This window comes from Bufo bufo, chromosome 9 (assembly GCF_905171765.1).
Source record: "Bufo bufo chromosome 9, aBufBuf1.1, whole genome shotgun sequence".
NCBI classification, from domain to species: Eukaryota; Metazoa; Chordata; class Amphibia; order Anura; family Bufonidae; genus Bufo; species Bufo bufo.
The window spans coordinates 186,820,706-187,974,138 of record NC_053397.1 but is presented as its reverse complement, the minus strand read 5'-3'; the positions used below and the strand labels follow the sequence as shown (position 1 = coordinate 187,974,138).

Genomic DNA, 1,153,433 nt, shown 5'->3' with positions numbered 1-1,153,433 from the left:
TCCAAGCGCAGTGTCCAAATGTCCTTACCCCAGGCATTTGAACGCAAGCACAAATACCCAGCCACCTACCCACAGGTCATAGCACTAAATATGCAGCTTTCCAAATTACTGGCCCTGGAAATGTTTGCATTTAGGCTTGTGGACACTGAGCACTTCCGCAGCCTGATGTCGGCGGATGTTTTGCATCACGCAGTCCCCAGCCGCCACTATTTTTCAAGGTGTGCCGTGCCTGCCTTACACCATGTGTCCCGTAACATCACATGTGCCCTGACCAACACAGTTACTGGGAAGGTCCACTTAACCACCGATACATGGACAAGTGCATTCGGCCAAGGACGCTACATCTCCCTGACGGCACACTGGGTGAATCTTGTGGAGGCCGGGAGCGAGTCGTACCCTGGGATGGCATAGGTGTTACCAACGCCAATGATTGCGGGCCCTACGTAGATCAGGGTTCACGCCAGCACCTACATTAGTGGCTCCAACCCCCACTTCCACCTCAGAATTATCCGCGTGCAGCACCAGTCAGTCATCAGTCGGTAGCTGGAAGCAGTGTAGCACTGCAGTGGGGAAACGGCAACAGGCCGTGCTGAAGTTGATATGCTTAGGGGACAAACAGCACACCGCCGCAGAGCTGTGGCAGGGGATGAGAGACCAGACTGAGCTGTGGCTCTCGCCACTCAACCTACAACCAGGCATGGTTGTGTCTGATAATGGCCACAATTAGGTGACGGCTTCGGAGCTCGGCAAACTCACTCACATCCCATGCCTAGCCAACTTCTTAAACTTAGTGGTTCAGCAGTTTCTCAAAACCTACTCCAATTTGCCTGAGCTATTGGTGAAGGTGCGGCGCATGTGTGCCCATTTCTGCAAGTCATCGACAGCTTCAGCTGGTCTGTCAATGCTGCAACAGCGCTTGAAATTGCCAGCTCACCGGCTGTTGTGCGACGAGAGCACGCGCTGGAGCTCCACGTTCCACATGTTGGCCAGGCTTTGTGAGCAGAAAAGGGAAGTATTGGAATACCAGCTGCAACATGGTCGTCGCCTTTCCAGTCAGCTTCCGCTAGTCATAAGCGAGGAGTGGGCATGGATGTCTGACCTCTGTGAGGTTTTAAGAAACTTTGAGGAATCAACACAGATGTTGAACGGCGATAACGTTATTATCAGCATAACCATCTCACTTCTGTGTCTACTCAAACTCTCGCTGCTCACAATTACGAGTAACACTCAAGACTGGCTGATATGGCCCAGGCCTCGCAGTTGCACCTAAATGTAGCCTGTGGATGGAAAATAGGCACATTTAAATTGGAGTTTATACACCTCCAAGCATCTCTATATACAAATCAACTGAAAAAATGGTGTTGTGTTAAACAGGCAGGAAGTGCTCAAACCCATATGCAGTTCTGCATGTGAATACAGGGGAGCAAATCCTGCACTTGTAGCCCGTTGCTAATGGCGATCCCCAGCAAAAATGTTTACAGTGGAGGAGGCCCACAGCGGACCACAAGTACCACAATAGACATCCTACACAAGATAGCAATTTGTGGATGTGATAACCAATATAACAATATAATAACATTTGAAAAGACAGGTGCACTCTGTGGTCTTACTAAACCCTCATACTGATGTTAAAATTGAGAGATTAGTCAACATATCCTACTGTGGAGGACATGTCTGAGCCCGAGCACAGCGACAGGTTTCTCAAGTGTCTCGGGACCACGTTGGGCACCAACTGTGAAAGATGCCCCAATCAGGGCCGATCATGTTTGCTCTACTGCTCAAAATTAATAGTAAACCAAGGCTTTTACGTGTTTGGAAGAAGATAACTGTGACACACACACTGGGGTCAAAGCTAATTTTTGTTTCTTATAGGAAGTACAGCAGTTTATATAGACATCAGAGAGGCATTCCCCCTGAGGCATGTGGCATTGCTACATTGGCTGAAATATGAAAATAAGAAAAGAGATAACACTTAGCATCTGCCCATTTTGCTTTTTTTTTTACTAACTGTGGTATGTGAACTATGTAAATATCTAACTGTAGGCGCCATCTTGTAATGGAGTTTTCACTAACAGCAGAAAAAGCATATATGACAGAGTAAGTGGCATGTTCTCTTCAGTAGGATGAAACCTTTGTGCTCTGGAGAAGATAAGGTGTTGTCTGAAAGCTAAAGTATGTGTGAGCTTTCTTAGCTGAATCAAAGAATGTAGTCCACATCTCTATCAGTCCCTCCTTGGACATCATTCTTTCCCTAATGAAAGCCTAGCACATCTGTCCCCATGCTTCGAATCCTCTTCGCCAGCTTCCATGACAACCTAGCCTAGTGTATAGCCTCCCATGACACTGGACTTAGCATGGGAAAGTCAGATGTCAGTCCGTATAATCGATGATCTCTAGGTGGCATCCTAAGAAGAGGGGGGGACCAAAAGAACTAAGTGGACCTTGTCTCCCATTCTCACGGAGGTCTCCCATCCTTATGGAGGTCTCCCATGAGCATCTCCGTGGTAGCCTCAGCTACGACTTTGAACAAAAACCTCCTAATGCAGGGGATGACATATCAAACAATTAACACAAATAGCAGAATTAAAGATAAAATTCAGGAATAGGAAGTAAGCCCTTTTACAGCATTCATGACATTTATGACCTGGCCATTGATTATTGTGAACATAAAAACTATTAATATTGGGAGTCTTTGGGCTATACTATAAATGGGTCACTGGGCTAGAAGTATCGGACTGTAACAACTTTGTTCTTCCTTTTGCGCACCTCTTCCCCAGCCCAGAAACCTATTTTTACTATCTCAATAAGAATCCATATTCTTTTAGTCAGGATCAGCAGTCACACACGGGGGAACAAGAAACATCCTTTCATGTCTCCCGACTCAACACTTTCTTGAAATGACTCGAATTAGGCTTTCCTTCAAGCTTTATTGATGTGATTGTGGTCATCAACACTTGAAATGGACCATCAAACCAGGATTTGAGGACAGGACTTTTCTAACGTGTCTTTTTACCACCAGCCAATCTCTAGACACAAGTGGGTGGGTTCCTGGTACTTTTTCAATATCTGGAAGTTAAGCAAAAACTCGAGAGTGTATTTTAGTCAAATGCTTGTGCAAACTGATCACATAATCTGTCAGAAAACCATGTTGCATCTGGAGCCATTGTGGTAAATACAATCCTGTCCTAGGGCCTGACCCACAAAGGACCTAATAGTGACTAAGGCCTGTCTCACGGTTAGGCGTATACCTTACTGAAAAGACGGCTACCAGCAGGCACTCTGTTCATGGCTTGCCAGTCTCTGCCATGGCTTTTTTTTATCTTTACCTTTAGTGTCCCGTTCAGTTCCTTTTTTCCCTACTCTACCGCTGCTTTGTGGATGGTACGAAGCATGTAAGGCCTGTTTTACATCCAAAACCTTCATTATCTTCTGCATCACTTCACCTGTGAAGTGAACACCTGTGTCACTTTCAATGGTCTCAGGTACCCCATACCTGCATACAACTTTGGACATAATCTTCATTGCTGTGGTCTTAGCTACTGGGTATGCTTCTGGCCATCCTGAAAACAAGTCATCACACACCAATACATACTCATACATGCCCACCTTGGGTAGTTGAAGCTAGTCTGCAAGCGTTGAAACAGATACAAAGGGCAAGATGTGTGTTTCTGGGGTACCTTAACCACCTTGTCTCATGTTGTTCTGGGAAAAAAATCATACATCCTTGAGTATATCTAACTCCTACAGTGCTAAACCCTGGGGCTATGTACTAAATCAAATACAGCAGTTTCTGACTGGTGAGAAGAATATAAGTAGGGCGGCTCACTAAAGCCCAAAAAATGGAGTGAGGTGCTCAATTCGAACGGAGCGTACCCAACACTTGTAGTAGGGAATTGAGAGAAAAGTAGAGGGATGGCACTCTGGTCATAGGTAGTGCATGGAAAAGAGTATTTATTATAGGATGGCTGGTTATGCCAAATAACAACAATAAAAGTAGAAATAGATTTAAAATTGGGATACAAGTCTACGAATTTTCAAATCAATTAGAAATATTAAAAATAGTATACGATAATACAATGTGAATACAATGTAAAAATGATAGAAATGATGAGCCTTCAGTTACGTACTCCTAGGAAAATCAGGCATACATAATATTCTAACAGTGCATATAAGATACAAAATATAAAATACACGGATAAAAGATGGATAGAAAGCCGTAGGTGGTGGTGTTATAAGATTCTTATGGACCTACTGGAGGTAGGTGCAGGTATCCAGTCCAATAGTATCTCAAAGAAAACAGATTTAGGTGGGGAGTGGGGGCCTCCTTTAGGGAGTATAGTAATGTTCAAGAAGGAGCAGCACGCTCCGAAACGCGTATGTTTTTTTTTTTTGAGGTAGCCATACCCAAGCCAAGCTAGCTAAAACTAAAAGGATCCTAGAACTACAAGAGCTCCGGAGCATCTTAAATTATATTTCCTTGAAAGCCGCAGCCTCTTTTTCCCGCCATCGGCCACCACGTGTAACGCCGATGAGAACTGAGCGGGAGAGCCAGCGAGCGCAAGTGACGTCACCGGAAGTGACGAACAGCTACAGCAGCAAATAGGCAGAGCATACAGCCCACGTGGACGCCGCCCGCCCTTCAGGAGCCGCTCACCAGCCTACCTCTGATCCTCAGGAGGGTAACGTACCTGCTAAACTTAGCAATATTATACAATATTATTTATTATTACTGGACTATTGTTTAGGAAATTAAGCAGACATTAACCGGAGGTGAATATCTCATTTATTTGAGACAAGTGGGCAGAACCAGATCTAATTGAACATTACTATACTCCCTAAAGGAGGCCCCCACTCCCCACCTAAATCTGTTTTCTTTGAGATACCATTGGACTGGATACCTGCACCTACCTCCAGTAGGTCCATAAGACTCTTATAACACCACCACCTACGGCTTTCTATCCATCTTTTATCCGTGTATTTTATATTTTGTATCTTATATGCACTGTTAAAATATTATGTATGCCTGATTTTCCTAGGAGTACGTAACTGAAGGCTCATCATTTCTATCATTTTTACATTGTATTCACATTGTATTATCGTATACTATTTTTAATATTTCTAATTGATTTGAAAATTCGTAGACTTGTATCCCAATTTTAAATCTATTTCTACTTTTATTGTTGTTATTTGGCATAACCAGCCACCCTATAATAAATACTCTTTTCCATGCACTACCTATGACCAGAGTGCCATCCCTCTACTTTTCTCTCAGTTTCTGACTGGTGCCATCGTGGATTAGAGGGACCTGGGAAGGCAGAGTCTCCCTTGGAACTGTGTTAGGCCTTCCTCATTTGTAGTCCCCCTTTTCCACCCACCAGTTCCTTTCCTCCTTCCCCACCTGGTTCTGTAAGGTCTTAAGAACTTTCAGTGAGACAGGAGGAGTTATTTCAGGGACCTGAGCTGTGGCCACTTAAGGCAGGGGTCTGCCTAGGCAATTTGGCAGCCATTTTTGCCGCCTGATCTGCCTTGGCTTTTCCCTTTGCCTCCTCTGAGTCTGTTTTACAGTAACCTTTGTTTTTATCACCGCCACTCACGTTGGCGACATGAGGGCTTCTATAAGAGACCTCACTGCTTCCCCATTTTAATGGGTTTACCTGGAGCGGTCAGGAAGGCTCTGGCTTTCCAAATGGGCCCATAGTCATGGGCTGTACCTGAAATCAGCGTAAATGTTGGCTGTTTTTCTATCTGCATAAATGCAAGCCATCTCCAGAGCCCTTAGCTCTGCTTCTTGGGCAGACATGTGTGGTGGTAAAGACTCTGCTTTTTAGTGTCATGTTAAATCACCACTGCCCAGCCTGTGAAGTAACTGCAATCCTGGCCATACCTCGATCCATCCACAAAGAGCACATGATCTAGATTATCTAATAGCTGATTTACCAAATCCCGCTGTCCCTTGTGACATTTATCTGTAAACAGTCATGAGCCTCTTCACCTGGATCTGGAAGTCTGGAAGAAAAGTTTAAGTGCCCTAACTCTTACCTTCCCCTTGCTCTAGAGGCAACAGAGTGGCTGGATCCAAAATATCACATCTTTGAACATTTCAAACAATCATAAAGAGGCTACATCAAACTTGCTTATCCAAGGTTTTCAATAAGGAACAAGGCCCAAAAATGTCCTCAGTACATTCATGTTTCTGGGCAAACAGATGAGATGTTTCACCCCAGGAAGGTAGCAATAATGCAGAAAAACTGAAGTTTTATTTTTGACACCTTGCGGCCATGATCAGTTAAAAAAGGACAGGCGTGACATGGCTGCAGTATACATACTGGGCAAGTTCTGGGCTCATTGCGGTAGTACCACCCAGGTATCCTGTTTACCCTCATGTATGAAGGCAAACAACTACCAACTATTTGAATGTAGTGGTACTAAAAAGAAAACATTTGTCAAATCAAATCACAGCGGAGTGGGTAGGGGTAGTGGGAACCTGAGCCAACAAGGTGTGTATTGGGCACAATGGGGCTGCTACAAACTGTGGTTTCATTGACAGCACGTAGGTCACGTACCATCTGGTACTGGGTGGGTTTGCCCTTCTCCCTTTTCTTTTTCACAGGGTACAAAAGAGTGTTAGAAGGGGTTACAATCTCTTTGATAACCCCTTTTAATTTCAAAAAGTCTCGGCCTGTTTGAGATATGGCATCTGACTGTGCCATACTCAAAAGGTACTGCATCTTGGGAAGTAGGGCGCCAGCTTTTATCTCCACTTCCACAGGAGGGACTGGGAGCTTTCCAACATCCATGGGCTCAGTGCATTACCGCAAGCAGGGCTTCCTTCTCATCTTCTGGGAGTACTGACACAAACATAGACCAGGGAGTTTTATCAAGCAAGCAAACCGGTACTCAGGAGGAAACAGGGAACGTTACCACTGACCAGCAACTGGGCAAGCACTTCTTGGGAAAGGAAAAATCTAACACGGGTGGGTTCTGTTGAAAGGGAGTGTACTACTTTCCCATCCACTTCTACCCAAGGACAGGTGTTCTTGAAGATTAAGTCAGGGGAGGCCATATTTGCTGGACTGTTAAGTCCTGAGCACCTGTCTTTGCAAATGTTATTATATTGTTATATGGGTTATCACATCCACATAATTGCTATATTGTGTAGGATGTCTATTGTGGTACTTGTGGTCCGCTGTGGGCCTCCTCCACTGTATGCATTTTTGCTGGGGATCGCCATTAGCAATGGGCGGCAAGTGCAGGATTTGCTGAATATGGGTTTGAGCACTTCTTGCCTGTTTAACACCACACCATTTTTTATGTTGGTTCACTATAAATAAAGGCCAAAGCCCCCTCAAAAATCAACAAAAGGACACAAGAAATACAAATAGTAAAATCTTAAACTCGGCCACTAGGGTCCGATACTTGCGCTTATGTCGCATGCCCATATATAATTGGATTCTGAGCCTCGGGGGTTCCAGTGGCAAACAGGGGTCTCGCACTGTATATGATGGAAGCCCTCACTGTGCCCCAGGGGTGTAGCTATAGGGGGTGCAGAGGTAGCAGTCGCTACCGGGCCCAGGAGCCTGAGGGGCCCAAAGACCCTTGTGCCACATAAGACACTGGCATTATAGAAAGTGCATGCTGGTCAATTTACACCTCTGGCTCGAGGGAAGGGGTTAGGTCAAGAATTTGGCATGAGGGGGTGCCCTTTCAATGTTTGCCTCAGGCAGCAGGAAGGCTACGTTCTCCCCTGCCCCTTTCCAACAAGCACTGAGTGAAGGGGGGCCCAAGCTGAACTCTTGCACTAGGGCCCATGAGCTTTTAGCTACGCCCTTGCTGTGCCCCAAACACAATAGTTATGCCCACATTGTGCCCACACACAGTAGTTATCCCCATGTTAAACGCTCTCTCAGAAGTTAAGAGCTATCACGCGCTAGGGACAGTGGTGTTGCTACAAACAGTTAAACAAAGAATATTGGAAAGGGAGAGGGCAGGGACAGTGCAGGTAGATCGTAGGGAGAGTTTTTTGAAACTGCTATTCATAATTACACCATTCATAATTAATCTGTTTTGATACACATAGACTTACTGTGCATCAGACTCAGTCTCAACAGGCGGTCTAATATATCGCTGTGTTTATCTTGTTCACCGCCTGTGCCATTCATACTTAATCTTTTCTGTTGTACATAGACTTACTGTGCGTCAGACTTAGTCTTGACAGGTGGTCTAATATATTTCTGCGTTTATCTTGTTCACTTGCTGCGCCATTCGTACTTAATCTGTTACACTACTGATTCGAATACTGTACACTATGGCCAACAGACAGTTGCCTGGGCCCTCCAGAGGAATGAGCATTGGCAAAAGTATTGCTGTAGCAGACACAAGTAGCAGCAGAAGAAGGGTTGGTGGTAGCAGCAGCTGCAGCAACAGACCAGAGATGCCATTGTCATCCAGCGGTTGGGTTCTGATCAACAGTCCAGCTGTACTGGAATGGTTGACTCGCTCTTTAACAACATCTCAGGTGACAACAGATACACACAATCCGAGGAGAGAGGAAAAGAAAAAAGAAAATAAATATTCTTTCGGAGAGCAGTCTCTTTTTTGTTTGAACCTTGGCTAAGTGACAATAACCCACGTCACTATTTGCGGCTTGCAGCGCAGAGGAATTACCGTAAGACAACCAGAGACATTTCTCCTTTGTATTTTGAAGAGATACACACAGCCAGGAATCAGTGGGTTCCTCTGACACAACGCTTTGTTGGCATGGACCAGGAACTGCCTCTGAGTCCTCACCTGTCCTGAACCTGCCTCTTGCTTTTGCTGCTACTTCTGATTGCCAAGTAAAATATGCTGCTGGATCTGCTCTGCTTTACAGTGAGGATGAGCTTTGTGAGGACAGTCAGCAGTTACAAGCCAGCTCAGACTTGGAGGAGAGGTCCACTATGGACTCCTCTAGGCCTGCAACTACTGATTATAACAGTCGGATGGGAGCACATGTTGTAAGAGCTACAGCTGCATTGTCAGGATTCAGCAGAGGGATGTCACACCTTCCTATCCGGTGGGACACATTATAAAAAACGGGTAAAATAAAATAAAAATTTCAGTCACTGGCTGACTTATGCTACTGTATAGATATATGACCAGCCTGTTTATAGAAGCCAACAGTGATGAGTGGTGCACTTTAAAGGGCTTCTGTCACCCCACTAAACTCTTTTTTTTTTTTTTTGTGTACTTATAATCTAATTACCTTTCTACCAGCAAGTAGGGCGTCTACTTGCTGGAGGCAGCCGCAGAAAACCGCCCCCTCCTTCTGTTGATTGACAGGGCCAGCCGCGATCTCCTCCTCTGGCCGGCCCTGTCAGCATTTCAAAAATCGCACGCCTGTGTTGATTCGGCGCAGGCGCTCTGAGATAAGGAGGCTCGCCTCCTCAGCACTCCCTCATTGCGCCTGCGCCGATGGCGTCTTCTCTTTCGGTGATGTCATCGGCGCAGGCGCACTGAGGGAGTGCTGAGGAGGCGAGCCTCCTTATCTCAGAGCGCCTGCGCCGAATCAACACAGGCGCGCGATTTTTAAAATGCTGACAGGGCCGGCCAGAGGAGGAGATCGCGGCTGCCCCTGTCAATCAACAGAAGGAGGGGGCGGTTTTCTGCGGCTGCTACCAGCAAGTAGACGCCCTACTTGCTGGTAGAAAGGTAATTAGCATATCATAAAAGTAAGTTTTTTGCTAAATCTACTGAACGAAAATTATTAATAACATAATGTATGGCAATATGGCAGGATAGGGATTATAAGTACACACAAAAAAAAAAAATTTGTTTAGTGGGGTGACAGAAGCCCTTTAATACATGCCATTTACATTGCAATTTTTTTCTTTTCATGAGGCTTTTTTTTTTTTTTTTTACAGTTCAAATACTTGATGCTGCAAACTGTTTACTTGAAAAATCAATCACGGCTTGAGATCGCCAGCTTGAATCCTAGTAGAAGGTCTTTGGGCGCTGTAAGTTGCCTTGTTGCCATGGTTACACTTCTGTACTGGGAACATTAGGATTAGTCCCCTTTTCCTATGGCTTTATCATTTGAATTCTGTCAGAAAACGTAGAAACAAAATACGGCTCACATGCTGTCCTCATCGAGAGACGGAAGCTGCAGAACATAATAATCCGAATAAGGCTACTTTCACACTCGCGTTTTGTGCGGATCCATCATGGATCTGCAAAAACGCTTCTGTTCAGATAATACAACCGTCTGCATCCGTTCTGAATGGATCCGTTTGTATTATCTTTAACATAGCCAAGACGGATCCGTCCCCATTGACTTACATTGTGTGCCAGGACGGATCCGTTTGGCTCAGTTTCGTCAGACTGTCACAAAAACGCTGCAAGCAGCGTTTTGGTGTCCACCTCCGAAGCGGAATAGTGACTGAACGGAGGCAAACTGATTCTGAGCGGATCCTTTTCCATTCAGAATGCATTAGGGCAAAACTGATCCGTTTTGGACCGCGTGTGAGAGCCCTGAACAGATCTCAAACGGAAAGCCAAAACGCGAGTGTGAAAGTAGCCTAACCTGAATTGCAAAATAGGTATTTGCCTCTTTATTTCCTCCTTTTCCATTGTTGTCATGGATACAGATCAAACTGTTCCTTGTGCTCATCCAGAGACAATGAGGGAGATTTATCAAAATCACCAATTTTGATAAAACTTTCCCAATATTTCAGAACTCACACTGATGCTACAGCCAGTGTCCGTTTTAATTCAGGCATTTGGCATAGGCATAGTAATGCATAATGAAGGTGCCTTTGACTGGGAGGAAGGTAAGTAAGGGAAGGAGTTAACAGTGGTGAGCTTTCACTCGACACCCACTTATGCAGGACTACCTGGGTTACAGAGGAGTTGATTTAAAGGGGTTTCCCCATCTGGACATTTATGTCATACAATAGGCTATACCATAAACATAGTTGCCAACAGCCCCAAAATGCAGGGACAGTACTTGCAAATTTGAGTAATCCAGGGACAAAAAACATGTTCGACTTGTGTAAGTCCTGTCCATAAATGGGTGGTCCCATGCAGTTTGAGGACGTTCCCAGGGGCTGAGTTTGTTTGTCCCTAATTTATCAACTGTAATGTTGATAAGTATGCATACATATCCAACCAGTGTGGGTCCCGTCCCACCTCTGGACCCTTGTGTCACGCTTCGGTGTGGGAGGGAAACACCACACCGAGCATAGAAGAGAAGGGGGAAACAGGGAATCAGGCCTGAGAACTAGGAAAGGAAGATGGACACCTCCTAGTGAAAACCCTAACCAAAATCCTGACTGACTACCAGTATGAACAGACCCCAAAGGTAGGTCAGTTCATACGCAGGAATACTGTACCTAGAGTCCTATGTAGCCCTTTAGGACCCTGGTACTAATGGCAGGGACGAGACTACCTGTTCCTCCAAAAGGAAGGACAAACAGGAGTCTACTTCAGGCCTAATAAAAATAATAGGGAAATGCAAAACACAGAATAGAAAAATACAAAAGGTAAAGGAAAAGACTGAACTCCAAAGAGGCTATGGAAGCACTAGGAACTCAGCCAAGATCCAACCACAAACAATCCACAGGCACAGAAGCTATAAACCGCACAGCATAGTGGGAGAAGCAACTATGAATAAGGAAGGTTAAATGACCACATAAGCAACACCTGGAGGCAAGGGGTGTGGCCATTGCCAGAAACAACACAGACACCTATTGATCCACAGGGAAAACCTGTCAGATCAAACCATGTGTTGCCATTCTCACAGATCTCCTGCCACTTACTGTCGTCGGGACGTCCGTATGTCTTGGTACATCCGTGACAGTACTCCCCCCCCCCCCATTCTACGTGTGACCTCCGGCACCCAGGACCAACCTTATCCGGGTGAGACATGTGAAAAGTTTCACCAAACGACTGGCATTCACATCAGATGCCGGTACCCACATCCTCTCCTCTGGTCCATAACCCTTCCAGTGAACAAGATACTGAAGAGATCTACAAAGAACTCGAGAGTCAATTATCTCGGCGATCTGAATATCCAAACTACAGTCCACCATAACAGGAGCGGGTGGCAAGGAAGACGGCTCCAAAGGTTCAACATATCTCGTCAACAAAGATTTATAAAACACTTTATGAATTTTCAGGGCCTGAGGAAGTTCAAGACGAAAAGATACAGGATTAATAATGGCAGTGATTATATGGACCAATGAACCTTGGACCCAACTTTCAAGAAGGTACCTTCAACTTAACGTTTCTTGTGGACAGCCACACAGAATCACCCACTCTTAGGTCCGGGCCATTCATATGTTTCCTGTCAGCCACACGTTTATACTTGTTGCCCATATTCATCAAGTTATCTTGAATTTTCCGCCATATAGATGACAATGATGCCGAAAAACGTTCCTCCTCAGGGATACCTGAAGAATCTGAATCAGAAAATGTGCCAAACTGCGGGTGAAACCCATATGCCCCAGAAAACCGAGACTTCCCAGTGGACTCCTGTCTACGATTTTTTATGGCAAACTCTGCCAAAGACAAAAACAAAGACCACTCCTCCTGGTTCTCAGAGACAAAACATCTCCAGTAAGTCTCCAGACTCTGATTAGTGCGCTCTTTCTGTCCATTCGACTGACGAAAAGCCGAAGAAAAGGACAGTTGTACCCCCAGTCGAGTGCAGAACACCTTCCAGAATCTGGAAACAAACTGAGTCCCACGATCCGAGACCACGTCAGAGGGAGTTTCACAATGTTGTCAACAAACACTTGTGCAAGTGTTTTAGCATTAGTTATGCCCAGCAACGCTATAAAGTGCACCATTTTACTAAAGCGATCAACTACCACCAGAATAACTGTCTTTCCTGAAGAATTAGGTAGATCAGTGATAAAATCCATGGATAAGTGAGTCCATGGTCTGGACGGGATGGGCAACGGAAATAGAGATCCGGAAGGCCGAGTATGTGTCACCTTAGCACAGGTACTACAGGCTGACACATAGTCCTCAACACACTTACGCAACCCCGGCCACCAGATTCTATGAGAGATGAGGTCGGCTCGGATAAGTGAGTCCATGGTCTGGACGGGATGCGGACTGAAACAACGGTCGTGTGCATGAGGCCTAAGGAGAATAGCAGAAACTCCTAATGCTGGCCATACATGTAATGATTGTGGAGACCCTCAAATGCGAGGGCAGTACAAACACCCCACAAATGACCCCATTTTGGAAAGAAGACACCCCAAGGTATTCGCTGAGGGGCATATTGAGTCCATGAAAGATTGAACTTTTTGTCACAAGTTAGCGGAAAGGGAGACTTTGTGAGAAAAAACAAAAAAGAATCAATTTCCGCTAACTTGTGGCAAAAAAAAAAATCTTCTATGAACTCGCCATGCCCCTCACAGAATACCTTGGGGTGTCTCCTTTCCAAAATGAGGTCACATGTGGGGTATTTATACTGCCCTGGCATTTTAGGGGCCCTAAAGCGTGAGAAGAAGTCTGGAATCCAGTAAATTGACAACTTTGTATAAAAAAATTGGAAAAGTTGTCATTTACAGATATTTCTCTCACCCAGCATGGGTATATGTAAAAATACACCCTACACATTGCCCTACTTCTTCTGAATACGGCGATACCACATGTGTGACACTTTTTTGCAGCCTAGGTGCGCAAAGGGGCCCGAATTCCAATAAGTACTTTTAGGATTTCACAGGGCATTTTATTTACGCATTTGGATTCCAAACTACTTCTCACGCTTTAGGGCCCCTAAAATACCAGGGCAGTATAAATACCCCACAAGTGACCCCATTTTGGAAAGAAGAAACCCCAAGGTATTTTGTGAGGGGCATGGCGAGTTCATGTAAAAAAAAAAATTTTGGCACAAGTTAGTGGAATATGAGACTTTGTAAGAGAAAAAAAAAAAAAAAATAATAATAAAAATAAAAAAAACATTTTCCGCTAACTTGTGCCAAAAAAAAAAATCTTCAATGAATTTGCCATGCCCCTCACGGAATACCTTGGGGTGTCTTCTTTCCAAAATGGGGTCACATATGGGGTATTTATACTGCCCTGGCATTTTAGGGGCCCTAAAGCGTGAGAAGAAGTCTGGAATCCAAACGTCTAAAAATGCCCTCCTAAAAGGTACTCGTTGGACTTTCGGCCCCTTTGCGCATCTTGGCTGCAAAAAAGTGTCACACATGTGGTATCGCCGTACTCAGGAGAAGTAGGGCAATGTGTTTTGGGGTGTATTTTTACATATAACCATGCTGGGTGAGAGAAATATCTCAGTAAATTGACAACTTTGTATAAAAAAATTGGAGAAGTTGTCATTTACAGAGATATTTCTCTCACCCAGCATGGGTATATGTAAAAATACACCCCAAAACACATTGCCCTACTTCTCCTGAGTACGGCGATACCACATGTGTGACACTTTTTTGCAGCCTAGGTGCGCAAAGGGGCCCAAATTCCAATGAGTACTTTTAGGATTTCACAGGGCATTTTTTACGCATTTGGATTCCAAACTACTTCTCACGCTTTAGGGCCCCTAAAATACCAGGGCAGTATAAATACTCCACAAGTAACCCCATTTTGGAAAGAAGACACCCCAAAGTATTTCGTGAGGGGCATGGCGAGTTCATGTTAAATTTTATTTTTTGTCACAAGTTAGTGGAATATGAGACTTTGTAAGAGAAAAAAAAAATAATAATATCATTTTCCGCTAACTTGTGCCAAAAAAATATATTCTAGGAACTCGCCATGCCCCTCACGGAATACCTTGGAGTGTCTTCTTTCCAAAATGGGGTCACTTGTGGGGTATTTATACTGCCCTGGTATTTTAGGGGCCCTAAAGCGTGAGAAGTAGTTTGGAATCCAAACGCGTAAAAAATTCACTGTGAAATCCAAAACGTACTCATTGGAATTTGGGCCCCTTTGTGCACCTAGGCTGCAAAAAAGTGTCACACATGTGGTATCGCCGTACTGAGGAGAAGTAGGGCAATGTGTTTTGGGGTGTATTTTTACATATACCCATGCTGGGTGAGAGAAATATCTCTGTAAATTACTTCATGTATCCTTTCCCAGCAGTTTGTGATCAGTCTATGTCCCTTTATAAATAGATGGATGTATAGGTTGCGATAAAAAGGAAAAAAATGTTGTAAAGTCTTGTAAAATATAATCCTGCACAATATGGTCCCTTGTGGGACTTTAGCTTGTGGATATAAAGGTAGCACTAAAAGGAAAAATGAAAAAATGGATGAAAAAAATAGCACTATCCTGTACAATGTACGATGTGGAGCTTATGCTTGTGGAGAAAGGAACAACAACCTGTGGGGGAATTGGTGTTCTGGACCTCGGTACGGCGTCCCGTACTGTCTTAGGTTCAGAGATCACTTACCCACCACGCGGTGATGTCTTCCGTCGGTGCTCCAACCAGATGTTGCTTGCGGCTCTGTTCTCCGGCTGACGGCGTCCCACGTGGTATTCAGACGGGCCTGGACATGTGATGACTTGAGCAGTGGAACCTTCCGTGCAATGCATGATTTGAAACCATGACGGCGTAGTGTTCTACCGATAGTGACCTTTGAAACTGTGGTCCCAGCTCTCTTCATGTCATTGACCAGCTCATCCCTTTTAGTTCTGGGCTGATTCCTCACCTTTCTTATCATCAGTCATACCCCACAAAGTGAGATCTTGCATGGAGCCCCAGTCCGAGGGAGACTGACAATCGTCTTTAGCCTCTTCCATTTTCTAACAATTGCTCCAACAGTTGATCTATTTTCACCAAGCTGCTTGGCAATTGCCCCATAGCCCTTTCCAGCTTTGTGGAGGTCCACAATTTTGTCTCTGGTGTCTTTTGACAGCTCTTTAGTCTTGCCCATGGTAGTAGTTGGCGTCTGACTGACTGTGGGGTGGACAGGTGTCTTTAAAGAGCTTAAACAGGTGCTACTAAGTTATATTAATGAGTGGAGTAGAGGTGGACTTTTTAAAGGCACAGTAACAGGTCTTTGAGAGCCAGAATTCTTGCTGTTTCTCGGGTGTTCAAATACTTTTGTTCAGCAGTGCAAGACAAATAAATTCTTAAAAAATCATACAATGTGAATTCCTTAAAAAAAAAATTGTATTCTGTTTCTCAGAGTGGGAATGCACTTCTGTTCCTCACTGCATATATACTTCTGTTCCTCACTGCATATATATATATATATATATATATATATGTAAGAAAAATGGCGGCACTGGCTATAGACGGATAAAATTGGGTGCACGTTCCTAGGGAATCGACTTCTTACCCCACAAATAAATCCAGAAAATGGACGGCACCCCAGTCAGATGAAAAAAATGTGTGATTCCTTTATTCAACCATCCGGTGCAACGTTTCGGCTCTAAATGAGCCTTTTCCTGCTTGAAAAAGGCTCATTTAGAGCCGAAACGTTGCACCGGATGGTTGAATAAAGGAATCACACATTTTTTTCATCTGACTGGAGTGCCGTCCATTTTCTGGATTTATATATATATAAACTTTTTTTTTTTTGTGGATTCCCTAATAACCCCCTAATGAACTGCCCCCTCCTTTTTAATGTTAAATAGCCCCCAGTGCATATGGAGACAGATGCATATCTATCTCTGCAGGTAAATCCTTAATATCTGGAGTAGATGTATGTGCACGCGCCACTTGGCTCTTATATAGAGCGATACCATCGTGGGCATGCGGGGCTGAGCGAGTGATGTAATTTGATGCAGCTCAGCCCTCATCTATTAAGTTCAATAGGCGCTTACCAGGGGCGGGGCAGTGCACGCATGCATTGAAACGGCGCATGCGCACTGAATCCTGATAGACGCTAACAAGTATCAGAGACTGGGTATTTAAACCTACGGCGGGAATCTAGCGGCGCCGCAGACCAGTATCCATTGGCCTTCCATCATTCATGCTATTGTGCTTTTTTGCTACTGGTGCCCTGATGAACCAGATCATGTGACAGGGGAAACGCGGTGGGACCTATTGAAAGTTGGAGACCACATACCATATGGGACATTTTATAGCTTCACTGGCATCATCCACAATTGGGAACTACTGGAAGGTAGGGACTGCTTATATAAGGGTACAGCCACCGATAAGTGGGGCCTCCCCTTTCTGGGCAATTACTCCGCTTTTAGGCAGGGACAGTATAGTTGCTTAGGGAAAGATTCCCTGATGCCTAAAAGCGGTGTATTTGCATATTGATGACCCACTTCTTTGCACCTGGAAGATTCTGGACCATCAGCCTCTGTAAAAAGCATTCAAGTCCGTGTAGAGAATATCCAAGTGATCCTCATCCGGTGCCTGATGAATGCAACTTCTTTACCATAAGAAGGCCATCATATTGTCCCATGTGTTGATCTCCATTTAACATATATATATATATATATATATATATATATATATATATACAGTACAGACCAAAAGTTTGGACACACCTTCTCATTCAAAGAGTTTTCTTTATTTTCATGACTATGAAGGCATCAAAACTATGAATTAACACATGTGGAATTATATACATAACAAACAAGTGTGAAACAATTGAAAATATGTCATATTCTAGGTTCTTCAAAGAAGCTACCTTTTGCTTTGATGAGCTTCAAGAGGTAGCCCCCTGAAATGGTTTTCACTTCACAGGTTTGCCCTGTCAGGTTTAATAAGTGGGATTTCTTGCCTTATAAATGGGGTTGGGACCATCAGTTGCGTTGAGGAGAAGTCAGGTGGATACACAGCTGATAGTCCTACTGAATAGACTGTTAGAATTTGTATTATGGCAAGAAAAAAGCAGCTAAGTAAAGAAAAACGAGTGGCCATCATTACTTTAAGAAATGAAGGTCAGTCAGTCAGCCGAAAAATTGGGAAAACTTTGAAAGTAAGGGCTATTTGACCATGAAGGAGAGTGATGGGGTGCTGCGCCAGATGACCTGGCCTCCACAGTCACCGGACCTGAACCCAATCGAGATGGTTTGGGGTGAGCTGGACCGCAGAGTGAAGGCAAAATGGCCAACAAGTGCTAAGCATCTCTGGGAACTCCTTCAAGACTGTTGGAAGACCATTTCAGGGGACTACCTCTTGAAGCTCATCAAGAGAATGCCAAGAGTGTGCAAAGCAGTAATCAAAGCAAAAGGTGGCTACTTTGAAGAACCTAGAATATGACATATTTTCAGTTGTTTCACACTTGTTTGTTATGTATATAATTCCACATGTGTTAATTCATAGTTTTGATGCCTTCATAGTCATGAAAATAAAGAAAACTCTTTGAATAAGAAGGTGTGTCCAAACTTTTGGTCTGTAATGTATATATATTTTATTTTTTTCTTCCATTAGTTTTTTGGGGCAGGCGCAATGGGCCCTTTAGGTCTTAATGACAAGATTGACATGGGGATCTTCTTGTGAGTGCCCGTGCCCATTATGCAATATGTTGTATGTCTAACATGATGGTTTTGTGTTATATTTTTTAATGTAATTTATCTTTCACAGTGACACGATCCTCTCAAGTTCGCACAGATGAGCGCTAGTACAGCGCGACGCTTGGGCGGCGCAGAGAGAATCACGTCACAGTCTGGGTCTTTTAAAGAGCAGGTGAATTCCCTCACCTGATTATGGGCCAGACGAAGCACTGAGGTGCGAAACGGCCTTCGCCTAACCCAGCTGGTGCACGGTTGTATGTTGTCTGCTCCCTACCAAAAGTAATAAAGGAATAACTTCTGCAAGTACTGGTGAGTGCCGCCCTTTGTCTTTTTTATGCGTAATATATACACTCACCTAAAAAATTATTAGGAACAACTGTTCTATTTCTCATTAATGCAATTATCTAGTCAACCAATCACATGGCAGTTGCTTCAATGCATTTAGGGGTGTGGTCCTGGTCAAGACAATCTCCTGAACTCCGAACTGAATGTCAGAATGGGAAAGAAAGGTGATTTAAGCAATTTTGAGCGTGGCATGGTTGATGGTGCCAGACGGGCCGGTCTGAGTATTTCACAATCTGCTCAGTTACTGGGATTTTCACGCACAACCATTTCTAGGGTTTACAAAGAATGGTGTGAAAAGGGAAAAACATCCAGTATGCGGCAGTCCTGTGGGCGAAAATGTCTTGTGGATGCTAGAGGTCAGAGGAGAATGGGCCGACTGATTCAAGCTGATAGAAGAGCAACGTTGACTGAAATAACCACTTGTTACAACCGAGGTATGCAGCAAAGCATTTGTGAAGCCACAACACGCACAACCTTGAGGCGGATGGGCTACAACAGCAGAAGACCCTACCGGGTACCACTCATCTCCACTACAAATAGGAAAAAGAGGCTACAATTTGCACGAGCTCCCCAAAATTGGACTGTTGAAGACTGGAAAAATGTTGCCTGGTCTGATGAGTCTCGATTTCTGTTGAGACATTCAAATGGTAGAGTCCGAATTTGGCATAAACAGAATGAGAACATGTATCCATCATGCCTTGTTACCACTGTGCAGGCTGGTGGTGGTGGTGTAATGGTGTGGGGGATGTTTTCTGGGCAAACTTTAGGCCCCTTAGTGCCAATTGGGCATCGTTTAAATGCCACGGGCTACCTGAGCATTGTTTCCGACCATGTCCATCCCTTCATGACCACTATGTACCCATCCTCTGATGGCTACTTCCAGCAGGATAATGCACCATGTCACAAAGCTCGAATCATTTCAAATTGGTTTCTTGAACATGACAATGAGTTCACTGTAGTAAAATGGCCCCCACAGTCACCAGATCTCAACCCAATAGAGCATCTTTGGGATGTGGTGGAACGGGAGCTTCGTGCCCTAGATGTGCATCCCTCAAATCTCCATCAACTGCAAGATGCTATCCTATCAATATGGGCCAACATTTCTAAAGAATGCTATCAGCACCTTGTTGAATCAAAGCCACGTATAATTAAGGCAGTTCTGAAGGCAAAAGGGGGTCCAACACCGTATTAGTATGGTGTTCCTAATAATTCTTTAGGTGAGTGTATATATATATTTTATTTTTTATTTTATTTTTTCATTAGTTTTTTTGTGGGTATATAATCATATATATTTTTTTAAATATCATTAATAAATGCTTAATAAAGTTTTTGGGGTAATTTTTCTCAGTTAAGATTATATGCCCCCCTTAAGTCCAACTGGGAGAACACCTTGGCACAGAAGCTATAAACTCCACAGCATAGTGGGAGAAGCAACTATAAATAAGGAAGGTTAAGTGACCACATAGGCAACACCTGGAGGCAAGAGGTGTGGCCATTACCAGAAACAACACAGACACCTATTGCTCCACAAGAAAAACCTGTCAGATCAAACCACGTGTTGCCAGTCTCACAGATCTCCTGCCACTCACTGTCGCCGGGACATCCGTGTGTCTCGGTAAGTCCGTAACACCGTGATGCCTCTGGAGACTGAACTTTTTCTTTTCCAGTCGGAGGCAGTTCCTTCTTGTCTTTTGAGGATATTTTACATGGAACAGCTTTTCACCATATTTTTTATGGTCCATTTATATATTTGTATAGGTCAATCATTAGACATCTCTTCTCAAGACTAAATAAATTTAATTATTTTAATCTTTCCTCATGACTAAGACCCTCCATTCCCCTTATCAGTTTAGTTGCTCTCCTTTGTACTCCTTCCGGCTCCAGAGCATCCATTCTATGGATTGGTGGCCAGAACTGAACTGCATATTCCAGATGAGGCCGCACCAACGCTTTGTAAAGTGGTAATATTATATCCCTGCCCCCACGAGTCAATGCCTCGTTTAATTCATGATAATATCTTGCTAGCCTTAGAAGCAGCTGATTGACATTATATGCTGTTATTTAATCTACGTATAATCTACAAGGACACCCAAATCCTTCTCTACAAGTGATTCTCCCAGTGTTACATGTTATATGTTAGTATATTGCTAGATGGAGAATTTGGATAACGGTATGATAGCTCTATTGTTTTCTTGATAGTCCTAGATGAAGATGGCCACAGAAGAGCATTGACACTTAAGTGTCATGTGGTGATGCTCTAATTGAGTCACTCATCTCCTTCCCTCTATGGTCAGAGTGATGGTATGACTGAAAAAGTCAAGCGAGGCTGTCCACTAGTCCAAACAAAGGAGTATCTTAAGAACTCTGGACAGGAAATCATGTAGTAAGTTAAAATAATAATATTCAGAAAACAATCCAGCCCTTTGTGGAAAAATAAATAATGTAGAAAAATCTAAAACAGGTTGTTAACACGTGATAAAAAATTTGATAGAAGCTGTGGCCAACCCTTGCCCATAGAAAGTATACATTTGGAATGGTGTCTTTCTTTATCTTAATGGATGTTTTGGAGGGTCAAATAGTCTAGTCTAACAAGATGGGGTCTAGTCAGAGTGTGTGTGTCAATGCAGCTGCCTCTGAAGGAACCCGCTGTCAGCAAACCACGTCCTATATACAGGGAGTGCAGAATTATTAGGCAAGTTGTATTTTTGAGGATTAATTTTATTATTGAACAACAACCATGTTCTCAATGAACCTAAAAAACTCATTAATATCAAAGCTGAATATTTTTGGAAGTAGTTTTTAGTTTGTTTTTAGTTTTAGCTATTTTAGGGGGATATCTGTGTGTGCAGGTGACTATTACTGTGCATAATTATTAGGCAACTTAACAAAAAACAAATATATACCCATTTCAATTATTTATTTTTACCAGTGAAACCAATATAACATCTCAACATTCACAAATATACATTTCTGACATTCAAAAACAAAACAAAAACAAATCAGTGACCAATATAGCCACCTTTCTTTGCAAGGACACTCAAAAGCCTGCCATCCATGGATTCTGTCAGTGTTTTGATCTGTTCACCATCAACATTGCGTGCAGCAGCAACCACAGCCTCCCAGACACTGTTCAGAGAGGTGTACTGTTTTCCCTCCTTGTAAATCTCACATTTGATGATGGACCACAGGTTCTCAATGGGGTTCAGATCAGGTGAACAAGGAGGCCATGTCATTAGATTTTCTTCTTTTATACCCTTTCTTGCCAGCCACGCTGTGGAGTACTTGGACGCGTGTGATGGAGCATTGTCCTGCATGAAAATCATGTTTTTCTTGAAGGATGCAGACTTCTTCCTGTACCACTGCTTGAAGAAGGTGTCTTCCAGAAACTGGCAGTAGGACTGGGAGTTGAGCTTGACTCCATCCTCAACCCGAAAAGGCCCCACAAGCTCATCTTTGATGATACCAGCCCAAACCAGTACTCCACCTCCACCTTGCTGGCGTCTGAGTCGGACTGGAGCTCTCTGCCCTTTACCAATCCAGCCACGGGCCCATCCATCTGGCCCATCAAGACTCACTCTCATTTCATCAGTCCATAAAACCTTAGAAAAATCAGTCTTGAGATATTTCTTGGCCCAGTCTTGACATTTCAGCTTGTGTGTCTTGTTCAGTGGTGGTCGTCTTTCAGCCTTTCTTACCTTGGCCATGTCTCTGAGTATTGCACACCTTGTGCTTTTGGGCACTCCAGTGATGTTGCAGCTCTGAAATATGGCCAAACTGGTGGCAAGTGGCATCTTGGCAGCTGCACGCTTGACTTTTCTCAGTTCATGGGCAGTTATTTTGAGCCTTGGTTTTTCCACACGCTTCTTGCGACCCTGTTGACTATTTTGAATGAAACGCTTGATTGTTCGATGATCACGCTTCAGAAGCTTTGCAATTTTAAGAGTGCTGCATCCCTCTGCAAGATATCTCACTATTTTTGACTTTTCTGAGCCTGTCAAGTCCTTCTTTTGACCCATTTTGCCAAAGGAAAGGAAGTTGCCTAATAATTATGCACACCTAATATAGGGTGTTGATGTCATTAGACCACACCCCTTCTCATTACAGAGATGCACATCACCTAATATGCTTAATTGGTAGTAGGCTTTCGAGCCTATACAGCTTGGAGTAAGACAACATGCATAAAGAGGATGATGTGGTCAAAATACTCATTTGCCTAATAATTCTGCACGCAGTGTACTATAGATGAAACAAGTGCCAAATGCAGTGTCGAAAACTCCTCCAGAGCTGTTGGCAATGACGTGTGGAACAGCATCTTGGATTTCCTGTCTTCTGTATTCAAAAAGGTTCTCATTTATCAAAACTTTCTAAGGCTTCTTTCACGCGGCAGTGTGTGGTCTGTGAAACACGCTCAATGTGTTGGCGGAATTTGCCCAACCAACTTCTGTTTGTCTGAGTCAACCTCTCTGCATCATGGTCAACTATGATGATATGAACTCCAGTCCAACCACAGATCTACTGTCCTGTACTCAAAGCATCCTCTGGCTTTGGGACAATAAACCCATGGTTGAGGTCGAACTCACAGCACCATAGATGTTAGATGATGCAGTGAGTTTGGCTCAATCAAGACAAGGTTTATTACAGACTATGGACTTAAGCCAACTGTGTATTACATAAACAGCCCATCCTCTGAATTGTCACCATGTAATGCTACATTACACCTGCAGTGTTTTCTAAAGAGGAAATGCCTGGCTGTCCACAGTGAAATCCGTTGATTTCCATGGGTGTTTAGGGGCTAAATCTGTGGCAATCAGCTGATCGTCAAAGCGGTTACAATCTAAGAGGACAAACCTGCTCACTAACACATGTTATCAACTCTCCACAGGCAATAAGGAGCAAGGAAAAACATCTTTTGCGGGTCAATCACATGTTTATGCATCTCTAAATGACCCCTGCATGTCATAAGAGTTTTTTGTGGCTAAAACACAAAAAAATGAGGTCACTCTCACCCAGACACTTAAAACGGGTTTTCCAAGACCCCCAACATGGAGATAAAGCAGGAAGTGTTCTAAAATAACAAAATAAGCCTTACTCACCTGTCCAATTCCTCGCCATTCCAGCGATGTCCCTCTGGTGCTTAGTCCCTCTCTTTGCTTCCAGTGCTGCAGGAGTAAATCCAGGTGTTCACTGCTGTAGAAAAATCACTAGCCTCAGTGATCATGTGAGGTAGTTGGACACATCATTGCTATATAGAGACTGGTGCAATTAACACTTTCCAGATGCAGTAAAGTCTATTGCAATAAACAAGGCATTACATTACTGTCTCAGTTTAACACAGTGGTTCTCCAACATCTGTAAATGTCTGTTCTCTTTCTCTCAGGGGTAGTCTCTCAGTTCAGTTGGTTCTCTAGCAGCTTTTGATCTCAGAAATGACGGTTCCCTGGACTAGGCTTACTTATTAGCAGCTCACACATACATGTTCTCCCTCTATACGTGCTCAGCAAAGGCTCCTTAACCAGGAAGCAGGTTCATCCTGTTTCCCAGCAACTACACTAAGATTACTGGTGTTAACTTTTCACTCCCTATACACAACCATTTGGGACTCGCAGTGCACAATATTAACTCTTTAGCAGTGACCAACTGGGTCATGGCACTAGTGGTATAAATTGATGTTTTTCAGCTGGAGAACCAAGAATATATTCTCTGTGCCAGATCCATGTAGTATATAGTGACAACTGTAAACCATTAAACACATTGCAGGAATACATAAGAGGACTGCAATAGCATAGCCTACCTCCCACATTTTTGCTACAAAGCAGTAGAAAGGGAACTTTTTTTTGCCTACTGTGTATACGGTACATGCATATACAGCGGACTGTTGATCACCACACTAAAAGGTGGCGGGGGGCAGTGGGAGCACTCCCATTTTTGGTGCAGTTTCGGCTGCTAGGAGTACAGATCTATAGCAGTAATATACTGCCTTTACACAGCACATGAATCAGACAGATTTGCTGTAACTAAATATTTTTTCTTCTTAAAAATGTAACAGAAGAAAACCTACATGCAGGAAGCAGCAAGAAGGCTTTATCCGAAAATAACATGTTGTACATGTTGTAATCCTAATCGATTTGAGTGGGAAGAATATGTTCTATTTATGGTTAAATATAAATTTATGCTGGATTCATACATTTAATAAACAGAATTACTGCTATTACAGGTTGTTGGCTTCCAAAACCTGAGGTGAGTCCACAGCATAGCTATTGTAGAAGTGCTAACTTCCACACACTGGGGGGTAATTATTATGACCCCCTACGCCAGAAAATGGCGTAACAAAGTCATATGGCTGCAGTTTGGGATTTTTTGAATGCCACTGTGCCTTGATTTAGGAGCACATTGTGTTTCCACATTGCCTTCACCGCTTGGGAGTGGCGCTAGGAGGGTAGGGGCAGTGCTATCGGCCACAGGAACACTCATTTATGCCAGTTTCTTGGCATGATGATTAAACTCTACTATAGGTAAGGGTTGGAGTAGATTTCAATCTAGGAGTACAGACTGCTTGATGATGTGTCTAATTTATGATGAGGCCTACATCTCATGACTATCTCAACTAGTGGCATGTGCAGCACCGCAAAACAGGGTTACTGCAAAAGGGTAATTGTTGTAATGTATTGTTGAGTAAAATGTTTTGATTTACTGTATTTATATACTTAAATGTACTGTATGGACAGCTAAGGGTTACGTCCTTGGCTTATCTCCTTTGGACGCCAGGAGGTGGACCTGGGTTCGCCCCCTGGTTAGTTAGTGTGAGTTCTGTGAGTAGCTAAGAAAGAAAGAAAGAAAGAAAGAAAGAGGACCTGCATGTGTAAGTCCTCAGAGCTAGGCCGGAGCTCAGAGAACCTTCATCTCTGAGACAAACTACAGCCAAGGTAGCATCTGCTACACAAATGTGCTTCAGAGTAATCAAAATCAGAAGGAACAGAATCTACAAAGCCATGCATTCGAGTCAGTCAGCAAGGTATTGTGCAAGTTTATGGCAGACATACCTTACTGCTGTTAGAAGGAATATTGTTAGCGCACCCTTCCACACTTTGAGATGGTCCAGCCAACCGTATCTTAAATCTACACACCTCAGTCCAGGAATTTGAAGAAACATTTACAAAGAACCTCACTTCATGCCTAGAGTTCTGCAGAGAGACTTTAAACAGAGAAGGAGTACTATAACCTCCATGATTGCTGTCCAAATATTGCTATTGGGGAAGGATATGCACTGTGATCTACTTTGGAACTGTGTCTTGTCCTTGTCAGATGTACTACTACTCTTACACTGCACTTAATTAAATTATTATTATTATTATTATTATTATTATTATTAGAGACTTCTTTATTTACACCAACTGTTTACCGACTCTGCCATTCACCAGCGATTACACCTGCCCTGCACCCAAAAAACAATGTAGCTGGCCAGCTAAGAACTGTCCTAGGTTGCTAATATAGCTTATATGTTTATACAGCTAAACCTGCAAATAACCTTAATACAGTTTGTGTGTTAAAGACAAGATCAGAGTTATTTACAGTAACTTCATGTTTGGATGTCATATAACTGTTATATATATATATGGTGTTAACAGAAGCAGAATAGATAATATGCCTTTAAGATTCATTATATAATGTAAAGTAAGCTCAATGACACAGCAGAAACAACAGAAAGCATAGAGTTAAACTGTTGTTGCTGGGCAGGAGTCTTGACCAATCACAGCCAGCCGCACACACAGCAAGAGTTTTGACCAATCACAGCCAGACTCACACACAGCCTGTGTGGGAAATTCCCCTAGCAGGAGCTGCTAGAAATCATTATTCACCAGAGAGAGAAGCTGAACAGACATTCACTCCACTAAGAGCTGTGTTTTATGGAAGCAGAGAGGCCAAAATAGTTCCATCAAATTCAATTGCAAACTACAAATACCATACAAACAATTACAATCATTCAAATTCCATATTGCAATCCAAATTGCATACAACCATACCAGATCATACTCAACCAATCTGCAAATAGTTACTGCTAACTGCATATTCCAAATTCAGCAAGTGAACTATTAGTTAGACCTCAGATATACCTCTCAGAGAGATCATAAAGTGCTTAAATAACTTAAAGTGAGAGTACAGGTACTCAAGGGAGAAATAAATCCACCATTTTATGTTGAATGACAAGATTGAAGAGTTGAACCACCATCTTACGCATACTGCCATTTTGTGATACTTTATTAGACACGTGTTTTGTACATAGACTATCTGCTGTGGAGGTGACAGTGTTATATGAAGAAAAGTTGAAGTTACTAAAGAAGTTATTTCAAGCATTTGGTGTGCTCCTTAAACCTACTGTTTCCATAGAACGGTGCTAAAGGAATTACAGAGTAATAGACAGTCTGGTTAGACCAAAATTCAGTGATATCAAAATTCTTCTAATGCCACAGCGCAAAAGGCACTTCATAGTGCTGCGCCTGCCACAAACAACACTTAACACAAAGGGCACCCCATCCAGACAGGAGCTCTTACATCAGGATGTGCCTCAATGGAAGAAAGGGTGTGCCCTCCAGTCACTGTAGGGCATGAACACAGGGAGAACCAGAGGGGAGAATAGTGATCACAACAACCACTCTCCAGGCCACAACTATCATTTCCATCCTCTGTCGGCTGTCCTTTTATATTGATAACCTATCCTTTAAATTGTCCCAGCAAAGTGAAGGTTGCACCCTTGAAATCAGATATTAATGGTTTATCCAGAAGATACTGTATAAAAGGACTGTAAATGTGCTTTAATCAAATTTTTATTTTCTAATATACGAACTGCTAAAAAACAGCATTCGAGTTTTAGGACGAGACCAGACATTTCAGCTGCCCGCACGTGAGAAGTCACTGCCAATTTTCCACTGCTGTCATGGCGGGACCTTACAGAGTGAATGCAGAAGGAGCCAAGTAATCATGTCGCATGATTACATGTAGCACCTGGAGTAATACTGTGTGTAAGGGCTTAATTAGAAGGTCCTCAGGTATCATGAGTCAGGAGATCAGTGCACTAATGCAATGCAATTTACTAATATGGAACTGTATGGTTTGCTGCCATACAGGTTCTACCTAGTGCTGTGTGTGCAACTGCCCAATGGGTGAGGTGCGTGGGGAGAGGAGAATGGGAGTGGTACAGGAATCTGATGGTGTTATTACTCACAGTGGCAGGGATCCAGATTAAGCACTCCCCTGGGCTGTGCACAGTAAAGAAGGGATGCACCCTAGTAGGGGACCCCTGCCTGTTGGAAGGTGGGATGCTCTTGCTGTTGATATTTGTGGCCATCAACATTATAGCCCTAGAGCAGGCATGCTCAACCTGCGGCCCTCCAGCTGTTGCAAAACTACAACTCCCAGCATGCCCAAACAGCCTACAGCTATCACCCTACAGCAGGGCATTGTGGGAGTTGTAGTTTTACAACAGCTGGAGGGCCGCAGGTTGAGCATGCCTGCCCTAGAGAATACCTTTTTAAACCATCATGCCAGGAAAGGTGGCCTCTGTCGGAGAATTAGAACAAGTAATTATCAAGTTGGTTCCTTCACTCCTATTGGAACCTATTGGGCCGGTTCTATATGTTAAAAATGGAATGATAGACTCACCTGAGCTGGGAACCCATGTCTGCCAGAGCTGCTTGTATGGTACATATGTACTATTTTCTAAAGTGCACCCATCACAAGCTAGAGCAGCTATAATGGCAATTTTGGTTGGTAGGTCATTATTTTTCAAGAACTAAAGACAAACCTAAGTATGGTTTACCATGCTGTATGTATCAGTCCCACTAGAAGGTGAACCCTGTGCTCATATTTTATTTTAGTATGCATCAATTCTAAATGGAGCATTGTGTATCTTCTGCCGTATATAAAATCAAGGACAACTTTGTGCCCTCACTTATCTCAGTCTCACAAAACAGAAACCAGAACAAAAGCAACAGATTAATCTGGAACAAATAAAAGATTCTCAGCTTTCTTGGGTGAGGTTGTTCAGGAATTTAAAACTAAGAGCAAGAAATAGAGATGAACGAACCACCCGAGATTGGGATTTGTTTAGGTTCGCAGAATTTTTGAAAAAGTTCAGTTCGTACCTGAATCAGTTTTGACCAAACCAAAGTGGCTCCAAATGCCCTATAAATTGGTATATAACCCCTTCTAGTCTTTTAGAACATTGCAAGACCCATTGCTGATTATTTTACATTTGTTTAAATTAAGAGAGTAAGTAAATCACTCGCAGCAGGGCACCATTACCACGGTGACAAGTGGAGTGAGCCACTATAACTTACAATCCATTTACTATAATTACTGGGATGAGATTGTTAAAGGGGTTCTCCGGAAATTAAGAAAATGAAAATACTTAAATATTACTTTATTATAAAAAAAATTCCCAAATACCTTTCATTAGTTATAATGACTCGTTTTGTCTGTGGAGCAATCAGTGGAAACAAAAAGGCCGCTGTCTCATTAGTTCACACAAAACCTGTCCTGATCACACATGAGGACAAGTTACTTTACAACACTGAAGTAAAGAGCTGCCTCATCCTCCTCCTTCTCTCTACTTGTCAGGGATATATGATCCTGAATACAGATGATAAGAACTTTAGGGAAATTTAGTTTATGAGGAGACATGAAGTACAGAGAGGACGGACAGGACAGGCTGTGGTAATGGAGATTGTAAACAAGTGCTGCTGCTCATTAGCCACACCTCACCCTCCTCTCATGTCTCCTCATCATCTCCATTCCCACAGAGATTTGCCTGTATTCAGGATCATGATTCCTGAAAGGCAGAGCAGAGAGGAGGATGAGGCAGCACTATGGCTCATTGTGGTGAAATAACTCGTCCTCCTGTGTGATTAGGACAGGTTTTGTGTGTACTGATAGGACGACGGCCATTTTATTTCTCCTAATGATTGCTCCCTAGACAAAACAAGCTAATTCTAAGTAATGAAAGGTATTTGTGAATATATTTATTATAAAATAATATTTAAGTAATTTAATTTTTTTAATTCCTGGAGAACCCCTCAGAAGTTATACGTACTGTAAGTTACTATATAAAGGAGATGACTATCTTCTATTCATTTTGTCAGATATGGCTGCCTGTTTGTGTTTTTTTAGATGTGCTCCATTAGGGCAGCGCTATGATTTGTGACTAAAGCTTAGCTACGGTACCTGTTGGGAGTTTGAAGTAGTCTGAAACACACCTCCTGTCTCATCATTGGTTGAAGATGCTGCTTTCTCCTCCCACTCCAGCTCAGCCTCCTCACAAGTCTATCTTATGATCTCCGGAAAGTCAGTACACAGAGAGCTAGCGGAATGATTACAAAGTAAAGACTACTAAACCACAAGTGAGAAAAAAATTATCAGTTGGCTGCTACACATTATGTTAAGGAAAATAAGACTTAAAGGGGTTGTCCAGGATTTTGATATTGATGGCCTATCCTCAGGATAGATTATCAATATCAGATCAGTAAGGGCCCAACACCCTGCACCCCCTCATAATCAGCTGTCTCATTGTAGCTCTGGTACATCCATCATGTAGTGGATGACGCTGGTAACTGCAGCGCTGCTTCCTTTCACACTTGGATAACAAATCTGCTGATTAAAGAGGACCTTTCACCCCTCCTGACATTAGTCTCTTTTAATAGCTTCATGCATTTCCGTGTAATAATAATTCTAAAGCATCTATTCTTATGTCTCCATGATGAGCCATTTCTTTATTATTTCTAGTAGAAGTTATGAATGAATTGCTAGTAGTCTGCAATAAGGGTCAAGAGGGTGGTAACCAGTTGGGGGGGGGGGGGGGGTACATGCATAGTCGGAAAATGGCAGCACTGATTGGATAAAGTGAATCTGTGCAGGTACACCATTCCCCCCCAGCTGGTTACCACCCCTTGTACCCTTACTGCAGACTGCTAGCAATTCATTCATAACTTCTAGTAGAAATAATAAAGGAATAGTACAACATACAGACATAAGAATAGATGCTCCAGGATTGTTATTACATGGGGAATGCAGAAAGCTATTAAAACAGGCATGTCAGGAGAGGTAAAAGGTCCTCTTTAAGTCATAAGATTTTGGGAAAGCTATGTGAGATACTCCTGTGTCAGTTGCTTTGGCAGCCATATTAGTAAGAGGTGTACGTTTAGGCAATGCAGAGTAGCAGTTGAACCTGGACCTTGGTGTCTAAGTGGGCCCAAAGGCTCCTCTACTGCAGAAGAAAAATGGTGCATTGTGGGCTAGGGTCCAGGAGCTTCACGGTATGCCTTTGATATAAAAATAAGTCACCAAATGGAATTTTTAGCAACCTGACAGAGATTATTTTTGGGGGAGGAAATGCAATCAGAATGAAAAACTAGAAAAGAATGGTGGAGAAATCTTCTAGGTTTTAATCAGAAAACTGGTATATGATTAGCTGCTTCTAGAAATCTATCCATTTGTACACAGGTTTTGTAGACATTAGTGGATAGCATGAACCTATTGTTCCAAAACTGTAGCAGTGATTAGATGCATTGAACACAGCTGCTTATGATTAAAAAACCCATACATACCTCATACTTATTATGCTTATAATAAAGTGGATGTGGATCCACTGTGTCAATTAATACACATATTTGGCTTTGGACTACTCCCAGATTTTCACCCTTTAAACCCTATACAGGGATCTGGAGTTTGCAGCAGGGGAACCACCATGCTGCTACTGCAGTGAGTCCAAAAGGAGCCGGAGCAGAGAAGGGGAGTGGTAGTGGCCCTGATGAAATGTTGTGTTATGATGTACTCCCTGAGGCCGTTGCTACCTGAGGTTCAGTGTAGTGAATAATTGATGTGAATGAACCACACAGATATTAAGAACTAAGTGCAAAAAACAAATAGCAGCACATCCAGCAGCAGTTAGTACAAAGTGCAACCTCCCCTCCCAGATGATGAAGCATGGTAGTTGGCAATGTGGCAGAAGATGGCACTCAGAAGTTCGCTAGCTGACAATGTCTCTCTCCTGATTGCCTTCCCTATGGATGTACTCTGGCACCTGTGGCTCTAGATGCCCACTCTATGATGCAGGTTTCTTGCTATGCCTGTCCTGAACTGTGGTGATGGTGTCTGCTGACACAAATATGCTGCAGTTTACAGATCTCCTGTAGCCTGGCACCCTCCAGGCTCTCTGGAGAAGTTGTCCTCCTAGATAAGCCACTCTGTGCTCCTCATGGCCTGGAGGAGCGGTAGATGGATCACATGCTCCCTCACGCCTCTCTACAACTCCCCTCACTATCTCTGCCCCTCCCTTGGTAGGAAGTCAGACCAGTCCATTTCTACCAAGAGAGGAAGAATAGGATGGTAAGTTTCATTCCTCTTGCCAAACACTGCAAACCATAACCCATCTGCTGTCATTTCATTACATTACGTTTACATTACAAATCATTACAGTTACAATAGTAGTAACTCCAGGTTAGACAGCTGATCCATGGGTTTTAAGAGACATTGATGGAGAGCACCGAGGGATAAGACCATAGTGAGAGACAGGCCGACTATTTTCAATACAATAAGCAGTCTGAGGTAAGGGCAAACAACTCAGGGTCAGAAAGAATAACCGGCAGAGCTCTGGTCAGGCAGTGAAGGGTCATTTCCAGAAATCAGGCAGATGTTGGTACACGGAACAGGCAAACAAGTTAACATCACACCCTTGCAGGAAACTAATGGTCTAGAACCTTAAGTTCTCCAGGGTATCCGACCATTGGTTAAAGAAGATTAGGGTGCGTGCACTGAGCTGGAGAGAGAACGCCCTACATAAAGAGGCACTGCCGGCAAGAAACAGGTTTTGGCCTGCATGGGTGGACATCCCTTGAAGTTATGGACAGTGTAAGCAAGGTGGCGGCAGATACAAAAAAGAAGATGTACCATGGCACTCTCATGTCTTCAGCATTCCAACATTTATTCACCAAATCACAGCAATGTTTCGACCAGTGTGGTCTTTTTCAAGCAGTGTACATAATGAATAAGGTGCAACATTTATACCCTCCAATTCCAATCACATGATGCAGTTGAGCTTCTCCCCCAACATTAGTAAATATCATCATCTCTACTCATAGTGAACTCTCATAAAATCTTATATCCGATCTCCTCTGCACTCCCGCAGCGCTCCCTCTACAGACTGGCACCTGACACCGCTTGCACCACCACTGAAGGATCCAACTATGGTGCTGCTACTGTACATTTCCTTTTCTAGTTTGTCCCTACCAGCAGGAAAGAAACAGCAGTGGGCATGTACTTGTCTTCTTGCCGAAAATGTAGTGTGTTTTGGGCAGGCATGGATATGACTTGGTTATGGTTGTGGGAACAGAAGCTATGACACATAAGTAAATATAGCCCTGCATAATCTGGCAGAAAAAAAATGTGTAACTGATGCCAGATACAGCATTGATTACAGTACATACCATCATTTTTTAATTATAGTTTATAGAGGGCAGATTTTATAAAATGGCATTCCTTAAAATAGAACCTTATCCATTAAAATAATGGGCATTTTTGCACAGGATATGGAGAAATAGTTGGTTGCATTCATTACAAGAAGCTATATATTGCTGAGCTCCCGACGTCAAGGCATAAAATACTTCTCAGAGTACAAAGCAGACTGCAATCATTTCCTCTCCGGACAGCTCATGACTGTGCAGTGCTTTGGTTTTGCAAGACTGAGATTTGGAATTGGATTGCAAGACTGGACTTTATGGGGCAATTACTGTGTCAGGTCCCTAACTGATGACCCACTCCAGTGGTCCAGTCTAGCCTTGTGTATAAATGGGGAAAATAAGTTACCTACGCATGGACAAGTTCCCAGTATGGAATGTGCATTAAAGGCAGTTTTCCGAGATTTTTTAACTCTGGATAGGTCATCAGTATCTGATTGGTAGGAGTTTGACACCTGGGATCCCCATCGATCAGCTGTTTGAGAATGCACCGATGCTCGCAGTAGCGCCGCGGCCTTCTCGCAGATTTGCCTAGAGCATGTAACGTGCATCGGTCACATGGCCTAGGTGCAGCGAAGCCCCATTGGAGTGAATGGGGCTGAGCGTGATACCAAGCACAACCTCTATACAATGTACAGTGCTGTGCTTGGTGAGCTGAGAGAAGACTGTGGGCATCCGTGCCTTATCAAACAGCTGATTGGTGGGGGTCCCAGATTTCGGACCCCCACTGATCAGATACTGATGACCTCTCCAGAGGATGGGTCATCAGTTAAAAAATCTTGGAAAAGCCCTTTCAGGGCAGATTTATGAAATTGTCTAAATGAAAAGCTGTCTTTTGTTGCTCATAGCAACCCGTCACAGACCAGCTTTTATTTTTCAAGAGCAGAAATGTAAAATGAAAACTGCCCTCTTGTAAGATGCAGGTGGAGAAACAAACAGACTTGGACGGATTGCATTTAACTCTTAAATATTCTTTAATAATGACAAGTGCAGTGGGTTTTTCACACAACTTACATATGAAGCAGCCACTATATAACTAACTATAGTAGACTTAATAGTGGGCAACAGTCCCCATTATTATTCCAGAATACCATTGTGGGAGCCTCAAGAATAGTCCCCCACCCCCCTTGACGTTATCCTGTTTGTACACCAAGTCCTGTTTTCTGTGTGTATGGCTGTGCTGAGCTGACACTATTGCTCTCTATGGCACTGATTGCTACTCATGCAATCAGTATCCGGCCAACTCTGGTAATGGCTCCCTTATTCTGGACAGATTCTTGCAGCAAATCTTTACTGGGATGACAAAACTGTAATTTCTCCTCCAGTATCTCTGGCATACCTCTCCCCCTTGTCCCAGGCGAGACCGTCTCCAGATTTCCGCAGCTGACCCACAGTCCCAGTAGGGCTGCATCATGCCCCTTATTCAACTGTATTTGCATCCTGAAGACTTAGGCCTATTGCACACGACCGTATGGCTTTTTCAGTGTTTTGCGGTCCGTTTTTCACGGATCCGTTGTTCCGTTTTTTTGTTTCCGTTGTGTTTCCGTTTCTGTTCCGTTTTTCCGTTCCGTTTTTCCGTATGGCATATACAGTATACAGTAGTTACATAGATAAAATTGGGCTGGGCATAACATTTTCAATAGATGGTTCAGCAAAAAACAGAACGGAAACATTTCCGTATGTGTTCCTTTTTTTGGCGGACCGTTCTTTACCATTCAACCGCAGGCAGATGCAATGAAGTGACACCTGCTGAGCAGGAGAGAGCACAAGCTAGGGGGACAGGGCTAGGTGAGCATTACTTTTCTATTGTACATGGGCAACACTATTATTTTTTGGCTGGAGAAAATACCGCATCATGCCGCAGTTTTCTCTCCAGCCAAAAATCCTGAACACTTGCTGGAATGCCGGATCCGGCATTAGTTTCCATTGAAATTGCCAGATCCGTTCTTCCAGTCCGCGCATGCGCAGACCTTTAAATCAGTGAAAAAAATTAATACCGGACCAGTTTTTCCGGATGACACCGGAGAGACGGATCCGGTATTTCAATGCATTTGTCATACGGATCCGCATCCGGATACGTCTGACAAATGCATCCGTTTGCGTGTGGATTGCCGGATCCGGCCGGCAGTTCTGGCGACGGAACTGCCTGCCGGAATCCTCTGCCGCAAGTGTGAAAGTACCCTAAGGGAGCATTCTATTGTGTGGGGGCACTGAGGAGGCATACCTACTGTGTGGGGGCAACTAAGAGGGTATTCTACTCTGTGGGAGCACTAAGGAGGCAATTATTGTGTGGGGCACTAGCAGGGCATTCTTATTGTGAGGAGGCACTATGGCATAACTACTGTGTGGGGGTGCTAAATGAACATTCGATCGTGTGGGTGCACTGAGGGGGCATAAATCCTGTGTGGGGGCACTAGGGTAGCATTCTACTGTGAAGTTGGCACTAAGGAGGCATAAATACTGTGTGGCAGCACAACGGGAGGGATTGGGTGTAAATTTAGCAGAATTAAAGGTGCGATTTACTGTAAAAAAAAATTGCATCGATTCCTTGGACTTTTCAAATGTTGGGAGATATGGCTCTGACATTACCGCCTGGTAGCTCCGGTGACATATATGCTCTCATATGCGCTAACTTGCTGCGCTCTGCACAATGCTTTCTACTTGTGAACCGAAGCTCCTTCCCTGCGCCATGCAGCGCCCTCTGATGTCTATTACACTGTCACTGGTTGCTGTACGCAACGAGGACACTTTAGCTTAGACTGCTTTTAATCGAATTGTCACTTTGATATTGCGGACAAAATACGGCCGGCATGACCTCCTGGGGAGTCCTGATCTTACTCCGGGTTTCCATGTCACAGACAAGTGGTACCAGCACAGGGCAGTGCTTATGTCAGAGCGGGCACTGCCAAGGGAGAGCAGCTGGCCTGTGAGAAACAAGATCTTCTTGTTCCTAACTGCGGATTTAAAGGGAAGAAAAGAAAGCTGGAAATGAGAACAAATTCCAGTGAAGGGAAAAAAAGCTTGTTTATTGTCCTGTAAGAACTCCGTGTGAAGCGCAGGTCTGCGCCCTGATTGTCCTAATGCTTACTCTCCCCGAATCATTTTAATCTCTCCCTCTTTTAATCTCTTAGGATTTTTTTTGCAGCCTTATCTAGTTGTCTCAGTGTTTGTTCTTAGAAATGGTTGTGACCTTCTTTCTCTCTCCTTTTCTCATAATTTCTCTAATAATAATATTCCCAGGTGTGGTGTAATATAAACAACTGGGAGCAGTAGGGTTCCCGCGGTGCAGGCAATGGCCATAAAGAAAAGACACTTATACCATAGGGTAAATATTTAAAGATAAAACATCCAGAATGTGAAGGGGCTTAACTTTGTTTAACTTTGATATTTTCATTCCTGCCACATTTAAATGCCTTATAAATTACTCTGAGCTAGTGGCGTAGCTATAGGGGTCACAGAGGTCACAATTGACTGGGCCCCTAAGTCAGGAGGGCCTGCAGGGCCCCCCTTGCTAGTGGCGCACACCCAATTACTGTATTTTTCACTTTATGAGATGCAGTGCCTCTTGCAAAACGAATACTAGTCGGTGCTTCCAATATGGAAGCGCTCACTAGTATGCAGGAGGCGTGGTGAGTGGTGAGTGATGCGCTGTACTCACCCCTCCTGCCTGGTCTTCTCCTGGCCTGAACTGCACTGTCCTGACTGCGTACAGTGTCAGAATGTAGAACATGTCAAGTCACAGTGCAGCGCAATCCTGGAGAAGACCTTGGAGCAGTGACTGCAGGTGAGAACGCAGACCTAGAGAGTGGCTGCAGAGCAGGAGAGGCAAGTTCATTTATTTTGGGTCTGATCTGAGGTCTGATATGGGGGTCGGACATGGAGGTCTAAAGGGGTCTGATATGGGGGGTCTAATATGGAGGTCTGACAGTGGTGTGATCTGAGGTCTGATATTGGGGGTCTAACATGGAGGTCTGTTGGGGGTCTCATATGAGGTTCGATATGGGGTCAGAGCTGAAGTTTCATATTGGGGTCTGATCTGAGGTCTGATATGGGGATCTGATAAGGGGGTCTGACTTGAGGATCTGATATGGGGGTCTGGTGTGAGGTATGATATGGGGGTCTGATTTGAAGTCTGATGGGGATCTGAGCATCTGATATGGGGGTCTGATTTGAGCATCTGATATGGGGGTCTGATCTGAGAATCTGATATGGGGGTCTGATCTGAAGATCTGATATGGGGGTCTGATCTGAAGATCTGATATGGGGTTCTGATCTGAAATGGGGGTCTGATCTAAAGATCTGATATGGGGATCTTATCTGAAGATCTGATATGGGGTCGGATTTGAGGTCTGATATGGAGGTCTGATCTGAAGATCCTATATGGGGGTCTGATTTGGGGTCTGATATGGGGGTCTGATCTGAAAGGTAAGGGGGTATTTTTGTGCTGGCACACATTATAAGGAGGTATTTTTCTACTGACACGCATTATAAGGAGAATAATTTCTACTGGCGGACTATGGGGAACATAATTACTAGTATGGGCAAAATGGGGGCACTGTTAACACTGTGCACTCTGGCAGATGTAAGACTTTGGGTAGCACTATTACTGGGGGGGGCCAACCTAGCACAGTATCAGCTTAGCACAATTATTTTTGGGGGGACACTATGTGTACATTATTAGTGTCAAGGACACTGTTTTCTGGGTGCAGTTACTTTGTAGGGCACTGTGTGCCAATAATTATTGAAGGAGGCACTATCTGTGTAGCACTAGTATTTTCAGGGGGACTGTTTCTGCAGTATAGTATTGGGGAGCAGAGTAGACACAGTATTTGGGGTGGCAGGATGGGATGTTGAGAAGGTGGGTGGATGAATAAAAGTCTTGTCTGTGTAGGAGGAGCACACAGGCTGATTCCCAGACCTGCAGGCTCCTCCTATACAGCCCAGCAGTGTGATGTATGTGACTGCATCATGCCTGCTGGGGAGCGCTGGCACCTGAGTTGAATGGTGAAGCAGGGAGAGGACGGCTCCATGCTTCACTATTGCAATTACCTGTCACTGCTTTCTAAGGACGCAGAGTCAGTTGAGAGCGGGACATACTTTGGCCCTCCTGTGCCCACTGGACAGTTACCGAAATCAGGATCCCCTTAAAGCAAAATCGCATAGATGTACATGATCAGCATTAAGAAGATGAATGGAGCATGCTCACATGCTGAGCTCACTCTATATATGGTGGGTGTGACTGTATAACACAGTCAGCAACCAGCAATGACCAGCCGCAGGGCTCTGACCGCTTGCCTGGGATTTTGCCCGAGGCACAGCTCAGCAAGCAGTCTCTCAGAATCCCATAGACTGCAATAGTATTCTATAGAAGACTATGGGACAAGTGGTTAGAAGATTGAAAATAACTGTGTAAAAAAAAATATAAAAATTCAAATTACTCCTTTTCTATTATACAGTACAGACCAAAAGTTTGGACACACCTTCTCATTCAAAGAGTTTTCTTTATTTTCATGACTATGAATATTGTAGATTCACACTGAAGGCATCAAAACTATGAATTAACACATGTGGAATTATATACATAACAAACAAGTGTGAAACAACTGAAAATATGTCATATTCTAGGTTCTTCAAAGTAGCCACCTTTTGCTTTGATTACTGCTTTGCACACTCTTGGCATTCTCTTGATGAGCTTCAAGAGGTAGTCCCCTGAAATGGTTTTCACTTCACAGATGTGCCCTGTCAGGTTTAATAAGTGGGATTTCTTGCCTTATAAATGGGGTTGGGACCATCAGTTGCGTTGAGGAGAAGTCAGGTGGATACACAGCTGATAGTCCTACTGAATAGACTGTTAGAATTTGTATTATGGCAAGAAAAAGGCAGCTAAAATGAAAGGTCAGTCAGTCAGCCGAAAAATTGGGAAAACTTTGAAAGTAAGGGCTATTTGACCATGAAGGAGAGTGATGGGGTGCTGCGCCAGATGACCTGGCCTCCACAGTCACCGGACCTGAACCCAATCAAGATGGTTTGGGGTGAGCTGGACCGCAGAGTGAAGGCAAAAGGGCCAACAAGTGCTAAGCATCTCTGGGAACTCCTTCAAGACTGTTGGAAGACTATTTCAGGGGACTACCTCGTGAAGCTCTTCAAGAGAATGCCAAGAGTGTGCAAAGCAGTAATCAAAGCAAAAGGTGGCTACTTTGAAGAACCTAGAATATGACATATTTTCAGTTGTTTCACACTTGTTTGTTATGTATATAATTCCACATGTGTTAATTCATAGTTTTGATGCCTTCATAGTCATGAAAATAAAGAAAACTCTTTGAATGAGAAGGTGTGTCCAAACTTTTGGTCTGTACTGTATATATATAAAAACATTCTCTCTATTCTCTCTATTCTCTCAATATTATATAAAAAATGTTTTTTTTAAAAACCTAACAGGTATCACCGTGTCCCAAAATGCCTAAACTATTAAAATATAAAAATATTTTTTCTGTGTGGTTAACCATGCACATAATGGAAAATAAAGATCAACAATGCCATTTTTGGGTCACCTTGTCCCCCCCCCAAAAATTGAATAAAAAATTATTTAAAAAAAGTTGTTTGGACCCCAAAAGGGTATAAATAAAATCTACAGCTCGCCCTACAAAAAACAAGCCCTCACAAAGCTCTATAGACAGAAATATAAAAAAAAGTTAAGCGTGTCAGGAAATGGCAATGCAAAGAAAATGTATATTTTTAAAAGGTTTTTATTTTTTAAAAGTAGTAAAACAAAATAAAACTATAAAAATGTACTATTGCCATAATTGTGCTGACCTGCAGCATAAAGACCTTGTATCATTTTCAGTACACAGTGAACAGCGTAATGTAAAACCCAAAAAATTTTGTTTACTTTTTTTTCAGTTTTACTCCACAAAGATTAAAAAATACAACTTGTCTCACAAAAAATAAGCCCTCATATGTCTGTGTGAATGGAAAATGTAAAAAGTTATGGCTCTTGGAATGTGTGGAAGAAAAATTGAAAATGCAAAAACAAAACTGGTACTTAAAGGGATTGTCCACTTTTTATTATTGATCACCTATACTCAGGATAGATCACCAATATCAGATGGGTGGGGGTCCGGCTCCTGGCACCCCCGCCAATCAGCTGTTTGAAGAGAAAGCAGCGCTGCCTTCTCTACTCTGTTTACCTGCTCCCCACAGCAATTGCAGTGGTGAGAAGGTGTACAGTAACTACAAGTATGACGTCCCTGTTCACTTCTATAAGAAGGCTTCTTCCTATGCACTTCACCAGACAGAGCTGTCCAACAGCTGATTGGTGGGGATACCAGGTGTCTGACCCCCACCTGGCGGACGGCAGCAACTGGAGCGGAGGTCTGAAGACTGGAGACAGACTGGAGCTGAGCTGTTTGTGACTGTGTGAGTCTGTGACAGACAGTAACTCACACAGCCAGGCCCAGACCAGACGGACTTCCGACTGCCGGTGGCACTGGTAGGTGATCATGGAGCTTTGAGCGCAGAGCGGAGCACTTAATGTTTTTACTTACATAACATAACAGAAGGACATTAATGGGGGGGTCAGGGTGACAATGTGACATGAATGGAGGGGGGACAAGACAATTGGACAAATGTCTCTGAGCAGTCTGTCTGTGCGGCCCGCAGGGAGAAATGTGACATTCGGGGGTGTGGTGAAATGGACATGATGGATGGGGAGAAATGTAACATGGATGGAGGGGGAGAAATGTGACTGGGGGGTGTGGTGAAATCGACATGATGGAGGGGGAGAAATGTGACAACATGGATGGCTTGGAGGGGGAGAAATGTGACATGGGGGTGTGTGGTGAAATGGACATGATGGAGGGGGAGAAATGTAACATGGATGGATTGGAGGGGGAGAAATGTGACATGGGGGGTGAAATGGACATGATGGAGGGGGGAGAAATGTGACATGGATGGAGGGGGAGAAATGTAACATGGATGGAGGGGGAGAAATGTGACATGGAGGGGGGAAAATGTGACATGGGGGGAGAAATGTGACATGGGGGGAGAAATGTCACATTTCTCCCCCTCCATGTCACATTTCTCCCCTCCATGTCACATTTCTCCCCCTCCATGTCTCATTTCTCCCCCTCCATGTCACATCACTGCCCTATGTCACATTTCTCCCCCTCCATGTCACATCACCCCCTCCGTGTCACATTTCTCATCCCACCCCATGTCACATCTCTCCCCCTCCATGTCACATCACCCCCTTCATGTTACATCACCCCCTCCATTTCGCATCACCCCCACCGAGTTCTGGTGGGGTGGAGGTGCGGGCGCCAAACTGTAGCTTAGCTTGTGTTGACAAAAATCCTTGCATCGGCCCTGCCTATCCTGAGGATAGGTAATCAATCATAAAAAGCGGACAACCACCTTATGGGGTTAACAAAAACCACTGGCACTTGCATGTTAAATAGATAAATAATTAAATAAATAAAGTGTGTCTATTGGACAGAAATGCAAGCTAATGAAAGAAATATTGCAATAGAGCATGACGATTTAAAAAAATGTCATTGGCCCTAAAAATGCACTAAAAATACCGGTCTGCTGTGTTTAGTATTTTCCGCAGACTTCCATGTTATATCTGGAACTGACTTTTTTTGCTTAAAAAAATACAGGAAAACACACTTACTAAAAAGCACCAAAAACTGCAAACCCCCTCAAAAACTCCAAAGAGTAGATGTGTGGTACCAGTCAAGCCATTAACCCTATTGATTTCAGGGACTAGAAAACTAAGATTGAATTCAGTAACATTTTCCAAACATGATTTGTTTCAGTCCTCTACTTGTTGGCCCCACACATGTTACACCGTGAAACCTCAAGCATCCAGTGACGTAAGTTCTCTGTTGTCCTCTGACCCTTGCATTCAAAATGTTGGTTTTTCTCAGAACTTAATTCTTCCTAGTTCGTTAGGAACTGCCCTGTAATGCTGCATGTGGTATAGAAAACATTTCTTGTAAATCTCTTGGTGGCCGAAAGGGCTTCCCATGAAATGCAGAACTTGATGGATGCTCAGGGCTCAACTATTAATCATTCAGCTCAAAGTCTTCAAGGGAGGCAGACCCCTATTCAGGACAAGGCCATCCTAACCAGCATATACAAATAATTTCCAAGGATGGCTGGTGTAACACTTTCAGCTCCACTTTACTGGCTAATCACAGGCACATTACAATCCCAAATCAGGTCCTGTATTTTATATTGTTCTCTGGCACATAGTTATTTCTGCTAAGACTATCAGCACCAGCATCCAATGGCCGGTACCCACGTGATGTCACCTAATTTTATTGCCCTATTTTAAATTGATTAACTATTGACCCAAAAGCACAAAAATGATAGTTTTTGCCTGTACTATGACATCACGGTTTGCATTATCCTTGGCTTATAAAGCTGTGTTTCTTACCACTGTCCTGAGACATCTCTATCTTGTGATATCGTTGTGTTCATTACCTTTTTGACATTACTTTGAGCATTATTCCTCTTTTATGATGCTGGGTTAATTAGCCTGTTGCATGACATCACTGTGGTGCTTACTTAGCCATTAGTGTGACATCACTAGGCTTATTATCCCTGATCTGTCATACTATCCCTGTTCAGTGACATAACTGTGTGCAATATCCCTTTCCTAGGACTTCACAGTGCTTTTTAAATATGAATGTACAGACATTACTCTGTTTGGTGATTCCTTTTATGTGACATCACTTTGTGCATTGTTCCTGTGTTGTGATACACTGTGGCCATGACTATTGCAAGGTGACATCACTGTGTCTATTACTGTGTTTATTATTGAGGTACTGTGACATCACTGTGTGCATTGTCTATGAACCCTGACATCACTGTGTGCCTTATCCATCTACTGTGACATCACTGTGAATATCACTCTTGTTTGCCCAAAATTTGGGCTGAAAATGGCAGTGCATCTCATAAAGTGGATACTAACACACACTTTCATTATGAAAGCACTCATTAGCATGCAGGAGGCACCGAGAGCGGTGAGTGTAGTGCTGCTAATGCTGGCTGTACTCACTGCTCCCTGGTCTTCTTCCGGGCACTGTGCTACACTGTGTCATGACTATGTACAGCACTGGGAGAAGAGCAGGGAGCGTTGAGTGCATGAAGAGCACCCTGTATCTGCAGAGTGGCAGCGCCGTCCAGGGCAGGAGAGGTAAGTTGCTTTATTTATTACACTGTCTCATCTGAGGTCTGATGAACATTAGGGGTCTGATTAGGGTGTGTGATCTGAGGTCTGATAAAGATTGGGAGTCTGATGGGTGGGGTGTGATCTGAGGTCTGATAAAAATTGGGGGTCTTATAGGGGGTCTGATCTGAGGTGGGGGTCTGATTTGGGGATCTGATGAAGATTGGGGGGTCTGAACTGAGATCTAAAAAAGATTGGGGTTCTGATAAGGATTGGAGGTCTGATGAAAAATATTTATTTTCTTATTTTCCTCTTCTAAAACTTAGGGGCGTCTTATAAAGTAAAAAAAAAATACAGTATGTATTAGACACAATTAGTGTTAAGAAGTCCAAAATATATTGAGGAATAAATCTGGAGAATCTCGTGGTCTTTACCCTGCGGGAAGAAAATTTCTAGCAAAGTTTCTCGGTTGGAGTCTGGGCTCAGAGCCATGCACAAAGCTTGTTCAGCTAACTGTTTCATAAGTTTAGCTCTCTCTTCAATGTGCCAGTAATGAGTATTATAATAAGGACCATGCTTTGAAAGAACATTGCTTTTCTAAATACAATGTAGCAGCACATTAATTATTGCTGCTTCATGTACTCAAAATTCCCCCAAAAATAATGCAAGATTTTGCAATCAAATGTGAATGTATACATACAGCTGGTAATGTGTAGATGAGGCACTGATAATTTTGACCCCCTTGAATCAAGTTTGTGGTGTGAACTTATGTCGAGAGGGGGATGACTTTACCTACCCTCAGTTTCTGCCCATTTCACAACTGTTTCGCTCAGAAAGTGTAGTTACCTATTAGAGATCAGCAAATCGTTAAAAATTGGATTTGGGTTTAATTCGGTCGACCAATTCGAATCGAATATGAATCAATTCTACCCAAATCAAAAATGCTCCAACTGACCTGAAAATGTCTGTGTGACACTCTGAGGTCTCATAGGATTCCTATTTTTTCTCCCTGTTGTCTCTCACTTTAAAAAAAACCCGTTATTGCTTATTCTCTTTCTGTCTCCCCAAAATTTGTCTGAATCTAAATTTTTTTTTACTAAATGTGGGTCAGATTCGATTTGTTTACAATCGATTCACTCACCTCTGTATGCAGTAATTGGTTTTATTTGCTTTTTTAAAAAGGATGGTAAACTTGAAGAGGTTTTTAAGTGCAAAACCACACTCAAGAGTAGATGGAGCATGATAATTGCCTCTGGGTAATAAATTGGGTTCTACATCCGTTGCTCTGTTCCGTGGCCCTGCAAAAATTATAGATCATGTCCTATTCTTGTCCGTTTTGCGGACAAAAATAGGCATTTCTATAATGGGCCCGTTCCGTTCCATAAATTGCGGAAGTCACACTGGCAGCATCTGTGTTCTGCCATGGAGGAGGAGGAAGTTCTGCCACTTGAGGAGGAGGAAGAGGGATCGGAGTTGGAGGAGCAGGAGGAGCAAGAGGATGATGATGATGGTGACACCAGCCATAACACCCAATCATCTCAGTGGGGGACAGAGATGGAAAGAACTGGCTCTTTGGGCACGCTGGCCAGAATGGCGACCTGTAGCCTTGCTTGCTTATGCAGTGACAGGTGGTTCAATGACATCAAGCAGTCGGATGATTAATAGATAGCCATGCTTTTAGACCCTCGCTATCAAAGCAAAATGAGGGAATGTTTTAATTAATCATGGCCCATTAACTTTCAGATTTTGTGGGTAAACAGCAATGATGAAGTGTCATTAGATTGTTCAAGTGTCATCAGTTTTGCTATTTCTTTAACCACCTTGTTTATTGCCATACAATTATTTACCTAATTATTTAAAGGGCTGTCCTCTGAAGACAACCTGTACAACCACTGAAGAAGGCCAGCTCATCTTTGCGGGTTAACAGACGGATCAGCCTTGCTGAAGGTGCTGCAGAGGAAACAAACATATACAGTAACTAGGGCCGAGCAAACTAATTGGTAAATTATTTTTAATCGGGTCGGAATCACCCATAAGCAGAGTTGGCCACCGCGTAGAGCGCACTCTGGAGTCCGAATCCCAAGCAGTAGCACCCAGCCGCCGCCTGCACCCCACCCCCTACTTGTGATCCATCTGACATCATCTCCTTGACTCCTTCTGTTCCTGTACTTGCCGGCCAGATTCCCTGCGTGGGAATGAGTTTGTTCAGTCACTTTGAGTGGCACGCAGATGACACACAGCTACGAGACCCTGGTGTATTTAAATCTCATTTAGCCTGTCTTTCAGAAATGTTTCTCCTGAGATTCGAACTCACAACCTTTCACATCAGAGGCATGGCATTTACCCACACAGCTATGAGAACTGTATAGCCAGTTACTTAAAAAATAAAATAAAAAAAATAAGACTTCTACTGTAGGTAACTTTGATACCCATGATCCATACACATGACAGCTGCCCCAACACACCCAGCTCTGCTACATCCATACACAGTGTACTGGGGCAGCTGTCATGTGTATGGATGTACACTAGGTATCAAAGTTATCTACAATAGAAGTCTTATATTTATTTTTTTAAGTAACTGGCTATACAGGTCATGGGTTTGAATCCCAGCATAAACTTTTCTGAAAAACTAAGAACACGAGCACCAAATCTTGAACACAAGAGGCTGGTGGGAACACAGGAAGAGGAAGAGGCCTGCATCGCATCGCATTGCTGACATGGAGGTAAGTATAAAAGTGTTTTTTTTGTTTTTTTTAAAATACCGGACTGTTACTTTACTGCCACGGGGGAGGGGGGCTATTGGTGCCATGATACTGGCACATGGAGGGGGGAGGAGAGAGGCACTTGATACTGGCACATTAGGGGGCAGGGGGAGAGGATGGCACTATGATATTAGCACATGGGGGGGCAAGAAATGGACATGAATCATGAGGGCCAGAAATGTGAAATGATGGGGGGGGGGCACGCCAAAATGTAGATTCCTTGCACCGGCCCTGACTTCGGGCGCGTAATCCCGTGAGACCAGTGACCTCCAGAGGTCTCGCGGGATCACGCGCCGAAGACACATGATCTTGGCAAGAGCCAAGGCAATGTGGACCTGGAGCACAGCGAGGAGCAGAACCTGGTGAGCACCCCTGGCAGCCGCATTCTGACAACCTGCACTAGGGTGTCAGAGGCTGCAGGACAGTGACTGGCAGCAGGGTGGCACAGACTTGTGTACAGGGGTCAGGGCACACCTGCTGCTTGACTAGGGACCATAGATTCTGACTGGCACAGGGTGCCCAGCAGTGGCACATGGAGCCTAATAGGTGGCACAGACTGTCTAAAGGGCTATGAATGGTACAGGGTGCAGGACAGTGCCAGACTGGCAGAGGGCACAAGGCAGCATACTGTTTTATGTTGCCCTGGTGGCACAGGATTTCAGAGAGTGGCTGAATGGCGCCTGGCAGTGAGTAGGTGGCACTGCTCGTGTTTGGTGTGCCAACCTGCTGAACAGCGCAGAGTGATTGCCATCACTGGGATGGTACTAGGTGGCAGACAATGGCTGGATATTATATATACATGACCATAGTCAGACTGGCACAGGGTACATGGCCATAGACTGGCACAGGGTACACAACCATAGTTAAATGTTGCATGCAATAGGTGGCTGAAAAAGGGGCGGGTAAAAGGGTGTGGTCAATGGGCGGAGTCAAGGGGGCTGCAAAATTAGCTTTGCCTAGGGTGGCAAAAATCCTTGCACCAGATTTGATTCTACCCGAATCAAAATTGCCCCCAAATAATGCATGACACTTTGAGGTCTTCTAGGGCTCTTCTTTTCTTTTTCTTTTTTTTTTCTCATTTCATTTAAAATTTTCTCTCTGTGTGTCTCTCTCTGTGTTTGTGCCACCTCACCTCCCCAAAAAATTGAATAAAATGTGATCAAAAAGTCATATGTGCCCCAAAGTGATACAAATAAAAACTAAAGCCCACTCAGTGAAAAACAAGCCTTCACACAGTTAGGCCTCATGCACACAACCGTATGTATTTTGCGGTCCGCAAAAAAACGGATACGCAAAAAATATGGATGACGTCCGTGTGCATTCCGTATATTGCGGAACGGAGCAGCTGGCCCCTAATAGAACAGTACTATCCTTGTCTGTAATGCGGACAATGATAGGACATGTTCTATTTTTCTGCGGAACGGAAATACGGAAACGAAATGCACACGGATTACCTTCCGTTTATTTTGAGACCCATTGAAGTGAATGGTTCCGCATACGGTCCGCAAAAAAAATGGAACGGAAACGGAAATAAAATACATTTGTGTGCATGAGCCCTTACATTGGTGAAAAAATAAAAATGTTATGGATGTTAGTATATGGCAATGCAAAATACAAAATTGATTTTATGCTGAAAAAGTAGTAAAACATAAAAAACTATATAAATTTGGTATCACCATAACCGTATAAACCCACGGAATAAAATTATCACATCATATAAAATTATCACATCATTGAGGGACCCTATATAAAAAATAAAAAAAACACAGAGAATTGCAGTTTTTGCCTACCTCAACTCACAAAAAATGGAATAAAAAGTAATAAAAAAAACACAGAAGGACCCGTCTTCGCACGGGTATATTTCATCTATTTAATTTAATGTTTGTGTGTGTTGTTAAAATAGATCGACAGTATCCACTATAACAGTGACATCTACAGTACTGCGCCCTTTTAACAGTGACCTCCACAGCGGCCTTCCCCCTTAACAGTAACATCCACAGTGCCCTCCACTTTTAACAGTGACCTCCACAGCGGCCGCCCCCTTATTAGTGACCTCCACAGTACCCCGTCTCGTTAAGGCCTCTTTCACATGACCGTTTTTTTTTTCCGTTTACGGGCCATTTTTTGGGTTCTGTATACGGTCCGTATACGGAACCATTCATTTCAATGGTTCCGCAAAAAAAAACGGAATGTTCTCCGTATGCATTCCGTTTCCGTATTTCCATTTTTCCGTTCCGTTGAAAGATAGAACATGTCCTATTTTTGCCCCCAAATCACGTTCCGTGGCTCCATTCAATTCAATGGGTCCGCAAAAAAACTGAACACATACGAAAATGCATCTGTATGTCTTCCGTATCTGTTCAGTTTTTGCAGAACCATCTATTGAAAATGTTATGCCCAGCCCAATTTTTTCTATGTAATTACTGCATACTGTATATGCCATACGGAAAAAACGGAACGGAAAAACAGAACAGAAACACAACGGAAACAAAAAAACGGAACAACGGATCCGTAAAAAAATGGACCGCAAAACACTGAAAAAGCCATACGGTCGTGTGAAAGAGGCCTAACAGTGATTTCCACAATAACCTGTCCCTTTAACAGTAACATCTATAGAGCTCCGTTCCATTAAAATGTGACCTCCACAACACCCCGCCCCCTTAACAGTGACCTCTACAGCATCCTGCCCCTTAACATTGAACGCCATAGCAGACCGTCCCCTTAACTGTGATCTCCACCGTTTCCTGCCCCCTTAACAGAGACATCCACAGCGCCCACCCCTTTAACTAGGGTTGCCACCTGTACGGGATTGACCCGGACAGTCCGGGTTTGTAAACCTGTGCCCGGGTACAAGCTTTTCTTAGACCCGGGCACAGCATTCATTCAAACTGCAGTGTGGACGTCCGACCGAGACTCCGATTATCGGATCGCATAAGCTGTCCCTCCCTCCTCTACATACAGGGCCAGATTTATCATTACTCTGACAGCTCACTCCACTTTCACATATGGCTAAAGTCAGTTTTAGCCAAGTCAGATTTATGATCGGCCCTTTAAGACTGTAATAAATGTGGTTTGACGGTAGCAGTTTATCCGTCAGTAAGCAGTGTTAGGAGTTATACATGTTAACATGTTTACTGCCACCTGTAGGCTATATAGATATGACAGTTTATAACCTTTGTTATATTGCTTGTGTCTGAATAAAGTTTGTTGAATTACCTCACATCGCCTCAGGAAACATGGTGTCAGAAGTGGAGAGGGCTTTGGTGTTTTAGAAACCACTAAAGTCCTAATATCAGAACAAAAGATCAACAAGAATAGTTTCTCTGGTAATTTATTAATAAGATACACACCGTGTTACAGAAAATGGCTGCAAACGACTTCCCTGTGCCGTCTCCCATAGACTGTAAAGGGGACCTGGCAGTTAACTGGACATATTTCAAATCCCAGTGGGAAGATTATGAGGTGGCAATTGAACTTGATAAGAAAGACTCCAAGGTGAGGACAGCGACACTGCGCTCAGTGATGGGGAGAGACTGTCTGCGTATTCATCAGCACCTCTCACTCTCTGATGCCGACAAGCAGGACATAGAGAAAACTCTGGATGCATTACAGAGCCATTTTATGCCTTCACGTAACATCATTTATGAGAGGTACATATTCATTACCACAAACCAAGGCCCATTGGAAACTATAGATCAGTATGTGACTAGACTGAGGCAGCTATAGCCGCTACATGTGAGTTTGGAGTATTACATGATGAACTTATCAGAGAAAGAATAGTTCTGGGATCAAAAGACATTAATGCTAGAAAGAGAATGCTCAGAGTACCAGACCTGAACCTACAGAGAGCCATTGACATGTGGAGAAGCCATGAACTTACAGAAATGCAAATACAAGTAATGCAAGAAAGCAAAAGTGAAACTGAAGCTGTACATTATACTGCTAGAACATATAAAAAGCCCATGAAAGAAAGCAAAGTAAAAACAATCAGATGTAGATACTGTGGAAACAACCACCCCTGGGGGAGAGACCACTGTCCTGCATATGGAGAAACCTGTAGTAAATGCAAAAAGCAAAACCATTTTTCTAGAGTATGCAGGCAGAAAGCAAATGCCAGAATACATATGGCTGCACAGATCAAGAGCAGCAGCTCAGAAGAATCAGTATTCACTATTATTCATCAAATAGGAGCAGTAAGCAGTCCGGGGTCACAGTGGTTTGTACCACTAGAACTCAGCACTGACAGAGAAGCAGGGGAAAGGTTACACTGTCAGTTAGACTGTGGGGCCACCTGCAACCTTATGACATACAAAGACTATTGCAAAATTGTTAAAGAAGGAAAGCCAACATTACAGAAGAGTAATGTCAAATTAAAATGGTACAATGATACCTATATGATACCTATGGGCCAATGTAATCTAAATTGTACATATAAAGATAAAACATATACACTGCAATTCCAAGTTGTCCAAGGTAAACACAAACCACTTCTCTCAGCAGAAACATGTCAGAAAATGGGCCTCCTTACACTGAATGTAGAACATAATGTATTATTACATGATGACCAGCAAACAACTACAACTTCACCCTTTTCTTATGAAATGATCACAACTGAATATAGAGACATTTTCAAAGGACTAGGGTGTCTACCTGGAGAGTATCACCTAGAAATAGATGAAGCAATACCTCCTGTTCAACACCAACCACGTAGAGTGCCGGCTCCACTTAAAGCAGACTTAAAGGCGAAAATAGAGAGATTAGAGACACTGGGAGTGATAAAAAAGCTCATAGAACCTACGACATGGATAAGTAGTATGGTTGCTGTTAAGAAACCAGGCAAGCTGCGAATATGCATTGATCCCAAAGACTTAAATAAAGCACTAAAACGCTCACATTATCCAATGCCCACTATAGAGGAAATCCTGCCAAGTTTAACAAATGCAAAAGTATTTTCTGTCTTAGATGCTAAGAATGGCTTTTGGCAAGTAAAACTGGACACTAAAAGCAGTTATCTCACTAGATTCTGGACTCCCTTTGGGTGTTACCGATGGCTACGCATGCCTTTTGGGATTGCTACTGCACCAGAAGAATATCAACGTAGACAACATGAAGCAGTAGAAGACCTGCCCGGAGTGGAAGTTATTGCAGATGATATATTGGTGTATGGCTGTGGTGACACTACAGAGGAGGCCACAAAGGATCATGGCAAGAATTTGATTGGACTCTTAGAGAGAGCACGAAAGCTGAACCTAAAATTCAATAAAAAGAATCTGAGATTGAGGCTATCTTCGGTAGCATACATGGGACATTTACTCACAGCAGAAGGCCTGCGTCCTGATCCAGAAAAAGTCAGAGCAATTTTAGAGGTACCAAAGCCTGACAATGTACAAGCAGTTCAGAGACTGCTAGGGTTTGTAAACTACCTTTCAAAATTCTTACCACATCTTTCGGATGTATGTGAACCACTACGCAGACTGACAGACAAAGACAGCTTGTGGGCCTGGCAATCCAGCCATGATGAAGCCCTCAAGCAAATAAAAGATATTGTTACTAAACATCCAGTTTTGAGATACTACAATGTCAATGAAGAAGTAACAGTCCAATGTGATGCCAGTGAAAAAGGTCTTGGAGCAACACTTTTGCAAGGAGGTCAGCCAGTGACGTTTGCATCACGTACAATGTCTTCAACAGAACAAAGATATGCCCAGATTGAAAAGGAATGTCTTGCCATTGTATATGCATGCCAGAAGTTTAATCAGTACTTACATGGAAAAAATATTATTAACATTGAGACTGATCATAAGCCACTAGAGAGCATTTTTTAAAAACCTCTCCTAGTAGCACCAAAACGTCTACAGCGCATGATGCTACAGTTGCAAAAATACAACCTTAATGTGGTTTATAAAAAAGGATCAGAAATGTATATTGCAGACTTCTTATCAAGAGCAGCATTACCTCACAAAACAATGGACAAGGACACCCCAGATTATTAGATTTTCTTGATGCAATCAGAGGATGCATTTTCTAAGGAACTGGAAGAGATAAACTTTGCAGAATATCTAAGAGTGTCTGATTTGCGCCTACAACAAATACAGAAGTTCACAGAACAAGATGAAGTCTTGCAAGCATTAAAAACTACTGTTCTTACAGGATGGCCAGACCAGAAAGAAAAAATACCGATTTGTATCAGGGACTACTGGGGCTTTAGAGAGGAGATAAGCATACAAAATGGAATTCTGTATAAAGGACACAGAGTCATCATACCAAAAAACATGCGCCCAGAAATGATAGCGAGGACTCATTCTAGCCACTTAGGAATAGAAGCATGCCTTCGCAAGGCAAAGGATGTCATCTTTTGGCCACACATGGGCCCAGAGATTATAGATAGTGTTGATCTCGAATTGCGAATTTTAATCGCGAATATCGGCACTTCGAGAATTCGCGAATATTTAGAATATCCCAAAATACATTCGTAATCGTGAATATTAGAATTTTTTTCAAAATACCAGTTCATGCGAATTTTTATGCGAAAACTTTTATGCGAATTTTATGCGAATTTTCGCAATCAAGAAAATAATGCCTGGAGATCACGAATTCGCGAATTCTCGAATATATGGCGAATATTCGCCCAAATATTCGCAAAATATCGCGAATTTGAATATTGCCCCTGCCGCTCATCACTAATTATAGAGGCAATAAAGAACTGTAATACTTGCAATGAGTATATGCGTAAACAAACAAAAGAACCTCTGATGACTCACAAATTGCCCACTCTACCCTGGAGCAAACTAGGCATGGACTTATTTTCCTTAACAGGACAAGATTACTTAATAATTGTTGATTATTATTCAGATTTCTGGAAAATTGATTTAGTTTCTGATACCACCTCTAAAACAATTATAGATTGTTGCAAAGCACATTTTAGCAGACATGGAATCCCTGATTCTGTAATTACAGATAACGGACCACAGTTTGTCAGCTCAGAGTTTGCACGATTTTGTAGAGAGTGGGAAAACACTCATAAAGAAAGCTAAACGAGATGACAAGGATATCTGGAAAGCGGTTCTTGACTGGAGAAATACCCCATCAGAAGGCACCAGCAGTAGTCCTGTACAACGTCTAATGTCAAGAAGGACCAGGACTTTACTTCCGACTGCTCAGAAACTGCTGTTTCCAAAGGTTATAAAAGGAGTGGTCGAGAACCTAACTGAAAGACGCAAGAAAGAAAAGGCATATTATGATAAAAGGAGCCAAGGAACTTCCCGAACTAAGCATTGGTCAGCCAGTGCGAATACAACCATCGCCGTCGTCAACAGATGAAATTTGGCGACAAGGTATTTGTTTGGAGAAAGTTGCTCCACGATCTTATAAAGTGGAAGCAAATGGACAGTTGTACAGAAGGAATAGGAAGTTTCTGAGGACTGCAGATGACAAATCTGACATTGAAATAAGTGAAGTGATTACACCAGGTACATCTCCAGATGAGACAATTCCCAAAGAAACAGGGATGGATGATCATATGCAACAATGTGAAGCTCCTGCCACACCAAGACGTACTAGAACTAGGGTTATTAGAACACCAACAAGATATAAGGATTTTGTATGCTAGATACATTATAAAAAACATTGTCACCTTTGGAATGTATTGTGGTATCCAATCATCTTATGTTATATATTACTTGATTTCACAAGAAAGGGAGGATGTTAGGAGTTATACATGTTAACATGTTTACTGCCACCTGTAGGCTATATAGATATAACAGTTTATAACCTTTGTTATATTGTTTGTGTCTGAATAAAGTTTGTTGAATTACCTCAGATCGCCTCAGGAAACAGTTTATCTGTCAGTAAGCAGCTTTACAAAAGTCGCACGTCCTTACGAAAAAGTCGCATGTTCTATTAAAAAGTCTCATAAGATAAGCATGGTCCTCACTGGAGTGAAATTGCGCATTTTTTTGCAACTTTTTTGCGACTTTTTAAATAGTCCCAATAGTAAATCTGTCTAGAGATTAATTTACATAAGAAAACACGCCCACTTTCAGAAAACTGGCAAGCATAGTGCAGAGCAGAAAAAAGTCGCAAATTTGTGCGCAGTTTTAGCGTTTGCGCATTTTTTTGCAACTTTTTCACTCCATTATTCTGACTTGAGCTAATGATAAATCTGGCCCACAGTCTCTACAGTGATGCCAGGCAGCGCAGCCTCAGAGTCAGAGGAGAGCGCGCCGCTGTGTTCACTCACTCTTCAGTCTCCGGTCTCCCTCGCTCCTCCTCGCTCCTCCTCACTCCTCCTCGGTCCTCCCCTGCCTGCCTCCCTTCCTCCCAGTCCCTCCCTCCTTCTCTCTGATAAGGAAGTCAGGTCCACAGGAAGTGACATCAGAGAGAGAGAGAGAGAGAGGCAGGGAGCTCCGTGGGAGAAATCATTCTTCTTCTCCAGTCCAGCTCCAACAGCCTGCCCAAGTAGTGCCCAGCCCAGTGCCCACTGTGCCCTGCCTGCAGAGTGGTTTCTCAACCTGTGTGTGACCAAGACCGTCCTGACACCTGTCCTAGATAGGCACTTCTAAAAAGGTATATAAAACATTTGAAGTGTGTAAATGTAACAGTGTTTAAAGGGTTTCTACCACCAGAAATACTGTTATGTAGCTGACTGATATAGCGATGTGCTAATGTCAGCACTACATAACAGTATGTTTTTAACATTAGTCCCTGCAGCCGTTTTTGTTAAAAAAGCACTTTTATAATATGCTAATGAGCCTCTAGGTGCTATGTGGGCGTAAAATCAGCACCTAGAGGCTCCGTCCACTCACGCTTTATCCCGCCTAGGTCCCCTGTTCTGCCCGCCCAGCTCCTCTTGATTGATGCCACTGTTCCCTGCATCATTGACGAAATCCCGCGCCTGCGCCGTTCACTTCTGTCTTCGGCGCAGTGAGTGAAGGCCACTCTCCTGATGCCGGCTTCCTCACTGTGATGTGAGGAATCCGGCACCAGGAGCGCATCATTCACTCACTGCGCCTGCGCCGAAGACAGAAGTGAACGGCGCAGGCGCGGGATTTCGTCAATGATGCGGTGGACCGTGGCATCAATCAAGAGAGCTGGGCGGGCAGAACAGGGGACCTGGGAGGGATAATGGGTGAGTGGACGGAGCCTCTAGTTGCTGATTTTACGCCCACATAGCACCTAGAGGCTCATTAGCATATAATAAAAGTGCATTTTTTACAAAAACGGCTGCAGGGACTAATGTTAAAAACATTCTGTTATGTAGTACTGACATTAGTTTATCGCTCAAGTCAGTCAGCTACATAACAGTATTTCTGGTGGTAGAAACCCTTTAAACAGGTTTCTGAATCTGAAAAAACGTTAGGTTATGTAGCTGACTGACATTAGCGATGGGCTAACGTCAGCAGTACATAACAGTGTGTTTTATAACTCCCTGCCTGCCGCTGCCGCCATTCTCTTAAAATAAAGACTTATAATATGCTAATGAGCTTCTTCAGGGGCGTAACGATCGTGGTGCGACAGCAACCAGGGGTGGAGGCGGGACATGGGCGTGGCTGGAGGCGGGACATGGGTGGGGCCTGGAAGGGGGCCCTCCCTCCCTTCTGTTCGGGTTTGGCTTGAAGAAAAGGTGGCAACCCTACCTTTAACAGTGACTTCCACAGCTTCCCAAGTGACCTCTACAGCATCCCGCCCCTTTTAAAGTGACCTCCTCAGCGGCCACCCCTTTATTTGTGACCTTCATAGTACCCCATCTTCTTAACAGTGATTTCCACAACACCCCGTCCCCTTAACAGTGGCCTCTACAGCAATCTGCCTTTTAACACTGACCTCCATAGCGGACCGTCCCTTTAACTGTGACCTCCACAGCAGCCTGTCCCTAAGGTGGCCAGAGGTCCGCTTTTAGGCTGGACAGTCCGGCTTTCAGACTCCCTGTCCTCCGTCCGGCGCAGGCCTGGACGGACACAGGGATGTTCTTTTTGAACAACTTATTCTCAGACAGCAGCACTGTGCTGTCTGAGCGTGAGCTGCAGGGAGAAAGTCACCGTCCCTCCCACCCCTGCAGCTGACAGTTAATTTTTACCTTCATTTTTTGAATCTCCATCGGCTACGGAGTGGGAGGGGACATGGCCTAACCGGGTAGGGGACGTGGCTTAGCAGGACCTAGGGGCAGATTTTTAAGTCCCCCTTTTGAGACTGGCCTGAATGGCCACCCTACCTGCCCCTGAACTGTGACCTCCACAGCACTCCTCTCCCTTAACAGTGTTATCCACAGCGCCATGCCCTTTTAAAGCTGACCTATGCAGTGGCCAGGTTTGGGGTGGATCCCCCTGACACCGACGAGATGTCACCACGTGTTGCTGCTCTCTGAAAGGGATGGTGATCCAGGGTCTGTGGCAGCGTATCCCCATCTTAGCGTCTTTTTCTGGTCACTCATTAATCTGGCAGAGTCTCCTCCCTGGCAGAAGAAGGGTTTGATGCTGAAATGCCTGAGCTAGCTGTCCCTCTCTCACAGAAGACTGGCATCCTTGTCAAGGGCCCACGGTCTGTAGCTCAGTAATCCAGGTGGCTCCTTGGTCACAGGGCTAGTGACCCATGGTCTGTGGCTCAGAGTCCCCATCTCAGCATCTTCTGGTCACTCATGCAGGCTGGCATGAGTCTCCCCTCCAAGCACTGGTCCCTAACTGCAGCACACTAGGGGCTCTGACTGCTCTTCTTATATACAGTTTTTGCTAGACTAGAACCTTCTAGTGGGAGAGGTGGAGTGGAGAAACTCAGCACAAACAGATACATTGTTTCAGCTCCCAACTGGTATAGACTTACATTATAGCTTCAATGGTACTCAATGGCAATGACCCAGCAGGTTTTCCAGACAAAAACAAGTTTCCAGATATAACAACATAGCTAAAACCAGACATTTAAAAGGTCAGGCTGTTTGCTTTTTGGTGGTAAAAAAGCCTGGGTTTTTCCCTCCAAAACATCGTGGTAGACAAGTCTGGGATTTTTCCTCCAAAACATGGTCTTCTTAAAACCCTATGGCAGCTGTGTAAAATTACCAGCTTCTCAATCAAAGCCCTAACAGTCTCTCAGTATTCATTAACCCTTTCCACAGAGCCATGTAAATACTGTGATAATAAACAGGACATATATCACAACATTTACCCGTTTAGGTGAAATTAAGTAAGAAGTTTTAACTTTGCATAGGGGAAATTGGCAAATGTCAAAGTACTCCAGGGCACTACACCTACAGCAGTGAAGAAAATGGCTGGATTGTTATGGAAACCTGGTGTAAAACTGTGTGTATGTGGAGACTAGCGGCCTGCAAGCTTCTATTGGCTGATAAGAGTCATGTGACCAGGCTTCTATTGGCTAATGCATTTTTGGGGAACATCTCAGGAACGGTGTGTGCTAGAGAGCTGAGAGTCTAAAACCTTCCCGGACACCTGATGTACCTGAGTGCCAAATTTCTTAATTGTAAATGCGATGGTGTGGATTCCTTTAGTGAACATACATACATACACACACACATATGTATACTCAGCTTTATATTTTATATATATATACTGTATATATATATATATATATACACACACACACACCGTATTTTTCACCCTATAAGACACACCTGCCCATAAGACACACCTAGGTTTTAGAGGGTGAAAATAGGAAAAAATATATTTTGAACAACAGGTGTGTTAACATTTTTAATAAAAGAACAATATTTTAACACTGTAAACATTAACAGTAGCAACCAGCAGCATTAACAACAATCATTACTGACTTAAATGTCCACGTACACTACTCCTCTATTCATCAGGGAACCCCAAAAACTCCTCATCACTACTATCCAAGTTAATCACACTCTGTGGCTCAGTATCACTAGTATCATTGCCTTCAGATTCGTCGTACAGCATATTGTCCTCAGTACCATCCAAGGCATTGCTGATGCCACACTTTTGGAACGATCTGACGAGGATTTCATCGTTGACTGCCTGCCATGATGTTTTCACTCACACACAGACTTGGGTGATGGCGGGCCTCTTCATCCATCCAATGGGAGTCAGGTCATGTTCCCAGCTGCCATCCACTTGTTCCATTCCTCCCTCATGAACACTTTAAATGGCTTATTAATGGAAACGTTCAGAGGTTGTAGCTGGGCTGGTAAGCCCCCCAGGAATTACTGCTAGATGGGTGTTCACTTCCTTAAATCTTGTTTTCGTGGTTTCACTGATATGTGTCCTAATCTGGTCAAGCACTAGTAGGGCCGATTTCTTCAGAAGTCCTCCAGGGCGTTTCGACCACACATTTTCGATCCATACTTTCATGCCATTTTCGTCCATCCATCATTTGTCGTGAACATGGACAATCACTCCTCGTGGGATCACCTCTTTTGGCATGTTCTTCCTTTTGAAAATCAGCTTTGGTGGCAGCTTGGTACCATCTGCGCAGAAGGACAACACAACCGTGTAATGGGTTTTCTCATGTCCTGAGATTTTCACCCTTATGGTTTTTGAGACTCTCACATCAACGGTCCTGTTCGATAGAACATCAAAGGTTAACGGAACTTCATCCATGTTCCCAATCTGGCCTATTTCATAGCCATTTTTCTTTCTTGAATCCAGCACAAATTTATGAAATGAGAGAATCTTGAACTCTTATTCTTTGGGCATTTTTTGTGCAATTCTTGTTTTGGTGCGCATAGCAAGGCCACATCTCCTCATGAACCTGTAGCACCATGATGCCAATCCAGTGAAGTGATCAATGACGGAGGTGATCACCCCATATAGACTCCCTGATCACCCCCCTGTCATTGATCACCCCCCTGTAAGGCTGCATTCATATGTCCGTATGATTTTTACGGATCCACTGATAGATGGATCGGATCCGCAAAACACATACGGACGTCTGAATGGAGCCTTACAGGGGAGTGATCAATGACGGAGGTGATCACCCCATATAGACTCCCTGATCACCCCCCTGTCATTGATCACCCCCCTGTAAGGCTGCATTCAGATGTCCGTATGATTTTTACGGATCCACTGATAGATGGATCGGATCCGCAAAACACATACGGACGTCTGAATGGAGCCTTACAGGGGAGTGATCAATGACGGAGGTGATCACCCCATATAGACTCCCTGATCACCCCCCTGTCATTGATCACCCCCCTGTCATTGATCACCCCCCTGTAAGGCTGCATTCAGATGTCCGTATGTTTTTTACGGATCCACGGATACATGGATCGGATCCGCAAAACACATACGGACATCTGAATAGTGCCTTATAGGGGGGTGATCAATGACAGGGGGGTGATCACCCCATATAGACTCCCTGGTCACCCTCCTGTCATTGATCACCCCCCTGTAAGGCTGCATTCAGATGTCCGTATGTTTTTTACGGATCCACGGATACATGGATCGGATCCGCAAAACACATACGGACATCTGAATAGTGCCTTATAGGGGGGTGATCAATGACAGGTGGGTGATCACCCCATATAGACTCCCTGGTCACCCTCCTGTCATTGATCACCCCCCTGTAAGGCTGCATTCAGATGTCCGTATGTTTTTTACGGATACACGGATACATGGATCGGATCCGCAAAACACATACAGACATCTGAATGGAGCCTTATAGGGGGGTGATCACCCCATATAGACTCCCTGGTCTCCCCCCTGTCATCGATCACCCCCCTGTCATTGATCACCCCCCTGTAAGGCTCCATTTAGACATTTTTTTGGCCCAAGTTAGCGGAATTTTTTTTTTCTTTTCTTACAAAGTCTCATATTCCACTAACTTGTGTCAAAAAATAAAATCTCACATGAAGTCACCATACCCCTCACGGAATCCAAATGCGTAAAAATTTTTAGACATTTATATTCCAGACTTCTTCTCACACTTTAGGGCCCCTAGAATGCCAGGGCAGTATAAATACCCCACATGTGACCCCATTTCGGAAAGAAGACACCCCAAGGTATTCCGTGAGGGGCATATTGAGTCCATGAAAGATTGAAATTTTTGTCCCAAGTTAGCGGAAAGGAAGACTTTGTGGGAAAAAAAAAAAAAAATCAATTTCCGCTAACTTGTGCCAAAAAAATTAAAATTCTATGAACTCGCCATGTCCCTCATTGAATACCTTGGAGTGTCTTCTTTCCAAAATGGGGTCACATGTGGGGTATTTATACTGCCCTGGCATTTTAGGGGCCCTAAAGCGTGAGAAGAAGTCTGGGATCCAAATGTCTAAAAATGCCCGCATAAAAGGAATATGGGCCCCTTTGCGCATCTAGGCTGCAAAAAAGTGTCACACATCTGGTATCGCCGTACTCAGGAGAAGTTGGGCAATGTGTTTTGGGGTATCATTTTACATATACCCATGCTGGGTGAGATAAATATCTTGGTCAAATGCCAACTTTGTATAAAAAATGGGAAAAGTTGTCTTTTGCCGAGATATTTCTCTCACCCAGCATGAGTATATGTAAAAAGACACCCTAAAACACATTGCCCAACTTCTCCTAAATACGGCGATACCACATGTGTGACACTTTTTTGCAGCCTAGGTGGGCAAAGGGGCCCACATTCCAAAGAGCACCTTTAGGATTTCACAGGTCATTTACCTACTTACCACACATTAGGGCCCCTAGAATGCCAGGGCAGCATAACTACCCCACAAGTGACCCCATTTTGGAAAGAAGACACCCCAAGGTATTCCGTGAGGGGCATGGCGAGTTCCTAGATTTTTTTTTTTTGTCAAAAGTTAGCGGAAATCTTTATTTTATTTTTTTCTTACAAAGTCTCATATTCCACTAACTTGTGACAAAAAATAAAAACTTCCATGAACTCACTATGCCCATCACGAAATACCTTGGGGTGTCTTCTTTCCAAAATGGGGTCACTTGTGGGGTAGTTATACTGCCCTGGCATTTTAGGGGCCCGAATGCGTGAGAAGTGGTTTGAAATCAAAATCTGTAAAAAATGGCAGGTGAAATCCGAAAGGTGCTCTTTGGAATGTGGGCCCCTTTGCCCACCTAGGCTGCAAAAAAGTGTCACACATGTGGTATCGCCGTACTCACGAGAAGTTAGGCAATGTGTTTTGGGGTGTCATTTTACATATACCCATGCTGGGTGAGATAAATATCTTGGTCATATGCCAACTTTGTATAAAAAAATGGGAAAAATTGTCTTTTGCCAAGATATTTCTCTCACCCAGCATGGGTATATGTAAAATGACCCCCCAAAACACATTGCCCAACTTCTCCTGAGTACGGCAATACCAGATGTGTGACACTTTTTTGCAGCCTAGGTGGGCAAAGGGGCCCACATTCCAAAGAGCCACTTTCGGATTTCACCGGTCAATTTTTACAGATTTTGATTTCAAACTACTTCTCACGCATTCGGGCCCCTAAAATGCCAGGGCAGTATAACTACCCCACAAATTACCCCATTTTGGAAAGAAGACACGCCAAGGTATTTCGTGATGGGCATAGTGAGTTCATGGAAGTTTTTATTTTTTGTCACATGTTAGTGGAATATGAGACTTTGTAAGAAAAAAAAATCATAATTTTCCGCTAACTTGTGACAAAAATAAATAAATTCTAGGAACTCGCCATGCCCCTCACGGAATACCTTGGGGTGTCTTTTTTCCAAAATGGGGTCACTTGTGGGGTAGTTATACTGCCCTGGTATTCTAGGGGCCCTAATGTGTGGTAAGTAGTTTGAAATCAGAATCTGTAAAAAATGGCCGGTGAAATCCTAAAGGTGCTCTTTGGAATGTGGGCCCTTTGCCCACCTAGGCTGCAAAAAAGTGTCACACATGTGGTATCGCCGTACTCACGAGAAGTTAGGCAATGTGTTTTGGGGTGTCATTTTACATATACCCATGCTGGGTGAGATAAATATCTTGGTCAAATGCCAACTTTGTATAATAAAATGGGAAAAATTGTCTTTTGCCAAGATATTTCTCTCACCCGGCATGGGTATATGTAAAATGACACCCCAAAACACATTGCCCAACTTCTCCTGAGTACGGCAATACCAAATGTGTGACACTTTTTTGCAGCCTAGGTGGGCAAAGGGGCCCACATTCCAAAGAGCACCTTTCGGATTTCACCGGCTATTTTTTACAGATTTTGATTTCAAACTACTTCGCACGCATTTGGGCCCCTAAAATGCCAGGGAAGTATAACTACCCCACAAGTGACCCCATTTTGGAAAGAAGACACCCCAAGGTATTTCGTGATGGGCATAGTGAGTTCATGGAAGTTTTTATTTTTTGTCACAAGTTAGTGGAATATGAGACTTTGTAAGAAAAAAATAAAAAAAAAATCATCATTTTCCGCTAACTTGTGACAAAAAATAAAAAATTCTAGGAACTCACTATGCCCATCAGCGAATACCTTAGGGTGTCTACTTTCAGAAATGGGGTCATTTGTGGGGTGTTTGTACTGTCTGGCCATTGTAGAACCTCAGGAAACATGACAGGTGCTCAGAAAGTCAGAGCTGCTTCAAAAAGCGGAAATTCACATTTTTGTACCATAATTAGTAAACGCTATAACTTTTACCCAAACCATTTTTTTTTACCCAAACATTTTTTTTTATCAAAGACATGTAGAACAATAAATTTAGAGAAAAATTTATATATGGATGTCGTTTTTTTTGCAAAATTTTACAACTGAAAGTGAAAAATGTCATTTTTTTGCAAAAAAATCGTTAAATTTCGATTAATAACAAAAAAAGTAAAAATGTCAGCAGCAATGAAATACCACCAAATGAAAGCTCTATTAGTGAGAAGAAAAGGAGGTAAAATTCATTTGGGTGGTAAGTTGCATGACCGAGCAATAAACGGTCAAAGTAGTGTAGGTCAGAAGTGTAAAAAAGTGGCCTGGTCATTAAGGGTGTTTAAGCTAGGGGGGCTGAAGTGGTTAAAGCAGGCCCCCCTGTGGAGTTTGATTTCCTCTACCACTCCTGGAGCAAATGGCAGGAATGAAATCATACTCCATATTCCTCACAAACTTTATGGGGGTAATCTGCTGCTGACACAATGTTATGGGGGGGATCTGCTGCTGACACACTTAGGGCTCTTTCACACCTGCGTTGTTGTCTTCCGGCATAGAGTTCCGTCGTCGGGGCTCTATGCCGGAAGAATCCTGATCAGGATTATCCTAATGCATTCTGAATGGAGAGAAATCCGTTCAGGATGCATCAGGATGTCTTCAGTTCCGGAACGGAACGTTTTTTGGCCGGAGAAAATACCGCAGCATGCTGCGCTTTTTGCTCCGGCCAAAAATCCGGAACACTTGCCGCAAGGCCGGATCCGAAATTAATGCCCATTGAAAGGCATCAATCCGGATCCGGCCTTAAGCTAAACGTCGTTTCGGCGCATTGCCGCATCCGACATTTAGCTTTTTCAGAGTGGTTACCATGGCTGCCAAGACGCTAAAGTCCTGGCAGCCATGGTAAAGTGTAGTGGGGAGCGGGGAGCAGTGTACTTACCGTCCGTGCGGCTCCCCTGGCGCTCCAGAGTGACGTCAGGGCGCCCCAAGCGCATGGATCACGTGATCACATGGATCACGTCATCCATGCGCATGGGGCGCTCTGACGTCACTCTGGAGCGCCCCGGGAGCCGCACGGACTGTAAGTATACTGCTCCCCCGCTCCCCGCTCCTACTATGGCAACCAGGACTTTAATAGCGTCCTGGGTGCCATAGTAGCACTGAACGCATTTGGAAGACGGTTCCGTCTTCAAATGCTTTCAGTACACTTGCGTTTTTCCGGATCCGGAGTGTAATTCCGGCAAGTGGAGTACATGCCGGATCCGGACAACGCAAGTGTGAAAGAGGCCTTAATGGGGGGGATCTGTTGCTGACAAATTTATGGGGGGATCTGCCTCTGACACAAGTTTATGGGGGTAATCTGCTGCTGACACACTTAATGGGGGGGATCTCTTGCTGACAAACTTACAGGGGAATCTGCTGCTGACAGAAGTTTATGGGGGTAATCTGCTGCTGACAAACTTATGGGGGGATCTGCCTCTGACACAAGTTTATGGGGGTAATCTGCTGCTGACACAATGTTCTGGGAGTAATCTGCTGCTAATACACTTATGGGGGGGATCTGCTGCTGACACACTTATGGGGGGATTCTGCCGCTGACACAAGTTTATGGGGGTACCGTAATCTGCTGCAGACACAATGTTATGGGGGGGATCTGCTGCTGACATACTTATTGGAAAAGGGGGATCCAGTGACACTTTAATAAGGGGGTCACTTTATTAGGAGTGGGGTCACTTTATTAGGGGGGTCATTAGGGGTACCTTAGGGATGACTTCATGGCAGGGCACAGCTCCCAGGGCACAGCTCTCAATGCACTTAGCTAGGAGCAGGCACGTGTGAAGACTGAGAGGTAGAGCAGGCATGTGTGACAGGAAAGCCTGCTCCGTCCCTTGTCTGCCTGCTTCTGCGCTCCCATCAACTTCCCTCCTCCTCCTCACAGCACATCTTCCGGCGGCCGGTCCCTACCACACAGCACTTGCTGCGGTCGGCCGGTCCCTACCACAGAGCACCCGCAGGGGCGACCAGCCCCTGCATCCCACCATCTGCAGCGGCCGCCGGTCCCTGCCTCCCAGCACCCGCAGCACAGCCCGCCCTTTCATCCCAGCACTGCAGCAGCAGCCAGGTAACATCAGAGGCCGCAAGCAAAGCCCCATAAGATGCACTTTGGGGGGGAAAAGGTGCATCTTATGGGGTGAAAAATATGGTATATATATATATATATATATATATATATATATACACTGCTCAAAAAAATAAAGGGAACACAAAAATAACACATCCTACATCTGAGTTAATGAAATATTCTTCTGAAATACTTTGTTCTTTACATAGTTGAATGTGCTGACAACAAAATCACACAAAAATAAAAAAATGGAAATCAAATTTTTCAACCCATGGAGGTCTGGATTTGGAGTCACACTCAAAATTAAAGTGGAAAAACACACTACAGGCTGATCCAACTTTGATGTAATGTCCTTAAAACAAGTCAAAATGAGGCTCAGTAGTGTGTGTGGCCTCCACGTGCCTGTATGACCTCCCTACAACGCCTGTGCATGCTCCTAATGAGGTGGCGGACGGTCTCCTGAGGGATCTACTCCCAGACCTGGACTAAAGCATCTGCCAACTCCTGGACAGTCTGTGGTGCAACGTGACGTTGGTGGATAGAGCGAGACATGATGTCCCAGATGTGCTCAATTGGATTCAGGTCTGGGGAACGGGCAGGCCAGTCCATAGCATCAATGCCTTCATCTTGCAGGAACTGCTAACACACTCCAGCCACATGAGGTCTAGCATTGTCTTGCATTAGGAGGAACCCAGGGCCAACCGCACCAGCATATGGTCTCACAAGGGGTCTGAGGATCTCATCTCGGTACCTAATGGCAGTCAGGCTACCTCTGGCGAGCACATGGAGGGCTGTGCGGCCCTCCAAAGAAATGCCTCCCCACACCATTACTGACCCAATGCCAAACCGGTCATGCTGGAGGATGTTGCAGGCAGCAGAACGTTCTCCACGGCGTCTCCAGACTCTGTCACGTCTGTCACATGTGCTCAGTGTGAACCTGCTTTTATCTGTGAAGAGCACAGGGCAAATTTGCCAATCTTGGTGTTCTCTGGCAAATGCCAAACGTCCTGCACGGTGTTGGGCTGTAAGCCCAACCCCCACCTGCTGACGTCGGGCCCTCATATCACCCTCATGGAGTCTGTTTCTGACCGTTTGAGCAGACATATGCACATTTGTGGCCTGCTGGAGGTCATTTTGCAGGGCTCTGGCAGTGCTCCTCCTGTTCCTCCTTGCACAAAGGCGGAGGTAGCGGTCCTGCTGCTGGGTTGTTGCCCTCCTACGGCCTCCTCCACGTCTCCTGATGTACTGGCCTGTCTCCTGGTAGCGCCTCCATGCTCTGGACACTACGCTGACAGACACAGCAAACCTTCTTGCCACAGCTCGCATTGATGTGCCATCCTGGATAAGCTGCACTACCTGAGCCACTTGTGTGGGTTGTAGACTCCGTCTCATGCTACCACTAGAGTGAAAGCACCGCCAGCATTCAAAAGTGACCAAAACATCAGCCAGGAAGCATAGGAACTGAGAAGTGGTCTGTGGTCACCACCTGCAGAACCACTCCTTTATTGGGGGTGTCTTGCTAATTGCCTATAATTTCCACCTGTTGTCTATCCCATTTGCACAACAGCATGTGAAATTGATTGTCACTCACTGTTGCTTCCTAAGTGGACAGTTTGATTTCACAGAAGTGTGATTGACTTGGAGTTACATAGTGTTTTTTAAGTGTTCCCTTTATTTTTTTGAGCAGTGTATATATGTATATATATATATATATATATATATATATATACACTGCTCAAAAAAATAAAGGGAACACTTAAACAACACAATGTAACTCCAAGTCAATCACACTTCTGTGAAATCAAACTGTCCACTTAGAAAGCAACACTGAGTGACAATCAATTTCACATGCTGTTGTGAAAATGGGATAGACAACAGGTGGAAATTATAGGCAATTAGCAAGACACCCCCAATAAAGGAGTGGTTCTGCAGGTGGTAACCACAGACCACTTCTCAGTTCCTATTCTTCCTGGCTGATGTTTTGGTCACTTTTGAATGCTGGCGGTGCTTTCACTCTAGTGGTAGCATGAGACGGAGTCTACAACCCACACAAGTGGCTCAGGTAGTGCAGCTTATCCAGGATGGCACATCAATGCGAGCTGTGGCAAGAAGGTTTGCTGTGTCTGTCAGAGTAGTGTCCAGAGCATGGAGGCGCTACCAGGAGACAGGCCAGTACATCAGGAGACGTGGAGGAGGCCGTAGGAGGGCAACAACCCAGCAGCAGGACCGCTATCTCCTCCTTTGTGCAAGGAGGAACAGGAGGAGCACTGCCAGAGCCCTGCAAAATGACCTCCAGCAGGCCACAAATGTGCATATGTCTGCTCAAACGGTCAGAAACAGACCCCATGAGGGTGATATGAGGGCCCGACGTCCACAGGTGGGGGTTGTGCTTACAGCCCAACACCGTGCAGGACGTTTGGCATTTGCCAGAGAACACCAAGATTGGCAACGGCCACTGGCGCCCTGTGCTCTTCACAGATGAAAGCAGGTTCACACTGAGCACATGTGACAGAGTCTGGAGACGCCGTGAAGAACGTTCTGCTGCCTGCAACATCCTCCAGCATGACCGGTTTGGCATTGGGTCAGTAATGGTGTGGGGTGGCATTTCTTTGGAGGGCCGCACAGCCCTCCATGTGCTCGCCAGAGGTAGCCTGACTGCCATTAGGTACCGAGATGAGATCCTCAGACCCCTTGTGAGACCATATGCTGGTGCGGTTGGCCCTGGGTTCCTCCTAATGCAAGACAATGCTAGACCTTATGTGGCTGAAGTTTGTCAGCAGTTCCTGCAAGACGAAGGCATTGCTGCTATGGACTGGCCTGCCCATTCCCCAGACCTGAATCCAATTGAGCACATCTGGGACATCATGTCTCGCTCTATCCACCAACGTCACGTTGCACCACAGACTGTCCAGGAGTTGGCAGATGCTTTAGTCCAGGTCTGGGAGGAGATCCCTCAGGAGACCGTCTGCCACCTCATCAGGAGCATGCACAGGCGTTGTAGGGAGGTCCTACAGGCACGTGGAGGCCACACACACTACTGAGCCTCATTTTGACTTGTTTTAAGGACATTACATCAAAGTTGGATCAGCCTGTAGTGTGTTTTTCCACTTTAATTTTGAGTGTGACTCCAAATCCAGACCTCCATGGGTTAAAAAATTTGATTTCCATTTTTAATTTTTGTGTGATTTTGTTTTCAGCACATTCAACTATGTAAAGAACAAAGTATTTCAGAAGAATATTTAATTAATTCAGATCTAGGATGTGTTATTTTTGTGTTCCCTTTATTTTTTTGAGCAGTGTATATATATATATATATATATATATATATATATATATATCCCCAAATGATATCAATAAAAAATGCAGCCCATTCTTTAAAAAACAGGCTCTCACTCAGTTCACTCAAAAAAAAAATGTTATGGCTTCTAAAAACTATTTTAGCAAATTCCATTTTAGAAAATCCCAATGCCTCTCCCTCCCTTCTGATTGCTGCCATGCCCCCACACAGCAGTTTATGGCCACATATGGGGTGTTGCTCTATTCAGCAAAAATGCAGTTTTCATTTTCAAAGCCATTTGTTATTAAATTCTATGAAACGTTTGTTGGGTCAAAGCATTCACTTCACCCCTCAGGGTCTCTTCAAATGTGACATGGCACTCAAAAACCATTCCAGCAAAATCTTCCATTCTGCTTCCAAAATTCAAATTCTTCTAACATCCCCAAAAAATAAAATGGCATTACCAAAATGATGCCAATATAAAGTAGACATATGGGGAATGATTTTGTGAGGAATCACGATTTGTCTTAAAATCAGAGAAATTTTTCCAAATTTTCTTTAAATTTTTGATTTTTTTTTATACATAATGGGAAAACATATCAACTCAAATTCACCATTAACATGAAGTACAAAGTGTCATGAGAAATTTTTCTTAGAATCGCTTGGATCAGTAAAAGCTTTCCAGAGTTATTACCAGATAAACTGACACATGTCAGATTTGAAAAATGAAGCTTTGGCATTTGGTCCAAACTGGCTTTTTCTGGAATGGGTTAACTGAAGCAGGATAGGAAAAAGCAGTAGCTTGTATATATGGCAAAAAATAAATAAAAAATTGCAACAGATTTTTTGGAAAAAATACATACCCAATTAGATGCGACCAAACTAGACATTGCAATTGATGCATTAAAATACATTTAATTGAACACTTACATAAGGTAGAAAAATTGCTAATGTTTTTGGGAAAAAAATACATGCCTAATTAGATATTCCCTGGCTGCAACCAAACTATACAGTGCTATTGATACAATAAGATTATTTGCGCAATTATAAATGGCAGAAACATTGCAACCGTTTTTAGAAACAAATAGGTGCAATTGGTCAGAATATGCAGTGAAATATATGCTGCTGGTGGTTCTAGGAATGTGCCCATAAAACATTTATGAACTGTAGAAGCTTTGCTATTGGTTTTTAGACACAAGGCTGGCTCATACACAGAAAAAAATTACTGTCTCATTAAAGGCTTGGCTTGGTTGCAGTGGTCCCATGTCCCCCCATAAACTGGATGTTGATTTCAATGCAGCAAAGAGATCATGAGCTGTCTGTGGAGCAATGGAGACAGAACCCATTGGCAGAGTTCAGGTAAGTATGACCACCACCATGGGTTGGCCACTCTGTGAGGTCTTTTATAGTGTTCGATAGCCGCTTTAAATGATCTTTGTGCAGTGCAATACATGAAGTTATGAACAGCTCCAGCAGCTCTGGCTGTAAGACACACAATGAATAGCAGAAGGAGGCAAAGGGCAGATGAGGGGTGCTACTTTTTTAAAGTTTATTTTACCAGGTTCATCAGGACCCTACAAGGACACACGAGGCATGGCCCACTCTCTCTTCTGTAAGACAACCAGTACACTTACTGCCCCTATGGTGTCCCTAATGATAAAACCTGATGTCTTATCATATCAGTGGCTGAGCTCACAGTGGCATCTGTGCTTCACAGCTAACATAGAGCCTGATAGACCAGCCAATATCCTCCCTCCCTCCTGTTTGTCTTTCAGGCTGACTGCAAGGCATTGTAGACAAGCCCGCTGACCGGGGGCCCTGCCCAGCGTCATGCAATCCTTTCTCTTTATTTTCCCTACCCTGTTTCTCTCGCTAGTGTACTGAATTTTAAAAGTAACATGGTGAATTGCCAAAACTTCAGATTCATTTTTAAGAAGAATTTTTGTGCAATTTGTGATAAATCTGATTGATTTAGAATAGATTTTCTTATTTCTACATATAACCATTCACAAACATGTCTCACCATTTATTACATAAACAGACCAAGATCACCAAAGTGAACGTTGGCCACTTGCTAATAGATATTCTTATAAGATGTCCATATGCAGTAATAACACATAAGCATAGAACTATTCTGATGAACTATTCTAAGTATAAGCATCAGTGAGTGCTTCAGCCATGGTTCCCAAGAGATATCCTTTAAGGCCCACATTTACAAAACACGCATGGCAGTTTGTGGTGTGAAAAGTGACAACAAAATGTTGCAACTTGCAAATAATACATGCAACATTTTAGCAGTTAAATGTTCAACTGTTCAATTAGTAAAGTGATGAGAAAAGTGAGTATTAAGTAAAATAGTTTGAAATGGCACACATTTTGGTGCAAATCTGTTCCATTACCTTGACTGTGAGGAACATTCAAACTTGCATCAGTATTTTGCTTCAATATTTGTAGGTTAAACCAGGAGTGGAACCTAAAGAGAGAAACTGTAATAGAAAGTTTGCACCTTTTCTGTGTTTTGTGTTACAAACACTAATTCAAAATACTTTCCATAACATGTCCTTAAATGTTCACATTTAATATATGCTTTGAGGAGAAAAAAAGGTGCAAAGAGCATTGCACTTTTCCACCCTCCAAGTTCCTGAAAAATAAACATATATGTTAAACAGATATACTGTATATAATTTTTTTTACAATAGAATCCTATGGTGACAGACACAACTGTATGGCATCCTTCGGAGGTATCCATTTAACATATACGCCATGTGTATACGGTAAACGTTGGGGCAAAATTGTGATGTAAATGCAGTCTTAGACAGGTAGAAATGGCCCACATTTTTTAGAGGTGTGCATGTGTGTTATCTGCCCCCTGCTCTCCTCTTCTTCGCCCACCAGGGGAGCTCTGTCCCTCCATTTAGGCTGGAGTCCCCTTGCTGGCAAGTCCTCTCCTCCTATACCTGTAGGCACTTTTCCTTATAGAAGGATGCCGGAGGAATATATTTGTCTGTCTGGCAACCTGCTCATTTTCCACATGTGACCTTTCACTGCTTGTCTTGACCTCTGTCTGATCTCCGTTCTGACCCTGAGCTGCCCTCCCTGACCTTGGACTCTATATCGGATTGCACATACTCTGCCTGCCCTGACCTCAGCCTGCTCCTAACTATGGTTCTTGATTCCTTGGTGCTTTTCACAGATGTTCCTTGACCCCCAAGGGTCAGCTGTCAACCAAACAGAGACCACTCCAAGTGGTAGTGGCCTGGTGATTCCCTGCAGCGAAGTGCAGGCGACTACCAAGGGACTGTCAGGATAACTGCTTTAGGAGTAGCCCCAAGTCAATTGTGTTTGGTTGACACAGTAGTTCCACACTCACTGCATAACAATATGTTTATTAGCCAGGTTATCCAGAGGGGGTCAGATGAGGGATCAGATTACATCTTCCCATAGAAGTATGTCTGTGAAGGTTCTCATTTATCCAGGTCATGGTATATCTGTAAAGAATAAATCAAGGCAACTGGACTTACTGTAGATTTCTTGAAAACGTTTCACTCGTTCTTCCAACGAGCTTTCTCAATTCTGAGTGACTGTACAAGATTATTTATTCCCAGTGAATTCTTGTACAGTCACTCAGAATTGAGAAAGCTCGTTGGAAGAACGAGTGAAACTTTTTAAAGAAATCTACAGTAAGTACAGTTGCCTTGATTTATTCTTTACAGATTTCCCATAGAAGGCTAAGGAGTAGGGAGGGGAGGAGCAGCGAGCAGCACTATGAGAAATAGACTAACATAACCATGATTTAGCAACTAAATAGTAAGTGTTATATTTAGGGATGAGGAAACCTGAAATGCACAGTTTGGGTTCGTACCAAACTTTGCAAGTTCGGGTACCCGGACAACTCACCTCACCCACTTGATCGCGCTGCAGTAGCTTCTTCTATCTTCACTGAACAAGACCTGCCAAAGGTCCTGCGATGTGTGCTAGGACGTCACCACGCTCTCCTATGTGGTGATGTCATCACGCATATCGAGTTTTTTTATAACCCATAAATGGCCATATTGTATTGGATTCTGTCTTAAGAATGCTATTATTTTTACCTAACCATGGTATAACTGAAAATAATAAAGTAAAGTTCGGGTCCCCATTGACTTCAATGGGGTTCAGGGTCAAGTTCGGGTCCCAAACCTGAACTTTGACCTGAAGTTCGGCTGAACCCGGCGAACCCAAACTTCCACGTGTTAGCTCATCCCTAGTTATATCTTACCCCAAGTACTTTATTCACATCAGCAGTGCTCAGTACTTCTCTGTAATGTCTTATAAGGATTGTCTGGGTGATTCTAAGTGAATGAGAAAGAGGGACCGAAAAGTCATTTCTCCGTGTATAGTCTATGGCCATACACCATTACAACTAGTCTCTGATCACCAGTTTAAGAACATGTGAGAATTAGACATGCAGCAAACAAAGGAGAAAACTGCTAAAAATTGGCAGAGATAAGTCATCTCCAGATATGGTGCTTTGACTCATATGTACACACATCTTATATGGAAAGACATCTAAAATGACAGGTATGAGTAAATTTTATGAGAAGACACCCCAAGGTATTCCGTGAGGGGTATGTTGAGTTCATGTAAGATTTTATTTTTTGTCACAAGTTAGTGGAATATGAGACTTTGTAAGAAAAAAAACAAAACAAAAAAAAAAAATTTCTATGAACTCGCCATGCCCCTCACGGAATACCTTGGGGTGTCTTCTTTTCAAAATGGGGTCACTTGTGGGGTATTTATACTGCCCTGGCATTTTAGGGGCCCTAAAGCATGAGAAGTAGTTTGGAATTCAAATGTGTAATGGGGTATTCCTCTGAGACTACCCAGGAAAAAGAGCACACCTGCCTAGTAAAAAGGAGTGCTTGCGAAGTAAAGCTGCGATCGCTAATAAAGATCCAAAAAGCTCAAAAGTGATCTTTATAGCGCCGCAGCGATTTTACGGTGTTTTTGCAGTGATCAGAAGAAAAAAAATGCACTGCGGTGGGGCGGACTGAACGCAAGTGTGGGCACAAGATCAGGCCTGATCGGGCGAACACTGCGTTTTTTGTAGAGCCTAAGGTGACCCTAATGTACTGATATAGATCTGATTGCGATCAGTCTTGATCACTTACAGATACTATATAGTACTAGTGCGGTGCGGTGGGCTGGGCGCTAACTACCTAACAAGTAGCTAACTAACTGGCGGTGATAAGGGACCCTTACAGGGGGGTGATCAATGACAGGGGGGTGACAGGGGGGTGATCAGGGAGTCTATATGGGGTGATCAGGGGTTAATAAGGGGTTAATAAGTGACAGGGGGGGGGGGTGTAATGTGTGTGTGGTGCTTGGTGCTACTTACAGAGCTGCCTGTGTCCTCTGGTGGTCGATCCAAGCAAAGGGACCACCAAAGGAGCAGGTAGCAGGTATATCAGACGCTATTTACAAAATAACGTCTGATATACCTATTTGATTGGTTCTTTTAAAAATCTACAGCCTGCCAGCCAATGATCAGCGCTGGCAGGCTGTAGTTAAACTTGAATACTGCGCAATCCTGTGAACGCGCGCTCCTGTGAGAGCGCGTTCACAGGACATCTCAGGTCTCACGAGATGATGCCAATAGGCATCACTGAGACCTGAGAGCGCTGCCGTCCGGACGCCTATAGGCGTTACCGTGACGGCAGGTGGTTAATAGCCTTACAAATAAAGATGGAAGACAAGAAGTGTTAACTTTTGCCACAGGGCTGAATCAGTGTGAGTCCATTCACAGGTGTGAAAATTAAAATGTTCACGCCCTGTTCTGTGGAGTCTTGTTACAATATTCTCTTTCACTTGACATTATCGTTAACATAATACCCATGAATAAAACCATTAAGGACATTGTGATTTGTTTTTTCATCCACGCATTTCGAGAACCGTAACTTTTCATTTTCCTGCCAGTGTACTGATTTTATTCTTTGCGGGAGACCAATTATAGTAAATTTTACTACCAATACAACATATGCATAATTTTTTATATTTTTCTACGTTTGCACACAAACATTTTTTATTCATTTTATTCATTTTTTTACATTCCTAGACCCACATATTTTTAAAAGTATCTGCCAACGTACCCTCATGAGAGCTTGTTTTGTGTTGGATGATTTATATTTTTCAATGGCATGATTTTGGTGCTACTCATAACTTATTTATTAGCTTAATGTATTTGGGATGGGGGGCAATTGAAAAAAAGCAATCCGCTATTGCTTTTTGCGATTTTTTTTTTATGTTGTTCCCCTTGTATCCCCAGTATAATCAACATTGCAACTTCATTCTATGCATCACTATGATTGTGTCAATACCAAATATGTTAATATATTTTTTAATGATCTTGGAGATTTATAATAGGAAAAACATGGATTTTATATATTTTTTTTTACTTTAAACTTATTCTGATAACTCGTACAATATATACTCCCTTATGATAGTGTATTATTGCATTTCAGTAATTTGCTGACAGGGGGCACAGCATTATACAGTAATACAGTATATACTACCTCTACAGGAGGGCATTATAGAAACATAGAATGTGTCGGCAGATAAGAACCATTTGGCCCATCTAGTCTGCCCAATATACTAAATACTATGATTATACTACGGGGGGACTACAGGGGGGAGATCATTATATGTACTGCCACTATAGGGGGTATTATACTACAGGGGACTATGAGTAGATTGGCATTATATATACTACTGATCCCCTAAGGGACAAAGGGGGTAAAACGTAACATTTAGTAATTATGTTTAAAATGAATCACGCTGACCAGAGTGAAACCCTCAAAGACAAACCAAAAGACAGCCCGGATGGGCCTAAACAACCAAACACTGAAATGTAACAGTATAAGATGTCATATAAAAGGAACGCTCTCACCCATCAATGGCTGTTGAAGCTGATGGTCGAAACTCTTCCAATGTGGTGGGCTTCAAAACTATGGATTTCCCAATCTGGTGGAGATGAAAAATCCAGTGGACTGAGATGCCATTCGGAGAAAGTGCCAACAATAGACTTCGGTGTGGATAGGAGTCGGGAGCAAAGGTTCCTAGTAAGCCCTTATCAAGGGGCAGGGACTAATATCACCCTACCTATCTATACAAAGTTCTTGCCCCGCAAGGGGCGACCCCGTTTGGATAACTTTCCCTAATACCGGGCAGTATCCCTAGTACACCCTACTGGAGGTAAACTGGGGGGAGTATCTGTATGGCACATCTTCAAGAATGAAACACTAACCATTTTTTCACGGACGTAAGACGAACACGGATGTGTGGGTAAGGCCTTACTATTATGCCTTTTTTGGTGCGCATATTACACAGTGAACTATAAGTGGCGTAAGGAGTGAGCATGTGTCTCAATAATCCAGCAGAGACAATATATTGATACAGAAAGAAAGGAAATCGGGAATACTCGGATACGTTGAAAGCCGTCCCTCACTAGTGACGTAACTTTAGCTTCATCCGGTTTCCAGAGTAACCAGGTCACATGGGACGCCACGCAGAGGTTCAGCACACCACGTGGGACGCCGCTGGTGTGCGGCCGCCTGGAACCAGCGCTGCAGAGTCGCAGTGAAGAAGGGTAAGACCTGGCTCCGGAGTCTGTTTGATGTGCATACACTGAACACTGAGCACTGCTGCTGAGGCTCGCTTCGAGCTGCTACAAGGAACTGGACTAAGTTTGGCGTTTGAGCCTATACAGCGGGCTAGCCATTGATGGCAGTGGATATATTGTTGTAGGTTCCTCTATAGCGTAATAGCTATTTATATATAGTGCATTGGCACATGGGACTCACCATTAAGCTGTCATCAATTCTATGCTGGACGGTTTGAGGAGCATCTATACACTGGTGCATGAGACTGAACATTTGCTCCACAAGTGATATACAGCCAGTACAGGATATATAGAGGTCTTGGTTGTTAGGGCCTATTTTATTTTATTGTATTTTATGTATTGTCGCCATTTTATTGATATTTTATATGTGTATGTCTTAATAAATTGTACCTATTTGGCGGATTTAGTGCCCCCATTTGAGTCTGAGTGTGCCCCTATATATATTTTTTTCCATATACGTTCCTATCTGGGCCTGAGGGTGGGCCATTTAGGTGAGCACCTTATCCATCCAAGGTGAGAGGTTGAGCCGCTGGGAATTTCTATTCTCTACTATAAGTGGCCAAACAAGTTGTTGTCAGGTGATTACATGTGAGCAGCTCATTATCAACGTCTACAGTATGCATTCCTTAGAGAACCTGTTAGCCTAGGTATGTCCGGCCATTCTACAACACCTTGGTTGTCATTCTGACCTACAATGCGCACATTGCTTTTTATTCCCTTGCTGCATTCATGCACACAGATATAGTAGAGATCTGTATTGTACGGATTCATATTACGCTGCCCATAGCCTGCTTTAGACCCATACCTCCATATACCTCTGTTTTTGTACAGAGGCAAATGGAGACTTTTGTATCAGGAGTAAGAATCTTAAAAAAATATATAATGGCACATAGCATCACTTAAAGGGGATTTCCAAGAGTTTGATATCAATGACCTATCAACAGGATATGTCATAAATATTAGATCAAAGGGGGTCCTGCACTCTTTGAAGGATAACGTGGCAGCCTCCTCACAGCCTACCAAGCACAGCACCATAGATGATATACTGTGCTTGGTATCGCAGCTCAGGCTTATTCACTTGAATAGAACTGAGCTGTGCGTAAGCGATGTGACCGATGAACGTAACGTCAGTGGGCTGGGAAGAGGAACCATACCGCAGCACATGGGGTGTCTAAGGCTCTGTAAAACTGGACCAGACCGTCGGATGCTGTACATTGTCTGTGCACATGCCTTGGCCGAGTATGCAGACCCTTAACTCTTTTGTTGCCAGAGTTTTTTGCTAAATGTATACCACTGGTGGCTTTCACAGTTCTGACTTGGCATATTAAAAGAGGGATTACCTAATGAACAAGTCACATTCATATACCCAACAATGTGCGTTTATATTTTTGCATCATGAAGAACAGAAGTGCAGGGTGCAAGGAGCACAAACATACTGTCCACACAAAAGTCTAGTCAGCACAGGAACAAGTTGTTGGCAAACTCCGGGAACACAAAATATTGTTTGCAAAAGTAGAAAAAGGGATTAAGTTAATTATAGCATGGATAAAACCTGTCAGGGAAGAGATGTCACATCCATTGAGATATCCCATGACCATAACAGCCAGTCATGTCCAAATCCAAACCTCCCAGATCATGATTGACTTCAATGTGTACTGGTTATACTAGAATGGTAAGGGTACTTTCACACTAGCGTTTTTCTTTTCCGGCACTGAGTTCCGTCCTAGGGGCTCTATACTGGAAAAGAACTGATCAGTTTTATCCTCATGCATTCTGAATGGAGAGAAATCCGTTCAGGATGCATCAGGATGTCTTCAGTTCAGTCACTGAACAGCGTTTTGGACGAAGGAAATACCGCAGCATGCTACGGTATTATCTCCGTCCAAAATGCCGGATCAGTTGTCGGAATGCGGAAACTGGGATTCATTTACATAGAAATGTATTAGTGCCGAATCCGGCATTAAAAATACTGCAATGCCGGATCCGTCCTTCCGGTCTGAGCATGCACATACCGGTAAAAATGTGAAAAAAATATATAAGGGATCCGTTTCTCCTGGTGACATCCGGAGAGAAGGATCCGTTCTTGCAATGCATTTGTAAGACGGATCCGCATTCGGATCCGTCTACAAATGCTTTCAGTTTGCATGCAGATTGCCGGATTCGGCAAGCAGTTCCAGCGACGGAACTGCTTGCCGGATCACTCTGCCGCAAGTGTGAAAGTAGCCTAAGCAAAAACCTCACGCCTCCTCTGCTTGCTATCTGGTTGTTATGTCGGCGGCACATACCCTCTCAGTCCTGCTCCCCTCGATGGACATGGGCACCAGTCCACTTACCCTGCTACTGCCGTTGCTGTGCTGGTCCTCCTCAGTGGACCTGGTCGCCATAATCCCATGTTCTTCGTTTACCAGCTAGTCCTTCCCATTCTGTTCCCCGGCTGTTAAAGGGACAGCATGAGCACACCCTTATCTTTACCAGCCAATGCCTAGTAACCCTGGTGTACTAAAAAAGGAACCTGTCATCAACTTTATGCTGTCCTTACTGAAGGCAGCATAAAATAGTGACACAAATGCTGATCTAAGCGGTGTGTCACTCATGAGCTAAAAGTAAGTGGCTGCGGAGAACCAGCATCATAATCATTACAGCCCAGGCCTTGAAAAGAGTCAAATCTACCTGAGAAGAGTCCTGGTTATTCATAATCTCCTGCTCTCCAGCCCATCTGCTGATGATTGGCAGTTCTCTCCTAGAGAGAAAGGGAGAAAACTAGGTAGAAGACTGTCAGTCATCAGCAGGTGGGCAGGAGAGCAGGAATTCATGTATAACCATGACTCTTCTCAGGTGGCCATGACTCTTTTCCAGGCCCAGTCTGCAATGATTGTGAGGTTGGTTTTTGGCAACCACTTACTTTTAACTTTTAAATGAAAGACCGCTGAATTCAACTCACCTGTCTCTACGTTATGCTGCTCTTAGTATGGGCAGCATAAAGTTGATGACAGGTTCCCTTTAAAGGAAATGTGTCTTCAAAAATGTTATCTGCCAGTTAAAATCAGATAGAAACACATATCTTTTTTATCTAAGGCCTCTTTCACACTTGCGTTGTCCGGATCCGGCGTGTACTCCACTTGCCGGAATTACACGCCGGATCCGGAAAAACGCAAGTGTACTGAAAGCATTTGAAGACGGAACCGTCTTCCAAATGCGTTCAGTGTTACTATGGCACCCAGGACGCTATTAAAGTCCTGGTTGCCATAGTAGGAGCGGGGAGCGGGGGAGCAGCATACTTACCGTCCGTGCGGCTCCCCGGGCGCTCCAGAGTGACGTCAGAGCGCCCCATGCGCATGGATGACGTGATCCATGTGATCACATGATCCATGCACTTGGGGCGCCCTGACGTCACTCTGGAGCGCCCGGGGAGCCGCACGGACGGTAAGTATGCTGCTCCCCCGCTCCCCGCTACACTTTACCATGGCTGCCAGGACTTTAGCGTCCCGGCAGCCATGGTAACCACTCAGAAAAAGCTAAATGTCGGCTCCGGCAATGCGCCGAAACGACGTTTAGCTTAAGGCCGGATCCGGATCAATGCCTTTCAATGGGCATTAATTCCGGATCCGGCCTTGCGGCAAGTGTTCCGGATTTTTGGCCGGAGCAAAAAGCGCAGCATGCTGCGGTATTTTCTCCGGCCAAAAAACGTTCCGTTCCGGAACTGAAGACATCCTGATGCATCCTGAACGGATTTCTCTCCATTCAGAATGCATTAGGATAATCCTGATCAGGATTCTTCCGGCATAGAGCCCCGACGACGGAACTCTATGCCGGAAGACAAGAACGCAAGTGTGAAAGAGCCCTAATAAGTTTTTATTTACTGACTGCAGATTTTTTAAATTCTTTTTCCTGAACATGATTATGGGGCGGCCATCTTGTCTTAGCTGTTCTTAGCAGCATTTACAAAGCATAAAAAAATTGCTTTACGGCAGCCCCATGGTTCATAGACATGATGGTCAGCAGGGGAGAGTTTTCTAGGCATGACCTGTGACCTGTGTAGGAGGATCCTGTCTTATCTATACACAGACGTGATATCTCCTTATCCTTACAGGAGGGATTAGAATAATATATATCTGCAGTAAAGTGATCTGTACAGACCAAGAAGTGGTGTCTATTATTAGTCTTAGTGGCCAGTGCCAGTGTTTTTTGTTTAAATATAGATGTTGACATGGAAAATTACAGGTGTGTATTTCCGATCACCCTGGGACAATGCCGAGGGCCCCCCCCCCGTATCGGTGATCACTGCAAACCGCAGTGCTTTCAGAAGTTTCTGATCCGAGGGGATCAGAAACTTCAAAATGACCTACATTTTCATTTTTAACCCCCCCGCGATCATCCCGCCCGCGCCTCTCATTTCCAGGATGGCCGATCGGTTAGCAAGCAGAGTGTCAGCACATTGACACTCTGCTTGAAATGGCTGACATAGGGACCGCTGTATGGAAGGAGTTAACAGGGAGGGAGCTCCCTCCCTCTCCCATCAGGGGCTGCTGGGCCTTTTCAGCCCCCGATTCTTGACGGGATCACAGAGGGAGGGGGCCCCCCTCCCTCCCCATCACTCGCTGCTCTGTTGTGGCAGCGAGTGATGGTTACCATGTCAACCAGATGCCTTCACAGGCTTCCGGCTGTCCATGGTGATGATCAGCCTTCTGCTAAAGGCAGAAGTCTGATCAGACTTTGTAAAGTGAAAATACAGTACAGTACACTATATAGTGTACTGTACTGTATTATACAGACATCAGACTCACTGAATCTTCAAGAACCAAGTGGGTCTGGGTCAAAAAAATATAAAAGAAAAAGTGAAAAAAAGTAGAAATAAAAAAGCACATTTATCACTGATTAAAAAAAAAAAAATGCACTATACATATTAGGTATCGCTGCGTCTGTAATAACCTTCTCTATAAAAATATCACATGACCTAACCCCTCAGGTAAATACCGTAAAAAAATAAGAACGGTATAAAAAAAGCCATTTTTTGTCAACTTACATCACAAAAAGTGTAATAGCAAGTCATACGCACCCCAAAATAGTGCCAATCAAACTGCAAAAATCATTCCCTACCCAAGATAATTGCCCAAAAACTGAAAAAACTATGGCTCTCGGACTATGGAGACACTAAAACATGTTTTTTTTGTTTAAAAAATGAAATAATTGTGTAAAACTTACATAAATAAAAAAAAGACATATTAGGTATCGCCGCGTCCGTAATAACCTGCTCTATAAAAATATCACATGACCTAACCCCTCAGGTGAATACCATAAATAAATAAAATAAAAATGGTGTAAAAAAAGCCATTTTTTGTCACCTTACATCACAAAAAGTGTAATAGCAAGCGATCAAAAAGTCATACGCACCCCAAAATAGTGCCAATCAAACCGTCATCTCATCCCGCAAAAACCATACCCTACCCAAGATAATCATCCAAAAACTGAAAAAACTATGGCTCTCGGACTATGGAGACAGTAAAACATGATTTTTTTTTTTCAAAAATGAAATAATTGTGTAAAACGTACATAAATAAAAAAAAAGTTGACATATTTGGTATCTCCGCATCCGTGATAACCTGCTCTATAAAAATACCACATGATCTAACCTGTCAGATGCATTTTGTAAATAACAAAAAATTAAAACGGTGGCAAAACAGCTATTTCTTGTTATCTTGCCTCACAAAAAGTGTAATATAGAGCAACCAAAAATCATATGTACCCTAAAATAGTACCAACAAAACTGCCACCCTATCCCGTAGTTTCTAAAATGGGGTCAATTTTATGGAGTTTCTACCCTAGTGGTGCATCAGGGGGGCTTCAAATGGGACCTGGTGTCAAAAAACCAGTCTAGCAGTTTATGACCACATATGGGGTGTTTCTGTAAACTACAGAATCAGGGCCATAAATATTGAGTTTTGTTTGGCTGTTAACCCTTGCTTTATAACTGGAAAAAAAATATTAAAATGGAAATCTGCCAAAAAAGTTAAACTTTGAAATTTTATCTCTATTTTCCATTAATTCTTGTGGAACACCTAAAGGGTTACCAAAGTTTGTAAAATCAGTTTTGTATACCTTGATGGGTGTAGTTTCTAAAATGGGGTCACTTTTTTTGGAGTTTCTACTCTAGCGGTGCATCAGGGGGGCTTCAAATGGGACCTGATGTCAAAAAACCAGTCTAGCAAAATCTGCCTTTCAAAAAAAGTATGTCATTCCTTTCCTTCTGCGCCCTGCCGTGTGCCCGTACAGCAGTTTACGACCACATATGGGGTGTTTCTGTAAACTACAGAATCAGGGCCATAAGTATTGAGTTTTGTTTGGCTGTTAACCCTTGCTTTGTTACTGGAAAAAATGGATTAAAATGGAAAAATTTGCCAAAAAATCGAAATTCTGTAATTTTATCTCCGTATGCCATTATCTCTTATGGAAAACCTAAAGGGTTAAAGACGTTTGTAAAATCAGTTTTGAATACCTTGAGGGGTGTAGTTTCTAGAATGGGGTCATTTTTGGGTGGTTTATATTATGTACGCCTCACAAAGTGACTTCAGACCTGAACTGGTCCTTAAGAAGTGGGTTTTTGAAAATTTCTGAAAAATTTCAAGATTTGCTTCTAAACTTCTAAGCCTTGTAACATCCCCAAAAAATTAAACAGCATTCCCAAAATGATCCAAACATGAAGTGGATATACGGGGAATGTAAAGTAATAACTATTTTTGTAGGTATTACTATGTATTATAGAATTAGAGAAATTGAAACTTGGAAATTTGCTAATTTTTCTACATTTTTGGTAAATTTGGTATTTTTTTATAAATAAAAATATTTTTTTTTTACTCCATTTTACCAGTGTCATGAAGTACAATATGTGACGAAAAAACAATCTCAGAATGGCCTGGATAAGTAAAAGCGTTTTAAAGTTATTCACACACAAAGTGACACTGGTCAGATTTGCAAAAAATGGCCTGGTCCTTAAGGTGAAAATGAGGGGGTTAAGGCACTTTCCCATGTGAGAAAATGTCTGATCAATAGTCTTATCTAGCTTGCTAGTTCCTGCAAAGGTGTGCTGTTCTATTTGTCTGCCCATGTACTGACCTCTTCCCGATTTCTGACTCTGATTTTCCTCTGCCTAACCAGACCAGGGCTTGATTACCTTATTGACCCTTTGCTGCCTGCCCTGACCTTGGACTCTTTCATGGATCCACATATACTCTGCCTGCCATGACCTCACCTCTCCCTGACTAAATTGATGCCTGATTCCTTGGTACTCCACTCCGGTGTCTCTGATTCCTGTGGGTCAGCTGTCAACCACAATGGGATTACTCCAGGAAGTGGCGGTCTGGTGGTTACACTGCAGTGAAGTTCTGATGCCTGTATTGTGGTTAAAGGGGGAAAAACAGGGAACTGCCAGGATAGCATCACTAGGATTAGACCAAAGACAAACCTTTTGGTTCTACACCCACTGCCACAAGAGGTTAGTGGATGTGGGGTTTCCCAAAATTTGTGAATCTCAATATATTTAATGTTAAATATATTAAAGTTGTATTCCTGTGAGTTCTGTAGCTTTAGTGAATTTCCACTAAAGCTTTGAAAATATCAATATGACTGAGCGAGCAAAGTAAAAGCCTGTTCGCTGAAAGCCTCTTTTATGCCCCCCCCAAACACAAAACAATAGCGACCTACAGGCGTCAAAAATCATAATAATCAGACCATGTTTCACTTTGAAAGCAAAAGGAGTAGAAGCAGCATAAAATCTAGATCTAGAAATGTGCAACCAGTAAATCAATGCAGCTGCAGCTCGGTAACATCCAAGACTTTTCATCCATGGGCTGGCATTACCAGATATTTCTGCAGTAAAACTGTGTTCTTGAATTTTAGCAATTTTATGGGCATGTCACAAAGATTTTATTGTTGGCTTCGTTGATTTATCTCACAAGCAGCCGAATAGAAGCTTCATGTCAGGTTATGTACACAACTGTATAGTCAATAGCAATTTTTAATGTTAGTGAAGGGTGGATGTTGTCAGTTTTGGCTAAAACTTATATGAAGATGAAAGTTGGATTTTAAGCACCATATTAAGGTGGACAAAGACCAGCCAACACGGTAACGGTTCTTCTCAACTGAGAAGACAAGTCTCTTAAACGTTACTAATCCGCGGAACAAAGGGGTGATGGGGCTCAGTTCAGCCAGGAAATTTCTACAGTCTCTTGTGGCTGTAGCTTCTCCACTAGCAGTTTTACATCTTTCCCTGGGGTTCTTGAAGCTGCCATGCCTAAATCATGTTTTGACAGACACAGGTCTCACCTATAAGCAGTCCCGGGACTCCTCCCAGATGGCTCATCTAGCCACCAAAGACATGCCCATGCTAGTAAGCAGGTGCCATTCCCTTTCTTTCACTGCCTTTCCTCCAGGACTTTACTACCGCTGTAAACATAATAAAACAGACATACCTGTAAATAATTATGGCAAAATACATATATACCAAAATGGAAATAGAGGTTCAATGACCGTCTGAGGAGCCAGGGTACAGAATAGGAGCAGCAATCTTCCCAAATGATTATAGGTGTGTAGTTTCCCAAATTCATCTGCATGCTTAGTCTGCAGGGAGAAGTCCTAAATCGGATGGCCAGTCTGTGTCAGAAGTGTGGTGGGCGCCAGAAGCAATAAACCCTTACCACAGGCAGTAAAGTTCAAAACCATAAGGGTGTGTTACCTTTACTGTCACGGATGGTGTATGGCCGCATATCCACGTTCCTCGGCTATCTATTACCTGAAGACCCTACAATAGTGAAGGGACACGACCACCGGCTCCCTACACTAACACGGAGGGAGTCAGGGTCACCTGGATCCAGAAAAGACAAAAACATAAATACATAAACAGCACTTATCTGCAGACGACTGACGACTGAGGACTGGGAACTGGGAACTGGGAACAGCATGCACACACACTCCAGGAAGTTGTATCAGCCGCACACTACTGCATTATGGGGAGGAACTTAAAGGGTAGCGATCAGTCTGACTGCATAACAGCTGAGATAGACTAACGAGATGAGAAACTAAACCAAAACAAAGAAATTCAAGGAGGAGGATCTGAGAAGCTCCTGTGAGCGCTTCTCAGCTGTCTGGCTGTGACAGTACCCCTCCCTCTAGGAGTGGACTCCGGACACTCAGGGCCCACCTTCTCAGGATGGGACCTATGGAAAGCCCTGATGAGACGAGAGGCCTTAATGTCCGTCACTGGGACCCACATCCTCTCCTCAGGACCATAACCCTCCCAATGAACGAGGTACTGGAGGGAACCGCGGACAAGACGAGAATCCCACAATCCTAGAGACCTGAAATTCAAGATTTCCATCAACCATAATCGGAGGAGGAGGCAAAGGCGAGGGTACAATAGGTTGAACATAAGGTTTCAATAAGGACTTATGAAAAACATTATGGATCTTCCAAGTCTGAGGAAGATCAAGACGGTAGGCAACAGGATTGATGACAGACAGGATCTTGTAAGGCCCAATAAACCTAGGACCCAACTTCCAGGAGGGAACCTTCAATTTGATATTCTTGGTAGACAACCACACCAGATCACCAACATTCAGGTCCGGACCAGGCACACGTCTCTTATCCGCCACACGCTTATATCTCTCACTCATGCTCTTTAGATTATCCTGAATCTTTTGCCAAATAGATGACAAAGACGAGGAGAATCTGTCCTCATCAGGCAAACCAGAAGAGCCCTCTCCCGAGAAAGTCCCAAACTGCGGATGGAACCCATATGCACCAAAAAATGGTGACTTATCAGAGGACTCCTGACGACGGTTATTTAAAGCAAACTCAGCAAGGGACAAAAAAGAACACCAATCCTCCTGATTCTCCGCCACAAAACAGCGCAGATATGTCTCCAGATTCTGATTGACGCGCTCTGTCTGGCCATTCGACTGCGGATGGAAAGCAGAAGAGAATGACAACCGAACCCCCAAGCGAGAACAGAAAGCCTTCCAGAATATGGAAACAAACTGCGTGCCCCTATCAGAGACTATGTCTGAAGGAATCCCATGCAATTTGACAATGTGGTCAATAAATGCCTGCGCCAGCGTCTTAGCATTGGGCAAACCAGGGAAAGGGATAAAATGCACCATTTTGCTAAAACGGTCCACCACCACCAGAATCACAGACTTCCCCGAGGAACGAGGCAAGTCCGTTATGAAGTCCATGGACAGATGTGTCCAAGGACGGGAAGGAATGGGCAAAGGAAGGAGAGGACCTGATGGCCGTGAATGAGGGACCTTGGCACGAGCGCAAGTCTCGCAAGCTGCCACAAAACCCTCAACCGACTTACGAAGCGCAGGCCACCAGAATCTCCGAGCGATGAGATCCAGTGTGGCTCTTGCCCCCGGGTGCCCAGCAAGGACCGTGTCGTGGTGTTCTTTAAAAATCTTGTGTCTCAAAGCGAGAGGCACAAACAACCTCCCAGGAGGACAAAGATCAGGAGCTTCTGACTGGGCTGCCTGCACCTCTGCCTCCAATTCAGGAAAAAGAGCAGAGACCACCACACCTTCAGCCAAAATGGGACCCGGGTCTTCAAAATTCCCACCTCCTGGAAAACAAAGTGACAGGGCATCTGCCTTCACATTCTTAACCCCAGGGCGGAACGTAACAACAAAATTAAACCTTGAAAAGAACAAAGACCATCTGGCCTGTCTCGGGTTCAGACGCTTGGCTGACTCCAAATAGGCCAGATTTTTATGGTCAGTAAACACGGTAATAGGGTGTCTGGCTCCCTCTAGCCAATGGCGCCATTCCTCAAAAGCCAACTTGATGGCCAACAATTCCCTATCTCCCACATCATAATTTCTCTCTGCGGAGGAGAGTTTCTTTGAGAAAAAGGCACACGGTTGCCATTTGGCAGGAGAGGAACCCTGAGACAAGACCGCACCCACCCCTACCTCAGAAGCATCAACCTCAACTATGAAGGGTAACGAAATATCAGGTTGTACTAGGATGGGAGCGGAAGCAAAACTCTCCTTGACATTAGAAAAGGCCCTACGCGCCTCTACCGACCAGGAAGAAAAATCTACCCCCTTTCTGGTCATATCAGTGAGTGGTTTAACAACAGAGGAATAATTCAAAATAAATTTCCTGTAATAATTGGCAAAGCCCAAAAAACGCATCAGCGCCTTCTGGGTTCTCAGGAAGCTCCCACTCAAGCACAGCGCGGACCTTCTCGGGGTCCATGCGAAAACCAGAAGCGGAGACAAGAAACCCCAGAAATTGGATTTCTGGAACCGCAAACACACATTTTTCCAGTTTCGCATATAATTTATTCTCCCGCAGAATGAGCAAGACCTGACGTAAGTGTTCCTTATGAGTCTTGAAATCAGGAGAAAAAATCAAAATGTCATCCAAATACACTAATACAAATTTTCCCATTAAATGATAAAAAAATGCTGTTGACGAAATGCTGAAAAACGGCTGGGGGCATTCATCAAACCAAAAGGCATAACCAAATTCTCAAAATGGCCCTCAGGGGTATTGAAAGCCGTCTTCCATTCGTCTCCTTCTCTGACCCTGACCAGGTTGTATGCCCCTCTTAGGTCTAATTTGGAAAAGACTTTAGCCCCAACAACCTGGTTAAACAGGTCCGGGATCAGAGGAAGCGGATAAGGATCACGAATAGTGATACTGTTCAGCTCCCTGAAATCAGACAAGGTCTTAAAGAACCATCTTTTTCTTAACAAAGAAAAAAACCAGCGGCAACAGGTGACTTCGAGGGTCGTATGTGTCCTTTTCTCAGACTCTCAGAGATATAAGCCCGCATAGCGACCCTCTCAGGTTGGGAGAGATTGTATAAACGAGATTTAGGCAGCTTGGCGCCTGGGATGAGATTAATAGGCAATCATACTCCCTGTGCGGAGGCAAACCCTGAACTCCACTCTCAGAGAAGACATCCAAAAATTCAGAGAGGAAAGGTGGTACAGTCTTAGTAGAAACCTCAGAAACAGATGTTATGAGGCAATTCTCTCTGCAAAAGTTACTCCAACCATTTATTTGCCTCGCTTGCCAATCAATGGTGGGGTTATGTTTAGTGAGCCAGGGTAGCCCCAACACTAGAGGAGTAGGCAAACCGCTAAGGACGAAACATGACACATCCTCAACATGACCATCACTCACAATTAAACGGATATTGTGAACTATGCCCTTTAATGATTTCTGAGAAAGTGGAGCTGAATCAATAGCAAAAACAGGAATATCCCTTCCCAAAGTGCATACCTGGAAACCATGAGTTATTGCAAATTGATTATCAATGAGGTTGACAGCTGCTCCACTATCCACAAAAATCTCACAAAAAATGCTCTTGCTCTCTAGCGCCACCCTAGCAGGCAGGACAAAACGGGAACTACAAGCAAACGGAAAACCTTCAATTTCCGCCTCAACCCTGCCAATAGTAACAGACGGAACATTTTTAAAAGATTTTTTCCTTTTTGTTTCTTTATTACTCCCAGAAAACTGCCTGAATCTCCTTGATGGACAAACATTTGCCAAATGATTTATACCTCCACAACAAAAACAAACCCTCCCATGCGGGCTGAATCTTCTATTGTCAGAGGCAATCAACCCCAGCTGCATGGGCTCCTGCTCAGAAGGGGCTGGCAGCGACTGAGACTCCTGCGCACAGAATGAGACCGCTGCACTGTTCCGAGACTGAGTAGGACAGGAAGGAGAGATCTCTCGTCTCTCTCTAAGACGCCTGTCAATACGAACGGCCTGAGACATAGCAGAGTCCAAGGAGATAGGTCTCTCATGAAAGGAAAATGCATCTTTCAATCCCTCTGAAAGACCATGGCAAAATTGACTTCGGAGTGCAGCATCATTCCAACCAGTATCAGCTGCCCATCTCCGAAATTCGGAGCAGTATATCTCTGCGGATTGTTTACCCTGGCATAACAGACGTAGTCTAGACTCAGCCAGAGCAATACAATCTGGATCATCATATATCTGACCCAGGGCTAAAAAGAATTCATCCACTGAGCGGAGGGGCCGTGCCCCCTCCGGTAGCGAAAAGGCCCAAGACTGAGCGTTACCCCTGAGCAGCGATACAATGATCCCCACCCTCCGTTCTTCATCACCAGAAGAATGGGGAAGAAGGCGAAAATGGAGTTTGCAAGCCTCTTTAAAATGCACAAAATTCTCACTACCCCCAGAGAACGTATCCGGAGCGAGATCTTGGGCTCAGCACAACTCCATGAACGCAAGCTGAACCGGTCACTTGAAACTGAGAAAAAATCCTACGGAGATCAGCTACCTCCAATGAAAGACCCTGGAGGCGTTCAGCCAAAAGTGAAACCGGATCCATGCTTGAGACGGTTTTGGCGGCTGATAATGTCACGGATGGTGTACAGGAAACAAGACAATACCATATAAACAATGTCTCTCTGGATCCACAACTAAGGAACAAAGGGAGACCCCTGCAATAGAGCTGCCGCTCTCCCTCACTGCTCAGCCTATGCGAACACCCCAAAGGTGGATGGCCGCATATCCACGTTCCTCGGCTATCTATTACCTGAAGACCCTACAATAGTGAAGGGACACGACCACCGGCTCCCTACACTAACACGGAGGGAGTCAGGGTCACCTGGATCCAGAAAAGACAAAAAACATAAATACATAAACAGCACTTATCTGCAGACGACTGACGACTGAGGACTGGGAACTGGGAACTGGGAACAGCATGCACACACACTCCAGGAAGTTGTATCAGCCGCACACTACTGCATTATGGGAGGAACTTAAAGGGTAGCGATCAGTCTGACTGCATGACAGCTGAGATAGACTAACGAGATGAGAAACTAAACCAAAACAAAGAAATTCAAGGAGGAGGATCTGAGAAGCTCCTGTGAGCGCTTCTCAGCTGTCTGGCTGTGACATTTACTGACTGAGTCCAAGAACGTGCTGCATGGTCCTCAACCATCTGCAAACTATAAAATGCTGCTTTCTCTCAGAGGTAGTTCTAGCAAAATTCCTTTTTTTGGCAGCTTTCCACTCTCAGGAATGGTGTTTTCCTGGAGTAGTTTTCTTTCAGGGCCTATCTGGCAGAGCACACCTCTATTGTAGAGGGGCAGTAATCGAGCATCCCTACTATGAGAGGAGCACTAAGGGGGGCATTACTAAGTGGGGCATTAAGGGAGTATTCTATTGTGAAGGGGAAACTAAGGGGGATTAACTTGTGTGGGGGCTCAAAAGGAGCATTCTATTGTTTTTGACATAACTATTGTTTGGGGACACAAAGGAGCCTGGTGAGATTGGGTGTGTATAGATAGACATTTGTGGATAAAAAACTGCCGAGGCTCAATGATATTGGACTTCTCAAAAGTTGTATGCTGGTATAAATCTATATCAAACAGTAATTATTTATGAGAATGAGCATTGCCCCTACGTGTGAGTTAATAGACCCCCCTGTCTGCAGGGCCCCTGTGCAGCTACACAGGTTGTACATATGGGGTCTCTATTATTTATATGTGTATAGTGAGTAGTGAATATACCCTTTAGCTTCTAAAGGTGCCCGGGGGCGGCGTTTATGCGGCCGGTGCCCATGCTTCACGGCGCTGTTCAAATCAAACCCCTCCCCTTTCACCCCTCTGGCCCGCCCTAGGTTCTTCAGATTCCATCCTCCCGTCATTGACAAATCCGTTGCCTGCGACGTTCAACATAATCCTTGCGCCTGCGCACTCCATTACCCACTATGAGCAGAGGTAGCAGAGCGTTTAATGCGCACAACCCGATCTTGCGGTAGTTTACTTCCGCTGGCTAGATCGGGTTGTACGGGCCGGCGCATGTGCATTAAACGCTCTGCTGCCTCTGCTCATAGTGGGTAATGGAGTGCGCGGGCGCGAGGATTATGTTGAACGTTGCAGGCAACAGAAGCTAATTAGCATATGGAATAAAAGCGTTTTTAAGAGAAAATAGGCGATGGACAGCAATATGAAAGGTAAGATTATAATATGGGGAATGTAATGGATATCATGATGTTTGTGGTGTATAATGGTCATTTTAGGTGAAAGAACCCTATCACCTGCATATTGTCATTTACATCTTCTTGGCACCATTAACCAAAATGTTAACTTAACAATTAAGAGGAAGTATAGAATTTCTATTCAAGTAGTCAAATAGTGCACCCTCCCAAATTATTTCCAGCTATGCACTCAGGGTATATTGCCGATGATCATATAAAAAAACGCATTTTGAAAACCGCCTGTGATTTCACAATGTAGTTTTTGCAATGTTTTCTATAGGTGAATCATGTAAAATTAAGGTTTTTCACCTGTAAAAACGGTGTTGGCAATGACCGTATCACAAAACTGTAGCAAATACACTTTAAAATGCCTTTTTAAAAGCAGTAATTAAAGGGAATCTGTCATCAACGACCTCCCTGTCACATTGTTTGCATAGACACATAGCTGTGGTTCACCTGATAAAAACACTGCTTTTCTTTTGTTGATCTGAGGCTCCGTTCCCAAGTTCTGATAGTTTTTTTAAATATGCAAACAAGGCGTTTGGAGCAATGTGGGCGTCACCATTGCTCTTGGTGCACCCACACTCCACTCTTTTCTCTGACCCTCCCCTCCCTCACTGCTTTGATTGACAGAAAAATGCAGTGGGAAGGCAGTGAAGGAGGGGCTGGCCACAAAAATGAGTGGAGCTTGGAGGCAACAAGAGCAACAGTGACACCCTCATTGCACCAAAGTGCACAAATAGTCCCAAAACATGGACAGTGACATACCAGAGGGGGATCAATGGCAAAAATTCCCACAAAAAATATGTATTTTAATCAGGGGCCATTTTTATGCGTCTTAAAGGGAAACTGTCAAAAATGTGTCCTGCTGGAGCCTAGAGAAATTTTATTTTAGACCACGGGAGTACAGGCCCCAAACATTAGGCATTCACCTGACAGAAAACATCAAGTGATTATGTGGCTGGAGGTATATTAGACGGTCAATGGATATCAATTTTACTCCAGGCCAGTGGACTAGTGATGAGTGGCAGGGGCAATATTCAAATTTACGATATATCACAAATATTTTGTAGAATATTCGTGATTTATTTGTGAATTTGCATATTCGTTATATTCGACTTCCCGATTTTTATGCGAAAATCGGGAAAGTAATGATCGAGTGAGTACGCGAGCGCATGACGCAATTTACATAATTCGATAATTTAGAAAGTCTGCCCGATAGGAAGAAATGGTGCGCAACTACTTTGAGAAATCTGAGGAAGAAATAGTGATAACTGTAAGTAATATTATATTGCAGCACTTTTTTCTTACATATTGCATGCATGGCAGAACAATTTTATATGTAGATCGAGTCTTTCCAAATATTCGTTCATACGAATATTAGTGATATTGATACAAATTTATATTTTTTCGTAATACAAACAACACAGTGTTACAGGACGCTGGGGCTGCGCCACTTCTCCTCTGTGCCGCCCGAGGCGTCCTCGTCTCCAGAGCAACAGGGAGCAGGGAGGACCCAGCTGCGCACACCTCATGAGCGTGGCCGGCGTCCTCCGCTCCTATGGTGATGGCAATAAGTCTGAGCGCCGAGCTGGGCACTCGGCGCTCAGCTGTATGCAGAAGAGTGAGTCATGTGGCGCTGGCACGTCACATGACTCCTCTCCTCCACTATTTAAACAGGCAGCCTGCTGGCCACAGGTTGCCTGTGATTTAGATCAATTACTTGGAGTATCTTTCCTTAGACATTCCTGGTATTGGTATTGGACTCCCGGCTCGTTCCTCGTTTTCGTCTTCGCCTTTCCCTGGTCGTGTTTGCATCTCCTGGTATTGACCCCTGGTTCGTATTTTGACTCGTCTTCGCCTGCTCCCTGGTCGTGTTTGCATCTCCTGGTATTGACCCTTTGCTTGTATGGTTTGGCTTCCGCAACCCTCCTGGTACCGCGATTATCTCCTGATATGGTCATTGCTAGTTTGATATCTTTATTCTTATTTGTTTTGTGTGTTCCCCTCACACTTACTCAGGTCAGGGACTGCCACACAGTTGCGCTCCGTTACCTAGGACGGGTAGGCAGGGACAGAGGTGTGGGTGGAGTTAGTCATGCACCCTTCCCCACCCCTTTGTGTGACACACAGTTTATATGGTAAGAGTAGATATTACTGATTGGTGCACTAAGTATTCTTGTTACTTCACAGCACTATGTGTGTAGCATGTATGTATGGACAATAAATATCTCTCACATGCACATAGCACATCCATTTTCCTGCTACTCAATATATACCACACACTATATACCATACACTATATACCACACACTATATACCATACACTATATATCACACACTATATACCATACACTATATACCACACACTATATACCACACACTATATACCATACACTATATACCATACACACACACAAAATATATATATATAGATTATATTTTATGTCCGTGAGCTTTCTTTCTCTGACCGTATTTGCTGGTTCATTCAGCGTTATCCCAGGGTGCACCACGGGAAGGCAAACCAGCAGTACACCCCATACCGTACCGTCACTTCACTATACAGGTACATCTCTGCTTAGCTGGCCAATATTGCTCAGACCCCACACACATACAATCGCAATACAATCCGCAAACGGTAACATAAAATCGAATATTTTCCCTTAAAAGACTTAACTACTTTTTGCTGTTTTGTTGAGGACATTTTTTTGAAAATTGTATTTAAAAAAATTGAATTATATGCTTGCATCTTTATCCTGCAGCGAATGTTGGTGCGGGGCTATGAAAGGACACGGAAAAGAGAGGAGAAGCGGGCCATCATCCGGGCTCTCCGGTTTGAATTGTCCCAAAAATATGGAATCTGGCACAGAAAGGACGCCATCCAGAAAAAATGGTGTCACCTGAAGCGCTTCCACTATGATCGGGTCAAAGAGATGAGTAAAATATTATGCCCAGGTACAATACTTACATGACTTTTGTATCTCTCTCTACAACACTCTGTAATGTATACAGTATATTCAGTTATGCTGCTAATCCGTACAGATGTAGTAGGGTTAACACACAACCTCTTAACTCAAATTTCTTAACTCATCACATTATCTTGAAACAAAAGACATTTAACTCCTTAAGGACACAACCTTATTTACCTTAAGGGCTAGGCCATTTTTTGCAAATCTGACCAGTGTCACTTTAAGTGGTGATAACTTTAAAACGCTTTGACTTATCCAGGCCATTCTGAGATTGTTTTTTCGTCACATATTGTACTTCATGACACTGGTAAAATGAAGTAAAAAAAATCATTTTTATTTATAAAAAATACCAAATTTACCATAAATTTGTAAAAAATTGCAAATTTCCAAGTTTCAATTTCTCTACTTCTATAATACATAGTAATACCTCCAAAAATAGTTATTACTTTACATTCCCCATATGTCTACTTCATGTTTGGATCATTTTGGGAATGATATTTTATTTTTTGGGGATGTTACAAGGCTTAGAAATTTAGAAGCAAATCTTAAAATGTTTCAGAAATTTTCAAAAACCCAATTTGTAGGGACCAGTTCAGGTCTGAAGTCACTTTGCGAGGCTTACATAATAGAAACCACCCAAAAATGACCCTATTCTATAAACTACACCCCTCAAGGTATTCAAAACAGATTTTACAAACTTTGTTAACCCTTTAGGTGTTCCACAAGAATTAATGGAAAATAGAGATACAATTTCAAAATGTCACTTTTTTGGCAGATTTTTTTATTTATTTTTAAGTGGCAAAGCAAGGGTTAACAGCCAAACCAAACTCAATATTTATGGCTCTGATTCTGTAGTTTACATAAACACCCTATATGTGGTCGTAAACCACTGTACGGGCACACGGCAGGGCGCAGAAGGAAAGGAATGCCATACGGTTTTTGGAAGGCAGGTTTTGCTGGACTGGTTTTTTTGACACCATGTCCCATTTGAAGCCCCCCTGATGCACCCCTAGAGTAGAAACTCCATAAAAGTGACCCCATCTAAGAAACTACACCCCTCAAGGTATTCAAAACAGATTTTACAAACTTTGTTAACCCTTTATGTGTTCCACGAGAATTAATGGAAAATAGAGATACAATTTCAAAATTTCACTTTTTTGGCAGATCTTCCATTTTAATATTTTTTTAACTTTTACAAAGCAAGGGTTAACAGCCAAACAAAACTCAATATTTATGGCCCTGATTCTGTAGTTTACAGAAACACCCCATATGTAGTCGTAAACTACTGTACGGGCACACGGCAGGGCGCAGAAGGAAAGGAATGCCATACGATTTTTGGAAGGCAGATTTTGCTGGACTGTTTTTTTTTTACACCATGTCCCATTTGAAGCCCCCCTGATGCAACCCTAGAGTAGAAACTCCAAAAAAGTGACCCCATTTTAGAAACTAAGGGATAGGGTGGAAGTTTTGTTGGTACTAGTTTAGGGTACATATGATTTTTGGTTGCTCTATATTACACTTTTAGTGAGGCAAGATAGCAAGAAATAGCTGTTTTGGCACCGTTTTTATTTTTTGTTATTTACAACATTCATCTGACAGGTTAGATCATGTGGTATTTTTATAGACCAGGTTGTCACGGATGCGGCAATACCTAATATGTATACTTTTTTTTATTTATGTAAGTTTTACACAATGATTTCATTTTTGAAGCATAGTCTGAGAGCCATAATTTTTTCAATTTTTAGGCGATTACCTTGGGTAGAGTATCATTTTTGCGGGATGAGATGACGGTTTTATTGGCACTATTTTGGGGTGCGTGTGACTTTTTGATCGCTTGCTATTACACTTTTTGTGATGTAAGGTGACAAAAATGGTTTATTTAGCACAGTTTTTATTTAAAAAAATTTACGGTGTTCATCTGAGGGGTTAGGTCATGTGATATTTTTATAGAGCCGGTCAAGTTTTTTTTTTTTTTGCAGTACACAGGCGGACACTGATCCCTCCCTCCTAAATTGGTCATTATGGTTGATCTGTTGTTGTTTATCTTCATTGTGCAACTGTTGGGGGAGGGAGGCTTGTCCTTGCTCAGCCAATCACTGTCCACAGCAATAAACCGCTTTAGCCAGTGATTAGCTGAACCAGCATTTCCAGCCTTTTGCCGTGTTTCAAGCCAGCCCAGGACCATGACTGCAGAGCATTATGGAGCAGAAGAATATCAGTATGGCAGCGGAGAGGGGAACTATGAGGTGAGTAACACTTATATTTTTATTTTTAACTCATCCTGACTATTAAAAATTATGTATTTCCCCAGAACAACCGTTTTAATACTTCATCCTTTCTTCTTTCCACAATAATATAGATATATGCAGTCATACCGTATTTTTCGCCCTATAAGAGTTTTAGCTTGTGGGCGAATAGGTAGAATATAATATATTCTACCTATTCGTCCCACAAGCTAAAAGTAGGGATGGATCAGTGTCCAGCACTATATTACTATATATTCTTTTTTTTTGAATATTCGTAATATTCAAAAAAAAGAATATATACCAATATAGCGAATTTTCTAAAATAATGAATATAGAGCAATATAGCTAATATAGTGCTATTTTCTTTTTTTGAATAGTCGTATTTTTTTTTCAATCTGAACATGATTGATTCCTCCCAGCCTCTTGCTTGTGGGCCAATGAGTCATTGGCCAACAAGCAAGAAGCAGGGAGGAATCATGTTCATATGGAAAAAAATGACGAATATTCGTCATTACGAATATACAGCAGTATATTCTAAATATTCGCAAATTGTCGAAGTGCCGATATTCCAGATTAAAATTCGTAATTCGAACATTCTCACTCGACACTACAGTGGACTAGAGGCCCCAAAAATTATTCATTCACCGTACAGAAAAGAACAATTGATAATGTGGCTGGAGGTACATTAGGCGGTCACCGTATAACAATTTTACTGTTGGCCAGTTAGATTACAGGCCCCAAAAATTATGCATTCACCGTACAGAAAACATCAAGTGATTATGTGGCTGGAGGTATATTAGACGGTCAATGGATATCAATTTTACTGCAGACCAGAGGACTACAGGCCCCCAAAAATATTCATTCACCGGACAGAAAACATCAAGTGATTATGTGGCTGGAGGTATATTAGACGGTCATTGGATATCAATTTTACTTCAGGCCAGTGGAGTACAGGCCCCAAGCATTAGGCATTCACCGTACAGAAAACATCAAGTGATTATGTGGCTGGAAGTATATTAGACGATCATTGGATATCAATTTTACTGCAGGCCAGTACAAATACATGTCAAATACATATGTATAAAAGAACTAAAAATATTAAATTGGATTAAAAACATGGCTAACAAAATCCCCGTCTTGAAAAAACCCCAAATGATAATAGTTGAAATTCGATAACATCACAGGTGTTGAATTCCTCAGTGGCCCCAAACATTAGGCATTCACCGGACAGAAAAGGCCCTTTATGCCGCTGTATTTACATAAGACAGGGACCATTATTTTTTATTATTATATTATTTTATTTATTCTGTGTGGTGGAGGATATGTGTGTGCTGGCATGAGGAAATTCAATTAAATGTGTTTGTCACAGGTTTTGAATTCCTCCTAGATCCATGCCTCATTCATTTTTAGAAATGTGAGGTAGTCCACACTGTCGTGAGCTAGGCGAGTGCACTTATCGGTCATGATTCCCCACTGCTGTGGTAAACGGCCTTTCGGACAGGACACTCGACGAGGGGCAAGCCAAGAGTTCCATGGCAAATTGTGCCAGCTCTGGCCACAGGTAAAGCCTGCACACCCTGTAGTTAAGGGGTTCCTCGCTTCTCAGAGCGTCCACATCGGCAGTTAACCCGATGTAGTCGGACACCTGTCGGTCTAGGGGTTCCCTGAGACTGGATCCGGAGGGCGGCTGTAAATGGGTTGTCTGCAAGAATGATCTCATATCCAAAGTGACCAACACATCTTCAAACCGCCCTCTTCTTGCATGCGCTGTAGGATTGGTACCGGCAACTGTTTCTCTGTGGGTGGAAATTCCTCTGCCAGCGCCCGCAAAAGGAAAATGCAGCATCTCTTGAAGCAAGGCCTGGAAATGCTGCATTCCGACAGCCCTCTGTGATGCTGGTAACATGTCCACCATTTTATGTTTGTACCAGGGGTATAAGTACGTTGCCACCCAGTACTGGCCCTTGCCCTTTATAGGTTTTATACGGAGGTCCCTCTTCAAACACTGGAGCATGAAGGCCCCCATTTGCACTAAATTGGAAGCAGTGGAGCGGCCTGGCTCCTGCTCATCGCCCAGGAGAATGTCGTCCTCGGTCTCCTCCCCCCAGCCACGGAAAACAACAGGGATCCCAGAAAAGTTTAAAGCCTGCTCTTCTTGCTCCTCCTCCTCCTCCCCCCAGGCACCATCCTCCTCTGACAGATTTGGAGTGTTTTTGCAAAGAAGAGTGGGCACATTTTGGCAAGTAAAAATGTGCCATGCTGATAGACTCATACCCAAAAAGACTGAGTGCTGTAATAAAATCAAAAGGTGCTTCAACAAAGTATTAGTTTAAGGGTGTGCACACTTATGCAACCATATTATTTTATTTTTATATTTTTTTCTTCCCTCTACCTAAAAGATTTCAGTTTGTTTTTCAATTGAGTTGTACAGTTTATAGGTCACATTAAAGAGGACCTTTCATCTGTCAAAAAATTCTGAACTACAGTAAGTATCATGATCTGTACAGCGGCGCCCAGGGATCTCACTGCACTTACTATTATCCTAGGGCGCCGCTCCATTCTCCCGCTATGCCCTCCGGTATGTTCAGTCACTGGGTTATAGTAGGCGGAGACTTAGGGGACTTGGTTATAGTAGGAAGAGACTGCCCTTGTTCTCCTGGGCGTCTTCTTCTCCCAGGCTGTGAGCTCTGCACTGCGATTGGCCAGCGCTACAGCCTGGGAGGTTTTTTTCTCCCAGGCTGTGAGCTCTGTGCTGCGATTAGCCAGCGCTACAGCCTAGGAGAAGGAGACGCCCAGGAGAACAAGGGCAGTCTCCTCCTACTATAAGCAAGTGACCGAACATACCGGAGGGCATAGCAGGAGAATGGAGCGGTGCCCAGGGATAATAGTAAGCGCAGTGAGATCCCTGGGCGCCGCTGTATATATCACGATACTTAGTTCACAATTTTTTTGCCAGACGAAAGGTCCTCTTTAAAGGTGGAAAAATTTCTGAAATGATTTATCTTTTACAAACCTGACATTTTAACAGGGGTGTGTAGACTTTTTATATCCACTGTACAAGGTGGAGTTCCAGCACGTCGGGCTGTCACAAATCAGACATCTGACGGGCAAGTGGGGTCACCGCTGAACGTCAGCAAGGCGAGCCATGGCCGTGTAAGATCTTCTAAAATGGCCTGAGATTTTCCTGGCCTGCCGCGAGAAGTCTTGGACCCGGCGTAATTTGGCAACGAATCGCTGCACGACAAAGTTCAGGACGTGTGCCATGCACAGCATGTGTGTCATTTTGCCCTGTTACAGTGTGCTCAGCAGACGGGCACCCTTGCCACACACCACTTTACCAACTGTCAAATTGAGCGGGGTCGGCCTATGACTGCAGAGATGAAAGGAGTGCAGGACCGGTGTGGCTCTTGGCTTCCAGACACAACAGCCGCAGCACAGCATGGCAACGTCTCACCTGGCACGTTGAGTAGGTTCTGGGGAGCTGGGGTGGTGCAGCGGAAGAGGCGGTAGCAGTGGAAAAGGAGGAGTCAGCCGAGGAGGAGACGGAGGATGGAGTAGGAGGAGAAGAAGAGGAAGGCCTGCATGCAATCCGTGACGGTAACACCAAATCCACACGAGTGCCAAGGGTTGCATGCTTGACAGCTGTCAGAAGGTTCGCCCAGTGGGCAGTAAAAGTTATGTACCTTCCCTGCCCGTGTTTGCTAGACCACATGTCTGTGGTCAGATGTATCTTGGCACCAACACTGTGTGCCAGAGATACATTCACTTGCTGCTGAACATGTCCATTGCGGTGTGCCAATGGCCTCAAGTCCACCAGTTTATATGGCAGTAATTGGCAGGCTAGCAGTTTCCGACAATCCGGTGGTCAGCCATTGGGCAAGATGGTTATCCGGCGTCATCAACTTTTTACGTTCGAACATTTGGGACACGGAAGCCTGCCTTTTGCCAGATGAACGTGACGACGGCATGGTGGAAGGTGGAGTGGAGGACAAATGGGAGGAGAGAGGAGAAGAGGCAGGACATGGAGCGCCGGGAGTGTGGCTTTGTGGGTTTGGTGATGGGAAGCCAGGTGCCTTCTTAAGGAGGTTGTCCCTAGGTGAGTGTTGGGCTTACCGCGACTTATGCGTGGACAGCACAGGCTGCAGATGGCACAACTATTGTCAGCAGCTGACATGTTAAAAATAGTCCACACTGCAGAGCCATGTGCCGGCATCCTGGGAGCGCCAGATGTGACCGTGCATGGTGGATGGCTCGCTCCAGATACATTTGCAGTCTGCTTTTTGCCTCCTGTGCAGTGCGAGTTCTGCCCCCTTCTCCTCCTTATCTGCTGCTTCGTCTCTCCCTCTGAATTCCCCTCCTCTTCCTCTCTTGTGGGCACCCACGTGACGTCCATCGACACGTCATCATCGTCACCTTCACCACCACTGACATTAGAGATCTCAGAGTAGGCAGCAACAGCAGGGACCACCCTCTTTGGGCTGATCTGGGTACTGTTGTCAGACCGATGGGTGGCGGCCATTGCTACCGCCTCTTCCTCATCTGATGCCAAGAATGGCTGCGCATTGATAAGGTCTGGGAATGGATTGGAAAATAATTCCTCTAACTCAAGTGGAGCGGCTATGGTGGGGGTGGTGGTGGTGTCTTTGGGGGTGCACACAGCAGAGTGAGGAGGGTGCTGATACAGAGGATGAGGAGGGTGCAAAAGCAGAAGCCTGAGTGAGCCACTCAACCAACTCTGGTGCATCCTTTGACGTAATCGCACGGACCTTCTCCAACTTCCCACTTAGGCTCCGGCCTGGTGCACTAGCCCGACCCCTACCACCCCTGCGCAATGTCCTGCCTCTTCCTCTGCCTGTCATTTTCAAAATGACCCTGTGCCTAAGTCCCTATAGAAGAGCAGTATTTGTGGAAGCAGGTATATCGCACGCCTCAATCAATATTTTGTGGAAGCTGGAATATCAATCCCCTCTAACAGTATTTTGTGAAAACAGCTATATAGAACCCACTAATAAGTATTTGCTGGAAGCTGGTAAATCAAACCCCTTAATCAATATTTGGTGGAAGCTGGTGTATCGCAGTCCTCAATCAATATTTGGTGGAAGCCGGTATATCAATCCCTTCATTCAGTATTTTGTGGAAACAGGTATATAGAACCCAATAATGAGTATTTGCTGGAAGCTGGTATATCAAACCCCTTAATCAATATTTGGTGGAAGCCGGTGTATCGCAGGCCTTAATCAATATTTGGTGGAAGACGGTGTATCACCCCCCTCAATCAATATTTTGTGGAAGCCGGTGTATCACACCCCTCAATCAGTATTTTGTGGAAGCGGGTATATCGTACCCCTTAATCAGTTTTTTTGGGGGGGCAACAGGTATATCACAGCAGTTGCAATTAGTTATTCCAATAGCGTTTGTCCCTCTATTTAGCTGAAGTATCGCAGCAGAACCGCACACAACTGCTGCACAATACAAATGTGTGTTAGAAAGTATATTATAAGTATATTACACCCCTCAGTATGTCACACTTATCGATAGCACACCTATACCAGTCCTTAAAAGGACTTTTGTGGCCCTATTAACTAGCGTTTGGTGTCCCTGCTCCACACAGCAACCTCTCCCTACACTGGCAAAATACTGAATGTAAAATGGCTGCCAGATCGGGTTTATTTATAGGGTAGGGTCATGTGCTGAAACGTCTCAATTGGCTGTCCTGTCCCACCTGATGGATGTGTCATGGGTCAAAGTTCTGACCAATGCAAAGAATACGGCGCCGGCGGACATCGCCATACGTTCACCTGTTTGGCGAACCGCGAACGAGCAAAGTTTACCGCGAAACGATTGCCGGGCGATCCGCAAGGCCATCTCTACTCCTAATTAATAAAAGGAACATTTAGCAGATTGATAACTTGTGATACATGTCTAAACATATCAACATAAAAATGACAGCAAATAGTAAATTTAGGTATTGCATGTAATAAGATGAAATGTTGCCCAACTGTAAAGACACAGAGCAGGTTGGAAAACATGTTGTCAGCACCCTATCATTGTGCTGAAAGCTCTGCCCTCTGCTGCAGCCAGTGCCAGGTAACACAATGTGACTTATCCCAGTGCATACACAGAACACACAATACATCGGGTCACCTTTATCCTTGCAGATGCAGAAGGGAAAGAACTGGTTCACAAAGCTGCACTGCCGTCTTGCTAGACTTCATAACATTATTTCAGGTTAATAATATTAATTACTTTTTTTTTTTTTTTACTATTATTTTTTTATTTACCTTAATTTAACTTAAAGGGGTATTTCCATCTCAGACAATGGGGGCATATCGCTAGGTGGGACCCGCACCTACATCGAGAAAGGACCCCTGAAGATTGTAGAGGGCGCACTACGCATGCGCAGCCACCCTTCATTCATTTCTATGGGGCCGGCAAAAATTGCCAAGCCTGGCTCGGCTATTTCCATCTGCCCCATACAAATGAATGGGAGCGTTGGCCGCGCAAGCCCAGTGCGCTCCCATTCAATCCTATGGGGAGAGAGCTTGGTGGTGGCTGGACCCCGAAAGCCCAGGGTGTTCCGGCCACCACTCTCCCAGCTCCGTTCTCAATGTATGTGCGGGTCCAGGGGTGGGACCCGCACCTATCAGACAATAGGGGCATATCCTAGCACTATGCCCCCATTGTCTGAGATGGGAATACCCTTTTAAATTTAACTTATTAACTTTACATAATTCAAATGATGCCCTTCAGAGTGATGTCACAGTCGTTTCTAGAGTAGGTGCAGGCCCCAGACAACTGAGAGCTCCTTGGAAATAACCATGTGTGGCCCAACTTCCAACGTTTTACATTTAAAGGGGCTTTCCAAGTGTTTAGTACTAATGAACTATCCTCAGGATAGTTCACCAGTATCTGATTGGTGGGGTTCCAACACCCGATCAGCTATGGTGTGCACTGCTGCCTTCACCAGTGACATCACGTTTATCGGTCACATGACCTAGATGCAGCTCAATCCCATTCAAATGAAGAGAAAATTAGGTGGTGGCTGGAGGACTCCGATCGAGACACCACCAAGCCGGCTCACCATAGAAGTGAATGGGAGCGTACCGCGCATGCGCGGCCCCGCTCCCATTGATTTCTATGAGGCCGACTATTTTCACCTACTCCATAGAAAATGAATGGAGGGCTGATGCGCATGCACAGTGTGCCCTCCTTCACTTTCGGGGCTCCGTTCTCGATATAGGTGATCATATCCTAGCGATATGCCCCCATTGTCGATGATGAGACAACCCCTTTAAGTTCCAAGCCTGGGTATACCAGATTTACTGTGATTCGTGACAAATTAAATTTCTCGTTGAAGTACGTTGAATCGGCCTAATTAAATTTTTTAGAACTTCGCTCATCTCTAGTCATCAGTGTAAAAAAGTCAGAAAACCCCTTTAAAATATGATTGCAAAAATCAGAGATAATGGTCTGTTTATCACAACACCTAGGAATATTGTGCATACCTTAAATAAGTGCCAGCAATTCATTCAGTTACTTCTGTTGAGCAAATCAAGGGAGTGAACCATGTAATAGGGAAGAACAGCCGAGGGGGGAAAAACAAAGGTTCATTTAGTTATAATCGGCATCTCAAAAACAGTTGTGAAATGCAAGGCTTGAAATTGGACAGCCCAAATTGTTGGCTAAGGATGTTTAATTTAATGGCCTTTAATTACTGCATGTCGTAATTGATTGAACCTTCCCATTCCAGTAGTTAAATTCTTCCAAGTGGAACTTGAGAAATAAAAAAAATTAAATATAATCTATTTACATAATCAGCATCTCCAATTATGTGAATGTGTTTGAATGTATTATGTCATGACAAATCTGTTGTTCTGTGCTCTGATCACACATCTGGTATCTCCGTACTCAGGAGAAGTTGGGGAATGTGTTTTGCGGTGTCGATTTACATATACCCATGCTGGGTGAGAGAAATATCTTGGCAAAAGACAACTTTTCCCATTTTTTTATACAAAGTTGGCATTTGACCAAGATATTTCTCTCACCCAGCATGTATATATGTAAAATGACACCCCAAAACACATTCCCCAACTTCTCCTGAGTACGGCGATACCAGATGTGTGACACTTTTTTGCAGCCTAGATGCGCAAAGGCGCCCAAATTCCTTTTAGGAGGGCATTTTTAGACATTTGGATACCAGACTTCTTCTCATGCTTTGGGGCCCCTAGAATGCCAGGGCAGTATAAATACCCCACATGTGACCCCATTTTGGAAAGAAGACACCCCAAGGTATTCAATGAGGGGCATGGCGAGTTCATAGAAATTTTGTTTTTTGGCACAAGTTAGCGGAAATTGATATTTTTTATTTTTTTTCTCACAAAGTCTCCCTTTCCGCTAACTTGGGACAAAAATTTAAATCTTTCATGGACTCAATATGCCCCTCACGGAATACCTGGGGGTGTCTTCTTTCCGAAATGGGGTCACATGTGGGGTATTTATACTGCCCTGGCATTCTAGGGGCCCTAAAGCGTGAGAAGAAGTCTGGAATATAAATGTCTAAAAAATTTTACGCATTTGGATTCCGTGAGGGGTATGGTGAGTTCATGTGAGATTTTATTTTTTGACACAAGTTAGTGGAATATGAGACTTTGTAAGAAAAAAAAAAAAAATTCCGCTAACTTGGGCCAAAAAAATGTCTGAATGGAGCCTTACAGGGGGGTGATCAATGACAGGGGGGTGATCAATGACAGGGGGGTGATCAGGGAGTCTATATGGGGTGATCACCCCCCTGTCATTGATCACCCCCCTATAAGGCTCCATTCAGATGTCCGTATGTGTTTTGCGGATCCGATCCATGTATCCGTGGATCCGTAAAAATCATACAGACATCTGAATGCAGCCTGACAGGGGGGGTGATCAATGACAGGGGGGTGATCAGGGAGTCTATATGGGGTGATCACCCCCCCTGGAAGGCTCCAGGGAGACGCCTGTATGTGTTTTGTGGATCCGATCCATCTATTAGTGGATCCGTAAAAATCATGCGGACGTCTGAATGGAGCTTTACAGGGGGGTGATCAATGACAGGGGGGTAATCAATGACAGGGGGGTGATCAGGGAGTCTATATGGGGTGATCACCACAGTCATTGATCATGCCCCTGTAAGGCTCCATTCAGACGTCCGTATGCGTTTTGCGGATCCGATCCATCTATCAGTGGATCCGTAAAAATCATGCGGACGTCTGAATGGAGATTTACAGGGGGTTATCAATGACAGGGGGGTAATCAATGATAGGGGGGTGATCAGGGAGTCTATATGGGGTGATCACCACAGTCATTGATCACGCCCCTGTAAGGCTCCATTCAGACGTCCGTGGATCCGTAAAAATCATGCGGACGTCTGAATGGAGCTTTACAGGGGTGTGATCAATGACAGGGGGGTGATCAATGACAGGGGGGTGGTGATCAATGACAGGGGGGTGATCAGGGAGTCTATATGGGGTGATCACCACAGTCATTGATCATGCCCCTGTAAGGCTCCATTCAGATGTCCGTATGTGTTTTGCGGATCTGATCCATGTATCCGTGGATCTGTAAAAATCATACGGACATCTGAATGCAGCCTGACAGGGGGGGTGATCAATGACAGGGGGGTGATCAGGGAGTCTACAGGGAGTGCAGAATTATTAGGCAAGTTGTATTTTTGAGGATTAATTTTATTATTGAACAACAACCATGTTCTCAATGAACCAAAAAAAACTCATTAATATCAAAGCTGAATATTTTTGGAATTAGTTTTTAGTTTGTTTTTAGTTTTAGCTATTTTAGGGGGATATCTGTGTGTGCAGGTGACTATTACTGTGCATAATTATTAGGCAACTTAACAAAAAACAAATATATACCCATTTAAATCATTTATTTTTACCAGTGAAACCAATATAACATCTCAACATTCACAAATATACATTTCTGACATTCAAAAACAGAACAAAAACAAATCAGTGACCAATATAGCCACCTTTCTTTGCAAGGACACTCAAAAGACTGCCATCCATGGATTCTGTCAGTATTTTGATCTGTTCACCATCAACATTGCGTGCAGCAGCAACCACAGCCTCCCAGACACTGTTCAGAGAGGTGTACTGTTTTCCCTCCTTGTAAATCTCACATTTGATGATGGACCACAGGTTCTCAATGGGGTTCAGATCAGGTGAACAAGGAGGCCCTGTCATTAGATTTTCTTCTTTTATACCCTTTCTTGCCAGCCACGCTGTGGAGTACTTGGACGCGTGTGATGGAGCATTGTCCTGCATGAAAATCATGTTTTTCTTGAAGGATGCAGACTTCTTCCTGTACCACTGCTTGAAGAAGGTGTCTTCCAGAAACTGGCAGTAGGACTGGGAGTTGAGCTTGACTCCATCCTCAACCCGAAAAGGCCCCACAAGCTCATCTTTGATGATACCAGCCCAAACCAGTACTCCACCTCCACCTTGCTGGCGTCTGAGTCGGACTGGAGCTCTCTGCCCTTTACCAATCCAGCCACGGGCCCATCCATCTGGCCCATCAAGACTCACTCTCATTTCATCAGTCCATAAAACCTTAGAAAAATCAGTCTTGAGATATTTCTTGGCCCAGTCTTGACGTTTCAGCTTGTGTGTCTTGTTCAGTGGTGGTCGTCTTTCAGCCTTTCTTACCTTGGCCATGTCACTGAGTATTGAACACCTTGTGCTTTTGGGCACTCCAGTGATGTTGCAGCTCTGAAATATGGCCAAACTGGTGGCAAGTGGCATCTTGGCAGCTGCACGCTTGACTTTTCTCAGTTCATGGGCAGTTATTTTGCGCCTTGGTTTTTCCACACGCTTCTTGCGACCCTGTTGACTATTTTGAATGAAACGCTTGATTGTTCGATGATCACGCTTCAGAAGCTTTGCAATTTTAAGAGTGCTGCATCCCTCTGCAAGATATCTCACTATTTTTGACTTTTCTGAGCCTGTCAAGTCCTTCTTTTGACCCATTTTGCCAAAGGAAAGGAAGTTGCCTAATAATTATGCACACCTAATATAGGGTGTTGATGTCATTAGACCACACCCCTTCTCATTACAGAGATGCACATCCCCTAATATGCTTAATTGGTAGTAGGCTTTCGAGCCTATACAGCTTGGAGTAAGACAACATGCATAAAGAGGATGATGTGGTCAAAATACTCATTTGCCTAATAATTCTGCACGCAGTGTATATGGGGTGATCACCCCCCCTGGAAGGCTCCAGGGAGACGCATGTATGTGTTTTGCGGATCCGATCCATCTATCAGTGGATCCGTAAAAATCATGCGGACGTCTGAATGGAGCTTTACAGGGGTGTGATCAATGACAGGGGTGTAATCAATGACAGGAAGTGATCAGGGAGCCTATATGGGGTGATCACCACAGTCATTGATCACGCCCCTGTAAGGCTCCATTCAGACGTCCGTGTGCGTTTTGCGGATCCGATCCATCTATCAGTGGATCCGTAAAAATCATGCGGACATCTGAATGGAGCTTTACAGGGGTGTGATCAATGACAGGGGGGTAATCAATGACAGGGGAGTGATCAGGGAGTCTATATGGGGTGATCAGGGGTGATCAGGGGCTAATAAGGGGTTAATAAGTGACGGGGGGGTGTAGTGTAGTGTAGTGGTGCTTGGTGCTACTTTACTGAGCTACCTGTGTCCTCTGGTGGTCGATCCAAACAAAGGGGACCACCAGAGTACCAGGTAGCAGGTATATTAGACGCTGTTATCAAAACAGCGTCTAATATACCTGTTAGGGGTTAAAAAAAATCACATCTCCAGCCTGCCAGCAAACGATCGCCGCTGGCAGGCTGGAGATCAACTCTCTTGCCTTCCGTTCCTGTGAGCGCGCGCGCCTGTGTGCGCGCGTTCACAGGAAATCTTGGCTCACGCGAGATGACGCCAATCGGCGTTAGTGTGACCTGGGAGCGCCGCAGAAATGACGCCTTTCGGCGTTAGCGTGACGGTAAGTGGTTAAAAGTGATGGCCTATAAACAGGATAGGCCATTACTATCTGAAAGGTGTTGATCCAACATCCCGGACTGCTGTCGGTCAGCTGTTCTGCAGTAGTTCTGGTGCTGAAAGTCGGCGCTGGAACTATATAGCGCCATGGTGAACAGAGCTTGTAACTGTAGCACTGCTCCCATTTACTTCAATGGGAGCAGTGCTGCAGTAACCAGGTCTGTCTACAGCACTATGGACGGAGATGTGCAGTTCCATCGCCGACTTCCAGCACTGGAACTAATGCAGAACAGCTGACTGGTTGGGGTGGGAAGTGAACACTGTAAATACGGAAAGCTTGTAAAGTAGTGGACAACCCCTTCAAATCAAGTATGTGCCTACAAATTAGGCATTCATATTACAAGTAAAAGAGCTTGCATGTAAGAGTGAAAATGCCCTTCTTTTAAAATCTGTATTTCTGGTAATTTGTTGGGTGTGACTAGCCTCTCCAGTTCTCATCCATTTCTTTCCAGATAAAGTAGATTTCAATACAAGTAATATCATCAACAGAGCAGCAGAAAGGTGATATTATGTTTCACTCACTGTAATATACCATTTAATTATATTGTTACTTTTTGCACAACAGTGTGTTAATGTGTTAATTACAACTTAGGCCTCTTTCACACTTGCGTTGTCCGGATCCGTCGTGCACTCCATTTGCCGGAGGTGCCCGCCGGATCCGTAACAACGCAAGTGAACTGAAAGCATTTGAAGACGGATCCGTCTTCAAATGCTTTCAGTTCACTTGCGTTGTTACGGATCCGGCGGGCACCTCCGGCAAATGGAGTGCACGACGGATCCGGACAACGCAAGTGTGAAAGAGGCCTAAGTTGTAATTAACACATTAACACACTGTTGTGCAGTGTGGCCTGGATGTGAAGTGATTAAAGGATGGAACTGAGCACGTGTTTCCTCCTCAGGAGTGGAGGGATGGAAAGAGAAATAGTTAAGAAAAACAAACCGGTGGCGCTATACAGATGCATGTTATTGCTTAAAGGGAACCTGTCATGTGGATATTTGATTATAATCTAACTAATTATATACAATCATTAACTACTAAAAAGTACCTTAGATGTATTCACTTACTGGTGTGACAGATGGTTACCTCATAATATACACACAAAGATGCCACATGCTGCATGCTAATGAGCTGATTTGAGTCCAGCGTGATGTCAGTGAGTCCAGCGTATATTTAATTCAGAGCTATAGCCACTCCCCTGCCCACCTGCTGCTGGTTCATATGGAAACAAACTGTCATTCAGCAGCAGGTGGGCGGGGAGAGTCAGGAGCTCATGAATATTCATGACTCATTATCAGCTGGAGATTTTCAATACAAGATGTTGGCAGATTGACTGGGTCAATTAAAGAAAGTGACCCAGCATTTTGCTAAGAGAATCAGTCAAAATGCGTCTTCAAAATGCGTTCAGTGTTACTATGGCAGCCAGGACGCTATTAAAGTCCTGGTTGCCATAGTAGTAGTGGGGAGCGGGGGAGCGGTATACTTACCGTCCATGCGGCTCCCGGGGCCCTCCAGAATGACGTCAGAGCGCCCCATGCGCATGGATGACGTGTCCATGTGATCACGTCACACATGCGCGTGGGGCGCCCTGACGTCACTCTGAAGCGCCCCGGGAGCCGCACGGACGGTAAGTATACTGCTCCCCCGCTCCCCACTACACTTTACCATGGCTGCCAGGACTTTAGCGTCCTAGAAGCCATGGTAACCATTCAGAAAAAGCTAAACGTCGGATCCAGTAATGCGCCGAAACGACGTTTAGCTTAAGGCCGGATCCGGATTAATGCCTTTCAATGGGCATTATATCCGGATCCGGCCTTGCGGCAAGTGTTCAGGATTTTTGGCCGGAGCAAAAAGCGCAGCATGCTGCGGTGTTTTCTCCGGCCAAAAAAGTTCCGTTCCGGAACTGAAGACATCCTGATGCATCCTGAACGGATTTCTCTCCATTCAGAATGCATTAGGATAAAACTGATCAGGATTCTTCCGGCATAGAGCCCCGACGACGGAACTCTATGCCGGAACAAAACAACGCAAGTGTGAAAGAGCCCTTAGAAGAAGAGAAATTCCATTCCCCTATAATTAGTTTAAAGGAAGCCTGTCACAAAAAAAACCAAAACCATTAAACCAGGTACAGTACACAGCCTTGTAGAACTAGTTGAGCTGAATGTAATGCAACGGTGCACAGAATGGATTGGGCCCACCCTCAATGCACTCAAAGGTTATCCATAATTAATGTAAAAAAAAATTAGAACTAGAAACAATCTCTTTCTAACAAATGTAGAACCAGCCCTGTACCTCACATGGATCCAGAGGTCTCCCCATTATTTGCTCCAATTGTTCTGCAAGATTTATTTCAAACTGGCGGTTTAGGGGGCATGTCCTTTCTACTGGGGCTGGTGGCAGTTGCAGGTTGGAATTGAGCATGTGCTTTCATCTCAGCAAGCAAGACAGAGAAATTAGAAAAAGATCAAACAGCAGGTGGCGCTATACAGATAGATAATGGCTATACTAAACTTTTAATTGTCACCACTATGGCCAGAACCATCTTTCCTGCCCCACCAATAACCACCCCTCGACAGGACTTTCTTTTCCGTCCTGCATAATGGAAACCAGACGGATCCGTTATGCTTGCCCATATTCTGTTTTGATTTATGGATTCCATTATTTTCCATTATAACCATATTATAACGGAAAGCAATAACGGAATTCATAATGCTGATGTGAACCCGCCATTAGGCATATTTATGTTTAATAAATAACCCCCTATATTTTTTTTGGACAAATTTTGTGCCAACTTTTTGCCTAGTCCTATTTTATGTCTTGTTTAGTCGTGGTCTTGCATAGTTTTTGCTGCATGCTTTGACAAAAAAAAACTATACTATACAATTGTGATAATATAAAGCCCTAAAGCCTATTGTCGCCTCTTCCCTTCGCAACTTTCTACACCAATATCACAGATTTAGACACATTTACCAATCCAAACACCTACTGATCATACATTTAGCACTAACTAAGAACGGCACAGGCACAATGTTTTGGCGGAAAATAAACCTTAAAGGGATTGACCCACGAAAAATATTCTACATTTTTAAAACTAGTGCCAGGATCTGAATACTTTTGTAATTGCATATTCTTATAAATGTCATATAGCCTTGTAGTTAAAGGGAACCTGTCACCAGTTTTATGGTGTCCTAACTAAGGGCAACATAAATAAGTGACTGATTCTCTTAGCAAAATGCTGGGTCACTTTCTTTAATTGACCCAGTCAATCTGCCAACATCTTGTATTGAAAATCTCCAGCTGATAATGAGTCATGAATATTCATGAGCTCCTGACTCTCCCCGCCCACCTGCTGCTGAATGACAGTTTGTTTCCATATGAACCAGCAGCAGGTGGGCAGGGGAGTGGCTATAGCTCTGAATTAAATATACGCTGGACTCACTGACATCACGCTGGACTCAAATCAGCTCATTAGCATGCAGCATGTGGCATCTTTGTGTGTATATTATGAGGTAACCATCTGTCACACCAGTAAGTGAATACATCTAAGGTACTTTTTAGTAGTTAATGATTGTATATAATTAGTTAGATTATAATCAAATATCCACATGACAGGTTCCCTTTAAGCAATAACATGCATCTGTATAGCGCCACCGGTTTGTTTTTCTTAACTATTTCTCTTTCCATCCCTCCACTCCTGAGGAGGAAACACGTGCTCAGTTCCATCCTTTAATCACTTCACATCCAGGCCATTTACCCCCTTCCTGACCAGGCTTAATTTTGCAAATCTGACATGTGTCACTTTATGTGGTAATAACTTTGGAACGCTTTTACTTATTCAAGCCATTCTGAGATTGTTTTCTCGTGACAAATTGTACTTCATGACAGTGGTTAATTTGAGTCCATATATTTCAACTTTATTTATAAAATAATCCCAAATTTACCAAAAATTTAGAAAAATTCGCAATTTGCAAAATTTTTATTTCTCTGCTTTTAAAACAAAGTGATACCTCATAAAATATTTATTACTTAACATTCCCCATATGTCTACTTTATGTTGGCATCATTTTATAAATGTCATTATATTAGGGCGTTGGAAGGCTTAGAAGTTTAGAAGCAATTCTTAAAATTTTTAAGAAAATTTCCAAAACCCACTTTTTAAGGACCAGTTCAGGTCTGAAGTCACTTTGTGGGGCTTACATAGTGGAAACCCCCCCAAAAAAGACCCCATTGTAGAAACTACACCCCTCAAGTTACTCAAAACTGATTTTACAAACTTTGTTAACCCTTTAAGTGTTTCACAAGATCTAAAGGAAAACGGAGATGACATTTCTAAATTTCACTTTTTTGGCAGATTTTCCATTTTTTTCTTTAACACATCGAGGGTTAACAGCCAAACAAAACTCAATATTTATTACCTTGATTTTGCGGTTTACAAAAACACCCCACATGTGGTCATAAACTGACGTAAGGACACACGGCAGGACGCAGAAGAAAAGGAGTACCGTATGGTTTTTGGAAGGCAGATTTTGCTGAACTGGTTTTTAGATGCCATGTCCCATTTGAAGCCCCCCTGATGCACCCTTACAGTAGAAACTCCCAAAAAGTGACCCCATTTTGGAAACTAGGGAATAAGGGGTCAGTTTTATTAGTACTATTTTGGGGTACATATGATTTTTAATTGCTCTATATTACGTTTTTGTGAGGCAAGGTAACAAAAAAAGGCACTGTTTTTATTTTTAATTTTTTTACAACATTCATCTGACAGGGTAGATCATGTGCTATTTTTGTAGAGCAGGTTGTTACGGACGCAATTATATCAAATATGTCTACTTTTTTTGTTTGTTTGTTGAACATAATAAAGCATTTTTGAATGAAAAATTATGTTTTTGTGTCTCCATTTTCTGAACGCCATTTTTTTTATTTTTCTGGTGATCGTCTTGCGCAGGGGCTAGTTTTTTTGCAGGAAGAGTTGACATTTTTATTGGTACCATTTTTTGGTATATATGATTTTTTGATCATTCATTATTATTACACTTTATCGGGCAAGGTGACCAAAAAATTGGTTGTTTTAGCAGTTTTTATTTATTTATTTGTACAGCGTTCACCTGAGGGGTTAGATCATGTGACACTTTTATAGAGCAGATCGTTACGGGTGTGGCAATACCTAATATGTATACTTTTTCTTATTTATTAAAGTTTTACACAATAATAGCATTTTTTAAACCAAAAAAAAAAGATGTTTTAGTGTCTCCATAGTCTGAAAGCCATACCTTTTTAATTTTTTGACTGATTGTCTTAGTTAGGGTCTAATTTTTTGCAGTATGAGGTGACGGTTTGATTGGTACTATTTTGGGGGGCATACACCTTTTTGATCGCTTGGTGTTGCAATTTTTGTGATGTAAGGTGACAAAAAAATGTCTTTTATTGGCACAGTTTTTTTTTTTGTTTTTTTTTACGTTGTTCATCTGAGGGGTTAGGTCATGTGATATTTTTAAAGAGCTGGTTGTTATAGATGTTGCAATACCTAGTATGTATAGTTTTTTTATTTCACTTTAACACAATAGCATTTTTGAAACTAAAAAAATTATGTTTTAATGTCTCCATGTTCTTAGAGCTATAGTTTTATTGTTACCATTTTGTGGGACATACGCCTTTTTGATCACTTGGAGTTACACTTTTTGTGATGTTAGGTGACAAAAATGGCTTATTTTTTACACAATTTTTATTTTTATTTTTTATGGTGTTTATCAGACGGGATAGATCATGTGATATATTTATAGAGCCGGTCGTTACGGATGCAGCAATACCAAATATGTATTTTATATATTTTTTTCTATTTTTAACATTTATTTGAAATTACTTAATAGGGGAATTTGTGAAATTTTTTTAAAATATATTTTACACTTTGCATCCCCCATAAGGTCATACAAGACCTCTGGGGGACATTTAACTTCATATATATATATTTTTTCACTCATAGTAGACATAGTAGCCGCAGTTACAGTGGAAATACACCCCCCAGAGAGGCTGTACAGCCTCAGTGCAGGGCTTATCGAGGTCTGTGGAAGACCCGACAGCTCCTGCACTCTCCCAGTCCCGGCGGTCACATGATCACCGGGCTGGGACAGGAAGCGCATAGCTGAGCGCTGTGTGTACAGCGATCTAGAAGACAGGGACTCCTGGGAACTGTCCCTGCCTTCTCTCTGGGTTGCCCTGTTGTCACTGAGAGCGGGCCCCCTGCTTGGCAGCTGCGATCTCTGAATGGACGTTCAAGAATGTCCATTCAGAGATAAACATCCATCCATAGAACGTTTATATCCTATGGGCGGATGTAAAGTGGTTAACCGCCACCAGCCATATCTACTATTAGAAGATGTGTCAGTTACAGGGAGAGCTGCAGCAGAAAGGACGCACCTCATGTGACAGGACACACCCCTGAGCTGCTGCAGAAAAGACACACCCCTGAGCTCCCAGCCTGAAGAAAATCTAGCTGAGCAATTGGAACGATGAATGGGGAGACATATAGGGCTGGTTTTAGCTTTGTTCGAAAGAGATTAATTTCTCATGTACTTTGTGATATCTGATTTTCATTTTTTTTACATTAATCATGTGATAAATTCATATATCTGCCCCAATGTACTCTATTCAAGTGATTACATGGAACTAAAGGAAAGTTCACACGTAGCGGATACGAAAAGGCAAAACGGAGCAGTTGCTTGTAGTAACCAATTAGATTTCAGTTTTCATTTTTTAGAGGCTTTTCTTGGCAATGAAAAAAGCAACCTGATTGGCTGATATGATCAACCGCTGAACACGTTTGATTAATCTCTCCCAATAAGTATCAGTTACTAATATTATTACTTGTATTTGGATGTTCATGACCATTGTTGAGTGAATCGGGCTTCGATCCGAATTTCAGGATAAATGTGATTTGCCGAAAACCGAAATTTCCCTGTGCTTCGTGGTAGCAAATCGATTTAACCTGAAATAGTGCAAAAAACGAAAGAAAATCATATTTACCTGCTCCATTTGCTCGTGACGGGCCGGCTGCTGCCAACTTGCTTGAAGATCTCGCACAAAATCCCATGCACGGCGACGTGATTACGGACTGCTTGATGATGTCATCCCGGGCCGTGCAAGATTTCACACCAGATCTTCAAGCAAAATGACGGTGGTCGGCCTGTCGCAAGCAAATGAATCACGTAAGTATGATTTTTTTAAAATGTTTTGAACGCGGCATCTGAGGGGTACATTGACGGGGAGCTGCACAATCGCCACTCCCTGTCATTACACCCACTACTTACAAAGAAATGCGCTTCGTGACAAAGTAATTTGTCCCAAAGCAAATTTTTTGGGGAAGAATTTGGCGAATACTTCGCTCATCTCTATTGAGGACACTGAGAATAAATGTGGCAGTGCTGGATGAAGACATACGCTGTTATACTGTATCAGACTCCCCTTGAGGAACATGACTCAGCTATATGCAAACCACGCAATCTGCCCCTCCCTGTATTGCTAAAACGTGTTTGTAAGTTGTACGAACCAGCAAGGTAACACATTCTGTGGAATTAATTAGAGACACGTCGGTAGTATTCATACATACTCTGGCGGTTGGATGCTGCAGGGCCTACGATGCACTGTCAATGAGAGGGGTTAATGTGGAGGCCTACACGCCGAGCCACGTCTGTACGTATAGAGCAGGGGTGCACAACCTGCGGCCCGCGGGCCGCATGCGGCCCCCAGAGCCATGGTTTGTGGCCCCCGCCCTGCTGGGCATTAACACAGCAGAACTTGCAATCAGCTGTGTTTCTGCACAGAGCGCCGCACTGCAGATGGATCACAGGTTTTGCTCCTGCACTGTAGCAGGAGCGGAAAGGGTCCCCGGCTATTAGTGAGAGCGGGGAAGCCGAGGAGAAGACAGAAGCGCTTTATTAGCGCTTCTGCCTTCTCTTCTATGAGCGCTCTGCAGTGTAGATTGCTGGGTGTCTCGGGAACAGAGACAGGTAAAAAGCCTCCGCAGCAGGCTGGTTTTTCAAAAACTAAATAAAAATATAATAAAATATAAATAAAAGAGAAATAAAATATTATGTGGCACAAAAAAATAGAAAATTATTATTATTTTTTTTTAAATTAAATACAATAAAAAGGAAAAAGTGCTTAATAAAAGAGTGTTCACTGCCCCACAACAGTCTTTTTATGACCCCTTGGGGGACATATTATGTGGCAAAAATATATTTTAAAAAAATTATAGAAAAAATTCTAAAAATAAATAAATAAATTAATAAAATTATAAAAAATAATACAATAAAATATTAATAAAATTCAAATGGAAGTAAAAAATAAAAAGGAAAAAGTGCAAAATTTAAAAAAGTGACAGTGTCCCCCAAGGTCTTTTTATGACCTCTTGGGGGACATATGTAGCAGAAATATATTAAGTTAGAAAAAAATAATACATAAAAGAAAAAACATAGAAACATAGAATGTGTCGGCAGATAAGAACCATTTGGCCCATCGAGTCTGCCCAATATACTGAATACTAATAGCCCTTGGCCCTATCTTATATGAAGGATGGCCTTATGCCTATCCCATGCATGCTTAAACTCCTTCACTGTACTTGCAGCTACCACTTCTGCAGGAAGGCTATTCCATGCATCCACTACTCTCTCAGTAAAGTAATACTTCCTGATATTACTTTAAACCTTTGCCCCTCTAATTTAAAACTATGTCCTCTTGTAGCAGTTTTTCTTCTCTTAAATATTCTCTCCTCTTTTACCTTGTTGATTCCCTTTATGTATTTAAAAGTTTCTCTCATATCCCCTCTGTCTCGTCTTTCTTCCAAGCTATACATGTTAAGGTCCTTTAATCTTTCCTGGTAAGTTTTGTCCTGCAATCCATGTACTAGTTTAGTAGCTCTTCTCTGAACTCTCTCCAAAGTATCAATATCCTTCTGGAGATATGGTCTCCAGTACTGCGCACAATACTCCAAATGAGGTCTCAATAGTGCTCTGTAGAGCGGCATGAGCACCTCCCTCTTTCTACTGGTAATGCCTCTCCCTATGCACCCAAGCATTCTGCTAGCATTTCCTGCTGCTCTATGACATTGTCTGCCTACCTTTGAAGGGCTTCTGTCACCCCACTAAACTCATTTATTATTTTTGTGTACTTATAATCCCTATCCTGCGATATATCTATACATTTTGTTATTAATCATTTTCGTTCAGTAGATATGTCAAAAAACGTACTTTTATAATATGCTAATTACCTGTCTACCAGCAAGTAGGGCGTCTACTTGCTGGTAGCAGCCGCAAAAAACCGCCCCCTCCTCCTGTTGATTGACAGGGCCAGCCGCGATCTCCTCCTCCGGCCAGCCCTGTCAGCATTTCAAAAATCGTGCGCCTGTGTTGATTCGGCGCAGGCGCTCTGAGAGAAGGAGGCTCGCCTCCTCAGCACTCCCTCAGTGCACCTGTGCCGATGACGTCACCGAAAGAGAAGACGTCATCGGCGCAAGCGCACTGAGGGAGTGCTGAGGAGGCGAGCCTCCTTCTCTCAGAGCGCCTGCGCCGAATCAACACAGGCGCACGATTTTTGAAATGCTGACAGGGCCAGTCGGAGAAGGAGATCGCGGCTGGCCCTGTCAATCAACAGGAGGAGGGGGCGGTTTTTTTGCGGCTGCTACCAGCAAGTAGACGCCCTACTTGCTGGTAGACAGGTAATTAGCATATCATAAAAGTAAGTTTTTTGACATATCTACTGAACGAAAATGATTAATAACATAATGTATAGATATATCGCAGGATAGGGATTATAAGTACACAAAAAAAAATAATGAGTTTAGTGGGGTGACAGAAGCCCTTTAAGTCTTCTGAAATAATGACCCCTAAATCCCTTTCCTCAGATACTGAGGTTAGGACTGTATCACTGATTTTATATTCTGCAACCAACCATAACCGTCACCATTACTGCCCCATTCACGTGAAACTTTTCTTATTATATAACAAAACGGCCTACACAAAATAGGGAACTAATTATAATAATTTATTTTGGTGTCAGTTTGCATATTTAAAGAATAAGGAGCTATAGTTTGAAAAAAATATAATTTTTAAAAAAGTTTTGTACAGTTTCCCCCAAATGAAAAGTGGCCATGGTCACTTGCACGGCTCCAGGCAATGACTGGCTTCAGAAGTGACATGCTGCTTGTGGCCACATCACCGCCTAAGCCAGTCATTGGCTGGAGGGGTGTATGACGATGTCCATGCACTGCCAGGTGTAAACAGCAGGGTAGTGCGAAGAACCGGAGAGGCGGGGAGCAGGTAAGTATACCTCTTCGGTTTCAGGGGCTCTGCTGCAGCACAATATTTGGGACAATTACTGGGAACAAGTGTTCATAGGAGCGCTCATATCTTATATCTGGATGGTATAATCGTGCAGCTGATCAGTCAATAAACAAGGAATTGCTCATTTGTCGGCTGATTTGCATATTTTATGAGGATCAAAGATGTCCGATTATCGGCAGCACATCTCCCTGTGTAATCTAAATGAAGGCGGAATGACTGTGGCAGTGATCACTCCTCCCCAGTCACTTTGCACTGGCTTGTGTAATAGGCAGATGAGCGCCGATCAACATTTTTAAATTTATTTGCGGCCCCTTGAAATGGAGCGATGTGACAATGCGGCCCCCAGACCAAAAATGGTTGTGCACCCCTGGTATAGAGCATGCATTTCACTTTGTGAATACAGAATGAAAAATCGGGTGAAAGGTCATGTTCCCTTCCCTAATAAAAGGTGCAGAAAGCAGCAGGGCAGCAGCAGGGCATCATATCCGTACAAAAACAAGTCTCAGATGTTGCGAGTAACTAGAGAGAACCAGTCAGGACTGGCCCAACCCAAAATATCCCCCCCCCCTATTTTCCCAGAATCACACGGGATATTTTCCTCTGTTATCTGTGCTTTCTTCTTATAGCTCCTGCTGATTGAAACAGCTTCTCTTCCCCTCCTCCTTGCCTCCAATTCTATTATAGAAGCTTCATTCAGTAAAGATTTCTGTATAAATTGCTGTTAATCTGTTCCCTGAGCGATACTTCTGGATTGCTTTATCTTCTCAGTCTGGAATAGGCATATGTTTTAGCATGGGGATAATGATGTAGAAAAGGGGCCCCTTTGTTTTTTCCTTCCGAGATGAACCTACTGTAGGAGAGAATCTGACTACAGAGATCATGCAGGGAAGTTGTTATCTAGGTATCACCTGGACGCTCCGTTCTTTTCTGGTGAAATTCTAATCTTTTCACTTTTTTTACTTTAAATAGGTCATCAGTATCAAATCATTGGAGGTCCATCTCCTGGCACCACCGATGAGCAGATGTTGTGCAAATGCTCCATTGCTGGTACTCCACAGCTCCATCCATTGTGTAGTGGTCAGAGATGGTTACTGCAGCGTTGTTCCTGTTCACTGCTGAAGTAACCAGCTCCATCTACTAGTGAATAGAGCCGTGTTATTCTAGCACCTATTTCCAGCACCAGAACTATTACAAGACAGGAGTCGAACCACCACCGTTCTGACATTGATGGCCTGTCCTGAGGATACTGTAGGTCATCGATATAAAAATCCATAAATTGGTATCCATGTATCCATACAATAACAACCCATACAATAAAAACATTCACATGCAAAAATGTCAAAAAAACACAAACGTAACCAAAAGTTTGTATGGCACCAATAAATAAAAAAACAAAAACAACAACTCGTTCTACGATAAAAACAGGTCCACATACAGCTCCGTCAACAGAAAATTAAAGTTTCTATTGTACAGTAGAAGTAGTAGAAAAACTATAAACATTTGGAACTGCCCCCCTTAAAAATGCATAAATAACTATACAATTATTAGTTATATCTTTAAAATGTTGCAGCTTTAACCCCTTAAGGACCCTGGGATTTTCCATTTTTGCGTTTTCGTTTTTCACTCCCCGCCTTCCCATAGTACTAACTTTTTTATTTTTCCATTCCTATAGCCTTATGAGGGCTTATTTTTTGCGGGACAAGTTGTACTTTCTAATGGCACCATTTACGGATTCATACCATGTAGTAGGGAGCAGGAAAATAATTCCAAATGGGGTAGAATTGGGGAAAAAACGCAATTCTTACACTGTACACTATGCATTCAATTTGTCCTTTTATCTTCATTCTCCAGGTCAGTACAGTTCCAACGATACCACACTTGTATAATTATTCTTGCGTTATAATACTGAAAAAAAAATGAAACCTTTGAGGAAATTTTTTTTTTTCATAACCATATTCTGACCCCTATAACTTTTTGGTAGCTTTGTGTACGGGGCTGTGTGAGGGCTAATTTTTTACGGGACGATCTGTTCTTTTCAGTGATACCAATCTGAAGTGTGTGCAACTTTTTTTTATCACTTTTTATTAAAAAATTATTGGGTATTTGAAGTGGAAAAAAATGGCAAATTGGCTGTTTGAATTTTTTTTCCCACCACATAATTTGCCGTATGCCATACATATTGTTATATTTTAATAGTATGGGCATTTTCACACGCGGCGATGCCTATTATGTTTATCTTTTTTATTGGTTAAGTAGTTTTATTTTAAGGAAAGAGGGTGATTTGAACTTTTTTTTACTTTTTTTTTTACTTTTCTTAAGTCACCTTGGGTGACAATAACTGACAATCATTCGATTGCCCATAGTATTCAGTGATGGCTAAATAGCCATCATTGAAGACTTCATTTGCACTATATCAATACAAGGCTGCCACCTAGTGGCCTGTATTGATATATACATCTAATTGACTCTGAAGCCTGCTTGAGGCGCTTCGGTCAATTAGCTCAAGGTAACAGGTTCCCTGATCTCAGCCGGGGAACGCGGTTACTGGACCGGAAGCGCGCAACTTCCGGTTCTGGTCTGCGCAGATGCCGTGGTCACATTTGACCACGGCATCTAAAAAGGTAAGATGTATGCAATCAGCCTTATGGCTGATCGCATACATATGCCGCAGGTCTCTGCCAGTAGGACTCTCAGCATGCTCTATTCATTTCCATGGAGTTCTGAGAACAGCCTAACAAGTGTGCATCTTGGGAGTTGTAGTTTTACCACAGCTGGAGTGCCGGAGGTTAGCCATAACTGGCCTAGGTCATGTGATTGATGAATGTGAAGTTCCTTGACCTAGAAAAGGTGAGAGAATGCTGCGGCGCTGCTGCAAGTGCAGGTGCCTTCTCAAAGGCGGGGGTCTCGGGTGTCGGATCCCCACTGATAAAATACCGATGACCTATCCAGAGGTTTTTATCAGTAAACATCTCTTGGAAAACCCCTTTAAATTCACGAGGAAGTGAAACACACATTGAAAGAATTTCTTGGAACAAAATAATAGTGGAATACAATTAGTATTTACATATGACAATTAGTATTTACATGTAAAGTTGGCTTTGCTTTCCAGCCAACTTCTTTTGTAACACATGCTAAAGAGATGATCTCAATACTCCGCTAAACATTTGTGGTGTTTTAAAGTGAGTCTATCAGTTTAATATGCTGTCCTATGTAAGGGTGGCATATTACAGCTACAGTTCCATCCTAGCAGAAGCCAAAGGGGCACAAAAATGTTGTGCTGTTTGGCTACTAGGAAAGGTGGAAGGGTACACTGGACACACCGTTTATCAGTGCAGTGTACTCATGAAGAGAGTATTCTCCCACACCTCTCCCCGTTCCCCTCTGTAGTGACTGACAGACTGCTGTGTACACATGCATGCCCAGCAGTCTGTCAATCACTGCCCAGAAGGGCAGGTGAAGGCATGGGGAGTGTTCTCTTCATTACACTGGACTGATAAACGGTGTGTCCGGAGTATCCTTCCATCTTTCCTAGTAGTAGTAACAGCCAAGTGCCTTCTCAAACAGCTGATCGGCGGGGGTCTCGAGTGTCAGACTCTCACCGATCAGATACTAATGACCTATCCTGAGGATAGGTCATCAGTCGTAAAATCCGGGAAAACCACTTTAATAAAAACAAATTGCCTCCAGAGGTGTCCATAGCCTTCAAATGAGGCAGCATATTAAGCTGTGAGATTCAATTTAAAAGAACACTGTTATCAGTTTTATGCTGCCTGAACGGGAAGAATGAACAGGCTCCCTTATTACAAAGAGCTATGTTTTATGCTTAAATGCCACAGAGTTTTAATAAGAGCCAGGCATGAGGAAAAGGGTCAACTGGTTGGTTCTCCTCTCTGGTTTCTCCCTGCCCGGCTCGTACATTAAGCTTAACCTCCCAGGGAGAATCTAGTGGAGACTCCTCCCCATATCTGGTTCTTTTTAAAACGTATAGATATTTACTAAGCCTTAATAAATGACCCCCCAAAGTTTTTTAAATGACCACCACACAGTTAAAGTAAAAAGTACAGTTCACACATCTAGACAAACAGTTAACCCTTTGTGACAGAACGGCTCAATATTTTTAACAATGACAAACTGAAAAAATTATTTTTAGCCCCAAATGAGTAAAAATTTCCCCCAAAGGTGTAAATACCCTTTAACGGATTTTAAGGTGATACACATGGATTTTGCAGTAGATAGTGCTGCAGATTTACTATGGATTTGAAACGATAGGTTACAAATAGTGTTGGGCGAGCATGCTCGACCAAACACTTTTTTACTCTAGCATTGCAATGTTTGGCCGAACGCTGCGTGTGCTGGAGCGCGATGCTACGCAGCAAATAAACATGTGCGGAGGTACTGGCACTCACTGTAATGCCATAGCCTATATAGCACCCGATAACACGTGGTTCGGCCCAGTTTTAGTCAGAGAGAGCTGCAGCAGAAGGGACAGATGGTGTAGGGACAGTAATATATATATTTTTTTTAGGCAGGGTCCTTTTAAGAACTATTGTTTTATCTGGCTGCCATATTGTCACGGTCCCTCAGGTGACTGATGTCAGGAAATCAAGGAGATTGGCTGAGCGTGGAGGAATCTAACAGCCTCCTTGATTTCTCTTGATTCAGTGTTGATAGGGTTAATGACCACTTCCCTTTTCTCAGCTGTTGCTCAGTGGTCATCACTTCTACCCTTTATAGTCTGACCCCACCCTCTTGACTATGCAGTAGATAGCTTCATTTGAGTTTGGCTGAGCTGGTGTGAGTTTGTGTCTGGTGTTCCTGCTCACCCGTCTCTACAGTAGTTAAGTGTCGTGTTTGTGTTTGTTATATTCCCTGTTGTTTGTATCTGTGCCTGAGACAGAGACTTCCATTTGTCTATCTGATGAGAAATGGGTTGTCTCTGGTTCTAACCTTTTCCAGGCCATTATAGGGATATAAAGGCCTAGGTATCCTGCATATGAATATTCCTACCTTCAATTTCTATTCATATTGATAGTTAGGGCCCGGATTAGGGTTGTTTAGGAGGTGACTTGTTTCTTCCCTAGTTTCTAGGCCCAGTTACTATTTCCCATCCCTCCTGTACTACAAATAAATAATAGTGTGCAGGTTTCCAACCTCTCTCCCAGCTGCAGTCCTAAAGTCAGGAGTAAGTCTGTTCTGCTGTATAAATCAATATAAAAACACACAAATATGGGTCCACTCTAACAGCTCTCCGTCTTGGGGAATATTCACATGTGGTCCCTTTGCACAGGCAGTTTTTTCCTTTCCTTCATTACTATTTTTCACTGCTGGTGGCAACGACATTACCTGCGTTACATCTCCTATATAACGTTTGTCCATCCTAAATATCAGTGACATTCAGTTTAATTTATTTGCGCATACACTTACAAAACCTGCGCTACTGTACGTGTGAAATACTTGCAAGCATATATACCATTTAATTTGCTGAAGGCAAGCAGTAAGGGATGGGGAAGTGGCCGTGCTGCTGATGGTGCACGCAGAGGCCGTGGCCCTGTGCGTGGTGAACTGTGCCTGCTGCCAGAGCACAAGAAACACACTCATCCACGATGCCTAGCTTTATGTCCCATTTTGCAGGGGGGCGCAGGACACCACTCTCAATGTCACACCAGTGCGCCCAGGTGGTTAGTTGGATTGCAGCAGATAATGCTTCCAGTCTGTTAAGCACCACCATGTCTTCCAGAAAGTCCAGTCTCAGTAGCAAAGAGTCTGGTCAACCTAATCCTCACCCTGATCTTCCTTCCTCCCATCATGGAGGAAACAAGTGATCCCACACTCAGATATTCCGAGGAGCTCTTTTCATCGCCAATCCTTGATTTGGGCCTCTCGCCAAGCCCGCTTGAAGAAGGACATGAGGAGACCTTGTGGTCTGATTCCCAAACTCTTGAGCATCCACAGTCAGAAGAAGATGACGGTGGGGAACGACAATTCGTGTTTCACGAGGTGGATGATGATGATGAGACACAGTTGCCAATAAGTCAACGGCAATTAGTGTCTCTAGAGGTTGATGATGAGGATGAGAGACAGTTGTCAATAAGTGAGGTTCTTGTTAGGTCAACAAGTCAGGAGGATGACCAAAGTGAGGAAGTGGAGGTGGTGGACGATCAAATCACTGACCCAACCTGGGAAGGTGGCAAGCCGAGCAAGGACAGCAGTACAGAGTAGGAGGGATCCGCAGCACCGCAACAGGCTGGAAGAGGCAGTCGGGTGGCAAAATGGAGAAGGCGGGCCACACCAAACAGGCCCGCAACTGTTCCCCGGAGCACCCCTTTGTGGCAACCTCTCTTGCCATGGGGTAGGTGTTTCACAGTCTGGCGCTTTTTTCCCGGACGATAAAAGAATTGTCATTTGCAACCTGTGTTGTACCAAAATGAGCAGGGGCGTGAACACTAGCAACCTCACCACCACCAGCATGATCCGCCACATGGCATCAAAGCACCCTAATAGGTGGGCCGAATGCCTGGGTCCACAATCAGTGTCTGTGGGTCACACCACTGCCTCCTCTTACCCTGTGTTACGTACTGGCCAATGCCCTGTCCAAGATGGAAACCTCCGGCCCTGCACCTGGACCTTCGCAAGCATCGTCAGATAGCACTTCCACTTTGGTGTCCCAGCGCAGCATACAGATGTCCATACCCCAGGCCTTTGAACGAAAGAGCAAATACTGAGCCACCCACCCACAGGCCATAGCACTAAATGCGCTCCTTTCCAAATTGCTGGCCCTGGAAATGTTGCCATTTAGGCTTGTGGCACTGCAGTGGGGAAGCAGCAACAGGCCATGCTGAAACTAATTTGCTTAGGTGACAAACAGTACAACGCCGCAGAGCTGTGGCAGGGGATAAGGGACCAGACTGAGCTGTGGCTCTTGCCACTCAACCTACAACCAGGCATGGTTGTGTCTGATAATGGCCGTAACATGGTGGTGGCTTTGGAGCTCGGCAAGCTCACACACATACCATGCCTAGTCCACGTGTTCAACCTAGTGGTTCAGCGGTTTCACATCTACTGGTGAAGGTGCGCCGTGTGTGCCCATTTCCAAAAGTCATCTACAGCTGCTGCCGGTCTGGCAACGCTGCAGCAGCGCTTGCAATTGCCAGCTCACCAACTGTTGTGCGACATGAGCACGCGTTGGAACTCCACGTTCCACATGTTGGCCAGGCTTTGTGAGCAGCAGAGGGCAGTAGTGGAAAATCAGCTGCAACATGGTCGTCTCCTTTCCAGTCAGCTTCCGCTCTTCACAAGCGACGAGTGGGCATGAATGTCTGACCTCTGAGGTTTTACGCAACTTTGAGGAATCAACACAGATGGTGAGCGGCGATCTACTGAAAAGCTCGCTGCTCACAATGAAGGCGGACGCTTTGCATGTGGAAGAGGTGGAAATGGGAGAAGACAGTACACAGGGTGATAGCCAGACCACCCTCCGTTCATCTTCTCAGCACGAATTGGATGATGATGAGGAGAAGGAGCAGGAGACGGTTGACTCCACTACAGAGGGTAGTACCCATAGCAGGTTTATTCCATCTGTTCAGCGTGGATGGGCCGAAGAGGAAAAAGAGGATGAGGAGATTAAGAGTCATCCTCCTGATGAGGACAGCGAAGTCTTGTCTGTTGGGACTTTGGCACACATGGCAGGCACACATGGCTGACTTTAGGTTATGCTGCCTTTCACGTGACCCTTGCGTTATATGTATTTTGGCCAACACCAATTACTGGTTGTTCACCCTTCTCGACCCCCTCTACAAAGAGAACTTCTCATCTCTCATTCCTGTGGTGGAGAGGACTAGCAAAATGGTGCAATACCAGAAGGTCCTTGTGGAAAAATTGCTTCAAAAATTTCCACCTGACAAAGCTGGCAGCAGAGTGCGTAGTTCCTTGGGCATCCGAGGAGGGGATATGAGGGGAACACACAGCAGTTGCAACAGAGGCAGGGCAACACTCTCCAAGGCCTGGGATAGTTTCATGATGCCCCGCCAGCACCCTCATCCTGGTGCGCAGCCTACTGTCACAAGGAGGGAATAGTTTTGGAAGATGGTGAAGGAGTTCGTAGCAGACCGTGTCAGCGTCCTCAGCGATCCCTCTGTGCCTTACAACTATTGGGTGTCCAAGCTGGACACGTGGCACAAACTCTACGCTGCTGGCCTTCCCTCCCGCCAGAGTTTTGTCAGGGCGGGTATTTAGTGCTATTGGAGGCATAATAACTGATAAGCGCATCCGCCTGTCAACTGAAAATGCTGACAGGTTGACTTATCTAAATGAACAAGGCATGGATTGCCCCTGACTTCTTTACTCCACAAGAGGAAAGCGGCTGAACATAATGGCACTTTAAATGTGGCTTTAATGGTGTATTAAATACACTGTATTCCCATGCACCACTTCCACCACAAAAAAGGGTATATGGTTCAATTTTCCTTTTCTAGTCCTCCTCCATCATATTAGCATGCTTACTAGGCTGCCTTCGCTCCTACTGTTTTAGAGGGTCAGCTCAGCAGCAGACCCTCACCCCTAATGTTTTAGAGGGTCAGCTCAGCAGCAGACCCTCACCCCTAATTTTTTAAATGGTCAAATCAGAAGCAGGCCCTCCTCCCTAATGTTTTAGATGGTCAGCTCAGCAGCAGACCCTCAGCCCTAATGTTTTAGATGGTCAGATCAGCAGCAGACCCTCACCCCTATTGTTTTAGATGGTCAGATCAGCAGCAGACTCACCGATAATTTTTTAGATGGTCAGATCACTAGTAGGCCCTTACCCCAAATGTTTTAGATGGTCAGATCAGCAGCAGACCCTCAACCCTAATGTTTTAGATGGTCAGATCAGCAGCAGACCCTCACCCCTAATGTTTTAGGGTACTTTCACATTTGCGTTAGAGGAATCCGGCAGGCTGGATCCAGAAAAACGTGTGCAAACGGAAACCATTTGTTTCCGGATCCGGATGCGGATCCGTTTGACAAATGCATTGAAATACCGGATCCGTCTCTACGGTGTCATCCGTCAATGCGGCAATTTTAATGCCGGATCTGGCACTAATAAATTTCAATGGTAATTAATGCCGGATCCGGCATTCCGGCAAGTGTTCCGGAATTTTGGCCGGAGAAAATACCGCAGCATGCTGCAGTATTTTCTCCGGCCAACTACCGTAAAAGTGACTGAACTGAAGACATCCTGATGCATACTGAACGGAATGCTTTCCATTCAAAATGCATTAGGATAAAATTAAAGCGTTCTTTTCCGTTATTAAGCCCCTAAGATGGAACTCAATACTGGAAAACTTTAACGCTATTGTGAAAGTACCATTAGATGGTCAGATCAGCAGCAGACCCTCACCCCTAATTTTTTTGATGGTCAGCTCAGCAGCAGACCCCTCACTCTTAATTTTTTAAATGGTCAGATCAGCAGCAGGCCCTTGCCCCTAATGCTTTAGAGGGTCAGCTCAGCAGCAGACCCTCAGAGCTAATTTTTTAGATGGTCAGATCAGCAGCAGGCCCTCGCCCCAAATGTTTTAGATCGTCAGCTCAGCAGCAGACCCTCACCCCTAATGTTTTAGATGGTCATCAGCAGCAGACCCTCACTCCTAATTTTTTAGATGGTCAGATCAGCAGCAGGCCTTTGCCCCTAATGTTTAAGATGGTCAGCTCAGCAGCAGAACCTCACCTTTAATTTTTTAGAAGGTCAGATCAGCAGCAGGCCCTCGCCGCTAATGTTTTAGATGGTCAGATCAGCAGCAGACCTTCACCCCTAATGTTTTAGATGGTCATCAGCAGCAGACCCTCACCGATAATTTTTTAGATGGTCAGATCAGCAGCAGACCCTCACCACAAATTTTTTAGATGGTCGGATCAGCAGCAGGTCCTCACCTCTAATGTTTTAGAGGGTCAGCTCAGCAGCAGACCCTCCGCCCTAATTTTTTAGATGGTCAGCTCAGCAGCAGGCCCTCACCCCAAATGTTTTATATGTTCAGCTCAGCAGCAGACCCTTACCCCTAATGTTTTAGAAGTTCAGATCAGCAGCATACCCTCACCCCTAATGTTTTAGAGGGTCAGCTCAGCAGCAGACCCTCACCCCTAATTTTTTTTAGATGGTCAGATCAGCAGCAGACCCTCACCCCTAATTTTTTTTAGATGGTCAGATCAGCAGCAGGCACACGCCCCTAATGTTTTAGAGGGTCACCAGCAGGCCCTTGCTCCTAATGTTTTTGAGGGTCACCAGCAGGCCATCTATCATAATTTTTCAAGGGTGTGTATAATGCCTTCCTTTATGTGTAATAAAGGGTGTATTGGAGTGCCGGTTCCTTGTAATTTATGTCAGCCCTTTCACTTAGTGCATAGGCTTAATGAGTGTAGGAGTCCCACTACCTGAACAATTGTACCACAATGTGAATGAGGCCCTCCTTTATGTGATATACAGGTTGTATCGGAGTGCCTCTTCCTTGTAATTTTTGGCAGCACTTGCACTTTATATAGCACCTGCACCTAAATATACAGGAAATAATTTTTCCTAACAATTTTTCCTCTAAAATCGATTTTATCTTCGGTTTTGTGCATATTATTGTCAGTCTGTAAAAGTGGCGTAGTACTCGGACAACATCGTTCCCAGCAGCGACCTGGGAGTCCAAGATGCAACCAGACATCCTCCCCATGCTATTCCTGAACCATTTCAGTGATGTTTCTATCAATTTCTGACCTTTTCCTATGAACCAGACACCCTCCGCTCTTCAGAGCACTTTGGTGCTCGATCAACACTAGTTACAAAGGGTAAAATCTACAGTGAAAATCTTCAAGGTTCCAAATATGAAATATTTGAGGAGACGAATGCTGCCTGGCCCTGTCAATCAAGGACGGAAGCATAAGAATAGGCTAGTTAGGGTCTGCTGACATTAGCACATCGCTAATGTCAGCCAGTTTAATAGGGTTAATTCTGGGGACAGAAACCCTTTAAACACAGAACACAGTCAGGGGGAGCTTAGTGTCAGATTAGTTAGATTAAATTAATTGACAGACAGAAGAGATTTGCTAGGGACAGGACAGGGTCAGAGAAATGACTGTGGCATTGATTGCAGTGAGTGTTACACTGATATAGCAATATTTAAAGCTATAGTACTCATTTTTTTTTTATTAATGTGCATAATCCTGGCACTGTTACTGTACCACATGACATTTTTTACGGTGTCACTGTTGCTATGCATTAAACAATTTTTTTTAATGAGTGCAATGTTTCTTAAAACAATTAAGTAGATCACTGACTGGTGTACCTGATTTAATGGTCTGCATTACAATTCCTGTTTGCTGTTCTAGACTGTCCAATCATATGCTTCAAAAGAAATGTTGCAAAGTTTCTGAAAAATTCAGTTTATCACAGACTAGTGTACCTAACCTGACATATTGGTCTGCATCACAGTTGCCATTCATAGTATGTTGTTTGTTGAAATAACCCTTTTAATTTTAACTGTAGAGATGTTTCTCTTGAAATTAAATTCGCTAGCTTGGCAACTGTCAGGCAGAATCTCTCCTCCCCATATCTAGTTCTTTTTAAAACTTACGGACATTAACTAAATCTTAATAAATGACCCCCAAAGTTTTTCAAATGACACACAGTTAAAGTAAAAAAGTACGATTTACAGAGCTAGACAAACATTTAACCCTTTGTGACAGAATGGCTCAATATTTTTAATAAAGTGTAGCAACTGGCACGCAACCTTTGACACCATGCATTAGTATTCTGAGGATATAAATAATTTGATTTATTTGCAAAGTAAAAAATGTGAATAAATACTAGTAGTACATATATAATGTTTCATACAATAATTCCATGTATAAAATCGTATGAATAAAATCGCACACCAACATTGATTGTAGTCGTCCAAATTGCTAAGGCCTATAGATGAGGATTAAATGGACCTCTCACTCGATAGTCTCCTAAGTAGAGCAGACGAAATCCACAGTTCATTTGGCTTTGATAAACAGTACTGATTCAAATAAGCAGCTGTTCGAGTCAGTATAGGATACTTTGAAAAATTCCTTGCGTTGATATAATAGATGCTAAGGTGCTAGAAAGTAACTTGTTCGGATAATAAAAATCGATAGTAACTAATTGTCAGTCTGTACCTCCGCTACTACGTGGCTGTTACTGTAACGGCATACAAGGGAATTTTCCAAACTCCCGAACGGAACCTCACGAATAGCTGCTAGCAGACGAATAGGAAACGCACCAAAGCGGCTTACACTCCTAGCAATCAGTCTCTAACAGCATACAGTGAATCCCCCCCAAGAACGAGACGAGGCTCCGTGTTGAGGGTCAAGCAGTGGTCAGCCAGAGCTGTGTGTTTATTGTTCTTATATAACATTGTTACACATTAGTACCACCCACAGGGTTTTGTAAAAACAACCAATAAACATGTACAATACAGTAAAACACTCCCACACAAAATCCTCCCCTCTGCCTGTGATACAATTACCTTACACAATGGGTTGATGTAATTATCACAGGCAGGAGAATACACAATGTCTTCTGTCCTGGAGACAACCGAGGAGTAATTAAATTATCTCTCAGGACAAAGGGAAATCGCCAATACACACGTGGAGACAATAGGATAGACATCACTACTCAAATATACAATGTCCCACCCATTACAGTACACATAGACATTTAACATCTTCCCAGATAGCTTGGATCTGAGCGCTCAATATATCCAAACAGTGCTCAGATGCCACAAACACAGTCAAATCGCCATGGGGTTTAAGTTTAGCATGGGCTGATGAGAGGGCCCATAATCCTGGGGCAAGAGGCTGGCAACTAGGCATCTCCAGCACCCAGTGGCGAGGTTGGTTTCGCCACAGTGGCGTCCAACTGAACGGTCGTATCTGACTTGTGTTATTCATAAGATTTTACCAATGCGATTTTACATATGCGATTTTATACATGGCATTATTGTATTAAGCATTATATATGTACTACTAGTATTTATTCACATTTTTTACTTTGCAAATAAATCAAATTATTTATATCCTCAGAATACTAATGCATGGTGTCAAAGGTTGAGTGCCAGTTGCGACATTTTATATCCAATTTGCTTTCCCTTTTTTGACTTTTTTAATAAAGACCAATTGAAAAGTGATTTTTAGTCCCGAATGAGTAAAATGCAATCATAAAAAATTGACCCCAAAGGTATGTGTATATATATATATATATATATATATATATATATATAATTCGAAGAAAGCAGGACTGCACTCCAAGTAAAGTGAAAAATCAGTGGAGCTTTATTCACCCATAACTTAGTTGCCAAAGTTATGGGTGAATAAAGCTCCACTGATTTTTCACTTTACTTGGAGTGCAGTCCTGCTTTCTTCGAATCGTATTGTTGGGGCATTGCCGCTGCCTCTGTGGATTTTGCACCCGATTCCAAAAGGTGGTGCTCCCGCTGGATTTTCTTCAGTATATATATATATATATATATATATATATATATACCCTTTAACGATTTTCAAGGTGATACATATGGATTTTGCAGTAGATGCAGATTTACCATGGATTTCAAACGATAGGTTACAATAGGTAAAATCTACAGTGAAAATCATCAAGGTTCCAAATATGAACATGCTGCAAATTTGAAAATGCAGAGCAAAGTTTACTTTTATCTCTACAAGCTGATAGGGGCTTGAGAACCTCATCCACTACTGCGCATTTGTTGTGCAAAACCCACACTACAAATATGTTGCGATTCGATAATCAAGATCTAACTCTTTCAGCCTTAGAAAATGTTAAGTGTGAACTGATCTTTATTTCACTCTGAAGTCACTCATGCTAAGACCTTGTCCCGCTGCCGTAGGATTCCTGGTACGACGACGTTAACAAATGACTCAGTTCATATAACCTTACTTTGTTTAAAGAACAAGGAAAGAAAACATGTTTTGCTGGGAACTTGATCTTATTGTTCTCAGGACAGGGCAGCTCCTTGTTACTGGGCAGACTTGCCGAGTGTATATGGGACTAAAGCAATGAGCGAGGACTAATCTTTGCAGCAGGGGTTGTTTTGAAACATAAGGAACACAGCTGGGAAAAGTTTACACATCACTCTGATCCTCAGTTCTTAGAAATGACTGTACTTAGAAAGTTGGAAAACAGTCTAGATCAAGTAGAACACAACATTGGAGACGTTTATTGTCAGAGTGTTAGAGTTCTCCTAAGGGGACCATTAACCCCTTAGTGATCACCAATACGCCTTTTTACGGCAGTCACTAAGGGGCCTTAAGCTAGGCCACCACCTTTTTACAGCGGTCTAATCTAAGCTCTGCATGGGTCTCCCGTGCAGCGGAAAGAGAGGCTTAGCTCTAACATGAAAGCCAGGCTTTTGCTCTAACCCCTTAGATGCTGCAGTCAATAGCGACAGTGGCATCTAAGTGGTTCAGAGGGAGTAGGCTCCCTCTGTCTCCCATCAGCGTGCCACAAATGAGATTGCAGCAGCCTGTATTCGCATGGCAGCCTAGAGCCTGATCAGTATAGCAATGTCAGTACAGTGTATTATAGAAGCAATCAAAAGATCGCCTATTCAGTTTCTCTTGTGGGACTAGTGAGTGGTTAAAAAAAGTTAAATAAAGTTTTATTTAATAACAAAAAAAGTAGTTTTCCAATGAAAAAGGCTTTTCAATGGAAAGAAATTGCAAAAATAAAATCCCCACCACATATTTAGTATTGCTGCGTCCATAACAACCCACACTACACAATTATCATGTAATTTGTCCTGTGCTGGTGAACCTAATTTTTTTTTTAAATATGCCAGAATTGCTGTTTTTTGCTTATTTGGCAGCAAAAAAAATTAATAAAAAAACTATCAAAAAGTGTTATGTACCCCAAAATTCTAAACTACAAGTCATCCTGCAAAAATCAAGCCCTCACATAACTTCACGTAACATTTTCTTAAAAAAAAAAAATAATTTTATAGTGTAAACGTAGTAAAATGCAAGAAACACTAGGTATTTGCTATTGATGTAGTCATATTTATGCAGAGAATAAAGTTATCATGTTATTTATGCGGAAAAATTAACGCTGTAAAATTTATTATGTAAAAACTCAGTGGCAGTATTGCTGTTTTTTCTTATCCTCCCCCCAAAAAAAGAGTTAAAAAAAAGTAAAATCGGTAAGTTATGTGTACTTCAAACCATTAAAAACTACAACTTGTCCTGCAAAAAACGGAAAAATAAAAAAAAGCTATGGCTCTTGGAAGGAGATGAAAATAAAAAATAACAAATCCTTGGGCCAAAACAGGCTGGTCACTAAGGGGTTAATATTAGGTTACCAATTAATACATTGTATTATTAATTTACATGAAGTAGACTGTAACAAACTTCACTGATGGATTTTTATATTTAAAAAAAATGGTCTGAAAAATATCGTTTTTTTGGGCAGAAAATTCCTGCTGGTGTGTGCACATACTGTACACACACTGCCTGGGGTCATATGATACCCCTTATTTATCTTTCCTGTCTTCTGATCTGAAAAATGGTTGACACCATTTTGAGAAATTCCACCAAATTGCCAAAATTTCTGATTCAAATTTGGCGTGCATTTTTGGAAAATTCTATTTGAATTAAATTAGTTGAGGATTGATTTGTTTATCTCTAGCAGTCAACATGATCATTTCTGCTTGGTGAACAGTACCCTACAAGTGTGTGATCCTTCAGTCTGACACCTTAAATATTCAGACAGGCTGGGCTATGCTTGATATAAAATGTTGCTGCCTTTCTGGAAATATGAGGCTGCACAGGGACAGTTAAAAGTGGTTCTCTCATGCCCAGGGGTGGATTGGCAATAGAACCTACAGGGACATTTCCAGGTGGGCCAGTGCCCAGAGGGCCACTTAAGCCCTTTTGATGGTCACAGGCCAGGTACATAATGATTTGATACTATACCCAACAGCCACAGGTGTCCTCCTGAACTCAACTGTATTATTGTCCTTATGATGGTGATACAGTTGAATGCTGTGGTTGGGGCGGCAGTATTTTGTGTTGCCCTGTGGTATTTGGTTCTTCTAGGGTGGTATTCTGGGCTGCACCATGGTATTGCAGGCCCCAACTACTTCTGTTGTCCCTGCCTACTTAGATGACGCCAAGGTACATAAATGCAGGCGTCCTTGACTGCAGAGAGAATAGGTGGTGCATAAAGGGATAAAGATAGTATTGCAGCCCTGTTACAGTGGTACTGCCTGCAGGGGTGTTTCAGGAGCAGGCTGTTATGGAAGGATGCATTTTCCAGTATCTAACTTTCCCCACCCTCCCCTTGTTTCTGGTTGGCCAATAAATGTGGTAGAGCGCTTAGGTAGAAAAGAAGGGGAGAGGCTGTAGGACAGCCTCTTTCTCCGGCACCCAGTGAAAGCTCCTCAACCTACATTAGGTATGGCTGACGAAAGGGCCTTGATAGCTGCTATGGCAGCTTACTTTCAAAATGAAGGGTTTTCTCAATCACCTGCTGGCGGGATTACAAGCCCCTGCATCTTCCCAATTTTCTCCTTTTCCCTCTGCTCCTCCGGCCACGACTGTACCACCCCCCTCCGGCCCTCTTGTGTCCCCCCAGCCTCCAATGCCCCTTCTGCTCTCTCCGATGCCCCTTTGCGTGCAGCTGGCGGCAGGCGGCCTCCCAGGAACATCCGCTCACCCACTCGCCTCAGTCCCTCTCTCCTCGCATTACCTGTGCGATCCTTCAGGTGCAGCAAAACAAAAGCGAGTGCAGAGCTCAGTGCGCCGGCATGCGAACCCTCAGCGCTTCCGGCTTCGCCGAGTTTACCCTTCCCCCATCCCTGCAACAAGGGCAAGTGTTCTCTCTCCTGCCTGTATCCAGGCCGCACCAGTAACTGTCCCCTCTCTCTCCTTAGGTATGGGAAACCGCCCCTGCGCCTCTTCCGCTGCAGATGAGGCTCCCCCACATGTGGCTGCCCCTCTTCAAGGGCCACTAACTGGGCCAGCATCGGCCACCAATACAGTTACTCCACCCCCCCCCCCCTTCTGGATGCTCCAATGGCTTCCCTGCCGATAGTACCAACCTCCCTGCCATCCATTACAGGCCAGGTTGCGATGCAAATGGCTGACGTGGCACAACGCTAAACGCCTCATCACATTAGAACCCATGCCCGTTCACGTTCTCCTGCTGAAAGTTCCAACTTTAGGCGCAGGTCAGCATCACTGTAATCGCTGTACCTGTCATGCGTCCAGATCCTCAAGGCGAAGCCGTAGGTCGTTCGGTCAAGGTCTTCCAGATGGCGGTCGCCTTCTTCATCCGAGTTGAACTTATTCACGCAAGAGGCAGAAGCCTGGAAATGCGACTAGTAGGTTTTCCCGCGGGGCCGAATCAGCCCGCGCGGTTCCGGAAGAGGATCCTCCAGCCTTATCACGGGACCCTCCTGCAACATCTTCTACTGGTGAGATTAATTTTACAGGGGCGTGGGGTGCCCAGTCAGTAGCAAAAAGCCTGGTGCCTGCCCTTAAGGCCTCGACGTCACCAAGCATTTTATCATCTGCCAAGCCCTTAAGGGCTGGTGCATGGAATATGTCCATCGTGAGCATAGGCGCCCAGTATCTTATTCATTGTTAACTCGTTTATGTGCTGTTTTACCTACTGTTTGCACCTCACAGGTAGATGTTGTTCTGTTTCGTGCAGCTTTTTGCTTAGCATTTTCTGTTGCCCTTAGGATAGGGGAGCTAGTTTCGCAATCCAGTTTTCGGCCTGGGGGCTTACAGTTTGAGGACGTGCCCATCAGTGATTCTTCCCTCCGTATTTTTATCTGCCGCTCTAAAACAGACATTTTTGCCCGCGGAACTTGGCTTCCTTTATATAAAGTGGAAGGCCTAGCATGCCCATATTCGGCGGTATCAGAATTATTAGCTACCCGCCCTTCTTCACGCAGATGGCAATCCGCTCAACCGTTTTGAGTTTAAGTCAGTTTATACCCGTTGCCTCGAGGCCTTAGGTCTCCCTAGTTCGTAATTTAGTACTCGCTCCTTTCCCATTGGAGCAGCTACTGAGGCAGCTAGAGCGGGTTTCCCTGACTCAAAAGTGCAACCTATTGGCCGGTGGAGGTCGGACTGTTTCTCCTCATATGTGCACCCCCACTTATTAGTTTGAATTTATTTTCAGATCCTGTCCAACCGACCATCTGCTTCCTTGGACATTCGTACATTTTTTGGGCAGGTCAGCGTTCCGAATACCGCCCTGGCGGTCGCAGCCTCGGCTTCCAGAACATTCATGTCGCGTGGCATTCGGGGTCTATGATGGTGTCAATTCTTACCTGAAGTGGTAGAGCTAAGTAAAGCAGTCCATTCCCCTGCTATATTAGTCATTCACGCTGGGGGCAATGACCTCTGCCTGATAAAGTTGGCTGAGCTCATTACTCTCATCCGGGCGGACCTGGAACGACTCCCTTCCTTTTTTCAGGAAGTTATCATTGTTTGGTCGGAGATCGTCCCTAGAGTCTTGGCAGGGTGCCAGGGACGCTCAGGCCATAGAAAGAGCCAGACGGACGGTCAACACCCGGATCGCCCGCTTTGTGCGCTCCAGGGCAGGAATTGTGGTGCGCCATAGGCAGTTGGAAGGGGATAACATGCGCCTCATGAGGCCCGATGGTGTACATCTCAATGACATTGGCCTCGACATCTTCCTCTCTGGTTTACAAGATGGTGTGGAGCAAGCGTTCTTCTTGTTGAGTGGGGGTCGGAGCGCCGTGTAGGGGTACACGGGCTCCTCCATGGAGGTCGGTTGAGTCATTGAGAGGGAGAAGAAGGCAGAGTTGCCCACGGATTAATTCTGTGGGGCATACTGCTTCTACTCTGAGGCAAGCTGTGTGGTTTTATAAGAGTTTAATGGTTTGGAAATAACTAATAAAGCTGTGTCCGACCCTCACCCAACAATATGGTTATGTGTGGTTATTTATTATAGGCTGTAAGACGGCTAAGAGGTTGGAGGGGGTCAAGGGTATAAGTCTCGGCAGTCTGTTTTGGCCTGTCCTCTGTCAATTTGGACCCATCTACAACATAGGGCCACTTTTAGTTTTTTTTCCAAGCCCACTTTAAGTTTCCCTGCTCATGACAAATTTTTATTAACTATTCACAAGGTAGTGATACATGGGACACCCATAACACACAGATGGTAATGTAGCATCTTAACCTTTTGTGTTTGTATTTCAGAGCAGAGGACACTGTATACTTGGTTAGAATAGTCAGGGAAGGGCATTTGGCCCAAACCAAATGTCATAGCCAGACCCTTATTTCTGATATTTAAGGACTCTATACTGACAGGGAGTGTTCCCCAGGATTGTGCCATAGAAAATGTGGTGCCAATATCTAAAAAGGGTCCAAAAACAGAGCCTGGAAAATATAGGCCGGTAAGTTTAACATCTGTCGCGGGTAAACTGTTTGAAGGTTTTTTAGAGATGCTATCTTGGAGTGCCTCAATGAAAATAAGCAAATAACGCCATATCAGCATGGCTTCATGAGGGATCAGTCATGTCAAACTAATTTAATCCGTTTCTATGAGGCGGTAAGTTCTAGACTTGACAGCGGCGAATCAATGGATGTTGTATATCTGGACTTCTCCAAAGCATTTGACACTGTAGCGCATGAAAGGTTATGTCTGATTGGCTGCAGTGGTCATGTGATATATATGGTTCCATCATCACTGCAGTCATGAGAACAAAGTCTGGTGAGGAGGATCAGAGCAACAGTGGAAAGGTGTGTATACTTTTTTATTATTTTAATATCTTGCCATGCCTTTTGCAATTCATTCTTTTTAACTCAGATAACCCCTTTAATGCTCAATGCAACACAGCAATTACATTGTGAGGTGTCAGTAATGCAATCCGCAACTATGTTGAGTCATTTATAATACTGGTTTTCTCATGTTGGGCAGAAGGACTTTTTGGCCCCTCTCCAGCTTCAGGGCCCACATGACCTCTGCACTTCTTACAGTTATGCCCCTGTTCAGAACAGATTTGTTGATAATCCTTAAATAGGGGATGAATCTCTGCTACGGTAAAGAGGCTGTACAGAAATATTCCTGGCTGAGACATCACCCAGCAATAACCAGAGATCAAACCGCTCTCTCTACTAGAACATTCAAGCTGAAATTCACCCGTGACACTGAACTGTTGTATGTTTACTGTTCAGAGGTGAAACCAAATCTGTCTTGTTGCTTGCAGATGTTTGTACTTCTCTCTATGTAGAAGCACAGTCACTTCAAGAAAATAAGCACTACGAGGGAAATGTATTATTTGCATTTTTAGTCTGATTTTGCAAACTATACATAACAGAACAGTAATAATATATTTGGCGCAAGTGCAATATGGTGTACGCCTATGCCTGTAAAAGTACACCAGGGGGTTGCCTGGTGTGGAGACGTTGTCACGGGGTTCCGAAGGTGCACTCGGTCCCCCATTGCCCGCAGAACTGTTGCTTAGCTTTTGGAATGAGGTTCTGTGTTTGACCTCATTCCCAGGGCGGCTTTACTAGCTGGGTGGCTCCTTGCTCCTAAGTCTGCCTTGAGCGCCGAGCTGATCACTCGGTGCTCGACTGGTTGGTCTGTCGGTCATGTGACGCTGGCCACGTCACATGACCCTCACTCCCCACTATAAATACAGGCAGCCTGCTGGCTACAGGTTGCCTGTTAATTTCTAGGTTCCTGGCTATTTGTTGGACTGCTGAATACTTACCTGATCCTGTTCCTTGACCATCCTTTTGCCTGATCCTCCTGTACTGCGCATCCGTCCTGGTATTGTGACCTCGGCTCCCACCTGACTACTCTCTTAGGACTCCTCTTGTACTTCTCTGCTCTCCTGGTATTTATGACCCCGGCTTCTCCTGACAATTCTCTGCTTGCTCCATTTGTACTTTGCAGCTTTCCTGGTATTGACTCGGTCCGTTCACGTCCTGTTGTTTGTCTGTCTGTCATCCCTGCACTTACTCCAAGTTAGGGATTGCCGTCCAGTTGTCGCCTGTCATTAGAACTCGCGAGGCAAGTAGGCAGGGCCAGGGGTAAGGGTGGAGCGCAGTGGTCACTTCCCTCCCCCCTGTGTGTGTGTGTACGCGACCGTTACAGATTAACAGGCCCAATAACCACTGTATTATGAATCCTCTGGTGACCCTGACTGACTATGTCTCTAATCTGACGCAGATGGTGCAGGAGTTAGGGGAAAAACTCAGCTCTTTTGAGTTAGGGCAAGGCTCTTCCACTCCTCAGACCTCCAGTCCGCATTTTGAGCCCCAGATTAAGCTCCCAGAAACCTTTTCTGGAGACCGGAAGAAGTTTCTCTCATTTAAGGAGAGTTGTAAACTTTACTTCCGTTTGCGCCCCGTGTCCTCTGGCCCCGAGAGTCAACGCGTGGGCATTATCATTTCCCGATTACAGGGTGATCCCCAGGACTGGGCGTTCTCTTTACCTGCTGGCGCCAGTTGTTTATATTCTGTGGAGGGGTTCTTTCAGGCCCTAGGTACCCTCTATGATGAACCAGACAGGGCTCTAGTAGCCGAGACGGCTCTAAAGGCACTGGTTCAGGGCAATTTACCAGCGGAGGATTATTGCACACAATTCAGAAGGTGGTGTGTCCCCTCAGGATGGAATGAACCAGCCCTGAAGAGTCAGTTCAGGTCAGGTCTGTCTGATAAATTAAAGGATCTTCTGGTCAGTTATCAACTTCCAGAGACCTTAGAGGAGATGATGACCCTTGTTGTCCGACTTGACCGACGGGTTAGAGAGAGACGACAGGAACAACAGTTCTCTTCCCAGATGGTGGTCCAGCCAGAGGCCTATCCCAGAGACAATGCTGAGGTCTCCACCGAGGAACCCATGCAGGTTGGCATGACCCGAGGGAATCTTCGCCGCAGACATGGAGAATGCTTTTACTGTGGAGATTCTGACCATTGGATCAACCAGTGTCCTAAGAAGGTCCTCTCTGTCAAGTCTCCTAAGGCAAGGCAACCTAAAGACCAGGTACACCCTGAATTTTCTAAATGTAAGCTTTCGGTACCCATTACGATTTCTCTGGGAGTAGATAAATGGCCGGGTAAGGCCTTTATTGTTTCTGGCTCAGCGGCTAGGTTTATTGACTCTGAGTATGCTGTTAGATTGGGTATTCCTATGTTTGCCTTACCAACTCCTATCCATGTCATGGCTATTGATGCTACTCCTCTTATTGGTGGTACGGTGAGCTTATGTACCTCAGAGATTTCTCTAACCGTGGGTGTGTGCCACTCAGAGAGATGTTCGCTTCTAGTCCTGGAGAACCTACCTGCTGAGGTGCTACTAGGGTTGCCTTGGCTCCGACTACATAACCCCACTATAGATTGGTCCAATGGGGAGTTGGTGAGATGGGGGCCTAAGTGTGACTCGTGCCTGTCCGTGGTACAGGCTGGGGTCTCAGTAAAGTCTGATACTTTACCCTCTGTTGTTAGAGAATATTCTGATGTATTCTCATCACCAACCCCGGAGGTTCTACCCCCCCATAGACCTTATGATTGTACCATAGAGCTAGTAGAGGGGGCCAAGTTTCCTAAAGGACGAATTTATAATCTTTCTATGCCCGAACGCAAGGCCATGGAAGATTATATTAAGGAGAGCCTTGGTAAAGGGCATATTAGACCTTCTGTCTCTCCTATGGGGGCGGGATTTTTCTTCGCTAAGAAAAAAGATGGTGGTCTTAGGCCATGTATCGATTACCGGAGATTAAATAAAATCACTGTCCAGAATAGATACTCCCTCCCATTGATTCCGGATTTATTTAACCAGGTCCTGGGGGCAACCTGGTTTTCCAAAATTGACCTGAAAGGGGCATACAATCTAATCCGAATCAAGGAGGGAGACGAATGGAAGACGGCGTTCAATACTCCGGTAGGACACTTTGAATATCAGGTGATGCCTTTTGGACTCAGCAATGCCCCAGCTGTGTTCCAAAACTTCATGAATGACATTCTTTGGGAGTTCTTAGGTAAATTTGTTATTGTCTATCTTGACGACATTTTGATATTCTCTCCTGACTTCGAATCCCATGTGTCTCATGTTAGACAAGTATTAGAGGTGTTGAGGGAGAATCAGCTATCCGCTAAACAAGAGAAATGTGTCTTTGGTGTGCAGGAGATTCTGTTTCTAGGGCATGTTCTGACTCCTCACGCCTTCAAGATGGATCCTGGTAAGGTACTAGCAATTAAGGAATGGGTAAGACCTTCATCCTTAAAGGCCTTACAACGGTTCTTAGGTTTCGCCAATTACTATCGTAAATTTATTATGAATTTTTCCGTAATTGCTAAACCGTTGACCGACCTTACTAAGAAAGGGGCGGATTTGGAGAATTGGTCTACTGAGGCCATTTCTTCATTTGAAAAATTAAAAAAGGCATTCAGTAGCGCTCCCATTCTGATCCAGCCTGATCAGGAGAAACCTTTTATTGTGGAGGTGGATGCGTCCGAGGACGGCGCAGGAGCAGTCCTTTCACAAGGTCCTGCCAGCCTCACTAATCTGAGACCATGTGCCTTCTTCTCCAGGAAATTCTCTCCCACAGAGAGAAACTACGACATAGGGAATAGGGAGCTGCTGGCCATTAAATGGGCATTTGAGGAGTGGAGGCATTTTCTGGAGGGGGCAAGGCATTGTGTAACTGTTGTCACTGACCATAAAAACCTTATGTTTCTCGAGTCTGCTAAGAGGTTGAATCCCCGTCAAGCCAGATGGGCTCTGTTTTTTACTCGTTTTGATTTTTCAGGCCGGGAAGTAAAAATGTGAAGGCGGACGCATTATCTCGGAGCTTCCAGGCTTTTCAACCTACTGAGGTACCACCTGAATCCATCCTACCAGCAAAAATCTTCTTAGCAGCTCTTACCCAGGATATCTCGGCTCGTATTAGGTCGGAACAACATCTGGCACCGGTATCCACCCCAACAGATAAGTTGTTTGTTCCCGTACAATTTCGTCTCCAGCTGTTGGGTGAGTGTCACGATTCTGCCTTTTGTGGACATCCGGGTGTTGAGGGCACTAAGGATCTGGTTTCTAGATCTTATTGGTGGCCCACTCTAACTAGGGATGTCAAGTCCTATGTGTCAGCCTGTGAGGTTTGTGCCAGGTCCAAGACACCTAGGACTCGCCCTGCTGGTAACCTACGACCCCTACCCATTCCTAGTAGACCCTGGTCCCATATCTCGATGGACTTTATAACTGACCTACCGCTGGCGGAGGGTAAGACTGTAGTGTGGGTAGTGGTGGATAGGTTTAGCAAGATGGTCCATTTCATTCCCCTGTCTAAACTCCCGAATGCCAAAACCCTGGCGTCTATTTTTGTGAAAGAAATTGTTCGATTGCATGGTATCCCGGAAAATATTGTTTCGGACAGGGGTGTGCAGTTTGTGTCCAAATTCTGGAGGGCCTTCTGTCAAAGATGTAAAATTTCGTTGTCTTTTTCTTCTGCCTACCATCCTGAGAGTAATGGGCAGACTGAACGCCTTAATCAGTCTGTGGAACAATTCCTGAGGTTGTATGTTGCTGATGACCAGCAATTATGGGTCAAATTCCTTCCGTTGGCTGAATTTGCTCTGAATAACCGTGTCAATTCTTCTGCTGGGGTCTCCCCTTTCTTTTGTAACCATGGTTTTCATCCCCGTTTTCATTCTGGGTCGTCCGTCTCCTCCTCTAACCCTGAAGCTGATAAACTCTCCTCCGAACTGTGCACAGTTTGGGCCCGGGTTCAATTGAACCTAGAAAAGGCTCAATGTTCTCAAAAACTCAAGGCCGATAGGAGACGTTCAAGGGGGGTAAACTTTCAGGTTGGGGATAAAGTATGGTTGTCCTCCAAGAATCTATCTCTCAAGGTAACTTCTAAAAAATTTGCTCCTCGTTTTATTGGACCATATAAGATCACGGAAGTGATTAACCCGGTATCTTTTAGGTTGGAGCTGCCTGAGTCATTCCACATTCATAATGTGTTCCATAAATCTCTGCTTAAAAAATATTTTGAACCGGTAGTACCATCAAAAGCCTCGCCTCCGCCAGTTCTTGTTAATGATGCTGTCGAGTATGTGGTGTCTAAAATAGTGGATGTCAGGAAGGTGCGTAATTCCTTGCAGTACCTGATTCACTGGAAGGGGTATGGACCTGAAGAGAGATCTTGGGTACCTGCCAGGGAGGTTCATGCTCCTCGACTTGTTCGTAAATTTCATTTAGAACACCCTGAAAAGCCATCGCCTGAAGTCTTGGGTCCGGTGGCCCCTCGTAAAAGGGGGGGTACTGTCACGGGGTTCCGAAGGTGCACTCGGTCCCCCATTGCCCGCAGAACTGTTGCTTAGCTTTTGGAATGAGGTTCTGTGTTTGACCTCATTCCCAGGGCGGCTTTACTAGCTGGGTGGCTCCTTGCTCCTAAGTCTGCCTTGAGCGCCGAGCTGATCACTCGGTGCTCGACTGGTTGGTCTGTCGGTCATATGACGCTGGCCACGTCACATGACCCTCACTCCCCACTATAAATACAGGCAGCCTGCTGGCTACAGGTTGCCTGTTAATTTCTAGGTTCCTGGCTATTTGTTGGACTGCTGAATACTTACCTGATCCTGTTCCTTGACCATCCTTTTGCCTGATCCTCCTGTACTGCGCATCCGTCCTGGTATTGTGACCTCGGCTCCCACCTGACTACTCTCTGCTTGCTCCATTTGTACTTTGCAGCTTTCCTGGTATTGACTCGGTCCGTTCACGTCCTGTTGTTTGTCTGTCTGTCATCCCTGCACTTACTCCAAGTTAGGGATTGCCGTCCAGTTGTCCCCTGTCATTAGGACTCGCGAGGCAAGTAGGCAGGGCCAGGGGTAAGGGTGGAGCGCAGTGGTCACTTCCCTCCCCCCTGTGTGTGTGTGTGTACGCGACCGTTACAGACGTGACACTTTTTTGAGACTTTTTAAAAATTAGATTTATTGGTGTTCTACTCCAAAAAATTGACCAAATGTTGCAAAAATATGCAGCAAGTGTCACGCACAGGCATCACTTGCAACATTTTTACGCCATAAAACTGGAGCAGCAGACTTAATAAATGTTCCCCTATGACTGGTCAGTTTATAAATAGGTATTTATTGCAGTTAAAGGGGTAATTCTAAATCATTATAAATACATTTTTAAAAACCTTAAATTAGCAAAACATGCAAATTTCATCTAGGGGGTAGGTAAGGTAACCAGTACTAAATTAAAATGCCCTCCCCTATCCCCCATGTAGTCCTAGTTACTAGACAATTTGCCAAAGTTAGCCAAGAAATTTGATTCCTTACAAATTAATTTGTCACAAGTTGCTATAAATTAGGTATACCCAGGCCCCTCTGCCTTAGCGTCCTTGCTACGGATGGGTTGTGGCCATGTTGCGGTGAAGAACCGCGTGGCCAATTGACCCGCAGTTTCCTTTAATAATGAAGACCACACTGTATAGTCCTTCTTTGTTAATGGCCGTGCGGCCCCTTAAACAGGGGTTGTTGCTGTTATGGGGTTTAGCTGGTTCGGTGGGGGGACAATATGTCAAATTGCATCTTGCCTGCAATCTCCTGCAGGTTATTTGACAGTAAACACAGATTATTAATCAGCTCTGGCATACCCAACGCCAGCGCTCTCCTGCCCTACAGGTGGGAGCCCTTCTTCTGCCATCTGCTTTTCCTCCTTTTCCACATCATCTAATATCGATGAGAATATGTCATCAGGAACATCCAGCTCCTCCTCTCTGCATCTTCCTGACTTTTCTAGGACATGGAGACTTTTAAGGATGATTTGGAAGAAGTAAATCCAGCAAAAGATGAGGATGGTCATCATTAAGACCTGGGCCCCCCTAAGGGGTGCAGACTGGATGGTATTGGTTGGCACGCTGGCAGTGAAGTAGTAAAGGCTTCCATCTTATTGTTATCGAATTACATTTACGGTTGATGTAGGAATAAATAAATAAATAAAACTGATGCAGCATAATTCTCTCTGCACTCTCCCTGCAGTCTCCCTACACTCTTCCTGCAGTCTCCCTGCATTTTCCCTCTCCAATATTCTTCTATTAATCATTTTCAGCAACACTGCCCCAGCGCATGGAAACTTCCCACATCTCTCTCTATGCTCAGCTCACAGGACAATGATGGAGACCACGCAGGAAGAGGCTTTTATAGGGCTGTGACATCACAGGGGATGGCTATCTGTGGATTGGCTGGCTGCACGGCATTATGGGTGATCTCACGTTCCCGGTATTCTTACTTTCACTTTGTAACATGTGCAGCCATCATTTTAGGAAAAACTGATTTGTTACAACGAAGCGCAAGGAAATTCAGATTTGTTGCGAGTCGAAGTTGGAACGAATCCAGCTTCGAATGCTTCGCTTGACACTGCTAGTTACATTCATTTCAACTTATATTTTTTTAGAGCTCTTTTTGGAAATGAAAGATGAAATCTGATTGGTTGCCGTGGACAACGAAGTAAGTTTTCCTTTGCACCAGTTTTGATAAATCTCCCCCATATTTTTCTAATTAAAGATTTTTATAGATTTTAAAGAATTTATTTTGATTGACTTGTTTTATTTTATTTTTTTATTTAGCTAGTTCTTCCCTGAGAAGGTCTTTAACCACCTCAGCCCCTATGGCTTAAACACCCTGAAAGACCAGGCCACTTTTTACACTTCTGACCTACCCTACTTTCACCGTTTATTGCTCGGTCATGCAACTTACCACCCAAATGAATTTTACCTCCTTTTCTTCTCACTAATAGAGCTTTCATTTGGTGGTATTTCATTGCTGCTGACATTTTTACTTTTTTTGTTATTAATCGAAATTTAACGATTTTTTTGCAAACAAATGACATTTTTCACTTTCAGTTGTAAAATTTTGCAAAAAAAACGACATCCATATATAAATTTTGCTCTAAATTTATTGTTCTACATGTCTTTGATAAAAAAAAAATGTTTGGGTAAAAAAAAAATGGTTTGGGTAAAAGTTATAGCGTTTACAAACTATGGTACAAAAATGTGAATTTCCGCTTTTTGAAGCAGCTCTGACTTTCTGAGCACCTGTCATGTTTCCTGAGGTTCTACAATGGCCAGACAGTACAAACACCCCACAAATGACCCCATTTCGGAAAGTAGACACCCTAAGGTATTCGCTGATGGGCATAGTGAGTTCATAGAACTTTTTATTTTTTGTCACAAGTTAGTGGAAAATGATGATTTTTTCTTTTTTCTTTTTTTTTCTTACAAAGTCTTATATTCCACTAATTTGTGACAAAAAATAAAAACTTCTATGAACTCACTATGCCAATCAGCGAATACCTTGGGGTGTCTTCTTTCCAAAATGGGGTCACTTGTGGGGTAGTTATACTGCCCTGGCATTCTAGGGGCCCAAATGTGTGGTAAGTTGTTTGAAATCAAAATCTGTAAAAATTGACCGGTGAAATCCGAAAGGTGCTCTTTGGAATGTGGGCCCCTTTGCCCACCTAGGCTGCAAAAAAGTGCTACACATGTGGTATCGCCGTACTCAGGAGAAGTTGGGGAATGTGTTTTGGGGTCAGATAAATATCTTGGTCAAATGCCAACTTTGTATAAAAAAATGGGAAAAGTTGTCTTTTGCCAAGATATTTCTCTCACCCAGCATGGGTATATGTAAAATGACACCCCAAAACACATTCCCCAACTTCTCCTGAGTACGGAGATACCACATGTGTGACACTTTTTTTGCAGCCTAGGTGGGCAAAGGGGCCCATATTCCAAAGAGCACCTTTCGGATTTCACCGGTCATTTTTTACACATTTTGATTTCAAACTTCTTACCACACATTTGGGCCCCTAGAATGCCAGGGCAGTATAACTACCCCACAAGTGACCCCATTTTGGAAAGAAGACACCCCCAGGTATTTCGTGATGGGCATAGTGAGTTCATGGAAGTTTATATTTTTTGTCACAAGTTAGTGGAATGAGACTTTGTAAGGGAAAAAAATAAAATAAAAAAAATCATCATTTTCCGCTAACTTGTGACAAAAAATATAAAATTCTAGGAACTCGCCATGCCCCTCACGGAATACCTTGGGGTGTCTTCTTTCCAAAATGGGGTCACTTGTGGGGTAGTTATACTGCCCTGGCATTTTCCAGGGGCCCTAATGTGTGGTAAGTAGGTAAATGACCTGTGAAATCCTAAAGGTGCTCTTTGGAATGTGGGCCCCTTTGCCCACCTAGGCTGCAAAAAAGTGTCACACATGTGGTATCGCCGTATTCAGGAGAAGTTGGGCAATGTGTTTTGGGGTGTCTTTTTTTAGATATACTCATGCTGGGTGAGAGAAATATCTCGGCAAAAGACAACTTTTCCCATTTTTTTATACAAAGTTGGCATTTGACCAAGATATTTATCTCACCCAGCATGGGTATATGTAAAATGACACCCCAAAACACATTGCCCAACTTCTCCTGAGTACGGCAATACCAGATGTGTGACACTTTTTTGCAGCCTAGATGCGCAAAGGGGCCCACATTCCTTTTATTAAGGGCATTTTTAGACATTTGGATCCCAGACTTCTTCTCACGCTTTAGGGCCCCTAAAATGCCAGGGCAGTATAAATACCCCACATGTGACCCCATTTTGGAAAGAAGACACCCCAAGGTATTCAATGAGGGGCATGGCGAGTTCATAGAAATTTTATTTTTTTTGGCACAAGTTAGCGGAAATTGATTTTATTTCTTTTTTTCTCACAAAGTCTCCCTTTCCGCTAACTTGGGACAAAAGTTTCAATCTTTCATGGACTCAATATGTCCCTCACGGAATACCTGGGGGTGTCTTCTTTCTGAAATGGGGTCACATGTGGGGTATTTATACTGCCCTGGCATTCTAGGGGCCCTAAAGCGTGAGAAGAAGTCTGGAATATAAATGTCTAAAAATTTTTACGCATTTGGATTCCGTGAGGGGTATGGTGAGTTCATGTGAGATTTAAATTTTTGACACAAGTTAGTGGAATATGAGACTTTGTAAGAAAAAAATAATAATTACTGCTAACTTGGGCCAAAAAAATGTCTGAATGGAGCCTTACAGAGGGGTGATCAATGACAGGGGGGTGATCAATGACAGGGGGGTGATCAATGACAGGGGGGTGATCAGGGAGTCTATATGGGGTGATCACCCCCCTGTCATTGATCACCCCCCTATAAGGCTCCATTCAGATGTCCGTATGTGTTTTGCGGATCCGATCCATGTATCCGTGGATCCGTAAAAATCATACGGACATCTGAATGCAGCCTGACAGGGGGGGTAATCAATGACAGGGGGGGTGATCAATGACAGGGGGGTGATCAGGGAGTCTATATGGGCTGATCACCCCCCCGGAAGGCTCCAGGGAGACGCCTGTATGTGTTTTGCGGATCCGATCCATCTATCAGTGGATCCGTAAAAATCATGCAGACATCTGAATGGAGCTTTACAGGGGGGTGATCAATGACAGGGGGGTAATCAATGACAGGGGGGTGATCAGGGAGTCTATATGGGGTGATCACCACAGTCATTGATCACGCCCCTGTAAGGCTCCATTCAGACGTCCGTATGCGTTTTGCGGATCCGATCCATCTATCAGTGGATCCGTAAAAATCATGCGGACATCTGAATGGAGCTTTACAGTTGGGTGATCAATGACAGGGGGGTAATCAATGACAGGGGGGTGATCAGGGAGTCTATATGGGAAAAAAAGGAGACAATGCGGCAGCACTCTGCAAATCAGACAAAGTACAACAATGCTAACAAAAATTATGACGCTAATACTACGCTTAAAAAGCGAGATGCTTGGTCAATGCATTTTGTACAAAACCATCTAAGCCCGTATGCCAAACGTCAAGGCGATCTCTGTTACACGGGTCCTAACACTAAATACTACCTGTTATGCGCCATAATGACCGCCATAAAATTCAGGGAGTGTTGGACCCACATGCATGCTGGATCCACTCTGCCTTTTTGGATCCAGCATGCATGTGGGTCCAACACTCCCTGAATTTTATGGCGGTCATTATGGCGCATAACAGGTAGTATTTAGTGTTAGGACCCGTGTAACAGAGATCGCCTTGACGTTTGGCATACGGGCTTAGATGGTTTTGTACAAAATGCATTGACCAAGCATCTCGCTTTTTAAGCGTAGTATTAGCATCATAATTTTTGTTAGCATTGTTGTACTTTGTCTGATTTGCAGAGTGCTGCCGCATTGTCTCCTTTTTTTCCTCTAGGTCTTTGCCATGGCGGCGTGCACCTGCGCACTGGGAGGTGCTGACTAACCCTCTTTTTTTGGAGTCTATATGGGGTGATCAGGGGTGATCAAGGGTGATCAAGGGTGAATAAGGGGTTAATAAGTGACAGGGGGTGGTGTAGTGTAGTGGTGCTTGGTGCAACATATTACAGAGCTACCTGTGTCCTCTGGTGGTCGATCCAAACAAAGGGGACCACCAGAGGACCAGGTAGCAGGTATATTAGACGCTGTTATCAAAACAGCGTCTTATATACCTGTTAGGGGTTAAAAAAATCACATCTCCAGCCTGCCAGCGAACGATCGCCGCTGGCAGGCTGGAGATCCACTCTCTTACCTTCCGTTCCTGTGAGCGCGCGCGCCTGTGTGCGCGCGTTCACAGGAAATCTCGCGTCTCGCGAGATGACGCATATATGCGTGACTGCGCAGGGCTGCCACCTCCGGAACGCGATCCTGCGTTAGGCGGTCCGGAGGTGGTTAAAGAGGACCTGCTTCCTTTCCTGACATGTCAGTTTTAGTAGCTACTTGCATTCTCCATGTAATAACAATTATGGAGAATCTGTTCTCATGACTTTATTCTGTGCCATTCCTATATTATTCATGCAGGAAGTTATGAATGCATTGCTAGCAGTTTGTCATATGTGCTAGAATGTCACGTCACTGCTGATGTGCTTGCATAGAGGTTTCATTAAAAGGAAAAAAAACATTTTCTCATTTTTAACACAGTTAGACTTTCAATTATACCTGACAACCACTTTAGGGTCCATTCACATGTCCGCAAGTGATTCCCTGCCCGACTTTTGCGGACCACACATGGCTGGCCCTGTGATAGAAATTCTTATTTTTGTCCATTGCTACGGACAAGAATAGGACATGCTCTATCTCTTTTGTAGGCACAGAGGGCATTATTACTGTGAAGGGGCACAGAGGGCATTATTACTGTGAAGGGGCACAGAGGGCATTATTACTGTGAAGGGGGCACAGAGGGCATTATTACTAAGAAGGGAGAACAATGGGTATTACTACTGTGAAGGGGGCACAGAGGGTATTACTACTCTGAAGGGGGCACAGAGGGTATTACTACTGTGAAGGGGACATAGAGGGAATTACTCCTGTGAATGGGCATAACTGTTATGGGGCACAGAGCGGTAATTACTACTGTGAGGGGGCACAATGCGGATATTATTAGGGGGCACATATCTGGACATAACTACTTTGAAGGTTGTACAATGAGGACATTATTACTGTGAAGGGGCCCAATTTTTTTAAAGTATGGGGGTGGGAGGAATGCCAGAGAAAGGAACTGCCCCTGGTGCCAAACTCACACTCGCACCACTGTCAGAACATAACCAAAGACAGAGCTCCTGTATGTATGACCACACAAGAATCGCACGATACTACTTAAAGCACACTTGTCAATTCAATTGACTTTTCTGAATGTATGTACACAAAGACACAGAAATATCTGGCATTTTCATGAGTTTCCTCTTTTGTATGCTCCATTTCTAATTGTGAGCTTTTTAAAAGATAAGAAATTCTGGAAGCTCCCCCTGTCTTTCTACAGTGCCTTGAAAAAGTATTCATACCCCTTGAACCTTTCCACATTTTTTTTACTTTACCCCTACAAACATGAATGTATTTTAATCAGGATTTTATGTAATAGACCAACACAAAGTAGCAAGAATGTGTGAGGTGAAAAGAAAATGATACATATATCACTTTTCATATTTCATAGAGACGTATCAAAAGTTTTGATAGGTTGGTGTCTAAGTGTTGAGATCTCCACCGATCCCTAGAGCGAGGAGAGAGAAGCGCTCACATACTGTATCTCGATTTCTTCCTCGCTGCAGTTGACAAACTGAATGGAAAGTCTATGGGCCCATCATAATTTAATCAACCTCAAATACCTTGCTGCCTGATTGTTTACATTGCTTTTTAGGGAGGGTAATGCATATTATACAAAACACTTTCTCACAGTAATTAGATTATTATAAGGTTATCCGTTTACTTCTTAGGCTACTTTCACACTGGTGTTTTGGTTTCCGTTTGTGAAATCCGCTCAGAATGCATCAATTTGCCTCCGTTCCGTCTCCATCCCGCTTTGGAGGTGGACACCAAAACGCTACTTGCAGCGTTTTGCTGTCCGCTTGACGAAACTGAGCCAAACGGATCTGTTCTGACACACAATGTAAGTCAATGGGGACGGATCTGTTTTCTATGACACAATCTGGCACAATAGAAAACGGATCCGTCCCCCCTTGACTTTCAATGGTGTTCAAGACGGATCCGTCTTGGCTATGTTAAAGATAATACAAACGGATCAGTTCAGAAACGGATGCAGACGGTTGTATTATCTGAACAGATCCGTCTGTACAGATCCATGACGGATCCGCACCACACTCGAGTGTGAAAGTAGCCTTAGACATGCTTTATCACCCCAGACAATACACCAGTTCAATGAAAAGAAGACAGGTTAGAACAACAAATGCATTTTTTTGGAATGCCAGGGTGTGACACCTTACGCAACAAAATTGGCATCAGAGGTGCCCTGGACTCACCTGTATATTCTATCCTGCATTTTCTGGGTTGTATAACATAGGAACAAAGAAGTGTTTCATAACGAGCAGACAAGGTAGGAGGCGGGAGTCAGTGTCATTGTGAGGGTAAATCTAGAAGATCATTTTATCAGCGTTGCAAATTTTTTTTTTATAAATTACTGCGACTAGATCTAGCTTTAGGTGCCCTGTACAGTACCATCTGTCAGTGCCGCTCTTCTATGTTGTATATTCAGCTAAAAATTATCAGAGATTTGCAGGATGGTGCCTGCAACAGTGACATAGGTTGGCCACTGAAAATAATAGAGTATAGTGTCTAACCTTTTCTACCCCGGACCAGTTTTCACCGTCCTGCTCAGGCCATTTTTTGCAAATCCGACATGTGTCACTTTATGTGGTAATAACTTTGGAACACTTTTAACATTCTGAGACTGTTTTCTCGTGACACATTGTACTTTGCGACAATTTTCTCAATTTGAATTTCTCTACTTTTAAGACAGATAGTAATACCTCATAAAATAGTTTTCAGTCATCATTTCCCATATGTCTGCTTTAGGCCTCATTCACACGGCCGTCGTGCGGCCGTTCCGTGCATTGGAGACCACAATTGCGGTCCCCAATGCACGGGCAACATCCGTGCAGCGGGCCGGACCCATTCAACTTGAATGGGTCCGTGGTCAGTCCGCACCGCAAAAAAATATGACATGTCATATTTTTTTGCAGTGCGGAACAACGGAAAGAAACACCACGGAAGCACTCCGTTGTTCTTCCGGTGTTCCGTTCCGCGACTCCGTTCCGCATCTCCGGAATTGCAGACCCATTCAAGTGAATGGGTCCACATCCGTGATGCAGGGTTCACAAGGCCAGCGGCCGTGGATTGCCGAACTCCCGTTTGCACGCCGCAATACGGCCACGGCCGCCCATCGGCCGTGTGCATAGGCCTTATGTTGGCATAATTTTGTAAATGTCATTTTATTTTTTTAGGACGTTAGAAGGCTTATAAATGTAGAAGCCATTTTTCTAATTTTCAACAAAATTTCCCCAATTTTTTTTTAACCACCTCCGGACCGCCTAACGCAGATTCGCATTCCGGAGGTGGCAGCCCTGCGCTCAGTGACGCATATACGTGTCATCTCGCTTGAGCCGAGATTTCCTGTGAACGCGCGCACACTCACCATACCCCTTACGGAATCCACCATACCCACCATACCCCTTACGGAATCCAAATGCGTAAAAATTTTTAGACCTTTATATTCCAGACTTCTTCTCACGCTTTAGGGCCCCTAGAATGCCAGGGCAGTATAAATACCCCACATGTGACCCCATTTCGGAAAGAAGACACCCCAAGGTATTCGCTGAGGGGCATATTGAGTTCATGAAAGATTTAAATTTTTGTCCCAAGTTAGCGGAAAGGGAGACTTTGTGAGAAAAAAATATATATATCAATTTCCGCTAACTTGTGCCAAAAAAAAAAAAATTCTATGAACTCGCCATACCCCTCATTGAATACCTTGGGGTGTCTTCTTTCCAAAATGGGGTCACATGTGGGGTATTTATACTGCCCTGGCATTCTAGGGGCCCTAAAGCGTGAGAAGAAGTCTGGGATCCAAATGTCTAAAAATGCCCTCATAAAAGGAATGTGGGCCCCTTTGCGCATCTAGGCTGCAAAAAAGTGTCACACATCTGGTATCGCCGTACTCAGGAGAAGTTGGGCAATGTGTTTTGGGGTGTCATTTTACATATACCCATGCTGGGTGAGATAAATATCTTGGTCAAATGCCAACTTTGTATAAAAAATGGGAAAAGTTGTCTTTTGCCGAGATATTTCTCTCACCCAGCATGAGTATATGTAAAAAGACACCCCAAAACACATTGCCCAACTTCTCCTGAATACGGAGATACCACATGTGTGACACTTTTTTGCAGCCTAGGTGGGCAAAGGGGCCCACATTCCAAAAAGCACCTTTCGGATTTCACAGGTCATTTACCTACTTACCACACATTAGGGCCCCTAGAATGCCAGGGCAGTATAACTACCCCACAAGTGACCCCATTTTGGAAAGAAGACACCCCAAGGTATTCCGTGAGGGGCATGGCGAGTTCCTAGAATTTTTTATTTTTTGTCACAAGTTAGCGGAAAATTATGATTTTTTATTTATTTATTTTTTCCTTACAAAGTCTCATATTCCACTAACTTGTGACAAAAAAGAAAAACTTTCATGAACTCACTATGCCCATCACGAAATACCTTGGGGTGTCTTCTTTCCAAAATGGGGTCACTTGTGGGGTAGTTATACTGCCCTGGCATTTTAGGGGCCGAATGCGTGAGAAGTAGTTTGAAATCCAAATCTGTAAAAAATGGCCGGTGAAATCCGAAAGGTGCTCTTTGGAATGTGGGCCCCTTTGCCCACCTAGGCTGCAAAAAAGTGTCACACATCTGGTATCCCCGTACTCAGGAGAAGTTGGGCAATGTGTTTTGGGGTGTCTTATTACATATACCCATGCTGGGTTAGAGAAATATGTTGGCAAAAGACAACTTTTCCCATTTTTTTTATACAAAGTTGCCATTTGACCGAGATATTTATCTCACCCAGCATGGGTATATGTAAAATGACACCCCAAAACACATTGCCCAACTTCTCCTGAGTACGGGGATACCAGATGTGTGACACTTTTTTGCAGCCTAGGTGGGCAAAGGGGCCCACATTCCAAAGAGCACCTTTCGGATTTCACCGGCCATTTTTTACAGATTTTGATTTCAAACTACTTACCACACATTAGGCCCCCTAGAATCCCAGGGCAGTATAACTACCCCACAAGTGACCCCATTTTGGAAAGAAGACACCCCAAGGTATTCGCTGATGGGCATTGTGAGTTCATGGAAGTTTTTATTTTTTGTCACAAGTTAGTGGAATATGAGACTTTGTAAGAAAAAAATAAAATAAAAAAAAATCATCATTTTCCGCTAACTTGTGACAAAAAATAAAAAGTTCTATGAACTCACTATGCCCATCAGCGAATACCTTAGGGTGTCTACTTTCCGAAATGGGGTCATTTGTGGGGTGTTTGTACTGTCTGGCCATTGTAGAACCTCAGGAAACATGACAGGTGCTCCTAAAGTCAGAGCTGCTTCAAAAAGCGGAAATTCAAATTTTTTTTTATCAAAGACATGTAGAACAATAAATTTTGAGAAAAAGTTATATATGGATGTCGTTTTTTTGCAAAATTTTACAACTGAAAGTGAAAAATGTCATTTTTTTGCAAAAAAATTGTTAAATTTCGATTAATAACAAAAAAAGTAAAAATGTCAGCAGCAATGAAATACCACCAAATGAAAGCTCTATTAGTGAGAAGAAAAGGAGGTAAAATTCATTTGGGTGGTAAGTTGCATGACCGAGCAATAAACGGTGAAAGTAGGGTAGGTCAGAAGTGTAAAAAGTGGCCTGGTCATTAAGGGTGTTTAAGCTATAGGGGCTGAGGTGGTTAAGCACGAATTCAGTTATAAGTGATTTTGAGGGGCTTACATAATGGAACCACCCATAAATGACCCCATTTTATAAACTACACCCCTCAAATTATTCAAAACTGATGTTACAAACTTTGTTAACCCTTTAGGTGTTCCACAAGAATTGAAGTTAAATGGAGGCAAAATTTAAAAATGTCCTTTTTTATGCAGATTTTTCATGTTAATCCATTTTCTGCAATACAGCAAGGGTCAACAGCAAACTACCGTAAATCCTCAATATGCATCCTCAATATAATCCTCAATATGCATTACTCTGATTCTGCAGTTTAGGCCTCATGCACATGGCCGTTGTTTTGGTCCGCATCCGAGCCGCAGTTTTGGCGGCTCGGTTGAGCACCCATTCACTTCAATGGGGCCGCAAAAGATGCGGACAGCACTTTGTGTGCTGTCCGCATTTATTGCTCCATTACGTGGTCCGCAAAAAAAATATAACCTGTCCTATTCTTGTCCGCGTTTTGTGGACAAGAATAGGCAGTTATATTAATGGCTGTCCGTGGCTTGTCCGTGTTTTGCGGATCTGCGATTTGCGGACCGCAAAACACACCGGTCGTGTGCATGAGGCCTTACAGAAATACCCCATATGTGGTGGTAAACTGCTCTATGGGCACATGGCAGTGGTCAGAAGGAAATGAGCACCATATGAATTTTAGAGGCAGGTTTTGCTAGAATGTTTTTTGGGCACCATTTTGTATTTGAATAGACCCTGACGTACCCCTACAGTGGAAACCCTCAAAAAGTGACCCCATTTTGGAAACTACACCCTTCAAAGAATATATTAATGGGGGTACTGAGCACATTGACCCCCTAAGCGGTTGAAAACACTTGGCTGTGAAAATTAAAAGTTTAATTTCTTCCAATAAAATGTTGCTTTAGCCCCAAATTTTTCATTTTCACAAGGGGTAACAGGAGAAAAAGCACCCCATGATTTGTTACCCATTTTCTCCTGAATACGGCAACACCCCATATGTGGTAAACTGCTGGGGGAAGGCACATGGCAGGACTCAGAACGGAAGGAGCGCCATATGGCTTTTGCAGCACAGATTTTGATGGATTGGTTTATGGGTGCCATTGTTTTTGTTTTTTTGAGTGATTGTCTTAGGGGCTCATTTTTTGTGGGATGAGGTGGCGGTTTGATTAGTACCATTTTGGGGTACATAAGACTTTTTGATCGCTTGGTATTACACTTTTCGTGACGCAAGGTAATTATTATTATTTTTTTTTTACAGTATTCACCTGAGGGGGCATATAATGTGATATTTTTATAGAGTAGGTTGTTACGGACACAGCGATACTCAAAATATCTATTATTTTTGTTAGGTTTTACACAGTAAATGCATTTTTGAACAGAATGAAATCTTGTTTTTGTGTTGCCATTTTCTGACTGCCCAATTTTTTTTATTTTTTGGCCGATTGTCTTAGGTAGTGGCTTATTTTTTGTGAGATGAGATGACGGTTTTATTGGTACCATTTTGGGGTACATAAGACTTTTTGATCACTTGGTATTACACTTTTTGTGAGGCAAGTTGACTAGAAAATAGTTTTTTTGACACAGTTTTTATTTTTATTTTTTTACAGCGATCACCTGACCATGTGATATTTTTATATAGCCGGTCGATACGGACGCGGCGATACCTAATATGTCTTCTTTTCTTTTTTTCCCTATTTTTTTTTTAAAATTTAACTTTATTTTGGGAAAAGGATGTATTTTTTTTACGTGAAACTTTTATTATATATTTTTTTTTAACATTTGGGGGTCTGATCCCCTTTACAATTCATTTCAATACTTCTGCATTGTAATGCATTGGCTGTAAGTGTATTACAAGTGTAATACACTTACAGCCTTCCTGCCTGTGAGATCCAGGGGGCTGGATCTCACCGGCTTACATGGAAGGCAGCCACGATGCTTTAGGAAGGCATCAAGCTGCCTTCCCTGCCATCGGGTACCGGTCACAGCAGCATGGGGACCCGATGGGGAAGAGGAGGATGCTGCCTCTCTCCACACACCCTGCACATGCAGCGGTCAGTGCTGACTGCGGCATAGTGAGGGTTAATGCGCCGACATTGGTGTTTTCACTGATGCCGGCGCATACAGCAGGGGTCCGGCTAACGGGAACAGCCTGTCCCCTGCAGATGATCGGGCGGGCACAGATCCTCCACCCGCCCGATCAGCGCGGCATAATACTACGGACTGGTCGGGAAGTCACGTCCTGCAGCGCCGTACTATTACGGCGCTGGTCGGTAAGGGGCTAAGTAGCAGTGTCAAACAACACCTATATCAATACCCTCACATACTGCTCAAAATATACTCAAATCCAGTTAAAATAACCTCTATTAGTCTGAAACTGGTGCAATATAATGTCTAATAATGGTATGTTAAGGTAGTGAACCTCAAGTGCCAGGCAATCAATGACACCCCAATCAGCAGTGACAGCAGGTGCACCATAGGCAGGGCCGGTTTTAGACAAAACGTGGCCCTGAGCAAAATCAAAAGAGGGGGGCCCACATCTTGTAATAATGTGCTAAAAACAAAATCTGACGTCCGACACCCCCGCCAATCAGCTGTTTGAGGAGACGGCAATTGCTGTTCACTGCTACTGTCCCATAGACATACAACATCAGAGCAGGAAGAGAGGAGGGAGACGGCACGTGCGCACAGCGCACGCCGTCTCCTCAAACATCTGATCGCCGGGAATGCCGGGTGTCAGACCCCCGCCGATCTAATATTGATGACCTATCCTAAGGATAGGTCATCAATATGAAAAAACCGGGAGAACCTCTTGAAGCTACCTCCAATACTGTGCCTGTTGAGTGTTTTGGCCAGTTTGACATTGATTTTGATCATTTCAGTCATCTTGTTTACAATTAAATCAAAGAGGCACTTGTAAGTCAGACAAATATAACATAACATTTATAATGAAATAACCACAAATGTCTTTTCTGTGCTCACATCATTATCAGTTTTATTCAACCCCCAAGTGACATTTAATCTTAGTACCTAGTACAACATCCTTTTCCAGTTATAACAGCTTTTAAACGTGAAGCATAGCTTGACACAAGTGTCTTGCAGCGATCTACGGGTATCTTCGCCCATTCTTCATGGGCAAAAGCCTCCAGTTCAGTCACATTCTTAGGCTTGCGCACTGCAACTGCTTTCTTTAAGTCCCACCAGAAGTTCTCAATCGGATTTAAGTCTGGTGACTGCGATGGCCACTTCAAAATGTCCAGCCTTTAATCTGCAACCATGCTCTAGTGGACTTGGAGGTATGCTTGGGATCATTGTCCTGTTGAAAGGTCCAACGTCTCCCAAGCCTCAGGTTTGTGATGGACTGCATCACATTTTCATCCAATATCTCCTGGTACTGAAGAGAATTCATGGTACCTTGCACACGCTGAAGCTTCCCTGTACCTGTAGAAGCAAAACAGCCCCAAAGCATGATTGACCCCCCACCATGCTTCACAGTAGGCAAGGTGTTCTTTTCTTCATAGGCCTTGTTCTTCCTCCTTCAAACATAGCGTTGATCCATAGGCCCAAACAGTTCTAATTTTGTTTCATAAGTCCACAGAACACTATCCCAAAACTTTTGTGGTTTGTCCACATGACTTTTGGCATACTGCCGTCGACTCTTCTTATTCTTTGGAGACAGCAAGGGGGTGCGCCTGGGAGTTCTAGCATGGAGGCCTTCATTACGCAGTGTGCGCCTTATTGTCTGAGCTGAAACTTCAGTACCCACATCTGACAAATCTTTTTTCAGTTCCTCAGCAGTCACACGGGGGACTTTTCTCCACTTTGCGCTTCAGGTAGCGCACAGCAGTCGAAGTCAGCATCTTCTTTCTGCCACGACCAGGTAGCGTTTCAACAGTGCCCTTTGCCTTGAATTTGCGAATGATGCTTCCTATGGTGTCTCTTGGTATGTTTAACATCTTTGCAATCTTCTTATAGCCATTGCCCTTCCTGTGAAGAGAAATCACCTCTTCACTTGTCTTCCTGGACCATTCTCTTGATTTCACCATGTTTGTAAACACACCAGTAAATGTCTAGGAGGAGCTGAGTATCACAGTCCTTTTAAATATGCCTAATTGGTGCTTATTATGCTTGATTGCTGCTCCTTGATATCCACAGGTGTTTTCAATACCTGATCGAAAACACTTGAATGAACCTCTGTTCTTAAGAGTGGTAGTCTTCAAGGGGTTGAATAATTGTGTCAATGAAGAAATCACAACAAAAAAAACATTTAATACCTTATTACAAAAACAATTGATGTCATTTTAGTTGCATTTGGTTCTTTAAAAAGTCCTTGTAAGATTTCATTCCGAACACAATTACAAATGTACACTAAATTCCCTATAACCCTTTACAGCATTGGGGGTTGAATAATTTTGAACACAACTGTAGTTCCAATATATAATGCTTCCCCCATAGTGCCAATATATGGCACTATGGGGGGTTGGGACCATCAGTTGCATTAATGAGAAGTCAGGTGGATACACAGCTGATAGTCCTACTGAATAGACTGTTAGAATTTGTATTATGGCAAAAGCAGCTAAGTAAAGAAAAACAAGTGGCCATCATTACTTTAAGAAATGAAGGTCAGTCAGTCAGCCGAAAAATTGGGAAAACTTTGAAAGTAAGGGCTATTTGACCATGAAGGAGAGTGATGGGGTGCTGCGCCAGATGACCTGGCCTCCACAGTCACCGGACCTGAACCCAATCGAGATGGTTTGGGGTGAGCTGGACCGCAGAGTGAAGGCAAAAGGGCCAACAAGTGCTAAGCATCTCTGGTACTCCTTCAAGACTGTTGGAAGACCATTTCAGGGGACTACCTCTTGAAGCTCATCAAGAGAATGCCAAGAGTGTGCAAAGCAGTAATCAAAGCAAAAGGTGGCTACTTTGAAGAACCTAAAATATGACATATTTTCAGTTGTTTCACACTTGTTTGTTATGTATATAATTCCACATGTGTTAATTCATAGTTTTGATGCCTTAATAGTCATGAAAATAAAGAAAACTCTTTGAATGAGAAGGTGTGTCCAAACTTTTGGTCTGTACTGTATATATATATGTTTCACCGTTGTGCCAGTATGTATATAATGCTCCTCCATTCCTCCCCAGTAGTGCCAAGTATATATAATTATATCCTGCCCCCATCCCTAGGGTCCCTAGCAGTGTGGACATTTAGTATAAAAAACTAAACAAAAAAAAACCTGTTCCGGGTCTCACGTCATCATGCGAGACCCAGAGCAGGAGGTTGCAGTCATTGTGGCTTCTTGCTCTGTTCTAATGCCTCACAGGCTTGAGGCCTAGCGGCCTGAGGCTTGTGAAGTTGAACGGCCATGAGTGCGCCCCCCTTTATGGGTAGCGAAGTGGCGCCCTAGGCGGAAGACTACCCTCACCTATCCATCGTCCCGTCCCTAATTCAGATCACATTACCACAGGAGGTATAATAGGAGAGGACTATAACTCCCAGCATGTCCAAGCCGTTATTATGTAATATCAGAGTACATTATAAGAGGAGGTATACAACTCCCACCATATCCAGGGTGTTGTAATGTACCATGATATTATATAATAATGGTCTGGACATGCTGAGAGTTGTATTCCTCTACTGTTATACCTCCTCTTGTAATGTACTCTGATATTACATAACAAGCTGGACATGCAGGGGGTTGTAGTCCTCTCCTCATACTTCCTCTTGTAATGTACTCTGATATTACATAACAGGAGGTATAAGAGGGGAGGACTACAACTCCCAGCATTACCCTTGCACTTACATTGAATCCATACTCTTCACATGAATGGCTGGTCTTCTTCTTCATTACTTTACTGCACTGCTGAGCTCCGCCTCCTGTTCTGGTCACATGATGGTGAGGTAATTGCAGGTCCTTCATCCCCTCTTCTCTGCTGAGCTCCGCCTCCTGTGTCTGACATTTTGGCAGGTCCTGTCAGCACTAGGGTAATGATTTCTCTTATATGTGAGGGAGGGGACCGTACACTGCATTGTAAAGTGCAGCTGTTCAGCTGTCCGCCCGTTTGCTTCCTCGAGACGCTTAGATGAACAGCAGCACTAAAGCAGGGGGCCCCTTAGGCAATGGGGGTCCTGGGCAATTGCCCAGTTTCCCCCCCCCCCCGAACACCGGCCCTGACCATAGGTAACTGTACACCCCTACGACTGTGACTAGTTGAGATTCTACACATGTTCAGTGGTGACTCTTGAAACTTAAATGAGTTGTGCCAAGTTCTAAAGTTATGCCCTATACACAAGATAGGGAAAGCCATCTGTTTGGTGGGGGGTCCAACCCTAATCAATCATGAGAACAGGGGTCCTACTCCCCATATAAATGGCCCTGGAGTGTCATGACCGCTGTCCAAGCATTTATGGGAGTGCCAGAGGTCTCCACAGTTTCATCGAAAATGAATGGAGTGGCAGCAGACGTGCCCAACCTGCCACTCCATTAACTGAGTGGAACAGGACCACTATTCTTGTGACTAGTGAAGGTCCTAGCAATTTGACTCCAATTGATCAGATGGTTATCCCCTATCCTGTATAACTTGGCACTTCCCTTGAACTCATCACAAAGCGGTTTACTAAAGCGTTGAAGGATTTCCATTTAAGATTCTAGAGAAAAGGTTGTTAATGCTTTTCCTCACTAGAGTAGAATCTTGAATTGGTTCTTAACCCCTTAATGACCATTGATATATGTTTTTACAGCAGTCATTAATGAACGTTATTCTAGGCCACTGCCTTTTTATGATGGCCTAGTATAAGAAGTACATGGGTCTCTCATGCAGCGGAGAGTGGAGGCTTGGCTTACACATGAGAGCTGGGCTCCCGCTCCAAAGTCCAGGATCAGTAGCTGTTTAACCTCTTATATGCTGCTGTCAATACCAACTGCTGCTGCTAAGCAGTAACTCCCTCTGTCTCCCATTGGCACCACATGAAGGAGATTACAGGGGTCAATATTGGTGCACAGCAGGCTGGGACTTAATAAAGGCCCCAGCCCTGCCTGCAGTGTATCTTGGCAGACCATGCCTCTCTGGCGCAGCCTACTGGTGACTGTAAGAATAGCACTGACAGTATAATTCTCTGCAGTGCATAAGGAATACAAAGAATTATTGAAGTGATCAAAAGATCACCTATTAAAAGTTTTAATAAAAGAAAATTATGTTGTACCCTAAAATGTTCCCACAAAAAACATTTATCATATGGCTGCATTGATGGAAAAATAAAAAGTTTATAGCTCTTGGAAGGCAACGATCAAAAAATATAAAATTGCTTGGTCACTAACGCCCAAAATGCATGCAGGGAGAAGGGGGTTAATATCATTGACAATGGCCAAGTAATTATATATACAATGAACTTATGGTACTATTGGCATATCCAGGGTTGGACTGGCCCATCAGGGCATCAGAGGATCCTCCTGTGAAGCAGAAGGCAACCCCCATTTGGAGCAGGCTTTGCAGCCAATTATATCACAAAAGGGACTCTTTTTTATGAGTTGACTTACATTTTAGACCTGATTGATAATATGTCAAGTGTGTGTGCAATGATAATGTTCTCTATAGGTCTAGTAAAGGCCCTGAGAAATATTCCCTTAGCGGGCCCAAGCCCAATTCTGCTAATAAGTGATGAATCAGATCAGAACTTTATGTAACTCTTACATTTCTTGACCTATTGTAGGTAAACAGGAAGGCCTCTGAATTAATAGAAGATAGACATTTTGGAACAATAACACTGCGAGTCTTGCCTTTGGATATTGTTGCTTCATTAATGCTGCCAAAATAAACCTGTCTTCTCAGTAACACCTCCCTACATTGTGATGTATCTTGGTGAATTTCCTACAGGGCTCCGTCAAAATTGGTCCTGGTCCCTCTTGACAAACAGAAAATTGCTGCTCAGTCAGTGCTGAGAGGACCAGGAAGTAGAGACTAGCGGAGACCCGGGAAGTGTCAGAACAGGAGCAGTGGGGGATTGGGAAGGCAAAGATTATCCGGCTGAGCCAGATCCGGTGAATGTAGATGTGAACACAGAATTACAAATGTGGGTTTTGGTGCACATTCGGCATGGAAATGTATGAGGATCCACATTAAAATCTGGGTGAAAAATCTGCAGAAAGTACACTGCTGTGTTTAGTATGTGTTTGCCATTTAATATGTGTTCCATTATTGACAGCGCAGTCCAGTGCACATCTTGTCTAATGTATGCAGTCCTGGAACAGCCGTTTGAGGGTGCATATATTTGTCCAAAATGTGAGCAAGTTGCCCATTTGGAATCGCACATCAAGTATCTAACCGGGCGAGTTTCAACACTTTCAATTTGGTGCAAAGTTTGCTGCTCACTGAGCAGGCACTCTATGGGGTAGATGTGGAGGAAGGTGATAGTATGGAGGTAGCTAGCTGGGTAACAGTTAGAAAGCGGGGTAGAAGAAAGAGTGCCAGGGAGGCTAGCTCTGATCTGACACACCCCAAAAAGTTTGCAAGGTTGGTAGATGAGGGGGAAGTCAGTTCAAGGAGAGCACTGCTGCAGCCGGACACTTCCTCTGTCAGTCAGAGGAATGTCAGCTCCAGTAAGCAGGGGACCAGGAGAGCAGGGCAGGCCAGACAGTGTGTTGTCTTCCTGGCGCTCGAGTTCGACACATCACGGATCAGATTGACAGATTACTGAGAGGGGCTGGAGAAGATCCAGCAGTCATGGTCCATATCGGAACCAATGACACAGTTAGAGGTAGGTGGAGCATCCGTAAAAATGATTTTAGGGATTTAGGTCACAAGCAAGGACCTCAAAGGTAGTGTTTTCTGAAATACTACCTGTACCACGAGTCACACCAGAAAGGCAGCGGGAGATAAGGGAGGTTAACAAGTGGCTCAAGAACTGGTGTAGGAAGGAGGGGTTTGGGTTCCTAGAGAACTGGGCCGACTTCTATGTCGGCTACAGGCTCTATCGTAGGGATGGGCTGCACCTCAATGGGGAAGGGGCAGCTGTTTTGGGGGAGAAGATGGCTAGAAGGTTGGAGGAGTGTTTTAACTAGGGACTGGGGGGGTTAATTACATTATAGGAGGGGAAGATAGTGCAGATAGAGACCTGAGGCAAGGTAATGGAACTGGGGGAGGAATGGAAGGAGGGACTAGAACATTAAACTGGAATTAGTGATGTGTGAGGAGGATTATGAAATAGTGTGAATAACTGAGACATGGCTGGATGATAGCTATGACTGGGCAGTTAATGTACAAGGTTACAGACTGTTTAAAAAAGGATCGTCCAAACAGGAGAGGGGGAGAGGTATGCCTTTATGTAAAGTCCTGTCTAAAGCACTCTCTCTGGGAAGATGTAAGTGATGGACATGAATAGAATTGAGCGAACGCGAACTGTAAAGTTCGGGTTCGTACCAAACTTTAGGTTTTGCATAAGTGAGTGTCACATTTAGGCCAGAAATACGGCTTTTTGCTTACTGGGGTAAAAAAACTCTGATATACTGCACATCTGGGATTAGACGTGCATATGTGAGTGTCACATTTAGGCCAGAAATACGGCTTTCTCATACTTGGGCATACTGGGGTGAAAAAAACACATCTGTTTCATATAGTGCACATCTAGGATTAGACATGCATAAGTGACTGTGAAATTTAGGCCACAAATACGGCTTTTTGCTTACTGGGGTGAAAAAACCCTCTGATATACTGCACATCTGGGATTAGACGTGCATAAGTGAGTGTCACATTTAGGCCAGAAATACAGCTTTTTGCTTACTGGGTGAAAAAAAAGCCATCTGTTTCATATAGTGCACATCTGGGATTAGACGTGCATAAGCGAGTGTCACATTTAGGCCAGAAATATGGCTTTTTGCTTACTGGGGTGAAAAAAAACCATCTGTTTCATAAAGTGCACATCTGGGATTAGATATGCATAAGTGAGTGTCACATTTAGGCCATAAATACAGCTTTTTGCTTACTGGGGTGAAAAAAAAAACATCTGTTTCATATACTGCACATCTAGGATTAGACATGCATAAGTGAGTGTCACATTTAGGCCAGAAATACGGCTTTTTGCTTACTGGGGTAAAAAAAACTCTGATACACTGCACATCTGGAATTAGACATGCATAAGTGACTGTGAAATTTAGGCCACAAATACGGCTTTCTCATACTGGGGCATACTGGGGTGAAAAAAAACATCTGTTACATATAGTGCACATCTAGGATTAGACGTGCATAAGTGAGTGTCACATTTAGGCCAGAAATACAGCTCTTTGCTTACTGGGGTGAAAAAAAAACCATCTGTTTCATATACTGCACATCTAGGATTAGACATGCATAAGTGAGTGTCACATTTAGGCCAGAAATACGGCTTTTTGCTTACTGGGGTAAAAAAAAACTCTGATACACTGCACATCTGGAATTAGACATGCATAAGTGACTGTGAAATTTAGGCCACAAATACGGCTTTCTCATACTGGGGCATACTGGGGTGAAAAAAAAAACATCTGTTACATATAGTGCACATCTAGGATTAGACGTGCATAAGTGAGTGTCACATTTAGGCCAGAAATACAGCTCTTTGCTTACTGGGGTGAAAAAAACCCATCTGTTTCATATAGTGCACATCTAGGATTAGACGTGCATAAGTGAGTGTCACATTTAGGCCAGAAATACATCTTTTTGCTTAGTGGGGTGAAAAAAAAACATCTGTTTCATATAGTGCACATCTAGGATTAGACGTGCAAAAGTGAGTGTCACATTTAGGCCAGAAATGTGGCTTTTTGGTTACTGGGGTTATAAAAAACCCTCTGATATACTGCACATCTGGGATTAGACGTGCATAAGTGAGTGTCACATTTAGGCCAGAAATACGGCTTTTTGCTTACTGGGGTGAAAAAATCCTCTGAAATACTGCACATCTGGAATTAGACGTGCATAAGTGACTGTGAAATTTAGGCCACAAATACGGCTTTCTCATACTGGGGCATAATGGGGTGAAAAAAAACCATCTGTTACATATAGTGCACATCTGGGATTAGACGTGCATAAGTGAGTGTCACATTTAGGCCAGAAATACAGCTTTTTGCTTACTGAGGTGAAAAAAAACCATCTGTTTCATATAGTGCCCATCTAGGATTAGACGTGCATAAGTGGGTGTCACATTTAGGCCAGAAATACATCTTTTTGCTTACTGGGGTGAAAAAAACCTCTGATATACTGCACATCTGGAATTAGACGTGCATAAGTGACTGTAAAATTTAGGCCACAAATACTGCTTTTTGCTTACTGGGGTGAAAAAACCCTCTGATATACTGCACATCTGGGATTAGACGTGCATAAGTGAGTGTCACATTTAGGCCAGAAATACAGTTTTTTACTTACTGGGGTGAAAAAAAACATCTGTTTCATATAGTGCACATCTAGGATTAGACGTGCATAAGTGACTGTGAAATTTAGGCCACAAATACGGCTTTCTCATACTGGGGCATACTGGGGTGAAAAAAAAAACCTTCTGATTCATATAGTGCACATCTAGGATTAGACGTGCATAAGTGAGTGTCAAATTTAGGCCAGAAATACAGCTTTTTGCTTACTGGGGTGAAAAAAAACCCATCTGTTTCATATAGTGCACATCTGGGATTAGACGTGCATAAGTGAGTGTCACATTTAGGCCAGAAATACGGCTTTTTGCTTACTGGGGTCATAAAAACCCTCTGATATACTGCTCATCTGGGATTAGACGTGCATAGGTGAGTGTCACATTTATGCCAGAAATACGGCTTTTTGCTTACTGGGGTAAAAAACCCTCTGATATACTGCACATCTGGAATTAGATGTGCATAAGTGAGTGTCACATTTAGGCCAGAAATACGGCTTTTTGCTTACTGGGATTAAAAAAAACCTCTGATATACTGTAAATCTGGGATTAGACGTGCATAAATCTGTGAAATTTAGGCCACAAATACTGCTGTCATATAGAGTTTTAAAAATAAATTTGAGTGCAATTCCCTACATCAGGGTTTTTATTGGCGGTTAATTATTTTTAACAGACTTAACCACTTTTTACTTTGCTTGGTGAACGCTAACTATGAGGCAAATATCTAATAAGGGATGCGGTTATGGTCGTGGTGGTGGTGTTGGTGGAGCCTCTGGTGCAGGGAGAGGACGTGGCCGTTCTACCACAGCTACATGTCCTACTGGCGTAACTACCGGGGAAGCAGCTGCTTCGGGGCCCGGCGTCCCGGCAGCGTGTGTGACAGTTTATTTTCAAGTTCGTTAAATATCGATGTCTTACTGTTCAGGGCCCCTTCACAGCAGCTGACCAGGCCCCCTTGCTAATGTGATCTAATCTTACTGTCTCCTAAAGTCTTCTGATGTGTCTGGGATTCGAACCCACAACCTCTAATGTCTGAGTGTATCAGAGGCAAAGCATTTACCCTCACAACCATAAAGGCTGCATTACAACTGACTGAAAAAAATGAGACTTCTACTGTTATAGCTGGCTAAGTGTACATCTATACAAATGACAGCTGCCCCAACACACCCAGCACTGCTATATCTCTATATGACAGCTGTCCCAGCACACTCAGCTCTGCTATATCTCTATATATGAGCAGCTGTCATGTGTATAGATGTACACTTAGCCAGCTATAACGGTAGAAGTCTCATATTTTTTCAGTCAGCAGCAAGGCATCTCTTATGGTCTTGTGGTTAGATGCTTTGCCTCGGATACAGAAGGTCGTGGGTTCGAATCTCAGCAGAAACCTTTTCTGAAATACAAGCACTGACTCCATATATGGACATACAGGGCGGGACACAGGAAGAGGCTGACATGGAGGTAAGTATTTTTTTTTTTTTAATACCCGACTGTTACTGCCATGGGGGGAGCGGGGGGCACTTGATACTGGCACATGGGGGGGGGAAGACAGGCACCTGATACTGGCACATGGGGGGGGAGAGGGGTTGGCATCTGATACTGGCACCTGGGGGGGGGGAGAGGCACCTGATACTGGCACATGGGGGAGGCAACTGATACTGGCACATGGGGGGGGAGAGGGGTTGGCACCTGATACTGGCACCTGGGGGGGAGGGGGGGTTGGCACCTGATACTGGCACATGGGGGGGGGGGAGAGGGGTTGGCACCTGATACTGGCACCTGGGGGGGAGGGGGGGTTGGCACCTGATACTGGCAAATGGGGGGGAGAGAGGCACCTGATACTGGCACCTGGGGGGGAGGGGTTGGCACCTGATACAGGCACCTGGGGGGGAGGGGGGGTTGGCACCTGATACTGGCACATGGGGGGGGGAGAGAGGCACCTGATACTGGCACATGGGGGGAGGCACCTGATACTGGCACCTGGGGGAGGGAGAGAGGCACCTGATACTGGCACATGGGGGTGAGAGGGGTTGGCACCTGATACTGGCACCTGGGGGGAGGGGGGGGTTGGCACCTGATACTGGCACATGGGGGGGAGAGGCACCTGATACTGGCACATGGGGGGAGGCACCTGATACTGGCACCTGGGGGGGGAGGGGGGGTTGGCACCTGATACTGGCTCATGTGGGGGAGAGAGGCACCTGATACTGGCACATGGGGGGGGAGAGGGGTTGGCACCTGATACTGGCACCTGGGGGGGGGGGGTTTGGCACCTGATACTGGCACATGGGGGGGGAGAGGCACTTGATACTGGCACTTTTTTTGTGGGGGGGGGGGGAGATGGCACTATGATACTGGGACATGTGGGGGGGGGGGGAGAGAGGTACTTGATACTGGCACATGATGGGGGGGCATTATGGGGGACACTAGGCCGGCAGCCTATCAGAGGCCGGACACTGAGGAGCATCTACTGGGGCACTATATATGGGGCATTTTATACTGGTACATTATGGGGGGCACTAGCAGGAAGGGGGGAGAGGAGCACTATGGAGGCATTTACTGGGGGCACTATATAGGGGTATTTTATACTGGGACATTATGGGGGCACTATGGGGACATTAGCTTAACTGGGGGCATTACAAGGGGTATTTTTGCACTGTCACATTATAAGGAGAATTATTACTACTGGGGGGGGGCATTATGGTGGGCTTTATTACTCCCCCATGGTATGACCCCCTAGTAGCAGCACCAGCCTCTCCCTGCTCTGCTATCCCCCTGCCCCTTCTCCAAATCCTTATTATGAAATATTTCTCATTAGGATAAAGCACAACATCAGCTCCACCGAGCCCCCGGCCAAGTGTTGAAGTGGTGTCCGAGATCCCCAAGGGTCAAGTAACTGTAAGTTTTCATGTGAAATATGTTTATGTTATACACATATAGCCTACACTGTGCCCCACAATATACAGTATACCGCTACACTGTGCCAAAGGAGTGGGGTTTACACAGGAGGAGGGACGTGCGAAGCGCGCTGGGGGGGCCCTTACAAATATTTGCTGTGGGGCCCAGTCACTTCTAGTTACGCCCCTGTACTGAACCCACTACCTCAGGTCCCAGTAGCCACCAGAATCTACAGCGATATTTGGTCGGGCCTAATGCCGTTCTAAGGATGGTAAGGCCTGAGCAAGTACAGGCGCTAGTCAATTGGGTGTCCGACTATCTCCCACCCAGTCTTCTGCAGAAAGCACACAGGTGGCACCTGAAACCCATGCCCATCAGTCTGTCACATCACCCCCGTGCATATCGGGGAACCTGTTTGAGCCTCAAGTCATGCAGCAGTCTCTTATGCTGTTTGAAGACTCTGCTGGCAGGGTTTCCCAAGGGCATCGACCTAGCCCTTCCCCAGGGCTGGAAGACATAGAATGCACTAACGCACAACCACTTATGTTTCCTGATGAGGACATGGGAATACCACCTCAGCAGGTCTCTGATGATGACGAAACACAGGTGCCAACTGCTGCGTCTTTCTGCAGTGTGCAGACCGAAAAGGAGGTCAGGGAGGAAGACTGGGTGGAAGACGATGCAGGGGACGATGAGGTTCTAGACCCCACATGGAATGAAGGTCGTGCCACTGACTTTCAGAGTTCGGAGGAAGAGGCAGTGGTGAGACCGAGCCAACAGCGTAGCAAAAGAGGGAGCAGGGTGCAAAAGCAGAGCAGCCGTCGCCAAAACAGTTTGCCTGCTACTGGCCACCGTCACCAGGGACTGAGCACACCAAAGGCAGCTTCAAGGAGTTCCCTGGCATGGCACTTCTTCACACAATGTGCTGACGACAAGACCCGAGTGGTTTGCACGCTGTGCCATCAGAGCCTGAAGCGAGGCATTATCGTTCTGAACCTTAGCACAACCTGCATGACCAGGCATCTACATGCGAGACACAGGCTGCTGCAGTGGAGTAAGCACCTTCTAAACCAAGAAAGGGCTCAGGCCCCTCCTGCTCCCTCTTCTGCTGCTGCCTCGGCCTCTTCCTCCCCCTCTGGAGGAACATTGGCACATGCCGCCCAGCAAACAGAGGATGTGCCACCAACAACACCACCTCCGTCACCAAGCATCTCCACCATGTCACACGGAAGCGTTCAGCTCTCCATCTCAGAAACATTTGAGAGAAAGCGTAAATTCCCACCTAGCCACCCTCGATCCCTGGCCCTGAATGCCAGCATTTCTAAACTGCTGGCCTTTGAAATGCTGTCATTCAGGCTGGTGGAGACGGACAGCTTCAAACAGCTCATGTCGCTTGCTGTCCCACAGTACGTCGTTCCCAGCAGCCACTACTTCTCCAGGAGAGCCGTGCCCTCCCTGCACAACCAAGTATCTGATAAAATCAAGTGTGCACTGTGCAACGCCATCTGTGGCAAGGTCCACCTAACCACAGAAACGTGGACCAGTAATCACGGCCAGGGACGCTATATCTCCCTAACTGCACACTGGGTAAAAGTAGTGGCGGCTGGGCCCCAGGCGGAGAGCTGTTTGGCGCACGTCCTTCCGTCGCAAAGGATCACAGGGCATCATTCTTTGCCTCCTGTTGCCTCCTCTTCCTACTCGGCTTCCTCCTCCTCTTCTACCACCTCCTCATCCGGTCAGTGACAGACCTTCACCACCAACTTCAGCACAGCCAGGGGTAAACGTCAGCAGGCCGTTCTGAAACTGATGTGTTTGGGGGACAGGCCCCACACTGCGCAGGAGTTGTGGCGGGGTATAGAACAACAGACCGACGAGTGGTTGCTGCCAGTGAGCCTCAAGCCCAGCCTGGTGGTGTGCGATAATGGGTGAAATCTCGTTGCAGCTCTGGGACTAGCCAGTTTGACGCACATCCCTTGCCTGGCACATGTGCTGAATTTGGTGGTGCAGAAATTCATTCACAACTACCCTGACATGTCAGAGCTGCTGCATAAAGTGCAGGCCGTCTGTGCGCGCTTCCGGCGTTCTCATCCTGGCGCCGCTCGGCTGTCTGCTCTACAGCGTAACTTCGGCCTTCCCGCTCACCGCCTGATATGCGACGTGCTCACCAGGTGGAACTCCACCTTGCACATGCTGTAGAGACTGTGCGAGCAGCAGCAGGCCATAGTGGAGTTTCAGCTGCAGCACGCACGGGTGAGTCGCACTGCGGAACAGCACCACTTCACCACCAATGACTGGGCCTCCATGCGAGACCTGTGTGCCCTGTTGCGCTGTTTCGAGTACTCCACCAACATGGCCAGTGGCGATGACGACGTTATCAGCGTTACAATACCACTTCTATGTCTCCTTGAGAAAACACTTAGGGCGATGATGGAAGAGGATGTGGCCCAGGACGAGGAGGAGGAAGAGGGGTCATCTCTAACACTTTCAGGCCAGTCTTTTAGAAGTGGCTCAGAAAGAGGATTTTTGCAACAGCAGAGGCCAGGTACAAATTTGGCCAGCCAGGGCCCACTACTGGAGGACGAGGAGGAGGAGTATGAGGGGGGAGGATGGGGATGAAGCATGTTCACAGCGGGGTGGCATCCAACGCAGCTCGGGCCCATCACTGGTGCGTGGCTGGGGGGATACGGAGGACGCAGATGATACACCTCCCACAGAGGACAGCTTGTCCTTATCTCTGGGCAGCCTGGCACACATGAGCGACTACATGCTGCAGTGCCTGCACAACGACAGCAGAGTTGCCCACATTTTAACGTGTGCTGACTACTGGGTGACCACCCTGCTGGATCCCCGTTACAAAGACAATGTGCCGTCCTTAATTCCCTCACTGGAGCGTGATCGGAAAATGCGCCTGTACAGGCGCATTCTGGTAGACGCGCTCCTGAGAGCATTCCCGACTGACGCCGAGGGACAAAAATACCAAACTTCAAAAAAGCTAAATTTAGACAACTAAGAGAGGCCATAGTCCTAACTAACTGGGACAAAGTCCTCAAAAATAAAAATACAGCCACAAAATGGGATATTTTTAAAAGCATCCTAAAATCTAATTGTGAGAGGTACATACCTTATGGGAATAAAAGGTTAAGGAACAAAAAAAACACAATGTGGATTAATAGAGTTGTAAAGAAAGCAATAAATGACAAAAAGAAAGCATTTAAATCACTAAACCAGGAGGGATGTGAGGAAGCATTGAAAAACTATAAGGAAAAAATTGAATATATAAAAGACAAATAAAAGCAGCCAAACTAGAGACCGAGAGATTAATTGCCAAAGAAAGTAAAACTAACCCTAAAATGTTCTTCAATTATATTAATGGTAAAAAGTATAAATCTGAAGGTGTCGGGGGGAGTTGCAGAGAGTGATGAGGAGAAAGCAAAGCTATTAAATATTTTTTTTCTCCACTGTATTCACTGAAGAAAATAGACTGTCAGATGAAATGTAGAATGTAATAGTAAATTCCCCATTAAAAGTCCCCTTTCTGACCGAGGTACAGCAGCGTCTTAAAAAGATTGAAATAGACAAATCACCGGAACCAGATGGCATTCACCCCTGTATCCTAAGAGAATTAAGTAATGTCATAGCCAGACCCTTATTTCTGATATTTAAGGACTCTATAATGACAGGGAGTGTTCCACAGGATTGGTGCATAGCAAATGTGGTGCCAATATTCAGAAAGGGTCCAAAAACAGAGCCCGGAATCTATAGGCCGGTAAGTTTAACCACTTCACATCTGAGCCATTTACCCCCTTCCTGATAGAGCCTAATTTTGCAAATCTGAAATGTGTCCCTTTATGTGGTAATAACTTTGGAACACTTTTACTTATCCAAGCCATTCTGAGATTGTTTTCTCATGACACATTGTAATTCATGACAGTGGTAAATTTGAGTCTATATAGTTCACCTTTATTTATAAAATAATCCCAAATTTACCAAAAATTTTGAAAACTTAGCAATTTTTAAAATTTAAATTTCTCTGCTTTTAAAACAGAAAGTAATGCCTTATTAAATATTTATTACTTAACATTCCCCATATGTCTACTTTATTTTTGCTATTACAAGAAAGTTTAGACTGGCATATTCTTATTCATAATCATAGTCATGGGTGCACATCCATAAGGCAAACATAATAAATAAAAAAATAATGGCTGCACACACATATAAGCAGTAAAGCTGAGAAATGGGGATCATTCTAAATTCAAGTGGTACTATACCTACTATTGGATTCAATGGAAGCTCTTAGCGCACATTTTGATCAAACTTGTGTCGGGCCCATCCACCACGCGTCAAGGTGGCTTCCGCGGACGGGTCCCTATCACTAATATACCGCCTCTCTTGGACTTATCCAAGTCCACATTATCAGGGCAGTGAAGGAACCAGCTTCATTTGTACTTCATAAGTCCAAGAGAGGCGGTATATTATTTATAGGGACCCTTCCGCGGAAGTCACCTTGACGCGTGGTGGATCGGCCCGACACAAGTTTGATCAAAATGTGCACTAAGAGCTTCCATTGATTCCAATAGTAGGTATAGTACCACTTGAATTTAGAATGATCCCCATTTCTCAGCTTTACTGCTTATATGTGTGTGCAGCCATTATTTTTTTTATTACTTTATGTTGGCATCATTTTGTAAATGTCATTTTATTTTTTTAGGACGTTAGAAGGCTTTTTTTTAGAAACAATTCTTAAAAATTTTAAGAAAATTTCCAAACTCACTCTGAAATCACTTTGTGGGGCTTACATAGTGGAAACCCCCCATAAATGACCCAATTGTAGAAACTGCACCCCTCAAGTTACTCAAAACTGATTTTACAAACTTTGTTAACCCTTTAGGTGTTCCACAAAAATTTAAGAAAAATGGAGATCAAATTTTCTAAATTTCACTTTTTGGGCAGATTTTCCATTTTAATCCATTTTTTTCCTTAACACATCATGGGTTAACAGCCAAACAAAACTCAATATTTATTACCCTGATTCTGCGGTTTACAGAAACACCCCACATGTGGACATAAACTGATGTAAGGGCACACGGCAGGGCGCAGAAGCAAAGGAGCGCCGTATGGTTTTTGGAAGGCAGATTTTGCTGAACTGGTTTTTAGATGCCATGTCCCATTTTAAACCCCCCCCCCCCCCCGATGCACCCTTACAGTAGAAACTCCCAAAAAGTGACCCCATTTTGGAAACTAGGGAATAAGGGACCAGTCTTATTGGTACTATTTTAGGGTAGAAATGATTTTTAATTTCTCTATATTACATTTTATGTGAGGCAAGGTAACCAAAAAATGGCTGTTTTGGCCCTGTTTATTTTTTACTTTTTACAACATTTTGATAGGTTAGATCATGTGCTATTTTTATAGAGCAGGTTGTTACGTACGCAATTATATCAAATATGTCTACTTTCTTTGTTTGTTATAGTTTTACATAATAAAGCATTTTTGAAAAAAAAATTGTTTTTTGTGTCTCGATTTTCTGAATGCCATATTTTTTTTTCTTCTGCCGTTCGTCTTGTGAAGTGGCTCGTTTTTTGCAGGAAGAGTTGACGTTTTTATTGGTACCATTTTTGGGTACATATTTTTTTTGATCATTTATTATTACACTTTATGGTGCAAGGTGACCAAAAAATTGGTTGTTTTAGCACAGTTTTTATTTATTTATTTTTACGGCGTTCACCTGAGGGGTTAGGTCATGTGACATTTTTATAGAGAAGATCATTATGGACGTTGAAATACATAATATGTATACTTTTTCTTATTTATTTAAGTTTTACAGAATAATAGCATTTTTGAAACAAAAAAAATGTCTGAGGGCCATAGCTTTTTTATTTTTTGACAGATTGTCTGAGTTAGAGTCTCATTTTTTGCGGGATGAGGTGACTGTTTGATTGGTACTATTTTGGGGGCCATACGCCTTTTTGATTGCTTGGTGTTGCAATTTTTGTGATGTAAGTTGACAAAAAATGGCTTTTTTTGGCACTGTTTTTATTAACTTTTTTTTTTTTTACAGTGTTCACCTGAGGGGTTATGTCATGTGATATTTTTTTATAGAGCTGGTTGTTATGGACACGTCGATACCCAATATGTATACTTTTTTTTTTTTATTTCACTTTAACACAATAATAGCATTTTTGAAACAAAAAAAATGATGTTTGAATGTCTCCATGTTCTGAGAGCTATAGTTTTTTGTTTTTGTTTTTTTTGCGATTTTCTTATGCTGGGGCTCATTTTTTGCGGGATGAGGTGACAGTTTTATTGTTACCAAAATCCATATGAGAGCCGGCCCAGCACCGGAAACGAGAAAACCAAACACAAAGAAGCAAGGAAAACTTGCACAATAACCACCCCTACCGTAACCTCACACCAGTGAAGGTGCAACCCCACCCTTACTGACCAAACCAAACACCCGCAAACAGCGCACTGGACACATGATGCACCCAGATATCCCAAAGAGCACTACCTGGCACCCTCTACCTTCCCTGTCCGTTTTCGAACTACGAATAAGGAACTCTACTCTATCTGGAAACAGATTCACATCATCCCCTCTCAAACCACCAGCATGCCCAACCGATGGAGCCACCAACTCCCCCAACCGTAGCGCCCCGAAAAAGGCTAACGAGAAGGCCAATTGAAACAACCGCACCTCCCACTCCGAACTGCACACTTGCCCCAACTGCACCCCCAACTGCACCAACAACTTAAAAGAAACCGGACGTCTGCAATTGACCCCCACACGCAACCTACGCCCGCCTTTTAATGCCCGCGCCACAAAAAAAGATTTTGTGAAATCCTTCAAGTGCCTCAACCTAAATCCGAATGCCAACCCAGCCACATAACCATTGATTTTACTCACCGCCCAACCCTCCTCCTTGCAGTGGCCTAAGAACAAAAGAAGCAGAACTTCCAAGTCCTCATCCATCACGCCCAGTCTCACACACCAATCCTTCCAACACCTCCAAGCCTTCATGTACAACCCCCACGTACCGGGCGCCAAAGATGCTCGGATCAGCCCCGCCACTGCTCCTCCAGCAACTCCCACAGACAACTCGGGAAGACCAACCCCTCCTCCTCCGCCTTTGGAGCCAACCGCCGGAAACGGTCCAACTGCGAAAGAGAAAAAGCATCAGCAATGCAGTTGTCAACCCCGGGTACGTGCACCGCCACCACCCATGCATTGATGGACAAGCACTCCAAAACCAAATGATGAAGTAGCCGCACCACCAAAGGGGACGAAGCTGACAGCCCGTTAAGCGCATTAACCACTCCCATGTTATCGCAGTGAAACCTTACCTTTTTGTCCCGAAACACTTCGCCCCACAGCAATACTGCAACCACAATGGGGAAAAGCTCCAACAGAGCCATATTCTTCACCCAACCCCTCTCTACCCAAGCCGCGGGCCACTGCCCCGCACACCATTGCCCACCACAGTACACACCATAACCACCACCTCCAGCTGCATCCGAATAAAGCTCAAAATCGAACGACTCCACTGTGTCGCCTAAAAAATAACGAACGACCATTGTACTGATCCAGAAAGGAGCCCCAAACCCGCAAATACTCCCGTAAATTACCTCCCCAACCGTACAAAATGCATAGGCGAGACAATCCCAGCGGTTGCCCCGGCCAGCCTTCTACAGAAAACCCTCCCCATGGGCATAATCCTGCAAGCAAAGTTAAGCTTACCCAGGAGAGACTGGAGCTGACATAACCTAATCTTCCGCGACCTCTTAGCCCTCGCCACCTCCTCCTTCAAATCCGCCAACTTGTCTAACGGTAACCGACACTCCATCCGCACGGTATCTATCAAAATCCCCAGAAAGCTTAACTCCGTGGTCGGCCCCACAGTCTTTTCTGCTGCTAAAGGAATCCCAAACTCCCTGAAGATACACTCTAGCGTGTGCAGCAGCAAGGAACAACAGCGCGAATCTGGCGGTCAAATACACAAAAAATCATCCAGATAATGAATCAGAGACTCACATCCGGACGCGTCTTTCACCGCCCACTCCAGAAACGTACTAAATGCCTTGAAGTACGCACAGGATAGCGAGCAGCTCATCGGCAAACATCGATCGACGAAAAACCCACCCTCCCAAAAGCACCCCAACAAATGGAGGCTGTCCTGATGCACCGGCAGCAATCGAAATGCTGCCTCAATATCCATCTTTGCCAAAAACGCCCCCTTTCCGAACCGCTGTACCCATGTTACTGCCGCGTCAAATGAGGTATAAACCACCTAGCATAAAGTCGGATCTATACCGTCATTGACCGACGACCCTTTTGCGAAAGACAGATGATGAATAAGGCTAAATTCTTTTTTTTCCCTTTTTTGGAACCACCCCTATAGGCGACACGCGCAACTCCGCCACCGGTGGCTCTGAAAACGGACCAGCCATCCTCCCTAGCTTGACCTCTTTTAGAACTTATCAGTAACTATTTCCGGGTGTTCCCTGGCCGACTTCCAATTCTTTTTAACTAACACCGCCCCCAATGGAACAAACGGAATCTTAAAACCCAGCAAAAATCCATCCCTCAATAGCCGTGCCGCCCCCGCGTCAGGATACCTATTTAGAAAGGGCTCCATCCTTCCCAGCCGCACCGGTGTCTCCCCCTTTGCTATGGGGATCACTCCTTTGTCTACCTCACTTGAAGAACCGCAACGCTCCATGGGACCCCCCGCATTCGTGCTTGAACTTGCATTTAACTCGGAACTTGCACCCCCTTCATTGAAAAGAAAACACAATCCCTTTGCGTAAGCCCCCCCCGTATTTCCCCCGCAAGGGCTGACCCGATCTAGATGGCGCCGTCACCTTTAACCGCAAAGCAATATCCTTGTGGTCCCATCTAATGTTCGGACGCACCGCTTTTTGCTGCCTAAATTGCTCGTCATATCTCAACCAGGCGAGCCCCCCATACGTCCTGTAGGCCTCTGCAATCACATCCATATAACAGAAAAGCGCTGAACAATTGTCCGGCAACTTCTCCCCAATCACGCTCGCCAAAATCGCGAACGCCTGCAACCAATTGGCAAACGTCCGCGGTATTAAACAATGCCTCCTCTTCTCCTCCTCCTCCTTCTTCCCCTCATCCTTCCTAGCCCTATCCAAATTAAACCTTTCCAGGGGGAGCAGGGAAAAAATATCCACATACTCCCCCTTCCAAATCCGCTCCCTCACCTCCTGTTTTAAATGCGTCCCCAGAGGGGCTTCAAAATAGACATACACCTCCCTTTTTGCCTTATCATCTAACCGCTCCAAGTCCTCCGCCGTCGAACCCCCTGCCTGCGTTTGCACGGACACCATGTTACCACTCAAACTCAAATGGGCCCCCCCTGAACCCCCAGGCCCGCCAGAACCGCCTGCTACCCCCCATGCTGGCAAAGGTGACAAACCGCCCATGCCCCAACTCGACAACAAACCCCCCAACCCCCTCAGTAACTGCCCCAAACCTCTACCTAAATCCACGGAAGGGCCCCCGCCCCCCATTTTCAAAACCTGCCACCACCTGCGCTAATGTTCCCCAATGAGCCTCATCTGGCTGCCTAGGTGCTGTGAACCCATCAGCCGCTGATCCGGATTCCTGCCGTCCAGTCCTCTGCGCCGACCCTGCAGAAATGGCTCCCAGAAGCTGTCCCCTGGCCGTGCTGCAGCCAGGGACGGTCTCCCTGCTGTCTTCACTGGAGACTTCAAGGGGGGCATGGCCTGCCATCTCCTCCTGAAGTGCTGCTGAGGGCCTGCTGCCTCCCGCCTAGCATCCTGCAGCAGCCCCGTGCCTGGCGCCATCTTGGACACGCTGAGAGGCCCTCTCACAATCAGGACTCCCTGGTGAGTGGATCCCGAGGATGTGGGGACCGGGCGTGGCCCCCACGCGAGCTCCGCCTACGGATAGGATTCCTCCCACTCCTAGGCATGCAGGCAGGAGTGCGCCCCGCCCCCTGCAGGAGCGGAGGGTCCCCGGAGGAGCTCCTCATGCGGCGCTGAGCCCTGGGGAGAGACTGGTCCGGGCTGAAGCGCGCCGGAGGCCTGGTCCGCCGCGGCCGGTGCGTAGATGGCTCGGGAGTTACAGGTGCCCCAGCCGCCCCCCCGCAGCAGCTCTTGAACCAGCTACTATTTGCATGGCACAGTTATTTTATCTGTGTGGTTTTAGTATTTTCAGGTTGGCTGTTTCTGCAGTATATTATTGGGGACCACAGCAGGCACAGTATTGTGGGTGGCAGGATTGGGTGTTCACAAGGCGGGAGGATGATGGAAAAGTAGGAAAACAAGATGTCTGTCTGAAGTAATAATGGTGATTTGGTGTGAAGGGAGAAGATGAGGAAAGAGAACATCTACATCAAAGGAGACGTCACTGGATGTAAGAGGTAAGTGACACTGTATTACTCTGAATGTTTTGTAGTGTGGTTTCAATTTTTGCCTCAGGCAGCAGAAAGACTAGGTGCACCCCTGGTCCTGTACATGCTATCTACAGTAGTAAACAGTAGCAAAATGGTTTAAGGATGGAAGGGTCTGCTTACTTTCTGGTCCCCTTTGCACCTGAACAGACTGCATATCTGCAGGATCTCAGAGCAGGTGAAAACTTGTAAATTGTTTTGTTAATTTATGTTATGCCATTTTATGCTTTCTATCCCTAGTATGGTAATGTATGGGAGTGATACGAGTTTATACATTATGACATGGCCCCTAGGGAAACTGAGGTGTGAACTGTTAGACAAAAACTCACTGAAAAAAGTGGCCTAAACGGGTGGAAATGCTCCAAACCCAGACACTGTAGCGCGTCTATAACCGGGTGAGCAATTCCTCCGCATGCGGTCCGCAGACAACAGCAATCCCCAGTAAAAAATGCGTACAATGGAGGATCTTACATAAAATGATACATTGTGCATATGAAAAAATATATATACACACAAATCACTGCAGAAAATGCACCAAAATGATACGCAACTGACAATACTAGCTAATTCCTCAGGCCGATGTTAAAAGCTGAGAAATTTGCTAATATCTTCCAGTCAGGAACATATCGGAGCCCCTCATGCACCACGTCACTGTGTCTCAGCACGCATGTGGTCCTACCACTCAACTACCCGTGGTGTGTGAACAGGGTCTGAACAATGCTAGAAATTACCTCACAGCCAGACTCTCACAGGCCTCCATAGTGGTATCACCAATGCACTGTGAGGTAGAATAAAGCTGTGAGCCGCACCCACAACAGACCATGTGACACAGAAGCTACCAGGTGCAAAAGAATGTCAAAATCCATATGCTCAACTCCTCAGTACTAGGCCTCAAGCTACAGAGACTAACCATCTCTGCATGATCTACCAAGACAGAACCATGTTTACATTGAAATACTCCTGGAGAGTGCTGTCAAAAGCTATAGACATTACGTCTGTGAGTGGAGTACTGCCAAGACACCATCCAAACTTAGACACAACCTGGTCGGTCGTTTTTCTGAATCTGTACTTCAAGTATTACCGCTATCTTACCAACAGTATTATTGTTAGCCTCAGATACTGCAGAGGAAGAGTGAAGGAGAACACTGAATCTAAACCTGATCTATACCTATACAAGACTTGCACTTGAAATTTTTGGAACCGTGTTCTGAGTCTGTCAGAAATACTACAACCATAATTTTGGACAACAGTAAAGAGAGACATTTATTCTGTTAAATCTGGCCTGGTTATTGACTCCTAAGTCATAGGCCTTGGCTTGCACCCTTACAAACTACCCTCAGGCATAGTAGTTTGGGGGTGCCCTTGATGTTGGTGGTTGTATAGGTGTCTGACAGGAGGTGTAGTAGAGCAATGACCAGTGTATGGTGTGATAGAAGTCAGGAAACCCAGACAAAGGTGGAGCAACAAATGTTTCTTTTTTCTTTTTCATTCTTTTGAGTGGAAAATAAAAGTTGTAGTACATCCAACAATAATCTGTACATAGATACAAATACAAATCATTTTCCCAGATGGCGAGGTATGGAGACCAGCAAAGTGGCAAATAATGGTGCTCTTAGTATGCTGTCTTGCTAAACTCTCTCACTAGAATTTCTGGCTGGTAACTGTAATATGACATTTATGGCTGTAGTGTCCACTGTGGGATACAGGTCTTTATATGCATTTCTGGCCAGGACAAAGTTAAATGTGAAGGGTGTATTAACCGTCCGTAGTCTCTCATAAGCAGCAAAGTCTGTATAGCTGTAGTCGCAGGTTACCTTGCTGACTCCTATGCTTGGCCATGCAGATTCTAAGTTCTTGTCTTTCCTCCTCTCTCTCTATTGCTGTAGTACAAGCGGTAAATCTCATGGAAATCTGATAGTCTCTGGATTCTGAGGCCTGAGGAGTAGAAGCACATGGACTTTCTTCATTCCTCCTCTCACTAGTCTACTCTCCCTCCTTTAGAAAAGAAGTCAGACCAGTCCACTGCTGCCAAGAGGGAAGGAACAGGGTGGTTAACCTTTCCCCGCCAACAATACCAGGTCATGTTGGGTGTACATAACATTACATTGCATAACATTACATTAAAAACCATTTGCAGATACTCCCTGTTGGAGTACTCACTGGGTACTGCATGTGAGCAATATTTCACCTGCAACTTCAGGACAACACAATACAAATGTCTAACAAATTAGCAAATGCATGACTGATAATGATATATTACAGAGATGTGTGTAGCTGATGACACTTTCTGTGAATCTTTCTGCAGCATCCCACTAGCTTACGTGGGCACTGCAAAAGCTTGTTTCTTGTCATCTGTAATATCAAGCTGTATTGTATTATTATGTGAAATCCCTGTTACCAGGCTGTCAGGTGCATTACATACATTCCACCACTAGATGGGGGTAGCACCACAGTATATATAGGACAGTTCAGGCCTAGTAAGGGGAGTTGGGAAGATGTAGTGGACGAGTTCAGAGTGTGGAGGAGGAAGGAGAGGTCTCCTCTCCTCTCAGCTCTCTCTTGGGCTCCACGGCCCAGAGGAGCCATCGTAGATCTCAGTATTAAGCCAGGAAGATAGGCAGAGGGAAAATCTATATTCTACCAATCACTCTTCTGGAGCAGCTAGTGAATTTTGGTCAAGTTTATTGTTGGTCACACATAGGGTTATTGGTGGGGATTTTGTGCAGCAAAATTGTGTATGGAAAATCTGCAGTATTTACAGTAGCAGCGAAGAGGATGACATTTTTTTAAAAGTGTCCACAATGAAATTCACACATTACTTGACATGCAGTGTGGATTTTAAATCTGCAGCATGCCAACTTATGTTGTGAGCACGTACCACAGATTTCACTTTTTGCAATGCAGAAAATGAAATCTGCAGCCAATCCGCAACATTTTTGCACCAAAATCTACAGCAAAAGCTGCTGTTTGTGGAAATACCCTTAGAGGGATTTTCCAGTCCTTTTAAAATGATGGTCTGTCCTGAGAATAGGCCATCAGGATCTGATCAGAGAGGGTCCGTCCTGAGAATAGGTCATCAACATCTGATTGGCGGGGGTCCATCCTGAGAATAAACGATTTTTATATGACTCAGATAAATGAAAGGTTTCGGATTCACCTAATTTTCAAAAAGCCAAATGGCCAAAAATACCCAATTAAAGGGTTTGTCTGGATTTACCCAGGCAGGCACTCTGATATGAGCATCGGAGCATTTCATGCTGCAGTGTTCTCGCCTGTCCTGCGCTGTAACGTGCAGGGCAAGGGCTGTTTGTTAATATTTTTTCACTGCTAGACTGAGGCTTCTGCCTAGCAGCTGTTTTCGGTGACGTCACCAGCACTGATAGGAAGGTTTTAGCGCTGCCCTAGCCATTTTACAGCTGCCCTAGTCTCCTCGTAGCATTCCCATGGAGAGCCTGGTACATCACAGGTAGAGTTGAGCGGACACCTGGATGTTCGGGTTTGGCAGGTTCGGCCGTACTTGAAAAAAAGTTTGGGTTCGGGACCCGAACTTGACCCGAACTTGACCCCGAACCCGAACCCCATTGAAGTCAATGGGGACCCGAACTTTTGGGCACTAGAATGGCTCTAAAATAGTCCTGGAAAGGGCTAGAGGGCTGCAAAAGGTAGGAGGTTGAGGAGGCGGTGGATGTGGCGGTGTAGGTTGACGTGGCGGTGTAGGTGGAAGCGGCTGTGAAGGAGGAATAGGTAGCCATCACAGATTTGTGTTATTTTTTATTTTTAAATTGGGGTATCCCCCAAAATATTAGGACATATAACAAAATAAAACAAAGAATAAGTGTAGGGGATTCAATCAGCACAACCCTATATGTAGGTGCACATTGCTATGGCGAAATACATATACAAAGAAAAAGACACAAATGCAATGGCACTCTGCAACCAGCATTCTGCCCTGCCTCTATGCTGGATGAGGCATTGGTGTACATTTTGGCCAAAGCGTAATAAGCCACTCACCACGTCAAGGTCGCCTCTATGGAGTGGTCCCTAACACTAGTTCCTACCTGTTTGTGGGCCATGACAGCCACACAAACTCCAGGGAATGCAGGTGCAGCATGCACGCCAAGCACACTCTGCTTTTAACCCCGTCCGGTGCCATTACAGCTTTCATCGGATCCAGGGATGCAAGTACCAACATGCATGCTGAGCCCACTATATGCACACCTGACCAGTCAATCTGTCCTGGAGGCTGGTTTTAAAGTCAGTATAAAACTGAGTCTGCTTATATAGCACCTATGTATTTCGCCATTGCAATGTGCACCTACATATAGGATTTAACTGATTGAATCCCCCACATCTTTTCTTTGTAGTATATATTGGAGGTGTGGCGATCTCCATGCAGTCATGCACACCTGATCAGTCAATCTGTCCTGGAGGCTGGTTTTAAAGTCAGTATAAAACTGAGTCTGCATATATAGCACCTACCAGTAGCCATTTGGCTCCAGGAGAAGTATATAGTGGGCTCAGCAAGCATGTTGGTACTTGCATCCCTGGATATGATGAAAGCTGTAATGGCACTGGACGGGGTTAAAAGCAGAGTGTGCTTGGCGTGCATGCTGCACCTGCATTCCCTGGAGTTTGTGTGGCTGTCATGGCCCACAAACAGGTAGGAACTAGTGTTAGGGACCACTCCATAGAGGCGACCTTGACGTGGTGAGTGGCTTATTACGCTTTGGCCAAAATGTACTGTACACCAATGCCTCATCCAGCATAGAGGCAGGGCAGAATGCTGGTTGCAGAGTGCCATTGCATTTGTGTCTTTTTCTTTGTATATGTATTTCGCCATTGCAATGTGCACCTACATATAGGATTGTACTGATTGAATCCCCCACATCTTTTCTTTGTAGTATATATTGGAGGTGTGGCGATCTCCATGCAGTCATGCACACCTGATCAGTCAATCTGTCCTGGAGGCTGGTTTTAAAGTCAGTATAAAACTGAGTCTGCATATATAGCACCTACCAGTAGCCATTTGGCTCCAGGAGAAGTATATAGTGGGCTCAGCATGCATGTTGGTACTTGCATCCCTGGATCCGATGAAAGCTGTAATGGCACCGGACGGGGTTAAAAGCAGAGTGTGCTTGGCGTGCATGCTGCACCTGCATTCCCTGGACTTTGTGTGGCTGTCATGGCCCACAAACAGGTAGGAACTAGTGTTAGGGACCACTCCATAGAGGCGACCTTGACGTGGTGAGTGGCTTATTACGCTTTGGCCAAAATGTACACCAATGCCTCATCCACTATAGAGGCAGGGCAGAATGCTGGTTGCAGAGTGCCATTGCATTTGTGTCTTTTTCAAAGAATAAGTGCACTTGAGTACAGGAATGGATGGTTGAGGCTGGTATAAATGTCTATTCTGCACAAGGTACGGACAAGTCCTGTGGGATCCATGACTGGTTCATTTTAATAAACGTAAGCTTGTCCACATTGGCTGCGGCCTATGATAATGCTCTCTGCCATTCTAAACACACATTCACACTATACACTGGCTGCAGGGCAGGTCAGCGCCTCCAAGGCTGACAAAGCTTTTCCACATTTTGGCCATGTTAACCCTGCCTTCTCAGGTGCTGGCGGTGCCCCAGCTGCGTTGGCGACCTCTTCCTCCTCCTCTGCCTTCGCCTTGTGCTTCCACTGTGCCCCCGCTGTCAGGTGGGAATGCCATCAGCAGCGTGCGCTTGTAGTCGCGCATCTTCCGATCAGTTACAGATGTTTTCACTAAATTTAGTTCCCTGTCAGCAATGCAGAGCAGGGGTTCATTCACGGCAAAAGGGGGTTCATGTCACCCAGCAATAGAACAGACGATTTTGAGAGATTTAGGCCCCTGTCACCCAGGCACAGCAGGGGTTCATTCACGGCAAAAGGGGGTTCATGTCACCCAGCAATAGAAAAGAGGTTTTGAGAGATTTAGGCCCCTGTCACCCAGGCACAGCAGGGGTTCATTCACGGCAAAAGGGGGTTCATGTCACCCAGCAATACAACAGAGGATTTTGAGAGATTTAGGCCCCTGTCACCCAGGCACAGCAGGGGTTCATTCACGGCAAAAGGGGGTTCTTGTCACCCAGCAATACAACAGAGGATTTTGAGAGATTTAGGCCCCTGTCACCCAGGCACAGCAGGGGTTCATTCACGACAAAGGGGGTTCATGTCACCCAGCAATACAACTGAGGATTTTGAGAGATTTAGGCCCCTGTCACCCAGGCACAGCAGGGGTTTGTCGACAATTGAAAATAAGAATTTTTTCAATTTAGGGCACTAAAATCGGCGCTTTTTTTTTTATTAAAATGGCTCTAAAATAGTCCTTGAAAAGGCTAGAGGGATGTAAAAGGCAGTAAAATATGCTTAAGAGCATGGCAACTGCTCTGCAAACAAATGTGGATAGGGAAATTACTTAAAATGAAATAAAATAACAAAAAATTACAAATTATTAACCTGCAACTCAGAGAAGGAGGTGGATATGGAGTCGGAGGTTGAGGAGGCGGTGAATGTGGTGTTGTAGGTGGAGGCAGCAGTGGAGGAGGAGGAGTTAGCCAACAATGTTTTTTTTTATTTTTTATTGGGCTAGGTAGCCCCCAAAATATTGGGACAAATAAAAAAAAAGAAAACAAAGAATCATTGCACTTGACTTGAGTACAAGAATGTATGTTTGATGGTGGCATAAATGTCTATTCTGCACAATGTACAGACAAGTCTTGTGGGATCCAAGCCTGGTTCATTTTAATGAACATGAGCTTGTCCACGTTGGCTGTGGACAGGCGGCTGCGTCTGTCTGTAATGACGCCTCCTGCTGTGCTAAATACACGTTCAGAGAGTACACTGGCTGCAGGGCTGGCCAGCACCTCCAAGGCATACAGGGCAAGCTCTGGCCATGTGGACAATTTGGAGACCCAGAAATTGAATGGGGCAGAACCATCAGTCAGTACGTGTAGTCGTGTGCACAGGTACTGTTCCACCATGTTGTTCAAATTGTAATGACCGGCGTCACGCAAAGGGAGGGAAATGGGAAGGCCCTGTCCAAGGGAGAGGGAAAGTTGGTGACCCCTGACTCACCTTGCGGCTGGCACCTGACTGCCCTGACGTCCCTAGACGGGTTCCTCACCCGTACGCCGATCACGTGCCTAAACCCTGGCTTTCCCTAAGATGAGCCCTATGTAGTGAACGGGGCGGTGGGATCACTAGTCCGCACCACTGATACTAAAAGGAAAACACCAAGGAGAGGACAGACAATACAGACAAACATATAATCCCAGGTGGGCGACAACAGCAGACCACCAAGGCCCAACAGGGATCCGGAGGGTAACGTTCTGGAACAACAACCAGGGAACACAGCTACACAGCTCCAGTGGGTCAGTATAGAAGTCCAGGCAGGAAGCTCTATATCTGGCAACCAGAGAAGTGAGAGATGGGAATATAAGGAGGTTGGGATTGCTGGACAAGAAACAGCTGAGGAGGAGAAGCTACGGATCCCTGAGTGAGCCAAAAAGGATTGCAAGGCAAACCCAGAAAGCTACCATTAATAAACAGTACTGTCTTTAGACATAGAGCACGCAGCCACCCGCTGCGACTTCCTGACCCCGGGTATAACGGAGTCAGGCGTGGCTCTTGACACCCTCGTGACACAAATGCTGCTTCCTGCTAACACGCTCCATATCAGCAGTTGGGGCCGGTTGTTGCGGCGAGGTGACAAAGCTTTTCCACATGTCGGTCATGCTAACCCTGCCTTCTGAGGTGCTGGCGCTGACACAGCTACATTGGCGACCTCTTCCTCCTCCCCTGCCTTCTCCTTGTGCTTCCACTTGTCCCCCGGCGTCGGTCGGGAATGCTCTCAGGAGCGCGTCTACCAGCGTGTGCCTGTAGTCACGCATCTTCCGATCACGCTCCAGTGAGGGAATTAAGGACGGCACAATGTCTTTGTAACGGGGATCCAGCAGGGTGGCCACCCAGTAGTCCGCACACGTTAAAATGTGGGCAACTCTGCAGTCATTGCGCAGGCACTGCAGCATGTAATCGCTCATGTGTGCAGGCTGCCCAGAGGTAAGGACAAGCTGTCCTCTGTGGGAGGCGTATCGTCTGCGTCCTCCGTATCCCCCCAGCCACGCACCAGTTATGGGCCCGAGCTGCGTTGGATGCCACCCCGCTGTGAACATGCTTCATCCCCATCCTCCTCCTCCTCCTCATCCTCCTCCTCCTCGTCCTCCAGTAGTGGGCCCTGGCTGGCCAAATTTGTACCTGGCCTCTGCTGTTGCAAAAATCCTCTTTCTGAGCCACTTCTAAAAGACTGGCCTGAAAGTGTTAGAGATGACCCCTCTTCCTCCTCCCCGTCCTGGGCCACATCCTCTTCCATCATCGCCCTAAGTGTTTTCTCAAGGAGACATAGAAGTGGTATTGTAACGCTGATAACAGCGTCATCGCCACTGGCCATGTTGGTGGAGTACTCGAAACAGCGCAACAGGGCACACAGGTCTCGCATGGAGGCCCAGTCATTGGTGGTGAAGTAGTGCTGTTCCGCAGTGCGACTCACCTGTGCGTGCTGCAGCTGAAACTCCACTATGGCCTGCTGCTGCTCGCACAGTCTCTCCAGCATGTGCAAGGTGGAGTTCCACCTGGTGGGCACGTCGCATATGAGGCGGTGAGCGGGAAGGCCGAAGTTACGCTGTAGAGCAGACAGCCGAGCGACGGCAGGATGAGAACGCCGGAAGCGCACACAGAAGGCCCGCACTTTATGCAGCAGCTCAGACATGTCGGGGTAGTTGTAAATGAATTTCTGCACCACCAAATTCAGCACATGCGCCAGGCAAGGGATGTGCGTCAAACTGGCTAGTCCCAGAGCTGCAACGAGATTTCGCCCATTATCGCACACCACCAGGCCGTGCTTGAGGCGCACTGGCAGCAACCACTCATCGGTCTGTTGTTCTATACCCCGCCACAACTCCTGCGCGGTGTGGGGCCTGTCCACCAAACACATTATTTTCAGAACGGCCTGCTGACGTTTACCCCTGGCTGTGCTGAAGTTGGTGGTGAAGGTCTGTCGCTGACCCGATGAGGTTCGCTCAACTCTAATCACAGGATCTCCAGAAAAAGCCTTTGCCTTGCGCGGTGTTCCGATGCTCATGTCCGAGGGACTGCCTGGGTGAAAACAGTGATTTGTCAGGGTTCGGCTCTGAACTCGGACAACCCCTTTAACATTTTTCTATTCTGATATACCCCCCAAAACCTGGGACATTTACCCAGTGTGCAGTTAGGGAGATATAGCGTCCCTGGCCGTGCTTACTTGTCCACGTATCTGTGATTAGGTGGACCTTCACACAGATGGCGTTGCGCAGTGCACACTTGATTTTATCCGATACTTGGTTGTGCAGGGAGGGCACGGCTCTCCTGGAGAAGTAGTGGCGGCTGGGAGCGACGTACTGTGGGACAGCAAGCGACATGAGCTGTTTGAAGCTGTCCGTCTCCACCAGCCTGAATGACAGAATTTCAAAGGACAGCAGTTTAGAGATGCTGGCATTCAGGGCCAGAGATCGAGGGTGGCTAGGTGGGAATTTACTCTTTCTCTCAAAGGTTTGTGAGATGGAGAGCTGAACGCTTCCGTGTGACATGGTGGAGATGCTTGGTGACAGAGGTGGTGTTGTTGGTGGCACATCCTCTGTTTGCTGGGCAGCAGGTGCCAACATTCCTCCAGAGGCGGAGGAAGAGGCCGAGGCAGCAGCAGAAGAGGGAGCAGGAGGGGCCTGAGCCCTTTCTTGGTTTTGAAGGTGCTTACTCTACTGCAGCATGTGTCTCGCATGTAGATGCCTGGTCATGCAGGTTGTGCTAAGGTTCAGAACGTTAATGCCTCGCTTCAGGCTCTGATGGCACAGCGTGCAAACCACTCAGGTCTTGTCGTCAGCACGTTGTGTGAAGAAGTGCCATGCCAGGGAACTCCTTGAAGCTGCCTTTGGTGTGCTCGGTCCCTGGTGACGGTGGCCAGTAGCAGGCGAACTGTTTTGGCGACGGCTTCTCTGCTTTTGCACCCTGCTCCCGCTTTTGCTACGCTGTTGGCTCGGTCTCACCACTGCCTCTTCCTCCGAACTCTGAAAGTCAGTGGCATGACCATCATTCCATGTGGGGTCTAGGACCTCATCGTCCCCTGCATCGTCTTCCACCCAGTCTTCCTCCCTGACCTCCTTTTCGGTCTGCACACTGCAGAAAGACGCAGCAGTTGGCACCTGTGTTTCGTCATCATCAGAGACCTGCTGAGGTGGTATTCTCATGTCCTCATCAGGAAACATAAGTGGTTGTGCATCAGTGCATTCTATGTCTTCCATCCCTGGGGAAGGGCTAGGTGGATGCCCTTGGGAAACCCTGCCAGCAGAGTCTTCAAACAGCATAAGAGACTGCTGCATGACTTGAGGCTCAGACAGGTTCCCCGATATGCACAGGGGGTGATGTGACAGACTGATGAGCATGGGTTTCAGGCGCCACCTGTGCTCTTTCTGCAGAAGACTGGGCAGGAGATAATGTGAACGTGCTGGATCCACTGTCGGCCACCCAATTGACTAGCGCCTGTACTTGCTCAGGCCTTACCATCCTTAGAACGGCATTAGGCCCAACCAAATATCGCTGTAGATTCTGGCGGCTACTGGGACCTGAGGTAGTAGGTGCAGTAGGACGTGTAGCTGTGGCCGAACGGCCATGTCCTCTCCCTGCACCAGAGGCTCCACGAACACCACAACCTCGACCATGACCACGTCCTTATTAGATGTTTGCCTCATAGTAAGCATTTACAAAGCAAAGTAAACAGTGGTTAAGTCTGTTAAAAATAAGTAACCGCCAATAAAAACCCTGATGTAGGGTATTGCACTCAATCATTTTTTTTGAAAACTCTATATGACAGCGGTATTTGTGGCCTAAATGTGACACTCACTTATGCACGTTTTATCCCAGATGTGCAGTATATCAGAGGCTTTTTTCACCCCAGTAAGCAAAAGCCGTATTCATGGCCTAAATGTGACACTCACTTATGCACGTGTAATCCCAGATGTGCAATATATTAGAGGCTTTTTTCACCCTAACCAAAAAGCTGTATTTCTGTCCTAAATGAGACAGTCACTTTTGCTTGTCTAATCCCAGATGTGCAGTATATTAGAGGGTTTTTTCACCCTAACCAAAAAGCTGTATTTCTGTCCTAAATGTGACAGTCACTTATGCTTGTCTAATCCCAGATGTGCAGTATATCAGAGGCTTTTTTCACCCCAGTATGCCAAAGCTGTATTTCAGGACTTGCAGATAGCCTGTGCTGGTGCACTATCGTTGCATAAAATGGCTGCCGATCATGTATTGATATTGACTAACTGAAGAAAAAAAAGTTTGTTTTCAGCAGCAGTTGGCTCAGTGCAGGCTTAAAAAAATTGTGCACTGCACCCACAAAACACTTTTGCTGTAGATCGCTGAGTACAAAAACAGTTCTACAAGATTAGGCAGAGAGAGGCCAAGCAAGTTATAAGAACTTCTAAAGCGCAGGCAGAAGAAAAACTAGCTCAGTATATGAAAAAAGGGGATAAGACATTCTTCAGATATATAAATGAAAAAAGGAAATTAAAACAAGGAATAACTAAATTAAAAACAAAGGACGGAAGGTATGTAGAAGAGAATAAAGGGCTAGCCGACTGCCTTAATGAATACTTCTGTTCAGTTTTTACAAAAGAAAAAGGAGAAGGACCTCCACTAGAAAGAATGACTATTAAATCGTTTGATGCATGTATCTTTACAGAGGAAGATGTTCTAAGTTTGCTGTCTAAGGTGAAGACAGATAAGTCACAGGGGCCTGATGAGATACACCCAAAATTATTAAAAGAGCTTAGTGGTGAGCTGGCAAAACCGTTAACAGATTTATTTAACCAATCATTAGTAACAGGAGTCGTCCCGGAAGATTGGAAATTGGCAAATGTCGTGCCCATTCACAAGAAAGGTAGTAGGGAGGAATCGAGCAACTATAGACCAGTGAGTCTGACATCAATAGTAGGCAAATTAATGGAAACCCTATTAAAGGATAAGATTGTGGAACATCTAAAATCCCATGGATTGCAAGATGAAAAACAACATGGGTTTACTTCAGGGAGATCATGTCAAACAAATCTTATAGATTTTTTTGACTGGGTGAATAAAATAATAGACGGTGGAGGTGCAGTAGACATCGCATATCTAGATTTTAGTAAGGCTTTTGACACTGTCCCACATAGAAGACTTATCAATAAACTGCAGTCATTGAGCATGGACTCCCATATTGTTGAGTGGATTAGGCAGTGGCTGAGTGACAGACAACAGAGGGTTGTAGTCAATGGAGAACATTCAAAACAAGGTAATGTTACCAGTGGGGTTCCACAGGGATCTGTACTGGGACCGATTTTGTTTAATATCTTCATAAGTGATATTGCAAAAGGCCTCGCTGGTAAGGTTTGTCTTTTTGCTGATGACACAAAGATATGTAACAGGGTTGATGTTCCTGGAGGGAAACGCCAAATGGAAAAGGATTTAGGAAAACTAGAAGAATGGTCAGAACTCTGGAAACTGAAATTTAATGTGGATAAGTGCAAGATAATGCACCTGGGGCGTAAAAACCCAAGGGCAGAATATAGAATATTTGACACAGTCCTGACCTCAGTATCTGAGGAAAGGGATTTAGGAGTAATTATTTCAGAAGACTTAAAGGTGGGAAGACAATGTAATAGAGCAGCACGAAATGCCAGCAGAATGCTTGGATGTATAGGGAGAGGTATAAGCAGTAGAAAGAGTGAAGTGCTTATGCCGCTGTACAGAACACTGGTGAGACCTCACTTGGAGTATTGTGCGCAGTACTGGAGGCCATATCTCCAGAAGGATATAGATACTCTAGAGAGAGTTCAGAGAAGAGCTACTAAACTAGTACATGGATTGCAGGATAAAACTTACCAGGAAAGGTTAAAGGACCTTAATATGTATAGCTTGGAAGAAAGAAGAGACAGAGGGGATATGATAGAAACTTTTAAATACATAAAGGGAATCAACTCGGTAAAGGAAGAGAGCATATTTAAAAGAAGAAAAACTACCACAAGAGGACACAGTTTTAAATTAGAGGGGCAAAGGTTTAAAAGTAATATAAGGAAGTATTACTTTACTGAGAGAGTAGTGGATGCATGGAATAGCCTTCCTGCAGAAGTGGTAGCTGCAAATACAGTGAAGGGGTTTAAGCATGCATGGGATAGGCATAAGGCCATCCTTCATATAAGATAGGGCCGGGGGCTATCCATAGTATTCAGTATATTGGGCAGACTAGATGGGCCAATGGTTCTTATCTGCCGACACATTCTATGTTTCTATGTTTCTATGTTTCTATGTTTCTTGATAAGATTTCTCCCTGATCTCTCCCTCACAGCAGCTGCAGCCTCTCCCTACACTAATCCGAGCAGAGTGACAGGCGGCGCTACGTGACTCCAGCTTAAATAGAGGCTGGGTTACATGCTGCAGTTGGCCTATCACAGCCATGCCAATAGTAGGCATGGCTGTGATGGCCTTTTGGGGCAAGTAGTATGACGCTTGTTGATTGGCTGCTGTGCAGCCTTTCAAAAAGCGCCATAAAAATCGCCGGACACCGAACCCGAACTTTTACGTAAATGTTCGGGTTCAGGTCCGGGTGCAGAAAACTCTAAAGTTCGGTATGAACCCGAACTTTACAGTTCGGGTTCGCTCAACTCTAATCACAGGATCTCCAGAAAAAGCCTTTGCCTTGCGCGGTGCTCCAATGCTCATGTCCGAGGGACTGCCTGGGTGAAAACAGTGATTTGTCAGGGTTCGGCTCTGAACTCGGACAACCCCTTTAACATTTTTCTATTCTGATATACCCCCCGAAACCTAAATCCTTTATTTGTATTGTACTAAAATCTATGTTCTCCTCAATATTGTGCTGCAGCTGCCTATGGCTAGTATTGTGCTAAATCCCACATCATGAGGATTGACCATCAATATCGGACCTTCAGTGTTTCAATGCTCTGCACCTCCATCAATTAGCTGTGCGGCAGTAGCTCCATCCATTGTGCAGTGGACAGAACTGGTTGCTGCCCCCATTTCATTTCAGTGTGAGCAGCTCTGTCCACTACACACAATGGACGAAACTGTGTAGTTCCGGCTTACGGTGCCAGAGCTACTGCAGAACAGCTGATTACTCGGAGTGTGAGGTATTGGACCCCCGACAATCAGATATTGATGGGCTATCCTGAGGATAGGTCATCAATATAAAGGGACTAGAAAAACCCTTTATTTTTACAGTATATTATTATATGTGTATGCCATTACTAAAGTTACCGAGTGACCTATGGATGACAGTTTTTGATGCATGTGTAAGCAACGTCAAATTCCACTGGATTTTATGGTTGACAAATTTAGCTGCAAAAAATAGAGAGAAACCGCAGCACTCCCAGGTCTTCCAAGCAAGTTATATTTTTATTCACCAAAATGTGTGACGTTTCGACCTTACATGGTCTTTCTCAAGCATAAGACCATATAAGGTCGAAACGTCGCACATTTTGGTGAATAAAAATATAACTTGCTTGGAAGACCTGGGAGTGCTGTGGTTTCTCTCTATTTTCTGGATATCAGGGCAGGGAACTACAGACTGGTACCCATCACCGCTGGCACCACCACCATTCTGATTGATTAATCTGACCCGTAAGTGCAGCTACAAATCATTTTAGCTGCAAATGCACTGCAAATCTGCAACAAAATCTACATGTTACCTGCATTCCGAATGTTGAAATCTTTGGCAAAACTCTGCAACAAAATCACGTAACATAGGGCTTGCAGATTTGAAGTGTTATAGCAAGCCCCATATAATACGCACTGTTTTTCCCCCCATATTTTTATTTTTATTTTATTACAGTTTGTCAGGCAATATTTTACCCACTTCATGGTTAGGAGTAACGTGGGAAGCAAAGTGGTTGAGGTAATATAAATGAATAGGGAATGTGAAAATGTCTTATGTGCCCTCCTTCTTATGGCATAACCACCGGTATTCTGAATTGCATCCAGAGGATTAGCATAATTTGGAGCTCTTTAAATTACGCTTACGTCAAGAATGTTCCTTCATGAGACAAGGAGGTTTCAACATGTTAAGTGTGAAACTATTAGCAGTGCGAGTGTCAGTGCTAGCACTGTGCGCAGTCAACTCATTTAGCAAGCTAAACATAGCCATAGGCCCTCATTTACCCAGCTGAGGCTAATAGATTGCTCTTTTGGCCCTTGTCGGGTTGCTGTGCACCAGCATACTATTTTTTACTGATTTGGAAAGTGCAGCATAATGTGTTTTTCTCTGCAGTGAGCTGTGCAGTATTGTGTGCAGTACTGCATATATATTTTGCACTGTTGCAAATTGTTTTACCGCAGCATATGGCCTCATGCACACGACCGTTCCGTTTTTTGCCGTCCGCAAACCGCGGATCCGCAAAAAACGGAAGCCTTCTGCAACTTGCGGAACGGGCGGCCCATTGTAGAAATGCCTATTCTTGTCCGCAAAACGGACAAGAATAGGACATGTTCTATTTTTTTTTTGCGGGGCACAGAACGGAGCAACGGATGCGGACAGCACACGGAGTGCTGTCTGCATCTTTTGCGGCCCCATTGAAGTGAATGGGTCCGCATCCGAGCCGCAAAAACGGCGGCTCGGATGCGGACCCAAACAACGGCCGTGTTCATGAGGCCTATGTTAGAGGTATAGGTTGTAGAATGCTCCCTATATAGAGCTCTTTGGGGTTGGGTAATCAATGGAAGCTATGCTTACTTAGACAAAGGTGGGAGGACCCTTGGGACTAGTGATGAGCGAAGTTCTGAAAAATTTGATTCGGCTGCTTTGCCGAATTTCACAAAGAAATTTGATTTGTGACGAATTGCTTCATCAGGAAGCGCATTACTTTGTATGTAGTGGGAGCAATGACGAGGGACGGCGATCGCGCCAATCCCCGTCTTTAAACCCCACAGATGCCGCATTCATCGTTGATCACAGTACCTGATGCTACAATTGTGGGATTTTGGGGGTTAATTCGGTAAAAAAAAATACATACTCCCCTTATAAATTTGCTCACGGAGAGGCCGCTGCTGCCATCTTGATTGCTGGCATGGTGACGTCACACATCACTCCGCGCGTGATATCTTCAATCAAGATGGCCGTGACAGCATTTCCGTAAGCAAATGAATAAGGCGAGTATGTTGTTGTTGTTTTTTATTTTCCTTTTGCTGCCATTTCAGGGAAAATAGATTCATTACCACAAAGCGCAAGGACATTCAGCTTCACGGCTTATCAAATTTGCCCTGAAATTCGGATCGACGTCAATTCATTTGGCTTTGAGTCTCTCAAAACTAATTGTGACCTTGTCACCCAAGGGTCTGCATAGATCTGGATATAGCGTTGTAAGTGTTGCAATAATTTTCTATTAGTCTGTAGTTTAGATGGGCCATTTATTAGCTACCATAAAGAATTATACTGAAGCTAATGAAGAAGTGTGCATACTGCAGGGTAATAGGAGGAGGGGGTGAATGCATCACACGTGAAAGTGGAACTGCCTTCTATTTTTCGTCATTCAGCTTTGTTTTTGGAACCAATGGGTGTCCATTTTCACAAACTCAAATTTTAACTGATGCTTCTCCATAAGGCCTCATGCACACGGCCGTTGTCCGGCCGTGGCCATATTGCGGCCCGCAAACAGCGGGTCTGCAATATGCGGGCACCGGCCGTGTGCTTCCGTGGTGTTTCTGTCCGTATCTCCGCACCGCAAAAAAATAGAACATGTTCTATTTTTTATGGTGCGGACGGATCACAAACCCATTCAAGTTGCATGGGTCTCGATCCGTCCAGGCCGCCGCATGGACGTTGCCCGTGCATTGGGGACCGCAAATTGCAATCCCGAATGCACAGAACGGCCGCACAACTGCCGTGTGCATAAGGCCTAAGAAAGGCTTTTTTGTCAGTGATCAACAGTCATTCAACCTGGTTTCTATAGCACAACCACGTTGTTTTATATATCGTAATATAATCAGGCCACTTTCCCACATTCAGTATTTGGTCATTATTTTTCATCAGTATATGGCCTCATGCACACGACCGTTCCGTTTTTTGCGGTCCGCAAAAAATGGAAGCTGCCCATGTGCCTTCCGTAATTTGCGGAACGGAACGGCCGGCCCATTGTAGAAATGCCTATTCTTGTCCGCAAAAACGGACAAGAATAGGACAGGTTATATTTTTTTTGTGGGGCCACGGAACGGAGCAACGGATGCGGACAGCACACGGAGTGCTGTCCGCATCTTTTGCGGCCCCATTGAAGTGAATGGGTCCGCACCCGAGCCGCAAAAACTGCGGCTCGGATGCGGACCCGAACAACGGTCGTGTGCATGAGGCCTACGTAGGTCAAAACCAGTAGTGGCTCCAAAACTCAGAAGAGGCTCAAATCTTTTCTCTCTAAGTTCCATTCTTGGTTTTGACTTAATGCACTATTTCCCAGGCCAACGATCGGGAAGGAGTATTCCCAATAATTGCCATATGTAAAAGGTGCCGACAATCACCTTATAAATGAGCAAAAAAATAGTTCATGAGCAAAAGCATAGCTGATGGGGTCACCTAAATCATCATTTCTGGGCAGCAGATTGTGCTGTCTAATAAAAATTTATGTGCATGGGGACAAGCGATCACTCGTCCATCGTCCACATACAGCTGAGGTGATGCATGTAAATGCAGCTTCACCTTCTGTTACGAGCAGGCAGTTAGGCTACTTTCACACTGGCGTTTTGGCTTTCCGTTTGTGAGATCCGTTCAGGGCTCTCACAAGCTGTGCAAAACGGATCAGTTTTGCCCTAATGCATTCTGAAAGGAAAAGAATGCCTCAGTTTGCCTCCGTTCAGACTCCATTCCACTTTGGAGGCGGACACCAAAACGCTACTTGCAGCGTTTTGGTGTCCGTCTGACGAAACTGAGCCAAACTGATCCGTTCTGACACACGATGTAAGTCAATAGTGATGAATCCGTTTTCTATGACACAATCTGGCACAATAAAAAACGGATTCGTCCTCCATTGACTTTCAATGGTGTTCAAGACGGATCCATCTTGGCTATGTTAAAGATAATACAAACGGATCCATTCTGAACGGATGCAGACGTTTGTATTATCTGAACGGATCTGTCTGTGCAGATCCATGACGGATCCGCACCAAACGCGAGTGTGAAAGTAGGCTTATCGAGAAAGAACAATTCGTTCCTGATAATTGCCTGCTGTGTCAGCCGAAACCTTTGCAAATACTGATGCAACCTAACTGACCAAATGTTGACCATGTGAACGTGGCTTAAGGGTATAAATGGAACAGAATAAAAAAAGCAAAAACAAAGCAGCAGCAACTGAAAGGGTGAAAGGGAGTATTTCTTTGCAGTAGGCCCTGAAATTTTGTGAAAGTACAATTAACATAATATACAGAGAAAACCTGCTGCAGTTTGCAAGAGAATTACGACTTAAGCAAATCAAAGTCCAGACAAATGGGCATATTATGGCTGTGTCCTACTTCTAGTTAGTACAGAACGAGTTAAGTACCCACAGCAGCCTTAAGGGGCCTACTGAACCTTTGTATGCCACCAATCTCAAACAAGTTTTAGCACATTCAGCATAAATCTGTAAGAAATAAATGCTCCAGTAGATCCCCATAAGGAGGTAACGCAAAGCAGCAGCACATGGAGTACATATGGCTTTATAATGCGGAGGCATAGGTACTCAAATTCTGTCAAACAGGCTCCATGAACACAGCTCTGTCATATGTATGTACGAGGCATAATCCAGTAAACCAGTTGAGACAGAACTTGAAAATAGCTGCTGTCAATAAGGGTCGCCAAGGAATCCGCTTCAAAATATTACTTTTGTATCACTATTATATCAGGTTAAGGCCGAGTTCACACGAATAGCGGGCCGCAATAGCGGGCCGCAATGCACGATCGCCGGCCGTAGGTCAGCCGCATCGGATCGCGGACCCATTCACTTTAATGGGTCTGCGATCCGCCCGTTACGCTAAAAGATAGGACATGTTCTATCTTTTAGCGGAACGGAAGTAGTGCTTCCGAGGGGTCCCGTCCCGTGCGGCCGTTCCGCGATTCCGGATTTGCGGACCCATTGAAGTGAATGGGTCCGCATCCGTGATGCGGAATGCACACGGAACTATGGCCGTGTATTGCGGCCCGCGATTTGCGGGCCGCAATACGGCCACGGATCACACACGTTCGTGTGAACTTAGCCTAACATTGAAGGGGTTGTTTGGTCATGCAGCTAACAACCCCTACACCACCCGACGCTGCTCCATTCTGGGTTGCTTCATGTCCCCTCCATCGTTGAAACTGATGTGACCACTGAGCCCTGTGATTGGCTGGAACGGTCCTGGTTCTGCATGGACCAGAAGTGGCTGCTAATGGGGCAACGGCAGGACCGTTGAAAGGTGACTAATGGTTTGCATGTTATGGGGCACAGGTTAGAACCTCAAGGGTTGTCAATTCCAAAGCCAGAATTTTATTGGCACTGTACATACCGTATTTTTCACCCTATAAGACGCACTTTTCACCCCCAAAACTAGGGGGAAAATGTCAGCGCATCTTATGGGACAAATACTAATGAGCGCTTCCATTATGGAAGCTCTCATTAGTACAGCAGGACCGGGGAGCAGTGAATGCAGCACTCCCTGTGCTGGCTCTGTACTTACGGCTCCCTGGTCTTTACCAGGGGCCACGCTGTGCTGTGATCTGCGCACGGCATGAGGACGTAGGCACGGTCTGTGACCTCACACTGTGCAACATCAGATCACAGCATAGGGGAGGCAGTAAGAGCACTGGATCTCAGGAGCCGCAGCATCCAAAACAGGAGAGGTGAATTTATTGCTTTTTGCGTGATTAACATTTAGGGGTTTCATCTGAGGTTTGTTTGGGGGTCTGATTAACATGGGGTCTGATCTGAGGTCTGATTAATATTAGGGGTCTGATCTAAGGTCTGATAAAATATTTTTTCCTTATTTTCCTCCTCTAAAACTTTGGGCAGGTCTTATAGGGCAAAAAATACTGTAAATCTGAAATACATTTTGCAATTTTATTGCATGTACAGTATGCGTAAGCTTTTTTGTTATTTTGCTTTACTATTAAAATTATGCTGTTAAAATGTATCATATTAAAGCATGGGAAGACATAGAAGTTTGGATAATCCACCAACAATAATGACCAGTAAGAAGTTTGCCCATTCCTGGGCACACTTGGTGATATCATGTCAGAAGCAGAGAATTCCTTCCAAGTTAAAGGGGTTTTCTGGGACTTAAATACTGATGACCTATCATTTGAATAGGTCATCAGTATCTGATCACTCTTAGCTTTCCCTAAGCCAAGTGATGACACGTTCATCAGTTGCATGGCCGAGGTGCAGCTCACCCCCCATAGAAGTGAACGGGGCTGAGCTGTGATACCAAGCACAGCCGCTATACAATGGACGGCGCTGTGCTTGGTGAGCAGGGAGAAGGTCACAATGCTCACAGGAACGCCGGTGGATATCTGGAGGATAGGTCATCAGTATTTAAGTCTCTGAAAATCCTTTTAATTCTGAGAAAAGATGGTTCGGGTTCTTGTAAGCATGTCCTTTTCCAAATATCAAAGTCCTTATTGATCTCCAAATTCAAGCTGAATCTTGATTAACTGTTAGATCCCTTTTAGATTGAAGCCAACCAAATCACTGATCGGCATGAGCCCAGTTTCTCTCACCCCTGGTCATTGGTTATTGCTGAGGAAAATTCCATGGAGCCACCTACCCTGCTTATGTAGTGTTTTTATGGCGCCTATCAAGTAGAAGCTACTGTTTTCAGTGGGTCTCTGCTCGGGCTATAGAGAGGGTCTCCAGTGGCACTCAACATCCTGGCCTTGGTTGGGTATATGGAAGGAAGCTGTACAGATGCAACAAACCCTCTATGAAACTGGTATGAAATTAAACTGCAAGCGTGCATTTTGTTGTCCTTCTATTCATTTGACTGTATTCATATGGGTTGCGTCTTATCATAGCTCGAAACACATGCTCCCAATCTTTTCCTAAATCATAGTCCATAAGCGGTGGGTTTCCCGTTAAGGCAACATAGGTCGGGCAGATAAGTGAGAGATGTGATTCTGAGCCTGGTAGACTACTTGACTGACAACTTATAGAAAATAAAGTAGAGCAGGCATTATTATGAAGCATGGGAGAACCAGATTACACAAGGTCACTTATATCTGGCAATTGCCTGTGCAGAACAATCAGAGTGGGACGCAATGCTTGAGGTTTGGAGAAGGAACAATCAGATTAAGTGCACTAAATTATATACTGTATAATATAATAGCAGTTGGGTTCTGATTACTTGGGCGGAAGGGTAATGCGTGAAGACCCATGGCCAACAGAACTCAAATGAGATTCAATATGTTTTAAAGGCATTTTCAGTTCAATGGATTTAAGTCCATCCACAAGTAATATCCCTTGATATTCATATAATGAATGAACTATAGTGGATGCGACTTTAAATAGTAGATGTCTACACTTACACTGCTCCCGATGTTAGTAGGGGTCAGTAGGATTATTACCCACCGCTGTTTTGTGGCATCCCACGTGTTTGGCTGGGTACATAGAAATGTTTTACCTCTCTCCTGAAGAGTCAAGGGTAGGTAGAAACTTATCCTCCGACTGCGCCGCTCCTCACTCTTCACATCCGGCGTCCCACATGGTTCGATGGTTCAGAGTTCAAACTATCACGTGTGCCGACACTGAGCTTGCGGTCCTGCCTTCAATGGGATATCGGGAGGAAAATTGTAGATTTTCAAATCTGTATTTGTATATACATTTGCCAAAGTTTTGTCTCTATTAAGTATCCATGGATATTAAATGGGAGTGATCCACATTTGCAGGTATATGGGCACCAAACGTGTTTCGGGTGTAAACTTACTCCTTCCTCAGTGAACTGCCTAAGTGCAGCATCGAGTTAATGACATTTTCCCTTTAAAAAGAAATTCAAGGGTTATTAGACACAGGCATAGATCTGAACAATAATTTACACTAGTTTGTGGTGTAATATATAATATACACACATACACAAAAAGTTAGGGATATTTGGCTTGTGGGTGAAATTTCAGGATTAACCTAAAATGCCCTCTAACCTTTACAGGTGAACTTAATGTGACCTTCTCTAAACTTTTGAATGCACATGTCCAACTGCTCAAAGTTTCAGTACTTTTTGCACACATGCTTTTCTCTAACAAGGAGCTTAATGGCAAAATTCACAACCGGTATTTGATCCATGAATCGCCCAATAAATTTTCTGGTTCAATTAGAATTGGTATTTAACCCCTTAAGGACTTATGACGTACCAGTACGGCATGTTTCCCGAGTCCTTAAGAACCCAGTGCCTGCTCAAAACCCAATGCCTGTCGGAACCCGGTGCCTGTTGGCTAAATGCGCGGGGGAGTCCTGTGACCCCCCCCCGTATCATATCAATTCAGACCTGCGGTTTGCGGCTTTACCTGCGGTTTGCACCGGCGTGTGAAGGTGCCATCGGGTCCCCATGCGGCTGTAGGGGGGTCCCGATGGCATGGAAGGCAGCGCGATGCCTAAGGAAGGCATAAAATGGTACAAAAAATAAAGTGAAAATAAAGTTGAAAAAATAAAGTTTTCCCCCCCAAAAATTCTAAGTTTCAAGTAAAAATAAACAAAAACTTCATTTTCAACAAATAAAGTAAAAAAAAAAAATTGGTAAAAAATAGGGGGGGGCGGGAGTATACATATTAGGTATCGCCGTGTCCGTATCGACTGCCTCTATAAACATATCACATGACCTAACCTCTCAGATGAACACCATAAAAAATAAAAACTGTGCTAAATAAAATAAAAATTGTCACCTTACATCACAAAAAGTACAACAGCAAGCGATCAAAAAGGCGTTTGCCCACCAAAATATTTCCAATCTAACGGTCACCTCATCCCGAAAAAAAAATGAGCCTCTACCTGAGACATTCGCCCAAAAAAAAAAAAAATTATGGCTCAGAATATGGAGACACTAAAACATCATTTTTTGGGTTTTAAAAAAGCTGTTATTGTGTAAAACATATTTGGTATCACCGCATTCGTATCGACCGGCTATATAAAAATATCACATGAACTAACCCCTCAGATGAACACCGTAAAAAAAAAAAACTGTGCTAAATAAACCATTTTTTGTCACCTTATATCACAAAGTGTAATAGCAAGCTTTAAAAAAAAGTCACACGCACCCCAAAATAGTGCCAATAAAACAGTCATCTCATCCCGCAAAAATCATACCCTACCCAAGGTAATCGCTTAAAAACTGAAAAAATTATGGCTCTCACACTATGGAAATACTAAAACATGATTTTTTGGGCTTCAAAAAAGAAATCATTGTGTAAAACTTACATAAAAAAAATAAGTATACATATTAGGTATCACCGCATCTGTGACAACCTGGTCTATAAAAATATCACATGATCTTACCTGTCAGATGAATTTTGTGAATAACAAAAAAATAAAAACAGTGCCAAAACAGCTATTTCTTGTTATCTTGCCTCACAAAAAGTGTCATATAGAGCAACCAAAAATCATATGTACCCTAAACTAGTACCAACAATACTGCCACCCTATCCCGTAGTTTCTAAAATGGGGCCACTTTTTTGAAAATTTCTACTCTAGGAGTGCATCAGGGGGGCTTCAAATGGGACATGGTGTCAAAAAATCCAGTCCAGCAAAATCTGCCTTCCAAAAACCGTATGGCATTCCTTTCCTTCTGCGCCCTGCCGTGTGCCCGTACAGCTGTTTACGACCACATATGGGGTGTTTCTGTAAACTACAGAATCAGGGCCATAAATATAGAGTTTTGTTTGGCTGTTAACCCTTGCTTTGTTACTGGGACAAATGGATTAAAATGGAAAATTTGCCCAAAAATTTAAATTCAGAAATTTCATCTCCATTTGCCAATAACTCTTGTGGAACACCTAAAGGGTTAACGACGTTTGTAAAATCAGTTTTAAATACCTTGAGGGGTGTAGTTTCTTAGATGGGGTCACTTTAATGGAGTTTCTACTCTAGGGGTGCATCAGGGGGGCTTCAAATGGGACATGGTGTCAAAAAAAACAGTCCAGCAAAACCTGCCTTCCAAAAACCGTATGTCATTCCTTTCCTTCTGCGCCCTGCCGTGTGCCCGTACAGCGGTTTATGACCACATATGGGCTGTTTCTGTAAACTACAAAATCAGGGCCATAAATATTGAGTTTGGTTTGGCTGTTAACCCTTGCTTTGTAACTGGAAAAAAAATTATTAAAATGGAAAATCTGCAAAAAGGTGACATTTTGAAATTGTATCTCTATTTTCCATTAATTCTTGTGGAACACCTAAAGGGTTAACAAAGTTTGTAAAATCAGTTTTGTATACCTTGAGGGGTGTAGTTTATAGAATAGGGTCATTTTTGGGTGGTTTCTATTATGTAAGCCTCGCAAAGTGACCTCAGACCTGAACTGGTCCCTAAAAATTGGGTTTTTGAAAATTTCAGAAAAATTTCAAGATTTGCTTCTAAACTTCTAAGCCTTGTAACATCCCCAAAAAATAAAATATCATTCCCAAAATGATCCAAACATGAAGTAGACATATGGGGAATGTAAAGTAATAACTATATTTGGAGGTATTACTATGTATTATAGAAGTAGAAATATGGAAATTTGCAATTTTTTACAAATTTTTGGTAAATTTGGTATTTTTATATTACCAATGTCATGAAGTACAATATGTGTCGAAAAAACTATCTCAGAATGGCCTGGATAAGTCAAAGCGTTTTAAAGTTATCACCACTTAAAGTGACACTGGTCAGATTTGCAAAAAATGGCCGGGTCTTTAAGGTGAAATAACGCTGAGTCCTTAAGGGGTTAAACAGTCCTCCTCATCATGCTGTTCACAATTTTGACATCATGAGACCAAGCAGACACCTAACAATTGAATTACATTACCTCACCATTGTGAGGCTTCAAGCACAATGTTCTTAGACGGAAGTGGCCACTGAGCTTAGATTGTCACAGAGTGTCATCAGCAGGTTGCAACAGAGATTGAGAGAGGCATAGAAGTGGACGTCCTTTAGCCACATCCCACACTGTTGACTGCTTCATTGTGAACAATGCCCTGCGGAACTGGATGATGAATGCCACACAACTCCAGGCACATTTAAGGGAGGTGAGGCACCCAAGTGTCACGTCAGACCATTCAAAACCGGTTACATCAGCGCAGTCTGCATGCTAGACGACCTGCAAGGGTACCTGACCACACCACCAGGCACAGGCGTCATTGTCTTGCATGGGCCTGGGAGCATCTACGCTAGATGAGGGACCAGTGGGCCTCAGTGCTGTTTACTGATGAAAGTCAATTCACGCTGATCAGAAATGATGGCCATCAACGATGTTGGAGACGTCAAGGAGATCGCTAACTGCTGTTACCAGTCGAGCCTTTGGTGGTGGTGGTGTTGCAATGTGGACAGGTGTGTCTAATCAATATACACTCACCTAAAGAATTATTAGGAACACCATACTAATACGGTGTTGGACCCCCTTTTGCCTTCAGAACTGCCTTAATTCTACGTGGCATTGATTCAACAAGGTGCTGATAGCATTCTTTATAAATGTTGGCCCATATTGATAGGATAGCATCTTGCAGTTGATGGAGATTTGAGGGATGCACATCCAGGGCACGAAGCTCCCGTTCCACCACATCCCAAAGATGCTCTATTGGGTTGAGATCTGGTGACTGTGGGGGCCATTTTAGTACAGTGAACTCATTGTCATGTTCAAGAAACCAATTTGAAATGATTCGAGCTTTGTGACATGGTGCATTATCCTGCTGGAAGTAGCCATCAGAGGATGGATACATGTTCTCATTCTGTTTACGCCAAATTCGGACTCTACCATTTGAATGTCTCAACAGAAATCGAGACTCATCAGACCAGGCAACATTTTTCCAGTCTTCAACAGTCCAATTTTGGTGAGCTTGTGCAAATTGTAGCCTCTTTTTCCTATTTGTAGTGGAGATGAGTGGTACCCGGTGGGGTCTTCTGCTGTTGTAGCCCATCCTCCTCAAGGTTGTGCGTGTTGTGGCTTCACAAATGCTTTGCTGCATACCTCGGTTGTAACGAGTCGTTATTTCAGTCAACGTTGCTCTTCTATCAACTTGAATCAGTCGGCCCATTCTCCTCTGACCTCTAGCATCCACAAGGCATTTTCGCCCACAGGACTGCCACATACTGGATGTTTTTCCCTTTTCACACCATTCTTTGTAAACCCTAGAAATGGTTGTGCGTGAAAATCCCAGTAACTGAGCAGATTGTGAAATACTCAGACCGGCCCGTCTGGCACCAACAACCATGCCACGCTCAAAATTGCTTAAATCACCTTTCTTTCCCATTCTGACATTCAGTTTGGAGTTCAGGAGATTGTCTTGACCAGGACCACACCCCTAAATGCATTGAATCAACTGCCATGTGATTGGTTAACTAGATAATTGCATTAATGAGAAATAGAACAGGTGTTCCTAATAATTCTTTAGGTGAGTGTAGAACTGCCATACACTTTGTGAAAAGCCCATATTACTTGAATAACATAATTAATCCTGGTATTGTGCCTCTGCATGAACAACACAGGCCTAACTTCATCTTCATGGTTGACAATGCAGCAGCTCATTGAGGTTGCATCATTATTGAACGGCTGCTGGAGACTGGGGTACCTCAAATTAAGTGGCCTGCACTTTCTCCAGAATGAGATCCTCGCTGGCTAAGAGCAGTGCACTCTGTTTGGATACGCTCATAGCCAGGGAGAAGAGAACTGCCCCCAGCGAAACTGCGAGTCTCCTCCTATTATACCAGAGTCGGATCATAATAATATAAGGCGCCGAGAAATCAACTGGGCCAACAGCGGACGAACAGGGGGATGGGGGGAGGGATGGTATTTGGGGGAAAAAAATGTGCCATGGCATCAGTGGGGGCCGCCCTCTAAGGTAAGACCATAATTAGACTAGGGCTAAACTGATGAAAGGTCCTCTTTAAGACATTGACATTTTTTGTGGGGTTATACCCACCGCTGGTGTTGGTTTTTGGTTTCAATAAATTGTTTGAGATGAGGAAATCACCATTGCTGCTTCTACTGAAATGCTCGACTTTCATAATATAATATCACTGTAGCGTGAACATTTTATGGTTTCAATAAATTTCACCTGAAAGCCAAATATCCCTAACTTTTTAGTAGTATATATATGCAGCGTCCCACTCGTGTACGTGGGCACTGCAAAGTTATCATATTGTATTTTGTGTCATATTTCATATTATGTCATGCTGTATTTCACTTCATGTAAGATCCCTGTTAACAGGCTGTTAGGTGCAGTACATACATTTCACCACTAGATGGGGATAGCACCACAGTATATATACCTCAGTTCAGGCCTAGTTGGGAGGTGTGTGTTGAGGAGATGGAGTAGCTGGGTTGAGAAGCAGGGGTAAAGAAAGGACCCCCTCCTCTCGGCTCTCTCTCTGTGGCCCCACGGTCCAAAGGAGCCAAGTGATCTTTTCCCAAGTTTTAGGCCAAGAAGCAAGGCTAAGGTGAGACCTCCTTCTGCAGTCTATCCCTCCGGGGGGGACAAGTGGAGAATTGTGTTTTGACTACAGAAAGGACAAAGGAAGATAACAGCCATCTTATCAGGCTTATGGGCTCCTTTGAATTCGGTGTAGGACAATCTAGCTACAGGCAGCCTCACCGGTATATAGAAGACAGAAAGGCCAATCTGGTATGTCACTTATGTGGAAGGAAGGATCAGAAACCAGCCAGTTGGATTTCCAGTAACGTGACTGAACTTTAATCTGAAGTTTTTATCTACTAGAAGCCTGTTACCTGGGATTACAATTTGTTACCTCTGCATACAAGAGAGACTGTGTTATCTGTGAATGTCATTGCTACTGAGAACCAGCAAAACAGTAAAAGTTGTGAGTTGGATTCAACTGTTGTCTTACTCCTTAATTCAACTACTACTCTCACCATTGTTGTACTACAACGGTACTGGCGTTGCGACTAACGGGACCTAGCCATAAGCTCACAAAGCCAAGTTACTACCAACGGCACCTCAGCCACCATCTGGCCTGTGTCCCTCATATCAGAGTGTGCCCCGGAGAATCCAGTGCTGTTCTCCCCTTCACTGCACTGCTGGCCCAGGGGGGCATCTGCTAACCGTAAGTACCCGATGAACTGTTGTACCCTTCGGCCCACGTGTTCTCCCCTGCGGATCGGCACGTTGCTTATCAAAATTGGCGTCGCTGCGAACAGGATATATTCCTCTGCGCCTAATTAATAACTGGATTTGTGCATCGCTGCATTTGTTTGCCGCCTTAATAAATTGGCGCTGTGAACAGGACTCAGTAACAAAATTGTGCGCCATAGTGAACTGCCTGATGTGAATGAGCCCCATCTGTTTTGCTGTTTTATTGGGCCAAGGAATTGTTTTGAAACGTTTCCCAAGTGCCTGACTGTCCTGCGCTGATTGTGTGCTATAAAAACGCAGCTCTAAAATTAAGAAACTGTGGATTTTTCTCGTGTCAATAGCACTGCTTGCTTTAATTGAATGAACATTCTGTGCACCCAAAATGGCCACCGGTGCCTTCTTGTTTAAAACTACTGCACCATCATTGTGGAATCGGAGGGAAAAATTGGGTGTCACCCCTTTTGCAAGTGCGGAAAAAGTGCTTTTGCTGCGTCACCATTGCCTTAACATGGATTATAATATGGGCGCCACCTCCCCTGTGCTGCCGAACCTAGGGGGCGTGCCAGTGGAAAGGTGGAGTCTATGCAATCAGTGGACGACTCTGCTAGAGATGTTCCTGCCTCCAGACATGCAAGGAGATGATGTGCCTGCTGATAGGGCAGGACAGCCGAGCGGGATGGGTGCCCCGCCTGCATACCAAACAGGTGCAGGACTGCCAGCCCCAGAGTGAGAGATATCAATAAGCCCCGCAACGGCTAACGGGGCGGAGCCGTGGAGCTGCTGCAGAAGATTCAGGACGCATAGCCGAGCCCAGAGGGAACCTGGCTGAAGCTGCTGCTGGAGTTTTAAATTTAGAATTCAGGTGAACTTCAGGTAACAGACCAAGACCAGTTACATGTAGTGTGTTACATGGGGGCCTGCCGCCTGGGGCTATCTACAGTACACCAAAATACCAAAATAAAGGCTCAAAGGAGCCAATAATTGAATAGAGGACAATTACCATGTGTTGCTCTTGCTCAGCAGCACACATGCCTTTAAAACACAATATAAATTCCTATAATAAAATACCAGAACGCATGAAATCAATTATACAGTTTATTGGCAAAAATTCATAAGAGGAAATCTTCCTCTTATGAATTTTTTGCCAATAAAGTATAATATTGATTATTTTCTTATAGGAGTTTATGTTTTAGGCCTCATGCACACGGCCGTTGTGTGCCCATGGCTGTATTGCGGCCCGCATACGGCAGGTCCGCAACGCAATACACGGGCACCGGCCCATGTGCACTCCACATCACAGATGCGGACCCATTCACTTGAATGGGTCCGCAATCACAGAGATGCAGAACAAACGCATGGATCGGAACCCCATCAAAGCACTATAGAGTGCTTCCATAGTGTTTCTGGCCGTGCCTCCGCACCCCAATAAAATAGAACTTATTAAATTTTTTTGCGGGGGCGGACGGTTAACGGACCCATTCAAGTTGAATGGGTCCAGATCCGTCCCGGCCGCTGCACGGACATTGCCCGTGCATTGGGGACCGCAACGGATGCACAACGGCTGTGTGCATGAGGCCTAAGGGCTCTTTCATACGAGCGGATGCCGTGCGAGTAATCCGCTGTGTGAAAGACAGCCAAGCCTCGCTACGGACAGCAGAGACACGGAGCAGTAACATGATTGTTAATGCTCCGTGCCTCTCTGTGACATTTTTACTACAAAATCACAGTGAGATACAGTTGTCACCATGATTTTGTAGTAAAAAGATCACAGAGAGGCAAAGAGTATTATCAATCATGCTAATGGTCCGTGTCTCTGCTGTCCGGGACGGGGCTTGGCACTCTTTCACGCAGCGGATTACCCGCACGGCATCCGCTCGTATGAAAGAGCCCTTAGGCCCTTTGCAGACTAGCGTTCCTCCCGCAGTGAGTCCACATCGCAGCACCCGGCCTGACCTCCCAGCGCTGCCGGAGGTCACATAGCATTATATTGATTTATGATCTAACCCTTAAAGTTCTGGAATGTATTGGATAACACTGGCATAATGCTGTTAGCGTCATCTAATACATTCTAGGACTGTAAGGGTTACATAGCATCATAAATCAATATAATGCTATGTGAATCACGTCAGTGCTGGGAGGTCAGGTCTGGTGCTGCGATGCGGACTCGCTGCGGGAGGAAATCTCATCTGCAAGGGGCCTTAGCACAGGGGGGCCCACTGAGGCTTTATCGCCCAAGGGCCCACATGAACCTGGAGCCGGCTCTGCTGGTATGTCACTTATGTGGAAGGAAGGATCAGAAACCACCATTACTGGGATTAGAATAAGGAAAGGAGCTAGATACCAGCCAGTTGGATTTCCACTAACGTAACTGAACTTTAATCTGAAGTTTTTATCTACAAGAAGCCTGTTACCTGGGATTACAATTTGTTACCTCTGCATACAAGAGAGTGTTATCTGTGAATGTCATTGCTACTGAGAACCAGCAAAACAGTAAAAGTTGTGAGTTGGATTCAACTGTTGTCTTACTCCATATTTCGACTACTACCACAACGGTACTGGCGTGACGACTAAAGGGACCTAGCCATAAGCACACAAAGCCAAGTTACTACCAGGAATAGGATGTTTCCATGCATGCAGAGGAGAATATTCCTGGTATCTGTTAGGCTATTGCTGGAATTATGGGCTTTAGTTTATTACTGGCACACAGTGCCCCTAGTGGTCCATCCTGATATATTCTCCAAAACCTGGCTGAAGGTTTGAAAGCACAGCTTGACACGTGTGTTGCTCAAGGCAAAAATAAGTGTATGCAAATTCATGCAGTCATGCGTCGACACAGGAAGCAAAGCCCAAGCAATCCTGACTGAGTCAGACTGAAATGAGACATTCAGTCTGACATTTTGAGCAGCCCAGCCCCTATCTACATACATAGGTGTATTTTTCTTCTCCCTCGCAGTCACCTTGGAAACAGGACAGCAGACCCTGCATGCTTGAAATGCAGTTTCCATATTAAAATATTGCAATGGTTACACATCATTTAACCCTTTGGCCAACCTGGTGTGTAATGCACAGAGCGAGTCTTCTGAAAACGGGTAAAAGTTCAATGTGCAGTTGGCACGGAAACCAGAAAAAGACGATGGAGGATCTAAGAGGAGCTGTAAGCTTCTCTCTTGCTTCTTGCTAATGAGAGACTATTAAGGGTTGGCATGGCCCCATGCTCCCAGCAACGTGCAAATCAGCACATTACATCCCTTTCTGGGTTTCACAGGATATCCAGTGTGGGAAAATCTGGAGTGTTTGAGCTGCATCTCTCCTAATTCTCCTCCTTTGTACCATCAAACCTTTTCTTCAATGAGAGCCAAGTCAGAACAGAGGCTCCTCAGATCCCGGTGTCTTTCTCACAGCCTCTGCCACTCTGACATTGTGTTGTTGTCAAGTCCTTTTCCAGGGAGGTGTGGGTTGCAGGAACTTGCTGGGGTCACCACAACAGGACCATGTGGCGTTGGACTAATTCACAATAGAATATAGACTAGTGGACAAGGTTCACTCACAGAGCACTTTTGTTAAATGCTTATCCTTCAGGACAGGGGAGGACTGGGAATTTAAAGTGGCCCGGGGAAAAAAACTAAAAGTGACCCCATGTCGTAGGTGGCCAAATTGAAGGGAGGCGAGGCCAACAACACAAGTAATCATGGACAACTCAAGGAGGCAGGGTCAGTAATACCATAGTGCAGCATACAATACCACCCCAGCAGTGCCAAATACCACAGTGCAGCACAAAACACCACCCAAAGAAAACCATATACCACAGTACAGCACAAAATACCACCCCAGCAGTGCCAAATACCACAGTACAGCAAAAAATACCACCTCAGTAGCCCCAAATACCACAGCGCAGCACAAAACACCACCCAAACAAAACCAAATACCACAGTGCAGCACAAAATACCACCCCAGTAGCCCCAAATACCACAGTACAGCACAAAATACCACCTCAGTAGCCCCAAATACCACAGTGCAGCACAAAATACCACCCCAGCAGTGCCAAATACCACAGTGCAGCACAAAATACCACCCCAGCAGTGCCAAATACCACAGTGCAGCACAAAACACCACCCAAAGAAAACCAAATACCACAGTGCAGCACAAAATACCACCCCAGTAGCCCCAAATACCACAGTACAGCACAAAATACCACCTCAGTAGCCCCAAATACCACAGTGCAGCACAAAATACCACCCCAGCAGTGCCAAATACCACAGCGCAGCACAAAACACCACCCAAACAAAACCAAATACCACAGTACAGCACAAAATACCACCCCAGCAGTGCCAAATACCACAGTGCAGCACAAAATACCACCCCAGCAGTGCCAAATACCACAGTGCAGCACAAAACACCACCCCAGTAGACCCAAATACCACAGTGCAGCACAAAATACCACCCGAGTAGAACCACATACCACAGTGCAACACAAAATACCACCCCAGTAGACCCAAATACCACAGTGCAGCACAAAATACCACCCGAGTAGAACCACATACCACAGTGCAACACAAAATACCATCCCAGTAGACCCAAATACCACAGTGCAGCATAAAACACCACCCAAACAAAACCAAATACCACAGCGCAGCGCAAAACACCACCACAGCAGTGCCAAATACCACAGTGCAACACAAAACACCACCCCAAAAGAACCAAATACCACAGTGCAGCACAAAATACCATCCCAGTAGAAATAAATACCATAGTGCAGCACAAAATACCACCCCAGTAGACCCAAATACCACAGTGCAGCACAAAATACCATCCCAGTAGAACTAAATACCATAGTGCAGCACAAAATACCACCCCAGTAGAACCACATACCACAGCGCAGCACAAAATACCACCCCAGTAGAACCAAATACCACAGTGCAACACAAAACACCAACCCAACTGAATCAAATACCACAGTGCAGCACAAAACATCACCCAAAGAAAACCAAATATCACAGTGCAGCACAAAATACCATCCCAGTAGAACTAAATACCATAGTGCAGCACAAAATACCACCCCAGTAGAACCACATACCACAGTGCAACACAAAATACCACCCCAGTAGACCCAAATACCACAGTGCAGCACAAAATACCATCCCAGTAGAACTAAATACCATAGTGCAGCACAAAATACCACCCCAGTAGAACCACATACCACAGCGCAGCACAAAATACCATCCCAGTAGAACCAAATACCACAGTGCAGCACAAAATACCATCCCAGTAGAACTAAATACCATAGTGCAGCACAAAATACCACCCCAGTAGAACCACATACCACAGCGCAGCACAAAATACCATCCCAGTAGAACCAAATACCACAGTGCAGCACAAAATACCATCCCAGTAGAACTAAATACCACAGTGCAGCACAAAATACCACCCCAGTAGACCCAAATACCACAGCGCAGCACAAAACAACACCCCAAAAGAACCAAATACCACAGTGCAGCACAAAATACCACCCCAGTAGAACCAAATACCACAGCGCAGCACAAAACACCAACCCAGCAATGCCAAATACCACAGTGCAACACAAAACACCACCCCAACAAAACCAAATATCACAGTGCAGCACAAAACACCAACCCAACTGAATCAAATACCACAGTGCAGCACAAAATACTGCAGCGTCCCACATATGTGTGTAAATGGGACACTTCAAACATCTGAATATATATGTATTGAATTGGAATGTATGGTATTCTTTATTATCTGGCTGGCAAGTTCATGTACATCCATTTGCCCCTAGGTGGTGCTGTGCTGGCACCACATAATATATATATAGGGGGGGGGGGGGGGGGTGTCTAGCTGAGAGCAGAATAGAATGTAGTCAGAGTAAGGCTACTTTCACACTAGCGGCGTGGACCTCCAGCAGGCTGTTCCTTTAGGGGTAAACAGCCTGTCGGATCCGTCCTGCCACTAGTGACCGTGTGCCCCCGGACTGCCGCTCTGTCCCTATTGACTATAATGGGGGCGGGGGCGGAGTTCCGGCAGAGGCACGGCGAGAGGCTGCCGGAATAAAACTACGACATGTCCGACATTTATTCCGGCAGCCTCTCGCCGTGCGCTGCCGTGCCTCCGCCGGAACTCCGCACCACCCCCATTATAGTTAATGGGGAGGGAGCGGCAGTCCGGGGGCACACAGTCACTAGCGGCAGGACGGATCCGACAGGCTGTTCACCCGATGGAACAGCCTGCTGGAGGTCCGTGCCGCTAATGTGAAAGTAGCCTTAGGAGAAGCAAGTTCATGGAGGAGAGAGACAGGCTAAAGTCACCATGAAGCTATGTTCCTTTCCTCTGGGCCCTGATCAAGCCTGGAGAAGATAACTACAGAAGCACCAGACAGTAATCCTATACACCAAGATGCAGAGAGCCTAGCGAGTATAGCTTATGGACCTCATTAGCACAAGTGACCAGGAGTAGCTTTCCAAGTACCTGGACACAAATGGACAGTTGATGCGCAAAATTGTCTTTATCACTAACTAAACCTTCCGGGTAGTAGTGAGAACCAAAAACCTTTCTAAAAGAGTTTCCTGCCAAAGAATGAAGCAGATGTGTTTGCCTGCCGTGAGGGGAACGTCCTTAAAGGATAACTCCTAAATAAATAGTTAATAGCATCTTTAGTGCCAGAGTGCTACAGAGTGAATTTAGGATTATCACTAGGATCCTTGCCTGTAAAGTATCAGCATTAGAAGAATCCCTCCATTGACAACTGCCATTGCCTGATAATAGGACTACAAGTCAACTAATTATTACTTATGCTAGTAATGTTCAATTGGTTTGCAACAAGCGACTCCTCATTCCTACTAGTACTACTCTCAACATTTGCACCTAATGGTGCTGGTATCACGATCACAGGGGCCCAGCCGCAAAAGCACCTTACACCAATTACCATCAAGGGCACCTCAAACAACATCTGGCTGGTGTTCCCTGCAACCGAGAGTGCCCCGGAGGATTTCGTGCTGTCTTCCCATCCACTGTATGCCAGCCCAGGGAGGCATCTGCTAACCGTGAGTACATGAACTATTGCACCCATCGGCCCACCGTGAGCCTCACGTGTTTTCCCCTGTGGTTTGGTAGCATTACAATACCTCCCCAACAGAACCAAATACCACAATGCAGCAAAAAATAGCTCCCTAGAAACAGCCCCTTTGTGGAGGGGCAGGAAACCTCCTGAGGACACCTGCGAAGGTTGGCCGAGTACATAAATTTCCTTATGTTCCCAACATTAATGCTAGGAGCACCAGGTTGTTATGTACCCAGTTGGCTTGGAGGAGGGCTTGGGTTGGCTCCTTGGACAATGGCCCACCAAGCGGTTTTCCTGTAGAGTCTTTGGCCAGTCCTCTCCTGCTTCAAGATAACTAGCACATTTCTACTAATACAGTTTAGTGGAAAAATAATCCACTTGAATGTGTTCCTTGTGGGATGCAGGATTGACTCTTTGAGCTGCCTAAAGCTAACAGAACTTGTCAGCTGCCACCACTGCTGTCACTTCTTATACATTGTTGCAACAATGAATCTTCATTTTATATAATAGTCCAATTTTAGGCCTCATTCATGTGCCACAGCCATGCAATCCTTCTAGAGGAGAATAGCCTTGTTAGTGCTCTTTCACACTTGCGTTGTCCGGATCCGTCGTGTACTCCATTTGCCGGAAGTGCCCGCCGGATCCGTAACACCGCAAGTGAACTGAAAGCATTTGAAGACTGATCCGTCTTCAAAATGCGTTCAGTGTTACTATGGCAGCCAGGACGCTATTAAAGACCTGGCTGCCATAGTAGTAGTGGGGAGCAGTATACTTACCATCCGTGCGGCTCCCGGGGCGCTCCAGAATGACGTCAGAGCGCCCCATGCGCATGGATGACGTGATCCATGCAATCACGTCATCCATGCGCGTGGGGTGCCCTGACGTCACTCTGGAGCGCCCCGGGAGCCGCACGGACGGTAAGTATACTGCTCCCCCGCTCCCCACTACACTTTACCATGGCAAACAGGACTTTAGCGTCCTGGCAGCCATGGTTACCATTCAGAAAAAGCTAAACGTCGGATGCCTTTCAATGGGCATTAATTCCGGATCCGGCCTTGCGGCAAGTGTTCAGGATTTTTGGCCGGAGCAAAAAGCGCAGCATGCTGCAGTATTTTCTCCGGCCAAAAAACGTTCCGGTCCTGAACTGAAAAAATCCTGATGCATCCTAAACGGATTTCTCTCCATTCAGAATGCATTGGGATAATCCTGATCAGGATTTTTCCGGCATAGAGCCCCGACGTCGGAACTCTATGCCGGAAAAGAACAACGCAAGTGTGAAAGAGCCCTTATTACGGCATTCAATGGAGTTTGCCAAAGCTTTGTTTCTGTTGAATTCTGCATGACTTCCCCTGCACAGCAGTACTCCGGGTCCCCCGCTATGCAGGGAGCTGCAACACAGGTTTATTTTATTTATTTTTCAGTGTTATCTGCAATACTACATAAGTTATACAGCAAATAAAGACTCCAGATTGGATATTTTTTTTATTTTCAAACGACTATTTTCTTCTACTGTGAGTGCTCAAAATCTGCACTGAAAAAGACATTCTCGACTGCTGAGCTCAAGCATAGAATGGCAAGGACTCTTCAGCGCGGACCCTAAGTTTTGAGCGTTGACAGCATAGGATTGGGGGGCTGTTTGAGAATAAAAAATATTCCCATCTGGAGTCCTTATTAGAGTTGAGCGAACACCTGGATGTTGGGGTTCGAGAAGTTCGGCCGAACTTCCCGGAAATGTTCGGGATCGGGATCCGAACCCGACCCGAACTTCGTCCCGAACCCCATTGAAGTCAATGGGGACCCGAACTTTTCGGCACTAAAAAGGCTGTAAAACAGCCCAGGAAAGAGCTAGAGGGCTGCAAAAGGCAGCAACATGTAGGTAAATCCCCTGCAAACAAATGTGGATAGGGGAATGAATTAAAATAAAAATAAAATAAATAAAAATTAACCAATATCAATTGGAGAGAGGTCCCATAGCAGAGAATCTGGCTTCACGTCAGCAGAGAATCAGTCTCTTCATGCCATAGCAGGGAATCAGGCTTCACGTCACCCACCACTGTAACAGTCCATTGTCATATATTTAGGCCCCGGCACCCAGGCAGAGGAGAGAGGTCCCATAGCAGAGAATCTGGCTTCACGTCAGCAGAGAATCAGTCTGCATGCCATAGCAGAGAATCTGGCTTCACATCACCCACCACTGTAACAGTCCATTGTCATATATTTAGGCCCCGGCACCCAGGCAGAGGAGAGAGGTCCCGTAACAGAGAATCTGGCTTCATGTCAGCAGAGAATCAGTCTGCATGTCTTAGTAGAGAATCATGCTTTACGTCACCCAACACTGGAACAGTCCATTGTCAGATATTTAGGCCCAGGCACCCAGGCAGAGGAGAGAGGTCCCGTAACAGAGAATCTGGCTTCATGTCAGCAAAGAATCAGTCTTCATGTCATAGCAGAGAATCAGGCTTCACGTCACCCACCACTGGAACAGGTCACTGTCAGATATTTTTAGGCCCCGGCACCCAGACAGAGGAGAGAGGTCCCATAACAGAGATTCAGGCTTCATGTCAGCAGAGAATCAGTCTGCATGTCATAGCAGAGAATCATGCTTTACGTCACCCAACACTGAAACAGTCCATTGTCAGATATTTAGGCCCAGGCACCCAGGCAGAGGAGAGAGGTCCCGTAACAGAGAATCTGGCTTCATGTCAGCAGAGAATCAGTCTTCATGTCATAGCAGAGAATCAGGCTTCACGTCACCCACCACTGGAACAGTCCATTGTCACATATTTAGGCCCAGGCACCCAGGCAGAGGAGAGAGGTCCCATAACAGAGATTCAGGCTTCATGTCAGCAGAGAATCAGTCTTCATGTCATAGCAGAGAATCAGGCTTCACGTCACCCAGCACTGGAACAGGCCACTGTCACATATTTAGGCCCTGGCACCCAGGCAGAGGAGAGAGGTCCCATAACAGAGATTCAGGCTTCATGTCATAGCAGAGAATCAGGCTTCACGTCACCCACCACTGGAACAGGCCACTGTCATATATTTTTAGGCCCCGGCACCCAGACAGAGGAGAGGTTCATTCAACTTTGGGTTGCCCCGCAATATAATGGAAAAATGAAAATAAAAATAGGATTGAATGAGGAAGTGCCCTGGAGTACAATAATATATTGTTAAGGGGAGGTAGTTAATGTCTAATCTCCACAAGGGATGGACAGGTCCTGTGGGATCCATGCCTGGTTCATTTTTATGAACGTCAGCTTGTCCACATTGGCTGTAGACAGGCGGCTGCGTTTGTCTGTAATGACGCCCCCTGCCGTGCTGAATACACGTTCAGACAAAACGCTGGCCGCCGGGTAGGCCAGCACCTCCAAGGCATAAAAGGCTAGCTCTGGCCACGTGGACAATTTGGAGACCCAGAAGTTGAATGGGGCCGAACCATCAGTCAGTACGTGAAGGGGTGTGCACAGGTACTGTTCCACCATGTTAGTGAAATGTTGCCTCCTGCTAACACGTTCCGTATCAGGTGGTGGTGCAGTTAGGTGTGGCGTGGTGACAAAACTTTTCCACATCTCTGCCATGCTAACCCTGCCCTCAGAGGAGCTGGCCGTGACACAGCTGCGTTGGCGACCTCTTGCTCCTCCTCTGCCTTCGCCTTGGGCTTCCACTGGTTCCCCTGTGACATTTGGGAATGCTCTCAGTAGCGCGTCTACCAATGTGCGCTTGTACTCGTGCATCTTACTATCACGCTCCAGTGCATGAAGTAAAGTGGGCACATTGTCTTTGTACCGGGGATCCAGCAGGGTGGCAACCCAGTAGTCTGCACACGTTAAAATGTGGGCAACTCTGCTGTCGTTGCGCAGGCACTGCAGCATGTAGTCGCTCATGTGTGCCAGGCTGCCCAGAGGTAAGGACAAGCTGTCCTCTGTGGGAGGCGTATCGTCATCGTCCTGCGTTTCCCCCCAGCCACGCACCAGTGATGGGCCCGAGCTGCGTTGGGTGCCAGCCCGCTGTGAACCTGCTTCATCCTCCTCATCCTCGTCCTCCAGTAGTGGGCCCTGTCTGGCCACATTTGTACCTGGCCTCTGCTGTTGCAAAAAACCTCCCTCTGAGTCACTTCGAAGAGACTGGCCTGAAAGTGCTAAAAATGACCCCTCTTCCTCCTCCTCCTCCTGGGCCACCTCCTCTTCCATCATCGCCCTTAGTGTTTTCTCAAGGAGACATTGAAGTGGTATTGTAACGCTGATAAAGGCGTCATCGCCACTGGCCATGTTGGTGGAGTACTTGAAACAGCGCAACAGGGCACACAGGTCTCGCATGGAGGCCCAGTCATTGGTGGTGAAGTGGTGCTGTTCCGCAGTGCGACTGACTCGTGCGTGCTGCAGCTTAAACTCCACTATGGCCTGCTGCTGCTCGCACAGTCTGTCCAGCATGTGCAAGGTGGAGTTCCACCTGGTGGGCACGTCGCATATGAGGCGGTGAGAAGGAAGGCCGAAGTTACGCTGTAGCGCAGACAGGCGAGCAGCGGCAGGATGTGAACGCCGGAAGCGCGAACAGACGGCCCGCACTTTATGCAGCAGCTCTGACATGTCGGGGTAGTTGTGAATGAACTTCTGCACCACCAAATTCAGCACATGCGCCAGGCAAGGGATGTGCGTCAAACCGGCTAGTCCCAGAGCTGCAACGAGATTTCGCCCATTATCGCAGACCACCAGGCCGGGCTTGAGGCTCACCGGCAGCAACCACTCGTCGGTCTGTTGTTCTATACCCCCCCCACAACTCCTGTGTGGTGTGGAGCCTGTCCCCCAAACATATGAGTTTCAGAATGGCCTGCTGACGTTTACCCCGGGCTGTGCTGAAGTTGGTGGTGAAGGTGTGTGGCTGACTGGATGAGCAGGTGGAAGAAGAGGAGGAAGAAGCTGAGTAGGAGGAGGAGGAGGAGACAGGAGGCAAAGAATGTTGCCCTGCGATCCTTGGCGGCGGAAGGACGTGCGCCAAACAGCTCTCCGCCTGGGGCCCAGCCGCCACTACATTTACCCAGTGTGCAGTTAGGGAGATATAGCGTCCCTGGCCGTGCTTACTGGTCCACGTATCTGTGGTTAGGTGGACCTTGCCACAGATGGCGTTGCGCAGTGCACACTTGATTTTATTGGATACTTGGTTGTGCAGGGAAGGCACGGCTCTCTTGGAGAAGTAGTGCCGGCTGGGAACAACATACTGTGGGACAGCAAGCGACATGAGCTGTTTGAAGCTGTCTGTGTCCACCAGCCTAAATGACAGCATTTCTTAGGCCAGTAGTTTAGAAATGCTGGCATTCAGGGCCAGGGATCGAGGGTGGCTAGGTGGGAATTTACGCTTTCTCTCAAATGTTTGTGAGATGGAGAGCTGAACGCTGCCGTGTGACATGGTTGAGATGCTTGGTGACGCAGGTGGTGGTGTTGGTGGTACATCCCATGTTTGCTGGGCGGCAGGTGCCAACGTTCCTCCAGAGGCGGAGGAAGAGGCCGAGGCGGCGGCAGCAGCAGAAGAGGCCGAGGCGGCAGCAGCAGAAGAGGTAGCAGGGGGAGCCTGAGTGACTTCCTTGTTTTTAAGGTGTTTACTCCACTGCAGTTCATGCTTTGCATGCAGGTGCCTGGTCATGCAGGTTGTGCTAAGGTTCAGAAAGGTAATGCCTCGCTTCAGGCTCTGATGGCACAGCGTGCAAACCACTCGGGTCTTGTCGTCAGCACATTGTTTGAAGAAGTGCCATGCCAGGGAACTCCTTGAAGCTGCCTTTGGGGTGCTCGGTCCCAGATGGCGGCGGTCAGTAGCAGGCGGAGTCTCTTGGCGGCGGGTGTTCTGCTTTTGCCCACTGCTCCCTCTTTGTCTTTTGCTACGCTGTTGGCTCGGTCTCACCACTGCCTCTTCCTCCGAACTGTGAAAGTCAGTGGCACGACCTTCATTCCATGTGGGGTCTAGGACCTCATCGTCCCCTGAATCGTCTTCCACCCAGTCTTGATCCCTGACCTTCTGTTCAGTCTGCACACTGCAGAAAGACGCAGCAGTTGGCACCTGTGTTTCGTCATCATCAGAGACGTGCTGAGGTGGTATTCCCATGTCCTCATCATCAGGAAACATAAGTGGTTGTGCGTTAGTGCATTCTTTCTCTTCCACCCCTGGGGAAGGGCTAGGTGGATGCCCTTGGGAAACCCTGCCAGCAGAGTCTTCAAACATTATAAGAGACTGCTGCATAACTTGAGGCTCAGACAGTTTCCCTGATATGCATGGGGGTGATGTGACAGACTGATGGGCTTGGTTTTCATGCGCCATCTGTGCGCTTTCTGCAGAAGACTGAGTGGGAGATAATGTGAACGTGCTGGATGCACTGTCGGCCACCCAATTGACTAATGCCTGTAACTGCTCAAGCCTTACCATCCTTAGAACGGCATTGGGCCCCACCAAATATGGCTGTAAATTCTGGCGGCTACTGGGACCTGAGGTAGTTGGTACACTAGGACGTGTGGCTGTGGCAGAACGGCCACATCCTCTCCCAGCACCAGAGGGTCCACTAACACCACCACGACCATGTCCGCGTCCGCGTCCCTTACTAGATGTTTTCCTCATTGTTACCGTTCACCACAATAAGAAAAATATTATTCGGGCCAATGTATTGAATTCAAATTCAGGCCTTTTTTTACAGACACCTTTCACTATCTGGCTATCTATTTAGGTACCGTATTGCACTAATACAGGCACACCAGTAATGACAGATTTAGCTGAATATAAATTTGAGGCCTATTATTTAGGCGCTGGGTGACAGGTATACGTTTACGGACAGAATTTGACTTGGATCTGCACTGTAGCGTGTGTGTGAAGTTCTTGAGAATTTCCCTATCAGCACCTTGAATCTAATATACCCTTTTAGGGATAGATTTAAAGTAGGCCTGATACAGCAGAAACCACTAATTTTGAGAATTGCAAATTTGGGAATTGTTTTTCAACCCAGAACAAAAACTGTGCTTTGACGGACACTAAATAACTTGACCAGCTAAAGCAGTAATGACAGATTTGGATTAATATGTGAGGCCTATTTTTTAGGCGCTGGGTGACACAGGCTCAGCTTGCCCCTGATGTAGTATATGGCCAAAAAATAACCACACTATTGATGGTTAAATGTACTTGGTGGCAGCTTGTGCTGGCGCACCACAAGCCACAAAATGGCCGCCGATCACCCCAGAAAAAAGTGACTGAAAAACGCTCTGGGCACCCTAAAAACACTGAGCAATTGAATAGCAGCAGTTCAATGATCCACAGCTGTAGATCGATCACTGAATGAAGTCTTTTGGAGGAGTTAATCTGCCTAATCTCGCCCTAACGTCGCAGCTGCAACCTCTCCCTACACTTGTATCAGCAGAGTGACGTGCAGCGCTACGTGACCCAAGCTTATACAGAGGCTTGGTCACATGCTGCACTGGCCAATCACAGCCATGCCAATAGTAGGCATGGCTGTGATGGCCTCTTGGGGCAAGTAGTATGATGCTTGTTGATTGGCTGCTTTGCAGCCTTTTAAAAAGCGCCAAGAAAGCGCCGACCACCGAACTCGAACCCAGACTTTTATGAAAATGTTCGGGTTCGGGTCCGTGTCATGGACACCCCAAAATTCGGTACGAACCCGAACTATACAGTTCGGGTTCGCTCATCCCTAGTCCTTATCTGCAATACTACTCATGATGACAATTTCCTTTTAAAGTGGCACACCATCTTTTGTAGGGGACATGCACAGTAATGCCAAGCCAACTAACTAGCAATATTCTAGCAGTGCAATTCTTTTCACCCCAGCTTGGATACATCCATACATTTTTAAGCCTATCATTATGGGCAGCTGTGTCATGTGATCCCCAGTCATACAATCAGAGTATTCTCTCCTGTTTAACCCCTTCAGGACACAGCCTTATTTCACCTTAAGGACCAGGCCATTTTTTGCAAATCTGACCAGTGTCACTTTAAGTGCTGATAACTTTAAAACGCTTTGACTTATCCAGGCCATTCTGAGATTGTTTTTTCGTCACATATTAAACTTCATGACACTGGTAAAATGAAGTAAAAAAAATCATTTTTATTTATAAAAAAATACCATATTTACCAAAAATTTGTAAAAAAATTGCAAATTTCCATAGTAATACCTCCAAAAATAGTTATTACTTTACATTCCCCATATGTCTACTTCATGGTTGGATCATTTTGGAAATGATATTTTATTTTTTTGGGATGTTACAAGGCTTAGAAGTTTAGAAGCAAATCTTGAAATTTTTCTGAAATTTAAAAAAAAACCATTTTTAGGGACCAGTTCAGCTCTGAAGTCACTTTGCGAGGCTTACATAATAGAAACCACCCAAAAATTACCATATTCTATAAACTACTCTTAATTTTTTTAAATTGACCTGTTAACACATGTTGAGACACGGCAATATGATTATTTCCAGTTGGTCACTGGGACCAGAAGTTGTCTCTAGGTTTACATGTGTTAGTTTTATCTATGTATAAAATGTAACGTTTATTTCTTTATCACTAAAAATTCCTACCTAAACTGACATTTTAAAATTATCAGCTGTGTCTGCAGATTTCCGCTTGTTGTTGCCCTGTCTTTTTGCAGTGGGGCTACCTAGGGCTCTCATGGGTCTTATCGCTCCCTATTGCTCATTCAGGCTGCATATCAATTGCTTTTGTAGTCATTTGCTGTTTAAAACTACATTCACACTCTGCCCCCGACATGTTTCGCCAAACACTTGGCGTCCTCAGGGGTTTTGGGCAGTCTGCTCGTGAAGGGGGCGGAACCAAGCTTTTAAAACCTCCCTACCAACGACGTCACGGTATCGCTGGCTACTGTGTATCTCTTTTGTTACTATGTTTCTTTCTCAGTGATAACTTCTTAGGGTTGCTGCCTTAAAAGATTTTCCATTTTAATAATTTTTTTCCAGTTACAAAGCAAGGGTTAACAGCCAAACCAAACTCAATATTTATGGCCCTGATTCTGTAGTTTACAGAAACACCCCATATGTGGTCGTAAACTGCTGTGCGGGCACACGGCAGGGCGCAGAAGGAAAGGAATGCCATATGGTTTTTGGAAGGCAGATTTTGCTGGACTGTTTTTTTTGACACCATGTCCCATTTGAAGCCCCCCTGATGCAACCCTAGAGTAGAAACTCCATAAAGTTGACCCCATCTAAGAAACTACACCCCTCAAGGTATTCAAAACTGATTTTACAAACGTCGTTAACCCTTTAGGTGTTCCACAAGAGTTATTGGCAAATGGAAATGAAATTTCACAATTTAAATTTTTTGGCAAATTTTCCATTTTAATCCATTTGTCCCAGTAACAAAGCAAGGGTTAACAGCCAAACAAAACTCAATATTTATGGCCCTGATTCTGTAGTTTACAGAAACACCCCATATGTGATTGTAAACTGCTGTACGGGCACACGGCAGGGCGCAGAAGGAAAGGAATGCCATACGGTTTTTGGAAGGCAGATTTTGCTGGACCATGTCCAATTTGAAGCCCCCCTGATGTACCCCTAGAGTAGAAACTCCCAAAAAGTGACCCCATTTTAGAAACTACGGGATAGGGTGGCAGTATTGTTGGTACTAGTTTAGGGTACATATGATTTTTGGTTGCTCTATATTACACTTTTTGTGAGGCAAGGTAACAAGAAATAGCTGTTTTGGCACCGTTTTTATTTTTTTATTTACAACATTCATCTGACAGGTTAGATCATGTGATATTTTTATAGACTAGTTTGTCACGGATGCGGCGATACCTAATATGTATACTTTTTTTTATTTATGTAAGTTTTACACAATGATTTCTTTTTTGAAACAAAAAAATCATGTTTTAGTGTTTCCATAGTCTGAGAGCCATAATTTTTTCAGTTTTTGGGCGATTACCTTGGGTAGGGTATGATTTTTGCGGGATGAGATGACGGTTTTATTGGCACTATTTTGGGGTGCGTGTGACTTTTTAATTGCTTGCTATTACACTTTCTGTGATGTAAGGTGACAAAAAATGGCTTTTTTTACACTGTTTTTATTTTTATTTTTAAGGGGTTAGGTCATGTGATATTTTTATAGAGCAAGTTATTACGGATGCGGCGATACCTAATATGTATACTTTTTTTTATTTATGTTGTTTTACACAATGATTTCTTTTTTTAAACAAAAAAAATCATGTTTTAGTGTTTCCATAGTCTGAGAGCCATAATTTTTTCAGTTTTTGGGCGATTACCTTGGCTAGGGTATTATTTTTGCGGGATGAGATGATGGTTTTATTGGCACTATTTTGGGGTGCGTGTTACTTTTTGATCGCTTGCTATTAGGCCTGCACAATATATCACCAAAGCAATCGCAATCGCAATTAATCGCCATATCACAATCGCCAATTGGCCGACCCAAAAATGCTGCAATTGTATTACCATATTTTTCGCTTTATAAGACAAACATTGCGTCTTATAAACTTTGCGTCTTATAAAGCGATGGTTGACTTTTTACGTGGCTGACACGGATGTATCGCCGGCCGCTATGTTGCACAGCGCGGCCGGCGATACATCAGTTACAGTGCGGGGAGGGAGGAGGGGCTGGAGGCAAGTCGTTATTTTAATAAACAAATGTTCTTCTATTTATTCTGTTTATCTGTTCTGTGCAGTGCAGTGCTATTAAGAAAATGGCAAGTTTTTGATTTTGTACTTTTGCAGTAATGCAAATATGTTATTTAATTTAGTAAAAGATGTTTTATTTTAAAAAACACTGTGCATTTCAGTTCTTGAGTTAAGAATAACTACATTTCAGCATTAGCAGTAATTTCTGTGTGCTTTTGCCTTGAAAATCCAAGCAAATCTAGCACAATTCCCTTAAAATATCACATCGCATATCGTTATCGCAATTTTTAGTGCCCTAATCGCAATCGCACAAAATTCCCATATCGTGCAGCCCTACTGCCTTCCCAGATCCATAACTATTTTATTTTTTTATTCATGTAGCTATATGAGGTCTTGTTTTTTGTGGGAAAAGTTGTACTTTCTAATAGCACCATTTAATATTGCATACAATGCAGTGGGAAGCTTAAAAAAATAAAAAATTGAGTAGAAAAATTACAATTTCACCACAGTTTTATGGGATTTGTTTTTATGGCATTCCCTGTGCAGTAACACTGACCTGTTCCTTTCATTCCCTGGGTCAGTACTATGTCAGTAATATCGCATTTGTATAGTTTCTCTTCTGTTTTTATACTGAAAAAATAAAAACTTCCGAAAGGATCACCAAATTATGACCCTTAATAGTGATGGACGAACATTGGCAGGGACGGTTTGCGAAGGCGAATGCGCGTTCGTGCTCAAATGTTCGCGAACTGTGTGTTCGCAGCAGACCCCATAGAGCTGAATGGCAGACGAACCTTAAAAACCTTCAGGTCATATTTGCAGCCACCAAATAATTACTAGAAGTGCACAATAGTCCCACAACATGGACAGTGACATACCAGATGTATTATTCGAATTTGCAATCCCCATTCATCATTTTTTTCAATGCGAAATATCGGCAATGTAATTTTCGCGTATGCACATGCGCAAAATAGGCGCCTGTCATTTTTAACATGACCCTGTGACGAAAGTCCCTATAGAAGAGCAGTATTTGTGGAAGAAGGTATATCACACCCCTGTCTCAATCAGTTTTTTTGGGGGGCAACTGGTAGATCACACCAGTAGAAATTATTGGTTGCAATAGCGTTTGTCACTCTATGTAGATGCGGTAACGCATCAGAACCGCAAACAAATGCTGCACTACCTAAATGCACTATACTGTATAGAAAGTATATTATTGGTATATAACACCCCTGCTTCAATCACTTTTTTGGGGGGGCAACTGGTTAATCACACCAGTAGAAATTATTTGTTCCAATAGGGTTTGTCACTTTGTGTAGATGCGGTAACGCAGCAAAACCACAGACAAAAGCTGCACTGCCTAAATGCACTATATAGAAAGTATATTATTAGTATATAACACCCATGCCTCAATCAGTTTTTTTTTTTTGGGGGGGGGGGGCAACTGGTAAATCACATCAGTAGAAATGGCACTTTGTGTGGCTGCAGTATCGCAGCAGAACCGCACACAACTGCTGCACAATACATTTGCACTATATACTTTCTATGTTAGAGAGTATATTATAAGTATATTGCACCCTTCAGTAAGTCACACCTATCGATAGCATACCTATACTAGTGCTTAAAAGGACTTTTGTGGCCCTATTGGCTAGCGTTTGGTGTCCCTAACAGTCTGTCCCTGCTCCACACAGCAACCTCTCCCTACACTGGCAAAAGACTGAATGTAAAATGTCTGTCAGCTCAGTTTTTTTTTTTTAGAGAGTTGGGGTATGTCCATGGGCTGAAACGTCTCAATTGGCTGTCCTGTACCACCTGATGGATGTGTCATGGGTCAAAGTTCTTCACAATGTAATATAATATTTGCGGGCGTGACTATCACCATATGTTCGCGTGTTCGGCGAATCGTGAACGCGCAAAGTTCGCAGCGAAACGACCACTGGGCGAACTGCAAGGCCATCTCTAACCCTTAATATTTTGTTATATTTATGTCTACAGTGCTGTGTGAGGGCTCATTTTTGCAGGCAGATCTGTAGTTTTCAGTGATTTTTGCCTTTTTGATCACGTTTCATTAATTTCTTTTGGGGTTGTGGTGTGAGAGATAGGTTTTATTTCTCTATATATATGTACTATATTACTCTTTTCTGTCCACAAGATGGCAGCAAACCAGATGTGTGAACCTCATGTAAATTTCTTTGTCTTAAGGTCACTGGGGGAGGGGGAGTAAGGTTGCCATTTTTGAATGTGCCAATGAAACTCAGAGTTAAAGTTGTTGAAACCACTCCTATTAAGTTAGGGAGACAATAGTCTTTTTCTTAGGGAACGCCCCTTTTGTAATGTCACATCTGCTATTTAAGTGAATGTAACTTGAAAAAAGGGCTCTTGCTAAGGGAGATCAATAATAGTGCTAATACTTATACTAATACTTATACTTCTAATTGATTTGGCACCCCACAAAGAAGAGAATCGCATGAATTGCGATAACAGTGGCAAAGTGACGAAAAAGTTTGAATTTCATTTTCATTTTGTTATGATGTTCACTGTACGAGATAAATATGTTTATATTTTAATATGTTGGTTGTTCTGGGACATGGCAGTGCAAATAATCTTTACTTTTTATTGTTTACTTATTTATATTATGAGGAAAGGGGGGTGATTTAAATTTTAAGAATTACCATTGCAGCCTATGGATCATTCAATACGTTCCTCGGGAGCTCTGCCACAGGCAGGGCTCCATAGGAGCTAATGCTTTGTTAGCCTTAGGTCCTTTAGAGGGACCAAGGCTACCATAGTGAATGAACAGCTTCCCCGATCTCAGAGCGGAGAAGTGGCTTGGGCCTGGGGGGCACAGCCCTCTTGGGGAAAAGCCTCCTAGTTGCTGTGGTCACAATTGACCACGACATCTTGGGGGTTTAATGTCTATGATCCACATTAACAGACATTATCTCCAGGTGTCTGATGTTGAAAATAGCAGAAATCCAGCACTCTGGAGCATGCGCCATCTTTAAAGGCCCGATATCGGCTGTACATGTATGACAGATCTTGTAAAGGGGTTGATAATAGCCTATGCTGCACTATATTGGCATACATAATTTTCACCAGTACATCTTTAAGTAAATGGGGCAGTGTTGTAGGCTTGTAGCTTCATGCAACAACTGATATGGAAGTGGATATAAGGATGCCATAGCTACTAACAGTTGGGGACCCACATGCAGTGGGATGAGAAGTCACATATTGCATCCAAGCTACCATTTCAGCAATATTGCCTTGAAGTCAGTGGTGTACTTACCATGGAGGCACACCATACCACTGCTATGGAGTGATGATGGAGGGCCACATGAAACCACAGCATTTTTCTGTGGCTGGCACTAGGGGGAGCTCAGTGCATATAGATTTGAAATATTCCATTGCGATCAATGGTATCTGCAGGCTCGGACTGGCCCCCAGGGGTACAAGTGAATCCCCCGTGGGCCCCTGAGCAAGGTGGGCCCCTAGTCTCCCACCCCCTGCACAAGTGGCACATAACACAGTAGACTTACTGCACAACATACATATATATTCAATGTACAGCACCTCAACCAGCCTATGTTCATATAAAAAAACTTGATAGGTTATTTTAAAAAAAACTACCCAGTTTATTATTATAGACCCGATCGGAGCTGAGATGACTTCTAGGTATAGAGCTGCCAGTGTCCTCTTCTCCCCAGGACCTACCATCTCAAAGTCGCTGCAAGGACCCCCATATTCAATCATCTAGTAGCATCTTGCTGCTGTGTGAGCAGGTAATATTTGAATGTATCCGTATGGTGGGCCACCAAAATAAATTTTACTGGTGTGCCCTAAGCATCCCAGTCTGACACTGAGTATCTGTAGAAATTCCAATGCACCAAGCTCTGCCTAGTGGTGGCTGCAAGCAGCCAATTTTATAATACTGAATTTAATAAGAGTTCAAAGGGGCTAATCTACATTTGGAAACCCGGTGCAGTTTTAACCCTTTCACGCCCGGTGGCATACATGTACGTCATCGGGCGTGTGTTTAAACATGGCGCCCGCTCCGGGCGCCATAGCCGCAGGTGGCCATCTGCTTCTTTTAGCAGACACCCACGGCTCATGTCCGCAACCGGCAGTAAACGCATGAAAAACTATACATATAAGGTATCACCGGATTCGGACTGACCTGTAGAATAAAAGTAACTGGTCAGTTTTATCGTACACCGAACGTCGTAAAATAAAAATCCAGAAAACTGTTGTGGAATAGCTTTTTTTTGCAATTCCACATTTGGAATTTTTCCCCCGCTTCCCACTACATCAATATTAAATGGTGGCGTTGCAAAGTACAACTTGTCCCACAAAAAACAAGCCCTCATATGGCTATGTGAACAGAAAAATAAAAAAAGTTATGGCTCTGGGAAGGCAGGGAGCGCAAAACGAAAATATATATAAAAAAAAACCTATCAAGTTCAATCAAAGGATGGGGGAAATGTAAATTTAGCAAAGAGGAGTGCGCTCCTGGCTTCTACGAATTTATGTTATTTAATTTTAAGAATTTATCTAAACCTTTGTTTTTTTTAAACCATCCACTCTTCCTGCTTTGAGCACCTCCAGAGGTACATGTAGACTATTTCACAGATTCACAGTTCTTATGGTGAAGAAGCCTTGTCGCCTCTGAGACTGAACTTCTTCTCCAGTCGGAGGCAGTAGCCCTTTGTCTTTTAAAGGATTTTACATGGAACAGCTTTCAACCAGATTTTTTGTGCGCACCATTTATATATTTGTATAGGTTAATCATGTTCCCCCTTAGACGCCTCTTCTCAAGGCTAAATAAATCCAATTCTTTTAATCTATTCGTATAGATTAGACCCTCCATGCCCCTGATCAGTTTAGTTGCTCTTCTTTGTATGTTTTCCAGCTCCAGGGCATCCTAACTATGGACTGGTGCCCAGAACTGAACTAAATATTTCAAACAAGGTGGCACCGAAGCTTATTAAAGTGGCCGTATAAAATACTTGTCCGGTGAGTGGATTCCTCTTTTAATACATGACAATATCCTGCTAGCCTTAGAAGCAGCTGATTGACACTGCATCCGGTTATTTAGTCTGTGATGATCTACAAGGACACCCAAATCTTTCTCTACAAGGAGCTTTCCCAGTGTCACTCCCCCCTAGAACATATGATACTATGTACATTATTAATATCCAGATGCATAACTTAACATTTCTCCGCATTGAATCTTATTAGTGGAAGCCGAAACACTGATAGAGTCCAAGTAAGCTTGTGGTTCATGGACATCTGCCATGCTACACCACTCTTAAAGATTATAATGCAGCAAGGGTATTTCATGTTTATGCGTTCTGATGATCAGAAGTTTAACATCTGGGAGATTTAGAACACCCCCCCCCCCCCCCCCCCATTGTAGCCTAGATAACATGAGGATCTAAACTTGACACACTTCATTAAAGTCTGCTCTGTGAGTTAGAATAGATTACGTCTGGCATGGTTCACAGAATAAAAGCTGGTTTTAAAGGACATTCATGGACCCGACATTACAACCCTTGTCGCCATAGTGTTAAAAACATAGCGCTAATCACGGCAGATTAACACCCAAAGGGATCTCATTAGTGTCATGGTCTTACCTTCTTGCTGTTCTCCTTCGTTTGACATGTGCTGGCGGCCATCTTGGTTTCTGGGTTTCTTGTAGCCTCCCACCCTGCGGCTCCTCCTTCCCACTGGGAGGAGCTGGATGCCCAGCTCATATATATAGGAGGTCTGTGGCTTCAGTTCCTTGCTTGGTCCTCCTGTGTTCACATGCTTCTAGACTGCTGCTGCTTCTGGTTCCTGATCCTGGTTTCGTCCGACTACCCTGCTGGTTCCTGTTCCTGGTTTCGTCCGACTACCCTGCTGGTTCCTGATCCTGGCTTCGTCTGACTATCCTGCTGGTTCCTGATCCTGGCTTCGTCTGACTACCCTTCTGGTTCCTGACCTCTGGCTTCGCAAAGACTCTGCTTCGGTTTCGCCATCCGTTTGGACTTTTGCTTTACAGCTTTATTTTCAATAAAGCCTTCTTATTTTCACTTATCCCTTGTTGTACGTCTGGTTCATGGTTCCGTGACATTAGGACCAAGCCATGAATTCTGACGGTACAGGGCCATCCTCGCTACCCACGCTGGTTGCCAGACTTGATCAGCAGGATCACCTGTTGGGTCGGTTCGCTGTGGCGTTGCAAACCCTGCTTGAACGCACGGCTCATTTCGCTCCCGTTGCCGATGGGTCGGTTGTCGCTCCTGGGCCCGCTCCTACTGCCGCTCCGGTTGTTGCGCCAGAGTCTACCCCGACACCTGTTGTTGCACCTGCGGTGTTTCGGGGTATGACCGGTTCTGCCCCTCTTCCACAGCGCTTTGGGGGAGAGCCAACTCAGTGCCGAGGTTTCCTTAACCAGGTGAGCATTTATTTTGAGTTGCTGCCACATGCCTTTCCCACTGAGAGATCAAAGGTGGGCTTCTTGATCTCGCTGCTCTCGGACAAGGCCTTGGCCTGGGCCAGCCCTTTATGGGAGAACAACAATCCGGTGGTTGCCGAGTTTTCCGGTTTTGTTGCTTCTCTTCGGAAGGTATTCGATGTGCCGGCTCGTGCTGCCTCTGCTGCGAAGCTCCTTATGTCCATCAGACAGGGTTTACGATCCGTAGCTGAATACGCCATTGAGTTTCGTACCCTGGCAGCAGAGGTGGGCTGGAATAATGAGGCTCTGGTCGCTGCTTTCTCTCATGGTCTCTCGGATGCCTTGAAGGATGAGGTTGCAGCTAAGGACCTACCAGTGGAGCTCGAGTCTCTTATTTCTTTCCTGATTTTGATTGACACCAGACTCAGGGAGAGACCTTCCTTTAAGGAGAGCCTGCGGAGGTTTTCTAACAGATTGGCGCCTACGTTTGCTGTCCCACCCGTGCCTCCCTCTCCTCCCACGCCTCCTGGGGATGACTTGTCTGGGGGTGAACCCATGCAGCTGGGGTTTGCTCGCCTGTCCGAGGGGGAGAGGGTACTCCGGAGACGCGAGGGCCGATGCATGTACTGTGGTCTCGGTGGGCATTTTCGGTTGGCATGTCCGAACCGTCCGGGAAACGCTCGCACCTGAGATCCTGTCGGGGGCAGATCTTGGGTGGAGTCTCCTCGTCCCCGGTTTCCCGTGTTGACAAACCACTGATCACTGTTGTCCTCTCCTGGGTCGGGGGCTCGGTGACGACCCAGGCGTTGGTGGACTCTGGTGCTGGTGGTTTGTTCATTGATAATGTGTTCGCTGCCGCCAATTCCATTCCTCTGCAGGCTCGAGGTTCCCCACTGGCTCTTGAGGCGATAGACGGCAGACCCCTTCTGCCGCCACACGTGACTCATGAGACCCTTCCAGTGGGGATAGCCATTGGTGCCGTTCACAGAGAGTCGGTCTGCCTCCAGGTTATTTCGTCTCCACACTACTCGGTGGTCTTGGGGTACCCCTGGCTCCGGAAGCATAATCCGACTTTCGATTGGAGATCGGCCGAGATCCTCTCGTGGTCACCGCAGTGTGGGGCTAGTTGCATCCATGGGTCTGTCAAGTTGCTGTGTACTTCCTCGGACTCTCTGTTGCCTCCTGAATACAAGGAGTACCGGGATGTATTCGATAAGGTGCGCGCGGTTGCCCTACCTCCGCACCGCCCATACGATTGTGCCATAGAGTTACAATCTGGTGCCGTTCCTCCTCGTGGCAAAGTCTATCCACTGTCGGTAGCGGAGAATGAGGCCATGGAGGAGTACGTGAGGGAGGCGCTTTCACGCGGACACATTCGCAAATCCTCGTCCCCGGCAGGGGCTGGATTTTTCTTTGTGAAAAAGAAGGGCGGTGAGTTGAGGCCTTGCATCGATTACAGGGGTCTCAATCGCATCACGATCAAGAACGCTTACCCGATACCCTTGATTTCCGAGCTGTTCGATCGCCTTAAAGGGGCCACGGTCTTTACCAAACTCGACCTGAGGGCGGCATATAACCTGGTAAGGATCAAGGCGGGCGATGAGTGGAAGACCGCGTTTAACACCAGGACCGGTCATTATGAATCCTTGGTTATGCCCTTTGGGTTGTGCAATGCGCCCGCAGTCTTTCAGGAATTCATCAACGATGTTTTCCGTGACCTGTTGCAGCAGTGTGTGGTGGTCTATTTGGATGACATCTTGGTATATTCTGAATCCATGGAGGCCCACATTCTGGATGTCAGACGAGTGTTGCAACGGTTACGAGAGAACAAGCTGTTCGGTAAGCTTGAGAAATGCGAATTTCACCGATCCCAGGTAACCTTCTTAGGTTACATCATTTCCGCTGAGGGGTTCTCCATGGATCCTGAGAAGGTTTCGGCTGTCTTACAGTGGCCCCAGCCCAGTGGTCTTCGTTCCCTACAGCGCTTTTTGGGCTTCGCCAATTATTATCGGAAGTTCATCAGGGACTTTTCCATGCTAGCCAAGCCTCTCACGGATCTGACCAGGAAGGGCAGTAATTCCCAGGTCTGGCCGCTCGAGGCCATCCGAGCTTTTGAGGCTCTAAAGTCCGCCTTTGTGTCGGCTCCGATTCTGTCGCATCCCAACCCTGGGTTGCCCTTTGTCCTCGAGGTGGACGCGTCTGAGACGGGAGTAGGCGCCCTTCTGTCTCAGTGTAGAACACCAGAGGGTCCTCTGCTTCCTTGTGGGTTTTACTCCCGGAAACTGTCTTCCGCCGAGTGCAACTATCAGATTGGTGACAGGGAGTTATTGGCCATCGTGCAGGCCCTTAAAGAATGGAGGCACTTGCTCGAGGGTTCGGTGGTTCCGGTCCTCATCCTGACGGACCACAAGAATCTGACCTACCTTTCTGAGGCCAAGAGATTGACACCACGTCAGGCCAGATGGGCTCTGTTCTTGTCACGTTTTAATTACGTGGTCTCCTACCTACCCGGTTCCAAGAACATCAGGGCGGATGCCTTATCACGGCAGTACTCCGAGCTGTCCAGGGAGGAGTCGATTCCGACTTCGGTCATACCTCCGAATCAGATCTTGGCCGCCATTCGCACCAGTCTGACCTCTCCCCTGGGTGAGCAGATTTTGGCGGCTCAATCTGGTGCTCCCTCTGGGAGACCCAACGGCAGATGTTTTGTGCCTGAGGAGTTGCGCACTCGGTTGTTGCGAACCTACCATAACTCCAAGACCGCGGGGCATCCTGGAAAGAATCAGCTGTCCTGGGCTGTTTCACGTCTGTTCTGGTGGCCTTCCCTACGTTCCGACATCGCCGCATATGTAGCGGCATGCTCCGTTTGTGCCCAGAGTAAGTCCCCTCGGCACCTTCCGTTGGGCCTTCTGCAACCCATAGCCACCGGGGAGCGCCCATGGTCACACCTGGGGATGGATTTCATTGTGGACCTCCCTGCATCCCGAGGCCATACGGTCATTCTCATGATTGTGGATCGGTTTTCCAAAATGTGCCACTGTGTTCCTCTCAAGAAGTTACCCTCTGCACAAGAGTTGGCCACGATTTTTGCCAGGGAGGTCTTCCGGTTGCACGGTTTGCCCAAGGAGATTGTGTCGGATCGGGGGAGTCAGTTTGTGTCCAGGTTCTGGCGCGCCTTTTGCTCCCAGTTGGGGATTCATCTCTCCTTCTCCTCGGCCTACCACCCTCAGTCCAATGGGGCCGCAGAACGATCCAATCAGGCCTTGGAGCAATTCCTTCATTGCTATGTCTCCGATCACCAAGACAATTGGGTTGACCTCCTGCCTTGGGCTGAGTTTGCCAGGAACACGGCGGTGAACTCTTCCTCTGGGACGTCTCCCTTCATGGCCAATTATGGGTTCCAACCTGCCGTGTTACCGGAGGTATTCTCTCCCCAGGATATTCCGGCTGTGGAGGATCACCTTTCCGTCCTACGTGCTTCTTGGGTACTGATCCAGAAGTCCCTTGAGGTCTCTGCGCAGCGCCAGAGACTCCAGGCTGATCGCAGACGAGCGCCTGCTCCTTCCTACCAGGTCGGAGACCGTGTATGGTTGTCCACCCGCAACCTCAACCTTCGAGTGCCCACTCCCAAGCTGGCGCCTCGCTTTGTTGGTCCCTTCCGAGTGCTTCGCAGGGTAAACCCGGTAGCCTATGCCCTTGCGCTTCCTCCTGGCATGCGGATCTCCAACGTGTTTCATGTCTCCCTGTTGAAGCCACTGGTGTGTAATCGTTTCACTTCCTCGGTTCCTCGGCCTCGTCCGGTCCAAGTGGGTAATCGTGAGGAGTATGAGGTGAGCAATATCCTGGACTCACGCCTGGTCCGCGGTCGGGTGCAGTTTTTGGTCCATTGGCGTGGTTATGGTCCAGAGGAGCGTTCCTGGGTTCCCTCCGCAGATGTCCATGCTCCTGCCTTGCTCCGAGCCTTCCACGCACGCTTCCCTCAGAAACCGTTCTTTACTCCGCGGAGGAGGGGCCCTTGAGGGGGAGGTACTGTCATGGTCTTACCTTCTTGCTGTTCTCCTTCGTTTGACATGTGCTGGCGGCCATCTTGGTTTCTGGGTTTCTTGTAGCCTCCCACCCTGCGGCTCCTCCTTCCCACTGGGAGGAGCTGGATGCCCAGCTCATATATATAGGAGGTCTGTGGCTTCAGTTCCTTGCTTGGTCCTCCTGTGTTCACATGCTTCTAGACTGCTGCTGCTTCTGGTTCCTGATCCTGGTTTCGTCCGACTACCCTGCTGGTTCCTGTTCCTGGTTTCGTCCGACTACCCTGCTGGTTCCTGATCCTGGCTTCGTCTGACTACCCTGCTGGTTCCTGATCCTGGCTTCGTCTGACTACCCTTCTGGTTCCTGACCTCTGGCTTCGCAAAGACTCTGCTTCGGTTTCGCCATCCGTTTGGACTTTTGCTTTACAGCTTTATTTTCAATAAAGCCTTCTTATTTTCACTTATCCCTTGTTGTACGTCTGGTTCATGGTTCCGTGACAATTAGGAGGCTTAATTTCTACAATGTGATTGCATAGAGCAGGTATCAAGGAGGAAAACAATTACCGGTGTCACAGGACATTAGGCATGGGTTTCTACACTGTGTTAGTGCATACATTGCTCAGTTATTGTTTTTGTTGTAATGGGTGTAGCAAAAATTTCGGGTATACACCTGCTTAAGCCATTTGATGTCACAATCCTCGGTCATGTGGCCTAGGCGCAGATTAGCCCCATCAAAGTGAATGTGGCTGAGCTGCCATACCAAGTACAGCCACTATACAATCTATGGCGCTGTGCTTGGTAAGCTGTGAGGAGAGCGTGGTGCTACTGTGAGTAGCAGTGCCTTCTCAAACAACTGATCAGTGGGGGTCTCGGGTGTGAGACCCCACCATCAGATACTGATGACCTATCCTGGAAAATAAAATGAAAAGCCCCTTTAACTGACAGTGGGCAACAACTTGGGAACCATTAGGGTAAATTTTAATTTCTACAAATTGTATTTTGCAGCAAAACTGTGGTTAATCTGCAAGAAATCAGCTGTACAATATGAACATGCATGAAATGCGTTGGATGAAATATGTGTTGCATCCTCGAACTAATAAGAATACTGCAGATTTTCCTGTTTATAATCTAGTGAGCAACATGAAGTACCACAGATGCAGAAGCTCCTTAGACAGAAATCAGGACACAACACTTCACATTACTAGAGAGGGAGGGGGTAGATTTTGTTAGAAAATAATCAAGTCATGCATAAAGAGGAGCTGTCACCTCTCCTGACATGTCCGTTTTCGTAACTACTTTTATTTCCTGTGTAATAACAATTCTGATGCATATATTCTCATGACTTTATGTTCTGCCATTATTTTTTTATTCCTGCTAGAAGTTTACAAATGAATCACCAGTAGTCTCCAATAAAGGTCCTTCTGGGTGTTACCAGTCGGGGAGGTGTCCCTGCAGTCTGGCAGCACTGATTGGATAGTATCAGACTGTGAAGGGACAAACCCCAACTAGTAACATCCATCTGGACCTTTATTGCAGACTGTTAGCAATTGATTCATAACTTATAGTAGGAACAATAAAGGAATAACATAACACAGAGTCATATGAGTAGATGCTCCAGAATTTAGTTATTACATGGAGGGGGGCGGGCGAGCAAGTAGTTGCTAAAACAGAGATGGTTGATAAAAAAAATAATGGCTGCACCACACATATAAGCAGTAAAGCTGAGAAATGGGGATCATTCTAAATTCAAGTGGTATTATACCTACTATAAATGGATCAATGGAAGTTCTTAGCGCACATTTTGATCAAACTTGTGTCGGGCCCATCCACCACGCGTCAAGGTGGCTTCCGCGGACGGGTCCCTATCACTAATATACCGCCTCTCTTGGACTTATTTTCTCGTAGTGCTAAAACAGACATGTCAGGAGAGGTGAGAGGACCTCTTTAAAGAGGACCTTTCACCGATTATGACAATGTGAACTAAGTATACAGACATGGAGAGCGGCGCCCGGGGATCTCACTGCACTTACTATTATCCCTGGGCGCCGCTCCGTTCTCCTGTTATTCCCTCCGGTATCTTCGCTCACTAAGTTATGGTAGGCGGAGTCTGCCCTTGTTCTGCTGTAATATAGCAGGCTAGTTTTTTAAAATCTGTAACAAAACAGATGGGCGCACCATAGGGTAATTCTGTGAGTGTATAGTAATATACGGAGAAAGATGGTAAGGCTCACCTTGTGTGGTTGTGCAAATGTAGGCACAACACTATTGCAGGTATTTTCAAACAAGCCTGGACGTCTGGATATGGCGGTCTGCAGCCACGGGACCACAAGAGATCTTCAAAAGGAGAAGCCTGGAGCCCCCAAGAAGATGATGATGCAAAAGAACAAACTACGTCCCACGGCGCAAATTACCGTCAGCCAGTCACCAGGATCAAGAAGGAATCTTTTATTGCAGCGATACAACGCGTTTCGGGGAATCACTCCCCTTCATCAGGTACAAAAAAAGCTGCAGCTTTTTTTGTACCTGATGAAGGGGAGTGATTCCCCGAAACGCGTTGTATCGCTGCAATAAAAGATTCCTTCTTGATCCTGGTGACTGGCTGACGGTAATTTGCGCCGTGGGACGTAGTTTGTTCTTGTTCTGCTGTAGCGCTGGCCAATCGCAGCGCAGAGCTCACAGCCTGGGAGGTTCTTTTCTCCCAGGCTGTGAGCTCTGCAATGCGATTGGCCAGCGCTACAGCGGAACAAGGGCAGACTCCGCCTACCATAACTTAGTTACCGCCTACCATAACTTACTGACCGAAGATACCGGAGGGCATAGCGGGAGAACGGAGCGGCGTCCAGGGATAATAGTAAGTGCAGTGAGATCCCCGGGCGCCGCTCTCCATGTCTGTATACTTAGTTCACAATGTCATAATCGGTGAAAGGTCCTCTTTAAGATACTTTCTAGAATGAAGCATTGACATCCAGGGTGGCCAAGAACATAGCACATTACAAGGAGTTTATACACTGTAGCATACAATTGAATTACTTAGAGTGGTTATTCCGAAGATTATTGAGCTTGTCCAGCTAAAAAATAGATGATGTACAAATTACTCATGTTTTTCAACAAAGATGTCCTGATCAGTGATGGTCAGTTCGCAGTGTTCGCCAGCGAACACTCGCGGGCTGCCATCTTTAGTAAGGTAGACTCACCCGTCCGGCGAAGCACAGGTAAGCCCTTACCTGTGCCTGTGCCGGGAGTCGGTCTGAAATCAAATGCAGTCACCGGGAGCAGGCAGTTCCGAGAACAGCCGCTGGGGGCCTTCATCGGGCTGTTCTCAGAACTGACTGCTCCCGGTGACTGCATTTGATTTCAGACCGGCTCCCGGCACAGGTAAGGGCCTAAGATATGCAAGGTAACAGCGGCTCACCCCAAGCACTCTCAAAGGACAAGGTGCTCACTCCACGGATCCACCCAAATCCAGAAGGGAAATATGTAAACAGTTGGAGGGCACTCAATTATCTGGGAACACCAATATGAGGTATCAATAACCACATTTAATATATAACTGATATAAAAACTCACATAAAAACTATACATACATAAAATTATGCATATACACCCAATTGGGCATAAAAGCCTAACGGAACAAACAGACAATATAATGACCGCAAGTGGTGGTACAAACACTATCTCGTGTACAAAATGTGGACTTAATGCCAGGTGGGCAATCAGAGTCCAGCTGCAATACCCAAAGGGGTATAGAATGATGTTGGTCTGTGAATTAGACCGCACTCAGTTGCCGTGCATAATATTATAGTAATGTGTAGGTGAGTAAAGCCCCATGGGGCAGAGTACGTTACCCCTCTTCTTGTATTGGATAGAGGTAGAGAGATATCCTTGCTTCGCCGCTCGGACTCACATCGGCGTCCCATGTGGTCTCTAGGTCTGGTACGCGGCGTCCCACGTGACCCGGCGGCACACCACGTGATCCACGCGGCTCGTTGGGGAACAGATTAGCTGATGGTGTGTTGGGTCCTAGAGTCCGGACCGCGCAGTATCAATAACACACAAATCCAATCAGCGAAGATCCAGGGGGCTGCCTTTAGGTGTCGGCACCTCAGGGACTTGGACGAAAAATTTTGCTGTCTTAAACCGGACGCATTTCAGGGATCAAACCCCTTCCTCAGCATCTAAATTAAGTTCCCCTTTTATACCCTCCATTCATCCAGCGAGGGATTCTGGGACCTCAATCAAATTGAAATCTCGGTGTGGAACACTTGTTGAGACAATGTTTTTGTACTCACAACCGCATATGCGATATTGATACATTTTATGTACCATTGTATCCATTCTTGCAAATACATATCTGATATAAACGCACTTGTTGCGCCCTTGCTAAAATAAAAATAACATCAAACAATTTAAAACAACATAGCATGATAAGCCTCAGATATGGAATACTTGTTAAAGTCATACAACTGCACCCCAAACGCACATGCGGCATGGGCGCGTCCCTTGTGGTCAAAAAACGCACATGCAGTATAGGTGCGTTTCCTGCGGTGCGGGTGCGTTTATTGGGGCCATCATGCTGAGACATAGAATATTACTAAAAATGACCTAAGAAACAAAAAACTTTAAAAAACATATAAGAATGTTGCTGGGGAGGTGAATACCGAGATGAAAGGGCTTACCTGTGCATCGCCGGACGGGTGAGTCTACCTTACTAAAGATGGTAGCCTGCATGTGTTCGCTGGCGAACACTGCGAACTGACTATCACTGGTCCTGATCTCCCGCTGTCAGATTCAGTTCTGGGCCCCGCAGCTTCACTTTAGACTTGTACTTAAAGGGGTCACTTCAGAAAATAGTATTTATTATGTAGAGAATGTTAATGCAAGCCACTTACTAATGTATTGTTATTATCCATATTGCTTCCTTTGCTGGCTTGATTCATTTTTCCATCATATTATACACTGTTAGTTTCCATGGTTTCTATGTTATAGAGCAGGAGAAGCTGAGCAGATCGATATAAAGTTTTATGGGAAAAGATTTTGTATAACTTGTATTTCATTCATTTATATCCATGCACATTTTCCTGGAAAGTGGATTGGTCATCGTGGGCCAGTTGAATGGCCCCCAAGGTCTCCCGATCTGCCCCCTTAGACTTTTATCTTTGGGGTCATCTGAAGGCAATTGTCTATGCTGTGAAGATACGAGATGTGCAGCACCTGAAACTACGGATACTGGAAGCCTGTGCTAGCATTTCTCCTGCGGTGTTGCTATCAGTGTGTGAAGAGTGGGAGAAGAGGGTTGCATTGACAATCCAACACAATAGGCAGCACATTGAACACATTTTATAAGTGGTCAGAAACTTGTAAATAACTCATGAAAGAATAAAGTTACGTTAAAACCAAGCACACTATTGTTTTCGTGTGAAATTTCCAATAAGTTTGATGTGTCATATGACCATCTTCCTATTGAAAAAACAAAAGTTGGATTCAAAATGGCAGACTTCAAAATGGCCGCCATGGTCACCACCCATCTTGAAAAGTTTCCCCCCTCACATATACTAATGTGCCACAAACAGGAAGTTAATATCACCAACCATTCCCATTTTATTAAGGTGTATCCATATAAATGGCCCACCCTGCATAATAATATAATCTAAGGTATAATGTCTATATTTATAATGTTATAAACATGTCTATAATCTGTTCTGTGAGCTCTGGAGATGAAAACGAACATAGTGGGAAGTAAGGGAAAGGACATCACAGCAGTACAGTGCTGGCAGATTTCACAGAAGGGATATGCACCATGCTTCTGAGTGAAATGCATCTAGTTGTGCAGCTTAAGAGAAGAACTAATTAGGCTGAAAATGCATTAGAGAAGCCCAAACAAGACCTGCTCCTTTACAGTTATGATTGTATGAAGAAGCACAGCCATTATGCCAACTTTTGTTGAAAACTCAGATACAATTTAAACAACTCTTCTATGTTTAGTTACTGCATACTGCAAAATTCTTCCTAATAAGTTACAGTCTATGCTTCAGAGTTAGTGCACGGTGGCCCAATACTATGTACTATTTTACCTAGAATTGTAGAACAATGTTCTGTTTTGCCATGGAATGAGATTTATAAATAAGGTACATATGTGATAGAAATGGACATATGCGCAGTCATTGCTGTATGTGCGTCCCTGAAAGCTTTGTGAATGTCAAATATGTGTTGTAAGCCAACATACCAAGAACATACCTCCTCATTCTAATTGTAAATGGATGTCTATTTTTTTCGGCATGCTGCTACCTGTCCCAGGCAGAAGACAGCATCTGTGAGGAAATATTTTGTAGGATGTGGAGTGATATCCCCTGTAAGCGGACCATCTGCAGTTACTTTGCCCGTTGTCTATTCAGCACAGAACAGCCTCCATATGGCATGAGACCAAGACTTCAAGTACCGCTTATGAAACTGTAGTTAAAAAAAAAAGAAAAGATTTATTTATGGTAAACCTAGTTCTCAGATTAATGTTCGTCGTCAGACACGACACTCTCAGCCGCTGTTTAGTTTACTGCATTTTCTTCCGATTTGTGCTCTAGTATAATATTCCCTCTGTGCCTTTCAGTGTATAACCCAGTGATGTAAATCTCAGTGTCCTCTAAAATAACATCATAATTGGAAAATAAAATCTACAATAATCATCATCATGATAATAATACCTTTTATTACAATATATAAAAAATTGATGTAGACCTATGCTGGCACAGTATAATAGGGAGTAACATACCAGTATATAGGAATATAAGGAATCAACTAAAGGGCATCTGTCATAGTTACCTATGAAACTAGCTGACCTGTTATATGTGCGCTTGGCAGCTGAAGGCATTTGTATAGGTCCCATGTTCATATGTGCCCACATTATTGAGAAAAATGAAGCTTTAATATATGCAAATGAACCTCAGGGAGCCACGGGGGCTTTTTTTCTCAGTAATGCGGACACATATGAACATGGGACCAACACAGATGCCTTCAGCTGCCAAGTGCACATGTAACAGGTCAGCCAGTGTCATAGGTACAATCTGCTGACAGTTGCCCTTTAATGGAAAAATGCACAAGTGGAAATTTGCATTTACTTGTCCTTGTTCTTCTCAACATTTCTGCTACTGCTCTGCTCAGTTATTGGAATGACCATTGTACGCTATTCACCGCGCATCCAAACGCAGCCACATCAGCTGTCTTGGAGCTTCAAGTCTGAATGCTCTACTTGTAGACCCAGCATTCATTTTTTATATAATCACCAATCATGATGCCCCTGGCTTTGACTTTACCACCAGTTCTCTGGCTTTCAAGAGGACATATCTATTAGGTCATCATCACCCCTGTAATCTTACAGAGTGCACTAGTACCCAAGATTGGATCCACTGTCACCGCCAGTTCTGTGAGAAGATCTGGAAGACGTTCTTCTCTACCTCTTGTATGATGTTCTTTGTTTTGGTTTCACTTTCTCATCTCCTTTCCTTCTGCCAGGTGTCACTTATTTCGACTAATCGTCTTCCTTTATAATCCCTCCCATACTGCCTCACTTTGCGGTTTATACTACTTCCTGGATGAGGTGTTCACTGCAGGAGGCTGCGTCTGCTGTTTGTTCAGATAAGTCATTTACTTTATTGTGTTTCCTTGCTGGCTTGATTCTAGGTGACCCTGACTCCGTCCGTATTAAGTGCAGGGAGCCGGTGGTCGTGTCCCCTCACTATTATAGGGTTTTCAGGTGTCACACAGTATTAGGTACGCGGGCATGCAATCGTTTACCATACAGAACCTTGCATGTGCATAGCAGTCAGGGAGAGCTCTTAGGGTTTTATAGGGCTCACCTATAAGCTCCTTAGTTTGGGATCAAGCCAGTCACTCGTTTATTTATATGTTCCAGCTATCTGCTAACTTCATCCGTGACACCACCAGCTCACATCCTTGACCGTCTTACCAATGACATCATTAGGCTACTTTCACACTTGCGTTGTTCTTTTCCGGTATAGAGTTCCGTCACAGGGGCTCTATACCGGAAAAGAACTGATCAGGTATGTCCCCATGCATTCTGAATGGAGAGTAATCCGTTCAGTTTGCATCAGGATGTCTTCAGTTCAGTCGTTTTGACTGATCAGGCAAAAGAGAAAACCGTAGCATGCTACGGTTTTATCTCCAGCTAAAAAAACTGAAGACTTGCCTGAATGCCGGATCAGGCATTTTTTCCCATAGGAATGTATTAGTGCCGGATCCGGCATTCAGAATACCGGAATGCCGGATCCGTCCTTCCGGTATGCGCATGCGCAGACTGAAAAAAAGGTGAAAAAATAAATGCCGGATCCGTTTTTGCCGGATGACACCGGAAAGACGGATCCGGCATTTCAATGCATTTTTTCGACTGATCAGGCATTTTTAAGACTGATCAGGATCCTGATCAGTTTTACTAATGCCATCAGTTAGCATACATTTTGCCTGATCCGGCAGGCAGTTCCGGCGACGGAACTGCTTGCCGGATCTCTCTGCCGCAAGTGTGAAATTAGCCTTAGCAGAGCGCCTTTTATGTCATACTCACAGTGCCTTCATCTGCCATAGAGTCTACCCCTATTGTGTCATGACTGTGTCATCACTCACTATGCATGCTTAATGATATGCATCAAGCGTCTGGCATAAGCTGCAAATGTTGCTAATACTATTTAAGAGAGGGACCAAGTGAGAGGCGGTGGCAGTAGTGTGACATGCAGAGCTATGGCTGGTGAGTACTGCTGATACCCTGCAATGGTGGCCCTTACCAGGGAGCCTGGTATAGTGTAGACACAGGCTCAAAACCATGCAAATCCAAATTGATACTTGCCCCTGTGTTTGAGCATATCTATACAGGCCAAGAACCAGTGACTGAGTATGTAACCAGTTTCATGAAAGATGTATGTTTCAGGTGCAAACCTACAAAGTCTGCGGTGCAGCCAATTGTCTGTAGGGCATGGATTCTGCTACTCAGGATTCTTCTAAAAATGCGTAGAAGCACTCTTCCCAATGACTTGCAAATTTACTTAATCACAAAAACATTATAATACATTCTATGTGTATCAGCAACCAATGAAAGGAGGAGCACATACACCTATATGTGTAGTGTACGGGGACTGTAATGCCCGTCACTACAGGAGGGTCACTTGTGTGCTGTCGTCCCCCTTATTCATGGGGAAGTTGGTATAAGTTATCTTTATAAAATGTAATGTAAAGTAATGCTATGTATTTCCCTGTTACTGTGAAACTTGCATGTACAGGCCTGCTAGGGGTGTCATTTCAGCTCTTAGTCACTAGAGGGAGCTAGGGAGCCCTAGTTTATATAAGGCCCAGTCAGGGAAAGGAAGGTCAGTCTAGTCTAAAGCCAGTCTACAGCAGTTGGAGTTTTAGACTATGTCAGAGTCAAGTCCAGGCCGGAAGCCTGCAGACCAGGAGAGGGTATTGCAGTCCCTGTAATCGGGTTCCAGATTCAAAGAGAAGGTTCCCCTCCTGAGTTCATCTATGCAGAAGCAGGAACACCTAGAGTTCAGAAGCTTCCAGAGTCAGTCAGAAGTTTCTAGAGTGTGCTGAAGTTTCTAGAGGCTGAGGAAGCTGAGAGGGACAGAGGCAAGCTCAGAAAAGCAAGAGGTACTCAAGACAACAGAGGAGGTACTTGATAAAGATAAAACCAAGGATATACGCCAGAGCTAGGGCATTGGGCCTTGGAGAAGAGTTTATATGTTCCAGGATCAGTCAGGAATAGAGTGCAAGCTTCCTGTACTGCAAGTCCTGTGTTTAACACTCTGAAGTCACCTTGCTATACATATATTGCCTGCATCAACTGTATTGAAAATCAACTGTCTGCAAAGGAACTGCGTTTCCGTTAATGTCCCTATATGATGACTACTAAAGTTTGAGTTCTGCTTTAACATCACGTGGTTCCTCAGTTATTTCTGCTATCAGCAAACGGCGTGCCACCGTTTAATTGGCACTGGCGTCACGAACATTTCTCATCATCACCTGCCCTTGCAGAGAGTCAGCCGTCTCAGGTTAGTGTCATGATTGCACTACAACACCCAGGAACACTATTAACCCTAACTTGAGTACGCTGCATATGTACCACCTTAATCAAGGTCGCCTCTTAGATAGGTGGGGCAAAAGTGCACATGAATGCTACTTCCAGAGTAGGAGAGCATTCACATTTATAAAGTCACAGAAAATAATGCACTATAGTAATAGATGCAAGCATTACATATGGACTAAGCCCTCACTCTAATGATAAAATTTGAATGCTCTCCTACTTTGGGAGTAGTATTCATGTGCACTTTTGCCCCACCTATCTAAGAGGCGACCTTGATTCAGGTGGTACATATAGGTGTGTGTGCTCCTCCTTTCATTGGTTGCTGATGCACATAGAGGTGACTAGAAGCAACACACTATATGTGCGGGGTCTGCGCTCCTGAAGATAATTGCATAATTAGGTAGGTTTAGCGTAGGACATGCCTGAACTGAGACCACCTTGGCGCTGGGTAGGTGGGCACAGATGTGTTTTGTTCAAAATGTATTGGCTAAGAGTCTCAGATTTTATCATTAGAGTGAGGGATTAGTCCATATGTAATGCTTGCATCTATTACTATAGTGCATCATTTTCTGTGACTTTAAGACTGTCAGTCATCAGCAGGGAGAGCAGGAATTCATGAATAACCATGACTCTTCTCAGGTGGCCATGACTCTTTTCCAGGCCCAGTCTGCAATGACTGTGATTGGGGTTCTCGGCAACCACTTACTTTTAGCTCATGAGTGACACACCGCTGAAATCAGCATTTCTGTCACTACTTTATACTGCCCTTAGTACGGTCAGCATAAAGTTGATGACAGGTTCCCTTTAAAGAGGACCTTTCACCTATTCTTACCCTATGAACTAAGTATACAGCCATGTGGAGCGGCGCCCGGGGATCTCACTGCACTTACTATTATCCCCAGGCGCCGCTCCGTTCTGCCGCTATGCCCTCCGGTATCTCCGTTCCCTAAGTTATAGTAGGCGGAGATACCAGTCCCTAAGTTATGGTAGGCGGAGTCTGCCCTAGCGCTGGCCAATCGCAGCGCAGAGCTCACAGCCTGTGAGGTTATTTTCTCCCAGGCTGTGAGCTCTGCAATGCGATTGGCCAGCGCTAGGGCAGACTCCGCCTACCATAACTTAGGGAACGGAGATACCGGAGGGCATAGCAGGAGAACGGAGCGGCGCCTGGGGATAATAGTAAGTGCAGAGAGATCCCCGGGCGCCGCTCCACATGGCTGTATACTTAGTTCATAGAGTAAGAATAGGTGAAAGGTCCTCTTTAAGTAGCATGCTACCGTTCAGATTTTTTCACTGCATGAGAGCAGGGTTGCATAAACCCATGTGGGAGGCGGATTGCGCATGGATCTGATACAGATTTGTGAGTAGATTCCACACAGATATCTGTGCAAATCTGCACAAAGAAAAGTCCAGCTCAACCCAATTATCCAAACACCTGCGTGCACGGAAAAAGGCTGGTGAGCCTGTATATCTTTAATATGAAGCACAATTTGCTGGAATTTCATTGTGCTTCATATTAAATCTGTGCAAATCCTCAGGGTGTGAACTTAGCCTAAGACTACAAGTAAGGGTAGATTCACTTATCAGAAGAACACAAAACAAAAACTTTATTTTGAGCATCTATTATGCTCATTTGCATCTGTTTGAGCTTTTTCCACCTGAGGTCCGTTATTGTAGATGTGAGAAAAAGTCCTCCATAAAGGATATTTTCTTTTGTCTAAAATAACAGATCTCAGAGGGAAAAGGCAAAAAACGGTTGCAAAATGAGCATAATGGATGCTCAAAATAAAGGATATTTTTCTTCTAACTGATCAGAAGAACGGAAAGTGAAAAGGTGATGTGATCCTGGCCTAAGTGTTAAAGTGTACCTAATCCTTCACATAAGCTTTATTAAAACCTATTCAAAATGTGATTGAAACTGCCCATAATTTTATATAAGTACTACCCTGTACCATCGTAAATTATACACCTTTTCCTAGTCAACAACAACTCTTGAGGTGTCTATTAGGGAAGGTGTGTCAACAAACATATGCAGACCCATGTTCTGGTCTGTTCTGTTTTTTCATGTTCTTGTTTACCTCTTTACATGTCTCTTTGATACATGATACTCAAAAGGATACCGAGCCATAATCCTTCTGCAAGAATAATTACACTCCAAGAATAAGATGTCCTCTTATTAACCACACTTGATTGTTACACAAGTCATAGCTGCATTACTGTAGTCCACAACCTGTTAATGTTTGCTTACGTAAACCCTGTCGTTAACTTGTATGTGGAATTGTTAATCTTGCATAGTCAACCGACAGAAGTATCGTATGGTTAAGGCTACTTTCACACTTGCGTTTAGAGAGGATCCGTCTGGTGTCTGCACAGACGGATCCGCTCCTATAATGCAGACGTTTGGATCCGTTCAGAACGGATCCGTCTGCATTATAGTTTAGAAAAAAAATTTAAGTCTGAAAGTTAGTCAGACGGATCCGTCCAGACTTTACATTGAAAGTCAATGGGGACGGATCCGTTTGAAAATTGAGCCATATTGTGTTATCTTCAAACGGATCCGTCCCCATTGACTTACATTGTAAGTCTGGACGGATCCGTTTGCCTCCGCACGGCCAGGCGGACACCCGAAAGCTGCAAGCAGCGTTCGGGTGTTCGCTTGCTGAGCGGAACGGAGGCTGAGCGCTGCCAGACTGATGCATTCTGAGCGGATCCGCCTCCACTGAGAATGCATTGGGGCTGGACGGATGCGTTCGGGGCCACTTGTGAGAGCCTTCAAACGGAGCTCACAAGCGGAGCCCCGAACGCTAGTGTGAAAGTAGCCTAACTATGTGATGCTGTACATGTACTTGTTCAATCGATCATTCATGTGATTAAGACATTATGTATCATTGTACTTTTAATTTTGAAAATTCTCCTAAAATAAAGAATTTACAAAAAATGTGATTGAAAGAATTCTTGCAATATAGTTTGATATATATATGTTTTTTTTTTTACGTTTCCATGCAACATAAGCACCTAAAGTTCAGGTAGCTATTGAGCTTTGCAATCTGTACTCCCTTACAGCGCTGACATGTTGCTGCTGCTGCCTGTACCTGCCCCACTCTCCTTAAACCTGGCACACGTGGGCTATTTAAGATGTTAGCAGAGCGGGCACAGGCAGGATAAGTAATGTGCTAAGCCAGCTCCTGTCCTGCGCTCACTCCTCTCTGCTCAAATCCTGCATACCACATCAGTGGAGCTGAGCGAGCACTTATCATGCCTGTGTCCGCTCTGCTAAAGCCTGAAATAGACCATGTATGCCAGTTTTTAGGAGAGTGTGGCAGGTATGGCCCCAGTGGAATCTGTACTCTCTTACACCACTGACATTTCAGCAGTGTAAGGAAGTACAGATTGCTCAGCACAATAGGCACCTCAACTTTAGGTGCCTATTTCTCATGGAAAAGTAAAAAAAAAAAAGTAAAAATTCTTTCTATTTTTTTAATAATTTTTTAATAATTTGGCAGGTGGTACAACGCGTTTCGGGGCAGAAGACACCCCTTCATCAGGTACAAACTGAGCAGTTTGTCCCTGATGAAGGGGAGTCTTCTGCCCCGAAACACGTTGTACCACCTGCCAAATTATTAAATCAAGTTTATATCGTCACCAAAGACTGTTTTTTGCGCCGTGGGAGTTTCTTCTCTTTACTTGGATCTATCATTTCGGAAAGTGTTTAGGATTTTTGGCCGGAGAGAAAACTGCAGCATGCTGCAGTATTTTCTCCGGCCAAAAAACGGAAGAGGGACTGAACTCATGCATCCTGATGCATACTGAACGGAATGCTCTCTATTCAGAATGCATTAGGAAAAAAATGATCAGTTTTTTTCCGGTATTGAGCTCCTGTGACGGAATTCAACACCGGAAAAGAAAAACGCTAGTGTGAAAGTACCCTTAGGCTGTGCTTCTACAGCTTCCCCCCTTTCACTAGAAGGTTCTGGATCAGTTAGAAACTATATAAAAATAGAGCAGTCAGAACCTGTAGTTGTCTGCAGATAGAGACCAGTGTTTCGTAGGAGAGACACTGTGAGACTGCATGAGTGATCAGAAGACGACGAGACAAGGATACTTTGCTGGATGATTGAACCACAGACCCTGGCGGATAGTCCTTTGGTCAGTCTTCTGGGAGAGAAATGGGGAGCTAGTTCAGGTCTTTCCTCAACTCAGGACCTTCTTCTGCCAGGGAGGAGACTCAGCTCAATGCCTTGCTTGTATTATTTTGCACTTGCGTTCATCCAGTAAAGAAGCACCCTGGTTTACTGCAAACCCTAACTCTCCAATTGTGGTGTATCACTAATGCAGGAGGTCAAGAGACTGCATGGTCTTACAGTCATCTGTGAAGAAACCATAGAATGCTGCCTTTTTAGGCGAGTCTTTGATACAATAGATAACAGACAGGTCCAATGGACGAATATCCCTTTAAAAAGGAAAACAACAAAAGGGAAACGAACAAGATGAAAAATGAATTAAAAAAAAGAAAAGAAAAAGAGATGAGCTAACAGTTAAAGGTGCTTTTCAGCTTTTTTAAGTTTTTAAATTCACCCCTCACTTCCTCCTTCCCGGATTTGTAGAGTCAAGCATTCTTACTAGAGATGGCCTTGCGGTTTGCCCGGCGGTCGTTTCGATGTGAACTTTGCGTGTTCGCGATTCGCCGAACATGCGAACATATGGCGATATGATTGAGGCCTGCGATATACCAGCTTACACAAAATACTGATTGAGGGATACGATATACCTGCTTCCACAAAATACTGATTATGGTGTTCGATATACCTGTTCCCACCAAATATTGATTGAAGCCTGCGATATACCTGCTTCCACAAAATACTGATTAAGGGGTTTGATATACCTGCTTCCACAAAATACTGATTCAGACCTGCGATATACCTGCTTCCACACAATACTGATTAAGGAGTTCGATATACCTGTTTCCACCAAATATTGATTGAGGCCTGCGATACACCTGCTTCCACAAATACTGCTCTTCTGTAGGGACTTAGGCACAGGGTCATTTTCAAAAATGACAGGCAGAGGAAGAGGCAGGTCGTTCCGCAGGGGTGGTAGAGGTCGGGCAGGTGCACCAGGCCGGAGCCTAAGTGTGAAGTTGGAGAATGCGCATGCAATTACTTCAAAGGGCGCACCAGAGTTGGTTCAGTGGCTCACTCACCCTTCTGCTTCTGCACCCTCCTCATCCTCTGTATATGCTCCCTCCTTACTCTCTGCTGTGTGCACCCCCAAATACACCACCACCACCACCATAGCCGCTCCACTCGAGTCAGAGGAATTATATTCCCATCCATTCCCAGACCTTACCGATGCACAGCCATTCTTTACATCGGATGAGGAAGAGGAGGTAGCAACGGCCGCCACCCATCGGTCTGACAACAGTACCCAGATCAGCCCAAGGAGGTCCCCGCTGTTTCTGCCTACACCGAGATCTCAAGTGACAGTGGTGGTGAAGGTGACGATGATGACGTGTCGATGGATGTCACGTGGGTGCCCACAAGAGAGGAAGAAGAGAGGAGTTTTAGAGGGAGAGACGGAGCAGCAGAGAGGGAGGAGAAGCAGGCAGAGCTCGCAGGGCACAGGAGCAAAAAGCAGATTGCAAATGTATCTCAAGCGAGCCATCCGCCATGCACGGTCACTTCTGGTGCTCCCAGGACGATGGCACATTGCTCCGAAGTGGGGGCTTTTTTTAACGTGTCAGCTGCTGACAATAGTGTTGCCATCTGCAGCCTGTGCTGTCAATGCATAAGTCGCGGTAAACCAAACACTCACCTAGAGATGACCACGTTAAGAAGGCATCTGGCCTCCCATCACCGAGCCCAGTGGGAGTAACGCCGTCAGAACCCACAAAACCACACTCCCGGCGCTCCACGTCCTGCCTCTTCTCCTTCTCCTCTCTCCTCCCATTTGTCTTCCACCGTGCCGTCGTCGTGTTCATCTGGCAGAAGGCAGGCTTCCGTGGCCCAAATGTTTGAGCGTAAAAAGTTGATGACGCCGGATAACCGTCTTGCCCAACGGCTGACCGCTGGTTTGTCAAAACTGCTAGCCCGCCAACTACTGCCATATAAACTGGTGGACTCGGGGGCCTTTAGAAAATTTGTGGCTATTGTCACACCGCAATGGAAGGTCCCCGGAAGCAAATATTTCTCCCAGAAGGGCATCCCAGAGCTATATGGCCACGTTCAGCGGCAAGTGAATATATCTCTGGCACACAGTGTGCCAAGATACATCTGACCACAGACACGTGGTCTAGAAAACACAGGCAGGGAAGGTACATAACTTTTACTGTCCACTGGGTGAACCTTCTGATAGCCGTCAAGCATGTAACCCGTGGCTCCCGTGTGGATTTGGTGTTACCGCCAAGGATTGCATGCAGGCCTGCGTCTTCTTCTCCTCCTCCTACTCCATCCTCCGTCTCCTCCTCCTCCTCGGCTGACTCCTCCTTTTCCACTGCTACCGCCTCTTCCGCTGCACCCCCCCAGCTCCCCAGAACCTATTCGACGTGCCAAGTGAGACGTTGCCATTATGTGCTGCGGCTGTTGTGCCTGGAAGCCAAGAGCCACACCGGTCCTGCACGGATTTCAGCTCTGCGGTGACAGGCCGATCAGTGGCTAACCAATTTGACAGTTGGTAAAGCGGTGTGCGACAACAGTGCCAATCTGCTGAGCGCGCTGAAACAGGGCAAAATGACACACGTGCCGTCCTGAACTTAGTCGTGCAGTGATTCGTTGCCAAATACCCCGGGGTCCAGGACGTCTTCCGGCAGGCCAGGAAAATCTCAGAAGATCTTACACGGCAGTGGCGACACCACTTGCCCATTAGATGTCTGATTTTTGACAGCCCGATGCGCTGGAACTCCACCTTGTATATGCTTAATAGGCTGCTCCAGCAGCAACATGCCGTTAACGACTACATGTACGAACTCTGCATCAGGACAGGTTCTGGGGAACTTGGTTTCTTTTCACAGTGCCAGCGGCTGCTCATGCGCGACGCAGCCAGGGCGCCATCAGTGACATCGTACCTTATGCCTTCTTATTGGAGCGTGCATTGCGTCATGTCATTGATCAAGCCGTCAAGGAGCAGGAGCTGGAAGATGAGGAAGTCACAATGCTGAATGAATACCCAGGGGGGCTACTCCATCCGAGACAAGTCGGCAGGAGTCTAAAGAGGAATCAGAGGAGGATGGTGGCTGGGGGGAGGAGGAGGAGCAAGAAGAGCAGGCTTTGAGGGGGACTTAAAATTTTCGGGGATCCCTGGTGTTGTCCGTGGCTAGGGGGAGGAGACCGAGGACAGTACTGGGTGGCAACGTACTCAGACCCCCGGTACAAACACAAAATGGCAGACATGTTACTAGCATCACAGAGGGCTGGCCAGATTCAGAATTTCCAGGCCTTGCTGCAAGAGATGCTGCATTCTGCTGTTGCGGGCGCTAGCAGAGGAATTTCCACCCACAGCGAAATAGGTGCTGGTACCAATCCCACAGCGCCTGCAATAAGAGGGCGGTTTGAAGATATGTTGATCACTTCGGATATGAGATCAATCTTGCAAACAACCCATCGAGAGCCTCCCTCCGGATCCAGCCTCAGGGAACGCCTAGACCGACAGGTGTCCAACCACATCGGGTTAACAGACGATGTGGATGCTTTAAGAAGCAAGGAACCCCTGGACTACTGGGTGTGCAGGCTTGACCTGTGGCCAGAGCGACAGTGCGGACTACCTCACATTTCTAAAAATTAATGAGGCATAGATCTCGGAGGAATTCAACACCTGTGATGACCACGTGCAATTGAATTTCCCAATGCCAGCCCACACATATCCACCACCACCCAGAACAAAGAATGCTCCTTGTATTATGTATACAGTTGCAAGAAAAAGTATGTGAACCCTTTGGAATGATATGGATTTCTGCACAAATTGGTCATAAAATGTGATCTGATCTTCATCTAAGTCACAATAGACAATCACAGTCTGCTTAAACTAATAACACACAAAGTATTAAATGGTACCATGTTTTTATTGAACACACCATGTAGAAATTCATAGTGCAGGTGGAAAAAGTATGTGAACCCCTAGACTAATGACATCTCCAAGAGCTAATTGGAGTGAGGTGTCAGCCAACTGGAGTCCAATCAATGAGATGAGATTGGAGGTGTTGGTTACAGCTGCCCTGCCCTGTAAAAAACACACACCAGTTCTGGGTTTGCCTTTCACAAGAAGCATTGCCTGATGTGAATGATGCCTCGCACAAAAGAGCTCTCAGAAGACCTACAATTAAGAATTGTTGACTTGCATAAAGCTGGAAAGGGTTATAAAAGTATCTCCAAAAGCCTTGCTGTTCATCAGTCCACGGTAAGACAAATTGTCTATAAATGGAGAAAGTTCAGCACTGCTGCTACTCTCCCTAGGAGTGGCCGTCCTGTAAAGATGACTGCAAGAGCACAGCGCAGACTGCTCAATGAGGTGAATAAGAATCCTAGAGTGTCAGCTAAAGACTTACAAAAGTCTCTGGCATATGCTAACATCCCTGTTAGCGAATCTACGATACATAAAACACTAAACAAGAATGGATTATTTATGGGAGGATACCACAGAGAAAGCCACTGCTGTCCAAAAAAAACATTGCTGCACGTTTACAGTTTGCACAGCAGTACTGGTAAAATATTCTATGGACAGATGAAACCAAAGTTGAGTTTCTTGTAAGAAACACACAACACTATGTGTGGAGAAAAATAGGCTCAGCACACCAACATCAAAACCTCATCCCAACTGTGAAGTATGGTGGTGGAGCATCATGGTTTGGGGCTGCTTTGCTGCGTCAGGGCCTGGACGGATTGCTATCATCGAAGGAAAAATGAATTCCCAAGTTTATCAAGACATTTTGCAGGAGAACTTAAGGCCATCTGTCCACCAGCTGAAGCTCAACAGAAAATGGGTGTTGCAACAGGACAACGACCCAAAGCATAGAAGTAAATCAACAACAGAATGGCTTAAACAGAAGGAAATACGCCTTCTGGAGTGACCCAGTCAGAGTCCTGACCTCAACCCAATTGAGATGCTGTGGCATGACCTCAAGAAAGCGATTCACAGCAGACATCCCAAGAATATTGCTGAGCTGAAACAGTTCTGTAAAGAGGAATGGTCAAGAATTACTCCTGACCGTTGTGCACGTCTGATCTGCAACTACAGGAAATGTTTGGTTGAAGTTATTACTGCCAAAGGAGGTTCAACCAGTTATTAAATCCAAGGGTTCACATACTTTTTCCACCTGCACTGTGAATGTTTACATGGTGTGTTCAATAAAAACATGGTAACATTAAATTCTTTGTGTGTTATTAGTTTAAGCAGACTGTGATTGTCTATTGTTGTGACTTAGATGAAGATCAGATCACATTTTATGACCAATTTGTGCAGAAATCCATATAATTCCAAAGGGTTCACATACTTTTTCTTGCAACTGTATATGTTAACGTATGCATTTTTTTACTGGACTCTGCAAGATACAAAAACGTGGAGTGTTGCACATTTGTATACATCAAACCGATAGGAAAAACATGATGTAAACCCACTGGGGGGGGGGGGGCGAGGGGCATACTAAAATCTTCTGTGGAGCCTAGTCAGTTCTAGCTACATCACTCCACAGCTCCTTCTCTCCTCCAGGCCCGACCCAGCAGTGACGTCATGATGTGTGTCTCACTGCTGCAGCGGGCCTGAGGAGAGAAGGAGCGCAGGGAGCTGCGGTTAGTGAATGACAGGACCGCCGGCTCCCCTGCGCTCCAGCAATAATAGGTATGTGAGGGGGCCACTGGGGTGGTCATTACACTGTGAGGGCACCTTATACAGTATAATGACCCCCAGTGCCCCCCATTTAGTATATTGATCCCCAATAACCCTCTATTCAGTATGATGACCACCAGAGCCCCCATTCAATATAATGACCCCCAGTGTCCCCTCCATACAGTATAACCTCAAGTGTGGGGGCCACTGGGGGTCATTATTCGGAATGGGGGGTGACTGGGGGTTATTCTGAATGGAGGGCCACTGTGGGGACATTATACTGTGTGTGGGGCCACTGGGGGTAATTATACTGTGTTTGGTGGCATTGGGGGGGGTCATTATACTGTGTAAAGGGCCACTAAGGGTAATTATACTGTATAAGGGCCACTGATGGTCATTATACCGTGTGGGAGCCACAGAAGGACATGTAAATGTACAAAAATGCCTCAAGTGGGCCACATGAACCTGGAGCCGGCCCTGCCTCCAGCCACATAATCACAAGTTCTTTTGTGTCAGGTGAATGCCTAATTTTTGGGGCCTGTACTCCCGTGGCCTAAATTAAAAAATTTCTAGGCTAGCAGGGCACATTTTTCCCTTTAAGATGCATAAAAATGGCATCTGATTAAAATACATATTCTTTGTGGGAATTTATGCCAATGACCCCCTATGGTATGTCACTGTCCATGTTGTGGGACTATTTGTGCACTTCTAGTAAGTATTTGGTGGCTGCAAATATGACCTGAAGGTTTTTCAGGTTCACCTGCCATTAAAGTCAATGGGGCCGCCGCGAACGCGCGTTTGCGAACCGTCCCAGCTGATGTTTGTCCATCACTAATTCTTACCTGTTCCCCAATGCTTGGTTCTAGCTCCTTTGGTCAACCTCCTTTTTACCATGCTCCAGTTCGCATATGTAAACTTCTGTAACAGACAGTGATCACATGCTCTGATGCGCCCGGCTGCTGCAGCGGTGATGTGTCTCCCATGTGACACATCACTGGGTCACATGCCACTTGAGGGAGCCTATACGGCAGTAGAATGCAGCAGAAGGTCACAATGACATCATCACAACCTCTTACAATGGGTCAGCGCGCAGTGCGATGACTTGGTAATGAACGCCACCATCCTGACCCAGAGCTGGAGGTCACAGTGATGTAATCTCGACTGCCTGCGCCAGGAAATGGCAACTCAGACACCCATGCAGGAGGAGACCTGTGGCCGAGAATGGGACACAGCTGAGTATTTTTTTTTAAATACATACAGTCAGGTCCATAAATATTGGGACATTGATAAAATTCTAACAATTTGGGCTCTATACACCACCACAATGGATTTGAACAAGACGTGCTTTAACTGCAGACTGTCAGCTTTAATTTGAGGGTATTTACATCCAAATCAGGTGAACGGTGTAGGAATTACAACAGTTTGCATATGTGCTCCCACTTGTTAACGGACCAAAGGTAATGGGACAATTGGTTTCTGTCACGGCTGTATGTGAGCAACAAGAGTATACACAGTAAAAAGAGATACTGACCGGACCCAAACTAGGGAGGATAAAGGGTGACCCCTGTCAGACCCTCAAAGCTCTCCCTATGCTGCTAAAGCACATGCCCGGATCCAAATGGCGGAACGAGGCATGCCCACGTACCTAAGACTGATGACCACTGTAACCCCTACAATAGTGGAAGGGGCACGGCCACCGGTGCCCTGCTCAGTATATGGAGGGAACCGTGGCCACCTCAGATCCAGTCAGAAAATAACCAGGTACACAACAATGTCTGCACACTTAGCTGAAGGTGCTGCAGCCGCAGAGAAGACGGATCCAAGGACAGCTGGCAATATCCGGAGTGCTTGCTGCAGCAGAACACAGGTCCAGTGAACTGATAGCTACAAGTGAAGATACTCAAGCAAGAGCTACAACTAAAATGAGAAATATAATCCACGCCCTACAATAGGAGGAGGGGTGATTTAAAGGCAGGGAAATCAACCGCAGGAGGAACAGCTGGGAGGAAGGAAACAGAAAGTAAAGACTTCATCACAGGGGCGGAGAAACAGAGCAGTGAGAACTCCTCCAAACTCTAGTAGTGACATCATCACAGGGGTGGAGAAACAGAGCTGTGAGAACGTCCCAAAGCTCTGGTAGTGACAGTACCCCCCCCTCTACGGGTGGACTCAGGACACCCAGGACCCACCTTCTCAGGATGAGCCCTATGAAATGCCCTGATGAGGCGAGTGGCTTTAATGTCCGACACCAGAACCCACATCCTCTCCTCAGGACCATAACCCTTCCAATGAACGAGGTACTGAAGAGAACCGCGGACAATGCGAGAGTCCACAATTCTGGAAACCTCAAACTCCAGATTGCCATCAACCAAAATCGGAGGAGGAGGCAAAGAGGAGGGTACCGTGGGCTGGACATATGGTTTTAAGAGAGATCTGTGAAATACATTATGTATCTTCCAAACCCGTGGAAGATCAAGACGGAAGGCAACAGGATTGATGACTGACAAGATTTTATAAGGCCCAATAAATTTGGGACCCAATTTCCAGGAGGGAACCTTCAGTTTAATATTTCTTGTAGACAACCACACCAGATCACCCACATTCAAGTCCGGACCAGGCACACGTCTCTTATCAGCCACACGCTTATACTTCTCACTCATCTTTCTAAGATTACTCTGAATCTTTTGCCAAATGGTAGACAAAGACGAGGAAAATCTCTCCTCCTCAGGTAAACCAGAAAGAGCCCCTCCCGAGAATGTCCCAAACTGCGGATGGAACCCATATGCACCAAAGAATGGTGACTTAACAGAAGATTCCTGACGACGGTTGTTCAGAGCAAACTCAGCAAGAGGGAGAAATGAACACCAATCCTCCTGGTTCTCTGCCACAAAACAGCGCAAATATGTCTCCAGATTCTGATTGAGGCGCTCAGTCTGACCATTCGACTGCGGGTGAAAAGCAGAAGAGAAGGACAGCCGAACCCCCAGGCGAGAACAGAAAGCCTTCCAGAACCTGGACACAAACTGCGTGCCTCTATCGGAAACAATATCAGAGGGAATGCCGTGCAATTTAACAATATGGTCGACAAAAGCTTGCGCCAACGTTTTAGCATTGGGTAAACCAGGGAAAGGTACGAAATGAGCCATCTTGCTAAAACGGTCCACCACCACCAGGATCACCGACTTCCCCGAGGAACGAGGAAGATCCGTGATAAAGTCCATGGACAGGTGTGTCCAAGGACGGGAAGGTATGGGTAACGGGAGAAGGGAACCTGAAGGCCTTGAACGAGGGACCTTAGCGCGAGCGCACGTCTCACAAGCAGCCACAAAACTCTCCACCGACTTACGAAGAGCCGGCCACCAAAATCTCCGAGCAATGAGATCTACCGTGGCTCTACTCCTGGGGTGACCAGCAAGAACCGTGTCATGATGCTCCTTGAAGAGTTTGTGACGTAGCTCAGGAGGCACGAACAACTTCCCAGAAGGACAACGGGCAGGTGCCTCAGTCTGGGCAGCCTGGACCTCGGCCTCCAAATCGGAATATAGAGCAGAAACAACTACCCCCTCCGCCAAAATGGGACCCGGGTCCTCGGAGTTTCCTCCTCCCGGAAAACAGCGAAAGAGAGCATCAGCCTTCACATTTTTGATCCCAGGTCGGAATGTAACGACAAAATTGAATCTGGAGAAGAACAGAGACCATCTGGCCTGTCTCGGATTCATACGCCTGGCCGACTCCAAGTATACCAGATTCTTATGGTCGGTAAAAACGGTGATAGGGTGCCTGGCCCCCTCCAACCAATGGTGCCATTCCTCGAAAGCCAACTTGATGGCCAACAACTCCCTATCTCCCACATCATAGTTTCTCTCTGCCGGGGAGAGTTTTTTAGAGAAAAAGGCACAGGGTCGCCATTTGGCAGGAGAAGGGCCCTGGGACAAAACTGCACCCACACCCACCTCGGAAGCATCCACCTCAACAATAAAAGGTAAGGAAACATCGGGATGCACCAAGACGGGAGCAGACGCAAAACTCTCTTTAATCTTAGAAAAGGCTGCAAGCGCCTCCTCCGACCAAGAGGAAAAATCCGCCCCCTTTTTTGTCATGTCAGTAAGGGGTTTGACAACAGAGGAATAATTCAAAATGAACTTTCTGTAATAGTTCGCAAAACCCAGAAAGCGCATCAATGCCTTCTGATTCTCAGGAAGCTCCCACTCAAGTACAGCACGGACCTTCTCCGGATCCATGCGAAAACCAGAAGCAGAGAGGAGAAAACCCAGAAATTGAATCTCCGATACCATAAAAAGACATTTCTCCAGCTTGGCGTACAATTTATTTTCCCGCAGAATCTGCAGAACCTGAAAAAGATGATCCTGATGGGTCTGAACATCAGGGGAAAAAATCTAAATATCATCAAGATACACCAATACAAATTTCCCCATTAAATGGTAGAAAATACTATTAACAAAATGCTGAAAGACGGCCGGAGCATTCATCAGGCCGAAAGGCATAACGAGATTCTCGAAATGCCCGTTAGGGGTATTAAAGGCCGTTTTCCATTCATCCTCCTCTCTGACCCTGACCAGGTTGTACGCGCCTCTCAAATCCAATTTGGAAAACACCTTGGCCCCAACGATTTGGTTGAAGAGGTCCGGGATCAGAGGAAGGGGATAGGGATCGCGAATCGTGATACGGTTCAGCTCCCTAAAATCTAGGCAAGGTCTCAGAGAGCCATCTTTTTTTTTTAACAAAATAAAAACCCGCGGCCACAGGTGACTTTGAGGGACGAATATGCCCCTTATCGAGACTCTCGGAGATATAAGTTCGCATTGCGATTCTTTCCGGTTGTGAGAGATTGTAGAGGCGTGCTTTTGGCAGCTTGGCGCCGGGAATGAGGTTAATGGGACAGTCAAACTCCCGATGAGGAGGTAGCTCCTGAACACCGCTCTCGGAAAACACGTCCGAGAAATCAGAGAGAAATGATGGCACAGTTTTAGTAGACACCTCTGCAAAACTCGCTGTGAGACAATTCTCTCTACAAAAGTCACTCCACTCATTTATTTGCCTTCCTTGCCAATCAATAGTGGGGTTATGTCTAGTGAGCCAGGGTAACCCCAAAACTAGAGGAGAAGGCAATCCGTTAAGGACAAAACAAGATATATCCTCCACATGAGTGTCACCTACAGCTAGCCGGATATTGTGAACAATGCCCTTCAGAGATCTGTGAGAGTGGAGCAGAGTCAATAGCAAAAACAGGTATATCCTTTTCTAATGTGCAAACCTGAAAACCATGCATGGCTACAAATTGAGTGTCAATAAGATTGACGGCCGCTCCACTATCGACAAAAATCTCACAGGAAAATGACTTTGCTCTCTAGCGCCACCCTGGCAGACAGGAGAAAAACGGGAACTGCAGGTCAGAGGAAAAGCATCAATTCCTACATCAACTTTGCCCAAAGTAGCAGATGTAGCAGAATTTGATGATTTACCTTTTGAGGTTTTTCTCTTATTATCGCTCTTAGTACAGTTCAAGAATCTCCTAGACGGACAAACATTTGCCAAATGACCTATGCCCCCACAACAAAAACACACCATACTCTGAGGACTAAATCCTCTTTAATCAGGGGCAAGTCGACCTAGCTGCATGGGCTCCTCCTCAGAGGGGAGTGAGACAGGATGAGGCCCCTGCACACTGAATGAGTCCGCACCATTGCCCCTAGACTGACAATGGCTGGACAGAGAGGTCTTGTTTCTTTCTCTCAATGACATGGCAGACTCTAAGGACGTTGGTCTCTCATGGAAAGCAAACGCATCTTTCAATCTCTCTGAGAGACCATGGCAGAACTGACTCCGGAGTGCAGCATCATTCCAACCTGAATCAGCTGCCCATCTCCGAAATTCAGAACAATAAAGCTCCGCAGACAGTTTGTTCTGGCATAAAACATGTAAGTTAGATTCGGCCAGAGCAACACGATCCGGGTCATCATATATCTGCCCCAGGGCCACGAAAAATCTTTCCACGGATCGAAGGGAGGGATCCCCTGATGGCAGCGAAAAAGCCCAAGTCTGAGCATTACCCCTGAGCAGGGAGATGACAATCCTCACCCTCTGCTCCTCCTTACCAGAGGAGTGGGGACACAAGCAAAAATGGAGTTTGCATGCCTCTCTGAAGTAAACAAAATTCTCACTGCCCCCGGAGAACGTTTCCGGAAGTGAGACCTTTGGCTCACAACAGACTCCATGAGCCGGAGGAGAGCCCAATGCTTGAAGCTGAGTCATAGATTGACGGAGATCCGCTACTTCCAAAGAAAGACCCTGCATGCGGTCAACCAGGCCAGAAAGCGGATCCATGTCAAAAAAGGACGGTTTTGGTGGATTATAATGTCACGGCTGTATGTGAGCAACAAGAGTATACACAGTAAAAAGAGCTACTGACCGGACCCAAACTAGGGAGGATAAAGGGTGACCCCTGTCAGACCCTCAAAGCTCTCCCTATGCTGCTAAAGCACATGCCCGGATCCAAATGGCGGAACGAGGCATGCCCACGTACCTAAGACTGATGACCACTGTAACCCCTACAATAGTGGAAAGGGCACGGCCACCGGTGCCCTGCTCAGTATATGGAGGGAACCGTGGCCACCTCAGATCCAGTCAGAAAATAACCAGGTACACAACAATGTCTGCACACTTAGCTGAAGGTGCTGCAGCCGCAGAGAAGACGGATCCAAGGACAGCTGGCAATATCCGGAGTGCTTGCTGCAGCAGAACACAGGTCCAGTGAACTGATAGCTACAAGTGAAGATACTCAAGCAAGAGCTACAACTGAAATGAGAAATATAATCCACGCCCTACAATAGGAGGAGGGGTGATTTAAAGGCAGGGAAATCAACCGCAGGAGGAACAGCTGGGAGGAAGGAAACAGAAAGTAAAGACTTCATCACAGGGGCGGAGAAACAGAGCAGTGAGAACTCCTCCAAACTCTAGCAGTGACATCATCACAGGGGTGGAGAAACAGAGCTGTGAGAACGTCCCAAAGCTCTGGTAGTGACAGTTTCTCAGCCGTTCTATGGCCAGGTGTGTGTTATTCCCTCATTATTCCAATTACAATGAGCAGATAAAAGGTCCAGAGTTCATTTCAAGTGTGCTATTTGCATTTGGAATCTGTTCCAAACTCTCAAGATGAGATCCAAAGAGCTGTCACTATCAGTGAAGCAAACCATCATTAGGCTGAAAAAACAAAACAAACCCATCAGAGAGATAGCAAAAACATTAGGCCTGCCCAAAACAACTGTTTGGAACATTCTTAAAAAGAACGAACGCAACTGTGAGCTCAGCAACACCAAAAGACCCGGAAGACCGCGGAAAACAACTGTGGTGGATGACCAAAGAATTCTTTCCCTGGTGAAGAAAACACCCTTCACAACAGTTGGCCAGATCAAGAACACTCTCCAGGAGGTAGGTGTATGTGTGTCAAAGTCAACAATGAAGAGAAGACTTCACCAGAGTGAATACAGAGGGTTCACCACAAGATGTAAACCATTGGTGAGCCTCAAAAACAGGAAGGCCAGATTAGAGTTTGCCAAACGACATCTAAAAAAGCCTTCACAGTTCTGGAACAACATCCTATGGACAGATGAGACCAAGATCAACTTGTACCAGAGTGATGGGAAGAGAAGAGTATGGAGAAGGAAAGGAACTACTCATGATCCTAAGCATACCACCTCATCAGTAAAGCATGGTGGTGGTAGTGTCATGGCGTGGGCATGTGTAGCTGCCAATGGAACTGGTTCTCTTGTATTTATTGATGGTGACTGCTGACAAAAGCAGCAGGATGAATCCTGAAGTGTTTCGGGCATTATTATCTGCTCATATTCAGCCAAATGCTTCAGAACTCATTTGACAGTGCTTCACAGTGCAGATGGACAATGACCAAAAGCATACTGCAAAAGCAACCAAAGAGGTTTTTTTAAGGGAAAGAAGTGGAATGTTATGCAATGGCCAAGTCAATCACCTGACCTGAATCCGATTGAGCATGCATTTCACTTGCTGAAGACAAAACTGAAGGGAAAATTCCCCAAGAACAAGCAGGAACTGAAGACAATTGCAGTAGAGGCCTTGCAGAGCATCACCAGGGATGAAACCCAGCATCTGGTGATGTCTATGCATTCCAGACTTCAGGCTGTAATTGACTGCAAAGGATTTGCAAGCAAGTATTAAAAAGTGAAAGTTTGATTTATGATTATTATTCTGTCCCATTACTTTTGGTTCCTCAACAAGTGGGAGGCACATATAAAAACTGTTGTAATTCCTACACCGTTCACCTGATTTGGATGTAAATACCCTCAAATTAAAGCTAACAGTCTGCAGGTAAAGCACATCTTGTTTGTTTCATTTCAAATCCATTGTGGTGGTGTATAGAGCCAAAAATGTTAGAATTGTGTTGATGTCCCAATATTTATGGACTTGACTGTATATTGGCTCTACTGGGGGTGGAGAGATTTATATATACAGGGGCATTATGTTAGGGGGGAGAGAAATATATATAGGGCATTATACTACCTGACTGGGGTACCTAGGGCCCACCAGTAAAATTTATTTTTGGGACCCACCGTACGGATACATTCCAATATAATAAATAATCTAACAAGTTTTTTATATGAATATAGGCTGGTTGAGGTGCTGTACACTGAATATATACAGTGGATATAAAAAGTCTACACACCCCTGTTAAAATGTCAGGTTTCTGTGCTGTAAAAAAAAATGAGACAAAGATAAATAATTTCAGAACTTCTTCCACCTTTTAATGTGACCTATAAACTGTACAACTCAATTGAAAAACAAACTGAAATCTTTTAGGTGGAGGGAAGAAAACAAAGCAAAAAGAAAAAAAAATGTGGTTGCATAAGTGTGCACACCCTCTTATAACTGGGGATGTAGCTGTGTTCAGAATTAAGCAATCACATTCAAAATCACGCTAAGTAGGAGTCAGCATACACCTGACATCATTTAAAGTGCCTCTGATTAACCCCAAATAAATTTCAGGAGAAGGGTACAAAAGAATTTCCAAGGCATTAGATATACCATGGAACAAAGTAAAGACATCATCAAGTGGGGAAAATATGGCACAACAGTGACATTACCAAGAACTGGACGTCCCTCCAAAATTGATGAAAAGACAAGAAGAAAACTGGTCTGGGAGGCTACCAAGAGGCCTACAGCAACATTAAAGGAGCTGCAGGAATATCTGGCAAGTACTGGCTGTGTGGTACATGTGACAACAATCTCCCATATTCTTCATATGTCTGGGCTATGGGGTAAAGTGGCAAGACGAAAGCCTTTTCTTATGAAGAAAAACATCCAAGCCAGGCTACATTTTGCAAAAACACATCTGAAGTCTCCCAAAAGCATGTGGGAAAAGGTGTTATGGTCTGATGAAACTAAGGTTGAACTTTTTGGTTATAATTCCAAAAGATATGTTTGCCGCAAAAACAACACTGCACATCACCAAGAGAACACCATAACCACAATACCCACAGTGAAGCATGGTGGTGGCAGCATCATGCTTTGGGGCTGTTTTTCTTTAGCTGGAACTGGGGCCTTAGTTAAGCTAGAGGGAATTATGAACAGTTCCAAATACCAGTCAATATTGGCACAAAACCTTCAGGCTTCTGCTAGAAAGCTGAACATGAAGAGGAACTTCATCTTTCAGCATGACAACGACCCAAAGCATACATCCAAATCAACAAAAGAATGGCTTCACCAGAAGAAGATTAAAGTTTTGAAATGGCCCAGCCAGAGCCCAGACTTGAATCTGTGGGGTGATCTGAAGAGGGCTGTGCACAGGAGATGCCCTCGCAATCTGATAGATTTGGAGTGTTTTTGCAAAGAAGAGTGGGCAAATCTTGCCAAGTCAAAATGTGCCATGCTGTTGACTCATACCCAAAAAGACTGAGTGCTGTACTAAAATCAAAAGGTGCTTGAACAAAGTATTAGTTTAATGGTGTGCACACTTATGCAACCATATTATTTAATTTTTATATTTTTTCTTCCCTCCACCTAAACGATTTCAGTTTGCTTTTCAATTGAGTTGTACAGTTTATAGGTCACATTAAAGGTGGAAAAAGTTCTGAAATGATTTATCTTTGTCTCATTTTTTTTATATCACAGAAACCTGACATTTTAACAGGGGTGTGTAGACTTTTTATATCTACTGTATGTAGTGCAGTAAATCTAATGTGTTATGTGCCACTTGTGCAGGGGGTGGGAGACTAGGGGCCCACCTTGCTCAGGGAGAGCATGATATATACGGGGGCATTATAATACAGGGTGGGGGAGCATTATATATATGAAGGTATTATGCTACAGGAGGGAGAGCATTATATATACACGGGCATTATACAACAGGGTTTCTTCAGGGAGAAAGAGCATTATATGGGGACATTATACTTCAGGGTGGAGAGCATTAGATATAATATGGGGGCCACTAGAGGGTGGCATTATACTATAGGGGGAGACTACTACATGGGCACTACAAGGGTGGGGGCTTTATATATACTGCTGCTACAGGGCAGCATTATACTGTGAAGGGGAGAGCATTATACATATCAGCACTACAGGGCGTATTATTCTACAGGGGGCATTATGGGGCATTATAATACAGGAGGAACTACAGAGAATTATACATACTAGCACTACAGGGGAGCATTATACTATAGGGGGCATTACAGAGGGGATTATAATACAGGGAACACTACAGGGGGAGAGAGCATTATACATACTAGCAATCCAGGGGGGCATTTTACTACAGGGAGACTATGAGGGGTGAAAGTATTATACATATTAGAACTACAGAGTAGCATTATACTACAGGGGGCACTATGAGGGCATTATAATACAGGACAGGCCACTACAGGGGCATTATAATAAAGGGGGAATTATAATACAGGAGGCACTACATGAGGGCATTATGATGCAGGACAAAGCACTACACAGGGTATTATAGTACAGGGAGCATTATGCTTATGGTCACTTCAGGGGGGTGTACTATACGTACTGGCACTACAAGGGTCATAATAATACAGGGTGCACTACCAGGGGTCATTATAACTACAGGGGGCACTGCATCGGAGCTTTATAAATACTGGGGCCACTATAGGGGGCATTTTAACTACTGGAGACACTATGGAGTCTTAATTACTACTGTTGGCTGTATATGGGTGTCTTATAGATCGGCCTTATTACTACTGGAGGTTCTATAAAGGTGCCTTATAGAGGGGCCTTGTTAGTGCTCAGGGCACTATAGGGGGCCTTATTTCAACTAGGGGCTCTATGGGGACATTATTAATATTGTGGGTACTTATTGGGCACATAATGAAGGGCATTACTACTAATGGGGTTGTTATTGGGGGTACTGTAGGTTCCACTATTACTATTGTTTGTGAGCATATTACTGCGGAGGAAATAATTTGTAAGTGCAACGGGTGCCTCACCCCAGGGCCTCTATATCGTGTCCCAGGTGTAGTAGGAATGCCGAGTGGGGTAGTGTGGACTAAATGTCTCTTTATGTGTCACTGTGCTCCTACCTAGATACTGCTGGACCCCAGGCTTTGGCTCTGAAACAAATAATAGGGAGAATAATTGAAGAATTGGAAAGAAAAACTTGAGTCCAGACATTGAGATGAAGTTCAATGGCAGCTTTACTTTGAATAAACGTTTCTTCAATTTCTTCAAACAGTTTACAGTCTTTGTCTTGGTTCAAGCATTAAACTGGCAGGCAAACTCAACTCTGCTATATCTTTCTCTCACTCTGCTTTACTGACAAGCTGACTGGATAACTTGGCTTCTTCTTTACGCTGAACTTCACTTTTAAGTCGGACTTCAGCCAAGGAATAGGTTAGAATCCTGGCAGCTCCAACATGGAGTCCCAACCAGCACAAACCAGAACTGCCCCACCTAATTCTGGTAGCAACGAGGATTGGCCCACTTCTGACCAAAGGGGGGGGAGAATGGAATGGTGAGTTCCATTCTATCTAACTAAAGCTCTGCCGTGTTAGCTGCCACCTTCTGGTGAACCAGGCACATTACATATGAACAATTGCCTAACAAGATTAGGAATGCACATTGTGGAGGACCTGGACAAAAATACATAAGATGACACTGTGTTAGCCCATTAAAGACAGTATCAGGGTGCAGGAGCGGTAACACCACTCTGGGGTGTTACATAAGGCACTATTATTTCTACAGTATAGTGTTTGTGGGCATTGGGGAGCACAGAGGGCACAGTATTGGGGGTAGAAGCAGGATGAAAATGTTGGGGAACCAGAACGGGGTGAATGATGAAAAAGTGAGGAACCTAAGATGTCTGTGTACAAAATCCTGCAGAGATGAGAGACAGCTGAAGGATGTCATCATGACGGTCTGCTTCCAATGGAAAAGATGAGAAAAGAGAATGTCTACATCAGAGACATCACTGGATTTAATAGGTATGTGGTACTGTATTCTCCTAAATATGCAATAACGTTGTATGTAATGTTCATCCATATATGCCTTTAAAAGTAGGGCTGGGAGGAGGGGTTAGTTTGAAAATTTGGCAGGGGGGAAGAGGGGAGGTTGTGCGCCCTTTCAGTTTTTGCCTCAGGCATCAGAAAGGCTAGAATAGTACCTGACAGTACTATATTTGCTACCAAAAATACATACAAATTTACGAGAGCCTCCTAGGAGGCCAATTCTTGTTGCTATTGTTATTGCCACTGGTCATCTATATTTATAATTATTTACAGAAAGAAGTCCAGAAATTGCCCCATTGCTTAAAGAATAGGAAACCTCCTTGAAAGGACCAAATTGGTTACTGTCACATTCTTGTGTATGTTTGATGTACAGTGTTTGTACACTATCATTCCTAATACAGAAGGGATGATGGCTGTTACAAAAAAAGGTTTCTTTCTTACATCTACTGGATATGATATTGGCAAAAAATATTTTACATTTGCATCTGATTTCTACTTACATCTGCATGGGACTACAATGGGCTCCCGTTTAGCTCACCTATATTTATGTCAGAGATCGAACAGCATTACAGTATGTTGAAGGAAGTAGATATGCTAAAGACATAGTCCTATGGCTACACTATGTGGATGATGTTTTTGTGGAAAAATACTGAGGAGAGATTAATTGATTTTGAAAGGTATTTGAACAGTCAGCATGAAGTGTTGAGATTTTCACTGGAGAAGATTAAGTGTGATTTGTATTCCCTTTCTTGAGGTAGACGTTATTTAAACCAGTGGCAGGCTTGTGTCACTATGCTATATTCAAAACCGGGTGATAAAAATAATTTTATGATGCTTGATCACTTTCACTGTCAACAGACCTTCCGTGGGATTTCAAGAAGCCAGTTCACATGGATACGGGGGATATGCCGTCAGAATGAGGATTAGGATGTGCAGTGCATGGTTGGGAAATTTGCTGCACGAAGTTATTCTAAAAATGAAGTCAAGAAAGTAGGGGAGGAAGAAAAGACAATATCTAGAGAAGAGATTGGACAACTAAGAGACAAAGTGCAGAGTGAGAGGGCAATGTTTTTTACATTTTATCATGGCCATATTATCTAACTGGAAACTGCTAATATGTGATCCTTAATTTGGCAAATTATTTAAAAGATTCCTCAAAATTTGCATACCTTCATCCATTAAGTGGTGCCACCTCTTCCATGATGTAACACCCCTAGAACATCCTCACATGCACTGGATCCCATTAGCAAACCTGAGGGTCCAATAGTATACCCAGCTAAACCTACATTTTAGCTGTCATTTTTACAGGTCTGTCTTCAAGCCAAAGAACAATTGGTAGCTGGAGATTTACTTACTTGTAATTCAACCAAAAGAATTAAAAAAAAAAGATGGTAAAAAGAAACTTTCAAATACGGAAGGGAAGATTTCCTATTTTGATCACTGCTCGGAAAACATCCCGATACACACAGATTGTTTTTGGCTGCACCCCGTGCATTTATCTAAACACACAGCGGGGTACTGTGCACACAGACACACTGATAAATACACATGAAGGTTTCTGCTGACTTAGATGTTCTGGCAGCGGAGTTCTTACGCTGACTGCCCTAACCTTAGCATGAGTTGAAGCTCTGCCAGCATGCTTACTTCTCTCAGTTCCATGTGCTCGGCCAGCTGGGGCCCTCCACAAAGGGACCATCATTGCTGACAATGAAAAACAGCACACTTATTTATTAGATTTTTTTTTGTTTTACTTATAAATATATGCATCCCAACTAGCAATATATTGCACAATACATGAAAGATAAAGCCGTTATCCCTTTAACCCAACCCCTTTAACCCAAGAGAATTGCAGTCTTTGTGCTTGGACTCCCATATTGTTGAATAGATAAGGCAGTGGCTGAGGGACAGACAACAGAGGGTTGTAGTCAATGGAATATATTCAGACCATGGTCTTGTTACCAGTGGGGTACCTCAGGGATCTGTTCTGGGACCCATATTGTTTAATATCTTTATCAGCGAAATTGCAGAAGGCCTCGATGGTAAGGTGTGTTTTTTTGCTGATGACACAAAGATTTGTAACAGGGTTGATGTTCCTGGAGGGATACACCAAATGGAAAAGGATTTAGGAAAACTAGAGGAATGGTCAAAAATCTGGCAACTAAAATTTAATGTTGATAAGTGCAAGATAATGCACCTGGGGCGTAAAAACCCAAGAGCAGAATATAAAATCAGTGATACAGTCCTAACCTCAGTATCTGAGGAAAGGGATTTAGGGGTCATTATTTCAGAAGACTTAAAGGTAGGCAGACAATGTCATAGAGCAGCAGGAAATGCTAGCAGAATGCTTGGGTGTATAGGGAGAGGCATTACCAGTAGAAAGAGGGAGGTGCTCATGCCTCTCTACAGAGCACTAGTGAGACCTCATTTGGAGTATTGTGCTCAGTACTGGAGACCATATCTCCAGAAGGATATTGATACTTTGGAGAGAGTTCAGAGAAGAGCTACTAAACTGGTACATGGATTGCAGGATAAAACTTACCAGGAAAGATTAAAGGACCTTAACATGTATAGCTTGGAAGAAAGACGAGACAGAGGGGATATGATAGAAACTTTTAAATACATAAAGGGAATCAACAAGGTAAAAGAGGAGAGAATATTTAAAAGAAGAAAAACTGCTACAAGAGGACATAGTTTTAAATTAGAGGGGCAAAGGTTTAAAAGTAATATCAGGAAGTATTACTTTACTGAGAGAGTAGTGGATGCATGGAATAGCCTTCCTGCAGAAGTGGTAGCTGCAAATACAGTGAAGGGGTTTAAGCATGCATGGGATAGGCATAAGGCCATCCTTCATATAAGATAGGGCCAGGGGCTATCCCTAGTATTCAGTATATTGGGCAGACTAGATGGGCCAAATGGTTCTTATCTGCCGACACATTCTATGTTTCTATGTTAGATAGAGATGGTCATGTACTATATGATGTCAGATTATTTTTTTTTACATTAATCATGGGATGCCCCCTGTAAAGTATAATGGATATAAAAGAAATATAAGCACTCCACACGCTGTTATATAGTGTTATTGTATAGCATCGTATTATAGAGGTTTTCTCCTCTAGAAGCTCTATAATAAAACATCCAATGGAACATGTCATGATTTTATTCCTTGGTATTAAAGTGGAGTCAAATGAAGACTTCTACTGGTATATGGAGCCATAACACAGCTGCGTGTATAAGCCCTAAGTCTGTGATGGCTAACCTCTGGCACTCCAGCTGTGGCAAAACTACAACTCCCAAGATGCACACTTGCTTGGCTGTTTTCAGTACTCCATAGAAATAAATGCAGCATGCTGGGAGTTGTAGTTTCAAGACAGCTGGAGTGCGGAGGTTAGCCATCACTGCCCTAAGGCTTACATGGAGATGACTGGGTTAATGGAACACTGCTATAAATCTATGGGAAGATCCACGCAACAAAAAGTATTGGCTATTATCGTGAACTGTGTTGATTGCCTCTCCAAAAATATATATTTTTTGCTTTATATAATAGAATAAAGCATTCATATATTATAAGTGGAGGCTGTGCAGTCAGCTTAATCACTGGGATCCATAGAAGCCAATATGAAACTGGGGTAAGGCTAACAGATTCCAGCCTAGTAAACACAGGCTTGGTCTCTATTATTTTCAACCTGGGCCCTACAATTATGAAGCACCAGCAGGAACGGACTGGCCATAGACCCCACAGGGCAATTTCTCAGTGGGCTGATGCCCATGGGTCCTCCCAGTCCCTCCTCATTGTTGCTGGCAAAGTAAATAGTAATCTCACGCTCTCAGCGGTAATTAACAGTGGGAACACTGGGTACTTGTGTACCTGGCCGGCGGCCACAGATGCCCTCCTGAATTCAATTATATGGCTGTCCTCGGTACAGTTATACAGTTGAATACCGAGGTAGGATATGGAAGCCCAAGGCTTTCTTTCGTCTTTCCTTGCCCCAACAGTATGCTCCTCAAGTGGGCACTATAGGGGTCATTACTAGGGGAAGTCCAAGCAGCATGCTGCAGGTAGGGGTAGCTTGGTGCTGTGGCTCATATCTCACCTGCTAAGCCCCCTGCTCCATATCTTAATTAGAAACTATTGGAGGAGGAGGAGAGCAGAACATGGCAGCTATTGATGGCCACCACAGAGGGCCAGCTTCTGGGGCAGTATACTATGCTGCACTGTAGTACTTGGTTCTACTGATGTGGTATTTTTCAGTATGGTACTGCTGACCCGGCCTATTTGTGTTGGCCGCATCTACTTATATTGGCCCTGACTACTCGTGTTTCAACTTGGACCCACCTACAACATGGGTCCACTTTTTGATTTTTTTTCCAGGGCCACTATAAGTTCACAGTCTGTCCCTGAGCACCAGCACTTTGCAGTATGAGGCCAATAAAGGTACAGCAACAGGGGAGTAATACATCTAGTGTTAGGTTTAAAGATTTGCAAAACAACGTGGGACATTTGGTAAATTTGATGAAGAGCACGCCAACACAGACTCAAGCAAAACTAAGTTCAAGTACTACCCTCATGATAAATTCTCCCCTCCCCCCAGGTAGACTGGAAAAAGAACTTTAATGATTGCTGGAGCAGCAGTAGACGTAAGAGAAGTGATTAAAGTGCACTCTATATCTGGGTAAGATATAAAATGCAATATAAAGTAAAACAATATAAATTACAATACATCAATGCAGAACAGCAGGAGCTTTGTACGATCAAAAAAGAAGGAAGCTGCACAAGGATATATATACACAAATATGCACTGCCAATTGTGTGCGCCACAGTAAAACATTATTAGACTAGCAAGAGCCTAGAAGATTACCGGTCGGTTGCTGCAAATCAGGTAGAGCCACCTTGTTAACTTTCTGGTAAATATTTAATTATGCATGGGTGCAACATATCACTGACAGCAACATCGAAGGGCGGACATTGTAGGAACCTGTACAATTTAATGAGGTTTATTTCAAAATGTTCGACAACTGGGACTTTACAAGGCACAGAAAATGCAACCGATAAAATAGGCAATGTATAAAACTGGCGGCCCCTCATGTTCAGTCAGCAGAAGTCACACTATTACCCCAGGGATCCTTAGCACCTGTACCCTTGCAATGATCGCACATGTGCCTGCTCCATAATTACATTGTAATAGTATAGGCAATGGAAGTCTATGGGATCTCATGATATCACATGTGTGTATACAACCTAATTTGTCTTCAGTTTTGCACTGCACTCTTACATGAGATCACATCATAATACACTATTTGCAGGCATACCATCTACATAAGTTGACATAAAGTATGAGGATGATGATGATGATGGAGCTGGAAATAGGCTACAGAATTCTGCCCCTTATGTAGTAGATGGGGAGGGTTACTGCAGCACCGCTCCCATCTACTTCAAGGGGGGCAGTACTGCAGTAACCATTTTCTGTTGGGGCTTCTCCTAAACAGCTGATTAACAAGGGTAAGGGGTGTTGGACCTCCACAACCTGATATTGATGACCTAATCTAGGGCTAGATCATCAATTGTTATATTCTGAAGATATGGCTATGTGTATGTGGGTGAGTGTGGAGCATCATGCCAAGTTTACATATGTCCCCCATATGTTCAAAATGGGAACTTTGAGAGCCCACATATACAATAATTCCATTATCCAGCTGATTAGGGGTGTAAGCAGATCAGGCTTCTTTATGGCTAACACATGCCAGGGGCAGACTGGCCATAGACCCTACAGGGAATTTTCCCCGTGGGCCGATGCCAAGTCCTCCTCACTGCCGGTGGCAGGGTACATACTACTGGGGGAGCTATAGGGATCATTATTAGAGGAAGTCCAGGCAGCATGCTGAAGGTAGGGCTGGCTTGGTGTTGTGGCCAACATCTCACCTCCTAGACCCCTTGCTCCATGTCTATATTAGAGGCCATTGGAGGAGGAGGGCAGAACATGACAGCTATCAATGGCCACCACAGAGAGACAGCTTCTGTGGAGGTATTTTGTGCTGCACAGTAGTAATTGACTCTGTGGGGTTGTATTCTGTGCTGCACAATGCTATCTTGGAGTACCTCAATGAAAATAAGCAAATAACGCCATATCAGCATGGCTTCATGAGGGATCGGTCATGTTAAAATTTCATCAGTTTCTATGAGGAGGTAAGTTCTGGACTTGACCGTGGCGAATCAATGGATGTCGCATATCTGGACTTCTCCAAAGCATTTGACACTGTACCACATAAAAGGTTAGTATATAAAATGAGAATGCTCGGACTGGGAGAAAACGTCTGTAAGTGGGTAAGTAACTAGCTCAGTGATAGAAAGCAGAGGGTGGTTATTAACGGTACACACTCAGATTGGGTCACTGTCACTAGTGGGGTACCTCAGGGGTCAGTATTGGGCCCTATCTCTTTAAAATATTTATTAATGATCCTGTAGAAGGCTTGCATAGTAAAATATTAATTTTTGCAGATGACACTAAACTGTGTAAAGTAATTGACACGGAAGAGGACAGTATACTACTACAGAGGGATCTGGATAGATTGGAGGCTTGGGCAGAGAAGTGGCAGATGAGGTTTAACACTGACAAATGTAAGGTTATGCACATGGGAAGGAATAATGCAAGTCACCCGTACATACTAAATTGTAAAACACTGGGTAACACTGACATGGAAAAGGACCTAGGAATTTTAGTGGACAGCAAACTAAGCTGTAAAAACCAGTGTCAGGCAGCTGCTGCCAAGGCCAATAAGATAATGGGTTGCATCAAAAGGGGCATAGATGGAGCAGTAAGCAGTAAGAGCAGTGAGACTATGGAACTCTCTGCCTGAGGAGGTGGTGATGGTGAGTACAATAAAGGAATTCAAGAGGGGCCTGGATGTATTTCTGGAGGGTAATAATATTACAGGCTATGGCTACTAGAGAGGGGTCGCTGATCCAGGGAGTTATTCTGATTGCCTGATTGGAGTCGGGAAGGAATTTTATTTTCCTCTACCTTACAGTTTATTTTTTCTGCCTTCCTCTGGATCAACTGGATAACAGACCAAACTGGATGGACAGATGTCTTTTTTCAGCCTTACAAACTATGTTGATGTGGTATTACAGACTGGCCCAATCTACTTGTATTGCCCCACCTTCTGTCAATTTGAAGCCATCTACAACATTGGGGCCACTTTAAGTTCCCAGTCCACCGCTGGTGCATGCCCACATAGAACTGGCAAAGTGGATGAATACCTGAGAACAGAGCATATCAGCTTGGACTGCACCACCCATTTCCCTAATTTAAAGGGTTTTGGTGATTTTTTTTTAAGGGCTTACAATAAATAATAATATGATAATAATCATTACTCGCTTCCACTGACCCTCGCCGCTGCTGTTCTGACACTGCTCCGGGCCTCACTGCTCTTTACTTCCTGGTTCAGCTCAACACACAGGAAGTGACAGGATCAGCTCATCACAACTACTGAATTTGGCCTCATGCACACGGCCGTTGATCAACTTGAATGGGTTCGTGATCCGTCTGCACCGCAAAAAAGTAGTGCATGTGGTGCGGAGGAGATAAACCCCGCAGAAGCACGCCGGGCAACAGCCGTGTGCATGAAGCCTTACAAATTGTATGTGCCCAGAATATTATTTGCAGAGCGGAGTATCTCTTTACACTGACCATAGAGGCAACTACTTGTATATTTTTTTTGTTTTTTACATTCATAACGTTTATGGGTGGAAGAATAGCACAAGAGATATACTAATCCTGTGTACAGTGTTGACAGGTAGCCATTAGTGTTGATCGAGCACCATAGTGCTCGGGTGCTCGCGGGCTCGGGCCGAACACCTCGGGATGCTCGGGTGCACCTGAGCACAATGGAAATCAATGGGAGAACCCGAGCATTATACCAGGCACCCCCTGCTCTGATGAGGGGAGGGTGTCTGGTTCATAGTAAAAGGTCAGAAATTGATGGAAACACCACTGAAATGGTTCGGGAACAGCATGAGGAGGATGTCTGGATGCATCTTGAACTCCCAGGTCGCTGCTGGGAACCATGTTGTCCGAGTAGTACACCACTTTTACAGACTGACAATAATGCGCACAAAACCGAAGATAATCTAAATCGATTTTAGACGGAGGAAAAATTGCTAGGAAACATTCTTTCCTACATATTTACTTGTATATAAAGAGCAAGTGCTGCCAAAAATTACAAGGTAGAGGCACTCCGATACAACGTGTATATCACATAAAGAAGGGCCTCATTCACATTGTGGTACAATTGTTCAGGTAGTGGGACTTCTACACTCATAAAGCCAATGCACTAAGTGACACACCTATGCACTAAGAAACATTCTTTCCTACATATTTACTTGTATTATAAAGTGCAAGTGTTGCCAAAAATTACAAGGAACCAGCGCTCCAATACACCCTTTATTACACATAAAGGAGGGCATCATAAACCCTTGAAAAATTATGATTGATGGCCTGCTGGTGAGCTGACCCTCTAAAAAATTATATGCAAGGGCCTGCAGCTGAGCTGACCCTGTAAAAGATTGTAGGTGAAGGCCTGCTGGTGAGCTGACCCTCTAAAATAAACTATATGTAAGGGCCTGCAGCTGAGCTGACCTTCTAAAAAATTATATGTGAGGGACTGCAGGTGACCCTGTAAAACATTATATGCGAAGGGCATATATGCGAGGGCATTATATGCAACGAATAAGCATGTTGATATGATGGAAGAGGAGGATGAAAAAAGGAAGATTCAACCATATACCCTTCTTTGTGGTGGAAGGGGTGCATGGTAATACAGTGTATTCAGTACATTATAAATAACATTTAAAGTGCCTTTATGTTCAGCCACTTTCCTCTGGTGGAGTCGAGAAGTCATGGTCAATCCAGGCCTTGTTTATTTTTATAAGAGTCAACCTGTCAGCATTGAGTTGACAGGCGGATACGCTTATCTGTTATAATGCCACCAGCAGCACTAAATACCCGCTTAAACATAACGTTGGCAGCAGGGCAGGCCAGCACCTCCAAGGTGTAGAGCGCCAGTTCGTGCCACATGTCCAGCTTGGACACCCAGTAAGGCACTGAGGGATCATTGAGAACGCTGACACGGTCTGCTACATACTCCTTCACCATCTTCCAACATTTTTCCCTCCTTGTCACAGTAGGCCGCGCATCAGGGTGAGGGTGCTGGCGGGGTGTCATGAAACTGTCCTAGGCTTTGGAGGGTGTTGCCCTGCCTCTGTTTGTACTGCTATGTGTTCCCCTTGTTTCCCCTTCTTGGTTGCCCAAGTAACTACGGACTCTGCCGCCAGCGTTGTCAGATGGAAATTTTTGGAGCAATGTTTTAACAAGGACCTTCTGGTATTCCACTGTTTTGCTCATCTTCTCCACAGGAGGAATGATAGATGAGAAGTTCTCTTTGTAGCGGGGGTCCAGAAGGGTGAACAACCAGTAATCCGTGATGTCTAAAATGCGTATAACGCGCGGGTAGCTGGAAAGGCAGCCTAACATGAAGTCAGCCATGTGTGCCAGAGTACCAACAGCAAGACTTCACTGTTGTCATCAGAAGGATGATTCTCAATCTCCTCATCCTCTTCCTCCTCTTATGCCCACCCATGAAGAACAGATGGAATTAAACTTCCATGGGTACTACCCTCTGTAGTAGAGCCAGGTGCAGGGCGGGAGGCATCCAAGCCTGCGCTTTCAACAGGGCACGTAACAGGGGAAGAGGAGGCAGTGGTGTGACCCGCAGACACAGACTGTGGACCCAGGCGTTCGGCCCACTTATTACGGTGCTTAGATGCAATGTGGCGGATCATGCTGGTGGTGGTGAGGTTGCTAGTGTTCACGCCCCGGCTCATTTTGGTACGGCACAGGTTGCAAACTACTATTCTTTTGTCGTCCGCACTTTCCTCAAAACAGCACCATACTGCGGAACACCTATCCCTTGGCAAGAGTGATTTCTGCAAGGGGTTGCTCCGTGGAACAGTTGCGGGCCTGTTTGGTGTGGCCCACCTTCTCCCCTTTGCCACCCCACTGCCTCTTCCAGCCTGTTGCGGTGCAGCAGATCCCTCCCCCTCTGTACTGCTGTACTCGCTCGGCTTTTCACCTTCCCAGGTTGGGTCAGTGACTTTATCGTCCACCACCTCCTCTTCCACTTCCTCACTCTGCTCCTCCTCCTGACTTGTTGACCTAACCACAACCTCAGTGATTGACAACTGTGTCTCATTCTCATCATCAACCTCTTGAGACACTAATTGCCGTTGACTTATTGGCAACTGTCTCATCATCATTACACTCAGTAAACAACAATTGCCGTTCCCCATCGTCATCTTATTGTGACTGGGGATGCTCAAGAGCTTGGGAATCAGGGCACAAGATCTGTCCCTCTTCAAGTTTGCTTGGCGAGAGGGCCAAATCAAGGAATGGCGCAGAAAATAGCTCTTCGGAATATACGAGTGTGGGATCACTTGTTTGCCCAGACTCTCCATGGTGGGAGGAAGGAGGATCAGGGTGAGGATTGTGTTGAGAAAACTCTTGGCTACTGTGACTGGACTTGGTGGAAGACAGAGTGGTGCTTAAGCGACTGGAAGCATCATCTGCTGCAATCCAACCGACCACCTGGTCGCACTGGTCTGACTTTGAGTGGTGTCCTGCGTCGCCCTGCAAATTAGGACATGAAGCTAGGTATTGTGGATGATTGTTTTTCTTGTGCTCTGGCAGCAGGCACAGTTTCACCGCGCCCAGGGCCACGGCCTCTGCGGGAACCATCAGCATCACGGCCACTTCCCCGTCCCTTACTGCTCGCGCTTCTTCATATTAAATGGTATATATGCTTGAAAGTATGTCACACGTACAGTAGTGTAGGATTTGGAAGTGTATGCGTAAAAAAATGTAAAAAGGTATTTGGGATGTGGAAACGTCACACAGGAGATATACCGCAGATAATGTCAATGCTGTCACCAGTGGCTAATAAAAAATTACAGGGAATGTCACAGGCATTTGGGATGAGGAAACGTTATACAGGAGAGGTTCCACTGGTAATGTCACTGTCCAAAGTGTCTACGTAAAAAGTACACTGTATGTCAGATACATTTTTTAAGCGCACACGCTACACTGGAGATGTGGCACTGGTAATGTCACTGTCTGCAGCGGACACCATCTATTGAAAAAATAAACTGGATGCCACAGATATTTTTTGGATGTGCACACTTTACACTAGAGATGTGGCACAACTAATGTCACTGTCCGCAGCGGACACCGTCTATGGAAAAGTAGAATGGATGTCACAGATATGTTTTGGATGCGCACACTTTACACTGGAGATGTGGCGCAGCTAATGTCACTGTCCGCAGTGGACACCGTCTATGGAAAAAGTAAACTGGATGTCACAGATATTTTTTGGATGAGTACACTTTACACTGGAGAATCAGATGTGGCGCAGCTAATGTCACTGTCCGCAGCGGACACCATCTATGGAAAAAGAACACTGGATGTCACAGATATTTTTGGATGCGCACACTTTACACTGGAGATGTGGTGCAGCTAATGTCACTGTCCGCAGCGGACACCGTCTATGAAAAAAGTAAACTGGATGTCACAGATATTTTTGGATGCGCACACTTTACACTGGAGATGTGGTGCAGCTAATGTCACTGTCCGCAGCGGACACCGTCTATGAAAAAAGTAAACTGGATGTCACAGATATTTTTGGATGCGCACACTTTACACTGGAGATGTGGCGCAGATAATGTCGCTGTCTGCAGCGGCCTAACTATTGTACGCTAGGATGCACTAAAAATAGATATTGCTGTCACACACAATAGTCCTTAAAAGGACTTTTGGGACTCTGAAAAGTTTTGGTGGTAAAAATATTGTTAAATCACTCCCTACACTGTCTGTCCCTTCTTCAGCTCAGCTCTCCCTGACTAAGAATGAGCCGAACATGCGTCGAGTGCTATATAGCACCCGATGACGCGATCCGGCAAGCCAATCACTGTAATGCCAGCAGTCAACATGGCTACGACATTACAGTCAGGGCAGCACTTACCTGCACGTTTATTGGCTGCGTAGCTGCCATGAAACGTGCGGGGCGGAGACTCGAGTTCAGCCGATCATCACTAGTAGCCATCACAGTGCTTCACTCTATGTAATAAATGTGGTTGGCTGAATTTGCGCCAACATTGCTCCTGTTGTAATGGAGCTGCAGGTCCAGCATGTCACTCCATTCATCTCTATGGGACTGGCGGAGATAACGGGCACTGAACTTGGCTTTTTCTGGTAGTGCCATTGACTTTGCATAGAGTGGTGGTGCGCATGCTAGTCACCACTCATGATCAGTAGGCTCCCACTGGTCGGAGCTACATTAATCTAAGAGATGTCCCCATCCAGGAATGCTGATAATATGTGGTAAAAAAAAGCAACAAAAACAGTATCATAAAAGCGTTTGGCGTTTACCATGATTTGCCAACGTTTTTAAAAGTGAATAACATTTATTTAATATATTTCACCTGTAAAAAATAATACGCCCGAGTGATTAACGCATCACAAAACTGCAACAGCTGCTGTAAAAAAAAAAAAAAACACACATTTTTGTGATGTCGTTTTTTGCTGCAATTTTTTTTACCGGGACTTATCTGCAGCGTGTACGCCCAGTTACATTCCTGTTGTGATTTGTAATAACGGTAGTATTGGTCACATAGCGTAATGGAAATTGTTTTCCTGTTTAATGGGTTTTTCCACTTTGGACAGTCTATATTAGAAGGGTCAATCAGCGACCACAAAGCATTGCTGAGACCCGAGTTAACCACTTAAGGACCACAGGTTTATACCCCCCTAAAGACCAGGCCCTTTTTTACAAATCGGCACTACACTACTTTCACCGTTTATTGCTCGGTCATGCAACTTACCACCCAAATGAATTTTACCTCCTTTTCTTCTCACTAATAGAGCTTTCATTTGGTGGTATTTCATTGCTGCTGACATTTTTACTTTTTTTGTTATTAATCGAAATTTAACGATTTTTTTGCAAAAAAATGACATTTTTCACTTTCAGTTGTAAAATTTTGCAAAAAAAACGAGATCCATATAGAAATTTTGCTCTAAATTTATAGTTCTACATGTCTTTGATAAAAAAAAAATGTTTGGGTAAAAAAAAAATGGTTTGGGTAAAAGTTATAGCGTTTACAAACTATGGTACAAAAATGTGAATTTCCGCTTTTTGAAGCAGCTCTGACTTTCTGAGCACCTGTCATGTTTCCTGAGGTTCTACAATGCCCAGACAGTACAAACACCCCACAAATGACCCCATTTCGGAAAGTACACACCCTAAGGTATTCGCTGATGGGCATAGTGAGTTCATAGAAGTTTTTATTTTTTGTCACAAGTTAGCGGAAAATGATGATTTTTTTTTATTTTATTTTTTTTCCTACAAAGTCTCATATTCCACTAACTTGTGACAAAAAATAAAAACTTCTATGAACTCACTATGCCCATCACGAAATACCTTGGGGTCTCTTCTTTCCAAAATGGGGTCACTTGTGGGGTAGTTATACTGCCCTGGCATTCTAGGGGCCCAAATGTGTGGTAAGGAGTTTGAAATCAAATTCTGTAAAAAATGACCAGTGAAATCCGAAAGGTGCTTTTGGAATGTGGGCCCCTTTGCCCACCTAGGCTGCAAAAAAGTGTCACACATCTGGTATCTACGTACTCAGGAGAAGTTGAGGAATGTGTTTTGGGGTGTCATTTTACATATACCCATGCTGGGTGAGATAAATATCTTGGTCAAATGCCAACTTTGTATAAAAAAATGGGAAAAGTTGTCTTTTGCCAAGATATTTCTCTCACCCAGCATGGGTATATGTAAAATGACACCCCAAAACACATTCCCCACCTTCTCCTGAGTACGGCAATACCAGATGTGTGACACTTTTTTGCAGCCTAGGTGGGCAAAGGGGCCCATATTCCAAAGAGCACCTTTCGGATTTCACAGGTCATTTTTTACAGAATTTGATTTCAAACTCCTTACCACACATTCGGGCCCCTAGAATGCCAGGGCAGTATAACTACCCCACAAGTGACCCCATTTTGGAAAGAAGACACCCCAAGGTATTCCGTGAGGGGCATGGCAAGTTCCTAGAATTTTTTATTTTTTGTCACAAGTTAGTGGAAAATGATGATTTTTTTTTCTTTTTTTTTTTCATACAAAGTCTCATATTCCACTAACTTGTGACAAAAAATAAAAACTTCCATGAACTCACTATGCCCATCAGCGAATACCTTGGGGTCTCTTCTTTCCAAAATGGGGTCACTTGTGGGGTAGTTATACTGCCCTGGCATTCTAGGGGCCCGAATGTGTGGTAAGGAGTTTGAAATCAAATTCTGTAAAAAATGACCTGTGAAATCCGAAAGGTGCTCTTTGGAATATGGGCCCCTTTGCCCACCTAGGCTGCAAAAAAGTGTCACACATCTGGTATCTCTGTATTCAGGAGAAGTTGAGGAATGTGTTTTGGGGTGTCTTTTTACATATACCCATGCTGGGTGAGATAAATATCTTGGTCAAATGCCAACTTTGTATAAAAAAATGGGAAAAGTTTTCTTTTGCCAAGATATTTCTCTCACCCAGCAGGGGTATATGTAAAATGACACCCCAAAACACATTCCCCACCTTCTCCTGAGTACGGGGATACCAGATGTGTGACACTTTTTTGCAGCCTAGGTGGGCAAAGGGGCCCATATTCCAAAGAGCACCTTTCGGATTTCACAGGTCATTTTTTACAGAATTTGATTTCAAACTCCTTACCACACATTTGGGCCCCTAGAATGCCAGGGCAGTATAACTACCCCACAAGTGACCCCATTTTGGAAAGAAGAGACCCCAAGGTATTCGCTGATGGGCATAGTGAGTTCATGGAAGTTTTTATTTTTTGTCACAAGTTAGTGGAATATGAGACTTTGTATGAAAAAAAAAAAAAAAAAAATCAGCATTTTCCACTAACTTGTGACAAAAAATAAAAAAATTCTAGGAACTTGCCATGCCCCTCACGGAATACCTTGGGGTGTCTTCTTTCCAAAATGGGGTCACTTGTGGGGTAGTTATACTGCCCTGGCATTTTCCAGGGGCCCTAATGTGTGGTAAGTAGGTAAATGACCTGTGAAATCCTAAAGGTGCTCTTTGGAATATGGGCCCCTTTGCCCACCTAGGCTGCAAAAAAGTGTCACACATGTGGTATCGCCGTATTCAGGAGAAGTTGGGGAATGTGTTTTGGGGTGTCATTTTACATATACCCTTGCTGGGTGAGAGAAATATCTTGGCAAAAGACAACTTTTACCATTTTTTTATACAAAGTTGGCATTTGACCAAGATATTTCTCTCACCCAGCATGGGTATATGTAAAATTACACCCCAAAACACATTCCCCAACTTCTCCTGAGTACGGCGATACCAGATGTGTGACACTTTATTGCAGCCTAGATGCGCAAAGGTGCCCAAATTCCTTTTAGGAGGGCATTTTTAGACATTTGGATACCAGACTTCTTCTCACGCTTTGGGGCCCCTAGAATGCCAGGGCAGTATAAATACCCCACATGTGACCCCATTTTGGAAAGAAGACACCCCAAGGTATTCAATGAGGGGCATGGCGAGTTCATAGAATTTTATTTTTTTTGGCACAAGTTAGCGGAAATTGATATTTTTAATTTTTTTCTCACAAAGTCTCCCGTTCCGCTAACTTGGGACAAAAATTTCAATCTTTCATGGACTCAATATGCCCCTCACGGAATACCTGGGGGTGTCTTCTTTCCGAAATGGGGTCACATGTGGGGTATTTATACTGCCCTGGCATTCTAGGGGCCCTAAAGCGTGAGAAGAAGTCTGGAATATAAATGTCTAAAAAAATTTACGCATTTGGATTCCGTGAGGGGTATGGTGAGTTCATGTGAGATTTTATTTTTTGACACAAGTTAGTGGAATATGAGACTTTGTAAGAAAAAAAAAATAATAATTCCGCTAACTTGGGCCAAAAAAATGTCTGAATGGAGCCTTACAGAGGGGTGATCAATGACAGGGGGGGTGATCAATGACAGGGGGGGTGATCAATGACAGGGGGGTGATCAGGGAGTCTATATGGGGTGATAACCACAGTCATTGATCACGCCCGTGTAAGGCTTCATTCAGACGTCCGTATGCGTTTTGCGGATCCGATCCATCTATCAGTGCATCCGTAAAAATCATGCGGACATCTGAATGGAGCTTTACAGGGGGGTAATCAATGACAGGGGGGTGATCAGGGAGTCTATAAGGGGTGATCACCACAGTCATTGATCATGCCCCTGTAAGGCTTCATTCAGACGTCCGGATGCGTTTTGCGGATCCGATCCATCTATCAGTGGATCCGTAAAAATCATGCGGACGTCTGAATGGAGCTTTACAGGGGGGTAATCAATGACAGGGGGGTAATCAATGACAGGGGGGTGATCAGGGAGTCTATATGGGGTGATCACCACAGTCATTGATCACGCCCCTGTAAGGCTTCATTCAGACGTCCGGATGCGTTTTGCGGATCCGATCCATCTATCAGTGGATCCGTAAAAATCATGCGGACATCTGAATGGAGCTTTACAGGGGGGTGATCAATGACAGGGGTGTAATCAATGACAGGGGGGTGATCAGGGAGTCTATATGGGGTGATAACCACAGTCATTGATCATGCCCCTGTAAGGCTTCATTCAGACGTCCGGATGCGTTTTGCGGATCCGATCCATCTATCAGTGCATCCGTAAAAATCATGCGGACATCTGAATGGAGCTTTACAGGGGGGTAATCAATGACAGGGGGGTGATCACCACAGTCATTGATCATGCCCCTGTAAGGCTTCATTCAGACGTCCGGATGCGTTTTGCGGATCCGATCCATCTATCAGTGCATCCGTAAAAATCATGCGGACATCTGAATGGAGCTTTACAGGGGGGTAATCAATGACAGGGGGGTGATCACCACAGTCATTGATCATGCCCCTGTAAGGCTTCATTCAGACGTCCGTATGCGTTTTGCGGATCCGATCCATCTATCAGTGCATCCGTAAAAATCATGCGGACATCTGAATGGAGCTTTACAGGGGGGTGATCAATGACAGGGGGGTGATCAGGGAGTCTATATGGGGTGATCACCACAATCATTGATCATGCCCCTGTAAGGCTTCATTCAGACGTCCGGATGCGTTTTGCGGATCCGATCCATCTATCAGTGCATCCGTAAAAATCATGCGGACATCTGAATGGAGCTTTACAGGGGGGTGATCAGGGAGTCTATATGGGGTGATCACCACAGTCATTGATCATGCCCCTGTAAGGCTTCATTCAGACGTCCGGATGCGTTTTGCGGATCCGATCCATCTATCAGTGGATCCGTAAAAATCATGCGGACGTCTGAATGGAGCTTTACAGGGGGGTGATCAATGACAGGGGGGTGATCAATGACAGGGGGGTGATCAATGACAGGGGGGTGATCAATGACAGGGGGGTGATCAATGACAGGGGGGTGATCAGGGAGTCTATATGGGGTGATAACCACAGTCATTGATCACGCCCCTGTAAGGCTTCATTCAGACGTCCGGATGCGTTTTGCGGATCCGATCCATCTATCAGTGGATCCGTAAAAATCATGCGGACGTCTGAATGGAGCTTTACAGGGGGGTGATCAATGACAGGGGGGTGATCAATGACAGGGGGGTGATCAGGGAGTCTATATGGGGTGATCAGGGGTGATCAGGGGCTAATAAGGGGTTAATAAGTGACGGGGGGGGGTGTAGTGTAGTGTAGTGGTGCTTGGTGCTACTTTACTGAGCTACCTGTGTCCTCTGGTGGTCGATCCAAACAAAGGGGACCACCAGAGGACCAGGTAGCAGGTATATTAGTGCTGTTATCAAAACAGCGTCTAATATACCTGTTAGGGGTTAAAAAAAACACATCTCCAGCCTGCCAGCGAACGATCGCCGCTGGCAGGCTGGAGATCAACTCTCTTACCTTCCGTTCCTGTGAGCGCGCGCGCCTGTGTGCGCGCGTTCACAGGAAATCTCGGCTCACGCGAGATGACGCCTATTGGCGTTAGCGTAGCCTGGGGGAGCCGCCGCAATGACGCCTTTCGGCGTTACAGTTGCGGGAAGTGGTTAAAGGGGCCTTCTGGTTATATAAAGCTATTTCCCCAGCCACCGGATAGGGGATGAGTACTAGATCAATGGGGGTCCTACTGCTGCGATGCCCACCAACCACAAAAAACAGGGGCCCTATACCCCCTGGAGCCCCCAGAAATAAATGGAGTGGCTAGTTGGGCATGCACGCGGCACCTCTTCGATGTCATCCACTAGTCATAGAGGCGCCCTTATTTTTCCATGGCAGCCAATAATCAATCCTAATTTATTTCTCTGTGTGTCAATGCAGAACTTCAAATCTTGGGATCCTCTGACCTCATCTAGTTCTTCACTGCTTCTGAAATCCAAGAAATCTCAACCATTGTCACCAGAGAACGCCATATTATGTTCACATAGTGCCACCTGGTGGTCTTCATTGTAAAAGCAGCACCTTACAATGTGAACCAGAGCCATTAGAACCTCTGATGGTAGAGGTCCAGTCAGAGGATTTTGGGTGCGGGTTTCCAGGCGAATTCAGTGCCGAAAAACTTTGATGCTGCAGCCATGCATTTTCAAGACCTTGCCAAGAATGAACAGGCCTTGACGCAGTTACTGCTCAGACCCCTCATAAAGTCACAGCCTGCTTGTGGTTTCAATAGCGTTAAACCTAGAGTGGGTCCACATGAAAATCCTCAGTGTGAACCTACCCTAAGGCCTCATGTACACGACTGTATGTATTTTGTGGTCCCCAAAAAACGGATCGGCAAAAAATACGGATGACGTCCGTGTGCATTCCGTATTTTGTGGAAGGGAACGGCTGGCCCTTCATAGAATAGTACTGTCCTTGTCCGTAATGCGGACAATAATAGGACATGTTCTATTTTTTTGCATAACGGAAATATGGTCATACAGAAACAGAATGCACATGGAGTAACTTCCATATTTTTTTGCAGACCCATTGAAATGAATGGTTCCACATACAGTCCGGAAAAAAAAAAACGGAACGGACATGGAAAGAAAATACGTTTGTGTGCATGAGCCCTAAGGCTGTGCAGCTCTGTACTAAAGAGACATATAGTTTCCACTCACTGCAGTACAGGCTCCATGCGCGTCTCTGCAGTCTGCACAAGCCCTTATCCTTAGGCCCCTTTCACACGGGCGAGTATTCCGCGTGGATGCGATGCGCGAGTTGAACGCATTGCACCCGCACTGAATCCTGACCCATTCTTTTCTATGGGCCTGTGCACACGAGCGGTGATTTTCACGCATCACTTGTGCGTTGCGTGAAAATCGCAGCATGCTCCTCTTAGTGCGTTTTTCACGTAACGCAGGCCCCATAGAAATGAATGGGGTTGCGTGAAAGTAAGTGCGGATGCGGTGCGATTTTCACGCACGGTTGCTAGGTGACGATCGGGATGGGGACCCGATCATTATTATTTTCCCTTATAACATGGTTATAAGGGAAAATTATAGCATTCTGAATACAGAATGCATAGTACAATAGGGCTGGAGGGGTTAAAAAATAAATAAAAAATAATTAAACTCACCTTAATCCACTTGCTCGCGCAGCCGGCATCTCCATCTGTCTTCTTTTTTTGCTGTGTGCAGGAAAAGGACCTGTGGTGACGTCACTCCGGTCATCACATGGTCCGTCACATGATCTTTTACCATAGTGATGGATCATGTGATGGACCATGTGATGACCGGAGTGACGTCACCACAGGTCCTTTTCCTGCACACAGCAAAAAAAGAAGACAGAAGAGATGCCGGGCTGCGCGAGCAAGTGGATTAAGGCGAGTTTAATTATATATATTTTTTTTAACCCCTCCAGCCCTATTGTACTATGCATTCTGTATTCAGAATGCTATTATTTTCCCTTTTAACCATGTTATAAGGTAAAATAATACAATCTACAGAACACCGATCCCAAGCCCGAACTTCTGTGAAGAAATTCGGGTTTGGGTACCAAACATGCCGATTTTTCTCACGCGAGTGCAAAACGCATTACAATGTTTTGCACTCGGGCGAAAAAATCGCGCATGTTCCCGCAACGCACCCGCACATTTCCCGCAACGCCCGTGTGAAAGAGGCCTTAGAGAACACTGGAAGCTGCCACTCGTTTCAGATAATTTAATAAACAGTACTGCTATAGATTGTGTTTATGCATTTTAGCCTAAAAACTGCTGGACATTGTTCATATTTACTAAGCTGACCCAAAACCTGATGCCAGACTGACAAAAAAATCCACCAATAGCTACTTTATAGGCCGTGTCCAAAACCTAGAGTGCAGTTTATTACATAAGGGATGATCTCTTAGACCACCTGCACACGAGTGGTGAACGCACATAAGATCCGGACCAATTTCCTTGCAGATTTATGTGCTTTCCTGCAGCATATCCGCACGAAAATCCGCAATGTCTAATTGCGGATTTGATGCGGTTTTGCCGCAGATCTCACCCCTTCCATTGAAAAAGGTGAAATCCGCAGCTAAAACCCCAAACCTAATTGACATACTATTTATTTTGAAGTCCGCACAGCAGGTCAATTTCCGTACAAAAAAAATCTGCAAAGTGTCCATGAGATTGGTGTAATCTAATAAGCTTTGCTGATACTGTAATACGCTGCGTTTTTTTCCGCACGGGAATCGGTGCAAAAAAGCCGCACGTATTCTGCAACGTGTGCAGGTGGCCTAACAGTTGTGTAGACCGTGATCTCTTACAGGGCTGTAGACAGATATCATAGGAGGGCATAGAAAATTTTTATCCAGTGATAAATCTCCCCCTTACTGCTCTATACATTCCTGCTTACAATACACAATAAAACTAGTTCCCTGAATCCACCACTAGGGGGAGCACAGTGTATAGGTATGTATATAGTTTCCACTGTCAATGACAGCTATAAAATCTCTTTGCACTGAGCTCCCCTTAGTGATGGGTGCAGGAAAATACCATAAGGCTACATGCACACGACCGTGCCGTTTTTTTGCGGTCCGCAAACCGCGGATCCGCAAAAAACGGAAGCCGCCTGTGTGCCTTCCGCAATTTGCGGAAGGGTACGGGCGGCCCATTTTAGACATGCCTATTCTTATCCGCAAAACGGACAAGAATAGGACATGCTATATTTTTTTTGCGGGGCCTCAGAACGGAGCAACGGATGCGGACATCACACGGAGTTGCTGTCCGCATCTTTTGCGGCCCCTTTGAAGTGAATGGGTCCGCATCCGAGCTGCAAAAACTGCAGCTCGGATGCAGACCATAACTACGGTCGTGTGCATGAGGCCTAAAGGTATGTCAGGAAACTGGAGAAATTCAGAGCTATGCCTCAAGCCCCATAGTAGTTGCATGGACTATCTCCATGTAAGTACGCCACCAATATCTTATTTGTCGTGCAGATAGTATGGTTTTCAAAAGCAATTTCGTTTTTATATGATATTGCCCAAAATCTGCATTTAACATGTCTAAAACCATTGGTGTTGAAATTTTAATGAGATTGTGCACTTGTTATCCCATTTTATTGCGGATGGTCTCTTTGCTTGCCTCCTTTCACCTAAGGTCAGGTTCACATATGTGTTGTATATTCCATTATACCGTTCCGCTATATCAGGGTTATAACGGAATATAAGGATGGAATGCAAAATGGAACCCTTTAGAGACATTCCGTTTTGATCTGTCCTAATAGAGTTCTATGGGCACAAATAACGGTTCCGTCTTGTTCTTATTATACAGTATGTGCCCATAGAACAGATCAAAATGGAACTCCTCTAAAGGGTTCCATTTTGCATTCCGTCCTTATATTCCGTTATAACCCTGTTATAACGGAAAAGTATAATGGAATATACAACGCATATGTAAACCCACCCTAACACTGTCCTACTAATACTGAGCAATGATATCATTAAGAGTATATGCCAATGCTTAAGATTTGTTTTCTGGTTTTTCTAACATACTTAGTTAAGGTTTTGGTGCCATCTGGTGGATATCATTGGTATTAAAATCATTTTGAAGTTTAACCAGTCCTGTAGTATTAAGTGCCTTGAGTCCGACACCTTCTCTGAAGTGCAGTGTAAGGCCTCTTTCACACGGGCGTTGCGGGAAAATGTGCGGGTGCGTTGCGGGAACACACACGATTTTTCCACGCGAGTGCAAAACATTGTAATGCGTTTTGCCCTCGCGTGAGAAAAATCACGCATGTTTGGTACCCAAACCCTTCACAGAAGTTCGGGCTTGGGATCGGTGTTCTGTAGATTTTATTATTTTCCCTTATAACATGGTTATAAGGGAAAATAATAGCATTCTGAATACAGAATGCTAAGTAGGTGATCAATTCAGGGTTAAAAAAAATAAAAAAATTATCTCACCTTCTCTTGTTCGCGTAGTTCCCGGTCTCTTCTTTACTTCTTTAATGATGAGCTGTGGGCTAAAGGGCCTTTGGTGACGTCAGATCACATGCTCCAATCACATGGTCCATCACCGTGGTGATGGACCATGTGATTGGAGCATGTGATCTGACGTCACCACAGGTCCTAGCCGGTAGTTAATCTTTTGAGAAGTAAAGAAGAGACCGGGAACTACGCGAACAAGAGGAGAAGGTGAGTTTATTTTTTTATTTTTTTTTAACCCTCAATTGATCACCTACTAAACATTCTGTTTTCAGAATGCTATTATTTTCCCTTATAACCATGTTATAAGGGAAAATAATACAGTTTATAGACTGTCACCTAGCAACCATGCGTGAAAATCGCACCGCATCCGCACTTGCTTGCGGATGCTTGCGATTTTCACGCAACCCCATTCACTTCTATGGGGCCTGCGTTGCGTGAAAAACGCAGAATATAGAGCATGCTGCGATTTTCACGCAACGCACAAGTGATGCGTGAAAATCACCGCTCATGTGAACAGCCCCATAGAAATGAATGGGTCGGTATTCAGTGCGGGTGCAATGCGTTCACCTCACGCATCGCATCCGCGCGAAATACTCGCCCGTGTGAAAGGGGCCTAAGTGTTCATGCACACAAACGTATTTTTTCCTGTGTCTGTTCTGTTTTGGGGGGTTTTTCAGCCCGTATGCGGAACCATTCTCTTCAATGGGGCCATAAAAACAACAGAAAATACAATATAAGAGGGAAAAAAATATGATCAACACTAAAAAAAAATTTTGGGAATGTGAGAGGTCTTGGGGAGAAATTTATTTTTTTTGCAGTATTTCATATCATTGGGAGATATCTTCTAGCGGCGGTTTGTCTAGTGGAGACTCATATGGTTAAAGACAAATTAAACTTGTTTAAAAGAAAATGGATAGCTCATCAATTCCACTCTGTATTCAACGGGTATAGTAGAGGGGTTAGCATTGTTATTCATAAGGACATTATGTGTTCTATAATCTCGAAGAACATTGATGTGGAGGGACGGTATATATTTCTAGATGTTCTTTTTTGAAAATGTAAAATGTGTCTTAGCTGGGGTATGCATCCCTCCACCTTATAGACACGAGGTGCTCTTAAAACTATAGGAGTTCTTGCTAGACAAAAGTGACGCTTTATTCATATTAATGGGTGATTTCAACTGCACAATGAATAATGACTTAGATAGAGTAACAAAAAATGAGAACCCCAAAAAAATAATAAATACTCCGCTGAAAAAACTAACTCAAGAACTTGGCTGGTGGGATATATTGGAGGATTCAGAACCCAGAAGTAAAACAGTACTCGTGTTATAGTAAAAGATACGACTCCCTGTTCAAGAATAGACTTGATATTTGGTAATCAGTTAACACTACAAAAAAAATATAGAGGTTTTGTACGAACCGAGATGTATTTCAGATCATTCCCCAGTATTGGTAAAGGTGGGTCTGAAAGTCGAGTATCTGAAAGTGAAACGTAAAAACGGCATGATGAATCCCATATGGCTCAATCTAATAGGTAGAGAAGATCAAATAATAAAAGATCTGACAGGGTTAAAGGCAAGATAAGCAATGTGATACTTATTGTAATGTATTGGATAGGTCAAGTATTCCCATGTAGAGAGTATTTAAATGGAGGCCCTACCACCCCTAATGTTTTAATTACTCTCAATCCTCTCTGGCTGATGCTTGATGTTTTTATTATGTAAGTGTAAAATGTATTGCTATTTTTTCGTTTTCTGGTTTTTCTAACATACTTAGTTAAGGTTTTGGTGCCATCTGGTGGATATCATTGGTATTGAAATCATTTTGAAATTTAACCAGTCCTGTAGTATTAAGTGCCTTGAGTCCGACACCTTCTCTGAAGTGCAGTGTAAGGGTTCATGCACACAAACATATTTTTTCCTGTGTCTGTTCTGTTTTGGGGGTTTTTTCGGCCCATATGCGGAACCATTCTCTTCAATGGGGCCATAAAAACAACGGAAATTACTCATTGTGCATTCCTTGTCCGTATATCCGCATGGGCATTCCGCAAAAAAACAGAACATGTCCTATTATTGTCAGAATTACTGACAAGGAAAGGACTGTTCTATTAGGGGCCAACCCTTCTGTTCCGCAAACGACGTCGTGAACACGGTCAGTATCCGTGTTTTGTGGATCCCCAATTAGTGGACTGCAAAACAGCCAACAGTCGTGTGCATGAGCCCTAATGACAAGTACTTGCTCATTTCACTTGAATGGAGAGAGTACTTGTAATTACACTACGCCGAGATAACGTGTAGTGCAATGACAATGAAGCCGATGCTTGCATGGAGTGCCTCCACCTCGTCAAACAGCTGATCATGGGGATGCCGGGTGTCGGACCCTCATCGATCAGATATTGATGACCTATCTTGAGCATAGGTCATCAATATATATGGCTAGAAACCCCTTTAAGCAACCTATTTTTTTTTATTGTTACTCTTTGAGAAAACAGACATTGCAAGCTATATATTCTGGACCAATAAAAAAAAAAAATCTTAGGCATGGCTTGCAAAGGGTTAAAAAATAAAGGAGCTGTGTACAGTTCTGTGTACAGTTCTGGGCTCCTGTGAACAAGGCAGACATAGCAGAGCTCGAGAGGGTCCAGAGGAGGGCAACTAAAGTAATAACTGGAATGGAGCGACTACAGTACCCTGAAAGATTATCAAAATTAGGGTTATTCACTTTAGAAAAAAGACGACTGAGGGGATATCTAATTACTATGTATAAATATATCAGGGGTCAGTACAGAGATCTATCCCATCATCTATTTATCCCCAGGACTGTGACGAGGGGACATCCTCTGCGTTTGGAGGAAAGAAGGTTTGTACACAAACATAGAAGAGGATTCTTTACGGTAAGAGCAGTGAGACTATGGAGCTCTCTGCCTGAGGAGGTGGTGATGGTGAGTATAATAAAGGAATTCAAGAGGGGCCTGGATGTATTTCTGGAGCGTAATAATATTACAGGCTATAGCTACTAGAGAGGGGTCGTTGATCCAGGGAGTTATTCTGATTGCCTGATTGGAGTCGGGAAGGAATTTTTTATTCCCCTAAAGTGGGGAAAATTGGCTTCTACCTCACAGGTTTTTTTTTTGCCTTCCTCTGGATCAACTTGCAGGATAACAGGCCGAACTGGGTGGACAAATGTCTTTTTTTGTATTTATAGTGGGGAGTGAGGGTCATGTGACGTGGCCAGCGTCACATGACCGACAGACCAACCAGTCGAGCACCGAGTGATCAGCTCGGCGCTCAAGGCAGACTTAGGAGCAAGGAGCCACCCAGCTAGTAAAGCCGCCCTGGGAATGAGGTCAAACACAGAACCTCATTCCAAAAGCTAAGCAACAGTTCTGCGGGCAATGGGGGACCGAGTGCACCTTCGGAACCCCGTGACAGTACCCCCCCTTTTACGAGGGGCCACCGGACCAAAGACTTCAGGCGATGGCTTTTCAGGGTGTTCTAAATGAAATTTACGAACAAGTCTAGGAGCATGAACCTCCCTGGCAGGTACCCAAGATCTCTCTTCAGGTCCATACCCCTTCCAGTGAATCAGGTACTGCAAGGAATTACGCACCTTCCTGACATCCACTATTTTAGACACCACATACTCGACAGCATCATTAACAAAAACTGGCGGAGGCGAGGCTTTTGATGGTACTACCGGTTCAAAATATTTTTTAAGCAGAGATTTATGGAACACATTATGAATGTGGAATGACTCAGGCAGCTCCAACCTAAAAGATACCGGGTTAATCACTTCCGTGATCTTATATGGTCCAATAAAACGAGGAGCAAATTTTTTAGAAGTTACCTTGAGAGATAGATTCTTGGAGGACAACCATACTTTATCCCCAACCTGAAAGTTTACCCCCCTTGAACGTCTCCTATCGGCCTTGAGTTTTCGAGAACATTGAGCCTTTTCTAGGTTCGATTGAACCCGGGCCCAAACTGTGCACAGTTCGGAGGAGAGTTTATCAGCTTCAGGGTTAGAGGAGGAGACGGACGACCCAGAATGAAAACGGGGATGAAAACCATGGTTACAAAAGAAAGGGGAGACCCCAGCAGAGAAGAATTGAGACGGTTATTCAGAGCAAATTCAGCCAACGGAAGGAATTTGACCCATAATTGCTGGTCATCAGCAACATACAACCTCAGGAATTGTTCCACAGACTGATTAAGGCGTTCAGTCTGCCCATTACTCTCAGGATGGTAGGCGGAAGAAAAAGACAACGAAATTTTACATCTTTGACAGAAGGCTCTCCAGAATTTGGACACAAACTGCACACCCCTGTCCGAAACAATATTTTCCGGGATACCATGCAATCGAACAATTTCTTTCACAAAAATAGACGCCAGGGTTTTGGCATTCGGGAGTTTAGACAGGGGAATGAAATGGACCATCTTGCTAAACCTATCCACCACTACCCACACTACAGTCTTACCCTCCGCCAGCGGTAGGTCAGTTATAAAGTCCATCGAGATATGGGACCAGGGTCTACTGGGAATGGGTAGGGGTCGTAGGTTACCAGCAGGGCGAGTCCTAGGTGTCTTGGACCTGGCACAAACCTCACAGGCTGACACATAGTTAGAGTGGGCCACCAATAAGATCTAGAAACCAGATCCTTAGTGCCCTTAACACCCGGATGTCCACAAAAGGCAGAATCGTGACACTCACCCAACAGCTGGAGACGAAATTGTACGGGAACAAACAACTTATCTGTTGGGGTGGATACCGGTGCCAGATGTTGTTCCGACCTAATGCGAGCCGAGATATCCTGGGTAAGAGCTGCTAAGAAGATTTTTGCTGGTAGGATGGATTCAGGTGGTACCTCAGTAGGTTGAAAAGCCTGGAAGCTCCGAGATAATGCGTCCGCCTTCACATTTTTACTTCCCGGCCTGAACGTGATGGAAAAATCAAAACGAGTAAAAAACAGAGCCCATCTGGCTTGACAGGGATTCAACCTCTTAGCAGACTCGAGAAACATAAGGTTTTTATGGTCAGTGACAACAGTTACACAATGCCTTGCCCCCTCCAGAAAATGCCTCCACTCCTCAAATGCCCATTTAATGGCCAGCAGCTCCCTATTCCCTATGTCGTAGTTTCTCTCCGTGGGAGAGAATTTCCTGGAGAAGAAGGCACATGGTCTCAGATTAGTGAGGCTGGCAGGACCTTGTGAAAGGACTGCTCCTGCGCCGTCCTCGGACGCATCCACCTCCACAATAAAAGGTTTCTCCTGATCAGGCTGGATCAGAATGGGAGCGCTACTGAATGCCTTTTTTAATTTTTCAAATGAAGAAATGGCCTCAGTAGACCAATTCTCCAAATCCGCCCCTTTCTTAGTAAGGTCGGTCAACGGTTTAGCAATTACGGAAAAATTCATAATAAATTTACGATAGTAATTGGCGAAACCTAAGAACCGTTGTAAGGCCTTTAAGGATGAAGGTCTTACCCATTCCTTAATTGCTAGTACCTTACCAGGATCCATCTTGAAGGCGTGAGGAGTCAGAACATGCCCTAGAAACAGAATCTCCTGCACACCAAAGACACATTTCTCTTGTTTAGCGGATAGCTGATTCTCCCTCAACACCTCTAATACTTGTCTAACATGAGACACATGGGATTCGAAGTCAGGAGAGAATATCAAAATGTCGTCAAGATAGACAATAACAAATTTACCTAAGAATTCCCTAAGAATGTCATTCATGAAGTTTTGGAACACAGCTGGGGCATTGCTGAGTCCAAAAGGCATCACCTGATATTCAAAGTGTCCTACCGGAGTATTGAACGCCGTCTTCCATTCGTCTCCCTCCTTGATTCGGATTAGATTGTATGCCCCTTTCAGGTCAATTTTGGAAAACCAGGTTGCCCACAGGACCTGGTTAAATAAATCCGGAATCAATGGGAGGGAGTATCTATTCTGGACAGTGATTTTATTTAATCTCCGGTAATCGATACATGGCCTAAGACCACCATCTTTTTTCTTAACGAAGAAAAACCCCGCCCCCATAGGAGAGACAGAAGGTCTAATATGCCCTTTACCAAGGCTCTCCTTAATATAATCTTCCATGGCCTTGCGTTCGGGCATAGAAAGATTATAAATTCGTCCTTTAGGAAACTTGGCCCCCTCTACTAGCTCTATGGTACAATCATAAGGTCTATGGGGGGGTAGAACCTCTGGGGGTCAAAATGCGGACTGGAGGCCTGAGGAGTGGAAGAGCCTTGCCCTAACTCAAAAGAGCTGAGTTTTTCCCCTAACTCCTGCACCATCTGCGTCAGATTAGAGACATAGTCAGTCAGGGTCACCAGAGGATTCATAATACAGTGGTTATTGGGCCTGTTAATCTGTAACGGTCGCGTACACACACACACAGGGGGAAGGGAAGTGACCACTGCGCTCCACCCTTACCCCTGGCCCTGCCTACTTGCCTCACGAGTCCTAATGACAGGGGACAACTGGACGGCAATCCCTAACTTGGAGTAAGTGCAGGGATGACAGACAGACAAACAAACAACAGGACGTGAACGGACCGAGTCAATACCAGGAAAGCTGCAAAGTACAAATGGAGCAAGCAGAGAATTGTCAGGAGAAGCCGGGGTCATAAATACCAGGAGAGCAGAGAAGTACAAGAGGAGTCCTAAGAGAGTAGTCAGGTGGGAGCCGAGGTCACAATACCAGGACGGATGCGCAGTACAGGAGGATCAGGCAAAAGGATGGTCAAGGAACAGGATCAGGTAAGTATTCAGCAGTCCAACAAATACCAGGAACCTAGAAATTAACAGGCAACCTGTAGCCAGCAGGCTGCCTGTATTTATAGTGGGGAGTGAGGGTCATGTGACGTGGCCAGCGTCACATGACCGACAGACCAACCAGTCGAGCACCGAGTGATCAGCTCGGCGCTCAAGGCAGACTTAGGAGCAAGGAGCCACCCAGCTAGTAAAGCCACCCTGGGAATGAGGTCAAACACAGAACCTCATTCCAAAAGCTAAGCAACAGTTCTGCGGGCAATGGGGGACCGAGTGCACCTTCGGAACCCCGTGACAGTATGTTAAACTCACAGTCAGGGCCGTCTGTAATATTAATTGGACCCTGGGCAAGAATTTACTTGGGCCCCCTGGATCCCACCTTCCCACACCCTAGCATGCAATTACGCCCTCCACACACACACACAATAAATAAAAAATCCACACCCCTCGGAGAGTAGTAAACCTTAATAATGATGAGTGGCCACTAGATGTGTTCCTTGGCAGTAATGTAAATACTGCTTTTTTTCTGAAAAGGCAGTGTTTACATTAAAAAGCTTGCAGAGACATGCTATAGACACCAGAACTACTACGTTTAGCTGTTGTTGTTCTGGTGACTATAGTGTCCCTTAATATAGAGGGGAAAAAAAGAATCAGCACAAAAGTATCAAATCAAATGGCTGTATCATTATTCTAAAAATTAAAAAAGCACAACTTCTGACAGAAATATATAGTATTTTGCAGATTACTTATATTTTTTTTACAATGTGCAGATGGTACTGTACTACTAACCCCTCCATCCACCCCTACATCCAGGGTAATACAGCCCCACATACCTCTTAAATCCAGTGACGTCTCCTTTGATGTAGATGTTCTCTTTCCTCATCTTCTCCTTTCAGACCTTCAGACCAGACCACCATTTTTCAGCCATTTCTCGTCTCTGCAGTTTGACAAACAAAATCTTAGTTTACTACTTTTCCATCATCCTCCCATCTTCTGGACAAATCCTACCACCCTTAATACTGTGCCACTGTGCTCCCCAATACTATACTGCAGAAACAGATAAACCCCCTGATAATAGTAGTACCATTCAGATACTGCCCTTCAATAATTATTGGCACACAGTGCCCTAAAAGATTTGCGCCCAGCAAATAGTGCCCCTGACACTAATGATGTAAACATAACGTCCCCCAAAAATTATTGTGGTAAGTATACGGATACTGTGCCAAGGTGCAACCACAGTAATAGTGCTCCCAAATGTCCCACCAATAAGAATAATTCTCTGCTAGAGCACACATGGTAGTAATAGTTCTCCCACAGTGCCCTCAACACGTCCCCACTGTGCCCCTGAAGTAATAATGCTCTAAGTGCCCATACTAGTAATCATGTTCCCGATAGACCCCCCCATAGTAGTAATAAAGCCCATCATAATGCCTCCCAGTAGTAATAATTCTCCTTTTAATGTCCCCATAGTGCCCCCATAATGTGCCAGTATAAAATACCCCTATATAGTGCCCCCAGTAAATGCCCCATAGTGCTCCTCTCCCCCCTTCTTTCTACTGCCCCCATAATGTACCAGTATAAAATTCCCCATATATAGTGCCCCAGTAGATGCCCTCAGTGTGTCACGGAACCATGAACCAGACGTACAACAAGAGATAAGTGAAAATAAGAAGGCTTTATTGAAAATAAAGCTGTAAAGCAAAAGTCCAAACGAATGGTGAAACCGTAGCAGAGTCTTTGAGAGGCCAGAGATCAGGAACCAGAAGGGTAGTCAGACGAAGCCAGGATCAGGAACCAGCAGGGTAGTCAGACGAAGCCAGGATCAGGAACCAGCAGGGTAGTCAGACGAAGCCAGGATCAGGAACCAGCAGGGTAGTCAGACGAAGCCAGGATCAGGAACCAGAAGCAGCAGCAGCAGTCTTAGAAGCACGTGAACACAGGAGGACCAAGCAAGGAACTGAAGCCACAGACCTCCTATATATATGAGCTAGGCATCCAGCTCCTCCCAGTGGGAAGGAGGAGCCGCAGGGTGGAAGGCTACAAGAAACCCAGAAACCAAGATGGCCGCCAGCACATGTCAAACGAAGGAGAACAGCAAGAAGGTAAGATCATGACACAGTGTCCCTCATAATTTGCAAGTATAAAATACCCCTTCTTAGTGCCCCCCATAGATGAGCCCATAGTACTCCTCTCTCCCCTTCCCCATAGTACTAACCATAGCGTGCCCCAGTATAAAATTTCCCTATACAGAGCCCCCCATATAAAATACCCCTTCTTTGTGGCCTCAGTAGATGCCCCCAATAATGTGCCAGTAAGGAGTGCCCCCATAAAAAAATAAACACTTATACTTACCTCCATCAGGCTGTCAGCGATGCGATGCAGGCCTCTTCCGGCCTGTGTCCCGCACTGTACTGCTCAGGCGGCATGATGACGTCATTGCGCCGCCTGCACCGGCCTCTGATAGGCTGCAGGCACTAGGTCGCTCCCCAGGGTTAGGCTCCGAAGCAATAAACAGGAGAGTAATGGTGGAGAATCCAGACTTTATAAAGTTCAACAGCTTTACTTGAATCAACTTGCATCCATACAAGAAGTGGTGTTTCTCTTGGCTCCAGCAGGTTTTGCCATAAACTGGCAGGCAAACTTGAATATTCTGCTTTCTCTCTCTGCTGTGCTAAACTCGGCTTTAGTCTGGTCACTGGACTTTAGTACTGTTCTGGTACCTTTAGAGTGGGGTGCCTTTGGCTGTTGACCCCCTCGAGACACTCTGTCAGTTAATCTGTATGGAGTCAGGGTGATTCTCCTCTCCTTCCAACTCTAGACTAGACTAAGACTGACTGAAAACTTCCTGCAGCCCTCCCTTGGTAGGAAAGGCGACTGGCCCACTTATGCCCAAAAGGGGGAAAATGGAATGGTTACATAGCAGAACAATTAATGCACAGTGTAAGAGGACCTGGAATAAATACACAGATGACATGATGGTTGGCCCATTAGAGACAGTAGCAGGGTTTAGGAATGGTAATACCACTCTGGGGTATTACACAACCTCTTTAACCCCTTCCTGAAATGGCGATTTTCCATTTTTGCTTTTCTGTTTTTTACTACCTGCCTACCCAGAGCCATAACTTTTTTATTTTTCCGTTTACATAGCTTTATGGGAGCTTGTTTTTTGTGGGACAAGTTGTGTTTTCTGATACCATCATTTATTATTGAGAAAAGAAAAAGAGCCAGCAGCACTCCAAGTAGTTGAAGAAAACGTGTGGTTTATTGACCCAAAAAAATGAAGCGACGTTTCAACAGCTCAATGCTGTCTTTATCAAGCCTAATTAGGCTTGATAAAGACAGCATTGAGCTGTTGAAACGTCGCTTCATTTTTTTGGGTCAATAAACCACACGTTTTCTTCAACTACTTGGAGTGCTGCTGGCTCTTTTTCTTTTCTACATTACCGGACCTAGGTGCTGGTCCTTACTGGCTGGTCTTGCACCCATTGCATCTACAGTGTGCTGCTTCCTCATTTTCCAAAGATCATTTATTATTGCATATGATGTAGTGGGAAGGTGGGAATTTTTTTTCCAAATGAGGTCGAATTATGGGTTCTGTTTTTATGGCATTCACTATCCATTAAAACTAACCTCTTACATTCTTTCTCTGGGTCATTTCGATTACAGTGAAACCAGATTTATATATTTTTTCTTGTGTATTTCTTGTGCTTTAATATTAAAAAAAGAAAACTTTGGGAAAAAATATATTTTTCTTTTCATCACCATATTCTGAAACCAATAACTTTTTTTTTAGGCCTCTTTCACACGGGCGTTGTGGGAAAAAGTGCGGGTACGTTGCGGGAACATGCACGATTTTTCCGCGCGAGTGCAAAACATTGTAATGCGTTTTGCACTCGCGTGAGAAAAATCGGGCATGTTTGGTACCCAAACCCGAACTTCTTCACAGAAGTTCGGGCTTGGGATCGGTGTTCTGTAGATTGTATTATTTTCCCTTATAACATGGTTATAAGGGAAAATAATAGCATTCTGAATACAGAATGCATAGTAAAATAGTGATGGAGGGGTTAAAAAAATTAAATAAAAATTCAACTCACCTTAGTCCACTTGATCGCGCAGCCCGGCTTCTCTTCTGTCTCCTTCTTTGCTGATTGCAGGAAAAGGACCTGTGGTGACGTCACTCCGGTCATCACATGGTCCATCACATGATCCATCACCATGGTAAAAGATCATGTGATGGATCATGTGATGGCCGCAGTGACATCACCACAGGTCCTTTTCCTGGAGTTAGCAAAGAAGGAGACGGAAGAGATGCCGGCTGCGCGATCAAGTGGACTAAGATGAGTTTAATTATTATATTTTTTTTTAACCCCTCCATCACTATTTTACTATGCATTCTGTATTCAGAATGCTATTATTTTCCCTTATAACCATGTTATAAGGGAAAATAATAATGATCGGGTCTCCTAGCAACCGTGCGTGAAAATCGCACCGCATCCGCACTTGCTTGCGGATGCTTGCGATTTTCACGCAACCCCATTCATTTCTATGGGGCCTGCGTTACGTGAAAAACGCACAAAGAGGAGCATGCTGCGATTTTCACGCAATGCACAAGTAATGCGTGAAAATCACCGCTCGTGTGCACAGCCCCATAGAAATGAATGGGTCATGATTCAGTGCGGGTGCAATGCGTTCAACTCATGCATCGCATCCGCGCGGAATACTCGCCCGTGTGAAAGGGGCCTTATAGTTATGTCTATGGAGCTGTTTGAGACTTTGTAGTTTTTATTACCATTTTGGCGTGTGTATGACTTTTTATAAAAAAAATTCTGGGAGATTAAGTGATGAAAAATGGCTAATTGGTAGTGTTGATCGAGCACCAAAGTGCTCGGGTGTTCGGGTGCTCGGGTCAAACACCTCGGGATCCTCTTGTGCTCTACAGAGCACCCGAGCACAATGGAAGTCAATGGGAGAACCCGAGCATTAAACCTGGCACCCCCTGCTCTGAAGAGGGGAGGGTGTCTGGTTCATAGGAAAAGGTCAGAAATTGATAAAAAAAAAAACGAAATGGGTCGGAAACAGCGTGTGTAGGATGTCTGGATGCATCTTGGACTCCCAGGTTGCTGCTGGGAACGATGTTGTCCGAGTAGTACGCCACTTTTACAGACTGACAATAATACTCACAAAACCAAAGATAAAATTGATTTTAGAGAAAAAATTGTTAGGAAACATTCTTTCCTGTATATTTACTTGTATATAAAGTGCAAGTGCTGCCAAAAATTACAAGGAAGATGCACTCCGATACAACTTGTATATCACATAATGGAGGGCCTCATTCACATTGTGGTATATTTGTTCAGGTAGTGGGACTCCTACACTCATAAAGCCTATGCACTAAGTGAAAGGGCTTCCAAAAATTACAAGGAACCGGCACTCCAATACACCCTTTATTACACATAAAGGAGGGCATCATACACCCTTGAAAAATTATGATTGCTGGCCTGCTGGTGACCCTCAAAAACATTAGGAGCAAGAGCCTGCTGCTGAGCTGACCATCTAAAACATTAGGGGTGAGGGTCTGCTGCAGAGCTGACTCTCTAAAACATTAGGGGCCAGTGCCTGCTGCTGATCTGACCATTGAAAAAATTATGGGCGAGTGCCTGGTGCTTAGCTAACCATTGAAAAAAATATGGGCGAGGGCCTGCTGGTGAGCTGACCCTATAAAACATTATATGCGAGGGCCTGCTAGTGAGCTCATCCTCTAAAAGATTGTAGGTGAGGGCCTGCTGTTAAGCTGACCCTGTAAATCATTATGGTTGAGGGCCTGCTGGTGAGCTGACCCTCAAAAACATTATATGCGAAGGCCTGCAGGTGAGCTGACCCTCTAAAAGATTGTAGGTGAGGGCCTGCTGGTGAGCTGACCCTGTAAAACATTATAGTTAAGGGCCTGCTGGTGAGCTGACCCTATAAAACATTATATGCGAGGGCCTGCTAGTGAGCTCACCCTCTAAAAGATTGTAGATGAGGGCCTGCTGTTAAGCTGACCCTCAAAAACATTATATGCGAGGGCCTGCACGTGAGCTGACCCTCTAAAAGATTTTAGGTGAGGGCCTGCTGGTGAGCTGACCCTGTAAAACATTATAGTTAAGGGCCTGCTGTTAAGCTGACCCTCAAAAACATTATATGCGAGGGCCTGCAGGTGAGCTGACCCTCTAAAAGATTGTAGGTGAGGGTCAGCTGGTGAGCTGACCCTCTAAAACATTACATGCGAGGGCCTGCAGGTGAGCTGGCCTTCTAAAAGATTGTAGGTGAGGGCCTGGTGGTTAGCTGGCCCTCTAAAACATTATATGCGAGGGCCTGCAGGTAAGCTGACCCTCTACAACATTAGGATCGAGGGCAGACTAATTAGCATGTTGATATGATGGAAGAGGAGGAGGAGGAGGACGAGAAAAGGAAGATTGAACCATATATCCTTTTTTGTGGTGGAAGGGGTGCATGAGAATACAGTGTATTCAGTACATTATAAAAAACACATTTAGAGTGCCTTTATGCTCAGCCGCTTTCCTCTGGTGGAGTCGAGAAGTCAGGGGCAATCCAGGCCTTGTTCATTTTTATAAGAGTCAACCTGTCAGCATTTTCAGTTGACAGGCGGGTGAGCTTATCAGTTATTATGCCCCCAGCAGCACTAAATACCCGCTCTGACAAAACGCTGGTGGCAGGGCAGGCCAGCACCCCCAAGGAGTATAGCGCCAGTTCGTGCCACATGTCCAGCTTAGACACCCGGTAGTTGTAAGGCACAGAGGGATCATTGAGGATGCTGACACGGTCTGCTACGTACTCCTTCACCATCTTCCAAAATGTTTCCCTCCTTGTGACACTAGGCCGCGCATCGGGGTGAGGGTGCTGGCAGGATGCATGAAACTGTCCCAGGCTTTGGAGAGTATTGCCCTGCCACTGTTGGAACTGCTGTGTGTTCCCCTCGTCTCCCCTCCTCGGTTGCCAAATGAACTACGTACTCTGCCGCCAGCGTTGTCAGCTGGAAATTTTTGGAGCAAGGATCTTCTGGTATTGCACCATTTTTCTCGTCCTCTCCACCACAGGAATGATAGATGAGAAGTTCTCTTTGTAGCGGGGGTCGAGAAGGGTGAACAACCAGTAATCGGTGTTGTCCAAAATGCGTAAAAGTGTGCCAGAGTCCCAACAGGCAAGACTTCGCTGTCGTCATCAGGAGGATGACTCTCAATCTCCTCATCCTCTTCCTCCTCTTCTGCCCACCCACGCTGAACAGATGGAATTAAACTTCCATGGGTACTACCGTCTCCTGCTCCCCCTCCTCCTTCCCATCATCATCCAATTTGCGCTGAGAAGACAAACTGAGGGTGGTCTGGCTATCACCCTGTATAATGTCTTCCCCGATTTCCACCTCTTCCACATGCAAAGCTTTGGCCTTAATTGTGAGCAGCGAGCGTTTGATTAGACACAAAAGTGGGATGGTGACGCTGATAATAGCGTTATCGCCGCTTACCATCTGTATTGATTCCTCAAAGTTTCTTAAAACCTCACAGAGGTCAGACATCCATGTCCACTCCCTACTTGTGAGGAGGGGAAGTTGACTGGAAAGGCGAACACCATGTTTCGGCTGGTATTCCACTACTGCCCTCTGCTGCTCACAAAGCCTGGCCAACATGTGGAAGGTCGAGTTCCAGCGCATGCTCACGTCGCACAACAGTCAGTGAGCTGGTAACGGTAAGTGCTGCTGCAAGCTGTCAATGACTTGCGGAAATGGGCACACATGCGGCGCACCTTCACCAGTAGCTCAGGCAAATTGGGGTAGGTTTTGAGAAACCCCTGAACCACTAAGTTAAACACGTGGGCTAGGCATGGGATGTGTGTTAGCTTGCCGAGCTCCAAAGCCGCCACCAAGTTACAGCCATTATCAGACACATCCATGCCTGGTTCTAGGTTGAGTGGCAAGAGCCACAGCTCAGTCTGGTCTCTTATCCCCTGCCACAGCTCTGCGGTGGTGTGCTGTTTGTCATTGTCACCTAAGCAGTTCAGCTTAAGCACGGCCTGTTGACGCTTCCCCACTGCAGTGCTACACTGCTTCCAGCTACCGACTGATGGCTGACTGGTACTGCAAGAGGATAATTCTGAGGTGGAAGTGGAGGAGGAGGCAGAGGAGGGGAAGTGGGGGTTGGAGCCACTAATGTAGGTGGTGGCGGAAACCTTGATTAAATTCGGGCCCGCAATCCTTGGCGTCGGTAGCACCTGATGATTGTTTTTCTTGTGCTCTGACAGCAGGCACATTGTTACCGCGCCCAGGGCCACGGCCTCTGCATGCACAATCAGCATCACGGCCACTTCCCTATCCCTTACTGCTCGCCTTCTTCATATTAAATGTTATATATGCTTAAAAGTATTTCACACGTACAGTATCGTAGGATTTGTAAGTGTATGTGCAAAAAAATGAAAAAAGGTATTTGGGATGTGAAAACGTCACACAGGAGATATACCGCAGATAATGTCACTGATGTCAGCAGCGGCTAATAAAAAATTACAGGGAATGTCACAGGTATTTGGGATGTGGAAACGTTACATAAGAGAAATACCACAGATAATGTCGCTGATGTCAGCAGCGGCTAATATAAAATTACAGGGAATGTCACAGGTATTTGGGATGTGGAAACGTTATACAGGAGAAATACCGCAGATAATGTCGCTGATGTCACCAGCGGCTAATAAAAAATTACAGGGAATGTCACAGGTATTTGCGATGTGGAAAGGTTACACAGGCGAAATAACGCAGATAATGTCGCTGATGTCAGCAGCGGCTAATATAAAATTACAGGGAATGTCACAGGTATTTGGGATGTGGAAACGTTACACATGCAATGTACCCCAGGTAATGTCACTGTCCGCAGCGGACACCGTCTGCGGAAAATGTACACTCGATGTCATTTATATTTTTGGGATGTGCAGTGCGCATGTTACACAGAAGATGTAGCGCAGCTAATGTCACTGTCCGCAGTGGACACCGTCTATGGAGAAAGTACACTGGATGTCTCAGATATTTTTGGGATGTGCACACGTTACACAGGAGATGTAGCGCAGATAATGTCGCTGTCTGCAGTGGCCTAACTATTGCACGCTATTTAGCGCAGGATGTGCTAAAAATTTATATTGCTGCCACACACATTAGTCCTTAAAAGGACTTTTGGGTCTCTGACAAGTTTATCAACTTAAAAAAAAATAATTCACTCCCTACACTATCTTTTCCTTCTTCAGCACAGCTCTCCCTGAATAACACTGAGCCGAACACGGCCAGCTAATCACTGTAATGCCAGTAACCAACATGGCTACGGCATTACAATGAAGGGCAGTACTTACCTGTACTTACAATGCGGGGAGGAGACTCGAACATTGCGCTCGAGCACATGCGGTATTCGGCCGAATACCACCATGTGCCGAGCATCGAGATGCTCGAGCCGAACTGGTGTTCGGCCGTGCATGCTCGATCAACACAATTTTTTAAAATGTTTTTACCCCTTAGTGAACACCCATATGCCTTTTTACGGTAGTCACTAAGGGGCCTTAGGCTGGGCTGCCGACTTTTCACGGAGGCCCAGTCTAAGCGCTGCATGGGTCCTCCGTGCAGCGGAGAACGGGGGCTCGGCTCTCACATTAGAGCTGCGATCCTGCTGTAACAGCCCGGAGTGGCAGGAGTGCCTATCCAGGCAGTTCAAAGGGGTTGTTGGGGCTCCCAATATTGATGACCTATCCTGGCCTGCGTCTCACCTCCTCTGCCCCCTCCTTCATATCTAAATTAGAGTCAACTAGAAGTGGAATGCTGGACATGGCAGCTGGAGCCAGCACAGAGGGGCAGCTTCTGGGGAGGTAATTTGTGCTTCTGGGTCAGTATTTTGTACTGCACTGTGGTATTTGGTATATAGCATTACTAGCCCCACCACTACGTGGTGTTGACCACTCTTTCTGTCAGTTTGGATCTGCCTACAACCTGGGGCCACTTTTAGTATTTTTTCCAGGGCCACTTTAAGTTCCCAGTCTGCCCATGTACAGCCGTTACCTGCTGCGTATAGCAGGGGCTCACTGCAGCAGCCCGCTCCATACATTCCCTCAGCCACTGTGACATACTGGTACGTCACAGTGGCTGAAGGGCTTAAACATATATTAGGGGTCATTTACAAACAGATATACGCTACTTTTTGGAGTATATCTGTCGCAGATTAACCTTATACTCTGCAACTTTTCCCCGCTCATGCCAGATCTAAAAAAAAGGGGGGTGGGGAAAGGGACAGGCTGACAGGCCCATCTCATTCATCATTTTCTATGCCTGTCTTAGGTTTTCGTTTTCCTGTTAGACACTTTTGATAAATGAGGCCCAGCCTGTCCGGGAAGACTGTTACTAAGCTTGCTAGACATTTACCCCTGGTACGGACGCGACGATACCTAATATGTATACTTTTTATTTTATTTATGTAAGTTTTACACAATAATATCATTTTTGAAAGAAAAAAAATCATGTTTTAGTGTCTCCATATTCTGAGAGCCATAGTTTTTTCAGTTTTTGGTTTAATATCTTAGGTAGGGTCTAATTTTTTGCGGGATGAGATGACGGTTTAATTGGCACTATTTTGGGGTGCATATGACTTTTTGATCGCTTGCTATTACACTTTTTGTGATGTAAGGTGACAAAAAATGGTTCATTTAGCACAGTTTATTTTTATTTTTTTTACGGTGTTTATCTGAGGGGTTAGGTCATGTGATATTTTTATACAGCCGGTCGATACGGACGCGGCTACACCTAATATGTATAATTTTTATTTTATTTATGTAAGTTTTGCACAATAACAGCTTTTTTAAAACAAAAAAAATTATGTTTTAGTGTCTCCATATTCTGAGCCATAGTTTTTTTATTTTTTGGGCGATTGTCTCAGGTAGGGGCTCATTTTTTGCAGGATGAGGTGGCGGTTATATTGGTACTATTTTGGTGGGCATATGCTTTTTTGATCGCTTGCTGTTTTACTTTTTGTGATGTAAGGTGACAAAAAATGGTTTATTTAGCTCATTTTTTTTTTTTTTTTTTTAACGGTGTTCATCTGAGGGGTTAGGTCATGTGATATGTTTATAGAGCGGGTCGATACGGACGTGTCAATACCTAACATGTCAACTTTTTTTTCCCCCCTATTTTTTACAATTTTTTTTAACTTTATTTGGGGAAAATGAAGTTTTTGTTTATTTTTACTTGAAACTTTTAATTTTTTGGGGGGACTTCAACTTTTGGGGGTAGAATCCTTTACAATGCATTCCAATACTTCTGTATTGGAATGCATTTGCTGTATGAGTAATACAGTGAGTATTACTCATACAGCTTCCGGCCTGTGAGATCCAGGGGGCTGGATCTGACAGGCTCGTCACCGGAAGGCAGCGCAATGCCTTCCTTGGGCATCGTGCTGCCTTCCATGCCATCGGGTCCCCCCTACAGCCCCACGGGGACCCGATGGCACCGCCGCCGCAACATAAAAAGCCGCAAACCGCAGGTCTAAATTGACATGCGGTTTGCGGCGATCGCCGACACGGGGGGTCACAGGACCCCCCTGTGCATTGAGCCAAGGTGCCTGTTCAATCATTTGAGCAGGCACCTTGTCCCGGCGGTGATCGGAAATGCACATGACGTACCGGTACGTCATGTGCCCTTAATCTGGATCTGGAACTTGTACATCCAAGGCAAGATCTGCAGGTAATCTTTCTTGACGGCCGAACATAAGGTAATATGGAGTGTATCCAGTAGAACAATGGATGGTGTTGTAAATATACATCAATTGAGGTAGTAGAGTTGGCCAATCAGTTATTTTAGCAGGTTGTTCAGCTGTCAACATCTCAATCAAGGTTTGGTTCATTTTCTCGCAAAGTTCGTTACCTTGAGGATGGTACGCTGTTCTCATCTTCTGACAATTGTGAAGTGAAAGTAGTTCATGGAAGAGTTGGGATTCAAAGGCAGATCCTTGATCTGTGAGAATCTTTTCAGGACATCCATGGGGCAACAGGAAATTCTTCCAGAAAACATTTGCAGCGGGTTGACGGCTGTCAAGTTTTTAACAGGTACAGCTACTACAAATTTGGTGAAGTGATCAATTATTGTCATGGTGTAGGTATATCATGAGCGACTTGGTTCTAGCTTTACATGATCAATGGCCACTATCTCTAGAGGCGTTTTGCTTACAATGGGATGTAATGGTGCTCTTTGATCATGTCTCTCACTTCTTCCAATGGCACAAATGGAACATTGTTGACACCAATTTTCAATATCTTCTCTCATTCCAACCCAATAAAAATTTTGGGCGTTTGGTAGCTTCTGTTTTTTGTACACCAAAGTGTCCTGACCTATTGTGGTTCATTTCAAGGACAATTCTGGTATCTCGGCGTGGTACGATAATTTGATGCAGCCGATCATTGGTAATGGGATCCAGTGTTCTTCTAAACATTAGACCCTTTTGCATAAACAGTTGCTTTCTGTGTCTCCATAGCTTGAGCAGCTCTGGATCTGCATTCTTTCTAGATTTCTCTGCTGTTGGAAGTTGAGGACTTCTTTACCTTGGCCTTTGATGGTGATAACATCTTGTTGAGCAAAATGTGTATAGAAAGCCAGCATCTCTACTTCTTCCCATATGTCTTCCTTTTCAGTAAAGTCTTCTCTGATAGGCAGATGGGATAAGGTGAAGGATGGCACTCAAAACATTTGTGTTGTATGGATGAATATATTTATTAAGGGGTGGCTAAATATGCCTGATGTAGTAAAAACTGGTATGATAATCAGAAAATTGTATCAAAATTACAAAAATACATATATGTAATATCAATGTAAAAAAGCAAATTATAATAGCAGCATATCAATTGCATAAAATCCTGTTGGAAAAAGGAGAATAAAAGTCCTAAAAATCTGTAAAAGAACCTGTTTAAAAAAGGATCTGTTGGAAAAATTCAGTCTCAGGTTGTGATGTCTGGTGGAAAAAGTTGATAACGTATCCTAGTATACAATGGCCTAGTATACCTTAGTATACCTTATAATTATCTCCACGTGGCAAGCCGACATTGAATTGAGCGGGTGATTTTTCACACGCACGTGACGTCACCGGAAGTGACGACAACAGCAGCAACCAACGGCCGGATCATACAGCGGGCGCGGGCAGCACACGTGGACGCCGACTTGCAGGCAGGAGCCGCTCCCCGATTCACTGACGGCCACCAGGAGGGTAATGTACCTGCTTTCACAGCAGCAGTCGATTATTCCATAGCGCATCAATAACTCCATATACTAAATCGGATGCGATTATTTTCAGTAGTAAGGAGATACCTATTCTATATTACTTCTCAAAGGAAGTTTTATTTTCAGCTCATATCAGGAAACTATACTGCAATATATTTCCGGATACCATAGTATGAGACTGGACTTGCTCCCTACAGGTTTACAAGACATTCCTTCCTTTTTCTCCCTTTTTTTCAGCAGGATTTCTTCACAAGTTGATATTTTATTATATTTATGATATATCAGGATAATTGACATTAATTTCATGGTATACTGGGCCATTGTATACTAGGATACGTTATCAACTTTTTCCACCAGACATCACAACCTGAGACTGAATTTTTCTAACAGATCCTTTTTTAAACAGGTTCTTTTACAGATTTTTAGGACTTTTATTCCCCTTCTTTTTCCAACAGGATTTTATGCAATTGTTATGCTGTTATTATAATTAGCTTTTTTACATTGATATTACATATATGTATTTTTGTAATTTTGATACAATTTTCTGATTATCATACCAGTTTTTACTACATCAGGCATATTTAGCCACCCCTTAATAAATATATTCATCCATACAACACAAATGTTTTGAGTGCCATCCCTCTACTTTCTTTCACTTTATCCCTACCACAAGTGTTGGGTACGCTTTGTCTGGATTGAGCACCTTACTCCATCTTTTTGGGTTATAGAGAGCCGCCTTATTCTTATACTAGATGGGATAAGGCATCTGTGTTTTCATCTAACTTGCCTATTCTGTACTAGACCACGAAGTTGGCAAGACGTGAGGCCCATCTTTGTTCTAAGGCTCCTAACTTGGCTGTGTTGAGGTGCGCCAGTGGGTTGTTATCAGTATAGGCCACAAATGGTGTTGCGAGGTAGTCTTTACATTTTTCAGTGACAGCCCACAAAAGTGCGAGGAATTCCAGCTTGAAGGAACTGTAGTTCTAGTCCCTTCTCTCGGCACCTCTAAGAGATCTGCCAGCATAAGCAATTACTCTCTCTTTACCTTCTTGCAGTTGAGACAGGACAGCTCCCAGGCCTTTATTACTGGCATCAGTGTAGAGATGGAATGTCTGTGGCCTAAACAGCATTCCATTAATCTTTGGAAAGTTCCAGGTGCATTTAAAAGTTCAAACAGCATATAGTTAAATTTGAATAGTCCCATAGGGGTAATAAATGCAGTTTTTTCATGATCTTCAAGAGCCATGGGTACCTGCCAGTACCCACTGGTTAAATCCAGAGTATAAAAGTAAGCTGAGGATCCTAATGCTGTTAAGGACTCCTCGATTCTTGGTAAAGGATAGGCACCCTTGTGGGTAATTTGATAACTCTTTTTGTAGTCCACACAAAACCGAATGTTACCATCTTTCTTTTGGACAAGGACTAGAGGTGCAGCCCATGGACTATGGCTGTCTTTGATGATCTTTGAATCCTTCATCTTCTGGATCATCTTTTTCACAGATTGGTACATCGTTGGTGGTATAGGCCGGTACCTTTCTTTAATTGGAGGGTGTGAACTGGTAGGGAGGTGTGCTTGATTGCACTGACCTCTCCATAATCTGAAGAATGTTTACTGAAAGCTTGTTGATGTTCCTTTACGACTTTTAATACTCCTTCAATTTGTTCCTCAGGTGTAGAATTGAGTTCTGTCCACCATGATGTATTTGGAGTATGATCTTGAATATTCAGCTTCTGAGTAGACTGTGCAGTCGCAGTTGCAGGTACACTGATAACATCTTGAAAAGTGACTTGTAACAACTGCCAACAGGGTAGTTCTTGGTCAAAGTTATACTGCTACTACTTAAGTTCTAGAGACGAATTGGCACTTTACCTTGACAAACGGTCACTAGGCTTCTTGCAGCCCAGACAAGAGGATGGTCCTCTAGGTTGATAGGTTCTACTAGGGCTTGGTAGTCTTGACCTTGAATTCCAAGAGCAGCTCGGCACCCTATGGAGTGTTTCAGTATTGGGTTTCAGTATCACTGGTTGGTTACCTTTGATGCGTTCACAGCAAATCTCTCCTTTCTCATTAGCAAATTTCTGTTGTGCACTTCACATGGATGGCCTGTTGTATCACCTTTTTGGAGGCAGGTGAAGCGGTAGGCATGGACTTGTGTAAAGCTTCAAGCATTTCAGTATAACAATTCCTAAGGACGTTCATTCCTAAGACTACTGGAAGGTTGTTATCTTCCCTAACTTGCATAACAATGATACCTTGTTGGGGTAGTGTGGTTCCTCCCACTTGAAGAGTTGGCTCTTAGTACCTATGCACTGGCACAGGCTTGCCGTTGCTGGCTGTAATGCTCAGCCAGGATTCTGGTGGCTGTGTCAGCTGGTTGTGGTCCCAGTATTTCTCAAATGTAGTCTGTTGGATAGTTGTGACTTGAGACCCGGTATCCAATAAGGCAACAAAGGGAACACCATTGATTCAGAGAACCACTTCTGGACGAGATCCTACATATCTGGGCATCCAGCTAGGATCTTCTGGAACTACTGCTCTACCTCCCGAGGAGCGGTCCTTGGCCTCGGGGGTCGACCTTTTAACTGCCAGCATATCATTTCTGTATGACCTGGCTTGTGACAGTATCTACAAATGGGTCGCATCGGCTCGTTAAAGCGGTCCGTGGGGCGTCTACCAGAGTTTCTTGCATAAGTCTCTTTATAATCAGGAGGAAAATGTTTTCTTGTTGACGGTGTCTCATCCTCCAGCAATAAGGGTTTCTCCCACTTTTCCTCGTTTTTGGCATACTTTCTCCAGACTTTTGGATAGGAGGTTAACCTGTTCTGTCAAGGCAGCAACTGCATCAGGAACCGGAGCTTGGGCTTCCTGACTGGCTATAGGGTGACATTTTGGAGATTTAGCTGACTTATTCACAGACATTACTGCAGGCCTAGTAGGCTCTGGCTGCAAGTCTTTCCCCAGAATACCGATAGCTAGCTTTTTGAAGTCTAGGAAGGTAGAACTTGGGTGCTGTGCAGCTAACATCTTTAACTGGATCTTTAAGGTTTCTGTCCAAACACCTTCGACAAATTTTTATCTCAGTGTTTTATCTTGATCCTCTGCTTCACGGGGGTCTACCTGTATAACAGCTCGCAGGGCCTCCTGTAAGGTTAATGCAAAGTCTCTAAGTGAGTCACAAGGCTGCTGTCTCTTACTGAAGAATCTCATCTTGACCTCGGACACAGTCCTGGGTTCAAAAGTGGTGTAGAGTTGTTCAAATATCTGCTCCAGTGTTTGGCCAGGATTTCACTTCTCTGAGGGCAGCTCCTTCCAGTTGTGCAATGAGGATTTCCATTTGCTGTTCTGCTGACACAGGGTTCAATCTGAATATAGCCAAAAAAAAATCTTTAAATTCCCTTAAAGTATGAGCTTCCCCTGCATATCGTGGTGTTAAAGGAAATATTAGTTATTGATATTTATTCAAATCTCAATAATTAATATTCATAAATAGGCGTGAGTTGTCTAGTGATGACTCCGCCTATTTATGCCTAAATCATATATATATATACCTAGCTATGTACTAGCTAACTACCTCTGTTACCTATACACTCCACTGAACTACCTGCGGCTATTGCTACGGCGCCTTACTACTACAAAAGACTACACACTGTGCTTAAATAAAAGGTATTTATTAACACACTATACGTCACAGTCTAATATTTGCTTATAATTATATATATCTATATCAATGGAATAGATATATGTATTTATAGCAGCACACAGCAATATAAGTAAACAAACACACTAATATGGTCCTAACTACCCTAACACAGTCCCAAGTCCTCCCCAGGATCTAACTACAATTACAATAATACAAGTCTAATTATACGCTATATCTATATATATTTATAGATCAATGGTTATAAATATATATACATATAGACGCACACACCACAGTACAGCAATAACACTACAGTAAAACACAATACAAACCTAACTACACTAGACAGTACACAATTCCTAATTCCACCCCACACACTAGCTATACAATACACTTACATACATTCATTAGCAGCAACCCACCCGCCTGGCTACTCACTGTCCGTACGGGGTAGACAAAGGGTTAACACACACTCAGCTGCTGCTGGGGTAAGCAGTCAGCAGTGAAGGGGTAAAGGATAACAGGGCAGCTACAGGGGTAACTGGGGCTGCCTCAAGGGTACAGGGCTGAGGGTAATGCTGCAGGAGGTCAGCAGCCAGGGTTAGGGGATGGTTGGTGGAGCAAGGGTAATGCAGGGGTTATGCAGTGCTGGAGGGAAAAGGTTACTCAGCCATCTCCAGGGGCATGTGGCCTCTCTTCCTTCAGGGAGCTGTTCCCATGTGTCTCTGTTTGTAGTCCAGTTCCAAGAGACCGCGCCTTTGTCCTGGCTTGGGCTAATATAGCCCAAAAGCAGCCCCCTCCCCCTTCAACAAGAGGGTGATGACATCATCGTGGGCGTGTGACGGAATGCTTGAACTGAATCAAAGGACTTCCTGCCCAAGGTGTAAATAAGAGCATCCCCCCCAGACGTCACACACTCCCACGTCATAACAGAACTAGGCTGACCAATATATATATAGATATATATACATATAACCAAAAAACAGAACAGCACCTCCTGAGACAAATCGCAGGTGCAAGCTACCCGGCAATAATACAGCAAACAAAAAAAGTAGCAGCACACCACTATATGCACTAAGACTGAGTGAACAGGTGAATGTGTGAACAGGGTCAAATACATGACGCCAATACTATAGATATATATATATATATTACACAACCTGGGGATCATATCAGTATATACATATACCCACCCAACCTGGGGGCACTTAGGTATACATGTATATACATACACACAACCTGGACAGATCCATATGCCGGGCCCACATTTAGGTATATACATCCATATATATGTTTGTGGCACATCTACATGCATGTATATATACACACAATATAATTCTGGGGCATAAATGGGCAGTAATAAGCCCACCTGCATATGGATATATTATACATAGAGATGTATGCTGACAAGGGGGCATACATACATCTCCATGTATACACTGTGATACCAATGCTGGATTGGTAGTGGAAGGGAGGTATATTTCCCCAAGATTCCTCTCCTATGTAAGTAGCAGATGAAAGACTCTCACCTGTGAGGTAATTGATGAAGCAGCACTGAGGGTGGGGATATAACAGAGTCAGGAGGTCAGTCAGTCTCTCTGCCTGGGGACACAGAAAGCATGTCTGTGTGAGTGAGCAAACTGTGAGTACTAGGTTGCTGAAGCCTTGTTTTGTGAGCTGGCTGGGAGAAGCCCTCCAGCAGATAGATAGGAACCGTTAATGTTTAGTAAGTGCCGGACAGGCAAGACTTTTCTTTTTGTTGTTTTATTTTATTTATGCAACCTGCTCAATAAACCTGGCTCCAGGCCAGCTGAAAACTTATACCTTGGTGGCTGGTCGGAATTGTGTGAAACAGACAAGTGTCCTTTGACCCCAGCAAAGGCGATCCCGAGCTTATCCCCCCACAAGTGGTGGCTTGGAGCGGGCAACACGTTTAAAGTCTGAAAATGGATGAGGTGGTAAAGGCCCTGATACAGTCCGCAGCAGCCCAGCAGGAGGCAACCAGAGAACAACAGCGTACCAATGCAGCCCAGCAAGAAGCAAACCGCTTACTGTCTGCACAGCTAACCACCCTGATAGAGGCCGCAAATAAAGACTGCCAAATCTTGCTGGAAGTGGTGCAGCGTGTGGCAAGTCTTCCAGTGGTACAGCCAGGAAAAGAGCAGACAACTTTCCATGTGGGTCATTTTTTGCAAAAGATGACAGCAGAGGATGATGTGGAAGCTTACCTGGCTACATTTGAGAGGACAGCAGTGCGGGAAACGTGGCCAAAGCCACGGTGGGCAGGACTGCTAGCCCCGTTTTTTGCAGGTGAAGCGCAAAAAGCTTATTTTGACCTGGAACCTGAGGCTGCCCAGGACTATATGATAAACTTAAATCGGAGATCCTGGCTCGGCTAGGTGTTACCCTAGCAGTTAGAGCACAACGAGTACATCAGTGGACATATAAAATGGATAAACCTCCACGCTCGCAGATGTTCGATCTCATCCATTTGGCCCGAAAATAGCTACAACCCGAGATGCTATCAGCACCTGACGTCGTGCAGTGGGTGGTCCTCGACAAGTTCCTGAGGTCGCTACCCCCAGCCCTAAGGAAGTGGGTGAGCCACGGGGACCCTAATACAGCAGACCAGCTTATTGACCTGGTGGAGCGATACTCTGCGGCTGAGGATCTTCTAAACAACTCTCAGCTCTCAACCCCACTGAGTCCAAGGGTTCCGGGTAAGACTGTTCCAGGGTTTAAGGGAACTGGGAGAAATGTAAAGACTTTAAGTGAAGAAGATAATGAGACTGTGGGCTCAGGAAAGCCCAAAGGTTATAATGTTGGACTAAACAAAGGTCCCATAAGATGTTTTCGGTGTAATGGGTTGGGACACATTGCAGTGAACTGTCCTATGACTACTGAACCTATGCAATGTGATGTTGCCTTTATGAAAAAAGGCATGTCTATGTTTGCGCAAGTGGTGTGTATTGCGGCAGGTTCAGACAGTGCGGACAAACATTTGTGTGAATTAAAAGTGGATAATAAGAGTGTGACTGCGCTGCTAGACTCAGGGAGTGTATTAACTCTGGTGAAAGCAGGCCTTATAGCCCCCTCTGACAGTCCATCAGACACGTTCACTGTGACTTGTGTGCATGGGGATACATGTGAATACCAGACTACTCTTGCTTATATTACCACCCCCTATGGGTCTGTGTGTCATAAAGTTGGAGTAGTCCCAGCACTTGTATGAGGTTGTTCTTGGGAGAGATTTTCCACATTTTTGGAAATTATGGGAATCCAAGTTGGAAGCAAAAAAAAGTACACCGCAGATATTGACAGCATCTGAGATAGGCCCAGAACTATTAGAGGATTCTCCACTAGGGGATGTAGTTGAGCTATCAGCAGATAGCTCCACCCCTTTTCCATTCTCTGTTATGGCAGGGGACCTAGAGGAGTCCACATCAGAGACTGAGACTGAAGGGGTAACACTTCAGGGTATGCCTGACCTAGACGTTAGGAAAGACGACTTTCAAAGTGAGCAAATGAAGGACCCCACCCTTACACAAGCCAGAGAGAATATAAAAGTGATAAATGGGAATCCTGTGGAGTCCGGTGCTAGACTGGCTTTTCCCTACATGGCTTTAGAGAATAATTTGTTTTATCAGATAGACAAGAAGGGAGAGGAGGTGGTACAGCAGTTAGTGGTCCCAAAGCCCTACCGGAGAACTGTTCTGGATCTGGCACATGGACACATTATGGGTGGCCATTTGGGGATCCATAAAACTACTGAAAGGATTTTAGAGAGGTTTTTCTGGCCTGGAATGCATGGGGACATTAAAGCATATTGTGAATCCTGCCCTCAGTGTCAGATTACAGCCCCTATGCCCCATTTCCGTAGCCCTTTGGTGCCCCTGCCGATTATTGAAATACCCTTTGAGCGCATCGGGATGGATTTGGTGGGTCCCCTAGTAAAGTCAGCTCGGGATCACCAGCATATCTTAGTCATAATGGACTATGCTACCCGTTACCCCGAGGCCATACCTTTACGCAATACCTCGTCAAAGACCATCGCAAAAGAACTGGTCCAGGTGTTTAGTCGGGTTGGTATTCCAAAAGAAATAGTCACAGACCAAGGGACGCCCTTTATGTCTTATGTCATGAAGGAACTTTTCAGGCTTTTTAAAGTTACCCAGCTACGTACGTCAGTCTATCACCCCCAAACTGACAGGTTGGTGGAAAGATTTAATAAAACCCTAAAACAAATGCTGAAAAAGGTGGTAGATAAAGATGGCAAAAATTGGGACTTTTTGCTCCCATATCTGCTGTTTGCTATAAGGGAGGTACCACAGTCATCCACAGGGTTTTCACCTTTCAAGCTTGTATATGGTAGACATCCACGTGGTTTATTAGATGTGGCTAAAGAAACGTGGGAAGGACAAGTCACACCGTACAAAAGTGTAATAGAGCATGTGTCCCAGATGCAGGACAGGATTTCATCAGTCATGCCAATTGTTAAGGAACATATGGAACGGGCTCAAGGAGTACAGAAAATGATTTATGATAGAGGGGCCAAGATTCGAACATTTGCGCCAGGGGATCGAGTACTAGTTCTTGTCCCCACCGTGGAGAGTAAATTCATGGCTAAATGGCAAGGTCCGTTTCAAATAATTGAAAGAGTAGGTGAGGTGAACTACAAAGTATACCAACCAGGTAAAAGGAAGCCAGAACAGAGCACTTGCTCCACCCATTAATAATGGGGCAGCAATACCTGCTGTCAGAATAGCCGAAACTCTGTCCGATGTCCAAAAGAAGGAAGCTAGACAGTTGGTCACTCAGAACAGAGAATTTTTTTCAGAGAAGCCGGGGCAAACATCAATCATAAAACATGACATCATAACTGAACCTGGGGTTAAGGTCCATGTAAAACCTTATAGGATTCCTGAGGCCAGACGAGAAGCAGTCTCAAAAGAGGTAAAAGATATGCTGGAGTTGGGAGTAATTGAGGAGTCTCATAGTGAATGGTCAAGCCGATTGTGTTAATTCCAAAGCCTGATGGTACCATAAGGTTCTGTAATGATTTTAGGAGGTTAAATACTGTGTCCAAATTCGATGCATACCCTATGCCACGAGTGGACGAACTTATAGACCGACTTGGTACAGCCCATTACATTACGACCTTAGACCTGACAAAGGGTTATTGGCAAATACCCCTGACGGACGCTGCCAAAGAGAAGACAGCATTTTCCACACCTGACGGCCTATTCCAATATGTAACTATGCCTTTTGGACTACATGGGGGTCCTGCAACATTTCAGCGGCTAATGGACAGAGTGTTGAGACCACATAGACAGTACGTGTCTGCTTATCTTGATGATATAGTGATACACAGTGCAGACTGGGAAACACACCTACTCAAAGTACAGGCAATGATTGATGATTTGAGGAGAGCAGGGTTGACTGCAAACCCCAAGAAATGTAGCATTGGCCTAGAAGAAGCCAAATACTTGGGTTACATTATTGGTAGAGGGGTAGTCAAGCCCCAAGTTGACAAGATTGAAGCTATACAGAACTGGCCCCGGCCTGTAAATAAAAAACAAGTGAAGGCATTTCTGGGGATTACTGGCTATTATAGGCGGTTCATACCCAATTTTGCAGCTATAGCAGTTCCCTTAACCGATCTCACCAAGGGAAATGGGTCGGTGATGGTAAAATGGAATTATGAGGCAGAAGAAGCGTTTCAGACTCTAAAACAGGCTCTTTGTTCCCAACCAGTATTGATGACCCCTGACTTTAGAAATGAATTTGTGGTACAGACAGATGCTTCCAGCTCAGGAATAGGGGCAGTTTTGTCACAGACTGTTAATGGAGAGGAGCATCCTGTGCTTTACTTGAGTCGCAAACTAAATAAGCATGAGAAGAACTATGCAGTTGTAGAGAAAGAGTGTTTGGCCATCAAGTGGGCCTTAGAATCCCTCAAATACTACTTGCTGGGTCGGAAGTTTCGCCTGGTCACTGATCATGCCCCTCTGAAGTGGATGAACCTGAACAGAGAGAAAAATAGCAGAGTGACAAGATGGTTTTTGGCCCTGCAGGCTTACAGTTTTACAGTAGAGCACAGGCCAGGAAAGTGGCAAGGAAATGCGGATGCGTTGTCACGTGTGCATTGTCTGCTGGTTTCAGTTGCTCAGACCCACTTGCACGTCACGCTCCCTTCTCATGCGCGGCCCTCCCCCTAGGTCAGTTTGCAAGGCAGGAGGGGCGGCGCTGATTTGCAAGTGTTAGCAGCAGTGTTAGTATAGGCACAATGGTAATAAGTTATTTTGCATAAGAGGATTGGCTTCTCTTTTCCCGCTTTATACGGGGCGCGGCCTCAAAGCAATGGCGCAGCACAACTAATAAAGAGACTTCAGGTGGCCATTTTAGGTGCTATACAAAAGTCCATTCACTGACAGCAGTCAGCGGCACAAAAATATGCCATTTCCCCTTTTTTTTTTAACGATGAGATTCAACAGCAGGGGTCCTATACAGTATCCCTGTGCAATTCTGCAGCCTAATAAAGGCGTTTGTATTTAAGCACATATAAAGTCTCTCAACTAGGCAATGGATATGGTCAATACACGATGTACAGTTCATTTAAAGGCACAGAGGCGTTTTTTTATATCCTGTTCGTGAATGCCAATTCAGATGCAATGACCGGACACCCTAGGAGTGATGTGCGTGAGCGTACTAGTGATAAGGTGCCGAGGATAGTAGTACTTACAGTTAAGTTGTCCCTTGGGGCCTGCGTGCAGTGGATGGGAAGACAGCACAAAATCTTCCGGGGCACTCTCGGTTGCGGGGAACATCAGCCAGATGGAAGTTGAGGTGCCCTTGATGGTGGTGGTGTTTAGAGTGCTTGTGGTGGCTGGACCCCTGGTTCGTGCCTCCAGCCCCGTTAGGTGCAAATGTTGAGTGTAGTAGTAATGATGATATATAATAAGGAGACTAAGGCTTTTAACAAACTCCTAGTACTTTACTGAAGCTGATCCACAGGTTATCAAGGTATGCAACAGTCATTTACATCAAGGCAGCTTTTACAGTGATTCACATTAGTTCCCAGAAGTTGCATAAGGAATCGTCCTCTATGACAATTAGTCTTTCTCTCTCTTATTTCTCCAGGTTGGAGGGATGAACTATCTCTGCTGTACAGTATAATCCTATACTTCTGTATTCTCTTCTAGGAATACTATACTACGACAAATGGCCCTTTTGTATTTAATTATGGTGGGTAGCTGGTAGCTGAGAATCTCTCCACCTGATGCAAAGGAGGCGGGAGTCGATAAACGACAGTTACCTTCCTTTGTCAATAGTGTCATTCCCTCTCTGAGTTGCCTGGTTCTTCTGTAATCTTTCCCTTCTATAGGCTGGTACATTGAACTAAGTATGGAGTCTGGATAACTCTCCAAAATGGCTGCTGAGGTGCAGCTTGTCCTCAGACATCACACACAGAGTCTGGTCAACGGAATCCTCACCCTGATCCTCCTTTCTCCCACCATGGAGAGTCTTGCCAATCAAGTGATCCCACACTCGGATATTCTGAGGAGCTCTTTTCATCGCCATTCCTTGATTTTGGCCTCTCGCCAAGCCTGCTTGAAGAGGGACATGAGCAGATCGTGTGCACTGATGCCCAAACTCTTGAGCATCCACAGTCACAAGATGACGATGGGGAACGGTAATTAGTGTTTCACGAGGTGGATAATGATGATGAGACACAGTTGCCAATAATTCAAAGGCACTTAGTGTCTCGAGAGGTTGATGATGAGGATGAGACACAGTTGTCAATAAGTGAAGTTGTTGTTAGGTCAACAAGTCAGAAGAATGACCAGAGTGGTCAGAAGTGGAAGAGGAAGTGGTGGACGATGAAATCACTGACCCAACCTGGGAAAGTGGCAAGCCGAGCAAGGACAGCAATACAGAGGAGGAGGGATCCCCAGCACTGCAACAGGCTGGAAGAGGCAGTGGGGGGCAAAAGGGAGAAAGCGGGCCACACCAAACAGGCCCGCAACTGTTCCCTGGAGCACTCTCTTGTGTCAATCTCCCTTGCCAAGGGGTAGGTGTTCTGCAGTCTGGCGCTTTATTGAGGAAAGTGCGAACGATAAAAGAATTGTCATTTGCAACCTATGCCGTACCAAAATGAGCAGGGGTATGAACACTAGCAACCTCACCACCACCAGCATGATCCGGCACATGGCATCAAAGCACCCTAATAGGTTGGCCGAGTGCCTGGGTGCACGATCAGTGTCTGTAGATCACACCACTGCCTCCTCTTTCCCTGTGTTACGTGCTGGCCAATCCACTGTCCAAAACGAAGGCCCGGATGCCTCCCGCCCTGCACCTGGACCTTCGCAAGCACCATCAGCTAGCACATCCACTTCTGTGTCCCAGCGCAGCATATAGATGTCCATACCCCAGGCCTTTAAATGAAAGCGCAAATACCCAGCCACCCACCCACAGGCCATAGCACTAAATGCGCACCTTTCCAAATTGCTGGCCCTGGAAAGTTGCCATTTAGGCTTATGGACATTGAGGCTTTCAGCAGCCTGATGGCGGTGGCCGTCCCTCATTACTCATTCCCCAGCAGCCACTATTTTTCCTGGTGTGCCGTCCCCGCCTTACACCAACATGTGTCCCGTAACATCACCCGTGCCCTGACCAACGCAGTTATAGGGAAGGTCCACTTAACGACTGACACATGGACAAGTGCTTGTGGCCAGGGATGCTACATTTTCCTGACGGCACACTGGGTGAATGTTGTGGAGGCCGTGAGTGAGTAGTACCCTTGGATGGCACAGGTGCTACCACCGCCAAGGATTGCGGGCCCTACTTCCATCAGTATTTCTGCCACCACCTACATTAGTGGCTGCCACCCGCTTTTCTTCTCCTCCACCTCCTTCACTTCCACCTCTTAATTATCATCTTGCAGCACCAGTCAGGCATCAGTCAGTAGCTGGAAGCAGTGTAGCACTGCAGTGGGGAAGTGGCAACAGGCCTGCTGAAACTAATAAGTTGACCCTTTGACGAAGGCACGCCGAAATGCGCGTCGGGGTAGCGCCATCCTGGGTTGTCAGTTCACACAAGGTCCACTTTAGGTAAGTTTAAGGTCACAGTCTTGCTCCCACGGCTCAGTGTTGCCTGTGTTGAGACTCCACACCTGGCTTTTTCATTTTAGTTGCTGGCCACTCATCATTCTTTATTTTCCTGTTCAGCATACTATGTATTACAGCCGTGGTTGTTTTTCTCATTGACCTTTCCTTACCCTATATAATTTTACATCTTCTTTTCACATTTGGTCTATGGGCTGATTATTGTATCTAGTATTTTCCCATGACCATTACTCATTTGTTCTATGTACTTTGTGACCTGTGTGTTCTCCCAGGGTGGCGCCTGTTCTCTCCTCTTCTCTGCTCCCACCACCTTGTTCATGGCATCACCTGTATGTATTTTTAACTATGTTTTGATATAATAAAATAAAATATTTATTAATTATTTATTCATTCATTTATTCTTTTTGGTACCTTGAGCTTCTTTTCTCCTTCTTTGACTATTGCACTCGGAGCTTGTACCGAGTTACCTCTTTACGGGTGCCCCATCGCGTTTACATTGGGTAGGCACTGTCCTCCATCCGTTTTTGGGACACCCGGGGTCTCCCCCTTTTTTCTTTCTCACCACCTACATTAGTGGCTGCCACCCCCTTTTCTCCTCTTCCACCTCTTAATTATCATCTTGCAGCACCAGTCAGCCATCAGTCAGTAGCTGGAAGCAGTGTAGCACTGCAGTGGGGAAGTGGCAACAGGCCTGATGAAACTAATAAGTTTAGGTGACAAACAGCACACCGCTGCAGAGCTGTGGCAGTGTATAAGGGACCAGACTGAGCTGTGGCTCTTGCCACTCAACCTAGAACCAGGCATGGTTGTGTCTGATAATGGCCGTAACTTGGTGGTGGCTTTGGAGACCGGCAATCTCACACACATACCATGCCTAGCCCACGTGTTCAACTTAGTGGTTCAGCGGTTTCTCAAAACCTAACTCAATTTGCCTGAGCTACTGATAAAGGTGAGCCACGTGTGTGCCCATTTCAGAAAGTCATCTACAGCTGCCGCCGGTCTGGCAACGCTGCAGCAGCACTTGCAATTGCCAGCTCACCGACTGTTGTGCGATGTGAGCATGCGCTGGAACTCCACATTCCACATGTTGGCCAGGTTTTGTGAGCAGCAGAGGGCATCAGGCCTGGCGCTACCATAAGGCAGATGCAGAGAAGGGGTGGGAGGAAAATAAATCAATTCACTTGCGTGCGAGTAGTTCTTGCGCCATGCCGTTGCGTGCCGTGCGTGCAGCCCCGGTGGCAGCTTTTTACTCACAGAGCAGCACGTGAGTGAGCACAGCCGGTCACGGGGTCAGGGGGTGTGACTGGCGTGGATAGTGGCGCCGCGGCCCCCTGCGGCGAGCAGCAGCAGGGACTGGAGGGAGCTGGTGGTGAGTCATGCTGTGAGTCTGTGAGTCACACACAGCCAGACTGGCGACTGGAGTGGTAGGTGAGCGCACGCAGAGCAGAGTGCATAATGTTTATTAACTTACTTTACTTACACAACATTAATGGGGGGAGAATTGTCTGTAGTCTGTGTCAGTGGCAGTGCCATGGAGGGGGACAAATGTGCCATGGGGGGGAGTAATGTGCCATGGGGGGATGATTTGCCATGGGGGTGGGGGAAAAGAAATGTGACACAATAGGGGGTCATGGGGGTGATTTAAAAAGGAGGGGGTGATGTGCCATGGAGGGGGAGAAATGGGATATTGAGGCCTTGAGGGGGAGAAATGTGACATGGAGGGGGGAGAAATGTGACATGGAGGGGGGAGAAATGTGACATGGAGGGGGAGAAATGTGACATGGAGGGGGAGAAATGTGACATGGAGGGGGAGAAATGTGACATGGAGGGGGAGAAATGTGACATGGAGGGGGAGAAATGTGACATGGGGGGGGGGAGAAATGTAACATAGAGGGCTGATGTGACATAGGTGGTTGATTTGACATGGAGGGGGAGAAATATGACATGGGGGCATGATGACTGACATGGGGGCATGATGGCCGACATGGGGGGCCTGATGGCTGACATGGGGGGCCTGATGGCTGACATGGGGGGCCTGATGGCTGACATGGGGGGCCTGATGGCTGACATGGGGGGCCTGATGGCTGACATGGGGGGCTGATGGATGGGGGCTGATGGCTGACATGGGGGTCTTATGGCTGACATGGGGGGGCTATCTGAGGCAATAGGGGTCTGATCTGAGGTCTGCTTAACATTGGGGGTCTAATTGGGGCTGTGAGCTGAGGTCTGATTAACATTGGGGGTCTGATTGCTGGTCTGACCTGAGGTGTAATGGAAACTATTTTTTTCTTATTATCCTCCTCTAAAACCTAGGTATGTCTTATGGGCCGGTGCATCTTATAGGGCGAAAAATACGGTCCTCAAAGCAGCAATTGTCTGAAGCAGAGCGAAGATACCAGGACCACACAGAGGAGAAGCCAGCTGCTGCAGACGGGACCAGGGCCAGGTGAGCTGCGAGTGGGCTGCCAAAATGTAGCTTTGCTTGTGTTGACAAAAATCCTTGCACTGACCCTGGAGGGCAGTAATGGAATACCAGCTGCAACATGGTCATTGCCTTTCCAGTCAGCTTCCGCTCTTCACAAGCGACGAGTGGGCATGGATGTCTGACCTCTGTGAGGTTTTACGCAACTTTGAGGAATTAACACAGATGGTGAGCTGCGATGCCGCTATTATCAGCGTAACCATCCCACTTCTGTGTCTACTGAAACGCTCGCTGCTCACAATGAAGGAGGACGCTTTGCATGTGGAAATGGGGAAGACGGTACACAGGGTGATAGCCAGACCACCCTCCGTTCGTCTTCTCAGCGCAAATTGGATGATGAGGAGGAGGAGGAGCAGGAGATGGTACGCTACAGAGGGTAGTACCCGCAGCAGGTTTATTCAATCTGTTCAGAGTGGATGGGCCGAAGAGGAGGAAGAGGATGAGGAGATTGAGAGTCATCCTCCTGATGAGGACAGCAGTCTTGTCTGTTGGGACTCTGGCAAACATGGCTGACTTTATGTTATGCTGCCTTTCCCGTGACCCTCGCGTTATACGGATTTTGGCCAACACCGATTACTGGTTGTTTACCCTTCTCAACACCCGCTACAAAGAGAACTTCTCATCTCTCGTTCCAATAAAGACAAGGCAACACTCTCCAAGGCCTGGGACAGTTTCATGACACCCCGCCAGCAACCTCACCCTGATGTGAGGCCTAGTGTCACAAGGAGAGAAATGTTTTGGAAGATGGTGAAGGAGTACGTAGCAGACTGTGTCAGCATCCTCAATTATCCCTCTGTGCCTTACAACTATTGGGTATCCAAGCTGGACACGTGGCACGAACTGGCGCTCTACACCTTGGAGTTGCTGGCCTGCCCTGCCGCCAGCTTTTTGTCAGAGCGGGTATTTAGTGCTGCTGGCGGCATAATAACTGATAAGTGCATCCGACTGTCAACTGAAAATGCTGACAGGTTGATTGCCCCTGACGTATTTTCCACCACAAAAAAGGGTATATGGTTTAATCTTCCTTTTCTCGTCCTCCTCCTCCATCATATCAACATGCTTATTAGGCTGCCCTCGCTACTAATGTTTTAGAGGGTCAGCTCAGCAGCAGACCTTCACCCCTAATGTTTTAGATGGTCAGATCAGCAGCAGACCCTCACCCAAAAATTTTTAGAAGGTCAGATCAGCAGCAGGCCCTCGCCCCTAATTTTTTAGATGGTCAGCTCAGCAGAAGACCCTCACCCTGTCATGCCCTACTCAGACTATGTACGGAGGTCTGCCAGATTAGCAGCACGTGTCTAGTCATTTGTTTTGGAGTCGTGCTAGATCCGCCTCCCTTCAGGTGCTCTGGGTGGGGTCGTTGGTTTAAATTACTCTCACTCCCAGGGTTCCGTGCGGGTTATAGCTTCTGTCAGGCTGTGGAAGTAAGGAATGAAGAATTGGCTGTTCCTGCTCTGATAAGATAAGTTAGTTTCTGATTTCTTTGGTTTGCTGTCTAGGCTGTTTGAGTGACGTCTGTCCCCTCCAGGTTCTGAGGGAGCAGGCTGCCCCTTTTCCCATTTCACCATCTCAGGGATTCCAGGGTATTTTCAGCCCAGGCACGAGGGCACATTATTCCCACCTTCAGGGTCTGAATGTGGGCTTAGCAGTATAGGGAGAGCTGTTAGGGATTTGCTAAGAGGTGACCTTATCCCCAGCTTCTCGCCTAGAAACTTGTTTTGTTTAGTTATATCTCAGATCCTGTCCACCGTGACACACCCCTTATTTTTTAGATGGTCAGATCAGCAGCAGGCCCTCGTCCCTAATGTTTTAGAGGGTCACCAGCAGCAGGACAGCAATCATAATTTTTCTAGGGTGTATATGATGCCCTCTTTTATGTGCCATAAAGGGTGTATTGGAGTGCCGATTCCTTGTAATTTTTTGCAGCCCTTTCACTTACTGCATAGGCTTTATGAGTGTAGCAGTCCAACTACCTGAACAATTGTACCACAATGTAAATGAGGCCCTCCTTTATGTGATATACAGGTTGTATTGAAGTGCCTCTTCCTTGCACTTGCACTTTATATACATGTAAATATACAGGAAAGAAGATTTCCTAACGATTTTTCCTATAAAATAAATTTTATCATCGGTTTGGAGCATATTATTGTCTGTCTGTAAAAGTGGCGTACTGCTCGGACAACATCGTTCCCAGCAGCGACCTGGGAGTCCAAGATGCATCCACACATCCTCCCCATGCTGTTTCCGAACCATTTCAGTGGTGTTTCCATCAATTTCTGACCTTTTCCTATGAACCAGACACCGTCCCCTCTTCAGAGCAGGGGGTGCCTGGTTTAATGCTCGGGTTCTCCCATTGACTTCCATTGTGCTAGGGTGCTCTGCCGAGTACCCGAGCATCCCAAAGTGCTCTACTCGAGCACCCGAGCACTTTGGTGCTCGACCAACACTACCAGAGAATGCTACCTACCAGAATGCATAGTGTCTACTGTAAAACATGTCGGAAAAAGGATAATGGTATGGAACTGTTAAAGATTTGGCAAAGGTCTCATATTTCCATTGAAAAGTAATGTTCTTTAATGTTAAAGAATACAAAGACATTTTAGACAATTTTATGCTTCCAAATGTGTGACAGTTTTGAGAAAGACTTTCTATTCCAGCATGACTGTGCTCCAGGGCACAAAGCCAGGTACATGAAGACATGAGTTGATGAGTTTGATGATTGGTTGTGTTGGAAGAACCTGAGTGTGCTGCACAGAACTCAGACCTTCAACCCATCAAATACCTTTAGAAACAAGTTGCAAGCCACATCGGTGCTGATCTCACAAATGTTCTGTTGGCTGAATGAGCACAAATTCCCATACTCCAAAATCTTGTGAAAAGCTTCCCTAAAGAGTGGCTCAATACCACATTAACAACCATAGTTTTGAAATTGGATGCCTAACAAGCTCAAATAGGTGTGATGGTCAAATGTCCATGTGCTTTTGGGTATACAGTAGTGTTGAGCGAATTGAAGTTTACAAAGTGGACTTCGATTGAATTTCAGGACAAATTTGATTGACTACGTAGCCAAATTTCCTCATGCTTCTTGGTAACAAATCGATTTTCCCTGAAATGGCGGTAAAAAAAAATCATACTAACCTTATCCATTTGAGCACGAGGTGTCCGTCGTCTCCATCTTGCTTGTATGTCCCACACAAAATCTTGTATGCGGTGATGGATGATGTCACCACGCCGGCCCACGTGATGACATCATGCACTGAGCGAGATTTCACACAGGATCTTCAAGCAAGATGGCCTCTTCACGCTCAAATGGATGAGGTAAGTACAATTATTATTATTATTATTTTTAAATAATTATGAGCAACCCCTAAAATGCTTTAATATTGACCTTAGATGCCGCAATCTGCGATGAACACGGCAACTGAGGGGTTCAATGATGGAGGTGGCGCACTATAGGAAAAGGCTTGTCATTGCACCCGATACTTACAAAGAAATGCATTTTGAGACTAAGTAATTCGGCACAAAGCTAACTTTTTGGGTAAAATTGCCAAATCAAATTTTTAAGAACTTTACTCATCTCTGATATACAGTGTAGTAGTGCCTTAGGGGTGGCTGCTTAAATGGCCATACACATTATTTCTAAAGTTGATCAAAATGCATGATTTCAACCAAAACATTCATTTGTCAGATGAAATTTGACAATTAACGATGGCTTGAGTGACTGATGATAGACCATCATCTGAAGAAGAAGTTTAACATTTTTGTCCGATAGAGGAACAAAAGATCTTACATTCCAAAAAGATAATTTGTGGACGAAAGATGCTTCTTTAAAATAATATTCCCAGAAAGATTGTTCGTCCATCGCTTGTCATCGCTGGAACGGCCAATATGGACAAAAATATGTATGTCCGTGTCTGCAAAATTACTGTTTACCAGATGATTGTTTAACTGTGTTCAACCATCAACCAACTTCTATCTAATGTGTATGGCCAACTTTAGACTTCAATATTGTGTGACTGCAGGTAAATCAGTTGTTTAGTAAGTGGAATTGCAATGTTAGATTGACCCACACCTGAGTAATAACTAAATAGTCACTTCTTGCCCAGGGTTTCGCTTTGAATACAGGAGTTTGATCGTTCATTTTAACTGTAATATCCGTCAATATATACAATTTGTTTTGTGTAGCAGGAGAATGAGAAAAGGACTTTCTCCGTTGAACAGCATGTTCAGAGGTCAACAAAGGTCACTGAATCTCAGACAGTCAGCATGGTGGCCAAAAATCAAAATACTCACAATATGAAAATCACCGTTCTTGCCTTGAACTTCCAGAAATGTGATTTCTCCACAAATACCTGTTGTGAAAATAAAAAGATTAACACTAGTTATCCAAAAAACTACTTTTCCCCTGTTCAAAGAGGCCTGGCATGGGAGTTGAATCAATAAGCGTTATCGGGCATGATTCAGCTCATTAGACAGAGAACATTCTGTTACCACTCTATTTCAAAGGATGAGTAGCCTCCACAATGAATCATTTAGAAGCCAATGAAATGTTTTTCTTTTTTAGATTTCTGTTTGTATTAGGGATTCACAACTGCAGTTATTAAGGCCAATGAACATTGTGTTTATGTAATTATTAATACAAGTAAAATTAAAGGGACTTTTGAAGACAATCCCTGTCCATCTACCCTATTAGAGGATATGGACGTCAGATAGGAGATCACTGTTTGGGACTCTTTCGACAAGTCCAAATTAGAAGCTGTTGTATAAAACTGATTGCTCTTCTGACAGACTCAAGCTGTCATTGTATGGACATCCATTCATCTGTCCATCATGTAATACTGCATGATTAGGTTATTGGTTATTTTCTCAGGACCCTCCATAATCCCCTTGACTTCACCATGTTCCCACCTCACCCGAAAGAAAACACACACAGAGCCACTAGTCGGATTAAATCGGACACAGCAGCCATTTTATTAATAATAATAAATACAAAACATAAATAACAATAAATTAACCCTGACGAGGGAGGTCCTAGAAGCCCCAAAAGTTAGCATCCATGAAAAACCAACATGGCTATTCCATCTTGCCTCCAGCCGTAGAACGCCAGCTCGGAGACATCAACTGATGGACGCCTCTTCGAACCAACCAATTTCCCAACTATGAGAGTCCATCCCCACCATTGAGGCCCTCCTATTCTCCAGTACCATCACAAACCACCAGCTTCGAGGACCTCCCACCGCCAACAACACGCAGCTTGAACCCTACTACCCTCAAGCTTGCGTGTTCCTCCACAACCTTAACGCCCTCTCAATACCTCCCTGCAGACCCAGGGACCACAGGTCGATACCCACTGCGTTGAGGTGCACTCCATCAGCTCTCCAAAATCCACCACTACCTGACTCCAGCTCGGAATGCCTTACCGCCACAGCCCTGTTCCTGGCCATGAACCTCCCAATTGCCCTGTTTACCTTTATCCTCGACTTATTAATGCTCTCCACCGAGCGCGCCTCCCGCCAACTCTTGCGAGGCACTATATCCGACCACACTGGAACTGCATTTCGCTTGTTGACCTGCACACCAAACCCACCTGAAAACAAATCCGTAACAGCAGTGCAAATGACACAGGCCTCCTTCTATCCTCCACCCGCTTCCCCCTTCTCCAACCCCTCAATATTTGCCGAACCAGGAAGGTTTTAGTAACATCCGGCAAACCCGTAATTTAAAACCAAAAGCAAAACCTGCCATACAACTATTCAGCTGCGCCACCGACCAACCTTGTTGTCTAGCATTCCCCAAAAATAATAACAACGGGACTTTCCCTTCATCCACCCTCACTCCCAATTCCTCACATCACTGTTCCCAATTGCGCCAGGCCTTAACATAAGCTGCCCATGTACGCGCACTCAACGATTCCCGCAAAAGACCCTCTACTGTACCTCCAAGAGCTCCCACAGGGACTCTGGACACACCAAACCTTCTGTATCCGCTTTTGGGGCCAGCTGCCTAAACCGCTCCCACTCGAACGAGAAAGTGCATCCGCAACGCTATTAGAAACCCCAGGCACATGATCCACCACAATCCAAGTATTAACTGATAAACAACGTATAACCAAATATTGTCATAACCTAACCACTGGAGGTGATGAAGCGGTCAAACCATTGATCGCTTGCACCACCCCCAGATTGCCGCAATGAAAACGAATCTTCCAATTTCCAAATTTCTCACCCCATAGCTCGACTTCCAAGACTATTGGAAAAAGCTCTAGACCCCTTAATTCCGCATCCAACCCCTTAAAACCCAAGACTCCGGCCATCTCCCTGCACACCACTGCCAGTGACAATACACCCCGAAACCAACCCCCCCCCCACTGCATCCGAAAATAACTCAAAATCAAAACTGCCAATGGTATCCCCCATAACAAATGCCCTGCCATTAAATTGCCTCAAAACCCCCTCCCACACTGCTAAGTCGCCCTTCATTCCTGACCTAACCTAATAAAATGATGTGGAGCAACCACCCCCGCCAAAGCAGACGCTAACCTCTGATAAAAAATCAGACCCATCGGGATAATCCGACAAGCAAAATTCAACTTCCCCAACAGGGATTGTAAATCCCTCAATCGTATTTTTGGTGACCCCAACGCTTTCTCCACCACGTCCCTCAAATCCCTCACCTTGTCCTCCGGCAGCCGGCACTCCATTTTCACTGTATCTATGACTATACCTAAAAAACTCAACTCAGTCGTCAGACCTACCGTCTTTCCTTCCACTAGCGGCACCCCAAAGGACTCAAAAACTGACTGTAACGTCGACAACAATAACGAACAAACCCGTGAACCCGCCGGACCTAAACAGAGAAAATCGTCTAGGTAATGTATAATTGAAGAACACCCTGACACATCCACCACCCCCCATTCCAGGAAGGAACTAAACACTTCGAAATATGCGCACAACACCGAGCAGCTCATCGGCAAACACCTATCAACAAAATACGCGCCATCCCAAAAACAACCCAACAAATGCAAACTATCTGGGTTAACGGGTAAAAGACAAAAAAACGCCTCAATGTCCGTTTTTTTCAATAAGGTCCCCGGACCCAATTTTTGCACCCAAGCCACAGCCGCGTCAAAGGAAGTATAGACCACCGAATAAAGCTCAGGATCTATACCCTCATTGACCGACGCCCCTTTTGGAAACAATAAATGGTGAATGAGCCGAAATTTATTCAGCTCCTTCTTGGGCACTACCCCCAATGGGGAAACCTGTAAGTTACCCAACGGTGGATCCGAAAAAGGCCCATCCATTCGGCCCAATGCAACTTGCTTAGCCAATTTATCGGATACCACCGAACAGCAACTACCGGCAACGGGGTCGATGGGATGAGCGCCATGACGCAAGACGGCAGCGGTGGGTACGGTTTCTAGTGGAGGACTGACAAAAATTGTCCTGGTACCAAGAAGATGGTGTATTCAATGTGAAGAAGATGTGTAATATGCTTAAAGGAAACTATACCTAGAAGGAAAACTTTGGTGAGAATCATAGCTTCATGTTGTTGTATGCCACTGCTGTCTCTTATTACTTCCTGAAAAGTAAAATAACTGGCATAGTTACCATGTAGATGGTAAGCCCTCATGGGCAGGGCCCTCTCTCTTTCTGTACCAGTTTGTAACTCGTCTTGTTAATGCTTAGTGCAATTGTCTGTATTATTTGTGTATACCCCTTTTCATATGTACAGCGCTATGGAATGAATGGTGTAACGGACCGTTTCAGCAGACAAGGGGTTAAAATCCATTTAGGCGATATACCCCTTTCTGAGAGACAGGCACAGCTACTGCAGAACACCAAACTCCCGAACTGGATACAAAATAGCACTCCAAACTGGAACCTCACGAATAGCTGCTAGCAGACGAACAGGAATCAGCTTACACTCCTGGCAATCAGTCTCTAACAGCATACAGTGGATCCCCCCAATAACGAGACAAGGCTCCGTGTTGAGGGTCAAGCAGTGGTCTGACTGTACTTCAAGTACAGCCTCTTTTATTCATAAACCACAAACATAGCACTGCCCACAGGGTTTTGAAATACAACCAATCAGTAATTTACAACACATACAATGTAAGTACAGCAACCAATCGTTCACGCTCCCAGAGAACCAGAAGGGAGACTGCGACACAGGACAGATACAACATATCCCCACAATGCATCATGGTTTCCTCCTCTCTGTCCCGGAGACAACCGAGGAGCAATCCAATTATCTCTCAGGACAAAGGGAAATCGCCAATACACATGTGGATACAACAGGACAGACATCACCATTTAAAGAGGACCTTTCACCGATTATGACAATGTGAACTAAGTATACAGACATGGAGAGTGGCACCCGGGGATCTCACTGCACTTACTATTATCCCTGGGCGCCGCTCCGTTCTCCCGCTATGCCCTCCGGTATCTTCGGTCACAAAGTTATGGTAGGCGGAGTCTGCCCTTGTTCTGCTGTAGCGCTGGCCAATCGCATTGCAGAGCTCACAGCCTGGGAGAAAAGAACCTCCCAGGCTGTGAGCTCTGCGCTGCGATTGGCCAGCGCTACAGCAGAACAAGGACTGGCTCCGCCTACCATAACTTAGAGACTGAAATCTCCGCCTACCATAACTTTGTGACCGAAGATACCGGAGGGCATAACGGGAGAACGGAGCGGCGCCCAGGGATAATAGTAAGTGCAGTGAGATCCCCGGGCGCCGCTCTCCATGTCTGTATACTTAGTTCACATTGTCATAATCGGTGAAAGGTCCTCTTTAAACACACAATGGGACAATGGCACAATAGAAACACACCCAGCATATTCCTCCCAAGCTGACAAGTTACACTTATTATAAATTGTTACAACTTTGTGAGTTTACATTGTCCATACATATAACTTAAATCAATTTAAACAGTATAACTTGGGGACAAACCTATCCAAAATTCACTTGAATAGGTTCAGGGGTTTAAAAGTTAGTATGGGCCATAATCCTGAGGCAAGAGGCTTTTAAACAGGCCTCTCCAAAACCCAGTGGCGAGGTTGGTTTCGCCACAAATGGCACTATAATAAATATTAATAATAATAGTGTGCCTTAGCCAAGGCATGGCAACAATCTCCAAATGCACGGACAACTTCAAATGTTTTTGGCCCTTTATATTCTGCTTTTGTCACTAAATCTCCTCCAGGCAGCAACCTCCAGCTGTTAAGAAACTACAACTCCCAGAATCCACCTTTCACTTCTATGGGAATTACATAAGCAGCCTAGTAAATTTGCAGCTGGAGTGCCGAAGGTTGCTGGTCCCTGCTCTATATGATAGATATAAGGTTATTGAGAGTCTGTGATATCTGCCCCTCCCTTCAGTGGGTTTGTTTTGCACCCTGCATGTGACATGCATGCTGCTGCATGAGTCACAGTCAGCTGCCTCTCCTGTGCTTTAGACCTGTATTTGTGGCAGTTGTGGAATCATCTTTACAACAAAAATGCGTGATAAATGTGCTTTGTGATCCCTGTGTTATACCTGGGTAAAACTCTGTGCACCTGGAACCTATACCAAGATACAATCAAAAGAGACCAGGTACCCCAAATCTGACTGCAGTCCAAGTGATGAACTAAAAAATTGCAAATTGCAATAGATAACTCAATTAGAAACCACACTTTGTGAGCCCAAAGCCACATCTTCCTTAAATTATTAATGAACAATCCTCTTTGAATATTACCCATTTGTGAACACTGACCTCATCACCGTAGTGATATTTGAAAAATAGCCAAAAATCATGGATGTGATAAAAATGAGACGACGGAGAACTCTGGCAGTCCCAAATGAAAGCTTTTCTCACCTGCCTGATAAGTGGCAGTTTTATATGCAACCTCAAAATGAAAACAGGAAAATCATAGACTAAGTGCTGATAGGGTAAAAGGGTGGGAAGCTGCAGTGAAGGAAGCTGGAAAGAGGTGGGCAAAAGGTTCCTCACTATTAGAGATGAGCAAATTTTTCAAAAATTCAGTTTGCAGTTTCGCCGAATTTTTGGGGAAAACTTTGGTTAGATCCAAATAAATTGGCGGCGAATTACGTTAAAAACCGGGATCTCCCTCCCTATAACGGTGTCATCCACAGATCTCCCTCCCTATAACAGTGTCATCCACAGATCTCCCTCCCCGCCTCTCACAGGAGTGTACATATATAAAATAAACATATTTCACATGAACACTTACAGTTACTTGGCTTGGCCCTTGGGGATCTCGGATGCCACTTCAACACTTGGTCGGGGGCTCGGCGGAGCTGATGTTGTGTTTTATCCTAATGAGAAAGATTTCATAATAAGGATTTGGAGAAGGGGCAGAGGGGTCACAGAGCAGGGAGAGGCTGGTGCTGCTACTAGGGGGTCATACCATGGGGGAGTAATAAAACCCACCATAATGCCCCCCAGTAGTAATAATTCTCTTTATAATGTGCAAAACATACCCCCTTATGCCCCCAGTTGAGCTAATGTCCCCCATAATGTGCCAGTATAAAATACCCCAATATAGTGCCCCAGTAAATGCCTCCATAGTGCTCCTCTCCCCCCTTCCTGCTAGTGCCCCCCATAATGTACCAGTATAAAATGCCCCATATATCGTGCCCCAGTAGATGCCCTCAGTGTCCCCCATAATTTGCAAGTATTAAATACCCCTTCTTAGTGCCCCCCGTAGATGACTCCATAGTACTCCTGTCTCCCCTTCTCCATAGTACCCACCATAATGTGTCCCAGTATAAAATGCTACTGTACAGAGCCCCCATTTAAAACACCCCTTCTTTGTGGCCTCAGTAGAGGCCCCTATAGTGCCCACCAATATTGTGCCAGTAATAAGTGCCCTCAATAAAGTGCCACTGCCAGTAACAAGAGCCCCCCAATGTGCCAGTAATAAGCCCCCATCACGTGCCAGTATCAAGAGCCCGCATCACGTGCCAGTAATTAGCCCCCATCACGTGCCAGTAATAAGCCCCCATCACGTGCCAGTAATAAGCCCCCCATCACGTGCCAGTAATAAGCCCCCAATGTGCCAGTAATAAGCCCCCCATCACGTGCCAGTAATAAGCCCCCCCATTACGTGCTAGTAATAAACCCCCCATTACGTGCCAGTAATAAGCCCCCATTACGTGCTAGTAATAAGCCCCCATCACATGCCAGTAATAAGCCCCCCCCATTACGTGCTAGTAATAAGCCTCCCCATTACGTGCTAGTAATAAGCCCCCCCCATTACGTGCCAGTAATAAGCCCCCCATTACGTGCTAGTAATAAGCCCCCATTACGTGCCAGTAATAAGCCCCCCCATTACGTGCTAGTAATAAGCCCCCCCATTACGTGCCAGTAATAAGCCTCCCCATTACGTGCTAGTAATAAGCCCCCATTACGTGCCAGTAATAAGCCCCCCCATTACGTGCTAGTAATAAGCCCCCCCATTACGTGCTAGTAATAAGCCCCCCATTACGTGCCAGTATTAAGCCCCCATCACTTGCCATTAAGCCCCCCCATCATGTGCCAGTATTAAGTCCCCCCCATCATGTGCCAGTATTAAGTCCCCCCCATCATGTGCCAGTATTAAGTCCCCCCCATCATGTGCCAGTATTAAGTCCCCCCCATCATGTGCCAGTATTAAGTCCCCCCATCATCATGTGCCAGTATTAAGTCCCCCCATCATCATGTGCCAGTATTAAGTCCCCCCATCATGTGCCAGTATTAAGTCCCCCCATCATGTGCCAGTATTAAGTCCCCCATCATCATGTGCCAGTATTAAGCCCCCCCATTGTAATAAGCCCCCCCCATTGTAATAAGCCCCCCATTGTAATAAGCCCCCCCATTGTAATAAGCCCCCTCATTGTAATAAGCCCCCCCATTGTAATAAGCCCCCCCATTGTAATAAGCCCCCCCATTGTAATAAGCCCCCCCATTGTAATAAGCCCCCCTCATTGTAATAAGCCCCCCATTGTAATAAGCCCCCCATTGTAATAAGCCCCCCCATTGTAATAAGCCCCCCCCCATTGTAATAAGCCCCCCTCATTGTAATAAGCCCCCCCATTGTAATAAGCCCCCACAATGTGCCAGTAACACTATTGTAAAAAAAAAAAAAAAAAACACTTATTATACTTACCTCAGTGTCAGCGATGCGATGCAGACTCTTCCTGTGTCCCGCGCTGTAAGGCTCAGGCGGCGCGATGACGTCATCGCCCCGCCTGCGCCGGCATCTGATAGGCTGCCGGCCTAGTGCCTGCAGCCTATCAGAGGAAGGGGAAGGGACACGCCTCTCCCTCCCCTGCACCTCCGCTGGCACAGGCAGATTACTAAGGAGATGAGCGCAATGGAAGCGCTCATCTCCCTGTGCCCGGCGGCAGCGGCGGTGGCTCACTTAGGGGGGGGGGCATTTTAGTTGTGGGGGGCACATGGGGGGGCACAGCATGATGTAGGGGGTGCCATGGCCCCCTCTGCCCCCCCCCCCCCCTGGCGACGCCACTGACATAGATGTCTACAGACGCTGATCTATTAAATGCTTATACAAGTAGAGCACCCTGACAGAGTGGAGAGGGTGTCAGCAGTAAGTTTGAGTTGACGTCACTGACTATTTTGCCCTTCCTCTGATCCTTTAGAACAATAACCCCCAAAAAACGGATCCTATCTGTGGAGCATCTATCTTCACTCGGTCAGCATTTGGTCAGTAATCCATCAGTATTGCTAATGCCAAAAAAACAGGAGTGGATCAAAAACAGAGATGACACGTGAACGGAATAGTTGCATGTCTTCTGTGTTTGGCTACCAAATCACAAGCCAATTCTGATAGGACCATACAGGCCTTACAGCTGTTACACAAACAGGATCCATTGAGTGTCTCATTTTATCTTCCTTCTGACAGATCAGAAGAAAGGTCAAATAAATGATGATGTCAGCCAGGCCAAAAGGCAAAAGAGTGGCCCAGTCATGAAGTGGGGAGGGTGGGAACAGCATGAGAAGTCCAAAGTGGCCCTATGACATAGTGGTGAGGTCGAAGCAGAATGAGAAGGCCAAGGAGTGGCACAATGACAGTGTGGATGTGGCGGCAGCAGCAGCATCAGGAGGAGGCCCCAGAGTGGCATAATGACAGAGTCTGGAGGTGACGGCAGCTTGAGGAGGCCGCAGAGTGGCCCAATGACAGAGTCTGGAGGTGGCGGCAGCATTAGGAGGCCGCAGAGTTGCCCAATGACAGAGTCTGGAGGTGGCAGCAGCATGAGGAGAACACAGAGTAGCACAATGACAGAGTCTGGAGGAGGCGGCAGCCTCAGATAGCCATAGAGTGGCTCAATGACAGAGTGTGGAAGTGGCAGCAGCTGCATCAAGAGGCCAAAGAGTGGCAAGGTGACAGAGTGGAGGTAAGAGCAGCATCAGTAGACCACAGAGTGGCAAGGTGACATAGTGCGAAGGTGGGTGGCAACGCCAGTACCCGCTGAAGATGGTGGGTGAAATAATGAGCACTTGGCATCAGATGTGTGGCATCAGGCGGGTGGCAGCATCAGAATAGTAGCTGAGGCAGGTAGCCAGAAGAAAACGGTCTCTTTTGTCAGTGTGTTGGTGCGGCACCATGGATGATCTAGTCTGATGCATCAGGAATTGGTGGGTGGAAATCCTGGCTGATCCACGCCTGATTCATCCTGACAAGTGGAGTCTCTCCACATTTTGGGTGGACAGGCGTGTTCTCCTTGGGGTAACTATGGCCCCGCTGCACTAAATACCCACTCTGATGCCACACTACTGGCCGGGCAGGAGAGCTTTTCCAGGGCAAACTCAGCCAGTTGCGGCCACAAATCAAGTTTGGCTGCCCAGTAGTCCAGCGGATCTTCAATGATGGCTGGAAGGGTGTACTCCAAGTATGCCACCACCTGCTGGTTCAGGTTCTGCTCCAGGTCTAGATGCTGCTGCTGGTGAGTAGTTTCTTCACTAGGCAGGTGAAGAAAGCTGCTCATCAGTGACTCAGGCTGCTGCTGATGGAGCTGGTACTTCTCCTGCTACCCCAACCCTCCCCAGCAGCCAAGGCAGTGGAACGTGAGCGCAGCAGGCCCCCCCCCCCCCCGGTCAGACCTGCGAGAGGATGGACGATGGCGCAGATAGGCAGCGGCCATCTGACTTCATAGAATGTCTCTATAGTAGTTCAGTTTGTCCTCCCTCTCAGCGGGTGTAAAAAAGACCCCCATTTTGGAACGGTAGCGAGGGTTCAACAAGGTGGAGAGCCAGAAGTCATCCCTCTGCCAAACGGTGACAATTCGGCTGTCACTCACTACCCAAGCAAGTGAGCATGCAGCGGGCATTTGCGCAAGTGACTCCCTGCCTCCATCTCCACTGCATAATGCCACAGTGTGTCTGGGTCCTCTGCCTCATCTTCCTCATCGCCCTGTAGCTCCTCCGGCTGCTCCTGCTCCTCCTCTCCTGTCACCTGTGTAGCAAAACCACCCATTTTGATACACATTGCTTGTGCTCCAATGTCCTCCTTCTCCAGTTCAGCCCCCACAGGGCTCATGTGGCCATGAGATCTAGGCGCTATGTCTCCAGTCCCCTGATTAGCCAGATTTACCAGCATCTGTTCCAGGACATGAAGCAGTGAAATGACGTTGTTCATCCCATAGTCCTGGCAACTGACAAATAACGTGGCCTCCTCAAAGCGCCTGAGCAAACAGCAGGTGTCACGCATGAGCTGCCACTGGCTGACATCGAAGTTGCAGGGAGTACGCCTGTCCGCTTGGATTATCAAGAAATCGTTTATAGCCTTTCGATGTTTGCATAGTAGGTCCAACATATGGAGGGTGGAATTCAAACTGGTGGAAACATCGCATATCAGCCTATGTTGGGGGATGCCGTTCTGCCGCTCAAGGAAGGTGTGCTTAGCAGTGTACGAGTGGCTGAAGTGCATGCAAAGTTTCCTGTCCATTTTTAGGATGTCTTGCAGATGAGTGGAAGACTTCAGGAACCGTTTGACAACCAGATTGAACACGTGTGCCATGCAGGGTGCATGGCTCATCCCTCCTTGACACAGCGCCGACATAATGTTCTTCCCGTCGTTGGTCACCATGGTTCCGATTTTCAGTTGTCGTGTAGAAAGCCAGGATTCGATTTCTTGCTGAAGGACATGGAGCAGTTCCTCCCCTGTGTGACTCAGTTCGCCCATGCAAACGAGGTGCAGAACAGCGTGACACCACCGTGCCCTGCACATGTGGTATGCTGGAGGGGCACTGTGCATTATCCCTGCAGTGGAGGCTGAGGACACGGTGGAGGATGAGGAGGCAGAAGCGGACATTGTCGTTGGAACAATGGAGAGGCAACGTGGAGGCGGAAGCGACGTAACCTGGCCAAGTTGCTGGTGTTGCTGTGCAGGAACCACATTCACCCAGTGGGCCGTAAAGGACATGTACTGTCCCTTACCGTAGTTACAGCTGCACATGTCGGCGCTGCCATGCACTTTGGCAGACACCGACAGGCTCAAGGATTGACCCACCTTCTGTTCTACATATTTGTGAAGGGCTGGTACTACCTTTTTGGCAAAGAAATGATGGCTTACGACTCTCCACCTTGGCTCAGCACAAGCCATCAGTTCTCTGAAATGTGCAGAATCCACCACTTGGAAAGCGACGGACTGCAGCACCAGCAACTTGGCCAGGAGCATGTTCAACTTCTGCGCCGTTGGATGAGTGCACGCATACTGTTGTCTCTTGGCAATCGCTTTGGTGATCGATTGCTGACGAAATGCGTGACGAGGAGGAGGAGAAGCAGGAGCATCAGGACCGGCAGATGATGGGAAGGACAGACCGCTCCCTTCGGCTGAGGTGGTGGAGCCTTGACTGCCAGAAACCGGGTGCGTGCCAGTGGGTGATGCAGCGGCTGCTGCGGCAGGCTGGACCACCACATCGGAGCCACGGTTCTCCAAGGCCACTTTATGGTGACGCTGCATATGTTGAAGCAGGGCCGTAGTGGCAACATTGGCACCCTGGCCACGCTTCACCCTCTTCCCACAGATTCTACATATGGCCACATTCACCTCCTCTGGCGACTTAAAAAAAATGCCACACCGCCGAGTAGGTGATTTTACCCCCAACACTATGCACTGACTGACTGCTACCGCTATTGTCTCCTTGAGCCCCTGCACCGCTACTTCCCGGGCAGGTAGGCTCCCGTGAAGCGGGTGGTCTACCCTGGGCGCGTTTGGCTACCGACCTCCCACTCCTGCCCCCCTGCTGACTCCCGCCACGCTAGCGACTTGCTGGATCCGCCACTGTTTCATGGGCAAGCTGCCACCCTCTTCTCCTGATGATGATGAAACCCCCTTTTCACCGGGCTCCCTAGTGCGATCAGCTACATCATCATCATCCAGTACTGTCTGCACGTCACTGATGTCCTCCTCAACCGACTGTAGGTCAGTAGCCAGACCACTCTCAACACCAGCTCCCACACCTCTCTCCTCATCACTACTTGCCCGCCTAGCGGAGGAAGTGGCAGATGTCTCCTCCACATCTTGGCTGGGCAGTAGCTGCTGACTGTCCTCTAGTAGCTCTTCCTTGCTGAAAAGTGGAGCTGAGCCTTCAGCATATAATACTTCTCGCGGTGATGGAACAGAAAAGGACAGAGGCAGGTTGAGGACAGGTGAGGGCAGAGGGCCTGCTTCCGGGCCATGCCAACTAAGGGTTGTGTCTGACGAACCCACTGACTCTTGGCTGGGGGTGTCTGATGTAAGTTGCGACGAAGTCGAAGATCGAGTCAACCATTTTAAGAACCGCTGGGTTGCTGGTCACGACACGTCCGCTGGCTGACACTGGGAGTTCAGGCCTCTCGAAGTGACCCCTGCTGCCACGGCCCCTTACTCTGCTGCGACTTCTGCCTGCGTCAGAAACATTTAGGCCTCTGCCACTCCCCTGTGCAGGGCCTGGCACTTCTCTGCCTGACATACTGTTAGATCAAATAATCAAATGTTAGATCAAATATTTTTTATTTTGCCAGTAATACACGGCAAACTGGGCTGTAAAGTATCTCACTGCACCTTTGAACGGCAATTAGGCCCTATTTTTTTTCTATTTTACACAAAAGGCTTTTCAACAGATAAGTACAACAATGAAAAGCAAATATATTTGTATTTCGATAGTAATACACGGCAAACTGGGCTGTAAAATAGCTCACTGCACCATTGAACTGCAATTAGGCCCTAATTTTTTTAAATTTTTACACAAAAAGCTTTTCTACAGATAAGTGCAACGATGAATGGCGAATATATTTGTATTTCGCCACTAATACATGACAAAAAGGGCTGTAATTTTCACACTTAACCACACAACGGCTAATAAGCCCTTTTTTCTACTAATACAAGCTAAAAAATGCTTTAAAACATATAACTGCACCGTTGTATTAACCCCTGTTAATGCCTGTAGCAAACAGCACTTGCACCCTAATAAGAACGGTTTGCTGGAATTACAGATCTGTATAATGGCAATTTGGATCCCCAGTCAGTGCAGCAAGGTGTAATAGGATTGTTCCTGATACCCAGGCTGTAACCTCCCCGACTGAACCCTGTTCAGCAGAAATGCTGTGGAATGATTCCTCTCTATCTTTTCCCTGCACCTTGAATAATCTTTCCCTGCACTTGTAAATCATTTTTTCTTAGCACAATGACGTTTTTTCTATCACTGTCCCTAGCGCCTGCAGACACGTCTCTCCCTGCACTAAGTACGCTGGTGAATGGCAGAATCTAAGATGGCTGACGCTATTTATAGGGCTGTGACTTCACAGGGCTGGCTGCTGATTGGCTGCATGCATGTCAATATGGGTGATCCCGCCTTCCCAGAGTTCCTTGCTCCATGTCCACACACGTGCAGCAGCCATTTTAGGAAAAATGCGATTCGTTACCATGAAGCGCGAGGAAATTCACACTCGGTGCGAATCAATTTTTTCCTGAAAATCATAACGAATTCCATTTGTAAGCTTCGATTCGTTCATCTCTACTGACTATGTATGGGGGATGATCAATTGCAGAAGAAGCATAATGAAGATAAGGGAGTGGGCGGGGCCATCAGCCTGAACGAAGACGTTCAGAGGCGGTTTTATCTTTTTGGCAGCAACATGGCTATTTAAATGGGTACTACTCAAACATAACAGGGGTAGGATGCTGCTAGGTTGTGGAACCTAACATGGAAGGGGGCTACAAAGAGAGCATGCCACTAGTGATGAGTGAATCGCTGAAAATTAAATTTGTGTTCGATTCAGCCAAATCAGTTGACTGATTCGATTGGGGTTCAAATTGATTCTATTCTAAATGAAAATGGTCTAATGGGCCTAAAACTTTGTATATGACACTCTGAGGTCATCTATGATTTTTTTCTCCAGAGTCTATATTTTTTGTTTATTCCCCCCCCCCCCCCACCCCTTCTCTCTCTTGCCTAAATTTGCCCAAATCGAATCACAAAAAAAATCATATCTGGCTTTATCTCGAATTTTGAAAAATATGTGTCTGGAATTTGCTCATCCATACATGCCACTTATAGTCCGTAAAACCTTCCCTAGGTGACGCTCTTTCAGACACCTCTGTTCTGTTGATGTAGAATTGCCTTGTCTGCATGAGAAGCAAAATAAACCTGAGGCCGGTTTGTATGAGAATCCTTTTCATTGCAGTGAACTTCTTGCTTTCGTGGACCCATCTGGCCCATGAGACGGGGATCCGATGAGCTATTTCCTCTACTAAATGTTTATAGTGGATTTCCATGCACACTCCAAAAATATTCTTATAGCTTAATTGGTCTCCTGAGAAATTTTCTTTAACCCCTTAGGGACCCATGACGTACCGGTACGGCATGGTTCCCAAGTCCTTAAGGACCTATGACGTACCGGTACGTCATGGGTTTAAAACGCGATTGCGGCGGGAGTTAATCGGAACAGGATGTCCGCTGAAATCATTCAGCGGGCATTCTGTCACAACGCCAGGGGGGCATCCTGTCACCCCCCACCCCCCCCCCGTATCGGCGATCGCAGCAAACCGCAGGTCAGTTCAGCCTGCGGTTTGCTGCGTTTCCGGTCCATTCGGGTCTCCGGTGACCCGACTACAATTTTAGCAGTGTCGTGAAGTACAATATGTGACGAAAAAACAATCTCAGAACGGCCTGGGTAAGTCAAAGCGTTTTAAAGTTATCAGCACTTAAAGTGACACTGGTCAGATTTGCAAAAAATGGGCAAGTCCTTAAGGTGAAATAGGGCTGAGTCCTTAAGGGGTTAATGACTACAAGTGAACATTCTGCCACATTTATGACTCATATGCACCTTTTCCATTTACCATTGGGTGGCACTGCAAGACTGTTTCTTGTCAGCAGTGCTACTCCGAAGCAAAGCCTGTGCCATTGCCAGGCCAGGGTACTGTAAATGTCCGGCCCTGTCAATCTTGCGGCAGGTGGGCACTTCTTCACCTGAGGGGACAACCCCTCACAGGTGAAGAAGACCTGCTGATGAGACAAATCATTTGCTCATCTCTAAACTAAACCAATTTCGTAGGGAGCCACAGCCCTGGTGCTGTTACAGTACAGTTTAATGAATGTATCTTTTAAATATTTCATACAATTAATGCATTGCATCTGACATTTAAAATAAGGCTACTTTCACACTAGCGTTTTTTGCGGATCCATCATGGATCTGCAAAAAAGCTTCCGTTACAATAATACAACCGCATGGATCCGTCATGAACGGATCCGGTTGTATTATGTCTTCTATAGCCATGACGGATCCGTCTTGAAAACCATTGAAAGTCAATGGAGGACGGATCAGTTTTCTATTGTGCCAGATTGTGTCAGAGAAAACGGATCCGTCCCCATTGACTTACATTGTGTGCCAGGACGGATCTGTTTTGCTCCGTTTCGTCAGGCGGACAGCAAAACGCTGCAGGCATCGTTTTTATGTCCGCCTCCAGAGCGGAATGGAGACTGAACGGAGGCAAACTGATGCATTCTGAGCGGATCCTTTTCCATTCAGAATGCACTAGGGCAAAACTGATCCGTTTTGGACCGCTTTTGAGAGCCCTGAACGGATCTCACAAACGGAAAGCCAAAACGCTAGTGTGAAAGTAGCCTAAATTGTGCACCACAACAACATCATAGGTTGGACTTGATGGACTTTTGTCTTTTTCCAACCTTAACAACTATGTAACAAAATGCGAAGACAGTAAATTTACAAAAATACAACAGGCAATTCAAAGGAGTTTTCCGAGGGTGTAATATTGAAGAGCCATCCTCAGGATAGGTCATCAGTATGTGATCAGTGATAATCTGACTCCTGGCTCTCCCGTGGAACAGTTGTTTGAAAAGACCATTTTGCTCTTGTGAGCACAGCAGCCTCTTCCTAGGTCAGTAACGTCTGAATGAGGCTGAGCTGCAATACCAAGCATAGCCGCTATACAATGTATGGGCCTGCAAGGAGTGGTTGCATTTAACTCATTCTTGCCTACTCTTTCAGATTTTGTCTAAAAGTCTCCCGAAATAAGAGAGATTTCCTGGACGCATGGCAGAACTGGTGAGTCTACTGCAAAGACTCCTACCAACCTCCACTTGGGGGATTTATATTGATCTCATTGACCTGTAAACATTCATGCAGTGAGCTCCCTCTTGAGGTGGCTGCAGGTAGGCAAAATAGTAATGCAGTCATACAAATGTTAATGGATGCACTTTTGAAGAGTACAAAAAAAGAGAGTAAATCTGCCCCTCAAAGCTAGCAGCTTCCACACAGAGTGTAAGTCATCTATTGAGAGATTTGTCATCTTGTGAGACTTGAGTTAACCTTAAATAGGTATTCCCATCTCTGACTTTGATGGCATATTTATAGGATATGGCCTCAAAGTCCAATAGATATGGGTTCTGCCTTTGGAATCTCGATCTATCTAAAAAAATGGGGCCCGTCTGCAGGCTGTAGTGTATGGGTGGCTGCATATGTGTTGCTCTCTCGGTTCACTTTTTGGGAGTTCTGAGGACATCCAAGTAACATCACTGAGATGATTAAGAAGAGAAACACTATATATACAACCTGTGCAGCTGCATAGGGGACCAGAAGTTACAATGGGTCCACTGCAATCTTAAAAACAGCCTTCTTCTATTAGAGTACATGTGAGTGGCTGAACTAATGAGTTTTATGGTGCTGGTGAAATGCTAAAGAGACATAAGGGGGCAGCTCTATGATGATCCATTGGAGAGCAAAGAGCCCATATAAAGCTCTTGCCCGGGGGCCATCTGCTGTCTGTGTCCACCACTGTCAGCTCACTGTGATATCCTAATATAGGGTCTATGGACAGGGGTTGCTTTCAGACAAGTAGAAGGGAGTTAGTTTAGTCAGAGAGTAGTGTAAGGACCTACATGTGCAGGGTCCCTAGAGCCAGGGCCGAGCTTAGAGAACCTTCATCTCTGAAACTTCTACAGCCAGGGAAGCTACTCTATCGTCAAAAGTGCTTTGGAGAGGAAAAAAGTCAGAAGATCCAGAATCTACAATGCTGTGCATTGAAGTCAGTCAGCAAGGTATTGTGCATGTTTATGGCAGAGAGACCCTACTGCTAACAGAGGGGGCATTGCAAACACACACTTCCACAGTTTAAGATCATTTGGCTAACCCTATCTTAAATCTGTACCCCACAGCCCGGGAATTTGCAGAAACATTTAAGAAGTATCTCATTGCATGCCTAAGGTTCTGCAGAGAGACTTTAGAGAGAGACAGAGATAAGGAGTATTACAACTTCCATCATTGCTGATGTCCATATGTTGCATTTGGGAGGCATTGCACTGAACTAATTCTGGAACTGTGTCTTCTTACTACTACTTCTATTTTGCACTTTAGTAAAGAAAAACTTACTTATCTACACTATCTGGCCTGGTTGCTGACTGCACCATTCTCCGGCCACTGCACTTGCTCTCCTGCCTTGCATCCAGACCAACATTTAGCATCAAGGGCACCCCAGCTACCAACGAGGTAGGAGCCTCAACACCAAGTATGCCCTGAGGGATGGAAAAAGGGTGCGTCCTCCAGTCTCTGCACAAGCCCAGGGAAAGCCAGAAAGAAAAACCAAAAAGTTTTGCACAGCTCACCCTTAATTTGCGTAATCCAGATACTCCCATTATGTGAGGAAAAAGGCAGCACAGATGAATCCCCTGGATGTGCCACCATGATCTGTGAGTACAACTACCACTGCTAGAGCCACTACTACTCCCATCCACTTCCCTGAGCCACTGCAGGTTCAAAAAAATGTACAGTGGTGTGCAGATGTAGTCAATACTTGGAGTTTTCGAAGTTGGGAGGTATGCAAAAGGAAACATGGCTTTGTAGGAAGGAGGCTTGACTTGACTTTTCAAATGATCCATATAATTTTATTTTCAAAACCGAAAAATGAAAGAAAAAACTTTTGTTTTTAAGATCCAGGTCAGGCACTGATGCCATATCCTTTCCAGTCTGAATTCTTTTATCAGAAAACCCATTTATTACGTGACATATACAGTATGACCATACTTACCAATGTTTAGGTTGGTAAAATTAAGGCATCCAAAACCCCTAGGAATGCCCTAAAGTTTCAGCTCTGGACAGCCCGAATTTGTTGAGACTGTCTCTGAAAATCAGGGACAGTCCCTGCAGTTGACAACTAGTGATGAGCGGCAGGGGTCATATTCGAATTTGCGATATTTCACAAATATTTTGTAGAATTTTCGTCGAATATTCGTAGAATATTCGTTATATTCTACATTCTTTCTTTTTAACTCAAAAATCGGCAAGGTAATGATCACATAATATATTATGCGATCAATACACGCGTGGGTTTAATATAGTGCTATATATTTGATTTTTAGAATATTCGTAATTTGTTTCCATCTAAAGTCATGATTCCTCCCTGCTTAAGTTGCTTGACAAGCAACTTAAGCAGGGAGGAATCATAACTTCAGATGGAAAAAATGCTGAATATTCGAAAAGCGAATATATCGCACTATATTCGAAATATTCACAAATTCTCGAAGTTGCGATATTCGCGATAAATATTCGTAATTCGAATATTCGCGCTCAACACCATTGACAACTACGTGGACTGTGGCACTGGACTTACGCCTGTAATCATAGGCCTTGAATCTACCTTATTATGGCAGGTTACGTTCTACTAAACGTGTGCAACTGTACCAGAAAGCTCTCACATGCCATAATAGATTTTAAGAAAATGCAGTGATTTAATAATTTTTCAATTTGCTTAGGAACGGTAAATTAATCTCCAAACTAAGACTGCTGGTTGCTATGGAGACAGTGGATAACTCCCTCTGAGCAGAGGGCCTGTCGCCAGGAGACTCAGCCTCCTAAATTCTGTTTTTGAAGCAATGAATAAGAAATGTAAAGTTTTATATAAAATATTCTCTACTTGCTCATCGTGTATGACAAATTCAGTAGTCTAGAGCAGCAGTCTCCAGCCTATGGCTCTTGAACTGTTGTAAGACTGCAACTCCCAGCATACCCTGACAGCCTGTATCTGCATGGGCCAGCCAAGTCTACATAGTTGTCAACCGATCCGAATTTGCAGGGACTGTCACTGGTTTTCAGAGATAGTCCTGGCAAATTTGGACTGTCCCAGGATGAAGATGGGTGGTCTAACCATAAATGGGCATTTCCAGTGGGAGTTGGGAGTTCCCAGGGGTGGGGTTTTCAATGTCCAGATTTTTGCCAACCCAAACGTTGGTAATAGTGTTAGGCAAAGCAAAGCATCCAAAGTGGAATTCGGTTCGAATTTTAGGAAAAATCCAATTCTAAATGAATCTGACTTTCCTTGCGCTTCATGGTAACCAATCAGTTTTCCTAAAATAGCAACTGCACATGTTAGAAAGTGAAAGAGATCACCTATAATGCCATGCAACAAGCCGATCAGCAGGTAGCCATCCCCCTGTGAGGTCACAGTTAGGCAGATCTCGGATCCCGCGGGGTTGCTGCCATCTTCCAGTGAGCTGAAGATAGGAGAGACGTGACAAGACGCTCATGCACTAGGAATAGTGTTGCTACAGAGAATGTAGGACAATATTGGAGAGGAAGGGTGCAGGGAGACCGCAGGGAGAGTGGAGGGAGAGCGTAGGCGACTGCTGAACGTACGAGACTGCTAGAATTTATCGCCATGTACATAACTGTGCAGTGCACCAATATTCATAGTTAATCCATTCTGTTTGTTGTAGAGTTACTGTGCGTCAGTATTACAGGCCACCGTTACTTTTAGGTACGTTGGCCTGGGTATACCTGATTTATAGCGATTCGTGATGAATTAATTTGTAACAAATTAAATTTTTTGTCGAACTTCGGCGAAGCTGACGAATCAAGCGTGCTTCAAAACTTCGCTCATCTCTATGAGTCTAGGGTTGAAAACTTTTCCAACAAAAAATACCAGCCATGTTTACATGGGTAGCAAGAGAGTATGGTTTTGAGGGTGTGACTTAACACCCTCAAAAGGGGGTGTTAACTGACACCAATAGTTTCTTCATATTTTATGTCATTTTATACACAGTATCTTGCCCAATTATGTATCACACACATAGCTACTTATTTTTCTCCCACGCAGCAAAATGCCCTTTTTTGTGCCCCAACACAGTATAATGCCTACTTCTGTACCCCCTCACAGTATCATGCCTCCCAACACTAATGTGTCTCCCACACAGTGTGATGCCTCTTAAAGGGCATCTGTCAGCAGTTTTGTACCTATGACACTGGCTGACCTGTTACATGTGCGCTTGGCAGCTGAAGCCATCCGTGTTCGTCCCATGTTCATATGTGTCCGCATTGCTGAGAAAAATGATGTTTTAATGTATGGGAATGAGCCTCTAATATTGACACTAAACTTTTACGGGCCTTTGGATTTAAATACCAGCTGGGGTGTCATGCACAGATTTTCACGTAGATTGAAGCACTTTAGATTCCGGTGTCCGAATCAAATCTCACACCTGATTTGGACAAATCGGGCCCGAAACAAATTTTAAGAAATTTGCTCATCGCACGTCCAGTGTATTCATTCATGAGGTTTTCTAGTCATTTATATAGTGCTAATATATTCCATAAGGACTACATAAAAAAGTAAGATTAGTCGAGAGTGGGAGTCCATTAACCACTTGCTTACCGCTGCACGACTTTTTACTTGGCAGTAAGCTATTATCTGTAACCAGACGTATAGAAGCGTCACGTTACATTGAGATCTGCTGGCGGCAGTCACAGTAAGTATGTCTGAAACCAGCCAAAGCGGTCTCATTGTATGGCATCGTAGCAGGGTGCTACAACAATGCATTGAAGTGTAAAGTGAAATAGCTGTCGGGGAGTGCTCTTCTTGATGTGAGAACTGGCTGTAAAATTTATTGTGAGCCCGCAGTGAATTAACCCCTTCCTACCCTGACTGTGGCAGGAAAGGGTTAATTCACTTTTTTCATAAAAAATAAATAAAATGTAAAAAAAATCTATAAAAAAAATATTAAAAAGTGAAATAAAAGAAAAAAGTTATAGCTATAGTTACTAGTATTAGGAATAGTAAAGCAGACTATGTACACACACACTTTTTCCCCCTTTTCCGTTCATAAAAAATTTAAATATATATGGTATTTATTCATTTTTTTTAACAGAGTATAGCGGACTTTGTGTGTATAAAATATAGAAACGTACACACTTTAATTTTTAGCCTTATTAAAAATTGTTTTAAATACAGGTATTCGTTTTAGCTATATTTTGTATAGCAGGGTTTTTTCTGCATAAACTATACAAACGGACGCGTTTTTTTTTCCTTTTAAAAACAAACAAACAAAAGGTTCACATGTCCAGATTTCCCCAAGATGAATACCTTAAAGGGAGTATTCCCATGACAGACAATGGGGCATATCGGAGCAGGGAGAGTGGCTGCTTGGAGGATCGGGGGTTTCCCGGGGTCCGGCCACCGTCAAGCACTCTCCCCATATAAGTGAATAGGAGCGCACCACGCTTGCGCGGCCACCGTTCCCATTCATTTTTATAAGGCCGACGGAAATAGCCGAGCCAGCACTCGGCTATTTTCGGCGGCTCCATTGATCTGAATGTAGGGCGGCTGCGCAACACAGCGTAGCTTGCACAACACAGATATGGTATTGCACAGTACCGTAACCCCATGGGGTGTATGTGGACTTTGCTTTCTCCTCAGTCTTTCAGGTACTGCAACTCCAGCCCAGCCTCTTATCCCACACAGCACTCCACTGTCAGAGAAAGGGAACTACACCCACCTCACCTGACACTGCTATTTTATAGGCCAGTCAAAACCCGGCCTGGAATGTGAGGAGTAGTCACCCACCCAACACTATAACTACTCCCAGGAAGAGCTGTCCCGGATCATCTATTCACAGCTATACTAAATGAACAAAATGTCAACCACTTACTGCCGCTGACATACCTGCAATACGCTTTAGTCCTTTGAAGTCTTGAGGTGGGCCCAGCCAATAGACAAATTACACAAATAATGTCCATTTTCGCAGTACAAACACACAGTAATAGTCTTTTTCCTTTAAATCTTTTGTAATAGAAAAATAAAATTTATAAGAAAGATAACATATTGCAAATATGAACTCACTGTTCATCCTGTTTATATTGCTTATTGAAAACTTAAAAGTGGTTGTCTTACTTCAGCATACTGCATTTATCATGTAGAGAAAGTTACTACAAGGCACTTACTAATGTATTGTGATTGTCCATATTACTTCCTTTGCTGGGTGGATTCATTTTTTCATCATATTATACACTGCTCGTATCCATGGTTACAACCTCTCTGTAATCCAGCAGCGGTGGTCATGCTTGTCTAAAAAACAAAAAAAATCATACTTACCTGATCCATTTGCTTGTGACAGGGCTGGCTGCCCCCATCTTGCTTGAAGATCTCAGACGAAATCCCGTGCGTGGTGACGTATGGCAGCGGCTGGACTGCCAAGAGCAAATGGATCAGGTAAGTATGATTTTTTTTTAAATTATTTTAAATTTTACACTCTATATCAGATGCCGCAGTCATATATGAACGCGGCATCTGAGGGATACAATGATGGGGAGCGGCGCAATCTCCACTCCCTGTCATTGCACCCACTACTTACAAACAAATGCGATTCATCACAAAGCAAATTTTTTTGTAAAATTTGTCGAAGTAGCTTGAATAATTCGCTCACCACTAATAATTAGCTTAAAGGGAGGAGGAATCCAGACAATCTTCGGAATCTTCCTGCAATAAAAAATTGGTTTGTCAGATCTCCTAACTGGGCTTTATTTACCTGGCTGCAGAGGTGTCATCACGTCAACAACATGTGACCGCTGCAGCCAATCACTGGCCTTTTTGGATGCAGTAGTGATTGGCTGCAGTGATTGGCTGCAGTAGTCATGTGTTTTCAACGTGATGTTATCGCTGCAGCTGGGTAACTAGAGCCCAGCGTGGAGAATAGGAGCAGCGGCGCAGGATCTGTCAGGTAAGCATTTACCACTTTCTTATTGCAGGTGGATCCTGAGGGTTGTCCGGTTTCTTCCTGGAACCAGGCAACTACATTAACTGCTTTCCTTCTGAATTGTTCAGCTCACAATAAACATTATTTCCATTGGTATTTATCTAGTCCTCACCTCTACTGAGATTCGGTCCCTCTCTGCCAGCTGGTCCCATACACCACTGAATCTTCTATTAGCATTGTGTAATTCCTGAGACTGGGTCCATTGTTTAGCATCGTTTTTTATAGCTGTTTAATGTGTTCTGGCATGAGTCACCCTCTATCTCAAAGGAAATCACAGCATCAACTAACATGAAGATGACACTGAGCATCACAAAGACTGATTGCTCCAGGACATTAGGCTGCTCAATCTTCAAGGACTACATGCAGTATAATATAACATCTGTAACAGAGCGGTAACACAGTCCTCGTGGGGACTGTACGCAATTGCTGCTTTGTGGTTTACTTTGAAAAAAAAGGCCTTTCATGGTGCAAACATTGCTAACTTGCATAGTTAAAGGTCTTTCCCGGGAGTTCAATATTGATAGCCTATCCTCGGCAAGATGATCAATACCTGATCATTGGTGGTCCAGCTCCACCCAGCCCCTGATCATCTGAATCAAGAGGACACGGCTCTTCAGTGAGCACCGCTGCCTCTTTCTAGAACAGCGAAGCCACATTCATCAGCCACATGGCCTATTTGCAGCTCAGTCCCATTCAACTGAGCTGCAATACCAAGCATGGCCACTCTACAGTGTATGGGGCTGTGCTTGGTAAGCTGTGAGGAGGACGTAGTGCTTACCAGAGGCGTCTGGCCACCCTTCAGATATTGATGGCCTATCCGGAGAATAGTCATCAATATAGAACTACCGGAAAATGACTTTAATATACTGTAAGGGCTCATGCACATGATGGCTGTTGCCTGGCCGTGCCCGTATTGTGCAGGAACTAGTCAACTCCGATAGGCTGTTCCTCTGCCAGATTTCTGATCGGAGATGTGAACGTGACTTAAGAGTCTCTCTGTAGAATCATTTGTTGATCCTTTTTGGTGGAAGATGCTTTCTGCTCCGTCTTCTGATCTGTAAATTAGTGACCCCCATTCTGTGCAATTTATGCAGGATGAATCGCAAAAAAATTGGATGTATTGGAAACCGAAGTTTTTGGGATATTCATATTGAATTTTACTTGTTTAGAATCAACATGCTCATCTCTAGTCCAAACCCTTTCAGTCAACCAGCAAGATTTTCTTAAATATTAGATACAATCTTATGTTGATTTTTTGTGTGTGTATATATGGATATAGTACATGTGTGAATGACATTGGGTACAGCTTCTCTTCCCTTTTCATTGACTTTCATGGACTACCCCTTTTATATGCCAGATTAGAACATAGTGGGTCATTTAAGGTTGTTTTTGTGTCAGTTTTAAGTCCTGTCACCAATGGGGCTCATAATCTAAGTTCCCTATCAGTATGTCTTTGGAGTGTGGGAGGAAACCGGAGAACCTGGAGGAAAACCAGGGAGAACATGGGGAGAACATACAAACTCCATGCAGATGTTGTCCTTGGTCCAATTCCCAGCGCTGTAAGGCACCAGTGCTGCCCACGTGAGTGTAATGTGGTTTACACATTTAGCTATAAAAGTAGACCAGGGGGTTGCCTGTACTGGGTTGGGACTTTTTTCCACTTTTGCAAAAGTCTCACGTAGTTGATGAGCCATAATCCAGGTCTAATCTCACTTTTAGCTCTTAAACAATAGACCACTATGAAAAGTGGCAAGGATCACGAAATGTCGCAAAAATGTTGCAGTTGCCATGGAAATGTTGCAGTTGCTATGACTTGCAACTTTTTTATGCCACAAAACTGACATATCTGATTTCATAAATGACCCCCATAGTTTATATCGCCCAAATATACTGACGCATGTTACAGTGCTGGAACTAAACAAATAGCAACTCATTGGGGGAGATTTAACAAAACTGGTGTAAAGGAAAACTGGCTTAGTTTCCCATAGCAACCAAATCTGATTGGTTGCTATGGGCAACTAAGCCAGTTTTCCTTTACACCAGTTTTGATAAATCTCCCCCAATAACTTTTTCCTATATTATTACTGTGTCTATAGATGTTTAACGCCATCCACCAGGCACATGAATATCTACAATAGTGTTGAGCAAAGTTCTTGAAAATTGGATTCGGCTGCTTCGCCAGATTTTACGAAAAAATTAGCTTTGTGACGAATTACTTCATCGCGTAGTGGGTACGATGACAGTGACGATTGCACTACTCCCCGTCACAGTGTTCATCGCTGACCCTGGCATCTGACATTAATATTAAGGTCTATAATAATATAATAAAACCATATTTGCCTCCTCCATTTGATCGTGAAGAGCCTACCACCGTCATCTTGATTGAAGATCCAGCACGAAATCTTGCGCGGCACGTGATGATCTTCAATCAAGATGGCGGCGCCGGGCACTTGGTGCTCAAATGGTATGAGGTATGATTTATTTATTTTTTTACCCCATTTCAGGGAAAATTGATTCGTTACCACGAAACATGAGGAAATTTGGCTTTGCAGCGAATCCAATTTTCCCTGAAATTCGGATCAAAGTCTACTTCCATCCCTTCGATTCACTCAACACTAGTCTACAACCTAAGTACAGGAGATGTTTTTAGTATTGCTGCTGGCATACAACGCATGCAGGGTTTTGCAGGTGATTGAATACAGTACAAGAATGATGAAATTCAAGGTGACAGCAATTTGATGCCGTTCTTTAGCTCAAACACCCGAAGCTTAACCCAGATGGGATCTGTAGATGAAGAAATCTGCCACTTACATACATGAGTGGTTGGATTTAGGATGGACATTTTAAGTATGGGAGTATTCAGTGGAACAATATATTTTATTAGAGTTTGAGCAAATGTCATTTTTCAAGGAGATACCTGTAACCATCTACCTTTTCAAGGAGATACCTGTAACCATCTACCTTTTTATAGCTCTGAAGAACAATATAAGGTTACAGTCACACATGTCAGCAATTAGAAATCAGTTCCACACATCTGAATTGGATTTTTTTCTGCAGTACAGTATGGGCATGGATTTCTGCAAATCCCATTCGGATCAGTGGGACAGTGACAGAAATGTCTTGCCTTACATTACTTGTTCGTTTGTTCGAGCTTAGCGGAGGTACTGGCTTTACTTAAGGAGACCCGCTGTGTAATGAGATTTCGTGGCAATACCCCATTGGAAAATAATATGCAAAGAGGTATCTCCCGGAGAAAGAGATAAATGGCTCTTCTATTTTGCTTTAAATTGTAATTCAATATGTTTGTATTCTGGACAAACTTCAATAAATATTGCTTTTAATGAATGCCAAATGCGTGCACGTGTATGGAAATGCATGATAAGTAGGGATGAGCGAACTTCATGTCTTCGGGTTCGGGTTTATCCTGAATACCGTTATGGATTCTGTTACCACGGAACATAACGGAATTCTATGATGGAATGCACCACGGAAGCCTTTAAGATTCTATGGGCAGCATAACGGATCCCGCCTGTTTCTGTTATGCAGGAGTCCTGTTCTGCATAACGGAAACCGTCCGGATCTGTTATGCTGCCCATAGACCTCTATTATGACGGAATGCAAAACGGAATGCCTCTTAAAGGCTTCCGTGGTGCATTCCGTCCTAGACTTCCGTTATGTTCCGTGGTAACAGAATCCATAACGGAATTCCGGCTAAACCCGAACGCCAAACCCAAAGACATGAAGTTCGCTCTTCCCTAATGATAAGTTGAACATTGACTCATAGGGAGCCAATTCCAAAATGTGGCACAAGTGAGACGTCTCTCTTTCTCTGGGAGATACTTCTTTGCATGTTACTGCTTTAAGACTTATATCCACTCCTTTGTTCCATATTAGTAATTTATATCGGCTGGTGTTAGACCCTTCGCCAACCAGCTATTCCTAAGTTCCACGTTTCTCCTTTATCAGCTCTTACATTTACCAGATCTTCCATGCGCCAGGCCACTCTGTCTTTAGTTGTACATCTTACAGTTGCAAGAAAAAGTAAGTAAACCTTTGGAATTACCCGGATTTCTTCATTGATTAATAATTAAATGTAGTCTGTTATCCAAAGCATAATTATGGACAAACACTATTTGAATAAAAGTAAGCGAACCTTTGTGTTAATGACTTCTCCAAGAGCTAATTGCCAAAAGATGTTTTAATTAAGCCGAAGAGATTGGAAGTGTGGGTTTCATGCAAATTATCTACAAATTGAGAATTTCCAGGATTGCTGTTACTTTCCCTAGCAGTGGGCATCTTGTTAAGATCAGATCAAGGGCCCAATAGGCAATTTTGAAAGAATTGAGAAAAAACAACAAAAACCTATAGGAGTCTCTACAAACTTCACAAAGTAAATGAACCCATGAATTTAATAACCTTTTGATTGCCTTTAGTAGCAATGACTCCCGCCAAATGTTTCCTCTAGGAGCAAAAAGGTTTTGCACAATGTTGCAAAATAATTCTTCACCATTCCTACCTGCAAATTTGTTTCAGTTCATCAATACTTCTGAGAAGCATTGATGCATCTTGATAGGGTTAAAGGGGTTTTCTCGCTTCAGCAAGTGGCATTTATCACATAGACAAAGTTACAAGGCACTTACTAATGTATTGTGATTGTCCATATTGCTTCCTTGGCTGGCTTGATTGATTTTTCCATGACAGTCTACACTGCTCGTTTCCATGGTTATAATAACCACCCTGCATTCCAGCAGCGGTAGTCGTGATTGCACACTAAAGTCTCTTCAATTTTAAGTCATGAACTGCTGCCCTTACTTTCTCCTGTCTAATGTTTTAATCAACCTTAGAATCCATCGTTCCCTCAATGATCACTAGGTGTCCAGGCCCAGGGCAGCCAAGCAGCCCGTAATCAAATTGTTCTCTTCACCATGTCTCATAGTTGGGAAGAGGGTTTGGTGTAGGTGTCCAAACATAACACTGTGCATTTGTACTAAAAACTTCCACTTTTCTTTTGTCTGTTTATATAACATTTTCCGCCAAACATTGTGGGGCATTCAGATGGTGCCAGCCAAACTTGAGACAGGCAAAAATGTTTTTTTTTTTTGTTTTTTTTTGTGGGGGGCAGCAGTAGGTTTCTTCATGGTGTCCTTCCATGAACACCATAATTAAGTTTTTTGTGTTTTTACAATAGTAGAAGCATTAACATAGGTTTGTGCTGTTATCCTTTCTCAGGATTGACCCTTGTGCTCTAGCAGTGATCTTATCAGAATGCTCACTCAGAGAGTGGCAACAGTCCTGAGCTTTCTCCATTTATAGATAATTTGTCTAGTTGTGATCTTTATCAATGTTTTTTGTAATCTCTTCCAACTTGATGCATCCCCATAACACGTTTTCTGATGTTCTCTGAAAGTTTTTTTGCCTCAAGGTATGGTTCATACTAATCAATCTAATATTTTTTTTAGAACACATTTGTCAGTAACCAAGAACACCAGTGAAATCCACGCTTCCAATCACTCCTCCTTAATTGAAACAACTTTTGCCAATTAGCTATTGGAGAATTCATTAACAAAGAGGTTTACTTACATTTTCCCCCAACACTGTGGATATCTACTCAATGTGCTCAGTAAGGCTTCATGCACACGACTATCTTTTTTGCCGTTCTGCGCGTCTCTCCCTATGTTAAAAATGGCTATTCTTGTATGAAAAAAAGGACAAAAAGAGGACATGTTCTATCTTCTTTATTGGAGAGCGGAATGGACATATGGATGTGGACAGCACATGCTGTACTGTACTTATTTTTGGGGCCCCATTGAAATGAATCCAATCCATGGACCAAAAATACAGTAGTGTGCATGGAGCCTAAAAGATATGAACAGTATAACTTTTTATGTGTTGATAGTTTAGATAGTCTTTGTCTACAATTTTGACTTAACAGTCACACCTAATTTTATTAGCAATCAAGGAAACAATTCTGGTAATTCCAAAGAGTCAAGTTACCATTTCTTGCAACTGTATATTATTCTGTTTCTAGCTCAACATGTGATTTGCAATATACTTTTCCTAGAAACCAAGAGCAGAGTCGCCAGGCATATTTTTTGGTCTCCCTAATGATAAAGAGCACCCCAAAGAGAACCCCACAAGGCAAGTCAACTAAGTAACACAAGTTACTCTTAAAGGGAACCTGTCACCAGGATTTTGTGTATAGAGCTGAGGACATGGGTTGCTAGATGGCCGCTAGCACATCCGCAATACCCAGTCCCCATAGCTCTGTGTGCTTTTATTATGTAAAAAAAAATGATTTGATACATATGCAAATTAACCTGAGATGAGTCCTGTACGTGACTCATCTCAGGGACAGGAAGCATCTCAGGTTAATTTGCATATGTATCAAATCGTTTTTTTTACACAATAAAAGCACACAGAGCTATGGGGACTGGATATTGCAGATGTGCTAGCGGCCATCTAGCAACCCATGTCCTCAGCTCTATACCCAAAATCCCGGTGACAGGTTCCCTTTAAGGCATTCTGGTTTTCTTGTCCTTCTAGGAAGAGAACTAACTTGCATGTTTTATGAAGAGATGTATACGTTTTGTGGGATGTTGTTATTATTGAATGTTACTTTGAAGGTCTCTCTGGTTCATATGATGCTGAAACAAAATGATTAAATAAAATTTGTAAAGGTGTTGCCTGTTTTTGCTATACAGCAAGTAGGTAAACAGTAAAAAGAACACAGCAGCAATAGGAGTGCTGCATTGTTTTCACACAGCAAATTGGCAGAGATGCCTTCCTGCCTTTTAAACATGCAGCAGTTTTCTTCCAGGCTGACTCTCAGTATATTTGCCGTAATGAGGCTGGATCTCCACTGGTCACCGTTATAGTCAATGGGGCCAGACGGAGCCTTACAAACCTCTGGCAATGCCGGAGTGCCCAGAGGCCCGGCAGGCTGTTCCATGCCGAACAGCCTTCCAGATCTCTAACACTAGTCTGCAAATAGCCTAACGCGAGTAACAGATTTATTCTTCCTAAACCCAAAAAACTCTTAAAAAAACACCCACCAAAAACGTAAGAACTATATTGGACATAATATTTTAATGGCTGTCTGAAGACTGACTTCAACCATGCGAAGAACGAACAGTGGCCCAAGCAGTGCTATACTGATGATTTAACAACAGCACAAGACATTTTCATTTATCAAGTTTTATTTCTGGACTGAAAAAGTCAAAAAGGACAAGAAATATTGAGAATTATTTACAATGTGTTTAATATATATAATTTTTTTTATTTCTTTTTCACAAAAAAATTCCCATAAAATCCCAAGACATATTTTTCATTTGTATTTATTTTTTAAATATATATATCGGGCAAAGCTGGATAGTTTACTTATAATACAATCACCACCTCCTGACACCTGATTAAATCATGAGTTCTCCTCTGCTTTGCACAGACAGAAGTATTTTCATGTACATAGCACTTGAAAGTGTCCATCTTTGTAGAAGAACTAAATGTACAAAGGCCTGTTCCTTAGAAGATATATATTAGATCTTCTGAGTATGGATACGGATCTTGGTGAACTGCCTGCTGTGGTTTGATGCTTGTCCACGTTTTTATGTAGCTTTAGTACAGTCAACCACCCAGAGAGGTACTGGGTATTTACTACTAATTTTGAAAAATCATTCCAGTTGCAACACAATACATATTTCACATAAACAGTACAACAGCCAATACCATTTTCCCCGTTTTATCTAAACTTTAGCAGAATTTTAGAGACTAAAGGACACAGTTAACTGCTTTACTGACTAGGAAAACTATTACTATGGACCCTTCTGTCCTATTTCAGATACACATTTTTTGCATGGATCCTCAGATATGATATTCTGCCATTTTGCCCTATAAAAATAGTATGGGTAATCTAACCAGTGTGAATCTAATTGCATTTTCTCTTTAATAATACTTCACAATGTTTATAATTAGCTTTTATCTATGTGCCATGAGCTGGGCAGTAAAATATATTCTTGATGTAAAGACTTTGAATGTGAAGAACAAAATCCCGGGTGCTCGTCAATCTGCTGAAAATAGAGTGTAAAATAGCAAAGTATTGAAAGTGCAAATTATTCCATAAACCACTAGAGTATGCACTCTAAAGATGGAAGATGATTTTTTTGAGGGACTATATTATTACAATTAATTCACTGAAGGTAAACATACATTGACCACCAGGTTCCCCAACTACTAGCTAGGGGAACCTACCAAGGAAAAGGTGTTCTCCTGGTGTGGGGCTTATGAATACTGGCATAACAGTAATATGTCTATATTTATGAGTAAAGGAATATAATGGTACACATGCCTATAGTTTCTTCTTTTCTACTGTTTGGTTACTTTAATTCCAAGACACAGCTTGGTATCCAAGACATGAAGACTACAAGTCTTACATAAAAAATGGCTCTGTGTCATTTCTTATTAAAAAAAAATTATAGATCATGTCATATAATGTGACCCTTTAGAATGATAGGCCAGAAGTTACATATCATGGAAACTGGTATTGCTTAATACTGCTCTGTCTATACCATCACCTATGTCTTAGGTAATGAATACAATACATATAGTCTGGTCCATCAGAGCCACTGGTACAATTATGACCTTAAAGGGGTTCTCCGGTAATTTAGAAAATGAAAATACTTAAATAATACTTATAAATATATTCCCAAATACCTTTCATTAGTTATAATGGCTCATTTTGTCTAGGGAGCAATCATTAGGAGAAACAAAATGGCCACTGTCCTATTAGTGCACACAAAACCTGTCCTAATCACACAGCAGGACAAGTTACTTTACAGCACTGAGGTAAAGAGCTGCCTCATCCTCCTCTCTGATCTACTTGCCAGGGTTTATGATCCTGAATACAGATGATAAGATCTTCGGCTGAATCTCTGTAGGAATGGAGTTCATGAGGAGACATGAAGTATAGAGAGTATGGTGGAGATGTGAATAATGAGCAGCAGCACTTGTATGCAGTCTCCATTACCACAGTCTGTCCTGTCCCTCCTCTCTGTACTTCATGTCTCCTAATGAGCTCCTTTACTTCAGAGATTCAGCTAACTATCTTATCAGCTGTATTCCGGATCGTAATCCCTGACAAGCAGAGCAGTAAGGAGGATGACAGTGTTGTGAAGTAACTTGTCCTCCTGTGCGACTAGGACAGGTTTTGTGTGTACTAATAGGACGTGGCCATTTTATTTCTCCTAATCATTGCTCCCCAGACAAAACTAACCAATATAGCTAATGAAAGGTATTTGGGAATATATTTATAATAAAGCAATATTTAGGAATTTTAATTTTCTTTATTCCCAGAGAACCCCTTCAGTAAAAGCTGAGAAGCGACTGAGAGTGGGGTTTAGTGTAGTTTGGTAAAGGAAGGGATAGAGTTTTATTGTTGGCTGTCAATTGCTGAATATAGGAACATATATTCTTATACGGTATTAAACAGTATTCTAGTGGGCGTATGTTAATGGAGTGGAACAGATAGGGCAATGGATCGAGAATTATGGAAGTCTATCAAAATTACTGTAAATTAAAAAATATATATATGGCAGGTTTGTAAATCTAATAATGTGTTGAGCATTTATACAATATTCTTTTAAAGGGGCTGTCCAAGATAATTAAAAATCTCAGGCAAGCCCTAAAATGGCTTAAAGTGCGTCTATCAGCAGATTTGTACCTATGAAACTGGTTGACCTGTTACATGTGCGCTTGGCAGCTAAAGGCATCTGTGTTGCTCCCATGTTCATATGTGTCCGCATTGCTAAAAAACATGATGTTTTAATATATACAAATGAGCCTCTAGAAGCAACGGGGGAGTTGCCATTACACCTAGAGGCTCTCCTCTCTCTGTAACTGCCATGCCCTCTGCACTTTGATTAACAAGGCCAGGCAGTGAAAATATCATCACGCTTGGCCCTGTCAATCAAAATAGAGATGGTGCGGCTGTTGCAGAATAAGTGGAGACTATAGATGTAACGGCAACGCCCCCATTGCTCCTAGAAGCTCATTTGCATATATTAACACATAATTTTTCTCAGCAATGCAGGCAGATAGGAAGATGGGACCAACACAGATGCCTTCTGCTGCCAAGTGCACATGTAACAGGTCAGCCAGTGTCATAGGGACAAATCTGCTGACAGATGCCCTTTAAACAAAAAAAAAATAATCATCTTATATCCGGCTTTTTATGCAGCAATGTTCTGTTTGGTGCTGGTCTGGTTCTCTTGTTGCCTTTTGTTTACAAACAGCAGTGACGGGATACGACACGTGACCGTTGTAGGCTGCTGAGGACACTGCTTGGCTGCAGTAGTGATTTTCCATATACGTGTTGTAAAATAATAGGAGAACCGGATCAGCGCTGCAGAAAATGGCATTGGAGGGTTTGTCCAATTCATTTTCTATGGGGCTGGTGTTCTCGATATAGGTGCGGGTCACAGTGGTTGGACCCACACCTATAAGATAATGGGGGCATATCCTAGAAATATGACCCCATTGTCCATGATGAGACAACCCTTTTAAAAGGAATGTCCAAGATTTTAATATTGAGTTCTTTTTCTCAGGATAAGCCATTAATATTGGATCAGCAAGGGTCCAACAGCCCTACCCCAGTGGATAAGCTGTTTTGAAGTAACTCTGGTGCCAGATGTCAGTGCCGGAACAACATAGCTCTACCCATAGCTCTAACTTCAAGGTTACCAGCAACATCCATTATACAATGGACAGAGCTATGTAGTTGCTGCTATTTCTAAACAGCTTATCAGTGAGGGTGGAGGATGTCGGACTTTTGCTGATCTAATCTCTTAATGATAGGCCATCAATATTAATATCCTGGAATACCCCTTAATATGTTCCAATGGAAGTGGAAAAAAAACTCCTAGAATATGCATGTATGTGTAAATGTACATTTTTGATCTATAATATAATTTTTTTTGAACTCTATGCTGTTTATCTTTGTTTACCTGCAGGATTCACACTCATTCATTTCAATATAGGACAGAGTTGACATAGACTTGAATTACTGCAGCCCTTTACTTCCTCCCTGCTGAAATATAGGTAGATAGATATAATAGCAGGGATCTCATGGTAAGATGTCAAACTAGATGACATCTACAGTATATGACCTGAGTATTAGCAAAGTTTTCCTGAAGAGTGTATTAAAGGGGTTTTCTGGCTTTATGTATATAAAGCTTAAAGGGAATCAGTCACCGGCGACCTTCATATTAAACTGTTTGCATAAACACTGATGCTGTTTTTATTTTGTTGATCCGAAGGTCCATTCATGAGTTATGATACTTGTTCTTAATATGCAAATTAGGTATTTGGTGCAATGAGGGTGTCACCATTGCTCTTGTTGCACCCAAGCTCAACTAATTTCTGTGGCTAACCCCTCCCTCACTGCTTTGATTGATAGGTCAAGGTAGTGGTAAAGCAGACAGGGAGGGATAGGCCACAGAAAGAAGCGGAGCATGGTTGCAACAAGAGCAAAGGCAATCCTCTTGTTGCACCAAAGGCCTAACTGGCATATTATGAAACAGTATAACTGGGGATCAAAGCCTTGGATCAACAGAAGATAAACAATGTTTTAATCAGGTGAGCTACAGCAATGTGTCTATGCAACCAGTTGTATAGGGAAGTTACTGGTGACAGATTACCTTTAAAGGTATATTCTGGTCTTCAGTGAATAACTCTCATTCATTGTATAATGAGAGATCTCTTGTCTGCTCAGATAAAGTACTAGTATTAGTATTAAAAAGTGTAGACAGGTGACAGAAGACAGTGATAGTGAAGAATTATCTGGGGAGCATTGGTGAGTGGTAGACTCCATTGACTGATCAGTAAAGTTTTCCCTCTAGTGCTGTGAAGAGTTGGCAGAAAATGGCACCCTTAATAACTGCCTCCTGGTATAATGAAAAAGTAATAATAATTTAAAATAAAGTTTTAAAGAAAAAAATTGAAAAAATATCAAGAATAAAATAGTATTATGCAATACTTTAGACTGATTTACACGGGAAAATGAACAAAAATATAATAAAATAATGCTCTTTTGAAGATGTTAAATTAAAGAAGACCTCAATAAATAATTCTGTTCCCCAAAATGTAGCGGTTTTGAAGAATATTTTCTTAGAACTCTGTGTTGTCCCATCTCTCTGTTATTCCTACTAGAATATTATAAATAAATAGACAACAGGGTGTTACCAGTTGGGTAGGTCTCGCCACACTCAAACACTCTCTAAATCGGTCATGCAGGTGACTGTGGGGGGGCACACTCCATTGAGAAGGGACATGGTAACAGTTGTAAATGTATATAATATTTACATTTTTAGCAGGGACAGAGGATCGGGGCAGTGCATAGTTATAAGAAGAGATGATCCATAATTATTATTTTAAGGGGAATACAAGTATTTACTAAAACATACATGGCAGGAAAGATGACCAGTCTTATTCAAAGCGGTTGTGCAGTGGTATGATATTGATCACTTACCCTCAGGATAGGTCATCAATATCACATCAGTGGGGGTCTGACTCCGAGCACCCCCACTGAATTGAAGGGGTTGTTTCCCCTCCCCTCTGCTGAAATTCCACATCCATACACCTCTGCCTGCTACTTCAGATTCTCATTACTTGAAATGTCACGCAATTATGTTGTCTGTGGAGCGGCGCATGTGTTGTACATGCAGTAAGTCCAATGCCCACTGTAGTTAAAAGGGTTTTCCAAGATCTTTATACTGATGACCTATACTCTAGATAGGTCATCAGTATCTGATCAGTGGAGGTCCGACACCAGGGACCCCCACCAATCAGCCGTTTGAGAAGACACTGATGCTTGCCTTAGCACCATCCATTAAATAGCTGCTGTGCTTCGTATCGCAGCTCAGACCCATTCACTTCAAAGGGGCTGAGCTGTGCCTAGGCCATGTGACCGATGAACGTGACATCACATGGCCTAGATAAAGCTGTGAGAAGGCCGGGGTTCTACTGCTAATGCCGGCGCCTTCTCAAACAGCTCATTAGCTGAGGTCCTGGGTGTTGGACCCCCACCAATAAGATACTGATGACCTATCATGAGGATAGGTAATCAGTAAAAAGATCTTGTAAAGCCAGTGCGCAAATGCTAGAAGATTACTGATTGTCATTGCACGAGATTTCAAGTACAGAGAAGTTGACATAGTGGGCGGAGGGGAGTGGATGTTGTGAGGTTGCAGCAGAGGGGAAAGAATTATAATCACAAGGGGAGGTACCAGCACAAAGTGAGAAGGCAGTTTGGGGCTCTTGTGAGGGATGGGCTTGGGCTCTTGGAGGAGGTGATCTTGTGCACTTTGAGCAAGTGTTGGCACCCTCCTGGGCACTTTGAGACTCATTTGCATATCGATAAAAGCAAATTTTCTGGGGTTGAGAAACAAAGATAAAGATAACAAAGGTATGGTTGGAATGATGTTTGAGAATACTACAGTGCATTGGCATGTGTTACAAATGGTAAAAATAGGTGACAGATTCCCTTTTAACTGAAGCAAACACATTTTGCTCACACTTCTACAAACAGTAGTTTCCATATCCATGTGGTTGCCAACTATAATAACCTCAAAATATCTAAACTTAGGATGAGTAGAGGATTTTGAAATAAAAAAAATTTAGATCTTCACTGGTTCGTACAATGGCAAGAGTTGATGGGCTCAGAGAATCCTCTCCATCTACCATCTTTGCATATACTTTTTTTTATAAACTTCACATAACTGCATAAGAAATCCTCCAGTCAAATGGTTTGTCCATTAATAAACACAACTCACTGTAATGGCTGTCCGTTCGATAAACTTACCAGTCCCAGTTTTAGAAAGTACTTTTACCATATGGTACTTTGATTAAAGATTGATCACTTTGGCAGATGATCAATTGTAATTTTTTGAAAACTTAAGTTCTAATATTTGCAAATAACAAAGTATCAATCACTAGTGAACTCAAGATAGGCAGTGATCTCTACCACCTGACATATTCTAGACTGCTCGCTTCTACCTTTCTAGTATGGGCATATGCCTCCACTTCTCCCCTTTAAGCTCTTGCATGTCTTCACGACAGTTTAATTCTATTTTGGCACAAGATATTAAGATCCAGGCTTCAACCATTTTGATGGCATTGCCTGTACTTGTGGTTTAGGTAAGGGGATTGGCAGTGAGTGCTGTGGGGCTCCCTCGAAGAAGCTCAGAGATGCGATGGAAGGGCCAATGAAATTCTATCTGCTGTGGCACCTCAGACATTCCCCGCCTTTATTTAACAACGATCATCCTCTTCTGTGTCACTTAATTCACGAGAAGCTATCACAGATGGTAATCCACCCTTTCTTCTGCGACGATAGTGACCATTGGGCATCTGCCACCCTTGACGTAAAGGAGCAGCGGCAATGGTGTTAGAACGACCTAGACTGGTAGCGACAGCAACCTCAAAGGTGAGTGTGTCCTCAGTTGCGCAGTCTGAGCTTTGCATCTCCTCATGTAGGGCCAAATATGGCTCTGAGATATAGTGCTGAGGAGTTGACTGTGAGCTGTGACGCCCCTGGAGGGAGCAGGAAGACTCGCTCAGGCCTGGTTCACTAGGAAGTGGCGGTGTATTGTCGCTCCCATTCAGGGGAGGTGAGCTGTGTTTCTGTCGGCGGATTAAAGAAGAAAAGGAAATAAGAGGTCTTGGGGTTGCAGGCACAGAAGGAAGTTGACGTCTTCCACGTCTTGGGGTGCTGGTGTCAGAAGGAATGCAACTTTCATTCAATGAGTCAAGCATCTATTAGGAAAAACAAGCAAATATTCGTAAACCCAACTTAAAGCAGTTTGAGAAATCTTTAAGAACAAGATACTACAATGACAACGACATATCTAAAAGCTACAACAATGGCAATACGAAATTTAGAATTAAAGAGCAATGTTAAAGAGTATCTGCTTTTTTCCAGTACCAAAGCCACTCTTTTTCTTGGGTTGATACTACAGTTTTGTACTATCTTTTAATCCTGGAAAACCCTTTAATTACTTTAAGGGGTTTTCCCATCTCAACATTAGTGACCTAACACTAGGATATGCCGCCCACAAATGTCATATAGGTGCTGGTCACCACCTCTGCTACCTGCTCCTATCTCAAAAGGGGGGTAAAAGGAGGTGCTCATGCTTGGTGTTCTCTCCATTCACTGCTCTTAGACTCCTAGATATAGCCAAGTACATGCTTTTGGCAATTTTCAGATGTTCATAATAGTGAATGCAGAGCAAGATGCGCAAGCCCGGCCACCTGTCTGTTCACCGCTATCGGAAATAGTCGAGCCAGTGCTCAGCTATTGCAGAACTCCCACAGTGGAAAAATCGAGGGTGGGCGAGGATGCACATCTGCTCTCCCTTAAATTTGTAGGTTCCAGAGGTGGGATCTGCACCTATCTGACATTTGTGGCATATCCTAACAATAAGTCACAAATCTTGAGATGGGACTGCAGGCCAGCCAATGTCTTTAAAGGAATTGTCTGGCTTAGAAGCCGACAACCTCGCGGGTCATATCTAGTGTTGAGTGAAGCAAAGCATTTGATTTGATTTGCAATAAATCCAAATTTTATCGCGATTCATTTTAACAAATAATTTTTCCTAAAATGGCAGCTGCACATGTAACAAAGCAAAATTAACTGTGGAGGAGACAAGCCCGGGAACACATGTTTACCCATAATGCCGTGCAGTCAGCCATCCCCTTTTATGTCACAGCCCTATAAAACCCTCATCCTGATTACATATTCTTATAGATATTAGATGATGTGAAAAAGGAGGAAAAGCAGATGGCAGAAGGGCTCCCACCTGTAGAGCTAGAGAGCACTGGGGTTGGAGAAGTGGGTACAGCTACTATTCAAAGGAGCATTAAAGATAATGACCGTTCTTCATTATTAAATAAAAGGCAGCTGTGGGTTAATTGGCCAAGTGGTTCTTCACTGCAGCATGGCCGCAACCAGCCCGCAGAATGGCCGCTCTGTGTGACCGTACCCTAAGGCAGAGTGGCCTGAGTATACCTGATTTATGGTGATTCTTGACTAATTAATTCATAATCAATTGAATTTCTTGTTGAAATTGCCAAATCAAATTTTTCAAAAACTTTGATCATCTCTAATCATAACCTGTGGCCAATGAAGAACAATTCTACTCTCTTGGCGGTCATAGGACCAAGCCACTTCCAGCGGGAAATGGTAAGACAGGTGAATTGCTTTATTTTTTTATTGGCCACAGGTTTTATGACCATTGGGCTGTCATCATCTAGGCCGGACAACCCCTTTAACATAAACAAGACATTTACATGGGCTCTGTACAGTGCCATCTTGAATAAATAAATGAATGCAAGGATTCATAGTGTAACCCTGATGGTTAATCATGGTTTCAAAGCTGCAGAACTCACACAGATCATATGTATGTCTGAATTTATGACCAGTCTAACTCACATATGATCTACAATCCCTTCAAAGAGTACAATGTACACATTACCATGATATTTACAGATATTCTTCTAAATGCTTGGTATATCCAGTGCTCTTGTTCTTACCTGCACACTGCTATGGGTATGATCAGGTGATAGCTGGTGATCCCTATGCTCACACGCCATTTGTGGATTTCTCTCCTCTGAATTGCAGCGTGAGAGATCAGGGGATAAAAGGTGCTTCCTTTCCTTAGAACGACCCCTCTCTCTTCCTCCTGAACGGTGGGAGTCTAGCCGATGACCTGAAAATAGGTGGCATGCTTTAGAGTATCTACCGTACGTTGAAAGATATTGAGTGGTCAGGGAATTAACAATTGCTGATGAGTTGTTTTTGCTGCTGCCTCTTCCCTTGTTTTTGTCGATGCCTGTATTTTTTTTTTCTGGCCTTGGCCACATGCATAATTAATTGCTAATAATAATTAAACTATAAACTATGGAAGCCAGCTTATTGCACACTATTGGTATCTGAATATATTATCCTTATGAATGTGGCACTTTTATATTATAATAGAGATCTATAATAAAGTATAAGACGAAGAAAGGATGTCTTAACAGCTTGCTTGCTTCATAGGTTTATAAAAAAAATTAAAAATTCTGGAGGTCGAGCCTCTAGGGATAGGGGTCGTATTTTTCCACGAGAAAATATATTTTTTTATTATTGTGATGCTCAGAAGGATGTGAAGTCGAAATTATCTAGTTTATACGCTAAACTTCGAACTGCACTGGCAACTGTAACGCCTTTTAAAAGCCCTATCAAGTGGGAGCAAGAGCTGAATTGCCCCCCACTACAGTGGCCTACTATCTATAGGAACGAGAAAAAGGCGACAGTTTCCAGTGCCCACAGGCTAATCCAATTTAAGATTCTTCATAGAGTATATTATACGCCCAAAACCCAAGGGAAATTTCTCCAAAATAAGGACCGGGATTGTTCCTGTCCTAAGTGTGGATATGTAAATGCGAACTATGTCCATTTGCTTTGGAGCTGTAATAAAATAAGAAAATATTGGGATGAGGTTTTTTTTGCCCTACAAAAGGAATCTTCAATGAACTATAACCCAGGGATCTTGATAGTGATCTTTGGAGATTATGGCTCAGAGACGGAAGTTCGCCGCAGGTTAGACGGATATGGATGAGAGGATTGATGGTAGCGAAAGCTATATTGGTCAAGTATTGGGGCTCTGTCTCCCTGCCCTCGTCAAGGGAGTGGGGTTTATATTTACAACAAATTAAAATGTATGAGGAAATTGAAAGGGAACGGAGAGTTGCACGCAGAGCTGTGTAGCTATACATTATTTAATTTTGTTATTATGACACATTTAACTGAACGGAGGGGACGACAGCCAATGGGTGGGGGGGGGTATAATGATGTTATATGATTGTTATATTATATATACCATTGTGACAGATATTGGTTTATGTATTAATTGTCTGGTTCATAAAAGAAAAATAAAGATAATTTTAAAGCAAAAAAAAAAATTCTGGAGTAATGCACACCATTATTTTAAGTATATCAATCCAAAAATGCTGCACTCCAGTGTAATTTTCATCCTTTTAAGCTTCATCTGCAGTTCTTGTCTCTTCCCTTTTTGTGGGTGGGAAGCAGCTTGCCACATGTGAGCATCAAGCATCTACAGTGGTCCTTCAAGTTACAATAATAATTGGTTCCAGCAAAACTATTGTATGTTGAAACCATTGTAAGTTGAGTAATCGGTTCCAAACCCCAAAATGTCATTCAAGATAAGAGAAAATGAATTCTTTAAGAAAAATAAGCAGATAACTAAGACAGATTAAACAAGTCCTTACATAAAACAGTCAGGAACAGCTGCTAACTAGCAACTAATACAACTATTTTACCATAGAAATGGCCTTGATTGGTTGGATATGAATCTGAGGCATTGTATGTTGAGTCTAGTTTCAACTTACGATGGGTCAGAAAAGACCACTGTATGCTGAAAATATTGTATCCAGTGGTCATTGTATCTTGAGGGACCACTATATCTCCTAGGAGTACACTGCAGTTAGTTCTAGCTAACCACTTCCACTCCTGGCAGGAGAAAATAGTCTCTCACGCGTTGCCTCAGTAATTCCACCAATAAGTATCACTATAGTGTTCTCGCCCCCCAAAAAAATATGTTTTTCCTCAGCCTAGAGAGATATATAGCTATATAATGGGGTGAATAAATGAAAAGCATTTAAATTGTTTCACTTTGAGATTACAACGCCAGCAATGAGAGGAGAAGGGGAGCAAGAAAACCATGGAGCATGTCAGTCTACCATCGAATGCAGAAGCCAGGAGAAACTGCAGTGGGTGCCACCAGAGGGGAAAATGTAATGTACATACAGCCTAACAATATTTTCATTCCATTCATATTACCATAATACGTCATGCCCTATCCATTGCATTAGTAACACTTTTTGTGGGATGACCCCTTTAAAGATTCTGGACTACTGGAACTATTAGTCAGGAACTTAATTGGACCTCACTGGAGAATTAAGTTTAGTTGATATGTCTACAGTTGAGGTGTCCTACAACTATTGGCCAAGGATTTTTACATTTAGGGCAAAGAAAATGTTGAGCTACCTGGCCAAATCATTTATGTCTACACATAATTTCCATATCATTCTGACCAACCTGTATCTGTATTTATTCGATGAGTGGATAGCCTTAAAGAGGCATGATAGCTGCGACGCTGCTGCTTGTAGCCACTATCCAGACCGCTTCTATCTAAAGAGAAGTCTTCTAGCCAGGAGCTACGTACACGCTTGTCAGCTGTGGTGGAGAAGGAACGCCGCATGGAGCTGACATCAGACAGGACCTGCAAGGTCAAAGTGAGCAAAAAAAAAGGAACAAAATATCTGCACACACATAACTTTTCACCTAGAAATCCTAGTAGATATTTTTATGAGCTCATAGCACTACTAGTGACACTAGTGTTGGGATCCTTTGTTGTATTAAAGTATAAGTTCCTAAACTATTGGATAGGACTTGAACGATTATACTTATTGCTACATATTGTATGGTCTAGCTCAGTGATGGCTAACCTCCGGCACTCCAGCTGTGGTGAAACTACAACTCCCAGCATGCTAAATTCATTTCTATGGAGTTATGAGAACAGCCAAGCAAGTGTACATCTTGGGAGTCATAGTTTTACCACAGCTGGAGTGCCGGAGGCTAGCCATCACAGGTCTAGCTCATCAGAAAACGAAAACTTAAAATTTACAGTCCACCCCCAATTTCAATGGGATGGAGCTACACTGAACATCTGATTGGCATGGGTGCAGGCAGTGTATCAGACTCTTGCCAATCAGCCAGTGATTGCCTATCCTACGGATAGACCATTGCTTATTAAAGGCTGGACAACTCCTTTAATAAAACTTGCAATGGAATATTCTCCAAATGTTTTCCCACAGATGCTTTATAAATCCATAAGAAAAAAATATGTGCATTATATCAAGGGCATATGGAGTTACAATATGCGCCCACAGATTACTATGGGTTTGCTTATGGATCCATACAATATGAATCTGTGATAAGATCATGTGTAGGAGACCTAAGAAGGCAAATAAAGGGATAACTGTCTGTCCATTTATGAAATATGAAATAAAATAAATTATACAATTATTTTCATAATACCCAGTTGATTAAAATGATCATTAATGGGGAACTACTAAACAAATTTAGTTACATGCAAAAATATAATGAGTAATTTTAAAAAAAGGAAAAAAATCTTTCATACGGATTGAATACGTTTCATCGACTTTTTGGTGATGGTAGTTCCCCACTAATTATAAAGTGTAAAATAAATGAAATGGTCGTGCGACCAGAAAACAGAACATTTTCTTTAAAAATGGAGAAAACAAACTCAGAGAAACAAACAGAAGTACAAAACAACAAAAACAAGCAAAGCAAACCCCTTGAAAACAAATGAAATGATAGTCAATTCAACAAAAGAGCAGATGGACAAACAGGAAAGGCAACAGACCATATGGGTTATAGCTCGACCTCGCCTGGTGGAAAGTTTTTGTGATACATTGTTGGTTTACTGTCTAATAATATGTTACATATTGTGACTTGTGATAGTGCAACTTGCCAATTCGTAGATTAACAGTTGTGTTTGAGAATAGAGGGATTGTGTTGCTGTATTTACCTGGGGGTTTTCTGCCAGACGTGGCATGGAAGAAGCTCTCACGGACGCTGGACGTTCCAGCATCTCCACTGGGATGTAGCTGTCTTGGCTAGGGAGCTGCTCCCTGCTAAACTTTCTAACCTCTGGCTCCTAGAAATAAAGATACAGCCAGCTCGTGGGACCAGCTTTCCATTTCACATATTGTTCCGTCACCTGGTAGCACAATGATTTTCCCTTCTAGTAGACAGCCACCCACTCCAGGGTCAGTGCCAGATATTCCATTAGAGAAGTCACTAGCTAATATAGCCTGCGGCACATCGTTACTGTTTGCACCAAGAGCATTAAAGACGCAGGAACAATGTGTACACTTAGGGTTTAATTCTAATTGTCCACTGCAGTGAGCTGGAGAAAGCTCAGAACTGTTGTCCACCTTCATGGTATAACTGGAAATGGAGGTCCAACATAAGACTAGCAATGAATCCATTTACTATTTTTGAAATGTAGGAATCTGTTTTTATATGGGGACCATTTTATATGACAATTTAACACTTTTTACATGAAATACATATTTTCCTCCTGTTGGTTTCTGACATGTATATCATCATTATCATGTATACAATTTTTATGTTCACAGTGACGTAGGCGTTTTAGGACAGATCACTGGCGGAAATGATTTTAGTTGTGATTTTTGAAGTTCCTATTTTTAAAGTGTAGTTCCACACTTGGGAGCAATCTTAAAAATTCTGAAATGATTTATTTCGTACTAATCCTTGGTTATAGTTTGCATTATTCTAGTGCACAGCTGCAATTTTGCAGGACTGAGACCTGAAATCTCTTTGGTTCAGTGTCTGTTCGGAGCCACTCTCATGATTTGTATGTTGGGAAACGTAATCTTTGCATCAGTTGTCCTGCTGCCTGATTTAGCACAGATAAGCTGTTCGAGGTGTCTGGTAACGCAATAAGTAATGCAGTGCATTTACAAGTTACTCAACTTTTTATATAGATTATATCAGTATATATTATATTCACAGGCTTGTGTTGTGGAACTAGGAATTCTTGAGGAAGGTTCCTCCAAACTATGGTATGTGTGGAACTAAACAAGATAGCTGCTCCATGGACCATAGACCCTACAGGGAAATTTCCCGGTGGGCCAATGCCTAGGAGGGCCGCCCAAGCCGTCCTCACGGCCATCAGCCAGGTCCATAATGATTTGATTCTCTTCTACTCACCTGGCCAGCAGCCATCCTGAATTCAAGTGTATGGACGTCCTCAGGACAGCGATACAGTTGAATACTGTGACGCAGGTGGCAGTATTTTGTGCTGCACTGTGGTATTTGGGGAGGTATATTGTTTGCCTTAGGTATTGCTGGCCCGGCCTACTTCTGTTGTCCCTGCCTACATATGTTGACCCAGCCTAATCATTTTGCCCGCTTTCTGTCTATTTAGACCTGTCTGCAACATGGGGCCACTTTAAACTTTTTTTCCAGGGCAACTTTTAGTTCCCAGTCCGCCCCTTCCATGGGCCATAGCAGTTATTCAGTTATACTTCCTCAAAGACATTAGAGGCGGCCATACACAGCCAACAGCTGTCAGCCAAAAGATTGTTCATTTGACGGATATCTCTCCCAACTCCCCCATTCACATTTTGTTCGGCCAAGCATGTATGTGTTGTCAATGGGAACAGAAAGACAATTCTGAAAAAATTCAATTTGATCCTTCTCTCCCCGACATCAACCCCCATACACATTAGATTGCTCTCCAACCCTGGCGTTCTCGATGGTTTGGCTGACAATACACTAACATCACATATTTTAATCAATACATTTACGAAGTGCATCATTTTATATATTTATTGTTTATCATGTTTTCATAATGTTTATACTAATGAATAGATTTGAAGTTAATTTATGAAGACAATCAGGAAATATAAGGGATGGGCACAAATACTTGCACCACTGTCTATTCGCGAAATTGTGGATTGCTTAATGTGTCACTGAGCTTTCCCAAAAAATTTTAATATGTCATAATGACATATCAAAGGTTCTTATTGGTAGGGGGATCGGTGGGGGTCTGAGTGCTGAAACACCACCGATAGCTAGAACAAGGTGAGAGAAGCGGTCACACGTGCTCTCTCCTCGCTGCAGAAGATGGTATCAAGAAGGACTCATAGCCTTTCTACTGAGCATGTCGCCTGCAGCGAGGACAGAGAGCGTGCTATGTGAGAGCTTCTCTCTCCTCGTTCTAGTGATTGGTTGGGGTCTCAGCACTCAGGTCCCCACCACCAATCAAAACCTTTCAAATGTCGCAATGACATATCAAATGCTTTTTAAAGCTCAGTGATACTTCTCTAATGCTCTGCTTTTAAACAGCTTTTCCAAGATTTTTTTTTTAATCAGCTGGGAGCAGGGATATATATATATATATATATATATATATACATACACTCACCTAAAGAATTATTAGGAACACCTGTTCTATTTCTCATTAATGCAATTATCTAGTCAACCAATCACATGGCAGTTGCTTCAATGCATTTAGGGGGGTGGTCCTGGTCAAGACAATCTCCTGAACTCCAAACTGAATGTCAGAATGGGAAAGAAAGGTGATTTAAGCAATTTTGAGCGTGGCATGGTTGTTGGTGCCAGATTGGCCGGTCTGAGTATTTCCCAATTTGCTCAGTTACTGGGATTTTCACGCACAACCATTTCTAGGGTTTACAAAGAATGGTGTGAAAAGGGAAAAACATCCAGTATGCGGCAGTCCTGTGGGCAAAAATGCCTTGTGGATGCTAGAGGTCAGAGGAGAATGGGTCGACTGATTCAAGCTGATAGAAGAGCAACGTTGACTGAAATAACCACTCGTTACAACCAAGGTATGCAGCAAAGCATTTGTGAAGCCACAACACGCACAACCTTGAGGCGGATGGGCTACAACAGCAGAAGACCCCACCGGGTACCACTCATCTCCACTACAAATAGGAAAAAGAGACTAAAATTTGCACGAGCTCACCAAAATTGGACTGTTGAAGACTGGAAAAATGTTGCCTGGTCTGGTGAGTCTCGATTTCTGTTGAGACATTCAAATGGTAGAGTCCGAATTTGGCGTAAACAGAATGAGAACATGTATCCATCCTCTGATGGCTACTTCCAGCAGGATAATGCACCATGTCACAAAGCTCGAATCATTTCAAATTGGTTTCTTGAACATGACAATGAGTTCACTGTACTAAAATGGCCCCCACAGTCACCAGATCTCAACCCAATAGAGCATCTTTGGGATGTGGTGGAACGGGAACTTCGTGCCCTGGATGTGCATCCCTCAAATCTCCATCAACTGCAAGATGCTATCCTATCAATATGGGCCAACATTTCTAAAGAATGCTATCAGCACCTTGTTGAATCAATGCCACGTAGAATTAAGGCAGTTCTGAAGGCAAAAGGGGGTCCAACACCGTATTAGTATGGTGTTCCTAATAATTCTTTAGGTGAGTGTGTGTATATATATATATATATATATATATTATTTTATTTTTTTATTTTTTAAACGTACTCCCTGCTAGACCTGCAGTGGGCATGTGCTGCTCACATGACCGCTGCAGCCAAAACAGTTACCGTTTAAAAAAAGTATACTTTTTTTAATGCACTCTGCAAGATATAAAAATGTGGTGTGCTGCAGTTTAGCATTATTTTTTTTCTAACTTATACATCAAACGGAGGCATAAAATGTGATGTGAACCCACCCTTAAAAGTGCTTGTTCCAGTGCAGGAGGCTGAAGGGAACAGCTGATCGTTAGGGGTGCCGGGTGTCAGACTCCAACCAAACTGATATTGCTAACCTGTCCTGAGGATAGATCATCAATATCAGAAGCACGCAAAGCCCCTTTAATACACTGCGGATATAATAAGAATTTTACTAAACTATCCTTATCATATTGATTCTGCACCATTTCACCATTCCTGATTCTTCTAGTTTATATACTGTAGGTAATTACATCCATGTGACAATCACTGCTGTGTGACATCAACTCAGGAGCAACGTCATCTTCACAGCGTGTAAGCCAGAAGGGCTTGGAGGAATGGCATGGGAGCAGCTCTACATCCATATGGTAAGTGGATTACAATTTTCTTCTTGTTTTTCCATATTAAACTTCATTTTTTTGTATCACAGAAAACCCCATTATCTGTATACAAGACTGAAAGTCTAAAAAGTGTCATTGTTATTAAAGACACCCTATTGTGATCATTCGTGCTGTCAACCAACAACATCGATAGGTGTTATTGTGTCAGACCCATGGCATTGCTACTTTTTATTTTTATGATCTTACCTGAGAGGAAACCCGAGTGTTAGAAGCTTATCGGGCAATTGCCACATCTGCATCAGAGACTCCATAAAGAGCCTCCATTGAAAAATCAGCCACATGTGATGGAAATATTATCCCTGCATGCTTCTCTAAATTTGATGACGGACACCTTGACTTAACCGTCAGACCTAGTGAGAGTCAATGCATCACTGGTGTCCATCAAGTGACCGAACCATATCAGGTTGCTAACCAAAAAAGTTTCCTAACAGATCCAGTAGTTTGGAGTTGGATGTTAGAGCAACACTATAGTTGTAGAAGAAATGTTACTAAAAGATACCTGGATGAAATCTTGGTGAAATGTTTGTACATGGTTTTGCTTTAAAATTCCTTAAGCAGTCCAATATGGCCAATCCCTGTTTGTTAGAAGGGTCCCTGACCACAAGCTCTTCACAGGGTTTCTCGCCTCCATTAACTGTAATCTTTGGTGGAACCAAACAGCAAGTGTTTAGTTCCCCAGTGGGGCCACCACATAGGTAATACAGTAAAGCATTATACTGTTTCCACTGAAACCAATGTGGTATTTGTCTAAGACCTCTTGCACACAAACGTTGTGCATCCGTTCCGTGCATTGAGGTCCACAATGCACGGGCAACGTCCGTGCGGCGGCCGGGACGGATCGAGACCCATTCAACCTGAATGGGTCCGTAATCCTTCCGTACCATAAAAAAAATATCTCCGTGATTGCAGATTCATTCAAGTGAAAGGGGCCGCATCCGTGATGCGGAGTGCACACAGGCCGCAATATGGCCACAGGCACACAATGTTCGTGTGCAAGAGGCCTACGAATGTGTTAGGTGATGATCCTCTATAGGGTGTTGCTTTCTCCTTTGGCTAACCTATGGTAGTCTTGAACTAGTGAGCCAAAAGGTGAGCCATTAGGTAAATCTTTCACTTAGTGGATGTAATGAATTTGGTTACTGGGTTATGTTTGATATCCAGGGAAGCACCAAATGGTCATTGTGCACTGTAGGTAGAACCGTTCTGCGCATGTATGGAGGCACTCAACAAAATGCTAGAGACTTGAAGACACACAGTGCAATGACACTGCAACAGGGACACGGTTTAGCGCTACTATCCTCAGGTGTGGACAAAGCTGTACACTGCAGTGACCAGGCAGAATCAATGAGCTGACAACATGTTTCACATTGAGAGACTTAGTATACTTCCATTCTTGTTGCAGACAGGATGACATCTATGCACCAGGTGATAACATGCTAGTAACAAAACATCTGGCACCAATACACATTACTGAATGAGTACATCTTGTGATATTTCAATGTGGCAAAGTCTGGCATCATCTCATCAAACATTCAAGATGTCATTCATGCAAGATACAAAACAAGACTTCTTACATATAAACAATGTACCTGCAATTGTTAATGAGATGCTGTCAATTATAAGGTTAAAGAGATTCTAGACATTGAATAAGAACAGACTGATACAAACAAGTTTACAACCATTTTATTGCTCCAGTGCAGCTAAAATGCAAAAAGGAGCAACCTGGCAAATAGCCTTGTTTAAAATAAAATAAAAAACTACTGTGCTTAGTCTACAGCTCGTATAAAAAATCTGTGTGTCTCCATGGTTACAGACTACAAACAAATCCTGTGTAGTCTGATCCTGCAGTCCCACTCCTACACATAAGTCCTCTATTTCTTGGCAACATACATTCTAGAGCAGGGGTCAGCAATCTCCGGCACTCCAGCTGTTGTGAAACTACAACTCCCAGCATGCTCTATTCCTTTCTTTGGGAGATTTGAGAGCAGCCAAGCAAGTGTGCATGCTGGGAGTTGTACTTTTACCACAGCTGCAGTGCTGAAGGTTGCTGATCCCTGTTCTAGAGCCTAGTAAGAACTAGAAGACAAAATAAAGCGAATATAATGTTAGAATCTGTCTACAGACCAGGTCTGTTTGTAGTCTGTTACCATGGAGATACATAAGTTTTTTTTATTCAAGGCTATTTGCAGAGTGGCTTTGTATTTTATTTTAGATTAGTTGAAATGGTGAACATTTTAATCAATCATCATTGTTCCCAGGAACCTTGGCTGACAGATTTGAATATAAAAAAGGTATCTGAAAGGAATCCCTGTTTACTTATGTCTCAGCCAGGTGCTTGTGATATGTGAACAGGGATTTAGGCACACTAAGGGCTCATTCAGAAGACCACGCAAATTGCGGATTCGCAAAACACGGATGCTGCCCCAGTGTGTTCTGCAATTTGCAAAACGGACAAGAATAGGACATGTTCTAGTTTTTTTTTTTTTTTTTTGCGGGGCCGTGAAACGGAGCAGCGGATGCAGACAGCACATAGAGTGCTGTCTGCATCTTTTGTGGCCCCATTGAAATGAATGGGTCCGCACCTGTTCCGCAAAATTGCAGAACGAATGCAGACGCATTCATACGGTTGTGTGAATGAGCCCTAAAGGAGATTTATTCAAAGTTGGTGTAAAGGAAAACTGGTTTAGTTGCCCATAGGAACCAGTCAGGTTCTACCTTTCATTTTCCAAAGGAGCTCTGAAAAATTAAAAGTGGAATAAAATAGGCCCTGCAAACCCTTAGAATTCTTCATCCATGCAGGGGATTAGGAGCTTTGCATGAGTGCTCCAACTACTATGAAGATATATTAAAAATGTTGCTCGTTTTAGAGTAAAAAACAAAACGGTTCTTTAGGTTGGACGGTCAGGAATAGAAGCAACACCAACTTTCGTGTGCACAAAGCTTAATCAATCCACATTGACAAGGTCAGCACCCAATCCATACAAGTCAAGATATTCCTGAAACGTGTCACATTATCCTTAATGCACCAAATGACAGTGCTAAGTTAATGGGCTATGTCAGCTCTCCTAAAAGCTATGTTTACCAGAGACAGCTGCTCTTCAAAGTCTTCATCATCATTGTCCAGACATGGTGCTTGAAATATTTCTTCAGGGGATAAAGGACTGAGTGACGGGAAGGCATCCCTAAAACGACAGGCCACACATCTCAGAGCAGCTTAGAAGAACTCATCCTTTGTAGCTATGTCCAGCATTACTATACGATACACTACTACACAGCTAACTCACAGGCCTGACAGAGTATCCTGCTGGAGGTATGGTAAGGCTTTGGCATTGGATAGTATCTCCTCCGGTAAGGATGACGCTTCCATCCTCTGAAACATTGGAGCATTTTTCTGTTTAAAAGAGTAAATATCCAGATATTAGTCAAAGATAAATGAATCCATTGAGACCCGATATAGAAGGAAATAAAGCGAACAATGTCCAGAAAGTAATGCATCATCTTTTAATAAGGACACACCAAATCCGTGACTCAGTACCATACTTATCAACGTTTCTGTTGGTAACTTTGGGGCATTTAAGCTCCGTTCCCTGGCACCAGGGGTGGACAGGCCATAGACCCTACAGAATAATTTCCCGATGGGCCAATGACCAGTGGGCCGCCCAAGCCCTCCTCATGGACGCTGTCCAGGTACATAACAATCTGATGTTCTCAGGATTAATTAATGCTAGGAGCATCAGGTACTTATGCACTTGGCCAGCAGCTACAGATGTCCTCCTGAATTCAACTTTATCACTGTCCTCAGTATGGTGAAGTTGCAATATGGTATTTGATTTTGCGGGGGAGGTATTTTTTGCTGCACTACGGTTTTGCTGGCCCCATCTACTTCTGTTGTCCTTGCCTACTTGTGGCTTGTGTTGACCCCGCCTACTTGTGTTGCCACGCCTTCTTTCAATTTGGACCCGCCCACAACATGGGGCTACTTTTAGTTTTTTTTCCAGGGCCACTTTAAAGTTGAACTGTCATTCTTTTTTTTTTTTCCTTGTAATGTGTAGGGGCAGTCATACTAACCATTTTGGCAATACACTTTAATTACTGAAATTGTACATTTCTATCAGAAAAATAGCTCTAAAGTGGCCCATTTTGAGCCTTAGCAACACTTTCCTGTCTTCTGTTTAAATAACTGTGGAGACTTGCTCAACACTGACCGTGCTATGTAAACAGAAGACTGACAGTTACACTTTAAGTTCCCAGTCCGCCCCTGCCTGGCACACCCAAAATCCAGTCTTGGGGTTCACATATTCCTCACTCATTTTCAGACTGGGGCAAGCCAAATTTGCCAGGATTGTCTATGAACAATCACAGCAAATTTGGGACTGTTGACAACTATAAAGTACTTGTTACCACAAACCCTGAGATGCAGCTGTCCCGTGATTTATAATAAACCTCCAGTTTTAAAGGGGCTGTCTCAGTAATATAATGTCTGCACATATGGCACATTAGATGCTAAAAAAATAGCAATATTTTCATAGCCATGTAATTACCTTAAAGGCTATGAACTCCTCTGTTTTTTTTTTTTTAATTATTAATATTGATTTACATGAATTTGTGGCTAAAAGCAGTGTTATAATAGGTTTGTATTTTTAAAAAAAAATCTGCAGTTTATTTTCTGCAGCGTCTATGTTTTACGCTACATAGCAGCTGCGCAATGCCATTTTGTGATAAATCCCTCTGACTGCTCATTCTTCAGCTCCTCTCTGATTTTTCCTGAATGAATTTCTAAGCTGATTTATATCCAAATCGAAGTTCAATCAAAACTTACTACAAATTTTTTTTTAGCTCAAAGTACAAGTCAATCATTCGAAAGTTTACAAATGTGTCCACAGACTTTAATATACTGTATATCAAACTTTATACTCCTTTTTTTTTTTTTCTATAATGCATTGAATAATAGCCCATCATTGTATACTGTCTTCAACCAAATAATGTCTTTTGAATGGATTATATTTAGATTCTAAAAGGCAAAAGATCCATACGTCAATTAGCACAGATATAATTACTCATTTTGTTCTTTCTCATGCAGAAGACATGCAGGTTATCCACAGGCCTTGCCAGGTTGTGATCATTTCTCACCTGTTCCTCCAGCTGTTGTCTTTGTTTCTTTGCTTTACTCTGCTTATAGTAGTCCATGATCATCATGGCAGCATAAATCTTGCCCACAGTTAAGTCAGTGGCTGGAGAAAAATAGTTCAAAAGTTGTCATTGACAGATGCCATTCATAATCACTATCCTTGTAATGAACCTCCATGTGTAGTGGGTTATGTAGTACAAGATGTAGACCTTTTATAATGTCATAGAAGCTCTTGAAATAAATTACAATTAAAGGGGCGCTATAGCTAGAGTATTATCTATTTGTTTTAGAGATGAATGCAATGTTATTGTGCAAGAATGGTAGGAGATGGGGGGGGGGGGGGGTGGCAAACCAGTATAATTGGCCGGGCCTTTAAAGGAAGATTACCTGTTTCCCGGCCCCGGGCGGTCTGCTCCTTCACCTTTAGGCTTGTGATTCCTCGCTGGACTCCTTCGATGTCAACCTTCAGTTTGACTCTGCTGCAGCCAATCACTGGCCACTGCAGAGACTGGATCCCCTTGCGCAATGTGACCATTTGTCATGACACTGGGGGAGTCGGTCACCGCCATAGCCAGTGATTGGCTCTGGTGATATCAAACTGGATGTTGACATTTTGGGAGCCCAGCGGAGCATTGCATGCCTGGAGGAGAAGAAGTGGACGGCTAGTGCTGGGAAGCAGGAAGGAATCTTCCCTTTGCAGGTCAGGCCAAATAAAGGGGTTTTCCAACTCCCCACCCCCACCCTATTCTTTCACAACCACTTTCAGAATGGAGGGCAGCTCATTTTAGGGAAGAAGGCAAACAATGGCTGAACCTCGTGATACTTTTTATCAGATATTTTCAGTTCTGAAAACTTCTTAAACTTTGACTTAAAATGCAATAGACTAGTTGTCTCCATAGTAAAGCCTCATTCACACGTCAGTGTTTTGGTCAGTGATTTCCATCAGTGATTATGAGCCAAAACCAGGATTGAAGCCTCCACCAACATAAGGGATAAGGGAAAAATCACCTGGTTTTGGCTCAAAATCACTGATGGAAATCACTGACCAAAACAGTGATGTGTGAAGGAGGCTTCACTGTGGAGACAACAAGCAGCTGAAGACACAGAACAGTAAGGTATTTTCTATTAAAGGGGTCGTCTCACTTCAGTAAGTTGCATTTATCATGTAGAGAAAGTTAATACAAGCCACTTACTAATGTATTGTGATTGTCCGTATTGCCTCCTTTGCTGGCTGGATTCATTTTTCTATCACATGATACACTGCTCGTTTCCATGGTTACAGACCACCCTGCAACACATCAGTGTTGGCCGTGCTTGCACAATATAGGAAAAAGCACCAGCCTCTCTGACGGCCGGGACCATTGGAGCTCACATAGGCTGGTGCTTTTTCCTATATTGTGCAAGCACGACCACCACTGATGGATTGCAGGGTGGTCTGTAACCATGGAAACGAGCAGTGGATCATGTGACAGAAAAATTATTCCAGACAGCAAAGGAAGCAATATGGACAATCACAATATATTAGTAAGTGGCTTGTATTAACTTTCTCTACATGATAAATTCAACTTACTGAAGTGAGACACCCCTTTAAGACAAATATGCAGTAAAGGTGGACATTGACTCTAAATTCAGTATATACAGCATGCCTGTAAGGAGCCATTTCAGGCTGACAGAAGTCTGTAGTGTTCTTCAATGGGATGATAGAGAGAAAGGCCAAAAAATGTCTTCCACCCCAGGACCACTCTCATATTGCAGGATCGATTGTCCCTAGGAATGATTGTGACTACCTTTTACAGGCTTTATTTCTGCATCATTTTTACTTTAGGGTTACTGCTCCTTTAAGGCTTAAAATAGATAAATTAAGACACTGGTTCTATTAGATTCTTGGGTTGTTCTTTTTCCATCAAAAGCTCAATGGCTTTTGTTTGCAAATTGGTACTTTATTTCCCATTGAACCCAGGGTTCTACATAAATTAGATTCCTTTATAAATTGTTATTTCAATGACTTATTATAAAGGCGACATTCTGGCACGAACAGCAAACTTATCAGGTTCTATGCTTCCTAAGTGATTTTTCACATATCTTGCTGTCAGTCTGACACAGCTTGCAAACAAGTGAAGGTGCAGAGAGCCTCAACTAATATCACACTGAATTAAGACCCGCTGTGCCTCAAATCACAGTGCATAGAATTAGACACAGGCGGAGAAGCTGATAAAGCTTGCAATTCCATTTTCACCGCCACTGAAGAGGCTTTTACTCTAATGTCAAATATATTTTCATCCACTTTACAGTTCAGATGAGTAGGAGCCGCTTTACACCTACTCTTAAAGGGGGTCTCCAGGTTTTTGGACATGCCCTATCTCCTATGAAATCAGGTCCTAGTGTATGATGTGCGTTAGGGGGGTTGGGTGGAAGGGCTTGCAGTTTTGTTCGGCGATTTATCTGTACTTCCATGTAAGGATGGAGAAGGAGGCAGCATGAATAGCCTAAGGGTACGGCCAGGGGTATACTGGTCATAGACCCTACAGGGAAATTTCCCAGTGGGCTGATGCCCAGGAGCCCAGCCAAGTCCTCCTCAAGGATGTCAGCCAGCTACATAATGATCTGATGCTTCCAGCATTAATTAATGCTGGAAGCATCAGGTATTTATGCAGGTGCCATCACAGATACAGTTGAATATTGTTACGAGGGGGGCAGTATTTAGTGATATTCGGTTCTGCTGGGGCGGTATTTTGTGCTGCACGGTGTTATTGCAGGCCCCACCTACTTCTGTCCTCTCTTCTATCAGTTTGGACCCGCCTACAAAATGGGGCCACTTTTAGGAAAGTATAAAGGACAGATACGAATTCTCTTCTTTTTATAATTCAATCCCAGTTTTGGCTTCTAAAACTGCATGCAGAAACCTGACAGTGCGGTCTTACCCTAAGAAACACATGACTCTTTATACATCAGCAAAACTCAAATAATAGGAACACACATTGTCTAGCAAGGTAGAGTTTTCTTCTGCTGACTAGCTAGCCTATAACGGCAAAAGCCAAAACCAATAAAGGGCTTGTCTCACTTCAGTAAATGGCATTAATGTATTGTGATTGACCATATTGCCTCCTTTGCTGGCTGGATTCATTTTTCCATCACATTATATACTGCTCATTTCCATGGTTACGATCAGCCTGCAATCCATCAGCGGTGGCCATGCTTGCACACTATAGGAAAGTGGTGCCTCTATGGTGGCCAGGACCTTGAGAGTGGGCATAGACTGGTGCTTTTTCCTATAGTGTGTAAGCACGGCCACCACTGTTGGATTACAAGGTGGTCGTAACCATGGAAATGAGCAGTGTGTAATGTAATGGAAAAATGAATCCAGCCAGCAAAAAAAAAGCAATAGGACAATCACAATATGTTAGAAAGTGGATTGTATTAACTTTTTCTACATAATAAATATAATTTGCTGAAGTGAGACAACCCCCTTTAACTATGAGTTAAATGATTCTGGTCCAAAATGTATAGGTTAGTCTGAAGGCCCAGTTTAAAATGCTTTAAAAAATCTGGAGAACCATTTGGCTCTTTGCAGACCAGCGTTCCTCCCGCAGCGAGTCCGCAACGCAGCTCCCGGACTGACCTTCCAGCGTTGCCGGGGGTCACATAGCATTATATTGATTTATGATGTTATGTAACCCTTACAATTCTGGAATGTATTGGATAACACTGGCATAATGCTGCCAGTGTTATCCAATACATTCCGGAACTGTAAGGGTTACATAGCATCATAAATCAATATAATGCTATGTAAATCCCTTCAGTGCTGGGAGGTAAGGCCAGTTGCTGCGATGCCGACTCGCTGCGGGAGGAACGCTCGTCTGCAAGGGGCCTTTCACTGATGAGTTTCAGCTACTGCAAGCTCAGTGTAGAACATCATCTCAATACATGTGACAAGTCATGGTCGTTTTTTTCCCATGATCCACTCTACTTCATTGTTTTGCGACCCTTCTTCAAAAGCATGTCTGGCACTTCCATTGGTTGCCTCGAACCGCAATGTGAAGCAGCAAATAAGAACGATCTTAGCCCCCCATTGGCGTCCACCATCTGTATGCATACATCCTGTCAATGCACTGTGCAGTTAAGACGTATTTATACACGTCCACCATTTGAATGGTGTATCTCACTCCACAGCACTTTGCCATTAAAGAAATTGGGTGTTCTACTGAAGATATGGAGAGTTAAAATAGTAAGCTCTCTGAGAAAAAACTGAGACCTTTGTTCTCAGTATTGATGAGACAATTTCTTCAATTTCGATTCAGAGTCAATTCAGCTGAATTGGGCAGGCAATTTGATTTGGGTCCGAAAAAAATTCAACGCTAATCAAAAATGATCCAATTGCCCTGAAAAGGCGTGACATTAACAACTGTCTTTAACGCCAAGACAGAATTAGTAACCTTAAAGTGACAGCAAGATTTATGGCCATGGGTCAATGCATGGCTGCTGGTGGCAATATACAGCCTTTTAAAAAAAAGAAACCGCACTGTAGGATTTCTTTATGTTTAAAAATAATTACAAAAATCTTTTTCCTTTTCATGGATTCCTGTTTTAAAATGGTTTTAAAGTTGAGAAATCAAATCCCCAAGTTATTCACCGAAGTCCAGAGACTTCGATGATAACTAATTTCCCTCACTGGAGCTCATACATTTGAATGCTGTACGGAAACTAATCTCTGTACAGCAATAAAATGAAGTTTTAAGCAAATTGACTTTAGATCTTGGATCCGAAAGTCGATTCGCTCAACACTACCTGACACCATTTTGAGAAATTTACCTGAATCAAATTGCCGAAAATTCCAGCTTGACTAAAATTTTTGGAAAATTCAGATCAAATTTGATTAGTTTAGAAATGATTTGCAAATATCTGTTCACAAGATATTAGAGAGATGATGTAGAGTAAACAAAGTAAACAATATTAGCTATTGTTATACAAGATGTATTTTTTTATACATGTGTTTGGTTATATTTATTACATTGAATTTCAAATGGAAAAAATTAAACCATTTTAATATTATACTAATTTATTTTATTTATTTTCTCTTTATATGATTATACACAAGATTATTTATACAGAGAAAGACATACAAATTTACAGTGATGTAACTGTAATTGATGTCATACTGTCTTGATATTGATTTTTCTTTTGCTTAATTAAATTCTGTGTTATTTTCCTCTCTTCGAAAATCAATAAAAATATTATCACAAAAAAAGATCATCATTAGAAATTAGGGTTGAGCGAACCCAAACTGTAAAGTTCGGGTTCGCACCGAACTTGGTTTTTTGGACCCCGGACACGAACCCGAACATTTCTGTAAAAGTTCGGGTTCGGTGTTCGGTGATTTCTTAGCGCTTTTTTAAAGGCTGCAGAGCAGCCAATCAACAAGCGTTTAACTGTGTGACCTTAGAAGCCATCACAGCCATGCCTACTAATGGCATGGCTGTGATTGGCCAGTGCAGCATGTGACCCAGCCTCTATATAAGCTGGAGTCACGTAGCGCTGCACGTCACTCTACTGTGCTTAGTGTAGGGATAGGATGCTGCTGTTGTGAGGGAGAGAAGTGCACAATCTTTTTACCCTGCCCTTAGCCCAGTGACAGAGAAAAATAACTTTTATCTGTCTGTTAGTTAGGTGGGCGGCGGTGGCCATTTTATGCAAGCTCAGTGCACCAGCACTGCATCTGTGCTTTTGTAACATTCAAATCCAAGCTTGAAATACTGCTATAATAATCTGGTTTTAAAAAAACACCCTTTTTTGGCAATATCCTACATCTGGTGCCTTTGCAGCATTAGTCAGTGTGCAATTTAAGCTACAAATATAGCTATAATTTTCTGGGTTTTTAAAAGCACCCTTTTTGGACAAAATACACAATTTTACAGCCCTTGCTGCATCTGCACATGTGAAATTCAAGCGTTATATACAGCTGTCATATTCTGTTAGTAAAAAAAAACACCCTTTTTGGGCAAAATACTTAATATTGCAGCCCTTGCTGCATCTGTGATTGTTAAAAACAAGTTTGAAATAATTCAATAATTTGCTGGCTTTGAAAAAATACCCATCTTTGGCAATAACCTTCATCTTGGGCCTCTGCCGCATTAGTCAGTGTGCAATTTAAGCTAGAAATACAGCTATAATTTTGCCCTTTTTGGGCCAAATACACAATTTTGCAGCCCTTGCTGCATCTGCACGTGTGAAATTCAAGCGTTATATACTGCTGTCATATTCTGTTAGTAAAAAAAACACCCTTTTTGGGCAAAATACTTAATATTGCAGCCTTTGCTGCATCTGTCATTGTGAGATACACCCTTTAGATGCTGTGGTTCTATTCTGCTATTGAAAAAACATCCATTTTGGGCAAAAATCTTTAATTGCGGCCTAGTCTGCATATGTCATTGTGAGATACACCCTTTAGATACTGTGGTTCTATTCTGCTATTAATAAAACACCCATTTTGGGCAAAAATCTTAAATTGCGGCCTAGTCTGCATCTGTACATGTGAGATACACCCTTTAGATACTGTGGTTCTATTCTGCTATCAGAAAAACACCCATTTAGGGCGAAAAAATTAATTTTGCAGCCTTTGCTGCATATGTCATTGTGAGATACACCCTTTAGATACTGTGGTTCTATTCTGCTATTAGAAAAACACCCATTTAGGGCAAAAAAAAATTTTTTGCAGCCTTTGCTGCATATGTCATTGTGATATACACCCTTTAGATACCTTGACGTGGTGAGTGGCTTATTACGCTTTGGCCAAAATGTACACCAATGCCTCATTCAACATCCAGCATAGAGGCAGGGCAGAGTGCTGGTAGCAGAGTGCTATTGCATTTGTATTTTGCGTTTGTATATGTATTTCGCCATAGTTATGTGCACCTGCATACAGGGTTGTGCTGACTGAATCCCCCACATTTTACCCTTTAGATACTGTTGTTCTATTCTGCTATTAATAAAACACCCATTTTGGGCAAAAATCTTTAATTGCGGCCTAGTCTGCATCTGTACGTGTCAGATACACCTTTTAGACACTGTGGTTCTATTCTGCTATCAGAAAAACACCCATTTAGGGCAAAAAAAAAATGTTTGCAGCCTTTGCTGCATATGTCATTGTGAGATACACCCTTTAGATACTGTGGTTCTATTCTGCTATTAGAAAAACACCCATTTAGGGCAAAAAAAATAATTTTGCAGCCTTTGCTGCATATGTCATTGTGATATACACCCTTTAGATACCTTGACGTGGTGAGTGGCTTATTACGCTTTGGCCAAAGTGTACACCAATGCCTCATTCAACATCCAGCATAGAGGCAGGGCAGAGTGCTGGTAGCAGAGTGCTATTGCATTTGTATTTTGCGTTTGTATATGTATTTCGCCATAGCTATGTGCACCTGCATACAGGGTTGTGCTGACTGAATCCCCCACATTTTACCCTTTAGATACTGTTGTTCTATTCTGCTATTAATAAAACAACCATTTAGGGCAAAAATCTTTAATTGCGGCCTAGTCTGCATCTGTACGTGTCAGATACACCTTTTAGACACTGTGGTTCTATTCTGCTATAAAAAAAACCACCCATTTTGGGCAAAAATCTTAAATTGCGGCCTAGTCTGCATCTGTACATGTGAGATACACCCTTTAGATACTGTGGTTCTATTCTGCTATCAGAAAAACACCCATTTAGGGCAAAAAAAAAAATGTTTGCAGCCTTTGCTGCATATGTCATTGTGAGATACACCCTTTAGATACTGTGGTTCTATTCTGCTATTAGAAAAACACCCATTTAGGGCAAAAAAAATAATTTTGCAGCCTTTGCTGCATATGTCATTGTGATATACACCCTTTAGATACCTTGACGTGGTGAGTGGCTTATTACGCTTTGGCCAAAGTGTACACCAATGCCTCATTCAACATCCAGCATAGAGGCAGGGCAGAGTGCTGGTAGCAGAGTGCTATTGCATTTGTATTTTGCGTTTGTATATGTATTTCGCCATAGCTATGTGCACCTGCATACAGGGTTGTGCTGACTGAATCCCCCACATTTTACCCTTTAGATACTGTTGTTCTATTCTGCTATTAATAAAACAACCATTTAGGGCAAAAATCTTTAATTGCGGCCTAGTCTGCATCTGTACGTGTGAGATACACCTTTCAGATACTGTGGTTCTATTCTGCTATTAAAAAAAATCACCCATTTTGGGCAAAAATCTTAAATTGTGGCCTAGTCTGCATCTGTACGTGTGAGATACACCCTTAAGATACTGTGGTTCTATTCTGCTATTAGAAAAACACCCATTTAGGGCAAAAAAATTAATTTTGCAGCCTTTGCTGCATATGTTATTGTGAGATACACCCTTTAGATACTGTTGTTCTATTCTGCAATAAAAAAAACACCTATTTTGGGCCAGTTCCTAAATTTGAGAAATATGCGGAGAGCGTCAAATAAGAGACGTGGCCCCGGTCGTGGTGCTGCTGGTGGAGCTCCTGTTGCAGGGAGAGGACGAGGTCGATCTGTGCCAGCTACACGCACAAGTGAAACACCTTCCTCAGGTGCAAGTAGGCGACAGAACCTGCAGCGGTATTTGGTCGGGCCTAATGCGGCTCTACAAATGATGAGGCCAGAACAAGTACAGGCGATAGTAGATTGGGTTGCTGACAGTGCCTCCAGTTTCTTCACATTGTCTCCCACCCAGTCTCCTGCTGAAAGATCAGAGCTGGCACCTGCAGCCGATGTCCATCAGGCTTTCACCTCCCCCCCTTGCAAATTAGCCAAGCAGTCTGAGCCCCAAGTCATGCAGCAGTCTCTTCTGCTTTTTAATGACTCTGTTAGCAGGGTTTCCCAGGGCCATCCACCTAGCCCTGCCCCAGAAGTGGAAGAGATTGAGTGCACCGATGCCCAACCACTTATGTTTCAAGATGAGTACATGGGAGGAGCATCGCAGCACGTCTCGGATGATGACGAAACACAGGTACCAACTGCTGGGGCTTTCGAAAGTGTGCAGACCGACAAGGAGGGCAGGGGTAAAGACTGGGTGGAAGATGATGTGGAGGACGATGAGGTCCTCGACCCCACAGCAGAAGAGGGAGCAGGGTGCAAAAGAGGAGCGGCCGTCCTCTAGACAGTACGCCTGCTACTGCCCACCGCAGCAAGGGACTGAGCACACCAAAGCCAGCTCCAAGGAGTTCCCTGGCGTGGCAGTTCTTCAGACAATGTGCTGACGACAAGACACGAGTGGTTTTCACGCTGTGCAATCAGAGCCTGAAAGTGAGGCATAAACGTTCTCAACCTGAGCACAACCTGCATGACCAGGCATCTACATGTAAGTGCAAAGCACGAGCTGCAGTGGAGCAGACACCTCAAAAACCAAGAAAGGTCTCTGGCTCCTCCTGCTTCCTCTTCTGCTGCAGTCCCGGCCTCTTCATCCACCTCTGGAGTGACAGTGCCACCAGCCACCCCGCAAACAGAGGATCTGCCAGCAACACCACCATCTGAGTCACCAAGCATCTCCACAATGTCCCACGGAAGCGTTCAGCTCTCCATCTCCCAAACACTGGAGCGGAAGAGGAAGTACCCCCCTACCCACCCGCGATCCCTGGACCTGAATACCAGCATTTAAAAATTACTGGCCTTTGAAATGCTGTCATTCCGTCTGGTGCAGACGGAGAGTTTTAAAAGCCTTATGGCGGTGGCTGTCCCACAGTACGTCGTGCCCAGCCGCCACTATTTTTCCAGGCGTGCCATCCCTTCCCTGCACAACCAAGTGGGGGACAAAATCAGGTGTGCACTGCGCAAATCCATCTGTGGCAAGGTGCACCTCACTATGGATACGTGGACCAGTAAGCACGGTCAGGGACATTATATCTCCATAACAGCACGCTGGGTAAATGCAGTGGCGGCTGGGCCTGAGGCGGATAGCAGTTTGCCAGATGTCCTTCGACCACCGAGGATTGCAGGGAGCTTCAGTTTGCCTCCTGTTGCTTCCTCCTCCTACTCCGCTTCCTCATCCTCTACCGGCTCCTCATCCGGTCAGCGTAACACCTTCACCACCAACTTCAGCACAGCCAGGGGTAAACGACAACAGGCAGACTTATCTGTTTGGGGGACAAACCCCACACCGCGCAGGAGCTGTGGACGGGCCTTGAACAACAGACCGATGAGTGGTTGGTGCCAGTGAGCCTCAAGCCCGGCCTGGTGGTGTGCGATAATGGGCGAAATCTCGTAGCAGCTCTGGGACTAGCCAGTTTGACGCACATCCCTTGCCTGGCGCATGTGCTGAATTTGGTGGTGCAGAGATTTCTTAAAAATTACCCCGATATGTCAGAGCTGCTGCATAAAGTGCAGGTCATCTGTGCGCGCTTTCGACGTTCTCACCCTGCTGCTGCTCGCCTGTCAGCGCTGCAGCGTAACTTAGGCCTTCCCGCTCACCGCCTCATATGCAACGTGCCCACAAGGTTGAACTCCACCTTGCACATGCTGGCCAGACCGTGCGAGCAGCAGCAGGTGATAGTGGAGTTTCAGCTGCAGCACGCACGGGTGAGTCGCTCTGCGGAACAGCACCACTTCACCACCAATGACTGGGCCTCCATGCGAGACCTGTGTTCCTTGTTGCGCTGTTTCGAGTACTCCACCAACATGTCAAGTGCCCATAACTCCGTTCTCAGCGTTACTATCCCACTTCTATGCCGCTGCTGGCGATGATGAAAGAGGATGTGGCACAAGAGGAGGAGGAGGAAGAGGGATCATTTCATAGGGTTTCCGGCCAGTCATTCACAAGTGGCTCCGAGGGTGGGTTCCTGCACCCACAAACGGCAGGTACACAATTGTCCAGCCAGGGCACAGTTCTGGAGGATGACGAGGTGGAGGATGAGTAAGAGGAGATGGAGGAGGAGGAACCATGTTCACAGCAGGGTGGCACCCAGACCAGCTCATGGCCATCACTGGTGCGTGGCTGGGGGGATACAGAGGACACAGACGATACACCTCCCACAGAGGACAGCTTTTCGTTGCCTCTGGGCAGCTTGGCACACATGAGCGATTACATGCTGCAGTGTCTCCGCAATGACTGCCGAGTTGCCCACATTCTAACTTGTGCTGATTACTGGGTGGCCACGCTGCTGGATCCCCATTACAAGGACAACGTACCTTCCTTAATTCCCTCACTGGAGCGTGATCATAAGATGCAAGTACAAGCGCACGCTGGTAGATGCGCTGCTGGTGGCATTCCCACCTGACAGCAGGGGCACAGTGGAAGCACAAGGCGAAGGCAGAGGAAGAGGATGCCAACACAGCTGGGGCACCGCCAGCACCTCAGAAGGCAGGGTTAGCATGGCCGAAATGTGGAAAAGCTTTGTCAGCACGCCACAACAACCAGCACCACCAGCTGATATGGAACGTCTTAGCAGGAGGCAGCATTTCACCAACATGGTGGAGCAGTATGTGTGCACACGCCTACATGTACTGAATGACGGGTTTGCCCCCTTCAACTTCTGGGTCTCCAAATTGGGCACATGGCCTGAGCTTGCCCTTTACGCCTTGGAGGTGCTGGCCTGCCCTGCAGCCAGTGTATTGTCTGAACGTGTGTTTAGCACGACTGGAGGGGGTTATCACAGGTTATATTTCCCAATGTTTTGGGGTGTACCCTTATTTAAAAAATAAAAAATAAATTTAAAACCAAAAAGCAGTGTAGGCTACCTCCTCCACCGCCGCTTCCACCTACACGGCCACATCCACCGCCTCCTCAACTTCCTACTCCATATGGACCTCGTCCTCCAAGATCAAGATTATTATTTTTTATTTTTATGTATTTTATGTTATTTAAAGTCATTTCCCTATCCACATTTGTTTGCAGAGCACTTGCCATGCTCTTGACCACATTTTGATGCCATTTGCAGCCCTCTAGCCCTTTCCGTTACATTTTTACAGCCATTTTAGTGCTCAAAAGTTCAGGTCCTCATTGACTTGGGGTTCGGGGTCAAGTTCGGGTCCCGAACTCGAACTTTTTTGGGAAGTTTGTCCGAACCCGTCGAACCCGAACATCCAGGTGTCCGCTCAACTCTATTAGAAATGCATTGTTTTGAAACCAAAGGCTTTGGTCTCAAAAACTTTAATAAAGTAACCTGACCTAGGACTGCCAAAGCCGCTGTTCCAACAACACCTCCTACTTGCAAGATGGCAAAGGAACAGAGACCTAACTGTGAGATCTTTGTTCCCAAAGCAAAATCTGTAACAGTGCCTATTATGTGCCAGCTCACACATACACTGGCAGTCTTTGAATTCTGTATAGGCACGCTACCTTTACTTTAGTTATGATCTCAAACTCATTATCAAGTACCGTAGGTGATCTATCTAGATCATCTAGTAAAATATTTCACATTAGCATGAATTTCACACGCATTATCACATCAATCCTTTTTATCATCAGAAAATTCTTTAAAACCCTCACATCTCGGCATGGGCACAAGTAGGTCCAACATTTTTTGAGACAGATTTGGCCAAATTGCCAGTATTTCGTTCTGCAGCTCGGAGTCCAGTTGTTGCCTGTCAGCTCCACCTGCAAGAAAAAAAAAATGAATGTCAATTTAAATGGGACTTATAACTGGAATAATTGCTAAGCACACACAGTCTGATATCTACTTTCAAAAACTCTGCAGACTGGAAGCAGCAGGTCCCTAGCAAACTGCTTGTCTCAAATAAAAAACCTCTATGTAAGCCTCTAATAATCTCATATTGATCAGATTTTCCTAAATATACAATTAGGTAGTGTACCTAACATGAAAAATATGCAACTTTAAAGCAGTCTTTATTTAAATTAATCTACTGTTTTGTGTCTAAGGTTTCTATGCAAACTTGCATGTTTTCTATAGTGACAGGTCCTGTGTGTAGTTTGATCCTGTAGTCAGGATCCAGCTTCCAGGTTCAGGTTTAGTTGCTTTTGGAAGTTATCAAGAAGTAGGGGACAGATCAAAACAAGTATAATCAGACTGCAGATGGGTTTGTTTAGAAGTTTCTTTCAGGGAAAGAAAAGCATCTCACTTCAGCCACTTTTTGGAAGTGGCTCCCCATGAATTAAAGTTCGACTTTTTAATAAGCTTTTGGACAAGACAAGAGAAAATAGACAGGCTAAAGCTAAATAACCTAATCATATTGGTTTGGCTATTTTCCTTTGTCTTAAAGGGTGCCACCTCCAAATATTTTTCGCTCCATAAGACACACACCCAAAAGTGAGGGGAAAATGGCAGTGTGTCTTATGGAGAGAATACGAGTGCGCGCTTTCATTATGGAAGTGCTCACTAGTAACCAGTAGGACCAGGGATCAAATAATACAGTGATCCTGGTGCTGGCTGTACTCACCACTCCCTAGTCTTCTCTGTGTGCTGCACTGTCCTGACTGCATACAGCCTCAAGATGTAGTGCTCACACTATGACCTGATGTTGTGTGATGTCAGGTCACAGTGCAGTGAGGCACCCATAAAAGACCAGGGATAGGTGAGTGCAGGAAGAGCCACTGAACCTGCAGAGTGGTGGTGCCATCCAGAGCAGGAAAGATAAGTTCATTTATTTATTTTATGTTTAATGGGGTCTGATCTGAGGTCTAATGAGGAATTGGGGTTTGATCTAAGGTCTAATAAGAAATGGGGCTCTAATCTGAGGTCGGATGGGGGTCTGATCTGAGGTCTGATGAGGATTGGGGGTCTGATTTGGGGGTTAGATGAAGATAGGGCTTTTGATCAATAATCTTTTTATAAATAGTTTTTCATATTTTCTTTCTCTAAATTCTAGGTGCATCTTATGGAGAGAAAAATATGGTACCCTTTGCATAATATTTTCCCATGGAGAATTAAGGAGAGCCAGTACCGCTCTAAAATTCTGTCACACAAAAACCATATTGCCACTTTTTTAAACTTACCTTTGGCTATTTTAATATCCAGTGCCGTCCGGATTAGAGCCATGAGCGTAGATGTGAAGTGTACGGTCATATCCTCTGTTACTGGCATATTCATCAGGACCAATCTCTGTACAAAAACACCGGGCGCCCAAGATGTGGGATATCGACAGGGGAACCCAAAGCAGACAAGCACACATAGGCACATAATCACTACACAATACACAATACAAGGATGAAGACATCACTCTCCAAACTTCCCTCCATATCCCCAGCTCCACCCTACTCCTGTGTAACTAAATAACAAAAGAAGCATGCATATTCTAACCTGATGATAAGTCATACCCAGCTACTTGTAGGAAAAGGGTGTTGGCATTGCTGGACAGCACACAAACAAGGCAAAGGGTTAACTGTCCAGAACCAGCTATTTCCCTGGTGATGTAATTATGGGCTTGCAGACGTCACCTCTGCAAAGTAGCATTTAAGTAGCAACTATGATAACATCGAAAATATGCTTAAAAGGTAGAATATAATAGATAATGATGACCTACCCCGTCAGGATAGGTCATCATATAACATCGGCAGGGTTCCTGGGTGTCAGACCCCTGCAGATCTGATATTGATGACCTTTCCTGAGGATAGGTCATCAATATCTTTTTCTGGATAACTCCTTTAACCTTAGAGATTAAGGCTCCATGCACACGTCCGTGGTGTGTTGCGGACCCGCATATTGCGGATCCGCAACACACCCGCCCGGCACCCCTATAGAAATGCCTATTCTTGTCCGCATGCTGCGGACAAGAATAGGACATGTTTTATCTTTTGCGGAGCTGCGGACCTGAAGATCAGGACCGCGCTCCGCAAATGCGGATGCTGACAGCACACTGTGTGCTGTCCGCATCCATTCCGTCCCCATAGAAAATGAATGGGTCCGCACCGATTCCGCAAAATTGCGGAACGGATGCGGACCCATTTGTGGACCTGTGAATGGAGCCTAACCATCAATTTTTTTTATGAAAGTGGTTAGGTTTCCCAAAAGAAGAAGGTTCTCATAAAAATGGAAATGACCTTGGCTTTGGTGGGTCACAGTAGAGTTAAGGTGGGTTGTCCTATCAAAAATATTCTACATTTTTCAAATCAGCTCATGAATCTGAATACTTTTGTAATTGAATGCAATTAAAATGTAGTATAGCCACTGAGCTATTAAAAAATAGATCTGTATAGTGCCACTTTTTGTTTGTTCTTTTCTTTATTTCTCTGTCCACCTTAGTATCATTGCTGAGGTGGACACACATGCTAGATGCTGTATCTTAAGAGCTCACTGAATACTGTGTTATCACTGAGCTCAAATACAGTGGAGGAGGTTAAGCATGCATGGGATAGGCATAAGGCCATCCTTCATATAAGATAGGGCCAGGGGCTATCCATAGTACTCAGTATATTGGGCAGACTAGATGGGCCAAATGGTTCTTATCTACCGACACATTCTATGTTTCTATGTTTCTATAATGTACAAGCAGTACTCAATAAGCTACTACACTCCCTCTAGTGGTGGCTGCAAGCATCGTGGAAATTCACTTTAAACTTAGTATTCTTTTATTTGCTATCATGTTTGATAAGAGAACTAAACATGGACATTTATGTTGCTCCGCTACACTCTAATTCTCTGGCAGTAAAATCTTGCAGCTTTCTATGAACCAAAGCTAACAAGTCCCAATGGTTGTTATTTTTAGTTTTATTTTTGCAATCAGAAGGGGGTATGTGGACGTTCAGCATAAAATCCAATTTACTAATTTTATGTAGTTTGTCTTCTTGGTGAGATAAGATATTAATGGTGATAAGGAACTCATTAAACCAAGGCCTTATTTACACGTCAGTGATTATCAGATGTGTGCTGTCTGTGTTCTCCACGGACAGCACATGTACCCATTCATTTTAATGTGTGTATTCACACATCCATGTTTTAGCATGGTCGGTTGGTGCATGGTTTTAGCGCGGAAGCATGCTCTATGCTCACACGCCATCTGTGTTTTATCCATGTTTTACGGACCATTTATAGGAGATGCTCTGAAAGGTCATTTTCAGCGTTAGTGGAGCATGGATGAGACACAGAGAACAAAAAACAGACACGTGAACCAAACACGGATTGTTCACGGAAATCATCATGGATGAATCTCTGACCATCCTATCATGGATTTCATCATGGACACACATGTGTGAATAAGGCCTAAGTACTGTAGTAATTAAAGCAATCTGAACCCAGGATTATCTGATCATTTAAAACTTTTTAATGTGTAGGAATAGTGATGTTAACATCTTTTGTAATATACTTTATTAAGGAAATGCATGTAATTTTTTTTTTATAAAAAAAAAAAAATATGCCTCAAAAGTGTCCCCTTAACAACACTGAGCATTGTTAGGGAGATTCCATCTTCCGTGTTCTACTTCCCAGTTTACCTCTTCTCTCTCTCACCAGCCACTGCATTCCTTTGTGTAACTAGCCTATTTTATTCAGGGCTTTACTAAGGGTACTTTCACACTAGCGTTTTTTCTTTTCCGACGCTGAGTTCCGTCCTAGGGGCTCAAATCCGGAAAAGAACTGATCAGTTTTATCCCCATGCATTCTGAATGGAAAATAATCCATGGATGCATCAGGATGTCTTCAGTTCAGTTTTTTTTTACTGATCAGGCTTTTCAGAAAACCATAGCATGTTGTATTTTTACCTCCGGCCAAAAATCCGGAACACTTTGACTGAACTTCGGATCCGGCCTTTTTCCCATTGACTTGCATTAACGCCGGATCCGGCGCCGTGTGTTCCGTCAAACCGGATACAGCTTTTGCATGTTAAACCCGAAAAATGTGAAAAAAAAAAGTTAAAGTCCATAAATGGCGGATCCGTTTTTTCTAATGCATTTTTTCATTGTGATCAAATCCACTTGATCGCGCAGCCCGGCTTCTCTTCTGTCTTCTTCTCTGCTGTGTGCAGGAAAAGGACCTGTGGTGACATCACTCTGGTCATCACATGGTCCGTCACATGATCTTTTACCATGGTGATGGATCATGTGATGACCGGAGTGACGTGACCACAGGTCCTTTTCCTGCACACAGCAAAGAAGAAGACAGAAAAGAAGCCGGGCTGCGCGAACATGTGGATTAAGGTGAGTTAATTTTTTTTATATTTTTTTTAACCCCTCCAGCCCTTTTGTACTATGCATTCTGTATTCAGAATGCTATTATTTTCCCTTATAACCATGTTATAAGGGGAAATAATAATGATCGGGTCCCCCTCCCGATCCTCACCTAGCAACCGTGCGTGAAAATCGCACCGCATCCGCACTTGCTTGCAGATGCTTGCGATTTTCACGCAACCCCATTCATTTCTATGGGGCCTGCGTTACGTGAAAAACGCACAAAGAGGAGCATGCTGCGATTTTCACGCAACGCACAAGTGATGCATGAAAATCACCGCTCGTGTGCACAGCCCCATAGAAATAAATGGGTCAGGATTCAGTGCGGGTGCAATGCGTTCAACTCAAGCATCGCATCCGCGCGGAATACCCGCCCGTGTGAAAGGGGCCTTACTGTCAGGGCTGATCACTGCAGCCATGATCCTATCAATTTTGAGTTTTTGGTTAGTGCTGGGAAGATAGGGAGAGGATGGGAGCTGCAGTGATCAGTGCTGACAGCAGATGGTATAGTCAGGGAGTATTAGTTATAATCACAGTAAACTCCTCATTGAAATAGGTTAGTTACACACAAGGAGGCAGTGACTTGGGCAGTGAGAGCAGAGGCAGCCTAAGAAGCCTACCTACGTGTCTTATAGTAAGCCATACACAGTGTTCAGTTTCTATAAACAGAGTTACAATTTTTATATAGATAAAATACTTTTTATAGAATTTATAAACGTCCAGGGGCCCATATACTTTTTGTGGAATTTATTTTTATAGGGTTCTCACTGCAAATGAAGGCCAGGGCCTCCGATTTGAGTGAGAAAAAAGGACTGCAATAGAATACAACGCAGAAAATCCAGGGGAACATTCACAACGGGTGACTTCTACCTTATAAGCCACTTTATTGGGACATCTCTTCCCAAGGCCCAATGGTGGTGACATGAGAGTCAGCATCTCATACATCTCTGTATAATGGATACGGCCGCTGGTTATGGACAGGAGGAGCCCGAGAAGGAGAAAGGGAGTGAAGTGAGAACGATGGATCAAGCAATGAAAACCGCAGCAAACCCAGAGAGGCAAAAACCCAACCAACAAGAAAAAAACAAACAAACAGGAAACAGAAAAGAAAGAGGGAAACAGAAGAGAAGACGGAGGAGTTATTAAATGCCTTCCACCCAGGAGCAGATTCAGGCGGGGTTATACCGCACTTTTAGACCTTTTTACCCACACCCAATTCATCTCTTCTGTTTTTTTTTTTTAGGATTACTACTTCTCTATTGCAATGAGATTGCAAGCATGTCGAACACTGGTCTCCAGGCTCAGCCCTCAGAAAACATCATGTGCCACCGCCAGCCATATCCACAATATTTACAGCCAGCTGCTGCCACTGAGCTGAGAATATTGGGGGAGCCGTGTATCCCAGCTGGGCATCATCTAACTTGACCAGAGGGTACAGCTGTGATAATAGATCGTAAAGTAAGGAACCCGCAGTTGCTTCCTCCTGGCTGTGTGATGTGGCTCCTGGCATGCACCAGTGCAAAGCACGCTCTAGGATGCATATAAGGAAAGACATGCGTTCTTTCTGAAAGTTCCTTCTGCTCATGCTAATTTGCAGATTTCAGAGTCAATCAGCTGCCCCCCAACACCAGTAACCCTGGACCTCTATGTACTGTGAATATATGAGACTATTAATATTGACAGACCCTACTAATCACCAGTTTATTGTATACATGTCGATTTAGGTTTATTGAATAGTTTTAACTTTACACTGTTGCCTATACTATATCTAGGGTTGACTCTTCTGGTGTCACCACTTGTTCTTATCACATCAAACTTATGATCTCAAAGGGGTTGTCAGAGATTTTCATATTGATGGCCTATCCTCAGGATAGGTCTTCAATATCAGATTTTCGGGGGTTCTTATTTCCAGCACACCCATCGATCAGCTGTTTGAAGAGGTTTGAGGGCCTCCAAAGAGTGCTGTGGTCTCTTCCTAAGTCTGTGTGACGTCACGTTTATTGGTCATCATTGTAGCGCTGTGGCCTCCTCAGACAGCTGATTGGCGAGGGTGCCAGAATTTGGACCCCCCCACTGATCTGATAGGATCTATCCTGAGGATAGGTCATCAACATAAAAAAAAACTGGACAACCTCTTTAAAACCTCCAAAGATCTTTAATAAGATGTTCTTGAGTCCCAGGGACTAGCTTGGGTGCAGCTGCTGATTTTGTGGGAGTGTTAGGGAGTGAATATCACTATTTAAACCTGGAGGCAGCAGCCCGAGGTCCCTTGCATGGTGCAGTAGTGGAGCGGTGGAGGGGAAGGGACAGTTAGGTGAGGGGAAAGGTGGGAAGGTAGAGGTAAGCTATGCCCTTGCTGAGTGGAAAGGGCTGAGAGTCTGGGCACCAAACCTTGCATGCCAGCCTGTAGGGGCAGTTCTCTCCTAGGCCGAGCGGAGGCGAGATGACTCGGACTAATTTGTACATATCCTTATAGGGTATTCTGCCACTGGAAGAGAAGCACAGGCATATTAATAAGAGCACAGCTCAAAACCATGAAGCTGGAGATGCCTCCATGGTCAGAGGCAACCCCCCCACAACTTCAGTCACTGCACCATGAGAGCTCCTGGGGCAGCAAAATGTCATGCCCAGATACTGCAACAAGGCTGCAGGTCATTCTGGCACATGGGCAAGGGCATGGGAAAGGAATGGAAACAAATACAAAGTAACCAAAATTCAGAAAACGGTTTATAAAATTACGACTAGTATAATAAAGACCTGCATAGCAGACTTTTTGGAATCTATACTATACCATATAAGTGAAACTTTGGAAGATTTATACAAGAGTAATTTTAAGAAAATAAGATAGTTTACCATGCTGCTCTATCATATTCAGCCCAGATTCGAACAAACTCATCCAGATGATGTGGACCCAAAATCGAAGAGTCTCTTGTCAAGTATTCAAAGTTGTCCATTATGACGGCGACAAACAGATTTAACATCTATGGATTACATAGAAACAATACGTACAGTGTTAATATTACAATGTCGCAGTACACTACCTCGAAAAATAAAAAAATCTAAATAAAAACTACACTACCTGCCATATGTGAAATTCAAAACTAATAATAAAAATCGTGCAACACTAAACTGTCGATCACATGTAATTGCTTAGAAGATTTGGCCAATCAGCATGAGCATTTCACTGGTAAAATACTGGTAAACCAGCACAGCAGACCATCTGTCTATGTGTCTACAGCATGTACTGTACTGCTATATACCTGCAGTACATACTGTACTTATTTATCCCTGTGCTATAAGTAGTCATGCTATCTACCCGTACTACATGCTCTGTACTGCTATCTACCTGTACTGCATACAGTATAATGCATTGCTCTCTACCTGTACTGCATGTACTATACTGCTCTGCACCTGTAAGATATGCACTTTACTGCCATCCACCTATAATACATGCACTATAGAGCTCTCTACCTATAATACATGCACTATAGAGCTCTCTACCTATAATACAAGCACTGTATTGCTCTACCTGTAATACATGTACTATACTGCTCCGTACCTGTACTGCATGTACTATACTGCTCTGCACCTGTAATTCATGCTCTATACTGCTCTGCACCTGTACTGCATGCACTATACTGCTCCGTACCTGTACTGCATGTACTATACTGCTCTGCACCTGTAATACATGCACTATACTGCTCTGTACCTGTACTGCATGTACTATACTGCTCTGCACCTGTAATACATGCACTATACTGCTCTGTATCTGTAAGATATGCACTTTACTGCCATCCACCTATAATACATGCACTATACTGCCCCCTATGTATAATACATGCACTATACTGCTCCGTACCTGTAACACATGCACTATACTGCCCCCTATGTATAATACATGCACTATACTGCTCCCTACCTGTAATACATGCACTATACTGCTCCGTACCTGTAATACATGCATTATACTGCTCCGTACCTGTAATACATGCACTATACTGCTCCGTACCTGTAATACATGCACTATACTGCTCCCTACATGTAATACATGCACTATACTGCTCCGTACCTGTAATACATGAACTATACTGCTCCATACCTGTAATACATGCACTATACTGCTCCGTACCTGTAATACATGCACTATACTGCTCCGTACCTGTAATACATGAACTATACTGCTCCGTACCTGTAATACATGCACTATACTGCTCCGTACCTGTAATACATGCACTATACTGCTCTGTACCTGTAATACATGCACTATACTGCTCCCTACATGTAATACATGCACTATACTGCTCCGTACCTGTAATACATGCACTATACTGCTCCGTACCTGTAATACATGCACTATACTGCTCCGTACCTGTAATACATGAACTATACTGCTCCGTACCTGTAATACATGCACTATACTGCTCTGTACCTGTAATACATGCACTATACTGCTCCCTACATGTAATACATGCACTATACTGCTCCGTACCTGTAATACATGCACTATACTGCTCCCTATGTATAATACATGCACTATACTGCTCCGTACCTGTAATACATGCACTATACTGCTCCGTACCTGTAATACATGCACTATACTGCCCCCTATGTATAATACATGCACTATACTGCTCCCTACCTGTAAGACATCCACTATACTGCTCCGTACCTGTAATACATGCACTATACTGCTCCGTACCTGTAATACATGAACTATACTGCTCCGTACCTGTAATACATGCACTATACTGCTCCGTACCTGTAATACATGAACTATACTGCTCCGTACCTGTAATACATGCACTATACTGCTCCGTACCTGTAATACATGCACTATACTGCTCCGTACCTGTAATACATGAACTATACTGCTCCGTACCTGTAATACATGCACTATACTGCTCCGTACCTGTAATACATGAACTATACTGCTCCGTACCTGTAATACATGCACTATACTGCTCCGTACCTGTAATACATGCACTATACTGCTCCGTACCTGTAATACATGAACTATACTGCTCCGTACCTGTAATACATGCACTATACTGCTCCGTACCTGTAATACATGCACTATACTGCTCCGTACCTGTAAGACATGAACTATACTGCTCCGTACCTGTAATACATTAACTATACTGCTCCGTACCTGTAATACATGCACTATACTGCTCCGTACCTGTAATACATGCACTATACTGCTCCGTACCTGTAATACATGAACTATACTGCTCCGTACCTGTAATACATGCACTATACTGCTCCGTACCTGTAATACATGCACTATACTGCTCCCTACATGTAACACATGCACTATACTGCTCCCTACATGTAATACATGCACTATACTGCTCCCTACCTGGAATACATGAACTATACTGCTCCGTACCTGTAATACATGCACTATACTGCTCCGTACCTGTAATACATGAACTATACTGCTCCGTACCTGTAATACATGCACTATACTGCTCCGTACCTGTAAGGCATGCACTATACTGCTCCCTACCTGTAATTAGAGATGGCCTTGCGGTTCGCCCGGCGGTCGTTTCGCGGCGAACTTTGCGTGTTCGCAATTCGCCGAACATGCAAACATATGAAGATATTCACGCCCGCCATATTCTTTTACATTATGAAGAACTTTGACACATCCATCAGGTGGTACAGGACAGCCAATTGAGACATTTCAGCACATGGACATACTCCCTACCTTATGAATAAACCTGATCTGGCCGCCATTTTACATTCAGTCTTTTGCCAGTGTAGGGAGAGGTTACTGTGTGGAGCATGGACAGGCTGTTAGGGACACCAAAGTATTTTTAAGGACTGGTATAGGTGTGCTATCGATAGGTGTGATACACTGAGGGGTGCAATATACTTATAATATACTTTTATAATGAGTCAAAAACACATAGATCTACCGTATATAGTGATCACCTGGAAGTCAGGGGGCTAGGGGCTTACTAGGGCTATTTTTATATAGGGTAAGGTTCCGGACGGGGTCGCTCTTATCAGGGCGGGTGGTTTGTGGTTAGGCTATCAGGGCCAGTATAGCACCCCCTGTAGGGCAATATCAGGGACAGTTCTTTGCCCACCCTGTCCTTCAATACCACATCATCATCTAGCCCAGGGATGGATGTTTTTTGCTTTCCCTCCGGGATTCATGGATGTGCACGGGAACCCCCCGGATTGTGGTAGGACATATGGTTTCTGATTTGGTGCCGCCGAGCACCTGATTTTGTGCCGCCGAGCACTTGTTATTGCCGACCACATCTATGCTTTTTGCTTAACTTTAATAATTTTATTTATTTTCATTTAGAGGGATATCTTTTCCATTCACACGTCCGCAAAATGGGTCCGCATTCGTTCCTCAATTTTGCGGAACAGGTGCAGACCCATTTATTTTCAATGGGGCCGGAATGTGCTGTCCGCATCCACATCCGCATTTGCGTATCCGCACTTCCGCATCCGTGCTTCCGTTTCCGCAAAAAAAAGAACATGTCCTATTCTAGTCCGCAATTGCAGACAAGATTAAGCATTTTCTATTATAGTGCCGGCGATGTGCGGTCCGCAAATTGCGGAATGCACATTGCCAGTGTCCGTGTTTTGCAGATCCGCAAAACACTTACGGACGTGTGAGGGGGCCCTCGTATTAACATTATTAAAGGTTACGTTTTATCTTTATGTATATTCTAATGGATTGCCTTCCTTGTACAATGTTATAATATACTTTCTATGTTAGAGAGTATATTATAGTGCATTTGTATTGTGCGGCGGCAGTTGTGTGCGGTTCTGCTGCGATACTGCAGGTATATAGAGGGACGAGCGTTATTGGAACAAATAATTTCTACTGGTGTGATATACCAGTCGTCCCCCAAAAAAACTGATTGAAGCGGGGTGCTATATACCAATATACTTTCTTTATAGTGCATTTGCGCATGCGCGTACGGAAAAATTATATTGCCGATATTTCGAATTGGAAAAAATAATGAATGGAGATCGCAAATTCGAATAATACATCTGGTATGTCACTGTCCATGTTGTGGGACTATTTGTGCACTTCTAGAAATAATTATTTCTAGGCTGCAAAAACCGTCCCGGCAGATGTTCGCCCATCACTACTTGTAATACGTGCACTATACTGGTCTCTACCTGTAATACATGCACTGTATTGCTCCCTACCTGTAATACATGCACTATACTGGTCTCTACCTGTAATACATGCATTATACTGCTCCCTACCTGGAATACATGCACTATACTGGTCTCTACCTGTAATACATGCACTATACTGGTCCCTACCTGTAATACATGCACTATACTGGCCTCTACCTGTAATACATGCACTATACTGGTCCCTACCTGTAATACATGCACTATACTGGCCTCTACCTGTAATACATGCACTATACTGGCCTCTACCTGTAATACATGCACTATACTGGCCTCTACCTGTAATACATGCACTATACTGGTCCCTACCTGTAATACATGCACTATACTGGCCTCTACCTGTAATACATGCACTATACTGGTCTCTACCTGTAATACATGCACTATACTGGCCTCTACCTGTAATACATGCACTGTATAGCTCCCTACCTGTAATACATGCACTATACTGGTCTCTACCTGTAATACATGCAGTGTATTGCTCTTTACCTGTACTAATACATGTACCAGAGCTATCGCTCAGTGTTTATTGATTACATTCTCGATCTGCAGCACAACAGCTGTAATAACTGAATCTTATCTTTTCAACAATAGTCAACATGTAATATTTATTGCCTGCAAAAATCCATATTTAATGAAGCTCCGGCTGTAATTATTCCACTGATGGGAGCTTCCTTAATCCCTCATTACATAATTGAACATGTCAATGTTTTCTCCAAATGTTTTTTAACTGGGATAAAAGTTTCCAGGCAGCTGTCTGTCACCCCCAATGTAATAAAGTAAGGTAACTACGGATCACTTAGCAAAAACTGCAAGCACCGACCTTAGAGGCCTAATCGGTACCAAACAGGAAGAGGTTTCACACACATATTACCCTAATTTATGTAATTCTTAGCATTTCCCTCAGCTTTATTTGTATGACAAGAACACCAAAGAGAGAATCCCTGTGCCATGAGGCTCTGCACAGAAGTGCACCCTGCATCACGGTGCGGACTAGAGATGAGCGAAGTTTTGTAAAATTTGATTCGGCTGCTTTGCCGAATTTTACAAAAAATCTGCTTTGTAACTAATTACTTTGTCACGAAGCGCATTTCTTTGTAAGTAGTGGGTGCAATGACAGGGAACGGCGATTGAGCCACCCTCCGTCATTGTACCCTTCAGATGCCGCGTTCATAAATGATCGAGGCAACTGATATACATAATAAAATAGTGTAAAATGTAAAAAAAAAAAAAAAAACTTTTCTGATCCATTTGCTCGCTAAGTGCCTGCCCTTGCGAAATCTCATGCGACCCAAGATTACGTCATCACGCTGTCCGGCGACGCTTACGGGATTTCGGAATACATTCTAACATAATATATCAGTTTTGCCTGAATTGGTATGTGTCATGCCGCCGACGTTCTGTTCCTTTCCGGCAGCTGCAGGAGGTGCCCTCCGCGCAGAGCGGGGAGCCGCTCGGTGTCTCCGCTGCCATGGCAACGGAGGACGGAGCGCGCCCGTCCGCACGCTCCTTCTATGTGCGGCCGGCATCCTCTGTTGCCAGGAAACCTGTGTGGGCTGTGCGCCGAGCTGGACACTCGGCACTCAGCTATCAGTCCTGGGACAGGTCATGTGGCGCTGGCCACGTCACATGACCTTAGCCCTTCAGTATATAAGCAGGCAACCTGCTGGCCACAGGTTGCCTGTGATATTGTTTATATAGGCTCCTGATACTCTGCTCCATTACTCTTGAATTTGACCAACGGCTAGTTATTTGACCACGCTCCTGCTTCTCCCTTGTACTCTGACGCGACCTCCAGGTTTTTACCTCCGGCTTGTTATTGGTATTGTCTTTGCATCTCCCTCGTAGTTTGACGTGACCTCTCGTTGTGACCTTTGCTAGTTTATTGACCCTTCTCTACTGCTGAACGCTCCTGTCGCCGCACGCCGCCTGTTGCTTGTCTCTGCTTTTCTCTGTCCCTCCCGCACTTACTCAAGTTAGGGATCGCCGCCCAGTTGCGCTCCGTCGCCTAGGACGGGTAAGTGCAAGTAGGCAGGGAAAGGGGCGTGGATGCCAGACTAGTGGGTGCACGCTCTCCCTCTCTCCTTCAAGGGCGGCGTGACGGTATGTTTTCCAAAATCCGTTTTTTTCTTTCTTACTCCTTGACCTTCATAGTCTGTCTGTGTATATATCCATTATCTATCTATCTATCTAGACCTATGGTGCCCCTCAGCTCTTCGATTTTCCAGTGTTGGCCACACCCATTAGTGATATGTGGTCAAATCTGAGATGTAAAAATCCCCCCACCCCTCATTCAGATCCGGGAAGACATTCTTTAGTAGTAATAGGCCTAAAGGTGGCCATACACATACGATTAAAGTAGGCCAGAATGGCAGATTACGGCCATTCCAGCAGACTGTCGTTTAAAAAAACAGTGTGAACAAGCATCCGTGATCGCAGATTCTTGTCTGCCGAAAATGTAATCTGCAATGCTGCAAAAGTTTGGCCGTTCATCAGCCAAAACCGCATGTTGATGGCATGATCAGCTAAATTCAGCCAATAAATTGCCATTGTGCTCAAGCACATTATCCCAAATGTATGGCCAGCTTAAGCCTTTACAAGGCTTCCAGGCCTATTACTGCTACAGATGTAGCCGCGCTAAACTTGATGGTTAACGCATGAAGTAAACAATGGCAAGAAAATGTTAATTTACTTTTCAATGGATTTCAATGGCTTTTGTCTCAAGATAACACTGTGACATGTTATCAGAGTCAATTTTAGCTTGGCTACAGCTGTATATTCCAATGCAGGTCTGCAGATGGCAGCACTGTATTGGAATATACAGAGTTTTCTATACCGTAATGGAATAAATTCTATTACTGAATAGAAATGGCAGTCTGATGTTATTAGGCCTAAGAAAAGGAGCAAAAAGTAAAAAAAAAAATTGCAAATATAAAAAAAATAAAATAAAAATAAGCATTTTAATAGGCGCTTTTCCCCAAAATAAAAATAAAAGTAAATAAACATTAAAAAATAAACAGGCATCATCACATGTAAAAACGCCTGTATTATTAAAATATTAAAACATGTTTCTTATCTCCTATTAGGCCTCAAAAAGGGGGGAAAAGGTTAAAAAAAAGTTTGTATTAAGCAAATATATTGCTGCATTTGTGGGAGGGGAGGCTGATTACAAGGCTATTTATACGTACCTGTGGGCCCAGGCTGGCTGATTACTAGGCTATTTATAGGCACCTGTGGATCCAGGCGGACGCCTATTCAGCTGATTTCACCCACCACACACACACACCATTTCACATTAGGGTGGCCCCCTTTTTAAGCTGCCCTACCACAGCAGTTATGGCATCACTCCACTGCTTGTTGTAGATAGGGTTAGATAGGTTAGGTTCACCTTTCTGATAGCCGATCCGACCACAAGTACAAATTTTAAAACATTTTTAAAAATATATAAGCGTTTAAATCACCCCCCTTTTCCCAAAATTAAAATAAATAAGTAATAAAAAATAAACATCATAGGCATTGTCACATGTGAAAACGCCTGTACTATTAAAATATTAAAACATGTTTCTGAAGGTGGATTTAGACGCACAAATAATCATCCAGATGATTGAGAATGACCGTTACCGATCATATGACCGTCTAAATGTGCCACCAATCACCCAATGAATGAGCAAAATGCTTGTTCATCAGGTGATCCTGTCGTTCATGCAGGCACCACCGATCATGGCTTCTGGGCGGCAAATCGTGCAGTCTAAACAGCGATCTTCTGCTCAGAAACCATGATTGTGTATGAGGACGAGGGATCGCTACAGTGATCCCCCGTCCTCATACAGTGAAGGAGATCGCTCTCATACTCTATCCCTGCTGGGGCCTGGGCTGGGTCGTGACACAGTGCTGTGCTGCTGCCTGCGCTGCTCCTGGTCTCCAGAGGGCGCACATGTGACCTGACTGGGTACAGCGCGTCAGGTCAAAGTGCGCGCTGTACGCAGCCAGTCAGGCAAGCGACTGAGCAGAGACCAGAGCAGCGGAGCGGCCGAGCCAGGAGGCGGAGCGGGGAGGGAGCACGTAAGTCAGTGCCAAGTGCTCACTACTCCCTCCGTCCTCCAGCGCGGCCGGCAGCCCGGCAGGCGCAGCAGCAGCAGCGACGTGGTCAGTGGCCTGCCTGCCGCCCAGAGGCTGGGGAGCTGGCCTGTGCCCTGAGGCTGGAGCCTCCCCAGCCTCTGTGTCGGCCCGGCCCTGGCTGCATGTAAATGCGTGGTCTCCTTCACTGAACGAGCAGCCGACTGTCGGGAAGGAACGCTTCCTTCCTGACTATCGGCTGCTCAGTCGGCCATCTAAATCCACCTTAAATTTGTACAAACAGATAAGGTTCATTCTAGTGCTAATCCACCGCTTTTCGAATGCATGTTCTTTACAGTATGTATAGTCATCAAAAGGCAAACACAAAGAGCTGTAATATTGTATGTATTCTCAGTATGGAGTAGGTTCCACATTATAATATGTGTATTCAACTTTTAAGAGGCACAAGTTCTTGGATAACGTGTTTACGTCTGACAAAAAAGTAAGTACATATTATGTGAAAGAAGCAATAGACGCGTGAATAACCTCAGTAAGAGCCGCTGTACTTTCCTTTAGTGCCAAACAAAATAGGCCTGTAATTTGACTGTCGAACACTTTTAAAGATAGCTGAAGAGCAATTATTATTATCAGACATTTTCAAATGTCATCGGTTGTGAACTATGGGCCTAACCCTGAACATCATTTCCGATAAACATGCAACTGAGCGGAAAGAATTTAGGAAATTGTAACTGTCGCTAAAGCCCCCCTATCTGGAGGTATTGTTTTCTCTACCAAAGCGTGCATAATATAGAGCAAATGTAATTATATGGAGCTTATTTCAGGAGGAGTTTGTTTTCCACGTCACTGAGGCATTAGCTGGGTTAACTATTGGTTACCTGGGCTAAAAAACACAGATATATGATAGTTATACCATACTGTACATTTGTTTTTGCAACTTTGTGCATATAATAGGAGAAGAATGCATTCTGGACAGGATTATAGGGAAGCTACCATGGACCTCCACCACCTTGGGCATCTAGGTTGCACCCAACTCTACAGCCCAGGCTGTTTCTTTTGATTTGGATGTTCAGAAAAGCAGGGTATTGAGATGGTGCAAGGGAGCTGCTTATATGGATAGTGCATACACCGCTTATTTTAGTGACTTGGATGTCTCTAACTCCCATAGGTTTTAGAGGAGAGGACAACATGCACACATGATCATGACAACATGCACATATGACCACCTTTCCTACATGTGGTTCTGATAGGATGTTTTGTGGGGTCTGGGTCCCCGAGGTGGGAGAGGGGCCTCCACCCAATAATATTACAGTTCAGTCTAAACCAAACCAAAAATAAAAAAAAATTGACAATAACAGAAAATGTATGTAATGAACAATATAAGCAACACCAGAGGAGACTTACCAGAAATGAGCAAAAGAAGATGAAGGAAACAAAATAGACATAGGCCAGGTCAGTCCCACAACGTTCATTCTCGTTTTGCCCAGAGGGTGCAGTGGTGTCTGGCTCACAACCCTTATCACCGAGACATGATAACATGATCTCCTGCCAGGCTTCACCTGTGGCGCTCCTGCCATCAAAATATTAGTTAGTGAGGTTAATTACATTTTTATAACATCAGTGCCCGCAATTAATATCAACTTACAATTTTTAATTTACCATTGTCACAAATTTACCTGTCCGGGCTCCATCTGGCTTCGGCGCGTCCCCCTGTGACGTGGTCGTGTCCCTAGCAACAAAGCGCAATGCTCTGTTTCTCCCTGCAACGTGCGTATGCTGGGGGAAATGGGAAAGATGGGGGGTGGGCTGAGTTACAGCGCAGCTGCCAGTTACTGTGAAACTTGCAAATTGTCCTATGGAGCTCCAAGTTCATGAACCTTTCAGGTTCTGATCCAGGGACTTTGCCAGTGAAAGTCCTTGACTCCCTAGCTGTGCTCCCAGCTCCAGTTCTGTGTGTGCTTTTGGATTGTTTGTATATTTGACCTCAGCCTGCTTTTGACCACTCTCTACCTCATGATTTGGTACTTTATTTCCTGTCTGGTTTTGATCTCTGCTTGTCTATTTGACTACCCCCGTCCAGGGGCAGATTTGGTCATAGACCTTACATGAAAATTTGCCGGTAGGCCAATGCCCAGGGGGCCTTCTGGGCCCTCCTCACAGCAAGCCATTGGAAGTTTTTGGGGATGTATTTTGTGCTGCTGGCAGTATGTTATGATGAACTGTGGTATTTGGCTCTGTTGGAGTTATATAATGTGCCACAATATGGTATTGCTGGCTCTGCCTTCCATCAATTTGGACACAAATACAAAATGGGGCCACTTTTAGTATTTTTTCCAAGGCCACTTTAAGTTTCCAGTCCGCCCCTGCCTCCGTCTCATGGTTTGGTACTGTATCATCCACCTGGTTCCAACCCATTTCTGTGCGACTCTGCTTTTGTGTTGTTTGTCGCTGTGTAGAGTAAGGAACGTCGGCCAGTTGCGGACTTACTACCTAGGTATTGAACTGCAAGTAGGCAGGGAAAGCGAACGGGGTTCCAGTAAGGGCTCACTGTCTGTGTTTCTACCAACTGCCGTTACAACCATCTTCCATACAACCCTAATAAACCAGGCATTCAAAGTTGCGGTATTTACATAAATAAAAACAGCAATGAAAGAGGAGCATGCCATGCATGCATGGAGTGCTTTCCATCACTTCGGGGTCCCATTCTGGAGATAGGTGGTGGAACGAGCACCTATCTGATATTGATGGCATATCCTAGCAAAAGCATTGCAATAATACATACTTCCAACATTTTTTGTGCTGGTGTTAACAAAAACATAAGAAAAGTAACAACAATCGTAATTGGACAATGTGAAAATCTAGGAATACCAACCTGAAGAGGAGCATAAGGGAACTGGAGAAACTCCTGAAGTTATTGTGTCTGTTAATATGGCTTTCCTCTTCTAGACGGATGTTTCCAAACACCTAAACACACAAGACACATAAGTCAATACTTACTTGCAGGTTTGGTTAAGCTGCAAATGTAGTGGTCACTTGTGGTCAGATATACTCTATTACAAGGTTGCAGCCCATCAATATTGTAAGTTGTTCTAAATGAACCATAGGCAGTGTGGTTTTTACAACCTATAAAAGAGCAGATTCTTTCTTCTTCCCATAACCCTTAGAACTGTGGGCAGATGCATTTCATACATAATCTAAAGACTTGTTCAAACATGTATTTCCTAAGCACACAATCATTAGATACAATGAATAGGATATTAATGTTATAGCAAGTATATCGTAATTGCGCAACCACCAAATTGTTGTAATGGCATCTCCCCCGTTGCTTCTAGAGGCTCATTTGCATGTATTAAAACATAATTTTTCTCAGTAATGCGGACAAATATGAACATGGGACCAACACAGATGTCTTCAGCTGCCAAGTGCACATGTAACAGGTCAGCCAGTGTCATAGGGACAGAACTGCTGACAGATGCCCTTTAACAGTTTCTCTGTTTGCCGCTCTTTACATACAGACAACATGTTCTATAGCAGGAGGAGCTGGGCAGACTGATATAGTTTTGTGGGAAAAGATTCAGTATAACTTGTACTTTACTGATTGAAATCCCTGCTGTATCTGTGCAAAGAAGTCCAATGGGTGGTCCAAATGAATGACTGACATCCATGATCATTCAATCCCTAGTAGGAATGCCCATAGGACCCCTAAGCACAGAAAGAGTGGGAAATTCAATTTGATACATCTTATTTTGAATCTTTTCTCACAAAACTATATATCAATCTACTCTGCAAATCTTGCACTATAAAATGATGCCAGTAGATTGGACAGCGTTTCAAGGTGAAAAAAAGACACATGACTGGATAATAGACTCACCTGCATACCAATAATGGCATAGATGAAGAACAGCATTGCAATCAAGAGACAGACGTACGGCAGAGCCTAAAAGGAAATACATACATTTATTTTATGAATATTATGAAAAACCATGACAAATTAGAGACATAACTTGGGCCTCGGTGCAAAACCTTGTACAAATGACCCATATTGGGGTCAAAAAATAACTCATGATCATGTACCTGTAGAGAATGTCAACATAAGAATGGCAGCGACAAACAACATAGTGTTAGGAGATAAAGGATAGCATAAAGGGTGTCAGATCAGATTTTTGGCCCACAAGTGATATAACATTGAACATAAGCTTTTACAGGTCTTGTGTGTGGCAACAAGCTTGATGGCTAGAACAGTCTTACAAGGAGGCAATCCGGCTTAATGGTGACTATCTCAGGTGGGGCAACAAGTTCACGGTTATGAGTTAAGAGTCTGAGTGCAAAGCAGATCTGACCCACTCCACTGAGACCCTTGGCTATTTCTTTAGCCCTATCTAGAACTCAAGGTGGGACACCCTTTTGACTAGTTCTAATCACCACCACTTGCTTGCTGTCTAGCAGGCAGGAGTATTGCTGGCACCTTTTGCAGCTTCAGCATTCTTCCAGCGCACACTTTCTGTGCTGCCTCCATGCTACTCACTGCAACATTTTACATCATACACTTAAGTGCAGGGAGATATAATAGCATATAAAAAGCATAGTAATGCAAAGCTGTCATGTCCTCAACTGCAACAGTTCAACAAAGGTATTATTACGACTGAAATAGGGCCAACTAACCCAGGGGAAAATGCATAACTGAGAAGGATACATGGTTTTCTTGCAAGATTGTTCGTAAAGGGTTTCTGTCACCTGAAAAATGGGTATTAAGCTGGCTGACATTAGCGATGTGCTAATGTCAGCTGAACATAACTATATTAGTGCCATCTCACTGCCTGCTGCCGTTATTGAGAAAAACGAACTTTTATAATATGCTTATTAGCCTTTAGGAGCAGGGGGAGGGGGGGGGGCATTGCCCCTGTTCCTAGAGGCTCTGTTCTCCCACCTCTGGCCACGCCCTGCTACACTAGATTGACAGGGCCAGGCATCGTTGGTCTCCTACCTTCGGCCCTGTCTGCAGTGTAAATACCGCGCTGTTCAGTATTCGGCGCAGGCGCAGTGAGGAAGCTGGCAGCCCGCGAGCGCCCTTCACTTACTGCGCCTCTGCCGAATACTGAACGGCGCGAGATTTACACTGCAGACAGGACCGGAGGTAGGAGACCAACAATGCCTGCCCCTGTCAAACTAGTGTAGCAGGGCGTGGCCAGAGGTGGGAGAATGGAGCCTCTAGGAGCAGGGGCAAGGCCCCCCCTGTTCCTAGAGGCTAATTGGAATATTATAAAAGCGGCGGCAGGCAGTGAGATGGCACTAATATAGTTATGTTCAGCTGACATTAGCACATCGCTAATGTCAGCCAGCTTAATACCCATTTTTCAGGTGACAGAAACCCTTTAATAAAATCTTTTACAAGATTAAAGATTTCTGAGATCTAGAAAGTAACTTCAAAGAAACTTCCCATAAATACAGGGTTCTTGTCAGATTCACAAAGGAACTAAAATATTTTACATGCTCATTTTATAGCTTTTGCTGTCATCCCGCCTTATATTACATAAGTCAATAGTGTATGTTCAGTTTCTTTACCAATCTTCAAAAAGGCAGTGTCATACTGTTGGTTATAAGTGGTCAATGATGTCTAGACCTCCATAGTCTATTTACCGGAAGACTATTTATTTTGGATGTATTTTGAGTGGAACTGCTGAACACATGTTATGCGTTGAGGAACTGTAAGGAAAAGCGGAAGGTGCTGAGTATCAGCCAAGTGGGCGAATACCTCCTATGGAGATTATGCTCATGGCATTGAAGAACTTGAAGGCCAAGATAAGAAGACATTCTGGAGAAACTGTATGAATATGGTGTGCAAATTGACATGAACATGTATATAATAATAGTCATATGACTGAATCTTGTATGATGATGCTGTGGGTTAGATAATCAGTACTAATCTCATAATGTATCACACATGTAAAAATGTAAAAAATATTAATATTAACCTTGAAAGACTGCACAAAAGTCCATAATAAAATCCGGATTGTGTAACCCTGCCGAAGAAGCTTAATAAGTCGCGCAGCTCGGAAAAGCTTCAGGAAACTCATATTGAAGCTGCTTGTGTTCACCAACTACATGGGTCAAAAACAAATATGTTAATCTTATGCACAGGAAGATCTGCTTATTAAAAACAGTGTACAGTAGATGTGTCCACTATTAAACGGGTATTACCATCTTGGAAATTTATGGAATATCTTGTGGATTTGCCATAAATGTCCAAGGTGGGATTACCCCCTTTAAAGGCAATCTGTCACAATTGTGGAGTATTATCTGCAGTAATAAATATTAGTGCTGATAAGGAGTCCAAAATTACTATTTTCTATTAACTTACTGCCTCCCATTCCTTCATTGTCAACATTTAAAACAAATGTGTCACCAAAAATGTTATCTGTCAGTTGAAACCAGATAGCGACACATATCCTTTTTTCTAATCTCTTTATTGCAGATTTATTTATTCTATTTCCTGAACATGATTAGGAGGCGGCCATGTTGCCCGAGCTGTTTTAGCAGCATTTAGAAAGCATTAGGAAAATTGCTTTACGGCAGCCCCATGGTCCATAGACACAATGGTCAGGAGGGGACCTAATTCACTTATGTAGGAGAGTTTTCTAGGCTGTGCAGAGGTCATTGTACAAGGAATGAATAGATAAGCTTTGGCAATCACTTATAGAGAATGCTGGATCCTGTCTTATCTGTACACAGAGGTGATATCATTACAGGCAGGATTAAAATTACAGATAAGCAGGTAACTGCAGTAAAGTTATCTGATTATGAGGCATAGTGGCCAGTATGAAAACTGCAGGATTTTATGGGTTTTGCTTGAATATAGATATTGACATGGAAAATTTTAAATTATAATTTTGATGTTATGAGATTAAACATAAAAATGTGATGTAAACAATTGGTCATTGTCTGACACATTCCCTTTAAAGCTACACTGAAATATTTTGCTGGGACTGCTGTGCATGTGCACAGGAGTCCTTTCCATTATGTTAGAACAGCACAACAGTCCTGACAGTGTATTTTAGTGTAGTTTTGTGTGCTGACAATGGGGGAACGGGGAGCAGTAAGGAAATTTAAAAAAAATTGGATGTGGACTCCTTATTGTCACTCCTGTCACAGGTGTTAGAAGGTCTGAAAGACTGACTGCACATGAGTGATCTGACAGCCTCTTTTGGTTTCACTTTGTCTGTGTGTTGCTGGTATGTCCACACCTCCTGTTCTGTTCAGGTGTGGATCATGTGACCCTTACCTCTCCCTATTTAGTCTGACTTTACCCATCACTCCTTGCTCTGGATAGCTTTATTTGGTTTTGGAAGAGCTGGAGTGTGGTTCTTGTTGAAGTCCTGTTCATCCATCATCCTCAGAAGTTAAGTGTTCCGCTTGTGGTCTTTTGGTGTTCTCCCCTACTACATCCGTGACACTTATATGTACTACCACTCCTGTATTACTGCAGATAATAGTCCAGAATGGTGGTAACAGGTTCCCTTTAACTATTTTTTTTATACAGTATCAATCATTCTCTAATAACATCAGGCTGTGGAGTAATGATGGATCTCTATATGAACCTGGGTTCCCACATTGTGTTTTTGTTGCAGAAATTTGGTTGGAAACAGGTGAAAAATTAAAATTCCAATTACAGAAAAAGATGAAACATACTGACCAAAACATGGATTTGTAGTGCTTTGATATGCATGATGTCTAAATAATAAGACATATTCATAATGAAAACCTCAAGCAGAGTTGATCTTTTAATTTTTGATTGAAATGCTGTTTTACCAACTAAGTGACGCCGAGCATGCACTTGAAGGTATTTATAAGAGTGGCTATTAATTATAACACTGGTTATTAATCAGCTCCTAGGGATGACAAATTAAAATTACACCATTAAGATCCAACATCTGCATGACTCTGATGTACCTTTTCCACAAGAATGCTCTATAAGAGGATTAATTATTAGCACTTAATGAAAAAAAATAAGTGACATTTAAATTCATCAGTAGGAGTCAGAGATACAGGACATTGTAATTTTTAGCAACCATATAACATAAAGAGATAGGTGACCTGCATATCACAAGATAGACTTGCATTCAACTTCCATTGAGGAACATAATACAAACAAGAGTAAGGAAAAACGTCACAGAGTTGTCAATATCAGTCTGTGAGAGTCCACATCTCATTTTCCAAGGGCAAATTGGTAGCCATGGACTATTATTCAACTTGGCTCTTGTACTCATTTTCATCAGTTTCCTCCATTATGTGAACAATTCTAAGGGAATGATGTCTCTACTGAAGGTTCTACATTGCACACAGCCATAACACGGCTAATTGTTGAAATTCAAAGGGGTATTTCCATCAGCGTGGCCGCCGCTCTATTAACTTCTATGGAGCTTACGGAAATAGCCAAGCATGCCGCTCAGCTATTTTCTGCTATCCCATAGAAATAAATCTATAGCAGCTATACATGGGCACTTTGCGGGCTCTGTTCTAAGTATCAGACACCTATCAGACATTGGGGGCATATCCTAGTGATATGCCCAAAATGTCCAAGATAGGAAAACTCCTTTAAGGGACAAGAGTACACCTCTCAGATGGGAGCATACAGTCACTTGCCAGTCACCCAACATTGCAGATTAATGTTCACCTTAATATAATATATTATTAAAGTGTAACTGTCATTCTTTATTTTATTTTTTTATATACTTTAATTACTGAAATCATATATTTCATACAGTCAGTGTTGAGCAAGTCTCCACAGTTATGTATACAGAAGACAGAGGAGCGTTGCTAAGGCTCAAAATGGGCCACTTTAGAGCTATTTCTCTAATAGAAATGTATGATTTCAGTAATTCAAGTATATTACAAAAATGGTCAGTATTACTGCCCCTATACGGTACAAAAATGACAGTTACATGTTAAAGGGAGTCTTTCACGCAGATTCACCCTATTAACCTAATAAGTGTCATGTCCACGGCATCCCTCCTATTAAAACTGTGCTTACCGTTTGTTCCTTGCTATCATCGTTCTGCAGAAAAACACTTTTAATCCACAATGCAAATGAGGCTGTGAAGGTGCCCAGGGGCAGCGTTACAATGGCCGATGCCCAGGCACGGTAAACTGTGATGCCCCGGCCCGACTGTGCTCATTCAATACGCACGCGCCGATATCGCGTTCATCGGCGCATGCGCAGGATTACGGACGGGAGGAGGGAGGTTAGAGCAGAGACTAAGGGCGGGCCGACGCAGCAGAGGGGGAGTGGCTTCGTATGAAAATGACCCAGGGGCCTGGGCACCGGCCGTTGTAACGCTGCCCCTTGGGCACCTTCACAGCCTCATTTGCATGTGGATTAAAAGTGTTTTTCTGCAGAACGATGATGGCAAGGAACAAACGGTAAGCACAGTTTTAATAGGGGGGATGCCGTGGACATAACACTGTTATTAGGTTAATAGGGTGAATCTGCGTGAAAGACTCCCTTTAAGGTAAGTATTCCTATGCAATGAATAGGGAATTTGAAATGAAGTATTATTGCATGTATATTCAATGAAAATACTATAAGTGTTCTATGTACATTACATTTTCCTCTCTGGTAGTGCCCCTATTCTTCTGGTTCACCTTTTTCCTGGATTCAGTTGTGGACAAACATGCTCAGTGGCTTCCCTGACCCCTTCCACTCCCCTCAGAACTGGCATAGGTGGAGTGGTCCAGACACCTTTCATTCAGTCACCGCTACTTCTAAATTCATAGAAATTTATATCTAAACCTCTCTCTATGAAGAGAGAAAATCTGCAGCAAAGTGCTAAATTTTCTCACTTCATGTATACAGGGATCCGGAACCAGGATCCAACACTGTGTGCACAAGATATCCTGGATAATTATCAGATACCCAGTTACTGGGAGTCAGTTCTACCCAATTACGGGGTTTGGAGTTCTGCTTTTCTTCAATACTTTTTATATCTCTCTTTAGACAGTAGAAAGGAGAATTGTGGGGCCATTACATAACATATATCTCTGGACTATATGTGAGGGACTATATTGTATGCAGGGGAGAAAGGGGGTGTGGAGAACTAATTTCAATGCTTACTGTGAAGTTAAGCAAGCTGAAGATGAAATGATCTCCAAAAGCAAAAAGTTGAAGAGGACCTTTCACCACTCCTGACTTGCCTGTTTTAATAGCTTCCTGCATTCTCCATGTAATAACAATTCTGGAGCATCTATTCTTATTGCTCTATGTTGTTTCATTCCTTTAACCACCTCCGGACCGCCTAACGCAGATTCGCGTTCCGGAGGTGGCAGCGCTGCGCACAGTCACGCATATACGCGTCATCTCGCGAGACGCGAGATTTCGCTCCAAGCCGGCCCGCGCATGCGCATCGCGGGCCGGCAAAAGTTAAAGAACAAGTTAGTCACCAGCCTGCCAGCAACGATCATTGGCTGGCAGGCTGGCGATTTTTAAAAAATCCAATCACAAGCCATATAACAGATCATATTAGTAAATATGATCTGTTATATGGCTTGTCTGCTCCTGTGCTGGTCCTTTTCGTCGGTTGGATCCAGCACAGGAGCAGACTTCACAGTGAGTAGCACCAACACTACACCTTAGCCCCAGATCACCCCCCTGCACCCCAATTAACCCTTTGATCACCCCTTTGATCGCCCCTGTCAATCACCAGTGAAAGGAAAAAAAGTGATCAGTGTAAACTGTCACTTTTTTTTTTTCACTAGTATTGGCTGTTAGGTTTTAGGGATAGTTTAGGCCCCTTGGTTAGGTAGTTAGCGTCAGTTAGCGCCCACCCCACCGCACCGCAGTCACTTTTATTCGCTGAATAGCGTATCGCTAATCAGCATTTGTACTTTTATAGTATCTGTAAGTGATCAAAACTGATCACGGTCAGATCTATAATAGTATTAGTGTCACTTTAGTTCGCCCTCCACCCAAAACGCAGTGTTTGCCCGATCAGGCCTGATCGGTCGCCCACACGTGCGTTCACCCACGCCCGCCCCACCGCAGTGACAAAAAATATATATTTTTTGATCACTGCACATTCATTTTACACGCACTGCGGCGATAAAAAAATCAGTTTTGATATTTTTTATCAACCGCAGCGGCCTCCGGTACTTCGCTAGCCTCCCCTTTGTAAGACAGGTTTGCTTTTTTTCTTGGGTAGTCTCAGGGAATACCCCTAAATTTAGTAGTCCAAAATGTCAAACAGGGGGTATTCTTCTGAAGAGGCCTACAGGATTCTGACCCAGTCGGATGAGGAGTGGGAACCCTCATCTGATGAATCTAGCGGGTCAGAATATGAACCTGTGGAAAGCAGTGGCTCTCTGACCCAAAGTTCGGACGAGGAGGTGGAGGTCCCTGGCAGCACCAGGCGTACCCGGCCCCATGTCGCTAGACCACAGGTTATGCAGGATCCGCTTCAAGAGCAGCAGAGTGGGGCTGTCGCTGCCGGATCACGTGGTGAGGCATACACCAGCAGCGCAGCCCTCCCTGGACCTAGTACCAGCACTGCCGTACAACATGGTGACGTGGCGAGCACCAGAAGGGCAGTTGAAGCTGGTACGGTGGCACGTGCACTAGTTACCCCGTCGCAGCCACCGCAAAGACAGGCCCGTAGAGCCCCTAGAATCCCTGAGGTGCTGGCAAACCCTGATTGGCAGTCACCAACTTCAGCCGCACCTGTAGTTCCCCCTTTCACCGCCCAGTCTGGAGTTCGGGTTGAGACGGCTCAAATCGGTTCGGCCCTGGGATTTTTTGAGCTGTTCTTGACTGCGGAGCTCTTGGACTTAGTCGTGGCAGAGACCAACCAGTATGCCACACAATTTATATCCGCCAACCCGGGAAGCTTTTATGCCCAGCCTTTCCGGTGGAAACCAGTCCAAGTTTCCGAAATTAAAATTTTTTTGGGCCTTCTCCTCAACATGGGCCTGACAAAAAAGCATGAATTGCGGTCATATTGGTCAACGCACCCGATTCATCACATGCCCATGTTCTCTGCTGCTATGTCCAGGGCACGATTTGAGGCCATCCTCCGTTTCCTGCATTTTAGCGACAACACCACCTCCCGTCCCAGAGGCCACCCAGCTTTTGACCGGCTCCACAAAATTCGGCCCCTCATAGACCATTTCAACCAGAAATTTGCAGATTTGTATACCCCCGAGCAAAACATCTGCGTAGACGAGTCCCTAATACATTTTACCGGGCGCCTTGGCTTCAAACAGTACATCCCAAGCAAGCGTGCCCGGTATGGGGTCAAATTGTATAAGCTCTGTGAAAGGGCCACAGGCTATACCCACAAATTTCGTGTCTATGAGGGAAAAGATCAGACCCTGGAGCCGGTCGGTTGCCCTGACTACCTGGGGAGCAGTGGGAAGACAGTCTGGGACTTGGTGTCACCCTTATTCGGCAAGGGGTACCATCTTTATGTGGACAATTTTTACACAAGTGTGGCCCTCTTTAGGCATTTGTTTCTAGAACGGATTTGCGCCTGTGGCACCGCGCGAACTAGTCGCGTGGGCTTCCCCCAACGGCTTGTAACCACCCGTCTTGCAAGGGGGCAGAGGGCTGCCTTGTGTAACGAAGAACTGCTCGCGGTGAAATGGAGAGACAAGCGTGACGTTTACATGCTCTCCTCCATTCACGCAGACACGACAATCCAAATTGAGCGAGCAACCCGTGTCATTGAAAAGCCCCTCTGTGTCCACGACTATAATGCGCTCATGGGAGGGGTGGACTTCAATGACCAGATGTTGTCTCCGTATTTAGTTTCCCGCAGAACCAGACGCTGGTATAAGAAGGTGTCTGTATATTTAATTCAATTGGCGCTGTACAATAGTTTTGTTCTCTACAGTAAGGCTGGGAGAACACGATCTTTCCTCAAATTCCAGGAAGAGATCATCGAGAACCTCCTTTACCCAGGAGGTTCCGTGGCCCCATCCCCCAGTGTAGTTAGCCGTCTACACGAGCGACATTTCCCCAGTGTCGTTCCTGGTACCTCAACCCAACCGTCACCCCGAAAAAGATGTCGTGTCTGTAGCAGGAGTGGAATAAGGCGTGACACCCGCTATTTCTGTCCTGACTGTGCTGACCACCCTGCCCTATGCTATGGAGAGTGTTTCCGGAAGTACCACACACAGGTACACCTAGCATAGGGATTGCATCTCACAGGACAGGCACACAGGGCTATTAGGGCCCTTTTACTCTCAGCTGCTGCAAACCTCTCCTTTCACCTGGGATAAAGTGCATAACGTACTTCGCCACATCTTTGGGCGATTTGCGCTTTGCACATTGTCCCATGGGGAAGGAGAGGTTTGTTCTATAAAGGTAAAAAAAACTAAACAAAAAAAAAATTACCGGTAAGTAAAAAAGTTAAAAAAGTTTAAAAAAGTTAATATGTTCTGTTCTAAAGTTAATAAAGTTATTGCTTTGCGGCCTGGTTTTTTCTTTTTTGTTTTGTTTTTTTTACCTTCCAGGTGGACCAACCGATCGACCAGCTGCAGCACTGATGTGCATTCGGACAGAAGCATTGTGCTGCTGTCAGATTACACGCAAGTCGGTGTATGCGGCGCTGCAAGACGAGATTTCTCCTCTGCAGTAAAAGATATGTTTGCCGAGGCATATGAGCTGAGGAGGTGGCGGTGTTCATATACTTTGGCAAACACTTTGTATATATAAAAAAAAAAATCCCGGCAATGATTTATTCATCCACATCGATTGATGTGAATGGAGAAATCTGGTTTGCCAGGGCATACGAGCTGAAGTGGGTATGGATGTTGGGCGGAGCTCCTATGTCCTGGCAGACGCCTTTCCCCTCCTTTTTCTTTTTTTGGCAGAGATTTTTTCATCCACATTGATCGATGCGAATGAAGAAATCTGTGCCGTTCATTTTTTTCTTTCAGCCCAGAGGCTGAACGGAAAAAAAAAATCTCATTACCCGTATGCTCAATATAAGGAGAATAGCAGAAACTCCTAATGCTGGGCATACATGTAATGATTGCGGAGACCCTCAAATGCCAGGGCAGTACAAACACCCCACAAATAACACCATTTTGGAAAGAAGACACCCCAAGGTATTTGCTGAGGGGCATATTGAGTCCATGAAAGATTGAAATTTTTGTCCCAAGTTAGCGGAAAGGGAGACTTTGTGAGAACAAAATCCAAAAAATCAATTTCCGCTAACTTGTGCCAAAATTTTTTTTTTTCAATGAACTCGCCATGCCCCTCATTGAATACCTTGGGGTGTCTTCTTTCCAAAATGGGGTCACATGTGGGGTATTTATACTGCCCTGGCATTTTAGGGGCCCCAAAGCGTGAGAAGAAGTCTGGTATCCAAATGTCTAAAAATGCCCTCCTTAAAGGAATTTGGGCCCCTTTGCCCACCTAGGCTGCAAAAAAGTGTCACACATGTGGTATCTCCGTATTCAGCAGAAGTTGGGGAATATGTTTTGGGGTGTCATTTTACATATACCCATGCTGGGTGAGATAAATATCTTGGTCAAATGCCAACTTTGTATAAAAAAATGGGAAAAGTTGTCTTTTGCCAAGATATTTCTCTCACCCAGCATGGGTATATGTAAAATGACACCCCAAAACACATTCCTTACCTTCTTCTGAGTACGGAGATACCAGATGTGTGACACTTTTTTGCAGCCTAGCTGGGCAAAGGGGCCCACATTCCAAAGAGCACCTTTCAGATTTCACAGGTCATTTACCTACTTACCAGACATTAGGGCCCCTGGAAAATGCCAGGGCAGTATAACTGCCCCACAAGTGACCCCATTTTGGAAAGAAGACACCCTAAGGTATTCGCTGATGGGCATAGTGAGTTCATAGAACTTTTTATTTTTTGTCACAAGTTAGCGGAAAATGATGATTTTTTTTTTTTTTTTTTTTTTTCTTACAAAGTCTCATATTCCACTAACTTGTGACAAAAAATAAAAAGTTCTATGAACTCACTATGCCCATCAGCGAATACCTTGGGGTCTCTTCTTTCCAAAATGGGGTCACTTGTGGGGTAGTTATACTGCCCTGGCATTCTAGGGGCCCAAATGTGTGGTAAGGAGTTTGAAATCAAATTCAGTAAAAAATGACCTGTGAAATCCAAAAGGTGCTCTTTGGAATATGGGCCCCTTTGCCCACCTAGGCTGCAAAAAAGTGTCACACATCTGGTATCTCCGTACTCAGGAGAAGGTGGGGAATGTGTTTTGGGGTGTCATTTTATATATACCCATGCTGGGTGAGAGAAATATCTTGGCAAAAGACAACTTTTCCCATTTTTTTATACAAAGTTGTCATTTGACCAAGATATTTATCTCACCCAGCATGGGTATATGTAAAAAGACACCCCAAAACACATTCCTCAACTTCTCCTGAGTACGGCAATACCACATGTGTGACACTTTTTTGCAGCCTAGGTGGGCAAAGGGGCCCATATTCCAAAGAGCACCTTTCGGATTTTACTCGTCATTTTTTACAGAATTTGATTTCAAACTCCTTACCACACATTTGGGCCCCTAGAATGCCAGGGCAGTATAACTACCCCACAAGTGACCCCATTTTGGAAAGAAGAGACCCCAAGGTATTCGCTGATGGGCATAGTGAGTTCATGGAAGTTTTTATTTTTTGTCACAAGTTAGTGGAATATGAGACTTTGTATGAAAAAAAAAAAAAAAAAAAAAAATCATCATTTTCCACTAACTTGTGACAAAAAATAAAAAATTCTAGGAACTCGCCATGCCCCTCACGGAATAGCTTGGGGTGTCTTCTTTCCAAAATGGGGTCACTTGTGGGGTAGTTATACTGCCCTGGCATTCTAGGGGCCCAAATGTGTGGTAAGGAGTTAGAAATCAAATTCTGTAAAAAATGATGAGTGAAATCCGAAAGGTGCTCTTTGGAATATGGGCCCCTTTGCCCACCTAGGCTGCAAAAAAGTGTCACACATCTGGTATCTCCGTACTCAGGAGAAGGTGGGGAATGTGTTTTGGGGTGTCATTTTATATATACCCATGCTGGGTGAGAGAAATATCTTGGCAAAAGACAACTTTTCCCATTTTTTTATACAAAGTTGTCATTTGACCAAGATATTTATCTCACCCAGCATGGGTATATGTAAAAAGACACCCCAAAACACATTCCTCAACTTCTCCTGAGTACGGGGATACCAGATGTGTGACACTTTTTTGCAGCCTAGGTGGGCAAAGGGGCCCATATTCCAAAGAGCACCTTTCGGATTTCACTCGTCATTTTTTACTGAATTTGATTTCAAACTCTTTACCACACATTTGGGCCCCTAGAATGCCAGGGCAGTATAACTACCCCACAAGTGACCCCATTTTGGAAAGAAGAGACCCCAAGGTATTCGCTGATGGGCATAGTGAGTTCATGGAAGTTTTTATTTTTTGTCACAAGTTAGTGGAATATGAGACTTTGTATGAAAAAAAAAAAAAAAAAAAAAATCATCATTTTCCACTAACTTGTGACAAAAAATAAAAAATTCTAGGAACTCGCCATGCCCCTCACGGAATAGCTTGGGGTGTCTTCTTTCCAAAATGGGGTCACTTGTGGGGTAGTTATACTGCCCTGGCATTCTAGGGGCCCAAATGTGTGGTAAGGAGTTAGAAATCAAATTCTGTAAAAAATGATGAGTGAAATCCGAAAGGTGCTCTTTGGAATATGGGCCCCTTTGCCCACCTAGGCTGCAAAAAAGTGTCACACATCTGGTATCTCCGTACTCAGGAGAAGGTGGGGAATGTGTTTTGGGGTGTCATTTTATATATACCCATGCTGGGTGAGAGAAATATCTTGGCAAAAGACAACTTTTCCCATTTTTTTATACAAAGTTGTCATTTGACCAAGATATTTATCTCACCCAGCATGGGTATATGTAAAAAGACACCCCAAAACACATTCCTCAACTTCTCCTGAGTACGGGGATACCAGATGTGTGACACTTTTTTGCAGCCTAGGTGGGCAAAGGGGCCCATATTCCAAAGAGCACCTTTCGGATTTCACTCGTCATTTTTTACTGAATTTGATTTCAAACTCTTTACCACACATTTGGGCCCCTAGAATGCCAGGGCAGTATAACTACCCCACAAGTGACCCCATTTTGGAAAGAAGAGACCCCAAGGTATTCGCTGATGGGCATAGTGAGTTCATAGAACTTTTTATTTTTTGTCACAAGTTAGTGGAATATGAGACTTTGTAAGAAAAAAAAAAAAAAAAATCATCATTTTCCGCTAACTTGTGACAAAAAATAAAAAGTTCTATGAACTCACTATGCCCATCAGCGAATACCTTAGGGTGTGTACTTTCAGAAATGGGGTCATTTGTGGGGTGTTTGTACTGTCTGGGCATTGTAGAACCTCAGGAAACATGACAGGTGCTCAGAAAGTCAGAGCTGCTTCAAAAAGCGGAAATTCACATTTTTGTACCATAGTTTGTAAACGCTATAACTTTTACCCAAACCATTTTTTTTTTACCCAAACATTTTTTTTTTATCAAAGACATGTAGAACTATAAATTTAGAGCAAAATTTCTATATGGATGTCGTTTTTTTTGCAAAATTTTACAACTGAAAGTGAAAAATGTCATTTTTTTGCAAAAAAATCGTTAAATTTCGATTAATAACAAAAAAAGTAAAAATGTCAGCAGCAATGAAATACCACCAAATGAAAGCTCTATTAGTGAGAAGAAAAGGAGGTAAAATTCATTTGGGTGGTAAGTTGCATGACCGAGCAATAAACGGTGAAAGTAGTGTAGGTCAGAAGTGTAAAAAGTGGCCTGGTCTTTCAGGGTGTTTAAGCACTGGGGGCTGAGGTGGTTAATATTTCTAATAGAAGTTATGAATGAATTGCTAGCAGGCTGCAGTAAGGGTACAGAGGGGTGGTAACCAGTTGAGGGTGTGTACCTGCACAGACTCACTCTATCCAATCAGTGCTGCCATTTTAAGACTGTGCAGGTACACACCTCCAACTGGTTACCACCCCTCTGTACCCTTACTGCAGCCTGCTAGCAAATTCATTCATAACTTCTAGTTTAAATAATACAGGAATGATACAACATTGAGTCATAAGAATAGATGCTCCATAATTGTTATTACATGGGGAATGCATGAAGCTATTAAAACAGGAATGTCAGGAGTGGTGAAAGGTCCTCTTCAACTTTATGCTTTTTGGAGATCATTTCATCTTCAACTTGCTTAACTTCACAGTAAGCATTGAAAATAGTTCTCCACAACCCCTTTCTCCCCTGCATACAATATAGTCCCTCACATATAGTCCAGAGATATATGTTATGTAATGGCCTTACAATTTCCCTTTCTACTGTCTAGAGAGAGATATAAAAAGTATTGAAGAAAAGCAGAACTCCAAACCCTTAATTGGGTAGAACTGACTCCTAGTAAAGAGGTGAAAGGTTCTCTTTAAAGATGACACATTTCCTTTGCATTTTAAACAAAAACAACTTTTTATTTTCAAAATAACTAAAAAGGAAAAGGTCTGCGTGGTTAGTAAAAATAGTAGCACCCCCCTTGGCAAGTATCACAGCTGGTTAATGCTTTTTGTAACCAGCCAATAGTCTTTCAATCCTTGTAAAAGTCTTCCAGTTCTGTGAGATTCTTGAGCTGTTTTACATGCACTTTTTTGAGGTATATCCACAGATTTTCAATGATGTTCAGATCAGGGAATTGTGAGGGCCATGGTAAAGCCTTCAGCTTGCTCCTTTTGAGGTAGCTTATTGTGGATTTTGAGGTGTGTTTAGGATCAGCTTTTTTACAGTTGGTGTTATGTCTGCTCCATTGAATCTATTATGCTCTCTACCCACAAAATGTTCCCCATGCCATTGGCTGCAATACAACCCCAAAACATGATTGACCCGCCCACTTGGTGAAGAGGTGTTCTTTTCATGAAATTCTGTGCCTAGTTCTATTTCAACCTCATTGGTCCACAGGACTTGTTTCCAAAATGCATGAAGCTTGTTTAGATGTTCTTTTGCAAGCTTCTGATGCTGAATTTTGTGGTGAGAATGCAGGAGAGGTTTTATTCTGCTGACTCTTACATGAGGGCTATATTTGTTCAGTTGTCACTGAACAGTAGAAAAATGTGCCACAACTCCAGAGTCTGCTAAATCTTCCTGAAGGTCTTTTGCAATCAAGTGGGGTTATGATTTGCCTTTCTAGCAATCCTATGAGTAGCTGTCTGCCACTGTAATTACATCTTGGATTCTTCCAATTTAACAACTAAGGTACAAGTCCATACTCTGCCCTATAAGACTGAGCAAATATTGCTGCATTTTGTATCAGTACATTATATGAGCACAGTTAATGTTTTTACTGTTTCTCCCCACTAGTCTTGCCATTCCTTGCAAATAAGATGTTTAGATTGTTTTTCATGGTAATTTTTATGTTTGGGCACATTTATTTCTTTGCATTTTAACTGTGCTATTTACCCTGCAATATATTTATGCAGACATGTCAAACCAACATTGTGATTGCCTCTGAGACCTGCAAGTTTTGTGCAGTTTATTGGTTTTGCTTCTCCCTATTCCTGCGACTTTCAGGAAAATCAATAAAGCGAAATTTGAGTAAACCCTATAGATTAGACTAGAAGAAAAGTTATTTGTTGCTTCTCACCTTACTGTCTGTAAGAATAATCTCTGTGATGCTGCCAATTACTGTAATAAAGTCAAAAATATTCCAAGTGTCCCTGAAATAGTTCTGTAAGAAAGAAGAAGGCATTTCGTATTACATGAAATGACTCAATCCATCTAAAATTCAACTCTCAGCTGGTACAACAAGCCTTGCATCTACCAGAACACAATTTAAGAGACAATAGATAAGTAATGGTTACATACCAGGAATCCAAACGCAATGATTTTCAGGATGCACTCCAGAGAAAATAGCATAGTAAAGGCAATGTTTAAATATTTTAACGCAAGTTCATAAGTGTATGGAGCTGAGTAATACTGAAAGAAACGGAGAAAATGCATTTTAAAAGACATGATTTACTGATGAATTCACTATATGTGTGGATTTCTAAATTTATGCCGCCAATGTGATTTGCTCATGCATATCCTACAGCACAATATACTCTTTTTCTAAACGGTCTTTAACTCAACAGGGTGTCACCAGGAAATTCACTGTTATACACCAGGCACAATGTCTTGTAGGACTAGCTCAGCTGAATGTAATGATATGATACCTTTCACTGAGTGATCCATTGTTTCCTTCTGGATAAAATTTACTTGTAAATCCAAATGCGCAGTTAAGTGCACAGAGTGTGAGCCCAAGCGAGTGTGAGCCCAAGCTAGAATATGCCATCAACGTCTGAGAGGTGTGAGTCCCAAGTCTAGGACCCCCACCTATCTCTAGAACGGAAGCCACAAAATTGAATCCATCCATATGCCATCAATCTGTGACATAGGTCATTATGTGCATATTGGTCAATTTGATGCATCCCATGATTTTATTTGTCTTAGCAACAGCTCCCTGGCATTGGTTATTAAAGCTGGGTTTTCATCACTACCTTCAAGCCCATTTCAGCATTGGTTTTCCAAGTGTTTAACCATGTAAGGTTTTGTTTTCAAAATGGTTCTCTCATCCAAAGTGCATAATCTTACATTAAACTGCATTTGACATATCTCGACCTCAACTGAAAACGGTGACCTGCTCACAAGTATTGTGAATGAACATTGGTGCTTGGATTTTGCTCCAAGAATCAGATTACTTCGATATACAGATTCTATCTGCTGGACACCTTTAAACTTGCAATTTGGTTGAAGGGGGAGGTAACAGGGAGTAAGATTAAGTTTGCACCAATTTCAGATATTTTTTTCAATATACATACATCAGAAAACGTGTTTCCCCTGGGCTCAAGGGATTGAGAGTAGAATTATGAACAATATTGAAAAAATAATCAGAAATGAGAGAAAAACGTTAATCTAAATAAATGAAAATAAAAACAATCACTTTTTGAATCCATCTCCTTTCTTTTTTCTCAAAAAGCCATATTTTGTATGTTTTTCATTAGTGATATCGCAGCTGTTATTACATGGAAACATGATTACAGTACATGCCTAATTTAACATGTGGCATGACAGTCCTCCTATTTCTTGTTAAGTAACCTTGTCTCTCTCTGCCTTTAAATGCATTTTATTCACAATGCACATAAGCCCAAGACCCAACCCAAGTTTTAATAGAAAAGTTTTACTGAACATCTCCAGAATTTGATGGTCTATCCTTACACGGGGCCATCCATGAATAAAGAACACACCACCTAACCTTAGAATAAAAGGAGCCCTCCCTCGACATGAACACCTTCAGCAGAACAAGATTTTTTTTCCTCCTTTGGGTCTCTCCCAGTTATCTACATTTATTTTTCATAAGACTAGCAAATGAAAAATAAATTTTTTATAAATCTGCATAAGAATCAACTTTTTTGGATATTGAAACGGTTGAAACTTTTAAGGCAATATTAGGCTAGTTTCACACTAGCGGCAAGGAACTCCGGCAGGCTGTTCCGGCAGGTGAACAGCCTGTCGGATCCGTGCTGCCGCTAGCGCATGCGTGCCCCCGGACTACCGCTCCGGCCCCATTGCACTAGTGGCAGCACGGATCCGACAGGCTGTTCACCTGCCGGAACAGCCTGCCGGAGTTCCTTGCCGCTAGTGTGAAAGTACCCTTAGTCTTATCTATGTGAATTATCCAGTGATGGAAATCGATATGCCAATATAGAAGCTGAGCACGTTCGAAGCTAAAGTAAACATGATACTTCTTCTTTTACTGCAATGTCATGGCTTACTGGTGTCAGACGTACAGAGACATACGGACGTCCCCGCGACAGCGAGTGGCAGGAGATATTTGAGACTCGCAACATGTGGTTTGATTTGACATGTTTACCTTGTGGATCAATAGGCGTCTGTGTTGTTTCTGGTACTGGCCACACCCTTAACCTCCAGGTGTTGCTATTGTAGTCATTTAACTTTCCCTATTTATAGTTGTTTCTCCCACTATGCTGTGCGGTTTATAGCTTCAGTTGGACCTGTGGATAGCTGGTGTTTGGATCTCGGCTGAGTTCCTGGTGTTGCCATAGCTTCTTGGAAGTTAAGTGTTACCTTTTCCTTTTGTATTTTGGCTTTTCTGTTTGTTAAATTTCCTTGTCGTTTTGTATTAGGCCTTAGGGAGCCTCCTGTTCATCCTTCTTTTTGAAGGAACAGGTTGTCTCATTCCTGTCATTAGTGCCAGGGTCCTTTAGGGTTAGATAGGACTTTAGGTATTCCTGTGTATGAACTCACCTACGTCTGGTGTCTGTTTATACTGGTAGTCAGTCAGGGCTTTGGTTAGGGTTTTCACTAGGAGGTGTCCATCTTCCTTCCCTAGTTCCCAGGCCTTATTTCCTTTCCCCTTTCCCTCCCACACTAAAGCTTGACAACTGGACATTTCATCAAAAGTATGAAGTACCAAAATAACCATAATTATATTCTTACCTTCATCATAAGTATAACAGTGTTTAGGGCAATCATAGCCATAATGGTGTATTCAAATGATGGAGAGACTACAAAATGCCACACACGGTACTGGAAGGTATGGCGATTCTGTGGCATGTAGCGGGTGAGAGGCTTGGCACTTATAGCAAAGTCTATGCAGGCTCTCTACGAAACAAGGTTAAACATTTCTCAGTATACAGAATATAATTTACTTGCTCATCTGATCGTATTGAAGTCCTTTCAGCAGCCATAGTTTTATGTGCATCATTACAATTTGACTTACATACTGTACTGTACCATCTGTTATATCTTCAACAAACTCAAATGCATCTCCTAATTCATTTGAAGTTCGACAATTTTTTTTTAAAGTTCAGGTCAGGTAAGAATCAATTTGTCACAAACCAGAAAGAGTGAAAGCCTTGTATATGAATGTGTGTTTCTCGACAATACTGAATATATGCCTTGTCTAAGGAGTAGTCTTTCTCATTATGGAAAGCCAATAGTATGCCAAGTACATGTGTGCAGTATTGTAGGCCAGATGATGCCTCTCTGGGTTTCTGGGAAATATATTAGCTTTCCTAAACCCATCTGATGCCAGTAGATTAGTAGTGAGTGAAGTTATGAAAAATTCGATTCGGCTGCTTTGCTGAATTTCATAAAGAACCTCGATTCATGACAAATTACTTCATCACTAAGCGCATTCCTTTGTATGTAATGGGCACAATGATGGGGAACGACGATGGCCCCCCATCATTGAACCCCTCAGATGCCGTGTTCATCATAGCATCTGATGCTACAATTGTGGGCTTTCAGGTGTTAATCCAGTAAAAAAATATAAAAAATGAATACATACTCACCTTACCCATTTGCTTGCGGAGAGACTATCGTGGCCACCTTGATTGAAGACACCGTACAAAATCTCATGCGGTGTGTGATGACATCATCATGCTGGCCTGGCACGGTGACGTCACTGCACCCGGCCAGCAAGCTGGTGTGGTGACATCACCCCATGCAAGATTTTGTGCGGTGTCTTCAATCAAGAAGGCCACGATGGCCTCTTTGCAAGCAAGTGGGGGAGGCGAGTATGTTTTTTTTCTGCAAATTCAGGAAAAATAGATTTGTTACCACAAAGTGTGAGGAAATTCAGATCAAAGTCAATTCATTTGGCTACGATTCGCTCAACACTACAGCAGATGTTTGACAATTTTAATTCACCATTTCGGATCAACTTCAGATGAACCATAGAGATCTCCAAACTATTGCCTGGCCCAGTGGCCTAGAATACTGTGCGCACATACGCGGCCTACTACGGGCTCTCCATAATAAGAGTACCTCTTAGATAATGCATATATATTGGCAAGAAACAGACATTTGTATACTAGTCAGTCTCTGTCTCACCTGAAATGAACCACAAATAAATTTTGTTTTGTGTGAATCTGAATTGGACTGAATCAAGAATCGGTAAAACCAGTTTGCTCATCCTTAGATCCATTATAAATGGATCAACATCGAAGTCTAATAGATCCCGATAAATTTATCGGATTTCCCATATTTTTCTAATAAGTTGAATATTGGTGGAAAGCAATGTAACTGATGTCCACTCATGGAATAATAAATCTCGTTGAAGTCAAAGACAGTCCCTTTCTGATATGAGTCACTGCTGATATCAGCCAGGGGAAATTGTAGGTCAACAGGTATTTCCCAATCAGGAGAAATGCAATATGACATAGCGGCATATGCCAGTCCATATAATGCTTGAGTATTTCAAGTCCAACAAAATGGCCCCTTTTTATGGCATCCTAATGCCTTTAAGTGTCTCTGTACTTTGGGGAGAAATTTGATATGTCATAGCGATTGATTAGATTTTTTGTAGACATAAAGAAACTTTTTGAGCTCAACGTCTAAGTGTGAAAAACTACCTATTTTATATTTTAAAGTGTCCGAATTGATTCATGAAAAAGATGAAGGATTACTATTCTAGTCACTGAACTCTACTGTATTTATGGTAATATAATAATTTCAAGAAACAAAATGTAACCATATTGTATCAGACAGCAATAAAGCATTAAAAAACCCTAATATAAGCCTCACCTCATTCTTTTCGAGCCGGCATTCCTCCATCATTTTATCTCCTTGTTCTTGAAAGGTAATGATAATAAGAGCCACAAATATATTGACGAAAAAAAAGGGGAAGACTACAAAATAGACGACATAAAAAATGGACATCTCCATGCGGTTGCTCCGACTTGGGCCCCTATCTTCTTCAGTCACATCCACTGAATGCTGAAGAACTCTAAAAAACAAAATATGCCCCCCACAGAAATGTAATTCCTCATCAGTGTGCAATATTCAGAATTATGTTTGTGTGAAAAATACTCACTGAGGCCAACCCTCCCCAGTAGACACTGTGAAGAGCGTAAGCAGCGCCCATATGATATTGTCATAGTGGAAATCATGTCTCTTCCACTCTCTCCTTTTTACTTCCATCTTGTTTTTCTCATGGTCTATATAACTTCCTCTAAAGGATAAAAGAGACAAGCTGTTTACATGCATTCCCAATCTTGAGAGTTGGCCTTTGGAGTCTCACAACAGTTCTGAAAATCTTTTTAAAGTTTATATCTTTTCTACTGTCTATGTACCACGATTGTCTTGACCTACAAATGTCTGGAGTCATTTCACCTTCTACCAGTGAAAATAATCACTTCCTGCATGTCAAGCTGGGGCCAGGAAGTGGAGAGCAGTGGGGACCAAAACAGCATCAGATCAGTAGCAGCTGGGAATCGATGAGGTTGAATATGGCTTCTATTATTTTTAACTCACTGTGAGCCATATATAAAAAATAATACTACTCGACAACACTTCTGAAGTTCTGATAGCCCACTAGCCACCACTTTATAGTTATCTGTTTATTATAATTATATATTAATATGACCTTACAGTATTCAAGTTTAAAGTGGATTTGTTTTACCATGCTGCCCTATGTAAGGACCACATATTACATCTACAGGTTTGTGCTACTAGTAGCCAAAATGGCACAGAAAATGTGTTGTTTGGCTACTAGGACCACCTAAAGAATACAATGGGCGCATAGCTTATGAGTCCAGGGTATTCATGAAGAGAGTACTCCCCCTCTCATGCAGGTTAATGTGTATATGTGCATACACAGCAGGTTGTCAATCATCTCCCTGGATGGAGAATGTTTCTCATGAAAACTCTGGACTGATAAGCTATGAATCTGGTGAATTTGTTCAAAGTCTTCGTAGCTGAACAGTGCAACATTGTTTTTGTGCTGTTTAGGCTAACTGAAGCATGGGCTTGTAGCTGTGATATGATGCATTTACAAAGGGCAGCATGTTACTCCATCATACAGCAAAGAAATTAGAGAAGAGAATACAAATACGCACCTTAGTGCCTGTTCTTTTTGAAATTGGAAAGTGTTTGGCTCTTCAGCTGTAACCCTCCGCCCCCCAATCCTCCCCTCTGCTGCCGACTTACATGGCTAGGAGTGTACACTGGGGTACCAGCTCTTGTGCTGTGTCTTTCTCTTCTTGGGACAAAGGCTTCACTGATGTAACGCCCCATGGATCCCTCTAAGCTGCTTTACATTCAAGTCTAATACCAGTCTGGAAATTATGCATGTGCACTACATCAATGGAACCCGCAACAGGAAGGTATTACTACTGTAACAGTTCCCCAGTGCACACTTTCAGCCAAATCAATCAACAGCAGAAGAGAGGGGTTAGGAAGGATTTACAGTTGAAAAGTTAGGACACCTTCCAGTTTCAGGAATGCCCAGCATGCACTTTGTTCATTTGCATGTGTTGCATGAGTTATCAAAACTTTAACTTCTCTGTTTTCCATGGGATATGATTGATGACTTTGGAATTATTTAAACTTAATTCCACAGGATCTATGTAGTGGTGTTAGAAGTTGGTGGACTCATGCTGACACATTCCCTTTAAACATCAGTTTTATATTTTATTAATTTACATTTCTATTTTTTTTGCATAAATAGCAGTGAAATTTGCATAACTAATACTAAAATATGTTTCTTTTAAGCCTCATGTATACAACTGTAATAGATCCATGCATGTGGCAAGGTTTATTCTAGTGGTTCTCTCCCTTTAATTCCTTGTAATGTAGTTGGTTATTGGTACCAGGTAAGTGTAGGCTGTATCAGCTATGTAACAGAGCCCAGGACCTGACCACCGCAGCAGCGCCTAGGTGCTGCCCAAGTTAACAACCACTGAAAAGAGGCTCTGAAACGTGTACTTAAGGTTATAATTACACCTATAATCGCCTCATACATCAACATGGAGGAAAAAGGAGTAAGAGACTGTCCTAGACAAAGTTACAAAGACTGCTTTTTTTTTTTAGCAAGAGCGGCTGAAAACCAGAAAAGTTCACAATAAATGGAGAATTGACTAATTGGGGAACCCTTTAATTAGATGGGCATCAACTGCTGACGCCATTGCCTTTAATGAAAAGACGACGTCGACGAGAGTAGAATTTCAAAGAGAAGATCAAGAGATGATCCTTATGAAAGAACCTCTTGTTAGTTCAACATACAGTACATAGAGTTGTTTATTTGTTTTTTTGAGAAGCCCAGTGGCGCCAAGCTGGTTTCCTGTTAAACAATGAGGGGTAGTATTCTTTAATTAAAGGGTTTCTATCACTTCGTTTCACCTATTTAGCTTTCAGACACTAGCGATCCGCTAGTGTCTGCTTTATCTAACCATCCTAATATAAGAGCTTATTGTCCTGCCGTTTAGCTAAAAAAATAACTTATATAGATATGCAAATGAGCCTCTAGGTGCTATGGGGGCGTGATTAGCACCTAGAGGCTCCGTCTACCTTAACAAACTGCCGCCGCCCAGCGCGTCCCTCCAGCCCGCCCATCTCCAGCTGAAGCGATCCTCTCCGTGCGCGTCTCTGTTCTGCGCATGCGCAGTGAATGTCTGATCGCTTCCCTGCTCAGACATCTCCACTGCGCCTGTTCCTCGGAGCACTATGACGTCATCGGCGCAGGCGCAGTGGAGATGTCTGAGCAGGGAAGCGATCAGACATTCACTGCGCATGCGCCGAATACGAGGAGCATCGCATTCCGGAGGAGATGGGCGGGCTGGAGGGACGCGCTGGGCGGCGGCAGTTTGTTAAGGTAGACGGAGCCTCTAGGTGCTAATCACGCCCCCATAGCACCTAGAGGCTCATTTGCATATCTATATAAGTTATTTTTTTAGCTAAACGGCAGGACAATAAGCTCTTATATTAGGATGGTTAGATAAAGCAGACACTAGCGGATCGCTAGTGTCTGAAAGCTAAATAGGTGAAACGAAGTGATAGAAACCCTTTAACAAGGTTTATAGGTTATGTAGAATAAGTTATTTTGTAAATACCAGGTACCAGGCCATGTTTCTGAGGTCTGAAGTAAATGTACACACATACTGCATACTGAAGACCTTTAGGAGGGGCTTTATAAAACATCTAGGCATGTAACCAAGACCTTCAGCTCCATTGAGGACATCAGGGTAAGATGTGTCTTGCTATCAACGCATCTATTTGTATCACATGGGCATTGGCCAGATGCCATATTGGGAGCTGGTCGATTGGGAGCTTGTTCATTTGTTCAGGGCTTTAGGTAACCGTTACGTGCTTTTCTCTTCATGTTATCTCTTGTATATCTGTATTCTATCATAGTTTAGTAAACGTTTTATGTACCTAAGCTATGTCAATAATATATAACCAGAAAGTCCTATTCTATATTCATCCATCATCATAACTAGAACAGCTCAAATATCAACCATATAAGCAGAAAGAATACCAAGAGCTTTTCATGTTTCCCATTAAAAACATGATTTTATTAATTAAATTTTAAAATTACCAACAGTTATTACATGGATCTAATAAATATGCCGGCGAAACTAGCAGGGCTGTACATACATAAGTAACATCTATATGTAAAAGTGATCTTCATCAGGATTGCCACATATTCACATTGTTTTGTGTATTATCACATATGTATGTGTATGTACAGCCTTGCGGGGTTCGCCATCATATTTATTGGATCCCTGTAATAACTGTTGGTATTTTCTAAATTCAATTAATAAAATCATGTTTTTAATGGGGAAAATGAAATGCTCTTGGTATTTTATCTAAGCCTTGTCTAGCCTATTTTGTTTCCGAATCTGAGAATTCATAATAATACACATAATAAGGTGCTCATAGCTGTGTATCTCTTTGTGCCTCATATTTTATCAGTTTTGCTATATTACACTGCATTCATTACATAGAAAGTGCCTCAAGAAGGAGCCATGTGATGGCACATGAGTCCGTGTATGTGGCCTTCCCACAGGTATGAGAAGAATATGTATACAGTATGTTGCAAATTAAATTCACACCATAGGTTCATCAATAGATTTACCTACCGCATGCAGTTTCTATATGAAGTTGCCTATTGGCAGGCATACAACATATGAAGTCTGCTACTGAGTTACTTAACGAGGACCTGTCACCTGACATGTCTGTTTTAGTTACTATTTACACCCCCACTTGTAATAAACATTTTGGAGCATCTATCTTTATGACTCTATGATGTGCCATTCCTATATTATTCCTATTAGAATTTATGAATGAATTGTTAGCAGTTTGCAATGAAGGTCCAGATGAGTGTTACTAGTTGGGAGTGGGTCCCTGCACAGTCTGATACTATCCAATCAGTGCTGCCAGTGTCAGACTGTGCACAGACACCCCCACAACTGGTAATACCCATTTGATTGTAAACTGCCAGCAATTCATTCTTAACTTAAAGAGTGACTAGCCTTCCAACAAACTCTGCATTAATTAATATTACAGTGTGTGTGTATGAGGAATAACATGTATGGTATGGTGAATGTCTAGTTTGCAGTTCTCCTACGTCTTGTGAGTGGACACCAGCTGCCATCTACTACACACAGAAAGTAGAGGAGAATCTTCTTCCTAACTGTCTACTGATTTATAACAAGCCCTAGGAAGCCCCAAAACATAGATGAGATTAAACAAGGTACTGAATATAGCACTTTCCTATGTAGCTTGCAGTTCCTTTAGTTTGTCTCCATGAGTCACCTGTCTCTCATGCTCCTGCTCACTGTTTCCCCTCCCCTCTCATAGACTTGTATTTACATGTCTAATATGATCCCTCTGTGACTCGAGACAGATTCAATGCATATTTCAAACGCAACAAGTAAGGGGGGGAGAGATAAACAGTTGATAACAAGAGAACTAAACATTTCTCTCTGATAAGACATATTACAAACTTTTCTGTGGTCATTTGCACTATTGATTTATGTAAAGTTGTATGAAAAGTTAGTGACATTTAAGAATTAAGAGGCACATTTATTAAGACCAGCATCTAAAACAACTAAGCTGGCAGTGGTTCCGCCGAAGTTACGAAGAGGCGCCGGCCTCTTTATAACTTCGGCGGATCCTCTGCCAGTTCTAAATGTCATTTAAAACTTTTTCTATGCCTGAAACAGGCAATCATCCCCTTCCCTGCCCACTATTTTAGACCTGGCATGAGCGGGGAGAAGTCGCAGATTGCGCCGCAATCTACACCTGAAATATAGGTGTATTTCAGCTTAATAATCGACCCCCTAATAGTCATAAAAATAAATGTTCCAGAATTGTTAATACAAGCGGAATGCATGTAGTTACCTAAACAAACATGTCAGGAGAGGTTGCAGGTCCTTTTTAAGACTATAAAAATTGTGACCTGGAGCCTCACTCTTGTGTTTTACTTTGAAACATGAATGATGTCTATGGTCTGCCCTTGTCATGATGTACAGTAGACAGGCAGTAATAGAATGATCCATTGATGTAAGAATTATGCATATGATTTTCCTTGTGCATTTCTGGCTGCATTGTGAGCGAGGAACATATCCCCAGAGACACATTAATTCTCAAGACGTACATGCATTCTTTCTCTGTATCCTTTGAGCTGTCTGTGCAGTAGAAGAACTTGCCCTTGAAAAGTTGAACAGCAATGACGGCGAATATAAACATGAAGAGTTTGTACACGATGAGGATATTAAAGACATTCTTCAAAGAGTTAACCACACAATCAAACACTGCCTGGGGAGAAGATCACAAAGTCAGTTTTCGCATGCAATAGTAAAAGACTAAAGTGACGATATTGTTACCAGCCTTTTACATACAACTGTATACTTATATACACACGAAATACAGAATATAAGGGTTGAGTTGTCACTTCGCTGTCAACTTTTAAATGCTCTGTTAAAGGTGGGGTCCGTAGACTGATGCGACAGGTGGTCGAAATGCCACCTACCATGCGGTGAGCAACAGTCGTACGATTTTACTGCAAAATCTCATGGTCATTGGCTTCACTGGTGGATGTAGCCAATGTGGTGGATGTGTTGTCTGGATGTGGCCTCAACCTTAGCCTTTTATTTATTTGGGAAAGCTGTGTGAAAATCAACTATTTGAATTTCAACATGCGTGATCCTTTCGTTTTCATGATACAAAAGCCACTATCGCTCACCTCATTCAGAACACATGTCTGAACTAAGCGTGTGCATGTATGGGGCTTTGAGAAAGATACCTGCTGACTGACAGCCACCTAGAGCGTATTGGCAGCCCTAAAGGGGTTATCAAACTTTTATAATGACCCCCCCCCACCAATGCCCGAGCACCTCATATAGGTTATAGTTACTCCGCTCCCCGACACCCGCATTGCTCTTGATCACCACACGGCCACAGCTGCTGAAGTTTTGATCCACGCAACGGGAGGTTCGGCCAATAGCAGGCCGCAACGGGGACGAGCCTCCTTAGCATCGCAGGTTACGCTAGGGAGGCTTGTCCCTGTCATGGCCTGCTATTGGCTGACCCCTGTTGCCGAGACAGGGAGATGCAGCGGCAGCCGTGCGGGGATCAGGAGCGATGCGGGAGCAGGGTAAGTATAACCTATATGAGGTGCCCGGGCATTGGAGGGGGGGGTTATTAAAGATGCTCTGTCAAAAAAGAAAATAAATTGTTTAAAGAGGATCTTTCACTAGAATAAAAAATCTAAACTAACTATACAGACATGGAGAGTGGCGCCCAGGGATCCCCCTGCACTTACTGTTATCCCTGGGCGCCGCTCCGTTCTCCCGGTATAGCCTCCGGTATCTTCACCTGCCAGCGTCTCCTTCTCCCATGCTGTAGCGCTGGCCAATCACAGCGCTCAGCTCATAGCCTGAGAGGCTTTTTTTTCTCGCTATGAGCTGAGCGCTGCGATTGGCCAGCGCTACAGCATGGGTGAATGAGACGCCGTCAGGTTCCCCTGGGTGGAGCCTAACTATGAAGATACCGGAGCCTATAACGGGAGAACGGAGCGGCGCCTGGGGATAACAGTAAGTGCAGGGAGATCCCTGGGCGCCGCTCTCCATGTCTGTATACTTAGTTTAGATGTTTTATTCTAGTGAAAGGTCCTCTTTAAATTACATTGTTAAAAGTTGGTCTTTTAAATTTTCCATGTCATTTTACTTGAACAAAAAATGAAATACTAGAAGCTGACACTTTTTGTTCTGTATAGATCACTTTGCAGCCTGTGTGGGGCCAGGCTCGGCAGTCATCTCATTACCATCACAGACAAGATTACAATGATAGCTAACACATTTATTGCAAAGTTGGAGGCAAATAAAACAGGACCACGCCACTGAAAATAGGTAATGTGGATAGCTCACTGCTCCTCCCCCTCACTGCACAGTGACCTTTGCATGTCACAGAGCATGACCACAATAATTTCCCATAGAGGTCATTTTCTGATTTTTGCAGTAGCTCAGGCAAGATCCCCACCACTAGTAATTTTCCTGGACCTTCCCACCCTTTAAAGACGACTTGGAGACAAAATATTACATGAAACTAGAGAAAATAGGTACCAATTTTAGGCTTAGGATCCATTTAAATAGCATTTTCCATTGTGGATCTATGTTTACCGGGACAAATCCAATTCTCACAGCAAAACCTTTGAATTTAGCATATCCTATACTGTGCATTAGTCACCATAAAGAAGGGTCACCGCCACCAGTCCTGATAATAGCCTCCTACGGTCACTGGGATTCAAGTATCCCAGTTTACAGTTCAAGCACAGCTACAATGGCACACTTACTACTGGAAAAGCTTCCCATTTAAAATAATCTATCTTAGGACACCCGCTCTGGACTGGCTTTGAAGCTGCAAGGCTTTGATAAGTAATTCCTCGAATCCTTTTGTTGATACACTCGTTTTCTTGTTACCTTCAGCTTTGGGAGACGTTTGATGGTTTTGAGCGGACGCAGCACTCGAAGAACACGCAAAGATTTAATTGTCTTGATGTCCCGGCCTTTGTTAGTCCTAGGAGATGCACCGCAAGTACATTATAAACAATGGAAAGGAAAGAATGATAAATCCAGGCATAATGACTTCCAGAAATATCTACATCAGACACAATGCAATGACATAGTCTGCAATCCCCCTGCTACACAGAAAGGACCTGCAGCATGAAATGTACTATTGTGTGGGTAGAAATGTAAGAAAATCAGGCTTTGTTCTGCTTTAAACCATTGCATAATTTCTGACAAAGTGGGAATATGTTTTTCCTAGGGTTACAATGACATGACGGAAGCATATCACCAGACAATGTTCATCTATAATGTTGTATGTGGACATAAATGGGTTAATTCTTCACAATACAAGCATATATTTACCCCAAGACATTCCTGAGTGTTCCAAGAAAGGAGGAAAGATGGCAGACAGAAAGTGAGAGAAAGTACTCCATGAGAATTGCTCATAATGCCATATAAACTCTATAATAACCAGACATTATGGTGGGTTGAAGTACTTACGCCAAGGCGAAAGCCACTAGGGCCCCCACTACTACCACAAAATCCAAGATATTCCAGAGGTCACGGAAATATGAGCCGTCATGTAGAATTAAACCTTGATCTATCATCTGCAGAGAAGGCAAATGTATAAGAATTAGGTAAAGGTTAAAGAAGCACTACCACAAAAAATGTTATTCTCTGATGTAAACTGTAGTGATGATCATTTTCTTACCCAGTGACTGTAATTCTCAATTATAACCTCCCATCTGATCCTCAGCTGTGGCATCTTATATGTGGACAGGAAGCCAGTTTCTCTATGTATTCCTATATGAGCCTCATTTTTTTCCCTTATAGGAATGAAAAGAGAAGTAGCCGACTTCCTGGCCTGTGTCAGTTGGAGAGGCAGAGTGTTGGTCACATGACACAGCTAAGGATCAGAAGGGAGGTTATAACTCACAAATACAGTCACCGGTACAATTTACATCATGGATCTTTCTAACAGGTCAGAGAATAAACATTTTTGTGGGAGTGCTCCTTTAATAATGTAAACCATGGCATTTTACCTATGGAGCTACTGCAAATGGGAATCACCATTAGTAATTGCACATTTACTTTCACAGTAGCGTTTTCGCTGGATCCAGCAGGGTTAGGCAAAAACGCTTCCGTTACTGATAATACAAACATCTGCATCCGTTATGAACGGATCCGGTTGTGTTATCTTTACCATAGCCAAGACTGATCCGTCATGACCCATAATGCAAGTCAATGGGGGATGGATCCGTTTTCTATTGTGTCTGATTGTGTCAGAAAAAAATTGATCCATCCCCATTGACTTGCATTATGGGTCATGACGGATCCGTCTTGCTCCGCATCCCAGGACGGAAAGCAAACTGCAGCATGCTGCAGTTTGCTCTCCGGTATGAGAATGGAACGGAATGCATTTTGGAGCATTCTGTTCTGTTTAATTACGTTTTGTCCCCATTGACAATGAATGGGGACAAAACGTAAGCGTTTTTTTCTGGTATTGAGACCCCATGACGGATCTCCATACCGGAAAATATTAAACATAGTGTGAAAGTAGTTAACAGGACTATTTTTTCCCATCATGTATAACTGAACCAAATGGAACCGTTATTTGTTTCCACAGACATGTATTAGGACGGAGCAAAACTGAATGCCTTTAAAGACTTCCATTTTGCATTCAATCCTAAAATTCCATTACATTCCGATTATAACTCTGTAATAACGGAACTTATAACTAGTGTTGAGCACGAATATTGGAAAAGCTAATTTATTTTTGCGAATCTTGTTTTTTTTTTGTTTTTTTTTAACACAGTAAAATATCAGGTGATCATCCCTCCCTTCCTCTAGCTTGTGGGCCAATGAGAAGGCTTTGTCACAGCTTAGCAACATCCCTAGCAACCAATAGAAAAGTTGCCTACCCCACGCCGGTTTACACGAATAATACATTGACGATTTTCGTAATCAAGAATATAATCTCAAATTCACGAATACAGTGGGTTGCGAAAGTTTGGGCAACCTTGTTAATCGTCATGATTTTCCTGTATAAATCATTGGTTGTTACGATAAAAAATGTCAGTTAAATATATCATATAGGAGACACACACAGTGATATTTGAGAAGTGAAATGAAGTTTATTGGATTTACAGAAAGTGTGCTATAATTGTTTAAACAAAATTAGGCAGGTGCATAAATTTGGGCACTGTTGTCATTTTATTGATTCCAGAACCTTTAGAACTAATTATTGGAACTCAAATTGACCTCTGACCTACATACACAGGTGAATCCAATTATGAGAAAGAGTATTTATGGGGGTCAATTGTAAGTTTCCCTCCTCTTTTAATTTTTTCTGAAGAGTAGCAACATGGGGGTCTCAAAACAACTCTCAAATGACCTGAAGACAAAGATTGTTCACCATCATGGTTTAGGGGAAGGATACAGAAAGCTGTCTCAGAGATTTCAGCCGTCTGTTTCCACAGTTAGGAACATATTGAGGAAATGGAAGACCACAGGCTCAGTTCAAGTTAAGGCTCGAAGTGGCAGACCAAGAAAAATCTCGGATAGACAGAAGCGACGAATGGTGAGAACAGTCAGAGTCAACCCACAGACCAGCACCAAAGACCTACAACATCATCTTGCTGCAGATGGAGTCACTGTGCATCGTTCAACCATTCGGCGCACTTTACACAAGGAGATGCTGTATGCGAGAGTGATGCAGAGGAAGCCTTTTCTCCGCCCACAGCACAAAAAGTGCCGCTTGAGGTGGGCTAAAGCACATTTGGACAAGCCAGCTTCATTTTGGAATAAGGTGCTGTGGACTGATGAAACTAAAACTGAGTTATTTGGCCATAACAAGGGGCGTTATGCATGGAGGAAAAAGAACACAGCATTCCAAGAAAAACACCTGCTACCTACAGTAAAATATGGTGGTGGTTCCATCATGCTGTGGGGCTGTGGGGCCAGTGCAGGGACTGGGAATCTTGTCAAAGTTGAGGGACGCATGGATTCCACTCAGTATCAGCAGATTCTGGAGACCAATGTCCAGGAACCAGTGACAAAGCTGAAGCTGCGCCGGGGCTGGATCTTTCAACAAGACAACGACCCTAAACACTGCTCAAAATCCACTAAGGCATTTATGCAGAGGAACAAGTACAACGTTCTGGAATGGCCATCTCAGTCCCCAGACCAGAATATAATTGAAAATCTGTGGTGTGACTTAAAGAGAGCTGTCCATGCTCGGAAGCCATCAAACCTGAATGAACTAAAGATGTTTTGTAAAGAGGAATGGTCCAAAATACCTTCAACCAGAATCCAGACTCTCATTGGAACCTACAGGAAGCATTTAGAGGCTGTAATTTCTGCAAAAGGAGGATCTACTAAATATTGATTTCATTTCTTTTTTTGTGGTGCCCAAATGTATGCACCTGCCTAATTTTGTTTAAACAATTATAGCACACTTTCTGTAAATCCAATAAACTTCATTTGACTTCTCAAATATCACTGTGTGTGTCTCCTATATGATATATTTAACTGACATTTTTTATCGTAACAACCAACGATTTATACAGAAAAATCATGACGATTAACAAGGTTGCCCAAACTTTCGCATCCCACTGTATATGATGAATATTTTACAAAATATTCACGAAATATTTAGCAAATTCAAATATTGCCTCTGCAGCTCGTCACTACTTATAACAGAATTCCATAACGCAAATGCGAACCCGACCTGTCACCTCTCATGACCTGTCTCCTCTCGTGACCTGTCTGTTTTAGTTACTACTTATATCCCTTTTAAAAAAAACTATTCTGAACCATCTACAGTATTTATGTGACTCTATGTGAGCAGAGTGCTAACCACAGTGATAACTACTGATTTTAGAAAGTTCTTGGATTCCCTTTGCAATAACAAATCTTGGGGATCTATTCTTATGACTTTATGTTGTGACATCCCTTGTGCTAGGAGTTATGAATGAATTGCTAGCAGTTTGCAATGAAAGTCCAGATGGGTGTTACCAGTTGGGTGTGTGTCCCTGCACAGTCTCATTTTATCATATTATCCAATCAGTGTTACTAGTGTCAGACTTGTCAGACTGTGCAGGGACAACCTCCCCCCCCCCCCCCCCCCAGCCCGCCCGCCCAATTAAAAAAAAAAAAGTGGTATAAAAGCTTAATAATAGGAATGTTTGAACTATTCTCCCCATCCTCTACCAAAAGCTGCCAGCAATTTAGCATTGTCAAAACTGCTGCCAGATTCCCTTATTGTTTGTAGCCCATTATATGTTGGATTACACTAAACATTTAGGGGCACATTTATTAAGACCTGCCCTAAGCTGGCAGTGGATCCGCTGAAGTTATATGAAGAGGCGCCGGTCTCTCATCCAGTGCCAACTTAAATGTAAGCCAGCTTCCTTGCTGTATTACATTTAGACCATTTTCTAAAATAGGCGTAGAAAATGATGAATGAGATGGGCCTGCCGGCACGTCCCCTTCCTCGCCCAGAATTTTAGACCTGGCGTGAGCGGGGCGAAGTTGCAGATAGCGGCTCAACTAACCGTTGCGCAGCCTAAGATAGGCATATTTCAGCATTCCTAATATAGGCGTATTTCAGTATAATAAATGACCCCCTTAGAACTGTGACACATCAGGGCAATATTTAGCAAATATTTGATCCGTTTCTAACAGTGAAAGTCTTTGGTATGTGCCGTCGATAATTAATAGATTGAGTTGCACTGGAATTTTGAAAAGTTAGTGGCGATTTATGTGAAAAGCTCTTGCGAGTTTCTTACTTTAATAACCATCTCAAAAGTGAAGACTCCAGTAAAGACATAATCGAAATAACGGAGAACCTGTATGAAAATAATAGAGAACATGAGCAAAGCCAAACGATTTAGAGCCATACAGATATGTAATTAATGCACAACCACTTACCTTGTTGTGATCAGAGTTGGTCAGCACAGGGTCTTCTGCTGCTAAAGCTATACTGCTAGCGGCGATCACAAGTAAGATGCACATTTCAAAATAACGTAGGTTCACAATATAATGACATACTTTCCTTATCCTAAAGATAAAAATAGAGGTTTGGAAATTGAAAGATTGAATTGCACTTGTTGAAGTATCTGTCAATAAACACATTATCCCCGAATAGGCCAGCAAACTTGAGACTAAGGCTACTTTTATACTTGGGTTGTTAATTCTGTTATTGGGATCCAGCAGTGGATCTCAATACCGGAATTAAACGGTTCCGTTTTTATTTTTCACATCAGGATGCATCCGTTCCGTTAGAATACAGTTGTGTGAAATCAAAACAGAAAAAAAAGGATCCATCACTGAATACATTGAACATTAATGGATGAAGGATCCATTTTTTAGGCTCCTAATAAAACAGATTTTTTTTCCGTTTTTATGACCGGACACAAAACTGCAGCTTGCATCGGTTTTGTGTCCGGTTACAAAACAGAATGCTGACGGAACGGAAGACATGCTGAACGGATCTCTTTCCATTCAGAATGCATGAGGACTAAACGGAAACGTTTTTTTCCAGTACTGAGATCCTCTGCCATATCTCAATACCGGAAAACAACAACTCAAGTGTGAAAGTAGCCTCAAGCTGGCCATACACTTTACATAGCTTTGGTGAATAACTTATATGACAGACAGCTATTCCTCACAATCTCCCCCATACTAATGTACATTTGGCTAAGCCCTGTGTGCAATTTTGTTTAATAGGGAGATAATCTGGTGCTAGACACCTCTGGCTCATCACTCCTGTGAACAAAATGCTTGGACACTTTGAAATTCAATAAACAAATCTTTCTCTTTCCTGATACTGCATACATATTAGATGGTCAGCCACTCTCAATGAAATTAATAGGTTAAGTTGACATTATTTAAAAGAGTCATTGTACTTTCAGACTGTTTCATTATATTTAATAAAGAATGATGTAACTATGTAAAATTTCTAAATCACTTCATTTAAAAAATCTGCCTGCATCCCCTTGAAAAAAGCTGTAAAGTTATTGCCACTAGGGGTCTCACTTCCACCTAACGTGCAGTCCGCTGCCTGTTGTCAAGTCCCTGGTAACAGAGACTCTGAACTCCTGAGCCTGATAGAAGCACTGCCTATACACTGCTTCTGAAGAGCAGAGAAGCTCCTGTATGTCTGTAAGCCTGATCTCTCCCTACTTGTCAGCTTTCTGAGCTCCCTAGATGAAAACAAACATGTGCCATGTAAAGGAAGTGAGGTCACTGCATACAATGCTGGCAGATTTCACAGAAGGGAGACACCCACTGCTTTTGAGTGAAATGCATCTAGCTGTGCAGTTTAAACAGGGAATAATATGGTTGAAAGAGACTTTAGGGAAACAACAGTTCCTTCACAGTTATGGTTGTACAAAGAAGCACAGCCATTATGCAAGCTGTTTTTGAAAACTCAGGTACGCTTTAATGTGTATGGCCACCTCTATATTTAGAAGACATTGAGTAATTTTACCAAGTAGTAGTATGCTCAAGTTTATTAAAGGAAGCCTGTCAGCAGTTTTGACCCCTCAAAGGTGATAGGAGGAGCAATGTAAGCATACCTGGGGTGATGGTCATAGAGGGCTCATGATGGAGAAATCCAACTTTTAATCTTCACTCTGCATCATGATCACAAGTGCCATGGAGGAGTTGTCAGTGCCCTTCGGGTCTCTGCACTAAACTGTTCTCAACTCCCTCCCTTCTGAATGAAGGCTCTAGCAGTCTCCAAATCAGATGCTACAACTGTCACTCAGAGCAGAGGGAAGTGACTGGGGAAGTATTCAGTAGAGAGAGCTAAGGGCATTGAACATGAAATGACCACCTTCATGGCAGTTGCAGTTACGGCATCGGAGGGATTAAAAGTTGGTCAAGATTTCTTGGTCATAAAACCTGTATGCACTTCTATACAGCGCCATGAGCAGTTTTGAGGAGTTAAAACTGCTGATAGACTTCACTTTGGGGAATGCCAAAGGTATGATAAAGACGTACGGATTGGTAGAGCTGAAGATAAGCATTGAACTGTATGGTACAATGGCTTTGGGGGACTCTAATAGTTTTTCTTTTCTTTTCACTGTCCTCTCTTCTACATCCTCAGGTTCCTCTTCATCCTCCTTTTCTTGTTCCTGACATACAAGAGCAACCTCTCCATCCTTTCCTTCATTCACTATAGCAAAAAACAAAACAAAACATCAATGTTGACTGTCTGGGAGACCATGGTGAATTCAGACAGATCAGCAGAGAGCATATTTATTGGTTAAAGCAGTAGAAATGTAATAGGACAACACAGACAGCTAGACGAGTCCTCACTCTGTACCACGGTGCAGTCGGAATGCATCCCAACATCTGGTATGGTGATCACTGTGCTCTCTGTGATCCTCTCAGTGCTGCTAGACACGTCAGCCAAACTACAGCTGGTGGGATTTGGACTTTCCTCTTGACTTCGCAGACTGCCCAGTAAGGCCTGCTCACTGCAATCCATGTCTGGGGGGCTGCCATTCCTCCCATGGCTCATTTCCTGCAAAGGAGCAGTGTTGGGACCAGTGCTCTCACATCCCACTGTCCTGTCATTTCTTCCACACCAAAAAATGGTGTGACATAACAAAAAGAGAAAATAATGGTGAGAATACTGATGGGTGAAAGAAGTTGATGTGATGGAAAGACACAATAATGCAAAAATGTATCTGGGTAAAGCAAGTTGTTCTGGTAAACAATAAAGGGGATTCGACACTTGCTTGAGCATTACAGCCCCTTTAATCAGCCAATATGCCAAAAGTCAATAAATGAACAATTTACTAGGCCATAATGTAAGACTAATGTGAACATGATTAACAGTAGTGCCAATCTTAGGAAAGAGTAACACTCTTAAATAAAAGAATTTATGAGATCCATAAACGTTTAGAATTCAGCATTGGTTTGTGCCATTTTCATAGTCCTGCCCCAGTCTGTCTTCGACAGTTCTTGGCAAAACTGATTGTAGAAGAGATGTTTAAAGGGTTGTCCGGGATTATAATATTGATGGTCTACCCTTGATGGAAAGACCATCAATATTTGATCGGCAGAGATCCAACACCCTGCCCATGAGATGTTTTACAGTAACGCCGGCACCTGAAGTCGGCATCGGGACTACAGAGTTCTGTTTAGTGTGTACTGGACAGAGGTGATACCTACAGTGCTGCTCCCATTTACTTCTTTGGGAGCAGCTTTGCAGTTGTCTGCTCTGTCCACTATACAGTAGCAATGGATGGAGCTATATAGTTCCACTGCTGGAGTCACTCTGAAAAAGCTTATCAGCAGGAGTGCAGGGTGTTAGACCCCTGTTGATCAGATATTGATGGACTATTTATTTAAAATGGACTCACAAATATATATAATATATATATATATATATATATATATGCAAGTGCCAGCTGCACCCACCCCCTAGGCAGCTCTGCAAGTGGAGAGATCCACAGATAGAAAACTACCTCTATTTCACAGTACTTCAGAAAAAGAGAGAGAAAGACCAAGAAGGTCCAGAATCTGCATGGATGAACATTGGAGTGTGTAGTGAGCGATATTGTTAAAACACCCTTCACACTTGGACACCATATGGCCCACCATATCTTTATCCTTTACCCCTCAGCTGGGGATTACTGCCACCATTGCAAGAATAATATTGCCAGCCTTAGATTCAGCATAGAGAGACTTTGCAGAGATAGATGAAAGGAGTACTACACTACCCAGCCTGGCCTACATTGACACATTGTTATCTGGGAGGATTTCCAATGTCATTTGTTTGGAACTGTGTTTTGATAGTGTTGGATGAACTACAACTCCCATTCTTCACTTAAGTAAAGAAAGACTTGTTTATTTCTGCAACTGTTCTGGTTACTGACTCCAGCACCATACGTCAGCCACAGCACCTACATCATCTGCCGTGCACCCGTATAACACTAATAACACCAAGGGTACGCCAACTACCTTTAGGGTGCACCTGAGGGAAGAAACTTATCACTTTCCTGGCCTTAACATCGGTGCGTGGATTGTTACTGTGAATAATTATTGCAGCTAGAGCCATTTCTAATTGCATCCTCTACTCTCACTCCTCCAGGCTTGCAGCAAAATCTGGCATCACAAACAGGATACAAATTATCTGTGCCCTACCAAGCAAGTGGCCTTACTACTGGGTTAGAAGACCTATAGACTTTATTGTGCTGCCAGGGCATGTTTTTTGTAGCGCTAACGGCCACACTGCTGCAGAGACTCATTGTGGTGTTATCACTCATCCCAGCATGCTGTCAAGTCATAGAGTAGCATTATTGGCTGTGCGCTGGCACACAAGAGGTTAGTCAGCAGTACCATCTAGGCTTCGCTCCGTCTATCCATGTACAGGAATCGGTGAGAATACGCCCTGCTGGTAGCAGAAAAATCAACAGTTCAATTACCCTGGAAAAACTACAGTCTCGCAAGCGGAACCAAAGTGTCTATAACAAGTTCCTGGGGGCACAGAAAAAGGAACCATTCCTTTCCAGACCTTTGAGGCATCTTGGAAATAGACACTAATGCATTAATCCTACTATATGGGACCCAAGATTGAAGTGCCAGGTAAACTGCACACCTTTGCTACATCCACTGTGCCGCAGTTGCAACCCTTAAAGGAGCCACGTAACATGTATGCTGCCATTGCCCATTTCAACATACCTCAAAAGTGTACAATAGCCTCCCACAGACCTAAGCATCTGAAAGAGCACATCATTAACCATGTCTAACAGTGAGAACAATATTTAGCTGCAGCAACCCTGTAACTACTGCTGCAACTCCATGCTTAATGTCTCCTACTATGCTGTACTATTTTGCAGTACCATGGCTCTCATGCCACATGGGAGAGCTCCATACTCTAAGAGACTTCAAAGATGTTACCTACCTTCAAGTTGTACCCTGTAACCGCAGACTAGAAAATAGAAATTCTAATTGGTCGACTAGAAGGAGCTTCACTTCATGAAGTCTGGTCAGAGAAAAGCATCCTTGACTAATTTAGAACAACCTTTGAGAATAGAACTGCTTGAAAACTGAAAATACCATTCTTTGGCAAAAGACAACAGCCCAAGGAGTCACCTAGAGATTATTATTTGTCTTTGCAAGAATCCCTGAGGGCTGTCATCCACATAGACCCTCGTGAGGCCGAGCAACCAAAACCAAATCTTAAGGAAAAAGTTAATAGAAGATACTGCTATAGAGACTCTAGCAAAATGTTGTCTGCTCAACACCCAGACACCCCTTTCCTAGACTTCAAGGTAACTAGAAACTTCAAATATGCCAAGGTGGGCAGAACATTATATAGGAGACCTGATTACTTCAGCAGAACAAATTAAAGGCGTATTCAGGATGGTGAAGCAATATCATCAAGCTTTCAGCAACAAGCCTACATCCACTGGACTTTGGCAAAGACAGGCTCATACTATTCAAACTGGCTCATAGCCTCCAATTAAAGAGACAAATAACCCTATACCACCTGCCATGTACCAGTTAGTCGAGAAAATGATCCAATAAATGAAAAAGGCAAACATCATCCAAGACAGACACACCCCATGGGCTGCCCCCTTAGTCCTGGTCAAAGAGAAAGATGAATGCATTTGATTCTGTGTGAGCTATCAAAAAATTAACAGTATAAAGCACAAAGATGCATACCCCTTGCCATTCATTGAAGTATCTTTGACAGCTCTTGCATCTGCTGCCTACTTCTCTACACTGGACCAGTTGCTACTGGCAAGTACCCATGGCACCCAAGGACAGAGAGAAGACTGCCTTCACTAATCCCATTGGCTCGTTCATGTTCAATTATATTCCATTTGGACTCTGCAATGCATCAGGAATTTTCAAGAGATTAATGGCACAACATCTTGGTCACAAAAACTTTGAGACCGTTTTGTTGTACCTAGACAATGTGATTGTCTATTCCAAGTTATATGAAGAGCATCTACAGCACCTGGCAGAATTAGTGCAAACCCTCATTAAACATGGGTTAAAAATCAAACCGTCCAAGTGTCACCTGTTCAAGCCTGAAGTCAAATATCTGGGACACAATGTCAGTGCAGAAGGTGTGAAACCAGATCCATAAAAGGTAGCCGTAGTCCAAAGCTGGCCAAATCCAATACTGTCAAGGAAATAAGAAATTTTCTTGGCTTCGCAAGCTACTACAAAAGATTCATACCACACTTTGCAGATTGCTGAGCCTCTTCAAAAACCATGAAGTGCCATCCTAAGGCTTATCAGAATACCAAGATCCCTGTTGAGTGCAGTGCAGAATGTGAGATTGCTTTCCAACTTCCCTAGAAGAAGCTAACGGAACCACCAATTCTTGGTTATCCTGACTACAACCATCTGTTGCGTCTGTATACAAACGCAAGCAAAAAAGACGTGGGAGCTGTGATATCTCAAGTTCAAGCTGTGAAAGAAAGAGTCATTACCCATGCTAGCTGATTCTTGAGAGACAAAAATAATGGCCTAAATTACAGCTCTTTCAAGTTAGAATTCCTTGCTTTAGTATAGGATGCAACAGAAAAATTCAAGGACTACCTAGCGGACACACTTTTCATCATTTACACAGACAAAAATCCCCTTGTTCATCTAAACATCGTTCGACTAGAAGACCTAAAGCAAAAGTGGGCTTCCAAGCTTGCTAATTTGACTTCATGATCAAATACTGCAATCTTGTCCAGATTGCCCACAAAAGGAAGCCCTACTTATTCAGATGACGACTGGGAAGACATAGAAATGTCATCTTTTTATTCTAGCAAAATATCAGCCAAGCTAAGACCAAAACTCCAAGAGCTGACAGCTCTCAGCAACAGTCTCATCCTGAACCACCATTGGAAAAAGGATCCAGCTCCAGATTTGGAGAACTGCAAGATTATTTGACAAGTGGAAGTGATGCCAAAGAGGATTTAAAGAGGAAAAGCTGATCCTGTACTAATTCACTTATGGCGGATATACCACATACAGATATATAACACAAAAGATAAGGACAGTTTGGCACTCAGAAAACTGAAGCTACCATCATACACCATTTCTGCTGGATAGGGATGAGACAAGACATTGAAACCTGGTGCCGTAAGTAGCGGAGGAGAACGTTAAAAAGCCCCTCTCCATCCAATTGTCAACAAGAGACCACTTGGAATCCTGGCCTAAGTCAAAAAGTTGGACTGGGTACACGTACGCAATTAGCATAATTGACCACTATACTAAATTTGTTGTTGTCATACTTATCAGAGACTTGACAGCAAAGGCCACTGCTGCAGCCTTATGGAAAAGTTTCTTGATGGGTGCCCAGGCAAAAGTCAGTCAGTAAGTATTTGCTGTTTAAGGCCTCATGCACACGACCATTCAATTTTTTGCGGTCTGCAAACCGCGGATCTGCAAAAAAAGGAAGCAGCCAGTGTGCCTTTCGCAATTTGCGCAACGGAACGGACGGCCCATTGTAGAAATTCCTATTCTTGGCCGCAAAACAGACAAGAATAGGACATGTTATATTTTTTTTGTGGGGCTACAGAACAGAGCAACGGATCCGGAGAGCACACGGAGCGCTGTCCGCATCTTTTGCGGCCCCATTGAAGTGAATGGGTCCGCACCTGAGCCGCAGTCATGTGCATGAGGCCTAAGGCTGTTATCAGAGTTATTAGAGTCAATTTTAGCTCGGCTACATCTGTATATCCAGACATTGCTATTTGGGAAGATTTGCACTGTCAATTGTTTGGAACTGTGTTTTGATACAGCAGGATTCACTGCAACTCCCATTCTTCACTTTAGTAAAGAAAGACTTTTTTATTTTCTACAACTGCCCTGATTACTGACTCCAGCACCATATGCCGGCCACAGCATCTACATCTACTGCCTTGTACCCATACAACACTAATAACACCAAGGGCACCCTAATTACCATCATACAGGGCCCTTATATCAGGGTGTGCCCTCCTGTCACTTCCTTGGCCCTAATGAGCATCGGTGTGAGGATTGATCCTGCTCACATTCTAGGATGCTGGTGGCCATTTTAAATAATTCCCAGAGAACCCCTTTAAGTGACAAGACTATGCTGCATTTTCACATCCGCAGAAGTAGACATTAGCACCCATTACATAGATGTACTCATTTAAAGGGTCACTGTCACAGATCCCATTTCATGACTTCCCACCCAACATTCACACTATAAGAATTGGTGAAGACAGTAAAGATGATATCTACATTCATAAATCTAAAAATTTGGCCTACAAAAAACAATACTATTTTCTACCTATGTTAAGTAATTATTCAGTCAAGCCTATTAAAGTGGTATTCCCAACCAATATTATATGGCTTGTCACTGTGACTTGCCATAAAATTCTGATCATGATGGTTTGCCCATTGGTTTACTTGCATTAGGTTGTTTTGTAGTTCCCTGCACATGGGTTGGCCAGGAACATTGCGAGAGAAAATCTGTGAAGAATCGGGGTGTTTAAGTAGAGCTCCATTACTGTAATAAGGTAACTTACTGATACTTCATCACTTATTATTGTGGAAAAACCTCTTTAAGCAATTACATCTAAATGTAAGTTAAAGGCTACTGTATGTAGACCTTTGAAGGCAATTTTTTTGATCATTCATGAATTGTATTCATTTTTTTCAATTGGTCTTTTGAGACCCTTTCTCTGTTCAGCCTTGGGATTCTCTAGTTGCAGGCTCTGTATTTTTACTATTTCTCATCAGGCAGCTCAGCTGACTGCTCCTTATCTCTAACCTCCTAAAAAACATTTAGTAATTTAAAGATATGGGTTATTAGACGACCGGCACAAAATGAAAGTGAAAGTATGATGACAAAACGGCTGAACATATTTAATAAGACCAATTGAAAAAACTATTTTTAGCCCCAAATGAGTAAAAAGCGTTCATAACAAAAAAATTGCCCCAGAAGGTGTATGTAGCCTTTAAGTTTAAGGCCCATCCAATGAATATCAAACCCATGTATTTTATTGGACTGCTGTGAATGCAATTTCCTAAAATTTATGACTGAAATCCCTCCACTGCCCAACAACTATCCATCATCAAACTGAAATTTAATGTCAAGTTGCAAGTGTACCTCTCTTCACAGTGTCTTGTACAGCTCTTGGGTGGGTCCTCTTCAGATCCTTTCACTTCTTTTGCTTCCCCGTTGCTTTTTTCCTCAGTAAGTATTTTTGCATCCCCTGTATTTTCTTTGTCAAGGCCACCATCCTGGCTAGTCGTCGTGCTGTTAGCTGTGCTGGATGTTTCTCGACCCTCAGTTCTAACTTTTTTGTGACGGCTCCGTCTCTGGCTCTGCCTCCTCTTTATAGTGTCTTCAGGGGTAGTACCATTCTGTTCTGCAGTTTCAGCATTGCCATGCTTAGATTTCTGTCTCCAGTTTTCCCTGAGATTTCTGTGAGAAGGGCTTTCTTCGCCATTAATGTGACTCTCACTGGCATTGACATCCGTTTTCTCCTCTTGTTTATCTACATTTTCATCTATTGCAGCTTCTAATGCTTTAGTCTTGCGATATATACTAGAATGAGGGTTCAGAGCTGCCAGTTCTTCATTCTGGAGAGCTTCTTGACTGGACATCTGTATATGCCTCCTTAGCTGGCTTGTGCGTTGCTCCCAAATAGACATTGTATGCCGCTTTCTGCGTTCCTTCCTAGTCAGAGAGAATTAGGAAACCATTCACTAGGGTTAGTAGAAAATGGCATTGTATTATAGCTTAAAAATGCCAACAAATTCAAAATCAATTTACACATAATATATTTAGTCAATTCCAAATCAAATTAAACAGTTTATGTTACATGATGACTCCATGACACAGTATACATTAAAGGGCGTCTGTCAGAAATAGAGCTGAGTGAATCGATTCGTACCAATCGAGTCATCTCATTACGCAGAAGGCTCTACACCTGTGACGGAGTGTCCCTGAAGCTGAGGATCCTCTCCCTGTAGCTTTATTGACAGGGCCTGACATCTTCAAGGAGCAGCGCAAACACAGAGGATCTGCTTCGGCTTCTGGAGCAGCGATTGTTCACGTTCTGCTACCCGGAATTGTAGCGGCACATGCACAGTCGCTGCTCCAGAAACCAGATCCTCTGTGCTTGTTCTGCTAGTAGGAGCAGCAGCATAGGTGCAAGATTGTCAGGGCCGGCCAAGATGTCCAGCCCTGCCAATCAAGTGGTGGGAGAGCATTTCAGCTTACAATACACCACATCGCAGTTGTAGAACTCTACTTGAAGAGACGAATTGGTATGAATCGATTCGCTCATCTGTAATCAGGTCACTATTACAGCAAGCCAAGCATAATACCTCCCATTTGTTGCTGCATTCCAAAGAAAAAGGCCTTTTGATTCCATATGTAAGTGAACTCTTGAAGGGAATGTGTCATCACAAAACAAAGTATTGTTTAAACCATGTTTTTATGTTAAGCATGTTTCTTTAGAATTTTTGGTGATTAAAAAAAATCATAAAATCATGTTGTTTTCACACTGGCCACTAGACCTAAAATATGTTAACTGTAAATCTTGTATAGGACCGTGCTGCCGAATTTCTCTCATCCGATTCCTCTTTACATCATAGGGCTCATTTCTGGTAACCCGGACATAGGAACTAGGTCTTGAATCCACCAAGGGGTTCGCAAGATAGTGAAGCACTGCCTCGTCCGTTTTAGATAAAATGGTTTATTATACTCAATAAATATCCACTTGTAACAGGCATATCACAAAGATAAAAGATAAAAGATCTCCACACTGCTCAGCGTGGAGATCTTTTATCTTTGTGATATGCCTTTTACAAGAATAACAAGAAGAATCGGATGAGAGAAATTCGGCAGCGTAGTCCTATACAAGATTTATATTGAATTACATGGTGACTTTGCCCCATGTCACTTCTTAGGATCAGCAGCGCCAAGATTCCAGGCAACGTATCAGAGACTTCTGTTTTGTTACTTTTACTAAAATACGTATGTTAAGACTTCCTGTCTTTTGAGAGCAGCACTATGGGCCATAGACACAATGGGCAGGAGAGGACCCTATTGACTTCTATACGAGAGTTTTCTAGGCATGCTTTGTGACCTACTGTATGCAGAGGTCAAGAAGGAGCAGATAATCAGTAATATCTCCAACTGTAAACGGTGGATCCTGTGTTATCTATATAGAGATGCTATTTGTTGTTGTAATTCTGCCTATGATGATAACAAGTACTGAAAAGTTTCCAGTTTCCTATTATTAGGCCTAGTGGCTAGCGCACAAATTGCAGGATTATACATAATATGTTTTATATAAAATAAAACATTAAAAACTCTTAAAAATATATATTTTAAAGCATAGGTCATTTTCTGATGACCCATTCCATTTAAATGCGCGGATGGCTGGCCGTAGCCCCTCGGTGCACTTTACCCCCGCCGCTATTCTGTTGAAGCCCCTCATTCCATTAGTTGATTGACAGGAAAAGGTTTTGAATCCTCCTCTCACTTTGCTCAGTAATATTGCACCTGCTGTATAGAATCGGCACATGTACAGTACAACACATTCTGGTGAACTGTACTGTGCATGCGCTGATTACATATGGAAAGCGACCACTTCCACCTCCACATATTAGCCAGCAGCAGTGACATGCGTGTAGATAACACGCCACACTCCCAGTACAGCAGAGACTGGAAGCAGAAAGGGAATGGAGCTTGGCACTGGAACCACAGCAATGGTGACAGGTGAATCATTTCTTTTTTTTATTAAACCCTGCACCCTGCCTGTCCATATGACAAGGGGTTCACAGTTTTGTAGCACCCCTTTAACTGTGTTATGAAAGGAGGAGGAGGTTCACTTTAGGCTACACTGGTTTGTTTTAGTGAATATTTAGACATAATGTTATAATCGACTCGGCTAATACATTAGGTGGGTAATTTTAGCTTTTAATTTCAGGGTTTCCCATGTTTCCAATTACCAGTTAATTAAGGTTGAAACCAAACATTATGTTATTCTCTTAATGTTTAGGTAATACATGCTGTCAAACTGGTAATTACTAATGCTACTGATAAGGCGCTATGTCATTATATGACTCATCATGACTGAACCATTCCATGAGGTTCCTGCACTCATCAACCAGGCACTGTATTCAGGAAAGCCCATGCATGGATTCCTCACTAAGTCCACATACCGCGTTACATAGTTTATTTTGCTATGACCAGAGTGTAGCTAATCTGTAATTCTTAGAATCTACTGGAGCAATTTTCCATAATTTTCCAAGATGTAAATTGAAGCTCCTGAGCCCCAATAAAATACCTGTAAAAGGGCCCCACCTACAGTACCATCTCCCACTAATACTGGAGACTTTTTATGTGACCTCCTCAGGCACTAGGGCTTGGTCGCAACTGTTGCCCGTGCACCACCTATGGCTACCCCTCTGGAATATCAAGACCTCATGTACATGGCAGAGCCATAGGGACTCTGAGTGCCACCATAGTCTTCTCAGGCTCCACATTTTAGAGATACTTTTCCACACGGCATACAGTATGAAGGAATAAGACTGATAAAACTATTTATGTTTGTATATAAAATGGCAGGTATATGGAAGTGCCATAATGCCTCATGTTGACTGCTTTGGTCAACATATTACAGTTCTTTGGGGGACTCGACAGCAAGTGTTTCAATTGCTGCAGCACCACCACAGGGAAAGATGAAACATTACACAGTGGTTTCAGAAGAGCGTTGCCTATCCTATAAGACTCCTCACTCCTTTTAAGGCGCTCTCCATAAGGAGATATTATATTCCCCTAGCTGATCTCTGCTCTGGCTAGTTTATGGAAGTTCTGAATGAACCTCCTCTATTAAATGGTTTCCCAGTAATATTGATAGACAAATCTCAGGCTAGACCATCAATGGTGAGGAGTCTGACACCCGGTTGGTCAGCGGTTCTGCAGCAGCTGCAATAGCTCCGGTACCAGAAATTGGCACCAGAACTACACTGCTCTGATCATTTTATAATGGACAGAGGTGGTTACTGCAGCGCTGCTCCCATTAAAGGGAATGGGAGCAGTTCCCAAACAGCTGATTGGCAGGGGTGTGGGGTGTCGGACCCTCACCGATCAGATATTGGTGGCCTGTCCTGAGAATAAGACATCAATATTAAAGCACCATAAAATCCCATTAATGGGCTAAAGGACATCTGAATCCGAGTTTGCCATGCCAGACAACTTCTCTAGTGTTCAAGCATATTCAGCAGAAACTGGCTCTAAAACTAATCTTCCTAACACGTGTTTTATGCTGCACACTACACCTTTTCAAGGTGCATGGTAGAATGCATTGGTAGTTACCCCCTTTATCTTATCTGAACATTATAATAAAGATTTGTTATTTTGTTTTAGTGTCCTTCTCATACATATATTTTGCATGGTAGAACTCTGGAAAAAGTGTGTTATGCCGCTTAATTAGAAAACTTGAGACCTTTGAGAGCTTTTGCTAAAAATCTACTGAAGAGGCTTTCACATTAAGTTAATGGATCTATATCATTGGATGTGTGCCATGGTTACGTTTCTTAGTGCTGAAGTGCATCTTTGTGTCAGCCAGTTTTTCACATTAAGGGTACTGCCACACAGTCAAGTTTCCTGATGCTGTGAAAGCCAAAATCAGGAGTGGATCACACAAGGAGAGAAAGGATAAAGGACGGATACAACTTCTCTTTTTTTAATTCACTCTTGGTTTAGGCTTCAAAAACTGCATCAGGAAACCTGACTGTGGGAACTTACCCTTAGACATAGTGCTGAAAATATAGCTATTCTAATCATTCTACTGATGGCAGCCTTCCAAAAATTGTAAGTAATCAGACCATGAACATCTTATAAAGCTGCATACAAACTGTCCATATGAGTTGCAGCAGCATAGCCAGAGGGGATGCCAAGGCAGTATTTGACCCAGGCCTTAGTGTCTGAAGGGCCCTAAGTTCCTTTTGCCGCTAAAGCATCAGACAACAATTTTAGGAACATTTTTTTACACAAGGACACATTTACCACTGGGGCACAGGAGTTATAAGTTATGCCTCTGGTGGGGTGAATGGATGTTCTCTGTGGACACAAGTTAAAATATGGTATGGAGGATTTAAGTGACCACAAGGATAATTGTATATTTTTTTTAAAAAAAGTATGGAATTCAGGGGAATTATTATGTACAGCATTAAAAGACAACATGAAAAACAACATATGCAGTTTGTAACTAACTCACTCAACAGATGATGCATTAGGTGCAGACATAGGGCTGACCTCCTTGGCTTTTTGAAGAGCATGTTTCTGGTTAAATGCCTCCTCTTCTTCCTGCTCATCCTATGGAAATCAGGTCATAAAGAATTGGTTACTCATCCAGTCCTATAGCACATTTACTTAACACTTAAAGGGGTTGGCCCATCTCAGACTTACAGTCACATAGGTGTGGGTCCCTAAAGTGAATTCCAGTTCCTGTCTCTAAAAAGCAAAGAACACATCACACATGCACAGGAGCTCTTCATTTACTGCTATGGAAGTTCCGAAAATAGACAAATGGGCATACTTGGTTATTTTCAGAAGTCCCATAGTGATGAATGGATGGTGCACCATGCATGCCTCCTCTCCATTCACTGCTATGGGACTATGGAAATAGCCAAGCCAGCACTCGGGTATTTTCGGAACTCCCATAGAGTTCAATGGACAGTGGCTTTGCATGCACGGTATGCACTCCTTCACTTTGAGAGGCCTGTTTGGGAGATAGGAGTTGGACCCGTCCCTATCTGACCTTGATGGCAGTTCCTAGAGATATGCCATTAATGTCTGAGATGGAAAACCCCCTTTAAATGTCTTAGTTTTAATCCATCTTACAGTTTTTGTAGTGTGTTTTGGTATGGTTTTTGATGCAGTTTTTTTTTTGTGAAAGACAGAAGGTAGAAGAAATATAAGTCCTTATGTTATATTTTTGCTTTTCGAATCCACTCAAGGCTTTTGGCTCAAAAAAATATATCTGCACCAAAACAGCACTAAAAATGGCCATGAAAACTGCTTGTGTAATTTCAGCCATACAGAGCATTCCAGATTTTATGTAAGAATAATACATGTCTACCATACAAGCACCACTCTATTCAGTTATTCACCCTCGATGCAAAGGATGTGAGTGGGTATACTTGAAAGCCGTAAAGGGGTTCTCCAGACCATAACATTTTTAAGTCAACTGGATATGTGTTAACATGAGAAAGAAATTGTACTTAACCTTTCAAATTTCCACTCCAATGCCAACAGTTCTGTTGTTATTACTGGTCTTTGAATACATCACACCATTTATAAAATGTAATTTTGAAATGTCTACAGCAGCCAATCACTGGTCGCCTAATTGGCGTCAATGGCAATTGTCACCACCAGACTGAAGTGAATGGTGATGTCAAGGTAGCGCACCACCAGTGAGGCAGGGTAAATGCAGAAAGTAGGAGTGGCAAGGGATTTAAAAGATGATTTTATTTTGTTATGGTGCTAGAAAATACCTTTAAGAAGAAAACAAGGGGGGGGGGGCAGCTATGGCTATGAGTGAGCACTTACCTTGGTCAGCTCCTGTGCATTGGCCAAATTATCCACAGCAATGGCAAGAAATACATTGAGAAGTGTATCTGGTAGAGTTAAGGTTCAGGTGCTTTAAATATGAATATAATAATCAACAGATGAATTCTTTTGAAATTGTAGAAAAGAGAACATCATTGAGAACATTAGGCATGTGGCTCAAAATCTTGACAGATTGTTGAATAGCAAGAAGCAGAACAGCCTCAACTGTCTTCAATATTGCTAATATCTGAGGGATATATTCTTATGAAAAAATAGAGAAAGGGCCTACATGTATTGTGTCTGATACCAGATTCAGTATATAAACTAATTTACATCCATTTTTGGTGGTAGGAGGATCACATAAATAGGGCAGATGAAAGCGCTAACAATTCAACATTGCGCAATTAGGAACAGGTGAGTAGTGATGAGCGGCAGGGGCAATATTCAAATTTGCGATATTTCGCGAATATTTTGTAGAATATTCGTCATATATTCGCGAATTCGAGAATTCAAGAATATATTCTTGATAGCGAAAATCGGTAATGTAATATTCACGTAATGCGCGCAAAATACAGGCGTGGGTCACTTATGCTACATTTTTCAAACTGGTATAAGTTTCCTGAGACTGGAGAAAATGGTTGGCATGGCAGAACATTAGAATAGCTTTATATGAAGATAGAGTGCTCCAATATGTTCGCACTTGCGACTTTTAGGCAATATCTGCTACACTATAGATCAATCTAACCTCCACTGACTATCTCCCCCTAACTATCTGAATTATATATATAAGTTAACTGTCTAATGTAATACAACAAAGCACAGAGCACAGCAAGGACACTGCTGTCTCTTTCATAACTGCAATAAACTTTCGAAAATAGCTGCTGGGGAGGTTCTTATATACTAAGGGGTAGGCAACTTTTCTATTGGTTGCTAGGGATGTTGCTAAGCTGTGACAAAGCCTTCTCATTGGGCCACAAGATAGAAGAAGGGAGGGATGATCACCTGATGTGTACTGTGTTAAAAAACAAACAAAAAAAGAATATTCGTCATTATGAATATATAGCACTATATTCTAAATATTCGCGAATTCTCGAATATTCGTGCTTAACACTACAGGTGAGATGGAGTTCCTTGTGGTCCACAGTATACAAGTAAGAATAAAATAGTCACTGGGATTACAGATGCTCAAATAAGTATATTCAGGGCATATAACAGTGTATAGTTTGGTTGCACTCAGGAGATGTCCAATTGGACTTTTTTCTGTTTCCCAAAAACCTGTTGAAATTTTTCTACTGTTCATAAGTGAGCATTGTATTTTAGGCTGCATCGATTCAGACCCAAATAGAATTTTTTTGGACCGACTTGCATTCAGAAATAAAGGTGTGTCCTTCCTTACCTTTCATCCTGACTCAAGATATCCCAAGAAGAACCGGCTTTGAAAATGATAGCTATTTGTTTACTCGACCATGTGTCGTGTTTTTTTTTTTTTTCAAAGGTCATCTTCTACCACTCATCTTGAGTCAAGAAGAAATGTATGGGAGAAGACATCTGGAAGAATTAGTCTCATCAAGACAAACCCTTCTCAAATTGAAACAGAATTCTTTGGTAATGAGCTGTCATTACAAATGTAGTCATACAAATGTAGCATAATATGCCATTCAGATAATTAGCTATCTATGAAGCACCTGGATGGGTCACATCCATCAGATAAAAGCCGCTTATAATCAGAACTCTTTTCTGGTAAACAGAAGGGTGCCCAGAACCATCCTCTATGATGTCTATATGCCCTAACAGAGCATATGGAAAGAGGATGTCTTCAAGAAACAACCTCTTTCAAAAATATAACATAATATGACAAAATTTTGTTAACAGGTTGTTATGTACTAACATTTTGGGTCACATCACATTTTTGTTTCAGAAACTGTGTATTTTAAATACTAAAATATAATAATCTAAATAAAATAAATCTAATTTACACAGAATAGACCTGGACAGAAGCTCCTTTTCTCCCTCATCATTACCACATGGCTTTATAATGGGATTTTATATAATTATTATGTTATATGTCAAATTGTTTTATGATTTACCTGTGTGTGCTGACTGTGAGGGCACTAGAGAAGAAGCTGAACTAGCTCTTGATTCTAACTCATTCTACTGAAATGATGTACCTTACTTATTTGCTAAAGTTACCAATACGTCTGTGGATATCTTTTATTGAGAAAGGAAAAATGAATATAAGATCTTTGCAATCCATTAATCTAAATGACAGGTGCAAGCCCACACATTATATTGACAAAAGGTAAAATTAAGACTTTATCTCCTTTGTCACTAAGTACTCCCAAGATTTCCTTTTGCAACTGGGACCTTAGATTTTTTTGCTTCTCAGTTCACACAATTTTCAGTTTACCAAGTGCTAAATTATGCGAAAAGCTTGGGAAAAGTGTTTTTAAATTATTTACTGATGGTGATAATTAAAGAAAACCACAAATGAATAAAATAATGAATATGTATGTTTGTTAATTTATCATTTTTTTTCCATGCTCAATGAATGTGACAGATGTGAATAGCAAGTAAATATTAAATAAAATAACAGCAATTGAAATGGACAATAATTTTGGGAATTTAGCATGAGGGTAACATTTAGGCCTCTTGCACACGAACGTGTGCTGCCCGTGCTGCAGACCGCAAATTGTGGTCCGCAAAGCACGGGCACCGACTGTGGGCCAGCCGCATGCGGATTGCGACCCCATTCACTTGAATGGGGTCCGCGATCCGTCCGTTCCGCAAAAAGATAGGACAAGTTCTCTCTTTTTGCGGAATGGAAGCATGGAGCAGAACCCCACGAAAGCACTCTGTAGTCCTTCCGTTCCGTTCCGCACCTCCTGATTTGTGGACACATTCAAGTGAATGGGTCCGCATCCGTGATGCGGAATGCACACAGCCGATGTCCCGTGTATTGCGGACCCGCCGTATGCAGGCTGCAATACGGCCACGGGGGACACACGGTCATGTGCAAGAGGCCTTATAGTCAGTTTTGCTTGAGCCTGTGTTGAAGTACTTTATGCCACATTTATCAAATGTCACATGCTGTTTGATAAATGTGTCTAATCTTTAAACCTAACGCATTTGTCTAGGAAAGCTACTACAATTTTCCTACTACTCTCTCCTACTGGAGTCATATTGCAACTTTTTTGCGACTTTTTAAAAAAGTCTTAGCAATAAATTTGGAGTGAAACTCCATTAACATAGCTGACCAGGCTCACTTTCCCACCCATCTTTCAAAACTCGAGATTGCAGCATAAGAATGCAAAAAATTGCAAATTTTGGTGCAACTAAGTCGAAAAAGTCACAAAGCCGCTATTTTGCTAATTTTTTAAACCAGAATTCTGGAGTGGAGGCATGATAAATTCCCTATGTTTTTCATAAACAGTGAGTCTCCTCAGTATAGCTAATCTTCTAAACTATAATATTCAGCTTTGTTTTAAAACTAGTACCCCCACAGGAACAAACAAAATTAACATTCTCCAGTTTCCTTTGGAATCACCTTTAAGGTCCCTTTAGGTAGGACTACAGAGCAGCAGATTGTCGGGAGGGAAGAGTTCCTTCCCTGCAATCGCCTGCTCGTCTGCGGAGAAGACTGCCGCATTTACATGCAGCGATCTCCTCCACTAATGCCATCGCTCGTCCCCATACTGACTCATTGTTTGCCGGCATCTATACCCTGTAACACTCTTCTCACTAAATCAAGCACTAACATTGACTCTTTGGTATTTCTCCAACCTAAGAGTACTTAGCTCACTTAATAAGGACCAAACATTGGATTTCTATGTAGAGATAGAAAATATATTTACTCTAAAATTTGGATATTCAACCTGATTTTATTTTATTTTTTATCTGATTGTATTGAACCTGCATTTAGTGTGATTCAATTCTGGAGAATCTGGTGAGGGATAGAGAAATACAGATAGACAGAGAGAGAGGTTTTTCTGCCATGCAATTTGGCACTTTCAATCTGGGTTGAGTTTAACGGGTCAATTGGCCAATTTGGTCGAATTGGACCCGAATCGAATTTCAAGAAGTGTGATAATTTCTAGAGATGAGCGAATCGAATCCAATGAAGTGGAATTCGATCCGAATTTCAGGATAAATTTGATTCGCCTCGAAGTCGCATTTTCTCGAATCGATATAACCAGAGATAGTGTAAAAAAAATAATAATAATCATACTTACCTCCTCCATTTGCTCGCGAGGGGCCGGGTGCCGCCATCTTGATTGAAGATCTCAGCCAAAATCCTGTGCGTGTTGACATACGACGTCAATACGCCGGCCGGCCTGACAACGTCATCTCGGAATGATGAGGAAACAGATGTTTGATTTTAAACCGACATGTGAGTAAAATGGATCTCTATTTTGCTTCGATTCTTTTAAATACAAGGTATTTTCAATGTCGTATTTCTCAAAGTCTGCCTCCTATACAGAATACATTCATCCATACAGCAATTCACACGTAAAAGTAATAATTAGGATACAGTTGCCAAATAGCGTGAGAACGATGAAATAAATGGAAGACCACATTCCAGAACTGACTCCACCCTGTGACCGGATACCATTGTACATCACCTCATTCCAGTCTTCTCCAGTTAAAATCTGATAATGACAAACAGCAATACACGTTTTCTCTTCGAGTAAGAACTTACAGTCTATGGGGTATCAGTATTATCAGCTTATGACTAATGCATCTGTTTGGGCATATCAGTACCTGAAACACGGTCATGATGGCTGCAGGAAATGTATCGAAATTTGCGGAAGGAGTGCCGTCATTAAAATTAAATCTGCAAGCAAATAAGACATAGTGAACATCAGGACAAAATACATAAAATCGGTAAAAGCATTGACACTTAAAATACAAAAATTACAATTAAATGTAATTTTTGAAGCTTTCATCTTTTTAAAATACCTATGTGAAAACCAATGTGGCCATCAATTAAGCCAAATACATTTGCGTTCAGCAGTTTGGAAAGGTTGTGTGACAACTTCTGTTAAGCTACCATCTTAGTATTCATAAAGACTGCTTCAAGGCTTACAATATAAGGGAGCCTATGGACTATGCCACCCAAATGTTGATGTGACATTGGGGAAGATATTACTGTCTTAAATTTAGACAGCTATAAACTAGACCAGAAAGGCAAAAGCTGTGCCAACTTTATAATAGTGGCTAGAGATTAGCAAATTTCTTAAAAGTTCAATTCGGCTGATTCATCGAATTTCACCCAAAAATTTGCTTTGTGGCGAATTACTTTGTCACAAAGCGCATTGTTTTGTAAGTAGCGGGTGCAATGACAGGGAGCTGCGATAACGCCGCCCCCGTCATTGTACCCCTCAGATGCCGCGTTCATTTTTATGAAACTTACCTCCTCCATTTGCTCACGACGGGCTGGCCGCCGCTATCTTGCTTGAAGATCTCGGCCACAAAGATGGAGATTGGCGGCCCATCGCAAGCGAATAGAGGAGGTTGTTTTTTTATACTATTTCAGGTTAAATCGATTCGCTGACACAATGCACGAGGAAATTAGGCTTCTAAGCGAATCGAATTTATCTTGAAATTCGGATCGAAATCCACTTTGTGGGATTCGATTCGCTCATCTATAAAAGCGGCCCATGCTTTCATTTTGTGCATCTTGCTAGACATGGTAGGGTAGACACTTCTCCGCACTGCACCTTATGGTTATCTCATGTTGGACTGAAATTTTGGCGCGGTTTAAGACATCTCTAAGTCATGCCCTATTGGGCATTTTTCATAAGTGTGTAGTGAGACTCAACATGTGTCATAAACATGTAAATCTGAACATAATGTATGTACACCATTTGAGCCTGAATTGCGGCACTTTTTTTTAGTAACTGTTTATTTTCTGACTCTCTCATCTTATCTCTTTCTAACAAAGCTCGATCCAGTCCCGTACTTCACATAGATCCAGAGCTCCATTCATTGCTTCCATTGCTCTGTACAATTTTTTTCAAGCTGAGCACTCAGGGTGTTTGTCCTTTCCTAGGGCTATGCCCTTTCTCAGGGGATGTGTCCTCTCTGTTGCAATGCTTTGTCTATAATGTCACAGCTTCTAACAATAGATCTGGTGGTGGCAATTGAAGGATAAAACTGAGCATGTGTGTCCACCTCAGCAATGTTATTGAGGTGACCAGAAAATAAGGAGAAAAAACTAACACAATTTTATTGAATAACAAAGTTGCTATGCTAAGTTATTAATTACATGCAATTACAACAGTATTGTGATTAGGGCTAAGAAGTAAAATGGAGAAAATGTCCTTTGCGACTGTAAAATCTCTCCTTTGTATAGGGGACTCTTTTGGGAGGTGGTTACCTCTATGACATTTTAATGTCAACTTTATAGGTGGCTGCTAGACTAGGAGGCTATCAGGCTAAAGGGACTGTTCAGGATTAGAAAAAAGGCTGCTTTCCTCTAGAAAGAGCACCATACTTGCCCATACTGTCATGAAAGGTAGAGAACAGTGCAGCCCTGTACTGCACCTGCACTACTGTCTGTGCCTACTTGCATGATCTGCCCTAACTTGGCGATGGTTCCTGACTTAGGCTACTTTCACACTATCGTTCGGAGCGGGTCCGTCTGATGTTTAATCAGACGGATCCGCTCCTATAATGCAGACGTTTGCACCCGTTCAGAACGGATCCGTCTGCATTATAACTTAGAAAAATTGTGTGAAAGTAGCCTGAGCGGATCCGTCCAGACTTTACATTGAAAGTCAATGGGGGTGGATCCGTTTGAAGATTGAGCCATATAGTGTCATCTTCAAACGGACCCGTCCCCATTGACTTACATTGTAAGTCTGGACGGATCCGCTTGCCTCCGCACGGCCAGGCGGACACCCGAACGCTGCAAGCAGCATTCAGGTGTCCGCTCACTGAGCGGAGCGGAGGCTGAACGCCGCCAGACTGATGCTTTCTGAGCGGATCCGCCTCCACTGAGAATGCATTAGGGCCAGACGGCTGCGTTCGGGACCGCTTGTGAGCCCCTTCAAACGGAGCTCATGAGCGGACACCCGAACGCAGGTGTGAAAGTAGCCTTAATTAAGTGCAGAAGCCTAAACCTAAATGTGTAAAAGAGTAGTCAGATAGAAAGAAGTTAAAACCAGACAGGCTAGACCAGGATCAGATCGGAAACTAAAAGCTAAGTCAAATACACAGCAGAGTGAAACCAGGAGATAACATCCGAGGCAATCTTAGCAGGCGAAGGCACAGACTAGCAGAGTCTAATACCAGAGTCCAAAATCAAGCAAGGTCAAATAACAAGTAAAGTCAATTGACAGGAGTTCACGTCAGAGGCAAAATCAGTATCCAGAGGCAAAGTCAGAAAAACAGGCAAAAGGTTAGTGATTCAGAGTAACAAAAACAAAATTAAGGTAGCTAATGAGGCAGGAATACCAATCACAGGAAACTGTGGCCAGCAGCGGCCTGTTTACATAGCCCTCCGTCAGAAAGCATGTGACACTGGCGCTGAGCCTGATTGATTCGGCATCCCTGCTCCCTGGTAGGTTGACCACCCCACTGTCAGCAGGGCTGGTTTCTGTAGCAACTGAAAGACTCTGGTGGCATTACCATCAGACTCACCACGGGATGGAAACCGGTAATTATGTAATGCATACCTTGTATTGATAAGGCAGCTCAGCTCCATGAACTTAATAGGGCTAAGCTGCATTACTACACACAAACTGTGCTCAGGTGTGGAGGCACATTTACATTTAGGCACATTCATTGGCTATACAATATCCATGGAATTTTAAGCCTGAAATGGGGATTTAAGTGTGTCCTCGGTGTGGCCACTAGCTTGACTTTACCTGTGGCTTCCTGGCTGGGGGCAGTTGTACTCCAGCCTTGTTTGGTGTTGGGGCTCTGCTCCTTTCCTGGATGATTCTGCCCAGTCCTGCCACCTTGTTGGACATAAATTTTTCCGTGCTACTAGAGACTCCTGTTCTTCCGTGTCTTGGATGAACAGGACGTCTCTCCCCTGCTCCCCTGCTCCTATGTGAGAAATTATCAGGGCAACTCAGGGTCCCAGGTTTCCAGGGTATGAGCCGTCCTACCATCGGGGTCCGCTCATACAGTGAAGAGTTAGGGAGAGGATTAGGGACGCTATAGGAGGTGACCTGCTTCCCTTTTCCTGGATTCTTGGCCTTGCAGCTATCCTCTATCTTCTTACATTATACGGTGGGGGGTTTTCCCCACTCCCCACCGTGACACTGTGTCCCTCTTCTCCTACTCAGTCGGCCCAGTTTTCACAGTAGTGCTGCTTCCTCCAATGCACGCAAGCTGAGGTCTGCTTCTTGGTCTGCCCATAGGATTTATGCACACTATCTCTGACTCTTAAAGGGCCAGTGTGTGCATCCTAATCCTTCCCAGCTGGCTGCCCTGGGGTACCTTCTCCTGTGGGAGTGTGCCTGAGCAATTGGTTCTCGTTCTCTAGTTTCCTGCAAAGGTACACTCTTGTTTTGCTCTCCCGTAAACTTCTACCTGACTTCGGACTTGACCCTTTGCTGCCTGACCTGATCTCCACCTGATCACCATACCTACCCTGAACTGTCTGCCCTTCAGACTGACTTTGGATTGTACAATCTCTGCCTGCCCTGCTCTGGCTTGGTATGGACTATGGTTTTGCCTCGGTTTTTCGCATCAGTGTCTCTTGACCACTGTGGGTCAGCAGTCTACTGAATAGAGACTGCTTCAGGAGGCAGTGGCCTGGCAGTTCCCCTGCAGCAGAGTCCAAATCCCTAAGCAGTGGTTACTGGGGAGCCAGTTAGATAATACCCTTAGGAGTAGCCTCAAGTGAATTCTGTTCATCAGATCCACATCCACTTTGTAACACACGGCACAAAACTGTTTACCTGTGATTAGTGAAAAGAAGATAAACCTTGAAGGATGGAAATGATAATGTATTAGTTTCTACAGATGTCTTATAACTGGGTACAATCATTATTTATATTCTATGTTATACTCTCATTCAGTAGATATAGGTAACATTAATCATCTGCATGGAAATCAGATGTAAAATATATTTGCTTTTCATAGGACCATGAAATGGTAAAGTCGAATAAACTGCTAATGGAAATAATGTAGACATTTTGCTTTGATTATTAGCAAAACGGTGCTGAAGCTTCTCTTCTGGAAGCATTCTCTATCAAGCTATGTACCATAAAGCCTAATGGTGTTCTCTGCTTTCCCACATTGCCTGTTCCCTATGTGTTTATATTATTATTTTCCTGCCTCCTTAGATTAAGGCACTTTATCATCTCCTTTGTGGTGGTAAGCAGTGCTTACAGTGTTCTAGCACTTGCCGCAATAGACGTGATCAATATTACAGTTATTCATCAGTATAATTGGAGCTGGTCTCAATCAGCGTGACAGTGAACTATACGAGGCTCCGCTGGGATACTTGCTGCAATGTTACTGTGATCTTGTCCTTTATCTACCTTCAATACAGTATTCATGTCATTATTTCTTAGAGGCACATGAAAAATGGAGGACATCTTTTTTGGTGCAAAACCATGCCAGACTATATATATATATATATATATATATATATATATATATATATATATACTGCTCACAAAAAGTTATGGATATTTGGCTTGTGGGTGAAATTTCAGGATGAACCTAAAATGCACTGTAACCTTTACAGGTGAACTTAAAGGGAACCTGTCACCGGGATTTTGTGTATAGAGCTGAGGACATGGGTTGCTAGATGGCCGCTAGCACATCCGCAATACCCAGTCCCCATAGCTCTGTGTGCTTTTATTGCGTAAAAAAAATCTGATTTAATACATATGCACATTAACCTGAGATGAGTCCTGTCCCTGGCTCATCTCACGTACAGGACACATCTCAGGTTAATTTGCATATGTATCAAATCGGTTTTTTTACACAATAAAAGCACACAGAGCTATGGGGACGGTATTGAGGATGTGCTAGCGGCCATCTAGCAGCCACGTCCTCAGCTCTATACACAAAATCCCGGTGACAGGTTCCCTTTAATGTGACCTTATCTAAACTTTTGAATGCACATGTCCAACTGTCCAATGTTTCAGTACTTTTTGCACAAGGAGCTTAACAGCAAAATTCATAACAGGTGTTTGATCCATGAATCACCCAATAAATTTCCTGGTTCAATTAGAATTGGTATTTAAAAAGTCCTCCTCATCATGCTGTTCACATTTTGACATCATGAGGCCAAGACAACACCTAAGAATTGATCAACTGTACCTCGCCATTGCGAGGCTTCAAGCAGGATGTTCCCAGACAGAAGTGGCTACTGAGCTTAGAGCGTCACAGAATGTCATCATCAGGTTGCATTAGAGATACAGAGAGACTGGAAGAGTCACAGAAAGGCAAAAAAGTGGATGTCCTTTGGCCATATCCCACAATGATGACCACTTCATTGTGAACAATGGCCTGCTGGACCAGATGATAAATTTCACACAACTCCAGGCACATTTAAGGGAGGTGAGAGGCACCCAAGTGTCACATCAGATCATTCAAAACTGTTTACATCAGTGTGGTTTGCGTGCTAGACGACCAGCAAGAGTACCTGACCACAGGCGTCATTGTCTTGCATGTCCCAGGGAGCATCTACACTTAACGAGGGACCAGTGGGCCGCAGTGCTGTTTACTGATAAAAGTCAATTCGCTTAGCAGAAATGATGGCCGCCAACAATGTTGAAGACGTCAAGGACAGTGCTATGCATCAGCCACTGTTTGCCTTTGGTGGTGGTGGTGTTACAGTGTGGACAGGTGTGTCTAGTCAATACAGAACTGCCCTACACTTTGTGAATAGTACAGTAACAAACCCATACTACTTGAATAACATCATGACTCCAATCATTGTGCCTAATTTCATCTTCATGGACGATGAATCATCAAGGTTGCATCATTAGGGAACGGCTGCTGGAAATTGGGGTACCTCAACTGGAGTGGTCTGCACTTTCTCCAGACCTGAAACCCTTTGAAAACCTATGGGATCAGCTGAGTCGCGATGTAGAGGCTTGTAACTTTGCACCCCAGAACCTCAATGACCTGAGGGCCACCCTTCAAGAAGAGTGGGATGCCATGCCTCACCCGACAGTAAGTCAACTTGTGAACAGCATGAGACTTTGTTGTCAAGTTAAAATTGATTTTCGAGGCCACATGACAAGGTAAATTTTTTTAACTACTGCTGTTGACTTTTGTTTCAATACATTGTTTATGATGAGGAAATAACCATTGCATGCTTCTACTTAAATGCCCTACTTTTATGATATAATATCACTGTAGTGTGAACGTTTTATGTTTTCCATAAATTCCACCCAAAAGTAGTTTATATATATATATATATATATATATATATATACACAGCCTTTGGTATGTAAGGTGGACCAGATATTTCCTAGCTATGAGCCACTCACTAGGGCAGGGGTGGCCAACTTGCAGCTCTCCAGCTGTTGCAAAACTACAACTCCCAGCATGCAAAGACTGCCTACAGCTACCAGCCTACAGCAGGGCATGGTGGGAATAGTAGTTTTACAACAGCTGGAGAACCGCAAGTTGGCCATCCATGCACTAGGGCAGTGATAGCGAACCTTTTAGAAACCGAGTGCCCAAACTGCAACCCAAAACCCACTTATTTATCGCAAAGTGCCAACACGGCAATTTAACCTGAATACTACAGTCCAGTATAGTATATTTTCCATGTACTTTACTTTTAGCTATAATAGCCTGCCTACATTCAGTGCACTGCTTGTGCCGATGAATGGCAGGAAAACACTTAGGGTACTTTCACACTAGCGTTATTCTTTTCCGGTATTGCGTTCCGTCCTAGGGGCTCAATACTGGAAAATAACTGATAAGTTTCATCCTAATGCATTCTGAATGGAGAGCATCCGTTCAGTATGCATCAGGATGTCTTTAGTTCAGTCAATCTAACGGTATTTGGCCAGAGAAAATACCGCAGCATGCTACAGTATTTTCTCCGTCCAAAATTCCGGAACACTTGCAGGAATGCCGGATCCAGCATTATTTTCCATTGAAATGCATTAATGTCGGATCCGGCACCAAGTGTTCCAGCAAAATGGATCCAGATTTCCGGTCTGTGCATGCGCAGACCTTTACAAATGCAAAAAAATAAATACTGGATCTGTTTTTCCGGATGACACCGGAGAGACGGATCCGGTGTTTCAATGCATTTGTTAGATGGATGCATCCGCATCCGGATCCATCTACAAATGCTATCCGTTTGCACACAGATTTCCGCATCCGGCAGGCAGTTCCGGCGACTGAACTGCCTACCGGATCTTCACAACGCAAGTGTGAAAGTATCCTAAAGCATATTGGACCCCATAGACTTTTTCCAGGGCGTGGGTGCCAACAGAGAGGGCTCTGAGTGCCGCCTTTGGCACCCGTGCCATAGGTTCGCCACCACTGCACTAGGGGGTTGGGGCTAGTAGTTTTATAGCAATGGATTTATAGTACTATATATGGAATAAATCAGCATAGCTATTAAGATTTATAATATAAGAGCAATTTAAATATATACATATATAAAAAATGATGACCTTTTAAGAAATGTAACAAATACTTTGAAGAAATATGCACAGAGAAATCATTAAATATGCTATATAAAATGTATATACTGTATAACATTAATACAATTAATAGGCACATTTGTCATGCTAGAAATCATATTAAAGGGGTTCTCCAGGAATTAAGAAAATGAAAATACTTAAATATAACTTTATTATAAATATATTAATACCTTTCATTAGTTATAATGGCTCGTTTTGTCAGGGGAGCTATTAGAAAAAATAAAATGGCCGCCATTCTACTAGTCCACACAAAACCTGTCCTAATTACACAGGAAGACAAGTTAAAGAGCTGTGTCATCTTCCTCTCTTACTTGTCAGGGATTATGATCCTAAATACAGTTTAATATGATCTTCAGATGAATCTCTGTAAGAATGGAGTTCATTAGAAGACATGAAGTACAGAGAGGATACTGGGGATGAAGATAATGAGCAGCATCACTTGTATGCAGTCTCCATTACCACAGTCTGTCCTGTCCGTCCTCTCTGTACTTCATGTCTCCTCATGAACTCCATTCCTACAGAGATTCATCTGAAGATCTCATCATCTATATTCAGGATCATAATCCCTGACAAGCAGAGCAGAGAGGTGGATGAGGCAGCTCTTTAGCTCAGTGTTGTGAAGTAACTTGTCCTGTGTGATTAGGACAGGTTTCGGGTGTACTAATAGGACGGCGCCATTTTATTTCTCCTAATGATTGCTCCCTAGACAAAATGAACCATTATAGCTAATGAAATGTATTTGGGAATATATTTATAATAAAGTAATATTTAAGTATTTAATTTTTTTTAATTCCCGGAGAACCTCTTAAAAACAAATAAAAGAAATGACCTCTACTGCTTCGGACAGTCCTGCCACTTGAGACATCCAGCTTACTCTTCCTGCAGCTCGGCACTGTGACCTGATGTCACTCTAGGCAGTCAGTTGCGTAGTGGTGGAGCTCTGCACACTAAATTAGCTGGTGTCAGCAAGGACTTGGTAGTCGTACTTGTAGAAGAGAAGATTGCGGCACACAGAAATATATTTGCAATTGTGTATCATTTATTGATTAAGCATCATAATTTTTGACTCATGATCCAGGTACTTCATGCATTATTATAGACACTTTTAGTAAACATATCGACCGGATGTTTCGATCCTAGTTGGACCTTCTTCAGTGGTCTAGTTATCTGGTATCCGTGGCTGGAGGTATGGTATGCTGGATCCAGTACCCAAATACTGGAGGGCACAAACACATTGATATATGTGGAAGAGCAACTGAGGACGGATTTGATGAACCGCTCTCCATTTATATTACTGCTGAAATGTTTCGCCCGTGACCAAACAATTTGGCAGTATTTGTATTGCCGATGGTCACATTTGTAACTTCCACATAGGTCCGTAAACAAAATTGGCACTCCTCAAAATGACTCATATATACACTAATGAAACCTGGTGCCTTTCATCTGCGTGTTTAGTTTTCCTCCAAAAGTGAACACGTTATGGCTTAAAATAATTTGGATGCACCAACCAGTATATCTGATTCATATGCATAAGACTAGTGTTGTGCCTGATTTTGCACAGCATAACAAGGTGAGCAAAATTTGTCCCATTGGGGATTTTTAGACCAAACTATTTTACCCTATGAGCACCTGTTTTTTTGTTTGTCATTGCTATTATTTCTTAAAAGGGACGTATAGTGGACCACAGGACCTGCATTTTCATGAGGGGTCCTAGTTGTCACACCTCTGCTGATCAGATACTTGTCACCTATGTTGTGACTAGGTAATAAGTCATCATTCTGGGACCTCTTTATATGGTGCCCTAGAAGCAATACCTCAAGTATGCTCATAATACTACATGTAATTGGAGGCATATGGAGGTACAGAAGAGCCTCATACAAGTCTATTGGTGGCATATTTTGGCAGTGAGCTTTTACTTAGTGGTACAGTATCAAGTAGTAATCTGGTCATCATGAGCCCTAACTGGTTCTTCTTAGCACATGACGAGTTAACCCATATTACCAAGTGCAACAATTTCTACTTAAACTGCATTTGTCCTACACATAGCAAGCATTGTGTAAATCTAAAATGACTTACATCTCCATTGATGTCTGGTAAAATTCAATCTATATTATTTATCATCAAATATTTGTATAAATAAGGTTACGAAATTTAGGTTCACAAAAATTATAATTATCCATGGTAGAAGATAACCTACCTGCCACCATACAATTGCATTCCCAATAGTGCAAACACAACAATGAAGAGAAAAAGGAGGAAGAGCAGGCTGATAATCGACTTCATGGAATTCATCAAAGACACCACCAAGTTCCTCAAAGAGGCCCAGTATCTGGATAAATGCACAAGGTATACAAGTAAATACATTGAAAATACTCATTGAGACATCCGAATAACAAAACATAACAAAAAATACCAAATACTAATTGCACTTACTTGGTTATTTTAAAGATCCTTAAAAGACGCAGAGCTCTTAAGACACTGATTCCGAAAGATGTACCAGGTCTAAATATGGCCCAAAGGACTTCAAATGTACTTCCTATTGTGACCTGAATGGGATAGTTATATGCAATAGGTTCACTGAAATTTAAACTGTAAATATAGATGTATTCTTTTCCTACCTTACCACTTGGCTCAAGATATCCTGACATATCAAAGCTGGTCCTCTCATATATATAAATATGGTTTAAAAACAGTGAAGATGCAACAAGACAAAACTAATTTACAGGATCGTTTGCCTAAACGCACCATCCACAGTATCCATAATCTATTAACAATAAATCTTTTTGATGTGATGTTTTCTATTCGTTAGTTTTCAAGGGGTTGTCATTTTGAACTATCTGATAAAGACATTCTGAGTTTATAGAGGAGGCCACCACTCATAACCTCAAACAATGAGCAAAACAGAGAGCATTAAAGGGGAATGCCTCTCGTTCTAGGGGAACATGATACAATCATATGTTGCATGGACAGCGTGTAGATTCAAATGAAATATGCCTTATTTCCACTATGGTGGCTGCAGGGGAATTGGACAACTGCTTCTGATTTCCTACAGAAAGGGTAGATGATTGGTGTGGGTCCAAACATACTCTATGATCAGTTAATTGTCAAGAACTTTACAAGTAAAAAAGGAATGTTCAAAGCTGTGCAGTATCAGGAAATTAGTGACCTATCATCTGGATAGGTCATTAATATTAGATCTGTGGGGGTCCGACTCTCAGCACCCCTGCGAATCAGCTTGCTGAAGAGTGCTGCATCTACTTCAATGTTTACCTGCACGCCATCTATCTAGCCAGTATCGGCAATTCAGTGTAATTACAGCTTTCTCCTTCATTCACTTCAATGGAATAAACAGCTGTGAACTAAACAGCCTGTAGGTAAACATTGAAGAGGATGCAGCCCTCGCACAAGCTCTGCAGCTTCTTTAACCTGCTAAGCTTGGGGGTGCTGTACTTTGGACCCCCACTGAACTGATATTGGTGACTTATCCTGAGGATAGTTCATGAATATCATGACACTGCACAACCTCTTTCATAAAGTTGTCCCACCAGAATAAGTTATCTTCTAACTACAGGAAATTGAATGAGTATCTGGTCGGTGGGAGGTCTGACTGCTGGGACCCCCACCAATTACAAGAATGAGGTACCACAATCATACATGCTCTATTAAACTGTATGGGACTGCCGGAGAAAGTCGAGCATGGTACTTGACTTCTCTTTGGCAGTCCAATGGAGTTGAATAGACCTGCATAACTGCCGCTTCATTCACTCCGGGAACTCTGCCACACCTGTGATTGGTAGGGTCCTTAGTGGTTAGACCCTACTAATTAGATACATCCAATAGACTGTGGATAGGGGATAGGTTATTATGGTAGGACAAACCCTTTAATCATGGGCGTCATCTGTTTCTCTTCTCTTGCAATATTGTCAGTTCTGTGGCAGTAAATGGGTAAATATATTGGAATCTACATAGATACTGCCACATTGTGATGTATTGTCCTGTACTTCAAATACTGCTTCATTTTTGTGTTTCCTTGGAAATGTAATCCGTATATAGTTTCTCACCCCACAGTCGAAACAATTAAATGATGAGTGGAAGTAGAGGCGGGGGCCCATTCCATACATCTTGAGAGACATCTCCATCATAAATAACCCAAGAAACAGAAATTCTGCATAGTCTGCAAAATAAACAAATTCCAAAATAAAAGATTTGGCTGAATGTTCAGAACATAGTCTAAATGTCTACCAAGAATACAATTTGAAGGAGCTGAAAAGTAACGAGCATTATGACCATTTGGGCCCTTTCGTAGAGGTTGTCACTTTTATTACCTCAAAGAAGCAATGTTATAATGGAAGACAATTTACCCAAACTAGGAGATGTTCGAATGGTACTGTCTACCTTGCCACAAAGCAAAATGGTTATGGATATTAAAGACCATGAGAAAGTATTTAAGGGGTTTCCAGCATTATACCCCATTTTAAATTTGGCCAGGACAGTGTTGTACCTAAAGAAAAAAAAAACTCAATTGCTCCTTGGAGCTGGGAGCCTGATTTGTGCCCCTTACAGTCCCTGGCTTGTAAACTTACAGACAGGTTCACATACACTACTTGAGCCATTTACTGACCTTAGTGTTGATGTGTTCCCACGCAAAATATGACCAGCAATGGAACGGAGTGAAGGGGAGCAGGTGAGTGTGTTTTCTTTAGGTACAGCACTATCCTGACCAAATTTAAAATGGGGTATAAATCTGGAAAACCCCTTTAAGGACCCCTTTACTGCTTAAGCACATGACCATATTATGAGTCTTTACTGTAAGGTTCTGTAAATAAAAATGTATGGGCCATACTATGTCTCAGTGTGCCTAAAAGTGTGGCCTGTTCTATAACATGCTATCATCCTATTAGAATTTCTAATACAGAAGAAAGATTTGGTAGCATGCAGAATATGACTCTATAACAGGGAGCCATAGGCGCTCTATGAACACGACTTGGCTCTGCATGTAACCATTATACTACATTTACTTGATCACAGGGTTTTATGATGGCTCTTTAAAGAGCAGCTATGAATTTGTGGAGACTCCTGATGAAGGTTGCATTCTGATTAGTTACAGTTCTCCAAGTAATAAAAAATTTAACTTAGTCACACATGCAGCTCATATTTTCTTCTAAGTGACCATGGTGAATCTGTAATATAATATACGGTGAGTAAAAAAGATAAAGACTTACAGAGAATATTGGAGAGCCATGTTGCCTGGTTATGGTGCACGATGGCCACACAGGCTGTGTTGAGAGCTACAAATCCTAGGACCATCCAATAGAAAACTTGTGATTTGATCATATGGCGTATAGATATACGTAGAAGTCGTTCTTTGTGACGAAAATAAGATGCACCGTCCATTTTGTTACTTTTAATACTAGCTCTTGCAAGAGGAGTGCCTGTAACGGGGGACATATTGAGGCTGATGTTATAACATATACAGTCGAGTATAGAGAAAACACATTATATTACATCAATTGAAGTCTACACCCACCGACAGAAGATATGTCAACACAATGATCCTCATTTGTTTCCCGATTCATGGCTTCTGTTCTACTCCGTTTTATTGTTGCCCTCCTCAGAACTGTGGAAAAAAACATTGAGAAAACCTCACATTCCCCTGTCCAGAAAAAAACTATACAGTATTATTCTTCTTATAGTGCATTTTGTTGATTTTAATGAGTGTCAAAAATATACTATGTGGAGAAGATCAATGAGAAGCAAAGACTATGGAGGTCTTGAAGGTCTGAGAAAATGAATGATCTTACCTTCTAAAGCAGAGGTCCCAGAATTTTTATTTTCTTCAGCTAACATAACTTCCTCTGAATAAAGACAGATATGCAGATTATGTGACAACTTCTTGAGACAAAATTATAACAATAATGCAAGAAATGTCAGGAGTGAATATGTTTACCATGAACACTAGTTGAAGGCTCATTAGGACAGTAAGGTATGGTTCACACACTTTGATTCTAAAGTCCGTGCTCCAGACAGATTTAGTGACCTAAACTCACAGTATCATAGATCCCTATGATGCTATGAGTTTGTGTCAATAATCCCATGGTCGGACCAGGAAACATGGCTGGAATCAGGACACGTACATCCAGCCTAAAGTACAGTCAACATCATCTGGAATAATATCTCAAGTTTGTTCTTCAAGCAAGAACATTGGGCACACGTGGTACATATGGTGTACATATATGTTGAAAATGGGACTAGCATGTGTTCATATTTATAAAGCAGCTGCCATCCATTTAATGCATATTTTCCAATATTCAGTTTGGGGAGTGGTTTAATATTTTACACATATGAATCAAATTTATAAAGTGTGTGTAACATATCAACCCTAGCAGCAGCAGTCTGATCAGTTGGTCATAGATCTCCCTCGACATAGAAATACAATTGCTACTGCTCATCAAAAAACCTTTACTATAAATTGAGACCCCAAAAGACCATTAGAAAAGTAGGCTTGGACATATGAGTTTTGACTTATTTCACTCACCAGCTTTATCTATCCAAGCCCGATACCCATTCAGTTCCCTCTCAATCTGCTGCTGCCTGCGCAACTTCATGAAAGCCCGTCGGTTCTCCACACGCTCTCTCTCTTTGGCAAATTCACTGTAGTAAGATGAGACATAATTGATATATAGGTGTGAAAGAATCCCAACAATGACATAAATGCAGCATTAACCAGCAGTATTGAGAATCTAGTGGCAGTGTCGGACTGGCCCACCAAAGTACCAGAGGATCCTCTGGTATACCCAGGCTCTGATACCATAATTAACCAGCAGTATTGAGAATCTAGTGGCAGTGTCGGACTGGCCCACCAAAGTACCAGAGGATCCTCTGGTATACCCAGGCTCTGATACCATAATGGAGAAAAAGACCCATTTGGCTGCCTTTGCATCCACTGACCTGCCAATAGGGTAAATTTCTTTGATTAAAAATCTATCAAACTTTATTGATAATATGGGTGTTGGGCCTTCAGAATTATTTCCTCTGCTGTGCCAGGAACCCCAATCTGATGAAAGCTAGTGGCTAACAAAAAAAGGATATCAACTCCTTTGCAGTATGTGGAGAGAGGACCAAAACTCTGGTTAGCCTCATCTACCCTGCCAACTACATGGAACCCCAGAGCTCCTATTCTCAACCGCACTTGTGTTGGCAATCAAGATAATGGGGCTTATGTGAAGAGTAACAGCCAATGATTACACCAGAAAAGTGAGGAGACACAATGAAGCACCAGTCCTTTAATTTCTTGAATAAGAGCTATGGTGGTGTAAATCAGAAATTTTACTGTGATAGGCTTTTTCTTTGTAGCTGTCCTTCATTATGAGCTGATTAAATTAAAGATGCTTATTCTGAGATTTCTGTAATTTTAAAAGATATGCTCATGGAGTTTCTTACTTCATGTACATATTCCTCATGCTTTTTTTGAATTTGGACTCTCCTGACCTATTTCACAGTGTAAACCAATCCCTATGTAACACTTCCTGTTGTTTTATCCAACCGATCCCATGATGCACTTCTCCTTCCTCTGCCACAGCTCTAGCACTGCCTCTAACAACGCCCAGTTACTTTATAGCCCCTCCCACCCAGCAAGTCGCACAGATACTCCCCTAACACTGCCCCACCCATGGAGATAACATCACAGGAAATAAGAAAGAGCTGCATGGACAGAGTCATGTGACCACAGCCCGGAATGGAAGACAGGAGCAATTAAGGTAAATAAGGTAAAGGTGTCATGCCCTGCTCTGACTATGTGCGGAGGTCGGCCAGATTAGCAGCACGTGTTTAGTTTTTTGTTTTGTTTTGGAGTCGTGCTAGATCTGCCTCCCTTCAGGTGCACTGGGTGGGGTCATTGGTTTAAATTACACTTACTCCCAGTGTTCCATGAGGGTTATAGAAATCAGTCTGGCCTTGGAAGCAAGGAAGGAAGGATTGTCTGTTCCGGCTCGGATAAGATAAGTTTGGTTTCTGTTTTTGTTGTTTGCTGTCTAGGCTGTTTGTATGACGTCTGTCCCCTCCAGGTTCTGAGGGAGCAGGCTGCCCCTATTCCCCTTTCACCATCTCAGGGATTCTAGGGTATTTTCAGCCCAGGCACGAGGACACATTATTCCCACCTTAAGGGTCTGAATGTGGGCTTATCAGTGTAGGGAGAGCTGTCAGGGATTTGCTAGGAGGTGACCTTATCCCCAGCTTCTCGCCTAGAAACTTGTTGGTTGGTTTTTCTGTGTATCTGAGATCCTGTCCGCCGTGACAAAAGGTAAATCAAGGTAAAATAAATACAGCTACCTTCATAAATTTATATTTTAAAGGATGTTAATGTAAACTGGAAAACCCCTTTAAGTAACTTACATCAGGCAATTATTGACATACATTTTATTTTGTGTGGTGCAAACTTTTTTTAAATGTAGGGTTAGTTGCATATAAGATTTTATTTTATTAATTTTTTTGTTACATTCTGTGACACAGGATTTCTCTTGACCATGACAATCTCTTGACGTCTGTATGGAGGGGTGTCGTCTGTTTGAAGAAACCATTCATCGAGTTGCTGATGGAACAGCCTAAACTAGACAGGTAAGTAGGCAGAAGCCCATAAAGCCCTGCATTGTTGGGTCCAAAAATAATATTTTGGGTGATGGTGGAAAATCAACCTATCTCCAGAAAGATACATAGTAGTGAATTAAAGTCCATGAATTCGATCAGAATTTCAGGAGAAATTTGATTCGCCGCAAAGCCGAATATCATGGTGCTTTAACCTAAAATAGTGTAAAAATAACAACAAAAAAATCATACTTCTCTGATCCATCTGCTCGTGATGGGCCAGCCGCCGCCATCTTGCTTTAAGATCTCAGCCGAAATCCCGAGCACGGTGACGTATGACATCATCACAGGCCACGTGAGATTTTGTGCCCGATCTTGAAGTGAGATGGCGGCGGCTGGCTCATCGCAAGCAAATTGATCAGGTAAGTATGATTTTTTGTTATTTTTTACATTTTACACTCTTTTTTTATATCAGACTAGTAGAAGGACCTGGCTTTTCACGGGTATATTTCGCCTATTTTATTTAATGTTTCTGTTTGTTGTTAAAAATATATCGACAGTATCCCCCATAACAGTGACCTCCACAGTGCCCGCCCCTTTAACAGTGACCCCCACATTGTCCGCCCTCTTAACAGTGACCTCCACAGTGCCTGCCCTTTTAACACTGACGTCCACAGTGCCCACACCCTTAACAATGACCTCTACAGTGAGCTTCCCTTAACAGTGACCTCCAGAGTGTCCACCCCCTTAACCACTTCAGCCCCCAGTGCTTAAACACCCTGAAAGACCAGGCCACTTTTTACACTTCTGACCTACACTACTTTCACCGTTTATTGCTCGGTCATGCAACTTACCACCCAAATGAATTTTACCTCCTTTTCTTCTCACTAATAGAGCTTTCATTTGGTGGTATTTCATTGCTGCTGACATTTTTACTTTTTTTGTTATTAATCGAAATTTAACGATTTTTTTGCAAAAAAATGACATTTTTCACTTTCAGTTGTAAAACTTTGCAAAAAAAACGAGATCCATATAGAAATTTTGCTCTAAATTTATTGTTCTACATGTCTTTGATAAAAAAAAAATGTTTGGGTAAAAAAAAAATGGTTTGGGTAAAAGTTATAGCGTTTACAAACTATGGTACAAAAATGTGAATTTCCGCTTTTTGAAGCAGCTCTGACTTTCTGAGCACCTGTCATGTTTCCTGAGGTTCTACAATAGCCAGACAGTACAAACACCCCACAAATGACCCCATTTCGGAAAGTACACACCCTAAGGTATTCGCTGATGGGCATAGTGAGTTCATAGAACTTTTTATTTTTTGTCACAAGTTAGCGGAAAATGATGATTTTTTTTTTTTTTTTCTTACAAAGTCTCATATTCCACTAACTTGTGACAAAAAATAAAAACTTCTATGAACTCACTATGCCCATCACGAAATACCTTGGGGTCTCTTCTTTCCAAAATGGGGTCACTTGTGGGATAGTTATACTGCCCTGGCATTCTAGGGGCCCAAATGTGTGGTAAGGAGTTTGAAATCAAATTCTGTAAAAAATGACCTGTGAAATCCGAAAGGTGCTCTTTGGAATATGGGCCCCTTTGCCCACCTAGGCTGCAAAAAAGTGTCACACATCTGGTATTGCCGTACTCAGGAGAAGGTGGGGAATGTGTTTTGGGGTGTCTTTTTACATATACCCATGCTGGGTGAGATAAATATCTTGGTCAAATGCCAACTTTGTATAAAAAAATGGGAAAAGTTGTCTTTTGCCAAGATATTTCTCTCACCCAGCATGGGTATATGTAAAATGACACCCCAAAACACATTCCCCACCTTCTCCTGAGTACGGAGATACCAGATGTGTGACACTTTCTTGCAGCCTAGGTGGGCAAAGGGGCCCATATTCCAAAGAGCACCTTTCGGATTTCACAGGTCATTTTTTACAGAATTTGATTTCAAACTCCTTACCACACATTTGGGCCCCTAGAATGCCAGGGCAGTATAACTACCCCACAAGTGACCCCATTTTGGAAAGAAGAGACCCCAAGGTATTCGCTGATGGGCATAGTGAGTTCATGGAAGTTTTTATTTTTTGTCACAAGTTAGTGGAATATGAGACTTTGTATGAAAAAAAAAAAAAAAAAAAAAATCATCATTTTCCACTAACTTGTGACAAAAAATAAAAAATTCTAGGAACTCGCCATGCCCCTCACGGAATACCTTGGGGTGTCTCCTTTCCAAAATGGGGTCACTTGTGGGGTAGTTATACTGCCCTGGCATTTTCCAGGGGCCCTAATGTGTGGTAAGTAGGTAAATGACCTGTGAAATCCTAAAGGTGCTCTTTGGAATATGGGCCCCTTTGCCCACCTAGGCTGCAAAAAAGTGTCACACATGTGGTATCGCCGTATTCAGGAGAAGTTGGGGAATGTGTTTTGGGGTGTCATTTTACATATACCCTTGCTGGGTGAGAGAAATATCTTGGCAAAAGACAACTTTTCCCATTTTTTTATACAAAGTTGGCATTTGACCAAGATATTTCTCTCACCCAGCATGGGTATATGTAAAATGACACCCCAAAACACATTCCCCAACTTCTCCTGAGTACGGCGATACCAGATGTGTGACACTTTTTTGCAGCCTAGATGCGCAAAGGTGCCCAAATTCCTTTTAGGAGGGCATTTTTAGACATTTGGATACCAGACTTCTTCTCACGCTTTGGGGCCCCTAGAATGCCAGGGCAGTATAAATACCCCACATGTGACCCCATTTTGGAAAGAAGACACCCCAAGGTATTCAATGAGGGGCATGGCGAGTTCATAGAAATTTTTTTTTTTTGGCACAAGTTAGCGGAAATTGATATTTTTAATTTTTTTCTCACGAAGTCTCCCGTTCCGCTAACTTGGGACAAAAATTTCAATCTTTCATGGACTCAATATGGCCCTCACGGAATACCTGGGGGTGTCTTCTTTCCGAAATGGGGTCACATGTGGGGTATTTATACTGCCCTGACATTCTAGGGGCCCTAAAGCGTGAGAAGAAGTCTGGAATATAAATGTCTAAAAAATTTTACGCATTTGGTTTCCGTGAGGGGTATGGTGAGTTCATGTGAGATTTTATTTTTTGACACAAGTTAGTGGAATATGAGACTTTGTAAGAAAAAAAAATAAAAATTCCGCTAACTTGGGCCAAAAAAATGTCTGAATGGAGCCTTACAAGGGGGTGATCAATGACAGAGGGGTGATCAATGACAGGGGGGTGATCAATGACAGGGGGGTGATCAATGACAGGGGGAGTGATCAATGACAGGGGTGGTGATCAATGACAGGGGTGGTGATCAGGGAGTCTATATGGGGTGATCACCACAGTCATTGATCATGCCCCTGTAAGGCTTCATTCAGACGTCCGGATGCGTTTTGCGGATCGGATCCATCTATCAGTGCATCCGTAAAAATCATGCGGACATCTGAATGGAGCTTTACAGGGGGTTGATCAATGACAGGGGTGTAATCAATGACAGGTGGGTGATCAGGGAGTCTATATGGGGTGATAACCACAGTCATTGATCAAGCCCCTGTAAGGCTTCATTCAGACGTCCGGATGCGTTTTGCGGATCAGATCCATCTATCAGTGCATCCGTAAAAATCATGCGGACATCTGAATGGAGCTTTACAGGGGGGTGATCAGGGAGTCTATATGGGGTGATCACCACAGTCATTGATCACGCCCCTGTAAGGCTTCATTCAGACGTCCGGATGCGTTTTGCGGATCGGATCCATCTATCAGTGCATCCGTAAAAATCATGCGGACATCTGAATGGAGCTTTACAGGGGGTTGATCAATGACAGGGGTGTAATCAATGACAGGGGGGTGATCAGGGAGTCTATATGGGGTGATCACCACAGTCATTGATCATGCCCCTGTAAGGCTTCATTCAGACGTCCGGATGCGTTTTGCGGATCGGATCCATCTATCAGTGCATCCGTAAAAATCATGCGGACATCTGAATGGAGCTTTACAGGGGGGTGATCAGGGAGTCTATATGGGGTGATCACCACAGTCATTGATCATGCCCCTGTAAGGCTTCATTCAGACGTCCGGATGCGTTTTGCGGATCCGATCCATCTATCAGTGCATCCGTAAAAATCATGCGGACATCTGAATGGAGCTTTACAGGGGGGTAATCAATGACAGGGGGGTGATCAGGGAGTCTATATGGGGTGATCACCACAGTCATTGATCATGCCCCTGTAAGGCTTCATTCAGACGTCCGGATGCGTTTTGCGGATCCGATCCATCTATCAGTGCATCCGTAAAAATCATGCGGACATCTGAATGGAGCTTTACAGGGGGGTAATCAATGACAGGGGGGTAATCAATGACAGGGGGGTGATCAGGGAGTCTATATGGGGTGATCACCACAGTCATTGATCACGCCCCTGTAAGGCTTCATTCAGACGTTCGGATGCGTTTTGCGGATCCGATCCATCTATCAGTGGATCCGTAAAAATCATGCGGACATCTGAATGGAGCTTTACAGGGGGTTGATCAATGACAGGGGGGTAATCAATGACAGGGGGGTGATCAGGGAGTCTATATGGGGTGATCAGGGGCTAATAAGGGGTTAATAAGTGACGGGGGGGGGTGTAGTGTAGTGGTGCTTGGTGCTACTTTACTGAGCTACCTGTGTCCTCTGGTGGTCGATCCAAACAAAGGGGACCACCAGAGGACCAGGTAGCAGGTATATTAGACGCTGTTATCAAAACAGCGTCTAATATACCTGTTAGGGGTTAAAAAAAACACATCTCCAGCCTGCCAGCGAACGATCGCCGCTGGCAGGCTGGAGATCAACTCTCTTACCTTCCGTTCCTGTGAGTGCGCGCGCCCGTGTGCGCGCGTTCACAGGAAATCTCGGCCATCGCGAGATGACGCATATATGCGTGACTCTGCGCAGGGCTGCCACCTCCGGAACGCGATCCTGCGTTAGGCGGTCCGGAGGTGGTTAACAGTGACCTACACAGTGCCCGACCTTTTAACACTGACCTCCAGTGCCCACCCCTTTAACAGTGACCTCCACAGTACCCACCCTCTTAACAGTGACCTACACAGTGCCTGCCCCTTAACAGTGACTTCCACAGTGCATGCCCCCTTAAAAGTGACCTTCACAGTGCCCGCCCCCTTAACAGTGACCTCCACAGTGCATGCCCCTTTAACAGTGACCTCCATAATGCCTGCCCCTTTAACAGTGACCTCCATAGTGCCCGCCCCCTAAACAGTAACCTCCACAGTACCCGCCCCCTTAACAGTGACCTACACAGTGCCCTCCCCATTAACAGTGACCTCCACAGTGCTCGCCCCATTAACAGTGACCTCCACGGTGCATGCCCCCTTAAAAAAGACCTTCACAGTGCCTGCCCCGTTAACAGTGACCTCCACAATGCCTGTCCCTTTAACAGTGACCTCCATAGTGCCCACTCCCTTAACAGTGACCTCCACAGTGACTGCCCTTTTAACACTGACATCCACAGTGCCCACCCCCTTAACATTGACCTCTACAGTGAGCTACCCTTAACAGTGACCTCCATAGTGCCCACTCCCTTAACAGTGACCTCCACAGTGCCCGCCCCTTTAACAGTGACCTCCACAGTGCCCACCCCTTTAACAGTGACCTCCACAGTGCCCACCCCTTTAACAGTGACCTTCACAGCGGCCTGCCCCTTAACAGTGACCTCCACAGGGCTCGCCCCCTTAACAGTGACCTCCACAGTGCCTGCCCCTTTAAAAATGACATCCACAGTACCCGACCCCTTAACAGTGACCTCCACAGTGCCCGCCCCTTAACAGTAACCTCCACAGTGCCCACCCCCTTAACAGTGACCTCCACAGTGCCTGCACCTTAACAGTGACCTCCGCAGTGCCTGCCCCTTAACAGTGACCTCCACAGTGCCTGCCCCTTAACAGTGACATCCACAGTGCCCGCCCCCTTAACAGAAACCTCCACAGTGCCCACCCCCTTAACAGTAACCTCCACAGTGCCCGCCCCTTAACAGTGACCTCCACAGTGCCTGCCACTTAACAGTTACATCCACAGCAACCGCCCCCTTAACAATGACCTCCACAGTTAACGCCCCTTTAACAGTGAGCTCCACAGTGCCCGTCCCTTTAACAGTGACGTCCACAGTGCCCGCTCCTTTAACAGTGACCTCCACAGCGGCCTGAATGCCCCTGTAACAGTGACCTCCACAGTGCTTGCCCCTTTAACAGTGACCTCCACAGTGCTCACCCCTTTAACAGTGACCTTCACAGCATTTGCCCCTTCAATAGTGGCCCCTGCCACCTTAACAGTGAACTCCACAGTGCCCGCTCCTTTAACAGTGACCTCCACAGTGGACTGCCCCTTTAATAGTGGCCCCTGCCCCATTAACAGTGACCTCCACAGTGCCCTGCCCCTTTAAGTCTAGGGCTACATGACGACATGTGTCGCGCGACATTTTGTCATACCAATGTCGCGCAACTATTTTTAGAATGACAGGCTATGGTGTCGCACTGCGACATGACTGTCGCAAAAAATCCATCCAAGATGGATGCATGTAGGAGCGTAGTTCTGCCCTATGTGTCATGCAGCCCTAGCCTAAAGCTGACCTATAGCAGTGAAAAAAAAAGGTTGGGTTGTTATGGAAACCTGGAGTAAAACTGTGTGTATGTGTAGACTAAGGGCCTGCGAGCTTCTATTGGCTGATAAGGGACATGTGACCGTGTGTATGGCAGTTTGGATATGAACTGAAAGACTTGCAGGCTTGTATTGGCTAATGCAGGTCATTTTTGGGGAATTTCTCAGGAACGGTACGTCCTAGAGAGCTGAGACCCCCACAAGATTTCTTTCCAGGTAGCAAGGGACGTGTATACCAAGTTTCGTTGAAATCGATGGTTGCGTTTTTGAGTGATCGCGGAACATACACATATATATACATACATACATATATATGTCCTTCTTTATATATATAGATTTAGATCAGATCATACATGATTGCGGCATCTCATGGGTACAATGAGGGGGAGCGGCCCACCCAATACTTACAAAGAAATGAGTAATTCAGCCAAGCCACCGAATCGAACTTTTGAATAATTCGCTCATCACTAGTACGTACGGTAGGTAGCCTTCAGTTTTTTTCAAAGAGATTTATTTAAAAGAAATAAGTATACATCACACTGACTAAATGTATGTTTGATGGCTGTACAACATGTATGCTTGATGGCTGTACATCTACATATTCAATGGCATAAAGAAAAACTGCTTTTTCAAAATCTGCATTTACACAAAGCTTTTTAATGCATCGCTGGCTGCTAAGCCAGGAACAGAGCTACAATCAGACTGGAATATTCCAAATATTGTGGCCAAAACACGACTAAGCAAAATGTTGATATTCTACTGTATTCTCTATGGGCACTGCAGATATTCAAGGGTGCCAACCAATGTCTAGTTAGTACTAACCCATTAAACATGAGTCCTCCTCCCCCATCCAAACCTGATAATGCAGCACGAACAATAAGCTGTTTACATATTCTGGAACTTTTGGTGTTGCCATGGAAACCAAGCGAAATGCAGAAAACTGGGATAAGCAAATTCTAGATACAAGGGCTCCGCTCAGTATACCACCAGGCACATGTACGAGATAATAGGGCTGCATCACAACAACAGACAGATAGCGTGCAAAAATTAGAGTACGACCCATAAACACCGGAAAAGGAGGCCTCCGGTTAGAAAGACCTTCACCTTATTTTTTTAATACTGCTAAACCTCGTAATATCAGTAACTATAATGGGAAACAGTGCATTCAATTTTTACATACGGTAAGAGGGGGTCACTATCTTTTAGCTCATTTATCCCCTTGTCTGGTAAACTTATTACCAACATTTTATTTTTTATTTTTAGAAATATTGGTTTTGTTAGGCTACATGCACATGACAGCGAAAAACGGACATGTGATGTATATTTTTTTACACATCCATTTTAACCACTTCCCATCTGGGCCCTTTGCCCCCTTCCTGACCAGGCCAAATTTTGCAAAACTGACATATCTCACTTTATGTGGTAATAACTTTGGAACGCCTTTATTTATCCAAGTCATTCAGAGATTGTTTTCTCGTGACACATTGTACTTCATGATAGTCATAAATTTGAGTCAAAATATTTCACCTTTATTTATGAAAAAATCCCAAATTTACCCCAAAATTTGAAAAATTCGCAATTTACTAAATTTCAATTTCTCTGCTTTTAAAACAGAAAGTGATACCTCATAAAATATTTATTATTTAACATTCCCCATATGTCTACTTTATGTTGGCATCATTTTGGAAATGTCATTTTATTTTTTTAGGACGTTAGAAGGCTTAGAAGTTTAGAAGCAATTCTTCAAATTTTTAAGAAAATTGCCAAAACCTACTTTATAAGGACCAGTTCAGGTCTGAAGTCACTTTGTGGGGCCTACATAGTGGATACCCCCATAAATGACCCCATTGTAGAAACTACACCCCTCAAGGTATTCAAAACCGATTTTACAAACTTTGTTAACCCTTTAGGCGTTCCACAAGAATTAAAGGAAAATGGAGATCAAATTTTTAAATTTCACTTTTTTGGCAGATTTTCCATTTTAATCAATTTTTTTCTTTAACACATCGATGGTTAACAGCCAAACAAAACTCAATATTTATTACCCAGATTCTGCGGTTTACAGAAACACCCCACATGTGATCGTAAACTGCTGTATGGGCACACGGCAGGGCGCAGAAGATAAGGAACTCCACATGGTTTTAGATGCCATGTCCCATTTGAAGCCCCCTGATGCACCCTTACAGTAGAAACTCCCAAGAAGTGACCCCATTTTGGAAACTAGGGGATAAGGTGCCAGTTTTATTAGTACTATTTTTGGTACATATGATTTTTTGATCATTCATTATAACACTTTATGGGGCAAGGTGACCAAAAAATTGGTTGTTTTAGCACAGTTTCTATTTATTTATTTTTACAGCGTTCACCTGAGGGGTTCAGTCAAGTGACATTTTTATAGAGCAGATTGTTACGGACGTGGCGATACCTAATATGTATACTTTTTCTCATTTATTAAAGTTTTACACAATAATAGCATTTTTGAAACCAAAAAATTATGTTTTAATGTGTCCATGTTCTGAGAGCTATAGTTTTTTTATTTTTTGAGAGATTTTCTTATGTTGGGGCTCATTTTTTGCGGGATGAGGTGACGGTTTTATTGGTACTATTTTGTGGGACATACGCGTTTTTGATCACTTGGTGTTGCACCTTTTGTGATGCAAGGTGACAAAAATTGCTTGTTTTGACACAGTTTTTTTTTTTTTTTTTTTTACGGTGTTCACCCGAGGGGTTAGGTCATGTGATATTTTTATAGAGCTGGTTTTTACGGACGCGGCAATACTAAATATGTCTATTTTATTTTTTCTATTTTTAATTTTTTTTTTTATTCCTTACTTGGGATTTTTTTTTTTTTTTACATGTGAAACTTTTTTTTATTTTATTTTTTCAACCCTTTATTTTATTTTTATTTTATTTTACACTTTTCGTCCCCCATAAGGTCATACAAGACCTCTGGGGGACATTTACTTCACTTTTTATTTTTTTTTCACTGTTGATTTCTCCTGTAACTGGGGCTGACATAGTAGCCCCAGTTACAGGACAAATGCACCCCTATAGAGGCTGTACAGCAGCAATCCTGCGCTGTACAGCCTCACAGCAGGGCTGATCGAGGTCTCTGAGAGACCTCACACAGACCTCACACAGCTCCTGCACACTCCAGTCCCGGCGGTCACATGACCGCCGGGCCGGAACAGGAAGCGCACAGCGCTTCCTTCTCTGCAGACACAGCGCTCAGTGAGCGCTGTGTCTGCAGCGATCTAGAAGGCAGAGACACCTGGGCACTGTCCCTGCCTTGTCTTAGGGTTGCCCTGCTGTCACTGACAGCGGGCAACCCGATCAGCAGCTGCACGATTAGCGTGCAGCTGCTATTTCTGACAGGACGTTTTAAAACGTGCTGTCAGAAATAGACGTCCACCCATAGGACGTTTATATCCTATGGGCGGACATGAGGCGTTAGGTTAAGACCAATAATAGTCTATGTTGTTATTCACACGGCAGTTTTTTTGGCTGTCATTAAAAAACGGACGTAAAAAAATAGAACATGCTCTATCTTGTCCGTTTTTCACCGACAGACTGAACATACATACATTTGAACGGGTCCATTTTTAACATCCGTTTCTTAGAAAGGCATCAGTGAAAAAACGTCCGTTAAAAATGTCTCTTATTTACGGACATTTTTTCTCTGTTGTGTGCATGTAGCCTTAGACAATTCCTTTTCTTTTAATGGGTCTGTCGATGACTAACCGAGTATGGCGTTCACCATTGATCACATATTGGTAAGGTAACCTGACGCTGAATGCTATTCTGTCCTGTAGCACTAGCATCATGAAGCAGGCCATTGAAGCAAACACACCTTCCTTTCACCAAAATTGGTCAACGTGGAATATTGGAGTTCCATAGCTCCTGATATACAGATTTAAAGGGCCTCTGTCAGCAGATTTGTTCCTATGACACTGGCTGACCTGTTACATGTGCACTTGGCAGCTGAAAGCATCTGTGCTGGCCCCATGTCCATACTGTATGTGCCCGCATTACTGAGAAAAATGAAATTTTAAAGAAAATGTGTCATCCAAAAATTTTTCTGCCAGTCAAAACCAAATAGTAGCACATATGCTTTTTTTTCTAATCTGTTTGCAGATTTTTTTTAAATTTGTTTCCTGAACATTATGGGGGCGGCCATCTTGTCTGAGCTACTCTTAACAGCATTTGGAAAGCGTTAAGAAAATTGCTTTACGCCAGCCCCATGGTCCATAGACACAATGGTCAGGAGGGGACCTCATTGACTTCTATGGGAGAGTTTTCTAGGCATGATCAGTGACCTGTGCCGAGGTCATTGTACTGTACAAGGAAAGAATAGATAAGCTTTGACAATCACCTATTATAAATGGTAGCTCCTGTCTTATCAGTTATTCTAATCCTGCCTGTAATGATATCACCTCTGTGTATAGATACGCAGATTACTGTACAGACCAAGAAATGGCGCCTATTATTAGTCTTAGTGGCCAGTGCGAGAACTGCAGGATTTTATGGGTTTTGTTTGAATACAGATATTGACTTATAACATCACCAAATATTCTTAAAAAATATATTAAACATAAATAAAATCATTTAAACAATAGGTCATTTTCTGATGACAAATTCCCTTTAATATGCAAATGAGCCTCTAGATGCAACGAGAGGCTCTGCTCTCTCTACAGCTGCCGCACCCTCTGCACTTTAATTGATAGGACCAGGCAGCGAAAACATCATCACTCCTGGCCCTGTCAATCAAAGTGCAGATGGCGCAGCAGTTGTAAAGAGAGCTGAGCCTCTAAGTGCAACGACATTTTTCTCAGCAATGCAGGCTACAAATCTGCTCATTGAGTTTTCAAAAAAATACCAATTTCTGATGGAAGTGTCCCTTAAAAAGACATAAACCCTTCCACCTTTGTTCTAAGCCACTCCCTTTTTGGCTTAATATCCAGGAACTTCTGAGGAGAGACATTAATGTACAGGGTGGGCCATTTATATGGATACACCTTAATAAAATGGGAATGGTTGGTGATATTAACTTCCTGTTTGTGGCACATTAGTATATGTGAGGGGGGAAACTTTTCAAGATGGGTGGTGACCATGGTGGCCATTTTGAAGTCAGCCATTTTGAATCCAACTTTTGTTTTTTTCAATAGGAAGAGGGTCATGTGACACATCAAACTTATTGGGAATTTCACAAGAAAAACAATGGTGTGCTTGGTTTTAGCATAACTTTATTCTTTCATGAGTTATTTACAAGTTTCTGACCACTTATAAAATGTGTTCAATGTGCTGCCCATTGTGTTGGATTGTCAATGCAACCCTCTTCTCCCACTCTTCACACACTGATAGCAACACCGCAGGAGAAATGCTAGCACAGGCTTCCAGTATCCGTAGTTTCAGGTGCTGTACATCTCGTATCTTCACAGCATAGACGATTGCCTTCAGATGATACGAGATGTGCAGCACCTGAAACTACGGATACTGGAAGCCTGTGCTAGCATTTCTCCTGCGGTGTTGCTATCAGTGTGTGAAGAGTGGGAGAAAAGGGTTGCATTGACAATCCAACACAATGGGCAGCACATTGAACACATTTTGTAAGTGGTCAGAAACTTGTAAATAACTCATGAAAGAATAAAGTTACGTTAAAACCAAGCACACCATTGTTTTTCTTGTGAAATTCCCAATAAGTTTGATGTGTCAAATGACCCTCTTCCTATTGAAAAAACAAAAGTTGGATTCAAAATGGCCGACTTCAAAATGGCCACCATGGTCACCACCCATCTTGAAAAGTTTCCCCCCTCACATATACTAATGTGCCACAAACAGGAAGTTAATATCACCAACCATTCCCATTTTATTAAGGTGTATCCATATAAATGGCCCACCCTGTATAATAACAAGTTGTTTTGCACATTTATATATAACATCAGATGACCACCTATGACTCCTAGGCCACCAAACCAGGAAATATCCTATGGGTAGTGTTGATCGAGCATGCTCGGCCGAACACCAGTTCTGTTTGAGCATCTCGATGCTTGGCACATAGCGTTATTCGGCCGAATACCGCATGTGCTCGAGCGCAATGCTTGAGTCTTCTCCCCACGCATTTGTTGGCAGCTACGCAGCCAATAAACATACAGGTAAGTACTGTCCTCACTGTAATGTCTTTGCCATGTTGGTTACAGGCATTACAGTGATTAGCTGGCCGGAACGCGTCATCGGGTGCTATATAGCAGCCGATGACATGTGTTCGGCTCAGTGTTAGTCAGGGAGAGCTATGCTGAAGAAGGGAAAGATATGTCAGAGAACCAAAAGTCCTTTTAAGGACTATTGTTGTGTGTGGCAGCAGCAATATATATATATTTAGCGCAGCCTGCGCTAAATTGCTAAAACTTTACAGACCCAAAAGTCCTTTTAAGGACTATTGTGTGTGGCAGCAATATCTATTTTTAGCGCATCCTGCGCTAAATAGAGTGCAATAGTTAGACCGCGACATTATTTGCACTACATCTCCTGTGTAACGAATGCGCATCCAAAAAATATCTAAGACATCCAGTGTACTTTTTCTGTAGATGGTGTCCACTGCGGACAGTGACATAACCTGGGGTACATCTCCTGTGTAACGCTTCCACATCCCCAATACCTGTGACATTCCCTGTAATTTTTTATTAGCCGCTGGTGACATCAGCAACATTATCTGCGGTAATTTCTCCTGTGTAACGTTTCCACATCCCAAATACCTGTGACATTCCCTATAATTTTATATAAGCCGCTGCTGACATCAGTGACATTATCTGCGGTATATCTCGACATCCCAATACCTTTTTTTATTTTTTTGCGCATACACTTACAAATCCTACGCTACTGTGCGTGTGACATACTTTAAAGCATATACAACATTTAATATGAATAAGGCAAGCAGTAAGGGACAGGGAAGTGGCCGTGATGTTGATGGTGCACGCAGAGGTCGTGGCCCTGGGCGCATTGAAACTGTGCCTGCTGCCAGAGCACAAGAAAAACAATTATCCACGATACCTAACTTCATGTCCTAGTTTGCAGGGACAACGCTCTCGAAGTTAGACCAGTGCGACTAGGTAGTCAGTTGGATTGCAGCAGATAATGCTTCCAATCAGTTAAGCACCACCCTGTCTTCCACAAAGTCCAGTCTCAGTAGCCAAGAGTCTGGTCAACACAATCCTCGCCCTGATCCTCCTTCCTCCCACCATGGAGAGTCTTGCCAAACAAGTGATCGGATATTCCGAGGAGCTCTTTTCAGCACCATTCCTTCATTTGGGCCTCTTGACAAGCCCACTTGAAGAGGGACATGAGATCTTGTGCCCTGATTCCCAAACTCTTGAGCATCCACAGTCACAAGAAGATGACGGTGGGGAACGGCAATTAGTGTTTCACGAGGTTTATGATGAGGATGAGACACAGTTGTCAATAACTGAGGTTGTTGTTAGGTCAACAAGTCAGGAGGATGACCAGAGTGAGAAAGTGGGAGAGGAGATGCTGGACGATGAAATCACTGACCCAACCTGGGAAGGTGGCAAGCCGAGCGAGGACAACAGTACAGAACGGGAGGGATCCGCAGCACCGCAACAGGCTGGAAGAGGCAGTGGGTGGCAAAAGGGAGAAGGTGGGCCACACCAAATAAGCCCTCAACTGTTTCCCGGAGCACACCCTTGCGGAAATCTCCCTTGCCAAGGGGTAGGTGTTCCGCAGTCTGGCGCTTTTTTGAGGAAAGTGCGGACGACAAAAGAATTGTAATTTGCAACCTGTGCCATACAAAAATGAGCAGGGGGCGTGAACATTAGCAACCTCACCACCACCAGCATGATCCGCCACATGGCATCAAAGCACCGTATTAGGTGGGCCGAACGCCTGGGTCCACAATCTGTGTCTGCGGGTCACACCACTGCCTCCTCTTCCCCTGTGTTACGAGCTGGCCAATCCCCTTTCGAAGGCTCAGGGCCGGATGCCTCCCACCCTGCACCTGGACCTTCTCAAGCACCATCAGCAACCACATCCACTTCCGTGTCCCAGCGCAGCGTACAAATGTCCTTACTCAGGCATTTGAACGCAAGCGCAAATACCTAGCCACCCACAATACAGGCCATAGCGCTAAATGCCCAACTTTCCAAATTACTGGCCCTGGAAATGTTGCCATCTAGGCTTGTGGACACTGAGGCTTTCCGCAGCCTGATGTCAGCGGCCGTCCCTTGTTGCGCAGTCCCCAGCCGCCACTATTTTTCATGGTGTGCCGTGCCCACCTTACACAGTATGTGTCCCGTAACATCACCCGTGCCCTGACCAATGCAGTTACTGGGAAGGTCCACTTAACCACTGACGCATGGACAAGTGCTTTCAGCCAGGGATACTACATTTCCCTGACTGCACGCTGGGTGAACGTTGTGGAGGCCGGGAGCAAGTCGTACCCTGGGATAGCACAGGTGCTACTGACGCCAAAGATTGCGGGCCCTAATTCCATCAGAGTTTCCACCACCACCTACGTTAGTGGCTCCAACCCCCACTTCTCCTCCTCCGCCTCCTCCTCCACTTCCACCTCAGAATTATCCTCTTGCAGTACCAGTCAGCCATCAGTCGGTAGCTGGAAGCAGTAAAGCACTGCAGTGGAGAAGCGTCAACAGGCCGTGTTTAAGCTGATCTGCTTAGGTGACAAACAGCACACCGCCGCAGAGCTGTGGCAGGGGATAAGAGACCAGACTGAGCTGTGGCTCTCGCCACTCAACCTACAACCAGGCATGGTTGTATCTGATAATGGCCGTAACTTGGTGGCGGCTTTGGAGCTTGGCAAGCTCACACACATCCGATGCCTAGCCCACGTGTTCAACTTAGTGTTTCAGCGGTTTCTCATAACCTACCCAAATTTGCCTGAGCTAATGGTGAAGGTGCGTCACGTGTGTGTCCATTTCCGCAAGTCATCGACAGCTTTTGCCGGTCTGTCAACACTGCAGTAGCGCTTACAATTGCCAGCTCACCGACTGTTGTGCGACGAGAGCACGCGCTGGAACTTAACGTTCCACATGTTGGCCAGGCTTTGTGAGCAGCAGAGGGCAGTAGTGGAATACCAGCTGCAACATGGTCGTCGCCTTTCCAGTCAGCTTCTGCTCTTCACAAGCGAGGAGTGGGCATGGATGTCTGACCTCTGTGAGGTTTTAAGAAACTTTGAGGAATCAACACAGGTGCTGAGCGGCGATAACGCTATTATCAGCGTCACCATCCCAGTTCTGTGACTATTGAAACGACATTACATACGGTGATAGCCAGACCACCCTTAGTTCGTCTTCTCAGCGCAAATTGGATGATGAGGAGGAGGAGGAGGAGCAGGAGACAATTGCCTCCGCTACAGAGGGTAGTACGATCCATTCCATATGTTCAGTGTTGATGGGCAGAAGAGGAGGAAGAGGATGAGGAGATGAAGTCTTGCCTGTTGGGACTCTGGCACACATGGCTGACTTTATGTTAGGCTGCCTTTCCCGTGAATCATGCGTTTTACCGATTACTGGTTGTTCACCCTTCTCGACCCCCGCTACAAAGAGAACTTCTCATCTCTCATTCCTCTGGTCGAGAGGAGCAAAGTGGTGCAATATCAGAAGGTCCTTGTGGAAAAATTGCTCCAAAAATTTTCATCTGACAACGCTGGTGGCAGAGTACGTAGTTCCTTGGGCAACCGAGGAGGGGAGAATAGGGGAACACACAGCAGTTCTTAAAGAGTCAGGGCAACACTCTCCAAAGTCTAGGACAGTTTCATGACACCCCGCCAGCACCCTCACCCTGATGCACGGCCTAGTGTCACAAGGAGGGAAACATTTTGGAAGATGGTGAAGAAGTATGTAGCAGTCGGTGTCAGCATCCTCAATGATCCCTCTGTGCCTTAGAACTACTGGGTGTCCAAGCTGGACACGTGGCACAAACTGGCGCTCTACGCCTTGGAGGTGCTGGCCTGCCCTGCCACCAGCATTTTGTCAGAGCGGGTATTTAGTGCTGCTGGGGGCATAATAACTGATAAGCGCTTCCGCCTGTCAACTAAAAATGCTGACAGGTTGACTCTTATAAAAATGAACAAGGCCTGGATTGCCACTGACTTCTCTACTCCACCAGACAAAAGCGGCTGAACATACAGTTAAAGGCACTTTAAATGTGTTTTTATAATGTACTGAATACACTGTATTCCCATGCACCTCTTCCACCACAAAAAGGTATATGGTTCAATCTTCCTATTCTCCTCCTCCTCCTCCTCCTCCTCCTCGCTCCTAATGTTGTAGAGGGTCATCTCACCTGCAGGCCCTCGCATATAATGTTTTAGAGGGTCAGCTCACCAGCAGGCCCTCACCTACAATCTTTTAGAGGGTCAGCTCACCTGCAGGCCCTCGCATTATATGTTCTAGAGGGTCAGCTCACCAGCAGGCCCTCACCTACAATCTTTTAGAGGGTCAGCTCACCTGCAGGCCCTCGCATTATATGTTCTAGAGGGTCAGCTCACCAGCAGGCCCTCACCTACAATCTTTTAGTGAGTCAGCTCACCCGCAGGCCCTCACATATAATGTTTTAGAGGGTCATCTCACCAGCAGGCCCTCACCTACAATTTTTTAGAGGGTCAGCCCAGCTCACCAGCAGGCCCTCGTCTAAAATCTTTTAGAGGGTCAGCTCACCAGTGGGCCCTCGTATAAAATGTTTTAGAGGGTCAGCTCACCAGCAGCCTCTCACTTACAATCTTTTAGAGGGTCAGCTCACCTGCAGGCTCTCACATGTAATGTTTTTGAAGGTCAGCTCACCGGTAGGCCCTCAACCATAAGGTTTTACAGGGTCAGCTCACTTGCAGGCCCTCGCATATAATGTTTTTGAGGGTCAGCTCACCAGTAGGCCCTCAACCATAATGTTTTACAGGGTCGGCTCATCTGCAGGCCCTCACCTACAATATTTTAGAGGGTCAGCTCACCAGCAGGCCCTCGCATATAATGTTTTTGAGGGTCAGCTCCCCAGCAGGCCCCTTCAACCATAATGTTTTACAGGGTCAGCTCACCAGCAGGCCCTCGCCCATAATTTTTTCAATGGTTAGCTAAGCAGCAGGCACTCATCCATAATTTTTTTTAATGGTCAGCTCAGCAGCAGGCACTAGCCCATAATTTTTTCGATGCTTAGATCAGCAGCAGGTACTCGCCCCTAATGTTTTAGAGAGTCAGCTATGCAGCAGACCCTCACCCCTAATGTTTTAGATGGTTAGCTCAGCAGCAGGCCCTCGCCCGTAATGTTTTAGACAGTCATCAGCAGGCCCTTGCTCCTAATGTTTTTGAGGGTCACCAGTAGGCTATCAATCATAATTTTTCAAGGGTGTATGATGCACTACTTTATGTGTAATAAAGGGTGTATTGGAGTGCCAGTTCCTTGTAATTTTTGGAAGCCCTTTCACTTAGTGCATAGGCTTTATGAGTGTAGCAGTCCCACTACCTGAACAAATATACCACAATGTGAATGAGGCCCTCCATTATGTGATATACAGGTTGTATCAGAGTGCCTCTTCCTTGTAATTTTTGGCAGCACTTGCACTTTATATACAAGTAACTATACAGGAAAGAATGTTTCCTAGCAATTTTTCCTCTAAAATCGATTTTATCTTCGGTTTTGTGCGTATTATTGTCAGTCTGTAAAAGTGGCGTACTACTCGGACAATATCGTTCCCAGTAGCGACCAAGATATATCCAGACATCCTCCCCATGCTGTTCCCAAACTATTTCGGTGGTGTTTCCATAAATTTCTGACTTTTTCCTATGAACTAGACACCCTCCCCTCTTCAGAGCAGGGGGTGCCTGGTTTAATGCTCGGGGTCTCCCATTGACTTCCATTGTGCTCGGGTGCTTGGTAGAGCACCCAAGCATCCCGAGTTGTTCGACCCGAACAGCCGAGTACTATGGTGCTTGATCAACACTACCTATGGGCCATTCTAAAGACAATTCTCCTGAGGTTTGCAAATCTCACTTATCAGCAGCACATCAGTCTGTGAGATACTTTGCTATATTTTTCAGTTATGTAAAATATAAAAGCAGGACAATTTTTAAAATCTCCACATGAGATGGGAATTCAAACATTTTCCATGACAACTGTATTTAGATATTGGTAGCCGTGCATATTGGGAGTATCCAAGGTCTAATTCTGTATAGAAATGTCTCAGAGACAATAATAATACTGACTGGATATTAGGACATGCCAAATCGTGCCAAATGTTTTTTTTTTGCATGGAATTATGTATTTAAAGTATATGGCAGAGCAAGGTTTTAATTTCATTTTTTTCTTTTTTTTTTTATAAATAAATCTTTATTACAACTTTCCAATTCGTACAAAGTTTTCCACAAATCTTATTCTTACATAGTTACATGGTAATTGCATTATAGGTATTTCCCCACCTCCCCACCTATTATATGTCGGTTGCCACCAAAGGAAAAAAAAAAATAACACTAAACTAATATTGCCGTCCTCCCTCCATTGTCCCCTCTCCCCCACCAACCCTCAGTTTTCATTTATTTAGCCACCTCCGCCACATCCTGGCAAATCTGTGTTTTTTCTTCAACCCGGTCAAGCAAAACTCCTCACTGGCTAGCGACATCCTTGTGCGGTTCTCCCATTCTTTAACTGTAGGGGCCTCATTTCCCCCCCCCCCCCCCCCCAAGTGCCCAACTATACATTTCCTAGCTTGGAACAATAATTTGGTTGCAATTTCCCTATGTTGAGAACCTTCCACCCCATCCAGCACCCCTAAGATGCATTCCTCAAAATGTCTGGGCATTGTAAACTGATGGTATTCCTCAATTTTTTCAATTATCTTTGCCCAGTCATTTTGGATTTTTATACATGTCCATAATATATGTATATCGTCTGCCCCTATCTCTCTGCCCTTTTGGCAAGTAAAGACTTTAGTACTATAGTACTTCATTAGCTTTTTAGGAGAGTAATAGAGACGATATATTAAATTGGATTATTCTATGAGAGAAATTCCTTGAAACCTTAGTCTTTGCCTGTATAGCTGAATCCCAAAAGTCTTCCCGCACAGGTTCCAAAGTGCCCTGCCATTTATGGATCAGGTTATCAACTGCTCTACTATCGTTCTTCTTTTGGTGCGATAACCATTGGTATATTCTTGAGATCAGTTTCTTGCCAGGTCTTAACTCAGTAATATTCTCCAGGGGCTGTGGCAAGTGGCTATTTGTGTGCCTTTCCCTATAGTTTTATACAATGCATGTTGTAGTTGTAAGTAGTAAAACCTCAACCCTACATTATTCAGTTGGTACTTCCTTTCCAGCTCTCCATAGGGTACCACGTCCCCCTCCTCCCATACCTGTCCCAGTTTGTATATTCCATATTTCCACCAGATCTTCTGATCAAGTGACTCTAATTCTGTGAGGCTAATATTGTCCCATAGTATGGTGGCTGCATAAAGCCCAGTTTGGGACCATAGTTCTTTTACCATCTCCCAACTCTTGGCCATTAACAGGATCAGAGATCTATATTTTCCTCCCTGTTGGGCCAGAACACCCGTTTCCATAACTTGAAAGATGTTACATTTCTCCAGTCTTTTATTTGTCCCTGCTATTAAATTTTTGTAGCTTTGCACATTACTCCATATTATCATATTTTTTATAATCCCTGCCCTAAAATAGAGTTCCAAATCTGGTACTAACAGTCCGCCCTCCCTCTCCTGAATATTCAGTATCTGTGCCTTTATCCTCGTTTTTTTTCCTCGCCATATTAAATCAGTCAATAAGCTAACTATTATTTTAAAGTGTTTTTTGGGGATTATCACTGGTGTATTCCACAAGATATAGTTCAAGGCGGGTAGTACGCACATCTTAACCAGTGCAATACGACCTCTATTTTCTTCTTAATTTACTGGATTTTCGGAGTAACATTTAATCTGACATAGTCATTGGGGTCCGGGGTGATCTGAATTCCCAAATATTTAACGGGTTCGTTCATCGTCCTAATTTCCAACTGCCCCGGTCAAAAAGTGTTCAGAGGGTCAATCGGGATACATGCCGATTTAAACCAGTTTATACTGAGTCCCGCATGTTTACCGAATTGCTCAAATACCTGAAATATCCAAGTTAGAGACCCATGTGAACCCACAAATAACTTGACATCGTCCGCATACAAGGCAATTTTTTCCTCGTGGGTAAGTTATCTGAACCCCTCAATTCCCGGATCCTGTCTGATCATGTCTGCAAGGGGTTCAATAGCTATAGCAAAAGAGCAGAGGGGAGAGGGGGCATCCCTGTCTAACTCCTCTGCCAATTGGTATGCCATCTGAGTGTTCTCCATTTACTATCAGCCTTGCAGAAATTTCCGTATACAGTAGTTTTACCCATGTAACAAAGCAATCCCCAAATCCCATTTTCTTCATTGTGTTAAACAGGAAGGGCCATTCTATCGTGTCGAAAGCCTTTGAGGCGTCTATAGTTACAATCAACCGTTCCCCGCAATTTGTGGGTTCAAACTGGGTATTCACAAAATATCTCATGATATTCTCCGTTGTGGTTTTACCCAACATGAATCCCGACTGATCCTCATGAACAAGCACCAGGATGACTCTCCTAAGTCTACTTGCCAAAGTCTTAGCTAATATTTTATTATCTGTGGTAATCAGTGAGATAGGGCGATACGAATCCAACAGGGCAGGGTCCTTACCTGGCTTTAGGATAAGTGTGATCAAGGCTTCCCGCTAGAGTCTGGCAGTTTTCCCACCTGCTTCGCTGACTCACAAACTGTAAGCAGTTTCAGGATTAGTATTTCTTTGTATTGCACGTACACCTCAAACGGGATGCCATCCATGCCTGGAGCCTTGTTCTTTGTTCTCCCATTTAGCATCTCATACACTTCTAACAGGGTCAAGGGAGCTTCCAGGGACTTGGATTGATCTATTGTTAACCTCGAAATAGTGATTTCATTTAAAAACTGTTGTATTTGCTCTGAATTTTTGTTTATCTTACTTCTATATATATCGGCAAAATATTTTTGGAGTAGCTCTATTTTGGCTGTTTGCTCAGTATTTTTGTGTCCCGTTTCATCCATTATACAATGGATATACTTATTCTTTTTTGTTTGGGTCGCTACCAAGGCCGCTAATTTTTTACCAGGGATATGTGCATGGATATAATTATCCCTTACGTAATTTTCTTTTTGTTGTTCTGCCAGTAGGAACAATTCATCCTTTAGTTCCGAGGCCTTCTCTATCCAGGAAGTATATTTTGATCTATGGGATTTGCAATATAATTTTTTTCATTTTTTTCTGCCTCGCCTTCTAGTGTTGTTATTTTCTCCCTTATTCCTTTCTTATAACTGTGCTATAACTGTATACTTTGTAATAATCCCTCTAATAAAGGCCTTGGCAGCCTCCCATATTATATTAACTGTCGTTGATCCATCATTCATCTAAAAAACTCTCTTATCTCTCGCAAGATCTTATCGTGTGTATCCATCATATTTATCCATCCTATACTTATGTTCATCCCTCTTTTTTTTATTTTTTGTGTTTTAATATTTATATTAATTGGATTGTGGTCCGAAACTCCCCATTGCCCATATTTCACCCCTACAATTTCCAGTGAGCTTTTCTCATTTGTGAAAACTAAATCTATTCGTGATAGAGTCTTGTGAGTCTTTGAAAAACACGAATATTTCCGTGAATTAGGGTGCATAACCCTCCAAATGTCAATCCATCCCATCTCTTTAGTGATATTTTCTCATTTGGATCCCATACAGGGATCTTGATTATTCCCCAATTTACATCTATCTATTCTTGCATCCATAACATTATTGAAATCTCTAACCACCAACAGTAATTTATCCCCTGCCTTAAGTATTATATCATACATTTTTAATAGGACGTCAATTTTAAAGGGTGGGGGTATATACACACTTACTATTAACCACACCCTACCTTCCAGTATACAGTCCAACAGGACGTAACAGCCTTCCCTATCTGTAGTTACTTTCACTATTTTTATATCTATGTCCCGATATATTAATATGCTTACTCCTCTCGCGTATGCTGAATACACTGAGTGAAAAGCATATCCCATCCCTGGTCTCCTTCGTCAGGTGTGTTTCCTGCAGACAAACTATTGCGGGGAGAGATCTATGTATTATATCAAAAACCGCAACTCTCTTGGAGCCCCTACTCAGCCCCCTAATATTCCATGAGATGATTCTCATGTTTTTTTGTTGATAGTCCTATCCATTCCCGGAGTATGGAGGACCCCCAATATTGTAAAAGGGTCAGGAATACTGAGACAGGAGAGGGAGGAGGATGGCATCATGGGGATAGAGGGAGGGGACAACGGAATTCGAAAGAGAGGAGGATAAAAAAAAAAAAGGGGGGGCAACCGACAAACCTCACCCATCCCTCACAAATGATCCAGGAAACCTTGGTCCTGGTTCTCTAAACTAGCATCCCCCTTACGGCACCCCGTACAACCCAGCCCGCCGCTCAGCCTTTTATCATTTCCTTAATCCATTCTCCCGCCGCCTCTGCTGTCTCAAAAAAACACGATTTACTTTCCCATTCAATTCTCAGCTTAGCCGGGAATATCATTGAGTATTTAACGTTCTTTGACCGCAGTATTTTTTTCACATCCATAAACCGGCTTCTTTCATTTACCGTTTCTTTTGCATAATCAGGAAATATCATAACTGTTGAACCCGCATAGTCCAGCCTCTCTTTCCTTCTCGCGCTGCGCAATATCTCCTCCCTGTCCGTGACCGAAAGCAGATTCAAAATCATTACCCTCGGTCTAGTACCTGGGTGAGGCACCTTTGCCGGCACTCTATGAGCGCTCTCCACAAAGTTTTTATATTCAGACATCCTGACCCAATTGTTCCCTCAACCATACTACGAGGGTCTTGCCCCTCTGCTCCCTCTGGGATCCCCAGGCATCTCAAAGTTGACCTCCTGGCCCTATTATCCAGCTGTATTAATTTGTATTTTATTTCCTTATTTTCTACCATTAACATGTTTTTCTCTTTAACCACTGTCTGCACTATGTCCTCCACTTCTGATGTTCTTTTTTCTACTTCTATCAGTCTATCCTTATAATTTTGTAGATCCGCCCTGAGGAGTCCAACCGATTCCCTTATATTTCCGGTCTGGAGAGAGATGTCCCGTATCGCATTTTTTTATCTCCTGAAATACAAACCGGATTCCAAAAAAGTTGGGACACTATACAAATCGTGAATAAAAACTGAATGCAATGATGTAAAGGTGCCAACTCCGAATATTTTATTCAGAATAGAACATAAATCACGGAACAAAAGTTTAAACTGAGAAAATGTACCATTTTAAGGGAAAAATATGTTGAATCAGAATTTCATGGTGTCAACAAATCCCAAAAAAGTTGGGACAAGGCCATTTTCACCACTGTGTGGCATCTCTCCTTCTTCTTACAACACTCAACAGACGTCTGGGGACCAAGGAGACCAGTTTCTCAAGTTTAGAAATAGAAATGCTCTCCCATTCTTGTCTAATACAGGCCTCTAACTGTTCAATCGTCTTGGGCCTTCTTTGTTGCACCTTCCTCTTTATGATGCGCCAAATGTTCTCTATAGGTGAAAGATCTGGACTGCAGACTGGCCATTTCAGTACCCGGATCCTTCTTCTACGCAGCCATGATGTTGTGATTGATGCAGAATGTGGTCTGGCATTATCTTGTTGAAAAATGCAGGGTCTTCCCTGAAAGAGATGACGTCTGGATGGGAGCATATGTTGTTCTAGAACCTGAATATATTTTTCTGCATTGATGGTGCCTTTCCAGACATGCAAGCTGCCCATGCCACACGCACTCATGCAACCCCATACAATCAGAGATGCAGGCTTCTGAACTGAGCGTTGATAACAACTTGGGTTGTCCTTGTCCTCTTTGGTCCGGATGACATGGCGTCCCAGATTTCCAAAAAGAACTTCGAATCGTGACTCGTCTGACCACAGAACAGTCTTCCATTTTGCCACACTCCATTTTAAATGATCCCGGGCCCAGTGAAAACGCCTGAGCTTGTGGATCTTGCTTAGAAATGGCTTCTTCTTTGCACTGTAGAGTTTCAGCTGGCAACGGCGGATGGCACGGTGGATTGTGTTCACTGATAATGGTTTCTGGAAGTATTCCTGAGCCCATTCTGTGATTTCCTTTACAGTAGCATTCCTGTTTGTGGTGCAGTGTCGTTTAAGGGCCCGGAGATCACGGGCATCCAGTATGGTTTTACGGCCTTGACCCTTACGCACAGAGATTGTTCCAGATTCTCTGAATCTTCGGATGATGTTATGCACAGTTGATGATGATAGATGCAAAGTCTTTGCAATTTTTCGCTGGGTAACACCTTTCTGATATTGCTCCACTATCTTTCTGCGCAACATTGTGGGAATTGGTGATCTTCTACCCATCTTGGCTTCTGAGAGACACTGCCACTCTGAGAAGCTCTTTTTATACCCAATCATGTTGCCAATTGACCTAATTAGTGTTAATTGGTCTTCCAGCTCTTCGTTATGCTCAAATTTACTTTTTCCAGCCTCTTATTGCTATTTGTCCCAACTTTTTTGGGATTTGTTGACACCGTGAAATTTTGAATCAACGTATTTTTCCTTTGAAATGATACATTTACTCGGATTAAACGTTTGATCTGTTATCTACGTTCTATTACAAATAAAATATTGACATTTGCCATCTCCACATCATTGCATTCAGTTTTTATTCACAATTTGTTTAGTGTCCCAACTTTTTTGGAATCCGGTTTGTATATCTTGCAGGCTAGGGGCCTGTTCCAAAACGGCTCTTTTTCTTTCGGCCTCATCAGACTCACCACCACCTCTCTCCCCAGATCGGGAACTGTCCCCTCCCAGCACCGACTCAGAGTTCCCCTCCAAGATTGATTCCCCCTCCTGGTCCAATCGCCCGTCCTCTTTTTTTTTCTTTGCAGGGCTATGTCCGCACATGCTAGTCAGGAGCAACTGTTTGGATTCCTCGTTTCTTTTAGGCACTGGGGAAACCGTAGTATTCAACTCCAGTTGGCCCTTTGCCTTTTTCCCTGTACCCTGTCTCGCCATTATCCCACTGCGCCCCTAACCACCTTTTCCTCCTCCCCAGACTAGCCCAAATAGTCTATCAGTATAGAACCACAGGGGGGGACAGTTCACATAAGACAGTATATCTATCACATACGCATGAAACAACAATTTTCTTATATTCACAATTAGTTGTAAAGTAGCAGTCTGTCTTTACTATTAGTAGTGCAGTAGCGGTTAGTTAGAAGGTCTATGGGTAGTTTCGTCGACGGTTAGAAAAGCAATAACACAGTCGCCTATGCTAAAATTAGCAATTTTTCTTATATCCACAAACAATTATGCATTAGCTGTCTAACTGGCTATCTATGGTTGTTAGAAAAAACAATACAGTTAATTGACCAGGAGTTCAGTAATTAGTAACAACAGCAATTTTAAGTTGTTAGTTCATAGATATTAGAAACAGTCTCTTGATTATTTGTGTTATTAGAATTAGTTTCTGTTTACTCACAGTCACTAGTCGTCATATTTCCTTATGTGAGTGAATTACCCGAAAGGTGCTTGCATGCTATACTGATCTCGGATTCCACACCATCTCCGCCATGGACAATTAGATCTCGGGGGCAAACTAGCAATATCTCCTTTATAGCAACCGGCTAGTGAAATTGGAATTCAAGCCACTCCGGCATTTTTAATGCCTGCAGATAAGAACTTTTCTACTAGGAGTGCTGTTGATGGTACAAACAATCCCTGTTCCAATCCATCATTGTGTTCTTCCCAGCCAGACGGCCTCTGGACCCGCTGCCCGCCCTCTATTAATCTTCATGGCCCAATTCTTGGCCTCCGTCGTGGTCTAGCACCCGGATGCTGGCTTGAGTTTGGGGGGGCGCACAGATTCCACCAGTATTGTTATTGGTTAGAGCCTGTTGTTCTCACCCCCTATGTCCCTCCAACCCACACTCCCCACTCCCTAGCTTTTTTGAGTCCAGTTTAGGTTTACACAATTCCAATGCGGATATGTCGGGGTGACCAGGTCGCACCACCCTGCCCAGAGTTCCAGGGGGGAGAAGGGGATGACCCTCCAACCAACCCCCCACTTTCACAACGGCATCCTATACATTTACCAGGATGGACCAGTGGGGTGTTAGCCTTCCGGCAGCAGGAGCTCAGCATAGAGCAATTGATAGACGGCCAGCAGGAAGAGAACTGGGCAGCGGGGCAAGCGGTATCCAGGCGACTTCAGGCGCCATCAGCTGACTTCATAGCCGACGCCATTGCAGGAGCGGGTGTAGAGCAGATTCCAGGAGCCAGAGTGGAGCAGAGTGGAGAGCAGAGTGGAGCAGGAGCAAGGAGCTAGGGTAAAGCCGGTTCCCAACGGCATTCCTGGCAGCCTCAAGGCAGAAATCGCGGCGGCATCTGAGCTTCAATCAGAGCGGGATCGCATCGGGCAGGGAGCACGGACGCCGAAGGGGCGTGCGCACTTCATCAGCGTGCGTCCGCACGCATGCTCCTCCCAGCCGTGATCAGCATCAAGTAATTTAATTTTTTTCTACATTCATTGTGCATATTATTTGCTCACCTGTTATATTGGTGAGTATATTTTGGTGCCATTGCTAATCACAGGAGTATAGTGTGACCCCTGCGTTTACATAACATACAATGATAACATTGTGCTAACTTCAGCCACCACTTGATGGAGCTCCGGAGTATACTGCATACAGTTTGTACATTGAACTCAGGTCTAAAACAGTATACAGTAAATCCATAAATTCCACCTAGTGGTGGCAGTTGGCAGCTATAATTATATCATGTAATGCCATGACTATCCAAGAGGTTTGAAGAGTAATGGTACTGTAGGAAATTATGTGGTTTGAAACACAGTCAGGCATTTAGTTGGCCGCTATGGTTAACAGAAACTAGGGAAGCACAGGTATTCACTCTAAACCTCACTAGGAGGGTTGGATTTGGATGCTGCAAAGCTGCAGGTTATGTTTATAGAGTAGACAATGACTGGTGGAGCTAACCAGTGTCAATGGAAACAGACAATCCACAGGTAAATGCTGGATAATCAGAGAGGAACATCAGAGCCAGGGGTGATCCAAAACTTAAGTTAGGGTCAAAGCCAGGTCTAATAACCAGGAAGGGCTTCAAGCATTAGAGTGGAAAGCAAATAGCAAGTCAGACGCTTCAGGGAAAAATCCAGGTCAAAATGGCAGAGAGTAATTCACAGGAATAGTGGAAGATGAACCAACAATCAAGCAGACCAGAAAGAAGAGTCAATAGTGGCCACTGGCTGAACAGTAGAGCAGAACAAAGCTCTCCGATGCACCCACCCGATTGTTGATTGTAATGTCTTCCCTCAGGCTGTTTTATCAAGCCTCCTGAGAATTGATCACCCAGTCATACTGTCAGTGCCACCACAATGTCCGAAGCAGTGGGTGGAGATGGACATAAATCTCTGTATCCGAAAAATTGAGACATGACTGGTATATTACAAAAAGAATCAGTATAGAATGTTGGACCTACAGTGAAAACCACATAGTATTAAAGTGTGCATTTATGTTGCTTATCAATCAAATAAGTTGGCCCCTTAAATCAGGTTCCCCTAGGACAATCAGTTCTTTTACTGCACTAGCAAGGCTTAAAGGGGTGAACCCGGACATATCCCCATTATCACCCAGACAGCCCCCCTAACTTGAGCATCAAAGCAGTTCATGCTCCGATGCTCTCCTTTGCCCTGCGTTGAATTGCGCAGGACAAAGGCATTTTCTGGAGTTCAGGTGACATACCAGGCTCTCCTTAGGGCTGCCAGGCGGAGGCTTCCGCCCAGCAGTGAGCCCGGTGACGTCACTGGCACTGATAGGCATGCTTTAGCGCTGCCCTAGCCTTTAAAATGGCTAGGGCAGCGCTAAAGCCTGCCCATCAGAGCTGGTGACGTCACCCGAAACACTGCTAGGCAGTGTGTTATTGTAAATAAAATAGCCCTTGCCCTGCGCTATCCAGTATGTCCTGGTTCAGCTCTGAACCCAGACAACCCCTTTAATACATTAAAGAACTGCAGGAAATTTTGTAAAAACCAAGAACACGATGGATGGACATTGATTTCTCAAGACTCACCCACAATTAGCTTCTACAGGGAAAACTCAGTTCTAGGAGTACTCGAAGGGTTAGACCCTTATTAAAGTAAATACTGAAGATCTTGCAATTTCTTAACATATTTGTCAATTACTATCCTAATTTCAGCATTTGCCTATGCTTCTTACCAGCCGCGCTCCTTGTCCTATTAAAGCATAGCATGCTGCTCTTGAGAAGCTGACGCAGTTAGCTCCAGACACACACTGTGATAAGGGGCTAACACATGTATAAACCTACTCCACAACCTACACGCACACAATGAACTGTCTAGGCTTGCATCTCAACACAACAGGATCTCAAACAATACAAAATATATCACACCAGAAATAATGTATTTGCGCTATTCTTTCTGTGCTTGATTGCTGAGATGAATATATATTTATTTACAAATGTAAGCTTTCTCTTTACCTCAAATGATGGAGTTCCATTATTTAAAAATACCTGGCTATTATGTAACACTGAAAAACCAAAGTAAGGGTGGGTTCACACTAGCATTAGGGATTCCGTTATGGCTTTCCATTATAACATGGTTATAACGGAAAATAACGGAATGCCCAGACAGAATGCAAAACGGAAGCCTTTAAAAAGCATTCCATTTGCTTTCCGTCCTAATAGAAGTCTATGGGAAAGCACAACGGATCCGTCCGGGTCCCGTCATGCAAGACGGAAAACAAAGTTGTATCGACAGGGCTTTGTTTTCCATCTTGCATAACAGGACCCATAAAGGCTTCCGTTTTGCATTCCGTCATAATAGAAGTCTATGGGCAGCATAACGGATCCGTCCTTCCGTCTTATAGATTCCATTATTTTCCGTTATAAAAAGCCATAACGGAATCCCTAACGCTAAGGGCTCGTTCACACGACCGTATGTCTTTTTCAGTGTTTTGCGGGCCTTTTTCCCAGATCCGTTTTTCTGGTTTTATTTCAGTAGTGTTTCCGGTTCCGTTCCGTTTTTCCATTCCGTCTTTCCGTATGGTATATACAGTATACAGTAATTACATAGAAAAAATTGGGCTGGGCATAACATTTTCAATAGATGGTTCAGCAAAAACTGAACGGATACGGAAGACATATAAAGTATATTCCGTATGTGGTCTGTTTTTTTTTGCGGACCCATTGACTTGAGGGTATGCTTCAACTTATTCAAAAATACTCTACAAAAGATGGCCATTTAATGCTTTGTCTGCCCTTACATTGGTTGCCACTGATCATTCTGGGATAAGTGCAGCACACATTTTTATAAATCTGGCCCACTATTATATATTATAAAGGGCTATAGGGGAAGCGAATAGAAGGGTGTATCGTTTATGAAATGTGGTTCAACAGGTGCATGGTAGTAGCATGACGCAACCTCTCCTATTCACATTCTAGTATCGATTGTTGGAGGCTATATTAAAGGGATTGTCCAAGATTTTGATATTTATTGGGATAGGTCATCAATATCAGATCGTGGGGATCCGACTTACGGCACTTCCAATCAGCTGTTTGAAGATGCTGCAGTGTTCCAGTGTGCGCTGCGGCCAATTCCAAGGTCAATGACGTCACATTTATCAGTCACATGACCTAGGCTCAGCTCAATCCCATGAAAGTGAATGGGGCTCAGCCGCAACACCAAGCACCCCCACTATCCATTGGACAGCACTGTGCTTGGTAAGATGTAAGGAGGCCAAATCAAACAGCTGATCTGCAGGGGTGCCAGGTGTTGGAACCCCATTGATCTGATGATAGGTTATCAATAGCAAAATTTTGGAAACACCCCACCTTTTTTTTTTAAAGAAAAATTAATTTCACAAAACAGTAAGACCATACATCATCCAAAGGACAAAAGGGTAAAAACATACAAAAGGCACATGGTCAATGGACACACACATAACCTTGAAACGTTACAAAATAGCAAATGTAAAAGCGCCGACTAAAAGGTGTAAACCTGCAACTTAAGGTCACTTCAACATAGCGTCCCTCCATCGAATAGTCTCACGCATTTTTAACATCAAAAGAAGTAAAGAACTTGAAAAAGGGACCTTAATTTGGAGAAAGAAAATAGACAAGGGAAGGAGGAAGGTTACATAAGGGAAGGAAAAAACAAGGCGTCCACCAGGAAGAATAAAAGAGAAAGAAAAGAAGAAAAATAAAAACATTCCAAAGAACACCTGAGAGGACAAGAACCCGAAATTAGTGGCAGGACTAACTGACCATGGGCCCCAAACTTTATCAAACGTGTCAGGGCATCCACATGACAAATGGGTAAGGCCAAGTTCACACTTGATTTATTTGGTCAGTTATTTCTATCAGTTATTATAATCCAAAACCAGGTGTGGGTCCAAAACACAGAACAGGTGCTGGTTTAAAAAACGTCAAATTTTTTTTTTAATGCCACAACCCCTTTGAAATGTTCAATAACCCTGTGAATATCTGCTTACAATGATTTTCCTGTAGTATCGTTTTAAACGTGTTTAGACTTACCCAGATAGAACACCAAGGACTAGATTGAGGACAAAGAAAGACCCAATAATAATTAGAGGAATAAAGTACAGCCAGTTCCAGGTGGGTCCTAAGGCATCATTGGTCTACAAAGGAAGAAGAGATGATAAAATGAGTCAATATCAGCAAACAGCTTGGGGGACGAGTTGGTCGATTGAATCTATAGGTTGTACTTGAAAATGACACCACCTGTATTTTTAATACCTCCCATTACTATTCATTCAAAAAGTCTTCAGACCCTTTCACATTTTGTTATATTGCAGCCTTGTGTTAAATACAAAAAAAAATAAAAAATGTTTTCCCCGATCATTCTGCATTCAGTGCCGCATAATACAACTCTATGAATGTCCTTGAGTGGCCGAGCCAAAGCCCTAACTTAAACCGAATTGACAATCTCTGGAGAGACCTGAAAATGACTGTCCACTGATGGTCCCCATCCAACCTGACAGAGCATGAGAGAATCTGCAGAAAATAATGGCAAAAAAATGCAAAGTACGGTAAATTTGTGGCATCATATCGAAGATGTCAATGCAAGATTAAGGTTTTTCCTGTACCATAAATTAGAAAAGTTTTCTAACATTTTGCTATTACGTTCTCATTATGTGCTTTTGACTGTAAAATGATGGCCGCAACATAAAATGTGAAAAAAGTGAAAGGATCTGAAGACTTTCCGAATGCATTGTATACAGTATATCCAAAATGTATTGTTAAAAAATGGCAAAATTAACATGTCAAAATAGCATTATTGCTAAAAATAAAAAAATAATAACACGTTCATAACATCACAAGTTCATTCCTTAGTGTTAGGCCTCATGCAGATAACGTCTATGGCCCTATACTGTACCACTGTATGCTTCTAATTTTATATAGAGGCATATATAGTTTTTTTTTTTATGGATATACTGTACATGGCTACATTACAAAAATTTGTGTTACCCATCACAGTGTCAAGGAGCCACTCTTCCCTAGAATCATTATTTATTGGAAAAAAGACGGCACCTCGACTGATCCACCATATCTGTACAAAGATTAGTAATAGACCTGTAGACATTGCATGTGTCACAGTATAGGTTCTATAAATATAGTTTTGCTGTTTAAGGTTTCTGGTGTCCATGTTTTTTGCTCTCAGAGATGAAAAGCCAGAGGTATATGGTAGGAGCTTTCTACCTTCTCCCAATTAAGAACACTAAAATGCTCGACCAAGTGTGAATGTGTATTGGGTGGAGGTGGTCAGGTACAAGAGCTGTGGTCCAAATGAGCATTTACCCGATGACTAAAGTGTAAGGTCAGCTTTCATTTCACAATATATTAGATTCTAGTTTAGAAAAAGTTGACCGCTTCCTTGCTTTTTAAAGTTTCAAGAGTCCTCTTTGGGTGCCTGCTTGGGTCATTTAAAGGAGTTGTCTGAGATTTTGCAATTGATGATATATCTTCAGGATGATTTTCGACTCCTGGTACTCCTGTGGATTACCTTGTTGAGCACTGTGGTTTCTTCCTAGGCCAGTTGTCCTTAAAGTGTCATGTCTCTTGGGCGCAGTTCAGTCTCACTCAAGTGAATAGGGCTGACCTGCAATACCAGGCACAGCTGCTATTCTATGGATGGCATTGTGCTTTGTAAGCTACAAGGCATGCCGCGGCCTCCTCAAACAGCTGATCAACAGGGGTGACCAGTGTCAGAGCCCCACTGATCTGATATAGATGACCTATCTAGAGGATAGGTCATCAATATCAGAATCTCAGAAAACCCCTTTAACACACCAGGGTCTCACTTCCTTAACTCTGGTCCTATAATCCTCATGTCACGGCCACGGTTTTGGCCGTGACTCCTTGGGAGCCGCATACTGTTGCTCGCGGTTTTGGGTTGTAGTGTCAACCGCAGCTTGAGGCATAAGGTTGTTAGCCTCAAGTGCGGTTGCCGCGGACAACAGCTATGTGTGCGGTTCCCTCAGAGTTGTGTGCGCGTTTGTAAGCACTTTTGTATGTCTGTGTGCACTTTGTTTATGTTTGGTGTGCACTGACATTTTCCCTGCACTGTGGCTGTCCGTGGCAACGTTTGGTGGTATGATGTACATGTGGTGGCAGTGTCCCGGCCTTCGGGCTGACTCCCAGGACACGCTTGCCACCCATGTCGTTGCCTGCGGCAACAGCCACAGTGTGATTGTTGTTTGGACACTTCCCCTTTAAGTTATGTTTTCCCTTCTGTGGTTTTGGAAGGGTTAACTCCCTTTCAGTGTGTGTGAGTCACGGGGTGTGTCTGATTGTTGGGTGTGGCCTCTTGGCCCTATAAAGCCTCAGCCATGCTGGCTGTAGACATCCTCCTGGTTACTTACCAACTGCCAGTGGGGGCCAACCTTCTGGTCATAAGCAAATATATATGTCCTTTGGTGTCTGGAAGATGTGTTTGGTTTTATGTTTCTTTATTGCACCTGTAGTCCTGGGTTCCCGTGTGTTGTGTGTTTGTGTGCTGAGTCCTGAGTCCTGCTGTCTGTGGGCAGTACATCCACATGGGTTCCAGGCTTGGTTGTCTGTGGTAGGTCTCTGCTATGTTTGTGGGTACCTGCCATTGCCATAGGTTGCATTTGTTCCCCCTTGCTTGCAGCTTGGCCAGTGAGACTCCTGTTCCTGCGTATCCAGAAGGAACAGGATATCTTACCCTGACTCCTAGCCCAGGGACCGGTCGGAGGGTAAGTCAGGGCTCCGAGGTTCCTGCGCATGGGTCCTCCTACCTTAAAGGTCGGCCCATGCAGGTAGAAGTTAGGGTCAGGTTAGGGACGCTGTAGGAGGTGACCCGCTCCCTAACTCTGTCGTCCTGGTCAAGCAGCGACCATCTTCCTTCGGCACACGGCTGAGGGTTTCCCCCATCCTCAGCCGTGACACCTCATTGCCCATTTGAAATTTGAATTTGTTGGACCAGAGTGAAAGAATTATAGGCCCTGATATGGTGCATGTACCTAGAAGGTTCAATTGGCTTATTATCAAAGGTTTGTCATCTTAGGAGAGACCAACTGTGTACTGTATGAAGATTTAGTGACAATGCTCCATGGGAAAATATTTGGCAAAGAGGTATATCCTAGAGAAAGAGAACCATCTCGCTAGTGCCACCTATTGAACACCTTTGCATAATATATTCTCAATGCCACTAAGTCTCTGCACACAGCTGGTCTCCGTCAAAGTCAGATTCTGAAACCTATCTCCAAAATGGGCCCTGAAAGTGAAGGAGCAAGCACCATGCATGCGTGATGTGCTCTTTATTCATTTCTATGGGAGTTCCAAAAATAGCTGAGCGAGTGCACTCAGCTATTTTTGGCAGTCCCATAGAGATGAATGGAGGGCGCTTCAACAGCATGGCCACTGCTCCATTCACTTGTATGGGAATGCCAGAGATAGCCCAGCCAGCGCTTGGCTATTTTCAGCAGTCCCATAGTCATTAATGGAGGGCAGTCGCCATCATATGTACGGCTGCTCTCTGCTCACTTTGGGGGTCCAGTTCTGGAGATAGGTCTAATATTGGTGTCATATCCTAGCAATAAGGGCTCGTTCACATGAACTTTTTTTGCGTTCCGTATATATGGGCCGTTTTTTGCATTCCGTATACGGAACTTTTCATTTCAATGGTTCTGCAAAAAAAACTGAATGCACTCCGTATGCATTCTGTTTCTGTATTTCCGTTTTTCCGTTCAAAGATAGAACATGTCCTATTATTGCCCGCAAATCAAGTTCCGTGGCTCCATTCAAGTCAATGGGTCCGCAAAAAAAACGGAACACATACAGAATGTACTCTGTATGTCTTCAGTATTCGTTCCGTTTTTGCGGAACCAACTATTGAAAATCTTGTGCCCAGTCCAATTTTTTCAATGTAATATATATATATATATATATATATATATATACACACTGTATACGAATGGAACCGGAAACACTACTGAAACAAAAAACGGAAAAACAGATCTGTTAAAAACGGCCTGCAAAACACTGCTACATCCAAAGCATCTCACTCAGCCTGACACAATCCTACTCCATGGTCATGAGGGGCAAGCAATGAAACAACTGTCTACAGATGGATATAAGGCCTGGCTATTTTCTCTTGTCATGTTCCAAGGCTTGTTGACTCATCCAATATGGAGCACTAGCAAGATGGCTCTCTCTCTCTTTGCATGTAAAGTTATGTGATATTGGTACAAGTTCTTCAGTTGCGTTACATTTGGATTATAACTCTATTTTTTCCACTTATGATTAAGATGATTATAAAAAAAAAATCTACCAAAATTATTCAATTACATTGTACGGCAGATGTCAATAACAAACATTACAGATGACTAAAAGCCCAGAAATAGGCTGACACAGCGACAAAGCCCACATTATACTAAATACTATTCTAAACAATGTTTGCGATAACATAAAGTTTACATCAACTATTAAAGATAAAAAAAACACAGGCCAAGTCATTGCAGCCATACAATATGAATGCAGCGAGATGATCACATTGACTGGGCACCATGCCCTCACACTCCTCCTCTTCTCCTCTAAGTGCTGACATAGAACGCACAGCCTCCTAATGATGAGCAGCATGGGAGCGCAGCTGCTCGCGGCTTACTGACACTCAGGAGTCTTTGCCAGCACACATTTACAGGCCAATTACATTAATTAACATGGGGAGAAAAAGGGGAGTGGAGATATGGGTGGGTTTGGGAAATAATATGCAATGAATAAGGACATCCAGGAAATAAAAAGTCTGTTCTATGACTCAGGTTCATGTTGGGTGATATGGCACCGGCAGAAGAGACTAAAGTTCTAAACTTGTGATGAGATCATGTAATGTATTAAAGGGGATTTCCAGGATTTTACTTGTGATGGTCTATCCTGGGGATAGGCCATCAGTATCCAACTAGCAGGGGTCCGATACCCCACAGCCCAGCCGATCAGCTGTTTCCGGGTTGTTATGGTGCCAGGAGGCGCCACCAGGACTGATGTGTGTTGTCAATGGAACTGAAGTGAATTGAAGCAGCTCTGCAGTAACTAGCTCCATCCACTAGACGATGGATGGAGCTGTGCAGTTCCACACTAGACGATGGATGGAGCTGTGCAGTTCCACACTAAACGATGGATGGAGCTGTGCAGTTCCACACTAAACGATGGATGGAGCTGTGCAGTTCCACACTAGACGATGGATGGAGCTGTGCAGTTCCACACTAGACGATGGATGGAGCTGTGCAGTTCCACACTAGACGATGGATGGAGCTGTGCAGTTCCACACTAGACGATGGATGGAGCTGTGCAGTTCCACACTAGATGATGGATGGAACTGTGCAGTTCCACACTAGACGATGGATGGAGCTGTGCAGTTCCACACTAGATGATGGATGGAACTGTGTAGTTACAGACTAGACGATGGATGGAGCTGTGCAGTTCCACACTAGACGATGGATGGAACTGTGCAGTTCCACACTAGACGATGGATGGAGCTGTGTAGTTCCACACTAGATGATGGATGGAGCTGTGTAGTTCCACACTAGATGATGGATGGAACTGTGTAGTTACAGACTAGACGATGGATGGAGCTGTGCAGTTCCACACTAGACGATGGATGGAACTGTGCAGTTCCACACTAGACAATGGATGGAGCTGTGTAGCTCTGACACTAGACAATGGATGGAGCTGTATAGCTCTGGCACTAGACAATGGGTGGAACTGTGCAGTTCCACACTAGACAATGGATGGAGCTGTGTAGTTACAGACTAGACAATGGATAGAGCTGTGTAGTTACACACTAGACGATGGATGGAGCTGTGCAGTTACACACTAGACGATGGATGGAGCTGTGCAGTTCCACACTAGACAATGGATGGAGCTGTGCAGTTCCACACTAGACGATGGATGGAACTGTGTAGTTACAAAATAGACAATGGATGGAGCTGTGTAGCTCTGGCACTAGACAATGGATGGAGCTGTTTAGCTCTGGCACTAGACAATGGATGGAGCTGTGTAGCTCTGGCACTAGACAATTGATGGAGCTGTATAGCTCTGGCACTAGACAATGGGTGGAGCTGTGTAGTTACAGACTAGACAATGGATGGAGCTGTGTAGCTCTGGCACTAGACAATTGATGGAGCTGTATAGCTCTGGCACTAGACAATGGGTGGAGCTGTGTAGTTCCACACTAGACGATGGATGGAACTGTGCAGTTCCACACTAGACAATGGATGGAACTGTGTAGTTACAGACTAGACAATAGATGGAGCTGTGTAGTTCCACACTAGACAATGGATGGAGCTGTGTAGTTCCACACTAGACGATGGATGGAGCTGTGCAGTTCCACACTAGACGATGGATGGAGCTGTGTAGCTCTGGCACTAGACAATGGATGGAACTGTGTAGTTACAGACTAGACAATGGATGGAGCTGTGTAGTTACAAAATAGACAATGGATGGAGCTGTGTAGCTCTGGCACTAGACAATGGATGGAGCTGTGTAGCTCTGGCACTAGACAATGGATGGAGCTGTATAGCTCTGGCACTAGACAATGGGTGGAGCTGTGTAGTTACAGAATAGACAATGGATGGAGCTGTGTAGTTACAGACTAGACAATGGATGGAGCTGTGTAGCTCTGGCACTAGACAATTGATGGAGCTGTGTAGTTCCACACTAGACAATGGATGGAGCTGTGTAGTTCCACACTAGACAATGGATGGAGCTGTGTAGTTCCACACTAGACAATGGATGGAGCTGTGTAGCTCTGGCACTAGACAATGGGTGGAGCTGTGTAGTTACAGACTAGACAATGGATAGAGCTGTGTAGTTACAAAATAGACAATGGATGGAGCTGTGTAGTTACATACTAGACAATGGATAGAGCTGTGTAGTTACATACTTGACAATGGATAGAGCTGTGTAGTTACAAAATAGACAATAGATGGAGCTGTGTAGCTCTGGCACTAGACAATGGATGGAGCTGTGTAGTTCCACACTAGACAATGGATGGAGATGTGTAGTTCCACACTAGACAATGGATGGAGATGTGTAGTTCCACACTAGACGATGGATGGAACTGTGTAGTTACAAAATAGACAATGGATGACTAGACAATGGATGGAGCTATGTAGTTGCACACTAGACAATGGATGGAGATGTGTAGTTCCACACTAGACAATGGATGGAGCTGTGCAGTTCCACACTAGACAATGGATGGAGCTGTGTAGTTACAGACTAGACAATGGATAGAGCTGTGTAGTTACACACTAGACGATGGATGGAGCTGTGCAGTTACACACTAGACGATGGATGGAACTGTGTAGTTACAAAATAGACTATGGATGGAGCTGTGTAGCTCTGGCACTAGACAATGGATGGAGCTGTGTAGCTCTGGCACTAGACAATTGATGGAGCTGTATAGCTCTGGCACTAGACAATGGGTGGAGCTGTGTAGTTCCACACTAGACGATGGATGGAACTGTGCAGTTCCACACTAGACAATGGATGGAGCTGTGCAGTTCCACACTAGACAATGGATGGAACTGTGTAGTTACAGACTAGACAATAGATGGAGCTGTGTAGTTCCACACTAGACAATGGATGGAGCTGTGTAGTTCCACACTAGACGATGGATGGAGCTGTGCAGTTCCACACTAGACGATGGATGGAGCTGTGTAGCTCTGGCACTAGACAATGGATGGAACTGTGTAGTTACAGACTAGACAATGGATGGAGCTGTGTAGTTACAAAATAGACAATGGATGGAGCTGTGTAGCTCTGGCACTAGACAATGGATGGAGCTGTGCAGCTCTGGCACTAGACAATGGATGGAGCTGTATAGCTCTGGCACTAGACAATGGGTGGAGCTGTGTAGTTACAGAATAGACAATGGATGGAGCTGTGTAGTTACAGACTAGACAATGGATGGAGCTGTGTAGCTCTGGCACTAGACAATGGATGGAGCTGTGTAGTTCCACACTAGACAATGGATGGAGCTGTGTAGTTCCACACTAGACAATGGATGGAGCTGTGTAGCTCTGGCACTAGACAATGGGTGGAGCTGTGTAGTTACAGACTAGACAATGGATAGAGCTGTGTAGTTACACACTAGACGATGGATGGAGCTGTGCAGTTACACACTAGACGATGGATGGAACTGTGTAGTTACAAAATAGACTATGGATGGAGCTGTGTAGCTCTGGCACTAGACAATGGATGGAGCTGTGTAGCTCTGGCACTAGACAATTGATGGAGCTGTATAGCTCTCGCACTAGACAATGGGTGGAGCTGTGTAGTTCCACACTAGACGATGGATGGAACTGTGCAGTTCCACACTAGACAATGGATGGAGCTGTGCAGTTCCACACTAGACAATGGATGGAACTGTGTAGTTACAGACTAGACAATAGATGGAGCTGTGTAGTTCCACACTAGACAATGGATGGAGCTGTGTAGTTCCACACTAGACGATGGATGGAGCTGTGCAGTTCCACACTAGACGATGGATGGAGCTGTGTAGCTCTGGCACTAGACAATGGATGGAACTGTGTAGTTACAGACTAGACAATGGATGGAGCTGTGTAGTTACAAAATAGACAATGGATGGAGCTGTGTAGCTCTGGCACTAGACAATGGATGGAGCTGTGCAGCTCTGGCACTAGACAATTGATGGAGCTGTATAGCTCTGGCACTAGACAATGGGTGGAGCTGTGTAGTTACAGAATAGACAATGGATGGAGCTGTGTAGTTACAGACTAGACAATGGATGGAGCTGTGTAGCTCTGGCACTAGACAATTGATGGAGCTGTGTAGTTCCACACTAGACAATGGATGGAGCTGTGTAGTTCCACACTAGACAATGGATGGAGCTGTGTAGCTCTGGCACTAGACAATGGGTGGAGCTGTGTAGTTCCACACTAGACAATGGATGGAGATGTGTAGTTACAAAATAGACAATAGATGGAGCTGTGTAGCTCTGGCACTAGACAATGGATGGAGCTGTGTAGTTCCACACTAGACAATGGATGGAGATGTGTAGTTCCACACTAGACAATGGATGGAGATGTGTAGTTACACACTAGACGATGGATGGAGATGTGTAGTTCCACACTAGACAATGGATGGAGCTGTGTAGCTCTGGCACTAGACAATGGATGGAGCTGTGTAGCTCTGGCACTAGACAATGGATGGAGCTATGTAGTCACAGACGACCAGCAGTCGCTTGCTGAATTATCCAGCTGTAAGGAAGCAAGGGACTTCCAATGCCGAATATTAGGCTTGAGCGAATAAAGCTTTGGATAATAGATCAGAAGTCAATTTGTTAAAAAACGTTGTTTTTAATGCTGATTACGTACAGCATTAAAATGTATGGGGTCCGTGTAGTAAAACTTAGTCTCAGCTGAATTTGCACGAGACTTTAGTAAATTACTACTGTATTCATATCTGCGTATTTAAAAACTTTTTAAAATAGTATTCCGAAGTCGGCTTTGTTACCAAGGTACCAGCCAGTACCAAAGCCGACTTTGGATTCCTATTTTAAATGTTTTTAAATACATGGATAGGAATACCGAAGTCATTTACCGAAGTCTCGCGCAACTTCGGTAGAGACTAAATATTGCTACATGGAGCCCATACATTGCAATGCTGTACGGAAACAGCCTTAGAAACAAAGATTTTTTATGAATCGACTTGAGATCTATGATCCGAAGTTCGATTCGCTCAAACCTACCAAGCATGATTGTCCTGGCATCACTGCCCACTGATAGGCTGACAAGCCTGCAGGGCTGGCTGCCATAGCAATGGCGCACCACCAGTGGAGCCACCATAGAGAGACTGGGTTTACCGCAGGAGCGCAGATAGTTAGGCACATAATAATATCTTAGCAAGAAAATATGGACAGCTCTTTGCAATACTGGATTACATGGTGGTTATTTGCTTGTAACTCCCAAGACACATTGGTCTATATAGGAGCTGTAGGCACAAACCCATCAAGATGAGTTGAAACTTTGAAGATGCCAAAAGTAATTGTAGAGCCTTAGAAAAAACTGAATTTCTATTTTTATGTTGTGTTGGTCATGCATGAGGATGACATAGTAATCAGCTCTATAGGAGTTAATGCTGTATTAGACTGGCAGATTTTCTGCCAAATCATCGCTAATGAGCATTCGTAGTAATGCTCGTCAGTCATGATCTGGCAGTGTAATACTGCCGCCGATTACCCGATGAATGATCAAACGCTCATTCATTGGGCAACCCAGATTTTTAAACTGGCTTAAAAAAAAATCATTGTTTGCCAGAGGCAGATCATGGTTCAGTGTGGGGACAAGCAATGACATTAGTGTTCCCGCTTCCCAATACTGTGAAGGAGATTGCTGCATGTAATAGCAGTGATCTCTTCCACTAAAGAGCAGGTAATTGCCAGGAAGGAACGCTTCCCTCTTGACAATCGCCTGCAAAATCTGCCTGTCTAATACAGCCTTTAGACATGATCAGTACCATTCTTCAAAGTATTGCAGTCTATAGTAGAAATGCTTTGACAAAGTGAGAGCTTCTCAGAAAACCATTGGGAATTTTCTTAGTCAAGCATGTTGTTTCCCTTATAGCAGGTTCCAGCGTGAAGAGAATCTGAATCAGACAGCTGCCTACACTGGGATCAGAGGGCAAAGGATGTACGGTACTCCTTGATAAGAAATGCAAAAATCAGACATAAAAGTACTTGGGAGCTCAATGTGGAGCAGATAGATGTATATCTATGAAACTTTAAGGATAAATATGTCTGGACGGTTGGGCACCAGCTTTGAAACAAAAGATCTAATATGTAGTCATGCTGGTGCCTTGAGAAGCTGCCATAAAATAAGCACTATATGTAGTTGCTTTTTTTAATAGGAACCTAGTGTGGTACATAACTGAAAAGTATAGGGTGGCTCATGAAAAAGTAGCCCGCCTCCAGCGATAGTATGACAGATGAACAAGCAAATGGATTGGGTTTTTTTTTATTACCCACAAGTCACAAAAGATGCTGAAAGCGGTCCCCGTTCAGGTCTCTGCATCTTTGGGCATGCCTCTTTCTGTTTTAAATTTCCCCACAGATAAAAATCACATGTGGACAAGTCTGGGGAACGTGGTGGCCATAACCCCTTGCTCATAGTTCGCTCCTTCGTAAACAGTTCATGAACCCATCCAGTGAGCTCCGTCAGGTGCGGCATGTTGCCCCATTTTGTTGGAAAAAGCAGGACATTTTTTTCTTCTGGTGTTAGTTGGTTGTAAAACTGTTCAGAGATGTCCAGGTAAATTGCGGTATTCACAGTTGATTTGAAGAAAACTGGGCCCACTCCTGACACTGCGCCCCAAACACCAATTTTCTGGTCATGAAGTGGTGTTTTGTGAGTCAAAAGGGAATTTTCAGCGGACCAGTACCTTGTATTCTGGGAATTTATGTGACCTGATAAATAAAACTAAGCTTTGTCCATCATGAAGTAGAGCAATGGGTCCAAATATCTGTCAGCAATCATAGTCAGCAACTAAGTCCAGTAATTTACACGTTTAGCTTTGTCAGACTCTTTCAGTTCCCACACACGCGTTATTTGGTACGGTTTCAGATTCAGAGATTTCAGCACTCGCTGACACATCGTTCGTGATACACCAACTTGCTGAGACAGTCTTCTAGTTGATTTTTGGGGGCTACTTGCAATCCACTGCTGAATTTCATGCACAACTTCAGCTGTCCTGATCGATGGAGGCCTCGGTTCCTTCATTTTTGCAACAGAGATATTGAAGGTGGGCTACTTTTTCATGGGCCACACTGTATGTTGTGCTTAAAGGAGTTGTGTCAGCCTGTTTATATGGATGACCTATCTTCATCAATATCTGATCTGTGGGGGTTCAACACCTGGCACCCCGCCGAACAGCTGTTTGAAGAGGAAGCAGCGCACCATGCATGTGCTACTTCTTCTTCATTACCCTACGCGTTGTCTCCTGTGAAGAGGCGACATAGTGTAATTACAAGTACTGAGATCAGAGATCCTCTTACTATGGAGGACTCAGCCTGGCCATGTATTACCATTTAATTCCATGTGCTCCATGTAATACCCCATTTCTCCTACAGTGGTAGAAACAGTAAAAATGTGTAGCTCTCTGAAGCTTCAGTTTTGCCTACTTGACCGAAACTTGTTGCTCGTTTAGAGACAGGGCTGGTGCAAGGATTTTTGCCACCCTAGGCAAAAGCTAATTTTGCCGCCCCTTGACTCCGCCCATTGACCACACCCTTTTACCCGCCCCTTTTTCAGCCACCTATTGCATGCAACATTTAACTATGGTCGTGTACCCTGTGCCAGTCTATGGTCATGTACCCTGTGCCAGTCTGACTATGGTCGCGTACCCTGTGCCAGACTGACTATGGTCATGTATATATAATATCCAGCCATTGTCTGCCACCTAGTACCATCTCAGTGATGCCAATCACTCTGCGCTGTTCAGCAGGTTGGCACATCAAACACGAGCAGTGCCACCTAATCACTTCCAGGCACCATTCAGCCACTGTCTGAAATCCTGTGCCACCAGGGCAACATAAACCAGTATGCTGTCTTGTGCCCTCTGCCAGTCTGGCACTGTCCTGCACCCTGTACCATTCATAGCCCTTTAGACAGTCTGTGCCACCTATTAGGCTCCATGTGCCACTGCTGGGCACCCTGTGCCAGTCAGAATCTATGGCCCCTAGTCAAGCAGCAGGTGTGCCGTGACCCCTGTACACAAGTGTGTGCCACCCTGCTGCCAGTCACTGTCCTGCAGCCTCTGACACCCTAGTGCAGGTTGTCAGAGTGCGGTTGCCAGGGGTGCTCACCAGGTTCTGCTCCTCGCTGTGCTCCAGGTCCACATTGCCTTGGCTCTTGCCAAGATCATTTGTCTTCGGTGCGTGATCCCGCGAGACCCACCTCTGGAGGTCACTGGTCTCGAGGGATTGCGCGCGCGAAGTCAGGACCGGTGCAAGGATTTTTGTCAACACAAGCCCCCCCCCCCCCATCATTTCACATTTCTGCCCCTAATGATTCATGTCCATTTCTTGCCCCCCCATGTGCTAATATCATAGTGCCATCCTCTCCCCCTGCCCCCTAATGTGCCAGTATCAAGTGCCTCTCTCCTGCCCCCTCCATGTGCCAGTATTATGGCGCCAATAGCCCCCCTCCCCCGTGGCAGTAAAGTAACAGTCCGGTATTTAAAAAAAAAAAACACTTTCAGAAAAGTTTGTCCTATGATTCGAACTCACAAGGCATTTACCCACACAGCTATGAGAGCAGTATAAAAAAAAAGTAAAGTAACAGTTCAGTATTTAAAAAAAACAAAAAACACTTTCACAAAAGTTTCTCTTGGGATTCGAACTCACAACCTTTCACATCAGAGGTAAGGCATTTATCCACACAGCTATAAGTGCTGTATAGTCAGTTACTTAAAAAAAAAATATATAAGACTTCTACTGTAGATAACTTTGGTAGTGTACATCTATACACATGACAGCTGCCTCAGTACACTGTGTATGGATGTAGCAGAGCTGGGTGTGTTGGGGCAGCTGTCATGTGTATGGATGTATACTAGGTATCAAAGTCTCTCCATACTTTATATATTTTATAATAAATGATATTTTGATACATTACTTCCACTTGTTTGTTTTAGTCTATTCCGGATGTTGTACAAGTGGTAATTGTAGCTGTCTAGGTTGACAGAGCTGCCTTTGTGTAGGTTAACAATAGGTATCAAAGTTACCTACAGTTTTTTTATTTTTTTTATTTTTTTCTTAAGTAATACAGCTTTCATAGCTGTGTGGGTAAATGCCTTGCCTTTGATGTGAAAGGTCGTGAGTTCGAATCCCAGGAGAAACTTTTCTGAAAGACAGCCTAAATGAGATTTAAATACACCAGTCTTGTAGCTGTGTGTCAGCTGATTGCTCTGCCCGAAGTGACTGAACAAACTCATACTTGCAGCGCATCCGGCCAGCAAGTACAGGAAGAGAAGGAGATGATGTCAGATGGGGGCGGCGGCCGGGTGCTACTGCTTGGAATTTGGACTCCAGAGTGACGGCGCCATACTGCTTATGGGTGGCGCCGGCCCTGTTTAGAGAAGGGGTTTTGTCACGGTCATGATCGTGACTCCTTGTGACGCATGCAGTTGCCCGCGGTCTGGTATTGTGACAGGTTTTCCAGACATGACAAGCCATATAACTGAATTATCATCATGATTTAAAGGGGTTGTCTGGGATTTTGATATTGCTGATCTATGTTCAAAGAGGCTGTGGCGCTCCATGAGTGCTTAGGCCTCTTCCTAGGCCAGTGACATCACTGTACATCGGTTACATGGCCTAGGCACAGCTCAGTCTGTCACGGACGTACCGAGACATATGGACATCCCGGCGACAGTGAGTGGCAGGCGATCTGTGAGACTGGCAACACGTGGTTTGATCTGACAGATTTTTCTTGTGGAATAATAGGTGTCTGTGTTGTTTCTGGTACCCTCCAGGTGTTGCTAATGTGGTCATTTAACCTTCTTTATTTATAGTTGCTTCTCCCACAATGCTGTGCGGTTTATAGCTTCTGTGCCTGTGGATAGTTTATGGTTGGATCTCGGCGGAGTTCCTGGTGCTTCCATAGCCCCTTTGAAGTTAAGTCTTTCCTTTCCCTTTTGTATTTTGTTTGGGTTCTGTGTGTTGCATTTCCCTATTGTTTGTATTAGGCCTGTAGAAGACTCCTGTTCGTCCTTCCTTTTGGAGGAACAGGTAGTCTCGTCCCTGCCATTTATACCAGGGTCCTATAGGGCTAGATAGGACTTTAGGTATTCCTGCGTATGAACTCACCTACCTTTGGGGTCTGTTCATACTGGTAGTCAGTAAGGATTTTGGTTAGGGTTTTCACTAGGAGGTGTCCATCTTCCTTCCCTAGTTCTCAGGCCTCATTCCCTGTTCCCCCCTTCCCTCTTATGCTCGGTTTGGTGTTTCCCTACCACACCAAAGCGTGACACAGTCCCTTTCAAGTGAATGAGCCTGAGCTGCAATGAAAATCTCAGTTGCTATCCAACGGACAGTGTTGAGCTTGATAAATTGTGACGAGGCCACAGCATTAACCAGAGCTTTGGTGAGCGCAGTGGCCGCTTCAAACAGCTGATTGGCAGGGACGCCCGGAGTCGAACCCCCATTAATCTGATATAGATGATCTATCTTGGGCCATAAATATCTAAATCCCGGGCCACCTCTTTAAAGAAAAATTAAAAGGACAAATTAACTTATGCTCTGTGTAACTATATCCAAGGACAAAGCATCAAGTTAAGAATCGATGTTAGCTCTATATTTCTGTGAAGGTTCTCACTCATCCAGGTCATAGCAACTGGACTTTTAGTTTCTCTTGAAGACATTTCTCTAGTCATCTAGTCATTGATTAGAAGAAAGGCAGTTGGTAGACTACCGAAACGTCTTCAGGAGAAAATACAGCAAGTCCAGTTGCTCTGAGTTATTAATACTGACATTAGCTCTATGTACTGTAGACACATAAGAAGTAGATCCCTCAAAATATCTGAAAGTCATATTTCTGATATTAGATATTAAATTTGGCACATCATTTCCATTTGGTTATCAAACCATTAAAAAAATTTCTTTAAAAAGACAGGAAGGTTTGACTCTCATATTCCTCACATGATGGGAGAAGTGGGTAAAATGATCAGGTGCCCACCTGTGCCTCATTTCTTATCAAGTGTTTACATAAAGTAGTTCAAATGATTAGCGGACATGCCACATCATGGTAGGAACAAGCATAACAAAACTGGAGAGTCATAATATACATGCAATTCTATATGGTCTTTCTGTACTAATTGCGAGCGTGCACCTGTCTACCTTAGTACAGCTGGGGCACAGTAGTCACCACGAGGGATTATATGATGATATGAAGCTGCAGCCTCCTACAAATTATAATTCATAATACTGATGAGGTAAATTACAGGGGAGTTGGGTTTCCTCTGTGCTCAGCTTCTAATCTGCAGCGATTATACAGCTCACTCTCCAAGAAGTTCTCGTAGTTGCTTCATGCTCAGCCTAGACTTTTTATCAATAACACAAATGTTATAATATTAGAAACGACCACCCAAAACTCCATTGAAAAGTGGTGTTCTAGGGGTGGTCTTCTCAAAAAAGATGGCCTTCTCAAAGAAGATGGTCTTCTCAAAAAAGAAGCATGCATAGTATGTGATGGAACTGGAAAAAACAGTGTGCTGCAAAGGAAAATAAAATGTAGTTATTTTATTTTTTTAATATTTAGTTTTTTGCCATTATTTTAGAGGGAATGTGTCATCAGAAAATGACCTATTGTTCAAATCACATTTTTAGGTTAAGCAAATTTTTGGGAATTTTTTGGTCAGTTTTTGCTTAATTTTTCCATGTCACTATATGTATACATATACTGTATAATCCTGCAATTTGCACACTCGCCACTAGGTCTAATAATAGGTCATGATTTCCTGTTCTGTACTGGTAACTTTTCAGTAACGGTTTTCATTATCACTACATGCAGCATTACAATGACAAGTAACACCTCAATATAGATAACACAGATATCCACCATTCACAATAGATTATATCAAAGCTTATCGGCACCATCCTGACCTTTGCACAGGTCACAGAGCATGCCTAGAAAACTCTCCCATGGAGGTCAATGTCATTGTCTCTATGGCTCATGTGGCTGCTCTCAAAAGACAGGAAGTCTTAACATATTTTAGGCCTACTGGCCAGTGTGAAAATTGCAGGATTCAACACACTGTTTATTTCCAGAACCATAACTGCCGATAGATAGATTAACACTATATTAGTAAGGAGTATAATATACAGTATAAGTTGTTCCCCATGCAGTACACTCAATCTGTAATCCATTGCCATAAAGCATAGGTTATGTTTTGAGGGATCATATTATCTTTTTATTTTAGCAGAAAGATGGTCAAGCAACCAGTAGTAGTCTTCCCAATGCTGTCAGTGGAGAAATTACTTCATATGCATGAGTATCACCATATCTATAGTAGGGATAGGAGGGCAAGAACCCCGCAGGAGCAAATAGAAGGATCCACACCCCAAATATGTCCATTTATCTGACGAAGGGCAGTGATTCCTCAAAACACATACATGTGGATTCAATAAAGTACTTTCTGGATCATCCCTGTGTTTCCTTCTATTTGTTCCTGGGGTATTCTTGCCCTCCTATCACTGCCAGAAATTTGATGGCCATCTCTCTCTGCCATCTCTCTCTTTTTTGGGACCTTGTAACCTGAACATCCAGCAAGATCCGTTGCAAGCTCATGCACAAGAGCGTGTGCCAGCCAGGCCCATACTGTGGACCGCAATTTGACTGTGGGGCTGCCGCATGCGGATCGCGGACCCATTCACTTGAATGGGGTCAGATATCCACATCCAATGGTCCGCACCACAAAACAGTAGTCCATGCACTCATTTTTTGCGGTCCGGAGGCACAGACAGAAAACCCACGGAAGCACTCCGTAGTGTTTCTGTGGGGCTCCGTGAATCCATTCCGCACCGACCTTCCGGATTGCGGACTCATTCAAGTGAATAGGTCCACATCCGTGATGCGGTGTCCGAATGTCCCAGATCCCACACCCCACTGGTCTGTCCAATTATGACCTATTGATTGTTGGAATCCAATTGTTGGGACGCTACCATTTCTTGTATCTGTAAGTTCCATTCATTTCAGTGGGTAGAGACTCCACATGCACGTCTTGCTTATCCCCTGAAAATGCAACTAAAACTTCTATAGAATTATTGCTACAAGAGACTGATTATTGCAGTACTTACATTGTACAGCACTGTGGTCCAGCCCTCCATGGTTATACACTGGAAGACGGTCAGGACCGCAAATAGGATGTTGTCAAACTGAGTGATTCCATCATTAGGTCCAATCCATTCCTTACAGTCATATCCATCTGGACATCCAGGTACTCCACAGGGGTGAGGAGGATCCAATGCTTCCCATGCTACAATTGTACAATTACAATCAAACAAAACAAACAAATGTGAATAATTTTGCAATTTGCAAACAATTGGAAGCTGCTATATTATGTAGAAAACGTCAGCATTTTTTTTGCTACTAGATGCCACAAGCTACTCCATGGGATTGCCATTGAAGCTCATGCTCAGGGGGCATAGCTAGGGCGTTGTAGAGGCAGCAGTTCCATCCAAACCCCCCTGCTTCATAGGAAGACACCAGTAGGATAACTGGTTTTGTGTATGTCAATAGGACGGCAGCCATTTTATTTCTCCTATTGATTTGCTCCCCAGACAAAATGAGGCATTATAACTAATGAAAGGTATTTGGGAATATATTTATAAATGATAATAAAGTAATATTTAAGTATTTTCATTTTCTTAATTCCCGGAGAACCCCTTTAAAGAGAATGTGTCACCAGGAAATGACCTATTTTTTAAATCAAGTTTTTTTTATGTTAAAGTGGCACTCCTACGATTTTTTTTATTCTGTGACCTTAGAAAGGTGCATCTGTAGTGAAGGTAATCTTCTCACCAGTGACTGTATTTGTGAGTGATAACCTCCCTTCTGATCCTCAGCTGTGTCATGTGACCAACTCTCAGGACCATTTTAAAACTTGGATCCGAACTCGGCTTCGGTTCTGAGGTACCAGTCGGAACCAAAGCCGAGTTCACATCCAAGTTTTTCATTTTAATATATATTTTTTTAAGTTTAGAAAATCAACTACCAAAGTTACTGTCACGAAGTCTCTCAAGACTTTGAGAATAACTCAATTCGCCTCATTGGAGGCCGTACATTTTAATGTTGTATGGAGACGGATCTCCGTACGCATTAAACCGAAGTTTTGAGGGAAGCGACTTTGGACCTAAGATCTGAAGCTCACTTCGCTCATCAGTAAATACCGTAAGCTGTGATATTACCTATTGTGAATGGTGGATCCAGTGTTATCTATATAGATATGATATCTGTCATTCTAATCCGACCTGCGATGACAATGTGATAGATCCTGAAAAGTTACCTGGACAGAACAGGGAGTATTGACATATTATTAAGCATTGTGGCCAGTGCAAAAATTGCATGATTTTAGGATTATTATTTTTTTTAAATGTAGATTGTGACACGGTAAAAAATAAAAAAACACCAAAAAGTCAAATTGTTTAATATAAAATGTGATTAAAACAATGTCATTTTGGGTGACACATTCCCCTGAAGGCTGTGAGTCTACGGCACATTGTCATTAGTAATTTGCAGTAAAATTGCAGGATCAGCATGGCTGTCCAGTGACTGTTTGCTCATGGGAAAAGAGTACCAGGGAGGCAGTGATGTCTCATCTTATTTGCCAAAATCCCCCAGTCTTAGGCCTCTTTCACACGACAGTTTTTATTTTCCGGTTTTTCGGGCCGTTTTTTGCGTTCCGCATACGGTCCGTATACAGAACCATTCATTTCAATGGTTCCACAAAAAAAACAACTGAATGTACTCTGTATGAATTCCATTTTTCTGTTTCGCTTTAAGATAGAACATGTCCTATTATTGCCCGCAAATCACGTTCCGTGGCTCCATTCAAGTCAATGAGTCCGCAAAAAAAAAAAGGAACACATACGGAAATGCATCCGTATGTCTTCCGTATCCGTTCCATTTTTTGCAGAACCATCTATTGAAAATGTTATGCCCAGCCCAATTTTTTCTATGTAATTACTGTATACTGTATATGCCATACGGAAAAACGGAACAGAAACGGAAACACAACGGATCCGTGAAAAATGGACCGCAAAACACTGAAAAAGCCATACGGTCATGTGAAAGAGGCCTAAGGGTCTATTCACATGTCCATAAGTGCTTTGCGGATCCGCAAAACACGGACACCGGCAATGTGCATTCCGCAATTTGCGGACCGCACATTGCCGGCACTATAATAGAAAATGCTTAATCTTGTCCGCAATTGCGGACAAGAATAGGACATGTTCTATTTTTTTTTTTCGGAAACGGAAGCACGGATGCGGACCCATTTTGCAGACGTGTGAAAGGACCCTTACTGTGACTCCCTGGTAGCACGCTGTGGCTGTAGAGCGCCCCCTGTACGTTTCATGAAGACTTAGGTAGCCACTTAATTTGATGAAGTATGCAGCATATTATTCTATCTATACAGCATTTAGGGCTCGTGCACACAAAGACATTTTTTGTCCGCATCCGATCTGCATTTTTTGTGTGTGGGATGCAGACCCATTCACTTCAACGGGGCCGCAAAAGATGCAGACAGCACCCCATGTGCTGTCCACATCCGTATGTCTGTCCGTGGCACCCGCAAAAAAAAAAAATAGAACACATCCTATTCTAGACAAGGATAGGACTGCTCCATAGAGGGCAGGACGTTCCATTCCACAAAATGAGGAATGCACATGGCTGGTATCCGTGTTTCACGGATCCGCAATTTGCAGACTGCAAAACAGACTACGGTCGTGTGCATGAGCCCTTATACACTGCACAGACGCATCAGAGCAATATAGCGTGTACATACCTGACTGGTTCCGGTAACAGGCTTTGTGCAGTTTGCCGCTGTAAAACTCAAGTCCAATAATTGCAAACATAAGAATGGCAAAAAAAAGCAGCAACCCAATCTGAAGTAGAGGGACCATCGCCTTCATTATGGATTTCAAGACGATTTGTAAACCTGTGAGGAACAAAACACCTTCATAAGAAAGCAGCTTGGACTTAAAGGGTTTGTTTCATCTGAGACATTGGTGGCACATCTGGGCCCCGCAACTATCTCTAGAACGGGGCCCGAGTGATAGCGAACCTCGCAAGCACAGCCACCCTCATATAGTTACATAGTTAATACGGTTGACAAAAGACCATCGCGTTCGACCAACGGATGGGTGGGGATGCAAATCCCAGAACGGAGTTCTGAAAATGGCTGAGCACTGGTTCAGTTATTTCCAACAGTCCCATAGAGGTGGATGGAGAGCTGCGCTTTACATTGACTTTTATGGGACATACAGGCATGTTTTATTTTTCCGTCTATGTAGCTGTACGGGGGCTTGTTTTTTGCAGGAAAAGTTGTCGTTTTTAATGCCGCCATTTTGGGGTACACATAACTTTCTGATTCAATTTTATTAACTCTTTCTGGGAGGGAGATGGGAAAAACAGCATTTCTGCCACTGCGCTTTTGCGTTATAAATCTTACGGCATTGGTTTTTCAGTATAAATAACATAATATCTTTTATTCGCTGGAGAAAATAAACTCCAGTGACATAAGTAGGTATTCTTGCTTTGTGAATTTTATTAGTTATGCGGCTTAGGCGTGACGTTTCGGCCTACAAGGCCTTTTTCAAACTGGTGCCGCTCTGTAGGAAGGTAAGGAGGTGTTGTGTGAAGGCGATGGCACGACAGGAGGATGCCATCTTTATTATCTGGGTCAGTACGATTACAGTGATACCAAATACATATAGTTTTTTTTACGTTTTACTACTTTTTTGCAATAAAACACAATTTTTTAAAAGGAAAAAAATGTTTTTGCATCACCGCTTCCCAAAACCCATAACTTTTTTATTTTTCTTTCTATGGAGTTGTGTGAAGGCTTGATTCTTGCGGGACGACTTCCCGTTCTTTCATTGGTATCATTTTGGAGTAAATGAAGCTTTTTGATTGCTTGTTATTACGTTTTTTTTGGTGGCAACTAAGAATAAATTAGCAATTCTGTATTTATTTATTTTTTACATTTTTTCTTGCCGTTCACTGTAGGGGATAATTTCGTGAAATTTATGTAGTCTAGGTCATTACGGACGCGGCAATAGCAAACATATGGGGGAGATTTTTTTTTTGCAATTTTTTTCATTGAAAGGAGTATTTTCAATTGAAAAAAGCGTATTTTTTAATGGAATTTTTTATGTAATAAACTTAATAGTCTCACAAGGGGACTATAACAGGCAGCATTTTGATTGCTTTTAAAATGCAATGCACTATCCCTATAGTGCATTGCATTTTAATGGCAATGCTATTCTGACATTGAAATTACTCAAGGCTGGTCTAAGGCCTACATGAGACTCCAACCAGCCTTCACACACATCGGCACCCTGCGATTGCATTTGCGGGGTGCCGATGGGAAACAGATGGAGTCCGCTCCCTCTGTCAGCACTTTACATGCGGCAGGCGCCATTGGCTGACCTGTTACATGTGCGCTTGGCAGCTGAAGGCATTTGTGTTGGTCCCATGTTCATATGTGTCCGCATTGCTGAGAAACATGATGTTTTTATATATGCAAATGAGCCTCTAGGAGCAACAGGGGCGTTACCATTACACCTAGAGGCTCTGTTTTTTTTTGCAAATGCTGTGCCCTCTCCACTTTGATTGACAGGGCCAGCCATGATCACATTTTTACTGCCTGGCCCTGTCAATCAAAGTGCAGAGGGTGTGGCAGTTGCACAGAAAATGAAGCCTCTAGGTGTAATGGTAACGCCCCCGTTGCTCCTAGAGGCTCATTTGCATATATAAAAACATCATTTTTCTCAGCAATGCGGGCACATATGAACATGAGACCAACACAGATGCCTTCAGCTGCCAAGCGCACATGTAACAGGCCAGCCAGTGTCATAGGTACAAATCTATTGGCAGATGTCCTTTCAATGGTTGGCTAGTTATAATGAAAGTGCTCGGTCCAGAAAACATTAATCTATTGTATATGGCCACCTGTAAGATGATGCCCCCATTTTGTGCCACTTAAAGTTAGTTAGGCCTGTATTCTTTGATTGCAGTCTTTTTTTTTTTGGGGGGGGGTGACTGTCATTAAGATTCCCCCGAATATAAATTTTTCCCCCGAATAGAAAAAGTTTTTGCAGGGCCGCATCATGACTTTTCATAATGTACAGATCAAGGTAATAAAAAAGACTCGTCAGCAATCCCTATGATATAAATAATTCTGGATATTTTTTTTTTCCTACAACTCTGTGTTCTGTGTATTGTTCTTCCATTAATACAATTACACTGGAAATTATTAAATTGACAACTAGGCTTTACCATTTCCCTTGTCAATAAAGAGTGCCCCTGCAGAGTCCAACACTATCAGCAGTGAAGAGAGAGTATGTCCCCCATTAACAAGGAGAATGGGAACACACCGCACGCAATATACAGTAGTAATCAATATCAGATCGGCACTCCCGCCGTTTAGCTGTATAAGGAGAAGGCAAGCTCCATGCCCACGTGCCGTCTCATGTCTCTCTTCCTATTTGCCATAGACATAGCAGCAGCGAGCAGGTAGTGAGACGGGAGACGGCGTTCGCGCGCACAGCCGATCGGTGGGGGTGTCGGGTGTCGGACTCTCGTCGATCTGATATTGATGACCTATCCTGAGGATAGGTCATCAATATTAAAAGCCCGGATAACCCCTTTATATAAAGATGCTCCATAGTTGTTAATTCAGGTGAAATGTAAGAATTTAGTAAAAATCGATATGTGTGAGCAGTGATGTTCAGTTTGCAGTGTTCGCCGACGAACACATGCGATCTGCCATCTTCACTCCCAAGTCCGGCGATGCAGAGGTAAGTCCTAACCTGTGCCTGCGCCGCGAGCCGCTCTGAAACAGATGCGGTCACCGGGAGCAGGCAGTTCCGAGAACAGCCCGATGAAGGCCCCCGGTGGCTGTTCTCGGAACTGCCTGCTCCCAGTGACCGCATCTGTTTCAGAGCGGCTCGCGGCGCAGGCACAGGTTAGGACTTACCTCTGCATCACCGGACTTGGGAGTGAAGATGGCAGATCGCATGTGTTCGTCGGCGAACACTGCAAACTGAACATCACTGCTCTCACATATCGATTTTTACTAAATTCTTACATTTCACCTGAATTAACAACTATGGAGCATAGGGGTTGTGCCCAGTGTTCAAGTTATGCTCTATCCGCGTCCGTTCCATTTTTTTTGCGAACCGTATGCGGAACCATTCATTTCAATGGGTCCGCAAAAAAACAGAAGTTACTCCGTGTGCATTCCGTTTTCGTATATCCGTTCTGCAAAAAAATAGAACATGTCCTATTATTGTCCGCATTACGGACAAGGATAGGACTGTTCTATTAGGGGTCAGCTGTTCCGTTCCGCAAAATACAGAATGCACACAGACGTCATCCGTATTTTTTTGCGGATCAGTTTTCTCAGCAGATCGAGCATGTGCCCTGCTCCTCCAATAACTCTCTATGGGATTGCTAGAAGCAGCCAAGCTCTGTACTCTTTGGCAGTCCCATGTACGGCCTGCGGTTAATTCAGGACGGGGTAATAAGTCCCCGTTCTCAGGATTCCTCCCCCCTCCCCCGATTAATTAGTTACCCCCTCCTGTAGATAGTAGATAACTTGAAAACTTGGCACAACCTTTTAATCTACTTAAAGATTGTGGAAAATGATAAAACAGCTTCTTGAAAAAAACTAAAACTTACTTGGGATTCCAGAGACCAGTTTCAGTGGCCTGAGTACACGCACTGCCCGCAAGGTGCGTAGGTCTATATGAGTATTAAAGTGAGTACCGGCCGTGGCCAAAATGCTGCAATAGAAACATAAAAGTATGAGTAACACATTATGCCAAACATCGCAAAACCACCTCTATAGCCTTGGTCGCATTAACATTCTGGAGTATTGTCCAGAACAACTTTAACATAATAGGACTAGGCTTAGGTTGGTCGGTGTCATGTGCAGTGCGGTTTATGCCCCCTAAGGCCAGCCTTGACAATCACTCAATGACCACTCAAAGCTGAAGTAATGGGCACAACACTATCTTTTAAATGACCCCCAGAGCACCAATAAGGATGAAAACTGAGGGAAGAATCACTATCCAGCTCTAGATATCGCATTGAAATCTATAAGGGCTCATGCACACAAACATATTTTCTTTCCGCTTCCCTTCCCTTTTTTTTTGCAAACCGTATGAGGAACCATTCACTTCAATGGGTCCGCAAAAACAACGGAAGGTACTCTGTGTGCATTCCGTTTCCGCATTTCCTAAAAAATAGTGCATGTCCTATTATTGTTCGCACATCACGGTCCGAGGCCCCATTCAAGTCAATGGGTCCGCGAAAAATACGGAACGTACACGGAACACATCCGCATGTCAACCGTATTTTGCGGATCCATACTGTAGAAATGCTATGCCCAGCCCATATTGCTCATGTGTTTGGTTAATAATCAGTTACTGTTTCCGATCCGCAAAAAACGGATCAAATACCGAAACCGTACGGATATGTTTTGTGGAATAATGGAACGGAAGAGGGCTTAAATCAGAAAAAAAAAAAACTCAGATACGAAACAACGGATCTGTAAAAAACGGACCGCAAAACAACAACGGTCGTGTGCATGAGCCCTAAAACAGACTTTTTTTTTTTTGCCAAGATGTTTTTCACCCTTGAGGAGTGTTTTTTAGGTTAATCAATGGCAGTTTTTAGAATCTGCAGCATGCTCTGGCTCTAGCATTTTTCCCCCATTGCCTGGCATTTTTATTCCATAGACCTCCAGTGGTTTATTTTGCAGCTTTAAAAAATGCATACGCAATGTGTGTTGGCGTTTTTAATTATGTTTTTTTTTCGCCATGTATTATTCCCATACAGCTCTACAAAAAATGCACAACACACAATCACTGAGGGAATTCACTGATTAAACACTGACCAAACATTGACTCTGGCCTCATTCACATTCTGTTTTTTACTGACGTGACCTGTCCACATTTTCCACGGACAGCACACGTTTCCATTGAGTGTTTGTTCACACATCAGTATTTTTTACTGACTGTGGGTCAGCAAAAAAAATCACAGGAACATGAACTACTTTGGTCTGTAATGTGCACCAAACACACCGACTTAATGCCTCATGCAGACGTCCGTGTCAGTTTTGGATCAGTGGTAACACGGACCGTGTTCAATCCGTGTTTTCTCCCGTGACAGATCCATGTTGGGTCCGTGGGTCCGTTTTTTGCTGTCCGTGTTGCATGCGTGTTTCACTAACACTCAACAGCTGAATTTTTTTTTTAAAAGAATCTCTTGTTAATGATCCGTGAAACACGGATGCAACACGGATGGCATCCATGGTTTTCACGGACCCATAGACTATAATGGACGTGATGGATCCGTGAACACTGACAAAATAGAGCGTACATCCGTGGTAAAAAAAACAGACCCACGGACTGTGCTGAAACACACATTAAAATTAAATGGGGACGTGTGCTGTCCGTGGAGAACACGTACAGCACACGTCCGTGAAACACTGACGTCTGCATGAGCATAACATAGATGACATCTGTGTTTGGTCCGTTTTTCACTGACCACTGATAGGAGTTGCTCTGAAATTAATACAGATGGACCAAACATGGATTCTTTATGGATGGAATACAGACAGATTTTTTTTACTGGACATTTTCAAACGGACATGGAAATGTGAATGTGGCCTAAGGGCCCCGGCCATTTGTGCACTGCATCCCAAATGCGGACCCATTCACCTGAATGAGTCCGCAATCTGGAAGGTGCCGTGCGGAATGGAGCCACGGAAACCCCACGGAAGAACTACGGAGCGTTTCCATGGGGTTTCTCTCCGTGCCTCCGCACCGCAAAGAAATAGAACATGTTCTATTTTTTGCGGTACGTACAGATCACGGACCCATTCAACTTGAATGGGTCTGGATGTTGCCCGCGCATTGAGGACCGCAGATTGTGGTCCCAAATGCACGGAGTGGCCGGACAACGGCTGTGTGCATGAGCCCTAAGGGTGAGTTGACGTAGGTTTTTTCTGCCGTTTTTCTGCACTCTTGCACTTTTAGTAGTGTTTTTTGCACCTGCAGTTTTTGTTGTGTTTTGGTAGTGAAAGCCATAGGTCCAGATGTTGGCTGAAGGTTATAGGAAATATGAAATGTAGGACATAACAAGTTATTTTTTTTGCTTCTTGCCGTTTTTTTTCCATTACATGGCTTTTTTTTGTCTTTCTGGCATCTTCTCAAAAATGCAGCGTGCCGGAGCTCGTGTTGTTTAGTCAGGAGTTTGGTTAACTTTGTTAAAGCAGAAACATTTTCTACTTGTTACCGTTTCTACTTTAGGTGAGAAATTCTATATTGCATTGCAGTTCTATATTGGAAACACGAGCTGGACTATCAGACTTTCTGGATTACCAGATGCCAGTTTCATACATCCCGCTGAACATAAGTATTGAAATATATATTTAACAGAAAAACCATTGCAATACCTGACAGACATTAAGACTGAGCAATAAAAATATACTGGCAATTTAGAAAATACTAAATTGGGCCATTGTTCAACTAATTTCTTTAATTATAGACCAGAGTTTCCCTCCCTACTGTGATTCCAACAAACTCTGTAATTAGCAATCTAAAATGTTGTTCTCCAGCCAGCCCCTTCCAACCAATCCATCTACTTGACAATGGCCATTAGTAAACTTGTTTAGCGTAGCAACGGCTTACCTACTAATCTACAGAGCGCGTAGTGTGACAATTGTATTGACATTAAAAAAATACAAAAAATCACTGTTTAATGTGAAAAACCTAAAAATGGAAAAATATATATATATATATAATGAAATAAATAAATCAATATTTAAGATATATACTTTCAAAAGAAAAAACAAATAAAAAAATATATAAAATAAATAAAATGGCGCCAAAAGAAATTTACAATCCTATTTGCAGTAATTCATTTACGAAATTAGAAAAATTTCCTTACATTGCTAAAGTAAAAATAATGAAGACAATGTATGTCATGTATTGAATGTGAAAAGATTTATTTGGTTTTAATGGGGTTTGCTGAGACTGGGAATCCATGGTCAGGCGCCAGGCAGGGTGAAAATATATAAAAAAATAAAAAAAAGACTCTAGATCCAGCGTTCTGGTCTGGACTGCCTACATCCACTAGCCAATCAGTGGCCTCATTGGTGACCTGTGCTGCTAAGCAGTCAAGTGAGGCCGGACTGTAGGCGTAGCCTTGGGGGGAGGCTGGCATGATGGGGGGTGGATCAGGAAAGCAGGAATGGGGATTGGGCAGTTTAAGTTGCTGGGGGTGGGGGTTAGCAAAATTGTTGTGGCTTTAAAAGGGGGCTTTCGGGGAAGAAAGGACGCCATTTTATATAGGGAAAAGCAATGAACCGCTGCCCACCCGCCCTTGTTTTGGTGGTTTTATGTTGTTGATCCTGTTTGTGTAAGGTGAAAACAAGTTGGGGGGATGTTTGCGGGATTGGTGTTGTCACAGCAGCTGTGGCAGTGGGAGGTCCTCGAAGTTACCAGGTTGCTGATGAGGGGAGGGCCCTACGGTTGGGGCTGGACTCCCTTGGTTGGTGGTTGGTGGAGGATTTAAGGGATCTATCGGTTGGTGCCTCCGAGCTGGTGTTTAACGGCTGCAGGCAAAGTGGAGTTCCCCGTATGGGATTTCATTATTTTAGGCTTCAATTTGCGGGTCCGCAACACACCACGGACGTGTGAATGTAGCCTATTATAGCACATCTTTGCCAGGCTTTATATAGCAGAGCAGAACTGGCAAAGGCAGGAGCGGCGATGTGTGCTCCTGCCTGGAATCTGTACACTCGTACACCGCAGACATGTCAGCAGTGTATGAGTGTGTGGATTCAGCTATAGGTACCTGAACTTCAGGAAAATGGAAAATAAATGAAGTACAGTACAAAAATCATTATATGATTATATATCATTTAGAATAGTTTTTAATGAAGTGTTTTAAAAGTTTAGGTACACTGTAATAACAGTAACTTAGAAGGTAAAATGTTACTTGTGGTCATGGCTACGGCCAAGAGGTATCCGAAGAACCCTAGGGAGAGAAACAACGGGAACAACCTAACCCAGCTAGACGTGTCTTAGCTGACCTGACTAAATGGCTTGTTGTGTGCCCTAAGCCATGATCGTGGGTAGGCCTATAAGTGGGCATACCCTGTGGAAATGAGAAGATAAGGGAGGGAGGGTGGGGCACCTGAGAACCCACGCCTGGAAGTGAGCGTGTGGCTCGTATATGAAGAGCCTCTGCCCCTCCCACAAATGCAGGCTGACTAATCAGCCTTACCAACTTGTGGATGTCCTCAGCCCAAAGCCTATTTGAGAAATTAGAGCCTACACATAGTTACTGTACCAACACTCCTGATTCTCAACAGGCATCCTGACAACTAGACAAAAGTTGTAATTAACCTCCAAATGATGGACGGTATTTCTTGAGCTTTTAAGAGGTGTTTCTGGTTGGAACAGGGCCCAAAAAGTCTATCAATGTAGTATTCAAAAGGCTTATTAATGAAAAATGAAAATCAGAAGTTGTTTAGGACATGACAATATGTTTCTACGGCCTCATGCACATGACCGTTCCGTTTTTTGCGGTCCGCAAACCGTGGATCCCAAAAAAACAGAAGCCGCCCGTGTACCTTCCGCAATTTGCGGAACAGAACGGGCGGCCCATTGTAGAAATGCCTATTCTTGTCCGCCAAACGGATAAGAATAGGACATGTTCTATTTTTTTTGCGGGGCCACGGAACGGAGCACCATTTGATGCAGATTCACCGCACAGTGCAAATACCTGCGGATTTTAGTGCGGATTCTCCGCACATGAATCCTGAACGTGTGTGTGCATGTACCATAAGGCCCCTTTCAAACGGGCATTGCGGGAGAAGATGCGGGTACGTTGCGGGAACATGCGCGATTTTTCCGCAGAGTGCAAAACATTGTAATGCGTTTTGCACTCGCGTGAGAAAAATCGCGCATATTTGGTACCCAAACCTGAACTTCTTCACAGAAGTTCGGACTTGGAATCGGTGTTCTGTAGATTGTATTATTTTCCCTTATAACATGGTTATAAGGGAAAATAATAGCATTCTGAATACAGAATGCATAGTAAAATAGCACTGGAGGGGTTAAAAAAAAATAAAAAAATTTTTAACTCACCTTAATCCACTTGCTCGCGCAGCCGGCATCTCCTTCTGTCTTCATCTTAGCTGTGTGGAGGAACAGGACCTGTGGTGACGTCACTCCGGTCATCACATGATCCATCACATGATCTTTTACCATGGTGATGGATCATGTGATGGACCATGTGATGACCGGAGTGACGTCACCACAGGTCCTGTTCCTCCACACAGCTAAGATAAAGACAGAAGGAGATGCCGGCTCCGCGAGCAAGTGGATTAAGGTGAGTTAAATTTTATTTTATTTTTTTAACCCCTCCAGTGCTATTTTACTATGCATTCTGTAATCAGAATGCTATTATTTTCCCTTATAACCATGTTATAAGGGAAAATAATAATGATCGGGTCTCCATCCCGATCGTCTCCTAGCAACCGTGCGTGAAAATCGCACCGCATCCGCACTTGCTTGCGATTTACACGCAACCCCATTCACTTCTATGGGGCCTGCGTTGCGTGAAAAATGCAGAATATAGAGCATGCTGCGATTTTCACGCAACGCACAAGTGATGCGTGAAAATCACCGCTCATGTGAACAGCCCCATAGAAATGAATGGGTCGGTATTCAGTGCGGGTGCAATGCGTTCAACTCACGCATCGCATCCACGCGGAATACTCGCCCGTGTGAAAGGGGCCTAACAAAACTAAAACCAGCCCTGTTCCCAGGGGTGCACCACCAATGAGGCAAGGTGAGGCAATCGCTTTAGGCAGTGCCAGGTAGGGGCAAGAGGGGGGCAGCAGAAAGGCCTTGGACACACGTTATAAGGGGGCATTTTTTGTACTTAGCACACATTGTAAGGGAGCATTTTTGTATTTAACGCACATTCTAAGGTGGCCACTATGGGGACATTTCTTCTACATGGGGCACTAAATTTTTTTTTTTTTGTACTGGTGCACATCATAAAGGAACATCGTTTTGTATTGGCACACATAAGAGGGTATTTTTGCACTGCTACACATTATAAAGGGGACATTTTTGTACTGGCACACATTGCAAGGGGGTATTATTTTACTGGCAAACATTATAAGAGTTCATTTTTTTTGTAGTGGCACTCATTATAGGGGGAATTATTACTACTGGGGGCAAAATGATGGACATTATTTCTATTGCTTGTACCTCACATGGCTCCAGAGATTTCCCCATTCATTGCTCCAATTGTTCTACTAGATTTATTTCAAGTTGGCAGCTCATGGAGCGTGTTGTTTCTGCTGCAGCTCTCTTCCTGTCACAGCTCAGGGGGGGGGTGTCATTTCTTCTTGTAACACTTTTAAAGAGTAGATACAGCTGGTAGCAGTTGAAGGGTGGAACTGAGCATGTGCGACCACCTCTTGATTGACGTTTTAGTGGTCTATGTTTTTTAATAATAAACTAATCGGAGATACATGTTTTATGTTGTCATAGCCAATGCAGCCTAAGGCCTCATGCACGCAACCGTGTGCTGGCCTTGCCTGTGTCCTGCGGACCGCAAATTGCACTCCATAATGCATGGGCACCGACTGTGTGGCCGCCGTCTTCAGATCTGCATCCCACGCATTTTTGTGGTGCGGAGGCACGGACAGAAAACCTACGGAAGCACTACGGAGTTTCGTTCCGCACTGCACCGCACCTTCCAGATTGCAGACCCATTCAAGTGAATGGGTCCACATCTGTAATGCGGTGCACAAATGGCCAGCACCCGTATATTGCGGACCCGCTGTTTGCGTGCCGCAATAGAGGCACCAGCCAACAACGTCCATGTGCATGAGGCCTAAAAAGGACAATCAGCTCATCATCCTGTGGTCTCCGGCATTCCCAGGGTTCATTTCCTCGCCTTAGCATGCTATTGAGTCAGTAGTTAACAACAATTAGTGTGCATGCCTCTGGTAACTCCATGTACATTTCTGAATTGTTCTAGATCATTCATAATCCAGATGGATTTGACTAGATAGGAATTATAAGGCAATAATTAGCTTATCAATAAAGTACACTGCAGTTACAAGTCAACAACCATTATTTTAATAGAGGCTTCATACTACAGTGAATCACTGGCTCCAAAAAGATGCTTGCCCAGCTGTAGCACCAGACGTTTGGTCCCAGAACAACATTTGGTATTCATTAAATCCCCAAAATTAACTCCTTCATGCCCCAATGGGAAACTCTAAAATTGGCGAAATAACACAAGTCCTGGCATAAACCACTGTCTCGTGAACATGGGCTTGCAATAGGGTGGCTTGTCATATTTCATTTTAACAACTGAGTCCAGGTTGTGAACATGCTAATTATTTTCTTGGCTCCATCACAGATCTTGCATCTCACACTTTTTAGTGTAACATTTGTACCCGAATCTAATCAAGTCATTAAAATAATAAGAAAAAAGAAAGTGATAGTTGGAGAAGAAGGGAGTTCAAATTTCTTTTTGTTTTTAAAGACTCGTAAAAAGTTAGACTGTGTTCACACTTTCATCGGAGGCTCCACCTGGTGCCTGTGTCACAGATAATGTAAAGAATTCTGGGGAAAAAAAGTGATTCTGCAACGACCCCTGAGAAGCTGGTGCAGATGATAGGAGTGGTAGTGGCCCTGATGAAATATTTTGTTGTGGTGTACTCCCTCAGGCCATTACTCCCTTGGGATCGGTGTAATGGAATTATGGAACTGATGAAGAAGGCCAGAGTTAAATGTAACAAAGTGTTTTTTTGTTTAGTTTTTTTTAAAATAAATTCAATGTAGAACTTTATATCCATTCAATAGCAGCAATTTCCAAGTGCAATTCTCTCTGGCACCAGCAAGGAATCTGGAGGCAGGTTGGATGGCTGCAGTTAAGCACTTAGGTGGTACTGGCCTTGTAACGTTCTGAGGGGATGGGTGTCTTAGTCGTTGTCCCTCACCTGACAGCAGTGTCTGTAGATGCTAGTTATAACTGTTCACTCTGCTGTTCAGCTTTCTAAGACTTTAGTTGAGGGAAATTGTTGATTGCTCTCTCTGGAGAATCTCTCTAGAAACAGGAGCTTTGCAGGTTGCTTCTTCTCCTCTCTGAGGTTATTTAGGAACTACCCCCTCTTGCCAGGTAGCAGGAACAGGATGGTATCCCTCTTACAATTTAGAGTACCGCCAGGTCTGGGCTGCTACACATCATTTTGTTCTATTTTGTCTGGTAAAAAGCTGAGCTGCAAGAAAGAAACCCAATGGATCCCATTATAATCAATGGGGTCTGCTGGGCACCATTCAACCAGCGCATGCTGTATTTTTGCTGCTCTACTCCTATAACAGAGGCACATCTTAATCATACTTTTTGCACAGAGATTATTTAACATTATCAAAAGAAAACACATATTAGGACATATTATGAACGAGTAGCCTTCGTCTACTTTAATATATCATCCATAAATGTCTATAGGTGTCATACTGCACCTCTGCATGTCTTCAATGTCACACTAAGGCATGCAAAAAGTGCAGCATGCTCCACTGAATGCTAGAATATAATATAATAGTTTATAGGTGAGAATATATCTCTGTAATATGGTGCCGTATGGAGGACTCAGCAGCACGTGGAGTGCCTACAGTTTCATAGCATGGAATCATAAAGAATTGATGTGCCGTCTCATAACCTCCTGCATGGGACCTAACAGTTATCAAATGCAAATGGATGAATCCATTGATATTCCCTGATAAAACACATTACTCTATCTTTGGGTGAGGATTTCACATTGCTCTGTTCCACCTGTAGTACTTCTAAATTCCTATCCTTTGCATGTCCCAAGTATTTACTGCACTTACTGTAAGAGCCTACAGTAAGAAACATACACTGATCTATGATCACATCCCATTTTATCTAGAGATGTTCATGTAGTACCCCAGAGTGGACACTACCATTCCGTCACCCTTCTACTGTCTCTAATGGCTAACAAATAATGTCATATCTGTATTTCATTCCAGGTCCTTTGATACTGTGTCTTAATAACATGGCTTTGGGACGTCTATATTGTTATTACATGCACAGTGCCTAATTATTCAGCAGATGGCAATGTGTCTGGCAGAGAGAGATCTTTAGATAGAATGGAACTTACCATTCCATTCTCCTCCTTTTGGTCAGAAATGGGCTAGTCCTGGTTCCTACCAAGGGAAAGGTTTCAGAAAGCTATAATGAGTCGATAGAAGAATAGGAAAGAGATAAGACATGGCACAGTGAGGGGAGCGCCCCCCTCCTGAAACAAGAATCTTCCAGGGGAAGCAGCTCATAGAGCACCACGACTCCTTGCAGTTTATAGACTGAGTATTACGAGGGGGTCAACAGCAAAAGCACCCTACTCAAAGGTTCCAGAACTGCTAGAAAGTCCAGTAACCAGACTAAGGCCAGAGTTTAGTACAGCAGAGAAAGAGAAAGCAAGATATCCGAGTTTTCCTGCCAGTTTACCCCAAAACCTGCCAGAAAAAGAACAATATTGTCAAAGTAAAGCCGTTGAACTTTATAAAGTCTGGACTCTTACTCCACCAACTATCACTCTCCCATTTATTGCTACGGAGCTAAAACTAATATGGCCGCATTACAACTTGTCATTCCTAAAAACCTAGGACACGATCGCCCCTGGGGAGCAGCACGCTTCATTCATATACCTCCATGCCTTTCGCTCAAGCAAGACAGAGAGGACTCCTTTCCGCACTGGGTGACAAAACCTGACACCCTAGTAGTGGTAATGGTGGTGATGAGAGGGACTTCTATGTACAGTAGACCATGGCATTTTAGGACAACACAATCTCCATTATACTCTTTGTTGTTTGCTATGTGATGTTACATCACAGATAAGTGCTATCTCAAATTCTTTATGAGCATCAGATCTTAGAAGACTATGGGGGTCATTTATCAAACTAGTCTAAAGTAGAACTGGCTTATTGCCCATAGCAACCAATCAGATTCATCCTTTAATTTTCCAAAGGAGCTGTACAAAACGAAAGGTGGAATCTGATTGGTTGCTGTGGGAATCTAAGCCTGTTCTACTTTACAACTTTACATTAGTTTGATAAATGAATCCCTATTGTCCTAAATTAGTACTGGGATGGAAAAGTCTGATTATTCTTCAACCGTTACAGCAGGTCCATATTTTACTTAATGTCTTTTCCTTTTCTTTAAAAAGTGTGATTCTCTAAAGATAATAGAACAGATAAGTAAGTGCTTAAATATTCTAATTATCCATGTTAATCAGTGGGCACAATGCCATCTGATTATGCAGGCCATGACGAGGACTTGTGGGGACATTTATCAACCCCTGGACACATGCTTGCAAAAGATTTTGCAACTTTTTAGGGGTTTAAAGTAGCGCTCGCCACTTTTTATAAAAGGTATCAACTTGCAGGATGACAGGCCGAACTGGATGGACAAATGTCTTTTTTCGGCCTTATGTACTATTATGTACTTCGGCCTTATGTACTATTATGTACTATGTATACAGAGCAAAATTGGAGTGGGCTTTGCAGGGGCAGCCATAGTTGGCCCAGCACATTTATTATAATCTACACCGGGTAACTGGTGCAGATTATACCAGAAAGTTACACCAGTTCCCTTGCTGCATATATTTCCGTTTCTGTGCATGGATCTGCACAGATGTGCCACAATCATTGAGGTGTGTTTCTGCTAGCAATCGTGGCATATCTGATGCCAGTGGGAGATTTATGGCTTGCCTTATGGATGACTATTTCAAGGTACTTAAGGCACCTTACCCTGTGGGAGGGTGTCTGAGCAATAGTTTTCCAAGCTTGTTAGTATCCTGTGAAGGTGTGCTATTTCTGTGTACCGATTTTCTGATGTTTCCTAGACTATGACCTTCTGCTGCCTGACCTGACTTGTGCCTGACTTCTGTATTGATCCTTTGCTTCCCACCCTTATGACTTTGGACCATTTACCATGCTGCATGTACTCTGCTTTCCTGACCTTGGCTTGTCTCTGACTATGGTTTTGCCTGACCTCTCAGTACTCTACACTGGTGTCACTGACCCCCATGGATCAGATGTCAGTCATACAGCAACTACTCCAGGAGGATGTAGCCTAGTGTTTTCCCTGTAATAATGTCCAGATTCCTGTACAGGGACTAAAGAGTACATACCAGGGACCTACCAGTATAACACCCTTAGGAGTTGCCCAGCGACAAATCTGTTGGTTGACACAGTGGTTCCACACTCACTGATGTAACAAGAGTCATGTGCATAGAGCCCTACAGTTCCATAAAGCAGAACTGAGTAAGCCCTGCTATAGCTGTAATCCTATGAATGGATTGTCATGCATAAATAAAACTGACAGAAGGGATGTGAGCGATGACAAAAATATCATAAGACAAAGACCAGGGCCGGTTTTAGACAGTGTGGCCCTGAGCAAAATTGAAAGTGGGGCCCTAAATCCTGAAATATTGGACCACAAGTCTGACAGGACTTTGTAGGAACGGACAGCAGTTGCAACCACAGCAGCTGATTGCAGAATGCCACATTATCTCTCTTTAGCCTTCCCACTGTAAACTGCTGATCCTGCAGCCTCTTTGGGTATGTTCACACAGAGTATTTTCTGTGCTTAAAAAAAACCTAATGCAGAATCTGCATCAGGTTTTTTCGGATGTGTTTTTTTCTTATAATGCCCATTTTCAAAGGGAATTCTGAACATGGAACCCGCATGAAGAATGGCCATGTCACTTAATTTTTTTTCATGGTGCAGTTTATAAGCAGAAAAAAAGGGGTTGTCCCATCCGGGCCCCTGAAGTGAAGGGAGAGTATAATGTGCATGCATGGTCATCCTCAATTATGCTAATAGTATTCTGAAAATAGCTGATCACTGGCAATTCCATAACATTGAATGGAGATGTTGCTGCGAATGCACACTGTTATGGAGGATCTGTGGATGACACACTGTTCTGGGGGATCTGTGGATGACACTGTTATGGAGAAATCTGTGGATGACACTGTTATGGGGGATCTGTGGATGACACTGTTATGGGGGATCTGTGGAGGACACACTGTTATGGGGGATCTGTGGATGACAAACTGTTATGGAGGATCTGTGGATGACACTGTTATGGGGGATCTGTGGATGACACTGTTATGGAGGTTCTGTGGATGACACTCTGTTATGGGGGGGGTCTGTGGATGACACTCTGTTATGGGGGGGGGGTCTGTGGATGACACTCTGTTATGGGGGGGGTCTGTGGATGACACACTGTTATGGGGGGGTCTGTGGAGGACACACTGTTATGGGGGATCTGTGGAGGACACACTGTTATGGGGGATCTGTGGAGGACACACTGTTATAGGAACGGAATTGCGGACCTATTCATTTCTATTGGGCAGCACGATGTGCTGCCCGGACACGGGATTGCGGACCCGCACTTCCGGGGCCGCAATTCCGTTCCCGAAAAAAATAGAACATGTCCTATTCTTGTCCGCAATTGCGGCCAAGAATAGGCATATTCTATTAGTGCCGGCAATGTGCGGTCCGCAAAATGCGAAACGCACATTGCCGCTGTCTGATGTTTGGGCCTTGCAGCCTGGAGCAAGTGCAGGCAATGGATGGGGTGTTAGCTCCGTCCACACAGAACATCCGATGTGTGTGGCAGCAGGATTCTAATGCTGTGCAGTGGTGGACAGCAGCGGACTGCTGCAGCATGTTAGAGTGCCAGTCACAGGGAGCATGTGGAGGAAAAAAAACTCCCACCATCGGCCCATTTAACTTTTAAACAGCAGGGGGCACCTTTTAAAAAGGGGGCCCTGGGCAATTGCTGATTGCAGGAAAAGGACCTGTGGTGACGTCACTGTGGTGACGTCACTCCGGTCATCACATGGTCCATCACATGATCTTTTACCATGGTGATGGATCATGTGATGGATCATGTGATGACCGGAGTGACGTCACCACAGGTCCTTTTCCTGCAATCAGCAAAGAAGGAGACAGAAGAGAAGCCGGGCTGCGCGAGCAAGTGGATTAAGGTGAGTTAAATTTTTATTTTATTTTTTTAACCCCTCCAACACTATTGTACTATGCATTCTGTATTCAGAATGCTTTTATTTTCCCTTATAACCATGTTATAAGGGAAAATAATAAAATGATCGGGTCCCCATCCCGATCGTCTCCTAGCAACCGTGCGTGAAAATCGCACCGCATCCGCACTTGCTTGCGGATGCTTGCGATTTTAACGCAGCCCCATTCACTTCTATGGGGCCTGCGTTGCGTGGAAATCGCACAATATAGAGCATGCTGCGATTTACACGCAACGCAGAAGTGATGCGTGAAAATCAACGCTCATGTGCACAGCCCCATAGAAATGAATGGGTCCGGATTCAGTGCGGGTGCAATGCGTTCACCTCACGCATTGCACCCGTGCGGAATACTCGCCCGTGTGAAAGGGGCCTTAGTGTATTACACTGGTAATACACTTACAGCCAATGCATCACAATAAAGAAGTATTGTGATGCATTGTAATGGGGATCAGACCCCAAAAAGTAGAAGTCCCAGAGTGGTGAAAAAAAAAAGTGAAAAATAAAAGTGAAAAAAATAACTTTTACAAAAAAATGTAAAGTTTCAAGTAAAAAAAAAAGTGTCCTTTTCCCAAAATAATGTAAAAATGTTTAAAAATAAATAGGGAAAAAAAAGAACAGTAGACATATTAGGTAGTGCCGCATCCGTAATAACCTGCTCTATAAAAATACCACATGACCTAACCCCTCAGGCGAACACCGTAAATAATATTAAATAAAAACGGTGTCAAAAGTCATTTTTTGTCACCTTACATCACAAAAAGTGTAATAGCAAGCGATCAAAAAGTCATATACATCCCAATATAGTGCCAATTAAACCGTCATCTCATTCCGCAAAAATTATACCCTACCTAAGACAATCGCCCAAAAAATAAAAAAAATTATGGCTCTCAGAATATGGAGACACTGAAACATGATTTTTTTAATAAAAAAATGCTGTTATTGTGTAAAACATAAATAAATGAAAACAACTATACATATTAGGTATCACCGCATCCGTAAGAATCTGCTGAATAAAAATATCACATGAACTAACCCCTCAGGTGAACACCTTAAAAAAAATAATAATAATAAGATTGTCAAAAAAGCCATTTTTTGTCATCTTACATCACAAAAAGTGTAATACCAAGTGACAAAAATGACATATGCACCCTAAAATAGTACCAATCAAACCGTCATCTCATACCGAAAAAAATTAGCCCCTACATAAGGCAGTCGCCCAAAAAAAAAAAAAAAATGGCTTTCAGAATATGGAGACACTAAAAAATAATATTTTTCAAAAATGCTTTATTATGCAAAACTGAAACAAACAACCCCAAAAAGTTGTCATATTTGGTATTGTCGTATCCGTAACATCCTGCTCTATAAAAATACCACATGATCTAACCTGTCAGATGAACATTGTAAATAACAAAAAATAAAAAAAACGGTGCCAAAACAGCTTTTTTTTGTTACCTTGCTACACAAAAAGTGTAATATAGACCAAGCAAAAATCATATGTACCCTAAAATAGTACCAACAAGACTGCCACCTTATCCCGTACTTTCCAAAATGGGGGTCATTTTTGTGGAGTTTCTACTCTAGGGGTGCATCAGGGGGTCTTCAAATGTGACATGGCAGCTTAAAATTATCCCAGTGAAATCTGCTTTACAAAAACCATTTGGCATTCCTTTCCTTCTGCTCAATACCGTGTGCCAGAACAGCAGTTTACGACCACATATGGGGTGTTTCTGTCAACTATAAAATCAGGGCAATAATTGTTGAGTTTTGTTTGTCTGTTAACCCTTGCTTTGTTAGTGGAAAAAAATGGATTAAAATTAAAAATCTGCCAAAAAAGTGAAATTCTGAAATTTCATGTCCATTTTCCATTAACTCTTGTGAAACACCTAAAGGGTTAACAGAGTTTGTAAAATCAGTTTTGAATACCTTGAGGGGTGTAGTTTCTAAAATTGGGTTTCTATTTAGTGTTGAGCGAACTTCTGTTTTAAGTTCGGCGTCTAAAGTTCGGCTTCCGGTTAGCGGAGAATCCCGATATGGATTCCGAATTCCGTTGTGGTCCGTGGTAGCAGAATCAATAATCGGCCATTATTGATTCCGCTACCACGGACCACAACGGAATTCGGAATCCATATCGGGATTCTCCGCTAACCGGAAGCCGAACTTTAGACGCCGAACTTAAAACAGAAGTTCGCTCAACACTATTTCTATTATGTAAGCATCACAAAGTGACTTCAGACCTGAACTGGTCCTTAACCCCTTAAGGACTCAGCCCTATTTCACCTTAAGGACTTGGCCATTTTTTGCAAATCTGACCAGTGTCACTTTAAGTGCTGATAACTTTAAACGCTTTGACTTATCCAGGCCATTCTGAGACTGTTTTTTGTCACATATTGTACTTCAGGAAACTGGTAAAATGAAGTAAAAAAAAATTAATTTTTATTTATAAAAAAATACCAAATTTACCAAATTTTTTTTAAATATTGCACATTTCCAAGTTTCAATTTCTCTACTTCTATAATACATAGTAATACCTCTTAAAATAGTTATTACTTTACATTCCCCATATGTCTACTTCATGTTTGGATCATTTTGGGAATGATATTTTATTTTTTGGGGATGTTACAAGGCTTAGAAGTTTAGAAGCAAATCTTGAAATTTTTCACAAATTTTCAAAAACCCCATTTTTAGGGACCAGTTCAGGTCTGAAGTCACTTTGCGAGGCTTACATAATAGAAACCACCCAAAAATGACCCCATTCTATAAACTACACCCCTCAAGGTATTCAAAACTGATTTTACAAACTTTGTTAACCCTTTAGGTGTTCCACAAGAATTAATGGAAAATAGAGATACAATTTCAAAATGTCACTTTTTTGGCAGATTTTCCATTTTAATAATTTTTTTCCAGTTACAAAGCAAGGGTTAACAGCCAAACCAAACTCAATATTTATGGCCCTGATTCTGTAGTTTACAGAAACACCCCATATGTGGTCGTAAACTGCTGTACGGGCACGCGGCAGGGCGCAGAAGGAAAGGAATGCCATACTTTTTTGGAAGGCAGGTTTTGCTGGACTGTTTTTTTTGACACCATGTCCCATTTGAAGCCCCCCTGATGCAACCCTAGAGTAGAAACTCTGTAAAAGTGACCCCATCTAAGAAACTACACCCCTCAAGGTATTCAAAACAGATTTTACAAACGTCGTTAACCCTTTAGGTGTTCCACAAGAGTTATTGGCAAATGAAGATGAAATTTCAGAATTTCAATTTTTTGGCAAATTTTCCATTTCAATCCATTTTTCACAGTAACAAAGCAAGGGTTAACAGCCAAAAAAAACTCAATATTTATGGCCCTAATTCTGTAGATTACGGAAACACCCCATACGCAGTCGTAAACTGCTGTACGGGCACACGGCAGGGCGCAGAAGGAAAGGAATGCCATACGGTTTTTGGAAAGCAGATTTTGCTGGGCTGTTTTTTTTTTTGGACACCATGTCCCATTTGAAGCCCCCCTGATGCGCCCCTAGAGTAGAAACTTCAAAAAAGTGACCCCATTTTAGAAACTACGGGATAGGTTGGCAGTATTGTTGGTACTAGTTTAGGGTACATATAATTTTTGGCTGCTCTATATTACACTTTTTGTGAGGCAAGGTAACAAGAAATAGCTGTTTTGGCACCGTTTTTATTTTTGTTATTTACAACATTCATCTGACAGGTTAGATCATGTGATATTTTTATAGACCAGGTTGTCACGGATGCGGCGATACCTAATATGTATAGTTTTTTTTATTTATCTAAGTTTTACACAATGATTTCTTTTTTTAAACAAAAAAAATCATGTTTTAGTGTTTCCATAGTCTGAGAGCCATAATTTTTTCAGTTTTTGGGCGATTACCTTGGTTAGGGTATGATTTTTGCAGGATGAGATGACGGTTTTATTGGCACTATTTTGGGATGCGTGTGACTTTTTGATCGCTTGCTATTACACTTTTTGTGATGTAAGGTGACAAAAAATTTCTTTTTTTACACCGTTGTTATTTTTTATTTTTTTACGGTATTCACATGAGGGGTTAGGTCTTGTGATATTTTTATAGAGCAAGTTATTTTGGACTCTGCGATACCTAATATGTATATTTTTTTTATTTATCTAAGTTTTACGCAATGATTTCATTTTTCAAGCAAAAAAAATCATGTTTTAGTGTTTCCATAGTCCTAGAGCCATAATTTTTTCAGTTTTTGGGCGATTACCTTAGTTAGGGTATGATTTTTGCGGGATGAGATGACGGTTTTATTGGCACTATTTTGGGTGCGTGTGACTTTTTGATCGCTTTCTATTACACTTTTTGTGATGTAAGGTGACAAAAATGGTTTATTTAGCACAGTTTTTATTTTAATTTTTTTACGGTGTTCATCTGAGGGGTTAGGTCATGTGATATTTTTATAGAGCCGGTCAATACGGACGCGGCAATACTTAATATGTATACTTTTTTTTATTTATGTAAGTCTTACACAATAATATCATTTTTGAAACAAAAAAGAAATCATGTTTTAGTGTCTCCATATCCTGACAGCCATAGTTTTTTCAGTTTTTGGGCGATTATCTTAGGTAGGGTCTCATTTTTTGCGGGGTGAGGTGATGGCGATTGGTACTATTTTGGTGGGCAAACGCCTTTTTGATCGCTTGCTGCTGTACTTTTTGTGATGTAAGGTGACAAAAAAAATGGTTTATTTAGCACAGTTTTTATTTTTTATTTTTTACGGTGTTCATCTAAGGGGTTTGGTCATGTGATATGTTTATATAGCCGGTAGATACGGACACAGCGATACCTAATATGTCAACTTTTTTTTTTCCCCATCTTTTCCCAATTTTTTTTTTACTTTATTTGGGGTAAATGACGTTTTTGTTTATTTTTACTTGAAACTTTTAATTTTTGGGGGGAAAACTTTATTTTTTCAACTTTTTTTTTACTTTATTTTTTGTCCCACTTTGGGACTTCAACTTTTGGGGGTCTAATCCCTTTTACAATGCATTTCAATACTTCTGTATTGGAATGCATTGGCTGTATGAGTAACACTGTGTGTATTACTCATACAGCTTCCGGCCTGTGAGATCCACAGGCTCGTCACCGGAAGGCAGCGCAGATGCCTAAGGAAGGCATCGCGCTACCTTCCATGCCATCGGGTCCCCCTTCAGCCGCATGGGGACCCGATGGCACCGCCCCTCGCCGCCCGCCGGATAAGGTAAAACCGCAGGTCTGAATTGACCTGCGGTTTCCGGCGATCGCCGATGCGGGGGGTCACATGACCCCCCCGGCGTTGTGACAGGATGCCCGCTGAATGATTTCAGCGGACATCCTGTTCTGATTAACCTCCGCCGCGCAGCAATGTAATTTTAAAGTTAGGACGTACCGGTACGCCCTGGGTCCTTAAGGACTCGGCAAACATGGCGTACCAGTACGTCCTGAGTCCTTAAGGGGTTAAAAAGTGGGTTTTGGAAATTTTCTGAAAAATTTCAAGATTTGCTTCTAAACTTCTAAGCCTTGTAACATCCCCAAAAAATTGAATGTCATTCAAAAAATGATCCAAACATGAAGTAGACATATGGGGAATGTAAAGTAATGACTATTTTGGGAGTTATTACTATCTATTATAAAAGTAGAGAAATTGAAATTTGAAAATTTGCAAATTTTTTCAAATTTTTGGTAAATTTAGCCCGGGGTTGAAAGGGTTAATGATTCTATGTAGGCATAATAATAACAATAATAATAGTAATATGTAAGGAAATAAGTAAGTGGCAAGGGAGGGGATGACTAATTTAGGCTGCTTTCACACCTAGGTTTTTTGTAGCCTTTTTCTGCTTTTTTTTGCAGTACAAGCACCAACACCCGATGTTAGTTGAAGTCGTTTGGTAAATATAAAAAGCAGGACCCACAAGTGTTTTTTTTGTTTGTTTGTTTTTTTGTTTTTTTTCTACTGGTCTTTTTGAGTATTAGGTGTTTTTTTTTTTTTTGTCCTTTAGCCTTAAAACACAGCATGCTAGAGCTCTGGTATTTTTTTTACAGGCATTTTTACATCTCTTTCACTATAGGGAAAACATGCAGTTCACGCACCCACTTACATATTAAAATATATATATATATATTTAAAATATATATAAAAAATGCCTAAAACACATAACAATATTATGGTGCTTTTTTCACTGGCCAAAATTCATGCGTTTAAGGAGACTAAAAATGCAGAAACTTATTGTGAATCTTCCAAAGCTGCAATATGCTCAATTATGTTATTTTAAGGCTGAATGAAGCCATTTTCCTGTTAATCTAAATTGTTTGGCAGTAAAATAATCAGCTCTAATGGATGTTCATGGCTGATGTATTTTGTCTGCAATCATTTCAGATCTCCCAAGCCCATTATCCATCACTTGGTTGAATAATTGCCTGAAAACTACTGGTACATTTGCTACGAGCCCTTACATCACTGTAACAGATCTGAGGTTGGGGAGAAGGGGTTAATACCGATAATCATCATAAGAACACTTCTCTTCCCTTGTATCCTTTAGGTGACTTTAACACATTCATCCTGTACTACTGGCATATGGCACATGATAAATCATTAACAAAGAATACTAATGAATTATTCATTTAAACCAAAGACTAAACACTTTGCTAATTGTCCTGAAAAGGGGCGAAATGTATGTGTTTTATGTGGGGGAGGAGGGGGTCCGAACGTGAAACGCACTGTTTAATTACATGAGTGCTGGCTCCAGCTCCAATCAAGGCTTCCTATAATCACAATATATCAGGAGTCTCGTCTCTAAAATGGCATTAGGAAAATCATCCACCCTCAGATGAATATAATTGATTGGATTGTGCAATCTGTCCTATAATGGTTGCTAACAGCTCTTCAGTACGACGCGTTTGGAGTCCACATATGGTCTAAGTTATGTGTTAACAACATAATGAGTGCAATTCAGTTTTCAAAAATTTTAATTCTATGGAATCAGACGTTTAGGGGAGATGAGAAAAAGAGAGAGAGAGACCAGATTGCCATTCACACCTTTTCAGAGCAACTAAAGCACTTTTGATTCGGGTAGATTCAATTAGGCTCTGAATTGGACCTGAACCAAATTTACAGAAATTTGCTAATTTATAAGGAGGAGGAGCACAACTTTTCCCCATGGCTATGTCCGATTTTGAATTTCAGCCACATTTATATTAAAGGGAATGTTAGCAGATTGGTACCTATGACCTGTTACATGTGCACTTGGCAGCTGAAGGCATCTGTGTTGGTCCCATGTTCATATGTGCTGAGAAAAATGAAGTTTTAATATGCGCAAATGAGCCTCTAAGAGCAACGGGGGCATTGCCATTACACCTAGAGGCTCTTCTCTCTCTGCACCTGCCTACCCTCTGCACTTTGACAGGGTGAAAACATCATCACTCCTGGACCTGTCAATGGCAACGCGCCCATTCCTAGAGGCTCATTTGCAGATATATGAAAATTAATTGGCATGCTGGCACTGGAATGATAAAGGCTTCCATCTTATTGGTATTGAATTACATTTACTGCTGATGTTGGAATAAGTAAATGTAGGAAATAATAAATAAAACTGATGCAGAATAAGTCTCCCTGCACTCTCCCTGCAGTCTCCTTGCACTGTCCCTGCAGTCTCCTTGCACTGTCCCTGCAGTCTCCTTGCACTCTCCCTGCAGTCTCCTTGCACTCTCCCTGCACTCTCCTTGCACTCTCCCTGCACTCTCCCTGCAGTCTCCTTGCACTCTCCCTGCAGTCTCCTTGCACTCTCCCTGCAGTCTCCTTGCACTCTCCCTGCAGTCTCCTTGCACTGTCCCTGCACTCTCCCTGCAGTCTCCTTGCAGTCTCCCTGCACTCTCCCTGCACTCTCCCTGCAGTCTCCTTGCACTCTCCCTGCACTCTCCCTGCAGTCTCCTTGCACTCTCCCTGCAGTCTCCTTGCACTCTCCCTGCACTCTCCCTGCACTCTCCCTGCAGTCTCCTTGCACTCTCCCTGCAGTCTCCTTGCACTCTCCCTGCAGTCTCCTCGCACTCTCCCTGCAGTCTCCTTGCACTCTCCCTGCAGACTCCCTCTCCAATAATTTTCTATTTATCATTTTCAGAAACACTGTCCCTAGCGCATGAGCGCTTGCCACGTCTCTCCCTATGCTCAGCTCACAGGACGATGTCGGAGGGCTTTATAGGGCTGTGACATTACAGGGGATGGCTATCTGCAGATTGGCTGGCTGCACAACATTATGGGTGTTGATCCGAATGATAGAAAATTTGATTCACCGTGAAGCCGAATTTCCTTGTGCTTCGTGGTAATGAATCAATTTCCTTGAAATGGCGGTAACAATAAAAAAAAAAATCAAGCTCACCTCCTCCATTTGATCGTGAAAAGGCCACCGCGGTCATCTTGCTTGAAGATCCTGCGCAAAATCTCGTGCCCGGTGTCGTAGGACATCACCACGCCAGCCAGCGTTATGATGTCATCACGCACCGTGCGAGATTTCACACTGGATCTTCAAGCAAGATGACCGCGATGGCCTTTTCAAGCTCAAATGAATAAGATAAGTAAAAAAAAATTTTTGGGATCAACCCCTAAAAAGCCTTAATATTCATCTCGGATGCCGCAATCAGCGATGAACGCAGCATCTGAGGAGTTCAATGATGGGGAGGCATAATCGCCATTCCCCGTCACTGCATCCACTACTTACAAAGAAATTTGCTTCGGGACGTAGTAATTCGCCACAAAGCGATTTATTTATTTTTTATTCGGCAAAGCAGCCGAATCAAGTTTTTAAGAACTTCGCTCATCTCTAGTGATCTTGTATTCCTGTGCTTCTTACTTGCACTTTGTAACACGTGCAGCCGCCATTTTAGGAAAAACTGATTCTTTACCATGAAGCCCGAGGGAATTCAGATTCATTGCGAATCAAAGTTTTCCTAAACGTCAGACCGAATTCCGCTTCGAATGCTTCATTTCGCTCAACACTAAGAAGGACACAAATGGAGCTGTGGCGCCCACGCTAAACAAAACTGTTCTAATTTATAGTATATGCCAAGGAAGAGAACCAATCTCACTAGCGCCACCTCTTGGAAGTGGCTCCCTATGAGTCAAAATCCGACTTTCAAACAAGACTTGGGATTTGTCAGGGGCTAAGCCAGATATAGTATAAATGCTCAATGCTCTGTCCAGGGTGCTGAAAAGTTAGTCATGAGACTGAAGATATATATCTGATGAGAATGAGTTCATTTCAGAGCTATATACAGTACTGTATGCACCAGTGAGAGAAATGGAGGGAGTGAAGCTAATGTTAGCTGTAGAACAGACAGGGCCACCTTTGCTTTGGGAGGCATATTATGCCCTGTGCCTCTGCACAGGTCACACACCCCTAATCACACTGATTTCAATTTAGTGATTGATTTTTGAAAGAGTACCCCAATTTCTTCCTTTCATCCAAAGGAAGAGGCTTTTGGTGAAAGCATGCTCAACACTGAAACTCCTTCTCCTGCTTCCTGATGTAGAGTTAGGGGCCTTTCCAGCAGCCACCACTAGGGGGAAGCTTAGTGAACAGAGATTTTTGCAGCTTCCGTTGAATTCAGGCGTAGGTGTATAAATTCCTCTCTCTAGGAAATAGGATAAAAAATATATGGTGTTCAGAGTATGCACCATATTTATAAAGTGTGTGTGAGGCTTCAGTGTGGTACACAGCACTACTTGTTTAGTTAAAAAAAAATCCCCCACTTTTCTACTTAGAAAAGTGCTAGAAAAACCCTTAGTCTAAGCCAGACTTGCCAACAGGGCATGCACCCCGCTGATAAATTTATTTTATGTTACGCAGGGCAAAGTTACTGGATGACGTTTAACTTGGAGTGTTCCTTAAAAGGGTTGTCCCACGAAAAATATTCTACAGTTTTCAAACCAGCACCTGGATCTGAATACTTTTGTAATTGCATGTCATGAAAAATTTCCCATAGCCGCTGAGTTATTCAATAAAATGTATCTGTATAGCGCCACCTGCTGTTTGGCTTTTTCTTATTTCTTTGTCAGTCTCACTGAGATGGTCGCACATGCTCAGTTTCATCCTTCAACTGCCTCCTGAGTTGTGGTAGGGAGAGAGCTGGAGCAAAAAGGATATGCCTCATGAGCTGCAGTAGAAAGGACACTCCCCTCAAGCTCTCAGCTTGATAAAAAAAACTAGTTTAGCAATAGGGAGATTTCTGGATCCACTTGGTACATGGCTGGTTCTAGCTTTATTAGAAAGAGATTGTCATATTCTATATGATGTCTGATTTTCATTTTTTACATTAATCATGGGCTAACCCCTTTAAATGAATGCTCATAGACATACTGTAACTGTGATCTATAGCTAGAACATCATATAACAAATACTAAGTTGCTTCCAATTATTATCTTCATTTTATGTAACATGGGAAGAATGTATAGACTGTTATAGAATATAGATATAAAACATAAAAGGAAATAAATACACAACACAATTAAAATCTAATAAAGTCCATGTTCTACCGTGCATGCAAGATATCATGATCAGAATAATGAACGTTCATCTCATTTGAGTGACTGGACTACAGAATATCTTTCTCTATAACCTATTAGGGCATTTTGTGGCATGCAAAGAGACACAGTGCTGCCCATAATTATTCATAACCTGGCAAATTTTGACTTAAAGGGAACCTGTCACCGGGATTTTGTGTATAGAGCTGAGGACATGGGTTGCTAGATGGCTGCTAGCACATCCGCAATACCCAGTCCCCATAGCTCTGTGTGCTTTTATTGTGTATAAAAAACGATTTGATACATATGCAAATTAACATAAAAGAGTCATATCTTACTTGTGTGACCAGAGAAGAGTCATATTTTCAAGCTCTGACTCATCTCAGGTTAATTTGCAATGTTTTTTTACACAATAAAAGCACACAGAGCTATGGGGACTGGGTATTGCGGATGTGCTAGCGGCCATCTAGCAACCCATGTCCTCAGCTCTATACCCAAAATCCAGGTGACAGGTTCCCTTTAAAGTTACTTTTATTCAACCAGCAAGTCATGTTTTGATGGGAAATGACATAGGTGTCTCCCAAAAGACAATAAGACAATGTACAAGAGGCATTATTGTGGGGGGAAAAAATTCTCAGCTTTTATTTAAATTTTTTGCAAAAAGTGTCCAGTCCAAAATTATTCATACCCTTCACAAACAGTCACAGTCTGTGGGAAAATCCAAAGTTCTATACCATTCCAAATAGTCCAAGCTGTTCTAAAGCATCCTAATTGCCCTGATTAATTGGGAACAGCTGTTTAGATCAACTCAACAGGTGAAAAACAGCAGCTCTCTGCAGTTGGTTTGTGGACAATCATGGCTAAGACAAAGGATCTCAGTGAGGAACTGCGGCTCCGCATTGTACCTGCTCACAAGTCAGGAAAGGGCTACAAGGCCATTTCTAAATGTTTTCAAGTTCCAGTGGCTACAGTGCAAAGTATTATTAAAAAATACAAGATGTTCCACACTGTGGAAAATCTCAGAGGACGTGGTCGGAAGCCAAAAGTGACACCTGTGCTGGCCAGGAGGATAGTTAGAAAGGTGAAAAAGAATCCAAGGATCACCACCAAGGCCATCCTGGTGAATCTGGGCTCTGTGGTGGCAATGTCTCAAGGCAGACAATCCAACGGACACTGCACACTGCTGGGTTCACGGATGCAGACCAAGGAGGACGCCACTTCTCCAGATAAGGCACACAAAAGCTTGCTTGTCCTTTGCAAAAGCTCATCTGGAAAAAGAAGAAGACTTCTGGTCTTCTGTGTTATGGTCAGATAAAACAAAAATTTAATTGTTTGGTCACAATAATGTTTCCTTCATTTGGCATAAAAAAGGAGAAGCCTTCAACCCAAATAACACCATCCCCACTGTCAAACAGGGTGGTGGGAACCTAATGCTTTGGGGGTGTTTTTCCACCAATGGACCATGGAACCTAATCACAGTAAACGGCACCATGAAAAAAGAGCAATACATGAGGATTCTAAACGACAACATCAGGCAGTCTGCAGAGAAACTTGGCCTTGGGCACCAGTGGACATTTCAGCATGACAATGTCACGGATGTAGTAGGGGAGAACACCAAAAGACAATCAAGAAGGAATGGGAAAGACACTAAGCCTCACCGCTAGGGAAGGAAAAGGGTCATCACCTATAAAACCCTGCTCCTGGCCCTAACTCCTATCCGTATGGGCACCTCTCGATGGTAGAGATACCCATACACGGGAACCTAGAAAACTCTGGTGACCCTCAGATGCCCTAAAGATAATGACAGGGCAGAGACCACCTGTTCCTTCCCTGATGAAGGAACTAGCGTCTCACTGAGGCCTAGTAAACAACCGGGGGGGGGGGGGGGGGATACAAAACACGACAAGCGGAACACTTCACTTCAGAAGATGATGGATGAACAGGACTTCAACACGAACCATACTCTAGCTCTTCTAAGACCAAATGAAGCTATCCCAAGCAAGGAGTGATGGGAAAAGTCAGACTAAATAGCGTGAGTTAAAGGTCACAGGGTCCACACCTGAACAGGAGGTGTGGACATACCAGCAACACACAGACAAAGTGAAACCGAAAGAGGCTGTCAGATCACTAATGGGTAGATAATCTTTTAGACCTTCTGGGACCTGTCCCAGATGTGACAGACAATGACCCAAAACACACAGCAAAAGTGGTGAAGAAATGGTTAGCAGACAACAACATTAACGTTTTGGAGAGGCACTGCCAGAGTCCAGACTTGAATCCAATTGAGAATCTGTGAAGGGAGCTAAAGATCAGGGTGATGGCAAGAAGACCCTCCAACCTGAAATATTTGGAGCTCATTGCTAAAGATGAATGAGCAAAAATACCTGTGGAGACATGCAAAAAGCTGGTCTGCAATTATAGGAAGCATTTGATTGCTTTAATAGCCAATAAAGGCTTTTCTATTGATTATTGAGAAGGGTATGAATAATTTTGGACTGGACACTTTTTGCTCAAATGTAAATAAAAGCTGAGAAAGTTTTTTTTTTCCCACAATAATGCCTCTTGTACATCGTCTTATTATCTTTTGGGAGACACCTATGTCATTTCCCATCAAAAAATTACTTGCTGGTTGAATAAAATTAACTTTAAGTCAAAATTTGCCAGGGGTATGAATAATTATGGGCAGCACTGTAGGGAAAGAGAACCATCTCCTTAGTACAACCAGTGCTTGAAGTGGGCCGGAACGCGGCGGTACTCAGTACCGCCACTTCCAAAAATTGCCCTGGAGAGTACCAGCACCTCTCCGTGCGCCCAGTACGTGGGTTTCCGGTACCGGAGCGCAGGGCCGGCCTTTGGGGTGTGCGGGCTGTGCGGCCGCACAGGGCGCCATAGTAACAGGGGCGCTGGGCGGCCGACAGCTCGCAATGTAATATGCGGCAGGCGAGGCTGTACTTGTGTTCTCCCCCGAGCGCCCCCTCCATCGCCCCCTCCCCTGTCTGACCTGCCTGCTGCCCCCGCCGCTGCCAATAAGAAGAGAGACGGGAGGAGGAGGGGAGGGGCTGTGGCCACTGCGCCACCAATGAAGATAACTGACCTGAATACAAAAACAGGAGGCGGGTGCCGGAATCAAATAGCCGACAGCCAACCTCTGTGACAGGGAGCTGCGATCAGCTGCAGTTGAGTTAACCCTTCAGGTGCGGTACTGGAGGGGTTAATTGTAGCTGATCGCAGCTCCCTGTCACAGAGGTCGGGTGCCGGCTATTTGATTCCAGCACCCGCCTCCTGTTTTTGTATAAGAAACGTTTGTGGCACAGTGCGCCCCCCCCCCCCCCCCCCCAGTATAAGAAACGTTGGTAGGCAGTGCGCCCCCACCCCCCCCTCAGTATAAGAAACGTTTGTGGCACAGTGCGCCCCCCCCCCCCCCCCAACACCCCAGTATAAGAAACGTTGGTAGGCAGTGCGCTTTCCCCCCCAAACACCCCAGTATAAGAAACATTGGTGGCTCAGTGGGAAGTGCCAGTGAGGGTTAAAAAATAATAAAAATTTTTTAACTCACCTCCTCCAGATGATCGCGTAGCTGCCGTTCTCCTGTTTTCTTCAAGACCTGTGGTGACGTCACTGAGCTCATCACATGACCCATTACCATGGTGATGGATCATGTGATGCTAACAGTGATGTCACCACAGGTCCTTTGACAGGTCATGAAGAAAGAACAGAAGACGATCAATTGGAGGAGGTGAGTTAATTATTATTTTTATTTTTTAACCCTCATTGGCACTGCCCACTGCGCCACCAATGATTATTATATTGAGGGGGGGCGCACTGCGCCACCAATGTTTATTATATTGAGGGGGGGCCCACTGCGCCACCAATGTTTATTATATTGAGGGGGGGCGCACTGCGCCACCAATGTTTATTATACTGGGGTGATGGGGGGGCGCACTGCGCCACCAATGTTTATTATACTGGGGTGTTGGGGGGGCGCACTGCGCCACCAATGTTTATTATACTGGGGTGATGGGGGGGCGCACTGCGCCACCAATGTTTATTATACTGGGGTGTTCGGGGGGCGCACTGCGACACCAATGTTTATTATATTGGGGGGGCGCACTGCGCCAATGTTTATTATATTGGGGGGGGCGCACTGCGCCACCAATGTTTATTATACTGGGGTGATGGGGGGGCGCACTGCGCCACCAATGTTTATTATACTGGGGTGTTGGGGGGGCGCACTGCGCCACCAATGTTTATTATATTGGGGGGGCGCACTGCGCCAATGTTTATTATATTGGGGGGGGCGCACTGCGCCACCAATGTTTATTATACTGGGGTGTTGGGGGGGCGCACTGCGCCACCAATGTTTATTATACTGGAGTGTTGGGAGGGGCGCACTGCGCCACCAATGTTTATTATATTGGGGGGGCGCACTGCGCACAATGACGGGTTAGGGAAATTTCACAGCAGAGTGCGCATGCGCTGGGAGCCTCGCCGGCGGTTAGGGTAGGGAAAAATTATGGGCCAGTGCACAGGTGCGGTGATCGGATGGATGTTCTCAGCAGGACACCGGCCGACACTGCGCATGCGCTGGGAGCCTCACCAGCGGTTAGGGTAGGGAAAAAGCACTGACCCGTACATAATTTTTCCCTTCCCTAACCGCTGGTGAGGCTCCCGGTGCATGCGCAGTGTCGGCCGGTGTCCAGCTGAGAACATCCATCCGATCACTGCGCCTGCGCACTGGCCCATAGTTTTTCCCTACCCTAACCGCCGGCGAGACTCCTGGCGCATGCGCACTCTGCTGTGAAACTTCCCTAACCTGTCATTGTGCGCCTGCGCGGCGCTGCACACCTCCTCACGTCATGTCCGGTGCGACCGGAAGTGACGAAGGTAGGGAAATCTCACGAAGTAGGGAAGTATAACATTACACCGGCCTTTGGGGTGTGCGGGCTGGTAACTACTTGGTTGGATAGTCAGCCAGCCTATGCCATGATGCCAGCAACAAGCAGTGTTTTTTTGTTTTTTTTTGGGGGGGGGGGGCGCCACAAGGTTAGCTCGCACAGGGCGCCTGGACACCTAAGGCCGGCCCTGCCGGAGCGCAGCGGAGAGCTGGCAGTATCTCCTCCCTAATGTCGTTGGCTGGGCAGCTAGTGGAGGGGGGCGGGTCGTTGCAGAGTACGGCTCAGGCTGGCGCAGGCAGGGAGTTGACCTCACGTTAGGTGACGTCAACTCCTTCCCGCGCGCCTGTGACTGAGGAGCGATCAGTGCGGCGACCAGTGACTGGTCCTCCTTGGAGTCAGGAGTCGGACGGTGCAGCAAAGAACATCGACTTTGCTTTGGAATCCAACTTCTGAAGAGTACTGGTGAGTGACAGGCACCCCCCCTCCCCCCACACACATTAGTTCCTCTCTGTACCAGTACCCCCCCCCCCCCCTGGCAGGGGGGTACTGGTACAGAGAGGAATTAATGGGTGTGATGAGGGGGGGGGGGGGGGTCTGATGTGCAGGGGGGTACTGGTACAGAGAGGAACGAATGTGCGATGGTGGGGGGGGGGGGGTACTGGTACATAGAGGAACTAATATATATGTGTCTGATGGGTGGGTCTGATGTGTAGGGGGCCCCTGCACATCAGACCCCCCCATCACACACACATATATATTAGTTCCTCTATGTACCAGGACCCACCCCCCCCCACCACCGCACATTCGTTCCTCTCTGTACCAGTACCCCCCTGCACATCAGACCCCCCCCCCCTCATCACACACATTAGTTCCTCTCTTTACCAGAACCCCCCCCCCCCCCACCACCGCACATTCGTTCCTCTCTGAACCAGTACCCCCCTGCACATCAGACCCCCCCCTCATCACACACACACACACATTAATTCCTCTCTGTACCAGTACCCCCCTGGCAGGGGGGTACTGGTACAGAGAGGAATTAATGTGTGTGTGTGTGTGATGAGGGGGGGGTCTGATGTGCAGGGGGGTACTGGTTCAGAGAGGAACGAATGTGCGGTGGTGGGGGGGGGGGGGGGGTACTGGTACATAGAGGAACTAATATATATGTGTGTGATGGGGGGTCTGATGTGCAGAGGGGTACTGGTACAGAGAGGCACTAATGTGTGGTGGGGGGGGGGGGGTACTGGTAAAGAGAGGAACTAATGTGTGTGATGAGGGGGGGGGGGGTCTGATGTGCAGGGGGGTACTGGTACAGAGAGGAACGAATGTGCGGTGGTGGGGGGGGGTACTGTACTGGTACATAGAGGAACTAATATATATGTGTGTGATGGGGGGGGTCTGATGTGCAGGGGGGGGGAGCACCGGCGCCTAATAGAGTACCGGCACCTCTTTTGGCCCACTTAAAGCACTGAGTACAACCTTTTGGATGTTGAGTCAAAGTTTGACTTTTTAACAAGCTTTGGGAAATCACAAGGCACAATAAGCAAGCCAAATAGCCATCGACTAATAAGATGGTTCTCTTTACCTGGGAGATACCTCTTTGCATATTATCTTCACATGGTGCATGCGTTGTGTTCATACACATCTGGTCTCTATAAAGAGAGCCAGTAACCCACCTAAAAAGTATTTTGTGGCAAAAGAAGGTGTCTCAACATTCCCTCTAAGATTCCTATAAAGGTGAGGGGACATTATAACAAGCATTAAAATCAAGACCCTTTCTGGTGCTGGTTAACACTACTATACTGCTAAACACGTGGTACTTGTTTGTCCAAACATCTTTTTCATGATCCTTTGGTTAATTCTCTCCACCCTTGATTGTAGGACCTGTAGAGAAAAGATCTTTGCACAGAATTTCACCACCCTCAAAATGGATCCACAAACCTAGTCTAGGCCTCCTATATTGAGTGGTCCTATGGCAGTGGCATGGCTCACCTCTATAGTATATTCACCCTAAAAACCTGGTCTGGGCCTCCTATATCGAGTGGTTCTATGGCAGTGGCATGGCTCACCTCTATAGTATATTCACACTAAAAACCTGGTCTGGGCCCCCTCTATCCAGTGGTCCTATGGCAGTTCCATGGCTCACCTCTATAGTTTATTCACCCTGGACCAAAATCATATTGCCAGATAATATCATGGATGACAATTGCCTCTATTGACACATGTTGACCAATGGCAGTTTTCACAGATCAACATGAAATCATCCAGACATCTGACAGGATTATTTGTGACTTTATTCGGAGACAGGTGACCTGTAGTACTTATGATGCATCACTGAACGCCCTGATCTCTCCTTCAGTGACATTCTCCAGTAGTATTTGGATCATTATTTGCACTGGTGCATACAAATAGCCCACTGCATTTGCTTCCGTGGCATGGTCCTGATTTATGACTTGACAACCTTGTTACTATTCAGCGAGGCAGCCAACCTGTCTTCCAGCTTGTTTATAGCAAATACCCTTAAATGAGTTTTATGGCAGGTTATAACATTTCTAAAATACTTTCCCTCTGTACCTGTCTGTCTTGCTTATTCTTCATTTACATATGACTTTCCAGTATCTATGCTCTTTCTAATGCTGTTATGAGGAACTGCCTCTCGTTCTGTGAATGACATTCTCGTACTGCTAATTGCTTCTTCTACTGCTCAGTTCTGATGAACTGACATCTTCCTTGCTTCCCTGTCAACTCCACTGAATTGAGCTGCGCACCTCACGTTTAGCCACGTGCATTTCTACAGGCTCTGGGAGCCATTTTGTTCTATGTTGAGTAAAGGTAGGGACTTTTTGGGCAATGGTTACAGAGTAATGTATGCCAATTATGTCATCAATATGTCCTCGTAACAGCACTGGCTAGGTACCCAGGCTTACCTGGGTACTAAGGCTACTTTTACACTAGCATTTTTTCTGGATCCGGCAGGGTTCAGCAAAAACGCTTCTGTTACTGATAATACAACCGTCTGCATCCGTTATGAACGGATCCGTTTGTATTAGCTTTAACATTGCCAAGACAGATCCGTCATGAACTCCATTGAAAGTTAATGGGGGACAGATCAGTTTTCTATTGTGTCTGATTGTGTCAGAGAAAATGGATCCGTCCCCATTGACTTGCATTGTGGGTCATGCCGGATCCGTCTTGCTCCGCATCCCAGGACGGATGCTCTTCGGTATCAGAACAGAACAGAATGCATTTTGGAGCATTCCGTTTCGTTCAGTTACGTTTTGTCCCCATTGACAATGAACAAAACGGAAGCATTTTAATGCTAGTGTGAAAGTAGCCTAACAGTGTTTTACCCAAAGGACTTATATTCTGGCTGAATTGTGGAACAACTACAGTAGATAGTTGTAAGAGCAATAATATGGTTAAAACGGTTTTTATTAAGAAATGTTAGGATAACTCCAACATTTAGCTTAGATAAAAGCTGAAAGTAGAGAGTCAAGTCATATAAGAAAACGTACAAATAATAAAGCTATGCTATAACTCAAGCACAGTATCGTACAAATAAATAAGGTAAGTGCACCATTCTAACAATTATCCACAAAAGACCGACAAGGACTGGAAAAAAAATAGGTATAGTGAGGGGGAGGGAGGGAGAGTCTGTGATCTTCTTAGGCTTCAGGAGTAGGGTGAGTACCCCTCTCGAGCCAATTATGAAACGCTGAGGAAATTTCTAAACTGAGACCAGGGGACCAGGATTGAAGGAAGGCTGTATTTGAGTTATGATCTTCCATCAACAATCATGTGAAGCAGGTATCATCACTAATAGGCAACAAGAATGCCCAAAACATTGGAATAGATGAGACCAATAGATGATGGGAGTCATATGGTGGTGGTTAGTGTTGAGCAAATCGAAGTATATGAAGTGGACTTCGATCCGAATTTCAGAAAAAAAATTGATTCGCTGCAAAGCAAAACTTCCTTGTGCTTCAGGGTAATGAATAAATTTTTCCTGAAATGGCAGTAAAAAAAAAAAATGTTATACTCACCTCATCCATTTGAGCATGAAGAGGCTAATGCAGCCATCTTGCTTGAAGATCCCATGCGAAATCTCGTGCGTGGTGACGTATGGCATCACCATGTCGGCCAGAATGATGATGTAATCACGCACCGCGTGAGATTTTGGCTGGATCTTCAAGCAAGATGGCCGTGATGGCCTCTTCATGCTCAAATGGATAAGGTAAGTACAATTTTTTTTAAATGATTAACCTCTGAAAGGCTTTAATATTAATAGCAGATGCCACGATCAGCAACAAATGCGGCATCTTAGGGGTTCTATGAAGGGGGGATGGCACAATCACCATTCCCTGCCATTGCGCCCACTACTTCCACAGAAAATCTGCTACTAAACGAGATAGACGAGGCGGCAAATCATAATGAGGTGGTTATTATGGGGGACTTCAACTACCCAGATATAGACTGGGAAACTGAAACTTGTATATCTCATAAAGGAAACAGGTTCTTGGCAATAACCAAAGACCTCACCCAACTGGTTCAGGACCCAACTAGAGGGACGGCCACACTGGACTTAGTATTAACCAATAGACCTGACAGAACAACAGATATGCAGGTCGAGGGACACTTGGGAAATAGTGACCATAAAATAATAACCTTCCAATTATCATTCAAAAGAGCGTTTCTACAGGGAGGAACAAAAATACCAAACTTCAAAAAAGCTATATTTAGCCAACTAAGAGAGGCCATAGGTCTGACTAACTGGGACAAAGTCCTCAAAAATAAAAATACAGTCGCAAAATTGGAAATTTTTAATAGCATCCTAAAATCTAATTGTGAGAGGTACATACCTTATGGGAATAAAAGGTTAACCCCTTAGGGACGCATGACGTACCAGTACGGCATGTTTCCCGAGTCCTTAAGGACCCATGACGTACCGGTACGTCATGGGTTTAAACCGCGATTGCGGCGCGGCGGGGGTTAATCGGAATAGGATGCCCGCTGAAATCATTCAGCGGGCATCCTGTCACAACGCCGGGGGGGAAGTCATGTGACCCCCCCGTATCGGCGATCGCCGCAAACCGCAGGTCAATTCAGACCTGCGGTTTGCGGCTTTTACCTGCGGTTGCGGCTGTGGTCGGCGGTGCCATCGGGTCCCCATGCGGCTGTGGGGGGGACCCGATGGCATGGAAGGCAGCGCGATGTCTAAGGAAGGCATCACGCTGCCTTCCGGTGAAGAGCCTGTGAGATCCAGCCCCCTGGATCTCACAGGCTGGAAGCTGTATGAGTAATACACACTGTATTACTCATACAGCCAATGCATTCCAATACAGAAGTATTAGAATGCATTGTAAAGGAATATACCCCCCAAAGTTGAAGTCGTAAAGTGGGACAAAAAAGAAAGTGAAAAAAAATTTGAAAAAATTTAGTTTTCCCCCTAAAGAAATTTAAGTTTCAAGTAAAAATAAATAAAAACGTCATTTTCCACAAATAAAGTAAAAAAAAATTGGTAAAAAATAGGGGGGAAAAAAGTATACATATTAGTTATCGCCGCATCCATATCGAACGGCTATATAAAAATATCACATGACCTAACCCCTCAGATAAAAACCGTAAAAAATAAAAAATAAAAACTGTGCTAAATAAACAATTTTTTTGTCACCTTACATCACTAAAAGTACAACAGCAAGCGATCAAAAAGGTGTTTGCCCACCAAAATAGTACCAATCTAACCGTCACCTCATCCCGCAAAAAATGAGCCCCTACCTGAGACAATCGCCCAAAAAATAAAAAAACTAGGGGTCAGAATATGGAGACACTAAAACATAATTTTTTTTGTTTAAAAAAAGCTGTTATTATGTAAAACTTACATAAATAATAAAAAAGTATACATATGTAGTATCACCGCGTTCGTATCGACCGGCTCTATAAAAATATCACATTACCTAACCTCTCAGATGAACACCTTAAAAAATAAAAAATAAAAACTGTGCTAAATTAACTATTTTTTGTCACCTTACATCACAAAAAGTGTAATAGCAAGCGATCAAAAAGTCACATGCACCACAATAAAACCGTCATCTCATCCTGCAAAAAATGAGACCCTACCTAAGATAATCGCCAAAAAACTGAAAAAACTATGGCTCTCAGAATATGGAGACACTAAAACATGATATTTTTTTTGTTTCAAAAATTATATTATTGTGTAAAACTTACATAAATAAAAAAAAAAGTATACATATTTGATATCGCCGCGTCTGTATCGACCGGCTCTATAAAAATATTGCATGACCTAACCCCTCAGATGAACACCGTAAAAAATTTAAAATAAAAACTGTGCTAAATAAACCATTTTTTGTCACCTTACATCACAAACAGTGTAATAGCAAACGATCAAAAAGTCACACGCACCTCAAAATAGTGCCAATAAAACCGTCATCTCATCCCGCAAAAAATCATACCCTACCCAAGGTAATCGCCCAAAAACTGAAAAAATTATGGCTCTCAGACTATCGAAACACTAAAACATGATTTTTTTTGCTTCAAAAATGAAATCATTGTGTAAAACTTACATAAATAAAAAAAAAGTATGCATATTAGGTATCGCCGCATCCGTGACAACCTGGTCTATAAAAATATCACATGATCTAACCTGTCAGATAAATGTTGTAAATAACAAAAAATAAAAACGGTGCTAAAACAGTTATTTCTTGTTATCTTGCCTCACAAAAAGTGTAATATAGAGCAACCAAAAATCATATGTACCCTAAACTAGTACCAACAATACTGCCACTCTATCCCGTAGTTTCTAAAATGGGGCCACTTTTTTGGAGTTTCTACTCTAGGGGTGCATCAGGAGGGCTTCAAATGGGACATGGTGTCAAAAAAACCAGTCCAGCAAAATCTGCCTTCCAAAAACCGTATGGCATTCCTTTCCTTCTGCGCCCTGCCGTGTGCCCGAACAGCTGTTTACGACCACATATGGGGTGTTTCTGTAAACTACAGAATCAGAGCCATAAATATTGAGTTTTGTTTGGCTGTTAACCCTTGCTTTGTTACTGGGAAAAATGGACTAAAATGAAAAATTTTCCCCAAAAATTTAAATTCAGAAATTTCATCTCCATTTGCCAATAACTTTTGTGGAACACCTAAAGGGTTAACGACGTTTGTAAAATCTGTTTTGAATACCTTGAGGGGTGTAGTTTTTTAAATGGGGTCCCTTTTAATGGAGTTTCTACTCTAGGGGTGCATCAGGGGGACTTCAAATGGGACATGGTGTAAAAAAAAAACAGTCCAGCAAAAACCTGCCTTATAAAAGCCGTATGGCATTCCTTTCCTTCTGCGCCCTACCGTGTACCCGTACAGCGGTTTACGACCACATATGGGGTGTTTCTGTAAACTACAGAATCAGGGCCATAAATATTGAGTTTGGTTTGGCTGTTAACCCTTGCTTTGTAACTCGAAAAAAATTATTAAAATGGAAAATCTGCCAAAAATGTGAAATTTTGAAATTGTATCTCTATTTTCCATTAATACTTGTGGAACACCTAAAGGGTTAACGACGTTTGTAAAATCAGTTTTGAATACCTTGAGGGGTGTAGTTTCTTAGATGGGGTCACTTTTATGGAGTTTCTACTCTAGGGGTGCATCAGGAGGGCTTCAAATGGGACATGGTGTCAAAAAAACCAGTCCAGCAAAACCTGCCTTCCAAAAGCCGTATGGCATTCCTTTCCTTCTTCGCCCTGCCGTGTGCCCGTACAGCGGTTTACGACCACATATGGGGTGTTTCTGTAAACTACAGAATCAGGGCCATAAAAATTGAGTTTGGTTTGGCTGTTAACCCTTGCTTTGTAACTGGAAAAAAATTATTAAAATGGAAAATTTGCCAAAAATGTGAAATTTTGAAATTGTATCTCTATTTTCCATTAATTCTTGTGGAACACCTAAAGGCTTAACGACGTTTGTAAAATCAGTTTTGAATACCTTGGGGGTGTAGTTTCTTAGATGGGGTCACTTTTATGGAATTTCTACTCTAGTGGTGCATCAGGGGGACTTCAAATGGGACATGGTGTCAAAAAAACCAGTCCAGCAAAACCTGCCTTCCAAAAACCGTATGGAATTCCTTTCCTTCTAAGGGTTAACAAAGTTTGTAAAAACAGTTTTGAATACCTTGAGGGGTGTAGTTTATAGAATGGGGTCATTTTTGGGTGGTTTCTATTATGTAAGCCTCGTAAACTGACTTCAGACCTGAACTGGTCCCTAAAAATTGGGTTTTTAAAAAATTTCAGAAAAATTTCAAGATTTGCTTCTAAACTTCTAAGCCTTGTAACATCCCCCAAAAATAAAATATCATTCCCAAAATGATCCAAACATGAAGTAGACATATGAGGAATGTAAAGTAATAACTAATTTTGGAGGTATTACTATGTATTATAGAAGTAGAGAAATTGAAACTTGGAAATTTGCAATTTTTAAAAAATCTTTGGTTAATTTGGTATTTTTTTATAAATAAAAATGATTTTTTTTTACTTCATTTTACCAGTGTCATGGAGTACAATATGTGACGAAAAAACAATCTCAGAATGGCCTGGATAATGGGTTGCTTCAAAAGGGGCATAGATGCCCGTGATGAGATCATAGTCCTACCACTTTACAAATTGCTAGTCAAAACACACATGGAGTACTGTGTACAGTTCTGGGCTCCTGTGAACAAGGCAGACATAGCAGAGCTGGAGAGGGTCCAGAGGAGGGCAACTAAAGTAATAACTGGAATGGGGAGACTACAGTACCCTGAAAGATTATCAACATTAGGGTTATTCACTTTAGAAAAAAGACGACTGAGGGGAGATCTAATTACTATGTATAAATATATCAGGGGTCAGTACAGAGATCTCTCCCATCATCTATTTATCCCCAGGACTGTAACTGTGACAAGGGAACATCCTCTGCGTCTGGAGGAAAGAAGGTTTGTACACAAACATAGAAGAGGATTATTTACAGTAAGAGCAGTGGAACTCTCTGCCTGAGGAGATGGTGATGGTGAGTTCACTAAAAGAGTTCAAGAGGGGCCTGGATGTATTTCTGGAGTGTAATTATATTACAGGCTATAGCTACTAGAGATGGGTCGTTGATCCAGGGAGTTATTCTGATTGCCTGACTGGAGTCGGGAAGGAATTTATTTCCCCTTAAGTGGGGAAAATTGGCTTCTACCTCACAGTTTTTTTTTTGCCTTCCTCTGGATCAAATTGCAGGATAACAGGCCGAACTGGATGGACAAATGTCTTTTTTAGGCCTTATATACTATGTTACTTACAAAGAAATGCACTGTGAAAAATTATCATAAAGCAAATCTTCTTGTAAAATTCGGCAAAGCAGCCGCTTGTAAAATTCGGCAAAGCAGCCGAATCAAATTTTTAAGAACTTCACTCATCTCTAATGGTGGTAATGGATGATGACCTAAATGGATGATGGTGATGACAGATAAGTAATGGAACAGGCAGATCTTGATAACTAGAGACAAAACAGACAAGTGACCATAACTAATTAACTCTCAGTGAATCCTTCTTCAGGGCTCATGCACATGACCATATTTATTTTGTGGTCTGCAAAAATTACGGATGACGTCCGCGTGCATTCCGTATTTTGCGGAACGGAACAGCTGGCCCCTAATAGAACAGTACTATCCTTGTCCGTAATGCGGACAATAATAGGACATGTTCTATGTTTTTGTGGAACGGAAATACGGACATACGGAAACGGAATGAACACGGAGTAACTTCCATTTTTTTTGCAGACCCATTGAAATGAATGGTTCCGTATACGTCCACATTTGCATGAGCCCTTATATCTATCCCTTACCACTAGCCGTGACATCTTCACTTTCCCCAAAGATATCCCTATTGGAAACCCTAATCTGCAAAGATGACCCTAACACAACAACAAAATGATTCTAGGAACCAGAGACAAGAAATCCAAACTGAGCATAACTGAACTAGAATCAAGGCAAGACAGATTCAAACAGGGAGAAAACTAAACAGAAGCTCAGAAACAAAAGACTCAAAAAGAAGAAGTGAACTATAATAGTCACAGGAACAAAACTTCACTGACAAGAGGCAAACCGGACGAAAAACAAGATGATAAATATATACACTAAATTAATATACACAGAGTATATGCTCTAACCAGCAACCCACTGCCGAAGCCAGAAATATTTCAAAGGAGACTAACCAATCAGGAACTCCTCTTCCAAACGACTCTGGGCTGCTGCAGAGAGGTCAGATGATCGATCGTAAGGGATTAGCTGTGAGAGAACTACATCAACCACCCCAAACAAACTAGACAGACAGATAGATATGCCGGCTTTAGGCTGGACAAAAAAAATACTACACACATCATTTTCTGTCCATCCGAAAGCCGAGATATATGCCGGAAAGTGACCAGATACCTGCCTGATCCCATTATAGTGAAAGACGATCCGGCGGTGCACAGTAGTATCTAGGTATGACGCCTCCGGAACAGGCTGCCCGAGTTCCCAGTGCAGATGTGAACGTAACCGTAACTGCATGCAGGATTCTCAACCTATCACATAGTATCTGAGATACCTCAAGGATGTGATCTGAATGGTCTGCATACAGATGGCTGCCGAGAGTATATGCCATTGAGCCTATATATATATATATATATATATATATATATATATAAAATCATACTTCTGATATATACAGTACAGACCAAAAGTTTGGACACACCTTCTCATTTAAAGAGTTTTCTTTATTTTCATGACTATGAAGGCATCAAAACTATGAATTAACACATGTGGAATTATATACATAACAAACAAGTGTGAAACAACTGAAAATATGTCATATTCTAGGTTCTTCAAAGTAGCCACCTTTTCCTTTGATTACTGCTTTGCACACTCTTGGCATTCTCTTGATGAGCTTCAAGAGGTAGTCCCCTGAAATGGTCTTCCAACAGTCTTGAAGGAGTTCCCAGAGATGCTTAGCACTTGTTGGCCCTTTTGCCTTCACTCTGCGGTCCAGCTCACCCCAAAACATCTCGATTGGGTTCAGGTCCGGTGACTGTGGAGGCCAGGTCATCTGGCGCAGCACCCCATCACTCTCCTTCATGGTCAAATAGCCCTTACTTTCAAAGTTTTCCCAATTTTTCGCCTGACTGACTGATCTTCATTTCCTAAAGTAATGATGGCCACTCGTTTTTCTTTACTTAGCTGCTTTTTTCTTGCCATAATACAAATTCTAACAGTCTATTCAGTAGGACTATCAGCTGTGTATCCACCTGACTTCTCCTCAACGCAACTGATGGTCCCAACCCCATTTATAAGGCAAGAAATCACACTTATTAAACCTGAGAGGGCACACCTGTGAAGTGAAAACCATTTCAGGGGACTACCTCTTGAAGCTCATCAAGAGAATGCCAAGAGTGTGCAAAGCAGCAATCAAAGCAAAAGGTGGCTACTTTGAAGAACCTAGAATATGACATATTTTCAGTTGTTTCACACTTGTTTGTTATGTATATAATTCCACATGTGTTAATTCATAGTTTTGATGCCTTCAGAGTGAATCTACAATTTTCATAGTCATGAAAATAAAGAAAACTCTTTGAATGAGAAGGTGTGTCCAAACTTTTGGTCTGTACTGTATATGAATGCATAATATGTGGGAAACTACTACTGATGTTTTAACCATAATATATTTTCATATATTATAATATATTATATATTCTAAATATATAATAATATATGTAAATATATTATGGCTAAAAACTTATATATATGTTTAAATTTAATTTCGCCTCTTTTTCTGAAAAGTTTCTGATGGGATTCAAACTCGCAACCTTCTACATTACAGCCCAGAATTTTAACCACTTCACTATCGAGCTGCATGGCCAGTAACTTAAAAAAAAAAAAAAATTAATTAATATGAGACTTCTCCTGTATAGGAATACTTACTACTTGTAAGTATTCCTATACAGCAGAAGTCTCATATTTTTATTTTTTTAAGTAACTGGCCATGCAGCTCTATAGTGCAGTGGTTAAGATTCTTGGCTGTAATGTAGAAGGTTGTGAGTTTGAATCGCGCCAGAAACTTTTCTGAAATAGAGGCTAAATTTGATTTAAATACACTGGGTGTCCCCAAGCACTGACTCCATATATGGACATAGCTATATATGGAGTCAGAGCAGAGACTCCTAAGCCGAACTAGAGTCCCGACACCCTCCCCTCTTCAGAGCAGGAGGTGCCTGGTTTAATGCTCGGGTTCTCCCATTGACTTCCATTGAGCATCAGGAAGTGTTCTACTCGAGCACCAGAGCACACGAGCACTTTGGTGCTCGACCAACACTAGTGCAAATATCATTAGATACAATCTGTTACGCAGTATATCTATACAAAGTAGATTATGTACATGGTTACAGAATTGTAAATCTGGAAACATTGTTCTAATGGAATTCATTCTGATTACAAAATGTATCCCTAAATGTGGACATGTCACTTGCATATTTTATTGGACTACAGCTCCTAAGAACATATTAATATCCAGCATTTCCAAAGAAGTCCATTGAGATTTATTGATTGGTCTGTTTTAAGATATCTTGCAGATTCTTGTACTACAGCATGTTCTATTCTCCACAAATTATGTGTAGTTAAGCAGTAAAAACAAATACTTATAGCAAGGTATACAGGCCCCTGATGTACAGCCACATGTCACACAAAGTATTAGAATTACAGCGTTTCTAATTAAAAGTGCTAACGCCATTCTTGGAAACACACACTGAGGGAATGAAAAGCGTGGGCATAAAAACGCTTCTGACGGAAGCATTGCAGTCATGAATTTACCAACATCAATATATTACAGCACTTCATCCTGCAATTTGGAGATGTAAACCAGGAATAGGAAATATACATTTAACTATGTGCTTCCTAAAGGGAACATGTTATGTGCATTATCTTAGTTTCACTAAATAGATTGTAATAGGCACTGCACTTTCAAAACCTTGCATAAGAAAATATAAAAAAAATCTGTATTATATAGTATTCGAAAAAAGAGCTTCTTTCTCCACTTCTTCTCCTCTCTCTATTCCCTGCATGGATCGTTTACCCTTAATTCACATCTAAAATCCAGATTCAGAAACTGATTATCAGCGTACTGAGGGATCATGTCACATGCTGCAAATAAAAGTTTATGAAGTAGAGAGGGGGAAGGAGGAAGAGTGAGCTTCTGGAGGGAGACAGAGGCAATGACACACAGAGATACTGGATTCATAGCTATACTGCTCGGCACTGTTGTTTAAAAGTATTAATACTCTCCGTGCTGCATATGCTTCTGAGAGGGTGCTACAAAGAGATAAGGGAGCAAGATCTTCTACTCTCTATAAGTGCTGTGTATGGGAGACATTATGGCAGTTAGTCTTTACCCACTAGCTTAGGGAAAGCTGACAATTAAAGATGGAGCTGGCAGAATGCAGAATAAAACTTACTGGAAACAGCAGGTGCACATTAAAGAAATTGTCTAGGAATACCTAATTTTTAACTGATTTTCACAAACTGCCTCAACTGTTGAAAGTACGTACGTATCTGCCTCCCACCTCTCTGGCCCTGTGTGCTTGCATGCACGTGTCCATCTTTCGGTCCTCGGCTTGCTTCCTTCCCCACGGGCATGGTCACCTGCTCCACTGCAGCCACCAACTGACGTGTCTCTTGTCACTGCTGAAGTCAGCGGAGACAGGACTTCAGTTAAAAGTTAGCTATTCCCAAACAACTATAAAATTATATAGATGATGAAATGATGTAGTTTTTTTTAAAAGTGTAACTGTTATGTTTTCATAAAAAAAATATCAAATGTAGCATGTTACTGCTGCTGCAGCATTATATGTAAAGCAATATTTAGTTTCTTCACATACCACTGTTTTCCTTGAGTTTTTTTCGTTATTTACGGCTGCTTTAACCTCTACAATATGAGGATCGCCTCAAGATGGTTCCTCTGCCAGGACAAAACTGCTTTCCCTCACTTCACATTCACACTTGCTATAGCCAGTAGCTTCCTGCCAGCCAATCAGATTGGATTACTGAGACACACCTCCTCACTCTGAAGCCTAATGCAGGCATGCAGTGTGAAGGACCGCCCCCCCGTCTTCTGTTTACGATTAGCCGGAGACAGACAAGCCTTAGCAACTATTTTTTAAGGGAGCAGTGGAAAGGGACAGGGGACATTAATGAAAGCTGATATTATAAGGTAATTACAGATCTTTTGGCAATCATTGACAGACTAACTCGGGTATACATACATAGCTCTAATAAACTAGCAAATAAAATAAAAATAATATGACCGTTATACTTTAATGGTGTCCTGTAGCTATTCATTTTTTATTTATAAAACCATCCGTAGAGTCGCCATAATGGAAACACTCAATTTGTTTTTCCTGTAGTCAGTGCATTAGGGCACCCTATAGCCTCCTTACGATGGCCATACAAATTCAATAGCTGTTGGTAAGAGACGGGGGTTTGACCAACAATACAGTAATGTGTATGGGGGCCTTTGCAGTCTCTAGGAATTGACAGTGCACAGACCCCTGTCCAGAGAGACCAGGTGAGATGCATTCAGAGCCTTATCTGTGTGTACAGTGTATACCATTGATAGTGTTATATCTACACAGTGAAATATGGCTGTCATTACCTTGTCCATAAGCAACAAAAAACTGGAAATATCAGCTTATGGTGACTGCTTTAGTATGAAATCTCTAATACATTAGTTTAAGATTTTTTTTTTATGTGGATAGTCAAATAAAAATTTCTCTAAAATTTGTAAAAAATACTGTGCATGTTCATTATAAAAACCTGATTTATATAATGTCATTTTGTGACAACAATTTCTCTTTAATAGGGTTATCTGATATAAGATAAGATGTTATACCTAAGAATCTGTCACCTCTCCTGACATGTCTATTTTAGTAAATATGTGCATTCTCCATAATAGAACAACTCTGGAGCGCCTGTGCTCTGTGCAAGACAGGAGAGCTGTCTAAATCTATAACGACCTACTAAATCTATAACGACCATTATGGGATGTTTAAATTTTTTTAAAAATTTGAATGAACTGGGGTACAGTATGTGCAGTTCACAGATTGCTACATTGTTACCTATTACTGTCAAATGTTGTATTATCACAATCTGGAGAGTTTACTTTTATAGAAGAAAGCTGAGACGTCATCTCTTGCTTTGTTTCCATTTAATATTTCCATGTAGATAATACAATAAAGCAAATACAATGTGTCTCCATTGTGTCTGTGGGATAGAATGGCAACAATCTATACTGAATGCATTTTACCAAGTGGGTGGTATGATCTATCATCTATCCTATCTATCTATCTCTCTATCTATCTATCTATCTATCTATCTATCTATCTATCTTACATATCTCATATCTATTTATCTGTTTCATATTTATCTATTATATATCTATCTACAAACAAGAACTACTAGTATCAACACAATGCCATGCGCAAAGACGCATGCATACACGGGAAATATGAATCAAAGTAAACTGCATTACTGCTATACTTAAAAAAGTTAAAACATGAACTATATGAAAATTAGAAGCTCTTTGCTGACATTTTTTTTAATCAAAAAGCAGCCTAAAGCTGTTCTGCTTTATGGGCCTGTGTGGTCCAATTAAAAAAAACGTGAGCAAATTGTATAAAACAGGCAGTAGTAAAATATAACTTTTAATCTAATTTCTAAAATTGAAAGCCCACAGTTGTGTTCATAGACATCACTACCATTGGGCAAGATGACACTTGCCCAATGGTAGTGATGTCTATGAACAGAACTGTGGGCTTTCAATTTTAGAAATTAGATTAAAAGTTATATTTTACTACTGCCCGTTTTATACAATTTGCTCACTTTTTTTTTAATCACAATTATGTTGGACTCATGTACCAGATGCAAGGACTTACATTAGGGTGATATAAGCTATCTATCTATCTATCTATTTGTCTATGCTCTATTCACTATATATTCATTATCTATGTCTATCTATCTATCTATCTAATTATCTATCTATCTATCTATCTATCTATCTATCTATCTAATTATCTATCTATATATCTATTATCTATCTATCTCATATCTATCTATCTATCTATCTATCTATCTATCTAATTATCTATCTATATATCTATTATCTATCTATATATCTATTATCTATCTATCTAATCTAACAAGAACTATTAGTAGCAACAAAATACCATGCGCAAAGACATTTGCAAACATTGGAAACATGAATTAAATTGCATAACTGCTATATAGTCTATATGAAAATTAGAAGCTCTTTGCTCAATTTTTCTCACAATTTTGGACTCATCTACCAGAGACAAGGTCTGTCTACCCTCAGCCTGTATGAAGCAGGCTGCAGCCTGTGGGGAGAGGCGGGCTACTCTGGCGGCTTGACCTGCTGCTAAGTCGGGAGAGTCACCAGCGGGTTGGAGCCACAGAGAAGCAGGGAGCAGTGCAGTGGCGGGCACAGGCTGCCGCTATAACAGCTGGGGTATGACATTTTTAATTGTGAACTACCCCAATGTCTAATTGTAACTGTACAGTAGACATTGTATCATTAAAATAATGACGCAAAATACTCTAGTACATAATAGATAAAAAGCAATCAGGTTGCACTGCCACTGCAAGGCACCCACGTTCACAGCGGAACTAATTTTATTTGTACCAATTCTCTGGAAATACGTTCGGGCAGAACGTGCCTCCAGCCCTTGTAATGAGTGGGCACTGCAGACTGGCTGCTCATGGTCATCACATAACTTACGGAACTTATAGTCTAATGAATAATCACTAGACTGTATCACAACCGTGATTGGCACCTCTGATTTCAGAGATTCCGTGCTGAGTCTCCAGTACAGATGTTTCAGAGACATATTCCCCTAATCAAATGAATATAATGAATATTTAATACAAAGGCAAAACTACTGAGCACATTTAACCTAAAATATCAAAATAGAACATGTATCAGACCCTTAGCAAAGTTGCCATTATTTATAGAGCATTGTTTATGCAGTTTTTGCCCTATTTGAGCTTGCTATAAATAGGAACAGAATCAGTTCATGCAGTATTCACCTTGTGATCATTACTCACGTGTCACACAGACTGATACAGCAGACTTTGATTGAGCCAAATATGGAGGACAGCCACACGGATGCATTTCTTGGAAGAAAACTACTGAACACTAATAACAGTATGTGTTTCCACTGAGTACCGTATATGCAGTATCCAAGACCTGCGGTATCTGCAATTGTACATAGTTCTGTATTGTTATGACCAGGCATTCCAGCAGAGGAGGATTGGATGGCAAAGGTTGGCAGGAATAGGGCTAACCACCCTGTTCCTCCAGTCTTCGGGTCCATTCACACATCCGTAGAATGGGTCCGGATCCGTTCCGCAACGTTGTGGAATGAATCCGGACCCATTCATTCTCTATGGGGCCGGAAGAGATGCGGATCCGCAATAAACTACGGACGTGTGAATGGACCCTTAGAAGGAGTGGTCTGGTCCTGCTTCCTGCCGGGAGGGAGGTTACAGAGTAGTGATAGAGAGGAGAGGAAGGTCATGGCAGAGCTCCTCCTATACCTGGGAACAAGATTCTTCTGCTGTGAGACCAGCACTCCAGAAAGACCTACAACATTCAGCTTCAAGAAAGCACCTGAGAGACAAGACAGCAGAGTGATCAGCAAAATACAGTCTTACAGACACTGATGCAAGGTGAGGGACTATGGCGCAGAGACCCATCACTAGACTTGGGCAAATCGAGCTTCGGATCATAGATCCGAAGTCGATTCATTCAAAACCTTTGGTGATAATGCTGTTTCCGTACAGCATTAAAATGTATTGGCTCTGTGCAGCCAAACTGAAGTCGCGTGAGACTTTAGTGAATTACTACGGTATTCCTAATTGCGCCTTTAAAAATATTTTAACATAAGAATCCAAAGTAGGTAACGAAGTACCATCCAGTACCGAAGCTCACTTTAGATTCCTATTTTAAAATGTTTTTAAAGACACAGATAGGAATACCGTAGTCATTCACCAAAGTCTTGCGTGACTTCACGGAATACGTACTTTGCCTACACAGAGTCAATACATTCTAATAATGTACTTAAACAACGTTTTTGAACTAATCGACTTCGGATCTATGATCCCAAGCTCAATTCGCTCAAGCCTACCCATTATCTATACTACCACTAGGCCAGATACAATTCAAATCTGAACCTTACAGTGGACACCTATACCCACAAGTGCCAATATACAGTTATCCAACCTGCCACCATAACTGGTGCCAGAAACTGAACTTTTAAGTTGGTGCTACTGGATATAACACAAGTTGCATTTTGTACTTAGGTAAAAAGAGACTGTAATATGTTTAATTCTGGCCGCATGCTTCAAACTACATTTCCAGTGCACCGATCCCAAGGGAGCAATGGCCTGAGGGTGTACAGCATGACACAACCTCCTATCAGGGTTACTAACGCTCCCATGTTCTACACCGGCTCCTCAGGGGCTCGCTGCATATATATATATATATATATATAGCACCTACGCCTCCTTTCTGTAAACCAGTATCACCCAAACAGTGGCTCAGAAGTTTCCTGTGGCTCCCTAACCTTTGATAGCATGAAAGTATTGTGAAGACAATCAGATGGTGAGGAATATATTAGGTTCTAGGTTGTTTTTCTGTTCTCAGGTAAAGGCCGCATGCACACGACCGTGGTGTGTTTTGCGGTCCGCAAATCGCGGATCCGCAAAACACGAATGGCATCCGTGCACATTCCGCAATTTGTGGAATGGCACAGACAGCCTTTACATATAACTGCCTATTCTTGTCCGCAAAGCTCACAAGAATAGGACATGTTATATTCTTTTTGCGGGCCCACGGAACGGAGCAACGGATGCGGACAGCACACGGAGTGCTGTCCGCATCTTTTGCGGCCCCATTGAAGAGAATGGGTCCGCATCTAAGCCTCCAAAACGGCGGCTTGGATGCGGACCAAAACAACGGCCGTGTGCATGAGGCCTAAGGTTGGTGCCATTCATTAGCAGCCACTGCACAACACCTCCAAGTCAAACTGATTAAAGTCATATTGCCTTGATGAGCCTTCGAATATCAATGTCTACTTTCTTTGCAGAGGATCAGGTTTTGCCACATTAGGCTTCTTCAAGCAATTCACTCACTGTTTGCTGCTGTTTTGATAAGATAGCTGCATGAAGCATATTATCTGTACAGTGATAGAGAGGACTAAATGGTGGAGACCATTAGAACTGGCCTTCCAAGGGATCTTACGGTGGGCTAAGATTTTGCTTCAATAATAGGCGCAAAAGATCCAGAAAAAGATAAACCTATTCAGAGACTAATCTCAGGCCAAACACTTGCCACAATTTCTTATGGGTAATTCACAAATACATTATTTAGATATGCCTTATGTGTGTGAAAATATAAGATTACAAAGCATTTTAAAGTAGATATGAAGACGTTCTGCATAGATGAGGATGGACCACCTGAACCACTTTCTTTGGTGGACCCAAGGACCCTAAATCCAACACCAAAAATGCCTCCTCCATGTTACTTTTTAACTACAGTAAAGATGTATCTCAAGTTCATAATGTCTGATAGAAGAAAATCCACCACTGTAATAGTCAGAAATATCAAGTTAAATGAAAAAGTCAATGTTATTACATGCAGCAAACACCATACCATACCACCCCTTGGGAATGTAAACAAGGTCTTATCTATGAGGACAAAAGCTGCCCTATAAGTTAACGTCTGGCCTTTTAAACAGGCCTTAGAACAATGACTTGGATATAAACAAAAAAAAAAAAAGATACTCGTCCACAGACTGTTTTGGGGTTGCCCATTATCGGTGGAGAGCAAGGTGCTGGTTTGTCTAGGTGAGGGTCAGAGAAAATTAATTTACTCTTTGTGGAGACCGCCAAGTTGGCATAGGGAATCGTATAAGCCAGGAAAGGCTCCCTAAGAAAAAAGGAATGTAGATAAACTCCTAGCCTGTACTCTGCTATGCACTGATGAGGGGAAAAACTAAGCTGTTTTAGTTTCCCCCCTCATCAGTGCCCAATAGAGTAGAGGCTAAGAGTTTATCTACATTCTTTTTTTTCCAGGGAGCATGGGCTGTGTCTGGGGGCTTTTTTTCTTATGCTAAATATTCTGGTTGTGGCCGATCTTGAAGTCATGGTTCCAAGGCCAGTTTAAAAAGGCTAGACACTAACTTATAGGGTAGCCATCCATTAGGTGGCACTAGATAGTCCCTTTTGCTTTCATGGCTAAGAACTTTTTTACATTTCTTTTTTTCCAGGAAGTATTGTCTGGCCTATAAGATACCAAAATATTAGCACCCCCAAGGAGAAACCTAATTTCCTCAGACTCACAGGGAATTATTTTTGTCCATACAAACCAGTACCCTGCCCCTGCACTGACAATGTGAAAAACATTGCGCTGCACTGACAATGTGGTTTGGGCAGATGATCTTGTTATTGTTCCAAGGTCTGTTGGAAAAGCCTTGCACTGACATTAGGATATCCTCCATTAGGTGACAACGAGCTTTTGGTCACGTGGCTAAGAAATTATTTACATTCCCATTTACTCCAGAAAGCGCTGCCTGGTCTATAAGACTCCCTAAGCTAGCTTGATGGTCTCCACAAGGAGAAACTTCATTTCATTAGTTATGAAACTGGAAGCTTTCACTGCATTGATGAGGAGCAAAAAAGTTGCCTGTCTTGGTTTTATGAAAAAGGTCTCATTTTGGCTTACCTCCAAGTCATTGTTCCAAGGCCTGTTGAGAAGGCCAGGCATTGACCCATGGGATAACCATTCAACAGGTTGCCTAGAGAGTCAGCCTTTCACCTCATGGATAATAGCTTTATATACAGTCCCTTTTTCTAAGAGAACTCCCTGGACTCCCTACACTATTTTCATGGTAGCCACATGGAGAAACTTAAAGGGAGTTTGTCAGCACATTTTCACTAATAGAAGCACTCCTCCCTAGGATTCCTCCCCTCTGCCTGGCATCATGGAGATGGTTCTACAACTCTTGCGGAGACACTCTGTGTTGCTCTCCCCGTATCTGCACAGTATGTTCCCTTCTGTGGGCACTGTTTTGCACAGGCCAGTAGCGCAACAGATGGTGTAGAGTTGTAGAAGCATCCACATGAAATGAAGTAAGGGAGAGGGTAGGAAGCCTGGGGAGCCTTGGCACCTAGATACTTTGAAAATTAAAGCCAGTCTAGGTGGGCACTTGCCACCCATTTTCAATAATATTAATACACATTTGTTTTGTGCAGTTCTACAAATATCACGAGCGACATACAGGTATGTTTGCAATGCTGTTAACATGTATTGTTGGGCATTGTTGGTACTTCTATTAGTGAAAACATGCTGACAGACTCCCTTTAACTTCCACAGACTCCTCTGAAATTTTATTCCATTCATGTTTTATACCAAGATGTCACAAAAGGCCATATAACAGGACAGAACAAATTCTAACTACTTTTTACCCTCTCTTGTGTTAGGTCTTCTGTTAAGCAATGTACTATGCTTAGTTTACATGACCTTCTTGTAACGGGGTTCCAAAGGTGCACTCGGTCCCCCATTACCCGCAGACCTGTTGCTTAGCTTTGGGAATGAGGATCTGTGTTTGACCTCATTCCCAGGGCGGCGTTACTAGCTGGGTGGCTCCCTGCTCCTAGTCTGCCTTTAGCGCCAAGCTGATCACTCGATCTTCGACTGGTTGGTCTGTCGGTCATGTGACGCTGGCCACGTCACATGACCCTCACTCCCCACTATAAATACAGGCAGCCTGCTGGTCACAGGTTGCCTGTTAATTTAGGTTCCACCTGTGATTTGGTCTTTCCTGGCGTACTTACCTCCTGCTGAATTCCTGACGATCTTCTGCCTGCTCCTTGTGTACTTTGCTGCTCTCCTGGTATTTATGACCCCGGCTTCTCCTGACAATTCTCTGCTTGCTCCCTTTGTACTTTGTAGCTTTCCTGGTATTGACTCGGTCCGTTAACGTCCTGTTTGTCTGTCTGTCATCCCTGCACTTATTCCAAGTTAGGGATTGCCGTCCAGTTGTCCCCTGTCATTAGGACTCGCGAGGCAAGTAGGCAGGGCCAGGGGTAAGGGTGGAGCGCAGTGGTCACTTCCCTTCCCCCTGAGTGTGTGTGTACGCGACCGTTACACTTCTAAAAGGACTGTGAAACCCCCTACTTAGTGCAAAATCTGCAAATCCTGCATGCTGTGCACAACAATATAGCCTGAAACAAGTAGGAGAGATTTTATCTGTGCAGAATTGCACCTTCATTTATAACCTTTCTTAAATAAGCATTCTAGCCTCTTTATGATTTACATTACTGCTGAACCCCGAAAAACAAATGAATGGATGACAGGTTTTGCATGCACAGTAGACTTGCAGTGAGTTCCCTTCCGTGACATTCTATTATTTCTGCATGGATTTCACTTGTAAAATACATTTAAGATGGATATGTATAACTTGTGACTTACCATTCTCAAAATAATAACAGTAGGATTTAAATGATTCGGAATGACATATTGTGGAACTCATTATTTCTACAAAACCCAAACCCTACATCTATAAAACTCAGTGCAATAAGCAATATGTGCACTTAGTATTATATTTAAATACATTTCAACAGATTTAGCACCCCCGAGTCCCAGAGAATTTTTCGTTCTTCCCTTTTCATTTTTAACTGCCTGCCTTTCCGGAGCAATAATTTTATTATTTTTCCGTTCACAGTGCCTTATGAGGGCTTGTTTTTTGAAAGACAAGTTGTACTTTTTAATGACACCATATAAATATTGTGTGCAATGTAGTGAGAAACTGGAAAATAATTCTAAATGGGGTGGAATTGGAAAAAAAAAAAATTTTGCCATAGTTTTACAGTTGTTGTTTTTTTTACAGCATTTCCTATGCGCCCTTCAGAAAAATTACAACAATACCACACTTATATAGTTTTACTTGTGCTTTAATACTGAAAAAAATAAAAACTTTAAAAACATATATTTTTCTTTTAATTGTCATATTCTGGCCCCCATAACTTTTTAAATAATTTTATTAACTTTTAAATATTTTACTAACTTTAGTAATGTCTACCAAGCTGGGTGAGGGCTCATTTTTTTGCAGAGCAATCTGTAGTTTTTATTGATATCATTTTGGAGTATCTATGACATTTTGACAACTTATTCACTGTTTTGGGGAAATGAAGCAATGGAAAATATGACGAATTGTCCATTAAAGTGTTCATGATACAGGATAAATACATTTATATTTTAATAGTTCTTGTACCATGGGATGCAGTGATGCCTATGATGTTTATGTTTTTTGTTTAGTTTTAGTTTATTACTGGCGAAAGGGGGATGGTTTAAATTTTATATTTTTTTATATGTTTAAGAACATTTTTTACTTTTTTTTTTAAACTTTTTAAAGCCCCTCTTGGAGGTTAGAATATGTGATCTTCAGATCCTCATTAGCACTGCATTGCAATCCCTAGTTGCTGTTATCCTATGGAGCCCAACCACAGGCCTATATAGGAACTACAGCTCTAATGCACTGGGATTCTTCAGAGACACCCAATTCATCAGAGCTAACAATTGGCTTCCCTAACCACCACCTGGGGTAGACATTCCCAGCCCGGAAGTGCAGCACTTCCAAGTTTTCGGCCTACAGATACCATGGTCACATTCCATCATGGCATCACAGTTGATCGGCGTTATTGCCTGCGATCGGCGTTATTGCCAAGAGCAGATATTAGCCCTGGGCCTCTGCTATTTGAAACAGCAAAAACGCGGCAGCAGTAGCTCCTTGAGAGCCATATTATTACTTCCAGGAATCCTTTACACTGAGAATAGTTCTTAATAGTTCTTAATGACATTGACTATATGTTTGTGGTCGTAATCCTGCTGTAGAATAAATGTGGAGCCAGAACTCTCTCTGATGGTATCGCATAATGGATCTTCAAGTATCTGCCTGTATTTCTCAGCATCGAGAACACCATTAAAGGGGTTCTTCAGTATTTTCATATTGATGGCCTATCCTCAGGATAGGTCATCAATATTTGATCGGCAAGAGTCCGGCTGCCAGCACCTCCACCAATCAGCTATATAAAGCTCTGTGAGCACTCTGGCCTCTTCCTAGGCCATGTGACATAACATTCATTGGTCTCATGGCCTACTCGCAGCTCAGTCCCATTCAATGCCTGAGAAAGAAGGCTTGCCCCTGAAACGTTGCAAGTGAAGTGCACCAAGGCTTGTCCATCTCTGTGGTAAACCAAGTGGCTATGTATATCCTACTGCTGCTATAAATGGACTAATAGGATTTTATGCAACATCTAATGGATTGGTATGAATATACTGTCTCATGAACTTTTGTATGTGGAAATATTTGATAAAGAAAAGAAGTTTTGCAATACACTATAAGCATCCCTTGATGTTTGTTGGTTGCAATTCATGTAAAGTATTGCCCGGTCCTGAGTGCAAGGAGCTAAATCAACTAGCGGTTGGGAGATGTATGGATAGTATTGTATGTTTACTGCAAAACCAAAAACAGTCGCTATCCTGTGGACGGCACTGTGCTTAGTAAGCATTGAGGAGGCCACAGCACTCACAGGAGCTCCTTCAAACAGCTCCTGGGCCAGGAGTTGGACCCTTGCTGATCTAATATTGATAACCTATCCTTAGGATAAGCCATCAAATTTGAAAATCCCTTTAAAGGCCATCTGTCAGCAGATTTGGACCTATGACACTGACTGACCTGTTGCATGTGCGTTTGGCAGCTGAAGGCATCTGTGTTGGTCCCATTTTCATATGTGTCTGCATTGCTGAGAATAATGATGTTTAATTATATGCAAATGAGCCTCTTGGAGCAACAGGGGCGTTGCCATTACACCTAGAGGCTCTGCTCTCTCTGCAACTGCCACGCCCACTGCACTTAGATAGACAGGGCCAGGTAGTACAAACATTATAATGCCTGGTCCGGTCAAAGTGGACGGAGCGTGGGAGTTGCTGAGAGGGCAGAGCTTCTTGGTGTAGAAGTCAGGGCTAGGTGTGATCACATTTACACTGCCTGGTCCTGTCTATGAAAGTGCAGGTCAGCCAGTTTCATAGGTAAAAAATATGTTGACAGATGCCCTTTAATCTTGACAAATCCCCAACTCCATTTTCTGAAATGCAGCCTGAAACTTGAAAGGAACGTCAAATATGCTCCACCGTTGCCTGCAGACAAAAACTGCCCCTCAGCAAATAAACTACCTTCTGTTACAGCCAAATATTTTAAATTTTGACTCATCAGTCCAGAGCACCTACTACTATTTTTCTGCACTCTAGTTGCTATGCTTTTGTGCATAGTTGAGTCGCTTGGCCATTTTTCCATGTCGAAGGGCCACAATTCTTCTATGGAGACCTTTTCTATCCAGACTTTTCTGGGTTTGCAGTGTCCCACTACTACCGTGATGGTACACTGCAAATAGGTTAAAATATGCTTTCATGTGATATATGCATTTCATGTATTTTGATGCACAAGAAGTTATGGAGGTCTTAGTTACCATCACTAGGTTGTCACCCTCCACATGGAAATAAGGATTTAGGTCAGGGCAGACAGACTTGCACTGTATATTTACAATGGTTGTAACCTGGTTAATAGTTCATTGGTTTTGGTATTTTTGACTGCAATCATTTTTGTCTTCAGTCGCTGCACAATCGTCTAGGCACAACAGCATTTTGCAATAATACAGCAAATGTTTGATGTCTCCGTGGACAACAAATAAGCACAAATAACCTAATTACATTATTTCTTGCCTAAATATCAAAGAAGGATTCAAGCAATAAAAAAGATGAATGGAAGAATGTAAATATGACTAAAGCCATAATTAACTCTAGAAATAGATTTCGTACGTTGGGAAGAAAGATAAGGTTAGACTGTAAAGAGGCTTACTGGAAGCCATGCAAATTCAATAATTAATCCAATCTTGTTAGGAGGATTATGCTGGAGATACATTAAACTAGGATTTCAGTTCTCTATATTCTCTAATACCTTTACAATGTCTTACGACAAAGCCGTGCACTTCTACGGGCCATCACGGGCAGCTAAGCAAGGCTCTGTTCACGTTTGCCGTTCTCCCAGGGATTATGGAATTTTTATGTCTAATGCACCGATTTGTTGTTCACCCCTAAAGGATGTGACCTATTTGGACCATAGGATGCAACAAGTTTGTTTTTTATTAAAGCCGTAACTTTTCATCAACATAGACAAATGATGGAATGTTTCTAAGGTATAGTATGAGTTTTTTATATATTTTTTTTTTACACCATTGTGTGGTACATAAATGTAGTATAATGTAATTTTTTGAGTGAACACATAATATTGACATAATGACATCATGTTTTAGCGCTCAGCAGATCTTTTCACCTGAGGGATACATTTGAATAGCGAAAAAAACAAAAATAGTGGATCCGTTCAGTGGATCCATTTGCTTTAATGAGGCAAGCAGAGTCCAAAGGATGAAACCTTAGACTCATGATGAGCTGCTTTACAAATTTTTTGCAAGACTCAATATAGCGTAATCTACCTCTGTATAGTGTGCATGTGCGCTTGGCAGCTGAAGATATTAGGTTTTATTATATGCAAGGGGGAATTTGGGGAGTTGCCATTACACCTAGAGGCTCTACTCTCTCTGCAATTGCCATGCCCAGTGCACTTTGCTGAGATCTCAAAGTGCAGAGGGTGCAGCAGTTGCCGTTACACCTAGAGGCTCAGCTCTTTCTGCAACGCCCCCGTTGCTCCTAGAGGCTCATTTGCATATATTAAAACATCATTTTTCGCAGCAATGCGGACACATATGAACATGGGACCAACACAGATGCGTTCAGCTGCCAAGTGCACATGTAACAGGTCAGCCAGTGTCATAGGGACAGAACTGCTGACAGATCCTCTTTAAAATAGCAATAGTATCCACAGGATTTGCTGGGATCCATACAAAATGAATTTGCGGCCATGACTTTGTTATGAATGAAAGCCATAATGCTATTGTGAATAGAGCCTAATTTGATGACTAACCAATTAATTGGCATATAAATGTGGCTGAAGTGTACAAGTCAGTTTGATAGATGTAAAAAGCTGCTTCTGTTAAATACTCCAAATAGAATAAAACATCAGAATTCTCCCACTCTTGTAACCTGACATGACTGTGTCCAGTTAAAGGTTTTTATGGTCAATTTAATACCTGGCATCCGGCCCAGACACTGAGACAAAACCACTGTCTGAAACCACTGTCATGGCACCTAGCATAAACCATTTTAATTCAGACTTCAAGTTTTTCTATAAAAATTTAAAGAGATGATTGAAGCTTACAAGGGGAGAAGAATGTATGAGTTAAACCAGACATAAAGACTATAGGATTCATTTTGACCAAATTGCCATGACCATCGCGCTATCACAATCTAGTACATGACAACTTCTTTCTAACAAAGCTAGAACCAGCCCTGTACCTCACATGGATCCAGAGATCTCATTCATTGCTCCAATTGTTTTACTAGATTTATATCAAGCTTTCAGCTTGGGGGCATGTTCTTTCACAGGGATGTGTACTTTCTACTACAACTGGTGGCAGTTGAAGGATGGAACTGAGCATGTGCTTCCATCTCAGTAAGCAGGACAGAGAAATTAGAAAAAGAGCAAACAGCAGATGGCGCTATACAGATAGATTACATTTAATAACTCAGTAGCTATAATTTTTTTTTAATTACATGCAATTACAAAAGTATTCAGATCAGGTGCTGGTTTGAAAACTGTAGAATATTTTTGTGGGATAATTTTTCCTTATAAGGAAAAAGTTGACAACAATCAGAACAATTCCACCACGGACAGAAATCTCATTACAACTTGAAAGTTGAAGAAACCCATCATTTAATCCACATGATCAAGCTGTCATGAGAAACCCCTTGATAGACAGGCCTGAGTGCACTGGTCAGCATCATCCAGCACCATAAGGAAAGCCCTTCTACACTAACATTATTCATATTATATTATATTACAACATTGGAATTTCCCTATTTTTAGGGATTGATAAGGTTTATCATATTAAGTAAATGGTCAACTTGACGTAAAGTAGTTTCCAAGACTTAAATATTCTTGTACTATTCTTAGAATAGGTAATCAGTGTCAGAATGATGAGGGTCCAACTCCTGGCACCACTACGATTAGCTGAAAGTAGGAACCACAGCGCATCAGAACAAGGACACTTCCATATAATGTGTTGTGGTCGGAAAATGTACTGCAAGCTCAGTCTTATTCAAGGTTCCTTGAATGAGACTAATCAGTGGGACTGCCAGGAGTCAGTCCCCGATGATCTGATATTGTTAGCTCTCCAAAGCACACATCGTGAACATTTAAATCCTGGAAACCCCTTTAATAGGTGCAGTCAGAATATGTTTACTGAGGTTATGCGCCATCTACTAAATAATTGTTGTATTGCTGTTAGATAATATGTTGTGTGGATGCACAAAGACTGTTTGATCATGTGGCTTAATTTATTCAGGTCATTTATGTCTAATGAGATCACATATCTGGGAGATGACAAATATCGATGGTCTGCAGACCTTATGTCAGCAGCAGGGAGGTTGATTAAAGAGTTGGGAAGCTGCTGATAGAAAGAAAACCAGTGTTGTTAGCTAGCAAGTGGAGGTGATTGGTACTATTCATAAAGTAAGACCACCTTAAGGGATAGATATGGTTACAGGGCAGCTGAGCATCACAGAAGATTAGAGGCGGGAGCTTAAGGGTAAAATGAAACTACCTAGCCAGTGCATCCTAGAAGTAGCCTGTGCCCACCTTGACATATATAATCTCTAAACGTGTTGCCTGTCAAAGAATCTTGTAACTAGTGATGATGAGCACCATAAGCAATATTCATTTTCGCGATATTTCGAGAATTTTTGGCCTGATATTCACCATAAATTTGCAAATTCTAGAATTCGTGATCTCCAGTCATTATTTTCTTGATTGCGAAAATCGGCAATGTAATATGCGCGTATTGCGTGCGCAATACAGGCGTGGCTCACTTTTGCTACATTTTTCAGCACTGTAATCCCTATCACAGCACAGAAAAACAGACAGCAAATGACTTTTTTTTCCCAAAGATGAAAGACAAAGACACTAATCCTTATCGCAGCACCATAATTCCTATCACACTACCTAACACCCTGCATTGGAACCTATCAGCTACACTATATCACTATCTAACCTACACTGACTATCTCCCACTAACTATCTGTATAATATATATGAGCTAACTAGCTATCTAATGTAATTGAATAAGGATCCAGATGACTCTGATCTCTCTCTCTCTCTCTCTCTCTCTCTCACTCTCTCAGAACTGCAAAAAACAGCAGAAAATTGCTGCTGGGGCGTTTCCTATATAGTAAGGGGTAGGCAACTTTCCTATTGGTTGCCAGGGATGTTGCTAAGCTCAGACAAAGATATTGCAGCCTTCTCATTGGCCCACAAGCAAGAAGCAGTGAGGGTACTGATGAAAAAAATTCTAGAATATTCGCGATTATGAAGATATAGCACTTTATTCTACATCTTCATGAATTTTTGAAGTGCCGATATTTGCGATTAAAATTCACAATTAAAATATTTGCAACACTACTTGTAACCTCCAATCTTGATGCCCCATGACAGATCAATAAAAACTACCTTGTCTAACTCCCTACTGTTTCTGTCTAATTCCTCCTGTCATCCTTGAGTCCGTAGCCACACACGCCACTCCTGGACAATCCTGGACAAGATCCTTTGTGTAAGATCTGACCTTTTACAAGCTCATTTAAATGGGTACTCAAGGAATGATTTAAAATAGACCCATTAACCTGTCCTACTATATAATTAGGACTGGTTGCCTTCACTTGAAGAGCTGCTTAGAGGGGGTGGAGTCAAAAAACACACTACGCTCTGGCAGTTGGATATACTACATATTAGTGAGTGTTCCTGTCAGGCTGCTCAGCCATGGTGACATATCATAGTCAGAATAACATCATTAGCATCTACTACAGAGCAGTGCAGTGTGTTTTGATGCCCTGTCCTCTTATACCCCCCCCCCCCCCCTTCCCCAGGCAGCTCTGTAAGTGGTTGCAACCAGTTCTCATCACATTGTAGGACAAATTGCTGGCGGTCATTTGAAGTCATTCTCGGAGAACGTCTTTAATGTCTGTCAATTGTATTCTATGTGTTTCTGCATACTTTAACTGAATAAGCAGGCACTATATAATCTCGGGTTGTACTTTACTGAAATGTGATCCCAAGCAGCTGATTAATTCCTGTTCTATGTTCTGAGTACAAAGTCAAAATGACAAACAAATATGTTAATTATTACTCTACTAAAATCCAAGTAAAATTTTAGGTACATTTTTAAAACAAATATTGGGCACCCTGTGGTGCATAGAAGCAGGATAGATATGGTTTAGTAAGGGTCTAAATTATTTCCACATCGTAAGTGCCAGGCTCTAGTGCAGCTAAGCAAGGTAAGTGATGTTTTAAGGCTTATGCGCTAGACATAGTAATTTTTAAAGGTATAATACTTAGAAAAGGGGTAAATATACATGCTTTATTTATGTATGAAGGATCTTACATGCCAAATAAGCAGCTTATCAAGAAAATGCATAAATACAAGGCTACTTAGAAAAACGCAGCAGAGACGTTAACTTGAAACTCCTTATTCCATAGCAAAATCTGTAAAAAGGACATTCAACAATGATGCATCATTTATAGCACTGGTTTCATCATAGGTGGCAGAGGGATGCTTTGGTCCCTTCAGACCCCAGGTCTCAGGTATGACTGCTGCTCTGCACCCATAATAGTATCCAACTCCACTATATTAATAGATGTCGGGCTTTGGTATTTAATGGAAACTTCATTAGCTGTATAATCATAATTCATCAATTATACTGATGGACAGCTCTGGAGTTCCATCAAAGGACCATGCAGCTAACAAATGTCTGGTTCTTTAGATTCACCCATCAAGAAGGACACTCCAGCAGTTATTCATGGCTTTAAAATATATGTCAGCCATTAATAAATGAAATAGGACTTTGAGGCATAACACCCAGTTCCCTGCTAAGCCTTCCTTTTGACCTCCCTGGGTGACCTCCTATCAGTGCACACAACTCAGTGTATTACTATAAATTTTGTAAGTAAAATCTCATTTTGGCAGACACCGTTACCCCAGGACTGGCTATAGTAACAGGCTAGCTAGGGTTGCTTTATGAGAGACAAGCTGCCAGTGGACTTTTGAGACACAAGATGAAATTTCAGTGTGCAAAATTAAGTTGTTCCATATATCTGAGTTCCTTTGGGCTGACAACCCACAAGGTTGTAGCCTGTGCTAAATGACACTACATGAGGGAAACTGGTTGCCCGGGAAAAAATATTTGGGAGGCGTAGGAAGTGTGCAGAGTCTGATGTAAGGCGCAATCCTGTGTGCTGTGTGTCTCAAGCAGGAGGCAGAGTAGAGTGCGGTGCAGAGCTACATGTGGGTTTCACCACCCATAGTTCAGTTGGGTCACTAAAGTGGATCAGAGAGCCAGAGAATGCAGGAAGTGTCCATTCAGTGTGAGAAGCAGTAAAGCTATTCGCAACATGTGTCTGCAGAGGAGTTCAGCAAAAAGCAGAAGGCATCTGGTATACCAATGGTTTGATTAACTAAGTCATCAGAGACTGGATGGTTACAATTGATTACAGAAGCTGTGTTGTGTGAAGAACTAGAAGAGACTGTTAGAACTACACAAATGAGCACATCGGGGCATACCTAAGAGAGACACGTATGTGCTAAACCTGTTCCAGATCTGTATGTTATACCGCTGCTCACTGTGTCACTGTATTGTTCAGTTTTAACTTGTTAAAGAGTTGTGCAGTGATAAATAATTTATTGTTTTTTTTGCAAGTTAGGTGTCTGCAGCATTTTTTACGATATCATCAGCCAGTCCCTCCACATAACAAGGCCACAGTAATGTAGTAAACTACTCTAGGCACCGTTTGTGTTACAGCATGTTAATGCTTTGCGCAGGGGAGTAACTACCATAGCTGCAGACCATGCGACTTCTATATTGCCCAGGGCAAGAGGGGGCCCAGTTGGGATTATCCCCTCTTCTACTGGAGGCGAAAACTTGGTCAGGACTCTACCATCTAAAGGAACAACTTTTAGTAAATGAGGTAGTGGAAAAATGGCCCAAGGGTCATTGAAAAAGATTTAGGCATAAACCCTTCAGTCGTGTGTGGGGGGCCTGGTTTGATCCTTGCTATGGGGCCCTTACTTCTCTATGTACGTCACTGGCTTTGTGAGTCATTGTGAAATAGTAGAGATGTGCAAATAGATTCTAGACAAACCAAGTTTATTATGATTTCCCCAAGAATTATACTTCTAAATGAAGCTGAAGTTTTGGTGACTCGATTCAGACGCCCGACATTTTAAATTTCATATTCAGTACACTAATGAGGGAAACAGGACAGAGAAGATGAATATAGAGTATGACTCGACCCTGGCCCGGGTTTAGCCCTGGTCGACAGGCTTGTCCACACACTGAGCACTTAGCCTCCTAGCTAATTGGGAGGGACAATGTTGACGATTCGGCTCTGTGTAAGGTTCCAAGCAGAGATGCCATTCTCAGCTCAGCCACTGATGTGGTAGAACAGCAATCAGACACACAAGACAGACAGTTTAAGGTCCTACAGGGATAGTGTTAGGAATTAGTTACTTAGGTAGATTAAATTACTTGATAGAAACACAGGTTTTAGCGTTAGGGACAGGATAGGCTGAGATAATTTATTGTATGTTACAGGGCTTGAGCTATTCACATATATAGACAGTGCTGCAACTACACTCCAGTTTTTTAAATGGCAGTACTCTACTTTTATGTGTAGGAACCAGCCTTTTTTCCCAAAAACTTGATGCAAAGCTTCTACAGTTAATAAAAGTAAAATAAGCGTATTCTCCAGCATCATGAGGAATGTATATTTTGCCACCAACATTGCATAGTTGCACTTTTTTTCCAAACATCTGTTGTAAAGCTTTTGCACTTAATAAATATAGAATGAGTATTTTATTGTGTCACTGGCAGCATATATTTTTGCCACAAAAAAGCTGCTGCAAAGCTTTTATAGTTAATGGGTGTACAATAAATATATTTTAATGCATCACAAGCAGTATATAGTTTTACCACACAGATTGTGCAATTGCACCATTTTTTTTTTTTTTAAATGAGTTGCAAAGCTTCTCTATTCAATAAGATAACCAAGATTTCCAGCATCACCTGCAACATATATTTTGTCTAGCGTGTGTATAAACATGGGCAGGCATCTACGCCTCGTTAAAGGGATTGTCTCTTTAAAAAGAATAAAAAAATATTTAAAAAAGGGGTTGTCTCATTTCAGCAAATAACATTTATCGTGTAGACAAAGTTAATACAAGCCGCTTACTAATGTACTGTATTGTGATTGTTCATATTGCCTCTTTTGCTGGCTTTATTAATTTTTCCATTGTGTTATAAACTGCTTGTATCCAGGGGTTACAACCACCCTTCAATCCAGCAGCGGTGGTCATGGTTGCACAGTATAAGGCCTAGTTCACACGAACGTTTTTTTTGCGAGTGTACGGGCCGTTTTTTTGTGTTCCGTATACGGTCCGTATACGGATCCATTCATTTCAATGGTTCCGCAAAAAAAACGGAATGTGTTCCGTATGCATTCCGTTTCCGTATTTCCGTTTTTCCGTTCCGTTGAAAGATAGAGCTTGTCCTATATTTGGCCGCAAATCACGGGTCGTGGCTCCATTCAAGTCAATGGGTCCGCAAAAAAAACGGAACACATACGGAAATGCATCCGTATGTCTTCCGTTTCCGTTCCGTTTTTTCTGAACCATCCATTGAAAATGTTATGGCCAGCCCAATTTTTTCTATGTAATTACTGTATACTGTACATGGCATACGGAAAAAAGGAACGGAAAAACGGAAAGGAAACGGAAACACAACGGAACTCAAAAACGGAACAACGGATCCGTGAAAAACGGACCGCAAAAAACAATAAAAGCCATACGGTCGTGTGAACTTGGCCTAAGAAAAAGCACTGGCCTATGCACACTCCCACTGTCCCAGTCACCAGAGAGCCTGGCGCCTTTTCCTATAGTGTGCAAGCATGGTCACTGCTGCTGAATTGCAGGGTGGTCATAACCATGGACATGAGAAGTGAATAACGAGATGGAAAAATGTATCAAGCCAGCAAAGAATGCAATATGGACAATCACAATACATTAATAAGTGCCTTGTATTAACTTTCTCTACATGATAATGCCATTTGCTGAAGTGAGACAACCCTTTTAAGGCATAATTTGTGGAATGCTTGTTCAGAACAAGCAACTGCTTTTTATGATACTACTGTATAGTATGAAATAAACACTGGTAGTTATCCGCGCCTATTAAGGCCCACTGCTTTTTTTAGAACAATACCTTCAACCACATGTTTTCCCATAGCTATGTCACTGTTACTCTGACATTACTAATGCTGTCTATCTTTGTGTTAAAGACCTTGAAAGGACAGAGACAGAGAGAGAGAGTGAGAGAGAGATGCTTCTAAAACAAAATGAGTGTCATACACAACTTTTTAGGGCAATCTGAGCACTTTTGATTTGGAAATTACCCAAATAGAATCTTCCAACTGATTCATTAGAATGAGTTATGAATTTCAAGAAATTCGCTCATCTCTAGAAATGAGTGTTAACTAATAAGAAGCAGCAAACATGAAAGTTGTGGTGATAATTAGGAACATTCTGGAGATCCACAACTATGCTGGATGATTTCAACAATTACACTTCTATTTGCAAGATCTCCTCTATCTCCAATAGTTTGTATTATCAGGTTTTTATTTGCTCTCTTGTGTTTTGCCTCCATTTTAGTGTTCTATTCATGTAAGCTGTAAAAGGAAATATTTAAAAGGATAAAAGTTCATAAATCTATACTTAATGTGACAGCTGACTTTTTCCTCCACAACAGGATGTCCACAGGATGTCTGTTCCTTACATCAAAGAGCAGAACTCCACAGAGTGGGTAGATAAATGGATACTTAGATTGTAAAATGTATCATAAAAATACATATTCTAAGACTTCAGGCAACACATTTTACAATATCTGCAGTGTTGCCAGTGACTAATAATAACTTCTCATACTTTTTAGTCCCTTTTGGATGTTGTTCTTTTGGGTCCTAAAAGGGTTTTCTGGGAATTTGATATTGATGACCTCTCTTCAAGATATGGTAGATCATCAAGATCAGATTGGTAGAGGTCAAACTTCTGGGAACCCAATTGATGAGCTGGTTGAAAGCTCATCAATTGGGCCAAAGTGGTTACAAAGAGCGTCTCTTGCTCTGGAGGACCCTGCATTACACAGACAACACATTGATTCAAATGGGAACTGTATAATGCTCCATTTACTGTCAGGTTTCCCCATAGATTATTACTAATACTTCAGGGACCTAGCAAAATGACACATTATGCAGGGGCATAGCTATAGGGGTCTCAGTTGTGGCAATTGTGACTGGGCTCCTCTTGGCTCAACTCCAATTATGTATTTCCATTCTCAGGATGATAATACAGTTAGATGCTGTGGCGGGGCATGGGAGTGATATGTCCTAGCCCCACATCATCATCATTGAGCTGCCTGAGCCAGGCAGCATACAATGCCTGGCTCAGGCCAGAAGAGACCTGCACCGAGGGGAGTAACTGCCATAGAGGCAGACCATGTGATGGAGGTTATGGGCTATGGGGCCCAGTTGGAATAATCTCTAGTGTTGATCAAGCATGCTCGGCCGAACACCAGTTCGGCTCAAGCATTGCTTTGCTCGGCACATTGCAGAGTTTGGCCAAACACCGTGTGTGCTCGAGCACAATGCTCAAGTCAGTGTATTTAAATGTAATTTAGCATCTATTTCTGAAAAGTTTCTGCCAGGATTCAAACTCCCAACCTTGTACATAGTAATGTTAACCACTACACTATAGAGCTACATGTTAACCTGCACAGAAATATAAAATAAGTCTTCTGCTAAATAGGAATACTCACTACATCAGAAACTTCTATGAGGTTTTTCTGACACAGGTTAGCATTCAGCTTTATTGCTGAGTGGATAAGGTCCTCACCTCTAATGTACAAGATTCTGAGTTTTAATCCTAGCAGTAACATTTGAGAAATAGAGATTAAATTTATATATTTTATATAATTGTAAAAAATGGATGGCACAAAATAAATGTGTAATTACAATATATATATACAGTATATATATATATATAAAATCATATTTCTGATATATATGAATGCATAATATGTGGGAAACTACAACTGATTTTTTTAGCCATAATATATTTACATACAGTATATTATAATATATTATATATTCTAAATATATAATATCATATGCAAATATATAATGGCTAAAAACGTGTATATATATATATATATATATATATATATATATATATATATAAATGTTTCTGCCGGTATTCAAACTCCCAACCTTGTACATTAGAGACAAGGACATTAAGCATTCACTACACTATACAGCTACATGTTAGCCTGCACAGAAATATAAAATAAGTCTGCTGGAATACTCAGGAATACTCACTACATCAGAAACTTCTATGAGGTTTTTCTGTTTAGCACAGTTTAGCACAGTTTAGCAATCAGCTTTATAGCTGAGTGGATAAGGTCATTACCTCCAATGTACAACGTTGGGAGTTCAAATCCCAGCAGAAACTTTTCAGAAATTAAATTTAAATACGCTGGGGTGTCCCGAAGCATTGACTCCATAAATGGATATAGCTATATGTGGAGTCAGAGCAGGGACTCCTAAGCCCAACTAGAGTCCCGAGACCCTCCCCTCTTCAGAGCAGGGGTCCCTGGGGTTATTCCATTGTGCTCAGGTGCTCGGTAGAAAACCCGAGCATCGCGGAGTGTTCTCCTCGAGCACACAAGCACTTTGGTGCTCCTCTTCTACTGGAGGTGAAAACTTGTTCATGACTAGTGTTGGGCGCAAATATTAAAGATTTTTTTTTCATCTGAACCCATGATCCCTCCCTGCTTCTTGTTTGTGGGCCAATAAGAAGGCTGCAATGTCTTTGTCTGAGCTTAGCAACATCCCTAGCAACCAATAGGAAAGTTGCCTACCCCTTTACTATATAAGAACCTCCCAAGCAACCATTTTCTGCCGTTTTTTGCAGTTCTGAGAGAGACAGCAGTGTCATTGCTGTGCTCTGTGCTTTGCTGTGTCATTACATTAGATAGTTAGTTAGTTAGCTTATATATCTAATACAGATACAGTAGTTAGTGGGAGATAGTCAGTGTAGGTTAGATAGTGCAGGGTGTTAGGTAGTGTGATAGGAATTACTGTTTCTCTGCTGTCCATACATACATGCACAGACATACAGATGCTACAGACATAGTGCTATGATGTCACAGCAATACTTAGTGCACCAATCAGTAATATGTAGTCAGACCTGCTAAAATGTTAAGTTGCACGTATTGCGCCAAAATTTGCGCATCATTGATTGCCGATTTGTGGATTTGCGGAATCACAAATATATTGGATCACTCTATCTGCATATAAAGCTATTGTAATGTTCTGTCGTGCCAACCATTTTCTCCAGTCTCAGGAAACTTCTAGCAGCTTGAAAAATGTAACAAAAGTGACCCACACCTGTATTGCGTGCGCAATACGCGCATATTACATTGCCGATTTCCGCAATCAAGAGAATAATGGTGAATTCTCAAATTCGCTAATTTCTGACGAATATTCACCAAAATATTCGCAAAATATCGCGAATTCGAATATTGCCCCTGCCGCTCCTCACTATTCAGGACTCTACCCTCGAAAGGAACTACTTTTAGCAAATGAGGCAGTGGAAAAAATGGCCCTTCTGTTCTTTGTGGGGGGCCCGGTTTGATCCTTGCTATGGGTCCCTTACTTCTCTATGTATGCCACTGCCTGCACCACATCGCTGACAGCCGCATGGAGTCAAGTATTTGAGTTTTTTTATTTTTTATTATTTGGTACCATGCTGTTGGGCCACTATGGAGGCAATTAATAGGGACATTTTGTACTGGCACACAAGGGAGCATGTTTCTGTACTGGCACTGCTTGTGGGGGAGCACTATGGGGAAAATGTCTCTACTGGGGCACTAAGAAGGGACATTTTTGTAGTGGCACACAGAGGGGGAATTTTTTTTCACTGATACATACAGTATTATAAGGGAGTATTTTTTGTGCTAGGGCACATTATAAGGGGTTATTTTTTGTACTAGCGCACATTTTAAAGGAGTATTTTTTGTATTGGAGCACATTACAAGGTGCATTTTTCTACTGGCACACATTGTAGGGAGTATTTTTTACACTGGGGCGCATTATAAGGGGGTATTTTTTGCACTGGTGCACATTATAAGGGGGATTTTTTTCTATTGGCACACATTATAAGGGGATATTTTTGTACGGGCGCACATTATAAGGGGTGATTTTTTTTTACTGGCACACATTATAAGTAGAATTTTTACTAGTGGTGGACTATGGGAGGGGGACCTGATTGCTTGTATGGGCACAATGGGAGAAATATTGCTATTGGGGGCACTGTTAAACTGATACTGTGCCAGGGCACCCCACACAATGATAATGGTCCCCAAAGTCCCACCAATAGAAAGGACTGTCCAAAGCAGACAGCCTCTTAGTCTCTTTAGTATTAAGTGCATTATTTTTTGGATAGATATATACTCTGTATTAAAAAAATAAAAATAAAAACCTATATTTTTCAGGGGTTCTCATACGCACGAGCTGCCGGCTGGAGCCGCACACTGCTGAGGGCCGGAGATGAAGATCTCGCTGGATTCCACTCCATTTGGCAACCCCCCCTTCTTTTTTTTTTAAACTAAAGCGGGATTTAAATCATACCATCAATGGCAACTACTAGACTATCTTGATTCTTTATGTCATTGTCAGCGCGGGTACGTTTTATTTGATATTCTTATACTTCCAGTATTTATTACTAAGGGTAGTGGCAGTAACTCTTTATACGAACCCAGCAGTGACCAACATTAGTTACATGTAATATTTTAATTAGATGGTACATCTGATTCATTGAAGCGGCAGTGCAGGTATCAACTCTTTATTTTTATTACAGTCTTCTGGGATAAAGTCGGATGAATATTTTATTCACACTCTGTAGGTTTAGTAAAATGGCCGGCTTTACACTGTGCTGGTTTGGATCATAATAAGCGTCAATAAACAATATTTTATAATTCTTTGGATATACAATAATTACATTAATAAAAGTTAATTGGTTTAACTCCAATTTAGGGCAGGTTAATTACATAGTTTTAATGCAAAGAAAGTCTTAATCTTAAAAACACATATGTGATGCATCTTTCTGGGTCCTAATATGAATTGCTAATGCATATTATTCACAGCCCTGTGTTGACAATTATCATGCAATAGCTGTTTTCAACCTGTTTTAAAATTCACATAAGCATAAATTCCGAAGCACATATGGTAAAAACAATATATATTCACTACTATGGAAACCCTTTGCTATGGCAGCTATAAAAGGAACAAAACTTCCTTTTTTCATTTCAGTTTAAAGGGACACTACTATCAAAAATTTTTATCACATGGTAAAACTTATATGCGAACATTCTATGTAATTATATTGTTTATTTATTTTTGCAAAAAAAAATTAAAAATGATGGATTGTGCAGGTGATTGTCGTGAATAGGGTTGAGCGAAACAAGCTTCGGACAAAACTTTGTTTGAATGCTGTATGGAGACCTGCCTCTATGTTTTGGCTCCGGCAAGGTGAAATTCGTTATGTCCGAAGTTGCGCGAGACTTCGTTGAATTACTTTGGCCATCGATTTTTAAACTTGAAAACAATTTTAAAACGTAATTCCGAAGTCGGCTTCAGTACCGGCTGGTACCTTGGTTTCGAAGCCGACTTCAGATTCAAGTTTTAAAATGGTTTTCAAGCTTAAAAATCTAAGTCCAAAATTATTCAGCGAAGTCTCGAGCGACTTTGGAGATAACGAATTTCACCTCGCCGGAGCCCATACATTTAAATGCTGTGTGGAGACAGATCTGCGTACAGCATTCAAACAAAGTTTTGACCGAAGCAACTTCGGATCTATGATCAAAAGCTCGCTTCCCTCAACACTAGTTGTGAAGGAAGCATTTTTAGTTGCGGCTAGTATTTTTTACGCCACCTTTGACCGGCTTCCGAAAAAAAGGTGTGACGAGGGCAGGGTCATCAGCCCCGGCACATTTATCATTATTTAATGACTGAAATAATTAAATAGTGACTGAAATCTATGCAAGCACTAGTGTAGATTTCAGTCAGGCGCATGGACCGCCAGAGGAGGCGTTTCATTTATGGTAAAGCCTGCACCTTGTCACTGATGGAATGCCACCTCTGACAGCACAGGGCCCATTAAGACCATCATAGCAACCACCAGTCTTGATGAATCAGGGCTGAAGTGTTCTCTTTTGAATATACATATTAAATGTCTTTTACAGTGATCATATTTTTACTGCATGAGTTCAGGTAATTTCTGTGATATTTCCTACAGTACCAATGGATTATCTATAAGACATCACACCTGACATTTCCGCTTCATCTTGTCTTGTTTGCTTTGTCTACAATATCTTACCTGTTTTTATTTATGGCATTTCAGCAGATAATGAAGCATAAATTGTCATACGTGGATGACATTTGCAAATATGGACTGATGACATGGCTAAATCTATATTAAACAAGGCTTCATTTATTCTCTATTGTGGTGATTATAAGACACAGTTTGAGGCGGATACTCACCAACTCCACAAATGGACCAAGAATAAGACTAGAAGACACTCACCCACTGAGTACTACAATAAAGTCCATAACGTTCCAGCCATTCCGGAGGTAAGAACCTTTGTGGAACACAAATCCCAGAGCCACAATTTTAATTCCGGCTTCAAAGCAAAATATCCCTATAAAATAGGGTTCTGTCTTCTCCTGCAAATATAAAAAGAGATCTGTAAAACACTGGCACTTTTACTAAGATAGCACCAACACGTTTAGCAACAATTTACCTTGAAGGCAAGTAGCAAAAACAAGATTGAGATGACCCTGCCAAAATCAAAAAGGGATAGAGCCAAGAGACACAAGGCACGTGTGTTGATATCAAAAACTCTGCCAGCCTCATGTAATTGAAGAGTCTATGCTTTAAACAAAATTTTTCTTATTTTTGTGGCCCGTCAATTATGAGTGATAGGTGGTGGTCCAGCCTCTGGGCCACTCACCATTGTTTACATGGTCTCAAACATTTCTACCAAGAACAACTGTGGAAGCACAACTGGATAGAAGCAGAGTCTCAGGTCATGATTGGGTTCCCAGATGTCAGACTCAAACCTATCATATACTTTTATGAAAAAATATATGGTTGATGTGGTACACTCATTTTTAAAGGGGTTGTGCCTAGTTTTGAAGATATCCGTTATCCACAGGATAGAGAATAACTAACTGATCGGCGGGGGTCTGACTGTTGGGTTGGGGGTCTCGATTCTGGAAAGTGGAAAGTGGGTTCCTCATCCTGATGAAGAAACAGGCCGCAAGTGCGTCCTGACGCTCCATTCATTCTCTATGGGACTGCCTGAGATAGTTGAGAACAGCATGCACCCAGCCGCTCCATCATAATAGGGGATCGGCACCCCCGTTCTCGAAAGCAGTGATGTCCAAACAGTCGGACTCCAACTGATCAGCTAGGTGTCTTCTATCCTGTGGATAGGGGATAACTCAAACCTCTTTAAGCATCACGAACTCTACAAATAAATTATAACAGTAATATGGCAGAGGGGGGAGGCATCTGCTGCAAAGAGTTGTCTTACATCCAGACATAGGCTTGCAAGATGGAAAAGGTGGTACATGCTGATCTCCTTAGACACAAAGAGAAGATTTCTTCATATATTTCTCAGTTTTGAGTGAAACATCATGTAGGATTTGAATTTTTATATTTATGTTCGGCTGCCTAAAGTACATGGTTTTGAACTGGTTTCAAGTATTTTTGTAGATACATATATACAGTCCATATACTGAAGTTAAACTGATGTAATGTCCCAACCTTCACTTACTGGTAGTTCCTAAGTGTTGAGAAAAAAAAGAGTCAATACTTACCCCTATTCTCCCCAGCTTTTTCCAGCGCTGTGCTCCGGTCCTCTCTGCTGCTGATGTCATCTTCCCAGCTGAAGCAGTGACATTCCATGCATACAGGTCACCGCTGCAGCCAATCACTGGCCTCCGCAGTGACACCCTGATTACTCCTGAGGCCACTGATAGGCTGCATGGTGACATGTGTACACGAGAGGTCACCACTGCTGCCAGGGAGATGACATCAGCAGTAGGAAGGATTGGAGTGTAGCCTTAACAGCATGTGAGAAAAGGGCTAAGTTTTGCTTCTTTTTTTTATTTAATCACATGTACAGAGGATGCTTAAGTTTTTATTTAACCCCTTTCTAATGTGGCGTTGGATCTACACTATGTGAATACATTTTATACATTATTGATTTGGAATCTCATCCCTGCAGTTTGAGTGGGCCCATAAATATCCTGAGACAAGTACCCATTTCCAGCACAGAAGCGTTCAAGAATAGTACCCTCGAAAAGTACTCTACATCAAACTGAAGTGGAAGTCCAGAAACAGTGGACAAAAAAGTCTGAGTAATTACGTGACCTTTTTTCCCAATACTGTTTGATGCCTATTGGTACAGGTGATACAGTATTTTGTAAGAAAAATGTTGCTCTTTTTTTTATGTCTGTATTATGAATGAGTGAATCAGTTTGTCTCATTAGCAAGAGTTCTTCACCTGTTGATTGAGATGACTGGACATCTCTCCTCGGCCCTGGCACTCTGGACCCTGCGATGCTAATCCGAGGAGTGGCACAGGCACCAAAACTCAAATTTGGCATTCCTACCCAGAAATGTCCGGCCCTGTCAGTCAACAGGCAGGTGGGTGCTTCTTTACCTGTCGGGACAGTTCCTTACAGGTGAAGAACTCTTTCTTAAGAGACAAATTGTTGGGTTAAAATTGATTCGCTCATCCCTAGGCTGTACATATGAAAACTACATTGAATAGTTCCTACATGTGAATAGGGATAAACTATTACATAATTAACCAGAAAAAGTGCATCATTAGTTACCATCCCCTTTTTATCAGTGCTGCAAATGGAAGTGAAATTGATGGAAGGAAACCAGGATACTATCATGTAATGATATGAGAGTTGAGCCATTCAGGTCACAAGAAGGCTGATTGGGAACAAACCTTCAAACTTTCTCAAATACGTAGCAAAAATGTATTCAGAATGTCACCGTTTATAACTGACAGGCACAGTGAAGGCCTAGAATCCTTGAGATATAGGTCGCCAAATCATATGATGGAATAAATCCAGCCCTGAGACTATAATACTGTGTACAGTCGTGGCCAAAAGTTTTGAGAATGACACAAATATTAGTTTTCACAAAGTTTGCTGCTAAACTGCTTTTAGATCTTTGTTTCAGTTGTTTCTGTGATGTAGTGAAATATAATTACACGCACTTCATACGTTTCAAAGGCTTTTATCGACAATTACATGACATTTATGCAAAGAGTCAGTATTTGCAGTGTTGGCCCTTCTTTTTCAGGACCTCTGCAATTCGACTGGGCATGCTCTCATTCTTCCATAATCACTTCTTGGAGTTTGTCAGAATTAGTGGGTTTTTGTTTGTCCACCCGCCTCTTGAGGATTGACCACAAGTTCTCAATGGGATTAAGATCTGGGGAGTTTCCAGGCCATGGACCCAAAATGTCAATGTTTTGGTCCCTGAGCCACTTAGTTATCACTTTTGCCTTATGGCACGGTGCTCCATCGTGCTGGAAAATGCATTGTTCTTCACCAAACTGTTGTTGGATTGTTGGAAGAAGTTGCTGTTGGAGGGTGTTTTGGTACCATTCTTTATTCATGGCTGTGTTTTTGGGCAAAATTGTGAGTGAGCCCACTCCCTTGGATGAGAAGCAACCCCACACATGAATGGTCTCAGGATGCTTTACTGTTGGCATGACACAGGACTGATGGTAGCGCTCACCATTTCTTCTCCGGACAAGCCTTTTTCCAGATGCCCCAAACAATCGGAAAGAGGCTTCATCGGAGAATATGACTTTGCCCCAGTCCTCAGCAGTCCATTCACCATACTTTCTGCAGAAGGGTTATTCATGAATTCATCTGTCCCTGATGTTTTTTCTGGAGAGAAGTGGCTTCTTTGCTGCCCTTCTTGACACCAGGCCATCTTCCAAAAGTCTTCGCCTCACTGTGCATGCAGATGCGCTCACACCTGCCTGCTGCCATTCCTGAGCAAGCTCTGCACTGGTGGCACTCCGATTCCGCAGGTGAATCCTCTTTAGGAGACGATCCTGGCGCTTGCTGGACTTTCTTGGACGCCCTGAAGGCTTCTTAACAAGAATTGAACCTCTTTCCTTGAAGTTCTTGATGATCCTATAAATTGTTGATTGAGGTGCAATCTTAGTAGCCACAATATCCTTGCCTGTGAAGCCATTTTTATGCAACGCAATGATGGCTGCACGCGTTTTTTTGCAGGTCACCATGGTTAACAATGGAAGAACAATGATTTCAAGTATCAACCTCCTTTTAACATGTCAAGTCTGCCATTTTAACCCAATCAGCCTGACATAATGATCTCCAGCCTTGTGCTCGTCAACATTCCCACCTGAGTTAACAAGACGATTACTGAAATGATCTCAGCAGGTCCTTTAAGGACAGCAATGAAATGCAGTGGAAAGGTTTTTTTGGGATTAAGTTAATTTTCATGGCAAAGAAGGACTGTGCAATTCATCTGATCACTCTTCATAACATTCTGGAGTATATGCAAATTGCTATTATAAAAACTTAAGCAGCAACTTTTCCAATTTCCAATATTTATGTAATTCTCAAAACTTTTGGCCACGACTGTATATATTGGCATAAGGCAGCTAAGCCATGAAGAGGACCTGTCACCACATCAGACATGTTTTCTTCATGATTACTTGCATTCCCCATAAAATATACAGCTCTGGGGCTTTGTGTAGGTCTTCTATTATTCCTCCTTTAAATGCATGAATACATTGACAACTACTGTATGTGTTACCATTCCCTTTGTCAAAGAGGTGTATTCCTACACAGTTTGATACTGGGGCACTGACAGCATCAGACTGTGGGGACACACCTTCTTGACTAGTCAGATCCTTGTCAACCTACACTAAGCTGCACTCATTGTGATGGCAGTCAGTACCTTTAGGCCCCTTTCACACGAGCGAGTTTTCCGTGCGGGTGCAATGCGTGACGTGAACGCATAGCACCCGCACTGAATCCTGACCCATTCATTTCAATGGGTCTGTGTACATGAGCGTTGTTTTTCTCGCATCAGTTCTGCGTTGCGTGAAAATCGCAGCATGTTCTATATTCTGCGTTTTTCACGCAGTCCTTTCCCCATAGAAGTGAATGGGGCTGCGTGAAAAACGCATTGCATCCGCAAGCAAGTGCGGGTGCGATGCGTTTTTCACTGATGGTTGCTAAGAGATGTTGTTTGTAAACATGCAGTTTTTTATCACACGCGTGAAAAACGCATCAAAACGCATTGCACCCGCGCGGAAAAAACTGAACAACTAAACGCAACCGCAGACAAAACTGACTGAACTTGCTTGCAAAATAGTACGAGTTTCACTGAACGCACCCTGAACGCATCCGGCCCCAATCCGCAACGCCTGTGTGAAACCAGCCTTAGGCCTCTTTCACACGAGCTTGACGGATTAGGTCCGGATGCGTTCAGGGTGCGTTCAGTGAAACTCGCACCAGTTTGCAAGCAAGTTCAGTCAGTTTTGTCTGCAATTGCGTTAAGTTTTTTCTGCGCGGGTGCAATGCGTTTTGATGCGTTTTTCACATGCGTGATAAAAAACTGAAGTTTACAAACAACATCTCCTAGCAACCATCAGTGAAAAACGCATTGCATCCGCACTTGCTTCTGTATGCAATGCATTTTTCACTGAAGCCCCATTCACTTCTATGGGGCCTGGGCTGCGTGAAAAACACAGAATATAGAACATGCTGCGTTTTTCACGCAATGCAGAACTGATGCGTGAGAAAAAAACACTCATGTACACAGACACATTAAAATGAATGGGTCAGGATTCAGTGCGGGTGCTATGCGTTCACGTCACGCATTGCACCCAAAACTCGTGTGAAAGGGGCCTTACAGTACTGACATGCGAATCCCAAAGCATGTACAAGCGCTCAGAGGGAAATGAGTCTTGTTGAGGCTCACTGCCCCTGCGCTGCTCCACCTGTCTTGCATAGGAGGACAGGTGGCTGCAAGCCTCATCGGACTCACCTCCCTTGCGGAGCTCTACAAGGTTCAGCAGGTCAGTGCCCTTTAAATGAATGAGGTTTTCCTTACAGAACTATTGGTCATTTGTATGCCTGGATTTTGGAGCTGCCATTCCCTTTTCATTCCATTTGATGTAGGCTGCTCTTCTGAGCAAGATGTTGGGTCATTGGTGATAGGTAAGTCTGAAATTATACACTTCAATGGATACTGGGGGAATCTGTAGTGAATTTAAAAGTATTAACATGCAGACCAAGGGTTTAGATGGGAATCGTAAAGCCCCATAGTAAAACTATAGTAAGACTCGTAACTCACCCAAATCCCCCCAAATATCTCTGCCAAATGTAATATGCTTTTCTTTATGTTAATGATCATTATTCTTTTATGAGGTCCACAACTGTACAGCGTGTAGTTTTATAATATACTGTGTATGTATAGAGGAGCAATCTTTTTTTCCTTGGTAGATGATATACAGTCAGGTCCATAAATATTGGGACATCGACACAATTCTAACATTTTTGGCTCTATACACCACCACAATGGATTTGAAATGAAACGAACGAGATGTGCTTTACCTGCAGACTGTTAGCTTTAATTTGAGGATATTTACATCCAAATCAGGTGAACAGTGCAGGAATTACAACAGTTTGCAAATGTGCCTCCCACTTGTTAAGGAACCAAAAGTAATAGGACAGAATAATAATCATAAATCAAACTTTCACTTTTTAATACTTGGTTGCAAATCCTTTGCAGTCAATTACAGCCTGAAGTCTGGAATGCATAGGCATCACCAGACGCTGGGTTTCATCCCTGGCGATGCTCTGCCAGGCCTCTACTGCAACTGTCTTCAGTTTCTGCTTCTTCTTGGGGCATTTTCCCTTCAGTTTTGTCTTCAGCAAGTGAAATGCTCAATTGGATTCAGGTCAGGTGATTGACTAGGCCATTGCAGAACATTCCACTTCTTTCCCTTAAAAAACTCTTTGGTTGCTTTTGCAGTATGCTTTGGGTCATTGTCCATCTGCACTGTGAAGCGCCGTCCAAGGAGTTCTGAAGCATTTGGCTGAATATGAGCAGATAATATTGCCCGAAACACTTCAGAATTCATCCTGCTACTTTTGTCAGCAGTCACATCATCAATAAATACAAGAGAAGCAGTTCCATTGGCAGCCATACATGCCCACGCCATGACACTACCACCACCATGCTTTACTGATGAGGTGTTATGCTTAGGATCATGAGCAGTTCCTTTCCTTCTCCATACACTTCTCTTCCCTTCACTCTGGTACAAGTTGATCTTGGTCTCATCTGTCTATAGGATGTTGTTCCAGAACTGTGAAGGCTTTTTTAGATGCCGTTTGGCAAACTCTAATATGGCCTTCCTGTTTTTGAGGCTCCCCAATGGTTTACATCTTGTGGTGAACCCTCTGTATTGACTCTGGTGAAGTCTTCCCTTGATTGTTGACTTTGACACACATACACCTACCTCCTGGAGAGTGTTCTTGATCTGGCCAACTGTTGTGAAGGGTGTTTTCTTCACCAGGGAAATAATTCTTCGGTCATTCAAGATAGTTGTTTTCTGTGGTCTTCCGGGTCTTTTGGTGTGGCTGAGCTCACCGGTGCGTTCCTTCTTTTTAAGAATGTTCCAAACAGTTGTTTTGGCCACGCCTAATGTTTTTGCTATCTCTCTGATGGGTTTGTTTTGTTTTTTCAGCCTAATGATGGCTTGCTTCACTGATAGTGACAGCTCTTTGGATCTCATCTTGAGAGTTGACAACAAAAGATTCCAATTGCAAATAGCAGACTTGAAATTAACTCTGGACCTTTTATCTGCTCATTGTAATTGGGATAATGAGGGAATAACACACACCTGGCCATGGAACAGCTGAGAAGACAATTGTCCCATTACTTTTGGCCCCTTAACAAGTCGGAGGCACATATGCAAACTGTTGTAATTCCTACATTGTTTACCTGATTTGGATGTAAATACCCTCAAATTAAAGCTGACAGTCTGCAGTTAAAGCACATCTTGTTTGTTTCATTTCAAATCCATTGTGGTGGTGTATAGAGCCAAAAATGTTAGAATTGTGTTGATGTCCCAATATTTATGGACCTGACTGTAATTCTTGCTGCATGCTTCCACCACTAGATGGAGCTCATTACACACACATTTATGCAATTAGTATTGAATTTTATTGTATGAATCTATCCGCAGTGTGCTGCCTACTTGTGTTGGCTGCAAATGTTCTCAATGGCAGTGTCTCTGCAGAATTTATTGCCAGGCTCCTGATCGCCGGTACCAAAAGGGTTGTGTACCCTGTCTCTATGTTCTGTCCTCTGTATGTGAATGGGTTTTTGAAGGGGTTATCCCATCTGTATACCTATGGTATATTGATTGGATATGCCATAAATGTCAGATAGGTACGGAACCAGCTCCTATCTTAAAAACTGGGCACACATGCCTCTTTCTTCATTCACTGTTATGGGACGTCCAAAAATATCTAAGCTCTAGCTCAGCTATTTTCAGCAGTCCCATAAAAGTGAATAGAGAACTGGCCAAGAATGCGCAATGTCCATTTTATTCGCTGCTATGGGGCTTCCAAAAATAGCCGAGCACACTTTATTCACACTAAGGCCCCAGTTCTTGAGATAGAAGCAAGTCCCAGGTCAGAACCACACCTATTGAACATTTAGGACATGTCCTATTGATATGCCATAAATGTCCATGTGGAGCAACCTCTTTAAAAAACACATTGAGGATGTAGATTTTCTGCTTGTCTTAGTGGACAGGAGAAACATCAGGACATAGCACTGGATAGCAGTCGGTGTTCCAGAATAGACTGTTTGGCTCATTGAAAATCTAGACCATACAGTTTCCTACCCCAGCAGCCAAGTCATATGGGAAGACAGATGGAATGATTCATCGAAATCTAATACTGGTGAACGTGGCTGTTCTCGATGTACTTTTGGTAAGTAACTGGAAACAGTCTTAAGTTCATTGATAAACACTGCGTTCCTCGTGATGGTTGTTTGAGAAACTAAGGTATTTTTTAATCCAGTTAAGGGGAAATAAAGTCACATGGAGAAATATAGTGTTCTGCAGTCAAATGCAACTCAATGCGACTTTCAGTTTTCCAATAGCTAAAGTATACCTCCAGTTAGGTTTTCAAAAATGAATAGTAAAGGTGAATATACAAAACTTTGCAATATATCTTATTACAGAATTATGCTTCCTCCTGGGCTTCTCAGAATACTTTCCTCCTCTTTCCCTTCACTCAGCCTCTTATCTCTAGAAGCCCCACATACAACAGTCTATGAAGAGAGGAGGAGGGATGAGGAGGCTTTTGCCAGCGAGTAAGTGATGTATTGCTTTACTCTAAATAATGGTAGAGCCTTATCCTACTAGATATAGTAAAGTGCTAAGTGATGAAGATCTAAGAAACTGTAGTTTGTGCCTGTCATCCAGTAGCCTCCTCCTCTCTCCATAGACTTCACTGTTAAAACAAGGAAAGAGCAAAGCAGCATGATAAAAGCACACCAAAGCATTTCTCATTAACTATACAGTATATATCTTACAAAGTTTCTTATAGTCACCTTTGCTATTCATTTATACTTTGTAGAAAAGTGTCGTACAACTGGACGCACGCTTCAAAGATAACTAAGGGCCTGTTCACACTATTGTTATATCCTGTATGCTTTTCTTTTTGTATTTTTTGAGTAACTGTTTCAAGCTGAACTGAAAAATTGAAAAATGAAATGTTATTCAGAGCATCAGTCTTTCAATCCATATTTGGTTCTGGTTCTACAGTATCTTTCCCCTGCTTGGTGCCACTTTGCTACTGATTCATGAGCATGCACAGCCTCCTGGTCTCTTAAAGGGCCAGTGCATGCTAAAGTGCTGTTGTCTCCAGACAACCCTGTCAGTAGATTTGTCCCTGTGACACTGGCTGACCTGTTACGTGTGCACTTGGCAGCTGAAGGCATCTGTGTTGGTCCCATGTTTATATGTGCCCGCATTGCTGAGAAAAATGCAAATGAGGCTCTAGGTGCAAATTGGGTGCTGGCATTACACCTAGAGGCTCAGCTTTCTCTGTAACTGTTGCACCCTCTGTAATTTGATTGACAGGGCCAGGTGTGATGACATTTTCACTGCCTGGCCCTATCAATCAAAGTGCAGAAGGCGCGGCAGTTGCAGAAAGCGCAGAGCCTCTAGGTGTAACAGCAACTCCCCCATTGCTCCTAGAGGCTCATTAGCATATATGAAAACATAATTTTTCTCAGCAATGCGGGCACATATGAACATGGGACCAACACAGATGCCTTCGCACATGTAACAGGTCAACCAGTCTCATAGTTACAATCTGCCGACAGATGCCCTTTAAGCCTCTTTAGGGTCCACCCATACAACTCTGGGACTGAACCAAAAGGTCCATTTGGTTCCACTCTGTTTTGATGTGCATTTTTGCTTCTCCTTCTACTTATTTTCCTGACGAGCTCTCTTGTCTGCTGCCTGCCCTGATCACTGCCTGACTTATGCTTATGACTGAACTCTGCCAGACTTGCAGGAACTTACCTCTGTACAACCTCTGTGCAAATGGCTCTGCCTGCTTAAAAGGAACGTGTCACCTGCAAAACGCATATTAAACTGACCACACTACCTTACAGTATCCCCCAGTGTGTTGCTAATCATATTTTTCTTTGCTCTTTGCGTTTCTTCATACTTGTTAAAAACGTTGTTTTAATGTCGGTTGGCGTTGTCTCCGAGTCAGGCTTGAAGTCAAGGGGGCAGCGGCCTCCTTGCTTCAAGTAAAGCTAAGTCCGCCCCTTACCCCTCCTCTACATTTAGATGGACATGCTGCCGGGATCGCGCTCTTCTAGTGCATGCGCGGTACGCTGCCTGATACAGCGCGATCCTCACTCACCCGCCTACATTTTGCTGACTGCGGATGCTCCGGACAGTTTGATTGCGCGCGCGCCCGGCCGTCACGCTGTAACAGGCATGCGCTAGAAGAGCGTGATCCCGGCAGCATGTCAATCTAATTGTAGAGGAGGGGTAAGGGGCGGGCTTAGCTTTACTTGAAGCAAGGAGGCCGCTGCCCCCTTGACTTCAAGTCTGATTTGGAGACAGAGCCAACCGAGTATGAAGTATGAAGAAACGCAAAGAGCAAAGAAAAATATGATTAGCAACACACTGGGGGATACTGTAGGGTACTGTGGTCGGTTTAATATGTGTTTTGCAGGTGACAGGTTCCCTTTAATCCCCATAGAAATTAATTGAAACTGTCGATAGTTACACTTTTTTATTTTTATTTTTTTTGCAAAATCCAGGGTCAATCAAACTGATCTTATTTGTCCACTATTTTGTATAACATTTATGGATTTATTCCAGAACATAGGGGAAAACCCTAATTAAGAAGGATGTAGATGCCTACGGTATATATTCATGCATGTTGCCTGCAGCCTTATCAAATGTATACATTTATAGGTTGAAATGACATTTTTCATGTTAATATTTTGAATAACCCCAACATGATGTTTCAACTTATTAGAATATTCTTTGCTTAAAGATTACATTTTTATATTTTTTTTTATTTTTCTGTACTGTAAATAGTCATTCTTCGGCATAAGAATATGCAACAAAACTAGAGAAAAAAAAAGAAGGATCCTGCAATACTGACAAGGGTAATATCAGAAACAATTTATGGGACAATTCATCAGCCAATTATATGGATAACCAACATTAAATATGATTGAATGGAAGACAGGCAATCAATGACTTTTTTTGAAGACACCTCATTATAATGCACATGGCCTGAGCCAAATGTTTCATGGTCAATGGTTCAATAAGATAAAAGTGCTTGTCCATATTGATCTGCTGTACAGTACATCCTTGTTTGTGCCTTTTAAAAGTAATCTCAGCCTTACTTGTAGAAGCCATATATATTTTGTATACAGTACTATTGCTGATGTTTTTAGCTTTTAGAAATGATAGCTTCTAACATTACATTTAAAGCCTTATTTCAGTTCCAGCAAAAAAAGTTCATCCACTGTACAATGGAAGGTTATGGAGATTTCTAATATTCCTTGTGTATAAATTCATTATTGGTTTCAACATCTCATTATTGTGCAGGAACCTTGAACGTTCACTAACAGAGGATGAAATTCTGCCCCGCTCATATGATAATCACGTGGTGGATGCATTTTTGTTTTCTTGAGCTTCCTCTTCCTATTGTAAAAAGCCCTGCACCTTTGTAGCAATCATATCACCTGGAAAAAGGTCCTCGTTCAACGATTGCAAGCAACGATTTTGAAACCAAGCTTACTTAGCTCTAGTCATAACTGCCACAGACTTAAATAAAGGAAGCTAGACACATGAAATCTCTATGCTTCGCTCCATTCATCTCTATGGGAGTTCCGGAGACAGCCAAGTACAGTGCTCGGCTATTTCCGAAACTCTCATAGGGATGAATAGAGTAGCAGTGCTTATGTCTGACCTGCCAATCTGTTCATTTTGGGAGGCCCTTATGGGTACAGGGTCCCCATTTTAATGGTTAGTGGTAGTCCAGTGGAAGGATTATAATGTTGTTCCCTATCCCTTACCACAAAAGGAATACCCATTTAACTTTCTCTCTGTCTGGACCTTTAGAACAGCAGAAAGTCTCATTTAACACTATCGGTCAGACCATCAGTCAAACTAGAGAGGAGTGAGGGGTGGTGACTCAGTAAGAGCACCACATTTCCCTGTGCTGTCCCCAGTAATGTGGTTGGTCAGGGCTTCTCACAGCCTATTAAGAGAGCAAATGTGCTTTCATTCTTAGTCATTCCAATTCTCCACCTACTATTCTGATGAGGATTACCTTCCCTGTTCTGATAGGATTACCTTCCTTGTAAGTCACAAATTGAAATTACATTTCTCACCAATTAAGAACTTTTATCTCTCCGACTACTTGTCACGGGGTTCCGAAGGTGCACTCGGTCCCCCATTGCCCGCAGAACTGTTGCTTAGCTTTTGGAATGAGGTTCTGTGTTTGACCTCATTCCCAGGGCGGCTTTACTAGCTGGGTGGCTCCTTGCTCCTAAGTCTGCCTTGAGCGCCGAGCTGATCACTCGGTGCTCGACTGGTTGGTCTGTCGGTCATGTGACGCTGGCCACGTCACATGACCCTCACTCCCCACTATAAATACAGGCAGCCTGCTGGCTACAGGTTGCCTGTTAATTTCTAGGTTCCTGGTATTTGTTGGACTGCTGAATACTTACCTGATACTGTTCCTTGACCATCCTTTTGCCTGATCCTCCTGTACTGCGCATCCGTCCTGGTATTGTGACCTCGGCTCCCACCTGACTACTCTCTTAGGACTCCTCTTGTACTTCTCTGCTCTCCTGGTATTTATGACCCCGGCTTCTCCTGACAATTCTCTGCTTGCTCCATTTGTACTTTGCAGCTTTCCTGGTATTGACTCGGTCCATTCACGTCCTGTTGTTTGTCTGTCTGTCATACCTGCACTTACTCCAAGTTAGGGATTGCCGTCCAGTTGTCCCCTGTCATTAGGACTCGCGAGGCAAGTAGGCAGGGCCAGGGGTAAGGGTGGAGCGCAGTGGTCACTTCCCTCCCCCTGTGTGTGTGTGTACGCGACCGTTACAGATTAACAGGCCCAATAACCACTGTATTATGAATCCTCTGGTGACCCTGACTGACTATGTCTCTAATCTGACGCAGATGGTGCAGGAGTTAGGGGAAAAACTCAGCTCTTTTGAGTTAGGGCAAGGCTCTTCCACTCCTCAGGCCTCCAGTCCGCATTTTGAGCCCCAGATTAAGCTCCCAGAAACCTTTTCTGGAGACCGGAAGAAGTTTCTCTCTTTTAAGGAGAGTTGTAAACTTTACTTCCGTTTGCACCCCGTGTCCTCTGGCCCCGAGAGTCAACGCGTGGGCATTATCATTTCCCGATTACAGGGTGATCCCCAGGACTGGGCGTTCTCTTTACCTGCTGGCGCCAGTTGTTTATATTCTGTGGAGGGGTTCTTTCAGGCCCTAGGTACCCTCTATGATGAACCAGACAGGGCTCTAGTAGCCGAGACGGCTCTAAAGGCACTGGTTCAGGGCAATTTACCAGTGGAGGATTATTGCACCCAATTCAGAAGGTGGTGTGTCCCCTCAGGATGGAACGAACCAGCCCTGAAGAGTCAGTTCAGGTCAGGTCTGTCTGATAAATTAAAGGATCTTCTGGTCAGTTATCAACTTCCAGAGACCTTAGAGGAGATGATGACCCTTGTTGTCCGACTTGACCGATGGGTTAGAGAGAGACGACAGGAACAACAGTTCTCTTCCCCGATGGTGCTCCAGCCAGAGGCCTATCCCAGAGACAATGCTGAGGTCTCCACCGAGGAACCCATGCAGGTTGGCATGACCCGAGGGAATCTTCGCCGCAGACGTGGAGAATGCTTTTACTGTGGAGATTCTGACCATTGGATCAACCAGTGTCCTAAGAAGGTCCTCTCTGTCAAGTCTCCTAAGGCAAGGCAACCTAAAGACCAGGTACACCCTGAATTTTCTAAATGTAAGCTTTCGGTACCCATTACGATTTCTCTGGGAGTAGATAAATGGGCGGGTAAGGCCTTTATTGATTCTGGCTCAGCGGCTAGCTTTATTGACTCTGAGTATGCTGTTAGATTGGGTATTCCTATGTTTGCCTTACCAACTCCTATCCATGTCATGGCTATTGATGCTACTCCTCTTATTGGTGGTACGGTGAGCTTATGTACCTCGGAGATTTCTCTAACCGTGGGTGTGTGCCACTCAGAGAGATGTTCGCTTCTAGTCCTGGAGAACCTACCTGCTGAGGTGGTACTAGGGTTGCCTTGGCTCCGACTACATAACCCCACTATAGATTGGTCCAATGGGGAGTTGGTGAGATGGGGGCCTAAGTGTGACTCGTGCCTGTCCGTGGTACAGGCTGGGGTCTCAGTAAAGTCTGATACTTTACCCTCTGTTGTTAGAGAATATTCTGATGTATTCTCATCACCAACCCCAGAGGTTCTACCCCCCCATAGACCTTATGATTGTACCATAGAGCTAGTAGAGGGGGCCAAGTTTCCTAAAGGACGAATTTATAATCTTTCTATGCCCGAACGCAAGGCCATGGAAGATTATATTAAGGAGAGCCTTGGTAAAGGGCATATTAGACCTTCTATCTCTCCTATGGGGGCGGGGTTTTTCTTCGTTAAGAAAAAAGATGGTGGTCTTAGGCCATGTATCGATTACCGGAGATTAAATAAAATCACTGTCCAGAATAGATACTCCCTCCCATTGATTCCGGATTTATTTAACCAGGTCCTGGGGGCAACCTGGTTTTCCAAAATTGACCTGAAAGGGGCATACAATCTAATCCGAATCAAGGAGGGAGACGAATGGAACACGGCGTTCAATACTCCGGTAGGACACTTTGAATATCAGGTGATGCCTTTTGGACTCAGCAATGCCCCAGCTGTGTTCCAAAACTTCATGAATGACATTCTTAGGGAATTCTTAGGTAAATTTGTTATTGTCTATCTTGACGACATTTTGATATTCTCTCCTGACTTCGAATCCCATGTGTCTCATGTTAGACAAGTATTAGAGGTGTTGAGGGAGAATCAGCTATCCGCTAAACAAGAGAAATGTGTCTTTGGTGTGCAGGAGATTCTGTTTCTAAGGGCATGTTCTGACTCCTCACGCCTTCAAGATGGATCCTGGTAAGGTACTAGCAATTAAGGAATGGGTAAGACCTTCATCCTTAAAGGCCTTACAACGGTTCTTAGGTTTCGCCAATTACTATCGTAAATTTATTATGAATTTTTCCGTAATTGCTAAACCGTTGACCGACCTTACTAAGAAAGGGTCGGATTTGGAGAATTAGTCTACTGAGGCCATTTCTTCATTTGAAAAATTAAATAAGGCATTCAGTAGCGCTCCCATTCTGATCCAGCCTGATCAGGAGAAACCTTTTATTGTGGAGGTGGATGCGTCCGAGGACGGCGCAGGAGCAGTCCTTTCACAAGGTCCTGCCAGCCTCACTAATCTGAGACCATGTGCCTTCTTCTCCAGGAAATTCTCTCCCACGGAGAGAAACTACGACATAGGGAATAGGGAGCTGCTGGCCATTAAATGGGCATTTGAGGAGTGGAGGCATTTTCTGGAGGGGGCAAGGCATTGTGTAACTGTTGTCACTGACCATAAAAACCTTATGTTTCTCGAGTCTGCTAAGAGGTTGAATCCCCGTCAAGCCAGATGGGCTCTGTTTTTTACTCGTTTTGATTTTTCCATCACGTTCAGGCCGGGAAGTAAAAATGTGAAGGTGGACGCATTATCTCGGAGCTTCCAGGCTTTTCAACCTACTGAGGTACCACCTGAATCCATCCTACCAGCAAAAGTCTTCTTAGCAGCTCTTACCCAGGATATCTTGGCTCGCATTAGGTCGGAACAACATATGGCACCGGTATCCACCCCAACAGATAAGTTGTTTGTTCCCGTACAATTTCGTCTCCAGTTGTTGGGTGAGTGTCACGATTCTGCCTTTTGTGGACATCCGGGTGTTGAGGGCACTAAGGATCTGGTTTCTAGATCTTATTGGTGGCCCACTCTAACTAGGGATGTCAAGTCCTATGTGTCAGCCTGTGAGGTTTGTGCCAGGTCCAAGACACCTAGGACTCGCCCTGCTGGTAACCTACGACCCCTACCCATTCCCAGTAGACCCTGGTCCCATATCTCGATGGACTTTATAACTGACCTACCGCTGGCGGAGGGTAAGACTGTAGTGTGGGTAGTGGTGGATAGGTTTAGCAAGATGGTCCATTTCATTCCCCTGTCTAAACTCCCGAATGCCAAAACCCTGGCGTCTATTTTTGTGAAAGAAATTGTTCGATTGCATGGTATCCCGGAAAATATTGTTTCGGACAGGGGTGTGCAGTTTGTGTCCAAATTCTGGAGGGCCTTCTGTCAAAGATGTAAAATTTCGTTGTCTTTTTCTTCCGCCTACCATCCTGAGAGTAATGGGCAGACTGAACGCCTTAATCAGTCTGTGGAACAATTCCTGAGGTTGTATGTTGCTGATGACCAGCAATTATGGGTCAAATTCCTTCCGTTGGCTGAATTTGCTCTGAATAACCGTGTCAATTCTTTTGCTGGGGTCTCCCCTTTCTTTTGTAACCATGGTTTTCATCCCCGTTTTCATTCTGGGTCGTCCGTCTCCTCCTCTAACCCTGAAGCTGATAAACTCTCCTCCGAACTGTGCACAGTTTGGGCCCGGGTTCAATCGAACCTAGAAAAGGCTCAATGTTCTCAAGGCCGATAGGAGACGTTCAAGGGGGGTAAACTTTCAGGTTGGGGATAAAGTATGGTTGTCCTCCAAGAATCTATCTCTCAAGGTAACTTCTAAAAAATTTGCTCCTCGTTTTATTGGACCATATAAGATCACGGAAGTAATTAACCCGGTATCTTTTAGGTTGGAGCTGCCTGAGTCATTCCACATTCATAATGTGTTCCATAAATCTCTGCTTAAAAAATATTTTGAACCGGTAGTACCATCAAAAGCCTCGCCTCCGCCAGTTCTTGTTAATGATGCTGTCGAGTATGTGGTGTCTAAAATAGTGGATGTCAGGAAGGTGCGTAATTCCTTGCAGTACCTGATTCACTGGAAGGGGTATGGACCTGAAGAGAGATCTTGGGTACCTGCCAGGGAGGTTCATGCTCCTAGACTTGTTCGTAAATTTCATTTAGTACACCCTGAAAAGCCATCGCCTGAAGTCTTGGGTCCGGTGGCCCCTCGTAAAAGGGGGGGTACTGTCACGGGGTTCCGAAGGTGCACTCGGTCCCCCATTGCCCGCAGAACTGTTGCTTAGCTTTTGGAATGAGGTTCTGTGTTTGACCTCATTCCCAGGGCGGCTTTACTAGCTGGGTGGCTCCTTGCTCCTAAGTCTGCCTTGAGCGCCGAGCTGATCACTCGGTGCTCGACTGGTTGGTCTGTCGGTCATGTGACGCTGGCCACGTCACATGACCCTCACTCCCCACTATAAATACAGGCAGCCTGCTGGCTACAGGTTGCCTGTTAATTTCTAGGTTCCTGGTATTTGTTGGACTGCTGAATACTTACCTGATACTGTTCCTTGACCATCCTTTTGCCTGATCCTCCTGTACTGCGCATCCGTCCTGGTATTGTGACCTCGGCTCCCACCTGACTACTCTCTTAGGACTCCTCTTGTACTTCTCTGCTCTCCTGGTATTTATGACCCCGGCTTCTCCTGACAATTCTCTGCTTGCTCCATTTGTACTTTGCAGCTTTCCTGGTATTGACTCGGTCCGTTCACGTCCTGTTGTTTGTCTGTCTGTCATCCCTGCACTTACTCCAAGTTAGGGATTGCCGTCCAGTTGTCCCCTGTCATTAGGACTCGCGAGGCAAGTAGGCAGGGCCAGGGGTAAGGGTGGAGCGCAGTGGTCACTTCCCTCCCCCCTGTGTGTGTGTGTACGCGACCGTTACACTTCTGCTACAGAAGGACAATATTTAATTTTGTCCTTAATTTTCAGTAGCATACTGTAGTACTGCCAAACCATAACAGTATAAGTATACAGTTATTCGGGAAAAATAGATCTTTCTATGAAAACTGAGTTTAAAAAAATTCCTTCTTTCTGTTGTGTCACATGATGGTAAAGTGAAAGAGGATAACTTATGAAAAGTCTTTAGTAACTAGAACTATGAATATATCCCAGGCACCAGGATTTACCGGTCCTAGGGTACTCTCCTTTAACTTTTGGATTCTGCAACATTAAGCATCAGTTTTACATTAGAATTAGCAAAACAGAGGATCAGACAGAAAAACAAGAACATAAAGGGTTAATGATTTACTGTAAACGACTTACCAATCTACGAGCCATAGGCGTCTTGTCATCTCCTGGAAGATGCTGCTCCAGAGCAAGGACGATGCAGTTTGCGATGATTGTGGCAAGGATCATGTATTCAAAAGGAGTAGAACAACAGTTAAGGAAAATAGACCATTCCGGGGAAAAACACAGATACATGTACAGATGTTGTGGAATACAATTAAAGGAAATGTGTACCTTTAAATATCTGTGACTTGAGACCAATCACAAAAATGAATCGACTGGGAGTCCTAGGGTTGTAATACCCAACCAGCCTCAAGACAATATCATAACAAGCAACATCCATTTCATTCTAGTAATTTATGGGGTAGAACAAGCTTTTTTAGTGCCAAAGAGGTTTGAGAATATGTCCCACCAATGTAGGTCCTTGAAGTTCAGCATTATATCTGTCAGAAGGACAATCAGATGAAAAAAGATTGAGATTCCTCAGTGGTTAATAATGGCTAACTGAAAAGACGATGACACAATTGCAAGCTTTCGAGGCTACTTGGGCCTCTTCTTCAGGCGTCTCTTAAGACAGTGTCTGAAGATTCACAAATTTATACACCAAAGTACATCGGAGTAATGAGGTAGATAAGACAAGTGATGTAAAGCAGATCAGTATGAGCGGAGGAAGAAAAGAGGGACAGTCATTCATTTAACTATCCCTCAATACCCCACCAATCATTTTTTTCAATGGCTCCAAAGGCCTAGCCCTCATCCTGGCTCCGGGTTGAAGGTGTAAAGGGGTATAGCAATCTCAATATCCTTTGAATAAACTTTGAATATACTAATTCCCATATGTGAATTGTTCAATATATAATCATGGAGATCTACAGTATTACTGATCAAGTTTACAAAGATCAAGTATCGATCATGTTTATGGGAATTTTAATTTTTAAAATGAACTTTTGGGACATTTTCATCTATTATATTTATTTTCTCATCTGATATATGTATATATATATTATATATTATATATTCATTCAAAACGCAACCAAAACGCAACCAAAACATAACGGATCTCATATCCTTTCACCAAAACACAGTATAAAGGATTTGATACTCTTTTCAAATATGAATTATTGCTTGGAGGATTATATTTCATGGACTGTTTAATCATGTGGAACAATGGATAATGAATAACAATGAATCACTAACTACATTTTTATTTTTATTTTTTTATTATTATTATTATTATTATTATTTTTCATTGCAATATACAATTGGTGATACAATATTTTTTATTCTTTTGACGTTAATAATTTTTTTATCCTACATACATACTAGAAGGAGGAGTGCCTATCTTATTTACATATTTATTATTGGAAGATTGGGATTAGGTGGCCCAAACCGATAGTGAACCCTCCAATATCCAATACGCAGTAGTGTGAGCCCCCCTATTTATTAATTATTCTGCAATCTCAGGATATGTTATCAATGTCAAATATGTGCAAGTCCCACCTTTAGGACTCGCTCCTATCTCCAGAAAAGGGCCCTCAAAGTGAAGGAGAGCAGACCTCGCATGTGTGGCATGCTCTACAATCACTGCTATGGGAGTCCCATAAATAGCCAAGCACACAATTTTCGGAAGTCCCATAATGATGAATGATGCGCACACCACGCATGCACAGTCACCCTTCCATCCGCTGCTTTTGGACTAACAAAAATAGCCAAGCCAGTGCTCAGCTATTTTTGGAACTCCCATAGCGGTGGACAGAGGGTGGCCACGTATGCAAGGCTGCTTTCCCTTCACTTCGGGGGCCCCGATCTGGATATAGGAGTGGATCTCGGAGGTGGAACTCGCACCTATCTGACACTGATGTCATTTCCCAGCGATATGCCATCAATGTCTGAGATGGAAATTCTCTTTTAAGCTCTTGGACCCTTTCCTTATTCTCCTCTCAAACCCCCTTCCCCCATGAAATATTTTTATTTAACAAATCAGATTTTTTAGTAAGCATATGATATAAAACAAAACATGTTTATAACTTTTTATAGGCTGATATCTTAGGAGCCATTTTTATTATAAGTTTTGTTAAAAATGTTGCACTGTTCAGCTTCTGCAGCTTCTAGGCTTCACAGTATATAGCAGCTGTAGAATGCCATTTATAGTGGAATACTGTCTATCCTTTTTTGAACAATTTTCTAAACTGACTTAGTCTGACATCAGGATTTACCACAAGATTTACCACAAAATTTACCACAGGATGGCATTCTGCAGCTGCTATGTACTGTAAAACACAAACTGCAAAAACTAAAGTTACATTTTTTATTTTAAAAAAACTATTACATAACCTTTTTTTTGCCCAAAATGCATGTAAATCAACAAAACAGCCTTTAAACTCGCTTTCTGGATATTTAGAATAAACCATACACTTGTGAGTAACAACGTTCTCAGTACTTAGTTTCTTTTAATTAACTACTTTATGATTATTTTTTGAATGATTTATTGTTTAACAAAGACCCGCCAGTGTAGCGTTTCTATCCAAGGATTTGCGGTTTTGAGGAAGCCTGTGAAATGGTAGGTTAGTGAGGTGTTCCTGCCGTTCTATTTTAGTTAAATAGCGTTACAGTGTATCGAGGTGTATAAAGAAGTCCTGATGTGTCTCTGCGGGCCGCCTCCTTCAATGTAAACCTTAACTGAAGCTGACAAAATGTCACCAACATCCAAACAGAAAGGTAACATGAGGCAGCTTCATAGAATTAGGAGAAGACCCAAAAAAAGCTCTATGACTGAAAGCAGTAGTAATTATCAATTTGCTTTTGTCAAAGTTTTCACAGTATTTAAACATTCCTCATCAAAGACTGTAATAAAGTGGTCTCCAACATAGGTCTGTCTAGTTCTAATCTGCAGCTTGACACTTCTACTATAAAGAATAGTCAACTAAGGTTGGCATTATTACTATAAAGAATAGTGAATACATTTAGGCTAAACTATAAGAAACATTAATAGGGTTTTTATTACTCACATCTTGATGACCTATTCTCAGATCGGTCGGGGTCCGACACCCAGCACCCTCCCCGATTAGCTGTTTGTGGAAGACACCAACACTGGACGAAGCCAGAGGCAGAAGGTTAATCCAGAAACTACCCATAGTTGGAATGCCAATAGAATTAGTAGAAGCCAATTCAGCAGATGACGAGTTAATCCAGAAAACAAGACATGGTTGTTACACACTATAGGAAAAAGTGCTGGCCTCTCTGGTGACTGGGACAGTGACAGCTCAGGGTACTTTCACACTTGCGTTTTTCTTTTCCGGCATAGAGTTCCGTCACAGGGGCTCTATACCGGAAAAGAACTGATCAGGTATGTCCCCATGCATTCTGAATGGAGAGTAATCCGTTCAGTTTGCATCAGGATGTCTTCAGTTCAGTCGTTTTGACTGATCAGGCAAAAGAGAATACCGCAGCATGCTACGGTTTTATCTCCGGCTAAAAAAACTGAAGACTTGCCTGAATGCCGGATCAGGCATTTTTCCCATAGGAATGTATTAGTGCCGGATCCGGCATTCAGAATACCGGAATGCCGGATCCGTCCTTCCGGTATGCGCATGCGCAGACTGAAAAAAAGGTGAAAAAATAAATGCCGGATCCGTTTTTGCCGGATGACACCGGAAAGACGGATCTGGCATTTCAATGCATTTTTTCGACTGATCAGGCATTTTGCCTGATCCGGCAGGCAGTTCCGGCGACGGAACTGCTTGCCGGATCTCTCTGCCGCAAGTGTGAAAGTAGCCTCACATAGGCTGGTGCTTTTTCTTATAGTGTGCAAGCACGGCCACTACTAATGGATTGCAGGGTGGTCATAACCATGGAAAAGAGCTGTGTATATTGTGATTCAAAAATGAATCCAGCCAGCGAAGGATGCAATACGGATAATAACAATACATTAGTAAGTGCCTTGTATTAACTTTCTCTACATAATAAATGGTATTTGCTAAAGTGAGACAACCCCTTTAAGTTCAAGTATAAAGCACAGAGGTGAAAACAGAGCCAGGACACTTTATGCAATCACGGGGAGAGATGGCCTTGCGGTTCGCCTGGCGGTCGTTTCGCAGCGAACTTTGCGTGTTCGTGACGCCATATTCTTTTGCATTGCGCCGAACTTTGACCCATGACACATCCATCAGGTAGGACAGGACAGCCAATTGAGACGTTTCAGCACATGGACACACGCCCAACCCTATAACAGTACCAGATCTGGCAGCAATTTTACATTCTGTGTTTTGCCAATGTAGGGAGAGGTTGCTTTGTGGAGAAGGGACAGGCTGTTAGGAACACCCAACGCTAGCTAATAGGGCCACAAAAGTCCTTTTAAGGACTGGTATAGGTGTGCTATCGATAGGTGTGATGTGCTGAGGGGTGTGATATGCTTATAATATACTTTCTAACATAGAAAGTATATAGTGCATTTGTATTGTGCAGCAGTTATATGCGGTTCTGCTGCAATACCGCAGCTATATAGAGAGACGAGCGCAATTGGAACAACTAATTGCAAGGGGTGTGATATACCTGTTGCCCCCAAAAAAACTGTTTGAGGGATGTGATATACCTTCTTTCACAAAATACTGATTGAGGGCTGCAATATACCTGTTGCCCCAGATAAACAGGGTGGTTTGATATAACTGTTGTGGCAAAAAAGATAATTGAGGGGTGTGATATACCTGCTTCCGCAAAATACTGATTAAGGGGTTTGATATACCTGCTTCCACCAAATATTGATTGAGGCCTGCAATATACCTGTTTCGACAAAATAGTGATTAAGGGGATTGATATACCTGCTTCCACAAAATACTGATTAAGGGGATTAATATCTGCTTCCACCAAATACTGATTAAGGGGTTCTATATACCTGCTTCCACCAAATATTGATTGAGCACTGCGATACACCTGCTTCCACAAAATACTGAGTAAGGTGTTTGATATACCTGCTTCCACCAAATACTGATGGAGTCCTGCGATATACCTGCTTCCACAAAATAATGATTAAGGGGTTTGATATACCTGTTTCCACCAAATATTGAATGAGGGCTGCGATATACCTGCTTCCACAAAATAATGATTAAGGGGTTTGATATACCTGTTTCCACCAAATATTGATTGAGGCCTGCGATATACCTGCTTTCACAAAATACTAATTAAGGGGTTTGATATACCTGTTTCCGCCAAATATTGATTGAGGCTTGCGATATACGGTACCTGCTTACACAAAATACTGATTGAGGGGTTTAATCTACCTTTTTCCACAAAATATTGATTATGGCCTGCGAGATACCTGCTTCCACAAATTACTGATTAAGGGGTTTGATCTACCTTTTTCCACAAAATATTGATGAGGCCTGCGATATACCTGTTTCAACAAAACACTGATTAAGGGGATTGATATGCCTGCATAAACAAAATATTGATTGAGGCCTGCGAGATACCTGCTTTCACAAAATACTGATTAAGGGGATTAATATCTGCTTCCATCAAATATTTATTGAGGCCTGCGATATACCTGCTACTACAAAATACTGATTAAGGGGATTGATATACCTGCTTCCACAAAATACTGATTGAGGTCTGCGATATACCTGCTTCCACAAAATAATGATTAAGGGGATTGATATACCTGCTTCCACAAAATACTGATTGAGGGCTACGATATACCTTCTTCCACAAAATACTGATTAAGGTGTTTGATATACCTGCTTTCAGAAAATACTGATTAAAGGGATTGATATACCTGCTTCCACAAAATACTGATTAAGGGGATTTGATATACCTGTTTCCACCAAATATTGCTATGGTGTGATATAATTGTTGTGGCAAAGAAAATAATTGAGGGGTGTGATATACCTGCTTCCACAAAATACTGATTAAGAAGATTTATATACCTGCTTCCACCAAATATTGATTGAGGCCTGCGATATACCCGCTTCCACAAAATACTGATAAAGGGGATTGATATACCTGCTTCCACCAAATACTGATGGAGTCCTACGATATACTTGCTTCCACAAAATACTGAGTAAGGTGTTTGATATACCTGCTTCCACCAAATAATGATTAAGGGGCTTGATATACCTGCTTTCTCCAAATACTGATTAAGGGGTTCTATATACCTGCTTCCACCAAATATTGATTGAGCACTGCGATACACCTGCTTCCACAAAATACTGAGTAAGGTGTTTGATATACCTGCTTCTACCAAATACTGATGGAGTCCTGTGATATACTTGCTTCCACAAAATACTGATTAAGTGTCATGCCCTGCTCAGGCTATGTGCGGAGGTCTGCCAGATTAGCAGCACGTGTGTAGCCTTTTGTTTTGGAGTTGAGCTAGATCCGCCTCCCTTCAGGTGCACTGGGTGGGGTCATTGGTTTGAGCTTAAATGTCAGCTTCTGTCACCAGATTTAACCCTATTAAGCTAGCTGACATTAGCGACGTGCTAATGTCAGCTAAACCTAACTAGCCTATTCCTACTTTTATCTATGCCCCCGTTACGCCAGAAATCTAACTTTAAAAATATGCTAATTAGACTCTAGGAGCAGGGGGGGTCATTTTTCCTGCTCCTAGAGGCTCCGTTCTCCCACATTTGTCGCCTCCCTCCAAGTCCTGATTGACAGGGCCAGCAGGCACTTGCATCTGTCTGCCAGCCCTGTGCTCTGGTGAATTCTGGTGAGAGAAAGACGCTCGCAGGCTGCCAGCTTCCTCACTGCGCCTGCGCAGAATACTGAACGGTGCGAAATGTAAAAGTAGGAATAGGCTAGTTAGGTTTAGCTGACATTAGCACATCGCTAATGTCAGCTATTTTAATAGGGTTAATTCTGGTGACAGAAACCCTTTAGGGGATTGATATACCTGCTTCCACAAAATATTGATTGAGGCCTGCGAGATACCTGCTTCCATAAAATACTGATTAAGTGGTTTGATATGCCTGCTTCTACCAAATGCTGAATAAGGGGTTTGCTATACCTGCTTCCACCAAATATTGATTAAAGCCTGCGATACACCTGTTTCTACAAAATACTGATTAAGGGGTTTGATATACCTGCTTCCACCAAATATTGATTGAGGCCTGCGATACACCTGCTACCACAAAATACTGATTAAGGGGATTGATATACCTGCTTCCACCAAATATTTATTGAGGCCTGCGATACACCTGCTTCCATAAAATACTGAGTAAGGGGTTTGATATTCCTGCTTCCACCAAAAACTGATTAAGGGGTTTGATATTGCTGCTTCCACCAAATGATTAAGGGGTTTGTTACACCTGCTTCCACCAAATATTGATTGAGGCCTGCGATACACCTGCTTCCAAAAACACTGATTAAGGGGATTGATATACCTGCTTCCACCAAATGCTGATTGAGGTCTGCGATACACCTGCTTCCAAAAACACTGATTAAGGGGATTGATATACCTGCTTCCGCCAAATATTGATTGAGGCCTGGGATATACCTGCTTCCACAACATAGTGATTAAGGGGATTGATTTACCTTATTCCACTAAATATTGATTGAGGCCTGCGATACACCTGCTTCCACAAAATACTGATTAAGGAGCTGGAAGATGAGGAAGTCGCAATGCTGAATGAATTCCCAGGGGGGCTACTCCATCTGAGACAAGTCAGCGGAGGATGGTGGCTGGGGGGAGGAGGAGCAAGAAGAGCAAGCTTTGAGGGGGACTTTAAACTTTTTGGGGATATCTGGTGTTGTCCGTGGCTGGGGGGAGGAGACCGAGGACGACATTCTCCTGGGCGATGAGCAGGAGCCAGAGTGCTCCACCGCTTCCAATTTAGTGCAAATGGGGGCTTCATTCTCCAGTGTTTGAAGAGGGACCCCCGTATAAAAAGCATAAAGGGCAAGGACCAGTACTAGGTGGCAACGTACTTAGACCCCCGATACAAACACAAAATGGCGGACATGTTACCAGCATCACAGAGGGCTGGCAGAATGCAGCATTTCCAGGCCTTGCTGCAAGAGATGCTGCATTCTTCTGTTGCGGGCACTTGCAGAGGAATTTCCACCAATTCTACCGTGCCTGCAAGAAGAGAATGGTTTGAAGATGTGTTGGTCACTTTGGTTATGAGATCATTCTTTCAGCCAACCCATCAACAGCCACCCTCCGGATCCAGACTCAGGGAACGCCTAGACCGACCGCTGTCCGACTACATCGGGTTAACAGCCGATGTGGACGCTCTGAGAAGCGAGGAACCCCTGGACTACTGGGTGTGCAGGCTTGACCTGTGACCAGAGCTGGCACAATTTGCCATGGAACTCTTGGCTTGCCCCTCGTCGAGTGTCCTGTTAGAAAGGACGTTTAGCGCAGCAGGGGGGATCGTGACCGATAAGTGCACTCGCCTAGCTCACGACAGCGTGGACTACCTCACATTTCTAAAAATGAATGAGGCAGGGATCTTGGAGGAATTTAACACCTGTGATAACCACGTGTAATTGAATTTCCTCATGCCAACCCACACATATCCGCCACCACCCAGAACAAAGAATAGTCCTTGTCTTATGTATATACAGCGGCATAAAAGACCTTTTCTTTCAGGTGAATTCCTAATCTTTGGGGCCTGTACTGGCCGACAGTAAAATTTGTATCCAGTTACCGCCTAATGTACATACCTCTAGCCACATCATCACAAGTTATTTTCTGTCAGGTGAATGCCTAATTTTTGGGGCCTGTACTCCTGTGGCCTAAAAAATAATTTTTATAGGCTCCAGCAGGGCACATTTTTGAGAGTTTCCCTTTAAGACGCATAAAAATGGCCCTTGATTAAAATAAAAAAATTTGTGGGAATTTTTGCCAATGATTCCCCTCTGGTATGTCACTGTCCATGTTGTGGTACTATTTGCGCACTTCTAGTAAGTATTTGGTTGCTGACAATATTACCTGAAGGTTTTTCAGGTTCGCCTGCCATTAAAGTCAATGGGGCCCACCGCAAACCGTCCCGGCCGATGTTCGTCTATCACTAATCATGGGCAATTATAATCACTTAGTAGCAGTCTTAAATCCCCCACAAAGATTTGGGATTGGATGTTGAGCCAAGAACCATATTAGATCGGTTTCCAGCCTCACTGAAATGCCTGCCAGCCGGGGATTGAATGGTTAGTCTTCCAACCCTCCCAGCACATCCACTGCCAGTATCTTGGCTGGGTAAACTCCTGACATAAATTATGGCCATCAGTTCTTCAGCCAACTCTATCTACTCAAAGTAATAAGGCAAGTAACTGACATAAGATAAACTAAATCATAAACAAATAGTTAAACAATCATTGAAAGTGCAGTATTCATAAAACATTAAAAACTCTCAGGTGACTCATAACAGCAAAGCATTAATACTGAAGGTTAGCTATCTTTGGAAGGAGTAGGATATGAAAGCGATAATATTGAAAAACGTTCACAGAATGTCCGTCCTTTAAAAAACGTAAGGGAAATGCCAAGAGAATGTGTTAGTGGTATTCCAATGTGTGCAAATGAGGACAACTACTCCTGTACTAAAAATGGAGTGTAATGAGCTATGAAGTATATCCATACTCCCTCCTGTAGCTTCTATAGACTTAAAGGGGTCATCAAAAGAGCCGTATATAAATGCAAATGTATGATCACTGAGGGTTCTGGCTGCTAGGACCACCACCAATCATGAGTTCCTTACGTGAATGTAACAATGGTGCACGTGTGAGGACCACTTCCCTAACTTATTTGTGGCTGAAAAAAATAACTGAGCTTCAGTCCTAGAGAATTTAATGAGCAGTGGTTGCACATTACCAGTCAACTGGAGACTGTGACTGGTAGGAGTCCCATTGGTTGGACATCACCTAACCCAGTGTTTAGGTCGTACATTTTGTTCATAGGTCCAGCTCTTTAAACTTGAAAGACATCCTTTAAAAAAAACTACATCCCAAATTTTCTGATTGTACAAGTAAAAACAATGGTGGATTGCCATAAATTTTTGAAAGTCAGCAATCCACCATGGAACTGAACAAAAGATTATTTTTTCTAATTACAAGAAAAAAAGGTACATGAGGTTCTCAGCAGGTAATCGTCCCAATATCTACCTATATAAGCATTAATATGAAGCATGGTGGCTCAGTTAGCACTGGTGCCTTGCAGTGCTTGGATTCTAGGTTCAAATCTGACCAAGGACAACATCTTCACAGAGTTTGTATGTTCTCCCTGTGTTTGTGTGGGATTCCTCTGGGTACTCCGGTTTCCTCCCACACTCCAAAGACATACTGATAGGGAACTTAGATTGTGAGCCCCATTTGAAACAGCTTGGTGCTAATGTCTGTAAAGCACTGCAGACTATAGCGTAAAATTTTATAAATTTCAAAAAATGAACATATAGGCAAGCCACAGCCTGGATCATAATGGTGGAAGATATTATCTAACGTGTATTGGCAGCTCAAGGACAGGTCAATAAAGCAACATATCATGAGTTCTATAGTAACTCAGGGGTGGAAACAGACAGAAGAGGACCCCTGTGCATGAACAGTATATGAGCCCCTTGTACCCCAAAAGCTTATGCACCTTCTATAAATCTCTCCACCAATCCACAAGTAACAGCAAATCATGAAGTTCACTAGCTCAGTCCCTTATATGCAATCCAATAAAAAGCAGGACGCTCTGCCTTGCTTCTAGAAACACATTTTAGTGGGTCCTCGTTAAAACACATATTTTGAGCCATCAGCACATATTTGAAGTTACAGTACAGTTTTTCTCTACAAACCAAGTAAAACAATGCCAAACATAGAATTATGCCAAGATGATGATCTACAGAAAGGAATAAAGGGAGAAAAAGACCAAAAGGTTAAGAAATCTGCATGACTAAGCACTGGAGTGGGCAAGGTATTATGCTACCTAAGCTATTTAGAATTTACTGCAGTGAAGAGAATACTGTTAAGACACCCTTCACACTTGGACACAACTTGGCCAGACGTATCTTTACAAAAACCTGTATGCTTCAGTTGCAAAAGTGAGATTTCCAGCTATATACATGTATTCTGCAGGAATAGACCTGAGAAAGATAGAGGGGAAAGAGTATGACGATTTCTATCCTTGCTCAAACCCTTGCAAATCCATCTTGGGAGATTCACACTGTGCATTGTGGGAACTGTGTTTTTGTTATCGTTGGAAGTACTACAAATCCCATTTTGCAATACAATAAAGAGAAACATTTATTCTGTCAAATCTGGCCTGGTTACTGACTCCTACGCCATATGCCAGCCGTTGCACTCTACACGCCCTGCACTGCACTGATACAAACACAACATTATGGGCACCATCAGGCAGGAGCCCCAGAACCAGGGTGTGCCCCGGGAGAGGAAAGGGTGCGTGTTCCTTTCACTGAACAGTGGGAGCAACAGTGTGATGAAAGCCATTGTGATTGACAGTAAAAGCCAGAGCCACTACAACTCCCATCCTCCAATCCAGCTCTACCTGGGCTTGTCACACTTGTTATTCATAATCATTATCTGTAGGTAGTTTGTAGAATTCGCTGCTCTGTCTTAATCATATTGGATAACACAGTAACCTTACGGTCTGATACAATTTAGTGCGTCTGGTTTTGCCAGGTGTACTCTTACATATAAAGTACCTGGAATGAGAAATTGTATATTCTGTATCTGTATGTCTTCTTATCTTGATTCAGCAGAATGGGCATTAAGTGTGTTTCTTGAAGAGAATTTTCCCCAAAATGAACATGAAAAAATTGACCTGGTTTTCTGGTGACCCGGTTTCTGAAGAAAATAACATTACCGAATAACCGTGCTAATAACAGATCTGCAGGGAAATCTCACATCAAGTGAATGTGTATGTATCTTGAAATGCTAAATGGATGTCATGTATAAGCCCAAGGACATATGTAATATAGAAGAAGCCCATGCATAAATGCATCGCTTACAGGCAAGAGGAACTGGCCTAAAGACTCTTCTGTACTAGGTGGCAAAACCTGACACCATAATGGGGGGGATGGAGTCAGTTTGATTTTCGCTATGAATCTTTTTTGCAATAATCCAATTGTATAATAAATAAGGATTTCAATGAGACTGGAAAAACATGGCTGCTATCAGCACCATTGTTGTCCATAGTGTTAGTCTGGGATTTTAGCTCAGCCATGTGGGACCCAACAACAATGGGAACTCTGTGGAAGATCAATATATGGGTTCAGGTTTTCCATCTCCTAATCTGATGGTACGTATGTCCATCCCTGAGTTCACCTGACTGCAACACACTTGTGATGTCCCAGCAGGTTAGGTGTCTTCCTGCCTGGCACTGTGATCCTGAGAATTTGCCAGTGAATGCAGAATCAGCGCATGTGCAGTTCAGATCTCAGCAGGCTATCCCCAGTGCTGAGATCGAAACTGTCAATCATTCAACATTCACTGGTGCATGTGTGAAATTACGGGGCCAAGCAGGAAGACAATCAGGATGCCTGAAATGGTCGACCCTTTGATGCTCCTAGAACCTCCTTAGCATATGCAATAAATTGCAGGTTGTCTCAAGGACACCAATTTCAAATACAGAGGAATCATTTAACTCAGCATGACCAACCATAACAGGCAGAAGGCCTGGTTTAGCTGGGTGGATCAGTCAGATGGATGCTCTTTAAAGGGGTTATACTTAGGATAGGTCATCAATATCAGATTGGTAGGGATCCAACTCCCGCTGATCAGCTGTTAGAAGAGGCCTCAATGCTCCTTGAGCGCTTAGGCCTCTTCATGGGCCAGTGACGTCACCGTACATTGGTCACATGGCCTAGGAGCAGCTCAGTCCCATTCAAGGGAATGAAGCTTAGCTGTCATACCAAGCACAGCCACTATACAGTGTATGACATTGAGCGTGGTATGCTGTTAGGAGTCACTGAAGCACCAGTGAGTGAAGTGGCCTCTTCTAACAGCTGATCGATTGGGCTGCGGGGAGTCAGACCCCTACTGATCTGATATTGATGACCTACAGTATCCTGAGAATAGGTTATCAATAACAAATTCCTAGATAAGCCCTTTAAACTCTTGGACTACATTAAAAACAAGGAATATTTCCTAAATTTCTCTTTACATTCCTTCCTTTTGAAACTGATCTTGGTTTACTAAGTAAATAATGAATAAGCTATACAGTTCAAACCACACCATAACCTATCATAGCCTCTAAAAGGATAAAATATGTATGTTCCAAGTATCTATCAATGCATATATGTAAGTGACCACCCATTCACCCTAACCAGAAGAGTGTTTTGGCATTTCTAGTTATGCTTGGAGTTGGATTGATATTTGTTAAGCAGATGAAAGAGAATAAACTTTGAAAACATAATTGATAGATTGAATAGATAAAATATCAAAGGCCACACCATCCAAATGCTAATCCAGACTCCTTGTGAAACACAGCACTTTCTCTGGCTAAGAAATACTGACTCACCAGGTGGTGTCAGGGGCTGACATTTCTCATGCTAATTAGAAGCTGCACAGATCCATTTTATAATTAAGTGATAAGCAGCAATGGGGACAAGTGATATAGTGTAATTGTGAAATATGTGGCTCAGAGATGCAGGACTACGACCTAAATGAGAGGTAACAGATGCACGCTGAGTAATTTTAGGTTAAAGAAAGTGATATTTTTGCAGTTAACTGAAAAGAAGAGATACAAGAGCCGATTAACTTCTGACAAAGGTGCAGACAGATGGCCAGGGTTCTGTGCTTCTCCAGATGAAACTAGAACTTCCAGTATGCCCCAATAGTCCTAGATTATACTTTGTACTAACGCCGATTTAAGTGGTCCAATGAAGCACGGCAAGTGTTCCTTCCCAACAAATGGCTGCTCATCAGTGGAGGTGAAGAGCTGATCCTCTCCACTGTATGGGGATGAGCGATGGTTACTGCTATCACTCATCCTTCGACAGATTTATTGTTTCTGGATAGCAGATCGTTGTTTAGACAGCACGATCGGCAGCCCAGAAGCAATGATTGAGGTGTTCACATGAATGATTGTTTCATCCAATGAACGAGCATTTATCTGGTGATCGGCGACACCTGTACACGGGCAGATTATCGGGAAAGAGCATTCACACAAATGCTCATCTCTAGTCATCTGCCTCACAGTCGGGCAGTTTAAAGCCACCTTTAGAATAACTTTTTACACTGTGAAGGTTAGTTGAAGGCTCTCCCAAAAGCTGGAGAGCCAAAGGCTGCAGAGCAGTTGGAGGTCATTTTGCTGACCAGCAGGTGTCAGCAGGTTCACCATTTTCCTTCCTTGGATAACTTGTGATAGGAACTCACCACTGAAGACTTATAAGTCTTATAAGATCTGCAATAGGACGGCCCTTGTTAAAGTCATTCAGATCGATTTCAAGAAATGAAACATCAATTTCAAGAAATAAGGCAGGGTTTTCACCATCGGTCAAGTCACGTGCAGATTCTGGTGCAGATTTCACCCTGAATTTTGTAAAAGGGAGCCTGACAAGAAGAAATTTAGTTACACTGACGAGCAAAAGGGTAACAATGTTTTGAACTTTTGACTTTCAGGCTATCCACTCCACTATCCACTACAGCTTCGAACGTGAGACTACCATAATTTTATAGACAATCATCGTGGCTATCTCATACATAAATTGGACTTGCAACTATTAGCATATGATTAGTTATGCAGATTCTTGTCATGTAACTGCATTGTTATTGTTTTGCTCCAGCAACCTGTTCTCACATTCCCTAATAGCTCAGCGTTATTAGGTTGATACCCTAGTGAAAGGTAACTGGTTCGAATCGTGGAGCAGCCATGAAGAAGATTTCCCAAGAAAACAGAAACTCAATCATCCAGCTCATCAATAGTGGTATCTTAGCCAAGAAAATTGCCAAACTGCATCATGTGAGCGCCATGACAGATGGAAGAATACGAAATGAAGTCCGTCCATCCATTCCAAAGCCAAGGGGTGGACGTCCATGCAAAATATTGGACTCAACAAGGTCTATCAGTTCTGGTGCAACAAACACGGCAGTGGAAGTGGCTTGTGTGCTTCGTAATAGTGAGATCACAGACGTCCATGCAAGCACTGTGCGACACTCATTACAGAAGTCTGGAATGTTGTCTGAAAAAAGGTGAAGAAGCCTCAACTTCAATATTGTCCTAGGAAGCATCGGCTCAAGTTTGCTAAAATGTATGAACATTTCATTTCACTTAGTGATCTGTTACTTCATACTGGAGAAAAAGTACTTTTAATTTATTTGCAAATGAGCATTTAAGTGCATCGAGGTTTGGCCCGAGCCACTCTCTGCTCCATTGGCCCTCTTGCTTCCTCTGCCAGCCCCTCCCTTTCCTTCTTGATTGCCAGGGCCAAGTTCCTGCATACTCATCTTGTCTGGCCTTGTCAATTAAGGAGAAGCACTGATTTCAATGGAGCTCCAGTCAACATAACTCTGTGATTAGGAAATCTGCGAGGAACCATAGAAATTGCAAGGTCCATTCTTCTAGCTATTTCGAGCAGTGACCCCACCAATACCATCTTTTGGTTTGTCTCAAAGACACATCAGAAGGTATGTAAGGGTATGGCCATGTGAAATTGTGAAACAGCTCTTATTGCATAAACACTGTTATTTTGCTGTTTGGCCACAAGAGGCCGCTGTTTTCCAACACAGCTAAACAGACTGCTCAAATTTTAATATGCATAGGAGGTAGAGCTGTGTGTCTAGGGGAAGGAAGCTGGCGTCCATCTTAGTTGCAGACTGGAAAAGTGTGTGAGAGAAGGAATCCATTAATATCCAAGCGTGGAATCACCCTTTTGCGACCGGGACTGCAGCCAAGTGAAGCTGATCGTGTCAAGAACCCGGATCCTGTCCAGGAGAAGGAGTACAGCTGCGGTACCGCACGTGTGTTGGATCAGCCTTTGTTCCGTTCGCAGTCACCAGCTGAGGCAGAACAGACCCGGGTTGGTAAGACAGAGCGTGCACGCACCTCAATATAAGATTGGCGCCTAAATACTAGAGACTGAGATCAAACCTGCCGGTAGTTAGTGTTGCTGACTGGCAGGCTACGAAGAATTGCTGCTTGTTTATCACAAGGACTTAGGCTACTTTCACACTTGCGTTAGGAGCGGATCCGTCTGGTGTCTGTACAGACGGATCCGCTCCTATAATGCAAACGCTTGCATCCGTTCAGAACGGATCCGTCTGCATAACCAGATCTGATTTTTCACTTTGTGAAAACTCAGATCCGCCAGTATATTCTAACACAGAGGCGTTCCCATGGTGATGGGGACGCTTCAAGTTAGAATATACTAAAAGAACTGTGTACATGACTGCCCCCTGCTGCCTGGCAGATGCTTCCAGGCAGCAGGGGGAAGACCCCCCCCTATATTTAACTCATTGGTGGCCAGTGCGGCTGGCCCCCCCCCCCTGTTTTTAACTCATTGGTGGCCCAGCGATTAAACTGGGACTCCGATCGGAACTCTCCGCTGCCACCAATGATGGGGGGTCGGTCATGTTAATTAGGGGGGAGGGGGGGCCGGCCGCACTGGCCACCAATGAGTTTAAAACAGGGGAGGGAGGGCCGCACTAGCCACCAATGAGTTAAAAACAGGGGGGGAGGGGGGGCCGGCCGCACTGGCCACCAATGAGTTAAAAACAGGAGGGGGAGGGAGGGAGGGGTGGCCGCACTGGCCACCAATGAGTTAAAAACAGGGGGGGAGGGAGGGGGGGCCGGCCGCACTGGCCACCAATGAGTTAAAAACAGGGGGGGGGAGGGCCGGCCGCACTGGCCACCAATGAGTTAAAAACAGGGGGGGAGGGCCAGCCGCACTGGCCACCAATGAGTTAAAAACAGGGGGGAGGGAGGGGGGGCCGGCCGCACTGGCCACCAATGAGTTAAAAAAAGGGGAGGGAGGGGGGCCGCACTGGCCACCAATGAGTTAAAAACCGGGGGGGAGGGATGGGGGGCCGGCCGCACTGGCCACCAATGAGTTAAAAACAGGGGGGGCGAGGGAGGGCCGGCTGCACTGGCCACCAATGAGTTAAAAACAGGGGGGGGGGGGCGGCCGCACTGGCCACCAGTGAGTTAAATATAGGGGGGGGTCTGCCCCCTGCTGCCTGGAAGCACCTTCCAGGCAGCAGGGGGCAGTCATGTACACAGTAGGGGGCAGTCATGTACACAGTTATTTTAGTATATTCTAACTTGAAGCGTCCCCATCACCATGGGAACGCCTCTGTGTTAGAATATACTGTCGGATCTGAGTTTCACGATCTAACTCAAATCCAATGGTATATTCTAACATAGAGGCGTTCCCATGGTGATGGGGACACTTCAAGTTAAAATATACCATCAAATTGGAGAAAACTCCGATCCGATGGTATATTAATAGGGACTCCTGACTTTACATTGAAAGTCAATGGGGGACGGATCCGTTTGCAATTGCACCATATTGTGTCAACGTCAAACAGATCCGTCCCCATTGACTTGCATTGTAAGTCTGGACGGATCCGTTTGGCTCCGCACGGCCAGGCGGACACGAAAATGCTGCAAGCTGCGTTCGGGTGTCCGCCTGCTGAGCGGAACGGAGGCCAAACGGTGCCAAACTGATGCATCCTGAGCGGATCCGCATCCACTCAGAATGCATTGGGGCAGTACGGATCCATTCGGGGCCGCTTGTGAGAGCCTTCAAACGTAGCTCACAAGCGGAACCCCGAACGCAAGTGTGAAAGTAGCCTTATCCGTTAAAGTTTTGGTTCACTCCGGAGAACAGAGAGGACTTCACCATAACCTCCAGTTACCCCAGCGTGTTTATCGGGAGTAATATATATTGGGCACGTGCCATATTACGGATTGGGAAAAGGGAGGGGGATAGTACTGTATTTGTAAGCTGCTGTGTCGCACCGCGGGCTAGCCTGTATCTCACACACACACGATTGTTCCTGTTCTTCAGGGTAATAACAGGTATGGTGAGACAGAGTTAGCTTTGCTCGCAGTAGGTAAATTGCGCAAGTGTATCTATCCAAGGGCGCCATTCTGTGCGACACAGGGGTCTCAGCTTCCGGGTTGAGTGTATGTAATCTGATTTTATGTTCACTGCATTTGGGAGTGTGTTTGATATCCCGTAACAGTAAAACAAAGTCTGTTCTACAAGAGCTGGTATCAGAGTCGTTTTCCTTGTTTGTGACTTCGCTGTATCCTGGGGAGCCCACCCCGGTACACGGCTTACAGCCACACAGCCAGGTTTCTGACTGCAGTTTTGGAGTGAATTCATAAAAGAAGAGACGTTGTATCTGTCCTTTATACTTTCTCTCCTTTTATGATCCACTCCTGATTTTTGCTTCCAAAACTGCATGCAGAAACATGATTGCATGGCCATACCCTAAAAGTGGAGTTATGTTTCTATATGTTTATCCAAGTTCTGTCATCTCAATGAGGTGACCTGCAATGGTGTCTCTCTATCCAGAGCCTCATAAAATGATGAGGAAGTTTTAATACATTCCCTATAGAGGGATGAATATAACATTTGAGAGCATATCCAAGGGACAGAATATTGTTTCCCTACAATGCGAGGGTAGAAATGTCTGGAAGTGTGAATCTTCTACTTTTGGCTAATTGACTTTTGGTTATCTTTAATCTTATAGATAAACTATATCTGGTCATTTTGTGCCCATGTAGAAAAACAATGATATGAAAATTACTATATCTTCACCCTGTGATTTCTGCCTTTCATGTAGTTTCATAGCTGCCAGGATACACTGAAGACTATTTCCGATTCCATGTCACTCAGCAGCACAGAAAAACATAACTTCATTACTCCCCAGAAGCAAGGACAATGTCCCTTGACAGATGTGGAAATGTAGGCAGACTTAGAAAAAATAAAAGGCTTTGATGAATTTAAAAGAGACATGAACAAGCATAAAGGAAAGAACTAACAGAAAAGCGCAAATGGATGTATCTATTGTGGGGTTTCGCACTGGTAGACAGGTTTAGCGGACGCAGTATAGAGGCAACAACAAGTTCTTTGGATATAACAGTTCAGTGTTTTATTCACACATTAGGCAAGTGACAAAACAAGCAGTGATAATCAGTTTACACCATGCGGCAATTCTGTCTCAAAGAGTCATTGACCATAGCAGCACCAACCTGTTTTCACGCCAAACACGTAGCAAGCTTTCATCCAGACACAAGGCCCCCCGATCCCAACACAGAGAGCTGACTTCTGAGAAAAAACACTTTATCCAGCTGACTTCTGAGCCCAGCTGCCTATTTAAGGACAGCCAGGTGCTGCCAAAATCCGGACCAGCACTTAAAATCCGGTCCGGTATTTGACCTCACCTGGCTGTAAATCAGCCCAGCAGCACATGCTGGGAGGAAAATACCTGTTTTCCCAGACAAAACCTCTCACTGTGTCACACCATATACCAGCCATTCTTCATCCTATTCTACCATATACAACTACAGATGGAGCAGGGTTAGCACTCCAGCTCTTAACTCAAATTTCTTAACTCATCGCGTTATCTTGAGACAAAAGCCATTGAAAAGCAATTGAAGGTGTTTGCTTAGATTAGATAACACAACTCAGAAATCTCAGAAAACAGGAGTGTTAACTCGACTCCATCCATACTGGTCATACTCTGTAGGCGGTACAGGTACCAGTAATACAGGTCACCTCAGCACTGGCAACTGTAAAAACATAATGATATAACTTAGGCTACTTTCACACTTGCGTTGCTGTTTTCCGGTATTGAGATCCGGCAGAGGATCTGTTTAGTCCTCATGCTTTTTAGTCCTCATGCTTTTTGAATGGAAAGAGATCCATTCAGGATGCATCAGGATGTCTTCCGTTTCGTCAGCATTCCGTTTCATGACCGGACATAAAAATTGAAAGAAACAGATCTGTCTCTGAAAACAATGTAAGTCAATGGTGACGGATCTTTTTCTTAGATTTTTTTTTAGGAGGTTAAAAAACGGATCTGTCACCCATTGATTTTCAATGTATTTAGTGACTATCCGTTTTTTGTTTTTTTTTTCGTTTTGATTTTACACAATCGCATCCTAACGAAACGGATGCATCCTGATGTGCAAAATCTAAACTGATCCGTGTAATTCTGGTATTGAGATCTTCTCCTGGATCTCAATACCGGAGTTAACAACGCAAGTGTGAAAGTAGCCTTACCAAAGGCGGCCTTAGGGTATGGCCACATTCGCAAAATCTGTAGCTGATCGAGCTGACATACGTAACCGCAAAAACTACCTGAAACAGCTGACTTTTGTGGAGCCATTGCTGCCAAGATTAGGCCTCATTCACATGTCCGTGATGACATCGGTGACAAGACGGTCATTGGTTCATCCGTGAAGATGTCCGTGATGGATCTATGTTTGGTCCATGTGTCAAGTTTCATCTATATTTCACGGACACTGCTTAGCTGAAAATTAATTTCAAGAGCATTTCTTAGCAATGATCCATGAAACACGGATCAAACATGGATCCCATCTGTGCTGTGTATGTATTTATTCACTGACCCATAGAATATAATGAGCAAGGGGAATCCACGAACATGGACAAAAGTAGGCATGCTTCCGTAAATTAACCACGACCCCATGGACCGTGGAAATTCATGGATGTGTGAATACACACATTAAAATCAATGGATACGCGTGCTGTCTGTGGAGAACAGCACTGACATGAATAAGGCCTTATAGTGCGTCTTCTCTGCTTGCAACCCGCAGCATAAATTGACATGTTGCGGATTGGAAACGTGCAAGCCAATTTAGGATGCGGGTTTTCTCTGCGGCGCGTGGATAACATTTCTAAAATCTCATCCACTTGGCTACTACTGTAAATGCCACAGATTTTCTGCCCACTGTTCGGCTATGAATATTCTGCAGCATTTATGAACCCGACAGGAGCTTCCTGCTGCTGGAACCACCTATAGCATGAAATCCTGACAGGCTCCCTTGTTTTCAGAGAAATCATAGCTTAAAAAAATGACCCAGGAATTGAGAGAATAGTCACCTGCATGGCTCCCCACCGGCTTCTCACTGCCTGGCTTGGCTTCATGGACAGGTCTAGCCCTTTATAGACCTGTCCATCTGAGCTGAGGGACGAAATGTCAGCAGAGCTGCCCCCATATCTCTTCTTCCAATTCCCGGCTTGTTTTAAAACTATGGGGCACATTTATTAAGACCGGCGTTTTAGACGGCGATCTTTATAAACCCCAAAACTGGCGGTGGATCTGTCGACGTTATGAAGAGGCGCAGGTCTCTTAATAACTTTGGCGGATTCTCTACTAATTCTAAATATGAGACAGCACTGAAGCCCTAATTTCCATGAAGAATAAAAAAGTTTTTTTAATTTTTTCTCAGAACCGCCGCAAACTTATCATTTTGGTCACCAGGATCAACCCCACCAGACAGTATGCCAGGTTTAATTGAGTTTATCCTGCTGAAAGGTGCTCTTTAAAGCTCCTAGGCCCCAGTGCAAAATCTGTAACTGGACCATCTCACCTACCATGCGCTACTTGTATAATACTGGTGTCTTTATGTAATTTAGGAGACTTTTGGCTCCCTTCTGGCAGCAGGGCTTAGATACAACTGGTCCCTCTGCACTGCCATAAAGCTATGCCACAAAAAATGCAATAAACATGCTTGAAACTCAAAGTATTTTTTACAAGAGGGCATTATAAAGGGTACTGAGGGCATTATAAAGTACTGACAGAAATGCTAATGTCAGCGGTTGTGTCACACATCAGCTAAAAGTAAGTGGTTGCCGAGAACCAGCATCATAATCATTGCAGAGTCAAATCTACCTGAGAAGAGTCCTGGTTATTCATGATCTCCTGCTCTCCTGCCCACCTGCTAATGACTGACAGTCTTCTACCTAGTTTTCTCTCTTTCTCTCTAGGAGAGAACTGCCAATCATCAGCAGATGGGCTGGAGAGCAGGAGATTATGAATAACCAGGACTCTTCTCAAGTAGATTTGACTCTTTTCAAGGCCTGGGCTGTAATGATTGTGATGCTGGTTCTCAGCAACCACTTACTTTTAGCTGATAAATGACACACCGCTGAAATCAGCATTTCTGTCACTACTTTATACTTCCCTCAGTACCGTCAGCATAAAGTTGATAAAAGGTTCCCTTTAAGAAAGCCAACATTGCACTGATCAGGCAAGAAACAAACCTTGATTTGATGAAAGTAGCGTGCTCATCACTGCAGTTAGTAGCAAAGAGAGGAAGACTCGAAGAATTGAAATGACATCACCTGAAGTTGTCCATCAAGTACTGGGGTTAGAACTGAAAGCTTTATCTTCAGCTGACAGGATGACAAGTTATCAAGATAAGTGAAGCATTATGGCCCTACAAGACAATACTGCATTACAATGCCACTGTGAGCTAATACGGTGCCGCACACAACCTAACAGGAGAGAATACTGGAAATGCAGGTTGAAATATTATATCACTTATCAGTGCTAATAAAACGCATTCATATGTAGGTGCAGCACCCCCCAGAACAGCGTCACTGCCAAAAGTATGATTGTTCACTTCTAATGTTGAATTTTCAAGTGAAATGTTGGGATTTATTTTATTTGTGTACACAACAGCATTGTATGGATAAGTCAGAGTTAACCACCTTGACTCAGCCCCTTTGAGGTTGCTAGGAAATGGATCTGGGTCCTTGCTAGTTAGTGGGGAGTCCGCGATTAACTGAGGAAGAGAAAGGCCCTACAAATGCTTACTCCTCAGGGCTAGGCCTTAGTCCCAGAGAACCATCATCTCTGAGACAGATACTGCATAAAGCTACTTCATGTACCCCTCAGCCTGGGAATTACAGAAATATATACTAAGAACCTCAATACATGCCTAGGGTTCTGCAGAGAGGCTTTAGAAAGGCAGAGAGAAGATGTACCACAGCCCCCATCATTGCTGCTATCTATCCTTGCATTGCTATCGGGAAAGAATTGCACTGTGAACAGCTGTTGGAGTCTTGATACTGTTTAATGTAGTCAGGGGTGCTGCCTGAGGCGAAAACTGAAATGGGTCTCATTGGTGGTGCACCCCTGGATGTACTACTACTCCTACTATTCACTTTAGTAAAGAAAGACCTATTTACAGGTGAAACTCGAAAAATTAGAATATCGTGCAAAAGTCCATTTATTTCAGTAATGCAACTTTCAGGGAATTGCATTAATACAGCTTAAAATTAGAAAAAAGTTTCTAAATCACTGGCCTGGGCGCAGCTAAGCTCCATTCAAGTGAACAGAGCTGAGCCCCGCCCAGGCCATTGATACTAGTCGTGACGTCACTGGGCCTGCAGTAAACGGCGAGAAGGCCGCGGAGCTACTGCCAGCGCCGCTGCCTTCCCGGGTGTCGGACCCCCGCCAATCAGATGCTGATGATCTATCCAGAGGATAGATCATCAGTTTAAAAAGACTGCAGAACCCCTTTAACATCAAGGGCACCCTAACTATCACCATGCAGGAGCTTCAATGCCAGGGTCTGCACCAAGGAAAGAATCAGCGTCCTATCACTACATGGCCCCAGGGAGCATTGGTGAGAGGTTTGCTACTGTGTTTTATTGGCATAACTAGAGCCACTACCACTCCAATCCTCTGCTTGTTCCTCCTGGGCTTGCTGCCTTTTATTATCCCACTGTGCCATTAATGTATAGGGAGTGATGAAGTTCATAATGCAGGACAACCTGTATTGCCTCTATATTGTATCTATGTATATAACCCATGCAGTGGCGTACACAAAGAAATAAGGGCCCCATAGCAAGGTTCAAACCAAGCCCACCACACAGGACAGAAGGGTTTCTGCCTAAACCCTTTTCAATGACCCTTGGGCCATTTTTCCACTGCCTCATTTGCTAAAAGTTGTTCCTTTAGAGGGTAGAGTCCTGACCAAGTTTTCACCTCCAGTAGAAGAGAAGATAATCCCAACTAAGACTGGGCCCCCTCTTGCCCTGGTCCCCATAGCAGTAAAATTGACCATATATACATAACATAAAATTCAGCCAAAATGACCAATTTTGACCTTTTTTAACAAACCATAGTCGGGCTTCCATCCATTGAAAGATGTTAGTTGCCATGTTGGCCACCTTTTGACTGTTAGTCACACCACTCCACTTCAAAAGATGAAAAGTGAAAATAAGAACTTGTTCTTCTTTATTCAAGATGGAGGAATTCTGTGGCATTGACCAGCATTAAAGGGGTTGTCTATGTTTGTGATACTAATTTACCTCGGGATTTCAATAGCTGATCGGCAGGGGTCCGACTCCAGGCACTCTCAACGATCAGCTGTTTAATTGTATCTCTAGCGTCGGAAATCAGTGCCAGAACTAAACAGCTCCATCCTTAGGGTAGTAGACAGAGCTGGTAACTGCAGCGCAGCTCTCATACACTTCAAAGGGAGCAACATTGCAGTTACAAGCTCCATCCACAACGTGATGGACAAAGCTTTGTAGTTCCGCCGACGACTTCCAACACCAGAGGTAAAAGGTACCATCTGATTAGTGGGAGTGCAGGGAATTGGACCTCCACCTAATTGATATTGATGGCCAATCTTGAGGATAGGACATCAATATTAAAATGATGGACAATTCCGCGGTGGAAATCCGAAGCATAAACTGACATGCTGCAGATTGAAGAGACTCACTATGTGCAGATTTGATTGCTGAAACTTTCTGCAGCATGTGAATGAGGTTTTCAAATCAGGCACCCACTGTAGACACTATGGATTTCCAGCATGCATTTCTGCTGTGGAAAATGCATGCTGTTGACGCCACGTGTGGCCATACCTTTAAAGTGATAACAACCTTCTTTCCACGAAAAGATGGCGAGGGCAAACAAAACCTGGGACGGAAAGGTGGTGTGGCATGACCAGGAGTAGGTGACCATTTGGATTTCTGCCATAGGGCCCCTCCTCCTACTGGTTTTCTGTTTAATCAGTGACTGGACTATATTGGCTTGGTTTGTGCCCCTAATAATACATATATTATGACTAAACTTTTAAGCGATGAAGCCAAAATTCACATAATCCTTTTTACACCATAAAGTCATATTTTTCATGATTATCCTTTGCTTGTAGGACACAGGTCACATAATAATATCTGGAAGGTCAGCATTTATGAAACACTGGAGAAAACAGGGCAATTGCCTCAGTATAATAAGAATTTCTTTCACTTCAATGTTAAATTGATGGTACTTCAAAGCCTGACAGACCTCAGAGGGGACGTGATGAAGAGGAGCTTTCATTGAAGAGGAAAACGCAGAAGATGTGCTGCTTTCCATTTCTGTGCTGTCATACTGCTGATGTTACTCTCCAAGAAAGACATCTTCAATAATAGAACAGCGAAGGAACACTTGACGGCTTGTTTGATCATTAAGCCACCATTCTGCACATCTGGCTCCTTTGCATGTAAACCTATATCTGGAAAGCAAGTTGTCTTTACATAATACCAAATGAGCAATAATCCTAAATAGCCTCTCAATGAAAAAGATGCATTGGGACCACATTTGCTGGGGTTTGAGTCCTCTTTCCCATGGGAGATGTCTATTGCTTAAGTAAGTTTTTGGAAGCAGACATGGCTTCTTCCAAAATGTCCATCAGAAAAGATCATCTAAAGCAGAGTTCCTCAACTCCAGTCCTCAGGGCCCACCTGCCCAGGGGTGGCCTAGGAGCTGGAAATAAACCTAAAAGTGTAAAAGTGGCTGCATGTTGTAGGCAGGTCCAAATTTACAGAAGTCAGGGTAACATAAATTTGTAGGGACAACAGCAGCAAGCGGGACCAGCAGTAACATAGTGTAGCACAAAATACTGCTGCCCCCACTGCAGTATTCAACTGCCTTACTGTCCCGAGGGACGGCATTAAATTCAGGAGGACACCTGTGTCCACCGGCCAGGTGCGTAAGAACCTGATGTCCCTAGTATTAATTAACGCAGAGAGCATCAGTTCATTATGTACCCAGCTGATGGCCGTAAGGAGGTCTCTGGTGGGCAATGGCCCGCCGAAAAATTTCCCTGTAGTGTCTATGGCCAGTCTGCACCTGCCGGTCATGTTTTGAGAATATCCCACAGAATGAATACCTGTGGTAAGTCCTGATGCATTGACACTAATTATATCACCCACTCAATACTAAGGAAATCCAGAAAACATGACCGACAGGTGGGCCCTGAGGACCGGAGGTGAGGAAAAATGAAACATTTGTAAGCTCAGACCCTGCCTATATCTATAATACATGGGCACATCATTGATGTTTTCCCTCCTGGGGGGTCTACTCCTTGTATTAGCTATGGCTTTAGTTACCGGTCTCCATAGCAACACGAGCCTGCAGTATTTTCTCTGAACGGCACCTGCGTGCATCTTTCTTTTTTCGCTTTTCTTTCACATTCAATTGGTTAGTGGTGAAAGATGAGGCTTTGAAGTGAGGGGATCTCTGCTATCGACGCCTTTCATGACCCATATACTACAGGAAGTCAGATGCATGGATATATTCTCCGGCCTGCTTCCGTGCACCCTTGTTTACCCAGTGATGAAAGCTGTTCACCTGCTGGGAGAAGGTGCACTACTTACACGTGGTGGTAGGTTAAAGCCGACACATACAGTAGATGTCAGGTCTAAAAAGTGCTTTTTCTTTTAGACAGACCTTGGCCTTAAAGGGGTTTTCTGGGATTATTTATTTCTCTCACTTATATCGCACTGTATAGCACTGACATATTCTGCAGCGTATAACAGACATTATCATGACTTGCTGTCCCCAATGGAGCTCACAATGTGAGTCTCCTATCGGTATGTGAGAGAAATGCAGAGTGCCTAGAGTGAACCCATGCGAATACAGAGAGAACATACAAACTCCATGCAAATGTCCTTGCTCACACTCATGTAGTTGCTTACCTCATCTACATCTCCCCATGCTTTTTTCTTCATTTTGGACTCTCCTGACCTGTTTTCACCATGTACATAAATCCCTCTGGCTTGTTTCCATCCTGTATGTAGCCCTTCCTGTGGCTGTATCCAACCAAATGCAGCGTCCCACTCAGGACACGTGGGAACTGCAAAATTACTGTAAAACTGCATTACTGTGTTGCATGTCATTCTGCATTACATTACCTGTTGTATCCCTGTTCATAGGCTGGTCAAGTGTGCTTTATACATCCCACCACTAGATGGGGATAGCACCACTCTGGGATAACTAGCCCAGCTCAGGTCTAATCTGTGATCAGTCTATCAGTCTTCTGGACTTAAAACCAAAGGATAATAGCCACTACCCAGGCATCAAAGACCTTTGGGAATCCAGGTGAAGGATTCTTTAGCCACGGGCAACCTCACCAAACTACACTGGTTGAAAAGGGACCTGAAGCAAGTCACCTACCAGTAAGACCTATACAGAACCACAGCCTGAGTCAGGACCTTGCCAAACCTATTAACAGTGGATCAACAGAATTCCTCTAAATACCAAGAGACTGTATTCTGTCTGGATGCTGCAACTAAAACCAGCTACAGTAAAAGTTGTGAGTTGTATCCTACCACTGTCTGCCTCATTCTTCAATACTACCACTACAACTGGTTGTACCACCATAAACGGTACTGGCATCACGACAAATACCATCAAGGGACCCAGCCGCCACAAGCACCCTAAACACCGCCGTCATCAAGGGCACCTCAACCTCAATCTAGGCTGGTGCTCCCCTACCACAGAGTGTGCCCCGGAAGGTTTCGTGATGTCTTCCTCATCACTGTGCTGCCGGCCCAGGGAGGCTTTCTGCTAACCGTGAGTAAACCGATGAACTGTATTACTGCTCCCCCTCATCGGCCCACCGTGCACCTCACGTGTCGCCCCTGCGGTTCTGGCATACCACACAAACCCATGATGCACTTCTCCTTCCACTGCCACAGCTCAAGCACCGCCCATAACATCACCAGCTAGTTTATAGCTCCTCCCACTCAGCTAGTTACATAGACACTCCCCTATCACTGCCCCTAATAACGCCCAGCTAGTTTATAGCTCCTCCCACTCGGTTAGTTACATAGACACTCCCCTTTCATTGCCCCGTAACTGCTTTGACATGCCTATGGACACGACATCACAGGAAATAAGAGCTGAATGGACATGGTCATGTGACCATGGCCCAGAACAGAAGATGGAAGGAAGGCCACGGCCTTCTGTCAGCTCACCAAGCACAGCATTGTAGACTGTATAGCGGCTATGCTCAGTTTCACAACTCAGCCCTATTCACTTCAATGGGGCTTACCTGCATCTAGGGCCATATGACCAATGAACATAACGTCGCATGGCCTAGGGGAAAGCTGTGAGGATGCCTTCTTAAACACCTGATTGGTTGATAGGTCATCTGTTAAAAATGCTTGGAAAACCCCTTTAAGCAGTAAAAAAATGAAAAGGGTGGCCATTTAATACTACATTGCCTCTGTGGTGGCCACCGCTTTCCCTGGCAAAATTAGCTGTTTACTTAGGGGTACTGGGCTGGTTGCCCTCGGAGTAAAGCTGTTTGAGGGGATGTCTCTGATGAGAAAACCCCTGCTGGGGTACCTTGTACCAGGATGTGTGATTCAATGAAAAGAACCATTGGGGTCCCATCATAAGGTTTTATATGGGGTCTTCACTGCTCTATGTATGTGAATGAACATATATAGTGACTACTCAATCTGATTTATAATTTGGACACCAATTTGATATCAGCAAGGTGTTTTCTTGGATAATCACTTAAGGTATACTGTAGAATATGTTCGGTATTTTAATATAATCACATGTGATAAAAAAACTTTAAATGATCCCTATTGCGGCGGTGTTATTGTGAAGAGCTAGCGTTTATAGAGCTCTTAGATCTCAATTTCAAAACCCATAATTTATTGAACTTGTCGCCTAATTAGCCGACTTGTAATTAAGTTCCCTCTTCAATGCACAAGATTAAAGTATAAATCATATAGCAATCTCCTTTCTCCCTGACAGCATGTAAGAGAAAATTACTTTTGTTTTCAATACATTTTTAATACGGCTGCTCATAAACCGTAAGCCCCCCCATAACCAGAGACATGCTGCGTCCTCCACAAGTCCAACATTCGAATAGTGTTTGTTGGCTCCATGGATGTAGAATGGGCATTGATGGCATCCTATAACCGTGCCAGGTTTAGAGTGAATTCTTCAGTACGGTCCATACTACCCCCAATGTTTGATTATGGAGATTACATGACTGTGTGCTTGATTCTATGTACAGTACTTGTTTGCCATACGTGTTGCTAAAACAGTTGAACTCAATAATAATAAGGAGCAGTATCCACATACTTATGGCTAACTTGAAAGGCAAAGTATAGAACAGAATGTAATCCACAAATTTTGATATATACTGTACATTACGACACTAGGCCTACGGCTCAGCGGCATAGCCAGATTTTTTCCGCCTGGGGCAATGATTAATGTTTTCATTCAAAGAACATCAATAACATTCATAGAACATCTATAACATTCATATACCATCTATACGGCCCATAGACTGCTTATAACATTCATGGAATATCCATAACACTCATAGAACATCTATAATGTCCACAAACTGCCTATAACATTCATAGAACATCCATAACTGTCATAGAACATCTGTAACATACTTAGAACATCTGTAACAGTCATAGAACATCTATAATGTACATAGACTGACTATAAAATTCATAGAACATCTATAACTTTCATAGAACATCTGTAACATTCATAGAACATTTATAATGTCCATAGACTGCCTATAACATTCATAAAATATCCATAACATTCATAGAACATCTATGTATAACATCTATAGCACATCCATAACAATCATAGAACATCCATAACATTCATAGAACTTCTATAACCTTAATAGAATATCCATAACATTCATAGAACTTCTATAACCTTCATAGAATATCCATAACATTCATAGAACTTCTATTACCTTCATAGAATATCCATAACATTCATAGAACTTCTATAACCTTCATAGAACATCCATAACATTCATAGGACAACCATAACATTCATAGAATATCCATAACATTCATAGGACAACCATAACATTCATAGAACTTCTATAACTTTCATAGAACATCCATAGCATTCATAGAACATCTATAACATTCATAGTCCACCTGTAACATTCAAAGAACATGTATAATGCCCATAGACTGTCTATAACATTCATAGAACATCTATAACATCTATGTTATGCCAGCTTCCTAGCTGTCTTACATTTAACCTTTTTCAACGTCTAAGGGCTCATGCTCATGATCGTAAGGGCTCCGTGCCCGTGCTGCGGTCCGCACTACTTTTTGCAGTGCGGAGGCACGTACAGTAAACCCACGGAAGCACTCCGTAGTGCTTCTGCGGGCTTCCGATTCGTGCCTCTGTTCCGCATCTCACGGATTGCAGACCCATTCAAGTGAATGGGTCCGTGATCCGTGATGCACATGGCCGATGCTCGTGTATTGCTGACCAACCGAATGCGGGCCACAATACGGCCACGGCCAGGCAACGGTCGTGTGCATGAGCCCTAAAACAGGCGTAGAAAATGGTAAATGAGACGTGCCAACCGCCCACACCATGCCCATGATTTTAGACCTGGCGTAAGCAAGGAGCAGTCGCAGATTGCGGCGCAACTAGCTGCACCTGAAATACGCCTAATATAGGCATAGTTCAGCTTAATAAATGACCCACTTAGAGGCTTATAGAATACTTCATTTTAGATTTTATGTTTAACAAACATTTTATATTTTTTGTATAACAAACATTCCCGGAAAACCTATTTCCAATGAGAGATCATTCTGCCATTTTCTTCTAGCTAAATGATCCATATAAATGTTTTTACAATTAAGTCAAAAAAAAAAAGTGTGCACTATGTAATAAAAATAAGAGAAAATATATGTCTAAAAATGTATTGTGTACAGCCACAATAGAGCAATTTACCAAATATTTATATGTACTTTACAACAACGATGGCCATATGAACAAATGTTAATATAATTTATATATATTATATATATTATTTACAGTCAGGTCCATAAATATTGGGACATCGACACAATTCTAACATTTTTGCCTCTATACACCAAAATGGATTTGAAATGAAACAAACAAGATGTGCTTTAACTGCAGACCGTCAGCTTTAATTTGAGGGTATTTACATCCAAATCAGGTGAAGGGTGTAGGAATTACAACAGTTTGCATATGTGCCTCCCACTCATTAATGGACCAAATGTAATGGGACAGAATAATAATCATAAATCAAACTTTCACTTTTTAATACTTGGTTGCAAATACTTTGCAGTCGATTACAGTCTGAAGTCTGGAACACATAGACATCACCAGACGCTGGGTTTCATCCCTGGTGATGCTCTGCCAGGCCTCTACTGCAACTGTCTTCAGTTCCTGCTTGTTCTTGGGGCATTTTCCCTTTAGTTTTGTCTTCAACAAGTAAAAATGCAGCTCAATCGGACTCAGGTCAGGTGATTGACTTGGCCATTGCATAGCATTCCACTTCTTTCCCTTACAAAAATCTTTGGTTGCTTTTGCAGTATGCTTTGGGTCATTGTCGATCTGCACTGTGAAGTGCCGTCCAATGAGTTCTGAAGCATTTGGCTGAATATGAGCAGATATTATTGCGCGAAACACTTCAGAATTCATCCTGCTGCTTTTGTCAGCAGTCACATCATCAATAAATACAAGAGAAGCAGTTCCATTGGCAGCCATACATGCCCACGCCATGACACTACCACCACGCTTCACTGATGAGGTGGTATGCTTAGGATCATGAGCAGTTCCTTTCCTTCTCCATACTCTTCTCTTCCCATCACTCTGGTACCAGTTGATCTTGGTCTCATCTGTCCATAGGATGTTGTTCCAGAACTGTGAAGGCTTTTTAAGATGTCGTTTGCAAACTCTAATCTGGCCTTCCTGTTTTTGAGGCTCCCCAATGGTTTACATCTTGTGGTGAACCCTCTGTATTCACTCTGGTGAAGTCTTCTCTTGATTGTTGACTTTGACACACATACACCTACCTCCTGGAGAGTGTTCTTGATCTGGCCAACTGTTGTGAAGGGTGTTTTCTTCACCAGGGAAAGAATTCTTCGGTCATCCACCACAGTTGTTTTCTGTGGTCTTCCGGGTCTTTTGGTGTTGCTGAGCTCACTGGTGCGTTCCTTCTTTTTAAGAATGTTCCAAACAGTTGTTTTGGCCGCGCCAAATGTTTTTGCTATCTCTCTGATGGGTTTGTTTTGTTTTTTCTGCCTAATGATGGCTTGCTTCACTGATAGTGACAGCTCTTTGGATCTCATCTTGAGAGTTGACAGCAACAGATTCCAAATGCAAATAGCACACTTGAAATGAACTCTGGACCTTTTATCTGCTCAATGTAATTGGGATAATGAGGGAATAACACACACCTGGCCATGGAACAGCTGAGAAGCCAAATGTTCCATTACTTTTGGTTCCTTAACAAGTGGGAGGCACATATGCAAACTGTTGTAATTCCTACACCGTTCACCTGATTTGTATGTAAATACCCTCAAATTAAAGCTCACAGTCTGCAGTTAAAGCACATCTTGTCCGTTTCATTTCAAATCCATTGTGGTGGTGTATAGAGCCAAAAATGTTAGAATTGTGTTGATTACCTAATATTTATGGACCTGACTGTATATACTATAAATATTAATATAACACAGCCAGAATATAATCCACACAATATGATATATACTTTACATTACAACAATCACTCAGCAGCATAGCCAGGTTTTTTCCGCTTGGGGCAATTATTAATGTTTTCTGCCCTTTTCCCTGAATATTAATACCCTGGGGAAGGCAGATTCACTTGTTGATTTATAGGGTACAAGGCAGGAAGAACACATAGACACAATCAAATAATTAAACTGTAGAGAATTGGTCACTTGCAGAGGAATCAGAGCTGAACTGGCAAAAGTGCTTGAAATTGAGTTTCAGTGTGTTCTATGGTCATTTATATAGACTGATTAAACAGTGTTAATGAGGCTGCTTGTTCAATTGGATCTTTAAAGATAATTGGCACATAACAATTAAAGGTATATGTTCTTTTATAGCAGAAAGGAAAAAAAAAACACTAATTCGACTGAGAGTATGAAACCTTTTCTTTTGAGCAGATTAATGATTATATGTAAAAGTATCTATAAGTATATAATGAATATAGGTGCTGGGTAACTTCATGGGCTGCTGGGTCTTTCCAGATCCTGATCAGCTCTTTAGTGTAAAACAAAACATGCAATGCAACAGCTCTCGGCAAACCAAATAATGTACAAAATTGCATAATAATTGCAAGTGCTATACTAATAAGTTAGAGATGCTTGGCAAATCATTTTGTACAAAATTATTTGAGCCCGTCTGCCGCACGTGTGTTAGGAACCCGTCTTACAAAGATCGCCTTGACGTGCGGCAGACGGGCTCAAATAATTTTGTACAAAATGATTTGCCAAGCATCTCTAACTTATTAGTATAGCACTTGCAATTATTATGCAATTTTGTACTTTATTTGGTTTGCAGAGAGCTGTTGCATTGCATGTTTTGTTTTACAGTGTTGTTCTCAGCCATAGCAACGTGCCCCTGCGCTTTGGGATGTGCTGACTGACCCCCTTTTTCTTTGCAGCTCTTTAGTGTACAGATGAAACTCGAAAAATTTGAATATCGTGCAAAGTTCATTTATTTCAGTAATGCTTAAAGTCTCAATTTTGTGGTCCCCTTTGCTCAGGGGGTATGGATTAATTAGCTGACTAGAGTGTGACACTTTGAGCCTAGAATATTGAACCTTTTCACAAAATTCTAATTTTAAGTTGCATTAATGCAATTCTTTTTAATTTGCATTAGTGAAATAAATGGACTTTTGCACGATATTCAAATTTTTCGAGTTTCACCTGTATGTCAGGAGGCTGTATGTCCTCTTTAGCAGGGACTAATATGTCAATTGTCACCATCTGGAAGTATTTGGAGGATCAGTTTTTCCCTGGATGCAAGGGCAGTACTGATTGCCCTGATCGTTTGACCATCCAACCGTGGACTGCTTATGTGTGGAGCATTTCTCTGTCTAGTTAATTTTATGTTTACAACGTGCCTGTCATGCTTATATGTTTATTGTGGTGGCATACTCTCCTGAAGAACCCTTCAACCGGGGAAACGCATTGAGACACCTGGAGGGGGAACTTTCCTCTCTTGCAATTCTTTTCTGGGACCTAACTGGGACCTTTTTTTTTATAAATCTGCACCTTACGTTGGGATTATAGGTTATATTTATGCCCTGTTTTTGCGTATGTTCATGAATCAGTAAAAGCACCTTTTTGATACTACCATTGTGCTTGTGGACGATATTTATTGTGGGTGACCTTCACCCCTTGCCCATTATTGATTATCTTCGGGACTATTGTATTTATCCATGGTCTAAATCAGGCATGCTCAACCTGCGGCCCTCCAGCTATTGTAAAACTACAACTCCCAGCATGCCTGAACAGCCTACAGCTATCAGCCTACAGCAGGGCATTGTGGGAGTTGTAGTTTTACAACAGCTGGAGGGCCGCAGGTTGAGCATGCCTGGTCTAGTCTGACATTTCCAGTGACTTCTTTTTTAAAGATAAAGACAGGAGCCCCCCGTGAACCATCCAGCCTCCTTTCTGTCCATAGACTGCATCAAATAACATTAGCAAAGAAGTAGATTTATCCAAGTGGATTTACTTGTCTCATGGTTTACCAAGGAGGCTGGCAACACAAACCTTTCATTTAAGTAATGAAACTCTATCTATACTTCAAATGTACCTGGGAATTATTCCAATTTTCATCCAAGGTGCCAGAAAGATTTTTTCTTTTTTTTTGCTGAATTGCAATTGAGAAATCTGTCTCTCGTAATAAATTTAATAATCATAAAAAGAACTGTTTCTATCTTCAATTGTTGACAACACTATAAAATAGCTATATTCTGCATAAAACATGGTCAGAAGCTGCTTATATTCCACTTTTACACTATAAAAGCTGGTAGTGGAGATGAGGAAATCTTTTAAAAATTCTATTCTCTGCTGATTCTCCAAAATGCAAATTACTGTGATTTGCGGCAAATCTAAAACCCGAGGAATCAACACTATTATCTGTAGCTGCAAGCAGGACTGTAATCTCAGTAAACTAAGTGTGGATATATTGGGTTGCCTATAGTAGTCAAATAGTCGAAGGGCATCTGTCAGCAGTTCTGTACCTATGACACTGGCTGACCTGTTACATGTGCGCTTGGCAGCTGAAGACATCTGTGTTGGTCCCATGTTCATATCTAAGAGAAATGATATTTTAATATATGCAAATGTGCCTCTAGCAGCAACACATCAGCCAGTTTCATAGGTGCAAACCTACTGACAGATGACCTTTAATAATGCTAATACCAGTAGTAGCAGATAACCTATGTTTAATAAACCAATTCAATATTGGACAATGGCCACATCCAAGGGGTGTCCAGGACTTTGATATTAATGGTCAGTCTATCCGAGGGATTAGCAACCTCCGATGCTCTAACTTTGATGAAACTACAAGTCCCAGCATGCACACTTATTTAGCTTTTCTCACAACAACTATAGAAGTGAATGCGGCACGCTGAGGGTTGTAATTTCACCATAGCTGGAGTGCCAGCGGTTGTTACTCCTGGTCTATCCTCAGTATAGGCAATCAATATCAGATCGGCGGGTGTCTGACCCCCCGCACCCCCACCGAAATCAGCACCGGGACTGCACAGATCTGTCCATCGTGTATTGAATGCAGCTGGTAACTGCAGCACTGTTCCCAGTCACTGCAATGGGATCAGCACTGCAGTTAACACCTCCATAGCCATCACAATTACCAGTGCAGGAGCTGAAGTTGCAAAGTAACAGCTGATTGGTAGGAATATGGGGTGTCGGACCCCCACCAGTCTGACACTGATGGACTATGCTGAGGATGGGCCATCGATATTAAAATCCTGGAAACCCCTTTAAGTATTGAGATCAGTGATCAGCATCACATGCCTGCCTCTATCCTGCAGAACCCCATCTTCTCCTGTGTAGACCCCCATCTACAAGGTTGGATTGGATCATCAGAGGATCCTCCAGTGGACCCAGGATCTGATACCATAGTAGGCCCCAAAAGGTCCAGGAGGAAAAAAAAACACACTAGGGTCTATTTGTTTGATTCACAACCTATTAGACTGCATCGATGATATAGGAGTTGGGCCTTTGGTGGGCTCAAGAAACCCAAGTCCGACAGTGCCCACCTACTACTTAAAACCTTAGCAAACCATATCATTAGTCGTACACTGTAGGTAAGTCCGCAGATAAAACACAATATTAATTCAATATGTACATTTTATGTTGATTCTCTAAAATCTAAACTTTGATTCATTGTGAATCTCAATGAATTTAATCTAACATGTCTAGTAATAACAGTGAAGATCCTGACATGTTTTAGTGAGTAATTGCACGACCGACAGCTGTGTTTTACCAGTTTGGGGGGGAGGGGGGGCTCTCTGTACACTCTATCAATCAGTACTGCCAATATCAGATTGTGTAGGGACACACACCTATCCCTTTGGCAAGGGTGGCCGTAACATCCAGCTGTCAATGTATTCATATATTTCCTGGAGCAACAACAGAGGAATGGTGAAATGCCCCGGTGCAGTATGTGAGGAATACAAGTAGTTCCACAACAGAAGTGTCAGCAGAGCAGACAGACCGTCTTCAGGGACCAGGCCTGACCCATACATAAGCGTAATTCCCTGGCGGCGTAAATTGCAAAAAGTAACAGCCTGTAAAGTGAGTTGGCGAGTCACGTTGGTGACAACATGTACCATTTGATCCTTGGTACAAGAGTATTAGGAGACCCAAAGTGCATGGGGTGACTTTTGTGTGATTCGATTAATGCATACAATTCTCTTTCATATCATAGGACTCAAGGAAAAGATGGCACTACCGTCCTGTAATTATGTCAGTATCCATTACATTTTATGGAAAGTGAAGGCTGAAATCTGCAGTTAATAGAAAAATTTCCCTGTAATTGGCACATTACAAATACATGTGTTCAGAAAGACCTGAAATACTGTAAGGAGGTAGAGAAAAATGGTAAAACCAGGTTCCTTCTCAACCCCCTCCATGTATCAGATTCCATCCTGTTTGGGAAACTATTGATACAATGTATATCTCAAATTCTAAACAACTTTCTTAGCATATATTGTCTTTGTCATCTGTGATTTGGTGACGGTCCCGGACTCCCAGGTATTATTTATCATTTGTCACATACTGCACATATATGTTAAAGCAGATTGATGGCATTAAGGGAAAAGCATACAATAGCCTCTTGTGACTTGCACCATCTGCACTGCCGGCTGGTGAAGAAATATCCAGCATTCCCAGCCTTTATTAGGTTTCCGCTTTAATACGCTGCACTTCTTATTGAAAAAATCCAAGGGTGATTCTGAATACAGGTAAAGCCTGCACCTAAATCAATGAACCTCAAGTGGGAAAACAGGGACAATAATTATCTTGCAAGAACTTACTTATTATTTTTTCTCACTTCAGTAAGTGGCATTTATCATGTAGAGAAGGTTAATACAAACCATTTACTAATGTTTTGTTATTATCCATATTGCCTCCTTTGCTGGCTGGATTCATTTTTCCATCACATTATCCACTGCTCGTTTCCATGGTTAGGACCACCCCACAATCCAACAGTGGTGGTCGTGCCTGCAAACTATAGGAAAAAGTGCTGGCATCGCTGGTTGAGCAGGACCGTGGGAGCTCACATAGGCTGGTGCTTTTTCCCATAGTGTGCAAGCTCGACCACCGCTGCTGGATTGTAGGGTGGTCGTAACCACAGTGTCTAATGTGATGGGAAAATGAATCCAGCCAGCAAAGGAAGCAATATGGCGATAACAATACATTAGTAAGTGCCTTGTATTGACTTTCTCTACATGATAAATGCCATTTGCTGAAGTGAGGCACCCCTATAAGATGCTAAATAAGCAAAGCTGAAAAAATATGGTGCAAGCCAGTGGTATATCTATAGGGGACATAGTAATGTACATTGCATGTGGGGCGATGTTACAGATTTTGCAGGGGCAGAGGAGCAGTGGCAGCATAACTAAAGACGGCCCGGTTTACATTGCGTTTTTGCCATCTGTCACGGTATCTGTATACATTAATGGGTGCCTGAGACTGATGCCATAAAGTGGCACCTGTTCACCATAGTTTTATTGTACAAAAAAAAGTACTGTATACGTTAACGTATATGTTATTTTACCGGACTCTGCAGGATAGAAAAGTGTGGTGTGCTACACATTTGTATCCTTTTCTTCCCACTAACGTATACGTTAAACGGATGGCAAAAAATGTGATGTGAACCCACCCTTACATAGTTGTTTAGAATTTGAGATACACATTGTATCAATAGTTTACTAAACTGGATGGACTCTGATACATGGATGGATTAGCAGCAACCTGGTTTCAAGCAGAAGACTAGTGACATCACTGGACCAGCGGAGTGATATCAGCTACTGTGATATGGCCGGTCGAATGATCACTCTATTAGCGCACCTCCGAATTTTTCATTTGGCCAAAAGGTACCCCCCTGTTTATTTTCTCACAGCACATGCATGGTTTTAGCTATGAATTAGGACCATGAGGTTGGTCTGAAGTGTCCTGTGTCAATAGATATGGGGCCAGATTTATCATTAGCTCAGGTCAGAATAATGGAGTGAAAAAGTCCCAAAAAAAGTCCCAAACGCTAAAACTGCGCACAAATTTGCGACTTTTTTCTGCTTTGCACTATGCTCGCCAGTTTTCTGAAAGTGGGCGTGTTTACTTATGTAAATGAATCTCTAGACAGATTTACTATTGGGATTATTTAAAAAGTCGCAAAAAAGTCGCAAAAAAGTCGCAATTTCACTCCAGTGAGGACAATGCTTATCTTATGAGACTTTTTAATAGAACATGCGACTTTTTCATAAAAACGTGCGACTTTTTCATAAAAACGTGCGACTTTTGTAAAGCTGCTTACTGACGGATAAACTGCTACCGTCAGACCACATTTATTACAGTCTTAAAGGGCCGATCATAAATCTGACTTGGCTAAAACTGACTTTAGCCATATGTTAAAGTGGAGTGAGCTGTCAGAGTCATGATAAATCTGGCCCATGATGTTTTTAACGTCTTCACAATAAAGCTTAATGGGGTCTCCAAGATCTATAATGCCCCTCATATGCCCAAGCCCCTTACAGAGGTTGTACTTACCTCACTCCCCAGCACCCACGTCACTTCTGATGCCGGCCCGGCCACAGCTGCATCTCCCTGTTGTGCGGTTGAAAACATCCGACGTGTGACGAGGACGAGCCTTCCTAGCATCGTGTTTTCATCCGTGCGACGGGGAGATGCAGCAGCGGCCTTGCCGGCTTCAGAAGCGACGCAGGTGCTGGGGAGCGAGGTAAGTACAACCTGTGTGAGGGGCCCGGGCATATGGGGGGCATTATAGATCTTGGATAACACCTTTATGGGGATTTCCAAGATTTTGATATTGATGACCTATCTCCAGGACAGGCCATCAATATCTGATCAGCGGGGGTCTGACAATCCGCACCCCGACCGATCAGCTGTTCTGCGACAGGTCCGGTAACGGAAGGAGGCGAAAGAACTACACAGCACCGTCCATTGTGCAAAGGATGGAGATGGCAACTGCAGTGATGCTCCTGTTCACTTCAGGGGGAGCAGTGCTGCAGTTATCAGCTCCGTCCACTACACAATGGACAGAGCTGTGCAGTGCCGGCGGCAGAGCTACAAGGTAGCAGCAGATTGAGGTGCAGGGAGTAGGAGCTTTGCCGTTCTGATATTGATGGTCTATCCTCGACAACCCCTTTAAGGTTTTATGAAGAAGACACAAGTGTCGGAGAAAACCCTCAGGTTCTGCAGGAATACTCAGCATAATGCAGTACGAGACGTGCAGATGTTCACATGAGCTGCTCCTGTGATCAGATATCACACTCTGCAGTCTTCCTAATATGAAGCTTCTATATTCCAAGTGGGGATAATGGGACTTACAGCTGTCCCTTTACTTCCAGAGACGATGTTGACATTGAAGTTGACATGAATGATGTCAGCTCTGTGTACATTTACAAGAGCGACAATAGGGGCATCTGTGTTTTTTTTTTTACAAAATGGGACAGGTGTGTATTCTGTTAATAGGCCGGGCAGACTGCAGACAGGTCCAGATGTCAGTCATTTATCAGCGACTTCAAGAAAAAACATCATAAAAAATTCATCTTTTCAAGGCAAATCTATGGAAGGGGAGTAACAAATTTACAGCATAATACACCTATGCATGATAATCTTGCTCATTTTGGAAGTGGTCCTGATCCACCGGATGTTACTCTTCTGTTCTACAGACCCTTACCATAAATTATCATAAGGGCTCATGCACACGGCCGTTCCGTGCATCGGGGACCGCAACTTGAATGGGTCTGTGATCTGTCCGCACCGCAAGAAAGTAGTGGTTCCGTGGGGTTCCGTGCCTTCTTTCTTCACCGGACCTTCCGGATTGCGGACCCATTCAAGTGAATGCGGGGTGCACACGACCGGTGCCAGCATATTGCAGACCCGCTGTTTGCTGGCCACAATACGGACCCGGCCGGGCTACAACTGTGTGCATGAGCCCTAAGTATCCAACTAATCCACCATAGAGCCTCAGGACGAAGGTTGTACTTTTGCTTCTAACTCCCAGTTATGCCACAGGGCACCATTATCTCTAAAGTGGTTCTCCGCTTTCGATAATCCCTACTTGTTAAATCCCTTGACTATAAACTGATCACACAAATTATATTATATTATTTGAATGTATTCATATGGTGGGCCCCCCCATTTTTTTTTACTGGTGGGCCCTAGGTACCCCAGTCCAACACTGTTGATGGCATATCCTAGCGATACGCCATCAATGTCTGAGATGGGAATACCCCTTTAATCACAGAATGAAGTACCGCACACCGCTGTCGCTGGTGCTCGCAAAAGACTTGTTAGTCGTAATCCGTAGTAGAAAAAATTGCTGCACACAGCTGGTTCAATTTGTCATTAATCAGTAAAGTTTATTATTCACAACTTATTTCATGTTGCATACATGATCCAGTGGATGCCCATATATCAGAGTCACATTATATACAGTACAGACCAAAAGTTTGGACACACCTTCTCATTCAAAGAGTTTTCTTTATTTTTATGACTATGAAAATTGTAGATTCACACTGAAGGCATCGAAACTATGAATTAACACATGTGGAATTATATACATAACAAACAAGTGTGAAACAACTGAAAATATGTCATATTCTAGGTTCTTCAAAGTAGCCACCTTTTGCTTTGATTACCGCTTTGCACACTCTTGGCATTCTCTTGATGAGCTTTAAGAGGTAGTCCCCTGAAATGGTCTTCACTTCACAGGTGTGCCCTGTCAGGTTTAATAAGTGGGATTTCTTGCCTTATAAATGGGGTTGGGACCATCAGTTGCGTTGAGGAGAAGTCAGGTGGATACACAGCTGATAGTCCTACTGAATAGACTGTTAGAATTTGTATTATAGCAAGAAAAAAGCAGCTAAGTAAAGAAAAACGAGTGGCCATCATTACTTTAAGAAATGAAGGTCAGTCAGTCAGCCGAAAAATTGGGAAAACTTTGAAAGTAAGAGATATTTGACCATGAAGGAGAGTGATGGGGTGCTGCGCCAGATGACCTGGCCTCCACAGTCACCGGACCTGAACCCAATCGAGATGGTTTGGGGTGAGCTGGACCGCAGAGTGAAGGCAAAAGGGCCAACAAGTGCTAAGCATCTCTGGGAACTCCTTCAAGACTGTTGGAAGACCATTTCAGGGGACTACCTCTTGAAGCTCATCAAGAGAATTCCAAGAGTGTGCAAAGCAGTTATCAAAGCAAAAGGTGGCTACTTTGAAGAACCTAGAATATGACATATTTTCAGTTGTTTCACACTTGTTTGTTATGTATATAATTCCACATGTGTTAATTCATAGTTTTGATGCCTTCATAGTCATGAAAATAAAGAAAACTCTTTGAATGAGAAGGTGTGTCCAAACTTTTGGTCTGTACTGTAAGTACCGAACGTTTCGGCCTATATCGGCCTTTCTCAGCAGTATATGATCTGTGATAACATAAACATCTTGTAAGTGACAAGAATCATGGACTGGATGCTCAAAACTGCAAACATATACTACAGAAAAATTGATATTAATCATGGAAAAAATATGTCAAACAATTAAAAGAAAAATTCTTAGTTAAACTACATAAACACACTAGAAGGGGGTACTATATACTTTTAAAGGTCATTATTCTACCTTAACGGGAATATTATGAGAAGGACACAATAATCAAGAAGATGTGCCAGAGGCATAGAAGGTGAGTCTATAATGTTCAATGGTTTCACAATAATATGCTTCTCAATATACCAAGGTAAAGGAGTAAGTGCAGGAGGATAAGGCATAAGATAGCAGACGCAGAAGATATAAACCTGGTTATTTTAACCTTAAAAATGTTACCTGGCAGTGACGGCGGGCGGGAGCGCTGGACCACAGGTAAATGTCCTGTGCGCGCATTCACTGCGCGCGCTGGCCACAGAAAGGAGCAGAGCTTATGTGCAACAAGAGCAATGGTGATGCCCTCATTGCACCAAAAGTCTAATTTGCATATCAGGAAAAAGTATCATAACTCAAGAACGGAGCCTCAGATCAAAAAACAAACAAACTGAGTTTTGATCAGATGAACCCCAGCTATATGTCTATGAAAATAGATGGAAAGGGAGGTCGCTGGTCACGGATTCCCTTTAAAGGAGCAGAACATTGTAATATACCATGCCAAATTTTGAACCACATACAGTATAACCCCCAGGACGATATTTCAGATATGAAATCTTTACACCCCAGTGCTCCAACACAGAAATACTTAAAACTGTATCCCAAACTCACCTTGCAGTATTATATGCCTGTCCTAGAAATACCGTATCACTAGCTTAACTTTGACATGGCAGAAGAAGCAGATTTACATGCAATAACACCTTAGTTGTAAAAAGTGAATTTGTTAATAAGTGTATCCAGCAATGCATTCACACTCCGCCTCGACATTAAACCATTCTTCGTGAATCCCAACGTGTGAAAAAAAAATTGACAACCTTATTTAGTGCTGAGGTTTATAGCACTGCATTCTGATAATCCTGGGATGCAGATAAAAGCTAAGAAACACCCCTAAAGACACCTAAAATGTAGATTTACCTGTGTTGACCCTGCACTAGTATATATGAGCAAATGTTATAATCAGTGATTAACTAATTCAACTTGTGGCCTTCTTTACCAGCGCCCTTGTTCCATCCATACAAACTCCCTACCGTGCAAAATCTTCATAACAGTGCAGGCTGCAGATTAGGAGCGGCCAAAGAACCTACAGAGAAACATCCTGGTAGGCCAACACCTAGGTGGCCACCTAAGCCCTCCTCGTGGCAGCTAGCAAGGTAAGGGCTCATGCACACGACTGTATGTATGACATCCCTGTGACGTCCGTGTTGCATCCGTTTTTTTGCAGATCCATTGTAACAATGCCTGTCCTTGTTCGCAAAATAAACAATAATAGGACATGTTCTATTTTTTTTTGCGGAATAGACATACAGACACGGAATGCACACGGAGTCATTTCCGTTTTTTTTCAAGCCCCATTGAAGTGAATGGTTCCGCATACAGACCTGTGAAAAAAACGGAATGGAAACGGAAAAAAAATATGTCCATGCGCATGAGCCCTAAGTGATAATCTGATGCTCCCCTCTTGACTCTTGAATTCAACTGTATTACAATGCTAAGGCAAATGGAATAGGAGGACAGAACGTGGCAGCTGGCACTAGCCACTATAGAAAGGCAGTTACTGGGGTGGTATTTTGTGTTGCTGGGACATTATATTGTGATGCACTGGGTTATTTGGTTCTGCTGGGGAGGTGTGCCACAATATGATAATGCTACCCCCGCCTACTTGTGTTGACCCTGCCTTCTGTCAATTTGGACCTGCCTTCAACATAGGGTCCTTTTTAGTTGTTTTTTTCCAAGGCCACTCCGCCTTGTATTCTTTCTATCAGGGGCAGACTGGGAGCTTAAAGTGGCTCTGGAAAAAAATAATCTAAAAGAGCCCCCTTATTGCAGGCAGATCCAAATTTACAGAAGGCGGGCAACACAAGTAGGCAGGGACAACACAAGAAGGCAGGGTCAACACAAGTAGGCAGGGACAACACAAGTAGGCAGGGACAACACAAGTAGGCAGGGACAACACAAGTAGGCAGGGACAACACAAGTAGGCAGGGACAACACAAGTAGGCAGGGACAACACAAGAAGGCAGGGACAACACAAGTAGGCAGGGACAACACAAGTAGGCAGGGTCAGCGATACCATAGTGCAGCACAAGAAATTGCCCCAGCAAAACCAAATACCACAGTGCAGCACAAAATATTGCTGCCCCGCTGAAGTATTCCACTGTAACATCACACTGAGGATGGTCATACAGTTGAATTCAGGGAGAGGACCTTCAGCCCCCAGCCAGGTGCATACGTACTCCTGACAATTAATGCTGTGACCTTTAGATTGTTATGTACCAAACTGGTGGCCATGAGGAGGGCTCAAGTGTCCCCCTGGGCATCGGCCCACCAGGAAATCTCCCTGTAGGGTCTATGACCAGTCTGCACCCTTCTTTCAATAGAGTATCAGACTGCTGGAGGTCCCCCTGGTCTTCACCCTTTACCCTCTTTTTATTTATTTTACTCACTTACATAGGGCTGACATGCAGTATCTCACAGCACATGTGCCCAATGGAGCTCATAATCTAAGTTACCTATCAGTATGTCTTTGGAGTGTAGGAGGAAACCTAGACAAACACAGGGGAGAATACCAACTCCATGCAAATGTTGTGCTTGGTTGGATCCAAACCTAGGACCCCAGCGCTGCAAGGAACCAGTGCTAACCACTGAGCCACCGTGCTGCCCCCTTATCAGGGATCTGGACTCCGCTGCAGGGAAAGCCTTAGGCAGGGGCATAACTATAATTCATAGGGCTCAATAGCAAAATAAGATGGGGCTCCACCATCTAGTTTAAGAAAACTGAAACAACAGTATAAGTAGCAAAAATTATAGTTATGTATAGTAGCGCAACATATCAGAAAATCCACATTTTGTTACTGCCCACAAAAATTTACAATGCTTTTGCACCCGATTGGGCTCCCGTAACCTCTGCACCCCATAGCAAGTGTAGCAGGAGATTAAGAAAAAGGTCTGTGCACTGCTCTTCTTATGAATATTCTTTACTGATATGGATAAGATAACGCGGTTTGGACCTGTACCAGCTAGTTCAACAGATCAAATCTGTAATGATGAAGGAGCTAGTACAGGTCCGAAACATGATATCTTATCATCCATATCAATAAAGAATATTCATAAGAAGAGCAGTGCACTGACTTTTATATTACTCTCCCGCTACACTGCATCTAAAGATTGGCCAAACACTGGGGACGTGCTGCAGACTCTAAAACCCATGCCTTTCCAAGTGTTGTGCCTCTCATTGAACAAAAGATAGAGGTAAGCCTTTCTCCACCTTCTCCTTACCACCACTACCAGCAAGTCCTTCTCAGGAGCAAGTCTCTCTCTTTCTTTGCACCCCATAGCAAGTGCTATGACTGTGGTTACGCCCATGCCACCATGGACCACTGGCGTTACACCTGACAGATGACCTCGGAGGTATACGTCAGGAGGATCTTTCAACGTATACTTCAGACATATTTCTACAATGGATGGCGACATTCATCCTCTATATGTTCCTATGGTAAAGGGTTTTCATGAAACTTCTATACTGATAGCCTATCCTCTGGATAGGTCATCAGTATCTAGTTGCTGGGGGTATGAAACCTGGGAATCCCACCGATCAGCTGTTTGAAAAGGCACCAGTGCTCACAGTAGCACCGCAACCTTCTTGCAGCTTAGCCTAGGCCACTGATGGCGAACCTTTTAGAGACCGAGTGCCCAAACTACAACACAAAACCCACTTATTTATCGCAAAGTGCCAATATGGTAAGGTAACCTGAATACCAATATACAGTAGTATATCTTCCATGTACTTTATCATGTAGCTATAATAGCCTGCCTACATTCAGTGCTCTGCCTGTGCCATTCATAGTGTGCCCTACGCTGATGAATGGCAGGAAAAGCACACCAGGTACACCATAGACTTTTTCCAGAGTGCGGGTGCCCACAGATTGGGCTCTGAGTGCCGCCTCTGTCACCCGTGCCATAGGTTCGCCACCACTGGCCTAGGCCATGTGATGTCATGTTCATCTGTCAGAGTCACTTATAGCTGTGCCGGTTATAAAAGATTTCCCCATTAAGCTCTGAAAAGAAAGAATATTCGATGTCCTGATTATATTAGTTGCACAAGATTTCTAAATTCTATCAAATACAATGATGTCATTATGCCACTCCGTCTATTTAAAAGCATACAAAGGAAACATTCAGTGTCGTGGGGTTTGCACTCAGTAATATTGTGCCATATTTTAATTGTATGCGTTAAAGTACTTGCAAAGCAATCTACAAGAATTAACCCTTTACAGTTTACATTCATATTTAAGGTATTGGACTTTTTTTTTTTATGTGCATGATGAAGGGTTTATGGGGTCAAATGTCTAATCGTCCATTCACCTATATGGCCAAGAATCAAGCATACAATTATAGGAAATCTGAAGCCTATAATATTACTTGCAGAGGGAAGCAAACCTTCTGCCGAGCACCGGAGCACAATGGAAGTCAATGGGAGAGCCAGAGCATTAAACCAGGCACCCCCTGCTCTGAAGAAGGGAGGGTGTCTGGTTCACATGAAAAGGTCAGAAATGGATGGAAACACCACTGAAATGGTTCGGGGACAGCATGGGGAGGATGTATGGATGCATCTTGGACTCCCAGGGAAAGTGAATAAAATTCGTTGGTTTGGCGAAGTATCTCAGGGTTTCTGATAATACCCAGGGAGCGCCACATCAAACCCAATATTTTCATTAGAATTTTGTTGCATATCTGTATTGGATTAACAGAATGTCGCACTTACTTCCCCGGGGAGGAGGGTATAGGATAAAGGTCAAGACACCTATACCTTTACCTCCTCTGCCGAGATCGCTTCACAAGATGTAACAGTGGCTTCCTGGTCCCCAAAAGGATGACACCGGGGCTCCGACGTAATGAATAAAGTCTTTTATTGGTTCAGCTCGACGCGTTTCGGGAATTAATCCCTTTCTCAAGAGCTGCTGAAGCCCCGGTGTCATCCTTTTGGGGACCAGGAAGCCACTGTTACATCTTGCGAGGCGATCTCGGCGGGGGAGGTAAAGGTATAGGTGTCTTGTTTCTTCGCACTAAGGGAAAGGGCTGCCAAAAATTACAAGGAACTGGCACTCCAATACACCATTTATTACACATAAAGGAGGGCATCATACACAGCCTTGAAAAATTATGATTGATGGCCTGCTGGTGACCCTCAAAAACATTTGGCGCAAGGGCCTGCTGGTGACCCTCTAAAACATTAGCGGCGAGGGCCTGCTGCTGATCTGACCATCTAAAACATTAGGGGTGAGGGTCTGCTGCTGAGCTGACCATCTAAAAAATTAGGGGTGATGGCCTGCTGCCGAGCTGACCATCTAAAAAATTGTGTGGGCGAGGGCCTGCTGCCGAGCTGACCATCTAAGAATTTTTGTGGGCGAAGGCATGCTGCCGAGCTGACCATCTAAGAATTTTTGTGGGCGAAGGCATGCTGCCGAGCTGACCATCTAAAAATTTAGGGGAAAGTGTCTGCTGTTGAGCTGACCCTCTAAAACATTATGGTTGAGGGCCTCCTGGTGACACTAAAACATTTTGGGTGAGGGCCTGCTGCTGAGCTGACCCTCTAAAACATTAGGAGCGAGGGCAGCCTAATTAGCATGTTGATATGATGGAGGAGGAGGAGGACGAGAAAAGGAAGATTGAACCATATACCCTTTTTTGTGGTGGAAGGGGTGCATGGGAATACAGTGTATTCAATACACCATAAAAGCCACATTTAAAGTGTCTTTATGTACAGCCGCTTTCCTCTGGTGAAGTAGAGAAGGCAGGGGCAATCCAGGCCTTGTTCATTTTTAGAAGAGTCAACCGGTCAGTTGACAGGCGGATGCGCTTATCAGTTATTATGCCCCCAGCAGCACTAAATACACGCTCTGACAAAACGCTAGCGGCAGGGCAGGCCAGCACCTCCAAGGCGTAGAGCGCCATTTTGTGCCACGTGTCCAGCTTGGACACCTAATAGTTGTAAGGCACAAAAATTTGGGGCATTGCACTTTGCATTCTGCATTGTCTGAGAGTGATTGATGCATGTGTACTCTGAAATTGGGCGGGCAGTGGGGCCCATACTAAGTTTTGCTATGGAGCTCTATGAAATCTGTGTACACCTCTGATCTGATCAGCACACAATATATGTGTGCCAACCAGCCCCACAGGAGCAGAGCGGAGGATGGGAGTTGAAGTGGCTCTGACTGCAAAAAGTCTATCACAGTGGCTCTCCTCACACTGTTGCTCCCTGGAGCCAGGGCAGTGAAAGGAGGGTGCACCTCTTCTTCCCTTGCACATAATGTGATGGTATTTGGGGTGCCCTTTGCGTTGCGGTTTTTGGTGTGGGTGCAAGGCAGGAGATTTTGGCGCTGTGGCCGACATCCTGCCCTCAAGTGTTACCTGAAAGCTGCCAGCTCCGTGCTGCTGCCCAGTGCTCCAGTCTGTATCCTTAGAATGTGCACAAGTTTACCTCTATCCTCTTAAACGCTCAGTGTGCTTGCTTGCTAATCTTTCACCAGCCAATGGCTAGGGGTCCCTGGGTATTTAAGCCATCCTCTTCATCCATGCCTGAGCTTCAAGGTTCCTTGGTACCCAGCAAAGGTGTAAGTCTAGTGTTTCAGCACTTTGCCTGCAATTTGCCTGTTTAATCTCCTGCCTTAGTATCCAGTGTGTCTCCAGTCCTGACCTGCCCTGCATGTGTGATCCTGAATTTTTTGTGTTGTTTGTATTTTGAGTGAACCTAATTTGTCAGCCCTTGTCTGTATTTCTGCAAACACCCAGCCTGTCCTGCCTGTGTCTGCACTATCGCCCTGCGTGTCAGTCTATCCTGTGTCTCCGTTCATCTACACTTCCAGTGTGCTTCCTGGACCTCAAAACCAGCAATCAAGTCTAAGTGACTGGTTTAGACTATACTTGCTGTTTTTGTGCGTTTCTTGTTATCCTGAGCTCCTGGTGCTTGCACCAGGGTCCATGAGCCCAGTGGGCCAGCTGCCAACTATACGTGAACTATCCCTGGACTATCCCCGGAAGCAGCAGTCTGTTTGTCCCCCTGCAGAGAAGTCCAGATCCTTGTACAGGGGTTAAAGGGTGAATACCAGGGAAGCGCCGGAATAAAACCCTTAGGGTTTAGCTGAAAGCCAAACCAGTTAGTTGGCACAGTGGTTCCCCACTCACTGATGTCCTAGCAGTATTCCCCTCACAGCAGTAAAGTCTATAAGTTTTTAGGCAGCAATGTAGCTTACTGACAACGTTTGCTAGGCCGTTACAGATCCTGGAACTTCCTCTCTCTCACTGGAGTAGTATAGAAATGGTGAGCTCTTTCTCTCGGAGAAGGTGATCCTCTGAAATTTAGGTTCCAGTGTGGAGGGAGCACAAGGCACAACTCTGCCTTCCTCTGCAAACTGAAGACATTCACTCACTGAGCTGAGCTAAGGGGGAAGTCAAACAGTCCACACCTCAACCCCTCCTAAATGGGGTTGCATCACGGTTCGTTAACCCCGTAAGACCTATACAAGAACCATACTGGGTATACATGGCATTAAAGAACAAAACAATTTGCAAGTACCCGGCTCTGGGTTACCGTATTTGTTCTATGTATCTCCCAATGTTTGGGAAAACTGTACAGCCAGCTTCAAGCGATATTCAATATTCCTTATTAATTACAGTAAATCTATTCAGTTAAATCTGCACTGAAGGCGATAAATTGGACTCCCACATTTATTCTGTGCCTCTCCTGAAGAAGGTCAACAACAACTCATAGGCATTTTTTTTATTAATGGTTATTATTAAGCTTTACTAAAAATCTCTTACTTTGCAAATCCAAATGTATGTAAGATTATCTGTACGCCCGCTGACATAAGCCACTGCTCAGCGCATTTCTAAGTCAATAATGAATGGAGATTATTACAGTCTGAATGATACTCTGATTTATTACTGGAAACAGAGGAAGAAAAACCTGGATGATTGGAAAGAAGTGGTTTCTAGCCGGGCTCAGGAGGATCTGTAAATGCAGCAACAATTTGCAAAGCTTACATCATGCTGCTGTCATATCCCAGATAAAGTGAGGTAAATCAGGGAGAAGGTCCCGCCAGGACTGCAGGGTAATAACCCAATGCCGTCACACTTCCTCCGCTGCGGCTTCTGCTGATGCTCCTCTCAATGACAGGAACGAGACGACATTAGCTGCCACTGTTTATCAAGAGCAGACGTATTCCTGACAGCAGGGCAGAGATGGAGAAAACGAGAGAGAGGATGAGCCGCCTTCATCCTATCTATTAATCGTACTATCACAATGAAAGGGTCAATAAACCTGAGGGTCTGTAGTCTGTCCAATTTCGTATATGACCCTTGACCCCATCACGGGACCCTTCTGGCGCTGTAAGGTTATGTTCACACAGCGGAAAATACACATCACTAAACTCCAGCATGTTTTTGCAGCAGAAATCCAAGGCTTAAATCTACAAATGTGAATACTATGAATCCAAACGCGGATTAGCCTCATTCAATGTGTAGACAATGCGAAGCAGAATACACATGGTTTTCCCACATGGAAAATCCACCATGTTAACATATCCTTAAAAGGCAGACATGAACTTAAAGGCGTTTCCCAAATGTTTTTCTTAACGTCATCAGTACATGATCGGTAGGGGTCCGACACCTGTGATCCCTGCCGACCAGCTGTATGAGAAGGCACCGGTACTCACAGTAGCGCCGCGGCCTTCTCTCAGCTTTTCATAGGCCACGAGACGTCACGTTCATCGGTCACATGGCTTGAGCACAGCTCAGCCCCATTGAAGTGAATGGGGTTGAGCTGCCATACCAAGAACGGCCGCTATACAATGTACGGCGCTGTGCTTGGTGAGCGGAGAGAAGGTAGTGGCGCTACTGCGAGTACCGGTGCCTTCTCAAACAGCTGATCGGCGGGGGTCCCGGGTGTTGCACTCCCAGTGGATAGGTCACCAGTAAAAAAAACTTTAAATTCATGTTTGCCTTTTTAGAACATGTAACATGGCAGATTTTCCATGTGAGAAAAGCACATGTATTCTGCTTCGCATTGTTTCAGAGGCAGGGAAGCACATACCCTTTTTACTGTCTGAGGCAAAAATTGAAACAGCAAACCCCCCTTCCCATGCCAAATTTTTTACCTAACCCCTTCCCTCCAGCCAGAGGTGCAACTTGACCAGCATGCACTTTCTATTATCCCAGTCTTTTCCTATGTGGCACAAGGGTCTTTGGGCCCCCTCAGGCTCCTGGGCCTGGTAGTGACTGCTACCTCTGCACCCAGTGGTGTACATAGATAAGTAAGGGCCCTATAGCAAGGATCATACCAGGCCCCCCATACAGGACAGAAGGGTTTCCGCCTAAACCCCTTTCAATGACCCTTGGGCCATTTTTCCCACTCTCTCATTTTCTAAAAGTTGTTCCTTTAGAAGGTAGAGTCCTGACCAAGTCTTCACCCCCAGTAGAAGAGGAGATGATCCCCCTCTTGCCCTGGCCCTATAGCAGTCGCATGGTCTGACGCTATTGTAGTTACGCCCCTGCTTGCACCCCTTATAGCTACGCCCCTGAGTGTACAGTTAAAAGTGAATATACAATTGTAACATGGCCTGGTAAACTCTACTGAGCAAACCAACTTTTTTTGTCAGAGCTGTCTGGGAGATAACGGTTTGCACACCACTATAATAATATATTTTAAATAGATACAGCCCTTTTTGCCATTCAGACCCCTTTTAACACATGCCCACCTCCTTTACGCTGCCCCTTACTATATGTTGGCTGTGACTGATTGGGCACCAGACACAGCTATTGTCTCATTTCTGGAAAATGCCGGGAGGCTACCACCAGGGTCGGACTGAAGTCCATTGGGCCCACCAGAGGAAATGATTATGAGGGCCACCCTCTGGGCATACAGAACCTTAAGGGCCCTGTTTTAGTAGGGATCCATTATTGTCAGAGCTGGGGCCCCCCAGAGGATCCTCTGGTATTCTGGTGGGCCAGTCTGACCCTGGCTACCACAGTACATAGGAGATTTAGCAGTCTGGAAGGTCTCCCCTTTTTTCTGGGAGACTCCTGGACATTCCAGGAGAGTCATAAAGCATGGCAATACCAGGCCAGTCCAGACACATCTTTGTAAGGTTTAGGACTGCAGTTGGTTTATCTCAACCTCTTACAAGCTTCTAATAGTGCAGGTCTAGACCAAGGCATAGCCAGGGAGAATGCTAAGGGGGTTTCAACAAGTCGCACCACCTTATTCACGGGATAGCTACAGGGCTAAGGCCAAAATAAATTTGTACCCTGTGTAACATAAACCCTAGGTACGACTCGATGTGATTGTGGGGGCCGGGGTTTGCAGTATCCGACTATGTGCTATATGTGGGCACTTTAAACTTTTGCTGCTGTCATATTTAATGTATTATATTTACTAATATCAGGCTGGCATTGTCATTACATCTATTCTCCCATAGGTGGTGCTGGCACTACATACTATATATAGCTTGGGGTTTGTCAATAAAGTTAGTTGAGTTCAGTGTGTAGAAAGGAAACAGAGAGGAGAAGCAAGTGCATGGAGGAGCAGAGCAGGCTCAGTCCAAGATGTAGTAGCTGCCTTTCTTCCCTCTAGGCCCTGATCAAGCCTGGAGAGGACAGACCAAGTAGTCACAGTAGCCCAGCACAGATAAGTGAGTCTATGTACGAATATAAAGCAAGTCTAGTGAAGATTAAAGCTGAGTCTAGCCAAGGGACTTCACAAGCACCAGTGACCAGGAGGAACTTAAAGGTACCTGGACACAACTCGATGATTAGTGCGCAGAATTATCCTTTTTCACTAAATGCCTTCTGGGACATAGTCAACCTGAATATTTCAGGAGAGCATCCTGCATCAAATAATGTAGCAGAGAATTTGCCTGCCATTATATTCAGTACCTGAGTGCTAGAGATTGGACTTAGGCTGGGTTCACACCTGAGCGTATTCGATAAGCGCTTTTTACAGGCGTTTTTATCGGGCGTTTTTTATTGGGCGTTTTTAATGGGCGGAAACAAGCAAACGCCCATTTAGGCGTGTTCCCGCTGAAGTCTATGGGCGGGAACGCGCGACAATACGCCCCAAAGAAGCTCCTGTACCTCTTGGGGCATAGGGCGTTTTACAGCGCGTTCGTACGCGCTGTAAAACGCTCAGGTGAGAACCATGCCTTAGTGTAAAACTATTTAAGCAAGAATTGTCATTCTGCCTGTTAAAGCTAAAGTCTTGCCGCGGGTGGCCGCCTGCTTCTTATAGCAAACACTCGTGGCTCATGTCTGCAACCGGCAGTAATGCAGATCGTGGACATTTAACCCCTCAGATGCCGTGGTGAACCCTGACCACGGCATCTGAGTGCACTGAAAACCGAAAGCGCGCTCTTCCAGTGGTGCTCCGGCTGGTGCTCCGGCTCCCCCGTGCAGCGATCGGAGGAGCCGGAGCTTTTGTGCAGCAGCCCATGTCTTTGTGAATGACAGGAGGCTACTGCATAGTATTTCCTATGGAGCCCTTTCCTGTAATAGGGCTCCATAGGAAACAAGCAATTTTCTCAGACTCCATTGGAGTCTATGAGAATAGCAATCTAATGATTGCATGTTATAGTTCCCTATGAGAACTATAAAAAAGTGTAAAAAAATAACTAAATCACCCCCCTCTCCCCAAAATAAAAATAAAAGAACTAAAAATATAAAAAAATACACATCATGGGTGTCACGATGTGCAAAAACTCCCATAGTATAAAAAATATATTCCCCATATGGCAAACAGCAAAACAGAAAAAAGTGTCCAAATGGCTGATTCGCCGTTTTTGGTCGCTTCATTTTCTACAAAAAATTAAATAAAAAGTAAACAAAAGGTCATACACACCCCAGGATGGTATAAATGAAAAGTTAAGATCGCCCCGCAAAAAAATGAGCCCCCATACACATAATTACAAAAAAGTTACAAAATATGGCGACAAAAAAATAAAACATTTTTTTTACCACTTTTAATTTTTTTTATCACTATCAAAGCGTAAGAAAAACTATACATATAAGGCATCGCCAGATTCGTACTGACCTGTATAATAAAAGTAACTGGTCAGTTTTATCGTACATCGAATGTCGTAAAAACCCGTAAAACTGTGGTGGAATTGCATTTTTTTTTGCAATTTCACCCCATTTTGAATTTTTTATCCGCTTCCCAGTACATCATATGCAATATTAAATGGTGGCGTTGTAAAGTACAACTTGTCCTGCAGAACAGACAAATAAAAAAATTATGGCTCTGGGAAGGCAGGGAGCGCAAAACAAAAAAAAAACAAACAAAAAAAAACTCTGGGGGTGAAAGGGTTAACCTAGCATGACATCAAAGTGAGATTATTTGTGCTTTTTTCACAAGACTACACAAAAGCAGGTATTATCTTTGCAGCCCATAACAGTCCAATGACAAATCCAGCTCTGCTGCATTGGTACATTTATAAGAAATAACACTGCACACAGAGCCTAGATCTGTTTTTCACGACAGTATAATATTCTTAATTTACAGTTTCTGGTAAGAAAAACAAAACAGAATAAGATTGTGCAGTTTTTCGATACATTTAGTATTTTTTAACTTTGGTCTCCATAGCAGCGCGATGCAACACGTAGTTGCCATGACAACATGACCTGACTGTTTAAATTCAGCACCTGACTGCTAAGACGCTGTGCAGCCGTCAAGAATGTGAACAAGGATGAGAATGCCCTCCAGTCAAAATGCAAAGATACACCATGAGGTGGGGGGGAAACAGACAATGTGAAGATAGAGATGAATCCTGATGAGCGTCCAGCATGATGGGGACCGGCGGATCACAAAGCGCTCGGCGTAATTATTGCTTTTTGATGCATAGTCTTCAAATGTCGACAACAATAAATGACAGACGGCTCGCTTAACTTTTAAAAACCCTTTTAAAAATCTGCTGCATCATTAATAATTAAAAATGAGAAATCTTCAGATACAATATTCATTATGGGGAGGAAGCAGAGACCTGAGCTGCATCCACATCTGTTCCAACACAAAGTAAAATTCAACACGTAAAAGCACAAAATATGATAATGTAGCATAAAACCAGAAGCATTTAAACATTCACACATTTTACTATTACGTATTTAAAGGGGAATGATAAATAAAGCAGCTGGTATCAGTAAAGGTCTATGAACTTGGACTACCATCCACACCTACCAAAGGACCTTCTTCTGGTAAGACCTGGTTCTAACACAATAATAGGCTCCAAAGGTTCTGCAGAAGACAACCCCATTCGTAGCTGTCAAGTGGAAGACCCAAAAGAATTTCATCAGCACTGAGCCGGAGGATCCAATTGGCTGTCCGTCAAGACACTGGACAATCCTCGACCCAAATTAAGGCCCTTACTGGTGCTGACTGCAGCCCCATAACCATCAGATGGCATCTGAGACTGAAGGGCTTCAAAAACAAAAAACTTCTTCAAAGACCTCGTCTCCTTGAACACCACAGAACTGCTCTTTTGGACTTTGCAAGAGAGCACCAAACATGGGACATTCAAAGGTGGAAGAAAGTTTTATTCTCTGATGAGAAAAAATGTAACCTTGATGGTCCTGATGGTTTCCAACGTTACTGGCATGACAAGCAGATCCCACCTGAGATGTTTCCTACGTGCCACAGTGGAGGGGGCGCCATAATGGTCTGGGGTGCTTTTCCCTTCAGTGGAACCATGGAGCTTCAGGAAGTGCAGGGGCATCAAACGGCCGCTGGCTATGTCCAGATGTTGCAGAGAGCATTTCTCATGACTAAGGGCCCTCGTCTGTGTGGTAACGACTGGGTTTTTCAACAGGACAACGCTACAGTACACAATGCCCGCAGGACAAGGGACTTCTTCCAGGAGAATAACATCACTCTTTTGGCCCATCCTGCGTGTTCCCCTGATCTAAATCCAATTGAGAACCTTTGGGGATGGATGGCAAGGGAAGTTTACAAAAATGGACAACAGTTCCAGACAGTAGATGGCCTTCGTGCGGCCGTCTTCACCACTTGGAGAAATGTTCCCACTCACCTCATGGAAACGCTTCCATCAAGCATGCCGAAACAAATTTTTGAAGTGATAAACAATAACGGCGGAGCTACTCATTACTGAGTTCATGTTTGGAAGTTGGATTTCTGTTTTGGGGGGGTTTAGTTTTTTTTTGGAGGTGTAGTCCTAAACTTTTGATCAGCTGAAAAACAGCCTGTTTCAGTTTATTCGTTGTTTTCATTAAATTGAATGCTCAAATATTTTTTTTCTCACTCCCATTTCTTCTTGTTGCATGTTGAAGCTCTACTTGGAACCTTGTTAAGATCCAGCCATGCTAAATATGATTTTTTGCCATTTTTAAAGTGGTCTTAAACTTTTGATCAGGACTGTATTCCCAAAAGAAGATCTCTTTTGGTTGCTATGGTCTACAAAAACAGTTTTTCATTTAGGCAGTTTTATGAATCTCCCCATTCACTTATTACATATTGTATTAGTGGATATATATATATATATATATATATATATATATACAGTCAGGTCTATAAATATTGGGACATCAACACAATTCTAACATTTTTGACTCTATACATCACCACAATGGATTTGAACTAAAACGAACAAGATGTGCTTTACCTGCAGACTGTCCGCTTTAATTTGAGGGGATTTACATCCAAATCAGGTGAACGGTGTAGGAATTACAACAGTTTGCATATGTGCCTCCCACTTGTTAAGGGACCAAAAGTAATGGGACAATTGGCTTCTCAGCTGTTCCATGGCCAGGTGTGTGTTATTCCCTCATTATCCCAATTACAATGAGCAGATAAAAGGTCCAGAGTTCATTTCAAGTGTGCTATTTGTATTTGGAATCTGTTGCTGTCAACTCTCAAGATGAGATCCAAAGAGCTGTCACTATCATTGAAGCAAGCCATCATTAGGCTGAAAAAACACAACCAACCCATCACAGAGATAGCAAAAACATTAGGCGTGGCCAAAACAACTGTTTGGAACATTCTTAAAAAGGAATGCATCGGTGAGCTCAGCAACACCAAAAGACCCGGAAGACCACGAAAAACAACTGTGGTGGATAACTGAAGAATTCTTTCCCTGTGGAAGAAAACACCCTTCACAACAGTTGGCCAGATCAAGAACACTCTCCAGGAGGTAGGTGTATGTGTCAACAATCAACAATCAAGAGAAGACTTCACCAGAGTGAATACAGAGGGTTCACCACAAGACGTAAACCATTGGTGAGCCTCAAAAACAGGAAGGCCAGATTAGAGTTTGCCAAACGACATCTAAAAAAGGCCTTCACAGTTCTGGAACAACATCCTATGGACAGATGAGACCAAGATCAACTTGTATCAGAGTGATGGGAAGAGAAGAGTATGGAGAAGGAAAGGAACTGCTCATGATCCTAAGCATACCACCTCATCAGTGAAGCATGGTGGTGGTAGTGTCATGGCATGGGCATGTATGTCTGCCAATGGAACTGGTTCTCTTGTATTTATTGATGAGGTGACTGCTGACAAAAGCAGCAGGATGAATTCTGAAGTGTTTCGGCAATATTATCTGCTCATATTCAGCCAAATGCTTCAGAACTTCTTGGATGGCGCTTCACAGTGCAGATGGACAATGACCCAAAGCATACTGCAAAAGCAAAGTGTTTTTTAAGAGAAAGAAGTGGAATGTTATGCAATGGCCAAGTCAATCACCTGACCTGAATCCGATTGAGCATGCATTTCACTTGCTGAAGACAAAACTGAAGGAAAAATGCCCCAAGAACAAGCAGGAACTGAAGACAGTTGCAGTAGAGGCCTGGCAGAGTATCACCAGGGATGAAACCCAGCGTCGTCTGATGATGTCTATGCGTTCCAGACTTCAGGCTGTAATTGACTGCAAAGGATTTAAAAGTGAAAGTTTGATTTATGATTATTCTTCGGTCCCATTACTTTGGTCCCTTAACAAGTGGGAGGCACATATGCAAACTATTATAATTCCTACACCGTTCACCTGATTTGGATGTGAATAACCTCAAATTAAAGCTGACAGTCTGCAATTAAAGCACATCTTGTTCATTTCATTTCCAATCCATTGTGGTGGTGTATAGAGCCAAAAATGTTAGAATTGTGTCGATGTCCCAATATTTATGGACCTGGCTGTACTTTCTATGTTATAAAGTATATTATAAGTATATTACACCCCTATCGATAGCACACCTATATTAGTCCTTAAAAGGACTTTTGTGTCCCTATTAGCTAGCGATTTGTGTCCCTAACAGTCTGTCCCTGCTCCATATACCTGACTGCATATTAAGGGATCGCTCTCTCACAGGGAGTCGCAATCACAGACCTCCTCTGACAATGGGTATCAAGTCCAAAAAGTGCTTTATTTTGGCACTTCAGCACCAGCACAAACATAAACATCAAAAATAAACACCTGCCCGCCTGGGCTCTACCTAATACACGTGTTGTCTCTACCTCACCTATAGAGCGCCGTTCACTAACAGGATTAGATCCGGCTTCCTCAGCCATACACGGTCCAGCAGCCTCCACGCTGTGACCACACCAGCACCCTCCCGACTCTGACCATGCGACCCTCTTTCCGTAGGCGTCGCTGGGCCCCCCAAACTTCAGGCTTTACAAGACCTCGTGGCCCCTCAGGCCTCCTGGCTGTGACCACACAGATCCTCTCAGGCTCCCCTCTCTCTCAGGCTTCCTCAGGCTCTCTTCCTCCCTCTGGGTGGGATATACACTCCTCCCCGCACTTTTACTGTACACATCACAACAATATATATATATATATATATATATATATATATATATATTCTGTATAAATAGAAGGTGGGTCCTCAGAATTATTTCTTCTTGTGAGCATTAAAGGGATTCTGTCATTAGGTCTGGGGCTGTAGAGATACGGACATGCATGGCTAGATCGCCGCTAGCATGTCCGCAATATATGTGTCCTATAGGGCTGTGTGGTTTTAATTTCTTTAAAAAAGGATTTTTTAGATATACAAATGAGCGTTGAATGTGTCCAAGGGGCTGCACTAACCTTACTTGTGCCCAGCCACACCCGCCTGTGAAGGAGCCCAGCACCGCCTATGTCGCCTCCTTTTATCAACGATACATGCGCAGTGTCGGTATAGTGTTCCTTCCCTGTGCCGGCATCAGCCTCAGGGAAAGAACTGCGCATGCGCGAGCTCGCGCATCGCGAGATTACGGCTATCTATCGTTGATGAAAGGAGGAGACATAGGTGGTGCTGGGCTCCTTCACAGGCGGGCGTGGCTGGGCGTGGCTGGGCACAAGTAAGGTTAGTGCAACCCCTTGGACAAATTCAACACTCATTTGCATATCTATAAAATCCTTTTTTAAAGAAATTAAAACCACCCAGCCCTATAGCCGTGCATGTCCGTATCTCTATAACCCCAAACCTGATGACAGAATCCCTTTAAGAGCCCCAAACCAAGACTGCCCATTCCTGTTTCACTATATATTTATTACATGATCTTCATGCCCTTCATGCATCATCTATCTCAAATCAGTGGTGATTCATAGTGTTGAGCGTGAATATTCCAATTGCAAATTTTAATCGCGAATATCGCCACTTCGAGAATTCGCGAATATTTAGAATATAGTGCTATATATTCGTATTTTCGAATAGTGTTGAATATTCTAATCGCGAATTTATCGTGAATATATTACGTTGCCGATTTTTGCAATCAAGTAAAGAATGACTGGAGATCACGAATTCTCGAATTTGTGAACTTATGGCCAATATTAGGTCAAAAATTTGCGAAATATCACAAATTCAAATATTGCCTATGCTCGTCATCACTAGTGATTCATAAATAGAAGAGGCCATGTGATAGCACAAAATCCCATATTGTAACCCCTTATGCACACAGCCTAGTTAGGTACTTAAAGGGGTTGTCTTTTCTAAAGTACACTGCTTTTTAACAGATATGCTGATGTAGTTGCTTACCTTATATACATCTTTTTCAAATTGGACACTCGTGACCCATTTTCACCATGTAAACCGATCACTCTGGTTTGTGTCCATCCTGTATGGAGCACTTCTTATTGCTGTATCCAACCAAGCCCATGATGCACTTCTCCTTCCTTTACCACAGCTCGAGCACCGTCCCTAACAATGCCCAGCGAGTTTATAGCTCCTCCTACCCAGCTAGTTACATAGACCCTCCTCTATCACTGCCCCTAACACCACCCAGCTAGCTTATAGCTCCTCATACCCAGCTAGTTACATAGACACTCCCCTATCACCATCCCACCCATGGACATAACATAACAGGAAATAGGAAAGAGCTACATGGACATGGTCATGTGACCACAGCCCAGAACAGGAGATAGGAGCAATAAAGGTAAAAGAATGGGGGTGTTGTCATACCGCCTAGAAGCTCAGCTCTCTCTCTCTGCAACTACCACACCCTCTGCACTTTGATTGACAGGGGCAGATGTTATAATGTTTTACTGACTGGCCCTGTCAATCAAAGTGCAGAGGGTGCAGCAGTTGCAGAGAGAGCAGAGCCGCTAGGTGTAATGGTAACGCCCCCATTGCTCCTAGAAGCTAATTTACATATATTAAAACATCATTTGTCTCAGCAATGCGGGCACATATGAGCATTGGAGAAACACAGATGCCTTCGACGTACATGTAACAGGCCAGCCAATTTCATAGGTACAGATGACCTTTAATTAACTTCTAGAGCATGTTCTAGACCAACACCAGTCTAAGCCCCGTCACCACACCGAGCTAATGGTCATGACTGATAACTAATAAGCTTTAATGAAATGTTACAGTCCCTTCTACTCTTAATTAGTGCCAAATCTAAATTAGTATTTTGTTTGCATGACAATATTTCACCACCCACAAGAACACGACGTTTGGAAACCACGATGTGTGGCATTGTTAGGATTATGAGAAGACCTGTTCCTGTGGTCAGCCATAATCATCTCCGAGAGTGGGATACATAATCGTGTAATCGTTTTAGCCTCACGTCAGCAGTGAATGCACCAGGCGTCTTGTAGGGCAGTAAACTCTTCATCTCCATTTCCAATCTGATAACATTGCAACTGTTTTGTTAAGGGGACGCGGTATCACATGGCGTAGACATTTTAAGTATTTCCTGACAACTACGAGACAGATGTTGGATGTGATTCTGGATGCTGCTGATAACGATCTTAAGGAGCGTTCTCCTCAAAGTCTTTGTGCCTTCATGCATATAATTGAAATTATACATTACGTATATTCGAGCTGTGCATGCTTTGGAGCATGGTGGGGGGTTTGTTGGTCATGAACTGCCTATCATTTTCTCATTACAATGCTATAGGTGACACGGTTCCACATTTAGATCCTATTATTTGCACAAGACTACTCCACGGGATGGGACCATTAAATGCTTATTAACTGCATACCTACCAAATTACATCCATACTTCATACTGGTAGTCCACATATTACAGAAATCCATAGCAAATCAAGAGTTCCGGAAATAAAGTGTGCAGGCGCATTTTTTTCCCTAATGATAGGCGTGACTCAAGCCTTTCTCATTGCTAAGGCAGAAGGTGAAATGGAGATGGAGAAAGGTATGGCTCATGCAGGGCGCAGTATTGGGCTTAGTACTTGAATGGATGGATAAAAATAATAGAATTCAGGGGTAAGCGGAATCCTGACTGACTCCGTAGGAAGGGTGCTGATCGGTGGGTGCAAGGGAGCCTTTGGTTTACTCCCTTATAAGTAGGGGCTTTTAGTATGGGGCAGGCAATGTCAGGGGTGCACCACCAATGAGGCCAGGTGAGGCGATCGCCTCAAGCAGCACCAGGTAGGGGGGCAGCAGAAGGGCCATGGGCAATGAGCGCTTTCATTGTGGCAAAGGGGTTAGGGTATGAAACTGGCATGGGGGGGAGGTGCCGTTTTAGTTTTCATCTCAGGCAGCAGAAAGGCTAGGTGCACCCATGGGCAGTGCGAATACGTCATTGTACCATCTGCAATTCTGCACTGTTCGGCAGAAGCCAGGCTAGAACAGGCCAGAACTGCACCACTGAATAACAGTGGGGGATTTGGGACAAGTGAGCATTGTTATACAGGGGGCACTGTATATAAATTACTTAACCCATGGGGTACTGTATGTCAATTACTCAACCCAGGAGGATATATCTATAAACTATTTAAGAACCCTTTACATGGGCCAAGAATCCGCCAAATAATCGCTAATGAGTGTTCATAGGAACGCTCATTAGCGGTTATCTGGCAGTGTAAATATGCTGCCCAAGATCTAAAATATCAGTTGTAGTACATTTGTGGGCAGTAGGCCAAACACATTCCTTAAATAGGTTGTCCCATCTCACCATTTCCATGGCGGAATGGGGCTAAGTGCTGGCCCTAGGTGGGCAGGCTTATAGGAACAGCAGAGTGGACTGGTGCGCCGCTGTTTCCTTAAGGGTCCATTCACACGTCCGCGAGTGCTTTGCGGATCTGCAAAACACGGACACCGGACATGTGCGTTCTGCATTTTGGGACCGCACATGGCCGGCACTATGATAGAAATGCCTATTCTTGTCCATGGCTGCGGTCCGGACAAGAATAGGACACGCTCTATCTTTCTTGCTGGGCCGCGGAACGGAAGTGCGGATGCGGACAGCACACGGTGTGCTGTCCGCATCTTTTGCCCCCCCATTGAAATGTATGGGTCCGCATCCGTTGGATGTCGGATGTGTGAATGGACCCTAACTCTGATTGTACTGACTGGGAGCTAGCTTGTTCTACCATGCTGCTTCTATAGGTCCAGCGGAAACGTCAAGATGGGAGAATATCTTTTCTATGGGATAACCCCAATTCTACACCTACTATTAATGACAAGGATTACCCTTCAGATAATACATTCCCCTCACAGCAGCAGTAAACTAACAATAGATTATCTATCTATATTGTTTTATCTCTGCATTGCTACAACATTTTAGATTACATTTTCAATGCTGTTGAAATAAAAAAGTAAAACAGCCAACATTCTTTAAAAATTAGTTTTCTATGAATATTTTTTTTTAACAAATATAACCCTTTGTGTCCCTTAAAAGTCCTGGGAAGCCCCTTTAAAAGAATGCATCAATGGGAGCTAAACCTAATGCCATATTAAGTCGCTGCCCCAAACATCTGAAACAATTGCAGAGTCTACACCAAGAATTCATTAGGAGGATGCTGATCATGTTTGCAGAAGCTGCTTATTCATTACGCAGAATTTGTTAATCATGAAGACATTACTTAGATTTGATAAAAATGAAAGGATGAATCATTCACTGTCATAGGGAGATCACCTGAAAAAAGGTCACGAGAATCTCAATAGAAGTAGCTGCTGCTGTCTACAGTTTGCTAATGATATCTGGGTCAATAAATGTCTTCGAGAAGTGTGTCAGAGCCGGTGAGAGCGCTGTAAGGCTCAGACACTAATTCCAGACTATATTCTGGAGCAGACTGAGCACGAACACGAAGGCTCCTCTGTTATGTAGGTTTTCTCTAGTATCGACTGGAGAGTGCATACGTGAGTTCTGTGTATATAGGTGGAGGTGTACTAAGGCTGGCTTTTCATACATCTGTTTTAACTCAACATTAGCTAGAGTGAGATGCAGCAAATTTATTATGAGGCGCATGGAGTAATAAAGTTGGTGCATATGGGGTCGTCTGGATCCAAGGGGTGGACTGGGAACTTAAAGGCTATGTACACCTTTTGGGGCAATTTTTTTTAACCCCTTAAGGACATAGCCTTATTTCACTTTAAGGACCAGGCCATTTTTTGCAAATCTGACCAGTGTCACTTTATGTGGTGATAACTTTAAAACACTTTTACTTATCCAGGCCATTCTGAGATTGTTTTTTCGTCACATATTGTACTTCATAACACTGGTAAAATGGAGTAAAAAAAAACACATTTTTATTTATAAAAAAATACCAAATTTACCCAAATTTTGGAAACATTTGCAAATTTCCAAGTTTCAATTTCTCTACTTCTATAATACATAGTAATACCTCCAAAAATAGTTATTAGTATACATTCGCCATATGTCTACTTCATGTTTGGATCATTTTGGGAATGCCATTTTATTTTTTGGGGACGTTACAAGGCTTAGAAGTTTAGATGCAAATCTTGAAAATTTTCAGAAATTTTCAAAAACCCACTTTTTAGGGACCAGTTCAGGTCTGAAGTCACTTTGTGAGGCTTACATAATAGAAACCACCCAAAAGTGACCCCATTCTAGAAACTACACCCCTCAAGGTATTCAAAACGGATTTTACAAACATCATTAACCCTTTAGGTGTTCCCCAAGAGTTGATGGCAAATGGAGATGAAATTTCAGAATTTCAATTTTTTGTCAAATTTTCAATTTTAATCCATTTTTTCCACTAACAAAGCAAGGGTTAACAGCAAAACAAAACTCTACATTTATTGCCCTGACTCTGCGGTTTACAGGAACACCCGATATGTGGTTGTACACCACTGTACGGCCCCACATCAGTGCGTAGAGGGAAAGGAGCGCTGTGTGGTTTTTGGAAGGCAGATTTCGCTGGACTGGTTTATTTACACCATGTCCCATTTGAAGCCCCCTGATGCACCCCTAGAGTAGAAACTCTGAAAAAGTGACCCCATTTTAGAAACTATGGGATAAGGTGGCAGATTTTTTGGTACTATTTTAGGGTACATATGATTTTTGGTTGCTCTATATTACACTTTTTGTGAAGCAAAGCAAAAAATAGAAATTCTGAAATTTCATCTCCATTTGCCATTGACTCTTTCACGCGAGTTTTCCCGGATTCAGTGCGAGTGCAATGCGTTCAACTCACGCATTGCACCCGCACTGAATCCGGACCCATTCATTTCTATGGGGCTGTGCACATGAGCGGTGATTTTCACGCATCACTTGTGCGTTGTGTGAAAATCGCAGCAAGCTCTATTTTGTGCGTTTTTCACGCAACGCAGGCCCCATAGAAGTGATTGGGGCTGCGTGAAAATCGCAAGCATCCGCAAGCAAGTGCAGATGCGGTGCGATTTTCACGCACGGTTGCTAGGGGATGATCGGGATGGGGACCCGATCTTTATTATTTTCCCTTATAACATGGTTATAAGGGAAAATAATAGCATTCTGAAAACAGAATGCATAGTACAATAGGGCTGGAGGGGTTAAAAAAAATAAAATAAATAATTTAACTCACCTTAATCCACTTGTTCGCGCAGCCGGCATCTCTTCTGTCTTGTTCTGTGAGGAAAAGGACCTTTGATGACGTCACTACGTTCATCACATGGTCCATCACATGATCTTTTACCATGGTGATGGATCATGTGACGGACCATATGATGAGCGTAGTGACGTCATCAAAGGTCCTATTCCTCACAGAACAAGACAGAAGAGATGCCGGCTGCGCGAACAAGTGGATTAAGGTGAGTTAAATTTTTATTTTTATTTTTTTTAACCCCTCCAGCCCTATTGTACTATGCATTCTGTATTCAGAATGCTATTATTTTCCCTTATAACCATGTTATAAGGGAAAATGATACAATCTACACAACCTTGAACCCAAACCTGAACTTCTGTGAAGAAGTTCGGGTCTGGGTACCACATTCAGTTTTTTATCACGCGCGTGCAAAACGCATTGCACACGCTCGATAAAAACTGAACAACGGAACGCAATCGCAGTCAAAACTGACTGCAATTGCGTACCTACTCGCGTGGGTTTTCCATAACGCATCCGGACAAGCTCGTGTGAAAGAGGCCTTAAAGGGTTGTAAAATCAGTTTTGAATACCTTGAGGGGTGTAGTTTCTTAAATGGGGTCACTTTTATGGAGTTTCTACTCTAGGGGTGCATCAGGGGGGCTTCAAATGGGACATGGTGTCAAAAAACAAGTCCAGCAAAAACTGCCTTCCAAAATCCATATGGCATTCCTTTCCTTCTGCGCCCTGCCGTGTGTCCATACAGCAGTTTACGACCACATATGGGGTGTTTCTGTAAACTAAAGAATCAGGGCAATAAATATTGAGTTTTTCTTGGGCTGATAACCCTTGCTTTGTTACGGGGAAAAATGGATTAAAATGGAAAATTATCCAAAAAATACCTGTTTTGGCACCGTTTTTACTTTTTATTATTTACAACGTTCATCTGACAGATTAGATCATGTGCTATTTTTATAGAGCAGGTTGTTATGGACTCAGGGATACATAATATGTTTACTTTTATAAATGTATTCTTTTACACAATCTGTAAGTTTTACACAATATAATTTTTGAAACAAAAAAATCATTTTAGTGTCTCCATAGTCTGAGAGCCATAATTTTTTTATTTTTTGGGCGATTGTCTTAGTTTGGGTCTCATTTTTTGCAGGATGAGATGACTGTTTTAATGGTATGATTTTGGTGTGCGTATACCTCTTTGATCACTTGCTATTACACTTTTTGTGATGTAAGGTGACAAAATGATGGCTTTTTTTACACCATTTTTATTTTTTATTTTTACGTTGTTCGCCTGAGGGGTTAGATCATGTGATATTTTTATAGAGCAGGTTCTTATGGACACGGCAATACCTAATATGTATACCCTTTTTTATTTATTAAGGTTTTACACAATAATATCATTTTTGAAACCAAAAAAACTTGTTTTAGTGTCTCCATAGTCTGAGAGCCATAGTTTTTTTATTTTTTGGGCCATTGTTTTATTATTATTTTTTTTAATCAGGGATACATGTGTTTTTTTTTTTTTTTTTACTTTTTTTTCACTTTTTTCACAAGATGCTTGTGCCAAAAATTGTGACTTTTTAATGCTGATATTCTGGCACAAATGGAATGGTAAATTCCTCCCATTGTTGTTTAACCCCTTCAGGACCTTGTGATTATACGTTTTTGTTTTTTACTCCCTGCCTACCCGAAACCATAACATTTTAATGTAAAACAACATTTATATCGTTTGTGAAAAAAAAGATTCTTTTTTCTTTGCATCATCATATTCTGACCCTATAACTTTTTTATAGTTATGTCTATGGACACATTCAGGACTCGTTTTTTTTGCTGTGGCGATCTGTAGTTTGTTATTGATACCATTTTGGTGTGTGTATGTCTTTTTTAACACTTTTTTTATTCATTTTTTTGTGGAGGGGAAGCGTCAAACGGCAAATCTTTTTTTAAGGCTCGAGGCTATCACAAGGAATGAACAGCTTCACTGATTTCAATCTGGGGAAGCCGCTCAGGCCCCGGGTGACTGCTATATTAAGCAGCAGGCACCCAGAGGCTATGGCTCCTACTCAGCTTTTGAGCGGGTGCCATGTTTAAATACTGGACTTCTGCATACATATATAGCATAGGTCTGGAAGGGGTTAAGGTTCCTGTCTTGTGCCCTCATTAACACATTCATTTGCGTGGTGCCCACCCACTACTGTTTAAAAAAACACTGTGATCAAAAATATATATAGAAAAACAGTCGGCACTGCCCAGTGTGCTCTTAGTATACAGCAGAATTCACATTCATAGGGATCGTCATGCGATAGAATCAATGGTGCTCTGCCCAATAAATGTCCGTAGCAATAACACAATTGAAAAAGAAAAAAATGGCGGCACTCACCGAAAAATCGTCATGCGATAGAATCGATGGTGCTCTGCCCAATAAATGTCCGTAGCTATAACACAAATGAAGAAAAAAAGAATGGCGGCACTCACCGTTCGGTGAGTGCCGCCATTCTTTTTTTCTTCAATTGTGTAAACACTGTGATCAACAACACCAGAAAGAAAGGGTGTTCCCCTTATTCCAGAAGAAAGGAGTGTTCCCATTATTTTGTGCATAGACACAGTGCCACAAGATAAGTACATGTATATATTAAACTTAAAGAGATTTTCCAGGACTTTAATACTGTTGTCTTATCCTTAGGATAGGTCAATATCTGATTTATGGGGGGTCCAAATGGTGGCACTCCCTACTGATCAGCTGTTTGAAGAGGCTGTGGCTGTCTGATGAGTGATTTGACATTGTTCTAGTCCAGTAACATCATATTCATCCATCACATGGCCTATGTGCAGCTCAGTCCCATTGAAGTGAATAGGTCTTTGCTGCAGTACCAAGAACAACCAGTCTACAACACACAACGCTGTGTTTGATATGCTGTAAGGAGGCCTTAGGACTCATCACATCAAACAGCTAATTGGCGGGGATGATAGGACTCAGACCTCACTGATCACATATTATACTGAGAATAGGTCATCATTAGTGATGATCGAGCATGCTCGGCCGAACACCAGTCCGGCTCGAGCATCGCGATGCTTGGCACATCACGATGTTCGGCCGAATACCGCGTGTGCTCAAGCGCCATGCTCGAGTCTCCTCCCCGCACTCAATGTAATGCCGTAGCATGTTGGTTACTGGCATTACAGTGATTGGATCGCCGGAACGCGTCATCGGGTGCTATAAAGTAACCAATGACACGTGGTTCGGCCAGTCTTAGTCAGGGAGAGCTGTGGTGTAGAAGGGACAGACAGTGTAGGGAATTTAATTTTATTTTTTGGTTAGGCAGGGTTGGTATTAGAGACCTAAAAGTCCTTTTAAGGACTATTGTTGTGTCTGGCAGCAATATATATTTTTAGCGCAACCTGCACTAAATTGCATGCAACTAGAGACCCAAAAGTCATTTTAAGGACTATTGTTGTACTTGGCAGCAATATGTATTATTAGCGCAACCTACGCTAAATTGCGTGCAATTGTTAGAGAAACAAAAGTCCTTTTAAGGACTATTGTTGTATCTGGCAGCAATATATATTTTTAGCACAAAGCTTGCAATTGTTTGGCCGCTGGAGACAGCGATATTATCTGCGCTACATCTCCTGTGTAATGTGTGCGCACCCTAAAAATATCTGTGACATCCAGTGTACTTCTTCCGTAGACGCTGCGGACAGTGATATTACCTGCACTATGTCTCCTGTATAACGTGTGCGCATACTAAAAATATCTGTCACATCCAGTGTACTTTTTCCGTAGATGCTGCGGACAGCAACATTATCTGCGCTACATCTCTTGTTTAACGTGTGCGCATACTAAAAATATCTGTGACATCTAGTGTACTTTTTACGTAGACGGTGTCCACTGCGGACAGTTACATTACCTGGGGTACATCTCCTGTATAACGTTTGCACATCCTAAATATCAGTGATATTCAGTTAAATTTATTTGCACATACACTTATAAAACCTGCGCTACTGTATGTGTCACATACTTGCAAGCATATATACCATTTAATATGCAGAAGACGAGCAGTAAGGGACGGGGAAGTGCCCGGGCTGCTGATGGTGCATACAGAGGCCGTGGCCCTGGGCACAGTGAAACTGTGCCTGCTGCCAGAGCACAAGAAACACACTCATCCACGATACCTAACTTCATGTCCCAGTTTTCACGGCAGCGCAGGACACCACTCTTGAAGTCAGACCAGTGCGACCAGGTGTTTGGCTGGCCAGTCGGTTAAGCACCACACTGTCTTCCACAAAGTCCAGTCTCAGTAGCCAAGAGTCTGGTCAACAGAATCCTCACCCTGATCCTTCTTCCTCCCACCATGGAGAGTCTTGGCAAACAAGTGATCCCACAATCGGATATTCCGAGGAGCTCTTTTCATCGCCATTCCTTGATTTGGGCCTCTCGCCAAGCCCGCTTGAAGAGGGACATGAGGGGATCATATGCACTGATGCCCAAACTCTTGAGCATCCACAGTCACAAGAAGATGACGGTGGGGAACGGCAATTAGTGTTTCACGAGGTGGATGATGATGATGATGAGACACAGTTGCCAATAAGTCAACAGCAATTAGTGTCTCAAGAGGTTGATGATGAGGATGAGACACAGTTGTCAATAAGTGAGGTTGTTGTTAGGTCAACAAGTCAGGAGGATGAGCAGAGTGAGGAAGTAGAAGAGGAGGTGGTGGACGATTAAATCACTGACCCAACCTCGGAAGATGGCAAGCCGAGCCAGGACAGCAGTACAGAGGGAGAGGGATCCGTAAAACGCTGGAAGAGGCAGTGGGGTGGCAAAAGGGAGAAGGCGGGCCACACCAAACAGGCCCGCAACTGTTCCCTGGAGCACCCCCTTGCGGCAATCTCCCTTGCCAAGGGCTAGGTGTTCCGCAGTCTGGCGCTTTTTTGAGGAAAGTGCGGACAATAAAAGAATTGTCATTTGCTGTACCAAAATGAGCAGGGGCATGAACACTAACAACCTCACCACCACCAGCATGATCTGCCACATGGCATCAAAGCACCCTAATAGGTGAGCCGAACGCCTTGGTCCACAATCAGTGTCTGCGGTTCACACTACTGACTCGTCTTCCCCTGTTTTACGTGCTGGCCAATCCCCTGTCCAAGACACAGGCCCGGATGCTTCCTGCCCTGCACCTGGACCTGGACCTTCGCAAGCACCATCAGCTAGCACATCTACTTTTGTGTCCCAGTGCAGCGTACAGATGTCCATACCCCAGGCCTTTGAACGAAAGCGCAAATACCCAGCCACCCACCCACAGGCCATAGCACTAAATGCGCACCTTTCCAAATTTCTGGCCCTGGAAATGTTGCCATTTAGGACTCAGTCCCCAGCCGCCACAATATTTCCCGGTGTGCTGTCCCCGCCTTACATCGGCATGTGTCCCGTAACATCACCCATGCCCTGACCAACGCAGTTATTGGGAAGGTCCACTTAATGACTGACACATAGAAAAGTGCTTGTGGCCAGGGACGCTACATTTCCCTGACGGCACACTGGGTGAACGTTGTGGAGGCTGGGAGCAAGTCGTACCCTGGGATGGCACAGGTGCTACCAACGCCAAGGATTGTGGGCCCTACTTTCATCAGGATTTCCGCCAACACCTACATTAGTGGCTGCAACCCCCGCCCCCTTCTTCTCCTCCACTTCCACCTCTGAATTATCATCTTGCAGCACCAGTCAGCTATCAGTCAGTAGCTGGAAGCAGTGTAGCACTGCAGTGGGGAAGCGGCAACAGACCTGCTTAAACTATGTTTAGGTGACAAACAGCACACTGCCGCAGAGCTGTGGCAGGGTATAAGGGACCAGACTTAGCTGTGGCTCTCGCCACTCAACCTACAACCAGGCATTGTTGTGTCTGATAATGGCCGTAACTTGATGGCGGCTTTGGAGCTCAGCAAGCTCACACACATTCCATGCCTAGCCCACATGTTCAACTTAGTGGTTCAGTGGTTTCTCAAAACCTACCCCAATTTGCCTGACCTACTGGTGAAGGTGTGCCACATGTGTGCCCATTTCCGAAAGTCATCTACAGCTGCCGCAGGTCTGGCAACGCTGCAGTAGCACTTGCAATTGCCAGCTCACTGACTGGAACTCCACGTTCCACATGTTGGCCAGGCTTTGTGAGCAGCAGAAGGCAGTAGTGGAATACCAGCTGCAACATGGTTGTCGCCTTTCCAGTTAGCTTCCGCTCTTCACAAGTGATGAATGAGCATGGATGTTTTGTAACCAAGTATTAAAAAGTGAAAATTTGATTTATAATTATTATTCTCTCCTATTACTTTTGGTTCCTTAACAAGTGGGAGGCACATATGCAAACTGTTGTAATTCCTACACCGTTCACCTGATTTCGATGTAAATACCCTCAAATTAAAGCTGACAGTCTGCAGATAAAGCACATCTTGTTTGTTTCATTTCAAATCCATTGTGGTGGTGTATGGAGCAAAAAATCTTACAATTGTGTTGATGTCCCAATATTTATGGGCCTGGCTGTATATTATAGTGTAATTGTATTGTGCAGCAGTTGTGTGCGGTTCTGCTGCGATACAGCAGCCACACAAAGTGCCAAACGCTATTGGAACAAATAATTTCTACTGGTTTGATTTACCAGTTGCCCCCCAAAAAAACTGATTGAGGCAGGTGTGTAATATACCAATAATATACTTTCTATATAGTGCATTTAGGTAAGGAAGCTTTTGTCTGCGATTTTGCCGCGTTACCGCATCTACACAGAGTGAAAAACACTATTTGAAGAAATAATTTCTACTGGCGTGATTTACCAGTTGCCCCCCCAAAAAAACTGATTGAAGCTGGGGTGTTATATACCAATAATATACTTTCTATATAGTGCATTTAGGTAGTGCAGCTTTTGTCTGCGGTTTTGCTGCGTTACCGCATCTACATAGAGTAACAAATACTATTGGAACCAATAATTTCTACTGGTGTGATTAACCAGTTGCCCCCCAAAAAAACTGATTGAAGCAGGCTAATTTTTGGGGCCTGTACTGGCCGACAGTTACATATTTATCCTGTGACTGCCTAATGTACCTCCAGCCACAGAATCCAAAGTTCTTTTCTGTCAGGTGATGCCTATTGGCTAATTTTTTTTTATCTCTAGCTACATAATCACACCCCTGTCTCACTCCTCTGCCTCTCATTATGGTGGCGTATGAACCGCATTCACCATAAGGACCTTCTAATGTCACAGGGTCATGTGACTGTGCCCCCCACCCTGTACTGTGCCCCTCACCCCATACTGTGCCCCCTTATACCCTGCATTGTGCCCTCTTACCACACCCTGTGCAGTGCCTCTAGTCATTCCCTGTACTGTGCCCTCTTATACCCTTTTATTCGGTCACGGTATGGCGGTGTTATCCGGTCACTGTGCAGAGGTGTTATCTGGTCAATGTATGGCGGTGATATCCAATATCTGGATGGCTATAACTGTATCCCTTTCCCTGCCCACGCCATCCTTTTTTAGACCTGGCATGAGCGGGGAAAAAAATATGCAGATTGCAGTGCTAAGGACCTTGGCGCCACAATCTGTGTCAGAGATACGCCTAACATAGATGTATTTCTATATAATAAATGACCACCTAATTGTATTATTATTCGGGGGCAGGGCTAATATCTTTATATTATATAGATTCTAGTGTATTATACTGTGCCCTGTATTTCCCAGTAGAAAATTAAGCACAGTCCTCATCCCTGACCACCAGGACCAGTTAGCGCTCTTTCAGTACATGGCGGCCTCCCCTCTCCGCCACGCTGCTCCGCTGTGTACTGGTGCTTATTCTGACAGTAGGGCTGGGTTCACATCCTATTTTTGCCATCCATTTAATGCATACCAAAAATGTATGCGTTAACAGATGCCTCAGACTGATGCCGTACAGTGGCGTCCGTTCACCATACAGTTCCATGGTAGAAAAAAAAATTACGTTAACGTATGCATTTTTTAAATAGACTCTGCAAGATACAAAAACGTAGAGTGCAGCACATTTGTATATATCAAACCAATAGGAAATAAAAAATTTCTAGGCTCCAGCAAGGCACATTTTTGAGAGTTTCCCTTTAAGACGCATAAAAATGGCCCCTGATTAAAATACATATTTTTGGTGGGAATTTTTGCCAATGATCCCCCTCTGGTATATCACTGTCCATGATGTGGGACTATTTGTGTAGTTCTAGTAAGTGTTTGCTGGCTGCAAATATGACCTGAAGGTTTTTAAGGTTCGCATGCCATTAAAGTGAATGGGGCCCTCAGCGAACTTGCGGTTCACGAACATTTGATTGCGTTCGCAAACCGTCCCGGCCGATGTTCGTCCATCACTAATGAGGAGATTGAGAGTCATCCTCCTGATGAGGACAGCGAAGTCTTGTCTGTTGGGACTCTGGCACATATGGCTGACTTTATGTTATGCTGCCTTTCCCGTGACCCTCGCGTTGTACGCATTTTGGCCAACACCAATTACTGGTTGTTCACCCTTCTCGACCCCCGCTACAAAGAGAACTTCTCATCTCTCATTCCTGTGGTGGAGAGGACTAGCAAAATGGTGCAATACCAGAAGGTCCTTGTAGAAAAATTGCTCCACAAATTTCCAGCTGACAACGCTGGCGGCAGAGTACGTAGTTTCTTGGGCAACTGAGGAGAGGAGATGAGGGTAACACACAGCAGTTCCAACGGAGGCAGGGCAACACTCTCCAAGGCCTAGGACAGTTTCATGACACCCTGCCAGCACCCTCACCCTGATGTGCGGCCTAGTGTCATAAGGAGAGAAAAGTTATGGAAGATGGTGAAGGAGTACGTAGCAGACCGTGTCAGTGTCCTCAATGATCCCTTTGTGCCTTACAACTATTGGGTGTACAAGCTGGACACGTGGCACGAACTGGGGGTGCTGGCCTGCCCTGCCGCCAGCGTTTTGTCAGTGCGGGTATTTAGTGCTGCTGGGGGCATAATAGCTGATAAGCGCATCCGACTGTCAATTGAAAATACTGACAGGTTGACTCTTGTCAAAATGAACAAGGCCTGGATTGCCCCTGACTTCTCTACTCCACCAGCGGAAAGCGATGGTCAACTCAGCAGCAGGCCCTCACCCCTAGTTTTTTAGATGGTCAGATCAGCAGCAGGCCCTCGCCCCTAATGTTTTAGAGGGTCACCAGCAGGGCCTTGATCCTAATGTTTTTGAGGGTCACCAGTAGGCCATCAATCATCATTTTTCAAGGCTGTGTATGATGCCTCCTTTATGTGTAATAAAGGGTGTATTGGAGTGCCGTTTCCTTGTAATTTTTGGCAGCCCTTTCACTTAGTGCATAGGCTTTATGAGTGTAGGAGTCCCACTACCTGAACAATTGTACCACAATGTGAATGAGGCCCTCCTTTATGTGATATACAGGTTGTATCGGAGTGCCTCTTCCTTGTAATTTTTGGCAGCACTTGTACTTTATATACAAGTAAATATACAGGAAAGAATATTTCCTAGCAATTTTTCCTCTAAAATCTATTTTATCTTCGGTTTTGTGCGTATTATTGTCAGTCTGTAAAATTGGCATAATACTCGGACAACATTGTTCCTAGCAGTGACCTGGGAGTCCAAGATGCATCCAGACATCCTCCCCATGCTGTTCCCGAACCATTTCAGTGGTGTTTCCATCAATTTCTGACCTTTTCATGTGAACCAGACACCCTCCGCTCTTCAGAGCAGGGGGTGCCTGGTTTAATGCTCGGGTTCTCCCATTGACTTCCATTGTGCTCGGGTGCTCTGCCGAGTACCCGAGCATCCCAAAGTTTTCTACTCAAGCACAATATTATAGTCCTGGAAAAATCACTTTAAAATATCAGTCTAGTTTTCAGATCATGACTATGACTGTGCCATATATATATATATATACGATGAAGGCAAATAAATGTCCTCAATTTTAAATAAAACATCCAAAAAATGTCAGTCAAACAAAATCATCAATATGTCTTATTATCTGGATGATGTCAGTGAAATGCTGTCTATGTGGCTAAGAGGAGCTCTGATCCAAACTGGCCTATAATTTTTTTTTGATTATCAGCCACAAGATTAAACAATTAAAAATGACAAATTCAGATACCCCATTAACATGTAGATTTGGGTAATGGAGGAAGCTAGCAGCTGCCAAATCTTGGAGGAAACAATTGAATCAGACATAAGTTCCGATCTGTTAAATATATTTACCCCCAATGAACAGTTAAAAAAATAAGAAGACAAGCACTACTAGTTAGAAGATGGACATAAAAATGAATTGATATTATCCTCTATTCCCTATTACATATTTAGCAGACAAAACCATACACGGACAGCACGCTAATATATGCTTAGTTGCCATAAAACACAAATTGAATTGCTTTCCAGTAAATAATTGTGTTTCCAAAGGACATTAGCCATCTTCTACAAAAATAAGGAAAAATTAATTTTAAATGTGAAATGTTCGGCATGACTCTCATACCCTCTATTAATAGTCATCTGTAATAGAGAATAACTGGAAATAGTTTGCACAGCGGGGGCAAAGGGCTCAGTGTGACAGGGAACTGCAGGGGAGGAAAAACACTGAATGCACTAGGTCTGGAGTACAAGATGTGTCAGCACACTGGGATGTATAGAACATTTGCCAGTGATCAATGAAGGCTATGGATACCTTGGGGTGGGGGGTACATTTTAAACTGAAAATCATGAGTTTTTGGATATTTTGTGCTCTAGTTGTCTTCTTCCGCTTCTGTATATTCTTATACATTGCAAGCTGCTTGGTCTCATTCAGTGGAAAATCAATCAGATCAGCTCCTGAACTAGTTCAGCCTATAGCTTCCTAACGCAAATCTAAGCTAACATTTTTGCAACCAGGTAAAATAAACTTAAATTAAAATGGGTGTCAGCTTTATGAGCGTTCAGGAGAGCAGAAATAAGGGCAACAGACAGAGCTGTCCTAAAGCATGGAACTGAGTAGCCTGCAACGTGTGAAACTACATTCAGGCTGCAGAAGAAAAACCGTGCCAATATTTTATAAACCCAATTGCAAAAAAAAGATTTTTAGCCCATAATACATATATTTCAGTAAAATAAATAAAAACATAAGGTATCCATAGCCAAGAAATTGCAGACTCGTTGGACTGGGTTAATGCACACTGAAAATAGAAATACTTGATAGGTGTCAATGGACAAAATATTCAGCAGCTCTGACAATTATCTGACCGACTTCAAAGTTTTCATGTTGAATTACCATACTCATTATGATAGTAATATGTTAATGATGGAAGGCAAAACAGGAAAATGGCTCACAAACATCCATGGAAAAGACCAGGCCAGATAAATGCCCTCAAGATGGTCAACTAAACCAACCAATGGAATTAGATTTACTGATTGTTGTACAGTGTTCTGTGGAAGGAGCTATATAACATGATATGGCCCTGACATTTCTAAATCAGTGCAGACAGAGGCATAGCAATTGGAGGTACCGATGCTGCAGTTGTAATTGGAGCCTGTGGAGACCAGAAAATATTTGCCCCTTATTAATAATAAATGAAGCATGCATTTTGCATTGGTGCCAGGAATTGCTCTGAAATAAATTACTGTACATCAAATCACCCCATGGCCATAATTATACACTAGCTGTATAAGTATGAAGACAATTTGCGTACCACCTAGAGACATTGTAGACACCCCCTTAGATACATATGCCACTGGTTGAGAATCTAGGCTTAGTGTTAATGCCTGTAAGCTTTCCTAAGCCAAACAATTATTACAGTCCTGAGGACAGCGATATACCGTAGTTGAATTCAGGAGGGCACCTACGGCCATCAGCCACGTGCATAAGTACCCGATGCTCTTAGCATTAATTAATGCTGCAAGCACTATATCCTTATTTACGCAGCTGCCGGGGGCGAAAAGGGCTCAGGTGATCCCCGTGGCATCGGCCCACTGTGAAATTATCCTGTAAGGTCTATGGCCTGTCCACCCCTGGGGTCATCAGACAATCATGTTCTAGTTTCTTAGAGGAATGCTAGAGTGAAGAGTGTAGAGTATGACAGAGATGAGAACTTATTAGGTTCTTCAGAGTTGGCAAGTATAAATACAGGTGTAATATACTGCATGACTGCTTGAAATGTTTAATGGGTTGACTTGACAAAAACTCCTCAAAAACTATCTATCTATCTATCTATCTATCTAACTATGTCATATCTATCTATCTCTCTAGATATCAAAATTTTGGTTATTCAGTTTGGAAAAAAGACTGCATGGGAAGATCTAATTACAGTATAGTGATCTTTATGTTGATCTTTTTAGACTCAGACCTGTTACCAAAACTAGAGGGAAGAAGGCATCACCATCACCATAGACAATGATTATTTACTTTCTTCCTATTCTGCTTTCTTCTTTACTCTCTTCTTCTTCTTCATTATTCTTTTACTGTAAGAACTGTAAGATTGTGGAGCTCTTTCCACAAGAGGTTGTCATGGTTGAAAAAGTTTAAGAAGGGCCTTGAATACAAGTAGAGATCAGCAAATCTATTCTGAAATTCAAAAGTTTGACCCAGGAGAATGGAAGATAGGGAAGAGAGAGAGAGAGAGAGAGAGGGAGAGAGGATGGAAAGGAGTAGGAGAGAGGGAAAGTGACTTCTCCAGGCAATCAGAGCACTTTTATTTTGGTTAGAGTTTTTTGGGACCAGAATTGAATTGGCTGGTGATTTGACTGAATCAGACCAGAATGAAATTTTAAGAAATGTTCTCATCTTTTAATCACAGTTTAAATGTACTCGGTTCTTTAGATGGAACGTTGATTCAAGGATTTATTATGATTGGCATCTTTGTAGTTGTGAAGTAATTTTTCCCATAATATAAGGCAATTGTTGACCACCTCTTTGGGATTTTTGCCTTCCTCAGGATGAACACACTAAGATTATAGGTTGGATTTTATAGACCTGTTTTTCTTTAACTCTATTTATCAATCTATCAATGTATCTAATATTTATCTACCTATTGTAAGGGACACGAGCTGCAACAAGATGTGAGATGTAAAAAAGAGTAAAGGACAATACACTGACAAAACCTGTCAAACCTCTCGTGTAACTAGGTATTGCTCGAGAACACCCCTTCCTGTTACAGGAATGCTTAGAAGATGCTCATGTTAATGGATTGTCTCTTAGGCTTTGTCTGGCCCTGTTCAGCTGCTGCCAAGAGAACAATTTGCCATTTGGAGCTAGCAGTGCAGCCAGCCTACTGGAAATGACAATGTTTAAGTCTCCCGAGGTTCCTGCTCCAGCCTCACATCTGTAAATCAGTCATTGCAGGACATGAATATTCACTTCTTTCCTGGCAAACACAACTCTCATTGCTTTGCCTAGGGATTAAAGCACTGTATAAACTTTATTATAACAATGCATGGAAATATACATTCTATGAATACCAATGAAGATGAGATACATATGGTTATTAATCTATCAAAGCTAATTTTAAATAATTATTTGAAATACTCATTTTCTTCTTGTCTCTTCAGTTACATAAATGATTAAACACTAATGGAAATTCTCATCTAGTATTAGCACATAGCATATGACTGGATTAGGAGTTGCTGTGAAATGGTATAACAGAGATTATTTTGGGAATTGCAGTCTCTAATATAGTATAAAAGTGATGGTTTAAGGGCAGAGCCAGACGTAGCGGGCAGTGGGCGGTCGGGACTCAGTTGTTGTTGGGCCAAAAACTGTGCAACCATTAACAAAGTACAAGCAACTGACAATTTTTTTTTCTGAATGACAGAAAACAATGGTTTTCGGCCACATAGCAGCTGCATCTCTACTCCTGATTGTGATGAGTGGTCCTACCCTAATGCCTGGCCTAACTCCCACCCGTTAGCAAGTGTAATACACTGCTGATATCTGAGGGTGGTTTCAAACTATGCTTTTTTTAATCAGAAATGCTGTATTTTTTGGCAGTTTAATTTATTTATTTTTTTTAGCACAAATGCTGCAGCTAGATGTTACACACTGGTCAATAGGACATGTGTTTTGACCAATAGGAAATGCATTTTACATTGGGACTTTTTAAGATAGTGTCCTACAATTTTATTTGTTCCTTGTTTTTTTTTTTTCGAAATACCAACATGCTTTAAGTGTGAGTGTTAGCTTTTCAAACAAAAGTCTGAATAAAATGCAAGTAAAAAACTCCACCCTCAAAAATGCTGCCTGTGCCAAGTATTCAACAAGTGACAATGGCAAAGAAATGAGGCCTGTATAAAGACTGACACAGATCACGTGAGAAACACATCAACAAAAAATGTAAAACTGACTCCCAGGACTTTAAGTATCTCAAAGACGACCTCCTTAGGATCCCTTAAGAATAAGGATCCAGTTGAGATTACAACTTCTGCAACCATTGGAGCTACTTACTTATCAGTATAACCTATGTGCAGGGCTGGTTTTAGGCAAAATGTGGCCCTGGGCAAAATCAAAAGTAGGGCCCCAAATCTTGTAATAATGTACTAACAACACAGTCACATTTAGTTGATTCACTTGAATAAAAAGTGCTCAAGTTATACACACCCCAAAATAGTATTGTCAAAAACGACAATCGTCACGCAAAAAATGAGCCCCCATATATCTCCATAGACATAACTATAAAAAAGTTATGAGGATCAGAATATCGCGATGAAAAGAAAAAAACTATTTTTTATGAAGTGAGTCCTGTGTATTTAAGTTTTAAAATGTTTCTGTGGGGATTCAAACTCACAACCATCTACATTAAAGGCAAGAATCTTAACCACTGGGCTATAGAGTTCAATGCTAATTCATTGTTGAAAAACCTCATATACGTTTCTCTTGTATTAAAAACCTCATATAAGTTTCTCTTGTATTAAAAACCTCATAGAAGTTTCTCTTGTGTGATACAAGAAAAACTTCTATGAGATTTTGCAGCCATGACTTAGCACTGAGCTCTACAGCCCAGTGGTTAAGGTTCTTGTCTTTAATATAGATGGTTGTGAGTTTGAATCCCCACAGAAATATTTCAGAAATAGAGTCTAAATTAGACTTGTATACACAGAGTATCCCAAGCATACCCCTTTCACATTTATAACACTGACTACATATATGGACACATCCATATATGGAGTCAGAGCAGGGACTCCTAAGCCGGAAAATCCCCCACTCTGTAGTCCTGACTGTACAACGATCTGCCAGACTGAAGCAGGGGGCCCTTTAGAGGATCGGGGTTCTGGGCAATTGTCCAGTTTGCCGGCCCTAGGCATGTGACTATGTTCTCTTCTATTATTTCTTGGTTGCAGCTATTTTGGGGTAAGCTAGGTGACAAGTAATATGTTTGGTGGGCATTGCTCATATTTCCATTGGCATCCAGTTCCATGGAGCACTAAATGGAAAATCTCTCTAGTTAGCTGGTATTAGCAGGCAAAGTAGGAGGCCACAACTAAACTTATAGTATGTATGTATGTATGTATGTATGACTGAATAGTCTGAAAAAGCTAGGAGTAATAGCAAATATAATGATTGCTACCTAAATTTTTCAATTTTTTTTTAAAATTGGTACTATTTCAGTGTACCTATGATTTTTATCGCAATTTTGGAAGGGAGGGTGGCCAAGCTATTGTAATTCTGCGTCTTTTTTTTGAGATTTGCTATGTCATTCATTGTACAGTGACATGTAAATTTTATTAATTACTTAGGTTGATGAGACCCATAACATGGTTATTTTGCCTTTGAGGAAGTTGCACGAGGGCTTGTTGCAGAATAGCTTTAGTTTTTACTGCTATCATATTGGGCAATTTTTATATCTTTAAAGAAGCACTCCCACAAACATTTTACTTAATGTAAACTGTAGTGAAGGTAATTTTTTTTACCAGTGACTTTATTTGTAAGTTATAACCTATCTTCTGATCCTCAGCTGTGTCATGTGACCAGCACTCAGACATTCCAAATAACACAGCATCTTATTTGTGGACAGGAAACCAGTTTCTCTATGTATTCCTATGGAGGCCTCAATGTCAGTCTCATAGGAATAAATAGACAAGTCACTGTGTCAGTTGGAGATCAGAGTGTTAGTCACCTGACACAGCTAAGGATCTGAAGGGAGGTTATAACTCACAAATACAGTCACCGGTAAGAAGATTATCTTCACTACAGATTATATCACACAGCATTGTAACAGGTGATAGAATAAACATTTTTGTGGCTGTGCTTCTTTAATTGTAAAAATCAGTACAATATCACTGTAACTACAACATTACATTGGTAGAACCAGCTATACATTGGAAGCAGTCCAACTGGTACCATGTGGCATATTAGAACCCTCCTCATATTTGTGTGCTCTGCCTTCCCTCTGTAGAATAATTTGCAGCATGCAGGCATATATTACTAATACATATCTGCATATTTTATGTTTATGATGTAAGATAAAACCCCCATTCCATCAACCATCTTAATATCACTGTCGTTATTTGCCAGCTTTCTTTGTGCATCCATGCTCTGCCTTTAAATTCGTAAGAAATTGCTTAAAAAAAACAAAAGTGCAAAAGCACAAGTTAGTATTATGTGTCCGTTGACATAATTGCCAGCACCTCCAGATCACTGGCTAATGCTCTGTGTCTCCATAGTTACTGCTTGAAACAAGACTGTGTCCATGGAAACCAAACCTGCGCTATCTGTGGCTTTTCAATTTACATACAATTCTTAATGTCTCGGTGGAAATCCTTAAAGAGAAAAGAAATGGGATAGTGAAAAAAAATATCTAAAGGGGATGTGAACGCAACAATTTACCCTTCAGAAAAACAAAGGCAATGAAATATTGCCCTTTGCACGCAGAACTACAGTATTTCTTCATGTGTCATTTCACAATGTATGATATCTGTGTCCAGCCTGTAAATGAAGCAGCTCTGCTCTCCCTTTCCACAGCAGGAAGGCACAGCATAATCTCAAGGACCATTCAGCAGTTTAATTACCTCCATCCAATCTGATCAATCAACCAAAACCCTTGTCTTGCTTCTCGCAGTAAACAAGTACAAATTCATTAGGCCATTAACGGTAGAGCTTACAGTCATCCAGACAATTTTTTTTTTACAGTAAACCAAAAATTAACGTTTATATGTACTACTAATGTAACATACTGTCAGATTGCTATTTACAACCAGTTTAAAAATACCAGGTCATGGCAGTCGACAGTTTAGCAGGCACCTAACTGGGTAAAAAAGCAGGGGCAGAATAAGTGCATCATAGGCTGTCTACCCAACTCGAGCACCTCCCGCCATTTTCCCCTGACATCCTCCCTTCCATGTGCTGCCCAATAATAATTTTTTTCTGTATGAAGAGGCAGCAGCGCTTTGGCCATAGGACTGCAGGTGATATCTATTACATTATCTGTACTCAATGAGTTATCACTGTGTTATCTGTTATCTGTGGTGTTACATAGGACTGCAGGTCATATCTACTACATCATCTGTACTCAGAGTCTGAGTACAAATGATGTAGTAGATGCCACCTGCAGTCCTATGTAACACCCCATATAACACAGTGAAAACTCTGAGTATAGATAGATGTCACCTGCAGTCCTATGTAACATCACAGATTACACGGATAATGTACCAGATGTTAGCTGCAGTCTGGCGCTGCCTCCTCCTTTCTGATGCACTGCTCTTCTGACCTCCTCCTTTTCCGACTAGGACGCAGCAGCGGTGGCAAGAGGGAGGAAACGGAGACTGTCAGCAGCTGAGAGCGGGCATTCAATGGAAGCTGTGCAGCCGCACAGCATAGAGGGACATTGAGCTGACGAGATTTTGGGGCAACGTTGGGCCCCACAGAAATCCACCATTGTAAAGAAGGCACCATGAACTGCAAAGAAGGACAGTTAAAGAGGCGAAATGAAAGAGGTGTGTACAGGTCAGAAACAACAGTTCTACAGCTTATCATGAGGAATGTTGATAAGAACCTCAGGGGTGGGCCAAGGAAAGACACACTAAGTCACATGATCCCTAACTTAGCAGCTTGGACCAACAGCCTTAGATTGTATCTGTTTCTTGGATATCAATACATACTGATAATTCTAAAGGTGTTACACAATGCATTGACCAAATTTCCAAAACCAAGATCAACTGACTAAAATATTTAACCGCCAGATTCTGTTTAGGCTAAAAAATGTACATTACAGCAAAATTACTATTCCTACCATGATTGGACGTGGACATTGTTCTACATAATTTCATAGCTACAGTAAGTGCATAAGGCAAGCTAGACAAATTTTAGATACAAACCTTCTGGCAAGTGACCTACGACATATAAGATGCGAAGTATATCTCACCAATTAAAATTAAAGGGGAACTCCAAGGTGTGTAAAAAGCATATTTTTCCATAATAAAAGTCCCGTTGGAGGGGATTATCTGGGTTGTTTACAGTGCGGTGACAAGAGTTCTCAGTTTCTCTATAGGAATGCTTTGAAGCACTGGTCACGTGTACTCTTTTTGACTGCCTGGCAAATGAAGATGGTGTCCAGGAACACAGGAGTGTGAATAAAGAGATGATTTTACATTTTTATTTTTATCTACTAGTGTTGCACTGGATTGTTCAAGGGACAGGTGCAAAATCAGCACCATAGTACTGAAATTTAAAGACTGAGCTTCTGTACAGCCTCAGAGCACATACAGCTCTGCCATGGCCGTAGCTATAGGGGAAGCAGGGGAAGCTCTTGCTTTGAGGTCCAAACTAAGAAGGGGCCCATCCAGGAGGAGTACTAAAATATTTTATTGTCAGGGCCCCCTTAAAAGTATTATAAAATTACATTATGTACAGACACTGTAGGAAAAGAACAGATCGGCTGCCGGGCCTGGTCTGAGAGAGTGATCTTGACTAGCCACAGGAGTGGGGGTTGCACAGGAGGAAGGGGTTGCGAAGAATTTGCTGGGGGGGAGGCCAGTTAAAAAATTTGATGTGGGGCACAATAATTTCTAAGTACGCCATTGACTCTTGTCACTTGTAGCTACTGTATTTTGCTTGAGCCATTGTTAATAGCATCTAGACATATACTTTTACAGTGGCCAAATGAACCATAGTCTGGATAGATGTTCATTGACATTTATTTTATAGTCATGCTCTGTGAGCTGGTCATTGTGCAGGGAGGGGGATGACTGCTCAGAAGTGATCTCTAAAGAACAGGAAGCATCAGACTGTTGTTTGACTCAGTGGTCAGTATGAAAATTATAAAAACTGCAAGATTTCATGATTTTTTTATATAGATAATGACATGGAAAAAGTTTATTTTTAAAATGTGTTTAACATAAAAGTTAAATAGGTTGTCTGATCTCAGGCATTGAAGCCATATTTTATCTCTAGGATATGCCATCAGATAGGTGCTGGTCCCATCTCTCCAGAACAGGCCCCTCAAAATGAAGGAGAGCACATCGCACATGCACAGCCACTCTCCATTCACTGCTATGGGAGGGGTTTAGTTGACAGCTGGCTGTCCCATAGAGATGAATGGGGTGGTGTCCACGCATGCACAGTGCGCTCTCTATTCACTGGTATAGGTCTTCTGAAATTAGCTGATTGTGCTCACTCTGCAATTTTAGGACCTCCCATAGTAGTAAATAGAGAGCACCCACGTAAGTGCTGTGTGCTCTCCTTCACCTTGGCGGGCCCGTTCTGGAGATAGGCGCATGTCCCAAAGGCATATCACTAGGGCATGCCCTTTAATTTAAATGGTAGGCAATTTTGTAATGATGTATTCCCTTCAGGGCCGGACTGGCCCACCAGAGGATCCTCCGGTGGGCCCAAGCTCTGACAATAATGGATCCCTAGTAAAAAAAAAAGGGCTCTTAAGTCCCTTTCAGATGAGCCGGTGTCACGCTCTGGACTCGGAGCACAGCACCCGTCCTGAACTTCCAGCACTGCTGGGATCGCATAGCATTATATTGATTTATGATGCTATGTAACCCTTACAGTTCTGGAATGTATTGGATAACACTGACAGAATTATTATGTCAGTGTTATCCAGTACATTCCAGACATCTAAGGGTTACATAGCATCATAAACCCATATAATGCTATGCGACCCCGGCAGTGCTGGAAGTTCAGGATGGGAGCTGCGCTGCGAGTCTAGAGCGTGATACTCGTTCATCTGAAAGGGGCCTTAAGGTTCTATATACACAGAGGGAGGGCGCTCAGAACCATTTCTTCTGGTGGCCCCAAGGGACTTTAGTCCGACGTTAATTGCCTTTAACATTTCTTGCCTTCAGTCTATTCTTTTGCCATCTTAATCTAAAAAAAAACATGTGAAACAGAAGCTCTAATTGATTCAGCAGTAAACAACTTAATAAAACTATCAATCCATATCCCCCTTTGCAATCAAGCAAGGTTAAAAGCAACGGACAGCCCAGAGGTGTCGGGAGGAATACTTCTGAGCAGTTTGAAGACTATGTGCATAATAGGAGAAATGTGTCTAATGAGTTTATGATATATATTTCTAACTTAAGCCTCCTCCACAGTGAGCTCAGGGAACAGCACTCAGCTCACAATCTGCTCCAGATGAACAGGCGGCTGATGTCGCGTCACTCAGCGCGGCATATGGGCTTTGAGAGCAGGTGAAATCATTCAGAAAGAGCATAGATGTATCTCACACCTACAGTACAGCTCGACCAAGTTCCCAAAATCCTCATCAAACACAGTTTTAGATATGCGCCCATCAATCTGTCAGAGTTTCTCAGCTTTATTGGTGCAGACAACATATCACCAGCTGTTTGTCAATTGCAGTTCTGCCGTTTTTTTTTCTTTATAACCTAATTCAATCTCATATTATTTCTATGAAACACGAGGGGGATTTATCCACATTTTCAAAAGATGAATCGTTTTGCAAGATGGAGAAAATTTCTGTAAATTTATTGAAATGGTGGACTTTTGTGCCAAAAAAGACACACAATGTTAATTCATTTTAGCATATTTTATGGCTCCCGTTAGCCGTGTCCTTTTTGCTACTTTCAAAACTGTCAAGCTAAGTGCAAAAGGTGTATAACAATAACGGGCCCATAGGTTCTCAGCACGAAGCATCCAATTCTCACCTGAACGCAGTCGTTCCAAGAGAGAGTATCCGCCTAACATGATGTGCAGTGGAACATCGAATATTGTTTTTCTTCTTGATTCGGCCTAAATGAGACAAAATCTGCACGTTCCTTTGTGAAAAGGTCTCTCCCTATGTGCACATAAATAAGGGAGAGTTCACATCTCCGTTTCATTTTCTGTTCTTCTGATCCGTCAGAAGAACAGACCAAAAAAATAAAAGAGGATCCTGTTGCACATTTGGCATCCGTTTGAGTCATTTCCATTAGAGACCCGTTAATTTAGATAGAAAAAAAAGTCTTGCATGCAGGACTTTTTTTCTGTCTAAAAAAAAACCCATATCTCCGATGGAAATGGCTGAAACGGATGTCAAATATGCAACAGGATCTTTTTTTTTTTTCTTTTTTTTTACAGGATCCGGTTTATAATCTTTTCTGTGCTTCTGATGAGTCGGAAGAAAGGAAAAAGAAACAAAGATGTGAAATCTCACTTATTTACGTGCACATAGGGAGAGACCTTTTCACAAAGGAACTTGCAGATTTTGTCTCATTTAGATGGAATCCAGAAGAAAAACAATATTCGATGTTCCACTGCACGTTGCGTTAGGCAGATACACTCTCTTGGAACGACTGGGTTCAGGGGAGAATTGGATGCTTCGTGCTGAGAACCTATGGGTCCGTTATTATTATACACCTTTTGCACTTAGCTTGACAGTTTTGAAAGTAGCAAAAAGGACACGGCTAACGGGAGCCCTAAAATACACCAAATGAATTAACAATGTGTGTCTTTTTTGGCACAAAAGTTGTTGTTTCAGCCAATGATTGGCAGAGCACAATTCCTACCCATGTGAAAAACATGAGCAGAAAGTCATGCACGGTGGGAACCCGTCCACCGAGACGATCACTGAGGTAACCTAAAATGGTTTATTTTTTACAACCATTTTAAAGCCACAGGGCAGGATCTGTAACGTGCTGGAATTCCTCTTTAACACCACTGTATAAACTGGAAAGCATAGAGCTCCCTTTTGGTCTTTTGTAAGTCTTAGGTTAAGACTAAATGAATTATCTCTCTGAGAGGACACGTCTGTTCAAGGATGTTTAATATGAGCTGGATTTTCATTATCATTCACCCACAAACCAGAGATTCAAAAAGAAATTAAGCAACTTGAAAGTCAGGTGGTTTTGGTGAATACAAAAATCCTAATTTAAAACATCTCTTGGGTGGTTCGTGGGTACATTTCTATACCCTGCTTATTAGAAAGTTTTCAACTCTAGGGAACCCCTTAAAAATGGTAATCTTCACTCAAAAGGTACAAAGATTCTGCACAAAAATATGGAAGCAGAGTTGAGTAAACAGATAAATCTAACCCCTTGATATTATTTTCTAGGTTCCAGACTGATACTGATCAAGGACTATGATTCATTTTGAGTAAACTACTGCTAGTCAGGACTGGACTTCCACCCAGCTACAGTTGCAAGTTCACTTCCACAGTAACTATCAATCGAAGATGTCACCTAGCTGTATCTAATATGCTATAGCCAAAAAATGTCTTTTGATATGGCGGTCTTTCCTCACCGTTTCCACACATGCTCCAGTGCATGCTTTATTATTCTCCCTTTCGAAGCATTGCTCATCATCTCATCACTTGGATCTATAATATAGTCTCATAGGCAATCTGTGCCACCATGCGCATGCTGCATAGCAACAGACTGAGCTTCCTTTGGCTGAACAGAAAAAAAAAAACACTTTTGATCTTAAACTTACCATTCCACACATAAATCATGAGTAAGGTCGCATAGGTTATTTGTAAATTAACCCAAAAGAAAAAGACCCTACAAGCAAGTACCTGGTTCCAAACTCTGCACTACATGGGACTGTCTTCAGCTGGACATTTAAAGTCCATTGTTATGTCAGAGCCTAGTAATTCTCTAGCACTCTGCTGGGCCAGTCCTATCCTGAGCATAGTCTATACCTACTCATGTTGACGACAGTTCTGGCTTACAGATGACTTTCCAGAATAAGCTGTCATGTGTCTGTATACATAAGTAATAACACTGGCCACTAGACTTGAATTCTGCATTTTTCACTAGTTTTCCCCTATACAGGCTCCATCTCTTATTGTCAGTTTTCCCTTAACTTATCGCCAGAGCGGGTGGAGCCTAGTGGCTATGATGTTTTCCATACACAGCACACGTAGAGGACATCCCACTCCCCTACCTCTTTGTAGTATGCTTTCAGAAGCAGCAGCAGAATAGGAGCATTATACAACAGTATTGAGCAGTGTTACTGTGAACCCAGAACTGGGATGAAATTAAAAGAGTACTAGAGCTTTCAGCAGCATCTCTGTGTTTGTCTGTCTACCTCTCTGTAGCTGCTTACTCCTCCTCTTTCCCTCTCCATAGACTTATATGGACAACATGTAACCTGATCCCTCAATGAGCTGATGGTCGTCTCTTTAGACAGATTTTAGCCATGAATAGAGATAGATCACTATGGGAGGCAAGGGAAGAGAAGAAGTGGCTCATAAGTGGAAAAAGAGGCATTTTTCTCTAATAAGATGTTTTATAAGGTTTCTTATTTTCCCTTGTACTACTGATTTACGCAAAGTTTGCTGAAAGAATCGTACTCAAGTCTAAATCTCCATATAAAAAACATAAAACAAAACAATAGCTGATCTTAGGGAGACAAGCTACAGAAAACACTGTGGAGCCTCATTTAAGAGTCTCGATAACTGGGGCTCCACGGTTATTTTGCATATAAAAAACATGCTTCATTTCACGAACTAGATCACAAATGATAAACCTTCTTACATTTATGCACAGAATCTGGTCTTGACTTTCCTCCCTTCTGTTCTGTTTCCTATAATGAGAATAAATATGCCTGTCTTGTAATTAACAACCTTGTTTTGCTAATCCTTATGTGCATGACGATAGCTGCAATTAAATAAAAATATGTGGATGATGGTAAAGAAAAGGAATAAACAACATCTTCATATCCTCACTCTCACAGTTTATAAAAGACCCCCCCAACATGCAGCCTCAATGCTATACCACCTCTGAATGTCATCCACCAATATCATTTTGTTTGTAATTGTATTTTCAAGCTTTAAATAGTAGAAAATATGATATTGTGGCCGTATGGGGACTTTGACATTAGAAAGCAAAAAAGTGATGGCCTAGGGAACAAAGAAAGGGCAGCACAATGAAAAGTCTATTCAGCGGGGTCATACTGTTTTCCAGCCATGATAGTCAATATTGGAATGGCAGGGGGCTTAAGGTGAAGTCACAATTCACAGAAATAGAGATACAGGAATCACATAAGCGGTAAATGGTTAGGCATAGTGGGTAGGCAATCATTCTTCACTTTCCCTGGAGAAATATGTTCTTATGAGGCAATACACACTAAAATGAATATGAATACATGTCAAACCAGTGTAAAGACGGAGGGAAGCAAAGCAACAATCATGGTCCAAGACAAGTAAAAATACTCTCAAAGGAACCGTGACTACCAATGAGCGCAATTGTAGATCATAATGGCCCGCACATAGCAAAAACAGAGTAAACAGGCTGCAAAGACAAGGACTTATCTGAAATTCATCATACAGAAAGGCTCATTTTCTCACTTTACACCCACACACATTCATATATTCACAGGCCAATTATCCTTCATTGCAGGAAAAAGAAGACGGATAACTGGTTTATATACCTACTGAATCCTGAGCATAGTGAGGCAGTGGCAAGGAAATAGCGCGGCCCTGCCAATAAGGAAGCAGGAAACCTATGAACAGGGAACTCACTCTTTGCCTCTCTGAGCACTAAATCTGGCTCAATGGTACTAGACAGATGGTAAGCTATTCCATGATGGCTTGGCTCCTTGGTCTGTTTTTCATGTGCTTACCTTGGTGTATCTGATAGAGCGTGCTAGATAACCATTTTAAAGCTCACATAAAACGTAAGGTGCTTGAAAAGAACATTACAAAGGTTTTAGACACACAGATCAGAAGTCAGTCCCCAATACTTTGTTAATATGGGATTCTTATCGGATCAATACAAATCTACAACTACAAGAATATTTATTTTATCGAGATATCAAAGATTGGGTCGGTTTGATAAAAGATAGTCTAAGGTAGTCAAGTCAGGCTGGGAGTAGTAAATTTGCAAGAGCTGGAGAGAAGGGGAAATTAAATATCTGAATACCCCATCAAGTAATGAGTGAGGGTGCCTATCTTCTAGGCTATGTCCGTAACATGGCCGCAATCTTAAAAACCATCATATTGGATCAAGGGCAAATTTTCCAATAGGAGGCGGTCATGTAGCACACAAAGAAGAACAGACATCGATTGCCGCAATCGGATTTGCAATATCTTTTGTGGTTCAAAAGTTATCAACACACAAAGTTCAAAACTTCAAAGTTCTTTGTTCAGCACCAGGACTAACCCATGTCATTGAACATGTCAAATAGCTGTGCATCACAGGGAATGTTCCCAGTTGTTCTTGCAACTTTCTGTGTTGATAACTTTTGAACCACAAGAGATATTGCAAATCTAATTGTGGCAATCAATTTCTAGGAAAATTCATGTCTTCTTTGATATGCTACATGACCTCCTTCCCATTGGAAAAATTTGCCCTTTATCCAATATCACAGCTTTCATTATGGTAGCCATGTTCCGGACATAGCCTAAAAGATAGGCTCTCTCCCTCAAATAAAAGGATGTCCTGAGACTTTTGACTACCCCTGTAGATTGGTCCAGTGAATTAAGAGTGATCAGTGCAGAAGGTGAGGTGAGGAGGAGTAGAGTCTTATAAGCGGAGAAAGAAGCTTTTTTCTGTAAGTAATATATATTGCACAGTTTCACTGATTTTACTTTTGATTTATAAGGACAAAAAATGTGTTTGTAGAACAACTTCCAAAAAACTTACCACCATTTCCGTACTACATGTAGACAGGGACCAAAAAGGAGAAAGTTCATGATTTCAAAAAGTGCCTGTATTTAGTAGTATTTTTTTAAGTCATAGCTCTCAACCTTTCATTGCAGATAATCAACCTAAATGTGACTTTCCTACACAATGTGTTGACTGAAATCCCATGTCCTGCTGCTTCTGAAGCTTTAAAATCTCCGTAGAGTAGTAGATATAATATGGATATTCAATTTTCTAATAGCCTCAGCAAAGCACATTATTAATCTCTTTAATGTATTATTGAAGAGGATAAACTATTTAGCGTATTAGAAAATGTGTATTTAAAAAAAAAAAGCCAATATCCACCTATGAACACAAATGGGTATCTATGTGTTCTCTGATCTTCTCTTATCTGCCAATCCCCCCCATTGGGATTAATTTAGTGTAGGCTGGTGTGATTTCACAACTTTATACAATTCACAACATTCCTGAACTAAAAACTCTTTGCTTGAGAAGAAAGACTGCTAACCTCCAAAGAACATAGTGTATGTCTCATAACAGCAAAAAAAAAGACTGCATCTGTCATTATGTCAATCAGCAAATTCCATACACATTATATCATCGATCTACACATATTTTCAGTATACGACACTGTTCCCAAGACTGTGGGTTTTAGGATTTAGCTAATCCCAAAACTAACAAAGTAGAAATAATTCTTAGAATAAATGAGTTGGACCAGGGGCAAACTAAATAGAGAAAACAGCCAGCTATGGTCATGGGACAAAAACACAGTCATAGTTTCCCACTGGTTGGGCAACACAGCACTTCTTTATGACTTGTAGGTACTTGCCTCCCATCATGGGTCCATGCATATGTTCAGAAATATGCAAAAAAAGGGGGGTTAGTCAGCACCTCCCAGTGCGCAGGTGCACGCTGCCATGGCAAAGACCTAGAGGAAAAAAAGAGACAATGCAGCAGCACCCTGCAAATCAGATAAAGTACAGCAATGCCATAGTCACAAAAATAATGATTACATGTTGGTACCTGCATCCCTTGTAATGGAGGCCATTATGGCACAAAAAATGGAAAAAGGCAGAGTGGATCCAACATGCATGTGGATCCAACACTCCCTGAATTTTATGGCGGTCATTATGGCGCATAACAGGTAGTATTTAGTGTTAGGACCCGTCTAACAGAGTTCGCCTTGACGTTCGGCAGACGGGCTCAGATGGTTTTGTACAAAATGCATTGGCCAAGCATCTCACTTTATAAATAAGTGTAGCATTAGCACCATAATTTTTGTAATCATTATTTTTGTGACTATGGCATTGTTGTACTTTATCTGATTTGCAGGGTGCTGCTGCATTGTCTCTTTTTTTCCTCTAGGTCTTTGCCATGGCGGCGTGCACCTGCGCACTGGGGAGGTGCTGACTAACCCCCTTTTTTTGCAGATTTACAATGCTGGAGATGTGGCACTCCAGCGAGTCGTGCACTCCTGATTAGCCTGTCTGCCCCATAGGCTGATTTTAATTACTTTCAGTATAAAGCTGTAGCCTGCTCTCACTACATTCATTGGAAGCTGTCTAGCACCAGGAAAGGTATAGAGTGGGCTCGGCATGCATGTTGGTACCTGCATCCCTTGTAATGGAGGCCATTATGGCCCAAAAAATGGAAAAAGGCAGAGTGGATCCAACATGCATGTGGATCCAACACTCCCTGAATTTTATGGCGGTCATTATGGCCTATAACAGGTAGTATTTAGTGTTAGGACCCGTCTAACAGAGATCGCCTTGACGTTCGGCAGATGGGCTCAGATGGTTTTGTACAAGATGCATTGGCCAAGCATCTCACTTTATAAATACGTGTAGCATTAGCACCATAATTTTTGTAATCATTATTTTTGTGACTATGGCACAATGTACTTTATCTGACTATGTACTTTATCTGATTTGCAGGGTGCTGCTGCATTGTCTCTTTTTTTCCTCTATGTTCAGAAATAGTTATCCAGTCTAGGTCTGGCAGATTGAGTTGGAGGACAGACTAATAGCATGGACTGATTCTAAAATCAAGAGCAAATTGGGTTACTGAAAAGATGGTTGCCAAAGGTCTGGCAAGCCTAGTAAGAGAAGAAAAGGTGGAAATATGACCAAGAAAAATTCCAGTGAATTCAAAAAGCCTCAAAAATGATAGAAATGGGAATTAAGTACAATGACTGGAGCAAGTGCCATGAAGTGGTTAAATAGAGACTGGATTCTGATTTACCAGGCAGGTAGAATGAATGGTGCACATACCCTCTGGCATCCCTGTTAGCCCTACTTTATGACCATCAAGTACAGAGCCGTGTCAATGGCTGCTAGCATATGATGTGGTATGCAGGTAAGTTTTTCTAACCAGTCGGAAGCCTATTCAATAAAAACCATGAATATTGAACACTGAAATGTATCCATGGTCTGATTTGTTAATGGGTAGATTTAGACAAGCCTGTAGGAACACATTGAAAGATAATGCTTTCTACTAGTTTGCCAAAAATATGATTTATACTGAGCAGCTTAAGTTAGGTAGTATTGTATCACGGTGTCCTGCTCATTGAACAAGCTTTGACATGTTCTATGGGTAAAGATGTTGGTACTGGATAGATGGGGCTTAACACATAATGCTATCTCCTCGGTTACAGACTACAGACAAGCCCTATGTAGTCAGATCCCACAGTTGTATTATTTTCCTGTACCCTACTTCTAATTAACATTTGGTTGGTTAGCAAGATTAGCAAGAAGTAGAGGATAGATGACAAGGAGTATCACTGCAGGATAAGACCACATAAAGTTTATTTGTAGTTTTTAACCATGGATACACTTAGGTCTGCATAGGAACTGTAGACTGTAGGAGATGTTTAATCAAAGCTACCTCATTTGGAGTATTGTGCTCAGTACTGGAGACATAGAAACATAGAAACATAGAAACATAGAATGTGTCGGCAGATAAGAACCATTTGGCCCATCCAGTCTGCCCAATATACTAAATACTATGGATAGCCCCTGGCCCTATCTTATATGAAGGATGGCCTTATGCCTATCCCATGCATGCTTAAACTCCTCCACTGTATTTGCAGCTACCACTTCTGCAGGAAGGCTATTCCATGCATCCACTACTCTCTCCGTAAAGTAATACTTCCTGATATTACTTTTAAACCTTTGCCCCTCTAATTTAAAACTATGTCCTCTTGTAGCAGTTTTTCTTCTTTTAAATATTATCTCCTCTTTTACCTTGTTGATTCCCTTTATGTATTTAAAAGTTTCTATCATATCCCCTCTGTCTCGTCTTTCTTCCAAGCTATACATGTTAAGGTCCTTTAAGAAGGATATTGATACTTTGTAGAGAGTTCAGAGAAGAGCTACTAAACTGGTACATGGATTGCAGGATAAAACTTACCAGGAAAGATTAAAGGACCTTAACATGTACAGCTTGGAAGAAAGACGAGACAGAGGGGATATGAGAGAAACTTTTAAATACATAAAGGGAATCAACAAGGTAAAAGAGGAGAGAATATTTAAAAGAAGAAAAACTGCTACAAGAGGACATAGTTTTAAATTAGAGGGGCAAAGGTTTAAAAGTAATATCAGGAAGTATTACTTTACTGAGAGAGTAGTGGATGCATGGAATAGCCTTCCTGCAGAAGTGGTAGCTGCAAATACAGTGAAGGAGTTTAAGCATGCATGGGATAGGCATAAGGCCATCCTTCATATAAGATAGGGCCAGGGGCTATCCCTAGTATTCAGTATATTGGGCAGACTAGATGGGCCGAATGGTTCTTATCTGCTGACACATTCTATGTTTCTATGTTTCTACATGCAAAGATGTACATAACTATTAAGACTTACTTAAAATGAAAGTAGTTCTCCAGCTTCTTCTAAGTGATGACCTATCCTCAGGATAAACTATAACTAGCTGATTGGAGGGAGTCCAACACCCCGAACCCTGAAGATCAGCTGTTTGGGTGTAGCTCCAGCACCTGCTACACAGCTCTGTCCACTGTGCAGTGGACAAAGTTTGTTACTACAGGTCTGCTCCTATAGAAGTCAATGGGAGCAGCTCTGCAGTCATGAGCTTCAACCACTACATAGCGGATACATCCATATGGGTTGACTTCTGGCGCCGACTATTGGTGCCAGAGCTACACCTGAACAACTGATCAGCAGGGGTGCAGGATGCCGAACCCTCGCCAATTAGCTAGTGATGGTCTCTCCTGAGGATAGGCTATCATTTAGTAAATGCTTAACACCCCATTTAATGTAATGCACAGCAGTCTGCAGATCTGGAATCCATTCACAGAATCCCTAGCATACGGCAACCATGCAAAATCCAAAAGTAACTGAAATACTTGATGTTATTGAAGGTTTCTTTGTGCCATCAAATGTTTTCTTTCCCTGCAAGTCCAGTAAAATATCTGCCTCAGTTCCCCTTGATCGCTACTTCTTCTCACATATCTCCATTTCTAAGAACCTACTGTAACCATTACAAATGTGTGAATGCTATTATCAGATCTTTTTATCATCTGGGCTTTTATACGATTACTGTAGGTTTTGTGCTCCTTTAATACACGTGATCAAATCATCACAATTTAAAGATGTGATGGAACAAGTGATGCTATACTAAATGACAAAACAATTGATTCATTTGTGGAATAGCATTTCAATATGAGATGAGTGCAGATGAAAGAAAATAGGAACAGATGGTGCATTTTTGTAAGATTTTAAGCTAAAGCAGTAGATGAAATGTTAACATAAAATCTTTTTAACTACTTTAGAACTTTTCCATAGTTTATTGTTCTTGGAAGCAAGCACTTAATACGGTGAACACCCTATAGTACTAATGAAAGAGAAGAAAACCCTAGATCAAGCAGCCTTTTGTGTTTTATAAAGGAAGTTTATGGGTATGGGATCTTTCTAAAGAGGTTGGACATCCCCCTGAAAATATGCAAAGAGACATATGGACATCATAGAGAGGCGTTTCCTATCCCTATCTTGTATTAGCCACGGGGAAGATGTGAATCAAAGAGCCCGACCTATGCCTCCATGCAGAGAGTGCCTGAGCCTTATGGTTCTTGGAGACCAGCAAAAGTGTTGACGTCTAGTGCTTCTGTGATTCTCCTGTTTTTTTGCCTGCATTTATCTTGTGTTTGTTCCAGTCTGTGCTCCAGTCCTGTAACCGCTCTGCCTGTGTATTCCTATACTGCCAGTTTCATTTCTGTTCTTGTTTAAGTTTAACCCTGTCCCTCTGTTTTGTTCGTGTTCCTGTCAAGTACCCAGCGTGTCTGTCCTGCCTGTGTCTTCACTACCACCCAGCCTTCCAGTTTATTTTGTGTCACCTTTCATTTACTCTACCAGTGTGCAATCTTGATATAGTAACCTGAATTTACACCTTAGTGACTGTTCAGATTGCTCCTGAAGTTTTGGTGTATTTTCTGTATCCTGAGCTTCCAGCACCTCCCCCGGAGTCTCTGACCGCTATGGGTCAGCTGCCAGATACAACAGGAAAATCTTAAGAGTTAGTGGTTCACTGCAGCAAAGGCCAGATCCCTGTATAGGGTTTAAATGGTGACTACCATGGGAGCAAACCTGTTAGTTGTCACAGTGGGTCCACACTCACTGATTCGTAACACCAATAGCAGCTTTCCTTATGTTTAGCTATTCTACCTGATCCACTGACTGCATGAAATGCAAACAATATACATTTTATTTTATGGTATCATCATTTGCATGCAGCTTTCTGCTCCAAGCAACAATATCTACTGGACAATTCCTATTTGTTAGACTAGTTCCTTGCAAATAAGCAAATCACTGGGACTCCCAACAATCAGCTGTAGTCTGTGGGAAAATCTGGCAATATATGTTCAGTTTCCTTGCAGCGTCACCACTGGGGAAACTAAGCATTACATAGTGTCTACTTAAATCAGTGGGATATCTGTGTAATGTAGGACAGGTAAAGTCCTTCAGAGTGAGAGGTGCTCTTTGAAACTGCTTTCTACTGGCAAAGAGAGTAGGATCTAGTGTTGGGCGTGAATATTTGAATAGCGAAAGTTAATCGCAAATATCGGCACTTCGAGAATTTGCGATTATTTAGATTCTAGTGATATATATTCTTAATTTCGAATATTCTAGATTTTTTTTCCATCAGTAATCTCCCTTCTTGCTTGTGAGCCAATGAGAAGGCTGCAATGTCTTGCATTGTCTGGCATTTGTCTGAGCTTAGCAACATCCCTAGCAACCAATAGGAAAGTTGCCTACTCCTTACTATATAAGAACCTCCCCAGCAGCCCTTGTATGCAGTATTTTGCAGTTCTGAGAGAGAGAGAGAGAGCAGTGTCACTGCTGTGCTCTGTGCTTTCATGTGTCATTACATTAGATAATTAGTTAGTTAGCTTATATATATAATATAGATAGTTAGTGGGAGATAGTCAGTGTAGGGTAGATATTGATATAGTTTAGCTGTTAGGTTCTGCTGTCCATACATACTGTAAATGCTACATACATAGTGCTATATGTATGTATGCATGTATGCTAGATACATACCCGTACATACATACACTCACCTAAAGAATTATTAGGAACACCTGTTCTATTTCTCATTAATGCAATTATCTAGTCAACCAATCACATGGCAGTTGCTTCAATGCATTTAGGGGGGTGGTCCTGGTCAAGACAATCTCCTGAACTCCAAACTGAATGTCAGAATGGGAAAGAAAGGTGATTTAAGCAATTTTGAGCGTGGCATGGTTGTTGGTGTCAGACGGGCCGGTCTGAGTATTTCACAATCTGCTCAGTTACTGGGATTTTCACGCACAACCATTTCTAGGGTTTACAAAGAATGGTGTGAAAAGGGAAAAACATCCAGTATGCGGCAGTCCTGTGGGCAAAAATGCCTTGTGGATGCAAGAGGTCAGAGGAGAATGGGCCGACTGATTCAAGCTGATAGAAGAGCAACGTTGACTGAAATAACCACTCGTTACAACCGAGGTATGCAGCAAAGCATTTGTGAAGCCACAACACGCACAACCTTGAGGAGGATGGGCTACAACAGCAGAAGACCCCACCGGGTACCACTCATCTCCACTACAAATAGGAAAAAGGGGCTACAATTTGCACGAGCTCACCAAAATTGGACTGTTGAAGCCTGGAAAAATGTTGCCTGGTCTGATGAGTCTGGATTTCTGTTGAGACATTCAAATGGTAGAGTCCGAATTTGGCGTAAACAGAATGAGAACATGTGTCTATTCTCTGATGGCTACTTCCAGCAGGATAATGCACCATGTCACAAAGCTCGAATAATTTCAAATTGAACATGACAATGAGTTCACTGTACTAAAATGGCCCCCACAGTCACCAGATCTCAACCCAATTAGAGCATCTTTGGGATGTGGTGGAACGGGAGCTTCGTGCCCTGGATGTGCATCCCTCAAATCTCCATCAACTGCAAGATACTATCCTATCAATATGGGCCAACATTTCTAAAGAATGCTATCAGCACCTTGTTGAATCAATGCCACGTAGAATTAAGGCAGTTCTGAAGGCAAAAGGGGGTCCAACACCGTATTAGTATGGTGTTCCTAATAATTCTTTAGGTGATTGTATATAGTGCTGTGATGTCACAAGTTCACAACAATACTTAGTGCACCAATCACTAATAAGTAGTTCAATCCTGTTAAAATGTGAAGTTGCACGTATTGCGCTAAAATATTCGCATCATTAGTGACGATTTTGCAATCGCGAACATATTGGAGCACTCTAACTGCATATAAAGCTATTCTAATGTTCTGCCGTGCCAACCATTTTCTCCAGTCTCAGAAAACTTCTAGCAGCTTGAAAAATGTAGCTATAGTGACCCACGCCTGTATTTCGCGTGCATTACGTGAATATTACATTTCCGATTTTTTACGATCAAGAAAATATTCTCGAATTCACAAATATATGAGGAATATTCTAACAAGTATTCGCGAAATATCGCAAATTCAAATATTGCCCCTGCCGCTCATCACTAGGATCATCTATGAACTATAATTCTCTAATAAGATATATGAAAATGAGATTTCCTAATTGGACAACCCCTTTAAAGTCTATGAGAAATAGAGAAATAGCCCAGGGTGGCTCAGTGGTTAGCTCTAGTGCCTTGCAGTGCTGTGGACCTAGCCTAGGTCCAAATCCAACCAAGTACAACATCAGCATGGAGTTTGTATGTTCTCCCTGTGCTTGTATGGGTTTCCTCCCAAAAACATACTGGGAACTTAGACTGTGAGGTCCACTGGGAACAGCAAGTAATGATAATGTCTGTAATAAGGTATGGAATAATGTTGATGCTATATAAGTGAGTGTATCTGCTTGTTTCTCTATGCCCAATAAGACTTTTATGGTACCTCTAGTGGATTCTCCACACTCTGATCTGGTGAGATGATTTTACTATGTACATAGAGGATGAGGCGCTCCGCAGCAAAGATAATAACGGGGCCACTTCTTGTACTAATTGACACTATCACACCTCTAAAACGGCAGCACCTGTGGAGACCAAATCCCTGTGTGAGTTCACACCTCCGATTAGGCTGCATCTACATGATGACATTGGTCATGACACAACACATGAGCAAATATCACAGTATAATGCAGTTGACATCGCAAGTCAAGTAATTGCAACCAACATAAGCTAATAGGGTCATGTTGCGAGCCACAAGATGGGCAAGCCAGCTCGATTTCTTGCGGCAGTCGTGTCCCAGCAACTTGCTACACCATGATCTTTGGCCATACAGTGTGTCAAAGCCAAAGTTGCCATTTAGCCCAAGTCTAACCTGAGGAAAAGATGAACCTAAGACCTTACAGCAGCATGAGATGCCTTCATGGTCGATATCACCCTCCAACTACAATCATCGCCTGTCTCGATCCTTAGTTCCAAATATCCTGGGAAGTGACATAAGAGGTTAATATACAGATAAGTATGCAGATCGCTCAAGTAGTGACATAAACTCACACTTACTGTAACAATCTAAAGACGAGATAAAATAGCAGCAACCATATGCAATGCATGACCTATCACTCTTTCTCTTCCGAGAAGTGAACTCTGTTTTCCTGGCATCAGAAATCACACCATTTCCAGAAAAAGATAAAAATATACTGCAGGACTGCTGATCTGATATCACTTGCAGCTCTTCCTAAGTAAACCAGAAATTGGACTGTTAATTGCAGCGTGAACCCCGTATAAAAATAGAGTGCATGATCTGAATTGTAACCTCTCCACCGAGTCACTGTCTGCTCACAAGTATCTCCTGAATAGCACACGTTGCTGTCCGGAGTAAAACTAGCCTTTCCTGATCCATAATGACAAAGTTGAGGTTTATATTATATACAGTATGTGGGACACTACCAAGAGCATAACAATAAAGCCATTCATAAATAGGTATTAAAGGATGTTTTATGAAAACAATCCCTTAGGACATAGGGACATCATCATCGAGAGGGAAGTCTACCACTCTGAAGCCTGCTGTATGAGTCAACATGGAGAACCACTAAAGGCCCCTTTGTACAGGCTGAGAATCCACCAGAAAATTATCTGGCAGTGTAAAGGTGCCGCCAATTACCTGATGGACTATCAAAACGCTTGTTCATCAGTTAATTGGATAATTTCTGCAGGCACCTTAATTGTTGTTTGCCGGCAGCAGATCGTGCCGTCTAAGCATGCTCTGCTACTGACAAACAAGTAAGTATGGGGACCAGCGATGGCATTAGCGATTGCTTCTCCCCATACTGCGGAGGAGATCGCTGCATGTAAATGCAGTGGTCTCCTCCACTGAAGATCAGGCGACTGCCGGGAAGAAACACTTCCTTCCCCACAATCGCTTGTTGAATTGTCCTGTCTAAAGGGTCCTTAAGTAAGAACATTTCTCACTCTGGTAGACCTAGCCCCTCCACGTGCTTCCTGTGGTCAACTGTACAATTGATGTACAAAATCTCCTGAAATATATGAGCCGACACAATTTAGGGAATCTGGGCACCTGTCTTTAGAAAATGAGTTGTATTCATAAGACAACTTCTTTAAATGGGTTGTCCGGGACATAAAGGGTCACTAAACTTTCACAAAATGTTTGATTTGTCATCATAGCGACATATCAAAGGTTTTGATTGGTGGGTTCCTAGTGCTAAGAATCCCATCAATGGCTAGAGCGATCAGAGAGAAGCACTTACATAGCATGCTCTCTTTCCTACTGCAGGGACAGAATCGAGACTGAATCATAAACGTTCCATTGACCCTGTCTCTTGTTTCCAAGCATGGCCGCGATACAATGCATGCAGCTGGGCTTGGTATACCAAAAAGAGGCCATGGGGCTCATCTGGCTCCTTCAAACAGCTGATGGACAGGGGTACCTGGACCTCCACTGAGGATAGATCAATGTTTGAGTTCTAGACAGCCTCTTTAAGCTTGGAGCTACATGGTTAATTTCAAGCAGTAAAATTTAAATCTTGTTGCAAGCAACTGTGTGACCTTCAAACAATTATTTACAACTTTTTTTTCCCTCATAGAAAATAACTGTAGGCATTATCCATCACATGTGTTAATGAAAGTCACTGCATAGTCCCAGCCTAAACCTTGAGATATGATATAGGTAGCAGATAAATGAGCTGGGCCTGCTGGACCTCCTATTTCCCTGCCCACATTACGCCTCCTTTTCCCGCCATTTCGTAAAAGTGATGAGAGAGGGGAAAAGTTGCAGATTTTGCTGCAAAAAAGGACTTATATCACTTAATAAATGTCCCCTAAAGTGCTTAAAGGGGTCCTCTGGAAATTAAGAAAATGAAAATACTTAAATATTACTTTATTATAAATATATTCTCAAATACCTTTCATTATTCATAATGGCTCGTTTTGTCTGGGGAGCAATCATTAGGGGAAACAAAATGGCCGCTGTCCCATTAGTTCACACAAAACCTGTCCTGATCACACATGAGGGCAAGTTACTTTACAACACTGAGGTAAAGAGATGTCTTCTCCTCCTCTCTACTTGTCAGGGATTATGATCCTGAATACAGAAGATAAGAACTTTAGCTGAATCTCTGGGGAATTTAGTTCATGAGGAGACAAGAAGTACAGAGAGGATAGACAGGACAGGCTGTGGTAATGGAAAGGAGACTGTAAACAAGTGCTGCTGCTCATTAGCCACACCTCACCCTCCTCTCATGTCTCCTAATCATCTCCATTCCCACAGAGATTCTCACCTGTATTCAGAATCATGATTCCTGACAAGCAGAGCAGAGAGGAGGATGAGGCAGCACTATGGCTTATTGTGGTGAAGTAACTTGTCCTCCTGTGTGATTAGAACAGGTTTTGTGTGTACTGATAGGACGGCGACCATTTTATTTCTCGTAATGAATGCCCGTAGACAAAACAAGCCTTTTTAAGTAATGAAAGGTATTTGTGAATATATTTATTATAAAATAATATTTAAAGGGAGTCTGTCACCACTATATGACCATATACAGCACTTACATGGCGCTGTAGCACACCTATACATGATTCTAATGGTACCTTTGTTATTTTCTTTAGACATCCAGAAGCAGGAAAAGCTATGTTTATTTCATATGCAAATGAGCACTCGCAAGTGCCCAGGGGCGGTGTTCCGTGTGTAGGTGCCCAGGCTGCTCTGCCTTTTTAACCGTTACTCCTCCCCCAGCCTCTTCCTTTGCCCGCGCTCCTTTTGGGTACGGCATCAATTCAACTAGTGCGCATGCGCCAGCCGGCGAAGCAGTGCGCAGGCGCGGGATCTCGGCCGGACCTAGGGATGATGCAAGGGAATAGGAGGGCGGGCAAAGGAAGAGGCTGGGGGAGGAGTAACAGTTAAAAAGACAGAGCAGCCTGGGCACCTACACACGGAACACCGCCCCTGGGCACTTGCGAGTGCTCATTTGCATATGAAAAAAACCTGCTTCTGGATGTCTAAAGAAAATAACAAAGATACCATTAGAATCATGTATAGGTGTGCTACAGCGCCATGTAAGTGCTGTATATGGTCATATAGTGGTGACAGACTCCCTTTAAGTATTTTAATTTTTTTAATTCCTGGAGAACCCCTTTAAGGCAAATAGTCTTGTTCAATGACTTTCAACCTGCCTCCTTCTTCAGGCACAAAACTGATGCTCGGTTTGTTTGAGCCTGGTGGAGGAGCGTGCCGTAGCCCAAGAACTTCCTACAGAGATGTGTCCCAGAGATGTGTGTGAGTTAGCACATCTACCTACGGTAAGCACAAAACTATACATGGCCTGCCTTATTTCCTGAGGTCCTTCACATAGGAGCACCCCTTTGTGTCTTTCTAAACCTAGAGATAGGCCTTAAAGGTTTTATCCAACCCCTATAGAGCCCCCCACAATGACCAGGTCCCTTATACTGGTCACACTTACCTGCTTCCCAGCACCTGCGTTGCTTCTGATACCCTAATGGCCACCGGTGCATCTCACCGTCATGTGGATCAAAACATCCGGCAACGAGAGGTGCATCCAATAGCAGCGATGCTAGAGAGGCTCGTTCCTGTTGCAGCCTGCTATTGGCTGGCCCCTCCATCGCTGGATGTTTTGATCCACGCAACGGTGAGATGCAGAGGTGGCCGTGCGGGCATCAGAAGCAACGCAGGTGTAAGGGAGCGGGGTAAGTATGACCAGTATGAGGGGCCGGGGCATTTTGAGGGGCATTATAGGGGTTGGATAATCCCTTTAATGAAGGATTATCTGTCTTTCTACATAACTTAGAACAGAATGGCCGCAAAGAATATAGAAAAAGCCTTCACAGTCACTAGTTCACATCCCAACCACTGAGTTGCCATAGATAAAAACATAAAGCATACACATCTCCCGGCAGAGTAACACAAGATCATTTTTTTTTTTCGAAAGCTGGATATCTTGCAGCACTTATCTCAGAATACGTGGAGTCAAGTGGAAATATAAGGAAGGACACATCTGTACTGCATGGTATATTATTGCCAGTGTAGTTTATAGACTATACTACTACAAAGCTTTAATAAAATGTAAATGGTATCAGCGGTATAGTTTATAATGAACTGAAACTGGGTATTAAAGGGTGTCACAAATACAAAAGTCCACAATATCGTTTTGTTAGAATTTTTTGAAGTAGGACAAATGACAGAACATTATACTGATAAAAAAGGAACATTTTACTTTTGATTATTATCTGTTTTAGCCTCTTTTTTTTCTTAAACTCGTCCATGGTCATGTCCGGCAGAAGATGAGCCGCAATGCCATACACAGCCTATACACTATCAAAAAATAAAAAAAGTTTATTTTTTTTTCTCTCTCTCATTTTATAAAACTTCTTCCCTGCAAACATGGAGGAAAGTAATAAAATGAGATCATGTGAATAAAAAAAATAATTTGTTGATTATTCTGGGATTTTCAGAGCATTTTTTGTTCGTTGCCTAAGCAGCGCCATAACACTTCTTCCTTGTGAAGTTGCAGATTTTTACACTTGCGAAAAATAATAGTTAGCAGTTTTACTTTTTATATTGGTTAATGACATGGCTTTGCGTGCTCATCAGAATCTTTTTTTATATGTATATATCGTCAGTTTGGTGATTGCATTATTTTATGTTGCATTTTCATCTCTGCCGTGACCTGGATTCTGATCTTCTTGTTTCACCTGGAGGAGGAGGAATCTATTCAATTCTCTTGCATGGGCGTATGACGGGTGGGCGACAGCATTGGGATGATAAATGACTCTCTTCGGTGTTACAGAGGATTGCAGTAAAGTAGCGTACACATCAATGAATTCAGGCCTCTGGGTATCAAGTCTAGGAATAAGAATCCTTTATTTCGCTTAATGTCTGCTTTTGATTTATATATCTTTCCAAAAACCAATTCCTAGCAGAGTCATTATACTAAGACGCCTAGAAAAACATGGATTTTTAATATACTCAGTTAAGACTCTACAGCTTAAAGATTACAACCATTGTGGAAATACTTTATGCTTAAAGGGGTTGTCCATCTTTGGGGGACTTTTGGCCAAATGCTCTCACGTGGCAGGACCTCTGGGCAGGGGGTAGCTAAAGGCTCATGGGCCCTGGTACTAGAGTTCAGCTTGGGCCCCCCTTCCCTCAGTGCTTTGTGGCAGGGGGCAGGGAAGCACATAGCTTTCAAGTTATTAAAATGGCACCTCCCCCATTCCAAATTCTTGACCTAACCCTTTCCCTCAAGCCTGAGGTGTAACTTGACCATCATGCACTTTCTATAATACCGGTGTCTTCTTATGTGGCACAAGGGTCTTTGGGCCACATCAGGCTCCTGGACATGGTAGCTACTGCTACCTCTGCACCCCCTATAGCTACGCCCCTGCCCCTATAGCTCCTCGCTGCAGGGTTCCAGCTCCTTCGCTTCCCCGCTGCTGTGCTCTGGTCCCGCTCGTCAATATTCGGTTTGATGGGGTCACATGTGCCACTGCAGCATGAGGGGTCACGGCAGTGACGTGTCTCCCATACATCACAAGATCCATTCACGTGACGCATACCGCATGTCAACACCTCAGCCACTCATTGGCTGAAGCAGCACACATAACCCCTGTCAAACCGGCGAGACCAAATCACGGCAGTGGAGGAACGAAAGTCTCAGAGAGAGTCGGAACCATGTAGCAAGACCAGATTAGTATGCTTCCCTCCGCAGTTCTGGTGATGTGAGGCAGTCTAGCCAAAAACACCTCCCTAGGTGGACAACCCTTTAAGAAATGCATAAACAGCTATTCCCTAGTATAGCGTTAGAAGGAGAACTATTCTGGCACAAAGCGTTAGTATGCAATTAGAAGCAGAAACAGCGCCACCATTATTTAGGTGCCGGAACTGCAGCTTAGCTCCGTTAAAGTGGTTGTCCTGTGAAAAACACTCATCCCATATACACAAGTATAAGTGTGCATCCATAGTTCCCACAGATCGTGAGAACAGGGGTCCTGTGTCCCTGTATGAAAGAATCAGCGGTCACCCAGTGACTTTCGTTCTCTGTGGGACTGTTGGATATAGCCAAGTGCTGTACTCGGCAATCTCAGCAGTCCCACAGAATTGAATGGAGTGGCAGTGACATGCGCGACAACCGTTCCATTCAAACGGTTGAACATGTGACCCCAGTTTTTGTGAATGGCAGGGACCCCTAGAGTCATACCAGCCAGATACATCCCCTAACCTTTGAATGGGGGTTAAGTCTTTATCATGGGATAATCCCTTTAAAATGAGTGTGCCTACGCTGCTATACCAGATACAGTCTATGGACATCAGTGAATTGTCAGGCCTGGAATATAGCAAGGATTTCCTTAATGTACCTGAAGTGAATATCTACCTTCTAGCACCAAGTCATTTTTAAGTCCTAAAATCTGTGCGGATTAATCTTTTTGGTTGGAGCACTGACTTTCTGTTACAGAACCTAAATTCTTTTTAAATTGATATGATAAGATTCTAACTGTATGCAGCCACCACTAGAGGGAGCTGTATAAAGATACATTCACCCTAGGCTTCCTTGTTAAAAATACATCGACTGTCGACCACAAATTTATTTTTTGCATTATGCCTCTTCTGGAAGGAATACCCTAGCCCACAATGCTATTCTGTGCGGCAAGAAAACAAAAAGCATACCAATGTATACAAGCCCTCCTTTGGCCTCTATAGGATGAATGTGGGCCTATAGATAACATGGGCCTATGGATAAGGGCTCATGCACATGAGCCTGTGTGCCCCGTGTTGCAGACCGAAAATAGCAGTCCGCAATGCACTGGTATCGGTCGAGTGCATGTCATTTGCGGATGTGACCCCATTCACTTGAATGGTTCCGCGATCCACAAGATATGATCCACACCTCAAAAAGATAAAAAGTGCTATTTTTTGGGGGCACAGACAAAAATCCCACGGAAGCGCTTCCGTGAGCTTCTGATCCATGCCTACACACCGCTCTGTGTCGGATTGCAGACCCAACCAAGTCAACAGGTGCACACTGTTTGTTCCCGTATATCGCGGACCCGCAGTTTTCAGTCCACAATCTGGGCACGGGCCACACACGTGTGCATGAGCCCTAAAAAGTGGCACAATTTGGAGGATCTAGGGTTTCTACAGTTTTTTTCTGACATGCCCTAAAAAGAGGTGGGACTTAGTGGAAAGTGGGTGGAGCTTCACAGGAAAGGTGCAGACGCAGTTCTGCGCCTCTACAGCAGATAATCTGGTGCAGGTCTAGATCTCATATAGTACAGTCCTGATCAAAAGTTTAAGACCACTTGAAAAATGGCAAAAAATCATATTTAGCATGGCTGGATCTTAACAAGGTTCCAAGTACAGCTTCAACATGCAACAAGAAGAAATGGGAGTGAGACTAAACATTTTTTGAGCATTTAATTTAATGAAAACAACGAATAAACTGAAACCGGCTGTTTTTCAGCTGATCAAAAGTTTAGGACCACATGCCTTTAAAAGGCCAAATCTGTGCTAAGATGTGGATTCATTGTCATTTTCTGTCAGGTAGTCACACGTTGTGATGGCAAAGGCAAAAAAACTCTCCCTTTTTGAACGTTCAACGGTTGTTGAACTGAATAAGCAGGGTCTCTCACAGCGCGCCATCGCTGCTGAGGTGGGACGCAGTAAGACAGTCATTTGGAATTTCTTAAATTCTTAAATGATCCTGAGGGTTATGGAACAAAAAAGTCAAGTAGAAGACCCAAAACAATTTCATCAGCACTGAGCCGGAGGATCCAATTGGCTGTCCGTCAAGACACTGGACGATCCTCGACCCAAATTAAGACCCTTACTGGTGCTGACTGCAGCCCCATAACCATCAGACGGCATCTGAGACTGAAGGGCTTCAAAAACAAAAAACGTCTTCAAAGACCTCGTCTCCTTGAACGCCACAGAACTGCTCTTTTGGACTTTGCAAGAGAGCACCAAACATGGGACATTCAAAGGTGGAAGAAAGTTTTATTCTCGGATGAGAAAAAATGTAACCTTGATGGTCCTGATGGTTTCCAACGTTACTGGCATGACAAGCAGATCCCACCTGAGATGTTTTCTACGCGCCACAGTGGAGGGGGCGCCATAATGGTCTGGGGTGCTTTTTCCTTCAGTGGAACAATGGAGCTTCAGGAAGTGCAGGGGCGTCAAATGGCCGCTGGCTATGTCCAGATATTGCAGAGAGCATTCCTCATGACTGAGGGCCCTCGTCTGTGTGGTAACGACTGGGTTTTTCAACAGGACAACGCTACAGTACACAATGCCCGCAGGACAAGGGACTTCTTCCAGGAGAATAACATTACTCTTTTGGCCCCGGTGCGTGTTTCCCTGATCTAAATCCAATTGAGAACCTTTGGGGATGGATGGCAAGGGAAGTTTAAAAAAATGGACAACAGTTCCAGACAGTAGATGGCCTTCGTGCAGCCGTCTTCACCACTTGGAGAAATGTTCCCACTCACCTCATGGAAACGCTTGCATCAAGCATGCCAAAACGAATTTTGATAAACAATAACGGCAGAGCTACTCATTACTGAGTTCATGTTTGGAAGTTGGATTTCTGTTTTGGGGGGTTTAGATTTTTTTTGGAGGTGTGGTCCTAAACTTTTGATCCGCTGAAAAACAGCCTGTTTCAGTTTATTCATTGTTTTCATTAAATTGAATGCTCAAAAAATGTTTTGTCTCACTCCCATTTCTTCTTGTTGCATGTTGAAGCTCTACTTGGAACCTTGTTAAGATCCAGCCATGCTAAATCAGATTTTTTGCCATTTTTCAAGTGGTCTTAAACTTTTGATCAGGACTGTATCTATCTATCTTATCTATCATCATAAATCAGAACATCGGGCCTAGGTAAATTAAAAAAAGTTTACTTTCTAGATAATTAATACATTTTTGCTCAGAAAGCTCTGAAATCTGAGCAGATTTTGTCACCATTCACTTGCATTATACTATATATTTTACAGATTTTTTTTGTATGGAATTTGGTGTAAATATACACATTTCGGTGTCACATTATCATGATCATTTTTCATAAAATTATGCTAATAAACATAATGGAAATGTAAGGAGAATGTGCAGAACCGCGGTTTATATGTGCTTGAGAAGCAGCGGCTGGAAGCAATCTGTTAAACCCCACCTAACATGCTGTAATAAAATCTGCAATCACGCAACAATGTCATTTCAGCAGAAGGTTAAGAATTTGTAAGCAGGAACAGAACGATGGGAGTCATATTGAAAGTGTCCAGTGCGTGCAGCATTAGATGTCTATTCAGTATTCTTCTGTAGTCGCACTTCTCTGTACGGGAAATTCTAGAGTTTATACAACAGAAATGTAATGAGAGACTCCAGAAATGAGCGATTTAAAGGGGTTTTCTGAGATTTAAAGTGTGGACCTTGCACCAGGCAGACTACATAACCTGGAAACTTGGATTGCTCTATCTGGGGGGGCTATTTGCAGATTGGATACGGACCGATACACACCGATTGTCAGTATCTACAACAAAATCCTGAAATCCAGTAGTCTTTACTTTTGGCCACACACTTCCTGATATATACAGTATCTAATATATAAAGCTGAGTGCATGTATGTATGTACAGGGAGTGCAGAATTATTAGGCAAGTTGTATTTTTGAGGATTAATTTTATTATTGAACAACAACCATGTTCTCAATGAACCCAAAAAACTCATTAATATCAAAGCTGAATATTTTTGGAAGTAGTTTTTAGTTTGTTTTTAGTTTTAGCTATTTTAGGGGGATATCTGTGTGTGCAGGTGACTATTACTGTGCATAATTATTAGGCAACTTAACAAAAAACAAATATATACCCATTTCAATTATTTATTTTTACCAGTGAAACCAATATAACATCTCAACATTCACAAATATACATTTCTGACATTCAAAAACAAAACAAAAACAAATCAGTGACCAATATAGCCACCTTTCTTTGCAAGGACACTCAAAAGCCTGCCATCCATGGATTCTGTCAGTGTTTTGATCTGTTCACCATCAACATTGCGTGCAGCAGCAACCACAGCCTCCCAGACACTGTTCAGAGAGGTGTACTGTTTTCCCTCCTTGTAAATCTCACATTTGATGATGGACCACAGGTTCTCAATGGGGTTCAGATCAGGTGAACAAGGAGGCCATGTCATTAGATTTTCTTCTTTTATACCCTTTCTTGTCAGCCACGCTGTGGAGTACTTGGACGCGTGTGATGGAGCATTGTCCTGCATGAAAATCATGTTTTTCTTGAAGGATGCAGACTTCTTCCTGTACCACTGCTTGAAGAAGGTGTCTTCCAGAAACTGGCAGTAGGACTGGGAGTTGAGCTTGACTCCATCCTCAACCCGAAAAGGCCCCACAAGCTCATCTTTGATGATACCAGCCCAAACCAGTACTCCACCTCCACCTTGCTGGCGTCTGAGTCGGACTGGAGCTCTCTGCCCTTTACCAATCCAGCCACGGGCCCATCCACCTGGCCCATCAAGACTCACTCTCATTTCATCAGTCCATAAAACCTTAGAAAAATCAGTCTTGAGATATTTCTTGGCCCAGTCTTGACGTTTCAGCTTGTGTGTCTTGTTCAGTGGTGGTCGTCTTTCAGCCTTTCTTACCTTGGTCATGTCTCTGAGTATTGCACACCTTGTGCTTTTGGGCACTCCAGTGATGTTGCAGCTCTAAAATATGGCCAAACTGGTGGCAAGTGGCATCTTGGCAGCTGCACGCTTGACTTTTCTCAGTTCATGGGCAGTTATTTTGCACCTTGGTTTTTCCACACGCTTCTTGCGACCCTGTTGACTATTTTGAATGAAACGCTTGATTGTTCGATGATCACGCTTCAGAAGCTTTGCAATTTTAGGAGTGCTGCATCCCTCTGCAAGATATCTCACTATTTTTGACTTTTCTGAGCCTGTCAAGTCCTTCTTTTGACCCATTTTGCCAAAGGAAAGGAAGTTGCCTAATAATTATGCACACCTAATATAGGGTGTTGATGTCATTAGACCACACCCCTTCTCATTACAGAGATGCACATCACCTAATATGCTTAATTGGTAGTAGGCTTTCGAGCCTATACAGCTTGGAGTAAGAAAACATGCATAAAGAGGATGATGTGGTCAAAATACTCATTTGCCTAATAATTCTGCACGCAGTGTATGTGTGTAAGTATGTCCTCTAAAGGAATCCGCACCGTAGCATTTACAATCACGAAATTTTGCACAGCCGCCTCCTGTGACTCAGGGAATGTCATAGACTATGTTTTGAGTGGAAATTTTCACCCCACGCTTTCCAATTATTAGCCAAAAAATATTATTAGTAACCTAACCGCCAAACTCCAGGAGCCATTGCCTGTTGTGACAGTTAGCCTGGATATTCATCAGGTTGCATATAGCAACCAATCACAGCTCAGCTTCTATTTTTCTACAGGTCATTAATATGAGCTCTGATTGTTTTCTATAGGCAACGAAGGACATTCTCACTGAGATGGCCGCACATGCTCAGTTTCATCCTTCAACTGCCTCCTGAGCTGTGATAGGGAGAGCATGGACACGCCTCCTGAGCTGTGATAGGGAGAGCTGAGACACGCCCTCTTAGCTGTAGCAGAAAAGACACTCCCCTTTAGCTTTCAGCTTGATATAAATCTAGCAGAGCAATGAATGGAGAGATCTCTGGATCCATGTGAGGTACAGGGCTGGTTCTAACTTTGTTAGAAAGGTATTGTCATGTACTATGTAATGTATGATTTTCCTTTTTTCACATCAGTCATGGGATAACCCCTTTAAGTAAAATCCATAAGAAAAAAGTAAGATGAAGATGATTGTGGCTTAGCCGTGCTGTCAGGCTGCTCAGGACCTCATGAGGCTGCTTATCAGTCAAGAAGCATAGGAATAGATTTGCATGATAATTATATTTAAGAACTGTCATGTGTACTTCAAATCACATTTTAATTACGTCTGTGAAACGTGTTCAAATATTTGCACACATCTTCAAGGGAATTCTTACAAAGAGTACAGTGGCTGCAGACAACGCACGTGCAATATTAAAAGGATGGATAATTAACAAGAGGTTTTCAATTCTGATATGTTTTGACTAGATCCATAATTAAAATATTTGTCCCTTCCTACAAAAAATGAAGGCAGACATTTCTATAGTGACCCAATCAGAAGCAACCAGTGATGTCACTAGATCCTGGAAAGACATTTCAATAATATTTGTTCAGCTTAGAATTGTATTTGTCGTCAATACTTAATACTCCTTTGGGACTTTTACATTAATCCTTTCCTGACATGGCAATTTTACATTTTTGTGTTTTCATTTTTTACTTCCTTCTTTCCCGGAGCCATAACTTTTTTATTTTTCCATTCACATAGCCATATGAGGACTTGTTTTTTTGCCCTTTCTAATGCCACCATTTAATATTGCATAGGATGTAGTGAGAAGCTGGAATTTTTTTTTCCAAATAGGGTGGAATTGTGGGGAAAAAAGCTATTTTGTTTTCACAGTATTCCCCATAGAACTGACCTGTTACAGTACCTTGATTTTCGGGGGTCAGTAGTGTCAGGTTTGTTTTATTTGTTCATACCTTAAGGATTAGGCTGTCCAGATCCTGTAAGAGGTCAGCTGATTTCCATACTTTTGAATCTTTACAGTCACCCCTTTGCTTGTAGTTGCAAGGGCATACCTATAGGGAGAGCAAAGGCATCAGTCACACCTAGTGCCTGACACGACCTAAAGGCTCCTCTGCTACATAAGAAGACACCAGCATTATAAATGGAACATGGAAGGTGGCGGCCCTATTGTAACTTTGGTATTGGCTTTAAGCATCAAAATCTTTACAGCCACAAGCCAGGATTAATTTGTAATTACTCTACAATATGATTCCATCCTTGAGCCGCTGGTCTTTGAAAGCCACCATTAGTAGTAAAGTTTTGCCATGCAATATGCTACAAAATGTGGTTTGTCCCAGTAATACCCCTATCCATATGCTGTATTAGAGCCCATGGATATAATAGAAAGGTTTCGTCTAGGGATTCTCTATTGACTAGAGTGGAGAGCTGCTGCAAAAAGCAGCTCTCACTCTGGAGGACTTGATGTGACCATGTATTATTTGGTCATTCTCCAAGTTTAGAGAGAAACCTTGTAACAATACAGTTCAAGGTCAGAGGACATGCTGCCATTTCTCACTGGTGGTAAAAGCTAACCGCTAGATGTTCCAGCAGCTGTTACCCAGTGATCAGCTAATAGTCGGGGTGTGTTCTTTTAGCTGCAGCTCTTTCCCTATCACAGGTCAGGGACATGTTCTTTCCTGCTACAGATCTCTCCCAATGACACTTCATGGGGACGTGTCCTTTCTGATGCAGCTCTCGCTCTATCTCAACTCAGGAAGTGTGTCCTTTCTGTGGCTGCTCTCTCCCCGTAAATGCCACAGATTCTAACAGAAGATGGAGCTTTTGGCGGTTGAAGGATGGAACGGAGCATGTGCGACCACCTCAGCAAAGTGGACAGAAAAACTAGGAAAAGTATAAAAACAGCAGGTGGCACTATACAGATATTAAGTTGATGGCTCTACAATTTTTTTTATTAAATGCAATTACAAAAGTATTCGGACCCAGGTGCTGGTTTGAAAAGTGCTGAATATTGTATGGGACAATCTTTAAAAACTTTTAAAATTGTGTTTGTACCATTAAAAACCATGTAATAATATGTTAGAAGAACATACTAGGCCGCCTCACTGCACATAACACCAATATGAGGATAAACACATCCGGAATTATTTGCGGTGCTATGACTTTTCACGGATTACACTACCTGCTCTATGAAACAATTTAGCTGAAACATTAACAGATGGAAAACTCCCAACAGCATATGGCAAAGAAAGGCTCAAAATTCTGCAAAGATGTCACTCAGGAAACTGCACAAAAGTGTAAATAAATAACATTAACGCCCATTGAGCACAAACAGCCGTAATTAATACCAAAATTAATGAATCTCGTTACTCATAGTTAATATTATTATACACTATTCTCCCTAAGCATATGTGGTCAGAATGACTGGATTTACTAAGAGTGCATTCACACGACCATACAGCAAATTGCGGATCCGCAAAACACGGATACCGACTGTGTGCATTCTGCATTTTGTGGAACACAAAGGACCGACGCTATATAGAAAATGCCTATTCTTGTCCGCAATTGAGGACAAGAATAGGACTTGCTCTATATTTTTTTTGCAGGGCTGCGGAACAGAACTACGGATGCGGAGAGCACATGGCAGCATTGAAATGAATGTCCAAAAAGTTACACTTCCAGCTCACCTTATTCACAAATACTCTGCGTGCTCGGAATGAACAGGTAGTCCTTGAAACATTAGAAAGAAAAGTTTCCGTCACTGTAGTGTTTTTCAATTAGCTCTTCCTCTTTATTTAACGTAACGTAATCCATGTACAGACAAATCCTTACACCATGCGGAAGTTTACGCGTTTCGGACGCAATGTCCTTAATCGTAACTCAAATTGATGTTGGAATGGGGAAATGTAAGCTCCCACCAATAACCCCAACCCTCACAGGAAATGGGGGGTGGAGAGGTAAGATCAAAATCATCCCTCCTCCATCAGGCCACCTGTTATAAAAATCACATGCGAGTCTTAAAAGCTGGGGTCAGTGCAATATGGCCATAAAGCAAAACATATGTTCACATTAGTCACCTAAACCGCACCCACACTCCCGCAGCTCATTGCTCTAGATGGAGCAACATACAGTTGCAAGAAAAAGTATGTGAACCCTTTGGAATGATATGGATTTCTGCACAAATTGGTCATAAAATGTGATCTGATCTTTATCTAAGTCACAAAAATAGACAATCACAGTCTGCTTAAACTAATAACACACAAAGAATTAAATGTTACCATGTTTTTATTGAACACACCATGTAAACATTCACAGTGCAGGTGGAAAAAGTATGTGAACCCCTAGACTAATGACATCTCCAAGAGCTAATTGGAGTGAGGTGTCAGCCTACTGGAGTCCAATCAATGAGATGAGATTGGAGGTGTTGGTTACAGCTGCCCTGCCCTATAAAAAACACACACCAGTTCTGGGTTTGCTTTTCACAAAAAGCATTGCCTGATGTGAATGATGCCTCGCACAAAAGAACTCTCAGAAGACTACGATTAAGAATTGTTGACTTGCATAAAGCTGGAAAGGGTTATAAAAGTATCTCCAAAAGCCTTGCTGTTCATCAGTCCACGGTAAGACAAATTGTCTATTAATGGAGAAAGTTCAGCACTGCTGCTACTCTCCCTAGGAGTGGCCATCCTGTAAAGATGACTGCAAGAGAACAGCACAGACTGCTCAATGAGGTGAAGAAGAATCCTAGAGTGTCAGCTAAAGACTTACAAACGTCTCTGGCATATGCTAACATCCCTGTTATCGAATCTACGATACGTAAAACACTAAACAAGAATGGATTTCATGGGAGGATACCACAGAGGAAGCCACTGCTGTCCAAAAAAAACCATTGCTGCACATTTAAAGTTTGCACAAGAGCACCTGGATGTTCCACAGCAGTACTGGCAAAATATTCTGTGGACAGATGAAACCAAAGTTGAGTTGTTTGGAAGAAACACACAACACTATGTGTGGAGAAAAAGAGGCACAGCACACCAACATCAAAACCTCATCCCAACTGTGAAATATGGTGGTGGGGGCATCATGGATTGGGGCTGCTTTGCTGCGTCAGGGCCTGGACGGATTGCTATCATCGAAGGAAAAATTAATTCCCAAGTTTATCAAGACATTTTGCAGGAGAACTTTAGGCCATCTGTCCACCAGCTGAAGCTCAACAGAAGATGGGTGTTGCAACAGGACAACGAACCAAAGCATAGAAGTAAATCAACAACAGAATGGCTTAAACAGAAGAAAATACGCCTTCTGGAGTGGCCCAGTCAGAGTCCTGACCTCAACTCGATTGAGATGCTGTGGCATGACCTCAAGAAAGTGATTCACACCAGACATCCCAAGAATATTGCTGAACAGAACCAGTTCTGTAAAGAGGAATGGTCAAGAATTACTCCTGACCGTTGTGCACATCTGATCTGCAACTACAGGAAAAGTTATTGCTGCCAAAGAAGGTTTAACCAGTTGTTAAATCCAAGGGTTCACATACTTTTTGCACCTGCACTGTGAATGTTTACATGGTGTGTTCAATAAAAACATGGTAACATTTAATTCTTTATGTGTTATTAGTTTAAGCAGACTGTGATTGTCTATTGTTGTGACTTAGATGAAGATCAGATCACATTTTATGACCAATTTGTGCAGAAATCCATATCATTCCAAAGGGTTCACATACTTTTTCTTGCAACTGTATATTTAAAACAAAAGAAGGAAAAACGCACAATGTGAATAAAAACAAACACCATATTTACAAAATCAAAATTGAAGCAAATACAGCTCAGTCCACAAATATACAATGGCGTTGAATTTGGCTGTAATTGATCACTATTCACTAATTATCTTTAATTCGGTCACTGGTAGAAGTACATACGCTCTTTCCTTTGGTTCAAACCTGTAGGCATTCTAAAGATCCAGTAGGCTTCTCTTGATAAAATAACTTTTTTATGGTCACCTCCTCTAGAAGGATCGGTGACTTTCTCAATGGCAAAAGCACGTAATGAATTGACCTTGCGATTATGTATGTGGATGAAATGATTAGCTGCGGGGTGTGGGTGCGGTTTGGTGACTAATGTGAACATATGTTTTGCTTTATGGCCACCAGCTTTTAAGACACACATGTGATTTTTATAACAGGTGGCCTGATGGAGGAGGGATGATTTTGATCTTACCTCTCCACCCCCCATTTCCTGTGGGGGTTGGGGTTATTGGTGGGAGCCTAAATTTCCCCATTCCAACATCAATTTGAGTTATGATTAAGGACATTGCGTCCGAAACGCGTAAACTTCTGCATGGTGTAAGGATTTGTCTGTACATGGATTTATGTTACGTTAAATAAAGAGGAAGATCTAACTGAACAACACTACAGTGCCGGAAACTTTTCTTTCTGATTGAAATGAATGTGTCTGCACCCGTTCCGCGAAATTGCGTAATGGATGTGGACCCATTCATACGGTCGTGTGAATGCACCCTAAAGCTGGTCATCCATATTCAACCAAAGTAAGCCAGACCAGCCAATTATGGCGCAACCAGCCGACCTTCTAATGTGTATTGGATGTTTTGCTAACGTTTATATCGGGGAAGAAGCAAGGATCATGGCATGTTAAGTTATAAATTACAACTTGTTCATCCATTGTTCTCAAGGAAGATAAGCCATGGCCAGAGGAGTTTTACAGTGGCTTACTTCCCCCTCTCCTTTCAATACACATGCATGCTTGGCGAGACTGAGTGTGCATATGCATAGAGAGGTTGCGAAGAATAACTGTTGGCCGAACAAGCATTTGCTATTGAATGTGTAAGGCCAATTTAAAGAGGGTTTTCCGGGGGTTTTATACTGATGACCAGGGGCGTAGCTATAGGGGGTGCAGAGGTAGAATTTGGCATGGGGGGTTGGGGGGGGTCTACTGTTTACATTTTTTGCAGCAGGCAGCATGAAGGCTATGTGCTTCCCTAGCCACAAAACACTGAGGGAAGGGGGGGCCCAAGCTGAACCCTTGGACCAGGGCCCATGAGCCTTTACCTACGCCCCTGCTGATGACCAGTCCTCAGGATAGGCCATCAGTATTTAGTCGGTGGGGGTCTGACTCCTAGAAAACCCACCAATCAGTTGCTTGAAAGGGCCGCAACACTCACTGAAGCTTATAGCTTACCCTAGGCCAGCGAAGTCAAGTTCATTGGTATTGTGGCCTAGGTGCAGCTCAGTCCCATTCAAGTACGCTGCGATACCAAGCACAGCCACTATCCAATAGATGGCTCTGTGCATGGTACGCTGCAAGGAGGCCGCAGTGCTCACTGATCTCAAACAGCTGATCGGTGGGGGTACCAGGAGTCGGACTCCCACCAATAAAATATTGATGACCTATCCCAAGGATAGGTCATCAATATAAAGCACTTGGAAAAACCCTTTAAGAAAATCAGAAAATTCAACATGGCTCCTTAAAGTAGTGGTATCACTTCAGCAAGTGGCATTCATCATGTAGAGAAAGTTAATACTAGGCACTTACTATAATGTATTGTGATTGTCCCTATTGCCTCCTTTGCTGGCTGGATTCATTTTTCCATCACATTATACACTGCTCGTTTTCATGGTTACGACCACTCTGCAATCCATCAGCGGTGGTCGTGTTTGCACCCTACAAGAAAAAGCACTGGCCTCTCTGGTGGCTGGGAAAATGGAAGTGCACACAGGCTGGTGCTTTTTTCTATTGTGTGCAACCACGGCCACCGCTGATGGATTGCAGGGTGGTTGTAACCATGGAAACGAGCAGTGCATAATGTGATGGGGAAATTAATCCAGCCAGCAAAGGAAGCAATATGGACAATCACAATACATAAGTAAGTGCCTTGTATTAACTTTATCTACATAATAAATGCTATTTGCTGAAGTGAAACAACCCCTTTAACTCTCTTCATTAAGCATCACATAGTTAATGTATCCCAACAAAAATGGCGATATGTATGAGCGACTTAAAGGGGTTGTTCAACAAATAAAATTCTAAGGCTTTCAAACCAGCTCCTGGATCTGAATACTTTTGTAATTGCATGAAATTAAAAATTTTGTATAGCCAGTGAGTTATTCACTAAAATCTATCTGTATAGCGCCACCTGCTGTTTGCTCTTTTTCTAATTTCTGTTTCCTGTTTACTGAGATGGAAGCACATGATCAGTTCCATCCTTCAACTGCCACCAGCTGCAGTAGAAAGGACATGCCCGCTGAGAAAGTACATGGCTCCTAAGCTGCCAGCTTGAAATAAATCTAGCAGAGCAATCAGGGCAATTGTATTAAAAATAGACTGTCATGTACTATATGATATCAGATTTTTATTTTTTACATATAAGTTAGAGATGAGCGAATTGAATTTCAAGTGGAATTCAATCCGAATTTCAGGATAAAGCCGAATTTCCTCGTGCCTCGTGTCAGCGAATCGATTTAACCTGAAATAGTGTAAAAAACAAAAAAAACATACTTTCCTCCTCTATTTGCTCGCAACGGGCCACCAGCCTCCATCTTGATTAAAGATCTTGGCCGAAATCCCGTGCGTGTGGTGACGTATGACATCAGGACGCAGGCTGGCGTGATGACGTATTCTCCCGCCCGCACGAGATTTCGATCCAGATCTTCAAGCAAGATGTCAGCGGCTGGCCCGTCGTGAGCAAATCGAGGCGGTAAGTTTGATTAAAAAATAAATATTATGTTAATTTCACACAGATTTTACACTCAGATGCCGCGATCATGTATGAACGCGGCATCTGAGGGGTATAATGACGGGGGGGGGGGGGGGGGGGGGGCGGCACTATCGCTGTTCCCTGTCATTGCACCCACTACTTACAAGAAAAATGCACTTCGTGACGAAATTATTCATCACAAAGCGAATTTTTTGTTTCAAATTTGGCGAATCAGCCAAATCTAACTTTTCATAAATTCGTTCCTCTCTAATTAAAGTAGACACACAAAAAATTGTTATTCTTTGACCTGTTAGAAAGGTAGATAATGTAAACTGTAGTGAAGGTAATCTTTTTACCAGTGCCTGTATTTGTGAGTTATAACCTCCCTTCTGATCATCAGCTGTGTCATGTGACCAGCACTCTGACTCGCCAAATAACACAGCATCTTATGTGAGGACAGGAAGCCAGTTTTTCTATGTATTCCTAAGGGAGCCTAAATGTCAGTCTCATAGGAATAAATAGAGAAGTAACTGACCTTCTGTCCTGTGTCAGTTGGAGAGGCAGAGTGTTGGTCACATGACACAGATGAGGATCAGAAGGGAGGTTATAACTCACAAATACAGTCACTGGTAAGAAGATTACATCTACATCTGCATCTAATAATACTTGTATTATTAGGTCAGAGAATACATTTTTGTGGGAGTTCTACATACTTTCATCATAGGATAACCCCTTTAAAGGGGGAATTCACCTAGAAAATGTCTTTTTTATTCACTCGAAAATATACTACTTGTCTGGCAATAAATTATTGAGTCCCACCACAGGGTAACTGAAGAATGACATGGTACACCATGAAATAAATGGTATGTCCAAGTAATGCGTGAACAGGTCATGTCTTCACATGAAAGAGAGAAACGCTCGTTGCAATAGCTCTTTGATCTGGTTGATCACTGGACGCCTTATAATGAGGGATTCGTCTCTAGTAACTCGGAATGCTCTGATATTAGAAAATAAAGTTTCCAAATCGGACACTTTATCAGATGTCCATGTTATAGACGACCAGATGTGAGAAGTAGGTGTACACTTGTGTCCCCGTGATGATACTTCCTGCCACACGCTCTAACAAATCATAGCAAGCGGATATGCTTTCATTATTTTTACATGAGTTGCTCTTATGAGGCTGAGATTTCTAATAGTTTTTTTCTCTGAGGTGTTATGGACGCTGCTCTGTATCCGATAATAAAGCCTGATTAGCCAGGCCTAATGAACGAATGCTAACAGAAATGAAGGCTGCCTGGTGAACGTCATACAATTACATAGCAGAAGTGTTGTACGATGCAGGGCTATAATTTATTATTATTGCATACTAACATATTATACAGTGCTGGAAATGTAATTCATTAATTCCTTCTGGTCCTTGCCTCAGAGAAGCAATCTAATTTTTCTGGTACAGATACATACAAGAAGGCCATATTTATAGAAACCAAATATGTCACTGGTATATTGTATAATTAAGAGAACAGAGGGTCGAAGGTAGACTTAAAGGGCATCTGTCAGCAGATTTGTAACGAGTCTGTAGGAGCAATGGAGGTGTTGCCATTACACCTAGAGGCTATGCTCTCTCTGCAACTGTTGCACCCTCTGTAATTTGATTGACAGGGTCAGGAGTAATGACATTTTCACTGTCTGGCCCTATTAATTAAAGTGCAGAGGGCGCAGCAGTTGCAGAAAGAGCGCGCCTCTAGGAGTAACGGTAACACCCCCATTGCTCCTAGAGGCTCATTTGCATATATTACAACTTCATTTTTCTCAGCAATGCACATATGAACATGGGACCAACACAGATGCCTTCAGCTGCCAAGTGCACATGTAATAGGGACAAATCTGCTGACAGATGGCCTTTAAGGGTTCTTTGACATGATGGCGATTGGTGATAAAAAGTCATTCGGTGGTCATTTAAACGACCTTTACATGGCTGGATGGAAGTTGCATGGTAGAGGTGAGCGAATCGAATTCAACAAAGTGGAATTCGATCTGAATTTCAGGATAAATTTGATTCGCCTAGAAGCCGAATTTCCTCTTGCTTCGTGTCAGCGAATCGATTTAACCTGAAATAGTATAAAAAACTAAAAAATTCTAACTTACCGCCTCCATTTGCTCACGACAGGTCGCCAGCCTCCATCTTGCTTGAAGATCTCGGTCAAAATCCCATGTAGCACGAGATTACATCATCACTGATGACATCATATGTCACCATGCCAGCCGGCGTGATGACGTAATCTCACGCCGCACAGGATTTTGGCCGAGATCTTCAAGCAAGATGGCTGCGGCCGGCCCATCGTTGGCAAATGGAGGCGGTAAGTTTTATTTCATTTTTTTATTGTTAATGTTACACTCAGATGCCACGATCATGCATCTGAGGCATACAATGACGGGGGCGGCGCTATCGCAGCTCTCTGTCATTGCACCCGCTACTTACAAAAAAATGCGCTTCATGACTAAATTGTCACAAAGCAAATTTTTTTTTTTAGTTCGGCGAATCAGCCAAATTGAACTTTTAAGAAATTCGCTCATCTCTATTGCATGGGACGGAAGTGATCATTACTATGACATTATATCGGCAATAAATCCCTTGTTTACACTGCCGATCCGTCAGGTTACACTCAACCAATAAGTAAATGTTTACTATGTTGGTTGACTGATGGGGTGTTTAGATGAATTGATGATAACATTGGTAGTATCACACAGATTTCTTGAATATTAAAAGGGTTGTCCGAGTTTTTTTACGATTTTGCCAAAGTGATGGGAGGCCTGGTAAAATAATTAGAAAATATACCTTCTAGTGTTGGGCGAGCATGCTCGGCCGAACACAAATTTTACTCGAGCATTGCGATGCTCGGCACATCGCGGTGTTTGGCCGAATACCGCGTGTGCTCGAGCACGATGCTCGAGACTTCTCCCCGCACCTTTTTTGCCAGCTACGCAGCCAATAAACGTTCAGGTGAGTACTGTCATTCACTGTAATGCCGTAGCCATGTTGGCTACTGGCATTACAGTGATTGGCTGGCCGGAACGCGTCATCGGGTGCTATATAGGACCCGATGACACGTGTTCGGCTCAGTATTAGTCAGGGAGAGCTGGAGAGCAGAAGGGAGAGATAGTGTAGGGAGTGAAATAGCAATATTTTAGCTTTTATACTTGTTATAGACCCAAAAGTCCTTTTAAGGACTATTGTTGTGTGTGGCAGCAATATATATTTTTAGCGCAACCTGCGCTAATTTGCTAAAACTTGTTAGAGACCCAAAAGTCCTTTTAAGGACTAAAGCTGTATCTGGCAGCAATATATATTTTTAGCGCAACCTGCGCTAAATAGCTTGCAATTGTTTGGCCGCTGCAGACAGCGACATTATCTGCGCTACATCTCCTGTATAACGTGTGCGCAGTCTAAAAAAATCTGTGACAACCAAGTGTACTTTTTCCGTAGACGGTGTCCGCTGCGGACAGTTACATTGCCTGCGCTTCATCTCCTGTATTACGTTTGCGTATCTGAAATATCATTGACATTCAGTCAAATGTTTTTGCTGCTGCTGGCAGCGATATTACCTGCGCTACATCTCCAGTATAACGTTAGCGCATCCGAAATATCAGTGACATTCCGTGTCATTTTTTTTGCCGCTAGTGACAGCGACATTACCTGCGCTACATCTTCTGTGTAACGTGTGCGCAGCCTAAAAATATCAGTGACATCCAGTGTACTTTTTCTGTAGACGGTGTCCGCTGTTGACAGTTACATTACCTGCGCTACATCTCTTGTATAACATTTGCGTATCCAAAATATTAGTGACATTCAGTTTAATTTTTTTGCTGCTGGTGGCAGCGACATTACCTGCGCTACATCTCCTGTATAACGTTTGCCCATCCTGAATATCAGTGATATTAATTCAGTGTAATTTTTTTTTAGCTGCTGGTAAGGCTACTTTCACACTAGCGTTCGGAGCGGATCCGTCTGATGTTTCATCAGACGGATCCGCTCCGATAATGCAGACGTTCGCATCCGTTCAGAACGGATGCGTCTGCATTAAAACTTAGAAAATTTTCTAAGTGTGAAAGTTGTCTGAGCGGATCCGTTCAGACTTTCCATTGAAAGTCAATGGGGAACGGATCCGCTTGAAGATTGAGCCATATTGTGTCATCTTCAAGCGGATCCGTCCCCATTGACTTCCATTATAAGTCTGGACGGATCCGCTCGCCTCCGCACGGCCAGGCGGACACCCGAACGCTGCAAGCAGCGTTCAGGTGTCCGCTCACTGAGCGGAGCGGAGGCTGAACGCTGGCAGGCGGATGCATTCTCAGTGGATCCGCCTCCACTGAGAATGCATTGGGGCCAGACGGATGCGTTCGGGGCCGCTCGTGAGCCCCTTCAAACGGTGCGCACGAGCGGACACCCGAACGCTAGTGTGAAAGTAGCCTAACAGAGACATTACTTGCGCTATACCTCCTGTATAAAGTGTGCATCCTAAATATCAGTGACATTAATTCAGTGTTATTTTTTATTAGGCGGTGGTGACAGCGACATTACTTGCACTATACCTCCCATTTAACGTGTGAGCATCCTAAAAATATCTGTGACATTCTGTGTACTTTATTTGCGCATACACTTACAAAACCTGCGCTACTGTACGTGTGACATACTTGCAAGCATATATACCATTTAATATGTGCAAGGCGAGCAGTAAGGGACGGGGAAGTGGCCGTGCTACTAATGGTGCACGCAGAGGCCGTGGCCCTGGGCACGGTGAAACTGTGCCTGCTGCTAGAGCACAAGAAACACACTCATCCACAATACCTAGCTTCATGTCCCAGTTTGCAGGGCAGCGTAGGACACCACTCTCGAAGTCAGACCAGTGCGACCAGGTGGTCGGATGGATTGCAGCAGATAATGCTTCCAGTCGGTTGAGCACCACCCTGTCTTCCACAAAGTCCAGTATCAGTAGCCAAGAGTCTGGTCAACAGAATCCTCACCTTGATACTCCTTCCACCCACCATGGAGAGTCTTGGCAAACAAGTGATCCCACACTCGGATATTCCAAGGAGCTGTTTTCATTGCCATTCCTTAATTTGGGCCTCTCGCCAAGCCCACTTGAAGAGGGATATGAGGAGATCTTGTGCCCTGATTCCCAAACTCTGGAGCATCCACAGTCAGAAGAAGATGAAGGTGGGGAACGGCAATTAGTGTTTCACGAGGTGGATGATGATAACGAGACACAGTTGCCAATAAGTCAACCGCAATTAGTGTCTCAAGAGTTTAATGATGAGGTTGAGACACAGTTGTCAATAACTGAGGTTGTTGTTAGGTCAACAAGTCAGAAGGATGACCAGAGTGAGGAAGTGGAAGAGGAGTTGCTGGACGATGAAGTCACTGACACAGCCTGGGAAGGTGGCAAGCCGAGCGAGGACAGCAGGACAGGACAAAGGGGGAGGGATCCTCAGCCCCCTAACAGGCTGGAAGAGGCAGTGGGGTGGCAAAAAGGAGAAGGCGGGCCACACCAAACAGGCCCGCAACTGTTCTAGGTGTTCCGCAGTCTGGCGCTTTTTTGAGGAAAGTGCAGACGAAAAAAGAATTGTCATTTGCAACCTGTGCCGTACCAAAATGAGCAGGGGCGTGAAAACTAGCAACCTCACCACCACCAGCATGATCCGCCACATGGCATCATAGCACCTTAATAGGTGGACTGAATGCCTGGGTTCATAACCAGTGTCTGCGGGTCACACTACTGTCTCCTCTTCCCCTCCGTTACGTGCTGGCCAATTCCCTGTCCAAGACGCAGGCCCGGATGCTTTCCGCCATGCATCTGGACCTTCGCAAGCACCATCAGCTAGCACATCCACTTCTGTGTCCCAACACAGTGTACAGATGTCCATACCCCAGGCCTTTGAACGAAAGCGCAAATACCCAACCACCCACCCACAGACCATAGCACTAAATGCGCACCTTACCTAATTGCTGGCCCTGGAATTGTTGCCATTTAGGCTTGTGGACACTGAGGCTTTCCACAGCCTGATGGCAGCGGCTGTCCCGAGGTACTCTGTCCCCAGCCGCCAATATTTTTCACGGTGTGAAGTCCCAGCCTTACACCAGCATGTGTCCTGTAACATCACCCCTGCCCTGACCAATGCAGTTATTGGGAAGTTCCACTTAACGACTGACACATGGGCAAGTGCTTTTGGCTAGGGACGTGACATTTCCCTGACGGCACACTGGGTGAACGTTGTGGAGGCTGGGAGCGAGTCATACCCTGGGATGGCACAGGTGCTACCGACACCAAGGATTGCGGGCCCTACTTCCATCAGGGTTTCCGCCGCCACCTACGTTAGTGGCTGCAACCCCCACTTCTCCTCCTCCGCCTCCTCCTCCACTTCCACCTCTGAATTATCCTCTTGCAGCACTGGTCAGCCATCAGTCAGTAGCTGGAAGCAGTATAGCACTGCAGTGGGGAAGCGGCAACAGGCCGTGCTTAAACTGATCTGCTTAGGTGACAAACAGCACACCGCCGCAGAGCTGTGGCAGGGGATAAGGGACCAGACTTAGCTGTGGTTCTCGCCACTCAACCTACAACCAGGCATTGTTGTGTCTGATATTGGCCGTAACTTGGTGGCGGCTTTGGAGCTCGGCAAGCTCACACACATACCATGCCTAGCCCACGTCTTCAACCTAGTGGTTCAGCGGTTTCTCAAAGCCTACTCCAATTTGCCTTAGCTACTGGTGAAGGTGCGCCACGTGTGTGCCCATTTCCACAAGTTATCGACAGCTTTCGCTGGTCTGGCAACGCTGCAGCAGCGCTTGCAATTGCCAGCTCACCAACTTTTGTGCAAAGTGAGCACGCGCTGGAACTCGACCTTCCACATGTTGGCCAGGCTTTGTGAGCAGCAGAGGACAGTAGTGGAATACCAGCTGCAACATGGTCGTCGCCTTTCCAGTCAGCTTCCGCTCTTCACAAGCGACGAGTGAGCATTGATGTCTGACCTCTGTGAGGTTTTACGCAACTTTGAGGAATCAACACAGATGGTGAGCCGCAGTAACGCTATTATCAGCGTAACCATCCCACTTCTGTGTCTACTCAAACGCTCGCTGCTCACAATTAAGGCAGACGCTTTGCATGTGGAAGAGGTGGAAATGGGGGAAGAATGTACACAGGGTGATAGCCAGAACACCCTCAGTTGGTCTTATCAGTGCAAATTGGATGATGATGATGAGGAGGAGTAGGAGCAGGAGACGGTTGCCTCCGCTACAGAGGGCAGTACCCATGGATGTTTTATTCCATCTGTTCCGCGTGGATGGTTAGAAAAGGATGAAGAGGATGAGGAGGTTGAGAGTCACCCTCCTGATGAGGACAGCAAAGTCTTGTCTGTTGGGACTTTATGTTAGGCTGCCATGACCCTCGCGTTGTACGCATTTTAGCCAACATCGATTACTGGTTGTTCACCATTCTCGACCCCCTCTACAAAGAGAACTCATCTCTCATTCCTGTGGTGGAGAGAACGAGCAAAATGGTGCAATACCAAAAGGTCCTTGTGGAAAAGTTGCTCAAAAAATTTCCAGCTGACAACGCTGAGTGCAGAATACGTAGTTCATTGGCCACCCGAGGAGGGGAGACGAGGGGAACACACAGCAGTTCCAACAGACGCAGGGCAACACTCTACAAGGCCTGGGACAGTTTTATGACAACCCGCCAGCACCTTCAACCTGATGCGTGTCACAAGGAGGGAAAATTTTTGGGGGATCCCTGTGTGCCTTTCAACTATTGAGTGTAAAAGCTGGACACGTGTCACGAACTGGCACTCTACGCTTTGGAGGCCAGCGTTTTGTCAGAGCTTGTATTTAGTGCTGCTGTGGGCATAATAACTGATAAGCGCATCCGCCTGTCAACTGAAAATGCTGACAGGTTGACTCTTATGAAAAGGAACAAGGCCTGGATTGCCCCTAGCGGCTGAATATAAAGGCACTCTAAATGTGGATTTTATGGTGTATTGAATACACTGTATTCCCATGCACCCCTTCCACCACAAATAATGGTATATGGTTCAATCTCCCTTTTCTCGTCCTCCTCCTCCATCATATCAATATGCTTATTAGGCTGCCCTCACTCCTAATGTCTTAGAGGGTCAGCTCAGCAGCAGGCCCTCACCCATAATGTTTTAGAGGGTCACCAGCAGGCCCTCAACCATAATGTTTTAGAGGGTCAGCTCAGCAGCAGACCCTCACCCCTAAATTTTTTGATGGTCAGCTTGGCAGCAGGCTGTCACCGTATAATTAGAGCTGTTACTAAGCCCGAAAACAGGGATAGGGAGAAGGTCACCTCCTACAGCCGCCCTAATCCTGACCCTGATCTCCTGACCGTATGAGTGCCCCCTAAAGGTGGGAGGGCTCTTACACTCGAACCTAGATCCTACTGACCCTAACGGTCCCTAGCATAGAGGTCAGGAATAGGAGACAACCGGTTCCTAAAGGAAACAGACAAACTGGAGTCTCCAGCGGCCTAGTAACAGAAGGGAACGTCAGGTAAGCAACTGAACGTCAGGTAAGCACCTGGAGAAACAACCGCACACCAGAACATCAAACACTTACCTGCCTCTGCAAAGATGGAAAAACACCACCAAAACAACCTGGACCCCCATGCGGACACCGATGCAAGGTGGCTCCAGGCAAGGCTGCTAATATCTTTTAGGTTCACCCCTCCGGGAAACCAATGGGACCCCCTTTCGGAGGTAACAACAGACAGGAGAAAATATCAATCATCCATGCAGATCACAACACCAAACCAACCAGACATGAAACACCAGACATGACATAAACAACTAAACCCCAACATAAACCATACCAAACAACATAACAGGTGAGGAGGGGAAAGGAGACTAGGGGAGACAAACGATGTACAACTAGGATGCCCTCACAGAGGAAAGATGACACATCCAGAAAGGAGCAGAGCTCCTACACATATACAGGCAAATAACCATCTGACCTTCAGGTTCACAACACTGCATAAGAAGAGCCAGAGGCCACACCCAGCTCCACCAAGCACACATCTTAACCCCGAACACACCAGGATGGGAAGGGACACACAACTTAAATCAAAACATACAAAACAACATGTTGCCACCAGCAACAAGCATGCACGGCAAAAGTGTCATGGTCCACTAAACCAGACCATGACACAGCCGTGACACAGGCCCTCGCCCACAAAATTTTAAAGATGGTCAGCTCGGCAACAGGCCCTTGCCCACAAAATGTTTTAGATGGTCAGCTCAGCAGCATGCCCTCGTCCACAAAATTTTTTAGATGGTCAGCTCGGCAGCAGGCCCTAGCCCACAAAATTTTTTAGATTGTCAGCTCGGCAGCAGGCCCTAGCCCACAAAATTTTAGATATGGTCAGCTCGGCAGCAGGCCCTTGCCCACAAAATTTTTTAGATGGTCAGCTCGGCAGCAGGTCCTCGCCCACAAATTTTTTTAGATGGTCAGCTCGGCAGCAGGCCCTCACCCCAATGCTTTAGAGGGTCATTAGCAGGCCCTTGCTCCTATTGTTTTTGAGGGTCACCAGCAGGCCATCAATCATAATTATTCAAGGGTGTGTATAATGCCCTCCTTTAAGTGTAATAAAGGGTGTATTGGAGTGCCTGTTCCTTTTAATTTTTGGCAGCCCTTTCTCTTAGTGCATATGAGTGTAGGAGTCCCACTACCTGAACAATTGTACCACAATGTGAATGAGGCCCTCCTTTATGTGATATACAGGTTGTATCGGAGTGCCTCTTCCTTGTAATTTTTGGCAGCACTTGCACTTTATATACAAGTAAATATACAGGAAAGAATGTTTCCTAACAATTTTTCCTCTAAAACCGATTTTATCTTTGGTTTAGTGCGTATTATCGTCAGTCTGTAAAAGTGGCGTACTACTCGGACAACATTGTTCCCAGCAGGGACCTTGGAGTCCAAGATGCATCCAAACATCCTCCCCATGCTGTTCTCGAACCATTTCAGTGGTCTTTTCATCAATTTCTGACCTTTTACTATGAACCAGACACCGTCCCCTCTTCAGAGCAGGGGGTGCCTGGTTTAATGCTCGGGTTCTCCCATTGACTTCCATTGACTTCCCGAGGTGTTCTACTTGAGCACCTGAGCACTTTGGTGCTCGAACAACACTATTACCTTCCTTTCTTGCAGCAACTCCCAGACTGCAGCAGGTGACAAAGTATGGCTATAGTGATCTAAGTAAGATCACCGCAACTGAACTAAACTGGTGCAAGAATGCTGAGGCCAGTGATTGATTGGCTGTAGTATTTTATGGAACATCACTGCTGCAACTAAACAATGTAGCATGAAGGGAAGGGCAGATTTTTTTGTACTATTTTAACCACCCCCACCATATTTGGTAATTCTCGGACAGGCCTTTAAACTCTAATCATAAGCCAATGACATTTCTAAAGATAGCCATATGCATTAGATAACAGTTGGTCAACCAATTTTGGCAGCATGATCGTGTCATGGTCAGGGTAAAGAAGAGTGTCTGGCTGATGGTTACCTAATGTGCCATATCTAGACTGGTTTAACATACACAAATTTTCTGACCAATCTGGTCCAAAAAAAAAAAAAAATATGAGAAGGTTTTCCTTTAGAGGAGCTTTACAGGAGTGCGTTCCTGTATTGTATGGTTGCCTAGGCAACTGGCGCAGTTGCACTTACTCTTAAAATCTGTTCATTCCTGACAATATATATCTGTATGTAAACACAGCCATCAATGTAAACCTCTGTCTGGTTCTGTTACAAAGAACAGCCAGCCTGTTTTACATCAAGCTTTTGCAACATTTCCAAGGAGCCTTCAAAGATTTTAGTCACAGATACATAATTACTTACTGATAAATTTTCATTTAACCACTTATTCAGGGTTCTTGGCTGGGATTGATATTTTAGATATTGGGGATTTACTAATCAAAATGTGCCAGAATTCGGCACAATTTTCACCAAAATTGCATAAATGAATAGTACAAGTGAGTATAAGAAACTTTACAATATATCTTATCAGAGAAAAATGCAGCTGAGAATTAGGGATGCAGTCTACAAAGGAGAAAACTGCTAAAGATGCTTAATACAAGTCATATAATGGTTAGATATAGTGTTATAACTCACATATACTCATATGGCAGCTTATTCTAAAAGTAATCGGAAAGTTTAGGTATGCTTTAAACCCTTTCCCTGCCAATGAGCTCATATATCCTTGCAGGGTGGTACTTAAGTAACCAAGGACGTATCTCATAGATCCTTGCTATTGATGACAGATGACCGGTTACCAGGCTGTATGGCAGATAGAGATACCAGAGATGGCTTCTTTAAGCTTTAAAAGAAGAGTAGGATTGCAGCACTGGCCCGATACATCACCGATCCCAGTCAAACTGGTCCCAGTCCGGTCTGCATATACATGCATTGCTGACTACCGACCCAATTTCTAAGGGCTAGAGGAGCTAGTGATGCAATCATGGTCTTATTTCAAAGACTGACACCTTTTAAACAAGACCAGGCTTACATCTGTAGCTGCTACACAGCCCAAGATATTCCTTAATAAAGCAGCCCTCTTCCACTTTCAGAAGGCTAAGATGTCAGCCAACCTGGAAAAGTAGAGGAGGGCCAGTGGGGGAGTGCTGACAGTCTGAAGCTGGTTAGAACAGAAAAAGAGCGTTCTCTGTCCCTGTCTAACTGTACATGTTCCCAGGAGAAGGATAACATGGATTTCTGTTCATGTTATCAAGTCCCCCTTCCCCCATCAATCAGAGAGCACACTTGCTGTCCGATTGTCACATATGGAGGATCTTTTTTCCATAAAAGGAGTGAGAAGATGAATGCTTGCTCATTAAATTACCCCTAACGAGGCCATGCCTAATTTATTGATGCTGCAGCTCAGACGTTTACCAGCATCCAGATCACGGTGCCAAATAGGTTGCAGCAACCACACCACAAACACACAAACATCAATAAAGTTTTAACTGTCCCTGTCATGCCCATAACCATAACCAAGTAAGGGTGGGTTGGTATTTGCGTTATGGAATTTTGTTATAGGCTTCCGTTATAACAGAGTTAAAACGGAATGTAATGGAATGTTAGGATTAAATGCAAAACGAAAGCCTTTAAAGGGAACCTGTCACCAGTTGTATGGTGTCCTAACTAAGGGCAACATAAATAAGTGACTGATTCTCTTAGCAAAATGTTGGGTCACTTTCTTTAATTGACCCAGTCAATCTGCCAGCATCTTGTATTGAAAAGCTCCAGCTCATAATGATGAGTCCTGAATATTCATGAGCTCCTGACTCTTCCCGCCTACCTGCTGCTGATTGACAGTTTTTTTCCATATGAATCAGCAGCAGGTGGGCAGGGGAGTGGCTATAGCTCTGAATTTAAAAAAACGCTGGACTCACTGACATCACACTGGACTCAAATCAGCTCATTAGCATGCGGCATGTGGCATCTTTGTGTGTACATTATGAGGTAACCATCTGTCACACCACTAAGTGAATACATGTAAGGCACTTTTTAGTAGTTAATGATTGTATATAATTAGTTAGATTATAATCAAATATCCACATGACAGGTTCCCTTTAATAGGCATTCCGTTCGATTCATCCTAATACATGTCTATGTGGACAAATAAGAATTTTATTTGGTTCCATTATCCATGACGGAAAAATAGTCCTGTCGAAAGGACCCCTGTAATGGAATTCCATAACGCAAATGTGAACCCACCCTAAATTTGCTGCAGAAGTCTGGTGCAAAGTAAGCCACCTTACAGATGGTAAACTTAGATCTAAACATCCACCAGATCTATCCACTGTCAGCCACTGTGTTAGGCCTAGTTCACACGAACATATGGCTTTTATAGTTTTTTGCCGTCCGTTTTTCACGGATCCGTTGTTCCGTTTTCGAGTTCCGTTGTGTTTCCGTTTCCGTTCTGTTTTTCCGTATGGCATATACAGTATACAGTAATTACATAGAAAAAATTGGGCTGGGCATAACATTTTCAATAGATGGTTCCGCAAAAACGGAACGGATACGGAAGACATACGGATGCATTTCTGCATGTGTTCCATTTTTTTTGCAGACCCATTGACTTGAATGGAGCCACGGAATGTCATTTTCGGGCAATAATAGGACATGTTCTATCTTTCAACGGAAATACGGAAACGGAATGCTTACGGAACACATTCCATTTTTAATGCGGAACCATTGAAATGAATGGTTCCGTATACGGACCGTATACGGAACGCAAAAAAACGGCCCGTACACTCGCAAAAAAAAAAACGATCGTGTGAACTAGGCCTTAATCTGATGAATTTTATCTAAATCATAGACGTTCCTGGTAAATCTGCCCCAGAGTCTTGAAAGAGAAACCCTGACCCTTATTTTTATTTTTCATGTCCGCTGCCAAGATGTCTGGCATGGAGTCTAATAAATAAGCGCATGAATTGTGAGCACTTACACCAGTCAATATATCTTCTACAGCCAAGTCATGAGGAGCCCAGACAGTCTGGTGACCTCTGCTCTGGGAAATATCTCAGCAACACAACATAAGCCTATAGCTAGACCTGCTATGTAGCGCAGGAAAGACATCACTTACAGCTCCGTGCCAAATTTTTAGACGAAGGAAAGCTCCAGGAGTTGATTAACCATGCATTTCCTATAACCAGCATCCATTGTGTTCGTAAGCACTTTAAGAATGGCGGGCTGGAATTAGGCAGTGATTACAGTTCTTTGTTTTAGATGGAGACTGAAAGCAATTCCACACGATTTTTTTTATTACTTTTTTTTTTGCCTTAATTTAGCTTGTTGTTGTTGTTAACTGTACTTGAGGACATAAAGATCCCCAGTGTGTGGAGCGCAATTAGTTATGTTCAGTATTGGTGCCTTAAAACTCAAGCGGAAAGTAAAGGCATTTAGTAAACAGCGCATCTATAAATGGCTAAGTAAAATATTTCTCGCACTTCTTCCACCTACGGCAAAATATTTGCATCTTCAGCCTGTTCAATGTTAATGCGCGATGATCTGGTTTTGCTTATTTCCCTTGTTAAAATGCCTAAATTGATATATATATATATATAAAAAAAAGGGCTTCTCAGCTAAAAGAGCGACACAAGAAATAGCTGCCTGCAGTAATGTTCCCTCTATGTTTCTTCATGCGAAATATCATAAAGATAGAAGTATTAAAGAATGTTCTGGTATTATTATATCTAGCAACAGATTTTACAGGATCTGTCACAGATAAACACGTATAAGAAATAACCGCATTTGTGCATCTATGACATGGGATCAGTAGCTCCTGTTGCATATTCCGCCCTTTTATTTGATATATGGTAGCTATGACACCACTATATGGGGGTTGATTATGTTTTTGCCACTTCACGGATGCGGACCCATTCACTTGAGGCACGTAATCCCCTGGAAGCACTACGTAGGGTTTCTCGCTGTGCCTCCGCACCGCAAAAAAAAATAGAACATGATTACGGATCTATTCAAGTTGAATGGGTCTGGATCCATAGCGGCAGCCGCACGGATACTGCCCATGCATTGGGGACCGCAAATTGCGGTCCCCAATGTATGGAACTGCCGAGCAACAGCCGTGTGCATGAGGCCTTAAACCTATAAAAAATATTCAAAGCTCATTACTCTCGACCAGGGCTGGCAGGCTCAGCGGAGGCAGGACCTCACTGGTCAAAGTCATATTAATGTTAGTATTATTTAAAGGGAACCTGTCACATTAAACATGGTGCCTGATCTGCAGGTAGCATGCTATAGAGCAGGAGGAGCTGAGCAGACTGATACATAGGTTTATGAGAAAGGATTCAGTAGAACTCATTTTATTCATGTGGGCAGCATGGTGGTTCAATGGCAAGTACTGGTGCCTAGCAGGGTTGGGGTCCTAGGTTCGAATCTGACCAAGGGCAATATCTGCATGGAGTTTGTATGAAGTTTCAAAAGAAAAAGTTCATAAGGCTGGGACCCGAGGCTGTGGACAGGGTGGAGCGGGGTTATGGCACACTATTTAATAAGCAAGCAGCAGGCACAATTCAAGGGGGTGGGGGAGGGGGATATAGCACACACAGTTCATGGAAGTGTCTGTGGATGGAGAATATGGCACACCTCATAATAAACAAGCAGCAGGCACAGTTTATGGGGGTCTGGGTTACAACACACTGCTATATGCCCAGTTCATGGGGGGTATGGTACAGTATATAATAGATAACAGGCACAGTTCATAGAGGGTATGCCACACTATATAATACAGAGCATGGACAGTTCAGGGGGGTATGAGACAAAATATAAAAACCAGTGGGCACATTTCATGGGGAGATATATGCAGCAGCAGGCACAGTTCATGGGGGTGTGGGTTACGACACACTATATATTCCATAGCAGGCGCAGGTCATGGGGGTATGGTACAGTATATAATACATAACAGGCACAGTTTATAGAGGGTATGACACGCTATATAATATGAAGCAGCAAGGACAGTTTAGGGGGTATGCCACACAATACAATAAGCAGCAGGCACAGTTCATGGGGACGTATGACAAACTATATAATATTGCAGCAGCGGGCACAGTTCATGGGTCCAGAAGTGGATAGTGGGAGGAACCACAGGGATAGGTAGTGGGAGGCATCAGGGATGGGGCCCCAATTCAAATTCTAGCTATAGGGCCCAATATATATGTGCACAGCTAAGCTCCTATTGCTCTATAACAGTGATGGTGAACCTTTTAGAGACCGAGTGCCCAAACTGCAACCAAATACCCACTTATTTATCGCAAAGTGCCAACACGGCAATTTAACCTGAATACCAATATAGTATATCTTCCATGTAATTTATCATTTAGCTATAATAGCTTAATAGCCTACATTCAGTGCCCTGCCTGTGCTGTTCATAGTGCGTCCTGTGCTGATGAATGGCAGGAAAAGTCTAAAGCATATTGGTACGCCATAGACTTTTTCCAAGGCGCGGGTGCCCACAGAGAGGGCTCTGAGTGCCGCCTCTGGCACCCGTGCCATAGGTTCGCCATCACTGCTCTATAACATGCTGCCTGCCGTTTAGACACTATGCTTGATGTGACAGGTTCCCAAAGTTTAGATTTTTCCGATATACTTTTCGTATCAATTCATTACAGCTTTTAGGGTCCCTACTTGCAGTCATAGGATGAAAGTCACTCCTGGTCATGTGATGAACAACAGAAAAGATCTGACACTAAAAAGCTTGACACTTTACTCTTGTTTCATTGTTATGACATTTTGCATTGTAATAAGTATTCATACTTTTCTCAATTTAAGAAATGTACCTTGCAAAAAGCTTTAATAAACAAATAATTTACTCAAGAATAAACTTCTGACCTTCATTCCCTTATGGACCTTTTTTTAACCAGCTGACTTGCCATCTTGAAAAACGTAGGGTATGAGCATTCTGTGGATGCAGCAGCTGCTGCTATTGTGTGACGCTGCTCATGTGATGGACTCGCAGGTGCTCTGCAGGTCTGTGTGATTATCACATGGCCAAGACAGAATCTCACCCTCTGACAGTATACAATGAAATATTCTATTGGATGACTGCAATCAGAGATATTAAGTATTGCAAGAAATTATATCAAATATTTCCATAACCTTAGGCCTCCTGCACACGACCGTATGGCTTTTTTCAGTGTTTTGCGGTCCGTTTTTCACGGATCCGTTGTTCCGTTTTTTGTTTCCGTTCTGTTCTCGTTTCTGTTCCGTTTTTCCGTATGGCATATACAGTATGCAGTAATTACATGGATAAAATTGGGCTGGGCATAACATTTTCAATAGATGGGTCCGCAAAAAATGGAACGGAAACGGAAGACATACGGATGCATTTCCGTATGTGTTCAGTTTTTTTGCGGACCCATTGACTTGAATGGAGCCACGGAACGTGATTTGCGGGCAATAATAGGACATGTTCTATCTTTAAACGGAACGGAAAAACGGAAATACGGAAACGGAATGCATACGGAGTACATTCCGTTTTTTTTGCGGAACCATTGAAATGAAACGCAAGAAACGTCCAGTAAACGGGGAAAAAAAACTGTCGCGTGCGGGAGGCCTTATATAAATAAGAAAGCAGATGGCTTTTCCTCAATTATTCTTAGCCTGGGGGTCATTTACTAAAGACCAGCATTTTACATACAAGTCTTATTAAACACCCTGCTGGTGGAAGACCCGCCCAATTTATTAAAGGGGTTCTCTCACTTCAGTAAGTGTCATTTATCATGTAGAGAAAGTTAATACAAGCCACTTACTAATATATTGTTATTATCCATATTGCTTCCTTTGCTGGCTTGATTCATTTTTCTATCACATTATCCACTGCTCGTTTCCATGGTTACAGACCTCCCTGCAATCCATCAGCGGTGGCCCTGCTTGTACAATATAGGAAAAAGCACTAGCCTATGTGCACTCCCACGGTCCCGGCCACCAGAGAGGCTGGTGCTTTTTCATATAATGTGCAAGCACAACCACCACTGATGGATTGCAGGGTGGTCTGTAACCATGGAAACGAGCAGTTTGTAATGTGATAGAAAAATGAATCCAGCCAGCAAAGGAAGCAATATGGATAACAATACATTAGTAAGTGCCTTGTATTAACTTTCTCTACATGATAAATGCAACTTACTGAAGTGACGCAACCCCTTTAAGAAGTGCATGCCTCTTCATTGCTGTCCATACGCCAGACCTGATATCTAGGGAGCTGGAGTAGATTTCTGGTGTAATGTAATTTTCAGGTGTACATGTTGTTAAAGTGCATCTGTCAGCAGTTCTGTCCCTATGACACTGGCTGACCTGTTACATGTGCACTTGGCAGCTGAAGGCATCTGTGTTGGTCCCATGTTCATATGTGCCCGCATTACTGAGAACAATGATGTTTCAATACATGCAAATCTAGGAGCAACAGGGGCGTTGTCATTACACCTAGAGGTACTTTGATTGACAGGACCAGGCAGTGTAAATGTGATCACACCTGACCTGTCCTTGTCAATCAAAGTGGAGAGGACGCAGCAGTTGCAGAGAGAGCAGAGCCTCTAGGTGTAATGGTAACGCCCCCGTTGCTCCTAGAGGCTCGTTTGCATATAATAAAACTTCATTTTTGTCAGCAATGCGGACACATATGAACATGGGACCAACACAGATGTCTTCAGCTGCCAAGCGCACATGTAACAGGTCAGCCAGTGTCATAGGGACAAATCTGCTTTAAAGGGAGCCTGTCACCACAACAAGCCCTAGGAAGCACAGCACTACATAAAGAGTACTGCTGACCCCGACTGCAGATCCCTAAATCACAAGTACACACTTATCCACGTTCTTTCATTGTGCAATTGCAAACTGGCACTGGCCTACAGTAGGAGGACTCACGAGTATGCACATATAATGCAGAGGACTTCAGGATGAGTCCTCTCAATGTGTCCTAGTGCTGGGGTTTGTGAACACAGAGTTTGGGAAAGGGGATGAGTCAGGGGCAGCTGCACTATTCATGTAGTACTGCACCTTACAGGGTTCAGGGGAGATGACAGATTCCTTTTAAATAAGTCAAACCACAGAGGTCGCACCCAAGTCCTGCCCACTTTTTGAAAAAGAGATGAGGGTCTAAAAAAAAAAAAAAAAAAAAATCGCAAATTTTGTCACAAACTGTCGGAGCTGAAATAAATGACCACCAACATTTGCCATTTATATGTAATAGTTCTATTTCCCATCACTACATGTGTATAGCAGGATCTTGATTAAATATACCTACTATAAGGTACATATCTAGGGCTGAAGGTTTCTGCATAGATAAGGCACATCTGTGCAATATTAAAGGGGGTTTCTGGTTAAAAAAAACCACACCAGTATTGACTCTAACTGCATTATATAAATCAGATGAACTTCTAAGTGCATTTTGACTCCTGCAGTGTATTTGTGATCTGTGACCCGCACCCTACGTTTACACCCCACTGCAGGACTCACGGGGCAGTGGCAACAGGTCTCTGCTTCTCAGGCTACTTTCACACTAGCGTTCGGGTGTCCGCTCGTGCGCACCGTTTGAAGGGGCTCACGAGCGGCCCCGAACGCATCCGTCTGGCCCCAATGCATTCTCAGTGGAGGCGGATCCACTGAGAATGCATCTGCCTGCCAGCGTTCAGCCTCCGCTCCGCTCAGTGAGCGGACACCTGAACGCTGCTTGCAGCGTTCGGGTGTCCGCCTGGCCGTGCGGAGGTGAGCGGATCCGTCCAGACTCATAATGGAAGTCAATGGGGACGGATCCGCTTGAAGATGACACCATATGGCTCAATCTTCAAGCGGATCCGTTCCCCATTGACTTTCAATGTAAAGTCTGAACGGATCCGCTCAGACAACTTTCACACTTAGAAAATTTTCTAAGTTTTAATGCAGATGCATCCGTTCTGAACGGATGCGAACGCCTGCATTATCGGAGCGGATCCGTCTGATGAAACATCAGACGGATCCGCTCCTACCGCTAGTTTGAAAGTAGCCTCAGTCTGTTCCCAGCTGGAACATTGCAGATCCAAACAGGGTTGGCAGCCGCATTAGGCCTAGTTCACACGACCGTATGGCTTTTATTGTTTTTTGCGGTCCATTTTTCACGGATCCGTTGTTCCGTTTTTGAGTTCCGTTGTGTTTCCGTTTCCTTTCCGTTTTTCCGTTCCATTTTTCCGTATGCCATGTACAGTATACAGTAATTACATAGAAAAAATTGGGCTGGCCATAACATTTTCAATAGTTGGTTCAGAAAAAACGGAACGGAAACGGAAGACATACGGATGCACTTCCGTATGTGTTCAGTTTTTTTTGCGGACCCATTGACTTGAATGGAGCCATGACCCGTGATTTACGGCCAAATATAGGACAAGCTCTATCTTTCAACGGAACGGAAAAAAGGAAATACGGAAACAAAATGCATACGGAACACATTCAGTTTTTTTTGCGGAACCATTGAAATGAATGGATCCGTATACGGACCGTATACGGAACACAAAAAAACGGCCCGTACACTCGCACAAAAAACGTTCGTGTGAACTAGGCCTTAGTATTTACTTCAGTGCAGTGAATACTAATGAAACTGTGCTGGATATGAGGGGCCCTCTAAAGAAATGTATTTAGCAGGTCTTTGTCAGGATTTGAACCCCAAACCATCTGTATGGCAGGCAGAAGTTACCATTACACTACAGACCTGCTCCATTGGGAAGGTGGACATTTCTGTGCTTAAAAAGCTATTTTCTGCACAGGCATAACACTAAATAAGCAGTACGGTATATTACTGAGATAAAAGAGGGAAAAATTTGCCATTTACCAATCACCGTAAATCATATGTTCACTATATTGTACAGTTTATTATGATTAGAGGGATACCAAATACTGTTTTGTGATATTTCATACTAAGTATGTTACAAAACCTTTAATAGTTTTTGCTATTTTTTTTGTAACTGCAGAAAATTTTAACTTTTACCCAAAAAGCTCAATGTTAACTTTTACTATAAAAATCATAGAAAAGATCTATAGAAAAGCTGAGCTGTAAAGATCGGATTTCTTAAGCGTTATAGTATTACAGTTTTTTTTTTTTATTATAATTATTTGGCTTTTCTGACTTTTTAATCTCAGTATAGGTTAGCTGTTGGAGGAGACCGCGGTGCTCTCTGGTACTGCGCCATACATTGTATAGTGGCTGTGCATGGTATTACTTGAATGGGGCTGAGATAAACGAAGGCCACGTGACCAATTACCGTGATGTCACTGGCCTCACAGGAGCACCATAGCCTTCTCAAACAGCTGATCAGATCAGATGATAGGTTATCAGTAAAAAAAAAAGTTGGAAAACCCCATTAACAATAACAAAACAGTATTTGGTATCCCTGTAATCATAATAACCCGTACAATATAGCGAACATACACGGTCAAGTCACATTATTATGACCCCTTCCTACTTTCGACATCGGCAGCCAGTAGCTCCTAAAGGAAGTCATATGTTGTGAGCTGACTTGGTAGGTATATAAGGTGTGCGATAGGCTGTCTGCACACATATCCCTCGTTGCTGCCATGGGTAAAAGAGGCATTGCAAAAAGGGATATTGGCTTTCAGGCCAAGGGTGGCAGTATTTCTGTAAATACTCAGTTTGTGAACCGAGGGAAAAGTGCATCATGAGTGAATAAATGGTATCACTGCGAATAAGCAATGTGGAAACTGTGGAGCACCATTTGCCATTGATGTGAGAGGTGAACATTGGCTACGAAGGTGTGTGAGAATGGACCAACGCGCTATAGTGGAGCAGCTCGCTGCCAAAATGAAACCGGTGGGCTACCAGACATCTTTCTAAAACAACAATTCAGCAAAACCTACTGCGTATAGGGCTCCGCATCAGACGGGTGGTCACTGCACCTCTGCTACTGAAGTTGCATTGGCAGAAAAAGCTTCACTATCAGAATTGGACCTTTGCTGACGGACAAAGGGTGACCTTCAACAATGAGTCATGTTTTTGGATTCATCAAACAGATAGACACTAGCATTTCAGAATATCAGAGAATATCAGAGAACATAAACCCTGCAACCATTGCTGAAAGAATACAAGTTCGTGGTGGCAGCGATATGGTCTGGGGAATGTTTTCATTGCATTCTCTGGCATGTGAAAGGCAATCTCAACTGATTTGGGTATGAATCCATCCCTGCAGATCACATACACCCATACACAAACGTGCTGATTGTCTTCCCTGGGGTGGGTGGGATCTCCCAGGAGGAAAATGCGACAAGTCACATGGCTAGAAATATCTGACATTGGTTGGAAGAGCATGACCAAGACTTCCAAGTACTACCCTGGCCTTCTTATTCCCCAGACTTGAACCCAATTGAGCATCTGTGAGACCACCTCAATGATCGTGTTCTCTCTATGGATGCTCCGCCAGGCACCCTCCAGCAGCTGTAGGATGCTTTGCAGTCGGCATAGCTCCAGATATCTGTGACAACCTACCAGGATCTTACTGAGTCACTCCAAGCCCATAAGACTGTCTAGCTGCTGTTTGTGCTGCACATGGCTTTTACTCTGGATATTAGCTGCTGGTCATAATAATGTGACTCGACTGTGTATTATTTATGGTGATGAGTAAACAGTCTAAATAAAAATGGGGGTGGGGCACAAGGGTTGCCTATATGGTGCCCTGAAATTCCCAACGGCAGCCCTGGATTCAAGCCTGCTTGAAGCCCTGCTGAAAAAAACCAGGCCCTAAGACACAGCATCATTGCTGACATCACATCTACAGGGCAGGGTCCAGGAGAAGATGCAGAACACCGCCCTGTAAGGAAAGTTCATTGATGATGTGTCTACAGGGCAGAACTTTACAAGCCTTGTTATGCCTCAGATGTAGATGTGATGTCATCTGGATAGGGAACCAACACAGTGGAAAATGTCACATGACCATAGTGGAGTGCAGGAAAATGGAGCAATACAGATACACTATTAGTAAGTGATAGTGTTTCCTGTCAATTGATGCTGAAAATGGCAAAACCAGAATATCCCTTTAAGTAGACAATTACTAGTTATGGCAAAAGTCATCACCAGTGGGAGAGGGATCTGGTAATGGAAATAATCACTAGTTTTTCCTTAGGTGTCGCTGATCTGTAGGATAGTCATAGAGGAGAAGCCTCTGAAGAAAGGGTGACAAATATTTCACATATAACACTAGTTTAAAACCCCACAAGACATACATTTCCACATGACAAGCATTATTCTAAGGTCTCTTCTGCATTGCTCATTTCCATGTTATGGACAACCATTGCTCTACTGGACAAAATGACATCTAAAATGATATTTCCCATCTTTCTTATCCTTAAACACATATAAGCTTATTGATAAGCAAATCAAGTCATTGACTACATCACTCCAGGTGGCACAGAATTCAGATGTTTGTCACTTTCTTCCAATTGTCCATTGTCTTACAGATTAGTCCTACAATTGCCTATGAACCAGCATGGAGCCATTGGTTAAGTTACTGGTACACACACAGTTCTAGGTTCACCATCAGAACCCCTAAGGAGAGTGTTTTTGGATTTCTGACCTGCAATGTAACCCTTCCCCTCCACATACAGCATGATCCCCCTAACCCTGTCCATGGTGCTGAAGTCTGCCAGTGCTGCTTGAAGAATAAAGACACCCTTCTGAGCGCACAGCAGGTCTACTTTATATCTCTCTTTCCATTTACACCTGTTGGTGTAAGCAACAGGAACATTAGGAAAATATTGCAGACATTTTATGGATTATCTATTAAACTCAAACAGTTTGGAATATATGTGGTTAACTGATGATTCCAGAATGATCATTTACTGGCCATATTGGTTGTAGATTGTCTGTAGATTCTTTTTGCCTTGCTATGATTAATCCCTTCATTTATGGGACATCCAGGTGCCACAGAAATCAGGTTTTGGACCCTTCTCAGTTCACCACCAGAACCCCTATGGACAGTATTTCTGGACCTATGACCTGCAATGCAACCCTTCTCCTCCATAGGTACCTCTAACCCTGTCCATGGTCAGGCTGAAGTCGGCCGGTGCTGCTTGAAGCACAGGACACCACTCTGAGCGCACAGCGGGACAACTTAATGTTCCTCTTTCAATTTACACCTGTTGGCAAGCAAGGTTTCATCTGCATAGAGGACGATTTATAAAGCAGTTATTGCATTGGTATCACAGTGTTGATTTAGAGAAAGATCTCTGTGAACATTAATAATTAATCATTGCGATGAAAAGTGGGGGCTGGTAAAAAAAAAAAACGCACATCACCTCCTCCTCCTCAACTGCTACAGGAAAGCTAAGGGGCAGGTGAACTTCTACTCTACAACACTGAGGGGGAGGGGTGCCTGACTTTCCCAATTCATTGTCTGGCCAATAATACCATTCAACTGGACATTGCATATCTACCAAACCATGCCCTAAAAATGCATCAGACTGATCCACAAGGGCTCAATGCCAGGCTGTCCATATCCATGCACATATATTTTTCTTACCTGTAATGAATGCCTGCCAGCAAATATGAACTGGACATTAACTCGTACCTTCCCAGAGCATACAAATTCCACATTTCCATAGCATAGAGTAAAGGATATGGCCAGTCGATGAGCTTCTTAGCATATTTCCTTAAGATGTTGTCTTCTCCAAAGATGAACAACGACCTGTTCACTGTGAAGCAATTCTGCCGGACAGGAATGGGGTTATATAAAGCCATAGTCCTTGCTCTTTGGGCTTTGGATTGCTTGAAAGCTGCCTGGGTCCCCACTGGAGCAGCTGGGGAGCCTTGGAGAGTCTTGCTCCTTTCTGATCCTCCATCTCCGGACCCCAACCTCCCAGCCACAGCCTCTCCAAAACGAGCCATCCTGGAAGTTAAAAGAAAGAGAGCAGATGAAGCAGCATGATCCTTCCAGAGCAAGAGAAGGAGATCTGATCATGAAGGTGATGGTGATGATCAACAACCCATACAATACTCACTGCGTATGTGAGATGTGTCTATCTGTGAAGCCCCAGCCTTAGAAATCCAAGAAAATGTGTCCTACAGTCCACCACTGCTGGTACTACAGAGGAGAGTGGAGATCTAGTAACCCAACCAGCTCATCAATTAAGGAATAATCAGCAGCTAGAACCTATACATCACATACTGTACCAGCACTGCGCACACATCAAGAGCTGTGATTAGCATTTAGTTGGGAAGCAACACGACTCTATTCACATAAGGACACGTCCCAAAGCCCAGGGGGCAGGCAATGCTGGAGAAACAGATCTCATCATCAGTCACTTGTAGCTAAAACCAAATACACAAGTGCACCCCCACCAAAACCTCTTCAGGTACCCCAATCTACAAAGAGCATGTGGGGAAGGGGGGGTAGACAAGGTAGCACTGCAGAAGCCCAGAGGTCTGCTGCCAGAGATGTGAACTTCCTGACAATGAGCCTGTATTGCATTGTCAGTCACATGCAGGAAACAGAACACACCACAACCCCTGAGATGGAAGAGGAACCTTACATCAAATGCAGCCTTGGGTGGAGAAATCAGATGCAATGAGAACACTTTCAGATGGCCAAGGAAGCAAATCATGGAAGAAATGAAAAGCATAAAAAAGCATCAGTCAACCCAGGTGAACCTGTAAGGAGAACCACTGCAAAAAAGTGTCATGCACAAACCATGCGTACACTGTGGAGATGCTGTCTGGTTCCCTCTCTGTTGAGCTGAAGGTGGGTTGCTGGAAGAATTAAGATGTAGATGCTCTGGGAGCACACACAGCATTGTAAACACACACACACTTTCTCATGGAGACAGCACAGCACTTGCACATATACCCCACCCCTTTCCTTTTCATCTAGTGCTTCTTGCAGAATGTATCATGTAGTATTTTTACTCTTTCTCCCTCCCCTACTTATTTCACCTCTCTGCACTGTACATTATTGCTAGTAATTGTTAATCATTAGTGGATTCAAGATTCTGGAGAGAAAGGAATCAACAGTATAAATAGGAAGTGGCTCCTTGGGGCGCAGGACTGAAAGTTTAGAAAGTAAAAGTGACAATAAACACATGGGGAACTTTTCTCTAAGGAGTAATTGGTTGCACAAAGCCTAATGAATCACCTAGATCTTTGAATGCCTATACACCCCAGCACCAACTGTTTCACAAATAATTTCTAATCTTGGTATGATATGAAATCATTTGCCTTATACTGTAACAAGTCTCAGTGCAGGTTAATTAGATCTCAGATAATGGGCGACTATGCATCATAAATGTGTCAAACTAAATAAACGACTTAATTAAGATCCCTTACATTGTCATTCACATTCATACTGTAAGTATAGACATACTGATACTGGCAATCTGGACATTTCCACTTTTAGTTCATAAGATGTTATATAGAAATGTTATGTTTATTTTGTTTTTAGATTTATTTACTAATGTAATATGAATGTATCACCTACTGTATCTTTCCCACATTCCTTTGTGGATTGTAAACAGTGATGGCCAGTTCGCAGTGTTCGCCAGCGAACACATGCGGGCTGCCATCTTACCTCACAAGTCCGGCGATGCACAGGTAAGCCCTTGCCTGTGCCGCGAGCTGGTCTGAAACAAATGCGGTCACCGGAAGCAGGCAGTTCCGAGAAAAGCCGTCGGGGGCCTTCATCGGGCTGTTCTCGGAACTGCCTGCTCCCGGTGACCGCATTTGTTTCAGACCGGCTCCCGGCACAGGCACAGGTAAGGGCTTACCTGTGCATCGCCGGACTTGTGAGTTAATATGGCAGCCCACGTGTGTTCGCTGGTGAACAATGCGAACTGGCCATCACTGACTGTAAACCTTCTCGGGCAGGGTTCTCTCTACTTCTGCACCAGTTTGTAACTTATCTGATACATTCTTACTGCAATTGTTTCATATTATCTATGTATACCCCTTTTCTTATGTACATTGCCATGGAATGAATAGTGCTTTAAAGGGGTTTTGCCATCACATACAATGGGGGCATATCGCAGGGAAATTTCCCGGTGGGCCGACGCCCAGGGGGCCTCCTGAGCCCTCCTCATGGCCATCCAGTGGAAGTTGTTGGGGATGTATTTTGTGCTGCTGGCAGTATTTTTTTATGGACCATGGTATTTGGCTGGTGGGGTGGTATAATGTGCCACAATATGGTATTGGTGGCCCTACCTTCCATGAATTTGGACCCGACTACAAAATGGGGCCACTTTTAGTATTTATTCCAGGGCCTCTTTAACCACTTCCCGACCACCCATAGGATATAAACGTCCTATGGGCGGTTGTTTATCTCTAAATGGACGTTCAGAGATGGCAGCTGCACGCTAATCGTGCAGCTGCCGAGCGGGGGACCCGCTGTCAGTGACAGCAGGGCACCCCAGAGAGAAGGCAGGGACCGTTCCCAGGTGTCCCTGCCTTCTAGATCGTTGTATACACATCGCTCAATGAGCACTGTGTATACAGATCAGGAAGCACTGTGCCGGGAGAGTGCAGGAGCTGTCGGGTCTTCCTCGATCAGCCCTGCACTGAGGCTGTACAGCGCTGTATTCTGCTGTACAAGCCTCTCTGGGGGGTGTATATCCCCTGTAACTGGGGCTACTATGTCAGCCCCAGTTACAGCAGAAATCAATAGTGAAAAAAAAAAGTGAAGTTAAAGGGGTATTCCCATCATAATGATCACTGTTAAATCTGTGAATGATTTGACAGTGATCATTTTTGTAAATATATTTGATTAACCAATTCCCACCATTTAGGAGAAAATTCATCTCCTGGTTACGGCCACCGCACTTCTCTGGAATACTGGTGGCTACGCGTGCGCAAATGACTCCTTCTTTTCTCCTGGCCGGGCCGCTCGCTGTCCTGAACGCGCATGCCGCCGCACATGCGCCATGGTGACTTCTTCCTGGCCAGAATAGTACAGAGCCGCCAACGCGCACACCGCGCATTCAGTCCAGCGAGCGGCCCGGCCGGGAGAGGACTTCAATCAAGATGAAGCCCGCCCCCAGCCAGAATCCGGAAGTGAACGGAGCGCTGGCAGCAGGTAAGTTTGAAAATGCTAAGTGGGATAACCCCTTTAAATGTCCCCCGGAGGTCTTGTGGGGGACGCAAAGTGTAAAATAAAAAATACAAAAATGAAGTGTCTTATAAAAAAAAATTGAAAAAAAGTTTTATATGTAAAATAAAAAAAACCCAATTAAGTAATTAAATTTTTTTTTTTTAAAATATATAAAAAAATAAAAATAGACATATTTGGTATTGCCGCGTCCGTGACAGCTGGCTCTATAAATATATCACATGATCCACCCCGTCCAATAAACACCATAAAAAAAATTCAATAAAAACTGTGTCAAAAAAAGCCATTTTTGTCACCTTATATCACAAAAAGTGCAACACCAAGTGATCCAAAAGGTGTATGTCCCACCAAATGGTACCAATAAAACCGTCACCTAATCCTACAAATAATGAGCCCCTACATAAGAAAATCGCTCAAAAAATATATATATAGCTCTCAGAACATGGAGACATTAAAACATCATTTTTTGTTTCAAAAATGCTATTATTGTGTTAAAGTGAAATAAATAAAAAAGTATACATATTATGTATCACCGTGTCCAGAACAACCAGCTCTATAAAAATATCACCTAATATTATACCAACCCCTCATATCACCTAATATTATATCACCTAATTATTATAATATTATACCTAACCCCTCATGTGAACACCATAATAAAAATAAAATACAAACAGTGCCAAAACAGCCATTTTTTGTCACCTAACATCACATAAAGTGCAACACCAAGCGATCAAAAAGGTGTATGCCCTCCAAAATAGTATTGATCAAACCATCACCTCATCACGCAAAAAATGAGAACCTAACTAAGACAATCGGTCAAAAAATTAAAAAAAGGCTCTCCGACTATAGAGACACTAAAACATAATTTTTTGGGTTTCAAAAATGCTATTATTGTGTAAAACTTAAATAAATAAGAAAAAGGTATTTTCACGTCCGTAACGATCTGCTCTATAAAAATGTCACGTGACTTAACCCCTCAGTTGAGAATAAATAATTAAAAACTGTGCTAAAACAACCAATTTTTTGATCACTTTGCCCCATAAAGTGTAATAATTAATGATCAAAAAATCATATGTACCCAAAAATGGTATCAATAAAAACATTAACTCTTTCTGCTAAAAACGAGCCCGTGCACAAGACGATTGGCATAAAAAAAAGGCGTTCTGAAAATGGAGACACAAAAACATAATTTTTTTTCAAAAATGTTTTATTATGTAAAACTGAAACAAACAAAGAAAGTAGACATATTTTATATCATTGCATCCGTAACAACCTGCTCTATAAAAATAGCACATGATTTACCCTGTCAGATGAATGTTGTAAAAAATATTTAAATACAAATAGTGCCAAAACAGCCATTTCTTGGTTACCTTGCCTCACAAAAAACGTATAGAGCAATTAAAAATCATATTTACCCCAAAATAGTACCAATAAAACTGGCACCTTATCCCCTAGTTTTCAAAATGTGGTAAATTTTTGGGAGTTTCTACTCTAGGGGTGCATAAGGGGGCTTCAAATGGGACATGGCATCTAAAAACCAGTTCAGCAAAATCTGCCTTCCAAAAACCATATGGCGTTCCTTTTCTTCTGCGCCCTGCCGTGTGCCCTTACATCAGTTTATGACCATATGTGGGGTGTTTATGTAAACCCTCGATTTGTTAAAGAAAAAAATGGATTAAAATGTAAAATCTGCCTCATCTCCATTTATCATTAATTCATGTGGAACACCTAAAGGGTTAACAAAGTTAGTAAAATTAGTTTTGAGTAACTTAAGGGATGCAGTTTCTACAATGGGCTCATTTATGGAGGGGCTTCTACTATGTAAGCTCCACAAAGTGACTTCAGACCTGAACTGGTCCTTAACCACCTCCGGACCGCCTAACGCAGGATCGCGTTCCGGAGGTGGCAGCCCTGCGCACAGTCACGCATATATGCGTCATCTCGCGAGACGCGAGAATTCCTGTGAACGCGCGCACACAGGCGCGCGCGCTCACAGGAACGGAAGGTAAGAGAGTGGATCTCCAGCCTGCCAGCGGCGATCGTTCGCTGGCAGGCTGGAGATGTGTTTTTTTTTAACCCCTATCAGGTATATTAGAAGCTGTTTTAATAACAGCGTCTAATATACCTGCTACCTGGTCCTCTGGTGGTCCCCTTTGTTTGGATCGACCACCAGAGGACACAGGTAGCTCAGTAAAGTAGCACCAAGCACCACTACACTACACTACACCCCCCCCCCCCCGTCACTTATTAACCCCTTATTAGCCCCTGATCACCCCTGATCACCCCATATAGACTCCCTGATCACCCCACTGTCATTGATTACCCCCCTGTCATTGATCAACCCCCTGTAAAGCTCCATTCAGACGTCCGCATGATTTTTACGGATCCACTGATAGATGGATCGGATCCGCAAAACGCATCCGGACGTCTGAATGAAGCCTTACAGGGGCATGATCAATGACTGTGGTTATCACCCCATATAGACTCCCTGATCACCCCCCTGTCATTGATTACCCCCCTGTAAAGCTCCATTCAGATGTCCGCATGATTTTTACGGATGCACTGATAGATGGATCGGATCCGCAAAACGCATCCGGACGTCTGAATGAAGCCTTACAGGGGCATGATCAATGACTGTGGTTATCACCCCATATAGACTCCCTGATCACCCCCCTGTCATTGATTACACCCCTGTCATTGATTACCCCCCTGTAAAGCTCCATTCAGACGTCCGCATGATTTTTACGGATCCACTGATAGATGGATCGGATCCGCAAAACGCATCCGGACGTCTGAATGAAGCCTTACAGGGGCGTGATCAATGACTGTGGTTATCACCCCATATAGACTCCCTGATCACCCCCCTGTCATTGATTACCCCCCTGTCATTGATTACCCCCCTGTAAAGCTCCATTCAGATGTCCGCATGATTTTTACGGATGCACTGATAGATGGATCGGATCCGCAAAACGCATCCGGACGTCTGAATGAAGCCTTACAGGGACATGATCAATGACTGTGGTTATCACCCCATATAGACTCCCTGATCACCCCCCTGTCATTGATTACACCCCTGTCATTGATCAACCCCCTGTAAAGCTCCATTCAGATGTCCGCATGATTTTTACGGATCCACTAATAGATGGATCGGATCCGCAAAACGCATCCGGACGTCTGAATGAAGCCTTACAGGGGCATGATCAATGACTGTGGTTATCACCCCATATAGACTCCCTGATCACCCCCCTGTCATTGATTACCCCCCTGTAAAGCTCCATTCAGATGTCCGCATGATTTTTACGGATCCACTGATAGATGGATCGGATCCGCAAAACGCATACGGACGTCTGAATGAAGCCTTACAGGGGCGTGATCAATGACTGTGGTTATCACCCCATATAGACTCCCTGATCACCCCCCTGTCATTGATCACCCCCCCTGTCATTGATCACCCCCCCTGTCATTGATCACCCCCCCCTGTAAGGCTCCATTCAGACATTTTTTTGGCCCAAGTTAGCGGAATTATTATTTTTTTTTCTTACAAAGTCTCATATTCCACTAACTTGTGTCAAAAAATAAAATCTCACATGAACTCACCATACCCCTCACGGAATCCAAATGCGTAAAATTTTTTAGACATTTATATTCCAGACTTCTTCTCACGCTTTAGGGCCCCTAGAATGCCAGGGCAGTATAAATACCCCACATGTGACCCCATTTCGGAAAGAAGACACCCCCAGGTATTCCGTGAGGGGCACATTGAGTCCATGAAAGATTGAAATTTTTGTCCCAAGTTAGCGGAACGGGAGACTTTGTGAGAAAAAAATAAAAAATATCAATTTCCGCTAACTTGTGCCAAAAAAAAAAAATTTCTATGAACTCGCCATGCCCCTCATTGAATACCTTGGGGTGTCTTCTTTCCAAAATGGGGTCACATGTGGGGTATTTATACTGCCCTGGCATTCTAGGGGCCCCAAAGCGTGAGAAGAAGTCTGGTATCCAAATGTCTAAAAATGCCCTCCTAAAAGGACTTTGGGCACCTTTGCGCATCTAGGCTGCAAAAAAGTGTCACACATCTGGTATCGCCGTACTCAGGAGAAGTTGGGGAATGTGTTTTGGGGTGTCATTTTACATATACCCATGCTGGGTGAGATAAATATCTTGGTCAAATGCCAACTTTGTATAAAAAAATGGGAAAAGTTGTCTTTTGCCAAGATATTTCTCTCACCCAGCAAGGGTATATGTAAAATGACACCCCAAAACACATTCCCCAACTTCTCCTGAATACGGCGATACCACATGTGTGACACTTTTTTGCAGCCTAGGTGGGCAAAGGGGCCCATATTCCAAAGAGCACCTTTAGGATTTCACAGGTCATTTACCTACTTACCACACATTAGGGCCCCTGGAAAATGCCAGGGCAGTATAACTACCCCACAAGTGACCCCATTTTGGAAAGAAGACACCCCAAGGTATTCCGTGAGGGGCATGGCGAGTTCCTAGAATTTTTTATTTTTTGTCACAAGTTAGTGGAAAATGCAGCTTTTTTTTTTTTTTTCATACAAAGTCTCATATTCCACTAACTTGTGACAAAAAATAAAAACTTCCATGAACTCACTATGCCCATCAGCGAATACCTTGGGGTCTCTTCTTTCCAAAATGGGGTCACTTGTGGGGTAGTTATACTGCCCTGGCATTCTAGGGGCCCAAATGTGTGGTAAGGAGTTTGAAATCAAATTCTGTAAAAAATGACCAGTGAAATCCGAAAGGTGCTCTTTGGAATATGGGCCCCTTTGCCCACCTAGGCTGCAAAAAAGTGTCACACATCTGGTATCTCCGTACTCAGGAGAAGTTGGGGAATGTGTTTTGGGGTGTCATTTTACATATACCCATGCTGGGTGAGAAAAATATCTTGGCAAAAGACAACTTTTCCCATTTTTTTATACAAAGTTGGCATTTGACCAAGATATTTATCTCACCCAGCATGGGTATATGTAAAAAGACACCCCAAAACACATTCCTCAACTTCTCCTGAATACAGAGATACCAGATGTGTGACACTTTTTTGCAGCCTAGGTGGGCAAAGGGGCCCATATTCCAAAGAGCACCTTTCGGATTTCACAGGTCATTTTTTACAGAATTTGATTTCAAACTCCTTACCACACATTTGGGCCCCTAGAATGCCAGGGCAGTATAACTACCCCACAAGTGACCCCATTTTGGAAAGAAGAGACCCCAAGGTATTTCGTGATGGGCATAGTGAGTTCATAGAAGTTTTTATTTTTTGTCACAAGTTAGTGGAATATGAGACTTTGTAAGAAAAAAAAAAAAAAAATCATCATTTTCCGCTAACTTGTGACAAAAAAAAAAAAGTTCTATGAACTCACTATGCCCATCAGCGAATACCTTAGGGTGTGTACTTTCCGAAATGGGGTCATTTGTGGGGTGTTTGTACTGTCTGGCCATTGTAGAACCTCAGGAAACATGACAGGTGCTCAGAAAGTCAGAGCTGCTTCAAAAAGCGGAAATTCACATTTTTGTACCATAGTTTGTAAACGCTATAACTTTTACCCAAAGCATTTTTTTTTTTACCCAAACATTTTTTTTTATCAAAGACATGTAGAACAATAAATTTAGAGCAAAATTTATATATGGATCTCGTTTTTTTTGCAAAATTTTACAACTGAAAGTGAAAAATTTCATTTTTTTGCAAAAAAATCGTTAAATTTCAATTAATAACAAAAAAAGTAAAAATGTCAGCAGCAATTAAATACCACCAAATGAAAGCTCTATTAGTGAGAAGAAAAGGAGGTAAAATTCATTTGGGTGGTAAGTTGCATGACCGAGCAATAAACGGTGAAAGTAGTGTAGGTCAGAAGTGTAAAAAGTGGCCTGGTCTTTCAGGGTGTTTAAGCACTGGGGGCTGAGGTGGTTAAAAAATGGGTTTTGGAAATTTTCTTAAAAATTTTAAGAATTGCTTCTAAAATTCTAAGCCTTCTAACGTCTTAAAAAAATAAAATGACATTTACAAAATGATGCCAACATAAAGTAGACATATGGGGAATGTTAAGTAATAAATATTTTATGAGGTATCACTTTCTGTTTTAAAAGCAGAGAGATTCAAATTTAGAATTTTTTCTAATTTTCGTTAACTTTTGGATTTTTTAAATAAATAAAGGTAAAACATATTGACTCAAATTTACCATTAACATAAAGCACAATGTGTCACAAGAAAACAATCTCTGAATGGCTTGGATAAGTAAAAGTGTTCCAAAGTTTTTACAACATAAAGTGACACATGTCAGATTTAGGCATGGTAAGGAAGGGGGTAAATGGCCCAGTCTGGAAGTGGTTAAGTTCCCAGTCCGCCCCTGGTTGCGAGTACGACCTCTGGCACCTGCACCTACAATGAGAACAGAGCGTGAAAATTAATGGAGGGAGCACTGTGCATGCGCACTAGCTCGGCTATTTCCGTCTGCCCCATAGAAATGAATGGGAGCAGTGGGGAGCAGCGGTTGGTGGTGGATGGACCCCGGGAAACCCAGGGTCCTCCAGCCACAGCTCTCCCAGCTCCGTTCTCCTTGTAGGTGTGGGTCCCAGAGGTGGGAACCACACCTATAAGACAATGGGGGCATATCCTGGCGATATGCCCCCATTGTATCTGATGGGAATACCCCTTTAATAATAAATAATGATAATTATGTGTTAGGAAACTAGCACTGGTATTTTGATTATATTTTATTGTCGGTGCAGAATTAGAGATATTTGTAGTTAAATGGGTATTGGGCATTGATGATATATTCCTAGAATATGCCATCAATGTCAGATAGGAGCAAGTCCCAACTCTGAGATTGGCTCCTATCTCCAGAAGAGGGACCCCGAAGTGGGTAACCCACAGAGAGGGAACCAGACAGCATGTGCGGCATGCCCTCCCTTCACTGCTTTGGGATTTCCACATGCGTTTCCTCCCATTGTTATCATGGCTACATGCTGGAGGTAACTGGTGAGTTGTCTGTGAGTCGGACCTTACGCTTCTGTAATTCGTCCACTGGCTCCTGGTATTGCCCATACTTCACAGGTAGGTGAGTGCTAGGACCCGAGCTACTTGAGAAATCTTGGAGCGGTGCTCAGGCTCAGACATGTCCTTCATAGTAGGATATGTTGGCTAATCTCTCAATTTTAACGTCAGTTCTCTCCCTTCACTTTGGGTGCCCGTTCTGCAGATAGGAGTGTTTACCAGAGCTGGGACCTGCACCTGTCTGACACTGATGGCATTTCCTAGCAATATGCCATCATTCTCTGAGATGGGAATGCCTTCTTTAAAATGTAATTGTCATTTTTTTTTATTTTTATATGTAGACAGTGAGTGTAAGTGCTTTTATAATACATTTTATTGGAGAAATATTAATTACAAAATGTATGTAAAGTCTCTCTTAGCAATGCTGTAACTGAGAGTTGCTAAGGAAAATACGGTCTATTGAAGACGCTAAATAATTGTATGATGCAGAGGCCTTCTCAGCTTGTCTCTGGTCTCCCTGTCCCTGCCCACCATACTCCAGTTATAACTCACAAAATGTGTAATAGAGCTTACTAAAAATGAGGTAAAATACTTCTCTGCATTTTATCTGCTGCCAGCACTGATCACTGGCAGCAACGCTTCACTTTACCTTCCCAGCGTGTCTCTGGGAAGATACAGACAGGAGTGGGACTGCAAAATGAAATGCGCTGGAAAGTTAGAGTGGATTGCTGCTGCTAGAGATCGGCGGCGGTAGCGCATAAACTGGCTGCAAGAAAACACTGCACATCATTTTTAGTAAGTTCTGTTACATGATTTGGGAAGCAGTGCTGGGGGAAGATGATAGAGGTTGAGGAAGAGAGAGCAGAGGCAGGTTGAGAAGCCTCTGCATCAAACAGTTATTTAGCATCTTTAGCATTCAGTCACATACTGAAGACAGATTCCACTTAGCAATGCTCAAATTAATATATTTCCCTAACAAAGTGTATTACAAAAAATATTACACTCATTGTCTCTACACATTAAAGAAATGCTATGCCAGTTACACGTTGAAGGAGAAAATTCATACTTACCTGCTCCACTATGATCCGGATCGCTGTGCTGTCTTTGCTCTGTTCATCTTTCAGTCCTGACACTGTTATTTGGCTGGCTATGGGCATGATCATATGCACTGCTCCAGCCAATGATTGACTATCTATCTATCTATCTATCTATCTATCTAATCTATCTAATAAACAGCAAAATGAAAAATGACGGGCAGCACAGCAGTAGATGAGTAAAACGGAGTGCCAGCGGCTGTAGAGGTGATCCACCAACCAAACAATATACACGAAATAAACTCCACGGCACCTCCAAAAATAAGCTTGCGTTTATTCACCAAATGACAGCGACGTTTTGGTCCACTCAATGGAACCTTTCTCAAGGTTGTCACTGCTTGAGAAAGGTTCCATTGAGTGTACCGAAACGTCGCTGTCATTTGGTGAATAAACACACGCTTATTTTTGGAGGTACCGTGGAGTTCATTTCGTGTGTATCTATCTATCTATCCATCCAGGCATCTGTCTTTTATCTGTCTCTTTACCTATTTTTTACTTCTTTCTTTCTATTCATCCATTACTTACCCGGTATCTATCTATCTACTATCCATCCATGCATGTAGCAATGAAATCTATCTATCCATCCATCCAAAATGCTTGTACCTTATGAAGTTGTTGCCTTGCTCTGGGTCAACTTTGCAGGATAATAGTCTGCACTTGATAGATGTATGTGTTTTTATGGCCTTACAAACGATGTTAACATTTTACTATCATACCTATGCTCTAGCACAGAGGTACTCAACTGGCGGACTGGGGTCCGAATCTGGACCGTGGTTACCAGCTGTCCGGACCCCTGCATGCACCCGGGTGCCAGCTCTCAGGGGGTGCCACAGTCCAGAAGCAATGAGCACTTCCATCAATACAGATGGAAGCGCTCATTGCTGGAGCGCAGGGAGTTGCGGTCCTGTCACTCACCGCTCTTCTCCCCGTGCTCCTCCCCTCCTTCAGGCCGGCGGTGCTGTGAATGGTGAAACAGAAAGACTTCTTCCTGCTCCCCCATTCAGCCTGCAGGCACAGATCGCGCGGCCTGCTTGTGTGGGCAAAGCCTGCAGTCTGGGAATCTGCATAAGCTCCACCCACACAATGCTTCAGAGTGATCTGTGTCTGCAGGGGAGAGAGGACTGTGAGCTTCAGGAACAGGACAAGGTGAATAGGTACTGTGTTTTTTTTGTTTTTCTTTTTAACACAGAGAGGGAAAAATGGGCATTTCTACTCTGGAGGGGGCACAATTAGCATTGCTAATGTAAAGAAGGCATAATGGGCATTTCTACTCTGGAGGGGGCACAATGGGCATTTCTACTCTGGAGGGGGCACAATGGGCATTTCTACTCTGGAGGGGGCACAATGGGCATTGCTAATGTGAAGGGGCCACAATGGGCATTTCTACTATTGAACGGGCACAGTGCACAGAGGGCATTACTACTATGAAGGGGGCACAGAGGGCATTATTACTGTGAAGGGGCACAATGGGCATTACTAGTACAGAGGGTATTACTTGTGCTGTTCCTTTCATATTGAATTTCTGCACTGTATTATTTCTTGTTTTACCTATGTTGTTTAAGTCTATTGTTCTCTGCTGCCATCTGCTGGCCGGAATTTGTATGCTGCACGCTTCGTTCGTTGTCTATAAAGTTTTCTCTGGGCGTGGTTTTAGCAGCCTTGGGCCTGGTCACTTCCTGTAGCCTTTTTCAGTGCTGCATCCTTTGTGACTGGAGACACACACCTCGGCTTGTGAAGGCATCAGTTTTTGACCAGCAGTTGCCTCAGCAGTTGCCTCAGCAGTTAGCCTCAGAAAAGACATCCACATGACAGCATCTACTGTATTCCATCACCGTATGTCACTGCTCTGGATCAAATAAACCCACGTTTGATTGCATCCTCATGTCTACGTCTGGATCCATCTAACCTGAGCATCGGCCGGTCCGGTCTGCTCCACTGCTTGGATACGAAGGTAGGACAGTCACAAAGTCATTATCATTTACACCTTCATTCGCCTTCATGTGGGGACAGAACAGTCAAAAACTGCCTTAAAGCCTTGTACCCCAGTCAATACCCGTCTGAATGTCCAATGCCCGGCTGCAGGTTCCCTCAGAGCCCAGTGCCACACTCAGGAACCTCCCCTGCAACAGGCCCACTCCCAGCAAATCTGCCCAGCAACAGTGCTCGTCCCATAAGCCCAAGGGGAAGCACGGCGTGTCCGCAGTAGATATACTCTCGCCTGGTAGTCCTCCACTACTCGCCAAGCCACTTTCTACATCCTATATTAACCCTTGCTCGCATGATATAAGGACTGTTCACACACGCGGGGCCTCCCTCAAACCAAAACCCCGCTATTCACTTAAAACACTTTGGGAAACTCATCGGGGTGCCTCATCTGAGCCGCACTGCAATTTTCAGCCCCCAATTCAAAAGTTCATTTTCTTAAAGAGACAGCGCACCTTAAATCAAAATGTCCGAAAAGGACCTTGTACAGTTCCCCAGTGATGAAACAAAGCAAATGCAACCTGATACTGATCATTATGAAGAGCTGGAGGTAGAACCCACACTTCCAGCAGACCAAGTCACGCGACCAAGGCGCTCTCTCAAACCAACTATAAAGATCACGGAAAATTATCACACCAGGAAAGATGAGCTATGTGACAACCTGGAAGAGCTATGGGAACGAGTTTCCTCCCTCATATCAGGACTTAAGTCCTCCTCAGGCGATGCCACCAGCTTACAAGTTGCCGTCGGGCGGCTGAACGCAGCCCATGAAAGATACAAGAGACTGTCCACAAGGTATATAACCTTTCTAAAAGACTCTAATATTGAAGAAGCCCCGTCAGAATTGTGCAAGGCAGAATCAATAGACAGACAAAGAGACGCCATGGTGCTGGATGCTAAAGATAAAGTGGAACTCCGCATCTCTCATTTGCAAGAAACTAGATCACACAGATCGCATTCATCCAAACATTCCTCACGGTCCTACAGATCATCATGCTCTAGAAGCTCCGCCCTGAGCGACAGATTACTAGAGGCCCGCATAAATGCAGAGCAATCCAAAGTGAGGCGTTCCTTCACCGAAAAAGAAGTCCTTGCGAGGGCAGAAGCACAGACGGCGGCCAAGAGGGCAGAAGCGGAAGCCAAGAGGGCTGAAGCGGAGGCAGAAGCCAAGAGGGCAGAAGCAGAGGCTCGAATAAAGATCCTTCAATCAGAGAGGGAAGAGGAAATTGCATTAGCAAAAGTAAGACTACTTGAGCAAGCATTGAGCCAAGGCCTTGATTCAGTCTGCTTACCACCAGAGGAGATAGACGATCCAGTTGATCGCACCAGCGACTACGTACTGAAACAGTTATCTGCACCACCCCCAGTGTGCAGTACTGTCCAAGCCAACAACACTGAAACCTCCAAGTCGGCTCTACCTGCAGTGGCAGCGATACCCACAGCACCCGAGCAATCCAATAACAGTCGCCCAGATGCGCCCTCTCAAGGGCAGTTATTACAGCAAGATGGCTACCAGGTGTTTCCTGGCCTACCTCCACAGCTCAAGCAGCAGTCATCAGAATCTACAGAGGCTAGACCACAGCTCAACCCTGCAGCAACATCATTCTACCCGGAAGCATCTCACCCTTTCACGACACGCAGCCTATACGCCCCAGGGGCATCACAAGTTGTCATGTCAACAAGCAGTGAGAAATCAGATATGTCTGAGTTTGCCAGGTTTATGGTGAGCAGAGAGCTAATTAACACCAGTCTCTCAAAATTTGATGACCGTGCGGAGAGCTACAGAGCCTGGAAGGCAACCTTCAAAGCCGCCATCGCCAACATCAACCTAACCGCAGAGCAGGAGCTCGACCTCTTGATCAAATGGCTGGGCCCAGGCTCCACAAATCGCATCAAGAGCCTTAGAACTGTCTATGTGGGACAAGCAGAAGCAGGTCTCGCTGCAGCCTGGCAGAGACTCGAACGCACCTTTGGCAGTGCAGAAGCAATAGAGAAGGCACTATTCAGGAGACTGCAGAACGTCCCCAAGATCAGTCTCAAGGATGTCCATAAGCTTCAGGATTTAAGTGATTTGCTCATGGAACTGGAGCTTGCCAAAAGAGACCCCCGTCTGTCCGGGCTGTGCTACCTGGATACAGCCCATGGGGTGAACCCAATTGTCGTGAAGCTACCATACAGCCTGCAAGAGAAGTGGGCGGCATCAGTCTCAAGGTACAAAAGAGTGCATGACGTCACCTTTCCCCCATTTATTCATTTCTGTAGATTCATCGATGAACAGTCCCAGATGAGGAATGACCCCAGCCTCGACTTCCTGGAGTTCAATACTACAGCCTCAGTGACACCATCATCAAGGTATGAAAGTATTGTACATAAACACAGAGACTTTAAGAGCAGCGTGAATGTTAGAAAGACTAACCTACCATCATCCGCAGTACCCACTGGTAGACAGTACACTACCTCATCAGGAGACAAGGCCTTCAATCGTGAATGTCCCATTCATAAAAAACCACACTCACTGAACAAATGCAGAGGATTTAGATCCAAAACAATGCAGGAGCGCAGGAAAGTCCTGACCGAGCTTGGGGTATGTTTCAAGTGCTGCGCTTCATTGGAGCACATGGCTAAGGACTGCAAATCCATTATCAAGTGTGAGGAGTGTCATAGTGATAGACATGCCTCAGCTATGCACCCAACTCCACTCACAAGGGATTCACCTGCTGCCGTCACCACCAGTCCTGCTCCAAGTCATGGCGGGGAGCCCCAGAACCACGCTAACACAGCCACTGCTGTTTCCTGCTCATGCTTGGACGTATGTGGGGAGGGCCAGAGTGAGAAATGTTGTGCCCGCATATGCCTAATCAAGGTCTACCCGGAGGGGCTACCAGAAAAGGCAGTAAAAATGTATGCCATCATTGACGACCAAAGCAACCGCTCCCTAGCAGGACCTAAATTCTTTGAAGCCTTTGGAATAAAGGGACCGTCAGAACCCTACATCTTAAACACCTGCTCGGGTCGCATAGAGACTAGCGGCAGGAGGGCACAAGGATTCATCTCTTGTTCCGTCAGTGGAAATACAGAAATACCTCTACCGACGCTGATCGAATGCGATCAAATACCCAACCATAGGGATGAAATTCCTACCCCGGAAGCTGCATTTCACCATCCACACCTAAGGCACCTAGCCAACGTTATCCCACCTATGGACAACAACGCCGAGATTCTACTCCTGCTTGGCAGAGACAATCTAAGGGTACACAAGGTGCGTCAACAGTGTAATGGTCCCGACTATGCACCATACGCCCAGAGACTGGACTTGGGATGGGTAGTCATAGGAAATGTATGCTTGGATCAACCAAAAATCCGCTCATTCAAAACGTACGTGCGTGGAGATGGACGCACAACTTGCATTAAGCCTTGCCCTCATCACTATGAGGTGAAAGAGAAGCCTCCAGACCTCATACAACCACCTGACGACATTCCGCCCTTTGCTGACAACTTGGGAAGATTAGTCTTTCACACAAGCAAGGACGATGATAAAGTAGCTTTGTCAGTAGAGGACAGAGAATTTATCAAGATAATGGACAATGAGTTCCTTAAAGACGAAACCAATCACTGGGTTTCTCCACTACCCTTCCGAGCTGCCAGGGTGAGACTCCCGAACAATAGGGAACAAGCTCTGTCTAGATTTAACTCTCTTCAGCGTACCATGAACAGTAAGCCTGAGATGAGAGAACACATCGTTGCCTTTATCGACAAAATATTCCGCAACAACCATGCAGAACTAGCTCCATCCTTAGGGAAGAATGACGAGTGCTGGTACTTGCCTTCATTTGGAGTGTATCACCCACGGAAACCTAATCAAATTAGGGTTGTTTTCGACTCAAGTGCCAAACATCAAGGTGTATCTCTTAATGATGTCCTCCTCACAGGTCCTAATCTGACGAATAACCTAGTTGGAGTGCTGATGAGGTTCAGAAAAGAGCTCGTTGCCATCACCGCCGACATTGAACAGATGTTCCACTGTTTCGTAGTCAGAGAGGACCACCGGAATTTCCTCAGGTTTCTGTGGTACAAGAATAACGACACCAACGCAGAGATGGCAGAATATCGAATGAGGGTACACGTATTTGGAAACAGCCCTTCACCTGCCGTGGCAACTTACGGCCTTCGGCGAACTGCATTAGAGGGAGAATCCGAGTACGGTAAAGACGCCAGAGACTTTGTAGAAAAGGACTTCTACGTAGACGATGGACTCAAATCACTACCGACTGAAGAAGCGGCTATCGATCTGCTCAAAAGGACTCAAAGTATGTTGTACCAAGCTAAACTTAGACTACACAAAATTGCTTCAAACAGCCTGGCCGTTATGAGGGCCTTCGAATCAGGCGATCATGCACCAGGATTCAAGGACATTAACTTGGGACTGGACAGTCCACCTGTGCAGAGGAGCTTGGGCCTCAGATGGGATCTCTCGGCTGACTCCTTCGGTTTTCAGATAAGTTGTGCAGACAAGCCATTCACAAAGCGAGGAGTCCTATCAGTAGTAAACAGCCTATTCGATCCGCTGGGATTTGTAGCGCCCATTACCATACAAGGTAAATCTCTACTGAGACAGTTTTCTGAAACAGTCAAGGATTGGGATACCCCACTTCCCTCCGAGAAAGAGCAAAAATGGGAAGCCTGGAAGCGATCTTTGTGTGCCTTGGATGAGATCCACATCCCGAGATGCTATATTAAAACTTCACTTTCCTCTAGCATAAGGAAAGAACTCCATGTGTTCTCGGACGCCTCCACGGAGGCCATCGCAGCGGTGGCCTATCTGAAAGTCACAGAACCCAACAACCAAAATCACGTTGGATTCGTCTTTGGTAAGGCTAAGTTAGCCCCCAAGCCCGATCATACTATTCCCAGACTGGAACTTTGTGGGACTGTGTTGGCAGTTGAGATTGCGGATTTCATACAACAAGAACTGGGTGTCGACATAGCTGAAGTCCAGTATTACACCGACAGTAAGGTCGTTTTAGGTTACATCCACAATCGGACCAAGCGATTCTATGTGTACGTTAGTAACCGCATAGAGAGAATCAGGAGGTCCTCCAAACCTGAACAATGGCACTACGTACCATCCGAACTTAATCCAGCAGATCACGCCACTAGGCCTATGTCTATAGGTTCCTTTATTAACTCTACTTGGCTTACAGGTCCAGAGTTTCTGCTTGAAGAGGCGGACGAATGTGTACAGGAAGTTTTCAGCATCCAGGATCCGGATAATGATCCAGAAATCCGCGCTGAAGTTAGTGCATTAGTCACTGGAACAAAGCAAACCGCCAGCTTCGGTTGTCAGCGCTTTGAACGTTTCTCCAGCTGGATGAGACTCGTCAGAACTATTGCAAGGTTAGTGCACATTGCAAGATGTTATCATAATACTCACCAAGATAAAGATTGTCATGGTTGGCATGCCTGTCATAAACCCTTCTCTGCTGAGGACATCTCTCATAGTGAGTACCTCATATTACGTCACGTCCAGCAGGAAAATTTCAACATAGAATGGAAGTGCTTGTACAACAAACAGCAGATTCCTTTAAAAAGCCCTCTTGCCAACTTAAATCCAGTTATCGACAGTTTTGGCTTGCTAAGAGTTGGTGGTCGTTTGAATCAAGCCCACCTGGGAATTGCAGCACAAAATCCTCTCATCATTCCCAGCAAACATCATATCACCGTCTTGCTAATCCGACACTACCACGAAAGGGCCGAACACCAAGGCAGGCAAATTACTGAGGGCAAAATACGGTCTGCTGGCCTTTGGATTATAGGTATGAAAAAACGCGTGGCCCAAGTATTGCATGAATGTGTGCACTGTCGTAAAGCAAGAGGAAAACAACTACACCAACAAATGGCCGATTTGCCTGCGGACAGACTATGTACAGAGCCGCCTTTCACCTATGTTGGCCTAGATGTCTTTGGGCCATGGATGGTATCCGCACGCAGGACTCGCGGCGGTCACGCAAACAGTAAGCGTTGGGCTGTACTATTTACTTGCATGAGCGTGCGAGCAGTTCACATAGAGGTGATAGAATCTATGGACACATCCAGCCTTATCAATGCCTTAAGACGGTTCTTCGCAATCAGAGGACCAGTAAAACAATTGAGGTCTGACCAGGGAAGCAACTTCATCGGAGCTTGTAGAGAACTTAACATCGACACCAAGTCCATTCAAGATCAGTTGGCGGAAAAAGGTTGCACCTGGATTTTCAATCCTCCTCATAGTTCCCACATGGGGGGCTCCTGGGAGAGAATGATCGGCATCTCACGCAACATCTTAAATTCTATGCTGATGGATGTAAACTCGTCAAGACTCACACATGAGACTCTAGTCACCCTTCTTGCCGAAGTTTCGGCTATTATCAACTCAAGACCCCTTGTGCCAGTGTCTATGGATCCTGAAACACCTGCCATACTGACTCCGGCTATTCTACTTACCCAAAAGACTGAGAGTACGCTAACACCTAGTGGAGAATTTACTCATGCTAACATCTACCAAAAACACTGGAAACGTGTACAATATCTAGCAGATTACTTCTGGAACAGGTGGCGAAAGGAGTACCTCAGTATTCTTCAAGGAAGAAGAAAATGGCAACACAACAAACCAAACTTGAAGGAAGGAGACCTTGTATTGATGAAAGAGCAACAAACCGAAAGGATTGACTGGCCTATCGGACTAATTTCAAAGGTTTTCCCTAGCAAGGATGGCAAGGTCCGGAAGGTGGAGTTGAAGATCTTCAGGAAAGGCGAGCTTAAAACGTTCTCAAGACCAATCAACGAACTCATTTTAATATTACCCATCGAGAACGTCCCTGCTGGGTGAACAGGACCGTATTTAGCTTCGCAGATCTTCTCCATTCCAAGTTGGAAAACAGGACTAAACTATGTTTGCATTCTAACATGTTTTTCTTTTACAGGTTGTTTATATTTTATGGACATTCGTCATAGTGAAATCCCCAAAGTGAATTTCAGACGGGGAGTGTGCTGTTCCTTTCATATTGAATTTCTGCACTGTATTATTTCTTGTTTTACCTATGTTGTTTAAGTCTATTGTTCTCTGCTGCCATCTGCTGGCCGGAATTTGTATGCTGCACGCTTCGTTCGTTGTCTATAAAGTTTTCTCTGGGCGTGGTTTTAGCAGCCTTGGGCCTGGTCACTTCCTGTAGCCTTTTTCAGTGCTGCATCCTTTGTGACTGGAGACACACACCTCGGCTTGTGAAGGCATCAGTTTTTGACCAGCAGTTGCCTCAGCAGTTGCCTCAGCAGTTAGCCTCAGAAAAGACATCCACATGACAGCATCTACTGTATTCCATCACCGTATGTCACTGCTCTGGATCAAATAAACCCACGTTTGATTGCATCCTCATGTCTACGTCTGGATCCATCTAACCTGAGCATCGGCCGGTCCGGTCTGCTCCACTGCTTGGATACGAAGGTAGGACAGTCACAAAGTCATTATCATTTACACCTTCATTCGCCTTCATGTGGGGACAGAACATTACTACTATTAAGGGGGCACATTGGGGATTTCTACTATGGAGGGGGCACAGAGGGAATTATTACTGTGAAGGGGCAAAATGGGCATTATAACTGTGAAGGGGGCACAGTGGGCATTACTACTATTAAGGGGGCACTCTGGGCATTATTACTTTGAAGGGGGTACAATGAGCATTACTAGCACCGAGGGCATTACTACTATTAAGGGGACACAATGGGGATTTCTACTATGGAGGGGGCACAGAGGGCATTATTACTTTGAAGGGGCACAATGGGCATTATTACTGTGAAGGAGGCACAATGGGCATTATTACTGTGAAGGGGCACAGTGGGCATTACTACTATTAAGGGGCACAATGGGCATTATTACTATTAAGGGGGCACAATGGGCATTACTACTATTAAGGGACATTATTACTGTGAAGGAGGCACAATGGGGATAATTACTATGAAGGGGGCACAAAGAGTGCATTACAACTGTGAAGGGGCACAGATAGGGTATTACTACTGTGAAAGGGGCAAAGAGAGGGCATTACTACTATGAAGGGGCACCTAGGGTATTTATACTCTGTGGGGAGGAACTAAGGAGGCATCGCAATGTGTCAGGGGCACTAAGGAGCATCATAATGTGCGGGGGCACCAAGGGATCACCCTGCTGTAAGGGTGCACTTAGGGGTATCACACTCTGTGGAGCACTAAAGGGATATCATACTGTCTAAGGGGCATTAAAGGGGCATCATTATTGTTAGTGGGCACTGAAAGGACATTCTTACTGTTTGGTCGGCTGAAAGGAGATTAGGTGGGCTGTGGATTATTGAAAAAATAATAATAATGCAGCGCTACACACCAATGGTGTTGTCCCTCCTTAGATATTTTTTTGTTTTGCAGCTCAGACCTTCATCCTACGGCAGACTCGGGTATGTGGACCTTTACAAAAAGTACTTGAGTACCCCTGCTCTAGCAGGTAAAAATATATTGATTGAATTTATCAATATCCATGGCCTAAATACAGCTTGTAGGCAGCAGAATGGAACCACCACATCTGTACACTCCTGTCACTCAGAACAAGGACTGGTCAAGCATATTGATATGTGCCACTGCCATCAAAATGCAGATGAAGAAGAAGGATAAACCCTGCATCCCAGAACTCAAGGCAAGGATTGCTGCTAAGTATTATTTTTTTTATTTGCATAAATGGAGAAGATGGAGAAGAAAAACTATTCTTGTTGGAGATGTACGCTGTCCTGCATTGTATACTGTCCTGCTATCTTGCAGAAAATCTTATGCAAGGCTTAACAGTGAAATTCTCTTTTGTGTCATTGAAAGAGATCTGTGCAGGAGAAGAAGACGTTAATGTGATCAGCCTCTAATAAGATGATTACATTTAGCTTCCTGTTAGTAGGAACAGACCTGCTATAAGCCAGCAGGTTCTTAGAGATACACGACAACAGTGGAGCATATAGGAGAGTGTGTATACTCTGGACAATAGGGATTAAAACATGGAGACTAGATGTCAAGAGAATAGGCTCTAATGTCATTTATCAGGGGACATGGTGGGGCTATGTCAGTTACTGTAGTTCGGCCATCCTGGAGTGAGTGCAAAATATAGCTATTTATACGTAATGAAAAAAACATAATATACACCCAGATATTGTTTAGGCTAATGGGTAAAATGTACTTCATTGGTATGCCAAGTAACTCAGTGTGGTTTGAACATACAGTCGCAAATGAATACATATTAAAGTGGTTGCCCACAAAAATATTCTAAGGCCTCTTGCACACGACCGTATGTATTTTCCGGTCCGCATAAAAAGGATCCGCAAAAAATACGGATGACGTCCGTGTGCATTCCATATTTTGCGGAAAGTAACAGCTGGCCCCTAATAGAACAGTACTGTCCTTGCCCGTTATGCGAACAATAATAGGACAAGTTCTATCTTTTAGCGGAACGGATATATGGAAATATGGAAACAGAATGCACACGGAGTACCTTTCGTTTTTTTGCGGACCCATTGAAATGAATGGTTCCACAAAAACAAAAACGGTCCGGACACGGAAAGAAAATACGTTGGTGTGCAAGAGGCCTAAAGGTTTCAAATTAGGATCTAAATCTGAATACTTTTGTAATTGCGTGTAATTAAAAATGTATCATAATTAGAGATGAGCGAAGTTTTGGAACATTCAGTTTGGCAGCTTCGTCAAATTTTACAAAAAAATTTGCTTCGTGAGGAATAACTTTGTCACAAAGTGCATTTCTTTGTAAGTAGTGGGTGCAAAGACAGGGAGCTGCGATGGTGCCGCTCCTAATCATTGTACCCCCTCAGATGCCGCGTTCATACACTAGCGCGGCATCTGATAGCAATAATACAGTGTAAAATTACCAGAAAAAAAAGAAACAAAATCATACTTACCGCCTCTATTTGCTCGTAATGGGCCAGCCGCTGCCATCTTGCATGTGCGAAATCTCACATGGCCCGAGATGACGTTGGCACGCCGGCCGGCGTGGAGACATCATACGTCACCACACACAGGATTTTGACTGAGATCTTCAATCAAGATGGCGGCTCCCGGCCCGTCGCAAGCAAATGGAGGAGGTAAGTATGATTTTATTTTTTTACACTATTTCAGGTTAAATCGATTCACTATCAGGAAACACAAGGAAATTTGGATTTGCGGCGAATCAAATTTATCTGAAATTCGGATCGAATTCTACATCATTGGATTGATTCACTCATCTCGAATTACAATTTATAGCTACTGAAGTGCAGAGAGGCAACTAATTTATTAAGAGGTAAGCCTCTTAAAGGTGCTGACCCATCTGGGACATATCGCATATCGCATATCGTTAGGATATGCCATCAATGCCAGAGAAGTACGGATCCCACGTTCAGGACCCTCTTCATCTCCAGAACGGGACTCCCCAATCAAACAAGACCACAAGACTCTCCATTCATCGCTATGGGAGTACCGAAAACAGCTAAACGTTCAGGCCCGGCTGTTTTTGGAAGTCCCATTGTGGTAAATGGTGAGGGCTCTGTGCATGCATAGCCACCTATTCATTCATCATTATGTAACTGCCGGAAATAGCTGAGCCAGTGCTTGCCTATTTTCGGAACTGCTATAGCGATCAATGGAGGATGGCCACCCATGTGCTCTCTGTTCACGTTGGGGGCCCTGTTCTGGAGATAGGAGCGAGTCCCAGAAGTTGGACCCGCACTTATCTGACATTGATAGCATATACTAACGGTATGTTATCAATGTCCAGAATGGACCAACCCCTTTAATAAATTTGGGCCATCTCACTTCAGTGCACAAGGATCATTCCCGGTAACTGCTTCATTACTGCTTACAGAAGAGGTGAAAACAGCCTTTAAATGCAGCAGTCATCCATTCTGCATGCTGGCAAGTGATAGCTACTCCCAGTACCTAATCATTCTATCTGGGCAGCAGATGTGCTGCACATAAACTATAATTGCAGGTGCCACATCAACAGTGAATGAGGCTTTGCTTGTTTATCGGTTGATCGGTGGCACCTTTACAAAATGGGGGGCATTGCCGTTACACCAAGAGGCTCTGCTCTCTCTGCAGGTGCTGCGCCCTATGCACTTTTGATTGACAGGGCCAGGCGTGATCACATTTACACTGTCTGGCCCTGTCAATTAAAGTGCAGGGTGCACTGCAGAGCCTCTAGGTGTAATGGTAACGCCCCCGTTGCTCCTAGAGGCTCATTTGCATGCATTAAAACATCATTTTTTTCAGCAATGCGGACACATATGAACATGGGACTAACACAGATGCCTTGAGCTGCCAAGCGCACATGTGACAGGTCATCCAGTTTCATAGGTACAAAACTGCGGACAGATGCCCTTTAAGTGTTTGCTAAACACACTAAATGGAATTTACTCCTCAATCAACAAGGGGTGCAGCTTTACAGGAAAGAGGTGTGGTTTTGTTGTAAGGGGGTGTGGCCTAATTGCACCTCCGGGCACCAAAATCTTGGTGCACTTTTTGATTAAAACTGCAGCAATTTATAGGCGGTGTAAACTTAGACTAGACAATTTTTTTAGTGCACGGATAAAATTTTGGCACATGGATGGAATTCTGGTGTAAATCTGGTGCTGGATTAACAATCCTCCAGATTTTTAGGTCTATAAACCAGATTAATAAATTTGTCCAATATTAAGACTGCGATTTATATTCTTAGACAGCGTAAAGTGTAACCCTATTAGTAAATCTGTCCCAGAAGGGGAGACAGCAACTTCTGCAACGTAACTAAAATAAGTTATCGCCCTACCGTTTGTGTAAGACTTCTCTGGATAGGGATTTTATTTCTTCTTTTATCAGTATATGAATGCTCTGAGCAGCTTTTCCATAAGAAAACACAGACAGCAAATGCAAGAATACCACAGTGAGAAATCAATAAGACAATACACTTTCCATACATAAAAGCTTAGACTACACATGGAAAATTGCTGAGTGTATAGCAAAAGAAAATGCATCTCAAAAAGCACAAAGATATTAAAGGGGTTGTCTCAGCTCATCATTAGGATATGACCCCATTGTCTTATAGATGCGGTATATCAGGAACGGAGGCCCGCAAAGTGGTGGCTGGAGGATTCTGGTCCGAACACCACCAAACGCTCTCCCCATAGAAGTGAATGGGAGCACACCGCGCATAACCAGCCACCGCTCCCATTCACTTCTATGGGCCCGACGGAAATAGCCGAGCCAATGCTCGGCTATTTTTGGCGGCCCCATAGAAAATGGATGGAGTATGGCTGCGCATGTGCCGTCCACCACTTTCGGGGCTCTGTTCTTGATATAGGTAAGGGTCCCAGGTCCCTCATATGTACTCCTGACATATGCCACTTTAAGTCCATACAGTTTTCTACGTAGACCATTGACCGCAATGTAGTAGAATATGCTTTCTGCACAGGTTACCTTTTTTGCAGTGGCCCACTGTATAGGAAAGCTATAGCTGTGCTCTCCTATACAATACATGAAAAGGTATACTGCTGCATACAACCTCGGTGGAAGCTAACAGGATACTCTTTTGGTGTCCATTGGCCAAATCACCTATGGCAAACATGCTCACCAAACATAAAGTGAACACAGACGTGTAACATGTCAAATCAGAGGAAAAAGTTTAAATAGTATAAAACATATATAGACACTGTCAAGAAAGTCATGCTAATGCCACCATGGGCACACACACCATAGAGGCAGATCATGCAGCTGGTATACTGTCCTTGGAATGGGTGGGTCTAGGTCTGGTTGTTCTCATCCCCATTTATTCAGGACTTTCCTCTCCAGATGAGCTTTGAACATTGTTAACAAACACATTGGTGGGGTAACTATTGTGTCTCCTCTCATCTATGTACTGAATGCTAGTGTTGATGACGAATATTCGAATTTCGAATTTTTATCGCGAATATAGGTACTTCGAAAATTCGCGAATATTTCGAATATAGTTATATATTAGTAATTTCGAATATTCGAAAAAAAAATCTCATTTTTTTTCCGAATTTCTTTATTATTTTTTTATCAGTACACATGATCCCTCACTGCTTCTAGCTTGTGGGCCAATAAGAAGGCTGCAATATAGTTGACTTTAGGAGTAGTAGTGTTTGCGAATTTTGCTCTATATTCGTTTTTTTGAATATTCGCTATATTGCTATATATTCTTGTTTTAGAATATTACGAATATTCGAAAAAACTAAGTAATAGCAATATAGAGAATATTCGAAAAAAATCTAATATAGAGCAATTTAGCTAATATAGTGCTATAATCTTCTTTGTCTAATAGTTGTAAGTTTAAAAATTCTCAATAAAAAATTCGAATCAGAAAATTCGAATTCCGAAAATTCGCATATTACACAATCATTACCTTTCCGATTTTTAGAGTAAAAAAAAAATTGCGAATTTTCGACTTTGCGAATATTCGACGAATATTCTACAAAATATTTGCGAAATATCGCGAATTCGAATATGACCCCTGCCGCTCATCACTACTGAATGCCAGTGATTATCACCAAATATTAAAGCCGATATGTGATCAATACAAGCTGCATACATTCTTAAATGCATTTCTTAAGCTGGGTTTACATTGACTAAGGAGCTTGCCTGCACAAATGACTGCTTCACCCGAAGTACAAAAATTTTGCCTGTTCATTAGGTGATCAGCTGCACCTTTAGACGGGCAGATTATCGGGAATGAGCATTCGTAGGAACATTTATCCCCGATAATCTGCCTGACAATTGGGCCATGTAAACCGAGCATTAGACCGGATGAGGCTGGTGCACTTACTTTGAAAATCCATGTCAGAAGGGCTGTAAATTCCTTTGTGAATGTTTTTCGTGACCGATATCAAAAGGAATCTGGACTCATTGAATGTTCACTTAATACCAAGTGGTGAAACTTTCAGAAAAGATATACATTATACAGCGATTCTGACATGGATTTTCAAAGTAAGTACACCACACTCATCAAGTCTAAAACATCTAGTTTTAAACAAATAGTTTATGTAGCTTGTATAGTGAATTTAGTGACAGATTTAAGTTATTTCATAGTAGGTTTTACATAGAAAAAAAAATATTGTTCTCTATTTAAAAAGTAACACAAAATGTTAATTTTCTATTTCTTCCATGGGAAATGATGGAGTAGACTTTGTTAATTTAAGTTCGTTGTTGTAGTTTTAAAAAACAATAGGTTATAATTGTGAAAAAGTTAGGATCCAACATGTTTACATCAAAGAAGTACCACTAACCCCAGCTATAAAGAATAAGAATACGTATTAGGTGTTACTAACGGAGCCCTTGGAGCAACTCTAAAACAATCTTCAAATTTACTTTCCAAGTACAATTGCCTGGGATGAATCACAGTCCTTTTCTTAATTTCATAGGCGCCTTTAAGAAAATCTACCCTTGGATTTCTGTCACTATCTATAAGGCAATTATGTATCCTCTGAAGGTCTATGATCTCAATAGTAAAGCCTCTCTAATGGCAGCAGTCACTAGGAGACACTATTGAGCCACCACCTCTCTAATACATTGAGACACAAAGTCTAGTACTGCCCTCCGTAAAATGTCAACCATTGCTCAAGGCTTGTGAAGAAGAGCTTCAGACCTATACAGAAAAGGGAAGAAAGGGGATACCTCTGTAGCTGTCCATGGTTAACAGGATTCATTTGACCTCTTGTTTGGACAATTTAATATCCATGTGCTGAGCAGATTTCTATTGCAGAAGTAAAAGATTAATTATCAGAGACAGCTAAATAATTGTAGACGTCTAATCCTCCCCTTCCTCTCCATGATACATTCTGTAAATTGTCTACTCATAGACAGAAATCCCACAAAGCTTCATCAGTTCTGAATCTGATCTATAATTACCAGGGATAACTGACACTATGTCCCCTTCTGAACTGTGACCCCAATTATATGACAGCAAAATAGCAGCACCCACCTCTACAGAAAGGTTTCCTTTGTTAGCAAGTGTTGTAATACAGAGAGTGCAGTGCTATTTTAACACATTGATTACTAGAATAGCAGCACTTTCACCCATAGAGTGCTGCAGTATCATCTATGTTTTCCAGAATATGGTGCCATCTGCTGAATAAATTAACATCCTTGAAGTTGGTAGCCTCAGCTGTACCAGATGGAGGACACAAAATATAAATTAAATTTACAGGTTGTACATGAAACATTTGCTAACTGTCACGATCAGTGGGTGTGGAACCACTGTGTCACACATTATTATTGAGGACAAAGAGGGTGACATTATGGAGTAGATGGCAGGATGATGTGCTTGTCACCTCCGAGTCTGACACCTAGCCTTGGAGCCAGGGGTCACAGCATTCCTCCTGCTCTTCCTATTTGCAACTGCAGAGAAGCCTTTCAGTTGCATCAACTGTGTCTTCTCTGCCCTCTCTTAGTGGGGCGCCTTCTTTTTTCTTAAGCAAAACCCCATGTTCTATGGAAGATACTCAAGAGAGTTTTCTTGTTAATGAGTTGTGTGAGAACAGTCAGCGTTTGGACTGCCGTGAGGAGAAGGTTCAGGGGGTGGGGAAGGACCACATGCATTGCTGTATTGGTAGCAGCTATGGTGGCACTTGTAGCTATGTTGGGGGCAGTAGGTAAAGTGGTAGCAACAGTGGCACAGTGACACTGGGAGCAAATTCAAACGAGGGAATTGGGAGAGGGTCCAAGAAGCCCAAAATGATATATCACAGTCTACTAAAAATGGCAGGACTGTTCAGGACTATGACAATGATTGTGGTTTGGAAAGGACATGGGAGACAGATCGGGGTGCTGAGGATGAGGATGGTGGCCACTGCAACAGCAATAAAGAGCAGAAGTAACGTATGGCCAAAACCTTCCAGAAAACTGGATGGCCAGATCTGCTTCTATTGTGGTCAGCTTAGAAATTGGTGTTCCAGCTAATATGGTGGGAGCAGGTTCAAAATGTGCCAGAGCTAAGCCAAGCTCGACTGACGCTATCTATGTGCAAGTACCTCCCGTCTGTTAGTTTTTCTCCACTTGTGCCGAACCATGCAGACACAAGTCTGCAAATGGAGATGTGCCGTCTGGATAACTAGGGACAGTCCTACCTGAACTCTGACTTTTCTGCAGTACATACTATGTTCCCATACCCCATTGACTTCTGGGCAGGCAGACTGGAACACTGACCAGAACTGAACCAGTTTGATCTCTCTGTTCTGTCTTCTCCAGCACCCACAATCCTTTCCGAGAGGGTTTTTCAGTGTGGTGGTGCTTTGTCACACAAAACAGACATAGTTGTCCTCTACCTGTGTACAAAACATCACTTTTGTGTAATTGAATGACGCATGTATCCATGAGAATTTTCACACACCTTTGGTTGCAACAGGAAGTGCTAGATCTGCCATTGATGACAGTGGCCATTAACTGCCAACCCCACCATGCCACTGCCGCACTTTGCCTGCCTATCATCATGTTTTGTACAGTATGGCTGATGCTGTTGCCCCCACCGCCACATCTGCTACTCCCCACTGCTAATCTTCCTGCTGTAACATTTATTGCCATTACTGCCCCTATCATTACCCTTACACAGCCGCCACTACTACTACTACTACCCGAACACAGCCGCACACACATCAACTGCTTTGTCTGTCCCATGCTGTGCTACTACTGCTGGCACTACTATTGCTGGCTCTATTAGGCCTACACACCTTACCCTTTCCACATCCACAATGTACTGCTGCTGCTCCCAAACAAAAGTGAAAATTGTTCCAGGCTTGTTCAACAAGCCACTGTTTCTTCTTACAATTAATACTGTGCTAGATACAGGATGGAAACAAACCAGAGGGATTTGTCTACATGGTGAAAATGGGTCACGAGAGGCCAAATCGTTTTTTCCAATTTGGAAAAACTGGCATACAAAATGATGAATGAGACAGGCCTGCTGGCCTGCCCTCTTCCCCACCCACGCCATGGCCTCTTTTTTTTAGACCTGTTGGGAAAGTGTTTTGAACAGGGGGAAGTGGCAGATTTTTCAACAAAATCTGCAACCAATGTACACCACAAAAGTGGCGCATATCAGTTGATAAATGGGCCCCTAACTCTGGAGTGAAGCTCATTAACATAACTAGCCATGCCCACTTGCCCACCAAAAACTGAAGTGAGTCGTGTAAAAATCAAAAAAGTTGCAACATTATTGCGTGTGCCCAAAAAGTTGCAAAAGACCCATTACGCAACTTTTTGAAGCCAGAATTCTGGAGCTGAAGGCGTGATGAATCAGAGCCTATGTGTCATTACAGTCTCAATGTTTGCTGACGTAAATACCCAATGGGGAGACGATTCATCGATTTCTTTGTGACATTTCCAGACATCATCAGTCGACACAGGATCAAAGAGCGCCAGATTCTTCGACAAGTATTATCACAAGTGAAAGTTTCTAAATAGGGAGATGGTTCCATAGGGAAATAGTCAAGCTTTAAAATCAATTGTGTCATGTACTGTAGGTCGAATTCTTTTAATTGCTCTTCCCAAGAGCCATTAACAGCTGCGGGCCTATAAATAGCTGGTAGAATTGGCCATTTTGTTAATACACGCATCCAAGTAAGTCTTGCAGTTACATTACATCTTTCTTTAAAAAAAAATACATATATATAATAAGAATAATAACTTTTATTTAACACTGATGACAGTAATAGGAATAATAACAACAGCTGATGAAGATTCTAAACCAATCTGATTAGTTACAAATTTCAAAAAAAGTTCTGATTCAAGCAAATCTGAAACTTTTGCCATTTTATTTTTTATTTTATTTTTTGCGCTTACCCATAGCTATATATGTCTCTGTCACTTTGACAGTACTAAAGAATTTTTTTTCGCCCCATAAGACGCATTTTCAAAAGTGTGGGGAAAATGTCACTATGTCTTATAGGGGGAATACTAATGAACACTTCCATTATGGAAGTGCTCATTAGTACCGGAGGACCGGGAAGCATAGGCTTGCGCACGGGGTGTGCCTGGGCACACCCTAATCAAGCCTGCTGGCCGGCGAATACTAATGAAGCGCTTCCAATTTGGAAGCGCTCATCAGTACCGGAGGACCAGAAAGCGGTGAGCATTATGTACTTACCGTTTACTGGTCCTTGGCTGTCGGCTGTGCAGGGCTATGCACAGCGTGAGGCGCTTTGTGACGTCACGCTGTGCGCGCCAGTTCAGAGCACAGCTGACAGTAGGTGGAAGAGGATCACGGGCAGCGAGGAGCGGCAGCATCCAGGAGCAGAGAGGTAAGTGGTTTTTTATTTTATAAAAAATTAGGCTGCTGGGGGCATAATGAAGGCTAATGAGAGGCATAATGGGGGCTAATGAGGCATAATGGGGGCTAATGAGAGGCATAATGGAGGCTAATGAGAGGCATAATGGGGACTAATGAGGCATAAGGGCTGATAATGGGGGCTAATGAGGCATAAGGGCTGATGATGGGGGCTAATGAGGCATAAGAGCTTGTGATGGGGGCTAATGAGACATAATGGGGGCTAATGAGAAGCATAATGGGGACTAATGAGGCATAAGGGCTGATGATGGGGGCTAATGAGGCATAATGGGGGCTAATGAGAGGCATAATGGGGGCTAATGAGGCATAAGGGCTGATAATGGGGGTTAATGGCATGAAGGCTATATATATACACATACATACACACGTGTGTGTGTTTGTGCTTTAGGGTGCACACCCCAATGCAATAGGCTGCACACGCCTATGCCGGTAAGCAGTGAATGCATCACTCCACAGGCTCTGTACTCACCACTTTCTGGTCCTCTGCCGTTAGCTGTGCTGTGGCTGCATACAGTGTGAGGACAGTCCTTAACCTCACACTGTGCACTTCGTGTCACAGCACAGCCAACGGCAGGAGGTAGAGAGAGAGCTGGATCCTGGGAGCCTGAGGCACCGGAGCAGGAGAGGCAAGTTAATCTTTTTTAGGCTGGGGGCTGATCTAAGGCATGGAGTCTGATCTGAGGCATGGGCCTGATCTAAGGCATGGGAGCTGATCTGAGGCAATGGGGGTCTGATCTGAGGCATGGGAGTTTCATTTATTTGAGGTCTGATTGGGGGTCATTCACATTGGGGTGTGAGCTGAGGTGTGATTGTGAGTCTCATCTGAGGTCTTATTGGGGTCTTATTAACAATGGGGTCTTATTAACATTGGGGGTCTGATTGGGGCTGTGAGCTGAGGTATGATTAACATTGGGGATCTGATTGCTGGTCTGATCTGAGGTCTAATAAACATATGTTTTTCTTATTGTCCTTCTCTAAAACCTAGGTGCCTCTTATGGGTAGGTGTATCTTATAGGGTGAAAAATACGGTAATTCTGTCTTGGTGTTAAAGAGCTTGAAAGGGGTTGGATACAATCCTAGGAGACCACAGTATCATACATGACTTTTTAGGGCAAGTGGGGTGCTTTCAATTCAATTTGAATTAATTTGAACCTAAATCGAGTCTGAATTGTGAAAATCGGACTCACAATTTCGAGAAACAACAATAATAATAATAATAATAATCATAACAGTGCCATCTATTTACAGTACTGACATATTCTACAGCACAATTAGAGGATCCTGACCATAACACCTTACAATAAGAGGACACAATAAATGCTATGGCCACATTAGTTAGAAAAATGTGCACCATTTTTAAATGGTCTTCTCAGACTTAAACTGAGAAGAAGCAATGGTCAATAGATATATTAGAGCGATCAAACAACGGGAGAAAACTTCACCAGAGGAACTTTTTTGTGGACCTTTATTTCTTCCCTAGGCTGAGCTCCAGGACAGAAGGCAGAACCAGACACTATAAAAAAACATAGCCCTAGTCCAGTTGTCTACAACCTGTGGATCACCAATTATAGCCTGACAGCTGCAAGTTGGGTATTGTAATTTCATCACAGCTGGAGAGCTACAGGTTGTAGACCTATTTTTTGTTCCGGAAGAATTTACTCATGGAATAAAAGTGAACCAAACAAGTATACAATGCAGATCATAAATGGTTGATCTATTCCTTGCATTCATCATTAATATTCAATGATGGCATGTATGAATAGTTCCCTGTTATAATCTACAAATTACTTCTGTGCATCCAGTCTGAAATGAATGAACTGTCACCTGGTGATCAGATGTGGTAATGCAGTTAATTAATTGTTCTTTAGGGGTTCTAAAAGGGCAATATCACAGTGAAAGCCATAGGAAGTGCACACCATGCAGTATTATCTGCTCTGCAGTTTCTTTTCCTTCAGGACAGATTGCTCAGTATCAGGTCCAGAGGCTAAAAAGAGCTCCTGGTTGGAAGAAGACCTGCCAAGTGAATTATAATAATAAATCAAAAACACATTCAGATAGATGTTTGTCTTGCTCCTTTTGCTGCTTTTAAAGGGGTTCTCCTGGAGCTTTACATTGATAGCCCATCCTCATGATTAGAGATGAGCGAATTTTTCATAAAAGGCTATTTCCTGGCTGCAGAGAGCCTTTATAGTGGTGTAGAACACTGTGCCTTGCAGTAGCACGGATAGGGAGTCTGCTTTGGCAGTGAAATAATACTGTGAGTCCGTATGACATTCAGATGACAGGCGTCGCTCTTAGAATCACTGCACACTTTACTTATTTGGGCAGTCACGGGGCCAAAACTGACCAAATAAGTATGAACTCAGCCTTAGGCCCCTTTCACGCGGGCGAGTATTCCGCGTGGATGCGATGCTTGAGGTGAACGCATTGCGCCCGCACTGAATCCGACCCATTCATTTCTATGGGGCTGTTCACATGAGCGGTGATTTTCACGCATCACTTATGCGTTGCGTAAAAATCGCAGCATGCGCTATATTCTGCGTTTTTCACGCAACGCAGGCCCCATAGAAGTGAATGGGGTTGCGTGAAAATCTCAAGCATCCGCAAGCAAGTGCGGATGCGGTGCGATTTTCACGCACGGTTGCTAGGTGACAGTCTATTCACTGTATTATTTTCCCTTATAACATGGTTATAAGGGAAAATAATAGCGTTCTGAATACAGAATGCTTAGTAGGTGATCAATTGAGGGTTAAAAAAAATAAATAAAATTAACTCACCTTCTCCTCTTGTTCGCGTAGGTCCCGGTCTCTTCTTTACTTCTCAAAAGATGAACTATCGGCTAGGACCTGTGGTGACGTCAGATCACATGCTCCAATCACATGGTCCATCACCACGGTGATGTACCATGTGATTGGAGCATGTGATCTGACGTCACCAAAGGTCTTTTAGCCCACAGCTCATCATTAAAGAAGTAAAGGAGACCGGGACCTACGCGAACAAGAGGAGAAGGTGAGTTAATTTTTTTTATTTTTTTTAACCCTCAATTCATCACCTACTAAGCATTCTGTATTCAGAATGCTATTATTTTCCCTTATAACCATGTTATAAGGGAAAATAATAAAATCTACAGAACACCGTCCTAACCCAAGCCCGAACTTCTGTGAAGAAGTTCGGGTTTGGGTACCAAACATGTGTGATTTTTCTCACGCGAGTGCAAAACGCATTACAATGTTTTGCACTCGCGCTGAAAAATCGCGGGTTTTCCCGCAACGCACCCGCACATTTTCCCGCAACGCCCGTGTGAAAGAGGCCTTACAGGTCAATGTTAGCGACAAGAAGAAGCGCACTCCTTTTACACCGTTGTCAGCTGATTCCACATAGATGTCTACAACACCTGTTCTATTAAACGCTTATACAAGTAGAGCCCCCTGACATAGTGGAGAGGGTTCCTTCCTCTGATCCGTCAGAACAATAACCGCCAAAAAACAGATCCTGTCTGTTGAGCATCCCCCTTCACTCGGTCAGCATTTGGTCAGTAATTCATCAGTATTGCTAAAGCCAAAAAAACAGGAGTGAATCCAAAACAGAGATGACACTTGAATGGAATATTTGCATTTCTTCTGTGTTTTGTACCCAATCCTGCTTTTGGCTACCAAATCATAAGCCAATTCTGATTGGACCATACAGGCCTTACAGCTGCTACACAGAGAGGATCCGTTGTGCCTCTCATTTTTCCTTCCTTCTGACAGATCAGAAAAAGGGTCAAATAAATGATGATGTCAGCCAAGCCAAAAAGGCTAAATAGTAGCCCAGTCATGAGGTGGGGAGGGTGGGAACAGCATGAGAAGTCCACAGAGTGGCACTATGACATAGTAGTGAGGTGGAAGCAGCATGAGGAGACCACAGAGTGGCCTAATGAGAGAGCGTGGAGGTGGCGGCAGCATCAGGAGGCCACAGAGTGGCACAATGACAGAGTGTGGAGGTGGCAGCAGCATGAGGAGAATGATTTGAAATATACATTTAGCTATTAATTCTTTTTTGTGAGTTTATATATAGTGAGTATACCCAAGGGTCTCCGGTTTGTCAGGATTTAGTCTTATATTCTGTACCACTTTAGATGTAATTTGGTCTGTTTAGATATTAGAGGTAATTATTCCTCCTCAAAAAAGGTATATTGCATGACAACAGCTTGCGTCACTAGGTTACAGTGACGTGTTGGATTCCAAGTGGATAATTTTTCCAGCCCCTTTCAGGTTTCCTTAGTAACAGCTTACATCACATGAATGTTGAATTTTGAATGGCTGACTGCTCCGATCATGTGACTACACTATATTCACATGATGGCCGACGCATGCACAATTGCATCAACAGTACGCCGAACCGGGGCGCCTTTACAATCATGGTAGGAGCACGCCGGGCGAGCCCTGTATTGATAAAGACTTATTATAAACGTTGCAATGAATAGGCCACAGAGTGGCAAGGTGAAATAGTGTTGAGGTAGCAGCAGCATCAGGACACCACAGAGTGGCAAGGTGACATAGTGTGAAGGTGGCAGCAGCTTCAGGAGGCCACAGAGTGGCAAGGTGACATAGTGTGGAGGTGGAAGCAGCATCAGGAGGCCACAGATTAGCAAGGTGACATAGTGTGGAGGTGGCAGTAACATCAGGAGGCCACAGAGTGGCAAGGTGACATAGTGTGGAGGTGCGTGGCAATACCAGTACCAGCTGAAGATGGTGGGTAAAAGAAGGAGCACTTGGCATCAGATGTGTGGCATCAGGTGGGTGGCAGCATCAGAATTGTTGGTGTGGCACCATGGATGATCTAGTCTGATGCATCAGGCATTGGTGGGTGGAAATCCTGGCTGATCCATGCCTGATTCATCTTGACAAAGGTCAGTCTCTCCACATTTAGAGTTGACAGGCGAGTTCTCCATGGGGTAACTATGGTCCCCGCCGCACTAAACACCTGCTCTTATGCCACACTACAGGCTGGGCAGGACAGCTTTTCCAGGGCAAACTCTGCCAGTTGCGTCCACAAATGCAGTTTGGCTGTCCAGTAGTCCAGCAGATCTTCAATGACGGCTGGCAGGGTGCACTCCATGTATCCCACCACCTGCTGGTTCCAGTTCTGCTCGATTTTCAGTTGTCGCGGAGAAAGCCAGGATTCAATTTCTTGCTGAAGGACACGGAGCAGTTCCTTCCCTGTGTGACTCCGTTCATCCTGGAAAACTAGGTGCAGAACAGCGTGAGAGTGATGAGAGGGGTCGCACATGGCTTGCATACACTACATGCCTCCAGCATAATTCTTGGATCTCTACATGAAAATAATGTATTTGCTGTAAATCGCTAGAGGGACATATCTGGAGACATTGAATTCACAAGAGATACAGAGCAGCGGAGTTCAGACACCTCTATTTGCTTCCCGCTGTTTACTGCTCCTGAATTAAAATTGGGGCAACCAGCTTTAGCTTCATCTGATGTGTATGCCTACGGAGTCCTTTTGTTATGGCTTTGCACAGGGAGCAAGATTGTTACACACAATTCTGATGGAACCCCTGATCTTAAGAAACTGGACTTGGACTCCAAAGCAGAGGCTCTCCTGTCATGTCTTGTGTGCTGTGGAGATCGAATGCAGACGGAGCTGATAAAAACACATGAATATTTTCAACTTACTGAAGCTGCTTGATTTAATTGTGAATAGATGGTAAGGGCAAAGTCTGCTGGTGTGTTGTCATCAGCATCTTTATTATGTTGACTGCAGGACCCACTACAAAGTAATTCAGTTCATACTGCAAAAGTAGGTGTACAATCACCCATAAATTTTCCCCAAAAAACCCTGTGTCACATAAAAAATTTCACCAATAAGTAATTCGGTCCATACCGCAAAAGGAGGTGTACAATCCCCATAAATTTTCTGAAAAAAAGCCAGTGTCACATAAAGAATTTCACCACTAAGTAATTCGGTCCATACAGCAAAAGGAGGTGTACAATCACCCATCAATTTTCCCGAACAAAGCCTGTGTCACATAAAGAATTTCACCACTAAGTAATTCGGTCCATACAGCAAAAGGATGTGTACAATCACCCATAAATTTTCCTAAACAAGACTGTCACATAAAGAATTTCACCACTAAGTAATTCGGTCCATACTGCAAAAGGAGGTGTACAATCACCCATAAATTTTCCTCAAAAAAAGCCAGTGTCACATAAAAAATCTCACCAGTAAGTAATTCGGTCCATACCGCAAAAAGAGGTGTACAATCACCGATACATTTTCCCAAACAAAGCCTGTGTCACATAAAGAATTTCACCACTAAGTAATTCTGTCCATACAGCAAAAGCCAGTGTCACATAAAGAATTTCACCGCCAGGTAATTCAGTCCATACTGCAAAAGGAGGTGTACAATCACCCATAAATTTTCCCAAAAAAAGCCTGTGTGACATAAAAAAGTTGACCACTAAGTAATTCGGTCCATACCGCAAAAGGAGGTGTACAATCACCCATAAATTTTCCCAAACAAAGCCTGTGTCACATAAAGAATTTCACCACTAAGTAATTCGGTCCATATCGCAAAAAGAGGTGTACAATTACCCATACATTTTCCCAAACAAAGCCTGTGTCACATAAAGAATTTCACCAGTAAGTAATTCTGTCCATACAGCAAAAGGAGGTGTATAATCCCTTATACATTTTCCCCAAAAAAGCCAGTGTCACATAAAGAATTTCACCGCCAGGTAATTCATTCCATACCGCAAAAGGAGGTGTACAATCACCCATAAATTTTCCCCTAAAAAGCCTGTGTCACATAAAAAATTTCACCACTAAGTAATTCAGTCCATACCGCAAAAGGAGGTGTACAATCACCCATAAATTTTCCCGAAAAAAGCCTGTGTCACATAAAAAATGTCACCGCAAAAAGGGCATTACCAAATATAACTGCGCCGCTGAACAGCAAATAGGCCCATATACACTACAGAAGGCTTTTCAACATATAAGTGCAACGCTGAACGACGAATATATTTTTATTTGGCCTACGGAGTCCTTTTGTTATGGCTTTGCACAGGGAGCAAGAATGTTGCGCACAATTCTGATGAAACTCCTGATCGTAAGAAACTAGACTTGAACTCCAAAGCAGAGGCTCTCCTGTCATGTCTTGTGTGCTGCGGAGATCGAATGCATACGGAGCTGATAAAAACACATGAATATTTTCAACTTACTGAAGCTGCTTGATTTAATTGTGAATAGATGGTAAAGGCAAATTCTCCTGGTGTGTTGTCATCAGCGTCTTCATTATGTTTACTGCAGGACCCACGACAAAGTAATTCGGTCCATACAGCAAAAGGAGGTCTACAATCACCCATCAATTTTCCCCCAAAAAGCTTGTTTCACATAAAAAATTTCACCATTACGTAATTCGGTCTATACAGCAAAAGGAGGTCACAATCACCCATCAATTATCCTGACAAAAACATGTTTGAAATAAAAAAAATTACCAATGAAAGGATAATGGAATTCTGTTCATACAGAACAAAGTCTACAAGCACCCATCAATTTTCCCAAAAAAAGCCTGTTTCACATAAAAAATTTCACCACTAGGTAATTCGGTCCATACAGCAAAAAGGGCTTCACCACATAACTGCACATATATAGGCCCTTATTTTTTTCCACTTTTAGACTACACAAGCCTTTTCAACATATAAGTGCAACGCTGAACGGCGAATATATTTTTCTTTTGCCACTAATACACGGCAGACAGGGCATTAGCATATATATAACTGCACCACTGAACGGCAATTAGGCCCTAATTATTTTCTACTTTTACACAACACAAAAGGCTTTTCAACAGATAAGTGTAGCGCTGAACGGCGAATATATTTTTATTTTGCCACTAAGACACGGCAAACAGGGCTTTAGAATATATCACTGCACCGCTGAACGGCAATTAGGCCCTAATTTTTTTCTACTTTTACACAACACAAAAGGCTTTTCAAAAGATAAGTGCAACGCTGAACATATTTTTATTTTGCCACTAATACACGGCAAACCGGGCTTTAGAATATATCACTGCACCGCACAAGGGCAAATATATTTTTCTTTTGCCACTGATACACGGCAAAAAGGGCTTGACAACATATAACTGCACCGCACAAGGGTAAATATGACGTACTATAGAAATATTTCCTTGTAATAAACCCTGTTAATGGCTGTATCATACAGCACTTGCACCCCAATAAAAAGAACGGTTTGCTGGAATTACAGAGCTGTATAATGGCAATTTGGATCCCCAGTCAGTGCACAAAGGTGTAATAGGAATGTTCCCATTACCCAGTCTGTAACCTCCCCTACTGAACCCTGTTCTACACAAATGCTGTGGAACGATTCCTCCCTATCCTTTCCCTGCACCTATAAATCGTTTGTTCACCACAATTAAGTATTTCCTATCACTGTCTCTTGCGCCTGCAGATGTCTCTCCTTGCACTAAGTATGCTGGTAAATGGCAGATTATAAAATGGCTGCCGCTATTTATAGGGCTGTGACATCACAGGGCTGTCCGGCTGCTGATTGGCTGCATTCATGGCATTATGGGTGATCCCGTGTTCCCAGAGTTCCTTGCTCCATGTAAGGAGAAAGAAGGTCCCGGAGACAAATAGAGTTCCTCTATCAGCTTTCCTTTAATATTCACATGAAGTTGACAGACGTCACCACCCTCCACATGACATAATATTGACGCGTTTCGGGTAAGCACCCTTAGTCGTAACACCATGCCAAGTGTGGCCCTTCTATTTAAAGGGAGTCAGAGATTCCTCCACCCACCACGGGGAAGGAGTCAGTCACTCTATAGGTTGCCACACACATTGACACACCCTTTCGTTTCTTACATCAATTACTGGTATAATTGGCAACACACTGTGTGAACATTGACCCGAGCGCGTTAACCCCGGCAGTACCGAGGCACTCACTCAGCATCAAAAGCCGCACAGTGTGACCATACCATCATGTTTTAAAACCGCATAATATACATGTTCAATCCCAATACATAAAGTGAAACAAAAAATGAAAAATGACCCCCAGCATCACGACACATTACTGCCCATCATATTTTAGCAAATAGTATTGAAATTACACAATGATTAACAACAATGATTATAATCTACAATTTGTATGTACAGCTCATGCTTCCCAAGCCAATTTCCTCGATCTAACGCTCCGCGGGAATCCTGGTGAGGTGGTGCACACCGTCACCTATAGGAAAGAAGTGGCAGGCAATTCTATTTTGAACGCCAAAAGCCACCACCCCATCCACACCATCAGAGCAATCCCCGTGGGTGAATTCACACGTACAGTTAGGAACTGCAGCGATACAGCTAAATTGGAGGAAGAGTTTAGTAGGGTGGAAAAAAGATTAAAGGATAGAAACTACCCAACGTGGATGATAAAAAGGGGGAGAGAGATAGCCTCCAATAAAAAGAGAGGAGACATGTTATTTGGAACCCCAAAAAAGAAGTCTAGTAATAAATCAGCTGCGGGCCGGACCGGGGTGAATGGAGACAGTGACCAGGACAGAGTTCCCACGCTATCTTTAATCTATAGTAGCGAATTTAATGCAATTAGTACTGTAATACAAAAATGTTTGCCTATACTATATGATGACCATATTCTATACCAAGCTCTCAAATCAGGGTGTAGAGTTGTGTCTAGAAGGGCTACGACTCTGTCCTGCTCCCTGTCTCCATCCCTGTATACTGCCTGCAACAAGGGGGCAGATTTCAAGCAAAACTGGCTTATCTACAAAGGATTTACTAAATGCGGAGGAAATCCCTGCAAAACTTGCGGTTATGTGCTGCCTACAAAAACATTTGAAAATTCGGACCACACGTGCAAATACCCTATCCGTAGTTATATAAATTGTAACACGGAGGGTGTTATCTATATAATTAAATGCACGCACTGTGACCTGATGTATATAGGCAGCACATCCCGCAGGCTCAAAAACCGCATCTTAGAACATCTAAACTATATTAACAATCCCAACATTCTAAACATCTCGAATATAGCTAGGCACTTTATAAAAATACATGCACGCCAAGTGTCATATTTTCAGAGTTTTGGCCCCTAAAAGGGGCGGGGATTACCGAAAGAAAATCCTTCTTAGGGAAGCCTACTGGATTTTCAGACTTGAGACCAGAATTCCAGCGGGCCTGAATTTGAGAAAAGAACTGACCTATATTTATCAGTGATCTACCAAATTGCTAAAATAAATGGCAAATGTTCATTGCTGACAAACGGGCCATATAATGAAACATGTAAATATTAAGGGAACATCCATGAACTTCCACAACATGCTTTTCTTTATTATTATTATTTTTATTTTTACTTTCATATTTATTTTCAGTTTTGTTCTATTTTATTACATTATTCTTTGCACACAACTCTGTTCATCCGCATATCAAGCTCTAGAACTGCGGTCAGACGGAGCGATTTTCTCCGTGAAGCAACTCAGTAATTAGAGAATTTTAATAGTATTGCAGCAATCATTTTCTATTGCAAACCATTTATTTAACAATGTTACATGTATATTTATCATGATTGCTACTGATGCTGATTAACATTGGGAACTGCCGGCCGCAATGGATAGTCTTTGGCTATATTTCCATTTTTGCAAACACATTGTTAATCATTGTGTAATTTCAATACTATTTGCTAAAATATGATGGGCAGTAATGTGTCGTGATGCTGGGGGTCATTTTTCATTTTTTGTTTCACTTTATGTATTGGGATTGAACATGTATATTATGCGGTTTTAAAACATGATGGTATGGTCACACTGTGCGGCTTTTGACGCTGAGTGAGTGTCTCGGTACTGCCGGGGTTAACGCGCTCGGGTCAATGTTCACACAGTGTGTTGCCAATTATACCAGTAATTGATGTAAGAAACGAAAGGGTGTGTCAAGGTGTGTGGCAACCTATAGAGTGACTGACTCCTTCCCCGTGGTGGGTGGAGGAATCTCTGACTCCCTTTAAATAGAAGGGCCACACTTGGCATGGTGTTACGACTAAGGGTGCTTACCCGAAACGCGTCAATATTATGTCATGTGGAGGGTGGTGACGTCTGTCAACTTCATGTGAATATTAAAGGAAAGCTGATAGAGGAACTCTATTTGTCTCCGGGACCTTCTTTCTCCTTACCTGCAGCCGGCCACGGGAACACTCCCCTAGGGCCTCTGGAGCCGGGACCATATACTCTACTACGGAGGTGAGCTGGATCATATGTTTATTCCTTGCTCCATGTCCTCACATGTGCAGCAGCCATTTTAGGTAAAAATGTAATTCGTTATCATGAAGCGTGAGGAAATTCGGATTTGGTGCGAATCAAATTTTTCCTGAAATTTGGATTGAATTCCACTTCGTCAACTTCGATTCGCTCATCTCTACTCATGATAGGTTATGAAAATAAGATCGTCGGGGGTCTATGATTGCTACAGCTTTTTCCTAGGGCAGTGACCAGCCAGGGTAAAATCTGCATAGACATCGTGTTTTCTTTTCCACGATTCTGTTGATTTCTTTTGGGGTCCTCAATGCAAAAATATAGTAAATTGAATTCCTATGAAAGCATGTAGGTGTTTTTGATTAGGAGACTTGATTGTGATCCTCAGTGCGGGCGAAGACTGCTGTGAATGATTACAATCTGCGTACTCTGCTTCAGAATATGTTGGAGCTATATACATTCTGCAGTGCGGGACCACTAGTAGTGCATGGTCATAAATGTAAATGGCTGAAGAACCTTATGACTTGTCTCTTCTGAAATCTATTATTGAACAGTTAAGAACAAATACCCAGAAACTCAGGATGTAATTAATCCGCGGAAATTTCTTTTGCTGCTCCGTCTCGATTTTTTTCACACTGCTCTAATGACTATGAACATCTACTGTAAAGCAACAGCTATACTTTACCTCTTTATTACATTGTATGCTACAGAACAGTTGGGAGTTCGAGGACATGAAACCAATGACAACCCCGGTATCATGATGTGCTTGCTCTTTTATGAGCCGCTTTTAGAAATTGCACAGAGGCTATGATACGGCAAATGTGTAATCGTATCCTTCACTGTTCTTATTGTCATCAAACTCATGTTAAAGGGGCTTGGCTCATCTCACACTTTGATGGCAAATCACCATCATTGTCAAATAGGAGCAGGTCCCAACTCTGGGACTAGCTCCTATCTCCAGAACAAGGCCCCCAAACTTAAGGAGAGCACTATGCTCCCACCATACTTTCCATTCATCGCTATGGGAGTTCCAAAAATAGCTGTTTTAGGATTTCCCATAGCAGTGAATGGGGCATGCACCGTGCAACCGCGGCCGTAGCTCCATTCGTCGCAATGGGACTGCTGGAATAGCCGAGCCGACACAGCTATTTTAGAAATTCCCATAGCAGTAAACAGAGGCTGCCTGCACATGAGTGGCTGCACTCCATTCATTTCGGGGGATGGCAGCTGGTTCCAGAGGTTGGGCTCGCACCTATCTTATATTAGTCAATGTCTAAGATGAGAATACCACTTTAATGTTTTTTGTGTGTTTGTAATACCCCAGAGTGGCATTACCTCTTTTGTACCCCCACTATCTTGGAGATCTTCTGCCACACTGCCAGCCACTATACCCCGTTAACTGGGAGGAGAAATTGCCGTTTCTATGAACTGCTGCTGGATGTGCTGCTATTTGTCTTTGCACATTCTCTGTTCTATAATCTCTTGCCTGGTTCCTTCACATCACTTATTCAATGCACCGAACCTCAGGGAATGACAGAGGGAAGGTGATACAACATTTCATCAGGGCAACTACCAATCCCATCTTCTGCATTGTCTCCTCTTACAGCACCCATATGACAGACATCAAATCAGACCCCCATCAGACCTCATATCAAACCAGTTGCATGCTGTCAGGCCACAGCACATCATGCGGCATCGGCAGAAAAGGACCACGGAGCGGTGAGTTCAGCCAGCACAAGGAGCGCTGTATTCACCGCTCACCAGTTCTACTGTGTACAAGTTAGTGCTTCCATAATGCATGTGCTCATTAGTATTCACTTCATAACACACTGCCATTTTCCCCCTACTTTTGGTGCATCTTATGGAGCAAAAAATACGGCACATGCAGATACAAAAATATTCATCTCTAGCTCCTGGATTAAAATATTTTAATAGGACCACACCTTTAACTGTTTAATTTCTATCTGATGTTACAGGAGTAGCTTTATTGAGTTGGGACACTAGTATAGAGACTAATCAGTAATGATGGCGTTCCTAAATTACTTAATGAAGCCATAACAATCAGGCTGACAACGCAGCTAAATTTACACCGCCCTTCACATGCATAACAAGTATATTAAAATTGTTATGACTGGAGGAAAGATGAGCAATGTCCTTCAATATTACTGTCACTCGGAAGCTTCCAGGACTCTTAACTGAGTTGTCATGAAAAAAATGAGCCTATTTTTTCACAATGCATTTTCTGTTGTGATATATTTTCAGATCATGAGGAATTTATAAGAGATTTTACTTTTTAGACCATATTTTCAATCATTTTGCAAGTGCCCTCATCTCTCTGCGCACTCAAGCAGTGCCATCTGCTGGGGACTGAAAAACCTGTTCTCAAACTGCCGATTATTTTTCAAGTTATTTTTTTGTTCTTCACGTATAATGATTGATAACTGATATGAACGATGAATAGATATTTCTACTCCTTTGTATAGCGCCAACATATTCCAAGTGCAGAGTCTGTCATCACTAACACTGGCCCCTGTCCTAACTGGAGCTCGTGTCCCAAATGAATCTATCAGTAGATTTTTTGGGGGGTGTAGGAGGAAACCCACACAAACACAGGAGGAACGGACAAACTCCACCAACATATTGTCCACTCATTTATCTTTTATATCTATCTTTCTCGAGTCTATTTATCTATTCTATCTTTCCTATTTTTACTTACGGTTTTGTACTCTCTAATTGGATTTCAGTATGAAGGAAGTAACATTGGGTTCTCTGTTTCTCTTACAATGCTCCTCAATCTATCCATCCATCTATCTATCTATCTATCTATCTATCTATCTATCTATCTATCTATCTAGCAAGTGTTCAGCAACTGTGAACGGCACAACACTAATCTGTGATGGCGGGTGCCCGCTGCTGATGAAGCGATCCAGGCTTCAAAAAGCGATATAAATCCAGGAAATCCACGGAACTTCCTTCAGTAAAAAAGTGTTTATTCACCAGAAATACAACGTTTTTAAACGTTGTATTTCTGGTGAATAAACACTTTTTTTTACTGAAGGAAGTGCCGTGGATTTCCTGGATTTCTATCTATCTATCTATCTATCTATCTATCTATCTATCTATCTATATATCTATCCATCGATCTATCTAATATATATCATCTAATATCTATCTATCTATATATCTAATCTATTATCTATCTATTATCTATATATATATCGAATACATATCATCTAATATCTATCTATTATCTATCTATCTATCTATTATTTATCTTACTTATAGAGCGCTGACATGTTACACAGCACTTTACAGACATTATCCTCACTCACTGTCCCCATTGGGGCTCACAGTCTCGATTCCCTATTGCAGCAAGCCCAGGAGGGCCCAGGAAAGAGGAGAGAATAGGAGTGATAGTAGCAAAAATTGTGTTTTTTTGTTTCTTATTGAAAGCCTGAGGTATGTGCTTTCTAAACTTGTGCAACAAAATCGCATGAAGCAGCCAACCCGACGCGCGTTTCGCCTCGCTTCTTCAGGGGGAGTGTCCCCTGAAGAAGCGAGGCGAAACGCGCTTCGGGTTGGTGCCATCATCCTCTCTCCTCTCCTGGTCAGAATTGGCTGCTTCATGTCCTCTTTTTCACCCATTGCCCCTTGCATTTTGGTTAAATTTATGTCAGTACACTGTTGATGTATTGGGATTTCTTGTATAGACCCCATACTGACTTTCATGCAGCAGCACTGCAATGGACAGGATGAAATGATGACATGAGGTCAGGTATTGAATTGCTTATCACCTGTGTCGTTATACATGTATTATACAATAATATCGCTGTATTGTAGGTGTGCAATTTTCTTGACAGCGCTTAACTTACCATAGGAGTTGATATTATTAGGAGGGATGGTGGTCTTTATACTTGTCGCAGTATACTTCTGCACTGCCACTACTATATGAAATTGTATTTTGCTGTATTATGTACTTATTTATTCTCTTTTAATGAATAAAGATCGAGTTATACTATATGTGTGCTATTTAATGGGTTTACTGTCAGTTCAACACAAATATTTTTCCATTGACATCTATTTATTGGTTGTTTAGTTATGGTATGGTAGTAACGGATTTTCAGGCCCATAAACATACATATTATACACCAATATATAATATGATATACCCTTAAAAGGTTATTTAACCCTGTGTACAGACCCTCTTTCTGTCTGAAATAGCTAATGTAGGTGAATGTACATGCAGTGGCTTAGTAGTTTTCCCTACAGTCACTAAGTATTTAGATGTATTGTACAATATTTAATAAAAATTTTAATAATTTTAAAAGGATTTGAGTTGTACTCTTAGTTTTTTGTTGATTATAATCATGTCATCTGTGTATTTGTTTCAGGTCCAAACACTGTGCATTTCCTATTTTGCAGCTGTCATGTTAAAATGTAATTTACCTGGTTCACTAGTAAGTGGCAGCAAGCATGGCACAGTTACAGAGAATGGAAACCTTCTTTCCATTCTAACTCTAAGGAGGGGAGGGGACTAATCAGTTATAAGTCAGTTTAGCTTACCCCCTGCTAGGGCAGAGTCTAGCTTACCCCCTGCTAGCGGAAGGAAGCAAGGGCTGGGCACATCGCCGTTGGACGTGCCCCAGCTAAGTGAAGCAAGCCAGCTAGAGCACCTTCAGCCCTGCTGGATATGGAGGCCACAGCCTGAAGCCTCAGAAGCCAGGAAGTAGAGTTCCCTGGTACTACTTAAGAGACAGACTACCGAGAGAAGTTGCAGCATCCAGAGGAAGCTAAGTTATAAAGCTACCCTGTTAGTACAGCAGACTCAGAAGAGAAACAGATGTAGCAGAGATGAGTTTGCCTGCCACAATTAATGCTAAAGTCTGTTGGAACCAAGACAAAATCTGTAACCCGTTTGGAGAAACGTTTATGCCAAGTAAAGCTGTTATTTAACTTCATCACAAGGTCTGGATTCAAGTTATTTCCTTTATCCCCTTTATCCCCCCCAATTCAACTACCCTTTATTTTCTGCTTCGGAAGACAACGCCTGGGGTCCAGAGTATCCAGGTAGGAGCACTGTGACACATACAAAACAGTAAGGGACATTGTAGGCCACCCTATACCACTTGGCCATTCCTACACCTGGGGACCACCAACTACAAACACCATTTCTTAAAGGGACTCTGTCCCGTTGTTGCTTCACTGCAACTGGCATCATGAATATTTTGCCACCTTTACACCAGGACAGAAGGTAGGCAAAGAGAGGTGAGTGCGCTCAAAATGTGAGAAAGGGAAAATGGTGCCAAAGACCCCTACCCAGCAAAATGGATTACAGGATACCTCATGCTCATAAGAAACAGTAACTGAAGCTGATAGGAACCATACTGAAGCCAGAGAATAGCACAAAGAGAGAGAGAGAGAAAGCCAAGTATTCAAGTTTACCTGCCAGTTTACCCTTAGCATGCTGGAGCCAAGAGAAAGAACAAACATTGTTTGGATGACACCTGTTTATTGCAAGTTTATTCAAGTTAAACCGTTAAACTTCACCAAGTCTGGACTCTACTTACTCCACCAACTACAACTCCTGTGTTGCTGCGGAACCTAAACCCGGGGAGAGACAGTATCCAGGTAGGAGCACCATGACACAGAACCTTCAAACCAACATCACCACTCTGCATTTCTAAACACTGGGACTCGATCGCCCTGGGGGTCTGCCTGTTGCACCTAAAGCACTGGAGATGGCAATGATGAGGAAGTTTTAGCAGTAGAACAGTTCTTTATTTGCAGTAAGATTCAAATACAGCATTCACAGTTCAGACTTTGCATGGACAGGCAGATCTTCCCCATTTTTGCAGTTTCACAGGTCTTACAGTTCTAAGGGCTGCAAAAGTAGTTCATAGGTCAAGATATTTCATGAAAGCAATTTTCCTCACATTGCACTTCTCTGCCCTACACGTAAGCATTCGGAAATAGGGCTGCAACACTTCTCTTTCACTGTGAACCACAGGGAGGCCCCCAATGTCATCCTAAGTTCTGCACATTTTTTACAGGTTGCTGCACTACAAGTTTTCATAGCGGGATATAGTTTTGTGGGCATATACAGATTCCTACTTTTTAAGTCTGTCCAGGCACCAAAAGGCTTAAAGGGGTTTCCAGGCTTTTAATATTGATGACCTATCCTCAGGATGGATCATCAATATCAGATCGGCCGACACCTGGCACCCCCGCCAATCTGATATTGATGACCTATCCCAAGGATAGGTCATCAATATTAAAAGCCTGGAAATCCCCTTTAAATCTCATGAATAGGTTAGCCATGGAGCCTATAAGCTTCTTTTTAAGCAGTTTATTTCCACAGAGCCTATACAACCTCTTCTTTTTGATACTGGTATGCTCCTCAATTACATTTTTTGATCTTGATATTTTGATCTTCTCTCCACTTTACCTGGTTTTGTTTCAGGGTTGTGTTCTGCTGTCTCTGCTCACTTCACTGCTTAGACATCCACTACTTCTACATGGAATATTCACATTTTATTTTATGCACTAGTATTTTCCTCAGCGCTTTACATACATTAGCATCAAGCTTTCCCTAATGGGGCTTACAATCTAAGTATCTGAACTACTCATCTACAGTATATGGGGAGAGGGACACAGTTCCACCTACCAACTGGTTACTAAGGCCTATAAACTCCCTTGTAGCATGAATTTATGCACATACAATAAACCACATTTTAAACCCCTTTTGCCGTTTACCACTGGCTTAGCAGTGGGAAGCTTCACTATCAGTATGTCTTTTGGTATGCAGGAGAAAACCCACCTAAACACAGGGAGAACATAAAAACTCTATCATAAAATAGAAAAATTCCATCGCCAGATTTGTCTCAAAAGTAATGTTCTTTAATCACCAACGCAACGTTTTTGATTCTATGGTTTATAGAAACACCCCACATGTGATCGTAAACTGATGTAAGGGCACACGGCAGGGCGCAGAAGAAAAAGAGCACCATATGGTTTTTGGAAGGCAGATTTTGCTGAACTGGTTTTTAGATGCCATGTCCCATTTGACGCCCCCCTGATGCACCCTTACAGTAGAAACTCCCAAAAATTGACCCCATTTTGTAAACTAGGAGATAAGGTGACCAGTTTTATTGGTACTATTTTGGGGTACATATGATTTTTAATTGCTCTATTACGTTTTTTGTGAGACAAGGTAACCAAAAAATTACTGTTTTGTCACAGTTTTTTTTTTTTACAACATTCATCTGACAGGGTAGATCATGTGCTATTTTATAGAACAGGTTGTTATGGACGCAATGATATCAAATATGTCTACTTTCTTTGTTTGTTTCAGTTTTATATAATAAAGCATATTTAAAAAAAAATATGTTTTTGTGTCTCTATTTTCTGAATGTCATATTTGTTTTATTTTTCTGCCAATCGTCTTGTACAGGAGCTCTACATTGGTACTATTTTGGGGGCATTGACCTTTTTGATTGCTTGGTGTTGCAATTTTTGTGATGTGATGTGAAAAAAAAGGCTTTTTGGCACAGCTTTTTTTTTTTACGGTGTTCACCTGGGGGGTTAGGTCATGTGATATTTTTGTAGAGCTGGCTGTTACGGACGCGGCGATACCTAAAATGTATACATTTTTTTATGTATTTTTCTTTTTAACATATTTTTTAAATTACTTAATTGGGTATTTTTTTTTGTTTACATGTGACCTTTTTGTCCAAAAAATTGAAAACACTATTTTTATTTTTTTTTATTTTTTTTACACTTTGCGTCCCCCATAAGGTCATACAAGACCTCTGGGGGACTTTTAACTTCTCCTAAAAAATTTTTTTCCACTATTGATTTCTCCTGTAACTGGGGCTGACTTAGTAGCCCCAGTTACAGGGGAAATACAGCCACAAGTGAGGCTGTACAGCAGCATACATCGCTGTACAGCCTCAGTGCAGGGTTGATCGAGGTCTGTGGAAGACCCGACAGCTCCTGCACTCTCCCGGCTCCGGTGGTCACACAACCACCGGGCCGGGACATAGCGCTTCCTGATCTGTATACACAGCACTCGCTGAGCGCTGTGCATGCAGCGATTTAGAAGGCAGGGACACCTGGGCACTGTCCCTGCCTTCTCTCTGGGTTGCCCTGCGATCACTGACAGCGGGCCACTCGCTCAGCAGCTGCACGATTAGCGTGCAGCTGCTATCTCTGAATAGACGTTCCAGAACGTCCATTCAGAGATAAACATCCACCTATAGGACGTTTATAAGGTAATTACAGATCTTTTGACAATCATTGACAGACTAACTCAGGTATACATGCCTAGCTCTAATAAACTAGCAAATAAATAAAAGAAAATGACATTTACCCTTTAACAATAATGTGAAACTCAATGCAGCTGTGTATACCCAGGTGTATACGGTATTTTAAAACAATTAATTAAAAAACAACAGTATAAGCACTAACCAACATGGACCCCAGTAGTTTAGTGTGCTAATGGCGTGCTAGTGGCGTGGTAGGGTTGCGCAGGGTTTGTACCCACTTCCTACAAGTGGAACGCACAGCACATCTGACTCAATCACGTGACCGCATCTTATATGGAGCGCATATTGAGATGCGGTCACGTGATTGAGCCACATGTGCGTTCCACTTGTAGGAAGTAGGTGCAAACCCTGCGCATGCGCAGTGGGTGATGTACAACGCCGCTAGCACCACATTAGCATGCATTAGGCGCATCCTCGAGCAGCGCAGGGACTACAGCGTAAAACACTGATCTTTGATAAATGGCTCCCATAAATTACAGTAGAAAAATGTTTTGGCATCGAAAGCCTTAAAATAAAACTGTTGCTCATTCCGACATTATTCATCTCAGCATTTATTTTCTTCACTTACTAAGTAGTCTTGCCCTCCCTCAAGTGTTTCTTTCCCTCTTCTAAAATATGCAAAAAGTTGGTGAAATGAGCAGTGATAAGCATCTGCTATACTGTAGCAATAGGTGTGGGCTGACATAAGGCTCATTTTTACCTTTTTTCCCAGAAATATTAGCATTTGCCAGTATGTATAAATATAGGGCAGAGAAGAAAAAAACATCTGTTCCCGTATTGTACAAAAGCAGCTGTAGTAAATTGCCAACGTTAAGCAAAAATACATTACAGATGATGCAGAGCTGTGAATGTGCATTATATAAAAATTTACTAAGGAAACTGCAGAAAGTTACTGATAAGCCCTTTTTTGTATTGGCGACGATATCAGAATGTGTCCAAAACATATAAAGGCACATTTATTAAGACCGGCGTTTAAAGCCCCTTAGCTGGCAGGGGATCTGCCGAAGTTATGAAGAGGCGCCAGCCTCTCCATAAATTCGGGGCATCCAGCGCAGAGTTCTAAATGTAAGACAGCTTCCGAGCTGTCTTACATTTAGACCTTTTTCTACGCCTGAAACAGGCATAGAAAATGGTAAATGAGACAAGCCTGCTGGCCTGTCCCCTTCCCCGCCCAGGTCACGCGCACTTTTTTTAGACCTGGCGTGAGCATGGAGAAGTCGCAGATAGCCATCTGCGCTTGAAATACGCCTAATTTAGGTGTATTTCCGTATAGTAAAGGGCCTCCATAGTTATTAGTTTGCATGTCATTATATTATGTCAATATCCAGAATTGCTTTTTTGTTGATGCTACATGATAAAACATGCTGACTTTCTCACTCAGAGCATTCCCAGTGGTCTGACTGGGTGCCCCACCTGTAGTGACTTCATTAGAGCATCAAACACTACATTTATAAGTGCAATCTTTATCTAACCCTATCAGAAGATCAAATGAACTGTTCTCCCAATTCTACTAATCTACTATTGTGCTAGCGAATAACATCTTCCCTCACAGCAGCAGTTAACTGACAAAAGGATTACATCTATATAGGAGCTTTATCTCTCTGTGCTAACTGCTACAGAAAGTCAATATTTTGCATTTCATTTTCAACACAGCTGCCAAAATAAAAAAAAAACACTGGGAAATTCTAAAAAAGTTTTATGTGAAAATGGATTTAAAAAAATACCCTTTCTGACAGATGGGTCAAGCAATTCTTCATTCTCCATTCTGCACCTCATTCCGGCATCTAAGGTAGTTTATTGAGACTGACTTAACAGCTAACCCTCTCCATTCAGTCTTCACTTGGATGCAGTGACCACCAGCTGCCACACCTAGCAAAATGAAGGTCACATGATCCCTGTCACAGCCACTATCTCTGGCTGTGACCTTCCGTCCTTGCTCGTTCGGCGCTCCTTGCTGAAGTTTCGTTTCTGTGTGTTATTTGTGGTTCTGTATGGGTTAACTCCCCTGTGTGCCTAGTTCACGCTCCAGAGTGGACCCTGGCAACTTCCTGCTGCAAAGTCTAACCCTACCATCTGGATCCCTAGTGAATACCAGGAATTGCTTAGTCACGCCCCTCTGGAATATTACTAGACAGTGGCGCAGTGGGGGTTTGCTCCCACTGTGCTGACGGTACATAGAGCTTATGTTTTTTCTGTGCTGCCTTCCCTGATTTTTGTTTGTGCAATAAACTCTTGTGTGTCTGTATCTGATTTCCGTTTGTTTATTGCTTGACAACGCGGTGGTCTCTCCTGGGACCTCCAACTCATGACAATCCCAAACCTCCTGATAGGTGAGGTTCTTAGAGGTAGGATTTTAACCTATCAAAGGCACATCTTTTAAAAATCCATATATTAATGCGCTAGATTTTAGCTGATTGACACATAGAGGGAGAGCTATCAAACTGGGGTAAAGTAGAACTGGTTTAGTTGCCCATAGCAACCAATCAGATTCCACGTTTCATTTTCCAAAGTAGCTTCAAAAAAGGAAAGTTGGAACCTGATTGGTTGCTATGGGCAACTAAGCCAGTTCTACTTTACACCAGTTTGATAAATCTCCCCCATAGTTCCCAGATAAATAATGCACACAGTGCCCAGATAAATGATGCACATAGTGCCCACATAAATAATGTACATAGTGCCCAGATAAAAAATGCACTTAGGGGGTCATTTACTAAGCTGAAATACTCCTAAATTAGGCAAATTTCAGGCACAGTTATTTGCAACGCTATCTGCAACTGGCGGGAAAGGGGATGGGCAGGCAGGCCTGTCTTATTTACCATTTTCTACGCCTGTTTTAGGCGTAGAAAATGGTCTAAATCTAAGAAAGTAAGGAAGCTGTCTTACATTTAGAACTGACACTGGATGCACCAAAGTTATGAAGAGGCCGGCGCCTCTTCATAACCTCGGCCGAACCACCGCCAGATTAGGGGTTTATTAAGGCCGGTGTCTAAAATGCCAGTCTTAATAAATGTGCCCCGTAGTGTCCACATAAATAATGCACTCAGCAATATGCCACCAATGTTTGATATGACACAACCCCCAAAGTCACTACCTACACCAGACAACCCCCTGGTGTACTTTTACATACATAGGTGTAAACTACATTGCACTCACGCCAAATACATTAATCAATTTGGTGCAGACACACAAAGCAAAGACAGGCTTAAAACTAACACAAAAACAACTGCAAAGGATAAAAGTACCTCATAATGGTCAGATAAATAATGCACATAGTGCACAGTGTCCAGTTCAACAATGCACACAGTCCCAGATAAATAATGCACATAGGGTCCAGATAAACAATGCACATAATGCCCAGATACAAAGTGCACACAGTGCCTAGATAAACAATGCACATAGTACCCAGATAAAAAAAATATCCTCAGTGCCCAGATAAATAGTGCACACAGTGCCCAGTTAAACAATGCACACAGTGCCCAGATAAATAATGCACATAGTGCCCAGATAAACAATGCACAAAATGACCAGATACAAAGTGCACACAGTGCCTAGATAAACAATGCACGCAGTACCCAGATAAATAATGTACTCAGTGCCCAGATAAATAGTGCACACTGTGCCCAGATAAACAATGCACACAGTGCCCAGATAAATAATGTACTCAGTGCCCAGATAAATAGTGCACACAGTGCCCAGATAAACAATGCACACGGTGCCCAGATAAACATTACACACAGTACACAGATAAACAATGTACTCAGTGCCCAGATAAATAGTGCACACAGTGCCCAGATAAACAATGCACTCAGTGCCCAGATAAATAATGTACTCAGTGCCCAGATAAATAATGTACTCAGTGCCCAGATAAATAGTGCACTCAGTGCCCAGATAAACAATGCACACAGTGCCCAGATAAATAATGTATTCAGTGCCCAGATAAATAGTGCACACAGTGCCCAGATAAACAATGCATGTAGTGCCCAGATAAATAGCGCACACAGTGCCCAGATAAAAATAAAAACTGGAACTGTACAGTTTAGTGGACAGTAATCAGCACACAGATATTTTTAGAGAATTGAGACATTTACATTGACTACATTTTTAGGGAATAATCAAACTTTAGGGAATGGTCAAAATATTCCTGGGTATTGGAAACAGATTAAAAGAAATACCGTAACAATTATAAACTCAATAATGTGCCGGCCATTACTGAGCAACAGCAAAAATATTCATGATGATGTACTTAATGCCTAGTATACAGAAATTTATGATAGAGTCTAAGAGATATCCTAACAAGTCATTAAAATAGGAGACAGTATGGTAAATGACATATTAATATGTATTCTGTTGCATGTTGGCTATGAAATGTATTGCTCACATTAAAATATAAGTACCTACATGCCAAGGTTTTACACAGCTGCATGACTCAAACCGGAAACAAGTGCTGCTTTAGAATTACAGCCCCCGGCTTTGTAGATGGAATTAATCTGCAGTGCTCTAGAAATGCATCTGGGTGAATGTGAGATGTGTATCTACGAATGGCTTTGTGCTTGAATGAAAGTGACATCACTGAATCTGCATGTCTGCAAATTGTTGAAACAAGATGTTGCTTCCAATTTTCTGAATCAATGCACAGCACAGACAAAATGGATGAACATTTAGACCACCTAAAACCACGATGTATGTTCGTTATCATATACCGATGCATGTTCTCATAAAACTCACATCAAAATTCTGGATAATAGTGTGACGGACTGAGCCGTCACTGGGGCTGCTGGAGAAGCCTGAGGGCCAGCCTCCTTCATATCGACTATGGACCTAAGATTTTGGAGACCCCCCTTGTTTGGTTGAACTGGGTATCTGGGGCACATAGACGGCTGTTGCGGTGGAGCCTGGCCCTACAGCTCAGGACAATGACATTTTGGCCAGGCTCCTGCTAGGCCTGTCTGGAGCTATTTTAGCAGGTGGACCCCTGTGGTGTGGTGCAGACAGAATGTCTGGGGAGGGGAAGGGGGATGTGATGGGATTACAGTTTCATCTGATCCCTTTCTGTATATAAGTTTGTGCAGTTGCTCAATAAAGCAGGCTTTATTTCACCTACACTGAGTCTCGACCAGTGACTGGAGAAACTGGGAGCTACAGATTAGCGGTTTGCAATATCTTAAGGAAGAATACAGAGGCGGACATACTCTTACTAAGTACTGGGGGTCCATCACATTGGTGGCAGCTGTGGGATGCTCTTCCTTGCCTGAGGAGACATTCAAACCACCACCGGGACCAAATTTTCTGCTGAAATAGGAGAAGAGCCACAGTTGCCTACGGCCATGAAAGCGCTGGCCCAGCTCCAGAATCCTGGTTCTGCCCAGGACATGCTGAGAAGGAGAGACGCTTTGCACGAGGAGATATGGAGGGAGACTCTTTAATTGCAGCAGCACTATTGTGGCAAGGTCCACCCTACATCTGAGGAACGATACTGGCAACAATGGGACTTACGTGTTCCTTTTCTGGGAGAGCTCGAATTGAGGACTGATTTGGACTTTTCAGTTACACAGGAATGGGAGCTGGAACAGGCATACCAAAAACTGTTCGACATTGCTCAACAGCATGCCCCAGCAACCACAGATGTCATGGAACTACTAGTCCCAGCTGAAGAGCAGGCATCAGGGCAGGGCACTACTGACCTCTGCCCAGCACCAAATGCACCTCTGAAACTCCAGGGAGCCAGTTCAGACAGCCCCTCTCCCTGACCGCAGGCCGATGCAGAGGAACTACTAGCCCCAGCTGAAGAGTTGTCATCAGGGCAAAGCTCCACAGGCCTCTGCTTACAACAATCAGTGACCCTGGAGACTCTCTGCAAGGCCACCAAACTGGCAGTTTACTTCCCAGCAGAAGAGCTAGCAACAGGGCAGGGCACTACTGACCGCTGCCCAGCACCAAATGCACCTCTGAAACTCCAGGGAGCCAGTTCAGACAGCCCCTCTCCCTGACCGCAGGCCGATGCAGAGGAACTACTAGCCCCAGCTGAAGAGTTGTCATCAGGGCAAAGCTCCACAGGCCTCTGCTTACAACAATCAGTGACCCTGGAGACTCTCTGCAAGGCCACCAAACTGGCAGTTTACTTCCCAGCAGAAGAGCTAGCAACAGGGCAGAGTGCTGTTAGCCTCTGCCCCACACCCTTAGCCCCCCTGAAGCTTCTGGGAGAGATAGCGGCCAACCCCATTTCCTCATTACCAGCTACTGAGGTAGGGGACCTGATAGACGGGTGCTGGGGGAACTCCATATGTCAGGTAAAGATGGGACCGAGGTCTCTCTACCAGCCATACAGGGATGTTGGGCGGTCGGCCCAGATCCCCAACGGCAGCCAGAGGTTCAGGGAGTAGGGACAGTCGGTCCTGCTCCCTAGTGGCAGTATGTTTTGCAGGGAGAGGAGACAACCGGTCTCTCTCCCCAGCGGCAGAGGGCTTTCCAGGGACAAGAGGTAGCCGACCTCTCTCCCCAGCGGCAGATGGAGACCCAGGGAGAAGAGGTAGCCGACCTCTCTCCCCAGCGGCAGATGGAGGCCCAGTGAGAAGAGGTAGCCGACCTCTCTCCCCAGCGGCAGATGGAGACCCAGGGAGAAGAGGTAGCCGACCTCTCTCCCCAGCGGCAGAAGACGTTCCAGGGAGAAGAGGTAGCCAACCTCTCTCCCCAGCGGTAGATGGAGACCCAGGGAAAAGAGGTAGCCGACCTCTCTCCCCAGCGGCAGATGGAGACCCAGGGAAAAGAGGTAGCCGACCTCTCTCCCCAGCGGCAGAGGACGTTCCAGGGAGAAGAGGTAGCCAACCTCTCTCCCCAGCGGTAGATGGAGACCCAGGGGGAAGAGGTAGCTGACCTCTCTCCCCAGTGGCAGAGGGCGTTCCAGGGAGAAGAGGTAGCCGACCTCTCTCCCCAGCGGCAGATAGAGACCCAGGGAGAAGAGGTAGCTGACCTCTCTCCCCAGCGGCAGTGTGTTTACCCAGGAGATGATCTTGTCCTACTAACACAGGTCCAGACCAGTTGGGGGTCTGGTACCTGGTTAGTCTACTGTTGGGAGGGGAGAAATGTGACGACGGACTGAACCATCACTGGGGCTGCTGGAGAAGCCTGTAAGCCAGCCTACTTCCTAGCGACTACGGACCTAGGATTTTGGAGACCCCCCTTGTTTGGTTGAACCGGGTGTCCGGGGCACATAGATAGCTGTTGCGGTGGAGCCTGGCCCTACAGCCGTTAAATTTCATAATCCAATACTGGCGTGGAAAACACAATGCGAATATGCTAATGGACTATCTCGTCAAAAAGAACTGGAAGGGTAACTAACATGGACATCCCCAAGTGGACCCGTAGAGGGTCTCACCGGGTCTGCCATTCTTAAACTTGGGGGAGCTATGTGACGACATGGAAAAGAGTTATATGTGTATTGGTGTTGGGTGTAATTATGTTATGTTGTGTGACCTCGTTATAAAAAGACTGTCAGCACCCCTGACCCCCCCCCCCCCTTCGTTATCTCCCATTGTACTTTGAAAGAGCTCAGGACAATGACATTTTGGCAAGGATCCTGCCAGGGCTATCTGGAGCTATTTTAGCAGGTGGACCCCTGTGGTGTGGTGTGGTGTGGTGCGGTCAGAATGTCTGGGGAGGGGAAGGGGGATGTGATGGGATTACAGTTTCATCTAATCACTTTCTGTATATAAGTTTGTGCAGTTGCTCAATAAAGCAGACTTTATTTCACCTACACTGAGTCTCGACCAGTAACTGGGGAAACTGGGAGCTACAGATCAGCAGTTTGCAATATCTCCTGAGTAAGGAAGAATACAGAGGCGGACATACTCTTCCTGAGTAATGGGGTCCGTCACAAATAGCACGAGTGTTATGCCATCCAGAGCAGTAATTCTCAAACTGTGAAGCGTGGGGATGGTGAACTTTGTGCTTATCTAAAAGCGGTTGTCTAACTTCCCCCCAACACACACCCAGTGCGACCTGTTGAGCGAACTTACTTAATTGCTCCTCGATGCTCGGTTCTGGTTTTGTGGGTCTACCAGTGTCGATAGTGCCTGCATGTAAATTTCCAGCAGGGGTGGATTGGCCATAGACCTTACAGGGAAATTTCCTGGTGGGCCGATGCCCAGAGGGGCTCCCAAGCCCTCATCATTGCTTCAGGCCAGGTACATAACGATCTGAAGCTCTAAGCATTAATTAATGCCATGAGCATCAGGTACTTATGCCAACTTCTCAGGACGGTGATACAGTTACTTTTACTTTTTTTCCAGGGTCTCTTTAAGTTCCAAGTCTGCCCATGATTCCTTGCATGAACGGGGTCACATGTGCCTCTACCGTAAATGACTATCCACAGCATTGACATGTCCACAAGCTCCATGTGACCCACCAGTGACGTGCCACATGAGGACATGTTACTGCTGCAGCCAGTCATTGGCTGTAGAGGTGCAAGTGACCGCGTCCATACAAGTTTACAGGCGGGGCTGAAGTGCAGTGTAGATAGCAGAGCTGGAATCAAGCATCGGGAAGCAGGTAATTATGCTTTCTTCCACAGGTCCCATTGGGTGGTGGAGGGGATTTTAAAAAAACTACATGAAGTTGGACAAACCCTTTGTGCTGGGTTCAGAAGGCAAATTTTATGATAAATTCAGGCCATTTGTAAAAAAAAAAAAAAATCATGGACCATGACCAATGATGAAGCCCAGGTGTCCCATATTCTGTCTGGCTATAAGGAAAAGATTAAGAAACTTCAGTTGAGTCTATTCATTATTAGTGATGAGCGGCATAGGCAATATTTGTTTTCACAATATTTCATGAATTTTTCACATAATATTCGCAATAATTTAGCAAATTCTAGAATTCGCTATCTCCGGTCATTATTTTCGCGATTGCACAAATCGGTACTAATGATGCGCATTTTTTTGTGCAATACATGCAACTTCACATTTTATCAGGTCTCAGTAGATATTACTGATTGGTGCACTAAGTATTGTCGTGACATCACAGCACTGTGTCTAACAGAGACACTAATCCCTATCACAGCACAGTAATTCCTATCCCACTACCTAACACCCTGCACTGGAACCTATCAGCTACACTATATCACTATCTAACCTACACTGACTATCTCCCACTATCTGTATTATATATATGAGCTAACTAACAATCTAATGTAATTAAATAAAGATCCAGATGAGTCTGCAAAGTACAGAGCACAGCAATGACACTGCTCTCTCTCTCTCTCTCTCTCAGAACAGCAAAAAAACTGCAGAAAATGGTTGCTGGGGAGTTTCTATTATAGTAAAGGGGGTAGGTAACTTTCCTATTGGTTGCTACGGATGTTGCTAAGCTCTGACAAAGATATTGCAGCCTTCTTATTGGCTCGCGATTACGAATATATAGCACTATATTCTAGATTTTCTCGAATTCTCGAAGTGCCGATATTCGCGATAAAAATTCGCAATTAGAATATTCGCGATCAAAACTATTCATTATTCTCTATACAGTGAGTGGCCTCCATTCCATAGAGACTTTGTGCTTTGCCATCGATACAGAACCCATTATGGAGAATTGACTGGACTCATTAATGAAGCACATGTCCTACAGAGGTTAGGCATGAGCACATGGTAGGAGCACTGATGGACGTGTATAGTTCTTTTTAGAATCTTTTTTGTTCCATTTCTTTTTTTCTTTTTTTTTTTTTTAGGTGACTGTTGCAAAAGCATCCTTATCGTTAATTTAATAAAATTACTTCAACCTTTGCAAAGCTATCCTATGGAGTGATAGGGTCAGCAGTAGGCCGGCAGCAGACTCTTCACAATCAAATGGATAAAGTGAGTCCTCAATCAGCGATGAACGCAGCATCTGAGGGGTTCAATGAAGGGGGCGGTGCAATCGCCATTCCCGTCATTGAGTCCACTACATACAAAGAAATGTGCTTTATGACAAAGTAATTAGTCACAAAGCTAATTTTTTTGTTTAAATTCTGCGAAGCAGCCGAATCGAATTTTTGAGAACTTCGCTCATCTCTATTTGTATGGTTTGTAAGACGGTCAGTTTTTTTTCTTCACCGCTCAGCATGGATCCTGTATCACCGCTCACATGGAGTTCCCACAGGCCCATATAACAGACATACTCAATGTGGTGCCATATGATGCATCCACGAGTCACTGCATTGTCCTATAGAAAGATGTTTCTATTTTACTCAGAGCATGCCATAGTTTTCCTGTATTCCAAATGAATAAAATAAATTCTAGGAACAAAGAGAAACAGCAGATTACAGCCTCTAGCAGATTCTAGGTCAATTACCATTTGCACAAACCCTTCATCTGTCTCTTCTTTAGTTTATGAGAAGTAGGTAGGTTTGGCCTTAATGCTTAGATTTGCCACAAAGGCCAGTAGGTACCACTCAACCAGTTAGGCATTAAAATTTTAGTAACTAGATGCATACCCCATGTAATAATAATTCTGGGACATCTATTGTTATGATTCTACGATGTGCCGTTCCTTTAATATTCCTGCTAGACGTTATGAATTAAATACTATCAGCTTGTAATGAAGGTCCAGATGGATGTTACCAGTTTGGGAGGGGGCGGGTCCCTGCACAGTCTGACACTATTCAATCAGCGCTGGAAATATCAGACTGTGCAGGGACAACCCCCCAACTGGTAACGTCCATCTGGACCATAATTGCAGACTGCTGGCAATTCATTTAAAACTTCTAGCAGAATTTGGAAAGGAAGGTTACAGCATACAGTCATAAGAATAGATTCTCCAGAAATGTTACATGGGGAATGAAAGCAGTTATTAAAGCAGACACGTCAGGAGAGGTGACAACTCCTCTTTAGGGCTCATGAACACAACCATATTTATTTTCCATGTCCGTCCCATTTTTTATTTTGTTTTTGCGGCCCTTGTGTGGAACTATTCACTTCAATGGGGCCACACAAAAACCGGAAATAAATCCAGGTGCATTCAGTTTCCGTATGTCCATGCCACATAGGACTGTTATATTAGGGGCCAGCTGTTCCGCAAAATACGGAATGCACGTGGCAGGTGTCCGTGTTTGGCGGATACGCAATTTATGGATATGCAAAACATCCAACGGTTGTGTGCATGAGCCCATAACCTAAATTGGTTGCCTTCTTAGTGGCTTTCTCGTTAGGGTAGAAAAGGGAAAACATCGAGAGTTATCGCTCTGCGCAATTTAGTTTTTTGCAATTGTTTTGTCATGTTCCATTCCCTTCTGTATCTGCCCCCAAAAACCTAACATTGTGCCCCTGATTAAAGGTGTGTGCCTCAAACAAAACCAGTCAATAATGGAGCGAGGGAGGGGGTTCAACCTTAAACCCATACATTACAAAAGATAATACCCTGCAAATAAATACGAACCGTAGCGCGGCGGCTCTAAATCCTTTGTCACAACGTGAAAAGCATCTGTAAGTGCAGAGGAAGACAGGAAGCAATTTTGGCGGTAACTGGTTATTTTTATTAGGATTCTAGCAAATGTCATTGGCACATATGCCATTATTACATATGAATACCTCTCCCACATGCACAACACATCACAATGGGGAAATCAGCCACAATAGAAACATTAGCAAAGGATCAGAGCAATTTGCGTTCACTAAAATTACCCAGACACCCATTAACCCCACCGATCACCATGAGGGCTCCTTTAAGGGACCTCTTTAGGCTTTAGTTAACTAACAAAGACTCGCCGCCGTGGAGCAGTCACCGAGGGTGAATCTTGTGCGCACCAAGCATAATCATTAAGATGCCTGGCATGCTGCATTCTCTGACTTGGATACCTTGTAAATGTGCAATTTCTTTCAAATAGGAATCTACCATGAAGAAAATAACAGTTTGTGTCATTGTGTGGGCCGTGACAGCTCCATTGTTCTCACTCATTCTCTTTATTAATAGATAACCGCATGGATATATACCTTACTTAACAATAATGACAGCATTTGGTAATTATTTAAAATATAAGGGGAGTTTTCGAAGCCCATGTGCAATTTTCCAGACTTTTGTACAATAAAGGCTTTAAAAAAAATAAAAATCTATGTTTGTTAATCCTGTTCTGTAAAAAATAAATACATCTATGTTTTACAAAATGACAATAAGCCATAGTGATCTGTGGAGGTGCACTCAATAGAATGGAGGGGGTTGATCCTTTTCTGCACTTAAGAACATAAAGTACAACCTTCTTATCTTCTTTGTAACGCCGCAAATTAGGCTCGGTAATCCCTGGCTTGCAATTGTGAGATCAGACGTTCTGCACTAAATCCAAGACATCTTTATACTTCAACCACGTCAATGTGTTACTAGATGTTATAAGGAGATCTTTGTCAGTGTGGCAAAAGATGAAAAAAACAAAACCAGACAATAAGGAAACTTAAAGGGGCATTCCCATTCTCAGATATTGATGCCATCAATGTCAGAAAGGTGCAGGTCCCACCTCTAGGAACCTGCTCCTAACTCCAGAACGGGGTCCCAGTAGTGATGGAGAGCACAACGTGCATGTGCGGCCACCTTTTCATTCATCACTATGGTTCGGCCGGAAAAAAAACGAGCCAGCGCTCAGCTATTTTCAGAACTCCCATAGCGGTGAACATAGAGTAGCCGCGTGTACACAGCTGCTTTCCCTTCACTTCAGGAGGGCCCGAAGGAAAGATCAGTACTGTAAAAATCGGGGTACTAGGGTACACCTCTAAGAGGGTCAGTTCTCAAGACTAAGAGGGCCCCGACTCAAGACCCCACTCAAGGTTTGACAAAGAGCTAAACACTGTAGAGTTAATCTCAATCAAACTTTAATGAAATGGGGGGGGGGGGTATAAGACTTAATGGTTACATACACGGGCATTTGGCTTGGTGGTTGCAGTGAAAGATACAGAGGTACAGAGCTTGACAATACAATCAATGGCACACAGCTTGGTGATAAGTCTTTGAAGGACACAGACCTTAGCAGATTTACTTCTCTGGGGGGTACACAGCTTAGTGGTTACAGTTCTTTGGTAGGCAGCCATGCTACCATAATTGAGAGGACTCCTGTAGGCAGCAGTCCTGACAATGTATGTAAGCGCAACTGTAATTACTGACATTTGGGAGATGGGGGTCAGTAGGAAAAAGAATAATAGTGATCCGGGCTCCTTATCTGGTGTATTACAGCAGATAATAGTCCAAGATCCTGGTGACAGATTCCCTTTAAAGCAAGAAATAAACAGACTTGGCTTTGACAGGATCCACATGGTTTGTAAAAAGCCAGTGTTCCAAATTCAAGTCCTTTCTGGCAGCTCCATTTATGCCCTGTGTAATATCACTTCCCTTTAAATGTATAAAGATGACATCAGTCTCTGTAAAGACTAAAAATCCAGGTTGCAGAGAAAGCTTTCCAGCAGCTCAGTATTACTGCTTGAAACTCGGCAGGCCTTGGTTTTAACACAGTGATGTTAGGCTGGTGCTCAATATAAAGAGCTGAATTTTCAACAGATGTATATTAACAAATTAGTCAGGTGATGTCTAGCAAAATATCCAGCATTTTTCTGCTACTAAGGTCTCATGCAAACAGCCATTCACAGGACCCATTCGCCATTCACCGGAAGGTGCAGAACGGGGGCACGGAACCCCACAGAAGCACTACTGAGTGTCTCTCCATGCCTCCGCAACGCAAAAAAATAGAACATGTTCTATTTTTTTTCCTGCTGCGGACAGATCATGGACCTTTTCAAGTTGAATGGGTCTGGATCCATCTGCGGAATCCGCATGGATGTTGCCCGTGCATTGGGGACGGCAAATTGCAGTCCCCAATGCACGGAACGGCCGACCAGTGGCTGTGTGGGCCCTAAAAGGAGGTAACATATAACCCAACTTGCTTTTGCAGTTTTATTTTGAACAAGTTCCTAAAACCTGCAAATCAAATCCAGAAAGCCTAAAAGGGCATCTGTCAGCAGTTTTGTACCTATGAAACTGTATGACCTGTTGCATGGGAACTTGGTAGCTGAAGACATCTCTGTTGGTCCCATGTTCATATGTGCAAACATTGCTGAGAAAAATTATGTTTTAATATATGCAAATGAGCCTCTAGGAGCAACGGGGATGTTGTTATTACACCTAGAGGCTCTGCTCTTTCTGCAACTCCCACGTCCTCTGCACTTTGATTGGCAGGACCAAGAGTGATCATGTTTACACTGCCTGGCCCTGTCAATCAAAGTGCAGAGGGCGTGTCAGGTGCTGCAGAGAGAGCAGAGCCTCTAGAAGTAACGGCAATGCCCCCGTTGCTCCTAGAGGCTAATTTGCATATATTAAAACTTCATTTTTCTCAGCAATGCAGGCAGATATGAACATGGGACCAACACAGATGCCTTTAGTTGCCAAGTGCACATGTGACATGTCAGCCAGTTGTCACGGTGCGGTGTGGGGAATACAGTCCACACCGCACACAGAAGGGAAGGGAAAAGGTACTAGGCCTGGAAACTAGGGATGGAGCATGGTCACCACCTAGAGAGTCCCTACACCAAGCCCTGACTTCTATTAGTATGAACAGACCATAATGGTAGGAATGTTCATACACAGGAACCTAAGCCCTATCTCACCCTAACAGGGCCCTGCAGATAGTGTCAGGACACAGATGGCCTATTCCTTCCAAGATGAAGGAATAGGAGACCCCCTCAGGCCTAATACCAAATGGTAGGGGAAAACAACAAACAAAGAAGGAAAGACACTTAACTTCCAAAAGTATGCGGACGAGCAGGAACTCCGAGGGGTACCAACACCAGAACTTCCACAAACAAGGAGCTATTAATTGCATAGCATTATGGGTGAGACCAGACTAAATAGAGGAGAAGGAATGACCATTTAAGCTACACCTGAGACAAGAGGTGTGGTCATCCTCAGCAACAACACAGAAAAGTGAAACCAAAGAGGCTGTCAATCACATGCAGCCAGTCTCCTGTGACAGTACCCAGGACCGTCTTTATCCGGATGAGCCCTGTGAAATGCTTTCACAAGACAATTAGCATTAACCTCGGCTGCTGGATCCAACATCCTCTCCTCTGGTCCGTAACCCTTCCAGTTAACGAGATCTACAGAGAATTTGGGAGTCCACTATCATGGCTATTTCAGATTCTAGATTACTGTCCACCATGACAGGCGCAGGAGGCAAGGAGGACGGTTCAACAGGTTCGACATATCTCTTCAACAACGACTTATAGAACACATTATAAATCTTCAAAGCCTGAGGGAATTCAAGACGAAAAGCAACCAGGTTAGCAATGGCAGTGATTTTATATGGACCAATAAACCTTGGACCCAACTTCCAAGAGAATAGTTTCAACTTAATGTTTCTTGTGGACAGCCACACAGAATCCCCCAGGTCCGGACCATTCATACGTCTCTTGTCAGCCATACGTTTATACTTATTGCCCATTTTTTTTTGATTATTTTGAATCTTCCGCCAAATAGATGACAAAGAAGAGGAAAATCGTTCCTCTTCTGGTATACCAGAAGTTTGCGTACCAGAAAATGTGCCAAATTGCGGGTGGAACCCACATGCCCCAAAAAACGGCGATTTATCAGTGGACTCCTGTCTACGGTTTTTTATGGCAAATTCGGCTAAAGACAAAAATGAAGACCACTCCTCCTGGTTCTGGTTAGTGCGTTCAGTCTGTCCGTTCAACTGAGGATGAAAGGCTAAAGAGAATGACAATTGTACCCCCAGACGAGTACAGAACGCCTTCCAGATTTTGGAAGCAAACTGAGTCCCCCTATCAGACCCCACATCAGAAGGAATACCATGTAATTCCACAATGTTATCGACAAACACTTGTGCAAGAGTTTTAGCATTAGGTAGACCTGGCAATACTATAAAGTGCGCCATCTTACTAAAGCACTCAACAACCACCAAAATCATAGTTTTTCCTGAGTAATTAGGCAAATCTGTGATAAAAATCCATAAACAAATGAGTCCAAGGTCTGGACGGGATGGGCAACGGTAGTAAAGATCCGGAAGGCCGAGTATGTGTCACCTTAGCGCGTGCACAAGTACTACAAGCAGACACGTAGTCCTCAATACTCTTACGCAACCTGGGCCACCAGAATCTACGTGAGATGAGATCGACAGTGGATATGCTCCCAGGGTGTCCTGTGAGAATTGTACAGTGATGTTCTTCGAACACCTTGTGACGTAATTTAGAAGGAACAAACAACTTCCCCGGAGGACAAGAATCCGGTGCATCTCCCTGGGCCTCCCACACATCTGCCTCAAGGTCAGGATATAGGGCAGATATAACTACCCTTCAGATAATATCGGACCAGAATCTTCCGAATCACCCCCCCCAGGAAAGCTATGCGACAAAGCATCAGCCTTGCCATTTTTAACCCCAGGGCTATAGGTGACGATGAAATTAAATCTGGTGAAAAACAACGACCATCTGGCCTGCCTTGGGTTCAGTCGTTTAGCCAACTCCAGATTAGCCAGATTTTTGTGGTCAATAAGCACAGTAATAGGATAAATAGCTCCTTCCAACCAATGACGCAACTCGTCGAAAGCTAAATGAATGGCCAGCAACTCTCTATTACCCACGTCATAATTCCTTTCTGCAGCCGAGAGTTTCTTAGAGAAGAAAGCACATGGGCGCTATTTACTAGGTGAAGGACCCTGCGACAAAACTGCTCCTACCCCTACCTCGGATGCGTCAACTTCCACAATGAATGGTGGTGACACATCAGGTTGCACCAGTATAGGAGCAGAAGCAAAACACTCCTTCACCACAGAAAAGGCTTGTAATGCTGCATCAGACGAGACTGAGACATCTGAACCTTTCTTAGTCATGTCGGTCAAAGGTTTGACCACAGTCGAGTAGATCAAAATAAATTTATGGTAGTAGTTGGTGAATCCCAAAAACCGCATAAGCGCTTTCAGATTTTCGGGTCGATCCCAGTTCAACACAGCACGAACCTTCTCTGGATCCATACGAAAACCTGAAGATGAGAGTAGGTAACCCAGGAATTGCACTTCCTGGACTGCAAATACACACTTCTCCATCTTAGCATACAATTTATTCTCTCTTAGGATCTGCAACACCTGTCTCACGTTATCCTGATGCGTCTCCATATCTGGAGAATAAATGAGTAAGTCATCCAGATATACAACCACAAACCTCCCCACCAGAAGATGAAAGATATCATTAACAAAATGCTGAAAAACCATGGGAGCATTAGTTAATCCATACGGCATGACCAGACTCTCAAAATGACCCTCTGGGGTATTAAACGCCGTCTTCCATTCATCCCCTTCCTTGATCCTGACCAGATTATATGCCCCTCTAAGGTCCAATTTGGAGAACACTTTGGCACCAACAATCTGATTAAACAAGTCAGGAATCAAAGGAAGGGGGTACAGATCACGGACCGTAATATGATTGAGCTCACGGAAGTCCAGGCATGGCCTAAGGGTTCCATCTTTCTTCTTTACAAATAAAAACCCTGCCGCCACTGGGGAATTGGAAGGTCTAATATGTCCCTTAGCCAAACTCTCAGCAATATACCCTTGCATAGCCGCTCTTTCGGGTTTAGAGAGGTTATATAACCTAGATTTGGGCAACTTCACTCCGGGAATAAGATTGATAGGACAATCATATTCCCAATGTGGGGGGGGGGGGGGGGGGAACCCCTGGCAACCACTCCCAGAAAATACATCATAAAAATCAGAAATGGAAGAGGGAACAGCATTAGTGGTCAAGACAGTTGTCCATGCAATAATCACTCCAATCGAGAATCTGTCTCGCTTGCCAGTCAATGGTAGGATTATGTTTGCTCAACCATGGTAAACCTAGAACCAATGGAGAAGGCAGACTCCAACACAAAACACGAAATGGATTCCTGATGAAAATCACCCACTCTTAAACGGATGTCCTGCACCATCTGTGACAAACATTTCTGAGTAAGGGGTACAGAGTCTATTGCGAACACCGAAATATTTTTCTCTAATGCACTTGTTGTCAACCCATGCATACGGACGAACTGACCATCAACTAGGTTAACCACTGCCCCACTGTCAATAAACACCAAAATTTTCGTGAAAGGCCAAGGCGTCCTTTAGCCTCTCAGACAATCCCTGACAGAATTGACTACGGAGAGCTGGATCATTCCACTCTGTATCCGTAGCCCATCTCCTAAATTCAGAGCAATATATCTCCGCAGAGCACTCTCCCTGCCGTAAACCACGTAACTTGGTGTTAGCCAGGGATATCCGATCTGGGTCATTGTAGATAAGACCTAGAGCTCTGAAAAATTAATCTACAGACCAAAGGGACTATGATCTGGTTGGCAGAGAAAAAGCCCAACACTGAGAGTCCCCTTTAAGCAACAAAATAATAATACCAACTCTTTGACTTTCATTCTCAGATGAGAGCGGGCGTAACTTAAAGTACAACTTACACGACTCTCTGAACCAAATGAAGTTGGCACTTTTTCCCGAAAAGCTGTCCGGAAGTGCAACCTTAGGTTCAGGACAGGTCTGGTAAGTACTACTGACACCAGCAGTCTGTGATCTCTGGATCTGCGTGCAGAGGTCAGCTACCTCCAAAGACAGACCTTGCAATTGTCCAGCCAGTGCAGCAATAGGATCCATAACCTCACTGACAGACAAAAATGACGGTTTGCGGCGGTTGATGATGTCACGGCGCGGTGTGGGGATTACACGCCACACCGAACACAGAAGGGAAGGGAAAAGGTACTAGGCCTGCAAACTAGGGATGGGAGATGGTCACCACCTAGAGAGTCCCTACGCCAAGCCCTGACTGCTATCAGTATGAACAGACTTTGATGGTAGGAATGTTCATACGCAGGAACCTAAGCCCTATCTCACCCTAACGGGGCCATGCAGATAGTTTGATAAAGGAATAGGAGACCCCCTCAGGCCTAATACCAGATGGTAGGGGAAAACAACAAACAAAGAAGGAAAGACACTTAACTTCCGAAAGTATGCGGACGAGCAGGAACTCCGAGGAGAACCAACACCAGAACTTCCACAAACAAGTAGCTATCAACCGCATAGCATGATTGGTGAGACCAGACTAAATAGAGGAGAAGGAATGACCACTTAAGCTACACCTGAGACAAGAGGTGTGGTCATCCCCAGCAACAACACAGCAAAGGGAAACCAAAGAGGTTGTTAATCACGTGCAGCCAGTCTCCTCGATTTTATGGTCCTTGTCACAGGTACAAATCTGCTGACACATGCCCCGTAAAGGGAATCTATCATAAGCTACATCGCTATGCAACTAAGCATAGTGCCAGATAGGCTTAGTTCACCTGATTCTAACAGTGCCATTCTTTTATTGATCTATGGCTCCCTTGCAGAGAAATTAGACTTTAGTGCCTTTATCATGCCTTTAGTGCTCTCATTGCAAAGAAACTCTGCTTTATTCACTGCCCAGTCCCATCCTTGGACCATTGATTGACAGTAGGGATGTAATGTTGCTTGGTCCCATCAATCCAGAAGATGCTGGGCAGAGAAAGCAGCGGAGCATCTGTGCAATGAGCGCAATGGCGCCGCCCTCACTTTTGAAAAAGATGAATTTACAGTATCTGCAAGGAAGCCATGGATCACTATAAGAATGGTGCAGTTGGAAACAGGTGAGCCTGATTCTGTTACTATGCTTGGTTGCATAGCAATGTAGCTGATGACAAACTCCTTTTAAGGTGGCCATACAGCTTAGTTAGCTGGTGCATGTTCAGCCAACATCTATTTCTCCAGACCCACCTATGCACATGCACACTCAGCTGATGCTGTGCATGTGTTTTCAATAGGGAGACGAGAATAAGCTTCTGTCAGCCCCCTCTGGTGGTGGCTTTAGGCCTCTTTCACACTTGCGTTGTCCGGATCCGGCGTGTACTCCACTTGCCGGAATTACACTCCGGATCCGGAAAAACGCAAGTGTACTGAAAGCATTTGAAGACGGAACCGTCTTCCAAATGCGTTCAGTGTTACTATGGCACCCAGGACGCTATTAAAGTCCTGGTTGCCATAGTAGTAGTGGGGAGCGGGGGAGCGGTATACTTACAGTCCGTGCGGCTCCCCGGGCGCTCCAGAATGACGTCAGAGCGCCCCATGCGCATGGATGACGTGATCCATGTGATCACATGATCCATGCGCTTGGGGCGCCCTGACGTCACTCTGGAGCGCCCGGGGAGCCGCACGGACGGTAAGTACGCTGCTCCCCGCTCCCCACTACACTTTACCATGGCTGCCAGGACTTTAGCGTCCCGGCAGCCATGGTAACCACTCTGAAAAAGCTAAATGTCGGATGCGGCAATGCGCCGAAACGACGTTTAGCTTAAGGCCGGATCCGAATCAATGCCTTTCAATGGGCATTAATTCCGGATCCGGCCTTGCGGCAAGTGTTCCGGATTTTTGGCCGGAGCAAAAAGCGCAGCATGCTGCGGTATTTTCTCCGGCCAAAAAACGTTCCGTTCCGGAACTGAAGACATCCTGATGCATCCTGAACGGATTTCTCTCCATTCAGAATGCATTAGGATAATCCTGATCAGGATTCTTCCGGCATAGAGCCCCGACGACGGAACTCTATGCCGGAACACAACAACGCAGGTGTGAAAGAGCCCTTACTGGCTTATTGCTCTTGAAAACAAAGTATTGGGCATGTTGAAATCCAGTTTTTATCGGTACCATTTAGAGGTACATATGACTTTCTGATAACTTTTTACTCATTTTTTTGGGGGGTGGAGGTAACATGACCACAAAACTGAAAATTATAATTTTTTATTTTTTTTGTTATGATGTTCACTGCACACAATAAATATTGTTAAACAGTACATTAGTTGTTCGTAAATTTTTGGATGCAACTATATCTATTAGATTTATTTTTCGGTAGCTTGTTTTTATATGTCAACTTGGGAAAGTGGGTATTTTGAACTTTTAACATTGGTGTGTTTATTATTTTCTAAAAAAAACTTTCTGCAACATTTTTTATGTGCTTTTTAGTCCCCTTAGGGGACTTGGACATGTGATCTTCTGATCGCTTGTCCTATAAACTGTAATAGAATACTATTGCAGTCTACTGGAGTTTTTTTACAGTCTGCCTGTCAGGCCGTGTCTCAGGCTTAGCAGGCAGCTCGCTATGATAGCACTGATAGTCTTCACAAGACCCCAGCTGTCATAGCAACCGATACAGCAGGGCCTCTGATCGGAAGGCAGAGGGAGACCCCTCCCTCTGTCTAACCCCACATATGTCACAGTCAATATTGACTGCGGCATCTGAGTGAATCTGTCACTGCCAGCTGCCTGCTATGTTATATAGCCGGCACCTGCCGCACATGGAGTGAGTTCAGGGCATGAGTCCGCTACATACTGCCTCTTAACTCTTTATGTTGGGTTTAGGGGTTAATGATGCATATGTAGTCAGTAGTGGACTTCACCCCCATGCAAACCAAGTAAATGCTTGGAGTCCCAGAGATCAGAGGGATCCCTGGTGACCATAAGCGGCTTGTTGAAAAAGCAAATAAAGGGATGAACCAGGTGCACAGAGTCCCAGGAGGGCCTTCCAAGTTGTAAAGCAATAGCAGACGTGCCAAGACTGGCCTGCTATGAGGGCTGATGTGGCAAAGCTTAGGGGTGTGATAGGGTGGAGTTTAGCACTTCAACAGGGTGGAGCTTAGTGGTGTGACGGGAGGACCTTGTGTGGGACAAGGGTCCCAGACATAACTTTGCTTAGGGCCCCAGAAACACCATGCTTGTAGTATTTATTTGCTAATTATCTAAAAAAATATATTACAATTCAGTATACTCAGTATACTCCAAATTAAGTAATTAAATGTATTTTTAACAATTATAATCCCTTTTACAGTTTTAAGTAATATGCATGCACATAATGTATTAACTAAAACTGAAGAAAGCACAAAAATGCAATGAAGCAAAATAAATGCCGAAAATGAGACATTGATTTCTGAAATCTCTGAGATGGGTTTTTAATAATCAGTTCACATTATTTATTGCCATAACTCCAAAAGCTTTTAAACAGCCCATTGACATAATCGGAAAATGCGAAGTCAGACTGGCAGCCTGGCATGTTTTATCTGTTCTCAATGTACAGTGAAATTACATTGACAATAATTAAAGGTTTGCTCAGTCACAGTTTCCCAAATGTGCCAGTCCTTTCTCATTTATTTCCATTAGTCCCATCCCGGAGAACTAATTTGACAGAAAGCTATTTAGTCGGTTACGTTATAGAAAGACATTGAAGGTGACAGGTCGTGTATCAAAAAGGAGACGGGTTCCAGTGACCTGGCTGGTAAAACGCCCAGGAAATGCATCAGGAGTCAGGACCATAGGGTAGCAGTCAAAAGACTTCACTATACTTCCAACTACAATTTGTAAATTGCACATTATGTTTTGTTGTTGTTTTTGTTTTTTTGCACTCTTTTAGTCTTCTTGATCCTTGGGTGGACAGAGGTACCAAACTGTAGAAGATCAACCATGCACAACTCACACAGACCTTCAAGATCATTGCATGATATGTCCCCTGTTGACACACTGCTTTGGGCAATGTTACTTTTTAGAATCTTTTTAGCACCTTGCAATACATTTTCTTAGTTCAGTTACTGTTTGCAAGATCTACAACCATTTACTGTACAATGTAGAGCAGTGGTCTCCAACCTGTGCTTCCTAATCCTTAGTTGTTATAAAACTACTACTCCCAGCAGGCCCTGACTGCCATAGTTTCACAACACCAAAAAAGTGGACATCAGTGGTGTAGAACAATATCTTTTATATATACAGGGGTTCCTCAAGATACAATGGCCACAGGATAAAATATGTGCAACGTACAATGGTCTTTTCTGGGCCATCGTATGTTGAAACTAGACAACATACAGTACTCACACTCAGATCCAGCCAGTCAACATGGCCATTTCACTGATAAAACACTGTTATTGGTTGTCTAGTAGATCCTCTGCAGTACTAAATGTCCTCTACTACCTTCTGTCAGTGCCAGGAAGAGCTATTATTTTGGATACCAGTTGAGTGGCAACTCTATTTTATTTTTCTGGTACCTCTATGTACTATGCAAGGGACTGAAGAAGTTCCTGCCCTCATCATAGAAAGTCATTTACAGCCTCCAGCAAGCATCTATTTCTGTCTGTTTTACTTAAGGATTTGTTTTATGACTCTTGGTTATCTGTTTATTTTTCATAAAACTTCACTTTTTTATTATTCTGGGGTGAAGTTTTTGGGCTTTAGAACCAATTACTGGTTTTGTATAGAGTTATGGTCTCAGGTTAAAATGGTTTCAATATACAATGGTCGTCCCGATACCAATTAATATTGTAACTTGAGGGACCACTGTATAATGTAATACAAAAATAATTAGATATAGCAAAAGGTAGAGGAGTTTATCCATTAGAGATGAGGAGTTGCCCTTGAAGATAAAGTCTACATAATACAAGACTCTGGAATTATTACTTAGGATTAAAGGGTTAGTCCCATCTTATAAAATCATGTCATATCACTAGAATATGCTATGAACTTTTGTTGGGAGTCCTAACAAAGCAGCACTCCCCGACAGTTGGCCATGCAGAAGACTACAGCCTGCCCTTTCCATTTGAATCGAGATACATCAGCAATCAGGATCAAATTCGAGGACCACACTCTTTAAAAAGTGATGGCTTTAACAACACCATACTGTAATAAATTTACCTGTACCTCACCACACTTCAGAGTTGTCTCTCCCTGCCAGTTGACATCATGGCAGGGCTGGTAGGGATGCTGGATGAGATGTGCTCAGAATGCTCAGCCGTTAGTTAGAAGAACCAGCTGGCCAGATATTCGGTGATCCCAGCCTACAAATCAGAAAACCCAACTGTACGGCCAGTTTGTGACTAAACTTTAGCTTCTGTACCAATTAATACTTTACCTAACCTGGTGCCCCTTTGGATTGCTGCTTTATGGATTTTAATTTATTGACCCAGCTTGTTTTTGACCATTCTTCTCGGTTCCCTTCAATTCACTTCCTGCCTTTTCTGAATCTTGGATTGTCTGACTTCCCACTTTCCAGTCATTCTTGTACTGGTGGTACTGCACCTGGCTGAACTTCTGTTCTGCCCCTGACCACACTTCTGGTTCATCATCTGGTTTGACTTATTGTCCTGACTGTCTTATAGATAAACCTAGGCTTTGGTTATGACTATACTTCATCTTCACCTGCTGACTCTTCTCCTGGAGGGGACTATTCTAATAGGGATGTATAGAATGGGCACCATTTATTCACAGTGCTTTCCATGGCACAAAATACATTTTGTATAGACAAAATGTATTTTGTAGAATTATATGTCACAAAATGACATTCTGTGCGACAAAATAAAAATTCTGTGTGATAAAATGACATTCTGTGTCACAAAACACCATTCTGTGTAACAAAATGAATGTTGTACCAAAAAATTTCTTTTGCAACACAAAATCTGTGTCACAAAATTCAATTCAGTAAATTTTGTGACACGGAATGTCATTTGTCATATTCTACAAAATGAATGTATCTATACAAAATGCATTGTGTCACAAAATGCACCGTGAACAAATGACGACCCACAGCCCCATAGTTACACGGAATTTGTTTTGTGGCACAGAATTCATTTTGTGTCACACAATTGTATTTTGTCACACAGAATGTGATTTTGTCACACAGTATGTCATTTTGTCACATAGAATAGAATTTGTCGCAAAAAATGTAATTTTGTCGCACAGAATGTCATTTTGCGACATTGATTTCTGCAAAATGAATTTGGTCTATTTGGTCTAATGCATTTTGTGTCAAAAAATGCACTGTGAACAAATGGCGCCCCATAGTATAGGGATTAAAAGGTGAAAACCTGGGAATCCCTCAGCCACATGCGGGTTAATTGTCCATTCAGTAATTCTTGATCCAATGGCTTTTATTGTGTTACAGGGGTTGTCCAAGTAAAAAAAAAAAAGAATGTAAAAATGCAAGGAAGGTGTTAAAACAATAAAAAAAAAGTTATAATCACTAGTTCAAACCCACTCTACTCCACTGACACTACTAATATACCCCCACTACAGCAGCTATTATGTCATGCTAGTGGCTGCAGAGGTGATGTGCCCTTATGTAGCAGTGAGCTGCTACTGCAAATCAGTGTCCTCGGTAGTGTACGGAATGAGACTGCAGAAGCTAGTGACTGACTGCAGAGGTCACAAAGCAGAGGGAAAGGACTGTGAAGCAGATTAATTCTAAGAGCACGTCACAGCAAGGTTTCACCTCCTGCCCACTTGCAGAAGCAAAACCTGGTAAAACAAAGTTTCATATTCACACTAAGGCTCCATTCACACGTCCGCAAATGGGTCCGCATCCGTTCCGCAATTTTGCGGACCCATTCATTTTCTATGGGGACGGAATGGATGCGGACAGCACACAGTGTGCTGTCCGCATCCGCATTTGCGGAGCGCGGCCCCGATCTTCGGGGCCATAGCTCCGCAAAAGATAGAACATGTCTTATTCTTGTCCAGAGCTGCGGACAAGAATAGGCATTTCTATAGGGGTGCCGGGCGGGTGTGTTGCGGATCCGCAATTTGCGTGTCCGCAACACACCACGGACGTGTGAATGGAGCCTAATCCTGATAATAAAAGCTTCACAAAACCTCTATCTACCTAGACTATCAGCAGTTTAACTTGGTCAAAACTGCTGACAGACTCCCTTTAAATGGGTTATGTCATGATAAATGTAAAAAATTAAAATCTTTTATCATATAGTAAATGACAATCTCTTTCTAACAAATCTAGAACCAGCCCTGTACCACACATGGATCCAGAGATCTCCCCATGCATTGCTTCATTACTGCAGCTCTCTCCCTATCACAGCTCAGGGTTATATCCTTTCTGCTGCAGTTCTCTCTACCTATCACAGCTCAAGGGACATGTCCTTTCTGCTGCCTATTGACAGTTGAAGATTTAAACCAAGTTCATATGACCACCTCGAAGGCTGGACAGAGAAATAAGGAAAAGAGCAAACAGCAGGTGGCGCTATACAGATAGATTGTATTGAATAACTCACTGACCATCCTATATTTTTAATTACATGCAATCAATAAAGTATTCAGATCAAGGGGCTGGTTTGAAAAAATGTAGAATATTTTTTCGTGGGACAACCCCTTTAAGCATCAAGTTCAAGAATATCCTAGGATATACTCCACATGTAGTGCCAAAATAAGACTTTATACTTTCTATTCTTTGCACCAGATACAAGAGAAGAGTCTAGCCTTTGTACATTCAGTTATTCCCTCTGTTATAACCATCCTTTGTGACAGGACGCAAGCAAGATTACTTGCTGTAATGATCTCCTTTCCTACAGTGATGATGAAATCCATTTTGTCTATAGACAACACTACTTTCCCATACTCTCATTCAATCGATACTGTTTGGAGCCTAGAGTGGCAATGATCTGAGATTGCTTGGTCTACAATACCAGTGGCATCTTGAATTATACACAGTTTAGGTGGATTCATTTCCAGATGTCGGTATGTACTTTGATGTGGAATTCAGTCGAGTACGCGTCTCAAGAAAGACACACAGAAATAATGAAATCGCATATTTATTGCTCACGTTCACAATCATTTCATATCAGAAATAACCAGGGCTAAATTGATCTGTATGACTGCAAATTACATAGAGACAAATGAGTCATAGTAATAAAGAGTAATGGATTTGGATAAGTCTCTCTAATATTATGTATCAAAGGAATACCATGATCAAACAGTGACAATCAATTATTTACTTGAGTGTATTAAATAACTCGGAGCACTTTGCTGAAATAATGTATGCATTCAAGTGAAGAAATTATATGTAATTACGTTATTTACAAAAGTAACCAATTGGAAAATTGTTCTTGCTGTGCCCTCATAGTTTCCCTATATACTAGTTTTAATTCCTATATGAGTGACCAAGGGAATGTAGTCTGGGGGTAAAAAGTTTTTTTTATGCAATATGACTCGCAATTTCTTATTTTTAATATATATTTTATTGAGTGCTTTATACTGAAGGGAATTAAGCTGTTAACATTTTTGGAAAAAAAGAAAAATATTATATACTGAGCAGGTTACCCTCAGAGATTGGGTTGGCCTTACCATCAGGCAGATGCGAGCCTATGCCAGTGCCTTCCAGGCTAGGAGGTTCCAAGGCTATCTGCATATGCATTGACCAGGCTTGCGAAGCCATGGATGGGGCAGACAGGAGGTCCACTGTGTCACCCAAGGGCTCACTGTCATGCCCTGCCCTGTGAGAGGCCTGAGAAGATCTGTCAGACTTGCTACACATGAGTCTATCTGACAGATTGTTATTTTTCCCTTTGTTGTGGTTTTGGGCAGGATCCCACCTCCCCACAGGTTCTGCTCATTAGCTATTTAGTGGTGCTATTTATACCCGCCTCTCACTATAGCCATTGCGGTTTATATTTGCTTCTGGAGTTCTCAGTTGGTGTTTGGTGGATCTCCTGCTCCCCGTCCATCTTAAGCTAAGTCCTACTCCTTCCCTTTTGTTGTGTGTTCTGGCTAGGCTTCAGGAAGACACTGGTTCCTGCAACTTGCGCTAGGAACCGGTTGTCTTATTTCCAGCTCCCTAGCTGAGGGTTTGTTACAGTTTCAGCTAGGCTTAGGTTTCAGCGCATGAGCACTTCCACCTTAAGGATTTGCTCATGTTGTCAGCAGTCAGGGAAAGGCTCAGGGATTGTCAGGTGGTGACCTTTCCCTGTTCCCTAGCTTTGGGGCCTAGCCTGGTGTTTTGTTGCTTTTGTTGTATTTGGTTTGCTTCCCTTCCCTCACCTACCGTGACACTCACATACACATTAAGGGGGTTGTCCACTCCTTTACAAATGACGGCCTACCTTCAGGATAGACCATCTTTATCTGATCATCCGGAATCTGACTCTCCTAACCTCCACCGATCAACTGTTCTGTGGTAGCACCAGCTCTGGAAGTTGGCACTGGGAGAACACAGCTTCGTTCTGCAGTAGACAGAGCTGCTTAATGTAGCGCTGCTCCCACTGATGTCAATGAGTTGCCCACTTCTTTAGAAGTGATGGCCAATCCTCAGGATAGACCATCACTACCTGATCATTGGGGATCTGACACTCCTCACCTCTACTGATCAACAGTTTTGCAGTAATTCCAGCTCTGGAAGTTGGCACTGGAACGACTCCGTTCTGCATTGACGTCAAGGAGTTCAGCACTTCCTTTCAAGTGATGGCCAATCCTCAGGATGGACCATACACCTAAGTTTATGCTGTCTAGCTATTAAATCAGGATTAGTAAATCTGCCCCAAAATTTGCTAAAGAAGCCACACATTTAGCATTTGTTGAAGTCACTTCCAAGTCCAGTATATTTGGTTTAGTTACAATCCTTGAGATGTATACTCATGGTACACCAAATATGTGGTGTGAGCATGGTCTAAAACCAACCAATTGAGGGAATAATTTAGCCAAAACACACATATGAACAATTCTATTGACATGTTCAAAGAGGTTTTTGGGAGTTTAATATTGGTGGCTTAGATTCAGGATAGGTCATTAATATCTGGTGGGATTTGAACACCCAGCACCCCTCACCGATCAGCTCTTTGAAGAGGCTGTGGTGCTCCGTTGAGCATTGCTCCCTCTTCACAACATACAGAGCACAGTGCCATAGATTGTATAGTGGCTGTGCTTGGTATTGTAGACCAGACCCATTAATTTGAATTGGACTGAGCTGCACCTAGGCAATGTGACCCAAGAATGTGATGTCATTGGTCTAAGAAGAGGCTGCAGCTCTCACTGGAGCACTGCTGCCTCTTTAATCTGGTTATTGGCAGGGGTGCTGCAGAGATTTGGAACCCCACCAATTAGATATTGACCTATTGTGAGGATAGGCCATCAATATTGAACTTTAACCCCTTAAGGACCAGGCCATTTTTCACCTTAAGGACCAGGCTATTTTTTTTGCAAATCTGACATGTGTCACTTTATGTGGTGATAACTTTAAATCGCTTTTACTTATCCAGGCCATTCTGAGATTTTTTTCCCCGTCACATATTGTACTTCATGACAGTGGTAAAATGGAGTAAAAAAAATACCAAATTTACCAACAATTTTGAAAAATTTCCAAATTTCCAAATTTCAATTTCTCTACTTATATAATAGATAGTAATACCTCCAAAAATAGTTATTACTTTACATTCCCCATATGTCTACTTCATGTTTGGATCATTTTGTGAATGCCATTTTTTTGGGGGGGGACATTACAAGGCTTAGAAATTTAGAAACAAATCTTGAAATTTTTCCGAAAATTTCGAAAACCCACTTTTTCAGGACCAGTTCAGGTCTGAAGTCACTTTGTGAGGCTTACATAATAGAAACCACCCAAAAATGACCCCATTTTACAAACTACACCCCTCAAGGTTTATAAACTTTGTTAACCCTTTAGGTGTTCCACAAGAATTAATAGAAAATAGAGATAAAATTTCAAAATTTCACTTTTTTGGCAGATTTTCCATTTGAATCAATTTTTTCGAGTTACAAAGCAAGGGTTAAAAGCCAAACAAAACTCAATATTTATGGCCCTGATTCTGTAGTTTACAAAAACACACCATATGTGGTTGTAAACTGCTGTACGGGCATACGGCAGGGCGCAGAAGGAAAGGAACGCCAAACGGTTTTTGGAAGGCAGATTTTGCTGGACTGGTTTTTTGACACCATGTCCCATTTGAAGCCCCCCTGATGCACCCCTAGAGTAGAAACTCCAAAAAAGTGACCCCATTTTGGAAACTACGGGATAAGGTGGCAGTTTTCTTGGTACTATTTTAGGGTACATATGATTTTTGGTTGCTCTATATTACACTTTTTGTGAGGCAAGGTAACAAGAAATGTTTTGGCACTGTTTTTATTTTTTACTATTTACAACATTCATCTGACAGGTTAGATTATGTGGTATTGTTATAGAGCAGGTTGTTACAGAAGCGACAATACCAAATATGACTACTTTTTTTGGTTGTTTGTTTCAGTATTACATAATAAAGCATTTAAAAAAATATATATATATTTTTTAGTGTCTCCACATTCTGAAAGCCGTAGTTTTATTTAATTTTTTGGGCGACTGTCTTGTGTAGGGGCTAATTTTTTTCAGGATAAGATGACGGTTTGATTGGTACTATTTTGTGGTGTGTATGACTTTTTGATCGCTTGCTATTACACACAAAAAATGCCTTTTCTTACACCGTTTTTATTTTAAAAAAATTACGGTATTCACCTGAGGGGTTAGGTTATTTGATATTTTTATAGAGCAGGTTATTATGGATGCAACGATACCTAATATGTCTACTTTATTTTATTTATGTAAGTTTTACACAATGATTTAATTTTAGAAACAAAAAAAATCATGTTTTAGTGTCTCCATAGTCTGACGCGGCGGTGATCGGAAATACACAGGGCGTACAGGTACGCCCTGTGTCCTTAAGTACCAGGACATCAGGGCGTACCTGTTAAAGGGAACCTGTCACCTCTACTATTCTACCCTCACTGAGCGTTTCTAAATGGTCATTGTGTTACCCTAAACATATAAATTACACTTTTAATTTCATTTGCAGACTAATTCAATAAGTATTATGCATTTTTGTACTTCCCGCCTTTTATGCAAATTAACATAAAAGAGTCATATCTTACTTGTGTGACCAGAGAAGAGTCATATTTTCAAGCTCTGACTCATCTCAGGTTAATTTGCAAATGTATCAAATCGTTTTTTTACACAATAAAAGCACACAGAACTATGGGGACTGGGTATTGTGGATGTGCTAGTGGCCATCTAGCAACCCATGTCCTCAGCTCTATACCCAAAATCCAGGTGACAGGTTCCCTTTAAGTAGCAAAATAAATCGAATGGCCTACTATAGTGAGGAAAACCTACAGTAGGAAAGGTAATAGTAACAAGTGATTATCACACACACCAGAGGGATTTATAAAACATGCCAAAAAATTCTCCATCCGCACATCAAATCAGACTGTAAAAGACATAAATAGGGTGGGTTCACATCAGCGTTACGAATTCCGTTATGGTTATCACAGAAAATGACAGAATTTGTAAGACGGAATTCTGATTGTTGAACAAATTGACTTTCTTTTCTGTCCTGGATAACGGAATCTAGACGGATCCGTTATGCTTGCCCATAGACCTCTATTAGGATGGATCAAAACGGAATTCCTCTGAAGGTTTCAGTTTTGAATTCCGTCTTACGAATTCCGTTATTTTCCATTATAACCATGTTATAACGGAAAGCAATAATGGAATTCATAATGCTGACTTGAAGCTGCCCATAGAAGAGTTGCTGATGTTGCTTTATGCTGTCGCAGTTTATTTTAGTTTGCAACAAACTTTTTAGAACTATCATGAATTATATTGTAGCACAATAAAAATTGAAGTAAAATGTGCTTACTAAGAGACATGGGACTGACCACATGAAAAATACTGCAATGTGATAATAAAAAGGAATTGATCTGCTTGATGTCTTCTGCCGTACAGTGAAGAAAAGGGAGAATGAAAAGTTAACTACAACATTTTTTACCTAAATTTATAGCTGGTTAGACGAATAAAATCAAATAAAACATGAGATTGAGATGAGCATGTCTGGGATGTGACAGTGAACTGATGGAAGGGTGGAATTTATAAACTGTACCTAAAATCCATAGAAATATGCTTATTCCCTTAGATGTTTCTGTGATTTCTATGCTAATTTATACACTGATGGAAAACAAAAAAACACTATAAAGTTGTATAGAATTATAAACTCAATCATGTTGAGCTTGACGAAGTGGGAGGAAGAGAAGACAGCTAATAAACAGACTTTGAATGATAAGGGAGGATGGTGTTACCAGAGAGAGATCGATATTGAAAACCAAAAGAGGTAATAAACTGGTTAAGTGTGTAGGTAGAGATAAGAGGAGGAATCCGAGGACAGACCCATGAGGTATATCAACAAAAAGTTGGCAGTAGGTTGAAGTTTTGTGCTAGTGAGGCACACTAAAGGAAATAGGTGTGAGTAGGGGCATACACAGATCTCACAGGGGCCTATAGCAAAGCTTAGTATGGGCCCCTCTGCACCTAGTTTCCCAGTGTACGTGCATCAATCACTCCCAGAACTATGCAGAACATGTACAACGCCACAGACTTCTTACATATTTTTTTTTTTTTTTCAAGTGGAAGACATTTTAATTAAATGTAAATTGCAATTAAAGAAAAAGTTGTCTTTGGTCTCGCCCACTTTATCCAACTTTTATGTTGTAAAAAGTGGAACAGGTGCTTCAAAAATATGGCGCTCATTCTGAACACAATATTTCTCACTGTATTTTTAAACAGAAAACTGGGTAAATGTATCGACAAATCTCCTGTTTCCTATTCTTTTACAAAGATAGCTGGAGCTCAGTGAATAGGAGTTATTACAACTACCATGGAAGCTGTAATTATCTATTTCCTGGCAGTGTTTTCACGCAGGTTAGGCCAAATTCACACTTTCAGTTATTTGATTACGGTAGTTATTTCGATCAGTTATTGGAAGCCAAAATCAGGTCTAAGTCAAAAGCACAGGATCCATTAACCTGATCTCTTAGTAGGCTTCACTACTGGTTTTGGCTCACAATAACTGATGAAAATAACTAACCAAATAACTAAAGTGTGAACTTGGCCTAAGAGAAGAAAAAACTCTGAGCCAGGCATCCTCTCTTCCTAGGCACCATAGCAGACGGGTGAGCTGTCTCTATTGTAGGACCGCCACTGGATGCCATCGCTGCTCAAGAAGTCTGGTGAAGGAATCGATTGGCTCAAGATACTTGAGAGTTGAGATAAGAGAGCATGATGTGCAAGTAGCTTGGATGAGAATAGGGGAGAGATGAGGTAGTGTAATAGCTGGAGACAGCAGTAAGATACAAAGACGATTTCTTGAGTGCAGTGGTTAGGGACAGGAAAACACCATCTAAAAGTGATACATTAAAAAGATGGAGAATGGATTACAAAAGAATTGGATCAAGATTCAAATGAATAGTTAAATAGGATTTTGAAATAGAGCATGAGAGCTATGAAGAATGAAGGGTCCATATGCTTCCATGACCAAAATGATACTGAGGTACTGTGCAACTCTTTCCAGGATGGTTCACCAGTCATTGCCTCACATTAGAAATTCACGTAATTGAAATTTTTGGCCCCAATACAAAATGTGTAAATTGGCCTCCAACTACCATGTGCCATTTATCCTAATGGTAGCTTATTTTGCTGGAGAGAAGCCTTTAGCCACCTCAGGAACCAGGGCTAACTCAACTCCTTCAACTACACTTTTAAAAAGGTATTTTAAACCTCAAAATATATAACCAGGATTAGACAGATATAATCTACACCAACATAGTCCTTGTCATGGAGTCCTTATATATTTAATGGAACTTCCTGGGTCTGTGGATCTTTCGGATAGGCCATCAATCTTTGGTTTGTGTGGGTCTGACCCTTCAAGTTATTGAATATTGGAATATGGCTATGTATGACAACCAGAGAGTTTAATGTATTTTCCATGATTTTTACCAGAATTTCAGTTATGAGTGGATGGTACGCGATTCTAGGCAGTCGAAAATGTAAAAGCAACGTTGAGCGCAATTATCTCTGCAGTTTACACACATCGACCTTCCGGCCCAGAGAACCTGCGGAGAATATTACGCTGTCAGGTAAATATTATGACACACGTTCCGCTGGAACTGTAACCTGATTCCTTGTGTTCTAAATATATCAAACCAAACTGTGAAAATCAACAGCAAACACATCCCTGACAAGCAGTCGTAAAATCAAATTTGGTTTCTCACCCTATATAATCCCGTTAGTTGACCGGGCTTATATCAAACGAGGAACTGGTGGCGGGCTGAGAAAGCTCTGTTTCACTGGGGCAGTAAAAAGGCTCTCTCAGCTCCCCGCAGGAACCTAATAACGGCGCCATGTTGGTCTCCCCCTGTAGCCGGATGCCAGGAGGACCCGTTGGTCCTAAAACCATCTCCCTATGACCTTTCGATCTGGAGCTATGGACCCTAATGGGTTTTGTGGATCTTTGGCTACCAGGACAGGAAGGAAGAGTGGACCTCTGCCAGAAGCAGGGAGGGGAGTGGCTGACTACAGGTGAAATAGCGCATGCAGGGCAGAGGCCAGCGTCTTTTCTCTAAAGGAGGTCACATCGAGTACTGTGTTTGGAGGGACCGTGGATAAACTGCTGACATCACTGCTCCCATGTGACTACAGCCCAAGCATTACAGCACCCCAGAACTCATCGTACCCCAAAGGACTACTCTTCCATCAAGTAACTGACCCTTGTTCAGTTTAATTCTATTGTATCATACCACCTGTATTTGCACATCCGACCACTGTATATATTCTCTGTGTATATCGTGTATTGTCTAGTGCGCCCTTAAGGCAATTAAATATATAATTTAATCTTGTGCTGTCCTTGTATCTCGATCACGAATCCCCACGTCCGTGTTTCGGCATACTGTAGTTATACGCTATTGCAGGTTGGTTTCTCACCTTATATAATCCTGTTAGCGGACCGGGCTTATATCAAACGAGGAACTGGTGGCAGTATACCCGGGCTGAGAAAGCGCTGTTTCACTGGGGCCGTAAAAAGGCTCTCTCAGCTTGTCAGGGTTGTGAGCGAGTGTGGAGTTACGCCGAAGGCCGCGCAAAACACAGTCGCTCACCCTCCTGCCTCTCTGTGTCCGTGTGGACAGGAGGTGTCTTTGTAAACTGTATCAAACTGACCTAACGTGCTCCCAGGCAGGGAGTAATGTCACGTCTTGGAAACCAGTGACTAAACCGTATCTCGTGAGTTCGACGTAGTTGACGTCAGGCAGGGCCGCGAGGGGCGGTATTCGTCACATATTGGTGGCAGCAGTGGGATTGAGATAGTAGTGTGTGTGAGTGTGGGACCCTTACTCCCAGACACTAAAGACTACCAGCAGTAGATTTTGCCACTGGAGTCTTAAGAGCAGCTCGACACTAGACAGTCTGAGTGCAAATACCATAAGGTGTGTGTGTGCATTAGGTTGCAGTCTGTGTCAGTGACTAGTGTTGGGCGCGAATATTCGTATCACAAATTTTAATCGCGAATATAGCCACCGAGAATTCAAGAAGATTTAGAATATAGTGCTATATATTAGTATTTGTGAATATTCTAGATTCTTTTTCATCAGTAACCTCCCTTCTTGCTTGTGAGCCAATGAGAAGGCTGCAATTTCTTTGTCTGAGCTTAGCAACATCCCTAGCAACCAATAGGAAAGTTGCCTACCCCTTACTATATAAGAACCTGCTGTGCTCTGTGATTTACTGTGTCATTACATTAGATAGTTAGATAGTTAGTTAGCTTATATATATATATATATATATATATATATATATAACTAGCTGAAGGACCTGGCTTCACTCGGGTATATTTAATCTACAGTATTTCATTTAATGTTTGTGTGTGTCGTTAAAAGATATCAACACTATCCACTATAACAGTGACATCTACAGCACCCCACCCCCATAACAGTGACCTTCACAGCCCCCCACCCCTTAACACTGACCCCCCACAGTGCCCCGTCCCTTAAAATTGTACCTCCACAGCAACCCACCCCCTTAACTTTGACCTTTACAGCAGCCTTACCCTTTAACAGTGACTTTCCCAGCATACCACCCTCTTAACAGTGACCTCCACAGGGGCCCGCCCCCTTAACAGTGGCCTTTATTGGATTGGGGGCATGTCCTTTTGAACAGCTCACTCTAAGACAGCAGCACTGTACTGTCTGAGTGTGATCTGCAAGGAGAAAGTCACCCTCCCTCCCACCTCTGCAGCTGACAGAAGTTGATTTTTGCCTTCATTTTTTCAATCCCTGTCGGCTGAGGAGTGGGAGGGGGCATGGCCTAACTGGATCGGGGCGTGTCCTTTTGAACAGCTCACTCTAAAGGTCCATTCACACGTCCGTAGAATGGGTCCGCATCAGCTCCGCAATTATGCAGAACAGGTGCGGACCCATTCGTTTACTCCCTCTGCAGGAATGTGCTGCCCCCTAAAGGGGGGAGGTGTGAGGAATGTGGAATTATGATCTAATGCCAGCCATGATCTAATTCCAGCCATTTGCTGTCAGATAGCAGAGGGAGTAAACTCTGCAGGGGTCCTGGCTTCAAGCAGGCCACATGTGTAAAAATTCATACCTCACACAGCCAGCACCGAGGCCAACTCATCCTACAGGAAAAAAAACCTGTAGGGGGTCTCAGCCATTACCCAGAATCAATCAAATTCATCATAACACCGGGGATTCATAAGGAATTATGAATGGCCTGTCCATCACAGGCATAAACCAGTTATATATCTGCGACGCTGGGGCCAAGACGGACATGCCCCTGGTCATAGTTTGGGGGTTGGGTGTCGGGAAGGGGAGATACAGATATCTCCCCGCAGGAACCTAATAATGGCGCCATGTTTGGTCCCCACCTGTAGCCGGAACCCAGGCGGACCCATTGGTCCCAAAACCATCTCCCTGTGACCTTTCGATCTGGAGCTATGGGCCCTAATGGATTTTGTGGGTCTTTGGCTACCAGGACCAGGAAGGAGGAGTGGACTCCTGCCAGAGGCAGGGAGGGGAGTGGCTGACTACAGGTGAAAAGGTGCATGCAGGGCAGAGGCCAGCATCTTTTCTCTAAAGGAGGTCACATCAAGTACTGTGTTTGGGAGGGACCGTGGATAAACTGCTGACATCACTGCCCCCATGTGACTATAGCCCAAGCATTATAGCACCCCAGAACTCATCGTACACAAAGGACTACTCTTCTATCAAGTAACTGACCCATGCTCTGTTTAATTCTATTGTATAATACCACCTGTATTTTCACATCCGACCACTGCATATATTCTCTGTGTATTTCATGTATTGTCTAGTGCGCCCTTAAGGCAATTAAATATATAATTTAATCTTGTGCTGTCCTTGTATCTCGATCATGAATCCCCACGTACGTGTTTCGGCATAGTTATACTCCACTGCAGGTTTGTTTCTCACCTTATATAATCCCGTTAGCGGACCGGGCTTATATCAAACGAGAAACTGGTGGCAGTCTACCTGGCTGAGAAAGCTCTGTTTCACTGGGGCAGTGAAAAGGCTCTCTCAGCTTGTCAGGGTTGTGAGCGAGTTTGGAGTTTAGCCGAAGGCCGCGCGGAACACCGTCACTCACCCCCCTGCCTCTCTGTGCCCGTGTGGACAGGAGGTGTCTGTGAAAACTGTATCAAGCTGACCTTACATGCTCCCAGGGAGGGCGTAACGTGATGTCTTGGAAACTAGTGACTAAACTGTATCTCGTGAGCTCGACATAGTTGACGTCAGGCGGGGCCGCGAGGTGCGGTATTCGTCACAGATGACAATACATGGGGGCCATGAGACCCTTAAACCTGATTGTTGCACACTGTAAAATTCTCATCTCTAAGGCCCCATTCACACAACCGTATAGCCCTCTGCCTGTGTTGTGGATCGCAAACAGCGGGTCTGCAAAACACGGGCGCCAGCCATGTGAACTCCGTATTGCGGTGCGGACCCATTGACTTAATTGAGTTTGTAATCCTTAACACACGGCCAAAGATAGGTAATGTCCTATTTTTTAAGGTGCGTAGGCATGGATCGGAGGCCCACGAAAGCCCTTCTGTGGGCTTCCGGATCTGTGCCTCTGCTTTGAAATAGATAGAACGTGTCCTATCTTTTGCCATATGTTGCAGATCACGGACCCATTCAAGTCAATGAGTCCACACTGAAATACAGAGTTCACACGGGCGGTGCTTTGGGGACCCACTGTTTGTGGTCCACACTACGGGCATGGCAGCCCCATAGTCGTGTGAATGAGCCTAAAAACGATTTCACCTAAACTCACCTTCAACCACATAATATGGGTATGACCATCAAAGAACAATACCATTGAAAAAGTAAGGAAAAAAGGTGACAGACTCCCACCAGAGAAACTGTCTGACAATAGGTCAACATGCCATCCAACCATATTAATTGGGCCAAACACAATCACAGCTAAGTAAAAATAGTTGCCATTTTGGCATCCCCTAACACATTTCTGCAATCACACAGGAACATCTATATGAGTGCTTTGATGGAAAAGAATAATTGATTGAACAAGCTTTCGGAATAATACTTTTGTGCATTCAGAAGCGTTAGTTAGTCCATTCACCTTTATGGGACCAATATAAACAATGCTCAGTCAGTCCTACAGACGTGAATGGAGTAGTAGATTGACATGTGCCTCACTGCTCCATTCAGAGAAGGAACTTTGGGGACACCCCACTTTCAGGGTTACTGGGGGTCCCTGTGGTCAGACCTGGCGATACAACATTTATCACCTATTCTGTCCATGGCTGATATATACTTTTTGTGGGAAGCGAAGAAAACCTCTTTAGTTTTATCCGTGGTGCCTCTGCAGGGAAACTGAGAACTTGCTGCTGAGGTTCCCCAAAGATTATAACGGATCACTCGGGGGTCCCAGCATTGAGACAACCCATGATCAGTTCTCATCTGAAAAAAATGTCTGATAAAACAAGATTGTCCAAAAAATTCCACATCCTTCCTGCTTGCAGTTCTTGTGCACCATATATAGAAACATTTGCACAGCTAAAGGAATTTAAAGGAGTTATCCCATAATTGATGTAAAAATAAAAAATCTGACATCATATAGTACATGACAATCCCTTCCTAACAAAGCTAGAACCAGCCCTGTACCTCACATGGATCCAGAGATCTCCCCATTCATTTCCCTAATTACTCTGCTATAGTTATTTCACGTTGGCAGGTCAGGAGGTGTGTCCTTTCTCAGATGGTGTGTCCTTTCTAAGGTGGCATGTCCTTTCTGGGGGGTGTCCTTTCTCAGAGGTTGTGCCCTTTCTCAGAGGGCATGTCCTTTAGCAGGGGGATGACCTTTCTGCAGCAGCTCCCTCACTGTAACTGTCAAAGCTTCAGACAGAAGATATGGCTGATGGTCCCAATTAAAGGATGGAACTGAGCATGTGCGACCACCTCAGCGATGTTACTGAGGTGGACAGAAGGAAAGAACAAACTGCAAGTGGTTCTACACAGATTAATTTATTGAATCACTCAGTGGCTATACTGTGCTGGTTTGAAAAGTGTTGAAAATGTTTAGTGGGACAACCCCTTTAGGAATTAAAGGGGTTGTCTCACTTCAGCAAATGGCATTAATCCTGTAGACAAAGTTAATCCAAGGCACTTACTAATGTATTGTAATTATCCATATTGCCTCCTTTCCTGGCTTGATTCAGTTTTCCATCACATTATACACTGTTCACTTCCAGGAGTTACAACCACCCTGCAATCCAGCAGCGGTGGTCATGCTTGTACACTATGGGATAAAACGCTGGCCTTTCTGGTGGCCGGGACCGTGGATGCACTCATAGGCGCGCGTTTAAAGCAGCTCCTGTCCCGGCCACCTCATATCTGTGCTTCAGCAGTGGCCGTAACCCATGGAATTCAGCAGTGAATAGGGTGATGGAAAGATGAATCCAGCCAGCAAAGGAAGCAAAATGGACAATCACAATACATTAGTAAGTGCCTTGTATTAACTTTCTCTACAGGATAAATGCTATTTGCTGAAGTGAGACAACCCCTTTAAGGACTTTTCAGTCTTTGTAATGTAATTCCAAAGAGTAAATCTCTGAAACAGTGGGTACAGGCAATAGCGCTATTTGTTTGCTTACATGCTCATATTTTGTGGCAGTTTGAGCCAAAGCCAGCAGTGGGTTAGATGAAAATGAGAATTCTAAGGGAATGACTTTTAGTTGTTCTTCTTCCTGCTGGATCCACTTCTGGCTTTGGCTTAAAAAAAAACTGCATCAAAAACTGCCACAAAATGCTGTGTGAGACAATAACCCTCATAGTAATGTATAGGGAAGCAGTATTTCCACTGATATCAATGTATGCATGGGGTCCATCAACTCTGTCACAAATGTAGGTGAATAAATACCGTCCCACCTCCTCTATAGCCACAGTATTCAAGATTTATGGTTAGAGGTCGGATTCTGTGCAATAGTTTACAAAGTTGGGACACAAACCAATGCTCAGAGCCCTATATGTAAAAACAACTGTATACTATATACAATTATAATAAAATACAAGCTATGCAGCAAGACGTGACAATTCTAATAATATATCACTAAATAACACAATGCAGTCCCAGAGTTCAGGTAAAAAAAATGGTCCTTATGAGTGCAAACTAGAAACAGTCACGATGAAATGAAATAAAATACAAAAGTATCTAAAGATGGCATTAGATGAAAAAGGCTATACATTAAATTCTCATTTAATTTACAGTAACACAATACAATATAAAGTATACTCTAGTCCCATAAGAAGAGTTAAAGAACAACTAGTGTGCCCTCTTCTGCTGCATTACATCTCTTATACAAATCATATAAGATGAGGGTATACATCCAGGGGGTGAAGTAAATGAGACCTCCAGCAATTCCCTCATCCATACACAGCCTATAGATTATTATCTATTACTTACATGATCTATCCAGCCGCTTGCAGGTTGTGGATCATGCAGGAATCACACACTTAGATGTATGGTAAGTTGAAATAACACATGGACACTGATGAGAATGCGCCTCCCTGAGCTTCTTCTGCCACTACAAGGAGCACGGAGACACATTGCCAATAGTGTTTATGCAAGAATGAAGACTAATTGCCCATAACAGTGAAACAGACCATAGTTACGAACACAGTGGCACAAGCTGTGACCATTTATTTCAATCCGGGAATACACTAAATGTCCATGCAAAGGATTTATGGAGCTGTTATATTAATTCTACTGTATTCAGGTTGTAGGATGGGATGGTTCCTTTCCAGTGGAAAGAGCTGCTTGAACCCATAAAGAACTAGACGTGTTATAGTACATTTGACAGTATGGCTGGTTCCCTATAAAAATTTACAGTAAGTTAAAATCTTAGGAAAAACAAGTGGAGGGAACCAACAAATGTTTTAAAGAGGATACTGTTATGTGGGGTACAGGGCTGCTCTATGCCCTACCTACTTGCAAAATCCACCCTAAATGGTGGCCACAACTTGGTGACGGTCCCTCACTTGACTAAGTGCATGGGCCTAAGCTTAAAAGGGTAAAAAGAGTAGTATGAAATAAAGAGTTCAAAACCGGAGAGGAAAAACCTGGAGCAGATCAGAATTCAAAAGCTAAGTCAAATACACTGCAGAGTGAAACCAGGAGATAATGTCAGAGACAAAGTCAGGGCCTAAACCTAAGTGGGTAAAAGAGTAGTAAAACATAAAAAGGTCAAAACCTGGACCAGATCAGTCCATAAAGAATTGGATTTGGCATAGTGTTACATGTTGTAATTGTACATTTGACGGTATGGTTGGTTCCCTATAAAAATTTACAGTAAATAAAAGTCTTAGGAAAAACAAGTGGCGACAACCAACAAATGTTTTTTGCGGGTAGAGTACAGGGCTGCACTGTGCCTTTCCTACTTGCACAATCCACCCTAAATGATGGCCACAACTTGGTGACGGTTCCTAAGTGCAGAGGCGTAAACTTAAATGGGTAAAAGAGTAGTAAGAAATAAAGAGGTTAAAACCGGAAAGGCAAAACCTGGACCGGATCAGAATCCAAAAGCTACGTCAAATACACAGCAGAGTGAAACCAGGAGTTAATGTCAGAGACAAAGTCAGTAGGCAAAGGCGAAGTCACAAACTAGCACCAAACACAGTCCAAAATTAAGCAAGATTAAATAACAAGAAAAGTCAAATACCAGGAGGTCATGTAAGAGGCAAAAATCTGGATTCAGAGGCAATGTCGGAGAAACAGGCAAAAAGGTTAGTGATACAGTGTAACAAACACAAAATTAGCAAGTGAGACAGGAATACCAATCACAGGAAACTGTGGCTAGCACTTGCCTGTTTAAATAGGCCTCCCTCAGGAAGCATGTGACATCGGCGCTGAGCCTGATTGGTTTGGCATCCCTGCTCCCTGACAAATCGATCAGCCCCATGGTCAGTGGGGCTGGTTGCCATAGCAACAGAGCAACACAGGTGGAGCCACCATACTGTAGCTGTACTTGCCGCGGGAGGGCAGACAAGTAAGTATGTGACAGGGATTTTTCACCCTTGGTGTGTGTCTTTTAGGTCAGTGGTATATGTTTCAAATCATCAATGGCATTTTATTCCCATAGATGTCTACTGTTTTTTTTTTTCAGTTTTTTTTTTCGTTTTTTTACTTGTATCCAAAAAACCAAATGTGCAATGTGTGTTGGTGTTTTTTATGGTGTTATTGCTTAACATTTTTTATTTTTTTTATCAATAATTTTTTTCCAGTACAGCTCGACAGAGGAAGGGACATCACAGGTAGGCACATACTTTCCCCAAAAAAGTTAGGCATTCCATTAAAACACACCAGGTTTTTTTTTCCATCTCTCCAGGAGGTTAGGGTTGGGTTAAGATTGATTGTAATTTTTTCTTTTTTTACATATATATACTGATGAAACCGTAAAATCTGAAATATGTAATTAAATTTTTTTTAAAAACACCAGGAGGAGCAAAAACACATTATACGGGTAACAGCTATATAAAATAGGGCACAAACCCCTTAGGTCTTTTAATATGAATGTCATGGACCCACTTGGGGTTTAGCCCCATTGAATGGACACCTGCCACAGTTTCCAGTGGTGTCACCAAGACATGTCCTTTCTTGAAGCAGTCATGGCTATAAACTGCAATCGCAAAAATTATAGTGGGGCCTTCCATTGAAAACAATGGGCAAAACCAATGATGAGACAGGGGGTGTGATTCGGATGACCCCAGACTTCCTGTATGCACTGTAGCTAAATTTTAGTGACAGATCACAGTTCTGCCCTAATAGAGCTAAGGGAGTGAGAAAAAGGGAGTGAGTGGAGAAAAATCTGGAGCGCGCACAAAATCTGATCCGTACTCTGCGGATTTGTGTTTTGGGGACCGCAATATGGATACGGTCGTGTGCATGAGGCCTCATAATGATATTTTTACAGGCAGTGTCTCTGCACCTGTTACTGGCATACCATCATAGGAAAAAATACATTGCAGAACTGCCTCATTAACAAGAAAGAGCGGCACATACTTCTCCAACAGGTTATTATAAACATTTCCTTATTAAGTGTGGCAAAGTATTTCCATCCACGTGGTTACAAAGTGAGAAACAATAGTCATACTATGGCAGGGGAATGTTATCCAGACCTGTTTAGTAGTTAGCATCAGTGTGTTTTTTTAAGGCTGTCGTGTGGAATAGCAGATGAGAGGTTTTTTTTACTATCACAGGTTACAAAATTCATCAATTACAGTTGGAATGTGATATCTTCCTTGTAGGCCTCATGCACATGTCTGTATGTATTTGGCCAAGCTATCCATGAACACTTTTTTTCTCGCTTTTTTTCTTGCTTTTATTTCCAGCCCTCCACCAGATTTTCTCTGTGGAAGCTGTGACCACCAAGTGCTGATCAGCATTTTTTTTGCACAGGAGCTTTTTTTTTCCTAATCTGTGCTTATTTTTGGCATGTGCAACTGATGGATGTCGTAGGACAACTGCTGAGGAAGCCCCCCCAAATAGATCCCATATGGACCCCACTGCCTAATAATTCTCAGCCTCAAATTCTGGAGTTTGTGGGCAGCTCGGGAATCAAGGTTGACACAGGGGGCTTATTTTTATTTTCAAAAAATTTTTCTCTGAAGACTTTTGTAAATTTAATGGTGGCCCAAACAAATTTATATGCCCAGCAATTTATTGCCCAGAACCCCAAATCGACTTTTGATTGACCCTTGGGTTGGACCCCAGCAAATGTGGTAGAGATTACATTTTGGGGGGCTTGTGATACAGATGGGCCTTGTTAAAAAGCCTCAAATTAGACAGTTCAGTCCAGATGTTTTGTACCACACTCCATGGTCCAGAATCAATTTAAATAAATTCTGAAATTTTTACATTACAATGACAACACACAGTGCCCGCCCCAGAATGACCCAAGATTTGAACGTCTATTCAGAATTAGGACAGTCCTCGACCACTTTAATAACAAGTTGACTGAGGTTTACACCCCTGAAAAACATTTACGTAGTTGAGTCCCTTATAAACTTTAAAGGAAGGGTAAAATTCCACCAGTACCTGCCAGGTTCCTGGTTTATGAAAAGAGGGACCCCAGATTGAATCCCCAGAAAGTCCCCGTCCTAGGAGTTAGTGGGAAAATAGTGTGGGACTTGGTGCACCCACTGCCAGATCAGGGTTAACACATCTATGTGGATAATTATTACACAAGTATTCCACCATTTAAGTCTCTATGTTCCAGAGGTACTGTAGCTTGCGGCACAATATGCAAAAATCAGAGAGGCCTCCCTACGTCTCAAAGGTTCATGCAACCACTCAGAAAGGATGACAGCAGGGCTCTCCTAAATGAGAACATGGTGGTTAAGTACAAGGACAAGAGGGATGTCCTTACACTGACCACTGTTTCTGGGAACACCAGCTCCCCTGCCCCTGTGCGTGATACCACTACCCCCAAGCCAGACTCTATCCTGAACTAAAATACCAAAATGGGAGGAGTTGATCTTTCAGACCAAGTTCTGAAGCCATACAATGCCATGCAGAAAATGAAGGTGTGGTACAAAAATCTGTCCGGACACATTGTACGTACAGAGAGCACTCTATAGTGTTATTTAGATCTGCAGACCAGAAGTGAACTTTCCTTCAGTTTCCTTCAGAGGCAGTGATCAAGGCCCTACATTTTTCAAAAACAAGAAGGGGGGAGGGGGCATTACTTCTGGAAGTTATGGTGCCCATGTTAAACCAAGGCAACATTTCTCTGGTGAAGTCCTCCAAATAGCAAGGAGGGAAGGGACTCCAAAAAGATGTATAGTGTGTTCTAAAAGGGAATACGAAAATACATAATTTATCACTGAAAAAAATATTGAAAGCCCTGCCTGTGCATAAAGACTTGCTTCAAAGTGCACCAAATGTTATCCTTTATGCACCCTGTAATGTTACCACCTTATCAAACTCTGATATATTTAGTACAGCTTACATATTCCGTTTGCAAAAACCACCACACATTTATTTCTGGAAAATACCTCTGGGGTCAGAATGCTCACTACACCCCTTGAAAAATTCCTTGAGGGGTGTAGTAAGCACTTTAAGGACAAATGTGGGGTGTTTCTACAATGAGGAAACAATAATTAGAGTGCTGACTTTTCAGAGTGGCACTAATTGGGCACAACATATTGGGCACAGAAATGGCATATCTGTGCAAAAATGGCAATTTTTATTTTTTACCACCCACTACACATTCCTTTCCCAAAAAGTTATTGAGGAGTATACTTTCCAAAATGTGTTCACTTTTGGGGGATTTCCATTAGAGGGGGACCAGAGGGGTACGTCACGGTCTCTTGAAATGTGACATAGTGCCCAAAAAATCTAAAATCTGCCCTCTAAAAGATATATATATATATATATATATATATATATATATATATAGCTCCTAGATGGGACAAGCCCAGGCACTCAGCATATACTCTCTAAAATCCATATACAGCTACTTCCCTCCTGCTTCCTGCGGTGTACCTATACAGCCGTTTATGAATACATATGGGGTGCCTTATTCGGGAGAAAATAGGTAAGAAATTGTGGGGTGCACTTTTTCTGTTACCCCTTGTGAAAATGAAAAATAGTCTAGAGCAGGATTTTTATAAAAAAAATAATAATAATTCATTTTTACGGCCAAATGTTTCTAAATTCTGTGAAACACCCATTGGGTCAAAGTGCATACTACACCCTTTGAAAAATTTCCTTATGGGTGTTCTTTCCAAAATGGGGTCACTTTTTGGAGTTTCCCACTGTAAGGGTGCCTCAGTGTCTCTTCAAATGCAACATGCAACCATGCCAATTAAATCTGTTTTCCAAAAGCCATTTGGTGCTCCTTTCCTTCTGAGCCCTGCAGTGTGCCCATACAGCAGTGTACAACCATATATGGGGTGTTTCTGTAAACTGCAGAACAAGAGCAATAAATATTAAGGTTTTTGTTGTGCTGTTACCTCAGAGCTGAACCTGGATATATCCCCGTTTTCACCCAGGCAGCTCTTCTGACTTGAGCATCAGAGCATTTCATGCTCCAATGCTCTCTCTTGCCCTGCGCTGAATTGCGCAGGGCAAGGGCCTTTTCTGGAGATCCGTTGATGTACTGGGCTCTACATAGTGTAAACTAGGTGGAGGCTTCCGCCTAGCAGTGAGCCCGGTGATGTCACTGGCACTAATAGGAAGGCTTTAGTGATGCCCTAGCCTGTAGAATGGCTAGGGCAGCGCTAAAGCCCGCACAGTGACGTCACCGAGAAAACTGTAAACAAAAAAAGCCCTTGCCGTGCGGGATCCAACGCAGGGCAATGGAGAGCATCGGAGTATGAAGTGGTCCGATGCTCATGTCAGAGGGGCTGCCTGGGTGAAAAAGGGTATATGCCTGGGTTCAGCTCTGAACTTGGACAACCCCTTTAACCCTTGCTATTGTTGCGAATAAATGGACTGAAATTGAAAATCTGCAAAAAAGTTAAATTTTTTAATTTCACCTCCATTTTGCTTTAATTCTTCTGGAGCATCTAAAGGTTTAGCAATATATTTTAATAATATAATTCGGTTTTAAATAATTTGAGGGGTAAAGTTTCTAAAATGGGGACATTTATGGGTGCTTTCCATTATGCTCGCTCTCAAAGTCTAATAACTGAACTGGCCCTTTAAAAAGTCGGTTTTGGAAATTAAAAAACAATTCTATCGTCCTTAAAAAAAAACACATTGATAAAATGTTGCCAACGTAATGTAGACATATGTTGAATGTTAATTAATAGCCATTTTATGAGGTTTTATTATCTGTCTTAAAGCAGAGAAATTATTTCTGTAAATTTAGATTTTTTCATAAATAAAGGTAAAACATATCAACTCAAATTTACCGTTAACATGAAGTACAATGTCTCATGAGAAAACGGTTGGATAAGTAAAGCATTCCAAAGTTATTACCACAACATGTCAGATTTGAAAAATTTGGTTTGGTCCGTAAGGTGAAAACTGTTAATACAAGGCACTCAGGCTACTTTCACATCAGTGATTTTGCTGGATCTGGCAGGGATCTGGCAGGGATCTGGCAGGGCTCAGCAAAAACGCTTCTGTTATAATAATACAACCGGCTGCATCTGTTCTGAATGGATCCGGTTGTATTTTCTCTAAAACGACAAAGACGGATCTGGCACTAAATCCATTGTAAGTCAATGGGCGCCGGATCTGTTTTCTTTAGTGTCTGAGAAAAGAGATCCAGCACTATTGACTTAAATTGTTTTTCATGCGGTCTTGATCAGTATCCCATGACGCACACAAAAACACTGCTTGCAGCGGTTTTGTGTCCGACATGGGAACACAACCAAACGGAATGGAATGCATCCTGGAGCACTCCACTCCATTCAGTTCAGTTTTGTCCCTATTGACGATGAATAGGGACAAAACTGAAGCGTTTCCCTCCGGTTTTGAGATCTTATGATGGTTCTCAATACCGGAAAGGAAAACGTAGATGTGAAAGTAGCCTTACTAATGTATTGTGATTGTCCCTATCGCCTACTTTGCTGGCTTGATTAATTTTTCCATTGCATTATACACTGCTCGTTTCCAGGCCATATGACCACCCTGTAATCCAGCAACGGTGGCCGTTCTTGCACCCTATAGGAAAAAGCACCGGCCTTTCTGATGGTCAGGACAGTGGGAGTTCGCACAAGCATGCATGCTCAGCATCTCCCATATCTGTTTTGCAGCGGTGGTTGTAACCCCTGGAAATGAGCAGTGTATAATGTGATGGAAAAATGAATCAAGCCGGCAAAGGAGGCAATATGGACAATCACAATACATTAGTAAGTGCCTTGCATTAACTTTGTCCACATGATAAATGCCATTTGCTCAGTTTAAAAAGCACAGTGGAATATTTTTCTATTTCATCCTTGTGAAGTTTATTACTTTACCTAGCACATTGTCAGTTGCAGCCTTACATTCAATTCTCTATAAATGCCCCCACATAATTAAAGTCTAGGTGTAGGCAGAATAAAGAAAAGAACAAAAGTTTTCAAATATGACACAGAACTTGAGTCTTTCAACAATAAATTTCAATGGAATAACCCTTTTTTTCAAGTTTCTCTTGAATACTTTTTGCCTTTACTTCACTAATTGTGTGATTATTTCTTTTCTTTGTGGCACTTTTATATCATAACGCTGTATCAAACTGGTAATGGCCTCAAGACCAGAATTTTAGTATTTATTTTATTATGAAACGTATTTCATGTGTGGCCAGTGAGCTACCGTATATACTCGAGTATAAGACGAGTTTTTTGGCACATATTTTTGTGCTCAAAAAGCCTCCTCGTCTTATACTCGAGTCTAGTCTAGCTCCGGTAATACAGGCAGTGCGGGGGGCGGCGCTCACTCACTGACGTCACGCGCCTGCGCCGCCTAGTGGGAGGAGGCGCGTGACGTCAGTGAGTGAGTGCCGCTCCCCGCACTGCCTGTATTACCGGAGCAAAGACAAAGTAAGCATACTGCTGTGAGCGTCGGGGAGGGGGATCTGTGGATGGCACTGTAGGGGGATCTGTGGATGGCACTGTAGGGGGATCTGTGGATGGCACTGTAGGGAGATCTGTGGATGGCACTGTAGGGGGATCTGTGGATGGCACTGTAGGGAGATCTGTGGATGGCACTGTAGGGAGATCTGTGGATGGCACTGTAGGGGGATCTGTGGATGGCACTGTAGGGGGATCTGTGGATGGCACTGTAGGGGGATCTGTGGATGGCAGTGCCAGCCACAGATCCCCCTACAGTGCCATCCACAGATACCCCCTCCCCTAAACAGTGCCATCATGGCACTGTTTAGGGGAGGGGGGATCTGTGGATGGCACTGTTTAGGGGGGAGATCTGTGGATGGCTCCCTGTATTTAATGCAGAGTGTGTGTGTATATAATGCACACACTCTGCATTAAATACAGGGAGTCACCCTCTTGCAGATGTGTGTATATAATGTAGAGTGTGTGCATTATATACACATACACTCTGAATTATAGCTGCATTTCCCACCCTAGTCTTATACTCGAGTCAATAATTTTTCCCATTTTTTTGGGGTAAAATTAGGGGCTCGGCTTATACTCGGGTCGGCTTATACTCGAGTATATACGGTATTTCCATAAAATTTTTCCAAGTCTGTATTTCAATTTAAATTAGAGGGGTTGGCTCATCTCAGACATTGGTGGTACGGTATATCGCTAGTATATTCCAGAAATGTCAGATAGGAACAGGTGCAAGAGGTGGTACCCACACCTATCTTCAGAATGAGGTGAACAGAAAGCAGCTGCGTATGGGCAGCCACGCTCCGTTGGGAGTCCCGGAATTAGCCGAGTGCTCTGAATAGTGATGGAGAGCATGTCTTGCGTGGCTTTATGTATTAGGACTTGTTGGATCTAGGTAATATTTATAATGTTATATGTACTGTAAGAGGCTTTCTATAATATAACATTGATGAACTATCCTTAAAGGGAACCTGTCATGTGGATATTTGATTATAATATAACTAATTATATACAATCATTAACTACTAAAAAGTACCTTAGATGTATTCATTTACTGGTGTGACAGATGGTTATCTCATAATATACACACAAAGATGCCGCATGCCGCATGCTAATGAGCTGATTTGAGTCCAGCGTGATGTCAGTGAGTCCAGCGTATATTTAATTCAGAGCTATAGCCACTCCCCTGCCCACCTGCTGCTGATTCATATGGAAAAGAACTGTCAATCAGCAGCAGGTGGGCGGGGAGAGTCAGGAGCTCATGAATATTCAGGACTCATCATTATCAGCTGGAGCTTTTCAATACAAGATGTTGGCAGATTGACTGGGTCAATTAAAGAAAGTGACACAACATTTTGCTAAGAGAATCAGTCACTTATTTATGTTGCCCTTAGTTAGGACACCATAAAACTGGTGACAGGTTCCCTTTAAAGGAGGTTTCCACAATTTACATTTATCACCTATCTGCTGGACAGATGATAAATGTTAGATTGTTGGGGGCTTGACCCCCAAACCATTAAAGATGAGAAGTTTAGAAAAATTTGATTCAGCAGCTTTGCCAAAGTTCGACAAGATATTCAAATAGTTAAGAATTAATTTGTCACAAATCGCTATAAATCAGGTATACCTAAAAGTAACAGTGGCCTGTAATACTGACGCACAGTAACTCTACAGCTAACAGAACGGATTAACTATGAATATTGGTGCACTGCACACTTATGTACACTGCGATAAATTAGACCTGCCTGTGATTCTGAGGGCACAGTAACGCTACAGCTAACAGAATGGATTAGCTATGACTCTTGGTGCACTGCACAGTTATGTACATGCTGATAGATTGTAGCAGAGTCTGTAGTTCAGCAGTCTCCTATGCTTTCCCTATGCTCTCCCTGCAGTATCCCTCTCCAATATTGTCCTACACTAACAGTTTGCAGCAACACTGTCCCTAGTGCATGAGTGTGTTGTCACATCTGTCCCTATGCTCAGTTCACAGGAAAATCCCGGTCTTATAGGGTCTGTCACATCACAGGGGGGTGGCTACCTTCAGATTGTCTGGCTGCACAGTATTATGGGTGATCTCGTATTCCCGGACTTGTCTCCTCTACACTTGCTTTCACTTTCTAAGATGTGCAGCCACCATTTTAGGAAAACTGATTAGTTACCATGAAGCGCGAGGAAATTCAGATTAATTTAGAAGTGACGTTTTCCTAAACTCCAGACCGAATTCTGCTTTGGATGCTTTGCTTTACTCAACACTACCAATGATCATAGGAACAGGGGTTCTGAGCTACCTCTACCTCCTTCCTGTACAAGCATAGTTTAGAGGAGCTTGAACAAAGTGGTGGCCGATCATATGCAGTGCCTCTCCATTCCAAGTCAATGGAAATGATGGAGCCAAGTAAAGCAGGGAGCTGTTTCCATCAGCCACAGCTTCATTCAAACTCATCCTCATTACTTTTCATATATTGAAATGGAACATGGGGCTTTGAACCCCATAATAGTGATCATGGGGGGTGATGTGTTTTTGCTGGACATCTGACCCATGGTACCTGGATTCATCATAACAAAGAAGAAGGGGTGCCTTCACTGCAGTGCCCAATACAGAACTATTGGTACCCAGTCAGCTGAATGGACATAGACAGCACTGTGATGATTGCTGCAGTAAAACAGCCCTGATCCATTTTTCTTCCTCTGGGCCTCTTCCTTAGTTTGAACCCAATGGAAGCCAATTTTCCCTGCTTTGATAGTAGCTACGCCCCTGGCCTTAGTGCTACAGTAAGTGATGCAGCCTCTTTGTTGGACCAACGCTGATCAGTCACAGTGGTGAACCAGTGGTGAACCTTCAATAAAGGCAGACCACGTGGCTACCATGGGACCTAGGGGGACCTAATACAGTATAAACTCCTATGCACTGAGCTCTACCTAGTGGTTGTATGTGCGCTTGGCAGCAAAAGGCATCTGTGTTGGTCCCATGTTCATATTTGCAAGCATCACTGAGAAAAATGAAGTTTTAATATATGCAAATGAGCCTCTAGGAGTAAAGGTGGCGTTGCCATTACACCTAGAGGCTTTTCTCTCTCTGCAACTGCAACACCCTCAGCACTTTGATTGAAAGGACCAGGTAGTGAAAATGTGACCACGCCTGGCCCTTACTTCCCCTAAGGTCAAGTCAATGAAAAATCAGAGGGTGCGGCAATCGCAGAGAGCAGAGACTCTAAATGTAATGGTAACGACCCCGATGCTCCTAGAGGCTCATTTGCATATATTAAAACATCATTTTTCTCAGTAATGCGGGCACATATGAACATGGGACCAACACAGATGCCTTCAGCTTCCAAGTGCACATGTAACAGGTCAGCCAGTGTCATAGCTACCTGGGAGTACTACAATTTGTATATAGTTGTTTTTTTACTGTTTGTTTCCTAGGCGTAACTACCAGCAAGGAAGGCTGGCAAAGGTTGGCAGGAACAGGAGTAACCACCCTGTTCCTCCCCTCTTTGTAGGAGTGGGCTGTTCCTGCTTCCGATAAGGAGGGCAATTTCCTATGTAGCTACAGAGTGGAGAGGAAGCACGCTGCAATGCTCCTGCTCCTGTTACCTAATCTCCAGAGAGAACAATTCAAACTTTGCCCTCAAGTAAAGGTTTGAGTGATCTGCCACACATGCAACTACAGACACTGCTGTGAAGTGAGGGAATACAGCCAAGCCATCCACCACTAAACAACCACTAGGCCAGCATCACCTAAGTGCTGAATTACCGCCAACCAACCTGCCGCCATATACTTGCTGCTGCCAGAGAAGAATTGCACTAAAGAGTGTATGATGCTTGATTTTCATTTTTTTTACATCAATCATGGCCCAACCTCTTTAAACTGTAACAGTCATATTTTTTATTTTTTTTTACTTATGTGTAGGGACAGGGAACATTTTTTGAATATACTTTATTTAGGGAAAACCTTTATTTATAGTAGAAAACTAGGGCTCCTTTTCAGAGCCACTGCTAAGGGACATCCGTCTTCCTAACAGCGCAGTGCTGCATTGACTAGGAAGATAGGAAGACGGGATGGGAGCTGACGGGCGGCTGCCCTAACCGCTCCTCATATAGTGGGGCCAATAGTTATAATATAACTATAGATGATAATATCTTAATAAATAAGTACACTTCCTTCCTGCTCACTGATCAGCATGGCCAGCGCTGTCATTGAGCTCTTCTGTACTCCTGGCATGCTAAGTAATGAACCAGCCGCCGAGTACTGCTACTGGATGTATTTCAAGCTCCCACATATGTGTGTAAATGGGACACTTTAAACATCTGTATTTGCAATGTATGGTATTTCCTATTATCTGGCTGGCAAAGTCATTACATCCATTCACCCCACAGTGCAAACTTAAAAACACTTTATTGGGCTGCAGAACTGTTTAACCCCTTAGGGACGCATGACGTACCGGTACGGCATGATTCCCGAGTCCTTAAGGACCCATGACGTACCGGTACCTCATGTGTTGTTTCCGATTACCGCCGCCCGGCGGGCGGTGATCGGAACATGGTGCCTGCTCAAATCATTGAGCAGGCACCATGGCTAAATGCGCGCAGGGGTCCTGTGACCCCCCATGTCGGCGATCGCTGCAAACCGCAGGTCAATTCAGACCTGCGGTCTGCGGCTTTTTATTGTGCGGGCAGCGGTAGTCGGCGGTGCCATCGGGTCCCCATGGGGCTGCGGGGGGGACCCGATGGCATAGAAGGCAGCGCGATGTCTAAGGAAGGCATTGCGCTGCCTTCCGATGAAGAGCCTGTGAGATCGAGCCCCCTGGATTTCACAGGCCGGAAGCTGTATGAGTAATACACAGTATTACTCATACAGCCAATGCATTCCAATACAGAAGTATTGGAATGCATTGTATAGGATTAGACCCCCAAAATTTCAAGTCCCAAAGTGGGCTAAAAAATAAAGTGAAAAAAAAAGTTTAAAAAATAAAGTTTTCCCACCAAAAAATTATTAGTTTGAAGTAAAAATAAACAAAAACGGCATTTTCCCCAAATAAAGTAAAAAAAAATTGGTAAAATATAGGGGGAAAAAAAAAGTATACATATTAGGTATCGCCGCGTCCGTATCAACCGGCTCTATAAACATATCACATGACCTAACCCCTCAGATGAACACAGTAAAAAATAAAAACTGTGCTAAATAAACCCTTTTTTTGTCACCTTACATCACAAAAAGTACAACAGCAAGCGATCAAAAAGGCGTTAGCCCACCAAAATAGTACCAATCTAACCGTCACCTCATCCCGCAAAAAATGAGCCCCTACCTGAGACAATCGCCCAAAAAATAAAAAAACTATGGCTCAGAATATGGAGACACTAAAACATCATTTTTTTTGTTTTAAAAAAGCTGTTATTGTGTAAAACTTACATAAATTAAAAAAAGTATACATATTTAGTATCGCCGCGTTCGTATCGACCGGCTCTATAAAAATATCACATGACAAAACCCCTCAGATGAACACCGTAAAAAATAAAAAATAAAAACTGTGCTAAATAAACCATTTTTTGTCACCTTACATCACAAAAAGTGTAATAGCAAGCGATCAAAAAGTCACACGCACCCCAAAATAGTGCCAATAAAACCGTCATCTCATCCCGCAAAAATCATACCCTACCCAAGGTAATCTCCCAAAAACTGAAAAAAATATGGCTCTCAGACTATGGAAACACTAAAACGTTTTTTTTGCTTCAAAAAAGAAATCATTGTGTAAAACTTACATAAATAAAAAAAAGTATACATATTAGGTATCGCCGCATCCGTGACAACCTGATCTATAAAAATATCACATGATCTAACCTGTCAAATGAATTTTGTAAATAGCAAAAAATAAAAACGGTGCCAAAACAGCTATTTCTTGTTATCTTGCCTCACAAAAAGTGTAATATAGAGCAACCAAAAATCATATGTACCCTAAACTAGTACCAACAATACTGCCACCCTATCCCGTAGTTTCTAAAATGGGGAAATTTTTTGGGAGTTTATACTCTAGGGGTGCATCAGGGGGGCTTCAATTGGGACATGTGTCAAAAAAAACAGTCCAGCAAAATCTGCCTTCCAAAAAACGTATGGCATTCCTTTCCTTCTGCGCCCTGCCGTGTGCCCGTACAGTAGTTTACGACCACATATGGGGTGTTTCTGTAAACTACAGAGTCAGGGCCATACATATTGAGTTTGGTTTGGCTGTTAACCCTTGCTTTATAACTGGAAAAAAATTATTAAAATGGAAAATCTGCCAAAAAAGTGAAATTTTTAAATTGTATCTCTATTTTCCATTAATTCTTGTGGAACACCTAAAGGGTTAACGACGTTTGCAAAATCAGTTTTGAATACCTTGAGTGGTGTAGTTTCTTAGATGGGGTCACTTTTATGGAGTTTCTACTGTAGGGGTGCATCAGGGGGGCTTCAAATGGGACATGGTGTCAAACAAACCAGTCCAGCAAAATCTGCCTTCCAAAAACCGTATGGCATTCCTTTCCTTCTGCGCCCTGCCGTGTGCCCGTACAGTAGTTTACGACCACATATGGGGTGTTTCTGTAAACTACAGAGTCAGGGCCATAAATATTGAGTTTGGTTTGGCTGTTAACCCTTGCTTTGTAACTGGAAAAAAATTATTAAAATGGAAAATCTGCCAAAAAAGTGAAATTTTGAAATTGTATCTCTATTTTCCATTCATTCTTGTGGAACACCTAAAGTGTTAACAAAGTTTGTAAAATCAGTTTTGAATACCTTGAGGGGTGTAGTTTATAGAATGGGGTCATTTTTGGGTGGTTTCTATTATGTAAGCCTCGCAAAGTGACTTCAGACCTGAACTGGTCCCTAAAAATTGGGTTTTTGAAAATTTCTGAAAAATTTCAAGATTTGCTTCTAAACTTCTAAGGGCTCTTTCACACTTGCGTTCTTTTCTTCCGGCATAGAGTTCCGTCGTCGGGGCTCTATGCCGGAAGAATCCTGATCAGGATTATCCCCATGCATTCTGAATGGAGAGAAATCCGTTCAGGATGCATCAGGATGCATCAGGATGCCTTCAGGATGCCAGCCAAAAATCCGGAACACTTGCCGTAAGGCTGGATCCGGAATTAATGCCCATTGAAAGGCATTAATCCGGATCCGGCCTTAAGCTAAACGTCGTTTCGGCGCATTGCCGGATCCGACGTTTAGCTTTTTCTGAATGGTTACCATGGCTGCAAGGACGCTAAAGTCCTGTCAGCCATGGTAAAGTGTAGTGGGGAGCTCCCCGGGCGCTCCAGAGTGACATCAGGGCGCCCCACGCTCATGGATGACGTGATTGCATGGACACGTCATCCATGCGCATGGGGCGCTATGACGTCATTCTGGAGCGCCCCGGGAGCCGCACGGACTGTAAGTATACTGCTACCCCGCTCCCCACTACTACTATGGCAACCAGGACTTTAATAGCGTCCTGGGTGCCATAGTAACACTGAACGCATTTTGAAGACGGATCCGTCTTCAAATGCTTTCAGTTCACTTGCGTTTTTCCGGATCCGGCGTGTAATTCCGGCAAATGGAGTACACGCCGGATACGGACAACGCAAGTGTGAACGAGCCGTAACATCCCCAAAAAATAAAAAAACATTCCCAAAATGATACAAACATGAAGTAGACATATGGGGAATGTAAAGTAATTATTTTTGGACGTATTACTATGTATTAAAGAAGTAGAGAAATTGAAACTTGGAAATATGCAAATTTTTTAAAATCTTTGGTAAATTTGGTATTTTTTTATGCAAAAAATTTAACTTTTTTGACCGAATTTTAGCAGTGTCATGAAGTACAATATGTGACGAAAAAACAATCTCAGAACGGCCTGGGTAAGTAAAAGTGTTTTAAAGTTATCAGCACTTAAAGTGGCACTGGTCAGATTTGCAAAAAAACCGACTGATCAAATAGCATTATATGTGCCACCCAGAACTTAAAAACGGTACCTTTGTTGTATCTAATGGAGTTTTCTTTCAGCCAAAAATAAACTTTTAAGATTCTGTAAATGCGCCCTCTCAAGTGCCCAGGGCGGCGTCTCAATCGTCCGAGCCCCAGGCAGCACCTCCTCAACGGCTCATAACCCCGCCCTCCGTGTGCCTCTGCCCGCCCGTTTACTCTCCTCCTCTCTCCTTTTCCACTGCGGCTGCGCGGTCAAATTCGTAGCGCAGTGGAAAAGGAGAGAGGAGGAGAGTAAACGGGCAGGCAGAGGCACACGGAGGGCGGGGTTATGAGCCGTTGAGGAGGTGCTGCCTGGGGCTCGGACGATTGAGACGCCGCCCTGGGCACTTGAGAGGGCGCATTTACAGAATCTTAAAAGTTCATTTTTGGCTGAAAGAAAACTCCATTAGATACAACAAAGGTACCGTTTTTAAGTTCTGGGTGGCACATATAATGCTATTTGATCAGTCTAATATGCTCAAATGTGGTGACAGACTCCCTTTAAGGGGTTAAGTTGCTTAAAATTGCATGGACGTATGCTACAAGTCACCTGCAATCAAATCGCAGTGTTAAAACGGGAAAGATTGCATGTTTCTGTGTCACTATCGCTGCTTGCTGTCAGTGAGTGGACTTTGGCATCAAACCCTACAAAGCGGGACAAGAGAAGCCAATCCTCTTATGCAAAATTGTGTCAATACTAACGCTACTGCTAATACTTGCAAATCCGCGCTGCCCCTCCTGCCTTGCAAACGGACCTAGGGGGAGAGGCGCATGAGAAGGGAGCGTGACGTGTGCACGCACGCTTAAGAGATGTGAGACTACTTGAGGGTGAATGGAAACAAAAATAGGGAGATCAACAGCACTTCTCCACAGAACAAATATAATAGTGTTCCGATTCCCCTGCAACCTGAGAACCTTCTAGGAATGTCAGAGTGAGTGCCGCTGGGAAGAAGTAACCTTAAGCAGGACTGTTTGGGAGCATAATCTGCCTCACAACGACTCTTAAAGGGTCAAACACCTACAAAGTAGCGGTTGCCCATAGCAACGCACAGCCTCTTATAAATCAAAAAATTTGCACTTTAACCCTATTGGATTACAAAATTATTTATACCCCAAATCAGGGATGGACTTTGTCTCAGGACTGTCATGGACTGCATTGCTCCAAATGTGAGATCACCGCCCATTTTGTCCCCGTCAAGTAAAGAAGAAGATCAACGCCCATTATTCCTTTTTGCTATCTTGTGCAATAATGCGCAACACCTTAATGTGAAATATGCAAAATGTATATGTGATAAATTGCCTAGAATGTATTTTTAAGCGTAACCCTTTATTACAGAAGGCTATCGAAGTGTCATGATAATACATTGCAATATTTATATCTGTATTTGTATTTTGTGGTGTGCACTTGGTGTATTTCATGAGACGGCGTAGAGATTCACAGCTTCAGTCACTGCAAACATCAAGGACGACTTGAATAAAAGCACAAGTCTCTGTATAGGAAATAAGTCCACTCAAGCGCTGCAAATCCCAAGACAATGTGGGTAAAAGTCTGTTGGATAAAGGCAAGAGAGAGACCGGCTGAAGGCACACCGGTCTCTCTCTATGCGCATTACAAGTAATCCTTGTTTCCATGCATCTGTTGAAAATTTATGATTGAATGTGGTCCATCTAATTGAAGATTTTTTCCGAACGTAAGAAAGAGAAAATAACAGGAACATTTAAAATAATCCTCTCTTGCAGCGCAATCCTTTCTTTTATTACTTTATCAAGGACGACTTATCTTTTAGCAGTGGGGTATGCAGCGTCCCACATATGTGTGTAAATGGGACACTTTCAACATTTGTATTTGCAATGTATAGTATTTCCTATTATCTGTCTGGCAATGTCATTACATCCATTTGCCCCTAGGTGGTGCTGGCACCACACTATATATAGCTTTGGTTGTGTCTAGCTTAGAGCGGAATGTTAGTAGTTGGTGAGAGGAGGAGAAGCAAGTTCATGGAGGAGAGAAACAGACTAAAGTCATCATATAGCTGTTTTTTCTTCTTCTGGGCGCTGATCAAGCCTGGAGAAGACTACCACAGCAACCAAGCACCAGACAGTGAGTCTATGTACAAAGATGCGGAGAGCCTAGTGAGGGTAACAACTAAACTTATCTTATGAACCTCATTAGCACAAGTGACCAGGAGAAACTTTCCGAGTGCCTGGACACAAATGGACAGTTAGTGCACAGAATTGTCCTTATCCACTACACAAGCCTTCCGGGTCATAGTAAGGCTCCATTCACACGTCCGCAACGTGAGCCGCGGATCCACAAAACACGGAAAGCGGCAATGTGCGTTTACGATGTGCTGCCCCATAGAAATTAATGGGTCCGCAATTCCGTTCCGCAAAATGCGGAATGAAATTGCGGACGTGTGAATGGAGCCTAAGGCAGATGTGTTTGCCTGCCGTGAGGGGAACGCCCTTAAAGTATAGCTCATAGTAACCAGATATATCAGCATACTTTAGTACCAGAGTGCTACAGAGTGAACTTGGGATTACCACCAGGATCCTTGCCTGTAGAGTATCAGCATTAGAAGAATCCCTGCATTGACAACTGCCACTACCTGATAATAGGATTACATGCAAAATTATTATTATTTGTGCTATACAGAAAGCTTTCTATTGACGAACTGTACCAACTGTCCAGAGACTATTGATTTGCAGTAAATGTTCAACTGGTTTATAACAAATGACTCCTTATTCTTACTACTGCTACTCTCAACATTTGCACCTAACGGTGCTGGCATCACGAACCAGGGGCCCAGCTGCAAAAGCACCTTACACCCATTACCATCAAGGGCACCTCAACTTCCATCTGGCTGGTGTTTCCTGTAACCGAGAGTGCCCCGGAGGATTTCGTGCTGTCTTCCCATCCACTGTACGCCAGCCCAGGGAGGCATCTGCTAACCATGAGTACATGAACTATTGCACCCATCGGCCCACTGTGAGCCTCACGTGTTTTCCCCTGTGGTTTGGTATGCTACTGCGCTTAGTAAAAAGGACTTTGTTACAATTAACTCTGGCCTAATTCTTCTGTACTATAATTCCGCTGCACCGATCCCCAGAGAGCAATGGCCAGAGGGAGTATACAATGACACAATACTTCATCCGGGCCACTACCGCTCCTATTCTCTACACCTGCTCCTCATGGGGTCCCTGCACTCAACAATATGGGCACATAGGAAGATGGGACCAACACAGATGCCTTCAGCTGCCAAGTGCACATGTAACAGGTCCGCCAGTGTCATAGGTACAAATCTGCTGTCAGATGCTATTTAAGGAAATTGCAGAAGTGGCATTTACACCATGTTACGATACTGTAACATTAACTCTTGGATGGATTACTCTACATATATACAGTACCCTGAAAACTGCTATATACTGTATATACCAGCAGCAGTCTGAACTCTATTACATGTGAACACGACAATTAGCAAAAATCTGTAGCGAGAGCCAAAAGAGTTAAGGAATAAATAATATATTTGATTATGCAGAAAACAAATGACTCCCGCTAGGACTCAACCTCTCATTTAGACATTGAGTCATGAGAATGGTATAATTAATTCGTTAAAAACAGCTAACATTTGTAAATTAAAATAAATAATTTTCAAAAACAGTAAATAGTACTATAACTCCATATACAACTAGTGTAACATAGCACCTATGGAAATCTGTGGGACCCCTATTGTACTTCTATATGCTTTTGATTTTATACGGCATCTGTCAGCAGTTGTCATCATACTGCTGGCAGCACTAGGCGGTGGCTGGTAAAAGCAGGAAAAAAACATACCTTTTGTGAAGTTTTTATAACCAGGAGTAGTGTGATCATAAACCTCAGATTCTCCTCCATAAAGGACTTCTACATTTTTCCAATCAGCACCTGGATCTGAATACTTTTGTATTTGCATGTGATTAAAAACTTAGGGTACTTTCACACTAGCGTTTTTCTTTTCCGGCATAGAGTTCCGTCACAGGGGCTCTATACCGGAAAAGAACTGATCAGGTATATCCCCATGCATTCTGAATGGAGAGTAATCCGTTCAGTTTGCATCAGGATGTCTTCAGTTCAGTCGTTTTGACTGATAAGGCAAAAGAGAAAACCGTAGCATGCTACGGTTTTATCTCCGGCTAAAAAAACCTGAAGACTTGCCTGAATGCCGGATCCGGCATTTTTTCCCATAGGAATGTATTAGTGCCGGATCCGGCATTCAGAATACCGGAATGCCGGATCCGTCCTTCCGGTATGCGCATGCGCAGACTGAAAAAAGGTGAAAAAATAAATGCCGGATCCGTTTTTGCCGGATGACACCGGAAAGACGGATCCGGCATTTCAATGCATTTTTTAGACTGATCAGGCATTTTTAAGACTGATCAGGATCCTGATCAGTCTTACTAATGCCATCAGTTAGCATACATTTTGCCTGATCCGGCAGGCAGTTCCGGTGACGAAACTGCTTGCCGGATCTCTCTGCCGCAAGTGTGAAAGTAGCCTTAGCATAGCCAGTGAGCTATTCAATAAAATATATCTCTATAGCGCCATCTGCTGTTTGTTCTTTTTCTTATAATTTTTTTTTGTCCATCTCAGTGAGGTGGTCGCACGCCCTCAGTTTAAATCTTCAACTGTCACCAGCCATATGTACTGAGGCCAAGCAAGTTATAAGAACTTCTAAAGCGCAGGCAGAAGAAAAACTAGCTCAGTCTATGAAAAAAGGGGATAAGACATTCTTCAGATATATAAATGAAAAAAGGAAATTAAAACAAGGAATAACTAAATTAAAAACAAAGGACGGAAGGTATGTAGAAGAGAATAAAGGGCTAGCCGACTGCCTTAATGAATACTTCTGTTCAGTTTTTACAAAAGAAAAAGGAGAAGGACCTCCACTAGAAAGGATGACTAATAAATCGTTTGATGCATGTATCTTTACAGAGGAAGATGTTCTAAGTTTGCTGTCTAAAGTGAAGACAAATAAGTCACAGGGGCCTGATGAGATACACCCAAAATTATTAAAAGAGCTTAGTGGTGAGCTGGCAAAACCGTTAACAGATTTATTTAACCAATCATTAGTAACAGGAGTCGTCCCGGAAGATTGGAAATTGGCAAATGTCGTGCCCATTCACAAGAAAGGTAGTAGTGTCATGGTCTTACCTGCTTGCTGCTCTCCTTCGTTTGACATGTGCTGGCGGCCATCTTGGGTCCTGGGTTTCTTGTAGCCTTCCACCCTGCGGCTCCTCCTTCCCCTGGGAGGAGCTGGATGCCTAGCTCATATATATAGGAGGTCTGTGGCTTCAGTTCCTTGCTTGGTCCTCTTGTGTTCACATGCTTCTAAGACTGCTGCTGCTTCTGGTTCCTGATCCTGGCTTCGTCTGACTACCCTGCTGGTTCCTGATCCTGGCTTCGTCTGACTACCCTGCTGGTTCCTGATCCTGGCTTCGTCTGACTACCCTGCTGGTTCCTGATCCTGGCTTCGTCTGACTACCCTTCTGGTTCCTGACCTCTGGCTTCGCAAAGACTCTGCTCGGTTTCACCATCCGTTTGGACTTTTGCTTTACAGCTTTATTTTCAATAAAGCCTTCTATTTTCACTTATCTCTTGTTGTACGTCTGGTTCATGGTTCCCTGACATTAGGACCAAGCCATGAATTCTGACGGTACAGGGCCATCCTCGCTACCCACGCTGGTTGCCAGACTTGATCAGCAGGATCACCTGTTGGGTCGGTTCGCTGTGGCGTTGCAAACCCTGCTTGAACGCACGGCTCATTTCGCTCCCGTTGCCGATGGGTCGGTTGTCGCTCCTGGGCTCGCTCCTACTGCCGCTCCGGTTGTTGCGCCAGAGTCTACCCCGACACCTGTTGTTGCGCCTGTGGTGTTTCGGGGTATGACCGGTTCTGCCCCTCTTCCACAGCGCTTTGGGGGAGAGCCAACTCAGTGCCGAGGTTTCCTTAACCAGGTGGGCATTTATTTCGAGTTGCTGCCACATGCCTTTCCTACTGAGAGATCAAAGGTGGGCTTCTTGATCTCGCTGCTCTCGGACAAGGCCTTGGCCTGGGCCAGCCCTTTATGGGAGAACAACAATCCGGTGGTTGCCGAGTTTTCCGGTTTTGTTGCTTCTCTTCGGAAGGTATTCGATGTGCCGGCTCGTGCTGCCTCTGCTGCGAAGCTCCTTATGTCCATCAGACAGGGTTCACGATCCGTAGCTGAATACGCCATTGAGTTTCGTACCCTGGCAGCAGAGGTGGGCTGGAATAATGAGGCTCTGGTCGCTGCTTTCTCTCATGGTCTCTCGGATGCCTTGAAGGATGAGGTTGCAGCTAAGGACCTACCAGTTGAGCTCGAGTCTCTTATTTCTTTCCTGATTTTGATTGACACCAGACTCAGGGAGAGACCTTCCTTTAAGGAGAACCTGCGGAGGTCTTCTAACAGATTGGTGCCTACGTTTGCTGTCCCACCCGTGCCTCCCTCTCCTCCCACGCCTCCTGGGGATGACTTGTCTGGGGGTGAACCCATGCAGCTGGGGTTTGCTCGCCTGTCCGAGGGGGAGAGGGCACTCCGGAGACGCGAGGGCCGATGCATGTACTGTGGTCTCGGTGGGCATTTTCGGTTGGCATGTCCGAACCGTCCGGGAAACGCTCGTACCCTGAGATCCTGTCGGGGGCAGATCTTGGGTGGAGTCTCCTCGTCCCCGGTTTCCCGTGTTGACAAACCACTGATCACTGTTGTCCTCTCCTGGGTCGGGGGCTCGGTGACGACCCAGGCGTTGGTGGACTCTGGTGCTGGTGGTTTGTTCATTGATAGTGTGTTCGCTGCCGCCAATTCCATTCCTCTGCAGGCTCGAGGTTCCCCACTGGCTCTTGAGGCGATAGACGGCAGACCCCTTCTGCCGCCACACGTGACTCATGAGACCCTTCCAGTGGGGATAGCCATTGGTGCCGTTCACAGAGAGTCGGTCTGCCTCCAGGTTATTTCGTCTCCACACTACTCGGTGGTCTTGGGGTACCCCTGGCTCCAGAAACATAATCCGACTTTCGATTGGAGATCGGTCGAGATCCTCTCGTGGTCACCGCAGTGTGGGGCTAGTTGCATCCATGGGTCTGTCAAGTTGCTGTGTACTTCCTCGGACTCTCTGTTGCCTCCTGAATACGAAGAGTACCGGGATGTATTCGATAAGGTGCGCGCGGTTGCCCTACCTCCGCACCGCCCATACGATTGTGCCATAGAGTTACAATCTGGTGCCGTTCCTCCTCGTGGCAAAGTCTATCCACTGTCGGTAGCGGAGAATGAGGCCATGGAGGAGTACGTGAGGGAGGCGCTTTCACGCGGACACATTCGCAAATCTTCGTCCCCGGCAGGGGCTGGATTTTTCTTTGTGAAAAAGAAGGGCGGTGAGTTGAGGCCTTGCATCGATTACAGGGGTCTCAATCGCATCACGATCAAGAACGCTTACCCGATACCCTTGATTTCCGAGCTGTTCGATCGCCTTAAAGGGGCCACGGTCTTTACCAAACTCGACCTGAGGGCGGCATATAACCTGGTAAGGATCAAGGCGGGCGATGAGTGGAAGACCGCGTTTAACACCAGGACCGGTCATTACGAATCCTTGGTTATGCCCTTTGGGTTGTGCAATGCGCCCGCAGTCTTTCAGGAATTCATCAACGATGTTTTCCGTGACCTGTTGCAGCAGTGTGTGGTAGTCTATTTGGATGACATCTTGGTATATTCTGAATCCATGGAGGCCCACATTCTGGATGTCAGACGAGTGTTGCAACGGTTACGAGAGAACAAGCTGTTCGGTAAGCTTGAGAAATGCGAATTTCACCGATCCCAGGTAACCTTCTTAGGTTACATCATTTCCGCTGAGGGGTTCTCCATGGATCCTGAGAAGGTTTCGGCTGTCTTACAGTGGCCCCAGCCCAGTGGTCTTCGTTCCCTGCAGCGCTTTTTGGGCTTCGCCAATTATTATCGGAAGTTCATCAGGGACTTTTCCATGCTGGCCAAGCCTCTCACGGATCTGACCAGAAAGGGCAGTAATTCCCAGGTCTGGCCGCTCGAGGCCATCCGAGCTTTTGAGGCCCTAAAGTCCGCCTTTGTGTCGGCTCCGATTCTGTCGCATCCCAACCCTGGGTTGCCCTTTGTCCTCGAGGTGGACGCGTCTGAGACGGGAGTAGGCGCCCTTCTGTCTCAGCGTAGAACACCAGAGGGTCCTCTGCTTCCTTGTGGGTTTTACTCCCGGAAACTTTCTTCCGCGGAGTGCAACTATCAGATTGGTGACAGGGAGTTATTGGCCATCGTGCAGGCCCTTAAAGAATGGAGGCACTTGCTCGAGGGTTCGCTGGTTCCGGTTCTCATCCTGACGGACCACAAGAATCTGACCTACCTTTCTGAGGCCAAGAGATTGACACCACGTCAGGCCAGATGGGCTCTGTTCTTGTCACGTTTTAATTACGTGGTCTCCTACCTACCCGGTTCCAAGAACATCAGGGCGGATGCCTTATCACGGCAGTACTCCGAGCTGTCCAGGGAGGAGTCGATTCCGACTTCGGTCATACCTCCGAATCAGATCCTGGCCGCCATTCGCACCAGCCTGACCTCTCCCCTGGGTGAGCAGATTTTGGCGGCTCAATCTGGTGCTCCCTCTGGGAGACCCAACGGCAGATGTTTTGTGCCTGAGGAGTTGCGCACTCGGTTGTTGCGAACCTACCATAACTCCAAGACCGCGGGGCATCCTGGAAAGAATCAGCTGTCCTGGGCTGTTTCACGTCTGTTCTGGTGGCCTTCCCTACGTTCCGACATCGCCGCATATGTAGCGGCATGCTCCGTTTGTGCCCAGAGTAAGTCCCCTCGGCACCTTCCGTTGGGCCTTCTGCAACCCATAGCCACCGGGGAGCGCCCATGGTCACACCTGGGGATGGATTTCATTGTGGACCTCCCTGCATCCCGAGGCCATACGGTCATTCTCATGATTGTGGATCGGTTTTCCAAAATGTGCCACTGTGTTCCTCTCAAGAAGTTACCCTCTGCACAAGAGTTGGCCACGATTTTTGCCAGGGAGGTCTTCCGGTTGCACGGTTTGCCTAAGGAGATTGTTTCGGATCGGGGGAGTCAGTTTGTGTCCAGGTTCTGGCGCGCCTTTTGCTCCCAGTTGGGGATTCATCTCTCCTTCTCCTCGGCCTACCACCCTCAGTCCAATGGGGCCGCAGAACGATCCAATCAGGCCTTGGAGCAATTCCTTCGTTGCTATGTCTCCGATCACCAAGACAATTGGGTTGACCTCCTGCCTTGGGCTGAGTTTGCCAGGAACACGGCGGTGAACTCTTCCTCTGGGACGTCTCCCTTCATGGCCAATTATGGGTTCCAACCTGCCGTGTTACCGGAGGTATTCTCTCCCCAGGATATTCCGGCTGTGGAGGATCACCTTTCCGTCCTACGTGCTTCTTGGGTACAGATCCAGAAGTCCCTTGAGGTCTCTGCGCAGCGCCAGAGATTCCAGGCTGATCGCAGACGAGCGCCTGCTCCTTCCTACCAGGTCGGAGACCGTGTATGGTTGTCCACCCGCAACCTCAACCTTCGAGTGCCCACTCCCAAGCTGGCGCCTCGCTTTGTTGGTCCCTTCCGAGTGCTTCGCAGGGTAAACCCGGTAGCCTATGCCCTTGCGCTTCCTCCTGGCATGCGGATCTCCAACGTGTTTCATGTCTCCCTGTTGAAGCCACTGGTTTGTAATCGTTTCACTTCCTCGGTTCCTCGGCCTCGTCCGGTCCAAGTGGGCAATCGTGAGGAATATGAGGTGAGCAATATCCTGGACTCACGCCTGGTCCGCGGTCGGTTGCAGTTTTTGGTCCATTGGCGTGGTTATGGTCCAGAGGAGCGTTCCTGGGTTCCCTCCGCAGATGTCCATGCTCCTGCCTTGCTCCGAGCCTTCCACGCACGCTTCCCTCAGAAACCGTTTTGTGCTCCGCGGAGGAGGGGCCCTTGAGGGGGAGGTACTGTCATGGTCTTACCTGCTTGCTGCTCTCCTTCGTTTGACATGTGCTGGCGGCCATCTTGGGTCCTGGGTTTCTTGTAGCCTTCCACCCTGCGGCTCCTCCTTCCCCTGGGAGGAGCTGGATGCCTAGCTCATATATATAGGAGGTCTGTGGCTTCAGTTCCTTGCTTGGTCCTCTTGTGTTCACATGCTTCTAAGACTGCTGCTGCTTCTGGTTCCTGATCCTGGCTTCGTCTGACTACCCTGCTGGTTCCTGATCCTGGCTTCGTCTGACTACCCTGCTGGTTCCTGATCCTGGCTTCGTCTGACTACCCTGCTGGTTCCTGATCCTGGCTTCGTCTGACTACCCTTCTGGTTCCTGACCTCTGGCTTCGCAAAGACTCTGCTCGGTTTCACCATCCGTTTGGACTTTTGCTTTACAGCTTTATTTTCAATAAAGCCTTCTATTTTCACTTATCTCTTGTTGTACGTCTGGTTCATGGTTCCCTGACAAGTAGGGAGGAATCGAGCAACTATAGACCAGTGAGTCTGACATCAATAGTAGGCAAATTAATGGAAACCCTATTAAAGGATAGGATTGTGGAACATCTAAAATCCCATGGATTGCACGATGAAAAACAACATGGGTTTACTTCAGGGAGATCATATCAAACAAATCTTATAGATTTTTTTGACTGGGTGACTAAAATAATAGACGGTGGAGGTGCAGTAGACATCGCATATCTAGATTTTAGTAAGGCTTTTGACACTGTCCCACATAGAAGACTTATCAATAAACTGCAGTCATTGAGCATGGACTCCCATATTGTTGAGTGGATTAGGCAGTGGCTGAGTGACAGACAACAGAGGGTTGTAGTCAATGGAGAACATTCAAAACAAGGTCATGTTACCAGTGGGGTTCCACAGGGATCTGTACTGGGACCAATTTTGTTTAATATCTTCATAAGTGATATAGCAAAAGGCCTCGATGGTAAGGTTTGTCTTTTTGCTGATGACACAAAGATATGTAACAGGGTTGATGTTCCTGGAGGGAAACGCCAAATGGAAAAGGATTTAGGAAAACTAGAAGAATGGTCAGAACTCTGGCAACTGAAATTTAATGTGGATAAGTGCAAGATAATGCACCTGGGGCGTAAAAACCCAAGGGCAGAATATAGAATATTTGACACAGTCCTGACCTCAGTATCTGAGGAAAGGGATTTAGGAGTAATTATTTCAGAAGACTTAAAGGTGGGAAGACAATGTAATAGAGCAGCACGAAATGCCAGCAGAATGCTTGGATGTATAGGGAGAGGTATAAGCAGTAGAAAGAGTGAAGTGCTTATGCCGCTGTACAGAACACTGGTGAGACCTCACTTGGAGTATTGTGCGCAGTACTGGAGGCCATATCTCCAGAAGGATATAGATACTCTAGAGAGAGTTCAGAGAAGAGCTACTAAACTAGTACATGGATTGCAGGATAAAACTTACCAGGAAAGGTTAAAGGACCTTAATATGTATAGCTTGGAAGAAAGAAGAGACAGAGGGGATATGATAGAAACTTTTAAATACATAAAGGGAATCAACTCGGTAAAGGAGGAGAGCATGTTTAAAAGAAGAAAAACTACCACAAGAGGACACAGTTTTAAATTAGAGGGGCAAAGGTTTAAAAGTAATATAAGGAAGTATTACTTTACTGAGAGAGTAGTGGATGCATGGAATAGCCTTCATGCAAAAGTGGTAGCTGCAAATACAGTGAAGGGGTTTAAGCATGCATGGGATAGGCATAAGGCTATCCTTCATATAAGATAGGGCCAGGGACTATTCATAGGATTCAGATATATTGGGCAGACTAGATGGGCCAAATGGTTCTTATCTGCCGACACATTCTATGTTTCTATGTTTCTATGTTACTGTTAGAATCTGTGGCGGTTACAACTTCAGCATAATAGACCCCCTGAGAAAAGACATGCCCCCTGAGCTGCCAGGCTGTAGCTGAGCAATTGGAGCAGTGAATGAGAAGATCTCTGGATCCATGTGAGGTACAGGGCTGGTTCTAGCTTTTTTAGAAAGGTATAGTCATGTACTGTAGGGTGCTTGATTTTCATTTTTTACATCAATCATGGCATAAGTGTAACTGTCATATTTTTTTTTTTTTTTTGCTAATGTGTACGGACAGGGAACATTTTTCTAATATATTTTATCTTTATTTAGGGAAAACCTTTATTTATAGTAGAAAACTAGGGCTCCTTTTCAGTTATAATATAACTATAGATGATAATATATTAATAAATAAGTACACTTCCTTCCTGCTCACTGACCAGCGTGGCCAGCGCTGTCAGTGAGCTCTTCTGTACTCCTGGCATGCTAAGTAATGAACCAGCCGCCGGGAGCAGTTGTCGTATATTACTGTCCCTATATACTGTATAACAGCTTCCTCCTTGAATTGCCTGTAGTGTCTATCAGGCAGAACGGCCGCTGCTCTGGACTGTACAGTAGCCTGTTTTCTTCACTGAAGCTTTACCCATAGAGTAATTAAAATGGTCTCTTGATGAATCTACGGGTCATGGGTAGACAGGTGAGGTAAGAGGGTGCTGGGAGGTCCTTTCCAGAGCACCCAGGGTTGCTAGGGACAGGAGCATAGCTAAAGGGGGTTAAGAGGTAGCAGTCGCTACTGGGCCCAGGAGCCTGAGAAGGCCCAAAGACCCTTGTGCCACATAAGAAGACACCAGTATTATAGAAAGTGCATACTGGGAGGGCTCTGTTGTAGATTATAGGCCCAAAATATTCAAGTTACACCTCTGGCTGGAGGGAAGGGGTTAGGTAAGAATTTGGCATGGAGGAGGGGGGCATTTAAGTTTTTGCCTCAGGAAGGCTACAGTATGACAGGGCAGGGCAAGTCTTGGCATTTGCCCCTCATGGTGTCATTGAGACACAGTATGTTCTTGTATGGTTTCTCCCCTCCCCCCCCTCTCTTTTGTGTTTTTCTCTGTTCTCCTCAGATGCTCAAGTTAGCTGGTGACAAGGGCAGCATTTGATTGGCTAAGATGGTTGCTGACCGGTTGCTGGGCATTCAAGGAGAGCGTTTTAATTGGCCAAAATGGTTGCTGACCAGTTGCTGGGCATTGTGCTATTTTTAACCTTTGATGTGGATTGGACAAGGGCCATTTGAGGCAGGAATTTGGGGTACTTATGGAGGTCACTCACCATGAGGAGCGCTGTCAACGTCTGAAGATCCAAGCAGTAAGATCGTCCCCCGCCCGCCCTCCCGATTTTTAGTCGTGGTTTTGTTAAATGAAAGGGGGGGGTTAGTCGCCCAGCCTTCTGGGTGGACTGAGGATCAGTTCAGTAATGGATTTTAATTAACATACCGTATGTGGGAATTTTAAGTTTTATGGTTTTAAGTTTATATTTATGGTTACCCCCACTTTAATAAAGACCGCAGCCATTTTAATCCATATCGGTAGTATGTCTTTATTTATAATATGTATTAATGTTAAGTTGTCGAATATGACACCATGTGCTCCCCTGCCCCTGGCCACGAAGCACTGAGGGAAGAGGGGCACGAGCCAAACTCTTGCACCAGGGCCCGTGAGCCTTTAGCTATGCCCCAACTCCTAGCTCCGGAACTTGCTGGTCATGGAAAGGTCCTCTACTGTATATAGGGACAGTTATAGTATCTAACTGTCCCTATATATGGTAGTGAAGCTTCCCCCCGCCTCCCTGCACTGCCAGTAGTGAGCGCTTACCGCCAGTGTCGGATTGCAATAGGGACGTTTGGGTCGGCAGCCCTGGGCCCTGTACTGCTGGGGGGCCCAACGCCGACCCGAACGCCCACATACTGCGGCGGGGCACGGGAGCGCATAGCTCCCTGTCCCGTCACCGATCACCGCCATAGGCTTCAGGCCTAGTAGGCCTGAGGCCTATGCGGTAGTGAAATCCCGGCGCAGGCGTGCGTGATGATGTCAATGCGCGCCTCTGCCGGGACGCAGCACTGTGATGTGTGCACGCCTGCCTCATCCCGCCTTCCTCTGCGAGCAAGCACCTGGCCCTGGACATAGGTGAGTATTTAGCTTTTCATATTTTTTATTTTTTTTATTTTATTTCATGTGCCTACTTTGGGGGACATGTGGGGGGGGGGGGCACACAGGAGGACATATTAGGGAAGAGACATCGAGTACATGGGGGAGGATGTGGGGGCTGTGTGGGGCCAAATTATTATGGGAGGGAATACTATGTGGGGGCAAATTATTATGGGAGGGACTACTATGTGGGGGCAAATTACTATATGGGGCAGTGTGGGGGCAAATTACTATGTGGGGGCAGTGTGGGGGCAAATTATTATGGGAGGGACTACTATGTGGGGGCAAATTACTATATGGGGCTGTGTGGGGCCAAATTATTATGGTAGGGACTACTATGTAGGGGCAAATTACTATATGGGGCAGTGTAGGGGCAAATTACTATGTAGAGGCAGTGTGGGGGCAAATTATTATGGGAGGGACCACTATGTGGGGGCAAATTACTATGTGGGGGCAAATTATTATGGGAGGGACTACTATGTGGGGGCAAATTACTATATGGGGCAGTGTGTGGGCAAATTACTATGTGGGGGCAGTGTGGGGGCAAATTATTATGGGAGGGACTACAATGTGGGGGCAAATTACTATATGGGGCAGTGTGTGGGCAAATTACTATGTGGGGGCAGTGTGGGGGAAACTATTGTGTGGGGGCAGTGTGGGGGAAATTGCTATGTGGGGACAGTGTGGGGTAATTGCTATGTGGGGACAGTGTGGGGTAATTTCTATGTGGGGACAGTGTGGGGAAATTTCTATGTGGGGACAGTGTGGGGAAATTGCTATGTGGGGACAAATTACTATGTGGGGGCAGTGTGGGGGAAAATTACTATGTGGGGGCAGTGTGGGGGAAACTATTGTGTGGGGGCAGTGTGGGGAAATTGCTATGTGGGGGCAGTGTGGTGTAATTTCTATATGGGGACAGTGTGGGGAAATTGCTATGTGGGGACAAATTGCTATGTGGGGCAGTGTGGGGGGAATTGCTTTGTGGGGACAGTGTGGGGAAATTGCTATGTGGGGACAGTGTGGGGAAATTGCTATGTGGGGACAGTGTGGGGGCAATTCTATTATTTTTGGGGACACTATACAGGGATTATTGCCTGGAGCACAATAGAGAGTGGTATTATTATTGGGGGCACTCTAGGGGACATTATAGCTGCTGTGGACACTATAGGGACATTTGGGGTCATTTATCAAACTGGTGTAAAGTAGAACTGGCTTAGTTGCCCATAGCAGCCAATCAGATTCCACCTTTCATATTTGACAGCTCTTTTGGAAATCCAGTTCTACTTTACACCAGTTTGATAAATTACCCCAATTATGTCTATTATGGTCACTATTTTTTCAGCAGTATAGTACCTGGGGCATTGGGGGGCACAACGGGCACAGTATTGGGGGTGGCAGCAGGATGACACTGTGGGGACACCAGGATGGGGAGGTTGATGGAAAAATTGAGAAATCTAACATGTCTGTGTTACAAACTGTAGAGACGAGATGTGGCTGAAAGAATTTGCCATGGTGGTCTAACGGAGGAGAAGAGGAAAGAGAAGGTCTACATGACAGGAGATGTCACTGGATGTAAGAGGTATGTGGTGCTGTATTCTCCTCCATGTCTTTTTTGTTATAATTATATGTATTTTAAATTTGGCGACCAAATTTTTCAGTTTAGGACCCAATTTGGGGTATTTTTTTTAGTCTGAAGATGTCATATGGCCTAGGAAGAGACTGTGGCGCTCATGAAGCACTGAACCCTCTTCATACAAAAAAAACCTAAACTAAAATGGAGGGGGGGGGGGGCCCAAGTTGGGTAGACAGCCCCGGGCCTATCATGTACTTAATCCGCCCCTGCTTACCGCTCAAACAGACATCGCTCCTGGCGGCTGGTTCATTACACACCGCGCCAGGAGTACAGAAGAAGAGCTTACTGACAGCGCTGGCCACACTGGTCAGTGAGCAGGAAGGAAGTGAAGATATTTATATATTGATAGATCTTTAAATTATTTATCACTGTATCGTCCCCACTATATTCGGGAGCGTTTATGGGCTGACGCCCGCCAACTCCCAGCCCCGCCCGTTTTTCTATCTTCCTAGTCAACGCAGCACTGTGCTGTTATGAAGGTGGATGTCTCTTAGCAACAGCTCAGAAAAAGATGCTAAGGGACATTTCAGTCCTAGTTTTCTACTATAAATAAATGTTTTCCCTAAATAAAGAATATTAGAAAAATGTTCCCTATTCCTGTCCCTACACATTAAAAGAAAGAAAAAAAATATGGCAGTTACACTTTAAGTCCCCTGGAGGCGGGGAATCACTGTGAAGTGCTCTCTGCATTGAGCTACATCAGAGCTTCTCCCCTCCATTCTCAGTTGTGGCTGTAGCATTTGACCAGGAGACCGCTACACCTGTCACTCAGAGCAGAGGGGAGGGGCTGTGAAGTGGTTTAATGCAGAGTGCACTTCACAGTGAAGCTCTGCCTCCAGTGCACTTCAGGAGCAGAGTCTGACATGATACAAGTTCATATTCACACTACTCCTGATGATAAACTCCACGAAGGGTATGTTTGCACTGCTTTCCCTAGCTCCTACCATGTGCTGTCAGTAGTTTAGCTTGTTAAAAATTCCCTTTAAGAGCCGGTGAGAAACAATTGCTCCATGGTCCATCACTTTCTGTATTACAGATGATGTTCTCACCTAGAAGAGCCTGCATTGACTATGTTATGGTGCTATATATTTGCTAATGCAAAGACTGTATGCCTTGTCTAATAAAACAGTAAGAAAATGAATCATCAGTGAATAATCACTTGTACTGCCGATGAGTCTTGAGAAGTCACTTGAAGAGGTCTCTAGGGTGGTTTGTAAAATTATCTTAGCAGTATCTGGGCCGCACATGTCTTTACCAGGTTCTGGTAACCTGTGTAACATACTTCACCTCACAGGCAGGATGTTCTCATTGGAGACCTGGAGGACGTGGGGAGCTGACCTGCTTCACAGGAGCCAGTCTCAGAGGTGTGCGAAAGGCAATCCAATTATCTCTGAAACCAGCTAATAAATGTGTTAAATATACAATGACATTTAGCAGCTGTCAAGTGGGAGAGAAGAGTTTTGCCTACCCCGCTAACACTGTGCTCAGGAACTGATTTACCGCTGAATATTAAGACAAAGTTTCTTCTTACGAATGGCACTCAGATCTTGGCTTTGTTCCACCCACTGATATCATCTTTTTGTTGTTTGACTAATTCATTTTATAATGATAACATAAAAAAATAAGTTCCTACAGGCTTTGTTTTCTTCTTGAATAATAATGCAGGTATTGTCACTTTATGTGCGATAAAAGCCTAGTGGGTAATGATTGCCCTGGATCTCTCAGAACATGGCAGCCCTTCCATGGTTGAGATGGTGGTGGCTAGTGATAAGCAAAGTATTAAAAAAATAGATTTGGCTGCTTCACAGAATTTTACAAAAAAATTTGTTTTGTGACGAATCACTTAGTCACCAAGCGCATTTCTTTGTAAGTAATGGTTGCAATGACAGCTTCTCTAGGGACTTTGGCATAGGGTCATTTTGAAAATGACAGGCAGAGAAATAGGTAGGCCGTTCCGCAGGGGTGGTAGGGGTCGGGCAGGTGCACCAGGCCGGAGCCTAAGTGGGAAGCTGGAGAAGGCGCGTGCGATTACTTCAAAGGACGCACCAGAGTTGGTTGAGTGGCTCATTCAGCCTTCCGCTTCTGCATCCTCCTCATCCTCTGTATCTGCACCCTCCTCACTCTCTGCTCTGCACCCCCAAAGACACCACCACGACCATAGCCCCTCCACTCGAGTCAGAGGAATTATTTTCCCATCCATTCCCAGACCATACCGATGCGCAGCCATTCTTGGCATCGGATCAGGAAGAGGAGGTAGCAACACCCAGCGGTCTGAAGACAGTATCCAGATCAGCCCAAGGAGGGTGGTCCCTGCTGCCTACTCCGAGATCTCTAATGTCAGTGGTGGTGAAGGTGACGATGATGACGTGTTGATGGACGTCACGTGGGTGCCCACAAGAGAGTAGGAGGAGGAGAAGCAGGCAGAACACGCAGTGCACAGGAGGCAAAAAGCAGACTGCAAATTTATCTGGAGTGAGCCATCCACCATACACGGTCACATCTTGCGCTCCCAGGATGCCGGCACATGGCTCCGCAGTGTGGGCTTTTTTGAAGGTGTCAGCTAGGTACGACCGCCTTAAGAAGGCACTAGGCCTCCCATCACCAAGCCCAGTGGGAGCAACCCCATCAGAACCAACAAAGCCACACTCCCGGTGCTCCACGTCCTGCCTCTTCTCCTCTCTCCTCCCATTTGTCCTCCACTCCACCTTCCACCGTGCCGTCATCGCATTCATCTGGAAAAAAAGGCAGGCTTCCGTGGCCAAAATGTTTGAGCGTAAACAGTTAATGATGCCGGATAACCCTCTTGCCCAACGGCTGACCGCTGGCTTGTCGGAACTGCTAGACCCCCGACTACTGCCATATAAACTGGTTGACTCGGAGGCCTTTATAAAGTTTGTGGCCATTGGCACACCGCAATGGAAGGTCCCCAGAATATTTATCCCAGAAGGGCATCCCAGAGCTATATGACCATGTTTAGCGGCAAGTGACTATATCTCTGGCACACAGTGTCGGTGCCAACAGGCTCGGACTGGCATACAGGGGTACAAGGGAATCCCCCGGTGGGCCCCTGAGCAAGGTGGGCCCCTAGTCTCCCACCCCATGCACAAATGGCACATAACACATTAGATTTACTGCACTACATACATATATTCAGTGTACAGCACCTCAAACAGCCAATGTTTATATAAAAACCTTGTTAGATTATTTATTATATTTTAATGTATCCGTACGGTGGGCCCTCAAAATAAATTTTACTGGTGGGCCCTAGGTACCCCAGCCCGACACTGGGTGCCAAGATACATCTGACCACAGACACGTGGTCTAGCAAACATGGGCAGGGAAGGTACATAACTTTTAATGCCCACTGGGTGAACCTTCTGACGGTTGTCAAGCCTGTATTTCTTGGCACCCGTGTGGATTTGGTGTTACCGCCACGGATTGCAAACAGGCCTGCCTCTTCTTCTCCTCCTCCTACTCCACCATCCGTCTCCTCCTCGGCTGACTCCTCCTTTTCCACTGCTACCGCCTTTTCCGCTGCACCCCCCAAGCTCCCCAGAACCTATTCGACGTGCCAGGTAAGACGTTGCCATGCTGTGCTGCGGCTGTTGTGCCTGGAAGCCAAGAACCATATCGGTCCTGCACTGCTTTCAGCTCTGCGGTCACAGGTCGATCAGTGGCTAACCCCGCTCAATTTGACAGTACGTAAAGTGGTATGCGACAACGGTGCCAATCTGCTGAGCGTGCTGAAACAGGGCAAAATAACACATTTGCCGTGCATGGCACGCGTCCTGAACTCAGTCATGCAGCGATTCGTTGCCAAATTCCCCAGGGTCCGGGACGTCTTGCGGCATGCCATCTCTGGCCATTTTAGAAGATCCTACACGGCCATGGCTCGCCTTGCTGACATTCAGCGGCGACACCACCTGCCCGTCAGACGTCTGATTTGTGACAGCCCGACTCGCTGGAACTCCACCTTGTATATGCTTAATAGGCTGCTCCAGCAGCAACGTGCCGTTAACGACTACCTGTACGAACTCTGCATCAGGACAGGTTCTGGGAGCTTGGTTTCTTTTCACTGTGCAAGTGGCTGCTCATGTGCAATGCATGCAGACTTCTGCAGCCATTTGATGAGATCACCAAACTGGTCAGTCAAAGCCAGGGTGCCATCAGTGACATCGTACCTTACGCCTTCTTTCTGGAGCGTGCATTGCATTGTGTCATTAATCAAGCCATCGAGGAGCAGGAGCTGGAAGACAAGGAAGTCGCAATGCTGAATGAATTCCCAGGGGGGGGCTACTCCATCTGAGACAAGTCAGCAGGAGTCTGAAGAGGAGTCAGAGGAGGATGGTAGCTGGGGGGAGGAGGAGGAGGAGGAGGAGGAGCAAGAATAGCAGGCTTTGAGGGGGACTTTAAACTTTTCAGGGATCACTGGTGTTGTCCGTGGATGGGGGGAATTGACCGAGGACGACATTCTCTAGTGTTTGAAGAGGGACCCCCGTATAAAAAGCATAAAGGGCAAGGACCAGTACTGGGTGGCAACGTACTTAGACCCCCGGTACAAACACAAAATGGCGGACATGTTACCAGCATCACAGAGGGCTGGCAGAATGCAGCACTTCCAGGCCTTGCTGCGAGAGATGCTGCAATCTTCTGTTGCGGGCGCTGGCAGAGGAATTTCCACCCACAGCGAAACAGGTGTGGGTACCATTCCTACCGCGCCTGCAAAAAGAGGGCGGTTTGAAGATGTGTTGGTCACTTCGGATATTAGATCATTCTTGCATACAACCCATCGACAGTCGCCCTCCGGATAAGCCTCAGGGAACGCCTAGACCGACAGGTGTTAGCGGCCGATGTGGACACTCTGAGAAGCGAGGAACCCCTGGACTACTGGGTGTGCAGGCTTGACCTGTGGCCAGAGCTGGCACAATTTGCCATGGATCTCTTGGCTTGCCTCTTGTCGAGTGTCCTGTCGGAAAGGACGTTCAGAGCAGTAGGGGGGATCGTGACCGATAAGCGCACTCGCCTAGCTCACGACAGTGTGGACTACCTCACATTTCTAAAAATGAATGAGGCATGGATCTCGGAGGAATTCAGCACCTGTGATGACCATGTGTAATTGAATTTACTCATGCCAGCCCACACATATCCACCACCACTCAGAACAAAGAATGATCGCGCAGGCGCAGGCCGTCGGCGGCACTGCGCCTGAATCAGATTTCCGGTGGCAAACATAAAGAATAACGGGTATCTGGAAGGTTAAAGATGACGTAGTGGAGGGTGCAGCGCCGTTTGCCTCGGCTGTGGGAGGACATTTCTGAATCAGGAGGCGTGCTTGGGCTTCAAATTAAGGCGGGCTGGGCACTGCAGGGGGGCGTTACTGGGCTCCAGAGATGGGAAAAAAACACCCCTCTGGGCACCTTGGAGGTTAATTTGCATACCAGAAAAAGAGCTTTTTTTTTATCAAAACGACAACACGAAATGAAGAAAGAAGACCACTGCAGGAAATAAGGTAGTTTATTGAACATGGCAATGGTGACAGCTTAAAATGATAAAACCAGGTGACAGATTCCCTTTAAGTATAATAGACATGTGTTACAATAAGGCAATTATTAGTCAAGAAAGACTAAGGATGAGTTCACACGGGCGAGTATTCCGCGCGGGTGCAATGCGGGAGGTGAACGCATTGCACCCGCACTGAATCTGGACCCATTCATTTCTATGGGGCTGTGCACATGAGCTGTGATTTTTACGCATCACTTATGCGTTGCATGAAAATCGCAGCATGCTTTATATTGTGCATTTCCAAACCACGCAAGGCCCCATAGCAGAGAATGGGGCTGTGTGAAAATCGCAAGCGTCCGTAAGCAAGTGCGGATGCGATGCGATTTTCACACACGGTTGCTAGGAGACGATCGGGATGGAGACCCGATCATTATTATTTTACCTTATAACATGGTTATAAGGGAAAATAATAGCATTCTGAATACAGAATGCATAGCACAATAGCGCCGGAGGGGTTAAAAAAAAATTATAATAATTTAACTCACCTTAATCCACTTGTTCGCGCAGCCCGGCATCTCTTCTGTCTTCATCTTAGCTGTGTGCAGGAAAAGGACCTGTGCTGACGTCACTCCGGTCATCACATGATCCATCACCATGGTAAAAGATCATGTGATGTGTCATTTTTTCTGACACAATCTGACAATAGAAAACTGAATCTTTCCCCCATTGACTTTCAATGGAGTTCATGACCGATCTGTCTTGGCAATGTTAAAGATAATACAACCTGATCCGCTCATAACGGATGCAGATGATTTTATTATCAGTAACAAAAGCGTTTTTGCTTAACCCTGCTGGATCCAGTAAAAACGCTACTGTTAAAGAATCCTATCTCTTCCTGATTCTGTCCCTCGCTACTACTAATATATACTATTGTCTCGGTTAGAGATGAAGCCTCACACCTGTGCTAAAACTCTCTCAAATACTGCCCCCCGACATGTTTCGGCATTTACTCTTGCATCTTCAAGGGAATGGGCAGACACCTAAGATAACCAATCTTCCCATACAAATGAATGGTTGTCTCAGCCAAGCATACAAATATAGTGAATAGGGTGAGGGGAGAAATTTCTGTAGCTTGCGTTTTTAAACAAAAGGATTGGAGATCCAATGTGCTCCATCCTTATGTCCTCTAATATCAGCAGAGAGTCAGGATGTTTTATGCACATTAGATGGTCAGCTGAAGCTGTCCTTTTTTAAAGGGGTTGTCCAGGACATTCTATTGATTAGTGATAGACGAACATCGGCCAGGACGATTCGAGAACACGATCGAATGTTCGCGAACCGCAAGTTTGCGGCGGGCCCCATTCACTTTAATGGCAGGCGAACCTGAAAAACCTTCAGGTCATATTTGCAGCCACCAAATACTTACTAGAAGTGCACAAATTGTCCCACAACATGGACAGTGACATACCAGAGGGGGATCAATGGCAAAATTTCCCACAAAAAATATGTATTTTAATCAGGGGCCATTATTATGCGTCTTAAAGGGAAACTCTCAAAATTGTTCCCTGCTGGAGCCTAGAAAATTTTTATTTTAGGCCACGGGAGTACAGGCCCCAAAAATTATTAATTCACCGTACAGAAAAGAACAAGTGATTATGTGGCTGGAGGTAAATTAGACGGTCAATGGATATCAATTTTACTGCAGGCCAGTAGACTACAGGCCCCAAAATTATTCATTCACCGTACAAAAAAGAACAAGTGATTATGTGGCTGGAGGTATATTAGATGGTCATTGGATATAAATTTTACTGCAGACCAGTGACTACAGGCCCCAAAAATTATTCATTCACCGTACAGAAAAGAACAATTGATAATGTGGCCGGAAGTACATTAGGCGGTCACCGTATAACAATTTTGCTGATGGCCAGTTACATTACAGGCCCCAAAAATTATGCATTCAATGTACAGAAAAGATCAAGTCATTATGTGGATGGAGGTACATTAGGCAGTCACCGTATAACAATTTTACTGTTGGCCAGTTAGATCACAGGCCCCAAAAATTATGGATTTAACGTGCAGAAAAGATCAAGTGATTATGTGGCTGGAGGTATATTAGACGGTCATTGGATATCAATTTTACTGCAGGCCAGTGGAGTACAGGCCCCAAACATTAGGCATTCACTGGACAGAAAACATCAAGTGATTATGTGGCTGGAGGTACATTAGGCGGTCACCGTATAACAATTTTACTGTTGGCCAGTTACATTACAAGCCCCAAAAATTATGCATTCAACGTACAGAAAAGATCAAGTCATTATGTGGCTGAAGGTACATTAGGCGGTCACCATATAACAATGTTACTGTTGGTCAGTTAGATTACAGGCCTCAAAAATTATGCATTCACCGTACAAGTATGCAAGTACTTATGGGGCTGGAGGTATATTAGACGGTCATTGTATATCAATTTTACTGCAGGCCAGTTAGATTACAGGCCCCAAACATTAGGCATTCACCGGACAGAAAACATCAAGTGATTAGGTGGCTGGAGGTATATGAGATGGTCATTGGATATCAATTTTACTGCAGGCCAGTGGATTACAGGCCACAAAAATTATTCATTCGCCGTACAGAAAAGAACAATTGATAATGTGGCTGGAGGTACATTAGGCGGTCACCGTATAACAAATTCAATTAAATGTGGTCGTCACAGGTGTTGAATTCCTCCGAGATCCATGCCTCATTCATTTTTAGAAATGTGAGGTAGTCCACACTGTCGTGAGCTAGGCGAGTGCGCTTATCGGTCACGATCCCCCCTGCTGCGCTGAACATCCTTTCGGACAAGACACTCGACGAGGGGCAAGCCAAGAGTTCCATGGCAAATTGTGCCAGCTCTGGCCACAGGTCAAGCCTGCACCCAGTTGTCAAGGGGTTCCTCGCTTCTCAGAGTGTCCACATTGGCCGTTAACCCGATGTAGTCGGACACCTGTCGGTCTAGGCGTTCCCTGAAGCTGGATCCGGAGGGCGGCTGTCGATGGGTTGGCTGCAAGAATGATCTCATATCCGAAGTGACCAGCACATCTTCAAACTGCCCTCTTCTTGCAGGCGCAGTAGGATTGGTACCCACACCTGTTTCGCTGTGGGTGGAAATTCCTCTGCTAGTGCCCGCAACAGCAGAATGCAGCATCTCTCACTAGCAAGGCCTGGAAATGCTGCATTCTGATAGCCCTTTGTTTGTACCGGGGTCTAAGTACGTTGCCATCCAGTACTGGTCCTTGCCCTTTATGCTTTTTATACGGGGGTCCCTCTTCAAACACTGTAGCATGAAGGCCCCCATTTGCACTAAATTGGAAGCGGTGGAGCGGCCTGGCCCCTGCTCATTTCCCAGTAGAATGTCGTCCTCGGTCTCCTCCCCCCATCAAATAACAACACCAGGGATCCGAGAAAAGTTTAAAGCCTGCTCTTCTTGCTCCTAATCTTGTCTGCATTTACGGACAAAAATAGGACATGTTCTATTTTTTTGCGGAAACGGAAGCACAGATACGGAAGTGTGGATCCGCAAATGCGGATGTGCATCTGCAAATGCGGATGCAGACAGCACATTCCAGCCCCATTGAAAATTGCGGAACGGATGCGGACCCATTTTGCGGACATGTGAATGGAAAAGATATCCCTCAAAATGAAAATTAATTAAATTATTAAAGTTAACCAAAAAGCATAGATGTGGCAGGCAATAACAAGTGCTCGGCGGCACTAAATCAGGTGCTCGGCGGCACCAAATCAGAAACCATACAGTATGTCCTACCACAATCCGGGGGGTTCCCGTGCACATCGATGAATCCAGGAGGGAAAGCAAAAAACATCTATCCCTGGGCTAGATGATGATGTGGTATTGAAGGACAAGGTGGGCAAAGAACTGTCCCTAATATTGCCCTACAGGGGGGTGCTATTCTGGCCCTGATAGCCTAACCACAGACCACCTGCCCTGATAAGAGCGACCCTGTCCGGAACCTTACCCTATATAAAAATGGCCCCTGGTAAGCCCCTAGCCCCTAAGCTCCTGACTTCCAGGTGATCACTATATAGATCTATGTGTTTTTGACTCAATATAAAAGTATATTATAAGTATATTGCACCCCTCTGTGTATCACACATATTGATAGCACACCTATACTAATGCTTAAAATAACTTTTGTGGTCCTATTGGCTAGCGTTTGGTGTCCCTAACAACCTGTCCCTGCTCCACACAGCAACCTCTCCCTACACTGGCAAAACACTGAATGTAAAATGGCGGCCAGATCAGGTTTATTTATAAGGTAGGGAGTATGTCCATGTGCTGAAATGTCTCAATTGGCTGTACTGTACCACCTGATGGATGTGTCATGGGTCAAAGTTCTTCACAATGTAAAAGAATATGGCGGGCGCGAATTTCTCCATATGTCCACATGTTTGGCGAATCGCGAACACGCAAAGTTCGCAGCGAAACGACCGCCGGGCGAAACGAAAGGCCATGTCTAAAAACAAGCTTCCCAGAACCTGTCCTGTCGCAAAGTTCGTACAGGTTGTCGTTAACGGTACGTTTCTGCTGTAGCAGCCTATTAAGCATATACAAGGTGGAGTTCCAGTGCGTCGGGCAGTCACACATGAGACGTCTGACGGACAAGTGGTGTCGCTGCTGAACGTCGGCAAGGCGAGCCATGGCCGTGTAAGATCTTCTAAAATGGCCAGAGATTTTCCTGGCCTGCCGCAAGACATCCTGGACCCTGGGGTATTTGGCAACAAATCGCTGCAAGACTAAGTTCAGGACATGTGTCATTTTGCACTGTTTCAGCACGCTCAGCTGATTGGCACCATTGTCGCACACCACTTTACCAACTGTCAAATTGGGCAGGGTTAGCCACTGATCAGCCTGTGACAGCAGAGCTAAAGGAGTGCAGGACCGGTGTGGCTCTTGGCTTCCTGGCACAACAGCCACAGCACAGCATGGCAACGTCTCACCTGGCACATCGAATAGGTTCTGGAGAGATGGGGGGGGGGGTGCAGCTGAAAAGGCGGTAGAGGAAAAGGAGGAGTCAGCCGAGGAGGAGACGGAGGATGGAGTAGGAGGAGGAGAAGAAGAGGCAGGCCTGTTTGCAATCCGTGGCGGTAACACCAAATCCACACGGGTGCCAAGGAATACAGGCTTGACAAACGTCAGAAGGTTCACCCAGAGGGCATTAAAAGTTATGTACCTTCACTGCCCGTGTTTGCTAGATCACGTGTCTGTGGTCAGATGTATCTTGGCTTCGACACTGTGTGCCATTGATACATTCACTTGCAGCCGAACATGGCCATATAGCTCTGGGATGCCCTTCTGGGAGAAATATTTCCTTCCGGGACCTTCCATTGCGTTGTGCCAATGGCCACAAATTTTATAAAGGCCTCCGAGTCAACCAGTTTATATGGCAGTAGTTGGCGGGCTAGCAATTCCGAGAAGCCGGCAGTCAGCCGAACATTTTGGCCACGGAAGCCTGTCTTTTTCTAGATGAACGCGACGACGGCACGGTGGAAGGTGAGGTGGAGGACAAATGGGAGGAGAGAAGAGAAGAAAAAGAGGCAGGACGTGGAGCGCCGGGAGTGTGGCTTTGTGGGTTCTGACGGTGTTGCTCCCACTGGCCTCGTGATGGGAGGCCACGTGCCTTCTTCAGGCAGTCGTACTTAGGTGAGTGTTGGGCTTATCACGACTTATGCGTGGACACCACAGGCTGCAGATGGCAACACTATTGTCAGCAGCTGACACGTTAAGAAAAGCCCACACTGCGGAGCCATGTGCCGGCGTCCTGGGAGCGCAAGATGTGACCGTGCATGGTGGATGGCTCGCTCCAGATACATTTGCAGTCTGCTTTTTGCCTCCTGTGCTCTGCGAGTTCTGCCTGCTTTTCCTCTTTCTCCTCCCTATCTGCTGCTCCATCTCTCTCTCTCTGAACTCCCCTCCTCTTCCTCGTGACGTCCATCGACACGTCATCATCGTCACCTTCATCACCACTGACATTAGAGATCTCGGAGTAGGCAGCAACAGCGGGGACCACCCTCCTTGGGCTGATCTGCGTACTGTCGTCAGACCACTGGGTGGCGGCCGTTGCTACCTCCTCTTCCTCATCCGATGCCAAGAATGGCTGCGCATCGGTAAGGTCTGGGAATGGATGGGAAAATAATTCCTCTGACTCGAATGAAGGGGCTATGGTGGTGGTTGTGTCTTTGGGGGTGCACACAGCAGAGAGTGAGGAGGGTGCAGAAGCGGAAGGCTGAGTCAGCCACTCAACCAACTCTGGTGTGTCTTTTGACGTAATCGCACGCACCTTCTCCAACTTCCCACTTAGGCTCCGTCCTGGTGCAACTGCCCGACCCATACCACCCCTGTGGAATGGCAGGCCTCTTCCTCTGCCTGTCATTTTCAAAATGACCAGGTGACAATGTCCCTATACAAGAGCAGTATTTGTGGAAGCAGGTATATTGCAGGCCTCAATCAATATTTGGTGGAAGTCGGTATATCAATCCCCTCTATCAGTATTTTGTGGAAACAGGTATATAGAACCCAATAATGAGTATTTGCTGGAAGCTAGTAAATCAAACCCCTTAATCAATATTTGGTGGAAGCCGGTGTATCGCAGGCCTCAATCAATATTTGGTGGAAGCCGGTTTATCAATACCCTCTATCAGTATTTTGTGGAAACAGGTATATAAAACCCAATAATTAGTATTTTCTGGAAGCTGGTAAATCAAACCCCTTAATCAATATTTGGTGGACGCTGGTGTATCGCAGGCCTCAATCTATAGTTGGTGAAAGCTGGTGTATAACACCCCTCAATCAATATTTTGTGGAAGCCGGTGTATCACAGCCCTCAATCGGTATTTTGTGAAAGTAGGTATATCGCACACCTCAATTTGTTTTTTTGGGGCAACTGGTATATCACACGAGTTGCAATTAGTTGTTCCAATAACGTTTGTCCCCTGTATAGCTGCGGTATCTCAGCAGAACCGCACACAACTGCTGCACAATACAAATGCCCTATAGAGAAATTATATTATAGGTATATCACACCCCTGCCTCAATCAGTTTTTTGGGGGGCAACTGGTATATAACACCATTTGCAATTAGTTGTTCCAATAGCGTTTGTCCCTCTGTATAGCTGCGGTATCTCAGCAGAACTGCATGCAACTGCTGCACAATACAAATGCACTATATAGAAATTATATTATAGGTATATCACACCCCTGCCTCAATCTGTTTTTTTGGGGGGCAACTGGTATATCATACCAGTTGCAATTAGTTGTTCCAATTGCGTTTGTCCCTCTGTATAACTGCGATATCGCAGCAGAACCACACACAACTGCTGCAGAATACAAATGCACTATATAGAAAGTATATTATAGGTATATTACACCCCTTCCTCAATCAGTTTTTTGGGGGGGCTACTGGTAAATCAAACCAGTTGCAATTAGTTATTCCAATGGCGTTTGTCCCTCTGTATAGCTGCAGTATCGCAGCAAAACCGCACACAACTGCTGCACAATACAAATGCACTATAATATACTTTCTATGTTAGAAAGTATATTATGAGTATATCACACCCCAAAGTATGTCACACCTATCGATAGCACACCTATACCAGTCCTTAAAAGGACTTTTGTGGCCCTATTAGCTAGCATTTGGTGTCCCTAACAGTCTGTCCCTGCTCCATACAGAAACCTCTCCCTACACTGGCAAAAAACTGAATGTAAAATGGCGGCCAGATCGGGTTTATTTATAGGGTAGGGGGTGTGTCCATGTGCTGAAAAGTCTCAATTGGCTGTCCTGTCCCACCTGATAGATGTGTCATGGGTCAAAGTTCGGCGCAATGCAAAAGAATATGGCGCCGGCGGACATCACCATATGTTTGCATGTTTGGCGAATCGCAAACGAGCAAAGTTCGCCGCAAAACGACCACCGGGCGAACCGCAAGGCCATCTCTACTATTTATGATCTATCCTTCTACTGATAATCAAGACCCTGCTGTAGCATTCATTATTGTGCTATTGATGCCAGTGGATGTCACAAGAACTATGACTGGTGGGTGATATGCAGCCAGGCCAGTAAGATTTTAATGACAGCCCAGTCCACATGCATGTGAGGAAGCAATAATATTATAAACCCTTAGTTGATGATAAGTTCTCATGAAATGTATATAGATATAATTTAGTAAGCAGAATGATATAAAATATGGATGATTGCTTCATATGTTAAGATGGTGAATCCATATGTTCTACAGATATATATGGTAAATTCATTCAAATTTGCTTTGTTCCTTGGAAGCCATCTGGTCTGAGCTCCTCTACGTCAATCCCTGGTGCACAGCTCGTACACTGCATGTGCAACAACAGCGGTCCGCAACGGGTCCCTTTAAGATTAGATAAGTGTTTTGTGACGCCAGTTGCAATGAAGCAACCAGGGCACAGGGCCCCTTTTAGTGATACTGTGGATGTTCCCCATGTGTAGGAATGCCAGAGTGGTGTAGGGTAGCCTAAATGTCCCTTAATGTTGGCACACGTGTCACGGTGCTCCTACCTGGATACGCTGGAACCCCAGGCGTTGGCTCTGAAGCAGACAAATTGGGAGAACAATTGAGGGATTTGAATAAATATTTGAGTCTAGACCTTGTGAGGAAGTTCAATGGCAGCTTTACTTTGCAAAAACGTTTCTCTAAACGGTTTAAAGACTTTATTTTGGTTCCAGCAGGCGTTAGCATTAACTGTGGCAGTCAAACAATCTCAACCCTGCTACATCGGTTACTCTTTGGCTCTGCTGTACTAACAGACTTAAATGGAATCTCTGCTTCTGCAGGATGCTGCAACTTCTCTCTGTAGTCTGACTCTGGATTATGACAGGGAATAGGTTAGAATCCTGGCAGCTCCAACATGGAGTCTCAACCAGAACACACCAGAACTTCCTACCTCCTTCTGGTAGCAAACATGACTGTCCCACTTCTGACCAAGAAAGGAGGGGAGAATGGAATGGTGAGTTCCATTCTCTCTCAGTGTAGCTCTGCCATAGTTGCTGCCACCTGCTGGTGAACTACACACATTACATGAATAATTACATAACATTATTGTAAATGCACAGTGTTTAGGGACCTGGAAATAAATACATAAGATAACATTATATTAGCATTCACAGATAGAAGCAGGGCGTAGGAATGGTAATGCCACTCGGGGGTGTTACACATGTGGGTCTGGCTTTTGATTGGTTCTTTAATATACCTCTTCTAGCTTTTCCCCTTCCCTAAGGAGATGGCACAGCTGTCTTCACATCGCCATCCCGATCAGCCTACTATTTTATTGACTTGGTATAAAACAATGGAAGTTAAATAAAGGAGGAAGATATGTAGGAATATCTGTATAAGTGCTGTAAATTATGAGCACAGCAGAGGTATTTACCATGTTATTTAAATGGGATTGTCTCATCTTAGACATTGGTGGCATATCGCTAGAAATAGGGCCCCTGAAGTGAGCAGAGAGCAGCTGTCTATGTCTCTCCACCTTCCATTCCATTTCTATGGGACTGGCTCAGCTATCTCTGGCAGGCCCATAGAAGTAAATGGAGTAGTGGCCACTTTTGCGCAGCACCCTCTCCATTCATTTCTATGGGACTTCCGAAAAGCGAGTGTGCTTGGATATTTTTGGAACTCCTACTGAAATTAATGGAGAGGACATCACGCATGCGCTGTGTGCTCAACTTCACTTTTGGGGGCCCTTTCAGGAAATAGGTACAGGTGTCAGAGGTGGGACCTGCACCTACCTGAATTTGATGGCATATCCTAGTAATATACCATCAAAGTCTGAGATGACACAACCCTTTTAAGCAATCAAAGATAGGAAGGCATTTCTGGGCCAAGATTCTTCTCACTGATATGCAAAAGCTCAGGAGTGCTATGTATTCACAAGCTGCTGGCTCCCCTCACCTTTCCACCACTGATTGACAGCTTCTCCCTATTACTTTACATAGAGAGAAAGCTGTCAATCATTGTTCAAACTGACCAACCCCTTTATAGAATCCATATACAATGGCCCTATGTAATGTGATAATAAAGTTGTGAATTTAGAAGGACTCACATCCATACTACTGTTTTCTTAAGAGGTTGGGTGGACCCTAAAGACACAGAAAACTCTACAGCTATGGCACCAGTGATGCACTACATTTATGAAGTTCTCCAGTATACAAAATGTGTTTGTCTAAAGGCTCTGAACTCTTAAAAACAATAAAATAATTTAAAAAAAGACTCGTGGTCCAGAGCTGCCACAACTGCTCCAATCCCTTCCGGTCTCTGTTTACTTCCATGCAGCCATTACATGCCATCTATGTGGCCAATAACTGGTCACAGTAGTGTCACCACAAAGAGCAGTGATTGGCCACATCAGTCATGGGCTTAGACAAAACATGACTGCTGCCCAAAAGTAAATGGAGACCAGTAGGTACTAGGGACTGGAGCGGCAGCTTAAGCCTGTTTCACACTGCCATTTTTAGATCCGGCAGGGTGTTCTGGCAGGGAACAGCCTTCAGGATCTCTCTGCATTCTGGGATTGCTGGAAGCTACCACGTCGACGTCCGGTCCCATTCACTATAATGTTGACAGCGGAGATCCAGCCGCAACCAGGGGCGGACTGACCGGTCGGGCACTTCGGACATGGTCCGAGGGCCCCGCCGGGATGGGGGCCCGCCGCAGAATAACAATGTGGTAATTACAGCGGGGCCCGGTGCAGTCACTGTATTCTATCGCACCGGGCCCGCGCTCACTGTAATACTAATTTTCATATGTGAACAAACAAGAAGAGAAATCCTCTGCGATCCTCTCCCTCTCCCTCTCTGTACTCACAAACTCAGTAGCAGGCAGGCCGGGCAGCAGCGCAACTCACTGACGTCACGCGCCTGCTTCATTTATAAAGTGGGAGGAGCAGGCGCGTGACGTCAGTGAGTTGCGCTGCCGCCCGGCCTGCCTGCTACTGAGTTTGTGAGTACAGAGAGGGAGAGGATCGCAGAGGATTTCTCTTCTTGTTCACATATGAAAATTAGTATTACAGTGAGCGGGGCCTGGTGCGATAGAATACAGTGACTGCACCGGGCCCCGCTGCCATTACAACACCAGATGCCGGCCCCCAGACCCTTTATTGGGGGTCATTCACTCACAGGGACACTGTTATGGGGGGATCTGTGGATGACACATATATAGCATAAGGTGCTATATATGTGTCACCCACAGTGCCATCCACAGAGCCCCCACGACAGTGCCATCCACAGAGCCCCCACGACAGTGCCATCCACAGAGCCCCCACGACAGTGCCACAGTGACAAGCACACCTTTTGGTTCAAAATATTTTTTAATTTGGCTATTCCCCACCCCTCTTGTAATTGTTCCGCTACTTGTGGGCTGCGCGGGCATGAGTTCAGTCACTTCGGTGCGCAATCCCGTCCTGCAGCGCGTGATCCCGCGAGACCCGCCGCTGTAGGTCACGGGTCTCGTCGGATCATGCGCCCCGAAGTGACTGAACTCATGCCCACGTAGCCCGCAAGTAGCAGATCAGTGGAACAAGTACAAGGTGGAGGGGACTGTTTCTAACAGAGGCTCACTAATGGACGCTGAGATTAGATCACCCCATACGAAAGCATTGAATCAATACTTTCCTATGGGGAAAAATCTGACCCTGGAGGTCATCATGCAGGGTGTGAGGACGTCCAGCATCAGATACCAGACCAAAGGTCTGTTTTACTCCAGGAAGCCCTCAGGTGGCTGCCAGCGACTAGAGGCCGACTTATTGCTGGAACGTAAACAATGCAGTTTCTCTAGAACATTGCAGCTCGATTTGCAAAAGGGACACTGTACCCAGACCACTTCAATGAGCTGAAGTGGTCTGGGTGCCTTTTGTGTCGCTTTAACTTTGAAATCTTATTAAAGGGTTTCTACCACCTCGTTTTGAGAAATTTAGCTGTCAGACATTAGCGATCCGCTAGTGTCTGCTCGACCAAACAATGCTATTATAAAAGCTTTTTGTGCAGCCGTTTCCATAAAAAACTAACTTTTATTGATATGCTAATGAGCCTCTAGGTGCTATGCGGGCGTCTTTTCAGCACCTAGAGGCTCGGTCTACTCACACAAAATGCCACCCAGCGCGTCCCTCCAGCCCACCCATCTCCTCTGGAATGCGATCCTCCCTCTGAGTCAGCGGACGAATTCTCACGCATGCGCTGTGCGCGTCTGTCTTCGGCGCAGTTAATGTCTGACCGCTCCCTGCACAGACATCTCCACTGCGTCTGTTCCTCGTCATCGGAGATGTCTGATCGCAGTGGAGACAGGGGCGGGCTGGGCCGGGGAGCAGGGAGGCAATTGCCCCCCAGGCCGCCCTAAATAAACGGCCGCTGGGCCACCCGTCTTAAAAAAAAAAAATTTTTTTTTTTTTTTTTTTTTTAAATTCTTCAGGGCCGCACCGCCGATCATCACCACAGGCGGCGCGGCCCTGGATGTCATTGCGGCCGTGCTGTGTGCTGTGGGGCAGGGGAGGGAGAGGTGTGTCCCTCCCCTGTTCTTCTGATAGGCCGCAGGCACTAATGCCTGCAGCCTATCAGAGGCCGGCTCAGGCAGTGCCATGACGTCATTATCATCGCGACGCCTGAGCCCGGCAGCACACAGCAGGGACACAGGCCGGAAGAGGCTTGCATCGCTGCTGATGGAGGTAATTATTAGTGTTTTTTTTTTTCTTCTTTGCGGGGGTCTGGCACTATGGGGGGGGGATCTGGCACTATAGGGGGGGCTGGCACTATGGGGGGGATCTGGCATTATAGGGGGATCTGGCACTATGGGGGGGGGATTTGGCACTATGGGGGGGGATCTGGCACTTTGGGGGAGCTAGCACTATGCGGGGGCACTATGGGGGGATCTGGCACTATGGGGGGGGGATCTGGCACTATGGGGGGGATCTGGCACTATGGGGGGGCTTGCACTATAGGGGGGGCTGGCACTATGGGGGGAGGATCTGGCACTATGGGGGGATTTGGCACTATGGGGGGGGATCTGGCACTTTGGGGGAGCTAGCACTATGAGGGGGCACTATAGGGGGCGCTGGCACTATTCATAGAGCTGGCACTATGGGGGGGGCTGGCACTATGGGGGGGCTGGCACTATGGGGGAGGAGCTGGCACTATGGGGGGGCTTGGCACTATGGGGGAGGAGCTGGCACTATGGGGGGGCTTGCACTATCGGGGGAGCTGGCACTATGGGGGGGCTTGCACTATAGGGGGAGCTGGCACTATGGGGGGGATCTGGCACTATGGGGGGATCTGGCACTTTGGGGGAGCTAGCACTATGGGGGGGCACTATAGGCGGAGCTGGCACTATAGGGGGCTGGCACTATGGGGGGGCTGGCACTATGGGGGAGCTGGCACTATGGGGGGGCTGGCACTATGGGGGAGCTGGCACTATGGGGGAGCTGGCACTATGGGGGGGCCGGCACTATGGGGGGCTGGCACTATGGGGGGCTGGCACTATGGGGGAGGAGCTGGCACTATGGGGGGGCTTGCACTATGGGGGGAGCTAGCACTATGGGGGGAGCTAGCACTATGAGGGGGCTGGCACTATAAGGGGGATGGCACTATAAGGGGGATGGCACTATGGGGGGGCTGGCACTATGGGGGGGGAGCTGGCACTATGGGGGGGGAGCTGGCACTATTGGAGGAGCTGGCACTATGGGGGCATTTCTTGCTGGCACATTATGGGGGGCACCATGGGGGAGAGGAGCACTATGAGGGTATCTGGGGGGTCTAAAGGGGCTTTTTTTTTTTTATTATTGGCACATTCTGGAGGGCACTATAGGGGAGAGCAGCACTATGGGGCATCTGGTGTTACTATAGGGGCATTATTTGGGGGCACTATGGGGAAGTGGGGGCTCTAAAGGGGATTTTTGTATTGGAACATTATGGGGGGCACTATGGCATTTGGTAGCACTAAGGGGGCATTTTTTACTGGCAGATTATGGCAGGCACTATAGGGGAGAGCGGCACTATGGGGCATTATTTGGGGGCACTATGGGGGAGTGGAGCACTATTGGGGCATATGGTGGCACTAAGAAGGGGAATTTTTTTACTGGCACATTGTGGGGGAGAGGAGCACTATAGGGGCATCTGCTGGGGGTACTAAGGGGCATTTTTTTTACTGGCATATTATGGGGGACACTATGGGGAAGGGGGAGAGGAGCAGTATGAGTGCATTTACTGGGGCACTATATAGGGGTATTTTATACTGGCATACATTATGGGGACATTAGCTCAACTGCGGGCACTAAGCGGGGGAATTTCATGTACTGTCATATTATAAGGAAAATTAGTACTACTAGGGGGTATTATGGGGAGCTTTACTACTACTGGGGGTCTATGAGGAACATGATTACTAGGGCACTATAGGGGCATTATTACTACTAAGTGTGCTCTGGCAGAGAATTATTTCTATTGGTGGGATTTTGGGGGGCACTGTTACTTTGGGGGCACCCTGGCATAGTATCAGCTTAGCACAATTATTTTTGGAGGACATTATTTTTATAATATTAGTGTCTGAGCGCAGTTATTTTTTAGAGCACTGTGTGCCAATAATTGTTTAAGGGGGCACTATCTGTGTGGTAGTAGTATTCCCAGGGGGTACTGTTTCTGCAGTATAGTATTGGGGGTGGCAGGAAACTAATGTCTGTTTCTCAATCTCTGCAGAGACGGGAGATGGCAGAAAAATCATCATGGCGGTCTGGTCTGAATGGAGAAGATGAGGAAAGAGAACATCTACAACAAAGGTGACATCACTGGATGTAAGAGGAAGGGGGCGCTATATAGGAGAGGAGATGCTCCGGCTCCTCCCCCTGCCATTTGCAGAAGGAGGATTCAGAGCTGGGTGAGGACGGCCAAAGGGGGCAGCAGGCCACGGGCGGGTGACAGATGGTGGGGGGGAACCACAAGCCTTGAGCAGGATCTGGGGAGGGAGGAGAGCGGAGGAGCTTCCTGGCTGTAGCTTGTTGTATAAGCAGGCAGTACAGCCAGGAAGACCCTCCCCTCCGTATGATGTGTAGAGACAGGCCTCAACTATAGAATATCAGCTGTACAGTGTGTGTTGGGAGTGGCCTATTATATGTAGGAGGGGCTTTTAATAATGGGCGGGGCTAAAAATGGGCCACTTGACTGCATTTGCCCCCCAGGACTAAGGCTGCCAGCCCTCCCCTGAGTGGAGATGTCTGATCGCTAGTGTCTGACAGCTAAATTTCTCAAAACGAGGTGGTAGAAACCCTTTAAAGATTGTGTAGGGTGTGGCTGTAGGCGGGGCATGGAGGCGGGACAAGAGTGGGGCTTGCAGCAGAACATGGGTGGGGCCTGTAAGGGGGCCTTTGATTTATTTTGCCCGGGGGCCCTGAGGGTTCTCAGTCCACCCCTGGCCGCAACCTTGGCATGTTTCTCCACCGGTGCCCATTATAGTCAGGTAGCGTCTAGTGTTGAGCGCGAATATTCGAATAGCTAATTCGCGAATATTTCGAATATAGCGCTATAAATTCGTTATTTCGAATATTCTTTTTTTTTATTTTTTATTGTTCTATTTTTTTCTTTCCCACTTCCCAAAAGTAGTTCTTACCTGTTCTGAGGATTCCTGGCTGCTCCAGTCAGTGCCCGTTGCCGCTTCTGCCGACTTCCGTGCTCATGGAGCGTCCCCATCACCATGGGAACGCCTCCATACTAGAATGTACTATCGGATGTGAGAATTAAGTTGAAATCGCAATGCGATTAATATAACTTGAAGTAATCGCATTGCGATTTCAACTTAGAGCTGGGTTTCTAATGGGTCAGCTTGCTAGAATTAACGAAGTTAACGAATATGGAATATAGCAGTGCTAAGTTGAAATCGCAATGTAATTACTTCAAGTTATATTAATCGCATTGCGATTTCAACTTAGCACTCCTATATTCCATATTCGTTAACTTCGTTAATTCTAGCAAGCAGACCCATTAGAAACACAGCTCTAAGTTGAAATCGCAATGCGATTAATATAACTTGAAGTAATCGCATTGCGATTTCAACTTAGACCTGGTTTACTATGGTTGGCTTGGTAGAATTAGCGAAGATGACGAATGTGACGAATGTATTCGTCATATTCCTCAAAACGAAGATAACAAAATATTCTCCATCTTCATTTTAGCTCCATATTCGTCAACTTCGCTAATTCTAGCAATCAAATAGGAAAGTTGACTATAGACACAGCTGTGTTTAATTCGCTATGCGATTATATTACTTTGCTTTTTTTTTTATAAATAGAATAATTATAATAATTATCAAGTATTATAATTATTCTATTTATTTAAAAAAAAGCTAAGTAATATTATCGTATAGCGAATTAAAAACTTAGCTGTCTCTAGTCAACTTTCCTATTTGATTGCTAGAATTAGCGAAGTTGACGAATATGGAGCTAAAACTGAGATGGAGAATATTTCGTTATCTTCGTTTTGAGGAATATGACGAATACATTCGTCATATTCGTCATCTTCGCGAATTCTAGATATCAAACCAATAGGAAAGTTGCCTTAAGTTAAAATCGCAATACGCGATTATTTAAATCGCATATTAATCGCGATAACTAGAATAATGACGAATATTCGATTTAGACGAATATGAGACGAATATTCTAGCGAATATTCGTGAATTTCGTCGAAATCGAATATGGCAACTCCCGCTCATCACTAGTAGCGTCCAGCAGTGCCAGATTCAGACATCTCTGCCAGGCTTCTCTCTGCCGGAACATCTTGCCGGAGATGGTGAAACTAGTCGTAAATGGATGAGTATTTTATTACTTAAAAGTACTTCCAGCCTTTAGGCATTTTTATACACTGAACAACTCAAGTCTATGGAGGCATAAGGGTTTGATGTCGGGACGTGTCACATTGCATCCCAGCTGAAGACAATTGCTGCTGTGTAGCTTGAGCCAACTGGAAATGTTCATTTACAATCTAAAATGTGGCCTTTGAACCCAACCATTATCTACACTATTGTTTGTATAATTGACAGATTTTTTTTTTAGCTTAGGGCTTCATAAACACAATTAGTAACTTTTATGGCATTTTTCTATTTATTCTGTGCATTGTCTGGGAATCTGAACGCCAGCGCCAATGCCGGGCTTAGTCACCCGAATCTCTGTCTGTACACCTGCACTGATTATGTATGCATTGATCTCAGCTGTAACAAGACATTCCCGTAATTATGTTGTCTTCAGTATCAACCTGTTGGTGGTTATTTTTGCATTTTATACCTAAAGAAACGTGGTAGAAAATTGGCTATGTTTTCTTTATGCTAATTCCAGGCATTAAACACAGTTTCTTTTTATAAATTGCTTTCAGCCAAACAAACATTAATGATTAGCACTCAAGAAGAGGTACGTAAACCGTGAATGGCAAACCTCAGGCTTTTACGTACAGTAGCTACAAGGAGCAAGATGTTATCATTACCAGAATGTGTTGAGGTAGATACATAATAAGACCAGTTTTACATGAGCATGTTCAGTCTTGGAAATACGCTGTGTGTGATGGCTGCATTTCCCAGATCGAACACTGCTCCTCTAACCCGAACTCACAGCGTCATAATGACTTATAATGCTGTTGCAATACCCCAGTGTGGTATTACCATACCTACACGCTGCTACTGTATTTAATTGCTAACAATAATGTCATCCTTGTATTTATTCCAGGTCCTTCACATTGTGCATTCCTAACCATTGCTATGAAACTGTTATATCTTATATTTCATGTAATGTACCTGGTTCACCAGCAGGTGGCAGCAGATATATGGCAGAGATCTCTACATAGAATGGAACTTACTGTTCCATTCTCCCCCTTTTGGGCAGAAGTGGGTCAGTTCTGTTTCCTACCAAAGGGAGGGGTTGCAGTTCTAGTTTATTCCAGTCTAGTCTATACAGTGGAGCTGAAAAGATGTACCATGAGGTAGCACCGAGGGGAAAGGCCCCCCTCCTGCAGATATGTTTTGTTTCAGGAATAGTATATTAGGTTGCTCAACCAAAAAGTAGAATGATAAAGGTGCAAACTGCTAAAGACACACCCAGTCTAATCTATACGTATAGTCCCCACTCACTGATGAAGGGACTGCGGGTCCCGAAACGCGTTTGAGAAGTTTGGGGACTAATCTACCAGCTTGCAAGCAAGAGAAAACTATATTGGATAACCATTATAACTTCTTAAAAAACGGAAGTAACTAAGAAGCTTACATCAATATCTGCAGAGGCACCGGATTCAATTAATCACATTGTCTCCAGACACCATTACTCCATACCGCTACAACGCAGGTCACTTGGGAAGAATCCAAGCGAAGTAAGCACGGACATCAGCTGATAGAGATGACGCACACTACCTCACTCCACGTGGGACGCCGGAGACTGGTGTACAGACGCATCCAGCGCGTACAGCAGACGACACATACGGGACTGCGAAGGGGGAGTACCAACACATCGAAAGGTAAGCGTCGTAAAGTACCAAAGAATACGCAGGACGCCGTGTCCAGGTACACCGGCCACAAACCTACTTACCCCTGCACGTAACTCCTTCATATTATTATTTTGAGTTTTTGTGCCGACACTTCACACCACGCTGGTTGTATTGGACATAGTGACCCAGAGAGTGGTCTCATTGACATTTCCTGGCATTTTTGAGGACTAATGATCTAAAGACAGATACTCTATACAATCTCGTATTGTTTTTGCCTTTCAGTTACCGCTGTTGCATATATCGCTACGTTTACAGTGATCCCATTGACATCAGTTATTTCATTTTGAGGAATGACAAATATTCTGCTGATTCACCTGGAATTGGAGGATTAATAACTAGATAATGTGCATTATCAATTTATCTATGCTGCTACTGTCCAACCTTTGAACCATTTTATGTGTGTGTATTTTTATGTGTGTGCATTTGATAAGATTTTTTATATATTAATATTTAGTATTAAACAATAAATCCGTTACTCCAATTGCATGAGTGCCTGCTAATATTCAAAATTACATGTTTTGTTTCACTACAGAAAATCTGTACATGGAATTTAGGGAAATACACACCTAGACATGGGCATAATGACTAGTATAGTAGGCATATCAGCTGAGAACGTCCATCTCTAGTATTAGGCTTCATGCACACAGCCATGCCCATATTTCAGTCCATAAACAACAGATCCACAAAATAGGGATACCTTCTTTGTGCATTCTGCATTTCCCCTTATCCCATCAATAGAAAGGACTAGTCCCATCAAAATCTTTCCCAGAAACCCAGAGCGGCATTGCATAGTAGGCTCTTTCTGTAATGAAAAAGAGTACCCCCAGACAATGCATATACATTGCAGAGTACTAGGTTCTCTTCTTTGCTTATCCTTTACATACAGTATATACTGTGCATGCATATATATATATATATATATATATATATATATATATATTTATATAGCAAGGGCTCATTCAATGATCTTGATAAAACTTGATAAAACTTTGCAGATGGCAGCAATTTCGATGTTTTCTATAGGAAAAATGTTGCAAGCAACATGCCATTTTCATAAGAATTGTGACCATCTCTTTTTACTCAGTGAAAAATATAACTTGTAGTACATCCAGCAGTAGATTGGGCAAAGCACAATTTCTACCCCTAGATGATGAAGTATGGTGGTTGGATAAGCGGCACTTAATGGCACCTCTGATGTGCTGCCTTGCAGACAGGGCCGGTGCAAGGATTTTTGCACACACAAGCGAAGCTACATTTTGCCCTCCCCCATCCACAACTCTGTGGGGGTGATGTAAAAAGGAGGGCGTGATGTGACATGGAGGGGGTTAAAATGTGACATGGGGGGATAAATGTGACACAAAGGGGGTGATGTGATATGGAGGGGGAGAAATGTGACATAGGGGGGTGATGTGACATGGAGGGGGAGAAATGTGACATTTCTCCCCCTCCATGTCACATCACCCCCTTTGTGTCACATTTCTCCCCCATGTCACATTTCAACCCCCTCCATTGCACATTTATCCCCCCCATGTCACATCACCCCCCCAATATGGCACATTTCCCCCTTTATTAATGTTAAGTAAAAATTATGCTCCTCACCTGGGCCTGTTCCCGTCTGCAGCAGCTCCCCTTCTCCTCTGTGTCCTGGTATCTTCTCTCTGTGCTCCCGACAAGACTTTGAGGACCTTTCCCACTCAGCCAATCAGTGGCTGCAGCTGTGTCATATGTCAGAACAGTGATTGGCTCAGCGGGAAATCACTGCCCTGACACGTGACACAGCTGCGGCCACTGATTGGCAGAGTGGGAAAGGTCCTCAAACAACTTGTCAGGATTCGGGAGCCCAGAGAGAAGATATGAGGACCACCACACAGAGGAGAACAGCCGCAGGAGGCCGGCGGCATGCAAGTGATTAATGGAAAAAAAAAAGTTTCATTTTTCCGCCCCCCCTTCTCAGCGCCCTAAGGCGGCCACTTGGTCTGCCTTATTATAGCACCGGCCCTGCTTGCAGATGACTCTCCCTTGAACTTCTGGCTAGTAGCTGGAAGCTGAAACTTGTGGATATAGGTGTCCACTGTGCAATGCAGGTTTGACTTGTTCTGGCCTAAATGTTGTTGAGTAGTGTTGATCGAGAATATTCTAATCGTGAACATCGGCACTTTGAGAATTCGCTAAAATGTAGAATATAGAGCTATATATTCGTAATCACAAATATTCTAGATTTATTTTTCATCAGTAACCTCCCCTTCTTGCTTGTGGGCCAATGAGAAGGCTGCAATGTCTTTGTCAGAGCTTAGCAACATCTCTAGCAACCAATAGGAAAGTTGCCTACACCTTACTATATAGGAAACTCCCCAGCAGCCATTTTCTGCAGTTTTATTGCTGTGCTCTGTGCTTTCCACACTACATTAAATAGATAGTTAGATAGCTTATATACACTGCTCAAAAAAATAAAGGGAACACTTAAACAACACAATGTAACTCCAAGTCAATCACACTTCTGTGAAATCAAACTGTCCACTTAGGAAGCAACACTGAGTGACAATCAATTTTGCATGCTGTTGTGCAAATGGGATAGACAACAGGTGGAAATTATAGGCAATTAGCAAGACACCCCCAATAAAGGAGTGGTTCTGCAGGTGGTAACCACAGACCACTTCTCAGTTCCTATGCTTCCTGGCTGATGTTTTGGTCACTTTTGAATGCTGGCGGTGCTTTCACTCTAGTGGTAGCATGAGACGGAGTCTACAACCCACACAAGTGGCTCAGGTAGTGCAGCTTATCCAGGATTTCACATCAATGCGAGCTGTGGCAAGAAGGTTTGCTGTGTCTGTCAGCGTAGTGTCCAGAGCATGGAGGCGCTACCAGGAGACAGGCCAGTACATCAGGAGACGTGGAGGAGGCCGTAGGAGGGCAACAACCCAGCAGCAGGACCGCTACCTCCGTCTTTGTGCAAGGAGGAACAGGAGGAGCACTGCCAGAGCCCTGCAAAAGGACCTCCAGCAGGCCACAAATGTGCATGTGTCTGCTCAAACGGTCAGAAACAGACTCCATGAGGGTGATATGAGGGCCCAACGTCCACAGGTGGGGGTTGAGCTTACAGACCAACACCGTGCAGGACGTTTGGCATTTGCCATAGAATACCAAGATTGGCAAATTCGCCACTGGCGCCCTGTGCTCTTCACAGATGAAAGCAGGTTCACACTGAGCACATGTGACAGACGTGACAGAGTCTGGAGATGCCGTGGAGAACGTTCTGCTGCCTTCAACATCCTCCAGCATGACCGGTTTGGCATTGGTTCAGTAATGGTGTGGGGTGGCATTTCTTTGGAGGGCCGCACAGCCCTCCATGTGCTTGCCAGAGGTAGCCTGACTGCCATTAGGTACCGAGATGAGATCCTCAGACCCCTTGTGAGACCATATGCTGGTGCGGTTGGCCCTGGGTTCCTCCTAATGCAAGACAATGCTAGACCTCATGTGGCTGGAGTGTGTCAGCAGTTCCTGCAAGACGAAGGCATTGATGCTATGGACTGGCCCGCCCGTTCCCCAGACCTGAATCCAATTGAGCACATCTGGGACATCATGTCTCGCTCTATCCACCAACGTCACGTTGCACCACAGACTGTCCAGGAGTTGGCAGATGCTTTAGTCCAGGTCTGGGAGGAGATCCCTCAGGAGACCGTCCGCCACCTCATCAGGAGCATGCACAGGCGTTGTAGGGAGGTCGTACAGGCACGTGGAGGCCACACACACTACTGAGCCTCATTTTTACTTGTTTTAAGGACATTACTTTAAAGTTGGATCAGCCTGTAGTGTGTTTTTCCACTTTAATTTTGAGTGTGACTCCAAATCCAGACCTCCATGGGTTAAAAAATTTGATTTCCATTTTTTTATTTTTGTGAGATTTTGTTGTCAGCACATTCAACTATGTAAAGAACAAAGTATTTCAGAAAAATATTTAAGTAATTCAGATCTAGGATGTGTTATTTTTGTGTTCCCTTTATTTTTTTGAGCAGTGTATATAATACAGATAGTTAGTGGGAGATAGTCAGTGTAGGTTAGATCGTGATCTAGTGTAGCTGATAGGTTCCAGTGCAGGGTGTTAGGTAGTGTGATAGGAATTACTGTTTCTCTGCTGTCCATACATACATGCTACAGACTTAGTGCTGTGATGTCACAACAATACTTAGTGCACCAATCAGTAATATCTACTCAGACCTGATAAAATGTGAAGTTGCATGTATTGCGCAAAAAATATACGCATCATTAGTGGCGATTTGTGCAGTCGAGAAAATAATGACTGGAGATTGCGAATTCTAGAATTCGCTGATTTATTGCGAATATTGTGCAAAAAATTTGTGAAATATCTCGAAAACTAATATTGCCTATGCCGCTCATCACTATTATTGAGGTGATTGGTGTCTGAACCATAGTCCCTCACCTGCAGCAGGGTCTATAAAGCTGTGGTTGGCTGGTCACTCTGCTGACTCGCAATGCAATAGCTTTTCAAGTATCCTGGTGTTCTCGCTTTTTTTCTCGAGTAGTGGTCTCACAGGAGAATTTAATCTGAAGCTAGCCCTAAGACCCTTGGAGTAGGAGCCATTGGACATTCTTCCTTTCTCCTCACAGTCCTAGCTAGAACTCCCCCTCCTGGCAGGAATTAACCCTGTTCCTACCAACCATACAACATCAGCTGCTTAATGGCATTGTAAAACATAACATTTGCAGATACCCCTAGTCTTGGGTACTACATAAGGTTGTGTTTATATCTGGGCGAATCCTTTTCACTGTTCTGCTCTATAATGGAAGTAGGACAATAAGAATGAAGACAGTGCAAGATCCAACACATGAAGGACACCAATGGTGGCTGAGGACCCCATTAACCATCAGGTTTCCATCACAGTGTCTGTCATTTTACCATGTGTTATTTTGTCTGCTATTTTTGAGTTTACAACAGAAGCTCCTACCAGAGCCTCCAATGCAGATGTGAAAAAAGCCTAACATCATTTTTTTGCATTTCACTAGTGATAGGTTATTACATTTGGCGATTAAACACAGGCCTGAGAAGCCAAGAGATTTATATGTCAGGAAAAGAATGAAGTATTAATATTTTTTGCAGAAAAGTGAGTCATTAAACATCATGGGGCACAGTAGGTTGTGTAATCACTCTTTACTATACGAGCCAGGAGGAGTTTGGCTGCAGACTGAATAATAGTGTCCTGCTGTATTAATGAATGATATCATTGTAGCGGCTTTACCGTCCCTCTTATCATGCTAAAAGGATGGAACGTGAATAACACTATGTAAGGTCCCAAGCAGAGACGCCTTTCTCAGCTCAGCCACTGATGCCATAAGACGTGTCACAGAATCAGCAATTAGACACACAACTGAAGCACTTTCAATTCGGACTGAAGTCATTTTAATACCCAAATCGAATCTTCCGACCAATTCGTTAGACTCTGACCTGGAAAAAAATTTCAAGAAATTCACTCATATTTAGTCACCTTTTGTATCCACTGCTGCTTCCAGTACCTTAGCACTAGAGTTGAGCGAACACCTGGATGTTCGGGTTCGACGAGTTCGGCCGAACTTTCGAAAAATGTTCGGGTTCGGGATCCGAACTCGACCCGAACTTCATCCCGAACCCGAACCCCATAGAAGTCAATGGGGACCCGAACTTTTGGGCACTAAAAAGGCTGTAAAACACACCCGGAAAGGGCTAGAGGGCTGCAAAAGGCAGCAAAATGTAGTTAAATCCCCTGCAAACAAATGTAGATAGGGAAATGATGAGTTAACATAAAATAAATAAAAATTAAACAATATTAATTGGAGTGAGGTCCCATAGCACAGAATCAGGCTTCAAGTCACCCACCAATGGAGAAGGTCACTTACTATTATTTTGACCACAGCACCCAGACAAAGGAGAGAGGTCCCACAGCAGAGAACCAGGCATCATATCACCCACCACAGGAGTAGGCCACCATTTAGTTACTTTGACCCCTACACCCAGACGGAGGAGAGAGGTTACACAGCAGAGAATCAGGCATTTAGATCACCCACCACAGGAGTAGGCCACCATTGAATCAGACCCCGGCAACCATGTCAGATGGCACAAGCATAAGCTTTATATCAATCAGCACAGGAGAAGGCGACTTTGACAGACTTTGACCCCTACACCCGGACGGAGGAGAGAGGTTTCAAAGCAGAGAATCAGGCATTTAGATCACCCACCACAGGAGTAGGCCCCAATTTAATGGGACCCCGGCAACCATGTCAGATGGCACAACCATCAGCTTCATATCAATCAGCACAGGAGAAGGCGACTTTGAAAGACTTTGACCCCTACACCCAGATGGAGGAGAGAGGTTTCACAGCAGAGAATCAGGCATCATATCAACCACCACAGGAGAAGCCACCATTTAGTTACTTTGACCCCTGCACCCAGGAAGAGGAGAGAGGCACCACAGCACATATTCTGGCATCATATCAGCCACCACAGGAGAAGCCACCATTGAGTTACTTTGACCCCCGCACCCAGGAAGAGGAGAGAGGCACCACAGCACATATTCTGGCATCATATCAGCCACCACAGGAGAAGCCACCATTGAGTTACTTTGACCCCCGCACCCAGGAAGAGGAGAGAGGCACCACAGCACATATTCTGGCATCATATCAGCCACCACAGGAGAAGCCACCATTGAGTTACTTTGACCCCTGCACCCAGGAAGAGGAGAGAGGCCCCACAGCACATATTCTGGCATCATATCAGCCACCACAGGAGAAGCCACCATTTAGTTACTTTGACCCCTTCACCCAAACAGAGGAGAGAGGTTCCACATCAGAGAATCAGGCATCATATCAACCACCACAGGAGTAGGCCACAATTTAATGGGACCCCGGCAACCATGTCAGATGGCACAACCATCAGCTTCATATCAATCAGCACAGGAGAAGGCGACTTTGAAAGACTTTGACCCCTACACCCAGACGGAGGAGAGAGGTTTCACAGCAGAGAATCAGGCATTTAGATCACCCACCACAGGAGTAGGCCCCCATTGAATCAGACCCTGGCAACCATGTCAGATGGCACAACCATCAGCTTTATATCAATCAGCACAGGAGAAGCCACCATTGAGTTACTTTGACCCCTGCACCCAGGAAGAGGAGAGAGGCCCCACAGCACATATTCTGGCATCATATCAGCCACCACAGGAGAAGCCACCATTGAGTTACTTTGACCCCCGCACCCAGGAAGAGGAGAGAGGCACCACAGCACATATTCTGGCATCATATCAGCCACCACAGGAGAAGCCACCATTGAGTTATTTGACCCCTGCACCCAGGAAGAGGAGAGAGGCCCCACAGCACATATTCTGGCATCATACTAACCACCACAGGAGAAGCCACCATTGAGTTACTTTGACCCCTGCACCCAGGAAGAGGAGAGAGGCCCCACAGCACATATTCTGGCATCATATCAGCCACCACAGGAGAAGCCACCATTGAGTTACTTTGACCCCCGCACCCAGGAAGAGGAGAGAGGCACCACAGCACATATTCTGGCATCATATCAGCCACCACAGGAGAAGCCACCATTGAGTTACTTTGACCCCTGCACCCAGGAAGAGGAGAGAGGCCCCACAGCACATATTCTGGCATCATACTAACCACCACAGGAGAAGCCACCATTGAGTTACTTTGACCCCTGCACCCAGGAAGAGGAGAGAGGCCCCACAGCACATATTCTGGCATCATATCAGCCACCACAGGAGAAGCCACCATTGAGTTACTTTGACCCCCGCACCCAGGAAGAGGAGAGAGGCACCACAGCACATATTCTGGCATCATATCAGCCACCACAGGAGAAGCCACCATTGAGTTACTTTGACCCCTGCACCCAGGAAGAGGAGAGAGGCCCCACAGCACATATTCTGGCATCATACTAACCACCACAGGAGAAGCCACCATTGAGTTACTTTGACCCCTGCACCCAGGAAGAGGAGAGAGGCCCCACAGCACATATTCTGGCATCATATCAGCCACCACAGGAGAAGCCACCATTGAGTTACTTTGACCCCTGCACCCAGGAAGAGGAGAGAGGCCCCACAGCACATATTCTGGCATCATACTAACCACCACAGGAGAAGCCACCATTGAGTTACTTTGACCCCTGCACCCAGGAAGAGGAGAGAGGCCCCACAGCACATATTCTGGCATCATATCAGCCACCACAGGAGAAGCCACCATTTAGTTACTTTGACCCCTGCACCCAGGAAGAGGAGAGAGGCACCACAGCACATATTCTGGCATCATATCAGCCACCACAGGAGAAGCCACCATTTAGTTACTTTGACCCCTTCACCCAAACAGAGGAGAGAGGTTCCACATCAGAGAATCAGGCATCATATCAACCACCACAGGAGTAGGCCACAATTTAGTTTATTTGACCCCTGCACCCAGGAAGAGGAGAGAGGCCCCACAGCACATATTCTGGCATCATATCACACACCACAGGAGAAGGCCTCTTTCAGTGATTTAGGCCTTTGGACCCAGACAGAGGAGAGAGGTCAGAGATTAGCTTCATATCCCCCAGCACAGCAGAAGACCGCTTTATTTGACTTAGGCCTCAGCACCCAGACAGAAGACAGAGGTAGCATGGCAGAGGTTATGGCTTCATGTCACCCGTTAGTTTAACCGGCCACTTTCATCTGGTTAGGCCCCGGCACCCAGACAGAGAAGAGTTTCATTCAACTGTGGGTTTCATAAAATTTGTATCAAATAAAGAAGTGGCCCGTAGCACAACAAGACATGTTTTAGGCAGTTAATAAGGACTACTCTGCACAAGGGAGGGACAGGTCCTGTGGGATCCATGCCTGGTTCATCTTTATGAAGGTCAGCTTGTCCACGTTGGCTGTGGACAGGCGGCTGCGCTTGTCAGTAATGACGCCCCCTGCCGTGCTGAATACGCGTTCAGATAAAACGCTGGCCGCCGGGCAGGAAAGCAGCTCCAAGGCATAACATGCTAACTCTGGCCACGTGGACAATTTCGAAACCCAGTAGTTGAATGGGGCCGAACCATCCGTCAGGATGTGGAGGGGTGTGCAGACATACTGTTCAACCATGTTAGTGAAATGCTGCCTCCTGCTAACACGTTCCGTATCAGGTGTCGGTGCAGATAGCTGTGGCGTGGAGACAAAACTTTTCCAAATTTCTGCCATGCTAACCCTGCCCTCAGATGAGCTGGCCGTGACACAGCTGCGTTGGCGACCTCTTGCCACTCCTCTGCCTTCACCTTCCACCTGTTCCCCTGTGACATGTGGGAATGCTCTCAAGAGCGCCTCTATCAGCGTGCGCTTGTACTCGCGCATCTTACGGTCGCGCTCCAGTTCAGGAATTAAAGTGGGCACATTGTCTTTATACCGGGGATCCAGCAGGGTGGCCACCCAGTAGTCTGCACACGTTAAAACGTGGGCAACTCTGCTGTCGTTGCGCAGGCATTGGAGCATATATTCGCTCATGTGGGCCAGGCTACCCATGGGTAAGGACAAGCTGTCCTCTGTGGGAGGCGTATCGTCATCGTCCACCGTATCCCCCCAGCCACGCACCATTGATGGGCCTGGGCTGCCACCCCGCTGTGAACTTGCGTCATCCTCGTCCCCCTCCACCTCCTCCTCCTCATTTCCTCGTCCTCCAGTACAGTGCCTTGGCTGGCGACTTGTGAACCTGTCCTCTGCTGCTTAAACAAACCTCCCTCTGAGCCACTTCGAACAGACTGGCCCGAAAGTGTTAGAAACGAGCCCTCATCCTCCTCCTCCTCCTCCACCTGGGCCACCTCCTCTAACATCATTGCCCTAAGTGTTTTCTCAAGGAGACATAGAAGTGGTATTGTAACGCTGATAACAGTGTCATCGCCACTGGCCATGTTGGTGGAGTACTCGAAACAGCGCAGCAGGGCACACAGGTCTCGCATGGAGGCCCAATCATTGGTGGTGAAGTGGTGCTGTTCGGCAGTACGACTGACGCGAGCGTGCTGCAGCTGAAACTCCACTATGGCCTGCTGCTGCTCGCACAGTCTCTCCAGCATGTGCAAGGTGGAGTTCCACCGGGTGGGCACGTCGCATATGAGGCGGTGAGCGGGAAGGCCGAAGTTCCGCTGTAGCGCAGACAGGCGAGCAGCGGCAGGATGTGAACGGCGGAAGCGCGCACAGACGGCCCGCACTTTATGCAGCAGCTCTGACATGTTGGGGTAGTGGTGAATGAACCTCTGCACCACCAAGTTCAGCACATGCGCCAGGCAAGGGATGTGCGTCAAACCGGCTAGTCCCAGAGCTGCCACGAGATTTCGCCCATTATCGCATACCACCAGGCCTAACTTGAGGCCCACCGGCAGAAACCACTCGTCGGTCTGTTGTTCAATACCCCGCCACAACTCCTTTGCGCTGTGGGGCCTGTCCCCCAAACATATGAGTTTCAGAATGGCCTGCTGACGTTTACCCCGGGCTGTGCTGAAGTTGGTGGTGAAGGTGTGTGGCTGACCGGATGAGCTGGTGGAAGCAGTGGAGGAGGAAGCCGAGTAGGAGGAGGAGGCTACAGGAGGCAGAGAATGATGCCCTGCGATCCTAGGGGGCGGAAGGACGTGCGCCAAGGAACTGTCCGCCGGGGGCCCAGCCGCCACTACATTCATCCAGTGTGCAGTTAGTGAGATATAGCGTCCCTGGCCGTGCTTACTGGTCCACGTATCTGTGGTTAGGTGGACCTTGCCACAAATGGCGTTGCGCAGTGCACACTTGATTTTATCGGACACTTGCATGTGCAGGGAAGGCACGGCTGTCTTGGAGAAGTAGTGGCGGCTGGGAACCACATACTGCGGGACAGCCATGGCCATCAGCTGTTTGAAGCTGTCTGTGTCCACCAGCCGGAATGACAGCATTTCAAAGGCCAGCAGTTTAGAAATGCTGGCGTTCAGGCCAAGGGCTCGAGGGTGACTCGGGGGGAATTTGCGCTTCCTCTCTAAGGTTTGAGATATTGAGAGCTGAACGCTGCTGTGTGATATAGTGGAGACGCTAGTTGACGGTGGCGGTGGTGGTGGTGTCGGTGGCACATCCTCTGTTTGCTGCTCGGCAGGTGGCAACATTCCTCTCGAGGCGGAAGCCGAGGCAGCAGCGGTAGAGGGAGCAGGGGGAGCCTCAGCGAGTGCCTGGTTTTTAAGGTGTGTACCCCACTGCAGTTCATGCTTTGCATGTAGATGCCTGGTCATGCAGGTTGTGCTGAGGTTCAGAACGTTAATGCCTCGCCTCAGGCTCTGATGGCAGAGCGTGCAAGTCACTCGGGTCTTGTCGGTAGGACATTGTTTAAAGAAGTGCCATGCCAGGGAACTCTTTGAAGCTGCCTTTGTGGGGCTGGGTCCCTGTTGGCGATGTCCAGTAGCAGGCGAACTCTGGGGGCGGCGGCTCGTCTGCTTTGGCCCCCTGCTCCCTCTTTGGCTTCGCTGTTGTCTCGGTCTCACCACTACCTCTTCCTCTGAACTGTGAAAGTCATCGCCACGACCTTCAGTCCATGTGGGGTCGAAGACCTCATCGTCCTCTGCATCGTCTTCCACCCAGTCTCCCTCCCTGACCTCCTCCTGTTCAGTCTGCACACTGCAAAAAGACGCGGCAGTGGGCACCTGTGTTTCGTCATCATCAGAGAGTCGGTGACTCTGCTGTGGTGGTATTCCCATGTCCTCTTCATCTGGAGACATAAGTGGTTGTGCGTCAGTGCATGGTATGTCTTCCTCCACTGGGGAAGGGCTAGGTGGACGCCCCTGGGAAACCCTGGAAGCAGAGTCTTCAAACAGAAGAAGAGACTGCTGCATAACTTGTGGCTCAGACCGTTTCCCTGATATGCTTGGGGGTGATGTGACAGACTGATGGGCTTGGTTTTCAGGTGCCACCTGTGCGCTTTCCGCAGAAGACTGGGTGGAAGACCATGTGGTGAACGTGCTGGAAGCACTGTCGGCCACCCAATCGATTAATGCCTGTACCTGCTCAGGCCTTACCATCCTAAAAGCGGCATTGTGCCCCACGAGATATTGCGGTACATTCTGCCGGCTAGTTGAGGGAGTTCGTTCCCTACTGTGTGCGCCTGGGGCCGAACGGCCACGTCCTCTACCAGCAACAGAGGCTCCACGGACACCACCACGACCGCGTCCTCGTCCCTTAATAGTATTTTTCTTCATTGTTGCGATTCAACTCGCACCACAATGAAATATATTATTTTTTATAAGCAAAATCCCCTCACTGGAATACTTTCAGTCTTTTGACTGTATGGATTACAGATGGAATGACTGTTATATGTGAGTACCGCTTTCTTTGACAGATTCTAGTATGGGTACATATATGTTTTCCCAACCCCAGCACATTAGTTTGCTAATTCCAGATGTATGAAACGCAGGCCTAACTGTATCTAGTATATTGAACGCCAGATAAACTAACTTGGCCTTTTTTAAATAAAAAAAAAATTCCCTCACTGAAATACTTTCAGTCTTTTGACTGTATGGATTACAGATGGAATGACTGTTATATGTGAGTACCGCTTTCTTTGACAGATTCTAGTATGGGTACATATATGTTTTCCCAACCCCAGCACATTAGTTTGCTAATTCCAGATGTATGAAACGCAGGCCTAACTGTATCTAGTATATTGAACGCCAGATAAACTAACTTGGCCTTTTTTAAATAAAAAAAAAATTCCCTCACTGGAATACTTTCAGTCTTTTGACTGTATGGATTACAGATGGAATGACTGTTATATGTGAGTACCGCTTTCTTTGACAGATTCTAGTATGGGTACATATATGTTTTCCCAACCCCAGCACATTAGTTTGCTAATTCCAGATGTATGAAACGCAGGCCTAACTGTATCTAGTATATTGAACGCCAGATAAACTAACTTGGCCTTTTTTAAATAAAAAAAATTCCCTCACTGGAATACTTTCAGTCTTTTGACTGTATGGATTACAGATGGAATGACTGTTATATGTGAGTACCGCTTTCTTTGACAGATTCTAGTATGGGTACATATATGTTTTCCCAACCCCAGCACATTAGTTTGCTAATTCCAGATGTATGAAACGCAGGCCTAACTGTATCTAGTATATTGAACGCCAGATAAACTAACTTGGCCTTTTTTAAATAAAAAAAAATTTCCCTCACTGGAATACTTTCAGTCTTTTGACTGTATGGATTACAGATGGAATGACTGTTATATGTGAGTACCGCTTTCTTTGACAGATTCTAGTATGGGTACATATATGTTTTCCCAACCCCAGCACATTAGTTTGCTAATTCCAGATGTATGAAACGCAGGCCTAACTGTATCTAGTATATTGAACGCCAGATAAACTAACTTGGCCTTTTTTAAATAAAAAAAATCCCCTCACTGGAATACTTTCAGTCTTTTGACTGTATGGATTACAGATGGAATGACTGTTATATGTGAGTACCGCTTTCTTTGACAGATTCTAGTATGGGTACATATATGTTTTCCCAACCCCAGCACATTAGTTTGCTAATTCCAGATGTATGAAACGCAGGCCTAACTGTATCTAGTATATTGAACGCCAGATAAACTAACTTGGCCTTTTTTAAATAAAAAAAATTCCCTCACTGGAATACTTTCAGTCTTTTGACTGTATGGATTACAGATGGAATGACTGTTATATGTGAGTACCGCTTTCTTTGACAGATTCTAGTATGGGTACATATATGTTTTCCCAACCCCAGCACATTAGTTTGCTAATTCCAGATGTATGAAACGCAGGCCTAACTGTATCTAGTATATTGAACGCCAGATAAACAAACTTGGCCTTTTTTAAATAAAATAAAAATTCCCTCACTGGAATACTTTATGGCTTTTCACTGTATGGATTACAGGTGGACTGGTATTAGTAGGGGTGACACAAGCACACCCAAGTCCCTGATGTAGGATTTCTATGGCACAGACCACTATTACAAGTGATTAATGGACGTTGGGAGAGATTGTGCTGCAGCACTAGTCCCAAGATGGCCGCCGCCTATCAGCCCAGTAACATGTGCCACAAAATGGTCTGCACAACCTTTAAAAAAAATAGCCTTGGACTGTGCTGCTAAATCGCTATTGGTCTGAATCCCAGGTGTAGATGTCTGACTTGTTTGGAGCTTTGGAATGCACACTGTGGCAGCTTCTGCTGCAGCACTACAAGTCGCAAAATGGCGGCCGGCGGTCAGCCCGGGTACATGTGGATGGAAAAATCACTCTGGCCACTCTAAAAATAGCCAATCCCTATCAAAAAAGCAGCTCAGCTGCAGTTGTTCAGATGAATCACAGGTGGAGGAGAGAAATTTGCTTCCAGTTATTCAATTATCCCTGCCTATTCTCGCCCTAGCATCAGCTGCGTCTATCCCTGTTCTATTCACATCGGGAGTGAGCACGTCCCGACGTGCGCACAAGCTTATAAAGAGGCTGAGTCACATGCTGCACTTGGCCAATCACAGCCTTGCCAATAGTAGGCATGGCTGCGATGGCATCTTAGGGCAAGTAGTATGATGCATGTTGATTGGCTGCTTTGCAGCCTTTCAAAATGCGCCAAAATACATGCCGAACGACGAACCCGAACCCGAACTTTTACGAAAAAGTTCGGGTTCGGGTCCGTGTCACGAACACCCCAAAATTCGGTACGGACCCGAACTATGCTCGAACTGTTCGCTCAACACTACTTAGCACCATTTGACTCCAGCAAAGGAAAATAGACACATTATTGCTACAGTGAAGAATATGAATTTATTGTTATAGCTGTGGGAAGGACTGGAGGAGCAGTGTGAAGTGTGAAGATTTAGGCCTCTCTCACACTCGCGTTGTCCGGATCCGTCGTGTACTCCATTTGCCGGAGGTGCCCGCCGGATCCGTAACAACGCAAGTGAACTGAAAGCATTTGAAGACGGATCCGTCTTCAAAATGCGTTCAGTGTTACTATGGCACCCAGGACGCTATTAAAGTCCTGGTTGCCATAGTAGTAGTAGGAAGCGGGGGAGCAGTATACTTACAGTCCGTGCGGCTCCCGGGGCGCTCCCGAATGACGTCAGAGCGCCCCATGTGATCACGTCATCCATGCGCGTGGGGCGCCCTGACGTCACTCTGAAGCGCCCCGGGAGCCGCACGTACGGTAAGTATACTGCTCCCCCGCTCCCCACTACCCTTTACCATGGCAAACAGGACTTTAACGTCCTTGCAGCCATGGTAACCATTCAGAAAAAGCTAAACGTCTGATCCGGTAATGCGCCGAAACAACGTTTAGCTTAAGGCCGGATCCAGATTAATGCCTTTCAATGGGCATTAATTCTGGATCCGGCCTTGCGGCAAGTGTTCAGGATTTTTGGCCGGAGCAAAAAGCGCAGCATGCTGCGGTATTTTCTCCGGCCAAAAAACGTTCCAGTCCTGAACCGAAGAAATCCTGATGCATCCTGAACGGATTTCTCTCCATTCAGAATGCATTGGGATAATCCTGATCAGGATTTTTCCGGCATAGAGCCCAGACGATGGAACTCTATGCCGGAAGAAAAGAACGCAAGTGTGAAAGAGCCCTTAGTTTCTGATCATTTGGACTCCATTTTGTATCTGTTCCTTTAAACTCCATTGTGTTTCTGTGTATGAACTGAAGATTTGTTTGGAATTGTAAAGGGAGGGAGTTATACTTTGTATATGTTTTCAAGGTCGTCTTGGAATTCTGATTTATTGCGTATCTGGGAGTTGGCCACTTCAGGGTCTGGAATAATATCAAATGAACAAGAGGTACACAGTGACCCTTTAGGGAATGTTCACACGACCGTGTGAAGCCAGTGCCCGTGCTGTGGACCGCAAATTGCGGTCCGCTAAGCACGGGCACCTGCCGTGTGGCAGCCGCATAGGAATCGCGGCCCCATTCACTTGAATGGGTCCGCGATCCCTCCGTTCCGCAAAAAGATAGAGCAAGCTCTATCTTTTTGTGGTGCGGAAGCACGGAACGGAACCTCAGAAAGCACTCCATAGTGCTTCCGTAATGTTCCGTTGTTCCGTTCCGCATCTCCGGATTTGCGGACCCATTGAAATGAATGGATCCGCATCCGTGATGCAGAATGGCCACGGAACGGGACCTGTGTATTGCGGATCCGCAAGTGCGGTCCGCAATACGGGCACGGGCTTCACACGGTCTTGTGAACGAGCCCTTATACTGAGCATGTCCTGGCTGCATTCCACTAGGGAGTGAAGTTCTTTGTTTAAGGCCTCACGCACACGACCGTTGTTCTGGTCAGCATCCGAGCCGCAGTTTTTGTGGCTCGGGTGCGGACCCATTCACTTCAATGGGGCCGCAAAAGATGCGGACAGCACTCCATTTGCTGTCCACATCCGTTGCTCCGTTCCGTGGCCCCGCAAAAAAAATATAACATGTCCTATTCTTGTCCGTTTTATGGACAAGAATAGGCATTTCTACAATGGGCCGCCTGTTCCGTTCCGCAAATTGCAGAAGGCACACTGGCGGCTTCCGTGGTTTGCGAATGCGCAATTTGCAGACCGAAAAAAATTGATCGGTCGTGTGCATGAGGCCTAATATGTATAAAAGCTGCACCCCTTCAAGGAAGAGGCCAGAAGGGTAGCATTGCGTAGGGATCTAATCAGTGTTTTCCTGATCAAGATTCTGTCTGCTTCCCAGCTGATGTGTCGCTGTCAGATGATGTTAACTCAATGGGTGATGTATAAACTATTGTTATTATATTTAATAAATCATATTATTAACCTTCATTTGAAGTGTAGTTTTAGTTTTTAGTGTCTCTTTAAAGAATATCTGAGCCTGAAGTCTTTCCCTTATAGCAAAACACGGTTCTGAAAACACTTGGGGATAAAATAGATGTATACAGTACACTGCGTGCAGAATTATTAGGCAAATGAGTATTTTGACCACATCATCCTCTTTATGCATGTTGTCTTACTCCAAGCTGTATAGGCTCGAAAGCCTACTACCAATTAAGCATATTAGGTGATGTGCATCTCCGTAATGAGAAGGGGTGTGGTCTAATGACATCAACACCCTATATTAGGTGTGCATAATTATTAGGCAACTTCCTTTCCTTTGGCAAAATGGGTCAAAAGAAGGACTTGACAGGCTCAGAAAAGTAAAAAATAGTGAGATATCTTGCAGAGGGATGCAGCACTCTTAAAATTGCAAAGCTTCGGAAGCGTGATCATCGAACAATCAAGCGTTTCATTCAAAATAGTCAACAGGGTCGCAAGAAGCGTGTGGAAAAACCAAGGCGCAAAATAACTGCCCATGAACTGAGAAAAGTCAAGCGTGCAGCTGCCAAAATGCCACTTGCCACCAGTTTGGCCATATTTCAGAGCTGCAACATCACTGGAGTGCCCAAAAGCACAAGGTGTGCAATACTCAGAGACATGGCCAAGGTAAGAAAGGCTGAAAGACGACCACCACTGAACAAGACACACAAGCTGAAACGTCAAGACTGGGCCAAGAAATATCTCAAGACTGATTTTTCTAAGGTTTTATGGACTGATGAAATGAGAGTGAGTCTTGATGGGCCAGATGGATGGGCCCGTGGCTGGATTGGTAAAGGGCAGAGATCTCCAGTCCGACTCAGACGCCAGCAAGGTGGAGGTGGAGTACTGGTTTGGGCTGGTATCATCAAAGATGAGCTTGTGGGGCCTTTTTGGGTTGAGGATGGAGTCAAGCTCAACTCCCAGTCCTACTGCCAGTTTCTGGAAGACACCTTCTTCAAGCAGTGGTACAGGAAGAAGTCTGCATCCTTCAAGAAAAACATGATTTTCATGCAGGACAATGCTCCATCACACGCGTCCAAGTACTCCACAGCGTGGCTGGCAAGAAAGGGTCAAATGTGAGATTTACAAGGAGGGAAAACAGTACACCTCTCTGAACAGTGTCTGGGAGGCTGTGGTTGCTGCTGCACGCAATGTTGATGGTGAACAGATCAAAACACTGACAGAATCCATGGATGGCAGGCTTTTGAGTGTCCTTGCAAAGAAAGGTGGCTATATTGGTCACTGATTTGTTTTTGTTTTGTTTTTGAATGTCAGAAATGTATATTTGTGAATGTTGAGATGTTATATTGGTTTCACTGGTAAAAATAAATAATTGAAATGGGTATATATTTGTTTTTTGTTAAGTTGCCTAATAGTTATGCACAGTAATAGTCACCTGCACACACAGATATCCCCCTAAAATAGCTAAAACTAAAAACAAACTAAAAACTACTTCCAAAAATATTCAGCTTTGATATTAATGAGTTTTTTGGGTTCATTGAGAACATGGTTGTTGTTCAATAATAAAATTAATCCTCAAAAATACAACTTGCCTAATAATTCTGCACTCCCTGTATACATGATGTTAAAATTTTATCACAATTATTGCATTGAGGGACATCTTTTTAATAAATCAGACAACAGGTCCCTGTACATGGGATGACTTTTCAATCCCACAGACGAACGATCAAGATCTGATGATCATTTCTATCAGGACCATCCGTACTGCAGGGTGGGATCTTTTCCCCGCTGGGTCAGCATTGTTGCCTACTGTCAGAACTGCGGGCAAAACCCCAATGCCTATTGTAAATGTAAATTCCATTATGAATGGCAGGTTACATTTGCCAATCATGCCACAAGTAATCATTTTTAATTACAATTTTAGTAAATTTTGTGGATTGAAAAAGATCCAGTCATAACAACAATTGGCCTGTGGCAGATCAGTTCACAACGGCCATGAGACTCTCCTGAACCTGTCTGTACTTTGACTTCATCCCAAGCCTTTCTCTTTTATATCTTATCCAGCAACCAGTCACATCCATATTCAAAAACGTTGCACTTACACGCAGCTCTCGGTGCCTTCCCATCACCATTACTATCACAGTTATTGCATTACCAAAAGTCTAAGGTTACGCCCACACACGGTCAGGTTTCCGATTGCAGTTTTGGAAACCAAAACCAGGAGTGACTTCAAAAAATAAGAAAAATTGCATCTGTCCTGTATACCTTCTCTCCTTTTATGACCCACTCCTGATTTTAGCTTCCAAAACTGCATGCAGAAACCTGACCGTGTGACTGTACCGTAATGGCATATTCACAACACGTGGCTGATTGGTTGCAGACATTTCTGAAACATCTACCAACTACAGATGGAGCAGGGTTAGCACTCCAGCTCTTAACTCAAATTTCTTAACTCATCGCGTTATCTTGAGACAAAAGCCATTGGAAAGCAATTGAAGGTGTTTGCTTAGATTAGATAACACAACTCAGAAATCTCAGAAAACAGGAGTGTTAACTCTACTCCATCGTACATCTGAATGGGTTTATCTATGCAATTGAACAGTCATAGATCAGAAGAGTGGAGCAGTCGTAGACATTTCTGCAAAGTGTGGATATACCTTTAGTGCAGCCCTATCCCAAATCAGTCATAAGAAAGCAATTTGAAAACAACAAAGGTACATATACAACGTTTTTTTTTCTGCAGAAAACCCAACACATCACAATCCACATGAGCTGAATGCAGATTTCACTGAAAATTTCACCTTCCACATTGCAAAGCTTAAAATCCAGGGAATAAAATCTGCTGCCAATGTCGGCATGCTGCAGAGTTAAAATCTGCAAGTCGGGTTATGTGCAGATTCCTTTGGATGAGATGAGATTTTTTGTGGATTTTCCACATGCAATTCCACTACATTTCCATCATGTGGACGCTGAATCAGTAAATCAAACACCTTGTCCTCTATGGATCTTGACCATGTGTAGGACACAGACAGTAAAGGACTAGTCACCTTAGCATCCATTGCATGACATTCGAAACACCAATGAACCTACCTTTCACGTCGCCGGTTAATTATGGTTTATCAACCTCAGGTCGTCCACACCAGCCCTCTACAAAGCGTCAATCACAGATGGAACCTGTAGAAGTCCCCAGCTTCGTTATGCCATTGTTCCTACAGGGAAGCCAGCAAATGTCCCTGACCTCTATAAAAGGTAATGAGCTCTTAGCATGCTTTACATTTGTTTATATGGGAAAAATCTTCTGCTGTCCTACAGAGAACACATCATCTGTCAGAACGCTGGGATTACACCTCTCTTCTAACGTAAACTACTCCCTTGCATTGCACTTAGAGGATATGAAGCACCATGGACCTAACCTCAAATCAAGAACTGCAAAACTGCAAAGAAATGGCAGCGTTTGCTTTCCTGGTAACTGCCTGAGCGTGTGACAAGCTACACTCCAAAGGAGAAAAGTTCTGCTTATTAGCGATACAAGGCGACTTTATTATGTATGTCTTCCATCTGGGAGCTTTGATGTATGGCGCACGGCTGTTCCTGTCTCCTTTAAAATATGATTCCATTAGTCTTAAATACTTTTTGTCACACTGAGTTATGCAGATCTACATTAAAGGAGCACACAGGGGACATATGGGGGTCTGTAAGAATAAAATGTAGTCTCATTATTTATCCAGCAGTAGGAGACCGGCAGTCGAGCAGCTTGCACACTTCAAGAAGTCCAATTTGCTTTCTGTTGGGCTGGTGCCGAGAGGCGCATACACTGAGAGACGGTCCATTGACGAAGCAAGATACACGTCGATGCCAAACATTTTATTCCTGTAGAAAAGCATTGCCAAAAAAACAAAAATGTGGAGGGGGATTCCATAATTTGGCTAAAAATGATTTATGGGAGAAATTAAAGCTGTTATTTCTTTGCTACCATGAAAAAAATTAACCCCCAACTGGCATTTTCATTGTTTAAGGGTGGTTTATGGAAGGGTGCAAAGGGGGGTAGGGTATTCTCGTTTTAGCAAGGAAAGGTTTTTCATTGTATTAAAAGAAGTTCGTTTCTGATATACTCATGGTGTTTCACATCTCTGCTTGCTGTCAATCAAGAGGACCTGCAATGGTTGATTAACATATGGGCATTTTAGACAGTTACCCTAAGCCCATGCTACTCCAAATCGTCCACGAGACTGCAGGTCTGTGGCCACCATGACTGCCTTCCAATTAAAGATGAGCGAACCACTTGAGATTTGTTTCGGGTCCACTTTGCCAATTAAAAAAAAAAAAAAGGTTGGTTAGACCTGAATCAATTCCGGCCGAACTGAAGCTGTTCAAATTGCCCTGAAAGTTGGTATATAACCCTCTCTAGCTTCCTAGGACTTATAGGGGGTCGTTTATTAAGACCAGTGCTTAATACCCCTTTAGCTGGCAGTGGATGTGCCAAATTTATGTAGGGGTGCCGGCCTCTAAATAACTTCAGTGTATCCACCGCTTGTCCTAAAACCAGTGTAGAAAATGATAAATCAGACTGTCTGCCCATCCTTTTCCCCACCCATGCTATGCTCCCTTTTTTAGACCTGGCGTTAGCAGGGAAAAGTCGCAGATTGCGGAGCAAAGTGGTGTATATCTGTTTGTAAATAACCCCATAATTTTCTTTATTTTTCATGATTTTTCTCCACCTTTCCCCTCCCCAAGCTCTAGAACACAATGACAGAAATAATAAATGATGTCTGAGTGACTCTGGCATATATAGCTATGGGTAAATGCACTTTTGACGCCTTTAGCATGCAGCATGTTTAAAAACACACCGCGCCATGGCATGTGTTATGCTTTTTCATATTCTAAAGCTTCCAAAAATTCTCCCTTATTGGGGGCAGAGGATGTTTAAACGGTGTTATGGGATGAAAAAAAATAATCAATAAATAAGTGGCTTGTTGGGGGACCAAACGTCCAAACATTATGCCTTGACAGGGTCAGAATACCCGTACGATACAAAGTGTTGATTGTCAGAAGAAAAAGTGGCTTGTTGTGAATGAGCCTAAAATAATTCTCCCTTTAGGGCTTATGCACACGACCGTATGTATTTTGCGGTCCGCAAAAAAACGATCCGCAAAAAATTTGGGTGACGTCCGTGTGCATTCCGTATTTTGCTGAACGGAAAAGATGGCCCCTAATAGAACAGTCCTATCTTTGACCGTTATGCTGACAATAATAGGACATGTTCTATTCTTTTGTGGAACAGAAATATGGAAACAGAATGCACACGGAGTAACTTCAATTTTTTTTAATTTGAGGACCCATTGAAATGAATGGTTCTGCATAAGATCCGCAAAAAAAATGGAACGGACGCAAAAAGAAAATAGGTTTGTGTGCATGAGCCCTTAATTGGGAACAGCAGCAGTGCAGTGTGGATGTGGAAATGGCATATAGTGGCGGCAGCAGCAGCAGTATGGCATGGAACATACAAGGATGTCTATGGGTAGTAGTAGTAATAGTAGTAGTATTAATAGCAGTAGTAGTGATAGTGGCAGCAGATGCTTTGCATTAATGGTGGTGGCAGTACGGGATTAACAGCGCGGAACAGCAGCAGCCATATGGTACATGTTGGCAGAAAGGCAGCAGCAGCCGTACAGAACCTGAATGTAGGCAGGTCGCAGCTATGGCATGAAGGAGGCAGCGGCCGTACACAATGTGATTGTTGGCAGGAGGCATTAGTGGCATGACACAGGCCGCAGCAGTCGTACAGAACGTGATGGTTGGCAAGTATTACTAGTGGCATGATGGAGGCTGCAGCAGCAGCTGTACAGAAACTGATGGTACACAGAAAGACAAACAGCAACAATGACAAGATGGGCGACCGCCAGCAAGGAGAGGTCTACCGTCTATTCATCAGAATAAGCTGGAGAAGTGTGAAAATTGTCTTTATCCCAGGCTTGGTTCATTTTGACAAAAGTGTTTTGGATATTGGCAGAGGACAAATTGGTCTGTTTGGGTGTCACCACGCCCCCTGCCGCGCTGAAAACCCTCTCTGAGATGACACTGGAGGCTGGGCAAGAAAGAAGATAAGGAGTATACTGTGCCAGTTCGGGCCACTGTTCCAGTCTGCCTGCTCAGAAATCCATGGGGTCAGGGAACAGGGTAGGCGACAGAGACTGGTCATAGTTTTGGTAGGCCTGAACCTGGACGTTGAGGCGGGAGCTGTCGGCTTGCTGACTGGCCCCTGCCTGGCGTGGCACATGGAAAAACTGCTCCATCATGTTGAGGAGACTGAAATAGTTGCTGTTGTGGCTTCTGCTGCTCATGGCGGCAGTAGGGGTGTGACTCTGCAGACAGGGGCCCCCCTTTAAGACACACTGGTGGCAGGCGTCTGCTCGCCATAAGCTGTGGCAAGCTGCGTACACAGTGTTTCTTGGTAATAACGTAACTTGTCCTCACTTTCTGCCAGAGGAAAACATTCCCCCAATTTGCTCTGGTAGCAAGGGTCTAGAAGCTTGGCTTTCCAGTAATCATCAGATGGCTTGATGTCAACGATTTGCCTGTCACTGCGTAAGCAAGCAAGTCTACAGGTTGTCATTCTCGCCAGTGTGCCCCAGGTGCCAGTTATTTCTGCCCCCCCCCCCCCCCCCCCACTGAGACAATTAGTTGTCATGGCCAGTGCCACCATCATCATTATCCTATTTCTCCTCCAACTTCGACACCTCTTCCTCCTCCCCCATGGGAGTTTCTCATTGTGGGTCCCCAAGAGCTACAGGGCCACCTGTTGCATGAGCATCAGAGTCTCTTCAAAAATACTTATAAGAGGGATGAGGGACAACTGCAGCATGAATGGCATGAGCCGTCACTGCCCGACCTGGAAGCAACACATGCCCCCTGCTGAGGCGGTCTGATGCATGGCCAAATCGTTGCTCGTACAGACGCTCTAGCATGTACAATGTTGAATTCCAGCAAGTTGGAATGTCACAGATTAAGGAGTGCAGCTACATACCATTCTGATGCTGTACGTTCAGGAGAGCGTTCCTCTCCATGTGAGAATGGATGAAAAGAGGGACAGTCTCCTGTACATTGTCAACATCTTCTGCAAGCCAGTGTATTGTTTCTAAAAGCCCATGCAGCAAGCATGTGTTATTTCCCCCAGGTTCAGGTCGGTCAGGATGTTGTGCCCATTGTCGCAGACCACCTTGCCCAGTTGTAGTCGGTGAGGGATACAGCCAACAGGATTGGTTTGCTGCTTAAAGGGGTTGGACACTTTCTGGTTACTGTTGACCAATGTGTTTGCAATATGACTACCTGGCACTTACTAATATAGACTTTGTTGAAATTCTGCATGCACCATTTTCTACATTTAATAAGGTATGCTCCCTTGTTTGCCAGGTCTTTTGTGCTGTCCACACAGAGGTCCTGTCCATAAAATGGCTGTTGACGGAGGGTCATGTGATCCAGCAATTCACCTCCATATGATCTCTCTTCCATTAAAACACACTGCACTAAACTCCCAAGTGCAGATGGTAGGTGCAGTGTATTTGAATGGAGGAGACATCACATGGAAGTGATTTTGCTGGATCACATGACCCTTCTTCAGCAGCCATCTTTAGTGATGAGCGAGAGGTGCCATATTCGATTTCGCGATATTTCGTGAATATTCGAATTAATATTCATATTATTTTCGTCGAAATCGAATATTCGTAATTATTCTATTTTTCGCGAATAATATGCGATTAAATTAATCTTACGAATATTCTAAAAGACGAAGTTAGAGCAATATTAAGAAATTTCGTAAAATACACATATTAGCCTAGCCATAGTCATAGGAACTTTGCCTTACACAGGAAAAAAATTAAAATAAAAATCGTACGATTAATTTAATCATACGATTATTAGCCTAGCCATAGTCATAGGAACGTTGCCTTATACAGGAAAAAAAAAAAAAAAAATCGTACGATTAAATTAATCGTACGATTATATATATTTATTTTATTTTATTTTTTTAAATACGAATATTCGATTTCGCGAATATTTGGAACTATATTTTAAATATTCACGAAATCTCAAAATTGCGATATTCGAGAAAAAAATTTGAAATTCTAATATTTGCGCTCAACACTAGCCATCTTATGGACAGGATCTGTGTGTGGACAGCAGAAAAGACTTTGTAAACAAGGGAGCATTTCTTAGAAAACATAGAAAATGATGAAGAATTACAACAAAGGATATATTAGTAAATGCCATATAATAATCTCACAAACACATTGATCAACAGTAACCAGAAAGTGGTCAACCTCTTTAATGTACTTGAGCAACTGGTTAGCTCGTCCTTACTTGCAATCATCTGGAGTAAACTGGTGTTTACAGCAGCAGTTCCTTCAATCAAGAAGCCGCACTAACCCCGTCTGCCTGTGACTGTGACACCAACCTCTCCACCAGAGATGCCTCTTTTCTTCTCTTTCACTTGACTGCCCGTCATGGTTTTTCCCAGAGGATGAACGTTTTTCTGGTAGTGGGTCGGTTCAGGTTGCACGTATACATGCATAGGCAGGTATATATATATTTGTGTGTGTGTACTCGTATGCACCTGTCGGTGTAAGTGTGCCTGGGTAGATGCTTCTGTTTGTATTTATGTATGTGTGTGAAATGCATGTCTGTAAATGTAAGCCAATGTGTGCATTTGCTTATATAAAAGCGCGCCTATGTTTCTCTATAGGTGTGCCTATATGCTTATAACGTGCTGCTCTATATCCCTACATGTGTGTCCGTAAAAGAGTATTGTTTTGCACTTAGGTAGAAATGTATGTTTGTGTGAAAACATATTCAGGTGCTTGTGGCACAGTCACTAAATCCATAACTTAGCCTTACGCCAACATTTTTGAAGGTTCAATTATAAAAAATGTACCTTAATATTTACTAAAAGGATACCCTTTCACATTTGGAAGTGATGGCATACTTTAATTATACCTTTGAATCGTTTTTTTTTTATGTAAAAGACTTTTTAAAAGTAAAAAGAAATTTGATGTGCAAGGAGCTTTACTACTGTAGGTTTAGTGTAGCATTTGCAGCTTTTGTCAACACAATGCGCTGTCATGTACTTACCCATCCATCCACCTCACTAATGCAGCGTCGCCAGCATCACGCCATAACCGTGGCAACCAGCCCAGCTGACAGTAAGTATGATCGGCCTATCAGGGAGCATGTGCTTCCAGTCGGTGGAGTAGTTAAATTGGCTGCTGGCCAACTACTGTTAATGACTTCCCCTCTGACTGTTTTTCACCCTGCTTGGTATATTACTCTGTGTTCAATTCTTCCGTGGTCCTGATATTATTCCCTGGTTTTGACTTGGTAGGTTTGATTTCCCATTTTGTCTCCCCTAAGAAGGTCCTGTGTACTTAGTCAGGACAGGGACTGTCGCCCAGTTGGGGGTTCGCCATTTAGGGCAGATTGTCCAAGTAGGTAGAGACAGTGGCGTAGGTGGAGGTAAGGTCTGCACTGTTCCCTACCTAATGTGACATGCTGTTTCATGAGGACAACATGCAATTTATAAGATACTTGCTCTTTTTTCCAATACTTAACAAGTATACAGTACAGACCAAAAGTTTGGACACACCTTCTCATTCAAAGAGTTTTCTTTATTTTCAGAGGTAGTCCCCTGAAATGGTCTTCCAACAGTCTTGAAGGAGTTCCCAGAGATGCTTAGCACTTGTTGGCCTTTTTGCCTTCACTCTGCGGTCCAGCTCACCCCAAACCATCTCGATTGGGTTCAGGTCCAGTGACTGTGGAGGCCAGGTCATCTGGCGCAGCACCCCATCACTCTCCTTCATGGTCAAATAGCCCTTACTTTCAAAGTTTTCCCAATTTTTTGGCTGACTGACTGACCTTCATTTCTTAAAGTAAGGATGGCCACTCGTTTTTCTTTACTTAGCTGCTTTTTTCTTGCCATAATACAAATTCTAACAGTCTATTCAGTAGGACTATCAGCTGTGTATCCACCTGACTTCTCCTCAACGCAACTGATGGTCCCAACCCCATTTATAAGGGAAGAAATCCCACTTATTAAACCTGACAGGGCACACCTGTGAAGTGAAAACCATTTCAGGGGACTACCTCTTGAAGCTCATCAAGAGAATGCCAAGAGTGTGCAAAGCAGTAATCAAAGCAAAAGGTGGCTACTTTGAAGAACCTAGAATATGACATATTTTCAGTTGTTTCACACTTGTTTGTTATGTATATAATTCCACATGTGTTAATTCATAGTTTTGAGGCCTTCAGTGTGAATCTACAATTTTCATAGTCATGAAAATAAAGAAAACTCTTTGAATGAGAAGGTGTGTCCAAACTTTTGGTCTGTACTGTATATGCACTGAGCTTGGTTTTGTATTATTGTAGTATATTTGGTTTTCCTACTGTATCTATGCAGTAAGCTTGATCTGGCACTCTGTCTATGAGGAATTTAGCTTTATTTCTGGTACTGTATCAATATAGTAAGCTTGGTTCTGTTACTGTATCTATGCAAAAAACATGATTTGCATGCCCACCTATCCCTTGGTTGAACTTGATGGACTTATGTCTTTTTTCAACCATATTAAAGGATAACTGTCATATTTATTTTTATTTGCTAGTTTATTAGAGCTATGCATGTATACTTGAGTTATTCTGTCAATGAATGTCAAAAGATCTGTAATTACCTTATAATAACAGCTTTCATTAATGTCTCCTGTCCCTTTCCATTGCTTCCTTAAAAGACCGTTGCTAGGGCTCATCTGTCTCCGGCTAGGAAGACAGAGGGGCGGTCCTTCACACTGCATGCCTGCATTAGGCTTCAGAGTGAGGAGGCGTGTCTCTCAGTAATCCAATCTGATTGGCTGGCAGGAAGCTGCTGGCTACAGCAAGTTTGTATGTGACCTGAGGGAATGCAGTTTTGGCCTCAGAGAACTGGCAGAGGAGCCATCTTGAGAAGATCCTCATAATGTAGGATTCAAAACAGCTGTAAGGGGAAAACTCAAGGAAAACAGTGGTAAGTGAAGAAATTAAAGATGGCTTTATGCATAATGCTGCAGCAGTAACATATGCTAAATCTGATTTATATTTAAATGAAAGTATGACAGTTATCCTTTAACTATGTGACTATGTAATAAGTAGCAGATTATTTTACAACTTTAGACTGGTTGTGGGCATACTTTTCATACAGCCTAGGTCCTATGGTAGCCTTAATCCACTCGAGAACTGGTCATTGTTTACTTCCAGTTAATAAAGGGTCTTTCTTTCAAGGGAGAGAGCTGCAGCACAAAGGACACACCCCCTGAGCTGCCAGGCTGAAGATTATCTATCAGAGCAATTGGAGCAGTGAATGGGGAGATCTCTGGACCCCTATGCAGTACAGGGCTGGTTCTAGCTTTTGTTAGAAAGGTATTGTCATGTACTATTTGATGTATGATTTAAATTTTTTTATTTTTGACATCAATCATGACATAACCCCTTTAAGCTTTCTTATGTTACAGAAGAGCAACCCACCTTTCCGACACCAGGGTGCGACTGCAACCTCCATACCCTTAAGGCCTCTTTCACACGGGCGTCATAGATTTGGGCCCGATTAGATGCTGGTGCGATTTTTCCACGCGAGTGCAAAAAATTTTAATACACGCATGTGAGAAAAATCGGCATGTTTGGTACCCAAACATGCCGTTAGGGTTAGGTGTTGTGTAGATTGTATTATTTTCCCTTATAAGATGGTTATAAGGGAAAATAATAGCATTCTTAATACAGAATGCTTAGTAAAATAGGGCTGGAGGGGTTAAAAAAAATATATAATTTAACTCGGCTTATGTCACGAGGGTGTCGAGGACCACGCCTGACTCCGTTATACCCGGGGTCAGGAAGTCGCAGCGGTTGGCTGCACGCTCTATTTAAGATAGGGCTGTTTTCCTTATGGTAGCTTTCTGGGTTTGCTTAGCAAACCCTTTTGGCTCACTCAGGGATCCGTAGCTCCTTCTCCTCAGCTGTTCCTTGTCCAGCACTCCTTATATTCCTCTCTCACACTTCTCTGGTTGCCAGAGATAGAGCTTCCTGCCTGGACATCTATTCTGACCTTCTGGAGCTGTGTTGCTGCGTTCGCTGGTAGTTGGTCCAGTACGCTACCCTCCAGATCCCTGTTGGACCTTTTTGGTTTATTGTGGTCGCCCACCTGGGTGTATGTGTTTGTATGTTTTGTCTGTCCTCTCCCTGGTGTTTCCCTCTTAGTGATAGTGGTGTGGACTAGCGATCCCACCGGCCTGTTCACTATCCAGGGCTCATATTAGGGAAAGCCAGGGTTTAGGCACGTGATCGCCGCACGGGTGAGGAACCCGTCTAGGGACGTCAGGGCAGTCAGGTGCCAGCCGCAAGGTGAGTTAGGGGTCACCACCTTTCCCTCTCCCGTGGGCAGGGCTTTCCCTGTTTTCCTCCCTGTGCGTGACGTCGGTCATTACAGCTTAATCCACTTGTTCGCGCAGCCCGGCTTCTCTTCTTTCATCTTTCTTCAGGACCTGGGTAAAGGACCTTTGATGACATCACTGCTCTCATCACATGGTCCATCACATGATCCCTCACCATAATGATGGATCATGTGACGGACCATGTGATGAGTGCAGCAACGTCACCCCAGGTCCTTTTCCTCCTGCAAAGAAGAAGAAAGAAGAGAAGCTGGGCTGCGCGAACAAGTGGATTAAGGTAAGTTAAATTTTATTTTTATTTTTTTAACCCCTTCAGCCCTATTTTACTAAGCATTCTGTATTAAGAATGCTATTATTTTCCCTTATAACCATGTTATAAGGGAAAATAATAATGATCGGGTCCCCATCCCGATCATCTCCTAGCAACCATGGGTGAAAATCGCATCGCAATCCGCACTTGCTTGCGGATGTTTGCGGATTTTCACGCAGCCCCATTCACTTCTATGGGGCCTGCGTTGCGTGAAAAACGCACAAAATAGAGCATGCTGCGATTTTCACGCAACTCACAAGTGAAAATAATTCTCTTTTTAAATGTATTATAAACTTTGCAGATATCAGTGCACACACAGGACATAATCTCTAATATGTTATTTGTGAGTCTACCTATGGTATGAGAAATGAATCAGTGAGAAGTGATTTGGTCCAAAGTCAGCTCTGATTAGTGTTGTCTTCAGCTGTGGATTGTTGAATTAGGGACCTATTATTGTGTCAGCGCAGGGGCTCAGCGGAAAATCTGGTAATCTAGCAATGCGTTCTGGACATGCCCGGTAAACTATTTGAAATTAGGGTTATATTTACAGTATTTGTAACATTATACTTCATATACAGTATGTGTATACAATGGTGATAACATTTGATTAGGATTCTATAATCTATAATCTATTATACCTTTTCTCTATAATTTACTTTTTCTTCTTTTACTATATTAAACATGCTATGTATTGCTGTAGAGCCATACATTTAAAATTGTTTACATTCGGTTTTTCATATAATTTTCCAGTAGGTTTTAACAGCATTTTCCCTCATGTGGAAGGAAGCTGAGATGCATTCTTCATTACCAATTAGAACTATACGCAGCCATGTGTTAACATACATGAATCTCTTCCTTCAGACAGACACACGGTTTGGAGGTGTGTATGGAATATTCTATCATTGCCCATACTTCTAATTACATAGCCAACAAACCATAATGTGTCATAACTATCGAGAGAGAACAAAATATGCCCTGGGGTGCAATGTGTTCACTTTGTCAAACAGGAGACTAACTGGATGATTACTAAATGGGTTGTGTTCTTCCAATGTAGGAGACCTCAAACTTGGAAGGATTCCGAAATGTATAATTTGTGTTTTAAGGTTATTTTTTAAAGACAGTCAGCCTCACAAAAAATTTTCACACCACTAAAAGAAGCGGTCAGGATGAGTCTGAAACAGCATGTATTTAAAAGGAATGTGTCAACAGAAAATGACATATTGTTTAAATTCTTCTTTTCTTTTAAACATATTTTTGAGAACTCATTGTGAATTTTATTTTAGATTTTCTGTGTCACAAAAAAAAAAATAATCTTAATATTTACATTAGCCACTATGCCTAATTATATGCTGTTGCTTTCTGCTCTGTAGAGATCACCTTTCAGCAGTCATCTCATTATCATCCAAGACAGAATTACAAATAATGATAATACCACTTATCTACTCCCCCTCCCTGCACAATTATCTCATAGCATAACTATAAAACTCTTCTATAGAAGTCATTGAGTCACCTCCAACCTATTGTGTCTGTGGTCCATGGTGCAGCTATAAAACATATCTTTATATGCTGCAGGGACATTTTAGGGAGTTAAGCCATAAATGATGTAAAAAATTAAAGACACAATATAGTACTTGACAATTTTGTTGTAACAAAGATAGAACCGGCCCTGTACCTCACATATTCCCCATTCATGATTCCAATTACTCTGCTAGATTTTCTTCAGACTGACGCCTCAGGGGTTGTGTCCTTTCTCAGGGGTAGCGTTGGGGCGTCTCCTGACATGTCGCTTCTGCTGCAGCTCTCTTCCTGTAGCTGTCATAGATTCTAACATTAGATGTGGCATGTGGCAGTTGAAGGAAGGAACTAAGCACATGCAACCACGCTCAGTAATTGGGCGTGCATATCAATATACAGATTAAACACCAGCGGTGCCATTATAATGAAGATATGAGAATAGCAAAAGTAAATTACAAATGTATAATGTAACAAAGTTTTCTCATGCTGAAATATATTAAACATTGTACAACCCTTTTAAACAGTACACAGTGAACATTCTTATCAATGGGATATCTACTGTATATACCGTAATGAAGGACAGGTCCTCCAGAGGTAGAGGCACCCTTTCGCCAAGAAACGAAAATCCTAAATTGGTGGACCCTTCACTATTAATTCAGAATCCCCTAATAGGTTATATGAAAATGGGTTTTCTGAATCAGACAACCCCTTTAAACTATACGGAAAATATAAACAGACTAAGAATGTGCAAGAAAGTTTGAATCAACTTTTAAACAAATTTAATAAAAATTAAAAACAAAAATCTACAGGGAGTGCAGAATTATTAGGCAAGTTGTATTTTTGAGGATTAATTTTATTATTGAACAACAACCATGTTCTCAATGAACCCAAAAAACTCAATAATATCAAAGCTGAATATTTTTGGAAGTAGTTTTTAGTTTGTTTTTAGTTTTAGCTATTTTAGGGGGATATCTGTGTGTGCAGGTGACTATTACTGTGCATAATTATTAGGCAACTTAACAAAAAACAAATATATACCCATTTCAATTATTTATTTTTACCAGTGAAACCAATATAACATCTCAACATTCACAAATATACATTTCTGACATTCAAAAACAAAACAAAAACAAATCAGTGACCAATATAGCCACCTTTCTTTGCAAGGACACTCAAAAGCCTGCCATCCATGGATTCTGTCAGTGTTTTGATCTGTTCACCATCAACATTGCGTGCAGCAGCAACCACAGCCTCCCAGACACTGTTCAGAGAGGTGTACTGTTTTCCCTCCTTGTAAATCTCACATTTGATGATGGACCACAGGTTCTCAATGGGGTTCAGATCAGGTGAACAAGGAGGCCATGTCATTAGATTTTCTTCTTTTATACCCTTTCTTGCCAGCCACGCTGTGGAGTACTTGGACGCGTGTGATGGAGCATTGTCCTGCATGAAAATCATGTTTTTCTTGAAGGATGCAGACTTCTTCCTGTACCACTGCTTGAAGAAGGTGTCTTCCAGAAACTGGCAGTAGGACTGGGAGTTGAGCTTGACTCCATCCTCAACCCGAAAAGGCCCCACAAGCTCATCTTTGATAATACCAGGCCAAACCAGTACTCCACCTCCACCTTGCTGGCGTCTGAGTCGGACTAGAGCTCTCTGCCCTTTACCAATCCAGCCACGGGCCCATCCATCTGGCCCATCAAGACTCACTCTCATTTCATCAGTCCATAAAACCTTAGAAAAATCAGTCTTGAGATATTTCTTGGCCCAGTCTTGACGTTTCAGCTTGTGTGTCTTGTTCAGTGGTGGTCGGCTTTCAGCCTTTCTTACCTTGGCCATGTCTCTGAGTATTGCACACCTTGTGCATTTGGGCACTCCAGCGATGTTGCAGCTCTGAAATATGGCCAAACTGGTGGCAAGTGGCATCTTGGCAGCTGCACGCTTGACTTTTCTCAGTTCATGGGCAGTTATTTTGCGCCTTGGTTTTTCCACACGCTTCTTGCGACCCTGTTGACTATTTTGAATGAAACGCTTGATTGTTCGATGATCACGCTTCAGAAGCTTTGCAATTTTAAGAGTGCTGCATCCCTCTGCAAGATATCTCACTATTTTTGACTTTTCTGAGCCTGTCAAGTCCTTCTTTTGACCCATTTTGCCAAAGGAAAGGAAGTTGCCTAATAATTATGCACAGCTAATATAGGGTGTTGATGTCATTAGACCACACCCCTTCTCATTACAGAGATGCACATCACCTAATATGCTTAATTGGTAGTAGGCTTTCGAGCCTATACAGCTTGGAGTAAGACAACATGCATAAAGAGGATGATGTGGTCAAAATACTAATTTGCCTAATAATTCTGCAAGCAGTGTATAAGTAGTATAAAATTTTGAGCAATTATATATACATTACATATATTTTAAAAATAAGGGAAGCTTACTAAGGCTACTTTCACACTAGCGTTTTTGCTGGATCCTGCAGGGTTCAGCAATAGCGCTTCCGTTACTGATAATACAACCATCTGCATCCATTATGAACGGATCCGGTTGTATTATCTTTAAAGAGGACCTTTCACCGATTCTTACCCTATGAACTAAGTATACAGACATGTGGAGCGGCGCCCGGGGATCTCTCTGCACTTACTATTATCCCCGGGCGCCGCTCCGTTCTCCTGCTATGTCCTCCGGTATCTCCGTTCCCTAAGTTATGGTAGGCGGAGTCTGCCCTAGCGCTGGCCAATCGCATTGCAGAGCTCACAGCCTGGGAGAAAATAACCTCCCAGGCTGTGAGCTCTGCGCTGCGATTGGCCAGCGCTAGGGCAGACTCCGCCTACCATAACTTAGGGACTGGTATCTCCGCCTACTATAACTTAGTGAGCGGAGATACCGGAGGGCATAACGGGAGAACGGAGCGGCGCCCGGGGATAATAGTAAGTGCAGTGAGATCCCCGGGTGCCGCTCTACATGTCTGTATACTTAGTTCATAGGGTAAGAATCGGTGAAAGGTCCTCTTTAACATAGCCAAGACGGATCCGTCATGAACTCCATTGAAAGTCAATGGGGAATGGATCTGTTTTCTCTTGTGTCAGAGAAAACAGATCCGTCCCCATTGACTTTCAGTGGAGTTCATGACGGATCCGTCTTGGCTATGTTAAAGATGATACAACTGGAGCCGTCTTGCTCCGCATCCCAGGACAGAAAGCAAACCGCAGCATGCGGAAAATAGAAACACTAGTGTGAAAGTAGCCTAAGTGTACAGCATCCCCCTGAGTTTTTCCCTTAGTTACGGCTGTTTTACCCTCTAAAATATGAGGATCTTCTCAAGATGGCTCCTCTGCAAATTCTCTGAGGCCAAAACTGCCTTCCCTCACTTCACATTAGCCAGCAGCGTCCTGCTAGCCAATCAGATTGGATTACTGAGAGACACGCCTCCGCACTCTGAAGCCTAATGCAGGCATGCAGTGTGGAGGACCGCCCCTCTGTCTTCTGTTTACAATTAGCCGGAGAGAGACAAGTCCTAGCAACGGTCTTTTAAGGGACTAGTGGAAAGGGACAGGGGACATTAATGAAAGCTGTTATTATAAGGTAATTACAGATCTTTTGACAATCATTGACAGACTAACTCAGGTATACATGCATAGCTCTAATAAACTAGCAAAAAATATGACAGTTATACTTTAAATATATAGCTATCAGGATGTCCTCTTTTCAGAGGGTTAGAATTATATTAGCTCACAGACAAAAAGACCTACAAAAACAAATGTTCCCTCTACATGCTGAGCTGCTAATCAGATGAATGGACATGGACTATGTGTCTCCAGCCCACACCATGCTATGGAAGTGGCCAATGTCCTCTATGAGATACAAAGGAAAATATAATACTTCAAAGCCAGCCCTGTCATAATCCATGTTTTTTAATAACCCATTTACCTATTGATGATCAGGGAACTTCTTTGGTCTCAGTCGCTGGTATTTTATGCCATTAGAAATCTCATAATTGCATATTGGTTAAAATTATTAATATTTCATATTTATGTTTGGTTTGGGTAAGAATATGCTGTGGAACTTGCTGGTCATACCTCACTAAGAGGTTCCCATGAGACCATATGATATAGGCCAGAATTATGTCTTGCAACTGGGTTTCCTTGCATATGATCAGCCATTCTCCTCTCACATATCCAGGTGGGAGGGCTAAGAGGGGCTCGCTAAGACTCCTTAAAATGTCATATCTTGACACAGACGAGGTCAGACTCTGAGGATTCAACCAAGATAGTCAATTTTGTAATTCTTTATTTTATCTCTTACTTGTGCATTGAAGTGTCGGCATTTTGTTGAGCATAAGATCGAGAGGTGGCAACATGTTGTGTAAATGTGTAGACTGGTTTTTGGAGTGTGGTCTTCAAAGGTCTGTGTAAAAGTTTACCCCATTCCAGTCACTTCCCAGTCATGTGTGCAGCAAGTGGCACTAGTGACAATCCATATAAAACAATATCTTAAAATATTTCAGTTTTCACACTGGTCCCTGGATAATAATCTGACAAAATGCATCTCACTTTTTCAGCTATGCTGTGTAGAATGTGACAGGGTCAGCAGAGTCATGCCATGATTTGAGGACAGGGAAGAGATGGCTCTATTGTCCCGCTAGAGGCCAAGATAAAGCATCATAGCAACACTAAACACATAATTAAGGCTCTGTATTCATCTCCGCTGACACTTTTTTTTTGGCTGAGTAGATTATAAATGCAAGTTTTCAAGAAAGCTTAAGTCTCTGCCTCAGACATTGTGCCACACAATGCCTGAAGAAAAGACCTAAGTGGCATCTCATGGTAATGATTCTAAAAGGGTTCATTGTGTCACTCACTCAGTTATGCAATTATTATGCACCTTGAATCTTAGTTGTTTCCTGGAATCTGCACGGCACCTGTGACATCTGTACCCACTGGCACTGGGTTTAAAGCCCATTTACAAGTATCAATTAACCTAATGATTTGTACATTTCTTAATTAAAGCTGTTCAGTATAAAAGCACAAAACAATGAATGATAAAACTATTGCTTATAGTTGATTGAAAACCATTGTTTGTGCATAAAAATCTTTTTTTTTTACATTAATATTTCTTATTATATTACATTACTGCTCCAAGTCAATTTGCACTAGAAAATGGGAGCCTTAGTATATATGATGCTTATAACGAGTTTTCAAAAGGCTGACAATTGAGTATAAATCCAGCTAAGCTAGCCATTCATGTTAGATAGCCAAAACTGTCCACAGATGCAAGATCGCCTTATTGACCTTATTAGTTAAAAGGATGCACGCTGACACCGACACCAGATAAACTCAAATTCAATGACACATATAAACTTCATAATAAACAGAAGTAATCAATTACAAAACAAAAGAAAATGTGAAATTTGAGCAATGTCTCAATCGTTATCATCCGTATGCCTATTGTGGCATCAAATGTGCTGGTTGTGGAAACCATGAACGAAGGAAACCCAAGTTGGGTTGTCCCAACTCTCTTTTCCAGGTATGATGTGAGCTTTCCACTTGTGCTGTGCTGATGTGTGCAAGTTTAAATCCCATGATGTTCCTTGCTTTGGGGTGTCTGCAGGGTAACTATGATGCCCTTGGTAGGATTTCTGCTTTAAGTCTGTTGCTTAGGAATCAGAGAACATCGAAGTACATCTCCAGCATTCGCAATGACGGTCTCTGAAAATCTATAGTCTTTAAACTTGTAACATTCGGCCAATGCTAAGTAATTTATTAATGAAGAAAGCATCAGTGTGTATAGTAAGGCTGCCTAAGGAGTCTTGTAGAATTATTTCGTCTTTTGAATGCTACCAGGAAAAAAGCTGATGTGTTCCTTAGATAGTATAACATAAGCACAAACACTATCTAAAACTAAATAGAAGCCAACGGTACTGAGTTTGGCAGGAGGATGGTGGGCAAATTTTGACTTAAACGCTGTCCCAAAAATATAGGGCCATATTTAGGTCTCCAAAGTACTGCTTTAAGGCCTAGATCACACTTCAGTGATTTGATCAGTGATTTTCATCAGTGATTAGGAGCCAAAATCAGGGGCTGGTCAACAACATAAAACAGGTGCAAATCTTTCCATTATACCTTATCTCTGTGTAGGCTTCACTTGGTTTTGGCTCACAAATCACTGATGTAAATCACTAAACAAAATATTGTGTGAACGAAGCCTTACTGATGGAAAATCATTAACAAAATCGCTGACATGTGAACTAATTATGGATATCACTCATATGCTGATGAGGAGCCAGGAGCAATAATCAGTGAGTAAATAGGGGTCTGGTCTGGAGTCTGAATTTTGGTGTCTGATGCATAGTCTGAATTTTGGTGTCTGCAGTTTGAATTTGGGGGTCTGGTGAGGGGTCTGTAAAGTGTCCCCACTTAGAATTAAGATTATATGAAAAATATTCGTGGAAAAAAAGGGTATTCTGGCAAACCCTTCCCTGACAAATCCTGCCCTGGGAAGCCTGAAGTGTGACTATTTGAAATATTGGCAACTACAGTATCTTGTCCTGGTCTTGAGAAGGACTTGCAGGCTCACAAGCACATTACAAGACATAGGTCTGATATCTGTGCTAGGAATGTCATGGGTCAAGCACTTGCCTGTCCATCGCATGATCATGACAGATGTTTAAACCCCTAGAAGCAGGATTGCCAACCGTCCAGAAATTTCTGGACAGTCCCTAAAAATAGATAACTTTTTCCTATGTCCTTAAAAAAAAAAATGTGTGTATGATTTTTTTGAGGCTGGTGGTTCTTGACTAGATTATTTCAGTGGCAATTGTTATCATTTTACAGCTCACAGTAAATGCCGGCAATGAGTTCTTATCATGCTATAGGCATGGATTACTTATTAGCTGTATTATTCATTATGGTTTTCCAATTTGTCCGTGACAAATGTTGGTTGTCCATGATTTTGGGATAAGTTGCCCAGAAAAAAGAAAAATTCTGACACATATAAACTTCATAATAAACAGAAGTAATCAATTACAAAACAAAAGAATATGTGAAATTTGAGCAATGTCTTAATCGTTATCATCCGTATGCCTATTGTGGCATCAAATGTGCTGGTTGTGGAAACCATGAACGAAGGAAACCCAAGTTGGGTTGTCCCAACTCTCTTTTCCAGGTATGATGTGAGCTTTCCACAGGGACCACCACATTAGCCAATAATGGATGTAGAAATACGTCTATCTTCTGCAAAAATGGATAAGAGGACCACCAAACAGGATGGCATGATCAGATGAACCACCACCAGGAAGGGCTCCCTTTCACTATTGCCCCTGTTTGCTTTAGGTTTTTTAAACCCTGTTTAAGATTTGTGCTGTGCTGATGTGTGCAAGTTTAAATCCCATGATGTTCCTTGCTTTGGGGTGTCTGCAGGGTAACTATGATGCCATTGGTAGGATTTCTGCTTTAAGTCTGTTGCTTAGGAATCAGAGAACATCGAAGTACATCTCCAGCATTCGCAATGACGGTGAAAATCTATAGTCTTTAAACTTGTAACATTCGGCCAATGTCAAGTAATTTATTAATTAAGAAAGCATCAGTGTGTATAGTAGGGCTGCCTAAGGAGCCTTGTAGAATTATTTCGTCTTTTGAATGCTACCAGGAAAATAGCTATAACATAAGCACAAACACTATCTAAAACTAAATAGAAGCCAACGGTACTGAGTTTGGCAGGAGGATGGTGGGCAAATTTTGACTTAAACGCTGTCCCAAAAATATAAGGCCATATTTAGGTCCCCAAAGTACACTGCTTTAAGGCCTAGATCACACTTCAGTGATTTGATCAAGAGCCAAAAACAGGTGCAAATCTTTCCATTATACCTTATCTCTGTGTAGGCTTCACTTGGTTTTGGCTCACAAATCACTGATGTAAATCACTAAACAAAATATTGAAGTGTGAACGAGGCCTTACTGATGGAAAATCAGTGACAAAATCGCTGACGTGTGAACTAATTATGGATATCACTCATATGCTGATGAGGAGCCAGGAGCAATAATCAGTAAGTAAATAGGGGTCTGGTCTGGAGTCTGAATTTTGGTGTCTGATCCATAGTCTGAATTTTGGTGTCTGCAGTTTGAATTTGGGGGTCTGGTGAGGGGTCTGTAAAGTGTCCCCACTTAGAATTAAGACTATATGAAAAATATTCGGGGAAAAAAGGGTATTCTGGCAAACCCTTCCCTGACAAATCCCGCCCTGGGAAGCCTGAAGTGTGACTATTTCAAATATTGGCAACTACAGTATCTTGTCCTGGTCTTGAGAAGGACTTGCAGGCTCACAAGCACATTACAAGACATAGGTCTGATATCTGTGCTAGGAATGTCATGGGTCAAGCACTTGCCTGTCCATCGCATGATCATGACAGATGTTTAAACCCCTAGAAGCAGGATTGCCAACCGTCCAGAAATTTCTGGACAGTCCCTAAAAATAGATAACTTTTTCCTATGTCCTTAAAAAAATAAAAATAAATGTGTGTATGACTGTTTTGAGGCTGGTGGTTCTTGACTAGATTATTTCAGTGGCAATTTTTATCATTTTACAGCTCACAGTAAATGCTGGCAGAGTTCTTATCATGCTATAGGCATGGATTACTTATTAGCTGTATTATTCATTATGGTTTTCCAATTTGTCCGTGACAAATGTTGGTTGTCCATGATTTTGGGATAAGTTGCCCAGAAAAAAGAAAAATTCTGCTTGGCAACCCTGCCTAGAAGCAAAGAATAAAGTTTCCTATTCATTGACTGCAAACAGACGGCAACTGTAAGACATTGGTATAGAGTATATATTAGAAAATGGTATAACTTAAAGTGTTGCCCAGAAATTGCTGATGGCCTATCCTCAGGACAGGCCACCAATATCTGATGGTCAAGTTCTAACACCCCACACCCCCACTGATCAGCTGTTCTGCAGTAGCTCCAGCGCCAAATTTCACAGCAGAACTATTCAGCTTAGTCCATTGCATAGCGGATGCAGCTGGTTACTGGAGTGCTGCTCCCGCTAAAGTGAATGGGAGCAATGCTGCATCCACTACACAATGAGGGAGCTCATCAACAGGAGTGTCAAACCCCACTGATCGGGTTTGCTGACATTCTGAGGATAGGCCACCAATAGTAAAATCCTGGAATACCCCTTTAACTGGACAAAATGTTTTGCAGCCCAATTTTTGGAAACAGATATAGGTCTGAACATTGCAGAGGTTTGGTGATAAAAATCGCAATATAAATGTAACATAAAGATGCAAACATGGAGACGGATTTATTGCATTTGATTGTCTTTCGCTGCCTCGTTCTTTTCATTTAAGGGGCTATCCCATGATCAGGGGCGTTGCCAGGTCAAAACATTCGGGGCTTGAGCCCCGGATGTTTTGTCTAGGGCACCGAATGTTATGGCAGTCGCAGGGCACAGTGTGATACTTTAAAGGGGTATTCCCATCTCAGACAATGGGGGCATATTGCTAGGATATGCCCCCATTGTCTGATAGGTGCAGGTCCCACCGCTGAGACCCGCACCTATATCGAGAACGGGGCCCCGCAAGTGAAGGAGGGCGCACTGCGCATGTGCAGACGCCCTCCATTTATTTCTATAGGGGCCGCTCAAAATAGCGGAGCGCTGGCTCAGCTATTTCCGTCGGCCCCATGAAAAAAGAGATCGTTTTTTTTTTAAGGTGGTAAAAAAGTCCTGCATGCAGTACTTTTTTTCTGTCTAAAAAACGGATCTCAGGCGGAAATGGCTAAAAAGTATAATCTGTTTCCAGTGCTAAGGCGTTAGTATGTGGGGGGGAGGGGACAGGGCTGATATTTCAAGAATATGGCACATATGCATTGGGTCTTGAGCCCCGGATCTTTTGAGACCCCATGATTAATGTAAAAAATGAAAATCAGAAATCATATAGTACATGACAATCTATTTCTAACAAAGCTAGAACCAGCCCTGTACCTCACATGGATCCAGAGATCTCTACATTCATTGCTCTGCTGGATTTATATAATGCTGACAGCTCAAGGGGAGAGTCTTTTCTGCTGCAGCTCAGGGGGCGTGTCCGTTCTGCTGCAGCTCTCTCTCTCTCCCTATCAGCTGAGGGGGCGTGTCCATTCTGCTACAGCTCTCTCCCTATCACAGCTCAGGAGGCAGTTGAAGGATTAAAAACTGGGCATGTGCGGCCGTCTCAGTGATCAGGTCAAATAAATCAGAAAAAGAACAAACAGCAGGTGGCTCTAAACAGATACATTTTATTGAATAACTCAGTGGCTATACTAAATTTGTAATTACATATAATTACAAAAGTATTCAGACCCAGGAGCTGGTTTGAAAACTTTAGAATATTTTTCGGAGGACAATTCCTTTAAGGGGTAGAGAATTAGCTTTTGGGGTGTTGTTGTGTGGGAAATCTCTTTTGATATATAGAAAGAAGCCAGTTTATCTGTTCAACCTAGACCAAACCCATTTTGGCACACATTTTACATAATGAGTAGTGAACAGAATTAAGGATAAATGTAAAAGATGTTGAATCTAATTTAATGGCACATTAATAGAAAACAGATTGTATGCTAAACTCATCTGTGTTTGCCCTCCTAATATAGCAGGACATGTGTTTTTAATATTTGTCATAAAACCTGTTATAAACATCAATGCTATACTTAATCAAATATAAGATGCATTAATGTTACCAATTAAAGCATTCCCACATTGTGGTGCATCGCACATTGCAGCTGCCACAATGAGGCTTATTAATTAGCTGTCATCATGTGATAAGGCTTTATATAATTCCCTATTCACTCTGTTAATTTACCCTCCAAGCCTCCTGGATGGCTCGTCTGCTTTAGGGGGGTTTGCATTACATTAGTAAGCAATCCTGGCTTGTCAGAAGGACTACTGCTGTTTCTTCATAAGCCTGTAAAAGGGTCAGTGTTACAACGCTGGCATATCGGCGGCTCCTCTAAGGCATAATCTGATTGGCACAGGCTAAATTGAGGAGTAGAATTAGGGATTATGAGATCTCTATGCTGTGCACCACACAAGACGAGAGGGGGCTTTCCCACAGTGAGCCCAAGTGTAGCCCAGTAAGAGGAAGGGGAACAGCAAAAGTACCAGGGCTAAAGAGAGTAACTAAGTCCAAAGCAAGGCATAGTCAAAGCTGTAGAACCAGAGGTGTCAGTAATCAAAGGGCAGAGAGAGTAAGAAGGTTTTGAACAAGCCAAAGTCAAAGCGAGTCTCAGCAATCCAAGAACGGAGAAATATGCAGGTCAGAGGGAAGTCCAAAAGTCAGCAAGAATAAAGCAATCAGGAAACAGCTCATCAGAGAGAGACTAGCACTAAGCCTATAATCAGGCAAACTCTTCAGACTAGGAAGTGGTTTTAAACCTGCCTGCAGTTATATCTTCTTCAGGTGCCTGGGCAACCTGAAGCCACAATACATTGAAGCCAGATCAGAGTCGAAGAAGAGCTGTCCCAGCTCCTGGAGAGATGAGTAACAGTCAGTATTTAGTATTTTGATTCCTGAGAAGGTACCCCAGCTTGGCAGTTCCAATATCTTTTGAGCATACAGCTTAATGGTTACATTCTCAGTTGAGCAATTTACAGTATTTAGTTAACGCAGGACCACTGTGGGCTTGGCAGTGTTTGGGTCTCTTTTCACAATTACGTGCGGTGGTGACATGACTTCCACCCACCCGAGGTACAGGAAAATGCTGGAAGTGGTCTCGACCATTTGCTGGATACATTGGGCCTTCTTCTGTCATGGAGCACTCTCCACATCAGACCTTAGTAATACATCAGTCTGGTTCAGGATCAAGTCTATGGAAGCAGTCTTCAACCACTCAGCAGGAATCTCAGGGTCACTGCCTGTTCAGTGATGGAAGCTACCAAGATCCACCTTCTTTCTAGAGATCTCCTTTGGATCTCCACACAAAGTGTGTCCCACACACTACTTGTCTCGCACCTGAGCGGTTGTCTGTACTCTCTCTGCTCTGGATCCACCTTAGCATAGAGCCCTAAGTGCAACATAAATGTCCAGCTAGCTTCACTGGTGTGTAAATATGAGTGATAGCATGAAAGCATATAAAAGTCATATTTCAATCATGGGCATGCATTCCATTTGTGAGATGTTTCTATTCAGCATGTGTGCAGCCTATGTTATGTCGCACTGAAGACTCTGTTGCGTATGACTTAGGTATGAGTACCATCTATGTGTGGCATGTCTCCTACATGTCAATGGCGCTTGTGTTGCATATGACCAGCCTGTGAGTGGTGTGTGTGTGCCTCGTGGCTTTAGCATGTGAGTGTCCCAAGTCCAGCGTGTGTGATATATGTCCAGGATGTGGTTGGCTTGTCTGTGTCATGTATGAGAAAGGTGTCTAGTGGTGTGCACGTGGTACGTGTCCAGCTTGTGGGTTACATGTCTATCCTGTAACTGGTGTGTGTGCATCATGGCTCCAGCATGTGGCCTAAGTCCAGCGTACGTTCAACATGTGAGTGGCACATTTGTGGCACATTGGTTTGTCTATGTCATGTATGCAGCAAGTGTCTGGCATGTAAATAGTGTGCATACGGTCCAGCCTGTGGATGACATGTGTCCAGCCTGTGAGTGGTGCGGTTGTGCATCATGGCTCTAGTGTGTGAGTGGCACAAGTCCAGCGTATGTTCAACATGTGACTGGCCCATATGCGTCATACAGGGACCTAGCTATACTGGAAGCAGGGGAAGCAGCTGCTACGGGACCTGAGCTCAGAAGGGGCCCACCTGCGAAAGATGAAGAATTTTATGGTCAGGGCCCCCTCAACAATATTATACAATGACATAATATAGAGTGACCATATATACAGTAACGTACAGTATAAACTTGTAGGAAATGGTCGGGGCAGATGGAGGGCTGAGAGAACTATCTTGACTAGCTGCAGGAGTGAGGGTTTCACCGGAGGAGGGGTTGCTGGGGGTTGGGGACTGTTCAAAAATTTGCCTTGGGACCCAGTCAGTTCTAGTTACGCCACTGGTGACATATGTCTAGGATTTGGTTGGCTTGTCTGTGTCATGTGTGTGGCAGGTGTCTAGTGTATGAGTGGTGTGTGTGCGGTACGTACCCAGCTTGTGGGTAAAATGTCATGTGTAATAATATATATAGAGATGAGGGAATTATTGGAAAATTTGCTTCAGCCACTTTGCCGAATTCTACAAAAAAATTTGCTTTGTGACAAATTACTTTGCGACGAAGCACATTTCTTTGTGAGTAGTGGGTGCAAAGACAGGGAGCGGCTCCTAGTCATTGTACCCCTCAAATGCCGCGTTTACACAGCATTTGATATACATTACATGGTGTAAAAAATAAAATAAAAATCATACTTACCTGATCCATTTGCTTGCGATGGGCCGGCCGCCGTCATCTTGCTTGAAGATCTAGCGACAAAAATCTTGCGCGGCCCAAGATGACATCATCACGCCGGTCGACGTGGTGATGTCATACGTTATCGCTCACAGGATTTTCTCAGAGATCTTTAAGCAAGATTCTGGTGGCTGGCCTGTCACAAGCAAATGGAGCAGGTAAGTATGATTTTTTTACACTATTTCAGGTTAAATCGATTCCCTAGCACGAAGCTTGAGGAAATTCGGCTTTGCAGCGAATCGAATTTATCCTGAAATTCGTATCGAAGTCCAGTTTGAGGACTTCGATTCACTCAACACTAAATATATATTATGCCTTTGCATGGTTTCGATGGCAGTGAAAGCAGCTGGCCAACACACACAGGGGAACACATGCTGTTATTGTCCACCCCAGGGCCATTGTCATGAATAGAAGGAATAGCGCAGATTATTATAAATTAAATACTGTAATGCCTAATTAATTTACTGTCTCTGGCATTTTTAACATATAAATAGTCTAGTATTATCCCAGTTAAAAGGAAACCGTATAATATTCTCCAAGATGTGTTGAATCTACTGTATAAGCGCGCTTTCTTTCCTCACTTGTATGCCCTGTGCACACATCATACGGTATTATATTTTATTAGAGGGCATTTTAACAAAGCTATTTAAATAGCTTATTGCCATAGCAACCAAAACATTATATCATCATATAATAGCCTCAGGTAAGGCAGCCAAGGAGCGATTATCCTCGGGTTATTCCTATAGAAATAATCAGGTGAAATTATCCGCTTCTCATATTAAAATACCAAGGCCATCTACATGAATATATTGAAAAAAAATAGCCGAATGAAGGAGAAGGAGATGCTGGAGTCTTGGGCTCAGAACCCAAAGTGTATTTAATACATTTACTTACAGTAAATGCTCCACACAAACTACCTAATAACATTACTAACAAGATATAATGCAATATAAAGGTGTAACGACAAGGTAAACAGTGGTTAGTACACTGCGTAATTGGAGATATTGATTCACAAAATACTACAATATCCTGTGCACACACACGTATGTTACATAGAATGCATGAAGTGTATCTCAGGAGGCATTAAAATGTGGCTCCTCAGACACTTTACTGGCATTGACTGATGATTCTGGATGTCCATCAAGATCTATTAACCAGATGATAGGCTAGGCAGAAATTTAAAGGTAGGTTCACATCTGCGTTCGGCAACTCCAGTAGACTGTTCTAGCACAGGAGCAGACTACCACAGATACCATATCATGCATAGTCAGACACTGCTGGGCAACAACGGATCCTCATACACTATATAGGGATCTGGCAGGGAATCGGTGGGTTTGCATGGAGAGCTATTTTTCAGGCAGCAAGCCAGCATCTATGCCGGAAACCTTCCAGATCGCATTATAGTGAATGGAGATCCGACGGTGCTCGGGTATGCCGGATATGGTAACTCGGGTAGTCTCTTCCTCTGCTAGCAGAGTTGATGAACGCAGATGTAAACCTACCCTAAAGCAAACTATACACCTTAGATATATATCAGCTTGACCTGCCAATTTAGGTGGGACCAGCCGACCCTCTAATGTGTAGAAAGGCCTTCTGACTCTCCACGTACATCTGAATTTTGTCTGCCTTTTTGTTTTAGGGGAGGTAAACTTCTTAAAGGTATCATCACAGCTTCAGTCATTAATTACAGCTACATCCACTTTTCAAAACTGGAGTGAATGGAGTGAAAATACAAAGTGGGGGAGTTATCAAGGGTAACACTCCACAATTCTGGCTTAGCTATGTTATTGAGGTGTAGGCCAAATTTTAAAAATGTGCACAAATGTCACAAGTTCACTTCAACAGGGGACGGCATAAAAACTAGAGTAACATCTTTAAGATGCACCAGACATAACACATACTTTTGATAACGTTGGTACAAATAATGGCAATGCAGACTCAAGCACAACTGATTTCAAGAATTTCTCTCATGATAATTCCACCTTCCCCCCACAATGCAAATAAGCTCAAAATTTGCTCAAAATTTGCAAATCCATATTTGGAGTCTTTTCAAGACAGAATTTTGAAGTGCAGGACATGTGTGAAAGCTGCCTCAGTTTGTTTTTGGAGTGTGGGAGGAAACTGGAGTAACAAAGTAGAAGATGAGGAAGGATCCAGCGTGTTGTATAAAATTCAAGGCTTTATTAGGTAATTTCAGTAAAAGCTTCACACACTTATATGTTTCATGAGAACGTACAACCTCCATGCAGATGTTCTCCTTGGTCAGACTTGAGACCCCAGTACTACAAGGCCACAATATTAGTCACTGAACAACTGTCTGCCTATAGGAACTATACAGACTGGATTTGGTTTATTTCTCTGATTTAGATATGGTATGTGCAAAGTATGGAATGTTTGTAATGCTATGTACTGCACACTCAGTTGTTCCATCATGAACCATCCTGACCCTGTTCTCTCTGGAGCTTAGGGTGTGGTCTGACTCCACCTCCTAGTTCCATAACTTTCAGTTAGTCTAGCTGTAGAGAAGGAGGAGGTAGAGATCCGTTCCTATGTGCTTCTCTTTTTCAGGCTCCAGTTTTAAGCCGTGGAGCCTTTGGTACCTCCACATGCTTCAGGAGATAAAAGACAGTAAGATCAGAAGGAGGATTTTCATGGCTACATCATGAGTGCAAGCAAGGCCAGCTCAAAGCTTTCTTGACCATGCTGCTGAAAAGGGCAAACAAGTTAAGACACCCTACCAATGACTAGTGGACACTACAACCACTGTTGCCAGATTGTAGTTGCTAGCCGGACATCCCAATAACTGACTTTAGCAAGAGAAGGAGTAAGCAGAGGGTCTTTTCTGCAACAAATTACTTAGCTCATGTTTGAACATCTGGGAGGAATCTGTACTATGTACAGATAAATGCTGGATGTACTACAACTCCTATTGTGCATACAGTAAAGAGAGACTTTTTTAAGTTCAATTTTGCCTGGTCTCTGTCTCTCTGGCCATTGCATTTCCATCCCATGCACTGCCTAGCACCTATATGGACATTAACACCATAGACACCCCCCAAAATACCATCAGGCAAGTAGCCCACAGCTATAGGGAGTGCCCCTATGGAACACCTTCTTTACTGTACCAACTCCAGAAAGTATACATGATACATCATCAGGACCATTACCATTACCATCCTTTTCTCTGGGTCCTAATGATCTCGCTGCATATGTTTTTTTTTAAAGTGGATTTTTTTTCTTATTGACAATGAGTCAAGTGAGACTATGTTCATACCATGTTACTGATGCACATTTGCTGTATAGACTTAAGGTCCTTTTACACAGACTCCTTATCAGGCCAATCATCAGGGTTTAGAGTTTGCTTGTTCCTGATAATTGGCCTGTGTAAAAGTGCAGGCGATCACCCGATGAATGAGCAAATGCTCCTTCATCAGGGATCATGTTTTTCATCTGGCACCTAAAATCATTGTTCCTGTGCGGCAGATCGTGCAGTTCAGCCCAAGAAAAATAGCTTTCTATGGAGACAAGCAATAGTTGTAGCGCTTGCTTGGCCTAATACAGCAGAGTTGATTGATGCATGTAAATGCAACCTTCTTCTCCGCTGATGACCAGGCAATTATAAAGAATATTTAGCTTGTTCCCAATAATTGCCTGAAATATCGCTTCATGTGAAAGGACCTTAAGAATGCTTCAGACACTGCATAGACTAGAATAGTCTAGAGTAGGGGGTGAAATGGGATTTATCAATGACCTAAAATGCAGATAATATATAATAAACACAGCTTTTTCATTAAGAGTGCATGCGCAGAAAACTTTTGGTTAATTTGTTGTATTATAAGTCTAAACTGTTGCTGCTGCTTAAAGTACATATTGAATTTATGAGGCTTAGGGCAACTCAAAAATACTTGTGTATTTGCTTAATTCCTGATGAAGTCAGGGGTGTCAATGGATCAGTAGCTGAAGCATTTTTGGAATTAGTGATCATTTTTGCAATGCTCTGTTTTATTTCAGAACATTTAGTTCATTCTTGTCAACAGGCTGAAGATGATATATCATCACAGGTGCTGAAATCCCAACGCACATATCAAGGGTAGGAGATTTCAAAAGAATGCAGAGGTAATTTTGCTTGATGCTGTATAGACTGAGTGAAGAGTATTGCTGGGGTGCAGGATATTACCAGTAATTATTAAGCCTATCGAAAAGACAGTTCAATGAAAATCCTTCCAGTCTGCATGTCTTACCTACTTGCTGCAAATGATATCAGCTCTTCAAGAAATTAATTAAAAAAACTAATGGTTTTATGAACAGCTGCTGTTTTTTAATTATTTTCCACATGAGATTCGTTCTGCTATGCAGAGAAGAAGACAATTACAATTGAGTGTTATTTGTACAAGTGAACTCTTAGATGGTGCCCTCCTTTTCTTCTTTTTACCTGCAGATCTGGCAATTCCCAGGCTTCTCTTCTTCTGTCGTGCAAGATGGCCACACCACTTATCTGACTGCCTGGTGCACACTGTGCATCGGTAACTCAAGACACTTCTTCTTGTCTAGCCCTGCTCTTGGATTGGCCTGCACCGTTTACCTGAGCAGTGTCGACCAATCCAAAAGCAGCAAGAAGTGTCTTGGGCTACCAAATGAACATTGTGCATCAGGTAATCTAATTAGTGGATCAGGTACTTTGGATGATAGAAGAGGAGCCCAGGAATTAACACATCTGGGTCTAAAAAGAGGAAAAGGAGGGCACTAGATAAATATTCTGTTATTCCCCTAGTTAATGTAATATATAATTTTTTTCTGAACTGAGGGGGTCACTTTAAGAGCATGGCCACATGAGCAGGATTTTGGGTGTAGTTTTTGAAGACAAAATCAGGAGTGGATTATAAAAGGAGACAGTATTAAGGACAATATGACTACTCCTATTTTTTTAATTCACTCCTGGTGTTGGCTTTCAAAACTACATCCAGAAAATCTGACCGTGTGGCCATACCTAAACCCTATGGTAAGGTAGGGAGGCACCGTGGATACTCTCCCTATAAATTGACATGGAATCTGTTGTAGTACCGCAGAGTAGTGACCTTGAAAGCTGTTCTTGTTATATAATGTTATGTATTTTTTTTTATATTAAAAGATCTCAGCATATCTCTGTATGGAACATGCAGGGTTAACAATTTGCAGGAAGCCTTTGCAGGAAGATTGAGGAGGGACTTAGATCCGACCCTAGCTCAGTTTGTAGTGTGTTAACTGAGGGAGTGAGAGGGGTTACACGTGCTCAATCACCAGAAAACTAGGCCTGGTTTCTATCAAGTCATTGCTATCCAAATATACTCCAGAAAGAGAAAGAACCTGATTTTTCAAAAAAGTTTTCATAATGGCTGTGCTTCTTTGCACAATCATAAATAAATTAGCAGGCATTTTTTTGGGCTTCTCTATTTTTTCAGCCATATTATTCCCTATTTCCCCTGCACAGTTCGATGCATTTCACTCAGAAGCAAGGGGCATCTCTCTTCTGTGGAATCCGCCAGCACTGTACTGCTGTGACATCCTTTCCCTTACTTTCCACTATGTTTGTTTTTAGCTCCGGAGCTCCCAGAACAGATAAGGAAGAGGAAATCACACTTACAGACACACAGAAGGCTCCTATATAGGGATATTGCAAGCTGTTCTTGTTATATAATATTATGTAATGTTATTTAATATGTAAATGTCATGTAAGGTCCCAGCATATCTCTGTATGGAACAGTCAGGGTTAACGATTTGCAGGAAGTTAGAGGAGGGACTTAGATCCACCCTTATCTCAGTTTGTAGTGTGTTAACTGAGGAAGTGAGAGGGGTTACATGTACTCACTCCCAATAAAACTAGGCCTGGTTTCCATAGAATCATTATCTCTGAATAAGAAAGTCACTGCTATCCAAATATAGTCCAGAAAGACAAAGAACCAGGGAAAGAACTGAGAAGGTCCCGAATCTGTATGGCTTAGCACTGGAGTCAGTAAGGTATTTCCTGTTTAAGGCTGCTAAATACTGAACACCTTTCACACTTGGACTGGGCCTAGCCCATTGTATCTTAATCCTGTATTATCCGGAATTATAACCACCATTACAAGAGTTATATGGCCATAGATTCTGCAGATAAAGATTTTGGCGAGATAGAGGGAAGGAGTATTGCAATCCTTATCGTGGCCCTAAGGCTACTTTCACACTAGCGTTAAGAGCGGGTCCGTCTGATGTCTGCGCAGACGGATCCGCTCCTATAATGCAGACGTTTGGATCCGTTCAGAACGGATCCGTCTGCATTATAGTTTAAAAAAAAAACTAAGTCTGAAAGTAACCTGAACGGATCCGTCCAGACTTTACATTGAAAGTCAATAGGGGACGTATCCGTTTGAAGATTGAGCCATATTGTGTCATCTTCAAGCGGATCCGTCCCCATTGACTTCCATTGTAAGTCTGGACGGATCCGCTTGCCTCCGCACGGCCAGGCGGGCGGACACCCGAACGGTGTCTGCTTGCTGAGCGGAGCAGGGGCTGAACGCTGGCAGACGGATGCATTCTGAGCGGATCCGCGTCCACTCAGAATGCATTAGGGCTGGACGGATGCGTTCGAGGCCGCTTGTGAGAGCCTTTAAACGGAGCTCACGAGCGGACACCCGAACGCAGGTGTGAAAGTAGCCTTATCCATACATTGCTATCTGGGAAGATCTGCACTGTGAATTGTTTGGAACTGTGTTTTGTTACTGTTGGATGTACTACAACGGGGGTCAGCAACCTCCGGCACTCCAGCTGTCGTGAAACTACAACCCCCAGCATGCTCCATTTACATATATGGGAGATCTGAGAACAGACAAGTAATTGTGCATGCTGGGAGTTGTAGTTTCACCACACTTGCAGTGCCAAGTGTTGCTGATCCCTGTACTGCATTCTCTCAACCTGCACCTTAGTAAAGAGAGACATTTATTTTCTATGACTAGCCTGGTTACTGATTCCAGCATCATGCGCCGGCCACTGCACCTACATGCCCTGCTGTGCACCCATACAAAACATTAAGACCAAGGGCACCCGAACTACAATCAGGCAAGAGCCCCACATCAGGGTGTTCCCCGAGGGAAGAAAGGGTGAGTCCTCCTATCACTGCCCTGGCACTAGCGAGCATTGGTGTGTCCCCCCCCCCCTAGGCCGCAGCACTGTCCCTAAGGGTGCCTGTGCATGACGCAATCTGGTCACAGAATGTGCAAGAAGATTACTGCTAATTGATGGGCCACACCTGTACTTGCTATGTAAAACAATAACCAGGTGGGGCCAACAATTAGCGGCAATTTGCATGTGCATCATGTAGTTAGATCGTACTGTGTATGGACACCCTAATTGCATGGACCACTGTACTGACAGACTTGTTTATTGAGAGCAGCATATTGGCACTGTTTATTTGGGGGAAATGTTGTAGGACAGTTTTAGGGGTAACACATTGGTTGTCACTATGAGGTTGTGGCCAGTGTAGAAAGGATTTTAAAAAATTCTGCACCAAGTCAAGCACAGTACCTCTCATTTCTCCCTAAAGGCAATTCTTAAAGCGTACCTGACTTTGAAAGTGCAGGTATTTTTTGGGCTTCCCTAATTTTTTTCCAGCCATATTATTTCTTGTTTTTCCTGCACAGTTTGATGCATTTCACTCAGAAGCTAGGAACATCTCTCTTCTGTGGAATCTACCAGCTCTGTACTGCTGTGACGTCCTTTCCCTTACTTCCCACTATGTTTGTTTTAAGTTTTGGAGCTCCCAGAACAGATAAGGAAGAGGAAATCATACTTATAGACACACAGGAGGCTCCTATAATCTTCAAAAGCCATGTAGAAGCAGTTATTTTATCAGACTCAGGATCTTAGCTATCTCTGACACGACCCCACTTCCTACCGTCTTCTGAGTCTCTGTTACTAGGGACAACAGTGTACTGCAAATTAAGTGGAAATGAGTCCCCAAGTGGCCATGACTTTATAGCCATTTTTTCAGGTGGATGTGGAACAGGCTCCTCCCCCTAAGGCCCTCTATATAAAAATGCGTCCCAGATGTAGGAATGCCGAGTGGTATAGTGCAGCCTAAAATGTCCCTTTATGTGTGTCACGGTGTTCCTACCTGGATACGACTGGACCCCAGGCTTTGGCTCCAAAGCAATAAAAAGGGGGAATAATTGAGATATTTGAAAGAAAGATTGAGTCCAGACCTTGTATATAGTTGAACAGCAGCTTTACTTGAATAAATGTTCATCAGAAACAGTCTTCAAGCTTTGTCTTGGTCCCAGCAGGCTTTAGCATTAAACTAGCAGGCTTCTTCAATAACTCTGCTTGATTTCTCTATCTCTGCTGTACTGACAGGCTTGCTTAATATTCTGTTACTTCTTTACGCTGCACTACATTTTTGGTAGTCTGACTCTATGTTATGCCAGGGAACTTTCCCCCTGGCTCCTGAGGCTTCAAGCTTTGGCCTCCATGGCCAGCAGAGCTTAAGGTGCTCTGGCTGGCTTGGGCACATCCAGCAGAGACGTGCCCTGCACACCTTCCCCTAGCAGGGGGGTAAGCTAGACTAACTCTCACTGGTCCCCACCCTTACATTCTATCTAAATATAGCTCTGCCATATTTGCTGCCACCTGCTAGTGAACCAGGCATATTACATTTGAATATTTACATAACAAAATAGGAATGCACATCATGGAGGACATGAACAAAATACATAACGTTGATGATTTGTTAGCCCATTAGAGATAGTAGCAGGGTGTATAAGTGGTAACCCCACTCTGGGGTGTTACAGGTGCAGGCATATTTTTTGAATTAAGTGATTTAGAAATTACACCATTCTCTCAAATGAAGTTGTGTGAAAGTATAGGCACTCTTTAAAATTATAAAGTCAGAAAGACCTGCTGGTGAGCGGAGTCCTAACACAAGACACAATATAAAGTTATTTAAAATTGTATCCAATGTATAATGTGAATCATGACAACTTCCTGAACATCCCATGCCATACAATGCACACGGAGGGGCATTGTCTTGGTATATAACCTTTCCCTGCATCTGAACACATAGTTTTTATCATTTCTTTTTGATGCCTGACCGCACAGCAGGAAAGAAGAGTCTGGCTGAAAGGAGCAACAGAAAGAGATGCAAAAATAATCTAAATCTTCATCTGACAAGTAACATCGCTTCTTCTTCTTCTTCTCCTACTTGTTAAAACAAGGCCTCCGGTCACACATGTTAATGTAATTCATTGTTTCCACTGCATTGGAAATGCAAACTCTGTCAGGCTGCCCAGAAGGTCTGAACAACTCACTCAGAAATATCATAAAGGGTGTTAAGACTTTGGAATGCCTCCATGGCATTTTGGCAAGGGTTCACTTTCAGCAAACACTCTCTGTCCCTCGTAGGGGTGATGAATTCTGCAAAGTCAGACTGTAAAACTTGTCTAATATGGGAAAGGCTTGAATATCTAATAAGATGTTAATTTCATCATTATTTATGGGATTATTATTACATAACATGAGCCATACAGTTTGCATCAGTGGATAGGACTGGATATTGTCCTCATGGCCTGTGCAGATTATAAACTATACCCCAGTCTCAGATTGTCGCACATGTGCCTAAGCTCTAGTGTGCATGAGCACCCAGCCCCAATGTCCTGGATCCCCCATTACTTAGAGACCAGGAAGCTCCTGTTTTTGTTTTTACTTTACCACTGCATCACACAAGTGCCCAGGGGCGGATTGTCCATAGACCCTACAGGGAAATTTCCCTCTTAATGGTTGCAGGCCAGGTACATAATGATCTGATGCTCAACGCCCAGAGGTGCCCTCCTGAACTCATGATGGTGATACAGTTGAATACTTCACCATTGTATTCCAACAGAGATTTCTACACTTTTCTGTGGTTATCTGCTTAAAGGGGTTGTGCATGAATGAGGGGGGGGGAAGGTTGGGTGGCACAACCCCCCATTCTGCCAGACCTGCAAAGGGAAGATGACTTACCTGCTTCTTGGCACTGGCTCCCCGCTCCTTCTCCTGCAGGTCTTCGAAGCTTTGCTGGGCTTCATCGATGTCAACATCTAGTTTGATATCTCTGTAGCCAAACACTGGCCACGGTGGGGACTGGATCTCCATGCATCATTTGACTATTTGCCACGACATAAAGGAAGCCGAACACCGTTGCGGCAAGTGATTGGCTGCGGTGATGTCAAAGAGGATGTTAAAATCAAGGGACCCCAGCGGAGCATCACAGGTTTGCAGGAGAAAGAGCAGGCAGCTGGCGCTGGGAAGCAGGTAAGTTATCTCCTCTTTGCAGATCCGGCAGAATGGAGGGCGGGGGGGTTTGCCAAAAAAAGAAAAAAAAATAACATTCTAGCAGAGTGACTTCCCGACAGCTGCCGTACAGATACGGCGTGCTGATCCGGCAGGTGCAGGAGTTGACAGTCAAACCCCTGCTTTATACGCTGGCATTTTGGTCACTTTGTCTTAGGCCTCATGCACTCATGCACACGACCGTTGTTTGTCTCCGCGTCCGTTCCGCTGATTTTAGCATTTCAGATGCGGACCCATTCATTTCTATGGAGCCGTTGAAAATGCGGATAGTGCACCGTTTGCCATCCGCGTCCGTGATCCGTGGTTCCAGTCCGTCCAAAAAATATAACCTGTCCTATTCTTGTCTGTGGAAAACGGTTCACGGACCCATTCATGTCAATGGGACCGCTAAAAAACGCGGAGGCACGCATGATTGTCATCCGCGTCCACGTGTCCGCGTCCGTTTTATTCCTATCATTTGCAGGCAAACCTGTCTTAGACTTTTTTTTACCTTCTTTTATGTCTGGTGGTCCTCCAAAAATAAAGGAAGACACACGGAAAGAAAAACAGATCACAGAACAACTGAACCCCATTTTGCGAAACGGAACACAACAACGGTCGTGTGCATGAGGCCTTACAAAAAGTGTAGCATCAAGCAATCAAAAAGTACAACTGTACCACGTCACCTCATCCCACAAAAAAGAGCCCCTATGGCCTCATGCACACGGCCTCCGTTCCGTTTTTTTCGCAGATAGGATGGGGACCCATTCACTTCAATGGGTCAGCCAAAAAATGCTGATAGTTCATCCGTTTGTGTTCTGCGTCCGTAGTCCGCATCCGTTTTTTTAGCGGACGCAAAAAACAACTGTCGTGTGCATGAGGCCTATACAAGACATTTGACACAAAAATAAAAATAAATATTGCTCTCAGAAAATGGTGACACAAAAACAGGATTTTTTTTCAAAAATGCTTTGTATTAGGCCTCTTTCACACGGGCGTGTGTGCCCCGTGGTCATGCTGCGGCCCGCGAAATGCGGGCCGCAATGCATGAGCACAGTCCGTGGGGCAGTCGCAGCGATCGCGGACCCATTCACTTGAAGATAGGACATGTTCTACCGTTTTGCGGAACAGAAGTACGGGACGAAACCCCACGGAAGCACTCCGTAGTGCTTCCGCAGGGTACCGTTCTGCACTATTCTGCATCTCCGGATTTGCGGACACATTGAAGTAAATGGGTTTGCGTCCGTGATGCGGAATGCCCTCGGAACGGCACCCGTGTATTGCGGATCCGCAAATGCGGTCTGCAATACGGCAACAGGGCACACCCTCCCATGTAAAAAAGGCCTAAGGCCTCTTTCACACGGGCGTTGCGGGAAAATGTGCGGGTGCGTTGCGGGAACACCCGCGATTTTTCCGCGCGAGTGCAAAACATTGTAATGCGTTTTCCACTCGCGTGAGAAAAATCGCACATGTTTGGTACCCAAACCCGAACTTCTTCACAGAAGTTCAGGCTTTGGATCGGTGTTCTGTAGATTGTATTATTTTCCCTTATAACATGGTTATAAGGGAAAATAATAGCATTCTGAATACAGAATGCATAGTAAAACAGCGCTGGAGGGGTTAAAAAAAAATAAAAAATCATTTAACTCACCTTAATCCACTTGATCGCGTAGCCCTGCATCTCCGTCTGTCTCTTTTACTGAATAGGACCTGTGGTGAGCATTAACTATAGTTCAAGGACCTGTGATGACGTCACTCCGGTCATCACATGGTACGTCACATGATCTTTTACCATGGTGAATCACCATGATCATGTGACGTACCATGTGATGACCGATCCCGATCGTCTCCTAGCAACCGTGCGTGAAAATCGCACCGCATCCGCACTTGCTTGCGGATGCTTGCGATTTTCACGCAACCCCATTCATTTCTATGGGGCCTGCGTTACGTGAAAAACGCACAAAGAGGAGCATGCTGCGATTTTCACGCAACGCAAAAGTGATGCGTGAAAATCACCGCTCGTGTGCACAGCCCCATAGAAATGAATGGGTTGGTATTCAGTGCGGGTGCAATGCGTTCACCTCCCGCATCGCATCCGCGCGGAATACTCGCTCGTGTGAAAGGGGCCTAAGAGTTGTAAAACGTAAAAAAACTATCCTATCTCTGTAATTGTACTGACTAGCAAAATAAAGACCATGGGCCAGATTTATCATTAGCTCAGGTCAGAATAATGGAGTGAAAAAGTCCCAAAAAAAGTCCCAAATGCTAAAACTGCACACAAATTTGCGACTTTTTTCTGCTCTGCACTATGCTCGCCAGTTTTCTGAAAGTGGGCGTGTTTTCTTATGTAAATGAATCTCTAGACAGATTTACTATTGGGACTATTTAAAAAGTCGCAAAAAAGTCGCAAAAAAGTCGCAATTTCACTCCAGTGAGGACCATGCTTATCTTATGAGACTTTTTAATAGAACATGCGACTTTTTCATAAAAACGTGAGACTTTTTCGTAAAGATGTGAGACTTTTGTAAAGCTGCTTACTGACGGATAAACTGCTACCGTCAAACCACATTTATTACAGTCTTAAAGGGCCGATCATAAATCTGACTTGGCTAAAACTGACTTTAGCCATATGTGAAAGTGGAGTGAGCTGTCAGAGTCATGATAAATCTGGCCCAATGTGTCATTTTTCCTGCACAGTGTTTGCCGCAATAACAATTCCCAAAAAGAAATGGCAGAGTTGTCGCCTTTTCTTTATCCTGCTTCCCAAAAAGCTAAATAAAAAAAGTGATCATAAAAGTTGCATGTACCCCAAAATAGAACCAATGATAAAGCTTAATTGGAAGAAAAATAAAATGTATGGTTGTCAGAAAATGGCTGTACTGGTGTCCAAAGGCTCATCAATAGCAACATGGCGCCCGTAAGCCATTACACCAGAATCTGCTTTCCAAAAATAATATGGTGCTCCTTCTCTTCTGATCTCTGCTGTGTGCCCAAACTGCAATTTACGACTACATACTGTATGGGGTGTTGCTGTGCTCAATTAATGGCGCTTTTTTTTCCTGTTAACCCTTGTGAAAATGAAATAACAGAAACCGGACAGATCTGTTATGCTGGCCATAGATCTCTATTATGACGGAATGCATAACAGAATGCCTCTAAAGGCATTTCGTTATGCCTTCTGTCATTGAATTGCGTTATAGTCCATGGTAATGGAATCCATAACGCAATTCAGCACATACCCGAACACAAACTTACAAAACTGAAGTTCGTTCATTACTAGTTGCAATAAATAAATTCTGTCTTTACTGAATTGATGATGAGCATAATACTACATATAGCAGCGAAGGCACAGTTCCAAAATATTACTGTAGTTCTTTTTCCAATAGCTCTATATGGTCAGCGACAATGATGGTAGTACTCCCTGAGTCACTCTCTAAACATCTATTCTGTTCTTGGTAACTTTTTCTGCAATTCCTGGGGTGAGGGATGAAGATCTAAAATCCATATGGCCAATTCTACTCAAAGTAAAGTCTTTAATTCCATAAACAAGTGGTACCTTACTGTCTGAATTCAGTGCACGGCTTTGGTGGGTCTAGACCTTCTATTGTTGTCAGTTCTCCTTCCCTCAGGGGTATTCCCACGGAAAATATTCTACAGTTTTCAAACCAGCACCTGGATCTGAATATTTTTGTAATTGCATGTCATTAAATATTTAGCATAGTCACTGAGTTATTCAGTAAAGTGTATCTGTATAGCGCCACCTGCAGTTTGCTTTTTTTCTTATTTCTTTGTCCGGGTCACTGAGATGGCCGCACATGCTCAGTTTCATCTTTCAACTGTCTTCTGAGCTGTGATAGGGAGAGCACGGACACGCCCCCATTAGCCGCAGCAGAAAAGACACTCCCCTTGAGCTGTCAGCTTGATATATATCTACCAGAGCAATGAAAGTGGAGATCTCTGGAACCATGTGAGGTACAGGGCTGGTTCTAGCTTTGTTAGAGAGAAATTGTCATGTACTGGATGATGTCTGATTTTCATTTTTTCCATTAACCATGGGATAACCCCTTTAAGTAGCCTTCCGCATTAAGTATGTATTGCCCATTTGCCATTAGGTATACGTGGTGTAAAAAGAAATAAGGGCTTCAATAACAAATCACAACATTTAACTCAGTAACATTAAATTAACCGTTTGGAATGTTCCTCAAGGGCATTGCATATGTAACATATACACACATCCCAACCCTACTAGGGGGTGGGGTGATTGACTGAATGGTATGTTTGGCTCCACTGTGCATTTAAAAAACTGTCAGCCTTGAAGTTGCACTCTTTTTCTTGTGTCTGCTACCTGAGCAAAGGGGGTCTTTGAGCACAGAAATGCATTGTGAGAATGGGATTAATCAAGGATCGTTTAGATACTTTTCCATTGTGGATTTCATTCTTTGGAAGTTTGCACCCCTTGATTGCAGTATACTGACAGGCACTATCAGCCTAAACCTCTGCACAGCCTGAAAGGCAATACACTGCAGGTAGACATTGGCACCCCACAATCTCATTCAAGGGGTGCCAATGACTGACAGAGGGAGCCTCCGCCCTTTAAACCACTTAGATACCACAGTCGCTATTGACCACAGCATCTAAGGGGTTAAAAAGCCTGAATCGGTGCTTCTGCTTATGCAGGCCATTAGAGCAGGAGCCTGGCTGTCATATTAGAGCTGAGCTCCTGCTCTCCGCTACATGGGTCTCCAGTAAAAACACAGGCAGTTATTTACTATTTACGGTTGTTTTTGTGTCAGTTTTAAGTCTGGCTTTGCCATGTGTGACTGCACCAAATTTATGAACTGGTGCACCTATGTGATGTGAGAGTGTTATGTGATTTACACCTTTAGGTGTAAGAGTACATTAGGGGGTTACCTGGAGGGGGTTGAAATCTTTTTGCGTCTTTTGCAAAAGTCGCACATAGTAAATGAGCGATAATCCAGGTCTAATCTTACTTTTAGCTCTTAACCCCTTAAGGACCGGGCTCATTTTCACCTTCAGGACCAGGCCATTTTTTGCAAATCTGACCAGTGTCACTTTATGTGGTGATAACTTTAAAACGCTTTGACTTATCCAGGCCATTCTGAGATAGTTTTTTCGTCATATATTGTACTTCATGACACTGGCAAAATGGAGTAAAAAAAAAAACATTTTTAGTGGGGTTCCACAGGGATCTGTACTGGGACCGATTTTGTTTAATATCTTCATAAGTGATATTGCAAAAGGCCTCGCTGGGAAGGTGTGTCTTTTTGCTGATGACACAAAGATATGTAACAGGGTTGATGTTCCTGGAGGGAAACGCCAAATGGAAAAGGATTTAGGAAAACTAGAAGAATGGTCAGAACTCTGGAAACTGAAATTTAATGTGGATAAGTGCAAGATAATGCACCTGGGGCGTAAAAACCCAAGGGCAGAATATAGAATATTTGACACAGTCCTGACCTCAGTATCTGAGGAAAGGGATTTAGGAGTAATTATTTCAGAAGACTTAAAGGTGGGAAGACAATGTAATAGAGCAGCACGAAATGCCAGCAGAATGCTTGGATGTATAGGGAGAGGTATAAGCAGTAGAAAGAGTGAAGTGCTTATGCCGCTGTACAGAACACTGGTGAGACCTCACTTGGAGTATTGTGCGCAGTACTGGAGGCCATATCTCCAGAAGGATATAGATACTCTAGAGAGAGTTCAGAGAAGAGCTACTAAACTAGTACATGGATTGCAGGATAAAACTTACCAGGAAAGGTTAAAGGACCTTAATATGTATAGCTTGGAAGAAAGACGAGACAGAGGGGATATGATAGAAACTTTTAAATACATAAAGGGAATCAACTCGGTAAAGGAAGAGAGCATATTTAAAAGAAGAAAAACTACCACAAGAGGACACAGTTTTAAATTAGAGGGGCAAAGGTTTAAAAGTAATATAAGGAAGTATTACTTTACTGAGAGAGTAGTGGATGCATGGAATAGCCTTCCTGCAGAAGTGGTAGCTGCAAATACAGTGAAGGGGTTTAAGCATGCATGGGATAGGCATAAGGCCATCCTTCATATAAGATAGGGCCGGGGGCTATCCATAGTATTCAGTATATTGGGCAGACTAGATGGGCCAAATGGTTCTTATCTGCCGACACATTCTATGTTTCTATGTTTGTATTTATAAAAAAAATACCAAATTTGCCAAAAATTTTGAAAAATTTGCAAATTTCCAAGTTTCAATTTCTCTACTTCTATAATACATAGTAATACCTGCAAAAATAATTATTACTTTACATTTCCCATATGTCTTCTTCATGTTAGGATAATTTTTGGAATGACATTTTATTTTTGGGGGACGTTACAAGGCTTAGAAGTTTAGAAGTAAATATTGAAATTTCTCTGAAATTTTCAAAAAACAACTTTTTAAGGACCAGTTCAGGTCTGAAGTCACTTTGTGAAGCTTACATGATAGAAACCACCCAAAAATGACCCCATTCTAGAAACTACACCCCGCAAGGTATTCAAAACTGATTTTACAAACGTTGTTAACCCTTTAGAAGGAAAGGAATGCCATACGGTTTTTGGAAGGCAGATTTTGCTAGACTTTTTTTTTTGACACCATGTCCCTTTTGAAGCCCCCCTGATGCACCCCTAGAGTAGAAACTCCAAAAAAGTGACCCCGTCTAAGAAACTACACCCCTCAAGGTATTCAAAACTGATTTTATAAACGTCGTTAACCCTTTAGGTGTTCCACAAGAATTAATGGAAAATAGAGATACAATTTGAAAATTTCCCTTTTTTGGCAGATTTTCCATTTTAATATTTTTTTTCCAGTTACAAAGCAAGGGTTAACAGCCAAACAAAACTCATAATTTATGGCCCTGATTCTGTAGTTTACAGAAACACCCCATATGTGGTCGTAAACTGCTGTACGGGCACACAGCAGGGCGCAGAAGGAAAGGAATGCCATACGGTTCTTGCTAGACAGTTTTTTCGGACACCATGTCCCATTTTAAGCCCCCCTGATGCACCCCTAGAGTAGAAACTCCAAAAAAGTGACCCCATTTTAGAAACTACAGGATAGGGTGGAAGTTTTGTTGGTACTAGTTTAGGGTACATATGATTTTTGTTTGCTCTATATTACACTTTTTGTGAGGCAAGGTAACAAGAAATAGCTTTTTTGGCACTTTTTTTTTGTTATTTACAACATTCATCTGAAAGGTTAGATCATGTGGTATTTTTATAGAGCAGGTTGTCACGGACGCGATACCTAATATGTATACAATGTTTTATTTATGTAAGTTTTACACAATGATTTCATTTTTGAAACAAAAAAAATAATGTTTTAGTGTCTCCATAGTCTGAGAGCCATAGTTTTTTCAGTTTTTGGGTGATTATCTTAGTTAGGGTCTCATTTTTTGTGGGATGAGATGACGATTCGATTGGCACTATTTTGGGGTGCATATGACTTTTTAATCGCTTGCTATTACACTTTTTGGGACGTAAGATGACAAAAAAATTGCTTTTTTTACACCGTTTTTAGTTTTAGTTTTTACGGTGTTCACCTGAGGGGTTAGGTCATGTGATATTTTTATAGAGCCGGTCGATACGGACGCGGCGATACCTAATATGTATACTTTTATTTTATTTATGTAAGTTTTACACAATGATTTCATTTTTGAAACAAAAAAAATCATGTTTTAGTGTCTCCATAGTCTGAGAGCCATAGTTTTTTCAGTTTTTGGGCGATTATCTTGGGTAGAGTATGATTTTTGCGGGATGAGATGACAGTTTGATTGGTACTATTTTGGCGTACATGCGACTTTTTTGATCACTTTTATTACCTTTTTGGGAAGTAAGGTGGGCAAAATTTCAATTTCCTCATAGTTTTAATTTTTTTATTTTTATGGCGTTCACCGGGCGGGGAAAGTAACATGACCATTTCATAGATCAGGTCGTTACGGACGCGGCAATACCTAATATGTGTAGTGTTGGTTTTTTTTTTTTTTTTTTTATTCAGTGATAAATGTTTTGTTTTTTTTATCTTTACTTTTTTCACTTTTTTTTAAATTTTTTTGACCCAGACCCACTTTGTTCTTGAAGATCCAGTGGGTCTGATGTCTGTATAATACAGTACAGTACACTATATAGTGTATTGTACTGTATTTTACTTACACTTTGTCTGAACAGATCTATGCCTTTAGCACAGATCTGTTCAGCACCATGGACAGCAGGATGCCTGAGAAGGGGTGCTCCAAAGGCACAGCAGCCCCCAGATGGGAGAGGGAGGGAGCTCCCTGACTGTTAACCTTTTCCATACAGCGGTCCGTATGGACCGCGGTATGGAAAGGCATCACAGCACAGATGTCAGCCGTCTATACCAGAGTGTCAGCAATGTGCTGACACTCTGGTATACTCACTGGACGCCAATGAATATTCAAGAGGAGACGCACCGCTTGCAAACCTTCCCCTGCACCACCCGCCGGGGGGTGAAAAAAATCTTAATTTTGGGCATTTTAAAGTTTCTGATCCCCGCAGTCAGGGACCGCGGGGATCAGAAACTGCAGAAAGCGCTGCAAACCGCAGGTCTGAATTGACCTGCGGTTTGCTGCGATCGCCGATACAGGGGGGCCACATGACCCCCCCCCCCGGCGTTGTGACAGGATGCCCGCTCTATGATTTCAGTGGGCATCCTGTTCCGATTAACCCACCCCCCCGCGCCGCAATCGCATTTTAAACCCATGACATACCGGTACATCATGTGTCCTTAAGGAATCGGGAAACATGCCGTACCGGTACGTCATGTGTCCTTAAGGGGTTAAACATAGACTACTGTGAAAAGTGGCGAGGATTAAAAAATGCCGCAAAAATATTGCAGTTGCCATGGAAATGTCGCAGTTGCCATGATTTGCGAGTATTTTATGTCACAAAACTGACATATCTGATTTAGAAAAAAGCCGAGTAATGACCACCATAAAAACAATACAGGGAGTGCAGAATTATTAGGCAAGTTGTATTTTTGAGGATTAATTTTATTATTGAACAACAACCATGTTCTCAATGAACCCAAAAAACTCATTAATATCAAAGCTGAATATTTTTGGAAGTAGTTTTTAGTTTGTTTTTAGTTTTAGCTATTTTAGGGGGATATCTGTGTGTGCAGGTGACTATTACTGTGCATAATTATTAGGCAACTTAACAAAAAACAAATATATACCCATTTCAATTATTTATTTTTACCAGTGAAACCAATATAACATCTCAACATTCACAAATATACATTTCTGACATTCAAAAACAAAACAAAAACAAATCAGTGACCAATATAGCCACCTTTCTTTGCAAGGACACTCAAAAGCCTGCCATCCATGGATTCTGTCAGTGTTTTGATCTGTTCACCATCAACATTGCGTGCAGCAGCAACCACAGCCTCCCAGACACTGTTCAGAGAGGTGTACTGTTTTCCCTCCTTGTAAATCTCACATTTGATGATAGACCACAGGTTCTCAATGGGGTTCAGATCAGGTGAACAGGGAGGCCATGTCATTAGATTTTCTTCTTTTATACCCTTTCTTGCCAGCCACGCTGTGGAGTACTTGGACGCGTGTGATGGAGCATTGTCCTGCATGAAAATCATGTTTTTCTTGAAGGATGCAGACTTCTTCCTGTACCACTGCTTGAAGAAGGTGTCTTCCAGAAACTGGCAGTAGGACTGGGAGTTGAGCTTGACTCCATCCTCAACCCGAAAAGGCCCCACAAGCTCATCTTTGATGATACCAGCCCAAACCAGTACTCCACCTCCACCTTGCTGGCGTCTGAGTCGGACTGGAGCTCTCTGCCCTTTACCAATCCAGCCACGGGCCCATCCATCTGGCCCATCAAGACTCACTCTCATTTCATAAGTCCATAAAACCTTAGAAAAATCAGTCTTGAGATATTTCTTGGCCCAGTCTTGACGTTTCAGCTTGTGTGTCTTGTTCAGTGGTGGTCGTCTTTCAGCCTTTCTTACCTTGGCCATGTCTCTGAGTATTGCACACCTTGTGCTTTTGGGCACTCCAGTGATGTTGCAGCTCTGAAATATGGCCAAACTGGTGGCAAGTGGCATCTTGGCAGCTGCACGCTTGACTTTTCTCAGTTCATGGGCAGTTATTTTGCGCCTTGGTTTTTCCACACGCTTCTTGCAACCCTGTTGACTATTTTGAATGAAACGCTTGATTGTTCGATGATCACGCTTCAGAAGCTTTGCAATTTTAAGAGTGCTGCATCCCTCTGCAAGATATCTCACTATTTTTGACTTTTCTGAGCCTGTCAAGTCCTTCTTTTGACCCATTTTGCCAAAGGAAAGGAAGTTGCCTAATAATTATGCACACCTAATATAGGGTGTTGATGTCATTAGACCACACCCCTTCTCATTACAGAGATGCACATCACCTAATATGCTTAATTGGTAGTAGGCTTTCGAGCCTATACAGCTTGGAGTAAGACAACATGCATAAAGAGGATGATGTGGTCAAAATACTCATTTGCCTAATAATTCTGCACGCAGTGTACAAAAAAACAGTGTCCAACTTTAAGTATCAGATCATGGCAGGAAGACGTTAAAGGAGATGTCCTGGAAAACATTAATGCGATTGAACAATAAACATGCTCAATTCTTCTCCCATCGTGGAAAAGATGTATCTGTAGTGTTGTCTAGTGCATGTTTCTAGACACCTTACAAAACTGTGAATAAGCCTGCCAATTTACAAATCACTTTTCACTCCTACACCCTACCGTTAGTTTGCTGATGGGGGCACGCACCTAACCCATATGCAGAAACTGTCTGCCTGCTTGAATTAATGCCAATGCTGCTGTGATCACAGGACTTTACATGAATCTATAGACACAAAAAGCCAAGACCTCTTGTAATTACCGGTTTCACTATTCAGATTATTTTAGTTATCTGTCCACTTCTCTGAGAAGAGAGGAAGTAGAGAACTGTGGTAATTTCATTCTTTTTTTTACTCTACATACCCTGAAATTAATGGATTCAGCTGGCATGTAAATTAAAGGTAAATCAAGTTGTAGGGCGAGCACTCAACACTAGCACCAATAGAATAGGGATAAAATATTTATTAAATCACAATATGGAACACGTGTACATTTCAATAAAATAAAGGGATAAAATACATACAAAATACCACATATAGGGATAAGAGTCGTGACAGTAGCTAGTCAAGAAACTTGGATACTGTGTGGAATCTATCACTTGTGGTGGAGCAGCTAATAAGTATTCAGCCAGCACAATAGAATGTAGCCAAGGGCATATATCCCATGCGCAGATGATTTGATCAATCAATAGTACTGGCTTGTATCCGCGGCTCCAGTGTTGATAACGTAGCAGCAACTGAACGCAACAATTGTTCCTATGGTGTGAACACAGGCTACAATGTCCTTCAATAGCGATAGTAGATAATAATAGCTGATATATGCGGCTCCAGTGGTGATGACGTAATGGAGCGGCTGAGTTCAACAATTGCCTCTAGTGATTAAACACAAGTTTCACTGTCTTTCAACAGTAATAGTACGGTCTAGTAGCCGTACACATTCAATCGTATGCCTGATCACATACAGACTGCAACTGTAATGTTCCTACCTTCCTCTTTGATCAATAGCGAGGGCGTCTCTGTGGACGTGTGCGGTGGGTAAGCTGCAGGTGGATCGTTCCGGCGTCTGGATGGTGACTGCTGTAATTCGCTGTCTCCAGATATCGCGGGATTACGGAAGCAGTAGGTGTCCTGGATAGCCCAAAGCGCTGTTTGGCAAATGATATGCTTGGCGTCCTAGAAATCCATATTCCTCCGATTTAAATTGATGTTTGCATGGCCATGCATAAGGTGCGGAGGTGCTTCTGTTACAGGTGTGCGGACCAGACGCGTTTCGGGAACTCCTTCCCTTCGTCAGTGGTACTGCAACACCTGTCATACTCCGCCTTTTATATCTTCAACTTGCCTGAAATCCTGAATCACTTGATTGACTTTCAGCTGAAATAAATCTCCTGCGTTTCTTCATGCGTTTTCAGTGCGGTTTTTTTGTAAACTTGTATGCGTTTTTTCATACTATACATTGCTCATGACATTCTACATGTCCTACAGAGATCCAATTTGTAGTTTCATATTGCTCAAGAGTAATATACTCATTATACTGCATAAATGGCACAAAATGATATTATCTTACTTCATAATTAAACACACTGAATATAATCTTGCTTATGCACTATCCTATATGATGCATAACGCAAATAAATAAAAAACTATAATCATACAAAATATATATACATATACACTATGTGTACACATATATTCGTATATGCATATCACACACGTTTAAAATCCGATAAAACTACCAAAATACAAAGCAATGTGTAATCCATATTTTATATATTGTAAATGGTGCAACATCTTGATAGATAAATTACTAAAACGACTATAAAAATGTGTAAAATATATAAAAAATAATATAATATAAAAAAGGTTGAGAGAGAGATCCAAGGGCTGTTTTATAAAAAGGCGCTCATTCAGGTAGATTTCAGATGTGCAGATATTGATGGTTGGACTGTACCTCATTATCTAGATGTGTATGAGACTGGGGGCCCACACCCGAGTCTGCGACACAGTGTCGATAAACGACCAAACTGAGTCGCAAGAGTCAGAACGGGGGCACCCAGTCTACAAGAATCCAAAGATCTCCAAGTCAGCATTCAAACCAACTGGCAACAGAGATCCAAACTGGTATATATGTTTGGATTCTATCCTGGACATTTGTTTGATGTAATCTCCCCCACGCCAGTGTTTGACCACCTTCTCCAGTGCCGTGAATACCAAGCCGGAGGGATCTTTGTTATGTATATCTTTATAGTGCTTTGATAGACAATGCTTATCATAGCCTTTCCTTATGTTAGCTATATGCTCAGCCAGTCTGGTTTTCAGGGGGCGTTTTGTTCTCCCTATATATTGTCTCCTACAGGGGCACTGGATAAGGTAGACAACTCCTGGCGTGTTGCAAGTTAGGCAGTCCTTAATCTCCCACATAAATTTGTTTTGTGATGAGGAGATATTGGTGGTTTTTCTAGGTGTGGGGTTGACCTTACACACCATACACTTCCCACACTTAAAAAAGCCTTTTAAATTCATCCAGGAGCCCAGAATTGTATTCTCCTTTTTCGTTATTTTGGATGTTTTAATTGATGGGGCTATTTTTAGGCCTAAATTGGGTGCCTTAGTGAATATTAATGCCGGGGTAGTTGATAATAGATGTCCTATCTTTTTATCACTAAGCAGATGATGCCAGTGGGTTTTAATGATTTTCTGTAATCGTTTGTGACTATTGTTAAATGGGAGAATAATTTTATTATTGATAGCTTCACTATCTTGTGATTCATCAGTTCTATCCGTCTTATTCATGAAAAAGGTGCCTCTATCCAATTTTCTAGTTTTTTCTAGAGCTGAATTGATCACCCTTTCGGGATATTGTCTCTCCATGAATTGATCTTTCATCTTAATCGCTTCTACCTCAAAATCATCGTCCTGTGTGCAGTTTCTTTTTATTCTGCGAAACTGGCCATATGGCACATTCAGCAGCCAGGTTGGTAGATGACAGCTCGAAAATTGTATAAAGCTATTTTTTGCGGTAGGCTTCGAGAATGTATTGCATATGTAACTTTGTTCTACTGGTTTTATTTTCAGATCCAAAAATTCTGTCTCCTCTGCAATACTTACAGTAAATCTCAAATTCAATTGATTTTGATTAATTTCTTGCAGGAAAGAATCTAATTCCTCTCTACTTTTATTCCAAATAAAAATGACATCATCTATAAATCTCCGCCATAGGACCAGATCCACCCCCAGCCTGGGCTTGATGGTGTTAAATTCCCATTCTGCCAAAAAAAGATTGGCATAGCTGGGGGCGAATCTGGTTCCCATGGCGGTCCCACACTTCTGTAAATAGAAGTTGCCTTCAAAATAAAAATAATTGTGGGTCAAAATATAATTTATACCCTCTAAGATGAAATCAATACAAGCTTCATTCATTGATCCATCTCTCCTAAGTTGTTCCCCTACTGCTAATATACCTTGTTGATGGTCAATCACTGTGTACAGTGACTGAACATCAAGAGTTCCCATAATCCACCCTGGCTCAGTGCGCATTTCTTCCAGTATCTTAATAATGTGGGTTGTATCCTTGATATAGGAAGGTGTTTTCTTAACAACCGGTTGTATCTGTACGTCTATGAATTTAGACAGATTAGATGATATTGAGCCAATTCCCGAGACTATCGGTCGGCCTGGTGGTTTTTCCAGGCTTTTATGCACTTTGGGGAGACAGTAGAAGACTGGTAGTCTCCTCTGTGTCCCCAGAATGAAGTCATATTCTTGTTTCGAAATTATTGTAAGTTCCAGACCTTTTGTACACAATAGTTTCAGGTCTTGCTCAAAACCCTCCAATGGATCATTTTTTAATGGGGAATATGTCTCAATATCTGTTAGTTGGCGTAGACATTCTTCGTTGTAGTCTACTGTATTAAGAACGACCACTGCCCCCCCTTTATCAGCGGGCCGTATTGTAATGGCCTCAGTTTCTTGTAACTGTCTAATAGCATAGTATTCTTGTTTCGTCAGATTATTCTGGCATATCGATCCTACTTTCAATTTACGTATGTCCTCTTCCACATTTTTCTGGAAGGTAGCCATTTCTGCGCTAATTTCATTCCTGGGAAAAAATGTGGATTTATTTTTCAATATGGGTTTACTCGGGTCTACGGGTATATTTCTAATTATTGGATTTTTTAGAAAGTGCTTTTTTAAACATATATTTCTAATGTATTTTTGGATCCCTATGTAAGCGGAAAATTTATCCAATTTTTCAGTTGGCGCAAATTTCAGACCTTTTTCTAATAGCTTAATTTGTGGTTTGGTGAGAATCATTGAGCTTAAATTAATTATTGTAGTGTTAGTGTTAGTTAGTGTCTCCTGTGGTATCTTGTTCTTTCTAGAACTTCTTCTGGTTTTTTTCGTGCCTCTGTGTGATGATTCCTATGGAGGTTCAGATGTTTCCTCCCTTTTCTGTTTATTATTTCACTTTCTATCCTGTCCAAATATATATTTGAGGAGGAATGGAATGCCCTATTGGCTTCACACTCAGTGTCGCTGATTAAATTAATTATTAAAAGGAGGATGGAGATATTGGGTGACGTCAATGTTAAAATTACCAGTCTTAAAGAACAGATTGAGAAGCTGCCTAGAAATGCAGAATTTGAGAACTGGCAGGAAAGACTATGTAGGGGTTTGGACAGGATAGAAAGTGAAATAATAAACAGAAAAGGGAGGAAACATCTGAACCTCCATAGGAATCATCAGACAGAAAACAGTAGGGATCATCTAATTGTATCTGACGATAATCCCTTAATTATTAATAATGAAAGAGAAGAAGAAAATCTACAAAATAATTATGCGGTAACGGTTAACAACCGATATGATCAATTATCCAACCAACATTTTTTAGACCACACCCCAGCACATCACAAGACACGAATAAGACACAGAGAACACACTCCCCCAACACACAATCAGGAATCTCCAACACACAGATACAACTTAAGACACAAAAACCATTATCCAACACAGAGTTTAGAAAATCACCAACACCACAATCCCCAAGGCAGAGATCACAATATATATCCCTCCAGGAATCAGAGGGACTCACGGAAAAACCACTATCAAGATCACACAGAGGCACGAAAAAAAACAGAAGAAGTTCTAGAAAGAACAAGATACCACAGGAGACACTAACTAACACTAACACTACAATAATTAATTTAAGCTCAATGATTCTCACCAAACCACAAATTAAGCTATTAGAAAAAGGTCTGAAATTTGCGCCAACTGAAAAATTGGATAAATTTTCCGCTTACATAGGGATCCAAAAATACATTAGAAATATATGTTTAAAAAAGCACTTTCTAAAAAATCCAATAATTAGAAATATACCCGTAGACCCGAGTAAACCCATATTGAAAAATAAATCCACATTTTTTCCCAGGAATGAAATTAGCGCAGAAATGGCTACCTTCCAGAAAAATGTGGAAGAGGACATACGTAAATTGAAAGTAGGATCGATATGCCAGAATAATCTGACGAAACAAGAATACTATGCTATTAGACAGTTACAAGAAACTGAGGCCATTACAATACGGCCCGCTGATAAAGGGGGGGGCAGTGGTCGTTCTTAATACAGTAGACTACAACGAAGAATGTCTACGCCAACTAACAGATATTGAGACATATTCCCCATTAAAAAATGATCCATTGGAGGGTTTTGAGCAAGACCTGAAACTATTGTGTACAAAAGGTCTGGAACTTACAATAATTTCGAAACAAGAATATGACTTCATTCTGGGGACACAGAGGAGACTACCAGTCTTCTACTGTCTCCCCAAAGTGCATAAAAGCCTGGAAAAACCACCAGGCCGACCGATAGTCTCGGGAATTGGCTCAATATCATCTAATCTGTCTAAATTCATAGACGTACAGATACAACCGGTTGTTAAGAAAACACCTTCCTATATCAAGGATACAACCCACATTATTAAGATACTGGAAGAAATGCGCACTGAGCCAGGGTGGATTATGGGAACTCTTGATGTTCAGTCACTGTACACAGTGATTGACCATCAACAAGGTATATTAGCAGTAGGGGAACAACTTAGGAGAGATGGATCAATGAATGAAGCTTGTATTGATTTCATCTTAGAGGGTATAAATTATATTTTGACCCACAATTATTTTTATTTTGAAGGCAACTTCTATTTACAGAAGTGTGGGACCGCCATGGGAACCAGATTCGCCCCCAGCTATGCCAATCTTTTTTTGGCAGAATGGGAATTTAACACCATCAAGCCCAGGCTGGGGGTGGATCTGGTCCTATGGCGGAGATTTATAGATGATGTCATTTTTATTTGGAATAAAAGTAGAGAGGAATTAGATTCTTTCCTGCAAGAAATTAATCAAAATCAATTGAATTTGAAATTTACTGTAAGTATTGCAGAGGAGACAGAATTTTTGGATCTGAAAATAAAACCAGTAGAACAAAGTTACATATGCAATACATTCTCGAAGCCTACCGCAAAAAATAGCTTTATACAATTTTCGAGCTGTCATCTACCAACCTGGCTGCTGAATGTGCCATATGGCCAGTTTCGCAGAATAAAAAGAAACTGCACACAGGACGATGATTTTGAGGTAGAAGCGATTAAGATGAAAGATCAATTCATGGAGAGACAATATCCCGAAAGGGTGATCAATTCAGCTCTAGAAAAAACTAGAAAATTGGATAGAGGCACCTTTTTCATGAATAAGACGGATAGAACTGATGAATCACAAGATAGTGAAGCTATCAATAATAAAATTATTCTCCCATTTAACAATAGTCACAAACGATTACAGAAAATCATTAAAACCCACTGGCATCATCTGCTTAGTGATAAAAAGATAGGACATCTATTATCAACTACCCCGGCATTAATATTCACTAAGGCACCCAATTTAGGCCTAAAAATAGCCCCATCAATTAAAACATCCAAAATAACGAAAAAGGAGAATACAATTCTGGGCTCCTGGATGAATTTAAAAGGCTTTTTTAAGTGTGGGAAGTGTATGGCGTGTAAGGTCAACCCCACACCTAGAAAAACCACCAATATCTCCTCATCACAAAACAAATTTATGTGGGAGATTAGGGACTGCCTAACTTGCAACACGCCAGGAGTTGTCTACCTTATCCAGTGCCCCTGTAGGAGACAATATATAGGGAGAACAAAACGCCCCCTGAAAACCAGACTGGCTGAGCATATAGCTAACATAAGGAAAGGCTATGATAAGCATTGTCTATCAAAGCACTATAAAGATATACATAACAAAGATCCCTCCGGCTTGGTATTCACGGCACTGGAGAAGGTGGTCAAACACTGGCGTGGGGGAGATTACATCAAACAAATGTCCAGGATAGAATCCAAACATATATACCAGTTTGGATCTCTGTTGCCAGTTGGTTTGAATGCTGACTTGGAGATCTTTGGATTCTTGTAGACTGGGTGCCCCCGTTCTGACTCTTGCGACTCAGTTTGGTCGTTTATCGACACTGTGTCGCAGACTCGGGTGTGGGCCCCCAGTCTCATACACATCTAGATAATGAGGTACAGTCCAACCATCAATATCTGCACATCTGAAATCTACCTGAATGAGCGCCTTTTTATAAAACAGCCCTTGGATCTCTCTCTCAACCTTTTTTATATTATATTATTTTTTATATATTTTACACATTTTTATAGTCGTTTTAGTAATTTATCTATCAAGATGTTGCACCATTTACAATATATAAAATATGGATTACACATTGCTTTGTATTTTGGTAGTTTTATCGGATTTTAAACGTGTGTGATATGCATATACGAATATATGTGTACACATAGTGTATATGTATATATATTTTGTATGATTATAGTTTTTTATTTATTTGCGTTATGCATCATATAGGATAGTGCATAAGCAAGATTATATTCAGTGTGTTTAATTATGAAGTAAGATAATATCATTTTGTGCCATTTATGCAGTATAATGAGTATATTACTCTTGAGCAATATGAAACTACAAATTGGATCTCTGTAGGACATGTAGAATGTCATGAGCAATGTATAGTATGAAAAAACGCATACAAGTTTACAAAAAAACCGCACTGAAAACGCATGAAGAAACGCAGGAGATTTATTTCAGCTGAAAGTCAATCAAGTGATTCAGGATTTCAGGCAAGTTGAAGATATAAAAGGCGGAGTATGACAGGTGTTGCAGTACCACTGACGAAGGGAAGGAGTTCCCGAAACGCGTCTGGTCCGCACACCTGTAACAGAAGCACCTCCGCACCTTATGCATGGCCATGCAAACATCAATTTAAATCGGAGGAATATGGATTTCTAGGACGCCAAGCATATCATTTGCCAAACAGCGCTTTGGGCTATCCAGGACACCTACTGCTTCCGTAATCCCGCGATATCTGGAGACAGCGAATTACAGCAGTCACCATCCAGACGCCGGAACGATCCACCTGCAGCTTACCCACCGCACACGTCCACAGAGACGCCCTCGCTATTGATCAAAGAGGAAGGTAGGAACATTACAGTTGCAGTCTGTATGTGATCAGGCATACGATTGAATGTGTACGGCTACTAGACCGTACTATTACTGTTGAAAGACAGTGAAACTTGTGTTTAATCACTAGAGGCAATTGTTGAACTCAGCCGCTCCATTACGTCATCACCACTGGAGCCGCATATATCAGCTATTATTATCTACTATCGCTATTGAAGGACATTGTAGCCTGTGTTCACACCATAGGAACAATTGTTGCGTTCAGTTGCTGCTACGTTATCAACACTGGAGCCGCGGATACAAGCCAGTACTATTGATTGATCAAATCATCTGCGCATGGGATATATGCCCTTGGCTACATTCTATTGTGCTGGCTGAATACTTATTAGCTGCTCCACCACAAGTGATAGATTCCACACAGTATCCAAGTTTCTTGACTAGCTACTGTCACGACTCTTATCCCTATATGTGGTATTTTGTATGTATTTTATCCCTTTATTTTATTGAAATGTACACGTGTTCCATATTGTGATTTAATAAATATTTTATCCCTATTCTATTGGTGCTAGTGTTGAGTGCTCGCCCTACAACTTGATTTTTCTTTATACACGCCATTAGAGGAGGGGTGTTCCTCTAGTTTGGGCTAGCAGCACCTTCATCCAGAACCCCGCCTGAGATGAGCCACCATCTTTGAGTTTTTGATTCCACTATGTAAATTAAAGGTGTTTTCTCACTTCAGCAAATGGCAATTTTTTATGTAGACAAAGTTAATACAAGGCACTTACTAATGTATTGTGATTGTCCATATTTCCTTTGCTGGCTTGATTAATTTTTCCATTGCATTCCAATGCTTGTATCCAGCGGTAATGACCACCGCTGTAGCACAGATACGAGGTGGCCGGGACGGGAGCTGCTCCACATGCTTGCCACAGAGAAGCTGGTGCTTTTTCTATGTGCAAGCACAGCCACCGCTGTTGGATTGTAGGTGGTCCTAACCCCAGGATATGAGCAGTTTATAATGCAATCGAAAAATGAAACCAGCCAGCAAAGGAGGCAATATGGACAATCACAATACATTAGTAAGTGTCTTGTATTACCTTTCTCTACATGATTTACTGAAGTGAGACAATCCTTTTAAGTTACTAAGCTGCATTGGTTATTTTTTTATTAGAGATCCGGAACTTTAATTTACACAATTTTAAGAGATTCACTGCAGGAAAAGATTTGATGTGTAGCTAGCTTGGCATGAAGCTTCCTGTTTGCTTAGCCATATATAGTTTTTTATTTCTCCAGGCATATAACCTAAACCAGGGATTAGCAACTGTTGTATAATTACAATTCCTGATGCATGCTCCATTCACTTCTGTGGAAGTTCCAATAACAGATGAGCAAATGTGCATGCTGGGAGTTGTAGTTTCACAACAACTGGAGTGCGTAAGGTTGGCGACCCCTGAACGAGACACTTAGGCTAGGGCTACACAGTAAAATAAAACTTGAACAAATCATTGTAAAATCAAGTTTGTAAGGCAACGCTTATTATTAAAGGGGTTTTCCGAGACTTTAATAATGATGACCTATCCTCAGGATAGGTCATTGGTATCTTTTCGGTGGGGGTCTGACATCCGGGACCCCAGTCGATCAGCTGTTTGAGGTGCTCGCAGCTCTCTCACAGCTTTCCCTAGGCCAGTGACGACACAGTCATCAGTCACACAGCCTAGCAGCAGCTCAGCCCCGTAGAAATGAATGGGGCTGAGCTGCGATACCAAGCACAGTCGCTATCCAATGTACGGTGCTGTACTTGGTGAGCTGAGAGGAGACTTCTCAAACAGCTGATCAGAAGGGGTCCCAGGTGTCAGACCCCCATCGATCAGATACTGATGACCTATCCTAAATATAAGTCATCAGTTGTAAAGTCTTGGAAAACCCTTTTAAGTTATTCTGGGATTACTAAGGTTTTTAACAGATATGCTCATTTAGTTGCTTACCTCATGTACATCTTCATCATGCTTATTTTTTTCAGTTTGGTCTCTCCTCACCATGTAAACTAATCCCTCAGGTTTGTTTCCATCCTGTATGTAGCACTTCCTGTTGCTGTGTCCAACCAAACCCATGATGCACTTCTCCTTCCTCTGCCACAAATCTAGCACCGCCCCTAACAACACACAGATAGTTTATAGCTCCTCCCACCCAGCTAGTTACATAGACACTCCCCTATCACCGCCCCACCAACAGACATAACATCACAGGAAATAAGGAGGAGCTGCATGAACATGGTCATGTAACCACAGTCCAAAACAGGAGATGGGTGTCACGCCAGTGACAGGTTTGAGAAGGTCTGAAAGAATATCTGCACATTAGTTATCTGACAGCCTCTTTTGGTTTCACTTTGTCTGTGTGTTGCTGGTATGTCCACACACCCTGTTCAGATGTGGATCATGTGACCTTCACCTCTCCCTATTTAGTCTGACTTTACCCATCACTCCTTGCTCTGGATAGCTTCATTTGGTTTTTGGAAGAGCTGGAGTGTGGTTCGTGGTGAAGTCCTGTTCGTTTATCATCCATCAGCCTCAGAAGTTAAGTGTTCCGCTTGTTGTGTTTTGTATTCCCCCCACCTTTGTTGTTTACTAGGCCTCAGCGAGATGCTGGTTCCTTCACCAGGGAAAGAGCGGGTTGTCTCTGCCCGGTCATTACTATTAGGGCAACTGAGGGCCACCAGGGTTTTCTAGGTTCCTGTGTATGGGCATCTCTACCATCGAGAGGTGCCTATACGGATAGGAGTTAGGGCCAGGAGCAGGGTTTTATAGGTGGTGACCCTTTTCCTTCCCTAGCGGTGAGGCCTAGTGTCTTTTTCCCCTTCCTTCTTGTTGTCCTTTGGTGTTCTCCCCTACAACATCCAAGACATTGGGAGCAATAAAGGTAAAGGAAATACGTTACAAAATTACAGCGACCTTCATAAATGATTATTTTATAGGATGTTGATGCAAACCGGAAAACTCCTTTAAACGAAGACAACTCAATAGACATTTGGAGACATTGCTTGTATTACAGGAATGTTACCTGTACATAATTATACATTATTATATTTTACATGTACTATGTGTGTAGCATTCTTTATTAATAATGCCTAATTGCCTAGTATTCAAACCAAAACCTCCATCTACAATTTAGAACACATTGAGTCTAATTCATATGAAAATGGATAAACTTCATTGCGAGAAATATCAATTTTGCATGACTGTTATCTACTCTTATAGGCTAAAAGAAGAAAACTCATATGAAAGAGATAAGTGGTATCAATAAATATCAATCAATAAATAATAATAATATAGATTGGAATTGGCAGCTGATTTGTTAAAAAAAATGTTGCATTCCCATATTTGCCCAGAAGGTGGCAATATCCATCATTTAAATAGTTTAATAGGTTTTAAGGTTTTTTGCCTTTGGTTTGTTTTTAACTGTAACACTCCGTTTTAATGTATTCCTCGGAAGAATTTAGAAAACGCCCCATCCTTTTTTTTATCACTGCAGACAAGATTTCACAGCTTAGTATATGGTGAGACAAGGTGACCTTTTCAAAATGTAAAGTTTACAGGGTGACAGATAACACCAGGGTCTTTTGTTTTTCAGAATGACTATTTATATGGAGGGTTTTCTAGTTCTTTAAATACACATGAAATTTTGTACATAATACATTTTAAAAGATAAGTGACTGTAAAAGTCCCTTTACACGGGACGACAGAGCAGCAGATTATCAGGAAGGAAGCGTTCCTTCCCAACAATCTGCTGCTCGCTGATGGAGGAGAAATTTACACGCAGCGATCTCCTCCAGAGTATGGGGAGGAGCGATCACTAATGCCATCGCCCTTCCCCATACTGACTTGTTTGCCGGCAGCAGAGCGTGTTTACACAGCACAATCTGCTACCGGCAAATGACGATTTTTGTGTACCCACAAACGATCAGATTACCCGATGAACAAGCATTTTGCTCGTTCATCGGGTAATCGGCGGTACATTTACACTGCCAGCGAGCGATTACATGTAAGGTTCTCGGCCCATGTAATGGATATTACTGTAAGTACAGCAAAGCCATGGAACTTTTTAATTTACATAGGGGGAGATTTATGAAAACCAGTGGAAAAGAAAACCCACAGCAAGCAATCAGATCCCACCTTTCATTGTTGACAACCCCTTTGGAAAATAGAAGATGGAATCTGATTGGTTGCTATTAGAGATGAGCGAATTTCATATTTTGAAATTCGTTCACGCTTCGATTGGCGGTAAAAGCAGAATTGCGTTATGGATTTCGTTACCACGGACCATAACGCAATTCTATGACGGAATGCCTTTAGAGGCATTCCGTTATTCATTCCATCATAATAGAAGTCTATGGGCTGCAAAACGGATCCGTCCCATTTTTTTGTTATGCAGGGGAGTCCTCTCCTGCATAACGGAAACGGGACGGATCCGTTATGCAGGCCATAGACTTCTATTATGACTGAATGAATAACGGAATGCCTCTAAAGGCATTCCGTCATAGAATTGCGTTATGGTCCGTGGTAACGAAATCCATAAGGCAATTCACCTTTTACCACCAATCGAAGCGTGAACAAATTTCATAACATGAAATTTGCTCATCTCTAGTTGCTATGAGCAACCAAGACAGTCTTCACTTGCACAAATTTTGATAAATATCGGCCTGTTTTTCGCCAAAATGTTCTAGGGTCAACAAAGCCATGGAACTTTTTAATATACAGGGTGGGCCATTTATATGGATACACCTTAATAAAATGGGAATGGTTGGTGATATTAACTTCCTGTTTGTGGCACATTAGTATATCTGAGGGGGGAAACTTTTCAAGATGGGTGGTGACCATGGCGGCCATTTTAAAGTCGGCCATTTTGAATCCAACTTTTGTTTTTTCAATAGGAAGAGGGTCATTTGACACATCAAACTTATTGGGAATTTCACAAGAAAAACAATGCTGTGCTTGGTTTTAACGTAACTTTATTCTTTCATGAGTTATTTACAAGTTTCTGACCACTTACAAAATGTGTTCAATGTGCTGCCCATTGTGTTGGATTGTCAATGCAAACATCTTCTCCCACTCTTCACACACTGATAGCAACACCGCAGGAGAAATGCTAGCACAGGCTTCCAGTATCCGTAGTTTCAGGTGCTGCACATCTCGTATCTTCACAGCATAGACAATTGCCTTCAGATGATACGAGATGTGCAGCACCTGAAACTACGGATACTGGAAGCCTGTGCTAGCATTTCTCCTGCGGTGTCGCTATCAGTGTGTGAAGAGTGGGAGAAAAGGGTTGCCTTGACAATCCAACACAATTGGCAGCACATTGAACACATTTTAAAAGTGGTCAGAAACTTGTAAATAACTCATGAAAGAATAAAGTTACACCATTGTTTTTCTTGTGAAATTCCCAATAAGTTTGATGTGTCACATGACCCTCTTCCTATTGAAAAAACAAAAGTTGGATTCAAAATGGCCGACTTCAAAATGGCCGCCATGGTCACCACTCATCTTGAAAAGTTTCCCCCCTCACATATACTAATGTGCCACAAACAGGAAGTTAATATCACCAACCATTCCCATTTTATTAAGGTGTATCCATATAAATGGCCCACCCTGTATATTGGGGAAAATTTAGCAAAACTGGTGTAAAGGAAAACTGGCTTATTTTCCCATAGCAACCAGATTCCACCTTTTATTTTTAAGAGCATTGCATTAAAGGGTCCTGTTTGGCCGAGAACAAGCGCAATCGATGATATTCACGTTGATAGGTGCTAGTTTTCGATATTACACTGAGCAATGTGCTGCCGACAAAAGATTATTTTTTAAAAATCTTGCGACGTTCTTAAAGGAGTATTCGGTTAGATTACATTATCCCCTATCCACAGGATAGGCGATAACTATTAGATCGGTGAGGGACAAGGGTCCTACCGCTGGTACCCCCATCGATCATGAGAACGGGGGCCTTGTACCCCCTGCAGCCCCCCTGAAATGAAGAGAGGGGCTGGTCGCACATGTGCATTGCAGCTCTATTCATTTCTATGGGAGTTTGGGAGACAGTCGAGTATCGCGCTTGCCTATCTCTGTAATTTCCATAGAAACTATTTGAGCGGCGGCACGCATGTGTGACTGGCTGCTCCGTTCATTTCAGGGGGGCTGCCGAGGGTCCAGGGCCCAATACCATTGGGAAACCGACCGTTGGGATCCCCTGCAGCCCCCTGAAATGAATGGAACGGCCAGCCGCTGCATTCATTTCAGAGAACTGTTGGGGGTTCGGGGCCCCCATTCTCAGGACAGGTGGGGTTCCCGGCGATAGTACCTTCACCGATCTAATAGTTATCCCCTATCCTGTGCATAGGGGACAACTTCATTTAACCAGAATACCCCTGTGAAATATTTCTTACTTACAAAGCTACCAAAAATGACCCTAGATTGAATCACCAACACAGGAAATACTACTGAACCAAGGCAGGGTGACATATTTATTTCCTGTCAGGTGTAAATAATATATATTGTAATAACGATTTTTACTATTTTAAAGCATGTTAATAAGTATCATAATAGAATATCATTTCATGAGGTTTTCCTGGACCCAGAGAGTCCGGCAAACCCACCTTTATTATACATAATACCCCTGTAAGAGACAGTTTGTAATATACTTACAGGGATTGTCCTCTCTGAAACCGGGTCATTGGACATTCCTCTTCTGAAAATCCACCTGACATGCCTTACCAGGTTTCTGGCCTGGGCTATAGATGGTATGTCACTTCTGCTGTTGGCAAAACCAGATCTATTCCTCTCCCTAATGCATGCACAGATAAGATGGATTCGGGAGTTTGCGCATGCGCCAGGGAGAGGAAAGGTTCTGGTTCTGCCTTTAGCAGAAGTGACGTCCCATCCATAGCCCAGGGTGGAAACCTGGCAAAGGACCTGACATCAGCGGGAGCTGAATTTTCAAAAGAGGTTCCCATGATCGGCTTCCCGAGAGGCCGATCCACGCAACTTTGGAACAATATGTGTATTACAAACTTTGTTCTATAGGGGTGTTATGTGTAATTAAGTTGGATTTGCAGAATAACTAACTGATCGGTGGGGGTCCAACTGCTGGGACCCCACCGATCCCAAGAACTGGGTAACATTCTCCAGTCCTTATGTAGTAGCAGGCTGAGCATGTCCCCTGCTACTCCATTCATTCTATATGGGACTGCCACAGACAGCCAAGTACAGCACAACATACTACTGTTTCCAGCAGTCCCATGGAGAAGAAATGGGTGCATGTTCAACCTGCCACTTCATCAGGACCGGTGAATGTGACCCCCATTCTCAGGATCAGTGGGCATCCCAGCAGTCAGATCCCCACTCATTAAGAATTCTGAGAAATGTGATTTGTGCACCCGTAATGTAAATGGTGGTGCCAGCTGAGGACGGTTTGACACTACACCTGGTAAATACCTAGTTTGGACTTTGGAGTTGTGACTTTTTTGCAACTTTTTAAAACGTTGCACTTAATAAATGGGACACAACTGTGATCAACTGTGAAATACCGACCAACTTCAAAAAGTGCCGCGGGAAGTGCCGCTCACAAAAAGTCACAAAACTTTGCTCAAAATCCCACAACTCTTGCGACATTTCCACTTAAAAAAAAATGGCATACCAGATTTGATAAAGGTACCCCACAGTCTCTCATGGAAGACCTTCATTCAACATCAGTCACTGCCAGGAAAGTCTATGGTCAGCTGAAACTTCTCAGGCAATAACAAAGGTTACTTTGATGAGAACATTCCATCAGAAAATGACGTATTGTTTAAATCATATTTTTATAGGAAAAATATTTTTTTATATTTTTAGTTATTTTTGTTAAAATTTTCCATGTCATTTATATTTAAAAAAATATAATAAAACCGTGCAATTTTCGCTATGACCACTAGGCCTAATGACATGTTAAGACTTCTTGTTCTGTACAGGTAAGTTTCAGTAGCTATCACATTATCATCACAGGCAGGATTACACTAACAATAACACCTCTGTATAGATAACACAGGATCCATTATTCACAAAAGGTGATATTACAGCTCATCTCCTCCCTCCTGACCTCTGCACAAGTCATAGAGCATGCCTAAAAAACTCTCCCATACAAGTCAATGAGGTCCCCTCCTGTCCACTGTGTCCATGGCCCATGCGACTGCCCTTCAAAGAGCATGAAGTTTTGACATAAGCCTAGCGGTCAGTGCCAAATATTGACAGGGCCAGGCATTGAAAATATCATCATGTCTGGTCCTGTCAATCAAAACCTCATCACGTGTGATGATTTCACTGCCTGGTCCTGTCATTTAAAGAAGAGGATGCTGCACTTGCAGAGAGAGCTGAGCCTCTAAGTGTGATGGTAACGCCCCCGTTGCTCCTAGAGGCTCATTTGCATATATTAAAACATCCTGTTTCTCAGCAATGCGGGCACATATGAACACGGGACCAACACAGAGGCCTACAGCTGCCAAGCGCACATGTAACAGGTCAGCCAGTGTCATAAGTAAAAATCTGCTGACAGATGCCCTTTAAATCACGTCCATGTCAAGGTTGCAAAAAAATATGATTTTTTTTCAAACGGATAGTGTCCGTGTGCTGCCCATTTTTCTCCCACTTAGGCTACATTTACACGGCCGTATATGTTTTGCGGTCCGCAAATTATGGATACCGGCCGTGTGAATGTTGCCTATGACAGAAAAAGCCTATTCTTGTCCGCGATTGCTCTATCTTTTTTGCAGGGCCGCTCTATCTTTTTTGCAGGACCGCGGATCTGAACTATGGATGCGGACAGCACACAGTGAAAATTTCGCGGAACGGATGCGGACACAAAAATGCGGTTGTGTGAATGCACCCTTAAATGGAGAAAATTGGACCAAAATACTGACATTTTCTCTGTACTACAGACCACTGGAGAATTGGCCCATTGACTGTAATGGATCCGTGTTCAGTCTGTGTTCGGTCCATTCTACACAAGATACAGTATGGACATGGACACCAGTCATCTAAAGGCAACCTAAGACTCATTCATTTCTAAGGAAGGGATGATTTTGAACAGATTTTCTATCTATCCCAGAGGCAAAGTAGTACTTACTCCCACTCTTTCCGTCTTGCTTGGGGCGTGCTGTGCATCTTATGCGCCTGGTGAGCTTTGATGATATCCTTCTGTTCAATCAGGCCTCCTCTTCTCCTCTTTATTACATGAGGGCTCAATGGAAACTCAGATTCCCCTCCGGTGGCCACCTCAAACATGCTGTTCCCCTCAAAGGTAAAGTGAGTCTCCGCCTCCTGCGCACGGAGGTCGTACAAGGCATCGTAACTTGCAGTTCGTGATACCAACGTCTCAGAAATAGTATCTGGTTCCAAAAGGTTGCAAGAGTGAGTAGCTTGGGTTAAACCCAATCGGTGCTTCCGCCAAGTCTCAACCTCTGGCAGGGCCAGGACATACCTTTGGGTGTCGACATCCAAGGTAGATATTTCTAGCGTGCTGGAGTGGTCAGGCTCGGTGAGCGTGTGGGCGCTAGTTGAGCAGGAGCTTAATCCTAGCATCTTTAATACCATCCGAAAACATCTCTCTGCAGGAAATACAAGAGATAGAAGTTACAATAGTGTTGACTGACAATGAGAGGGATTATTCATACTCAACTTTAACCTTTTTCCCTTAACAACCACACTGACATAACAGGTTCTTGAGATTGCATGTACGCTATGCTCATATAGGCAGAAGGAAGTATCACGTAGGAGGTGCACAGGGTTAAGAATCAAACATAATAGGACATTGCTCCCGAAATATGAGTTTTATTATTGCCTGCTGAATAAGATGGGGGATGAAGGCTGTTTAAAGAGCATGTTCTAGGGATATAGGGTTGTGAGTCTTATGTGACAGAGAGATGGGTCATGCATCACATACACTAGAAAAATGTATACAAAAGTAAAAACGTGGTGACATCTAATGCAGTTTTTACAATTCGCCGTTCTGTCTATGAAATAGAGTTTATTCTTTGTACTTCTCAGCACTCTGTGGCACTCTAGGGGTTAACTTGTTCTTGCTCTGTGTAGTGGTGCTAGGCTGTGTGGTGCTGACCAGCCCTGCTGTATATGCTTGGCTGTGTGTCCCACCTCTTTCCTGTGCAATTGAGCTGGAGTATGTACCAGAGCTATAGTCTGTTGGTCTATCTCGGTACCCTGTCTGTCGTCTACTCTAACCTGTACCTGTGACCTTGATCTGTTCATCGGCCTGTATTCTGACCTAGTTCCGTCTGTCTTGGACCTGGACTGTCTTTGGATTTGCATGTACTCTGCCTGACCTCAGCCTGGTTTTGTCTGTGTGCTTTTCCTGTTCCTCTGGTGTCTCTGACCTCCATGGGTCAGCTGCCAACTACATTGGGACTATTCAAGAAGGGTGCGGACTGGTGGCTCCCCTGCAGCAAAAACTAGATCCCTGTATAGGTGTTAAAGGGTAAAAAATAGGGGACTGCCTGGACAATGCCCTCAGTAATAGACCAAAGTCTAACCGGTTAGTTGGCACGCCCATTGGCCGTAACAGTGGTCTTTAAACAACCGGCTATTATTACACATTGGAAACTGGTGACAATGGAAAATACAGTATATAGCAGTATTATTTTTGTGAGTATACAGCTACATATTGCTCTGGAACTCTGCACATCTGGTACTTTTTTCAGTTGTGTCCTACCACCTGTTTTATGCCTGAACTGGACTGGACAAAACCGTTGACATTTTTGTGCCCTTCGTACCACGACCTGGTGTCCATAGCCGGAAATAAACTTGGAAGAAACATTCTCTGTCAGGCTAAGGGAAACGTCGATGCCTGAAATGATCCCATAGAAAACAACTGGATCAGTTCTGGCATCAGAACATTGGATGGCTGGAGATAGGGGAATAAGCCCTTACGGTATCAGTCTGCCATGTCAGGCCACCCCTTTAAGGATGCTTACCAACTGTATCAGTGCCAGTTTAAGAAGTAGGTTGAAGAAGTTCTCTAGTACAGAATCAGAAGAGGACCTCCAAGACAGGGTTAGAGGGTAACATTTAGAGGGTGAGATATGGGTAGTAATGTAGGGTGATGGCCCTGGCTGCATGGCTGGTGCCACTCGGGTGTGTAACTGTTTGAGTGGTATGATAAATATACACAAAAATGAGTGAGTGGGGCCTGGGGAAAAAACAAAGAACAATTGGCTAGACTGGGATTCTGCTGGTTTCCTGCATAAATGCCGGCTTTCTTTCCCAGGTGTTGGACCTCCGCTGATCAGATGCTGATGATCTATTCAGATAGATCATCAGAAAGAAAAAACTGCAGAACCCCTTTAAGTCCCTGCCTGAGCTGCTTTAATGTCCCTCTTTAATACCTTGAGACTCTATGTTGCCTACTAATGAGCTCAACAGCTTCATCTGGGCCTAACCAAGACCCTAAACACAATGGAGCTCATTTATCAAAGACCAGTGTCTTGAGGCTCTGTTCTCTCTACAACTGAGGCACTTTGATTGACCGGGCCAAGCAATGAAAACATCATCACACCTGGCCTTGTCCATCAAAGTGCAGAGGACGCGGCAGTTGCAGAGATAGTTGAGCCTCTAGGTGTAATGGCAACACCCCCGTCGCTCCTAGAGGATCATTTGCATATGTTAAAACATATTTTTTCTCCAAAATGTGGGCACATATGAACATGGGACCAACACAGATGCCTTCAGCTGCCAAGCGCACATGTAACAGGTCACAATGTCACAATGGTATTTTAAAAAATCACACACCATTTCCAGCGTAGGGACCATTGTAAATAACCCCAACTATGTATAACCCCAACCTCCCCAAAATTCCCTAAACATCTAGGCCTAGAAAATACTTGCTAAAACCTCAGTAAATTTTCATCTTACATAGTACTGTTTTATGATAAGCACATACTGCAGAGATATACATACACATTAAACACACATAATACATAATACTCACACATAAACTGTATATATATATATATATATATATATATATATACAGTATAGACCAAAAGTTTGGACACACCTTCTCATTCAAAGAGTTTTCTTTATTTTCATGACTATGAAGGCATCAAAACTATGAATTAACACATGTGGAATTATATACATAACAAACAAGTGTGAAACAACTGAAAATATGTCATATTCTAGGTTCTTCAAAGTAGCCACATTTTGCTTGGCTTACTGCTTTGCACACTCTTGGCATTCTCTTGATGAGCTTCAAGAGGTAGTCCCCTGAAATGGTCTTCCAACAGTCTTGAAGGAGTTCCCAGAGATGCTTAGCACTTGTTGGCCCTTTTGCCTTCACTCTGCGGTCCAGCTCACCCCAAACCATCTCGATTGGGTTCAGGTCCGGTGACTGTGGAGGCCAGGTCATCTGGCGCAGCACCCCATCACTCTCCTTCATGGTCAAATAGCCCTTACTTTCAAAGTTTTCCCAATTTTTCGGCTGACTGACTAACCTTCATTTCTTAAAGTAATGATGGCTACTCGTTTTTCTTTACTTAGCTGCTTTTTTCTTGCCATAATACAAATTCTAACCGTCTATTCAGTAGGACTATCAGCTGTGTATCCACCTGACTTCTCCTTAACGCCACTGATGGTCCCAACCCCATTTATAAGGCAAGAAATCCCACTTATTAAACCTGACAGGGCACACCTGTGAAGTGAAAACCATTTCAGGGGACTACCTCTTGAAGCTCATCAAGAGAATGCCAAGAGTGTGCAAAGCAGTAATCAAAGCAAAAGGTGGCTACTTTGAAGAATCTAGAATATGACATATTTTCAGTTGTTTCACACTTATGTCTATAATTCCACATGTGTTAATTCATAGTTTTGATGCCTTCAGTGTGAATCTACAATTTTCATAGTCATGAAAATAAAGAAAACTCTTTGAATGAGAAGGTGTGTCCAAACTTTTGGTCTGTACTGTATATACACTCACCTAATAAATTATTAGGAACACCATACTAATACGGTGTTGGACCCCCTTTTGCCTTCAGAACTGCCATAATTCTACGTGGCATTGATTCAACAAGGTGCTGATAGCATTCTTTAGAAATGTTAGCCCATATTGATAGGATAGCATCCTGCAGTTGATGGAGATTTGAGGGATGCACATCCAGGGCACGAAGCTCCCGTTCCATCACATCCCAAAGATGCTCTATTGGGTTGAGATCTGGTGACTGTGGGGGCCATTTTAGTACAGTGAACTCATTGTCATGTTCAAGAAACCAATTTGAAATGATTTGAGCGTTGTGACATGGTGCATTATCCTGCTGGAAGTAGCCATCAGAGGATGGATACATGTTCTCATTCTGTTTACGCCAAATTCGGACTCTACCATTTGAATGTCTCAACAGAAATCGAGACTCATCAGACCAGGCAGCATTTTTCCAGTCTTCAACAGTCTAATTTTGGTGAGCTCGTGCAAATTGTAGCCTCTTTTTCCTATTTGTAGTGGAGATGAGTGGTACCAGGTGGGGTCTTCTGCTGTTGTAGCCCATCCGCCTCAAGGTTGTGCGTGTTGTGGCTTCACAAATGCTTTGCTGCATACCTCGGTTGTAACGAGTGGTTATTTCAGTCAACGTTGCTCTTCTATCAGCTTGAATAAGTCGGCCCATTCTCCTCTGACCTCTAGCATCCACAAGGCATTTTTGCCCACAGGACTGCCGCATACTGGATGTTTTTCCCTTTTCACACCATTCTTTGTAAACCCTAGAAATGGTTGTGCGTGAAAATCCCAGTAACTGAGCAGATTGTGAAATACTCAGACCGGCCCGTCTGGCACCAACAACCATACCACGCTCAAAATTGCTTAAATCACCTTTCTTTCCCATTCTGACATTCAGTTTGGAGTTCAGGAGATTGTCTTGACCAGGAGCACCCCCCTAAATGCATTGAAGCAACTGCCATGTGATTGGTTGACTAGATAATTGCATTAATGAGAAATAGAACAGGTGTTCCTAATAATTCTTTAGGTGAGTGTGTGTATATATATATATATATATATATATATATATATATATATATATATATATATAATCAGTTTATTTTTCCAGCTGGATTTGTACAGATTCTTCAAATATTTTCAAGGGATTGTATTTCATTAATTCAAATTCCAGCTCATTCTGGGATTTGAAGTCCAGGAAGCGGTCCTATGAGTGATTGACATCAACCTCTGCTATACACAGTCATAGAGGGAAGGCTGTCAATCACTCATAGGACCGCCTCCTGGACTACAAAGCCCAGAATAAGCATGGATATAAATGGATAAAATGCAAGCTTTACTGAATCTTTTCCCATAAAACGATATATCAATCTGCTCAGCTCCTCCTGCTCTATAACATGCTGCCTTCCACTCAGATACCATGTCCATGGTGCCATATGAGCAATAACTAACTATAATTAATCAACTTTAAATTCACTTCTCTAAAAATAAATACCAACTAAATTCTGGTGCAAAATGGCCGTGGTCCTTTATTAACCACTTAAGAACCACAGGTTTATACCCCCCTAAAGACCAGGCCCTTTTTTACAAATCGGCACTACACTACTTTCACCGTTTATTGCTCGGTCATGCAACTTACCACCCAAATGAATTTTACCTCCTTTTCTTCTCACTAATAGAGCTTTCATTTGGTGGTATTTCATTGCTGCTGACATTTTTACTTTTTTTGTTATTAATCGAAATTTAACGATTTTTTTGCAAAAAAATGACATTTTTCACTTTCAGTTGTAAAATTTTGCAAAAAAAACGAGATCCATATAGAAATTTTGCTCTAAATTTATAGTTCTACATGTCTTTGATAAAAAAAAATGTTTGGGTAAAAAAAAAAAATGGTTTGGGTAAAAGTTATAGCGTTTACAAACTATGGTACAAAAATGTGAATTTCCGCTTTTTGAAGCAGCTCTGACTTTCTGAGCATCTGTCATGTTTCCTGAGGTTCTACAATGGCCAGACAGTACAAACACCCCACAAATGACCCCATTTCGGAAAGTACACACCCTAAGGTATTCGCTGATGGGCATAGTGAGTTCATAGAACTTTTTATTTTTTGTCACAAGTTAGCGGAAAATGATGATTTTTTTTTTTTTTTCTTACAAAGTCTCATATTCCACTAACTTGTGACAAAAAATAAAAACTTCTATGAACTCACTATGCCCATCACGAAATACCTTGGGGTCTCTTCTTTCCAAAATGGGGTCACTTGTGGGGTAGTTATACTGCCCTGGCATTCTAGGGGCCCAAATGTGTGGTAAGGAGTTTGAAATCAAATTCTGTAAAAAATGACCTGTGAAATCCGAAAGGTGCTCTTTGGAATATGGGCCCCTTTGCCCACCTAGGCTGCAAAAAAGTGTCACACATCTGGTATCTCTGTATTCAGGAGAAGTTGAGGAATGTGTTTTGGGGTGTCATTTTACATATACCCATGCTGGGTGAGATAAATATCTTGGTCAAATGCCAACTTTGTATAAAAAAATGGGAAAAGTTGTCTTTTGCCAAGATATTTCTCTCACCCAGCATGGGTATATGTAAAATGACACCCCAAAACACATTCCCCACCTTCTCCTGAGTACGGCAATACCAGATGTGTGACACTTTTTTGCAGCCTAGGTGGGCAAAGGGGCCCATATTCCAAAGAGCACCTTTCGGATTTCACAGGTCATTTTTTACAGAATTTGATTTCAAACTCCTTACCACACATTCGGGCCCCTAGAATGCCAGGGCAGTATAACTACCCCACAAGTGACCCCATTTTGGAAAGAAGAGACCCCAAGGTATTCGCTGATGGGCATAGTGAGTTCATGGAAGTTTTTATTTTTTGTCACAAGTTAGTGGAATATGAGACTTTGTATGAAAAAAATAAAATAAAAAAAATCAGCATTTTCCACTAACTTGTGACAAAAAATAAAAAATTCTAGGAACTCGCCATGCCCCTCACGGAATACCTTGGGGTGTCTTCTTTCCAAAATGGGGTCACTTGTGGGGTAGTTATACTGCCCTGGCATTTTCCAGGGGCCCTAATGTGTGGTAAGTAGGTAAATGACCTGTGAAATCCTAAAGGTGCTCTTTGGAATATGGGCCCCTTTGCCCACCTAGGCTGCAAAAAAGTGTCACACATGTGGTATCGCCGTATTCTGGAGAAGTTGGGGAATGTGTTTTGGGGTGTCATTTTACATATACCCTTGCTGGGTGAGAGAAATATCTTGGCAAAAGACAACTTTTCCCATTTTTTTATACAAAGTTGGCATTTGACCAAGATATTTCTCTCACCCAGCATGGGTATATGTAAAATGACACCCCAAAACACATTCCCCAACTTCTCCTGAGTACGGCGATACCAGATGTGTGACACTTTTTTGCAGCCTAGATGCGCAAAGGTGCCCAAATTCCTTTTAGGAGGGCATTTTTAGACATTTGGATACCAGACTTCTTCTCACGCTTTGGGGCCCCTAGAATGCCAGGGCAGTATAAATACCACACATGTGACCCCATTTTGGAAAGAAGACACCCCAAGGTATTCAATGAGGGGCATGGCGAGTTCATAGAAATTTTTTTTTTTTGGCACAAGTTAGCGGAAATTGATATTTTTAATTTTTGTCCCAAGTCTCCCGTTCCGCTAACTTGGGACAAAAATTTCAATCTTTCATGGACTCAATATGCCCCTCACGGAATACCTGGGGGTGTCTTCTTTCCGAAATGGGGTCACATGTGGGGTATTTATACTGCCCTGGCATTCTAGGGGCCCTAAAGCGTGAGAAGAAGTCTGGAATATAAATGTCTAAAAAATTTTACGCATTTGGATTCCGTGAGGGGTATGGTGAGTTCATGTGAGATTTTATTTTTTGACACAAGTTAGTGGAATATGAGACTTTGTAAGAAAAAAATAATAATAATAATTCCGCTAACTTGGGCCAAAAAAATGTCTGAATGGAGCCTTACAGAGGGGTGATCAATGACAGGGGGGTGATCAATGACAGGGGGGTGATCAATGACAGGGGGGTGATCAGGGAGTCTATATGGGGTGATCACCACAGTCATTGATCATGCCCCTGTAAGGCTTCATTCAGACGTCCGGATGCGTTTTGCGGATCCGATCCATCTATCAGTGGATCCGTAAAAATCATGCGACGTCTGAATGGAGCTTTACAGGGGGGTAATCAATGACAGGGGGGTAATCAATGACAGGGGGGTGATCAGGGAGTCTAGATGGGGTGATCACCACAGTCATTGATCACGCCCCTGTAAGGCTTCATTCAGACAACCGGATGCGTTTTGCGGATCCGATCCATCTATTAGTGGATCCGTAAAAATCATGCGGACGTCTGAATGGAGCTTTACAGGGGGGTAATCAATGACAGGGGGGTAATCAATGACAGGGGGGTGATCAGGGAGTCTATATGGGGTGATCACCACAGTCATTGATCACGCCCCTGTAAGGCTTCATTCAGACGTCCGGATGCGTTTTGCGGATCCGATCCATCTATCAGTGCATCCGTAAAAATCATGCGGACATCTGAATGGAGCTTTACAGGGGGGTGATCAGGGAGTCTATATGGGGTGATCACCACAGTCCTTGATCATGCCCCTGTAAGGCTTCATTCAGACGTCCGGATGCGTTTTGCGGATCCGATCCATCTATCAGTGCATCCGTAAAAATCATGCGGACGTCTGAATGGAGCTTTACAGGGGGGTAATCAATGACAGGGGGGTGATCAGGGAGTCTATATGGGGTGATCACCACAGTCATTGATCACGCCCCTGTAAGGCTTCATTCAGACGTCCGGATGCGTTTTGCGGATCCGATCCATCTATCAGTGGATCCGTAAAAATCATGCGGACGTCTGAATGGAGCTTTACAGGGGGGTAATCAATGACAGGGGGGTAATCAATGACAGGGGGGTGATCAGGGAGTCTATATGGGGTGATCACCACAGTCATTGATCATGCCCCTGTAAGGCTTCATTCAGACGTCCGGATGCGTTTTGCGGATCCGATCCATCTATCAGTGGATCCGTAAAAATCATGCGGATGTCTGAATGGAGCTTTACAGGGGGGTGATCAATGACAGGGGGGTGATCAATGACAGGGGGGTGATCAGGGAGTCTATATGGGGTGATCAGGGGTGATCAGGGGCTAATAAGGGGTTAATAAGTGACGGGGGGGGGGGGGGTAGTGTAGTGTAGTGGTGCTTGGTGCTACTTTACTGAGCTACCTGTGTCCTCTGGTGGTCGATCCAAACAAAGGGGACCACCAGAGGACCAGGTAGCAGGTATATTAGACGCTGTTATCAAAACAGCGTCTAATATACCTGTTAGGGGTTAAAAAAAAAACATCTCCAGCCTGCCAGCGAACGATCGCCGCTGGCAGGCTGGAGATCAACTCTCTTACCTTCCGTTCCTGTGAGCGCGCGCGCCTGTGTGCGCGCGTTCACAGGAAATCTCGGCTCACGCGAGATGACACCTATTGGCGTTAGCGTAGCCTGGGGGAGCCGCCGCAATGACGCCTTTCGGCGTTACAGTTGCGGGAAGTGGTTAAGGGTTGCATAATATTATTATTATTATAATAATAATAATAATAATAATAATAAAAACCATGAATAATTAGATAACCAATAAATAAATAATCATTAAATATTTAATAAGTCCACAATTGTCCCCCCCCAGCGAAGCTGGGTGACTAACCCCCCTCTAACTCCTGACCACGACTTCTTTAAGGGAGGGCGGGTGGGACGACGTCTTCTTCTTTCAGGCCTTGCGGCAGACAAGCTCCTGACCTGCTGAGACCGTCTATAAATACTTGAATTTCCCGCCACTGAAACTCCACTCTCCAATCAAATGCTGGCAGAAAACAGGTGCCTCAGCAACAGGTAAGAAACCAGGAACCAATCAGAATCATTTATTTAATCACCTCAAAATACTGTCACATAGCTGAAAAATGAACACAAATCAAGCGGGAAAAAGGTGGGGGGGAGGGGGAATAAAAGCACTACCACTCCCATTATGCTCAATGACACCATGGTGGGGCCTCCGTGCCCTAACAAATCTATACAATGCTTCTTTTTACCAGAAAGAATTTACTACACGTGCATATCAAATGTATGTAGATCCTATTAGCATTTCTAAGAAATCAACTTCCATGGCAAATTAAAATGGCAGATGTTTAACAAATCACCATGGTAACACCTGAAGCCAATTACTGTATAGATGCATAGAGAAAAAAGGTGTATGAAGAAAGAAATCGTAAAATATAAACAAATTGAGCAAATTATAAAAGTTATTCTAGCCTTTATTCTACTCATAATTTATTACAGATCAAAAATAAAAGATTGCGGTGTCCTCCGACAACATGCAAATAATTCGTTTTAAGGGGAAAGGAGCATTATTGAAGTCATTGTGAAAATACTCTCATTACAGTCACTGAAGACATACGTGGAGATTTATAAAAATCTGCTGTAAAGGAGAACTGGCTTAGTTGCCCATAGCAACCAGTCAGATTCCACCTTTCGTTTTCGAATGGAGCTGTGAAAAATGAAAGGTGGAATCTGATTGGTTGTTATGGGCAACTAAGCCCGTTTTCCTCTACACCAGTTTGATAAATGACCCCCATTGTGTGCAGAGTGTCCTGGAGGCCTTTTCTGCTGGTTCATTTTGGCCCATATTTTGTTTATTGGTATTGTAAAAAAAAAAAAGGGTGTTTTTTAGTCAATGCTTACCCCATACAGCTAACACCCACAGATGTATATACTGTATTATACTAGCTAATAGTAAATGCAGGGGCTATAGGGGGTGCAGAGGTGGCAGTCGCTACCGGGCCCAGGAGCCTGAGGGGGTCCAAAGGTGCCACTTAAGAAGACACCGGTATTATAGAAAGTGCATGCAGGTCAAGTTACCCCTTTGGCTGGATAGAAGGGGTTAGATCAAGATTTTGGCATGGGGGTGCCATTTACATTTTTGCTATGTTCTCCCCTGCCCCTGGCCACAAAGCCCTGAGGGAAGGTGGGCCAAGCTGGACTCTTACACCAGGGCCCATGAGCCTTTAGCTACACCCCTGAGTAAATGCATTGGTAATATTAAGAATTCATTAAAGGGGTTATCCAGGTAAAGGTACGCAGAGTCAGCTTTAGGGGTGTGCGACATGTGCGGTGGCAGGTGACGTTTTATAGTTGCAAAGTCAAAGTGCTATCTGCTCCAAACCTCCATCTAGTTTCCATTTCTCAGCATGCACTGTTCCTCTGCATTCCTGGATTACACTGGTGGAGACAAAGGACTCCCAGGGACAAGTCCACAAACTCCTACTGAAATTCACTGTTAGGACGCCTTCACACGCTCAGGATTAAGTTGCAGAATTTTCCATGACTGAAAATCAGTTCCATTCACCTAAAAGGTACTTGCAGAAATCCAATGCCTGCTGCCCCATTAAATGAATGGAACTGATTTTCAGTCTCAGAAAATTCTGCAGCAAAATCTACAATGTGTGAAGGCACCCTTAAACCAGGCGCAATGTAGACCTAGCTCAGCTGAATATAGTGATACCTTTCAATTAGCGATCCGTTGCTTCATTCTGCAGAAAAAGTACTTTTAATCCATATGCAAATGAGTAGATAAGTGCACTGAGGGCGGGCCCAGACTACACTGTGCACCCTCGCTTCTCTCGCTTGCTCTTCCAGCCCCTCCCTCTCCTTCTTGATTGACAGTGACAGGGTCAGGTTCGTGCATAGTCATTTCACCTGGCCCTGTCAATCAAGAAGGAGAGGGGCTGTCAGAGGAAGCAGGAGGTGCACAGAGTGGCTTAGGCCTGCCCTCGGTGTACTTAACTGCTCATGCAATACTAGTACTTTTTTTACATAGTTAATACAGTTAAAAATAGACATAAGTCTATCAAGTTCAACCAAGGGATAGGTGGGGACGCGAATCCCAGAAGGAATTGAGACTCAGATTTCTACACATTTTCATAAGCATTAATGTCATTTACTTTTAAGAATTCATCTAAACCCTCTTTGAAACTGTTCACTGTTCCTGCTGTGACCACATCGGGGGTTGTCTATTCCACAGATTAACAGTTCTTACAGTAAAGAAGCTTTGACGCTTCTGGAGATTGAACTTTTTCTTCTCCAGTCGGATGCAATGCCCCTTTGTCTTTTGACAGCATTTTACATGGAACAGTTTTTCACCGTATTTTTGTACGGCCCATTTTTATACTTTCATAGGTTAATCATGTCTCCTCTTAGACCAGGGGCGTAACTACCATAGCGGCAGACCATGCGACTGCTATGGGGCCCAGGGCAAGAGGGGCCCCAGTTGGGATCCTCTTTTCTTCTACTAGGGGCGAAAACTTGGTCAGAACTCTACCTTCTAAAGAAACAACTTTTAGCAAATGAGGCAGTGGAAAAATGGCCCAAAGATAATTGAAAATGGTTTAGGCAGAAACCCTTCTGTCCTGTGTGGGGTCCTGGTTTGATTCTTGCTATGGGGCCCTTACTTCTCTATGTACACCACTACCTTAGATATCTCTTCTCAAGGCTAAATAAATGTATTTTTTTTAATCTTTCCTCATAATTAAGACCCTCCATGCCCTCCATCAGTTTAGTCGCTCTCCTCTGTGCTTTTTCCAGCTCCAGGGCATCCTTTCTATGGACTGGTGCCCAGAACTGAACTGCATATTCCAGATGAGGACACACCAATGCTTTGTAAAGTGGTAATATTATATTCCAGCCCCCGCGACTCCATGCCTCGTTTAATGCATGACAATATCCTGGTGGCCTTAGAAGCAGCTGATTGACATTATATGCTGTTATTTAATCTACCATCTACAAGGACACCCAAATCCTTCTCTATAAGTGACTCTCCCAGTGCTTTTTCTTCAGAATTATCAAAACAGATTGCTGTGTGATAGATATTATTACAGTCAGCAGAGCTAGCCCTACAAGGCATTATATTGTTTACCTGCTCGCCATTGACATTGCAGCCATGAGCAGGTGTAATTACAAGCAGTCCCATTCACTGTTATGGGACGTTTCCTTCCTATTTAAGTCTATACTACAGAGCCGTCCCATTGAAGTGAATGGGAGGGCTTAGATGTATTTACACTGCTCAACGCTGCGATGTCAACGGCGGGCAGGTAAATCATGAAGAGAAGGCTGCACTGGCACAGTGAGCGCCTTCTCTTCAAACAGCTGATCGGCGGGGGTGCCAGGTGTCGGACCTCCGCTGATCTGATATTGAGAACCTATCCTGAGGATAGGTCATCAATATTAAAAGCCCTGAAAACTCCTTTAATAGAAGTAAAATATATGTCTTGTATTATGTAATAAACATATATTTATAATGCTATCTTTCTCTGTGAATGGTACTGATCGTTTCCTGAATTATCGGCCTCCGTACGCTTATGGTTCTGTTTCTTCAGTCTTTTCAGTGTCAACCAAATGTCAGTCTCTCTATGAATGCCTATGAGAGCAAGGGAGCGCATCGGAGCATTATGATGCTCCGATGCTAGCCTCAGGGAGGCTGCCTGGGTGAAAATCCGGACAACCCCTTTAACTGAGTGATATTCCCTCCAACAGCAGAACTTGAATGACCAAGAAAGAGGGGTGCGCTTTTAAAACCTCTGTCTTCAGCACAAACTGAGCTTGTCACTCGTCTTTAAAGGGGTTAACCCATGACTAATGTATAAAATAAAAATCAGACATAATATAGTACATGACAATCTCTTTCTAACAAAGCTGGAACCAGCCCTGTACCTCACATGGATCCAGAGATCTCCACATTCATTGCTCTGCTAGATTTATGTCAAGCTGACAGCTCAAGGGGAGTGTCTTTTCTGCTGCAGGTAAGGGGGCGTGTCCATGCTCTCCCTATCACAACTCTGGAGGCAGTTGAAGGATGGAACTGAGCATGTGCGGCCATCTCAGTGAGCAGGACAAAGAAATAAGAGAAAAAAAACACCAGGTGGCGCTATACAGATACAGTTTATTGAATAACTCAGTGGCTATACTAAATTTTTATTACATGCAAATACAAAAGTATTCCGATTTCAAGTGCCGGTTTGAAAACTGTAGAATTATTTTTTTGCAATAACCCCTTTAAGAGACCTACCCCCTGCAAGACCATTTTTCTATGCAATTTCGCATTGTAATCTGATTGTGTTTTGTAACAATCCTTTTTTCATGAAATATGATCATTCTCATAGTTTACCTAAACAACAGTGGGAGTTGAAGCCAGGAGGTATTTCTATTCACTGAATTCCACTCAAGTTCACCTGATTTCCGCACACAGTAATTTAATCATCCCACTGACACCAACCAACCTCCACCTGCCCCTTTATTGAATGCACAAAGTTACAAAACTGGGAATTATCTCCCTCTACAGCAGTCAAACAAGTCATATTCCGAGAAAGATTGCAGCTGCTTTGTGCTAGAATTAACACCTTCCACTGCTGCTATTCGCCTTTTGAATTTTATCTTTTAAATTGTCGGCTGATTGGTATTTTGCAATCCACATCCAGTCCATGTCATCAAGCAGTTCTTGTAATGCTCTTATTAAAGGGGTTGTCCATGTTATTGTTATATTAATGCAGAGTGCCTGGGCCTTGATAAAATAATGAAATCGTTGCCACTAGCTTTCCCAGCCTGCCCCATTCCAGCGCTGACGCTCCTTCCTCTCCCAGGGCTGCAGCCAGTGACACATTGTTATGGCTGCAGTTAGTGTTGAGTGAATCAAAGTATCTGAAGTGGACTTTTAGGGAAAATTCTATTCACCGCGAAGTCGAATTTCCTAGCGCTTTGTGGTAATTAATCAATTTTGCCTGAGATCAGGATCCTGATGCATCTGACAAATGCCATCAGTTTGCATACGCTTTGTCGGATCCGACAGGCAGTTCCGGCGATGTAACTGCCTGCCGGAATCCTCTGCCGCAAGTGTTTTTTTAGTTTTTTTTCACTATTTCAGGTTAAATAGATTCGTTACCACGAAGCACAAGGAAATTCGGCTTTGTGGCGAATCAAATTTATCCTGAAATTCGGATCAAACCTCGATTCGCTCAACACTACATTTGACTGGGCAGGTAAAAATTGTTTTCTAAATCAGTGGTGTACGGAGAGCTTTGCATGAGCTTTGAGGATACAGTCCTCAACACACACAGCAACTGTACACAGTCAAAGCCCACCTGCAATCAGGGCCGGCGCCACCTGTAAGGCGACATAGGCAGCAGCTTAGAGCGCTATTTAGCGTTGGCTAAGTGGCGGCCGGGCCAGTCCTGCCGCAATTTTTTTTTTTAAAGTACGGCGGCTGGCCCTCCCCCGCACCGGGCGGCTGCCACACTGCCCGGGCTGGCGCGTCTATGATTGTGCACCACTTGAGCGCAGCCTGAAGAGAGGGACTAACAGGAGGGAAGCGCCTCTAGTGTAGCGTGGCCGAGCTCTGTTCGGTCCACGGTACAGGAGCTTTTGTTTCCTGTACCCGGCCGGACTGACAGGAAGTGCTCACTTAGTGTGCACTTCCTGTCAGTCCGGCCGGGTACAGGAAAAAAATGCTCCTGTACCGCGGACCGAACAGAGCTCGGCCACGCTACACTAGAGGTGGGGGAGAATGAGAGTGACAGGGGAGGGGGGGGAATGAGAGTGACAAGGGAGGGGGGAATGAGAGTGACAAGGGAGGGGGTAATGAGAGTGACAAGGGAGGGGGAGAGAGTGACAAGGGGCGGGGTGATAAAGAGAGTGACAAGGGAGGGGGGATAAGAGTGACAAGGGAGGGAGGGGGGAGAAGAGAGTGACAAGGGGGGGAGAGTGACAAAGGAGGGAGGGGGGGAAGAGAGTGACAAGGGAGGGAGGGGGGGGAAGAGTGGGGGGGGAGAAGAGAGTGACAAGGGAGGTAGGGGGAGAAGAGAGTGACAAGGGAGGTAGGGGGAGAAGAGAGTGACAAGGGAGGTAGGGGGAAAAGAGAGTGACAAGGGAGGGGGGAGAAGAGAGTGACAAGCGAGGGAGGGGGAGAGAAGAGAGTGACAAGCGAGGGAGGGGGGAGAAGAGAGTGACAAGGGAGGTAGGGGGAGAAGAGAGTGACAAGGGAGGGGGGAGAAGAGATTGACAAGGGAGGGGGGAGAAGAGAGTGACAAGCGAGGGATGGGGGAGAACAGAGTGACAAGGGAGGGATGGGGGAGAAGAGAGTGACAAGGGAGGGAGGGGGGAGAAGAGAGTGACAAGGGAGGGAGGGGGGAGAAGAGAGTGACAAGGGAGGGAGGGGGGAGAAGAGAGTGACAAGGGAGGGGGGAGAAGAGAGTGACAAGGGAGGGAGGGGGAGAAGAGAGTGACAAGGGAGGGAGGGGGAGAAGAGAGTGACAAGAGAGGGGGGGAGAAGAGAGTGACAAGGGAGGGAGGGGGGAGAAGAGAGTGACAAGGGAGGGGGGGGAGAAGAGAGTGACAAGGGAGGGAGGGGGGAGAAGAGAGTGACAAGGGAGGGGGGGGAGAAGAGAGTGACAAGGGAGGGAGGGGGGAGAAGAGAGTGACAAGTGAGGGAGGGGGGAGAAGAGAGTGACAAGGGAGGGAGGGGGGAGAAGAGAGTGACAAGGGAGTCCCCAGAGCCAGACCAAGAGCCAGACTGCAGCCAGAGACCAGATCATCGTATTGTCCTGGTGGTAAGTAGACAATGCAATATGTTTATTATTTAATTGTTTAGTTATTAATACTACATTGGAAACTAATTTACCTCACATTAAAAGGACACTATAGTCCCAGAACCAGTACAGTTTAATGTAGTGGTACTGGTGTCTATAGCCTGTTCCTGCAGAGAAAAGACACTGTGCAGTACTGGTGGTAAAGGAGCACTATAGTGCCAGGAAAACAAACTCATTTTCCTGGCACTATATAGTTGTTAGGAGTGGGGCATCCTCGTGTCCCCCTCCCACTGGGCTGAAGGGGTTGTCCTCCGGGCTGTTTTTCAAAAGGGTTGTCCCCCGAAAAATATTCTACAGCTTTCAAACCAACACCTGGATCTTAATACTTTTGTAATTGCATGTAATTAGAAATGTATTATAGCCACAGAGTTATTCACTGAAATCTATCTGTATAGCGCCACCTGCTGTTTTTTCTGTATCTATTTCTCTGTCATGCTTACCGAAATGGAAGCACATGCTCATTTCCACCCTTCAATGGCCACCAGCTGCAGCAGACAGTACACGGCCCATGAGAAAGGACACAACCCCGAGCTGCCAGCTTCAAATAAATCTAGCAGAACGATTGAAGCAATGGATCCATGTGAGGTGCAGGGCTGGTTGTAGAAAGAGCTTCTCATGTACTAGATTATATATGTTTTTCATTTTTACATCAATCATGGGATAACACCTTTAAGCAAAGTTTCATCCAGTCATATCCATGTGATATATATATATATATACACTGCTCAAAAAAATAAAGGGAACACAAAAATAACACATCCTAGATCTGAGTTAATTAAAAATTCTTCTGAAATACTTTGTTCTTTACATAGTTGAATGTGCTGACAACAAAATCACACAAAAATAAAAAGATGGAAATCAAATTTTTAACCCATGGAGGTCTGAATTTGGAGTCACACTCAAAATTAAAGTGGAAAAACACACTACAGGCTGATCCAACTTTGATGTAATGTCCTTAAAACAAGTCAAAATGAGGCTCAGTAGTGTGTGAGGCCTCCACGTGCCTGTATGACCTCCCTACAACGCCTGTGCATGCTCCTGATGAGGTGGCGGACGGTCTCCTGAGGGATCTCCTCCCAGACCTGGACTAAAGCATCTGCCAACTCCTGGACAGTCTGTGGTGCAACGTGACGTTGGTGGATAGAGCGAGACATGTTGTCCCAGATGTGCTCAATTGGATTCAGGTCTGGGGAACGGGCGGGCCAGTCCATAGCATCAATGCCTTCGTCTTGCAGGAACTGCTGACACACTCCAGCCACATGAGGTCTAGCATTGTCTTGCATTAGGAGGAACCCAGGGCCAACCGCACCAGCATATGGTCTCACAAGGGGTCTGAGGGTCTCATCTCGGTACCTAATGGCAGTCAGGCTACCTCTGGCGAGCACATGGAGGGCTGTGTGTCCCTCCAAAGAAATGCCACCCCACACCATTACTGACCCAATGCCAAACCGGTCATGCTGGAGGATGTTGCAGGCAGCAGAACGTTCTCCACGGCATCTCCAGACTCTGTCACATCTGTCACATGTGCTCAGTGTGAACCTGCTTTCATCTGTAAAGAGCACAGGGCGCCAGTGGCGAATTTGCCAATCTTGGTGTTCTCTGGCAAATGGCAAACGTCCTGCACGGTGTTGGGCTGTAAGCACAACCTCCACCTGTGGACGTCGGGCCCTCATATCACCCTCATGGAGTCTGTTTCTGACCGTTTGAGCAGACACATGCACATTTGTGGCCTGCTGGAGGTCATTTTACAGGGCTCTGGCAGTGCTTCTCCTGTTCCTCTATGCACAAAGGCGGAGGTAGCGGTCCTGCTGCTGGGTTGTTGCCCTCCTACGGCCTCCTCCACATCTCCTGATGTACTGGCCTGTCTCCTGGTAGCGCCTACATGCTCTGGACACTACGCTGACAGACACAGCAAACCTTCTTGCCACAGCTCGCATTGATGTGCCATCCTGGATAAGCTGCACTACCTGAGCCACTTGTGTGGGTTGTAGACTCCGTCTCATGCTACCACTAGAGTGAAAGCACCGCCAGCATTCAAAAGTGACCAAAACATCAGCCAGGAAGCATAGGAACTGAGAAGTGGTCTGTGGTTACCACTCCAGAACCACTCCTTTATTGGGGGTGTCTTGCTAATTGCCTATAATTTCCACCTGTTGTCTATCCCATTTGCACAACAGCATGTGAATTTGATTGTCACTCAGTGTTGCTTCCTAAGTGGACAGTTTGATTTCACAGAAGTGTGATTGACTTGGAGTTACATTGTGTTGTTTAAGTGTTCCCTTTATTTTTTTGAGCAGTGTATATATATATATATATAGCGAACAAAAAAATTACACAGCAGTAGGGATGAGCGAACCCGAACTGTATAGTTCGGGTTCGTACCGAATTTTGGGGTGTCCATGACACGGACCCGAACCCGAACATTTTCGTAAAAGTTCGGGTTCGGTGTTCGGCGCTTTCTTGGCGCTTTTTGAAAGGCTGCAAAGCAGCCAATCAACAATTGTCATACTACTTGGCCCAAGAGGCCATCACAGCCATGCCTACTATTGGCATGGCTGTGATTGGCCAGTGCACCATGTGACCCAGCCTCTATTTAAGCTGGAGTCACGTAGCGCCGCACGTCACTCTGCTATGATCAGTATAGGGAGAGGTTGCAGCTGCGACGTTAGGGCGAGATTAGGCAGATTAACTCCTCCAAAAGACTTCATTCTGTGATCGATCTGCAGCTGTGGATCATTGAAGTGCTATTATTGACTTGCTCACTTTTTTGAGGCTGCCCAGAGCGTTTTTAGATCACTTTTTTTCTGGGGGGATCGGCGGCCATTTTGTGAGTTGTGGTGCGCCAGCACGAGCTATCACCAAGTGTATTTAACCATCGATAGTGTGGTTATTTTGTGCTAAATCCTACATCAGCTGCAGGCTGTGCCTGTGTCACCGAAGTGCATTTAACCATCAACAGTCTGGTTATTTTTTGGCCATATACTACATCAGCTGCAGGCTGTGCCTGTGTCACCGAAGTGCATTTAACCATCAACAGTCTGGTTATTTTTTGGCCATATACTACATCAGCTGCAGGCTGAGCCTGTGTCACCCAAGTGCATTTAACCATCAACAGTCTGATTATTTTTTGGCCATATACTACATCAGCTGCAGGCTGAGCCTGTGTCACCCAAGTGTATTTAACCATCGATAGTGTGGTTATTTTGTGCTATATCCTACATCAGCTGCAGGCTGAGCCTGTGTCACCCAAGTGCATTTAACCATCAACAGTCTGATTATTTTTTGGCCATATACTACATCTGGTGCAGGCTGAGCCTGTGTCACCCAAGTGCATTTAACCATCAACAGTCTGATTATTTTTTGGCCATATACTACATCTGGTGCTGGCTGAGCCTGTGTCACCCAAGTGCATTTAACCATCAACAGTGTGGTTATTTTCTGGCCATATATTACATCAGGGGCAACTTGAGCCTGTCACCCAGCGCCTAAAAAATAGACCTGACATTTCTATTCAACCAAATCTGCACAGTTTTAGCTGGTCAAGTTATTTGTAGTGACCGTAAAAGCAGACTTTTTGTTCTGGGTTGAAAAAGCATTCCCAAATTTGCCATTCTGAAAATAACTAGTTTGTGGTATTTGAGGCCTACTTGAAATCTATCCCAAAAAGAAAATCTTACATTGAAGGTATTGATAGTGTCATTCAGAAAAACCTAAGACACACGCTAGCGTGCTGATAGAAGTGTCATTCTGTGATTAAACCTATAACTGTCACACAGCGCAAAAAAAAACAGGTCTCACATCTCTATTCAACCAAATCTGCACAGTTTTAGCTGGTCAAGTTATTTGTAGTGACCGTAAAAGCACACTTTTTGTTCTGGGTTGAAAAAGCATTCCCAAATTTGCCATTCTCAAAATTGTGGTGAACGGGAACAATGAGGAAAACATCTAATAAGGGACGCGGACGCGGACGTGGACATGGTCGTGGTGGTGTTAGTGGACCCTCTGGTGCTGGGAGAGGACGTGGCCGTTCTGCCACAGCCACACGTCCTAGTGAACCAACTACCTCAGGTCCCAGTAGCCAGCAGAATTTACAGCGATATTTGGTGGGGCCCAATGCCGTTCTAAGGATGGTAAGGCCTGAGCAGGTACAGGCATTAGTCAATTGGGTGGCCGACAGTGGATCCAGCACGTTCACATTATCTCCCACCCAGTCTTCTGCAGAAAGCGCACAGATGGCGCATGAAAACCAAGCCCATCGGTCTGTCACATCACCCCCATGCATATCAGGGAAACTGTCTGAGCCTCAAGTTATGCAGCAGTCTCTTATGCTGTTTGAAGACTCTGCTGCCAGGGTTTCCCAAGGGCATCCACCTAGCCCTTCCCCAGGGGTGGAAGAGATAGAATGCACTAACGCACAACCACTTATTTTTCCTGATGATGAGGACATGGGAATACCACCTCAGCACGTCTCTGATGATGACGAAACACAGGTGCCAACTGCTGCGTCTTTCTGCAGTGTGCAGACTGAACAGGAGGTCAGGGATCAAGACTGGGTGGAAGACGATGCAGGGGACGATGAGGTCCTAGACGACAAGACCCGAGTGGTTTGCACGCTGTGCCATCAGAGCCTGAAGCGAGGCATTAACGTTCTGAACCTTAGCACAACCTGCATGACCAGGCACCTGCATGCAAAGCATGAACTGCAGTGGAGTAAACACCTTAAAAACAAGGAAGTCACTCAGGCTCCCCCTGCTACCTCTTCTGCTGCTGCCGCCTCGGCCTCTTCTACTGCTGCTGCCGCCGCCTCGGCCTCTTCCTCCGCCTCTGGAGGAACGTTGGCACCTGCCGCCCAGCAAACATGGGATGTACCACCAACACCACCACCTGCGTCACCAAGCATCTCAACCATGTCACACGGCAGCGTTCAGCTCTCCATCTCACAAACATTTGAGAGAAAGCGTAAATTCTCACCTAGCCACCCTCGATCCCTGGCCCTGAATGCCAGCATTTCTAAACTACTGGCCTATGAAATGCTGTCATTTAGGCTGGTGGACACACACAGCTTCAAACAGCTCATGTCACTTGCTGTCCCACAGTATGTTGTTCCCAGCTGCCACTACTTCTCCAAGAGAGCCGTGCCTTCCCTGCACAAACAAGTGTCCGATAAAATCAAGTGTGCAATGCGCAACGCCATCTGTGGCAAGGTCCACCTAACCACAGATACGTGGACCAGTAAGCACGGCCAGGGACGCTATATCTCCCTAACTGCACACTGGGTAAATGTAGTGGCGGCTGGGCCCCAGGCGGAGAGCTATTTGGCGCACGTCCTTCCGCCGCCAAGGATCGCAGGGCAACATTCTTTGCCTCCTGTCTCCTCCTCCTCCTACTCAGCTTCCTCCTCCTCTTCTTCCACCTGCTCATCCAGTCAGCCACACACCTTCACCACCAACTTCAGCACAGCACGGGGTAAACGTCAGCAGGCCATTCTGAAACTCATATGTTTGGGGGACAGGCCCCACACCGCACAGGAGTTGTGGCGGGGTATAGAACAACAGACCGACCAGTGGTTGCTGCCGGTGAGCCTCAAGCCCGGCCTGGTGGTGTGCGATAATGGGCGAAATCTCGTTGCAGCTCTGGGACTAGCCGGTTTGACGCACATCCCTTGCCTGGCGCATGTGCTGAATTTGGTGGTGCAGAAGTTAATTCGCAACTACCCCGACATGTCAGAGCTGCTGCATAAAGTGCGGGCCGTCTGTTCGCGCTTCCGGCGTTCACACCCTGCCGCTGCTCGCCTGTCTGCGCTACAGCGTAACTTCGGCCTTCCCGCTCACCGCCTCATATGCGACGTGCCCACCAGGTGGAACTCCACCTTGCATATGCTGGACAGACTGTGCGAGCAGCAGCAGGCCATAGTGGAGTTTCAGCTGCAGCACGCACGGGTCAGTCGCACTGCGGATCAGACCCACTTCACCACCAATGACTGGGCCTCCATGCGAGACCTGTGTGCCCTGTTGCGCTGTTTCGAGTACTCCACCAACATGGCCAGTGGCGATGACGCCGTTATCAGCGTTACAATACCACTTCTATGTCTCCTTGAGAAAACACTTAGGGCGATGATGGAAGAGGAGGTGGCCCAGGAGGAAGAGGAGGAAGAGGGGTAATTTTTAGCACTTTCAGGCCAGTCTCTTCGAAGTGACTCAGAGGGAGGTTTTTTTCAACACCAGAGGCCAGGTACAAATGTGGCCAGACAGGGCCCACTACTGGAGGACGAGGAGGATGAGGTGGAGGAGGATGAGGATGAAGCATGTTCACAGCGGGGTGGCACCCAAAGCAGCTCGGGCCCATCACTGGTGCGTGGCTGGGGGGAAACACAGGACGATGACGATACGCCTCCCACAGAGGACAGCTTGTCCTTACCTCTGGGCAGCCTGGCACACATGAGCGACTACATGCTGCAGTGCCTGCGCAACGACAGCAGAGTTGCCCACATTTTAACGTGTGCGGACTACTGGGTTGCCACCCTGCTGGATCCCCGGTACAAAGACAATGTGCCCACCTTACTTCCTACACTGGAGCGTGATAGGAAGATGCGCGAGTACAAGCGCACGTTGGTAGACGCGCTACTGAGAGCATTCCCAAATGTCACAGGGGAACCAGTGGAAGCCCAAGGCGAAGGCAGAGGAGGAGCAAGAGGTCGCCAACGCAGCTGTGTCACGCCCAGCTCCTCTGAGGGCAGGGTTAGCATGGCAGAGATGTGGAAAAGTTTTGTCAACACGCCACAGCTAAGTGCACCACCACCTGATACGGAACGTGTTAGCAGGAGGCAACATTTCACTAACATGGTGGAACAGTACCTGTGCACACCCCTCCACGTACTGACTGATGGTTCGGCCCCATTCAACTTCTGGGTCTCCAAATTGTCCACGTGGCCAGAGCTAGCCTTTTATGCCTTGGAGGTGCTGGCCTGCCTGTCTACAGCCAATGTGGACAAGCTGACGTTCATAAAAATGAACCAGGTATGGATCCCACAGGACCTGTCCATCCCTTGTGCAGATTAGATATTAACTACCTCCCCTTAACAATATATTATTCTACTCCAGGGCACTTCCTCATTCAATCCTATTTTTAATTTCATTTTACCATTATATTGCGGGGCAACCCAAAGTTGAATGAACCTCTCCTCTGTCTGGGTGCCGGGGCCTAAATGTGTGACAGTGGCCTGTTCCAGTGGTGGGTGACGTGAAGCCTGATTCTCTGCTATGACATGAATACAGATTCTGCGCTGACATAAGGCCAGATTCTCTGTTACGGGACCTCTCTCCTCTGCCTGGGTGCCTGGGCCTAAATGTGTGACAGTGGCCTGTTCCAGTGGTGGGTGACGTGAAGCCTGATTCTCTGCTATGACATGAATACAGATTCTGCGCTGACATAAGGCCAGATTCTCAGTTACGGGACCGCTCTCCTCTGTCTGGGTGCCGGGGCCTAAATGTGTGACAGTGGCCTGTTCCAGTGGTGGGTGACGTGAAGCCTGATTCTCTGCTATGACATGAAGACAGATTCTGCGCTGACATAAGGCCAGATTCTCTGTTACGGGACCTCTCTCCTCTGCCTGGGTGCCTGGGCCTAAATGTGTGACAGTGGCCTGTTCCAGTGGTGGGTGACGTGAAGCCTGATTCTCTGCTATGACATGAAGACAGATTCTGCGCTGACATAAGGCCAGATTCTCTGTTACGGGACCTCTCTTCTCTGCCTGGGTGCCTGGGCCTAAATGTGTGACCAGTGGCCTGTTCCAGTGGTGGGTGACGTGAAGCCTGATTCTCTGCTATGACATGAAGACAGATTCTGCGCTGACATAAGGCCAGATTCTCTGTTACGGGACCACTCTCCTCTGCCTGGGTGCCTGGGCCTAAATGTGTGACAGTGGCCTGTTCCAGTGGTGGCTGACGTGAAGCCTGATTCTCTGCTATGACATGAAGACAGATTCTGCGCTGACATAAGGCCAGATTCTCTGTTACGGGACCTCTCTCCTCTGCCTGGGTGCCTGGGCCTAAATGTGTGACAGTGGCCTGTTCCAGTGGTGGGTGACGTGAAGCCTGATTCTCTGCTATGACATGAAGACAGATTCTGCGCTGACATAAGGCCAGATTCTCTGTTACGGGACCGCTCTCCTCTGTCTGGGTGCCGGGGCCTAAATGTGTGACAGTGGCCTGTTCCAGTGGTGGGTGACGTGAAGCCTGATTCTCTGCTATGACATGAAAACTGATTCTGCGCTGACATGAAGCCAGATTCTCTGCTATGGCATGAAGAGACTGATTCTCTGCTGACATGAAGCCAGATTCTTTGCTATGGCATGAAGAGACTGATTCTCTGCTGACGTGAAGCCAGATTCTCTGCTATGGGACCTCTGTCCAATTGATATTGGTTCATTTTTATTTTTTTAATTTTAATTTTAATTCATTTCCCTATCCACATTTGTTTGCAGGGGATTTACCTACATGTTGCTGCCTTTTGCAGCCCTCTAGCTCTTTCCTGGGCTGTTTTACAGCCTTTTTAGTGCCCAAAAGTTCGGGTCCCCATTGACTTCAATGGGGTTCGGGTTCGGGACGAAGTTCGGTTCGGGTTTGGATCCCGAACCCGAACATTTACGGGAAGTTCGGCCGAACTTCTCGAACCCGAACATCCAGGTGTTCGCTCAACTCTACACAGCAGCACTAGTCCAATAGCACGGGTGCAAAATCCTCCCAGCCGCAGGCTCAACGGCTAATAGATAGATATATGTTCAAAAGATGAGGCAGCACCCCAGAGGTAAAGTGAAAAAACAATGGACCCTTTATTGACCCCTCTTTTTATGTATGTGTAGCCCCCCCCCCCCCCCCCCTTCTTGATGTACTGTGCCATGGAATTAATTACACTGTCAAATAAATATTATTATTAATAACAATAATAATAAAATAATAAAACTAAACCTAGGGGAATATTTATTCCATTACTAATATGGAAATGTTAGGAAGAGATCTTAGTTGAGCTGTCCATGAATCTCACTCCCTGTATATTGCAATTGTCACAAGACATTTGTGGCCTACACAAGGCTAAAGGGATTATAGTCACTACAAACGTGGTATTTGTCAGTTTAGGATCCGAGTCCTGCTAGTCTTGTTGTATTAATTGGAAGCCTTGGCATCTAAATTCTGATAGCTCCCCAAGCTAGTTTATTCTCGAGGGCTGAGGAGCTAGCTGTCACCTGTAAGGAGGAATCATTAAGACAGAACAGCCAGGGTAATATGTGCCGCTATGACATCTACCGCTTCAGCCTGGGTTCTCTTCAATCTTGTATCCCCCCTTGTTCTCGAACACCTTTCCCTAGAAGAAAACCCTTGAAGCTTTCCTTCCAAAGTTTACCAGTGTTTAGACTTGAGGAAGGTATTTTTGGAAGTGTTCCCCAGACAAAAGAGGCAGCGAGAAGTCAAGCGCTTATTTGAAAAGGATGCTTTTCCTCTGCCGCAGGTTTGCTTCAATCTACCTTTTTAGATTCATTGTATTGGATATCATTGCATCTTCTTGCTTTATTGTGCTTGTCTGATAAATGTAGCAATAGTCAGAGGTAAATGTTTGTATTGTTTGAGGAGCTTTGTATTCGCCATTCAAAATACAATAATGCAATAAATACAAGGAAAATGCTTTTGAATTCTAACTATAGAAAGAGCACAGAGATAATAGTTTATAGAACTATTTTGTATTGATATTATCGATGTAACAATTATTTTGTATCGATATTACGCCTATGGGATGTCAATTAGTGAGCCGATAAAATTTTGGGAGAAGTGGAGTCTGTGTATGTACATATAGTCAGTTTTACCTTCCAGGAGAACATAAGTCATATACACCAGCATACATTGTCATACATAGAGAAGCTGTCACACAGGGGTGCTGGCTGCCGAGGGGGCCACAGTATTTTCAAGTGCTATGAACCTTTGCCGTGGCTGAAGGAAATTCTAGCTATGTTTCTGTATCACATGCCTACATCTCTCACCATGACCCCTTCAAATAGCTAATTCGGGGTCAAACCCCCACCAGTATGATACTGATCACCTATTCTAAGCATGGTTCATCAATATTTAAAGCATACATTAAAAAAAGTTTGCTTAATGACTGTGCTTCTTTGTACAGGTGTTTTTGAGCTTCATTAAAGTATTTTTCAGCCTTTGACAGCTGCACAGCTAGAAGCATTTCACTCAGAAGCAGAGGGTGCCTCCCTTCTGGAAAAATCTGCCAGCACTGTATTGCTGTGATGTCCTTTCTCTTACTTTTTACTATGTTTGTTTTCAGTGCTGAAGCTCACAGAACAGATGAGGGGTAAATCACAGACACACAGGAGGCTCCTATACGCAGTTTTTTTTAAATCAGGCTCAGGATCACAGCTAACTCTGACATGCCCCCACTTCCTCTCTACCGTCTTCTCTGTCTGTATTACTAGAGAGAAGGATCTTGCCTGACAACAGGCAATAACAGGCAAATTGAGTGGAAGTGAGGCCCCTAGTGGCCATGACCTTACAGTTTTTTGCAGGCATATTTTTAAAATTAAGTGATTAACAAATTTTCTAGCTACATCATTCTCTATTAAATAAAATGAACTTGTGTGAAAATACAGTGACTCTTTAAGTCCTTGAAAATATCTTTAACATGGGAAAACCTTTGTTTAGCTGTGAGATAAACAGCACTTCAGGTATCTAGCAACCACTTACCCCACTTACCCGCCTCTCCTTACTGCAATAAACATGCACCCTGAGCATGTACAGTATTTTTATGGAAGAGATAGTGTAGTGTCCCACTAGGTAAATGTGGGCACTACACAAGGGTCAATCGGGCCACGTTGTTTTCCACCTCCTATGGAACAGGGCCATTGTGTCTTATATGTCATCTTGATGCATAATGTCACTTTATTCATGTTATTTATGTGCATTTCCCCTGCTTTAAATGACTATCAGGCCTGTTAGGGTGTAATTCATCCTCCAAGACAGTAAAGGGAGCTAGGGAACGCCTAATATAAATAGTCAGGTCCTGTTCAGGGAAAGGGAGTGTAGAGTCAGAAGGGTGTGTGGATTTTAGCTAGGCAGCAGCTAAAGGGAGCTTCTGACATGCAACTAGACAGCCCAGGCTTCTAGATGCTACCAGGAGGCTAGTGAGAGCAGTCCAGCCTGCCTGAGGATAATGAGCCAGAGTTAGCTCAGAAGATTGTCACCAGGGGAAGAGTTTCCCCCTGAGAAACCAAGTTCCCATAACCAAGCAGAGCCGAGCCAGCATTCCAGCTAGACAAGAGAGCTGAAGGGCAGAAGTATTTTACCTAGAGCAAGGATATGTACCTGAGGAAGTTTTCTACCAAGGATAAAGCCAGCATTAGGGCATACGGGCCTTGGGATCAAGTCAGACAGGAGTTCTGAGAAACAGAGTACAGTATTTCTGAGGAAAAGGTACAGCCTGATCTGTGAGTGTGTTTAACCCTCTGAGTATCTTGCAAAGAACATTGTTGCCTGCCATTATTTGTAAAAGCCTGCTTGTGCATTGCTACTGCTATATGGAACTGAACCTAAAAGACTGTACAAAGTTAACTGTTCCAGTAAAGAAAGTTTTGGTTCACTATAAACTGTGCTCCTCACTTATTACTGCTATCAATCCGTGTGCCACCGTTGCCGGCACTGGCGTCATGAATCTTAAAGGGATCTTGCCACAGGCACATTAAACCTGCAACACCCAGGGCACCTCACCTACCACCGGCCTGGTCCCTATATACAGAGAGTGCCCCAGAGGACTACTGTGCCAGCCTCTCCATCACTGCTGTACGCCTGCCCAGTGTCATCCTATAAACTGTGAGTAACCAAGAGCAACCCTCGTTTGCCTAAGTAACCGTGACCTCACATTCGCAATACCCTGCAGGGCTGCGTACTGCAATAGCTGCCAAACTCAGCTCAATTTTATGCCTTGCATGTAAGAATGATGCTCGAATCAGTACCTCATGTCTTAGGTGAAGGAAAACCAACCCGAGGAAAGATGGGATGGAGGTAATGTGAGCAGTCATAATTCTATGATTAAAAAAAGGAAGAATTCAGAGGCAAGAATTGTTGACATCTGGGGGGGTAGTCTTTCTCATTACGAAGAGAGCCTATCATGCGTAGTAGGTGTGCGGAGTATAATCCTCATAGTACCCCAACCAAGGCCTCTACGGCAGCCAAGCAAATTTTGTGTGCTGAGCTCTGTGAAGAAGTATTTACCAAGAAAGTGTTTCGGGTATGAACATGCACTGATTGAACATTTTGAGACTACCATCAGGGAATAATCCTAATATGAAAAAGCACTGATCGAACAGTTTGAGGCTACCACCAAAATCTTTACTGGAAAAAAATAACGGAAATTGATCTATGAAGTACAAGTATGGCAATAGATAAAAAAATAAATCTTATTTTTAAAAAGCACTGATTGAAACGTTTGAGGCTAACATCAAAAACTTACTGGAAAAACAAAATAGGGAAAAATTGATGAAGGACAATGAGATAGGTATACATTTGCATTCAAGAGATCAGCAAATCAATTATTCATCCTTAATTTTACAAAAAAAAATTGGATTCTAGTAAACCCAGATATTTTCAGGCAAATCAAGAGAGAAGTCCACATGTGATAAACATGTGCAATTCAGCTTTCTTTCTGAAAGGATTTTAAAAAAATTCTAAATTTTTCACAACTACAGCATAGCCGTCCAATCATTGTTCAGTCTTTTAAGCATGGTAAGGAACGGTCAGCACTTTCAACCTCGCAAGACGCCCGCACGGGAAGATCCTCAATGTAGCAAAGAAATCCCAGCGGGCGCTGATTCTTCAATTCATGTATCCTTTATTTCATCTTGATAACAATGTAACAATTGACGCGTTTCGGCTCGTCCAGCCTTCATCAGCTCAAAAGCTTGAGCTGACGAAAGCTGGACGGGCCGAAATGCGTCCATTGTTACATTGTTATCAAGATAAAATAAAGGATACATGAATTGAAGAATCAGCGCCCGCTGGGATTTCTTTGCTACAGTCTTTTAAGCAGTCTTATTGTACATAGCAAAACTATGAGAATAGCTATGCCAGACTCACATCTGCAAATAGCTGTACCCGAATCGACCTTTTTAAAAAATTTGTCGAATCAGACCCCAAAAAAAATTCAAGAAATTCATTTATCTCTAATATAGAAATAGATAGATATAAATATAAACATTTAAGGGTAAGTTACTGCGTAGGTTCACACACTAAAGCGCAATCAATGTTGTAAATCAGATACATACTGTATAAAGAGGTTTGATATTACAGTATATGACTCACTCATTTATTACACTGGATAATTTGATAGACTGGATAAATTAAAGAAAAACATAAAAATTGAACCATTACACATTTCAGCATGAACAAATGAATCATTTTATATTACAGAAAAGCAATAAAACTGAAAAACTAATACCAGCTTTATATTAGCAAAGTAATTAACCTAATGTGATTAATGTTTAATGCATACAGTATGTAGTGACATACAGATTACATGGTGAGATATATATAGATGGATAGAGGATAGATAGATAGATAGATAGATAGATAGATAGATAGATAGATAGATAGATAGATAGATAGATAGATAGATAGATAGATGTGCATGTGTGGCCGTCCTCCATTTATTGCTATGGGACTGCCGAAAAAAACCAAGCACTGGATGGGTTATTTGCGCCAGCGTCATAGAAGTGAATGGAGCGGTGCCCCCGCTTGCGTGGTGAGCTTCTCATTGATTTCAATGGGACCAGAGGTGGGACGGACCCGCACCTACCACATTGGGGCATATACTAGCGATATACCCCCAATTTATGAGATGACACAACCTCTTTAAGATCAAACTGTTATGATTTAAAAGTTCAGGTTTCAACACATTGGGGTACATTTTCAACTGTCCTAAAGTGGGAAAATGAAAGCTATGCTTGCTTTGATAGGTGTTGATTTTTATTATAATTTGCACCATATTTTGGCTTTAAAGGGGTATTCCCGATGCTTCGTTATTTTCAGGAGGCTGTAGGGGGTACGGGCCCCTGTTATTGTGAATAATGGGGGTCCTAGCGATCCTAGGATTAGAGATGAGCAGAGTTTGAAAAAAAATTTTTTTAAAAAGTTCGCCAAGAAATTTGATTCATTACGAATTAATTTATCACAAATTGCTAAAAATCGGGTATAACCCACGGCCAATTAGCGCCCAGCTGCCTTTCATTTAATAACAAAGACCGCACTGTATAGTCTGTCTTCATTGTTACTGGCCACGTGGCACCTTTAATGGACCTTTAAACAGGGCTGTTACTGGTATAGGGTTTGACTAGGTGGGGGGACAATATGAAATTATTGCTGTTTTTGCCTGCAATCTCCTGCCCTACAGGTGGGAGGGAGCCCTTCTTCTGCCATCTGCTTTTCCTCCTTTTCCACATCATCTAATATCGATGAGAATATGTCATCAGGAACATCCAGCTCCTCCTCTCTCTGCATCTTACTGACTTTTCAAGGACATGGAGACTTTGAAGGATGATTTAGAAGAAGTAAAGCCAGCAAAAGATGAGTATAGTCATCATTAAGACGTGGGCCCCTTAAGGGGTTCAGACTGGATGGTATTGGTTGACACGCTGGCACTGGAATAATAAAGGCTTCCATCTTATTGGCATTGAATTACATATCATAGTTTATGGCTGATGTAGGAATAAGTAAATGTAAGAATAAATACAGCAGATACAAAAAATCTACACACCCCTGTTAAAATGTCAGGTTTCTGTGATGTCAAAAAATGAGGCAAAGATAAATCATTTCAGAACTTTTTCCACCTTTAATTCCACCCTTAATAAAAAGTCTACACACCCCTGTTATAATGTCAGGTTTCTGTGATGTAAAAAAAAATAGACAAAGATAAATCATTTCAGAACTTTTTCCACCTTTAATGTGACCTATAAACTGTACAACTCAATTGAAAAACAAACTGAAATCTTTTAGGTAGAGGGAAGAAAAAATATAAAAATAAAATAATATGGTTGCATAAGTGTGCACACCCTTAAACTAATACTTTGTTGAAGCACCTTTTAATTTTAGTACAGCACTCAGTCTTTTTGGGCATGAGTCTCTCAGCATGGCACATTTTGACTTGGCAAGATTTGCCCACTCTTCTTTGCAAAAACACTCCAAATCTGTCAGATTGCGAGGGCATCTCCTGTGCACAGTCCTCTTCAGATCACCCCACAGATTTTCAATCAGATTCAGGTCTGGGCTCTGGCTGGGCCATTCCAAAACTTTAATCTTCTGCTGAAGCCATTCCTTTGTTGATTTGGATGTATGCTTTGGGTCGTTGTCATGCTGAAAGATGAAGTTCCTCTTCATGTTCAGTTTTCTAGCACAAGCCTGAAGGTTTTGTGCCAATATTGACTGGTACTTGGAACTGTTCATAATTCCCTCTAGCTTAACTAAGGCCCCAGTTCCAGCTGAAGAAAAACAGCCCCTTGGCATGATGCTGCCACCACCATGCTCCACTGTGGGGATGGTGTTCTTTTGGTGATGTGCAGTGTTGTTTTTGCGGTAAACATATATTTTGAAATGATGGCCAAAAAGTTCAACCTTGGTTTCATCAGACCTCAACACATTTTCCCACATGCTTTTGGGAGACTTCAGATGTGTTTTTGCAAAATGTAGCTTGGCTTGGATGTTTTTCTTCGTGAGAAAAGGCTTTCGTCTTGCCACTCTACCCCATAGCCCAGACATATGAAGAATACGGGAGATTGTTGTCACATGTACCACACAGCCAGTACTTGCCAGATATTCCTGCAGCTCCTTTAATGTTGCTGTAGGCCTCTTGGTAGCCTCCCAGACCAGTTTTCTTCTCCTCTTTTCATCAATTTTGGAGGGACCTCCAGTGCTTTTCTCCACTTGATGATGACTGTCTTCACTGTGTTCCATGGTAGATCTAATGCCTTGGAAATTCTTTTGTACCCTTCTCCTGACTGATACCTTTTAACAATAAGATCCCTCTGATGCTTTGGAAGCTCTCTGTGGATCATGGATTTTGCTGTGGGATGCGACTAAGAACATTTCAGGAAAGACCAACTAGAGCAGTTGAACTTTATTTGGGGTTAATCAGAGGCACTTTAAATGATGGCAGGTGTATGCTGACTCCTATTTAACATGATTTTGAATGTGATTGCTTAATTCTGAACACAACTACATCCCCAGTTATAAGAGGGTGTGCACACTTATGCAACCACATTATTTTCAGTTTTTTTTTTTTCTTCCCTCCACCTAAAAGATTTCAGTTTGTTTTTCTCTTGGGTTGTACAGTTTATAGGTCACATTAAAGGTGGAAAAAGTTCTGAAATGATTTATCTTTGTCTCATTTTTTTTACAGCACAGAAACCTGACATTATAACAGGGGTGTGTAGACTTTTTATATCCACTGTACATAAAACTGACGCAGAATAAGTCTCCCTGCAGTCTCCCTGCAGTCTCCCTACACACTCTCTCTCTCTCTCTAATATTCCTCTATTAATCATTTTCAGCAGCACTGTCCCTAGTGCATGAACACTTCCCATGTCTCTCCTTATGCTCAGCTCACAGGACAATGGCGGAGACTACACTGGATGAGGGTTTTAGAGGGCTGTGACATTAAAGGGGATGGCTATCTGCTGATTGGCTGGCTACACTGCATTATGGGTGATGTCACATTCCTGGACTTGTCTCCTCTACACTTACTTTCACTTTGTAACACGTGCAGCTGCCATTTTAGGAAAACCTGATTCGTTACCACGAAGTGCGGGGAAATTCGGACTTGTTGCAAATCAAAGTTTTTCTATACTTCGGATCAAATTTTGCTTCGACTGCTTTGCTTAGCTTACAAATAGGTAGAACCCTCACCGATCTCATAATTATTCCCTATCATGTGGATAGGGGATAACTTGTAACAACCGGAAAACTCCTTTATTAAATCTTAAGTTGGTAAACCCTGTCCCTGACCATTTTATCAACTTATGGTGACTGCAGAGTAAACAGTTAAAAGTTTTCCCAATTTGTGACTCTGCAAATGTTTAAAATGGTGATCTTTTGGTGATAATGGAGGAGGAAGATGCCTTTAGTCACACTTTTTCCTTGCAGTCCATAGAGAAGGGTCTAGAGCAAGGCATCATTACATAGGGTTACAGAGTAAAAGGTGATTTATTATAAGATCACCCTCTTAAAGTGCTTCCATTCTCAAATAGCAAGAATCTCCATTTCTGAGCAGTAAAAATATAAAGTGAGTTAAATTTTCATTTGAACTATATCATATTACACCATTAAACGCTAATCGCCGAAACCCATCACAGTCACAATATTATTTTGCGCATATCTGAAGCTGTTTGGGATATGTAATGCATCAGCTCAATTTCAAATAAAGAGGTGTTAATTAGGGAAGCCCGAAAACAAAGGACTGCCACAATGACAAACATTTCTCAACAAAGGCTGATTTGCAGCAAAGCCAGTCATAAGTTCTAATTTATTGGAGTCTGGGTAGCAACGTTGTTTGTCTTTTCTTTCCCGAATAATAGAATAAGAAGAAAAATTCGGCAAGTCTGTTAATACAATTACTGATGAAACAAAGTATGAATGTCAACAATGCTAATGGCAACTAGAAAAATGGAGGGGGATGCTGTGTTTTGTTTAAAAAACGTTCATAATTCAGTGTTATATTAGAGGTGTATTGTTCGGCTCTCCACTTCTCTAACCAACAAGAGATAGATACGAGTAATGTACATCCTGCATCATTTTGCTGTCTCACCGCCAATTAGTTGTCCCATGATGACCTCTTTTTTACTTTTACAATATATCATTCATTAACTGATCTCTTCCTTAACCCCCATAATTGCCAGGAACAAACAGCCCCCTGGAACTGGAGAGCAGGAGGAACATGTGTATATAGACTTGAATAGGAGCATCAGAAATAGTCAAGCATGCTCAATCAGCTGCATCCCCATGTCTGATGGGGGGACTAAGGGACATTCATTCTCTGCAACAATGGACGACCAAAAGCTTGGACCCTCCCCACCCAATTTATTTTTATAACCTGTCTGTGGGAGAACCCCTTTAACGTTGAGAGAGAGACTAGTATTCTACTCTGGGTTTCGTGCCCCAAACAAACTTTTCGTGATTAATTTTGGACATGAGAGAGAGAGACGCCTATGCGTAGCATGTGTGCAGGGTAATGTAGACCAGGCAATGTCACTCTGGGTTCCTGGGAAAGATATTCAAATTAGGTTTCCTAAGCCCATACAGATGTAAAATGTGCTACTGTTCATATATTTTTTCCAGAAACCCAGAGAAATGTTCACTGGGTTATGACACTCCTCACGCATACTCAGCGCTCTCCATAAGTACAGATAGTACCCCAATCAAGGCCTCATTTCCTTTTGGAAGGAAGACTAGCTTTCATGTCTCGTTTCCAGAGAAATTGGTAAATAGCACCTTCTAGTTTTCCAAGGCTTCTTTCACACTCGCGTTTGGTGCGGATCCGTCATGGATCTGCACAGACGGATCCGTTCAGATAATACAAACGTCTGCATTCATTCAGAATGGATCAGTTTGTATTATCTTTAACATAGCCAAGACGGATCCGTCATCATGAACACCATTGAAAGTCAATGGAGGACGGATCCGTTTTCTATTGTGCCAGATTGTGTAATAGAAAACGGATCCGTCCCCACTGACTTACATTGTGTGTCAGAACGGACACCAAAGCAGAATGGAGACTGATCGGAGGCAAACTGATGCATTCTGAGGGGATCCTTTTCCATTCAAAATGCATTAGGGCAAAACTGATCCGTTTGGGACCGCGTGTGAGAGCCCTGAACGGATCTCACAAACGGAAAGCCAAAACGCCAGTGTGAAAGTAGCCTAAGACTGATATTTTTCTCTAAAAAGTCTCACCAAATAAATATTACTCTTATTATCTCTCTCTCTCTCATTTTCCCATAAAGAATCACAAAAAGTTTGATAGGAACCAAACGTTTTGGGAAATTAGGGATGAATCCTGAACCCAATAGAATCAATTTGCTCATCTTTAATTCATACATATTTTACAGGTTACATGTGCAACTGATTTATTTGGAGGCCCAGGCAAAACCCATGTTTTAAGTTGTACATATTATTATGATGATAATGATTATTATATGATACCATAAAAAGAAACGATAAAGAGTTGCTCAACACCTCAAAAAAATGGATATATGCTATATTTTGCCAAGACAAAAATATTCGTATGAGCTACTGAAGAGGGGGTCAGGCACACCGAAAAGCATATGGCACATTCACCAGTCTGACCTGTGCACCCTTACAGAGTGTTAACTGCCACATCATCGGCGAGCTGAGGAGAACGCCCGGGAGCAATGGAGCCAGAACCCAGCGGCAGGGACCGGGTAAGTATGAACCACACCGTGGGTCGGCCCCTCTCTGATGCCTTCTTAAGTCTTGGATAACCCCTTTAAGTACACAAAGTACCCAATATATATGAACTGATACTAAAGGAACTGTAGAGGGGCAGATATCTATCAGTTTTTTTAATTCATTGGTTTCCTAATAAATATATGCAGGCTGTATTCCAAGAAATATCTAGCAGTGGAGATGAGCGAATCCATTCTTAAAGGGGTTCTGCAGTTTTTTTAAACTGATGATCTATCCTCTGATGATCTATGTGGTGCTCTATTAAAGGGGCTGTTGACCTTTCATCAAGCGATGGCCTATCTGCAGCTCTAATCTTGCTTTCTTTTTCTCTCTTTCATTTCCATACTTAAAGGGGTTCAGCAATGTTTTAAAACTGATGATCTATCCTCTGTATAGATCATCAGCATCTGATCAGCGGGGGTCCTACACCCGGGACCCCTACCGATCAGCTGTTTTAGAAGGCAGCGGCGCTGGCAGTAGCGCCACGGCCTTCTCACTGTTTACCGCAGGCCCAGTGACGTCACGACTAGTATCAATGGCCTGGGCGGGGCTAAGCTCCATTTAAGTGAACAGAGCTTAGCCCCGCCCAGGCCATTGATACTTGTCGTGACGTCACTGGGTCTGCAGTAAACAGCGAGAAGGCCGCGGCGCTACTGCCAGCGCCGCTGCCTTCTCAAACAGCTGATCGGCAGGGGTCCCGGGTGTCGGACCCCCGCCGATCAGATGCTGATGATCTATACAGAGGATAGATCATCAGTTTTAAAACATTGCAGAACCCCTTTAAGTATGGAAATGAAAGAGAGAAAAAGAAAGCAAGATTAGCGCTGCAGATAGGCCATCGCTTGATGAAAGGTCAACAGCCCCTTTAATAGAGCACCGCATAGATGTATGCAGTTGTTTTTATGCAGATGAACTTAACATAGATACTATGGCACTAATATTAGCATTTTCATATGTTAAATATTTGAAAAAATAATGAAAAACATACATTTTGCTATGGGCCATTCAGGCCGAAATGTTTGGAAAAGGTTCCGTGTTATCGGAGCGGGCATCCACAAGTAACAGGTGCTGGTTTACAGAGTGGCATGAACATGTATGCCCGTCTCAAGACTTTCTTTCCGCTGTGAGCTGTGTGATCCTTTAGAACGGTGTGCCAACATCAAGTCTGTTTCCTCGGGTGTTAATACAGAGAACTGAAGCATAATCATCACACTTTATAGAAGCCCTGTGAATCCCCATCACTTGACTCTTTCCTCTTGCAGCGTATTTAACTTTATGCCATATGATTAATTAGCTGGTCCCTGGGGATAGGTTGTCATCGATCCATGGCTTTAGACGTTAACCCGTTTTGGTTTTTTTTCCAGACGCATATTCAGCTTTTGTTCACTGATGAAAGAGCTCACCTCATTTTCTGGGGATTTTGATTTCTTTACATTCTGATCTAAATAGTCTACCCATCAGTGGTGTTCTAGCACCTGGCACCAGGGGCTACATGGCTCTGGTTCCTTGGCTCCACCAATCACCCTTTCCTCTGTTCCTAGGCTTCATGGTGCCCCATGTGTCTTTAGACCAAACCACCTGCTACTCAAAATTTAATCTGCCCTCATGCATCCTTCTCCTGCGGCTGACAGAAGTAATATAACTGCTAAGTAACAATTGTAGGGTGGACATTTCACCGGTCTAGCAGGTGCAGCTACAGAAGGCCCTCAAAACTAAGGAGCAGAAGCTAACTAACCAAGAGACTGGAGTCTTCACAGGATTATCTAGGGGCTATTTCTAATTTAAAGAGGACCTTTCACCGATTCTTACCCTATGAACTAACTATACAGACATGTAGAGCGGCGCCCGGGGATCTCTCTGCACTTACTATTATCCCCGGGCGCCGCTCCGTTCTCCTGCTATGCCCTCCGGTATCTCCGTTCCCTAAGTTATGGTAGGCGGAGTCTGCCCTAGCGCTGGCCAATCGCATTGCAGAGCTCACAGCCTGGGAGAAAATAACCTCCCAGGCTGTGAGCTCTGCGCTGCGATTGGCCAGCGCTAGGGCAGACTCCGCCTACCATAACTTAGGGACTGGTATCTCCGCCTACCATAACTTAGGGAACGGAGATACCGGAGGGCATAGCAGGAGAACGGAGCGGCGCCCGGGGATAATAGTAAGTGCAGTGAGATCCCCGGGCGCCGCTCTACATATCTGTATAGTTAGTTCATAAGGTAAGAATCGGTGAAAGGTCCTCTTTAATGTGGCTTATTCAAAAAGTGGGTGGGGCCTACCAGGCTCATGGACAAAACTAAAGAGGTTCTACCAGGGCTCACCAATTGGAAAAGAGAGACCAGATAAAGATGTAGCATATGTCGACTTGACACATATGGTGTGGCGAAACCAACCTCGCCACTGGGTTTTGGAGAGGACTGGCTGCTGGCCTCTTGCCCCTGGATTATGGGCCATATACTAACTTTTAAACCCCTGAACCTATTCAAGTGAATTTTGGATAGGTTTGTCCCCAAGTTATACTGTTTAAATTGATGTAAGTTATATGTATGGCCAATGTAAACTCACAAAGTTGTAACAATTTATAATAAGTGTAACTTGTCAGCTTGGGAGGAAAATGCTAGGTGTGTTTCTATTGTGCCATTGTCCCATTGTGTGTTTAAATGGTGATGTCTGTTCTGTTGTCCTCACATGTGTATTGGCGATCTCCCTTTGTCCTCAGAGATAATTGGATTGCTCCTCAGGTTGTCTCCGGGACAGAGAGGAGGAGACCATGATGCATTGTGGGGATATGTTGTATCTGTCCTATGTCACAGTCTTCATTCTGGTCCTCTGGGGGTGTGACCGATTGATTGCTGTAGTTACATTGTATGTGTTGTAAATTACTGATTGGTTGTATTTCAAACCCCTGTGGGCAGTACTATGTTTGTGGTTTATGAATAAAAGAGGCTGTACGTGAAGTACAGTCAGACCACTGCTTGACCCTCAACACGGAGCCTTGTCTCATTATTGGGGGGATTCGCTGTATGCTGTTAGAAGACCGATTGCCAGAAGTGTAAGCTGATCCCTGTTCGTCTGCTAGCAGCTATTCGTGAGGTTCCATTTTGGAGTGCTATTTTGTATCCAGTTCGGGAGTTGGGTGTTCTGCAAGTAGCTGTGCCTGTCTCTCCGAAAAGGCGCTCATCGCCTAAACGGAGTTTAACCCCTTGTCTGCTGAAACGGTCCGTTACATTGGTGGCAAGCAGTGGGATCGTTCCCACAGCCCAGAAGGACAGCTACAAAGAAACATCATTCCCTGGAATTACAATTTGAGGGCAACGCATGTCCCAGTACAGCGACCCTGACAGCACCAGAATGGAAACAGCAGTGGAGTACGATGAGGGTGTCATGGATGACCGAGATGCAGTCCGCAAAGGCATCTGGTACCAGGTACTGGGTATTGTGGAGTATATGCAGGACGAGAGACTCCCCACGGAAGACCAGCGGTTGCAGAAGCGAGTAGCCCTGCGGATGCCCTTCCTGGGAGAGCAGCCCCGGGAGGAATGGGTAAAGGAATTGGAACTCCTAGCATGGCGGGAGCTGTGGCTGGAAGATGCCTACCAGGCGCTCTGGTGGTATGGGGCACAGTACCTACCCAGGACAGCTGAGCATGACAAGCCGGAGGGAGAGGAGTTTGATGGTCCTGGCTTGTTATGGGAGACTTTTTCAGAGCTGGAGTTTGGGAGCCCTACACAAGCCCAGTTCCATGATCTCTTGGAATGGAGGGAGAGCAGATTGAGCAGGACCTGGTCCACCTGGTGACCCGGGAGATGGAGCTGGAACAGGGCTACCAGCAGCTGTTCCACGCCAGTGAGAAGGCTCAGCAAGACAGTAAGGTGACAAACCCAGTCTCCATTCCCCAGCGGCAGTGTGAAGTGCAGGGAGAGGAGAGCAGCGCCCTCCCTCCCCAGCGGCAGGCAGAGTTACAAGGGGCAGAGGTAGTTGTTCCTGCCCCCCAGCAGCAGCATGATTTTTTGGGAATTGGGAGCCCAGTCTCCATTCCCCAGCGGCAGGCGGAGTTACAGGGGGCAGAGACAGTCGGTCCTGTTCCCCAGCGGCAGAGTGTCCAGCAGGGAATAGAGAGCCCAGTCTCCTTTCCCCAGCAACAGGACACTGTATTGGGAGCGGAGACGGTCGGTCGCCCTCCCCAGCGGCTGGAAGTATGTATGGGAGAGGAGCTTGCTACCCCCTCTCCCCAGCGGCAGCTTAAAGGGCTTCTGTCACCCCACAAAACTCTTTTTTTTTTTTTTTGGATAGTTATATTCCTTATAGCGCGATATAGGAGAATATAATAGTCTTACTTACTTTCATGCGGCCGATTCTTTAGAAAACGAAGTTTTATAATATGCAAATCAGGGCTCTACCAGCAAGTAGGGCGTCTACTTGCTGGTAGCCGCAGCAGAAATCCGCCCCCTCCTCTTGTTGATTGACAGGGCCAGCCGTGATCTCCTCCTCCGGCCGGCCCTGTCAGTATTTCAAAAATCGTGCGCCTCTGGTCATTCGGCGCAGGCGCTCTGAGATGAGGAGGCTCGTCTCCTCAGCACTCCCTCAGTGCGCCTGCGCCGATGACATCACCGAAAGAGAAGACGTCATCGGCGCAGGCGCACTGAGGGAGTGCTGAGGAGACGAGCCTCCTCATCTCAGAGCGCCTGCGCCGAATGACCAGAGGCGCGCAATTTTTGAAATACTGACAGGGCCGGCCGGAGGAGGAGATCACGGCTGGCCCTGTCAATCAACAAGAGGAGGGGGCGGATTTCTGCTGCGGCTACCAGCAAGTAGACGCCCTACTTGCTGGTAGAGCCCTGATTTGCATATTATAAAACTTCGTTTTCTAAAGAATCGGCTGCATGAAAGTAAGTAAGACTATTATATTCTCCTATATCGCGCTATAAGGAATATAACTATCCAAAAAAAAAAATATGAGTTTTGTGGGGTGACAGAAACCCTTTAACGCACCAGGGGGAGACAGTAAGCCCCACAACAGTGCAGATGGGACCGTGGTCTCTGCACTTACAGCACAGGGGGTAGAGACAGTCGGTCTCCCCCTCCAACAACCAGGCTCCAACCAGGCTTCTTCCGTGGTAGCGCTGGCACCAGGGCAGAGTACCGCTGATCCCTGCCCACAAAGCAACCTCCACTCCAAGCCAGGGAGCAACACAGAGACCGGAAGTACCAGCTTCCAACATAACCTTGGTGGACTCACTGGACAGAGACAGGCTACTGAATTCAACAGGTCCAGTATTGGGTTGTGGGTGGGCTGCCAGACTAACTCAGGTACCGACCGGCGTGAGGTCAGGTATCTGGTTAGTCTTCCCTGGGGGGGGAGATGTGTGGCGAAACCAACCTCGCCACTGGGTTTTGGAGAGGACTGGCTGCTGGCCTCTTGCCCCTGGATTATGGGCCATATACTAACTTTTAAACCCCTGAACCTATTCAAGTGAATTTTGGATAGGTTTGTCCCCAAGTTATACTGTTTAAATTGATGTAAGTTATATGTATGGCCAATGTAAACTCACAAAGTTGTAACAATTTATAATAAGTGTAACTTGTCAGCTTGGGAGGAAAATGCTGGGTGTGTTTCTATTGTGCCATTGTCCCATTGTGTGTTTAAATGGTGATGTCTGTTCTGTTGTCCTCACATGTGTATTGGCGATCTCCCTTTGTCCTCAGAGATAATTGGATTGCTCCTCAGGTTGTCTCCGGGACAGAGAGGAGGAGACCATGATGCATTGTGGGGATATGTTGTATCTGTCCTATGTCACAGTCTTCATTCTGGTCCTCTGGGGGTGTGAACGATTGGTTGCTGTAGTTACATTGTATGTGTTGTAAATTACTGATTGGTTGTATTTCAAACCCCTGTGGGCAGTACTATGTTTGTGGTTTATGAATAAAAGAGGCTGTACTTGAAGTACAGTCAGACCACTGCTTGACCCTGAACACGGAGCCTTGTCTCGTTATTGGGGGGATTCGCTGTATGCTGTTAGAAGACCGATTGCCAGAAGTGTAAGCTGATCCCTGTTCGTCTGCTAGCAGCTATTCGTGAGGTTCCAGTTTGGAGTGCTATTTTGTATCCAGTTCGGGAGTTGGGTGTTCTGCAAGTAGCTGTGCCTGTCTCTCCGAAAAGGGGCTCATCGCCTAAACAGAGTTTAACCCCTTGTCTGCTGAAACGGTCCGTTACATATGGGATCATTTATTAGGACTAGCAATTTAGACACCGGTCTTAATTAACCCCTAGGCTGGCGGTGGATGCGTCAATGTTATGTAATAACTGTGCATAACTGTGCATGATCCGCCAGCGTTCACCAAGCTTAAATCTACGCCAGCTCCCTTGCTGGCGTAGATTTAAGTCATTCTCTACACCAAAAACTGGCATAGAAAAAGATACATGAGACTGGCCTGGCAGCCCGCCCTCTTGCATGCCCATACCATGCCCCCTTTTTTCGGCAGGAGTGTTGTAAAAGGGTCAAAAGTCGAAAAATAAGCTTTGCGCCAAAATCGCCCACATATATACTCCAAAAAGTGGCATATATCTAATGATAAATCACCCCCATAATGCTTCAAATACACAGTTGTTGCAAAACAGCAGTTCATGTTACAGTTTAAGTTAATGTTTAAATCACAGAAAAAAATGCACCAAACGGGTATGCCACTGACTATACTAGCTAGTGATACAAGCAGATATTAAAAGCTGAGACTTTTGCCAATATATTCCTGTCAGGAACACATTGGAGCCCATCATGCACCACGTCACGGTCACTCAGCATGGCAAGGGGTCCTACCACTACGCTAACTATGGTGTTAACACAGTCTAAAGGTGATGAGATCCAGCTCACAGCCAAGCTTCCACACAACCGCATAGCAGGACAACTAATGCAATGTGAACAAAGCAAGACTGTAAGCCACATGTGCATGTGGACCGCGCCGGCATCCTCCATTGTACGCATTTTTTGCTGGGTATGGTCGTTTGCTGCAGTCCACATGCGGTGGGACTGCTCCCCCAATGAGAAACACGCTACAGTGTTTGGGGTTTGAGCAGTTCCCCCATATTTGCCACTATATTTCTGTGATTTTGTTTTAAGTTAATGTTTGCTGCAACAATCTAGCACATTGTCAAGTTAACATTTGCTACAACTGTAAGTGATCAGTGATGAATGTTGGAAGATAGATATAAGAAATTGACTGTAGGGGAACCAAATGGTTTCAATGTTTCCATGTCTGTAAGATGGTGAAGTGAGACAAGTTTATCACAAGATACTGTGTGTCTTGATTCAAACAGGGCTTACATGACTAGATCTAGTCTAAGTTATTCAACATAATGTGTGTCTAGATCTAGACTATTATGTGGGACCGCTGGTTTGGCTCTGGGCTATTCCTCAGGACATTGTCCCAGCAGTCCTTTGGTTTTCACCCTTCAACTCCTATATAAGGATCTGGTCTTCGCTGCAGGGTACCTCTTGGAATAGTCCTAGTGTAGTTGCCAGCTCATCCACGGAGGTCAGAGACACTGGTGCAAAGCATCGGGGGTCAGGCAATATTTATAGTCAGGTAACATGCTTAGAGGAGAGAATAGTCCAAGGTCAGGGCAAGCGGCATTGAATCTATACAAGAACCAGCTACGGTCAAGACAGGTAGTGGAGGATCAGAGTTAGTAACACAGGCAGAGATACGGTTCATGGACAGAAGGTCTGAAAATCACACCTTTACTGGTAATTAGTGAACTAAGAAACCTAAAGCTCAGGCACCATTCCCGGGGAGTGAGCACACACTAAGGCAGAAGACTTGAGAGCAGAGCGCAGGCCATGGCCTGCAACCGTGGAGGAGGTCAGCGGCGGGCACATGGAATGATGGAGGCCAGACCCATTGCAGGTGGCAGAGAAGAGCGGGGTAAGTGACACAGCACTCCTGTCCGTAAAGTGGAGCGGGACAGTGGTGGGCAGGGCTGCCATCATAGCATGGAACAATAATTTATAATCTTCCTATAGAATGTGGTGTAGGACCCCCACTGATCTGATATCAATTATCTATCCTGAGGTCCTATCCTAGCTCATCAATCTAGGAGCCCTGGGAAAACGCCTTTTAACATGAATATGTCTTCCATATGTCTACTCTTCATCCAGATAAACAAAATGCAATTCTCAGTACAGTGCATATTTCAATCGGAAGGCCAATGCCTGGCAAATCAGTGGGTTGTAATTGGCTTGATGTAATTACTTAATTAATTCAATACGTACAGGAGCACGTTAAACAAAAAGTAGAAAAAAAGTAACCAATTTCCTAGGCTTGATATCAGGTTTTACAGATAAATAAGCACCTATGATGAAAATGGCACATGGTCAATGGAGCGCAGACAATACAGGTGCCATTTTTGGTTGTTCATGTACCAGTATGAAGGATGGTCAAAGGTGTAATTAGTCGAAATTTGTCCACGCTGCATTTGAAATCTTGGCCATGTGTTGTGTTTTTTTTTTTTTTCAGATTAAAACCGATTAACACAGCGGAGCATAAAGCAATTCATTAAGAGCACAAAGTATCCGGCTATGATGGAGGTGGGCCAATATATGTCAAATGGAAGACAATTAGCATTTCAATTGATTTAACATAACAATAACTGCAGGTAATTATGCTATTTAACAGCTTTTAGGTAGCGCTAATTAGATGCTACATACCACAGTCGTAAAGATTTTGTGCATACAAATTACTTAGGCACATATAAAACAATTATCTATAACATAGCAAAGGTAACACAATTGTGCTAAGCAATGAATGTGCATGCGGCAACTCGGAAACAAGTTACAAACAAAGCAAATCTAATAGGAAGCAAAGAGGGGGGAAAAAAACAGAATACTAGAAATGATTAATTATGCCCATCACAAGCAGCATCTGGGCGTATTTCCATCCCAAGGGTTGACCTCTGTTATTTGGAAATATGCTGTACTCAATCGTTTTTCCTTTTGAACATTAAGAGTAATGTTTAGTCATCTCTGTCCCTCTAGTTTCTGGTTTATTCTTCTTAGTAATATACAAGTGACTGAAAGCATAAAATTGGCTCTGGTCTGGTTTCAGAAGGAAAGAGGCCGTGGGATGATAATGTTTGACGTGCAGCGCGGGGAGGGGGAGTACTGTGAGAAGGATGGGCAAGACTGATAAGAGTTGTAGTGGTGCATGGTGGCTGTCCTCACCCAGTGCTCCCCAGGGTCTTGCAGTGGTAGAAGGATACACCCTTTCTTCCCACGGGTCACACCCTGGTATTAGGGTTACTGCCTCATGGTAGTTGGAATGCCCTTGATGGTGGATAGTTGGCAGAGTGCAAGGCAGAAGATCAGTTGCAGGGGTCGGTGGTATGATGGTGGATTCAATAACCAGGCCCATTTGGTTGCAATAAATAAAGTCTGTCTTTATTGAATACATAATGTGAGTAGTAGCTCATACAACAGCAAAGACACAGTTCAGAGGCATCATAGAGTGGTATTTTCTCAATGGCTGTGTATAGGTAGCAATGATGGTAGCAGTAGTACTCCCTGTCTCTCTAAGTATACTTTGCAGTCTCTGAAAATAACCACAGACATTCAATCCCGTTATTTTTCTGCAATTCCCAGGCTGAGGGGTGCAGATTTAAGATCTGGATGGCTAGTCAATCTCCCCTTTCCACAGCAGTAAAGTCTTTTGCCATAAACTAGCGGTTCTTTACTGTCTGTATCCTGCATGGCCTTTATGGTTCTTGACCTTCTATGGTTGTCTGTTCTCTTTCAGAGGGCTACTTTGAAGTCTCAGGAATGACATTTTCCTGGACGAGGCTTCGCTTTTCACCTAGTCATAGTCAGTAGGAGCTCACACATACAAATCTTGTCTCTAGCTCTGACAACTAGACACTCCTCAGAAGGTGGAATTAGACCATCTCCTCCAAACTAACGACAAGACTGCCAGACTTAACTCTATGCTGCCCATAACCAACCATTTTGGGTTAGATAGCACATAAATTCTTATGAAAATGATAAGAATGTGGATTAAATAAGTGTTTATGAGGCCAGGAGATCAGAAATAAGGCTTCACATAGGCCGTCAGCTGATGGAACTCAGGAGGGACAGTCTGAAATTAGACTGATTTTTCACCGTATGTATCACAAAAACTGCTGAAAATTTATAATAAAGACCAATTGAAAAAAAATGATTTTTAGCCCAAAATGAGTAAAATGCAATCATAAAAAAATGGCCCTGAAGGTATCCATAGCCTTTAAAGGGGTTATCCAACCTCTATAATGCCCCCTAAAATGCCGGGCCCCTCACACAGGTTATATTTACTTTGCTTCCCGGCACCCACGTCACTCCTGATGCCCGCACGGCCGCTGATGCATCTCCCCGCCGCAAGGATCAAAACATCTGGCGACGGGGGTGTAGGGTGGTGGTGGTCTGAACGAATAACAGGCAGCAATGGGGATGAGCCTCACCAGCGTAATCCGCGATGCTAGGGAGGCTTGTTCCCGTCGCGGCCTGCTATTGGCTAGTCTCCGCAACCAACACACCACCATCAACCCCCCCCATCTCCAGATGTTTGCCAGATCTGCGAGACGAGGAGATGCAAGACAGTGCCGGGAAGCAAGGTAAGTATAACCTGTGTGTGGCTCAGGCATTTTGGGGGTATTATCAGGGTTATCCTTTAAGCTTTAATGAGATTTTTCTGAAAAGGAATTTACGGTGTACCTCCTTTGTATAAAGATTTCGCATCCAAATGACAGCAAATAAAAATGCAATAACCTCATTGGGGCATTCACCCTACCCCCTTTTCCCCACCCGGACCTGGCCCCTGTGTTTCATAGCACTGTCTCCCACCTATCTCCCAATTTTTTTTACCTTCAATTTGTTGCAGGAAAACATGGCTATGACTTAAGCAGTACTCATTTGAATGGGTCTGAGCTGCAATATCAGCCACAACCCATGAAGCAGAGTGGCACTGTTTATAAAAGGGCAATATTTTTTTTTTAATGATACAATCTATTTAAATCTGATTAAAATAACTGATAATTTCATTTTAACTTAAAATGCTTGGAGATTGCAATGGAGAACACTGAATAAACTTTCCTCTATTCCAATCCTGCGAGATTTATCCTTTAACAAGAAATATAGAAGGTCTACAGGCGTAAATCTGAATATCTGATATTTAATGCATATCTACATATTAAAACATGTGCATATTTCTATATAAAAGTAAATATGAGCACAATTTAGATGAAGTAAAACCTGTGAAAATACAGAGGTGGCTTTCACACTCCCTTTAAATTCTTGGCTGAAGAACAGAAAATCCCATATGCTCCCATACTTAACCAGGTGCTGGCAGAACTGCAGAACCATAATTTAGTCAAGATAATCACCTGCCTGAAATCTACTTGATACCCATCAGTCACATCCTGCAACTCTTATTGGATTGAAACAATCTACATATAGCATTTAAAGGGGTTCTCTGGGCATTTTGTCTTATTAGTTGTTGCAAATAACCTATGAAGAGAAGATTTTTTCACATAGTACTTACCTTCCCTTGCTTCCCTGATGCTGCCGTTTTTGTTGCACTCTCGCGTTCTGCGGGGTCTTCCACCTGTTTCCCGACCAGATGTGGTTGCTTCTTTTCCTGTTCATCTGCATTGACTGTAATGCAGCTGGGCAGAAATAGAAGTGGCGACACTCGGTCAGGACTCAGGTGGAAGAGTGGAGGATAGAAGTGGTAGTGGTTCTGGATGCAACAGTTATTCACAGTGGCTATCCTCACACCAATGTTTCTAAGGGCCAGGGAAGTGATAGGAGGGCAGTACCCTTTTTGGCAGTACCCTTGTTGGGGCTCTTGCCTGATGGTAGTTGGGGTGCCCTGGGTGTTGTGAGCATTGTAGAGGTGCAAAGCAGGAGATGTAGTAGGTGATGTGGATAGCAAATTGTGCTTGAGTCAGTAACCAGGTGGATTGTAAAAAAAAAAAATGTCTCTCTTTACTAAGGTACAGAATGAGAGTTGTAGTATGTCCAACAGTATCAGAACACAGTTCCAAACAAGTCACAGTGCAAATCTTCCCAAATAGCGTATGGCTATAAGCAAGGATGGGGGTTGAAATACTCCTCTCTATTTCTCCAAAGTCTTTTTCTCTCTGCAGAATCTAAGGCTGGGAATAAGGTTCTTGAAAATTTGTCCTTAATTCCTGGTTGAGGGGTACAGGATTAAGATACAGCTGACCAGGACTGTGTCAAAGTGCCCCTCTCACTGCAGTAAAGTCTCAATCAGGAAGTGCAGATCCGCAAATGCGGACAGCACATTCCGCCCCCATTGAAAATGAATGGGTCTGCACCCGTTCCGCAAAATTGCGGAACGGATGCGGACCCATTTTGCGGACGTGTGAATACCTTACTGACTGATTCCTATGCTCGTCCATGCAGATTCTGGATCTTATAGTTCTTTCTTTCTCTAGAGTACTGTGAAGGAGAGAGTGATTCTCTGTTATGTAGGCCTAGTCCTCTGTAGAGTGAGCACATGTAGCTCCTCTCACTTCATCAGCTAACTCTAGATGCTAACTCAACTAGAGGTTTAGAGTTAGGGATCAGTGAGGCCCTGAACTTCGCCTGCACCACTGTTCCTACCTTCTTGCAAGATCCACCCTAAATATAGACCTGCATCTTGACAGGAGTCCATTCCTAAATGAAGAGGCCTACAGGGAGCAAAGCAGGGACAAAATAACAAACGTAGTGCCAGGGTCATACAAGCCGAAGTCAGTACTAGGAGAATAAAATCTAAAGCCAAATCAGAAACCAGAATGCAAAAACGTACCACAGTGAGAAGTCAAAGCACGAAGTCACGTCAGGTCCAAATCTTCAAGCAAAGGGGTAGTATAAAAAACATGCAGAGGTCCAGGGAATCCAAAGGTCAAAAAACACTGTAAGGGCGGGTTCGCATCAGTAATTCCATTATAGTGTTCTGTTATAACAGAGTTATCACGGAATATAACAAAATTTCAGGACTGAATGCAAAACGGAACCCTTTAAAAAGCATTCCATTTTGCTCCGTCCTAATACATTTCTATGGGCACAAATAACGTTTCCGTTTTGTTCCTGTCGACAAGTATCTGCAATTATTGTGTTATTATGCATTGTGTAATGTTATGTATTGGCCATGTGTTCCAACAGAAGATGTATGGATGGCAAAAGGTTGACAGGAACAGAACTAACCAGTCTGTTCCTCCCCCCTTGGTAGGAGTGGGCTGGTCCAGACTAGTGTTAATATGGAGAGGAAGCACATTGCAGAGCTCCTGCTCCTTGGAAAGATTTTCCAGAAGACTAATTCACTTGAGCTTCAAGAAATTCAAGAAAGTACTTGAGAGACAAGACAGCAGAGTGAACATCAAAAAAATTGTGTTACAGACACTGCTGCAAGATGAGGGACTATGGCTCAGACATCCATCACCCAAAACTATGCCTAGGACCGACAGAGTGACCATTTTCAGCTATGCAACCTGCCCCCATACCTCCTTAATAGGTGCCAGAAACTGTACTTTGAATTTGCTGCTATTGTATGTACCACAAGTTATATTTAATAAAAACAGACTTCTGGCCTCATTCTACAAACTACATTTCCACTGCACTGATCCCCAGGGAGCAACGGCATGAGGGAGTACACCGAGACACAACATCTCATCAAGGCCACTACCACACCCATCCTCCTTAACATCAGCTCCTCAGAGATTCACTGCACATGCCGCACAAATGCCTCCCAAATGCTGGACACATGGCATCCTAAAGCTGGACACACACTTAACATGCTACACTGACCAGCTGTGCCGGATATGCAGATGTACTACTCACAGACTGGATGCATACACCACTTATGGTGCACATGCATCACCTATAAAATGGGCCTATTGGCAAATGTGCCAACTTTATATGCTGAACCAATGAAGCACATGTGTAATCCACACCCAGAACTCATGCCAGACTTGTGCCTCTCGTAACCAAGACACGTCACCATCGAGCACCATTCACACATAGGACACATGATGCAAAAGGACCATTGACACATCATTTACAGACTGGACACAAGCCACACATACATAGGACACATGCCACACATGCCAACCAATTGCACAACGCATCAATTAATGACACTAACCAGGTCTCTTTTGGCCAATTGCAGAACCCTGTTAGATACGCTACAGGTTGTAACAAACACCCACCCTCAAATCTGATGAGCCACAAGTTAGGGCCTCTTGATGCCTTTTTGGAAGCCAAAATCAGGAATAGATCATAAAAGAAAAGAAAGTATAAAGGACAGACACAACATCTCCTCTTTTTTTTTATTCACTCCTAGTTTTGGCTTCCAAAAGGGAATGAAGTACCACAGTGCAGCACAAAATGCTGCCACACATGCCATAGTATTCAAATGTATCACCATCCTGAGGACAGCGATACAGTGGAATTCCGGAAGGCACATGTGTCCTCCAGTTCCTGATGCTCCTACATTAATTAATGTTGCGTGATTGTTATGCACCCAGCCAGCGGCCATGAGAAGGACACGGGCGGCTCCCTGGGCACTGGCTCATCAGGAAAGTTCCCTGTACGGTCTACAGCCAGTTCAAAAAAATCACAGAAAAAACAAAGGTAAAAACATCCTGCACGGTATGATATATAAATTTGCGGATGTCACTGGCCATATTATTGAAGAAAATCACAGAAATAAGATAATAATGCACTTAGTAAAGTAGATGCAAGCATTATATATGGACAAAGTCCTCACTCTGATATGATAAAATCTGAGACACTTAGCCAATATATTTTGATCAAAACACTTTGTTATATATGTCCATATATAATGCTTGCATCTACTTTACTAAGTGCATTATTATCTTAGTTCTGTGATTTTCTTCAATAATATGGCCAGGGACATCCGCAAGTTTATATATCATACCGTGCAGGATGTTTTTACCTTAGTTTTTTCTGTGATATTTTTGTCCATGCAGTATGTGCTTGAGGGAGTGGCACCTTCAAGTGTGAATGCGCTCCTATTTTTTCTTGGGAGTAGCATTCCTTTGCACTTTTGCCCTTCCTATCCAATAGAGCGCCTTTTTTAGGTGGTACATATGGGTGTGCTTGCTCCTCCTCCCATCGGTTGCTTGACGCACATGGAGGTGACTAGGTGCAGCACACCATACAGTATGTGCGGCGTCTGCGCTCCTGAACATAGAAGCCCAATGGCTTAGGTAGGTTTAGCGTAGGACCCGCCTGACCTGAGACCACCTTGGCATTTGGTAGGCGGGCACAGATGTGTTTTGATCAAAATATATTGGCTAAGTGTCTCGGATTTTATCATATCGGACTTTGTCCATATATAAATGCTTGCATCTACTTTACTATAGCCAGTCCACCCTCAATTGGAATAGCAGCAGTAAAGGATCGATGAGGTAAGTAACAACTATTTTTTTTTTTTATCCCATTTCACCCCCTCCCCCAACAAGCCCTGTAATCGGCAAGTATCTATTAGAGGTAGTATCATTTATTGAGTTTAATTGAAAATCACTCTAGAACTGGAATGAATAGACAGATTAATAATGGTCATCCTAGCCATGGTCCTTACCCATTGTCCTTACTGCTAGAATCTACCTTTTTCTTAGAAGTATATATGGTCAATAGACCTAAATTAATCCAAGGAACGTGTTCGGTGGACAATAACTTTTTCTAGCATTCTATGTCTGAACAACCCAGACACAAGGTGGGCAAAGTGCAATACAGAGAGTCTATTATCATCATTTTAAGTACAAGGAGAGCAAACAAAAAGGATGAACAGTCAGACAAAGGTCAAGGCTGGTAGGAATAATGAAGTCAAAAGAATCAAGTCGGTTCCAGGAATTCAAAGACGAAAACAGAGAAAACTCAGTGTTATGTGGACAAAAACCTCAAGTACATGGCAGAATCATCAAGTTAACTCTAGTCCTGGTTATACACATGAAACCAACACAGAGATATACAGTTGAAACCAGAAGTTTCCATACACTATATAAAAAGACACATATACATGTTTTTCTCAATATCTGACATGAAATCAGAATAAACCTTTCCTGTTTTTGGTCAATTGGGATTACCATAATTATTATTTGCCAAATGCCAGAATAATGAGAGAGAGAGAGAGAGAATGTTTAAAGGCATTTTATTACTTTCTGCAAAGTCAAAAGTTTACATACATTTCAATAATATTTGGTACCATTGACATTAAACTGTATGACTTGGGTCAAACGTTTTGGATATCCTTCCACAAGCTTCTCACAATAGTTGGTTGGAATTTGGGCCCATTCCTCCTGACAAAACTGGTGTAACTGAGACATGTTTGTTGGTCGCCTTGCTCGCACCTGCCTTTTCAGTTTTTCCCATACATTTTCAATAGGATTGAGATCAGGGCTTTGTGATGGACGCTCCAAAACATTGATTTTGTTATCCTTAAGCCACTTTGTAACCAGTTTGGCAGTATGCTTGGGGTCATTGTCCATTTGGAAAACCCATTCCGTCCAAGCTTTAACTTCCTGGCTGATGTCTTGAGATGTTGCTTCAGTATTTCCACATAATCTTCTTTCCTCATGATGCCATCTAATTTGTGAAGTGCACCAGTTCCTCCTGCAGCAAAACAACCCAACAATATGATGCTGCCACCCCCGTGTTTCACAGTTGGGATGGTGTTTTTAGGCTTCCAAGCATCTTCCTTTTTCCTCCAAACGTAACGATGGTCATTATGGCCAAAAAGTTAAATTTTTGTTTCGTCAGAGCACAGGACATGTCTCCAAAAATGTAGGTCTTTGTTCCTGTGTGCATTTGCAAACATTAATCTGGCTTTTCATGCTTCTTTTGGAGTAATGTCTTCTTCCTGGCAGAGTGGCTTTTCAGCCCATGTTGATACAGTACTCGTTTCACTGTGGATATTGACACAATCTTACCAGCTTCTGCCCTCATCTTCACAAGGTCTTTTGATTTTGTTCTTGGGTTGATATGCACATGTCGGACCAAAGCACGTTCATCTCTGGTACACAGAACCCGTCTCCTTCCTGAGCGCTATGATGGCTGGACATTCCCATCTGGTTTGTACTTGTGTATAATTGTTTGTACAGATGAACGAGGCACCTTCAATTATCTTTAGAATTGCACCCAAGGTTGAGCCAGACTTGTGCAAGTCCACAATCCCAGCTCCCAAGTGCATTCAGCTACATCATCATAATCGAGTACTGTCTGCACATCACTGATGTCCTCCTCAACGGTCTCTAGGTCAGGAGCCTGATCACTCGCAACACCACCTCCCACGCCACTTTCCTCATCACTGCTTTTCCGCCTAGTGGAGGAAGCGGCGGATGTCTACTCCAGATCTTGGCTGGGCAGAAGCTGCTGACTGCCCTCTAGTAGCTCTTCCTCACTGAAAAGTGGAGCTGAGCCTACAGCATATAATACTTCTCGTGGTGAGGCAACAGAAAAGGACAGAGGCAGGTTGAGGACAGGTGAGGGCACAGGGCCTGCTCCAGGGCCATGCCAACTAAGGGTTGTGTCTGACGAACCCACCGACTGTTGGCTAGGAGTGTCTGATGTCACTTGGGATGAAGTGGATGACCCAGTTAACCAATCAAGAACTGCTGAGTTGCTGGTCTACACAAGACTGCTAGATGACAACGGGAGCTCAGGCCTCCTGCTGCCACGCCCCCTTACTCTGCTGCAACCTCTGCCTGTGCCTGAAGCATTTAGGCCTCTGCCACTCCTCTGTGCATGGCCTGGCACTTCTCTGTCTGACATACTTTTAGCTAAACTAAATAAATAAAAAGCTAATTAAAACACCCCTAAAAGCGACAAATATAATTTTTCTATTTGTACTGAAATAGGCCACTAAACGCTTTCACCACAAATACCTGCAACAGTGAAGTGCGTATATATTTTTCTTTTTGTACTGAAATAGACCACTAAACGCTTTCAACACATATAACTGCAGAAGTGAACTGAACATATTTTTCTGTTTGTACTGAAATAGGCCACTAAACGCTTTCCCCACAAATAACTGCAACAGTGAAGTGTGTATATATTTTTCTTTTTGTACTGAAATAGACCACTAAACGCTTTCAACACATATAACTGCAGAAGTGAACTGAGGATATATTTTTCTTTTTGTACTGAAATAGGCCACTAAACGCTTTCACCACAAGTAACTGCAACAGTGAAGAGCGTATATATTTTTCTCTTTGTACTGAAATAGGCCACTAAACGCTTTAAACACATATAACTGCAACTGTTAAGTGCGTATATATTTTTCTTTTTGTACTGAAATAGGCCACTAAACGCTTTCACCACATATAACTGCAGCAGTGAACTGCGTATATATTTTTCTTTTAGTACTGAAATACGTTACTAAACGCTTTCACCACATATAGCTGCAGAAGTGAACTGCGTATATATTTTTATTTTTCTACTGAAATATGCCACTAAACGCTTTCACCACATATAGCTGAAGAAGTGAACTGAGAATATATTTTTTTTTTGTAATGAAATACGACACTAAACGCTTTGACTACATATAACTGCAACAGTGAACTGCGTATATATTTTTCTTTTTGTACTGAAATAAGTCACTAAACGCTTTCAACACATATAACTGCAGAAGTGAACTGAGGATATATTTTTCTTTTTGTACTGAAATAGACCACTAAACGCTTTCAACACATATAACTGCAGAAGTGAACTGAGGATATATTTTTCTTTTTGTAATGAAATACGCCACTAAACACTTTCACCACATATAACTGCAGAAGTGAACTGCGGATATATTTTTCCTTTTCCACAGATATAAGCTACTAAAGGCTAGCGCCTTCAGAAGTCTCTCCCTGCACTAAGATGCTGTGAAATGATTCCTCCCTATTCTTTCCCTGCACTTATAAATGGTTTTTATCATATTTTTTTTCACAATCAGGTTTTTCCTATCGCTGTCCTTAGCGCCTTCTCACGTCTGTTCCTGCACTTTGAATGCTGGAAAATGTCTGAATACAAGATGGCCGCCGTATTTTTAGGGCTGTGACCTCACAGGGCTGGCTGGCTGCTGATTGGCTGCATGCATGGCATTAGGGGTCATCCCGCCTTACTAGAGTTCCTTGCCCCATGTCCTCACATGTGTAGCCGCCATTGTGATTCGTTACCACGAAGTGCGAGGAAATTCAAATTCGTTGCGAATTGAATTTTTCTTGAAATTTGGATCGAATTCCACTTTGTCAGCTTCGATTTGCTCATCTCTAATTATACTCATTGATATTTTGATGGCAGATATGTATTCTAAATAAATATATGTTTAATAAAGTTTAAAAATAGATTTTTAAGAAATGTTATATTTGTGTGTGTAAATAAAATAAAAATCATGTTTATATTGTAAGTGTCTTTTGGTTATATTAATGTATTTTAAACATTTCAAAATATAAATCTGTTCAATGTGTTTGTCCTACATAAATATCATTATGAACTGTATATAATAAAATAAACAAACAATATAATGCACGAAAATAAAAATCTGTTTATTTATACAAAGAGTCGTCAAGTCACATATTACTATCATCAAAAAACAGCATTTAGCACATAGTACTACATTCATTAACCAACATATTACATATGTGGTCATGTAGAAACATTGGGTAACTTAGAAGTGGCATAGTTGGCCATAGCAAATAATCAGATTCCACTTGTAATGTTGGTCACCTACTTTTGCAAATGAAAGGAGGAATCGGCTTGGTTGCTATCGGCAACTATGACATTTCTAATTTACAAATTGTTTATTAAAATATCCAAGATAGTCAACATACAGTGTATATTAATAAACATGTAGTGGTCATTGTTTAGAATTAACTTACGGACACAGCTCCATGACATCACGCAGGAACATGAGATGTTCCTGAAACATGTAGGGCCTTTTCTTTGGTGGGCCGGACCCACTGTGGCCTTGGTGATGGATTTATTTTTATTGCGGAACTGGTCCCTGCAGCTCCGCCAACGATTCTTAACTATATCCACTTTTTTTAAAAATACAACAAAGGAATATTTACCAAAAAACATATCCTAGGGAGGACAACGTATGGCATATGCTGTGCTAGGGAGGACAACGTATGACATGTGCTATTCTAGGAAGGACAACGTATGACACGTGCTATGCTAGGGAGGACAACGTATGACATGTGCTATGCTAGGGAGGACAACGTATGACATATGCTGTGCTAGGGAGGACAATGTACGACGTGCTATTCTAGGGAGGACAACGTATGACACGTGCTATGCTAGGGAGGACAACGTATGACATGTGCTATGCTAGGGAGGAAAAAGTATGACATGTGCTATGCTAGGGAGGACAGCAAGGATCACACATGTATAGATTGACCACTTATCCAAACTTTGGCGACTCTGGTCTTCAGTTTTGGCCCATACACTTGCAAACAGCTCCTGGGTAATTTCCAACTATGCGGCAACTTTTTTGTAGTGGTTGTGATATTTCCCAGACCTTGTGTCCCAAATGCAGGGCCTCTTCTGGACCAGGACAATCAGCTTCTCCACATCCATGGATTTTGGGGCCTTTGGCACTCTAAAATTTGCTCTGCGAGGGCAGGAACCTCTCCAAACAGACTTTTCTCACTCCACTACCTGGAGCCACAAGCAGAGAAACACTACTTCCGGTTGGAAATCCCTTCACTGTTGCTAAGTTACTTGCGTTTAAAACGCAACACATTGCATCCGGATGGAATGCGTTTTTCACGCAGCCCCATTCACTTCTATGGGGCCAGGGCTGCGTGAAAAATGCAGAATATAGAACTTGCAGCGTTTTTCACTCAACGCACAACTGATGCGTGAAAAAAAATTGCACATGTACACAGACCCATTGAAATTGTTTAAAGGCATAGTAATCTTAGTGTATGTAAACTTTTGACTTTGCAGAAAGTAATAAAAAATGCCTTAAAACGTTCTCTCTCTCTCTCTCTCATTATTTGGCAAATAATAATTATGATAATCCTAATTGACCAAAAACAGGAAAGGTTTATTCTGATTTTATGTCAGATATTGAAAAAACATGCATATGTGTCTTTTTATATAGTATAACTTCTGGTTTCAACTGTACATATAGCAGTCATAGGTATAAAGAAAGGTTTCCTGCCTGTGAAATGTACTGATATGCTGTTTACACATATGCATCCACTACACACCAGTTAAATTAATGTTTTTTGTTGTGTATGGCACTCTCTTGATTGTCCCTCAATTGCAAATTTTGGTAGAAACTAGGATCAGAAATGTTGATATTTCCAACATGCTTGATCCTTTCGTTCTTATAGGAGATAAGCAGTAGCCTTCAGGCCTCGTTATACGGGCCGACGATCTGGGCAATTATTGGGAATAAGAGTTCCTAGGAATGCTAGTTCTCCATATTGCCCTGTGTAGTATTGTCCCCCAAAAATGAGCAAACATTCATTGGGTAAAAAAGTATTGTTGATTTGAACACAAAAATCATACTTTCTGGACAGCAGGTAATTTGTGTAAACAGCGATCTGCTGCCCAGAAAAAATGAATCTGTATGGGATGAGCAATCACAGTCATGATCGCTCGACCCCTTTCCCCAGTTTAAACATGTAAACCCTGGTTCGACCAAGCAACCCACAATTATTTTTATTTTTTTCTCCACCCTCAATCCATACCCAGTTCACAAAATAGAGACCTCAGACCATACCTCAGAGTAAATACAGTCCCCAGAATACATACCTTAGACTAGACCCCAAAATACAGACCCTAAATACAAACCCCACAATCACTACTCCAAACCAGGCTCACAAATTTAATAAAAACCCCTCTAAACTAATGTAGACCTACTAAATAAATGCAGAATTCAGACCTGACCTAAATAAACAAATATCCCGCAATAAATTCAGACACCAGATCAGACCCTAAAATAAATAGACCCCAAAAATGACTAGAGTCAGACCTCAATCTTATATAATAAATACAGATCCCAGACCTCCCAAAATACAAACCTAGACCATACCCTCTAAAAAATACAGACCCCAGACCGGACCCTCATAAAAAAATATAGACACCAGACCAATTATTTACCCAGAACAGCTCATACTCTGCTCCTTTGTGGAGACTTGCAGCTGCGCTCACTGGCTTCTGGACCTCGCAGATTTGGTCATGTGATCATATTTGTGCAGATCATGTGGAGTACAAGTACCCCTTCTTTCAGGGAATGCCCATTCTCCTGCATTTTTAATAGGGTATTCCCTTCCTGGAAAGTGATGGCATATAGCTAGGATATGCTGTCACTTTATGATCGGTGGTGGTCCAACATCAGTGACATCCACCGATCCTGAGAATGAAGGGGCCACAATGCTGATTTTACATTGTGTTACCTTCACAGTCTTTCCATGCACAGCAGTGCACCTGGCCACCCAGTGTAAAGGGAAATATGCAACTAAAATGTATTGCTTTGGAGTGAAGCTGTTATTTCATAGTTAAAAGGGTTCTCCCAGAAATGTAAACATTTTATTCACATATCGGGGGGACCTTCTTCCTTTTCTGTGGGTGGGCAGCAGCCTGTCACATGAAATACTCAAGCACCTGCAACTCCCAGGATGTATTACAATTAGCTCTTGTTAACCCCTTCGGATGCAAATGCAATGCTAAGCCATGCCCCCACAATTTCCTTCTCCATTGTCTAGAGAGAAGATATTGCTATATATTTCTATGGATTTAGAAGTAGGGACAACTACATTAATGAATGATGTTGGGACCACAGAGAAGCGACTGAGCAGGTTGGTCCTCCACTGAAAGCAGGAGAAAGATAAACAGCAGGGGGCGCTATCTGAGAGACAAATGTAATGTACAACATAGAAAGCTTACAATATTTTTATTGCATATACTGTATATTGCAATAATATTGCCCTATTTATTGCATAGTAAAACTTTTAATTAGATAACCCATTTAAAAGGGGTTGTGCAAGAATTGGGGGGTCGGGGGGTTGGCAAACCCCCCACTTGGCCGGATATATAATAGGAAGCTTACTTAATTGCTTCCCGTTGCTGGCTCTCGGCTTCTCCTCCAGGCTTGCGATGCTCTCCATTGCTCCCTCACTTGAAACATCAGGATTGACGCCGCCTGCAGCCAATCACTGACCGTGGTGGTGACCAGATCCCCTTGTGTCATGTGACCTAAGGGGAACCAGTCACCGCTGGGGTCAGTGATTGGCTGCAGGTGTTTTCAATGAGGGAGCCCAGTGAAGCATAGCAGGCCTGGGGGAGAAGGAGCGTAGAGCCAGGGTGTAACGGATCTCCTGGCACCCCGACCGGGTACCTCCGTCAATGGATGCTCCTAGCGCTTCCCGAGGACTCCAAGCACTCCACTTGACACCATAACCGCCACAGACCCCACGAACCGCCGAAGCTTGGTTGAGGTCTCGCCGTCTCCTACCCACCCTGGACCTACGACAAGGCTCCAGGCTCCAGTGGGTGAACCTCTCCTAAATCCAGAGAGCAGGAACAGCTCTTACAAGAGCTAGTAGTTATGCCAGGGGAGTATAGCAAATTTTCAGCGTATAGCAATCCCCCAGTGTCGATCAGTTACCCAAACACCAGCCTCAACATGATGAAGGGTAAAACAGGAACTCTTTATTGAACACACAAGCATTGACTTATACACATTTTCCAACAATGTTACCACCCACAGGGTTTTGTAAAAACAACCAATAAACACGTACAATACAGTAAAACACTCCCACACAAAATCCTCCCCTCTGCCTGTGATACAATTACCTTACACAATGGGTTGATGTAATCATCACAGGCAGGAGAATACACAATGTCTTCTGTCCTGGAGACAACTGAGGAGTAATTCAATTATCTCTCAGGACAAAGGGAAATCGCCAATACACACGTGGAGACAATAGGACAGACATCACTACTCAAATATACAATGTCCCACCCTTTACAGTACACATAGACATTTAACATATCCCAAAATGGCACGAATTAGACCAGGGGTTCAAAAGTTTAGCATGGGCTGATGAGAGGGCCCATAATCCTGGGGCAAGAGGCTGGCAAACAGGCCCCTCCAAAACCCAGTGGCGAGGTTGGTTGGCCACACAGAGCCTGGAGGCAGGTAAGTAAGCTTCCCCTTACAGGTCCGTCCAAGTAGGGAGTTTGCCAAAAAAAATCCCCATTGTACAACCCCTTTAAAGTGATGTGCAGTACTACATGAGAAGAAGCCCAGATTGCTAATTTTTATTTTTCTGTCAGCACTCAAAGCTGCGCTGAAATACACAGTCCATGCACACAGCAGTCCCGACAGTGCATTTCAGTTCACCTTTGAGAGCTAACAGCAGGGGGACAGGGGGCAGTAAGAAAATAAAAAATAACACTCTGGACTCCTGATCTGCAGTACTGCTCATATATTACAGCAGAATAGTCCAAGATTGTGCTGACAGATTCCCTTTAACTTTTCATTTTAAAAAGAATAACATTCCTTTAATTCCATATAATATTTGTACAAAAGCATAACCCTAATATACTCCAAGAGGATTATTTGGTTTTAGCCATTCACAGATGATTCACAGCTCTTAAGACATTTCTAAAACCTAAACAATTTACATTTTTGTGCCCTCCAAATATCTGCATTGTACACCGAATTTTAATATCTGACAATTACAGATTCCATACATTGGTGACAGTCGAGCTGCTCTACATCAAGTCCTTTATTTTTCCCACCAAAGTAAACAGGGTCATTAAGGCATTAAAAGTGTCTCCAAGTCATTCCTGACAGACCTCCTTACAAATCATGCACCATACCGCGATGATCACAGCCTACGAGAGCCCACTTACATCCAAAAGACTGTCAGCCTCTCTCAATTATATCAATTTTTTTTTCTTTAAAAAAACAGACAATTATCTATCAGAGAGCATGTGGAGAAAAGTGCAGGTGCTGGAGATGATGATCATGGCTGGGTTCCATCACTCCTCTTGTTTGTTCTCTTCACTCCCAGTTAGACAGTATTTATTTCAGCTGCAAGTTTTACATTCCACCGTCCAAGCTGAAGGATGAATGGAGCAGCTAGAATTAATGGGACGCAAGCACTGATGATCCGACGAGGAATGGGGCCAACAGACCCATTATGATCCATCCTTATAATAGAAACATCTATGTCTGGGACAAGCACCTCACCGCTGATGACTTCAACTAAATACATACCTAAAAAAAAATATTCTTGTACAGCTATAGCACCTTCTAGCGTAATATAATATTTGAAGAAGAAAGTCATTCACCACCTTAACGGCAGGGGAAAAAAAGGATGGGCATCGTGGATTTCCAAATGCCCAATCATTTCTTCTTGAGGGGGTATAGCAAAAATAGTGTGGTACCGTGTTAGCCAGAAAAATGTATGTGATGTATGTGATGATCTGCCGGGATGGGGGCCTGCCGCAGAATAACATTAATGTGTGTTAATGTTATGCCCAGCACCCCGATTCCGAATGTAATGGCAGCGGGGCCCGGTGCAGTCACTGTATTCTATTACACCGGGCCCCGCTCACTGTAACACTAATATTCATATGTGAACAACTTGAAATCCTCTGCGATCCTCTCCCTCTGAGCTCTCTGTACTCACAAACTCAGTAGCAGGCCGGGCGGCAGCGCAACTCTGTGTCCCGCCCTGTATGTCCATATATGGAGTCAGTGCTTGTGTATTCTAATTTAGCCTGTATTTCAGAAAAGTTTCTGCTGGGAAAAGTTTCTTCTGTATCAGAGGCAAAGCACCTAACCACACGGCCATAAGAGAGGTATTGACACTTACTGAAAAAATATGAGACTTCTACTGTTATAGCTGGCTAAGTGTACATCTATACACATGACTGCTGCCCTAACACACCCAGCACTGCTATATCTCTATATGACAGCTGTCCCAGCACACTCAGCTCTGCTATATCTCTATATATGATAGCTTCCCACGCACACCCAGCTCTGCTACATCTAATACACATGACAGCTGCACCAGCGCACCAGCACACTCAGCTCTACTATATCTCTATATATGACAGCTGCCCCAGCAAACCCAGCTCTGCTACATCTATACACATGACAGCTGCCCAAACACACCCAGCTCTACTACATCTATACACATGACAGCTGCCCCAGCACACTCAGCTCTGCTATATCTCTATATATCTACTGTATAGCAATACTTAGAGATATATAGATGTAGCAGAGCTGGGTGTGCTGGGGCAGCTGTCATATATAGAGATATAGTAGAGCTGAGTGTGCTGGTGCAGCTGTCATGTGTATTAGATGTAGCAGAGCTGGGTGTGCTGGGGCAGCTATCATAAATAGAGATATAGCATAGCTGAGTGTGCTGGGACAGCTGTCATATAGAGATATAGCAGTGCTGGGTGTGTTTGGGCAGCTGTCATGTGTATAGATGTAGCAGAGCTGGGTTTCCTGGGGCAGCTGTCATATATAGAGATATAGTAGAGCTGAGTGTGCTGGTGCAGCTGTCATGTGTATTAGATGTAGCAGAGCTGGGTGTGCTGGGGCAGCTATCATATATAGAGATATAGCAGAGCTGAGTGTGCTGGGACAGCTGTCATATAGAGATATAGCAGTGCTGGGTGTGTTTGGGCAGCTGTCATGTGTATAGATGTAGCAGTGCTGGGTTTGCTGGAGCAGCTGTCATATATAGAGATATAGTAGAGCTGAGTGTGCTGGTGCAGCTGTCATGTGTATTAGATGTAGCAGAGCTGGGTGTGCTGGGGCAGCTGTCATATATAGAGATATAGTAGAGCTGAGTGTGCTGGGACAGCTGTCATATAGAGATATAGCAGTGCTGGGCGTGTTAGGGCACAGTCATGTGTATAGATGTACACTTAGCCAGCTATAACAGTAGAAGTCTCATATTTTTTCAGTAAGTGTCAATGCAGCTCTTATGGTCGTGTGGTTAGGTGCTTTGCCTGTGATACAGAAGGTCGTGGGTTCGAATCCCAGCAGAAACTTTTCTGAAATACAAGCACTGACTCCATATATGGACATACAGGGCGGGACACAGGAAGAGGCTGCAGCGCATCGCTGACATATAAGTGTTTGTTTCTTTTAATACCCGACTGTTACTGCCATGGGGGGAGCGGGAGGCACTTGATACTGGCACATGGGGGGGAGGGGGGTTGGCACCTGATACTGGCACATGGAGAGGGGAAGGAGAGAGGCACCTGATACTGGCACATGGGGGGGAGGGGGGTTGGCACCTGATACTGGCACATGGGGAGGGGAAGGAGAGAGGCACCTGATACTGGCACATGGGGGGGGGGGGGGTTGGCTCATTAGGATGAAACACAACATCAGCTCCGCCGAGCCCCCGGCCAAAGTGTTAGTGGTGTCCGAGATCCCCAAGGGCCAAGTAACTGTAAGTTTTCATATGAAATATGTTTATGTTATACACATAAAGCATCCACTGTGCCACACAATATGCAGTATACGCTACACTGTGCCACACAATATACAGTATACCTCTACACTGTGCCACACAATATACAGTATACCGCTACACTGTGCCACACAATATACAGTATACCGCTACACTGTGCCACAGAATATACAGTATACCGTTACACTGTGCCCCACAATATACAGTATACCGCTATACTGTGCCCCACAATATACAGTATACCGCTACCGTTGTAGGTTACGGGTCTCGTGGGATCACGCGCCGCAGGATGGGATTGCGCACCGAAGTGACTGAACTCATGCCCATGTAGCCCGCAAGTAGCGGATCAGTGGAACAAGTACAAGGTGGGTGGGGGGGATGATCTGTGGGGTTGCCCAGACGGCTAGGTTCTTCACAGTAGTTATTAACCCCTTTCAGCAGTCCCCCATTCACGGAAGGGGGGACTGCTGAAAGGGATTAATAACTACTGTGAAGGGCCTACCCCCCTTTCACAGTACTTATGCCCAGATATCTGCCCCCTTCACAGTAGTTATGCCCACACTGCTTCTAACAGAGGCTCACTAATGGACGCTGAGATTAGATCACCCCATACGAAAGCATTGAATCAATGATTTCCTATGGGGAAAAATCTGACCCTGGAGGTCATCATGCAGAGTGTGAGGACGTCCAGCGTCAGATACCAGACCAAAGGTCTGTTTTACTCCAGGAAGCCCTCAGGTGGCTGCCAGCCACTAGAGGCTGACTTATTGCTGGAACGTAAACAATGCAGTTTCTCTGAAACATTGCAGCTCGATTTGCAAAAGGGACACTGTACCCAGACCACTTCAATGAGCTGAAGTGGTCTGGGTGCCTTTTGTGTCGCTTTAACTTTGAAATCTTATTAAAGATTGTGTAGGGTGTGGCTGGAGGCGGGGCATGGAGGCAGGACAAGGGTGGGGCCTTTAAGGGGGCCCTTGATTTATTTTGCCCGGGGGCCCTGAGGGTTCTCAGTCCGCCCCTGTAGGTTTGGGTGAATTATTTTATTATTGCATTGTACAGTCGTGGCCAAAAGTTTTGAGAATGACAAAAATATAAGTTTTCACAAAGCTTGCTGCTAAACTGCTTTTAGATCTTTGTTTCAGTTGTTTCTGTGATGTAGTGAAATATAATTACACGCACTTCATACGTTTCAAAGGCTTTTATCGCCAATTACATGACATTTATGCAAAGAGTCAGTATTTGCAGTGTTGGCCCTTCTTTTTCAGGACCTCTGCAATTCGACTGGGCATGCTCTCTGCAATTCAACTTCTGGGCCAATTCCTGACTGATAGCAACCCATTCTTTCATAATCACTTCTTGGAGTTTGTCAGAATTTGTGGGTTTTTGTTTGTCTACCCGCCTCTTGAGGATTGACCACAAGTTCTCAATGGGATTAAGATCTGGGGAGTTTCCAGGCCATGGACCCAAAATGTCAACGTTTTGGTCCCCGAGCCACTTAGTTATCACTTTTGCCTTATGGCACGGTGCTCCATCGTGCTGGAAAATGCATTGTTCTTCACCAAACTGTTGTTGGATTGTTGGAAGAAGTTGCTGTTGGAGTGTGTTTTGGTACCATTCTTTATTTATGGCTGTGTTTTTGGGCAAAATTGTCAGTGAGCCCACTCCCTTGGATGAGAAGCAACCCCACACATGAATGGTATCAGGATGCTTTACTGTTGGCATGACACAGGACTGATGGTAGCGCTCACCTTTTCTTCTCCGGACAAGCTTTTTTCCAGATGCCCCAAACAATCGGAAAGAGGCTTCATCGGAGAATATGACTTTGCCCGTGTCCTCAGCAGTCCATTCACCATTCTTTCTGCAGAAGATCAATCTGTCCCTGATGGTTTTTTTTTGAGAGAAGTGGCTTCTTTGCTGGCCTTCTTGACACCAGGCCATCTTCCAAAAGTCTTCGCCTCACTGTGCGTGTAGATGCGCTCACACCTGCCTGCTGCCATTCCTGAGCAAGCTCTGCAGTGGTGGCACTCCAATCCCGCAGCTGAATCCTCTTTAGGAGACGATTCTGGCGCTTGCTGGACTTTCTTGGACGCCCTGAAGCCTTCTTAACAAGAATTGAACCTCTTTCCTTGAAGTTCTTGATGATCCTATAAATTGTTGGTTGAGGTGCAATCTTAGTAGCCACAATATCCTTGCCTGTGAAGCCATTTTTTTGCAACGCAATGATGGCTGCACGCGTTTCTTTGCAGGTCACCATGGTTAACAATGGAAGAACAATGATTTCAAGCATCACCCTCATTTTAACATGTCAAGTCTGCCATTTTATCCCAATCAGCCTGACCTAATGATCTCCAGCCTTGTGCTCGTCAACATTCTCACCTGAGTTAACAAGACGATTACTGAAATGATCTCAGCAGGTCCTTTAATGACAGCAATGAAATGCAGTGGAAAGGTTTTTTTGGGATTAAGTTAATTTTCATGGCAAAGAAGGACTATGCAATTCATCTGATCACTCTTCATAACATTCAGGAGTATATGCAAATTGCTATTATAAAAACGTAAGCAGCAACTTTTCCAATATTTATGTAATTCTCAAAACTTTTGGCCACGACTGTACTTACTGTATTTTGAACTCATGATAATTTTTTCAATTGGTCTTTATTAAAAATATGAAGCCATGTTTTTCTGTATATAGCTGAGATCCTCTAGTAGCAGCCTCTGGATTTTCTCTCTTTTCCGTCAGTTGGGGAGCTGACGAGCTCCTTATCTCTGCTCTCTGAACTTATAAACACTCATTATAGCTCAGTTCTTATCTTACTAACGCCTCCTGCACAGGAATGTGTGCACCCCGTGGCCATGCTGCAGCCCGCAAAATGCGGGCCGCAATGCACGAACACCGACCGTGGGGCAGCCCATTCACTTTAATGGGTCCGCGATCCACCCGTTCCGCAAAAGGATAGGACATGTTCTATCTTTTTGCGGAATGGAAGTACGGGACGAAACCCCACGGAAGGGTTCCGTTCCGTGCTTCCGTTCCGCATCTCCGGACCTATTCACTTTAATGGGGCTGCATCAGTGATGCGGAATGCACAAGGAACGGTGCCCGTGTATTGCGGATCCGCAAATGTGGTCCGCAATACGGCAACGGAACACCAACGGTCGTGTGCAGGAGGCCTAAATGTTAATGACCACTCAGTAGTTTTGAGATAAGGTTTATTAGATGACCAAAGTAAAGTGAAAGTACCAGTCACACAGCTGGAAAAACAGTTAATCCTTTGTAATAGAATAGAATGGCTCAATATTTTTAATAAAAGCCGTTTGAAAACACGATTTTTAGCCAAAAATGAGAAAAACGTAAACAAAAATTGCCTCCGAAGGTTTACATAGCCTTTAAGTAATTTTGCGTTAAAAATGTTTGCAAGCTATAGGAGAACAGAGGCTCCTTTATCAGGCAGTATACAAATGTATCGTGCAGTCATTCATTTGTATACAGCCTGATGAAGGAGCCTCTGTGTTCTGAAAGCTTGAAAACAAAAAACATTTTTTTTAGTTAGCCAATAAAGGTATCACTGCTATAATACTTTTGTCATTTTCAACGCAGAACTACCTAACATCCTGTAGGAGATAAGCCGCCAGAGGCGTCAGCAGCTTTTTGCATGCAAATCAGTTCTCCTACAGCAGAAAGAAAGCTGTCTCTCTAGTGCCACCTATAGGTAGCTACTCTTCAAGTCAATGTCCGACCTATAAAAGAGCCTTGAAACATGATTACATATAATAGCCAAACCAGTACACCAGAACCATTCCTCACTAAAAAAATATATATACAATACATGCTCAACCTAGCCTAGATTACATTTGTCTGCCCATGTACAGACTTCTGCTTGTTTCATGAATTTTGACCAATTGCTGCCTGACCTGCCCTCTGCTTGATCTCCATTCTGACCCTGAGCTGTCCTCAGACTGTTTATCGAATCGCACAAATTCGAGTTTTCCTGACCTCAGCCTGATCCAGACTACAATTTTGCTTGATCCCTTGGTGTTCCACACTGCTGTCTCTTGACCCTGTGGGCTGGCTGTCACTTGAACAGAGACTAGTCCAAGAGGTACCAGTCTCCCTGTAGCAGAGTCTAGGTTCCTGTATAGAGGTTAAAGGGTAAAAAACAGGGAGTCACTTAGATAATGCCCTTAGGAGTAGCCTTAAACCAAATCTGTTCAAGTGGCACACTGAGTCACATGTACTTCGTAACAGGCAACCAATTTTCAGGGCAAAAGGGGGTATATTAAGTTATTGTGGCCACCATGGTGTCTTTGAAACATGTTCGAAGATATTTTTATGATTCATTTAAAAAAAATATGTATTGCTCACCTGTCCCTTGTGTCAGGGAGACACAGTGGGGGAAATTATCATGTCCTGCACTCCAGAATACTGTCTTTAAAAAGTCACAAAATAGGGCTTTCACAACTTTTTGGGCTCTTTACCCAAAAAGTGGGACTTTTTGCATGGGGCAGCATGGTGGCTCAATGGTTAGCATTAGTACTTTGCTGTGCTGAATCTGACCAAGGACAACATCTGCATGGAATTTGTATGTTCTCCCCGTGTTTGCATGGGTTTCCTCCGGGTACTCTGGTTACCTCCCACACTCCAAACGATTACTGATAGGGAACTTAAATTGTGAGCTCCATTGGGGACAGCTTGATACTAATGTCTGTAAAGCACTGGGAATATAGTAGAGCTATATAAGTGCATAAAATAAATTAATATACACTATTCCACTTTTGAGAAATGGGCATGATTATCTATGTTAATTAATTTCTATCCATTTTAATCAATATGCTGCAAAAAAAATAAAAAAGTCACAAACTCACTCCAGTAAGGGGTGGTGTGAAAAAACTGGAGTATAAATTGTAGTTTTAGCCTTAAAGATGCACCAAAATTAAATGTGTAATTTGATAAATTTGGAGTAAAGTACGCCAAGTAGACTCCTGGCGTACTTTACTCCAACTAACTTGAAATTTTACCCTCAATGATAAATTTCCTCCTGCATGTCTGCATGTGCTACTCTCTTAATTTGAAGATGTATATTTTACGAGCATAGCCAATATGTAGAAGAGAAAGGTCTAGTCAATTAATATGAAAAAGGCTAATTTCCAGAACAAGCATATACATACAATACAACGGTTGGGACCCTGTGACTGCCAGCATGTTTTAATGGAGATTCATTCTATAATCACAGAAAATTCAGGACAATATGGCTGATAATAACCTTTTTTTTTTTTTGTTACAAAGTCCTTTTAGAGCATACTTAATTTGTTTGCTGCTCTCTGCCATGCACAGAATTTTCTTCGTCAATGGTTGCATATTCTTCCCTGTTATCAATGTGTCAGAGCTTTGCCAGTTCCAGGAATTTATACATGTGGATAAAGCATTTACCGAGTGTGTTCCGGAAATCCTGTGGCTTAAATCACAAGGGTACGTTACTTATTAGTTGTGTTTTTGTTTTATTTTTCTACTGAATAGAATAAAGTCCACCAAGACATTGAAACAATCTCTCTCAAATACACATGCTCTAACTCCGCTTTTGATGAATTGTGAAATACCCAGCAGAGTGTTGTGATCATAATGCAGATGTAAAAAATCACCCGTATTATATGGCCATCCAAAAATGTCCCAGTAATAAAAAGGTGGAGGTAAGAAAATTGATTCTAAGTTAATCGAATTTATCTTGAAGTTCCGAAAATTTGGATTCCATCTGAATCCAAATCTTTTGCATTTTGATTCAGACAAATGTCTCAAAATGGCTGCCACCATTTTGCAGGTTAGAAGACAGAGAAGAAGGCATCTGCCTCACAAGTCTTGTAAGTTGTGAGGTGGAACATCCATGGCAGGAAGTACACGATTTTAGGCAGATGTGGTAAGCACGGATGCTTTGAAGCACTTGGGTTCTAGAATCAAATCCGACCAAGGTCATCATCTGCAGGTGCTTCAGGCCTCAAAGGAACACCAATGCTCCGTAGTGATAGGAGGGGGCACTTTCTTCCCTTGGGGCAGGAGGTGTGTTGCAAATATTGATATTAATTTGGGTCTAGCTCTTACCACCTACCTGGTGAGTCCTACAGTATGTATATGTTTGTGTGAGTCAGGCCGGACTGGAGCGCAGCGGTTGGGGAGGACGCGCATGAAGAGGCCGGGCGGTGAGGGACTGGTGAGGAAAGGGTTAGTTGTTTGTGGGGGGCGGTGTAAGAGGAAAGGCGGGAGTTGCCAGGGGCGGCGGGGGGCGTGGCCGGAGCGGAGAAGGAGGAAGGAGGCGGAAGTGAGGTAAGTGCGGCCAGGGGATCCAAACGAGCAGGACGTACCTCAGGATGTCGGCGCCAGGGATGTCGGTGGAGGAGATGCTGGAGAGGTTGCGGCGAGAGGCGGAGGTGAGGGGGCCTGGCTGGCTGCAGGAACAGGTGGGCGCCTGCATTGTATCGCCTGCTCCGGTGGCTACCCCCATTGCTAGGGCTGCCCGGCTGCGGCGGAGCATACCGCCGGCACGCCTAAGCCCTGAAATCACCCCCCGGGCCCGGCGCCGGATAGGGAGCCCCCCTGTGGACCCTCGGCGGCGGAGAGTGGCCGCTCAGCCTCCTGCGAGCCGCTCTCGCCGTGGGAGGAATCCCGATTCTCGGCGGGGCCCTGTGAGGAGCGGGACGCCCCTTCCCCCGTTCCCTGCAGCATTGGACGCGGATGCGGGACCAGGAACGGTGGACCGGCCCAGTCCTTCCTTGAGCGGGCGGTCCACTCGGCATTCAGAAAGGATCCGGGGTCCTCGGGCTGCTCTGAGGGGAGAGGAATACCAGGGCAGGCCCAGAGAAGATTCTAGCAGTGTGGAGGAAGATCCCCTTGCGGCGGTGGGTGCTGCGGTCTCGTCCTGGCGTCCAGCCAGCGTGGTGCAGAGGGTCGTGCAGATGGTCCAGGAAGAGCAGCCGTCGACATCCAGGAGCTTTGATGGTGAAGTGGCGTTACGGCGGGAGTCAGGATCTACGGCAGCGGGAGTCACAGCGCCCGTGGTGCCTGGTGAGATTGGTTGGGGATCTGTTTTAGCCCAGGGTTTCCCGGGGGGGGGGGGGAACATGGGCGAATTTGGTAAAGGTTTGGGGCAGTTTTTGGGGGGATTGGCGGGTTGGTTGTCAGGGATGGGTGCCGGTGCTGGGTCTCCATTGCCGGGGTGGGGAGTGGTGCCGGGGCTAGGGTCAGGTACGCAGGTTGTTACGGCAGGGGCAGGGTCGGTGTCGGTGGAGACACAGGTGGGGGGGGGAGGAGGTGCAGAGGTTGGATGATAGGGCTCGGGGTGAGGTGTACGTGTGCTTTGAGGGGCCGCTGGGGGCTCATTTAAAGCAGGAAGTGAGAGAAAAGATCTGGAAGGGAGAGTATGTGGAGATATTCTCGCTGCTCCCATTGGAAAGGTTTAACCTGGATAGGGGTAAGAAGGATGAGGGGAAAAAGGAGGATGAGGATAAGCGTAGGCATCGATTGATTCCACGTACCTTTGCTAATTGGCTACAGGCGTTTGCCATATTAGCAAGTGTCATTGGGGAACGGGCGCCAGAATGTTGTTCGGCGCTGTTTTGTTACCAGGACGCTATTGAGGAGGCTTATAGGGTGTATGGGGGTGTGGGCTGGCTCCGTTATGACGAGCAGTTCCGGCAGCGTAAGGCGGTGAGGCCTGATATCCGGTGGGATCATAAGGATATTGGGTTGTGGTTGAGGGTGACGGCGCCTCCTAGGGCTGGGCAGTCCTTTCGTGGGGAGTCCGGGGGGTCATCCCCTGGGGCGTTGGCAGCGGCATCGGCGAAAGGGTTGTGCTTCCTTTTTAATGAAGAAAATTGCAGATTTGGGGCCAAGTGCAAATTTAAGCACGAGTGCACGGGGTGTGGGGGAGCCCATGGAGCTAACCGTTGCTTCAAAGGGGGTAAGAATAGGGGGGGTGATGGTGCTGGAAAAGGGACGGACGCCGGTGCGGGTGGAAGAGATGCAGGTGTTCCTAGATAGATATCCGGATCGGGTTGCGGCCGGGTTGTTGGGGGATGGTTTTAGGTGTGGCTTTCGTATTCCATCAGTGGTTACGGCGGGGCCTACGGTTCTTAAGAATCTTAGGTCCGCGCTTGTTCATGCGGGTGTTGTGGCGGAAAAGTTAAAGAAGGAGGTGGAGTTGGGGCGGATGGCGGGTCCATTCAAGGAGCCGCCGATTCTGGGATTGAGGGTGTCCCCGTTAGGTGTGGTGCCTAAGAAGGAGCCGAATAAGTTTCGGCTCATTCATCATTTGTCTTATCCAAAAGGTGCGTCGGTCAATGATGGTATAGATCCTGAACTTTGTTCGGTGGTATATACCTCCTTTGATGCGGCTGTATAATGGGTGAGGCGGTTGGGGCAGGGGACGTTGATGGCTAAGGTGGATGTAGAGGCGGCCTTTCGATTGCTTCCGGTGCACGTGGAGAGCATGGGTTTGTTGGGTTGTTTTTGGGATGGCGAATATTTTGTGGATAGGTGTTTGCCAATGGGGTGCTCTCTGTCATGTGCATATTTTGAGACCTTTAGCTCATTTTTGGAATGGGTAGTGGTGGATGTTTCAGGTTGTTCATCCATTATCCATTATTTAGACTATTTTTTGTGTTTAGGGCCGGCGAATTCGCGGGTGTGCTCTTTGTTGCTGCACACGGTGCAGTCGGTTTTTGCGCGTTTTGGGGTACCATTGGCGCGGGAGAAAACGTTGGGGCCGGTGACAGAGTTGTGTTTTTTGGGGATTGTTATATATACTGAGCGGATGGAGTGCAGGCTTCCGCAGGATAAGTTGGTGGATTTGCGTTTGGAAATTGATAGGGCCTTGGTTAGGGAGAAGATTAGGTTGAGGGATTTGCAGTCATTGTTGGGTAAGTTAAATTTTGCTTGTCAAATTATGCCAATGGGTAGAATTTTTTGTAGGCGACTGGCTGCTGCTACGGCGGGGGTGTTAGCGCCGTATAATTTTATCAGGTTACGCAAGGAGTTAAAAGGGGATTTAAGGGTGTGGGCGGAGTTTTTGGGTCAGTACAATGGCAGGTCTTTAGTGATGGCGGAGTTGTGTGATAGTGTGGAGTTCGAGCTGTACACTGACGCGTCGGGGGGTGTGGGTTTTGGGGCTTATTGCCAAGGACAATGGTATGCGGGAGTATGGCCGGATTCGTGGGTAAGTCGGGGTTGGGTGAGGAACATGGCGTTGCTGGAACTTTTTCCCATTGTGATGGCGGTGGTATTGTGGGGTGAGAAGTTTGAAAACAGGAAGGTGCGTTTTCATTGTGACAATTTGGGGGTGGTTCAGGCTATCAACAGTTTGTCCGCATCTTCCCCGCCGGTGGTTAGGCTGTTACAGTTTTTGGTATTACGATGTTTGTCAATTAACATGTGGTTGGTGGCAGAACATGTGGCTGGAGTGTCTAATTCAGTGGCGGATTCTCTTTCTCGTTTACAGTGGGAGCGGTTCCGGCTTCTTGCGCCAGAAGCGGAGCTGGAAGGTCTGGAGTGTCCGCCGTGGCTGTGGGGGATCCTGGAGGAGAAGTGATGGGGATGTTGAGGGATTCGTTGAGCCCGGGTACTTGGAGGGAGTATGGTAAGGCGTGGGCGACCTGGGAAACTTGGAACGGATCCTGGGGGGCTGGTGTTGGGGATGGTGATGTGAGGTTGTTGATGTTGTTAGGACAGTTGAAGGGCGAAGGGTGGTCGGTGTCTAAGGTGAATCATTTAATTGCGGGGGTAGCGTTTGGCTTTAAGTTGCGGGGGTTGCCGGACTTGACTAAGGGTTTTTTGGTTAGGCAGGTGTTGAAAGGGTGGCGTAGGGGGGCAGGCAGGGTGCCGGATTATCGGAGGCCGGTGTCTTTTGAGTTGCTTGTGCAAATGGGTGATAAGTTGAGTTGTGTTTGTAGTTCTGGGTGGGAGTTAGTGCTGTTTAGGGCTGCATTTGCTTTGGCGTTTTTCGGTGCTTTTCGCTTGGGGGAGTTGGTGTGTGACAGTGTGAGTAGAGCGGGGGGACTTAGGAGTGCAGATGTTGAGTTAGCGGGGGATAGGGTGTATGTCCGGATTCGGAGGTCAAAAACTGATCAGGAGGGCAGGGGGCAGCGCTTTACGTTGTTCCCGGTACCAGGTTGTAGTATGTGTCCGGTGCGGTGTGCAGGGTCTTATGGGGCGGGGCTACAGCGTAATGAGGTTTCTTTCCTTAAGCATGAGGACGGATCCTTTTTGTCTAGGTTTCAGTTCCTGGCGGTTTTTAAAAAATGTTTGAAGCTTTTGGGTGTGCCGGTCAAGGAGTATTCTGGTCATTCGTTCAGAATTGGTGCTGCAACTGAGGCAGCCAGGTGGGGCGCCAGTGAGGAGGTGATTAGGAGGATTGGGTGGTGGGAGTCGGTGCGTTTCAAATCATATGTGAGGCCTGCATTATTGTAGTGGTACGGTTAGTGATAGGTTGGTTTTAATTTGTTCCTTTTTGTGTTCACAGGTCGGACGGTGGCGGCTTTGGTATGGATTCTGGGGCACTCCTATGTGTTCTGGGGTGCGATCAGAGCAGATGTGAGGCCGAGTGGGCGACAGTTGGGTTTTAGTCCGGAGTGCGCTACGGTCAGGTGGTTAGGGGTTAGAGGTATGTTGTGGGGTGGAGTTTTGCTGGAGGTACATCATTTTGTGCGATTGGATCGTCCTCCGGATGTGTTAGTGTTACATGTGGGGGGGAATGATTTGGGTAAGCGGCCTTTTAGGGAATTGGTCCGTGATGTCAAGTTTGACTTGCTCAGGATTTGGGCGTTGTTTCCAGGGATCATAACAGTTTGGTCAGACATTGTGCCGCGGAAGGTGTGGAGGGGTGCGAGGTCGGTGGAGAGCCTTAATAAGGCTCGGATTAAGGTGAACAGAGCAGTTGGCCGGTTTATGGCAAGGAATGGCGGTGTTGTGGTGCGGCATGAGGTGTTAGAGAAAGGTGAGGGTGCATTTTGGAGAGCAGATGGAGTGCACCTGAATGCGGTGGGTACGGATTTGTGGGCTCTGGGGCTCCAGAGTGGTGTTGAAATTGCTTTGCGTGTGTGGAGGGACGCGCAGGGTTGAGGTGGTCAAGCTGCGCGTTCTTGGAGGCGGGGGAGGTCCTTGAAGTGGAGGAATATGGTGGTACCTGAGGATGGGAGGGCTCCGCGTGAGGGGCTGGACTCTCATTGAGGAGCTGGTAGGAACTAATTACGCGTTCCATCAGTTGCTGCCTCCGAGCTGGGTTCAACGGCTGGGGGCAAGATGGAGACGCAGGTGTTCCAGCGTTTATGGAGTTATTGGGGCTTCTAGGACCTCCCTCGTCATGTGTTAACTTATGTTATTTATTTTGTATGTATTCAATAAACGGCTGCTGTGGCCGATTAAATCCAAGCAGTGGTGTGGTGTGTTTATTTCCTGGGTTAGGATGTGGGGTGGGGGTAGGATGATGGTTGAGCTAGTGGGACCGAACAAATAGCCAGTGCCCTCTTCATGCAGATCTGTGTCTTGTCATCTATGGTCTTTGAAGTTGCCTTCTAGTTAGTCACACCTCAGCAACCCTAGATAACACAGGGCTGGCATCATAAATATCAAGAATCTAGCTATGCTCAGATCCTCCACAGTGACATCATAGGATGGGGGGATGGATACAGACAGCGAAAGGTTCATAAGGTAGAAAAAAAACAGGGCTTGGTGGCTCATCAAAGTAGAGAAGATTTGTCCTGGTTTTCTGCTTGCCCCGGCACCAAAGCCTATGCCACCTACATGAGTGTTAAGTTTCTGATTTATTTCCTTTTATTTTAAGAAACTTGTTCATTGTACAGAGTTTCTGTATGTATTTTGTTACACTTTTTATGTATATATAAGCATTGTGACTCTTTTCGTAATATTAAACTCCATTTAATAAGTTCTGTCTTGTGTTTTTGAACGAATACATGTGTTAAGCATGAAGCACATAAGGCTATGTGATAATAGTTTAGGAGGAAATTGTAGTATGTAAGTAACAAACTTGGATTATGTAGAGATAGGAGGGAGTAACTGAAGTCTTCCTGTAAGAATGTGAGCTCTTGAAGCAAACCTTAGTGGTGGCAGTGTTGAGGTATTACTGGGGAAAATTAATATTTAGGTAGATCATTTATTTTTGTATTGGGCACCCAGCCACATCCACACATCACGTGAACTCCAGTGAGTGGGATCGTGACAGAGTGTTATGAGTGTCGTATGGGTGCAAGGCAGGAGATGTACAGTACAGACCAAAAGTTTGGACACACCTTCTCATTCAAAGAGTTTTCTTTATTTTCATGACTATGAAGGCATCAAAACTATGAATTAACACATGTGGAATTATATACATAACAGACAAGTGTGAAAAAACTGAAAATATGTCATATTCTAGGTTCTTCAAAGTAGCCACCTTTTGCTTTGATTACTGCTTTGCACACTCTTGGCATTCTCTTGATGAGCTTCAAGAGGTAGTCCCCTGAAATGGTCTTCCAACAGTCTTGAAGGAGTTCCCAGAGATGCTTAGCACTTGTTGGCACTTTTGCCTTCACTCTGCGGTCCAGCTCACCCCAAACCATCTCGATTGGGTTCAGGTCCGGTGACTGTGGAGGCCAGGTCATCTGGCGCAGCAACCCATCACTCTCTTTCATGGTCAAATAGCCCTTACTTTCAAAGTTTTCCTAATTTTTCGGCTGACTGACTGACCTTCATTTCTTAAAGTAATGATGGCCACTCGCTTTTCTTTACTTAGCTGCTTTTTTCTTGCCATAATACAAATTCTAACAGTCTATTCAGTAGGACTATCAGCTGTGTATCCACCTGACTTCTCCTCAACACAACTGATGGTCCCAACCCCATTTATAAGGCAAGAAATCCCACTTATTAAACCTGACAGGGCACACCTGTGAAGTGAAAACCATTTCAGGGGACTACCTCTTGAAGCTCATCAAGAGAATGCCAAGAGTGTGCAAAGCAGTAATCAAAGCAAAAGGTGGCTACTTTGAAGAACCTAGAATATGACATATTTTCAGTTGTTTCACACTTGTTTGTTATGTATATAATTCCACATGTGTTAATTCATAGTTTTGATGCCTTCAGTGTGAATCTACAATTTTCATAGTCATGAAAATAAAGAAAACTCTTTGAATGAGAAGGTGTGTCCAAACTTTTGGTCTGTACTGTAGGTGCTATGGCCAGCGCATGGTGCTGCAGTCAGTAACCAGGCCAGTTGTAGACAATGAACTGCTATAAAATGGAACTTTAATTACCTTAAAGGGGTTGTCTCACTTCAGCAAATAGCATTTATCATGTAGACAAAGCTAAACAAGGCGCTTACTAATGTATTGTGATTGTCATTATTGCCCCGTTTATTGGTTTGTTTGTTTGTTTGTTTGTTTGTTTGATTCATTCTTACATTGCATTACACACTGATAGTTTCCAGGGTTTTCGACCACCTGCGATCCAGCTGTGATGGTCGTGCTTACACACTATAGGAAAAAGAACTGGCCTTTCTGGTGCCTGGGACCTTGAGTTTGCATAGGAACACATGTGCACCAGCTGGCATCCCAGCCACCTCATATCTGCACTGCAGACCAGTGTATAATGTGATGGAAAAATGAATCCAGCCAGCAAAGGAGGCAATATGGATAATAACACATTAGTAAGTGCCTTGTATTAACCCTGTCTACATGATAAATGCCTTTTGCTGAAGAGTGACAACCCCCATATCTAGTCTTGAAAATGTTTCCCTTACAGAAACTATTATTTTTTTTTGCTGTCGATTTCCTAAATACTCTGCATTCATCATTCAGTATTTTCAGTAATTTGGATAAAGACATTCCGAGTATTTGTCATACGGCCTACAATAAAATTACTTTATTTACAGTATTTGTAAACACAGAGGGAGATTGGCTTAGCAACCAATCCGATTCCACCTTTCATTTTTAACAGCTCCTTTGGAAAATGAAAGGTGAAATCTGATTGGTTGAAATTGGCAATTAAGCCAGTTCTACTTTACCCCAGTTTAATAAATCTCCCCCATAATCTTTTACTCCCCTAAAGGGGATCTCCTGAAATAATTTAAAGTGGATGCCAGCAGTCTGTCCTAGAATGTGAGTAGGACTGGTTGCTACCACTTGCCGAGCTGCCCAGGGAGGTGAGGGGGGCTCACTACACACAACACTGCTGTACAATAGGTGGTAATGATGAGATCCTGCCTATGATATGCCATCATGGCTGAGCAGCCTGAAAGGAAAACTTACCAATTTGTAGTATATGCAATTGCCAGAGCATAGTGTGTAGTCAGGCCCTGCCCCCTCATCCTCCTAGGCATCTCTGAAAGTGGAGGTAACCAGTCCTGCCCACATTCTAAGACAGGAATCTTGGTCCATTTTAGATCATTCCTGGAGAAGCCCTTTAAAGAAGACCGGTCAGTTCTCCTTGTAAAGTGGGGTCGGTGCCCACATCAAGAAGGGGAACTGTCCCCTTCAAGAGATATGAGCAGAGGGTTGTCAGCTTCCTGATGATGCAAGCGATGACATGGATACTGTGTCGCCCACTTAATGGGACAGTAATGGAAAGTGCCACCCCTCTTGGTGATATGAACAATGACATGGCCAGCCTGTAAGACAGGAAGAGTACATTCAGATGACAGGCTGTTGCCATTGGATTCAGACACAAGCCCACATGGTTGCTCAACCCCCCCCCCCCCCCCCCCCAGCTGGGTATGCAAGCCAGAGGCAGCATGCAGTCTGTTGAAGAGAGATGGAGTCCAGTTGCTGAGGCGGATGAGTGTGTAAACATGAGAAGGGACTCTTAGAGATTTGGATGTAGCCAGGTTCAAGACACACTTGAGCAAGGGGCACTCTGGAAATGATAGCCCAAATTGGGTACCCACAGTAAGAGAATCAGGAGAAGTGTCATGGGCAAGAAAGTATTTCTGTAAAGTGGTCCCAGTAGAGACTAGTGGTGGAATTTAAAGGAAATGTTGCAATTACATACTGCTGTAGTGCAACTGTAAAAAAAAAAAAAAGCTTTGTACTGATGTATTGAGAGGCTATAAAGATGTTATTTGCAACCAGTATGCTTGATCAAATTGAGTATTTAAGTAAAGTTTGAGCTTACTGCAAATTTTTAACAAGTCTATGACTGCCAATTATTTCGATGTCATTACAGTCTGCCCCTAAATTTTCATTTTGGCGTAGTCAGCAGGATGACACAACAGCCACAGCATGTAAATTGGCAGCAGACAATAATAACTGTGACATATTAATATAGCACAAATGAACAATTGACTGTTTACAACTTGTTGATTAATCCCCCCACTCCGGGGTGGAGAAATTCAGTTGTAAAAAGAAGTGAATCCTTTGGAATTACCTGGATTTCTGCATTGATTTCTGATAAAAGGTGTTCGGTTGTCATCCTTGTCAACAACAAAATGTAACCAAACTAATTACACACAAACAGTTGTAACATTCATTATTGAGCACATTAAGGCTACTTTCACACTTGCGACAGAGTGATCCGGCAAGCAGTTCTGTCGCTGATGGCATTCGTAAGACTGATCAGGATCCTGATCAGTCTTAAAAATGCCTGATCAGTCAGAAAAATTAATTGAAATTTCCGGTGTCCTCCGGAAAAACGGATCCGGCATTTATTTTTTTCACCTCTTTTTCGGTCTGCGCATGCACAGACCAGAAGGACTGATCCGGCATTCTGGTATTTTGAATGCCCGATTCGGCACTAATACAATGTATTAGTGCCGGATCGGGCATTCAAAATACAGGAATGCCGGATCAGGCAAGTCTTCAGTTTTTTTGGCCGGAGATAAAAACCGTAGCATGCTGCGGTTTTATCTTTTGCCTGATCAGTCAAAAAGACTGAACTGAAGACATCCTGATGCTTCCTGAACGGATTGCTCTCCATTCAGAATGCATGGGGATAAAACTGATCAGTTCTTTTCCGGTATTGAGCCCCTAGGATGGAACTCTATGCCGGAAAAGAAAAACGCAAGTGTGAAAGTGCCCTAAGTAAACATCTACAATGCAGAGAAAAAAATAACCCTTGAATTTCTTAACCTGTAGCAGCAACACTTTAGCAGCAATTAATTCCACACAACATTTTCCTGTAGCTAAAAATAAGATTTGCACAACATTGAGCAAGAATTTTGGACCCTTCCTTCAAATGTGGTACAGTTCATCAATATTTCTGGGATGGGGCTAAGGTCAGGACTCCGACTTGTCCATTCCAAAGCACAAATGCTCTTTTACTTGTGTGCTTTGGGTTATTGTCTTGTTGCATCACCCAACATGAAGTCATGAACTGTTTTGATACAGCTTAAAATTCACTGTCCCTTCAGTGATTTCAGCAAAGTAGTCCCAAACCATAATGTTACCTCCACCATGCTTCACAGGTCCTTCATGGTGCCCTTCCATGAACACCATTCTTACTCAGCATTTTTCTAAAAGTGGACACATTGACAAAGCTTTTTGTAGCTTTTGGAGTCTTCTGTAAGTGGTTTGCTGATATATTCAGTCCTAGGGAGAGTAGGTGCAGTCCTGTATTTGCTTCATTTTTAGATAATTTGTTTAACTATAGATAGATGTACACCCAGGTCTTTAGCTGTGCTTTACTAAACTTTTCCAGGCAATGAATCTCTATAACACATCTTCTGAGTTCTTCTGACAGTTCTTTCTTGAGAAGAAAAGATTTATCAGTAACCAGGCTTTGTGTGCCTTTAGTTGTTGGGAAAAACACCTGTAAAGAAACCCACATTTTCAATCTCATCTCCTTAAAGGGGTATTCTATTTTTCTGATATTAATGACCTATCCCATCAATATCTGATCTGTGGGGGTCTGACTTTTGGCACCCCTGCTAATCAGCTGTTTAAAGGAGCTGCTACGCTAGTTTGAGAGAGGGATCCTCCTCAATGTTTACTATGTACATTGAAGTGGTGGTACAGGGTAATTACTAGTGATGGACGAACATCTGCCGGGACATTTCGCAAACGCGATCGAATGTTCGCGAACCGCAAGTTCGCGTACGGTCCCATTCATTTTAATGGCAGGCGAACCTGAAAAACCTTCAGTTCATATTTGCAGCCAAGAAATAATTACTAGAAGTGCACAAATAGTCCCACAACATGGACAGTGACATACCAGATGTATTATTGGAATTTGCGATCTCCATAAAAAAAAAAATTTCAATGCGAAATGTCGGCAATATAATTTACGCGCATGCGCAAATGCACTATACAGTACCCAAATGCACTATAAAGAAAGTATATTGGTATATAACACCCCGCTTCAATCAGTTTTTTGGGGGGGGGACTGGTATATCACACCAGTAGAAATTATTTGTTCCAATAACGCTTGTCCCTCTATATACCTGCAGTATCGCAGCAGAACCACACACAACTGCCACACAATACAAATGCACTATAATATACTTTCTAACATAGAAAGTACACTGCTCAAAAAAATAAAGGGAACACTTAAACAACACAATGTAACTCCAAGTCAATCACACTTCTGTGAAATCAAACTGTCCACTTAGGAAGCAACACTGAGTGACAATCAATTTCACATGCTGTTGTGCAAATGGGATAGACAAAAGGTGGAAATTATAGGCAATTAGCAAGACACCCCCAATAAAGGAGTGGTTCTGCAGGTGGTGACCACAGACCACGTCTCAGTTCCTATGCTTCCTGGCTGATGTTTTGGTCACTTTTGAATGCTGGCGGTGCTTTCACTCTAGTGGTAGCATGAGACGGAGTCTACTACCCACACAAGTGGCTCAGGTAGTGCAGCTTATCCAGGATGGCACATCAATGCGAGCTGTGGCAAGAAGGTTTGCTGTGTCTGTCAGCGTAGTGTCCAGAGCATGGAGGCGCTACCAGGAGACAGGCCAGTACATCAAGGGAGGCGTGGAGGAGGCCGTAGGAGGGCAACAACCCAGCAGCAGGACCGCTACCTCCACCTTTGTGCAAGGAGGAACAGGAGGAGCACTGCCAGAGCCCTGCAAAATGACCTCCAGCAGGCCACAAATGTGCATGTGTCTGCTGAAACGGTCAGAAACAGACTCCATGAGGGTGATATGAGGGCCCGACGTCCACAGGTGGGAGTTAGGCTTACAGCCCAACACCGTGCAGGACGTTTGGCATTTGCCAGAGAACACCAAGATTGGCAAATTCGCCACTGGCGCCCTGTGCTCTTCACAGATGAAAGCAGGTTCACACTGAGCACATGTGACAGACGTGACAGTCTGGAGATGCCGTGGAGAACGTTCTGCTGCCTGCAACATCCTCCAGCATGGACTGGCTATGGACTGGCTCGCCAGTTCCCCAGACCTGAATCCAATTGAGCACATCTGGGACATCATGTCTCGCTCTATCCACCAACTGACTGTCCAGGAGTTGGCAGATGCTTCAGTCCAGGTCTGGGAGGAGATCCCTCAGGAGACCGTCCGCCACCTCATCAGGAGCATGCACAGGCGTTGTAGGGAGGTCATACAGGCACGTGGAGGCCACACACACTACTGAGCCTCATTTTGACTTGTTTTAAGGACATTACATCAAAGTTGGATCAGCCTGTAGTGTGTTTTTTCACTTTAATTTTGAGTGTGACTCCAAATCCAGACCTCCATGGGTTGAAAAATTTGATTTCCATTTTTTTATTTTTGTGTGATTTTGTTGTCAGCACATTCAACTATGTAAAGAACAAAGTATTTCAGAAGAATATTTAATTAATTCAGATCTAGGATGTGTTATTTTTGTGTTTCCTTTATTTTTTTGAGCAGTGTATATTATAACATTGTACAAGGACATCCATTAGAGTCTACATAAAGATAAAACGTAACCTTTAATAATTTTACTATGAGGGCCCCCTCACACGTCCGTAAGTGTTTTGCGGATCCGCAATACACGGACACCGGCAATGTGCATTCCGCAATTTGTGGACCGCACATCGCCGGCACTATAATAGAAAATGCCTAATCTTGTCTGCAATTGCGGACAAGAATAGGACATGTTCTTTTTTTTGCGGAAACGGAAGCATTGATGCGGAAGTGCGGATCCGCAAATGCGGATGTGGATGCGGACAGCACATTCCGGCCCCATTGAAAATAAATGGGTCTGCACACGTTCCGCAAAATTGTGGAACTGATGAGGACCCATTTTGCGGACGTGTGAATGGAAAAGATATCCCTCAAAAAGAAAATAAATTAAAGGGCTTCTGTCACCCCACTAAACTCTTTTTTTTTTTTTTTGGCTACTTATAATCCCTATACTGCGATTTATCCATACATAATGTAATTAATCATTTTGGTTCAGTAGATGCTGCAAAAAACTTACTTTTATAATATGCAAATTACCTGTCTACCAGCAAGTAGGGCGGCTACTTGCTGGTAGCAGCCGCATCCTCCTCTCATAAAGACGCCCCCTCCTCATGTTGATTGACAGGGCCAGCGAACGCACTCGTCCTCTGACTGGCCCTGTCTGCATTCAAAATCTGGCACCGGCGCCGTACCTGTCTTCAGTCGGCGCAGGCGCACTGATAGGAGGACGCTCGCTCGGCCGCTCCTTCCTCAGTGCGCCTGCGCCGGGTGTAGATGTGACGTCACCAGCGCAGGCGCATTGAGGATGGAGCGGCCGAGCGAGCATCCTCCCCTCAGTGCACCTGCGCCGACTGAAGACAGGTACGGCGCCAGCGCCAGATTTTGAATGCAGACAGGGCCAGCAGAGAACAAGCGCGTCCGCTGGCCCTGTCAATCAACATGAGGAGGGGGCGTCTTTATGAGAGGAGTATGCGGCTGCTACCAGCAAGTAGCCGCCCTACTTGCTGGTAGACAGGTAATTTGCATATTATAAAAGTAAGTTTTTTGCAGTATCTACTGAACCAAAATGATTAATTACATTATGTATGGATAAATCGCAGTATAGGGATTATAAGTACCCAAAAAAAAAAAAAAGAGTTTAGTGGGGTGACAGAAGCCCTTTAAATTATTAAAGTTAAGCAAAAAGCATAGATGTGGTCGGCGGCACCAAATCAGAAACCATATGTCCTACCACAATCCGGGGGGTTCCATTGCACATCCATGAATCCCGGAGGAAAATCAAAAAACATCTATCCCTGGGCTAGATGATAATGTGGTATTGAAGGACAGGGTGGGCAAAGAACTGTCCCCGATATTGTCATACAGGGGGGTGCTATTCTGGCCCTGATAGCCTAACCACAGACCACCCGCCCTAATAAGAGCGACCCCATCCGGAACCTTACCCTATATAAAAATGGCCCTAGTCCCTAGGCCCCTGACTTCCAGGTGATCACTATATATATCTATGTGTTTTGACTCATTATAAAAGTATATTATAAGTATATTACACCCCTCAGTATGTCACACTTATCGATAGCACACCTATACCAGTCCTTAAAAGGACTTTTGTGGCCCTATTAGCTAGCATTTGGTGTCCCTAACAGCCTGTCCCTGCTCCACACAGTAACCTCTCCCTACACTGGCAAAAGACTGAATGTAAAATGGCGGCCAGATCAGGTTTATTTATAAGGTAGGGGGTATGTCCATGTGCTGAAACGTCTCAATTGGCTGTCCTGTACCACCTGATGGATGTGTCATGGGTCAAAGTTCTTCACAATGTAAAAGAATATGGCGGGCGCGAATTTCTCCATATGTTCACATGTTCGGCGAATTGCGAACACGCAAAGTTCACCGCGAAACGACCGCCGGGCGAACCGCAAGGCCATCTCTAGAAATTACAGCTTTCTCTCCTATTCACTTGAATGGGACAGACAAACATTTGTAATTACATTGCATGGTCACTACTATGTAGATGAAGTGCAGGTAAACAATGAAGAGAACGCAGCTCTCACATGAACACCGCAGCCCCTTCAAACAGCTGATATGGACCAAAGTTGTACCTCCACCTATCCTAAGGGTAGGTCACCAATTCTATGAAACTGGAATACCACTTTAATTGATACACCTTTTAATTGGCAAGGAAAACAGGAGGGAGGATGACGATGAAGGATGAGATAACAGTGGGAGGAAGTTGGGGGGGAGCTTGCCCTGAATCAGAGGCAATCAAGGCCAGGATTAAGGTAGATCCTTTTGCTGAGAATGCCATAGAACGCCATTTTGCGTTCACCTTGCAACCTGAGAGCACGTGTCTTGGTTGCTTGCATTACAGATTCCTGCAACAAACTCAAGTTTCTACAATTCATAGACTTATTGCCAGCACCCCAGTACCATACATTCTGCTGCAAACATGGAGCAATTGCTCCATTTTTTATTCTAAAGACAATTTACTGTTTGTAGTTGAGCAAACCCATTTACTTCAATGGGACCGCAAAAGATGCCGACATCTCTCCATGTGCTTTCCGCATCCGTTACTCCATTCCGCGGCCCCACAAAAAAAAATAGAACATGTCCTATTTTTGTCTGTTTTGCGGACAAGAATAGGCATTTCTATAATGGGCAGCCTGTTTGTTTAGGATCATAATCCTTGACAAGTAGGAGAGGAGAATGAGGCAGCTCTTTAGCTCAGTGTTGTGAAGTAACTTGTCCTACTATGTGATTAGGACTGGTTTTGTGTGTACTAATAGAACGACGGCCATTTTATTTTTCCTAATGATTGCTCCCTAGACAAAACGAGCTATTATACCTAACGAAAGGTAAAGGTATTTGGCAATATATTTATAATAAAATAATATTTAAGTATTTTCATTTTCTTAATTCCCAGAGAACCCCTTTATTCTTGTGTCCATATATAAATTATAATCTTGTGTCCATATATAATTATTCTACGGTGACCAATGAAAGCGTGATGATTCTGCTTTGTCGAACAAAGAAAATATGAAATAACAATCCAAATAATAAAAATTATACTTAATAATTAATTCTTACAAGCATCTGGAAATTCAGGATATATATAACAAGTATATATCAGAGCGTGCCAGACAGCAGTCAATGATTTTAGAACACGACAGATAAAGCTTTGGCACAACACAGACAGTACACCTATAAACAGAGAACCCATATGTTCTGGTTTTCTCAGGACATTCCTAGAAAACTCTAAGATAATTTTCAGACGAGTGACAACCAATGGAACAAACACTATTAATGTTCTCACATCAAAGGAACAATGAGATGATTAAGGCTAGGTCTACACGACGACATTTGTCGTGCGACAATAAGTCGCGCGACAGATAGGGCACAACTACACTGCAACATTTGTAGCGCAACATTTTGTTGCACCAATGTCGCGCAACAATTTTTATCTCTAATGGATCTCTAATGGATTTTCTGCGACTGTTGCGTCGCAGTCGCAGCATGTTGCATGTTGCAGTGCGACACCATAGACTGCCATTATAAAAATTGTTGCGCGACATTGATGCAACAAAATGTTGCGCGACAAATTTTGTCGTGTAGACCTAGCCTTAGATGTTCCAAAGCAAAAGCTACTTGGGCCCAAGTCTACTTGGCCCAAGTGTTCCTAACATACCTTACAATACCCCTCGCTTACCATAGTAAATTAAAATCTTCTGCATGTGATTGGAATGCAATTTCAATTTATGGAATCCATAATATGTATAGGATTTTGTATACAGTTATGGAAAATAAACTACAGACTCCTTCAGTTCTATGATTTTATGTATCAGGGCTTCAATATATAACAACATAGAGTTTGTAAGGCTGAAAAAGACAGACATCCTTCCAGTTCAGCCTATTATCCTGCAATGTTGATCCAAAGCAAAACATGTGCTAGAAGACAATTTTCTAATTTTCCTCATGGAGCAAAGAACTCTGGGAACGAGGGATCACCCACAATGCCATGCATGCAGCCAATCAGCAGCCAGCCAGCCCTGTGATGTCACAGCCCTATAAATAGCCATCTTAGATTCTGCCATTTTCCAGTGTACTTAGTCCAGGAAGAGACGTCAGCAGGTGCTAGGGACAGTGCTAGGAAAAACTTCATTGTGCTGAAAAAAAACTATTTACAAGTTCAGGGAAAGATTGGTCAAGGTTTAGGGTCCATTCACACGTCCGCAAAATGGGTCCGCATCCGTTCTGCAATTTTTCAGAACAGGTGCAGACCCATTCATTTTCAATGGGGCCACTTCCGGGTCTGCACTTCCGTTCCCCAAAAAAATAGAACATGTCCTATTCTTGTCCGCAATTGAGGACGAGAAAATTCATTTTCTATGAGCGTGCCAGCGATGTGCAATCCGCACAATGCAGGACATACATTGCCGGTGTCCGTGTTTTGTGGATCTGAAATTTGCGGATCCGCAAAACACATACGGACATGTAAATGGACCCTTAGGCAAAGGATAGGAAGGCATCATCTACACTATAAAAGGAGAACAGGGTGCAATAGGAGAGTGTACAGCCTGGGTAATAGGAACAATTCTATTACACCTTGTTGCAATAATTGGGGATCCAAATCGACATTATACTGCTGCTTTTAGGTTGTTTGCACTATCTGATACCTCACTAATTCCAGAAAACCTTGCTTGTGATTGGGGTGCAAGTTCTGTGTGATACAGCCATTTATTAATAGGAAATATACGTACATTGTCTTACTTTTTTTGAGGGGGGTTTATTAATAGGGGGAAAAAAAAGTCATAATTGCCGTTCAGCGGTGAAGTTACATTGTACTACAGCCATTTACGGGGTGTATTAATAGGAAAGATACTTACGTCCCATTAGCCGTTCTGCGTTGATTTTACATTGTTTTATTTTTTTGGGGGGGGTGTATTAATAGGGGAAAAAAAGGGAAAAATACATGTGATAATTGCTGTTCAGCAGTGAAGTTACATTGTACTACAGCCATTTATGGGGTGTATTAATAAGATAGATATGTATGTTCTTTTAGCCGTCCTGCATTGATTTTATATTGTTTAACAATTTTTTGGGGGGTGTATTAATAGGAAAAAAAAAGAAAAAAAATACATGTCATAAGTGGCATTCAGCGGAGAAGTTACATTGTAACGTGGTGTATTAAAAGGAAATATACGTACAGTACAGACCAAAAGTTTGGACACCTTCTCATTCAAAGAGTTTTCTTTATTTTCATGACTATGAAAATTGTAGATTCACACTGAAGGCATCAAAACTATGAATTAACACATGTTGTATTATATACATAACAAACAAGTGTGAAACAACTGAAAATATGTCATATTCTAGGTTCTTCAAAGTAGCCACCTTTTGCTTTGATTACTGCTTTGCACACTCTTGGCATTCTCTTGATGAGCTTCAAGAGGTAGTCACCTGAAATGGTTTTCACTTCACAGGTGTGCCCTGTCAGGTTTAATAAGTGGGATTTCTTGCCTTATAAATGGGGTTGGGACCATCAGTTGCGTTGAGGAGAAGTCAGGTGGATACACAGCTAATAGTCCTACTGAATAGACTTTTAGAATTTGTATTATGGCAAGAAAAAAGCAGCTCAGTAAAGAAAAACTAGTGGCCATCATTACTTTAAGAAATGAAGGTCAGTCAGTCAAAAAATTGGGAAAACTTTGAAAGTAAGGGCTATTTGACCATGAAGGAGAGTGATGGGGTGCTGCGCCAGATGACCTGGCCTCCACAGTCACCGGACCTGAACCCAATCGAGATGGTTTGGGGTGAGCTGGACCGCAGAGTGAAGGCAAAAGGGCCAACAAGTGCTAAGCATCTCTGGGAACTCCTTCAAGACTGTTGGAAAACCATTTCAGGGGAATACCTCTTGAAGCTCATCAAGAGAATGCCAAGAGTGTGCAAAGCAATAATCAAGCAAAAGGTGGCTACTTTGAAGAACCTAGAATATGACATATTTTCAGTTGTTTCACACTTGTTTGTTATGTATATAATTCCACATGTGTTAATTCATAGTTTTGATGCCTTCATAGTCATGAAAATAAAGAAAACTCTTTGAATGAGAAGGTGTGTCCAAACTTTTGGTCTGTACTGTACGTCCCATTAGCCGTTCTGCGGTGACTTGTGATTGTTATATTTCTATTTTTGGGGTGTAGAAATAGGAAAAAGAATACGTTTTAATTGTCGTTCTGCGGTGAAGTTACATTGTACTACAGCTATTTACGGGGTATATTGAAGGGAAATAAACCTACTTCCTATTATCTGTTATGCGGTGAATTGTGATTGTTATTTTTTTTTGGGGGGGGAGATTATTAATAAAAAAAAAAATATATATATATATATATGTCTACAGGTTCTGTAGACATCTATGTGGAATCAGCTGACAACAGCGTAAAAGGAGTGCGCTCTTTCACGCTATAGTAGGATCTTGAGTTCACACTTGAGTTATTTGGTCAGTTTTGGCCCTGTAATTGACCAAATGAGTGAAGTGTGAAGTGATTCTAAGAGCGATGCCTGTCATCTGTGTATCATACTGACTCACAGTATTGTTTCACTAGCACAGCAGACTCCCTATGCGTGTTACTGCAAGGCACAGTGTTCTACACCACTATACAGGCTCTCTGCAGCCAGGAAATAGCTGTTTTTTATTGCGATTCGCCACGAATAAATTCGGATTGAATCAAATCTTTTTGGAAAATTCGCTCAGCTCTACTGATGACCTATCCTCTGGATAGTTCATCAGTATCTGATCGGTGGGGGTCTTGGGTTCTCCAACTAGCTGTTGGAGAAGGCACCAGTGCTCCAGCTGTCTTCTCTCAACTAACCAAGCACAGCGCTGCCCATTGTATAGCAGCAGTGCTTGGTATCACAGCTCAGCCCCATTCGTTTGAATGGGGCTGAGCTGCACCTAGACCATGTGGTCAATGAACGTGATGTCACATGGCCTAGGCAAAGCTGCAAGAAGGCCGCATTGCTACTGTGAGTGGTGGTGCCTTCTCAAACAGGTGATCGGCGGGGGTCCAGGGTGTCGGACCCCAACCGATCAGATACTGATGACCTATCCTGAATTTTCTAGACTTACTCTGTGACTTAGGGTCCATTCACATGATGACGGCAAACTGCGGTTCTGCAATATACAGGCACTGGCCGTGTGAATCCTGTTCACAGATGTGGACCCACTAAGGTTAGGGCTACACGTCGACAGGACTTTGTTTTCCGTCCAGCAGAACGGAAACCAGACGGATCCATTAGGCTTTCCCATAGGCTTCTATTATGACAGATCAAAACGGAATGCCTCTTATAGGCTTCTGTTTTGATTTCCGTCTTATGGATTCCGTTATTTTCTGTTATAACCATCTTATAATGGAAAGCCATAACGGAATGCATAACGGTGATGTGAACCCGCCCTAAGTCAATGGAGGTCGGTTTTCTTTTGTGTCAGAGAAAACGGATCCGTCTCCATTGACTTACATTGTGAGTCATGACAGATCCATCTTGCTCCGCATCCCAGCATGCACTAAAGAAACGCTGCTTGCAGCATTTTTGTGTGCATCATGGGAACGCAATGAAATGGAACGAAATTCATTCTGGTGCACTCCGTTCCCTTCAGTTCAGTATTGTCCCCATTGACAATGAATGGGGAAAAAACTGAAGCGTTTTCCTCTGCTATTGAGACCCCATGATGGATCTCAATAGTGGAAAGGGAAAGCGCAGGTGTGAAAGTAGCCTTAATAGGCCTCCTGCAAACGTATTTTCATTCCATGTTCGTTCCGTTCCGTTTTGTTTTTCATTTCAATGGGTCCGCCCAAAAAAAATGATGGTACTCCTTGTGCATTCCTTTTCTGTATTTCCGTTCCGCAAAAAAATAGAACATGTCCTATTATTGTCCACATTACGGACAAGGATAGTACTGTTCTATGAAGGGCCAGCTGTTCTGTTCCGCAAAATACGGAATGCACACGGATGTCATCCATATTTTTTGCAGATCCGTTTTTGCGGACCGCAAAATATATACGGTCGTGTGCAAGAGGCCTTAGGGCTCATTCACATAACCGTTGGTGTCCCGTTCCCGTATTGCGGACCGCATTTGCGGATCCGCAATACACGGGCACCGTTTCGTTGTCATTCCGCATCACGGATGTTGACCCATTCATTTCAATGGGTCCGCAAATTCGGAGATGCGGAACGGAAGCACGGAACGGAACACTACGAAAGCACTACGGAGTGCTTTCTGGGGTTCCATTCCATGCCTCTGCACCACAAAAAGATATAACATGCTCTATCTTTTTGCGGAACGGAGGGATCACGGACCCATTCCAGTGAATGGGTCTGCGATCCCCATGTGCCTGCCCCAAGGAAGGTGCCCGTGCATTGCAGACTGCAATTTGCGGTCCACAGCACGGGCACGGGCTTCACACATTCATGTGAACGAGTCCTTAGGCTGAGTTCACATCACCTTCTCCATCAGAAGAAGAAAGAGAGCAAAAAAAACAGGATCCTATAAAAAAAAAAAAATCCTATGCAATCATATGCATAACTGATGCAACAGGATCCGTTTTTTACAGGATCTTGTTTTGTTTTTCTCTTCTGATGGATCAGAAGAACGGAAAGCTAAACGGTAATGTGAATGCATCCTAAACAGTGATATGAACTCAGCCTTAGGGCTCATGCACGCGGCAGACAGCGGGTCCGCAATACACGGGCACCATCTGTGTGAACCCTGCATCACGGATGCGGAATCATTCACTTGAATGCGTCTGAAATCCGGAAGGTGTGGTGCGGAATGGAGGCACGGAACCCCATGAAAGCACTATGGAGCGCTTACGCTGGGTTTCTCTCTGTGCCTCCACACCGCAAAAAAAGTAGCGCATGCACTACTTTTTTGCGGTGCGGACCATCAGATGCGGATCGCGGACCCCATTCGTGTACATGAGCCTTTAGGGTGCATTCACATCACCATTTAGCTTTCCATTCTTCTGATCTGTCCTGTTGTTCTCTCTCTCTCTCTTCTGACCGATCAGAGGAACGGAAAGCTGAACGGTGATGTTAATGCACCCTAAAGGCTCATGTACACGAATGGGGTCCGCGATTCGCATCTGACGGGATGAGCATGAGAGTTCAGACTTCAAAATCTAGTACAGGCAAGAAGTTCTAATACGAAAGCGTATGATTTAATGCAACATTTCTGATCACAGGGACAAATCTGAAACTGTTCCACTTTCACAAAATGTCACTAATAGTCCAGTTACATTGCCAAATTCCTGCAAAGAGGAACTCATTCCTCATCTCTGTTAGAAACTGAAGACCCATTTCACTGAAGACAATAGGTCGCAGTGGAACAAGTTCATTTTAGTTAGGCCTCATGCACACAACCGTTTTTTTTTTGCGGTCTGCAAAAACGGGGTCCGTAGGTCCGTGATCCGTGTCCGTTTTTTCGTCCGTGGGTCTTCCTTGATTTTTGGAGGATCCACAGACATGAAGGAAAAAGTCGTTTTGGTGTCGGCCTGGCCGTGCGGAGCCAAACGGATCCGACCTGATTTACAATGCAAGTCAATGGGGACGGATCCGTTTGACGTTGACACAATATGGTGCAATTGCAAACGGATCCGTCCTCCATTGACTTTCAATGTAAAGTCAGGAGTCCCTATTATACCATCGGATCGGAGTTTTCTCCAATCCGATGGTATATTTTAACTTGAAGCGTCCCCATCACCATGGGAACGCCTCTATGTTAGAATATACCATCGGATTTGAGTTAGATCGTGAAAACTCATATCCAACAGTATATTCTAACACAGAGGCGTTCCCATAGTGATGGGGACGCTTCAAGTTAGAATATACTACAAACTGTGTACATGACTGCCCCCTGCTGCCTGGCAGCACCCGATCTCTTACAGGGGGCTGTGATCCGCACAATTAACCCCTCAGGTGCCGCACCTGAGGGGTTAATTGTGCGTATCATAGCCCCCTGTAAGAGATCAGGTGCTGCCAGGCAGGAGGGGGCACACCCTCCTCCCTCCCCAGTTTTAAATTCATTGGTGGCCAGTGGGCCCCCCCTCCCTCCCCTGTATTACTTTACATTCATTGGTGGCCAGTGGGCCCCCCCCTCCCTCCCCTGTATTACTGTACATTCATTGGTGGCCAGTGGGCCCCCCTCCCTCCCCTGTATTACTGTACATTCATTGGTGGCCAGTGGGCCCCCCCTCCCTCCCCTGTATTACTGTACATTCATTGGTGGCCAGGCAGGAGGGGGCACACCCTCCTCCCTCCCCAGTTTTAAATTCATTGGTGGCCAGTGGGCCCCCCCTCCCTCCCCTGTATTACTGTACATTCATTGGTGGCCAGTGGGCCCCCCTCCCTCCCCTGTATTACTGTACATTCATTGGTGGCCAGTGGGCCCCCCTCCCTCCCCCTCCTAATTAAAATCCCCCCCCCCATCATTGGTGGAAGCAGAGAGTTTCCGATCGGAGTCCCAGTTTAATCGCTGGGACTCCGATCTGTAACCATGGCAACCAGGACGCTACTGCAGTCCTGGTTGCCAAGGTTACTTAGCAATTTTAGAAGCATTATACTTACCTTCGCTGTCTGTGACCGGCCGGGCGCTCCTCCTACTGGTAAGTGAAAGGTCTGTGCGGCGCATTGCTTATTGCACAGACCTGTCACTTACCAGTAGGAGGAGCGCCCGGCCGGTCACAGACATCGCAGGTAAGTATAATGCTTCTAAAAATTGGCAAGTAACCATGGCAACCAGGACTGCAGTAGCGTCCTGGTTGCCATGGTTACCGATCGGAGCCCCAGCGATTAAACTGGGACTCCGATCGGAACTCTCCGCTGCCACCAATGATAGGGGGGGGATTTTAATTAGGAGGGGGAGGGAGGTGGGCCTGCACTGGCCACTGATGAATGCAGTAATACAGGGGAGGGAGGGGGGGGCCCACTGGCCACCAATGAATGTACAGTAATACAGGGGAGGGAGGGGGGGCCCACTGGCCACCAATGAATGTACAGTAATACAGGGGAGGGAGGGGGGCCCACTGGCCACCAATGAATGTACAGTAATACAGGGGAGGGAGGGGGGCCACTGGCCACCAATGAATGTACAGTAATACAGGGGAGGGAGGGGGGCCGCACTGGCCACCAATGAATGTAATACAGGGGAGGGAGGGGGGGCACACTAGCCACCAATGAATTTAAAACTGGGAAGGGAGGGGGAGGTGCCCCCTCCTGCCTGGCAGCACCTGATCTCTTACAGGGGCCTATGATACGCACAATTAACCCCTCAGGTGCGGCACCTGAGGGGTTAATTGTGCGGATCACAGCCCCCTGTAAGAGATCGGATGCTGCCAGGCAGCAGGAGGCAGTCATGTACACAGTTCTTAGTATATTCTAACTTGAAGCGTCCCCATCACTATGGGAATGCCTCTGTGTTAGAATATACTGTCGGATCTGAGTTTTCACGAAGTGAAAACTCAGCTCTGAAAAAGTTTTTTTGCAGACGGATCTGCGATCCGTCTGTGTGAAAGTACCCTGCGGCCACGGATCACGGAAACGGATGCCAATCTTGTGTGCATCCGTGTTTTTTCACGGACCCATTGACTTGAATGGGTCCGTGAACCATTGTCCGTCCAAAAAATAGGACAGGTCATATTTTTTGGACGGACAGGAAACACGGATCACGGCCGCAGATGAACAACGGTGCATTTTCCGAGTTTTCAACGGACCCATTGAAAGTCAATGGGTCTGCAGAAAATCACGGAAAACTGAACAACGGCCGCGGATGCACACAACGGTCGTGTGCATGAGGCCTTAGAAGAAGGTCTTTTCCTCGCTTTTAATCAGCTTATGAGATTGCTGGAAGGAGAAGACTGTGTCTCTATTCATGAACAATATACGGAGGCGAATACCTAACATGCTATAAATACAGACATACAATATAGAAAATTATCATCTAAAACATTGGACCACAGTTATCAATTGCTTTGGTTTTCTGGCATCACTGCATAGAAAAGAATGTACTTCAGGTTAAAAGCCTTAATTGACTTTTTTCCCCTAACATTTGTCAAGTGTCAGAAAAAAGTGTGGCGGTTTTATAGTTACATGCAGCGCGGCATATGGACAAGAAAATAATGTGACTTTCATGCTCAGAAAAGTGGCGGTGAGCAACAATGAGTAAGAGCCTGTTATAAGCCAAGGAGGCCTGCCGCAACTCATCAGCTGAACCATACTCTTCAGTAAGAAATGCACTGCCTAGGATCATAGGATTGGTGCCGTTTACCCAACGTAGGCCTCCACCCTCTATTTACCCCAACCATCTCCCTTTTATATACACAGACATATACAGTATATACACAGACACGTATATACACAGACATGTAAAGTATATACACAGACACGTACAGTACAGACCAAAAGTTTGGACACACCTTCTCATTCAAAGAGTTTTCTTTATTTTCATGACTATGAAAATTGTAGATTCACACTGAAGGAATCAAAACTATGAATTAACACATGTGGAATTATATACATAACAAACAAGTGTGAAACAACTGAAAATATGTCATATTCTAGGTTCTTCAAAGTAGCCACCTTTTGCTTTGATTACTGCTTTGCACACTCTTGGCATTCTCTTGATGAGCTTCAAGAGGTAGTACCCTGAAATCGTTTTCACTTCACAGGTGTGCCCTGTCAGGTTTAATAAATGGGATTTCTTGCCTTATAAATGGGGTTGGGACCATCAGTGGCGTTGAGGAGAAGTCAGGTGGATACACAGCTGATAGTCCTACTGAATAGACTGTTAGAATTTGTTTTTATGGCAAGAAAAAAGCAGCTAAGTAAAGAAAAACGAGTGGCCATCATTACTTTAAGAAATGAAGGTCAGTCAGCCGAAAAATTGGGAAAACTTTGAAAGTAAGGGCTATTTGACCATGAAGGAGAGTGATGGGGTGCTGCGCCAGATGACCTGGCCTCCACAGTCACCGGACCTGAACCCAATCGAGATGGTTTGGGGTGAGCTGGACCGCAGAGTGAAGGCAAAAGGGCCAACAAGTGCTAAGCATCTCTGGGAACTCCTTCAAGACTGTTGGAAGACCATTTCAGGGGACTACCTCTTGAAGCTCATCAAGAGAATGCCAAGAGTGTGCAAAGCAGTAATCAAAGCAAAAGGTGGCTACTTTGAAGAACCTAGAATATGACATATTTTTAGTTGTTTCACACTTGTTTGTTATGTATATAATTCCACATGTGTTAATTCATAGTTTTTATGCCTTCATAGTCATGAAAATAAAGAAAACTCTTTGAATGAGAAGGTGTGTCCAAACTTTTGGTCTGTACTGTATATGCACATACATGTATATACAGTATGTACACAGACATGTATATACATAGTTATATATAGTATATACACAGACATCTATATACAGCATATACACAGGCATGTATATACAGTACATACACAGACACACAGACATTTAAGTTCTTACAGGCATGCTGGGGGTTAACCTGGCACTTTGGTAATTTTCATAGCTTCCTGTCCGGGTCATAGGTCATTATCATTTACTGCCCTGAAGCTGACAGACTGTGATGGGCATTGCAGCCTGCTCCACAGTGAACAGACAGGTTCTGCATTGGAGCCTAATACGTGTTTGTGTTCGGTTATGATGGTAGGCTGTTTAGGTGGCCATGGACCCCCAAAAAGAATCGGGCCTGGTTCTACCACCCTAATTGACCACATTATATTCTGCCATTTGGGAGGTACACTAGCAAATTTTCCCTATTGTATTTTTGCCTACTGTACAGTAGGCAGAATTTATTTAATTTTTTACAAAAATATATATTCATTCTCTTATTTCCTTAATAATAAGCCCAAAATAATCTTTAATCCTTTGATTCATTACAACAAGCCTGTTCACACAAATCCATATTTCAGTCAATGCCAAATAATGCCCCCTCAACATTTTCCAACAGTTTAAAAAATGATCCATCTGGAGGAATGTGCAATTAACGAAGACTCTCGGTAGCAGTTCTACCCGAAGACATGTGCAGGAATGAGTCTTGAGGTGAAGCCAATAAAAAAGAGAGGTGCTATCTGCTGCAATGCCATTCTTTTTCATTCGTAAGGATGTGAGTTAAAAAAAGCAACAATTGGGAGTTAAATATAACTCCGCACGTAGCTTGGGGCTCGATTTCATCGGCTGTCAGTGCTTAACTTATCACCATAAGACATTACTAGCGGATCAGCGGGCGTCTCGTTATCCTGAGATGCAAACAATATTAATTAACACAAAATAAAGTCTGTAAACACACAGTGCCGAAATGAGATTTTTTATTTATTTATTTTGTTTTGCCTACTTGGCACAAGCCGTGCCCCATATAATGAGAATAAATGCTCACAGTAGATGGTGGAAATCATCTGAAGTCAACCCGATGAACGGGCCATCTACAGTGCTGATGGCTCTGCTAGGGGAAGGCAGTCTAGCTTCTTCGAAGAACGTAAAATATTTGCGCAGAGCTGTCACTCTGACTTTACTTTATGTCACTTCATCTTGGCGATGCTGTGAGGAGGATCCTTTGACAGAGCCAAGATTTGTGGAATTCAGCAGCGGAGGTTGCATAAATGGAAACGTAGCATTACACAAGAATGGCCATATTTTTATCCATAGTTTCCAGTTTTCATTCAGGGTTTAATCTGGGGCTTCAGAAAAGGTTGCAAATAGGTCAAATGGCGTCTCTGGAGATGAGCATATTAAAGGGATGCTTCCATCAAAAAAGGGAGTTTGGCAACCCCTCCCCCCCACACACACACCTGGCGTGTTATATATATCATATATTAACAAACTATATGTAACTATATTATTTAACGTTTTTAATGCAAAGGAAAACGGGTGGATGGTTTGCTGGATAATTTTTAGAAGTCACTCTATGTATTCTACTTTATGCCCTGGTGCAGCCACAAGTTGGGAGTAGTAGTAGTTCTGAAACATAGATCACAGTGGCAATCCTCACACCAATATCCCCCTAGGGCCGTACAGTGACTGGAGGGTGCACCCTTTCTTCCCTTGGGGCTCCTGCTTGGTGGTAGCTGGGGTACTATTGGCGTTAAAGGGGTTTTAGAAGAACGAAAGGGAGTTTGGCAACCCCTCCCCCCCACACACACACCTGGCGGGACCTGTAAAAGGAAGCTTACTTACCTGCTTCCCGGCGCTGGCTCCCCGTTCCAATTTGTCCTGGACTGCAAATGCTCCACTGGACTCCCTCACTGTAAACATCTGGTTTGACATTGCCTGCAGACAATCATTGGCCGCATCTGTGACTAGCTCCCCTTACGTCATGACATATAGTCACATGATGCAAGGGTAGCCCATCACCACTGTGGCCAGTGATTGTTACGGATGGTTACAGTAAGAGAGCCCAGGCCTGGAGGAGAAGGAGCAGGGGACCAGCTTCAGGTAGCAGGTAAACAAGCTTCCCCTTACATGTCAGGATAAGTGGGGGGTGGAGGGGTTGCCCCCTACCACATTCTTGTATGACCTCATTAAAGGGGTATTCCCATCTGAGACAATGGGGGCATATTGCTAGGATATGTCCCCATTGTCTGATATGTGCAAGTCCCACCTCTGGAACCCGCACCTCCACAAGAATAGAGCGGGGAAGGTGGTAGCCAGAGGACCCCGGGTTTCCCTGGATCCAGCCACCAACAAGCGCTCTCCCCAAAGTAGTGAATAGGAGCGCACCACGCTTGCACAGCCACCGCTCCCATTCATTTCTATGGGACCGACGGAAATAGCTTGTTTTTGGCAGCCTCATAGAAATGAATGGAGTGCGGCTGCGCATGCGCAGTACACCCTCTACAACTTTTGGGGCTCCGTTCTCGGTGTAGGTGCGGGTCCCAGAGGTGGCGAGGTGTAATGTCGGGCGCATGGTGTTGGAGTCAGTGACCAGGCCAATTGGTGCAAATAAATAGATCTCTCTTTACTAAAGTGTAGAATTGGAGTAGTAGTACATCCAGCAGCATCAATGCATGATTCCAACAGCAGTTCACAGTGCAATTATTTTCCAATAGCAATGTATGGATAGATAGCAGCAATGATGGGGTTGTGGTACTCCTTCTCTCTGCCCTTCTAAAGTCTCTCTGCAGAATCTTTAGATTCTGAGATTATTGGTATAGGTTCTGTAATTCCCAGGCTGAGGGGTACAGAATTAAGATACAACTGGCCAAACTGTCCCAAAGTGTGGAAGAGTGTGCTATGGTGACTTACACATTACCCTAATCAATGCAATGCTCTTCTGTGGACATATTTATGTAAGCCTACATACAGCTGCCATACTGTTATCCAAATTCTACACCTACTATTATCAGGATGAATACCTTTCAGGTAATGTGGTATCCCACTTATGTGTGTATGGGCCACTCCAAATTGTTATATGCCCTTTCATGTCATCTTGCACTAATCACTGTATTTTCCTTTATGAATGCTGCTAATTTCCTATTAAAGGCTGGTGAAATGCATTACACACTACTAACACTAGTAGTCACTATAACACCATTTATATAGGTCAGCCACAGGAAGTTAGAGAGATTAGGAATGAGGAGTTAGGAGGAGGAGAGGAGATTGATTTGTCTCTGTTCTCCTGGGCCTTGCCCAGGAGGTAAGCTACTTGAACTTTTGGAATCCAGAAGCAGGATTTATTAATCCTACATTGTAGAGTCAAGACCAGGTACTACTTGGACTATAGTTCAGACAACCTTTACAAAGAATGGAGCAGAGAGTTTGCCTGCCATGGGGGAGACCGCCCTTGGGTTGTATACTGTTAGTACCAGAGGATTAATTTTATTGCAAGACTGAATAGCCAGAGCAAGATCAGGAACCAAGTAGCATCATCCCTCCTGCATAAGTTACCCTGGAACCTACATATATCACCTCACAGAGCCTGCTAATTGGGATTTGCAGCTTTATCATCTTTACCAACTTCATGTAAGACAAAGTACTCTTAGGCCCCTTTCACACGAGCGAGTATTCCGCATGGGTGCAATGCGTGATGCGAACGCTTTGGGCCCGCACTGAAACCTGACCCGTTCATTTCAATTGGGTCTCTGTACATGAGCGTTGGTTTTCACGCATCACTTGTGCGTTGTGTGAAAATCGCAGCATGTTCTATATTCTGTGTTTTTCACGCAACACTGGCCCCATAGAAGTGAATGGGTGCAAGAGTTCAGCTTGGGCCCCTTCCCTCAGCGCTTTGTGGCCAGGGGCAGGGGAGCACATAGCCTCCTTTGTGCTGAGACAATAAATGAAACGGCACCCCTTCCCCATGCCAGAGGTGTAATTTGAAGATTCTGGGCCCCAGTGCAAAATCTATGATAGCGCACTCCCAGCATGCACTTTCTATAATACTGGTTTCTTTGGGCCCCCTCAGGCTCCTGGGCCCGGTAGTGACTGCTACCTCTGCACCTCCTAAAGCAATGATGGCTAACCTCCGGCACTCTAGCTATGGTGAAACTACGACTCCTAGCATGCTCCATTTATTTCTATGGAGTTCTGAGAACAGCCAAGCAGCTGTACATCTTGGGAGTCATAGTTTGACCACAGCTGGAGTGCCGGAAGTTAGCCAACACAGCCCTATAGCTACGCCCCTGTTAGAGGTAATAAAGACCATGGTCAACATCCTATCAGGGTTTTCTTTATTAGACTGTAAAATAAGGGCTAATGAACAAGGCCGTCTTGTGGCTTTATACTTCTGTAAGTCACGTGGAGCTGCTATAGGCAGCCTATAACCATATGGGGCCATACTGTGCTTCCATATACCTCCTATTTCATAAGGACGCAGACATAGGCAGTATGCTCCACTGGATGCCGCACTACAGGGAAATTCCTCCTAGAAGCATTAGTCATAGAGTAGAATATCTCAAACATATGGCAGCACACAGGAGCACCATACGGCAGTATTCAGAGTGACTTAAACGGAGAAAAATGCATGCTGAAATTGTTTCTATGGAGGGAGGGTTGAGCAGCTGGTGGAAATCACTGATATCACTCACACTAAGGCCTCATGCACACGACCGTTACATTTTTTCCGGTCCGCAAATTGCAGATCCGCAAAACACGGAAGCCGCCCGTGAGCCTTCCGCAATTTGCGGAACGGAACAGGTGGCCCATTGTAGAAATGCCTATTCTTGTCCGCAAAACGGACAAGAATAGGACATGTTTTTTTTTTTTGCGGGGCCACGGAACGGAGCAACGGATGCGGACAGCACACGGAGTGCTGTCCGCAACTTTTGCGGCCCCATTGGAGTGAATGGGTCCGCACCCAAGCCGCAAAAAATGCGGCTCGGATGCGGACCAGAACAACGGTCATGTGCATGAGGCCTAAGGGTTCTGCCACATGGTCAGGCTTTTAAGCCAAAATCGGGAGTGGATCATAACAGGAGAAGAATTATAATGGGCGAGATACATACAGTATTCTCCACTTTTTTCAATCCACTCTGGCTTCGGCTTCAAAAACTGCATAAAAAAAAAACATGTAGCAGCACCCGAAAGAGAACAAGACAGGACTAGCTGAAATAAATCCAAAGCTGATGACTTCTGTTTCCTTTGACAATGAATGACAAAACATGGAAGTATTTCTAGGGGACTCTAGGTGTATACATTACTTCATAATTCTATGAAGAATAAAATTAAAAGCTATGGACTATGGATTCCGCATTGCAAGGTTACACAGAGGCCTTGCTTTTCCATAGAGACCAGTGCCTATGAGTAGCCGTGAGTGGAAGGACCCTTGTTCCTCAAAGGCAAAGCTGAATGATAGTTTGTGTAGTGAGAGTTCAGACCCCCGTACACATTAAAGGGGTATTCCCATCTCAGACATTGATGGCATATTGTTAGGATATGCCATCAATGTCAGATAGGTGCGAGTCTCACTTCTGGGACCCACTCCTGTCTCCAGAACGGGGCCTCCAAAGAGAAGAAGAGCACACTGGGTATGCACTGCGTGCTCTACATTCACTGTTATGGGAGTTCCAGATTTTTTGGGGGGAGGTCCCATAACAAGTGAATGGAGAGCGCACTGCACATGCATGCCTCCCTCTCGATTCACCTCTATGGGACTGCCAGAAATCATTTTCAGTACTCCCAAGTACTTTTCGGTACTGTGGTGAATGGAGGGCGGCCGCGCATGGCAGGCTGCTCTCCCAAAAATTGGGTGGGGGCCCTTATCTGACATTGATGACATATCCTAGTGACATGCCATCAATGTCTGAGATAGGAAGCCCCGTTAAGCTATTGTTGGCTTAACCCATCATTTTTGGTAGAAAATCGAATGTGTATGGAGATCTCCCGTCTCTCTGAGATAGGAAAAACCGTTAAGCTATCATTGGCTTAACCCACCAGTTTTGGTAGAAAGTCTAATGTGTATGGAGATGATGTCGAGGGAGTCAGGAGAGAAGGATTGTGCATGTTGAATTTCAACTCCTGATTGTTTGTTCTGCAGGGAGAGAAGCCACCGCCAAGGGTTTCTGACAGTCACCTCCTCCTCTCTATCCATTGAAGACACATACATGTTCAGCAGAACCAGAGCACCTATGTGAATGGGAGTGTCGGGAGAGATAGCTGTTGGCCGACAGATATTAAAAGGGTGTAACGTGCCGGGGATCCCACGGGGAACCCCCGAGACGTCAGGCAAGGCAGGACACGGGCAAAACAGGCTACGGAACACGGAAACATTAGTGCAAGGTAACAGAAGCACATGACAATAACAGACATGCCGCAGAGTACTGTACAGATCAGCGGTATGTACCCAGAAGGGGCGTGACTAAGAAGCTACCTGGACTTCACTAGGGCCCCTGATGGTGGGGATAGACTTTGTCGTTAGGGTAGCTGCCAGGTGCCACTCCAGAGCCACACTTGTACAATACAAACTTGTCAGGAGGACCAGGAGATACCTACGAAGGTATCTACAGAAGTACAGGCATGAACCAAATTACAGGCATGACAGAAACCAGGAATATCATGACAGAGCCAGAAGCTAACCAGTAATATTCTTCTTTAACCATTCATTGTATGAAACAGTAGATTCTTGTTTTCTACATCTTTATTGTCTACAACTTTCTGTAATGCTGCCATCACCACAATGATCACAAAAAAATTATTTGAAAAGGCAAGTGAGTCAGTACACCGCGTTCCGTAGGTGGGCTGACTCAAGGTCTTTAATAAGTAAAGTTGGGTAAGGGTGGTAGTGTCATCCTGTGTACTGAAAAGAGAAAGAAATTGAAATATTGTTTTTGAGGCTTCAAAAAACACCATGGTTGCCCAAGTAAATGCATGGGCTGAGATTGAACCCTTTAGTGAACAGCCTGTTTTAGGCCTTAATGACCAAGCAATTTTTTTTTTGTCGCCTTCCAAGAGCTATAACTTGTTTTTATTTATTTCTCCATCAAGGTAGTCATATGAGGGCTCGTTTTGGGGATAAGTTGTAGATTTTAATGGTGCCATTTTGGAGTACATATACCTTAGTAATTAACTGTTATTATCTCTTTCTAGGAGGGGCATGGAGAAAAAACAGCAATACCGCCACTGAGTTTTTACGTTATAACTTTTGGAGAGTTTGTTTTTCAGCATGATATATTTATTCTTCAGGTCAGTACAATTACTGCGATACCAAATACATATATTTTGTTTTATATTTTACTACTTTTGCACAATAAAAACCCTTTTTATAAAAAAAACAAAAACATTTTGCATCACTGCATCCCAAGACCCATAACCTTTTTATGTTTCTTTCTACAAAGAAAAAAAATTTTGCTGAATGAATTGTACCTTTCATTGATATCATTTTGGGGTATATAACACTTTTTGATCACTGTTTATTCAGTTTTCTTTGGTGGCGAATAGGCAAAAAGAAGCAATTCTGGCTTTTTTATGATGTCCACTATACATGATAATTGTGCAGTGCGTTGTGTTGTAGGGACTTAAGTACTGATTGATTCTATCCCTTTAGTTCTGTCACCTTTAAAGGGCTTCTGTCACCCCCCAAAACTCATTTTTCATTTTTGGGCATATTAAAATCCTTATTGTACGACTATTCCCTATATAGGGCTCTTACCTTGTTCTGTGGCTTCGTTTCATTAAAAATTGAGCTTTTAAAATATGCAAATTACTTCACTACCAGCAAGTAGGGCGTCTACTTGCTGGTTGCCGCCGCATCCTCCTTTTAAAAAAACGCCCCCTCCTCCTGTTGATTGACAGGGCCAGCGAGCGCTCTCCTCCTCCGGCTGGCCCTGTCTGCAATTAAAATACCGCGCCTGCGCCTTACGTGTCTTCATTCGGCGCAGGCGCTCTGAGAGAAGGACGCTCGCTTCCTCAGCACTTCCTCAGTGCGTCTGCGCTGATGACATCTTCTCTTTCGGGTTTAGAGGTGACATCATCGGCGCAGGCGCACTGAGGGAGTGCTGATGAAGCGAGCGTCCTTCTCTCAGAGCGCCTGCGTCGAATGAAGACACGTCAGGCGCGGTATTTGAATTGCTAAAACTGGTAAACAAAGACAGTTAATGGGAGAACATCCAAAACATCATCCAGGTAGGATGTTGTAAGGTCACTATTCCTATCTCTTGTATCACCATGGGGTGTTGGCCATGTGCTACAACAACATGGTGGCAGGAGTCCCCCTCATATTGTATTGTGCAGGCCATGTGATTGATTATTATTTATTCTGTAATTTGTCTGTTGTACCTTATATTTAATCACACTTAGTAAATATTTTTATCACTTAGCCTGTTAAGCCTATTTATTCTTAAATTGTCGAATTCACAATAAAACATGTGGGTTGTTACCGAAGTGGCGGCACCAAATATGTGGAGGAGATTTTCTGTAGTTTTGTCAATGGAAAAAATGTGTATGTTTTTATTTTAATATTTTTATTTAATACATTTTTTAAAACTTATTTTAACCATTTACTATCCCACAAGGGGACTATAATAGACGATCTTTTGATCGCTTCTCAAATACATTGCATTGTTCATGCAGTGCAATGTGTTTTACTGTCAGTGCTATACTGACATCCACCAGCAGGCTGCACCAGAGAGGTGAGCCCTGCTTGGACACGCTGGAGCCAGCCTGCATACACAGACATCAGCACCCTGCAATTTCATTCATGGGGTGCCAATGGGAGACAGAGGAAGTCCGCTCCCTCTGTAATCGCTTGCATACTGAGGGTGCTATAGACTGTGGCATCTAAGGGGTTAAAAGGCTCAGATCAGGACTTCTGCCAGGCTGTTAGAGCAGGAGTCCAGCTTTCATATGAGAACTTAGCCCCTGCTCTCTTCTGCTGAGGAGACCCATACAGCACTTGTAGTCTGAATTGTGGACATTTGCGTTTCCCCTATGCAAAGTCATCAACTTCTTACTTTATTTCACTTTAAAGGGTTAACTTCCATTGACTTATACTGTTTAATACGGTGTAACTGCATTATATATATATATATATATATATATATATATACACAGTCAGGTCCATAAATATTGGGACATCAACAACACAATTCTAACATTTTTGGCTCTATACACCACCACAATGGATTTGAAATGAAACGAACAAGATGTGCTTTAACTGCAGACTGTCAGCTTTAATTTGAGGGTATTTACATCCAAATCAGGTGAACGGTGTAGGAATTACAACAGTTTGCATATGTGCCTCCCACTTGTTAAGGGACCAAAAGTAATGGGACAGAATAATAATCATAAATCAAACTTTCACTTTTTAATACTTGGTTGCAAATCCTGAAGTCTGGAACGCATAGACATCACTAGACGCTGGGTTTTATCCCTGGTGATGCTCTGCCAGGCCTCTTCTGCAACTGTCTTCAGTTCCTGCTTGTTCTTGGGGCATTTTCCCTACAGTTTTGTCTTCAGCAAGTGAAATGCATGCTCAATCGGATTCAGGTCAGGTAATTGACTTGGCCATTGCATAACATTCCACTTCTTTCCCTTAAAAAACTCTTTGGTTGCTTTTGCAGTATGCTTTGGGTCATTGTCCATCTGCACTGTGAAGCGCCGTCCAATGAGTTCTGAAGCATTTGGCTGAATATGAGCAGATAATATTGCAGAATTCATCCTGCTGCTTTTGTCAGCAGTCACATCATCAATAAATACAAGAGAACCAGTTCCATTGGCAGCCATACATGCCCTCGCCATGACACTTCCACCACCATGCTTCACTGATGAGGTGGTATGCTTAAGATCATGAGCAGTTCCTTTCCTTCTCCATACTCTTCTCTTCCCATCACTCTAGTACAAGTTGATCTTGGTCTCATCTGTCCATAGGATGTTGTTCCAGAACTGTGGAGGCTTATTTAGATGTCGTTTGGCAAACTCTAATCTGGCCTTCCTGTTTCTGAGGCTCACCAATGGTTTACATCTTGTGGTGAACCCTCTGTATTCACTCTGGTGAAGTCTTCTCTTGATTGTTGACTTTGACACACATACACCTACCTCCTGAAGAGTGTTCTTGATCTGGCCAACTGTTGTGAAGGGTGTTTTCTTCACCAGGTAAAGAATTCTTCGGTCATCCACCACAGTTGTTTTCCGTGGTCTTCCGGGTCTTTTGGTGTTGCAGAGCTCACCGGTGTGTTCCCTCTTTTTAAGAATGTTCCAAACAGTTGTTTTGGCCACCACTAATGTTTTTGCTATCTCTCTCATGGGTTTGTTTTGTTTTTTCAGCCTAATGATGGCTTGCTTCACTGATAGTGACAGCTCTTTGGATCTCATCTTGAGAGTTGACAGCAACACATTCCAAATGCAAATAGCACACTTGAAATTAACTCTGGACCTTTTATCTGCTCATTGTAATTGGGATAATGAGGGAATAACAGACACCTGGCCATGGAACAGCTGAGAAGCCAATTGTCCCATTACTTTTGGTTCCTTAACAAGTGGGAGGCACATATGCAAACTGTTGTAATTCCTACACCGTTCACCTGATTTGGATGTAAATACCCTCAAATTAAAGCTGACAGTCTGCGGTTAAAGCACATCTTGTTCGTTTCATTTCAAATCCATTGTGGTGGTGTATAGAGCCATAAATTTTAGAATTGTGTCGATGTCCCAATATTTATGGACCTGACTGTATATATATATATATAATATATTCATATATATCCTGCTCATTTGCACTGTATTTGCACAGCGCTGTGGAAAGGGTTAATGAACTAATGAACACCGAGAGACTTTTGGGACTTTCTAGCTAATAATGCGAAGCTGATAATTTTCCCCAGCTACCCTAAAGTTTAGATAATAGCATATTTTGGAGAGAAACAGGGTATATATCTGTTTTGTATATATTTCTCCTGAAGAAGGGGGACTATTTTATCCCCAAAACGAGTTGAGACACATATTGTTAGAATAAAAGGATTGATCAGTAGCTGCCTAAGTTTGAGCTGCCATTGATTCTCAACCATCTGTCATGCGATCCTGGCCAGGGGGTTATAGGTTCTGTATGTGTCTTGAGTTTATCCTACAGACCACCCCCCAAGTGAAGTGAGTTAACACCATCACTATTGTTTATATCTGTCTAAATTTCTCTTTTAATGAGCTGCATAGTTATATGGATGGAACAATGTGTTCACGTCCCTATTCTAACGACCAGTTCTAAAAACTTCACTGTATATAATTAACTCTACCCTCTCTAGTAGATTATTATTGGGTATATATGCAGTTTTATTACTATTGTTATCCAGTTCCATATTTATTTATCTTTTATTACAGCCCTCATATTTTTTATACATTCTGTGGATTTAGACACGTGTTGACAACTATTTTCACCTTTATTGGACTCTTTTTGGTTAAGTGAGATATTTCCCCACTTAGTGAAAAATAAAGAGATTTTCTTCTTCTTTTTCTTTATTGGTGCCAGAGAGAAAATTGCACTTAAAGTTTGCTACTGAATTTATTTCAAGTTCTAGGTTGCACTTAGTAAAAAGACTTTGATATGTTTAATTCTGTCCTCATTCTTTAGTACTGCATTTCCACTGCACTGATTCTCAGGGAGAAATAGCCTGAGGGAGTATACCATGACACAACACTTCATTAGAGCCATTACCACTCACATTCTCTACACCGGCTCCTCCGGAGCTCACTGTATATATAGAGAGAGAAAGAGAGAGAAGTGATGGTGGTTCTTTATATTTCCCCAAGATTCCTCTCATATAGGTACTAGGCTCCTGGAAGTATATAGGCCTTCCAGGGAAAGTTGGATGAGATATAAAGAATCCAGGAAAGCTAAATATACAACAGCTTTCCTGCCTTTTTATGGAATGATGGGCAGGTTGGTAGTGGGGCCCAGTGTTGGACTGGGTTATCTTGGGCCTACCAGTAAAATTAATCTTGGGGGTCTACTGTAAAGGTACGTGCAAATGGTACCCAACCCCACAGTGGCAGCAACAAGATGCTACAAGATGATTAATTATGGGGCTCTTACAGTGACTTTGAGAGGGCAGGTCTCTGGGAAAAAGGATGCAGGCGAGTCTGACTCTGTACCTGGAAGTCATTTCAGCCGCCCAATGTATGTATAATAAACTGGGTAGTCTGTTAAATAATCTATCCAGTTTTTTATAGGTACATGTAGAATGTTTGCGATAATGAATGCTGCCATCTATATGCAGTGCAGTCACTGTGCCATGTGCCACTTGTGTAGGGGTGGGGGAATGGGACCCCATCTTGCTCTGGGGTCCACCGGGGGACTTAACGAATTTCACTTCGTCGCAGCCCATACAGTTGAATGCTGAGACAGAGACAGGTCTCCGTGCAGCATTCAAATGAAGTTTTGAACAAAGCGACTTCGGCTCTTGGATCTGAAGCGTGCTTCGCTCAACACTACTGATGACCTATCCTTAATTCCAGCAGTTTTTTTCCGGTATTGAGCTCCTGTGACGGAACTCAATACCAGAAAACAAAAACGCTAGTGTGAAAGTACCGTTAGTGAAAGTACAACAGGAGGTTTGCCTGGCGTGGAGTTGCGACTTTTTTGTGACTTTTTAAAAAGTTGCACATCATAAATGAGACATTAATCCTGACTAGTGTTGAGCGAACTTGTACAAGGCTCGGGTTATCTAAGATTTTCGTTATGGATTCTGCTACCACGGACCATAAGTTATGATTCGTGGTAACGTAATCCATAAAGAAATTCTTAGATAACCCTAACCCGAATCTTGTACGCCGAACTTGAAACCACAAGTTCGCTCAACACTAATCCTGACCAATTTTTCACTTCTCTTTTGAAAGGGGCGAAGCTCATCAAAAGTTGTAAAAAAAGTTGCACGCAACATCGCTTGCAACATTTTTACGCAGCAAAACTGGCTTTGCAGATTTGGTATGTCTCCCTAATTCCATAGGTGTATTCTAATAATATAACTAAGTTATCAAATAATGTATTATGATTTAACAGTAGTTAAATAGCCAGATTAAAATGATTAACACTTACTAAATAATTCACTTTTCCCGAGAATCTCTGATGAGTTTAAAGTTTCTGAAATCCTCTACATTTTTTCCCTTAATTAATTAATGGAATATGTGTTAGTCAAAGCATTTACTCAAATGGTTTAGAATATTAATTCCATTTATGCAAGAGTATGTTATGTCCCTAGCCTACTAGAATACCAGAGCATGCAGTCTAAATAAATAAGCCAATGATTTATGAGGGTGGCACTTCTCCATCTGATTAGTAGCGCTTGTAATATTTAAAGGGAGTCTGTCACTAGGAAATTTAGCCACAATCCCTTGTACGGCTAGCTCCACTGAATGTAATGACACCTTTGACTCAGCGATCCATTGCTTCATTCTGTAGAAAAAGTACTTGTAATCCATATGCAAATGAGCAGTTAGCGCACCAAGGATGTGCCCAAGCCACTCGATGCACCCTTGCTTCTTCTGCTTCCTCTACCAGCCCCTCGTTCTTTTTTTTTGATTGACAAGACCAGATTCCAGAATGATTGAACTCCCTGCATAATCACCTTATCTGTCTGTGTCAAGAACGAGAGGGAGGGGCTGGAAGAGGAAGCAGGAGGAACAAGGGTGCACAGAGTAGATTGGTCCCACCCTCAGTGCACTTAACTGCTCAATTATATATGGATTAAAAGCACTTTTTTCTCCAGAATGAAGTAGCAGATCGCCAAGTCAAAAGCATCATTACATTCAGCGGAGCTAGTCCTACAAGGCGGTATGGCTAAACTCCCTGGTGACAGACTCCCTTTAAATACTACTAGCTCTAATATTGTACTGCTACCAGATAAAGAAGCGGCTTTGAATTTCCTGGTGACACACTCCCTTCAAGGTAAAGGTCCAGTTCAGAAAACCCATTTTCATATAACCTATTAGGAAATTCTGAGGAGGATCCTCTTTTCAATATCCACAGCTCTTGATCGGCTCTTGTAATGAGTGGCTCCACAAAGCATCTAATTCCTAGCGTGGAGATTAATCAGTAAAAAAATGAAAAGTGCTGCTCGTGGCCGCTAATTAGATGTATAGTCTCATATTCCAAAGGCCATTTGGGAAATAAGAGAAGCTGACTGGTTACTATGGGAACTTTTATTTGCACTACTTTTGTAAATCTTCCTCAGCATTTACATGTGTTTAAAAAAGTTTTCCAAAAAATAAACTTTGAACTCTGAAAAATAACAATGTGACTGTAATAAAGATGATTTATAATAGAGATTAAAGAGGGTTTTCTGAGATATTGACCGCCTATCCACAGAATAGATAGGTGGAGGTCTGACACCCTGTACCGTCATCGATCAGCTACTCTAAAGCAGCTCCGGTGCTGGAAATAGGCACCAAAATGATCGGCAGGGGTGCGGGGTGTCAGATCCCCGTTACCCAGCAGATAGGCCATCAATATAAAAATCCTTTACCAAATATCAGGACATCATAGGACCTGACTTTAGTAATGGTTTAAACCATTAAAAGGGCTCTCCCGAGACAACGATTTAATAAAATTATGTTCTATCAATTAATTTGATAGGTGGTGGGCTGACCTCTCGGACTCCACTGTTACCGAAAAGGAAGGGTCTCAAGTTCCTTTTCTTGACAGCAGAAATTAAAGGAGGTATCTCACCAGACACAACCTGTATGAGATTACTAAAGCTTCATCGATCAGCTGATCATCAAAAACCCAGCAACCAAAGACATAAAGCCTTGTCTGACTAGTGGCCACTACTGGGAAAATGTGGTATTGCATGGTGTCTATTCAGTTGAATGGCAGTCCATTCCAACAGAAATTATGAAAAAAAATCAAATGGGATAGAGAAACTCAAAGTGAGAGTATTAGGTATAGGCAACAACTACACCCACTCCCGGTGCATGAGAGGTCCAAGGGACCTTCTGGACACCAGTATTATGAAGAGCGCATGGTAGGTGGGGGGCCTTGTTAAAGATTTTGGACTGGTGGCTTTTTCCAGTTTGCGTCAACATCCTTTAAAATAATCGTTTATGAAGGTTGCTGTAATTTTGTAATGTATTTATTTTACCTTTGTCCCTCCTATCTCTCGTTCTAGACTGTGGTCACATGACCATGTCCATGCAACTCCTTCACATTTCCCGTGATGTTATGTCCATGGGTGGAGCAGTGATAGGGGAGTGTCTATGTAAGTAGCTGTGTGGGAGGAGCTATAAACTAGCTGGGTGTTGTTAGGGGCAGTGATAGGGGAGTGTCTATGTAAATAGCTGTGTGGGAGGAGCTATAAACTAGCTGGGTATCGTTAGGGGCAGTTATAGGGGATTGTCTATGTAACTAACTGGGGGAGGAGCTATAAACTAGCTGGGTGTTGTTAGGGGCACTTATAGGGGAGTGTCTATGTAAGTAGCTGTGTGGGAGGAGCTATAAACTAGTTGGGTATTGTTAGGGACAGTGATCGGGAAGTGTCTAACTAACTGGGGGAGGAGCTATAAACTAGCTGGGTGTTGTTAGGGGCAGTGATAGGGGAGTGTCTATGTAACTAGCTGGATGGGAGGAGCTATAAACTAGATGGCTGTTAGGGGCAGTGATAGGGGAGTATCTATGTAACTAGCTGGATGGTAGGAGCTATAAACTAGCTGGGTGTTGTTAGGGGCAGTGATAGAGGAGTGTCTATGTAACTAGCTGGATGGGAGGAGCTATAAACTAGATGGCTGTTAGGGGCAGTCATAGGGGAGTGTCTATGTAACTAGCTGGATGGGAGGAGCTATAAACTAGATGGCTGTTAGGGGCAGTCATAGGGGAGAGTCTATGTAACTAGCTGGATGGGAGGAGCTATAAACTAGATGGCTGTTAGGGGCAGTCATAGGGGAGTGTCTATGTAACTAGCTGGATGGGAGGAGCTATAAACTAGATGGCTGTTAGGGGCAGTCATAGGGGAGAGTCTATGTAACTAGCTGGATGGGAGGAGCTATAAACTTGATGGCTGTTAGGGGCAGTGCTGGAGCTGTGGCAGAGGAAGGAGAAGTGCATCATGGGTTGGGTTGGACACAGGAAGTGATAGATAAAGGACGGAAACCAGAGTGATTTGTTTACATGGTGAAAACAGGTCAGGAGAGTCCAAATTGAAAAAACTTGGGAAAGGTATACATGAGATAAGCAACTACATGAGCATATCTGTTTAAAACCATAGTAATCCCAGAAAACTCCTTTATAGGGAATGTGTCACTGAACTTTTTTTTTCAGCCAGTTAAAACCAGATAGCAACACAAATCCTATTTTTTCTAATCTATTTTTTTTTTTCTAATTACAGATCTTTTATTATATTTCCTGCCATCTTGCCTTAACTGTTCTTAACAGGCTGAGACAATCAACTATTGTGAATGGTGGATCTTGTGTTATCTATACACAGAGGTGATATATGCCATTCTAAACCTGCCTGTAATGATAAGGAGATAACTGCAGTAAAGAGATTTGTACAGACTAAGAACTGCAGGCCTGCTATTGGCTGCACCTCCTCCGTCGGGTGTTGATTTCTAGAGAAAGATGGCTGTTGACCAATCCGGGAGGAAACTAGCATCGGGGACCAGGTAAGTATGCACAGTGTCATGGGTTCAGGTATTGTAGCTGGGGTTAGCCTACTTTCACACTGGCGTTTTGGCTTTCCGTTTGTGAGATCCGTTCAGGGTTCTCACACGCGGTCCCAAACGGATCAGTTTTGCCCTAATGCATTCTGAACGGAAAAGGATCCACTCAGAATGCATCAGTTTGTCTCCGTTCCGTCACCATTTCGCTTTGGAGGTGCCTGCAGGGTTTTTCTGTCCGCCATGTGGTGCGGAGCAAGACACACAAGTCCTGACACACAATGTAAGTCAATGGGGACAGATCCGTTTTCTCGGAGACAACAGAAAACGGATCTGTCCCCCATCGTCTTTCAATGGTGCTCATGACGGATCCGTCTTGGCTATAGAAGACATAATACAACCGGATCCGTTCATGACGGATGCATGAGGTTGTATTATTGTAACGGAAGCGTTTTTGCAGATCCATGACGGATCCGCTAAAAAACGCTAGTGTGAAAGTAGCCTTATTCAGTCTTGGATAACCCCTTTAAATATAAATATTGACATGGAAAAATCAAAATAGCAAATTATTTAAAAATACATTTAACATAAAAATGTGATTTAAACAATAGGTCATTTTTTCATGACACATCTCGGCTCATAAACGGAATCTGATATGTTTACTGTGGATTTCTGATTTTAGATGGAGATGCTCTGTATACACACAGTAATGTTTTCTCTACTTCCCCTTTAAGACATTGAGGTAATGAAAGGACTTTACAATTCCAGTGAACAGCACTTCCGCAAACCTTTTTTTTTTTTTAAGCCAATTCAGCAGATTGGATGCCAGCATGTTTTGTAGGAACAGTTAGATAACATCAGGTCTGTGTAGGATGTAGGTAATATTAGTCCAAACAGAATCATTCTTCGAAGGCTTCTGTTTCCAGGGAGCGTTTACCAGTGGGAAACACATACGTTGTTTCATGGAAAGACCTGGCAAGTGACCACATGTAGTACTGGATACTGAATAACATACCGCTTCTGATAAATGTCTGTCTTTTAACTCCTTAAGGACACATTCTTTACATTTTATATTTTGCACCGTTCATCGCGAGACACATATTAGGTACAGTAATAGCAATACCAAACTTATATAGTTTTTTTTTTCTGCTTTACCTCTTTAGAATCATAAAAGTTCTTAAAAAAAAATCATTGTTTTTTGTGTTATCATATTCTGGGAGCCAAAACTTTTTTTATTTTTACATTAACAAAGCTGTGTGAGGGCTTGTTTTTTGTTTTTCCCAGGGCTAGCTGTAGTTCCAATTGGTACCACTTTTTATTCCACTTTTTTTAAGGTGACCAAGATACAGCATTTCTGGCACAGTTTTTTTATTTTTTTATTTTTATAATATTATATTTTATATCTTTTTATTTTTAAAAAAGTTCATTTGTTCTGGATAAATAATACGTTAGTTTAATACAGGAAATTACAGACCCAGCGATACCGAATATGTATACATATTTTTTTTATATTTTTTTTACATCATAAAGAACATTTCCATAGGAAAAGGCTATTTTTATCAGTTTTCTTTAATATTTTTTTAACATTTTATTTTGATTTTGTTGCATTTATTTTAGCCCCACTACAGGACTTGAACACTAGGGGCTTGATCGCAAACATAATATACTGCGGTGCTTCTGTTTTGCAGTATTTTATGCCAAGCAGCCAAAAACTGCTAAGTCCCTGGGTACTGGGGGTACAATGAAGGTGAATGTGGGGTCCTTGGGGGGGCGTTGTCTCTGTCAAACACCCTTAGGCCCCTTTCAAATGAACGATATGGATTGTGTCCGGATCTGTTCAGGAAAAAACGGATGGTTTTGCAGGCAAGTGCTGTCAGTTTTGTCTGCGATTGTGTTCCGTGGTTCAGTTTTGATGCATATTTCACTCCCGGGAAATGAAGAATTATAAACAACATCTTCTAGCAACCATCGGTGATGGGGCTTGCGTTTTTCACTGAAGAAGAAGAAGAAGAAAAAAATCCCTTTATTGTCCCTCAGTGGGGAAATTTTGGCATAACAGCAGCAATCACATTCACAATAGGAGCAAAAATAAGAGTAATTTCACTGCTCTGGGACCAGGGCTGCGTGCAAAACCCAGAATATAGAACATGCTGTGATTCTCACGTAACGCAGAGATGATGCGTGAAAAGCAACTCTCATGCACAGACCCATAGAAATTAATGGGTCAGGATTCAGTGCGGGTGCAATGCGTTCACTTCACGGAAAACTCGCTCTTGTGAAAGAGTTAAAAAAAAAATGCTCAGCATTTTTTTTATTTACTGGCAATATAAGGGCTTGTTGAGGTCCTCTTCAATGGTTTGAGTATCCCAGCCATAGGACGTTATGCGGGCTGCACGTGTGTGAAAATGTGTATAAATCCGTGAGACGCCCTCATTATTGTCCTAGTTATCTAACACGCAGACTCTACCTTGAGCTGGATCTGATAAAGCAGGGAAGAACAACAGATCTGAAGACTGATGAGCGTTTATGGGGAACAAAGATAGCTATATATAGTATAGACATCTAAAGGTCAATCACAAGTGTTGCTTTTTTTTCCATACGTGATACTCTGTGTCATTAAAATGTATATGCTTAAAGTTTTCCCACTGAATACTTTTGTAATTGCATGTCATTAAAAAGTCAATACAGCCACTGAGTTTTTCAATACAATGTCTCTGTATAGCGCCACCTGGTGGTGGTTCTTTTCCTCATCTCTGTCCACCTTGCTGAGGTGGTCGCGCAGACTCAGTTCTATCCTTCAACTGCCACCAGCCTTATCTATTGTTAAAAGCTGTGACAGTTAGGGAAGGAGAGTTGTAGCAGAAAAGACCCCCCCCCCCCTCCTGAGAGAGGAGACACCCCCCACCCACATGAATTGTGATAGGGGGAGTGCTGCTGCAGAAAGGCTATGCCCACTGAGAAAGGACACTCCTATGGGCTGCCAGCTTAAAATAAATCTGTCAGAACAATTGGAGCAATGAATGGGGAGATCTCTGGATCCATGTGAGGTACAGGGCTTTGTTACAAAGAGATTATCATGTACTGTACGATTTTCGATTTTCATTTTTCATATTAATCATGGGATAACCCCTTTATAGGAGCTTTACCATCACAATGTTTGGGGACTTACTGGTGGTACTGTATAGGTCATAACATAAGAAATTTCATATGCAAGGCCTGACCACTGCGACCTCATCGATCCCAAGAACAAATACGGTTTATCCCAATTGCAGTAGGAACTAATGGGTGCAATGACAGGGAACACCGCCCTTCCCCCACACACACCCTCCATCATTGTACCCCTGAGATGCCGCGTTCATCTGACAGCAATAATACAATGTAAAATTTTAAAAATAAATGAAATCATACTTGCCTTATCCATTTCATCGCGACAAGCTTGAACATTTAGCGCGAATGACATCACGGATTTCGTGCAAAATCTTCAATGAAGATGGCGGCGGCCAGCCCCTCGCGATGAAATGGATAAGGTAAGTATGTTTTTTTTTTTTTTTTCGCCATTCAGGGAAAATTGATTCTCCACCACGAAGCACAAGGAAATTCGGCTTCGCTCAACACTACTTATGACTAAAGGTCATTGAATGCTCATTTCACATATGTGAGAACGCAGCTGCCCTGTAACCGAGTACCTTATTACCCTGCCTACAGCAGCAACATTTACAACCAGACACTTTACGTTTCCTTACAATCAGGGAGGGATTGTAGCCTACTCGCCTTTGCGGAATTACTTTATTTCAACACAATGGTAACATTTACCTGAGGAAAAAGGGATGCCCTCAAAGGGGAATAGATTGGCATAGACTGTGTGTGCCCAAAAGCTGCCGACTCCTTGGAGCTTAGCAAATGTGCATCCTAAGGTCCATGGATGGTGCAAGCCTGACAGTAACCCTAGCCTCCCTATCCAGCTGTTTGCATAGACACATAGTTGTGCTTTGCCTGATTAAAACGCTCTGTCCCTAGTTTTGCCATTTTTTCTTAACCCCTTTTTTCATCATCAACTATAAAGTTTTTGCTTTTCCATCAATATACCTGTATGAGGGCTTATTTTTTGCAGTACAAGTTATAGGGGTCATTTATTAAGCTGAAATATGTCTAAATTAGGCATATTTCAGGCGCAGATGATGACCATTGCGCCGATATCTGCGACGGTCTAGTCTAAAACCCCTTTGTTTATATGCAATGAAATGTACTATGCAAATAAGGCCTTTGGTGCAATGAGGGTGTCACCAAGCTCCACTGATTCCATTCTGTGGCCAGCCCCTCCCTCTCTGCTTTGATTGACAGGGCCAGGCAGTAACAAGGTAGCGAGGGAGGGGCTAGCGACAAAACGGATTAGAACTTTGGGTGCAACAAGAAGCAATGGTAACGCCCTCATGGCACCAAATGCCTAATTTGCGCATTAAGAATAAGTGGCATAACTCAAGAACGGAGCCTCGGATCAACCAACGAAAAATAGGGTTTTAATCAGGTGAACCACAGCTATGTGTCTATGCAAACATTTATTGACCACATGGGTGTGCTGACCATATTTTTCCTGAATGTGCTGCCTTTTTGCTTTTTTATATTTTGGTCAACAGTCCAATCCCCTTGGGCTTGCACCTCTGCTGTGCTGCCAAAATCTCATCTACGTAGCTGGTACTTTATTGCGCAGTGGATTTCAAGCATGAAAATCCAAGTGTAATACGCACCATATGCATATATTCCCATATTTTAGGTGGGTTCTAGCCTTCCTCCATATAGGTAGCATCCTTTTGCATCGGTTGACTTGTAAACATGTCCATTTGCGATAGTGGTGGAGGTGTTTATCAATCTGAAATGGATAAGAGAGCAATAAACCACACAAAGCAGCTGTTTTTGACAGCTTACCATCCGCAGGGCCGTATCTTTTGGCACCGGTTCCATGCATGAATGTTTATATCACCAGAGAATGAATTGTGAGCAGATGTCTTATTGGTCTTCCAAACCTATTGACTTTATGGAGCATGCTCTCTAGAGAGACAAGTGATGCAGCTCTGGAGACGCACACAACAAGAAATGCAACAACGTATTTAACATCTCATTTCCTCCATAAAATATGGCCATAAAATATAAGATAATGGATAATGACTGCATCAGGTTCAGAGGTGGCCTTCGGCCAACCAGTTTTTCCACCGGTACTAAGTGATATCTGCTAGCTCCTCACCAGCTGTAAATCAGAAATAGCTGCTTCATGGGACTTATTTACCCAGCAGTTAGAAGCCAATTGCATCTAAAATAGTCTAACTGCAATTAAAATGACATTGTATGAAGCTACGTCAAAGACACAAAGTCTCTAAACATTGACATGCAAGAATATTTACAGTGGATGAAAGCTTAGAAGGAATATGTCATCTGAAAATTACCTATTGTTTAAATGATAATGAAATGATATTTAAAGAATATTTTTTATCTATATTTAAACAAAAAACATAAAATCTTGCAGTTTTGGCAGTAGCCACTGTCTAATAATAGGCTACTTCTTAGTCTGTACAGATCACTACAGATAACTGCACTGCAGTTTACTGAAGATTAGGGTGGCGGAGAAACATCACTTGTGCGCAAATATATGCACCAATAGCATTAAAAAAGTTGCAAACACGTTGAAAACGGGAATGATAAATTACCATGTACCCCGAGCCTTTCTCCAGTCTGTCTTTAGGAGGAGAGAACTATCAAAAGTTCTTTTGAAAGTACAGGTACACCCCGAAAAGAGCCTAGAGTCTTGCAGATGAGGTGTTACTTGCCTCACATTAGAAGCTCCCCCATCTGAAGTACTATTATATAAGTAACTGGTTTTCTTTTATTTACTTTTGTAGTGGACTGAAGCAAGGATAGTTTGGATTATGGAGGTTTGTGGACATTTGCCCTTTGCTACTACGCAAAGCCATCAACTCACTCCTTTAATGCACCTCGAAGGATTAACTTGCACCTTGATTTATGCCACTGCTTGCAATTATACTGTTTTATATTGCTAAACTGCGTTTTAAATGTTTATCGTAATATATCCTCTTCAATTGCACTGTTATTGCATTATATCTGCACTGCGGAAAGGGTTAAAGCACATCCAGATAAAACTGAGACACTTCGGGACTTTCTATCTATGCATTGAGAAGTTTGAAATCTTCCATAGGTATTAAAAGGGACTATGCAAATATTTAGGGGGGGAAAAAGACACTCTGACCTTTCAACTGTTTGGTTTAGCTCTGTTGTTTACATCTTAAGAGTTGTTTATGTCTGGGAAAACTTTTCAGTCATTACAATAGACTTGATTGAAACTCCATACATGTCTATGACTGAATTCACAACATTGTTTCTGTTTAGGCTGTGCTTCTCCACTCCACTTCTCCCACTAGAAGGTTCTAGTTCAGTTATAAACTGTTTATAAGTAGAGCAGTTAGAGCCCCTAGCAGTGGCGTAAATAGAGAAGCAAGGGCCCCATAGCAAGGATCATACCAGGCCTCCCACACAGGACAGAAGGGTTCTGCCTAAACCCCTTTCAATGACCCTTGAGCCATTTTTCCACTGCCTGATTTGCTAAAAGTTGTTCCTTTAGAGGGTAGAGTCCTGAACAAGTTTTTACCTCCAGTAGCAGAGGAGATAATCACAACTAAGACTGGGCCCCCTCTTGCCCTGGGCCCCATAGCAGTCGCATGGTCTGCCGCTATGGTAGTTACGCCCCTGGCCCCTAGTTGTTTTTAGATAGGGAACAGTGTTTAATATAAGAGACACATAGCCACATAACACAAGTGACCACATAAAGATGCTGAGATGGGATACTCTGCCACAGACCCTGGGCCACCAGCTCTTTGACCAGAGGGCCAGACGGACGACTGAGCCACAGACCCTAGGCAACCAGCCCATTGGCCAGGGTACCAGCTTTGAGATAGAGGGACAGCTAGTTCAGGGTTTTCCTCAGTAGAGCACCTTCTTCTGCCAGGGGGAAGACTGGAGAAGCTCAGTGCCTCACCTCTATTGCTTTGCATTTGAAGTTCTTCAATAAAGAAGCACACTGGTTTACTGCTGACCCTGACTCTCTGGACTTATTTCCCATTGGGATGAACCACACCTTACCATCCTTTACAGATAGTAGCATCGTGGTGACAGCTCAGTGTTGTCTGGGGGACCCAATGTAACGTTGGGGCCACGCTAAACCTGGCCACTGCTCTATTCAGCTCCAGCAGCCTTTGTGCTAAGGTAACAACAGTAAGTGCAGCCATATTTATCAATGCTTTTTCTGGGGGAATAATTTTTTCCCCTTATGGAAACCACCAAGTGTTTTGTCTCACAGGCCAGGCAGTGCTCCCAGCGAAAAGGGAATGTAAATAAGCTCTTGTTCAAAAGGACAAAATCTGGATCTCTAGTGCCACCTATGAGATGTCAGCCCTACAAATCAATTTTGTGGCCCTTAATAAAAAGCTGAGATGTCAGCCCTACAAATCAATTTTGTGGCCCTTAATAAAAAGCCTTGGAACATGACTTTGGATATAAACCAAAATCAGAACTTTTTCCATAAGAAATATGCACTTATCCACAGACAGTTGTTTCAGAGGATTTTTAAATATCTCAAAAAACAAAGTTATGTATGCAAAATTCAGGCTGTCATCAAATTGTGTTTCATTAAGGAGACAGTGGCACGATTGCTGACAAAGTTTTTTGAGGACCCTCTGCTGACACTACATTATGATGAAGCTCCCTTCTGGCACTATTTATGAAGGGAACACTCTGCTGATGCTTTTTAGGACACCGTTAATGGGTTCCCTCAGATGCATTGTTATTGGAGGCATGTTGGCTGTGGGGATATGTCCAGTTCTTGTAAGTGGAGTTTTGCATCCTGGGTCTTGGGTCCTACAACTAGAAGTTAGAAGTAGCATATGAACTGAGATCTGTTTTGAATTTCGAGGCCCATTGATTTGTGTGACATTGTTTTCTCGGATTCTAAGCTCAGTAACAGGCTACCGACTTCAATTTTATCCAAATTTGTTCTTCACTTTCCCAGAGATAGGGCAAATGAATGTCAGAAACTTGGATTGAATTGCAGGCAGTAGTTAAAGCTTGGAAAGAAAAGCTATAGTGCCAGCCTGTTCAACTTCAACATCTGAAGCCAGGGATTCATTATCAAAATGGACATGTACTTTACAATTACAACTCCCACAGATGACCAGCCCACAGACATTTACCACTGGCATCAACATTTTTTGTAACTAAATTAAGTGGAAAAACACTATATGCCCATCACTTCCAAAGCCAAATGATATGCTGAGAAATCTCCATCTAAAGGATAGACTCGCATCTCGGTGTTTGCATTATCTGGAGCCAGATAAATACAAAAAAAAATGGGGCCTGTTACATAAGCAGAACTTTAGGTTTCTCATAAACATGGTGGAATGAATCTCCTATATCTATGAGAAGCCTTTATAATTTATCATTCCTACTCAGCGGTGGACATAGAAGCACCATGTTAGCAGGCAATTTCTGGATAAAGAGAAGATCAATGCTAAAGATTAGGTATCACACCTTGAATGTACATCTCTTCCAGCGCATAGTCCAAACTAATATTATTTGGGCCTGATTATACGATTAGTGCGCATGATTCTAGTGCACCGTGTGGTTTCTATGTGTTTTATAGTCAACCATGCGGTTATGAGATGGGAAAAATATGGCTGGATTCATCCATAAATTGTACCTCTCTGGTCCATGAGCTGTGTCTGATATTTCAGCTCAGCTACATCCAAGGGACCTGTCAGATTTCTGATAGACATCACAGATAAACTTTTTCATACTAAAGCTGGTACCCTTGCCAAACAGAAAATTTTGCCAAGATAGTGTCCACCAGACAGACGTTAAAGATCTTACAAAGCATTTCTCTGTTCTGGCTTATGTAATACCCCAGAGTGGTATTACCATTCCTACACCCTGATACTGTCTCTAATGGGCTAACTATAATGTCATCTGTGTATTTATTCCAGATCCTCCTACATTGTGCATTCCTAATGTTGCTATGAAACTGTTATGTTCATGTACTGTGCCTGGTTCACCAGCAAGTGGCAGCGTATATGGCAGAGAGATCTTTAGATAGAATAAAACTTACCATTCCATTCTCCCCCCTGTCGGGCAGAAGTGGGCTAGTTCCGTTTCCTACCAAGGGAGGGGCTGCAGGAAGTTTTCCGTCAGTGTGGGTTCTTAGTCTAGACTACAGTTGGAAGCAGAGCAGAGTCCCCCTTACTCCTTACAGATTTACAGAGTATTGCAAGGGGGTAAACAGCCAAAGGAACCCCACTCCAAAGGTACCAGAACAATCTTAAAGTCCAGCTATCAGACTAAAGCCGAGTTTAGCACAGCAGAGAGAGAAAGCAGAATATTCAAGTTTGCCTGCCAGTTAATGCCAAAACCTGCTGGATCCAAGAGAAACACAGCTTCTTGTACAAATGCAAGTTCATTCAAGTGAAGCTATTGAACTATTTCTCCACCTCCACCATTACTCTACCCTTTATTGCTTCGGAGCCTGACCCTAGGGAGCTACGGTATCCAGGTAGGAGCACAGAAAACTATTGGGGCCGCACCACACCCCTCGGCATTCTGATAAACCTGGGACACGATCTGCCCTGAGAGACGGCACATTGCACTTATAGAGAGGAGTCCCACAGGGAGGACATCCTTTTTATGAGGTCCATATTTTATTTTGCTCAAATATTCCACAATCCAGAACATACAATTATTAGCACTTGCACAAACAAAGGGAGAACATACAATCCCCATGCAGATGTTTGCCCTCACCAGATTTGAACCCAGGACCCCAGCGATGCAAGGCAACAGTGCTAAACACTGAGCAATAAACTTGTCCAATCTAATAAGAGACATAGATAGGGCTGACATCTTGAGGCAATCCTTTTCAAACAGTTATTAAATCATTGCAGATGGTTAGTGTCGTTATTGGGCTACTAATGCAGTTTATCAGTGCATTAGGATACCAAACTGGAAAAATCTAATACAAATGATCCAGCACTGCAAAAAAAATCTAACTTTCAGCTTTATTGTAGACAAATAAGAACACAGCAATACAAAAAGTGGGGGAGGTGGCACCGAGAAAATAGCTGACGTGTTTCAGACGATTGTATTCCGCAATGATTAAAATTAACATCCAGCCGTCAGAGGAGTTCTCACTGTGAAGAGAGAGCTTGCCATTCTACAAATACAAGGAAACTGCTATTATTTGTCTTCAAGAGACGCATTTGACCAAAGATACTGTAACCACCATGGATAGGCCGTGGATACAGCATGCATTTCATGCTTTATACTCATCCTATTCCAGGGGTGTAAGTATCCTGATACATAAAGCTATTAAAATGAAAATAAATGATGTAGTTGTTGATAGTGAAGGTAGATACCTGTTGCTTGATTGTTTATTAGAAAATAAACCCTGGATAATCGCCAACATTTATATCCCTCCTCCCTTTAAAATGTAAGTATTAATTAAGGTTTATGATTTTGCTACAAACAGAAGTAATAGAGCACTAATAGTAATTGGGGACTATAATATGGTGATACTATATACTCTTGATAGATGTAGGATTGGCAATAAAAAGATCGGGCACTATAAAATCCGCACTGAAAAATATCACGGATGAGTTTGAGTGGTTGGAAATTTGGCGATTACAGAATCCTAGAAAAAGGAGATTCTCTTGCTACTCTAAATCACATAAAGTTATGTCTAGGATTGATATGACCCTTAGTAATAACTTAGGAGCACATTTCATTGAAAAGATCAACTATACACATAAAGCAGTATCTGATCATTGCCCACTTTTGGTCTGCACTAAGGCAGATACACGGGCAAGAGAAGGGTTAGAATTCAGATAGATAGTTTAATTACACAGGATAGGTATGAAAAGATTTGCACTGAAATACTGGAATATTTCGACAAAAATATAGGCACAGTGGACACAAGGATTGTATGGGATGCAGGGAAAGCATACATGCAGGGAATTTTCTTGAAACATAACACAATGGTGAAGAAAACGTCAGAAAAAAGAATAGTGGATCTAGCACGGGTGGTTGGAGATAGTGAGAAAGAATATGTAGAGTATCCCACCGAAATTAATTTACAAAGGTGGGAGGAAAACTTGACTAACTATAATAATGAACAGTATCTGCAGCAGGGGCGTACATAGAAATCATTGGGCCCCATAGCAGGAATTTGAATTGAGCCCCCTAACTCCGCCCCCTACCCACCCCTGGCCCATCCCACCATCTGCCATGGCTCCTCCCCTGCCCCCTCTCTATTATGAATCCGAAAATGCCCAGGCACCGCATACTTACTCCGCTCCCCGACACCCGCGTCGCTCCTGATGCCCCCACGGCTGCCGGTAAATCCCCCTGTCATGCAGATGGGGGGGAGGGGGCGGTTGGTCATTTCCCCCAAATAGTCATTTCCCCCACACTTCCCCCATATAGTAATTTGCCCCCACATAGCAATTGAAGCTTCTTGTACTAGCGATTAGCACCTGCCATATTAGTCCTTCCCCTTGCAGTGGGCACCTGCCCAGTGGCTCCTTGCCCTAGAGGTGGGCACTTGCCCCATCCTTGCCCTTGCAGTGGGCACCTGCCCCATCCTTGCTCTTGCTGTGGGCACCTGCCCCATCCTTGCTCTTGCTGTGGGCACCTGCCCCATCCTTGCTCTTGCTGTGGGCACCTGCCCCATCCTTGCTCTTGCAGTGGGCACCTGCCCCATCCTAGCTCTTGCTGTTGGCACCTGCCCCATCCTTGCCCTTGCAGTGGGCACCCGCCCTATCCTTGCCCTTGGTGTGGGCACCTGCCCAATCCGTGCCTAAGGTGTGGGCACCTTCCCCATCCTTGCTCTTGCAGTGGGCACCTGCTCCATCCTTGCTCTTGCTGTTGGCACCTGCCCCATCCTTGCCCTTGCAGTGGGCACCCGCCCTATCCTTGCCCTTGGTGTGGGCACCTGCCCCATCCTTGCCTATGGTGTGGGCACCTGCCCCATCCTTGCCCTTGCAGTGGGCACCTGCCCCCACAGAGTCCTTGTGCCAGTGGTGGGCCCCAGCCCGATGTGTCCAGGGGGCTGCACAAGCACTTGAGCAGGAGACCAGCCCTGCTGGGAGGAGGAGACGTAGCCTGAAGGAACCCGCACTGAAAAAGGGACAAGTAAGGAAGTGCAGGTAGCCATCCCGGCTGAAGTCAGCGTGGCCTCTCACAGAAAAAATCCACAGCGGGAGCGGCGGAGAGCGGATTCTGCAGCAGAGGGGCGGGAGACGTGTGCTCCCGTCCACATACCTGGCACACTTACCTGCCTGCTTACATCTCCCCAGGCGCCGGATCCCGTAGCTTCATAAGTCTCCATAGCCGGGGGTCCCACCGATGCTCCATAGCCGGGGGTCCCACCAGGGAAATTGCTTGCATCATTAATAAAAACACAAAGAAGTAATAATTATATTTCCCATTTGGAGAATGACAAGGGACAGGTAGTCTCGGAACAAGAGGATATAATGCAGCTCTTTAGAGAATATTTTGCGGATATATACTCGAATAAAGGAAATGGAAATATAGTGGATATAAACAGGTTCTTGGGGAATATATCACTTGTCGGAGCCACAGAGAGAACTATTGGAAGCAGGTATCTCCTTGGAGGAAATCAACAAGGCCCTTAGTTCCACACCGAAGAACAAGTCTCCAGGCTTAGATGGAATCTATAGAGGTCTATAAAACTTTCAGTGGGGTGCTGTCCCACAGGCTCCTGGAAATGTGGGAGGTTTCGGGGGAGTGTGAGACACTACCCGATTCTTTACGAGAGGCGCTGATAACGTTGATCCTGAAAACAGGGAAAAGTCCAAAGAAACTTGACTCGTATCGTCCGATATCCCTAATAAATACTGATAATAAACTCTTGGCGAAGATTCTAGCTAGTAGATTAAAAGAGGTGATATCTACGGTAATTCATGGCGATCAAACAGGCTTTATGCCAGATAAATCTATATCAGAGAATATCAGAAGATGCTACATAAATATGCAAATAAAAGGTGCCAATACCGGTCAACGACTAGTGATCTCACTGGATGCGAGTAAGGCTTTTGACACAGTAGAGTAAGCCTTTATGGTAGCCACTCTAAGGAAAATGGGCTTTGAGAATAACTTCATAGCTTGGGTTGAGTTTCTGTATACAGACATAACAGCAAAAATTTTAATTAATAGAGAGATATCGGACCCAATTAACATCAAGAGGGGGATACGACAGGGATGTCCATTATCCCCGCTTCTTTTTGCTATTGTAGTGGAACCTCTCGCCGCTCGGATAAGACAGGATAATAATATAGTGGGTTTCAAATTTGGTCAGCACGAGGAAAAAATTTCTTTGTATGCGACGATCTGATGTTGTTTGTAGGGTCCCATGACTCCCTGCTTCGATCAATTGCGACATTCGAGAGTTACGGGAAGGTGGCTGGTCTGTCCATAGAGTGGAATAAATCAGCCTGTATACCGTTAGATCCAATTGGGAACTTTATCCCTGGTTGCCTGAAGATTATAAAAGAGGGAGAGAATTAGCAGTATTTGTGAATACAGCTATCATCTAACCCTCAAGACTACATAAAATTAAATCTAGTTCCCACAATAGCGAAAATTAGAAATAAGATACGCATTTGGAAAAAACTACCCCTGTCTATGTCTGGTAGAATTTCACTGATTCGGATGTGTCTACTCCCAATGATAAACCATATTTTATGGAACTCCCCAATCGAAATCCCTAATAAATATTATAAGATAATACAGAGTCTCCTGAGTGATTTAATTTGAAGGGGTAGAAGGCCAAGAATGAGATTACAACTGTTACAACTGCCGACTGGAGAGGGTGGTCTGGCAATCCCTGACCTACAAGCATATGCTGTGGCAGGGCAGTTTAAAAACTGCTTGGACTGGAGTAAATCCCAACTTTATAATTCTGTTTTGAGCTGCATATATAAAAATGCTACTTCCACTGTAATATCCCAGATATTAGAAGCTGGTATACACCTGCATCCCCAGTTAAATATATCCCCTACTATGAAATTAATGTATAAAACATGGCAAGCTATTGGACAACTATGGGAAAAGACAGACTATCACGACGATACGCTGCTTTGGGGAAATTATCACTTAAAAGTACTATTAGGTATTGATGAGAGGTTCTGGCAGACACATGGAATCAGTACTCTTGGCCAGATATGGGGAAATTGAGAAATAATGGGTTTTGAAGATCTTAAACGTAAAAATAGTCTCGTGGATAAAGATTGGTTCCATTATTTTCAACTCAGAGCGGCTCTTAAACAAGCATTGCTGGGGAAAAGAATAGCTACCTCACGCCCTTCACCCGTCAAGGTAATTTCAAAAATGACTAATGGTAGGAGGAGAATATCAAATATGTATAATATCTTGTCAACAAAAATGAGAGAAAAACAAGATGTGAAGATTAATATGGGAAAATGGAATGGGAGAGTGGAACAGATAAATTCCGAAGGGTGGAGCAAAATTTTTCAAGTAATAAACAAGACTTCCCAGAACCCAGCACATAGGCTTATTCAATTCTTTGTAGTGCATCGTTTATATTACTCCCCTGCCAAACTTATGAAATATTATAAGAACAAGGTATTTAGATGTTTAAAATGTGGGGAGATTGGAGTTGAGGATGTGCATCTACCGTGGGAGTGCCATTCTCTCCAAAATTTTTGGAATGAAGTGCTTGGTTATATTAAGGTACTTCATAAGGTGGATATCCCCCTAACCTTTAGGGCATGTGTGCTGGGTTTGGTGGAGGACATAGGGGATTCCGGGAAATTCCTAATAATAACTAAATTGTTATTTCAGGCTAGGAGAAGTATTGTAAGAAAATGAATAGAGAAAACCGCACCAACAAGTATGTGGCTCAGTCTGGTCAAATGTTCGCTGGCTTGTGAGAGATTACATATAGTTGCAAACCCTAAAAGGTGGAGGTTTGAAAGTATGTGGGCAGAATGGTAGAAAAACTGATTAAGATGGAGGTTGGACTGGGGTGTGGGGGGAGGGGTTGGGGATTGAGAGAGATGAGAGAGTTTTCCTTTTTTTTATTCTTTTTTTTTTTTCTTTTTTTTGGGGGGATGGGGAGGGGGGTGGAAAATTATAAATTGTGATGTGGTGATATAGAATTTTGTAATACTGATTTTACATGCAGCTAAGATATGTATGTCCTTTTTTGGTATTGTAAAAGCATAAAAACAATAATTAACCCTTTCCCGACTGCAATCTGTATATATACGTGATAGCTGCACATGCCCCGTGCAGCTATCACGTCTATAAACGTCAAGACAGTTCTTTAATCCAAGCGCTGCAAAGCGCTTTGATTAAAGCTTCTGCCCCCGCACTGCTGCTGTCACGGACAGCATACAGTTCAGTAATGCCGGCAAGGGACCAATCAGAGTGGCCCCTTGCCGACAATCGATCCGATTGGTTAGTCTGTGCAGACTAACCAATCGGATCGCGGCAGTGGAAAAAATGCCGGTTTCAGGCTCTGATCTGCGCTCTGCAGATCACAGCCTGAAATCAGGTAGTGTCTCTGTGGCCCCCAATCTGTGCCCCCTTCCTGTGCCCCCCGATCTGTGCTCCTCCAACACCCCCCTGTGCGCGCCTGCCCCTGATGAAGTAGTTTCCCCGCCCGATCCATATTTATGTAGTAGATCCATATTTATGTAGATCCATACTGATGCGGTCCGCCCCATGTCTCCCCGCCCCTCCTGCCCCAGCCTCCCTCACCCTCAAGGTTAGCCGTACCCCAATACAACCCCCCCCCCCATTCCAGCGCTGCCCCCGATCCTGTGCCCCCGATCCTGTGCCCCCGCTGTGTGTGATGGCGGCGGCTCCATTCCTGAGCCGCTGCCATCAGCAGCGAGTGTCAGCTCTATGCTGACACTCTGCTGTAACCCCATAGATGCTGCGGTTGCAGCATCCATGGGGTTAATAGAGGGAGGGAGCTCCCTCTCTGAACCATCGGGGCTGCAGCGCTGATAGCAGCGCCCGATGGTTGCCATGGCAACCGGACGCTTTGCAAAGGCGTCCGGTTGCCATGGCAAAGGCATCTGGTGCTGCCACCTACAGGGCATCTAATAGTATTATACTTTGCAATGCAAGAGCATTGCAAAGTATAGTACAGCCATCAGCCCCATTGGATCTTCATGATCCAAGAGGGACTTGATAAAAAAAGGAAAGTGAAAATAATAAAAATGAAAAATAAATAAAAATGTAAATTAAAAAAAGAAATTGCCTTTTCCTATAAAAAAAATAAAAAAATAAAATACACATATTAGGTGTCACCGCGTCCGTAACGACCGTCTCTATAAATATATCACATGATAGACCCAGTCCGATAAACACTATTAAAAAAAAATAAAAAAAACTGTGCCAAAAAAAGCTATTTTTGTCACCTTACATCACAAATAGTGCAACAGCAAGCGATAAAAAAGGCTTATGACCCCCAAAATAGTACCAATTAAACCGTCACCTCATCCCGCAAAACATGATACCCTATTTAAGACAATCGCCCAAAAAATATAAAAGCTATGGCTCTCAGACTATGGAGACACTAAAACATAATTTTTTTGGTTTCAGAAATGCTATTATTGTGTAAAACTTAAATAAATAAGAAAAAGTATACATATTAGGTATTGCCACGTCCGTAACGATCTTCTCTATAAAACTATCACATGACCTAACTCCTCAGATGAACGCTGTAAAAATAAATAAATGAAAACTGTTCCAAAACAGCCAATTTTTTGGTCACCTTGCCATATAAAGTGTAATAATGAATGATCAAAAAATCCTATGTACCCAAAAATGGTACCAATTAAAACCTCAACACTTTCTGCAAAAAACGAGCCCTTGCACAAGACGATCGGCAGAAAAATAAAAAACATATGGCGTTCAGAAAACCAATCCAGCAAAATCTGCCTTCCAAAAACCGTATGGCATTCCTTTCCTATTGCGCCCTGCCGTGTGCCCGTACAGCAGTTTACGACCACATGTGGGGTGTTTCTGTAAACCGCGGAATCAGGGTAATAAATATTGAGTTTTGTTTGGCTGTTAACCCTCAATGTGTTAAATAAAAAAATGCAATAAAATGGAAAATCTGCCAAAAATGTGAAATTTAGAAATTTCATCTCCATTTTCCTTTAATTCTTGTGGAACACCTAAAGGGTTAAAAAAGTTTGTAAAATCAGTTTTGAGTAACTTGAGGGGTGTAGTTTTTGCAATGGGGTCATTTATGGGGGTATCCACTATGTAGGCCCCACAAAGTGACTTCAGACCTGAACTGGTCCTTATAAAGTGGGTTTTGGAAATTTTCTTAAAAATTTTAAGAATAGCTTCTAAACTTCTAAGCCTTCTAACGTCCTAAAAAAATAAAATGACATTTCCAAAATGATGCCAACATAAAGTAGACATATGGGAAATGTTAAGTAATAAATATTTTATTAGATATGACTTTCTGTTTTAGAAGCAGAGAAATTGAAATTTGTAAAATTGTGAATTTTTCAAAATTTTGGGTACATTTTGGATTTTTTCATAAATAAAGGTGAAATATATTGACTCAAATATATGACTATCATGAAGTACAATATGTCACGAGAAAACAATCTCAGAATGGTTTGGATAAGTAAAAGTGTTCCAAAGCTATTACCACATAAAGTGACGCATGTCAGATTTGTAAATTTTGACCTGGACATTAGGGCATCAATGACCCTTGGTCACGAAAGGGTTAAAAAAAAAAAATACAAGGAAACTGAAAGCTGCACAGAAAAAAAGTGTTGAACGTTTTTAATAAACCAATTGAAAAAATGAGTGTAATGCAATAATAAAAGTATTAACAAACAATAAACAAAAAAAATAATAAAAATAACAAAATGCCCCCAGAGGTGTCCATAGCCTTAAAAACACCAACATCTAAACTGACATGTTACAGTATTGGAACCCCTCTAAAAACCCTTGTCTTTGCACAGTACAGAGGAATGAGAGATTTTTGTCTTGACTCTACCAGTGGGACTCTGCTCTACATGATCACATGATTCTTGTTAGCGGCAAACAGCCCTTCATAGTCTACCTCTGGGACTCTGCTCTACATGATCACAGATTGAAAAACCTAAACTTTTGACTTATCTAGCTGTGGCGCACTAAAAATTGGCTCACACTCCCCATCAATCATTACTGAGCTCATTACACTTTATTTCTGATTCTGTTGTTCTCTCCTGCCTGAAATGTTTTCTTATTTTATGATTTGTAGAATACTTTATGTCCTACTGGGAGGTAATTACATTTATTAATGTATTCCCTAAACACCGCCAGTACGGTTAAATTGATACCTGGATCAAAAATGGCTTTTAACAATGTGTGATGTAAAATATGTTAGTGGACTAAAAAAAATACTGGCTTTTGTTTAGCATCCTACAACTTTTGATAACTTTTGGTGTCTCGTCACTGTATTAAAAATAATTCATGAGCTGCTCTGGTCCTGTTATGCTGAAATCACTTTTCAGTAGTAACACCTTTTATTATAAAGCTGAAGGCACATAACACAGGATTCACCATTGGCAATTACTGACAGTGCAGAACAGTTCCTCCTCCATCCTCTGTGCACAGTAACCTTCACGTATGTAGCACTGCATGACTACAATATTTTTCAATGAAAATTAATGGGGGGATTTATCATGAGGCTAACATTAGAAGTCAGTTTTAAACTTATAAAATGTTTCACCTTGTTTGTTAAATGTGATACATCTTTAAACCACTGTTTTGTCTAGGAATGCTACTACAGTTTATTATGTGACTTTGAGACTTTTTTGCTACTTTTTAAATTTGCGGTGATAAATTCCCTCTTTTAAAACTGGAGTGAGTGATGCAACATGCAAAAAGTCACACATTTTTGTGCAAATAAGTCCAAAAAACTAAAAGTGGCCCCATTTTGCAGTTGCGTCCAAATTGATAGAAGACAGGGCCAACGCAAGTTGGTGGGGCCAGCAATACCATATTGTGGCACATTATACCACCCCAGCAGTGCCAAATACCACAGTCCATCACAAAATACTGCCCCAGCATTACAAAATACCTTCACAAAAACTGCCCCTCTGTGGTCACCAGTGCCAGCTGCAACATTCTGTCCTCATACTCCAGTGTCCTCAGGATGGCAATACAGTTGAATTCAGGAGTCAGGTGGGGAGCTTAAGATCATTACTTACCATGGCTGGTGGCCATGAAGAGGGCTCAGGCAGCCCACTGGGCATCAGCCCACCTTGTAGGGTCTATGACCAGTCCACCCATACTTCAGAGACACCCAGATTACATCTGTAAAGTAAGATAGCACAAAACTGGCGCAAGCTCTCTAGAAGCAGTCTTACCAGAATGACTGGAGTGGGAAAGTAGTAGACAAGCAGGCCTAAACAGCAGACAAGAATCAAAAGAAGCCAATACAGCAGACAAAAGATTAATCCAGAAAACAACCCATGATCCGTACATAGATGGTTAACGAGCAGGTCTAGAGTTTGGGTACAAAGCACAGATGTACCAACTGAGCCAGGACACATATATGGAGTCACCAGCAGCTGTCCATGAGTCTGTGGTAGACTTAAAACCCCCTCCTAGCTCTGGGATTGGAAACTGAGCTAGGATCCTGATTGACTTGGATTTCAGCCTCACTGATAGGTTGACCAGTTGGGGCCTGAATGGTCAGTATGTCAGCCCTCCCAGAACAACCATGCACAGAATCTTGGCTGGGTAAACTCCTGACACTGTTATCATGAAAATGCATCTACAGGCAGCATGTTACAGAGCTGGGGCAGCTGAGCAGTGGGTGGTCCTATTCAGTGATTGACAGCTATTGTTGTATATACACTCATATAGGGAAGGCTGTCAATCACTGAGTAGCACCGCCCATTGGACTCCTAAGCCTAGAAAGAGCAGAGCGATAAATGAATCAATTACATGTTGTACTGACTATATATTAATCTGCTCAGCTCCTCCTGCTCTATAACATGCTGCCTGCAGATTGCAGTACATTTTCATGGTGACAGGTCCCCTTTAATTTGCAATGTGCTTGAAATAAAGGCTTGAAAGAAAAGAAAAAAATCTAACTCTAGAGAGCAAAACTATGCAATGCCAATTTGGAAATTCTGAAGTCATCTACAATGTTTAATGTAGAATTATCTAATATATAAACCAAATTTGGTGCAGAAGACGCACAGTTTAGTAAACAGTACACATCCCAGCAAAATGTATTTGCATTTACTGATTTTACTGTGGATATTTACCCACAGCTCAAAGATGAATTGCTTTAATATTTGATTCTGTAGAATCAAATATTGAGAGAAAAAACATAATCTACAATTAACTCCTTAAAAAAAAAAAATGTAAGGTAGAAGCCAATTTTCCCCACTTAAAGGGGTTCTGCAGTTTGTTTTAACTGATGATCTATCCTCAGGATAGATCATCAGCATCTGATCGGTGGGGTCCGACACCCGGGACCCCCACCGATCAGCTGTTTGAGAAGGCAGCGGCGCTCCAGCAGTGAGTGAATGATGCGCTCTTGGTGCCGGATTCCTCACTGCGCCTGCGCCAACTACGTCACAGTGAGGAAGCCAGCACCAGGAGAGCGGCCTTCACTCACTGCGCTTGTGCCGAATACAGAAGTGAACGGCGCAGGCGCGGGATTTCGTCAGCGATGCTGCAAACCGTGACATCAATCAAGAGGAGCGGGGCGGGCAGAACAGAGGACCTGGGCGGGATAAAAGGTGAGTAGACGGACCCTCTAGGTGCTGATTCTATGCCCACATAGCACCTAGAGGCTCATTAGCATATTATAAAAGTGCTTATTATATCAGAACGGCTGCAGGGAGAAATGTAAAAAACATACATCGCAAATGTTAGTCAACTACATAGCAGTAATTCTGATGGTAGAAACCCTTTAAAATTAGTTTGACATGACCGATCCCTCATGAAACCATGCTGATATGCCGTTATTTGCTTATTTTCCTTGAGGTACTCCAACATAGCATCTCTTAGAAAACCTTCAAACAGTTTACCCATGACAGATGTTAAACTTGCCGGCCTATAGTTTCCAGACTCTGTTTTTTTACCCTTTTTTAATATTGGCACTACATTTGCTATGCGCCAATCCTGTGGAACAATCCCTGTCAGTATAGAGTCCTTAAATATCAGAAATAAGGGTCTGGCTATGATATTACTTAGTTCTCTTAGGATACGGGGTGTATGCCATCTGGTCCTGGTGATTTGTTTATTTTAATCTTTTTAAGACGCCGCTGTACTTCTTCCTGGGTCAGACAGGGCACTTTTCTTGTTTTGTTTTTTATTTTTAAGATGAGTTCTATTTTTTATTCTAGTTATTATTGTGGGGTACAGATAATCCTCTGATTAACATTTACTTTTTGAGGGGCTATTTAGAAAAAAAATAGCAATTCTGCTATTGTTTTGGGGATTTTTTTTATTATGTTCACCATTGAGTATAAATACGGTAACAGAAAGTTGGTGAAACATACAAGTAGCAGCTTTATTTCTTTCACCATTTTTTGGCCATGATTAAGAACGCACCTGGCTTTCGAAAAGCGTGATTCCTCCTTGGGACTGCTAGTGGGTTGCGAAATTTTGGCTGTAAAATGAATTTTAATTTGAGAAAGAAATGTAGCCACTAATTGTTTGTTTTACCAAATGCTGAATTCTTTTTTGGATTCTTTATATCTACCATATGTCGTAACAGGATCCGTGCACAGGAAAAGATGCTGAGCCATCTTGGATGCTGATGAGCTGGCATTCTTTTTTTTAACTGAATTATATAGTACTCAAAAACATTATTTCCTGAAAGTGTTTAACTCACTGGCATCCTAATATCCCCTAGCTACCATAACAACCTATCAGCACAGCACCAGTGGGGTGACAGAGGAACTCTTTTCCTCCATCTAACCATTTTGGATGCCATGGTTGCAATAGACTGCAGAATATGAGGGGTTAAATGATCAGAATTGAAGTTATCTCTGATCCAACATGAAAATGCATCTACAGGCAGCATGTTATAGAGCTGGGCCAGCTGAGCAGTGGGTGGTCCTATTCAGTGATTGACAGCTATTGTTGTATATACACTCAAATAGGGAAGGCTGTCAATCACTGAGTAGCACCGCCCATTGGACTCCTAAGCCTAGAAAGAGCAGAGCGATAAATGAATCAATTACATGTTGTACTGACTATATATTAATCTGCTCAGCTCCTCCTGCTCCATAACATGCTGCCTGCAGATTGCAGTACATTTTCATGGTGACAGGTCCCCTTTAATTTGCAAAGTGCTTGAAATAAAGGCTTGAAAGAAAAGAAAAAATCTAAATCTAGAGAGGTAAACTATGCAATGCCAATTTGGAAATTCTGGAGTCATCTACAATGTTTAATGTAGAATTATCTAATATATAAGCCAAATTTGGGGCAGAAGACGCACAGTTCAATAAACAGTACACATCCCAGCAACATTTATTTGCATTTACTGATTTTACTGTGGTTATTTACCCACAGCTCAAAGATGAATTGCTTTAATATTTAACAGAAGAATATCAATTCTGAAAGAAAAGTTTCCAAGAATTCATCTCTGGATTCTCTGCCTTTGCTTTCCTGCCACAAGTGCTGAACATCTGCAATCTTATTAATATTATTATGACTTTTAAAAGATTTGTGCAAGGAGGGCAGTAACTGATGCAAACTGTGTAACAGAAAGAATGATCACAAGGAAACCAAAGTGACCAATGGCCTCCTGACAGCTAAATACAATGGTGACTACTCTTTACTAGTTCTCCTCGATCTCTCTACAGCTTTTGACACTGTAGACCACCATCTCCTCTTCCTCATGCTCCAATCTATCGGCCTTAGGGACACTGTTCTCTCTTGGTTTTCTTTTTCTCTCTGGACACTCCTTCAGTGTGTCATTTGCTGGCTCTTCTTCCCTTCCTCTTCCTCTTGCTGTTTGGGCTCCTCAGGGTTCAGTCCTAAGTCCTCTCCTCTTTTCTCTCTATACAGCCCTTATTGGACAGACTATCAGCAGATTTGGTTTATAGTACCATCTCCATGCCGTTGACACCCAACTATAGACTTCTTCTTCGTCATATCACCCCTGCTGTACTACAGAACACCAGTGACTGTCTGTCTGCTGTCTCTATCATGTCCTCTCCATATTTGAAACTGGATCCTTCAAAAACTGAACTACTTGTATTCTCTCTATCTACTAACCTACATAAACATGATATCTCCATCAGTGTGTGGCACTACCATCATGCCTAGGCAGCACGCCTCCTGTCTCAGTGTTATGTTTGACACCTATCTTTCCTTTACCCTCATACATTTAATCTTGTGCCCGCTCATGCTGCCTTCACCTCAAAAACATCTCTAGAATTCACAGCATTCTGACTGTGGAAACAGCAAAAACTGTCATTGTTGCCCTGATCCTTTCCTATCTTGATTACTATTGACTTACGACTGACATCCACCATAATCTGAACATCTCACTCCCGTCTCCAAGACTTCTCCCGAGCTGCTCCAGTTCTCTGGAATGCCCTACCCCAAGCAATTAGGTTAATTCACAACATCTACAGTTTTAGGTGCTTCCTAAAAACACATCTTTTTAGGTTAGCCTATCGCGTCCCCTGATCTAAACTCTTCTCCATTCACCACCACCTCCCCTTCAGAATCATTCCTCTGAAACTGATCTATCAGTATCCACCACACTCCATGCACTCAGAAGCACTAGAGATATCGGCTGGTGACTGGCCCACGCAGCTTTATATCTCCATTGTGTTAAGATGGCTGGACTATTGTACAAAACAAGCCCTTGTTACCTTCTGTGTCACTCCATCTCACCCCACCCCAGAAAACAAAATTGGACTAATCTTTTGCGCTATAGTCGGTGCACCGACTATAGCGCAAAAGATTAGTCCAAGTTTGTTTTCTGACAGTGACGCTAATAATAAAAAATAAAAAAGTACGTGGTTAAGGCATAAGGTAACATTTAAATGCGGCCACCGCATATGTACCTGTTGCAATTACATGAAAATAGGTTCTTCCATTTTTTCCACAGCCACGCACAACACTTTCAATATCAATCTATATGTGAATTGCAACACTAACTATGTGGTTTATTGCATTACCTGTTCCATATGCAGTTTGCAATACGTTGGATGTACTACAAACAGCCTTAAAACAAGAATCTGTAAACATCTCTCGGATATTCCACACACCAAAGTGAGAAATGTTTCAGCAGCCAGTCTACATTTCGCGGTTTCTCACCAGGGCGATACCGCAGGTTTTCAGGTTCAGGCCCTAGAAAGAGTTAATCCTCCTGTAAGAGGTGGGGACTACAAGTGAAAACTCCTAAATAGGTAGTCCTATTGGATTTTTCGCATGGGTTCTCGAGTTCCAACAGGATTAAATCGCAAACATGATTTGATTTAATCCTACACTACTGATCTTTGTTCATACTATATATTTTTAGAGTTTATGTTTTTTGACATATCCAACTTTTTATCCCTGCTTTCATCTTTACCTGGCACCTTGATAGGAACCCAGTATGTTCATTCCTGCCGATTGTAATCACCTGTGAGCGCCAGGAAATTCAGCTTTTTAAGAATGTAGCCATTGAGCAACAAACTTGTCATGAATAAGGATCTGTATTAGAGTATCCGAAACGCGTAGACCTGTTTGCTATGTTGGATTTTTTATTCTGTGTGTTACTGGAATAAAGAACTTTATCTTTTTTGGAAGCTGGACATCTCCTCTTATTTTTATACAGTCTTCAACTTGGTGCATTTTCCAAGCACAGTCCGTGCCTCCATCTTAAGATATTTCAGGTGAGCGCGGACTTTGGAATTTTTAATTTTTATGTTTTCAATCCTATAGGCTTATAATGCAAATATTTAATTACTCCACAATGATGGTCAGGGTATGCTGATCTTCTGGTTTGGTAAGATGTTTGATTATGTCTAACATTTCTCTGACACCAAATCTAAGCAATCTTTGAAAATATCAAAAGAAAAACTCAAGATGAAAACGTTAAAGACATGCAACTGTTTGTACGGGGGCACACAGAGTCCTTTTGGTTCCATATTACAGAGCCATGAGCTCTGTTTGATGAAGCAAAAACTGTAGGGGAAGATGACATAATAATAAGGCATTAAAGATGACCGATTTTCTTGAGATTCATTTTGGGTTCGACTTTGATGCTAAAGAATCAGTAAAAAAAAATGTATTTGGGTCCGAATCGATTCTACCTAAATCAAAACTTTTTTAAATGGCCTGAAAATTGGTGTATGGCACTATGGGGTCTCCTAGGAGATTTATATTTTTTTCTCATATATAGCTATGGATAAATGCATGGTTGGAAATGTTAAAAAAACAGTGTGCTTAAAAACATTGCGCCATTGGATTTATGCTTTTTAAAATCTAAAACAGTCCAAAAATTATTGCTTATTGGGGGGAAATGGTGTTTAAATACACACAGTGCTTTTGGGGGGAAAAACTGTGGCTTGTTCTGAACAAGTGGTCCAAAAATGACGCCTAAACAGAGGCACATGCCTGTCCATGTTTATACACACAGTCACACTAAAATTTGACTATTTGCACACTTCTATTTTGTAGAAAACAGGTGTTTTGGGGAAAAAATATGATGGATGGATGTTACTCCTCCAAAACATGTCAGAAGTAGAGCATTCCTGCTATCCACTTTGTCAGTGACATCACAACAAGTGGACCATATTGCTGGATTAATTTGGGCGTGAGTTGAGCTACCAGCCAGGGCTCCTGCTCTCTATCATTTTTCACAATACATTGTGTGTGACTGACTATGCTTTGAAGGAATGAGATACTACAAACACAGAGAACAATCAAAGACCTCAGAGCACCACACCTGCACTCCTGGTGACTCTGATCATCACCTTCCTAGAGGTACTTTATCATTTTACAAAGGTGCTGTTTATTAAGCTCTCACACTGCTGTTACCTTTTGATTCCATTTAGGAATGTTAGCGCCAGTACATTTATACCTACGTTTTAATTTTTCAGACCAACTGGTGAATTTTAGATTTGGGTACAGTCGATTCAAACCAAATGGAATCGAACCCAAATGGAATTGTGAGTGTATCGCTCATCTCTAATCAGGGGCGGATTGCCCATAGAACTGACAGGGAAATTTCACGGTGGGCCGATGCCCAGGGGGCCGCCTGTGCCCTTCTCACGGCTGGCCAGTGTAAGTTTTTAGGGATGTATTTTTTACTGCTGGCAGTATTTTGTGATGGATTGTGGTATTAGGCTCTGTTAGGGTGGAATAATGTGCCACAATATATTATTGCTGGCCCTGCCTTCCATCAATTTGGACCCAACTACAAAATGGGGCCACTTTTGGTATTTTTTCCAGGACCACTTTAAATTCCCAGTCCGCCCCTGTCTCTATTAGTTATAAAGAAAATGTCATCCCACACATCGTTGCTGGTAACTTGCCAATATCTTCCTCTGAATATCTCCTTGGACCAAGATGACTAAAGGTGCCTATGAAAAGTACCTTGAGTACTTCATAGGGAATTTATTAGGACCCCACTCTTTCACACAGTCAATGTTTGGTCAGTGATTTCTATCAGAGATTGTGAGCCAAAACCAGGTGCAGGTCAGAAATACAGAACAGGTGCAAATCTTTCCATTATACTTTATCTCTGCCTAGCTTCCACTCCTGGATTTGGCTCACAATGGAAATCACTGATCAAATCACTGTGTGAAAGCGGCCTCACTCTGTGTTGCAGTGGTATGAGATACAGTACAATTATTATTAAGAGATGCCCTTGTACGAGAACTGAAATCTACACCAGCCAGAAGCTGTCATAGATTTCAGGTATAATTCACACAAGGTTGCTGAACGGGGCAGAAAAAAAAACTAAAGAGTTACAAATTTTTGCACAAGCTGGGCTTGCACCAAAATTTATGGATTTATGATGCCAGAAAACTGGTGTTGGAGGCTTAATAAATATGGGTCTTCATCTTAATTAGTGACAACTGCTAATCTTTTTTTTTTTACTGGAGTTTTCCTTCTTCCCTTTAACCCCTTCACTCCCCTTCACTCCTTCACCACTTTTGCTTTAGCATTTTCATTTTTCACTCCCTGTCTTTCCAGGGCCATAACTTTTTTATTTTTCCATTCACATAACTGCATGAGGGCTACAGTTTTATGGGTTTTGGTTAGAGTCTTTATGACTAAGGTGATTAGGTTTTTCTTGCATTTTAATACTAAATTCTGACTCATAACTTTTTTTGTGGTTATGTGTACAGAGCTATGTGAGGGCTAATTTTTTTGGGGGATGATATTGATACCATTTTTGGGTGTATATGATTTTTTTTTAGAACTTTTTATTCAATTTTTGTGGCAGGTGAAGCGACCAAAAAAAAACAAGAATTGTTCATTTTGACTTTTTTTTCTGTTTTGCCATTTGCCTTATGGGATAAATATTTTTAGATTTTAATAGTATGGGTGTTTTTGCATGTGGGGATGCCCAAGAAGTTTATTTTTTTTATTGTTTATCTCTTTATCTAAAGGGGAATCATTTGAATTTTTATATTTCTTGAATTTTTTTCAAATTTATAAATATAAAATAAAATTGTTTACACTTTTTTATAGTCCCCATAGGGAACTTGAACAAGCAATTGTCAGATTGTTTTTTTCATAGACCCCAATGCATTAGTGTTGGTGTCTATGAAACTTGCAATATGTTCGTCTGGATCCCTACCACAGAGTCTCCATAAGAACCTTTGTGCAGCAGCCTCAGATCATTTAGGAGGACGGAGGCTGCCTCACACACTATCCAGCTCCCACAATCCTCACTAGGGGGAGCCTCTGCAAGCCCAGGAAGGCAAGCTTCAATGTTTCTGCCCTCCCAGATGCAGTAGTCACATTTGACCACAGCATCTGAGGGGTTAAGTATGTGTGATCAGCATTATTGTTGATCGCATACATTAAACGCGAGTTTACGCAAATGTTCGCAAACGTGCGAACCGCCAGAGACTTCAATAGACAGGCGAATTTTAAAACCCACAGGGACTCTTTCTGGCCACAATAGTGATGGAAAAGTTGTTTCAAGGGGACTAACACCTGGACTGTGGCATGCCGGAGAGGGATCCATGGCAAAACTCCCATGGAAAATGACGTAGTTGACGCAGAGTGTGGTAAGTTGAATTCGCAATGCAATTAATATAACCTGTATTAATTGCATTGCGATTACAACTTAGATCTGAGTTCCTAATGGTTGTATTGCTAGAATTGACGAATATAACGAATATGGCACTATATTCTCAATCTTCGTTATATTCTAGCAATACAACCATTAGGAATCCAGCTCTAAGTTGAATTCGCAATCCGATTAATATAACCTGTATTAATCGCATAGCGATTACAACTTAGTCAAATTTGTGACACTGCAGCTTCAGAATGAATCTAAGATGGATGCTGTCCTTGCTTTTTGATAGGAGGTGGGAGGGTCTGGGAGGGAGGGTATGCTGTTGATTGGCTGGAATGTGTCTGCTGACTGTGAGGTACAGGGTCAAAGTTTGCTCAATGATGATGTATAGGGGGCGGACCGAACATCACATATGTTCGCCCGCCGCGGCGAACGTGAACAAGCGATGTTCGCCGGGAACTGTTCGCCGGCGAATAGTTCGGGACATCTCTAGCTGGACCACCAACTGGACTGAATCTTTTCCCACAAATGTATCTATCAATCTGCTCAGCTCCTACTGCTCTATAACCTGCCGGAGGAGCAGGATAGAACTGGGTGCACAATGTGAACGGTTCCTTTTAAGTAGGCATTGGACGCTGATAAGCTCTGGCCAGTGGACAAACACAGTACGTGCATTATCTGCTCTGCTCTGGCTTATTATCAATCCTGTCTGTCGGCTACGGGATGCATTGTGCTAATATCAATAAGTAATTACTCATTCCTAGTCCTGAGAATATCTTTTCAATAGCGCATGTGAATGCCAAATCTGTCAGTTATTCAATTAATTTGGTATAATTAAAAGAAAACGCTAGGTGAGTAGAATGTCATTGTACAGAGAAGATAAATTATGCATCCATAACAAAAATGAGTGGGTGAGTCATTTGTCATTAGGTAAAAGGGGGAGATATATTCTAGGTGTGATCGGAGGAGGTGTTCTGTACATGGCAGAGAGCTGTCCATGAGTAAAAAAACATTACTAACGGACAAAGGGAGAGATGCTGACCACCCTACACCCTGTCCCTGCTGGAGTGACAGACATAGGTTCTTCTGTGACTGATCTCCGCTATCCTACAGCCTCAGCCATCCTAAACCCTACCGATCATTTCTAATTGCTGATAATTTGCATAAACCGCAGGATTATTTGTATTCTGTTTAAATATAAATATGGCCAAGGAAAATTAAAAATGTGTTTAACATAAAAATGTAATTTCATAAAAATGTCATTTTCTGAAAACATATTCCCTTTAAGGGCTTGTTCACATCACCGTTATGGATTCTGTTATTGTTTTCCGCTATACCATGGTTATAACGAAAAATAACGGAATCCATAAGACGGAAGTAAAAACGGAAGCCTTTACAAGGCATTTAGTTTTGATCCGTCATAATTGAAGTCTATGGGCAATCATAACGGATCCGTCTGCTTTCCGTTATGCAAGACGGAAAACAAAGTCCTGTCGACAGGACTTTTTTTCCGTTCTGCATAACGGAAACCAGACGGATCCGTTATGATTGCCCATAAACTTCTATTATGACAGAAAGCAAAACGGAATGCCTTTTAGAGGACTGGACTCCTGCATAATGGAAACCAGGACGGATCCGTTATGCTGCCCATAGACTTGTATTATGAAGGATCAAAACGGAATGCCTCTTATAGGTTTCCGTTTTGACTTCCGTCTTATGGATTCCGTTATATTCCGCTATAACCATGTTATGACGGAAAACAATAATGGAATCCATAACGGTGGTGTGAATCGGCCTAAAAAAAGTTTAAGCCCCCTCTTATCTTAAAGAGGACCTTTCACCACCCGCTCCTGACATGCCTGTTTTAATATCTTCATGCACACCCCCAACTGGTTACCTCCCCTCTGTACCCTTACTACAGACTGCTAGCAACTCATTCATAACTTCTAGTAGAAAGAATAAAGGAATGGCAGAACATAGAGTTGATGCTCCAGAATTGTTATTACATGGGGAATGTATGAAGCTATTAAAACACGCATGTCAGGAGAGGTGAAAGGTCCTCTTTAATGTAATCTACCTACCTACAGCAGATAAGGACAATACAAAAGTACAAAAGTAGACAACGCTGAGAAACAGTTAATGTCTTATTACACAGAGCGAATATCATACAGATTCTTGTGCATGCAAGTGAAAATGAACGAGCAACAAATCGTTTTTTTTTCTCCTCTATGGTGATCTTTCAGCATGCTAAATAATTATTGCTCCTCGTTAATAGATCCGTTCGTATAATATGGAGTCGTCTACGCACTAACGATCTCATATTAGGTAGTATCTACTTTGTCTTGTGCTGTTAACACACTGTAGATAGCATCCAATTCTTTCTTCGCTGCCCCGGCCGGCGACAAGCTCGAAAACAAAATTGAAACTAGCTAGCTGACTGGGGACGTCACCACTGTACAGAATAGTACGGGAGGACAGAGGCTTAGTTCCAATGCGTTTCGGTAGGCCGCCCTTCCTTCATCAGGGATAGCCCGTGTTCCTACCAGTCCTCCTTATAAAGACTTGTCAGGCCAGTCTTCCTATTGAATTCCACTAACAGTCATCTCATATGAAATTAAATTACAACAGCAGCTCCTACCAATCCTTCTCGTATAGCTTTATCAGACCAGTATATGTTTAAACTCCTTGGACTCAAGAGCGTAGCTATAGGGGGTACAGAGGTAGCCGTTCGCTACCCGGACAGGAGCCTAGGCGGCCCAAAGACCCTTGTGCTTCATAAGAAGACACCAGTATTATAGAAAATGCACGCTGGGAGGGCTCTGTTATAGATTTTGCACTGGGGCACAGAACCTTCAAGTTACACCTCTGTTTGGAGGGATGGGGTTAGGTCAAGAATTTGACGTGGGGGGGTGACGTTCAAATTTTTGCCTCAGGCAGCATGAAGGCTATGTGCACCCCTGCTAATTGCCACAAAGCACTGTGCATTAATTTCAATTCTTCTCCATCCAGCATTCATAAGAGGATGCCTAAAATGATTCCCATCAATACAGTCATCTTTTTTCTACTCAATTGAAATGCAACCAGTTCAATCTCTAGATTTAATCCATTCAGGACTAGGGTATTTAAATCAAATATCCAGCAGCTTTGTGTCCTTGACATTTTTCCAATAAAATCACCTCCCCTCCAATCATAACTAATCTTCTCAATCCCACAAGCAACTGATCCTACAGACAGACCCCCGTGGTGCTCTTTATAATGCCTGGATAAAGAATGGCCTTTAACACTTCGGTCAATATTATACATATGTTCATTTATCCTTTTACGCATCTGCCGTTTTCTTACGTCCACCTTACATATTTCCACATGGGCCCCTTACTTCTACAATTTATATATTCTTTACTCTTATCATTTTCCACTTTCTCCCTAAAGGACATATTTTTCCTTTTACACACAGAACAGTGTGTTCATGGCAAAAAAAACAAGCCATTGGAGGAAAGTCCCATTACTCTTCTTAGATGTTCTAATTTGTACTGTAGGGGCCGTTAAGGTGGCTACATTTCTGGCCTCCCTATATATAAATCTTGGCTCTTGTGGAAATAATTCTCCTATTACTTTAGGCTCGTTTCCAATCTCTCAACATCATATCCTTACACCACAAACTTGCCCTGTAAAACTCTCGGTTCCTTGTTGTACTCCTCTAATTCTGTACGGTTTCTGGCTCTTAGATATATTATTGACCCAGCTGGAAGGTAACAACTGGATGTCAATATATAGCTATTACATACTCAAAAACAATTGGCATGAAAATTGTACATGTAAATTTGAGGTTTCCTAGATCTTAGATTTTTTTGATGTTTTCTTTATTTTTATTTTACACATTTTTGCTCTTTCTCTCCTTCACCTCTCCCCATTTAAGCATTCATCTTTAAAGCAATGACAGCAATAGCATATAAGAGTAACACTGACATATATACAGAGAAGTAGCTATACGGGGTGCCGGGGTAGCAGTCGCTACCAGGCCCAGGACCCTTGTGCCACATAAGTAGACAATGGTATTATAGAAAGTGCATGCTGGTCACGTTACACCTCTGGCTGGAGGGAAGGGGTTAGGTCAAGAATTTGGCATGAGGGGAGGGGGGATGGCGTTTCAATTTTTGCCTCAGGCAGTACGAAGGCTATGTGCTTCTCTGCACAAGGCTGCAAAGCCCTGAGGGAAGGGGGGCCCAAGCTGAACTCTTGAACCAGGGCCCATGAGCCTTTAGCTATGCCTCTGCATATATAGCTATGGGTAAACGCATGGTTGACGGTGCTAACAGCATGTTTAAAAACACACTGGGCCGTTGCATATGTTGTGCAAAAATATTAGAAAGCCTCCAAAAATTGTCCCTCATTGTGGGAGGACAGTGTTTATACAAGAAAAAAAGGGGTTTGTTGGGATCAAGTGTCCAAATATGATGCCTTAATGGGGGCAGATCCCTACCCCTGTTAATACATGCAAACATGTTGATGTCAGAAGAAAGAGTGCACAAGCATTCTAAATGATGTGTTAATGGGGAGAGAATGCCTGCTCATATTTCTACATGGACAAGTGTTAACTGTCAGAAGAAACAGTGGCTTGTTCTGAAGTTGAAAAATTCTCCCTTCAGTACAGTGTTGATGTGGAAAGAGTAAGATTTGTAGTAGTAATAGTGCCAGCAATAGTAGCGCCAGCATGGAACAGACAAGGCAGTAAGTAGATGTGTGTGTTGGGGTAGTAGTAGTAGTGGCGACTGTGTAGGTGCAATGGTATTGGCAGTAGCAGTAATGGAAGTGGCTGTAGAGATTAGCAGCAGGGAGTAGCAGCTGTGATGGTGGCAGCAGAAGCAACAGCCATATGGTACAGAACATGATGGTAGGCAGGCAGACAGCGGCAGCAACATGATGTGACACTATCAGTTATGGCAGATCTATTCAATGACCTCAGCTGGAGGGGTATGCAAATCTTCATAGGTCCATGCCTCATTCATTTTGACAAAAATAATGTTTTGTACACTAGCGGAGGACATTTTGTCCATATGGGTGTCCCCACGCCCCCGCCGCGCTGAAAACCCTCTCTGAGATGACACTGGAGGATAGACAAGACAGTATAGAGAGAGCATACTGGGCCAGTTCGGACAACTGTTCCAGTCTGACTGCCCAGTAAACCCATGTGGTCTGGGAAAGGCCAGAGTCCAGGTAGGACTTTACCTGGTTGTTCAGGCAGTACATCTCTGTTTGCTAATTTGTGTCAGCCTGGTGCTGCACATGGAAAAACGTCTCCATCATGTTGAGGATACTAAACTGGCTGCTGGTGTGGCTTCTCCTGATTGTGGTAATTGAGGCAGTAGGAAGTGAGTGACAGGGTTGCCAACCAGAAATTTCCTTTTTTCTGGACAACTTATCCCAAAATCACGGCCAGCCAACATTTTTTACAGACAAATTGGAAAACCATAATTAATAATAAAGATTATAAGTAATACATGTCTATAGTTCAATATAGAACATTACAAGCCTTTACTGTGAGCTGTAAAATTATGAAAATTACCACCAAAATAGTCTAGTAAAGTGCCACCAACCT

At 43.6% G+C, this 1,153,433-nt stretch overlaps 1 protein-coding gene and 1 long non-coding RNA gene across 2 annotated transcripts; one reads left to right on the top strand and one right to left on the bottom strand.

Moving 5' to 3' along the window:
- Positions 1-368,871: 368,871 nt before the first annotated feature.
- Positions 368,872-1,007,139, bottom strand: CACNA1E (calcium voltage-gated channel subunit alpha1 E). Its single transcript, XM_040406914.1, has 48 exons — positions 1,007,027-1,007,139; positions 775,896-776,162; positions 631,752-631,857; positions 613,334-613,473; positions 543,397-543,500; positions 539,498-539,650; positions 536,790-536,968; positions 518,975-519,078; positions 485,595-485,710; positions 484,861-484,914; positions 484,587-484,676; positions 484,282-484,491; positions 483,121-483,233; positions 481,493-481,605; positions 481,257-481,388; positions 471,177-471,249; positions 470,947-471,064; positions 466,419-466,486; positions 465,085-465,182; positions 459,954-460,526; positions 453,173-453,435; positions 452,855-453,029; positions 450,779-450,908; positions 450,637-450,696; positions 446,348-446,454; positions 446,210-446,221; positions 445,760-445,856; positions 443,437-443,597; positions 437,872-438,009; positions 437,583-437,784; positions 435,492-435,656; positions 432,861-432,971; positions 432,640-432,723; positions 418,954-419,079; positions 416,853-416,918; positions 415,854-415,945; positions 414,386-414,551; positions 404,588-404,715; positions 404,126-404,222; positions 398,570-398,675; positions 397,106-397,213; positions 384,635-384,735; positions 382,789-382,895; positions 382,587-382,686; positions 375,388-375,516; positions 373,872-374,055; positions 371,306-371,481; positions 368,872-369,529 (listed from the first exon to the last, which is right to left on the bottom strand). The coding sequence occupies exons 1-48, from the start codon at positions 1,007,062-1,007,064 to the stop codon at positions 369,026-369,028; spliced, it is 6,744 nt and encodes a 2,247-aa protein (XP_040262848.1). The 5' UTR covers positions 1,007,065-1,007,139; the 3' UTR covers positions 368,872-369,025.
- LOC120978652 lies at positions 965,010-965,206 on the top strand. Its single transcript, XR_005774153.1, has 2 exons — positions 965,010-965,050; positions 965,112-965,206. It is a non-coding gene; the product is annotated as an uncharacterized LOC120978652 (long non-coding RNA).
- Positions 1,007,140-1,153,433: the final 146,294 nt, after the last annotated feature.

Bases quoted from the DNA above. Each gene is read 5' to 3' on its own strand.
- CACNA1E (XM_040406914.1), bottom strand. From the start codon at position 1,007,064: ATGCACAGCACGCCCCAAGCAAGACGGAAAGAGTGGGA. The intron at 543,501-613,333 runs GTGAGTGTCTTC...TTTCTATTGCAG, and splicing joins TTTATTGTAGTACTCAGTGG to CATTTTGGCCACGGCCGGTA. The intron at 437,785-437,871 runs GTGAGTATTTTT...TTTGTTTTTTAG, and splicing joins ACTGGGGAGGGTTGGCCTCA to AGTTCTTCAGCATTCAGTGG.